This window comes from Astyanax mexicanus, chromosome 17 (genome assembly GCF_023375975.1).
Source record: "Astyanax mexicanus isolate ESR-SI-001 chromosome 17, AstMex3_surface, whole genome shotgun sequence".
Classification (NCBI taxonomy): Eukaryota; Metazoa; Chordata; class Actinopteri; order Characiformes; family Acestrorhamphidae; genus Astyanax; species Astyanax mexicanus.
In genome coordinates, this window is record NC_064424.1 from 21,928,425 (window position 1) to 23,074,247 (window position 1,145,823).

Here is a 1,145,823-nt window from a genome sequence, read left to right on the forward strand (position 1 = left end):
AGAACTAAAAATGTTTAAGATTAATAGGGATCCCCACATTTTTTTTATATGACTGTAAGTTGCATATAGACTGATCAAATTTTTACAGATCTGTCTCGGTCTGGATACTCTGGAAATAGGATTACAAAGTGTTGTGGTGAAGCAGCTTTCTGTTTTTATGCCCCAAAAATATGGAACTCTTTACCAATTAATATTCGTCAGGCATCGATTGTTACTAGCTTTAAAAGGCAGCTAAAAACCTTCCTTTTTAGCTTAGCTTTTTACTAGTTCTGTTCCGCTTATACTTAATTATTTTATTTATTAATTATATATATATGCTGTTCTTATCCTTATTTTATATATTTTTTGTTTCAATCTGTTTTATTTTATATTTTATTTTAATATAAATGTCTTATTTCCAACTATTTTATGAAATTGTTACTTTTTTAAATTGTTTTATTTGTGTTATATTACTTTTACATTTTTGCTGATTTGTTTAATTTTATTGTAAAGCACTTTGAGTTGCATTTTTATGTATGAAAGGTGTTATATAAATAAAGTTTATCATTAATATTATTATTGTTTTCATCAATTAAACACAACAAGTGAAGACCACTTTAGATCCTGAGTAACAGAAGCGTGGGGGTCCCAGTACAGCGCTGAAGCCAAACTTGTTACCACAGCAACCCATGCAGATACAATTATGATGTTAAGATATGCAAATCTGATCTGAGAAAATTTTGCTTACCCCATTGGCAGATGTTTTTTGCTTAATATACATATTTTTGTCTTAATTTGCATATATTTTGTCAAGTTTTTTGCCAATGGATTTTTTGCAGTGTGCTGGAAGTCGTTATCATCTTCTACACCTACACCATCTACACCTCAAATCCATTTCACAATATATTTCTCCTTTAAGAAGCTAATTTAATTTGCTTGCTTGCAGTCCGTGAACATAGCCTTAGTTGACATGGTCCACATTACTTGCACTCAGGCCTGTACACATCCTAAACACTGCATTAAAATAAACACATGACAATCAGAGTCAGCAGATTTACTGCAGCGTAACCACCTCCCACTCAGACTGAACCACAAATGCTAAATTACAAATTGTTTGGACAGTTCCTTCCGAGCACCATTCATAAGGAACACTAAGTCTTCACCCATAGTGAGTGTTCTCTCACAAGCTCGTTACACAGCCATACACTGCATCTGGTAAACAACCGAGCTGACAGGATTAATCCGGGCCTTCACACAGTGGTGTGCTTGGGCCCTTTACCAGGTACTAAAGACGAACCTCATCAGTTTACTGCTGTTAAACTGTGTCTCCATCTATTGTTGCGATCTTTCAGCATCTCAGACACATGTTGATCTGTTTTGTACTTTCACAGGATGAGCTAAATGCAGCCGTTCCGGGAAACCCCAGAGATCCATGAATCCATATACCATAACACGTTATCCAGGCATAAATACGTCAACATGTAAACAAGGACACGACCGCTGAGCGGTTCCGAGCGACTCCCAACGAGGACCGAGGCTGGGAATGGCTCTCACTCCACGTCCATTTGAGACCACAAGTGTGATTAAAAAAAAGTACCCATTTAGTCGTAATCACATTTTGGGTAAATTGTGTTTACACGGGTTGCTTCACCATAAATTGGGTGTTTATTTAGCCCTAGAGTCCCTATTGCTACAAAGCTCGAAAAAGTAAAGATATGGCAATATGATTAATGCGGAGGGCCGTGGCAAAGCTGTAATTAAGTCAATCATGTGTGATGAAAGCGATGAGCTGAATGAGCAGTAATTGGGTGGGGTATGTTTGTTTGGACTTTATCAGTAACAAGAAGAGGCCACAGAGACAGTTGCTGTATATGGACTACCAATGTGTCTATGCCCCATACACACTGGCTAATGTCTACAGCATGGCAGAGGAAGCCACTGCAGGTGTGAGCATGTGTGCCATCTTTTGAAAGCCTTAAAGGGTAACTAAACTCCTCTGATTTTAGCTGACTCCAAAAATTGGGAGGAGTTGTTTGGGAGGGGCACTGGGTGATGTATGGGTTTAGAGGCAAGGTAGAATCGAGAGCTAATGGGACTGAGCCGTGTGCATCTGATAACGGTGAGATGCAGATGTCCAGCATTGTGAGTGTCCACGTACCAAAGTACACGGAAACATAATCAATGCCTATAGCACAGCTGAACTGCAATAAAAGCGTTTTTTAAAGGTTAGGAAATGTTTAAAAAGATTTTAAGCAGGACTGGTCTGAAACACATTTCAGCTATTAATGAAGAAAATATGGTTTAGGGTTTAGTGACTCTTTAAATCTGGAATTCTAAACTACTGGCATGTCAAAATACAGATGTCAGCTTCATACAGCCCTTAATGTTTTAACAAAATCTCTACTAAAGGTTTTATTATATAATTCTGAATTACATAACTACATAACACACAACGCAATACTTGACATTTTACGTTCAGTACTTGAGTTGTACATTTTAAAATAAACTACTTGCAATACTTAAGTGCAAAAAAAGGTTGCATACCTTTGTACTTCTACTTAAGTATGATGCTTAAAGAACAATTAAGTCTTTAAAAGAGCCCTTTTTTTCAACGATGAGAACGTGGAATGAAAACAAGCTGAAATTAAATAGGAGTAACAAGGCTATTTTTAAAAGGTGAGAAGTAGAAGTAAAAAATTGTCTAAAAAATATTTGCTCCAGTGAAGTATAGATAACTGAAACTAAGATAAAGTGATATTTCACATGCAGTGCTCACATTATTATAAATTTAAAAAAGGACTGTTTAAGTACCAGAGACGACTATTATTTGAAACACTTTGCTAAGTAGAAGCTAATAGTCATGGGACGGCAGTATGTAACCTGATCATGAAAAGAGTAACCTTAAGAAGTGGCTTGGGAATGTCCAGAAATGTCACTTACTGTATAAGGGATTGCTTATGGCATTATGATGTATGACTGCAGTTATGTGGGCATTTAAAATTCCTCCATCTACAATTACTGTAATACATCAAGGAAGGTATTATCTTTACAGTGGACAGTGCAGTGGGTGGCAATGATAGTGACCAGTGGTGTCTGGCTACAACTGATCATGGGAACATACCATGTAATTAAGTGTAATTTATTTCAGTTATCTATGAATCGATTTAGACAATTTGCCATCCTCACAAGCCACTTATACCTTATTCCAAGGAAGCTGAAGAACGCTGCACTTACATGTGGGAAATATGTGCGTGTTCTCCTGCATTGAATGTGGATGTGATTTCTGCTTGTCTGTTCACATGGACGATTTGAGACAGATGCCGCCAGTCCCGATCATTACCACACACTGTGCTGTATACTGCAGGTGGTAATGGCACTGTGGATTGAGCAATATTAACAACCCTGCATAACTATGGAAATGGAATGTCCCATCCAACTGGCACTCACTATCAATGATATCACATGATTAAAAGTAAAACAAATACTGGGGGACTCTCAATACTTAATATTTACAGTAAGTCTGTCTGATATTTTATACAGCTCTGGAAAAAATGAAGAGACCACTTCAGTTTCTGAATCAGTTTCTCTGATTTTCCTATCTATAGGTATATGTTTGAGTAAAATGAACATTGTAGTTTTATTGTAAAAACTACGGACAACATTTCTACCAAATTCCAAATGAAATTATATTGTCATTTAGAACATTTATTTGCAGAAAATAGGAAATGGCTGGAATTACAAAAAAAGACCTCAAATAATGCAAAGAAAACACATTTATATTCATAAAGTTTTCAGAGTTCATAAATCAGTATTTGGTGGAATAACCCTGGTTTCTAATCACAGTTGTTATCCATCTTGGCATGTTCTCCTCCACCAGTCTTACACGCTGCTTTTGGATAACTTTATGCCACTCCTGGTGCAAAAATTAAAGCAGTTTGATTTGATGGCTTGGGATCATCTATCTTCCTTTTTCAATTTTCCATTTGGTAAAACCAAAGAAACTCATAATTTTTCAGTGGTCTCTTATTTTTTCCCAAAGCTGTATATTACCTATTCAGACACAATATTAATCTATTAATCTAAGCATTTTAGCAGCCATCTTTTATTACATTAGTATTTTGATTACAGTCATATAGTGACAGCACAGGGTACGCCTAGATCAGCTTTCAGATGGATGGGTCGCAGTGTGAAGATCTTTATTATGAAAACAGATCTGTTGGACCCACTGCCAACAGAACCAGCTCATTCACCGAGCACCATCCGAACTGCTGCCCTTATTATTCACTTAAGTCATAACTGCTCTTCTCCATTTCAAACAGACCAGTTTTGTCCCTTTGTGCGGCTGTCACCTAAGCTCATTGCCGGGCTCCATTAGGGATCTCTCTTGCGGCGAAGGGCGGGCTTTAAAATGAAAACCGCCATTATTTCCATTGTCTTGCATCCCAGCCTCAAGAAACACCTGATCATGTAAATAGGCTCACTTATGAAAATGCACCGTTCAGAGGGACTTAAAATGAGAGGCATGGCATAGTCAGAACTGAGGATGTTCCAAGCAAGTGCTCCCGACCCAGTTTGACCAGACCTAATGCATGTTCCCAAGAAGACTGATGTTCCAGGAATTCATCTTATGTCTAAAAAAAAGCGTTCTGATTCATTTACGACAGCAAGGCCCATACTAACACAGTGTCGTCTAAAAGCTCTTCGCACTTCAGTACACTCTCAAGAGCTGTCTGTTTATGGCTTGTCCTGTTTATAGGAAATGTCCTTCTTGATGTGGGAAGAAATGAAGCTCTGCAGATTGAGAAACACCTCCCTCTAGTGATCAACTCTTCAACTTGCTCCACAACCCTTATGAAGATTTTGTGCACTCAGAAACTGTGCAATTGTGTTTTTCATCATATATAAAATATATTTATGAAACAACACAAAAGCCGTGTGTGTCAAAAAAATCCAAATAATTTAAGTCTACACAAATTAAGAAAAGTAACTTTGGCGCCAACAGTGGTGTGAAAAAGTGTTTGCTACCTTCTTGATTCTTATTCTTTTGTATGTTTGTCAATCTTTAATGTTTGAGATCACCAAACAAATTTAAATATTTGACACAGACAAACAATGCAGTTTATAAATGAAGATCTTTATAACTAAGTGAAAAAGAAATCCAACCCTTCCAAACATGCAAAAGTAAGAGTAAGAATTCAGGAAAAGGGGGCAAACACTTTTTCACACCACTGTATAAGGCCCCACTTTACATTTAATAAGAATAATCATTAAAGAGAACCTTATGGATTGGGTGGTTAAGTCCAGTGGCTACATTCACATTACCAGGCTGAAGTGACTTAAATCTGATTTTTTTTTGCTTAATGTGGCTCAGATCTGATTTTTTCATGGCTGTGAGAATGTGCCAAATCACTTCGATATGTTGTCCCAAAAAGGATATGTATCTGATTCATGAACATGCGACATGAATGTGAACAGTCAAATCGGAATTCATGCGAGTAATTTTTGCTTCTCTCTCGTTCCCACACATCTCTTGGTGCTGCAAAAACAGCAAAAGCAAGCCGTCTGGCCTTTTTTCACCTCCTCGACCTGAACATGTACTTCAGACGAGCTGCGTTTTCTCTAATTGAGCAAAAGATGATCCACATAGGAGCTGCTAATGCATGTATTTCACATTTGTAAAGCTACGAGTCGTCTCTCAACTATGACGTTTTATGTTGTTGGTGAAGGAGGACACCATCATGGGTCATGGGTCTTGCAACAAGATAATGACCCAAAACACCCAAGAATGGCTAAGATGAAAACATTGCACTATTCTAAAGTGGTCTTCTATGAGGCCTGACCTAAATCCTATTAAGCATCTTTGGAAGGAGCTGAAACATGCCGTTTGAAAAAGACAATAAGTTTGCTCAAGAGAAGTGGGGTGCAGAAGTCTCATTGACAGTTACATGAATCGTCTTGTATTGCAGTGATTGCCTTAAAAGGTTGTGCAACAAAATATTAAATTAAGAGTACCATCAATTCTGTTCAGGCCTTTTTCGTGAGTTTATTTTTATTTTATAATTCAGCTGAAGCATGGTTCAAAAGCAATGTATGACTTTCATTTGTTCATTTTCATAGTATTTTTATTTATTAATTCTTTTGTCAGACTCAAGTTATTTCTGTGACCACTGTGGGTTTTTCTTTCATTAACTGAGGGGTAAAATTATTGGTAAACCAATAATTTACTCGTCTTGATTGGTTTCAGGGATGTTTTCAGATGTGTCACTGTCCATTTCTGTAACTTCTTTTAATGCACTTGTGTTTTTTAAATGTTCTTGATGACTGGCTGAAGCTCCTCCCACACTCTGAGCAGTCAAATTAAAGATCTCCTTGTGAATACGCTGGTGACGTTGGAAACTACTCTGATCCCTAAAACTCTTTTTGCACACAGAGCAGTGATATTTGTGAACACATTTGTGATGTCTTTGGAGATAACTCTGTCGATTAAAACCCTTCCCACACTCTGAGCAATAAAACGGTTTCACTCCTGTGTGAATGCGCTGGTGAAGCTGGAAAGAACTCTGGCGGCTGAATCTCTTCCCACAGGCCGTGCAGTGATACGGTTTCTCTCCCGTGTGAATGCGCTGGTGTGTCTTGAGAGCATTGTGTTGACTGAAACTCTTCCCACACTCGTCGCAGCGGTACGGTTTTTCTCCAGTGTGAACGCGCAGGTGGATTTTGAGGTGGTTCTGAATAGTAAAACTCTTCCCACATTCTGTACAGTGATAGGATTTCTCTCCTGCGTGAATGCGCTGGTGTTGGAGGAAATTACTTCGCTGATTAAAACTCTTCCCGCACTCTGAACACAGATAAGGCTTCTCTCCTGTGTGAATGCGCTGGTGTACTTTGAGATGATACGGTAAGGAAAAACTCTTCCCGCAGTCTGAGCAGTGATACGGTCTCTCTCCGGTGTGAATGCGCTGGTGTATTTTAAGATGACTCTCTCTAGAACAACTCCTCCCACAGTCTGAGCAGATAAGAGATTTCTTCAGGCCTGTAATGTTCTGCATTTGTCTCTGAGGTTTAGGAAAGGACATTTGCTGAGAAATAAAGATTTTTCCGGATGTTATGTTCTTTTCCTCTTTCAGGAGCTAAACATTTTTGTGAAATCTTTTGAAAGGGTGTATTTGTGAAGCTAAATTTGAACCAGGATGACATTAGAAGCAGATGAAGACTTGGAACAGGGCAGCATTTGTTTCTGGAAGGAACAAAGACAAATTGCAATCATTAGGGGATTAAGAATTAAATCGGACTCCGAATGTTTTCAGTAGAATCAGATTTGTTTACTATTCCCATTTGTACATTTTTTTTACCATATATAATTATCTAATATTCAGATACCTGTGCTAATGTTCAAGTCTGCAGAATCACAGGAATGTATTTTTGAATATTTAAAAATCACTTAAAGCGATGCGGCACATGATAAATTATCTGAATTTGCATCCAAACTTAATGACTGAAGTACAGTATAATGTCAGGCCAAACTATGGATTTGTGGAATAATAAGACAGACATCATTGTCTTGTGTAGCCTAGTTTATTTTTTATTTTACTTTAAATATTAAAACAAGATCAGACTATTTTTTCCTACAAAACATAAAAACTCACAAATTAACAACGGAAATTAGTTAATATTTGAACTATTTGTAGATTAAATGAAAAAAATGGTACTCACAGCATCACCATAAATTCGATGTTTTGGGCAGGTTTATTAAGTGACTGTACTTAACAGTTAACTAAAAATTAAACATCTGTGATTCAGTTTTTTTCAGTGCACAGTGTAAGAGAGAGTTTGTGTGTTCAAATTATGTAGTAAACTAAAATTAAACAAAAATCAAGATACTTTTTTTCATTGCACAGCAACAATACATTAAAGCTAGGCTAGTTGTAATCAGGGAAATTTGTGTTTAGCAGTGCAGACTTTACTGTTTTTAAAAATATCCAGGTCTAACGTCTTTGGGGACTATTTTTATTTGTAGCACAAATTTCTCCATGTATTTTTTAAACATCTTAATGATATTTATGATATTTTAAGAACAGGTTTCAGACACAAATTATTCTCTTTATTCTAGTAAAACTGTGTCTCTGGCATTAGGCAGTGTATTCATAATCATCTGGTGTAATAACTTTCTATGAGAGTTTTTTTTTAGAGATTCAGATATCTAGAAATGTGTGCTTAGACCATTTAACTAATATATTACACATTTAGGCTGTTAAAAATGAAGAATATTGGTCGTTGACAGGTGACGTAACGGGTTGACAATTTTCACACCAATAATTTATTTGTTATTTACTTGAAAATATATATATATATATTAAACCATATGTATGTCTGATGCCTGAAAACCAGCTTTGAGTAGATTATGGGTCTGAAACCAGTTCCTAAAAATAAAATTAATTAAAATACTGTGTTTACTTTGGATTAATGCTTCAGCTGAAATGAAAAAATCCTGCACTTATGTAATACAAGTTTGTGGGGTTTAAAGTGTAGTTTCTCAAGTGTTCCCAGGTGTAACACTTGTGCTGTCTTTCACACTTTCAGCTTGTTGTAATCAGGTTGTATTTATCAGTGTAGTAAACAGATGATAATTAATCCAAAGAAGAGTCTCTAGTGTTCTCGCTCAGCTCATCTTGAGGTGCTATTTTCTCATAATACTTCTGTTTCTCCAGTTTTATTGCTTTAAATTCTCCAAAAAAATATATAAAAGAATTAAGATTAACCTGTTTCTGCTGCACTGCCTGAGTTTCTGTGTACTGATAGCCTGACTAAACTGAAACAGCGTGTGAATGTGATGCTACAGCATTAGCATTAGTGAGCTAGTTGCTGTAAAAGAGAGTAAATCAGTCAAACACACAACATGCGCGTACAGCTATAAAACAATGAGAAATAAAATACTGTTGAGTGCAGGTTTTCTTCAGCATGGCGCTTAACACACAAATAAGACCCTCGCCTTTAGGTCACCTGGCTGTCAGTGACCGAGAGCGGATCTTATTCAGAGGGTTTCAGCCGGTGTTCTGACGAGTTGTGTTACCCTGTCAAACCGCGCTACCCTAGTGTAGTTATATTTAAACGTAAATATACAGATTACAGATTTTAATCACTTAGACAAATAATGCCACAGGGCTCTGTTTAACACACCCAAGTAAAGCAGAACCATAAAAACATAAAAATAAAACATAACAAATGTGGTAATAAGCAGATATCGATGGATAGCACAATTTGACAGAACACCGGACCCTGTTAAAGACAAGACTCCCCAACACTTTTCTCCACTGGCCTAACACACACCAGCCACACACACACGATCCCTCACCTCAGCCATTAAATCTACACACCTCAGCTTCTCCATTTCCAAGCTCAATCATACTCACCTTCACACAGCGTTACTAACGTTACGTTACATCTATTAAATACACTATCCGCCTGCTCTCAGAGTACAACACAACATCCGGGCTCGAAGCAGTTACCGCAATGCACTGTGGGACCTGTAGTTTATTAGTTTTAGCTGTCTTCCTCCGCCCACAGCTTCTGATCAAATTAGCGTTTTGTGTTTTGCTGTACAGGTCAGGGTGTGTTTCAGTGTTTATCTGTATTTTTGACTGTATTTCTTAGCCTCTGGCAGCTTCGTAAATGTTGGGCCTTACATGAGACTTATCTAAAAAGGAGAAGACCCACAAGGACCAAACAATATGCTATTGTTTTTAATGCTATTCCCTCAGAAGTAATAATGCTATTTAAGGGGTCTACTTTTTTTTTTTACCTGGCACTGTAATACCTAATTTAAGCCATTTAATACTCCAGCAGGAAATAAGTTTTTAAGCAGATTTTTTCTTAACATAATAAGAAAATCTCTTCTTTCTTTCTTTCTTTCTGAATGACACTGTATCCACTGTATCTGTTAGGATTTTTTTGTTGGGGGGGGGGGGGGGGGGGGGCTTATTTATCAAATTTACCCAATAAAATATTTGTGGGTATCAAGACGTAAATCGTACATAGAGATCCATGGTACATTTTGTGATTTTCAACCAGAAACCTCTTTCACCTAATTTTGGTTCTGTGACCACACAAAAATTACAATGTGATTTTATTCTTAAGAAATTTTAACTTTAAAAAAAAGCAACGTTTTAAAAATGTTTTATTTGGATTCACAAATTAGGGGAAGAAACTGAAAAATATTCTGTGCTTTCCTCAAAGATGTGGAATGTTATGTGATATCCTTTTCTTCCTCTTCTTTGGACCATATGGAGCAATTGAGCTAAATCAAAGATTATAAATGTTTAATACATTTTACACTAAACATTGTGCTTATTTACTCAACACACAACAATATCAAATGTTTCAGTAAATAATACCTCATTTTAAAGCTCTAACTGCAACTCCATCATCAGCTCTTCAACCAATCAGCTCATAGTCAAAGTTGCCAGGTTCGCGGTTTTCCCGCCAAATTAGGCTTGTTTGAAAATTCAGGGGTGGCAGGGTGCTTTTTTTGGACTACTTTTAAAAATTAAGACGTCCGACAAAAAAAACTAAAATAGCAATACTGATAATAAATTCCTAAAATAAAATACTAAGACGTACACTCAGTTGTTTTGCCATTTGCTTCAAACGTGTGACTCACATATATTTTGAACTGGTTTAAACTTCTGAAGGGCAGGTTTTAGACTGTGTTTGGGCTGGATATGTTTGGTGGACCTGCGCGTGTTTGAGACACACGTGATAGTTGGCGTTTGGTAAATATGAATTAATTTATTTTATTTAGAAAGTTTTTTCATCACTGCAGGGTTTGGCTGCAGGTAGTGTTAGTGAACTTGCCTCGTGCTCTTAAGGTAAAAGCTGGTTTTCCTGTTTGTGTGTGTAATTTTGTCCAGAACAGCTGCATTTTTTGTGCCCTGAGAAATCCAGTGTGAAATCCAGTGTAAATATAAGAGTAGTAATTGTACCCTTTATGTTGAGTTTGTTTTTAAATTTGTGAATTCTAATGTCGGTAATTGTCTGTAGGATTATATTTTGTATTTTGCATGGGTGAATTGTTGTGATTATTTTTTTTACTTGTTTATTTTTTTTTCCAATTGTGAGTTCTATTGCTTTTTCTTAACGAATTGGATTTTAACAATAACTTTAAAATATTGTAAAGTTTTTTTCCGCTTTAAAAAATGAATAAATTATTAAAATAATATATTTTGTTAAATCTTGTCTTGCTGTTCTTTTGGGTACCCATGAACTGTGTCTTGATTTAAAATCATTGGGTGCAATACCTGCTACTGTGATCTTATTGGTTGGTGAGCTGATGCTGGAGTTACAACAAGAGCATGTTTTGAAAGGTTTATAAAAAAAAATGCTCATTTGTTCCATATGAACCCATTCATTTTTGGACTCACTCTGGAGCGCCCCCTGGTGGTGAAACGGATCAGGAAGAGATTCTCAAGGGGTGTTCTGCTCTCTGGAAAAAAACAAAGCTGGCGCATATGATCAGTTGATGCACTTCACAATGAGACCTAATTTCTGCTGCTTGATTTGTGGCTTTTTTAACACGCTAAATATATTGTGACTTTATACCTAATGCATGGATAAGATTTAGCAGCCCATTATTGACCATTCTCAGTCATGCTCAAATGGAGGGCTTTCAGACAACAGATTCACTGTGGAAGATTTTTGTCACATAGTCAAACACTAGGATAAAACAAAGATGAAATATAATGGAAAATAAAAAGAACTTTAATCTGAATTAAAATGTAGATGGTATCTTTTAGAACTAAGGGGTTGTTTCTGAATCGGGTTTAAATAATTAAAATTGTTTGTTTTTTCATCAATATTTTTTTATTCATATCACAACTATATTACACAACATATAAACTTAATGACTTTCAGCTTAAATACTGAATGTCTTTTTATTTATCTGAAAATCAAACAGCATTTAGTGTTTCTCTCTGCTGACAACTTTTATGGAGATGCGCATTTCATTTTCCAGCAGGACTTGGTACACTGCCCACACTGCCAAAAACACCAATTGGTCGTTTATATTTACATCTTCTGAGATACAGATTTTTGAGTTTTCATTGGCTGTAAGCCAAAATCAACATTAAAAGAAATAAGCTCTTAAAATAGATCACTCTGGTTAATATCTATATATCTGAGTGAGTTTTTCAAATTTTGAACTGAATTACTGAAATAAAGTAACTTTCTTTCTAATTTTCTAATTTGAGATGCACTAGTATATTTATACTTATGCCTGCACCAGCGTTCTCAACTGTTACCTCTGATCTAAAATGGCAAGTCTGCAAACAGTTCTATTTAATGCATGTGACATACACCAAAGGATGTTCCTTCTTCTGGTAAAGAAGATTTTAATGGTTATATATGTAAACAGGTTTTTCTACAATGTCCTCACAGAAATCTGGAAGTTCTCAATCATAAAGATAAGTAGTGGCACTTATTGCTTTATCCAGAGAAGTCATTATAATTATTGTATCTGTTGCCAAAATTAAAGCAAAGTCAGCTGATCAAGACAAAACAATGTGATTGCTCTGTTCTGCTGTGGACTCTATACTATTATGAGCAAATTAATAACAATAAACAATAATGCCAATATTAAGCCTTTATTTATTTAAAGTACAATAAAATAATAAATTCAGATAAACTTAATGCTGGTGTTTTTGGGGATTTTTGAAAAAAAAAAAAACTTCATGCAGTATAGTGCAACAGCACATTGTGTACATTATTTATTTATAAAAAGTAGAAAAGAAACAAATCCTTTTTTTTTCAGAAATGTTATGCATTAATATACTTTTGTGAAATGAATCCCAGATGAGACAGATTTTCCATATACTTCAAAGAATGGGGGAAAAACACATTTTCGCATATATCTGTCTCAATTGGTCTGAAATCAAAGTTGGAGAATATGCATGAAATTATGTGGTAATAAATAAATAAAAGTGCTTGTATAAATAGGTGTATAAATATGTACAAGTGCAAAATTACTGAACTTACTAAACGGAAATTAAAAAAGCAATTGGACAATATGTTTGCAAACCTTTATACCTTATATAATTCTTTATAACCAAATAGAGCAGATGTGACTTATTTGTGACTTATTTTTTCTGTAGGGTACTGTAAAGAAGGCTACATGACACATACAAAGGCACTTAATGAAAACTGACAAAAACATACATAAACATTTATAGATGCTTATTCCAATATGTGTCAGCTGTCATATAGGCTGCATTTGTCAACGTTGCTGCCAATATGACAACAACTATGGCAAGTGACCAGCCTTTGCTGATGACATATGACATAATCTGTTATGTCAACTGTTGTGTCAGGATTACAGAGCTTAACAAATAAAACAGATAGTAAAATTGAATAAAAGTAAAAACGTTGTATCTTTTTTTTTGTGTAGATGTTATTAATATTGAGTAAAGTTACAAGGCCCTACACCACTGTTCTTGTGTGGATAAACACAAGTGAATTCCAGCAGCTGTTAAGCTGTCAACACATTCCAACAATAACAGCAAAACTTTCTCTTTCTCTCTGTATATCCTACAGAGATATGCACAATTGTTACAATACAAGTGTATATTTAGCTTACAGAGACATAAATAAACATTAAAAACAAAAAATAAACTATGATCACTTTCTTTACTCACTTTCTTTTTTTTACTTTGAACTTTGTGACAGTAAAATATAAATGTATAGATGTTTGTATTTTATGTTTGTTCGACTTCGCATGGTCACATTTTGAGGACTTTGAATAGATGTATTCATTACTCATCTTGTCTGGTATATTTCTTGCAGCTGTCTCATCTGATATGGTCACTGTAGTCCAATAAAGGCACTTTACAGCAAAAAGACAAACTCTGCTTCAGCACTACAATTCCCACAATGCATCTACCCAGCATCATGTGTCCGAATTTAGCCACTCCATTTTCATGCCTAAAACACTTTCTGAATCCCACCCTTTACGCTTTTGGTACGTGTCCATTAGCACTAAAGCCTCAACACATCATATTTATTTCAACAGAGAGAGCCGCCGCATGCTGCAGTGCATGCTGGGTTGAAAGCAACCAAAAAGTGTAGCAGAGCTCAACTTTATTCAAATGAATCCATCCGCCACATTGTGTTCAGCCAATCGGGGAAGAGCAGGTTGCTACACCACACACATACAAGCACCATACACACAGAACAGGCGCATTTTAACCAAACAAGACAAGCTAAAAATGGCAGAATATAGATTGATAGGACAATAGATTACAGTGAAGTTGATTAAAAATGACAAAACAATGATTGTCTACATCTGTTGCTTCATTTGAATTGAAATGTCACGGACACGCCCACACGACACGCTTAGAGATTCAGCATGGCAGATTGCGTTAAAGAAAAATTGCTAGTGGACACGTACCATTAAAGCCAAAAGACAGATTCCCAGAATGCCTCTGCCAGGTTCATGCACTTCAGGAGTAAAATTCTGAATCTCTCTGCAGTAAACATAAAACTAACTACCCCTCACTCCTGCACTGCCAGGTAGAGGAAAAGCCTCTGTAGAATTTAGGGCAATGAGTTGGGGGGTGTTGTGTGTAAATGCACTGTTGGTAATTTATATAACAATAGGGACTAAGTGCTTCCAGGGTGACTGACAGCCTAGGTTCCCTTAAGAAAAAAATCGCAGCTTAAGCCATTCTAACAAAAAGTCTTTAAAAAAAAGCATGTGCAGTATAAACCACTTGCACTTCAAAAATCTCATGGCTCTGCACACACACACACAAATGGTGCTATTCTATCTCACACACACAAACTGAGGATGCATAATCAACCCCAAACCCTGCATAGAGGGGTTGAGTGAATGTGGTATTAAATGTGTGTAAGTGTGTGAGTGAGTGGTGTGTGTCAGAGGAGATGCTGTAGAAGGACAGAGTGCCGGCCGGACAGTCCACATACACTCCTACTCTCTTACAGCTGGAGGGAGGGGGATGAAGTACAGTGCCGTTATTGTTGTGATATGCAGTGTATCTGTTATCAGAGCAGATCAGCCTCCAGGAATTTTCATTCCGTCCAAACCCACAGTCATTACCACCTCCTTTCCTGCTGATGGTTTTATATGCGAGGACTATATCGGCTCCCCATCCGCTCCATTCTGCCTCCCAGTAACAGCGTCCACTCACGCTCTCGCTGCTCATCGCCTGCCACCACACTTCAAACCTCTCTGGATGGTCAGGGTACGACTGTTCCTCTTCCACATACAACACCCTTCTGTTCCCCTCACTCAGAGAGAGACGTTTGTTTGCTGTGTTTGGGTCCAGTGTGAGATCACAGGCATCTGAACACAGAGAGGAAATAGTTAACTAAGAGAGTTTGTGTGAGAGAGAGCCTGAGATTTAAGTGTGTTTGTCTGTGTGCATAAGTTTATTAAGATTATTTATATCTGTGTGTGTGTTATGATTAAGTAAGAGTGTGTGTGTTTGTGTATGTGAGTAAAAGTGAGAGAGAAAGAGAGAGAGAGGAAGCGAGCCAACTTACATTTTTTCAGTCCTGGTTTCATCCTCATGTTCCCTCCATGTTCCAGTCTACACAAACACACACATACATACACATATATTTTTCTCAAATGCAAGATTTGAAACCATATATATATAGAGCTCAATCAAACCTCATTACACATACACACACTCCTCTTTACATAGGTGTGCATACCTGAGTGTCTTTAGTTTGCAAGTTGGATCCTCCAGTCTAGCAGAAAGAAGCTTCTCTCCTGACTTTCCTGGGTGATTGTAGGTCAGATCCAGTTCTTTTAGGTGGAAAGGGTTTGAACTCAGAGCTGCAGCCAGATAAGAGCAGCCTTTTTCTGTGACCATGCAACCAGATAACCTGCAAAGAGAGAGATTGAACGCGAGAAATTGCAGTGACAGAAACAGTGAGTGGGAAAAGGGAGCTCACAAACTTCAGTGTAAGACTTTCTGCAGCTTGGACTTAAATCCATGTGAAAAAATAAATTATGCATTGGATGTGCCACCTATATTTAAGTTTAGATTAACCTGCATATTTTGGTATTATAGCTTAATATAAAAAATTTAATTGTCTTGCCTTTTCATTGCTTGTTTGGCAAAAATCATGTACAACTGTGATATAGCACTATTAAGTTCTCTGTGGTAAAATGTCCTTAACATGTAATGAGAAGTAATAGCAGTATTGCAAAGTGGTTAATGCTTTACTATCCCAACTTATTTCGGAATGTATGAAGAACGTTTAATCAAAAAACATATCTTGAATTAATACTTTCTACAAAATAAATGTAGTAGACACTGCATTCTTTTTATTTGCATATTTATTTGTCTTTTTTCATACAATCAAAATCAGTCAATCTAGACTTGAGTGATAGTAACAACATTTTAGCCCTTTATCACTTTATTTAGGACTTTATTTCAAATATTTCAAAGTTTTGAATCCTAAAGTCTGGCAACTAATAACAACTCCTAAGCAGTTCTCTTGACTGCCCCCTTTTTTTTTACTTTTAAGGCTCTGCATGTAGTGACAGGAAACATATTAACTAGCCACACTTTATTCATTTTAATGAGTTAAAAATGACATAGAATAAGTCTATGTAGTAATGACCTTTTAGAAAGAATTGGGTAAATTATGCACCATTACAAATCTGGAATTGTCATTAAATAATCTGTTAAGTTAGAATGAATAATTAAACATATTATAACCAGTATATGTTCTGGTTTATATGTTTATGAGGAAAATTGACATTACCAAGTCATTTGGACATTATAACATTTACAAGAAACCTATTTTGTGTTTTTCTATATACAAAATGTAGTGGTAAAATACTAAATATCACCTAACATATTGTTAAAGTGAATAAACAAACACTAACCTGAGTATCTCCAGTTTACAGTGAGAACTCTTCAGTCCAGCACAGAGCAGCTCCACTCCTGCATCCTGCAGATCATTGTTACTGAGGTCCAACACTTTCAGGGAGTTTTCCAGGTTTAAAACTGATACCATATTTTCACACATGCTTACACCAATATTACACAAAGCCAATCTGCAAAGGAAGAGAAGCACAATATATTTTAATTACACTCAAGGGGGAATTTGAATTGTTAGTTTTAATGTTTACATTTTAGGTTAATAGCAGCAGACAGTGAATTGAATGGTTTGAGTCTTAAAATGTTCATATCCTGCCACTATTTTGGTTTAATAAATCCTTTTTTCTTTTCACATCTGCAAACATCAGATCTGAACTAATGTCACAACAATAAGATACAGTTTCGTACAATACCATGTTAAATCCCTACTCATTATTGTTGCATTGTGTCACATTTCAAAAAGTTGAACCTTTTTCCAGTGAAAGGAAGAGCCACAACAAAGAGCCAACTGAACTGAACAGAATCTAACATAGAGAACTGAATTAAATGGCATTGGCAAGGTTACTGGAAAAAGAGGAAATCTGGATAAAACACTAACGTTAACTCTTGAATACAAACTTTAAGCTCTTAGAGATGCATGACCTCTTCCCCACACACTATATACATCATATTAAGGTAATACTTTACAATAAGGGTCACAAATAACACTATTTATGACAGAAATAAACATTGTTAAGTAGTTAATAATGTCTGGATTGATTATAAATTGGCACCATTTAAGACATTATTAAACAATACTTAATGCTTCATAATGTTTTAAATAATAAATTCAGACATTAGTTAAATGATTTTGTAATGGTTAATAATGTTTTAACTAATGTCAATAAATAATTAGTTGAGATGTTCAGTAGTAAGCTCTGTTAATTAATATACCCTTATTGTAAAATGTTACTAACAATTATATTGGTAAGTGCTGAATATCACAGTCTTAAGTTTATAAATCTAAACTAAATGGAAAATGCTGACCTGAGAATCTGGAGTTTACAGTGTGAACTATTTAGTCCGGTACAGAGCAGCTCCACTCCTGAATCCTGCAGGTCATTGTTACTGAGGTCCAGCTCTATCAGGGAGGAGTTTTCAAGGCTTAAAACTGATCCCACATTTTCACAGATCCTTTCTCCTAGATTACATGAAGCTAGTCTGTAAAACACACAGAAATAGGGGAAAGCAGTGTTACTTTGATGTAGGTATTATTTTTAAATACAAAGAGAAAAAAACATTGATTACTATAAAATAAGCTACTGAAGTTCCACATGTAGTTTACTAACATCTCTTGGGGCAAGCTGATAGTGAGATTGAAAATTGAAAACTGGATAAAACATTCTTTCATCTCTCATTCTTATCCCATCTCAATAATACCATTATCCACTTTTAATGAAACTAGTTCCATTACACTTCTAATTAACAGCTCTCTGTCTCCCTCCCCTGTGGTCAGTAATCTGGATGTCATCTTTATTTTTTTCCCTCAACTTTCCTTCAACTTGACCCTCAAATCAACTTGCAAGTCAGCTCCCTTCTTCTTTAACCTCCACAATGTAACAAAATTGTGATCATCTCTATCACAACATACAGCTGAAACTTTTATTTTATGCATTAACCTCTAGTGCAGGCCACTTGGCATATAGACTTGGCATCCAAGGTGTTGCCACATGCAGCACTCTACCCAGATGTGAGCCAAGCATTTGGGCCAGAATCAGACCTACCCTCAAACCATAGACTATAGGAAGTCATCCAAGTGATTTTCATAGTGATTTCATAAAATACTGTGTAAATACCTGAAAAAAATACTCACAAAGCTCTTCTGGACGCTTTTACTACCGGCAGCAGCCTGAAAAGGCACTCCTCTGATGGGTCATATTTACTGAGATCAAACTCCTCCAGCTCTTCTTCTGAGTTCAGCAATATAAACGCCAGAGCCGACCACTGAGCAGGAGAGAGACTGACCTGATGAAAACTGCGGTCACTGTCTCGCCTTACATATCTCTGCACTTCTTGGACCAGAGAGTGATCATTCAGTTCATTTAAACAGTACAACAGGTTGATGGACTTCTCTGGAGATGTACTCTCTTTTATCTTTTCCTTGATGTATTTGACAGTCTCCTCGCTGCTGTGAAAGCTCCTGTCTGCCCGTAGCAGTACGCCACGTAGGAAAGTCTGATTAGACTCCAGTGAGAGACCCAGAAGGAAACGAAGAAACAGGTCTAGGTGTCCACTCTCACTCTGTAAGGCTTTGTCCACCGCACTGTGAAGGAAGTCGGTCATTGGTGACCTGCTGAAAAGCTTGTAGAGTTCAGTGGATTGCTTTTCAGGAGCTGATTGTTCAGTTTGCTGTTCAGGGGTTTGTTGTTCAGGGGTCTGCTGTTCAGGGGTCTGCTGTACAGGGGTCTGCTGTACAGGGGTCTGCTGTACAGGGGTCTGCTGTACAGGTGTCTGCTGTTCAGGGGTCTGCTGATTTAGAACATTTTCGTCACTGAAACAGAGAAACACATATAAAGCAGCAATAAACTCCTGAACGCTCAGATGTACAAAGCTGAAGACCTTCCCCATGTGCAGCTCATGTTCCTCTCTGAAGATCTGTGTGCACACACCTGAGTACACTAATGCTTCTCTTATATCGATGCCGCTCTCTCTTAGGTCTTCCTCATAAAAGATCAGGTTTCTTTTTTCAAGCTGCTGGAAAGCCAGTTTCCCCAGAGCCAGAATACTTTCTCTAGTCTGGTGTGGATCAAGGTCACCTTTTCCACTGTACTTCTGGCTTCTGTGTTTGATCTGAAAGATCAGGAAGTGTGTGAACATCTGCGTCAGTGTCTTGGGGATTTCTTCACTCTCAGCTTCACTTAGCATTCTCTCCAGAACAGTGGCTGCAATCCAGCAGAAGACCGGTATGTGGCACATGATGTAGAGACTTCTTGAGGACCTGATGTGCAGAAAGACTTTGTTGGCCAGGTCCTGATCACTGATCCTCTTCTGGAGGTACTCCTGCTTCTGAGGGTCACTGAAACCCCGCACTTCTGTTACCTGGTCAACACATTCAGATGGGATCTGACTGACTGCTGCTGGTCGAGAGGTAATCCAGAGGAGAGCAGAGGGAAGCAGATTCCCCTTGATGAGGTTTGTTAGTAGGACATCCACGGAAGATTGTTCTTCTATATCGACCAAGTTCTCATTGTTCTGGAAATCTAGAGGCAGCCTACACTCATCCAGACCATCAAAGATGAACATGATTTTGTAGCTCTTATAATGTCGTGGTTTTAAATCTTGTGTTACTGGAAAGACACAACGAAGAAGATCCACCAAACTGATCTTCTTCTCCTTCATCAGATTCAGTTCTCTAAAAGGAAGTGGAAATATGAAGAGAACATCCTGATTTTCTTTTCCCTCAGACCAGTCCAGAATGAACTTTTGCACTGAGACCGTCTTTCCAATTCCAGCAACTCCTTTAGTCAGTACAGTTCTGATGGGCCGGTTTTGGTCTGGTAATGGTTTGAAGATGTCACTGCATTTGATTGGAGTCTCCTGTGTTGCCCTTTTCCTGGAGGCAGCTTCAATCTGCTTCACTTCATGTTCCAGATTGACCTCTCCACTCCATCCTTCTGTGATATAGAGTTCTGTGTAGATCTCATTCAGGAGTGTTGAGTTTCCATGGCCAGAGATTCCTTCGTTTATTCTCTGACATTTATCCCTCAGTTTGGATTTGAGCTTTCTGTGACATGCTGGGGCTAATTCTGATAGTAGAGGAATACATTGAAAAGATGTTAATAAACTGTGCAATAATTCTGCTCCAGTAAATAATGAGTAAATAATTGAGTAAATAATTAAAAATGGCCTCTTTAAGCTAGGCTTCATGCAATGCTTTGAATACATAAAGAATAACATATCAGTCGTTGAAGTCAATTTACCATTTCATTAAAAAAACTTATATAGAATTTGATTGCAGCAGCACATCTCCAAAACGTTGGGACAGGGCAACAGAAAGGCTGGAAAAGTAACTGGTGCTAATAAAAATCAGCAACTCTAGGAGAAACCACGTCACATGACTGGCTATAAAAATTTCATTTTACATAGGCAGAGTCTCTCAGAAGCCCAAAGATCACCAGCTTTCAATATTGACCATCCGTCTTGTCCCTTGAACACAGGTATTTTTCCAGATTCTTCTAATTTTTCATTTCATCTTTGCTTCTGAGAAACTCTGTCTCTCTAAAATGCTATTTTTATATGCAGTCATCCAAGTTAGATGCAAACTGCTCCTGTTGTGGCTTTGGCTAATTAGTACCACTTACTTTTCCAGCCTTTTGTGGCCCCGGCCCAACTTTTATGAGCTTTTGTGTTGCGGTTTTATTTTCATTTTTTACACAAAAAGTCCCAACTTCTTGAAAATTGTTCAATATAATATTCAATTAACAAAGGCTTTGCTTTCCTCTAAAAAGTGGGACTTCACTGAGGAAATGAATCAGTAATCAGAGACATGACCCAGAACTCTTACTGCTCTCTAGTGTGTTAGCAATGTCCATTTCCTCCATGTTCCTCAGGACGTGCAGTGTGATCTTCAGCACTCCTTCTCTCTGATCTTCCTCATCATCCACCTCTCTCTCAGAGCATGCTGGGTAATCTGAACTCACAAGCATCTTGAATGTTTTCAGCTCCTTCTTTACTAAAGAGATCAGCTTCTGTTCCACCATCTGATTAAAAAGAAATATCAGAGAACTACTAAAGCTGTAACATTACAGTAAGAGATGATCTGAACACAGATATATGTAATATATAAACATATTTACTGAACATTAAATATGAATATTAACATAAACTCCGAATGCATCAGCAACAGAAACTGATTTTAGACAAAAATCTGACAATTACCAAAATGGGTATGAACTGTTCAAGATACATACAGACCCACCTTAAATACATGATACAATTTTTTCTCCTTCATTCTGTGAACAAATAAAAAAAAATCATATTGCAGACTTTTGTGAGTTTAAGATGCTTGTCTCTGCAGCAGAATTTCTAATAATATGTAGTAATATTTGGGATAATATTAGCAGTATTTTGCAAGCAGAGTGTCAGATATATAAATGTGCCCACATTGTTAAATGTTGTAAAAAAATATATAGTTTTACGTCATTACAATTTAATGCAAAGTTACTACACTGACACCACCGATAACAATGACTCACCTCCGATGACAATGACTCAGTCAAAAAGAGTTTTTTTCACTAGGATTTGCAGACAAACAATTAAAATGGACCTGACAAATCATGACAGCTTTGCTCAGCTGTGTGGGAGGATATGCAAAGTCGAGAATACTGCTGTGTCCAAAATACACACTGTTGTACTAAAATGTGTGTAAAATTGTATAACATACATTATATGTATATTTGGAAATCAAAACATATTCAGCCAAAAAACACTTTGGCAGTGGCAGGTTTACCCTCTACTCCTCCTCCTCTCCTGGGCCCAATCAGTGCTCATCATTAATGGAGAGTGATAGACAGAGCCAGCAGGGAGCCGAAAAACGGCAGGTTTAAGATCAATTTTACACACTACTTTAGCCCCACTTATCAACCCTTGCATAAGTCTACTACCTTTCACAAACTGAGTGCTTTTCAGCTGAAAGATAATGGATAACACATGGATAACCAAGATAGTAACATAAGCTAAGCTAAATTAGCCTTAACAAACACTGTTTGTTTAAATAAAAGCCTGACTGTCCTTTTTGGTGTAAGTTTTCACTCACATGAGAAGCACTGCTGAGGCAAACTCATGCCTCAAACAGCACTGCTGAAATACATGTATTATGAAAATTGCACGGCTTAAGTACATGGGATATTTTAAAGGTTAAGTGTTAAATACATATTTTTAAACAACATTTTTGTAATTGCCTTTTCTTTGTAAAGCAAGGCAAAATACATTTAGGCTATTAATTTATTCTGAAATTTATTCTGTAAATATATGTTCAGTATTTGGTATTCAGCCTTCAGCCAAATGTTTTGTTTTTCATTTCTGTGCATCTCCAAAATAGATCATTACAGATGGGTAAACAGTACAAATACAAGATGTTTGTTAGTGTTTGGTATGAGTAAAATATGTAAGAGAATCTGAGAATATAAAATGTTTTACTCACTTTGTTTCAGAAGGCATAGGTTCACTGCTGAATGGTACAGAATGACTTGTCACAGACACTGGAGAAACTAATCTCTGTGTTTTAGTCCTGTATAAAATATAAAAAATAACCATAAATAAAACAAATTATATATTTAAATGTAAATGACTAACTGTGTAAGTATTTCACTGGCTCATGCTGTTTTATGTTGGATTATGCTGTTTTGAGATGGTAGTAAGCTGCTTCTTTAATTGTAATATTTATATGAAACCAAACCATTTGCACACACATAAATTGAATTCAAATGCAGTATAATTGCAGTATATTATTTCTTGTTTTGTATAAATAGGTTTTAATATATCGATATTGACAATATATTGCCCTGTCCTAGTGTATAGCAATGTACCTTGATGCAGAGCTTCCTCTTCCACTGCTGAACTTTACAGATAAATCCTTGGACTGGTCACTTTTCATAGACACACAGCTGGGCTCTGGAGAAACTGCTCCCTGTGTTCCAGTCCTGTTAACATTAAACAGTGAAAACTCCAGCATTTACACAGTGAGATCCAACACACACCATATTTTTTAGATTAAGAAAGCTACACTGAATGATGTTGTTTGAGATGTAAAATGAAGTCACCACACTGCTCATTTAATTACGATATTTCTGCAACATAAATTATTCAAGATTTTTCAAGATCTTTTTTGTGAATAAATCACATTCATATGGTATGCCACATAGCAAGCACAATATTTATATACAGTGTGTCTGAAATAGGTTTGAATATCTAGATAGACAATATACAGCTCTGAAAAAAAAAAGAGACCACTTCAGTTTCTGAATCAGTTTCTCTGATTTTGCTATTTACAGGTATATGTTTGAAAAAAAAATAACAGTGATGTTTTTTTTTTCTATGAACTACGGTTCTCCCAAATTCCAAATAAAAATATTGTAATTTAGAGCATTTATTTAGCAGAAAATGAGAGTACCTAGTAAACTAGTAAATATTCATAAGGTTTTATAAATTCAGAAATCAGTATTTGGTGGAATAACCCTGTTTGTCTTGTTCTCCTCCACCAGTCGTACACCCTGCTTTTAGATAACTTTATGCCTCTCCTGGTGCAAAAATTCAAGCAGTTGGTTTGATGGCTTGTGATCATCCATCTTCCTCTTGATTATATTCCAGAGGTTTTCAATTTGGTAAAATCAAAGAAACTCATAATTTTTAAGTGGTCTCTTATTTTTTCCTAGAGCTGTATATTACCCAGCACTAGTGTAGAGTGATGTACCGTGATGCAGAGCTTCTTCGTCCACTGCTGAACTTTACAGACAAATCTTTGGACTGGTCACTTTTCATAGACACACAGCTGGGCTCTGGAGAAACTGCTCTCTGTGTTCCAGCGCTGTTAACATTAAAAACAGTGAAAACTCCAGCATTTACACAGTGAGATCCAACACACACCATATTTTTTTTAGATTAAGAAAGCTACACTGATTTATGTACTTTGAGATGGATAATAAAATCATCCCACTGCTTATTTAATTACAATATTTATATGACATAATTTCCTCAAGACTGCACTCTGTTCATTGTCATCTTTCTGGAAACCAAGCCCTTTCCACACAGTCATCTGTTTTTTTGTAAATAAATTACATTTATATAGTAAGGCACAATAGAAGGCACAATATTTGTATACAGTTTGTATGAAATAAGTTTAAATAACTAGATATTGACAATATACAGCTTTGGAAAAAGAGACCACTTGAGTTTTTTAAAGAGTTTTGAAATTTTCGGTGGAAAAACCCTGGTTTTTAATCATCACAGTTTTCATGCATCTTGGCTTGTTCTCCTCCACCAGTCTTACACACTTCTTTTGGATAACTTTATGCCACTCCTGGTGCAAGAATTCAAGCAGTTCAGCTTGGTTTGATGGCTTGTGATCATTCATCTTCCTCTTGATTATATTCCAGAGGTTTTCAATTTGGTAAAATCAAAGAAACTCAAAGAAAAAGAAAATAATTTTTAGTGGTCTCTTTTTTTTTTCCTAGAGCTGTATATTACCCAGCACTAGTGTAGAGTGATGTACCGTGATGCAGAGCTTCTTCGTCCACTGCTGAACTTTACAGACAAATCCTTGGACTGGTCACTTTTCATAGACACACAGCTGGGCTCTGGAGAAACTGCTCTCTGTGTTTCAGCTCTGTTGATGTCAAATGTTAAGAGAATGGAAATGATATTAAAAGAAACTTCGAGAACATGTTTAAAGAACTTTACTCTCACAACCGTAGTTTACAGTGTCTAGCAATGTACCGTAACTCAGAGCTTCCTCCTCCACTGCTGACGGGTGAATGTTCTTTCATGGACCGAGGCTTTTTTGTTGAATCACAGGTGGGTGGTAAAGAGGCTTTTCTCTTCACCCTAACATGTCTTTTTCCACAAAATGAGAGCATGTAATAATTAATTCTTATATTTAGTTTGAAAATAATGGTAAGTGCTAATAAAAGGTTATTTACCTTGTCCCAGGGGTTACTTTGTCACCAGCCGATTGAGTTCACTTACGTCTTGGGCCCATTGCCAGTTAAAAGACAGTATCAAGGAGGGTTGAAAACAAACTCCTCTAAGTGTTTTTTTAGAAAGTACTTTAAGACTACTCTTAACAGATTAAAGAATCTTATATTTGTGGCTAGACTTTATTTTTTTGGTTTCATTTACTCTGACATAACCATAGGCTCAAGATTTTAATAATTTAATTCTTCATGTTTTGGAAGGAAAGCAAACAGTTGATGATTCACGATACGTCACTAACTGGCTCTGGACTGTCCTCCATGCCTGGTGTTATGGGGCTCCACACAGAGCTGCATGCAGGCTGTTCTCAGTGAACAGATCATCCTGGCCTGTGTAGAGATCCTTGGGGGGGAAGAAAGAGAAGTTTTGCATGAATTAACTGTTCAGCATATTTTAAAATAAAAGCATTGATCACATCTAATAATCTTGTTTTGAATGTAGCCTAATGATCCAACAAAACAACAGTGATGGAATAATTATATTACTGACTCCTAAATTTAGTTTCTAGTGTGCAGTAAACTCATTCTACTGTATCCTTAAGCAAAAAGCAATGTTTGAGTTTAACACAAGGTGTGTCCCAAACAACAGCTGAGGGAGGTATTCACAGAAATCACATCAGGCGTGTCCCTTTCATAATGGTGGAGCCGCTTTTAATTATGGACAGATCATGAGGTAAAGGCTTCTGGCACCATAAAAAAGTAAAGTTCAGCACTATTGTAGTGTTCCAACTGTTTTGGCCATTGTTTGGTGCCAAGTTCCCATACAGTTCTGTGCTTTTCCACCACAAAAATGACATGTTCTCTGCCAGAAACGTCGGCCAAAGAAACGGCCAAAGAGAGGGGCATTCAAACATCACAAAAAAGGCGTTTAAAACGTCCCCTGACTTCTGTTTCTGGATTGTGGAACCAGCTCCGGCACCAGCACTTTGTTGGTGGAAAAGAGGTATTAATCTCTTACTTCAAATATCAAGGCTTTTCCCAAAAATTACCTAAATTATGTAAAGTTAAACATGTATGTCAATTAAACATATTTATTATATTTTAGACATTTCATTAGAATGTCTAAAATGTAGGCTCTGTAATTACATGTAACCTTATCTGACATCAGCAGGAGGACACAATGTCAAACTCTCAGGGGTTTACACAACAAATGCATCAATCCAAGTATCGAATGAAATAAATGCTTAAACAATAACACAAAAAGTTTTTTTTTTTTTTTGCCAACTCTTTGTGCAGCCACAGTTTCAATGTGTCAGTGCTGTATTCTGGCTTCAGGGGTGAGCATAAGCCAAAATAATAAACAAAGCCAACTAACTAAACCTGAAAATAAGGAAAACAAAATACACAAAACTATCTCCCTGTCACCAAAACAGGAGAAAATGTAGTCAAACAAAACGACTACTTTACCCAAGATAAATAAAGGGGGGGAGCCCTAAATATCTCTCATCTGTCAGGTTTTTCCAACTGAACGTAATGTAAAAAATTTAACAAAACTTAAAACATCAGAAAAAACAAAAAGCACACCCGGGGCTGCTAACAGTGAATCCTGCTGTCTATCCCTTATTAAACCCCGGACGTGCAGCTCTAACTTATTCACCTTATCCACCAAGGTGCTAACTATCTCACACTTAGTACAAATACCACTATTGTTACCAGTATCGGTGGATAAGGGTTCTAAGCTATACATGCCACACTCTAAACAGGTGTAAACCTGAGCAGAAGCCATGGAGAACTCACCTTGTTTCAGCTGAAATTAGAAACTTACACAAACAAACTGCAGCAGCAAACAGCTAATCCAGCAAACCTGAGGAAAAAGTCTATAAAAGTAGACTGAGAGTGGATTAATAGGTGTGTAGAGCAAAGAGGAAGCAGACTAAAAGTGGATTAGTAAGTGTGAAGAGAGTAAAAGAGAAGAAAACAGAGAAAAGTGTAGAAGCTGAAGATTAAAGCAAGCTTTCAGCAGCAAAGCAGCACAGCAGCAGACCAGAGTAGTAGAGAGCAGAGCAGGGAGCAGAGCAGGGAGTTGTCTAAGCCAAAGGCAGCAACCCAAAATACAAAAATGAGATAGACAGTAGATGGAGAAATTATAAGTGAAGTGAAACCCCTAGTTATGAGCCAATGAAGGAAATACTTCACATAGAACTTAACAGATAAAAAACATCAGCTGACTACATGCCATCATGTCTTATCTTGATTCTGTTTACCACCTCCCCGTTTTTACCCTGTCAGTCAACTCCTCTTAGCATATAGTCATACCAGCAAAACCATCTTTTCAACACAACTTCTCTATAAGCATCGACTCTCTCTCTCTCACCGACAAAGGTTGCTAGGAACCTGGGTGTTATGGTTGATGACCAGCTCTCCTTCACGCACCATGTGGCCTCAGTTGCTCGATCCTGCCGCTTCGCGCTTTATAACATCAGAAAAATTAGACCGTTTCTGACGCAACAGGCCAATCAACTCCTGGTACAAGCAGTGGTCATCTCACGCCTCGACTACTGCAATGCCTTGCTAACTGGCCTCCCGGCCTGTGTAGTAAAACCACTTCAAATGATCCAGAATGCAGCAGCACGTTTGGTCTTCAACCAACCAAAACGGGCACATGTCACCCCGCTGCTCATTGAGCTCCACTGGCTACCAGTTGATGCTCGCATCAAATTCAAAACTCTCACAATCGCCTACAAGGTGATGACAGAACAGGCTCCTTCCTACCTGCACTGATCACTCCTGAAGGCTTACGCTACCTCCCGGCCGCTGCGCTCCTCCAATGAACGTCGCCTCGCTTTGCCAAACACAATCCACACAAAGCAATCCAGACTGTTCTCATACAGAGTTCCCCAATGGTGGAACAAACTACCTTCCACTACCAGATCAGGAGAATCTCTCACTATCTTTAAGATACTCCTGAAGACAGAGCTCTTCAAAGAGCACTTACTCTCTTAACACCTCTAACAAACTCTAACTACTTCTAAACCCATTTCCTTCTTCCCCTCCTTCACTTCTCTATCCCTTTATTTCCCTTCGACCTCCTTTAAGCCCTATCTAAAATGGTTTATCTTAATACCTATTACTTTTGTACTTGACTTTTGTAAGTCGCTTTGGACAAAAGCGTCTGCCAAATGTAATGTAATGTAATGTAATGTAAAAGTTGTTGTTCCCCAATTAAATACTATAGTCCTATTGTTTGTATGCATACACTAAAGGGAAATAAAGGACTAAAGAGCTTCTGCTACACACATTCACAGTACTTTCTTATACTTATTTACAGTGCTCCTCTACACACGTTTACATTACTCCTCTACACACACGTTTACAGTACTCCTCTACACACACGTTTACAGTACTCCTCTACACACACGTTTACAGTACTCCTCTACACACACATTTACAGTACTCTTCTACACACGTGTTTAAAATACTCCTCTACACACGTTTACAGTACTTCTCTACACTTGTTTACAATACTCCTCTACACATAATTACAGCACTCCTCTACACAGACATTTACAGTACTCTTCTACACACATTTAAAGTACTCCTCTACACTTGTTTACAGTACTACTCTACACTTGTTTACAATACTCCTCTACATACATGTTTACAGTACTCCTCTACATACATGTTTTCAGCACTCCTCTACATACATGTTTACAGTACTCCCCAACATACATGTTTACAGTACTCCTCTACATACATGTTTTACAGTACTCCTCTACATACATGTTTACAGTACTCCTCTACATACATGTTTACAGTACTCCTCTACATACATGTTTACAGTACTCCTCTACATACATGTTTACAGTACTCCTCTACATACATGTTTACAGCACTCCTCTACATACATGTTTTACAGTACTCCTCAACATACATGTTTACAGTACTCCTCTACATACATGTTTTACAGTACTCCTCTACATACATGTTTACAGTACTCCTCTACATACATGTTTTACAGTACTCCTCTACATACATGTTTTACAGTACTCCTCTACATACATGTTTACAGTACTCCTCTACATACATGTTTTACAGTACTCCTCTACATACATGTTTTACAGTACTCCTCTACATACATGTTTACAGCACTCCTCTACATACATGTTTTACAGTACTCCTCAACATACATGTTTACAGTACTCCTCTACATACATGTTTTACAGTACTCCTCTACATACATGTTTACAGTACTCCTCTACATACATGTTTTACAGTACTCCTCTACATACATGTTTACAGTACTCCTCTACACATGTTTTACAGTACTCCTCTACATACATGTTTACAGTACTCCTCTACATACATGTTTTACAGTACTCCTCTACATACATGTTTTACAGTACTCCTCTACATACATGTTTACAGTACTCCTCTACATACATGTTTTACAGTACTCCTCAACATACATGTTTTACAGTACTCCTCTACACACTTTTACAGTACTCCTCTACACACTTTTACAGTACTCCTTTACACACGTTTACAGTACTCCTCTACATACCTGTTTAACAGTACTTCTCTACATACCTGTTTTACAGTACTCCTCTACACACACGTTTACAGCACTCCTCTACATTAATGTTTACTGAACTCCTCTTCACACGTTTACAGCACTCCTCTACATTAATGTTTACTGAACTCCTCTTCACACGTTTACAGCACTCCTCTACATTAATGTTTACTGAACTCCTCTTCACACGTTTACAGCACTCCTCTATATACATGTTTACAGTACTCCTCTATATACATGTTTACAGTACTCCTCTACACACATGTTTACAGTACTCCTCTACATACATGTTTACAGTACTCCTCTACACATGTTTACAGTACTCCTCTACACACATGCTTACAGTCTTCCTCTACACATGTATACAGTACTCCTCTACACACATGCTTATAGTCTTCCTCTACACATGTATACAGTACTCCTCTACACATGTTTACAGTACTCTTCAACATACATGTTTACAGTACTTTTCTACATACACGTTAACAGTTCTCCTCTACATGTTTATAGTACTCTTATACACATATTTACAGTACTCCTCTACACACGTTTACAGCACTCCTCTACATACATGTTTACAATACTCCTCTACACATGTTTACAGTACTCCTCCACACATGTTTATAGTACTCCCCTACATACATGTTTACAGTTCTCATCTACACACAAGTTTACAGTACTTCTCTACACACATTTACAGTACTTCTATTCATACATGTTTAAAATACTCTTCTACACAGGTTTACAGTTTTCCTCTACACACATGTTTTAAGTATTCCTCTACACACGTTTTAAGTATTCCTCTACACGTTTACAGTTCTCCTCTACACACATGTTTTCAGTACTCCTCTACACACGTTTTCAGTACTCCTCTACACATGTTTACAGTTCTATTCTACACACATGTTTACAGTACTCCTCTACACACGTTTTCAGTACTCCTCTACACATGTTTACAGTTCTATTCTACACACATGTTTACAGTTCTACTCTACACACATGTTTACAGTTCTCCTCTACGCACGTTTACAGTTCTACTCTACATACATGTTTACAGTTCTCATCTACACACAAGTTTACAGTACTCCTATTCATATGTTTAAAATACTCTTCTACACAGGTTTACAGTTTTCCTCTACACACGTTTTCATCTACATATGTTCATAGTACTCCTCTACACATACTTACAATACTCTTATACACATATTTACAGTACTCCTCTACACACATGTTTACAATGCTCCTCTACACATGTTAACAGTAGTCATCTAACCATATTTTCTTGTTGCATATTTTTAAGTAAAAGCATTACCAAGGTGGAGCTCTCTGCTCTTGTGAAGTTTCCTGTACAGCCAACTTGTCTAAAACTTGAATGCATCACTTTAATTAAAGTTAAAGAATCAACTCATACAGATCAGTAACTGGTTTTGCAGCACACTAATCTTCTACATCAACAGGTTTAAACAGTTAGGTTGATAAACTTACATTGTGAAGTCGACATGGCTGATATCCGCTCTCATCGCACCGTCCTCAAATAAAGTAACTGAACCTTACTTTTACTTTCTGTTCAGTCTCCAAGATAACGCATTCAGTTTTGCTCTCTAGTGGCAGGATGTGACAACAGTACTGTAAGAACAAAATGTTGATATGGGCCTATATCAATATAACGTGCGTTATTGTGTAATAGGGCGTTTTCACAGCTGAAAGTCTGGGTCAGATTTTACACTAAGGTCCATGTGTTTGTAACATTGTATATAATGTTATCTGGTCCCTTTAGTTTTGGTTTCACACTGCAGGTTAGTCACAAAGCAGCTTAGAAGACAGAAAATCCTTTTATAAATAAGCGTTAATCTACTGTTACAGTAAATTAAGCGTTTATTCCAGTCTAAGCGTTTGTGTTCATACTGCTGGGCGACGCACTTGCACACCAAAGAGAGACGAATTTTAGCACAAAATCATTTTTTGCTCTGGTGTGTTTAAAAACTGCCTCAGCTTATTGTAGTTGGTCCAAAAGTCTGAACCATCTAGAAAAGTGTTTTCAGACTTGGTTCAGTAGATCTGACCGAGAAAACTTCTTTTGGTCGGACCAAACTCTGGTACTTTGGTCCGGTGTTCTGTCGAGTTCTGCTACCCATCGATTTATGCTTCTTAATGGCACTGCCCATGCGCTGACCCACATAATTTTATTTTTATGAGTTTTGCGTAATAACTAATGATAGTTTTCATTGGTGCATAGTGGATTAAACAACCTGCTTGAATGTTACAAAACTGTAAATATTGCAAAAATGACTATAGAACTATAAAAAATGCAGTTTCTAACACCTATTACCTTATCCTTTCCTTATCCAATGATTTAGTCTATCCAAATATCCTACATATTTTTTTTTCCGGGAGCATTTTCTAGTATGGCACTTTTTTGGTATCTTTACCTTTAAATATACACTAGAGTAGCAAGTTTTTATTTGTTTAAATATTACCATATATATCAAGCTATTTGAATAGGTTCAAGAAGTCCCTGCCCGTCCTGTCATCTTGATACAACCATCCCTTTAAGAAAGTAACATCTGACATCAGTTACATCACAACCTTCATGCTGTTTTATTTTGAAGGGTTTAAGAAAACTTACTGCATGTTTAGCATTTGAAAATATAAATTTCCAGCAAATCCAACTGCGCTAGGCTAAAGAACTAATCTCTCAGTTCCACTAGATAGCAGCAAAGACTTTGTGATCAACTCTTTACTCATTGACCTTTAAAAGTCTTGTATTGTGTCCAAAAACCCTATCCAGTTAAGCCACTATTATCAAGATGGTCTATATTTCACCTAAAAATGAGTCCTTTTTTTGCTGCTTAGACGGTTAAGATAAATTAAATTTAGCAAGAAAAACATTGATTGACTTTACCAAATTTTTATTTAACAGATATTTTTTTCCAAAGAGGATCATCAGTTTAAAATTGAAGTTGAGATTGAAGACATTTAAAACAGCTAAAACCAAAAATATATTTTTTACATTTTATGTCTACACTTTAATTTGCTTTATTGGAAGAATATTTAGCTAGATCTTTCCAAAAAATCTAAATAACAACATTCAAAAAATAAATGTTGAAGGTTTTCTAGATCTTTGGAGCAAAATGAACAATTCTATAATAATGACATGGGCAGATATTATGCAGAATTTTTAAATGTACTTCTCTGACTTTAATACTTTAATTATGAATACAAAGAAAGTGACCAAGCTTTCCTCCAGGAGATCTATATAAAACGAGAATTCCAATATGATAGCCCTCATCACACAACATTTTTCCTTTTTTTATGGAATACTTCCCAATATTTTTATTAGAACTGTTTTTACTTCTGGAGTATCAACTATTGATATTAAACAAAGGTTTAAACTTGGGAACTGTGTAAAATTGCATAGGAGATTACATCAGCATTAATAAACCTTTACAAATAGCTTTAGCTACAATTTTGTACTTTATTGTTATGATTTCTAGGAAAATACCATTTGTTTATAAAATTTCACAATTAGAACTTAATTAGAATTTAATAATCAAGTTGGCCAATGCATTACCTAATTGGCCACACTTACACTAAGTATTTTTATATTATTTATTTTTTAACATTTATAATCATGGTTTTATAGGGTGACTGGTCCAAATAGAGATGGGACCGATCCAATCCAAAAAAAAAAACATCCATACTCCAGTCCGCAGTTTGCCCTGGACAATACGTGAGAGTCTATCCGCGAGACCCGTACTCCAGTTCCACATCTTACCTTAAGCCCACAGTAACTCCAGCCTCAGTCAAGTAGGTGAACTTAATATATGGCTGCTGGTTTGAGTGAAAGTGGTTTGTGTGGAGATTTTTCAGCGTAGAAACCATGTGGAGGGTAAGAAATGCGCTGTTTTAAAGCTTAGCCAGTTTAATCAGTTCATTTAGCATCTACTGAGGTTTCATGTGAGGGAACACCAGAGGTTAGCAAGCTACAGCAACTGAGTAAACAGCTTGTAACTGAGTAAAATAGCGATATTAGCTGTTGTTATAAGTAAAATGTCGCCTCTTTTGAGTCTTAAAAACACCAACAATAAAAAATAAACACAGTAGAGCCAGTGAGCTTAGAGGTCAAGGTACGTCTGTAATATATTTTACCTGTTAAATAAGCACCTGCTGTGAATTCACCTGAGACAACCACCCGTTCATGCTTCCTAGAAAAACAAAATACTTCTGACAACTGTTAAACGGGAAAGGGATCTGAAACACCTGGCAAACCAGGCTATGTGGGATAAAATATGGCCTAATCTGACTGCTACCTCACAGAATCTAGCTTATCAATGAATTAACTATAAATGTATACACAGGGCTAATTCCACTCCATAATTTTAAGATACAAAATTGGTAAGGTTTTCACACCTTTCACACTGTAATGTTTGTAACCTTTTCTACACATGTTTTGCCATGTCAGTATGATTTCTAAATTCTGGGACTATGTCTTATTTTAAAAAAAATAAAAAAATAAATAAAAATCCATGTCAATGTTTATTAAGTGATGATAGTTCTTTTACATTTACATTAGCTCAAAAGCTAAAAAGACTATTATTTATTATTATTACGGCGCTCGCAACAATAGCTATTATTCTACTATGACCGTGTCTCACTTGAACAAGCTAAAGCAGCTACACTTGTTGAGTGGGATACCATCAGAAAAGCCCATAAGGAGTTGCTTTTAACTCATTAGCCAAATATCAGACACCTACCTTGTACTGTGTAGTGTGACAGGAAATGGGATGATTTATCTATATTCTGTCTGTTTTTGTTCATGTTTTGTTTCTTATTTTTTCAGTTCTAAATTGTAAACTTTATATACTTGCTAAAATTGGTCACAAAAAATGTCAAATATCACCTTTGAGGCTATGAGCTACACTTTTTTTGGACTCTCATTTTCTACAATAATCAGATAAAAACAAATTTGGCACAACACAGTCAATAAGCTGACTCGAAAGAACAGAATAAAAATAAATCCCCCAAAAATAAGACACAAAAGAAGAAAAAAAAAGTGAGAAACTCAAATCTGTTAAGTTATCTCTAGTTGTTACACACTGCACACAATCACACTGCACGCACAGTCCAATCTGTGCTCTCTTGACCCCCTCCCCCATTCAGTGCCTCCCCAGTGGGTGATGAGGGTGTTAAGCCGGGCAGTGTGAGGTAGTCTCATTAGAGTTAGTGGGACGAGCCGCTTCTCTGGTCACAGCATTACAGACCTGAAACTTCAAGCTGGAGTTCACCAGAGCCTTTAACAAATCTAAAACTCCACACCAAACTGCTCTTCAACTGAACATGTGGGACACAGAGCTTTAGGTGAATCTCTTGAGATGTGAAGAAGCTGCTGAAGATGAGGGACGTGAAGACAGAAAATTAGAGAACTTCTCTTGTGGAACCGGATCAACTGTTACAATGGAGTTTCGAAGAATTTGTGTGAATTTATACACTGTTTTACTGACCACGATGATGTTCAAAAGTGGTAAGTCTACACAGTACAATATTGGCAGTTATAAATCAGTGGTGTAATAGTATGGAGTGTAATACTGGTGTAATTGTAACAGTGGTGTAATAGTATGATGTGTTATAAATCAGTGGTTTAATATTATGGAGTGTTATAAATCGGTGGTGTAATGGTATGGAGTGTTATAAATCAGTGGTGTAACAGTATGGAGTGTTATGAATCTGTGGTGTAATGGTATGGAGTGTTATAAATCAGTGGTGTAACAGTATGGAGTGTTATAAATCAGTGGTGTAATAGTATGGAGTGTTATAAATCAGTTGTGTAACAGTATAGTGTGTTATAAATCAGTGGTTTTATAGTATGATGTGTTATAAATCAGTGGTGTAACAGTATGGAGTGTTATAAATCAGTGGTGTAATAGTATGGAGTGTTATAAATCAGTGGTGTAACAGTATGGAGTGTTATGAATCTGTGGTGTAATGGTATGGAGTGTTATAAATCAGTGGTGGTGTGATGTATGGAGTGTTATAAATCGGTGGTGTAATGGTATGGAGTGTTATAAATCAGTGGTGTAACAGTATGGAGTGTTATAAATCAGTGGTGTAATAGTATGGAGTGTTATAAATCAGTTGTGTAACAGTATAGTGTGTGATAAATCAGTGGTTTTATAGTACGATGTGTTATAAATCAGTGGTGTAACAGTATGGAGTGTTATAAATCAGTGGTGTAACAGTATGGAGTGTTATGAATCAGTGGTGTAATGGTATGGAGTGTTATAAATCAGTGGTGTGATGTATGGAGTGTTATAAATCAGTCGAGGGATGGTATGTAGTGTTATAAATCAGTGGTGTAATTGTTTAGTGTGTTATAAATCAGTGGTGGAATATTATGGAGTGTTATAAATCAGTGTAATGATATGGAATGTGTTATGTGTCAGTAGTGTAATGGTGTTGAGTGTGACAAGTCAGCGGTATAATGGTGTGGAGTGTGTTATGAGTCAGGGATGAAATGTTATGGAGTGTGTTTACAAGTCAGTGGTGTATCAGTGTGGAGTGTTGTAAGAGTTATTGGTGTAATGGTCTTAAGTGTGCTTTGGTTCAGTGGTGTACTGATGTGAAATGTGCTACAGGTCAGTAATGTAACAGAACAGTGCAAACTGTTACAGGTAATTTTGTAATCTTATTTTGGTCTGAAAAATACATGAAGATGAATCCCGCTTTAAGATCCATGGCTTGAACATGGATCAATAAAAACAACTGAATCCCAAAAGTCATAAATAGGGCAATAGCCAGACCCAAATTTTGCAATGTTTAACAATGTTAAAAGAAACAGAACATAATCACACAAGTCTTGAGTTTTGTATTGTGATGTGTGTGTGTTCCTATTATTTCTAATTGTGTCGGAGTGTTGAGTAAATGAAGGTTGGTGTGTTGTACTTCAATTCAGTGGAACCATTCTTCTTTTGGGCCCTCCCCATCTGGGTGTGGTCTAAAAGTGGAAAGGGTGGGCTGCTATTGTTTGAATGTTTGATTGTTACCAAAATGAACCGAATTTTTAAGAATACAGTAATCTTTATTAGGCTCCTTTTAACAAAAGTATGAATAGTGTAACAAACAATTAAAATGTAGCACATACTGGATGACACATGGCTGACAAGAGATGCCAATGCTTAAACTTATAAAGTATGCTTAACATCTAAAGACACACCATGATCATGTCATGGGTTATAGTATAGTAAATTAAAATACGTATTGGTCCTTTAGGGTGCATCTTAGCCTCCACGTCCGGATTAGCATTTCTCTAAAAAAAAGTGATAGCCTGCTAAAGCTAGTTCTAATCACGCTTAGGCATGCTAGCTGAGTAAAACAGCTAATCAGCTAATACCTCTGAAAACAAACAGAGCACAGGCTATCAGAGTGCTGTCACTCATCACTCACACCTCTCTTACTCGCTCTCTCTCTGCCCTTTTTAAACTCGGTCTGCTCAGTGTTATTGCACTAAAGCATTATCTGTCTTTCTCTGTGTGTGTGTGTGTGTGTGTGTGTGTGTGTGCGCGCAGCAGTGAAAGGTTATCTAGATGAGCAATTCCTCAGATCAGGCCAAGTCCCACTCTTATATTCCCACTCAAAGTCAAGACAAACCACAGATACCACCCTGTGGGTTTCTGAGAAAGATAGGGCTTTTTAGAAGAGGTTTTAAATTACACAGACTTCAAAAAGAAACGTCACTCCAAAAAGTTTGAAGTGTCTCTATTTTTCACTTTTTGACATGATGGGAATCAGGCAGTTTCTCTTAGACTTTATCAGAAATGTATTAGAATAATGAATGTACCAACAGAATTGCTCCAAATAATCAAAGACAAATAATCTATAATAAACCATTTTTGATCTGGTTCATCTGATGGAACAGGTATACATCTATGCTGATATTGGATTTAATTATTCTAAGGTTCAATTATACATACAAAAGCCCTATGTGGATGGAATTAGTTTCTCAGGGGGTCCTGTGGTAATTTTCTCTTTTTATAGGGGGTTCTCTGTGATTTTATTCCCATCCGGAACGGCCATGTACATTACAGGCTGAATTACCTACTGTTTTTCGCTAAACTCCGTGGACCTCTAGTAATAATATTCCTGTCCGGACACACATCTCTGAATTTTTTACCTCGCATTTAATAAAATAGTTTTTTTTTTCCCACGGCCATGCACTGTATTTACACTTTGGGTGCGCGTTTCCACAGAGATCCACTAAAACACAACAGCAAGTGGAAATGAAGGAGCTACTGAACGTGATGTCATGTGACCAAGAAAGCCAAAAAACTCACTGGTCCTCCTGTTTTTTTCAATTGCAGTCCGGATGCAAGAGTTTTATCACTGAGTAGAAGTGTGAAACTTTTTTCCCCCTGAGAAACTAATCATGTCCAGATAGGGCCTTAGACATCAAGGTTGCGGTAGGGTTGAAAAGTGTTAATAGAACGTCTAATAGCATCCCACACATTTTCAACCAGGGGTGGGTCTGGTGATGACAGTGCCTGGCCATGACATAGTGTCAGTATCTTTAAGGCAAACTTTTGAGACAGCAGCAGTATGTGGACGAGCATTGTCCTGCTGCTCCAGGGACTAGGGAAGGTGACATGATTGATAATACGGGAACCTCAATCGCAGTTCAGATATACAATAAGACAATAATCAAAATAGCCAGAGCATTTCCACCTCAAACAATATTAATGTTATGAAGCAGTGTCATTACTGGAACTACTTTAGGGCTGTAGGACCTTACAGTTCATCTTTGAAAACCCTTAAATGTGGCTTAATTAAAGTAACTGTACTGGTTACAATAGTTTTCGATGGTGCTAAGAATAACTGACAGATATGGGTGGGATCAGGATTGTGTCATAAACCTGTCTGTCACATCAAGAGCTCTATCACACAAATGCATTCAGAAAGGCACAGACACACCTCACTCACACACAGCACCCATGACACAGAACCTAAATGTATTAGGGTTAGCAGAGCCAACACTCCAAATGCTTCTTAGCCCACATTCACATTGGCAAACAGCACATCCAAAAGGGATAAAGCTTCAGGAAGTACTCATGGAACTTGGTGACACAAAGCTGTCATCAATGAAAAGGCACAAGACACACACAAACTGTAATCCCAAATCAGAAAAAGTTGGAACAGTATGGAAATTGTAGCTTAAATTTGCTTTTAATTTCATTGCAGACAAAATGAATACAAAATACACTATACTGCCAAACGTATCTGGTCGCCTGCATTACTCTTGGATGCATGGAAAGCTTGTATGCAACTGCTCGGCCATTGAAACCCATTCCATGAAGCTCTCTCCACACAGTTCTTGAGCTAATCTGAAGGCCACATGAAGTTTGAAGTTAAAAGAGGGAGTTGCTCTTGTTCCCAGTCACTTCCACTTTGTTATAACTGCACTGACAGTTGGCTGTGGAGTATTTAGTAGTGAGGAAATTTCATGACTGGACTTGTTGCACAGGTGGCATCCTATCACTGTACCACTCTGGAATTTACTGAGTTCCTGAGAGCATTGACCCATTCTTTCACTAATGTTTGCATGTAGACACAGTCCTGCATCCCTAGGTGCTTGGTTTTATACACCTGGGGCCATGGTACAGATTGGAATCAGAGTTTAGTGATTTGGATGAGTACGCGGATACTTTTGCCAATATAGGTTACTTTGTTTTGTGTGGTCAGCTTTATTATTATTCTTTTTTTTCTACATTTAAATCTTAGCGCAACATATGCTGCCATCATGACAACACATTTTCTGGGTACATCCATGTAATGTTCAACAAGACAGTGCAAAACCACATGCTGCAAACAAAACAAAGAAAGAAGAGGATATGTGTTATGATGTGGCTGTAATCCTGACCTGTATGAAACACTCCAATGGTATTCTTGGTGCAAAAGACTGTATGAATGTTCTGTTTTCAAGTTTAGTTTACACATATTGTAAAAATTAGATTCCATCCAATCATGAACAGGTGGGATTCATGCTCATGCACAGAATGGGGGAAGATGAGGGGCATGAGATTTTATTGTATATCTGTGTGTTTGCTACACCTTGAGCTACATACACTGTTATGGAGAGATGGCCAAAAAACAGGAAAAAAAAAATATCTGAAGAACAAAAGCTGAAAAAGAAGTTCTTAGATCAGACACATGTGAACTTTGGTGCGAATGTTTCTCTATTCTTGGGTCATAGGTTGGTAACACTGACTTATTTTAGCTGTTTCACAGAAACAGGTCAATGTTGCTTTAGCCCTGATTTTCTCCAGAGTTTGTTTGGAACCAGCCTGGGAACATCTACTCTCATGGGTCTAGGTTTGATTGTTGTGTTCTGTATCTGGGTGCGACCAATGTATTCAACATTCAACCTTCCCAAATTAATTCAACACACTGAAAATTAACCAGTATAAAACAGCCTTAATTTGCATATGAAGTGGACTACACAAATAGTACCAATCTCCTGCTCTTAAACTACATATAGGGTTGTACTATGGAAGAGTCTGTGTTCTGACTGATTTTTCTCCTGCGAAAGCCGGACTATGGTATGCCCTTACACAAAAGCAGCTTTGCAGGTAAAGACCGAATGAATATCAGTTTGTGTGTGTGAGAGACAGTTTGACTGAGTCTCAGTAGTAATCCGAGGCTTACACTCGCAGGGCAGATTGAGATTAGCTGCTAAGGAACTGAAGAGGTCAGACAGACAGAGGCAGAGTGAGAGGAGGACTGGGGGACAGTCAGGGACAGTGAGGTGAAGCAGAGCTGTAAATATTCCTCACTGACCGGAGATTAAACTTCAGCGGCTGCCTGTTAACTTCTATAGTAATGCTTGGAATATTGCAAACCCTTTTTTTTATATTTCTGCATAAATTTGACTTAAAACTTAAATCTGATTTTCACAAAAGCAAGCTCTTATAGTAGAACTAAATCCAATTGGTCATTTATGTATATCAACTAAGCAACTAAGCATTTCTGTTGATTTGTTCTGCACACCTTATTTTGTCCCATTTCACCATACAAAAGAACTTCAGCTCCATTTTGTTCTTTAACTGCTTCCTCATTTCTAACATTTATATTGGATTGTTGGTTCGGACATTGGCTTGGCCAGTACATTCAATACATTAACTTCATTCTTATTTAACCGTTCTTTTGTAAAAATGGGTACTATGGGTATCTTTTTATATGACCCACATTAATCTAAGATTCAGTTCACAAACAGACGTCCTCACATTTTCTTCCAGAATTTGCTGCTGTAATTTAGAATACATTGTTTTATCAATGATGACCATGACATCAGACACACTTTAAGAAAATTACAGGAAGAATTATCTACTGTTTTTCGCTGAACTCCGTGGTCCTCAGGAAATTTTAGTCCCGTCCGGACTTAAATATCTGAGTTTCATCTCCTTGTGTTTAATAAAATAGCCACACACTGTAATTACACTTTGTGTGCGCATTTCCATTTAGATCAATGTAATCCGAGATAGCCAAAAAACTCACATATACCGTTTTTTTTTCATTTGAAGTCCAGATGCAAGAGTTTTATTACTGAGTAGAAGTGTAAAATATTCTTCACAAACGTACCCCCTGAGAAACTAATCCCTTCCGGATAGGGCTGTTGTTTCAGTAGCCTTTTGACCTGTCAGTATGAGTTTTAAAAGGCAGACAGACAGCCGTGTTTTATTTCTCCTTGCATTTGTTCAGTTGCACATTTATTCTTATGTTTCTCACTTTAAAGAACACTGCAGTTGTATATGTGTGAATAGATGACATAGGTACATACTATATAATCTTATATACTGTCATATTCATTAACTTTATTACTGTTTCTTACAACCACTGCTTTTTAGCATTTCTGGACTATGTGCAATTTCTGAGTATGATACACACATTCTATATTTAACATTTTATCACATTTTTAGAGTAAATATAGGAATTTATCTGCTATGGAAATTAAGATTTTTTTTCCTAGATCTGGATTTGCTTCTATTGTTTATTTCTGTACATTGGAATGCCTGGGACACCCTGCGTTCACACTGGAACGCGACGAGTCGCTTGTGTCGCCCAGCGTTTGTCGCTTGTGGGCGTGTCAAGCTCAACGCCCGCGTTTATCATGGTCCAGCCTCCGACAAGAAAAAAGGCACAAAAAAGGAATCACTTGGCCACTTTATTCTCCAGCTATAACTCCCAAACTTGCTGGACTCTTGTGCGTTTCTGTGATTTAACTGCGCTGGAAACGCAGCCGTTCCCACAGACTGATGTGGGTCCACCCCGTTCAACAGAAAGAACCGGGAAAGAAACTAGAAATTCAGAGAGCAGGAGCTTGAGGACGTCGAACCGCCTTGTTTGTGATTGGTCCAAAGAAAAGCTAGGAGCCAATCGGGTTAGAATGTCGCTTCACCGCATCATAACTCATTTTCATCTCCGTGTCGCTTGTCGCTCTGTCGCTTTGTCGCCTCTCGCGTGTCGCGGTGACAAATCGCGCCCTGCCATAGGAAATGAATGGTCGCCTGTCGCTTTGTCGCTTTCCAGTGTGAACGCAGGGTTAGCCTTAGCTCTGACACCTGAACATCAACATCATTTAGCTGCTGCAGTGTGTGTGGGGAGGTAAAGACAGGTGGAGGTGGTTTAATCCACTTTAACTTCCTGTAAGTAGTGTCAGACAGAGGAATCAGGGTTAGAATCAGATCAGGCTGGACAGACAGACAGACAGATCAGACTGGTGAGGAAAAGAGATCAGGGGAATTAGTGTGTCCTCTAGTACAGGAAAGAGATCGAGAGACAGTGTGTGTGCGAGAGTACCTGTGAAAGGCATGTGCCCTCAAGTATTACCTGATGTTAGAGCGGTGTTTACTACCATTACAGAAACAGTGAAGATACACCACCCAACGTGAAATAAAGAACTCATATAAAAGGGGTATTTATTATTTGGAAATGTACTGGTTAGCTCATTAGCATCTACAGAGAAATCCCCTATTACGCATTTCACATGAAATTCTATGGATTTTTGTTCGTTATTTTTTTTATGGTATTGCATTATTGAAAGCACTCTGTTACCTACTAAATAAACCCACAGTAGCCCAATTGTTTTGTAAGTAAGCATTTTTTTTTTGTTGTACCTTGTGTCCATTATTAATATTTTTTAATATTATTGACCAGCCATTTATTAAATTTTACAATCACTCAGATACCAAAAGGCTGAATTATTGTCAAGGCAACACAGTGTCTATGGCATCGTCTTTTTAAGTGGCCTACGCCATTGTGAGCATTTAAATTTGTGCGTTTGTGTGTCCAACATTTGTTTCTGCAGTTTACTTGTAAAGGCTCTTACTATACCAGTCATTTAAACACTGTTTAGTCTTATCATTTCCGTATTCGAAGCTGTTTCTCACCATTCAAAAAGACAAACACATTTAATGATGTTGAGGTCTGGACTCTGGGGTGGTCAGCCAGTTGTTCTGAGCAGCTTTTTTACTTTCATTTGATCAAATGGGCTTTTTGATTTGTTTGTTTGCTTTCCTCAGAAAGAGCCTCTTGAACAGCTTCTAATCCTTTTAGACCCACCCACATTGCTGACATAGGCTTAAAGGGCTGTTTATCTAATGGGTAGAGATTTAGGGATGTCAGAGGAAGCTGGGCACTGCAATAAAAATGCAATGCTGCCATAAAGTTGAGTAGAGTTGTTTTGGCACAATATGTGTTTTATTACTTTACTTTTAACACTTTAATTACCAAGGGCTCCATCCCACTTATGCTGTTGGGAACTTTATATGTTTATTTTGGTTGTGGCATTGAAATTGATATTGAGAATGGTAAAAGTCCATGGCTATGTGTACCAACTACCACATTTCTGGAATCATAACATTCCTATTGTGATGTACTAGGTCCTGCAGGGGGTTGTTAGGGGTACTGTGTTCAGTTTTCAGAAATGTATTTTTCGTGTGTGTGTGTGTGTGTGTGTAGGAGATTTTGGGGGAAGTGACTGGGATGAGCCGCTCCTGTGAACTGAAGCCGTTGCCATGGCTAGGGTGTTCTAAACTCTTGACCCCTGTTGATGTGTATTTGTTCCTAACTTGACCATAGTCTCACTGAGTGTGTGTGTGTGTGTGTGTAAGAAAGAGAGAGGAGCAAACTGTGCTTTAGGAGCTTACTAGCTATGTATAGCGTCCAGCTCCACAGGATGTCCAGGGATGTGCTTGTGTTAAAAAAGAGATAAGACAGCAAAAGTTAGGAAGACAACTTAAATTGAGGATGAAGTGTTACCTTAGAAGAAGGCTTGGAAATGTCCAGATCTTCTTAAGTTGTGAGGTGGTTTCTTGTGATTGAGACAGAACACTGGCCATCATTCTCACGGAAAGCTAAATGAATAATCAGGATAATGGTATTGGGTGCCAAGATGACAGGGCTGTTAGCTGCAGACTACAGGCCAATAATACTTACCTCTGAATGACAATAGGGCTAGTGCTTATTGTGGTTAGCGGCTGATGCTGATACTCCTCCAGTCTTGGTGCTGGAGAACCTGTATAATGCTGTACTTCAGCAGAGTGGTTTTACTGCTCCTTAAAACCTGACTGGTAAAATTCATACATAACGCAGACTGACGATTTTTGTGAAAATTAAAGTGCACCTTATAGTCCAAAAAAAATACGGTATACAAGTTATGGCCCTATTTTTAGTGCATGTTCCTCTCCATTGTAAATTCTTAGTTAAGTAAGTGCTTTAGTCCCATTGTCTGGTAAGACTGTGTCTCAGACATCAAACAGTATATTCATAACCAGCTGGTGTAATAACTTTCTGTAAAAGAACTTCTATAGAGGTTAAGATGTTCAAAACTGATGTTCAAAACTAAATATCTATGTATTTTACAGACTATAAGGCATATTTTAAGTGACATTAATAAGGATCAAGGGTGTCGCCATGTTTTCCTTAGGAGTAGCTAATTAAATAAAACTGTAATTATTTAAAAAATAAATTTCTTTTTAAGTCAAACGAGCACTGGATGTCAAATTACACAGATTTCTTTCCTGTAAACTGTTTGTTTGGGTGAGTAAACAAATTAATTATGAAAAAAATTAAGTAAAGTAGTGTCAGTCAATTAAAAAAATATATTAAATTAATTACAGCTCGATTAATAATTGATGATGGGTATGTAAATGTAAATAAAAGAATTGGTTTTAGAAATACTTAGATTTGTATTATTGCTGTGAATCCCTTAAAAATATATATTTAATCACAATTCACAACTAGGCCTGTATTTAGTGACTAAATCATGGATAAAATCATGATTATATATATTTTTTAATGCTGGTATTTATCTGTGTTTTCGGGAAGAGGACATTAATAATGGTGTAGTCTGATTTACACCTGGCAGATTAGATTCTTTTTTTATTTTATTATTATATTTCAGGGCAGTTTTGATGCTTTTTCAACTCTTATGTTGTAATATGCTGAATTATTGAACTCCTAAAGTGTTTTAATGGAGAAAATAAATGCTAGTGTAGCTCCATATTCCACACCTTGAACAGCTTGAAAGGAAGAAATGTGCCACTAGCTAAGTGTAAAAGAGATAAAAAGAGACAGAGAAAGCAAGCATAAACTTTAGCAAAAACACTGAATTCTTTAACAGTAAGTGTTGCTTCACTTAATGCATCTTGTGTTTCAAAAATGAACGCATTATTTTGACAGCCTTAATTTAAACTAATTTTAAATTAACATATTCTCTGCCTTCCTTTTTTTGAGACGCCACTCAAACTGCCACTCAAATTCGAAGCTTTGTGAATTGTTATTCCTCTGGTTGTCAATGTTCTCATAGAGTGGACAACAAGAGCAGGTCAATAGGGTCGCATGCACACACACACACACACACACACACACACACACACCTCCATCTGCTCGCTCATCCAATTTAACTACAGTCCTTGTCTTGCAGTTCTTTTGCTGTACTGTCACAACAGTGAACGCTTGTTAATGTAAGGTGTTTAAACCATGTATCTTGGTGAGTGGCTTTTTTAACTTGCACAAAATTCTATAATACACTACTAAACACTAATAAACACTACTAAACACTAATAAACACTACTTAACACTAATATACACTCATAAACACACATTCACACTATAAACATGGTTTATATATTTTTAAAAATATATTTTAAGTTTTGCTTCTTATAATAATATTTTTCTCAGTGGCCGTTTGCAAAGTACTGTACTGTACCGCTACACACACACCCACACACACACACACACACACCATACTCACCACCCTCTCCCAGCCACCCACACACACACACACAACCACACTCCTACATTCCTGACCTGCACTCATTAATATCTTCCACATGAATGAAGATTTGGGAAAGGGAGGACTGATCAAAGTGGGGGGGTCTGGGGGAGGAGCCAAAAGGAGAAAGGATGAGGGGATGAAGAGGCCCGCTGAGGTGAGGGAGGTGGGGGTCGGGTTTAGAGAATGGGGGTTGGGTTGTATGGAAGGACAGCAGCATGGTTAGGTAGAAGTGAACAGAATCAGGCTCAGCCAGATAACCTGAATGAGGAAGTACTCAACCGTGGTCTTGTGTAATTGGTCAGTTTGGTCAGCCAGACAACATCCGTACAACCCCCACCCGCTGACTCTTTTCTACTCCTCTCTCACGCTCTTATGTACACACTGCCGTTTAGCCTCTAGTGCACCACTAATTGACAGTAATAGTATTTAATATTGAACAGTATTAAAAGCACAGTTACAGTACAGCTTAGAGGGGTCTTGGGTGGTCTTTGTAAGTCATAGATTGGAAGGTGAGTGTCAAATAAGTGTGTGGATTTTGTGGGTATGTGAATGGAAGGATGCAATCTACAACACAAAGTTGATAAACAAATTCTAAATTCTTCAGTGAATCACAATTCATTACCACATGAACTATCACCATTGGTCATCATCACCACAAAGACTATTATCACAGATGATTATCAACACACAGACATGACCACAGACTATCACCACAATCCGGCAAACACATAGACCATCACCATATTTTTAATGGCAACAGTCTTATCACCAAAGATTATTATTACATACCATAACCACAGTCCATTAACACAGATCATCACCATGTTCCATTACCACACTTTATCTCCACAGACCAGAACCATAGTCCATCAACACACATAATTACCATGTTTCAGCACTACAAACTAAGGCTGCACGAATCTGCAAAAGAAATTTACATTGCAAATGTTCATTTTTCAACTATATATATCACGATATTAAACAATGCAGAGCCTTGCTCCCATCCGGTTGCTGTCTTTTATCCGGACCAGTTAAGAGCTGAGTCATCGCTGAGCACTCAAAACCCAAGGAAAACAACTAAACAACAGTAAACAACCCTTTTTTTCCCCCCAATTTCTCCCCAATTTACACGGCCAATTAGCCAACCCACTCATTAGGACTCCCCTATCACTAGTAATGCCCCAACACATACATGCTTCCTCCGATACATATGAAATCAGCGACCGCTTCTTTTCGAGCTGCTGCTGATGCAGCATTCCCGAGCAGTCAGCGCGCTCAGAGGAAAGCGCAGCGGCTCGGTTCCATTACATCAGCTCACAGATGCCCTGTGCTGTGGACATCACCATAGGAGTGATGTGGGGAGAGAGCACCATCTACCCACCCGGAGGTAGCAGGACCGATTTTGCTCCCTCTAAGCGCCGGCAGCTTGATGGCAAAGCTGCATGAGCTGGGGTTCGAACCTGTGACCACCTGCTCATAGTGGCAGCGCTTTAGGCTGCTGGACCACTCGGTGCCCAGTAATCAACCCTTTAATCAGGCAATTAAATGGCTTTTTAAAAGGCAAATAACGTTTTTCTGCCATTAAAAGCGTGGATTCAGCTGTAACTGGAAATATCTGTGCAAAACTGTGCTGGACTGAGGTGCACAGCTTTTGACGCGTGTTTACAAGCACATGCCCAACCATGTGGATAGAGGCCATGTGGTTACCTCGTGTTTATTCCTGGCTCCCCCTCACGCTCCCCCTCCCCATCGCGCATCGGCAGCAGGAGCCAGTCACTTACACAGACACAGAGACAACGCTGTGTATCTACGTCTTGTGTCAAGAATAAAAACATTGCAACATGCCTTAAGTGACATCACACGTCCTGTGATGTGACTATTTAGCATGCGCACATTGTGATGATGATGCCTAAACGATATATGGTGCACCCACTCTACAAACCAACACCATCACCACAGACTTTCACTTCACAGACCATCATTACACAGACCATTACCATAAAGCACATTATCATCACACCACTTTAATACAGTCATCACACATTACCCATGTCGAGTCTGAAACCAGTCTATTATCATAGAGCCCATCATTATAGTCCGTTACCACAAAGACCATCACCACAGTCCATAACCCTACTTCATCAACACAGACCCTCACTATGTCTGATTGATTTTATTAATTTAAAAGAACATTTTAAAATGAATAAATTACTGATTTATGGTTTAGTGGGTAGATTTAACCCTATTTTTATCTTTCATACTCAAATGGAGACCCTTTTTTTGGGTGGGGTGATTTATAAGAGTTTTGGTGTGTGGTGATGGAGGTGCTGTCAATATGAAATGGTGTGGGCTAAGAGATGTTTAAAGACTTTAAAGGCCTTTTAAAGCCTCATAAACACTCGGAACCACCATTAGGCTGGTTTCGACTCTCTGACCTTCAGGTAGTATTTATAACTTACAGAGCAGTGGAAATCCTGTTACGTGTCTAAATACGTTTTAATCAGCTTGAAAGGGTGTCAGAAGTTACTCCAGCAGTGCCACAACTCCAAGACCAGAACGTCATTCTTCCGACTGTCCATTTGCCAGGATTTTGTTAGCTTGAGAAGATCATTTACGTAAATGCTGAGGAAAAAGCATGTGAACAGGAACTCTCCTGAAGGCATGGATTTAGTCAGGTCTTTCTACCAATACAGTCCAAATGTTTGTACATACAAACATACAAAGGGGGTTGTAACCCTTCTGACCACAACTGAGACTAACTCTAGTATTAGACCACTGATTTGTAACACTGTACAGCCCAGTTAAATTTATTTTTACACGGTTGTTATTGAAATGTTTTGTTTGACTGCTATTCAGACACTATTTTTATGTTGTGTATGATAAGTTTTTTTTTTTTTTTTGTATTAAAATCTTTCATGTGTTTGAAACCACAGCTAAATTTTCTGTCTACCATATAGCTTTGTAGGTGTTTAGTCCTAACTGCACTCTTTTTTCTAAACAACATCCAATCCCCACATGCCCCCCACCTACAAATACCAGCGTTAGGTTGAGCCTTTTGTCGCCTAAATCATGAGGTTTTTGTAAACTGATGTGAAAACGTGTGCATTCAAGGCATTATCATATTAGCTTTTGGTTAGATAAGTTAGGGATACTGTCCTAAGTATTGGCTCTGTCATGAGAAGGTTCTAGGTTCAAACCCTGGTGATGCCACAGCCACCTGTCAGTAACTTCTTTCTCTCCCTGAGTAGGAAATATGACCCTCCCTCACCCCATTACTTAGCGTGGGCAGGTTAATGTTCATAACTTTCATAATCAGCAGATCATTGTACCTTTCACACTACAAAACTTTTTTTTTGTAGTCAGGAATATTTTAGTAGTTAGGGTTTGCATTCTACCTGAGTCTGTCTACTTTCCACCTTAACACCTTTTGTCACGATAACTGCTAACGTGCTAGGCTATGCGTGAGACACATTTATTTTTCTTTCAAAATATATGTCCATAAGGAATAAGCAATACATTTTGCCTGTGCAAAAAAAAGAAAAAAAAAGAAAATAGATAAGAAAACAAATAAAGACTGTTGTCTATAACTCTTTAATTGGCTGTAACTAGTCTAACTTCTAGCCACAACAACTTTAACATTGCTGGATTCGTAGTTGTTGGGAGGGCCAGATATTAAACCTGCTAGATAATTGTCTGGGGAATGTGAGGAATTTATGAGCCTTTTACACATAGCGACTGAGTGCATATGGCTATTTGCACACAGGAGTTTCCAAAAACAGTTAATAATGGGAAGATTGGGCCTTAGCTAAAAAATAGAATAAGCAGTTAAAATTTCCCCTGCAAGCCACTATTAGCAAATCATATACCCTTCAGGTTCTACAAAGAAGACTTTCAATCTTCAACCCTAACAGCTTAGCATTGAGTGATTTTAGGCAGTTCCTGACACTCTTCTCTCTTTTTCTTCCCGACAGGTATATTCTGCTCAGAATCTTCCGAGAAGTGTGTTTCATCTCCGTGTCAGAATGGTGCAACATGTGTGGACACCATGGATGACTATGTGTGTCTGTGTTCCCGGGATGGAGTGCGCTACATGGGAAAGGACTGTGAAGAGTTGTACGATGCGTGTGTGTTTGCAGAGTGCGAGGGGTGTGTTAGTGAACTGGGTACTGGGAACTTCACCTGTCCAGCAGAGGTGGACGAGTGTGCGAGCGATCCATGCGTAGGAGCTCGAACAGAGTGTCTGAAGGAGCCAGACGGGTTCCTATGCCTGTGTCCCGATGGCTTAGGAGGGGATGACTGCACTGCACGCATCACTGACTGCGTGGACCAGCCCTGCCTCAACAACGCCACCTGCAGGCGGCAGCTGGATGGCTTCGTGTGCGAGTGTGCTCCAGGATACCGTGGCGAACACTGCGAGGAGGATATTAACGAGTGCTTGTCACACCCTTGCCAGAACGGGGCGATATGCATGGACGGTATCAACGAATACCACTGCTTCTGCGTACCTGGTTACCAGGGCTACAACTGTGAGATTGACATTAATGAGTGTGCATCAAGACCGTGTGAAAACAACGGGACCTGTGTCAATGGGAAAGACCGCTACATTTGCGAGTGCCTCCTGGGGTACACGGGTAAGAGGAGGGTGTATTTGTGTGTAAACTACAGAAAATGAATCATGTTGAATGTTGTTAAATGCCTGTTAATGTCAGAAACCACCCTTTTTTAACTTCATAACCAGGTTAAACAGTAAATACAAAAAAAAGTTTTGCTTGAAGATTTTTTTCGTAAGACAGATAACTTTAAATTATTCTGTTATAGTTACAGAATAAAGTTAGAACTATACTGGCTGTTAACTACAATTTTGAGGGCTCAGAGTGGTCCAGCAGACTAAGGCACTGCCATGATTATCGGGAGGTCACTGCTTCGAATCCCGTTCATGTTGCTTGCCATCAGCTGCCGGAGCCTTGAAAGAGCACAATTGGCCTTTTCTTCTCTCCGAGTGGGTAGATAGCGTTCTCTCATCACTCTGGCAAGGTTTTAACAGTCAGCATGAGGCGTTGAGGAGTCGATGCAATTTCCTATGAGTGTGCTGGCAACTTGGCAATGCTGCATCAGCAGTAGTTCAAAAAGAGGTTGTGGCTGACTTCACATGTATTGGAGGAGGCATGTGCTAGTCTTCACCCTCCTTGTGTTGGGGCATCACTAGTGATTGGGGCGGGGGTCCTGATATACTGAAACATGGTCTGGTTCTTCTGAAGTGTGAAAACACTTTTCTAGATGGTTTGGACTTTCTGACCAATTTCAGTAAGCTGAAACAGTCTTTAGACAAACCAGAGGAAAAAGAAATAATTGGTGTTTTGCCAAAATCCGACATCCCTTTGGTGTGCAGGTGCGTCACACAGCAGTATGAACACAAACACTTAGGCTAGTAATGAATTTATTTACTGTAACAGTAGATTAACCCTTATTTATAAACCGAAATAAAAGGAATCAGAGGATCATCTTTCACACTCATTCTGCTGCGTTTGCGTTTATGTGAAGGGGAGTCAGATTCTGACAGATAGAATTCGTCACAACACCTGGCAAAGCAACTTGCCAAACATATAACTACAAACCAATTAATATATGAAGTATAGAGAGATGCGGGCTATGTAGCTGATGACAACAGGAACACACACACAGTGACCTTGTGGAACAAGTGCCCAGAGCAATCAGGGAACAGCGAGAGTTAAGGGCCTTGCTTAAGGGCCCAATAGTGGCAGCCCGCCAAAGCCGGGTATCCCACAACCTACAACCTTGTTGACGATGGTCCAGTGTTCCAATCGCTAAACCACCATTGCTTATCAGTCATGCAGCTAGAGTTGCTTTTAGTTCCTTAACACCAATTTAATTCTGAAGGTTCTATGATACAGCTCAGGAAAAAATTAAGAGACCATATCAGTTTCTGAATCAGCTTCTATGATTTTGCTATTTATAGGTATATGTTTGAGTGAAATGAACATTGTTGTTTTATTCTATAAACTACAGACATTTCTTTCAAATTCCAAATAAAAATAATGTCATTTAGACATTATTTTTAGATACTTAGACATTATTTAGCATTTATTTGCAGAAAAAGAGAAATGGCTGAAAAAAGATGCAGAACTTACAGACTTCAAATAATGCAAAGAAAACAAGTTCACATTCATAAAGTTTTAAGAGTTCAGAAATCAATATTTGGTGGAATAACCCTGTTTTTTATCACATTTTTTTAATGAATCTTGGGATGTTCTCCTCCACCAGTCTTACACACTGCTTTTGGATAACTTTATGCCACTCTTGGTGTAAAAAATCAAGTAGTTCAGCTTGGTTTGATGGCTTGTGATCATCCATCTTCCTCTTGATTACATTCCAGAGGTTTTCAATTTAGTAAACTCAAGGAAAAACATCATCATTAAGTGATCTCTTAATTTTTTCCAGAGCTGTATGAGAGCTGTTTGAGATGTGCCTAAATCTACTTGTTTGAACTGTTGTTGAGCTGTGTGTAAAGTTCTGTCCTCTCCTCTGATGGTGAGCAGGAACGAACTGTGAAGTGGAGGTGGACGAGTGCGAGTCAGATCCGTGTGAAAACGGAGCGACCTGTATAGACCTGGTGGGGTTGTACACCTGCGACTGTGTGAAAGGATTCAGCGGCCTCAACTGTGAGATCAACATCGATGAGTGTGAGAGCGCACCATGTCAGAACGGAGGGACCTGTCAGGACCTGGTGGACAGGTAGAAATGGTTCTGTCTGCACAGAAATATAACCTTGTGATTGGAAGCATGTAGTGCAGTTTCTAGTAGTGTGTCGTATGTACTTTTTTGTTGTATTCACTTTGAATGTCAGCCAAAAATAAACAGTTAAACCTGCAACTGAAAGAACAACAGGAAACTTAAGAAAATCACAATCACATTTTTCGCACTATAAGGCGCACTAAAAATCCTTTAATTTTCCTAAAAATCATTAGTTCGTCTTATAACCCGATGCGTATGAAATTTATGTATGAATTTTACCAGTCAGGTTGTAAGGAGCAGTAAAGACAGTTTTATAACGGAGTTTCAGTTTAGCTTAAGGTATTGAGGCTGGAGCAATATTAGTATTAGCCGTTGACTAATAGCCACTAAAAGCCATAGTGTTCAGAGGTGAGTATTATCGGCATGTACCCTGCTTCTAACCCCGACTACCGGTGCTGAAGAAGCATTAGCCGCTAACCGCTAAGCTCTAGCTCCTCTAGCGCTGTTCAGAGGTGAGTATTATTGGCCTGTAGTCTGTGTGTTTACCGTGTTAAAACAAGCTACGTGGGAAGAACTTCTAGCTAATATCGCCTTGGCTTACTGAAACACTTCCTCAGAGTAATGCTGTCGGGCGGCATTAGCCCCCTAAACGCTAGCACTAGCGAGGTAATGCTAATGCTCCAGCCTTAGTGCTAGAGAAATCTGGAGATATAAGCATACGGTAAATAAAAGGAAGGCTTTACTCACTTAAATAAATAACAGTTTTCAGGAAAGAAATCTGAGCATTCAGCACTCGTTTGACTTAAAAAAAAAGTTTTTTTTGTTTTTTTTAGAATTACAGTTTTGTTTACTTAGCTTAGTTACCCCCCATCACTACCTTGTGACGAGATCTGTTGAATTAGTAGGAAAACATGGCAACATCTCTGTTCCTTACTAGTATCGCATAAAATGCACCTTGTAATGTTGTGTGCCTTATTTATATAAAAAAAAAATTGACCAAAAAATAGACGTTTATTGATAGTGTGCCTTATAAGCCAGTGTGCTTTACAGTCCAAAAAATATAGTAGTTTAAACAATGAATTCTAATATAAATGTTTATGTGTGTAGTTTTAAATGTGACTGTGGGGACTCTGGCTACATGGGAGATCTGTGTGAAGAGGACATACCTGAGTGTGCATCAGACCCCTGCCAACATGGAGCCACCTGTGAAGAAGGGACCAAAGAATACACCTGCACCTGCTGGCCAGGTACTCTTTCTCTCTCACACATACATGCGAACACATATATGTTTCGTGGGAATTTTTTAGGTTTGTCACAGTTACACAATTAAAACTGATCACCATAATGAGTGAATGAATAATGAATAACAAAAATCGTCCATCAAGTATTAATTGTTTGAAGATTTTTTATGATGTGTGTTTAAATGATTCCTTGAGTTTGGTAGGTCATTATAAGTTCTGTGGTCAGATTAATTTAAATGTAAATTAATTTTGGAAACCATGAAGACCATTAGCATTAGCATAGTACTATCAAAACAAATCCCGCATGCTTGTGGTACCGGTAATTATCATTATAAATAAGTGGATTTGTGAGGTCATGACACGGATTGTGTGTATGCGTGTTTGTGTTTGTGCAGGGTACGAGGGGCAGAACTGCGAGGTGGATATTGATGAGTGTGTGGACGCTCCTTGTGAAAACGGGGGAGAATGCTTTGAGAATTCAGACCCCATGCAGTGGACCTCTGACTGGACCTTCAGTTACGCTACTGCTGCAGGATACGTTTGTCAGTGTCAGCCAGGTTACACAGGTAACACATCTATACACACCTGTGCACATCTACACACACCAAGAACCTGCACAAACACAGACTCCAACCCCATCCTCACCAAATCCCTCCCTATGTGTTTTTGTATGTGTGTGTGTTCACAGGAGAGACCTGCTCTGTGAACATTGATGAGTGTGTGTCTGAGCCGTGTCAGAACGGAGGGCAGTGTGAGGACAGGGTCAACGGATACGTATGCATCTGCGCAGATGGCTACAGAGGTAAAAACAAAATAACTTGTGCTGTGGTGTTGGTATGTATATGGTTTGGTCCAATATTAGCTTAAAATGCTGGATCAGATTACAGAGGATAAGAAAATAGACTTGAATATTCAGACTGCCAGGCCATATCTGACTTTTGGCATATCTACAGCTCTGGAAAAAATTAAGAGACATCTTTAATTTATGAATCCGTTTTTTTTATTATTTTATTATTTCTAGATATATGTTTTTTGTAAAATAAAAATTGTTTTATTCTATAAACTACAGACAATATTTATGCAGAAAATGAGAAATGGCTGAAATAAAAAAAATATGCAGAGCTTTCAGACCTTAAATAATGCAAAGAAAAAATGTTCATATTAATAAGGTTTTCATATTAAAACAGTTTTTTAATCACAGTTTTCATGCATATTGGCATGTTCTCCTCCACCAGTCTTACACACTGCTTTTGGATAACTTTATGCCACTCCTGGTGCAAATATTCAAGCGTTTCAGATTGTTTTGATGGCTTGTGATCATCCTTCTTCCCACTGATTATAGTCCAGAGGTTTTCAATTTGGTAAAATAAACGAAACTTGTAATTTTTAAGTCGTCTCTTATTTTTCCAGAGCTGTAGATCCAAAACAGATTTAGAGGTGGTTTGAAATGTAATTACTATCAGATTTCTAAAGTTTTTAGCTTGTCTTTTGCATCCTGGTCAAATTCAGAATGATAGAAGTTAGGAAACCTTAACAGAGCTGATTTGAGGCACAAATCTGATCCGAACTATAACAAATCTAAACTGTAGCCACAAACCATGAGAAAATCATGTATTCAGTTAACGATAGCTAATATGAAAGGTCCTTATAGTAAATCTGAGGCTCTAAAGATGTTTACAGTAAAGTTATTGTAGATTTATTATAGATTGGTAGAAGGTGTGTCTAAAATATTGACTTTGTCCTCTCTCTTTATCTTCCTTTGTCCAGGTGTGGAATGTGAGGTGGACATAGACGAGTGTGAAAGCGCTCCATGTCAGAATGGCGGCGTGTGTGAGGATTTGGTGGGCGACTACGAGTGTCACTGTGAAGAAGCGTCAAGAGGTCTCCAGGCCTGGGGAGGGCGCCAGTGCACGGTGGAGCTCCTGGGTTGCCTTAACCACCAGTGTCAGAACGGAGCCACCTGCCGGCCATGGCTGGACGGTGACGAGCACAGGCACACCTGTCTCTGCACACCTGGTTTCTATGATGACCTTTGCTCCACCGCCACCACGTTTTCCTTCTCTCAGCCAGGCTACTTTCTGTTGGAGGTCTCTGTGGAGGAAAGGAAAAAGCGTTCTCCGGAAACAGAGCACCCCCTGCAGGTGTGTTTGCGCTTCCGCACCACGCTTCCTGATAGACTGCTCTTCTTCCGGGGCAACTCTGACCACTTCCTGTCACTTGAGTTAGTCAGAGGTGCCCTGCGGGGGTGGGCAGAGTCCAAAGAGGACGGAGTCTCGCTGCAGGTCACTTCCACCGATTTGGCGAACGACGGCGAATGGCACGAAGTGTGTGTGAGCGTCTCGTTGGCACCCGCCGAACAGGCAGAGATAGTGTTAAAGATTAAAGGTCCTGGCTGTGGTAAAGAGGGCTGTAGGGTGGAGCAGACCACAGACCACGCCCCTTTCTTACAACACAGTCAGCTAAAGCAGGTTTATGTGGGTGGAGCGCCGGAAGAGTACCTGAGCCTTACTTACAGTGGCCGTGGCTTTGTGGGCTGCATGGAGGACCTCCTGGTGGACGGGAGGACCATCCTGCCGCAGGGCGCCGAGGGGCCGGAGCTTGAGCTGGGCTGCAGTAAGAACGAGTGGTGTAGGGTGGAGCCACACCCCTGCAGTCATCATGGAGATTGCATTGACCTCTGGACTAGCTATCAATGTTCCTGCCACAGACCATACCATGGACAAGACTGCAGCAAAGGTAATGCAGGTCTTTTTACAATTTTGTGTCTCCTTCACACAACCCCACCTTAAAGTTTGTCTTGAGGATGTACTGTTGTAATCCAATCACTGTAACCACATTCAGAAGTGGTCAGAGATGCATATTATCACATTATTACTGTAGTCTAAACACCAAAGTGGTTACATTAACAAACCAATGGATACAGGCAATACTTGTTCCAGGCACACAAACAAAAATATGGGCTCTCTCCTACACCCTGGGCAAGGCATGTCACGATACTCATTGCTATCTCATGTGTTTTCACACCTTGTGCCTGCACTATTAAAATAGCGACAGAGCTTATAAATATATATCTACGCCGATGGACATGGCGGTCTGGAAGTGAGGTAGGTGCATTCAGGTAAATTGCTGGCATATTGCTATGTTGGCAGCGGAAAACACAGGTGCGCCACTGTCTCATTAGAACCCTGACAACAGTCAACAGTCAGATATTAATGTCCTGGCAACAAAGATGCACATCAACAATAAACAGAATATTAATTCAAATAACCTGCAGTGTCCTTTGCTGAGAAGCACAGAAGTTTTGCGGCGTTAAGATAGCAATTCGCCAAAGTCAGAGCTTTCCTGGCTCTTAAAGGGAAAGACAAGTGAAACACTGAATAATTTATTTCACGTTTTGCCCAAAACACACCCTTGATTAATTAAGAGAATTAGTACATGCCTTTTGCACATTTTGAGCTGTGCAAGACGTTTTTTTGTGTGTGTGCCCTCACGATACGATACCAAAGACACACCTAAATCAAACTGCGCAGTGTGCAGAGTGCCCTCATCCAGTGCAGATAATGTGAAAAATACCAAAAGAATACCACGTGCGAACTGTTATTTCATTTTGGCAATTATTTATCTTTGGATCACCCAGGAAGCATATTAATGTCAGGTGTGAACAGATCTTAGAAACACATAAATGAAAATGTTCTAGATTTGATTTACAAAGTTGAAAGTATTTTTGTGTTCACACTGCTCTCAAAAGTCTGAATAGAATTAAATCAGTATCGAATTCTGACTTCTCGCTTTTTTTATTTTCAGAATACTCCTCCTGGACGTTCGGTCATGAGGGCTCATCCAGTTTCAGCTCATTCGATCTGCAGACGGATCACGCCCAGAACTTTAACCTGTCCTTCTTTCTGCGCTCACTGAAACCGGATGGAATTGTGCTGCAGTTGTGGGAGGCGGAGCAGGCAGTTGTTGAGGGGTCAGAGCCGTATCTCACAGTGTTCCTGCAGATGGGGCGGGTGGAGGTGAGCGCAGGGGGACAGAGTGTGAGGTCCCCTGTGTTTGTGTGTGACGGGCACAAGCAGCAAATTCAGGTGGAGCTACAGGAAGGCGAGGTGTTCTTCAGTCATGCAGGATTCCGCTATCCACTTGGTTCCATCGCTCCAGTAACCCTGCGGGTGGGGGACCAAATATATGTGGGTGGTCTGCCGAATGAGGGGATGGCTGGAGAGTGGGGGGGCCATTTTAAAGGCTGCCTGCAGGATGTAAGACTGGACGATGTGCACCTGGATGTAGATGCGTGGAACAACACCATCAATGGCACCGCCTATGTCCCCAGCGATGCACAAAACCTGCTGCCTGGCTGCGTCAGCGATGATATGTGCAAGGTATACACACACACACACACACCTGTAGTAATACTGCAAAATCTGATTCTGATCTTGAGGTGACATTTTTTAAAGATCTTCTATTTATCTTTCATAATAATTTTGAGATATTATCATATATTACTCCTGACTGTGAACATCTATTTTGTTAATTGTGTTCTAAATTGTCATTATTCAAAATGATGACACTGTCCCATATCTATTTACATTGTGATGGTGAGATACTATTTTATATCCATTATAATTATGATGTTTATTTTTTATTTACTGCAGTAGTATTCCTAAAGTAAGTGTCCAAAAACTACTGCAATTTATACCAAAAAAATAAATTGAAATGTGTTCAAAAACTTAAATCACATTTTATGAGCTAAAAAATAAATTCGACACAATTATTGAACTTATGGCATAAATATTTCTTTTTATTTCACTTTTTATTTAACCAATCTGAAATTAAACTAATCTGGTGACTCTCCATAATAAAGACACTGAGATTAAAATACCAAAAGATAAGTGTGGTAAGAATCTTAAGTATATTTACCATGTAAAAATCATAACAAGAAAGAAAACACACTGAATAAAAAGGGGTCTGTCCAAACCTTTGACTGGTACTGTAAAATGTTTGTTCAGTGTAAGATTCAATTAGCTGTGTGTTTGATTTGTTTGGAAGGCGGCGCCATGTTTGAATGGAGGGGAGTGTTCGCTGACCTGGAACGATTTCACCTGCTGGTGTCCTCTGAACTTCACGGGGAAGACGTGTGAATCTCGCGTGTGGTGCGTGAGCGACCCCTGTATGAACGGCGGGCGCTGTGTGGACCTTCCAGACGGATATGAGTGTAAGATCTTCTCTCAGTGCATAACTCAACTGATGTACACTTAACTGTAGGTTTTGTGACATTGTGTTACCATATCTGCATGTTATATACAGTTTACTGTACGTACAGTAATGATTCTCCCAATCAGATTATAACAGTTGAAACCACTGCCAGATGGGTTGAATAGAAATCAAGTGAAAAGTCCGTTCTTAAAGCCAGGAAAATCAGCAAGTGTTCAGTTCAACTTATAGTGCTCCGCCCCCTGCTGCAAATGATGTGGCATAGCATCAGAATGGTCAAAATGCCAATGCTGACCCCTGTCCACCACTGACATCTACTACAATGGGGAGATGAGCTGAAAAAAATTCTTCTGGATTTCTTTTGATAATTACAGATAGAAGTGTCAGAATTCATGATGTCAAGCATACATGGACCCAACCCGCCTTGGGTTAGGCTGGTATAGGTTGAGACTTTGTGTCATTAATACATCTAGATCACAGATTTTTAGACTTTTTTCTATTTATAATTGTATCCTGTTTTCTCCCCAAGTTGGAATGCCAATTATTTGGGGTGTAATGCTCACGATTCGATTCAATATTCTACATTTTATTTAAATTTTCTCACAATATTTGGAGAAAATAATGAAAGACAATAAATAAGGAGACATTTTACTTTCTTTTTTTGAGTGTATAAACAATGAAACATGCACCTTGTACAAATGCTGCCTATACAGTTCTAAGCATAATTAATCTACTGTGCTGTTGTATTTTTCAGTGTCTAAGCATACAGTTACAAAGGAAAAATTATTTATTTTTCTACTTAAAACAGTTTTTTTGTGTATCTTTACTTAAGTACTTCCATTTTGAGTGACTTTTTATATAAATTCTATTGTATTTACAATTCATACATCTTACTTTTTACTCAATACATTATTGTCATCTCTCTCGGCTAATGAGAGTCAAAGCATGGAGAGACAAAAACTTGTACAGTGACCACAGTGAGCCCCTACCCCCACTAATAGCGGAAAAAAGCCCTGTGCTTATGCCCACTGGTTCTTTGGCCTGCACTAGTGCAATTGCAATGTCTAGTGTTCAATCAATGGAACCGTATAACATTTCATAAACAGAACATGTTCCTACAATGCACATTGCCACATTTTTCTATTGCAGTGCATCGTGCCCCTACCAATTACTTAACTCATTAGGACTCCCCCTATCACTAGTAATGCCCCCAGAACACTAGGAGGGTGAAGACTGGCACATGCCTCCTTCGACACATGTAAAGTTAGGGACTACCTCTTTTCAAACTGCCTTTGTTGTAGCAGTACTGGGTAGATACCCAGCTAACAGATGCCTGTGTTGACCTACATTACCTTGGGAGTAATGTGGGAAAAGAGCACCATCTACCCACCCAGAGAGAGCAAGGTTTTGATGTCTTTTCTATGATAATTTTCCTCTAAGATAATCACAGCACACTGCACAGTAGAATTGTGTACCACTTTACTTGTCAGGTGTTTTTGCTCAAGCTTTGGCTACAACTGTATAAATGCATATCGTCTATATATACTACATTTGGAAACTCATTTTTACACACTGTCTGTACTGTTTCTGTTCCTTTACACAGGTGTAGCAAACGCCACCTTCGATAACTCCCCACTCCACTTCACCGCTAAGGGCTCTTTGATTGCCCCAGTGACCAACATCACCCTGGATCTACGCACTCGACAGGAAAACAGTGTTCTGCTGCGAGCATGGAGGGGGGCGGAGTTTCTCCTGATTGGTCTGCTGGATGGCGTGGTGAGAGCGGAGCTACATGGAGAGAACAGTGTGGAGCCAGTAGTGTTTACAGGATCCCAGCGTGTCACGGACGGACTCTGGCATCATCTAGTGGTTTCTATGGAGCATCCAGAGCAGGACGCGTCACTGTGGGTGATCAGTGTTGATGGCATTATGGACGGCAGCAGTGCTCCAGAGCATATTGAGAGCATGGGCTTCCTTAGTGATGTTACGAGTGAAGTTGCACTGGCAGAGAGCTACACAGGGTGTCTGGGTTTGGTCAGAGTGGGCGGAACTTACCTGCCCTTCACTGATGATTTTGTAGCTCCACAGGCCGCTCGTTTCCGCCGGCGACGAGGCGAGCGGGCGAGGCTGGGCTGCGTAGGTTCTTCTGTGTGCCGGCCACAGCCATGCCAGCATGGAGGAACCTGTGAGGATCTGTTTCACCACTTCCACTGCGCCTGCCCCCTCGGCTGGGAGGGCCTCACTTGTGAAATTGACACGGACGAGTGTGCCTCGGGGCCCTGTGTTCATGGCAACTGCAGGGACAAGCTAGGGGGCTTTGAATGTGAGTGTGAACCCGGTTTTGGTGGGGCAACTTGTGATGAAGATTTGGATGAATGCAAAGACTCCCCCTGTCAGAACAGAGCCACCTGTGTGGACGGAGTTAACCAGTACAGCTGCATCTGTGCACGAGGCTACAGTGGGAAACAGTGCCAGTGAGTACAATCCCAATCTTTGTATTTCATCTTAACCCTCCTATTATGTTCAGTTGTCAGGAACAGCAATGGTGTTCCCAGGTCAGTTTGACTCGATGTTTAACAATCTAAAAGATGTCTGAAACAAAAAAAAAAAACGAACAAGCAGTTTAAATTTTTCATTACTAACTCCATTGCTAATTATTCTATCAATATTTAGTGCAATGGTGTTCCTTTGCTCTAACAGGTAATGGCTCAATTAGGGTAATTCCCTTGTTTTTCATTAAAAAACTACATGTTAATTGTTTTTAATGCTTCACTAATGTATTACTTTTGAAAGACCAACATTAAAAAACACAGTAGTTTTACATAAAACTGAAACATAACTTTCTATTTTGTTTTAGTTTTAGTTTTTGCAGGGGGTGGTTTCATGATATAACAGGGGGAGCAGAGTGGGAGTCAGACTCTCCATAAACAGCTCTGGTTAAGCCAGTTTTGGACCTGTGGTTCTCTCTTTCTCCGTAATTCCATTGGCAGCATCTAGCCGCTGCTCCTGACACCCAGTCGCCGACTGGGTCAGATATCTAGCATGCCAAATAATTTGCCAGCAGGCATCTTTCAGGAGTTCACACTACACGACAGTGTGAGCACCAAGAGATTCCAGAATTCCCGAGATACAGATTTAAGCATCTTTAAAATAATTGGTGCTCAGTAATGTAAACTTTTCTGTTGATAAGGAAACCATATAAGGACACTCATTAAGACACTCCAGTGCCAGCAGGACACTTTGCCTTGTTTTTGCCACTTTAAAGGGCATTTTAGTGATATTTTTTCAACGGGGCAATATGAAAAATTCTTATATTGAAAAATATGAAAAATTCTAAATCAGTTTAATTAATTGAACAGCTCATTCATTAATTTATTTTTTTTCTAACTGTAACAAAATGAGGGAACATGACTTAATATTTTATAGTTAAATTCCCAATGTAACATAAATGGTACAACACTATTTTTTTCCAATGACAACAAACTAATTGTTAACGTTTTTTTTTTTTTTTTTTTCTAAAAATCGTGTAAAAACTAGTTATATGGAATGTAGAACACTTTATTAAAACACTTAAATTGTTTATCAGGTGGAACCACCCTCCTCAGAAGTGTGCCGATTTGGAGTGTGTGAGTGGTGGAGTGTGTCGAGATGCCCCATGGGGGGCGGAGTGTATATGTGCCCCGGGACTGACAGGACGCAGGTATGCTTACAGTCCATGTTGAATTCAGATGTTTTCTCTACTGGTCTCTCTCTACCTCGTCTATATATAGGTTTCTGTAATCTTCCTTGTGTTTAATGGTTTTAACAGTGTGTGTGTTTTTCTCTCTCTCTCTCTCTCTCTCTCTCTCTCTCTCTCTGCAGGTGTGAGATAGAGATTAACGAGTGTATGTCCAATCCTTGTTTAAATGGCGGGACGTGTTTGGATCGTCTGAGCTTCTTCCAGTGTGTGTGCGCTGCGGGTTTCAGCGGACCATACTGTGAAACGAATGTATGTAAATCCAAGAACAAACCTATGTTCAATCCCAAATCAGAAAAGGTTGAGACAGAATATAGAATGGAATTATGGGATTCTGTTTCTTGGATTGCAGACAGAATCAACCCTAGATATTAAAGTTTCTGTCTGGTCAACTATTTTTATTTGTTAACCTACATGCATTCCTGCTCTTTAGGCCTGCAACGCATTCCAAAAAAGTTGGACGGTAAAGCATTACATCACCTCTTCTTCCAACACTTAAAAGATGTCTCTACACTAAAGATACCAAACAAAGAGTTGTTCAAGGTGTTTTGTTCATACTAACACGTCAACATGCAACAGTAGGAGGTCGTTGTTGTCATTTCTTTTTTATTTTCTACATGTTCTCTATTTGGGGACTGTAGACAGGCTAGATAGGCCATTAGGGCTGCAGAAAGGCCAGTAAAGTATGTGTATGCTCTTCTTCAGCAGCCATGCCTTTGAAATGTGTGTAGCATTTGGTTTTGCATTGCCTTATTAAAAAATGCATAGACGTCCCTGGAAAAGACAATTTTGGACTTGTTGCTGATAACAGTCTGGATTTTCCTTTTCATCTTTGGTCTTAAGCATCTTGAATATTGATACATCTGATCACAGTATGACTACAAAATGTCGATACAGCTTCTGGACATAAGGCTTCTGTTTTGCACAGTTTTAAGTAAGAAATTTATAAACCAATTGTGAAATAATAACAAACTTTTTTGGTATTTTTTGCGGACCTAAAAGGCAGGAATGAAGTTGTCTTGATAAAATTGTCTGCAATAAAATTGTATAAATAAAATGTAACAACCTTTTCTGATTTAGGGTTGCAGAAACAACGACCATACGTAAACGGAAATTTTCATATTGAATTTTTTTGTGTTTGTGTTTGTTTCTGTTTGTAGAAAGAGGCTCAAAGGGATCGGATGCCATGGATGGTGGTGGTGATCCCACTGGCGTGCGGCTGTGCCCTCTTAGCTGTGATTGGTGTGATTTTCATGCTGATGACGGCGCGCAGGAAGCGCCAATCAGAGGGAGCATATTCACCCAGCCAACAGGAAGTGGCGGGTGCTCGTCTAGAAATGGACAGCATGCTGAAAGTCCCACCAGAGGAGCGCCTCATCTGAGACGCCTAAACTGATCATCTCAGCTCTCAGCTGCCTTCTGGTGCAGGAAACCAGAGACTGTAATGCACTTGCTCTAACACTGAGGGTCTGGAGATCCAGCTGGACTTGGAGAAAACACCCGATACTGGTCAACTGGTTGAGTTTGTGATACTCAGGTAGCTTGGTTAAGGTCATGCAGGTAGACCAGTTTGTAGAAGTGAAGAATGAAGGTATTACATATGTAAGTAATGACAAAATTAGAGCAATACCGGCAAAACCGTAAGATTTAAAAGAGGCTTTAGTACCCTGGTGGGCCGCCTCTAGCCTGGACACATAATGAGATACGCTTGATGGTCCTCTGAATGCTTGATTGGCAGTAATTTTGGTGAACTGTCAGGCCAAGGAAGGTTGCAAATCCTGGGAAATCCTTGCTGTGTGTAGGTAAGCATTATCCTGCTGAAAAATGCCAGTTGGAAACCATTAAAATGAGAGGCAACAAAGTGTGGCCACAGGATGTCCTGCACATATTGCCACTGCATAAGTCGACAATGTGTTCAATGATAGGTCTCCTCTCAAGAGTTTCTTCATTTGGTCATAGAGGCACGTAGAGCAGTCAGTGAGATCTCTCACCAAGAGGTATACTACCTAAAATAGGGGTCTGCAATTAAGTTTGGCTGTGGGCCAGATATTTTCCAAGCCATTACGTTTCCAAAACGTACCTGTTTTGGAAAATCAAATGTAATGGGATGTAGTGCTACAGACTAGTAGCTCTTCAGCCCAGAGGGTTGTTGAACCCAATTGCAGAACAGCTGATCTCAAAGCAGGTAAACTCAAGAAAAATGAATAAAATACATAAATATACACACCGCTCCTCACGCGGGATCAAACCCGTGTCGTCATGGTCGCGGTCCAATACACAACCGCTGCCGGGAAAAACACCCTTATAAGGAGCCAAGAACAGGCGGAAAAACAATAACGAGCAGAAACTAATATCGGGCCAAGCTCAACAGAGAGACAGGGGAGAAACGTAAACAAAAGCTCACCAGAGAAGCATTTTATTTTATTTTTTCATTATCATTCATTATTGTTCAAACAACCTCACAGGACACATGTTTCATATTGCCAACCCCTGACCTAAAAGTACCCAGTGTGGAAATGCCAGCTTCCAGTGTCCAGTTGTGACATAACTGGATGCATAGTCTTCCCAATCTGGATGCATTTGTTGTGTATGTGTGTCCATGAGTGTATTATATAAGGGCAGTTCAGGGGGAGAAACAAATGTCTCCATCAGTAATCATACTGTACCTTTATATAAGCCTGAACATTATTTTTGATGCAAACATCATATTCTGGTTATTTTAGCCATGTACAGTTACAGTAACAGTTATGTTGGCTGAATGAAATCACCAGAACATACATATATACCTACAGTCACCGGGTGCAAACTGTGTTGGATTTAGGTTTTAATGCAGCAAGGTATATATATGACTGATATTTTTTTAAATCTTTTGTTGAAACTCAATCACAGGTTATGAAAAATCTAATTAACAAAACAATATTTGATTGTTTTAAATTAACTGTTCATTTCTAGGTGTGTTTTTTGTGGGGGTTCCTGCCAGACATGTAACCCACTGTGGTAGAGAAAAGAAAGAAACCATGGTTTTAAAAGTGAAGAGTGTTTGTATGCTTTAGCTCCACCCACAAATGCATTCTTTGGTAACTACTGTCGCTGCATTGGCATAGGTATCAGAACTGACAAAAAAAAATGTAACTTTTAAAAAGCATTGCTGAGCCACCTCTTAAAGACACGCTTTACAGACAGTAGCTGATAACAGTTCATTCTAGCTGTACAGTGTTTGCATTTTTTTTAGAATAGCGACCCTGCAATGACAGAATGTAATTGTGGGTGGGGCTTGGATCAATTACCACCATGAATCAAACATTTTAAACCTATTATTTTAGAAAAAGTAGCTGAAGAACAATATTAGTGAACACTGACCACTGTGGACAATCAGAGCTTCAGAAGTAAGCCACGGTTTCAGGCTTTGTGTTTTTGTTTTTTTTGTGTGTGTACAGTGTAAGTGTGTTTTACATGCTGCAGGTTGAAAACCTCACACAGGGTGAATAGAAACATAATAATACATGTCTATAAATCTACTGTAATACATAATATATTACAGTATACTGTAATATACTGTAAAAACAGATGTAATAAAGTTGTGTTGTGGCCACACCAACATCATTTATTGAAAGACTGGAGTTTTCCATTCTCTGAGAAGGGTTTTTTGACACTATATATATATAGCTAAAGTGTAACCGTTTTTGGTGCTGTACAGGTCCTTCTCAAAACATTAGGATATTGTGATAAAGTTCATTCTTTTCCATAATGAAATGATAAAAAATAAACTTCCATATATTTTAGATTCATTGCACACCAACTGAAATATTTCAGGTCTTTTATTGTTTTAATCCTGATGATTTTGGCATACAGCTCATGAAAACCCAAAATTCCTATCTCATAAAATTAGCATATCATGAAAAGGTTCTATAAACGAGCTATTAACCTAAACATCTGAATCAACGAATTAACTCTAAACACCTGCAAAAGATTCTTGAGGCTTTTAAAAACTCCCAGCCTGGTTCATTACTCAAAACCGCAATCATGGGTAAGACTGCCGACCTGACTGCTGTCCAGAAGGCCATCATTGACACCCTCAAGCAAGAGGGTGAGACACAGAAAGAAATTTCTGAACAAATAGGCTGTTCCCAGAGTGCTGTATCGAGGCACCTCAGTGGGAAGGAAAAAGTGTGGCAGAAAACGTTGTACAACGAGAAGAGGTGACCGGACCCTGAGGAAGATTGTGGAGAAGGGCCGATTCCAGACCTTGGGGGACCTACGGAAGCAGTGGACTGAGTCTGGAGTAGAAACACCCAGAGCCACCGTGCACAGGCGTGTGCAAGACATGTCTGCACACTGGGGTTGGTCCACTGTATTTTCTCAAGGGCAGGGTCAATGCAGCAAGCTATCAGGAGATTTTGGAGCACTTCATGCTTTCATCTGCTGAAAAGCTTTATGGAGATGAAGATTTTCTTTTTCAGCAGGACCTGGCACCTGCTCACAGTGCCAAAACCACTGGTAGATTGGTTTACTGACCATGGTATTACTGTGCTCAATTGGCCTGCCAACTCTCCTGACCTGAACCCCATAGAGAATCTGTGGGATATTGTAAAGAGAAAGTTGAGAGACGCAAGACCCAACACTCTGGATGAGCTTAAGGCCGCTATCGAAGCATCCTGGGCCTCCATAACACCTCAGCAGTGCCACAGGCTGATTGCCTCCATGCCACGCCGCATTGAAGGAGTCATTTCTGCAAAAGGATTCCCGATCAAGTATTGAGTGCATAACTGAACATAGTTATTTGAAGATTGACTTTTTTTGTATTAAAAACACTTTTCTTTTATTGGTCGGATGAAATACGCTAATTTTTTTAGATTTTTGTTTTTTCTTTACTTTTTTACCAAAATCATTAATATTTAAACAATAAAAGGCTTGAACTACTTTAGTTGTGTGTAATGAATCTAAAATGTATGAAAGTCTAATGTTTATCAGTACATTACAGAAAATAATGAACTTTATCACAATATGCTAATTTTTTGAGAAGGACCTGTATAGAACCATTTGTTTAAAAAAAATCCTGGTTTCCCCTAATAAAACACATAGAAAAAAGTTCCCACTTTTGTAAATAATCATTGATATGTGTATGTGTAGTAAATTAAAGGAGGAGTTGAGGAATCTGGAGAAAGACTATATGTATGTACCCAGATAGCCAGCGACTTTGGCCCGGACTCGTTTCTAAGTCGGCACTGCTGGTTTAGAGTCGCAAGCAGAAAAATACTTCTGGCCCACAGCTGGCCCAGTGTCACTTTCTGACTGTTCTACATCAGTGTCACTGAGCAGTCGTTTTGGTCCTGGTGAACGACTGACGCACCTGACCTGTTGATTCTCTGAACACAGTTGTGAACTGACTCAAATACGGCAGACGACCCTGTACCAGCACTGCACTAATAAAGTGGAAAACTGACTGTTCCCCACTGTTAGCACTTTTCTACCAAAGCTGACTTGAACATTTTCTTTTTATTTTACATTATTACATTACATTACATTTGGCAGACGCTTTTGTCCAAAGTGACTTACAATAGTGATGTACATAGAGTAATAAAAGTTAAAGGTAAAAAAAAAAAACTATTTTTAGACTGGGCTCAAAGGAGGTCAAAGGAAAATAATGAGATACAGGAGTAAAGGAGGGGAAGAAGGAAATGGGGTTAGAAGTAGTTAGTGTGTTAGAGGTGTTAGGAGAGTAAGTGCTCTTTGAAGAGCTCTGTCTTCAGGAGTTTATTAAAGATAGTGAGAGATTCTCCTGATCTGGTAATGGAAGGTAGTTTGTTCCACCATTGGGGAACTCTGTATGAGAACAGTCTGGATTGCTTTGTGTGAATGTTTGTTTGGCAAAGCGAGGCAACGTTCATTGGAGGAGCGCAGCGGCCGGGAGGTAGCATAAGCCTTCAGAAGTGAATGCAGGTAGGAAGGAGGCTGTTCTGTCATCAGCTTGTAGGCGATAGTAAGGGCTTTGAATTTGATACGAGCAGCAACTGGTAGCCAATGAAGCTCAATGAGCAGAGGGGTGACATGTGCCCATTTTGGCTGGTTGAAGACCAGACGTGCTGCTGCGTTCTGGATCATCTGGAGTGGTTTTAAAACACAGGCCAGGAGGCCAGTTAGTATGGCAGTTATTTACAGTTACAGATGCTCCACACACACACACACACAGCCTGTTATAGTACTGCTTCCCACACATGCACGCACGCGCGCACACACACACACACACACACACACACACACACAGCCTGTTATAGTACACACACACACACACACACAGCCTGTTATAGTACTGCTTCCCACACACACACACAGCCTGTTATAGCACACACAGCCTGTTATAGTACTGTTTCACACACACACACACACACACACACACACACACACACACACACACACACACACAGCCTGTTATAATACTGCTTCACACACACACACACACACACACACACACACACTCACTCACACACACACACAGCCTGTTATAGTAGTGCTTCACACACACGCACGCACACACACACCCAGAGAGTCTTATTCTATTGGCAACATTTTTCTACATGGACTGGATAAGCTGTGCACGCCACTGTTGGAATAAATGAACAAATTGATCCAAATTATTATATGGACTGCCTATTCACTAAACATCTTAAACATTGTATTAGACTTTAGACCAGCTATTTTGATTTGATATAGTGTTACATATTTAAAGCAGCTCTACTGTCACACATTGCATTAATTATGTATTATCTTTATTTCCTTTTACATTGTACATTTGGACCTAAATCTTTTAGCTGTATATTTATAAAATAATACCTCTTTACCTGATGTTTTTGTTGAAAATAAGAAATTAATAAACACAATTCTACATTGCATCATAACTTTGATTTGATCTGGTTTTAATAACACAGAGACAGTCATCCTGCATCAGTAAAATGTTTGTTTCCTTTATTCATGACTGGAATTGACTGCGTAAATTGTTGGTTAATAAGTTCCGCGAAGGACTGCGCGCGCTCAAACCACAAGGCATGCGTCTCATGGCGGGGAGCGGACGGGCTGTGGAGACGCCGCCACCACGGCAAAATCTGCGCACTGTATTATCTAACTGTAACATTAGATCATTAATGTCAGCAGGTTATAAGTGTGGATACCGCACCCCTGTAGCAGCTCAAGAGCGGGAAATGCTCCTTTCCCTCCAAGCTTAAAAATCGTTCGCTCGAATTACAGAAATCTTGAGCACGGACTGCTATATCGTTCACTCGATTAATTTTTTTTTTATCCACGGCCCCCCTCCCCGGTCTCCGTATTATGCAAAGTTGTTATAGACAGAAATTTCCTTCTGCATCTCTACTATCACCTGACAAAAATATATTGATGCAGAACATAAGAACAGTGGGACAATTTGGGAGGCAACAATCATACATTTTGATGGTATGATTATAGGAAAAAATAACAATTTCACACTTTATTCATCACACGTACTTTACTCGCCAGAAATATGGATGTATAAAATCACTTTTGTAACCTGACGTTTTAATGTATTTTTTTCCCCACACTTTTATTGTTGGTGTTTTTAAAGTGTTGCCTTTCAGCAGATAAATAATACCTAAAAGTGTTAATTAAAAATAATTATTAAAATTATAAAAAAATATTTTTTTGTATAAAATATTAAGCTGTAAAAAATCCTGTGTGGTTCATGCTCTATAATTATATTGTACAATAATAATAATAACAATAATTATTATTATATAATTATACAGACTCACAGACACTTTACAAGAATAAAACAATTACATAATAAACATTTGAATTGCAATACATAAGATTATAATGACGATATATATTTTTGTCCCCAGGAAATTACATGCATAAATGTGCACACAAAAAAAATAAAACAGTAAAACAAAAAACATTTAAAAATAACTCCTGTTACTGGCATTCATTCCTATCACTGGAACTCACTCCTGTTACTGGCACTCAGTCTTGTTATTACGTTAAAAGTACAGGACTGAAAGTAACATGACTTTTTAGCATAGAATTAGCAAAAACATGAAAAATAGCTAAATGGTGGCTATGCTAATAGCATGAGGACACTGAGCACACTCTACTGATTTTGCCAAAATTTCTATTTTAAAAATAAACAAGTAATATTAAAGAATTAATTTAGGTAAGAGCAGTGACATAGACTTTCTTAGTCATAGTCAATTAGATCAAATATACTGAAAAACAAATAAGAGAACTTAATGTTGTTCTTCTCATGATCTTCAGAAGAACCAACTGAGTTGACCTCCTGTTGTAGATGTGACTTGTAGAATGTTCCAGATTGTTTAGATGTGGGTAATGTGTTCCGGTAACACGACTAAATTGTGTATTTTAACTTATTTATTATGAATTTATTATGATTTTTTAAATTTGCATTCACACAACAATGCACAATTCAAAAAATTACTTGTCTGAAGGATTTTAATAATATTTCATGGTATAATGTATAGTTAGAGAGGGGACAGGTAACAAATGCTTAGTTTTTAGTGTTCTATGTTTAATTTTATATCTTACTTTTGCTTAAAAATAAAACGCATTTTAAAGTTACTTCGTGCACCTTTTTTACCATTTTAAATGTAGGATATTTGTGTTATTATACTGTTAAACTAAAACTAAAATATATTTCAGGCCTAGAGCACAGCTCACACCTGTTAGAAGTTTTATGAGTAAATATAATCCCTTATCCCTTAAATATATAATATAATCCCTTAGATCTATTGAATGACACTTTAAAGAAGCGTAATCTAGCGATCATTACCAGTAACAGCCTCCCTGTACGAAGACGCAGCGTTGTTTAGACCGGATTCAGGACTCTGGGAGATCAGGGGAGTTTTGCGCTTTTACAGCGCTGTAGATAGATTTATTAATCTCAGGTAAGCTCATATACGTGTATAATTAAACTACAAATTAATAAAAAACGGTCTTGAAGTATTGACTCGCTGGAGATTAACACATTGAATGTTAACATTCTTTTAGGCTCTTTCACAGGAGCACTGAAACTGCGCTGGGACAAGCGTGAAAATCATTGATCCAATACACGAGAAACATGTCTTTTTTTATATTTAATAAAAAACAGCAGATTGCAGCATCTACTTGTGTTTATTATATGCCACAATCTAATAAACGATAGATTTTAACTTAGCATTATTAGAGACGTTTAAAGGACGGAAGACCATAAAAGACGTTTAAATATGTTTGTTTGAACGTCGCATAATAGTCTTCTAAATGTTTATTGGTGGTCCTACAAACGTTCAATAAGAACGTCCCTTGCAACTTTTTGGCGACCCTTTTTAGTTAGCTGGGAAAAGCATTTATTTTGTTTTATTTAAATTTTATTTATTTATAGTTATACATAGTTAAAACTAAACTGTTGTCATGTGTGAAGTAAAACGCGTTACAGCAGTAGTGAGGAATTCAGCAGTTTGTTGTTTAGTTTTTATCACCTATAAAAATATTCAATCTATTTTTTTATTCTAATCAACATGGAAACGGATTTGTCCTCTTTATGTTAAAAAGATTTGGAGCTTTTTAAAAAAAAAAATAATTGAAATTAAAAAATAAAAAGATTAAAAAAAAATCTAAACAAATAAAAAAATACATTAAATTATGAAAAATACAAATAAACAGTTTTAGCAACCACAAAAAAAAAAAAAAAAATTAAAAAGCGAAAAAACATGGTTGGCATTAGTCTACTATGTTAAAAAACAACCATGAAAAAAAAAAACTAAAAAAAAAAAATAATAATCAAATATTAAAAAAGCAAAATTAGAAGATTACATAAAAAATCCTCCACAAAACAACTAAAAATAAAACAACTGCCTGCAAAAAAATCCTCAAAAAATAATATTAAAAAACGACCAAAAAAAGTTTACATAAAAAACAACCATAAAAAAACTACCCCCTCAAAAAATAACCACATAAATATTTACATATTAAAAACAAAAAAATAAAAGATTACAATAAAAAAAAGTTGGTAGATATTTTTAATCAGATTTTGGACTTGGATGTGTTTTTTTTATTTATTGTTTGTTGGCTTATTGCCAACTTTGGAACGTTCATGTCAATGACATCACATTTTAGTTTACTGCTGTGGATATAAATATGACGTCACTGTTCGAACACTATAAAAGGCTCAGCAGCACGAAAAACTTCAGTCGTCAACGGATCTTCGCAGCGACAAGATGTGTGCAGTTCGAGGGATACTAGGAGGAGCCAGCATTGCAGCTCTAGCTATAGCAGCCGGTGGATCGCTTTACTACCTGTACCGATCCAGAACACAGAAGCCGACGACAACGGAGGAGACTACGGTCACTCCAGTGGAAGGAGACCCGGAAACGGTGGAGGAGAGGCAGGCTGAGCCGATGGTTGAACCTGTACTCTCCGAGACTGTGATGGAGTTGGTAGAGGAAGATGGAGGAGTTGACTGCCCCAAGGAAGAAGATCAGGTCACTCTCATTATGGATGAGGCACCAGAAGCTCTCAGCCTGCTACAGGTCACTGACTTAACAGAGTCAGAGGAATCTGAGGTGACCCTTAATACAGAGCTTTGTGAGAGTGTGGTGGAAACACTGGTGGAAGATGGAGGAGTTGACTGCCCACAAGAGGAAGATCAGACCACTCTCATCATGGATGAGGCACCAGAAGCTCTCAGCCTGCTACAGGTCACTGACTTAACAAAGTCAGAGGAAGCTGAGGTGACCCTTAATACAGAGCTTTGTGAGAGTGTGGTGGAAACACTGGTGGAAGATGGAGGAGTTGACTGCCCACAAGAGGAAGATCAGGCCACTCTCATCATGGATGGGGCATTAGAAGCTGCCAGCCTGCTACAGGTCACTGAGTTAACAGAGTCAGAGGAAGCTGAGGTGACCCTTAATACAGAGCTTTGTGAGAGTGTGGTGGAAACACTGGTGGAAGATGGAGGAGTTGACTGCCCACAAGAGGAAGATCAGGCCACTCTCATCATGGATGGGGCATTAGAAGCTGCCAGCCTGCTACAGGTCACTGAGTTAACAGAGTCAGAGGAAGCTGAGGTAACCCTTAATACAGAGCTTTGTGAGAGTGAGGTGGAAACACTGGTGGAAGATGGAGGAGTTGACTGCCCACAAGAGGAAGATCAGGCCACTCTCATTATGGATGAGGCACCAGAAGCTCTCAGCCTGCTACAGGTCACTGACTTAACAGAGTCAGAGGAAGCTGAGGTGACCCTTAATACAGAGCTTTGTGAGAGTGTGGTGGAAACACTGGAGGAAGATGGAGGAGTTGACTGCCCACAAGAGGAAGATCAGACCACTTTCATCATGGATGAGGCACCAGAAGCTCCCAGCCTGCTACTGGGCACTCACCCAGCAGAGACTAAGGAAGCCGAGACGGAGGCTGAATGCAGACCCGAAGCTGAATACAAAAAGAAGCAGAAGATACGAGGGAGACGAGGAAGATCACGAAAACTACGAAGACTAGGAAGACTACGAAGACGAGGAAGACTAGGAAAACGAGGAAGGAGGCTGTATAAGTAGGACAGTGTAGGATTAAGTGGTTTTGTGTCAACGCAAATTAGAAATAAATCTGCATAAAGCAAAATTTCAGTGTAAGGGGTCTTTTTAGGTCTTTTAGTCCTTTTGAAGTCTTGTATGTGAAGTACAGTAGCACACTCCAGAAAAAAAAAGAAAAAACAACCTCAAAAATAATTAAATATGAGAAAACAAGCAAAAAAATTACATAAAAAATTTACCACAAAAAAACAAAAATACCCTTAAATAAAATAAATAAATAAAAAAGGTTTACATAAAAAACGACCTGGCTGAAGCTGAGGTGATAGTGGAGCCTGTACTCTGCGCGATTGTGATGTGGTTGGTGGTGGAAGACGGAGGAGTTCACTGCCCCCAAAAGGAAGACCAGGCCACTCTCATTGTGGATGAGGCATCAGAAGCTGCCAAACACTGGTGGATGATGGAGGAGTTCACTGCCCTCAGGAAGATCAGGCCTCTCACATTATGGATGAGGCATCAGACGCTTCCAACCTGCTACTGGACACTGACCCAGCAGAGACAGAGGAAGGAAACTAAGGTAAAAGATGTAACTGCTACAGAAGCTGAGACAAAGGCTGATAATGAGCAACCAGGAGGTTGTTGGGGCGGAGGTGGGATGCAAACTTTCGTCACGAAAAGTAGGTAGTTAGAGCAGGTATTTATAGGGTGGTTTATTGATAAGAGGTGGAGTTAGAGCGTGGAGTTTGGGTGTGGTCCTTCTCCCAAACTTTTTTTTACATATCATTTATGGATATGAAATATCCATAGCAAGCAACAAGAGTAAGTAACATCTTCAGAAGCACGTTTACAAAATTAGCAGTCAGTTTCCATATCACACTTATATTTTAAAAGAAAATCTTTAAAAGAAAATGTTATATATTAATTTCAGCCTAATTTCTCTGACTTTGTTAGAAATTAAATATTTTAAAGGTAAAGACCACACTATACACTCTACAATACTATTCCAAAATGATATTACTTAAGGAATTGTAGCAATGTCTTTCTGAAATAATTCTCTTATCAGTTTATTATTTTGCTGGTGTTTAGCTGAAAGCATACTCCCAATATAAGTATCCAGTAAATCAAGTGAGTGACAAGGAAAGTTTACACCTCTCAGCAGTAAATTTGCACCAACTGGTATAGCATTTATCACTGTAGAGTATTTGTCAATTTTGTATTTATTAATTAGGTCAATATAACTGTATGGTCTACTATTTGATTCAAGTAGATGACCAACTAAAATAAAATGATTCCAGTTTACATAAAAAAGTGACTCTGTGTTGTCTAAAAAGAAACTTAAGGTAGTGAGGCAGTAATATCTGGTGAGTAAGATAAATGAGTGGCTCAGGCCTCAGCTCCGTCAGTTCTTTCAAAAGCATCAGTGAAAAGAAACAAACTGCTTGTGAATGTAACATTAACCACAAAAATACAACAGAGACTGACGTGGCTAATGTTAGCTTAGCTGTGGGTTAGCAAACAGGTGCTGCTGTTATGTTAGCCCACTAGGTTAAAGGAGAACTCCGGTGTAAAAAATGACTTTGGGTGTAGTAAAACACGATAAAGAGTACTTACCTTTGTTGTTCGTTCTCCCGTAGCTTTAAACATTCATCGTATTTGAGCAATGTGGCTTGTAATGTGAACGTAGCATTAGTTTCAGTTAAGAATAAAGTCTAATTGCTAAAATGAGGAAACTAAAAATTAATACAGCTCTGCTACTGGACTACTAAAAATAGGTGTTCTAAAACCTTTGACCTGTCGTGTACACACACAGACACATTTTTCAAAATTTAATATTTTGTTATATCGCCAAAAATATTTTTATCGAGGAAGAAAACACCTTGAAATAATGTGATATAATTTTGTGACCATATCTTACACCCCTATTACCAACCCACTTAGATCCCATGCCCACGAGACACATTCCCTGACCATTCTTTACCCACATGAGCCCAACTTGAGTACGAGAACGAAATCAGTTGCTAGGAGTCCGATTTTCACAGGATAGATAAACGTGTGCTCTTTAATCTTCACATACATTATACATAAAATCATATCATTCAAATAATAAAAACAAACTCAAAGTGCAGAATGATAGAAAAGAAAGACACAAATTCACATTGCAAAAGGGCACAAAACAAAAAGAAAAACTGGGATATTTCATACAAACATATTTTATATATGTTAAAGCTCCGGATGGTTCAGGGGGTTCCTGCTAATCCTAAACTCGCTACAGCTAGAACAGCTGAGGGGCTGGAGGGTTCTGGGGGGTCGGACGTTCTGGTTTTAAGGGGTTATTGGAGGGTTCTGAGAAACGGGCTTTATATAGTATTAACAGAACACAAGCATGGATTTAGCAGAATTGTCCTTTAAGGCACCTTTCTTTCACCAGTGAGCCTGCAGTGCTGCTGTGAGCCAGTAGGGGGCACTAGAACTCTTCATTTCCGAAGGGGTTTCCCAAAAGGTTCTTGGCACTAAATCCCTATTTGGACGGAATTAGTTTCAGGGATAGAATTAAATTAAATGCTGGGGTCCTCTGTGATTTTATTCCCGTCCAGATAGGGTTTAAGATGATTCTTATATCATTTGTATTTGTATAATTACGGTGTGCGGCAGTGGACAAATAGCCATTTTCTTAAACGTGAGGAGACGAAATTCAGACGTCTGAGAAAAACACATACATGATCGTTCTGGAGAGGAATAAAATAATAGAGGGCCCTCCATACAAGAGAAAAACTACCCCAGGACCCCCTGAGAAACTAATACCGTCCAGACAGGGCTTTAGATGGTAGAGTGAGCTTTACACTGAGCTTTACACTCTCTTTATGTTAAGATGCTTTTTTGGGAGACTGGGCCCAGATCAGTGATCGCTCTGTCAGTTCTTGGTAAAGAGGGAGGAGATCTGGTCAGCATTTCAGATATCTTCATTTTCTACAATTTGATTAAATGAGAACAAAATCTGCAAATTCTATTCCAAGATTTTACATTTCTAAGATTTATGTCTATGTTAATGTGTAAGATGGTTTGAAGTGTAACACTTCATTTCAGAGAAACCTGTCAATTCCAAAAACTTTACAGCAGCAGTGAAAAGATCCTATTTGATAAAATAAGATAAAATGTATACTTAAGTTTGTACCCATCAATGCTGATACAATCTGTGTTTGTATAGTTAATACAGCTTTACAATTTAGATACAATGTGCAGCTGATTATTACTGAAGTTATCACATTACTTTTTATTAAGAGTTCATATAATAAGACATTGTGGACCAATTTATTCAGTTTAGTGTTGATTGTTGTTTTATAGTGTGTTTATTATATTATAATCACGTCTGACCTTTCACATTGACTATTTATCTCACATGCCTCTTTGTGTGTGTGTATGCGTATGTAGTAGCAGTAGTAATAGTAGTAAGTTAGTAGTAATAGTAGTACACACTCTGGAGTAAAAAGCACATTATTTACCAATGTAAAATATCATATTTTCGCACTATAAGGTGGACTTAAAATACTTAAATTTTTCCCAAAAAATCGTCAGTGCGCCTTATAATCAATCCAATGCACCTTATGAATTTTACCAGTCAGGTTGTAAGGAGGAGTAAAACCACTTCCCTGAAGTGCAGCGTTTTACAGGAGTTTCAGTTTAGTTCTCCAGCAGTATTAGCATTAGCCACTAACCATGCTAAGCACTAGCTCTTTTGCCATTTAGAGGTGAGTATCATTGGCCTGTAGCCTGCTGCTAACCCCGGCTAGCACTGCTGGAGCAGTATTAGCATTAGCTGCTAATGGCAGCACTAGCTCTTTAGTCATTTAAAGGTGAGTTTTATCCGCCTGTAGTCTGCGCTTTTACCATGTTAACAAAAGCTACATGGGACAAACCGCTAGCTGATACTGCCCTGGCTAGCTAATCTCACCTCAAATTTGCCCACAGTAATCTAAGTTTACTTGAAATAAACGGAAGCGCTTTACTCACCCACATAAAAAAAATCAGGAGAGAAATCTGTGTAGATTAACATTCTTAAAAAAATATATGAATAACAGTTTGGTTTACGTAGCTTAGCTTAGCTTTAAAGGTCTCACCATCCAGCTGAATTAGAAGGAAAACATGGCAACACCCGCGTTCCTTACTTGGTTGTATAATGCGCCTTATAATCCGGCGCACCTTGTATATGACCTGAAAATAGACATTCAATTCAACCTTATAGTGCGAAAAAATATGGTAACTGCTTCATAGTAAGGTAAATTTGATCAGATTTAAGATCGTAAAGTGTATGTTGTTAGCATTAGCGTTAGCCTCCACTTGGTTGTGTTTTTTAAACAAAGAATATGGAGCAGTGCTTAATTAGGTAAAAACTTAAACTAAAGATAATTTGTTATATTTTCATGCTCCACTGTTAAACAAAATTGGAAAACTTTTTTATTAACCTTATGAAAACTCTCTTTAGTGCTGCCAGCTTAGAAAGAATGTCTGATAGATAATGCCTTTTTTATACATTGTTTAAGATTAAAAACTCTGAATTAGAATGAAAGTATTTGATACGCAATACTTTAGATATTCTAAGTCACTGGATCATATTTAAACAACCTTAGTAATAATGCTGTTTGTACTGCTGCTTTAATATAACAATACACTAGCACACACTGACCCTTTACATTCAATAGAAAATATTTTTCAGCATGGAGAACAATTTTCATGTTTTTCAAATAAATACTGAATAAAAAGGTAATAAAACACTGCTGCTGCTTGTTCCGTGGTAACTGAATATAAATGTTCAGCTTGTTTTAATGTATCCGCTAAATTTTGAGCTTTAGTCTGGACGTGTCTGCATCTTCTGAGCCTGGATGGACTTGTATTAGGTTTGCATTGAATAAAGTAAGCTGTTATATAACAGCACAAAACAAGTAGGTTCACAATAGGGGATTATCAATGTTATTGATGATAATAAATCAATAAAATTGCTGTAATTGTGTTGAAAGTCTTGAAAACACCTGCTTCTATTTGCCACAATTGTAAAGAAATCCAGGTCAGTAGGTTTCTCTACAACGAAGCACAATTTCATACCAAACCCCTACTTTTTAAAACTGAATACATCTGTATTTTTCTTTACAGCAGCTCCTCACTCTCCGAATGAGAATCTTTTTAAATTTAAAAAAACCATACAGGACCACTGGGTTTGCTGGCCCAAAAATAACAAGGTGGCCAGCTCAAGCTGGTGAAGCTGGTTGACCAACATAGGGCTTTTTGGGGGTTTTTTGTATAGGTTCAGTGTTTGATGTTTGGTGTCCACTTGCCATTTTGCCTTGATGCATCATATTCATGTCAATGCAGACAGTTGCTGCATGCTGTGGTATATGATTGGTTGCGTTGTTTCGATAGCAACCTGGTGAGAGTACCCTTTCAAATACGATGCAGATGATGTCAGTTTTTCAGATTTCCAAAATTAGATTAGAAAAAGACTGATTAAAGATAGACATCCAGACTGTTCTTTTGCTTCCTTTGTTCCATATAGAAGCGTCAGACACACCCACAAGAGGTAAGTGGACATCCAGTATGACTTGACCATGATGGTCAACCAGCAAGAACATGCTAATTGGCAAGAATGACCAATCATGACTATAAACAAACACAACACTTTGCTGGTCAAGAGCTCATTTACCAGCTAGCATCCAAGCTGACACAGGGTACATTTTTATCTGGATGACCAGCTTTTCATCCACCTTACCCATCAAAGTCCAGCTTAAGCCCTATCCGGACAGTATTTGTTTCTCAGGGGCTCCTGAGGTAATTTTCTCTTTTATTGGGGGGGTCCTCTGTCACTTTATTCCCATCCAGAACGACTATGTGCGTGTTTTTTTCCAGATGTCCTCTGAGAAAATTACAGCAAGAATTACCCATTTTGTCCACCGCCATGCACCGTAATTACACATTGAGCGCATGTTTTCACAGAGATCCATGTAAACACATCAGCATGTGGAAATGGAGGAGTTACTAAACGCCACGTCATGTGACCAAGAAAGCAAAAAAAAACTTACTGGTCCTGATGCAAGAGTTTTATCACTGAGTAGAAATGTGAAATATTTTTCACAGATGCCCCCCTGTGAAACAAATCCTGTCCGAATAGGGCTTTAGACACTCCAAAACCATCTACTAGCCAATGCTAGTCATGACCTGAATTTTTAGCAGGCTGAATGGGAGATGTGCTTACCAGACTAATATGAATGCAACAAACCACTTGGTACTGTACTAGCCGCTGTACTATTTATTGTACTAGTTAAGACTTAAAACTACGTAGCCCTCTGTGGAAGTGCTTATTCGCCAGCAAGGTCTGTCTGAAGGAATGGAGGATATGACTTATAGAACCTTCTAAAGCCTAAACTACAACATCTCTTTGGACTGATACAGAAAACTAAAAGTACTGCTTATGTAACACGTTGTTATGTAAAATCTGGGTTTTAAATACAAGTCTGATTTCCTTGTTTCCAGCCATTTGAATGTCACATAGCATTAACTGTCCAGACTCTTTAGTCCGGTATTCCTTGCAGAGTCCAACCCTGCTGTGTTCTTTTCTCTTCCTGGCATCCTGTGGACACACCGGCCAACAGACCAGTGTGCTACCTGGGGACATTAAGCCCCCTTTCTTGACATACAAACCCAAATACATCACTAGCATTCTTATTCAGTGTTACAAACTATATGGAAGCTAAAAGCAGAATTCGGGGTTAGCCAGCTAACCTTGGTTACGCATGGACAGGTGAGGCAGCTTGTTTTCATTAAGTCAAAGATGCGGCCAATGGTCAGGGGTTAGCGTTAGCATCTAAGAGGGTCAGCTGGTCGATAGACAACACTCTGGAACAGTGGCAGATTTTCAAGATCATAATACTGAATTATAAAATTATTAACGGAAGGTTTAGCTATCAATCAATGAGCTTCCAACATCCCAGCCATCATTAAGATTGAATAAATTCATGCAAAGCAGTAACTCAAGTTTTCATTGTATTCCACCCGAAAGTTAGTCTTTTTTAATACCCCATTTTCTACTCAATTTGAAAGACTTTTGTATAAACCCTGTGCCCTAGGATAGGAGGGTGAAGGCTAGCCAATGTAAAGACTCCAACACTTGTGAAGTCAGCCACCACCTCTTTTCGATCTGCGACTGAATGTAGCATCAGTAGGCAGCCAATGCGCTTAAAGGATGGCGCCGGATCCCCAGCTCCGACACATCAGCTAACAGATGCCTGTGCCGGCCAGCCTCAAACTAGCAGTTACTAGACTCCTGCCACAGATGGCAAGAAGCATGATCCAGGATTCGAACCAGCGACCCTCAGATCATAGTTACAGTGCCTTAGTTTGCAGATCAAGACCAAAATAGTGCAAGGTTCTGTAGTCGGTCAGTATGAGAACCTACGGATCTGAGCTGGATTTCAGGCATAAACAGGAATAAAAAATAAAAAAAACACATTCCAAACAATATATAATAATGGGGACTTATTACTCTGTACTAATATTGTGTTTTGTCTGGTTTTTAAGTAGTTCAGACAACTGACAGCACTTTAACCCTAACCCCTGATCATTGCTCTACACGCTACCTCCCCCTCAAAGCTGTTTCTCTGAGCATCCGACAGGTGTGATCACAAAAGGCAGGTATAAAGCTACACACCACAACAGCTACAACATTAGTGTGGTAGCTCCACAGACTGAACTATTAGCCTGGATGCTATTAGATTAATGCCAAGCTGAACTACTGTGAGCATGACCTTCTGCTTTTCAGCATTCTAGCTAACGGCACGTGAGGTCATCCAAAGGCCTGGTTTTGTCCGAGGTCACGTCATCCACTCAGGGAGAAGATGCAAATGCAGTCTGAGCATTAGTGTACGTTGCGCAGACACACACACACACACACACACACACACACGCACACATATATATGTGTAGCAGAGCTTTTTTTTGGGGCTTCCAGAGTCCTTACCCAAAACAAAAAAACAGTGGCTCTTGATTGTTCAACAGACGAGCGCTGTCCCTCATTGGTCAGTAGCAGCAGTGGAGGTAAAGTGTGCACTGGGCTAGTCAAAAGTCTCCCACCTCCTCCGCAGGTCCTCCACCTTTTTTTTAGGGGGCGTGGCTGCAACAGCTGGCATTGCTGCCATAGTGAGCAAGTCACAGAAGGGGTCCTGGGGTGTGCCGACAGGAAGCGTAGGGGGCAGAGCCTGGGTTAATAAAGGCGGTGCAGGGGAATCCAACAGGCTAGAGAGAGAGCTACTGCTGTTGGAGGTGGGCGGAGCTTTGGCAGCTGGCCACACTCCACTCGCCTGGACTCCCCCAGTAGCAGAAGGCTGGCCGAACACTGAGAGGGGACGTGGGGGTGCTGCGCTGTAGTAGGTGCTGGCGTGGGGAGGCACGTAGGTGGAGGTGAATGGGTTGCCAGATACAACAGGACTGTAGTGTCTCTGAAGGTTGTAGTGAGTGTGTTGTGCAGCAAAGGGGTTGAGGGACAGTGGGGGCGGGTATGAGGGCATGGCAGGCCGTGGGGGAATGGGAGGTTTGGGGGGTAGGCGGGGCTCTTCTGCTCCACTCAGAGGGTCCAGCAGACTAAGCAAGTCAGCCTCCGCCTCCACACCGGATGGGCGGGACTGTGAGAGAGGAGACATGTTGAGGGCTTGCCGGAATTCCTGCCCCCCTGCGCTCACGTTTAGTCCCATCTCCTTCTGCAGCAGTGTCACGGCCGGAGCCAAAACCGCTCCCGGCTCTGGTGTTTTACGGCCCTGTGGTCGAGGAATCGTTATGCTGCCTGTCTCCATCCTATCTAAGCTCTCCTGGTTGGAGGCAAAACTCTCGTGGCTGGCAGGGCGGGGCTCTGGTGGCTCCAGGGGCGGGACAGACAGCGGTCGTTCCCAGCAAGGGGACTCACGACCAGAGAGTACAACCGAGTCCAGATCTTTCTGACTACGTAGCTTGTTGTAGTTGGAGTGCTTCAGTCCCGGAAGAGTCCGAGTACGTTCCTCACCACTGAGCTCCATCCGCTACATAACACACACATACAAAAACACACAAAAACACACAAAACAATACTCAGATATGTGTATTAATACGTACAGCACAAATGACACTTGCAAATAACAGTCCAGACAGATAATTAACTGACGTGACCTGTTGTTCTTAAGTCATTTGCTGTAGTTTGAAAGCTCTTAAAAACCTTTAAAAAACCATGAAGGATTATATGTTCTGTAGTAACTCACAATATAATCAGTATGTATCATCAGATATTAAGGAAACATGGTGAACATGCTGAGTTAGCAGAGCTTCAGACAGTATTTTCTTATGTGAACCATGCAGTACATCACAGAAATCTGTGAGGATTTTGGCCTCTGTATCTGCCAACTGCAATTCCCTCTGTCCCATTTCCACACTCAAGGTTTCTAGCAGCACACAAACAGTTTGCTGAAGCCATGGAAAAAGGGCAAGCTATTTTTCTGCTGAACCGGTAATCACTCAGCTTCGGTAAGGTTTGCTAACCATAGCTGGATAATTTACCACCACCACTAGCGTAGTAGAGACTGACATTTTGGACATTGAAAAGTATATTTACCCTGACAGACACTGACAAGCGACGACAAGTCTAACTGTGTAGCTCATCAATCTGGCAACCTGCACGAGCCTTGTGTCTGGGGAAAAGCAAGTGGGGTTGGAAACTCCTTTTGGGTGACGTCATAAACTACTCAATTCCTTACAAACAACACATTTAGCTTCTGGAAGGAACCAGAAAATGTTGTTATAAAGCCTGAAATGTTACAGTCTGTGTTTAGTTTCTAATTGGCAACCATATTTATCAATAAAAGTGGCTCCCGCTTGTCGAGGCTTGCTTTGTTGTGCTCATAAATCCTTAAAGAACAGTGTAAATATGAGAAAAAAATATATAGCAGTGATATGCAAACTAGAGATCAGAGAGGAGGACAGTGCACCTGATAGCTGAAGTCGACTTGCTGCACCTCGGCCTCACACATCGAACTCAGCTCCTCCAGGCTCCGTGCCGTGCCCAGCGGAATGTGTGTGTAGTGTTTTGTGCGGGAGGTGTGTGTGGATGCCCCCTGCTGGCTGCTGAAGGAGTCCAACAGAGTCAGCTCCGAGAACTTCTCCTGCACGGGACTAGAGGGAGCAGTGTTGCCCTGGCATCGCTCCGCCCCTGCCTCCTCACCCTCCTCCACTAGCTCCGCCTCTTTCAGAGACCTATAAGGCTGAGGCCTGAAACACACACACACACACACACGGCATGATCACACTCAGCTAGTCTCCACCTTAGCACTTTCCTGTGTAGGTAGGTGGGGCTAATTACTATTATTTTATTTATATTCTACCTACACTACTCACCTTTTAAGTTTTAAGTTTTTCCATTAGACAAATTTGCAGAGTACTGATTGCCCAGAGGAAATCGTAATGTGTCACAGAGGCATGTCTAACCGGCAACAATCTCTTACCAAAATATACTCTACCCAAAAGTAGCCTCAGAGAGCCTTTTTTTATATTGGTAGGGGAGGAAGCACTTTTTCCCACACATGAAATCATTCACATATCTGCCTGAGACATGACTGCTTGCTTACTGTATAAGTAAAACCTCCAGGCTACAAAAGGAGCTTGTAAAATTATGCGCTGGTCTTTATAAGAGGTATAAACATTTCTCAGACTGGTAGCAAATTAAAAAACATAGTGACAGCTATAACGTGTCAGGGTAGCAGTGGTAGTTGAAAACAAACCAGATACCAGTTATTGAAAAGCAACTAGTGTTGGTACTATGTAGTAAAACAGTGTCATTTGTCTGGGGAGGCCAGAGAGCAGATTTGTCCTGTTTTGTTTAGTTTACCATTGTTTTTTTAATGAACAGGTATTGATGTATGTATTTTACCTGAGACAAAGGCTTAGGTAAGTTTTACAATACGTGTCCCCTTGCACTTTTCTTCAATGCATGTCTCTCGGCTTGTCGTATGGGCGTGTCTATGATGCTTTTGAATTCAAATGAAGCAACAGAACAATCATAAGTTTAATATTTACATTTTTAGTAAACCTCACAGTACTCTATAGCTCTTTAGAACTATATTCAGCTTCTCTTCTCTGGTTAAAAGGCGCTTGTTCTGTGTGTGTTTGGCTCATACGTGTGTGAAGTCGCAGCCTGCTGTTCCCTGATTGGCTGGCCGCCAGATTAAATTTTGAATAAAGTTGAGCTCTGCTGCAATGCAACCCAGCATGCGCCACGGAACGCAGCGGCTCTCTAGACTGGAATGAATAGGATGCGATAAGGCTTAAGTGCTAGTGGACACGTACCGTTAGTCTACTTACTAAGAGGCTGTTCAGGTTTGCTGGAAGTGAAATCTATTGAGGAAATTGGTTGAAAATTGATTATTTGATTCAATTGATTCGATTGTAAAAGAAATGGTCAAGATCTGGAACATTAGAGCCCCTAAAACAGAGACTATGCATTCTTCCTCTCAGATAAAAGACCACACCCACTAACTACTGTGCTATGATTTGATGAAAAGAAGAGTAAAAGAAGAGACCATTCAAAGGGGGCGGAGAGCAGGAAGTGTTCAGGAAAAGCGGAGACAGATTCGTCATCCTGGGAAATCTCATCTCCAGAAGAGTCCTCACACAGAAATACAGTGTAGTGACGTGTAGGACGCATACAGCTATAGAGAGAGAGAGAGAGAGAGAGAGAGAGAGAGAGAGAGAGAGAGAGAGATCGATAGAGAGAGAGCAAAGTTGATAAGCCCAGAGCCAAGTGATGATCATGAGTACATCCAGGTGATCAGGTGATTCACGGACACACCAACCAGAGAGAGAGAGAGAGAGAGAGAGAGAGAGAGAGAGAAGAGAGAGGAAAGAGAAAAGAGAGAAAGGTGCACTGTGAATTATGCAATAAATATATTTCATACATTATTAACATTGTAATAAATCGAAACGATCTGTAAAACGTCAGGATCTTCACTCTGATCAGGTCCAGTCAAGTCAGTGACCCACAAATTTTTCATCTTGAGCAGCAATCAGTATTTGTATTGATTTGAAATACATTATGTGATTAATCAGCACACAGAGCCCTCTACAGCTATCTGCATCTTTATTCTGATTTGATTGTGATGATTCAGATTCCTCTGAGATTCCTCTGAACTGTAAAATATGCACCTTATCCCCTCAAACATGTTTAAGAGTGAGATTAGCTTGTGAAAATATATTTTTTAATGATTCAGGCTTTAGGACCAAATACAGAAAACGAGAGAAAAACAACCAATGTTTTGCCAAAATCCGATTCCCCTTCACATGCAAAAACGTTATCCAGCAGTAGGGGCCAAAAATGTATGATTGTGACCCCTGTATCTACTGTAACTGTAATTTTATTTTAAAAAATTAAGTAGCATCACAGCAGGCTCAGTTCTGATACATCAGCTCACAGACGCCTTGTGCTGAGCGACATCACCCTTTGGAGTGATGTGGGGAGAGAGCGCCATCTACCCACCCAGAGAGAACAAGGGCAATTATGCTCTCTCAGGGCTCTGGCAGCTGATAGCAAGCTACATGAACAGGATTCAAACCGGCCCCCCCTTGTGGGGAAATGTAGTTGATGGCAACAGAACTAAAATAAAAATTAACTAGGTTTATAAAATGTAACACATAAACCCATGAACTTGGTCCTGAATTTTAGGTGTGAAAACATCCTACTAATTAAAATTTTTAATGTACTTCAATGCTTTCAATCAAATAACAGACACCCAACAATACTTGATCCATGCAATGCTGCAATATAGTCAATCAACTAAATTGGTAAAAATGTCAATAGATTAATCAATGTAAATTAGTTCTCTAGTATCTAGATAAGGAGAAATGCAGTACTACAATACTGCTGTTAATAAATTACTTTGTGTGTGTGTGTGTGACTGTGTATCTAACCGAGAAAGAGAGAGTCTTACTGTTCAGGACTGCCCTCCAATCCTACATTGCTTCGGGGTCTTTTTGCCACCAGTGGTCGGGGAGGACGAGCCTACAAGGACACAGACACACACATGTTGGATGAATACAAAGAGAGAGAAGAATGTCAGAATGACAGTAAATCAGTGTGTCCTGAAAGTACTGGTTCAGAATTAGAACATGAATGTCTGCAACCAGCTGGAAACATTCAGGTTAGCCATGCTACAAGCTCACCAAAGGGGTCAGTCTAAACCCAGAGGAATGCAGCAGAGCAGCAGACAGAAACCACACAGACACTCCTAAGTACCGGGGTACAGGGATAATTGTTAGAGGGGTCAGTATCTGAATACTGAAATCACTTTTCAGGTATTGATTCTGTTTAATCAAAAGAAGCAGTCAATTCCCACTCCAATCCGCAATGGCGCTACTGCACTATGGAACTTTGGTAAAGCTATCCTCAGGCCAGAACTGCCTAAAACTGTGCAACTATAGAGTCTTTAGTGTATAATTCTGTACTATTATTCTACTGCCTCAGACCACATGCTTCTTTTACTCATCCCTCAGCCTGTCCAGAAAAGCGTGTGCTGTGATGTCCACTTCTCAACTTTGAGGGGAGCCCAGAAGTCAGCTATACCAATTCTCACGTAATATTGTTTTATAATATTTTTTAGAAGCAGATGGATCTGGTGCAACTTCACTGTACAACAAGGTGCCTGACAATAAAATCACTGATAAAAAAAAAAGTAAAAAAAACAGCAGCACTTGACAAGAATAACCAACGCGTTTCGGCACTCAGGCCTTCTTCAGGGGTTAAAAGTTTTTTTTATAATATTTTTAGCCTACCCCTACTGTACCAATCAAAGGTTTGGATACAACTGTGCTGTGGTCAAAAGACTAGCTACAAAAAATATTGCTGCATTTTGACTCTTGTTTAAGACTTTTTAGTTTAAAGAGCCACTAAATTAACTTCAAATGTGTTCCTTTGAAGTAATGAAACATATCAGTCCTGCTTATATTTTTTATAAGCTTTTCACAATCTTTTGTTCTTTTTACACTTTTATTGTGGTAATCTCCATCTCTGCAGCGCCCTCACAGGTTTAACTGTGATCTAGGCGAAGATGATGTTTCCGTGTACTTTGGGACACAGACATGTCACAATATGTTAATTAGTCAAACACCCAGTGACCCTTCTAAACTACCCCTCCCAATTTTTTTTTTATTTGAGCTGAGGGTGGAAGCATAAAATGTACCTTTGTACTACATTCCGGATAAGTTGTGGACATCCTGCACTAAAACAGACACTAATCCCAAACCTAACCTGGATTTCAGTATGTCTCACACCTGGCGATGCTCAAGTCCAGCCCAGAAAAACACGGTAGATCTGCATGCAGTCAGTAAAGACGGTCAGGAAGAGGTGAAGAAGCTCAAAAGGCCAGAAGGTGGAACGCCAGAGCAGACAGGCAGTCTCGGGTACTCACTGGACGATTGCTGCGGTTCAGTTTGGAGGGGGCTGGGGGAGGGGGGCGCTTGGGAGGTGGGCGTGTGGGGCGCTGTGGACGGGCATGTTGAGGGGGTTGGCCTTGTTCCGACTGTTCCAGGTACACACACATACATTAGGGCTGGGATAATTCAATTATTAATCAATACTGAATATTTTACTGGATTTAAGACAATTTCCACTTCTACCAGAGGGGGCGACAGGGGACACAGTTGCTGTAAGACACACCCACACACATCTCTCAACATCACTTGAATGAGACATGCCCCATGGATGAGCAAATTGAGGTCCAGAAAGTAAAAGTCCATCCCAGGATTTCGTTCCAACTGCCTCAGCATGTAGCTAAACACAGGGGTTGTGGTAAATCACCAGATTATTGAATGAACACACACTCGCTCACACCACCCACCTGTCCAAAGTGCACAGTAATTGGTCGCCTCTGTTCCCAGGTGAGTGAGTCTTTACTGTGGGTGGAGGGCAAGTGGGTGGAGCCTGGCTCGTCTCTGCTGCCGGGGTAGCCGTTTTCCATCAGCTCCTAGAGACAGTCAGTCAGATACATACCAGATGTACATGTTGCGTATCTTTCGCACTATAAGGCACACTTAAAATTCTTTAATTTGCCTTTTAATCCAGTACGTCTTATGTATGAGTTTTACTAGTCAGGTATTAAGGAGCAGTAAAGCCACTCTGCTTAAGTGCAGCATTATTAAGGAGTTTCAGTTTAGTTCTCCAGCACTGGGGCTAGAGTAGCATTAGCATTATTTCTGCGCTATTTCCCCGTTCAGAAGGGAGTATTATCGGTCAATAGCCTAATCCTAACCCCGACTAGCATTAGCATTATCTGCTCACCGCGCTCACCATTTCCCCATTCAGAGGGGAGTATTATCGGACTGTGGCCTGCTCCTAATCCCAGCTAGCACTGCTGGACCAGTAGGCCACTAATGCTAACGCTCTAGTCTTAGTGCCGGAGAAATATGGCAATCTAAGCTTCCAGTAAATAAATGAAAGTGCTTTACTCACCCAAATAAACAGTTTTCAGGTGAGAAATCTGTGTATATTTACATCCAGTGCTCATTTGAAGAAAGTCTTTTTTTATTACAGTTTTGTTTACTTAGCTTGTTTAAGGCTTAGCTTTACTTAACTTTGTTAGCTAGACCCACCACTTTGTGTTGATTTTAACTGGGTTGAGCTTACAGTGTGTATGCGTGTGTGTGTGTACCTTTTGTTTAAGGCGACTCTTAACTTCTTTGATGCCCATCTTGGCGTGATCTTTGGCCTGTAAGACAAACAGCAGTAAGAGTGAATATCTGAATAGTGATCTGAACCACATCTCTAACCCATGAAGAACCTCTAGCAGCATTATTCATAAAAAAAAAAACGTGGAATTGTGAAATTACTTAGAGTTAAATTTAAAGTGATGTCTAAATACCTTCTTTTTATACCAATGCATTTCATATTTATATTATCAGTCTTAAAAAAAAACATGGCCTCTCTACTAGCTTCATGGTGGCGTTTAGTGCTTGGATCCAATCATTGCTGCTTTTGACGTATTCAGAAGATGGTGGTGGTGATTAAATTTGTGTGTTCTACATTAACTGCATCCCTAAATCAGAAAAGTTTGAAATAATAAATAAATAAAATAAATGTAAAAATGTACAATAATTTTACTTGTATTATATTAAGAACAGATTTTTCATGTTTTGTCCATATAGCGTATCTCTGAGGATCTGGACGTACAAACTTGTAGACGGTCTTCATGGCAGGATTTGCTTTCGTCTTTACGGTGTTAAAGATTGCCCCGCCTCCTTTCTGTAAGAGAAATGCCAAATCAGGCTGATTATCATCTAGCACACACATTATAAAATAATCATAATATGAACAAACAATAAGCACACAAACATACATACACATACACACACATATATATATACAAAACTTATAAAACACTGGCTTTTAGTAACTAACCTTAACTGTAAGAAGCCACTGATGGTACACTTTATCACTACCTGTAAAACAGATACACAATCATTTGCCTTTTTTTAAACCACATCAAAAAGAAAAAAAAACAATCCTGAAACTTATTAATGTAAAAGACTGACAGCATTTGTCCACGTGGAAGTAATGTTATTGTTACTGATATTGTTAACGTAGCACCAAATTGTGCCGGCTCCAAAATTAAATGACAGTTAAGGGGGACTGTGGAAGTCAAGGTTAGATTCAGAACAAAAGGTCAGAAAGTTCAGAAAAGCAAACAGGGGTTACAGTGAAACCATACATAAATCAGCTGCTCTACTCACCAGCATACTCCCCCATATTAATCTCCTCCTCAAACACATCACTGAAGCCTTCACCAGAATTCAGTAACTCCAAACGCCCATCTATAAACTAAACAGAAACACACACACAATATAATCCCAGAAAAAAAAAACACTTTTAATTAGCTGATGAATACGCCTGGTCAGTCTGCGTGTCTTGATTATCAGGATTATATGAGGATAAAGGTCAAAAGTTTTAGAACACCCCTTTTTTGTACGGCCCAGGCAAGCTCCTTTTCCCCCCCTTCATCATCTTAGCAATGATTTTATTACTGCACTTCAGCTATCAGACCTCTAATTCTTTTCTTCACTGCTGAAACTCAGACTTAGTCCAGTGTTAAGCTGAACTAAAGGCGTTGCCATGTGGTTCAGCCAGACCTCACTCTTCCTGTAGCAGTTTTTTCCAGTTTACAAGAGTCTTTTAAAGGTGTAGGAAACGGTATTTACCACTCTCTGGCTTCATCTGTAATTTCTCTCAAGAAATGACATACTTTTAATAGTTACAGAGTTATCTGTGTTTTCTGTGTCTTTTCCTAGTTATAAAGAGAAAAGTCTGAATGTGTATAGAGTGCAGTAACAACATCTGTTCCAATACTGCTTTACTAAAGACAAAGGCTTTTAAACTGTCATTTTTTTGTACCCAAGCTGTTAACCAATTAATTAATAATCACCCCCTCTTTTTTAAACAATATATATATATTTTTTTACAATATGCTCAATACACAATATATATATTTCACAATATACTCAATATGCTTAAATAACAAAAATAAAGGGAAAAATAAGGGTGTTTTGAAACTTCTATTATTTTCTTGATACTATTCCTTTGTCAAATGGCTCTGTGTTTTTACCTGTTTAAAAAGCTGAAGCTGGATAGCATTCTGCAGAAACTGTCTCATAGTGCTGGATCTGTGTGTAATGAACGCATCCTCACTGAATGTAATTGGCTCTTCCTGAAAGCAGAAATAGGAGAACACAGTCAGAGAAATCAATGATACAATGATACAAAGGAGGAAGTCTACAAAACTGTAGATACTTGAAGATACACAATATATATCCTGATTCTCAATTTTCTCACTTCTCGGATGCACATTATACTTATGCAGTCACAATGCAAATAAATCAGTTGACCTCAGTCATTCTGCTTATAAAATCTCACATCAAATACAAATAAGGCCTGTCTTAAAATACTGCTGGTTTTAGAAGCTCAGTGCTTGGGCACCAATCACCACCACTAGTGATGTAATCTGAATATACTATTATTTTATTAGTATATAAAAATAAACAGCATGTTAGCGGTGTCAATTATATTAATTAATCATCACATCTAACATTTGAAATGTGTGTGTTTAGATCTTACTGGTTCTATGCGCAGGGCGCTCCTGTAGCTGCCGAACAGAGACGCCTGAGCTTTTAGAAACGCTCTGGCCACCCCGTCTCCCGTTGTCGTGGAAACCTTTTTCAGGCGATTTTTTAGAGATGACACCTACAACCCAACACCACAAATAAACATACAGAGATCCACACAAACACCAGCATACAGTCACCAAAGTACGCTATCTGTTTTTGTGTACTGTATTTTTCATACTATAAGGAGCACCTAAAATCCTTTATTTTCCCAAAAATCGTCAGTGCATCTTACAATCCAGTGTACTATATGTATGAATTTTACCAGTCAGGTATTAAGGACAGTAAAGCCACTCCACTGAAGTGCAGCATTATAGTTTTAGTTTAGTTCTTCAGCACTGAGACTGGAGCAGTATTAGCATAAGCCGTTAACCGTGCTAAGCACTAGCCCTTTTGCCATAAAGAGATGAGTATTATCAGCCTGTAGCCTGCTGCTAACCCCGGCTAGTACTGCTGGAGCAGCATTAGCCACTAACCACGCTAACCGCTAGCTCTTTTGCTGTTCAGAGGTGAGTTTACCAGTCTTAAGTCTGCGTGTTTACTGTGTTAAAACAAGCTACGTGGGACGAACCGCTAGCTAATATCGCCCTGGCTTACCGGACACACAGGGTTTCCCAGTCTAGTGCTATCGGGCGGCATTTACTAGTGCTAACCGCGGCTAGTCGCTAATGCTAATGCTGCTGCACCCAGCATTAGTCGAAATCTGGAAATCTAAGCTTACTGTAAATAAACGGAAGCATTTTACCCAAATAAACATTTTTAATTAACAATCCAACACTTGTTTGACTTTAAAAAATATATATTTTTTAAGAATTACAGTTTTGTTTACTCAGCTTAGCATCACTTAAATTAGTTAACCTGCCCACCACCACCACCCAGCGGCGAGACCTGCTAAATTAGAAGGGAAATATGGCGACATCCCTGTTCCCTACTAGTGTCACATAATGCGCCTTATAATAATAGTGTGAGAGTGTGTGTGTGTGTGAGAATGTGTGAATTCTCACCACATCATTAGGAAGACTCTGCAGATCATCAAACGGAGTCTCCAGAGTGTTGGTGTCCACGTTAAGAATGACAACATCATCCAAAGCCATTCCTCTGACCTTCTATAACAACACGCACACAAACATAACACACTTTTGTCACACTCTGTAGACTGTCATCACACTTTACAAGTGGTTAGGGGCAGTTAGGAGTGGTTAGACATTGCTTTAGGGGTTACTGGCTATGGTAGTTACAGATAGTTTAAGGTAAATATAGTGGTAAGAGAGTGGCTTAGGGCTCTTATATATGGTTTAGGGGTAGTTAGGAGTGGAGTGGAGTTGGTTTACGGGTGGTAAGAGGAGGCTTAGGGATTGCTGGGGTGGTTTAGGGGAGGTTAAAGGTAGAAAGAAGGGGTTTAGGGATTGGTGGTGGTTTTGAGGAGGATATGAGCAGATATAAATGGTTTAGGGGTTGTTATGGGAGGTTAGGGGAGGTTTAGTTGTAGTTAGGAGTGGAGTTTAGGGATTAGGGATTGTTGGGTTGGTTTAAGTGAGGTTAAGGGTAGTAAGAAGGGGTTAGGAATTGGTGGGGTGGTTTAGGGGAGACTTAGGGTAGTAAAAAGGGGTTCAGGGATTGGTGGGATGGTTAAGGGAAGGATAAGGAGGTTATGGGTCTTTAATGGGTTACTGGTAAGTGGTTGTAATAACATATAACAAAGGTGATGTAGGGAGGTAAGAGGAGGTTTACGGATTGCTGAGTGTGATTAGGGAAGTTTAGGGGCGTTCAGAGCTGATGTTGGAATTGGTGGGGTGGTTTTAGGGATAAGGCATGGTTAATGGTAGAGGTCAAAAACGGAGGTTAGGGGTTGTTGAGGGTTAGGAAAGGTCTGGGATGTTAATGGTAGAGATGGTTAGGCAAGGTTTCGAGTTGGTAAGGTAGTTATAGAACTTGGATGGTAATTGGGGTAGTTTAAAGTTACTGGGGGGTAAAAGTGTTTCTTACCTCCATCAGGCTTGAATGAACTCCTATGAGGTATGGCATCGGAGCGCTAAAGCCAAGAAAGAGAGGAAATAGCTGATCAGAAGTGATTTTAATTATTACTGAGCACAAAGCAGCTGTTTAAAGTGTGTGTGTGTGTGTGTGTTTGTGTAAACATCTTCATAGGTGATTGACAGTAAGGTCATTTGTGTGTGTGTGTGTGTGTGTGTGTGTGTTCTCTCACCAGCAGTAGTCTAATAGGTGTTGTGGGAGCACTGGGATGTAAACATGCTGCCAGTACATGGGATACAACATGGCTGCTGCACCATGGACACATGCTGTTAACTGAGAAAGCGAGAGAGGAAGAGAGAGAAAGATAAAAAAAAAATGTTACTCTTCATGTTAATGATATAGAGGAGGGAATTTGAAGTAAAATTCACTATGTGTCCAAAGGTATCCAGACGCTGAACAAGTTTAGTTTTAAGGTGTCTGACCCAGGCATACAGCTCTGGATAAAATTAAGAAACCACTTCAGTTTTTGAATGGGTTTTTTATTTTATTTTGCTATTTATAGGTGTATGTTTGAGTAAAATTAACATTGTTGTTTTATTCTATAAACTACGGACAACATTTCTCCCAAATTCCAAATAAACATATTGTCATTTAGAGCATTTATTTGCAGAAAATAAGAAATGGCTGAAATAACAAAAAAGACGCAGAGCTTTCAGACCTCAAATAATGCAAAGAAAACAAGTTCATATTCATAAAGAGTTCAGAAATCAATATTTGGTGGAATAACCCTGTTTTTTAATCACAGTTTCCATGCATCTTGTCATGTTCTCCTTTACCAGTCTTACACACTGCTTTTGGATAACTTTATTCCACTCCTGGTGCAACAATTCAAGCTGTTTAGCTTGGTTTGATGGCTTGTGATCATCCATCTTTCTCCTGATTGGAGAGGGTTTCAATTTGGTAAAATCAAAGTTCAAAAATCAAAATCAAATCAAAGTTATCATTTTTAAATGGTCTCTTTTTTCCAGAGCTGTATACAGATTTACAAAATGTATACAAGTTGTAAAATCAACACAGAAAAGCAGTGACCAAAATAACAGGGCTAGGCTATTGTAGAGCAGTTGTAATAACATGACCCTGAGTTCAATTTGCCTAATGCCAGGTGTGGCCTAGAGGGTTGTGAAGCCCCCCCCCCACCCCCCCAGAATTTTGTTAAACACAATAAATAGTGTGTGTTTGTGCTGTTTATGGTAGATCACTGTTAAATACATGTTTCAGCCACCACAACACACTCAACTTAAAACTGGGAATGATTCAGTGTAAAAACATCTTAATCCTGTTCTTCTATTAGGAATACAGTGCACCATGATTATCCAGATATGTAAACATTTAAAATCAATCTTCTTTTAAAGGAGAACTCTGGTGTGAAATTGACTTTGGGTGTAGTAAAACACTTTTTTTGAAAAGCTCACCTCTGTGCTCATGCAGCTTTCCGAGATCTAGAAATTTTGTGTAGTTTGTCCAAACAGGCTAGAATGGGTTTTAATGGGGCATATTTTGCTCATGCAGATAAATTGCTTTTTTACCAAGCTCAAAGTAGCCCCACGCCTCATTAGTAGAATCCCTGACATTTAAAACTAGCCATTAAAAACTCTAAAAGTGCTTAAAGTAAAGTCATGATCAGCAGAGTGAAGATCACATAATGCCTGGAAAAGGCACAAACGCAAACGTCTTCTTATGCCAGCTGTGGGAGACTGAAGGTGGGCTATTAAATTTTATCAAGTTTTACTACACCAAAAGTAAATTTCACACCGGAGTTCTCCTTTAAGTGTAACCAAGTATTTGTATGAAGCTACATATGAGTATAAACTCTTCTAACTTCTATAAGCTTCTAACTACACTCGCTTTGAACAACCTCTAAAGGACACGCTTTACACAAGCATTTGTGGACAGGCTAAAAGATAAAGACTTTTATATTACTGAATTTTGCTACACTGCTTAAACCAAAGTAACACAGTACAGTCTGCTGCATTCTGTCTCTGAGTATTCTCAACACTACAGTCACTTTGCTTTAATTCAGGTAGGAACTATAAGTAAATGGTGCTAAATGTCTACACCAGATCACTCACTGTGCTCAGCTTGCTGGAGCTGATGAGAACTCTTCGCTCGTACAGCATACTGGCGTACAGGTGAAGCATGTTGTTCACATCTACAGCCACAAAATACTCCGTCAGGTTCCTCTGCAAGAAAACAAATGCCTAACATCAGTAAAGGTAGAAGAGAACCAGGTGGTGCTCAACACTCTAAATTCAGGAGGGAACTGACCAGGCTAAAGACTGATCAGTATTAATCCGACTTAATGATTTACAGTTGGAGGATCATCAAAATCATTATCTTGAATCATTAAAGCACACTGTATTACTGTAGTTCTGCAGCTGCAGAGATTGGACTCACATTTTCAGGGATGCTTGGTAACTCCCTCAGGTCAGGCACTGAGAAGTAGGCATGCTAGAAAGAGAAAGACAAAGAGAGAGAGTGAGATAGAGAATATGAATCCATCTTTACAATTCGTATTCCATCACCAAACAGCCATGCTGAATCCAAGACTTTTTACTAAAAAATTTTGGTTTGAGGAGTGAGATTTGTGGTGTGAGGTTTAGGGTGTGAGGAATGAGGGCTCTGGTGTGAGGAGTGAGAGTTCTGGTGTAATAAATGAGAGTTGTGGTGTAAGGTTTAGGATGTGAGGTTTGTGGTGTGAGGAGTAATGTTTGAGAAATGACGGTGGTGTGGAGGAATTAGTGTTGTGATGAGAGGACGATTGTGGTGTGAAGAAAGAAGCCCCTATGAGAAGTGAGGGCTGCGGTATGAGAAGTGAGGGCTGCGGTGTGAGGAGTGAGGGCTGCGGTGTGAGGAGTGAGGGCTGCGGTGTGAGGAGTGAGGGCTGCGGTGTGAGGAGTGAGGGCTGCGGTGGTGAGGAGTGAGGGCTGTGGTGGTGAGGAGTGAGGGCTGTGGTGGTGAGGAGTGAGGGCTGTGGTGGTGAGGAGTCAGGGCTGTGGTGGTGAGGAGTCAGGGCCGTGGTGTGGAGGAATTAGTTTTGTGATGTGAGGAGGATTGTGGTATGAAGAATGAGGCCCCTATGAGCAGTGAGGGCTCTAGTGTGAGGAGTGAGGGCTGTGGTGTGAGGAGTGAGGGCTGCGGTGTGAGGAGTGAGGGCTGCGGTGTGAGGAGTGAGGGCTGCGGTGTGAGGAGTGAGGGCTGCGGTGTGAGGAGTGAGGGCTGCGGTGTGAGGAGTGAGGACTGCGGTGTGAGGAGTGAGGACTGCGGTGTGAGGAGTGAGGGCTGCGGTGTGAGGAGTGAGGGCTGCGGTGTGAGGAGTGAGGGCTGCGGTGTGAGGAGTGAGGGCTGCGGTGTGAGGAGTGAGGACTGCGGTGTGAGGAGTGAGGACTGCGGTGTGAGGAGTGAGGGCCGTGGTGTGAGGAGTGAGGGCTGCGGTGGTGAGGAGTAAAGTAAATGAAGGTAAGTTGTAGATGTAAATAAAGAGATACTAGAGAGTTAACAGAGTGTGTGTGTGTGTGTGTGTGTGTGTGTGTGTGTGTGTGTGTGTGTAGCATTACCACACTCAGATGGACAGGGACTCCAGGTTCAGGGATGGGTAACGAATGTAGTGTCTCCAACAATTCTCTCCACTGGCTCTCCTACACACACACACACATATTATTATTGATATTATAAATATACAAAAAATATATTATTAATATTGGTGTTTTAGTGTGTCTATGAACACATGGTGCGCTTGGATCCAATAATTACTACTTGTAAAATAATTTGTAAGCTGCAGCAAATTAGCATGTTTTACAGTGTGTTCTACATTAGTTTCAGAACTGAAATAAATATTCAACAGTTACCTCGTATTTTCATGACCCAAATAAGCATGCATAGAAAAATCTAAATTTAAATAAATCACCAGCAGTAAACTATTTGCATAGAAATATACAAATAATGCAAATTCTACAGTTCAACAGTTCCTCATTTCTGAGGAACAGCAACACACTGATCACTGTACAAGGTACCACATCTTCTGACTGTCAGTAAATATGAGAGGTCACTGACCTGTCCTTTAATAGTGTAGTCAGCCAGCACATTCAGCAGCTTGTAGAAGACCTCGAACCATGGTAGATAACTACACACATACATACATTAAAAACTAGCTTAAAACATGGTAGAAAACCACACACACATACACAGTCAGATCCATATACGTATTTAGACAGGAACTGTGTGTGTAATGTGGTCTCTGTACAGCCACATTTATACTTCCTTCAGTTTCCATAAAGCTGAAGGTTAACAGTTCACTGAGATAAAGAGACAATTCTGAACACACAATCTGCCCAAATACTTACGGAAATGACTGCATATTTTATATTTTTGTGTTTGTAAAAATACTTAAATCAGCAGGCAACACCAGTTTACACAGACACACACCTGAGGATACAGTAGCAGCTCTGAACTCCAGAAGAGAGGCGACAGAAGCCGAAACGCTGCTTACTGTCGATATCAGTCAGAACAAAGGTGAAGTTCTGACCCACCTGCCCCACTGCCAGACTGAGAAAGAAAGAGAAAGAGAAAGAAAGGTGTCAGTAACCTCAGGTAGTCAGTCAGTCTAAACTGAGGTATGAATTATTGAACAGCATAGAACTGCAGTAAAACACTAAAAATGACTGTACTGGATAATCAAACTACATTAAAAACAAGACAATGACAGAAAATGAAAGCAAAACACCCAGGCCCAGTGCACAAGTAACTTAAAAAGGACTGTTATATACAGTCCTTTTTAAGTTACTTGTGCACTATATATATATATATATATATATATATATATTTTTTTTTTTTTTTTTTTCTTTCTTTTTTTTTTTTTTTACCTGTCCACGCTAAATGGGAAACAAAACCTTGGAACAGTCTGCAGAGTTTCCTAAATGAGAGAAAAAGAGGGAAAGAGAGAGAGAGAGAGAAAGAGAAAGAGAGAGAGAAAGGAATTGAGTGTCAATACATTTCTGAAAAAGAGACTTTCTTTTATTTGTTTCCTTGTTTATTTGCTATTATATGTTACCAAACCACATTATTCAGTCCATTTTGAAAATTAAAGCAATTGTTGAGGAGACATTTTATAAGAATTTACATGCTGCTATCCCCAGACTTGTGGAATATCAGTGTAAATGTTATTCCCATTCCCAGGATATTGTAAGGATATTTTACTGGTAATGTTAGAGCTACAAGTTTTCATGCATGTAAAAAATTAGCTAGTGGCTGAATAACTCTTCTAGCTAACATAGTCTGTGCACATCCTGTACTCACATTGTCTGTAAGTTGACAATTACTGGAAGAACAGCTGCTCTTTTCCCTAATGCACATACACTGTGTGTGTGTGTGTGTGTGTGTGTGTTTTAATGCAGTGCATAATGCAGACCTGGTCAGCATATTCCTCAGGGAATACTCTCCGCACCTCTGGTTCTGTACAAAACAATAACAGGATAACACAGTATAAATATAATAATAAACAATTTCCTGCTAAACTGCAACTGTTCAAGAACTCCATAAAAACATTAAGGATACATTCACACTGCAGGTAAAGGTGGCCCAAATAGAATTTTCTGTCCAAGTCCAATGTTAATTTTAGGCTGTCCACACAATATTTTTACTTTGAACCCATTTCTGAAATGTGTCTGAATATTACGTTCCTCATTATCCGAACACAAATTAGATTTTCCTTTGATGCTGCAGCCGCAAGTTGGTACCTGCAGCCACATTCGGACAATTCATCAGACAAAATATTATTATTATAATATTATTCTAACAGAAACATCAGTCCAAATATGTGTGGCATCTGTCACCTTGTTTTTACACATCTGTAGCCCTCAACTTACAGCTGTTGTCCATTGTCCCCATCTACACACATCTATCTTTTCTTCTCCACACAATCTTCTTTTTTTCTTGTTCTTAATGTTAAAAAAAAATTCAAGAAGTGGCTGCAGCTAAAGTCCAGTCTGACCGCTCAGACTCGCATTACCGCAAATCGAATATGTATCGTATTACTATTTCACATAATGAATTGCCTAAATCTTTCACAGTGCCACAAAAAAATGACCGTGTGTCACATATACCATAACGTAAAAAACAACTTGGGCCAGGTTTACCTGCTGTGTGCAAGAAAATGGTGAATAATATATAAACAGAGTTTACCTGTGCCCACTGTTCCAGAATGACCCACCTCCATATACACCTCAAACGTGCTCTCAGGACTGTCTCTGAAATACAGAGGAGTCAAAAGGAAAATCACATACCAGAAGAACAGCACAACAGCAGAACAGCAGAACAACGGAAAAGACAAAAAGCAGAAGAGTAGAACAGCAGAACAGTAAAACAAGCAAACAGTAGAACAGCAGAAGAGCACTGACAGCAGAGCAGAAGAACAGCAGAGAATAGGAATATCACAGTAGTGACAACAGAATATCAGAGCAGCAGAAAAAAGAACATCTGAACAGCAGAACAACAGAACAGAAGAAAAGAAGAAAAGTAGAACAGCAGAACAGTAAAACAAGAGAACAACTGCGCAAGCGATATTCTTGGCGATATGACAAAACACAGAATTTAAAAAATATATTTCAAGAATACACTACTACAACAAAATAAATATTTAATTATAATATTGCATACGATATGATATGGCACACCCCTAACTGAGATTAAATAAATAAATAAAAAAAAATACAAGAATTTTCAGACTGTAACAGACGTCAATTATCTAGAATGTAATGATAATAATGCACTCCAAATACCTCTAGCAGATATATAATGGGAAATGAAAAAAAAAGTGAATTCTCATTTCTTAAAAATAGCAAAAATGTAGTACCCTCATGTGATAATTAGGGGTGGCTGACATTTTAGGGTATCATACCGTTCGCGATATTTAGAAATGTTGCTGATATTATTGTGTACGATATGATATGGCACACCCCTGATGTACAGGATATGATATATGTAATTACACAGTTCCGGCTCTGTTAGCCAAAATATTTTAGAAAACTTCACTAAAAAATAAAAAACTACAACCTTCCCTCAGACTTCATATCAAAGGTAAAGTGTGTATAACCTGGTTCTAACATACCCTTGTTGTTCCGTTTGTAAATAATATACCGCTCCAGGAATAAAAGCAGTACCGTACTTATACAATTATACAATTCAAATAAAGCTTCTGTTTAATCTCCTCACCAACAAAGCCCAACACCACAAATCCACACCTACACCATCCCACTGGGGTGTGGGATCCTGAACGCCCAGGGAGAAACTGTGGATTAATGGAAGTGTTTACCAAAATAAACCACAGCTCCGCTGGACCAGCATTCAAAGGGCAGGACAGAAGAACAGGGTGTTGGGATTGTTTGAAAGGCTGCTACTGGAGGTTCCTGAAGTCTGCCTGAAGAGCCCATGTGCTTCCTGTCCTGTGTTCCTCATGAGACAGATCAGCTCTGACGCAGAGAGAAGCAGCAACGGCAGGAAGCAGCAGCACAGAAACAGTGTAGAAAAGTGTGTGTACAGTAAGCCTGTGAATTGGCCAGAACTGGCGATATGTACATGTATCACAATAAGTGGGTTGCAATTCAATATACTTTATATATACTATACAATATATAAAAAGTATATCAATGCTATCTAGTGGGTGGGGTAGTGTTGGAGCCAAGACCGCTCTAGCAGAGTCCATGTCAAAACCAAGACTTTTAGTAGTCGAGTCCGAGTCAAGACCAAGACCGGGAAAAATTTGCTGTCAAACAGCTTATCACTAAAGTTAGCTAGCTCATCACTAATGGTAGTTCTCTGCCATTAGTATTTTAGCTAGCTTGTTGCTATGGTTAGCTAGTTGATCACTAAAGTTAGCTAGCTCGCTGCTAGCTTTATTTCTCTTCCCGGTAACATTAGTGTGTAATTTAGCTTTTGTTGCTATGGTTAGCTAGCTCATTGCTAATGTTAGCTAGCTCATCACTAATAGTAGTCTTTTCCCCAGTAGCATTAGCATTTTAGCTAGCTTGTCACTAATGTTAGCTAGCTTGCTGCTAGCTTTATTTCTCTTCCGGGTAACATTAGAGTGTAATTTAGCTTGTCCCTTAGGTTGACTAGCTCATTGCTAAGGTTAGCTAGCTCGTCACTAACAGTAGTCCTATCCCCAGTAGTATTAGTATTTTAACTAGCTCGTCGCTAAGGTTAGTTAGCACTTTATTAGCTTTAGTTCACTTCCCTGTAACATTGGTGTGTAATTTAGCTTGTTGCTAAGGTTAGCTAGCTCGTCACTATCTTTAGTACTATCCACGGTAACAATATAATTTTAGTTATCTTGTTGCTATGGATAGCTAGATTTGACACTAAGGTTAGCTAGCTTGTTGCTAACTTTAGTTTTCTGCCCAAAAATATTCGTATTTTAGCTCGTATATTAGCTCGTTGCTATGGTTAGATAGCCTGCTGCTAATGTTAGTTATCTTGCTAGTTTGCACTTACTTCTCCTTGTGCTTTCTTTCTAAATGTCTGAAAAAATTAAGGCCACCATAATTCACATAAACAAAGAGTATAACTCCAGCAAGCCGGTGAGAAGAGAACATTCAACTTAACATATTTAAAATGAAAAGTTTTCATTGATTGGATGCTGAACGAAAGTGGTATTTGCTTTTTTTTTCCGCTAGCCAATGTGTGTGCACATTTTAGACACACAGAAAAAGGACTAATTTGGTCTGTTTAAATGAATTGCTAATGGTCAGTAACGATAGAAAAAAGGTTCAGTTTCTAATGAGCTTCAACTTAGACAGAGGACTCGGACAGTCTCTTCTACAGTCTCTCACCCCGAGACCGAGACAAGACCGATTTCAAACAAGGTCGAGTCCGAGACGCGTTTTTGGACTCAAGTACTACAACAAGGGTGGGGTTTATACACAACAGCACTTGAAGCATTAATAATGAAAAATCAATTTGCTTTTGAGAATTGATATATGTTATTGCAAAACAAAATATTGTGATACTTCAATATATCAATATTTTCTTACACCCCTACTTGCCATACACTAACGTCCAGTGTTTCATCGTTTCCCAGTTTCAAAACCTACAGTAACGCTCCTTAAACACATCAATCCTACACAGTAATAAAAAAAAAAAATCACTTTTTTTTTTCCAAAAAAAAAAAAAAAACATAGACTGAGGAGCCAAATCATAGAAAAGGTCAATACCATAGATTACCCTTATGACGACGCTGACACATTTTGACAAGGAACAGATTCTTAGATCTTATTAACAATCTACAGGACTGTTAAACGATCTGCTGTTACTGTCTTGGTTTCAGGTACCACAGGACATAGTCAGAGCTCATGTCTAGATTTTAGGGTACAGTGCTTTGTTACTACTGGTGTAAAACCAGTAAAAAGGAGCCGGCAACTCAGAAACAATCTTCTACCCACAATGCGTTTCAGGTGTGTTTCAGGTGAGGACCAATTAGAGTTGAGGGATGTGTCTCTAATATGCGTAAAATGCATCAGTGGTTTAATTGAATTTACTGAGCTGCACTGAAAGGAATGCCACAAATATTTGGTAACTGAAATGATTTGCCAACTTTCAGTGTCCGGCCAAATAGGTGAAAAGGTGTTTGAATAATTTATCATTTATAATTATTTGGTAATAATAATTTACACCAAACAATGGCATTTTCTTTGACAAGCAACACATATTGTCACAAATGTGTGATTTTGTTTGGTTTGTTTGAATTCCTAGCAGTGAACATGTAATCTGAAGGGTGGCATATTTTTTCATTATGTCTGTAGATATTAATGACAGCCAGCTAGTTCCACAAGTTAAACCCAAAATCAGAAATATCCAAAACCTTTGGTGCCCTGGTTGGTCTGATCAATACTCTGACAAGGAATGCATAACAGACTATTTGAGACTGAGGTATAAACTGCCTCCAGACACTTTCAGACATATCTTTCTGCAAGGTCACATCCTTGAGTGCCCTTACAGTCATGAGGAATTCAAAACAGCTTCAATTTATGGAGCAACTGTACTCGAGTTTAATCACAACACTGAAATGTTTTTTGATACAGATTGCGTAATATAACAGAATCACTGGTCTACAGTGTGATCATTCTCAACCGGGCTCCAAGCTGGTTTCTCCAAATTGGCCAATCCTTTATTTTTTTTTTATCTTATTATTGAACAGGAGTAAAATGTATGTCATGAACCATTTAAAGTAAACCAGACAAGCTGATCTGGAGAATCAGAATCACAGAATTCACTGTAGTGTACACAGAGCAAAACAGAGCCCCACTTCCTGAAATCTGAACATTTCTGAACATTAGGAAAAGACCATGACTCTGAGAATAACAAGACCCTGGACACACAACAACCGTGGACACACGACGACGACCCTGGACACACGACGACGACCCTGGACACACAGTGACGACCCTGGACACACAGCGACGACCCTGAATACAACACGACGACACTGGACACAACACAACTCTCAATACACGATTACCCTGGACCCAACACGACGACACTGGACATACCACGACGACACTGGACATACCACGACGACACTGGACATACCACGACGACACTGGACATACCACAACGACACTGGACATACCACAACGACACTGGACATACCACAACGACACTGGAAACACCACGACGACACTGGAAACACCACGACGACACTGGAAACACCACGACGACCCTGGACACACCACGACGACACTGGAAACACCACGACGACCCTGGACACACCACGACGACCCTGGACATACCACAACGACACTGGAAACACCACGACGACACTGGAAACACCACGACGACACTGGAAACACCACGACGACCCTGGACACACCACGACGACCCTGGACACACCACGACGACCCTGGACACACCACGACGACCCTGGACACACCACGACGACCCTGGACACACCACGACGACCCTGGACACACCACGACGACCCTGGACACACCACGACGACCCTGGACACACCACGACGACCCTGGACACACCACTACGACCCTGGACACATCACTACCCAGGACAAACCATGACCCAGGACAAAACACGTCCCTGGATGCACAACGACAACCGTGGACACACCACGACGTAACTCTACACACCACAACCCCTTATGCAACAACGACCCTGTACACACACCACGACCCTGGACACAACACGACCTCTGATATACCACGACCCTGGACACTCCAAATACACTGCAATTCTAAGCGAAAGACTCAGAAGACTCTGGAAATTCAGAACATTGCGCACACCAAAACACACCACAATTCTAAACACACCTAAAGCTTGAGATTCCAAGCACTCCTGTGCACAAATAAGTTAACAGTCTCTGTTCACTTTTAACACATGACAGCCCTGGACACTAGAACAATTTTGAGCAGGGAAAAACAAAAAAACTAAAACATACCACCACCAATTTTTGAGGCTTAAAGTAAACACTGGGAACACACCTCAACTCTAAAGACTCTAAAGGCCTCACAACTTTAAGCACTGTGAACACACGACTCAATAAAGTGATAAGAGTAGACAGGGAAGAAAAGGAACACACCACGACTTTAAGCACTGTAAACACCCACGATCCTGAACAGTCTGAACACACCACGCCCTTGAACACAGCAGTACTATCAACACAACATGGTTTATAGCACTGTAAGCACTCTTAACCACAACTCTGAAGACATATCGACTACGAAAACCATGAGACTCTTGCCAACAAATAAGGAAAGAGGACTCGAGCCCTGGGAACAAAACACGAGTCTGAAACACCACAACTCTGAACACTTTGACACACATGGGCTCTGAACACACCACAGCTCTCAGCTGCACTCTGAGACTGCTGTCAACAAATAAGATAGAGGGACTCAAACCAAACCAACGGGAGCGGATGAACAGAGAGAGAGAGAGAGATTATCAGACAGACTCATATACAGAGGGATAAACAGATAGATAGATAAACAGACACTCCTGCAACAAGTCAGCTCGGCTCGGGCCGCGGGTGGTCCTCCCTCGCCCCGCTGACCGCCTGTAAGGACTGAGAGATAGAGAGAGATTAGATAGAGAGAGAGAGAGAGAGAAAGAGAGAGAGACGCTTACTTGATGCGGGAACCCATTCTCATCTCCTGGTATAGTCCAGCTGTGTGGGTGTGAGTGTGATCATAAGCAGGGCGAGAGAGTGCTATTCCCCCAGTTAGCCCCGTTACACAGCACACAGCACCGCCATACTCTCACCGCGCAGATCACGGTACCTACTCTAACCGGGAATTCTGGGAGATGTAGTTCCACAAGCGGTTAGAGCGAGTCATTAAAAGCGTAGCCACGGAAATGAAAAAACTACATTTACCGACCAGCTCCAAACCAACGACACAGTCGTCTCATGATACACAACTGTATGGGCTGGCTTATGCGATGACAGCTGTGTTTTTTCAGTTCAAATACAAAATAATAATTTAAACAGGTCCATACCCAACTGCACATTATATAATATTATAAAACATGATATACTTATTTAGTTCTTTATTTTTTTTTCAGTTTCTAGATGTAAAAATTGTAAAAAAAAAAAAAAAAAAAAAAAGTAAATTATTATGTTATTTGTTTTTTATTGTAATAATGTGTGGTCAATTAATGTGTGTGTACTAGATGCACAGATCAGTACTGAGACTATACTGTTCCAATTCAGCTTTAAATTACATTTTAAATGTACACAATTATCATTCACACACACACACACATATATATCTATATGATGTTTTCCTTGATTTTAACAAATTGAAAACCTCTGTAATATAATCAAGAGAAAGATGGATGATCACAAGCCATCAAACCAAGCTGAACTGCTTGGATTTTTGCACCGGGAGTGGCATAAAGTTATCCAAAAGCAGTGTGCAAGACTGGTGGAGGAGAACATGAAAACTGTGATTTAAAACTATGGTTTGTCCACCAAATATTGATTTCTGAACTTGTTTTCTTTGCACTATTTGAGGTTTGAAAGCTCTGCATCTTTTTTGTTACTTTCAAATTTTAATTTCCAAAATAAAAGTTTCTGTGCGTTTGCATGCTAGCCAATTTCGTTTGGACAATTTACTGTCAATGATACTACGGTCAATTTAAATTACTTTTATGCCACAAATGTAATGATAATATAAGAACTAAATAATACAAACTTTTAAAAGCCTGTAATGGAAATATTTTAACTAATATTTGTTTTATTAAATTATGAAAAAAATATTTAGACATTGCAAATAGAAAAAAATAAAACATAAATAAAAATGGGGTCTGCATGCTAAGCAAAACAAATAGTGTATTATTTAAAAAAATATAAAGGTTATGCCAGTATATTGTTCGATAATGTAATGTGACTAGTATAGTCCTAGTGACGCTTAAATACAAGTTAGATAGTTATTGTACGCATGACAACTATCTTACGGACCTTATTATGCAAGCAGACCATTATGTGCTTGTTATATGGGAAGGAACATTAATTTATCAATAGAAATTCTCTATGTAAAATGCTGTGTATTCCACAGTATTTTTAGGTTTGAAAGTAGCACTTGTATTTAAAACTGTACAATACATATAATCTGAATTACTTTTTGTGTGTAATGTTGGCAATCACTTTTACATGTGTACTAATGTGATGTGACAATAAACTAGATTTGATTTAAAGTCAACAAAGTCTAAATCAAAAGCTCAACTCCTAGTCAGCTCTGCATTGAAGTGGTGCAGACTTGTGTGTGTGTGTGTGGTTTATGCCACTTACTGTAACAATACTATAACAATAAACATAATGTTACTGTCACCCTGTTTATATCTGGTTGCTTCATGTGACTTACATATTAGGATTTTATCGGGATAAGGCCACATAAAAATGCAAGTGTAAATGCACCCAAGATTTAAAGCAATTACAAATCTCATCATTCAATCCACTTAACCCCATTTAAACCTGGTTACTTCACATCTTGAGTAACAGAAATATATATCAATTAGGCCAAGCCACATAAATCAGTAACAACATGCATATCTGAATTTGAATCATGTTATAGCAGTGTAAATGCGGCTGTCTCTTCCAGACACATTCAACAACCAAAACTATGCCCAGTTCAACTGAGACCACTTTTGTTACAATAAAAAAACACCCCCAGGAACTGACATGTAATAAGCATATTTACATAATCTGTCCAACCTAGGAATCAGATTACCAAGTGTAAATCGTCCTATTGGGACCTAAATATAGATTTGTAGTGTTTGAAACTTTCAAACATTCCAAAAAACATGTTGAATGTTTGGTGCAGCATAGTGGGTAATGTTCCCTTCCCTTTGACACACTAGGGTTAAATTCTTACACTTGTCAAAGTACACAGGTACACTTTACACAAAGTTCTTGGGTAAGAATTCTAACTCAACATTCTCCTGCCTGTATTAAATGACTCACCTATAAAAGCAATAGCTGTTTTTGCTCTGAATTCTGTGGAAAAGGAAGTGTTGTTTTTAAATGCTTAGCTAGTCAACTGCTAATGCTAATTGTAGGCTTTGTTTAGGCTAATAATGGGTGGGTGATTTTACAGTTGTGGTACCATGTATGCCCAAAGATATTACATTAGTGACTGTGCGTAAAGTAAATGGCATTTTAAACAATGGTACAGTACCTCTTTCAGAAAAAGAGTATTAATAAAATATGTATAAAATGGCACTTAGAAACAGTCCCTTTTAAGAACATTTTATAAACACAATAAAATATTTAAAAATGATATTATTTTTACATTAACACAATCACTTTTCACACATTTTCACAAGTCTATTTCACAAGGATATAAAAATACAGATAGTTCCTCAAAGATTCGCTCAACAGACACACTCTCAACTGGAAATTGCATCAACTGAGCTTGCTCAAGTTCATAGGAGGAAGAAAAGTACATTCTTTTTTTCTCTCCTTTTTCTGTGATTTGTGAGATAGATAAGCCTACAACTCTTTTACCCACACTCCAGCCTTGAAGATAAGGTTTACTTTCAAACCACAAAGAAATAAATTAGAATGTCTTAGAATCACTTACCATGGATGCTAATAAAGAGCATATCATGTTTTTGCTAATTATATGATAAAGTTCATCCCTGTTTTTCTTAATTCTCTGGTTGGCTGGTAAGGCTTGTTGTAGCCATTATCAGAAAGTTTCCAATAGATTCATTAATACATGATACTATGCTGGATAATATGCCCAATAGATTCATAAATACATGATACGATTCTGGACCATAGACTGTAGTGTAAGTACATACAGTCAATATGCTGGACAGGCTATTGAAAAAAAAATCAACCCTACCCCAAAACATCCCAATGTTGTCTTCCATTCCACTTTAGAAGATTGTACTTTGGAGCACATACAAAGTGATTTGAATCAGCAGCCACTGACAGAGATAGCACAATTGGCCTTGCTTTATCAAGGTAGGTAGATGGCGCTCTCTCCCCACATCACTCCAAAGGTGACGTCTGTCAACACGGGCTACACACTACATTTTTTTTACTCACCAGACGCTAATTTTGTGGTTCCTTTCCCTTTCATTTAATAAAAATAAAGACAAAATCATCTGCCATATTGTAAAATCTGCAATAGTTGCTTCCAGTTTGTCCAGTAACTTTAACATTTCATCAGTAAAAGTGCAATTCATCTAAAAGCCTATACCGATGGGATTCGTTTTTCAGGAGGTCCTGGGGTAATTTTCTCATTTATGGGGGTCCTTTTATTCCCGTCCAGAACGACCATGTTCGTGTTTTTCTCAGAAGTTCTCTGAGAAAATTACAAGCTGAACTACCTATAATGTAAACACAACAGCTAATGGAAATGAAGGAGCTACTGAACGCTATGTCATGTGACAGAGAAAGCCAAAAAAATCACTGTTTTTTTTTCAATTGCAGTCCTGATACAAGAGTTTTATCACTAAAACTCTAGAAGTGTGAAATATTTTTCAAAGACGTCCCCTGAGAAACTAATGCCGTTCGAAGAGGGCTTAGGCTACTCCTTGTAATTAACAAGGCTGTCAATCATTAACCCTACCTTTTCACAATATATTAATCACATAACTGCACTGGCCCTGTGGTAATTTGCAGCTCTTTGGCCAAGATCTGAGAACTGGTGGGATTTTTCATGATTGGGATGCCAATCTGCCTCTAACAGAGCCCCAAACCCAACAACCTCCTCTGTCGGCAGGATCAGAACAGGGCAACTGCCATTTCTAAACATGTTTATTAATTATTGATGAGGTCACATTGCCCCTGCTCCTAGATACCTGTGCTGCAGTCTCACTGCTAAACCTGGTGCCCTACAACCGGTTCTTCTCTCACAAACCACTAGAAGCACCCTCCTTGGGTGGCTACACTTATTCAGAAATTTATACTGCAGGCTCACTTTGACTTAACATTCATGGCATGGGCCGCTCTCCAATAGCACTCTGGGACAGCATTGTGATGGAGCAGTCAACATAACTGAAGAGATGCATGCCTCAACTTGGGAGTGGGGAAAAATAATAAATAGTACCCCCTTCAAATGTCAGAGGAGCTCACCGCTTAGTTCCAGTTTATTCCAATTTGAGCTCAAAATTGTCTAGCGGACTAAGGTTCTAGATTGTGCTACCTTTTTCAGTCTGAGAGAGAAAAATTGGCCTTGCTTTATCAGGATGGGTAGATGGCTCTCTTTCCCCACATCACTCCCCAGATAATGTCAGTCAGCACAGGCAACTGTTAGCTAATGTATCAGAGCTGGGTCACTGCGCTTTCCTACCCCCCTTTCTACCCATTGATGCTGCATCAGTTGTAGTTTGAAAGCATTGTAATTGTAAATGTAATTTGATTTCACATGTGCCAGAGGAGTCATTTGCTAGTCTTCACCCTCCAAATGCTGGGGGCACTGTTGTCATAGGAAGAGTCCTAAGGATTGGGTTTGGGTTGTTGGCCTTTCAAACTGGGGACAAAAATTAGTCTATGCCAGGGCTTCCAACAAGTGCTATTATACCTGCACAGCCACAATTTCACTGCCCTTATCACTCACAAGTGGGTCTTCCGGTATAAATGCATGGCTTTCGGGTTGAGCATGGCACAAGCTGCTCTCAAAAAATTATGACTTCCATGCTTGTGGGCCTTCTAGGAATCATAATTTACCTCAATTACTTTCTAGTTAGAGTTTGAGGGGTTTTATTTTCAGCAGAGGTCATCTTTCCCCTTTACTCAAACGCAGAGGTCATTAGCCAGATCCCTGAGCTTACCACACCTTCTGAGGTCACTTACATTTAATGCCCACTTTAAATAAGCTTCTGTAACAAGACAAACCATTGCTCAGTTGTTCTGTTCTGTTGTGGTTCACCAATAAACTGGACTAAGTTCCAAGTTTAGATCTTAGTTCCAAGGTTATGGTATCACTGCTTTTACACCACACTACAATAATTGGTAAATAATAAGTTTGATGCTGAATTATCATGTATGGTACCAAGCAACTGATGTTTATCATTTATAACAGAAGTATTTGTATACATAAACCACTATATGGTCATCACAAAAATAGCAAAACACACGGAAACACAGTTCACATTTATGTGTTGTATGTATGTAAGTTTACTTTTATTGGTATTTTCAAAATGGTGTTACTTCTTGGCCTCTCAATACACTCTAAAAAACAGAGGTACGATATGAGTACTTTTTTGTACTCGAAGGTACATTCTTTATAATTGTACCCTCAAAGGTACAATATTGGTCTTTACAGGGTCAGATTTGTTCCCTCTGAAGTACAAAGTCATTTCTAACAGCAATAAGTACAGATTTGTACCATTTAACCAGCCAAAAGGTACATTCAGTATTCTGCATCACTGTACTAATGAACAGTATATATTTAAATTGCACATTTTTTATTTGAAAGCCAGACAATTTTGTATCATCAAGTTTTTGAGCCATTTTTAGTTGATGACAATGTTTATAATCTTTATAATCTATACTGGCACAAAAACCATGGGTACAAAAAAGGACTTTCACTGAAAGGTACTTTTTTGTACCTCAATATAAGGTACAGCCCCAGCGACAAGCTTTGTACTCTTTTAAGTACAAATCTGTACTTATATTTCTTAGAGTGTACAACAGAGCTGTTGCCATGGCAACAGTCGCTCTGGTGGTGTTGGCTGTTCATAAATTTGTGAACTGAAGGTATTTCCCCATTGGATATGACGCAGACACTGAGCGCGAAAGAGTTCACGTGTGGTGCAACGTGTTGTGTGCGCGTGTGGACACACACACACACACACACAAACACATGCAAACCCACACATACCTATACATATTAAGTTTATTCTAAAATAAATCCACATTTACCTAAAATAAATACATAATCCAAATGTGTCTGTTCAAAATAAGCTAAAAACATAAACCTATACAGATTAAACTACTTAAACTGGTTGATCAGCTTGACCAAGCACATCCCAAAGATCCTCAATGGGGTTCAGGTCTGGACTCTGTGGTGGGAAATCCATGTGTGAAAATTTCTATTATTGTTTTTTTTTTTTTTTTTTTTCACCAAATATTTAAGTGATTTAAGTGACTGAAAACGATCAATCAGGATTTTTTTCAGACCACATTTCTTTCTCCAAAATGATGTTTCCCCACTTGCGATGTACACTTCTCAATCCGATTTTTATATTAGATGACAATGATTTGACACTTTTGAAATAGATTAAAAGGGGAAACCGGTATGAAATGGACTTGAGGTATAGTAAAACATGATACAAGTACGAACTTTTGTTGAATAGCCCACCTTCATTCGTCCCCCAGCATTCTGAAATACAGCACTCAATGCTACGATGATGATACGATGCTCCCAACAGGCTTACAATGCTAGTGATAGGGGCATTGCTTTGCCCATGCAAAGAAATCACTATGTTTACACATTGAAAGTGCACAGGTACTTTTTATGCACAGGTAATAATACTTTTTATACATTGAGGTAGTCCTCCGGGAGCCCCCATTTTGAAATGAAGTCACAATAAGTCAACCAACAAGCACAAACAAATAGGTAGGATATTCCTTCAAACTTCTGTGGAAATCCATAAATATTATAGAGATATTTTCAGCAACAGCTGGAAATTATACATTTCCACAGAATTCATTTTCAGACATCCCAAGTTGCAAAAGTTGATTTCAGGGAGGTTACCCTAAATCGTTCTGAATTCCGGGAGATTATATGTGACTCGCGGGCATCAGGGAGCCACTACCGAAATGCGTGAGACTCCCGCTGCTTCAGGGAGACTTGGTTTGTCTGCATTTTGTAGTCTGTTTCCCTATCTTTTTCGTTTGTGTTTATCAGTTAAGTCTTATCTTGACACAATTGCAACATGGCAGCGTGTGGATAAGTATCTGAAGGTACTGGGGGTATAGAAAGTCTTATTTAACCCTTTCAGATCCTGCATCCATTACAATGGACATTATGTATTTTCTTTATTTTAAAATGTTTTGTTGCACATAACAGTATTAGAGAACTGTTGTCCATCAGTATAGACTATGAACCAGTCTATGAATGAGTTGAGTTTTTAAACCAATGAAATAGTAACTTGGCCCTTCCACTGCACTGGGAGAAGCAGTAGTATTAGAGCCATTGAGGCAAAATAAGAGGTAATTTTTACTAATGTTATGTGACTTGGAACACTTTTTAATCACGTTTTCCCACTGTTTAGGGATAGTTCATGAAATGAAAAGCACAGTATTAAATATAAAATATTACACATAGGTTTTCAATCCAATGTAAATAAAATATACAGCTCTGTAAAAAAAATGAAGAGACCACTTTTCTGAACCAGTTTCTCTAATTTTGTTATTTATAGGCATATGTTTGAGTAAAATGAACATTGTTGTTTTATTCTGTAAACTACAGACAACGCTTCTCCCAAATTTCAAATAAAAATATTGTAATTTAGAGCATTTATTTGCAGAAAATAAAGCAATAGAGCAATTATTTGCATCTTGGCATGTTGGCTCCTCCACCAGTCTTACATACTGCTTTTGGATAACTTTATGCCACTCTCCGTGGCAAGCAGTTCAGCTTGGTTTGATAGATTGTGATCATCCATCTTCCTCTAGATTATATTCCAGAGGTTTTCAATTTGGTAAAATCAAAGAAACTCATAATTTTTAAGTGATCTTTTTTCCAGAGATGTGTATATATTTTTTTTAGTTAATTGGATGTATTTTCTATATAGTAAAATATTAGAGTCTTCTTTTCTGTGCATCACAGACAGAAAACACCATTCATACAGGATGGAAAAAGGGTTAGTAAACTTCCTTTTTAAAACCAGAAGGTGGCGCTCTTTATCAATAGTATAGTTTTGCTCTGCAGTGAAGGAGATAAAAGCGGTGCTGAAAAAATTGGTTATTTTTTTGTTTTGTTTAAACAAAAGAAAAATCTGAAATCTCTCTGAGATCTGAACTGTAGAGGAGGGCCCATAAACACGGCCAGGGCGCATGCGCGCAGCCGCACTGATGCTGAGTGGCAGCGCGAGGCTCCTGCGAAAGTTTGCGGGTGTTTCTCTCTCCGCCCAGAGAGCGAGAATTTCCCTGTACACACACACACACACACACACAAAGAAAAGCGCGAGACCAGGGGAGGAGACAGGGCGCGTGGAGCTGCACGAGGTTCATAGAGCAATACAGGAGCGCGAGATGACTTTCTAATCTACAGCACGAGGAGTGAGGTAGGATAAATAAACACACGCACACTTGCGGAATAACGGTTCGCCTACAATAATAATAATAAACGCAACACGCCTCGCGCTGTAGCGCACACGCGCGCGGGCTGCAGAACTTTAAAGATTACACACAAGTAACTCCACGCTGTACTCGCTTAGTGCGCGTGACTAACTGTATGCTCTTCGTAAGTGCGCGTGGACACAGAGCGCTTTTTTTGTCTTTAGTTCTAGTTCTTTATAGGTTTCTTGTGTATTGTGGGGTGGAGTGTGCGCGCGCGCGGTGCCTGCAGCAGTGGGGTAAACAGGGAAATCACCGCCCAGTCCAGAGCAGACTGCTCGCGCAGCGGTGCAGCGGTCACGAGCGTGAATGAGTGTAGAGCTGAACGGTAGTTCAGTAATAGAACATAATAGAGAAGTAGGGAAATACAGTATTAGAGGAGTAAGGCAGAGTAGACTAATAGGGTAATACAGCAGTAGAGTAGTAGGCATAATAGAGCAGTAGGCTAATACAGTAGTAGAATAGTACAGTAGTAGAGTCATACAGTAGTGGCCATAATAAATTAGTAGAGTAATACAGTATAAAAGGAGTAGGGCATAGTACACTAATAGGGTAATGCAGCAGCATAAGTTCAGTAGTATATGGCATATGAGACTAATAGGGTAATACAGTAGTAGAATATTACGGTAAAAGAGTAGTAGAGTAATGCAGTAATAGAGGAGTAAGGCATATGAGACTAATAGGGTAATACAGTAGTAGAGTAGTAAGGTAAAACAGTAGTAGAGTAAAATAGTTGTAGAGTAGTAGGGTAATACAGTATAAGGGGATTAGGTTATAGTACACTAATGCAGTAATACAGTAGAATTGGGGCATAAATAATAGAGTAATAGGGTATTACAGTAGTAAAATAGTACAGTAGTTCAGTAATATAGTGGTAGGATTTAAAAGAAGAGTAAAGTAATACAGTAATAAAGGAGTAGGGCACATGAGACTAATAAAGTAATACGGTAGTAGAGTAGTGGGCATAATAGAGTAGTAGGGTAGTAGAAGTAGTAGAATAGTAAAGTAGTTCAATAGTATAGTGGTAGGATTTAATAGAGGAGTAATGTAATACCGTATTAGAGGAGCAGGGCATATGAGACTGATAGAGTAATACAGTAGTAGAGTAGTACAGTAGTAAAGTCATACAGTAGTGGGCATGATAAATTACTTTTAATACAGTATAAGAGGAGTAGGGCATAGTAAACTAATAGGGTAATAAAGTAGTAGAGTCATTTAGTATTAGAGTAGTGGGCATAATAGAATAGTAGAGTTATATCGTTGTAGAGTAGTAGGCATAATAGAGTAACAGAATAATACAGTAGTAGAGTCAAACAGTAGTGGGCAGTAAAAGAGTAGTAGAGTAGTACAGTATAAGAGTAATAGGGCATAGTAGACTAATAGGGTAATACAGTAGTAGAGTAGTAGAGTAATATAGTTGTAGAGTAGTTAGCATAATAGAGGAGTAGGCTAATGCAATAGTAGAATATTACAGTAGTTCAGTAGTGGTAGGATTTAATAGTGGAGTAAAGTAATACAGTGATAGGGGAGTAGGGTGTAGGAGACTGATAGGGTAATACAGTAGTAGAGTAGTACAGTAGTAAAGTCATACAGTAGTGGGCATAATAAAAATAGTAGTGTAATGCAGTATAAGGGAAGGAGGGCATAGTAGACCAATAGAGTGATACATTAGTAGAGTTATACAGCAGTAGAGTAGTGGCATTAATAGAGTAGTAGAGTAATACAGTAGTAGAGGAGTAGAGTATAAGCATAGTAGTGCATAATAGATGAGTAGTATGGTAGATATTATATGATAGTGGGGTGATATATTAAGGTTGTAGTATAATACAGTAGCATAGTATTAGGGCATAACAGAGTAGTAAATTAGTAGAGTTGTATGGTATAATGAAATAATACAATGGTAGAGTATTGTAGGGTAGGGTAGAATGTAATAATGCACAGTAAATTAGAGTAGTACCATAGTTCAGAAGTAGGGTAGAATAAAGGAGTAGAGTAGGAGGGCTCAGTAAAGTACAGTAGTAGAGTAGCACAGAAGAATTAAGAAGAATGTTACAGTAGAGTAATACAGTAGTAAAATAGTAGAATATAATAGAGTAGTAAGGTAAATTATACTATAGTAGAGTATGGTAGATTAGTACACACTACACAGTAGTAGAGTAATACAGTAGTGTAATATTGTAGAGTAGAGTGTAGTGGCTTACCATAGTATTAGAAATATATAGTATAGTAGTTTAGTTGGTTTGTGGGATTAGGGGGAAGTTTTTGCTTGGGTCCAGAGTTTAGTGGTTTGCCGGTGTGCAAATATGAAAATACTCAGCATCACCAGAATTCTGATCACCGGCCCTGCCCCCCTTACTTGAAAGCAATTCATTCTCTCTATAAAAGAGCCTCAAGCTTTAGACTTGTTGCGAAGTCTCAGTTTCCATTTATTAAATTTTAAGCACTGAGCATTACTTAAGCCTGTGTTTATTTGTCTTTCTTGCCTTTGCTTGATTATTTGGACTGTGTTAAGCTTGTGAACAAAGATCTGTCTGCACATGTATCCAGCTTAATTTCCTCTTTGTGGTGGCAGTAATAATTTAGAAATGTAAATTCTCTAACAAGAGGCGGGGTTATAGGTAGGATAAGAGGTGGAGTAAGAGTATCTACACATTTTGAGTAATTTAAAGTTGGTTGCTATGTGGTTTGTAGAGAGCTAGAGGGTTGTTGTGGTTTATATGGTATCCCTGTTGATTGCTATGAAGTTGTTAGACAGTTTCCGTGCTGTTTCTGGTGGTTGCTGCGCTGTTGCTAAGTGGTTATCAGTGGCTGATTATGCAGCGTAGTGTGGTTTTACTGTAGCCGTGTTTCACTCGTGTCACTCTCGCGTCACTCTCGTGTCGCTCTTGCGTCGCTCTCGCGACTTTCTTCTCTCAGTGGGTGTATCTGAGAATCTGACTGATCTAATCTTTGATCCTTAGACCACAGTGTTTTATTCTAGATGTGTGTCTTTAGTAGGTAAACCTTATTTAAGAGTGTGTGTGTGTATGTGTGTGTGTGTGCAATGCCTGCAGCGTGAGTCACTGCTGACCAACTCATCCAAGAAAACCAGAGAAAGAGAAGTGGGTGGAGAGACTGGATTTTTTTTTATAGTCTGAATCATAACAAATATACTGCTTCCTCCTTCTGCCACACACACACACAATCTCTCTGTGTGTTCACTGTGTGTGTGCATGTGTGTGTAAACGTCAGTAGGCCTGCCTCAGATCAGAGTAGATAATTTAATAAGATAAATAATTAAATATACAATGTCGAACAATACAAGATCGGTTGTTTCTTCTGAAAGTAAGGGTATTGGAAAGAGTTTACTCTATTTAATTTGAGTAACTGCCTTTGTTTCTATTAGATGTTTGCAAGCATCCAGTGATAGGAGTGTTAATGAGGTCAGGGTAATGGTTGATCCGCACCCCACCTCACCCTTAGATCTCAATTTATGTTTAAAGTATTGGTTACTGGCCATCATTCCAGAGAACACATTTTTAATTCTCCACAGCTCAATGCTGGGGGGCTTTGTACCTATTTAGCATTGTGTACCCACATATACCCACAACTGGCATTGGGCATTATGCCTTCAGGTTTATGTTTATCTGCTCCAGAGTCCTATCCTTTTGGCAGAACTTCACCACACGGAGGAGACAGGCTGTGTGTGTACATTTGCACATATGTGTCAGCAATGGGTGCATCCTTATGTAGCTGAATGAATTCTTTTGAATGCTGAAGATCATCTTCATCATTGGTGAATTACTGACAGTCCAGTGTTTGTTAACAGCATTAGCCTAGCATCTTCTGTTGGTAACTAGAAAAGAGCACAGCAGAACTGATTGACTGAATCTGTGATTAGTGATCGATCATGATTATCAGATTTTTCTCTGAACGTTTATGGCTCTGAAAGGGTGGGCGGGGTTTGGTTGTTTAAAGTATAAAGATGGATTATCAGTTATTGATTAGTTTTTTAATAGTGAAGGTCAGTCAAGAGGACAGTTAAGAGTCACAGCAGTGTTCTCTGTTTCAGCAGTTACAATGACTGAAAGGAGGAAGTGTGTATGTGTGTGTGTGTGTGTGGGGGGTTGTGGGTTTGTTTCCTTTCATCATATTTTTGCAGGTGTGTGTTTATTTAGGTGTGTGTGTGTGGTGTGACGCACTGCAAAACCTTTCTGCAGAATACTAAATGAAGAGTGAAATTAAATGATGTCACACACACACACACACACACAGAAAAAAAAAACATACTCACATCCGAAATACCCAGAATACCACTGCAGGCGGACATACACACACATACACACACGCACACACACACACACACAACACATGGACCACACTCTCTGTGCTGCACTTCTATTCTGCGCTCTGCAGAATGCTAAGTTCCTAGAACTGCGTTTGTGTGTGCGCTTGTGTGTGTGTGTGTGTGTGGTATTCTTGGTAATTTAGATGTGTGTGTTTGCGGACAACGACACCAGATAAAGTTTCCATCAGAGCTGAGATGAAAGAGAGCCGTGTTTGTTTGAGTGTGTTCAGACTGAGTGTGAAGAACTGACCAGTAGAACATAAAAGTGCTCCAAAATGACTTGGAAGTTATAATTTGCATGTAGTATATAATTCTAGCTCATGCTTCTTAAATGGAATTTAATGATTGCTTACTAAAGATATTTTAATGATAGTAAAATGATACGAGTAAAATTGGGACAAACTGTATAATGGAAAGGAGGCTCTAATACCGTTTAGGACACTCTAGTCTGTATACAAGATAAGATAGAGTAAGGCATTAAGACATACAGGTTCTATGAGGCATTATGTGGCACATTTGCCCACAGGTGTTGCATCCAGGCTAGTAGATCCTGCACATTGTTTGTTTTTTAAAACTATGTCCCAACTGGTCCCATAAATGCTTAATTATCGATAGGTCTGGCAACCAGACAGGCCAAGAAAGTGTTGCAATCTGGTAGAGACATTACTGGTAAGCACTTGCTGTGTGTGGGCGAGCATTATCCTGCTGAAAAATGCCAATTGGAAGCCCTGCATTGAGAGTCAACACTTGTGGCTGCAGGATGTGTGCATACCGCACATACTGCTAAGCTGTTAGTGTCCCTCATAAGGTGTGAGCAACTGTTGTATCATCAATAGCTTCTTAGATCATCACAGCGGCAGATCTGATCCCAAACGGAACCTGGATTCATAAATAAATAAAATTTAAGTAAAGTAAAGTAAAATCGAACGCAAGATTTTGTTCCATCTGTAAAACTGAATCAGTACATCCCTAATAATAATTAATACATTGATTGTACTGGATATTTTTCTGTTATCTTATGTGGTAAATGGATGCTGCATTCAGGCAGTAACTATGTGTATGTGTGTGTGTTACAGGTTTGGTGGGCCATGATGGAGGGACAGCACAACCAGCAGGACCCAAATGAAAACAACACACTTTCTGTACATGACAACCAGGTCAGACACGCACACAAACACATACACAGAAACACACTGTAAATAATAGTCTATGGGGCTCCAGGTAATTTAGCAGACTAAGGCGATTGCTAGTTTAAATGCTGGTTTATACTGCTTGCCATCAGCAGCTGGAGTCTGAGAGAAAACAATTGGCCCTGCTTTCTCTGGGTGGGTAGATGGTGCTGTCTCCCTACATCATTCAGTGTGATGTTGTTCAGCACAGGTGTCTGTTAGCTGATGTATCAGAGCTGGGAGTCCGACACTTTCCTCAGAGCGCGATGGCTTCCCAGTAATGTAAAAGATTCAGTCAAATGAGATCCTGATGTATGTTGTATCACACTCAATATTCAATGGATAATAAAAATAAAGGAAAATGAGTCAAAGTTTAAGGGGAAAAAACGACATCCAAACGGTGAGGCTTCAGAGTTCTGACTAATGCAAAATAACCAGACTGTATTTCCTCAGACTGCATACCTCAGCCTCCCACAGTCTCCCCCAGTATAAACTTCAGTTTGTTCTGGCCAAGTCTTTTTTATGCGCAAACTCAACGGACCTCATCACCCACCGTTTTACCAATCACAAATTAGTGGTGTATAGATTTAGGTCGATTAAAGCTCAATACATGCTCAATGAATTTTTACCTATGGTTACATATGAATCACTCAAAAGAATTAACAAGAGATCATCAAGTAAACTGGACAACATATTAATCATTCTAAATGTTGTATAAGATAAAATACTGATTATTTACTCAATCAAGAATAACTATAGGACAAACTCTGTATTAGCCTCTTTCAGATGCTACAGTACATCAGAACCAGAATAAAAAGAGGCAGTGACTGGCCCATATGTCTCAAAGGAGGCATGTGCTGGTCTTCACTTTCCTAGTGTTGGGCCCCTTAGAAATAAAGGGAGTCCAAATGAGTGGGTCTGCTAGTTGGCCATGCAAGTTGGGGGGAAATTTGAAATCATTTTTAATATCAGTTGTAGCGGTCACTTTAAGTGCCTTATATGGCACTTGCGCACTAGAATGAGAGAGTTGTGATGTGAACCGATATGGACGCATGGTGGTTAGTTCCAGGTTGTTGCCTAAATGTTCTACCTACTGTGTTATCCTGGATTGTGATGGATGAACTGTGGGTGCTCCCCAGCCCAATAAATGTCTGCTGTGTGTGTCCCTATGGAGGGCAGGGCAAGTAGCTATCCACCCATTGCCATCTCTCCCCACTAGGGATCATTTGCTCACCGGCCCAGCCATTACACAGTCTGCCTGTCTCATATCACATGCTCATAGTGCTCCTCACTTGAAAGGGGGAAAACACGCCAGAGTAAAACACATAAAACACACCTCCAAGATTTAAACACACAAAAACACATTAATTCATCCGGTGTGATACTTTATTTGCTATGTGTTGTCAGTGCTTTCAACTCGGCCCCACCAATTTATAAATCAGCTTTATTTTTCTTAGATTTATTGCTTATTAATGCTTAACTTTGTGAGCACAGTGTTTGTAAATGGTCAACAATTGTGTGGAACCTCAGAAACCCTTTTCCCTTTTGTGATGTGATTGTAAAACTGAGAACCTGTTTAACAGTTTCTGGGTTTAGATATGATTCCTCACACTCCTTTGATTCTTACAGATGTACTGCAGTGCACTGTCCAACTTCCGCATTGAGAAGAAGATCGGTCGTGGGCAGTTTAGCGAAGTTTACAGAGCCACGTATCTACTGGAGAACCAGCAGGTGGCATTGAAGAAAGTGCAGGTATGACTGTAAGACTAACTGTAATACTGTAACACTGCAGGGGGCGCTGTGCTGAAAATCTAAAGCAAAAATGTCATTTAGGGGTCCAAATCTTGACATTGTTTGTTTAGTTGGATTCAGGTTCCAGGCTTATTACAACAAAAATAGAAATGGGCAATTATGATTATTAAAACTCATCAGCAATGATAGTCTTTGCCTCAGATGAGTCTCATTCAGCTCATTAGTGTTTGGAACCCTTTTTGTAAAATGCCAAAAAGTGGAAGTGATACAAAACTGATAAAAACAAATGAGTTCTGTTCTGATTGGCTTTTCCAAGTCAACCGTTTGAAACATGTTCCTAACTTTGCTGTGTGTATAAAAACATTTGTGTGTGTGTGTGTGTGTGTGCATTGTTAGATCTTTGAGATGATGGATGCTAAATCTCGTCAGGACTGCATCAAGGAGATTGACCTGCTGAAGGTTAGTGCTGTGTGAGAAAGGGGAGTGTGTGTTAGTGTCAGTGACACTGTGGGGGATCTGGATTTTCCACTTTTAGTGGGTGAAAAATCCTGTCTGACTATAGTAGGGGAGTGAGTAAGGGTGGTGATGTTAGTGTAATCTAATCTAATCTAATGTGTGTGTGTGTGTGTGTCTTTCTGAGTGCAGCAGTTGAATCATCCAAATGTAATAAAGTATTTGGACTCCTTTATTGAAGACAATGAACTGAACATTGTGCTGGAGCTTGCTGATGCTGGAGACCTGTCCCACATGATAAAGGTGCGTTCACATGATAAAGTTGTGTGTACGTTTGTGTAGCTTCCTTCAGGCTGGACAAGCTACTGAATGTATGGAAAGATGTTCGGTTTGCTTTTGGCTGCTAATTATGAGTGTTTAGTGCAGACCACCGTGTGGCGCTGTGATCTTAAAACAGAATTATGTAACATTTTTATCTTAAAACATTTAGAAACATGGTGATTTTTTCTGATTCCCACTCCAGACCAGAATGTTGCTACTGCAATTTAGAACTTTGGTGGAGCTGCAGGAGACCTTTCTCTAGAAATACATAATGCTGTGTAATATTATAAAGTGTCATATTAGTGTTAAATCCTGTAATATAACTCCTCAGTCCACATGCTTCTTTCACTTTCAGTGATGGTTCTGTATATTTCAGCTTGTCCAGAAATGCATGTGTAAACCATGTGCCATGTGCATAATTTTGTCTGATTCCCACTATGTGTGTCCTACAACTTTATGTTTTTTGCGATTTCCTTAGATGGTTTGATTGATTTGATTTGTACCTGCTTTAAATCCTTCCTGGATTTGTTAACACTTGCATTGTTGTGTGGTTTGACCTTAACCAGATATGTTCTTGATACTTAAGATACATTAAGTAACTACATGTAAACAGTTTGCGTGTGTGTGTGCAGTACTTTAAGAAGAAGCGGAGGTTGATTCCTGAAAGGACGATATGGAAGTACTTTGTGCAGCTATGCAGTGCAGTTGAGCACATGCACTCCCGCAGAGTCATGCACCGAGGTACACACACACACACCCACACACTTACACACACACACACACACACTTAGACTTACTGTATCTAATCACAGTCAGATGATTCACTATGTAGTAAACACTGTCTAGTGGACAAGTAACTGGATTTTCCATGCAGAATAGGAAATGTGTTAACAAGACGATATTTATCTATCTAAATTGTGATTCTGTATGCTAGGTGATATAACAATCGAGTACTAAACAGTGGAGTCCTATACAGCCAACTAGTGGGCGGCGTTTAAACACAAAACTCATTTGAGCAACTGTCTGGCAGTTTGATCTTTAAATGTAATCTTTTAATCGAATTTTGAAATGTTACTATGTTATGATACTTTTAATTTTTAATATCAATACAGTATTGCAAAACAAAATATTGAAATACAGTATGATATATATTTTTTCACACCCCAAGTTCTGAGCACAGTGAGTGTTTTATATTAGTGTGTTTGTTTTGTTCTGCAGAAGCTGAAAACTTGCAACTGATCATTAACTGTCTGTGTTTGTCTGTCTGTCTATCTGTCAGATATCAAGCCAGCTAATGTGTTCATCACTGCAACTGGAGTGGTCAAATTGGGAGATCTGGGTTTGGGACGCTTCTTTAGCTCCAAAACCACAGTCGTACACTCATTAGGTAAATACACACACAGTATGCTTATACATATATATTGAAGTGCTACATTGTAATGAATTAATTCTGCATGTTAAATTTTAGTTCAATACAGAACCTTGATTTACCATGGAACACCTTCAGAGGTTTTTGCCATCTATGTCTTGATGGGCCAGAACTGATTTGGTGGCATGAAAGAGACATAGACAGTATTAGTTATGTGTTTTAATGTTAAAGCTGGTTATTGTGTACAGCTCTAGGCTTTCTAAAGCAAAATTAATTAGGCAGTCTCAACAAAGCTTAATGGTTAAACCGAATATAGTCCATATTGTCATTTACTTCTATGCACTTGTTTTTAGTTTGCAATTTAGTTTACTGTTTGCTGAAAATGTACATAGATAGGGCTACAGCACGGCAGTGGATCTCTAAGTGAAAGTGGTGCCCCCTGGAGATTATTGAGGGGACTACATCCAGGGCACTCATTCAGAGTCGGATCATTTATGAAAAATGCTTATAAAATAAAAACTCAGTTTTTCTTATATTTACTTTTGACTTTTGATTCATTGCAGACAATATAAACTCAAGGTTTTTCAAGCTTAATTTCATTTGTTATTATACATCCATTCCTGGACTAGTATTGAGGTAAAGAAAAGAAACAACAGGCCTAATCCAAATACTCATGATCTCCAATTCCTCAGGCTTCACTCAGTATCTGTACCTGACTTCTGTGATGCAGGTGGTTACACTAGCATTAATGAAAAAGTGCACAACAACCAGAATATACAGGAAGTACCTTGAATCAACACAACACAAGGGATAACCATGAATTCTGGCTTTTCAGAATTGGCTGATTTGGTGTTGTAGTTTAAACAGTTAATTAGTTTACAGAAACAAATGACACAGTTATTAAGTGAGTCATTAAGAAAGGGTGAGTGTGTTTGTGCACAGCATGTTTGTCTTTCTGAAAGCTGTGTGTGAAACTTCTCTCTTAGTGGGAACCCCCTACTACATGTCTCCTGAGAGGATCCATGAGAATGGCTACAACTTCAAATCAGACATATGGTCTCTGGGCTGTTTGCTGTATGAGGTGCTTGTTTGATCCATTCCCTATCTATTTGTAATGTGTGTGTTTATTTAGTATATTTAGTATACGATACAATAGACAACGAATGTGCAACATAGAACTATGACACTACAATTAATACAGCAGAAAAGATACAGTTTACCAGACAGGACAGTGCATAACGGATACAGTACAAACGAAATGTGCATGTTGAGTTGTCACATATAGCTCACACAGGGGTTGGACAGTGAAACTAAAACACCTGTCATTTTAGTGTGGGAGGTTTCGTGGCTAAATTGGAGCAGCCTGGGGGCCAATCTTCATTAATTGCACATTGCACCAGTAAGAGCAGAGTGTGAAGGTTCAGTTTTTCAGGGTAAGAGCAAAGTTTTGCTCAAAATATTGCAATGCACACAACATTATGGGTGACACACCAGAGTTCAAAAGAGGACAAATTGTTGGTGCACGTCTTGCTGGCGCATCTGTGACCAAGACAGCAAGTCTTTGTGATGTATCAAGAGCCACGGTATCCAGGGTAATGTCAGCATACCACCGAGAAGGACGAACCACATCCAACAGGATTGTGCCCAAATCCTGCCCAAATCACAGCAGAATTTAATGTGCACCTCAACTCTCCTGTTTCCACCAGAACTGTTCGTCGGGACAATAAATTATTGTGGTCTAAAACCAGGTGTTTCAGTTTCATTGTCCAACCCCTGTATACGACCACAGCAGTTACTGACTGTGCCCCAGCGAACACAGCAAGGTCTATAAAGACCTGGTGTTTGGTGTGGAAGAAGCTGACTGACCCACACAAAGCCCTGACCTCAACCCCAACAAACACATTTGGGATAAACTAGAATGGAGAGTGTGAGTCAGATTTCATCCAACATCAGTGTCATGACTCACAAATGCTCTTCTAGATGAATGGCCAAATCGTCCCACAGACTTCCCAAAAGATTCAAAGCTTTTACAGCTGGAAATGGGAACAAACTCCCCTTTTATTAATGTGTGTAGGATTTATATGGGATGTCATGAAAGCTCCTATAGGTGTCCCACACTTGTCTATGATATGTACTGCTTTAAAACTTGTAAAAACTTTGAAAATATGTGAAATCTGTTGTAGTGCGTTGTGATTGTTTTCACAATTTTTTTTAATTGTTTATTTTTTTTAATATCACAATAATTTTTTTAATAATTTAATATTTTTATTTCATGTGTGCGTGTGTGTTAGATGGCGGCACTGCAGAGCCCGTTCTACAGTGATCAGATGAACCTGCTGTCACTCTGCCAGAAGATTGAACAGTGTGACTATCCTCCTCTACCTCCAGAACATTTCTCTGAGAAGGTACACACACACACACACACAATTACACACACACAATCACATACAGTGTAGACACCGGCAGACACCGAAGGGGGTAGGGGATAATCAGCTGCCCCCCTTGGTGCCCCCGTAGTTAAAGGTGTCCTTCCGCTAAAATTCACGTTTTTCTTGTTCTTTGTGAAATACATTAGGTCACTCTGAGTTGTATATGCATGCTGCAAATAAAACTGTCCTTCGACCACCATTGTCTGCAGTAGCTAAGAAAAGAAAATCAACAAACAAGTCGATCAGGAAAAGATCTACGTCAACCCATGAGTTCACTGAGACTCTGTCAGCTAGCTTAACAGCTTTACAGCTCTGTTTACATCAGCTAGTTTACATTAGCTATCTTGTGTAAGTAACTGTAGGTTGAAATTGGATCTCCGGTTGATTCCGCGTTTACAGAGACCTTAAAAAAACACTACGACTATGGGGCTTCGTCGTGATGAAACTGCCCAAGCATTGATTCACCAAGAGTTTAGTAGCATTAGTTTAGCTGAATAAAACGTTATCAATGTCGTGGGGGAGTGTGGCAGGGAGGCAGGTTGCGTTCTCTGCTGCATGTATGAATATTCATGAGAAAGAGCCCAAATCCTGTCATCCTTCAGAGACCAGTAATTCAGTTAAATAAACAGCTCACATGACATTCATTCATACTAGAGACCGCAACTAGACATTTTAAAATGAATGAAAAAACAATGGAATAAGACTTTTAAGAGAACATTGACCAACTGCCTTCTAGAACGGCAAAAAAGTGACCTATTGGGCTAGGGTGTCCCTTCTTGCAGCAAATTATGATGATGTGATGCTGAATAGGGTTATTGTACAGGTAAGAAAACTTGATGAAGTACCTGGATGGATGCTCCACTAATGAATACAGTGCCCCATCAGTAGATTTAATGTAATATGTAAAATATACATATAAGTGTCCTCACAATGAGAAAACTGTTTCATTTTAAAAGACAAAGTAAGTTGTCAAAATCAACATTTTCCCATTGTTAAACTTCTAAGCATCTTTTCCATCCATTAATATTTTCAAGGTCTTCTCATGTTTTTACCCCTGCCATTCAAACAGTGTAAAACTCTATACAGACTTGCTAACAGGAGGGCGGGAACACAAACCAAAGCAAAGGCGGGAGGGGCGGAGACACAGACCAAAACATGACCATGTGTGTAGCTGGCACACAGACAGCAAAAATAAACAAAACCATTCAGAGCATACACACAGGGGCGGAGCTAACGAATAACAAGTTCAGACATGGAGATGGCAAATGGGTGTCTGGGTTTTAAATGATACCGTGTGTAGAGATCTAATGTAACTCTGTGTGTGTCTGTATGTAGCTGAGAAGTTTGGTCAGCATGTGCATCAACCCAGACGCAGATGAGCGTCCGGACATCGTCTTCGTTCTTCAGTTCTCCAAACAGATGCAGCTGTGGACGGCCAGCACCTGAAACTCTCTTCTGAAAATACACACACGCACAACGAATAAATACACTCCTGCCCTGCGCTGAAGATGAGGAGGAAGAAAAGTGTGTGAACTGTGGACTCATGTTTCAGACTCTGTAACTGAAGAACTGCTGTAAAACTGCACTGATATAAACACACACACACACAAACACACACACTTACTTTAGGAACAAGCTAATCAATGATAATGGCAAATCCAGGTATATAGAGGTGGACTTGCCACCTCTGAAGGTACACTATATGGACAAAAGTATTGGGACATCTGCTCATTTGTAGTTTCTTCTAAAATGCATAATGCATTCATCAGAAAGAGTGTCCAAAAAAAAAACATTTGGACATATAGTGTACTAAATGCTTCTTCAGGAAACATTTACATTTTCACTTACTGAACGTTTAATATTTCTGTTCTTGTTTAGTGAGGGATCAGTAGAAGCTGATTCAGCAGATCAGCTTTTTTTTTCTGTTTCTGAAACAGACCTTCGGTATACCTACAAAATATCTCAAAATAATGCTGTATTATTCTTAATAATTACTTACAGTCTCAACATGTAATTAAATTTAAGTTATTATTTTTTTTAAGTATTTTAAAAACAATATCATTATTGTTGATAAATTCACATTTTTATTTCTCAAATAATGACTGATTGACAAAAAAATGTGGCTCAATGTGGCTCAGATCTGATTTTTTAAGGCTGTGTAAATGTGCCATTTTTTTTTTTATTTCTCTGTTACATTGCAGTTCTTTCTTGACCTTCCTGGTTGGGAACTTTAATAACCTACAGTAGCTGCAACATCCCTTTACCGGATGTGGCATAGGGATGCCATAAGGATCTGCCTACCTGCCCAACCATATCTCATCTTGTATCTAGCCTAGAGGCAGATCAACAGGGTACTAGAGCCCCTTTTAGTGTCTTTTTAGCCCCTTTTAAACTTTCGCCAATAAACGCATCCTTTTGCTCTAATATTGTATACATTTACATTCATATTGTTGTATTACAATAACTTTCTTTTGTCAGTGAGCGTATTTTCTCAAATGTGTGAAATTCAGATTTAGTTAATCAAACCTTTGTATTAAAATAATGTAATCCATAAAAATAAGGACTAAAAATAATAACTAAAAATAATATTTAAAAAAAAAAGCAGAGAACTTATTTCGAGACACTAAAACAACTGTTTTATTAAACTTATTAGTTATTTGAAGACAGATAATGTAAAAAAAAGTGCTGCCATATCAGAACTCAAAACTTTGACTATTATGGGTGTGATGTTTTCTAACTGTTGATTTCAAATGGGGGAAAAAAATCCATATTTAAAATGTATTTCTCAATTTTGTCACTGTCTGCAATGTATGAAAATGTATTAAACAGAAAACAAAAATGTTTCTGTTAAAATTACATGGTAAATGTATTTTTACACATAATATGAAGCTGGTTAAGGAATATATTTTTTAATAAATATCTTTTAAAATACGTGTTTAAATTCCTGGGGTAAAAAAAAAAAAAATATATTATATATATATATATATATATATATATATATATATATATATATATGGCATATGAAATAGACCAACAGCATCTTTACTGTGTATCTGTACCTTCAAAACTTGTTTCCATATTAAATGTGTATTTGCTAATACCTGACTAAGATATGCTATATATCTGTGCTAATATTGCCTCATTTACTTAGTAATAAATATAATTGAATTATTACTTGCTCAGATTCAGATAGTAATAATCCTATATAAAGACAGCTAGAACAATCTTCTGGAGCAGATTCTTACATTCTAGACAAGAATGTACCAGTTTTTACATTTCAAAAAACCACAACAGCTTCTCTTCACAACACATTTTATTGTAAACACTGGAAAAAAAACATCTCCATACATGAGAGACACAAAAGAACAGGGTCAGGGTGAAGGAGATATAGGTCAGAGCTGTCTGTTCAGGATGTGTCCATGGTCTGCACACTCTCCTCCATCAGCTCCAGCTGGAGAGGGATCACCAACTTCGACAGAACACCTGTGGTTCCACTCTTGTACTTGTAGTCGCCGGTTCTGTAGAAAGAAAAACATGCACACATCATTAGAGAGCTTTAGAATAAGTGATCAGAACACTAGTATGTGTGTCTACAGCACAGAGAACAGACACATCACCTCTGATTGGAGAGCAGTAAAAACAATGTTAGAACATCTGTTAGAAGGTTAGTAAGAGCTGCAATTGCACCCCTGCAGAATTCCAGACTAACCTTCAAATCGATACCTGGTGCACGCAGTTTCATGGCAAATTCATGATAGATGCTAACAGTAGTGATGTCCCCGATCCCTATCCACATAATTTTTCGAAGGATCGAAATCATGTGGAAAAGATCTGGATCACTGATTTACCAAAAATGTATCGTTATGTTGTTACTATAGACTGCTACTTGTACGTATTGAATACTTGTGCTGTAACGCTGATGAAGTCTCTCTCTGTCTCTCTCTCTCTCTCTCTCTCTCTCTCTCGCACGCACAAACTTGCACAATTGAGTCAGTAAGTGATTAAAATATTCTAATTTAAAAACTATTAAAATTACCCTGATATACTATAATCCAGTTAAAAAGTCTAGTCTAAATCAAGTCTGCCGAGGTTAACCACAATACAGTATTATTACTGTCTTCCTCCCAAAAACACATAACTATCAGCATTTTAAAAATATGAATCATGACCTTAATTATGATATCACATTTCTGTTTGTTTATTTATTTATTTAAGAAAAAGATGCATATAAATAAAAATTTATTAAATAAAAAGCTCATGACTTGGTATCAGCAGATACTCCAAATCAAATGACTGAGACAATCTGAGGGAACAAAAAGGTGATCGGGAAATGTGATGTGATCCCCAGCTAATAGGATAAACACAGTAATGTGTGGGGGCAGAAGACTATGTGGAGCAGAAGACTAGGTCTGGAATTTGTGTTAGGAAAGGTTAAGAACAAGCATGAGTCTCAATGCTGACTAAAGAACTAAAGAAAAACAGCACTCAAAAACACACACTCGTTTACTCACGCTGCAGCTCCATTAGGCTTATCAACACTTAAAGCAGAACAAGCAGTGAAGATTCAGTCAGAACACACACCGTAACCCAGCCTTCACACAGACACCAGTTTAAGTAGACAACGTTTAGCATAACAAAAACATGGACATGCCAAAAGTTAGGAAAATAATCCATCCCATTTAAATTAAATCCCATGACTTACTGCCATGTACCATTGAAGCTAAAAAAAAAACTGCACTGACCTGCTTGTCTGTTTGCACAAACAATTAAAGCCAGATATTGCCAGTCACAATTATTACCTCCCACTGCACTGTCCACTGTGGGTGGTAATACCTTATATGATGTATTTCCTTTATAAAAGACGGAGTGCAGGGATTCTCACTGAGTTTTTGGCAGCAGTATGACTACATTTTAACTCTAAATCTACATATGACTTTACCTGCAATAATGGCTAACGTTACTAAACCTTAAAAAGCTACAGGCGGCAAATCCATGTCTAGAAAGTAAAATTCCACCACAGCGTTTTCTTACTTTATGTTGCAAAAGAGGCTGCAGGTTTTTATTCCAGCCAAGCAGAAGTAGCTGCTTAAACACAAGCTAATAGACATTTTACTGAAATAAAACCCATTTGATCTGTTCATTTAAAGCAGACAGAAGATCTGAAAACGATCGACTCACCTCACACCCTTCTTGTTGGCCTCGTCGTGAGGTCTCAGGTAATCCACCTTTCCTTTAGTGATCACACACAGATCGATGTTGCTGCCCGAGCCCAGGTCATTGAAGATACCGGCTGCTATCGCGTCACGCACCAGACGCTTGGCATCTTCTTCCTGATTCACAAACACATGCACACACAAAAAATCAGCATCTCAATGGTTTACTGTTACTAGGAAAAAAAGAAAGGAAGAAAAGAAAGATAGAGAAAGATAACGAGAGAGAGAGAGAGAGAACCAGACAGAAACACATATATAGATATAAAATAGAAAGCCATATCTATGAGCGAGAGAGAGAGAAAGAAAGAGAGAGAAGTGAGAGAGAAACCCACCTCCATGTCAGGTTTGTAGCGGTCTTCAAACACAGCCATAGCAGCCAGGGATCCAGAGCCTGATGACCACACAATCACACACAATAATCACTCAACTTGAAGCAAAGGTTCTCTAGCTAAGGACTCATTTGCTAAAAGTTGATAGAACTGAAAGGGTTCTGCTGCTTTTATTTCTGATTATCTGTTTAGAGACATTTAAAGGTCAACTCAAACAGCAAAACTCAACATCTTAATCTTCAAAATCCAGTAAAAGTAAACACATGCACAACTCTGCAATAATTACAAAAAGATAATCAAACAAGACAAAAAAACAAAAACAAAAAAACACAACAGACCCTTTACCCATAAAACTGTAAGAAGTATCTACACCTTTGTTTACTTTTATTAGTGTTAATTTTTAGTTATACTGGAGATGTTTTGGTTTATCAAATATGGACAGAGACAGATGTGTTTTCACTGCTATAATGTGTCTCAAATGTGGCTCAGATAAATCCTGAAGTGGTTTTAATATATTGTGTTTAAATGCTTCTTGGGTGCGTTTACACTTGGGTGCATGTTTATGTGGCTTGACCTTATCCAGAAATAATCCTGACACTTAAGAGGCAGGAAGTGACCAGGTGAAAATGGGGTATAAAAACCAATTTCTAAATAATACACCTTTTGTGTGTGTGTGTGTGTGTGTGTGTGTGTGTGTGTGTGTAGCAACACAACTTACCCATGGTAACATAGGGTAGCTTGTCTGTTGAGCCATGTGGATAAATGCTGTACAGGTGTGGCCCATTGCAATCAACTCCACCCAACACCAGTGCTGCTCCAATGTAGCCCTGATACCTACAAACACACAATAAATACAAAATTTAAATATGCCACTGGACCAATGAGGAAAAAGCAAAGATGCCAAGTTCAGGCCCAGAAAGTAAAACTCTACCCTGTGTTTTCTTCAAACTGCCTGAATGGCTCAGCTGTAGCAGACATTAATTTTAGGAGAAAATTTTAAATATAAGCTGTAGGGGTGCAGGAAAAAAACTGTTTCGAGCTCGAATCGCAAATCTAACACTGAACGATTCAGAATCGATTTTCATTTTCAAAAAATCTATTTTTTTGGGTGAAGCTACTGTCGCAGTTAAAAAGCTCCGCGCCACAGGTGAGCTTCGTGGTACAGTTTAAAAGCTCTGCGGTACAGTTTAAAAAGCTCCGCGGTACAGTTTAAAAAGCTGTTGAAAAGTGTTTTCCAGTTTTAACAATGTCTTCCTTTTAGAAATGAATTCAGGATTAGTTAACCTTGCTAGAAATTAGCCATTCATTATTATGGCACTGTCACTATGTTGCAAAAAGATTTAATACAGTAAGGAACCTAAGTTTATTGTTTTAAATAAATTTGTGTAAAATTTGTTTACATTGTCCTTTTATCTTTTTATCTCCTCACATAATTTAAACAAAATTTATAGGCCATTTGATTTGAAAAATCGTTCCAGAATCGAAAATCGTTTCTGAATCAAATCGTAACCCCAAAAATCGGAATCGAATCGAATCGCCAGATACTGAGAGATTCGCACCCCTAATAAGCTGATGTAAAAAAAAAAAATCACTGAAGGTACCTGAAAAGCATCTGTTTAAGCATGCGGCAAGCGGTGGCCACTCTTGGGAGGCGGTTGGTGGAGAGAGAATGCAGCTCAAGGTTAGAGGAGATCAGCTGAGTGGTCATCTCAGTGTCTGCTGCTGTCCCAGCTCCACAACAACTGTAGACACACATACATACACACAACACAATGACTATACAATACAATGACTTATTATCCACTTTATGCATTGTATGAACCAAAGTATTGGGATATTAACTCATTCATCGTTTCTTCTGAAATCAATGGTATTCTTTTAGGAAACTACATTGATAAACTGATTTTATTCAAAAACAAGACAGTTAGTAAAATCAGAATCTTGAATGATAGTCACCCTCCTCACCCACATCTCCGTAAGTTATCCCAAAAGTACTGAATGAAGCACAATCTTTCCCTTGTATTCCACACCTGGCATTATTTATGGTGCCAAGAATTACACGATTATCTGCTTCAGAGTGTCTTATTCTTTTGACAATAAAGGGAGTTGGGCTAAGTTGTGTGTTTGTGTTTATTTGCACATTCATTAGGAGGCAGTATCCAGAAACATCTGAACATTTAGTAATTATTGCAGACTAATCCTTACCCACATCACATAGAAAATATTGTATTTTTATATACAGTACAGATTCATATCAATACTCACTAAACGTTAGGAGAGATGTAGTGTATCTTAGAGCAGTTCTTATCAGCTACAACCATTCCTTCAGTCGCTCTGGTGTCAGCTCCCAGCACCACTCCATCCTAAAAGAAAGGGAGAGTCGGTTATTCTGCATTTACAATTTTTAAACATTGAACATTTAGTATTAATTCATATAATACTGGCAAAAATATTTAATATAGATAGTTTTAATAGGAGTTGAATTTTTTAACTGTCGTAACATTTTGTAACTGTCCGTTCCACCTTAAACGGTGCTGTAATTCCATTCTAGAGGGCCTGAGTCTGCAGCACCATTTAAGGTGGAATGGAAAATTGAAACTTAAAGCACCGATTTTCAACAACACTGCTTTTAAACGCAAAGGAAATACATTTAATTTTGAAATACTGCTGTTGGACATACTTGTTTTGCTATATATTTCATTACAAAAAAAAAAAAGAAACATTTTCCTTCATAACAGGTTTTAACAGTGATATCAGCTCACATTAAAGCGATTTTCATAAAATTTCAGGGACCTATCTTTTGAATTTTTTGAAAACGCATTTAAAATATTGCAGGCCTGTGGAAAGCAATAAAAATGTTTTAGACCATCATTCAATTTAAAAAAAATCCTTAATTAAAAACATCACTATTGGCTCATGCCTTTATTTATGCTATTCTCCCTCTCCAGGCTGTTCCTGTAAATAAGAATATGTTCCTGATTAATTGATGCCTGGTTAAAGCAATAATAATATAAAGCAAAATAATAAAAGAATAAAAGGGGCTCCATGTTACGCTCAGACTTAATTTATATTTATTTAGCATTATGTCAGTCATGCCATCAAAAAACAAACAAAACGAACATGAATGAACAACTATGAAAGATTACCTTGTACACAACCCCACAGATAGTGGTGCCAGTTTTGCGAGCTCCTGGTAGACTGCATCCCACCTTTGCAACGTCCCTTTCTAGTAAAGCATTCCTGAAGAACGACACAAATACAATGACAGTTTCAGATAAATCAGTGTGCATATTAAGGATTTACAAAGATGCGTATGTTACCTGTATGTTTAAATAATAAATGCACATGTTTAAATAATTGTAGCACATTACTGACACCAGCTGGACAAAAGATGAAGAATTTACATCTGTTTCAGGGTTGTTTTAGCCAAATTTATCCTTTTAATTATTTCAGATCATGTTAAGGTTTGTAAAGTACCAGTAGTAAAGCTAGTTAGTCGAATACAACATAGTTGAATTTGCATTGGCATGTTTTGTGTGATTGTGTATTAAAAAAAATAAACATTCATTAAGCTGCTATTTTATAGATGCCGATGCTATTCTTTACATAATGCCATTTAAGCCTGAAAAGATACCACAAATGCTAGTAAAAACATATCTAGTCAAACCAAAAATTGACAATATTTACCTTTGCATATCCTAATGCACAACTATTAGTCAAAAGTACAGTAGAATTAGTTTTTTTTGTATTCGTCATAATTTATTCATGTGGACCTTGACTTTTTACTATTCAAAATTAAGTGTTATATCCTATCTGTACGTATTATATTATACTTATTATAAGTATTACAAATACCTGCAACTGGAGTTCCTACTAGTGAAAAAATAATTATAGATAAAAGTGGATGAGAGCAAAATTTCATGTAAATCATAAGTAACATCACCAAAATCAAATGTATAGTTTTATAAGTCTATAAATTTGATGTGATTACTCGTAAATATTTGATATCTGAAAAGACCATTTATATAAACTACATTACAGAGATTTGTAATTACTTTCTGATGTAATGTTGCATCCATGATTAGCAATCATTTAGTTTAGTTCATATAAAAAGAGCTAAATATATTTTTAATATAGATTCATAATAGTTTTTGAATAAGTTTGGCTCATTTTGTAACTGTCCGTTCCACCTTAAATGGTGTAGTAATTCCATTATAGCGGCACGGAGACTGCGGCACCATTTAAGGTGGAACGAAAAATTCTAACTTAAAACACCAGTTTTAATAACACTGCCTTCAAACCCAAAGAAATAAACAGAAATTTAAGATAGTGTGGTCGTACATTATTTTTTTGTCTTTTTACATTAAAAAACTAGATAAAGATTTTCCTTCATAACGAGATTAAACGGACTTTTTAGCTTATTGTTAAAGATTACGGTTCAGTAGTCTGTTGCCGGCCTGACTTTAATAAAGAAAATGTATTTGTTGGTCATTGAATTAGCTTTTAAAAATACAATTTATTATTTTTTTTCCGCCACGCTTGCTAATTAAATTATAAACTATTACTACTAATTCCCGGCGTTTCAGCGTTATTGTGAACTAGAGTCACTTGCGTTAGTTAGGTTAGCTAGTCTAATGACTAAGCTGGAGACCGGCTATCACCCAAAACCCGCTTAAAACTCCGGGAAAAAAATTAAACACACAAATTACTAAAACAAATTAAACAGAGACATAATTTAATTCAGTGTTTTTTACATAAAAACGAACCACGTGTTTGTAATCACAGTAAAATGTACCGGAGAAATCTCCTGAGTCATTCCCGCAGGCCGGTTAGCCGTGGCTAACGGACTCAGTCTAACACCCCATAACTGAACAGCGACTTAAATTAAATTATTTTACCCAAACCGAACCGGTAAAACTCCCGAAACACGAACAGAGACTCTAACCGAGCCCGTTTTCCTCACCTCTTACAGTTCTCGAAACTGAAACCGCCGAACTGAGGCTGGCACACGGAGAGCGTCGCCATGTTTTCGCTGCACTGAGACGCTGTTTCCGGGAAGTGAAGCTCTACAGCGGCCTGGGTCTGGAGCCTCTCCCCCGGCCAGAGGCAGCACGGCCCGCAGGGAGGGGTTGCCAGGTCCACCATAACAGTCCAGCACAAAGGGCGGCGAAACCCTCCCAACTTATGCTTGTTACAGCGCAGAATCTCATTAACCCACATTTACCGGGTGTGGCAACCCCTATTTCTTGTTAATCATTAAGCTGATTAATTAGTTCTTATATGTTTTACCATTGAATTAAGTGATCTATTGTTATTTTCACGTCAAATTAAAGATAATTTGTCACATAAACACACACACTTCACATAGTACACAATCATATACACTTATTCATACACAACTAGCCGTGAAATGTTTTAATTAGTGCCCGATCACATGAAACATTAACTCCAACAAAAGCGGGATAAGCTATTTTTATTTATTTTTATTTCAAAAGAAACAATGTACGAGCAGCTGCCCCAATAATTGTGTGCATATAGTGTACATAAATGTGAAAGCACTGTGTATAAAGTACAGATAAGCATGGTTAAGTGTAATGTGCGAAAGTGACTGTTCCACATCACCATTTTGATCTGCTTTTTTTAATGTATGAAGCAGCGTATTAATAATTTGGCTAGGATAAGCCAACATACTGTTCTTCATAATCTTTTTTTCTATTCACCTACCACAGCTCCTACCACAGCTTTTGTCTAGAAACACAGAATTTTTACAGGGTCATCAGACCTATAGCCGATTAGGTTGCTTGTGCTTTTTTTTTGGAAGGATATGTTTTCATACAGCAAATGTTTTTAGGCTTGGAGATTTTTCCATTGGGAGCCATTAAAAATTGTCCACAAACTGTTGTCAAGAATTCAAACAACTATACTGATCATATTATTTTAGCCAGAACCCCAACATTTGGTTCACATGTAGAACTGGTACAGCCGTTTCAGATAATATGCTTGATCTGATACCATTTACAGTTTTTATTAAAAAAAATCGTACTAATTTTCCCCATAGACATAAATGGTAGGGTAAACAGCATAGCAATCACTCTTGATACTTTTCAGACATAAAGCTTAGCAACCATTTAAACGTCATTAGAGCACTTTTCAAAGTCCACAAACTTTCCCTTTCTAATTTACTACTGTTATAATACATTTGATGTACCCAAAATGTCCCGTGGCAGTTTTGTATTTTTATTAGTCTTCTAGATTGTTTATCATTCAGACTTCCAGGGTTTAGGGTTCAGTGTCCTACAATTCAGTGCCCCAAATTAGTTTTTTTTTAGACATATCTTACTGCTAAAGTCAAGGGTAGGCTGCAGTCAGCAGTATGATGTGGAGCAAAATATGTACTTATTACTATTAACACTAACTCTAACAGTGCCTGATATTTTCCTTCTTACTTGCATTATTTTAGAAACAGTATTAAACTGTTCATTTGATCAGTAACAGACATAAAAGAGTGGAGAATTGTTGAACATTGCGTGAAATAAGAGAATATGGACACTAGAGGGCAGCACTATCTCAATAAAAATAAAGTGTGCACTTCATGCACCACTTAAAGAAGCCCAAAGTAAACAAGATAAATGCTGCATTAATAGCCCACAATTAGTATGGACTTAATCAAATGATGTTCGTTTTATGTAAAATTGTATATGTTTAAACATTACTCCACTTTGAACATTTGCAGCCACAAATACAACTAATAATAATAATAATAATAATAATAATAATAATAATAATAATAATAATAATAATAATAATAATAATAATAATAATAATTGAGGTTAGTCGGTTGTCATTTGCAGCTTCATTGGCACCGTCTGTCACTGTCAGTGTATAGTTATTCATTCCTGGCTACCATATGAATACTATATATACTATACTACTATACTATATATTCTAATAAATTGTCCAACCTTGATGTTATCCAGGCTGTAAAAGCAGGCACCCTTTTCTGTGTTGGATGTATGCTGTACTGTATAGAGCTGAATACTGCCAAAATAAATGAAATGAAAACACTAAAATGAAAATGTGAATAACCCTTTTGCGCTTTCTTTTTCCAAACATTTAATTTTCCAAATTAAAATGAAAAAGACTTTTTGACTTCAGCCACGTTCTGGAACCTCACATCTTCAAGAATCTACAGCCTCTTCTGTGGCAAAAGAGACAGTTCAAAGTAGGTTTCTTAGTTAGCTAGCTAAGCTAGATAGCATTAGCTAATCTATGTTAACAAGGCCACTTTATCTCAAGCGTCCACATTTTAGTGTATGGGATCATCATTTTAGTGTAGTACTGTTAATGCACTAAGCAATTTTTTTTGGATTAGAGATTTTATAGCTAGTTTTAGCTAATTTATCAGTCACATTTTGTACTTTTCTTTGCAATTTTTCCTTTATGTAACCTATTTAATCCTATTTTTTCCGAGACATGAAAATGTGCAAATCGTGTGTCATTAGTAATCGTCTGAAATAATCAGTTGTCAAGTAGGTGAAGAAGTGAGTTCTATGGTGGGTCACAATTGTGACTGGTGGGATAATGTATATTTACTTTACATGTTCTTTCAATGCAGTTGTCAAAAGTCTTGCAATGTTCCTGCTGTAAAATTCAGCTTCAGACCATATTTTGCTGGTAGATGGTTTTAGATGGTTTAAGTTGGTCCTGCTACTGCAGGAGGTCGTGGCGGCACTGGAGCGAGGGCAAGCCACTGGGTTACAGCAAGCAATGGTGTACAGTGAACCGAGGCTCGGTTCTAGTGAACCGCAGCCTCAGTCTCAGACACGTTCAGGAACCTTGCACAGAATCTGCAAATCATGGCTGCAAATGTTCATGAGCCCTATATCGGGTCATCAATTCGAAATTTACTGCAGTGTCAGAAGTGCTTACATAAGATACAATTGATGTTGTGTATAATGCATTCATCTTTGGTCTTATTCTGTTAATCTGCAGATTGTTCCCATTTTAAATTTCATTTAAAATCATTTGGCTGAGGGCCAGGTAAAGTTTATAGCTAAGTGTATCCAATACACTCCAACAAAGAGTATGCAGATGCTCCAATTGGAGAATATTTGTACGGCATCCTCCCATCCTCATGAGTTTATCAAACTTACTAAATCTATTCTGACAAGTATGCCAGTCCAAACTTTGTGTACCCTGTATTGAGAAATGGCTAGACATTCTGAAATGGAGGATGGCAACAAGTCTGAGCTAGCAGCTAGCAGTAACTGGTTCCTGAATAGACTGTAGACCAGGGGTCACCAACGTGGTGCCCGTGGGCACCAGGTAGCCCGCAAGGACCTTATGAGTAGCCCGCAGGCCTGTTCTAAACATATAATTAATTATTAATAGTAATAACATTTAATTAAGGGTAAATTAAGCAGTTTTGTGATTTCACAAGTGTGTATCAAACTGGTAGACCTTCGCATTAATTGGTACCCAAGAAGTAGCTCTCAGTTTCAAAAAGGTTGGTTACCCCTGCTGTAGACTAACTAAAAGGAGAGAGCCAGAAGGTAACATAGACATGAGAACAACCTTCAACCTTCAACAGTTCTGACTGTTTAAATACAAAACATGTCTAATAACTGAACGCAGGAGAGAGAAAGCAAGACAGACCAGGAAAGACATCAATGGATGTGACGGTTTTAGGCCTGGATTTACAAAAAATGGTTTTAGTTGGCTACTGACTTCCAGTGTTTGTTAGCAACAGTAGCCTCTGATCTCCAGTTTAAAAGGAAAGAGGCTAAATTTAAACCCTACAATGGCAGATGGACCATTTTTAACTAAACTGCTCATTTAAACGAAAAGTATTCATTATAACCTCTCCAACGGAACCCAGAGTGGTCAATGTTCTCAATGTGTTCTCATCCATCATCTGTCTATCAGTTCTTTCAGAAGTGAAAATGATTCTGCATTTGGAGCAGCTAAGATAAGCACAGCCTGCAGGAAGCACCTCCAGCATTACAGCTCAGCACCTCAGCAAATTTCTGAGTGCCTACTTAAGACGTGCTAGATGACCATGAACCACCGATCTCCCATCATCCATCAGCCCACCAACCTCACATACACTCTGTTCCTTATCCATCATGCCGAACCTTAGAAGTCCGAATAATCTAAACACTGCCAGATCATCGCCCAAAATACAATCCACAACACTCACAGAGTCACTGTGAGATGCTAACTCATCATAACATCATTTAAAGCATTTTAAGAAGCTGTTTCCTTGTCAAGCTCCTCCCCTTCCTGTGGAGAAAGCAGAAGCCGGAGCTGTTTTTAGCCACTCCATCTCTCTTCCTCTCTTTATTCCCAGAATAATTTTACCAGTGTCTCCATTACTGAGAATGATGGCTTCCTCCAGCTGTGCCTCACACTCCACACTCCTATTGGTGTTCAGCGTTTGAGTGGAGTGATCTCAGATACAGTAGTGTTAGTTCAATGAAAACTGATGACTCTGGAAGAAGGTGGAAGGAAGAAGTTCAGGTGGTCTACTGGGGTTCTCAACTCTTTCTACTTTACTGCCCACATGTTTGTTTAACTAAAAACAAGACAGAAATCAGCTTTTTACATAAAATCATTTTTGTCTTATTTTTATGAGGACACTAAAACTTGAGCTAGGGCATGAACAATGGTGTTTTTTTTCTTTGTTTATTCTTTTGTTTAAACATTTCAGTCTTTGGTTATACACTTAATTGTTTGTCTCAGATGTCAATGACTGCACAGCCTCAAATGTATTATTTTCTTTATTTGAGTTAATTCTGCGACAGTATATGTTTTTTATTTGTAATTATCTTTGGATTTTGACTTTACAAAACTAATATATTTTTCCCTTATGCTTTTGCTCCTTTTTAGGAATGCTACTCTTACTAACACTGTTAGAGGTCAAGTTCTGACAACTACCTGTCCGTACCACTAGAGAGTATTTCACATTCCCACTGGTGAGCTGTGGCACTGTTTGAGCAACCCTGGTCTTCACTGAAGGTCTGTTTAACTGAAAGTCCAGATTGATTCTTGATTTGGACCGATATGAGAGAACATTCAATTGATTCTGGGTTGGACCACAAAGCCTGGGGTTATTTTTTATTAAGACAGGAGCAGAAATCAACATTTCACATTACATTACATAATTACTTGTTTGGAAATTTAGAGCCTGTCCACTTCTGCACATCGTACTGACCGAACCTTCTGCTCTCCCTTACTGTTCATTCAAGCTGCACAGTTTGCAAATACACACTCTCTCTCTCTCTCTCTCTCTCTCTCTCTCCCTCTCTCACATACACACACACACACACACACACACACACACAAGCAGATTGTAATGTTATCTGTTCTGGATGTTCAGAATCTTGTTAAACTGATGAATCAGATAGGAAGCTTAACCTGACACACACACACACACAGACAGGAGATCTGACTACTACACATTCTAGCACTGTGTGGCAAAGCATGTGGTAGAACCAGGGAGATGTTGTGATGAGAACCAGAGAAGCTACTACACACTAAAAAACAGAGGCATGATATAAGTACTTTCTACAACTCAAAGGTACATTTTTCATAACTGTACCCTCAAAGGTATAATATTGGTCTTAACAGAGTCAGTTGTGTTGCCTTTGAAGTGCAAAGTCTTTCTTTAAAAAAGGAAGTACATATTTTATTTGTACTATTTAACCAGTCAAGAGGTAAATTTGGTATTATGTATCACTGTACTAAAGAACAAGTAAGGAGAAAAAAGAAGCTATACTGTGTGAATTTACTGTGTGTAGTAAGCAGAAACAGAGAAGCTTTAGCAAAAATGACCAGAGAATCTGTAGTGAGGAGACCCTGACCCTGACTTCTTTAACAGATGAGGTGGGATGATTTCAAGCTTCCCGTAGATTACAGAATACCCCCACCACCACGTTTAAGAGATTAGGTGGTATGCTTTGGATCTTCCAGCGGATTTCACAAAATGCCACTAACGCATTTAACAAAAAGGGTAATGATACCACCAAATGTGGTATGATTTGGATTTTCCTACAGATCTCAGTTAAAGTACTAAAGCTTCCGAGCTGTTTTCTGTCAAACTGATGTTTCTGCTTTTTTCCTCACAGTTTTTTTGAATATATATAGAGAAAAATGAAGCTGAGAAAGCGTCAGCCTTAAGGTCTGAAGGTTAGATCGTAACCTAATCACACTTGATGCTGACCGATTTTGGTGAGAAGTGCTAGCTAGCACCTGTGACTGCAGGCAAAAAAGCAGAGCCTCACTGCGGTGTAACCAGCCTACACCCCTAGACCTGAACCCCTGACTCACTGAGTGATGGAGTGGCAGTGGTGTAGGAGTGGATGAGTGAAGGAGGTGTATGGGTGCTGAGGATAAGCGTGTGTAATTACGACTGTTGCTGAGTCACACACACACATACACACACACAGGATAGGATCCAGCAGTGACTGTGTTCTGTGACTGAGATATAAAATGTGTGGTAATGTGTGGTATTATGGGGTATTGTGGAGTAGTGTGGGTTTCGCGGTGTGGTATTGTGGTGTAGTATGGGTTACAATGCAGTAATGTTGATATTGTAGGGTATTGTGGAATAATGTGGGGTATTGTGGAGGAGCGTGGATATTGTGGGTAAATGTGGGATATTAAGTGGTAATGTGGATATTAAGGGGTATTGTGGGGTAGTGTGGAAATTGTAGAATATTGTGTGTTGCTGTAGGATATTGTGAAGTAATGTGGGGTATTGTGTTATGTTGTGGGGTATTATGAATCATCGGGTATTGAGGGCAATTTGGAAAATTGTTAGGAAATGTGGAATATTGGGGGATAAGGGATTTTGTGGGATTTTATGTGTTATTTTTGGTAATAATGCAAAAATTGTTATCTAATGACATTCTTATATAACTGAATGCTAAACTTTACCTTAGAGCTTAATGTAGAAGCATGCAGTTTACTTACAGGCCATCTGCAATCAGGTAATTCACGAGAGATATCTAAGAGTTCTAAGCTTATTTTATTCTACTCTCTTTTTTATATTTTATCATTAAAAGATTTGTGTCATCTACAAATTAATTCTGGCAGATTTTTTTTATAACTGGTGAACTGTTTTTGAACCCTTTATATAAACATTAATTAATCAAACATTAGTAGGGTTTTCTTTCCAGTAACTACTAAGTGATACCTATGTAAGGTGTGCAATCATAGAAATAAAGGATGCATAATGTCTTTGAAATAAACTAATTTACTATTTCTAAAATCAACCATAAAATATACAGCTCTGGAAAAAATAACTTAAAAATAATGAGCTTCTTTAATTTTCCCAATTTGAAAACCTCTGGAATATAATCAAGTGAAAGATGGATGATCACAAGCCATCAAACCAAGCTAAACTGCTTGAATTTTTGCACCAGGAGTGGCATAAAGTTATCCAAAAGCAGTGTGTAAGACTGGTGTAGGAGAACATGCCAAGATGCATGAAAAATGTGATTATTTCACCAAATATTGATTTCTGTACTTTTAAAACTTTAAGAATATGAACTCTTTTTTTTGCATAATTTGAGGTCTAAAAGCTTTTTTATTTCAGCCATTTCTCATTTTCTGCAAATAAATGCTATAAAATGACAATACTTTTATTTGGAATTTGGGAGAAATGTTATGATTAGTTTATAGAATGAAACAACAATGTTAATTTTACTCAAACATATACCTGTAAATAGCAAAATCAGTTTTCAGAAACTGAAGTGGTCTCTTAATTCTTTATAGAGCGGTGTATAGAGTGTTTTGCCTGGAGAGTGAAACCATAACAGTGTGCACACAGTAAATTAATCCGTTTTTTCTTTCAGAACAGTAAAAAGATTTTTTCCCGGTTTAACTATTTAACGAGCAAGCCCATTTAACACTTATTACCGTGTAATAAAGCAGGTTATTAATGACTGACAGACTGGAGTCACAGCTGTGATGCCCACGCAGTTTCCATCAGGTGTGTGTGTGTGTGCATGTGTGCTGATTGACTGGCTCACACAAAAGCTGATGGGAAGCGCGCCATATGGAGACACTCCTGCGCGAAGAATGAGACGTTCTTTGTGCGCGCGCGTGTGTGCATGCGTGTGTGTGAGCGCGCTGGGAGGGACTGAATGTGCATCACTTGCTGATGTCTTAGAAAGGCACGCGCTCCAGATGAAGATGAAAGAGAGTGTGTGATCTGTAACTGCAGTCGCTATGCCACTTCTTGATACTAAAAGGGGTCAGTGTGTAAAAAAAAAACATTTTTTTGCTAATGTGTGTGCATTTATAAATAATTTACTGCAGTATTGGAGTGCGTGATTTGGACATAACCTTTAAAACGATGTCCGCCAATCATGGGCGTGGTAGTGGGGGGAAAAGTGGACCTGACTACACAGGGCCCGAGTAAAAAGAGGGGCCCATGAAAATCCACGTTCATTGTGTACTGGCATGGACAGGGGCCCACTGACATTGAGAGTGTACAGGGCCCAGAATTTGCTGCTACGCCCCTGCCGCCAATAGACGAAGAGAACCGCCAGAAATAATCTGTTCACTTTATTTTCTAATCCAAAAATAATCATAAAAAAGCAACCGACACACAAACACAAACAGACAATGAGGAATGTAACATCTAAAACATGTTATGATTATGATTTATGATAATAATGCATATTCAACCCGTAAACTAACAGTAACTACATCTATTTAGATCTGGTTTCATCGGACATCTTTTAAACAATAGAAACGAGTATGTGTTCATATTTATCTTCTTTAAAACATTATATTTATACTGATTGTTTTGTATATGTTTTTTTTTAGCTTATTAAATTTATTTATTTATATTTCTAAACCACTTTATTTCAGAAGCGTGTGAGTCATGTGTTGATGTAATTAATGAGATAACATATATTAATAAACTTATGTTATCATTATTATACTATTAAAAATAAAATGTATATAGTCTATAGTATTTATATATGTGTAATACAGGGATTTCAAAAGAGTTCTGATCACAATCAGAGAATCAGATCCTGGTTAAAAGTGAAACATCCTTAAATAACATAAATATAACAAATCAGGTTATACGCTGACTTTAGTTACCCATTCGTATGTTTTAAAGTAAGAGGTAACCTGGAATGAACAGGTACGGTAACAGGTACGGTTTAGCACGCTGTTAGTGAATTAATCGTGAAATAAAAACTATGTTGTAAATAATAGGTTAGCATTGTAATGCTAACTGTTTTAGTGAAAAACACACTAAATACAAGCTATGGAACTTGTATATTATTTCAATTCTATATTTTTATTTAATAATGTTGTTGTTATGTAATTATTTAACTGACAGAAATGAGCAAACAGAGGTGATCAGTGGTAATTAATAGTAAACAATAGTAAACCAGAGGCGTTCTGCTTTCTTATTGGATTATCTGTTATAAAGTTGTGCATTTGAGCTCGTGCATCTCACACAGTCCATCAGATCACACAGTCCGCCAGTCCCATGCGCTCAGTAAGGCTGCAAAAACTGACAACTAAAACTGTGTTGTCTATTTTCTAATAGTCATAATAGTCATGTGACGATTAGCACTGATTTTAATATTTTATTATTATTAATTATTTATATTAGCCTTGTTATTAGCACTGTTAGATATAGTAATGATTTAGGATAATGTAACAAAAGTATACTACATTAATATTTTAATAACGTTTAGAAGATTACATATAGAAATATTGACTATTTTGGCATATGATATAGATACCATCATATTATAACATCAGAACCCCATATATTGTACTATAACAATCATAGTAAAATACATTAGCGTTAATAATAAAATACATACTACACAATGCAATTGATCCAAGTGCAATAATAATAATAATAATAATAATAATAATAATAATAATAATAATAATAATAATAATAATGTGATCAGAACGGGGGGGGGGGGGTTACCAGGGGAAGTTTGGCCCCTCCCATCCACTCTCTACCTGATGCGCGCTCACATATTACACTGTGTATGCAGTTATATGAAAGGATGTGGAGCTCAGGGAAGGTAAGGGCACGCGCGGATGAGACCACAGAGCCGTGAGCGAGAAGAGAATCACTGAGTCTCGCGCCTATTTAAAAAAGCGGGAGCGCGCGCGTCTCAGCGTCTCCACCCCGGAGTGATTCTGCTCCGCGCGCACAGACAGGAATCCTGAGCCCGAGTCGCGAGCCCGGACTGCCCCCAGGTAAGTGCACAGCTTTTCACCCAGATACCCTCCATACTCACTTCACTTCACATGTTCACTTATTTGTTTCTATTTAATTTAAATTTCACATTTTTATTTCATAAAAATAATTAGAGTTCTTTAAACTCTAATTTCTCTTTAAACTCTAAATTCTTAAAATATATATACGGTAAAACCATTACAATGTGTGCTTCTACATGTAATGGACAGGCTTGTGAGGTTCCTTAAATAATACCTTGATTGTATAAATAAATTAATATTTAAATACTGCGTAATATACTTATTATATATTATAGTGTAATTTTAGTGTTTTCTGTAAAGAAAGCATATTGGTATTTCCACCATATTTATTTGTATAGTATTTCTATTTGTATTAAATTTATATAGCATATATATATATATATATATATATATATATATATATATATATATATTTGTACTAATTATTTTTGTTAAAACAGTAAGACACATAGGCGTACTACACCTGAACTCACAGCCTCGCACGTTTCAGTGGTTTCACACGGAAATCGTGACATTAATTACTGATACCACCATGAAAGCTTGGTGTGTGTGTGTGTGTGTGTAGGTGATGGAGTACAGGTATGATGTGGAGGTGGAGGAGGTGTGTCCGGTGTGTGGAGACAAGGTGTCCGGTTATCACTATGGTCTCCTCACCTGCGAGAGCTGCAAGGTACACATTATTTAAATAATCTGAAAATATATTATCACAAAATAAATCGGCTTAATGTGTTATTACTTATACACAGTGTACACAGGCTGTAATAAACACAAACAAAAAATACATAATTTAGATTTATTATAAACCGCATATTATATTTAAATACAGTATATAAAACATTATACACACATTTTTTTTCTTTATAATTACATAATAAATGTAATGTGTCACAATTTATAACACGGTACATTATGTAACATTCTATTAATGATCATTCTGAAGTATTAATGAATAATGAATTATTATAAAGCTGCTGTAGCGCGTGCCTGTGATCACTGTGTGTGTTACAGGGCTTCTTTAAAAGGACTGTTCAGAACGGCAAGCGATACACGTGCGCGGAGAGTCAGGCGTGTGTGATCGATAAAGCCCAGCGGAAGCGCTGCCCTTACTGCCGCTTTCAGAAGTGCCTTAACGTGGGCATGAGATTGGAGGGTAAGCGCGCTCACAACACATAAATTAATAATTCTAACAATTTAGTCGCATTTTTTTGTACACCAGGACACATTTTCAACATTGACACAATTTAAATATTAAAGTTTACTTAATGTGTTTTTATTATTAGCGTTAATTTTAAAGAAATAAAATGTCTTAATCACACACAAAAATCACTATTTTTATTGTTACTGATACATTTTTATTTACTAAGCTAATGTTTTAGGTCGACAGTCAGCACTCTCTACCGTTTAAACTTGATTAAGAGAAGCAAGCTGAGAGAAAAGGTTAAAAGAATGGAACTTCATTGCCCAGAGTAGAGTGAGCAGATACCCTGAACAAATTTATGCTACGTTTTAAGTAGCTTCCAAATTTACATATTAAGATAACCACCTAACCCCAGTACATAGTTTGTGTGTCTCATTTAAATCAAAATGTAATATAACCCACTTACCCCTCCTGGGAACACCCCTACAACTCTGATCCTAGAATCGCCTCTGTTTTTTAACATATGGAATTATAACACCCAACACGGTCCATTGTTACGTTATCGTTACTATATTAAAAGCACATTGTTTTCATTAATAAATGCGAATTAATGAGGGTTGAGCTTATGTTGTTGGGATTTCTATGTGGAAGAAGTGCCAAATGTCCTTCAGCTCTTTGCTGATCAAGGTCAATAATTAATTTATTGTCATGCTGATTTAATTCGCGCTAACATCAAATCAGCCGGGGAGTGTGAGCTAATCAATAATTGCCTTAATGCAGAAGATGATTCTCCCAGATATCCCACAGAAAACCTGTCTGTTAATACCAAAGAATAGAATTAGGATTCAAATAAACTTGATGTTGTAGAACGTTTTAAGAATATGTAGGTAGAAACTGTGTGATATTCTTAAAGTTTTGCCACATTTTCAGAAAATATATGTTTTGGGAAAGCAGTAGATGTTTTTCGGAATGCATAGTAAGTTACGAGAATATATAAAAGAAATTGGGAATGTATGAAATGTTTCGGAAATACGTGAAAGGTTTAGAGACTATGTGGAGACTTAAGATATATGTGAAAAAATATGTGTGCGGTGTATTGGAACTGTCTGGGAGGTTTGGGAATGTGTAGGAGTATGGGGAAATGCATAGGATCGGATGAAATTGTATAGGGCTCTGTGAATGTAAGAAAGGCCTTGTAAATCGCCAGTGTAATCCTAGCATTAATTTTAAAAATCAACGAGAAAGGGATTGACAGAATAACAAGCACGATCTTCTAATAAGAAGCTGAGTCAACATGGCAAGTCAAACCCGCACACAGTTACCCTACTTTATAGTCAGCATAAGGGAATCATTGCTGATTTGCGTCATTGTAAGTTAAGAACATCATAATAAAACAATAAAATTTCCACAACTGTTTAAAAATAAATGAACACTTTTTTGTTTAGCAGTGATAAACTTTCTAAACGACATCGATTCAAAACCAAGCATGACCATGGTCAATTCCCTCATGAGTAAAACTGAGGAATATAAACACACAGCTCTGGAAAAAATAAAAGACCGCTTTAAAATGGTAAGTTTCTTTAATTTTACCAAAAACCTCTGGAATATAATCACGAGGAAGATGGATGATCATAAACCATCAAACCAAGCTGAACTGCTTGAATGTTTGCACCAGGAGGCATAAAGCTATGCAAAAGCAGTGTGTAAGACTGGTGGAGGAGAACATGCCAAGATGCATTAAAACTGTGAGTAAAAACCAGGGTTATTCCACCAAATATTCATATCTGAACTCATAAAACTTTATGCATACGAACCTGTTTTCTTTGCAATATTTGAGGTCTGAAAGCTCTGCATTTCTTTTTTGTTATTTCAGCCATTTCGCATTTTCCGCAAATAAATGTTCTAAATGACAATATTTGTATTTGGAATTTGGGAGAAATGTTGTCCGTAGTTTATAGAATAAAACAACAATATTCGTTTTACTCAAACATATACCTATAAATAGCAAAATCAGAGAAATTGATTCAGAAACTGAAGTGGTATCTTATTTTTTCCAGAGCTGTATGTGTGTTAAAATAACCAATAAATCTCACCAGGCAATAAAAGAAGTTCAAAACATTCTCCCACAATTGTTTGTTCCCATTTATCCGCAGCGGTTCGCGCAGACCGGATGCGGGGCGGACGGAACAAGTTTGGACCCATGTACAAGCGAGATCGCGCCCTGAAGCAGCAGAAAAAAGCCCTCATCCGGGCCAGTGGACTCAAGCTGGAGGCCACGCCCCCTCTCCAGTCACCTGTTCAGACAGACTACAGTTTCAGCAGCCCTCTGCCCAGCCTCCCACCCGTGTCTACCCCCAAAAACACCCTCCCAAACACACCTGCTTCAATCACCACGCCTTCAGACTATGCCCTCTATGCCCCAGGCGTACCCGTACCTGCCCACGGCCCTCTGCCCTCGCAGTACCCATACCCCTCGTTCCCCAGTCGGGCTATCAAATCTGAGTTTCCGGACCACTACACCAACGGCAGCTCGCCCGACTCCACCCAGGGATTCACCTACAGTGACCACACTCAGAGCCCGGCGGCGCCCCCCGCAGGCCTGCCGGTGCCGGCGCTGGTCCTGGAGTTTGTACGGTGTGAACAGGATGAACTGCATGTGCGCAGCAAGATCAGCGCTCACCTGGAGCACCTGCAACAGGATCAGAACTCCCGCGGCGCCAAAGCCGAACCTCTCTCCACCTTTGGCCTGATGTGCCACATCGCAGACCAGACGTTATTCTCCATCGTAGAGTGGGCGCGCAGCTGCACGTTTTTTAAAGAGCTGAAGGTAAGTGAGGAAATTCTCGGCAGGGATAAAATAAAACTACACATTTGAAAAGTCCTGGTTTCCTAAAAACAAAAACGTCTGCAGTGCTGGATAGTCACATCTAAATACACTGTAAAACAATCAAATTATGAAAATTCAGAAGTCAGTGGTTGCAAAGGTTAGGTAAATTTTAGAAGAATAGTTCAGTAACAAACTTACAAACTGACATCAATCCAAACATCAAACCAAACCTCTACCCTAACTCTGACATCAACCCATACATCTACATTAAACACTGGCATCAACCCATACATCTACCCCAACACTGATATCAAACCATACATCTACCCCAACACTGACATCAAACTATATATTTACCGGAAAACTGACATAAACCCATACATCTACCCCCACAACAAATATCAACCCGTACATCTACCCCAACCCTGATATAAAATCATACATCTACCCCAGCACTGTTATCAACCCATACATCTTCTCCAACATTGGCAAACCCAGTCATTAATATATGGTCTTGTAAGTCTCCACAGAACAGCATTATTTGTGAGCAACTCATTAACAAGATATATAATATATAAGATATAATTGCACTGACAAAACCTCTGTTCCATCACTTACATTCACCTAACACTGACCCCTAAAACCAATAACTTTGCATCAGGACCAGCCCTAGCACTGACAACAGCACTGCCTTTATGCCATCTTAACACTCACCACAGAGCTAACATCACCACCACCCCAGCATTAACAACATTTCACTGTGAACACCACTACAACAAAAGTAACACCACTTAACAAATTAACACCCACACTACTACTCAAACATTGCACCACCCCAACTTTAACATCACCACTTGTACTGAACACAGAAATTAACACAGGCTCTGCACATACTACACTACTAAATCCACCCCATCAGCAACACTTCCCCCACACTAACACACACTCAGACAGTACACAAACTGGGTGGGGGAGACATGATGAAAAGATGCTGACATAAATAAACAGTGTGAGATGCTTCTGGAGCTTCACTCAGCACCTTCAGCTGTATGTGTGCCTTAGATTGTTACAGTCTCTATGTGGAAGCCCGCATGGGCATGGTAGTAGGGGGAAAAGTGAACCTGACTACCCAGGGCCCAAGTAGGGAGAGGGGCCCTTTAAAAACCTGTTTTTTTTTTCCTTTTTTGCTCATGTTCCTAGTGTACTAGCATGAATAGGGGCCCACTTACATTGAGAGTGTACAGGGCCCAGAATTTGCTGCTACGCCCCTGGTAGCCTGTGTAATACATTAATGGTATTTAGTCTACAGCATACTGATCTAAAACCATCAATTAAAGTGTGTGTGTTCAAAGTGGCAACTAGTTCCTCCTTTGTGTGCTATCAGCTAGCATGTAGACCTAAAGCATTTTAAGCTACTAATTGAAAACCACAGTTAGCTATATGAGGTATTAAAGATTCCCAACAAATCACTTTTTAAATTTAATATTAAGGGAGGTTTGAGGAGCAGAGAACACTACATTTACAGTGGTTGAATGCTAATGAGATGCTATGTGCATGTGCCCCATGTAAGCTGAATTTTCTTGAGAATTGTAGTTCTGAAACAAAATGTCTTCAAGGCTTACCATTTGTTGTTTTACCAACAAGTCAAAAACGTAGAAAACAGAAATGGCAACTGAAAATAGTGTATTATTTGTAAACACAGAATAATACACTCTGTGTAGTAATGGGCCAGTGGGTCATTTTATATTGCGACCATCTGAGGTTATAGAGGATAACTCAGGGGATGTTCAGTTATGGAGTTCATTAAAATCTATCATTAAGAAGTTGAAGGAATAAATCTACCTAGTGTCCTCACAAACTAAGTGGCCGTGCAAAAAAAAGACTAGTGAAGTAGGCCACCAAGACAGTTATTACTACTCTGAACAAACGAACAGTGCTTGGTGTGCTTAAGCCTGTAGTCTTCCACATGCCTTTGGGTGAAATGTAAATGAAATTCTCTTTGCAACAGTTCTCCAATAGGGAGTCTCTCACAAGCGCAGGTGCTGAAGCTTTTAGCCTCTGCAGAGGTCTTTGGACTTTACTTACTCATTTTATTTTTGTGCAGTCACTCAGTTGTTGAGGTTGACACGCTCTAGGCAGATTTACATGTCCCATATTCTTTCCATTTTTTATTTCTTAATGAGCTGCAATAGATGTTCAGTGAATTCATTTATTCTTCATATTCTTCTGACTGTTTCCATTAATAACCTTTTCTCTTTTGTGGGGTGTGGGGTGTTCTTTTGTCTTCATGTTGTATTTCTAGCCAGTGACTGGACCTTCCAGCGGGTGTCTATGTTACAATCACTTGAGACACCTTCACTGCACTCAGCTGACCTCCATTAACTAAAAGGAAAACTACTAGCACCAGGTGCCTGGACCTGAACCTTTATTTAGAAACTTTTAAAAGGTTGATTGTTTATGCAGTCAATTATTTTCACTCATTTTTATTGTATTTACAACACTCCCCTACAGAAACTAGACAAGCTGTGTGTGCATTTGCACATTTGTGTCAGCAATTGATGACATTTAAAAGTAGCTGAACGCATTCATTAGAAGGGATGTCCACTATCTTTTGGACATAGGTTATACATTTTTAGTTCATTGTCATTAATTTATTATGAGTTTCTTTAATTAAGAGTCATGTTATAAAAATGGCAACAGGATATTAGAATCATATATTAAGTACATTTCAAGACTAATACATAGATTTAACAGCCTATATTACTAAATCATCTACAGTATTTAAAAAAAAACAATAACAGATCTTTGTTCTCTTTGGAAGGCAGAGATGCACTGCACCGCATCAAGCCAGCAGGTACTGTTTTTTAAACCATTAGATACCATTAGATAAAATATAAAAATATATAATACAGTAAGTCCCGTTTAAATTTGAATGTAAATTCAATAAATAAAAGTAAGCAGAATTTACCAAAAAAATAAACAAAATTGACTAAAATTGTTAACTGATCAAATGGTTAACAGAATTTTAGAAGTTATTAGATTGTTTTGTTTTAAATTTTGTTGCAGTAGACTGATATCAATATAATTTCTACACAAAATCAGTAATGCTGATTTTATTAAACTAATACTTTCCTAACTGCAATAAAAATATACACAAAAATATTACAATCTGCATTATGTAATAAAAGTAACATAATAGATTCATTAATATCACATTTGGCAAATGTTGCAAAGACTGGTATTTAAATTATTTAAAAAATAATAACCTTTTACATACCATGTTTTTAATTTCATGCCAATGTAAAAAAAAAAAAGTCAAACTGATTTGTGTTTATTTACAATTGCATTTTTAGGCTGTGGTAAGTTAGCTATTATGAGAAGCCTTTTGACCAATGGTTGATATAGAGGTCGTAACATTTAGGCCACTAGTCACTGCAAGAGGCTAGGAATCAAATAAAGTACTTTTAAACAGAACATTCGATGATAATTTTTACTTGAACCATGTTTTTTTTACCTGAACCATGTTACCTGAACTCAGGGTTTCTCAGTGTAGCGCTGTTGGGTGGCTAGCGCTAGTGATTAGCTGCTAATGCTAATGCTGCTCCCAGCCTTAGTGGAAATCTGGAAATCTAAGCTTATTGTAAATAAATGGAAGTGCTTTACTCACCCAAACAAACAGTTTTCAGGAGAGAAATCTGTGTAGATTTACATCCAGGGCTCATTTGACTTTAAAAGAAGTTATTTTTTTAAGAATGTATTTTTTTTTTAAATAGATTATTTTTTTACTTAACTTAGCTTAGCTGAATTACAAGAAAAATATGTCGACACCCCTGTGCCTTTCTAGTATCGCGTAATGTGCCTTAATCCGGTGCATCTTATGTATGAAAATAGACCAGAAGATAGACGTTTATTGGTAGTGCACCTTATAATCCGGTGAGCCTATAATACGGTAGGCACGAAATTAATAAACAAATACTTTACTATTCATCACAAAGATTAGTTGTAGTTTTAAATTCGGAATCAAAATTTGAGAATGATGGACTGCTGGTTTATGGTGCTATTAAACATAAAGCATAAACTACAGATACAGATACATACACATATAGTGATACATAAGGATATTTCCCTACACTATACATTTTATCTGTACATCTTAGATCCTGTACAATGGATCTTGAAGATAATGACTGCTTACAGTGTTATTTATAGACGTCTTTCAGATTCCTCAAGGACACTAGTAAATACATTCAGATCCATGTTTTTTTTTTCACACCACTGAATAAGGCTCTGTATATGATTTAATTCCAGCACACTAAGTGTAAAATTCAGCTAATGTTTTCTCATGGTTTTCTAGCACTCCAATCTGTGTGCACACTGGAAAAAATAGCTTTTTGTAAATAAGAAACAGCAGTCAGCAACATCCACAAGCACACATTAAATGAAATTATATATATATATATATATATATATATATATATATATATATATATATACCATAATACTACAACCACCATGTTTCACAGATTGGATAAGGTTGCCGTCTCATGCAAATTAAAAAGATCTATTTTGGTCTCATACTTCCATTAACACTGTCCTCATACCATTCTGGCGTGTCTGTGTGATCTTTAGCAAACCAGACAGTGTTCTTTTTGGAGAACAGGGCTTTTTCATTGTAAACCTGCCATGCACACGATTGTTATTTAATGTTCTCCTCATGGTGGACAAACCTCATATGTACTAACAGCGACATACAAAACACATTATAAAATATATATGCATTTGACTTCATAAAGAAAGGCTTCATAATACCTTATAATGTGTTTAAAAGAACATTGTACATACTAATTAAAAAATGTCTTTATAATATGCCATATGTAATTATGTAACATTGTGAAGTGTATGTTGGTATAAGTACTTCTGGGTTATTATATAAGTTTGTCGCAATTATTATAAGATATTATGTATGGCATTAAATAATTTGTGTAATTGCAGTTAATTACTTGATTTTCTTGCCCTCTTAATGTGTTTGAGAGCATCAGTTGTGTTGTGAAGAGTTCGAGTTGGCATACAGTGAATAGCCTTATTTGAAGAATCTTCTAATTCATATTATGGCAAGGTCAGTCAATCAAAAGAAAATCAAGAAATCATAAACATATTATAAATAAATTGGCTCTCATCAGGACTCCCCCAGGAAGACCAATAGTTACTTCTTTTGCGCAGGAAAGCTTCATTATCAAATCTGCTAAAGATTATTTTATAGTTCTGACAACATCTCCATGCTTCTGCACTGTTGGTAAACTCAACGCTGACCCCAGGACTGTTAAGTTTATCTTTATTTTATTGTACCCACAGTATTCCTCCCATTAATATTGAACGCTAGCTGGTTAGTGCAGGATTACAATAACAGTGTTCTTGGACTTTCTTGTATTGACAGAATTTAAAGGGGCAGTCACACAATTTTGTCATTGCATTCAGTTCATATGCAGTCATGGTCTAGAAGCCCCAGGCCAGTTCGGGGCCCTAGGCAATTGCATGGTTTGCTTAACTTGTTGCAGTGGGCCTGTCCTAATGTGTGTACTCACAAGTGTGTGTGTTTGTGTGTGTTTGCTGCATGAATAGGAAAAAGCTTAGGACCAATTCCATCTAAGGTCAAAGTGAATGTGTTTCTTGTTTGTCTTTTAACTGAATCTACATCAGACAGAAGGAGGACAGTTCTACAGCTGTGATTTACATTTCCATGTACACCTTTACAGATAGCAACAACTAGAGGTAATCTCAGTATTTAGGCTTGTGTTTTTGTCAGAAATCCAATCTAATATCTAATAACTGATGGACACAGTAATATTTCAGGATTGAAATTAGGTTTATTGTACTAACAGAAAATGTGCATTGTGCACTAAACCAAAATTTGACCGGTGCAAACGTATGGGCACCCTTATAATTTTATTGATTTGAATACTCCTTTTTACTACTTTTTACTGACTTACTGAAGCACAAAATTGTGGTCTATGATTGGTGTATCCAATCACGAGAAAAGGTATTTAAGGTTGCCAAATGCAAGTTGTTCTCCAATTTGAATCTCCTCTGAAGCATCATGGGCATCATGGGCTCATCAAAACAACTCTCAAATGATCTAAAAACAAAGATTGTTCAACATAGTTGTTCAGGGGAAGGATACAAAAAGTTGTCTCAGAGATGTAACCTGTCAGTTTCCACTGTGAGGAACATACTAAGGAAATGGAAGACCACAGGGACAGTTCTTGTTAAGCCCAGAAGTGGCAGGCCAAGAAAAATATCAGAAAGGCAGAGAAGAAGAATGGTGAGAACAGTCAAGGACAAGGCAAAAGCACACCTCAGGCGACTCTGTTTGTGGCGTGCTTGCAGAAATGGCTTCTTTCACATCACTCTCCCATACAGCTTCTCCTTGTGCAAAGTGCGCTGTATTGTTGACCGATGCACAGTGACACCATCTGCAGAAAGATGATGCTTCAGCTCTTTGGAGGTGGTCTGTGGATTGTCCTCGACTGTTCTCACCATTCTTCTTCTCTGCCTTTCTGATATTTTTCTTAGCCTGCCACTTCTGGGCTTAACAAGAACTGTCCCTGTGGTCTTCCATTTCCTTACTATGTTCCTCACAGTGGAAACTGACAGGTTAAATCTCTGAGACAACTTTTTGTATCGTTCCCCTGAACAACTATGTTGAACAATCTTTGTTTTTAGATCATTTGAGAGTTGTTTTGATGAGCCCATGAGAGAAGAGAAGATTCAAATAGGAGAACAACTTGCAATTGGCCACCTTAAATACCTTTTCTCATGATTGGATACACCTGGCTATGAAGTTCAAAGCTCAATGAGGTTACCAAACCAATTTTGTGCTTCAGTAAGTCAGTAAAAAGTAGTTAGGAGTATTCAAATCAGTAAAATAATAAAGGTGCCCATACTTTTGCAAATTTTGGTTTAATGCATATTGCACATTTTCTGTTAGTACAACAAACCTCATTTTAATCCTGAAATATTACTGTGTCCATCAGTTATTAGATATAGCAAACTGAAATGGCTGTTGCAAACACCCAAATATTTAGAACTAAAAATGATTAAGATTAATAGGGGTGCCCAAAATTTTCATATGACTGTATATACAAGTTCTATTGTGCTGGCACAATGAAGTTTCAAGTCCCTTGAAAATAGTTTTCAATAGTAGCTGCAGCATATTTGTTAGCTCTAAATGGCATTGTTGAGTATTTTGGGACAGCTACAAAATAAATAAAAATGAAATATTTTTTCAGTTATTACTTAAGTAATATCAAATATAGAATCACCTATAGATTTGAATAATAAAGAGAGCTCTACTAGTTTTCCGAGTATCCAAACATCCTCTTCTCACACACATACAGTGCTGATAGGCTGCTTTCACTCTCTATTGTCCCGCCTGCCCAGGTGGGCTAATACACACACAGACATACAGACATGGATTGAGTTTCAGTATAAACAGGTTCCGGATGTGAGGTGTTTATTTACTGACTAGATGAGAGTGTTTAGTAGCACACACCAGCACATCACATTGCTTTCAAACTCTCAAATTCTTCTACAATTCTCATATCTGTTCCTGTACTTTTAAGAATGATTCTGTATGTGTATACTGATATGCCTAATGTTGCATTAAGAAACTAATCCCGTCCGGATAGAGCTTGTGTTGTTTTTCAGGTAAACACAAGACTCTGTGGTTTGAAAATGTTAAATTATCTATCTATTATATGTCAGGCCTTCCTTAATTTGTTGTCTTGCCTTGAGCACAATGGCCAATGGACTTTGTTATCATTTGTGTGTGCATGATTTCAAATGCTGGTATAAAACTGCTTCTCTGCGACGATGTTAGACCTTTCCTGTGATAAAATGTATCCACATGTTTGTGTACAACCCTTTGTAGAATAAATGTAGTCAGCTACTTTGAATTGTTGAAACGGATGTGCTAATGTACACACACAGCTATTTTAGTCCCTGTAGAGAAGTGTTTCTCATAGAATAAGACTCTGTACCGTTGGAAAGTTGGGAGTTAGTTGAGGTGGTGATTATTCAACATCCTGACCTCATTAACACTGCTCCTGTTGCTAAATGCAGTCAGGTTCTCACAGCTATGCTCCACAATCTTGTAGAAAGCCATACCTGGACAGTAGATAAATCATTTAAATGTGCACAAACTTTTGTCCACATACTGCATATGTGTATAGATATATGTACATTTATGGAAGTGGGTTTTAGTGTGAGTGGCAAAGAGAGAAAGAGAAAGAAAGAGAGATATTCTTCTTGCTATGGCAACAGGAGTATATTAGGAGTATAGCTGGAGGACTATTGTCTAATGATCGACCGATATATCGACCGGTCCGATTTTTTACATTTTTATATATTTTATATATTTATATAAGATATACGAGCACAAGAGGCCGATATTTACACAATGCTCACAGGCAATGTTGTGGGCAGCTCCGTCATTCTGCAGCTCCGTCATTCTGGCTCTATGAGCTATGACCTCTATGACCTGCGTCCATTTTGCCGTCTTACAGGCATACCTGTCAAGTCTCCCGTTTTGGCCGGGAAACTACCGTATTTTACTCCTCTTTCCCGCCGTCCTCCCGTATTAGTATTTTCCCGTAAATTTCCCGTATTATATATAAAAAAAAACTTTACTATTGAGGCGACAGGGCACTGGTCACTGTGTGTCTCTTAACCAATGGTAGTGTCGGTTCAAGGAGAAAATCCCGCCTTTCAGGTGAAACAGCCAATCAGGTTCCTGGTTTCGCGGAGCGCAATGTAGGAAAGCCCCGCCCCCCTCGCTGTGAGAGCTAGTCGGAGCAGCTGATATATCTGGATATACAGCGAGGTAACGGAGCTAAACATGTAAACTATGATGACGTTGTTTCTGAAACAGTCGGATCAAACCGACTGTGTGCTTAAGAAAATACAGCTTGTGACTCAGTTAGCTTAACTTTACAATTAGATGTTCAACCTGCCCTGATCAGCCAATAACTATTTCATTTTCAAACTGTGTTTATTAATTTAGGTTTGCAGGCCTACTGTAAGCTATAATGAACGAAACTGTATTTATTTTATTAGTTCAGGGCTAGTTTAAGAGTATTGTGGTGTAATTTAATATTTAGAAGGGGCAGAAGAGATGGTTGATCTGGAGAGAGAGAAAATGTGAAGAGGGCTGAAATTAACTGACTGACAGGACTGGACTGATCAATTGAAAGAAGTATTAATTAAATTATTAATTGTTTAGGCCCCTTTGGACTAATATTTACTTATGCAATATATCTGGTCCATGTCATTTTTGTAAAAGCTGATGATTTCATGTAAATGTCTAGAAAAGGGTTTAACTTAGGCTGTATTATAAGAATTACATATGTAGGAATGTCCACAACATTTCAGTGCCAACAAAGATAGACCTGTCAGATTCTGATAATCTAATTGTAGTTTGTAAAATGTTCCCAGGTGGTTATTTTAGATTTATTGTAAACCTGTCTTAAAATATAAGGGATTCTGAACCTCGGTTGGGTTGGTGGGCGACTCGAAGCAGGTGACGGAAAATTTCCCTTATTTTTAAGTCCAAAACTTGACAGGTATGCTTACAGGTAGTCATCAGTAAACACACAAGTACAGTATTACAAGCCTCCTGTACAAGCCTGTACAACCGGTAGGTTAACTACATGTCGTCTTATCAGAACAGTAAGAATTATTTTCTCTCCTTCAGCTGTTTGTTACTGGCTGCTCTATAAAACATACACTCTGCTATTATAAACGACTGAGTTGATAGTTGTAACCTAGAGACCCAGCGTTACTTAGTATTTACAGTCGGACGCGCTGGCTAAGGCTAAGCTTACAAAAGCAGCGTAAATTAGGAAACAAACGTTATTGTTTTTTTATATTCTGCATTAAGTTGCCTCCTCTGGCTTTCTCCCTCCTCACCCGCGCAAGTGTGTGTGTGTGTGTTTGATTCATTAGTGAACTTAGCTAAACTAACGTTACCTTATCTCCTTAGCTCAGTATTGAAGGAACAGATTCTAGTCAAGCTGCGTTTGCTAATCCTAACAATGATTTAATGACCAGATTTAGTTAACATGATCACCTTGCCAAAACGTTTACGTGAACGTCCTGGGCTTTTTGTTTCTGCATATTCTGTCTCTCTACTTCTACCTAGCTACTCACCAGCTTGGTTGTCTTAAGTATTGAAGAAGCATAATATCCAATCTTATCACATAACTGTGATTTATGACAAAGATAGCCATATATATATATATATATATATATATATATATATAATTGTAATGTGTCTGGAATAATGCAATTATACATGACCTATCTTTTGGGTTTTTCTGCGTGTTTGTTTTACTCACCCTATATATTTTATATAAAGTTTTAATAAATTGAGATGAACAGATATTTAAATTCTTCTGCGTGTTACTTCACTAACACTGTTTTTTATAATGAATGTTTATTCCCAAAAACATAGTGATGCTGCTATCTGTTTGAGTATGTTAAGTGCATTGAAATTTTGTATTTTATTTAAGTTTTTGTGTTATTTGATACTGCTCTGTTTTTTATTTCAAGTGAACTGCAAAACAGCAAATAAAAGTAGAATCTGCTATATTATTGTTTTGGTAATGGTAATGGTAATGGTAATATTGGCTTTACATATCGGCCATCGGCGACTACTGCTGTCTAAGTATCTGCATCGGCATTGGCCATCAAAAAAACGGTCGATCACTACTATTGTCTGTGTGAATCTGCTCTAGCCATAGATAAGAACACTGTGGGCTGGTGTTGAGGTGTGTCTATAGTTAAGTCTAAAAAAGGGTTTGCTGGATTGCTCTGCTAAAGGAAAGAATCTGAACTGAGCTGTGAATCTGTATCATTTGTATATTCACAGTCATTATCACAAAGAGATTTTACTTATATATGAATAAGTTTGTTTAAATGTGTCTTTTGAACTTTATAAAAAAGATTGTTCTTTGTAAAGCATGTTTAAAGCAATTAAAATCATCAGTGCAAAATCTCACTCTTTTATTCACTACCACTCTATTTTTTCCTCACTCTCGCTTGCACTTTCACTCTTTCACTTGCACACTCTCACTTTCTCACTTTCTTGCACTGTCTCATTTACTTACTCTGTCTCACTCTCTCACTCTCCCAGGTGGGTGATCAGATGAAGTTACTCCATAACTGCTGGAGTGAACTGTTGGTGCTGGACTATATTTCTAGACAGGTGCATCATGGGAAACAGGACAGCATACTACTCATCACTGGACAGGAGGTACATATATTCATATTATGAATAAATATATATTTAGTTATAAATAATCATTAAAAATCATTGATATATCACAAATAATATCACTAGGATCTTTAAAGCTCAAATGTTTCTGCTTCCTTTCTAAAGAATCAGTCTTTAATCACTTTATACATTTTTTGAATGTTCTTACATTTACTTTAATATTTTCTTATATTCGATGTTTTATGCCCATTTATTAATGAGCTATAAACTCTTTTAAACACTAAAACAGCTTAAATAGAAATGCTCCAAAGTGACTTGAAAAATATATATTTTTGCATTGGCCTCCTTTACAAAGAAGAAAGGGGTTCATTTTCCTGTAAAGTTGGCATGAAGATGCAAATAGGACTGACAATTTATAGAAACTAGTGTGTATGTGTGTGTGTGTGTGTGTGTGTGTTTAGATAGAGCTGGTATCTCTGCTGGCTCAGGCTGGTGTCACTCTGGCTGATCTGGTGCGAGGAGGTCAAGAACTGGTGCAGCATCTTCGGGAGCTTCAGCTGGACCATAGAGAGATCACCTGCTTCAAATACCTCATCCTGTTCAACCCTGGTGAGGCCACACAGACACACACTTCAGCATGGCAAAAAACGGATGGCTAAATCAGTGTAGTGATGACTGGGTTGTGAAGGTAAATAAGGTGGATCATCAGGTACCTGATCAGGTAGATTAATATGTAGCTGATGAGGTGAATCATGAGCTAGTTAATCAGGTGAGTCATTAGGTAGCTGATCTGATGGATAATCAGGTAGCTGACTAGGTGGACCGTCAGGTAGATCATCAGGTAGCTGATCAGGTGGATCATCAGGTAACTGACTAGATGCATCATCAGGTAACTAATCAGTTGTATGGATGGATCTTTAGGTATATAATCAGGTAGGTCAATAGCAGAGGAGGATCATCAGATATCAGGTACCTAATCAGATGTATCATCAGGTAGCTAATCAGATGTATCATCAGGTAGCTAGTCAAGTGGACCTTGGGCCAGCTGATTAGGTCATTTGTTAGCTTATTAGGTAGATAATCAGGGAGCTGATCAGTTGAGTCATCTGGCAGTTTAAATTTAGATTGTTAGATTATGGATTAGTGTTAGATTAGAGTCAGATTATGTGTCTAGATTAGATTTTGTTTCTTTGATTACAGATTAGAGTTAGATTATGAGTGTAGATTAGATTTAGATTGTTAGATTATTGATTAGAGTTAATGTATGGGTGCAAGTTACATTTAGATTGTTAGATCATGGGTTAGTTAGATTATGGGTGTAGATTAGATTAAGATTGTTAGATCATGAGTAACGATTAAATTTAGATGTTTGTATTTCGATTTTTGATTAAATTCTTTTTTAAATATAGATGAAAAAAGAAACTGTCTAAAGTGAATTTAGATTAAACTCCTTTCTCTCCATCTCTCTCTTCATTACTCTCTCTTTCCATCTCTCTCTCTGTCTTTTTCTCCATCACTTTCTCATCATCGCTCTCTCTGTCCATCCCTTCGCTGCTGTGTGCGATGAATAACATATTTAAGATGTTTTAATAATTTCCTCATTCTGTAAATGCTCTTTGTGAGAGCTGCAGACCTTTTGAAACCTCTCCTCCTCTTCCTCCTCCTCCTCTTCCTCCTCGCTTACACAACCGCTCTATTTCCTGCCGCCTGCGGTTTGACCCAGGTTAATTAACTTCTCTAAAGATGTATATTGAATTGATTTCTCCCTGATGCTAACGAGGACATGGCAATATTGCTTGTTTGTTCCCTTGTGTGTGCGTGAGTTTGTGTGTGTGAGTGTGTGTTTGTGTGTGTGTGTGAATGTGTGTATTATTGGTACAGAGCTGTTTGGTGTGTCGTTAGCAGAGCAGTAATGGGCTTAATTAAAAATAAAGCTGTGTTTACAATAGTGTACAGACTGCTTGCCCCTCTCTCTCCTGCCCTCTCTCCCCTGCTCTCTCTCTCTCCCCTGCTCTCACACACAGACACAAACACTCACAGACACACACACACACAAACACACACTCTTCAGGCTCACTTGTGTTCAATAGAGGTTTAATGGACTGACCCGTTGTTGGTGTGTGTGTGGGAGTGTGGGGGGAATGGCTCTTTATTCCTTACATTCCCTAAAGTGAGAGCAATTTATCGCCAGCCCACCGCCAACAAAGACCGCCTTCTATAATGAGGGCTTAAGGACCTCATCCGCCATGTGTGCGAATGTGTGTGTGTGTGTGTGTCTGTGCACATATGTGGAAGTGCTTGAACATCCACTTTCCTCTCCTTCTGTCAATAACAAGATTCTATCAACATACCTCTTTCTCTCTCTCTTTACCTCTTTATCTCTTTATCTATTTATCTCTATCACATTATCAGCCTCATCCCCTTGTCACTTTCTCTACTCCCTCTCCGTTCTGTTTTCGGTCTGCTCCTCTACTCTCGGCTCAGAGAAACTGTATAGACAGATGCTTAATAAGGAACATAAATCTGTATCTTTTGCATTCATTTTGCTGTACTGTCCAAATGTATTCACATGACATATAGGAAATATAAATTTGGTTCTATAATGTGGTTCTATAAATGTGAATTCTCAGTCATGACAAAGTACTTTGTCCATCTCCTTGTTTCTACACAAACTGTTCATTTTTTTGTTATATAGACCATATACAGCTCTGGACAAAAATTAAGAGACCACTTCAGTTTCTGAATCAGTTTCTCTGATTTTGCTATTTATAGGTATATGTTCCGAATTATATTCCAAATAAAAATACTGTCATTTAGAGCATTTATTTGCAGAAAATGAGAAATATATATATATACATACAGTACTGTGCAAAGGTTTTAGGCATCTAAGCAAATTACACTAATCCATTCATCTCAGCAATACAAGTGTTTTTGCCTGAAAAAACATCATGATTTGAACAGTTGCGAATGAACACAAATTTTATATATATATATATATATATATATATATATATATATATATATATATATATATATATATATATATCTGATCCACATCCAGGTGGGATTACTGTTTTCACACCTACTCAATTGAACCGCACAAACAAACCAGAGTCCGGTTTAACTGGACCAAATAGTGCTGGTGTGAAAACACCCTTAGAATCTACGTATTGGTTATTATACAAGGCTGACAGCCGTAGATCTGACGGATGTTTCCAGAATGCACAGATTGCCACTTCGCCCCTGGTTACAGTAGATACAGAAGGCGTAATTGTTTGCTTCCATACTGATGCATATCGTGCATGAACAGCATTGGTTCTTTTTCACTTTCATATTGTTGAATGGATGATGGTAGCTTGACTCAACATCCTCTAATTGGTTTAAAAGTCCAAAACATCTGAAAGAGTTTTTTCACACTGCAAATGATCCAGATTGAGACCACCTCTTTTGGTCAGTTGAAATTTTGTTCCAGATTGTGACTAGAAACTCGTTTCACAACCACTATTCTGGCTTACTCCTGTCTTCTCATGACCTGCAGAAAATTCGTATGATGCCATTTCCTGTTAAATATCATTTAAAGCATGTTTTACATGTACTTGTGCTGGGTGTAACATGGTTGTGTGTAAGTCTTATGAAAAGGACGTGTGAGAGAAATAAGATGTTAAATAGGTTCATCAGCACATCAGTGAAATCGAATTTCAAGGTAAGGCGCAGCTGTAGAGACAGTTATCTAAGAGCTTATACATTTGTTAAGTGTATTTATCTAGAACGTGCACACAGGTCATAGTGAAGGACTTTTAGCTCATACAAAAGCTGCTGAACAGATTTATAATCATAACATCATAGAGACTCTCAAGATGGATCGACTGATTCTTCAGATCGAGCCTTTGTGTGCTAATGCTCCTCTGTGCTCCTGCAGATGTGAAGCTATTGGAGAACCAGGCGTATGTGGAGAGTGTGTACGAGCAGGTGAGCGGGGCGCTGCTGGAGTACACGTTGTGTGTGTATCCTCAGCACCTGGAGCGCTTCAGTCAACTGCTGCTCCGCCTGCCCGAGCTGAAAACCCTGAGCGCCCAGGCCGAGGACTACCTGTGCTACAAACACCTGAGCGGGGAGGTGCCCTGCAACAACCTGCTCATAGAGATGCTGCACGCCAAGAGAACTTGCATATGACACATGCACACTGTCACACACACACACACACACACACAAACTTTCTCACTCATGCACACACTCTATTATAGACAGAAATGCATACTAAAGGCCAATTCATGCTATTGTGTTCAATATGGTAGCTTCATGGTAGCCTACAGCTCTGGAAAAAATTAAGAGACCACTTCTGTTTCTGAATCAGTTTCTCGGATTTTGCTATTTATGGGTATATGTTTGAGTAAAATGAACATTGTTGTTTTATTCTATAAACTACAGACAACATTTCTCCCAAGTTACAAATAAAAATATTGTCATTTAAAGCATTTATTTGCAGAAAATGAGAAATTACTGAAATAACAAAAAAGATGCAGAGCTTTCAGACCAAGCATGTGATCATCCATCTTCTTCTAGATTATATTACAGAGGTTTTCATTTTGGTAAAATCAAAGAAACTCATAATTTTTAAGTGGTTTCTTATTTTTTTACAGCTGTATATGCACAGCTACAGATTTTAAAATGTCAAGAGATCCGGTGATTAATATCATAACACACTTACATACACCCAGCACTACAATTTTTTTTTTTTAAGAATGTTGGCTAGCTGGTCATCCAGGCCAAAACATACCCTATGATCGTAAACCAGCTGTTGACCAGCATAGTGTTAAGCCCTATCTTGATGAGATTAGTTTCTCCGGGGGTCCTGGGGTAGTTTTCTCTTTAATTGGGGGTTCTCTGTGATTTTATTTCTGTCTGGAACGACTGTGTATGTTGTTCTCAAGTTGTCTCTGAGAAAATTACAGACTGAATTACCTACTGTTTTTGTCCGAACTTCGTGGTCCTCCAGTAATTTTTTTTTTTTTATTATTACTAAGTAGAATTGTGAAATATTTTTCACAGGTGTCCCTCTGAGAAACTAATCCTTTCCAGATACTGCTTATTTTTTATTTGCTTTCCATCTTGTTGGACATGCTGGTTGACCAGCATGGTAATACTGGAAATTCTGGTTCCATCCACCTAATTGTCCATGAAACACAAGGAGGGTCATCTATATCAATTTTGTGTTAGAACTAGCAATTATCCAAACTTGCATACATCTGATTTTACAATTTGTAGAGCAAATCCAACATCAAAACATATTTAGCCTTGGTTATGAACCTCTGGTGATGTGGACACATTGGGTCAGTGTTAGGTTCTTAGGTTAGCTTTTATGCTGTGTTTCATTTAGCCCACCTTGGGTGTCGGATGTCCCAGCTAGGAATGACGTCATACCTGAGTGTATTCCTGTTAAAAAAAATGTATTTAGTTATTTTTAGCATTGTCCGAGGCTAGCATTGCTAGCATAGCCATTGATAACAAAGCACTGTAAAGTAATTTTCACATTCAAATGCCATGGAAATATTTCCACAGATAGACAGTGTTTGGGGACTAATGTGTGTGAAACTGATATAATGACACACAAATAGAGAGACCTGGTAATAAACTGTTTATAGCCAGGCGGACACTGTGCTGTTTGTAAATGTTTGGGAAAACATGTAGTGACGTTAAGAAATCAGTTCGTAAGACAGCTCACACTGTGAAACAAATGACCAAAATACCTCCTTGCATCAGACTTCTTATTTGCAGGTTATTTGGGCATGAACCATATTTTTCGCACTATAAGGCGCACTAAACATCTTATTTCTGGTCTATTTTCATACATAAGGCACACCAAATAATGCTGCGCAACAGCGCTTCACTGAGGAACCTTGAGCGTTCCGGTAGGCCATGGCGATAAGAGCTAGCAGTTGGTTTCACATAGCTTGTTTTAACACGGTAAACACTCAGACTACAGGCCGTTATACTCACTTAGCAAGGTTAGCAGGTAATGCTAATGCTCCTCCAGCAGTGCTAGCTGGGGTTAGCAGCTTTACTGCTCCTTACAACCTGACTGGTAGAATTCAAAGATAAGGTGCATCAAATTATGAGGCACTCTGACAATTTTTGGGAAAATTAAAGCATTTTAAGTCCGCCTTATAGTGCAGAAAATACAGTAATTGGACATTGCTTCCCCTCTCACTCTGCATAACAAACGATGCACAATGAAGCTAAAATTCGGCCTGATCATGAAATTCAGTCACATCTGACCAAATCAGCCTTAAAATCAGGCTAAAATCGCACAGTGTCCACCTGGCTTAATACTACTGCTTTTACTCCACAGCTATAGTATCTTGGACTCTAAACTCTCCCAACATTCCAATTAGGGAATCTGACCTGTTGGAGCATTCCAGTTGCATTTTTCAGCTTGAAACATCCAAGGTCAAATGGAATGCAGCAAAGGACTAACTTAATCTTTCTCCAATAGCTTTACAGCACCAGACACCACTTCACCAGAGCTTCCTATTCATGTTCCTTTCCGCAAAATAGTAAGAGCAGACGTATGGACGACCATAAACCAGTTAAAGCGAAATTACCAGAAATTCGACCACATGAGTGGAAGGAAGAAACTCTTGAATGTAGGCGTGGCAGATTACAATGTTGAGTTGATTTTTTTATCATTATGTTACTGATGCAAACACACACACGACACACACACATAAATTATATACATATGTTCTCTCACTGTTATGCAGACACACACTCCTTGACCTCCCCTCCCACAGCCAAAACCCTTCATCTGGCATTAGTGCATTAGTGTATGGGAAAGGGAGGCACTCAACCAGCTACACATTCAAGCCCAAGCTACTTAAGAGCGAACCCTCACCACTGTGACTCTTCTGATTGATGAATGATTGGGTTTAGGATTAATCCTATTAAAGCAGCATTTAATGTGCCTTCATTCTCTCAGTACAGTAGACTCTCTTTCTCTATCTCTCTCTCACACACACACTCTGTTGTTTTATAATAAAAAAATAGATTAGGCCTATGCCTTACCTTAAATAATAGGAGGAGACAGTAGTCCAGTTCTTGTAAGATCAGAGTGGGAATTCCACAGGTAAGAAATCCTGGGATCTAAACCATAGGATACAAGGTTTAAGTAATTTTTTAAATCCTATTATCATTTTTACAACAATATTTTAATATTAATTAGATACTATTTAGAACAAAGTGTCAATAAAATAACTCTGGTGACACTTAATTTGAATGGTCTAAAACTTTTACATCAACAATAAACACAATAGAGAATAACATATTAATAGGAATATTAACATTCCTATTAATGGCCTGTTCACGCATCTTTACAGCATGAACAAGCAGGTCAGTTTCTTGTGCTTAGAAGCATAGAAGCGCTGCACTGTTAAAATAACAAACCACCAAAGTCAGAGCACACCTGGCTCTTAGAGGGAATGGCAAGTGACACGCTGATTGGTTTATTTCTTTCAGTGTAAACACACCCATAATTAATTAAAATAATTAATTAATTAAATGTGCATTTCGAATCGTGCAAGGCATACGTTTCCTGTCGTTACGATAGCAAAGACACACTGATGCCCTAGAGAAAGAGAGAGAGAGAGAGAGATACCTACACCCAATTGTTCTTGCAATCTTACTTTTCCCAAAACACTCAATTGAATACACGCACAAATCGCATGCCAGACTGTACCAGATTCATTCATCCTTTTTGTCAATTTCTCTGTTCCTGTTTAGAGACACTTCATGTGTGGTGTGTCTGTTTGTGTGAGTGTGTGTGTAAGTGTGTGTTTATGTTACTGGGGGTGTTTCTACAATGTGAATCTCTGCCTTAACACTGCTAATCCTGTGAATCCAGCCTCAACCCAGAGAGGCTGAAACTGCATATAAAAATATAAATATATATTATATTCTACTGTAAAATTTTATTTTAAAGCATTTGTGTGTGTGTATGTCTGAGAGAGAGGGAGAATATATCACTCATATCTGTGCTTCTGCAATGTGTCACGCTGAAATGCTCAGGCCGATCTCTCCCGTGGTAACACACCGACTCTCTGTTCTGACTGGTTCCCTTGTAAGTAGAGTGTGATTGGTCAGATTCTGTGTGTGTGTCTATCTGTATGTGCTGTGTGTATGTCAGTCTATTTTGTTATGAATGTGTTGAAATGTACTGTTATAAATAAATTATTATTCAAACTGCACCTGTTTAACCTGTCTTCTTCTGTACCACTGGCCTTAAGATATGTAACAGCGTAACCATGGACTTTATATTTGTAACAGTGTACCACTGGGCTTTATATATGTAACAGTGTACCACTGAATTTTAGATATGTAACAGTGTACCACTGGACTTTAAATATGTAACATTGTACCACTGGACTTTTGATTAGTAACAATGTAACCCTGGGCTTTAAATATGTAACATTGTACCACTGGACTTTTGATTAGTAACAATGTAACCCTGGGCTTTAAATATGTAACAGTGTACCACTGGACTTTTGATTAGTAACAATGTAACCCTGGGCTTTAAATATGTAACAGTGTACCACTGTGCTTTAGATATGTAACAATGTAACCCTGGGCTTAAGATATGTAACAGTTTATTACTGGGCTTTAGATATGTAAAAGTGTACCACTGGGTCTAACATACAGTTGCAAGAAAAAGTATGTGAACCCTTTGGGATTACTTGGATTTCTGCATAAATTGGTCTATATAACCCTTTATATAATGTCAACAATACAATGTGGTAAATGTCTTTTTCTTGCAATTTTTTTGGGGTAAATGCAAATGTATAAGTGTAAGACTGGGCTTTATCAGTGTAATACTGGGCTTTAGACATGCAGTAATGCAACACTTGGCTTTATGTACGCAATAGTAGCAGCACTTTATGTACCAGATCAACATTGTAAAAGCCACAATGTAACACTGGGCTTTAGGCATAAAACAGTTTCTTAGGAGCATTATGGCTTAGGTGTGTAACAGTATAACACTAGACTAAATATACTGTATAACTTGCCTTTTGGCTTTATGTATATAACAGCGCTAGGTTTAGAAATGCTACAGGGTAATACTGTTTTATATGTCAGAGCACATGCAAACAAAGGAAAAGACCGCATATACATATGTATGTTGGGTTTATGTACAGGGGTTGGACGATGAAACTAAAACACCTGTCATTTTAGTGTGGGAGGTTTCATAGTTAAATTGGAATAGCCTGGTGGCCAATCTTCATTAATTGCACATTGCGCCAGTAAGAGCAGAGTGTGAACTTTCAATTAGCAGGGTAAGAGCACAGTTTTGCTCAAAATATTGCAATGCACACAACATTATGGGTGACATACCAGAGTTCAAAAGAGGACAAATTGTTGGTGCACGTCTTGTGGCGCATCTGTGACCAAGACAGCAAGTATTTGTAATGTGTCAAGAGCCACGGTATCCAGGGTACTGTCAGCATACCACCAAGAAGGACGAACCACTTCCAACAGGATTAACTGTGGACGCAAGAGGAAGTTGTCTAAAAGGGATGTTCGGGTGCTAACCCGGATTGCATCCAAAAAACATAAAACTACGGCTGCCCAAATCACGGCAGACTTCAATTTGCACCTCAACTCTTCTGTTTCCACCAGAACTGTCTGTAGGGACAATAAATTATTGTGGTCTAAAACCAGGTGTTTCAGTTTCATTGTTCAACCCCTATACATATTTATGTCAATGTTTGTGTGTATGTTTCTGGTTCACTGTAGAGGTGAACCACTACAGACCACAAAAGGTACATCAGAACCAGTCCTCCACACAGTGAGCAAGATCTCTCTGTGTCTACAGGATGAGAACAGAACAGAACGAAGCTCTCAGAGAGAAAGAGAGAGAGAGTAAGAATGAGAGAGAGAGAGCACAGCTGGGTTCTTTTCAAAGAGCAAAATTAAAAAGAAAAGAGAGAAAGAGGTTGTTCTCATTGGCCTTCAGCTCCGCACCTGAAAGAGAGAGAGAGTGAAAGTCGGGACACAATTAATGGGAGAGTCAGGTTTTGTGCCAGGAGATGAGCATGTTGAGCATGTGTGTGTGTGTTAGAGAGTGAGAGAATACAAGGGAGAGAGAGTTCCTGTGCACTGTTACTATGTATCAGTATGTATTTTCTGTTTATGTGTGTGAAAAATCAAAATACATAATTTCCATGCTTTAATGACTGTATTGACACAATACATAAAGGTTTACTGTGCATACTGTTAATTTTTTTTTTAAAACTAACCAAAAATATTTATTTATTTATTTTTTAAATAATTTTATTTCTAATTTTTTCCATTTTCTCCCCAATTTACATGGCCAATTACCCAACCCACTCATTAGGACTCCCCCTATTACTAGTAATGCCCCAACACACCAGGAGGGTGAAGACTAACACATGCTTCCTCCGATACATGTGAAGTCAGCCACCGCTTCTTTTCGAGCTGCTGCTAATGCAGCATTGCCGAGCAGCCAGCACGCTTGAAGGAAAGCGCAGCGGCTCGGTTCTGATACATCAACTCACAGATGCCCTGTGCTGCAGACATCACCCTAGGAGTGATGTGGGGAGAGAGCGCCATCTACCCACCCAGAGGGAGCAGAGCCAATTTTGCTCCCTCTGACGCCGGCAGCTTTTCTGTGACCCCTACTGCCAGACATTTTTTTTATGTTCAGTTCAGTTTTTTTATGTTCAGTCAAAAAATGCTTGCTAAAAACAGATCAATCATTGAATATCATGCAACAGATTTCAATAAACAGCATATTCTTTTCATATCAATACGATTTTTTTGATTTTTATAAATGATACACGTAAAAGGATTTATTGATTTTTTTTTACAGTGTGAATGTGTGTGTGAGTGTGTGTGAGTAAGTAAGGGGTGGTCCAGTTTTTTATGTGTGCCATGGCTGTGCCCGTGTTCCGTAGTGCAGAACATCAGAGTTCATATGCTGGAGTCCATATGTGTGGGAGCAGGTGTGTGAGAGGTTGATGCTGATGAGGAGAATTGGTCTTTTCAGCCTGACTGTGTGTGTGAGAGTGAACGAGGATGTGTGTGTGTCTCAGTCTGTGTGTGTGTGTGTGTGTGTGTTGGGGGCTCTTTTCAGCTGCAGTGTAAACAGGGATGGTTGAAGAGCCTCTTCAGCTCCATTAATTGGTCGTTTGACATGAAAGAACTCATCCCACCTTTTCAATAGACCACGCTCCTAAAGACCCGAAAACCTTCACCTTTATACACACACACACAGGCACACAAGCTCTCTGCTGAATATCCACTCTCTCTACTCTCTCTACTTTCGCATGTTATATAAGGAGGTTTACTGTGTGTGAAGCTGAGCAGTACAAGGTGTGTTCAGGTTAGAACTGGAACAGTATACCTTCAGATCTCTTCAAGAAGAACCTCAGTTGATCTGAAGGAACTGTGACAGACCATATCAGCACAGCTGGGGCATTCAGTTCAATACCTGTCTGCAATGGGGTCGAATGTTTCTAGGTACCCCTGTCCCTGGCCATCCCACCACCCCTACCACTGTTTTAAATAGAGTACATAGAAAATAAAATAGTTTATAATCTAAATTTACATTCATTATGTATTTATTGACAAATATACACAAAAATAAACAAATTAAAAATTTGCATCCAGTTATGTCTCAGGCAGATATGTAAATAATTACGTGTGTTCAAAATGTACTTCTTGATAAAAGATCATTGATTAAACATGCTCAGTTGAGAATTTTGAAAGGGAACACATCATGTAAACTAAAAGAAGCAGGGTGGTCATTTTGAGGAATTGGCCACCATCTTCACTGTCCAACATACAGCCACTGCTGCCTTCATTTGCAGTGTTCTTAAGAACAAGAATTATAGATGGATTGGTCCCCCCAAAAATGTTACCGAAGGAAAAGCATAAATTGTTTTAAAATAAACTTTTATTTTGAAAGAACGTTTGGCATTCATTGCATTTTGCTTGTTGTGTTTGTTGTTAGCAATTAGCTTATTTGTTTTTTGGTTTGTTCTTTCATTATGTAGAGGCTTGAGTTCAGATGCCGGTTCAGAAATGTCCTGCAGTCAGCAGCTTCACTGACCCGAGCTTTCGCCTCATTGGGCGTCAGAGGGTCAGGGATTACAAGAAATGTCTCTGCCTGATTGCATCACTTTCTTGGCCTGCAAGGTTACTAGATTTATCACCATATTACCAGTCTAGCATTTGTGAGACACGCTGGGATACTCGGTCAGCAACCTATGAATGGGCAGGACTATAAATGTGTTTTTTTCATCAGGAGATAAGTGCAATACATGGGAGACTGGGGCGAAAAACAGGACGTTTGATGGGTATGATTTGGTTTGTATTACTGTGTGGTTTAAGAAAGAGGAAGGGGTTGGGTGTGAATTGAAATTTAGAAAACTTCTCCTGTAAAAAAGTCCTGTCATTTGTATTTTGTTAAACTTCCTCTGCTAGGATAAGAATGTGTGTAATCTCTGGTGATGCCCCAGCCATCCTTCAGTTTTTAGGAGTCCAAGACAGAAAAACTGTCCTCTCTCTCCTTATCAATAGACAAATATAAACTGATGTTGGAAGGAGAAGTAATGCTGGGCTTTTATGGCTACAAGGACCAGGTGTTATGGGTGACCATTTTTTTAGAAAATACAGTTTACTGTATTTACAGTTTACAGTTTTTTCTTTCTTTTAAACACAGGATTACACTAAGTGTGTGTGTTTGTGTTTTATCTACTTGATCCTACGTGCTTAATGCTGGCACTAAAATGTCACCTGCCTGGCACCAGTTGCCACGGCAACCAGAATGTGTCTGATCACCCCGTTTGATACCAGATCATTTAAAACCCCAGACAAACACGCACACAATCTTTGAACCAAACACACACCTGTATACAATAGAGCTGATCTTATCGCTCAGAGCCAGAGCCCTAAAACTGAACTGGAACCAGTCTTGTCTCTGTGTTTTATGGCTGTGTTGGTCAATGGAGTGGAGCTAAAGTTGGGCGTCCTTGGCAGTGGTTAAGTGATGATGTCATGTGATCGGATTAGCCAGTGTCCTTCAGCGTGGGCACAGCGTGGAGTAGGATGACCGATTAGAGGAAAACTCGGCTCACTGCTGCAGCTGCTGAGATCAGATCTCACAGGAGACCACCTGCCAGTGGCTGAGCGTACGACCCAAGCCAACCTATTCCCCTTCATCCCACTTCTTCACTGTCTACAGATTCAGTCCTTAATTTTGTCCCAACCCCAAAACATCAACAATGGTACTGGAACACATGCTCATTTATTGTTTATTCTGAATTTAAGGGTGTTAAAAGGAGTTTTATTTCTGTTTTTTGGACTTTCTACTAGATTCTAATGCGTTCATATGAGATATTTGACTACATTCAGCAACAAGAGCTTAAGTGAGGTCAAGATATTTGGCTGATCACCAGCAAACCCCCATTCCCAACTGCTCAACACATCCCAACAGTTTTGGATTGAGCACCATCATTCCAAAGAACACAATTCCACTTTTCCACATACCCCTCTAGCTCACATTTGGCAGTGAGCTTTCCTAAGTTGTAATTACAAGAACTAGAGCCAGAATGTGGCTCTTATATTATAGAAATTATTGGTGAAGCTGAGTAAGACCTTAAATGATCTTAGTCTTATATGTGTAAAATCCTGCCATATTATTCTACCACCTTAGTACATTTTCTCCTTTCATTTCCTGTTACCGTTATGTATCTCTCAGCTTGTCCAGAAATGCATGTCTCCCATTCAGCCATGGTCAAAGTACAGGACACAGTGCAACAGTCTGGTCAGAATGTCCTGAGCCCCGTCTCCTACAGTGAAAACCTGAGCATCAGCATATTAGACAGGTGACATAATAATTTACACTGGGGATAAGAGTGACCTGAAGTGTGTTATTAAAGGTTTTCTTGGTGACTGTGCTCCCAGCTCCCTTGAGATTATTAACAAGCTCTTCTCTCCTTCTTCAGAATCATTCTTACCATGCATCCACACCAAACATGACGCAAGACACAGCGAGCGACACAGGCAGTTGAGGGTGAGGGAGGAGAGAGTTGACGAGAACTGCAACTTTATGGCTGCAGTAATAACCAACAACCAATCAGAAACAGATTCTGATACATGTGCCCTAAAATCGCTGCTCTGATTTTCAGTTCCTACTGAAGATTTATTCCCCCCCGCGAAATATAGAGTGTAAATGTTAAGTGTTTGTGCGGGAACAGAACTAAGCTAATTGATTAGCTACCTGATTAGGTAAAATACACCACTAAACTAGCAGCTGCTTCACTATACTACTAACCAGGAGGAAATACTTGTAGAATTCCCTGATTTAATATAAAATATGTAATAAAACTGAGGGAATTGTTTATTAAATTAACAGAACGATTTATTAAAACTGAGGGAATGATTTATTAAATTAAGAGAATATTATACATATTAATTACATCCAAGGAATGATTTATTACATTGAGGTAACATTTTTTAAATTATGGAAATTTTTTAATTAAGGGAAGGGTTTACTACATTAAGGAAAAAATATATATATTTAAGGAAACCTATTTATTGTAATATTAAACAATTCTATGAAATAATTGTATTTAATATTTAAACGTTACATATTTATGTTTACATGATGTGCATTTCAAATAATGTGAAACGTTTGTATGAGTGTATAATGTTTATAAATTGTATAGACAGCCACATAACCATTCTTTGGGAGTCAGCTTTCTTGCTGGTTCGCAGGGTTCAAATACTTTGCTTACACAAATTAATTTTTAACCTTTATTTAATGTTTTTTCTTCTCTACCATATAAATTCTACATTATTCTTGTCTTTGTAAGTGGGATAAACCTCCAAAAACAGCAGTCGATCAATAATAATTTCCCACACTTTATATAGACAGTATAAAATATAATAAATATATATATAAAATAATAAAAGAAATACTAGACATCATTTAAATCCACTTATTATTTAATGCCAAAACAATATATACAAAAATAAATCAGACACCTAATACTTATTTATATTGAGACATATCGAATAATTACATTGAATTAAGAGCTCAGGCCTGTGAGGGTTAATGCTGAAGGTGGATGTGTGGAGGACAGGGATGCTGCAGGAACAGCCAGGTTTTGTACCTCTCATCCAATACCGTCTCCATGACAACCATCAAAAAGCATGTCTTTATTGACCAGGATGCTCACTCTCACACACATACACATACACGTACACACAAAAAGAAGGTCTATAGATCTTTCCAAACACACTATCTGAATGATCATTTCATATATATTTATTTATTTGTCTTTGAATATGGGGAAGTGACTGGTACACACACACACACACACACACACAGGTACAGACATAACAGATGCTTCATCCTCTTTTAGACAGAGAGACATAGAGAAAGTGTGCAGATTACCAGTGCCCTCTAGTGGCAGCAGCGTGGAATGCAAGGACAGTATATCGGAATATTATTGACTGTGAGATTCATACATGGACTGGAGGCCCGTACAGAATGTCCACCACCTTCTGCCTGCGGATTGGCTCCAGCTTCATTGAAAAAGAAAAAGCATCTCCAAGTGTCCTTTTAGGCATCTCCAAGTGTCCTTTTGGGCATCTCCAAGTGTCCTTTAAGCCATCTCCAAGTGTCCCTTTAGGCACCTCCAGGTGTTCTTTTTCCCATCTCCAAGTGACTTTTTGGGCATTTCTAAGTGTCCCTTTTGGCATCTCCAAGTGTCTTTTTGTGCATCTCTAAGTGTCCTTTTGGGCATCTCCATGTGTCCCTTTAGGCATCTCCAAGTGTCCGTTTTCGGTTCCAAGTGTTCCAAGTGTCCAAGTGGGATTACCTTTCAGTAGTCCCGAGACATTTCGGTCGGTGCCTTTTTACGCATGGCGCGTGTTTTTACGCACAGAATGAATTTTTATGCACAGCACATGTTCTTACGCACAGAATTAGTTTTTACGCACGGCCCATATTATAACGCATGGCACATGTTTTTTACGCACAGAATGAGTTTTTACGCATGGCGTATGCTTCTGCGCACAGAATGAGTTTTTACGCACGGCGAATGTTTTTACGCACAGAATGAGTTTTTACGCACGGCGTGTCCTTTTAATCATGGCTCATATTTTTACGCACAGAATGAGTTTTTACGCACGGCTTGTACTTTTAATCATAGCTCATATTTTTACGCACAGAATGAGTTTTTGTGCACGGAAAATGTTTTTTACTCACAGAATGAGCTTTTAATCATGGCTCATATTTTTACGCACGAAATAAGCTTTTACGCACGGCGTGTGCTTGTACATACAGAATGAGTTTTTACGCATGGAACGTGTTTTTACGCACAGAATAAGTTTTTATGCATGGCGCATGTTTCTGCGCACAGAATGGGCTTTTACGCACGGCGAATTTTCTCTATAGCTTGTGGGACTTTAGTGTGTGCATTCTACGGTGCCATTTGCGCACAGCCCTTTTTAACCAAGGTGCGACTTTTATACACAAGGAATTCGTTTTTTTGCACAGTGCGTGCTTTTACAAACGACACGCGCTTTTGCGCTTTTTGTAGAGGTCTCACGATTCACTGGAGGGTCCTGCGGCAGGATGCTGTGCTGGCCCGGTACCACACTGTGAAACAGCTAGTCAGGATGCTGTTGATGGCTCCTCTGTAGAAGGTCCTCATGATGGGGGTGGGATCGCCAGCTCTTGCAGAGAAAGTAGAGACGCTGATTAGCCTTCCTGACCAACGATGCTGAGTTGGTGCTTCAGGAGAGTACCTCTGTGATGTGATGCCCCCCTGTCCACAGCAGTACCATTGATGGACAGAAGAGTGTGCTGTGTGAGAGTTCTCCTGGAATCCACAATAATCTCCTTGTTCTTGAGCTTTTACGCACGGCACGAGTTTTTACGCACAAAATGAGTTTTTACGCATGGCGCATGTTTTTACGCATGGCGCATGTTTTTACGCACTGCGCGTATTTTTACGCACAGAATAGGCTATTATGAATGACACCTGTTTTTATGCACGATGAGCTTTTTCGCACAGAGCGCGTTTTTACGGACAGAAACGTTTTTTTTTTTTACATACGACGCGTGTTTTCACCCACAGAATAAGATTTTACACACGGCGCGTGTTTTTACGCACGGACAGAATTTTATTTTTTACAGAATAGTTATTTTCCATTATAAATGAAATAATCTTAAAATTTGCTTTTTATATTTACTCAGGTCATATTTGTCTGATATTAAAGTGTTAAATTGATAGTCTGAAAAATGTATGAAAATGCAAAAACAAACAAACAAAAAAATCAGTAGGGAGGCAAATGCCTTTGCACTCTATATAATCTTCTACATGTGTGCTAATGGGTGTCTCCAATAAATATCTATTAAATATATGTATTATAAATATATGAATTGATTTATTAATGCAATTAAGGTGGTTTTGTAATTGTCTTGTCTTAAATGTCTGAACAGCAGTTCTTCAGGTTTTAAAAAATGGTTAAGTTCATGTCACAAAAAAAAGCAAAAATCTAAATCCAGAGCACTGCAGTGTTACTCTTTATGAATACTGTGACATGGTGACAAGATAGATAGAGATAGTAAGAGAGTGATCTAAGTGGGTCACTTCCAGCTGAGAGAAAATCTCAGCATGATCTCAGAATCAGCGTAAAGCCCCGCCCCCTGATCACCTTCAGGCATAAACAACAAAATGCTGATCTTTATCTGTTACATTTACATACAGCACACACCTTGATCACAGCTACTGATAAACAGGCTAGTTTATTAAATAATTATTAATAAATAAATAAACAAATAAACACAGAGGACGGGGGAAAATAGGAAAGGATATGTAGAGCAGACAAAAAGGAAATGAATAAACAAATAATGTATAAACAATAAGGAAATAATTATTTGATCCCTTGCTAATTTTGTAAGTTTGCCCACTGGGAAAGACATAAACGGCCTATAATTTTAAGGGTAAGTTAATACTAATAGAGAGATAGAATATCACAAATAAAATTTAGTTAATTTAGACAATGTGATTTTCAGGATTTAATTTATTTTTGTATATTCTATCTCTCACTGTTAAAATGAACCTACCCTTAAAATTATAGATTGTTCATGTCTTTGTCAGGGATCAAATAATTATTTCCTTCACTGTATAATGAATAATAAAATGGTAAAAAAAAAAAGACAGGACAAAATATTTATTACATAAAGAGTACAAATAATTAGTAAATAAGACGTATAATAACATTAATAATAAATAAATGAATGGACAAACATCTTAAATCAAACCCTGAATAAACACACACACACACACACACACATAGCTCGCAAGTATTTCCTTGCTCCTTGTACAGCAATGAACCAAAACATTAATACCATTTCTTTTTTTCTACACTTGCTGTCCATTAGCATATATGAGCATATAGGAGCACTGTATAGTTCTATAATTACAGACTGTAGTTCTGTATTCTCCTTATTATCCTTCTTTCATAGCTCAGGTGTTATTGGTGATGGGTCAGGTTGTTGCAAAGAGAAGAAGCCTTTGTATAGAGCCAAGGAATGCAAACAATAATCATTGTGAACATACAACATAGCAGGAAAAGATAACATCACAATAACTGTGACAATAATTACAATATATTCATGTGAAAACCACAAATGTTTCATGTCAGAACTCGAAGAAGTGGGTCCTTTGTGGTGACTGTTCCATTTGTGTGAGAGAGTACTGAGAGAGTGCTAAGAAAGAGCCATTATAGAACAGTGTGACTGAGGACCTGCCCTACCTTAACTGCCTCACACACACAAACACACACAGTCACACATCATAGTGTGAGTTGACACTGATCCATCAGCTTCTGCACAGTTGTTCTATTGCTGCAGCTGTGATCAACATCTCTCCACCATCACCAGCTGTGACTCTGATTATGGTGTTTGTGTGTGTGTGTGTGTGTGTGTGTGATGTGCTAGTGGAAAACCTGGGCACAAACAAGTATTACAGCATGTGTGGTTTGGCCTAGTTTAGCCACTGTGAGAGAATGTTCTGAGAGTGTCTCTAATAAACCAAACCAAAACTCTTTTTAAACTGTAATTATTTAATATTCCTCCTTAGAAACACAGATTTTATAACCATTTTCCCACCCAGTCTTTAATAAGCTCACTAATGGCCGTCTCTTATGCAGGGTTTACACTGCAAAATCTCATTAGATTAGCCTTACTCATCAAAATAGCACTGCCACAATGCACACCCTAAAGATCTCCATATTTATCTAAAATGGCTTCACAAAACAAGCCTTCACAATATTAATTATGGGGTCTCTATTTATGGGGTTTCTCTTTTTCCTCAACTTTCACAATATGTTCACCAGTCCTGTCTGAAGCAGGAGACTGCAGACTGCTACTGAGCATGCTCAGTCTTTGTTACTATTTGATTTTTTTAAATCAGGGTCGGCAATTAAGTTTGATATTTTCCAAGCCATTAAGCCAAAAAAATCTGTTGTGAAAAATGAAGTGTAATAGGATGGAGTGCTACAGACTCGCAGCTCTCAAGCCCAGAGGGTTGTTGAACCCAATTGCAGAACAGTTTATCTCAAAGCAGGTAAACCCAAGAAGAAAGGAAAAAATAACAAGAACGTTTGAAACTAAAGAGAGACAGGGGAGGAATGTAATCAAATTCTCACTAGAGAAGCATTTTTTATATATATAATTTTTTTCACCCTGCAAGTAACTGGAACTGGAAGTGCATTTTGTTGGTAAATGAGCAGTGATTTTATGAGAAGTGATTTTATTTCATTCACTGCTTTGATCACTAACACACATCATCTTAGTCTGCTTGCTCCAAGCCTTATCAATATGTGATCACAACATTCTGCAAGATGGGTCAAGATGGGTTGGTGTAACGTTTATCATCATGGAGTGTTTTGAGAGACATATGGCAATGCGAGTTTATTTGGAAAGCACAGATTTTATACCTTATTCTTAAAAAAGGAATTTTGCAAAGCCAGTTAAAACAAAAAAAATGGACAAAACATCCTCAGCAATGGTGCTTGCACTCCATCTTCAAGGGCAGCCTTGCAGCAGATTGAGACCTTCTGTATTTCCAACAATTATAAACATTTTCTAACAACTTTACAACAAATCCAGCAACTTTTCATTAATTCTTGAAAAAAATGTGCCACAATTATTAAATATTTTGCCATAATTTGATTAAATGATTTTCAAAGAAAATAATGTATAATGCAGCAGATTCAAAATCCATGTGCTCTCAAAAATTCCAAACAATTTCCAACTATTTTAAATGACTGTCCTACAATATTCCAACAAAATAATGTAAAAGCAGTCTTTTTTCAATGTAACATGTATAGCGCATTGATCCACACAACAGAAGGACATGTGCGCACACACAGGAAACACAGAGTAAGTGTGAAATAAATCACATTATAAACATTCATGCATATCAGCGATACACATCTCTGTATCCTGTATGCAGCTGTAGTGTGCCAGTGTGTGTGTGTTTTGACCTACTTTAAGCAATCTTCTGAGAGAAAGGGATACATGGGTAAAGGTAAAAAAGTGAATTCTAGGTACTCCTGTACTCCCTCGGGGTGTTCAGGGGTGATGACATCATCCTATATTGAGTCATTTATGACTGCAATAAAATCTTACTAGATTAAAAAGAAAATGTAAATTTGCATGTTTTTTAATTTTTTTTTACAAAAATAAACAAGGTCAATAATCTGAAAATAATCTGATCAGAAGCATTATAAACTGTTTATTATCTACATTTAACATCTGATAATTTCACTTACAACCTCATCTGAGCTCCCTCCAGGAGCCAATCAAAAACCTCCATGCAGCACACCTGACTCTGTCTGGAGCAGGTGGTCATATATATTAATGCTGGAACAGATTCCACAAGAGAAGAAAACCCTGCGATACAGAAAGGAAGAAAGACTGCAGAAAAGGAATCAGCCTAATATAAGATTATAACAGGAGAGAGAGGTAAGATCATCTGATTTTGTTTACATTACTTGATGTTTTTATTCTATTTTTAATTTTTTAATACTATGTTAAGTTCTATTTGTCTGTTCTGTTCCTTCCAAAATTTTTTTCAACATCTACATCCTATTCTTCTAAAACTTACTCTCTCTTAATTAGCTCTTTCTCTTTTTTCTGTTTTTCATTTCCTTTAATTTTAAACCATATTTTCCCATCGGTTGTCTGTGCAAGTTGTATTATTTTATTTTATTTTTCCTAAAACATTTTCTTATTAAATTTCTAATTGTATAATTCTAATTGTCTGATGTGTGTCTGTGTCAGTTTTGTGCAAGTTTAGCTTTAGGTGTGTGTGGTGCATTCAGGAAACATTCAACGCTGTCGGTGAGTTTGGGAATGAGAGTGAAACCATCGGCCGTTGAGTGTACCCTGAAGATGACCAATAAAGACACCCGCATGCCCAAAAAGTCCTGAGAGGTTCTGGGTCCTGATCTTCACAGCTGCGATGAACATTCATTGCTGACAGTGGGTTTGAGTTTCTGTAGCCCACCAGCCAATGAATGCAAACTGCAGCAGAAATACAGTATCTACAGAGTTGTGGACAGGCAATGAGATACGGACACACCTGACTGAAACATCTACAAACCAACTGTAGACCTACTGAAACATCTACTGTACAATCTGTCGAAACAATTAAAGGACCACTATTGAATTAAACCGTAATGTTTATTATGATGGAAGTAAATAGTTTTGTCTCTGAGTCCCTGGTACCTTTAAGGGGGCTTGGATAGTCATTATTATCAATCAGCAGCTTTAAGTTGTGCCCTTTTTTCCCATTGATCCCAGGATGTGTAAAACCCCTAGCATTGAGCTGTGGAACAGTGGAACTATGTTCTATGGACTCCATCCAATCCTTCTGTAGCTGACTTAAAGGTGAGGTGGGATAGTGATAATCATAAAAAAACCTGACCTCACAGTTCTTGTCACTGAATGCAATCAATGCAATCAAATCCTCACAGCAATGCTCTGTAATCTAGTAAAAAAAAAACTTTCCTGAAAAGTAGAGACAGCTATGCCAACAAAAGTTGGATAAAATCAAAAGTGCTTTAGTGCTTCATATCTGGGCTCTGAACAGGAACTGTAGCAGTAAGTAGAAAGGTACAAAAATGAAAGGGATTGAACAGATTAGATTGAACAGGACTGCAAGTAATCAAGACTAGGTGTGTATAGTTTTAATTGGCAGCAGTTATAAACTGCATTTCATAGGCTGGTTGGTTGAGACAGATGCAAGTTGTCTTTATCACACACTATTAATAATAAAATGATGAAGTAATAAAATAAATAATAAATTATATAAATGAGTGTGTTACGAATGTGTTATGATATAAAGGCATTTTATGATTACTCAGAGTGTTTTGTCTCTTATTAATCGTTTTAAAGATCTGAAACAAGTGTGTCAAATATGCAAGAAGATTTCAGAGGTGGACTTAATTCATTATTTTTCTTTTTTTTCTTAACTTTTCACTTAACAAAAAAGTGTTTAGATTTTGCTTTAATCTCACACCTCTGTGTAAAATGATCCAAATATGTTGATCAATTAGAATAATAAGTGTCTGATTTAACAGGATTAATGTGGATATTATTATTAGCATACTGTTAGTGTCTACATAAGGACATTTTGAATGCTGTTTGAATGCTTAAATTGATTCTGATTTTCAAATATTGAGCTTTTTTCTCAACGCATGAATTTGACTGATTATTGTAAATATAAAAATGTTATTTTGCACTGTTTATGAAAATCTGCTAAATGCATAGAAGACTGGTGGTCCATAAAAAAAAGACATGCTTATGAAAAAAATTATTAAGATTTTCTTAACAGGAACTGATCCTGTGAGCTTGACTGAATAAAAACCTGTAGCCACAACAATGCTTTGTCATCATAAGATAACACCTCACAACACTGAAGTAACACTTCATGATAAATTGAAATAGTGCTATCCCATGACTTTTGGCATGTCCGTATGGTTTTAGTAAAGAGATGGATGCAGGTTTTTATTCTAAACAAACAGCAGCACATCTGACTCCACTTGTTGAATCAAAACCAATGTCACTCCTTCTCTCTCTGGTTTTTGTTTCCCAGCTGTAGACAGGAACCAGCAGAACTTTTAGGTTAATTACTTAGGATTGAGCTAACTTCTCTTGGGTGAGACCCACATTTACTTTACTTGGTTTTCTTTCAGAGTTTCACCAAAACGTCTTTCATTTATTAACAGTTTTAAGCAGTCAAAAATAAACGGAACGGAGAGCCATACATGTTAACTGGCATAAGACGAGGCGGAGTGAGAGAAGCAGCAGCCTTTTAACCTTAATTGCACCAACTTACACACTGCCGATGCATCCGCCAAACAGTATGAACACAATACGCTTTCACATACATCTCTTAAAGGGACACGAACCTCAATCTTGTAACACTGATCACGTAAGCTTGGCTTCAAAGTTCAAGAAGGGTAATGCTACAGACCGTCTATGCTGCAGACCGAAGAGCTAAATGGGCGGCGACTCGGGACATGAGCCTGTCAATCATGTTTTGCAACAACCATTTCTTGCCCTTAGCTGTCAATCACATTTTGCATTGACCAACTGCAGAGTAGAACGACTCAAATACATAATTTTTGGCATCATCCAATCTAGATGTTGTTATTTAACCCCCACATGTGTAGTCCATTGGAGCTCATGAGCTGGAATATATGATTTCTAAAAAAATATATAAAAATAAAATATAAAATTCCCAATTGTTAATAGTTGAATATAACAATACATGTTCAACATAAATGATGAGGTAATGCCTTGCTCTAAGGGGGAGTAAGATTTTATACATGTAAAATTAGAAAAAATATAAAAAATATATATCTAAAAAACAGAACATGTACATTTGGATGTGCCCACCAATTCTTAATCAATGAATCTCAGCTAAGATAATTTAGCTGTGCATTATTAGATTGACAAGCGTCAAGTTTTCTGACATTTCCATCTGGTAAACACGGTTTAACCAAAGTATAAATCCCACTGTTTTATACTGCAACTGCAAAATAATATTATATATATATACGAAATGGTCGAGTGATTGACACTATCTCCGTCTATTCGCCACGCCCAGGCGTTCTCCAGGCAGCAAAGTTGTAAGCTTTTTACAGCTCACTGCTGCCCTCACGTGGTGTCTCGGCAGTTTTTGAGGATCACAGTGGAATAGCGCACACAGCGCGCGCAGCGGATGTAGCCACGCCCCTCTGCCCAGGTGTAGCTAAAGACTTAAAAAAATCTGGACTGGAATTGTGCTTAAATTAATAAAACAGAGAGAAAAGAGATAGAGAGAGAAAGAAAGAGAGGGAGAGAGAGAGGTACAGGAAGAAACATGTGAGTTATTGTTGAGAAATATTGTTATCATTACAATTTGAATGCCAATAAAGCTTCTTTGAATCTTGAACTGTGATAAAGTAAAAGAGGGAGATAGAGAAATAGAGGGTGGGAAAGATAGAGGAAGAGAGAGGTTGAGAGGTACAGGGAGAGAAAAGTGGAGAGAAAGGTAGAAAGAGAGAATGAGGGCGGTCGAGTGAGAGAGAGATGGGGGAAGGAGAGGGAGAGTGGGGACATATGACAGACGTGCACGAGAGAGAGACAGAGAGAGTGGTAGAGGGGGAGACAGGAAGGAAAACGTAGAAGGAGAGAGAGAAGGAGGGAGGGGACGAATGACAGACAGGCAGGAGAGACAGAGAGGAGGAGAGAAAGAGAGGGGGCAAGTGACAGACAGGCAGAGAAAGTGAGTGAGCGAGCAACACAGCCCGTATGTAAAGTGCAGCTCGTGCTTTGGCAGCCGCTCGTGCAGAAACGATGGATCCGTAAAGTCGCGTGATTGGTTACTGGAATTACTGTACTGGAAGCTTTAGGAGCTTTAACTGGGACTGGTTACTGGAGCTGCTTTACCTGGAGTATTTACTGGGGCTGACAATGAAGAGCCTCGCTAATCTCCTGCTGTGTTCCCTCATGATGATCCCACATGTGTCCTCCCACACCAAGGTACTGCTGCACCTACAGTCACCCACTGCACCAGCTCTCTTATCTTTACCAGCTTTCTTATCATCATCTCTCTTATCTATATAGTCAGATCACTGCTCGTTTATCGTTATTGTTCTCTGACTAAGTAGTTGAATTTCATTAATCAGATAGAAAAGAACATTGAATAATGGTTGATATTTATTTTAATGTCTTTTTTTAAAACAAGGTAGGCATATAGATATTGTATTGATTGTATTTAGGGAAATTCAAGGCATCCAGAAGCAGATGCACATTGAACACAAAAAAAAAAACATAAGTTGCAGGAAAAGGGTACAGACAGAGTGGTAAAATATGTATAAACACATACCAATATTGTCTAAAGACTAAAGGGTAGGGGTTCCTAGGCTTTAGGTAAAAGCTGCTCCAACACTAATTTAACATTGTTTTTTTACGAATTTGTTGTATTTACCATATGTTTACTTTGCTCGTGTTCTATTCTCATAGCTTGTATTGTGTTCCTGTAGTGTAGAACATTAAAACAAACAAAAAACAAAGAAACAAACAAATATATAAAATAAACAAATAAATACATAAATGAATAAATGACGATGAAATAATAGTAATTAAAATATATTAAATTAAATAACTTCAAACATCTTCAAACATCAAATGTAATTATTTGTATTTAATTGTCCCTTTTCACACTGCAAAACACAGTACATGCTATAAGAACAGAATACAGAAAAGATGTATTTAATTTCAACACAGTTTAATAAAAACAATACAAATATCAAACCATAATGTTAAATCAGCCTAAAACCATTGTACATTAAAAAAAAAATAATCACTGATAAAATCCTATAGATGATGATGGAAAAATAAACAGTAATTCATCGTTCTTTTGCTATCTGGGAGGTAGCAAAGACTGTACAATTTTTCATGTTAGATTAAATGTGTATGTGTCTTTTTACTGCTTTGTGTTTCCCCTCCTTCTTAGTCTAAATCTGTTTGCTGGCTTATCTAGATAGATAAATTGACTCTGGCAACCTCACTATGTGCATCAGCATCTGCTGATCCCGCTCTGTTATTTTACATTGACAGAGCAAGTTCATTTAATTCGCAGTCGCTTATAATATACACTTCCAGTATTAGCACTGACAGTTGACTGTGGAATATTTAGTATTGAGGAAATGTGAGCTCCTGAGAGTGATCTATTCTTTCACTTATGTTTGTAGAGGCAGTCTGCTGGCGTAGGTGCTTGGTTTTAGCCACTCATATGGCTATAGACGTGATTGAAACACCAGAATTCAATGATTTGAACTGGTGCACGGATATTTTTGGCAATAGAGTGTACAGTATAGGCATGGATGAGTTCTGTATGCAGCATTTGAGTAGTGGATATTAATGGATAAAGACCAAGTGTCTGAACAGATTTAATACTTTAAAATGTTCCAGCAGAGTATAGATGAGTTGTATAGTGTGATTAGTGTGTATAGTGGGCTATTGTTGAACAATAACTGGAAATTAAATACCATAGCAATTGTTTTATTGTATTTATTGTATGTTTTTTTATTTAACATTCTATATTCTAAAGTCATAGGATAGCAGTATGTAAACTGATAAGAGCACAGCTTTGGAAACACCCACATCTTTATAATTTGTGTGAGGTGTTATCTTATGAGTGAGGTTAAACACTGGCTAGAATGTTCATTGCAAGGGAATGGGAAATATCAAAGGTTAGAACGGGGCCTGATAGAGGGTGCCAGATGCATGTTTCATTTCCATTTCAGGTTTGACAGGCACATTAACGTTCCACATGTGTCCATGGAATACATCATAGGAGGTATTTCCATCCACAGTGGACAGCGCAGTGGGTAGTAATGATCGTGACTGGCAGTGTCTGGCTTGAATTGTCCTTGTAAAAAGACAAGTGACTGTGGCAGAATTCATATTTGCAGGCCTCACACAGCCTAAATCAGTGCAGTGTTCTTTAATAGCTTACATGTGAAGTGGCAAAAGTCATGGGACATGATATTAGTTCCTGTGCCGTTCTGTTGTCACAGAAGATCAATAAATGCACTGTGCACCAGTTCACTATCCTTCAGACACAGACAAGATAAAAAAAAATCCCTTTCCGAGGAAGAAGCCCTTTCCTGCTCTGTTTCAGGAACAGGCTTCATACAGAGACTCTCAGGAATGCTGAGAGGAAAATCCTGGTCAGTCCCTCTGCAGAAGAAACTCCAGTGTAGTGAAAACAGCTCAGACACAGTTGGATTTCACATGACCAGACCTTAATTAACTTATTCATTAGTGGTAATGGTCGCTGAGTGCTGTTTTTTGTGGCAGGGGTCAGCACTCTGCTTCCCTGTGGGCCAGAACCACCAATTTGATCAGGTGGATTTAATTAATTCCTGTTTACTGTGCGCTGACCCTTGCTAGTAGAGAAATTTTATAAATATTTCTATATAAATATTACATTTCAGCTGGAGATACCTGAAACACTTCGCTAGCTGTGACAGTGTTTACTCCAGCCCTCAAATCTGCTCCCCTGACCCTGACTGGTCACATGACCAATGAGGAGGCCTGAGAGCTGATGAAGGTCATGACAGAAGTCACTTTGGTTAAAACGGTCGGTTTGCCCTGAATGAAGCGACACAGAAAAGCTTTTTTGACACAGCAGGGCTTAAATGTCCCTCTGATAGGACAGATAGGCCTCGGTATTTAATGGGTCGGCTTTGTTTGATCTCTACCTACTTTGAGACATTTAATCTGATCCTCTGTTCACTCAATTAGTGAAATATTTTATGACATGCTTTGCCTTATTTAGCACATTAACATACAATTATCTTTAAATAAATAGTTGCAAAACATTTTGAAAGGTTACCAAGAAAAAAAAATTCTAAATATATAGGCAATGATTGGTGTGTTTTATTTGTTTATATCCTTGTTATGATTGTTTTAACTGGAGCTTTTTTCTCCTCTGGCAGCATTGGGACCTTTCTTTAGAAGCATGGAGAAGTTGTATAGTAACAGAAACATAAATAATGAGCTCTGTTATCTTGCTATCCTGCCACTGAAACCCTCCCTCACTGCACTCGTCCATTGTCCTTTTTACCCTTTTCACAGATCCAAATCTATACTAATTTTTATGTTAAAAAATGTAGACTTATGTGGCCAATGTTACACATACAGGAGTACTGTGTAACACGTGTAACGCATCATGCCAGATTTCTCTGCATTGTAGAGTTGTAGTCGGACCCAGGGGTGCCCTGCGATAATCCATCCCACACACTTCCTGCAGATTCTGCAGTAGAGGTGGAGAGTTTATAGGATGTTCAATAACATCCCACAGATTTTTTATCAGGGTTAAGTCTGGCTCTTGAGATGGCAGTATTATGTGGAGGAGCGTTGTCCTGTTGAAATAGCACACCAGTGAGTGCATTCCGAAAACTTAGAGCCACTGGTTGCAGGCCGTGCTATCAACCTACCAACCCTAGTGCAAAATCTACAGGAACTAAGTGAATGCTGCATGTGATGGCGGACACCATTAGGAACCTCTACAACATTACAGTATGAAACTTCTTTATGTGCGAAACAGAAAACTATTTTTGTAGCTATTTGTTTGATGATTATTAATGTGTATTAATAGAAATATCAGAAAACCCCAGATTTGAAGCCCCTGTTAGTTTGTGGACCCCAGATGGTTAAACACTAACAAGGTAAGATATTTCATATATTTATTAGAAACAGCCAATCCCCCTGTGTCAAGAATGTTTGGACCCTTTTTCATAGCAGATGACACAATCACTTATCAGCATTATCTGCCACCAAACTCTCTCCCTTTTTTTACTTGACACTGGACACCCCCTTACAGAACAGCTTGAGCTCAGTGACAATCCAATTAAAAAGGTCTCAAGAGAGCTGGATTGTAAATCTGTGTGTGTGTTCTCCCAGTCCTGGAATGTAAATCCACTCAGACCAGCAGTTCTGGACAATTAGATGATGCTTAATTAATCACTAATTATTTGAGTTTAAGGAGGTCTTAACATTTTTCAGAGTTTTCTGTAAAATAACCCAAGATCTGACCTTTTTATTCATCATCAAAGCCACCCATTTTTAAGGTTATGTTGACAGAGCTGGTAAAAGCTGTTTTTTTCTCGTAATTTCTTTGGCTGTTTATGCAATTCTACATGAAGAGCAATGTTTCATATGAAGATTCGGTTTTATTTTACCAGCCTCACATGGACAGATATCAAGAGTTCCAGTTGCTATCATTCACAAAGAACGCTTTCGAGCTTTCTATAAAAGGGCATGCTATATGAATACAATACACTTTTTTGGTTTTCTTTTATTTTTTTATTAAAGTTACAACACAAGCCTTCTAATTCTAAAAGTAACAGAAACATAATTCTAAATATTTTTGAGGTCTGTTAACTTCCTGCCACTGAAACCCTCCCTCATTGCTGTTGCCCATTTCCCCATCTGCTCAACATCATTGGCTATTTTTGGAGTTTACAATGTATGTATGGATGCTAGAGATGAAAAATCTGTCATGTTTTTCATTCACTGATTCAGCTGGGTCTGCTATAAGGAGCCACAAAGTTTTCAATCTACAACCTTACAGATGTTAAACATCAACAAGAACCAACAAGCTAACACTGAAAACAAAGGGCAATTTATACACGGATAAGAACAGGAAACAGGAAACCCCTGGGTACAGGTAACATGGAGGCGGGGCTACTAATGAACACAGGTGAGAGCACTGAAGACAGGGGCAGAGACACGGGAGAAAGATATGGAACGAGAATGTGACACAATCAATATTTTTTTTGATAAATCAATGTAATTATCATGACATACCTCTTCAGATTTTAATACCATGTACAAATGTAGCCCAAGATGGAATTAAAAGTGTGACCCTGGAAGACAGTTACTTCAACAAAAGCAGGATGCAATCTTTTCAAAGAAAAATAAAGAGCTGGTGTTCCAATACTTTTGTACATTTCTGGAAAAATCTAACAGTATCTCATTCTCTTTCTCAGATCTTTGAAGAGGAACAGGTAAGGATGACATCAGAGGGGTCAGATTGCCGCTGCAAGTGTGTGATGCGCCCGTTACCCCGGGATGCATGTGCTCGACTGCGCAGTGGAGCAGCGAGGGTGGAGGACTTCTACACTGTGGAGACGGTCAGCTCAGGGGCGGACTGTAAGTGCTCCTGTACGGCTCCACCTTCATCACTCAACCCCTGCGAGAATGAGTGGAAGAGGGAGAAGCTGAAGAAACAAGCTCCAGAACTGCTCAAGGTACACACACATACACACACACAGATCCTAGAAATATTAAAAATTACTTTTATTAGAATAAAAATAACAACAAAAAAAAAAGAAACACAGAATAACCTGTTCAAAAGCCTCTTGGAGATTAGCATATCTAGGCAAGCAGAGCTTCTTTGTTTTTTACAAATTGAAAACCTCTTAAATATAATCAAATATCGATATCCGAACTCTTAAAACTTTATGAATATGAATTTGTCTTTACATTATTTGAGTATTTTTTGTCTGTAGTCTATAGAATAAAAAAACAATGTTCATTTTATATAGAGTATATAGACATATATCTATGTCTATATACTCTATATCTACAAGTAATTTGTGTTTTATCGGGTGTAATCGGGGTGGAAATTTTATATCCACAACTTCCTTGTTTCTACTTAACGAGTAGCATAATATTTAAAGGCTAGATACATAGATATATAAAATGTATAAATGTATCATTGTAAAATGTACATTTTATCATTGTACTGACATTGGTCAATGTACAGATCATGAATTCAAAAGTTTGGTCATGCCTTATCATGCAATCTCTATGCAACAGAAGTAACTCCTGGTCTTTCTTTTCTGGGGAGGTCCTAATGAGAATCGGTTTTATCATAGCTTTTTTGATGGTCTTTGCAACTGCACCTAGGGATAATTTTCAAGTTCTTAAACCATAATTTCTTACTGTACTTTTTCTTTACTTAGTTGAGTAGTTCTTGCCATAATATGGATTAGACGAAGCAGCAATGTCAATGTATTTTCCCACCAAGGCAAACATTAGCATTAGCATCTTATACAGCTGGTATTCTTCATCAGGGACTTGTGTCCTGCTAGCTGTGCATCACTTCACCTCATCATCAGCAGATGTGTTTCCTGTTGTGCAGAAGGAGAATCTACAAAGTTCCTCTCCTTTTCCTGTTGTCTTCCTTGACAGCTGCAGTCCATGGTTGAGCTGCTGGAAGGAACTCTGTTCAGTATGGACCTCATGAAGATCCATGCTTACATCAACAAAGTGGTGTCTCAGATGAACAACCTGGAGGAGGTGAGTTTGGTGGATTAGTTAAGAGGATTTTTGGTTATAGTATTTGGTGATGTTTTGTGTTCGTTGACTGGGTTATGACATGTTAGGGCAAGTTCTGGGTTATAGTGTTGGGTTGTGGTGTGATGAGTGGAATGGTGTGTTATGAAGTATTGGGGGTGCTTGTGTATAGTGTTGGGTTATGGTGTGTTATGGTGTTTGGGGGGGGGGTCAAAACATTTAAATATACTTCTTACATATCATGCTTAATACTACAAAAACAATGCATTATCTATACCTGGAAAAATATTGGGATACCATTTCAAGCCCCCCTAAAGTGGATCATACCATTTCATGTTAATAAGTATTCCTCTCGTTTACCTGCCTGGATCGTTATTGGTCAGGTGGCTTGCTCTAAGTTAAAGTACACAAGCTGCTAAAGCTACATTACATGTAAGTAGCTTGCGATCTACTTAGCGTTCTTAAATATGCACTTTAAACACACTTTTCCTTCCATAAATAACTCACATAAATTTGCTATCCTACCTTAAATGCTGGTAATTTACCATTGCACCTTAAATGCTACTTTGGCGGTACTCGCGCTTCTTGCTGCTGATACTATTTTTGGCGCTTTTAAGGTGGAACGGAACATTCAAATGGGAATCCACGTTTCTGTTTGTGATTTCTGCACACCCTAAGCAGAAATGTATAAAACTCTTAAAACACTTTATCATCTACTACAGTCTAAAAAGGGAACTGTGTTTTAACGTAGATAATTTTTGTTTTAATGCAGGGAAACTCTTAAGGTGGAATGAAAATGTGTTTTAAGGTGGAAGGTAAATGTGAACAATAACTAAAAGCTTCATACGCTGCAGTAAGTAAGACCTAGTGAGGAATTAGTTACTCAGATGAGTAGTCTTACAATAAACTGGTGTATTACAATTTTTTAAGGTAAGCCTTATTTTCTATTTTTTTATTAGGCTATGTTAAAAATGAACAATAGCCAAGCTTTTTAAAAGGCATTAGCCAAGCTATATAAATGTATTCCTACATCTCTCCTTAACATTTATTATTGTAGTCCCAGTGTTAAAATATGTGGATGAGATGGGACAAAAGCCTTATTTATCTACAGGGATTTTCTGTTACATTGTTATTTTCTATTTATTTAGAATTAAATAACAAAGGATTTCTGTGGTAGAGATCCTGTAGAATATGAATTAAAATTTAATGGTGAGAGGGTTACAGTTTTGGGTTATGGTGTGTTAGGGTGAAGCGCTGGGTTACAGTGTTGCTTTCTAAGTGTTTACTTTTGTATAGAACTTTCATACAGTCTTTTCCTTCATCAGGTAATCAAGACCAACCTAACCCGGGAAAATGAATTTGTACGAGACACTATGGCAGCTCTGACCAATCAGCTGCAGCGATATGAGAATCAGTCTAATATCATGATTAGCATAAAGAAGGAACTGTCCAGTCTGGGCCATCAGTTAAAGCAGAAGGATTTCACCCTGAGCACCAAGGTACATCAATCTCCGGATTTTTTACTTATTCAGAAACATGATACGTGATATGTATTGGTACATTGACACCTGCAAATTTCTTTACTGTGCCTCTAATGAACCTGCTGTGTTTTATATATAGGAGACTCTTGGTGGGAAAGATTCCAGCAAACTCTCCACAAAGAAACCAGAGAAGGGGAAGCCAGCCTCCAAAGCTACTAAAGAGAAGCCGGTCAGGCCTAAAGAGGAGATCTCTAATGAAGCTCACACAGAGAGAACCGATCCAGCCGGCAGAACCCGACCCAGCCAGCAGCAGCCTGGACACATCCGCACCATCACTTACTACAAAGCAGACAAGCAGGACCGCCCACAGAGCACAGGTGAGACACAGAGAGAAAGAGAGATATAGATCTATTCATCTCAGGTTTGATACTTTGAATCTGTTTCAGATTTCACATCACTCACTTTAGTCTCGCTATAGTCTGGTTCAGACAGAACTCGTTTTTCTCTGTGTTTTATGTGCTCCATGTGTTTTACATGATCTGTGTGTTCTATGTGTTTAATGTGTGTCGTGTGTGTATTATTAAGTTCCATGTGAACCATGTGTTTATGTGTTCTGTGTTTTTTGTGTGTTGTACAATGCCGTAAAAAAAAGTATTTTCCCCCTTACAGATTTCTTTTGTCATTAATTTTTTGTCATACTATTTAAAAAAAAAGCATTTAAGCAACTGATTTCATTTATTAAGGGAAAATTTTTTTTTGGAAAGCTGTTTAGCTGTTTTGCCACAATGAGGCCTGAGGACTACCAGACCTGTAGTATCAAGAAAACACTTAAATAGAACCTGTCTGACAACATGAATCAGCTTAAAGATCTCAAAAAGCAACACATTATGCCCAGATTGGACGAAATTCAAAAACACATGATGAAACAGATGATTTTGGCACTTCACAGTGGCAGACCACAGTGAAAGTGAATAGGAGTTTGTTCTATTGAGTTTGGCTTACCAAAATCAATCCAAAAAGGGCATGGACGCCGCAAAAGAACCAAGAACAGCATTCAAAGAACTGCAATCCTAATAATAATAATACTAATAAGAAGAAGAAGAAGAAGAAGAAAGAAAAAAAAAGTTGGATCCATGGGAGAGTTCCAGGGCAAAAGCCACTGCTGATCAAAACGCAAAGCCCCATCTCACATGTGCCAAAACAAACATCTTGATGATCCCCAGGACTTTGGGAATATTCTGTGGATTGCTGAGACAAAAGTGTAACTTTTTGGAAGGTGTGTGCTCCATTATATCTGGCATAAAACTAACACATAATTGTAGAAAAAGAACACCATGCAAACATAAAACATGGTGGTGGTGGTGTGATGGTCTGAGGCGGCTTTGCTGCTTCAGGACCTGGACAACTTGCACTAATTGATAGAACCATAAAATCTGCTCTCTACAAGTAAATCCTGAAGGACAATGTCCGGCCATCATTTAATGATTGTAAGCCCAGGCATACTTGGGTTCTGCAGCAGGACAATGATCCAAAGCAGATCAGCCAAGTCCAATTCGGAATGGCAAAAAAAAAAGACATGATCTTTAACATACCGTTCATGCAGAAATATTAAATATTAAAGTTAAAGTAGGGCAAATAATATAATAAAAAAAAATGTTTTTATATGTTTTGTGTGTGTTCTGCATGTTCAGTTGGACTGGTCTCAGGGTTTGAATTCAGAAAAAAGTTCAGGCTTGTTTACGGTTCTGAGAGACACAGCATATTCAACACATATACACACACACACACACACACACCACTGTCCGTTTACACACTCTGAATAGAGAGAGTGTGTGCGAGCAGATTCCGAGCTGATCTGGATCATCTGTAGATAATTTAATTGTGATCTTTATCAGAGAGATGAGAGCCAGAGAGGAATGCACTGTTCCCTCGCCATGATCATAAATCTGCCACCTTTACTGATGAACTATAATTCACACACACACACACACGCACACACACACAGACACACACATGCACACACACTTAGCAAGCTCACACTAGCATCTGTAAACAGAGCTGCTGTGCCTGTGCCCATAGCAGCATATCCATCCTTAGCCAAATATTCAATGGAGTGCGTGTCAGCATAGTCTCACACACACACACACACACACACACACACACACACACACACACACACACACACACACACACACACACAATGTAGAGTGTGAAGTGAGCCAAATTCCTGTCTTTCACACACAAGCCTGAAAGACTAAACACAAGACATCCATCTCTAACTTTATTCACCTCAGGAAACTAAATCAAACCAGGTGGATTTTTATAACGATAGGCCGGGGATAAAAAGAATACATGAGATGACAGAAGTGGGTGGGGCCAGAAACAGGAAACTGTGGCTTTACTTTCAATTATGGGCTGCAAATTTGCTGATGATTCGTATAGAAATAATTTAATCCAAAAAATATTGCACACAGGAGGAGGTGTTGGACTTTAATTGCACTCTAAAAAACAGAGGTATGATATGAGTCCTTTTTTTGTACTCAAGGGTACACTCTTCTTTATTGTACCCTCAAAGGTACAATACTGGTCTTTACAGGGTCAGATTTGTTCCCTCTGAAGTACAAAGTCATTCCTAACAGCAATAAGTACAAAATTGTACCATTTATTCGGCCAAAAGGTACATTCAGTATTCTGTATCACTGTACTAATAAACAATATATACTTTAATTGCACATTTTTTATTTGAAAACCAGACAATTTTGGATCATCAAGTTCTTGACACATATTTAGTTGATGATAATGTTTATAATCTTTATAATCTTTATTGGCATAATAACCATGGGTTCAAAAAAGGACTTTCACTGAAAGTCACTCTTTTAAGCACAAATCTGTACTTATATTTCTTAGAGTGTGGACTTTAGTTGGACTCTATTTGGAAGTCATGTGAATCGCATGTGTAACATATACCAGGCGTCTCGGCATAATGGCGTCCTGCAATAATCTGTCCAATGCAGCTTGAGGATTCTCATTCAGTTCTGGCAGATTTTGCAGTAGGACAGGAGTGTTGGTAGAACATCCAATAGCATCCCACACATTTTTCATTGGGGATAGCTCTGGCAATGTGCCAGCCATGGCATTGCATCTGTGCCTTCAAGGCAAGGCAAGGCAAGGCAAGGCAAGTTTATTTATATAGCACCTTTCATACACAACGGTCATTCACAGTGCTTTACAAATTAGAAAATACACAGAGAATTCAAATAAAAAAAACATGTAAAAGATTAACAGTAAAAATGGAAATAAAAACTAAAATAAGAATAAAGCAAGATTGATTCAAACATGATTAAAACAAAGAGAATTAAATTAAAAACATGTAAAAGAACAACAAGGAATTGGAAATAAAAATAAAATAAGAATAAAGCATGAATAAAACATGATATAAAAGTGCCGTTACAGAATAAAGTGGGCGGAGCTTCAGTGTTTTAAGCTGAGCTGAAAGCCTGATCAAACATGTAGGTTTTCAGTCTGGATTTAAACATGTTTAGTGTTGGAGCTCTTCTAATGCTCTCTGTTAACTGGTTCCATTTAAGAGCAGCGTAGTAGCTAAACGCTGCCTCTCCATGTTTAGTTTTTACTTTAGGCAGCTCTAACTGACCAGTTCCTGATGATCTGAGAGTTCTGCTCGGCTCATACTGCTGGAGCACATCAGATAAATATGCTGGTCCTGCACCATTAAGACATTTATAGACCAGTAAAAGTACCTTCAAGTCTATTCTGTAACATACTGGTATCCAGTGCAGGGATTTAAGGATGGGGGTGATGTGCTCCCTTCTTTTACTTCTAGTCAAAACTCTGGCTGCTGCATTCTGAATCAGCTGAAGCTGTTTGATGGTCTTTTTTGGGAGTCCAGTTAGGAGTCCATTACAGTAATCAACCCTACTAGAAACAAAGGCGTGGATGAGTTTCTCCAGGTCTGCTTTAGACAGAAAATCTCTGATCTTATTGATGTTCTTGAGGTGATAAAATGCTGATTTGGTGACGGCTTTGACATGACTGTTAAAAGTGAGATCAGAGTCCATTTGTACACCAAGATTACGCACTAGTTCTTTAGATTTTAGGCTTTTTGAATCCAGATAGGCAGCTAGTCTGTGCCTCTCATTACTATTCCCAAATAAAATAATCTCTGTTTTATCTTTATTTAACTGCAGAAAGTTCTGTCCCATCCATTTATTTATCTGCTCAAGGCATTTACACAGTGAGTCAATGGGACCGAAATTGTTTGGGCAGAGGGCCATGTAGATCTGAGTGTCATCTGCATAGCTGTGGTAAGATATCCCATAGTCACGCATGATTTCACCCAGAGGAATCATATATAAATTAAATAAGAGGGGCCCAAGAATTGAACCCTGGGGTACACCACAGGTCACTGGCACAGTCTCAGAAACATTATTTTCCATTTCCACAAAGTATTTCCTTCCTTGAAGGTATGAACTGAACCATTTTAGGACAGTTCCAGAAAGTCCAACCCGGTTATCAAGTCTATCTATTAGAATGTTGTGGTCAATGGTGTCAAAAGCAGCACTGAGATCCAGCAGTAGTAGAATAGACATTTTCCTGAGTCTGTGTTTAAACGAATGTCATTGATAACCTTAATTAGCGCAGTCTCAGTACTATGATTGGGCCGGAAACCTGACTGAAATTGGTCTAGACAGTTATTTGTGGACAGAAAGTGCATAACTTGCTTGAAGACAATTTTTTCAATTATTTTTAAGTTTGTATCTAAATTTTTCTTTTTTAAGACAGGCTTCACAACGGCTGTTTTTAATGCATTTGGAAAAACACCAGACATGAGTGAGGTATTTACTATTTGAAGAATGTCTGCTGAAATTGAGTAAAAGACATTCTTTAAAAACTTGGTTGGTAATGTATCAAGACTGCAAGTGGATGATTTGAGGTGACTCACTGTATCAATTAAAACTTCTTCATTAATAGTGCTAAACTGGGACATGTTGACTATGATGCTTTTGCATGGTTTTGGAGAGCACATGGGCTCGTTGGTGGATATAGATGTACTGATGGTTTGTCTGATATTGTGGATTTTAGTATTAAAAAATTTAGCAAACTCATTACATCTCTCAGTTGATACTAGCTCAGAGGTCATATATGTAGGTGAGTTAGTTAATCTGTCAACCACAGTGAAAAGAACTTTGCTATTGTTAATATTATTGTTAATAATGCTGGAGAAGTAGTTTTTTCTAGATGTGCACATTATTTTATTGTAATCACGCAGTCTATCTTTAAAAAATTCTTTGTGAATGTGAAGCTCGGTTTTACGCCATCTGCACTCAGCTTTTCTGCATTCTCTCTTTTGGAGCTGAACTGCAGCATCATTTCTCCATGGAGCTTTCTGCTTGCATGGCATGGTTTTAACTCTAACTGGTGCAATCTCATCTAAAACTCTAGCAGTTTTTGAGTTAAAACTATCCAGCAGAGTATCTACACAGTCTGATGGTTTGCATGGAGCAGAGCACACTTTGCTCACAAAAAGTTCAGCTGTCAGGTCATTTATCTGCCTTTTCTTGTACCTGATCTGTCTGGCTTCACTGTGTATTGAAGTCCACATTTCAAAGAATACACAGTAGTGATCTGACAGTGCAACATCCTTAATAGAGGCTGATATGTTGAGACCCTTTGAAATAACCAAATCCAGGGTGTGACCATGACAGTGTGTGCTTCCAGTCACATGCTGAGAGAGTTCAAAAGAGTCAAATACATCATAGAGTTCTCTGGCATAATTATCCTTGGGATTATCAATATGAATGTTAAAATCACCAGCAATAATAAAATGATCAAATTCAGTAGAAATAAAAGACAGCATATCTGTAAAATCAGCATTGTACCTTGGAGGCCTATAGACAATTACTAGTAATATTCTTGGTGTCCCTTTTAAAACTGCGCCTAAATATTCAAAAGATGTGAATTCACCAAGTGATAACTGCTTGCATTGGAAAGTATCATCAAATAGCATAGCTACACCTCCACCTTTCTTGCCGGTACGTGAGACATTTAAGAAGTTAAAGTTTGGTGGAGCCGACTCAATTAATACACTTTCAAAGCTAGCTCTTCAGATGAAAGCAGTTTGTGGGTGAGCGATGTCCTGTTGGCATAGGGCACCAGTTTAGAAAGTGTCATTTTAGAAAAGTAGGACCACTGGTAGCAGGACCTCATTAACATAACAGTTGGCTGTCAACGTAACTGTAAGTAAGACCAAAGGTGATCAGGCATGGTGCAAAATTGCATCCCACCCGCGTGCATCTTGGCAATGACCACAATGTCTCCGCACATGGATTCATTGGTTGTCTCCACCAACATAAAAGCATGACTTGACACCGAAGAGGTCACTCCCAATCAGGCATGATTACAAGCTACATTTCATGTGGGGGGTTATATTTCATGATTATGGAATCTCTCATGCCTCTCCAGTTAATTGATGTTTAGCTTATGATTAGTTTATTACAAAATTGGTCACAATCTATTGACTGACACTTCCAATGTGTCTTTCAGATCAAGAGGCGGAGCCTGATGAGGTGGACACAATGCTGGAGGTGGAGGAAGCTTCCGTACTGCCTGTTACCACAGCAGCATACACCAATGCTGCCACATCCACAACCACAGCCATGTCATCCATCTCCAGTTCCACCATGTCCACAACGACAACCCAAAGCACAACAACAACCAGGCGACCTGCAGCTAGAGTGGAGCATCCAGCTCCGACCATCGTGCTCACTATGGACAACACCATCAACCTCACACACACCACTGCAGGTATATGATTGTGTAGGACTGGCTGGATAACAGCCAGTTTAGCTTGGCAAGCCCTCACTGTTATTTATGTTGATAACTGTAACTGTGTTCTGTAGTTAAAGAGGTTTGGTGTGACAGTACGATTGCATCAGTGGATGAACCTGTGAAACAGAACAGCTACGGGAGGAACGAGGGAGCCTGGATGAAGGACCCCAATGCCAAGGACTCCAAAATCTACGTCACCAACTACTACTATGGAAACAACCTGGTGGAATTCAGAAACTTGGACAACTTCAAACAAGGTTATTATGTTTCTGTAAGAGTCTCTAGTGTAGAGCTAGACTTTTATACACTATATGGACAAAAGCACTGAGACATATTCTATGCTTATAAATTCTTTTATCTGATTTTTTTTTTTAAAGTTCCCAAAAGTAACTCATCGCAAACGTATTGAATGGGGCACCATTTGTCCAGAGAACACAGTTCCACTTTTTCACAACTTACTGCTGGGGGGTTCATACCCAGCCCATGCCTTCTAGCCCATGCATAACTTTAGGCAATTGTTTCATATTTATCTGCTCTAGAGAGTCATATTCTCTAGGAATTGTCTTGGAATTTGTTACTTCTTCACAGGCACTAAACAAGCTGTATGTGTGTGTGCATTTTTGTGCATTCTATGTCTGCAGTGGGTTTTCTGCATGTTCTTCTGCTGGTGAGGAGTGTTCTTAAGGAGATTTTTTTCAACAAATCTTCAGAATAAGTCAGAATAAGGATACTATCTGCAACATATTTTAGAGGATTTCAAGCATGTTTTCATACAATCTCATAGATCTACACATTCTGTGTAATGCAATCTCAATTGAGTGTCAAAATACATAGTCATAGACATCTAATGTCTCTGGATTTAAATGTTGAATAGGCAAAACGAGCAGAGTCAACAACAGTGTATAGCAGCAAGAGAGGATAGACATAGCATAAACAGGAAACAGTCCAATGGTCATACACAACAAGGCAATTTTGAGGGACAGGCAAAAATCAGGGTCGGAAATACAAAACAAGGTCAAAACGAGAGAGCAAACACAGGCAAGGAATAAACACTTTGTAGACTGGAGAACCAAGTGCAGGTGTATATATAGGGGTTGAAACAGGTGTTGTCAATATTCTGGTGATGAGATTCCTGGTAGTGCCGTGTGCAGTGTCTTGTGATCGTGAACGGGAGTGATGTCAGTGTACAGTGCATTCTGGGTATTGGAGGCTGGAGATTACAGGTATAGCCAAGTCTGGGAGAGACAGGGGTGCCTTCGGCACTTATGTATTTAAATAAAAAATAGTTTTTTAATGTATATACATTTTTCATTTGTGCATTTAAAATTATTGTAGTTTTGTTTTGGTCATATTTCTCCTTACACACCATTTATATCCCCATAAAAGCTTAAATTTGAAGGGTTGGTTCCTGCAGATACCTGAAATCAAGGGTATTAAAAAGTTCCCAAGTTCCCAAAAGTAACCTCTCACAAAAGTATTGGATGGGGCACCATTTTTTTCAGAGAACACAGTTCTACTGTTCCAGAGCTCAATGCTAAAGTACTCAATGTGATTGTACTTTTATTGTCTTTATAGTCCTCCATTCAGAACATTTATACTACTTTGTAAAATTGATTTTAAAGTATTTGTCTCCGCAGGTCGGTGGAGTAACCAGTACAAACTGCCCTACAACTGGATTGGAACGGGCCATGTTGTGTACAGGGGGGCGTTTTACTACAACCGTGCCTTCACCAAGAACATTATCAAGTATGAGCTTCGGCAGCGCTACGTTGCAGCCTGGACACAACTTCACGATGCCGTGTACGAGAACACCACGCCCTGGAAATGGAGGGGACACTCGGACATTGACTTCGCTGTGGATGAGAGTGGGCTGTGGGTCATCTATCCTTCAGCAGAGTATGACTACGCCCAAGCTGAGGTCATTGTGGTAGCAAGACTGGATCCTAACGACCTGTCGGTTCACAAGGACACAACATGGCGGACGAGGCTGATGCGGAACAGTTACGGAAATTGCTTCATTGCCTGCGGAGTGTTGTATGCAGTAGATGCGTATGACCAAAGAGAAACCGAAATATCATACGCATACGACATGCACACGAGCACCGAGCGCTCACCAGGGCTGCTGTTCATTAATGAATATTCCTTCACCACGCAGATCGATTACAACCCAAAAGAGAAGGTGCTCTATGCTTGGGACAACGGACACCAGCTCACTTACAATATCACGTTCTTGGAACATGACCAGAAGTGACTCCACCAGGTCAGTCAACAGGTCCACCTTCTTCCAAACCATTAGCTGCTTTGGACTTCCAGTTTTTTAGGAAGTGTTTCAGTAAATCAGTAAAATCTCCAGGTTTAACAGGATATGATTCAATTCTTTTGAGCACTGAAAAAGGGCTCTTCAAAAGTTCAGTATAAAACCATGACAACTCATAGAATATTTAGCATGCTTGAATGTTTTTTGCTTTGTTAAATGGTTCTTAAAATAGAAAAGTGGAAAATCATTCATCATCCAAAGAATAGTTACAAAAGTAGTACCACCCAGAAGAAAGTATCAGAAGAAATATAACCAAAAAGGTAACCAGACACAATAAATGATAACAAAATATTGACTGATAAAATTTGGTCATATTTAATAAGCTATACCTATATAAGTAGTGTGTAACACGTGAAATGCATGGTAATACATGTATATTGCAACAAGCCAAAAGTCTTGTCATTGTCTTGGAGTTGTAGAGGTTCCTAATGGTGTACTACAGTCTGAATATTCTCACACACACACCGAAAAAATGATGCATAAAATTTACTTCAAAAAAGTTACGCAACTTTCTGCATTTGCTTTTTTAAGTAAATTTAATTTCAGATAAATGTAAGTAATTCCACTTGGTTTCAAGACTTAAATGTTACATAGAGTAAATAGGTGAACTGAATTCCAGTCAATTCTTTCTTTTAGTAACCTTTACTTAGTTTATTTTTGCTTAATTAATTCTTTATTATAGAAACCTTTACTTAATTTCTGCGTACAATATTACCTAATTACAATTACTTAATTTTTACAATGTTACTCAAATAGTTTATGATACATAATATATGATATTTTCAGAAATTTTAATATTGTTAGTTAAAACACACATTCAAATATTTACATAACCTCAAATATTTATTTTGTAAAAAGACCAAGTCTCACTGTCTCAACACATGGCTGGCATGTAATACATTCTTTTTAGTATACTAAAAAGAATGTATTACATGCATCCATGTGTTGAGACAGTGTAATACGTGTGTTTTACCTAAAAATATTCAAATTTCAGGAATTATAATATATTATGTATCATAAATTATTTGAGTAATGTTATAATGTATAAATTAAGTCATTGTAATTGAGCCTTGATAGCCTCTCCAATAGCATCCCACACATTATCACCTGCCAATATGGCTGGCCATGGCAAATTGTCTGTGTCTTGAGATGGCAGCTGTATGTGGATGAGAATTATTCTGTTGGAATAGCACGTTGGGGTGAGAGTTAATTAAAGATTGCAGAACCTCATTAACGTAGCACTGGGCGTTCCTTTTGGGAGATAGTGTAGAACTATAAAAAATAACACAAAGTGGCTGGAGACACTCATTTTACTAAGTGAAACACAGACAGTTAATATGTGGACAGTAAACCTTAATTAAAAGTCAAACATCTCTAAATCAACAACTCTACGGGTACAGTATAAAAAATAACATTTTTAAAAGAAAATCAGTGTAAAACAAATGTATTCCAAGTAATTTTCAAGCATTTCTATTGGTCCATATAATCTAAGCTTCAGGCTGCTACTGCTAAATGTGTGTTTAGTGTGTAAGATGGAGAGTGTTTAATTTCTTGTCACAGGACAGTAACTGCCATGTGGTGTTGATAATGATCTTTCTCCCAAATCACTTCATTGTGTTACAGCTGAGCTTGATGTTACATTTCTATTAAAAACAGAAACAGTGTTTCACACTCAGTAAGTGCATTCAAGTGTGCTCTTCTTATACGACTTCATAAAAGTCCAAGAAACTTAGTAACAATAAATTCATGTTAGTTTGCTATAACTGAAACCTATTGTCACTGTCACTGAAAAACCTTGTATCTCAATTTTTGGTATTTTTCTTTTTTTAATCATTTGCATAAAAAATGTGGAATGCCTGGAAAGGTCCTGTTTTGGATATACAATGTTTTTGTATGACAGTGATGACATTTTACATTTAGCTATTTCATGACACATGCACATATCCTGTTTTCTATCCTGATAGAAATATCGCTAAGTGGTTGTAGTAGTGTTAATACTATCATTATTAGTAGTAGTATTTTAGTAGTTCCTGTTGTGTGTTTATGTGTGTTTCAATAATATATTCAATAAGCTGAATGTTGTGTATTAAAAGATGTTGGTTTGTACTCTTTTGTAAATAAGACGTGATACAGGTGTGTCAGTAATGTAATTTTGTTTTGTGCATTGATACAATTTGAATAAAGAACTTTCTTGAAAGAATGCACCCCCACCAGTCCTCTGAATATGCCCTGTGGTATCTGGCATCAAGATGTGAGGCAGGACCTCCGATAGAAATTCATGATCTTGTCGCTTGTTCTTCTGGTTTCCTTCCTTGTACTGGTAAAACAAACCAGAATATACTTTTATACTTTAGTTTGTTTTGCCACATTTAGCTTTAATGACAGATCTGCACACTCTTTGTATTTTAATTCCAGTGTGTTCATGAGGTAGAGTCACCTGGAATACTTAGCATCCTAAAGGAGTTTTTTGGACGTGCTGAACAATAGATGCTGCTTTTCCTTCACGCTGTTCTTCAGCTTATCCCAAATCGCTCATCTCATTGGGTTTAGATTAGGGGAGTGTGGAAAACAAGCACTTTTTTGTTTACTACATAATTACATATTACTGCATTAACTGTTTCATGAAATAAATTAAAGAAAGAAATAAAGGAAAACATTGAAGGAGAATGTGTGTCCAAACTTTTGACTGGTACTGTATGTGACAGTAAATAAATAACATTATGTATTAAATACACCAACTATTTACCATGTAAAACTAGGTAGTTATGTAGTGTGGTTCCAATGCACTAATGTTCCAAACTAGCTAGCAGTAACCTTTAAGCTTCATCATTATACAGCCTAACATCCACAGATGTGGCATAACCACATACTGTAAATTCAGCAAATATGTGCAGATATTATTTTGAGATTCTGTTATTGTTAAAGGATTATACAAAAAGGTTCCAGCAAGTGTGAACATGTTACACTTTGTATGTTTCTGGAAAACATCTAGAATTTAAAATAAAAAGACAAAAAATATATTTCAAAACAGTTTGTAGTCCCAGTTTGTAGGCTGTTTTTGGATCAGTTTCTTTTTTACTTGTGTGTGTTAATAAAAGCATCCCTGATAAATAGTCTGTTCTTCATCCGGGGAAGCCCCTCCCATATGCTGTTTAATTAAACACATGAAGAGTCTTTATTGTTTATGATATCAGTGTGTCATCAGCAAACAATGTGCTGGATCTCTGCTGGATCCGGCCACACAAACACACATGTGGAAAAAAGAGACAAAGGCAGCAGAAGGCTATCAGATGGAGACAGTATTCTACCAGAGCTCAGTTTGTGCCTGGGTCAACCAAACAACAAGAACTTTTGGACTCTGATTGGCTACTCAGCAATGACTTCACCAATCACATTAATGGAAAAAAATAGCTGATTTAGGGTAGGTAGATAAGAACTTAGAAAGGGAAACAAACACAGTTCTACCAAGAAGACTCCAGAGGCAAGCGTGCAATAATAACAGCTTTATTATTTCAATATTATTAACAGTGTATTATATAACAATTTATGTAAAGTTCGTTGTCTGCCCAGGTATACAGCATCTGCACCCTTGCAGATCCTTCCATATGTAGGAGGTGGGGCGGAGCCAACCCCCAGGCAGCCGGCAAAACCTAACTGGAGGCGGTGGGAAGGAAGTGGGGGAAAGGAAACAGCGCCTGCAAGCCAAGAAGTCCCACCAGTCCAACTGGTGGTTCAGTATCCTTTACATTTTAAAATAAGGTTTACAACATATCTAAAATAACCACATGTGAACCACTTAGAAACTACAATTAGTTATTTTAGTTAGTTATTTTGTTGTGATCAATGGTATTTTTATTTTATTTTTTATTTTATTTTTAATAACAATAAAATACAGGAAATTTACAAGACAAAACTAATATGGGAGGACGGCAGAAAAGAGGGGTAAAATACAGTAGTGTTCTGGCCAAAACGGGAGACTTGACAGGCATGGGCATGTAAGGGAAGGTCTTATAATCACAAGTGGAAGCTGGTGATTGGTTGAGATACAAGTGACAAGCACAGGAGTTTCCTGCTAAAACTAGCGCTGAAGCTTATAGTTCTACAAATGGAATACTGACCAAGTCATTAAAAATGGAAGAACTTTAGAAACAATCTGAAGTCCTGGAGAAGACTTTTGGGATGAGTGCTGACCTCACAAAAGCTTTTGTTACAGAGTTCAATTCAATCCTCACATCAAATCTCCAAGATCTAGTAGAAAGTGTTCCCTGGGTCTTTTTTATTACGTCAAACTCTTGATTTCAGAAGAAACACTGAATGCCAATACTTTTGTCAGTCAAGTGTTTGGATTTTGAATTTAACCCATCTCTAATTTCCAATCAGGTAATACACCCACCCAGTTACAGATGCCCCCAAGGCAGACAGGCAGACACTTCATCCTCTTAGGCTCCTTTCCACGAGGTGCTTCAGTATTGCCAGAAATTATACTCTCATCTCCTTGTGACTGGACAATTAAACCGTCAGCCAGTTTGATGTTTATGACACCTTGGACGAAGGACAGTTTTCAATTCAGTTGGAGACAAAAGGCCAGCTGTGCTCCAGTCCTCCAGTCCACACACAGCTGCAGTCTGAATTCCCCAGGTTCACTGGCTGGTCTGAATGAAAAGCTTTCATTGTGAGAGAAGAAGTTTAGCTGATCAGCAGTGAAGCATCAGGTGTTGTTACTACACCCTTTTATCCATGGGTTGCTGCAGGCCTACAGGCCATTCCATAGGAGGTTTAGGTCAATGTGGAGCATAGTGACAAAAAAAAACACACCATTGTTATACCTTTCATTTGCTGGTCCACGTCAGGTCATAGCTGGTTGCCAGCTGGTTCCAGTAACAGAACCAATTTTTGAGCTTGGCCTTGATGCTATGAATGAGAAGTGATTAAAATGAAAATGTATAAATGAATATTTAACACTTATCCAACTTATCCAATGTTCCTTCTGTAATCAATGATATTGACACAAGTTTGTTGCTTCTTTTTTGGGATACTCTACACCAGGGGTCAACAATTAAGTAAAATATTTTACAAGCCATTACGTGGCGGGCCACAAAATTATGGAATTATGGAAAATAAAGTGTAATGGAACGGAGTGCTAGAGACTAGTATCTCTCCAGCCCAGAGGGTGGTTGAACCCAATTGCAGAACAGTTGATCTCAAAGCAGGTAAACCCAAGAAGAAAGGAAAAAATACATAAATACACACACCACTTCTCATGCGGGACCGAACCCATGTCCCCATGGGTCGCGGTCCAATACACTATTGCAGCCCCGTCTAGTGAATTGGGACACAGCTACAAAAAAAATGCCTTTATAAGGGAGGCCTGAAAAAAGTCACGCTGAGCTCACGACAGAGAGACAGGGGAGAAATGTAAACAAAAGCTCGCCAGAGAAGCAATTTATTATTTTTTTTCATTATCGTTATTATAGTTCAAACAATCTTACGGGCAAGATGTTTCATGCTTTACACTATGTGTTGGATCATTGCTTTGAGTAACATTTGATTGCATTCAGCCCAACCACTGAAAGAGCATCAGTGGGATCTGATGTACTGATATTAGATGATTTGTCCTGCAATACCACACTTATACCAATAGTACTGAATGGAGCACTATTATTCTTGAGAATACAGTTCCCATATCCAAAAGCTTAAAGCTGAGAATTTGGTATGGTGACTTAATTCCAATAAGGAGAAAGGGCAGGCTGCAGAGCATGCTGGGAGCTCCCCTACAACACTCTGCCTGCCATCTCTGTCTAAACCTTTCAACACATTCCAGGCTGCATTAAAAAGTTGTCTCAGGCATTTAAGCTCTGTTTATTTCCCTGGCACAGGATGATCGGATGTTTCTTCAAGCATGGTTGTTGCTTTTTGTAATACACCTCTTTGGTTGTGCAACAGCAGGCAGGTGTTTGATAGCCTCTGGTCATGGTAGCAACATGCTGGAGATGTTCTGGCAAAGCCCATGACCCATAGCACCTCAGTACAGTGCCAGAAGTTTGAGTGACTGTTCATATTTGAAACAAACTGTGAAACATATACACACCCCTGCCAGTAATGCTCCTTCTGACTTTAGCATCACCCAAATTCATTTAATCAAACCTAATTCAATCAGCAAAGCAGCAGCTTTAAGTGAAAGTGGACACACAACATCAAGGCCCAATCTCATTTCTCTACCCCTAAACCTAGTTTTCATGAGTAACAAGGGAAAGGGTACAATCCTAAATTTCAGCAATGTAGCTGCTGGTTAACTAGTTAATTAAAGGTCATTTTATGTATTTAAACAGAGGACAGGTGGTGCAGCAATTAATTAATATTGTACTGTAATTTGCTGAAATTAGCTTTTTATTTTATTCCACCTTAAATGCTGCAGCCTCTGCAGTCTGTTGTACTATTTAAGCTGGAACAGGCAAGTTAGCAAGCTAGCTTGCTACTGAGACGAACTACTAGCACATTTTTAATGCGTGTTATGAAGAAAATGTCAATAAACATTGAAATTGCACATTAAACTATGGTAATATGTGGCTCCGAGTGGTCCAGCGGGCTAAGTGCTGCCACTATGATAAGGAGATCGCTGGTTTGAATCCTGTTCATGTTGCTTGCCATCAGCTACCGGAGCCCTGAGAGAGCACAATTGGCATCGCTCTCTCTGGGATATATAAAATACAAAAATTTGTGGGTTTCTTTGGTCACTTGAGCCGCCATCTTGCCTGTGATTCTCATTGCCATCTGTTTTGAGTGTGCCTCTAAAAAATCTGAGTTTGAAGGGCCATGTAGCCCTGATACTTCTCCCTCCCCTACAGCCTAACAAGAATCAGGATGCCCTACCCCTAGGTGTGCATGCGGGAAACAGGGGTAGAGTTAAGTGATAGGGCTAAGGGGTGAAATGGGATTGGGCCCAAGTCCAACCACACCAGGTTAGCTGTCCGCAAAAATATGGCAGACAACTGTGAGATCATGGCCTGATCTTGTTTGGATTGACAACAAATAAAAAATCTATAAAGTTGGCCTGAAAATATCTCTGTTTAGACAAACCTTTTTTTTATCTCTTAATGACAATTTTTTTTATCAGAAGTGTTCCACCAATACCAGAACTAAAGAACATTATTCTATGGTATCCTATCACACAAGCCCTTTATACCTGTTTTTAGAGACTATGTGATGTTATTTGCTTCTTATATTTCTTAATACCACTTGGCTGCTTATTATAATCCATGCTGTTGGTTGTTACTTTAAATATGAATGTGTGTTTGCAGTTGATATCAAGAGTGTGTGGCTGGAATCACTTCAGAGCAGAGTATGTTTGGACCATTGGGCTTTCAATGATCACTAATAAAACTTGTTTATTGATAAAATGTCAGCGATTAAAACTCATGAATTAGCTCAGTCCTCCCTGTGTAACAGCTTTATCACACACATAAAAAGAATGCTTGCTTTACTATGTGGCTGTAAGGAGCCAGAGGTTGGTTGGGGGGGGGGGGGGGGGGGTTGGGATGTGGGGTAGATGAGAGTGATTTATGAGTTTGGCTTCGGTCTTGTTTTTCCTGATGACAGTCTCTCTCATCAGGAGTCACCCAGAAAGAAAAGAAAGAGTACTGACTAAGCAAACTTTAAATGCCTACAAATCAACTGTCCTTCAAATTCAGAGTTAACTGTTTACATTGCTTTTACCGCAGCTGCCTTTAATTGCTGATTGATTGTGAGTCTATTTGTTTAAGTTTTACATTAATAAGTAAAAAAGGTGCTCAGCTGGGTTGTGCTCAGGCTCTTGGGTTACTTTTGATGACCTTGTGTTTCGAGTCATTATCCACATGTACTGTGAAGCACTGTTCTATTCGTTTGGCAGCATTTGACTGAATCGAAAGTAGAGCTTGACATGTCAGAACTCAACCTACTACTCCTATCAGCAGAATGTCAATAAACATTGATGACCCAGTTCCACTGGCAGTTATATATGCCCATGCAAGAACACGTCCACCACCATGTTTGACAGATAATGTTGTATGTTCTAGCCATTCCTTTCATTGTCTATACTTAGGTGGATCTTGTTCCAGATTTGATCCAGATCTGATTTTTTTAAGATGGTTTTTATTAGTGTAATGTGACCTTTGAGTTCTTAAATGTTGCCAAGGATTTGGAGCTAGAAGTAAACCCTCTGTATTTATACATATATGTATGTATATATATATATATATATGACTTTTTTAGTAGTATATGTACCTCTTTAAGAATTCTCTTGGCTTGACTAGATGAAGGAGCTTTTTTTTTTTTACCAATAAAAGCATTTGTCATTGCATTCCTTCTTTTAAAGAGTGAACCAGATTGTCGATTTGACAGCTTGTATTTTTGATTTTGCTGTCAGTGATATAATTTATTTAATTATTTTGTGCAATGATTGTCTCTTCATCTGCATCCTCATCTCTTTGGAACATCTATTGAGAGTTCCCATGCAGGGAAGCCAGGGACATGCAGTGGACAATAAACCAAATGTAACGTAATGAAGTGTTTTCCTTTTTCCCTTATTTGAATGGGACACTGGAGTTTGAACCACACCTCTTATTCAATAACAAATCACACACTGGTGGCCCTGAGGGGATTCTGCTTTCATTAAGCTTATTACTTGGGACATGGAGCCGTGAAATCAATCAAAACCAATTGATTTATCCAGCAGCACACACACACAAATACATTAGCGTAATCAAACCTCCTTTAATTCATTATGTCATTTAGACTGCATTCCCTGCATAGGCCCTATGTGCTGACATACCATTATTAAAAGAATAGCAATTCATTAATCATGTCGCTCATTTTCATCAGCTAATGGAGCAGGGGTACAAAAATACATTTTACAGCTTACACTGTCATTTTAAACTATGCATTAACATAGGTTTCAGGTCTGGATCATATTTGGCTATACAGTAAATAAGTCATGGCCCAAATTCTTTAACCTACCCTATGACTTTATCTGAATCAGATGGCTGGAACACATCCACAGGAGGATGCAGCTTCAGCATTTTTGGTCAAAAAATGAATAAAATCACTATTTTACATTTTAACATTTTACATGGATGGCTGTGCGTGGGCTACATTTAGTACCAAAAATGCACTAGTTCTCATTCATTTTTTTTCTGGCTGCTATCCCTTTTCAATAAAACCCTTCCCTAATCCCTACCAGTCCATCACCAGCCCAAAATCACTGCTACTCCCAGTCCAAAGATACATATATTATCATATATTACACTGATTTTTATACTCAGACTTGTACTGATTTCCTCAACACAGAACAATGTCAGAAGTTTTAGCACCGCAGAAATTTGTTAAACCTTTAAACTCCGGTTATAAAACTTAAACGTGCTCTGACTGTGGCTAGCGTCTTTACTGCAAAAAACATATTTACTGTAGAAAACCTGAAATATATAGGCAAGCTTTGTTTGATTTTTCAAAAGAATTCATAATTCGGCAATTAAAGCATTAACTGGCCATGTGTATATTTGCTACTTTAAATCAGTTTTGATCCATTCACCCCCATTCATTTTGGACACATTCGCGGGCTCCCTCTAACAGATTGCAGTCATTTTCTGAGATAGGAAATGGGTACCCTGGTGAAAAAAGCACAATAATATTATGCTTTCATCAAATGTTTGAAAGTAAATTTTGATCATACTTTTTAAAAGTACAATATAGTGTATTTAAAAAGAAATTGACTATTATGACTACTATTACATTTTAAGTTTAATGTAATTCAATATATTTCTAAAATACTTATTTCCAAATATACTTTTGTACATATTTAAGTGTGTTAAAAAGAACTGTTACAATAGTTCAGTTAAAGTACAATGTATCTTTTAACTTTTTAGAAAGTAAATTTGAGAGAGAGAGAAAGAGAGAGAGAGAGAGAGAGAGGGCCCACTACACAGTTCAAGCTTTCAGCGTTTGAATTTCTTTAAATGTAAAAGTTGGGGTTAAAATCGTTTTTGTTGTTGTTATTTTGTTGTTAAAAATTAATACTACATTAAATATATCATATCCTGCTATTGTATATGCATAGACATATTGTAGGTAAAATCCAAAATTGATTAATTCACAATTTGCATCGGCCTTCTGTAAGGTGTTTGATTTAGTTTGAAATGTATCCAGAGAAAGGGGACTGGTACAAACACAGCCCATTTAGTACTTGGAAGCACCACCATTGTACACTTAAAAGCTCTAAAATATAAATATTTCCTTTAATATGTGGTAAAAGTATTCATTGTCCTATAACATAAACCTAGTGAACGCAGGAACCTCTAAGAGATCATTTCATCAAGTGGGTAAAATCACTATAATCTGGTGTAGGAGTACTACACTTTATAGATTCGCAACCAACTACACAGGCAGCAGCAGATTGATGACTTTACTCATCAGCTGCAGATTCTGCAGGACCAAAATGCAAAAGAGATTTTGCGTAGTAAAATGTAAAATCCACTAGAGGTCACTGTCTCTTTCAAAAATATGCATTTTCAGTTCTCTTCTATTGAGATATTTTTTTTTGGTTCATGTGTTTTGCTGAGCATTATCTATCTATATTATATACCCTTTCTTATATTATATATAGGTTTTAATCTATCTATCCATGTTTCTGATATTAGAGAAAATGATTTTCTAAAACAAAATTCCATTTTTTTTGAAGGATTTAAAATTTACTTTTAGTTAATAACATATTTTAGTAATAAGAAATGTATATATATATATATATATATATATATATATATATATATATATATATATATATATATATATATATATAATACGAGTACATAATTTAATATAACGTAATATAATGTATTTCTTAATGTATGTCTTTTTAAATATAATATTAATTTAAAAAAATTAATAGTACATAGTGAACAGTAAATAAAACATTACAGTGATGCAACGAAAAACAAATGTGCACATACTTATAATAAATAAATAATAAAATTTATACAATATTTAAAACGATCATTAATAAAAAATGTTTTGAAAATGTGCAACACTAACAGTGTTAAAAAACTGGCAGCACTATCAGCTACACAACTTCAAAAGACTAGCATTTTTCTTCAAAAGACTAGCATCACTTAAAAAATGCATTTGTATGTTTGTTCTACCTTAGTTCTTTTTTTATGTCCAGTGAGAGAGAAATCTAACCAGTTTTTGGGTTTAGACAAGTGCATTAAAATCAGGCTGAATATCAGATGTGAAAATGCAGAGGACAGCACACAAGTGATCAAATCTGTTTTATTAACAACTGAATATAGTTATTTATTTATTTATTTTTAAATTTTGTATCCCCTACTCCGTAATGATACAGTAATATCACTTGAAACATAAATATTGATTACATGAGAAAGATATCTTTAAGAATTTAGTGGTGTAATATAATAACACTTTAACGTTCATGTTTTAGGACTTCAACTTGTCTTATTTTTCAGTATTATAACTGGAAACTTGCTAAATAAATACAATTAACAATGTTCTTCAAGACTTTGTGGTATCATTTGTTAACCATTTAATTTGCTTTTTTTATAGGACTAAAACGTTACACTGTTCTATAGACAGGTAGTTTCTGGTGTAAATCAGTTGATTAGACATGTTTCAATTATGTTTATTCAGCTGTAAAACTAATTTCTGTTCCATATTCAGCCTCCGCAGGAGAAGCGCGAGCGTCTGCTCCTTCAGCTCCGCTGTGCACGCGGCTACCGTAATACACAGTTTAGACGCGCATTCATGTTTTCAGTGCGGATAGAGCGACTTTACTCTTCCCTTGTAATTTGCTAATGCCCAGGTCTGTCTTAATGCACATTATGGATAATTGTAAGTGTAATTTATTTTAATGAGTGTCTTTCTATTATTCAAGGTGTACTGAAAATAATTCAATCGCCCGTGTTCATTTAAAAATGTTTTTTTTTTTTAATCTTCAAATAGATTATCATAAAAAGATTATCAGTCTCAATGTTTGGAGACCCCTGAAAATTTAATGATGTTCCTTTATAAATCATTAATTGTTCGAATCAGCAGTTTCAGTTAAATATATCCTATAGCAGATGAACACATTAATATTTAAGATGTGCAATGAAGGTTATAGGATTTGCAGAAAGTGTGCAATAATTCTTTAAATATTATATCATATTAATTTGAATACCTTTAGCACTAATTACTGGACCACAACATTTGTTTGGTAAGCTCATTGACCCTTGACCTACACAGGAAAAACACAGATGAATTCAACAGTGAGAAAGGGTTAAGGTGGCCATTAGCAAGTTTCAAGTTTTTCTCTTCTTTGCATCTTCTCTGAAGAGTGGATAGGAGCCTCAAAACACAACTCTCAAATGACCTGAAAACAAAGATTGTTCAACATCATGGTTTAGGGAAAGAATACAAAAAGCTATCTCAGAGACAGTGGCTGTGAGCTTCCACTGGGTACGTTTACACGCAGCCATAATAATCCGTTAGCAATCGGATTACTGGCTCAATCGGAATAGAGCACGTCCATGTAAACACCTCAATCGGAATAGAGTAGTCCAATTGGGGCCATTCCGATTACAATTTCTATCCGATCGAACGAGGTGGATAATCCTTTATATAATCCGATACAAAGAAGAATAACAGCCTTGTAAACACCTGTACCCTATTACATCCCCAATCGGAATGTTTAAGTACATCTGCGCATGTGCCACAGCGTTTTAGAACCAGAGCCACTCTTAAAAATAAAAACAGTTTGCTTCGAGATTAAAGTTCTAATATTAGGAGAGGAGATATTCGTCTTATTTTATGTATATTTATTTTTTACTACTTAAGCTGTAGTTTAGGAGCGGAGCAGAGGGAAACAAGCGCTCATGAGCTGTCACATATCACCATCAATTATCTACATTTATAACCTGCTGATTATTAATGCTGTAGCTGCATAAAAACAAAAAGCTGCTTCTTCTCTTCTTATCTGTAACAATGTATAAAATACACTGTATAAGATTATAATAGCTGGTCTAAAATAATTATATTACAATGTTTTAGGATGTTTTTTTTTTCTTTGGTCGCAAAACCCGATCTAAAAGGCAGCCGAAATGTCCGCGCGCTCTCCCGTGAGGCTTCTCGTGGCTACTGGGACGACACCCACCACGGGAAAATCTGCACACTGTGCGTGCCCCGCTCTTAAACTGCAGCTCACGCAGTTACAGCTAGATTTCATTCAAAATATTACCACTTTATTCTCGTAATATTAATTACCTGGATTTTTTTAGATAAAGCTGTGCAGTACCTTTAGCAGAATGGAGAGCAGACGACGATAGAAAGCCCATTACAACCAGACAAGACTTGAGACTTGACTTGGATTCGTGACCAAAGACTTGTGATCATCTCTGATACCCACTGTAAACTCTGGAAACATAGCTAGTTATCCAGTTGCTGTTAGTCCTCTCACGCTGGCTGACATCACCCGATGCTGGTTGTCATGGTTACGAGTACACTAAGCGATACTACACATGCGCATCATGTTTGAACGGATTACTTGTAGCGTGCACATAAACGGAGAGTTTACTCAGACTATTGGGGAAAGTGTACATATAAACACCTTAATCAGATTCTAGAATCGGAACTAATTCATTTGGATTGTAGGAAAGCTTTGCATGTAAACATAGCCACTGTGAGGAACATTGTTAGGAAATGGAAGACCACAGTCACAGTTCTAGATAAGACCCGAAGTTCTAAATAAGACCCGAAGTGTCAAGTACAAAGTCAGTGAAACCAAAAATACCAATTTGTCTTATATAATCTAATTTTCTAAGACACTGATTTTTTGGACTGTTTTACTAGCTGTAAATCATAATCATAAACAATAAAAGAATTAACTCTTAAAATAGATCACTGTGTGTAATACAGCTATATAATACATGAGTTTCACATTTTAAACTGAATTACTGAAATACACTAGTATATGTTTGTTTTGCTGTTTAAACTGCCAAACATAACAACTGCATAACCCATGGCCGAAAAGGTTGAATATGGGCCACTCTTACTTGCCAATGAAGTCAACGACACATACAATTACATTCTAATGAAATAGGCATTTTCTCTGGGTTTGACTGAAATATAAATTATCCAGCCATAACTTCCTTTTCAAGGAAACAACAGTAAACAAATGCTCAGCTGTGTAATGATTGTTTATGTGGTGAGTTAAACATGTTCATAAAGACAAAGTAGTTCTATTTATCTATGTAATGATTCCGGAATAGCTTTAATTTCGATAATCTGCAAATCAAGCAGGGCTAAAACACAGTGGTCTCATCCAAATGCAGCAGGGGTTGGCATGACCGTTACTCAGAATTCCACTGGTTTATCCCCGATTTCCTTTATCAGACAGCTGTGTTCAGTCATGGCATCTTTGAGTGTGTGTTAGTGAGCGAGAGACAGAGAGAGAGTAAGGAGAGAGTAAGATAATCAATACTGGTTAGAACTGAATTTACCTCAAAGTAAATTATAATTAACATTTGAGGCACACAATACCATTTTTATTCTACTTATCAAATATTTAATTTACATTTTTTCTGTGGGCTCCGGGCATCAGTTATTTGAATATTGGGTCTTGCCCCTCACTCTCCACCAGTGTGATATTTATATTTTTTATTATAACGGTTGACTGCCTGAAGTCAGTGTTGTAGCCTGTAAGAGCAAATTAACATGTCTCTGCTTCTAATTGTTGCAGTAGAGTAATGCTGTGCAGGAATAACTTGGTATATTACCTGTCATATTGTTAGGAAGGCAGAAAAAAAGCAGTGCTATTTTGTATTGAGCTGTATTATTGGCAAGCACACTGCCTTTCCAAATGTGTGTTTAATTGTTGCAAGCAATATAAAATGATTAATAATAATAACAATAATGTTACACCAAATGAATTAAGCTTAAAATCATGTTGATGGACCTTAACATAAATGAATAAAAACAATAACAGATGATATGTATAATATGAAAGCCTGACAAAATATAAGTCTATATTTATGTATTTCTATCTGTCCAGTCATGAGCACATATTAACTTTTCAAACCAGCTGTACCACATTGTGTTCTTAAGACTAAATTGTTGTGCTGTGCTCCTCCTTTTGCTCTTTTGCTCATTTAGTTTACCTTTGCAAAGTACATGTGTACACAATGCACTGCCTGTTTATTTAGACAAAAATAGTTATTTTTAGTTAGTAAAAACATTTTGAAAGAAAAATATGGTTATATTCCTTTTATAATGTTTGAAAATAAAAGATTTATAAATGTAAAATTAGGGAGTTTCAGGCTTTGCAGTCTCACCTTCGCCAGAATACTGATCAGTTTCAACTGTAGTGCTTATAAGGAAATGTTTTTGCATTGCTAGTTCCTTGTTCTACTGTCCTAAGTATTGTAAATTAGGGAAACAGCAAATGCAAATTTACAGACAGCAAAATAAAAAGTAAAACTTTAAGGCAAGCTTTAGGCCAATGTCTTGGTGAAGAACGAATCACTGCCAACTTGCCAACAGTTTCTAGAAAAACCTGTGAGTGTCTGTATTTCAGTAGGGTAGGAGTGTTACAGGTTCATATTTATATAATGGAAAACACCACAGTGTGATATATGTTTATTGACTTGGTGTTGATAGATAAATCAATTACAATAAATCAAAATAAATCAAATAATAGACACTCATTAAAGCAGAGACAGTTCAGAACAACAGGTATTTGTTTTTTTTCCACATATTTATTCACAGTCTGTGTGACACTGCATTTAAAACAGTCAGTTCCTACAATAGATTAGACATTACAGTGTTACATTTGTTAATCATGGTAATAAACATATTTAGCATTGTACCTTTACCTTTTACATTGTACGTACTTGTCAACTAGAAGAATGAGGCGTATGCAGCACGCGGACGAAAACTAAAAGTAGACAAACTTTAGACAAAAACTAAAAGTAGTACTAATTTGTCCGTTTGTACATCTATGGACATTTATCTTTCCTTCTATTTTTTCCCCTAAAAACACAAACTATCCCCTCCGTTCTTTCACTCTCTCACTCTGAGATTCCCTCTTCAGTTAGCGCTGGTTTCTAAGTACAGCACTCTGTATGGGTTTTTAGTCTAAAGCTTGCTAGCTCTGTGCTGCCTCTTCTCTATACAAATATCCCATTTTGCACATTCGGGCAAATTCCATGACTTCCATGAGTTTTTTCCAACTATTCACACCATGTTATTACAAAGATATAAGTTGTATTCTGATACACAAGCAACTTGTACAGTTAGTACAATTTTACTGCTACAGACTTTCAAATTTGCAAGATCTTTGACCGGTCATTCTGATTCACTTCACAATCACCATCTGCACCCTCTGTTTTGTTTTGTTCATCTGAACAAACATCCTTTTCCTCAGTACTCAGGTCACTGGTGATGGGTCTGGTCATCCAGAGCTTCATCTTCCTCTTCCGGTTCACTTGTACATACAATATAATATTATTAACATATTTTTATAACAATAGAATACTGTACATACTCTAACTATTTCTCTTACAGGACACACCAAACATAAACCCTCTGTTAATCATTTTCCATAATGCTGCAATCAAAAGCTAAAGGCACTCAAACCAAACATAAGAGTTTGTGATCTTTCTTTGACCAGGCAGTGTGTAATACAGCTCTGGAAAAACATGAGACCACTTCAGTTTCTGAATCAGTTTCTATGATTTTGTTATTTATAGGCAGTGTTGTGCCAGTTCACAGCTTTTCTGAACTAGTTCAAGTCCAGTTCATACATGCTCAAAGTTCACAATTTTAATTCTGAACTAGTTCAAAGTTCGGTTCATTTTACTTTTTTCGTGAGATATTCAAATAAATACTTTTTGCACACTACAAGCTAGAAATCACTATACGTTCTTTGAAACTACTCATTGTAGACATTTCCTAATGACACTGCAATTGTGGGTTTCCTAACAGGTGATGAAAAATTTCATAAGGAGAATCGGTGTCTGTCTCCGTGCATCACTTCCACTAGCCATTTTTTTTTAATTGCAGCGCTTTCTCTCACTCTCGTCATTGGTCTATCTCTCTCTCTCTCTTTGTATTTGTATCTCTCTCTCTCTCTCTCTCTCCCTCACCTTCGCGCTCCGGTCATTGCCTGCTACGCGGCGTTGCTATGCCTACCCCGCTCTGCTGCAATTAATCACGGGTAACGTCGTGCGGAAGCCAGTATGTTATTAACTAGCAAATGTTCATTTACAGAAATATCTGCAGTTCATGACACATACTGTGAACTAATTCAAGTTCAAGTTCTTTATTAAAAAATGTGTTGCGTTCAGTTCAACGTTCACAAAAAAATGAGCGTGTTCAATGTTCTTTTGAACTCGTTCACGCACAACACTGTTTATAGGTATATGTTTGAGTAAAATGAGCATTGTTGTTTTATTCTATAAACTTCTATAAACAACATTTCTCCCAAATTCCAAATAATAATATTGTCATTTAGAGCCTTTATTTGCAGAAAATGGGAAAAGGCTGAAATAACAAAAAAGATGCAGAGCTTTCAGACCTCAAAAGAAAACAAGTTCAAAACAAGTACTGCAAAGAAAACAAGTTCATATTCAAGTTTTAAGAGTTCAGAAATCCATATTTTGTGGAATAACCCTGGTTTTTAATCACAGTTTTCATGCATCTTGGCATGTTCTCCTCCACCGGTCTTACATACTGCTTTTGAATATTTTATGCCACTCCTGGTGCAAAAAATCAAGCAGTTCAGCTTGGTTTGATGGCTTGTGATCATCCATCTTCCTCTTATTTTATATTTCAGAGGTCTTCAAATTGAGAACATCAAAGTCTCTTGTTTTTTTCCAGAGCTGTATAATATGTTCATGGCTTTAAACATGGCTTAGTTAATTAACTAAAATTTGTTTTAAAAATGTCTTTATTATTTAAAATAATTAATGTTGACTAATAGTAGCACACTCATGCAGTCAATCTATAAATATGTTCTTTATACAGTGTGTTAGCTTTCTTACCGCAAAGGGCATCCTGATTTCTTCAATAGCTCTGAGAGCTGTTTTGCTGACTTTCCCAGTTTATTCCCCTGCAGATCCAATTCTCTCAGGTGTGAGGGGTTTAAGGTTAGAGCTGAAGTCAGAGCAGCGCAGCCTTTCTCTCCTATACTGCACTCCTTAAGCCTGCAGACACACAAATTCTTCATTTCTTTATAATAACACTTATAAAAATACATTATACTCATATAGTGCAGAAACACAGATGCTTACAGAGATTTTTTAAGATTTGTTTCTAATTTTCTCCCATTTTTCTCTTAATTTAGCTAGACAAATTGTCCCACCCATTCAGCTGCTACTCAGCTGTATATCCCACATCACTAGTGATGCCATAACACAAGGAGGGTGAAGACCAGCGCATGTCTCCTTCAACACATGTGAAACCACCTTTTTTGAATTGCTGCTGATGCATTATTGTCGCGTAGCATCACAGCGCTCTCCGAGGAAAGTGCAGCAACAATAAGTCAGTTCACAGACACCTTCTGCTGACTGACATCACCCTAGGAGTGATGAGAAAAATGTGGGCCATCTACTCACCCAGAGAGAACAAGGCCAATTGTGTTCTCTCAGGGCTCTGGCAGCTGATGGCAAGCTGCATGACCAGGATTCGAACAACGCTTTGAGGAAGGTTATATGCAACACAGACATTTTTATTGTTCAATTTTAATAAATGGAAAGAGGCCACACAAGGTCAATGAGCTGACCAGAATTACCAAAACAAAGAATGCTGTCAGGAGGAATGGTGGTGAACCCAGCTAAAGAGAGTTTTGTAAGCAATATTTTTATTTGTATGCAGTATCCAGGAATACAGTGAACAATAGGTGCAATGTGGTGATGAAAGCTAGAAGATATGCATACACACAGTCAATAGCTTCTATATATGACATAAAGTAAGTTGCCTGTATGCAAGTCTTATACTTACAGTAGTTCCTGTAGTTTACACTCCTGATTCTTCACCAGTAAACAGAGCTGCTTAATTCCTGAATCTCCTAGTTTATTTTTACTCAGATCCAGAACATTGATGTGAGTTGGATTTGAACAAAAAGCTGAGGCCAGATCAGTACAGCCTTTCTCTTTTATACTGCAATTCTTAAGTCTGCAGACAAAATGACAGGTTATTTACTTTAGAACGCATGTATAAACACAAGGATTTATAATGCTTTGAACTTTTCCAGATTTTTCACATTACACCCAGACATGCAATGTATTTACTGGGATTTTATGTAATCAATCAATACACAGCAAAGAAAACAATTCATAGTTTTCAAAATCTAAAAAAAGTAGCATCTGTTTGTATACAGTTCCCTGTATCCTGATATGCCTAAATAAAATCCAGTGTGACAAATTGCCTTCAGAAATCACTGAATTACATAAGTGTGTAATTTATTTTCAGGATAGCCGTTCTGTGCAAGTTTCAAAGGTTTGTTAAAGAACATTAATCTGACAACCAAAAACACCTGGCAGGTCAGGCATAAAGATTATATGAAATGTTATTATATTATCACATCTAATATCAGGCTCACGTCTACTTCCATATTTATTTTGATATAAAAACTGTATTCTTTATTATATTGCTTTGCTTATTTCTTTTGCTAAAAGATGTAAAACAGAAAATTATTTCTATGTTTATATTCTTTTAAGGTGTCTTCCTTTCCTACGACGAAGTATTTCCTTCTCAGTGTCACCTCTTAACTTTTTACTGAGGCTTGGATGTTAGTTTAGCTTAAAATCCTGTGATACTTGTTATTAAATTAATCATTTAAATCATTTAAAAAAATTATCATTAAATAATAAAATAGTCAGTATCTACACTATTTAAAATATATTAAGCAACAGTTAGAATTCACCTCAGTTTTTGCAGTTTACAGCACTGATTGTTCACAAGATCACAAAGCTGCTTCACTCCAGAATTGCCTAGTTTATTCTCACTCAGATCCAGCTCTATCAGATGTGAAGGATTTGAACAAAGAGCTGATAATAGAGCAGCACAACCTTCTTCTGAAAGGTTGCTATTTTTCAGCCTGAAATCAGAACACAGTAGTAGAATGAATTAGTGATACACATTGTTAAAGAGTAATATAGCTAGAGGAATGAATAAAATACAACAGACATAAGTAGCTTCTGAGATGTACAAACTGCCACTTTTTCTTTTTCTGAAACAAACTAGAGCTTAGAAAATCCAGCCTGACCTGGTCCTGCCCCATAAACTGCCCTTGTGAGCCTGAGCTCAATTTAAACACAACAAAAACACAGAGTAAAGCATTAAAACTGACCTTTTAACTACACTTTCGTGTGTTATATGATATGTTCATGGCTCTGAACATGACTATCAAGTAGTTAAAATAGGTAAAAAAATGTCTATTATTTAAAATAATTAATATTATCTCAGCACAATCATGCAGCCATTCTGTAACTATGTTCTTTGTTCACTGTGTTAGCTTTCTTACCACAAATGGCATCTCGAATGCTTCATTAGCTTTGAGAGCTGTTTTGCTGACTTTCCCAGTTTATTCCCCTGCAGATCCACTTCTCTCAGGTGTGAGGGGTTTGAGGTCAGAGCTGAAGTCAGAGCAGCGCAGCCTTTCTCTCCTACACTGCACTCCTTAAGCCTGCAGACACACAAATTCTTCATTTCTTTATAATAACAATTATAAAAACAATAGGTACAATGTGGTGATGTAAGCAGACGTGAGGGAGGAGAAAAGCAGCATTGGACCATCTAAAGCTAAAAGATGTATAAACACAGTTAGTCACATGCTTCCATATTAGACATAAAGTAAGTCACCCATATGCAAGTCTTATACTTACAGCAGTTCCTGTAGTTTACACTCCTGATTCTTCACCAGTACATAGAGCTGATTTAATCCTAAATCTCCTAGTTTATTTTTACTCAGATCCAGAACATTGATGTGAGTTGGATTTGAACAAAGAGCTGAGGCCAGATCAGCACAGCCTTTCTCTTTTATACTGCAATTCTTAAGTCTGCAGACAAAATGACAGGGTCTTTGCTTTAGAACACATATAAACACAAGGATGATTTACAATAGCTTTAACTTTTCCACAATATTTTCTCGTTGCAAATGCATTTGTATTTACTGGGCTTTAGTGGTATTTATATGTAAAAACAACACATAGTTTTCAAAATCTAAACTTTAAAAATCAGCATCTACATTAATTAAAAAATATTATGCAATAATTAGAACTTACCTCAGTTTTTGCAGTTTACAGTGCTGATTGTTCACTAGATCACAAAGCTGCTCCACCCCAGAATTGCCTAGTTTATTCTCACTCAGATCCAGCTCGACCAGGTGTGAAGGATTTAAACAAAGAGCTGATAATAGAGCAGCACAGCCTTCTTCTGAAATGTTGCCATTTTTCAGCCTGAAATCAGAACACAGTAGTAGAATGAATTAATGATAAACATTGTTAAAGTGTAATATAGCTAGGGTAATCAAAAAATGCATTTTAGACATTAGTAGCTTTTGAGATGTTCAAAAAGCCACTTTTTTGTATTGCAAAAACAATTATACATTTACAATGATTGAAACAAACTAGAGCAGATTCAGCCAGAGCCCGACCCAGCCCTGCCCTATAAACTGCCCATGCAAGCCTGAGCCCAATTTAAACACAGAGTACAAAATAAAAACTGACCTTTTAACTATGATTCTGAATTCTTTGAATTACCAAAATCTGTCTATGGACTCAAGCAAAGACTAATAATAATAATAATAATAATAATAATAATAATAATAATAATAATAAACACTCCATACTTAAGTTTCTTGGGTCTGAAGTGTGAATCCTCTAGTAGATCAGAGAGCTGATTTACTGCAGTGCGTCCTCGTATTTTCTCACTCAGATCCAGCTCTCTCAGCAGTAAAGGGTTTGTTCCTAAAGCTGCAGTCAGAGAAGCACAGGCTTTCTCTGCAGCAGGGCTTTTCAATAACCTATAGAGAGTGAACACTGTTAATAAATTACTTGCAATTTTAAACTAATTCAGTATTTTAATGTTTCATTTTAACATTCCTGTAAATGTTCTGGTTAAAGCTATAAATAGTTTTTTAATTATGTTAAATGACAAATATTTAAATTTCTTGGACATAATAATGCATCTTTCTTCCATGTGTAGCATTTAAAAAAATTTAACATTGTATTATGTTTTCAAAGACCCAGTCAATCATCCAGAGCTATGAGAATATTTGATCTTTAAATGTAGCACTCAGGTAAAAAATAAATGCTAAAAGTCAGTCTTTGTTGAAAGTGTGGGAAGATCATTTAAGAGAAATAAATAAATGTTACAGAAATTCTTTGTTGAAAGACCTTGTTCAAAGTTTAATATTCTGTCTGTTTAAATGTTCATGGCAACCTTCACTACATGAGGCAGTTGTGGAGGTTGAAATCACAGTTATTTTATATTGTCAAAACATAACAGTGGTCAACATGTGGAGCCCTTCTGAAGACTTCCAAGCATATATATTTTAGCATTTCTCAAGTATGGCTGAAAATCGTGTCTTTCATGCATGTGAAACTAATTAATGGCAGATATTTAACAAGAGTGTACAACAATTGAGGTACATTATTTGTTTTGGCAACTCAGATTAAGAGATTAATGCATTTCTGTTTTGTAAAACATTATTTTATTAATATATATTTGCCATCTCTGGTTTCTGTGTTTAGTTAACCATGTAAATTTATTGAGAAATGTATTGTAAAATGCTATGGCAACAGGCAGGATTTATGTTAAGGTGTTTGAAATGCACACAAAAGTAATTCACTTTTGAAGAAAGATTAGAGAAAACCATGAAATCTTATTAATATGAAATCAAGGAAATGCTAATGTTTCACACAGTCATATACATTATCTATCCAATTAAAGGAAAGCCTTTCCAATTGAGTTTAATTATAAATTCATAACATAAAATATCTAACATCCATGGCGCAATTAATTAAGTTACCTATGCTGTTTGCTGTTGTAGCGAATAAACAGTTTACCTTATTTTCTTCAGTTTACTTGCTGGATCATTTTGTAAATCAGTGAGTAAGTCCACTCCTGTGTCTCCAGGGTCATTTCCTCTGAGATCCAACTCAGTCAGGAGTGAGGAAGGGTTTGACTTCAAAGCTGAAGCCAGAGCAGCATATCCTTCTTCTGTTATACTGCAGAATGAAAGCCTAGAGACACAAAAAAAACATTTTATTATAACAGCATGATAGGACTGTAATCTTTCATTTTAATGCTCTGAAAGCATTATTTTCTTCATGTGTGATCCATCCACTAGTATTGTAGTACTTGTCTCGAGCCCAAAATCAAGCGGTCTCAGTCTGGTCTCGGACTCGACCTCGTTAGGAATCAATATTGTTTCAGTTTCGGGGTGAGGTGGACTCAGACTGTGGATGAGGAACAATTGGAACAATTCATTCAAACAGACATAATTAGTTATTTTTTTCTCTATGCCTAAAGTCTGCACAAAGATGTACTCTTTTTAACCGGCTAGCTGAAGTTATACTTTTTGGATATGTGAAAAAAGGAGAGATAAGTACAAACTAGCGGGATAACTTATGTTAACAGTGAACTAGCTAACATACTTCTAATGTTATTGGGGAGATCACTGACCTTTGCAACAAGCTAGCTAACCTTTGCAAAACAAGCTAGCTAACCTTAGTGACAAGCTAGCTAAAATACTAATGTTACGGGGAGAGAAGTAAAATTTGTGACGAGCTAGCTAACCATAGTAAATAGCTAGCTAACAATACTAATGTTACCAGGAAGAGAACTAAACTGGTGACAAGAAAACTAACCTTAGGGATGAGCTAGCTAACCTTAAAAACGAGCTAGCTAACCTTGATAATGAGCTAGCTAAAATACTAATGTGACCTGGAAGAGTACTTAAGCTAGTGACAAGCTAGCTAACCTTAGTGATGAGCTAGCTAAAATACTAATGTGAGCTGGGAAAATATTAAAGCTAATGACAAGCTAGCTTAACTTAGCAACAAGCTAGCTAACCTTAGTGACGAGCTAGATAAAAAACTAATGCTGCCTGAGAGAGTACTTGAGCTAGAGATGAACTAGCTAATCTTAGCGACGAGCTAGCTAACCTTAGTAATGAGCTAGATAATTAAAGCTAGCAATGAGCTAGCTATTCTTAGCTGCCAGCTAACTAACCTTAGTGATGAGCTGTTTGAGGGGAAATTGTAATTGTTTTCTTACATTTTATAATACAAAATTAATAAAATTAGATTCCGTTGACTTAATGTGGTGACTTCTGATTAAGTTTTAGAAGAGACACAGAGAAAGCATAAAAAACAGTCTTGTCTTGTCAACAGGATGACCCCGTCTCTTTCTTTCTCTCATAAATAAAACAAAATATTTTTTTTTTTTAAATAATTAGTCTACAATATAAAACAATTATAATTCACCTGAATTGCTGCAGTTTACAGTGAGTGTTATTCAGGAAGGAACACAGCTGCTGCACTCCTAAGTTTCCTAGTTTATTCTCACACAGATCCAGTCCGATCAGGTGTGAGGGATTTGAACAAAGAGATGATGAAAGAGCAGCACAGCCTTCTTCTGTAATGTTGCTGTTACTTAGCCTGCAAAAAAAACATTTGTGTTTTTAATACTTCTAGCAAACATCTAGTGCAATTTCAATGACATGATCTTATGCAAACAATATTATGCAAATATTAGGAACTCCTGGAGAAAAAAAACATTATCTGATTAATTCAATTTGACTAAAAGAATAAAGTTGACTAAAATTAGTCAATTTAGTCGACTAAAACGTAAAGGGTGTAAATGTATTTTTTTTTATCAGTTCCCTTAAATTATTAACTATACACTAGTTACATTATGAATGTTTGAATGTGAAAAATATATTTATATTTATATATGATTTAACATATATTATTATTGTTGGTATGTGACTGTAAATATTTTAAATATTTCTTTTCTAGAAATCAGGTCTTAATTACATGTATGGAACATAAAACCCTTAATTAAAGCATTTGAATGGTTAAATAGTTTGAACAGAGCTGTAGACGCAAAAAAAACAGCACACCTACTGTAGCTACATTCTATACATGAGGTCAAAAACACACATTCACACACTGTCCTGTAGAGACGTTCTCAGGATGTTAATGAGTTAAATTGAGTGAACTTATGAGAAAGTGAACTTTATACAGACTACTGGGTTAATAGCTTCACTTATTTTATTGTAATATTTTCGCTACATCTTTTTTTTATTGAGTTCCTTTCTGACCTGTTCCTGCTGTCAACAATAGTTTTATGTTCCACTGTGGGATTAAACAGATGATCTTCTCTTAACGAGTGAGTTCTGCATCAGTAGCAATTACATTACAGAAGTTAAGACTTATTATGTGACTGTGAAAATATAAATAAATCTGACTTCTGATTTTTGCACAACTAAACCAAACCAAAAATTGTGTTGGCCTATGGAAGTACATTCATTCATTTGATGTGGTTTGCCATTTTCTGTGTTGGTATATTACAATTCTCTTTCAAAATCTTTCAAAAATGTCTTTATTGCTACAATGTATTGCTTCCTGCTCAACAGTGCAACACCAGCACTTGTTAAGTGGATTTACTTTGTAGCAAGCATGCAAGTTACCCCCACTGTGATTTTAATTTCATCCTTGTGCATCTGTTTTATATAACAAAGCCTTTGACTGCTCAACCTAAAGTCTGCAGACTGAAGGGTCTACAATTGATTTACTTGCAGACTTTCAGAAGGAAGCACTATTTTTGCAACAGTTCAGGGGTCACATGATTCTATTATGTTCTGAAATATTATCATGTTTTGACATATGATGCTGTATCTTGATGGGATATCAAGTGTTACTAATGAAAAGACTGATAACAAAATAAAACAGCACATCAGAAAAAAAACTTTTGTTTGTAAAAAACATATATAATTCCATTTAATGACTCTCTGTCTTAACCATTATCCTTTCTAATATATAGGTTTGATCTATATAAACACTAGTAGTAATATTTTAAAAGTTAGCATGTATACTTACAGTAATGCTCTTTGTATATGTTCCAGATAAATTTCTCTCATCAAATTCTAGGTAGAAAAAGCAAACCTCCAAAAATTATACTAATACGTCACACAACATACCCAAGTATCTCAATTCTGCAATGTGAATCCTTCAGTAGATCAGAGAGCTGCTTTAATCCTGAATCTCCTTGTATTTCCCCTTTCAAAACCATCTCTCTCAGCCGTAAAGGATTTGCTCCTAGTTTTTTTGTAAGGGTAGCATGGGCTTTTTCTGCAGCAGGACTTTTCAACAGTCTAAATAAGCAAAAAACATTCTTATTCTGACAATAATGCATACATGGTTTTAAGCAATTATTAAACAAAGCAAACACATTTAATAAAACTAAATTCCAATTAAAGTGATTGCAAGAGTGCAACAGGATAGTTACTCAGATTTAGTATTTTATAGTATATAGCAGTGCACCTCAGTGTTTTCAGTTTACTGTTTTCATTCTTTGTTAAATCAGTGAGCAGCTGCACTCCTTCATCTCCAGGATCGTTTCCTCTGAGATCCAGCTCCATCAGGGTTGATGAAGGGTTTGATTTCAGAGCTGAAGCCAGAGCAGCATATCCTTTCTCTGTTATACAACAGTCTGCAATTCTAGAAACAAAGTATATGGATATACAATTTAGAAGTTCATCTGCATAGTATACATGCTTACTATTTTGTGTAATCATAACCTACCCCAGTCTCTGCAGTTTGCAGAAATTATTGTTCAGTAGTTCACAGAGCTTCATGACTCCAGAGTTTCCAAGTTTATTCTCTCCCAGATCCAGCTCAATCAGGTGTGAAGGATTTAAACAAAGAGCTGATGACAGAGCAGCACAGCCTTCCTCTGTAATACTGCTGTTATTCAGCCTGCAAAAAGAATATTGGTAAAGAACTGGTCATTTAGTTATTTTGCATAAAACACATACACATAAGTCCTGTCAGAGTGTAGGATGAAACTGTGTAGTATCCAACTGCCAACTGACATAAAAAATTGCTACAAAACATTCATGTTTTCTATAATTTCCGCCATTGCTATGATGTGCTAAATTGTTGAGTTTATGCAATATTTAACTTCAAATAACTTTCACGCCTTTAGAGAAGAAAATTATTTCTTCTGGTATTAACATAAGGCCCTTATTGAAGCTTAAAATATACTAACTAAGCTTAAAATGCAAACATTTAATACAACCTACTGAAATTAAAGGAAATAAACATACCTATATTTATTACTCATTATTTATTATTTTGTACTGAATGTTGTAATTGGAGAGAAACACACCCTCACAATCTTACTCTCTCTCTCTCTGGGTTGTGAATGACCTATTAAGATTGTATTATACTATGTGTTGACCTGTTGATGTTCTTTAACTCTTTCTGATGTATTTATTCATTCAGGCTTCTTTTATAGATCTGTAATGCAGAAACATTTTACAGTAAACTTTAAATTCTTTAAATTCTTAAGTTTGACTTAATTGTCATTATTTAATGTTTTGGGATTTCTCACATCAGAGTCATTCTGTGGTAAATGACCGTACAGTACTTAGTTTGACTAGATTTTGATCTGAATATTTAAAGCAACACACTTAAGTTTCTTAGTTCTGCAGTGTGAATCTTCCAGTAGATGAGAGAGCTTCTTCATTTCAGAGTCTCCTTGTATTTTCCCACTCAGATCCAGCTCTGACAGCAGTAAGGGGTCTGTTCCTAGAGATTCAGTCAGAGACGCATAGACTTCTTCAGCAGCAGCGCTTTTTAATAGTCTGAAAAAATATAGAAAACTTAGATTACTATGAATATTCACTTATACAAAAATTTGAGTTGAGTAACAAATATTCAATAAACTTTTTTGAAAGCATATGAACTTAGAATTAACAGTATTAGGGCTGGGTATTGAAATTTGATACCAAAAAGTCACCGACCGAAATATTTCGGTACTACAGAGTACCAAATGTTGAAAAAAAAACTGGTGCCCGTTTTCAATACTTTGCATGAAACCGGAAAAAAAAAAGTCTGTCAGACCTAAACCACACTATGCTTTTATTACTGTCCCCCTTACAAAATATTTTTCATTTATGACACCAATAATATAAATATAGATTAACTTAGCAAATCTAATGCTGATATTTCTTAAAAAGAACTCTTAAAAACTGAAATGTACCCAGTAATATGCTTAGGGAAAATGTTTGAAGTTTAAGGACAAGTAATGCTGTTGTTTTTGTTCTTAACTGTTTGTTTGTTCCAACAATATCCAAAAAGATTGTATCCTCTCAAGATAAAAGTATGAGAATAAGATTACTCATGTCGATGGTTAAACAAATCCGTTGTGTGAGAATAATGCTGTTAATAAAGTTTTTGTATTTTTTGGTTACAATTTAGAGGTATCAGTATCGAATTCAAGGTATCGGTATAGAACATTTTTAAGCAATACCCAGCCTTAAACAATACATTACACATTTATATTATTTAATATATTTATCCATACATACTATTTAATATATCTATTCATCTACCTTAGTTTATTAAGTTTATAAGTTGTATCCTGTAATAAGTGAGTAATGATCTTCACTCCTGTGTCTCCAGGATCATTCCCTCTGAGATCCAGCTCTTTCAGTGGAGATGAGGGATTAAGAGCTAAGGCCAGAGCACCATATCCTCTCTCTGTTATACTGCAGAATGAAAGTCTAAAAAAGAAAACAAAATAATATTATGCTTTGCAAAATAACAAACAAATAATAAACACATATTAAAATATCTGATGTAATAAAAAGCATATGGTTTGTTGCCTTCTAATGAGTAGAATATACCAATTAAAGTACATGTTGTTTTAAGTATTTTTGAGCTGAATCAGGTGTGCTATCTGAAGAGAAAACAAAACAAATGTGCAGTGTGGTTTTTTTTTTCTTTCAGTTTGATTTCTCAGGAACACATATTATAAAAGTATTCTATATATTCAGTCATTTTACTAGTCACCACCTTGCTGTAAACAAACTATTTCTCACAAATGTTGAAGGGAAAAAAATAATTATGTATGACAGTTACATTTGACAGACTTTTGTAATGAATGATGACACTAATGCAGTCCGTGACAGTAATGGAGCCCTAGCTTGGAAGTATGATGTGAATAGAATAACAGGAAAATATAATATCACAAAGAATACTCGTGTATAATTCTCTTCTTATTCTTATAATTCTGCAACAAATATGGCTTCCTGTAAAAGGCAAGTGAAAAATCTGATTTCAGTTTTATAAGGTGTTAATGAATGCATGAATGAATGAATCACAAATAAATCATTCAGTTTGTGACAGCCTACGAACTTCATATTCTCAGTGTTTATGTGCATTAGCCATTTCTTTTTACTGTTAGGTCTGCACACCAAGTGATTAAAAATATTAACCTGTATTTTCAAGGCAGCACAAAGCAGGATCAATGTGTGTTAATTGGATTTATAACTGTACAACCATGACCATTAAACCATTACATAAACTCACCTCAGTGTCTCCAGTTTACAGTTTGAACTTTTCAGTCCTTCAGAGAGAAGCTCTACTCCAAAGTCCTGTATTGGATTGTAGCTCAGATCCAGCAGAGTCAATGTAGAGGATTTAAGGTTGAGAACTTTGAGCAGAGCTGAACAGCTTCTTTCTGTCAGGCTACAGTCACTGAGCCTAAAAGTAAGTTTTATTAAGATAACATTATGCATTAATTAAACATTTTACAGTATAGTGTTTACTAATAAAACAGATTGATCACACTGTAGCCTTTAAAATTATGTTACTTACTATGTTACAATGCTACAGGTATGCTGGTACAAAGTAAACAAATGTTTTAAATATAAATACAAATTGTATCAGAGTATGCCTTTTACACATGCCCATAATGTGCACAAAGCATAACCAGGCTTATGACTCAATAAATATTGCAATAATGTAGGCAAGGTGACATATTAATATGATTTAATTTAATCAATTGCAATAAGTAAACAACATTTACATTTCATCTAGTCATAACAGCGATTTTGAGAGTACAACACATCTAGTGAGAGGGGTTTAAACACAATGTTTGACAAAACATTTCCCCTTGACATGCTCCTCTGCACAAAAGTTTAAAATTTCAAAACAAGCCAATCCAACATCATTAAAGTGCAAATCCGAGACTTTAATTTAAATGTGTTTGCATACATTTTTTTAAAACCATGTTGAAATGACAACAATTTTTTCCAATCCCCTCATTACAGGGCACCATAATATATAATAATTGGTTGATTTGGCTTTACATGTGTTTATGATTATTCAGGTGTGATACAAACATTGTCAAAAAAACTCTATTCCACAAACATTAATACACAGTTTACATGCAGTTTAAATCATACTTAGTTAATATAAGAACATGTGATGTGATAACATTACCAAATAATTAATTGTTAATTTAGTAGGGTATAAGATGCCTTGGTTTTCCTCTAACCTTCAAAATACATTTGAGTCTGTAGTTACCAGTGTTCAACATTATAACAACAAGAAAAAAAACATTATAGATATCAGTAAATACTGGGATTACCAAAACTAGGTGGAACATCATTAAGAAAAAAGAATGTGCTGGTGAAATTGTAAATCATAAAGGGACAGGTAGGTAAAGAAAGACCATCAGAAGAACCTTTCTTCAAGAAATATAACACCACTGCTATGTCCTTAACACTATGGTGTCCTGAAATGAAGGGAACTGTGTAAACAAGTGTTTAAACACGGAAAAACAAGTTTCAACATGGAAAAATAACTAAATGTATAAAATGTCTGTATTAACAGAAAGGTCTTAAAACTGCTGCCTGCTTTTATAAGCAGCAGTACTGTCCAAAAGACTGGTCTGGTGGGAAAGAATTGTGCTTGGTTTAACGGTATTTTTTAAATTTTTTTCATATCAAACAGAATTGATTATCATGACCTGACTGGCATTAGAACTGGCCTTTTACTGATTTGTGTAATCCGATGTTACTTACAGAGCAGTTTTGGCTTCCTGAACCACTGGCAGCAGTCTGTAAAGACACTCCTCTGATCTGATGAACTTTTTCAGATCAAACTCTTCCAGTTTCTCTTTAGATGTCAGCAGCACAAAGACCAGAGCTGACCACTGAGCAGGTGAGAGTTCAGCTTCAGAGAGACGTCCTGAACTCATGTAACTCTGGATCTCTTTTACCAGAGAATCATCGTTTAACTCGTTCAGACAGTAGAACAGATTGATGGATCTCTCTGGAGAGGGATTTTCCTTGAACTTTAACTTGATGTACTCAACTATTTCCTTTCTGCTGTCAGAACTACTTCCTGTCTGAGTCAACAGACCTTGGATGAGCTTCTCATTAGACTCCAGCAAGAGTCCCAGAAGGAAACGAAGGAAGAGGTCCAGGTGGCCATGGTCACTCTCCAAAGCCTTGTCTACTGCAGTCTTCAGAAAATCAATGAGCTCCGTTGTTTTGCTCTCTTGTGATGTGGACTGTGGTTCAAAAACGCTTCTGTGCTCATTTCTGACACAAATGTATGCAAATACAGCAGCGAGAAACTCCTGAATGCTCAGATGAACAAAGCTGAAAACTGTACCAAGGAATCTACCAGTCTCCTGAGTGCACAGTCCAGAGAACACCGATATTTTACTGGGGTCAATTCCACACGATTTTAGATCATCTTCATAGAAGATTAGGCTGTTTTCTTCCAGTTGCTGAAAAGCCAATTCACTCAGTGCCAAAATTAACCCTTCATCCCATGGGGTGTCCAAGACATTCTTTCCAAAGTACTTCTTGTTCCCCTGCACAATCTGAAAGATCAGAAAGCATGTGTACATTTCCGTCAATGACTTTGGTGTTTCCTCACTCTCTGTTTCTTCCAGAATTTTCTGAAGCACAGTGGCTGAGATCCAACAGAAGACTGGGATATGACACATGATGTGGAGGCTCCTGGATTCTCTGATATGGTCAATTATTTTGTTAGCCTGGTCCTGACCACTGATTCTCTTTCTGAAGTACTCTTCCTTCTGCTGATCATTGAAGCCGCGGACCTCTGACACCCGGTCAACACACTCTGCAGGGATCTTACTGGCTGCTGCTGGTCTAGTGGTTATCCAGATCTGAGCTGAGGGAAGCAGATTTCCATTGATGAGGTTTGTAAGCACAACATCCAGTGGAGCTGCTTCACAGACATTTTTCAAGATTTCATTTTTATGGAAAGACAGAGGAAGTTTACATTCATCCAGTCCATCAAGGATTACCATGACTTTGTACTGGTCTGTTAATATCAGGCCTTGTGTCTCTGGGAAGAAATATCCGATGATGTCCATCAAACTTTGATTTCCTCTCTTTAAGTTCAGTTCCCGGACAGGAAGTGGAAATATGAACTGGATGTCCTGATGTTCTTTACCTTCAGCCCAGTCCAAAATTAACTTTTGCACACAGATCGATTTTCCAATTCCTGCAACTCCCTGTGTCAGAACAGTTCTGATTGGTCTGTCTTGTCCAGGTAAACATTCAAACATGTTCCTGCATTCAATCTGTACCTCTTGCTGCATCAGATTTTTCTCAATACGTCTCACTTCATGTTCCTTGTTGACGTGTCCAGCTCCACCCTCAGTGATGTACAGATCTGTGTAGATCTTATTCAGACTGGTGGATTCTCCCTGCTTTGCAATTCCTTCACAAACATGATGATACTTATTTTTCATTCCTTCTTTAAGTGGATGCTGTATAACTTCAATCAGCTCCTCTGATAAATAATTATAAAAGACAATAGAAAAATAGACGGTAAAAGATGTCTCAACAATCTTGCAATCACACATATTTTCTATTATATCCAAATAAATCTTTTGTTATCTGTTGATCACCTACTTTGCAAAGCAGAGGCGACGTCCTCATGATTCATCAGGTTCAGAAAAGACAATGTCATGCTGAGGACTGTCTGTTTCAAATTCCACCTTACTTGCTTGACATTTCTGTAGTAAGTTGTGTTTTCCTTTCTCAGAAGTTTCTTATACAATTTCAGCTCGTGCTTTATAAACACAATCATTTTGTTCTCAAGATCCTTAAAAAAGCAAAGTTTGAAGAGAATTAATAAAATACAAATTAAATCATGATGAACACTTTAATTACATTAAGATAATTTAGTCTACTTTGTACTTGATCATATGTAATATAATAATTTACCTACATTACATTATACTATTTACATTTTTTAAATGAACAAATTCAAAGATCTTATTTTTACTTTATAGTCTATTTTTTGGTGTTTATTGGAAAATTGCTTTGTAATATCTACACATACAGCTAGAGTGTAATATGTTAGTATTCAGAGAAAAACCCATTGTTTAAGAGTGTACTTTAGTACACTATAATTTATGAACTGTGCATGCTCTTATTTCTAAGAATTAAGTCTATTACAATAAACAGATGCCAGTGCAACTGAAAAACTAATCTTCACTAATTCACATTTCCAACTGGCCCCCCCAACAGATGATATCTGGCTCCATGTAGGTCAGGACAATGCGTGACATTGTATATCAATGCAGACAGTAAGAAACAAAGATGTGCTTTGTCTGGTCAGCTCCATTTAATTTGTTCCAACACACTCATTTTTGCAAACTTGTAGGCATGGGGCAATTTTGGGCTCTAAATAGGGGGAAAAATATATTAAAAAATCTAACAATGAAGCAATTTTAAACAAACAATTCAACAAACTGAGAGGAATTTCAGTGTGTAAAGCACAAGATCACAAGCCTAAAATGAACACGACAATCTCTAATCCCTCAGGCGGCACTGGGTTAATTACCACCGTACAGCAATAGCTGATAGAACCACACAGGATTACTTTGGTAAATCTCTGTCAACAAATGCCACTTAAAACTTAATAACTACTGTGCTAAACACAACGCACACACCCCCCCCCCCCCCAACACCCACACACACACACCCACACACCAGCCTGTGGTCTTGTGTGAAGAATTTTTAAATGATACAAGCACAATCTTAATGTGCTTTGTCAGGGAAAATAGGACAAATAATACCTGCATAACTTTAGCTGGTATGATCAGATGTACAGTATATTCAAGCAATAATACTAGGCCTGTCATGATAACATTTTCAGGACGATATATTGTCCCAGAAATTATTGCGATAAACGATAATATTGTCATTTTAAAGGGGCACTATAGATAATGCTTTTTTCCTGCTTCTGCGCTACCAAAAGAGCTTTAAGACAATGTGCCACAGTAATAATATACTAGTATAAAGGCCTGTCACAATCAGTGCTGGGCACGTTACTTTGAAAAAGTAATTAGTTACTAGTTACTTCTCCAAAAAAGTAACTGAGTTACTAACGGAGTTACGAAAATTAACCCAAAATGTTGACAAAAATATAATCTAATGAATTTCAAAAACTGGAAACTAAAAACTCCACACCACCAGAGAAAATGACTAAGACTTGTAATACTGAAAAAAAAACAAAAAAAACGGAAACATCAAATAAGCGTCCAGGGATGAAATTAAACAAACCAAACCACACTCAAAGGAAAAATGTATAGATAAACAAAACAAAAGAATAGACAAAAACAATCTAATGATTGTTAAAATGGTATTATTATATCAGTTTAACAGCTGGATCAAACAGCTTCACTAAGGAAGAAAAGAGAACACAGCAGCACCTCAGATACCGGAGCAGCTAAAAAGAGAGCTTAACTTCCTTAAAACGGAACTTGGCCTGAATACAACAATTCTCTCATTAACCTCTACAAATTCTACAAATTTCTAATAATTAAAAAAAAAACAAAAAAAAAACAGAGTAATATAGCTGTGGAACAGTGAAATGGCGATGATAGGAAGAGATAAAGCTACAGAGATGCGCAGCAGAAACCGAATGAAGGCCTCAGACCCCGGCACAACACTACCTCGCAATCACTGAATTGATTAGAGCACACAAATAATCTCAATTGTGCCTCACTTCACCACGCCAAACCACAGGTAAAGCCACAGGCCCAGTGGCCAGAAGGTCAAGTTCACCGGAAAGAGGAAGGGTTAACCTGGGCAAACGACTTCCTAAACCCTCCCACTACCCCTTTTTATAGGGTTAGAGCGACCACCTCACCATCAATCCATCCTCACGCGCACACTTGCGCCTTTGCCTAAAGTAACATGCAGTAACAGGGTGTCGGAAATGGTAACGACGTTATAGTTACAGTCAGTGTAATTAGTTAGATTACTCGTTACTGAAAATCTTTACCCCCATCACTGGTCACAATAATTTTTTTGTGGACGATATATTGTCCCAGAAATTATTGCGATATACGATATTTTTGTAATTTTTAAACTATTTCAGTAAATGCCACTGATATAATGATAACAGAATAGCATAAAAAAGCAATCATACACTTTTTAAAGACAACTAAATTTGAATTCATCATTTCATATAATTAGTTTGGGAATTATATACTTATTTCTTTACCTATTTTAGTCCACACTGTGTATGGAGTCACAGTTATTGAAGCATACGTTGCTAAAATACTGTTCACTGTTATATATGTGAATAAACACAATAGACACAATATCACGATTATCACAAATTATTGAGGTCATGTTAATTTATTGTACGATATATCGATATTGCAATTATTGTGACAGGCCTAAATAATACACAAGGAGGAGTGCTATAAGAGGTGTGCACTTGCAGGTGTCTAGCAGGCATTTTCACCCCAAAGTGATCCGATGCGTAAGTGATTAGATAAAAGACCCTGGAAAAGAATGGTGAGGGTGAAGTGGGTGTATGTAGCTAAAAGTGGTCTTTTACTTTCACTTTATTCCCCAGACCACTCCACTCAAACCACACAGGGAAAGCCCCCTGTCTTAGATAAATCTTATTCGCTTTGGAGAAGATCTTTAGTGGTTCAAAGATTTTCTAAACGTGTTGTGATTATTTCTGGCATCTTTAGCACTGCTGCTTTATATATGTCTGTGCTGTTTCAGCTTGTGTTGTTGCTACAGTGGTGCTTCAAAGTTTGTGAACCCCACTGAATTTTCCTTTTTCTGCATAAATGTAGTCTAAAACACCCAATTCTCCCTACAAATCAGCCTCAACTCTGGAATGCTGGTGCGAATGTTAGATCATAGTGCATTTTATGTTATAAATAGTGGTTACATAAATGTGCAGTTACAGTGCATCCGGAAAGTATTCACAGCGCTTCACTTTTTCCACATTTTGTTACATTACAGCCTTATTCCAAATTGTATTAAATTAATCTCTTTACTCAAAATTCTACACAAAATACCCCATTATAACTATGTGAAAAAAGTTTTCTTGAGAGTTTTTAAAATGTATTAAAATTAAAAAACAAAGAAATCATATTTACATAAGTATTCACAGTAGGGCTGCAGCTATCGATTCTTTTTGTAATCGGGTACTCTACTGAAAAATCGATTCGATTAATCGAGTAATCGGATAAAACATTTTTTTTGGTTAAAGAGCAATTAAAAAGGAATTTTACTCAATAATGAATGACCAATTGGTTTCCTTGTTTAGATAAGTTATATTTTTAAAATCACAGCATACATTTCCAAATTGCAAATACAAATAAATAAACCACAATAAAGAAATAAATACCACAATAAAAAAAAATACATTTAATTACATTACTTTCAATTTTGGATTTCTTGTAAGTATCAAATATAGGGTATTAATCAATAAAAAAGGCATAAACATCCTCTTTGTGTTTTGCATCTTGGCTTCTGAACAGCTGAGACGTTGTCAGTTCTGCCAGTGTTGGATCAGTGTGCTGCATTCTTTAACCACCAAGCCACTTCTCCAAAATATATCAGGACCTGTGGAATAATTGTGATACAGAATTATTACAAATGTGGGTTTTTTCTTTATTTAAATGTTGGACTACTTGGGTCTAATTACATCACTAAGACTAATAAGCCTAATAATAAGTTCATGGCCGTGCATTTATGATCGCATTGGGGCACATTAGGCACTAGTAGTAATTCATATTTTATCCAATAATATTTTATCCAATAAATAAGAGACACATGTCCTTATATGAACAACACAGTGTTCATACACAGTTTTTGTCTTACTGGCCAAATGTACTCTTAGATGAAGAAATCATGCATTTAGTTTTCAGCTAAAGTAACTTCAGTGTAGCTAACTTTAAAATGATTATTGTTTATATTCTGAACTCCACAGCGCTGTGTTTACTGTTTCGATAAAGCATGTATTAATTTGAAAACATGTCTCTATTCTAATAAACTATAAGTAATAGACAGTGTTTCTATTAATACGCACTCCACAGCGCTGCCGTTATGTTATTAAGGTATATTAATGTTAATATCATTGATTTATTATAAGTTACATTTACCTGCTCTCTCGGCGTCCTCGCGTCTCGGCTGTCCTCAGCTGAGATGGTGTAGCATTTAAACGCGCTGTTTTGGGAGGCAAGGACGCGCTGCACTGAATACAGTTCACCGTTCCAACCTAAAATGCTTTTATTCCTTTAAAATCGCTGTTTTCTCTCGCCGCTTCCATTTTTGCCGCTGCTGAAACCTCCGTCTCCTTCCCGGGCGAGGGTGACGTAAAGCTGAGCACGTTGTCAAAAAAAAAGTCGCGAAAATACCGCGCGCTGAGTTTATTAATTAAATAAACGATTACTCGAGGCACAGAAAACTAATCGATCGATTTTTTTAATCGAGTTACTCGATTTACTCGAGTAATCGTTTCACCCCTAATTCACAGCCTTTGCTTAATACTTTGTAGAACCACCTTTTGCAGCAACTACAGCCTCAAGTCTTTTTGAATATGATGCCACAAGCTTGGCACACCTCTCTTTAGGCAGTTTTGCACATTCTTCTTTGCAGTACCTCTGAAGCTCCATCAGGTTGCATGGGAGACGTCTGTGCACAGCCATTTTCAGATCTCTCCAGAGATGTTCAATCCGATTCAAGTCTGGGCTCTTGCTGGGCCACTCCAGGACATTCACAGAGTGGTCCTGAAGCCACTCCTTTGAGATCTTCGGATTGTTGTCCTGCTATAAAAAATTAACCGTTGCCCCAGTCTGAGGTCAAGAGCGCTCTGGAACAGGTTTTCATCTAGGATGTCTATGTACATTGCTGCAATCATCTTTCCCTCTATCCCGACAATTCTGCCAGTTCCTGCAGCTGAAAAACATCGCCATAGCATGATGCTGCCACCATCATGCTTGACTGTAGGGATGGTATTGGCTTTGTTATGAGCTGTTTCTGGTTTCCTCCAAACATGACGCCTGGCATTCACACCAAAGAGTTAAATCTTTGTCTTATCAGACCAGAGAATTTAGTTTCTCATGGTCTGAGAGTCCTTCAGGTGCCTTTTGGCAAATTCCAGACGGGCTGCCTTGTGCCTTTTACTAAGGAGTGGCTTTTGCCTGGCCACTCTGCCATACAGGCCTGATTGGTGGATTGCTGCAGACAAGTTTGTCCTTCTGCATTTTTCTGTATCCTTCCCCAGATTTGTCTACAGACAATTCTTTGACTTCATGCTTGGTGTTTGCGCTCTGACATGCAGTCAACTGTGGGACCTTATATAGACAGGTGTGTGCCTTTCCAAATCATGTCCAATCAACTGGATTTACCACAGGTGGACTCCATTTAAGCTGTAGAAACATCTCAAGGATGATCAGTGGAAACAGGGTGCACCTTCATGGCGAAGGCTGTGAATACTTACGTAAATGTGATTTCTTAGTTATTTTTTTTTTAAATACATTTTCAGAACTCTCAAGAAAACTTTTTTTTACATGGCCATAACAAGGTATTTTGTGTAGATTTTTCAGGAAAGAGATTCATATAATACATTTGGAATAAGGCTGTAACGTAACACGCTGTGAATACTTTCCGGATGCACTGTATTATAAGGGGGTTTGCATAAGAAGGGTCTGCACCCTACATAATAAGGCAGCATGATTGTTGGGGGAGAGGGTGCAGGAATCACCAGAGATGTGATGGGGCTCAACTTATATACAATGTTTTCTGTTTGCTTTAACTTTTATTTCTTCTCAAAAAAGCCAAATTATACACTGCCTGGTCAAGGAATAGGTCAAACTATTATTTCATTGGGCCACCGTTAGCTTTGATTATGGCACACATGCACTGTGGCATAATTTTCACATGCTTTTGCAATGTCACAAGATTTATTTCTGTCCAGAGTTGCATTCATTTTTCCTCATTTGTATTGTCTTGTATTGATGATGGGAGATTGGACCACTGCACAAAGTCTTCTCCAGCAAAACACAAAGATTCTCAATGGGGTTCAGTCCAGTTATGTACATGGTGGCCAATACATGTGTGAAAATGGTGTCTCAAGCTCCCTGAACAACTCAGTTTGAGCATTGGACCCTGGTGTTATCTTGGAATATGGACACAGAAAAAAAATCCATTGATGGAATAATCTTGTGGTTCAGTATATTTAGGTAGTCAACAGAGCTCATTCTTCAGGTACATGAAGTTGCTGAACCTAGATTTGACCAATGCAATGTTTTGAAACTCTGCTGTGCATAATAATTTGGAACAGTGCATTTTGAGTTTTTTATTTTTGAAGAATATACTTTTTTCACGGGGAGGTTTGTTCAATAAAATTTGATTTATACTTTAACGGGTCATGACTTTTATTATACAGACCGTCATTTGCATCAACCATTTAGGAAAATCAGGGAAAAATATAATTTGCCTAATAATTTGGAACGCAGTGCATAACATCAGAAATTGAACCCAGTGAACTCAGCTGTCTGAAATAAACTTCTTTTCAATGGTGTGTGTGTGTGTGTGTGAAAGGGTGTGACAGAGAGAGAGAGAGAGAGAGAGAGAGAGAAAGAGTGAGATTGTTCCTTTGTATTAAATATGCAGTAGTTATTCGTTCTTTGGTGAAAGCAGTGCTTTATGCATCGTGGAACTTCTAGCTGTGATGTTCTTTTTTTTTTCAGTGACAGTCTTGCTTGTAATGGTGCACTCAGTTAGCCCTCTCCTGTGAGCTTATACAATTCCACATATTCAACATATTGGATCACCTGTTTCCACTACAGGACACATGCTTTTATTTTCCTCGCAGTCATATAAGTCACAGTTCTTTTTCTCAATACAGTTTCAGTTAGTTATCAATTTTTCTTTTAATTATCATTCTTACTTTAATGAAAATGTTTTCATTTCATTATTTTGTTCATTTTCCTTAACAATAATAACTATTCAGTGGGGGTGGATAATGCTGTAAGGCGAGCATTATTGTATGAACCAGACCGAGGTGGTGGGCCCCCAGTGCCCCACACTAACAGAAAGTGAGTCATGCAATGGAGAAATGCCTCGCCCATCTTGGAGTGACCCACACACTGGAATTCTTTCAGAGGCGGTTCTGGTGACCAGAGGACTAGAACAGCACCCTCATTCCACCCAGGTCAGCATGTGTGGCTTTCGACAAAGGATCTCCCACTCTGGGATGAATCACAGAAACTTGTGCCTCTATCCCCATGCCAACCACCCATAACACAAACCCCCCCAACCCCCACCCCCCCTCTGGTTCTCAAATAAAACAACCACATCCCACTTGTTTCCAACTTGTTTTCAGGACCAATTCTTTTAAAAGACAGCTGCTTCGCTAGCGATCACCTAGAAAAATATTTATAAATTCTTCCTTACATTGAAGATGTCAAAGAAATCTTTAGGATTCCTTTGATGCTGTTCACCATTGGCATCCGGCTCTGACCCGCTTTTGTCTCTGCAATTAAAATGAATTTAGACAATTACTCTACAGTTTTTCACATATGTATTTTTTAACTAGGTACCAGACTGTTACATTGACCATTACAGTTAGTATTTTTGATAAACTGTGTTTACATGAGCAGTGTAGAGCTTTTTTGTTATCTTTTTCTGCACTGTAGAAATCACAATATCAATATCGCAAACCAGGTACACTGACTGTAAATAACTCAAATCCATCTTTACTCTGAAACCCCTAAATAAAATCCAGTGAATCAGTTGCCATAAAAAGTCACTTAATTAGTTAATCGAATCCAGCTGGGTGTAATTTAATCTCGGTATAAATACACCTGCTAAAGAAAGAGCATCATGAAAACCAAGGAACTCACCAGACAGGTCAGAGATAAAGTTGTGGAGAAGTGTAAAGCAGGGTTAGGTTATTATAAAAACATATCCCAAGCTCTGAGCATCCCAAGGAGCACTGTTCAATCAGTCATCCAAAAATTACACAAAACTTCTAAAACTTAAACCTGCCAACACATGTCTGCCCAGCCAAACTGAGGCCCATGGTCACTCTGGAGGAGCTGCAGAAATCCTCAGCTCACGTGGGAGAACCTGTCCACAGGACTATAAGTTGTGCACTCCACAAATCTTAATGGAAGAGTGTCAAGAAGAAAACAACTGTTGCAAGAAATACATAAAAATTTACCACAAGCTATGTAAGGGACACAGCAAACGTATTGAAGAAGGTGCTGCGGTCAGATGAGACCAAAGTTGAACTTTTTGTCCTAAAGGTGTTTCCGCTATGTGTGGCGGAAAAGTAACACTGCCAATCACCCTGAACATACCATCCCCACTGTGAAACATCGTAAAGACAGCATCATGCTGTGTGGACAGAAAAACTGGTCTGAGTTGATGGAAAGATGGATGGAGCTAAATGCAGATCAATCCCGGAAGAAAACCTAATGGAGGCTGCAAAAGACTTGAGACTGAGAAGGAGATTCACCTTCCAGCAAGACAATGACCCTAAACATACAGACAGAGCGACAGTGGAATAGTTTAAATCAAATCATTTTCATGTGTTAAAATGGCACAGTCAAAGTCCTGACCTAAATCCTATTGAGCTTCTGTGGCAAGACCTGAAAAACACTTTCCAACCAACTTGATTGATCTTGAGCTGTTTTGCAAAGAAGAATGGGCAAAAATGTCAGTGTCTAGATGTGCAAAGCTGGTAAAGACATACCCCAAAAGACTTACATTTGTAACTGCAGCTAAAAGTGGCTTTACTAATTATTGATATAGGAGGCTAAACACTCAGATTTTTATTGAATTAAATTAATTAATTAATATTTTTTTTACAAACTGAACTGCAACAGAACTTAATGTAAATCCAGAAATAGCAGGGAATACCTTTGCTGTGAAGTAGATTTTTTGTGAGTAGAATAGTTCCAGACAGGCTGCTCCAGGGGCTGCTGAGTGGATAGAGATGAGCCCGTCCTTACTCCAGTGTCACTGACTGAACGAGACAAACTAAAACAAATTGAGAAAGTTTAAATCTACTTCTACATTTAAAAAGTCAATACAGTTGTGGTTCTTGTGGTTTTACTTTATGCAGTTCTATAAGTTTATTTAGCTTTACAAACTGAAATTTCTCCTGATTTCTTGAATAGTTTAACAATATTGTGCATTGTAGACACATAAATTTACAAATCCCTGCTAAACTGTCTTTGAGCAACATTGTTTTATACATTTCAAAACTTTTCCTTACATATTTTAAACAAATTGTAGATCCTCTAGCGATCTTTGCTTCTGATGCTGCTGACTCTTTTATGAATACCGATTTTGTACCAAATTATGATTACAATAACCTGCTTACCTCATACCACCCTTTGCCTGTCCTATTTTTTTGACTGCATTAAATGCATGAAATGGATGTACAGTATATTCAGGAATAAAATGAAGCAACAGTGTGTGAATCAATGATACTGTCTGACTGCCTAACAATACCTCTGACTGTAGGAGCTGACTGTAAACCTGTGTGTGAGGAAAAGTTCAGAATCAGTAAAAAGAAAAAAAAAATCATTACATTTTCTGAGGGGTTGATCTCTCTTTGAGGAAGAGTGGTCCTGACATTGACTGTTCACTCTCGGAGGAAACACAGCTGGATCCAGATGAGTTTGGCGTTTCTGCAAGTCCACTAAATTCAGGAAGGAAGGCATTAGACATTTTATAAGTTGGAGATATTCCAATCACAACACACCCTCTAATGGAACTCTCTTCCAGTAAAAAAAAAAAAAATAACATCTCCCATGCTACAGTTAGCAAACTGGTTCAGTGTTGGATTTGCCAAAATGTGAACACATAAAAAAGTAACTAATGAAGAAACATCAGTGGCTGTCCTAGCTTCATTCAGCAAGAGCCCACAGCGTAGCACTCGCCACATGTCACTGGAGAGTGGCATCAGTTGAACATCCCTTCAGCGGATATTAGCTACTCACAAATGGCACTCTCACAAACTCCAGCTGCTGCAGCATCTCAACGAGGATGAGCCAAATCGGCACACTGGATTTGCAGAATGGGCAACACAAAAATTGGAACAGGACTCTCAGTTACTCAGATACTGGAAGCCTGTGCTAGCATTTCTTCTGCGGTGTTGCTATCAGTGTGTGAAGAGTGGGAGAAGAGGGTTGCATTGACAATCCAACACAATGGGAAACACTTAAACACATTTTATAAGTGGTCAAAAACTTGTCAATAACTGATGAAAGAATAAAGTTACGTTAAACATTGATCATGAAGTTTGATGTGTCACATGACCCTTTTTCTATTGAAGAATCCAAAATCCAAAATGGCCGACTTCAAAATAACCGCCATGGTCACCACCCATCTTGAAATGTTTTCCCCCTCCCATATACTACTGTGCCACAAATAGGAAGTTAATATCACCAACCATTCCCATTTTATTTCGGTGTATCCCTATAAATAGCCCACCCTGTACAATTAAAATCACAGGGAAGTTCTCATGTTTTCCTACACCTAAAGTCAATTTTACACCACAGTTCTCCTATAAACAGTTAACTTCAGTCTTTGCTTTGACTCAACAGAGACACAGCAAAGACCAACAGTACTAATTTACAATGGAGACCACCACACTCAAGGTTTAAACTACATGCCATCATCTTTTGTTTCGAGTGTGCACACTCTGAGCCGCACACAGACACATTCCTTTTGCATGCACCCACGAGAGGGCATACGCATTATCACTACACACGTGCAAATTCTGTCGATCGTGCACACATGCACACACGCAATCCCCCTCCACACTTTTAGCTAAATAACCATTTAGCTCTTATTGTAATTGTACTGATTGCTGTTTGTAGTATTTGTGTTTAGATTAGTTTTTGTATTAATAAATCCACCATTTATTTTCACCAAGTTGTCTGAGTTGATTTCATTAATACCAATTGCTGATGATATCTGTACAAAGATTCACAATCATTTAAACCTTCAGATCTCAGATCTCATTAATATTGCTTTTTCTAGTTAGAAATTAGAGATTGTGATATTAATGATTTGATTACTTATATGAGACTTATTTTTAATTAATGAGACAAATAAATGAGAACATTTTTATTATTTGAGATTTCTGAGGCTGGACATCAAACCTTATATTTGAGGCCTTAAAAACGTGACCCCCTTTTCTATATTGATGCAGCCCACACATTTTATACACCAAATTTCCCCTTACAGTGGCTGGGTGTTGGTGCCATGGTCTTTAAAAAAAGAAATCTATATCAACTGCCGGTTTCTCTGAAGATGCTTTGATTAAAGCCATTATGCCTCACCAGTGTTTTCAAATTTGTCATTGTATTTTTTTTGTATATTTTTAATGTTACTTTGGAGGATGATGAACTTTATCTCTGACATGATATTGTTACTAAGGGGGTGGAATACACCTGCTTGGTATGTATAGCAGTGTTGGCTGGCATATTATGAACATGCTGATGGAGAAGTTTGTGTCTGTGTTCCTTAACAAGTGAATTTAAGTTTGTTGTACAAATGTCTGTAGTAACCCAGAACACCTAACAGATTCTAACTGTAAGCATGTTATCAGTTGAGGAGTTCAGGATGAGAAAGAAGAAATAAAAAGTTTACCTGTCTTGATGGACTGATCCATCCTTGATATTGGGAGGATTAAACATTGAATTTGTACTCTTAAAGGACACACAGCTGGATACAGGTGAGATTGGTCTTTCTGCAGTCCTACTAAAATTAGAAAGTAAGGTTTGTAAGAATTCTAATAGTGTGGGTATCCTTACCACAAGTACATTTAAATATGTTATAGATGTTACATAAATGTTTCTATCTGTAGTAACCCAGAACACCTGTACTCTAACAAATCCTTAGTGTAAACATGCATCTGGGGAGGAATTCAGGATTAACCCGAAGAGAAGTTTACCTGTATTGATGAGCTGATCCCTCTTTGAAGGAAGGAGGAATATATCCCATTGAACTCTTGAAGGACACACGGCTAAATCCAGGTGAGATTGGTCTTGTCCTGATTCCACTTAAAATCAGAAAGAGAAGTGTTTTAAATATCAACAATATCTAGCACTGGAAACATAATAAAGTTATAAAGTAATAAAGCTAGAGTCACTGCAGTGGTGAAATTACTTACAGAAATAAGTAACATATTATTTAAATTGCGATTAGATGATCAGATAATGAATAGTATGTTATTAAACTCTTGTGGTCATCTGTAAAATGCAGCTCTGATAAAGAGCCTTGAATCACAAAGTCTCCAAAACTACAGCTACTGTGTTGAAGTTAATGTCATCATCACCTGCTGTTTTTAAATGTATATACCATACATAAGAAGAGCAATCACAAAATATTGTTGTGATTAATACAATTATTTCTTTATCAATTGATTCCACTAATACAAGAGAGGGAAAGGTAAATTAGTCAATGTTTTATTGTCTATATTCTATTATTTTTAGACTTCCAGTCAAAGAAAAACATGAATAGCAATAAACACCTTCCCTGGAGCTCTGATTCCACTTTAAAACTGGGATGAGCTGGCAGATATGGCATTGACTGGTCACTCTTCAAGGACACACAGCTGGATATAGGGGAATCTGATCTCTTCTCATTTTCACTGAAAACACAGTGAACAATTTCTTACTTAAGAATGCTGTTATTTCCACTGCACAAAACAATATATACACTATAGCCTCCCTTTTAGAAATGTAAAATATGCACAAATTTAAGATATTAAGATGTTATAATATGGAAATATGACCATATAAAGGAAAAGAAAAACATAATAAATATAAAATTATTCAATAGAATAACAATTTTATATGTTGGCAAATATGTCTGCCCGATAAAATATGTATAGTTATGTACATAAAATACATGTTTTCAAATATATGTCACATACCTGTCTGGCCCATACATAAGGTAAAACAAGTTCAATTAATCACAAAATATTGTTTATTGATTAATCAAATTAATATTTAATCAATTGATACAAATACAAGAGAGTAAAAGGTAGATCAATGTTTTATTTTACATTTTTGTTCAAAGTAAAACAAAGAGTAATAAACACCTTTCCTTAGGGTCTGATTCCATTTTAAAATCAGGACGCATTGGCAATGACCTGTCACTCTTCAAGGACACACAGCTGGATACAGGAGAGTCTGGTCTCTTTACACTGAAAACACAGTGAAAAAATTCTTATAAGCATTAAGAATGCTACTATTTCCACTGCAAAAAATGTTTAGATACACTAAAGCCTCCATTTCAGAAATTTAACATTCACTGTACCATGAAATACAGTGGTATGAAAGTTTGGGCACCCCTGATCATTTTCTAGACTATCCTTTATAAATCATTGGTTGTTCAGATCAGCAATTTCTGTTAAATCTATCATACAGCAGATAAACACAGTGATATTGGGGAAGTGAAATTAAGTTTATAGAATTTAAGGCAGGTGCATACATTTGGGCACCCCAACAGAATAATTACATTAAGATTTAGTAGATCCTCCTTTTGCAGAAATGACAGCCTCTAAATGCTTCCTATAGCTTCCAATGAGAGTCTGGCTTCTGATTGAAGGTATTTTGGACCATTTGGACCATGGTCTTTACAAAACATCTCCATTTCAGTCAGGTTTGATGGTTTCTGAGCATGAACAGCCCGCTTTAAATCACACTACAGATTTTCAATAATATTCAGGTCTGGGGACAGAGATGGTCATTCTAAAACTTGTACTTGTTCCTCTGCATGAATGCTTTTGAGCAGTGTTTAGGGTCGTTGTCTTGTTAAAGTATCCAGCCCCGGTGCAACTTTAACTTTGTCACTGATTAATGAACGTTGTTCTCAGGAATCTGCTGATATTGACTGAAATCCATGTGACCCTCAACTTTAACAATATTCCCAGTACCTGCACTGACCATACAGCCCCACAGCATAAAGACACCACAACTAAATTTTAACTTATTCCAAAATGTCCAAATATGCTTTAGCATACCTTAAGGGACTCTCTTTGTGGCGTGTGCTCAGAAAAGGCTTCTTCTGCATTACTCTCCCATACAGCCTCAACTTGACCAAAGTGTCCTGTATAGTGGAACGATGCACAGTGACATGATCTGCAGCAAGATGATTATGTAGGTCTTTGGAGCTGGTCTGTGGGTTGACTATGAATGTTCTGACTGTCCTTTGACTCTGATTGTTTGAGTTTTTTTTGGTCTGCTTTAATTAGAACTGTGCCTGTTATCTTCCATTTCCTCACTATGTTCCTCACAGGGGAAACTGATTAGCTGAAATCTCTGAGATATTTATGATATATTTACCTGGAACTGCTGATCTGAACCACCAATGATTTATAAAGGAAAATCATAAAAATTACCAGGGGTGCCCAAACTTGTTCATACCACTGTATTGCTGTTGAAGTTCAATAAATACTTACTTTGACTCTAAAGCTGATTTAAGGTCTTCTTTTGCTAAAATCCACTTTTTCCACTTTGAGAAATACTATAGGTCTCTCTGAGTTGTATATGCATGTTGCACATTAAACTGTTTCTCAGCCTAAACTGTCTGCAGTAGCTAGTAAAAGAAAAGCCTCAGAAAAACGAGTTTATCAGAGAGATGTTAGGGTGTCGACTCCAACCAGTGACTTCATGGCCTTGTACACCTCGGCTCGGGACCACCCACGGGTGGAGCTTACAGCTTTTGTTTACAGAGCTAGTGAGTGTTATCTATCTTGTGTAACTATAGGTTTAAATCAGATTTCGGAATGATTCCGTGTTTTACTGAGACCTTAAATATACACTAGGGAAGCACGGTTTGATAAGGCAGCACAACTCGACAGAACACCGGTCAAAGCGGGCACCATTCGCCTTGTATTTTATGATATAGAGTGGACTTTACTGCCCTACAAAGCAAAAAGGCAGTAACTGCATTTTTTGGCGAAAATGAGTTATTGTGTTTTTTGTAACATTCAAAGCATTATTTGTCATGTAGCAAAATATCTCATCTCAAATGTGTGTCGTTTTGGAGAAAATTGGTGGGTGTTTGTACAGTAACTACAAAAACTACTAGTAAAGCAAAGCAAAAAGGCAGTAAACGCCATTACTGTATTCTTGCCTTGTAGCGTGACAGTTACTGTCATTCTTTGTTGTATCACTTCACGTAATAATTACGCTGTTGCCACAGCGATGTTACTGTTGCCATAGAGAACACCACGCGGGACTCTTTTGACGCTGCAATTTTACTCTGTGAAACTGCACTTTCTTGTTACGATGGCCCAATCCAGAGGGAAAAAGATGGTGGAGCTGGCATTAAAAAGAAAATATCCGGAGTATGGTAAGTAACAACAGCGAATGATTATGACTGATTAGAAACGTATCAGAAAAGTTCCTGTCAGCGCTATCAGCTGTTTTCTGTCAGGAGACGTTCCGTGCCCCCTCCCACTCTCCACCCCGCCCCTACAAACTAGTTTATCCTCCCTAACTTTATATTATATGTTCTGTATCTAAGAAAACGTCTTACTTTACAAAACACGCAAATTCACTCTAGGATCAGGTTCACGGCGAGCGCGGAGACCCGGTAAGTCGGTGTTAGTGACAGTGAGGCTCCGTGCTGGACCCGTGCTGAAGCTAGCTGGCTAACAAGCCTTCTGCGCCCGCAGCACGGTGTGCACAGCGGCACTGTCCCTCCGAGTGGCCGGGTCTCTGTGCTGTGCTCGGCTGGGCTCCTCACATATCACGGCTGAACTTTATATTTATATCTGAGTTTTCTCCCTCACCAGAAAGATCTGTGCTGGGAGGGGTTAAGAAGGGGGGGTTCTGTACACAGTTCTGTAACACTGACTGTAACCCCAATCTAACTTCTGCAACTCCAAGTCATGCACATTTTCTTCCATCCCATTTCAGACATGAAAAAAGAAAAAAATAGCCTTTTACCTTAAGTTATAATGGACCAAATCAAAATTATTACTGTATGTATTTCATCGTTTGCCCTTTAGTGTGCTCTTTCGCCCTCTTGTGACACAAAAAACAACATTTTTTAGACATATAATTTACACCTGATCACATATATCAGTCTACATATTCACAATGATTTGTGTATTACTTATATTATGTTTGGTTTCATCTAATTTAAAACGCATGTTTAAAGGATGCAAATGTATTTATTATTTATTACAGGTATTTATTTATTATTGTGTTGGCCTAATGAAAGCAATATTTTAGTCATAGGCCGAATTAATGTACAGAAGGTTCTTTTTAATAAAATGTTGTTCTTTCATTATCCCCTGTTTTTTGACAGTTGTATATGTAACTATTTATTAAATTAATATCAAATAAGCTTATTTACTCGTTTCTATCTATTTTTTTTTTTTTATTATCCTGAGTATTCACTTCATTAATCACTTTTGTGTATTAGGTTCTCAAGGTCCGGAGTCTGAGGTGACAGGGGGTTCCGTGAAAAAGTATGTTTGTGTAGGCTATGACATTTTAAATCAACTTGAAAAACAACTTTGACGATGAACTTGTATTTCAGTGCATCCAGGTTAAAACTAGTGTATATTATGTATTGCAGATAATTCAGATGTGTTTGAGATTAATGAACATAAATTAACTAAGAATACACACTAAGTACACTCCCATAATAGGGCCATATAAAAATATGAACGCTGCTCATTTGGCCCTTGATGCAGCTTGGAAATATTATATTTTTTTAGATGTGATAAACACCAGAAAAAAATCTGAGTGAACTATTAACACCTTAAATGGTTTAATTACATTAGCTGTGGCAACACTGTCTTGCAGGATACAAATGGTTCCAATCAGTACAACTCAAATACAACAAAACCCTAGCTATGACAAAAAAGGTTTTTGAAGAATATTAAGTTACTGCCTTCTTACTTGGTATGGAACTTTCGAAAGTAGGAGTAATACAAAGCAAAAATACAGTAACTGTAAAAAAGGGGTAAAATAAAAAATATATTAAAATTACTGATATCTGCAAAGAATAAGGTTATATGGAGTAACAATACTGCCTCATGTCCAATAATCTACCTACAACTACTTGGGCTGGACAACAAGATAACTTTAAGGTCATTTTTCTCAGTTTGGTGCTCTGTGCAGTTACTGCCTTTTTGCTTTGTAGGGCAGTTTAGGGCTTCGACGTGATGACACTGCCCAAGCCCAAGTCTCCAAGTCTAAGAGTTTATTAGCCGCCAGGGTTTCTAGGCCGCGGTAAGAGAGAGAGTGCTGCCGCGGTGGGTAGTCTGAGCTCTGCTCGTGTCGTTGATAATGTTCGGGGACCCATATTGGCACCCATATCTATTTCTTGGAAATAAATGTATTTGAACCGTTTATGTAATTTCACTGTAGTTTATAAAGTGGATCAAAGTATTTAGGTACCTTTAATTAGTAATCCATCACTTCCTGTTTCCCTGGGGTAAAATATGGCATTACACAGAGGCCTATTCAGCCATTCATTTAGCCAGAAAAAAAAAATCTATGTGGGGAGCACGGCAGATAACGGCGGAAGTTGGGGTCAAACTTGGTGGAAGATTTAATAAAGTGTTACTGATTCCAAATTAATGTTGCAGCCCAAGTTATATAAATATAGTGGATATTTTACGGGTGCTGTCCAATTTCTATCCCAGTTATTCATTGAATAAGTCAGTTAAAGTTTGTTGTACACCTGTAATCTAACAAACCCTTACTGTAAGCAGTTCAGAAAGAGCAAGAAGAAAAAAAAAATACCTGTCTTGATGGGCTGATCCATCCTTTAAGTTGTCAGGTAGAGCCATTGACTGTGCACTCTTGAAGGACACACAGCTGGATCCAGGTGAGACTGGTCTATTTGCAGTTACACTAAAATTAGAAAGAAAGGTGCGTAAGATTTCTCATAAAGTGCAGGTATAACAAGTCAATTAAGTAAATTTGTGGTATATGTTACATACAGTGAAGGAAATTAATTATTCAATCCCTTGCTGATTTTGTAAGTTTGCCCACTGACAAAGACATGAGCAGTTTATAATTTTAAAGGAAGTGTAATTTAGAGAGATAGATTATCAAAAACAAAAAACAGAAAATCACATTGTATACTTTATTTATTTATTAATTTATTTGCATTTTGCAGAGAGAAATAAGTATTTGATTCCTTTGGCAAACAAGACTTAATACTTGGTTGCAAAACACTTGTTGGCAAGTCCAGCAGTCAGATGTTTTTTGTAGTTGATGATGAGGTTTGCGCACAATTTTGCGCACAATTTTGGTCCACTCATCTTTGCAGATCATCAATTTTAGGGCTTTCAGGATTTTAGGGCACTTGGCAACTCTAAGCTTCAGTGAATTTAAGTTTGTTGTGTATGGAGAGGAATTAGTGCCAAATTGTAAAGCTAACAGTACAGTGGAAAAATGTAAAAGCAAACCTCAAGATGCATTGCTTTTCCACAATAACATGCAGAATACAAGCTTCAGCTCCCTCCATAAGTTTTCTATGGGATTAAGGTCTGGAGACTGGCTAGGCCACTCCATGACCTTAATGTGCTTCTTTTTGAGCCAGTCACAAAATTGGCTTTGCTCCCTCCGGGTGGGTAGATGGCGCTCTCTCCTCACATCACTACCGGGTGATGTCCACAGCACAGGGCGTCACTGCGTTTTCCTCCAAGCGCGCTGGCTGCTCATCAAAGCTGCATCAGTAGCAGTTCTAAAAGAAGCGGTGGCTTGCTTCACATGTATCGCAGCAAGCATGTGTTAGTCTTTACCCTCCTGGTGTGTTGGGGCATTACTAGTGATAGGGGGGGTCCTAAAGAGTGTGTTGGGTAATTGGTTGTGCTAAATTGGGGGAGAAAATGGGGGAAAATTTGAAGAAAAAAAAAATTTCAAGACTTTTTCATGCCTTCAAGCCAATTTTTCATGACCATACGATTTTTAAAATATCAGTAAAACATGGAAAATACAACCAAAAATAAACTAAAACTATAATCAAAATTGATTATAGTAGACATAAAATGAATATGACACACAATCTTTAATAATAAAATTTGTGTCAGATCCTGAGAGCTCCATAGTGTAGGGCTAAATTACTGAATTAACTCTGAGCTGACGTATTTTGTTAGCTTAAAATAGATTTTCTCCATCGATAAAAAGAAACAAAGATTTGTAGACCAAATTTCCATGACTTTTCCAAAACAGGAGTCTTTTATACATGTCATAATTTAAGACAGCTGTCTTTAATGCAGTTAACGAGTTGATTAGGTGCTCTAACTGGTCTGTAGGAGCCAGAACTCTTAAAGGTTGGTAGAGGATCAAATACTTTTTTCTCTCTGCAAAATGCAAATAAATTTATATAATTTGCACAGTGTGATTTTCTGGATTTTTGTTTTGTTTTTGATACTGTATCTCACTGTTAAAATTAACCTACACGCAAAATCATAGACTGTTTCTATTTATCTACCAAAATTTGACACCGTGGCCAGGGAAATTAAATGTTCATTAAATGCTAAGATAACAATAAACAAGGTGTCTAGAGCTATTAATGGGTTTTTAAATGGCAAAGCACCCGGGCCAGACAGCTTCAGCATTGTTTACAAAGTTTACAAAGATTTCTGAACAGATAAGTCCACTTCTGCTGAAAATGTTTCAGGACTCCAATAAAAATAAGAAACTACCGGAGACGCTTTATTTGGCAAATATATCTTTAATTTTTAAAAAGGATAAAGAGAAGGTGGATCCATCGTTGTATAGACCTATCTCCTTTCTGACTGGTAGACTTAAAGGACTCCTTCCGCTAAAATCCATTTTTCTTGTTGTTTGTGAAATACAGTAGGTCTCTCTGGGTTGTATATGCATGCTGCACATGAAACTGTTCCCGGGGTGGATTTTTACTTTCTGGACCTGGACTACCCACCTCTGTGGATTTCGCATTTTACAGAGTCTCTAAGACTAGGTCACTAGGTGGGAGGGTGGGTGTTTGTTGTATGTGAAGTTGTAAAATTGTAATAAAATATAATAAAAAAATAAATAAATAAATTTTCTTCAAATGTTTACATTTCTTACAGGAATTGTGAGATTTTAACAATTGGCACTGTCCCTCTACAGTTAGCGCTGGTTTATAAGCACAGTGCTCTGCATTGTCTTTAGTCTGATGGTGGGCAGCACAGCGCTATATACACTGGGGGCAAATACCAGAGATGGGCTGAGCCCAGAGGAAAATTTTATTGCTTAAATGTTGCTCTATGATGTCTCAGGAGACATATTTGTGATTCTCCCTTGTCTCATTTAGATATCAACTTTGTCACTGTTGTTTCTCCTAAAATTGCCTAGGAGAAATAAATTTAGACAAAAATGAGACATGAGATTTTCTGAAATCAGATTTTTGTGCTAAATTGTGTAATTCATGTTCTGCGTTGTTTAGGTATAGTCTATTTATTTTGGAAGCTTCTTCTTTTCATGGTCTGCTTTTATTTAAGCTTTTCTTTATTTAGTAAACTATTACTATTATTTTTTTTATTTCAAATCTGAGCACAATGTGAGACTGTATTGAGATCTGTAGTAAAACTCAGGAGGAGATGCATGTGAGATTATGGAAGTCTTTGTCTCAGGAGAAACATCTGAGCAGCAGGAGATTTAAAGTATAATCTCTTTTGGGTTTCCTTCTAATCTCATATCTGTCTAGGAGAAACAACAGAGACATTAAGGAAATCTCTTTTTTAAATTTTTCTTTCCTATGGGAGAGTTCACACTGCAGCAGCCTGGTGTTTAGATAGTTAATGCTAGCAAGCTCCGAGCTGCTTTTTCCGTGTAGAAATTTCACACATTTCTGTATATTTTCCAGTTCATGGGTCCTTACATCTCTGCATTATATTAGTCTGAATGAAGCCAGACAGCATTACATCAGCATGTTTCTCTCAGTGTGAGAATTTACAGTGAAAGTCCAACAGTTGCAGTAGGACCCACAGACAGCTAGCTAAAGCAAAGTGACGGGTTGGATTACCCAAACATTCTTACCGGCAGTTGATAAACGAAAACAATACATTTTTCAAAACTTTATGTATTTTTATTTTTTCCAAAACTTGCAAAATGTCTGGAAATTTCCATTTTCAAATTCCATGACTTTTCCAGGTTTTTCAGGACTGTATGAGCCCTGCATTATTCCCTGCCAGTGTTTTAAAATTTGTCATTATGTTACTTTGGAAGATGATGAATAGAATTATACCTCTGATTTATCAATGATGTCCCTAAGAGGATGGAATACACTTGATTGGTGTGTTCTCATACAGAGTTCCCCAATGGTGGAACAAACTTTCTTTCACTACCAGATCAGGAGCATCCCTCGCTATCTTTATGAAACTACTGAAGAGAGAGCTCTTCAAAGAGCACTTACTCTCTTAACACCTCTAACACACTAACTACTTCTAACCTCATTTCCTTCTTCGCCTTCTCTACTCCTCTATCCCATTATTTCCCTTTGACCTCTTTTAGGCCCTGTCTAAATATGTTTTTTTACTTTTAACTACTATTACTGTTTGTACTTCACTATTGTAAGTTGCTTTGGACAAAAGAATCTGCCAAATGTAATGTAATGCAATGTATAGCAGAATTGGCTGGCATACTATGAACATTGAAGAAGGCTTAAAATGTGTATCCTTTGTGTTTAGATATATAAATATAGTGGATATTATATGGGGGCTGTCCAATTTCTATCCCAGATTTTCCCTTGAAAATGTGAATTTAAAGTTTGTTGTATAGGGAGAAGAATAAGGGCCAATTTGTAAAGCAAACACTAAAGTGGAAAATGTAAATGTAGTCTTCAAAATGCATTGCTTTTCCACACAATCACGCAGAATAAGTGTCAAAATTAAATGAAAACCACTATTACATTACATTTCACAGCACCTGATCTCTTTATTGAGAAGTAATACACAAGAATTTACATTTTCAAAACCAAATGCTGAATAAAGACTGAATCATTTGTGTTTGGATAATATACATTGTATTTTTATACTGGTGCTGTCCAATTTTTATCAGAGGTATTCCCTTAACAAGTGAGTTAAAGTGTTTGTACACCTACAATCTAACAAATCTGACAGTAAACATATATTAGATGAGGAGTTCAAAAAGAGCAAGAAGAAATAAATAGATTACCTGTCTTGATGGGCTGATCCCATCATAGGTACCAGTTGGTCCATTGAATTTATACTCTTGAAGGACACACAGCTGGATCCAGGTGAGACTGGTCTCTCTGCAGTTCCACTACAATTAGAAAGAAAGGTTTGTAAGAATTCTCATAAAGTGAAGGTATTCCTATAAGTACATTTAAGTTTGTTGTACATGTTTCATAAATGTTTCGATCTATAGTAAATCAGATCACCTGTACACTAACAAATCCTGACTGTAAATATGTATCTGTTTTTAAGTTTCATAACTTTTCCATTTTTTTCATGACAATACAAACCCTGCATTATGCTTCGCCAGAAACTTGTCATTATGTTACTTTGGAGCATAATAAATAGAATTATACCTCTGAGGGGGTGGAATACACTTGCTTGGTATGTATAGCAGTATTGGCTGGCATACTATTAACACACTGAGGAAAGCTTAAAGACTCAATCATTGTGTGTATATAAAATATATAGTGGATATTATATGGGTGCTGTCCAATTTCTTTTCCAGGTATTCCCTTAACCAGTGAATTAAAGTATATGGAGAGGAACTAGTGCCAAATTGAAAAGCAGGCACTACAGTGGACAAATGTAAATGAAAAAAATAAACATTATTACATTACATTTCACTGCAATTGGTCTCTTTATTGAGAAGCAATACACAAAAAGTTACATTTTCAAAACCAAGCGCTGAATTTGTGTCAGAATCGCACACAAACCTCCTTAAAATGCAATCAGCTCAACTGCACTGCATTCGACTGTGTGGCTGTGTTGCGAATGTTCAAAAGCAAACCAAAATGCACAGGATTGCATTTCTTCTAGCAGCATTGCGGTATTCACACCAAAATGAAACGTATTCACTGTCCAAGCAGAACCCACTACTGAAACTGGGCACCTATAGCTGTACCAGAGAAAACATCTTCCGCAACAGGATATAAGAGGAAATACTCAAAACCTACTTCACTCTGCAAAGCAAGCAGACGTCTGCAACTGTGCCCACCATAATTTATAGAATTAAACACAGGCGTGGTTCTCATGCTTGGGGTGTTTTTACACAGGGCATTTTGCCGAACCTGGGTGTGCTTTTTTCAGGGCTTTGGTACGTTTGGTCCAGTGTGAACGCTGGTTTTGAGCTCAGGAGCGATCAGTCCAGAGTACCTTTCTCTGGTCGGTGGTCTGGGGTTCACTGGTGCAGACCGTGCTGGTGGGGAAGCTATCTGAGCTCGGGTCAGCGTGGGGATGAAGTGGTGTGGGTGTGTTTGGTCCATTTTTAATGTGACACTTGCGCTTTTTGAGTTTTACTCTGCCTGGTTTCTCATCCCCGTCCTAAGTTCAGTAGTGGGTTCTGACTGGAGAGTGATTACATTTCATTTTGGCAGGAACACCACGCTTCTCCTAGACGAAATAGAATCCTGTGCATTGTGATTAGCTTTTGAACATTTTTGTGCAATTCTGACACAGTGGTTAGTTTTGAAAATGTAAATTCTTGTGTATTGCCTTTCAATAACGAGATCAAGAGCTGTTAAATGTAACGTTAAAGTAGTTTTGCCTTTCATTTTGGGACATATTCTGCATGTTATTGTGTTTAAGCAATGCATCTTGTGGATTGCATTTACATTTTTCCACGGTAGAGTTTGCTTTTTAATTTGGTACAACTGTAATCTTTTCCTGTAATAAAACAAACCCTGATTGTAAACATGTTATCAGTTGAGAAGTTCAGGAAGAGAAAAATGAAATAAAAAAGATTACCTGTCTTGATAGACTGATCCATCCATGAAATTTATAGGGTCATCCATTGACTGTGCACTCCTGAAGGACACACAGCTGAATCCAGGTGAGATTGGTCTTCCTGCAGTTCCACTAAAACTAGATAGAAAGGTGTGCAAAAATGCTCATAGAGCGCAGAAATTCCTTTAACAAGTACATTTAACATGCAATATTCATCTCACTACATGTACTGTGATCCCCTTATCACCATTTGTGCAATATGTTTAACGTGCAATATTTTCTCACCTTTTTATCTACTGTTTATTTGATATTTATTCACTGTTACTCTTTGTGCATAATACAGGCCACACCCTACCATAATCATATCTCTATGCACTATATGTATATATATTTTTCCTTTACTATATATATGTTTTAAGTATCTTTATAAATTCCCTGTAATTGTTTTTGTATACACAGTTTATTTTTTTATATTTTTTCCCCTGGCCTGTTTCTCTGTCCTTTCCTCTGTACTGCTGTATCATTGTAAATTTCCTCCTTGTGGAATTAATAAAGGATTATCTTATCTTAACTTATCTTATTTAGATTTGTTGTATGCATTACAAAAATATCTACCTGTAGTAACCCAGAACACTTGTAAACTTGTAAACCCAGACAGTATACATACATTTGAGAAGGAATTCAGCATTTACAAGAGGAAAATCAATCATATCTAGCACTGAAAACATAAACTACTGTCACTGCAGTGGTGAAATTACTTACAATAAAGAATATTAAAAAAGGAAATAAAGACAATAGTGTGTTACTAAAATCTTTTCACATGTAAAATGCTGACTGATTAGGGTGGAAATATTGTGTAACACAATGCACATGTCCGAATATATTTATTATTAGGGCAGAAACCCCCCAAAAATGCCTGGGAACCTGAGATCTTTAAGTCTCCAAAACTACAGCTATCATAGTGCTCATGTGCAGGGTATCGAACCAGAGGTTGCTGGTAGCAATGATCTATGATCTACAGCAGGACCAAAAACTTTATCTGAAAAATCCTTATTCATATGGCATATATGTGTTTGACTACCAATAATTCTAGAGGTCAAGACTGACACTACAAGATCTTACTACAATACTTACTACTTACTACAAAGTTATTACAAAATATTAGTTTTATTTTTTGGTGTTCAACTTATTTTTAATACTAAACATTCAGCAGTGTCTTGTTTCACAGACACTGATTTAGACCAATGTAGACGTAACAATATTTCACTATTTCCCCACCCCTAACTTACCATCAGTGTGCAGTCTTGTCGACCAAGTTTAGATTAATATTAATCTAATATTAATTAATATTATAGTTTAGTAATATTTAATGTCTTTCCTGAAGTATTTTTTACTGCTGACAGTTCGGTGCGTGTGTGGATTTTACTCAAAATTCTGCATTCAGTTGCCAACTCATTTTTTTTGCGTAAATGTTACACAATTAACTTATAATATTTATTAACCACTTGAAATGTTTTAACAGTATATTACAGTACCTTTCGTCCGATCTGTATTCACATTTTCAAAACTCCAAATAGACTTAACACAGAAACTGTCTGTTACGGACCATACTATTGACGCAAATCATGTTACTATCACACAATATGCATTCAATTAGCATGTTTTTGACAAGAATATTGCTCGCTAAAACAATTCTGGATCTTTCTTATTTTATTTACAAATGCTTGCCTAAAGCATAGCAAAATTAAATACCTAATGTTCCAAACCTTAAATGCAGTTTAAAACAACTACTTCTGTAACAATAGCAGGTGTGAAATTATTGCAATGCAATTTAGAATGTACAGATTAACTATATTAAATAAAAGGCTATAAACCACAACTTGATCTGGTCTTAGCATGAGACATAATCAGGTGCTGTCAGTGACATGGACTCTGGATGTTAGTGCTAGAGTAGCTCCTTCTGTGGATGACACTCACTGACTTTTAGGGGCACCCATAATGCTTACCTTTGAATCTCATTTTGTTCTCCTTGAAGATTTACTTCACAGGTCTTTATTTTCTCACTCTTCTCTTCCATTATTTCAGGAAGGTACATAATTTTCAGTGACATCAAACATCAGAACTATCAGGACTGGTGACACTATTCAGTCACATCTAGAGAAACAATCACAGGAAAAAATCTGTTTATTCAATATTATTGTTAATTTCCCACTGTAAACTACTTAAGCAGGTGCATGTGCTACTGGTTATAGACACAGAATGCAATTCACCAAATACAACTTTAATATTAATTAAAACGTTACTGGAACAACTACACACTAAACCAGTAGCATAAATAAATGGATAAATGAACTTAACCAGAGATCATTTTAATACTTTGTTGACAATCCTTTGCAGGCGATAACTGCCTGAAGTCTGGAACACCTTAGCAACTACTTAGCAATACCATAGCAACCACCATAGATACCATAGCAACACCTTAGTAACCACCTAGCAACTGCTTAGCAAAACCTTAACAAACACTTAGCAACCTCTTAGCAACACCATAACAACCAGCCACGAATCAGCACTGCAATCTAGTTTTCGGTGCAGTCCTACTCCACAATACATCAAATGAGGGTAAACTAAAGTAAAAGTAAAATGTAAGCTGTGGCCTTGTTGATTATTTGTTGGTTCATTTGTTGGACCTCATAAGAGCCCCACACCTTGGGCGATCATACGGTAGCATAATCCCATATCCAGTATTGGGTTTGTACTGAACTTGGCTTTCACAGATTGGTCACATGTTGCACACTCATTCTTTGCAAGCAATGATTAGTATGCAGGGCTGTTTCTTTTTTTTATATATATTATTTATTTATTTGGGCTCATGACCACTGCAAACTACACATCGATAATATACAATAATTGGTATTGCATTGGTAATATTAATATTTCTTCAGTGAGTCCATATTGGGGCCATATAGAGCAGAAAAGAAGTAGGAGGGAAAAGTTTGGTCTGTGCATAAATAATCAACAGATTAAACAACAGCAGTAGACTAGACCGCGCCACCTGCACTTAAGAGAATGCTCGATTGTGCTTATTAACCGAAAACAGGTGTGTGCATCTTAACCGTGTTTAATTTTGGAGTAACTGGATACCAAAAATGTTCATTCAGTTTGTATAAAAGATATTTTGGAGTGCTACAAAACCAAAAAATATAATTGTTATCAAATCAGACCATGAAATCCTTAAAGAAGACATTCCATACTATTAATATCATGCATATCAAGTGATATTACTGTATCATTTTGGTGTAATTGGATACCAAAAAATGTCTATTCGGTTGTCCACAAACAAATTGCGGAGTTCTATAAAATCAGCCAATCAAATTGTTATCCAATGCCACCAGGACAGTTTTGAAATATACATTCCATATTAGCAATGGCATAAGTAACAAATGATATTACTGTATCATTTTGGAGTAATTGGATACCAAACTTGGGAAAAACAGATTTCGGTGTCCTATAAAACCAGCAAATTAAATTGTTATCCAACTTCAAGAAAACATTGAAGAGCACCTTCCATACTATTAATGGCATGAGTAACAAGTGATATTACTGTATCTGTTTGAGGAGCGAGATTCAAACAGATTTGAGGTGGTAGATTTAAAGCGGTAGATCATGGACTATGATCCCCGTTAAAGAATCAAGGCACTTGGACAGAGAGATCCCTTTAATCTTCTTTAATAAAGGTTGGTGGTCATTTTACAACGTATGTATGTGTGTGTATGTGTGTGTGCGTAATATAATAATAAGAATATATTTCCATTTAACACAAACTGCAATAATAATCAAGCTATCCATCACTAAGAAGGTAGAAATCACTTACATTTCCTCAAGAACGCACACGATATGAGAAACACACAGAAAGAGTCCCAGCAGCTTCAGTCTATTTACTTGCTGGTCTGCAGATTGTCAGTGTGACTGTCCTAGGCATGTCCTGAGCATGTCCTGACTGTAGTATTTTGGAGTGCTATAAAATATAAAAAATATATAATTGTTACCAAATCACACCATGAAATCCTTGAAGAAGACATTCCATACTATTATGCATTCCTGCATAAAAAACAAATTTTGGAATCCTAAAAAAACAGCATACCAAAGAGTTATCAAATCACACCATAACATCCATTCCATGATATTATTAATATAAGGATGAAGACATATTACTGTGTCATTTGGAAATAATGGGAGACCAAACTTGGGATAATTGTCTATTCGTTTTTGCATAAATCATATTTGGAGTCCTATAAACCCAAGATATCAAAGAGTTATCAAATAGGACCATTACATTTTCCATCACTATCACAAATGAAATTATTGTTGTAAATATCAAGAAATATTAGTGTATTATTTAGGAGACTCCTGAGGCGTTCCCAGGCCAGCCTAGAAACATAGTACCTCCAGCGTGTCCTGAGTCTTCCCCTGGTCCTCCCACCGGTGTCCACCAGCATGTTCGAGTATTATGTCAATAAAAAAAACAGTAACGCTTGGTTAAACTAGTCCCTGCGCTATTTGTGCTGTATCTCACCGTGTCCTTCGAAAAAATCCAAGTTTGGCTGTGTCCAGAAACTTCTGCTACTCCTCCTCTTCTATCCCGTTAGAAGATGGAGGAATCGAGGAGAGGAGTAGGAGGGTGAGGAATGGAGAGGAGGTGGAGTAATGGGGAAATATGTTGACTACTAATGAACTGAGCCAATCACAACGCTCACTTTCAGCTTCCCTAACACTGCCCAGCCAATCACAACTGCTGGAAACATTCAGCTAATACAGCTCTGGAAAAAATGAGTCCAGTAACAAAACACCACTCGGGTTCTGATCGGAAGGGCCATTTCTCCCAACCACATCCCTCCAGTCTCACTGTTATTGCCCACGTGAGCATTGAAGTCTCCAACACCCCCTCCAAGTACTCCAAAAAGGGTGGGTAGCTTGAACTGCTGTTCAGTGCATAAGCACAAACAACAGTAAAGACCCGTCCTCCCACCCATAGGCGGAGGGAGGATACCCTCTCTTTCACAGGGGAAAACCCCAACGTACAGGCCCCGAGATGGGGGGCAACAAGTATGCCAACCCCATCTAGTCTGCGCCTCTTACCAGGGGCAACTCCAGAGTGGAAGACTGTCCAACCCCTCTCAAGGAGACTGGTTCCAGAGCCAGAGCCGTGCGTCAAGGTGAGCCCGACTATTTCTAGCTGGAACCTCTCTACCTCGCACACCAATTCAGGGTCCTTCCCCTCTAGAGATGTGACATTCCACATCCCAGGAGCCAGCATCTGCAGCCAACACTTTTCCTTAATAATACAGTACTATCACTTGATACTTATCATTAATAGTATAGAACGTGCACTTCAAAGATTTTATGGTGGCATTTGATAACTCTTTGATTTTTTGGTTCCAAAAATTGGGTTCCAAAAACGGGTTCATGCAAAACCAGAGACATTTTTCTTACGTTTGGTATTACTCTAAAATGATAAAGTAATAAGGAGTTCTTCAAGGTTTTCTTGGAGTCATTGGATAACAATTTGGTTCACTGTTTTGTTTAGGACTCCAAAATTTGGTTTATGCACAACCAAAATATAGACATTTTTTCTACGCTTGGTATCCAATAACTCCAAAATGATATAGTAGCATCACTTGATATGTATGTAATTAATAGGATGGACAATGTTGTTTAAGGTTTTCTTGGTGTCACTGGATAACAATTTGATTTACTGGTTTTATAGCACTTCAGTATCTGGTTTGTGCACAAACGAATAGACATTTTTTTCTAAGTTTGGCATCCAATTACTCCAAAATGATACAGTGATATCACTTGTTACTCAAGCCATTCATAGTATGGAATGTGGCCTTTAAAGTTTTCTTGGTGACATTGGATAACAGTTAGATTTTTTTGGTTTTATAGGACTCCCAATCTTGGTTTATGCACAACCGAATAGACAGTGTGGTATCCAAGTTAGCCCTCCAAAATATATTTTATACAAAATCGAGTGGACATTTTTGGTATCTAATTACTTCAAAATAATAAGAGTACTATCACTTGAATTGTGATGCCTGAAAATGAGATCTTTAAAAATATTGTGACATGATAACCATTTCATTTACTTATTTAATAGCACTCCAAACATTTCCAAAATGTTACACTGTTCTACAGATGTATATGAGTAAGACCTGGTAAAATTTTGTTTATTTAGCTGTAAAACCTGTTTCAGTTGCATTTTTTCTTCTGCACAAAAAACGCGAGCCTCTGCTTCTCCGGTTGCGCTGTGAACGCGGCTACCGTAAAACACGGTTTAGACGCACACCCCAGTTTTCGAGGTAGCTAGTGTATGCCTACGAACTTTCTCTTAGCAGACGCGAGCTTTGTTAATTAAAAGTCACAAGAAGTCACAAGTAAGTTAACATCTAAACCAGAACCTCTAGGTACCCGAATAAACACTGTCCTGTGCTGTACAGGCAGTGTGTGTGCGCGTCCGTGTGTTAATAATTAGCCACAGAGCATAAAAAGCTCATTTTATTACCTTATAATAAATTATAGTCTAACGGACATTCACGAACATGATATCAACAACAAAAACAGTAAGTTAACGCTTGGTTAAACTAGTCCCCGCGCTATTTGTGCTGAATCTCACCGTGTCCTTTGAAAAATTCCAAGTTTGGGTGCGTCCAGAAACTTCTGCTACTCCTCTTCTCCTGTGCCGTTAGAAGATAGAGGAGGAATCGAGGGGAGTAGTAGGAGGAGTAATGGGGGAAATGGGACTGCTGATCCCTTTTAGATATGATGTTGACTACTGATAAACTGAGCCAATCACAATGCTCGTTTTCAGCTCCCTTAACACTGCCCAGCCAATCACAGCTGCGGCAAAAAAGTCAGCAAATACAGCTCTGGAAAAAAAATAAGAGACCAAATCAGTTTCTTCATCAGTTTTGCTGATAAACTACAGACAACATTCCTTCCAAATTCCAAATATTGTCATTTAGAGCATTTTTTTTAGGAGAAAATGAGAAATGGCTGAAATAACAAAAAAGATGCAGAGCTTTCAGACCTCAAATAATGCAAAGAAAACAAATTCATATTAACAATAACTTTAGACATTTATAAATAGTTCAGAAATCAATATTTGGTGGAGTAACCCTGGTTTTCATGCATCTTGGCATGTTCTCCTCCTCCAGCAGTCTTGCACACTGCTTTTGGATAACATACAATGTGATAATAAAAATATATTTTACAGGTCATTATTCACTCTGAATAAAACTCTGACTCACTGTATAAAAGTGAACTTCCACTACTCTCACATGCTCTCTGTGGGTGATGAGTAGACACTGTGGTTTCTAATCTGAAAAAAAATATATATAAAAACATAATTATGCAGAAAACATTTGTTTGATGTTTGGAATTATATATATTTTTTCATATCACTGAATCATCAAACAAAATAATTTTTAAATCATGACTGTTTCACCCAATGACCAATTATTTGAAAAAAGAAGCAAGAAGCTTTTTTAAAACTTGCTTTGAGAAATAAGTTATTGATGTTTTACCCTGCCTAAAAAATCCTGCTCAAGACTAGCTGATCATCCAGAAAAAAAACTTACCCTATAGTGGTCCAGAGCTAGACTATCAGTACAGGGTATGTTTTTTGTAGATAACCAGCTGGTATTTTTTTGCAGGGTAATACATCAAAAATGCATTTGTCAAAGCACATTTTAAAGCTAAAATACTTTGAACACTACACTGCTTAACCCTTTCTACACTCCAAGTCAACCACACTTCTGAGAAATCAACCTGTCCAGTAAGGAAGCAGCACTGATATAAAAAATAATACATTTCAAGTAAAAATGAGAGGCAATTAGCAAGACAACCCCTATAAAGGAGTGGTTCTGCAGGTTGGGACCACAGACCTATTCTCTGTTCTTATTCTTTCTGGATGATGGTTTGGTCACTTTTGGAGCAGATTCCAGGAGACAGGCCAGTACACCAGAGACATGGAGGGGGCCATAGGAGGGCAACAACTCAGCAGCAGGACTGCTACCTCTTTTGTGCAAGGAGAAACAGGAGGGGCAGTGCAAGAGCCCTGCAAAATGACCCCCAGCAGGCCACTATTATCCATGTTTCTGCTCAAAATGTCAGAAGCAGCAGACTCCATGAGGGTGGTATGAAGGCCCGACATCCTAAAGTGTGGCTTGTGCTTACAGCCCAACACCATGCAGGGCGATTGGCATTTGCCAGAGAACACCAAGATTGGCAGATTCACCACTGTTGCCCTGTGCTCTTTATGGTTGAGAGCAGGTTCACTTTGAGCACATGTGACAGACATGACAGAGTCTGGAGACGCAGTGGAGAACGTTCTGCTGCTGCAACATCCTCCAGCATGACCGGTTTGGCAGTGGGTCAGTAATGCTGTGGGGAGGCATTTCTTTGGAGGACCGCACAGACCTCTATGTGCTCGCCAGAGGAACGCTGACTGCCATTAGGTACCGAGATGAGATCCTCAGACCCACTGTGAGACTATATGCAGGTGCAGTGGGCCCTGAGTTCTTCTGATGCAGGACAATGCTAGGCCTCATGTAGCTGAAGTGTATCAGCAGTTGCTGCATGATGAAGACGTTGATGCTATGGACTGACCTGCCTGTTCCCCAGACCTGAATCCAATTCAGCACATCTGGATCATCATCCATCAACACCACGCTGCACTACAGACTGTCCAGGAGTTGATTGATGCTTTAATCCAGCTCAGCAGTTTCTTTAGGAGAACATCCACCGCCTCTTCAGGAGCATGTCCAGGTGTTGTTGAGAGATCATACAGGCGCATGGATTTTGAGCCTGTCATTTGATTTTGAGTATGATTTCAAATCCAGACCTCCATGGGATGATAATTTTGATTTACAATGATCATTTTTATGGTTTGTTCTCAACGCATTCCACTATGTAATAAAAAAGATTTTCAACTGGAATATTTCATTGAGATCAAGGATGTGTTATTTTAGTGTTCCCTATATTTTTTGAGCAGTGTATATCATATAGCAGATGAACACAGTGATATTTGAGAAGTGAAATTAAGAATTTATAGAATTTGCAGAAAGTGTGCAATAATTCTTTAAACACAAGGCAGGTGCATAAATTTGGGCACCCCACTGGAAACGTACCAATGTCTCACTTGAGATCGAACACGGGGAAGATTGCTGTAAATATGCAAATGAGGAGGAAAAAAAATGACCTGTCTTGAGGAATTGATCCATTTTTGAAGTTGTCTCCTATTGACTGTGCACTCTTGAAGGACACACAGCTGGATCCAGGTGAGATTGGTCTTTCTGCATTCCCACTCAAATTAGAAACAAAGGTTTGTAAAAATTCTCATAAAGTGCAGGTATTCCTACTACAAGTACATTTAAATTAGTTGTTCGTGTCACAGAAATGTCTCTTCGCATAGTAACCCAGATCACCTGCACTCTAACAAATTCTGACTGTAAATATGTATCAGTTGAGGAGTTGGGGATGAACAAGAAGAAAGATCACCTGTCTTTAGGGATATAAACTAACTACTTACATAAACATATAATGTCAGAGCAGACAGGAGAACAGAACAGTGCACCTGATTAAAAGTCTGTTTATCATATGAGTTGATAATTATTGCGACAGTCTTAATACATACCATAATATTACTACTACTTACTGTTTACTTCCACGTACAGACCATACTGTAAATATCTCACTGGAAACAAAGTTGAGATCTAACAAATCCTCATGGGGAAGATTGCTGTAAATATACATCTGAGGAGGAGTTCAGGATGAGCAGGAAAAAAGATTACCTGTCTTCAGGAACTGATCCATTTTTAAAGTTGTGAGGTTCTCCCATTGACTGTGCACTCTTGAAGGACACACTTGAAGGACATCTGCACTTAGAAAACGCTCGGTCGCGCTATCTACACCGAAAACTGCAGTGCGCGTCTAATCCGTGTTTTACGGTAGCAGCGTGCCCAGCGCACCCGGAGGAGCAGAGACTCGCGCTTCTCCTGCAGAGACTAAAAATGGAACAGAAACTAGTTTTACACCTAAATAAACATGATTTAACGAGGTCTAATCCACACATATACATCAGAAAGACCACTTCTTATCTGTAGAACAGTGTAACGTGTTACTATTAATGTCATGCATGTCTACTGGTATGACTGTATCATTTTGGAGTAATTGGATATAGGAAAAATGTATATTCGGTTGTGCATAAACCAGATTTCAGGGTTCTATGAAACCAGCAAATCAAATTGTTATCCAATAAATCCAACACAGTCTTGAAGAACACATTCCATACTATCAATGACATGAGTAACAAGTGATGTTACTGTATCAGTTTGAATTAATTGGATACCAAGCTTAGGAAAAATGTCTATTCGACTGTGCAAAAACCTGATTTCGGAGTCCTGTAAAACCAGCAAATTAAATTGTTATCAAATGCTACCTAGACAGTCTTGAAGAACACATTCCATACTATTAATCACATGAGTAACAAATTATATTACTGTATCATTTTGGATTAATTGGATACCAAACGTAGAAAAAATGTCTATTCGGTTGTGCATAAACAAGATTTTGGAGTCCTATAAAAACCAGCAAATCAAATTGTTAACCAATGCCACCCAGACAGCCTTAAATAACACATTCCTTACTATTAATGACATGAGTAACAAGTGATATTACTGTATCATTTTGGATTAATTGTATACCAAACTTAGAAAAAATGTCTATTCGGTTGCGCATAAACCAGATTTCAGAGTCCTATAAAACCAGCAAGTCAAATTGTTATCCAATGCCACTAATAAGGTCTTGAAAAATACATGATATACTATTATTGACACAAGTATCAAGTGATATTACTACTACTACTACTAATAATAATAATAATAATAATAATAATAATAATAATAATACATTTTATTTGTAATGCACTTTACATTTCAATGAACTCTCAAAGTACTACAGCGTAAGTAAATTCAAAACAAACATTTAGAAACAAGTGGAAAGAAACAACAAAAATTACACACATCAGAGATATAAATAAAAATGTCCTAGTAGGCCTTTTTGAATAAGAAAGTTTTTAGTTTTATTTTAAAACACTCCACGCTCTGTGGCGCCCTCAGGGAGTCTGGGAGAGCATTCCACCGGTCTCCCATAGTGCGGAGATTGGTCCGGGGCTGTTGAAGGCAGTGGGTGTTTGTTGAACGGAGATGTCTTGCAGTATTGTGCGGGATAAGGAGCTCTTTGAGGTAGGGTGAATTCGGTAGTGGATAGGTAGCCAGTGTAGAGTTTGTAAAACGGGTGTAATGTGGTCATATTTGCGTCTCCTCATCAGGATCCTGGCAGCACAGTTCTGGATCTGCTGAAGCTTCTGCAGGCTCCTGTCAGAGATCCCAGCAAGGAGGGCATTGCAATAGTCCAGCCTGGAGGAGACAAAGGAATGGACCAGTTTTTCAGCGTCCAGTTGGGAGAGGGAGGGACGGAGTTTTGCTATGTTTTTGAGATGGAGGAAGGAGATTTTGGAGAGGTGACGTGATCGTTAAATGATAAATGTGGGTCAAATTTGACACCTAGATTTGTGACAGACGAAGAGAGGGGAATGCTGTGGCCAGAGACAGAGATATTACTGATGAGAGCTGCCTGGGTCTGATGTGGGGTACCTATGAGGATGGCTTCTGTTTTGCCACTGTTTAACTGAAGGAGGTTCTTTGACATCCATGCCTTAATCTCCTCCAGGCATGCAGTGAGAGCTGGTGGTGTGGCTGGGGTGGCGACGGGATCTGTTTTGAGATACAACTGGTTGTCGTCCGCATAGGAGTGAAATGATAGTCCATGTTTCCTGATAATGTGGCCCAAAGGGAGCATGTAGACTGTAAACAGTGCTGGTCCAAGCATTGACCCTTGAGGGACCCCATAGGTGACAGTGTGGGCAGTTGACCTTGCTTCCCCCAGGGCCACATACTCAGCTCTGTCTGTGAGGTATGACTGGAACCATTGGAGGATGGTCCCAGAGAGACCAACTATAGTGTGGAGTCGATGCAGCAAGATGTTGTGGTCCACAGTATCAAAAGCAGCAGAGAGATCCAGGAGTATGAGGAGTGACGGGGAGCCCTGGTCAGCGGCCATCAGCAGGTCATTGGTAACTCTGACCAGTGCTGTCTCTGTGCTGTGTGCAGAGCGGAAACCAGATTGAACAGTCTCATACAGGTTGTGTGTATAAAAGTGATGATGAAGCTGGGCTGCAACAACTTTTTCCAGAACCTTGGAGAGAAATGGCAGGTTGGAGATGGGTCTGTAGTTTCTCAGGTCTTCAGGATCTAGTGAGGGTTTTTTCAGGTGTGGACGAATGAGAGCAGTTTTTAGGACTGAGGGGACTTGGCCAGTTTGCAGTGAATTATTTATTATTGCAGTGATGATGATATTACTGTATCATTTTGAAGTAATTGGATACTAAACTTAGGAAAAATGTCTATTTGCTTTTGCATAAACCAGATTTCAGAGTCCTATAAAAACCAGCAAATCAAATTGTTTTCCAATGCCACCAAGACAGCCTTAAATAACACATTCCTTACTATTAATGACATGAGTAACAAGTGATATTACTTTATCATTTTGGATTAATTGGATACCAAACTTAGAAAAAATGTCTAATCAGTTGTGCATAAACCAGATTTTGGAGTCCTATAAAACCAGCAAATCAAATTGTTATCCAATGCCACCAAGACAGCCTTAAAGAACCCATTCCTTATTGTTAATGACATGAGTAACAAATGATATTACTGTATCATTTTGGATTAATTGGATACCAAACTGTCTAAAAAAAATGTCTATTCGATTGTGCATAAACCAGATTTTAAGGTCCCATAAAACCAGCAAATCAAATTGTTATCAAATTAAGCCAAGACAGTCTTGAAGAACCCATTCCTTATTGTTAATGACATGAGTAACAAGTGATATTACTGTATCATTTTGAAGTAATTAAATACCAAACGTAGGAAAAATGTCTATTCGGTTGTGCATAAACCAGATTTCGGGGTCCTATAAAACTAGTATGGAATGTGTTTATCAAGAAGGACTTGGTTCCATTGGATAACAATTTGATTTGGTTTTATAGGACTCCAAAATCTAGTTTATGCACTGAACAGGCATTTTTTTCTAAAATTACTCCAAAATGACACAGTAATATCACTTGTTACTAATGTTCTTGGTAGTGTGGAATATTTTCTTCAAGACTTGTTTTGGTTTTATTGGATTACAATTTGATTTGCTGGTTTTAAAGGACTCTGAAATTTGCTTTATGCACAACCGCATAGACATTTTTCCTACGTTTGGTGTCTATTCGGTTGTGCATAAACCAGATTTCGGGGTCCTATAAAACTAGCATATTAAATTATTATCCAATGACTCAAAGAAAACCTAGAAGAACTCCAAAATGTGTTTTATGCACAACCAAACCAACATTTCTTCTAAGTTTGGTATCCAATTACTCCATAATGATACAGTAATATCACTTGTTACTCATGTAATTAATAGTATGGAATGTGTTCTTCAAGACTGTCTCGGTGTTATTGGATAACAGTTTGATTTGCTGGTTTTATAGGACTCCAAAATGTGGTTTATGCACAACTGAATAGACATTTTTTCTACGTTTGGTATCCAATTAATCCAAAATGATACAGTAATATCACTTGTTACTCACGTCATTAATACATTAATCCAACTCATTCTTCAAGACTGTGTTGGATTTATTGGATAACAATTTGATTTGCTGGTTTTATAGGACTCCGAAATCTTGTTTATGCACAAGCGAATAGACATTTTTCCTAAGTTTGGTATCCAATTACTCCAAAATGATACAGTAATATTCTTTGTTACTCATGTAATTAAGAGTATGGAATGTGTTCTTTAAGGCTGTCTCGGTGTCATTAGATAACAATTTGATTTGCTGGTTTTATAGGACTCTGAAATATGGTTCATGCACAACCGAATATAAAGTTTTCCTAAGTTTGGTATTCAATTACTCCAAAATGATACAGTCATATCAGTAGACATGCATGACATTAATAATAACATGTTACACTGTTCTAAGCAGTGGTCTTTCTTGTCTATATATTTGTGGATTAGACCTCGTTAAATCATGTTTATTTAGGTGTAAAACTAGTTTCTGTTCCATTTTAAGTCTCTGCAGGAGAAGCGCCAGTCTCTGCTCCATGGAACGCCAAAAGGCCCAAAAACCCTGTGTGGGTTTTACGCCGTAATATACGCCGTATGATTTCAAGACGCCGTAATATACGCCGTATGATTTCAAGACGCTGTAATATACGGCGTATGATTTCACGACGGCGTTAAAAACGGTGCTAAAAGCACAGCAAACGCCGTTTCCCACGGCGTTTTTCGACCCTTTTGGCGCACCGTACAGAGCGCCGTCTCAGTGCAATAAGTTTAGTGTCTCACTTGACGCCATAAAAAGCGGCGTTTAATAATAAGATGATGAGCTCCACCTTCCAGTTTTGAAAGCCAATACATTTAAACTCTGATCAGCCAATGCTCTTACAGAGAGACTCAGTCTAAAGCAATTCACTGCAGATCGGAGCTCCTGAGCTCTTCAGACACAGTTTTTTAGACACAATTAATAATATACCATCTACAGACATTCCCGCATGCCTTTTATTAGTCTAATATTTATGCTGTATCAATGTAAAAATAAACTCTAGGTTTAGGTGAAAGCAAAATGCTGTGCAGCTCCCCACTTTTTTTATCCAGACGGAAATCACATCACCTTGTCAGTATATCACACATGAAGAACCCTATTGTTGCAAAAACATCAGGGTTTCAATAAATGAATTTATTAATTTATTAAATTAGTTACAAATTATATTAGGAAGCTGATTCTTCTTATTTTTATTCTTATTATAATATTATAATTATACAGTATAATTATAATATACTATATATATTATATTTTATAAAATTATATATTATAATTATATAATATTATTGTTATTATTATTATTATTATTATTATTATTATTATAAGATGTAAATTATTCTTAATTTACTATGAATATTATTGTTTTGTTGTTGTTTAAGCATAATATTATTAATATTAGTTTTTATGCTTCAGCAGATCCGGTAATTTTTCTATTTCCATAAGGAAACAAGTAATGTCATTTACAGACATAGACTTACAAGTTACATATTTATTATATTTATATTTATTATTATATTATATTTACTTCAGTCGCTTAGAAACCTCCATTAAATTATTAATCTGGCTCTTTACTTTGGAAATTCTATTCAATATCCAAACTCATTGGCAAGCCCCACGCACATTATGAGTGTCAACTTATCTCATCATATTCTATTATTATGTAACATCAATTAGCTGATACACATACAGGCAGTACAATACACTGTATTTATTATAAACACACAAACCGACCAACAGCACCTTGTCACTTATTTGCCCTAAAAAAAGGCCTTCAAATCTTACTGTAAATCCTGTTGTGTGCTTTTTGCAATTTTCATATTTTCATAATTTTGTCTCTGGTGGTCTTAAAAATCATTTATTTGCACAAACCGGGGCAGAGCAGCCTGGCATTGATTATATATATATATATATATATTATATATATTAATATATTATTATAATATATTAATATTATATATATTACTTATTAATTCTATTTTCTTACTTTCTATTTTCTTTTAAATTGTAAATGCTCGGCTACACTGGAAATGATGTATTCCCGAGAGAAAAAAAAAGGTTTATTGATTGAATGATTGAATGATTGGTAAGTTGAGCTATCCAGTGATCAAGAGTGTTCTTCGTGGAGTATAAATTTAGCCGCCATCCTTCTCTCTACCACCACCTCCGTGTCTGTTCCTTGAATATTCAGCTGTCGGGGTGTTTTTTTTAAGTGTTTTTTAGTTTATCACTGTATATCTTATAAACATTTACGTTTCCTTACATTTTATGATTACTAACACTCCTGTTATTTAGATCCTTCAAATAATATAAATACTGATACAGTACCTGGCCAAATATTTAAGAGCTAATAAACCAAGAAACTCTTGAAATATAGCAAAATGACCCTATTAGCTACTATTTACCAAACGTAGCCTAAAAAGAAACACACTATTAATTAATGAAATTCATGCACAAGGGGCGTCCCTACTACTATTAATTTTATTTAAAATACATTGAACAGCATAAATATTAGACTAATAAAAGGCATGAGCACCAGCGGGAATGTCTGAAGAAGGTATATTGTAAATTTGTAATTAAAAAACTGAAGAGCTCAGGAGCTTGGACCTGCAGTGAATTGCTTTAGACTGAGTCTCTCTGTAAGAGCATTGGCTGAACAGAGTTTAAATGTATTGGCTTTCAAAACTGGAAGGTGGAGCTCATTATCTTATTATTAAACGCCGCTTTTTACGCCACTTATTACGGCGTCAAGAGAGACACTAAAACGCCGCTTTTTACACCGTCTCATTGCACTGAGACGGCGCTCTGTACGGTGCACCAAAAGGGTCGAAAAACGCCGGGGGAAACAACGTTTTCTGTGCCTTTAGCGGCGTTTTTAACGCCGTCGTGAAATCATATATCGTATTTTACGCCGTTCTTTTCGATAAAAGGCGTCTGGTCCAGGCGTTTTTTGGGCCTTTTGGCGTTCCATACTGCTCCTCCGGGTGCGCTGGGCACGCTGCTACCGTAAAACACGGATTAGACGCGCACTCCAGTTTTCGGTGTAGATAGCACGACCGAGCGTTTTCTAAGTGCAGATGGCGTGACCGCGGTTAATTTGGATCATGGGTCTGACCTGAGTTCAACATGAACGATATCCGACCAAGACTTAGCTTCAAAACACCATTTCCACTAAAACTACTATGTCTAGAAGAAAAAAGAGGAAAAGCACGAGCTCATCTTTTACTGAAAAATATAATGAGGGAAAAACGTGTTTGGTTTACTTTCGTTTAGCTAAACTGCATCATCTGTTTTCCCGGGCTGGTGTAAGTAAGATGCTGGTGAATTCATAAATAGATAAATAGAGCAGCTGTTGAGGACGTGAGAGCATGCAAGGCAGTGGGAATGAGGCAGCAGGGGGCTTGGACAAGATGGGAGAACGCGGTAGAGAGGAAAGTGACCTGGAATGAGATCTGGAAAGCCGAGCCTCACCGCATCAAGTTCCTTATCCAGGCAGTATACGATGTGCTGCCAAGCCCATCTAACCTGCACACTTGGGGCATAGCAGAAACACCAGCATGTCCCTTGTGCTCCAAGAGAGGCACCCAAGAGCATATCCTCAGCTGCTGCACTACAGCACTTGGAGAAGGGCGATACCAGTGGAGGCATGATCAAGTCCTTAAGAGCATTGCTGAAGCCATTAGCAATGGACTTGTGTGGGCAAAGCAGCTTCGTCCATCCAAGAAAACTATCACCTTAAGCTGGGGAGCAGGCAGCTCCGGTCAAAAGATCATTGGCAGGCATTCTGACTACTGCTAACGATTGGCAGCTGGGGACCTTGAACGACAACTAAAATTTCCCAGCCACATCGCTATTACCACCCTTCGACCAGATATTGTCCTTGTGTCTGAGTTGACCAAGCAAGTCGTGCTGCTGGAGCTGACAGTCCCATGGGAGGACCGCTTGGAAGAAGCATTTGAGAGGAAGCTTTCAAAATATGCGGGACTGGTGAGTGACTGTCAGCAGGCTGGATGGAGGGCGAGGTGCTTCCCAGTAGAGGTTGGTTGCAGAGGTTTTGCAGCATGTTCTCTGACCAGAGCCTTGAGCAGATTAGGCATCGTGGGAGAGAAAAAGAGGAGAGCCATTCGCAAGACCACCGATGCGGCAGAGAGGCTCAAGATGGCTGTGGCTCAAGAGAGGAGAACCATGGAGCAGTGGTACCTAGCAAGCCTCATGGACACAAGCTGCAGTCTGATCAACCCAGCTGGGTCACCTGGGGGAGGGCGTATGATGTTGAAAGACCCGAAACGCCCTATGAATCCAGGAACATCACTGATGATGTGTCCATATGCATCAATAGATGTATGTACAGAAAGAAAGCACAAGAACACGTCACAGTTAATATTTGTGGTTTATTTACAACACCACTTTTAAAGCTATATTTTAGCATTCTTACCTTCTCCTTCTTTCCTTAGAGCTTCAAACGACTCTCTGTTCCAGGAGAACTACATCACGTCTCCAGGCGTTCCTGATATATGTGGAATTAATGAGATATTAATATCTACACAAGATTATTAACGCTTGTTCTTGTGAGAAGGCCATAACACGCGGTTATTCTTCAATCGTTTACTTTCGTTTTTCTTCTTAAGAACACCCAAATCCCCCGCCAGCTTCTTACTGCCTCTCTAATTCTCTAATGATTGACAGACTCAGAGCGCCCTTAAGGCAAAGGTTTGTTTATTCATTTAAAATAACACTGTAAGAGATTATGTCTAATACTGAGCCGCGAGATGATTTTCAGTTGATAACATCTTTATTTATTTTCTACATTGTAGATTAATATTAAGGACATGACAATAATCAAGGGACACATATGGTATTATGTAGTAAACAAAAAAGCGTTTGGCCTCCACAATCCTAAACACAGCTAAGATGGGTATTAGGGATGAGCTGGAGCTTCACAGCGTGAAGGAAAAGACGCAACTATTGTTCAGCACCTCCAGGAACTCCATCAAGTATTCCAGGTGACTCTACCTAATAAAGCCACTAAGAAAGCAGATCTGGCCTTAAAGATAAATGTGATACTTAGAAGAATCTAAGGTATTAAACATTTTTTGGTTTGTTTAACACATTTTTGTTTACAGTATAATTCTGCATGTGTTCCTGTATAGCTTTAATGTCGTATAATGTCTATATATATCAAATTTACAATGTAAAAATAAATCATAAAAAGAAAGTAAACACATTGAATCAAAGAGATGAGTCCAAACTTTTTGACTGATACTGTAGTTTCTAATAAATACATATTACTTAAACAGCAACACATTTGTAGTCTGATTGCAACACATGGTTGGTTGATAACTATCTGAAATGAACAGGGCTTAAACCTTTACTGGGGTTCAGGGGCCATGGTACCCAGGAGAACCTAATCAATAAATATCAATAAATAAATATCGAAAAATAGATGTTTTATCTAATATGAGCTTAGTAGAGCCATTTTAAACAAGCACAGATAAAGAAAATGCAAACAGCTCTCCTCTCTGCTCAACTCCTGAAGATATTATTCAAATACAGAGGTCAGACTGAGAGTCAGTTTTAGTAACACTGATAAATCTCAGAGTTAAAGCAACCGCCCTTCATTTTCACGTGTTTACTTGTCAACTATACATGAGAAACTTAACAAATTAAATAATTAACTGCATTTTAGTGGTTACTTGTTGATTGACATTGTATTTTGTCACTTAATGCTGATGATTTCCGATATTAGTCGGCTTTTATTTAACAGGTGGATTTCCCTTAATAATCACTTGTTAGGGTTATTAAAAATAAGCCCACTTTTATGTCCCTCCCCTTTCTACATAAATTCTGAATGTGAATAAACAGTACATCATTTACCTATAAATAATACACAAAATAAAATATGGGCTTGCAGAATACTGACAATCTTAAATAGTTAATCTATTTTTTTTTATTAAACTTTAGCTAAAATCTACAAACAGAGAAGAGAAAATAAAAGAAATTAAAATAGGGGTCACATGTACAGTAATAGTATAAAGTAACTAATGCCTGACACTGAGCAGCATAAATAAAGCCTGAACTTTGGACCCAAACTGGGACAGCTTTCAAAAAAGTCATGGCTGCTGTATTTATGTTACCACTTTACTGAGTTACTTATTAATGTTTTTATAAAGTGCTCTTAAGGTGAATTCATAAACTCACTGAATGTGCTGAATGATTATGTATCTACAGCAAGGATAGAAAACCTGGAGAGGCTCTTTTGTCTGTATAGGTTGTTAGCTATGCCAATTTCTTCATATTTTTTTGGTTCGGATTTGGGATAGGTGTAGTAAAGGGTGAAAAATAAGCCCCACAGGACATTTTTGTCAGAATCTTAAAGTAGACACTTCAAGGATTAAGAAAAATCTCAAGATGTTTTTATCCAGTGCACAGGATTTTAGTATAATGTGAAAACATACATGCAATGTTATTTTTTACATCTCTTTGTCCCAGAATTGAGACAAAATGTGTAAAAAAACTTCAAAATAACCATTCTATTGAAATCCTTGGCCCAGAATTATGTGGAAAAGTGTTCTCACTTGTCTGTATAGGTTTTTAACTTAAGGAGCTATGTCAATTTCTTCATATTTTTTTCAGGTTAGAAATTGGGATAGATGTAGTAAAAGGTTAAAAATAAGCCCCACAGGACATTTTTTATCCTGTTTCTTGTAATAATCTTAAAATAGACACTTATACCACCTACTATAAAGACATTTTCACTCATACCACCCCTGAAACGCTGTTAAAGATCTTATAAAATTCTGCTGAAGACCTCAGTCTCTCACCATGGCTTATCTCACTTTCAGTTCAGATTCGGCCGCTGGTCCTCCCACTTTCGTCTTTTTGGGGGGACCTGGCTTGAGAACCAGAGACTGTAAAAAAAGATGGACGCCGTGTCTCCGTTCCCATTCATTCAATGAAAATGAAGCCAAAATCTTCCGCCATGTTGGCGATCCTGCCACCTGATTCTGCGCAGTAGAGACCAGAGGAGGGAGAAAGACTGTGGAGAGCAGCCTACTCATTTAAATAACCCCGCCCCTGAGGGCTGCCTCGCGGTCCCCGACTGCAGAGCGGGGCGGAGCGGAGCTGACAGTCTGTTATTGGTCCCGCCCATAACCAGTCCTTTTACCATAACCACACCTTTTTTGAATAGAGCTGAATAACGTTTTAAAAAACGAATTCTGTAGGGATATAAAAATTTGACAATATAAGCAGAGGTTACACTAGCTGTTGCATTTAAATAAAGGAGGTAGAATTCCAGTATATTAGAAAAAAACGTGATTGAATGTTGTCTGTTTCGCCATTGAAACCTATGGGGATAGGTGGGGTTACACAGCTTTCTGCAGCCGAACAGCAGGGGGCGCCCGACCTGTGGTGGCTTCACTTTTGAGAGACGATGCTCTGTCCAGCTATATACAGTCTATGTTGAGAACCGTCTCAAGCTGTTCTGAGCTGTACCCCAAGCAACATCATCACAGTTCCCCTCCCCGCATCGCGTAGGTGGGGTTCATTATAGCAAAGTGTTGTTAAGAATTAACAAAATTTTGGGATATGAACCACGCCTCAATTTCCTGAGCTCCTCCCCTGGTCCTATATATATATATACCTTCCAAGTGCTCACCTACGTGACTTTCGACATCGCACCCGCCTCCACCCCATCACCACCCTCATCTTCACCCTCATCTTCATCACTCATCTTCATTACTCCTAGCTGCGGGGGGGGGGGGGGGGGGGGGACCTGGCTTGAGAACCGTCTCAAGCTGTTCTGAACTGTACCCCAAGCAACATCATCACAGTTCCCCTCCCCGCATCGCGTAGGCGGGGTTCATTATAGCAAAGAAAAATCCCAAGATGTTTTTATTTAATGCACAGGATTTTAGTATAATGTAAAAACATACAGGCAAGTTAACATTTTCAGGAGTCCATCTCTGCTCTGATACACCAACTGGAGAGATATAGCTGGAAAATCAGTATAATGTGAAATAATCTGGACTTCCAGGACTGGAGCTTCCAACCATCCAAAAGTCTCTTATTTACAAATACTGTCAGTGTACACCAATCAGCCACAACATTAGAAACACCTTCTTGATTCTACGCTTACAGTCCATTTTTCAATCCACTTACTGCACTCATTCAGCATCATATTTACCCTGTTCTTTAATGGACCACCACAGGACCACCAGAGTGTAGGCATTATATTGATGGTGGGTCATTCTCAGCACTGCAGTGACCAACATAGTCTCTCTATAAAAATACCCCCCCCCCCCCCAAACATCTACATGTTGACAAAGGAAAGCTGAGGAAGGTGTCTGCCTGTCTGCTGACCCCTGTGAAGATCTTGCAGATGATTGGAATATAGGCAAAGGGTATGGACTGGGCCCTATGTATAACCCCTGAAGGTGAAGTTATTTTTTTATTACAGCATTATAAGTCATTTTTATATTTAGGGATGGGGTGGGGGGTATAACAACATGGGGCCTACATATATAAATCTAAACTAACATCCATTATATGTCTAAAAGTATCACAATACATTTTATAACTAGGGAATTCAGTTACTATAAGATGCACCCACTGTATTCAGCAGCACACACAGCTGTATAGTCTTAGTAGAAAAACACCGAACAATGAATACAATGGAATATTTTAAAGCTCAGATTATTGATGCATCTCTTTGGAAAGATGTTGAAGCTCCATCCAGTGCTTTTCATATAAACTGGATTGGTAGAACTAAAATCTACTAAAATCATTATCTGACCACACTAACGCCGCTCTCACTATTGGGGGACTAAATGCACTCAAATCCTTCTCATAGCAGTGTTCCCAAATCTAGTGTAAACACTAAAACACTAAAGTAAAGGCTTTCACTGCAGTAAAAATATATAAATAATAATAAAAATATTCAAACTTTTAGAAAACCTGGGATAAATTGTTAACATTTAGCATCTAATTACATTTCTGTATGTTTTCATAATATGCAACTCTAAACACAAAAACGTAAACAGTGGTGCCATGTACTTTTTTATATACAGCTCCAGATAAAATAAGAGCCCACTTCATAATTATCATTTTTTCTGATTTTACTGTTAAAATGTTAAGGGAGTAAATTGTATATTGTTGTTCCATAATTTACTAACAACAATTCTCCCGAATTCCAAATAAAAATATTGTCATTTAGGGCATTTATTTGCAGAAAATGTGGATTTTTAAAAAAGAGTTGGAAACAAATGCAGTGCTTTCAGTGGCATAAGGTCATCCAAAAGCAGTTTTCTTTGAATTATTTGAGGTCTGAGGGCACTGCATCTTTTTCATTATTTTGACCATTTCTCAATTTCTCCATATATGGAAAAATGCTGTCAGTTGTTTAGAGAATAAAACAACAACGAAACAACAGCAGTTGTTTCTGTCAGCATATTCTGTCGATTTTATTTTCAAATGTTTATTCACTTTCTGTTAATTTTGATATTTTTTAACATCTAAATAAATCTGCCAATACACTGCATAACACTTTTTATGATCATTATTATTTTTCCATCGTTCGTATTCTTACCTTTTAAGCTTCTCTGGACTCCTGATATCACATCACTGAAGTTTTTTTTTATGTGTAGAAGAAGCTGATTAATTTACCCTAGCTTTAGATTAATAAGCTTTATCATTTTGTGGACGTGTGTTACCCTCCTGCTTTTCACTGGTTTAGTTTCAAGGTTCTGCTTCTGATTTACTTTCTCACCCAGCTGACCTCTCATATTAAAACTTTATTCTGCTCTGAGTCTTTCTGTAAAGCCTGGATTGAGAACCAGACACTAATCAAGCTCAATGCCCGGCACCTGTGCAAACAACTATTTAAACTCTGAGAGAAAACCACTCTAAACTGGATCTGTGAAACTGACAGAGTGAATTTATGCCAGTTTATTGTGTGACCTAAACTCTACAAGTCTTTATTTATTCTGTTAGAGATTTAGAGTAGCCATGCCCTCTTTCTCTCATTTTTCATGGGTTTTCTCTTTTCCCCTTTTCTCTGTTTATTAGAGGTAAGAGTAACCGCATGTCTACATTGTACTGACTTAAGTAACGCTCACTAAGTCACATTAAAGAAAAGGTGTTGTCTCGCCCCTCTAAGAATTAAATGTGCTGCCTGCAGAAAGTCAATAGATAGCTAACTTAACTGTAGCCATTTCCTTTTGTCGTAAATATGAGCCTTACATTTTCATTTTTGCTACATTAAGCATATTGCACTGATAGTTGTGTTTGTATTTTTTGCAATACTCTTATTTATATCATTTACATAAAGGATATTACTACACTAGATCATGCAGTTGTTCTTTATTTGCCTGTATACTGACCTCTGTCTCAATCAACTACAGCAGTGTGGCGGCAGGGTGTTAACCTGTGGTTTCAGCGAGCCGAGTTCGGTTCCCGGTTGGGTTAATCTTATTTTATTTTTATTTTTTTTAGTTTACCTGCTCAGACATGTACTTGAGGCCATTTATGACATAGTTGGAGTAGCTCACTTAATAGAGTGAGACACCCATTACATTTTCCTCCTGTCTACAGACTTCACAGAGCTCCACTTACATTAAATTCTATAAGCAAGGTTTTTCCCTGCGGTGTCACCTGGCATGAGCTTCCAGAGCTACAGACCTGAACATAATGTTTATAACAAAGCCCCCAATCTTCTGTCCTGTTTAGTTCACACGCTTGTTTTACTATATGTAGTTTTTATGGCACTGCTCATCACTTAAGCTAAATTCCACCAGATGCCTCTGTGCACCGGTGTTCTCTCGTGTTGTGCTACCTTGACAAACAGTGCTACCCTAGTAGTATTTATTTATTTAAAAAGCTAAAACTACAAAAAAAGCACCATATTCGTCACCATATTAGAAAATACTCCCAGCAGAAGCCTAGGTAGGATACAGTATATGGATAGGCTAGGCTAAATCTCAGTATCAGTTAAAAAGTTATGGTCTTATACAGGACTATAAACTGTATTTTTTATTGTTTTATAGTTTATTATTTGTTAACTTTACATTGCTATTTTAACTGATATTCACAGTTTTTTTTAACATTCAAGCAGGTTGTTTAATGCTCCCAATAAAAACTTAAAAAAAAAAAAAAAACATGATAAAACATTACCTGTGCAGTGCCATAAAGAAGTACATATCGATGGGTAGCATAACTCGACAGAACACCGGCATGGCAGTGGAGTCGATACATTTCAATTAAACTCAATATTTGTGCTTCTACCAGTTTCACAGCTGGAGCGCTGATTACTGATTTATATTCTCAGTGTTTGAGAAGAGTATTTATGACCTGCTACTGCAATTACCATTGCTTGTGTTCTTGCCTGGTCTGTTTGTTAGTAGATGGATATTAGTTAGGTCACATAGAATCTGTACCTAATATAATCTTGCTGCTATTAGATCATTTCAAGTAATATATTTTTTATGAATCTCTAGTGACCCCCAGCTCTCTCTCTCTTTCTCTTTCTCTCCCTTACACAGACACACAGACACAGACACACACACACACACACACACACACACATGCTTGCTATATCTGTGTTTAACGGTAAAATAAATTGGTGTGTCAGTAACTGGCAGAATGTGAAACTGAAATACACACGTAATAAGATTTATAAATCTGAACTTTAAGGAGACTTCTTCCTTTTTCCATTTTCATATTTACATTGATGTTGTGACCTGTTTTCACAAAGAAAAAACTGTGTTCAAAGAACAAAAAAATCTACAATTAAACAAACACATTTGAATACAAATCTCATTCCCATTGTGTTCATCTAACCTTGATTCTCTTATATATCCGCAATTAATGATATTTTCATTCTCAACAATTAAACCTTTTATAAAATAAAAACTCCAATATTATCCGTTTGGATTATTGCAGTTTTATTTTATACTTTATTCAAGTAATCATGTAAACCGCACAATTCAGATGAATTACTATATTAAATACTTTAATTCTCGATTTCTCAGACTTCTTACGTGTGAAAGCAGACTGTGTTAACTAAAACAAAACACTTTCAGAAGATGCTGAAACCTCTACAGTACAGTATGTTCATGTTGCCTCTCAATATGTTAAAAACTGCAGCATGAAGTCTGAATTTTATATGATATTGATGTCACACTTTATTAACATTTTTCCACATCATCTGTTGTTCCCAGTTCCCAGTATATATATATTGTTAAATATTATTGTGTGTGTATTTCAGTTTCACATTCTGCCAGTTACTGACACACACCAGTTCATTTTACTGTTAAACACAGCTACAGCAAGTATGTGTGTATATATTCTAATTTCTTATTGATGTTTTCGATCCCTTGTATACTGTAAATGACTGATTGATTATAAAAACCTTTACATTTTCATTATTGAGTGAGGCTGTACAACAATGCTGCAGTCGGCATTTTTCACTGGTAGTTGCGTTTTTATTTTTTGCAACACTCTTATGTACATTATTAATATGTTACTGTACTGGATTATGTAATTGTTAAGTCCCCCTCAGGTAAGCTATGGGTACAGAGGAGTAACTTGAGGACCCATTTCACCTCTTCTGTCTGACCACAGGACTCAATGTGGATCATTGTTCGCAGTGTTTGTGTTTTAATCTTTCAGAAATCTGTTTTTAATAAACATTTTACTTAAATAATAGGTCTAGACTGGAGAGAGAAATGTTAGGACTACAACCCTTCAAACGCCTTTCAGTGGTACAATCACAACAGAGTGCTATGAGAATCACACATGACAACATTTAATTTCATTTGTTTCTTTAATTCTTTAAACAAAAGCATCTTCAGTGTCTGTGTTCTCAAGAGCTGAACTTCAGAACCAGCAGAAATCAGGTAAGATCTTACTATGATTTCAAAGTGGGCCTAAGTATTTTCTAGGAGAAATAACTGAGACAGAAGCTAAAGCTTTCAAAAAGCAGGTAAATGGTCTAGAACTCTACTCAACTTTTCCATAAAGAACATGTTGAGTGGAGGTAAAATCCACTAGAGGTCACTGTTTCTTTTATCAATATGTCTTTTCAGCTCTCATATGCAACAAGTAACCTAAACAAAAAAAACATGTAAATTGGGTTTGGTGGAATAATAGATAAGCTTAATTTTTTCAGCATATTATAGTTGAGCAAGTTATGCTGTTATTGCAATTCTTTATTTTATTAATTAATTTATTTATTGTTCATTTGTGGCTTATTTATTTTTCATTTCCTACAGAAAAGCGTCTGTTTTTCGCAGTGAGGACATTAAAAAGTAAACATGACCCATATCTGCATTTGTCTAAACAGTTCACAGTACCTCTTGCACACAGAAGAGTGCTTCACTTGACCTGAGGGGTATTCCACGAATGCATGCTATTCAATAAGCCTGGCTTTTTGGAACAAGTCTGGCTCATTTTGTTCAAATTCAGTTCCACAAATGAGGCTAAACGTAAGCCGCGCTCAGTCACTATAGCAAATATGCGTTTGGACCTGCAGGCTATTCCACGAAGAGAGCTTCTCCTCCACATATATAAAATCACCAAAATATGCTCCAAGCATTATTTATATTTATCACATATTTCATTTACTATACACAAGTTGGAACAAACTTAAAACAGCATTATTTATACAGCAAGCTTAATAGTTTCTGTATTAAAGATATAAATATTCATATGCTTTCTGAAATATATATGCATCAAGAAACAATAGTAAACTAAGTATAACTGAAAATTATGAATGGCAAAATGATAATACATGGATAAATATATCAGTGTCAATGTTTCAAATAAAACGAAAATGTACTAATTTAATACAAGAACACATATTTCTTTCACTGCCTAAATGTGCAAATAATGTAACAAGTAATAAGTTGAAAAGTAAATAAAATTATCTGCACAATAAAGTGTGGATCAGTGTCTCTTACAGCTTTACTGTAATTAAAGCTCATCTGTGCATCATTCACTCTGACTGTAGTTCAGACTGTGCGAACATTACTGTTCTCTTATTCCCTTAGTGCTCCTTCCTGAACTGAATTATTTTTTTTAATAAATAATTTGACCACTGTAGATGTACTTAATGCTCATACTAATGTACACAGGCCCGGCAGCTTCAAAGCAAATTATCATAAAAAGTCAGAAGGTGGGAGAAGACAGATTTAAACAATGGGCTTCTGTGGATTCATGACGGAAATTCATTCACTCACTGAAAAGGAATTTCTGGATGTCTAAAAAACTTGGATTGATGTAAAACTTTAATAAATTCTGATTTAGAGTATCAGAAAGAATCGCACTGCCATATGTCAGATATGCTTCAAATTCAGTAGGAGATAAGAGAGCAGCACAAATCTAAATTAAAGTTTCAGTATATTCAGATTTAGTGTGTGTTTTTGGTGTTAACACTTTTAAACAGATAACACAACTGCATCACAAATGAACCAAATGATGGGGTTTGGGACACTTTTACCTGCTAATGAAGTCAACAATGGCCTACAATGATATTTTAGTTAAAAACTGAAAATTTCTTTAGTTTGACTAATATGTAAAACATCCAGCTTGAAACAAAGAAACAACATAAACAATAGCTGAGCTGTGTATTGGTTGTGCTGAGTTGAATAAATATTTAAAGTATTTAACAGTGTTGTAATGACTGTGTTGAGTTAAGCTAAAAAGCTTTGATTTAGATCATCTATAATTGATGTGCATTGTCAAAAGGGTTTAAAAACACAAACAGTGATCAGATTCATAATCTCAAAAACCAGAAAGCAACTGTAGCGGGTAGAGGTGTGGTGCAGTGTCACAGTATTGGGGTGCTAAATCTTATTAAGTATGGGATGTTTTATAATGTTGATGTAATTTATGTTACAGACTGCAGTAATTTATTCTGTAGAATGAGTGTTGGGGGAAAGTGCTGAACATTTGTTAGTATTCTGGTGTTCTCATTCTGTTTCTGTGTGCTTTATTCAGGTTAAATTGAGTGAGTTACTTACATGATCAAATAAGGTAACCAGGGGTGACACAACAATAAAGGTCATAACTCAATGAAACCATGTCTGGTGGTCTCGGATCTTTATAGAGAGGCCTGTCAGAACAGGAGTTTTTATAGTAGAGCAGATGAGCTCCACTACTGTCAGTTGAGGGGCGGAGCTTGGAGGGGTTTATGTGCTGGAATTAATCAGACTGAGACTTCCTCTTCCTCATCTTCACAACCATGAGGTCACCAAAAATTCTCTCTCTCTCTTTCTAACCATGACCCAGAATTCTATCTGTTAATCCTTGCTTTCCTTTATCAGACAAGTGTGTTGAATTGAGAGAGAGGCAGAGATATTGAGTATTGCATTGAATGTTGGCCATGATTTCCCCCTCAGTCACTATCAGATACAGTTAGATTTTTTTAAAAGATTGTCTGCCTGATCTCAGTGTTGTAGCCTGTAAGATTAGAAAAAAAAAAAATTGTTGCTGATTGTTGCTTTAAACTGGTTGAGAGCTGCAGTGCAGTAATGCTGTGCAGGAATAACTTGGTCATGTAATGTAGTTAAAAAAATAGAAAAAGCAGTTCTATTTTTTTTATTCTGTATTGAAAACAATAAATACTGTTTTTCAAATGTGTATTTAATTGCTGTATGCAAACAATATAAAATAATTAATAAAAAAAAATAAACAATAAATTAATAAGGCTTAAAAATCATGTGGGTGAAACTAAATTGTGTTACTTAAACAACACAACATTCCTATTAAATAGGGTAATAAAAAGATCCATGTAAAGATTGCCCTTATTTTTAACTAATTTTAACATGTAGCCTGTTACTGCATGTGCTTACATTCACAAAGTGTCAGTATTAATTAAATTAACATAAATAAACACATTCACCTTCCCCAGAATACTGATCTATTTCATTTGTATCACATTGAGCTCCATTTATTTAAACCTGTCGTTTTCTTCTGTTACTGTACTACAACCGTAAATAGTTGTTGGACCATTCTGATCTTCTGGTTTTGTTAACAGTCAGGATTAGGGTTCACAGCAAAGAAAACTTCCAGTGTTTTTTCTGTACCAGTAAACTCATCTTTTCAGATCTAAGTGCTTCTGAGGAAATATGATGTTGCAGTGTTACATGTTCTGCCATTCTGAGTATTGATAATCAGTTCTTGTAAGACTTGGAGACATACCTTTGGCCAGGGTCCTTTTAAAGAAACCAACTTTCCAACAACATCTAGAAAAAACTGAGCAGTGTCTGTATTTCCGTTGGGGAAAGGTGTTGCTGGATTCAATTTTAACAGTATGATGAAAAATACAATAGTGCGAAAGTGTGTGCTGTGTAAGGATGCATCCTCAAAGAGTAAAAACATAAATACAAGAAAGAAAGAAACTCAGAACATTAACCATTTTTGGACTCCCAGCATAAATAAAACAATGTGGTAAATTATTATTTCTTAATGAGTGTGTTCAGAAGGCTTGTGCTGTTAATAAACCACAATATGTTTTATTGACTGTGTTGATATGAGATTTTACAATAAATCTAAAGAAATGAAGCTCATTAAAGCAGAGGTATAATTTTATAACACCAGGAATTTGTTTTACAGTTTGTCAATTTATGTCTAAAAATAACTTTGTGATGAATGCAATATATAATGCAGTATATAAAATGATGTCATATAAAAAATCAATGTCAAATACAAATACAATCAAATACACAAGCAACATGAACAATCAGGAGACACAGGAAGCTTTATGGAAAGAGAATGAGGGATCTGTTTCAGGGCTGAGAGGAAAGTTATCATTCTCTGCTATTTTCTACCCTTCCGTTTATTCAGTCCTTGAGAGGGTGAATCTGAGGAACTGTGTTTTTACTGCTCCAGACTTTCTGCTTTGCACTTTACAGTCACTCTTTGCACACTCTGTTGTGTTCTGGTCACCTAGACTCACTCCTCCGTGTTTCTTTTTAATCAGGTCATTGTTCTGGTCAGATGAACTAGCTTCACCAAGTTTCTCTGTACTCGGGTCATTGTTCTGGTCAGGTGAACTAGCTTCACTCTATTTCTCTGTATTCGAGTCATTGTTCGGTGCAGATGATCTAGCTTCACTCTTATTCTCTGTAATTGAGTCATTGTTCTGTTCAGCTGAACTAGCTTCATCCTGATTCTCTGTACTCGCATCTTTGTTCTGTTCAGCTGGACTCACTTCACCCTGATTCTCTGTACTCGAGTTTTTGTTCTGTGCAGATGATCTAGCTTCACCCTGATTCTCTGTACTCAAGTCATTGTTCGGTTCGGATGAACTAGCTTCACCCTGATTCTCTGTACTCAAGTTTTTGTTCTGTTCAGATGAACTTTCTGTTCCTTTTTTATGATGATGTTTTTTGCCCCAATTCCAGGGAAGCCATCCAGTAATCCAGTCCAGTGTAGATTTATCTAACCTGTGAGTGAAACAAGTAAACTTTTTTAGGACAAATATTTTCCATATTTCTAAACACAATAATAAAACAGTGATGCGGTATAAATGTCAGGTGGTGAAACAAATGGAATTTGAATACTAAGTTATTAAGTTAAAAGTGTTAACACATTGATCCAACTCAATGGAACTTGGAAATTTGACTTGACAAGAGCTACTGAATATGCTAAAATACAAATTTAAACCTGTGCCTTTTTGGGACAATGTCAATATCAAAATATTAGAAATTAGATTGTTTAACAAAGTTAACAAAGAGAATTACTGTCTTAGAGCTAATACTCTTGTGGGAAACCTATTTGCTCATAAAGTTTTTAGTTTGTGTGATAGGTTGCATTATTTTGCCGTTTTCCTCATTTAAAACCAATTTTAATATATCTTTAATATCCGTAAATCTGTAAACAAATAACAACTACAGACCACAAACAAAACAAACAAAAAAAGCACAAGCATTAAATACAAAACATGCAGAGGTAGACACAGGAGAGCACAAACTGAAAGAAGCCAAGCAAGCAAACTAAGGTTCCTGAAACAAACAGTGATCCTAATGCTAAATATACAAATACAGACAAAGAAACTCTGAAACAAAGGGGTTCCTTATACCTAGGCTGCATCCTAATTGTGTGCTACATATTAATACTATAAGGTGTATACTATATACAAATCTTAACAGTGTGTGTTTGGTAAGTTAAAAAAAATATTAAATCATTTATTTTCTTTCTGTTTCCTCTATACACGATGAAAAATGTTTTACAGTTTGTATATGTTTCTAATACAGTAAAAAATGTTGTTCAGCCACATGTTGCAATTAATGGCTGCATCATTGTTTGTCATTTTTTTAATATTCAAAACCCAAACCCAAAACCATGGTTCTGCTTATGTACTGGAGTATACTCAACTTGATATATTTTTCTATATATTTTATATATGTTTTTATATTTATACTAGTTTATATTTAAAACTAGTTCGTACAAGTAATTAGACTCAAAATTAAGCACAGGTAAAATCACTAACATCCTGGAGGTGTGGAAACAAAGACAGAAACTATATAAAGAGCACATGGCGAACAAAACAAACAGAGAAATATTTAAAAAAAGACAGCAGGAAACGGGGCGAAAGTTCAATGCTTGTAATGAGCTAAATTGTATACATTAAATATTATACATAATAAATTAAATATTTAATATGTTCAAAGTTCTAAATATGAACCAGTTGATAAGTTAAAATAGAGTAAAGAGATTTTCAATAATTCATATAATCTCAGCACAGTCATGTTGTAACTTTGTTCTTTGATCATTGTGAGTTTTCTTACCGTAAATTACATCCTGATTTCTTCATTAGCTCGTAGAGCTGTTTTATTGACTCTCCCAGTTTATTCCCCTGCAGATCAAATTCTCTCAGGTGAGAGGGGTTTGAGGATAGAGCTGAATTTAGAGCAGCACAGCCTTCCTCTCCTATACTGCACCCCTGTAGCCTGCAGACAAACATATTCTTTAGTATTTTCTATTAACAAACATAATAATATACATAGCACATTTCAGTAACACAAAGATGAGATCAGTTGTTATATGAGAGAGAGAAGAATGACTGTTAAAGATTAGATTCTCTCTTATACTTTATAAAACTGATCTACTTACAGTAGTTCCTGTAGTTTACACTCCTGATTCTTCAGCAGTTCACAGAGCTGCTTCATTCCTGAATCTCCTAGTTTATTTTTACTCAGATTCAGAACTTTGATGTGAGTTGGATTCAAACAAAGAGCTGAGGTCAGATCAGCAAAGTCTTCCTCTTTAATACTGCAATTCTTAAGTCTGCAGAAAATATGACAGGTTCTTTACTTTGGAACAATTATATAAACACTATGCACTTTAAAAGGACACAAAGTCTGCATTCCATAAGTAGCAAAAGAGTTCAACCGCATTCAATAAGAATACATAAGCATAACAAATTAGCAGAATTGCACATTCCACTACAACTTCATTACAGAACACTTATCCAATGTTGTATTTTATACAGATCATACACTGAATCTAATAATCTAACAATTTAGGAAAAATATTTATTACCACAAAAAATATAGAAATAGTCATTATTTTAATGTGCTAATAATAAATATGCATACATATAACACATACAATAATTTGTGTAACATCAACACTCTTGAATAATGGAATATTACATTTCTGATAAATTTACAACTTTGCTATAAAAATCAATATATTCATCAATATAACTTACCTCAGTTTCTCCACTTTACAGCAAGGATTCTTTAGTAGATCACAGAGCTTTTTCAGTGCTGACTGATGTAGTTTATTCTCATTCAGATCCAGCTCTCTCAGGTGTGAGGGGTTTATAATCAGAGCAGAAATCAGACCAGCACAATCCTTCTCTGTAATACTGCCAACTTCATACAGTCTGAAGAGAGATGGAGACAAAGAAGAGATAAATTAGTATATTTATTATTCTTTCATCTATTTGAGAAAAACAGCAAATATTACCACATTTTCTTTTTATGTAACAGTTAAATATTACTGCTTAGCATGATTTGGATTTATTTGTGTTTTGTTGGGTTAGATAAAACAAATTTCTTTATGTACACTACCAGCCTAAATGGGGCCATTTCAAGGCATTAGGTGGACCCAAGCAAAATATAAGTTTGAAGCAAAGCCAATAAACAAGGTGAAAACTGTCTGTAGGCAATAATACAGGCTCTATTAAAAACTATATTTGTTATTGCTTACGTGAGTCTCTGCAGTCTGCAGTGAGGATCCTCCAGTAGAGCAGACAGCTGATTAACTGAGATCTTTTTTGGGTTAATTTTGCTCAGATCAAGCTCCCTCTGCAGTAAAGTTTTTTTTTTCAGAATATGTTCAAGGACAGTGCAGGCTTCCTCTGCAGCATCACTTTTCAGCAGCCTGTAGAGAGACCAACAGCACAGACACATTAATCATACAATTATTGATAAAACACAGTTTACTTTAATTATCCTATGACAAACTGATATTCTACTGCCCCAGAGTGTTGATAACAACTAAACCAAACCCATAATAAATGATAGCAATATGACTTATTTCTTCTGTATTTCAAAATAATGGTTTCAGTAATACCCATATGATGTTAATTTCATTGAGGAGAGCACACAATGTTGATTTTTACTATATTTCTATTTACTGTATAGCTCTAGATGTGATTACGATCTCTTATGAAATGCAGTCAGGTAAGATCTTGGCCCTTTAACAAACAGGTAAACTGACTAATCTCTCTTATAAATCTACATTTATTGAAAGTAATTTTACTACATTTAAGTAAAATAGTTGATGTATAGTAGATGCTTTAAGAATAAATTGTTTATTAAAAATTTAATTACCTCAGAGTTTTCTTTGAATTCATAAATACAGAAGTAATCAGTTCAACTCCTTTGTCTCCGGGGTCATTCCCACTCAAATCCAGCTTTTTCAGATGTGATTTGAGGTTTGATTTTAGAGTTGAAGTCAGAGCAGCATATCCTTCCTCTGTTACACTGCAGAATGAAAGACTAAAGAGAGACACAAGAATACAGAGTAATTAATCCTAGCAGTACAGTACAGTTCTTTATTCCTTCCTCAGAAAACACATCATTAATTTCTTTCACTGTTAAAGTGCTATCAGAATATAAATGATAATCACAGAAGATCTTACCTCAGTGTTTCCAGATTACAAAGAGGATTCTTCAGTGCTTCACAGAGCTTTTTCACTCCTGAATTCTGCAGGTTGTTGTTACTCAGGTCCAGTTCTCTCAGACTGGATGAGGGGAGAACTGTGGCTAAAGCTGAACAGCTTTCTTCTGTTAGATCATCATTATTGATTCTAAAAGCAAAAGATCAGGACAGAATCGTAAAACTGAGAAGGCAACATCAATACCTGTTTATTGTGTAATTAAAAATGCTGCATAAAGTACTTGAAAGAGTTTTAAAGTTTTAATTCAGAGTTTGAAGGATGAAAAACTATTTTAATATAAAACAGTACAATCAATTTAGAGTCTGAGTCTATGATTCTCTGACCTAATATGCTTTGTTTGTTTGACCTTTGGCTTTTCTAAAATACAGTCAAATGAAAATTTTTGGGCAACCCTATTAATCTTTATCATTTTTAGTTCTAAATATTTGGGTGTTTGCAACAGCCATTTCAGTTTGCTATATCTAATAACTGATGGACACAGTAATATTTCAGGATTGAAATGAGGTTTATTGTACTAACAGAAAGTGTGCAATATGCATTAAACCAAAATTTGACCGGTGCAAAAGTATGGGCACCCTTATCATTTTATTGATTTGAATACTCCTAACTACTTTTTACTGACTTACTGAAGCACAGAATTGGTTTGGTAATCTCATTGAGCTTTGAACTTCATAGCCAGGTGTCCAATCATGAGAAAAGGTATTTAAGGTGGCCAATTGCAAGTTGTTCTCCTATTTGAATCTCCTCTGAAGAGTGGCATTATGGGCTCATCAAAACAACTCTCAAATGATCTAAAAACAAAGATTGTTCAACATAGTTGTTCAGGGGAAGGATACAAAAAGTTGTCTCAGAGATTTAACCTGTCAGTTTCCACTGTGAGGAACATAGTAAGGAAATGGAAGACCACAGGGACAGTTCTTGTTAAGCCCAGAAGTGGCAGGCCAAGAACAATATCAGAAAGGCAGAGAAGAAGAATGGTGAGAACAGTCAAGGACAATCCACAGACCACCTCCAAAGAGCTGCAGCATCATCTTGCTGCAGATGGTGTCACTGTGCATCGGTCAACAATACAGCGCACTTTGAACAAGGAGAAGCTGAATAGGAAAGTGATGCGAAAGAAGCAATTTCTGCAAGCATGCCACAAACAGAGTCGCCTGAGGTGTGCAAAAGCTGTTCTCACCATTCTTCTTCTCTGCCTTTCTGATATTTTTCTTGGCCTGCCGCTTAACAAGAACTGTTCCTGCGGTCTTCCATTTCCTTACTATGTTCCTCACAGTGGAAACTGACAGGTTAAATATCTGAGACAACTTTTTGTATCCTTCCCCTGAACAACTATGTTGAACAATCTTTGTTTTTAGATCATTTGAGAGTTGTTTTGATGAGCCCATGATGCCACTCTTCAGAGGAGATTCAAATAGGAGAACAACTTGCAATTGGCCACCTTAAATACATTTCCTTATGATTGGATACACCTGGCTATGAAGTTCAAAGCTCAATGAGTTTACAAACCAATTTTGTGCTTAAGTAAGTCAGTAAAAAGTAGTTAGGAGTATTCAAATCAATAAAATGATTGAAGGGTGAAGGGTGCCCATACTTTTGCACTGGTCAAATTTTGGTTTAATGCATATTGCACATTTTCTGTACAATTCAGTACGATAAACCTCATTTCAATCCTGAAATATTACTGTGTCCATCAGTTATTAGATATATCAAACTGAAATGGCTGTTGCAAACACCCAAATATTTAGAACTAAAAATGATTAAGATTAATAGGGGTGCCCACAATTTTTCATATGACTGTAAAGTACTAAAGTTTATTTTACTGGTGTGTCAATAGATAAAAACAAAGGATTGGTCACACCAACCTTTTGTGATTATCTTGAGACTGTAGTTTGTGTGTGTGAGGGGGTAGTGAGAATCAGATTCAGGTTTTTAATTCATATTTCAACAATTTTTTTTTCACCACAATATATAGATTAATTGCATGTGTTAATGTTTTTTTAAACACAATCACAAAATCTTTTTGAAGAATGTAGGTTACTCACATTTTTGTAAATTGTGAGAAGTGGTTCTGGTCTATTTGAACTATGTAATAGGGACATAGGGGCCATCTAAAATGCAGGTGCAAACAAATAAGCTCAGCTATTATAAAAAATGCACTATAACACAAATGATCAGCTACTAACATTATGTTAAGATCTGTTATTAAATAAAAGATTATGTATATGTTTCTCCAGTTATTATAGGGTATTTTAAGCAGAAAGTAAGGTGGGTTATAGTAGGGGACCCTTCTAATTTCATGTTTTGCTGTTGGGGGGTGCCTGAGTCACTAAAACTGTATTACTGTATAAAAAAACGTTTCGCTTCAAACGATGCCTGGATGTAAATCTACACACATTTCTCTCCTTAAAAACATATATTTGGATGAGTAAAACATTTTTGTTTATTTACATTAAGCTTAGATTTCAAGTGATAATAGAGGCAGTATTACTTTTTGAGGCTCCTAACTACGGTAGCCGTAATGCTCAGACATTCCATTAAGCGATGCAGCTTTGTAGCTAACCAAAGTTGTATTTTTGAGCACTGTGTACCACATAAAATCGGTTCGGAGTCAGTAATTCCACCTTGTAGCTAAATAAAGAACTGTACCGTATTTTTCGGGCTATAAGGCGCACTTAAAATACTTATTTTTTCCCAAAAATCGTCATTGCGCCTTATAATGCAGTGCGCCTTGTGTATGGATTTTGCTTGTGTTTACTGACCTCGATTTTATGTGGTACACGGCGCTCTGTTGTGCAGAATTCCTCACCCACGCCAGAAAAAGATCCCCCTCTTGGGCTAGCGCGCGGTTACCTTTGACTGCCGTACTGCCTCTCGGCTGGGCTCAGGGTAGCTAGTTTCCACTGTAGCTCCGTGGCCAGAACAAGGTGCCGGTAAACTTTCCTTTCCACCCGTTCTGGGGTAATAGCACAAACTGTTTCTTTTTAGCGCCCACTTCTAAGTAAAGTTAACCTCTTAACACGCGCTGGCCCACCGGCGGGCCAGAAATATTTAATATTTCATAACTGGCTGTGTTTCTGAATAGTTATGAACAGTTACAGGTTCAATATAGACATCCAATATACCATTTTAAAGCTTAGAATCTCTGCTTTTGAGCTATTTAGCCTATTTAGCGGAATATCCTTTCAGAAAATAAACATTTAGGGCGAAATATGCCTTGGTTATGATTTTAATAATTCATAACTCTCATATTTGCGTTTATCGTTCGTCCATATTTCATCGAATGCGGTCATGTCATACACCATTCGATCCGTCTGGATCTCCGGATTCCAGAACTGTGCTTTTACTGTAGGATGTATGTTTCATGAATTAAAGCTGCGTCAGAGCGCATGTTTCCAGTAATAAAAGGCTCTCCTTTTGTCCTGGGGTAACCTCCGGTCACTGCCGCCACCCCCCGAACACACACCCGCGCTCAGCCACAGGTCCTACCTTCAAAACGCGTCCAGACTAAAGAGAATCCATCAATCCAGTCTCAAGTAATCCACAGTTATATCCAAACAGCGCTGGAAATCACTTCATCCAGAAATGAAACTTATCCAATCTTTATCTCTGTTTTAAAACCGTTTTATTCACCGAATTCGGCACAACACGCTATTATAGTCAGAAGCCTCGCGGAGTAATGCGGTACTTGCTGTGCTTCAACATAATATTATGGTCTGTCGGAGCGTTGCGGCTACCGTTGTCAGGAGCGTCGCGGAGTAATACGTACTTGCTGTGCTTCAACATAATATTATGGTCTGTCGGAGCGTTGCGGCTACCGTTGTCAGGAGCGTCGCGGAGTAATACGTACTTGCTGTGCTTCAACATAATATTATGGTCTGTCGGAGCGTTGCGGCTACCGTTGTCAGGAGCGTCGCGGAGTAATACGGTACTTGCTGTGCTTCAACATAATATTATGGTCTGTCGGAGCGTTGCGGCTACCGTTGTCAGGAGCGTAGCGGAGTAATACTAACTGTGCTTCAACATAGTCTTACGGTGTGTGTGTAAGGACCGTGAAATGGCTCCAGTTAAGAGACATGCTTAAGAGACATTTAGTGCGCCTTATAATCCAGTGCGCCTTGTGTATGGACTAACACTAAAAATAGACCGTTCACTCATCGTGCGCCTTATAATACGGTGCGCCTTATAGTCCGAAAAATACGGTAAAACACTTATATAAACACACATATAAATATTTCATTTTAAAATGAAAAATTTGAAAATCTGAAAAGCACTGAAAATCTTGTTTTTACCATATTTTGAATATTGAATGTTCAATTGTATATTTTTAAGTGGAGGAAATTAGGCTTGGAGCTTAAGTTATAAAAAAGTTTTTTTTTTTGACTATTTATATGTTTTGTTTACTGCATAACTCTGTAAATTAATATGCCATAGACTTGATAGCTTTAATATCAATGTGCAACACATGTAGAAAAAAAAAAGAGAATTGAATGTGTCCACACTTTTGACTGGTACTTTATATTATTGCTATATGCAATATTTGTAAGTTCAATGTGCAAAGTTACACTCTACAGTTGGTTGGTAAAGCATGTAGTAAGGACAGGTATTATGCTGTCTGTAAAATATTTTAGTAACATCCCTCAGAATCTCTGAAGACCTTTTTAGCACCATTTCAGTACTTATAGTCATCTAGTCATATAGTGCACTATAGGCCCCTGTAGTGCGGCCTAGGCTTCTATTTATAATTTCATTACTTTTACTTTTATACTTTAAGTAGTTTTAAAGGCATTAATTTTCTACTTTTATTTAAGTAAAAGGTTTAAGTTGATACTTCTACAAAAGTATTTGTATTCCCAAGTATCTATACTTCTACTTGAGTAATGAATGTGAATACTTTTGACACCCTTGCTACTAACGTGCATTAACGCCTAAACTATTAGTATATTAAATACACTGAAAGCTGTATGAAATGCATCTGTTGGTGCGATGTTAACAGGCGATTGAGGCAAATATAACCTAAATACCTTCGCTAATGATCATGGATTACATAGATCCCTTTTAGATATTAAACAACGCTGAACTAAACTGGAGACATATCAAAGCTGTGCTACGTTATGTGCTTAACCTGTGTCCACAAATTGAGTTTACCTTTCTGAAAGTCTTGGTGGTGAGAGAAATGCCTCATAATGTTCGCTGTGTTTATGTTCCACTGATTTTATCACACATAGTTTGTGCTGAGTTTTGTTCTCCATGGCAGCGCAGCTGAACTTTTTCCAGTAATGTTTATTACGGTTAGAGGGAGAGATGCTGTATGAATCAGTGTAGCCTGGGGTCAGTGTGTGCGGCTCGGGGGAACCGGTGTTCTGTCGAGTTATGCTACCTATCGATATATGCTTCTTTATGACACTGCGCATACGCCGACCAACATTCTTTTTTGTATGATTTCATGTTTTTAATGATATTTCCTTAAGTTTTTATTGGGAACATTAAACAATCTGCTTGAATGTTAAAAAAACATGTAAATAGCAGCATAGCAAAGGCAAGTTTGCTATGCTAACTGTAAAAATATAAAAATACGGTTTATAGTCACCTATACATAATTTATTGTACTTTTTTACATCAAATAACTAAAAGTAACTAGTAACTTTTACTCAAAGTAAATTTTAAATTGCGTACTTTTTTACTTTTACTCGAGTAGATTTTTAGATGGGTACTTTTACTTGAGTAGAATTTTAGCAAAGTAAAGGTACTTTTACTCAATTACAAATTTTCTGTACTTTTTCCACCTCTGATACATTCATACATACATACATACATACTGCGCTGGATTACATGCATAAAAAGACTGGATTATTTTATTAAAGACTGTTGATTTAAAAAAAAAGTTTTAAGTGCGTTTCTTATGTGTGAAAAATACCTTAGCAAGAGTTATTTTTGTAGCAAAGAGTGCTATGAAATATAATCATATATTTATATATTTGCTATATAATTATATATTTTTTCCTAACCAAATTATAAGGGTGTACTGGGTTTAATCTATATATATATATATATATATATATATATATATATATATATATATATATATATATATATATATATATAAAACTATAGAGACCGTATATATATACATATGTACGCATGTGGAGAAAATTGTTCGTACCCCTCGGTTAATGAAAGAAAAAACAACAATGGTCACAGAAATATTTTGAATCTGACAAAAGTAATAACAAATAAAAATGCTATCAACAATGCTATGAACAAGTGAAAGTCACACATTGTTTTTCAACCACGCTTTAACATAATTATAAAAAAAAAAAATAAACTCATGACACAGGCCTGGACAGAAATTATGGTACCCTTTACTTAATATTTTGTTGCACAAACTTTTGCAATCACTGCAATCAAATTATTTCTGTAACTGTCAATAAGATTTCTGCACCTCACATTGTTTTGGCACATGCACTCCTCATGAGCAAACTGCTCCAGTTGTCTCAGGTTTGAAGGTGCCTTTTCCAGACGGCATGTTTCACCTCCTTCAAAAGAAGCTCAATAGGATTTAGGTAAGAGCTCATATAAGGCCACTTCAGAATGGTCCAATGTTTTCCTCTTCGTGGGTGTTTTAAACTGTGTGTTTTGGTTCAGTATACTGTTGCAAGACTCATGACCTGTATCTGAGACCAAGCTTTCTGACACTGGTCAGCAAATTTCTCTCTAGAATCCCTTGATAGTTTTGAGATTTCATTGTACCCTGCACAGATTCAAGACATCCTGTGCCAGATGCAGCAAAGCCACCTCAGAACATAACAGAACCTCCTCATTTTGATTTTAACAATGGTGTCCTCCTTGCTTGTCTCGCATTATGTCCACTTTGGCTCAAACGATGACGGATGGTGTGATCTGACACTGATGTTCCTTGAGCTTGAAGTTCACCTTTATTCTCTTCAGAGTTTTTTCTGGGCTCTTTTGTTATCATTTGTATAATCAGTCTCTTTGATTTGTCTTCAATTTTCCTCCTGCAGCCACGTCCAGGGAGGTTGGCTACAGTCCCATGAATCTTAAATTTCTGAATAATATGTGCAGCTGTATTCACAGGAACATCAAGCTGCTTGGAGATGGTCTAATAACCTTTACCTTTAACATGCTTGTCTATATTTTTTTCCTGAAACAACTCTTTCTGTCACTTCCTCTGGACCATGTTGAGTGTGGTACACACCATGTCACCAAACAGCACAGTGACTACCTGTAGCACTATATATTCTCCCACTGACAGATTACAAGATTGTAAACACCTGTGATGCTAATTAGTGCACACACTTTAATTTAACATGTCCTTTTGGTCACATAAATTTCCGGGGTTACCATCATTTTCATCCAGGCCTGTTTCATGACTTTACTTTACTAAAATAATTCTGTTAAAGCGCAGTTCGGATATATATATATATATATATATATATATATATATATATATATATATATATATATATATATATATATATATATATATATATATATAGTATTATGCAAAGGTTTTAGGCACCAAAGCAAATTATGCTAATCCATTTATCTTAGCAATACGAGTGTTTTGCCTGAAAAAAGCACTTTGTATGATTGAACAGATGCAAATAAACATACATAAATAAATTATATCCTGAGCTGTAGAACAAAGTTTAGTTACAGATTTCTCCTGGATGCATTCAGCCAGCATGGTAATATTTTCAGTTCCATCAGCAGCTCATCTGATTTAACATCAGTAAGCTCTGATTTACCAAACCAGGTGTTGATATGATGAGAACTATGAATAACACTACTAAACTCAGAGATGGAGGACAGATAGTGGAGGAGCTTTTTGTAAAGTTGCTTTGTTTTTATTTATTGTAATGCTAGTGTTTTACTGATAAACACTTACGGTCCAGATTAGAAGCTTTTTCTTTACTTAAAATTCCCACAAGTGCCTAAAACATTTGCACAATACTGTATATTTACTTAATGTATCACAGTAAAGTATATTTATTATTACTGAAACAAATAAGAATACTGACTGGAGTCTTCTCAGTTTACAGTGTGAGTCCTGTAGTAAATCACACAGTCGTTTCACTCTGGAATCTCCTGAAAGTCCTGCTGGATTCCTGTTTAGGTTCAGCTCTGTCTGCAGTAAGACATTCACTCCCAGATCTGCAGAAAGAGAAGCCCAGGCTTCATCTGCAGCAGGAGTCTTCAACAGCCTGCAAAGAGAGGAGATTGTTTTAAAAAACACACCAAAAAACACCTCGCCCAGAGCCTTTAGCAATCAACTATAAAATAAAATATACTTAAAATGTGCACAGTAACTATAAGTAATTTTTAGTTGTATTTATTTCTGGCATTTAGAAGAATTGATATTTATGTTCCGTACATTGGAATAATAAATGTAGCTTAATATAGCAGATATAGGCTTTCTGCTGTTTGAGAATTTGACACATGCTCATTCTCACTCAATCTTTGTCACGTCCTGCAGTTTAGAAAATAAAAAATAAAAAACGAAAAGCACTTTGACTGAACATAAATTTATTTTATTTCACTTTGCTATTATGTAACTGAAATTCACTTTTATATTTTTTATATTTGAAAAAAAAAAAATCAAAGCACATCGCTTCTCACACTGCCCGTTAATTATTAAAAACTTAAAAAAATGTGAAATACACAGATCCATGAAGCTATATCTTAGCTTTATATAGTTCGTTTATTAACACCAGGGTACATTTATTAAAATATAAAATACACTGCTCAAAAATAAAAATAAAAGGAACACTTAAACAACACAATGTAAATCCAAGTCAACCACACTTTTGTGAAATCAACCTGTCCAGTTAGGAAGCAACACTGATCGCTACCTCCTCCTTTGTGCAAGGAGGAAGAGGAGGAGCAGTGCAAGAGCCCTGCAAAATGACCTCCAGCAGGTCACTAATATCCCTGTTTCTACTCAAACTGTCAGAAACAGACTCCATGAGGGTGGTATAAAGGCCCGACATCCGCAAGTGGGGCTTGTGTTTACAGCCCAACACCATGCAGGGCGATTGGCATTTGCCAGAGAACACCAAGTTTGGCAGATTGGCCACTGGTGCCCTGTGCTCTTCACGGATGAGAGCAGGTTCACACTGAGCACATGTGACAGACATGACAGAGTGTGACGACTCCGTGGAGAATGTTTTGCTGCTGCAACATTCTCCAGCATGACCAGTTAGGCAGTGGGTCAATAACGGTGTGGGGATTTCTTTCTAGGGCTGCACAGACCTTCATGTGCTCACTAGAGGTACCCTGACTGCCATTAGGTACCAGGATGAGATCCTCAGATCCATTGTGAGACCATATGCTGGTGCAGTGGGCCCTGGGTTCCTTCTGATGCAGGACAATGCTAGATCTCATGTGGCTGAAGTGTGTCAGCAGATCCTGCATGATGAAGGCATTGATGCTATGGACTGACCCGCCTGTTCCCCAGACTGGAATCCAATCCAGCACATCTGGGACATCATGTCTAGCTCCTTCCACCCACACCACACTGCACCACAGACTGTCCAGGAGTTGACTGACGCTTTAATCCAGGACTGGGAGGAGATTCCTCAGGAGACCATCTGCTGCCTCATCAGGAGCATGCCCAGGCGTTGTAAGGATGTCATACAGGCACGTGGAGCCACACACACTACTGAGCCTCATTTTAACTTGTCTTCAGGAATTTCCACTGAAGGTGGATCAGTCTGTCATTTGATTTTCCACTTTGATTTTGAGTATGATTCCAAGTCCAGACCACCATGGAAAAATAATTTTGATTTACATTAATCATTTTATTTTGTAGTTTATATTTGTTATTTTGTTCTCAACGCATTCCACTATGTAATAAATAAAGATTTTCAACTGGAATATTTTATTAATTGAGATTTAGGATGTTATTTTAGTGTTCCCTTTATTTTTTGAGCAGTGTATATTAATTAATTATTTAAAGTCCCGTTCAGCACTCCAAAATGCCACACGCACGACATGTTGGAGCAGCGTGTCCCATTGCACGCTCCATTGCCTTAGGAGAATTATTACACACCTTTTTTTGCGCATTTTGAGTGGCACAAGGCATATTTTTTGCGCCTTCACCAAACCAAAGACACAGGAAACATGTTACACCTGCCCGCACTGTACCTTTAAGATCCACCTCTCCTGAGTATTGAGGCTGACTCCACCCCTCCCACACACCTGTGGGAGATTACACATCTACAGGACTATATATATATATATATATATATATATATATATATATATATATATATACTAGACTCATGCACTGCCAAGTTGCGAGATATTGCCACATTGTTGTTACTGTTTTCCTGTTTTTTTATCTATTGCTTATCCTTGACTACAATTTTTGCCTAGTGTGTACTTTCTGTTTTTTTGGACTTTGCCTGTTTTTTGACTTCGTTTTTTGCCTTCTGATTTGGATTAATAAACCTGTCTGCGTTTGCATCCAAAGTGCCTGGTTGGTTTCTTACAAAACGCCCCTAAATCAATCAGCGCAAAGCACAACTCACCAGTGCGCTATAGATTGCCAAAATAGGGCCCTTTATGTGTGTTTTTCTATAAATAAGATTATGTGCTTGCATGCTTTGTCTACAGTGTATCACAAAAGTGAGTACACTCCTCATATTTCTGCAGATATTAAGGCATATTTTTATGGGACAACATTGACAAAATTACATGTTGACACAATGATGAACTAGTCTGTGTGCAGCTTACATAACAGTGTAAATTTATTCTTCCCTCAAAATAACTCAATATACAGCCATTAATGTCCAAACCACCGGCAACAAAAGTGAGTACATCCCTTAGAAGATACACCCCTAAATGTCCAAACTGAGCAATGCTTGTCATTTTCCCTCTCACAATATCATGTGTTACTAGGTATCAGGTGTGCATAGGGAGCAGGTGTGTTTAGTTTTGTAGCACAGCTCTCAAATTTACTCATACTGGTCAGTGAACGTTCCAACATGGCTTCTCATGGCAAAGAACTCTCTGAGGATCTTAAAAACGAATTGTTGCACTACACGAAGATGGCCAAGGCTACAACACCCTGAAACTGAGCTGCAGCACAGTGGCCAAGATCATCCAGCATTCTAAAAGAGCAGGGTCCACTCAGATTGTCTCAAGCATGTGTGGTGGCAATCAGGTGAGGAGTACAAATATAAGTGTGCCGTGCTGACAGTCAAGCATGGTGGTGGGAATGCCATGGTCTGGGGCTGCATGAGTGCAGCAGGTGTTGAGGAGCTACATTTTATTGAGGGACACATGAACTCCAATATGTACTGTGAAATACTGAAGCAGAGCATGATCCCCTCCCTCTGAAAACTGGGTCACAGGGCAGTGTTCCAGCATGATAATGACCCCAACACACCTCTAAGACGATCACAGCTTTATTGAAGAGGCTGAGGGTAAAAGTGATGACCAAGCACATCTCGAGACCTAAACCCAATAGAACATCTGTGAGGGAGCGCAAAGTCTTAAATATCCGCCAGCTCATGCCCAGAAAAAGTTAAGGGAGTTCTGGAAAATAATGGTGGCCATACAAAATATTGACACTTCAGGAACTTTCACTAAGGGGTGTACTCACTTTTGTTGCCGGTGGATTAGACATTAATTTCTGTATATTGATTTATTTTGAGGGAAGAATAAATTTACACTGTTATATAAGCTGCACACAGACTACTTTTCATTGTGTCAAAGTGTAATTTTGTCAGTGTGGTCCCATGAAAAGTTATACTTAAATATCTGCAGAAATGTGAGGGGCGTACTCACTTTTGTGATACACTTTACAGTATGTCTCTTGAAACAATTTGACCTTAAAGTGAAAATATTATGTGTTTATATTACAAGATTTATTACTAGATGTATTTGATGTATTGTCTCTCTCTGGTGTTTCTAGTCTAGTTTTTAACCTAGTTATAGTTACTTGGTGCAGTATGCTGGCATGTATGCAACTATGTGCTGAACTATAAATGGAAAAAGTAGTTTGTTAATTACAGTCTGAAAGATACCACAGCTCATGCATAATAAAATAAATGTATTTCTCTCACCTCAGTGTCTTCAGTTTATAGTTTGGATCCTGTAGTAAATAATAAAGATTCATCACATTTTTGTTTCCGGGGTTATTTCCTCTGAGATCCAGCTCTATCAGATGTGATGAGGTGTTTGATTTTAAAGCTGAAGCCAGAGAAGCATAGCCTTTTTCCAATACACTGCAGTCTGAGAGACTGAAGAAAAACAGATATTACAATAAAAAAATAATCAATATAAAAAAATCATGATTATCTTTGTTTAGCTTTAGTAAAACACTAACTTCAGCAACTTCAGTTTGCTGTTTGAGTTCTTTAGCAGATTAGATATCTCTTTCACTCCAGAGTCCCCTAGTTTATTCCCACTCAGATCCAGCACTATCAGGTGTGAAGGATTAGAACACAGAGCTGCTGATAGAGCAGCACAGTCTCGCTCTGTAATACTGCAGTTATTTAACCTACAAGAGAAGAAAAGGCATAAATCAGAAAGAATTATAACTTTGTTATTGTGATTCTTCAGTCTCACTAATATACAGTAATATAAAAACAAAACATTAATATACTTAATAGTGTGCATTTTAAAATCTTACTTCAGTATCTTAGTTCTGCAGTGTAAATCCTTCAGTAGAGCAGAGAGCTGCTGCACTGCTGAGTCTCCTGTTATTTTCTCACTCAGATCCAGTTCTGTCAGCAGTAAAGGGTTTGTTCCTAGAACTTCAGTCAGAAAAGCACAGAAATCCTCTGCAGCAGAGCTGTTCAGCAGCCTGGAGATAAAGAATATTATTACATATTTATTGCCTTTTTATACTGTCCCTGATTACATTGATCTTTTTTACGTTTAAAAAAATAAACACGACATGTTTTAGTTGATCCTAGTGGCAGAAAGGGTAGAATAAATTCTACAAAATTAGCTCACCTAATTGTCTTCAATTTTCTGTGTGGATTATTTAGTAAATCAGTTAGCAGCTTCACTCCTGTGTCTCCAGGATCATTGTCTCTGAGATCCAGCTCTACAAGGTTTGATGCAGAGTTCGATTGCAGAGCTGAAGCCAGAGTAGCATATCCTTCCTCTGAGATGCAGCAACTACTGAGACTAAAAAACACCAATAAAAAACAGAATAAACAAAGTGAACACTTGCAGTAAGACACTGTATTCAGTAATGTAGTATTTGTGAGTGATGGAAAAAACACGTTTTTCCTGTAAGGTTTGCTGGACTGGAAATCTTCTAGCATGTGACAATTTTGCAGTGTGGTATGCTGTAGGATTGTTATGCATATTTTATGCAATAATGTTTCCCCTATAAACTGATATGACTCATATTGTAGTGTTTTGCTATATAGTGAACTCACTAGGGAATAAACAAACAACAAACAATCTTTCTTATAGCAGCTCTGAGGACGTCTGATGCAACAGCACTGCATTGCACTCAGCAGCTAGAGCTGAGACTAATGATCACATTTTATGAGCAGATAATCTTGTGCTGCTCCTTGGACAGTTGCTGCATCTTTTACCCCTTATCCCTATTTGCGTGTGCATGTGTTGTGTGTGTGTGTGTGTGCGTGTGTTGTGTGTGTGTGTGTGTGTGTGTGTGTGTTGTGTGTGTGTGTGTGTGTGTGTGCCAAAATGCACACCTGCTTTGCACATGCAGCCTGCTCTATCCCACTAGACACTATTAGTGCAATACATTCTGAGCAGAGATTCTTAAAAGTACTCCAGTGAAATCAATAAACAATTAACACATGATTAAAATAAGTTTTATAATACTGTCCCATATTGTATATATTATAATATGATTTAGCTGCTTTAAAATATACATATTTAAGCCCATATTTTACTTACTTCAGTTTCTCCAGTCTAGAGTGAGGATTCTTCAGTAGATCAGAGAGCTTTTGCAGTCCTGATCCGTCTATCTTATTCTTGTTCAGATCCAGAACTCTCAGGTGTGAAGGATTTACGAGCAGAGCAGAAATCAATTCAGCACAATCTCTCTCTGTAATACTTCTTTTATATATCCTACAGAGAAAGATAATACAAACACAAAATAAAAACAAACTGGCTTAATTTAATAAAAAACTCGAATAATTAAAATCTTAAAATAGTTAATAATAATAGGTTTTAAACACTTTTGTCTGCATGTTGTATCTTGTGTCAAAGTTATACACATAATTATACACATTTATTTTTTGTTCATTGATCAGTAATATTGGCTAGTGATATATATTTTTACTGTCGTTAACAAAAAAAACAATTTAAATAGCTCAGAAATGATTCTAATTTCTCTAAATTCAAAACAAAATGTTCACTGCTATCTCAGAATTATTTAAACCCTAATTACACGCATCTATAGTAATTAGTAATCTTTTGCTATTTTGATCTGCTACAAACGAGAAACATAGGCAGATACCATTTTTAGCATCATTACTGAGACATTTCAGATGTCTTTAAAACTCATTACAATTTTCAATTGTGTTCAAGTCAAGGAACTGTGATAGCTACTACAGAATCTTTCAGGACTTCTTCTAAAACAAAGCTTTAATGTTCTTTAACACATACTTTATATAATTTTACCTATTGAAAGGCCCAGCCACACCAAAGCTTCAGACATACCCAAAAAATTCCACAGAACTGAATCCTAAATCTATTTATATGTTTTTGAGTATACAGGACCTGACATTTCTTGAGCTTTGGAGCCAGTAAGAGTGTACAGGATTGGAGTCCATCAGCGTTTAGTATACTGTACTATTCTATAGACAACAACTCAGGCTCTGTTTAAAACTGTATATTATTTATTTCACTGCTTACATGAGTTTCTGCAGTCTGCAGTGAGGATCCTCCAGTAGAGCAGACAGCTGATTAACTGAGATCTTTTCTGGTTCAATGTTGCTCAGATCAAGCTCCCTCTGCAGTAAAGGGTTTCTTTTCAGAATTTGTTTAAGACGAGTGCAGGCTTCCTCTGCAGCATCACTTTTCAGCAGCCTGTAGAGAGACCAACAGTACAGATACATTAATTAAACAATGATGGATAAAACACTGGTAATATTAGTTATCTTGTGGTAAAAAATACAGCGATTCTGTTATCAGAGTGTTTATACCATTATTGTGTAATTATATAAGATGACAATTAAACCAAATCTATAATAAATGTCTGCAATGGGCTGGAATGGGTATAATAGCTTTGTATGCTTTGCTTTGACAATACTATATTTCTAAACATCAGCATCAGTTGTCACCATATGATGTATTTAGGTTAACGTCGGTGAGGAGAGAACACAATGCTGATTTTATTGTGTTTTTATTTCTACTTAATCTCTAGATATGATTGTCTCTTCTTGTAATTCTACTTTAATCGAAAGTAATGTTGCTAAATTTAAGTAATATATTTCACATATAGTAAAAAATAGTAAATGTTTTAAGAATGGATTGTTAATTAAAATATTCATTACCTCAGAGTTTTCTTTGAATTCATGAATACAGAAGTAATCAGCTCAACTCCTTTGTCTCCGGGGTCATTCCCACTCAAATCCAGCTTTTTCATGTGTGAATTGGGGTTTGATTTCAGAGCAGAAGCCAGAGCAGCATATCCTTCCTCTGTTACGCTGCAGGATGAAAAACTAAAGAGAGACAAGTATACAGTATAATTAATCCTAGCAGTACAGTACAGTTTAATAATCCTTCCTCAGAAAACACCATCATTTTACTTCAAGTGATTTCAGACTATGCGCTCTATTTTAGCGATCTATAGCGCACTGATCAATTGCACATCACTTGATATAGGGGCGTGTTGTGTGTCTTTGGTATCGTTAGGGTTAAAAAAATACGCCTACAGCTCGAAATGCAAAAGGTGTGCCAGCTGTCATTTCCTTTAAGACGCAGGTGCGCTCTGATTTTGGTGCCTTGGGATCTTAGCAGTGCTGTGCTTTTGTGCATCTCAGCAAAGGATACTGACCTGCGCGTTCACTCTGTGAAGCTATGCCAGCAGCTAGACGACTATTTGTGAATTCAATGCATCGATAGACTGTGTAAGAGGTCATTTTAATTCTGTGATGTCAGTGCTGAAAATGAACAACAACACTTACTAACTGACATTCGTTTTAATTCCAAATCATGCAAGCAGCACAACAAAACCTCAACCTATCCTTTAAATTTTACAATATTTGATTCACTTTACAGGTACTTACTCATTTTAAACTTATTTAACTGAGTTTTATATTATATTTATAGTCCTGCTTTTTTTTTAAATCTAATTTTCAATTTAAATTATTTTTTCCCCTACAAAATCCCCTAAAAGTTGCTAATTTGCATAATACATGTTTTGAAGCTGTAAAGGATTAACATTGTGAGAGAGAAAAAAGTGAGTAAAAAACACTCTAAATATGTTAGAAATGATACAAATGAACTCCAACAAATGAAGAACATCTGTTGCTTTTTAAATAGGCAGTCACGTCTCAAAATAACTTTATTTTTACGTAAATTACATAAATCATTTTTTTGCTGTGTTGATAATGTTATTATAAGAGCATTTTTTTTAGCTTTCTTAAGTTTTCTTTATTTTCAAACCTATTATAGACAAATTGTTGAATAGCTTTTTACAAAGAGGGAGACACTGTGGAGGAGGTGAGTGACAGGCTACATGGTGAATGAGGTGAGTGACTGACTGAGACTGTGTGAGTTAAATTCAGTGAGTTTTTTTTTCGTGTCACACTGTACACTTTTATATTTATATTTCTGCTCTGTAAATACGGGGCGGGGTCAGTCAGCACGCACTGTGTGTTCGTGGACCGTTGTGTGTGTGTGTGCTGAGTGTGTGAGAGTGCACTGTGAGTGTTGTGGGCGGGGCTCATGGCAGCACCCGCTGCAGCGCGGAGGTCAGTAACTAAAGCATGTGTTTATCTGAGAGTCACCAAAAGTCTCCAATAACACCACAAAAACTCGCTAGATTTGTCGCTAGTCGCTTTTTTTTTTTTTACAAAAAAGGTCACTAGAGAGTCTGAAAAGTAGCTAAATATAGCGACAAAGTTGGTAACACTGCTCCGCCATCATGTTGTGTGTGTGTGTGTAAATTCGAATTAATCTATAAAATCGATTAATCGCCCAGCTTTAACTAAGAGTAACTAATAATTACTGTGCATGTTTTTGAAGTGTATTTTATAGTTATTATGCATTTTACACTTTCTTTATGTGCTGGTTCTTATGGGATGGTGTTTGTTTTTGTTTTTTGTTTGCAAATGTTCAAATGGAAACATTTCTAAGTGTACACTATGTGCAACATATGTAAGCAGTATTTGCACTGTCAAAATATTTTAGTGATATAAAGTGTTGGTTAAGTTTTGCACAGTATGTGCTGTGGTTCCTGTGGTTATGAATGATAATTACGGAAGATATTACCTCAGTGTTTCCAGTTTACAAAGAGGATTCTTCAGTGCTCCGCAGAGCTTTTTCACTCCTGAGTTCTGCAGGTTGTTGTTACTCAGGTGCAGTTCTCTCAGACTGGATGAGGGGAGAACTGTGGCTAAAGCTGAACAGCTTTCTTCTGTTAGATCATCATTGTTGATCCTAAAAGCAAAACATCAGGACAGAACCCTGAAACTGTGAATGCAACATTTAATACCAAATTTTTTATGTCTGTAATTAAAATATGTATATATATTTGTTTACCTTACTATAACATTAGGGTAGTAAGAATGTTTTTTACACTATAATATTTTAAAGTGCTTCTCAACCAGAAGATTTTTTTTTGTTTACATTGCTAATTATAATTGCCAATTTGTCACCAGGCTATGTAAAAAGCATGAATTAAGGGAAACTGGCAACAAACTTGGAACAATGACTGTGTAAAAAAATTACGAGTTAAAGACCTGAAACCCATTAAAAAACCGCTGAATGTAATCATGTAAGATGTAAGTTGGTCACAAGCCATCAAACAAAGCTGCTTGAATTTTTGTGCCAGGAGTGGAACAAGGTCACCCAAAAGCAGTGTGAAAGACTTGTGGAGAGCATGACAAGATGCATGAAAGTTGTGATTAAAATCAGTGTTCCACCAAATACTGATTTCTGAACTCTTAAAACATAAGCATTGTTGTTTCTAAATGAATGTGAATTTTTCTTTGCATTTTTAAAGGTTTAAAAGCACTGTACCTTTTTCATTATTTTGACACTCATTTTCTGCAAATAAATGCTTTAAATGACAAAAAATATGTTTATACATATATATTATATATATATATATATATATATATATATATATATATATATATATATATATATATTTTACTGAGACAAATAAGAATACTGACTGGAGTCTCCTCATTTTGCAGTGTGAGTCCTGCAGTAAAGCACACAGTTGTTTCACTCTGGAATCTCCTGAAAGTCCTGCTGGATTCCTGCTCAAGTTCAGCTCTGTCTGCAGTAAGACATTCATTCCTAGAGCTGAAGAAAGAGAAATCCAAGCTTCCTCTGCAGCAGGAGTCTTCAACAGCCTGTAAAGAGAGGAGAAGGAAAATAAAATGTATTATATGCCTTTAAAATATTTGAAGTGTGATTTTACTAATTGAAAGTTTAAGATCTTTATGTTCTCTTTTTTACTAAAAAGCACACAAAAAATAAAGAAGACTGTAATACAGCTGCATGCGGTGATTCCTAAGTCCAATTCATTCACTGAAATAAAGGTGCTCCAGCTTATATTTTTAATACCTGTGTGGGATGAAAGTGCTATTGAATATATTGTTTCCAATACGGCCCATTATTCAGTTTAAATATTCCAAGAGTTAATATGACTTAACTGAATAGAGACAAATATTAACATGACATTAATGACATTAAGAGCTAAACATGAAAATATTTTTTTAGAAAGTGTTTGTCACACAGGATGGGTGAAAAGAGGGGCGGAATTGCAGGGATACAATGTATTAAACAAACAAGATAAACTAAAGCAAAACGGGTAGCGAAATGTAAAAACACAATAAACAAGACTATGTAAACTAAACTACAAAAACAAGGAAAACCAAACCAAGAAAACTAGATAAAGAAAACAATACTAAGACTTAACAGATTAAAGTTAACTAAGAAAATAAGAAACAAAAAAACAAGCAGCACAAAATCCCAACAGACCTGACAAGAGAACTCAAGCACATAGACCAATACACAGCATTAGAGACTCACAAAAGACTCCACACAAAACACTGAACAAAATAAAAATACAGGAGGAGGGTGAGGAACACCTGGGACCAGGAAACGAGGGGTCAGGGTTAAAAACATGACACAAGGTGACAACATTAATGGCTAGGGCGGAGACAGGACCATGTGCTTGCAGAGCAGATGGGATAGAAAAACAAAACAAGCAAAAAAACCAGCAACAAACAGAGAAGCAGGACAGGAACTGAAAAATATAAGACATAAGGGGCTTAAGGTGTGACATGTTTGGTGTTTATTTTACTTATAAGGTCACTTTCTCCACCCAAATCCTTACAGTGTGTATGTGAAGCACAGACTTCATATCATATTCATATCATCACTGTCCAAAACACAACGTTACAGAAGGAAGATAAAACCTACTTTACTTTTAATGGAAGTCAATGTAAAAACAGTTTTTTTTTCAGATAATTTTGGAGAAATGCTAATGGCCCATTCATCTATAAGTTGCGTATGTTTGCATATGTAGGCTCCTGTGTGTATGCGTACTAACAAATTGGAGATCATCTACATTAGTTTTGGTCTTTTCATGGATAAATGGAAGAATCTGAAAGGCGGCAATTTTGTTAATAGATGACTTTATTTATCACATTCACATAAATCACAACATCAGAATATTCTATGATTCACAACCTCCTGGTCAGAATGTTTTCACTGCAGAAGCGCCCCCCGTCGGCGGGCCCGTTCTGACTATGTAAAGTAGAATGCTTAAAAGCATCAAATATTTTAAACACACCGACCAACTAACCGACTCATATTCTTTAGTACTACTTTAACTACCTGCATGCAAATGTTCAGCCATCTACATGAAACCAGTCGCCAGAAATCTCCAACTGAATACAGCCTGTTTTTTCACATTGTTTACATGGGGAACACGCCTCCCCAACAAAATAGCCTTATAAAATATTATTAATATGTAAAATAACATCATATTACATTATAAAAAATTCACTTACTATCACAGCATCCACAATACAGCACTGAACCACAGATAAAATATCCATAAAGTCCTTTATTTGCCTGCTCACTGCTCCTCAAAAACATGCGTTTAGTTTCAGCGCAGCCGCAACGTAATATTCTCAGGCTACTAGCGACCACACAATGTAATGTTTTCACGTAAAGTTGTACGTGAATACAAAGTTAAGGATGTCCTTTTCTAGATTTTGTGGTTTTCATTGGTCCATAAACAACTATTTTTCTTGAGTGATCGTCTTTTGGACCAATAACGTGAGAGCTGGATCAATCCAATCCAATCAAATCACGTCATAGCCTTTCTCCAGGGTCACCAAAGTGATTGACCCCTATTTCAACCAATAGTCCACCCTTAGACGAAAACACTGGTACGTAATTTGCCCTGATTGTTCTCCTAATGGCTGGGGGTGGGGCATGCCTAACCGCTGTCACCAAAATCCATCTGCTGAACAAAGGTGCGCCCACAGCGCGGATACGTGTGATTTTGTGTCATTTCATCAAAAAAATATTAATATTAGTCTGAAATAGACTTACATTCATTTATTTTATCACAAACAAACAAAAATATTACAAACTGTTGTTGTATAGTGACAGATTTACTTGTGTATTTTTGTATTAGATAAGGTGCACTCTGGAGAACACTTTGGAGACGCCTGGCGGACACCTAATATAATGCAGTGTAACTCTTCAATGCTTTGTGCTATAAATTACAAATTTTGTAATTTGTTTGTCAAGACCCTACTGAATCAGGAAATGTAGAGAATGATTGACTATTCATCACCAACATCCATACACACATTGTAAACTCTAAATATAACAGGCGCTTTTTTTTTTTTACATTTTCCTCTGCATTTGATATTCTCAAATGGAACCTAAATAATGGAAATGAAAGTGTTTAAGTGAATTATTGTTTACTGTTTATGATTACACTGCATTTGACATTTAATAATAAAACATTAAAATTATATTTTGTCTGTATTTGTGAGTTCTTAGAAAAGGAACAGATTGTAATCGCATTAAATCGTATTGAACCGAATCGCATCGTATCGTGACATAATTTGAGGCATCGTACCTTATCGTATCGCTGACTAAAATAATCGTATCGTATCGTAATGAATCTTGTGATTTACACCCCTAGATAATCCTGGCAAAAAATCCACCTGCAGAAAGTGGCAAACCTGCAAATAGATAGCTTACAGTTGTTGTTACATTGTTTGGTTTTTAATGGTTTTTAATGATTTTATCATCAATTTATAGAAGTGTTTCATAAAATTGTTTGATGAAATGGTTTCATAAGTATTTGTATAGGGTGATTGAAAAGGCTCTTTATTTGTTTATCTATTATTATTTGGGTGATTTATTATTTGTTAACTGGAAAGAAAAATAAAACAATAATATGCAGTATGTGGTTGCTACATTCATTCAGGCTTAAAAAAATATTGTAAGTAATCCAAAGTAATCAGATTACGTTACTCACTTGAAGTAATGTAACTGATTACGTTACAAATTACATTTTGAGTGATGTAATCAGTAATCTGTAAGGGATTACATTTTAAAAGTAACCTTCCCAACACTGTGTGCACATATACTGTTTGTCTTTTAAAACAATTTGTTCTTAAAGTGAAAATATTGTGTGTTTATATTACTATATATATATATATATATATATATATATATATATATATACATATATATATATATATATATATATATATATATATATATATATATATATATATATATATATATATATATATTTGATGTCGTGCCTGCCAGTGGTGTTTTTAGTCTGGAAATATTGGATAAAATAACGTTTTGGTTTAACATCCTCAAAGCTTCTCATAAAACACCTGTATGTTTACAAGACAAATAATTAGAGGACCCTGATTTTATAATCACAGCTTAAAACCTGTGGATATTTTTTAAGTGATTATCTTTGCTGTACACTGGCATGTACGCAACTATGTGCTGAACTATAAATGAAAAAGTAGTTTGTTTATTACAGTCTAAAAGATACCACAGCTCGTATATGGAAGAATAAATGTATTTCTCTCACCTCAGTGTCTTCAGTTTATAGTTTGGATCCTGTAGTAAATAATGAAGATAATTCACTCCTGTGTTTCCAGGGTCATTTCCTCTGAGATCCAGCTCTATCAGATGTGATGAGGTGTTGGATTTTAAAGCTGAAGCCAGAACAGCATATCCTTTTTCTGATACACTGCAGTCTGAGAGACTGAAGAAAAGACAAATATTGCCATGTACATTTAAATTGCCATGTACATTTAAATATTGCCATGTACATAACTAAAAAAATATTAAAAATAATGATTATCTTAGTTTAGATCTAGTAAAGCACTAACTTCAGCAACTCAAGTTTGCTGTTTGAGTTTTTTAGCAGATAAGATATCTCTTTCACTCCAGAGTCCCCTAGTTCATTCCCACTCAGATCCAGCTCTATCAGGTGTGAAGGATTAGAACACAGAGCTGCTGATAGAGCAGCACAGCCTTGCCCTGTAATACTGCAGTTATTTAACCTACAAGAGAAGTAAAGGCATAAATCAGAAACAATTATAACTTTGTAATCTTGATCCTTCAGTCTCACCAAAGCATACAGTAATATAAAAACAAAACATCCAGTTACTTAATAGTGTGCATTTTAAAATCTTACTTCAGTATCTTAGTTCTGCAGTGTAAATCCTTTAGTAGATCAGAGAGCTGCTGCACTGCTGAGTCTCCTGTTATTTTCTCACTCAGATTCAATTCTGTTAGCAGTAAAGTGTTTGTTCCTAGAGCTTCAGTCAGAGAATCACAGAAATCCTCTGCAGCAGAGCTGTTCAGCAGCCTGGAGATAAAGAATATTATTACATATTCATTGCCTTTTTATACTGTCCCAGTTTACATTGATCTTTTGTAAGTTGAAAAAAAATACACACATGATGTTTTTAGTTGATTCTAGTCGCAGAAAGGGATTAATTCTATAAAATGAGCTCACCTAATTGTCTTCAGTTTTCTGTGTTGATTATTTAGTAAATTAGAGAGCAGCTTCACTCCTGTGTCTCCAGGATCATTGTCTCTGAGATCCAGCGCTACCAGGTGTGATGAGGGGTTCGATTCCAGAGCTGAAGCCACATCAACATATCCATCCTCTGAGATACAGCAACTATTGAGACTAAAAATAAAATAAAATGGCAGAATATTAAGACAGTGTATTCAGTAGTTCAGTATTTGTAATGGATAATAACACTTTCTTTACCTATTTTATGAATCTTCTGCAATTTGAGATTTTTTTCAGTGTGATGTGTTGTAGGATTCTTCACAACTGACACTCCTTATCTATTACTTACCTGTTACCAAATTTATAAAATCTGTTGTTCTGTGAAATTTGGGAATTCGTGGTGCACTAACTTGTTTTCCACAGATTTCAAATTTCCAGATTTCAAATTTATAGATTTGGACATAATGGACAGTTATTACATAAATTAATTTATGCATGATTGCTGGACGACAGGAATGGAATTCCTCACATTGTTTCAAAGTTTCTGTATTTCCTGGAATTTGATTTTGGATATCTGTTTTAGGATATGTAACCTGACTTCCTCATTTAGAGACTCCTGCTTCAAATTACAGCTGTGATGTCCTAAAAACACACTCTCTACATAATCACATAATTACAGAATATTATCAATACTTAAATGAAGTACATAAACAATGATCAGTGATATTTAAAGACTTCTGTTTATATATGTATAACATTAGTTACAAATGACTAAAAATAAGAAATGTACTTTTGTTTTATTTTTCAATATTTTAATAACATTCTAATATTATTTATATACTATTATTATTTATATTAATATTTATAATTCTCAACATCTAGTTTACATGAGGTTTTAAAATATACTTTTTTGACCCAATTTACTCACCTCAGTTGCTCCAGTCTACAGTGAGGATTCTTCAGTAGATCACAGAGCTTTTGGAGTCCTGATCTGTCTAGTTTGTTCTTGTTCAGATCCAGCTGTTTCAGGTGTGAGGGATTTTTAACCAGAGCAGAAATCAAATCATCACAGTCTCTCTCTGTAATGCTGCCTGTTTTGTAGATTCTGCAGAGGAAGATAAGTCATAACCATAATAAAAAAAACATTTTTTAATTAAAGTTGAATGATTAAACTAATTTAAAAAACAGTTTGAATCTTTTTACTATGGAGTTTGCTTTTTTGTAAATGTTGTTCACAGTCACTGTGGTGTATACTGTTTGTCCTCCCAGTTAAAATAGCAATTCACTCAGCGATACAAGCAAAACTGCTCTTACTGGAGTCCTGTGTTCTGTTCAGGCGGTAGTCACGTCGTTGTGAGGCGGTTTTAGATTTAGGCCACATTTAAAGGGTTACGTAAACAACCAAACCTATATAACTGGATTTGTGGATCTGTAGTGTACACAAAGCTTTGTGAATATTTTGTGAAAGACTATTTGGAAATAAGCAAATCTGATTATGTATCTGAGCAGGACAGGGTGGAGAAACAGCAAAATAACAGGTGCATTATAGGTGTACTATGATGATTATATATAATTGATATAATATTATGCAGTACTATTTATTATTCTTATTGAGTTTCTTTGATTTTACCAAATTGAAAACCTCTGGAATATAATCAAGAGGAAGATGGATGATCACAAGCCACCAAACTAAGCTGAACTCATTGAATTGTTGCACCAGGAGTGGCATAAAGTTATCCAAAAGCAGTATGTAAGACTGGTGGAGGAGAACATGATGCCAAGGTGCATGAAAACTGTGATTAAAAACCAGGGTTATTCCACCAAATATTGATTTCTGAACTCTTAAAACTTTATGAATATGAACTTGTTTTCTTAGCATTGTTTAAGGTGTGAAAGCTCTGCATCTTTTTTGTTATTTTAGCCATTTCTCATTTGCTGCAAATAAATGCTCTAAATGACAATATTTTTATTTGGAATTTGGGAGAAATGTTGTCCGTAGTTTATAGAATAAAACAAAAATGTTAGTTTTACTCAAATATATACATATAAATAGCAAAATCAGAGAAAATGATTCAGAAACTGAAGTGGACTTTTTTTTCCCGGAGCTGTATGCTGTGTTTTATCTTTACTGACCTCATGTAGAAACTCCTGTAATATTCACACTATTGTTATTATACATTACAACATACATTATGTTTTCTGCATCAGGAAATGATCAAAGTAATTCTAATACATGGAGAAACGGCAGTAAAGCATGAGTGCCTAAGATTGTAAATTTTATGTGTTTTAACAGTTTAGTGTGATTTCAATCCAAGCTGGTATTCCACTTATTGTCTGTAATAAAATAAATCTGTGTGTTTTCAGACTATAGATCATTTGTTCATTTGTTCATTAGCCATGTCAGTACAACAAGTAAAGTTAACGTCAATAGACGATCATTTCAGGTTGAATGTTGGTCATGACGTCAGACGACAAAAAATTACATCAAGATAATGTTTAATACTGTTACGTGTCAGCAGGGATAAATCCCAGGCAGTTACATGTGTCATTTTGTGCTCAGCAACAGAGCCCTCTTAAGAATAAATATTGTTAAAAATATTTAGCTATTTAGACATTTTATGATAGTTATGATTTAAATAACAAAGTACTTACATAAGTTTCTTCAGTTTGCAGTGCGGATCCTCCAGCAGAGCAGACAGTGGCTTCACTTTAATCTGTTGTGGTTCAGTTTTACTCAGATTCAGCTCGATTGGCAGTAAAGGGTTTTTCTGCAGATTGTGTTTTAAACAGTTGTAGGCTTCCTCTGCATCATCACTTTTCAGAAGCCTGTAACAGTAATCACATTAATAACTATATATAGTAAATATACACTCATCATCAAAAAAAAGCTTGCAATAATATTTGATCCATAAAGGAAGTGTCAGAGGCAAAGCATATTTAATGCTACATGCCACACATCTCAGCATGGAGTTGTAGACAATCTTAATGGTGATCTGTGATAATCCTTCCCATGTAGCTTGAATTTTGCTAGTATTTCCCACACCCTTGGACTGAATTGAGAAGGAAAAGAGGGGGAACTCAGAGCATTTGGGCAGTAGTTCAGGGCAGCTTCGCTGGAAAAGCATGAAGCTGAAGCTCCCCCACAAGAAGAGATACAGAAAGAAAAAGGAAGAAGGAAAGAAGGAGAAAGATGTGGAGGAGGTGGGTGCAAAGTTTTTTGACACGCAGGTAGACAGGAAGTGACGGTATGTATAGGGAGGAGAGTCGGAGGAGTAAGGGTGTGTCTCAAACTCCCAAAATTAAGTTATTTTCATAACTCCACATTTAAGCAGTATTCTTTTATATTCATATTTTAATATTGCTGTACTTGTAACTATGGGAAGGAGAACACATAATTTTAATCCTCTGTTTGTCCTGTATAAATGTAGTATTGACAATAAAACTTTTTGACTTTCTGTAGATTTGTTATGGTATGTGTATGTGCTCTATCTCTCTCTCTTTCTCTCTCTCTCTCTCTAAAAGAGGATTTCTTGGATGATGTTTTGAATTTACGGGCATCAGGGAGCCCTTATTAAAATGCGGGAGACTCTTTAAACTTCCCTGTCAGGTGGGACCATTGTAATCTTGGGACAAAACAAGTGGCTATAGTATTTAACATTATTTTCATTTGTTACATTCCTACTTTTTTATTTTACATTTAAATGATATAGGCCCATTAAGGGTTGATGGGCTAAAGTCTTTCTTTTTGGATAAGTCAGTTTGTTTTTCCCTTTTTTTTGTTTCCTTGTTGTTTTGTGTTTTGTAAACTTAGCTATAGATTTGTTTATTGTTATTTGTAGTAATGTATTTGTTTTGGTTGATTTATAGTTATATGTGTCACAGAGAGTGATTTTTTTCTATTTTTTTTTTAGTGTAGGTGTTTGAGTTGTGCATTTATTTGTTTAAGGTAGATGCCAGAAGAAGGTGCATATTGATTGTCTACAAAGAGATTTTAAAGGTTTTCTAATAAAAATAATCCCTACTTGTTTTTATACTAAATAAATTTGCATGAACATTTTAAGAGACCTCGGTCTGTTTGCATCTTTTTCTTTAAAGGTAAATTCTGTAGGGAATGAAAGCGAGCGTGTAAAATGGCAACAGCAGTCTAATTTCAAAACACCACAGAGAGTACCCACCCCTCCCCAGCCACAAAGCTACCTCGAATTGCCAAATTCAGCATGATAAATCTACACAAAGTTTAGACTAGTAGGAGAGGCAGAGAACTTAGAGTACAAGCGAGAGGAGAAATACAGCAATTCTAAACTTCTCTTTCACCCATTTTTAGCATTAAATTGACTGTGTTACACGAGGGAGCACTGCATCGGCGGGTACGTACCCCAAGCGAGAGACAGTTCTAAGCTAACCTTGCTAAGCTACCTAGCTTTTTTTTTCATTAAAACACCAGTCCCTAGTAAGCTAACCTAGTGGTGGTGATAAATTACCTGACTAAATTAGCTAGCCAGTTAGCTTACCTGTTCAGGAAAAAAGTAGCAGCTCTGGGTTGGTCTTGTAGTCTTTTTGAGCTCTAAGTCTCCAACTTTTAAACTCACTGCCAATATTCACTCTTTTTATATTTCGTTTTTAGTCACTAAGCTTTTTTGAGACATGCTGAGGCTTTTTAAGCTGTGTAGCAGCTGAGGTTTAACTGAACCAGCCCTGCTAGCTCCTTTGGTGCAGCACCAATAGCTGGTGGTAGGGTGGGTGCTGGCAACCTCGGAGGTAGAGTTAGTGTTAGGGAACGAGCAGCAGATGGAGACAGAGGACAAAACTGACACAAAAAGAGTTACATATTGGTCCTTTAAATTAAAAGCAGTGTGTGGGAAATATTTTATTTATTTTGGTGACAATGGGTGGCATATTCCTTGCGTGGGTAAACCAAGGTGGCGCAGTCAAAAAGTGAATGTTGTACCACCGCACAAGCATTCATTTATGCTCTCTTTTTATTCTCACCTTAGGGTTTTCCTCGTACCCTTAGAGACACAAGTGAAGTAGCTGATAAGATCCTCTCCTGTATTTTCAGGATCGTTTCCTCTGAGATCCAGCTCTATCAGGGGTGATGAGGAGTTTGATTTCAAAGCTGAAGTCAGAGCATCATATCCCTCCCCTGTTACACTGCAACATGAAAGTCTAGAGGGAGAACACATACAGTAGCTTTATTAACACTGAATCAAGTACATCAGCTCTGCTTTAAATGTTTGAAAAGTTTTAAATGCACACTGTTTGTGAGGGAAATCTTAATTCCAGGTGTGTAGTGTGTGTTTTATAGCATGCACTCACACAAGTCTCTGCAGTTTACTGTACTGACTGGTCAGTAATGTACAAATATGCTTCACGCCAGAGTTTCCTAGATTATTATCACTTAGATCCAGCTCGATCAGATGAGAAGGATTAGAACAAAGAGCTGCTGAGAGTGATTCACAGCCTTTCTCTGTAATACTGCAGTTATTCAGCCTGCAAACGGAAAATTATACACACAAAAAATGACTTTTACCCATAAATAACAAAACATTGAACAGTAAAATCTTTAAATATATTTATAAATTATTAATCATGTTAAATATAAATACAATGCAATACATACCTGACTATCTGAGTTCTGCAGTGTAAATCCTTCAGTAGATCAGAGAGCTGCTTCGCTTCTGATTCTCCTTTTATTTTTCTACTCAGATCAAGTTTTGTCAGCAGTAAAGGGTTTGTCTGTAGAATTTTGCTCAGAGAAGCACATATTTTCTCTGCAGCAGGACTTTTCAACAGCCTGAAACACAAAGTTTCACAAACAATTTGTTGTAAAATACATCAAAATTTAATGCATTAAACCAGGATGCAAATTAATAGTTTCTAATGTACCCATAACAAACTTGTATCAACATTCAATTTACAGTAACAAAAAGCAATAGTCTGTGACAAAAGAAAGATCACTGGTAAACACAAAATGATTAAGGTCAGTGTCCGTAAGAAGTATTCACAAGTAATACGGCATACCTGGCTTACTTTTTGAAATGTCAAGTTTAACATATATTTAGTACCAGCATGATCTTATGATTTGCATACAAAGTCTCTTAAAATGGAGCCACATGCATCTATATTCTGTGATTTTTGGTTTAAAAAAGATGTGTAGATATAATAGCTGTGCTCGTACATTGAATGTGCAGCTAGTCTGCATTTATATTTAAAGTAGCTTGCTTTTAAAGAGCAGAAACTAAGGATTTTACAACTGACAAGCTCATAAATCACATTTCTTAAAATATGTACCTTAGTATGATGAGGTTGTACTTCTTTTCTTCTTTTAGATCAGTAAGCAGCTTTACTCCTTTATCTCCAGGATCATTCCCTCTTAGATCTAGCTCCATCAGTGGTGATGTGGGGTTTGATTTCAGAGCTGATGCTAGAGCAGAATATCCTTTCTCTGATATACTGCAGTCTGAGAGACTGTAGAGAAAAATAAACTGAATAAACAACCTGCACTGAAAATGCACTTAGCTATTAATTTAGATTCACTGAAAACTAACTTTAGCTTTTTCATTTTTCCTTCAGAATTCTTTAGTAGCTGAGAAATTGTCTCCACTCCAGAGTTTCCTACTTTACTTCCACTCAGATCCAGCTCTACCAGGTGTGAAGGATTCGAACAAAGAGCTGATAACAGAGCTGCACACTCTTCCTCTGTAATCCTGCTGTCCTTCAGCCTGCAGATGAAATACAACATGTCCTTAATTATTTCAACAGATTGATTACAATATTTTTTCACAATCTAAATCTTGATTAGAGCATAACAAACTAACAAAGCAATTACAGTAATACATTTTCGTAAAAAGAACACTGTTCTGTCAATCTACATAATAAAGAAACTAAATTAACACTATAGTACCAATACTTATAATACTATACACTTTTAAATATTGATAAAAAACAATCAATTACTTTATTTTCTCTGTTCTGCAGTGTGGATCCTTCAGCAGATCAGGGAGTTGCTTGATTCCTGAATCTCCTTGTAATTTTCCACTCAGATCCAGATCTCTCAGCAGTAAGGGGTTTATTCCTAGAACTTTAGTCAGAGAAGCACAGACTTCTTCTGCAGCAGAGCTTTTTAACAACCTGCAAATTAAAAAAAAAAATGTAAAATCATCACCTCACTGTTGTTTTCAAATTTTATAATGATCATGTGGTTAAAAAAACGTGTTATTGTTAATTTTATCGTAAATGTGTTATTCTGATTCTATTAAATTCAGTGAAGCAAGCATCACCACTGAATATCATATAACATTTAACTTTTTGTTATGTAAGGGACATCATAGTAATCAAACAGATTCTAAATGAGTTTTGAGGAAAATACAGACACATTAGGCTTAATTAGTCTGAGCACATATAATCACTTTATATGACTATCTTTATGTACCCTAATATTCAAACAAGGTTCATAAATAAATATGCAGAATGAATGTGTGTTTAAAGGCTGATCTATATTTCTGTGACAATAATATCATCCCCTAGAACTGCCAAAGCATGTTCTCCTTAGGTTGCATCCTGTTACAGTATACTGTACCAGTTAATACCTGTTTTTCAGCTGTTATAGTTTATTTATTTAGAGTTTCTTTAGCTGTCGATGACTTTAAATAGTAAAAAAAAACAATACATTCTGCATTAAAACAAGTAAAATAAAAGTTCACCTAAGAGTTTTTAGTTTACAGTCCGGGTCAGTGATTAGCTCCACCCCTGTGTTTCCAGGGTTGTTTCCTCGGAGATCAAACTCTCTCAGGGAGGATGATGGATTTGATTTCAGAGCTGAAGCCAGAGCAGCATATCCTTCCTCTGCGATACAGCAACCACTGAGACTGAAAATAAAACAGATTTCCTAAATCTTGAGTGTGAAAATATACTGTTGGCTGGGTGTAAGATAGCAATGAGATTGTTCCTTTCTGCTACTATCCACTACACTAATGAGCAGTTAGAAGTTATTTTGAGAGGTTTTTTTTTTTTACACAACCACCAACTGTTGCTAAGACTAGTAACAATATTAGATCGCTCTTGTAGCAAAAGCTTATGGAATATGGCATTAATGTTTTACTGATGTCTAAGTGGATGATTTTTATCACAGACCATGGCGCTAACATGATTGTTGCTTTGTGTTTTTTAACCATACTAAGCTGTAACATGCACATTTTGAACACTGTTCTGTCCAGAGCCTTCTCCCCTTCTGTAAGGGAAGGTTTAACCTTAGTTTGTGTGACTTTATAAAACAGCATCACTGGAACCAGTGCTCTACAAGTTTGAGTTACTGTCTAGAAGAACTATTGTGTAGAGGAACTAATGTAAATAATTGTTTATGAAATTGGGCTTTCAGTGTACAGTGTATGCTTCAAGTATTCAGTGTACACTTGGGCAAATCTGTTGATGTGGAACTTATATATATATATATATATATATATATATATATATATATATATATATATATATATATATATATATACACTTCAATGTTTATCTTAATTGTTCAAGACTTCTGAAAAGAGCTTGGACTCTTTGATTTGCTGTGATTGACCTTTACTTTTTTTGTTTACTTTTTACTTGGTCCTGGATGATGGATTTGACTGTGTTATATCTGCCTGCCTGCATTTTGACCTCTGCCTGCTCTGACCGTGAATTTAGTAGAAGCCCTGGTAAAAACCCTCTGCACGTTCAGCCTGCATCAACTCTTCTGTTACACAGAGAAGTAAGGTGTCCAGATGTTATCACCAAGCAAAAATTGAAAAAACTACCCTTGGTTAAGTAAAAACAAGCAATTTCATTAAAAATATAACCAAGTGGAAGATAATTTACAAGAAATAATGACATTATTTAATCATTATTAAAATATTTTTTTATTTTATACTTTATTTATTTTTGTTATAAAATGTGGTAAATGTAGCCCAATTTACTTACTTTTTACTTCTAATACAGACTTACTGAGATCTCACCACATATGTGTGTAATACTCTTCTATAAGATTGTCAGTTACAGATAAATAAATATTACTCACCTTAGTTTCTCCAGTTTACAATGAGAATTCTTCAGTAGATCACAGAGCTTTAGGAGTCCTTTGATATCTAGTTTATTTTCATTCAGATTCAGCTCTATCAGGTGTGAGGGATTGATAATCAGAGCAGAAATCAGATCAGTACAGTCTGTCTCTCTAATACTGCCAGCTTTATACATCCTGCAGAGAGAGATAAAGAGAGGTAGTCAGGAGCATCAGTGTAACAGCTCTATACAGCACCTGTGTTTCAGGAGGGAATTAATCTCAACTTCTTACATTATCAGTTCATATCTGACATATTTCAAAGCCTGATTTATTTCCTTTTTTTCCACATTTACACAGCAAATATGAAAATACTACAAGAACCTTTCTGTGAAGCAGCTGTTTTTTTCAGCTTTTACATTTCTAGCAGCATCCCAACATTTCCTGAGGTGAGCTGATTGTCCGAAATGTAACTAGTGTGAATATGGAATGGACACTAACACTTGTTAACAGCTAGAAATGGCAGTTTAATAGTTGAATAATGTGTGTATACCTACAGTTATCAGATGCTACAGTTATCAGATAATAAAACTTCTTACGTGAGTTTCCTCAGTCTGCAATGTGGATCCTCCAGTAGCTCAGACATCTGCTTCACTGTTATCTTATTTGGGTCAATCTTACTCAGATCCAACTTTCTCTGCACTAAGGGGTCTTCGTCCAGTCTGCGTTTAAGATGAGTGTAGGCTTCCTCTGCAGCATCACTTTTCAGCAGCCTATAGGGAAAAGAACAGTACAATTATATTAATAACCTTATCAAAAGAAAAGGACATTTAAATGTATTAATGATCAACCTCATTGTATTTGTTTCAGCAAGCTGTCTTCCTCTCTCTTATTACTCCTCCTTCTCTGGACAAGTGTGTGTTTAAATCTTTGATTCATAACTTTTAGTAGATAGAATATTATAATAATTCAAAACCGTGAATTAAATAACTTGCAGGTACCTCTCTCAGGTAAGTAAATTGTTAAAAAGTAAAAAATTGAAATGTAGAAATAGAGAACTGAAAATGTATTAATTTATCTACACAAAATATTTGTTTCTGACCTTAGTTTTTTCTGATTGCAATACTGTTTCACAAACAAGTCAACAAGCAGCTCCACTCCTCTGTCTCCAGGATCATTCCCTCTGAGATCCAGCTCTCCTAAACGTGAAGAGGCATTTGAGCTCAGAGCTGAAACCAAAGCTTTATAGCCATCCTCCCTTACACAACAATATGAAAGCCTAGAGAAAAAAACACAATTAAACACATTATGATTAATAAAGCATTTTAGCCATACAAAAAGCTGAGGCTTCAGAAGCACATAAATGTGTACATATGTACATTATATGGAGCTCACAGAAATGTTTTGTTTTAATAGGTTCCTTCAAAACCACGGCATAGAATTAAACTGAAGGATCAGGAGTTATGATGCAAAGTTGTCAATGCTCTTCTGACTCAATAACTGCAGTGTTTAAAACCTCCTCTGACTTAAACATCAGCACAAAAACTGCCAGAAACTTCATAGAATAAACTTCTATGGTTGAGCCCCTGCAAACCTTAGATCACCAAGCACAGTGTCAAGCATCCGAAGGTGTGAAGCACACTGCCACTAGAATCTGGAGCAGGGTACCATATTTTTTTGCAGAATAAGGTGTACTTAAAACTTTCCCCATAACTTGACAATGTGTCTTATAATCCGGTGCACCTTATGTATGTATTTTACTGGTCAGGTTGTAAAGAGCAGTAAAGTCACTCCTCTGAAATACATCGTTATAAAGGAGTTTCAGTAAAGTTTCTCCAGCATTGTGGCTGGAGCATTATTAGCATTAGCTGCTAACAGCAACGCTACCTCTTTAGCTGTTCAGAGGTGAGCATATCAGACTGTAGTCTGCGTGTTTAGCGTGTTAAAAAAAGTGGGATAAACTGCTAGTGCTCCCAAAAAGACACTGCCATTCATATGCTAATTAAACACAGCTCTGCTCCCTGACAAGTGATCTAAGTATTTTACACTTCATATCAGATTTTACCTCAGAGTCTCCAGTTTACACAGAGGATCTTTCAGAGCCATGCAGAGTTTTTTCACTCCTGAATCCTGCAGGTTGTTATTGCTCAGGTCAAGTTCTACCAGAGAGGATGAGGTAAGAATTGAAGCTAAAGCAAAACAGCTTTCTTCTGTTAGATCATCATCGTTGTTCCTAAAAACACATGATGACAGAAAGTTTAAACATTTTTAAACATACAGACTGTACAATACACAGACTTTAGAAAATAACTAATATTACACAATATTTTTAATATTTTTTTTTATAAAAAACTCCCATCATAGTGTACGCAGATTAACAAACTAACTAACAAACATTTAAATAGTTAGAGCAATATTTGAGATTTATATTCAAGATTTAAAGAGTTTATTTTCATGTGCACATTAAGAATCAAGTTTCCTCGTACAATGAAATTCTTTCTTTGCTAGTCGCCAAGTATGCCATATAAAGATAACAGTAGAAAGTATTCAATAAAGCAAGAAATAAACTAACTAAATATAACTATTAAATTGGTGTTAAATTTACATCCAGGATGGAAATATTTACATGATGTACAGGATATATTTACATATCAACAGCAGTGAAATATGAAAAAAGTGCATGTGTATTTTGCAATAAAGAGAACATGTGCCTCTGAGAAATGTCCTTGACATGTAAATGTGTAGAGGGTTAGGTGCTGGGTTGATTTGGGGTAGGTTTAAGAGTCTGGTAGCAGTGGGGAAGGAGGAGTTATTTAGCCTGGTGGTCTTGCATTTCACACTTCTATACCTCCAGCCTGAAGGCAGAAGTGTGAACAGTCCATGCTGGGGGTGGGTAGAGTAGAGCAGAGGATGGAGGCAGCTCTCCTGAGGACTGAGGTGATAGATGCTCGGCAGAGGGAAGTGAAGTCCTGATGATCTCTGCTGTCTTTACCATTCTCTGCAGGCGTGTACAGTCCATCACAGTAGTGTTGCCGTACCACACGGTGATACGGTTGGTCAAGAGGCTCTCAATGACACAGTGGCTGATGAGGTCTCCTCTCCTTCCTTATGTCAGCTCCATTGTCTTGTCTGTGTTGAAGGCGAGGTTTTTGTCCTCAGACCATGATGACAGTCTTGTCACCTCCCCCCGGCCTGTGAGGTTGTTTGAACTATAATGAACGATAATAAAAATATATAATGCTTCTCTGTTGAACTTTAGTTTACACACCTCTCTTGTCTCTCTGTCGTGCTCGGCGTCAATTTAGTTTCAGCCCGTTATCGTTTTCCTGTCCTGTCTTGGGCTCCCTACCTCCTCATAAGGCGTTTTTTTGCCGGCTGTGTCACAATTCACTAGCAGGGGCAGCGGTTGTGTATTGGACCACAATTTTGACGACACGAGTTCAATCCCGCATGAGGAGCGGTGTGTTTATTTATTTATTTTTTTTCTTTTCTTCTTGGGTTTACCTGCTTCATTTTCCAAAAACAGATTTTTTTTGGTGGCCCGCCACGTAATGGCTTGGAAAATATCTGGCCCGTGGCCAAAATTAATTGACGACCCCTGGTGTAGAGGATAGTGCTAAAGACACATCCTTGGGGGTGCCTGTGTAAGTGGTGATACTGGTTGAAGTCTTATCTCCAATCCTGACAGACTGAGGCCTGCCAGTCAGGAAATCCAAAGCCAGTTACAAAGGGTGGGGTGCAGGCAGAGTATGGACAATTTGTTTGTGACTTTGTGAGGAACGACCGAATTAAAGGCAGAACTGTAGTCCACAAAGAGCATCCTGATGTAGGAGTCTTTGTTTTCCAGGTGGGAGAGGGAGTATTGGATGGCAGCAGCGGTAGCGTCCAAGGTGGATCTGTTGGGATGATAGGTACTGCAGGGGGTCCAGAGTTAGCCCATGGGGGAGTGGCTAAAAACACAGCAGTAAATTCCCGCTTAAGATAACAGAGATGACATTTTAGCCTAGGAACTCCATGTCTGGTGAACAGTGCTTATAAGTGGTCTGTATGTCTCCACACCACGCATTGTTTACAAACTCACACTCACCTCCCCCTTTAGCCTTTCTGGAGTCAGTGTGTGTAGAGTGAGTCTCTAGCTAAATAACGCTGTCCGGTACTTTTGAAAGCCATGTCTGAAAATAAGAGTGCAGCACTCTCTTAATTTCCGCTGTGATGTAATCCTTGCTCTCAGTTTGTCCAGTTTAGCTAGCAGGAGGCTGGGCAGTGGTGGTCGGCTAGCGCGAGCCTTTAGCTTAGCATGTAGCCCTCCCCTCCAGCCTCGCCTGCATTGCCGCATCTGAAGCATTCTCCTGGGGTCAGCGCCTTCGCTTGGGGTCAGTGTCGCTGAGTCTTTCTAGCGGCGGTGGTGGTGGCTGTGGGAGCGAACAATGAGTTTCAGCTCTGGTGGATGTCCAACAGAGTTTGTCTGTCATATACTAGCAGTGAGCAAGCGTTTCAATTCTATGTACCACAGACCAGCAAAAACAATAAAAAATACAGCTGCTACTGTTTACTTCACAGTTACATATATGGGTCAGAAAGGCTTCAAGGGAGGCGATGAATTTAACACATTGTTTTCTGTGATTAATAAATTTGGCAGGCCAAATTAAAACCAATCAGAATGCTCACTTGAGTTTCCTCAGTTTGCAGTGTGTGTCCTGCAGTAAATCACACAGTAGTTTCACTCTGGAATCTCCTGAAAGTCCTGCTGGATTCCTGCTCAGGTTCAGCTCTGTCTGCAGCAAGAGATTCACTCCCAGATCTGCAGAAAGAGAAGCACAGGCTTCCTCTGCAGCAGAAGTCTTCAAAAACCTGCAAAAAGAGGAGAACACACTCATATTACTAACACACCTCACCTGCGCCTAATTCTGCTCCCAGATACATATTTTCAATGTTCTTACACTACTGAGAAATATATTTTTATATTCAACACTGATACAATACTAATGTGCACTACACTTGAGTGTCTACATGCTATTTTTCATGATGGAATTCAATTATTTCCTTTGTATTCATTACCATATAGAATGTACATTGTAAGAGATACAGAATCATAAAAATATAATAAAAGACATTTACTTATCAATGGTAAGTAATAAGTTATAATTCTGTAATGTCAGTTAAAGACTTAGCATAGCCAATTCCACCTGTTGTAGTTTTTATTTACTTTACATGACTTAAGCAAATAAGCATCAATGCAAAACAGCCAAAAAAACAAGTATTTTTTTCAAATGTAAAAAATATAAAAAAAAGAATGTTCTACCAAAAAGACGTGTTTTGTTTAAGAAGTAGGAAACATTAGTAAGTAATCAATCATCTCTTTTTAGGGGGAATGCCAGTACTGGTTTAGTGTGATAAAGCCACAAATGTGTAATTATTATCAGGACATAATTATTGTAGTTGTAAAATTTATTTACCTGATATTTTATGCCTTTATTGGTGTATTAATTAGTGTTGTATTACTTAGTGCTCTTGATGGAGTAATAATAACCTGTTTATTCATAATAAATAATTTACTCTTTTCATAGCTTTAACCTAAATATCTTCTGTTATTTTATGTTGTAGTTATTGGATTTGGTCATTTTTCAGTAGTTTTTGTATCATGCAGTGAGATGCATCAACCAAATGTTTCTCTCACCTCACTGTCTTCAGTTTACAATTTGGTTCCTTCAGTAAGTCAGTAAATTTCTTCACTCCTGTATTTCCAGGATCATTGTCTCTGAGATCCAGCTCTACCAGTGATGAGTTTGATTTCAGAGCTGAAACCAGATCAGCATATCCTTCCTCTGTTACACTACAGTCTGAGATACTGAAGAAAGGAGAAATCTTACAGTTAAAATATAATTTATAATTTTCAATGTATCCTTTTCATAATGATTTACACACTAACTTTAGTTTTGTCAGTTTCCACTCTGACATCTTCAGTAGGTCAGACATCTTCTTCACTCCAGAGTTTCCCAGTTTATTCCCACTCAGATCTAATTCTTTCAGGTGTGAGGGATTTATGCGAAATGCTTTTTCCAGATCAGCACAGTCTTTTTCTGTAAAACCATTGTTATTTAACCTGCAGTGAAAACAAAAAAGCAGTCATTTCTTCCATTAAGTCATTGTTTTCAACAGTATATATTTTAGATTATTTTAGATATTTTAAAATTTATGTTTGAGTTACAGTTCACTATTATATTCATAATGAATCAAATCTTCTATAGACGCTTACACATACAAGAACTTCATACACTGTGTATTAAAGTACACTGAGTTACACTGAGTGCTGTTTTTTTTTTTGTGAAATCTAGCATAAGAAACATACTGACTTTAGTTTTTTAGTTCTGCAGTGTGAATCTTCCAGTAGATCGGAGAGCTGCTTCATTCCCAAATCTCCTTTTATTTTTCCACTCAGATCCAGCTCTGGAAGGAGTAACGGGTTCTTTCCTAGAATTTTAGTCAGATAATCACAAGCTTCCTGTGCAGCAGCAGTTTTTAACAGTCTGCAGAGGAAGAAATAATGTATTAGTATAACCAATTAAAGTTAGCAATTATTTTTAATGTCTGTGTTTGTGTGTGTGTGTGTTTGTCTGTAAACAGTGTAATGTGACTAGTAGATGATATAGATATTCGGTTATATGAGAGTAAAAATTAAAATGTAAAAGGGTGACAAAATGTAAAGTGTGACAAATCATGACAAATATTTCCAATTAACTCATTTATCTAATAAACAACAAAAAATATTGAAAGATAAATATTTTTAAAATGGAGAAAAATAATAACCTAAACTGAACTGTGCGTTCTTGCTGTCAAAGTGTGCGGGCAGGACATTTACACAAACAGCAATGTTATTTTATGTTAACATTTGTTATGCTATTTTGTATTCTGTTCATTGTTGATGTAAAAGTTGGGTTTGTGTGCTGCTGTATGTCGTGTTGAGAACTGTGCACCTGTGTAATCAAGATAGCAATGATGTTTGATGTATGCCTAGGTTGTTTTCAGCCAGTGGTGCACATGTGTTTTAAGTTGTCAAGATATTGTAGCAATTTGCCAGAAATGTACCTGAAACAAGGCAGGTGCAATGCATGAAATTTGACTGATAGAGGTATGTAAGGTAGCAATACCTGTAAGATTGGGCCCTACGAGTCAGATCTCTCTAAAACTGGTAATATGTGGTCTGAGTGGCACTGTCACTATGATCTGAGCAGCATCAGTTTGAATCCTGTTTGAAATGGTAATGTCATTACACTGAAATGTTTAATACATAAATGTATTATTATTATTGTTGTTTTTGTTGTAATTTGAACTTAAATATTTTCATGTAGCTAGCTATACAGCTCACTTCCAAATTTCACAGCTGTAGCTGGAACACAATATTTTCTGAATATTATGGTTTGTTTAACCAACAAAAAAACTGTATGTAAGTTTAGACTTTGTCAGTTACATTTGAATTTAAGTTTTAAGTGAGTTTAATTGTAGTGCCCATTTTAGTCGGTTTGTGATAAGTGTGCTATTAGATCAAGCTTATTCATCTTTTGTTGATTATCATGGTGTGTTTTTATGAGCCTGCACCAGATACACATGCAGAAAGAGGCAGATTTTCTTTGTTTTCTTACTGCTTGTGTAGAATCTTTAGCCTGACAAAGGTGAGTCAGAATTGATTTTACATATAATAAATTGAGATAAATTAGCTATACTTTAAAAATGAGTAGAAAGTAAACTTTTTTTAAACTGTTACATGAAGATTTCATAAACAGATCTGCAAACAAGCAGTGTGCTTTAAAAGAGTATCACCTTAGTATCATCAAACTACAGTCTGGATCCTCTATCAGAGCAGTAAGAAGTTCTACTCCTTTTTCTCCAGAGTCGTTACCACGGACATCCAGCTCTTCCAAGTGTGATGAGGATTTTAAAGCTGAAGCCAGATCAGTATATCCTTCTTCAGAAATGCAGCAAAAACTGAGACTGAGTGCAGAGAAAAAAATCAGAAATTCAAGCAAGCTATGGTTTTAATTGTATTTTGTCTCTTATTTGCCATTGCTAAATCACTATTTCTAAAATAAGAACATATTGATGTGTTCCTGACTTTTCTGTGGTTTTATTTAGGATATGGGATATGTACTGATCCTGGTTGCCTGTTTATTGTTGTTTTGAATTACAACTATATCTAAGTTCCATATACCAGACAATATATTTATTGTACAGTAATATGCAAACATCTGAGACCATCTTTTAATTTTGACCAACAAAAGAAGATTATGCTTCACACTTGGTCTAGATGTTAAAACATTCAAGAATTTATATATGTCCTTCCACTGTAAGAAGCTCCGGGACACATATAGTTTACTTTGGCTTTTTTCTTACAGTTTAAAGTCTATGCATTATCTAGAAGTTTAAATATTAGAAATGCCTTTATTTAGAGATTAGGAGCAACTGATCATGTGGTAAATTATTATTATTTTTTATAACAAACATTTGCATAACAAAGTTGTGTTGTATTGTTTATAGAATGATCTACTAACATTTCAACAATGTACTGAAAAACATACAAAAACTTTACTTACATTAGTTTTTCTAGTAGGCAGTTTGGATTCTGCAGGAGATCAGTGATGTGCTTAATACCTGAATCTCCTAGTCTATTATTACTCAGTTCCAGCTCTCTTATATGTGAGGGGTTTGATTTCAGAGCTGAACACAGAGACGCACTGCCTTCATCAGTTATATTACAATCACACAACCTGTAGAGAGAAGAAACTGTTTCACTATAATTAAAAAAAATAATACAATTTCTCTAACACTAAATATTCAACAGTACAGATTTAATATTAGGATTTCATATTATTATTATATCATCAAAAAGTGCAACATACAGAAGTTTTGCCAATTTGAACTGTGGATTCTCCAGCAGACCACAAAGCTGTTTCACTCCACAGTTTCCCATTTGATTTCCACTCAGATTCAGCTCTATCAGATGTGAAGGATTTGAACAAAGAGCTGCTGATAAATCAGTACAGGCTTTCTCTGTAATACTGCAACTCTTTAACCTGCAGAGAGTGAGATGAGAGTTTAGTTATTGGATAACACAAATACTGTAAACATCTTAGACATGTAACCATTAGCAAATGTACATTTTGAAAGCTATGTAAAAATATTTATGCTAAATGTTTTCAAGCACCAAACATCAACATCTATTTCAGTTCAAAAAACTGAAAATACTAACTTAAGTTTTTTAGGTCTGCAGTGGGAATCTTTTAGTAGACCAGACAGCTGCTTCATTCCTAAGTCTCTGAAAATTCTTCCACTTATATCCAACTCTGTCAGCAGTAAGGGGTTTGTTCCTAGAACTTTAACAAGGAAATGGAAGGCTTGCTCTGCAGCATCATGTTTTAGCAACCTGTAGAGAGAGAACCCAAGGTACACAAATATAGCAAGGAAAAATGCAATAAAATAATTTTGTGCAGTCAAGATTTTAATTAATTACTGAAAATCAAATAAGGTATTTTTTTTTTCAAATATGACAGTTTATGTAATATATATATATATATACGACAACCTAGGTCTAATTTATTAATCTAGATACACAACATATATACAAGGGTAAAACTTTTTTTAAAACCCCACAAGAAAATAGTATTACAGATTAAATGTGAACCATATATTGGTACTATAATTCTCACCTCAGTGTCTTCAGTTTACAGTCTGGTTCTTTTTGTAAATCAGTGATCAGTTTCACTCCTGTGTCTCCAGGATCGTTCCCTCTGAGATCCAGCTTTGTTAAGTTTGATAAAGGGTTTGATTTCAGAGCTGAAGCCAGAGCAGCATATCCTTCCTCTGTGATGTTATTATCACTGACACTGTAAAAAAAAGTTTAATTTTAATAATAAAATTATATCTTAAATATTTATTTTGTATTTGTGAGTTCATTACTGTTTATATATTTACTTATAGTTTGCTTACAAACAAATAACAAATTCTTTAGCCCCTTTGTTTGAGAATGCAGAGTAGAGCTGTTGATGCATCATTTAGCCAAAAGCTTAGCGTTAAGTAGAAACAACATTTGAATTCACTTTAATAAAGTAAACTAGTAATTTTTTGTAATTTTTAATAAAGTAAAGAGGCTGCTATTTCCTCTCCCTCCTTTATCTGTGTGCGTTTTATTTGATTAATTATAACGTAATTATTATTATTGGGCGAACTCTGATAAGCTTGTTTACAGTACAGTTACAGTTATTAGTAACGTCTAATTACTGTCACATTTTTCCCAGTCTATCAGCATTAAGAGAATGCGTGGGTGTTAAGAGACTCTTGTTTTAAAAAGCGGACTTTTGTAGAGAGAAAGACATGCAGGTCCGGGGGAAGCAGCAATTGGTGGCACAGGAGTGTGGCGAGATCTGCTATGTGCGTGCATGTGGTGACATCAGTGGCAGCTCAACGCAGAAGACTGAGTGTCGTCCTATACACCAACGGCGAGTTGCTGCAGTCTCTGTGAGTATAAGCAGCTATTTATGTAGTAGTGTATATTTTAAGAAAATAGAAGTACTGAGCCACCTGTTACTGGCTGTTTTTAGTCATGTTTGCTGCGCAAAGATCACCCCCTTTTTGTAGTCGCTGAGACAGTAAAACTTTGATGACTAGGGCGCAAATAACTTGCTACTGTTCAGATTTTCCTTTTTATCTTGTCTTAGGAGTGTTTGGTGGAGATCAACAAAGTTGTTACTGCATCCCCCTGTCATTACAGATGTTTCTGATTTGGGACACTAAACTGGACTCTCTATATGTTTTGTTTCTCTTTCTTTTGTTCTTCTTAATTTGCTGCTTTTATTAGTTGACATGATAATGTGTTGCTTTTTGTATTATACTGTCTTCTGTTATTACTGGCAAATATACAGTGGCTTGCAAAAGTAATCATACCCCTTGAACTTTTCCACATTTTGTCACCTTACAACCACAAACTTAAATGTATTTTATTGAGATTTTAAGTGATAGACAAACACAAAGTATTGCATAAGTGTTAAGTGGAACAAAAATTATAAATTTTAATGAAATAAAAACCTGAAAAAAGTGTGACGTGCTCTCATGCAGGTTGCAGGAAGAACGAGGAGGCGGACGCAAATGCAAACTACACTATTGGATAACCATATTTTTTTGTATTTTAACTAGAACTTACAATTTCATGTTCATATGTTTTTATTGAATCTAAATAGTATGAGTATGATTGACTCCTACATGTTAAATATTAAAACAAAGTTGACACACAGATTTACATTAATAGACTTGATAAGTCAAATTATTGAGGCAGTTTCCATTTATTGTATGATAAGTTGATAATGTAATTATTGTGACAGGCCAATTTAAAACAATAAATATTGTTGAAATATACTGAATAGTATTTGTTATTTGTTTGCCAATTGATTTCCAATGCCTCCATCAAATATCTATCAGGTTTAAAATCTGGACCTGTCAGCAACTCAAATACAGTTAGTAAATTGTGGAGTGCAGTGACTACCTACAGCTAATAAATGTAAGGGTGAGGAAAAACAACAAGTGGAGTTAAACTTCAAGAAGCATCTATCTTTTCCTTTTCTTTCTTTTTCTGCAAATCATCAGGAAGAAAATGTTGAGGCTCATCTCGTATGTACATCCATTGTAGAGAAAAATTTTGTGTATGCTACTGCATCAGTTGGTGAGCAGGCAGACTTTGTGCTAATTTGTGCTCTTATTTTGTGATTAGTCATGCACAACCACTAAAAGACTCTCAACTAAAACAAAGTTGTGTAGTGAAAAGAATACAACTTGAACATTCATGTAGTGTGAACATGGCATGAGCAGCAGCAATGTTTACAGCTCAAGGGACTGGGAGTTGATGTGAGCTAAATTCTGCTCTAAACTCTACAATATCTTGAACACTCACACTTCATTACAACATATTTCAGTTCCTTGTTAAGGGAAATAACTCACTTGAGCTTTTCTAAAGTGCAGTAAGATGCCATCATTAGATTACAGACCAACTTTATTCCTTTATCTTGTAGTTTATTCCCACTTAGATCCAGTTCAGTCAGGTGTGTTGAGGGTTTTGGTTTCAGAGCTGAGAAGAAAACAGCACAGCCGTCCTCTGATACACTGCAGTTACTCAACCTTCAGAGAAATAGAAGATGCAGAATTAATTATAATAAATTATGGGCAACACTTTCAACAATCATTCATTCATATATATATATATATATATATATATATATATATATATATATATATATATATATATATATATATATATATCCTGAGAACTGAGAAAAAAAGTGTCTCTTAGGAGTAAATAAAACAGATTACCATTTAGACTTTTTCAAATTTATTTTTATTTTTATAGCATGTCTACTATAGTGGACATCAGGACTATTTTAATCTACGGAACAATGAAATGTAATAAGTTAAACAATAACAATTATACCAGGATATATTGGACTTTCATTCTGTATTCATTTTAGTTTGTTGAATTTAGGGATTTAAAAGAAACAAGTTCTGTTTATCTGATATTCTGTTTATTTATTCTCTTTTGCATTCGTTGTTACTTACTCATGTGTAATAATAATGAATAGCATAACCAATGATGGCATAACCTATCTAAACAAAATGGTATGATGTTAATTATTTTATTTACTGTACTATCTGTTGCCAAGGACCGGCATTAGTTTAACAATGAATGGTTCATTTATCTTTTTTACTGGATAAAAACACTTATGCAGATTCAGACTATTTATCAGATGAGGAACATGATGAGGAAGATTTTAAACCTTACAAATAAGAGATAAGGAGTTCTGATGAGGCAGGAAGCTCAACAGATTAGAACACATACCAGCAAGAAAGCCGTCATCCTCTGTGGGCCAGGACTAGCACTTATGATTTATTTAGTTCCAGGATTTATTTAGTTCCAGGATCCTGGAACTAAAAAAATCATAAGTGCTAGTCCTGGCCCACAGAGGATGACGGCTTTCTTGCTGGTATGTGTTCTAATCTGTTGAGCTTCCTGCCTAAGTCTGAATCTCCCTCAATTATTTTGTACAAAATCTTCTTTGCTTCTGTTCTGTCTCCTAAAACAATGCATTAAAAATGATTGGCTGTGAAAGACATGAAGATCATCCTGGTGTCCACTGTAGAGGACATTTATAAAATGGCTATTATTCAATCTCAAAAGTAATTAAACTGCTCTCAGACTTCATTAAATAATTCATAACAACCTCAGAATAAATAAAACACATGAATTTTATATTAGAAATGCAATAAGTAAAAGAATATTTTACTCATCCTTTCTCATTCCATAAAATGTGCTTGTTGTTATAAAGCCATTGTGTAGAAATAGGAAATAGAATTTGTCAGTACCCCACCCCCCAAACATTTGGTATCACTGGAAAGCTCAGGATGTCCTCTTTAAGATACAGCAGGAATTATTAGTGTAACTCAAACAAGTAAAATGAGAGATGCAGAAACATAATGTGCACTACAGAGGACACAAATGAATAGGCCAGATCTCAGGAGGATATATGAACATCTTTATGTTTATCTAGACAACACAAATTGAATAGTACATTATACTATTAAATTATTTAGTAAATCACTAGTAATTAAATAAATAGTAAAATAGTAATCACTCACTGTATTATTTAGTAATTGATTTCTTAGCCATTAAAGCAAATTAATTTGATAACTAGGTTCAGTTTCACTGCCATACCTGTCTCAAATGAAACACATTTTTTGGAGTGGACTGATCTGATGTGAATCCCACTAAGATCCAGTGGCAAAAATGTGTTTGTAGTGATGTAAAAGAATTACCAGTATCATTGTGTTTTTGAAATAAATACAATTTTGTGAGAAGGAAGCCCCAAGTCTTTCAGACTGACATTTTCTGGATTCATTTGTGGTAAACTCCCTGTTTTTTCCCTCTTTTGATCCCATGTGCTCCTGTCCTCTGGTTTTACTGTCTTGTGCTCCCAGCCATGTGCCCTTTAAGTAAATGGTTGCTTGTTTTTTTATTGTCCTGTCTCTGCCCTAGCCCTGCCTGTCTTATTTGTAACCCCGCCCCTAGTTACTTCTCAAGGTGTCTCCTGTCTTTGTATAAATACCCCATGTGTTCCTTTATTCTCTGTTTGAACCTCCCATGTCTATGTGAGCTTTAGCCTCTGTATTTTTACCGTATCCTAGTATAGCCAGTTTTTTTCTTTGTTTGATCCTCTGTCCCACAGGTTTGTGTAAGTTTAGTTTCTGGTTTGTTTTGTTTAGTTTATGTTTCTTTTTTTGCTTATTTTGCTTCTTTGTTTATTAGTCTTGCTGTTAGTCCTTTGTTTTATAGTGTTTGTTTCTGTAGACTTAATGTTTGTTCTACTGCCCGAGTGATTGTTTGTTTGTTTCTTTTGAGATGTAAAGAATAAACTTAACTTGCATGTGCATGCTGCCTCCAACATGTTACATTTCCACTATTTTCTTGCACATATGATATTTAGAGTGCTTACAATCGTGGTATTAGCTCAATATCACTGAAAACTGTAAACTCGCTGTTGTAGAATAAGTGTAATGGAGGTAATGTTCTGTTATCTCTTGTGTTTTGCTGCGTGCAGAGATAAGTTTAAGCTTCATTGAGGTGCATGTTAACCTAGCCAAGGATAGCACTGAGCCTCATGAGGATAGCTAACAGAGCTAACGCTGGTTATTTTTGGTTAGCACAGCCAGTCTTTATCGTGTCTGACCCAAGCTCAAGACCTCGCCTGTTCACCAAACACTCAGAACAACCGGTAAGCTAGTGGTTAGCCAGTCCGAACTCCACCAGCACCGTGGTGCTGCAGAGACAGAGAGAGCGAGAGAGGGAGAGAGACATTAAAAGAGACAGAGTTTTCAGCCGAGTGAGGTTCAGTCACAAACTAAGGTGGGATTTTTATTTAAAAACCTTTAATTTGGCTCGAAAGAGTGAAGAGCCCAGTGTATTTTATTTTCTGGGCCACAACACATGCCGGCAACAAGTCCAGGCCTGCAACGAGTACATTAACTAGTTAACTGCTGGCTTATGATTGAGTGTGTGTGTGTGTGTGTGGGCCCACCACAGAGGTAAAGGTTTCAGTGTTGAATTCCCAACCATTTGAGGATTTTGTACTGAAGAGTTTAGATTTTCTATATACTTATATTGAGAAGTTTTGCTTAATAGAATTTTTATATAGAAGGTTATTTTCATTTGAGTTAAAAGTGATTTAAAATCAGCTTTATTGTTTTTGTGATTTTGTGATTTGATTAAATATATTATATCTTGCTAAAATATATATACTCATAAATATATTATATGTAAATTCATACTTGTTTAATTAAGTCAAATCTTTCTAGTATGGGATGTATTAAAATCTAAACTAATTAAATCCTATACTGTGGTTTAATGTGTTTATTATTCAGTGAAAGAGGACTAGTTAAAAAAACACCCTAGTATAGATTTGAGGCACCGCCATTGTAGTTTTAAAAAAAAATCTGTAAAATAGATATATTATTGGAACAATTATACATTTTCCTTCAACATAAACCAAGTGAGTCCAGGGCACTCTTTAGGTTATATCATTCCTGTGAGTAAAATCACTAAAACATTGTTTTTTTACTTACGCACCTGTAATTGAGTATATTTTTTGAGTAATTTGTAATTTTTCAAGTTTTTAAAATTGGTAATTTTACTTTTACTCAAGTACATTTTGACACGATAATTTACTTCACTACACTGGAAAACTCGTTACTGAGCATATCTGTCAAGTCTCCCGTTTTGGCCGGGAAACTACCGTATTTTACTCCTCTTTCCCGCCGTCCTACCGTATTAGTACTTTCCCGTAAATTTCCCGTATTATATTAAAATAAAAAATATATATATTATTGAGGAGACAGGGCACTGACCGCTCTGTGTCTCTTAACCAATCGTGGAGCCGGTTCAATGAGAAAGTCCCGGCTTTCAGGAGAAACAGCCAATCAGCTTGCAAAGGAGGGTCAGTGTGGGGAAGCCCCCCGTCGCTGTGAGTTCAGAGAGCTAGTCGGAGCTGCTGATGTTAAAACAGATCTAGATATTCAGTGATTTTTCTAAAAGAAAGGTAACGGTAGGCTAATTATGCAAAACTGTGATGAGATTTTTCTGATAGCTGCTTAAAAATACTCGTCTCCGAAATAAAACACCCAGATTAAAATAAATAAAAAAATTAAAAATAAAAAAAATTACAGCTTGTGACTCAGCTTGACTAGAAATGTGGAGAGGACCGAAATTAACTGAACTGATCAGGGGAGGAATGATCAAAAGAAAGAAGTATTAATTAAAAATTATTAATTGTGTAGGACTCATTTTTACTGATGGAATATATCTGGTCCATGTCCTTTTAGTAAAAGCTCATAATACTACTTTTAGGTCACCTTCAGTCATTTTGCAAAATTTGTGCACCCTTTGTTCAATTTTAAATCTATTAAATAAATAAAAAATATATAATTTAAGAGTGCATTTATGGCAAAAAAGACATGAAATCTTAACTTTTTTAATATCTAGAGAAGGGTTTTTAATTTGGCTGTATTAAAAGAATGACATATGTAGGAATGTCCAGAACATTTCAGATTCTGATGATCTAATTGTAGTGTGTAAGTGGGTCACATGTGGTTATTTTAGATTTTTTGTAAACCTGTCTTAAAATGTAAGGGATACTGAACCTTCGTTGGGCTGGTGGGACGGCTTTAAGCGGACAGAGGAAAATATCCCTTATTTTTAAATCTAAAATTGACAGGTATGTTACTGAGTAAATAATAAAATGCTGGGGTAAAAACTATCTGAACTAAAATAATATTTGGCATAAAAACATTATTATATTAAAATTATTATTAAAATAGCCTTGTTACTCATATTTCATTCCGGCAACATAAAACAAGCAAACAGATAAATCGCGCCATCCGGAAAGCTTGTGGTTGGATAACAAGTATAAACATATACCATTCAGACCCTCTATTGGTTTGTATTTGATGCATGACCTGCACGTCGCGTCAAACTCCAGAAGCGCGCCAGTGAGAAAGTTGGTAGGAAGACCCCAGTTATGCATCTCCAGCTGCAGCGAGGGGCTTCGGAATGGTTGGATGCAAAAACAACTCTTTTCGGATGCGATGCAGCTCAGCAGCACAAGATTTCAGAAATTCACCATCTAATTTGAAAAGGCATATTAAGGTAAACTAATTGTTTCCTACAGTTATATGTTGATTAGATATTGTAGTAACCTAGTAATGCAGTAATGGTGTATTTGTAATGTTGCCATGGTTTGGTACATGACAAGACATGCCGAGATTTGCTTGCTAGGTCTACGCTATGGATTCAGGGGCTTTTAATTTTATGAGTTTAGGTGTAGGGGTGGGTAATCTAGGTTCAAAAAGTAAAAATCCATCACAGGATTTCGCTCCCATTGCCTGGCTGGCTCTGGAGCTAACTTAGTTTAACCTAATCCCAGGGATGTATTTTTAATTTCTGGACCTGAATTACCCACCTTTAGCTACGTGTGAGTTTGGCTCGTCCTTAAAGAACCATTCTAGGTTTCAAGCTGGCTAAGAGAGCGTTGTGAGTAGGAAATACTGGCATCAGAACTGTGGTTCGGGTCCGGACCCAGACGTTGTCCAATCCGGACCCAAACCGATAAACTACTGAGAAGTATTTAATTCTGACAGTGTTTATTTAAAGCGATGGAACGTTTATTGTCTTTATGGTTCACATTCTTTACAGCGCAGTAAACTTACTGACCAATCACATCTGCTTTAAAATCACTAAACACTCTCCTCTGCCAATCAGATTTGTGCAGATGGAGGAGCCACACAAGCGAGGCAGGCAGTGAGAAGTGGGAGAATAAAGCGAGAAGAGCTAATACAGATGGTGCGCACCAGAAAAAAAACTTTAAATTCCAACGGTTATAAAACGTATTAACAGTAATGTAACAGAGCGGTGTTACTTGGAGGATTTTAAAGAAAAACAACCGAGACAAGAGTGCAAAATATTCCACTTTACTCCACCTGATCAGAACTCCTCAGCAAGAAAAAACTCCCTTGCTCACAGACGCCTCTCTTTACTCCAAAAACAACCCTGCCTCAAAACTCCCCCCATCAGTTTTACCCACAACATAATAAAGTATGCTACAGTAATAATATTAAAAAAAATAAAACTACTGTTTTTAAAAAAAAAGCTTATATTTTGGCCAAGTTCAGCAAACATTTCTCCATGTATTGTTCGATTTATCATTCATGTAATTATTATTATGACAGGCAGGGCTATTTATAATATAAATACAATCAAATAGAATAAATATAGCATTTTGAAACAAAGTTAACATACAGATTCACATTATTAGACTTGATATGTTAAATTATTGAGGGTGTTTCCATTTATTTTATGATAGGTTGATAATGTAACTATTGTGACAGGTCTATTCAAAACAATAAATATTGTTCAAATTTACTAGTATGTGTAATTTGTTTTGTCTTTCAGTTGTTGATAAAACACTGACAGAACTACTATAGGCTTCTTCAGTAAACAGAATAAAACACTGAATTATAACACAAGTTAACATTGGCAACGGTCCGGACCTTAGCCTGATGAAATTTTCTCTAACTGGACCAAACTGAATTCTGTAGAGCTGAGTTCTACACCATTGAAACCGCATGACTATCAGGAATACGGAACTGTAAACCATTTCACTGTACTGTCCTGAATTAGAGACTACAGAGTGCGTTAGACTGTTTTATACAGTTTTACAGCAGCTTGTGTAAATGTGTAACAAGAGGTCAACATTCACTGACACACACACACACACACACACACACACACACACACACACACCAGCGCTTACCGCTCCCTGCTGCTTCAAAATCGTTCCAAATAAGTAAATCCATCAATCCATACACCAGTAATCCTCATTTTTTTTCAAAGCAGTGCTTGTGTGACACCCTTAAAAGTGTGGTCACATTTAAATAATTATTTTAGATATATTTTATTATATATATGTTTTATGTAATATATATTCTTTTGGGTTTCTAAATGGGATTTAGTATTTGAAACGTGAAACCTCCAGTCCTATAGAGGGAGCAGTGCCAGGGGGCGGGCGCTAGACCGTGGCTTAGGTGGGTAACAGGAGATAGGTCTCAGATCAAGCTGAGAACTCACACTGAAATCACAGTCTCACCGTTTCTTCTCTGTATCCTGTATCCAGATTTTATCTAGGCCCTGCTCACCCGGGGTCACAAACTGCTACAACCTAACCCATGCCTGGGGGTGTAACACTTATAATATAGATTTTAACACCTTATTTAAAAGGTTTGGCTGTGTTTACAGCTTACTAATTAATGCACATGCGGAGAATCAAGAGAATCACATGCGGAGAGTCTTTTCTGAAGAAAGACATGTGAATCGGCCAATCAGGTGCCGCGTTAGGGCGAAGACAGAGCTGGGAGCAGATATACAGAATACAGAAACACATTCTTTACTGCAAAATAAGTTTTTGTTCTTATAAAGTTTCCAGTCCTTTGGAGAAAGAAAGAAATATCCCAGGAGCAGATCACTATAATATCTAACCAGTGAAAAAGAGCAGTTTATAATTTTACATGGTGAACTGTAAAACACTTATATACGCATAAATATTTCATTTTATAATTGAAATGAGAAAAACTGAAAAGCACCTGTATTTTTGTCTTGTTTTTACCATATTTTGAATATTACATGTTCAATTGGATATTTTTAAGTGTTTTTAGTTTTAGTTTAATATTAATTGATGACATTTAAATTATCTGAATAATTTAATATTAGTGTAAAAAGCTTTAAAATTTGGGTATGTATTTTCAGGCAGAAATTGGTAAAATTAGGCTTGGAGCTTAAGAGGTTATAAAAAAAAAACTTAACTCTTGTTTACTGAACTGTAAATTCATATGCCATAGATTTGATAGCTTTAATATTAATCTGCAACAAATGAAAAAAAAAGAGAACTGAATGTGTCCAAACTTTTGACTGGTACTTTATATTATTGCTATATGCAATATTTGTAAGTTCATTGTGCACTTGTCCACAGCTTGTTGGTAAAGCATGTAGTAAGGACAGGTATGATGTTGTCTGTATGAGTCCGCCTGTAAATTATTTTTATAACATCCCTCAGAATCTCTTAAGACATTTTTTAGCACCATTTCAGTTCTTATAGTCATCGGGGGTTTAGTGCATTATAGGCCCCTGTAGTGCAGCCTAGGCTTCTGTTTGAGGTCATTTTTCCCCATTTGATACTTTTACTTTTATACTTCAAGTAGTTTTAAAAGCAGTCATTTTTTACTTTTATTTAAGTAAAAGGTTTGAGTTGACACTTCAACTTCTACAAAAGTATTTTTAAACTCCAGTATCTATACTTCTACTTGAGTAATGAATGCTACTAACGTGTATTAACGCCTAAATTAATAGAATATTAAATTAACTGAAAGCTGTATGAAAAGCGTTTGTCAGTGCAATGTTAACAGGCGATTAAGGCAAATATAACCTAAATACCTTAGCTAATGATCATAGATTACATAGATCCCTTTTAGACATTAAAGAACGCTGAACTAAACTGGAGACATATCAAACTGCCTAGGTTCGCTAACCAGTTAGTTAGCTGAGCTGCACTACATTACGTGCTAACAGTGTTGGGAAGTAACGGATTACATGTAACGGCGTTACGTAATCAGATTACAAATTATGAGTAACTGTTATCCGTTACAGTTACTGCTTCAGTAAGTGGTAATCAGATTACAGTTACTCTGCTAAAATAAAAGGGTTACATCGCGGTACTTTCCTATTTTTGCTCTTCCAATCCAACACCGACAAAACGCAATCACTCCTCCCTATTTGTGTGTGCAGCGCTGTCTGTGTGAGTGCAGGCAGCGAGACGGGAGGAGGGGCAGACAGCGGCTCCACACACACAACGAGACGAAATTAACTGACATTTTCGTAGACGAATAAAAACGAGACGAAAATGTTTGGCAGGGACGAAATCCAATCAGAACTGATTTAGTTTTGTGAAAGGTAGGGACCAGTTAGGAAGAGATCCAATCACTGCTACTTTAGCTGAGGTAGAGAGGCGGGACAAGCAGGGTACTCATCCAATCAGTACCTGCCTCTCTTGCATCAGCGCCGCGCGCTCAGTTACAAACCCGGGAATTAACCTGTCGTTACGGAGCTCGACTGGAAGTTAACTCGACAGTGTTCAGCAGGGAGAGAGAGAGAGAGAGAGAGAGAGAGAGGGGGGAGAGGCGATATATTTCTCCTTTGACGTCGCAAAAAACAAGATAATGTGTAAACCGCGTGGAGCGACTCCATCTCCGGTAAAAACACCACTAATCTTTCAGCTTCTGCAGAGCAGAGTCACACAGATCTCCTCCATGCAGAGATCCGCGTTTTAATACTGATGTTATTTCATGAGCTGATGTGTTTAACTCGGCAGTGCACTAAAACACAGAACTGATACAGAACTCACTCATTAAGATCAGATCATCTGTTTAGTCCCACAGTGGGAAAGATATAGCTAGTGTTAAAGCAGGAACAGGTCAGAAAGAAACTCAATAATATAACGAAAATAAAACAATAAAATAAGTGAATCTATGAACCCAAAAGTCTGTGTAAAGTTCCTTACAGCACTTTCTCATAAGTTTCTCACTTTAACTCATGAAGTCTCTCAGTACATCCTGAGAGCATCTCTACAGGACAGTGTGTGAATGTGTGTTTTTGATCTCATTTAAGTAGGTGTGCTGGGTTACTCCAGGAGATAAAACTAGATCCTTTAAAAGCTGTTTTTGCTTCCACAGCTCTGTTCAAACTATAATTTAACTATTCAGATGTTTTATGACCTTATTTCTAGAGCAAAATTTAAAATGTAAAATATGTATAGTCACACACCTACAATAATAATAATATTATATATTAAATCATATATAAATATATTTCACGTTCAAACAATATTACACAAGTGGTTATTAAATGTTTCATTTCGTATAAGTGTATATTTAATAATTCAAGGGAACTGATGAAAAAGCATTTACATTTACACCCTTTACATTTTAGTCGACTAAATTTACTGTAATTTTAGTCGACTATATTCTTATGACATTTTGTCGACTAAAACTAGACTAAAACTAAAAACATGACTAAATTGTGATTAAAACTAAATGCTATTTTCATCACAAGACTATGACTAAGACTAAATCAAAATTTGTTGTCAAAATTAACACTGGTGGCAAACCTGCAAATAGATAGCTTACAGTTGTTGTTACATTGTTTGGTTTTTAATGCTTTTATCATCAATTTATAGAAGTGTTTCATAAAATTGTTTGATGAAATGGTTTCATAAGTATTTTTATAGAGTGATTGAAAAGGCTGTTTTATTTGTTTATCTATTTGTTAACTGGAAAGAAAAATAAAATAATAATATGCAATATGTGGTTGCTACATTCATTCAGGCTTAAAAAAACGACAATATTGTAAGTAATCCAAAGTAATCAGATTACGTTACTCACTTGAAGTAATGTAACTGATTACGTTACAAATTACATTTTGAATGATGTAATCAGTAATCTGTAAGGGATTACATTTTAAAAGTAACCTTCCCAACACTGCGTGCTAACCTGCATCCACAAACTGAGTTTACCTTTCTGAAAGTCTTGGTGGTGAGAGAAATGCCTCATAATGTTGGATGTGTTTATGTTCCGCTGATTTTATCACACATAGTTTGTGCTGAGTTTTGTTCTCCATGGCAGCGCAGCTAAACTTTTTCCAGTAATGTTTATTATGGTAAGCGGGAGAGACGCTGTGTGAATCAGCTGTGTAACCGGGGGTCTGTGCGCGCGGCTCGGGGGAACCGGTGTTCTGTCGAGTTTTGCTACCCATCAATATGTGCTTCTTTACGGCACTGCGCATGCGCTGACCAACATTCTTTTTTGTATGATTTCATGTTTTTAATGATAATTCCTTTAGTTTTTGAACATTAAACAATCTTCTTAAAATCTTGTTACAAAAAACATGTAAATAGCAGTTAAAGCATATCAATGGCAAGTTCAAAAATAATAATGAACTATAAAAATACGGTTTATAGTCACCTATATGACCATCATTTTTAACAGTACAGAAAAAAATGGATATACTGCCTGAATGGTCCAAATTATTATGTGGAATAATAGTTCATTTAAAACAATTTAATTTATTATTTGTTGTACTTTTTTAATATAAAAGAATTAAAAGTAGCTATGTAACTTTTACTCAAAGTAAATTTTAAATTGAGTACTTTTTTACTTTTACTCAAGTAGATTTTTAGATGGGTACTTTTACTTTTACTTGAGTAGAATTTCAGCAAAGTAAAGGTAATTTTACTCAATTACAATTTTTCAGTACTTTTTCCACCTCTGCTCAAATGCAATAACCAATAAAGTTTATTCTATTCAGGTGTGCTTTATAAGGACATTTTAACTTAAGGTTAGGGCTTTATCAGGGTCACTGCTCTAAAGGCAATATGTTAATAGAAAAGTCATTAATTTTAAATTAACTAAATTAAGTGGAATATAGCTTAATTCCACTGTATGACATGTCAACAGTTTAGTGAGATAACCCAACAACCACCAATCCATTATTGCTTTTCAACTCAGAAAAGCCATATCATCAAATACATCTCTCAGTAACTGGGCCCTTTACCCCTGGACACAAGCTCAAACCAACATAAACTTCTCTTTCTAGGCGCTAAAGTTCTTATTGTACTCAGTTCAGAAGTAGAATATCAGATCAGCAGCAAAATATGGGACATTGCAAGAGGATTAAATTACCAATGTAACAGAAAACAGTGGCAAGTGCTCACTGGCTCATTATTTGGTTAAAGAAATTGTCCTTTTTCCCTGGTGACAACATCCAGGCTCAAACTACTGTTCTCAAACTGTAATACCTGTAACTTACTCGCTGAACTGGCAAAAGAGAAGAAATCTAAACTCGATTTAATTGTTTTCTTTTAATTGTTTCCACTATGAGGTTATTTTTGTGACAGATGGGTGCTGTCTGAATATTTTTGTTTAAAAAATACATTGTATTGTACCATATCAGTACTTTCTTGTCTTTTGTATTTATTGGTGTTAGTCTTATGCTGCCCTGTTACAATCTTGCACTTTGTTTGTCTATTGATTGTTGTTTTATGTTGCACTGTGTTGGTACCGGAGAAACATCATTTCGTTGCACTTGTACTCAATCATGGGCGCAGATGGCACTGGGGACGGGGGGGACATGTCCCCCCCAGATTTATAGTGACCTCATCCGAAATCTAGCATCTACAAGCATAAACGTTGGGGTTTTAATTTAATTAACTGTACGTTTGTGGAATTCTGTGTTCCACAATGCCCTCGTTTTTAAACTAGGAAGCGTTCAGTTCAGAGGTTACATTGTTCGGAGCTCCGTGTTCCAGTTCCAATGTAAATTTAACGCACCTTCTCAAGTCCGGGGTTCTAAGGAGCTGGTAACTGCCTGTAGACTACAGACACAGGCAGTTACCAGCTCCTTACCGTACGTGTCCACTGGCACTTTTTTTCAACGCAATCCGCTGCGCTGGATCTCCTTGCTCGTTTTTGAATTAAAATGAAGCAACAGAAGTAGACAGTCATAAGTTTAATATTTTTATTTTTTTACCAACCTCACTGTAACCTATAGCTCTATAAATCCATATTCTGCCGCTTTCAGCTTCTCTTCTGTGGTTGAAAGGCGCCTGTTCTGTGTGTGTGTGTGTGTGTGTGTGTGTGTGTAAGAGGCTTGTGTGTGTGTGTGTGAAGACGCAGTCTGCTCTTCCCTCATTGGCTGGACGCAGCCTGCTTTTCCCTGATTGGCTGGACGCAGCCTGCTTTTCCCTGATTGGCTGGACTGGACACAGTGCGGCGGCCGGCGGAGCTGCGTTAAACGCAACGCAACCCGGCATGCACCGAGGCATGCAGCGGCTCTCTCCATTGATTTTATGTATGATGTTATTATGATGTTATTTTAGTAAGCAGTCGCTGTTAACTGAAATTATAAGATGTAAAATGTTAACATTGTCTTCCTGGTCTTGCCTAGGCTGTAGCAATGAAGAAACAAAAAACAATAACATATAACAATAACAATATTCTAAAGTTTATTGCAGCATATATATATATATATATATATATATATATATATATATATATATATATATATATATATATATATATATATATATGATTTTACAGCTTGGTCCCCCCCAGTTCAAAATTTCCATCTGCGCCCCTGTACTCAATGACAATAAAAGCCTCTTGACTCATACAGCTCTCACTCTTCTCCCCCAGTGCTTACACTTACAGTCTCTTAGTGCCCCCTAATGGAGAAGAGGATAACTCTTCAACTGCATATTAAGCTAAGAACACAGCTCCCCTTCACTGCTTCACAAAAGCATTAGTGTCTCATTATAACTTAATTGGATGCATTAAACAGTTTTCTTCTGTAATCTTATACTACAGGGCTACAAAATTCAGCAACCACAATTTTCAAGCGTTATACAGCTCTATAACTGTAAGCATGTATCAGGAACCACTTGTACTAAGCCCTGTCTGCTGCTGCACAGACAATTAATCTGTGTACCGTTTCTCTCCTTTTCCAACATGGAAAGGTTTCTGTACATGCACCATGTCACCAACTTTGACCTTGGTAGGCCTAGCACCTCTCTTGGCATCTGTGAAAAGTTTACTCTCGTTTTGCTTTTTCACCTTTGGTCATTCTGAGCTAATTACCTGGTGCGCTTGTGCTAGTTCAGGACAGTCCTCATATTCAGCTTTGATGCCTGCTAGTGGCAGTGCAATGCAGTGAGAAAAGGAGATATTTCTGCTATCTCTATAAACAAGTCATGCTCTGAATGCAGAGTCATGCTGGGATTGTGGAGGGGAACATATGAGAGGCCATCTGCTATTACATTTTCAGTAACTGGACAGTACTGCACATTGTACTGAAAAGACATCAACCTGACTGAGCAGCTCACAATCCTCATACCAGCTCTATTCATGCTCTTGGTGTTGAGAAGTGTTGTGAGAGCTTGGTTGTCGATACAGGGTGTAAATCGGCGGCTGCACACAAGTTCTCCATCGTTCCACTGCCCATACACAAGCTAGGACCTCTTTTTCTATGGTGGAGAACTTTCTCTCGGCAGCTGACAGCGTACGAGAAGCAAAAGCAGCAAGGTGTTCCTCCTTGTCTTGATGCAGCTGCATCAGGACAGCTCCTAATCCATAATCAGAGGCATCTGTAGTGATAAAAGTAGGTAACTTTGGGTCATAGATAGCAAGAGCAGGACTTTCCAGGAGAATTATTTCAGGTTGTTAAATCATCTGTCTGCTGTATCATTCCATGTCTATCCAAAGTTTGCTCTGAGCAGTTCCCAGAGTGGTTCTACTTACGTGTTGTAAAATTGGGCAGAAACTTTCTGAACCATGAAGTTAGGCCCAGAATAGAGCAAAGGGCTGCCACGCCTTTTGGTGCAGGAGTTTCAGCAATTTCAGGTGATCAGAGCTTGGTCATAAACCTTCCTTCGAAATGACATGCCCCAAGAATGTGATTAGCATTTGGCCAAATAACCTTTTTGCAAGGAGAGTTTCTAGACACTTGTCATGTGTTTCTATTGATTTTCCATAGACTATTGTGACATCCAGGGTGTTGCGTAACCCCGGCAGGTCTTTCTGGCTTGTCTCCATAATTTTTTGGAGTGCTGAAGCAAGGCCAAAGGGAACCCGAGAGTACTGGAAGAGTCCATCATGGGTTATGAAAGCAGTCAGCCTGTGACTTTCAGGGTGCAGAGGTAGTTGGTGGTAAGCTGAGCTCAGGTCAATCAGGCTGTAGTGTGCAGTGCCTGCAAGTTCTGCAAACAAGTCATTCATATAAGGAAGTGGATAACAGTCTATGATGACTCACTTATTTGGTTCCCTGAGGTCAACGCAGAGTCAAAGCCCCCTATTCTTCTTCGTGCTACCACTAGCAGACTCACCCATTCAAATGCATCTATGCATTAAGTTCAATTAATATACTATGCATTTAATGATGCCTGCTTGAAGTAAGCGATTGAGCTCTACTGACACCTCCTTATGAATACTCAATGGTAATCGTGTACATTTTTTACGTACTGGCTGCACTGATCTGTCTATCTACCTTTTGCACAAACCCTTTCTAACAGCCAGGAGAAGAGGGTAAGGCAGACTGAACATTGTACACTGTGGAGTGTTGTGGAGCATTTACATTGTCATGTTTGAAGTAGTTACTCTGACAATGATGTTTACCTTGAGCGCCTTCATCATGTCCAAACCAATGTAGAATGAGACACCTTGGTTTGATATGGATACGGTGTCTACAATAAGATGCACAGCATAGAAATTTCCCAGTGGCTCTTCAACTTTAACAGTGCAGGTAATCTTATCATAAGCTGCTGCTACATGTTTAACATCTTCAATGCAGAGCACAGCTAGCTCTGGAACTACCACTTACAAACATGTGTAAAACGCCCATTTTTCCGGAGTTGTTGCATTTTGCTGAAGCAGCTGAGCAGTTTTTACCATTTGACAAGTATCTGGCAGATCTGAAGCATTTTCATTGCTGGTGGGGAGTATATGTCTGTTTACATTGCTCTCAGGCATTTAGCTGTGCATGCTCCTTTTTGTCCACCAATTTTTTTCCTTGTAGCACCAACTGCTTGGACTGTTTTGCAGATGGAAGCAGTGTGGCATTTTTTACTGCTGCTTCAACTTGGCATGCAATTATCATAGCTTTTTCTAATGTGCTATTTTCTTCCAGCATAAACTTCTCTCTTACACATTGAGATAAGCATTAGAAACTAACTGGTTCCCTATCATCTCACTCTCTATTTGGCCAAAAGCACATGGCGTGGCTACAGCTCTCAAAGCTGCTACATACTGAGACGCTGTTTTATCAACTTGTTAAATGTGTGCTCTAAAAGCATGTTTGCAGACCACTACATTTACCTTTGGCACAAAACGCCACGCAAGGGCGTGTAGAAACAATGTTGTCCCTCTGTGTCTAGGCAATGTAATCAGCATGTTTCCTCGCGTCTGGCCACGCATCTCCAGTAGCATTTATCACAAGCATGTACTTGTCGAAAATCTTTTGCTATGTATCAAATGGTATAGGTGGCTCACCACCGTGAGGAAAAAAAGGTGGGCTTGGGACTGACGCAGACATCTCGTTGCCAATTTGTTGTGTTGGTGTAAAGAAAAGGACAAATTTACCCATCTGTAACCAGCAACACTCTTTACTCAACTCAGTCTCTCAACATACTCAATACACTTTTCTTCCCTAGTGCTTACTATTACAGTCTCCTAGTGTCCCCTGCTGGAGGAGAGGATAACTGTGCATTCAACTGCATATTAATCTAAGAACACAACTTTAGTGTCAAATGTTGACATGGATATGGATTTCTCTTGAACTCTGCTGCAATGCCTAATATTAACTACACCATATACTTAAACCTAAATAAACAGCATACACTATTAGCAACAACGTCCTGTTGACTGTGCAAGCAGCGGCCACTCCGGAAACAAAACGTGGTGCTTTTTTTTGTTTGTATTGTTGCTAAAACCTCATGTGAACTTGCATTTATGCAAGAGTTTGTTCCTCTCCACACACATCTTATTTGTACCATATCATTACTGCACTGTCCTCTCTGTTATATTGTCTCTTGTCTGCTGTATTTATTGTAGTATCATAAGTTTTGTTTTTTATCTATTTTATTGCTGTACCATAGTTCCAGGGGACCATAATTTTGTTGCACTGTGTACCTGTCAGATATAATGACAATAAAAGCCTCTTTACTTGACTAATAATGATAAGTGTCGATTAGAACTCACCTCAGTTTTTGCAGTGTACAGTACTGATTGTTTACTAGATCACAAAGCTGCTTCACCCCAGATTTGCCCAGTTTATACTTACTCACATCCAGCTCTATCAAGTTTGATAGAGGAAGAGGAGCCAAGTGTTGTTAAAGGAGGTAAATGAAACACCCAATAGTCTATAAGCCTGTTCTTACCATTCTGTGGAGGTAGGCTTGATTCTAAAGCTCTGGTGAAGCAGAACACTGAGCACTGAACCTGAGCTTCGAGAGCTAGATGGTCTGTTGTTGTATATGTCTATAAGCAATTTATTCACTAAAATGTCTTAAAACTCACCTCAGTTTTTGCAGTGTACAGTACTGATTGTTCACTAGATCACAAAGCTGCTTCAGCCCAGAACTCCCTAGTTTATTCCCACTCAGATCCAGCTCTATCAGGTGTGATGGATTAGAACAAAGAACTGATGATAGAGCAGCAAAGCCTTCCTCTGTAATATCACAGTTTTTGAGTCTGCAAACACAGAAAATATTGAGAAATATATATTTAATAGAGTCTTAATAAAAGCAAAAACATTGAAAATAATGTAATTTTGTGAATAAGCTAGTGAGTAAGAAAAAATGCTATGTAATCCAAAATGACAAATTATAAATTAATTGATCAAATTTTCATTTTAAAGACATTAATGGGGAAATTAAAGACATTACCTAAGTATCTTAGCTCTGCAGTGTGAATCCTCTAGTAGATCAGAGAGCTGCTTCACTGCTGAGTCTCCTTGTATTTTTCCACTCAGGTCCAGCTCTCTCAGCAGTAAAGGGTTTGTTCCTAGAGCTTCAGTCAGAGAAGCACAGAAATCCTCTGCAGCAGAGCTTTTCAATAGCCTGCACATACAAATAATACATGTTAAACAAAAAACAAAACAATAGAAGAAAAAACAAACAAACCAACAAATATATAAAAAATACATACTAGGAGTGTAAATAAATCATTACATGACATGTCTTGCAGGTTCTTTACGAAAAACTTCCTTAAACGCTGAAATACTTTTCCCTATCAAATGTTTTATGTTAAACATTCCCATGTTAAATAAAAATACCTACCTCAGTTTGCTCAGTTTATGCTGTGGATCCACAAGCAAATCATGAAGTTTCTTTACTCCTGTGTCTCCAGGATCGTTCCCTCTGAGATCTAACTCTATCAGATGTGATGATGGGTTTGATTTTAGAGCTGAAGCCAGAGCAGCATATCCTTCCACCGTTATACCACAGTCTGAAAGACTATCATACAAAACTCAAAAGTAATTGTTTAGCAATAACACATAAAATCTCAATTTAAATCCATTCTTGATTTGAATGCATTTTACAGGATATTTCATGTAGAAAATTTATATTATGTTAATATTATAAAATCAGTCACATATGTCTGTCTATTTTATGCTGTTCTTGGTATTTTATATGTTTATAAATTTTAAAGTTTATTCTCACTCAATCACACCTAAAACACACCCATGATTAATTAAGAGAATTAGTACAGGCATTTTGCATTTCGAGCCTGGCAAGGCATACTATTTCCGTTCTTACGATACCGAAGAGACATGCCCTAGATCCAGCTGACTGGTGTGCTATAGATAGAAATAAAATAGAGCCCTATATGTTTAATTATTTACAAAAAATTAATGCAGTACTTGCTGTATTAACTACCTCAGAGTGGCTTATATAACACTACATGGATTATTCTGTTAGTTGCAAAACTCTGTTTAAAACATACTGACAAAAGGAAACCCTGCTTCTTTCTTTTTTTGTTTTCTAACCACTGTACCGAAATCACACATAATTGTGGTGTTTATATTGAGGTGTGAACTAAACCATGGATTTTGTGTACTGTTACAACCCTGGTATGCAGTAACAGTAATTTTGGCCAGGGGTGACCAAACCTTTGCATGTCACTGTATAAGTAGATACAGATATTACAACATTTAAGTGGTTTATCTTTGCATGAATATTTACACTTTTACATTGGTAAAAGAATCAACAATACATACTTCAGTTTCTTGGTTCTACAGTGTGAATCCTCAAGTAGATCAGAGAGCTGCTTCACTTCTGAGTCTCCTGTTATTTTCTCACTCAGATCCAGCTCTGTCAGCAGTAAAGGGTTTGTTCCTAGAGCTGCAGTCAGAGAAGCACAGACTTCCTCTGCAGGAGAACTTTTTAACAACCTGTAGAGAGTAAAAACTACTAAGAAATTACTTGCAATTTTAACTAATTAAATAATTAATTGAGACATAATTAAACATTCTTACAAACACTCTGGTCCAATTCATTACTATGTTGCTTTTTTTAAAGTTGAAGCTCAAAGTGTTTCGCAATAGTCTCATTCCAGACAAAGAGGTCAACCCCCGGAAAGCATGTGGAATCTTTTCCTTGCACTAACGTGGTGTGTAACCCTTCCATAGGGTCGACTTCAAGAAACTTTAATATCCATAATATTTTGTGTTTACCGGCCCTTTTAGATTTCAGTTCTGAGGGAAATTCACTTCATCAGTGAATATCTGGTCTGTGAGTGGGGAATTCTGACTAGAGCTTTACTTCATCGCATCACCATTTATGCAGTTAATGGAAAAAACTACCCAATCTAAGCCAGTCACTCACCAGACAAATCCCCTCAAGCTCCAAGCCAGCGCTGTTCATACTGAAGAACTGTTTTGTTGTATTCTCCCACACACTGAACATTCCATTATCTTAGGTTTCCCCTGGTTAAAACCCACAACTCAGTCATTTTCTGAAGCCAAGGAGATATTCTTTCCTGGTCTTCTCACTGCTACACTTACTGCCTAGCCCTAGATAAGCTCACTGTATATTCCACCACCGTAGAAATTTCTACTTTCATACCACTATTCCCCCTGAATACTCTGACTTTTTAGAAGTCTTCAGCAAAGTTGATGCCACCAAGTTGCCTCCTCATTGTCCCTTTGATTGTGCCATAGACCTTGTAGAAAGTGCCACCTTGCCCTAATCATGTGTATATCCACTCACTCGCAAGGAGGAACAGGCCATGGAAGAGTATGTTAATGAGGCAGTAGTGCAGGGCTTCATTCAACCGTCCAAATCACCTGTAGGTTTCGGATTCTTCTTTAAGAAGAAGGACGGTGATTTGAGGCCCTGCATAGATTATCACGGTCTCAACAACATCACTCATAAATATGCGTATCCTCTGCCTCTCATTCCTGTAGATCTTAGAAGTGCATACAACCTAGTGTGTATCAGGAAAGGGGATGCGTTCACTACCACTAGAGATCACTACGAGTGTCTCGTTATGAGTTATGGCCTTGGCTACGCGACTTCAGTATTCTAAGTATTTCAAATTCGTAATTGTTTTTATAGACGATGTTCTTGTGTACTCCCCTGACTTAACCACTCACATCACTCACGTCTGTCAAGTCTTACAACATCTCCAAGATCTCTTCACCAAAACTGAGAAATGCCAGTTCCATACACAGCGAGTCGCATTTCTCAGCGATGTTATTGGTGTGTTAGGTGTTTACCCTTCACTGTCGAAGTCGATGCCTCTGATTCCGGGCTAGGGGCTGTTCTGTCCCAGCGTAGGTGATCTCTTCCCAAACTGTAGCACTTTTCTTTTGCAAACTTTGTTCTGCTGAACGTCATAAAGAAAAGAAAGATACTCGCAGTAAAACTCGCTCTGGAGGAGTGGCGTCACTGGCTGAAGGGGGCTGCTCAACCATTTACAGTTCTTACAGACCCATAAAACCTAGAATATCTTAGGACAGCTAAGCGTTTAATCCTAGACAAGCTCGTTGGTCCATTTTCTTTTCACAATTTAATTTCTCATTTTTCTTTTGCCCTGGAGACTGTAACAGCAAGGCTGGTGCACTGTCCTGGATTTACAGCACCCAGAAAAATGTATCGGACTCTACTACAGTGAAGCGCATCCTTTCTCCATCAGTTAGTATAGCCCTTACTCATTGGGAGTCAATTCTGCTCATCCACCTAAAGAGGACTGCCCTCTTGATAAGATGTTTGTTCCTCCACAGTTTAAAGATCGGTTCATTTCTTGGACCTCCGGCCATCCCGGTGAAACCCGTACTCTGCATCTTCCTGCTGCATGTTACTGGTGGGATTCCATGAAAGCAGATATTCATCGCTTCATCTCTTCCTGCTCCGTATGCGCTCAGTGCAAAACTCCGGAAACCCTTCCAGCTTATGCCTCTGCCCATTCCTGAAGAACTTGGTCACATAGCTGTAGATTTTACCTGTATCAGTCGGTTTTACCACCATTCTCACAGTAGTTGATCGTTTGTCTAGAGGTGTAAAATTTATTCAATTTCCATCAGCCTTTCAAACTGCCCAAGCCAAATACACATTTTTTCAGGCATCACAGTATACCGGAAGATATACTTTCTGACAGAGGCACACAATATACTTCCAGGGTTTGGAAAACATTTTTTGAACACATCCGTTTAACCTCAAGTTTTCACCCCACTAGTAACAGTCAGTGTGAGTGTGAGAGTGTAAATCAGGAACTCGGAAAGTTTTTATACCTATATTGTCACAAACACCCCTCTGACTGGTCTCAGTTACTCATCTGGGTAAAAAATAGCACAAATAGCGTCCTGCCTGATCATGATAATGCCATCTCTAGTTCCTGTGTTAAATATACTTAGTGGATTTGTTGAGTCTTTGGGCAGCCCAGATTATTGCATTGCTGTTTTTGTAAAACCTTTTCTTTTTTTTTTGTAAACCCTTTTTAAAAGACAATATATATATTATATATTATATTTAATATATTCCATCCCTAGACCGTATGTTTAATGCACTTAGTTAATTTGTTGAGGCTGTAAAAAGCTAAGGTTTAAAAAAAACTAGGACAACAGACAGGATTTATGTTCAGGTGTTTGAAATGCATACAAAAAGTCATTACATTTTTCTGAATGATGTGAAAAAACATAAAATAATTTTAATTTGTCAGATAAATTAATGAAGAAGGCCTTTCTGCTTAAGAAAAATATCAAAAAGAAGATCATGTTTAACATCCCAAGCACAATACATCAGTTAGGAGTTACCTATGCTGTTGTTGCAAACACATGGTTTTACCTTATTTTCTCGAGTTTACTGCTTGGATCATTTTGTAAATCAGTGAGCAGCTGAACTCCTGTTTCTCCAGGGTCATTTCCTCTGAGATCCAACTCAGTCACGAGTGAGGAGGGGTTTGATTTCAAAGCTGAAGCCAGAGCAGCATATCCTTCTTCTGTTATACTGCAGAATGAAACTCTAGAGACACAAAACACATTGTATGAAGGTGACATGATAGGGCTGTAATCTGTAATTTTAAGGGTCTGTATGCTTAATGGTCTGAATCTTTAAATTTTTCATGTGTGATGCATCAACACTTTCAGTCTTTACTTTCAACTTTACTTTACTTTCTACTGTAAGCAGCAATGAGTAAATTAAATCTTCATCTTCTTAATAATCAGCCTACAAATGAAATTATTATATAGAACCTTAATTTCTGCAGTTTACAGTCTGTGTTATTCAGGTAGGAACAAAGCTGCCTCACTTCAGTGATTCCTATTTTTTGTGACTCCAGCTCCATCAGACATGAAGGGCTGATGGAAAAGCAGCACAACCTTCCTCTGCAATGCTGTTGTTATTCAGCTTGAAGCTTAATAATAATGCACAGAAGATTAATTAAGTGTTTAATAAGAAGTATGGCTGAGAGCATTAGGATTGTAGCAGTCAAATCTGGTCTCTGTCTCAACCTCATTTGGAATCGGTTTAAGAGTGTATAAATCAACATGTTTTAACAGTTAAATTCTCTCATTTCTGCAATAAATCCACTATGCACAGGGTAGCAAACATTTTGCACAATGCTACTAATGAGTACCATAGCACAGCAGATATTCACTACAGTAGACTGATGCTACAAAAATGTCCTACAACAAGATTGCAGCTAAACACCAGGTTAATCTTTTTAAGCTTAAATTTAAAACCCTTTCTGAACGTTTGAGATGAAGGAAGACCACATTACTAAAGTTGGGTAAGGAAACATAATATTAGTATTAGTCTGTTCAAATCCCACCAACTACTTTGACATTCTGTGGTCTTTATATTATTTTAATTTACTGTAGTAAAAGAATGTGCTATAAAATGATAGAATGTTATAGAATTTGTTGTACAAGGAATGCCAAACAAATTGGCAAACATTTCTATCTCTAGAGGTCCTGAGCTCTGGTCAAATATCCCTATTAGGTATATCAGGTTGGTTTAGTGGTTACATTGTGAAACCTTTTTCAAAGAAGCTCTTACTTTAACACAATGATTGATTGCACTGGTTTTCATGTGTAATTTAGTTCCATGTGATTAACAAAAATGAATGAATTCTAGTTACGCCATGATTCAGCCTCATTTTAAAGGAAAAACTGGCAGACTCCAGGTGTAGATGTTTTAATTGTCCAGTGGCATCACATAATAGAGTATAATCTGTATACCTGACGCACATCCAATATTATTACAAAAGTACTGTTACATTTAGCATTTTGTGCTAAAATATAATATTTATTACTACATGTGTATAATGAATTGTATTATTTTTATATTATAATGTCTCGACCACTTTAGATCTTGGTCTATAGAAAACGTTTAGTGTCTACATCTAAACATAATATAAACAGTACAACAGGTGAGTTCATCACCTTGCTGAAAAACCAATTCTTACAAATGTTGAAAAAAAAAAACATTAAATAATTATTTAGGACAGTTAAGTTTGACAGACCCTTGTAATGAATGATGACACTAGTGCAGTCTGTGACAGTAATGGACCCTATCTTGGAAGTATTATTGTAAATGGAATAGCAGGAAAAATTACTTTTATAATTCTGCAACAAATACTTAACATTGCTTTCTGTGAAAAAGCAATTTTTCTAATGTGTTAAAAATGCTGACTGTCACCATGCCAACACCAATTACAAATTTAGTTTGTAACAGCCTACAGATATCAGTTTCTCAGTGTTTACATGCATTAGCCATTTATCAAAAGTTTTAGGTTTGCACACAATTAAAATTTAACCTGTGTTTCCAAGGTAGCACAATGTAGCATTACCACATGTTAATTGGATATACAATTGTACAACCATAATCATTAAACCATTGAAATGGGAAATAAACTCACTTCAGTTTCTCCAGTTTACAGTTTGAACTCTTCAGTCCTTCAGAGAGAAGCTCTACTCCACAGTCCTTTATAGGATTGTTGCTCAGATCCAGCAGAGTCAGTGTAGAGAATTCTGAGTTGAGAACGTTGAGCAGAGCTGAACAGCTTCTCTCTGTCAAGTTACACTCACTGAGCCTAAAAGTAAAGTAAAAAAAAAAGTAAAGTAAGATCTCTTGATTCTGTTACGTGTCCCAAGAATAACCAAATGAGATGCAAAAAACATTTGTTCATAATTATTAGAGCTTTGTACTTGCCAATATAATAGGGATCACGAAACAGGGCTTATATGTACTGCAATATTTTATAGTACTGTAGGCAAGGCAATATATTTCATTTGTTTAAATATTTTTTTTTCATCCCATTTGCTCCCCAATTTACAAGGCCAATTCCCCAACCCACTCATTAGGATGCCCCATATCACTAGTGATGCCTCAACACCAGGAGGGTGAAGACAACACATGCCTTCTCTGATACATGTGAAGTCAACCACCACCTCTTTTCAAACTGCTGCTGATGTAGCATTAGTGAGTCACCAATGTACTTGGAGGAAAGCGCAACGACTTGGATTCCGATACATCAGCTCACAGATGCCTTGTGCTGAGTTACATCACCCTTCGGAGTGATGTGGGGAGAGAGCGTCTTCTACGCCATTAAAATAGAATCAGAGTATAGAAATAAATCTAAACTTACGGGCATGGTGGTCTGAAAGTGAAGGGTGTTCAGGTACATTTTTGGCATGTTGCTATTTTTTGCACAGATGTGCAACTGACTGAAGTGAACATAGACAACAGGGCTAGATAACAGGGCTCCAGAAGGGATTCGAACAGCAATCTCCCAATCATAGTGACTTGAAGCCCACTGTTTAAATTAAAATTAAGAAAAAAGGTCATAGTATAAAAAACAAACTCAAATATCTTTGGGATTTATTTTAGCGATCCATAGAGCATTGGTTAATTGTGCCTTGCACAGATTGATTTAAGCAATGCCAGTGTGTCTTGGTATTGTGAAGGCACCAAAAATATACCTTTTGAAGCTCAAAACGCACAAAATGCCTGTAATTATTCTCTCAATTAATAATGGGTGTGTTTTTGGCATTATATAAAATAGATTGTTGATGGGGTGTTAGATAGCAAAAAGCATTGCGACATGCTTTGCACAGGGTGTACAATAGAGAATAATAAAATTCTGGATGTCACCATGCCAATACCAAATGCAAATTTAGTTTGTAACAGCCTACAGATACCAGTTTCTCAGTGTTTACATGCATTAGCCATTTATCAACAGTTTTAGGTTTGCACACAAACAAAATTTAAATCTGCATTTTTTTAAGGCACCTCAATGCCGGATTATGTTGTTTGGACATACAACTTCACAACCATAATCATTAAACCATTAAAATAGAACATAAACTCACCTCAGTGTCTCCAGTTTACATTTTGAACTCTTCAGTCCATTAGAGAGAAGCTCTACTCCACAGTCCTGTATGGGATTGTTGCTCAGATCCAGCAGAGTTAGTGTAGAGGATTCTGAACTGAGAACCCTGAGAAGAGCTGAACAGCTTCTCTCTGTCAGGTTACAGTCACTGAGCCTAAAAGTAAAGTGTTAGATGTCTCTAAATGCTGTTATGGTAACATTGTCTGTTAATAAGAAAATTTACATTTGCTAGTTTCTCACACCCTTAAACTGGATTTGGGCAGGAGTTCGGGGAAGCATGAAGCTGAAGCACCCCCATGAGAAGAATTACAGGAAAAAAGAAGGAAGATGGGGAGGAGGTGGGTGTGAAGTTTTCAACACACAGGTAGAGAGAAAGTGAGGGTTTATATAGCCCTGCATGAGAGGAGTAAAGTATATTCATAACTCCAATTTGTTATTATTTCTCATGCTCTTGAACTGGATTTGGGGGAGCAAACTCAGAGGTTTTGGGCAGGAGTTCGGGGCAGCTTCGCGGACAAGCTTGACACTAAAGCCCAAAAAACGTATGACTGTTCCGACTGTAGTCAGAAAGCCAGGAGAAACATGGGTTCAAATGTAGCTGAAATGAAGGGTGGGATGTATCCTGAGCGGAGTGTGGAAATACAGTAAGACAGAGTGTGAGAATGGGAGACACTGAAGGACTTTCATTTTGTATCATCTAGTGAGAAGATAAACTGGTGTAAGTTAATGAAAGTGGTGAGGAGATGCGAGTAGCAGTAGCAGAGGTAAATTTTGGGAGTAGAACAGATACAGAAATAAATGAGAATGAGGTTGATAAGGGTTGATTATAGTCAGGAGGAGGATGACGATGATGGGGAGGGTAATGATGGTGAAGAGGAGGATGAGGATGATGGTGAGGAAGAGGATAATGGAGGAGGATAATGATGGTAAGGAGGAGGATGATGGAGGGGGAAGATTGTGAGGAGGATGATTATGGTGAGGTGGAGTAGGATGACAGTGAGAAGGAGGATGATGATACAGAGTGCAGGTCCAAGGCCCCGCGGGAGCAGCAGGAGTAGCAAAAGCAACCACAACGGGGGCACGAGGAACACTAATGAGGAAAAGAAGAGTTTGCTAAAATACTGGTGATTACACGAACAACATGTGGTGGCCTCTATTGTGATACATTGCAATATATTGTGATACTATAGGCAAGGCAATAAATTACAAATTGTTTATAAAAAGTATAAAAAACTAACTATCCTGTTTATAAAATGTAGAAATAATATTCATTTTAAAAGTTACTTTATCTAGTTAAAATTGTAGGATTTAAGAGTACAACATTCTACTATCTAGAGAAGAACTTAAAATACATTAAAATCAATGCAGTGGTTTACAAATTTTATATACAGTGTTGGGAAGGTTACTTTTAATCCGTTACAGATTACTGATTACATCACTCAAAATGTAATTTGTAACGTAATCAGTTACATTACTTCAAGTGAGTAACGTAATCTGATTACTTTGGATTACTTACAATATTGTCATTTTTTTAAGCCTGAATGAATGTAGCGACCACATATTGCATATTATTATTTTATTTTTCTTTCCAGTAAACAAATAGATAAAAAAATAAAACAGCCTTTTCAATCATCCTATAAAAATACTTATGAAACCATTTCATCAAACAATTTTATGAAACCCTTCTATAAATTGATGATAAAACCATTAAAAACCACAACAACTGTAAGCTATCTGTTTGCAGGTTTGCCACCAGTGTTAATTTTGACAACAAATTTTGATTTAGTCTTAGTCATAGTCTTGTGATGAAAATAGCATTTAGTTTTAGTCACAATTTAGTCATCTGAAATGTTTTTATTTTTACTCGACTTAATGTCATAAGAATATAGTCTACTAAAATTACAGTAAATTTAGTCGACTAAAATGTAAAGGGTGTAAATGTAAATGCTTTTTCATCAGTTCCCTTTAATTATTAACTCTACACTTATACGAAATGAAACGTTTAATAACCACTTGAGTAATATTGTTAATGTTTGAATGTGAAATATATTTATATATGATTTAATGTATATTATTATTATTATTGTAGGTGTGTGACTATACATATTTTACATAAAAAAATTTGTTCTAGAAATCAGGTCATAAAACAACTGAATAGTTAAATTATAGTTTGAACAGAGCTGTGGACGCAAAAACAGCTTTTAAATTATCTAGTTTAATCTCCAGCACTTACCCAGCACACCTACTGGAGCTACAGTCTATAAATGAGATCAAAAACACACATTCACACACTGTCCTGTAGAGATGCTCTCAGGATGTACTGAGAGACTTCATGAGTTAAAATGCGAAACTTATGAGAAAGTGCTGTAAGGAACTTTACACAGACTTTTGGGTTCAGAGATTCACTTATTTTATTGTATTATTTTGGTTTTATTATTGAGTTCCTTTCTGACCTGTTCCTGCTTTAACACTAGCTATATCTTTCCCACTGTGAGACTAAACAGATGATCTGATCTTAATGAGTGAGTTCTGTATCAGTTCTGTGTTTTAGTGCACTGTGCACGAGTTAAACACACTATCAGCTCATGAATAACATCAGTATTAAAACGCGGATCTCTGCATGATCTGTGTGACTCTGCTCTGCAGAAGCTGAAAGATTAGTGGTGTTTTTACCGGAGATGGAGTCGCTCCACACGGTTTACACGTTATCTTGTTTTTCGCGACGTCAAAGGAGAAATATATAATATCTCCCCTCTCTATCTCCTGTTAACTTCCAGTCGAGCCCCGTAACGACAGGTTAATTCCCGGGTTTGTAACTGAGCGCGCGGCGCTACTGCGGCTTGTCCCGCCTCTCCACCTTCGCTAAAGTAGCAGTGATTGGATCTCTTCCTAACTGGTCCCTACCTTTCACAGAACTAAATCAGTTCTGATTGGATTTGGTCCCTGACAAACATTTTCGTCTCGTTTTTATTCGTTGACCAATATGTCAGTTAATTTCGTCTCTCTCTATGGCTCTGTGTGCGCGGAGCCGCTGTCTGCCCCTCCTCCCTGTGTGTGTGTGCAGCGAGACGGGAGGAGGGGCAGACAGTTCCCTGTCATATCAGAGCGATTTCACCGCAAAATGTTATTTGCGTTTTGTCAGTGTTGGATTGGAAGAGCAAAAATAGGAAAGTACCGCAATGTAACCCTTTTATTTTAGCAGAGTAACTGTAATCTGATTACCACTTACTGAAGCAGTAACTGTAACGGATAACAGTTACTCATAATTTGTAATCTGATTACGTAACGCCGTTACATGTAATCCATTACTTCCCAACACTGTTTATATAGTACTGCAAAAAAAAATATCAGAAGAAATGTTAATCTTCCTTTAGGGTAGCAGAAATGTAATATCTAACATTGATATGTCCTTAACACTATGGTGTACTTGAAACTGCTGGAGATCTGCTTGTATAAGCACCACTATTGTCCAGAGGACTTGGTAGGTCTGGTGGGAATCATTGTGCTTGGTTTGATGAATACAGAATAACATTGTTCAGCTTTTTTTATTTTCAGTTTAGTTATTTCCCTATGAAATGGAATTGATTATTATAATAACTTGACTGGCATTTGAACTGGCCTCACTAAAATACAAAGTAAAATGAGAAACCTTTTACTGATTTGTATAAACAGATACTTACAGAACACTTGTGGCTTCCTGGACGACTGGTAACAGTCTGTTCAGACACTCCTCTGATCTGATGAACTTCTTCAGATCAAACTCCTCCAGCTTCTCTTTAGATGTCAGCAGCACAAAGACCAGAGCTGACCACTGAGCAGGTGAGAGTTCAGCTTCAGCGAGACGTCCTGAACTCATGTAACTCTGGATCTCTTTCACCAGAGAATCATCGTTTAACTCGTTCAGACAGTAGATCAGATTGATGGATCTCTCTGGAGAGGGATTTTCCCTAAACTTTATCTTGATGTACTCGACTATTTCCTTCCTGCAGTCAGAACTACTTCCTGTCTGAGTCAACAGACCTCGGATTAGTACCTCATTAGACTCCAGTGAGAGACCCAAAAGGAAGCGAAGGAAGAGATCCAGGTGGCCATGGTCACTCTCCAAAGCCTTGTCTACTGCAGTCTTGAAAAAATCAAGCTTGGTTGTTTTGCTCTCCTGTGATGAGGACTGTGGTTGAAAAACGTTTCTGTTGTCATTTCTGAGCGATAAGTATGCAAATAATGCAGCGAGGAACTCCTGAATGCTCAGATGAACAAAGCTGAAAACTGTACCGAGAAATCTGACAGTCTCCTGAGTGCACAGTCCTGAGTACACTGATATCTTACTGGGGTCAATTTCACATGCTTTTAAATGCCCTGCATAGAAGATCAGATTGTTTTCTTCCAACTGCTGAAAAGCCAACTTTCCCAGTGCCAGAATGGCCTCTTTATTCCATGGTATGTCCAAGGCATTTTTCCCAGTGTATTTCACATTTCCCTGCACAGCCTGAAAGATCAGAAAGCATGTGTACATGTTTGTCAGGGTCTTTGGTGTTTTCTCACTCTCTGTGTCTTGCAGAATTTTCTGAAGCACAGTGGCTGATATCCAACAGAACACTGGGATATGGCACATGATGAAGAGGCTTCTTGACTGTTTAATGTATTCAATTATTTTGTTGGCCATAACCTGATCACTGATTCTTCTTCTGAAGTACTCCTCCTTCTGCTGATCATTGAAGCCGCGGACCTCTGACACCCGGTCAACACACTCTGCAGGGATCATACTGGCTGCAGCTGGTCTTGTTGTTATCCAGATCTGAGCTGAGGGGAGCAGATTTCCCTTGATGAGGTTTGTCAGCACAACATCCAGTGAGGCTTGTTTACAGACATTTTGCAAGATTTCATTTTTCTGGAATGACAATGGAAGTTGACATTCATCCAGTCCATCAAGGATGAACATGACTTTGTACAGGTCTGTTAATATCAGGCCTTTTGTCTCTGGGAAGAAAAAACTGATGATGTCCATCAAACTGTGATCTTCTTTCACTAAGTTCAGTTCCCGGAAAGGAAGTGGAAATATGAACTGGATGTCCCGATGTTCACCTTCAGCCCAGTCCAAAATAAACTTCTGGACACAGATCGATTTTCCAATTCCTGCAACTCCCTGTGTCAGCACAGTTCTGATGGGTCTGTCTTGTCCAGGTAAAAGTTCAAACATGTTCCTGCATTCAATCTGTACGTCTTGCTGCATCTGATTTTTCTCAATACGTCTCACTTCATGTTCTTTGTTGACGTGTCCAGCTCCACCTTCAGTGATGTACAGATCTGTGTAGATCTTATTCAGACTGGTGGATTCTCCCTGCTTTGCAATTCCCTCGCAAACATGATGATACTTATGTTTCATTCCTTCTTTAAGTGGACGCTGTATATATGCAATGAGCTCATCTGCTCAAATGTTATTACACAATAGAAAAACAGAAAATAAAAAAATGTTTCAGAAATGACCTTCCAATCACAGATTTATTATTATATACAATATTATATTTTGTCATTTGTTGATCACCTACTTTGCAGAGCAGAGGCGATGTCTTCACGATTCATCAGGTTCAGAAAAGACAGTGTCATGCTGAGGACTGTCTGTTTTAAATTCCACCGTATTTGCTTGACTTTTCTGTAGTAATTTGTGTTTTCCTTTCTTAGAAGCTTCTTATACATTTCCAGCTCGTGCTTTATAAACACAATCATTTTGTCCTCAAGATCCTTAAAAAAATAAAAGCAAATTTTCAAGAAAATTAATTACATGAATACAAATTATTTTTATTTACAATACGATTATTTTAACATTATTGCCAAATTTGATTTTATTCAGTATTTTATTCATCATAATATTACACTTTCAAATTTCAAATTATCCAAATACATTCATAGATCTTTTATTTTATAGCCTCCATGTTTTAGTGCCTGCTATAAACTGATTTGTGAAATGAGAATTCCACACAGGTACGCTAAAATAAGTATTTTGATAAAAACATGTGTGTGAGTGTATTTAAAGCTGCAGTCCGTAAAACTTTTTCTTTAAAATAAAAAGCTGGAGTATACTTGAGTGGAGCAGGCCAAAATATTGTAATTTTTGGTAACAGGGTGCAGGTTTATCCATCCCTGCTGAGGCTTATACATTCATTATATATACAGAGGTGTTATGAAGGTTTTTGTGGGTATTTGTCTGGTCATGTCATGCGACTTTATGTCCTTTTGTCAACTGCAAAGCATCTGAAAGAGGATTCAGCACTGTTTCACTGCACACACATGCAAGTGTCTGAAAATATTCACATTCATTTTTCAAGTAGAAGTAGTAGTAGATGCTGGGGTTTAAAAATACTTCTGTAAAACTTAAAATACCAACTCAAACAAACTTGCAAACCTTGGTGTGTCTTGGCATGTACCAAGCCATGGAAAACATTGCAAATTCACCATTAGTGCATCATTAGGTTACTACAATATCTTATCAATAATTGACTGTATGAAACATTCAGTTTACTTCAATATGCTTTTTCAAATTAGATGGTGAATTTTTGAAAGCTACTAGCCTGTGGTGCTTGGGGGCGCAAAGCTGCAGCGCATCCGCTTTTTGCATCCAATCATTCCGAAGCCACTCGCTGCAGCTAGAGACGCATAATTGGGTCTTTCTTGCTACCAACTTTCTCACTGGGGCTCAGTTTGGAGTGCGACTTCTCACTCCACATCTCTCAAGTCTCTTCCATAAGGCTACATGCATCTGTTGTGTTCTTGCTGGAGTTTGACATGACGGTGGGATGGATCAAATACAAACCAATAGAGGGTCTGAATTGTAAGTTTATACTTGTTATCCAACCACAAGCTTTCCAGAATGCCCAACTTATCTGTTATTGTTTTCTTTTCTGTTGATCAGCCGGAATCACAAAGTACCGATAACTGCGTAAAAAAGTAAGAAGTAGAAGTAAAAAGTTGTCTAAAAAATAATTACTCCACTAAAAATGTGTTTACTTTATTTTCATGACTATTTACATTGTAGATACACTATATATTGGAGTTATGTACAAAAAAAAGGTGAAATAACTGAAACCATGTTTTATATTCTAGTTCCTTCAAAATAGCCTCCCTTTGCTCTGATTACTGCTTTACAAACTCTTGGCATTCTCTCAATGAGCTTCAAGAGGTAGTAACCTGAAATGGTTTTCAGGTGTACCTTATCAGGGTTTATTAGTGGAATTTCTTGCTTTATCAATGAGGTTGGGACCATCAGTTGTGTTGTGCAGAAGTCAGGTTACTACGCAGCCGACTGCCCTATTGGGCAACTGTTAAAATTCATATTATGAAAAGAACCAATCAGCTAACTAAAGAAAAGTGAGTGGCCGTCATTACTTTAAGAAATGAAGGTCAGTCAGTACGGGAAATTGCAAAAACTTTAAATGTGTCCCCAGGTGGAGTCACAAAAGCCATCAAGTGCTACAACGAAACTGGCACACATGAGGACCGACCCAGGAAAGGAAGACCAAGAATCACCTCTACTTCACCAGCAGCTCAGATCAGAGACCAGTTGAATGCCACTCAGAGTTCAGACCCATCTCTAGAAAAACTGTTAAGAGGAGACTACTCATGGCCAAATAGCTGCTAGGAAACCACTGCTAAGGAGAGGCAACAAGCAGAAGAGATTTGTTTGGGCCAAGAAACACAAAGAATGGACATTAGACCAGTGGAAATCTGTGCTTTGGTATGATGACTCTAAATATGAGATGTTTGGTTCCAACCTCTGTGTCTTTGTGAGACACAGAAAAGGTGAACGGATGGATTACACATGCCTGGTTCTCACTGTAAAGCATGAAGAAGGAGATGTGATGGTGTGGGTTTTTTTTGCTGGTGACACTGTTGTGGATTAATTTTTTTTTTTTTTTGTGGATTATTTATTTGAGTAGCATAACAGCATGCTCGGAGGATGATGAGCAACTCGGTTCAGCAAATCAGTTCACAGACGCCTTGTGCTGATTGACATCACCCTTTGTGATGTCATATTAGCTTCATGTGTGTGTATATATACACACACACACATCTGTATATGTATAGTATAATACTTTATAATAAATAAATAGCATTAAAGTACATTCACAAATACTGTTAACCAAACATATAAAAATTGTCTTACATTAAAGACGTCGAAGAAATCTTTATGCTTTTGTGGCTTGTTGCCTGTCACAGCCGACTGGGACACATGATCTCTGCAATTAAAAAAACACTTAGTCTATAGTACAGTATTTTCTGACCATGAGGTAAAGCATGCTGAGTGCCCCACATCACCCAATACTGTTTGTATTGTTTAACTAAAATACTGCTAAAATATTTGTTATAAAAGAAGATTACAGTTTTCATTACAGTTAAGTATTCCATTGTGTTTTCAACTGGTGGCCTATAAGATTGTTTTACCAAATTTACCAAAATCATTTCAAAACATGTACAACACTGAATCAAAAAAGTTATTACAGAATGCAAAACAAAGATAAAACAACGCATTGTTTCTAGCATTTAGTTTTTAATCAACTAGTGATTGTAATTATTACAGAACACAATTATATATTTTTTGTTTTTCATACTGCATTAACTTTAAAAAAAATAAAGAAATATATTTCTTAAAAGAAAAAGGGAGTTAGCATTGGCCATTGGATACTTAATTGTATATGTTACATGGCTTTTATGATACTTGATTTTTTTTTCCAAAATGAAAATGCCTGGTTATGTTCATGGTAGCAGCTTACATACCTTTCCTCTGTAGTTGTTTCTCCTAAGACAGATTTTGAATCTTGTCTGAAAAGCAAAAAGGAAAAGCACTTGAGCGTTACAGACTAACATAATTTATGAAACACAGTTAAAATGTTAAAATCTGATCAGTAATTACACCGAACAAGAACATAAACACTTTTGTTTTTCGTGAGCTAATTTAATACATTTTCTATGTGCACAAAACGATTTTCTCTCAAATATTTCAATACAATACAATATATTCAAATTTGTATAAATCTCTGTTAGTGAGTACTTCTTTGCTGAGATAATCCATCCACCTCACAGGTGTGGCATAATAAGATGCTGATTAGACAACATGAATATTGCACAGGTGTGTATTTTATCACACAACACAATGCCACAGATGTCTCCTTATGCACAGCCGAGTGTGCAGTCGGCATACTGATTGTGAGAATGTTTACTAGAGCTGTTGCCCATGAACTAAATGTTGATTAACAAAATGAATGTCTCCCAAGGTATTTAAAAAAAATTGGCAGAACATCCAACTAGCCTCACAACCACAGAGCACACCAGCCCAGGACCTCCACATCCAGCATCTTTACCTCAAAGTTCGTCTGAGACCAGCCAACTTGACAGTTGCTTCAACAATCGGTACACTGCGTGTATGACATTATGTGAGTGAGTGGTTTATTAATTTCAACGTAGGGAACTAAGTGCCTCATGGTGGCTCAGTGCCCGTGGCTCGCAGCCATTCTATATCCTTGCAGAACCCTATCGCAAGCGATGGCAAGTGGTGCAGGCTTGCAGGGGGGAAAGACATCAAATGCTTTTCCTTCTTTCTTGTGGAGGTCACATTTTTGATGAATATGACTGGACCAAAAAATTATTTAGGGGCCAAAGAAAGCGTCAGGTTAATGATGTTGCGTTTTGGATGCCTGCGTCCAGTTGTCTCCCCACCTCCTCTAATAGTTCCGCCTGATAAGCTGTTAAGAGCGAGGTCATATTAAGAGCTCTAACTGCCAATGCAAAGGACTTGTAAATTATGTATATAGAGCCTATGAAGCACCCCAAATTCCTTAAGTAGAGGAAGGCTCAGGGACAGGGAAGTTTTCCTGCATGGGTATAAGTGGTGAGCCACTGACTGCTCCACCACAGGAGGATTGGAGAGCCTGAGCTCATACATATCCTTGATATCCAGCTCTGAATAGCCCTTGATGGGTGTGCAGTGGGAGAAGGGTTTATCCGAAAAGCGTTTCATTTCGCCACACGGGCTGGTACAGAACGGACAATCTGCTTACTCGGTGGTGAGAGAGGAGGCTGGAGAGGACATATTGAGCTTGGACTAACTCGCCTTAACACTGTAGTTCGTCTGTTATGGTGAGCTTTGGACCGACCCATTAGTGTTTATCTGTCAGCTTTAGCCCGCCTTGACGTGTTAGCTTGTGTGCTTGGACTAGTTTAAGTTAGCTAGCTAGTAAGCAGAAAACAGCAGGAGTAACTGCTGTGGTTTTCCAGACTTAGCATTAGAAAAACTGATAACCGTGAAAATAAGGCCGGGGAGCGAGGGGATGGGTATTGTAGGAGGTGACGCTCCCCTATCACAATTGTCATTGGTCTCTCTGCCGACAGATGTGGTGTCATTGGTCACGTGGCGTGTCCCATAGCCATTCCAGAACACAGATCTGAATATTATTAAAAATCTGTGATGGGATTTAAAGCGGGCTGTTTATGCTCAGACACCATAAAAACTGACTGAACTGGAGATATTTTGTAAAGAAGAATGGTCCAAAATACCTTCAACCAGATGCCTGACTCTCATTGGAAGCTATAGGAAGCGTTTAGAGGCTGTTATTTCTGCAAAAGCAAGATCTACTAAATATTGATGTAATTTGTCTGCTGGTGTGACCAAATGTATGCACACTTTATGCAAATCCTATAAACTTCATTTTACTTCTCAAATGCCACTGTGTTCTTCTGCTATATGATATAATTAACTGAAATTGCTAATTTAAACAACCAATGATTTATAAAGGAAAATACTGAAAATTATTAGGGATGCGAAACTTTTTCATACCATTGTATATAATCTTTTAAAATAGAGCTTTTTGTTATTCGAGTTGTTTACAATAACATACAATAGCTTGTTGTTGTGTAAATTAAATAAAAAAAAGTATTATTTGCTCCCTATGCACACCAGAGACCCCGTAACACTAACGAGTCACATGACATCTTGGAGGAAAAATGACACATGCTTAATTTGAACATTTAGGGGTGTAGTCTCTTAGGGATGTACTTACTTTTGTTGCAGGTGGTTTAGATATTAACAGCTGTATTTCAAGGTTTTTTTAGGGAATAATAAATTTACACAGTTATGTAAGCTGGACACAGACTACTTTTCATTGTGTCAAACTGTTATTTTGTGAGTGTTGTCCTATGAACCCATGAAAAGATATACTTAAATATATAATATTGAGAAACAAGGCATTATAGCAGTAAAAACAAGGTTAATGGTTAAGCACAGTTATAAAGCCATATCTTGAGAGTAGTTTAAATGTACTATTTATAAATGTAAATTTATAGCAAAGTTTTTGAAAGAGCTACAAAGAGTAATAAATACCTCTCCTGAGGCTCTGATTCCTCTTTAAAGCTGGGACCAACCGGCAATGATCTGTCACTCTTCAAGGACATACAGCTGGTAACAGGGGAGACTGGCCTCTTCCCATTTCCACTAAAATCAGAGTTCAGAGATAAATGTTAATTTTAGTCAGTGTGTGATTTTCAATGTTTTAATATATAATATATAATAGAGGGTTTACTCTTTTAGAGCCCAAAATTATTAAATATTAAATCATTTATAATCTGATACATATTTCAATCAGGTTGAGATAAGATGAGTAATAAACACCTTTTCTGAGGCTCTGATTCCTCTTTAAAGCTCGGACCAACCGGCAATGATCTGTTGCTCTTCAAGGACACACAGCTGGTAACAGAGGAGACTGGCCTCTTCCCATTTCCACTAAAATCAGAGTTCAGGGTAAAATGTTTATTTTAGTCAGTGTGTGTTTTTAAATCTTTTAATATATAATACAGTATATAAAACAAGGCATTATAGCAGTAAAATGAGGGTTAAGGGTTAACCACAGTTATAAACCATATCTTGACAGTATTATAAATGTATTATTTATAAACATATTATTTACGACCAAGTTTTTGAAAGAGCCACAATGAGTAACACACACCTTTCCTGAGGCTCTGATTCCTCTTTAAAGCTGGGACCAACCGGCAATGATCTGTCACTCTTCAAGGACACACGGCTGGTAACAGGGGAGACTGGCCTCTTCCCATTTCCACTAAAATCAGGGTCAGTTCAGGGTGAAATGTTTATTTTTGTCAGTGTGTGATTTTCAATAATTATACTGGAATCCATGTATGTTTTTCACATTTCTGCAGATATACTTAAATATCTTTTCATGGGACAATACACACAGGGTGAGTACACCCCATAGTGAAAGTTCCTGAAGTGTCAATATTTTTTTGTGGCCACCATTATTTTCCAGAACTGCCGTAAATTTCCTGGGCATGCAGTTTATCAGAGCTTCACAGGTTGCAACTGGAATGCTTTTCCACTCACAGATATTCAAGACTTTGCGCTCCTCCACCTTCCGCTTAAGGATGCCCTCAAGATGTTCTATTGCGTTTAGGTCTGCAGACATGCTGGAGACACCAGAAAAATTAATCTTGGTCTCATCCATGTCCTTAGTTGACATGTCTTCAGCAAACTGTTTGCCTGCTTTCATGTGTACAGACTTCAGAAGAGGCTTCCCTCTGAGGTGACAGCCATGCAGACCAATTTGATTTAGTGTGCAGCGTATGGTCTGAGCACTGACAGGCAGACCCCCTGCCCCACCTCTTCAATCTCTGCCGCAATGCTGATAGCACTCCTGTGCCTATCTTTTTTTTTAGCATTTGGATGCAACGCTGAGCATGTGCACTCAGCTACTTTGGACGACCAAGGTGAGGTCTGTTCTGAGTGGACCCTGCTCTTTTAAAACGCTGGATGATCTTGTCCACTGTGCTGCAGCTCAGTTTCAGGGTGTTGGCGATCTTCTTGTAGTACTGGCCATCTTCATGTAGTGCAACAATTCATCTTTTAAGATCCCCAGAGAGTTCTTTGCCATGAGGTGCCATGTTGGAACTTATAGTAACCAGTATGAGAGGGTGTGAGAGCTTTACTACAAAATTGAACACACCTGCTCCCTATGCACACCAGAGACCCATAACACTAACGAGTCACATGACATTTTGGAGGGAAAATGACAAGCAGTGCTTAATTTGAACATTTAGGGGTGTAGTCTCTTAGCTGTGTTTTCACTTGTGTAGCCGGTGGTTTAGACATTAATGGCTGTATATTGAGTTATTTTGAGGGAAGAATAAATTGACACAGTTATATAAGCTGCACACAGACTACTTTTCATCGTGTCAAAGTGTTATTTTGTGAGTGTTGTCCCATGAACCCATGAAAAGATATACTTAAATATATAATATTAAGAAACAAGGCATTATAGCAGTAAAAACAAGGTTAAGGGTTAAGCACAGTTATAAAGCCATATCTTGAGAGTAGTTTAAATGTACTATTTATAAATGTAATATTTACAGCAAAGTTTTTGAAAGAGCCACAAAGAGTAATAAACACCTTTCCTGAGGCTCTGATTCCTCTTTAAAGCTGGGACCAACCGGCAATGATCTGTCACTCTTCAAGGACACACGGCTGGTAACAGGGGAGACTGGCCTCTTCCCATTTCCACTAAAATCAGAGTTCAGAGTGAAATGTTTATTTTTGTCAGTGTGTGATTTTCAATAATTATACTGGAATCCATGTATGTTTTTCACATTTCTGCAGATATACTTAAATATCTTTTCATGGGACAATACACACAGGGTGAGTACACCCCATAGTGAAAGTTCCTGAAGTGTCAATATTTTTTTGTGGCCACCATTATTTTCCAGAACTGCCGTAAATCTCCTGGGCATGCAGTTTATCAGAGCTTCACAGGTTGCAACTGGAATGCTTTTCCACTCACAGATATTCAAGACTTTGCGCTCCTCCACCTTCCGCTTAAGGATGCCCTCAAGATGTTCTATTGTGTTTAGGTCTGGAGACATGCTGGAGACACCAAAAAAAATTAATCTTGGTCTCATCCATGTCCTTAGTTGACATGTCTTCAGCAAACTGTTTGCCTGCTTTCATGTGTACAGACTTCAGAAGAGGCTTCCATCTGAGGTGACAGCCATGCAGACCAATTTGATTTAGTGTGCAGCGTATGGTCTGAGCACTGACAGGCAGACCCCCTGCCCCACCTCTTCAATCTCTGCCGCAATGCTGATAGTGTAAACCCTCTTCTTGAGAAGTGTAGGTAGCGAGGACGTGAGTACACACGCAAACTCAAGGACACACACACACGAGTCCGTTCTTAATACTTTCTTTATAGTCCTTTCTCTCTGGTCTCAGCACCCTCTTCTCCCCACAGCCTCTCACTCTCGTTTTCCCCTCTCTCTCTCGCTCCTCCCCTTTTCTCTCTCACAAGTTCTACCAATAAACCCTGCTTTTTTTTCTTACACTACTTCCCCCTTCCAAAAGGAACGTCCTCGTTTCAAAGCTGCAAATTGTACTGGACAGATGCTATAAAAGAAATTAACAATTGAGAACAGTCTAACAGAACGTAACACCTGTACTACAAACAATGCTTAAATGCATATTTCAACAGTCAACAGTTAAGAACGTATACAGTCTCTTTTTTTTTTTTTTTTTTAACGTCCACGCTAACTAAAATAATGTGTGTGTGTTATCAGTCCCATATGTATACAGTGTTGTAGGCAGGGAAGAACTCAGTTAGTGTCCCTGAAGCGTAAAGGAGGTCGTACACAACGACCTGATCGTGTCCTGAGATCAGACAGTCCCAAAGTTGATGACGCTTCTGCCTGTTGACTTGAGCTGTGTGGTGGCATAGCCTGCTCTACAGGCAGTGCACTGTTTGGGGCCTGCTGCATCAAAGATGTGTTAACAGTCTGTTTGGTAATAGGGGCAGGAAGGGTATACGGCCTGGAACCTGAGAGTGCAGTGAGGGGAGGTGGACCATAGGTAGCTATAGCAGGTACAGAAGGCGGTGGCACTAAAGGATGGGCTGAAGCTTTCGACCATAAAGACCGATAGGGCTTAAGGCGGTTGTAATGTATCACCTTAGTCTTAGACCGCGGGTCCAGCTGATTCTGAAGCACATAGTCGACACCAATGTCACCACTGGGGGAATTGAGCCGCTGCAAAACTTTGTATGGACCAGTCCATTTGGGAGACAACTTATGCCGAGCCAGAGCCGGGAGGTCAACCCAGACTAGGTCCCCAGGCTCATACGGCATGTGTCTCATCTGGCGATCATAGTATCGCTTTTGTTGAGCCCCGGCTGCAGCAATATTGTCAGCCACAGAATGAAAAGCCAAACAGAGACGTCTCAGTGCTGAATTGGCATACTCACTCGGAGTGTTCTGCGTGGCACAGGAATTTACTGGTGGATCTCCCAGAAGGAGGTCAGTGGGCAAACGTGCTTCTCTCCCATGAGCTAAAAAGAAAGGTGTGTGTTTGGTTGAGGAGTGGACACTCGTATTGTACGCAAACTTCACTTGCTTTAAATGATCATCCCATTCGCCCCCTTTAGTATATAAGTACTTGGCCAGTTGGTCTTTAATGGACCGGTTTGCCCGCTCAATAGGGAGAGGTTCGTGTTTTGTGTACACCAAGGCGGACGCACAGTTCCTTAACAAGATCTGAATCAAACTGATGACCCTGGTCTGTATGCAGACTGTGAGGCACCCCATGGCAGCTGATGTAATCCTCAAACAAACACTTTGCCACTGTTGTTGCTTTCTGATCTGGAAGAGCGTACATGTTCAAGTATTTAGTAAAGTAAAGTAATCCATTACCACAAGCAAGTAACGATTACCTTTCCAGGTTAGAGGTAATTCAGTAAAATCTGCTGCTATCTTTTCAAATGGCATGGAAGTGACAATGTTTTTCATTGGTGCTTGCTGGTGGGGAACCTGTGGTTGCCGCGCCTCACATGCAGCACACTGAAAACACCATTCTGCAATGTCCCTTGACATATGTGGCCAATAGCATCGGAGCAGTGCACGTTGCAGAGTCTTTTGTGTGCTAAAATGGCCCGTAAGTGAGTGGCCATGTAAAGTTTCAAAAACTCTCTGCTGCAAGCTACCTGGCACTACAACTTGAAGGGCTGTGTCACCCGGAGGGGGTCTGACCTTACGGCACAGAACTGAGTCAACGAAAGAAAGTCTGTGAAATTCTTTCCAAAAATGACGCAGGACAGGTGAGTGAGCTTTAAGCTTGCTGAAAGGTGGCCTAGCCCCAGCTAAAACCCATTGAATGACTGTATTCAACACAGGGTCGGCTCTTTGAGCTTCAACAAGCACTGTGCCTTGAATATCAAGAGAGAGGTGCACATCCTGTATGGAGTTAGAGTAACTTGGCTGCCCATGCATAGTCATAGTTGAAGATGAAGTTGAGTGCAGAGCAGACTGAAAATCTTTGACAGGACCCATGAGTGTGGCACTGGAAGAGAATTGCTCTTTTTCTGTCTGAGTATGGACCGAGTGTGACCCCTTCTGGTGACTGACAGCTACTGCAGCACAGTCCCCACCTATGGAAGGTCTGCGAGACATTGAGTCAGCATTGGCATGTTTGGGTCCTTGTCTGTATTCGACAGTCCAGTCATATGGGTCAATTTCAAGCGCCCATCTTGCCCTGCGACCTGTGGGGTCACAGTCCAGTGGCATTTTCCTGAGACCAAGTAGAGGCTTATGGTCTGTGATGATGCGAAAGGAATGGCCTGTCAGGTACTGGCGGAAATTGCGAATTGACCACACAATAGCCCACAGTTCCCTGTCATAAGTGGACCAGCGACGTTCTGTGGGCGTCAGGACATGGCTGGCGTAAGCAACAACAGTTTCCCTGTTTTCCTCATTCATTTGAGAGAGCACACATCCGACAGCAACATTGGAGGCATCTGTAAAGAGAAGAAACTCTTTCGTGAAATTTGGATAGGCCAAAATTGGTGCATGGGTGAGTGCATGGCGGAGACAATCAAATGTGCGTTGTTTTGTGTCTGTCCATACAAAAGGCTTACCCTTCTGGGTTAAAGCATGTAATGGTTGTGACAGTTTCGCAAACTGGTGTATGAACCGCCTGTAATATGAGCATAGGCCTAAAAATGCTCTGACTTCCGTGGCATTTTTCGGGGTAGGCCAGTCCTTCACTTTCTCTATGTTTTTTGGGTCTGGCTGTAGACCACTAGAAGAGACATGTCCCAAAAATGTCACTTGCTGTTGTGCAAAATTACACTTTGGTGGTTTCAGTTTTAAATTTGCTGCTCTCAGACGGTCAAACACTTCTCGTAAGTGTCCTATATGTTCAGTGAAACTCCTACTGAACAGAATTATATCATCAAGAAAGGAACTGGTATAATGCGCGGCCAGTGGTAAATGCTGTCTTTGCTTTGTCTTGCTCATCAAGTTGCACCTGCCAGTATCCTGATGAAAGATCCATTTTACTGAATACAGCTGAACCATTGAGTGCATCCAAAGTGTCATCCGTTCTCGGCAACGGATGTGCATCCTTGACTGTTACTGAGTTTAAGCCTCTGTAATCAACGCAAAAACGCCACGTGCCGTCTTTTTTTTCTCACCATTACAACAGGTGCCGCCCATGGGCTGTGGCTAACTTCAATAATGCCTTTATCCAACATCTCCTCCACATGTGACTGAATTACTTCTCGCATTTGTGGGGATGTACGGTAAGCTCTCTTTCTAATAGGGGTGTCACAGTTTGTGTTAATTTTATGTTTGACCAAGTCTGTCCTGCCAAAATCTGTGGGGCTTGTACTGAACACATCACTGTACGACAGGAGCAAAGCATTCAATTCAGCCTGCTGGGCTTCAGAGAGACTACCACACTTAATATCAAATGGCAGTGAAGATGAATGGATAGTTGGAGTAGACACATTACAGACAGGTGCTGTTGTTTGGATTGTTTCTGCATCCAATAATGGAGTGAACTGACCCAGTTGCAAACCTGGCTGCAAAACCACTGGACTGTTTGTAGGGTTCATGATACGTACCACTGTAAGTCCGTTTTCAGCTCCAGTCAAAGTTCTTGCTACAACAACTCCCTCTACACTTAACTGGCAGGGTTCAAGAAAACCACAGTACCCATCTGGAATGCCTGAATTAACAGAAGGTGATGTCAGTGAGGCCAAACAGTGCATTTCACATTGTGGAGGTATTGTGGTGCTTACTGTGACTTGGGCTGTACAGCTCATTGGAGCTAGCTGAGTTGTGCTTAGTAGTGGCAAGTCCTGATCATAAAGGCAGCACAGTCCTCTGCCTAGATCCAAAACGGCATGGTGCTGATGGAGAAAATCCCATCCAAGGATAATGCCTTGACTCACATTTCTGATAACCTGCATTTCATGCTGCAAGTAACAATTACCTACTCTCAAAGTAACAGTCACAGTGCCTAATGTGTCCAAACTTTGGCCAGTAACTGACTTGGATAGAATGAAGTTCTTTTTCAGGGGCTGTTTGCATAAGGAAGGAATGGACATGCGTGTATTTTCGTTTATGAAAGAAATACTGGACCCTGTGTCTAACATTATGTTCATATTTGTGCCTTCAACAATGCCATTTATGTAAGCAGTGAATGTTTCTGTTTACAGCAGACACATGGTTTTCAGGCTCAGCCATGTTACTTGTGGAGAATGTGTCATGTGGTGAAAGCTGTGATGTCCCTTGGTTGCTGGACAGCCTAGGTGAATTGTCACATGGGGCTGGTAAAGGTGTAGCTGATGAGTGCCCCGCCACATCAACTAATGGTAGTTTCCCTGAGGATTATGCTGGAAAACCCCACTATCATGGCGGGAATGATCATGGCTGTGACGTTCAGTCTGCCTGTCTCCCCTGCTGAAGCCTGTGTGATCCTGGAAAGAAACTCTCTTTGCGTGTGGACTTGGGCTTCTGTGGCGAAATGCTGATCCACTGTGCTGTGACATAGCAGGGTGGTACTGTCCTCTACTGTCACCACGGGGATTAGTGTGGCGATCAGAGGAATGTGGCGAATGATAGTAGTCTCTTGGGTTCTCCCTATAAACACCTCGTCTAGTATAGTCCCTACTGTGATGTGAAGAAGATCTGGAGTAGTGCTCTGGTGAAGTGTGGTAGCTGGGTGAATGTCGACGGGGTGACTGATCCTGAAATGAGCTCCGAGCCGATGAGTATCTTCCTGGGCTCCTCCTCTGAGGGGAGGGAGAGCTATGTGACCTCATAGATGCATATTCATCATCATAACGCATGCTCTCCCTATCACGTAGTTTAATTTTCAAGGCAGCCAGATCTTTGCTCAAGCCTTTAACTGTGTCATTGAGGTCATGTACAGCTTGTAGTAAAGTCGTGTCGGTTTGTGAGATGGCACCGACAGGCTGCGTTGCTGCAGACAGAGAAATTGGAGGCACTAGTTTAGCAGCATGACGAGCACGCTCAGCTAGGGCTGCCACCTCAAATGCCTCTTGGAATGTTTTTACACCCTTCTCATGGCACTTAATCTGAAGTTCTTGATCCAATCCGGCTATAAAGCGAGAAAGTTTCATGTACTCTGTTGCGTTTTGCTCAAAATCTGGAAAAGCTTCCTTCACAAGTCGGCAAACATCTGCCGCATATACTTCCAGTGCTTCATTTGGCATTCTGTGACGTGAGTTAGGGAAAGTCTGAAAAGACGCAATTACATCTTTCTGACCAAAAGCGTCTTGCAAGCATTTCTTTGTTGCAGTGAAGGAACTTTGAGTTTCAGCCGGCAGATTATCCCAAACAATGAACAGCTCAGGCGGCAGTCGAGTAGGTAGCTCAGCAGCTAAAACTACATCTAGGTCAATGCCAGTGTTTTTGTAGCGAGCTTCTTGAATTACCTCGTAGCGCCGAGCCCACAGCTGAAAGGACTCGCTGCCATCATTCCGAAATGGCGGGGGTAGAGGAATATCCTTTGGTGCCCGCTGGGCGCTGGTGCTTCGTGCCTGGATAGCAGGTGCTGCCGAAGCTCCGCTGGTAGCGCTGTGTGCCTCCTCGTCCGACATAGTTCATCCGTTCTGCTTTCCTTGAGTAAATCCTTGGGAACCGAGCGTGAAAACTAGCTCCACTGTTAGCTAACTACAAAACAACAAAACGACGAAAGCCAGTTAGGCTAACATAGCTAGGCTAGCACACTCTCCGTGCTTACAGCTTGCAGCTTGTGCTGGTTATGCTCTGCGATTAAAGTTAAGACGAATCTCGAACACCTTGAAAACACCGCTGCCACCAGTGTAAACCCTCTTCTTGAGAAGTGTAGGTAGCGAGGACGTGAGTACAAAACTCAAGGACACACACACGAGTTCGTTCTTAATACTTTCTTTATAGTCCTTTCTCTCTCGTCTCAGCACCCTCTTCTCCCCACAGCCTCTCACTCTCGTCTTCCCCTCTCTCTCTCGCTCCTCCCCTTTTCTCTCTCACAAGTTCTACCAATAAACCCTGCTTTTTTTTCTTACAATAGCACTCCTGTGCCTATCTTTTTTTTTAGCATTTGGATGCAACGCTGAGCATGTGCACTCAGCTACTTTGGACGACCAAGGTGAGGTCTGTTCTGAGTGGACCCTGCTCTTTTAAAACGCTGGATGATCTTGTCCACTGTGCTGCAGCTCAGTTTCAGGGTGTTGGCGATCTTCTTGTAGTACTGGCCATCTTCATGTAGTGCAACAATTCATCTTTTAAGATCCCCAGAGAGTTCTTTGCCATGAGGTGCCATGTTGGAACTTATAGTAACCAGTATGAGAGGGTGTGAGAGCTTTACTACAAAATTGAACACACCTGCTCCCTATGCACACCAGAGACCCATAACACTAACGAGTCACATGACATTTTGGAGGGAAAATGACAAGCAGTGCTTAATTTGAACATTTAGGGGTGTAGTCTCTTAGCTGTGTTTTCACTTGTGTAGCCGGTGGTTTAGACATTAATGGCTGTATATTGAGTTATTTTGAGGGAAGAATAAATTGACACAGTTATATAAGCTGCACACAGACTACTTTTCATCGTGTCAAAGTGTTATTTTGTGAGTGTTGTCCCATGAACCCATGAAAAGATATACTTAAATATATAATATTAAGAAACAAGGCATTATAGCAGTAAAAACAAGGTTAAGGGTTAAGCACAGTTATAAAGCCATATCTTGAGAGTAGTTTAAATGTACTATTTATAAATGTAATATTTACAGCAAAGTTTTTGAAAGAGCCACAAAGAGTAATAAACACCTTTCCTGAGGCTCTGATTCCTCTTTAAAGCTGGGACCAACCGGCAATGATCTGTCACTCTTCAAGGACACACGGCTGGTAACAGGGGAGACTGGCCTCTTCCCATTTCCACTAAAATCAGAGTTCAGAGTGAAATGTTTATTTTTGTCAGTGTGTGATTTTCAATAATTATACTGGAATCCATGTATGTTTTTCACATTTCTGCAGATATACTTAAATATCTTTTCATGGGACAATACACACAGGGTGAGTACACCCCATAGTGAAAGTTCCTGAAGTGTCAATATTTTTTTGTGGCCACCATTATTTTCCAGAACTGCCGTAAATCTCCTGGGCATGCAGTTTATCAGAGCTTCACAGGTTGCAACTGGAATGCTTTTCCACTCACAGATATTCAAGACTTTGCGCTCCTCCACCTTCCGCTTAAGGATGCCCTCAAGATGTTCTATTGTGTTTAGGTCTGGAGACATGCTGGAGACACCAAAAAAAATTAATCTTGGTCTCATCCATGTCCTTAGTTGACATGTCTTCAGCAAACTGTTTGCCTGCTTTCATGTGTACAGACTTCAGAAGAGGCTTCCATCTGAGGTGACAGCCATGCAGACCAATTTGATTTAGTGTGCAGCGTATGGTCTGAGCACTGACAGGCAGACCCCCTGCCCCACCTCTTCAATCTCTGCCGCAATGCTGATAGTGTAAACCCTCTTCTTGAGAAGTGTAGGTAGCGAGGACGTGAGTACACACGCAAACTCAAGGACACACACACACGAGTCCGTTCTTAATACTTTCTTTATAGTCCTTTCTCTCTGGTCTCAGCACCCTCTTCTCCCCACAGCCTCTCACTCTCGTTTTCCCCTCTCTCTCTCGCTCCTCCCCTTTTCTCTCTCACAAGTTCTACCAATAAACCCTGCTTTTTTTTCTTACACTACTTCCCCCTTCCAAAAGGAACGTCCTCGTTTCAAAGCTGCAAATTGTACTGGACAGATGCTATAAAAGAAATTAACAATTGAGAACAGTCTAACAGAACGTAACACCTGTACTACAAACAATGCTTAAATGCATATTTCAACAGTCAACAGTTAAGAACGTATACAGTCTCTTTTTTTTTTTTTTTTTTTTAACGTCCACGCCAACTAAAATAATGTGTGTGTGTTATCAGTCCCATATGTATACAGTGTTGTAGGCAGGAAAGAACTCAGTTAGTGTCCCTGAAGCGTAAAGGAGGTCGTACACAACGACCTGATCGTGTCCTGAGATCAGACAGTCCCAAAGTTGATGACGCTTCTGCCTGTTGACTTGAGCTGTGTGGTGGCATAGCCTGCTCTACAGGCAGTGCACTGTTTGGGGCCTGCTGCATCAAAGATGTGTTAACAGTCTGTTTGGTAATAGGGGCAGGAAGGGTATACGGCCTGGAACCTGAGAGTGCAGTGAGGGGAGGTGGACCATAGGTAGCTATAGCAGGTACAGAAGGCGGTGGCACTAAAGGATGGGCTGAAGCTTTCGACCATAAAGACCGATAGGGCTTAAGGCGGTTGTAATGTATCACCTTAGTCTTAGACCGCGGGTCCAGCTGATTCTGAAGCACATAGTCGACACCAATGTCACCACTGGGGGAATTGAGCCGCTGCAAAACTTTGTATGGACCAGTCCATTTGGGACACAACTTATGCCGAGCCAGAGCCGGGAGGTCAACCCAGACTAGGTCCCCAGGCTCATACGGCATGTGTCTCATCTGGCGATCATAGTATCGCTTTTGTTGAGCCCCGGCTGCAGCAATATTGTCAGCCACAGAATGAAAAGCCAAACAGAGACGTCTCAGTGCTGAATTGGCATACTCTCTCGGAGTGTTCTGCGTGGCACAGGAATTTACTGGTGGATCTCCCAGAAGGAGGTCAGTGGGCAAACGTGCTTCTCTCCCATGAGCTAAAAAGAAAGGTGTGTGTTTGGTTGAGGAGTGGACACTCGTATTGTACGCAAACTTCACTTGCTTTAAATGATCATCCCATTCGCCCCCTTTAGTATATAAGTACTTGGCCAGTTGGTCTTTAATGGACCGGTTTGCCCGCTCAATAGGGAGAGGTTCGTGTTTTGTGTACACCAAGGCGGACGCACAGTTCCTTAACAAGATCTGAATCAAACTGACGACCCTGGTCTGTATGCAGACTGTGAGGCACCCCATGGCAGCTGATGTAATCCTCAAACAAACACTTTGCCACTGTTGTTGCTTTCTGATCTGGAAGAGCGTACATGTTCAAGTATTTAGTAAAGTAAAGTAATCCATTACCACAAGCAAGTAACGATTACCTTTCCAGGTTAGAGGTAATTCAGTAAAATCTGCTGCTATCTTTTCAAATGGCATGGAAGTGACAATGTTTTTCATTGGTGCTTGCTGGTGGGGAACCTGTGGTTGCCGCGCCTCACATGCAGCACACTGAAAACACCATTCTGCAATGTCCCTTGACATATGTGGCCAATAGCATCGGAGCAGTGCACGTTGCAGAGTCTTTTGTGTGCTAAAATGGCCCGTAAGTGAGTGGCCATGTAAAGTTTCAAAAACTCTCTGCTGCAAGCTACCTGGCACTACAACTTGAAGGGCTGTGTCACCCGGAGGGGGTCTGACCTTACGGCACAGAACTGAGTCAACGAAAGAAAGTCTGTGAAATTCTTTCCAAAAATGACGCAGGACAGGTGAGTGAGCTTTAAGCTTGCTGAAAGGTGGCCTAGCCCCAGCTAAAACCCATTGAATGACTGTATTCAACACAGGGTCGGCTCTTTGAGCTTCAACAAGCACTGTGCCTTGAATATCAAGAGAGAGGTGCACATCCTGTATGGAGTTAGAGTAACTTGGCTGCCCATGCATAGTCATAGTTGAAGATGAAGTTGAGTGCAGAGCAGACTGAAAATCTTTGACAGGACCCATGAGTGTGGCACTGGAAGAGAATTGCTCTTTTTCTGTCTGAGTATGGACCGAGTGTGACCCCTTCTGGTGACTGACAGCTACTGCAGCACAGTCCCCACCTATGGAAGGTCTGCGAGACATTGAGTCAGCATTGGCATGTTTGGGTCCTTGTCTGTATTCGACAGTCCAGTCATATGGGTCAATTTCAAGCGCCCATCTTGCCCTGCGACCTGTGGGGTCACAGTCCAGTGGCATTTTCCTGAGACCAAGTAGAGGCTTATGGTCTGTGATGATGCGAAAGGAATGGCCTGTCAGGTACTGGCGGAAATTGCGAATTGACCACACAATAGCCCACAGTTCCCTGTCATAAGTGGACCAGCGACGTTCTGTGGGCGTCAGGACATGGCTGGCGTAAGCAACAACAGTTTCCCTGTTTTCCTCATTCATTTGAGAGAGCACACATCCGACAGCAACATTGGAGGCATCTGTAAAGAGAAGAAACTCTTTCGTGAAATTTGGATAGGCCAAAATTGGTGCATGGGTGAGTGCATGGCGGAGACAATCAAATGTGCGTTGTTTTGTGTCTGTCCATACAAAAGGCTTACCCTTCTGGGTTAAAGCATGTAATGGTTGTGACAGTTTCGCAAACTGGTGTATGAACCGCCTGTAATATGAGCATAGGCCTAAAAATGCTCTGACTTCCGTGGCATTTTTCGGGGTAGGCCAGTCCTTCACTTTCTCTATGTTTTTTGGGTCTGGCTGTAGACCACTAGAAGAGACAACATGTCCCAAAAATGTCACTTGCTGTTGTGCAAAATTACACTTTGGTGGTTTCAGTTTTAAATTTGCTGCTCTCAGACGGTCAAACACTTCTCGTAAGTGTCCTATATGTTCAGTGAAACTCCTACTGAACAGAATTATATCATCAAGATATACAAGACATGTTTTCCAAGACAGTCCACGTAGGACAAGCTGCATCAGGTGCTGAAAAGTTGGGGGGGAATTCACCAGTCCCATTGGCATCACTTGGAACTGGTATAATGCGCGGCCAGTGGTAAATGCTGTCTTTGCTTTGTCTTGCTCATCAAGTTGCACCTGCCAGTATCCTGATGAAAGATCCATTGTACTGAATACAGCTGAACCATTGAGTGCATCCAAAGTGTCATCCGTTCTCGGCAACGGATGTGCATCCTTGACTGTTACTGAGTTTAAGCCTCTGTAATCAACGCAAAAACGCCACGTGCCGTCTTTTTTTTCTCACCATTACAACAGGTGCCGCCCATGGGCTGTGGCTAACTTCAATAATGCCTTTATCCAACATCTCCTCCACATGTGACTGAATTACTTCTCGCATTTGTGGGGATGTACGGTAAGCTCTCTTTCTAATAGGGGTGTCACAGTTTGTGTTAATTTTATGTTTGACCAAGTCTGTCCTGCCAAAATCTGTGGGGCTTGTACTGAACACATCACTGTACGACAGGAGCAAAGCATTCAATTCAGCCTGCTGGGCTTCAGAGAGACTACCACACTTAATATCAAATGGCAGTGAAGATGAATGGATAGTTGGAGTAGACACATTACAGACAGGTGCTGTTGTTTGGATTGTTTCTGCATCCAATAATGGAGTGAACTGACCCAGTTGCAAACCTGGCTGCAAAACCACTGGACTGTTTGTAGGGTTCATGATACGTACCACTGTAAGTCCGTTTTCAGCTCCAGTCAAAGTTCTTGCTACAACAACTCCCTCTACACTTAACTGGCAGGGTTCAAGAAAACCACAGTACCCATCTGGAATGCCTGAATTAACAGAAGGTGATGTCAGTGAGGCCAAACAGTGCATTTCACATTGTGGAGGTATTGTGGTGCTTACTGTGACTTGGGCTGTACAGCTCATTGGAGCTAGCTGAGTTGTGCTTAGTAGTGGCAAGTCCTGATCATAAAGGCAGCACAGTCCTCTGCCTAGATCCAAAACGGCATGGTGCTGATGGAGAAAATCCCATCCAAGGATAATGCCTTGACTCACATTTCTGATAACCTGCATTTCATGCTGCAAGTAACAATTACCTACTCTCAAAGTAACAGTCACAGTGCCTAATGTGTCCAAACTTTGGCCAGTAACTGACTTGGATAGAATGAAGTTCTTTTTCAGGGGCTGTTTGCATAAGGAAGGAATGGACATGCGTGTATTTTCGTTTATGAAAGAAATACTGGACCCTGTGTCTAACATTATGTTCATATTTGTGCCTTCAACAATGCCATTTATGTAAGCAGTGAATGTTTCTCTGTTTACAGCAGACACATGGTTTTCAGGCTCAGCCATGTTACTTGTGGAGAATGTGTCATGTGGTGAAAGCTGTGATGTCCCTTGGTTGCTGGACAGCCTAGGTGAATTGTCACATGGGGCTGGTAAAGGTGTAGCTGATGAGTGCCCCGCCACATCAACTAATGGTAGTTTCCCTGAGGATTATGCTGGAAAACCCCACTATCATGGCGGGAATGATCATGGCTGTGACGTTCAGTCTGCCTGTCTCCCCTGCTGAAGCCTGTGTGATCCTGGAAAGAAACTCTCTTTGCGTGTGGACTTGGGCTTCTGTGGCGAAATGCTGATCCACTGTGCTGTGACATAGCAGGGTGGTACTGTCCTCTACTGTCACCACGGGGATTAGTGTGGCGATCAGAGGAATGTGGCGAATGATAGTAGTCTCTTGGGTTCTCCCTATAAACACCTCGTCTAGTATAGTCCCTACTGTGATGTGAAGAAGATCTGGAGTAGTGCTCTGGTGAAGTGTGGTAGCTGGGTGAATGTCGACGGGGTGACTGATCCTGAAATGAGCTCCGAGCCGATGAGTATCTTCCTGGGCTCCTCCTCTGAGGGGAGGGAGAGCTATGTGACCTCATAGATGCATATTCATCATCATAACGCATGCTCTCCCTATCACGTAGTTTAATTTTCAAGGCAGCCAGATCTTTGCTCAAGCCTTTAACTGTGTCATTGAGGTCATGTACAGCTTGTAGTAAAGTCGTGTCGGTTTGTGAGATGGCACCGACAGGCTGCGTTGCTGCAGACAGAGAAATTGGAGGCACTAGTTTAGCAGCATGACGAGCACGCTCAGCTAGGGCTGCCACCTCAAATGCCTCTTGGAATGTTTTTACACCCTTCTCATGGCACTTAATCTGAAGTTCTTGATCCAATCCGGCTATAAAGCGAGAAAGTTTCATGTACTCTGTTGCGTTTTGCTCAAAATCTGGAAAAGCTTCCTTCACAAGTCTGCAAACATCTGCCGCATATACTTCCAGTGCTTCATTTGGCATTCTGTGACGTGAGTTAGGGAAAGTCTGAAAAGACGCAATTACATCTTTCTGACCAAAAGCGTCTTGCAAGCATTTCTTTGTTGCAGTGAAGGAACTTTGAGTTTCAGCCGGCAGATTATCCCAAACAATGAACAGCTCAGGCGGCAGTCGAGTAGGTAGCTCAGCAGCTGAAAGGACTCGCTGCCATCATTCCGAAATGGCGGGGGTAGAGGAATATCCTTTGGTGCCCGCTGGGCGCTGGTGCTTCGTGCCTGGATAGCAGGTGCTGCCGAAGCTCCGCTGGTAGCGCTGTGTGCCTCCTCGTCCGACATAGTTCATCCGTTCTGCTTTCCTTGAGTAAATCCTTGGGAACCGAGCGTGAAAACTAGCTCCACTGTTAGCTAACTACAAAACAACAAAACGACGAAAGCCAGTTAGGCTAACATAGCTAGGCTAGCACACTCTCCGTGCTTACAGCTTGCAGCTTGTGCTGGTTATGCTCTGCGATTAAAGTTAAGACGAATCTCGAACACCTTGAAAACACCGCTGCCACCAGTGTAAACCCTCTTCTTGAGAAGTGTAGGTAGCGAGGACGTGAGTACAAAACTCAAGGACACACACACGAGTTCGTTCTTAATACTTTCTTTATAGTCCTTTCTCTCTCGTCTCAGCACCCTCTTCTCCCCACAGCCTCTCACTCTCGTCTTCCCCTCTCTCTCTCTCGCTCCTCCCCTTTTCTCTCTCACAAGTTCTACCAATAAACCCTGCTTTTTTTCTTACAATAGCACTCCTGTGCCTATCTTTTTTTTAGCATTTGGATGCAACGCTGAGCATGTGCACTCAGCTACTTTGGACGACCAAGGTGAGGTCTGTTCTGAGTGGACCCTGCTCTTTTAAAACGCTGGATGATCTTGTCCACTGTGCTGCAGCTCAGTTTCAGGGTGTTGGCGATCTTCTTGTAGTACTGGCCATCTTCATGTAGTGCAACAATTCATCTTTTAAGATCCCCAGAGAGTTCTTTGCCATGAGGTGCCATGTTGGAACTTATAGTAACCAGTATGAGAGGGTGTGAGAGCTTTACTACAAAATTGAACACACCTGCTCCCTATGCACACCAGAGACCCATAACACTAACGAGTCACATGACATTTTGGAGGGAAAATGACAAGCAGTGCTTAATTTGAACATTTAGGGGTGTAGTCTCTTAGCTGTGTTTTCACTTGTGTAGCCGGTGGTTTAGACATTAATGGCTGTATATTGAGTTATTTTGAGGGAAGAATAAATTGACACAGTTATATAAGCTGCACACAGACTACTTTTCATCGTGTCAAAGTGTTATTTTGTGAGTGTTGTCCCATGAACCCATGAAAAGATATACTTAAATATATAATATTAAGAAACAAGGCATTATAGCAGTAAAAACAAGGTTAAGGGTTAAGCACAGTTATAAAGCCATATCTTGAGAGTAGTTTAAATGTACTATTTATAAATGTAATATTTACAGCAAAGTTTTTGAAAGAGCCACAATGAGTAATAAACACCTTTCCTGAGGCTCTGATTCCACTTTAAAGCTGGGACCAACCGGCAATGATCTGTCACTCTTCAAGGACACACAGCTGGTAACAGGGGAGTCTGGTCTCTTCCCATTTCCACTAAAATCAGAGTTCAGAGTGAAATGTTTATTTTAGTCAGTGTGTGTTTTTTTAATCTTTTAATATATAATACAGTATATAAAACAAGGCATTATAGCAGTAAAATGAGGGTTAAGGGTTAACCACAGTTATAAACCATATCTTGACAGTATTATAAATGTACTATTTATAAACATAATATTTACGACCAAGTTTTTTGAAAGAGCCACAATGAGTAATAAATACCTTTCCTGAGGCTCTGATTCCTCTTTAAAGCTGGGACCAACCGGCAATGATCTGTCACTCTTCAAGGACACACAGCTGGTAACAGGGGAGTCTGGTCTCTTTTCAGAGGGCATTGATTGGTCACTCTTTAAGGACACACAGCTGAAAACAGGGTGGTGTTGTTACTAGCAGAGCTTCTACACAGCTTAAAAAGCCTCAGCATGTCTTAAAAAAGCTCAGTGACCAAAGAAGGAATATAACAAGAGTGAATATTGCTATTGAGTTTGAAAGTTGTAGAGCTTAAAAAGACTACAAGACTGACCCAGAGCTGCTACTTTTCTCCTGAACAGGTAAGTTAACTGGCTATAGCTAATTTTAGTCATGTAATTTATCCCCACCACCAGGTTATCTTACTAGGGACTAGAGCTGTCTCTTACGCGGGGCATAGCCGCCCCGACCGCGATGCTCCCTCGCGCAGGGCACAGTTGACCGCGGCGCTCCCTCACGCAGGGAACAGCCGCAGCCGACCGTGGCGTTTCTTAGTTTAACATACAGTCAATATGATGATAAATATGGATGATAAGAGTTTAGAATTGCTGTATTTCTCCTCTCCTCTCGCTCGTACTTTAAGTTCTTTGTCTCTCCTATTAGTCTAAACTTTGTGTAGACTGTATAGATTCAGCCTGCTGAATTTGGCAACCCGATGTAGTTTCATGGCTGGGGAGGGGTGGGCGGGGCAGACTACTCTCTTTGATGTTTTGAAATTGGACTGCTGTAGCCATTTCACACGCTGGCTCTCAGTTCCTACAGAATGTACCTTTAATTTCTAAAAATAAAATATAAAACATCAAAAATCAAACATCTTAGAGTCTTAGCTAAGCTTTATCAAGTTTTACCAGATTACATCATTGCTTAATGGTCAGCAAACCTTTACAACACAGTTATGAGAGTCATTGCCACTTTTCCATTCCTTTTTCCTTTTTGACCTTGTCTCTCTGACCGTAACTCTCTGTGGCTGAACCATAGTAAATTTACCAAATTTACCATGGTAAATTAAAACACTGTAAAATAATAACAATTTATGTACAATTGTGTTTTTGTTCTACCTGAATTCCTAATAAAATACATACCTTACACTTTCCCACAGCCTTTTTGACATCCAGGGCTACAGTTTAACTAAATTGTATTTATACAGAGCAGATACATCAGTTATAGACAAAACTTTGTCTGGGTAAAAATATTAGAAAAACAATTAAAAGTTGTGAGGGCAAAATGTCTGTCAGTTGCTTGTTTAGTGTTTTTTGTTCTTTTATTTTGTGTCCTGTTTATGTCAGTTTTTCCTCTTTATACAGTCTAAGCAAAGGTTTCCCAACACCATGTCCCTTCGAGACAAAGTGTGAACATAAGTAAAATGCACCTGCATATGTGAACCACAGTGTTAATTTGTGTACTAAAACACACCACTGCTGTTCTGTAAAGTTAATGTTACTGATACAGATTAACTCATTAAGATAAGACCTTCTGTTTAGTCGCACAGTGGGAAAACATATAGCTAGTGTTGCAGCAGAAACAGGTCAGAAAGGAAAAAGATAAGACAGCGAAAATAAAACAATAAAATAAGTGAATATATTCACCCAAAAGTCTGTGTAAAGTTTCTTACAGCACTTTCTCATCAGTTTCTCACTTTAACTCATGAAGTCTACAGGACAGTGTGTGAATGTGTGTGTTTTTGAGCTCATTTATAGAATGTAGCGAGGTGTGCTGTGTTAGTGCTGGAGATAAATCTAGATCCTTTAAAAGCTGTGTTTTTCCATCTACAGCTCTGTTCAAACTATTTAACCATTCAAATGCTTTAATTAACGGTTTTACATTCCCTACATCTAATGACCTGATTTCTAGAACATTTTTTTAAATGTAAATAAAGTGTCACATACCTACAATAATAATATACATTAAATCATACATAAATATGAATATATTCCACATTCAAACATTAATAATATTTCACAACTGGTTAATAAATTATTTATTTTGTATAAGTGTATATGTTATGCTCCTCCCCTTTTGTCTTTTGTTGTAAGACGCTGATTCTTGTTATACATTCTAGAGAGGAACACCAAGGGGTTATGGTCTGTAAAAACAACAACAGGAAGAGAGGAAGAGCCATCCAGCATTTTGAGGTGTATGTGGGCTCTTCCTCTCTTCCTGTTGTTGTTTTTACAGACCATAACCCCTTGGTGTTCCTCTCTAGAATGTATAACAAGAATCAGCGTCTTATGCGGTGGGAATACCAATTCAAGGGAACTGATGAACAAGTATTTACATTTACACCCTTTACTGAAGTTTTAGTTGACTAAATTCTTATAACTAGTCAACTAAAATTAGACTAAAAATAAAAACATTTCAGATGACTAAATTATGACTAAAACTAAATGAAATTTTCTTCACAAGACTATGACTAAAACTAAATTAAGATCTGTTGTCAAAATGAACACTGGTGACCACAATGTGAGAAATATGAATGCAGTGTTATTTAAAGTTTTTAGCTTAAAATAGTACTTTATTGCTCATTTTAATGCTCCACTGACTAAATTTGGGAGAGTTATATCACTATAGATCCTACTTTATACTCAGCACTCCAGTTCTATTTTTGGTCTATTTCTTTATGCTTACCTTTGACCTTCACAGTGCTCCTCTTGGAGACTCATTTCAGAGGTTTTAAAACTATCTTCTGCCATCATCTCAGGAAGGCAATGACATCAGTCTTGAATGCCACAGGCCTTGTACAGCCATTCAGCTTCATCTGAGGGAATAATGACAGGTGGAAAAGTGAGAAATACATCATTTTAAATGACCTTGTCTTAAACTGCAGTTTTGTGTCTAGTTTTTATGTTTTTTTTTTTTTTTTTTAGTGTCTAGATTTTATCCCAACATTATTCTAGTTTACATTGTGTTTGAGTTTCAGGATGTCACATGAGATAATGCTTTCGAAAGGCATCCTGGTAACATTTACCATATAAGGTTTATACTAAATTACTTTCACTTTGGGCCCTATCGTGCACCCAGTGCAAGGCGTGCAGCGATGCGCTTTGCTAACGTACACCCCATCAACAGTCTATTTTCATGTCTTGGGCATGCATCATTAACATAGTGTTGGACTTATTTATTAGGAATATATTAACGCTGATGGGTGTGCTAGTCTGAAAGTGACGTGTGTTTAGGTACAGTCAATAGTCAACTGTCAGCCACGCACCCATGACTGGATCACCAATCACCATCACTGCACACCCCAAACACAATACCACATACCATCACTTCTTTATCACAGCAAAAAACACCTCACCCTCGCACCTTCAGCAATCAACTATAAAATTAAATATACTTAAAAAATGTGCACAGTAACTATAAGTTATTAGTTTTATTTTTTTCTGGAATTTACAATGATTTGTATTTATGTTCAGTACATTGACCTAATAATTGTAGCTTAACCTCAGATCCAATTTTATGCTCATTTTCATGTGATTTGCACTACTACGATATAACACTGGATATCTTAAGTTTTAGATATAGGAAAATGACCATTCAGGACTTAAACTAAAGTAGACACTTGTGACAAAACAATAATTCACTTTCAAACTTTTTTTCCATTATTTAGGTTCCATTTAAAAAAAAAACAACAACTGTTATTTATTTATTTTATGTAGCAGATATAAGCATTCTGGTGTTTGAACATTTTAACAGATGCTTATTGTCACCCAAACCCTGCAGTTTAGGAAAAAAAAAATTAAAGAGAAAAGCACTGAACATAAATGTATATTATTTTACCTCACTATTATTTAACAGAAATTCATTTTTATATTTTTTCAATTTATAAAAGCACATTGCCACCTCACTCTTGTCTCGCTCTGCCCATCTATTATTCAACTTCAAAACATGTGAAATACATAGATCTATAAAGCTATATGTTAGTGTTTGTCTCTTATCACCAGGTCACATTTATTAAAATATAATATATATATATATATATATATATATATATATATATATATATATATTTTTTTTTTTATGTTATCCAATGACACAATGAAACTCCAGAAGAACACATTCCATACTATTAATAGTATACGTAGCTAGTGATGGGGTGGTGGCGGGTGGGAGTTTGTTCATCACGAAGGTGAGTTGTGACTTGGAGGTATGTGTGTGTATATAGTGGGTACCCCTTCTGCAACCACCTCCCCATATCCCCTCACCCCGCCACCAGCTGACCGACACACAGATAAATATTACAATAACTACATATTCTCTGTCTTGACTTTGACTTAGTTATATTTAATTAATACACATCAAAAGCCCACAAATACAGCTACAAACTATACAAGTATACAGCTGACCCAGCAATAAATGCTTAATTTGCCTACAAGTACAACCGTTCAACAAAGATCCCTCACTTGTATGTCTACAGTACGCCAGGGCACCAAAACATTAGGTACACACAAAAACTCAACAGTCAGGCGCCTATTATTGTGAATTAGTTTTACAATGAAGGACAAGGCTATTTAATATGATGTGCCTCAATATCTGTCTGATTTACAGTCGCAATTCCATGATAGTTAACTAACTAATTAATCCAGCATGAGCTCCGTTTATGACTAAGCAACGCGTAACACCTTCAGCACAGCGCTGAGAAGGGGTTAGACAGTCATAGCCCCGCCCCCGGAGTGAAAATCATGAATCTGAATGATTAGACTGTTCTTTGACTTTGCTAACAGACTCATTACTACACCCTTCTCAAAATCAGTAGAAGGGGCACGCAGACATATGGGGGCAGAAGCCATTTTAAAAAAGCTTTGATTGGTTAAAACCACTGTCAGTCAGATAAGAGTCCTGTAGCAACTAAAAAACACAGACTAATGCTTTGAGTTAGTTGCTGTTTTTTTATTTTAGTTACTTTATAAAATAAATTCTTACATTTACATTGGCTATGATATATATTTCCTGATTAAAAAGTATGTAATTATTTAAATGCCTTTGTTGTCACCTCTTCTCTAAAGGGTTAGAAGGGCCTCACTGCACACCACTGATATATATGTGACAAAGTGGTGGAGCTTGTAATTGAGGCGCGCTCCAAATGCCACATTTTTTTAAATAGTTATTAACACTTTGCTACAATGGACAGCGCCTGACGATGCAGGGGTGGGAACTCAGTGAACTCAGATAAAGCTTGGGCATAGTTCAGTACTGATTGAGATGGGTCTCAAGCCTGGTCCCCCCAAAAAAATAATGTGGACCATGACAAAGGCTACGACTACTTGAAATATGAATTAAATAGCAGCTAGAAGTTGGTGGGCTGTAGACTGGTCTTGAGCGTGAAAAATGAGTGCGATTAAATCTGCTAAGGTAGAGGATGTTCTTGAGATGTAAATGGAACCAATTTCTGGTAGCAGGTGAGCTGGATTTACTGATAAACAGGGGATCGTGAGGGCGAGCTTCTTGGGAGTGACGAAGTTGGAGGTAGTGCTGGAGAGGTTTGTAGGGGCTAAGAGGTGAATGGAGTCTGAATACGTAAACTGGAGTATGTGCGCCAAATTGGTTAGTTTTGCTTCATTTGATGTTAAAACAAAGGTGTTTGTGTCTAGGACGGTGACATCAGACAGACAGGCGTGGACAGAGGGATGGTAAGTGTGTGACGGAGCAGTGAATTCTGATCCTTGGAGGAAACCAAAGAAGGCTTATACAATGCTCAAAAAAATAAAGGGAACACTTAAACAACACAATGTAACTCCAAGTCAACTACACTTTTGTGAAATCAACCTGTCCAATTAGGAAACAGGTGACCACAGACCTTTTCTTGGTTCTGATCCTTCTGGCTGATGTTTTGGTCACTTTTGCATTTTGTCAGTTCTCTCACCATTGAGGTAGCATAAGGTGGTGTCTACAACCCACAGAAGTTGCTCAGGTAGTGCAGCTCATCCAGGATCAATGCGAGCTGTGGCAAGAAGGTTTGCTGTGTCTGTCAGCACAGTGTCCAGAGCATGGAGCAGATACCAGGAGACAGGCCAGTACACCAGGAGACATGGAGGGGGCCGTATGAGGGCAACAACCCAGCAGCAGGACCGCTACCTCCGCCTTTGTACAAGGAGGAACAGGAGGAGCATTGCAAGAACCCTGCAAAATGACCTCCAGCAGGCCACTAATATCCATGTTTCTGCTCAAACTTTCAGAAACAAACTACATGAGGGTGGTATGAAGGCCCGACGTCCACAAGTGGGACTTACAGCCAAACACCGTGCAGGGCGATTGGCATTTGCCAGAGAACACCAAGATTGGCAGATTCGCCATTGGCGCCCTGTGCTCTTCACGGATGAGAGCAGGTTCACACTGAACACATGTGACGGACATGACATGTGGAGCCTGATGACGCAGTGGAGAACGTTCTGCTGCTGCAACATCCTCCAGCATGACCGGTTTGGCAGTGGGTCAGTAATGGTATGGGGAGGGATTTCTTTGGAGGGCCTCCATGTGCTCGCTAGAGGTATCCTGACTGCTGTTAGGTACTGGGATGAGATCCTCAGACCCATTGTGAGACCATATGCTGGTGCAGTGGTTTCTTTTGATGCAGGACAATTCTAGGGCTCATGTAGCTGAAATGTATCAGCAGTTCCTGCATGATGAAGGCATTGATGCTATGGACTGGCCTGCCTATTCCCCAGACCAAAATCCAATCCAGCACATCTGGGACATCATCCGCCAACACCACACTGCACCACAGACTGTCCAGGAGTTGATTGGCGCTTTAATCCAGGTCTGGGAGGAGATCCCTCAGGAGAACATCTGCCACCTCATCAGGAGCATGCCCAGGCATTGTAGGGAGGTCATACAGGCACGTGGAGCCACACACATTACTGAGCTTCATTTTAACTTGTCTTGAGGAATTTCTACTTAAATTGGATCAGCCTGTTATTTGATTTTCCACTTTCATTTTAAGGAAGATTTCAAATCCAGACCTCCATTGGATAATAATTTTGATTACATTGATCATTTTTATGTTATTTGGTTCTCAACGCATTACACTATGTAATAAATAGATTTTCATCTGGAATATTTTATTAATTGAGATCTAGAATGTGTTCTTTTGGTGTTTTCTTGTTTTTTTAAGCAGTTTAAGAACATTGTTTCTAAGGTACAAGAAATATAAGGGGAATATTGTCCAGACTGTAGGGTTGATAGACAGCAGGCCAGGATGTGAGATGTTAGGGAAGACATTGGTGTCTGAGAGAAGGTTCATTTCTTTTAATGCCTTTTAGGGGTAGTGAGATTTGATGATGACAGGAAAAAGAATGTGGTGAGCCAAGGAGGAGTTTATGAAAGAAGTTGATAGCCGACAGCTAGACTATAAGGGTGGATGGTTGGATGGAAAGGTGGGAGCTGGAAAAAGGTGAAGAAATTGGCAGTAGTGTGTTGGAAAGGGAATAGAAATGTGATGGAACCTTAAGAACATTACCATCCTGTCCAGTAAGTTGACAGTGTGTTGGGAGAAACAGCATTTACAATAAGATCCTGGGATTGGTGAGTGAGCTGGTGGAAGGCATGTGAACAGAGAAGATGGTGTCCGAATAGGGTGGAGTTGGAGTGGGATGCGAGTCTGAGTGTGGAGCCAAGGTTCTGAATTTCTGGAAATTAAAACAAGATAGAGAGTCAGCTATGGGGTTAGAACTGGGAATATAAACAACTTTGAGAATCAACTAATGAATAATGGAGTGCCAGGTGAGACATCGGAGAAATGGCATTCGAGACAGGAAATTAGAGCGTCCTTTATTAAGAGCGTGCACTACGGAAAAGTTACTGGAGTTACTACTCCATTCATGTCCCCATAACAAGGCAACGACCACTATTGTGTAGAGCTCTCGTAGTGCAGATAAATCGCTGATCCAGGGGCAACTGACAAAATTCAACAGGCCAAGGAGAGGCAAATCATCTGCCATCATAGTATCCACCAAAGCCTGTGAAAGGCGCGGTGTCCGTAAAGAGGTGGAGGTCCCCGGGTTCGGATACTGCTTCGTCAAAGAAAAACGAAATACCTCGTCTTGTCCAGGGTTACGTACTGGAAATTAGATGGTACGGATAATGCGAGATAAAGGAGATAAGAGATGAAAGCACGACCCTGTGGAATAATGAGAATAGCGAAGTTGAGATGTCCGAGAATTGACAGCAGCTGCTGCTTGGTACGACGAAGTTGTTCCAGAAATTCAGATAGAACTTGAGAAATGTGTGTCTGTTTTTTCATGACGGAGAGAAGCCTGGAAGTAGGAGAAGTCCAACATAATACCCAAAAATTCCAACGATGTAGTCGGATCCACAGATTTTTCAGCAAATGAGTATCCTGAACTTCCCCATCGAAATTAAATCCATCAGAGTTTTCCATTTACCCACAGATGTCCTCATTAAAATTCATCAGAGTAGTTTTAATCAGCGTGCTTTGTTTTTTAGGAATTAGGTACAGAGGTTGAGGACTTTTACGTTGAAAACCATTTAGAATAATATACAACGTCAATCAAAATACCTGTGAATTTGAAAAGGTCAGTCCACTTTGATTGACATCCATATTATTAATTTTTGGACACTTCCAGCTTTCATATGAGCTTGTGTGCCAAAATAGACCAATCAGACCCGAGACATCCCTGCGCATATTTGCCCACTTTCCCATCCACTGGAGAACTCCTGTGTTTATCAATGGTCTGGAGCCTGTCAATCAGCGAGTTTAGGCAAATCAGCAGTAATTCAGGACATTATCTGATCTACAGGTCATGTGTAGGTAGATGAAAACAAGATCCTGGGCAATCCGCATTACTTGTAGTGTAACAGTTTTATTTGCAGTTTTTATAGGACTCCATCCTATTACTCCAAAATGACTTAAATAAATTGATCATTTAAAAAGCTTGTGTCTAGGACGGTGACAACCGGATCTACATGCCTAATTCTTTATTATCTGCATAAACAGAAAAACAAAAGTATGTGGGATTTACTGGAATATAAAACATGCACTAAAATGTACGTTAGCATCAGAAAAATCTAACTTCACACAGGTTACCAGTATACTGGATTGAGAAGTATAATTTAATATACATCAGAAATGGAGAAGTATAAACTGGTTAGAGCAGTGTGAGCTGGATACTTGATATGCAAAAATGCTCATTGAGGTGCTCTAGGTTTGAGAAGAGTCACAGGCTCGAAACTATTTCTTTTAGCTGGCATAAGTATAAGTTTATTGTATTTACTGTTGACTGATACATTTAAACTGTCCTTGCACTAGGAGAAAAAAACACTTCTTGGTTTAGACAGGATGTCACATGAGCAGCCTTGTCACATGTACCACATAATGCTTGCACTGAATTACATTCACTTGTCTGCTTGGCCACATGTTGTACAGGAAACAGATTAGCAATGAAAGGCTGTTCCTTGATGTTGTAAGAATTTCTTGAATAAGTTTTAGTGCAGTGCGTTAGTTACTGCCTTTAAAACACATATAAATTTAGTGAACATTAAAGTCTTTATAATACTTACGGTATCTTTGTTGCCAGAGGTATAAAGCATTATATACCTAATCAAAACCTTTGCCTTTTTGGCCCTTTAAGCATATAGACTTAATTGTACTTAAAACATATTGAGAAATGTCCAAGTATGCTGTAAATATAGACTTATTTACTTACTGAAAATATATTAGAAGTATATTATTATTATTATTATTATTATTATTATTATTATTATTATTATGCTTTCATCAAATGTTTGAAAGTAAAATTGTATCATACTTTTTAAAAAGTACAATATAATGTATTTTAAATAAATAATAAACTTTCACTACTATGAAGTACACTTTTACTTTAATTTTTTATACTTTATACTTTAAATTTAATATACTTCTAATATACTTAGAACTTAGTTACATTCCTAATATACCCAGTGTATAATAGTGATACAGTTGTAATTAAATGTATTATAATTTTTATGTAAGTTGTATTTCAAATATGGGGTTACATACATGAAGTATTATGTTTAAATGTTACTTAAGTATATTTAAAATACTTCCATTTTAGTACAGTTAAGTACACTTAGCACAATTTAAGTAAGACTTTTGTACTAAAATATAATAAGTGCAAAAAAAGTGGTTCAATTTTAGCACTCTTTAAATATACTGATTAATAATGAGGCTACAAGTACACTTTAGTGCACTAAAGCATAATAATGCTTAGTATACTTTAATCTACTTTTTTCACTAAGGTATGTTAACCACTGATTATTATTGAGACCTGTATAATCTGTTTTACTGATTTTGGTAGTGTGGCAGTGCAGGATTTTCAACGTAGTGTGTTCAGTGAGATGTTAAATGCTTAAAACCCTTCTGATTTGTTAAATTTACAATTTTTAACTAGTTTTGTGTTCCCAGTCTAAAATGCTCATATAGGTTAACAGAAACATAATATATATATTATATAGATTGCCTTTCAGCTGAAGGTCTTGTGAGTTTTAATCTGCTGTTTATGGTCTGTATACCTATTTTTCCACACTATTTTATTTTAAGGTTTAACAAAAATATTTTGTGTTGCCAATCAAAATTCACTAGTATAATTAAATAAAGGTCAGAGGGCCAAAATTACACTTAACTAATGTTAGGTGTGTAAGTAGGGAACGGTTAATTTTGACTGTAGCTACAAAACGGAAGGTTCAAGCCTTGCAGCACCTACACACTGGAGCAAACAAATATTATATACAATATGATATTTTATGCACCCCAGTATCCTCAGTACATGTTAATGGGTATTCTTCAAGGCTTGAAGGATTGTATAAAAGAAAATCAAATAAATTGATGTATTTATTTTAAGTGTTTACCATCACAACACTCAACCAATAATATTCCAATGCAATCACACATATTCATTGAGACGAAAACTGTTTATTTTATATTTGGACATTATGATTAATTTAGTCTGTTGTATATCCCTTTGTACAGCATGATTCACTAGTGAGAACGATTCAATGAGGCTTCGGGTAACTAACTTTTTGGAAAACCTTTGGGCTACAAAACCCCATTGGTTCATGAAACCTCATTTTGCCATCACTACTAATAAGTTCCCTTATCAGCAATATGTTATATCTTAGCCTCAATAGTATTTTGCCTACTCTGCAAATCAACGCACCACTCATTAAAAGTTACTTCATTTTTCATTTATTAAAATCTTAAAGCTAAGCATTAAATAACACTTACTTGTATCAGCCTGGGGAAACTCAAAAAGAGGAACCGGTAACATTCAGCCCAGTTATAGGGGAGTTTCCTGCCTTGTGACTGCAACATACCATTCGTGGAGCTGGGCAGTATAGTGCTGTATTGTGTATTTCTGCTTATAGTAGTTGGTAGAAGCAATGTAATGGTGGGTTATTTGATCAGGCCCAGTGATACAGCATGTTGTATGTTATGGCAGTTTTCTTTCCTGTTTCGAACAATTTTGTTTTGTTTGTGTCTACTCACTGTACATATGTGCATCTTAAAAACAAACAAGGAAAAGTTAAATAAATGCTGCCCTCAAGCAACTTGCAACAACCATACTTAAAAAAATGTTAACTAGAAAAGTGTTTGTGCAGCTTAATTGATTTACACTTAATTCAGATTAAGTGATTTTTCAGGCGGTTGATTATGTGTTGATAATATTGTTGCTATGGTACCTGATGTGGTTGGTTAAGTATTACTAATGTATTTGTATCTTCTAAACACAAGAAGGGTGCACTAATTTTAATTCTTATGGGGAAAAACATTTTGAATCTCACAATCAGATGTAAAAATCTGAGGCCTCTGCTTGAGAAACCTTCCTGCTTCCTGGATTCAACTTCATTAACAGCACAAACACTCATATATAACCATGTGCTTGGATACATTCATTATATTATTTATTACAATATTATTACATTTGCTTTAGTGAGAAAGCCATTGTCAATCAATTATTGAATTATTGAATAATTAAATTAGTTAAATACTTAAAAATAAATAACAATAATAAAAACCTATTTAATAAAGTTTTGAATTGTAAATTACACACAGTACTCCTTTAAATAAATGTTTACCTGCTGTTGTGTGCTACAGCTAGTTAGTTAGCATTAACACTAGCAAAGTGTTAGCTCAGATATTTAGTTAACTAGCTAACAATTTCTGTAAAAAATGTGCAGTTAATTACATGTGTTGTTTCTTTTTTTTTGTAAACTCTTCCCCCTTTACCTCATTTTGTTTTTTATACTAAATTTATACAGAGTATACTAGTCATATGTTATTTTCGACACTATTTAATACAACTTAAGTAATTTTTGTAAGATGTACAACTGAACACTAACAACGTATTAAAAGTGTAATTTAAGTCTAGATTTGACATCACATTAGTTTCATTTTGAGGAGTGTATATAAACTGGGTAAAACTGAAAGTAAGATATCTTATTACAAGCATCAACTGTTATTTATTTTACCTAAACTAAACACAACTAAATGTAAATTTTACTGAAGTAGTTTTATTGCGGAATATGCTCCTCGAACACATTTATTAAAAGTATATTTTTATCATAAAAAAACAGTTTTACAATGTTATACTATATATTTTATTAAGTACATCACCAGTACAAAATTAGCACAGCCAAATAAAGTATATATATTTTTAAGTATACTGAAATACCGATTAAATAGTTAAAATAATATACTTTAATTAATGTGCATATAGTTCAAGTATACTATTATTATATTTAAATATACACTTTTTTTTCCACAAAGGAGTCTTAGTTAGCTGGTTCAGACCCCGCTGCCCAGCCCCATAAATCGTAAATTTTCCATCCGTGATTTTATAACGGTAAGCTATGGAGTAGCCCTGATCTTATTAACCTAAGATCACCTTGATTAAAACCCAAAAGAACGGAGCAGAATGGGTTAAAACCTCCCAGTCTTGAGCTGTGGGCTATTCATAAAAAATAACAATGATTTAAAAAGAAAAAAAACTCCTCCGCGCCCCCCCCCCCACCCCCGCCACACAAAAAAAGAGAATATATAAATCTGAAAACAAATCTGTCTATTAATAAAGAAAATAAATAAATCTGTCGTTATTGCGCTTCCGTATTGTTTCTGGCGCGTGTTCATGAGATGAACTCGTTCCTCGTTCAGCTAATAAACTCTTTAAGCACTCTTATTATAAATGAGATCATTATTCTTACCGTTCTTCTGCTGGTTCTGCAGCGCGACAAGCCGATCTGTTTAACTTCGTTGTAAAATAATAGAACTTTTTTTTTTTTTTGCTTAATCGCTGAGAGAAAAGTATAACGGTTCATGCGCAGCGGTTCTGCTCCGGATTTTACTTTCTCTTTCTTCCCGCCTGCGTTACTTTCTAGAAGATGCTCCTCCTCTGAAGCTTGCCTGTGTCTGTTCTCATAAATGCACAGAACTAGTGCATTAAGCAGAATTTATGAACTTAACTTTTACTGCATTGGCTGCATTACTTATTTTACCATTTCAGCAGTGACTTCTTTACTACCACTTATTTATTTTACATAATTAATAACCCAGATTTATGTTTTATTTTAACTATTTTTCCCTCAAAATTAATTTCCTCAAAAGCTCTGGCAGTTTACTGCTCACTACTTGAAGTCATTCACCAGACTTAAAGTTGGACATGAAGTGTTTAAATGTCAACAAAACCTAAAAAAAGACTTTTGACTAATACAGTGTACAAAAAATATACTCATTTTGTACAGCTTGTCAGGGTTTTATCATGTAGATGTACTTTATTATTTTGAAGGCTACACCATATCATTTTTTTTATAATGTTTACAAATACTGTTTGTATGTGTGTGTAATGTCAAACTTTGCACTTTCCACAGTGTGCCATGAAACCACAAAACAATCAGTGATGCTTTTAATGTTCATCTTAATAAATCTTAATAAATACAAAATTGTTCTTACCATACATGCACTTCTCGTCCTGTCAGTGGGTTTAATGTTATGGTTAAATGGTTTAAGTATGGCTGTTTGTTTTTTTTAGTTAACAGTTAACTGTTCATGATGGTGACAAGTTGCTAATGTTTAACAGGAGGAGGGTCTTTTCTGACTTTCTGAAAAGTTTTTTTGTTTGTTTTTGTTTTTTTATGTTTGTGACAAGTCATTGTACAGTAAGAAATGTTTCCACAAATGTAAATAATATGACACACACACACATAAATAAAATAAATCTATAACAGTTTCTCACCTCAGCTACACGAACTGCTATACAAAGTTCAGTATTTCTCATCAAGTAAGTCTCCTGGTTCAGTGTCACTTTCAAAGGCTTTAGTGTGATCAGACAAAGGAATTTAAACATGTTCATCTATTCAGTTTTCATAAGATTGAAACAAATCTCTGTAAATTAAAGTTGTGCCAATGATCTTTATTCTGGTTCTGTTAACAGCAAACAGTAGCACCCTGTTAATCTATATTTATTGAAATTAAGTGTCTAATTGAGTTGAACACCTTGACTCTATGCTTTTGTGTATTTTTTGTCACTTTTCACACACATTATTCAATAACAAAGATAATTTTTTTAGCTACTAATAAGTTTTCACTTTAATATAAAGCAATGGGCAACTTCTATCATTTGGGAAAGATGAATTATGGTAGTGGGCCTAGAATTTTAAGGTATAAGTATCTGCTGTGGCTTCTCAAACGAAGTGAGGAAACTAACAGTGTAAAACTTGAACAAAGGATCCACTAATTAGCTTTAATTAAGCAATAATACACAGAGGGAGTGCATATAACGTGTAATATTGGCACTGTGGCCGAGTGCCCAAGATCAGCACAGCAGTCCCAATATTACACATTTAAGCACGAACCTCGAGTGTATTATTGCGATTTTACCACAGTTCCATTATTAAAAGATTTTGAGTTAAAGAGGACGAGAAAATGCAATCAGTTTGGTTATAAATACTCAACGTGTTTTGTTTACTTCGGCGCCTCCCAGCGGCCAGACCTGCGGAATTAAAAGAGTCCACTTTACCTTCAGCTTAAAATACCCTATAATTACTGGAAAATATAAAGCTTTTATTTTATCTTAACCTGATATTGGTGGATGATAGTTATACTAATCATTAGTAATAATCGCTTATACTACTCTGGTCCAATCAGTTCTAATAAAGGAAACAATAAAATACCATTTTCCCTAGTTAACAAATTTCTCCAACCCACAGTCTCCCTCCCCTCCCACTTTTATTCAACTGACATCTGTAATTCTCTAACGATGTTCTGTAGTGAAAAGAATTGTGAAATCCACCAGAACATCCGTCCCAATCTTCCCTCTCTCTTTCTCTGTACCTTCTTCACACAGTCAGTATCTCTCTTGTTTTCAACTTCCAGATACATCTGTTATTTTAAATCTTAGTATCAAATCGAAGCCTTCTACACATCAGCTTGATCCTCTCCCTACAGTTCTAGTTAAATCCTGTCTTTCCTCTCTGCTCCCCCTCATAACTGCAATCATTCATTCCTCACTTATTGGTGGATTTGTTCCTACACTCTTCAAAACAGCAGCCATCACACCTATTCTGAAAAAAACTGGCTCAGATCCCAATAATTTTAATAACCTCCGCCCAATTTCTAACTTCCCCTTTATCTCCAAAATACTTGCTACCACTCAACTCCTACCTATTTATCCCAAAATTGCCTCTATGAACAATTCCACCCTGGTTTTCACCCCCTCCACAGCACAGAAACTGCTCTTATTAAAATCACTAATGGCCTTCTAATGGCTGCGGATTCTGTCTTATTTTAAATTCTCATTCTGCTTGATCTGAGTGCAGCCTCCCGCACTATCCTTCTTAATGGACTTTCTTCCATAGGCATTAACTACATCACACTTGACTGGTTCCGTTCATAACTCTCAGGCCGAACTCAGTTTATTTGACTCAAATCCTTCAGATCTCAGTCTTCCCCTGTTCTATCTGGTGTGCCCCAGGGTTCTGTGCTAGGGCCCCTCCTTTTCATCATTTACCTTCTCTGCAATATATTTCGCACATTTCCGACGGATTTCCACTGCTATGTAGATGATACCCAGCTCTACCTATCTAGTAAACCAAGTACTTTGTTCCCACCTTCATCCCTCAAACTGTCTATCTGAAATAAAAAACCTGGTTCACCTCTAACTTCCTAAAACTTAATAGTGATAAAACTGAAATGTTGCTCTCTGGATCAAAATCTAAAATTGACAGTTTCTCCATCCCAATTGACTGCTCCCTAGTCTCCCCCTCACCTCAGGTTAAGAGTCTGGGTGTCATCCTAGATAGCTCTCTATCCTTTCACTCTCACATCAGTAATATAACCCGGTCTGCATATTTTAATCTAAAGGCCCCTCCCTTACCCACACACTGCCTCTATACTAGTGCATAGTCTTGTTACTGCCCGTATTGACTACTGTAATTCTCTCCTTTTTGGCCTTCAGTAAATCCCTCCAGTAGATTCAGCTGCTCGCATTATTTCTCAAACTCCTTATTTTCATCACATTTCACCTGTCCTTCAACAACTTCCCTTGGCTTCCTTTTAAATCTAGAACTAATTTCAAAATTATTCTTTATACATTAAAAGCCATCCATAATCTTGCCCCCCCCCCATATCTGTCAAATCTTCTCAATATTACATCTTCTTCCCCCTTGCTCAGATCCTTTTCTTCCACTCATCTCATTGTGCTCTCTGCTCGTCTGAGTACCATAGGGAGCAGAGCTTTCAAACTCTGGTCCCAAACTCTGGAACTACCTGCCTCCCGATATCAGTAATATCAATTCTCTTCCTCTTTTTAAATCGAGACTCAAAACTCGTCTGTTTGAACTAGCCTATAATCTGTAATTTTCCACTCTTTTGTCTCCTGTGTTTTGTTCTTTGTTTGTTCTGTGTCCTTTTTATTTAATATTTTATAAACTGTCTGAGTGGTGTGAAAGGCGCTTATAAATAATAAAAATAATAATAATAATAACGCCTCTCAGCCAATCACATTGCAGGGTCGGAAAGAACTGTGGTATAATGAAGATTATATTGACACTTATTGTGAAAACCTGGAATTGTCAATAAGAAGAACATACAAGACATACATACTCATTTTTATGTAAATTAGGCTAATTTATTTCAGTAATCCTCCTGTTACAATGGTTTGAAAAGCTGTGGGTACCCCTGATCATTTTCATGATTTTCTTTTATTGATCATTGGTTGTATGGATCAGTAATTTCAGTTAAGTACATGATCATATAGCAGACAAACAAAGTAATATTAAATATTATGAGCTGCGGGCTGGGTTCGAGTTCTTTGTGATTCAATCTTTTTTTCGTTTATTACCTTTGATATTGGTGTTCACTAATGAATTGCTACTTGCTAGCTAACCCTAAAGTCATTAAGAAAATTAATGAAAGAAAGACATAACCTACATTAAAGCTACATTAAAATAAAGGTGTCTCACCCCTCTAAGAATTAAATGTGCTTTTTTTTTGCAATAATCTTATTTACATCATTAATATAAAAAAATATTACTACAACCAGTGTAACATGTGGTTAACCTGTGATTACAGCGGCCTGAGTTCAATTCCCTGGTGTGTTCTTTTTATTTATTTTTTTGAAGGGGGGGGGGGGGTTATAACAAAGCCCCCAATCCTCTCTCCTGTTTAGTTAATCCGCTTGTTTTAATATATGCAGTTTTTATAGCACTGCTAATCACTTAAGGCTTAATTTCACCAGGTGCCTCTGCGCTCCGGCACAGCAGTGGAGTCAATACATTTTAATTAGACTCAATATTAGTGCTTTTGTAAGTTTCACAACTGGAGCGCTGATTATTGTGATCTATATTCTCAGTGTTTGGGAAGTGTATTTATGACCTGCTTCCTGCAAGTCCCATTGCTTGTGTCCTTGCCTGGTCTGTTTGTTAGTAGGTGGATATTAGTTAGGTCACATAGAATCTGTACCTAATATAATCTTGCTCCTATTAGATCATTTCAAATAATACATTTTTTTTTACATAAACTGTGTCAGGTCAGTAACTGGCAAAATGTGAAACTGAACTACACACGTAATAAGATTTAACAATCTGAACTTTAAGGATACTTATTCCCTTTTCCATTTTCATATTTACTTTGATGTTGTGACCTATTTTAAATTCAACTGATACTTTAACACAGTTCAAAAAAAAAAAATACAATTAAACAAAAACATTTAAATACAAATCTCATTCCCATTGTGTTAATCTAACCTTGATTATCTTATATATCCGCAATTAATCATATTTATATGATTATATGATTAAACTTTTTATAAAATAAAAACTCAAATATTTTCAGTTTGAATTATTGCACTTATATTTTATACTTTATTCAAGTAATCATGCAAACAGCACAAAGCAGATGAATTAATTATATTAATTACACTTATTCTTCGATTTCTCAGTCTTCTCATTTGTGAAAAAAGGCTGTGTTTACAAAAACACCCGCAAGAGGGCGACAAAACAATTTCAGAAGATGCTGAAACCTCTACAGCACAGTATACTCATATTGCCTCTCAATATGTTTAAAAAAAAGCAGCATGAAGTCTGGACTTTACATGATATTGATGTTACACCTTATTCACACATTTTTTCCGCCATTATTTGTTTTTTCCAAGTTAATGTAAACGCGTTAATTGGATTCCTGACAAACTCTGATGTTGGGCAAAATTTGGATGTTAAAGAGAACATGTTGTGCTGTTTTAGGACCAGATTAATTCTCATTACAGAAAGCTGCAGATCAGATACATTTATTATTGTGACCCATCAAGAGAGCAAAATCTGATCTGAGCAAAAACGGAATTGGTTAATAAGGTTTGTAATGTAAATGTAGTCTGTGAACACAGGTAGTGGATTGCTGCATTAACTGAGGAGAAAGTTGCATTCAGTAGCTGCAGATTCTGCAGGAGAAAATGGAAGTGACTTACTGGTGGAGAAACGTTGTGTCTGGATTCATTTTCACTTTAATCCTGTTATTCTTTCATGCACGGTACCAGTCCTTCAGCTCTATGAGTGGAAGAGTGCAGTGCTTGTGAATAGGTTTATAATCTGTCTCTAACCCTGTTTTAATGAGGACTGAGTGAGTCCATTAATATATATTAATAGCCAAAATTAAATTGTCTTTTACATCTGCAATTCTACTAGCTTCTAGATTAAAAAAAGTATTCGCTAGTTCTAGTAACTCTCTATGAACTCAAGTTTTTTTAAAATGCTAATAAAACCAAATATATGCTGTTTTCCAGATTTTTAAATAGCGTTTTAAATTTCATAACTGTTCTGACAGGATCCACAATTGAACGAGTCAGCAAATAAAAATAGCTCGGCATCTGGCTGGAAAAAAACTTTTTTTTAAATCCCATATTAACAAACTCGCGGCAGACAAAAGCTCGGATTCCTTTAGTTTTGCTTTTAGTTTCTAATCACCATCAGAATGCCTGTGACTGTTTTAACTGAGCTTATCCTTTCTCTTATTATTTTAATTTTTATTGTTCTTTATTTTCTTTTTTTTTTCTTTTGTTCTTATGATCTTAGTTTATTACAAATTTTGCCATTTCTAATCACTCTTATTTTGTTTTATCATTTACTTTTATTATTATAGTTTTTTACTAATTGTAAATGTTCTAAATTCTTTAGTTTTATGTGTAAATGTCTTTATTTAAAATGTTTCTTTAATTTATTGTTTTTGGTAACACTTTACTTGGATGGTCCATTTAATGGCATCGTTGATGCTCAACTGACATTCAGCTAACATTCAACTGAGTGTCTATTAACTGCAACTTAACCATATGTTGAAAGTAAATTATTCAAAATAGAACATAACCATATACCTAGCCCTAAACTTAACCCTTAATCAACCCTAAAATCGAACCCTACAACTAACCCTAACCCTAACCCTAACCTAAACTTTAAATCTAACTCTAAACCCAATACTAAAATGTCAAGATTTGGGTTTGGGTTAGAATTGGATGTTGGGTTACATTCAATAGAGAATCATTTACTTTTACCTTTCAGTTCAATTGCATTTAATAGACATGCAGTTAAATGTTAGTTGAATGTCAGTTGAGCATCATCAAATAGACCATCCAAGTAAAGTGTTAGCATTATTATTTATTCATTTTCCATTTCTAATTTCTTATCTAATGTTTTAAATACATTTAACACTGTAAATGATTGATTGATAATATGTATTTACATTTTCATTTTGAGTGAGCATGTAAAACAATGCTGAAGTAGACATTTTTCCCTGGTAGTTGTGTTTTGTTTTTTTTTTTTTTGCAATACTCTTATATATACTATTTATATAAAATTTTACTGCACTGGATAATGCAATTGTTACGGAAACATTTTCGTTAACTGAAACTAATAAAAACAGTAATTAAAAGAAAAACGGTAACTAACTGCAACTGTACTGTGTGTTTATAAAACGAAACTAAAAACTTAACCAAAATTATAGATTGAATACCCTCCGTTTTCGTGCTTGTTTATTTATTTATAAGCAATGTTTCCACTCAAGCAGTTTTACAGTGGGCGGTGTTGTGCTGAAATCCTGAAGGGGAGTCGGATTTCGGCACCTCATGGTGCATGACTTTACTTATTGTTTACAGGGCTTGCACTAGCCACAAAACAAGGACAGAAAACACTGAGAAAGCTGCAGATTTCTGTATGAAATTAGAATATGAGCACAAGGGAGATAAAGCACATGTTTTGTTGTGAAACAGGAGATACTGTATGAGGAATAAACTCCACATAGCTATAAGTCTATCCGAGAAGCACCTTTCCATGTGAGTAGCTCATACACCAGAACACCCCAAGCGGGAGGATGAACTGATAAATCTCTCTGATAAGCTCTCTGAGATGATGTGTGTTTCATGTTCATACATGATGCTCTATTGGCTATTTAAGCAGCAGTGTTACATATATTTTGCACTTAAGGCTGCTTAACTCTTTCAGACTCTCACGCTTAACAAAGAAATCTCAGTCTAGATCATTTTTTCTTTCTGTGTTGATTTTTTTCACACTCCTTCTCTAACTTCCGAATGCTTTAAACTCATCATTGGACCACAGCAGAGTGTTTAATCCCTCTCTGACTGTTGGTTTGCTGGAAACAACTTTTCATTAGGTCATGGGCACCAATCAGAGTGAGCCTTCTCATCTATTCTACTTTCTCTGATTCCAGCACTGCCAGTTCAGTCTGAGGAAGGACAGAATTTTCCCCTTCACTGAGAAGCCGCGAAATCAGTAAGGTAAGGTCAACTTCAACGTTTTGTCAATATAGTCGAACAATAACTACATAATAGACGCCACCAGAGAGGAATTGGTTGTGATGAATACATTTTGAGATGCTAGTTTGAGAAACCAAAGCGAATGTGTGTTGTTCAGACAGAGGTAGACGGCCGTTAACAGCTCCCATGCTAAACCAGTTAGCAATTTAGCAGCTAGTTGGTTGCCTACCTGCACTGCGACAAGGAAAGTTGCTAACACTGTCCAGGAACACACACAGAACTGACTGTTAAAAGCCAGAGGGGAGGCGGGGGTTCAGCTCTTCCCGATATAGTTTGCATGTCTGAATAACGAAGTAGGATTAATTCATAATCTGTAGTTCACTACTTTATTCTTTCCTGGACCACAACCTTGTTGTCAAAGCCGAATAGCTAACTAACAAGATGGAGGCATTACAGTCAAAGCTGACTAGCTAGCCAGCCATTCTGAGTAGAGTTTAGATTTTCTGAAAAAAAAAAAAAATGGCTCGGGCTAAAACAAATGGTCCATGGCGTGCTAATGCTATTTTTATTTTATATAAAGCTATGGTGTGATAATCAAAATATAGAAAAGTAACACATCAAACTGTGATTTAAAAAAGTTGCACAACTTAGAATGTTATTTTCAAGCAGCTCTGGCCTGCGCAGTGCTCAATTTCTTTGGTTTTATTTATTTGTTTGGTTTCGTCACAAAGACGCAGTTTAGCATTAGCGTATATATATTTTTCTATAATATTAGTTTATTTATTTTTTAATGTTGTGTTGACTATTTCGTTTTTATCTTTTGAAATTCGTTAGATTATATTTTTGTTAATATTTTGATTTTGTTCAGTTTAGGTGATTTTCCAGTTTAATATTTATTTTTCTGTTATTATTGAATTCGCATTAGCAGCTCGTTTGGGCAGTTAACTGGACATCGCTTCCCCTCTCACACTGCAAGACAAACGACGCACGATGAAGCTAAAATTTGGACCAATCATTAACCGGGCTTAAAATCGGGCTAAAATCACACAGTGTCTGCCTGGCTTTTCCATTTTGGGCGCTTATTAAGACGGTGCGTGCGCGTTCTCTGTTAAACAACATTGTCTTTTGAAGGGCAGCTGAGGATATAGGCTATGAATGAGATGGGGATTTAGGATTTGCCATGTCTAACTAGTCACCCTAAAATTGACTAAAACAGAAGAAATTGCATTTAAGAAATGCTAAATTTTCTAGAGGAAGGCCCCACACTCTGCACTATTGCATGTTCATAAAATGTATACATGTATTTAGATCATTTCTACACAGATATATATATCTGTACTGTGGAACAACTTCTGAGATGCGTGTCGTAAACCTACCTGCTGAAATCTCACTCCAAGGTTTTTGGAAAAGTTGGCAACCCTGTTAAAACTAACTAAACAGATTTCGCTCATTCAAACAGCCCGAAAACAGACAGTTTATGGGGTCTAGTCGGGCTCGGGCAGAACGTTCACGGGCTCGGGCTCAGGCTCGGACCGGAGTCAAGCTATCCGCGCTTTGGAAATTCCTAGTCAAGTCATCCACGCTTTAAATTTAGATGCGCGTATGCGTATGTAATTTTACACAATGTTTAGACTGTTATTAAAAGAAATCTGTGTGATATCACAGTTCAATTTCATATAGTCCTGATAGTACACCACATGTATGTGTCACTCACTTAAAATCAGAACATTTTGATGTGTCATTTCAAAATAAAGGCCCTTTAAATTATAACAATATTTTATTTCAACACAATGTCTAGACTGTTATTAAAATAAATCTGTCTGATATCACAGTTCAATTTCATATAGTCCTGATAGTACACTACTTGTATGTTTCACTCACTTAATATCAGAACATTTTGATGTGTCATTTCAAAATAAAGGCCCTTTAAATTATAACATTTATGTAATTTTACACAATGTTTAGACTGTTATTAAAAACAATCTGTTTGATATCACAGTTCAATTTCATATAGTCCTGATAGTACACCACTTGTATGTGTCACTCACTTAATATCAGAACATTTTAATGTGTCATTTCAAAATATGGGCCCTTTAAATTATAACAATCTTTTATTTTACCACTAGGTTTAGACAGTTATTAAAAGAAATCTGTCTGATATCACAGGTCAATTTCATATAGTCCTGATAGTACACTACTTGTATGTGTCACTCACTTAATATCAGAACATTTTGATGTGTCATTTCAAAATAAATATTTTTATTTTAACACAAGTTTTGACTGTTATTAAAATGAATCTGTGTGATATCACAGGTCAATTTCATATTTCATTTCATAATTTAAAGGGCCTTTATTTTGAAATGACACATCAAAATGTTCTGATATTAAGTGAGTGAAACATACAAGTAGTGTACTATCAGGACTATATGAAATTGACCTGTGATATCAGACAGATTCCTTTTAAGAACAGTCTAAACATTGTGTAAAATTACATAAATGTTACAATTTAAAGGGCCTTTATTTTGAAATGACACATCAAAATGTTCTGATAGTAATTGAGTCTAAACATTGTGTTGAAATAAAATATTGTTATAATTTAAATGGCCCTTATTTTGACATAACACATAAAATTTTTTGGTATTAAGTGAGTGAAACATACAAGTAGTGTACTATCAGGACTATATGAAATTCAACTGTGATATCAGACAGATTTATTTTAAGAACAGTCTAAACATTGTGTAAAATTACATAAATGTTACAATTTAAAGGGCCTTTATTTTGAAATGACACATCAAAATGTTCTGATAGTAATTGAGTGAAACATACAAGTAGTGTACTATCAGGACTATATGAAATTGACCTGTGATATCAGACAGATTCCTTTTAATAACAGTCTAAACATTGTGTTGAAATAAAATATTTTTATAATTTAAAGGGCCTTTATTTTGAAATGACACATCAAAATGTTCTGATTTTAAGTGAGTGACACATACAAGTAGTGTACTATCAGGACTATATGAAATTGAACTGTGATATCAAACAGATTGTTTTTAATAACAGTCTAAACATTGTGTAAAATTACATAAATGTTATAATTTAAAGGGCCTTTATTTTGAAATGACACATTATAATGCCCTGCTATTAAGTGAGTGACACATACAAGTATTATTATTAGTAGTAGTATTATTAGTATTATTATTTAATTAACATAATTGTTATAATTTACAGGGCTTTTATTTTGTGTACTACCAGGACTACATGAAATTGACATGTGATATCAGACATAACATGTGATATCATGTGGATTCCTTTTAATACCACTCCACAGCATAATGTTGTGATATTAAGGGGGGGACTTTTATTTTGAAATGTGTTTCTTCTCACGCTTGCCGAAATGTTCAGTGTATGCGCGCTCTAAGAAACAGCGTGGGGGCTAGTTTGACCAAGCGTTTTGAAGTGGGGGCTGGCTTGACCGCAGTTTTTTAATCCAGTGGACAATAAGAACTTTAACAGCGTTCCAGGGGAGGTTTGAGTGAAAATGTATTTTATAGTAGTTGGTATATGCAGTTGGCATCTGTCCAGGTGGTACAGTTTGCAGTCCAGTAATAAATTCTTATCTCAGATAATTGATGCACCTCTTCTGTGGAGAGATGATGAAGCTCCATTCAGTGCTTTTGGTATGAGTTGGAGTACCTGACACTTAATGCTCTCACTCTCTTGGGGCTAAATCCTTCTAATAGCAGTGTGCCAAAATATAGCATAATTACTATACAAACGCAGTAGTATAATTATTATACAGTTCCAGAAATAAATTATACCACTTTAAAATAATCAGTTTCTACCAAACAACATATCTTCCAAATTCCAAGCAAAAAAAAAAACAAAAAGCATTTAATTCCAGAAAATGAGTATTGTTTCTGTACTCTTCTTGAGGATTACACACATTAGTACTGTTGTTGTTTCTAAATGAACATGAACGTCTTTTCATTATTTTGGCCATTTCTGAAATAACTGAAATGTTCTCAGTTATTTATAGAATAAAACAACATTGTTAATTTTACTAAAACATATACCCGTAAATAGTAAAATCTGATAAACTGATCATTTTGAAGTGGTCACTTATTTTTTATGTTCAGCATAATCAGTCAATTTTATTGTCAAATGTGTATTTGTATTCTGCTAATTCTGATATTTTTTAACATTTAAATAAATCTGCCAATATACTGCATAACACTTTTTTATGATTCATATTCTTACCTTCACTCATTTAGCTCCTCTTGACTCCTGATATTACATCATTGAAAATGTTCTGATGTGTAGAAGAAGCTGATAAATTTACCCTAACTTTAGATTAAGAACAGTTATCATTTTGTGGACATGTGGGTTACTCGCCTGCTTTCCTTCACTGGTTTAGTCTCAATGTTCTGCTTCTGATTTACTTTCTCACCCAGCTGACCACACATATTCAAAGTTTATTCTGCTCTGAGTCTTTCTGTAAAAGTAATGAGTGTAATGAGAACCACAGAGTAATCAAGCACAATGCCCAGTGTTCTGTCGAATTGTGCTACCTGTCGAACCATCCTACCCTAGTGTATATTTAACTGTAAAATACAATTGAAGCACCATAGAGCATTTTCCCAGTAGAGGTCCCAGTAGATGTACCACTAGTATATTTGGATAGCAAAATCACTGTATCGTGGTAAAGTTATGGCAATGAGAAGTCATTACAGACTCCTTTTGTCTTTTTTTTGTAATAATAATAATTATTAAATTTATTATTGTAAATATCTATTTACATTTTTGTGCAATGACAGTGAGTTCAGGGTGTTTAATGAAAAAAAAAAGATTTATTATAAAAAAACATGAGAAGCAATTAAAAATTGTAGATCAGCACATGCGCAGTGCCTTTAGGAAGCGCGTATGGATGGTAGCATAACTCGACAGAACACCCGGCGCCTGTGCAAACAACTATTTAAACTCAGAGAAAACCACTCTGAACTGAATCTGTGAAGGAGAACGGAACCCCGAACTAATGTTTATAGCAAAGCACATTCTGTCCTGTTTAGTGTTCTGCCGAGTTTAGTATTTAATTTTTTAAAAGTTAAAAATACACAAAAAAAGCACCATATTAGAAACCTTATTAGAAAATACTCTCAGCAGAAGCCTAGGATATGTGGAAAGGCTAAATCACTGTATTAGGTAAAGTTTATAAAGTTAAGGTCATATGCATGATTAGAAGTTTATAGTTTATTATTATTTTTAACTGCTATTTACAGTGTTTTTAACCTGCAAGCACGATATTTAATGCTCCCAATAAAAACTTAAGGAAAAACATGAAACATATTTAAAAAAATGTTGCTCGGCGCATGCAAAGTGTCGTAAAGAAGCGCCTATCGATTGGTAGCAAAACTCAACAGAACACCTGGTGCCGTTCGGGGTTGGGGTGGAGAGAAATGAAGTTGGACAGTCTCCACCTACAGCAAAACTACAGCAGATCTCGCAGTGAATAAAAGTAGAACTTCCTCTAATATTATAGCATTAAACTGCATATTATTTATATGAGAGGAAATTATATTTTATCAAAACAATTCATTAAATATATTTTAACCCTACATGGATTACTTAATATTTAAATGGTGGTATGTATTAATATAAATATATGTATTAATTTAGGTGTGCGTTCTCCCATTTTATAACAACAAAGCAACAGTTTGAGGAGGATAAAAGAGAGAGGATATAAAACACAAAAATAATTTTAGTGCTTTACAGTAATAAGGAGAAATCTAATAAACAAGGAGAAATCAACAGCATCCAGTAAAATAATGGACATTTTAATAGCAACCAATTTTTTTTTTTACTGTTGGTAAATGAATACATATTTAACATTTTTGTACCTTATTTTACACTGTATACCCTATCCTTACATTGCTGGTGGCACCCTTTTTTCCCCACATATTTAATCTATATGTCTATATATGTTGCTGCATTGAAAATAGTCAGATGAAATAGAACAGACATTACAGTGTGGCATTTGTGTATATCATGGCAATAAACATAGACAATTATCTTGCTTTAAGAAGTATTGCTTAAAAAAAATATCTAGTAGAAAAAAATACTAGTAGAAATATCAATAAACAAAACTGCACTGCTGTGTTCCGCTCTCAGACTAATGTTATGGAAACTAAAAATAATTTAGCTAGTAGTAATTTGTTCTTACATCTCTGGACATATTCCTTCTAATTGTAATTTTTTTTGTTATTTACATTGATTAAACATAACCCTCTCCTCCAAACACACTCTGTTGTGTTCTGGTCTTCTGAATAAACCTCCATCCTTTTCCTCAGTATTTTGGCCATTGGTTATTGGTAGTCCTGGTCATCCAGAGTAGAGGTCTGCACTCCCGCGGGAGTCCCGCGGGACCCGCGGGACCCGTCAGAATATGTTGCGGCGCGGGACAAAACTGAATTGTTATTGGCGGGAGCGGTAATTTAATCAATACAGGCCATGCGGGAGCGGGACCACATTAACATGTGGTCCCGCTCCCGCAAATTGATAAATAGTTAAGAAAATTATAATAATCACGCTATGATTCCCATGCAAGCAACAAAAAAACACAAGAAAAATCTCTCGGAGGATGGACACACACACACACATTTTCAGCATCTCCAGCAGGCGTGTGCAGAGGAGGGGGGGGGGGGGGGAGGGGGGTGTGTAATTTAAAGGACGACATTTACTATACTGGTGCAAAATAATAATAATAATAATAATAATAATAATAACAATAATAATAATAACAATAACAATAACATTGTTATTGTTATTATTATTATTGTTATTATTATTATTATTATTATTAATAATAATAATACAAATATTAATTAAACTAATTGAATTTAATTTTATATATTTTTACATTTATTATTTTATATAATATAGATCCACTTCTAATCCACTTCTAGGATTCTTGATGCACCTGATGGCATGTGTTTGGACTGTGAACTGAATTGCTGTTTTAATAAATACATATGTAAATTTGAAGCACTAAATGTAATTAATTCAATTCATATTAGGACTGCGGGACGGGAGCGGCGGGAATGTGTATGTGGCGGGCGGGAGCGGGATTAAAAGAAGTGATTTTTTTGCGGGAGCGGGCGGGAGCGGGACAAAAAGACGCGGGAGCGGGCGGGAGCGGGTTTAAAAAAACAGTCCCGCGCAGACCTCTAATCCAGAGCTTCATCTTCCTCTTCCTCTTACGGTCCTTTTTCTGATTTTCACTGTACTGTTTGTTTTTGGTTCCTTTTTTTCTCAGCAGCTGTTCTAGCGTAATTATTCACTAGGCGTATCTAGTGAAGAATTATTCAATCTGTGAGTGAAACATCAGAGCAAACTTTATTAGAACAAAAGATTTTCCCTCTTTTTATTACCACAATCATGAGAATAGTGATACAGTGTAAATATCAAAAGCGGTAAACTAAAAACAAATTAAGTTCATAAATGACAACATAAGTGTCCACAGTAAACTCAATTTTAACAATCTCAGATGTTTGGCTTGACACAAGTGCAATATAAAATGTTAAAACCCAATTTTAAACCAATGCCATGCGTGGTACAATGTGAATTTATAAAGTGGGAAAAAATAGAAAAATAAAAATAAAATAAAAGCTTGTTTTCTTTAGCTGTACAGAAAAAGTTACTGTGATGAAGAGCTGTAATACTAGTATGTGAACATATTTACTCTTTAAAATAAAAAAGTTTACAGTCTGGAAGATAGGTGGCACAATTGTGCTTTTTCTTCATTTGAACCCAATTTTGAAATAGCTTCAAAATATCTGCAAATAAGTTTTGGAACACAAATAATGGTCATACATTTATATGTAGAAATAAGTAACATTTCTTATAATGTTTTATAGTTCTGCATTAATATGACCTATAACATCTTCAGATTTTCACAAATCCTAAAAGTAGATAAACAGAACCCAGAAAATTATCCAATATTAGGTATTTGTGAGTAGCAAAGGTATGTGAACCTCTAAGATTGGCTATCAAGTGTGAGTGGACACCATGTTTTATTTAAAGAACAGGGATCAAGTCTGCTCTTCAGAAAACACGTTCGTGAAAGTGTATCATGGCACAGACAAAGAAGATTTCTGAGGATCTCAGAAATGAGTTGTTGATGCTCCTCAGACTGGAAATGGTTCCGAAATCAACTCCACCAATCCACAGACAGACAGATTGTGTACAAATGGAGGAAATTCAAAGCCGCTGTTACTCTCCCCAGGAGTGATTGACCAACAAAGATCACTCCAAGAGCAAGGTGTGTAGTGTGTCATCAGCGAAGTTTCAAAGGACCGTAGGATAATTTTGAAATCAACTCAGCCTTTCTTATATTGGCTAATGTTATGAGTCTGCCATCAGAAAACTGAATGACAATGGTGTGCATGGGTTCAGTTTTGCTCTACAAAAAGAACATTGTTGCTCTTCTGAAGTCTGCTAAAGATCATGTGAAAAAGCCACAATGCTATTGGATGAATGTTTTGTGAAAGGATGAGACAAAAATAGAACTTTCTGGTTTAAATAAAGTTTTATGTCTGAAGAAAGGAAAACACTGTATTCCAACATCAGAACCTAATCCCATCTGTAAAACATGGTGGTGGCTGTATCATGGTTTGTGGTTGTTTTGCTGCATCTGGGGCAGTTAGGCTTGCCATCATCGATGGAACCATTAATTCTGAATTATTATCAGAGAATTCTAAAAGGCAAAGTCAGGACACTTGTAAATAAACTAAATCTTAAGAAGAGAAGGTGGATCATGCAGCAAGACAACCACCCTAAGCACACAGAACATGAGCCAAATAACGGTTCAAGAAGAATAAAGTTAATGTTTGTAATGTTTTGGAGTCTTGACCTTAATCCAATCAAAATGTTGTGGAAGGACCTGAAGCGAGTAGTTAATATCAGGAAACCCACCAACACCCTAGAATTGAAGCTGTTCTGTATGAAGGAATGAGGTAAAATTCCAAGCTGGTGTGGAGGACTGATCAACATTTACCAGGAAAGTTTTAATTGCAGGTATTGCTGCAAATGGGGTCCCAGCAAATACTGAAAGCAAAGGTTCACATAATTTCGTCACTCACAAATATGTAATATGGAATTTTCTTCAATAAATTAATAAATTAAATTGATTAAATTAATCAAGGGTAATATGTTTTACTCATTTGTTTAACTGGGTTCTGTTTACTTTCAGGAAAATCGATGATAATTTAAAAATGAAGTTTTAGGTCATATTTATGTAGAAATATGCAACAGGGGTTCGCAAACTTTCAAGCGCCACTTTAAATACTGTACATACAGCATCCTTCATAATTATTGGCACCCCTAGATAAAATGTGTGAAAAGCCTTAAAATAAATGACATTTTTATTGCAGAAGCATAATCACTCCAAAAAAGAGAAAAATCAACCTCAAGTGAATAAAAAAATATCCTGACAAAGAAATAAATATTTTTCATAAAATGACATGTTCCTCAATTATCAGCACCCTTAACAATTTCTTGGAAATAAATGTATTTGAACAATTTGTAATTTCTACTGTAGTTTATTATGTGGATCTAGGAACCTTTAATCCCTTTAATACCTTTAAACTCATCACTTCCTGTTTCCCTGGGGTATAAACATGGCGTTACACACAGGCATATTTCCCTTACTCACTCTTAAACATGGGAAAGACAAGAAAACACACTTTTTAAGTAAGGCAGATGAGTGTCGACCTTAATAAATCAGGCAATGGCTACAAGAAAACACTTCCCTGCAGATGCCCTTTAATACAGTCAGAGCAATCATCAAAAAGTTTAAATTGTCTGGAACAGTAACAAACAAGCCTGGAAGAGGACGCAAGTGTACGTTGCCACCGCGCACAGTGAGAAGGATGCTAAGAGAAGTAAAAAGTTCTCCAAAGCTCACTGTAAGAGAACTGAATCAAATAGAAGCATGTTGGTGTTACAAGGTCTCCCAAACACCATCAGGCACTATCTACATGCCAACAAGCTTTTTGGAAGACATGCAGCATGGAGAAAGCCTTTTCAGAGTTATAATCATAAGCATAAACGTGGAGTTTGTGAAGTGGTACTGGGATTTTAACTGTGACGTGTGCTTTGGTCAGATGAGCCCAAGATAGAGCGTTTTGCTAACAAACACTTTAGGTGCGTCTGGCGTAACACTATGGATGAGTACGCAGAAAAACACCTCATGCCCACTGTTAAGTATGGGGGAGGATCAGTGATGCTTTGGGCCTGTTTCTCCTCCAAAGGACCTGGGAACCTTGTAAGGATACATGGGATCATGAACTCTTTAAAATATCAGGACATTTTAAATCAGAATCTGGTGGCCTCTGCCCGAAAGCTGAAGATAGGTCGTCACTGGGACTTTCCGCAAGTTAATTAAGACCCTAAACATGTGGCCAAATCTACTCACAAAGGGTACACAAGGCACAAAATCAAGCTCATTTCATGGCCATCTCAGTCCCCAGACCTCAACCCATAGTGCATAGGAGAAGACACAGGACTCTGTGGTGATTTAGAGAAGTTGTGCAAAGAGGAATGGTTGGAAGATCCCTCTTTCTGTATTCTCCCATTGCATTGTTGTCCTATATCATTAAAAATGAACACATATAATAATAATAATAATAATAGTGTGAGGGATATTCCTTGCCACTGTTGGTAGTATCACTGTGGTGTTTACTCATAAGAGGCTTGAACCCGTATCTCTGTAAAGCAGGTAATTTACTACAATTGTTGTAAAATGTGCTATATAAATAAATTAGAATTGAAATGAATTGAAAAGAATTTAATTGAATATAGCATGCACAGCATAGCCAAAAAAGGTCACCACCTGGATTTATCTAAGCAAATAGGTAACAGCCTTCCATTGGATAATTATTGCAAAGGTTATTATGTTTTAGCTGGATACAATTTATTTAACCCCAACTGATCAGTGAGTAGCTTCTCATTTTATAAACAACCACGTGGAAACACACGTCATGTGGTTGTGGAAAAGATTTTTATCTGATTCAGAAGGGTCAAATTATTGCTATACATCAAGCAGAGAAAACATTTGAGGAGGTGCTGAAACTACTAAAATCAGTTTATGAACTGTCCAACCCATTAATAAAAAGTCGAAGGAAAGTGGGGTCACATCATTTTGGAGAAAGAAAAGTGGTCAGAAAAAAACTAAACTTACTTACTTAAACATTTGGTGAAATCAAATCATAAAGAAACAACATTAGATCTCAGAGATATGTTTAATACTAAAGTGAACAGCTGTGTAACCTTAAGAAAAACACTTATCAGTGAGGCTAACAAGCAAAAACAGCTTCAATTTGTTAGGGAGCATTAAGAAGACTCTGGCTTATTGGAACAAGGTCATGTGGTAAGGTCAGGTAAATCCTATGTTTTGTCAACCACATTTTGCACACTGCATTTAAAGATGCATCCTTAAGTATGTATTTTCAAATACCAAGGAAATCATCTAGAGTTAAGAGGATATTTGATCACTCTATTTGATATATTTGATATACTCAGTAGAAGATAAATGCTAAAGTCAGTCTTTGTTGTAATTTTGGGAAGATCATGAAACATAAATAAATGTTATAAAAATTATTTGTTGAAGGTTAAAATCAGTTATTTGATGTTGTCAGAATATAACAGTGGTCAACATGTGGAGCCCTTCTGAAGACTTCCAGCGTATATCTTAGCATTTTTCAAGTATGGCTGAAAATGGTGTCTTTCATGTAAGTATAGTACAACATTTCAAATACATGTACCTTGTAGATTTATTGAGAAGGCTGTAACTAGCTATGGCAACAGCTAGGATGTATAGTGTTTGACACAAAAAAAATCAATCAATTTTGAAGAAAAAGGAAATGCTCATGTTTCACATGTTCAGATACATTACCTAATCAAAGAAGAAAATGCGTTTCAGGTTATTTCTTGGATCATTTTTTAGATCAGTGAGCAGCTGAACTCCTGTTTCTCCAGGATCATTTCCTCTGAGATCCAACTCAGTCAGGAGTGAGAAGGGGTTTGATTTCAAAGCTGAAGCCAGAGCAACATATCCTTCTTCTGTTATACTGCAGCATGAAAGTCTAGAGAAACAAAATGCATTTTATTTAACCAACATAATACCGTAATCTGTAATGTTAATGGTCTGTATGCTCTGAAAGCAAAATTTTCTTCTCGTGATTCATCCACACTTTCAGTCTTTACTTTCAATAAAACATAACATACTTAATACATTTACTGTATGCAGCAATGAGTAAAAAAATCTAGTTTACAACATGAAACAATTATAATTTACTCCAGAGATCTATTAGATGTGAAATATTTGAACAAAGAGCTGATGATAGAGCAGCACAGCCTTTATCTGTAATACTGCTGTTATTCAGCCTGCAAAAAGAATATTGGTGAAGAACTGGTCATTCAGTCACTATGCTTAAAAAACATACATTAAACAAAGTTCTGTTAAGTCAGAGTGAAATTTCGCAGTATTACACATTGCTCTGATGTGCTACAATTCTCACCATCAAGTTCAAAATATACTAAGCTTAAAATACACTTCATTTTAAAACAACCTACAGAAATTGCTATACAGAAACATACTTCCATTGACTTATTCGGAAAACAATGTCTATATATATTTGTTAATAATTATTTATTATATTCTATTGTATGTATGAAAATTTACACATCTAAGTTTCTTAGTTCTATAGTGTGAATCTTCCAGTAGATGAAAAAGTCTCCTTCGGAATAACAAACAATTAATTAGTAAAATATTGTTTTAAAAGGTTGTTTTATATATTGTTGTGCACAAAGAGCTGAATCAGGTGTGCTAGCTAAAGAGAAAACACAAAACAAATGTGCAGTGGGGAGTTTTCAGACTGGATAATCTACACATGTTCTGTGTCAGTGTCTACAGGCAACATTCATGCATAATTAAGCCTATTACGTGTTACTGACACTGACATTTCACAAAATATATAACCATTTACCAAATACCTAAGTGTTTCTTTCAGCTTGATGTCTCAGTGAAACACATTATAAAAGTATTATAACTAGTCAGTTCACTGGTCACCATCTTGCTGGAAACTAATTCTCACAAGTGTTTAAGAAAAAAAATCTTTGTTATTTATGTATGACTTTTACATTTGACTGTAATGAATAATGACACTAGTGCAGTTTGTGCATTAATGAAGCCTTGGCTTGAAAGTATGATTGTAAATGGAATAACAGTAAAATATAATATCACAGAGTAATTCCTTATAATTCTGTATTTATTCTTATAGATCCTCAACAAATACTAAACATTACTTTCTGTGACTTCAGTTTGTTAATGTGTTAAAATGCTGGCTTTTACCATGCCAACACCAAATGCAACCATAAAATCATGAATAAATCACATTTAGTTTGTAACAGCTTAGTGTCTCAGTGTTTATGTGCATTTGCCATTTCTTACCAGTTTTAGGTTTGCATTTTCAAGGTAGCAAAGATATAAACAGTTGGTGTTAACTGGATATATAACTGCACAACCTTAACAATTAAACCATTACATTGGGAGGCAAACTCTTAATTCTATTACGGTAACATTGTGAATTAATATGAATTTTAATGTATAGAGTTATAAAGTTTACTAATAAAACACATTGATCACACTGTAGCCTTTAAAATTATTATAATGTTAAAATCACACAGGTATGCTGATAGTACTCTAACTCAACAAATGCATTACATATAAATAAAAACTGTCAAGTATCAATTTATGCTTTTTTACATCTGCCCATAATGTGTCCCCAGTGTAACCAAATAAGATGTATTTTTTGTTTTCTGTATAATGCACACATTGTTTAAATGAAATAATATTTATAAAATTCAAGTAAAAAACTTTTTTATCTTGTTATAAACATGGGATTTAAAAGTACAACATTGCTATCTAGTAAGAGGGGCCAGTCCTATCTAGTAAACTAATAATTAACTTCAGGTTTAACTTAAAAAAAAAATCATATACTATTACAGTATCATGATTCGATATTCATATTTTCTTACAATCATAATTTTATGCTATTAAGTATCAGAATCAGAGCATTTCTGCACAACAGCGACAACAACCTCACGGTCCGTGGCGTTACTTCTGTTTACAGTGCTCGTGCTAACTAACTCGCGCTAAATAACAACGGAAACTCTGAGGAAGCTGCAGAATTCTGTATTGGATTAGAATATGAGCACGAGGGAGATAAAAGCACATATTTTGTAGTGAAACAGTACTGAAAAAAATACAACTAATAAAAACTAGCAACCCCACTCTAAAAACGAATTAAAACAAACTTAAAAGTTAGAATGTTATAATCACGCAACTCTGGGCGCACACGAGCTCCTTCACGAGCTCCTTCTGCGTTTGACTTGCAGCGCTGTGTGCATCTGTTCTTAAACAGGTCTATGCTTCTTCAGTGTTGCAATGTTAATTAACATAATTCTAAACAGATTTTGCTCAATTAAACAACAACAGGGCGGGGCGGGCTCATAATGACAATTTATGGGGAGGGGAGGGGATTTTTTTGGGCCCAATCTAAGATCTACCTCACAGCAGGGCAAATGGGTAATGTCTCGACAGCATAGTCGAAATGCTAAGGCTAATGCTAACAAAAAGGCCACAGCCAGCCCACCAGAACACCACGATCCCCCCAGTTCACGTGTCAAAGGGGACTCTGGTGATAGGAGACTCTATCATCTGACATTTTAAATGGTCTGTGACAGTCTGAAGTGACTAAAACTAATATTAAAGAGGTGATCAAACGGGCCCAGACACTGTCTGAGGAGATAATCTGCTCTGGCCCCATCCAAATGAGACATGGTGATTAATCTTACAGCAGGCTTTCTTTACTGAACTGCTGGATGTTCAAGTGGTGTGCAGAAAATCATATGGGCTTTATAGATAACTGGCTACAGTTCGAGGGCAAGCCTGGTCTTTTAGGTAGGGATGGTGTCCACTTTCATGCAACATAGCACATAGTCTTTTAGCTAGGCGGCAGAGTAGTTTTAGAAGCTGCTGACAATCCAGAGCAAGAAACCAGTGTATTCAGACTGTGTCCCCCGAGTCAAACAAAAAAATTGAAAAACTCAGTCAATCTAAATAACTTAACCTATATTAAAAAAACGTATCCAAACTGTAGCACTAACACCTCAAACCTAAAGATTGGTTTACTTAATATTAGATCTCTAAATTCAAAAGCAGTTAATAGTGAATGAAATTGTAACTGATCAGAAATTCGATGTTCTGTGCCTGACAGAAACCTGGATTGGGCCTAATTAATATTTAGCATTAAATGAAGCCACCCCTGCAGGCTATAATTATACACTCAATCCGAGATTGTCCGGTAGAGGAGGTGGGGTCTGCATTCTTTTCCGAAATACCTTAGTTAGCAATCAGAATATGATATTACTATGATAATTTTACTTCTTTTGAGCTCTTTACACCAGTATAATTAATCCAGTTACAAAAAAAGAATGCATTTTCTTGAATTAATATCTACAGACCACCAGGGCCCTATTTAGAATTTTTTTAAGAATTTAGTGATTTTGTCGCAGATTTCGCAGTATGTAGTGATAAAGTGATAATAGTAGGAGACTTCATTATTAATTTAGAAAAATTGGATGATCCATTAAAAAAGGCATTTACATACATTTTAGAATCAGTCGATATTGTTAAAAATATAACAGGACCTACGTATTACTGTAATCATACTCTCACCCTGGGATAGCATAGATAACCTTAATATTCTTTCTCAAACCTCTGCAATTTCAGATCACATTTCATTTATGCTACATCTTAGCCATGATATACATACATTACCCAGATACTCTGTGACACTCTGACCAAACTCAGGAGTTGGGGGGGGGGGGGGAAGCTTGAACAAGCAAATACCAGTATACATCAGAGCTTGCAAAAGTAGGAAGTTTGCTGTTTCCTAACAGCATCAGCAACAACAAAGCAAGACCAAACAATTAACATTAAATAAATGTTCGCTAATTACAAAAGATCATGAACCTGATGTTTTCAAAGTCCAGGATTCCAGAAAAAAAAAATCAAAATCAAATCACCTTTCAAAAAAAAAAAAAAAAGTACTCAAAACAACGACAGCCCAAGACAACAACAGTCCCAAAAAAGGTAAATCCCCAAAATAGCAACAGTAATCAAGGTATAAAGAGGTTATCTGAAAAAGACACAAAAAATCAACAATAATCCAAGCAAAAGGAATATCCAAAGAATTATTCAATGTTTATCCAAGCAATAATAATGTCCAAAAAAAAGGTTCAATGACAATCCAAGCAAAAAATAAAGTCCAAAAATGTAATGATAATCCAAGCAAAAATAATGTCCATAAATTTAATAATAGTCCAAGCAAAAACAACAACAAAAAAAAAAACAAAATTGTATCCAGGGCCCAACAAATATCAAACAAAATCAAACAAACGAGGCAAAAGAAAACCGGAATAATCTCACCCAGCTCCTTGATGTATCTCCACCGGCTAGAGAACAATTACATTTCCAAGGACAAAGAGGTGACAGATAAAACCAAAGAGAGCCAAAAAATTGTTAGGGTTTAAAAGCAGCCTTGCCTTCTCTGGCCTGCCTTCTCCCTGAGCTTGGCCCTTTCCCAAACCGTTCCCTCCTCACTAATACTCCACGACAGAGTGACACTCCATATGAAGTCACACTCTGTGCTGTGAAGGGTGCTTCCAATTAAGGGGAGGGTATAAATTTAGGAGTCAACTCTGGGACGCCCTTTTTGCTTTCTAGCGGAAAAAGGAAGCTGCCGTCACCATGGCTACGGACAGACGCCTTGCTGTCATGTCTTGTGCTTTGATATCGTTTCAGCATCTCCAAGCGGGAATACGAGCTGTCAGGAGACGCAAGTGCCTGCTACATCGTGCTGCATTACTGCATCAGCAAGTGGTAACTATTTTATAAGTAGTACAAATGTGTAGTTATGTTTTAATTTTCAAAAAAGAAATGTGTAAATATGATAATAATGTTATTGATAGTAATGTCTATTACGATAGTTATGATAGTCTATTATAGACATTACAATCTAATGTGTATGTTCAGTGGTAAAGAAAATACATTAGGTAAATCTGCAGCCTAAATGTTGTTTGCGGATATAAATGAGGTGTGTATTCAAATAGTTTTTATGAGATAAAATCAAGCATCTGTATGATATTTAAAACATGTCTCTTTGCAGTGAGGCAGGATGCTGTACATCCAGATTAATTCAGCAGTGCCCATTTTACGTCTATACAATAATCCAGAGACCTGCTTGAGGAGAGATTTTCGTTTGACCCGTCAGTCTGTGACACTTTTACTGAAAATTATGTCGGCACTTACATTTGTACGGTGTTTCCTCCATTCTCCTTTTTAAGCTGCACTTCCGTGGAGCGTGGTGGTTGAGTGTGCTCTGGTGTACACTCGCTGTTGGAGGGTTTTATAGTCCACTCCCACTCTGTCCTAATCACTTTGGGACAGCCCTTAATGTGGCGAGCACTCCATGTGAATGCGCAAACGGAGGCGGAGTAGAGAGGCGGAGTGAGTAGGGAGCGGTTTGGGATTGGGGGCTTGACTCTCAAAAAACATTTTTTTTTCCTGTAGGCTTATATTCAAAATAAGAGTCACCTTTTTTTTTTAAAATATACTGAAAACAGCTTAAAATAGACAATAGATAGAGGCCCAACACCATATCTTATCTTCCTTATGAAAAGTCATAGAAAACTAGGAATCCTACTTTCTGTGGAGTAACCTTAATAACACTATCTAAAATATATGATAGTATTAATCAAAAGTAGGTCTTACCACAGGTCCCCTTATGTATTGGCATCACAACTCTATGAAACATTCAATAACTAAACTGTAAGTGATAAAAGACACTCTTTTGGAATACAGAAATAACTTACCGCTTAGCGTATCTGGCCTCACAAATCGAGATAAAAATAAAATTATTGAAATAATCCTAGAGCTCTCTTTAGTGTTATTTCCAAACGGACTAAAAGTCAGGCAGGTACTTAACCTTAGATTTCATTCACACCAGCAAAGCCTTTATGGACTTTTTCGATAAGAAATTTTAAAACATTCTGGGGAAAAAATTCAACAGATAAATAGCACATGCTCTCTAAAACCCTGTTACCGAAGTTATGTTGGAAGTCTTTAACCCACTTCCACAGCTAGAACTAGAGAAAATCTCCTCTTCAAACAGCACAACCTGCACACTTGATGCAGTTCCCACAAAATTATTAAAACAGGTATTACCAGATATAATTAATCCTCTGTTAATGATAGTTAACTCAGCACTTAACCTGGAGCATGTACCCATAGCCTTTAAAATAGCAGTAATTAAATCTTTGATCAAGAAACCAACGTAGCTGACACACATCTCTTCATATCAGCCAAACTTAATTACAAATTGAGGATTGTGTAAAATATGTAATCATATATGTTGCACGACTTTCTCCTATTAAATAGTGATAAAGCAGAAGGTCTCCTATTAGGCCCCAAAGCTGACTTAAAGTTCAATCTGGCAGACTACTCTGTCACACCTGGTTCAGCAGTTAAAATTCTTGATGTTATCATAGATTCAGATCTAGCATTTGATAATCACATATCTAATGTTACTAGAACAGCTTTTCTACACCTCCGTAACATTGCGAGAAATTCCTTATGCCTGCATGACGCAGAAAAATGTGTACATGGGACTTACACACAGTATCAATCTTTAAGTCTAGACTGAAAACTTCAGTTTTCTTTAACAATATTGTTTGGCATGTGCAAATGATTACTCGTAAATTACTAGTATACAATGAAAAACATTATAGTTCCTACCTTTCGCACAGAGAACCTAAAAAACAATCAATTCAAAAAACTGGGCTTACTTACAGCTTCAAAACATACATATTATTATGTTTCATATTTTATTATTATATTTTTAGTATTCAATTTTTTTTCAGAGCTGTATTTATTTATTTACTTAGATGACTAGACAATTGATTAAGAGACCACTTCAGTTTTGGAATCATTTTATCTGATTTTGCTATTTATAGGTATATGTTTGAGTAAATGTTTTATTCTATAAACTACATACAACATTTCTCCCAAATTCCAAATGAAAATATTGTCATTTAGAGCATTTGTTTGCAGAAAATGAGAAATGACTGAAATAATAAAGATGCCAAAGAAATAAAGAAAACAAGTTCATATTCAAAAAGTTTTAGGGGTCAGAAATCAATATTTGGTGGAATAACCCTGTTTTTTTATTACAGTTTTCATGCATCTTGGCATGTTATCCTCCTCCAGTCTTACACACTGCTTTACTACTTTATGCCAATTTATGCCACTCTGGATAACTTTCTGCAACTCATGATTTATCTTCCTCTTGATTATATTCCAGAGGTTTTCAAATTGGTAAAATCAAAGAAACTCATAATTTTTAAGTGGACTCACTTTTTTCCAGAACTGTACATAGATAAATGCTAGGGGTGTGACGAGACACTAATATCACGAGACGAGACGAGACACGATATTGGGTTCACGAGAACAAGAAGAGATGAGATTTAAAAATAAGTTTTTAAATAAAACCTCAAAAATGAAAAATGGCTTGAAAAGTAGAGTTTTGTTTGACAAAATCATATAACGCAAACTTAACAGACTGGTTTCTCTCACACATTGATTCTATAAGAAATAGAAATAAGAATAAAAAATAAGAATAAAAAATACAAATAAAACTTATATAGTGCAAACCATAACCAGTCATATTAAGACTACGGTTTGTGTTTTTTTTCTCCTAAATCTCTTGTATTTTACCTATGCATAACCATAACCAGTCATATTAAGACTATGTTTGAAGTGCAAACTGAGACAGATTTTTTTTTTAAATACAGTACAGAGCTAAGGGATTAGTACAACTGCCTATGAAACAGTCACGTGTACGATTTACTCACAGTATTTACATATGGTTTGTATCTTGTTGGTCTCTCTGTTACTGTTTATTGTTTCCACTGGAGCCAAAAATGCAGCCAGACATACAAATTAAAAGGGAGTATGCAGCCTATGCGACGCATAGGGGCGCTGCACTACAGGGGGCGCCAAATGAAAGCCCCAAATAAATTTTCTGTCAGGAGAAACAGCCAATCAGCTTACTGGTTTTGCGGAGCACGGTGGGCTAGTAATGACAGAACATATCTCCTCCACCCCCTTCCCCCCCCCAAACAGTACTGCTGTGTTGCCAGATCCCGCTTAAAAAGTCCACACTAAACTATCCCCCCCCCCCCCCCGCGAGACAGGTTAAAGCTTGACGAGAAATATCGTCACGTTTAATCTCGCGAGATCTCGTGCCACGATATCTCGTCACACCCCTAATAAATGCACAATAGCATCATTTTAATTAAGAACTATAAATAATAGAAAATATGAAAAGTGTATTGTCAAAAACAGATATGTGCTTTAACTTTGTGTTCTTCCAAATGAACACTTCATATATATATATTTTAAGTTACAGCAGAGATACATGCTTGTATCCATCTGAGAACATGCGTTGGATTTTCACAAGCAGTTACATTAGGCTAGCGACAATGATACCTCAGGATAAATGTCTGGAAGAATTTATCCTGGAAAGGAAAATTCTAACAAAGTTAAATGTATATTGTGCTTATTTCACAACACGGAACATGGCATACCACTTCAAACAAGTAAATTGACTCATATAGACTATACATAACTATATATTATGTATTTCACTTCAGGTCTTATCTCTGTTTGTAGTGAAAAATAAGCTAAGATAGACTAACACTTATTTTCGTTTTAGAAGTGCAGCTGCCAATTAATCCTGATGAAAATGAGAAATTATTATTTCAGCACAGGAGAGGCGGCAGATTTCCTTAACTAGTTCCAGATGTACCATTTTTTTCTTCACACACCTTCATTTTTTGAACCCTGGCATATCTTTCATTCCTGGCCCCATATACCAGAGATGAGACTTGCCTCCTACCAGAAAGCAGAACCACCTAACCTGCAGCCCAACAACTCTCCCCTCTCCTACACGCTGCTCTTAATTCATCATACATTGATGGTATGGAATTAGTAAATCTTTGATTTCAGTTGGTACTGTCGAGGGTGACGACCAGTAATCTGAGATAGGGGATTTTTTTGTCACATGAGTGATGTAGAGTTTGAATAAATCTTTAATATATGAAAAGCTGCACTTTGTGTTCCATCATGTTGGCTTTATCTTATATTCTATCAATTATATTATCACTTTTAATAACAGGTTAACTTCTACTTGCTCTTTTATATTTGAAAGTAAGCGTATTACATATTTCTTTATTTTATTGCTTTTCTTGAATCCTTCTCAGTGTCACCTTACTTATTTACTGGTCCTTGTATGCAGATTTCTCTTAAATTGTGTTGCCTTTTAAATCTAGCAACAATTAGAACTCACCTCAGTTTTTGCAGTGTACAGTACTGATTGTTCACTAGATCATGAAGCTCCTTCAGACCAGAATTGCCCAGTTTATTCTCACTTAGATCCAGCTCTATCAGGTGTGAAGGATTAGAACAAAGTGCTGATGATAGAGCAGCACAGCCTTTCTCTAAAATATCACTGTTTTTCAGTCTGCAAACACATTATTGAGAAATGTTTATTTAATTAATCCTTAATGAAAGCAAAACCATTGTAAATCATTACTTAATTGTCTTGCTGTTGTCTTGTTATGGTGTATAAATCTGTTTTACACAAGCAAATTAAGCAATTCTAAAGAAAAATGCTATTTAATCCCAAATGACAAAGTAGAAATCCACTGATCATCTTTTCATTTTTCACATAAAGACATTTATATTGAAACTGATCAAAGACATTACCTAAGTATCTTAGTTCTGCAGTGTGAATCTTTCAGTAGAGCAGAGAGCTGCTTCACTGCTGAGTCTCCTCGTATTTTCTCACTCAGATCCAGCTCTCTCAGTAGTAAAGGGCTTGTTCCTAGGGCTTCAGTCAAAAAAGCACAGAAATTCTCTGCAGCAGAGCTTTCCAATAGCCTGCAAACACAAATAATACATATTAAACAAACAAAAGAACTATAGAAAACAAATATACATTATATATTAGAAGTCTAAATAAATTTTAATATAAGGGATAATCATGTGTTTTGTAGAACTGTATAAATTCTTAAAAGCACAATTTTTATTTGTAACCCATAGTTCACAATAAATATAATTTTGACAGGTTCTTTCCAAATATTTACTAAAACATTTTAATACTTTGCCTTATTTTAAACATTTCATCTTAAAAATGCCCAAATTACCTAAAAATACCTACCTCAGTGTGCTCAATTTATGCTGTGGATCGACCAGCAAATTATAAAGTTCCTTTACTCCTGTCTCTCCAGGATCGTTCCCTCTGAGATCTAAATCTATCAGGTGTGATGAGGAGTTTGATTTCAGCGCTGAAGCCAGAGCAGCATATCCTTCCCCCGTTACACCACAGTCTGAAAGACTATTATACAAAATACAAAGTTCATTATTTAGAAAAAACATAATAAACCTATGTGTTAAATGAGGTTCTTGCACTATATCTCATTCTGTTTATGTATTTTTTCCATAATATGGACAGACTACATTTTACAGTACATTTCATGTAGGGGATTTCTAAGAACTAAGACAACAACAAATTATCATTATAAATATATAATTATAAAATCCTAAAACAAACATCTTATTCTATGAACCTTGTAATTTATGGATGCGGTTCTTGGTATTTTAAAGATTCTTACTTGAGTTTCTGAAGTTGACATTGAGGATTCTTCAACAGAGCACTGAACTGCTTCACTCCTGCAGTCAACAGTTTATTCTCACTCAGATCCAGCTCTATCAGGTGTGAAGGATTTGAACAAAGGGCTGTTGATAGAGCAGCACAGCCTTTCTCTGAAATGTTGTTGTTTTTCAGCCTGAAATTAGAACACAGTGTAATAGAAAGAGGAAAAGACCCTACTGGCTTTGTCAGATTTCAATTCAACCTGAAGGAATATACTTTCAGGCTGAACTCAAAAGCAGATATAGGAAACTTGCAATGAGCTGGGTTTAAATAATTAAATTGGGTATTGGGGTATTCTTGTTGGGCTTGAATACCAACAAGGATGGTGTAACAAATCAGTGACATCACTGACAGAACTAAGAGGAAGTGAGCCTGAAGCTAGCAGGAAAAGGAAAACAAGCATGCAAAGTTAAAGGGGAAAGGAGGAACCCCTTTGAATGCTAGAAACAGATATAAAAGTTAATTTTTATGAGAAAGAGAGAGATAGCAAGAGAAAGAGAGAGAGATATATAGCGAGAGAAAGATAAAGAAAGGGGGGGGGGGGGGTGGCAGAGAAAGAAACTTGTGGTGGATGAGACCAGTGAGGTAGAGATATTTGAGCACTACAGGCTGCTCTAAAAGAAGCAAAGTGAGAACCCCTTTGGGTAAACTGTGCCTAGAGAGGCAGATAAAATGCAGAGTGTAACTTGGCTTCCTTGAGATAACCAATACAGAAACCGCGGTGAACTGGATTTCAGACAGGAATACCCAAGACTCCTCTATGATGAAGCCGTAAGAATCCCTTAAGGAGCTTACACACTGAACGGGATATGCCACACCGCTTTCCGCTGTGTTGCTGCTCTGTTGGACTCTGGCCAGTAGTGGTTGCATTGTGACTCTGCTGACACTGAACGTAGCCTGCTGATTATAGGCAGGGTTTTCTAAAACTCATCACCTCTGTGACCGGTGTTTTGTAGTTTTGATTTTCTACAGCCTCTGTAAACCTGTATCTGTTTTTCACCGACAGCTGAAGGCTCTGATTCTGCTATTCCTTCTGTTATCTCTATATGAGTGTGGGGAAGTGTTGTACAGCTGAGGGAATTCAATAATCATTAATATTAGTAATTTGCTTGTGTTTTTCTTGGTATCTGGCTCGATTAAAAACTTTCTTTTCCCAAATAAACAAACTCGCCATTAAGTGCAGACAAAAGCTTGAATTCCTTTATCGGAATAAATCCTGTTAACCCGTGCACACTAGAAAAAGAATAGTGGAGGCCACCAAAAAAGCATCCGGCAGTGCTCTTAAACCATTAGATTCAATCTAACTGGCAACCCTTACAGTACTCACCACTGCAGACTAGATGTTAGAGTTGGTTGGTGATCACTAACTGCACAAAGAGGATCTCATTGGCTAATATTTATCTATAAATCTCTCTCTGGCCATTTGCCAGCTTATATCTCTTCACTGACCTCAATTAATAATAATACATATCAGACTCGCTCCAGTGGCTGGATAACCTGTCAGGTACCAAGAGCTTTTAATGAACTGGGAAAATCTGCTTTTAGCTGCAGTGCACCAGTGAGCTTGAATTTGTGAATATTTCGTAAAGCTGGGCGACGTTCATTGGAGGAGCACAGCGGCCGTAAGGTAACTGTTGGAATTTAAACATATGCAAAAAATACACTAGTGTATGAAGATCTGCCAGAAACAAAGAATTTTTGGTGTACAGGCACAGCTGTCACAAAGCAGCAGAGATGGCTGAGTGAGTGAACAAAGCTGACCTATGACCTAGGAGATCTATCTATGGAGAAACAACATGGTCAGTCATTATAAGGAAAAAACCAAAAGGGTCTGTCCTAACGTAGAAGTAGAGTCAAAAGGTAAAGATAGATTTGTGCATTCAAGTCACCATGTATGTATGTACTATGCTATACAAGATGTATAAATGTTCCTGGTCCGAGGAGACAAAGTAGTTCCTAACCGACGGCCAGGCATTACGTGCTCACTGCAATGAAGGCTGCATCTCTTTGCTCTTGAAGTCTGCTTACTTTTTGTTTGGCAAAGGCTAGCGTTTGAGATACTTACTGTTGGGAAAAGGGAAAACAAAAAAACCCAACATAACGTAAGCCTTCAGTAGTGAGTGCAGGTAGGAAGAAGTCTGTTCTGTTATCACCTTGTAGGCGATTATAAGAGCTTTTAATTTAATACGAGCAGCAACCAGTAATAGCCAGTAGAGCTCAATGAGCAGTGGAGTAACATGTGCCCGTATTGGCTGCTTGAAGACCAGATGTGTGGCTGTGTTCTGGATCATCTGCAGTGGTTTTATAACACAGGCTGCCAGGCCCGTTAGTATGACATTGCAGTAGTCGAGATGTCAGATGCTTGTACCAAGAGTTGGGTGGCCTGTTGTGTTAGAAATGGTCCAATATTTCTTATGTTATACAGCACAAAGCAGCAGGATTGAGCAACTGACGCCACATGGTTTGTAAAGGAGAGTTGGTTGTTCAGTGTCAAACAAATGTACCCAGAAATATTATTTAACTTAGTTTTATAATCAGTAAAATGCCACAGACATAAGTAGTTTATAAGATGTTTAAAAATACAAATATGTTTTCTATGCATGAATAATTATACAATTATAACGACTGACAGAAACAACACTCCATACTTAAGTTTCTTGGTTCTGCAGTGTGAATCCTCTAGTAGATCAGAGAGCTGCTTCACTGCTGAGTCTCCTTGTATTTTCTCATTCAGATTCAGTTCACTTAGTAGTAAAGGGTTTGTTTCTAGAGCTTTAGTCAGAGCAATAAATGCTTCTTCTGCAGAAGATCTTTTTAACAGCCTAAACACACACACAAAGACAATAAATAATACAAACTACAGAAAAGAGATATCTACTTTATACTTGGGGTGTACATAAATATTGATGTATTGAATTATCATATGTTCTGCAGTACAGTATCAATTCTTCAAAAAACAGCACTGATTTGCAATTCTTAGTTTCCATACAAAGAATACTGAAAGACTGTAGATCATTTTATTAAACCCCAATAAGCCCCTAAAATATTTTATTATTACTGTTTGTGTCGCCATATTCTTGCCAAATACTCTCTAAAAACAATGATACACTTTTCCTTAATTCAAATGTGATTGGTTAAAATTACCCATTTTTGCTAAAAATATCTACCTTAGTGTACGTAATTTATGCTGTGGATCGACCAGCAAATTATGAAGTTTCTTTACTCCTGTTTCTCCAGGATCATTCCCTCTGAGATCTAACTCTATCAGGTGTGATAAAGGGTTTGATTTCAGAGCTGAAGCCAGGGCAGCATATCCTTCCTCTGTTACACCACAGTCTGAAAGACTATCATACAAAATACAGAATTCATTATTCAGCAAAAAACCAATATCAAATGTTTGACATTATGTATTTCTTAATATAGACAGACTACATTCTACAGTACACTCAAATTTCGTATGTCTAAGACTATTAATGAAAGAAAATAAATACACATCTAAACAGTCTTAAACTATTTAATCCTTGCTATTCTGGGATTCTTAGTATTTAAAATCTTCTCACTTGAGTTTCTGAAGTTGACATAGATGATTCTTCAACATAGCACTGAACTGCTTCACTCCTGCACTCAGCAGTTTATTCTCACTCAGATCCAGATCTATCAGGTGTGAAGGATTAGAACAAAGAGCTGCTGATAGAGCAGCACAGCCTTTCTCTGAAATGTTGCTATTTTTCAGCCTGAAATCAGACACAGTAGAAGAATAAGTAACTGTTGAACATCTTTAAAGAGTGATATAGATGGGGAAAGACATTTTGTATATAACTTCCTATCAGTTCAATTTAGTGTCAGAAAGATTAGTTTCCATTTTGTAGTAAAATTAATAAAATGCAACAGATATAAGTAGTTCTTCAAATGTTTAAATCTAGAATAGTTTTTTTCTATGCATGAAAAATTATACATTTATAATGACTGAAAGAATCAAAACTCCATACTTAAGTTTCTTGGTTCTGCAGTGAGAATCCTCTAGTAGATCAGAGAGCTGCTTCACTGCTGAATCTCCTCGTATTTTCTCACTCAGATCCAGTTCTGTCAGCAGTAAAGGGTTTATTCCCAGAACTTCAGTCAGAAAAGTAAATGCCTCCTCTGCAGCAGAGTTTTTTAAAAGCCTGTGGGGAGCAAATACTGCTAATAAATCACTTGAATTTTAATGTTTCATTTCTACAAATGTTCCATTACAAAAGTTCTTAATATTTATTTTGAATATAAATGTTAAATATGTCAAGTATTTCACACAAGTCATTCCTAAATTAAAATAGTATTACTTCATTAAATTACATACTTTCAAAAGCAACAGGTTAATCGTATGTGAAACACAGTATTGTGTGTTGGATCCGTGACATGAAGCTGTGTGATGCAACATGGGTGTGGCACATGGAGTCTGGGCGATGCAGTGCAGTGAAAAGTTGGGGCAAGCCAAACTTTATGCAACAGAATCAATTCAATGTGATGCATTTATCCAATCAGAAGAGAGTGGGTCTTTGTCTGACATTTGTCCTAAGTGCAACATACAAATCTTTTGTTCCGTATTTACATTTCTTAAACATGAAGAAAAATATATTTATTGCTGTTTCAGGGTTTTCTGTCCTTTATGAGCCATCCCTGTCAAATTACCGGCAATCAGATCAACACAATACAGCATGAAGGAAAGTTTCACAGATAGTTGGGGTCTCTGATTAAAAATATATAATTTTTTCAATAAATTAAAAAAAATTGCATTTGCATGTGCTGCTCACTACATAGTGTAATGATGCTCAATCGAAAATTAAAATGCAAACGATTATAGGAAATATAGCTTACAAAAACATCTCACATTTTCTGAATACACATGTGATTTAATTGGACAGCACAGGGAACAATTTAGTTAACGCCCACATGTGGCATGCTGAAGAGTGGAGTGAGGAATGTGTTCATGACTGTTCTGGCCCTATTCTAACGATCTACAGCGCACTAGGCGCTTTGGCTGCTGAATATAGGGGTGTGTCCTTTCTCTTTGGTATTGTTAAGGCGCAAAAATTACACCTTGCGCAGCTCCAACAGCGCAAAAGGCATGTACTAATTCTCCTAATTATTCCTAGGTTTGGCTTTGGGCATAACGTAAAGTAAGCCAACCAGTGTTTCAGTATTCATTCCCTTTAAGACGCAGGTATGCTCTGACTTTTGCACATTGGTATTGAAGGTGAGGTTATCTTCAATCAGAGCACTGCTCTTTGTGCCTCTCAGCACAGGATATTGACTGCGCGATCACACTGTGAAGGTACACCAGCAGTTCATTTAAGAAAAGAGCAATATTATTTTTTTTAATTCTGTTTATTGTGTATATAAAAGCTGTATTTGCAACACTGAATATCAATCAATCAATTAACCATTATTTTCATTCAGGAATACATTGAAGGTGACCCTCATTTACAATTCTGACTAGCATTTACAGTTTAAAAGGGATTGAAATATTTAAAAAGAAATTTGAAATAATAACAATTAATAAGTAACATAATAGTTAAAAAAACACATATAAAAGAAATACAAATTTTAAACCGACATTTAATATAGATTAATAAAATATATACGTACATTTTTTTTTAGAAATTTAAATAAGACCATAAACAAACGAACAAACAAATAAGTAAATAGCTAAAATAATAAAAAAGATAAACTAGTAAAAAAACTAATTAAAAACAATCAAAGGCTTTCTGATGGTGTGCAGAATAACTGACATTTTTTTTATTTTCAAATCATGGAAACAGCTCACCAAAACCTCAGCCTATCCGTTATACTTGACAATATTTGATTAACTTTACAGGTCCTTACTCATCTTAAGTTTATTTAACTGAACTGGGTTTCATATTATAATTGTGGCCTTGCTGTGAACTTAGCTCCGCGCTCTGAAAGAGAGAGAGACACAGCACATTTTTCCTGATTTTATTTTGGTTAAATATCAGTAAAGATGGTGGTTACAGTGTGTTTTATACCATTGCTTTTCTGTGTAACTTGATCTGTTGTTATTTATTTAAACAAATGTCACACACCGCCATGCTGTGCAGCATTTTAAACTCCTGGACAAGATTTTTTATTAATTCATATATAATTTATTATTTTATATTTTAATAAATGTGCCCTGGTGATAAGAAAAGAACGCTAACATATAGCTTTATAGATTTGTGTATTTTTGATGGGAAGCATGAGACGAGAGCACAGTGGCAACTGAATCAGTCGCACAGGTCTATTTTTCGCCGCCAAGATAGAAACTCACCAGAAATGAACCTGAACACACCTCACTTCCAGACCACCATGCCCACCAACGTTTATATATTTCTAAAATTCAACACTATTTTAAGGACATGTGCGTAAGGTGTGAAAATAGACTGTTGACGAGGTGTAAGATGCCATTGCGACGTGCCTAGCGCATGGTGCGCGACAGGGCCTTTCATGTGTAAATGCAACGTAATTATTAAACAATATCTTCTTTATTACACACTGAATTAGTGGAAGAATTATTGTTTGAATTTCCCAAATATGGCTGTTAAACTGTCTTTCAGGCCTTTGAAGTTAACACTTTGATTTGCAACATATGCACACCTCTTTTATTGCACACATGGGTCGAAAATGACCTGCATTAATTTTCTATGTTAATTAATGCATGGTTGAAGATTTCTTTAACACAAATCTTCATTTTTATTTTCATTTACTTCATAAAGTAGCAGTTTTTGTATTTCCACATCAAGTTACAAAGACTTTTGTTTTAAAAAATGGTTTACCTTATTTTCTTGAGTTTACTGGCTGCATCATTTTGCAAATTAATTAGCAGCTCCACTCCTGTTTCTCCCGGGTCATTTCCTCTGAGGTCCATCTCATTTAGGAGAGAGGATGTGTTTGATTTTATAGCTGAAGCCAGGGCAGCATATCCTTCTTCTGTTATACTGCAGAATGAGAGTCTAGAGAAACAACATACATTGTCTGTATTAAAACAACACAAGCTTGCCTTTAATTGTAAAGGTCAATCTGCTTTAAAAGCACACTTTTCTTCACCTGATGAATTAGATTGCGGTGAGCCCACATGTATATTCCTTACTTGCATAACAACAAAACATTCATATACTTTATGTTTACTTTATGTAGCAAAGAGTAAATAATATAAATCTTATTTTTTTAAAGAAAGACTATACAGTGATACAATTAATAATTACTTCAACTGCTGCAGTTTACAGTCTGTTGTATTCAGAAAGGAACACAGCTGCTTCACTCCAGAGCTTCCTAGTTTATTCTCACTCAGATCCAGATCTATCAGGTGTGAAGGGTTGGAGTAAAGAGCTGATGATAAAGCAGCACAGCCTTCCTCTGCAATGTTGTTGTTATTCAGCCTGAAAACAGAAATAATAAACAAAAGATTTACAGATTTTTTTCTGTGAAAATTAGTGTTGCAGTATCTATTTGGAATCTTGTCTTTGTTTCAGGGAGCAATGGACTCCAGGCCAACTCAAGATCAGCCGGAATCAGGAAGTCTATCAACGATAATGTTAATTAGAAACAACTCTTCTTTATTTTTATTGAATAATAGACACAGTTAAGAGTGCACAAATCAACATGTTTAACAGCTCAACTCCCTACCGTTTCCATTAAAGTCACTGCACACAGGGTAATGGAGGCACTACACAATATAAGCTTCTCGTATCATAACACAGCCAATATAAAACACAGAGGACCTATGCTGCACAGACAACATTATGATGAGAGTGCTGGGTTTGTATAGCATGAATTTACTACGCTTTCTGAAACTTACTGTGTTCATGCTAATGCTGGTTTCTAAAGTCAGAATATTAGAATGAACCTGTTAAAATCTCTATGTAAATTACAATCAACACCACTAATGCTTTTAATTCACAGTAATAATGCCAAAATGCTGACAGTATTTGTAGGCTTTGTAATGTAATGAGTTGTTGAGAGCTGCACACATTTCAGATTATTTACCCATCATATGAGTATTTATGATTTTATGTTTTATGATTATACAAAAAACTACAAAAAAATCTAATTTGACAAACATTTCATGGTTAATATCATTAGAAGTGCAGAGCTCCTTTCATCTGCTCTATTTACTGGAAGTGGTGTGTAGGTTTTACCTACATGTTACATGATTCAATCAAAAAAGTCTTCAAACTACGGCAGCCCTGAATTGCAAATGAACATGTCAGAAAACAAATTACAAAAAATAAAACAAATTCCTCAGCCACTGCCTCCTTGTCAGTCAAGCTGCTTTACGATGAGAGAGTGGACTTATGGACACCGAATGATGTTTTGTGGCAGGTATTTTAGCAGCAGCAGTAAATGTAAAAACTGTCCCTGTCCTGTTGCTACTGCCCCGCAGTGCTCAGCCACTTCCTTGTGCTGCTCTGCTGCTCAGCTACAGTACAGTACAGGACAGCAGCTGAGCACCGCGAGGCAGTAGCTACAGGACAGGGACAGTTTTTACATTTAATGCTGCTGCTAAAATGCATGCCACAAATCATCATATAGGACCCTATCGTGCACCCCGCGAAAGGCGTGTAGCGTGACGCGTTGCTATCGTACACCCCGCCAACAGTCTCTTTTTACGCCTTGCGCACACGTCCTTAAAATAGCAATGAACTTCTGGAATATATTAACGCTAATGGGCGTGGTGGTCTGGAAATGATGTATGTTCAGGTAAATGTCTGGCGTGTTTCTATCTTGGCTGCTGAAAAAGGCGCTGCGCAATTGATCCTGTGAAAGGACGTCGAAATTGAATAGCGCCCTGCGCTCCAAAAAAACCCATACCATCACTCCTTTACCACAGTAAAAAAAAAACCTTACCCAGAGCCTTTAGCAATTAACTATAAAAATAAAATATACTTAAAAATCTGCATGACAGTTATAAGGACTTATTATATTTATGTTCAGTACGCAGACTTAATAACTGTAACTTAATTTCACCAGACATAGGCATTCTGCTGTTTGAGAATTTTAACAGATACTTATTCTCACTAAAATGCTGGAATTTTAGAAATAACAAATAAACATAATGGACAAATCGACTAAACATATTTTTTTTATTTCACTTCGCTATTATTTAACTAAAAATTTTAAAACTTTTATTATTATTATTATTTTTTATATATATGAAAAATAAAGCACATTGTCACCCTGGCCTCTGGGTCTGTCCGTCATTTATATAAAACTTAAAACTTTTAAAATACACAGAAATATAAAGCTATATGTTAGCTTTCGTTTCTTATTACCAGGGCACATTTATACAAATATTAAATATATTAATTCACTAATGAAAATCAGTTTCAGCGCTCAAAAAAGACTGCAGTCGTGCGTAGCGGATTTGGCAGCGCGCGGCGCGGGATTACCTCTGTTTTCTTAAAAAAAGTCTTTTTATAAATAAGGTCGTATCAAGTGTAGTGAAATTCATGGTATAAACTCACTATATTTATGGATAATTAATCAAAAGAAATCAGGCAAAATGCCCTGCGCCTCTCTCTCTCTCTCTTTCGCAGCGTGGAGCTGAATTCAGTGCGAGGCTACAAAACTCAGTTTAGTTAAATAAATTAAGATGATTAAGGAAGGACCTGTAAAGTTAATAAAATATTGTCAAATATAAAGGATAGGTTGAGGTTTTGATGAGCTGTTTCAATGATTTGAAACTGAAACTAACTGAAACTGAATTTTTTTATATTCTGCGCAGAAAGCCTGTGATTGTTTTAAATATTTTTTTTAATATGTTTATATTTTATATTATATATTTTTTAATTAATTTAAATTATTTTATTTATTTTATTGATCAAATTATATAAAAAAATTATATATTTTTCCCATGATTCCCATGTTCTTCGTTTAGTCATAAATTTCATAATTTTTTATCATTCTTATCATTTTACTTTATATTCACTACTTTTATTTTTTTCTTTATAAGATATACATTCTTTATTTTTTATGTATCAATTTTTATGATATTTTAAAAATGTCCTATTTTTTCTTTTTTACGTATATATTTTAATTGTCTATAGTAAATGTCAGTTTTTATTTCTAATTTTTTAAAAATATAAACAATAAACAGAATAAAGAATAAAATAACATTACACTTCCCTTAACTGCTTCCCTTATTTGAACAGCGTGACGTGCAGTCAGTTTATGCGCTCTTAAAATAGGAATGAATAGAAGTCAGAGCGCAGCTGCCTCTTAAAGGGGATGGATACAGACACACTGATAATTAAGGGAATTAAAACACGCCCTTTGCGCCGTTGGAGCTGCGCAAGGCGTATTTTTCGCGCCCTTACAATAGCAAAGACGCAGGACACGCCCCTAATACCAGCTATTAATTAATTAACAAGTGCGCTATAGTTTGTTAAATTAGGGCCCTTAGTGTCCATAACTCCACTCTCTCAACATGAAGCAGCTTGACTGACAAGGAGGGTTTGCATGATCTCTAATTCACAATTCTTTACCATAATTCAGCTTTATGTTTAAATTAAAGACTGAGAGTTTCTTTATTTAGATGTTTTAATTCTTGTGCAACAGAGTACAGAGTACAACTGTAACCTGTTGTTTCCTCATAAGAGGCTTGGACCCATATCTCTGTAAATCTGCTTTGTGATGACATTTGTTGCTATATAAATAAATTTGAATTTAATTTAAACTGTATACTGGACTCAATTCATTTCCTAAATAATAGCAAAAATATTTTATTATAAATTATTATAATTTAGCTTGTAATATTGTAATATTACAATTCACTGGGAGGGAGAGTAAACTAATTTCAATCCTTTGTATGTCCTGTACATATGCAGTATTGCCAATAAAACTACTTGTTTTTTAACAGGTTACTGTTATTATTATTTGATTTATCTTTTTACTTATTATATATTTTTTAAAATAATGAATGTTAACTTTGCTTCACAAAATAAATATTCTTATGTAATTATTCATGCATATTTTGTATAATTAAAGAAAATGAATATGTCTATATATTGAACTACTAATGTATCTAAATTCTTTTTCTATGATGAATAATATCTTAGTCTGGTATCGATCTCAACCACTCTGGGTAGCAGAGTCGTTATGCTATTAATAACATAAATGATTTATTGCATGGTTATTCTCAAACAACTTACTAAGAAAGTAGTTTGATCTTGTTAATTGTGTTACATATAAATTAAAGAGTAAAATGACTCCTGCCAATGAATAAAAGCATTAATCATTCTACAATAATTTATACTTTTTCTTTACATGAAGGATTATAAATTTACATTGACTGAAAGAAAACACACTTCATACTTAAGTTTGTTGATTCTGCAGAGAAAATCCTCCAGTAGAGCAGAAAGCTGCTTCATGCCTGAATCTCCTTGTATTTTTCCACTCAGATCCAGCTCTCTCAGCAGTAATGGGTTTTCTCCCAGATCTTTAGTCAGAGATGTACAGATTTCCTCTGCATCAGAGCTGTTCAGCAGCCTGAAAAAAAGAATAACTCAGATTGATTTGAGATTTATCCAATATCACCACATTCCTTTCTTTTCTAAAATGTTCAAAATACTACACTTTCCCTCATATTAGTATCCTCATTTCAAGCAAATACATTTTTCATTTAATTAAAAAGGTAAGTAGATTTTTGTAATGTAGAAACCTTATTGTCCCTATGTAACAAGTTGAATCAGTGATCTTCTTTACTCCTGTGTCTCCTGGGTCATTCCCTCTGAGATCCAGCTCTATCAGAGGTAATGCAGGGTTTTTCACAGCTGAAGCCAGAAATTGATATCCTTCTTCTGTTACACTGCAGAATGAAAGTCTAGAGAGAAACATATTCAATCAATTAATCAATCAATCAACCTTTATTTTCACTCGGGAATAACATTGAGGGTGACCCTCATTTATAATGTTGCCGAGCATTTACAGGAACCAAAGGGATTGAAAACATTTAATAATAAATTAGAAATGATAAAGAAAAAAATGGTAAAAAATAAGACATAAAAGAAGTACTAATTTTAAATTAACATTTAATATATATATATCAATAATATATATATATGTAAAACTACAATACCATAAAAAACTAATTGACACATAAAAGTAAAGAATTTATAAAATAAAATAAAGATAATAATAAAAGTAAAGTAAAATGTTAAGAAAGATAAGAAATGATAAAATGAATAACAGAACTAAGAACATGAGAATGAAAATATAAAACATTAGAATAAACAAATTAAAAGTAATAATAAATAACTAAAATAAATAAAATAATAAAATAAGACAAAGATGAACTGACATGGCACATATAATGTAGCCTTTCATTTAGTGCATAATTGCGGCACCTAGTGGTGTTTTTTTGTATAACAGTGAAGCAGAAGGTATTTTACTATTGGTTGATTCAGAACATGTGATTCTGAGGGTAAAGGTTAGCCAGAAAGAGCCGGAAGTAGTCAGAAAATCTCCATGCATCTAGACAAAGGCTGCGTCCAGAAACTTTTGCTACTCCTCCTCTCCTACTCCTCCTTTCCTACTCCTCCTCTCCTACCCCGGAAGAAAGTGGAGGAATCGAGGAGAGGAGGAGGAGGAATGGAGGGAAGGAGCTGTAATTGGGGAAATGGAACAGCTGATCCATTTTAGATAGGATGTTGACTACCAATGAACTGAGCCAATCACAACGCTCACTTTCAGCACGTTTCAGAACATTACTATTACACACAGCTAAAAATTCAGATATTCCAATAAAATCCTGTTTACTCCCAGCCGCATCTCTGGCCAGTGACTCTGGCAGCCCTGTCTGACCTCAGCCTTATGAGGGATTCAGTTTCCTCATCAGTCCCTAAGTTAAAATAAATAAGTAAATAAATGAATTTATTAAAATTATATATATATATATATATTGTGGTAGGCCCCTGGGGTAAGGGGCGTGACCACTGTGACCCGGAAGGAGGAAGCTCACAGAGAACACAGACACGGGGAGTAAATGAAACTCAAAGCATACCTTTATTCGGCTTTTAAACTGCCCTCCACCACACCCAAAACAAACTCAAAACATAATGCTCAGCCCAATGGGGCTCTAGAGTCTGTAGAATTACTTTTAGTTTAGTTTTTAAGGTTTTAAGGTCCGTGCAGCCTCAGCCCTCTGCTCCCCAGTGTAAGTTCCCCCAAATGATGGCTGAGGCTGAGTATATATGCCTGTCTCAACTGGCGGCTCAATCAGCCCTCATGCGGGCCAGCTGAGACAGGCATGGCTTTGCGCTCTGGCGTGGGGCGGACCCACAACTCCCCCGCCTCCTCACGCCACAATATATATATATATATATATATATATATATATATATATATATATATATATATATATATATATATATATAGATATATATATATATTATAAATAATATATGTTTTTATATGTATAACATGATACACATAGGGTCATAAATATAGTTTTACTGAGCATACAGTTTATCTAAACTATAAATTATATTACTGCTTTACTGGCTGTTTAATTAGATCAGGAACCTAGTTAATTAATATGTTTATGACGTATATTTGGGCGTTGCCTTCCCCATTTTCGCGTGCTCTGTGGGCGTGGATGCAGTGATGTCATTGGAAAATCCTTAAAAGTCTTCCGGAGTAGGATACACTGATGTAACCTCCGTTGGAAGCCTCCTACAAGTGGATTTTAAGCGGCTTCTTTCGTCTCCTACGGTATTCGGACAGGCGGCCAGATGGCGTCACAAAATCAGTTTCCGGGTCACGGAGGAGAGGAGGAGGATCGGTAGGAAAAAGGAGACACTTTTGGGGTTTCTGGACGCAGCCAAAAAGCTTCTCCTCTTTTTCCTTCTTGTTGTGCCTGGGAAAGCCTTTGCTTGTAAGTTCATTGTTATTTCATAGTTTATGTTATAAGCAGATAAATATGTTGTAGATATACTGTTGGAGCAATAAATAAGCTGTTCATGTGTTAGAGAGCTAAAATTCTAAATGTTAGAAATCTAAATGCAGTTCATTGGATAAATTGGTTCTATCTGTAAACAATGTAAATTCATGTGTATTGTGTTTTGAAGTAGTTTGTAAACAAATCATTGTATATTTGTGTTCTTTGCAGTTTACAAACAAAGAAACAAACACAATTCTAACCAAAGAAAGAAGAGAAAATATTTAAGTAAAACACTTAAATTACATCCCTGTGTTCGTCTTTCTCTGGATTCTGTGTGTTAGCTATCTGTCATTGGTGTGTAGAGGGAATGATTCAGTGATCCCAGCAAACTGAGCTTCAACATTTCCAAAGTTCTGACTTCATTACAAGAGCATGAAATATGATATGCTGTAAACAGTGTGAAATGTTCTCTTTGTTGTGTTTGTGTTTTCTTATCCTGCCAAAAATATTTAATCATTATAAATAAATTACAACTCACTTCAGCCTCTGCAGTTTGCGGTACTGATTGTTCAGTAGATCACAAAGATGCTTCACTCCAGAGTTTCCTACAACATTCTCACTCAGATCCAGCTCTATTAGATGTGAAGGATTAGAACAAAGAGCTGCTGATAGAGCAGCACAGCCTTCCTCTGTAACTTTGCTGTTACTCAGCCTGCACACAAATACATATGCATACAAAAATAAATGTAACACAATATTTACAGAACTGTTTATTCTACATCAAAATAAAAGTCAGCAGTGACTTTTTCTTACAATGAGGTTTGAAATAGCAAGTGTACTGAATTAATTACAGTAGTAACATATGTAGTAAACCATCCCACAAAATACACAATACCACTAAATCATGCTAATTAAATGTTTTGTACCTCTATCAAAAATGTAACATCTAAATGAATTCATACTTGAGTTTTGTGGTTCTGCAGTGGAAATCTTTCAGTAGATCAGAGAGCTGCTTCACTTCTGAGTCGCCTTGTATTTTATCACTCAGATTCAGCTCTGTCAGCAGTAAAGGGTTTGTTCCTAGAGCTTCAGTCAGAGAAGCACAGAAATCCTCTGCAGCAGAGCTGTTTAATAGCCTGGAAACACAGAAAGGAAAAAAATCTACCTAAAACAATATTGACAGACACTAGATAATTTTGGGTTAAACCTCAATGACACTTACAATATAGTTAATTGTTACTGCTGTATAATAATACATAATCATCATATTGTCTGCGTCTTGCCAAATATTTACTGAAACACTGAAAATATTTTAGTAAATTATTTTTTAGTAAATTATTTAAATTGTTTTATGGTAAAAAAATACCCACATTTCCAAAAAATATCTACCTCAAAGTGTTCAGTTTATACTGTGGATCCACCAGCAAATTATGAAGTTCCTTTACTCCTGTGTCTCCAGGATCGTTCCCTCTGAGATCTAACTCTATCAAGTGTGATGAAGGGTTTGGTTTCAGAGCTGAAGCCAGAGCAGCATATCCTTCCCCCGATACACCACAGTCTGAAAGACTATCATACAAAATTCATTATTCAGGAACAAACACAATAAACCCATGTGTTTAATATCATGCTGATCATTGATATTTTTATGAATTTCTCAAAAATTCTTGTAGAGAAATGCTGCACACCTATAACTATCAAAGCTGTCCTTCGTCTAAAATCCACTTTTTCTTGTTCTTTGTGAAATACTACAGGTCTCTTTGAGCTGTTTATACATGCTGTATATAAAATTTTTGAGCAAATAACACATCAGTATTATATGCTTTGCCCAGTAATTCAGAGCTGAGAAACAAATGTTATAATTTTCTATGGAATACTACAAGCAAAGTACAATTGAGCTAGGTAGTTGTGTGTGTTTAGAACATTTTTAATTGTTGTGCTATGACCCATTGGTCTTTTAAATGGGGTACCTAGAATTCAAGCCATAACTCAGAAAAAACCTCAGAATTCAGTAAACAGTGTAAATTAGATAAATAATATATATTTACAGTTGGCCATTATCTCATTGTTCCATTATTTAGTAACTAAATAAATGAAATAATTCTGTTTACACAAGCTAGTTAGCCATCATGTGTAAGCAGACGTGCGTAGTTCAGGTCCATAAAGTAAAAATCCACCCCAGGGTTTTGTGCCTGTGCGGCTCTGCTGCAGCTCTGCTGCGGCTCAGCAAACCAAACTCTAGGTGTTTTACTTTTATTTTTTTCTGGACCTGGACTACCCACCTGTGTGTTTACATAGGTTTACAGGTTTAAAATGTTTTATTTTAAAACGTTTCTAACTGTTGTCAGTCTCGCTGCCTTGCAGTGCTCTTAGCCAATCGGAGGCTATATATTTGTATGCATGAATATTCATGAGGAAGAGCTGAAATCCTATCGTTCCTACTCCCCCACCAGACTAAAGCAGCATTATTCTGGATCTCCGGAGCACTTTTTTTTTTTTTTTTTACAAAAACCAGCTCACGTAGCATTAATTCATTCTAGAGACCACAACTAGCCATTTTAAAATGACTATGGAATGACACCTTTAATAACAGAATATAAATACAATCCTAAAACAAACATTTTAAACAGTCTTAAAGTATTTTATCCTTGTTATTCTGAGATTCTTAGTATTTGAAATCTTCTCACTTGAGTTTCTGAAGTTGACATTGAGGATCCTTCAACACAGCACTGAACTGCTTTACTCCTGCAGCCAACAGTTTATTCTCACTCAGATCCAGATCTATCAGGTGTAGAGGATTAGAACAAAGAGCTGCTGATAGAGCAGCACAGCCTTTCTCTGAAATGTTGCTTTTGTTCAGCCTGAAAACAGAACACAATAAAATAATAATGAATGACTGCTGAATATCTTTAAATAGTGATATAGATGGGGAAAGACATTTTGTATATAACTGTCTTCCTGTGAATTGTAAATGAGTACATTACTGTAAATTAGTAAAATGCAACAGATATAAAGTTCATAAAATATTTACATATACAAAATGTTATTTCTTTGCATGAAAAATGCTACATTTAAAATGAATGAAATAATTAACATTCCATACTTAAGTTTCTTGATTCTGCAGTGAGAATCCTCTAGTAGAGCAGAGAGCTGCTTCACTGCTGAGTCTCCTTGTATTTTCTCATTGAGATCCAGCTCTCTCAGCAGTAAAGGGTTTGTTCCCAGAACTTCAGTCAGAGAAGTAAATGCCTCCTCTGCAGCAGAGCTTTTTAACAGCCTGTAGAGAGTAAATACTGCTAATAAATCACTTGAATTTTAATGTTTCATTTTTACAAATGTTTCAGGGTTTCCTGTCCTTTATGAGCCATCCCTGTCAAATTACCGGCAATCAGATCAACACAATACAGCATGAAGGAAAGTTCCACAGATAGTTGGGGTCTCTGGTTTATAAAATATCATTTTTTTTCAATAAATAAAAAAAAATGCATTTGCATGTGCTGCTCACTACATAGTGTAATGATGCTCAATCGAAAATTAAAATGCAAATGATTATAGGAAATATAGCTTACAAAAACATCTCCCATTTATTGAATACACATGTAATTTAATTGGACAGCACAGGGAACAATTTAGTTGACGCCCCCATGTGGCATGCTGAAAAGTGGAGTGAGGAGTGTGTTCATGTCTGTTCTGGCCCTATTCTAACGATCTACAGCGCACTAGGTGCTTTGGCTGCTGGATATAGGGGTGTGTCCTTTCTCTTTGGTATCGTTAAGGTGCAAAAATTACACCTTGCGCAGCTCCAACAGCACAAAAGGCATGTACTAATTCTCCTAATTATTCCTGGGTGAGCTTTGGGCATAACGTAAAGTTAATTAATGCATGGTTGAAGGTTTCTTTAACACAAATCTTCATTTTTATTTTCATTTACTTCATAAAGTAGCAGCTTTTGTATTTCGACATCAAGTTACAAAGACTTTTGTTTAAAAAAATGGTTTACCTTATTTTCTTGAGTTTACTGGCTGCATCATTTTGCAAATTAATTAGCAGCTCCACTCCTGTTTCTCCCGGGTCATTTCCTCTGAGGTCCATCTCATTTAGGAGAGAGGAGGGGTTTGATTTTATAGCTGAAGCCAAAGCACCATATCCTTCTTCTGTTATACTGCAGAATGAGAGTCTAGAGAAACAACATACATTGTCTCTATTAAAACAACACAAGCTTGCCTTTAATTTTAATGGTCAATCTGCTTTAAAAGCACACTTTTCTTCACCTGATGAATTAGATTGCGGTGAGCCCACATGTATATTCCTTATTTGCATAACAACAAAACATTCATATACTTTGTTTACTTTATGTAGCAAAGAGTTAATAATATAAATCTTATTTTTTTAAAGAAAGACTATACAGTGATGCAATTAATAATTACTTCAACTGCTGCAGTTTACAGTCTGTTGTACTCAGAAAGAAACACAGCTGCTTCACTCCAGAGCTTCCTAGTTTATTCTCACTCAGATCCAGATCTATCAGGTGTGAAGGGTTGGAGTAAAGAGCTGATGATAGAGCAGCACAGCCGTCCTCTGCAATGCTGTTGTTATTCAGCCTGAAAACAGAAATAATGAACAAAAGATTTACAATTTTTTTTCTGTGAAAATTACTGTTGCAGTATCTATTTTGAATCTTGTCTTTGTTTCAGGGAGCGATGGACTCCAGGCCAACTCAAGATCAGCCGGAATCAGGAAGTCTATCAACGATAATGTTAATTAGAAACAACTCTTCTTTATTTTTATTGAATAATAGACACAGTTAAGAGTGCACAAATCAACATGTTTAACAGCTCAACTCCCTACCGTTTCCATTAAAGTCACTGCACACAGGGTAATGGAGGCACTACACAATATTAGCTTCTCGTATCATAACACAGCCAATATAAAACACAGAGGACCTATGCTGCACAGACAACATTATGATGAGAGTGCTGGGTTTGTATAGCATGAATTTACTACGCTTTCTGAAACTTACTGTGTTCACGCTAATCCTGGTTTCTAAAGTCAGAATATTAAAATTAACCTGTTAAAATCTCTATGTAAATTACAATCAACACCACTAATGCTTTTAATTCACAGTAATAATGCCAAAATGCTGACAGTATTGTTGAGAGCTGCACACATGAAGTCTCCATTTCAGATTATTCACCCATCATATGAGTATTTATGATTTTATGTTTTATGTGTATACAAGAAACTAAAAAAAAAAATCTAATTTGACAAACATTTCATGGTTAATATCACTAGGAGTGCAGAGCTCCTTTCATCTGACTGCTCTATTTACTGGAAGTGGTGTGTAGGTTTTACATACGTGTTACATGTTTCAATCAAAAAAGTCTTTAAACTACGGTTGTCAGGATTGACCCAGGCAGGGAGACGAGGAGACGACGTAAGTGCAAGTGCAAGTTAGAATTTAATAACTAAACCACAAATAAACAAATAGACGGGTAAACACTGAACAATGAAATGAATAAGAAAACCAACGTGATGTAAAACTAACATAAACAAACAAGAGATACTATAAAACTAGGCAGGATAAACTAAAACAGAGCAAGGGAATAAACTAGGGAAAACACAGGGAAACTTAAAATTAACAAGGGATAATCAAAAGATATACAAAGATATACACTAAGGAGGGAACTAAGGAGCACAAGAATAAACCAGAAGATAAATATAAACTACAAACAAAGAGGGAGGCTATACGAGGAAAACAAATAAATAATGTAACAAGACTATGAACAAAACAGAGCAGAGACAATAACAAGGAGTAAACGAGATAAACAAGGAACTATAAGACGGGATAAACAGAGAGCAGGAAACCAAGGAGCGCAGGAATGAACACAAGAAACAGAGGTATGACAAACAACAGGGGTTAGTGCAAAGACCGACGAAGGACAAGTGACAGAGGAGGGCTATTTAACACACAAGGGAAGTGGAAACACCTGGGGCTAGGGGGCGGAGCTACAAATTGACACAGGCGGAAAAGTACAGGGACAGAACACAGGGGCACAGGTCACGTGGAACACACACAGGCACAAGGACAGACAGGACATGACAACAGTGGCCCTGAATTGCAAATGAACATGTCAGAAAACAAAATTACAAAAAATAAAACAAATTCCTCAGCCACTGCCTCCTTGTCAGTCAAGCTGCTTTACGATGAGAGAGTGGACTTATGGACACTGAATGATGTTTTGTGGCACTCATTTTAGCAGCAGCAGTAAATGTAAAAACTGTCCCTGTCCTGTTGCTACTGCCCCGCAGTGCTCAGCCACTTCCTTGTGCTGCTCTGCTGCTCAGCTACAGTACAGTACAGGACAGCAGCTGAGCACCGCGAGGCAGTAGCTACAGGACAGGGATAGTTTTTACATTTAATGCTGCTGCTAAAATACATGCCACAAGTCTTCTGGAATATATTAAGGCTGATGGGCGTGGTGGTCTGGAAATGAAGTATGTTCAGGTAAATGTCTGGCGTGTTTCTATCTTGGCTGCTGAAAAAGGCGCTGCGCAATTGATCCTGTGAAAGGACGTCGAAATTGAATAGCGCCCTGCGCTCCAAAAAAACCCATAGCATCACTTCTTTACCACAGTAAAAAAAAAAAAACCTTACCCAGAGCCTTTAGCAATTAACTATAAAAATAAAATATACTTAAAAATACACAGAAATATAAAGCTATATGTTAGCTTTCGTTTCTTATCACCAGGGCAAATTTATACAAATATTAAATATATCAATTCACTAACGAAAATCTGTTTCAGCGCTCAAAAAAGACTGCAGGCGCGCGTAGCGGATTTGGCAGCGCGCGCGGCGCGGGATTACCTCTGTTTTCTTAAAAAAAAAAGTCTTTTAATAAATAAGGTCGTATCAAGTGTAGTGAAATTCATGGAATAAACTCACTATATTTATGGATAATTAATCTAAAGAAATCAGGCAAAATGCCCTGCGCCTCTCTCTCTCTCTCTTTCGCAGCGCGGATCTGAATTCAGCGCGAGGCTACAAAACTCAGTTTAGTTAAATAAATTAAGATGATTAAGGAAGGACCTGTAAAGTTAATCAAATATTGTCAAATATAAAGGATAGGTTGAGGTTTTGATGAGCTGTTTCAATGATTTGAAACTGAAACTAAATGAAACTGAAACTTTTATTATTCTGCGCAGAAAGCCTGTGATTGTTTTAAATTATTTTTTTAATACGTTTATATTTTATATTATATATTTTTTAATTCATTTTAATTATTTTATTTATTTTATTGATCAAATTATATAAAAAATTATATATTTTTCCCATGATTCCCATGTTCTTCGTTTACTCATATAAATTTTATAATTTTTTATCATTCTTATCATTTTACTTTATATTCCCTACTTTTATTTTTTCTTTATAAGATATACATTCTTTATTTTTTATGTATCAATTTTTATGATATTTTAAAAATGTCCTATTTTTTTCTTTTTTATGTATATATTTTAATTGTCTATAGTACATGCCAGTTTTTATTTCTAATTTTTTAAAAATATAAACAATAAACAGAATAAAGAATAAAATAACATTACACTTCCCTTAACTGCTTCTCTTATTTGAACAGTGTGACGCGCAGTCAGTTCATGTACTCTTAAAATAGGAATGAATAGAAGTCAGAGCTCAGCTGCCTCTTAAAGGGGATGGATGCAGACACACTGATAATTAAGGGAATTAAAACACGCCCTTTGCGCCGTTGGAGCTGCACAAGGCATATTTTTCGCGCCCTTACAATAGCAAAGACGCAGGACACGCCCCTAAATCCAGCTGCGCAAAGCGCAATTAACAAGTGCGCTATAGTTCGTTAAATTAGGGCCCTTAGTGTCCATAACTCCACTCTCTCATCATGAAGCAGCTTGACTGACAAGGAGGGTTTGCATGATCTCTAATTCACAATTCTTTACCATAATTCAGCTTTATGTTTAAATTAAAGACTGAGAGTTTCTTTATTTAGATGTTTTAATTCTTATGCAACATGTCGAAAGACAGAGTACAACTGTAACCTGTTGTTTCCTCATAAGAGGCTTGGACCCATATCTCTGTAAATCTGCTTTGTGATGACATTTGTTGCTATATAAATAAATTTGAATTTAATTTAAACTGTATACTGGACTCAATTCATTTCCTAAATAATAGCAAAAATATTTTATTATAAATTATTATAATTTAACTTGTAATATTGTAATATTAGAATTCAGTGGGAGGGAGAGTAAACTAATTTCAATCCTTTGTATGTCCTGTACATATGCAGTATTGCCAATAAAACTACTTGTTTTTTAACAGGTTACTGTTATTATTATTTTATTTATATTTTTACTTATTATATATTTTTTTTAAATAATGAATGTTAACTTTGCTTCACAAAATAAATATTCTTATGTAACTATTCATGCATATTTTGTATAATTAAAGAAAATGAATATGTTTATATATTGAACTACTAATGTATCTAAATTCTTTTTCTATGATGAATAATATCTTAGTCTGGTATCCATCTCAACCACTCGGGGTAGCAGAGTCGTTATGCTATTAATAACATAAATGATTTATTGCATGGTTATTCTCAAACAACTTACTAAGAAAGTAGTTTGATCTTGTTAATTGTGTTACATATAAATTAAAGAGTAAAATAACTCCTGCCAATGAATAAAAGCATTAATCATTCTACAATAATTTATACTTTTTCTTTACATGAAGGATTATAAATTTACATTGACTGAAAGAAAACACACTCCATACTTAAGTTTGTTGATTCTGCAGTGTAAATCCTTCAGTAGAGCAGAAAGCTGCTGCACTGCTGAGTCTCCTGTTATTTTTCCACTCAGATCCAGTTCTCTCAGCAGTAAAGGGTTTGTTCCTAGAACTTTAGTCAGAGAAGCACAGGCGTCCTCTACAGCATAGCTTTTCAACAACCTGCAGATATTTCAAAAACGGCCCATAAACCATAACAATACTGTTTACATGTATGTGGACCCCTCCTGATTATTACATTTCACATTAGTGTAGTTTAAAGAACAGACAGACAAAAACAGACAGAAGGATAAGGTGTGTAAAATATAAAACAGTATTTTCTAAAGTATCTACCTCACTTTGCTCAGTTTATGTTGTGAATCCTGAAGTATGTCATTCAATAGCTTCACTCCTGTCTCTCCAGGATCATTTCCTCTGAGGACCAGCTCTGTCAAAGAGCTGCTTGATTTCACAGCAAATTCCAGATCAGTGTATCCTTGTTCTGATATATTGCAGAACGAAAGACTAAGAGAGAAAATTTTGTCAAATGTTTTGGTCTATAATTGTAAGTGCAAGATTTGTGTATAATGTCAATTCTAACAATTTGTAAAAAAAAAAAAAAAGAGAACCACATTTACAATCACCCACAATTATGACATAACATCAAAAAGACACTTTTGTTCTAACTAATAATAAAACATAAAACATTTATCAGATGTTTAGACAGAATATATTGAATAAGCTCACTCCAGTTTCTGTAGTCTACAAAAAGGATTTTCCAATATGCCACAGATCTGCTTCACTCCAGAGTTTCCTAGTTTATTGTCACTCAGATCCAGCTCAGTCAGGTGTGAGGGATTTGAACAAATAGCTGACGAAAGAGCAGAAGAGCCTTCCTCTGTAACGTTGCTGTTACTTAGCCTGCAATTAGAGTTTAATAATAAGAACATATTTGTGTTTTTAATACTGCAATCAAACTGGTAGTGCAGTTTGGATTTTTTTCTATTATACAAACAATATTTTGCAAATATTAGACACAATTTCTATTAATTTACTAAATTTATCAGCTTTGCAAAAATATGTGATATAAATATTCAACTATTCATTCATGTTTCCCTTACAAAATAATCTAGCAATCAGAAAATCCCTGTGTTTGAATCCCTGTGTTTGAATTCCGGTGTTGATTTCCACCACAATAAGAAAGTCAGCAAAGTTACAGAAATGCATTTGTAAACATTTAAAAATAAAAAAAATTAGATGGTGCATATGATTATCTAAATTGCAGGCAAAGATTAATTGCAGCCAAAATTTACTACATACAGTGTTGGGATTGGTGAAATAATGATCCAAATAGCACACTTGAACTTATGTTTAAAATAAGCTTGGTTAGCTTTTTAAATCTTGATTTATTTCTAATAAATATTCAAATAAAAATTCAACAGTCTGAAATGCACAGAACTGCCCACTATGAAGTAACTAATGTCGTCTTCAACAGGATGACCTGCTTCTTGCTTTCTTTAAAACTTGAAACCTCATTTAATTATTACATTTTTTAATTATTTATCACTGAAAACTGTTTATGGAAAGGCGGGCCTATTAGGTGAATGTGTTTCTCTTTACTGCCAAAAGTATTCGCTCACATGCACTTCGTTAAGTGAGGCTTAGATCTGATCAGCCATAAAAACCCATTCCATGAAGTTCTCCTCGCTCTATCATTCTTGAGCTAAGCTAAAGGCCACATGGGGGCCTATCATACACCCTGCACATAGTGCATTGTGGGGTCTTTGCTACCTTACACTTCATCAACAGTCTATTTTCATGCATTGTGCCCACGCTGTTAAAATTGGAGTTTAGGAATAAATCTATGCCAGTGGATGTGGTGGTCTGGCAGTGAGGTGTGTTGGCAGCACATACAAATCAAACACAATACAAAATCAAATAACATTGCTGTTCCCAGAAATTACCTGCTGCTGATTGGTTATTTTAAATTAGGCCCAAAACGCACCCATGATTAATCAAGAGAATTGGTTCATGCCTTTAGCATGTTCAAGCATTTTTGTGTACTCACGATATCAAAGACACACTGACACCCTAAATCAAGTTTTAGATTATGTCTCCTCTATGGATCACTTAACTTTCACAACTTGTTGCACAGGTGGCATCCTGTCACAGTATCACACTAGAATTTATTGAGCTCCTGAGAGTGACCCATTCTTTCACTAATGCTTGTAGAAGCAGTCTACATGCCTAGGTGATTGCTTTTTGATTGGAACACCTGAAAGGTTGGATAGTTAAGGGAATACGTTTGGCAATATAGTGTAAGTCAACTCATCTTTTTGAAGCTTTTTTGTCTGCTGTGATTGTGATAACAGAATTTGCAATATATGCAATAGTAAACTTTGTTAAATTTCTCATTTAAAAGCTAATTTCAGATGACTTTTCTGAGATTTTCTTATATAGCTACAGTAATGTAATAGCCACTTTGCCTCAGCTTCCCATTCTACAATGAAACACCAACACTGTGAACTGAATTTACTTTACAAGGCAGCCCTGCTATAATTTAAATGAAAGGCTTGTGCATCAATTTAATATAGCAAAGCCTTCGACTGCTTAACTTAAATTTGTCAACTTATGTGGTCTGACTGATGATTTGACTTTCAGAGGGCAAAAATATTTTGTTTTGTAGACTTTTTCTTGCAGGGGTCATACAATTGTTTCTTGATGTATCTTAGTGCGATATCAAGTGTATGACATTAAAAGATAACTAACAAAAGAAAACAGCACTTCAGAAAAAATGTGTTTGTAAACAATATATAATTTCAGATAAATTCATCTCATCAAATTTCCTTTCATCAAAGCATACCTAAGTATCTTAGTTCTGCAGTGTGAATCCTTCAGTAGATCAGAAAGCTGCTTCAGTCCTGAATCTCCTTGTATTTTCCCTTTCAGATCCATTTCTCTCAGCAGTAAAGGATTTGTTCCTAGTTTTTCAGTAAGGGTAGCATAGGCTTCTTCTGCAGCATCACTTAATAGTCTAAATAAGCAAAAAAGAAACAGCTTTATTATTCTGACAATAATTTATACATGGTTTTTGAGAGATCCTGTGAACAACAAATTGACACACAGGGAGGCACCAACGACCAACTAAGCAGTGCCCGTGTAGATTTTCTGTCAGCACGAGAATAAACTAAAGTCAACTTTCAAGCTGTCTTCTGATTACTAAATCTGGCTCCTGATTCCTAAAAGGCCGAATTTTTAACATTTGAAACAAAATTATTAAACAAAGCAAACACACAAATAATAATAATAAAACTAAATGCAATGGAATGGATTAATCTACCTCAGTTTAAGTTTATAAGTTGTATCCTGTAAGAAGTCTGTCATGATTTTCACTCCTGTATCTCCAGGATCATTCCCTCTGAGATCCAGCTCTTTCAGTGGAGATGAGGGATTGAGAGCTGAGGCCAGAGCAATATATCCATTCTCTGTTATACTGCAGGATGAAAGACTAAAGAGAGAAGAAAATAATATTATGCTTTAAATTATCTACAAATTTTTCAATGTCTACAGTTAACATTCATGCATAATTAAGCGTAACATTGACATCAGTTTGAACATGTTTATTTCACAAAATGTAAAACCATTTACCAAAATACATAAATATAATAAAAGCTCTTTCAGCTGGATTTCTCAGGAATACATATGAAGAGCTCTTTTCCAAAACGCTATATATCCATTTTTATCAATTTGAGTAAAAAAGGGTTTTCTTTAGCGAGAAAGTGGTAGGCTGAAAACCACCGTTTTCTGTTTCAAACTATCAAATACCATACTAAGGTTAAAATAATTTTAATATTTTAATATTTAAAGATTTATTTTTAAAAATAATTCGTTTTTTTCGCAAAACATAATAAATCCATGCCAAGTTTTTTTTTCAAAATGTCTTATATATCCTTTGGCATCAATAGAATTTTTTTTGTACTAATTATGTGCAAAATACAATAATAAATAACAGTAAATTGTACATCTAAATATAATAGTTTAACCATTGGGCCTAAAAACACAAATTTCAAAACATTTCTTTTCGAAAAAGTGCAAAATTTCATTAAAGAACAAGACATTAACACTATAAAATCCCCAAAATCATGTTACATTAATGTGCTGTAGTGTAATGTAGTGTAGTGTGGTGTAGTATAGTGTGTGTGTGTGTGTGTGTGTGTGAACTGCAGATGACAGCCGGCATTTCCCCCCTCCTGAATGCCTCATTTTCTTTACCTTTTCACGTACATGAGACTCTTTTGATGGCTTTCTCTTTTTTTTAATAACTGCTTCACGAACAGGCTCCTCTATACCACCAAACCCGTTCATTTTCGCGGACTTTGAGAGTGAAAAACGAAAGTGAAAGTAGGCTACACGAAAAACTGGCCGGCTCAACAAGGCGCATGTTTACATTCTATAGCTCGTGGAATGCTGCCCTGTGATTGGATGAGTGGAGATGTGGCGTTTTGCGGAAAATCAAGACTGGCGTTTATCGCGTTTTGGAAAGAAAGAGAGAAAGCAGGGCAGTTTTACACGGCGGATGGGGCGTTTTGATGAAAATTGAATATTGGCTTTTCAAGAGTGGTCACATAACATTCTGATTCTGGCTCTAACTCATTTTTTTTTTTAAATGGCGTTTATCACATTTTGGAATCAAACTCTTCATATTATAAATGTATTCTAACTGGTCAGTTCAATGGTCACCACATTTCTGGAAACAAACAAATTTTTACAAATGTTGAAAAGAACAACAACGTATAATTATAAATCTCACAAGGAATTATGCCTTACAATTATGTTTCTATTCTTAGAACTCTTCTTATTCTTATTAAAGTTTAAATGTGTATTTTCAAGGGAACAAAATACAGGATTAGCACGTGTTAATTAAATATATAACTGTACAACCTTAACCATTAAACCATAACATTGGGAGATAAACTCACCTCAGTGTCTCCAGTTTACAGTTTGAACTCTTCAGTCCTTCAGAGAGAAGCTCTACTCCAAAGTCTTTTATAGGATTGTAGCTCAGATCCAGTAGAGTCAGTGTAGAGGACTCTGAGTTGAGAACTTTGAGCAGAACTGAACAGCTTTTCTCTGTCAGGTTACAGTCACTGAGCCTAAAAGAAGAATTTTTACACATCAGTCATAGAGTTTACTAATAAAACACATTGATCACACTGTAGCCTTTAAAATGTTTATAATGTTGCAATCCAATCCTATTGTTATGCCGATATTACTGTAACTAAACAAATGATTTAAATATAAATAAAAACTGTCAAGTTTCATAATGTGCCCCAAACATAACCAAATGAGATGCAGTTTTTGTTTCCTGAGTAAAGCATTTGTTTATATTATTAAACTGTGTATTATCAAGAACTTGGCAATATGATATAGATCACAATATAAGCTTTACGACACAATATATTGTAACAATGTTTTGTAATGTGTTAACATAGTCGAAGTAATATATTGCAATTGTTTCAATTAAATCATATTTCTAAAAAAGTTTATAAAAACATTTATATATTTTCTAATCAATGGAATTTAAGAATACAGCACACAATCAATACACAGTAGGGGTGGGCAATATTATATCGTATACAATATATCGTGACACAGAAATAGCATGATATTAAAAATCCATATTGTGATAATAGGGCTGTTCTGTCATAAAAGTAGTCTATTATTCACTGTGAAGCTTTAGGTGTATTTATTGTATAATTGTTTTAGTTTGCAGTTTATATGCATGCACTAAATATTCTGCAATTTTATTTGCTGCATTATATTATTTTATGCTATATTATTTATTTTGCCACATTATGATTATACTGTTATACTATTATACTATATTCCTGAAATGAATTAATGATATATCGCCAAGTATATCGTTATCGCAAAAATACCCTGAAATATCGTGATATTATTTTAGGGTCATATTGCCCACCCCTAATACACAGTATTGCAAAACAAATTTTCATAATCTGATATATATTTCAATTAATGCATAAAAAGCAAATTAACATGTAGTAACCTCCTTATTGTTGATGACATTTCTTCTTGACATGCTTCTCTGCACCACAGTTTAAAATCTCAAATCAAGTCAATCCAACATTATTGAAGTGCACATCCTAGACTTTAATTCAAGTGTGTGTGTGTGTGTGTGTGTGATTGCTTACATTTTGATAACACCATGTTGAAATTACAACTCTTTATCCCCCATTTTAGGGACCATAATATTTGGTATAATATACAGACTAATACACAGTTTATGTGCAGCCTTAGTTGTTCCTAGTTAGTACAAGAATATCTGATGTCTCCAAATTAATTATTAAATTAGTACAGGTGCCTCGGTTTTCTTCTTAGCTTTAAAATATCCTTGAGTCTATAGTTGCCAGTGTTCAACATTAGACAAGAACAAAAAAAAAACAATTATAGATATCAATCAAACACTGGGATTACAAGCACTGTGTGCAACATCATTAACAAGAAGAATGTTCTAGAATAAGCTCTTTAATCGTAAAAGAACAGGTGGATACAAAAAAACACTATCAGAAAAATCCTCAATCCCCCTTCAAGATAACTGAAACACAATATATCATTACAATTACCTTAACACTATGGTGTCCTGAAATTAGGTTAAAAGTGTAAACAAGTGTTCAAATGTAAAATTTCAAAATGGTGAAATCTAAATCTATGGAATGTCTACATTAACAGAGAAGTCACTGTCTTGAAACTGCTGTGATGTCTGCTTTTATAACCACCACTAATGTACAGAAGAATTGTGTCTGGTTTGATGAATAAAGAATAGCAATTTGCAGCTATTTTTTTATTTTATTTTTTTTCCTAACAAATGGAATTGGTTATCATCATGACCTGGCATTGGAACTGGCCTCAATAAAATACAAGATAAAATGAGACAATAAACATATTACTGATTTGTGTAGTTAGATGTTACTTACAAAGCAGTTGTGGCTTCCTGAACCACCGGCAGCAGTCTGTTCAAACATTCATCTGATCTGATGAACTTTTTCAGATTTAACACATCCAGCTTCTCTTTTGATGTCAGCAGCACAAAGACCAGAGCTGACCACTGAGCAGGTGAGAGTTTAACTTCAGAGAGACGTCCTGAACTCATGTAACTCTGGATCTCTTTCACCAGAGAATCATCATTTAACTCGTTCAGACAGTAGAACAGATTGATGGATCTCTCTGGAGAGGGATTTTCCTTAAACTTTATCTTGATGTACTCGACTATTTCCTTTTGGCAGTCAGAACTACTTCCTGTTTGAGTCAACAGACCTCGGATGAGCTTCTCATTAGACTCCAGTGAGAGACCCAGAAGGAAGCGAAGGAAGAGGTCCAGGTGGCCATGGTCACTCTCCAAAGCCTTGTCTACTGCAGTCTTGAGAAAATCAATGAGCTCTGTTGTTTTGCTCTCCTGTGATGTGAACTGTGATTCAAAAACGTTCCTGTTGTCATTTCTGAGCGATAAGTATGCAAATAATGCAGCAAGGAACTCCTGAATGCTCAGATGAACAAAACTGAAAACTGTACCAAGAAATCTGACAGTCTCCTGAGTGCACAGTCCTGAGCATATCAGTATCTTACTGGTGTCAATTCCACATTCTTCTAGATCTTCTATATAGAAGATCAGATTGCTTTCTTCCAAATGCTGAAAAGACAGTTTTCCTAATCCCAGAATGGCCTCTTTGTCCCACGGGATGTCAAAGTCATCTTTTCCAGTGTATTTTACATTTCCCTGTACTGCCTGAAAGATCAGAAAGCATGTGTACATGTTCGTCAGTGTATTTGGGGTTTCCTCACTCTCTGTTTCTTCCAGAATTTTCTGAAGCACAGTGGCTGAGATCCAACAGAACACTGGGATATGACACATGATGTACAGGCTTCTAGATTCTCTAATGTGGTCAATTATTTTGTTGGCCATAACCTGATCAGTGATTCTCTTTCTGAAGTACTCCTCCTTCTGCTGATCATTGAAGCCACGCAGCTCTGTCATTCGGTGAACACACTCTGCAGGGATTCTATTGGCTGCTGCTGGTCTTGTGGTTATCCAGATCTGAGCTGAGGGGAGAAGATTTCCCTTGATGAGGTTTGTTAGTACAACATCCAGTGGAGCTGCTTCAGAGACAATATTTATAATGTCATTTTTCTGGAATGCCAAAGGAAGTTGGCATTCATCCAGTCCATCAAGAATAAACATGACATTGTGCTGATCTGTTAATCTCAGTCCTTCTGTCTCTGGGAAGAAAAAATAGATGATGTCCATCAAACTCTGACGCCCTTTCTTCAAGTTCAGTTCCCGGAAAGGAAGTGGAAATATGAACTGGATGTCTTTGTATTCTTTTTCTTCAGCCCAGTCCAAAATGAACTTCTGCACACAGATTGATTTTCCAATTCCTGCAACTCCCTGTGTCAGCACAGTTCTGATTGGCCTCTCTTGTTCAGGTAAAAGTTCAAACATGTTCTTGCATTCAATCTGAACATCCTGCTGAAGTTCACCTGCATCTGCTTTTACATTGTTTTTTTGGATAAGTCTCACTTCATGTTGTTTGTTTACCTGTCCAGCAGCACCTTCAGTAATGTACAGGTCTGTGTAGATCTTATTCAGGATGGTAGACTTTCCTTGTTGTGCAATTCCTTCACAAACATGGCGACACTTTTCACTCAGTTTATATTTGAGTGCATGCTCTTGGATTCCAGTCAGTTCATCTAATCAAATACACATAAAATCACAGCTATTAGAGAGCATTACAGGGTAAATAATAACAGTCCGTGTTAAGTAATTCAGTGACTACGTAAAATAATGTGGGAACATGCAAAATGAACATGAAGGAAAATAGAAATCCTATCCATATTTATTAGATCTGTTAAACACTTACTTTGTAGAGCCTCAGCAAGATCCTCATGGTTCATTTTCTTTAGGAAGTACTGTGTCATATTCAGAACTCCCTGTTTCAAATTCCAAGTGTCTTTCTTCACATTGTGTTTTTTTATGTTTCTTTCCATTAGATGTTTTCTGAAGATTTCAAGCTCTTCCTTTATGAATTCATGTATTCTTTTCTCAAGTTCCTTTACAAAAAGGTAGAGTTAAAGGAAAGCAATATTAATTTAATACAAAAGTAACATGTCAAATTAATATGGGTCATTGACTTTTAAGGGATTTCAACAGGCCAATTTAAAAATCATAAAAACAACTAGTAACTTTTGCATTTCTTCAAGCGTTCTTCAAATGTGTACATACAAATTCATAAAAATCATTCTGATGATTTAGGGATTAGGGTTTTTTTATCTGCAAAAACTTCTCATATTTTTATTCTATAGTCACTCAATCACCTTTTCATATGTACTTTTCTGTAAATTACACACAAAGTTTTTAAAACTATCAAATTAAACACATGGTGTCAGCAATTCGAATTCCAGAGCCAATTAGATCATTATTTTAGAATGTAATAATAATAATAATAATAATACTTTATTTTTATATAGCGCTTTTCTAAAAACCAATGACGCTTACAATTATTGGTACAAAGATACAGATATACAATACACAGACAATACAGGTACAACATTTACAGTGGAGCTCCAACTCAGCAGTACTATAGTATGTGAGATCAAACATAATGTTAAGCAGAAGAGAGACCATAAGCAAGAGAGAATAGATGAGTTTTAAGATTTGATTAAAATATGGGAAGAGTGGGAGATAGCTTAACTGCAGGTGGAAGAGAATTACATAGTCGGGGAGCGATCCTGGAGAAAGCCCGATCACCGAAACTACGATGATTGGATGACGGGACATTTAGAAGCCCAGCAGTAGAGGATCTGAGAGAGCGGGAAGGTTTGTAGGGATGAAGAAGGTCAGAGAGATAGGGAGGTGCCAGGTTATTTAAGGCTTTATAGGTAAGTAGGAGAATCTTAAAGTGAATCCGGTGTTTAACAGGAAGCCAGTGAAGATCTTGAAAAACAGGTGTGATGTGATCGTGAGTGCGAGTGTAGGTGAGCAACCGAACAGCAGAGTTTTGAATCATTTGGAGTTTGTGGACAGAAGAAGAGGTAATGCCAGCCAATAGGGCGTTGCAGTAGTCTACCCTGCTGGAGATGAATGCGTGAATGAGGAGCTCAGCAGCTGATTGAGAGAGGGACCGTCTAATCTTAGCTATGTTACGCAGATGGAAGAAGGCTGTTTTTACGACAGTGCTTACATGTGCTGTGAATGAAAGAGTGGAGTCGAGGACAACACCCAAATTTCGAACCAGTGCAGATGGTGAGAGCTGTATGTCACCAATTTTGAGGGAGAGAGGGGGAGTGTGGTTAAGGACCGACTTAGTGCCAATCAGTATGAGTTCAGTCTTATTGTCATTTAGCATGAGGAAGTTTTGCTTCATCCAGCTTTTGATCTCAGTTAGACAGCTTTCTATATGTGCTGTGGGTGGATTATTGATTGAACTGGTATTGATGTAAATTTGGGTATCGTCCGCATAGCAGTGGAAATTAATGTTGAAGTGACGCAATATACGTCCAAGGGGAAGTATATATATGATGAAGAGAAGAGGTCCAAGGACTGATCCTTGAGGAACCCCTTGTGTAATCACAGAGGTAGAGGAGGAATAGCCACAGAGTGTGATGTACTGTTTTCTGTTAGTTAGGTAGGATGAAAACCAATCCAGCGCAGTGCCAACAATGCCAAGTTCATGCAGCCGTGACAAGAGGATGGAATGGTTGATTGTGTCAAATGCTGCACTTAGGTCCAAGAGCAAAAGGATGCTGAGAGACCCAGCATCAGCAGCTACCAACAGATCATTCACGACCTTCACTAAAGCTGTTTCAGTACTGTGAAATGGTCGGAACCCAGATTGAAAAGATTCAAAGAGACTGTTGGTTTCGAGATACTCTTTCAGTTGGCTGGCTACAGTTCTCTCAAGAATCTTAGACAGAAAGGGGAGATTGGAGATAGGATGGTAATTGTTAAGGTCCGAAGGTTCAAGACCAGGTTTTTTAAGTATGGGTTTAACTGCAGCAATTTTGTAAACAGATGGGACCTGTCCAAGGAGGAGTGACTGATTAATAAGAAGGGTGAGATGGGGAAGAAGTGAGGGTAGGCAGGCTTTAGATAGGTTGGTAGGAAGTGGATCAAGGGCACATGTTGTAGTCTTGGAGGACCTAACAATGTTAGAGATGTAAGATGAGTCGACACAGTTAAAAGCACTTAGGGAGGAAAAAGATAGGCTGGACAGAGAGGGGCGGGTGGTATAAGAGTGATGGGAAAAGGGTTCAGAGGAATCTGAGATCAGAGATCTGTGTATATTTGCTATTTTTTTTTCAATTAAATGAGTGTAAAAAAGCATTGCAGAGTGTTGTAGAGGGAACAAGGGTGTTGTCGGGGGCTTTAAAGAGTTTTGTAATTGTTGAAAAGAGGTACCGCTGATTAGTACTATGCTGATTGTTTATGAGATTGGAGAAATAGCTTGTTTTAGCATCCTGAAGAGCATCTCTATAGGCAGACAAATGCTGCTTATATGCATCTGCATGAACAGTAAGTCTGGACTTTTTATAGGGCCGCTCAAGCTGGCGTCCAGCTTGCTTCATGGTACGAAGATCAGCAGTGTACCAGGGGGAGGACGTAGCGAAGGTCACTGTTTTTGTTTTCAGAGGGGCTAATGTTTCCAGTGATTCAGAGAGAGCAGTGTTTAGCATTATTGCATGTGCTTCAGGAGATGAGGGAGCCAAGGTAACAGGAAAGATAAGAGAAAGAGATTGGTTAAGAAGAAGAGGATCAATAGATTGAGTCTTGCGGAAAGAAATATGTTTTGTGGTAGAGCGGTGGGAAAAGGCCATCGGAGCTGTAAACAGGATAAGTTTATGATCAGAAAGTGGAAACAGTAAAGAATGAAGGTTGAGAATAGGCAGGGAATTTGAACAGACTAAGTCAAGGGTGTGGCCTTTATCATGTGTGGGAAAATGTACATGTTGAGTAAAATGGAAGCACTCAAGAACAGACAGAAACTCAGCAGCAGTTTTGCAGTCTTAAATTTACTTAAATTTACGGTTATTATGGGCTGCATCACATGATGAGAGGTCAGTCCAAATGGCCTCATGTAATCTTTTCTCTTAAAAAAAATATTTACACTAAATTCGGTAAGATTTCACAGAAACATCACAAAAAAAAACATTCTTAAAAAAATCTTATTACAAATGAAAAATGTACTTCCTCCTGGTAATAAAAATCACACAAGCAGTATGTACTTTGTTTATGTACATTTTTCATTTAAACATTTTCTTCATAAAAGATTTTTGAATCACTCTGAGCCTTATTCAATCCACAATAGCGCATAAAACATGCATCCAGTGTTGAAATCAAGACATTTTACTATTTAATGGAAACATTAATTCATGTAGAGCTTGATGGCAGCAACACATCTCAAAAAGTAATTGCCACTAATAATAAACAGCTTCAATAGACACAATTTACAACTCACTCACTTGACTGGGTATAAAAAGAGCATTTAAGAGAGGCAGAGTCTTTCAGAAGCAAAGATGGACATATATTTAACCAAAACTGTGTATAAAATCACACAGAGAAGAAGACATATGAACACCATCCAGAAATACATCCATCTTTTCTTTCAAAGCTTGTTTAAAATGGACTGAGGCAAGACTCGAGATGTTTTTGGGGCTGATTATCAATATTATTTGGGGCAGGGCCAGATGTCACATTTAGGGTTTCCAGAAAAACTCTCTAACATGAAATTATCTTTTCTTTAACAAGCACATTAAAAACACTCTAACTCAGACTGAGCACCAGCTGAGAGAGTCTGTGAACCTCTGTAGCTACAGCACCACACTGTGGAGCTCAGAGTGTAATCACAACTGAACACAGCTGCTTAGGCAGTGCAAAAAAAGTTTTTTCATGATCGTACCACATAATATTGACATTATTGGACAAAGTGTGCATATAATGATGGAAATACACATATATATTTTTTGCCATGTTGAACATGACAACAAAACATTCCAAACATAGAGGAATATATTTAGGCTTGCAAAAGTATTCATACCCCTTGAACTTTTCCAGATTCAAAGAAAATCATGCATGATTCAAAACATTTTTCTCAAATAAAAAACTAAAACGTGTGGTGTGGAAATGTATTCAGTCCCCATGAGTCATAACTTTGTGGAACCTCCTTTTGCTGCAATTACAGCTGCAAGTCTTTTAGGGTATGTCTCCACCAACTTTGCACATCTAGTGACTGAAATCTTTGCCATTTTTCTTTGCAAAACAGCTCAAGCTCAGTCAGATTAGATGGAGAGTGTTTGTGAACAGCCGCTTTCAGATCTTGCCACAAGTTCTCCATTGGGTTGAGGTCAGAACTTTGACCATTGTAGAACATTCCATTGTAGCTTTATGTTTAGGGTGGTTGTTCTGCTGGAAGGTCTCAAGTCTTTTGCAGACTCCAACAGGTTTTCTTCCAGGATTGCCCTGTATTTGGCTCCATCCATCTTCCCATCATCTCTGACCAGAAGAGATGCAGCCCCAGAGCATGCAACCACCATGTAGTGGGGATGGTTCAGGTGTTCAGGGTGATGTCCAGCAGTGATGGTATAGTTACTTTGAAAAAGTAATCCGATTACTGATTACTGATTACTCCTTTAAAAAGTAACTTAGTTACTTTATGGATTACTTGATTTTAAAAGTAACTAAGTTACTTTACAAGTTACTTTATTAGTTACTTTCAGCAGCTGTAGACACCACCTCCCGCCGCCTTAACATAAACATTATAACCAGTTTTGCCAATACTCCCTTTATTGGAAAATGCATTTTTAACATCAACAATTTATCTCTATTAAGTTGAACTATTTCCTAAAAAAATACGTTTTTTTTTATAAAAATAAAAAATTAACATAAATATTTTTTTAATAAAAAAACAAAATATGGTCTTTCTTGATTTTACTAAACATAAATACTTGTTTTTATAAAAAATATATAAAATAAAGAAAGTCTTTCTTGACCTGACATATTTAACACTGTAATACTGAACATTGAACTTGTTGTTCTCTGCAGGGCAGCAAGGAGTGGTTTTATAAAACAGAACCGTGTATATGGTCTAGACCAGGGATCACATATTTGCAGACTGCGGTCCGGGTCCGGACCCAGACGTTGTCCAATACGGACCCATATCGGACCCAACTACTGAGAAGGATTTAATTCTGACAGTGTTCATTTAAAGCACCGGAACTTTTCTTGTCTTTACGGTATTGTGCGCTCTGCGCCACAGCGAACGAGTGGTGTAAAATCTTTAAATGCTCTCCTCTGCCAATCAAATTTGTGGCAGACCGCTGCCCTGGCTAGTGAATTGGGACGCGGCCGCAAAAAAAACGCTTTAATAAAGAGATAGGGTGCCGAGAACTGGCGAAAGAGATAGAGGTGGAGAGAGAGAGAGAGAGTAACGCACAGTGACTTAAATAAGTAACTTTAATCTGATTACTGGATTGGAAATAGTAACGCGTTAGATTACTCGTTACTGAAAAAAAGGGTCAGATTAGAGTAATGCGTTAGTAAGTAAAGCGTTACTGACATCACTGATGTCCAGTGTAATTTCTTTGCCACACATAGCGTTTTGTATTTTGGCCAAAAAGTTAAATTTTGGTCTCATCTGACCAAAACACTTTCCACATCTTAGCTGTGTCCCCAACATGGCTTCTAACAAACTGCAAACGATACTTTTTTATGGGTTTCTTTTAACAATGGCTTTCTTCTTGCCTCTTTTCCATAAAGACCAAATTTGTGCAGTGCAGACTAATAGTGCAGACTAATAGTTAACCTGTGGACAGACCTCCCCCATCTGAACTGTGGATCTCTGCATTACATCCAGAGTCACCATGGACCTCTTAGCTGCATCTCTGATTAGTGCCTGTAAATTAAGGTTTCTATTTCTGGATAATGGATTGAACAGTTCTCTGTGAGATGTTCAAAGCTTTGGAAATCTTTATATAGCATAAGCCTCCTTTAAACTTCTCCACAACCTTATTCCTGACCTGTCTGGTGTGTTCTTTGGACTTCATGATGTTTACTACCCAATATTCTTTTAACCAACCTACTTTTTAGTTATTAGCAGTTACCAGGCAACTTCTGAATGCAATTGAATACTTTTGCACACCGCACTTTTCCATTTTTTATTTGTAAAAAATGTTTTGAATCATGCATAGTTTTTAACTTTGTGTTGGAATTTCACATTAAATCCCAATGAAATATATTTGATTGTGTTTTTTGTAACGCGGGAACCAGACGGGAGGCGGACGTAAATGCGGGTAAGACCAGATTTATTAAACAATAATAAGTAAATAAACAAGTAAACATAGAACAGAGAAGCAAACCAAAACAAGAGAGGGGTAACAATAACTAACGAGAGATAAACTAACAAACAAACAGGAAGAACAACAAAAGCAAAGCTAGACAGAATATAACTAAACAGGGCAGTGGATATACATGAGGATAAATATGTAAATAAACAAAATAAATAAAGAGACAAACAGGAAAATAAACGTAACTAGAAATAACGTGAATAACAATAAACAAGAGCGAGTAAATATGAAGCAAAGACGTGACGTGACAGACAACGGGGGAAGGTGCAAAGACCGACAGCAAACGTAGACTAACAAGTACTATTTATACTAAACATGAAACAATGAACACCTGGGGAAACAGGTAACGAGGGGCGGAGCTACAAATTAGAAACACATGTGGAAAAGTACTGAGACGGGAGACACAGGGGAGCACAGGTCACGTGGGGAGTGCACACAGAGACACGAGACGAGGCCAAGACGTGACAGAAGCCCCTCCCTAAACGCGCAGCTCCCGAGGCGCGTAAAAACGAACCCCAGGGGCCGGCGGCGGGGAGAGGCCGGGAAACACAAGAGACGAGACCGGGGACTTAACATGGGGCAGGAGACTGGACAAAGAAAGGAGACTGGACCTTGGACATGAACGGAGACTGGACATTAGACTGTACACTGGACAAGACAGGAGACTGGACAGGGAACTGGACAGGGGTCGGTGACTGGACATGGGGCATGACTGGTGACTGGACTGGACTGGACAAGGGAACAGGGACAAAAACATTAACCGGGACAGACACGAACACGGTCACAGGAACAGGTACACAGAAACCAGACAAGACAGGAACAGGAACATAAACCGACACAGGAACCATAACGGGGAGCGACAGGGGTACAAAATAAACTTGGGGATGCCCAGGACTGGCTAAAGTCTGTGGTGTGGTCCGTGGGGCCAGCCTGGGCACAGTTCTAGGGCTGAGGTCCGGGGCCCTTGGGGCAGACCTGGGTAGACGGGGCCTAGGGCCAAACATAGTCCTAGGAGCTGGAACTGGCGTGGGTGTGGTGACGGGTGCAGCTTGGGCAGGCGCGGCGGCGGGTGCAGCTTGGGCAGGCGCGGCGGCGGGTGCAGCTTGGGCAGGCGCGGCGGCGGGTGCAGCTTGAGCAGGCGCGGCGGCGGGTGCAGCTTGAGCAGGCGCGGCGGCGGGTGCAGCTGGCGTTGGAGCTGGAGCGATAGGCACCACTGGCACAGGAACATTGGCGGTGGGCACCGCTGACACAGGAACATAGGCGGTGGGCACCGCTGGCACAGGAACAGGAGCGGTAGGCACCGCTGGCACAGACACAGGAGCGGACTTGGAGACTTGAGCTGAAGGAGATTGTGTGGAGAACAGGGCTGCTGAAGAAAGCACAGAGACTTGAGCTGAACTCACCGCAGTGTATGCAAATTCCGGGGTGGCGCGAGCAGGAGAGTGTAGCGTCGTAACCATGGAAACCTTGGAGCGGAGAGCTGCTGCTGCCGCGAGTGACTCGAAAACCCGGACTGGATCAGCTGATTTGCCGGACGAGTCTGGAGTAGAAAGCGCGGAGCCGCCGGTAGAGTCCAGCGCAGGGGATGTGTCGGAGCGCGGCTGTGCGGCCGCCGTGGAAGCTGGATCTGCAGCCCTCGGAGAGGTGAGCGCCGTTACAGCCGGAGAGGAGAGCGCTGGAGCAGACGAAGAGGAGAGCGTCTTGGTAGCAGGGGATGCTAACGGAGTTAGCCGCGCCGCCGAATAGAAGGCTGGAGCAGCAGCGGCAGGAAAAGCTAGCAGGTTAGCCGCTGAAGCTAGCTGAGGAGCCGCTGAAACAGAGCGCGCCATGGGAGGCGGGCGGACAGAAGACGGCGTCTTGAGGACCGGCGCTGCTGGAGATCGGTTCGGGGCGAGGGTAGCCTCCTCCACGAGATCGAGTGGACATCGGACAGCCGGGTGCAGAACAGACCCCGGAGGAAGCGGCAAGCGGGCTCGCGTCGGAGGGTAATCTTCATCCTCCGAACTAGACGCGGCAGCTACAAAGTCCTCATCGCCAGCGTCTCTGACCACCTCGCCTCCCCCGCGGTTCGAGGCTAGGCCCATAGCCCCAACGGTTATGCCCCCCCCCCAAGAAAATCCGGAGCTACAAATTAGAAACACATGTGGAAAAGTACTGAGACGGGAGACACAGGGGAGCACAGGTCACGTGGGGAGTGCACACAGAGACACGAGACGAGGCCAAGACGTGACATTTTTAATGTGACACATATGGAAAAGTTCAAGGGCTATGAACAATTTTGCAAGACACTTTATATAGGAGAGGTACTACAGAAATATGTAATCTTTTTATGAATTTAAATGTTTTTTTAATTGAAAATAATTTACCGAGACAGAAAATGTAGGCATCACGTCAATAACTCATACATTAATTTAAATAGAAACACATACTTCATTGATCACCAGTCATCATTTAACTTATTTTACACCAAATACAATGCTTTTAGTTTCTGTTTAGTTCTTTTTGAAATTGTCAAAATCTGGCCTTTTCTTCAGTGCATTGGAAATTAAACCTTTTTCACATCTGTCCTGACATCCCTGTTAATATCAAGTCTTGTGTTACTCTTAATCGCTCTTACTTTTTTTTTTTTTTTACTGTTGCACTGATTACTGATGTCACTGATAACCAATATTTAAACAAAATGTATTAATATTTATGAAAATCTGTTCATCTGAGATCCAGGTCTTGGTAAATGTTAAGTTATTGGTAAATGTAAATTGTTATAAAATCATTGATAAAATAATTAGTTGGAGAGAAACATATTTTCTTATATTATTGTTGACTTTACAATACTAAAATAGAGTAAGACAAGTTTATTCTAGCAGGAATTTATTAAAATATCTGGAGATATAATATATTATACTGTAAATGAGGCCTTATACAAAATGTACAGCTTTTCCTCTCTTAGTCTGATGTTTGTTCTACTACAGTGTTTTTTTTTAGTTTGTGAACCATTAGAATAGTCTATATAAATATATTACACCCAGTGTTGGGAGTAACGGCGTTAAAACTAACGGCGTTACTAACGCCGTTACTTTTTTCAGTAACGAGTAATCAGTGTTGGGGAGGTTACTTTTAAAATGTAATCCCTTACAGATTACTGATTACATCACTCAAAATGTAATTTGTAACGTAATCAGTTACATTACTTCAAGTGAGTAACGTAATCTGATTACTTTGGATTACTTACAGTATTGTTGTTTTTTTTAAGCCTGAATTAATGTAGCAACCACATATTGCATATTATTGTTTTATTTTTTTTTTCAATTAACAAAGAGATAAACAAATAAAACAGCCTTTCAATCACCCTTTAAAAATACTTATGAAACCATTTCATCAAACAATTTTATGAAACACTTCTATAAATTGATGATAAAATCATTAAAAACCATTAAAAACAAACAATGTAACAACAACTGTAAGATATCTCTTTGCAGGTTTGCCACTTTCTGCAGGTGGATTTTTTGCCAGGATTATCTAGGGGTGTAAATCACAAGATTCATTACGATACGTTACGATACGATTATTTTACGATATGTCACGATACAATTCGATTCGGTTCAATACGATTTAATGTGATTACAATCTTTTCCTTTTTGTAAGAACTCACAAATGCAAACAAAATATAATTTTAATGTTTTATTATTAAATGTCAAATGCAGTGTAATCATAAACAGTAAACAATAATTCACTTCAACACTTTCATTTCCATTATTTAGGTTCCATTTGAAAACATCAAATGCAGAAGAAAATGTAAAAAAAAAAGCACCAGTTATATTTAAAGTTTACAATGTGTGTATGGATGTTGGTGATAAATAGTCAATCATTCTCTACATTTCCTGATTCAGTAGGGTCTTGACAAACAAATTACAAAATTTGTAATTTATAGGACAAAGCATTGAAAAGTTACACTGCATTATATTAGGTGTCCACCAGGCGTCTCCAAAGTGTTCAAAACTTCTCCTGAGTGCCTTTAATCTAATACAAAGATACACAAGTAAATCTGTCTCTATACAACCAGAGTTTGTAATATTTTTGTTTGTTTGTGATAAAATAAATGAATGTAAGTCTACTTCAGAGTAATATTAACATTTTTTTGATGAAATTACACAAAATCACACGTATCCGCGCTGTGGGCGCACCTTTGTTCAGCAGAGGGATTTTGATGACAGCGGTGAGGCATGCCCCGCCCCCAGCCATTAGGAGACCAATCAGGGCAAAGTACGTACCAGTGTTTTCATCTAAGGGTGGACTATTGGTTGAAATAGGTGTCAATCACTTTTGTGACCCTGGAGAAAGGCTATGACCTCATTTGATTGGATTGGATTGATCCAGCGCTCACGTTATTGGTTCAAAAGACGATCACTCAAGAAAAATAGTGGTTTGTGGACCAATAAAAACCACAGAAACTAGAAGAGGACATCCTTAGCTTTGTATTCACATACAACTTTACGTGAAAATATTACATTGCGTGGTCGCTAGGAGCCTGAGATTATTACGTTGCGGCTGCGCTGAAAATAAACGCATGTTTGTAAGGAGAAGTAAGCAGGCGAATAAAGGACTTTATGGATATTATATCTGCGGGTTAGTGCTGTACTGTGGATGCTGTGATAGTAAGTGAATTTTCTATAGTGTAATCTGATGTTATTTTACATACTAATACTATTTTATAAGGCTATTTTGTTGGGGAGGCGTGTTCCCCATGTAAACAATGTGAAAAAACAGGCTGTTTTCAGTTGGAGATTGCTGGCGACTGGTTTCATGGAGATGGCTGTAATTTTGCATGCAGGTAGTTAAAGTAGTACTAAAGAATATGAGTCGGTTAGTTTGTCGGTGTTTTTAGAATATTTGAGGCTTTTAAGCATTCTACTTTACATAGTCAGAACGGGCCCGTCGGCTAGGGGCGCTTCTGCAGTGAAAACATTCTGAGCAGGAGGTTGTGAATCACAATATTATGATGTCGTGATTTATGTGAATGTGAATGTGATTGCTTTTTGTCAGTGTTGAATTGGAAGACCAAAAATAGGAAAGTACGGCAATGTAATCCTTTAATTTTAGCAGAGTAACTGTAATCTGATTACCATTTACTGAAGCAGTAACTGTAACGGATTACAGTTACTTATAATTTGTAATCTGATTACGTAACGCCGTTACATGTAATCCGTTACTTCCCAACACTGCGAGTAATCTAACTAATTACTCTGACTGTAACTATAACGCCGTTACCATTTCCGACACCCCGTTACTGCACGTTACTTTAGCCGCTCTATGAACTTTTTTTTGTTGTAACTTTGCTTTGCCCTGGTTAACCCCTCTTCTTTCCGGTGAACTTGAGCTTCTGGCCGCTGTGCCTGTGGGTTGGCGTGGTGAAGTGAGGCACAATTGTGACGATTTGCTGCTCTAGGGTGGGTTTCCCGAAAGCTTCGTAACGCTAAGAACTTCGTTATCTCATACTTAAGATTGATCGTTAATTAAAGAGTGTTTCCCAAACCCGTGCGTAACTAAAGTACTACGTAAACTCGCTCGCAGATTAACGAGTGCCCTGACCCAGTCGTTATTCTTAACGAGCTTCTTTAGGGGATCTCGACTTGCAGTTCAGCACCTTAAACACCAGGGACCGCCAATTTTAAGGAAGAAAAATTATAATTTCCGTGTTTGAAGCAATTATATTATATAACTATTAATTATAATCAATTATATTACTATATAATTATTAATATTTTTATATTATATTACATTACTATTAATTATAATCAATCATATTACTATATAATTATATTATATTATATTATATTATATTATATTATTTCCTGTGTCTGCGGGTGCTCCGGTTTCCTCCCACAGTCCAAAGAAATTAGTTCAGGCTAATTAGATGTCGGATAAAATTTGCCCCTTAGGTGTGAGTGTGTGAGTGAATGTGTCTGTGTCTGTCTGCCCTGTGATGGATTGGCATCCTGTCCAGGGTGTATACTGCCTTCAGCCCGATGCCAGCTGGTATAGACTCAGCCACCAAGCGCCCCCCAAATCCCCCCTCCCTCCCCCGTTTCCCTTAACGGATAAAGCGGTTGACGAGTGAGTAAGTGAGTGAATAAGTTATATTATATTATAGTATATTACATTATATTATAATGCCAACTGTGGCTTGTAGTCTAACTGGGCATATTGGAATTGGCCAATCAAACCCACGAGTAAATTATTAAAATGCAGATTAGCGATGATAGAAGTCTTGACATTAACGCTGCAAGAAATGCAATCAGTCAATTCCTGCAGATGATGCTCATGGTCTAAGCAAAGCTGCAAAGTCACCAAGTCCGTTGATTCTGTAATCAGGCTGTTACGTGGCATACACACACTTATATACAGTTCCCACAAGACCAGGAATTACAGCACAACATAATATATTTCCATGCTATTTGGAAAATCCCTGGTATCCGGTGTGGTGTCTTTAATCACACCTACACGTATTGTAAAGGGTATCGGTGAATGTGCAGGTAATATTTAATATTATTCCTTAATCAGGTGCTTCTAACCAACATTGTGGCCGTTCATCTGGGCAAACTCTGGGGTGTTTCAGCTCGCAAATATATAAATACCAGTCAAAAGTTGGACAAGTCTCATTCAATATTTTTTTTTTTTTACGTTGTCGATTATTATTAAAACCATGAAAACTAATTGACGCAAATGGAATTAGTAGACAAAAAGGTGCATGGCCTTGACAATCCCCTAACATAAACCCATTGATTTAGGATGAGCTGGAGCTTCACAGTATAAAGTACAAAACATATTTCTGTTGGTTAAAAATTTTATATATATATTTATATATATATATATATTATATATATGTCTATTATTATATTAATAATATATATATATATTATTTTTATAATATTAATAATTAGAATAATAATAAATTAATATTACTATCAATATTACTATTAATAATGTTAGTATAGTATCTATTAATATAATATATATTAACAATAATAGTTTTAAAAATGTAAAAAATAAGTTTAATGTTTTAAAATAGATTCGATTTTCGAGTATTTATTTAGTCATATGTATCTTTAGGAGTATAATGTTGTTAATTACAACACATTTCTACGTTTTTAGGGTGTCATAGTGAATAAATGCTGCATATTGGCAGCGTTGAATCGATATTTGTGGATAGATTGAGCGCACTGTGTCGGGGGAGGAGTCAACAAAGACGTTCTTTAACCTCGTTCGTTAATTTTCACGTTGCGAAGCTCTTTGGGAAACACTCGCAGAACTGGCTCGTTCTTTACTCACGTCATTCGTTACTTCGTTCGTTATTCGCTAAGATTGATCGTTTTTGGGAAACCCACCCCTAATCAGTTCAGTGATTCCCGTGGACAGGCCAAGTTCCGATTTAAGGACGTTAAGCTTTTTTTAGCTGCTCCGGTTTTTGTGGTGCTGCTTCTTTCTCTTTTAGAGCTTAGATTCTCTGCCCGAACCCGACCTGACCCAAAGACCGTCCCAAAATCGGGCTCATATTTTTATTTTATATAAAGCTCTGGTGTGATAATCACAATGTTGCTAAGTAACCAATTATTATTGTTCACTAAAGCTAACGAAATAGCGAAAACTGAAAGTGAAAAAAACATTTGTGTTAACTGAATCTAATAAAAATGGTAATTGAAAGGAAAAAACATAACTATCTCGAACTGTATTTAGTGTTTATAAAACTAACTAAAACGACTAAAATTACTGAATTTTCGTGTTTAATTTATTTATAAGCGCTGTTGTACAGCGGAGTTGTACAGCGGGCGGTGTTGCCGAGCGCATCACCTCGTGGTCTGTGGCGTTAGTTCTTGTGTAAAGCGCTCGCGCTAGCAGCAAAATACGACAGAAAACACTGAAAAACTGCAGATTACATGGGATTACAATATGAGCGCAAGGCAGATGAAAGAGAAACAGGAGATACAGTGTGTGAGAACATTTACCTGTGAGTAGCTCATTCCAGAACAAGCAAATCTCTCTCTCTCTCTCTCTCTCTCTCTCTTTCTCTCTCACGTTTATTAGATTGATCTCTCTGATGAGATGTGTGAAAACTAATAAAAACTAGCAAGCCCACCCTAAAAACAAATTAAAACTTACTGAATTAAACTATAATAAAATGAAAAATGTAATCACGTAGCTCTGGGCGCACGTGAACACCTCCGCGTTTGACTTGCAGCACTGTGTGTAGCTGTTCCTAAAAATCATTTTAATTAAATAATAGTTTTATGTTATGTTATAGTGTTAATTAACATAATTCTGATTATATTTCGCTCATTCAATCAGCCCGAAAACAGACAGATTATGGTTTGGGTTGGCTCGGTCTCATAATGACAGTTCATGGTTCGGGCTTGGGCAGAACGTGCACGGGCTCGGGCTGGGTCGGGTCTATTCTCTTTTGGTGAAGCTGTTATATTAATACTATTTTAACGGTCATTAGATTGTTGTTTTTGTCCATTATTTTGTTTTGTTATTATATACATATTTCCTTTGAGTGTGGCTTGGTTTGTTTAACTCCATCCCCAGACGCGTTTTTCCGTTTTTTCCGTTTTTTTCAGTATTATATGTTTTAGTTATTTTCTTTGGTTCTGTGAAGAATTTCGTTTTTATTTTTTGTAATTCGTTAGATTATATTTTTGTCAACATTTTGTGTTTATATTTTCGTTTGTTATTTTTCTAATAATAATAGTAAATACATAATTGATTTCCTTTTTTTTTTGACGGGCGAATATTAAAAAGTAACGCGATAGTTACTTTTACTGGTAACTAGTTACTTTTATAGTGGAGTAACTCCGTTAGTAACTCAGTTACTTTTTTGGAGAAGTAACGAGTAACTATAACTAATTACTTTTTCAAAGTAACATGCCCAACACTGATTACATCTGTGATTTTTTTTTTATTGTGGAAGATGCTTCAATATTACATATCTGCGAAGAATTTGTATACCTGAATTGACAGTAAAATTTGAGTTATGTATTTTCAATGGGATATCTACTGTACCAGGTGTGAGTGTGCATCCTGATTTATTTAAAGAACAGGGGTCTATTGTAGTCTGATCTTCACAAGATATTTGTGGAAGTCTATCACAAATGTTGGAAAAGGTTATAAAACCATCTCTAAAGTGATAGACCCCACCAGTCCACTTTCAAGACCACCAAAGGAGCGAGTGACCACCAAAGATCCCAGCAAGAGCAAGCCATGTAACACAAGGATGATCACAGTATCAGACCAGATACTGAAAACAAAGATATGTAATATTGAATAATTATCCTAAATTATAAATGACCAGCTCTATTTGTAGGTCAAATTTATGCACTCAAAAACAAGTACAAAGCGTAAAACAAAGCACCACTGGAAATATATTATAATAAAGCAAATATATTTAAGCAAAGTCTTAATCATTTCCAAAATAATGTCAATGTCAGAACTCAATGGTCCATTTCACAGTTGCCAGAATATGACATGTCCTATAATTTTTAGTGTAAAACTAACACATAATTTTAGAAAAAGAATATCATACTGAATGTAAAACATGGTGCTGGTAGTGTAATTGTCTGGGGCTACTTTGGAACGCCACAGAGATGTGAAAGACTCATTGTCAGTTATCAGTGAAGCTTTTTCACACAAGGATAGATTGGTTTGCATAGTTGTTTCCTTTATTAACATTTAAAAAGTGCTTTTTATATGTATTCAGGTTATCTTAGTTAGTTGAAGTTAGTTGATAGATAGTTGGAAAACAATATCAGTATCAAAGGAAATCTGTATGGGGCAAATACTTTTTTCATGCCACTGTATTCTTCAGACAAAAATACTAAATTGCTAAAATGCCAAACTCTTCTTTTTCTCCATTTATTAATGGTAGAACATTAATGAAACCTGAGAAAAATTGATTAATGATTTGTTGCTAAGGCCTTTGCACTTAGCCTTGTTTCATTATACTTAGCATTACTATTATTATTATTATTATTATTATTATTATTTTGTTCCTGCTTTATTGTACTGCTTGCTGATAAGAAATGTAATGAATTCCAAAGAAGATAAACCATTAGAATTGTCCAGATTAAGCTTATTTCCCAAAACATGCCTTGAGTGCATGTGCTGACTGATTACATATTTTTATATAGTGTTAAAAATACACTTTAAATCTTACGTGTAAAATGTCCATTAGATGGTCTTTAATCTTCTTTTGAAGCTTGTCACTTGTCCCAGCTGACTCTCTGTAGTCAAAATAAGATACTATCAGTACAGTCCTTTTAGATTAACAGACTAGTAGATATTGAAATACTGACAGCAAGCATATAGAGAAAGCATATACAACAAAGTACAAGCTAGACTCTAAACTGTTACCTGAGACCTTCATAATATGGTAACAGAGAAAACCCAATGCACTGCAGATTAAACACAGACTGCAAAAGTGAATGTCTGACGATTGACTGCTGTCACGGATCAAATCAGTGAGTGGTGCACCTGTGTTTCCTGTTGCCAAGATAGCAATATGCCAGAAATGTACCTGAACACACCCCACTTTCAGACCACTGCGCTCATCAGCGTGGATATATTTGTAAGCGCCTTTGATATTTACATGGCACAGTAGCAAGGCATGGGAACAGACTGTTGGCGGGGTGTAAGGGTCCAATGTCTTGATTTCAAAATCCTCCGTGGGGGGATATTTGAGCATGGGACTAGAATGAAACGTGAAGTACGGATTACCTTTCCAGATTGAAGTGGAGAGGTTCTCCCATTGACTGGTCACTTTTGAAAGACACACAGCTTGATCCAGGTGAGTCTGAGTTCTCTGTATTTCTAAAATCAGAAAACAAATTGTGATTAAATTGGGTTATTCATTACTATACACATACATACATAGTTAATAGATCTTATTTTTTATGTTTGTTTGTGCCTTTTCTTTTACATCCATGTGTATTTGTGAATGGAACTATAGAATGAAGCGTGATAAAAAGATAACCTTTCCATATGGGATCCATCTTTGAAGTGGAGAGGTTCTCCCATTGACTGGTCACTTTTGAAAGACACACTCGATCCAGGTGAGTCTGATTTCTCTGCATTTCTAAAAAAAAAAAAATTAAATTAAGGTGTTCATCACTATACTCTATACATACATAAATGTTAGATCTTATTTTTTAATGCTTGTCTACAGTGTGTTTGTGTCTGTTCTTTTACATCTATTTGTATGTGTAAATGTGTGTTACATCTATGTGTATGTGTGAACTAGGATGAAGCTTAATGAAAAGATTACCTTTCCAGATGGGATCCATCTTTGAAGTGGAGAGGTTCCCCCATTGACTGGTCACTCTTGAAAGACACACAGCTCAATCCAGGAGATTTTGACCTAGGCTTGGATTCACTTAAAATCAGAAATATTTTTTTATGATACTATATATTTATCAATTAACCACAAACAAATATGAATGACAATCCAGGTATGGACACATTAAGTACAAACTTAGAGCAACAGAGCTCTCCCAGTATGAAGAAGAAACCACTGGGTGATTAATTTAAGTTAAAAATATAACATATTCTTCAAAAAATATGTAAAAGCAAACATTATACTTTACATTACTTAGTATTTCATAGATAAATTTTCAGTAAGTACCAGGTATGTACAGCCGTTTTTGCTCAGACATTAATAGCAAATATGTAGTACTAATAATACATAAATAATACATACATTTGTATGTAAAGGCAATTATTTGTATTTATATTAATGAATTGTCACAGCTCGTTTTTTATGAGTCGTTATGCAGTTGGTAAGTATATTTACACAGTGTTTTTAAGTCTCACGCTTTGAGCGTGTGACACACGCACCTCAGCGAGTTCTCACGCTCAAACGCCACACATGGTATTTCTCACACTTGCCAATCCATCGGCTGCATATTATAATGTACCCTCGTTGAGCCAATCAGAATATAGATCGCTCTGTTGTTAGGCAGACCTAGTAAAAGAGGAATCCAGGCCACTCTTTTACCAACTGAGCACTTTACCATTTTACCAAGCAACTGGAATGGATGGAGCCCCAAACCCTGTTTTGGGGAAATGTTTGGCCAGGAAACTGAGAACAAAGGATGCCAGGGGAACAAAATGTCAGAGGAACAAAAAGGACAAAAGTCCTTTCCCAAAATAAAAACGGCACAAAATGAGACAAACTGAGAAAAGCAGAAACAAGGAGGACAGAGACTGCAGTCTTTCTCTTTATTCAGGTATGTGTATCACTCCAGTCCCCTATTTATCAATCTGTTTTATCTGTCCAGAAAGAGGCAAGGGTTTGTTGTTTCTGGACAGACACTGTTTGTATCCAATAGCTAACTTTGACTGTGCCCCAAAACATAAGGAACAAGTTGCTCTTTAACAGACTTTCTGTCGCTTAAAGAAACAGCACCCAATTTGACTGATTTAAACAGTAACACATTAAAGAGTCTTTTATAAGCACTGGTCTATGTGTATTTATCAGGAGCTTGAGGCCAATGAAACATAAAGATAAGAGTACAGTTTCTCAGCCATCAACAACAATATCAACTCTTAATTTTAGCTTAACATCAGACAAAGACCCGGCATATAACATCTCCTGTCTGATTTATTGGACTTTATATAATCTAGTGCGCAGGTTTTCTGCATTGGGACTGACTGCCTAGTCAACGTTGACCCCTAGTGGCCAGAGCCTGACTAGCCTCAGGGCCAACCCTCACAACACTTGCTGCTTATTGTAAGAAATTATACAACAGTTAGTTCCGACCTCACAATCTGATTGGTTGAGAAGTGATCTAGCCGTGATGATATTTCGTGATAACATCACGGCCTTCTCACACTAAACTTGTACCTCTCCGCCGACGCGTTGCCGAGTAACGGCGTATATACACAGGACACCCGCAGCAGCGTTAGCTTAGCACAGACTAGCGCTCAGCCGCGGCACGCTCGCCCGCAGCGCTGGCTCGTCTTTTGTGGAAAAAAGGGAACGAAAATCGCTCAGTTAATGCCATCTTACAGCCAGAACGCTAACCAGCCAGGCTAGGCTAAGATAAGTTAATGCTGAGCTAAAGCAAGCTACGTTAACCTAACCACAGTCCAGCCAGCTAGCTAAAACCAACACCACCCAGGAAAATAAGCAGAAATGCTAAAATTCGCGGCTTTCACCTGAAGACGACTCCACGAAGCAGGAGAGGAGAGTATTAGCGTTATTTCACGGTCCTAACGTTACCATCTTCATTATTCTCAATTTTGCTTTCAAGCTAACTTTCTTGGTGTTAGTCTGATGATCTCGCCTTCGGCTCGTGCCTGCTACCAAATCACAGCCGTGATGTTATTTCGCGATAACACACTCCCTCTCGTGTTCTATTGCTTAAATAACATGAAATGGTTTCCACTTTCACTACAAAACATTGAGTTTCATGATAGCTAGTATTACCATTAAAATTTTTAATTGTCATTAAAATTATGGTCGATTACCATTTTTAAAAACTCATGTACAGCATAAACCTAACTTAGAATAATTCTCCCACAGTCACACAAGCGGAGTGTGAACAGGGGCAATATCATTTAAAAATAATACATCTTGAGTAGTCATTTAGCAGAAAAACCCAGTAATGGTATTAAAATATTTCAGTATGTGTGTCAGTATTGTTATAATTTTTTACCACATTTTAATAATAAAGTGATCATATATATATATATATATATATATATGTAGGTCAATAGGTGTAATAATTTTGGCCACTTTCTTTAGCATATAAATTTAACGTGTTGGTTCTTCTCTACTGGAGAATAAAATAATTAAAACTATAGAAAACTAAAAGGAAACAAGGAGAAAAAATTTACAGTGAATTATGAGTATGATTTCATAATTGATTATATAGATGACAAGAGGGAAAGCAATGTAAAATCGGTGTGTTTTATACATGCTTACCTTTGAATCTCATATTGCTCCGCTTGGAGACTTATATCAGGGGTCTTTATTTCCCCACACTCCTCTTCCATCATTTCAGGAAGGCAGGACATCAGTGTCCTATCCAAACATCACACTATCTGAACTGGTAAATTCCTTCAGCTCCATCTGGCGAGAAAGAAACATAAACATGTGAGATGACCAACATTCTACTTCTTTTGTTTGTTAGTTTTTTGTTTTTTTTTAAAGAAAATATTAATATTTTTCAATTTTCAATGTGAGATCAATCTCATTATTGCATGACCTCTTGTATTTTCATTATTATTGTCTATTGTCTATTACAGTCTATTATTATTAATTATTATTATTGTTATTAGTAGTAGGTAATTATTAATAAAGCCTAATTTCACATATTTGCTATTCTAAATAAATAGATTTTTTTATCAATTAATTTCAAGATTACAAAACTGCTGCTTCTTTTAACATGATATTTTCAAGTTTAACTTCAGAAAGCTGGTTTATAAGCATGATCATATATGGATTAAGATTCTTCATATCAGGAACTCAAACATAATAATCATATTTATATTACAATCATTTAATTACACGTACAGCATGTTTTGTTACATGTGACATTTTGCTTTATTGACGCTAAAACATGAATGTGGTGTAGATAATGTCTAAGCTTCCTGAATTGTATATGAAGTTTCTGTAGCTGTGAATAAAACACTTGTTTGCACACACTGGTGAAATTAAAACACAGAATATGTAAATGTTTCTTATTGTTAGGCTCGTTAAAAGAAGCACTACGACAACCTTAAACGTGTCTGATAGGATCATAAGAGAGGCATGTGGATTCCTACCAGTAACACAATTCGACAGTCACAGATTTTGGTGTAGCACTGGAAATGTACTTTTCCTGTTATACTTTTTTTATATAATTTTTTTATAATGTATTTTCTTGGTGAATAAAATATAAACGATAATCACACATTTAACAGCACCAAACTTTAATATCTTTATCTCATAACGATTAAATATCAGTTTACTGTGTTTTTTTTTTTTTGCTGTAAATAAATATATAATTTGGATCACGGGTCTGACCTGAGTTCAACATTAACGATATCCGACCAAGACTTATCTTTAAAACACCATTTCCACTAAAACTACTAGGTCTACAAGAAGAAAAGAGGAAAAGCACGAGCTCATCTTTTACTGAAAAATATAATGAGGAATAAAACCTGTTTGGTTTACTTTCGTTTAGCTAAACTGCATCATCTGCTTTCCTGCGCTGGTGTAAGTAAGATGCTGGTGAATTCATAAATAGATTAAGCACAAGAACACGTCACAGTTAATATTCGTGCTTTATTTACGACTTAAGTACACAACTTATATCAATCTTATTTCGACACCACTGTTAAAGCTATATTTTACCATTCTTACCTTCTCCTTCTTTCCTTAGAGCTTCCAACGACTCTCTGTTCCAGGAGAACTACATCACGTCTCCAGGCGTTCCTGATATATATGTGGAATAAATGAGATATTAATATCTACACAAGATTATTTACGCTTGTCCTCATGAGAAGGCCATAAAATGCGGTTATTCTTCAATCGCTTACTTTCGTTTTTCTTCTTAAGAACACCCAAATCCCCCGCCTGCTTCTTCCTGCCCGCCCTTCCTTCCTGTACAGAAACAAATAACCCAGGTCTGGTAAATTCCACTCAGAGCTCAGTTTTACTTCTCTAATGATTGACAGACTCAGAGCGCCCTTAAGGCAAAGGTTTGTTTATTCTTTTAAAATAACAATGAGAGAGATAATGTATAATACTGAGCCGCTGATTTGAAGTTGATTTTCAGTTGATAACATCTTTATTTATTTTCTACATTGTAGATTAATATTAAGGACATGACCATAATCAAGGGACACATATGGAATTATGCAGTAAACAAAAAAGCGTTTGGCCTCCACATTCCTAAACACAGCTAAGATGGGTATTAGGGATGAGCTGGAGCTTCACAGCGTGAAGGAAAAGACACAACTATTGTTCAGCACCTCCAGGAACTCCTTCAAGACACTGAGAAAACTATTCCAGGTGACTCTACCTAATAAAGCCACTAAGAAAGCAGATCTGTCCTTAAAGATAAATGTGATACTTAGAAGAATCTAAGGTATTAAACATTTTTTGGTTTGTTTAACACATTTTTGTTTACAGTATAATTCTGCATGTGTTCCTGTATAGCTTTAATGTCTTATAATGTCTATATATATCAAATTTACAATGTAAGTAGTAAACACATTGAATCAAAGAGATGAGTCCAAACTTTTGACTGATACTGTAGTTTCTAATAAATACATATTACTTAAACAGCAACACATTTGTAGTCTGATTGCAACACATGGTTGGTTGATAACTATCTGAAATGAACAGGGCTTAAACCTTTACTGGGGTTCAGGGGCCATGGTACCCAGGAGAACCTAATCAATAAATATCAATAAATAAATATCGAAAAATAGATGTTTTATCTAATATGAGCTTAGTAGAGCCATTTTAAACAAGCACAGATAAAGAAAATGCAAACAGCTCTCCTCTCTGCTCAACTCCTGAAGATATTATTCAAATACAGAGGTCAGACTGAGAGTCAGTTTTAGTAACACTGATAAATCTCAGAGTTAAAGCAACCGCCCTTCATTTTCACGGGTTTACTTGTCAACTATACATGAGAAACTTAACAAATTAAATAATTAACTGCATTTTAGTGGTTACTTGTTGATTGACATTGTATTTTGTCACTTAATGCTGATGATTTCCGATATTAGTCGGCTTTTATTTAACAGGTGGATTTCCCTTAATAATCACTTGTTAGGGTTATTAAAAATAAGCCCACTTTTATGTCCCTCCCCTTTCTACATAAATTCTGAATGTGAATAAACAGTACATCATTTACCTATAAATAATACACAAAATAAAATATGGGCTTGCAGAATACTGACAATCTTAAATAGTTAATCTATTTTTTTTTATTAAACTTTAGCTAAAATCTACAAACAGAGAAGAAGAAAAAAAAAAGAAATTAAAATAGGGGTCACATGTACAGTAATAGTATAAAGTAACTAATGCCTGACACTGAGCAGCATAAATAAAGCCTGAACTTTGGACCCAAACTGGGACAGCTTTCAAAAAAGTCACGGCTGCTGTATTTATGTTACCACTTTACTGAGTTACTTATTAATGTTTTTTATAAAGTGCTCTTAAGGTGAATTCATGAACTCACTGAATGTGCTGAATGATTGTGTGTCTACAGCAAGGATAGAAAACCTGGAGAGGCTCATTTGTCTGTATAGGTTGTTAGCTATGCCAATTTCTTCATATTTTTTTGGTTCGGATTTGGGATAGGTGTAGTAAAGGGTGAAAAATAAGCCCCACAGGACATTTTTGTCCTGTTACCTGTCAGAATCTTAAAGTAGACACTTCAAGGATTAAGAAAAATCTCAAGATGTTTTTATCCAGTGCACAGGATTTTAGTATAATGTGAAAACATACATGCAATGTTATTTTTTTACATCTCAAAATGTGTAAAAAACTTCAAAATAACCATTCTATTGAAATCCTTGGCCCAGAATTATGTGGAAAAGTGTTCTCACTTGTCTGTATATGTTTTTAACTTAAGGAGCTATGTCAATTTCTTCATATTTTTTCAGGTTAGAAATTGGGATAGATGTAGTAAAAGGTTAAAAATAAGCCCCACATTTTTATCCTGTTTCTTGTAATAATCTTAAAATAGACACTTATACCACCTACTATAAAGACATTTTCACTCATACCACTCCTGAAACGCTGTTAAAGATCTTATAAAATTCTGCTGAAGACCTCAGTCTCTCACCATGGCTTATCTCACTTTCAGTTCAGATTCGGCCGCTGGTCCTCCCACTTTCGTCTTTTTGGGGGGACCTGGCTTGAGAACCGTCTCAAGCTGTTCTGAACTGTACCCCAAGCAACATCATCACAGTTCCCCTCCCCGCATCGCGTAGGCGGGGTTCATTATAGCAAAGTGTTGTTAAGAATTAATAAAATTTTAGGATATGAACCACGCCTCAATTTCCTGAGCTCCTCCCCCTGGTCCTATATATATATATACCTTCCAAGTGCTCACCTACATGACTTTCGACATCGCACCCGCCTCCACCCCATCACCACCCTCATCTTCACCCTCATCCTCATCACTCATCTTCATTACTCCTAGCTGCGGGGGGGGGGGGGGGGGGGGGGGGCCTGGCTTGAGAACCGTCTCAAGCTGTTCTGAACTGTACCCCAAGCAACATCATCACAGTTCCCCTCCCCGCATCGCGTAGGCGGGGTTCATTATAGCAAAGAAAAATCCCAAGATGTTTTTATTTAATGCACAGGATTTTAGTATAATGTAAAAACATACAGGTAAGTTAACATTTTCAGGAGTCCATCTCTGCTCTGATACACCAACTGGAGAGATATAGCTGGAAAATCAGTATAATGTGAAATAATCTGGACTTCCAGGACTGGAGCTTCCAACCATCCAAAAGTCTCTTATTTACAAATACTGTCAGTGTACACGAATCATATTTACCCTGTTCTTTAATGGACCACCACAGGACCACCAGAGTGTAGGCATTATATTGATGGTGGGTCATTCTCAGCCCCCCCCCCCCCCCCGCAAACATCTACATGTTGACAAAGGAAAGCTGAGGAAGGTGTCTGCCTGTCTGCTGACCCCTGCACTCTAAAAAACAGAGGTACGATATGAGTACTTTTTTGTACTCAAAGGTACACTCTTCATAATTGTACCCTCCAAGGTACAATATTGGTCTTTACAGGGTCAGATTTGTTCCCTCTGAAGTACAAAGTAATTTTTAACAGCAATAAGTACAAATTTGTACCATTTAACCAAACAAAAGGTACATTCAGTATTCTGTATCACTGTACTAATTAACAATATATATTTTAATTGCACATTTTTTATTTGAAAGCCAGTCAATTTTGCATCATCAAGTTTTTGAGCCATATTTAGTTGATGATAATGTTTATAATCTTTATAATCTTAACTGGCACAAAAACCATGGGTACAAAAAAGGACTTTCATGGAAAGGTACTTTTTTGTACCTCAATATAAGGTACAGCCCCAGCGACAAGCTTTGTACTCTTTTAAGTACAAATCTGTACTTACTTTTCTTAGAGTGTGTGAAGATCTTGCAGATGATTGGAATATAGGCAAAGGGTATGGACTGGGCCCTATGTATAACCCCTGAAGGTGAAGAATTGTGTTATTTTTTATTACAGCATTATAAGTCATTTTTATATTTAGGGATGGGGTGGGGGGGTATAACAACATGGGGCCTACATATATAAATCTAAACTAACATCCATTATATGTCTAAAAGTATCACAATTGTCACATATTAGCCTGTGTCTGTCCTGTGTTTTTCCCTCTTTTGGTTTTCTGTGCTCCTGCCCTGTTTTCCTGTCTTGTGTTTCCAGCCATGTGCTTTTTTGAGCACATGGCATTGTTTTGTTATTGTTCTGTCTCCGCCCTAGCCCCGCCCTAGCCCTGCCCAAGCCATTAGTGTTGTCACCTTGTGTCTCATTTGTAACTCCGCCCCCTCATTACTTCCACAGGTGTCCCTAGTGTGTGCCTGTGTATAAATACCTCATGTGATCCATTGTTCTCTGTCACGCTTTTTGTTTGACCGTGTCCTGTTAATCTTTCCAGATCATGTTTTAATGTTTTGTTTAGCCTCAGACCTGTTGTGTTTTTTGTCTTCAGTTTTCCAGGTTTGCTTTATGTAGTTAGTTTCTTTGTTATTTTGGCCTGTTTGTTTCAGTCTTTTAGTTTATCTTCTGGTGTATAGTGTTTGTTTCAGTAACCTTTTTCTTTATAGTTCTTCCTTAGTGTTTTGTTAGTTTATTTTCTAAATATGGAGAATAAACCTGACTTGCGCTTACATCCTGCCTCCTCCATGTTACAACAATACATTTTATAACCAGGGAATTCAGTTACTATAAGATGCACCCACTGTATTCAGCAGCACACACAGCTGTATGGTTTTAGTAGAAAAACACAGAACAATGAATACAATGGAATATTTTAAAGCTCAGATTATTGATGCATCTCTTTGGAAAGATGTTGAAGCTCCATCCAGTGCTTTTCATATAAACTGGATTGGTAGAACTAAAATCTACTAAAATCATTATCTGACCACACTAACGTCGCTCTCACTATTGTGGGACTAAATGCACTCAAATCCTTCTCATAGCAGTGTTCCCAAATCTAGTGTAAACACTAAAACACTAAAGTAAAGGCTTTCACTGCAGTAAAAATATATAAATAATAACAATATTCAAACTTTTAGAAAACCTTGGATAAATTGTTAACATTTAGCATCTAATTACATTTCTGTATGTTTTCATAATATGCAACTCTAAACACAAAAACGTAAACAGTGGTGCCATGTACTTTTTTATATACAGCTCCAGATAAAATAAGAGCCCACTTCATAATTATCATTTTTTCTGATTTTACTGTTAAAAAGTTAAGGGAGTAAATTGTATATTGTTGTTCCATAATTTACTAACAACAATTTTCCCGAATTCCAAATAAAAATATTGTCATTTAGGGCATTTATTTGCAGAAAATGTGGATTTTTAAAAAAAGAGTTGGAAACAAATGCAGTGCTTTCAGTGGCATAAGGTCATCCAAAAGCAGTGTGAAAGACTGGTGGAGAGCATGCCAAGATGCATAAAAGCGAATATTGATTTCTCTACTCTTCCTGAGTATTACACACATTAGTATTGGTGTTGTACCTTAATGAACATGAACTTGTTTTCTTTGAATTATTTGAGGTCTGAGGGCACTGCATCTTTTTCATTATTTTGACCATTTCTCAATTTCTCCATATATGGAAAAATGCTGTCAGTTGTTTAGAGAATAAAACAACAACGAAACAACAGCAGTTGTTTCTGTCAGCATATTCTGTCGATTTTATTGTCAAATGTTTATGCACTTTCTGTTAATTCTGATATTTTTTAACATCTAAATAAATCTGCCAATACACTGCATAACACTTTTTATGATCATTATTATTTTTCCATCATTCCTATTCTTACCTTTACCTTTTAAGCTTCTCTGGACTCCTGATATCACATCACTGAAGTTTTTTTTTTTATGTGTAGAAGAAGCTGATTAATTTACCCTAGCTTTAGATTAATAAGCTTTATCATTTTGTGGACGTGTGTTACCCTCCTGCTTTTCACTGGTTTAGTTTCAAGGTTCTGCTTCTGATTTACTTTCTCACCCAGCTGACCTCTCATATTAAAACTTTATTCTGCTCTGAGTCTTTCTGTAAAGCCTGGATTGAGAACCAGACACAATAATCAAGCTCAATGCCCGGCACCTGTGCAAACAACTATTTAAACTCTGAGAGAAAACCACTCTAAACTGAATCTGTGAAACTGACAGAGTGAATTTATGCCGGTTTATTGTGTGACCTAAACTCTACAAGTCTTTATTTATTCTGTTAGAGATTTAGATTAGCCATGCCCTCTTTCTCTCATTTTTCATGGGTTTTCTCTTTTCCCCTTTTCTCTGTTTATTAGAGGTAATAGTAACCGCATGTCTACATTGTACTGACTTAAGTAACACTCACTAAGTCACATTAAAGGAAAGGTGTTGTCTCACCCCTCTAAGAATTAAATGTGCTGCCTGCAGAAAGTCAATAGATAACTAACTTAACTGTAGCCATTTCCTTTTGTCGTTAATATGACCCTTACATTTTCATTTTTGCTACATTAAGCATATTGCACTGATAGTTGAGTTTGTATTTTTTGCAATACTCTTATTTATATAATTTACATAAAGGATATTACTACACTGGATCATGCAGTTGTTGTTTATTTGTCCATATACTGACCTCTGTCTCAATCAATCACAGCAGTGTGGCGGCAGGGTGTTAACCTGTGATTTCAGCAAGCTGAGTTCAATTACTGATTGGGTTAATCTTATTTTATTTTTATTTTTTTTAACTTACCTGCTTAGACATGTACTTGAGGCCATTTATGACATAGTTGAGTAACTCACTTAACAGAATGAGACACCCATTGAATTTTTCTCCTGTCTCTAAGGGATCCACAGACTTCACAGAGCTCCACTTACATTAAATGCTATAAGCAAGGTTTTTCCCAGCGGTGTCACCTGAGTGTGCATAAAGAAAATGTATAATTTAGCCAGTTTCTAGGCCTATACAAATGTTATCAATTAGTATTTGTTAAATAATATATTACAGGAAATAAGTGGAAATATGTAGGCTACATTAATATATATGTAAAAAATAATAATATTAATTGACATTATGAAAAAAACATCAAGAGAATAAAACCACGACTGGGATTCGAACTAGGCTTCCATCCGGTGTTCTGTCGAGTTTTGCTACGCTGTCAAATCGTACCCTAGTGCATATTTAAATTTTAAATATAAAATTGCTAGAAAAAGCCCCATATTTAAACATGCTTTCGGTAGAATATTTGGAAAGCCTGAATCAAAATATCAGGAGACAGTTTAGGGTTATTAGGGTGATTATAAGTCTTATTTTTTTATTGCTTACTTATTATTACTTTCATTATCATCAGCTGTCATTTACGCATATGTAATACTCAGAAATAATGGCAAGGGGTTTCTGGTTGTTTAATGCACCCAAAAAGAACAGAATTACCATAAAAAACAATAAATAAATAAAAAATGTTTCCACGCATGGACACTGGTGTTAAGAAGCACATCTCGATGGGTTGCACAATTCGACAGAACACCGCGCGCTGCACCGTCGTTGGCGCTCTGCTCAACCACTGAGTAACACATTTCTCAGGTCCCATTTTAATAAGACTCATTCAGTATGGTGATTATTTTATAAAAAAAAAATATTGCAACAGCAAATATGTGTATGTTTTTTTTTTAAGTAACACTGTCTGTTACAAATAATAATTAATATTTAGCAATTATTGTGTACATTGTACTTGCAGTTCATTGTTATTTTATTAATAGTATTGTTGTCCGTTATGTTCTGGTGATAATTACAATATAAATAGCCTAAATGATACATCCGTAACATATTTTGGCATAATATTTTAAAGATTGTGAGTTTTGCACGTTTTCTGCTGGGAAAGCCTGACCGAACACATTTGGAAACACCTTAGTTAAGACCACGGTGGTTCAAACCAACATAGTTAAGACTTCTGTGGTACCAACAAAGTACGATTGTTTCGGGAAACTATCGTACTTCAGATGTTAGTTAGTTTAACAATGGATCGTACCACGTTAGTTCAATGCTAGGCTCCGTTGTTGTACGGGAAACGCACCCCTGGACAGGCCAAATTCCGATTTAAGGACGTTAAGCTCTTTTTAGCTGCTCCGGTTTTTGTGGTGCTGCTGCTTTCTCTTTTAGAGCTTAGATTCTCTGCCCGAACCCGACCTGACCCGAGGACCGACCCGAAATCGGGCTCCTATTTTTATTTTATATAAAGCTCTGGTGTGATAATCACAATGTTGCTAAGTAACCAATTATTATTGTTCACTAAAGCGAACGAAATAGAAAACTGAAAGTGAAAAAAAAACATTTGTGTTAACTGAATCTAATAAAAACGGTAAATAAAAGGAAAAAAAACATAACTATCTCGAACTGTATTTTGTGTTTATAAAATTAACTAAAACGAACTGAAATAACTGATAGAATACCATCATTTTCGTGTTTAATTTATTTATAAGCGCTGTTATACAGCGGAGTTGTACAGCCGGCGGTGTTGTGCCGAGTGCGCGGCACCTCATAGTGCGTGGCGTTAGTTCTAGTGTAAAGCGCTCGCGCTAGCCGCAAAATACGACAGAAAACACTGAGAAACTGCAGAACTATGTATGGGATTACAATATGAGCGCCAGGCAGATAAAAGAGAAACAGGAGATACAGTGTGTGAGAACCTTTACCTGTGAGTAGCTCATACCAGAAATCTCTCTCTCTTTCTCTCTCTGTCACATTTATTAGATTGATCTCTCTGATGAGATGTGAGAAAACTGATAAAAACTAGCAAGCCCACCCTAAAAACAAATTAAAACTTACTGAACAGAAAAAATAAAAACAGCATTGTGTGTAGCTGTTCTTAAAAATCATTTTAATTAAATAATAGTTCTATGCTTTTATGTTACAGTGTTAATTAACTTAATTCTGATTATATTTCGCTCATTCAATCAGCCCGACAGGTTATGGGGCGGATCTTGTCGGGCTCATAATGATAGTTCATGGTTTGGGTTGGGTCGGGCTCGGGCAGAACGTGTGCGGGCTCGGGCTGGGTCGGATTTTTTGGTCCTGATCTATTCTCTTTTGGTGAAGCTGTTATATTAATACCATTTTAACGGTCATTAGATTGTTGTTTTTGTCCATTATTTTGTTTTGTTTATATATACATATTTTATTTAAGTGTGGCTTGGTTTGTTTAATTTCATCCCCAGAGCGTTTTTCCGGTTTTTCCGTTTTTTTCAGTATTACAAGTTTTAGTAATTTTCTTTGGTTGTGGGGAGAATTTCGTTTTTTTTTTTTTTTTTAATTCGTTAGATTATATTTTTGTCAACATTTTGGGTTTATTTTCGTTTGTTATTTTTCTAATAATAATAGTAAATACATAATTGATTTCCTTTTTTTGACGGGCAAATAATAAAAGTAACGCGATAGTTACTTTTACTGGTAATTAACTTTTATAGTGGAGTAACTCCGTTAGTAACTCAGTTACTTTTTTGGAGAAGTAACGAGTAACTATAACTAATTACTTTTTCAAAGTAATGTACCCAACACTGCTAATATCCATCTACTAACAAACAGGGGTGCGTTTCCCGTACAACAACGGAGCCTAGCATTGAACTAACGTGGTACGATGCATCGTTAAACTAACTAACATCTGAAGTACGACCGTTTCCCGAAACCATCGTACTTTGTTGGTACCACAGAAGTCTGAACTATGTTGGTTTGAACCACCGTGGTCTTAACTAAGGTGTTTCCAGATGTGTTCGGCCAGACTTTCCCAGCAGAAAACGTGCAAAACTCACAATCTTTAAAATATTATGCCAAAAATATGTTTCTAATGTATCATTTTGGCTATTTATATTGTAATTATCACCAGAACATAACGGACAACAATACTATTAATAAAATAACAATGAACTGCAAGTAAAATGTAGACAATAATTGCTATATATTCATTATTATTTGTAACAGACAGTGTTACTTAAAAAAAACATACACATATTTGCTATTGCAATATTTTTTTTTAAATAAAATAATCACCATTCTGAAGAAGTCTTATTAAAATGAGACATGAGAAATGTGTTACTCAGTGGTTGAGCAGAGCGCCAACGACGGTGCAGCGCGCGGTGTTCTGTCGAATTGTGCAACCCATCGAGATGTGCTTCTCAACACCAGCGCCCATGCGTGGAAACATTTTTTATTTATTTATTGTTTTTTTTATGGTAATTCTGTTCTTTTTGGTTGCATTAAACAACCAGAAACCCCTTGCCATTATTTCTGAGTATTACAAATGCGTAAATGACAGCTGATGATAATGAAAGTAATTATAAGTTAGCAATAATAAAAAAATAAGGTTTATAATCACCCTAATAACCCTAAACTGTCTCCTGATATTTTGATTCAGGCTTTCCAAATATTCTACCGAAAGCATGTTTAAATATGGGGCTTTTTCTAGCAATTTTATATTTAAAAATTAAATATGCACTAGGATAATACGGTTTGACAGGGTAGCAAAACTCGACAGACACTAGATGGAAGCCTAGTTCGAATCCCAGTCGTGGTTTTATTCTCTTAATGTTTTTTTTCATAATGGCAATTAATGTTATTATTTTTTACATATATATTAATGTAGCCTACATATTTCTACGTATTTCCTGTAATATATTATTTAACAAATACTAATTGATAACATTTGTATAGGCCTAGAAACACGTTGTATTGGCTAAATAATAAATTTTCTTTATTCACACTCTGTCTGTCCCTGTTACCTCCAGAGGATAATTAGGTAATTCAAAACACCTGCTTATTGCACATCTTATTCACAGAGTGCATATAGCACAATGGGTTTAAAAAAATAATTATTAACTATTTCATAAATGTTCACAGCACAAGTTATCTTTACTCAAGAGATGCCTGCTTGAATAATTGACATACATCTTTCCAAGACTGTAAAATACATTTTAGCTAAAGAGCACTTCTCTTTTCACTACACTGAATTCATGTTTGCCAAATAAAGCTAAATGTTAAAGACATACATTAAAAAAAGGACTGAATTTTATTATTTTACCTGGGCGCACATTGGTAAAAGTGAAGTGGCTCAATTAATGTAATTAACACAAACATTAAAAAAATAGGTACACTTGATATCTTAAATCCTCGTGCAGCAATATTAATGTGATTTATCAGCTTTCTGAATCCTACCGTCCATCGTCTGCACTAACCACCAGGAACTAAGCTCTTAACGACAGGTCAAGAGCTGTAGTTGGAACGACGCAGCTGAACCACGGTAGTTGCGAACATTCGCTGGAACCACGGTTCTGGGAAACACCTGAGTAGCTTAACTAAGGTTCGCACTATGTAAGTTACTAACGTGGTTACCTCCATAGTTCCAACCACGCTTTTGGGAAACACCTGCGTCGCAGCTGCATCGTCCAGACTATGTAAGTTGCTAACGTAGTTAGCAACTAAGCTTTTGGGAAACGTACCCCAGGGCAATCACTGAATTGATTAGAGCACGCAAATCGTCACAATTGTGCCTCACTTCACCACGCCAACCCACAGGCACAGCGGCCAGAAGCTCAAGTTCACCGGAAAGAGGAGGGGTTAACCAGGGCAAAGCGAAGTTAAAAAAAAGCGGCTAAAGTAACGTGCACTAACGGGGTGTCAGAAATGGTAACGGCGTTATAGTTACATTCAGAGTAATTAGTTAGATTACTCGTTACTGAAAAAAGTAACGGCGACTGTGTGACCATTACCGTTTCCTTATTCCCCAGTGCACTTTTTAACAGATAACACACATGACCCAAATGAACGGATTTGGGCCACTTTTACCTGCTAATTAAGTCAACAATGCCTACAATGATATTTTTAGTTAAAACTGATATTCTCTTTGGTTTGACTAATATGTAAAACATCCAGCTTGAAACCTTTTTAACTGGTGTGAAGAGTCAAAAAGGCAAAAGAAACAATATAATAAACAATAGCTGAGCTGTGTATTGGTTGTGTATCTGTGCTGAGTTGAATAAATATTTACAAATGAGTTCAGTATTTAATAGTGTTGTAATGACTGTGTTGAGCTAAATAGCTTTGATATAAATCATCTATAACTGATGTTCATTGTAAACAGGGTTTAAACACAAACAGTGATCAGATTTATAATCTCAAAAACCAGAAAGCAACTGTAGCGGGTAGAGGTGTTATGCAGTGTCAGTTTTGGGGTGCTAAATCTTATTAAGTGTGGGTTGTTTTATAATGTTGATGTAATTTATTTTACAAACTGCATTCATTTATTCTGCAGAATGAGTGTCCTGAGGGGAAAGTGCCTAATGTTTGTTAGTATTCTGGTGTTGTAGTTCTCTTATAGAAGTTATTACTCTTTTATTGAATGTTAATTGTCATGGCTTAGTGTTTTTGACACTTTTAAAATCAACGTGTTCTTAAGCATCAGCCTCATTCTGTTTCTGTGTTAAATTGAGTGAGTTACTTACATGATTAAATAAGGTAACCAGGTGTCACACAACAATGGAGGTCAAATACTCAATGAAACCATGTCTGGACAGAGGCCTGTCAGGTGAGGGGCAGGGCTTGGAAGGGGTTTATGTGCTGGAATGAATCAGATAGAGACTTCCCCTTCCTCACCTTCACAACCCTGAGGTCACCAAAAAGTATCTCCCTCTCTCTGACCATTAACCAGAATTCTATCTGTTAGTCCCTGCTTTCCTGTATCAGACAAGTGTGTTGAGTTGTGAAAGAGGCAGAGATATTGAGTATTGCATTGCATGTTGGACATGACGTCCCCTTCAGTCATTATCAGATGCAGTTAGATTTTTTGAATGATTGTCTGCCTGATCTCAGTGTTCTAGCCTGTAAATATTTTGTTGCTAATTGTTGCTTTAAATTGGCTGAGATCAGTGCAGTAATGTTGTGAAGGAATGACTTGGTTATGTAATGTAGTTAAAAAACTAAAAAAGGCAGTTCTATTTTGTTCTGTATTAAAAAAAATAAAATGTAATTGTTGTAAGTAATATAAAACGATAAACAATAAAAATAAACACTAAATTAATAAAGCTTAAAAGCACGTGGGTGGCACTAAATTGTGTTACTCAAACAACACAACATTTCTATTAAATATGTTAATAAAAAGATCCATGTAAAAGATTGTCTTAATTTTAAAACTAATTTTAACCTGTCGCTTGTTACTGCATGTGCTTACACTCACAAAGTGTCGGGGTTCATTTAATTAACCAAAATTATGATGAAAACTACTTCTAACTATTTTCCACAACAAAAATTTGATGAGGCCTAAACAAAAAGTAACATTTGAATATAATAATAATAATAATAATAATAATAATAATAATAATAATAATAATAATAATAATAATAATAATACATTTTATTTGTATATAGCGCTTTTCAAAATTATCAAAGATGCTTTACATATAAAAATAAGGCACAAAGTAAAGGGCAAAATTACAATAACAATAATAAGGGACAGTCATCAAATTGAACACAAACATAATATAGGCAGTTTAACCGATGAAAAAAAAAAAGTCTACAAATTTTCTACATTAAATTATAGGTTAAAAGCAGATCTGAAGAGGTGGGTTTTAAAAAGTGACTTAAATGTAGACAAATCTGAACAGTCTTGAATGGGTTTGGGGAGAGAGTTCCAAAGTGATGGTGCAGCTATGGAGAAGGCTCTGTTACCCCAGGTCCGGTACTTAGTCTTTACAGGAATGGATAATTGATTAGCATGATGTTACATGATGTTAAAATGTAAGATTGCTATCAAAAATCACACCAAGATTACGGATGTGTGAGGATGAGTTGTTGAAAATTATTTGTCGATTTTGTAAGTGATTTGGGACCAATGATGATCATATCAGATTTGTCGCAATTCAATTTGAGAAAGTTGGCTTGCATCCAAGTTTTCATTTCTGTGATGCAGTTTGTCAGAGTGGTGTGAAGTTCAGTGGTGATAAAATTGGAGGAGATGTACAGCTGAAAATCATTAGCATAGCAATGAAAATGAAGAACATGCTGACATATGATGTTACCGAGGGGAAGTAAGTAAAGAATAAACGGAAGGGGACCAAGTACAGAACCTTGGGGAACACCTTGGGACAATGGGGCAATGGATCAGCTGCAATTATTAATGTTAACAAATTGCTTACGATCTGTAAGATAAGACCTTAGCCAAGAAAGAGCAGTACCAGTGATATTGAGGGAGGATTCGAGGCAAGAGTGAGGATTGGAGTGGTTAATGGTATTAAAAGCTGCAGTAAGGTCAAGAAGAATGAGGATATTGATACCAATTTGTCTGGAATCTGAGGAAAGAAAAAGATAGCTGACTCAGTGCTATATTGTGAACGGAAACCAGACTGAAATGTTTCAAACATTTCAAAGTAAATTGGAAGGAAGGTGTTGTTTAAGCTTGTTTAAGCCATTTTGGCTTCCAGTTCTAGGTTGCATTTGGTGGAAGGTTGGCTGTCGTGATGGAGTGTCCATTAAAACACAGGAGGATGAACAGACTTCAACTGATGCAGTTTATTCACAGTGGGTACGTTTACATGCAGCCTAATAATCCGTTTACAGTCGGATTACTGGCTCAATCGGAATAAAGCACGTCCATGTAAACACCGGAATAGAGTATTCCGATTGAGGCCATTCCGAATACAATTTCTATCCGATCGAAGGAGGTGGATAATCCTTTAAATAATCCGATACAAAGAAAAATAACAGCCTTGTAAACACCTGTACCCGATTACATCACCAATCGGAATGTTTAAGTACGTTTGCGCATGCACCACAGCGTTTTAGAGCCAAAATAAAAACTGTTCGCTTCGAGATTAAAGTCCTAATATTAAGAGATGAGATATTCGTCGTATTTTAGGTAAATTTAATTCTTACTGCTTAAACTGCACAGCAAAATCGTCAGTGTTAAATTAACTCCCATAGTGTTAAATTTAACACTATTGCAGTGTTTATATAGTTCTCACCAGTTCAGAGTTAAAGTTACACTTTGAATAGTGTTAAATTTTAACCCCATTCATAGTGTTAATTTCTGACACTCACCGTGTTGTTTTACAACACTCCAATGTGTATTTTTAACACTAAATTGTGTTAATCTTTTTCACTTTTAGTGTTAATTTCTGACACTCACCGTGTTGTTTTACAACACTCCAATGTGTATTTTTAACACTAAATTGTGTTAATCTTTTTCACTTTTAGTGTTAATTTCTGACACTCACCGTGTTGTTTTACAACACTCCAATGTGTATTTTTAACACTAAATTGTGTTAATCTTTTTCACTTTTAGTGTTAATTTCTGACACTCACAGTGTTGTTTTACAACACTCCAATGTGTATTTTTAACACTAAATTGTGTTAAATAATAACACAGCAGTCTAAACCTAGTGTTAAAATAAAAGATTGTTTCAATTTAAAGGGCCTTTATTTTAAATTGACACATCAAAATGTTCTGATATTTAGCGAGTGACACATACAAGTAGTGTACTATCAGGACTATATGAAATTGAACTGTGATATCAGACAGATTTTTTTTAATAACAGTCTAAACATTGTGTAAAATTACATAAATGTTACAATTTAAAGGGCCTTTATTTTGAAATGACACATTAAAATGTTCTGTTATTAAGTGAGTGACACATACAAGTAGTGTACTATCAGGACTATATGGAATTGACCTGTGATATCAGACAGATTTTTTTAATAACAGTCTAAACCTAGTGGTAAAATAAAAGATTGTTATAATTTAAATGGTCTTTATTTTGAAATGACACATCAAAATGTTCTGATATTAAGTGAGTGACACATAAAAGTGGTGTACTATCAGGACTATATGAAATTGACCTGTGATATCAGACATATTCCTTTTAATAACAGTCTAAACATTGTGTTGAAATAAAATATTGTTATAATTTAAAGGGCCTTTATTTTGAAATGACACATCAAAATGTTCTGATATTAAGTGAGTGACAAATACAAGTGGTGTACTATCAGGACTATATGAAATTGACCTGTGATATCAGACAGATTTATTTTAATAACAGTCAAAACTTGTGTTAAAATAAAATATTGTTATAATTTAAAGGGCCTTTATTTTGAAATGACACATCAAAATGTTCTGATATTAAGTGAGTGACACATAAAAGTGATGTACTCTCAGGACTATATGATATTGACCTGTGATATCAGACAGAATCCTTTTAATAACAGTCTAAACATTGTGTTGAAATAAAATATTGTAATAATTTAAAGGGCCTTTATTTTGAAATGACATATCAACATGTTCTGATATTAAGTGAGTGACAAATACACGTGGTGTACTATCAGGACTATATGAAATTGACCTGTGATATCAGACAGATTCCTTTTAATAACAGTCTAAACATTGTGTTAAAATAAAATATTGTTATAATTTAAAGGGCCTTTATTTTGAACAATGCCCTGTTATTAAGTGAGTGACACATACAAGTATTATTATTATTAGTAGTAGTAGTAGTAGTAGTATTATTAGTATTATTATTATTAAAATAACATAATTGTTATAATTTACAGGGCTTTTATTTTGTGTACTACCAGGACTACATGAAATTGACATGTGATATCAGACATAATATGTGATATCATGTGGATTCCTTTTAATACCACTCCACATCATAATGTCTTGTTATATTGAGGGGGGGACTTTTATTTTGAAATGTGTTCCTGCTCACGCTTGCCGCAATGTTCAGTGTATGCGCGCTCTGAGAAACAGCGTGGGGGCTAGTTTGACCAAGCGTTTTGAAGTGGGGGCTGGCTTGACCGCAGTAGCATAGCGCGCTCTTCCGTGAGGCTTCTCGTGGCTACTAAAAGGACACCCACCACGGGGAAATATGCTCCCGGTCCATGCCTCGCTCTTAAACTGCAGCTCACGCAGTTACAGCTAAGTTCGTTCAAAATACCACTTTATTCTCGTAATATTACGATTTTAATTACGACTAGATAAAGGAGTGATAAATCAGTAATTGCTTGGATGTTTTTATATAAAGATGATGATGATAGAAAGCCCATTACAACCAGACAAGACTTGAGACTCGACTTGGATTCGTGACCAGAGACTTGTGAACATCTTAGATACCACCTGTAAACTCTGGAAACATAGCTAGTTATCCAGTTTAGAGCTTAGATTCTCTGCCCGAACCCGCCCTGACCCGAGGCCAAGATTTACCACCACATTCCTCAGGCCGGGTCGGGCTCCAGAAAATAGTCTGAGATGTAGGCATCTGTTTTTTTTATTATATTTTTATTTTTAAATAAAGCTCTGGTGTGATAATCACAATGTTGCTAAGTAACCAATTATTATTATTAACGAAAATGAAGCAAATAACGAAAACTGAAAGTGAAACTAAACTAATTTATTTATAAGCACTTTTCACTCCCGCAGTTGTACAGCGGGGGGTGTTGTGCCGATTCTGTCTGCAAAGTGGGAGTCGGATTTAGCAGGGAGTCGGATTCGGCACAACAACGGTCGCGGTCCGCAGTGTTAGTTGTAAGCGCTCGTGCTAGCCGCAAAATACGACAGAAAACACTGAGGGAGCTGCAGAATTATGCATGGGACTAGAATATGAGCACGATGAGATAAAAGAGAAACAGAAGATACAGTATGTGAGAACCTTTACTACCTTTACTCTCTGTTTCTCTCTCTCTCTCTCTCTCTCTCTCGCACGTGAACTCCTCCACGTTTGACTTGCAGCACTGTGTGTAGCTGTTCTTAAAAATCATTTTAATAAAAAAATAGTTATATGCTTCTATGTTACAGTGTTATTAACATAATTCTGATCATATTTCGCTTATTCAAACAGCCCGAAAACAGCCAGTTTATGCGGCGGGTCGGGTAGGGCTCGGACAGAACGTGCACGGGCTCGGGGCTGGGTCGGGTCGGATTTTTTGGGCCCGATCTAACCTCTAATCCAGTTGCTGTTGGTCCTCTCACGCTGGCAGGCATCACCTGATGCTCGTTGTCATGGTTACTTGTACACTGCACATGCCATACTACACATGCGCATCATGTTTGATCGGATTACTTGTAGCGTGCATATCAACGGAGAGTTTATTCAGACTATTGGGGAAAGTGTACATATAAACACCTCAATCACTTACACAAAAACACAAAAAAAATGACCCCCCCCCCCAGAAAACACACATCCAATGAAAGCTCAATCCTCAATCCAAAAGGGAACAAATCCTCAGACCATGCCAAACAAAGAAAATACAAAATGACTGACAGTGACATTTTAAACTGTAAGCCCCGCCTTATCCTGCTGCAAAGGATTATGGTCTATGTAGTTTACCTGTTCCCAGGGAATTTCCAACAACCCCCTTACCAAAGACTTTACATCTTGCCTTGACAGTTTTGGATTCCAGCAGCACACAGATGTCCCCACTCATGCTAACAGTCACATTTTGGACTTGATTTGCTGCTCTGGTGTCTCTGGTATTTCTTTCCGCAACATTAAAAATATTAATTTAGATTCTCTCTTCTCATCTATTCACCTCCTCACAAACACTCACAACTCAACTACCCTTGAAGAGCTTGTATCTCAATATAATACTGGACTCCACATACTCAACTCCCTTGCTCTGCTAAAAACTAGGTCTGTTTCCTTTTCTCAGTCTGCCCCCTGGTTCACGGCCAAACTTCAGCTTAGGAAAGCCAAAGGATGGCAACTTGAGCAGCTCTATAAGAAAACTGGCCTAGCTATTTAAAAGAAAATTTACAAAAACCATATGCTACACTATAAGGACTGCATCACCGTATCTAAATCCAACTACTACACTAGTATAATCTGTTCTAAAGAAGGTAACAAGTCACTATTCTCATTATATAAGAATATCACCCAAGCCCCGGACTCTCTGCCATCTCACCTCTTCTAAAAAGCCTTCTGCAACTCCCTCATGTTATTTTTAAATGAAAAGATTCTGAACATCCATAAACATCTCATTTCACACATCTCCTGAACTTTCCCCTCCTGTATTCTTTTTCCTTGTTTCAGCTTCCCTCAAATTCGGAAATCTCAGATCTCATCCGCAAATCTAAGCCATCCACCTGTCAGCTGGACCCTCTCCCTACAGTCCTGGTCAAAGCCTGCCTCCCTTCCTTGCTCCCTCTAATTTCTGCCATTGTCCATTCCTCTCTCTCCACTGGAACTGTTCCTGCATCATTTAAAACCGCTGCAATAATGCCAATTCTAAAAAAAATCTGGCGCTGACCCCACAAATTTTAATAACCTACGGCCAATTTCTAATCTACCCTTTATCTCAAAAATCCTTGAGAAAAGAGTAGCAGCTCAACTACATACGTATCTGTCTTGCAATAACCAGTATGAACAGTTCCAATCTGGATTTGGCCCTCTCCATAGTACAGAAACCGCACTCATAAAAATCACTAATGACCTCCTCATGGTAGCTGATTCTGGTTTACTCTCCATCCTCATCCTTCTTTACCTTGATGCAGCAATATAAACCGTCTTCGCCCTTCTCTTACTCCTCATGCTACTGCCATTCTTGTACACAGCCTTTTTACCTCTCGATTAAATTATTGCAACTCTCTTCTCTTTGGTCTTACAATAAAACTCTCCATAAGCTTCAACTGGTCCAGAATTCAGCTGCCCATATCATCAGTAGAACCCCCACCTTCCACCACATCACACCTGTTCTCCAACAGCTTTACTGGCTCCCAGTCAAGTTCCGTATCAACTTCAAAATCCTTCTGCTCACCTTTAAGGCTATTCACAGTATTTCTCCACCATATCTCTCTACTCTTCTTTAGGTTGTAACTCCATCTTGCTCCCTTCGATCATCCTCCTCCATCCACCTGACCGTCCCCATCACTCGCCTCACCACTCTGGAACTCTTTACCACCTCATATAAGACAAATTAACTCACTTTCACAATTCAAATCCACACTCAAAACTTACCTGTTTAAACTTGCCTATTCCATCTGATCGTCTCTTGCATTTTCTTATTTTAACCTGTTTTTAATGTTGTGTGTTTTGTATGTTTTTAATGCTTATTTTGCACTTTGTAAGGTGTCCTTGAGTGACAGAAAGGCGCCTGAAATAAAATGTATTATTATTATTTTATATTATTATTATTATTATTATTATTATTATTATTATTAAGCTGAGAGGGAACAACACGTTCCAATATTTTTGACAAAAATGGACGAACTGAGATGGGTCAAAAGTTACTTACTTGGTGTCAGAATCAAGTCCATTTTTTTTTAGTATAGGGGTAACAGCAGCCACTTTTAGTGTTTGGGGACTATTTCAGTGATCGAAGAATTAATTATCTCTGTTACTAACGAAGAGATAACTGGAAGGTAGCCCTTAACTATCTTTGATGGAGCAGGCTCTTACACACAAGTGGAATTTTGCTTTTCTATCATGATCTCAGATATTTCTGATTGAGACACAAATGAAAACAGAGGCTGAGTAACAAATAAAGGTAAAGTGGATAAAAAGACAAGAGAGGACAGGAGAGATAATCAAAGTATTGTAAATGGACTCAACTTTGGTTTGAAAAAATGAGAGGTAAGAATTGCACTTATAAACTGTGAAAGAATCAGTAATGCTATCCGGGGGTTTAAGAAGTTTACTGTTGAGAAAGGAGTGTTCGGATATCTGGAGCCAGCATGTATGGTAGTGATGTGTCGTTCGCGAACGATCCGGCTCTAATAGCTGGCTCTTTGAAGTGAACGATTGGAACCGGCTCCACGATGAGAGCCGTTTTTTTCATTCAGTATCTCGCTGTCTCTCCGCCTCCCTGTCGTTGCGCTTGTGCTCTGCAAGTGCCACAGAGCCGACAGTTTTTTTCCAACGTTGTTTTTTTGTCCTTCGGTGCCTCGCTGCCCCCACTCTGTTTTTTATCGTTCATAGTTTTATACTTTTATTTAATAGCACTGTAAGTGATACTTGTGTTATGGTGCCTTTTTGTTATAAAGCTGCTTTAATCCTTTTTCGTACTGTGGTGGGTATTTGCATTAATACAGTGAGTTGTCCATGTCTAGTGGTTTAAAACTGGTGTTGTTCACAAAATCCTTTAATTTAAAGCACTGTATTTGATATTTGTATTGTGGCACCTTTTTTGTTATGACGCTGCTTTAATACTTTTTTCTATTGTGGTGGGTGATTGTATTTATAACTGTTTAATTTATTTTAAGTTATTTTTGTGGAAGTGGTGCTATTTTGTGATAATTTAATAATTGGTTATAATAAAAGTTTTATTTATAAAGCATTGTTATGCACCATTTGTACTCATCACACGGGCTTAAAAATGTCAATAATAAAACAAAATGTTATAAAATTAGGTTTAAGCTATTAATTCATTAATAATGTAAAAAATATATATGGGGAGCCTTTTGGGAGCCAAAAGAGCCGGTTCTCCACAGTAAGAAGATCCATTAGAGCCGCACCTCAAAATAGAGCCGAAAATCCCATCACTAATGTATGAGGTCAGAGTAGTAAGTAGACCGAGCTGCTGTAAGAGCAGCTTTATATTGTGAACAATGTAAATGTTCACAATATAAATGTTACCTTTATGTTGTGAAATGAACAATGATTAAATTAACTGCAAATTTCATCAACTTATAAATTAAATGACAATGTAAAAGACAAATGATTAAAATCTTTATCTAGTGATCAGTGTATATTAACTTTTTAAACCAGCTGTACCACATTGTGTTCTTATGACTGGATGTTTGTGTTCTGCCCTACTTTGCTGTTAAAATATCTAAAAAGTAGTGGTGTCAATCGATTAAAAAAATCGAATCAGATTAATCACTACAAAATTCTGTGATTAACTGCGATTAATCACATTTGTTTTTCTTCAAATGTAAATTATTATAGTGAATATTTAAATGTAAATAAAAGAATGAATGTAAGAAATGTAAAATGCATTTATATATATATTAGTGGTGTCAATTAAAATACTAGTATATACTTGTATGTTTGAGGGGAGATAAAATCAACATAGGGTGCTGGAATAAAGAATGCATGATAAATTGGACTGTAAAATTGGTTGTAAGGATTTCTGAATTCGAACTTAATTCGATGAGTAAAAAATATCAGAGAGCAGGGCAGTGCAGGAGTGCGTGTGTGTGTGCGTGCGTGCGCCTAAGTCTGAACCGGAGTGTTACTGCTGGACACCATAAGAGCACCGCCATTTAATCATTCAGCCAGAACTAATCAGTGCATTGGGCGGGGGCGGGGCAGATTAAAGCGGAAGTAGGGGTTAAACTTGGTGCCTTAATTAATTTGCATAGTAACCCGTTATTGATTACAAATTAACAGCGTGCGTTAACGCTTTAATGTTGACAGCTGTACTAAAAAGACATTTAGTTTACTTTACAAATCACACTATTCATAAAACCATGACGCACTGCACTCTGTTAATTTAGAAATAAATAATATCAGTGAAATGAATGCAAATTTCCATAATATATTTATAAATATAAAAAAATAATGTTTTTAAATGTAATGTTTCCTGAGTGTCACACATTCCAGTCTCCCTCCTGCCTCTGTTGAATCCCATAACTACAATTCTCCATAGTCCTTCTTCTCTAGAGAACCCAATCACATGTTCCACAGGTTGAACAATTCCCACATTCACCTTCCCCAGAATACTGATGTATTTCATCTGTATCATATTAAGCTCTATCTATTTAAGCCTGTCTGTTTTTGTTACTGTACTACAACATTCCATAGTTGTTGGACCATTCTGGGGTGGGTTTCCCGAAAACGATCAACCTTAGCGAATAACGAACGAACGAATGACGTGAGTAAAGAACGAGCCAGTTCTGCTAGTGTTTCCCAAAGAGCTTCGCAACGCAAAAATGAATGAAGGAGGTTAAAGAACGTCTTTGTTGACTCCTCCCCCAAAACAGCGCGCTCAATCAATCCACAAATATCGATTCAACACTGCCAATATGCAGTATTTATTCACTATTACACCCTAAAAATGTAGAAATGTGTTGTAATCATCAATATTATACATATTCTGAAATTTAAACTACAAAAACATGTACTTTGGCATTAATAAAATACTCCTAAATATACAAAGGACTAAATAAATAAGTCATATGTTTATATATAAATGTTTAATAAACATTAAACTTTTTTACTTTTTTAAAACTATTATTGTTAATATATATTAATATAGATATTAATAGATAATAGATAATAATAGGTATTATACTAATAATATTAATAGTAATATTGATAATAATATTAATTTATTATTATTATAATTATTAATAATATAAAAATAATATAATAATACATATACGTATGTTCCGTTGCACCTTTTTGTTTACTAGATAATTCCATATGCATCAATTAATTGTTTTCATAGTTTTAATATTAATCGACAATGTAAAAAAAATAAACATTAAATGAGACGTGTCCAACTTTTGACTGGTATTTATATATTTGCGAGCTGACACACCCCAGAGTTTGCCCAGATGAACGGCCACAATGTTGGTTAGAAGCACCTGATTAAGGAATAATATTAAATATTACCTGCACATTCACCGATACCCTTTACAATACGTGTAGGTGTGATTAAAGACACCGCAGGCGTCCCCTGCACCGGACCTATGCCATGGTTTTCCCAATAGCATGGAAATATATTGTATTGTGTTGTAATTCCTGGGCTGGTGGGAAGTGTATATAAGTGTGTGTATTCCACAGTAACAGCCTGATTACAGAATCCACAGACTTGGTGACTTTGCAGCTTTGCTTAGACCGTGAGCATCATCTACAGGAATCTGGATTTTAATAATTTATGGGTTTGATTGGTCAATTCCAGTATGCCTCGTTAGACTACAAGTCACAGACAAAGTTGGCATTATAATATAATATAATATAATGTAATATAATATTATATAATATGATATAATATAATATAACTCATTCACTCACTTACTCATCGTCAACCGCTTTATCCGTTAAGGGTCGCGGGGGGTGGCTGGAGTCTATACCTGCCGGCATCGGGCGGAAGGCAGTACACACCCTGGACAGGCCGCCAATCCTTCGCAGGGCAGACAGACACACAGACACATCCACTCACACACTCACACTCTATAATATAATTGCTTCAACCAGGGAAATTAACATTTTTCTCCCTCAAAATTGGCGGTCCCTGGTGTTTAAGGTGCTGAACTGCAAGTCGAGATCCCCTAAAGAAGCTCTCTAAGAATAACGACTGGGTGAGGGCACTCGTTAATCTGCGAGCGAGTTTACGTAGTACTTTAGTTACGCACTGGTTTGGGAAACACTCTTTAATTAACGATCAATCTTAAGTACGAGTTAACGAAGTTCTTAGCGTTGCGAAGCTTTCCGGGAAACCCACCCCTGATCTTTTGGCTTTGTTAATGTTCAGTATTAGGGTTTACTGCAAAGGAAACACCCCGTGTTTTTATCAGTTAACTCATCTTATCAGATTTAAGTGCTTCTGAGGAAGCATGTTGTTGCAGTGTTGGTAACATGTTCTGCCATTCTGAGTACTGACCATTAGATAAAGTGCCAATTCAAATATTCAGAACTCAGAAAATATAAGTTCTTGTCAAATTAGAGACATGTTTGTGGCCAGTGTCCTTGTGAAGAAATAAACTAGGCACCAGCTTCTAGAAGAACTGATTAGTGTCTGTATTTTAGTTGGGGAGTGATGTATCAGAGATTAAAAACTTAAAGAAACTCTCAAAATAAGAAAATCAGAACATCAAGTATTTTTGAACCCTCAGCATAAATAAAACAAAGTTGTAGTAAATGATCATTTTCATACTGAGTGTGTTCCACTAAAATTAGCTTTTTCTTGTTCTTTGTAAAATACAAGGTCTCTCTCAGTTGTATAAGCTTTCTGCACATGAAACTGTTTCACAGAGTCAATCAGGAAAAGCTCTGTGTCTACGTCAACCCGAGGAGCTTACAGCTCTGTTTACATCAGCTAGTTAACATCATCTATTTTATGTAAGTAACTATAGGTTTAAATATGATCTCCGGTTAATCCTGCATTTTATTAATTATACAGTAGGGTAGCACGGTTTGACAAGGTAGCACAACTCGACAGAACACCTGTCAAAGCGGATGTCGTTTGTGTTAGATTTTATGATACAGAGCGGACTCAGAGACATCGACGTGGTTAAACTGCCCAAGCACCGAATCACCAAGTCTGAGGTAAGAGTGAAGGGGGGAACTGTACCCCTCAGTGGCATGGTGGGCAGCCTCTGTTCGCCCTGTGGGTGAGCTACGCAGCTTTCCCAGTGACTTTAATATAATTTCTTTGCGACGCTGAGAGTCTAACGTTTAGGGGTTAACTTAAGTGAAGTTAACTTTACCTAGCACTCAGTGCTGTATCTTTCAACTAACCAGAGGTGGAAAAAGTACTGAAAAATTGTAATTAAGTAAAAGTACCTTTACTTTGTTAAAATTCTACTCAAGTAAAGTATTGTGTCTTCTTGTCTCTTGTGGACTCCTCTTTGGGTGTTCTTGGAAGGCTGTTGTTTCTTGAAATAAAACTCAGTGCACACTGCCTTCTTTACTGGAATAAAATATTTATTTCAATCAGAAGCAAAGTGTGGGAGAGAGCTTGTCAATTCTCGGTGTCCCAGGTTTCTCTCTCCCAGTCTTGTGGTCTAAACCGTTTAAATAGTCCCTCACAGTCACTCCTATAGCTCTCATACCTAAAGAATTCCAACCACCCTATTTACAGCTTTACCATATATGTAAATATGACCTTTTGAGAAGCGGCATGTTGTTTACCTGAAACCACTTGTGACATGCCAATCATGTATAGAAATGGACTTCTCAGGAATAGTTTAGCTGGACACATGACCTTATCTGGGCTAAAGGCCTCACAAACAAGAAGTGACAAACATCCATAGTACAGAATACACCTCATTGCCCCCCTTTCGAGGCTTCCTAGAGGCTCGAATAATCAAAAGAAGTACATTATCATTGTTACATGTACAGTTTTACAACCATTCCTCCAATGAGTGAGTGTCTGCTAGGAAAGTGACCCCATACCACAGAAGTAAACCTATACCCCATTTTTCTCCTATACTAATCCTCCAATGGTAAGCCTCCAAATTATGGAACTGTGCCATTTCTCTCTTCTGTCTATGTCTTGATATATCTTCTGAACTGGTTTCAGTCGGTGACCCAACTTTTTGTACTGCATAAATCTCATATGGTAGCTTCAATTTGGCCATGTAACAACATCCTGTCCAGCCATTTGGTAAAAATATATAAGCTTTTTCTCCACAAATCCACCAAATATCTTTAAAATTTCCTATTGTTACATTACCAGGCAATGTTTGATGTCTTGCCATCACAGTACTATGCTTATGGTTTATCCCCCTAAAAGTTACCTTGAACAAGTCATCCGAAGTCTTCGAGGCGCCCTCCTTCAGATTTAGCATATACTTATCACACTTCGATATACCCATAAACATTCCCGGCCCATTATGAGTCTGATTTGAACAAAAAACACTCATCTGCCTTTACAGGTGTTCAGTGTTGGGAAGTAACGGATTACATGTAACGGCGTTACGTAATCAGATTACAAATTATAAGTAACTGTAATCCGTTACAGTTACTGCTTCAATAAATGGTAATCAGATTACAGTTACTCTGCTAAAATTAAAGGATTACATTGCGGTACTTTCCTATTTTTTTGCTCTTCCAACACTGACAAAACGCAAATAACATTTTGCGGTGAATCGCTCTGATATGACAGGGAACTGTCTGCCCCTTCTCCCATCTCGCTGCACACACACACACACAGGGAGGAGGGGCAGACAGCGGCTCCGCACACACAACGAGACGAAATTAATTGACATTTTGGTCAACGAATAAAAACGAGACGAAAATGTTTGGCAGGGACGAAATCCAATCAGAACTGATTTAGTTCTGTGAAAGGTAGTGACCAGTTAGGAAGAGATCCAATCACTGCTACTTTAGCGAAGGTGGAGAGGCGGGACAAGCGGGGTACTCATCCAATCAGTACCTGTTTTTCCTGCAGTAGCGCTGCGCGCTCAGTTACAAACCCGAGAATTAACCTGTCGTTACGGAGCTCGACTGGAAGTTAACTCGACAGTGTTCAGCAAGGAGAGAGCGAGAGGGGCGATATATTTCTCCTTTGACGTCGCAAAAACAAGATAACGTGTAAACCGCGTGGAGCGACTCCATCTCCGGTAAAAACACCACTAATCTTTCAGCTTCTGCAGACCAGAGTCCCACAGATCTCCATGCAGAGATCCGCGTTTTAATGCTAATGTTATTTCATGAGCTGATGGGGTGTTTAACTCGGCAGTGCACTAAAACACAGAACTGATACAGAACTCACTCATTAAGATCAGATCATCTGTTTAGTCTCACAGTGGGAAAGATACAGCTAGTGTTAAAGCAGGAACAGGTCAGAAAGAAACTCAATAATATATCCAAAATAAAACAATAAAATAAGTGAATCTATGAACCCAAAAGTCTGTGTAAAGTTCCTTACAGCACTTTCTCATAAGTTTCTCACTTTAACTCATGAAGTCTCTCAGTACATCCTGAGAGCATCTCTACAGGACAGTGTGTGAAGGTGTGTTTTTGATCTCATTTATAGACTGTAGCTCCAGTAGGTGTGCTGGGTTAGTGCTGGAGATAAAACTAGATCATTTAAAAGCTGTTTTTGCATCTACAGCTCTGTTTAAACTATAATTTAACTATTCAGTTGTTTTATGACCTGATTTCTAGAGCAAAATTTTAAATGTAAAATATATATAGTCACACACCTATAATAATAATAATAATAATAATAATAATAATATACATTAAATCATATATAAATATATTTCACATTCAAACATTAACAATATTACTCAATTGGTTATTAAACGTTTCATTTCGTATACGTGTATAGTTAATAATTCAAGGGAACTGATGAAAAAGCATTTACATTTACACCCTTTACATTTTAGTCGACTAAATTTACTGTAATTTTAGTAGACTATATTCTTATGACATTAAGTTGACTAAAACTAAGTCGACTAAATTACTGAATTGTGACTAAAACTAAATGCTATTTTCGTCACAAAACTATGACTAAGACTAAATCAAAATTTGTTGTCAAAATTAACACTGGTGGCAAACCTGCAAGTAGATAGCTTACAGTTGTTGTTACATTGTTTGGTTTTAAATTGTTTTATCATCAATTTATAGAAGTGTTTCATAAAATTGTTTGATGAAATGGTTTCATAAGTATTTTTATAGAGTGATTGAAAAGGCTGTTTTATTTGTTTATCTATTTGTTAACTGGAAAGAAAAATAAAAGGATAATATGCAATATGTGGTTGCTACATTCATTCAGGCTTAAAAAAAACGACAATATTGTAAGTAATCCAAAGTAATCAGATTACGTTACTCACTTGAAGTAATGTAACTGATTACGTTACAAATTACATTTTGAGTGATGTAATCAGTAATCTGTAAGGGATTACATTTTAAAAGTAACCTTCCCAACACTGCAGGTGTTACATCCAAAGCATCAGGGATCACAGGTTCCTGACTTTCAAATTTATCAAGTATATTTACATAGGGTAAGTCTTTCAACCATGTACAATTGAACTTTGGTCTAAACAAATATACTGAGATTGCCATCCACACATCCTTTGATGCTTGCTGATTATATAGCAACCATGATAATGCATAAGACTGACATTTAACCATTAATTGTTCCGGTACTGCTTCCAAAATTGATGGCCAAGTGCCAGGCGTTGGCACTTTCACCACACAAGGTCCCTTCAATTTCATACTTGCTCTTACTGAATGAGTTATCTGTTGAAACCATAAGTTTCTGGCTGCCCACTGGTCAGTGATTTGTAATACAGATGAATCAAACCCAAATGCCTTCCATTTCGGTGTCCAGTCACTATTTACATCTTCCCTATCCATTATTATTTCTGTCACATTAGCTGCTTTTTCTTCTTCTGTTACTGCTATTGGTGTCGTTGTAGCATTTACTACTGTTACGTTTTCTTCCTGTTTACCAGCACCATTTTCCTTAGTGACAAGAGCAGGGATTGTCCATTTCATTGTGCTCATCTCAATTTCCTGCAAATTAGAGACTACAGTAGTAGCCTGAGTTACCACTGTCAAACTTTTAGTTACTGTCGTAGCTACAGTACTAAGCTGCTTAACTGTATTATTTACCCCTATTGTGGTTGCTATAAACATTTTCCCCTGGTTCCTTGTAGTAGCCCCTAAGATTCTCTTTGGATTTGAAGTTTTTATTTTAACCATCATTTTACGTGTTATGTACCCCTCTCTCCATACATTTGCTCTAGGCACAAATTTGAACTCTGGCTCAAAATAGACACACTGGTACACCCCTTGATCTTCCCATGTAACATTACGCATAATTAGTGAACAATCTTGTTGGATTTTAAACCACCTTACATCATTATATAAAATATACTTTCTCTGATCATATGGTATCCCATCAACAGCAGGTCCTGCCCATATTAATTCTTCACCACGACTGTTTTTCCACTGAGGTGGATGATTACTCCCTGTGTTATACCTCCCACATTTACAAGGAAGATGAACTGTTTTACCTAGACTAACTGTAAGTACCATTTCAGGGGTCGCAGTTGTCAGACTCATCTGTGGCAATGGTGTTGACATTTTTGATACATTTACAAAATCTGTAACATTTGCTACTTCTAAAGTAAAATTTCCCTCAAGACCTTCTTCTTTAATCCTCATAGCGCTTTGGTTTAACCTTTTTTCGAACTGGTCTTGGACTTCTCTGTCTATCTGGGTTTCTGACTTCCCTACTAGTGGAATCAGTTCCCTTTGTACCCTTTGTCCCTTCACACTCCCCTGAACTTGGCTTTGTTGTCTCTGGAATATTTCCATACTCAATGACTTTAAACCTTCTACCTTGTTCACTATTTCTGGTATTACCAGCAATATCCACAGAATGCACAACATCATCCCCCACATGACCATTCTCCTCGTCCAGCGTTTGACCCTGGGAACCTCTATCCCTTTCTCCTTCTTCCTGTTCTTTTCCATCTTCTTCTGCCCCCTGTGTGTTTCCCAAATCTCTCTGCACTTGTGGTGTCTCTTCTCTAGGTGCTTTAACACAATGTGACAAATGATACCACGTTGGGGATCCTTTAACCTGAACTGCAGTTCCTGTACAGCGCACAACCTCAAAAGGTCCTTCACGGCATTCGTTATACCACTTTCTTCTAAACACCTTCACATACACCTTGTCTCCTGGTTGAACTGTACTCCTCTTTTGCTCCTCCAGCCTCTCCTGCACCTCTTCTTTCTTTTGCCTGTCAGAAACGTATGTAGATATTTTCTTATGTAGATTAGCCATGTATGTCACATATGCTCTCATATCATCCTCTAAAATGGCCAAACTTGGACCTTTCCCACTTGTGCGCCAACATGGTGTTGGCATTTGTCTGCCTGTTACCATCTCATGTGGTGTCATGTGCAAATCACGCTGTTCACTTGAGCGACACACCATCAGTGCTAATGGAAGCGCTGCAACCCAATTCAACCCCGTGTGCTGACAGATTTTCACAATGCCGTTCTTCAATACCCCATTCATTTTCTCACAGATGCCTTGACTTTGAGGATGGTACAAACTTCCAAGTCGCTGTTTAATTCCTAATTTTTGCAAAATCAATTTTACTGTCCTATCCACAAATTCTTTCCCGTTGTCAGAGGATATTCGATCTGGAAGTCCCCACCTGCTAACGACTTCTCTGCACAAAAACTTTGCAACCGACTGAGCATCCTTTTTCTTAGTTGGACAGGCCTCAGGCCATCTTGAAAACCTATCTACCACCACTAGCAGATATCTTTTACCATTAATTGGTTTTATCATATCAACAAAGTCCACAACCAACTCACGCATAGGACCCCTTGGAGTTGGAATATATCCAGGTGGAACCATAACCTCCCTTCGAACATTGTTTTTCAGGCATATGGTACATCTACCAATGACATGATCAATCTGCTCAAGTAAATGTGGTGCCCAAAACCCATATTCCTTAGTAATTTTCCTTCTTACCTCCCCCCTTGCAACATGGGCTAGCCCATGTGCCTCATGTATCATCAGACCCAACAGGTCAGGAGGTGCTACCATCAACCCCTCATGATTTCTCCATAGGCCAGCCGAATCTTGAGATGCCCCACGGTCTCGCCATAACTGTTTTTCCACATCAGGAACAGCTTCCTGCATTAAAATTACATCCCTAAGTGTAATTTTATCTTCTATGTCTACTTCATGAGTAACTAAGAAAACCTCCCCTACTTTGTTTGCACCTATGACTGCTTTTGCTGCTTCATCAGCTGCTTTATTCCCCTGCTTGACCCTAGACATGTCTACTTTATGTGCTGCACATTTTGTTATGGCTATCGCCTTAGGTTTCATCATAGCCAACAATAACTTCATAATTTGGGCATGATGCTGTATCGGAGAACCATCTGTTTTCTTAAACCCTCGATTCTTCCACACTGCTCCGAACAAATGACAAACACTATGGGCGTAAGAGGAATCAGTATAAATGTTTACTCGCTTGCCTTCTGCCAATAAACATGCTTCTGTCAGTCCTACAAGCTCTGCTAATTGGGCTGATGCTGGCTGTGGTACTATTTCAGCTTTTTCAACAACAAAGTCATCCCCTTGGGCTTTTACCACTGCATAACCTGCTTTCAATTTGTCACCTATCCGATAACAGGACCCATCAGTCCAAAACTCAATGTCCACTTCCTTTAAGGGAATGGCTAGCAAATCCGCTCTAAGTCTAGAATATTTTTCTGCTTCATGAACACAGTCATGTGGTTCACCATCTTCTGGAGTTGGCAAGGTTTCCGCTGGATTTACTGTAGCACACCTTACTAGAGTTACATCTTCCTGTTCCAGAAGCCTATAATAGTCTCTAAGCCTAGGCATAGTCAAAGTATATTTGCCATGATTAAGTAGATTTCTAAGGCTATGGTGAGTTAGAATTGTTACTGGATACCCCATTGTAATTGCTGAAGCCTTTTCATACATTAAATAGACCCCTACCATTGCTCTGTAACATAATGGCAATCCCAACTCTACTTCTGAATATGCAATAGAATAATAAGCAATAGGTTGCGGGCCTGGTCCTGTACCTGTAGGTTGACAGAGGACTGCACATGCATATTTACCTCCCGTAGAAGTAGACACATACAATAGGATTACATCTGGGTTAAGAGTCCCTTCAACTGGCCATGGTTTATCAATATCAGGCCATCTTTTATTCCATTTCCCTGATATTTTTTTAATGCCTTTAATTAAAGGATTATTTTTCTTGACCACATCAACTGGGGTTATTCCTTTTGATCCACTTAATCCCATATTTGACATAATCCTACCCTTTCTATGTTCCTCTAATGTGAAGAAATACCAATTACCAAGATTACTTTAATATTACTGAGAAATTAGTAAAATTGATGTATTTATTTATTTTTATTTATTTATTTATTTCAATTGCTATCCACATGACTCAGCTTGAATGGTTGCCAACTCCAGAAAACCTAAACACTGAAAAACAATTCCCAAGTCTAAAGTCTCCAACCAAAGTTTCAAAAGATTCTCTGTTAATTTGTCTTCCCAATTACAGTCCTAAACTTTTAATTAATTCACCACTATTTGTGATTCTCACACCTTTAACTAATGAGCTAATCAACATCTGTAATCAATCATTCAAACCAATCAATCACTTAAACAACCAACCAATCAATTACTCACCCTAGCAATCAATCAATCAATCAACCAGTCAATCAATCAATCTGTTTAGTTATGTGTTTTTATTTTAACTTCTAACCCCCCTTGGTATATTTCCTTATGGCCAAATTACTACCTGCTTAATCTATTTTCAAATCTCATACACCCCTGTATAAATCACCAATGAGAGTAAAGTAATATTCCTAATTTACGATAGTTATAAATGTAAATGCCACTATGTTTAGATGCAGGTGTTTATAAGGAAGAAATTTATGGATGATCACTAGCCTGATATGGTTGACGTCAACACAGCAGCCAGTACATGTGACACTCTGTCCCTTTTGCTTGTCAGCCACCCCTCTCTTTTCCTTCCTCTCTGTCTCCTGTCTCCAATCTCAGCCCAGGAAGAGAAAAGAAGGAAAATCAAAGGTTAATAAACTTTCCCCCATATGAGATTAATATTAAATACTCTTCATATACCCCTGTTTTTTTTTTTTTTTTTTTTTTTTTCCCCCATAACAGGTTACAACCCTATAGCCACTTTCCTATGCCTAAACATAGCCTTCGTCACTCCCTCCTTTTCTCAATTTTCTTTCTCTCTATATAGAGTTATGCATAATCGTATACAACCCTATATTAAAACTTCTCTGGCGTTATGTCGGAAATTACACCCTAAACAAAACCCACATTCCACTATCCATAGGGTCTTCAGGACTTTTAACAGCATTCTAGTGCTGCATACATGACCTGGCCCTCTCATGGTCAGTTTTTGTGGTTTATAAAATTTAACCTTAAACTCCCTTTCTGATGTCTTATGAGCTAAAACAGCTCCACTCAGACATCTGACAGGGCTTATATATTTGTCTATACCTCATTTCCAACTCACACCCGAAAAACCCCTATTAGTTTAATACTACTTTTTTATGACCATTAATATTTACTTATAGTTAGTGTAAGAATACAGTTATACATTATTATTATTATTATTATTATTATTATTATTATTTTTATTTTTTTTTTTTATTATTATTATTATTATTATTATTATTATTATTATTATTATTATTATTATTATTCCCAATGTACAAACCATTTACTCCTTATTTCTATATCATTACTAAACTCCCCACAAAGGTACAAATTAATTTCCTTCCTTTTTTCCTACGCAGTTTTTTCCCTCAGACAGAACTAACATAGAAAGGGCATATCCCCCTCACACACACTCTCTCATACAGGCCTGTCACACTCACACACACACTGGCCATCACTATTTTTACCCCCTCCGTTATTTCCTGCAGGTTTCCTATTTCTTTCTTAACATATTTTCTTCTGCGCATTATTCTCTTTTCCTTACTCTTTGTTTTCTTTTAATCCTATTTTTTTCTCTATTCTCTGTGAAGCCTTTTCACACTTTTCCTCTTTTGCATACTTTTATAAACTCTTTTTTGTTTAACACAAAGAAATACCTATTTTTCAGGCACTTTTCACATAGATAATGCATGCTAAAGCCTCAGTTAAGGACACTTCTTACAGAAAACCTTTGTATTCTTACCGCATTTTTTAATTTACATTTCATGCGCGCCATACAATATCTAGTTAATCATTGCTGTCCTTATCTCTTTGTTATCTCTTTTCTCTTGTTTCTTTTCTTGATACCCCTTTTTTCTCTTTAATTCCTATTCTTCTTTGTCTAACATTTACTTGGATTACCCCAAAAGGCTCATGTCTTATGATCTAACGGGAGAACGGGCCCTGCCCCCGAAAATCTGCATGCTGCACACTTTGGCCATTTATCCAGCTATTCTCATCCATTTATTCTATTTCTCCTATTACCCCCATAGTGGTGACACAACCCACATACGCCCCTAATTTAGAACTCAGTCTCATCTCAAGAACACATCACAACCTCACACCCAAGTTTTCTCTTAGTGCAGCCCCATAGCACACCCCCCAGCTTTACATGTAAAACCCTCGCTCAAATATATTGTGAGAAAAATGCTCACCCTTTATTTGCCGGCTTGAGAGCGAAAGTTTGCCACGTCAAACCACTCGGAGCCACAACTGGATCCTTTCGGGGTCACCGGATCTTTTTCTTGCCTGGAGCTACAACTGAAATCCCTGTTCTCAAGGCCCTGCTGAAGTCCCAACCGAAGTCTCAACTGACGTCTCAATCAAGGCTCAATCAAGTCTTAATCAAGTCCCATCTGGGGTGCCATTTTTTGTTGTGTCTTCTTGTCTCTTGTGGACTCCTCTTTGGGTGTTCTTGGAAGGCTGTTGTTTCTTGAAATAAAACTCAGTGCACACTGCCTTCTTTACTGGAATAAAATATTTATTTCAATCAGAAGCAAAGTGTGGGAGAGAGCTTGTCAATTCTCGGTGTCCCAGGTTTCTCTCTCCCAGTCTTGTGGTCTAAACCGTTTAAATAGTCCCTCACAGTCACTCCTATAGCTCTCATACCTAAAGAATTCCAACCACCCTATTTACAGCTTTACCATATATGTAAATATGACCTTTTGAGAAGCGGCATGTTGTTTACCTGAAACCACTTGTGACATGCCAATCATGTATAGAAATAGGCCTCACAAACAAGAAGTGACAAACATCCATAGTACAGAATACACCTCAAAAGTAAAAGTACTTATCTAAAAATCTACTCGAGTAAAAGTAAAATTTAAAAATGTACTTTGAGTAAAAGTTACATAGTTATTTTTAATTATTTGATGTAAAAAATTACAATAAATCATAAATTAAACCATTTTCAATGAACTATTATTCCACATAGTAATTTGTATCTTTCAGGCAGTATTTGTTTAGACCACCCCATAAAAATTTTCAAGAACAAGTGGCATAGGATTCTATGATCCATTGTTTCTTTACTGTTTGGGCATAGCCAGCTGTTTGAGAGCCTTGCTAACACTGTTACTGCTCTCACCACCCAGCAGTCAGACCAGCACTCTCAGCTAGCTCAAATCACCGCTAGCCTTCAGGATATCGCTACTCAGCTAGCCCAGCTGAGGGTAGCCTCTCCAGCTAGCCTAGCCTCTGCTAACCAGGCCCCGGTTAGCTCTCCTGCTATCGCTCCCTTGGCAGCCGCTTTTCCGTTAAGCAAACCCGATAAATATGACGGTTCCCCCGATTTGTGCAGAGGTTTTCTCTTGCAAATGTCATTATTTTTTGTTAACTCACCGGTTAGTGTCGATGCAGGGCGCATTTCATTTTTTATATCGCGCCTTACCGGCAAAGCTTTGGATTGGGCTACTGCTATCTGGCCTAGCATTGAGGGTAGCAGGTACGAGCACTTTCTCAAAGAATTTAAACTGGTTTTTGATCATCCTCATCACGGACAATCTCAGGGGGAGTTATTAGTTAAGTTACGCCAGGGAAATCGTTCAGTTTCAGATTTTGCTTTGGAATTTCGTACTTTGGCTGCTGGTAGTGGTTGGAACGAACCAGCTTTACGGGTTATGTTCCGTAACGGGCTCAGAGCTGATGTGTTAGCCGAATTAGCCTGCAAGGATGGACGAACTTATATCATTAGCCATCAGACTTGATCAGCTAAAACAGAGCTCGGTACCTGGTCGTAGAGCTGCTGTTTCTGCTACTCATTTTGCTACGCCTCGTGCTTCTGGATTTACTCCACGGGACACACTCAGAGATGAAAAACCCATGCAATTGGACGCTTCCCGTTTATCAAAGGAGGAGAGAATGTGAAGACTTCAAGCTGGACTTTGCTTCTATTGTGGCAGAACAGGCCATGTGTTGCGTAATTGTCAGCTTTGCCCTTCCCGAGTTCAGCGCCAAGTTACTTCAGGCTCGTCCTACGGTGGGCTCTCCCATGGGTACCATGGCAACCCGGACCGTGCATATGAGCCACCTGCTTCTGACTCGGGAAAGCGTGTGGAAGGGGTTCCACACGCAAAGAGGGTAAGCCGACCTAGCTCTGACATGTATTCAAGATCTTTTATTATCTCAGTTATACTGTTCTGCCAGTCCTCTTCCTTTGTTTTTCCAGCCCTGATTGATTCCGGAGCCGAGGGGAACTTTATTAATGAGCAGCTGGCCAGACGACTCCTGATTCCGTTTGAATGCCTGCAGAACCCGATGAGACTATCAGCGGTGGATGGGACCACAGTTGGACAAGGAGCCGTATCCCACACCACCACATCAGTCAAGCTGAACGTCAGCGCTTTGCACTCAGAGGAGATCAGGTTTTTTGTGATGAAGGACACAAATTATCAGATTATTTTGGGACTTCCATGGTTGGAAAAACACAATCCTCTGATTTCTTGGTCTAATTGTGAAATAACTTCATGGTCTCCATACTGTCATGATCACTGTATTATTGGCCCTAAATTATTGATCCAATCTACTACTGTAGAAAGTCCTGGTTTGGAGTCACTTGCACATATTCCTCTAGATTATTCAGATTTAACTGAAGCATTTAGTAAATCACGTGCTACTCAACTCCCTCCACACCGTTCTTATGACTGTGCTATTGAGCTTACTGATAATCAGATACCACCGAAATCACGCATCTACCCGTTAACTCAGACTGAGGAAAATGCTATGGAGGAGCATGTGCAAGAGGCCTTAGCTCAGAGGTATATTCGTCATTCTACCTCTCCAGTGGCCGCATCCTTCTTCTTTGTTAAGAAGAAGGACAGAGGTCTTCGTCCATGTATAGATTATCGTCAACTCAATGCAGTTACGAAGACGTATCCTTACCCACTACCTCTAGTACCTGTAGCTCTTGAACAGTTACGTGGGGCTTCCATTTTCACAAAATTAGACCTGCGTAGTGCTTATAACTTGGTGAGGATCAGAGAGGGTGATGAGTGGAAGACTGCCTTTACTACCACTAGGGGGCACTATGAATATTTAGTTATGCCGTTTGGTCTCAAGAATGCCCCTTCCCCTTCTTTCATTAACGATGTACTCCGTGACATGCTGGGAAGATTTGTAATAGCTTATATAGACGACATTCTTATTTACTCATCGGATTTGCTTACTCATGTCTCCCATGTACGTGCAGTATTAACCCGACTCCTCCAAAATCAACTTTTCGTCAAAGCAGAGAAATGTGAACTCAATCCGTCCACTATTTCCTTTTTAGGCCATGTTATTAGTGCAAAGGGTATTACCATGGACGATAAAAAGGTTCTGGCGGTAGCTAATTGGCCTCTTCCTAAATCTGTTAAGGAACTACAAAGATTTCTTGGTTTTGCAAATTTTTACCGAAGATTATTATTCTCCCCAGGAGAAGGTCTCCGGTTCCAAGAAGGGGTAGACGTCGTGTTTCGGGCTTGGTCCATTGCCTCAGTTCCGTCCGCGGCTCCAGAAGGGGTCGTCCTAGGTCCAGGGTCTCCGTCCATTCCGTTTCCGCTTCTGGACAGCCTGTCCAGGTTGCTACTGGTGGTGATGGGGCTGTTTCCTTGTGTCGTCCTCATCCTTCGTTACCTTCGGACTCTTTGGAGGAGGTACTGTTACGCAGCCTGGTTCTCCTTCCACACTATCGGACTCTATTTCCCAGAATTCCCTCGATTATGACATCAATAATAACCCTTCACCTTCACCCAATCACGTTACGCTCCGACGCTCTGATTCACCTGTGTTCTAAATTACTTCCGGTTCATTCTTATCTAGATCCTGTATTTAAGGCATCCGTTTGTAAACAAACTCCGCGAGGTATTGCCGACTTATGTTGCAGACTAAGCGTTTTCCTGTGTACTGTTTTTGCCTTCTCGTTACGACCCTGTTTTCGAATTATCGGTTTATGTCTTTTGTTTTGCCCTTATTGGATTTGTTGTATGGTTGGACTGTTTCTCGGTTTCGAACTCGGACTGTATTTTTGACTACGTCTTTGGTTATCGGTGAGATCATTGTTTACCTGGTTATTCTGTTAGCAGAACCTGTTAGCCTTCCTGCTAATAAACCTGTCTGTATTTTTAACTCGGCTCGCGTCACTCCTCTCTACCTGGCGTCACAGTGTTTAGCTGTAGGACAAATTATATAATCATATTACACAAAAAACTATTATCCTTTTTATAGAATAATTTGTAAGCCTAATAGAAATTAATGGGAGAGTAAAAAGAGTGTTGTTGAAAGTAATTTCTTTAAAACCAGTTACAAAGAAAATATAAGGTAACTGATGAGCACCGTGCGCTCTCCCGACTGGACGTCTCGCAGCGTGGGTGCCGAAGCCTTATCTTGCTTTGTTCTGAGTTAATATAAATATAAAGCGTTATTTACCCACAAAAAAAAAATTCTGACAGCGCGAGAGTAACCTCTAGCGCCCACGTTTACCAGACGCGTGTGCACGCAAAGGGGAGTCTGATTCTGCCGGGGAGTCAAAATTAGGCACACCTGTTATTTAAAGTATTATTATTTAAATATATTTAAATATATTATATTTGGTGCTTTCCACTCAGCTCAGAGCGCCCCTTTAAATGCACGATTCACGCTGATATTCAGCAGCTGCGAATACGTCGTTGTCCTGAGGAGCCCTGGAATAATCTACACACTTATCACTCCTAAAAAACAGTTTATTTGGGTGAGTAAACCATGTTTGAAGCTCGTTAGATCGTAAACAAAAACAAATATATTAGCTGCAGTGTTCAAAGCAAAAAATCATCAAAAAATAATTTCTATAGCTCTAATATGAAGGCATATTGCGTCATACCACACATCGCTTTGTTGAGCTACCATATAACCGCAGGGCAAATTCTTTCACCACCACAGTCCCAAGCTTAGGATGTACAATTTTTTAATAAAGGGATTATTGTACTGGATATTTTACTAAGTACAGAACATTGTATAATCTGTGTAGCTGCATATGAACGGAGATTACTGGTCTTTGTAAAGTAAATCCACAGCTAACCAGTGAATTTAGAATATACATATACTATTCTTACCACCACATGCTTTCTCAGGTTTGATGTGGAAGTTTTGAAAGCTTACAGTTCTGTTCTGAGGGGCACATTTTACATTGCATGAGGGCGTCATTGCCTCGTTATTCCATGCATGAGCATTCATGCGCTGGGCGCATCCGCTGCAATTTTTTTTAATTCAGACAACATTCTTTTTTCCCCAGCATTTTATTTTTTACTCAGTAATGGGGAGTTTTCCATTGTAGCGAAGTAAATTACTTGTGTCAAAATGTACTTGAGTAAAAGTAAAATTACCTATTTTAAAAACTGACTCTTTTTTCAGAGAGCTCTAATCCTGTGAACTAAAGCAGAGTTTTACAAAAAGCTTTTTTTTTTTTTTCTTTCACAAAAAACGTCTCACATGGCATTCATCCATGCTGGAGACCACAAATAGACATTTTAAAATGAATTAAAAAACAATGGAATGAGACTATTAAGAAAGCTTGTGCTATTTAATCACAATATAAGTTTTATTGACTGTGTTGATGTGCATTTACAATAAATCAAAACTAATGCAGCTCATTAAAGCAGAGGCATAGTTCACAACACCAGGAATTGGTTTTACACTGTTTGTCATTTAATGTCTAAAAATAACTTTGTGATAAAAACAATATTTAATGCAATATAGAAAATGCTATATCAATATCATATAAATAAAAAACGCCAATACACAAGCGACTTGTACAATCAGAAAAGACAGGAAACATTAATGTAGCATGAAATGAGCACTAAAAGAAAAGTTGCCATTTGTACTCGAGTCATTGTTCTTGTCAGGTGAACTAGCTCCTCACTGTTTCTTTGTACTCTGGTCATTGTTTTGTTCAGGTGAACTAGCTCCTCCCTGTTTCTTTTTACCCGGGTCATTGTTCTGTTGAGGTTTCTTTGTACTCGGGTCATTGTTTCTTGTCAGATGAACTAGCTCCTCCTAGTTTCTTTGTACTCAGGTCATTGTTCTTGTCAGGTGAACTAGCTCCTCCCTGTTTCTTTGTACTCGGGTCATTGTTCTTGTCAGGTGAACAAGCTCCTCCCTGTTTCTTTGTACTCGAGTCATTGTTCTGTTCAGGTGAACTAGCTCCTTCCTGTTTCTTTGTACTCGGGTCATTGTTCTCGTCAGGTGAACTAGCTCCTCCCTGTTTCTTTGTACTCGGGTCATTGTTCTGTTGAGGTGAACAAGCTCCTCCCTGTTTCTTTGTACTCGGGTCATTGATCTAGTCAGGTGAACTAGCTCCACCCTGTTTCATTTTACTCGGATCATTGTTCTGTTCAGGTGAACTAGCTCCACCCTGTTTCTTTTTACTCGGGTCATTGTTCTCGTCAGGTGAACTAGCTCCTCCCTGTTTCTTTGTACTCGGGTCATTGTTCTGTTGGGGTGAACAAGCTCCTCCCTGTTTCTTTGTACTTGGGTCATTGTTCTTGTCAGGTGAACTAGCTCCTCCTGGTTTCTTTGTACTCGGGTTATTGTTCTGTTGAGGTGAAGAGGCTCCTCCCTGTTTCTTTGTACTCGGGTCATTGTTCTCGTCAGGTGAACTAGCTCCTCCCTGTTTCTTTGTACTCGGGTCATTGTTCTCGTCAGGTGAACTAGCTCCTCCCTGTTTCTTTGTACTCGGGTCATTGTTCTCGTCAGGTGAAATAGCTCCTCCCGATTTCTGTGTACTCGGGTCACTGTTCTTGTCAGGTGAACTAGCTCCTCCCTGTTTCTTTGTACTCGGGTCATTTTTCTCGTCAGGTGAACTAGCTCCTCCCTGTTTCTTTGTACTCGGGTCATTGTTCTCGTCAGGTGAACTAGCTCCTCCCTGTTTCTTTGTACTCGGGTCATTGTTCTCGTCAGGTGAACTAGCTCCTCCCTGTTTCTTTGTACTCGGGTCATTGTTCTGTTCAGGTGAACTAGCTCCTCCCTGTTTCGTTGCACTTGGGTCATTGTTCTCGTCAGGTGAACTAGCTCTTCCCTGTTTCTTTGTACTCGGGTCATTGTTCTCGTCAGGTGAACTAGCTCCTCCCAGTTTCTTTGTACTTGGGTCATTGTTCTCGTCAGTTGAACTAGCTCCTCCCTGTTTCTTTGTACTCGGGTCATTGTTCTGTTGAGGTGAACAAGTTCCTCCCAGTTTCTTTGTACTCGGGTCATTGTTCTCGTCGGGTGAACTAGCTCCTCCCAGTTTCTTTGTACTCAGGTCATTGTTCTCGTCAGGTGAACTAGCTCCTCCCTGTTTCTTTGTACTCGGGTCATTGTTCTCGTCAGGTGAACTAGCTCCTCCCAGTTTCTTTGTACTCAGGTCATTGTTCTCGTCAGGTGAACTAGCTCCTCCCTGTTTCTTTGTACTCGGGTCATTGTTCTCGTCAGGTGAACTAGCTCCTCCCTGTTTCTTTGTACTCGCGTCATTGTTCTGTTCAGGTGAACTAGCTCCTCCCTGTTTCTTTGCACTCCGGTCATTGTTCTCATCAGGTGAACCAGCTCCTCCCAGTTTCTTTGTACTCGGATCATTGTTCTCGTCAGGTGAACTAGCTCCTCCCTGTTTCTTTGTACTCGAGTCATTGTTCTGTTCAGGTGAACTAGCTCCTCCTTGTTTCTTTGTACACGGGGCAGTGTTCTCGTCAGGTGAACTAGCTCCTCCCTGTTTCTTTGTACTTGGGTCATTGTTCTCATCAGGTGAACTAGCTCCTCCCTGTTTCTTTGTACTCGGGTCATTGTTCTGTTGAGGTGAACAAGCTCCTCCCTGTTTCTTTGTACTCGGGTCATTGTTCTCGTCAGGTGAACTAGCTCCTCCCAGTTTCTTTGTTCTCGGGTCATTGTTCTCGTCAGGTGAACTAGCTCCTCCCTTTTTCTTTGTACTCGGGTCATTGTTCTCATCAGGTGAACTAGCTCCTCCCTGTTTCTTTGTACTCGGGTCATTGTTCTCGTCAGGTGAACTAGCTCCTCCCTGTTTCTTTGTACTTGGGTCATTGTTCTCGTCAGTTGAATTAGCTCCTCCCTGTTTCTTTGTACTCTGGTCATTGTTCTGTTGAGGTGAACAAGCTCCTCCCTGTTTCTTTGTACTCGGGTCATTGTTCTCGTCAGGTGAACTAGCTCCTCCCTGTTTCTTTGTACTCAGTTCATTGTTCTGTTCAGGTGAACTAGCTCCTCCCTGTTTTTTTGTACTCAGGTCATTGTTCTGTTGAGGTGAACTAGCTCCTCCTTGTTGCTTTGTACTCAGGTCATTGTTCTCGTCAGGTGAACTAGCTCCTCCCTCGTTCTTTGTACTTGGGCCACTGTTCTCGTCAGGTGAACTAGCTCCTCCCTGTTTTTTTGTACTTGGGTCATTGTTCTCGTCAGGTGAACTAGCTCCACCCTGTTTCTTTGTACTCGGGTCATTGTTCTGTTCAGGTGAACTAGCTCCTCCCTGTTTCTTTGTACTCGGGTCATTGTTCTGTTGAGGTGAACTAGCTCCTCCCTGTTTCTTTGTACTTGGGTCATTGTTCTCGTCAGATGAACTAGCTCCTCCCGGTTTCTTTGTACTTGGGTCATTGTTCTCGTCAGATGAACTAGCTCCTCCCGGTTTCTTTGTATTTGGGTCATTGTTCTCGTCAGGTGAACTAGCTCCTCCCTGTTTTGCTTTACTCCGGTCAGTGTTCTGGTTATCCAAATCTTCTTTGCCCCAATTCCAGGGTAACCATCCAGTAACCCAGTCCAGCATTGATTTATCTAATCTGTGAGTGAAACAAGTAAAGTTTTTTTTAAGATAAAGACTTGTCATGTTTTTAAACAGAATAATAAAACAATGAGGCAGTTTAAATGTCAGGTGGTGAAACAAATGGAATCTGAATACTAAGTTAATACTTTAAAAGTGACAACACATTGATCCAACTCGATGGCTCCATCACAGAAGTTTGACTTGACAAGTGCTCCTGAATATGTTAAAATACAAATATAAACCTGTGCCATATATGGGACAGTGTCAATATCAAAATATTAAAAATTAGATTGTGTAATAAAGTTCAGATTTAATAGATGTGCTAAAGGATTTACTGTGGTAGAGCTAATACTACTGTTGGAAACCTATTTGCTCATAAAATTGTACAGTTTGTGTGATATGTTGCATTATTTATCTGTTTCCTCTTTTAATATATCATTAATATCCATAAATCTGTAAGCAAATAACAACTGAAGACCACAAACAAAACAAAAAGCACAAGCACAAAATACAAAACATGCAGGGGTAGAAAGGAGAGCACAAACTAAAAGAAACCAAGCAAGCAAACTAAGGTTCACGAGACAAACGGGGATCCTGATGTAAAATATACAAATACAGAAAAAGAAACTCTGAAACAAAGGGTTTACTTATACATAGGCTGCATTCCAATTGTGTGCTACATACTAATACTATAAGGTATATACTATATACAAATCTTAATAGTGTGGGTTTGGCAAGTTAAAAAAAATATATTACTTACTAACCCATTCTTGTATCAACAAGAAGTGATAAAGCATAAAGTGTTATTTATTCATTTATTTTCTTCCATTTTCGTTTATACACATGATGAAAATAATGTTTTACAGTCTGTATATGTTTCTAGTACTGTAAAAAAATGGTTTCCAGCCACCTGTTGCAATTAATTGCAATTAACTGCTGCATCACTGTTTGTATTTTTTTTATTCAAAACACAGAACCCTGGTTCTGCTTATGTATTGGAGCATACTCAACTTTAATATATTTATCTTCATATTTAATATATTTTGTATATATTTACACTAGTTTATATTTAAAACTATTTTGTATAACTAATTAGACAAAAATGTAAGCACAGGTGAAATAACTAACGTCTTGGAGGTAAAATTAGTGTGGAAACAAAGACAGAAACTTTATAAAGAGCACATGACGAACAAACTGAGAAATATAAAAAAAACATAAAGACAGCAGGAAACAGGGCAAAAGTGCAACAGCTTCAATGCTTGTGTTGAGTTAAATTGTATATATTAAATATTATACATAATAAAATAAATACTTAATATGTTCAAACTTCTTTCTTTGATCATTGTGAGTTTTCTTACTGTAAGTTACATCCTGATTTCTTCATTAGTTCTGAGAGCTGTTTTACTGACTTTCCCAGTTTATTCCCCTGCAGATCCAATTCTCTAAGGTGTGAGTGGTTTGAGGTTAGAGCTGAATTTAGAGCAGCACAGCCTTTCTCTCCTATACTGCACTCCTGAAGCCTGCAGACAAACATATTCTTTACTATTTTCAATTAACAAACATAATAATATACATAGCACACTTCAGTAACACAAAGATAAAATCAGTTTTTATATGAGAGAGAGAACAAAGACTGTTAAAGGTTAGATTCTCTTTTCTACGGCATAAAACTGATATACTTACAGTAGTTCCTGTAGTTTACACTCCTGATTCTTCAGCAGTTCACTGAGCTGCTTCATTCCTGAATCTCCTACTTTATTTTTACTCAGATCCAGAACTTTGATGTGAGTTGGATTCAAACAAAGAGTTGAGGCCAGAGCAGCACAGCCTTTCTCTCCTATACTGCACCCCTGTAGCCTGCAGACACACACACTTTTTAGTATTTTCTATTAACAAACATAACACAAAGATGAGATCAGTTTTTATATGAGAGAGTACGACGTCTGTTAAAGATTAGATTCTCTTTTATACGGCATAAAACTGATCTACTTACAGTAGTTCCTGTAGTTTACACTCCTGATTCTTCAGCAGTTCACTGAGCTGCTTCATTCCTGAATCTCCTACTTTATTTTTACTCAGATCCAGAACTTTGATGTGAGATGGATTCAAACAAAGATCCGAGGCCAGATCAGCACATCCGTTCTCTTTTATCCTGCAATTTTTAAGTCTGCAGACAAAATGACAGTTTCTTTTACATTGGAACAAATATATAAACACAATGATTATTAAACTATTCACTTTAATAGGAGATGAAGTCTGCATTATGTAAGTAGCAAATACAAGTTCAACAGAATTTAATAAGGATACATTTGAACATTTGTGAGCCATATTCTCTTTACATGCCATGGGTAGAGTGAAAAAGAGACAGTCTATGCACTCATTCTCTACAAGACCTTTACCATAACAACTCAGCAGAAACACACATTCCACTACACCTCAACTTCATTACATACAACTTATCCAGTGTTGTATTTTATACAGGTCATACACTGAATCTAATAATCTTATGATTTAGGACAAATATTAATCACCATAAGAAATATAGAAATAGTAATTATTTCAATGTGCTAATAATAATAAATATGCATACATATAATGCATACATGAATTTGTATAACATCAACACTCTTTAATAATTAAATATTTCAAATGTACACATTTGTTATAAAAATCAATGTATTCATCAATATAACTCACCTCAGTTTCTTTAGTTTACAGCGAGGATTCTTCAGCAGATCACAGAGCTTTTTCAGTGCTGACTGATCTAGTTTATTTTCATTCAGATCCAGCTCTCTCAGGTGTGAGGGGTTTATAATCAGAGCAGAAATCACACCAGCACAGTCTTTCTCTGTAATACTGCCAACTTCATACAGTCTGAAGAGAGATGGAGACAAAGAAGAGATAGATTAGTATATTTATTATTCATTCATCTATTTGGGAAAAACAGCAAAAGTGCCACATTTTATTTTCATGTAACAGTTAAATATTGCTGTTTAGCATGATTCAAATTTATTTGTGTTTTGTAAAGTTTGATAAAGCCTAAATGGGGCCATTTCAAGGTATTAGGTGGACCCAAGCAAAATATAAGTTTGAAGCAAGGCCAATAAACAAGGTGAAATCAGTCTGTAGGCAATAATCCAGGCTCTATTTAAAACTATATTTGTTATTGCTTACGTGAGTCTCAGCAGTCTGCAGTGAGGATCCTCCAGTAGAGCAGACAGCTGATTAACTGATATCTTTTCTGGTTTTATTTTGCTCAGATCAAGCTCCCTCTGCAGTAAAGGTTTTTTTCTCAGAATATGTTCAAGATGAGTACAGACTTCCTCTGCAGCATCACTTTTCAGCAGCCTGTAGAGAGACCAACGGTACAGACACATTAATCATACAATTATTGATAAAACACAGTTTACTTTAATTATCCTATGACTGGCAAAAGAAAACTGATATTCTACTGCCCCAGAGAATAGATAACCCATAATAGGTAACTGCAACTTGACTTATTTATTCTGTATTTCAAAATGATTGTTTCAGTAATACCCATATGATGTTAATTTCATTGAGGAGAGCACACAATGTTGATTTTACTGTATTTCTAATTACTGGGTCTCTAATTAAGGTCTAGATGTGATTATGTCTCTTATGAAGATCTTGGCCCTTTAACAACATTGAAAGTAATGTTACAAAATGTAAGTAAAATAGTTAATGTATTGCAAATGCTTTAAGAATAAATTGTTTATTAAAAAAATCATTACCTTAGAGTTTTCTTTGAATTCATAAATACAGAAGTAATCAGTTCAACTCCTCTGTCTCCGGGGTCATTCCCACTCAAATCCAGCTTTTTCAGGTGTGATTCAGGGTTTTCTTTCAGAACTGAAGTCAGAGCAGCATACCCTTCCTCTGTTACACTGCAGAATGAAAGACTAAAGAAAGACACAAGAATACAGTATAATTAATCCTAACAGTACAGTACAGTTTTATATTCATTCCTCAGAAAACACCATCATTAATTTCTTTCACTGTTAAAGTGCTATCAGACTCTGAATGATAATCACAGAAGATCTTACCTCAGTGTTTCCAGTTTACAAAGAGGATTCTTCAGGGCATCACAGAGCTTTTTCACTCCTGAATTCTGCAGGTTGTTGTTACTCAGGTCCAGTTCTCTCAGACTGGATGATGTTAGAACTGTGGCTAAAGCTGAACAGCTTTCTTCTTTTAGATCATCATTATTGATTCTAAAAGCAAAAGATCAGGACAGAATCGTAAAACTGTGAAGGCAACATCAATACCTGTTTATTGTGTAATTAAAAATGCTGCATAATGTACTTGAAAGAGTTTTAAAGTTTTAATTCAGAATTTGAATGATGAAAAACTATTTTAATATAAAACAGTACAATCAATTTAGAGTCTGAGTCTATGATTCTCTGACCTAATATGCTTTGTTTATTTGACCTTTGGCTTTTTAAAATACAGTCATATGAAAAAGTTTGGGCACCCCTATTAATCTTAATCATTTTTAGTTCTAAATATTTGGGTGTTTGCAACAGCCATTTCAGTTTGATATATCTAATAACTGATGGACACAGTAATACTTCAGGATTGAAATGAGGTATATTGTACTAACAGAAAATGTGCAATATGCATTAAACCAAAAATTGACCGGTGCAAAAGTATGGGCACCCTTATCATTTTATTGATTTGAATACTCCTAACTACTTTTTACTGACTTTACTTTACTGAAGCACAAAATTGGTTTGGTAACCTCATTGAGCTTTGAACTTCATAGCCAGGTGTCCAATCATGAGAAAAGGTATTTAAGGTGGTCAGTTGCAAGTTGTTCTCCTATTTGAATCTCCTCTGAAGAGTGGCTCATCAAAGTAACTCTCAAATGATCTAAAAACAAAGATTGTTCAACATAGTTGTTCAGGGGAAGGATACAAAAAGTTGTCTCAGAGATTTAACCTGTCAGTTTCCACTGTGAGGAACATAGTAAGGAAATGGAAGACCACATGGACAGTTCTTGTTAAGCCCAGAAGTGGCAGGCCAAGAAAAATATCAGAAAGGCAGAGAAGAAGAATGGTGAGAACAGTCAAGGACAATCCACAGACCACCTCCAAAGAGCTGCAGCATCATCTTGCTGCAGATGGTGTCACTGTGCATCAGTCAACAATACAGCACACTTTGCACAAGGAGAAGCTGTATGGGAGAGTGATGCGAAAGAAGCCATTCAAAAGCTTTTCTCACCATTCTTCTTCTCTGCCTTTCTGATATTTTTCTTGGCCTGCCACTTCTGGTCTTAACAAGAACTGTCCCTGCGGTCTTCCATTTCCTTACTATGTTCCTCACAGTGGAAACTGATAGGTTAAATCTCTGAGACAACTTTTTGTATCCTTCCCCTGAACAACTATGTTGAACAATCTTTGTTTTTAGATCATTTGAGAGTTGTTTTGATGAGCCCATGATGCCACCTGAAGTATTACTGTGTCCATCAGTTATTGGATATATCAAACTGAAATGGCTGTTGCAAACACCCAAATATTTAGAACTAATATGATTAAGATTAATAGGGGTGCCCAAACATATGACTGTAAAGTACTAAAGTTTATTTTACTGGTGTCAATAGATAAAAACAAAGGATTGGTCAGACCAACCATTTGTGATTAATCTTGAGACTGTAGTTTGTGTGTGTGTGTGTGTGAGGGGGTAGTGAGAATCAGATTCAGGTTTTTAATTCATATTTCAACAAAACATTTTTTTTTCTTCTGGACATAAACCACCACAATATATAGATTAATTGCATGTGTTAATGTTTTTTTAAACACAATTTAAATCTTTTTGAAGACATTAGGTTACTCACATTTTTTTGAAAATTGTGAGTAGTGGTTTTGGACCATTTGAACTATGCAATAGGGACATAGGGGCCATCTAAGATGCAGGTGCAAACAAATAAGCTCAGCTATTCTAAAAAATGCACTATTACACAAATTATCAGCCACTAACATTATGTTAAGAGTTGTTATTAAATAAAATATTATGTATATATTTATCCAGTTATTATAGGGTATTTTAAGCAGAAAGTAAAGAAAGTTTTGCTGCTGGGGTGGGGGGGGGGGGGGGTCACTAAAACTGTATTACTGTATAAAAAAACCCTTTTTCCTTTAAACGATGCCTGGATGTTAATCTACACACATTTCTCTTCTTAAAAACATATATTTGGATGAGTAAAACATTTTTATTTATTTACTTAGCTTAGGTTTCAAGTGATAATAGAGGCAGTATTACTTTTTGAGGCTCCTAACTACGGTAGCCGTAATGCTCAGACATTCCATCAAGCGTTGCAGCTTTGTAGCTAACCAAAGTTGTATTTTTGAGGACTGTGTACCACATAAAATCGGTTTAGAGTCAGTAAGCCAGATACATACATACATACATACATACATACATACTGCGCTGGATTACATACATAAAACACTGGATTATATGGCACACTGTTGATTTAAAAAAAATAAAGTTTTATGTGCGTTTCTTATGTGTGAAAAATACCTTAGCAACAGTTATTTTCGTAGCAAAGAGTGCTATGAAATATAATTATATATTTGCTATATAATTATATATTTTCCTAACCAAATTATAAGGGTGTACTGGGCTTAATCTATATATCTATAAAGAATAACTATAGAGACCATATATATACATAAATATACGCACATGGACAAAATTGTTGGTACCCCTTGGTTAATGAAAGAAAAACCAACAATGGTCACAGAAATAATTTGAATCTGACAAAAGTAATAACAAATAAAATGTTATCAACAATGCTATGAACAAGTGAAAATCACACATTGCTTTTCAACCACACTTTAACATAAGTATAAAAAAAAATAAACTCATGACACAGGCCTGGACAGAAATTATGGTACCCTTTACTTAATATTTTGTTGCACAAACTTTTGCAATCACTGCAATCAAATGATTTCTGTAACTGTCAATAAGATTTCTGCACCTCTCAGCAGGTATTTTGGCCCACTCCTCATGAGCAAACTGCTCCAGTTGTCTCAGGTTTAAAGGTGCCTTTTCCAGACGGCATGTTTCACCTCCTTCCAAAGAAGCTCAATAGGATTAGGTCAGAGCCACTTCAGAACTGTGTGTTTTGGTTCAGTGTACTGTTGCAAGACTCATGACCTGTGTCTGAGACCAAGCTTTCTGACACTGGGCAGCAAATTTCTGTCTAGAATCCCTTGATAGTCTTGAGATTTCATTGTACCCTGCACAGATTCAAGACATCCTGTGCCAGATGCAGCAAAGCAGCCCAGAACATAACAGAACCTCCTCCTCATTTTGATTTTAACAATGATGTCCTCCTTGCTTGTCTCGCATTATGTCCGCTTTGGCTCAAACAATGACGGATGGTGTGATCTGACACTGATGCTCCTTGAGCTTGAAGTTCACCTTTATTCTCTTCAGAGTTTTTTCTGGGCTCTTTTGTTATCATTTGTATAATCAGTCTCTTTGATTTGTCTTCAATTTTCCTCCTGCAGCCACGTCCAGGGATATATATATATATATATATATATATATATATATATATATATATATATATATATATATATATATATATATATATCAACTCAACTCAACTCAACCTTTATTTATAGAGCACATTTAAAACAACCGAGGTTTATGGAGTGAATTTTGTGCCAAAAGTTTTACGTAAAAAAATAAAATCCACAATCAAAATTTTAAGAATCAAAAGTAAAACATGTATGTTGCAAATTCAAAAGAGAAAAAATATATATCAAATATATATATTTAAATATACTTGGTTATTTTATTATTCTTTGCACTTATTTGAAAATTATTTTAGTTTGGATTTTGCCAGTCTTTGCTTTCATTTTTGGATTTTTTTGGATTTTCTGTGGATTTTTGTGGATTTTGATGCTAAAGACTTTTGCTTCTGGAATCTCTCCTTTGCTTCTGCTTCATTTTTTTGGTTCTGATTTTTGGCACACTTTTCACGGGTGGGCGGGGCTTAGAAGAAGGCGTTCCCCTTTAATCTCTATTGGTCACCTACCCTGAACCCTCGTCTGAGACAGACCACGCCCACCCCGCCAGCTTCAAGCGCTCTTCCAAACATGGCGGCGCGAACGGGGTTCAGCTCACAGCAGCACCAGCAGGTACTTTTCCAATTAAATTTCATACAGACGTTATGTTTAATGTTATATTTCTTTTTTAAGTAAGTGTTTAACTCTATTAAGATGCTCATGTTAGCGGGGTGTGCTAAATATCCATGCTTAAATTATACTAGTTCGTTAGTGAACACTAACCTACCTAGTCAGTGAGTTATCTAGTTTACCTAGGTCATCTGGTCAGTGAGTTAGTGGGTTAGCTAAGCTAGTTAGGTTACCTAGTCAGTGAGTTAGCTAGTTAACCTAGGTTATCTGGTCAGCGAGTTAGCTAGCTACTTAACCTAGGTCATCTGGTCAGTGAGTTAGCTAGATACTTAACCTAGGTCATCTGGTCAGTGAGTTAGTGGGTTAGCTAAGCTAGTTAGGTTACCTAGTCAGTGAGCTAGTGGGTTAGCTAAGCTAGTTATTATGCCCCAGGGTAAAGCCAAGTAAGTGTGCTGGTTAAGGTTAACTAGCTAACTCACTGACTAGGTAACCTAACTAGCTTAGCTAACCCACTAACTCACTGTAGTACCTGCTGGTGCTGCTGTGAGCTGAACCCCGTTCGCTCCGCCATGTTTGGAAGAGCGCTTGAAGCTGGCGGGGTGGGCGTGGTCTGTCTCAGACGAGGGTTCAGGGTAGGTGACCAATAGAGATTAAAGGGGAACGCCTTCTTCTAAGCCCCGCCCACCCGTGAAAAGTGTGCCAAAAATCAGAACCAAAAAAATGAAGCAGAAGCAAAGGAGAGATTCCAGAAGCAAAAGTCTTTAGCAGCAAAATCCACAAAAATCCACAGAAAATCCCCAAAAATCCAAAAATGAAAGCAAAGACTGGCAAAATCCAAACTAAAATAATTTTCAAATAAGTGCAAAGAATAATAAAATAACCAAGTATATTTAAATATATATATTTGATATATATTTTTTCTCTTTTGAATTTGCAACATACATGTTTTACTTTTGATTCTTAAAATTTTGATTGTGGATTTTATTTTTTTACGTAAAACTTTTGGCACAAAATTCACTCCATAGAGGTTGACCAAAGTGCTGTACAAGATAGAAAGCTACATTGAAGATAAAAGTGACTCAGATAATTCCAAACAGTCAAATCAATAAATACAATAACACAGTACAAAGTTCATATGAAATACATTTAAAAGACAACAAATCAGGGTTATCAGCCAAGAGTCTACTTAAATATGATTAAACGCCAGAGAGAAAAAGTGTGCGTTTTAAAGAGGATTTAAAATCCTCAAGAGAACCTGCTGATCGAATGTGCCAGGGCAGGTTATTCCAGAGCCTAGGGGCCGCTGCCACAAACCTTTGGTTTTGAGTTTTGCTTTAGGAGGGACCAGTAAGAGCTGATTGGAGGATCTCAGTGATCTGATGGGGGAGTAAACATGAAGTAACTCAGTTAGATATTGAGGGGCTAAGCCATTAAGAGCTTTAAAAACAAGCAATAAAATTTTTAAATCTATTCTAAAAGCAATTGGAAGCCAATGCAGCAAAGCTAATACCGGGGAAATGTGATCACGATTATGTTTACCTGTAAGGAGACGAGCCGCTGCGTTTTGTACAAGCTGCAGGCGGTGCAGCAGTGACTGATCAAGGCCGTAGTAGAGAGAGTTACAATAATCCAACCTTGTATTGATAAAAGAATGGATTACCGTTTCCCAATCTCTATATGGCAGATATCCTTTTACTTTAGATAAAACCCTCAAATGATAAAAACTGTTTTTCAAGACCCAGCTAACCTGGCAATCAAATTTCAGCCTGTCATCAAAAATTACCCCAAGATTTTTAACAGAAGACTGAATGTTTGCTGTTAGGGGACCACATCCAAACATTATGATTTCAGTCTTCTTTTCATTTAGATGTAAAAAGTTTGTGGACAACCAGGATTTAACATCATTCAGACAATCAAGTACTGTCTGTACAGAGTTTAGGGATTTAGATTTCAAAGGCAGGTAAATCTGGACATCGTCGGCATAACAGTGAAAAGCGAGATTATGTTTCCTACAGATTGACCCTAATGGTAACATATAGAGCAAAAAGAGAATTGGCCCAAGGATGGAACCTTGGGGGACCCCAAAAGAGAGAGGGGCTGATGATGAGGTGAATTCCCCTAGCTGCACAGAAAAACTCCGATCAGTCAGGTAGGACTGGAACCATGAGAGAGCAGAGCCTGTAATACCCACCCACTGCTCTAGTCGTGCTAAAAGGATCCCATGATCCACAGTGTCAAAAGCAGCTGTCATGTCAAGAAGCACTTACATAGCTGGGTTTCCTGAGTCAATGGTTACCATTAGGTCATTACAAACTCTCAGCAGTGCTGTCTCAGTGCTGTGAGAAGATTTGAAGCCAGACTGAAACTTCTCATAGATATCATTGTCAAACTGATTGAATACCGCATGTGAAAAAGAAACTGCAAGATCAGAGCTAGGGCCTGCAGATGAGAGAGCAGGTGGCCTAAGAACAGAATTTTTTTCAATAAAAAATTTGAGAAAACTCTCACAGAGAGTAAGTGAGGGTACCACTGGAGAGTTGTCACAAGGATTAACAAGGGAGTTAAAAATATTAAAAAGAACTTTAAATATTAAAAAGGCTTGTGACTATTACAGGAGACAAGATTGGAGAAATATTGCATTTTAGCAGCCTTAACAGCATTCTGGTAGACAAACAGGCTTTCACGAAGAGCTTCTTTAGAAACAAGAAGCTTGGCTTTTTTCCACTTTCTCTCAGCGCGCCGACATGCGCACCTGAGAGCACGCGTGGAGTCATTAAGCCACGGTGCTTTGAATGCTTTTTTACGCACTGTTCTGAAAGGCGCAACCGAATCAAGGATATCTGTGCAAATAGAATTAAAATTACTTAAAAGATCCTCGGTTTTGAGAGCGTGATTTTCATCCAGAGTGCTGAGTATATCGCCAGAAATGGTATAGTTGTTATACATGGCTGAAAACTGTGATGCGGTTTGGGCATTAACTGTGCGCGAACGGTGCATCAAAGCACAGGTTTCTGCACTCAGACATGGAATTAATACAGTAAAGAGCACAGGCAGATGGTCAGAGATAGCAGCTGATTCACAGATTTCAATTACGCTCACAGATAAATTATATGATAAAACCAAATCTAAAATGTGCCCTTTCTCATGAGTCGGGTTTTTAACCCACTGAGCAAGATTAAAAGATTCAATGAGATTTAAAAAATCAATGACCAGTGGTCTTGATCTACAGCAGACATGTATATTAAAATCTCCAGAAATAAGAAAATGATCATATTTCACAGAGGCTCCTGACAAAAAATCTGCAAAATCACAGATAAAATTCTTATTAAACTTTGGAGGGCGATAAACAACCGCAAACATATCAGAGATGGAGGAAAATTGTAGCACAAAATTTTGGAGTTCAAAGCTGGAGTAGGTGGCAGATGGAATAAGATGGCACTGAAAGCTGGATTTAAACACCGAAGCCAGACCGCCACCTTTGCCGGTGCTCCAAGGGGAGCTGAGGAATAGACAGCCGGGAGGAAGAAGTTCAGACAGCGGTGTACACTCACCATCCCAAAGCCAAGTCTCTGTCAGGAGCATAAAATCCAAGTTCCGTGAAGTAAAAAAGTCATTCAATAAAAACGTTTTGTTTACCAATGACCTGGTGTTAAGTAAAGCCACACGAAGTTGAAGCTCCTCTGTAGCCGGCGACACAGCACGTTTCAGCGGCCGAAGCAGGTCAAGTGTAGCGCCGCCTCTCTGGCCCCGGAGTTGACAACAGCGTCGTAGAAAATCATGCAGGACCGGGCACTGGTCAGGAAGGGACGAGAAGCCGGCGCTCGGAGTAGTCAAAGGCCCCGAGAGGACAGGATGAATCCAGCAGTCCCTCACGTGCAGCGCGCCATACTGCGGGGAAATGGCGTCCATCATGGAGTGAATGAGCACTGGGTCTTCCAAGAGTAATTGCTAGATAGGCCTTGAGTTTCACGCTCACACCACCTCGTTTTCCCCGTCTCCTGAAGCGCCTTTTCCGAGAATGTGAGCAGGGGAAATGCAGTAGGTGCGCAGGGACTTCGGTAAGCATAGGTGGGAGACTGGTGTATTGTTTACCTAGTCTGGATTTTGTTAATGATAGCAAATCACTGAGAGCCCTAATATTAAGAAGGGCCTGGCGATTATAAACAATCAGAGCAGATACATCTTGGCTAAATACACATAGCATTAAGATAACTGCAAACAGTAAGCCGAGTAGGCGAGGGAGACGAGGCTGACGGCTTGCCACCACAGGCGCCATCTTGCCTTTTCAATTAGGTGAAATATATATATATATATATATATATATATAGTATTGTGCAAAGGTTTTAGACACCAAAGCAAATTACGCTAATCCATTTATCTCAGCAATACTAGTGTTCTGCCTGAAAAAAGCACCACGTATGATTGAACAGATGCAAATAAACATACATACATAAATTATATCCTGAGCTGTAGAACAAAGTTTAGTCCCAGATTTCTCCTGGATGCATTCAGCCAGCATGGTAATATTTTCAGTTCCATCAGCAGCTCATCTGATTTAACATCAGTAAGCTCTGATTTACCAAACCAGGTGTTGGAGCCATTTTTATCTTTGGCAATTCTATACCAAGGTCACTTATGTTCATAACCCACTAAATGTTTCCCTCATGTGTTGCATACCGGTCACTGCATCCAAGTTTTCAGGGTTATCGGGTCCTTGTAAGGGAATGAGGTAGACCTAGCTGGTGCCCAGTCAGAAGAGCAAACACTTTTTCCACCGCAAGCTGTAATTGATTTGTTTATTTATTATGAGTTATTTGTTACTTTCATATGTTGTGCTTTGCTTAAATAAACATCAACTAAATATCAAGACAGCATCTGCGTGTGAACTGAAGTTTGGCTGGGACACCAGGTGTTGATATGATGAGAACTATGAATAACACTACTAAACTCAGAGATGGAGGAGAGATAGTGAATGAGACACAGTGATGTAAAAGCACTGCTTTTTGTAAAGTTGCTTTGTTTTTATTTATTGTAATGCTCGTGTTTTACTGATAAACACTTACTGCCCAGATTAGAAGCTTTTTCTTTACTTAAAATTCCCACAAGTGCCTAAAACATTTGCACAATACTGTATATATACTTAATGTATCACAGTAAAGTATATTTATTATTACTGAAACAAATAAGAATACTGACTGGAGTCTTCTCAGTTTACAGTGTGAGTCCTGTAGTAAATCACACAGTTGTTTCACTCTGGAATCTCCTGAAAGTCCTGCTGGATTCCTGTTCAGGTTCAGCTCTGTCTGCAGTAAGACATTCAGTCCCAGATCTGCAGAAAGAGAAGCCCAGGCTTCATCTGCAGCAGGAGTCTTCAACAGCCTGTAAAGAGAGGAGATTGTTTTAAAAAACACACCAAAAAAACACCTCGCCCAGAGCCTTTAGCAATCAACTATAAAATATACTTAAAAATGTGCACAGTAACTATAAGTTATTTTTAGTTATATTTATTTCTGGCATTTAGAAGAATTGATATTTATGTTCCGTACATGGGCTTAATAAATGTAGCTTAATATAGCAGATATAGGCTTTCTGCTGTTTGAGAATTTGACACATGCTCATTTTCTCTCAATCTTTGTCACATCCTGCAGTTTAGAAAATAAAAAACGAAAAGCACTTTGACTGAACATAAATTTATTTTATTTCACTTTGCTATTATGTAACTGAAATTCACTTTCATATTTTTTATATTTGAAAAAAAAAAATCTAAGCACATCGCTTCTCACACTGCCTGTTAATTATTAAAAACTTAAAAAAAATGTGAAATACACAGATCCATGAAGCTATATCTTAGCTTTATATAGTTCGTTTATTAACACCAAGGTACATTTATTAAAATATAAAATACTCTGCTCAAAAATAAAAATAAAAGGAACACTTAAACAACGTAAAAACAATGTAACTCCAAGTCAACCACACTTCTGTGAAATCAACCTGTGCAGTTAGGAAGCAACACTGATTGCTACCTCCTCCTTTGTGCAAGGAGGAAGAGGAGGAGCAGTGCAAGAGCCCTGCAAAATGACCTCCAGCAGGTCACTAATATCCCTGTTTCTACTCAAACTGTCAGAAACAGACTCAATGAGGGCATTATAAAGGCCCGACATCCGCAAGTGGGGCTTGTGCTTACAGCCCCACACCGGGCAGGGCGATTGGCATTTGCCAGAGAACACCAAGTTTGGCAGATTGGCCACTGGCACCCTGTGCTCTTCACGGATGAGAGCAGGTTCACACTGAGCACATGTGACAGACATGACAGAGTGTGAAGACTCCGTGAAGAACGTTTTGCTGCTTCAACATTCTCCAGCATGACCAGTTAGGCAGTGGGTCAGTAACGGTGTGGGGATTTCTTTGGAGGGCCACACAGACCTCCATGTGCTCACTAGAGGTACCCTGACTGCCATTAGGTACCGGGATGAGATCCTCAGATCCATTGTGAGACCATATGCTGGTGCAGTGGGCCCTGGGTTCCTTCTGATGCAGGACAATGCTAGGCCTCATGTGGCTGAAGTGTGTCAGTAGTTCCTGCATGATGAAGGCATTGATGCTATGGACTGGCCTGCCTGTTCCCCAGACTGGGACATCATGTCTCGTTCCATCCACCAACACCACACTGCACCACAGACTGTCCAGGAGTTGACTGACGCTTTAATCCAGGTCTGGGAGGAGATCCCTCAGGAGAACACTTCCACCTCATCAGGAGCATGCCCAGGCGTTGTAAAGTTGTACGTGGAGCCACACACACTACTGAGCCTCATTTTAACTTGTCTTGAGGAATTTCCACTGAAGGTGGATCAGCCTGTCATTTGATTTTCCACTTTGATTTTGAGTATGATTCCAAGTCCAGACCTCCATGGAATAATAATTTTGATTTACATTAATCATTTTTATGTTATTTTGTTCTCAACGCATTCCACTATGTAATAAATAAAGATTTTCAACTGGAATATTTTATTAATTGAGATTTAGGATGTTATTTTAGTGTTCCCTTTATTTTTTGAGCAGTGTATAGTAATTAATTAAAAGTCCCGTCCAGCACTCCAAAATGCCACACGCACGACATGTTGGAGCAGCGTGTCCCATTGCACGCTCCACACACCTTTTACGCATTTTGAGTGGCACAAGGCATATTTTTTGCGCCTTCACAAAACCAAAGACACAGGAAACGCCCCAAAATCAATCTGCGCAAAGCACAACTCAACAGTGCACTATAGATTGCCAAAATAGGTCCCTGTATGTGTGTGTTTCTGTAAATAAGATTATGTGCTTGCATGCTTTGTCTACAGTGTATCACAAAAGTGAGTACACTACTCATATTTCTGCAGATATTAAGGCATATTTTTATGTGACAACATTGACAAAATTACACGTTGACACAATGATGAACTAGGCTGTGTGCAGCTTACATAACAGTGTAAATTTATTCTTCCCTCAAAGTAACTCAATATACAGCCATTAATGTCCAAACCACCGGCAACAAAAGTGAGTACATCCCTTAGAAACTACACCCCTAAATGTCCAAACTGAGCAATTCTTGTCATTTTCCCTCCACAATATCATGTGTTACTAGGTATCAGGTGTGCATAGGGAGCAGGTGTGTTTAGTTTTGTAGCACAGCTCTCAAACTCTCTCATACTGGTCAGTGAAAGTTCCAACATGGCTTCTCATGGCAAAGAACTCTCTGAGGATCTTAAAAAGAATTGTTGCACTACATGAAGATGGCCAAGGCTACAACACCCTGAAACTGAGCTGCAGCATAGTGGCCAAGATCATCCAGCATTCTAAAAGAGCAGGGTCCACTCAGATTGTCTCAAGCATGTGTGGTGGCAATCAGGTGAGGAGTACAAATATAAGTGTGCCGTGCTGACAGTCAAGCATGGTGGTGGGAATGCCATGGTCTGGGGCTGCATGAGTGCAGCAGGTGTTGGGGAGCTACATTTTACTGAGGGACACATGAACTCCAATATGTACTGTGAAATACTGAAGCAGAGCATGATCCCCTCCTTCTGGAAACTGGGTCACAGGGCAGTGTTCCAGCATGATAATGACCCCAACACACCTCTGAGACGATCACAGCTTTATTGAAGAGGCTGAGGGTAAAGGTGATGGACTGACCAAGCACATCTCGAGACCTAAACCCAATAGAACATCTGTGAGGGAGCGCCAATTCTTAAATATCCGCCAGCTCATGCCCAGAAAAAGTTAAGGGAGTTTGGAAAATAATGGTGGCCATACAAAATATTGACACTTCAGGAACTTTCACTAAGGGGTGTACTCACTTTTGTTGCCGGTGGTTTAGACATTAATGTCTGTATATTGGGTTATTTTGAGGGAAGAATAAATTTACACTGTTATATAAGCTGCACACAGACTACGTTTCATTGTGTCAAAGTGTCATTTTGTCACTGTTGTCCCATGAAAAGTTATACTTAAATATCTGCAGAAATGTGAGAGGTGTACTCACTTTTGTGATACACTTTACAGTATGTCTCTTGAAACAATTTTACCTTAAAGTGAAAATATTATGTGTTTATATTACAAGATTTATTACTAGATGTATTTGATGTAGTGTCTCTCTCTGGTGTTTCTAGTCTAGTTTTTAACCTAGCTATAGTTATTTGGTGCAGTACGCTGGCATGTATGCAACTATGTGCTGAACTATAAATGTAAAAATTAGTTTGTTAATTACAGTCTGAAAGATACCACAGCTCATGTATAATAGAATAAATGTATTTCTCGTACCTCAGTGTCTTCAGTTTATAGTTTGGATCCTGTAGTAAATAATAAAGATTCATCACATTTTTGTTTCCAGGGTCATTTCCTCTGAGATCCAGCTCTATCAGATGTGATGAGGTGTTTGATTTTAAAGCTGAAGCCAGAGAAGCATAGCCTTCTTCTGATACACTGCAGTCTGAGAGACTGAAGAAAAGACAGATATTACAATAAAAAAATAATCATTATAAAAAATCATGATTATCTTTGTTTAGCTTTAGTAAAACACTAACTTCAGCAACTTCAGTTTGCTGTTTGAGTTCTTTAGCAGATTAGATATCTCTTTCACTCCAGAGTCCCCTAGTTCATTCCCACTCAGATCCAGCTCTATCAGGTGTGAAGGTTTAGAACACAGAGCTGCTGATAGAGAAGCACAGTCTCGCTCTGTAATACTGCAGTTATTTAACCTACAAGAGAAGAAAAGGCATAAATCAGAAATAATTATAACTTTGTTATTGTGATTCTTCAGTCTCACTAATATACAGTAATATAAAAACAAAACATTAATATACTTTATAGAGTGCATTTTAAAATCTTACTTCAGTATCTTAGTTCTGCAGTGTAAATCCTTCAGTAGATCAGAGAGCTGCTGCACTGCTGAGTCTCCTGTTATTTTCTCACTCAGATTCAGCTCTGTGAGCAGTAAAGGGTTTGTTCCTAGAGCTTTAGTCAGAGAAGCACAGAAATCCTCTGCAGCAGAGCTGTTCAGCAGTCTGGAGATAAAGAATATTGTTACATTTCTATTGCCTTTTTATACTGTCCCTGATTACATTGATCTTTTTTACGTTTAAAAAAATAAACACGACATGTTTTAGTTGATCCTAGTGGCAGAAAGGGTAGAATAAATTCTACAAAATTAGCTCACCTAATTGTCTTCAATTTTCTGTGTGGATTATTTAGTAAATCAGTGAGCAACTTCACTCCTGTGTCTCCAGGATCATTGTCTCTGAGATCCAGCTCTACAAGGTTTGATGCAGAGTTCGATTGCAGAGCTGAAGCCAGAGTAGCATATCCTTCCTCTGAGATGCAGCAACTACTGAGACTAAAAAACACCAATAAAAAACAGAATAAACAAAGTGAACACTTGCAGTAAGACACTGTATTTAGTAATGTAGTATTTGTGAGTGATGGAAAAAACACGTTTTTCCTGTAAGGTTTGCTAGACTGGAAATCTTCTAGCATGTGACAATTTTGCAGTGTGGTATGCCGTAGGATTGTTATGCATATTTTATGCAATAATGTTGCCCCTATAAACTGATACCACTCATATTGTAGTGTTTTGCTATATAGTGAACTTACTAGGGAACAACTGAGCTGAGACTAATGATCACATTTTATGAGCAGATAATATTGTGCTGCTCCTTGGACAATTGCTGCATCTTTTACCCCTTTTATTTGCGTGTGCATGTGTTGTGTGTGTGTGTGTGTGTGTGTGTGTGTGTGTGTGTGTGTGTGTGTGTGTGTGTGTGCGTGCGTGTGTGTGTGTGTGTGTGTGTGTGCCAAAATGCACACCTGCTTTGCACATGCAGCCTGCTTTATCCCATGAAACACTATTAGTGCAATACATTCTGAGCAGAGATTATTAAAAGTACTCCAGTGAAATCAAAAAACAATTAACACGATTAAAATAAGTTTTATAATACTGTCCCATATTGTATATATTACAATATGATTTAGCTGCTTTAAAATATACATATTTATGCCCATATTTTACTTACTTCACTTTCTCCAGTCTAGAGTGAGGATTCTTCAGTAGATCAGAGAGCTTTTGCAGTCCTAACCCATCTAGCTTATTCTTGTTCAGATCCAGAACTCTCAGGTGAGACGGATTTACGAGCAAAGCAGAAATCAATTTAGCACAATCTCTCTCTGTAATACATTTTTTAAATATCCTACAGAGAAAGAAAATACAAACAAAAATAAAAACAAACTTTCTTAATTTAATAAAAATATCTAATAATTAAAATCTTAAAATAGTTAATAATAATAGGTTTTAAACACTTTTGTCTGCATATTGTATCTTGTGTCAAAATTATACACATAAATATACACATTTATTTTTTGTTCATTGATCAGTAATATTGGCTAGTGATATATATTTTTGAGTAAGCTTCCATTACTGTCATTCACAAACCCATCAAAAAACAATTTAAATAGCTCAACAATTATTCTAATTTCTCTAAATCCAAAACAAAATGTTCAATGCTATCTTAGAATTATTTAAACCCTAATTACATGCATCTATAGTACTTTTGTTATCTATAGTATCTTTTGCTATTTTGATCTGCTACAAACGAGAAACATAGGCAGATACCATTTTTAGCATCATTACTGAGACATTTCAGACACCTTTAAAACTCATTACAATTTTCAATTGTGTTCAAGTCAAGGAACTGTGATGGCTACTACAGAATTTTTTAGGACTTCTTCCAAAACCAAGATTGAATGTTCTTTAACATATACTTTGTATAATTTTACCTATTGAAAGGTCCAGCCACACCAAAGCTTCAGACATACCCAAAAAATTCCACAGAACTGAATCCTAAATCTACTAATGTGTTTTTGAGCATACAAGACCTGACCTTTCTTGAGCTTTGGAGCCAGAAAGCGTGTATGGGAATGGAGTCCATTAGCGTTTAGTATACCGTATTATTCTATAGACAACAACTCAGGCTCTGTTTAAAACTGTATATTAATTATTTCACTGCTTACGTGAGTTTCTGCAGTCTGCAGTGAGGATCCTCCAGTAGAGCAGACAGCTGATTAACTGAAATCTTTTCTGGTTTAATGTTGCTCAGATCAAGCTCCCTCTGCAGTAAAGGTTTTTTTTTCAGAATTTGTTTAAGACGAGTGCAGGCTTTCACTGCAGCATCACTTTTCAGCAGCCTGTAGAGGGACCAACAGTACAGATACATTAATTAAACAATGATGGATAAAACACTGGTTATATTAGTTATCTTGTGGTAAAAAATACAGCGATTCTGGTATCAGAGCGTTTATACCATTATTGTGTAATTATATAAGATGACAATTAAATCAAATCTATAATAAATGTCTGCAATGGGCTGGAATGGGTATAATAGCTTTGTATGCTTTGCTTTGACAATACTATATTTCTAAACATCAGCATCAGTTGTCACCATATGAGGTATTTAGGTTAACGTCGGTGAGGAGAGAACACAATGCTGATTTTATTGTGTTTTTATTTCTACTTAATCTCTAGATATGATTGTCTCTTCTTGTAATTCTACTTTAATCGAAAGTAATGTTGCTAAATTTAAGTAATATATTTCACATATAGTAAAAAATAGTAAATGTTTTAAGAATGGATTGTTAATTAAAATTTTCATTACCTCAGAGTTTTCTTTGAATTCATGAATACAGAAGTAATCAGCTCAACTCCTTTGTCTCCGGGGTCATTCCCACTCAAATTCAGCTTTGTCAGGTGTGATTTGGGGTTTTCTTTTAGAGCAGAAGCCAGAGCAGCATATCCTTCCTCTGTTACACTGCAGGATGAAAGACTAAAGACAGACACAAGTATACAGTGTAATTAATCCTAGCAGTACAGTACAGTTTTATAATCCTTCCTCAGAAAACACCATCATTTTCCTTCAAGTGATTTCATACTATGCGCTCTATTTTAGCAATCTATAGCACACTCATCAATTGCACATCGTTCAGTTTGATTTAGGGGCGTGTTGTGTATCTTTGGTATCATTAGGTTTAAAAAAATACACCTACAGCTCGAAACGCAAAAGGTTTGCCAGCTGTCATTTCCTTTAAGATGCAGGTGCGCTCTGATTTTGGTGCCTTGGGATCTTAGCAGCGCTGTGCTTTTGTGCATCTCAGCAAAGGATACTGACCTGCGCGTTTACTCTGTGAAGCTATGCCAGCAGCTAGACGACTATTTGTGAATTCAATGCAATGATAGACTGTGTAATGGGTCATTTTAATTCTGTGATGTCAGTGCTGGAAAGTACAACAACACTCACTAACTGACATTCGTTTTAATTCCAAATCATGCAAGCAGCACAACAAAACCTCAACCTATCCTTTAAATTTTACAATATTTGATTCACTTTACAGGTACTTACCCATATTAAGCTTATTTAACTGAACTTATTTAACTGAGTTTTATATTATATTTATAGCCGTGCTCTTTCTGAATTCAGCACACTGTGCGTCAATCCTGGTCAAATAATATTATAACATTTCCAAAACTGCACTTGCACAGTGTGAGAGAGAATGAGCATCAGATGCATCGGTTTAATTCTCACACAGCAGAATGCATACATCTGCTATATTAAGCCACAAGTAGTAGTAAGTCTGTGAACTAAACATACATATAAATCCTTATAAATGTCATAAAAAATATAAATAAGTGTAGAGCTGGGCGATATGGCCCAAAAAAAAAAATCTTAGATTAAAAAAAAAAAAAAATCCGATTTTCAATTTAAATCGATTTTTCCCCCTACTAAAATCCCCTAAAAGTCGCTAGAAGTCACTAAATGACATCACGCCTAAGTAAAAAACACTCTAAATATGTTAGAAATTATACAAATGAACTCCAACAAATGAACAACTTCTGTTGCTTTTTAAATAGGCAGTCACGTCTCAAAATAACTTTATTTTTACGTAAATTACATAAATCAGTTTTTTGCCGTGTTGATAATGTTATTATAAGAGCAGTTTTTTTTTGCTTTCTTAAGTTTTCTTTATTTTCAAACCTATTATAGACAAATTGTTGAATAGCTTTTAACAAAGAGTGAATGGTGAATGAGGTGAGTGACTGACTGAGACTGTGTGAGTTAAATTCAGTGAGATTTTTTTCGTGTCACACTGAAGACACTTATATTTATATTTCTGCTCTGTAAATATGGGGCGGGGTCAGTCAGCATGCACAGTGTGTTTGTGGAGCGGTGTGTGTGTGTGCTGAGTGTGAGAGACTGCACTGTGAGTGTTGAGGGCGGGGCTCACGGCAGCACCCGCTGCAGCGCGGTCAGTAACTAAAAAGCATGTGTTTATCTCAGAGTCGCCAGAAGTCTCCAATAACACCACAAAAACTATCGCTAGTCATTTTTTTTTTACAAAAAAAGTCACTAGAGGGTCTGAAAAGTAGCTAAATATAGCGACAAAGTTGGCAACACTGCTCCGCCATCATGTTGTGTGTGTGTAACTGTAAATTCGAATTAATCGATTAATCGCCCAGCTCTAACTAAGAGTAACTAATAATTACTGTGCATGTTTTTAAAGTATATTTTATAGTTATTATGCATTTTACACATTTTACACTCTTTATGTGCTGGTTCTTATGGGATAGGGTTTTTTTTTTGCAAATGTTCAAATGGAAACATTTCTATATGTACAGTATGCGCAACATATGTAAGCAGTATTTGCACTGTCAAAATATTTTAGTGAGTGGTTAAGTGTGGGTTAAGTTTTGCACAGTATGTGCTGTGGTTCCTGAATGGCCTTGGCTGCGGGAGAGCAGTGTGCATGGTGCTCCTGCATGGTTAAGATATGTTTGTGCAGCTGACTGTTGACTGTTGTTGCGCCACCAAGATAGAAACACGCCCGATTTTTACCTGAACACACATCATTTCCAGACCACCAGACCATCAGTGTAGATATATTCCTAAACTCAGACGCTGTGTTAAAAGCATAGGCGTAAGGCGTGAAAATAGACTGTTGAAGGGGTGTAAGATAGCAACAAGCATCGCAACGCGCCTTGCTTAGGATGTACAATAGAGCCCTATGAATGATAATCACAGAAGATCTTACCTCAGTGTTTCCAGTTTACAAAACAGATTCTTCAGTGCTTCACAGAGCTTTTTCACTCCTGAATTCTGCAGGTTGTTGTTACTCAGGTCCAGTTCTCTCAGACTGGATGAGGGGAGAACTGTGGCTAAAGCTGAACAGCTTTCTTCTGTTAGATCATCACTGTTGATCCTAAAAGCAAAAGATCAGGACAGAACCCTGAAGCTGTGAATGCAACATTTAATACCAATTTTTTGTCTGTAATAAAAATGTATATATATTTGTTTACCTTACTATAACATTAGGGTAGTAAGAATGTTTTTTACACTATAATATTTTAAAGTGCTTCTCAACCAGAAGTGTGTGTGTTTAGTAGGAATGACATTTAGATTTTTTTTTATGTTTACATTGCTAATTATAATTGCCAGTTTGTCACCAGGCTATGTAAAAAGCATGAATTAAGGGAAACTGGCACCAAACTTGGAACAATGACTGTGTAAAAAAAATGATGTGTTAAAGACCTGAAACCCATTGAAAAACATCTGAATGTAATCATGTAGAATGTAAATTGGTCACAAGCCATCAAACAAAGCTGCTTGAATTTTTGTGCCAGGAGTGGAATAAGGTCACGCAAAAGCAGTGTGAAAGACTTGTGGAGAGCCTGACAAGATGCATGAAAGTTGTGATTAATATCAGTGTAATTATATATATATATATATATATATATATATATATATATATATATATATATATATATTTATTTTTTAAACTGAGACAAATAAGAATACTGACTGGAGTCTCCTCATTTTGCAGTGTGAGTCCTGCAGTAAAGCACACAGTTGTTTCACTCTGGAATCTCCTGAAAGTCTTGCTAGACTCCTGTTCAGGTTCAGCTCTGTCTGCAGTAAGAGATTCAGTCCTAGAGCTGAAGAAAGAGAAAGCCAAGCTTCCTCTGCAGCAGCAGTCTTCAACAGCCTGTAAAGAGAGGAGAATGTATCAGGAAAATAAAATTTATTATATGCCTTTAAAATATTTGAAGTGTGATTTTACTAATTCAAAGTTTAAGATCTTTATGTTCTCTTTTTTACTAAAAAGCACACAAAAAATAAACTCTAAGACTGTAATACAGCTGCATGCGGTGATTCCTAAGTCCAATTCATTCACTGAAATAAAGGTGCTCCAGCTTATATTTTTAATACCTGTGTGGGATGAAAGTGCTATTGAATATATTGTTTCCACTAGATTAATAAAACTAGATTAATAAAACAATAATAAGACTAAACAGATTAAAGTTAACTAAGTAAATAAGAAACAAAAAAAAGCAGCACAAAATCCCAACAGACCTAACAAGAGAACTCAAGCACATAGACCAATACACAGCATTAGAGACTCACAAAAACACTGAACTAAATAAAATTACAGAAGAAGGGTGAGGAACACCTGGGACAGATAAACGAGGGGTCAGGGTTAAAAACATGACACAAGGTGACAACATTAATGGCTAGGGGCTAAGGTGGAGACAGAACCATGTGCTTGCAGAGCAGATGGGATAGGAAAACAAAACTAGAAAAACAGCAACAAACAGAGAAGCACTACAGGAACTAAAAAATACAAGACATAAAGGGCTAAAGGTGTGACATGTTTGGTGTTTATTTTACTTATACAGTCACTTTCTCCACCCAAATCCTTACAGTGTGTATGTGAAGCACAGACTTCATATCATATTCATATCATCACTGTCCAAAACACAACATTACAGGAAGATAAAACGTACTTTACTTTCAATAGAAGTCAATGTAAAAACAGTTTATTTCAGATTATTTTGGAGAAATGCTAATGGCCCATTCATCAGCAAGTTGTGCATGTTTGCATATGTAGGCTCCTGTGTGTATGCGTACTTATTTGATTAGTTTGTATTGGGATCTCACTGTATTTAACAATTTGGAGATCCTCTACATTAGTTTTGGTCTTTTAATAGATAAATGGAAGAATCTGAAAGGCGGCAATTTTGTTAATAGATGACTTTATAAGGCAGCATGCCAGTATGTGGCATTTGTGTGGAATGAAGCCACTTTATACAACGTTTATTAACTGTAAATGGATATAGTTCTAAGTCATCTTATCTGGTCAGACAAAGACGGGGTTCGCATCAAGCAATTTGTGGGCAGAAATTCTGTAGAAACGTAAAACTGTGTGCACATATACTGTTTGTCTTTTAAAACAATTTGTTTTTAAAGTGAAAATATTGTGTGTTTATATTACTGGATTTATATATATATATATATATATATATATATATATATATATATATATATATATATATATATATATATATATATATATATGCAACTATGTGTTGAACTAGAAATTAAAAATGTAGTTTGTTTATTACAGATACCACAGCTCATATATGAAAGAATAAATGTATTTCTCTTACCTCAGTTTCTTCAGTTCATATTTTGGATCCTGTAGGTAATAATAAAGAGAATTCACTCCTGTGTTTCCGGGGTCATTTCCTCTGAGATCCAGCTCTATCAGATGTGATGAGGTGTTTAATTGTAAAGCTGAAGCCAGAGCAGCATAGCCTTCTTCTGATACACTGCAGTCTGAGAGACTAAAGAAAATACAAATATTACAATAAAAAAAATCATTATAAAAAATTGATGATTTGATTATCTTAGTTTAACTTTAGTAAAGCACTAACTTCAGCAACTTCAGTTTGCTGTTTGAGTTCTGTAGCAGATAAGATATCTCTTTCACTCCAGAGTCCCCTAGTTTATTCCCACTCAGATTCAGCTCTATCAGGTGTGAAGGATGAGAACAAAGAGCTGCTGATAGATCAGCACAGCCTCGCTCTGTAATACTGCAGTCATTTAACCTACAAGAGAAGCAAAAACATAAATCAGAAATAATTATAATTTTGTAATATTGATCATTCAGTCTCACTAAAGCATACAGTAATATATATATATAGTAATATAAAAACAAAACATTCAATTATGTAATAGAGTGCATTTTAAAATCTTACTTCAGTATCTTAGTTCTGCAGTGTAAATCCTTCAGTAGATCAGAGAGCTGCTGCACTGCTGAATCTCCTGTTATTTTCTTATTCAGATTCAGTTCTGTCAGCAGTAAAGGGTTTGTTCCTAGAGCTTCAGTCAGAAAAGCACAGAAATCCTCTGCAGCAGAGCTGTTCAGCAGCCTGAAGGTAAAGAATATTATTACATATTCATTGCCTTTATATACTGTCCCAGATTACATTGTTTTAAATTTATCAAAACCGCAGATGATATTTCAGATGATTCTAGAAGCAATTATATATATATATTTTAATATTTAAACAGGATATAATAAATGTTACAAAACATTTGCTCACCTTATTGTCTTCAATTTACTGTGTGGATTCTTTTGTAAATCAGTGAGCAGCTTCACTCCTGTTTCTCCAGGATCATTGTCTCCGAGATCCAGCTCTATCAGGTTTGAGGAAGGGTTCAATTCCAGAGCTGAAGCAAGAGCAGCATATCCTTCTTCTGAGATGCAGCAACTACTGAGACTGAAAATACACCAATAAAATAAAAAAAACATAAAATAAACAAAGCGAACACTTGAAGTAAGACACTGTATTCAGTAGTGTAGTATTTGTGAGTGATGGAAAAAACACCTGTTTTTCCTGTAAGGTTTGCTAAACTCGAAATCTTCTGGTCTATGAGAATTTTGCAGTGTGGTAAGCTGCAGGATTGTTGTGCATATTGTATGCAATAATGTTTCCCTCATAACTGTTATGTCTCATATAGTAGTGTTTTTCTATATAGTGAACTGACTAGGGAACAAACAAACAACAAACCATCTTTGTTTTTGCCGCTCTGAGGACGTCTGACGCAACAGCACTGCATTGCACTCAGCAGCTAAAGCTGACACTAATGAGCACATTTTATGAGCAGATAATCTTGTGCCGCTCCTTGTAAAGTTCTTGCATCCCTTACCAAGCTGTCTTATTTTTATTTATGCATGTGTTGGCATGCATGTGTGTGCCAAAATGCACACCAGCTTTTCTGACTAACACTTGTTATCAAGCTCTAATAAAGTTACTCTGTAGTCTGCTTTATCCCATTAAACACTATTAGTACAATACATTCTGAGCAGAGATCTGAATTCTGATTTTTGTGCTCTGCTGATTATCTTTAGGCAGGATGGCAGGTATAGAATTCCTCACCACTTTATTTTTTTTATGTATGTATTTGTGTTTGTTCCAACCTGTCCATGTATGCCGGGGTGTCAAACTCAAATTCACAATGGGCCAAAATTAAAAACTGGGACGAAGTTGCGGGCCAAACTCAATATTTATTGGAAAAATTGACAGCAATTGTGCATGTTTTTCATTCTCTGTAGAAATGTTATGATGAACCTTTTTACATGAAAACAAAGTTAAGTTTGTAAATTTAAATCTTACTCTGAAATTTTGCTTTTGGGAACATAGTCTGCTGTGAAAACAGACTATTTTTTATCTCCTCTACCTTTTGGAGCTTGTGCTTTACATCCAGGTCCTTGTACTTGTTGTTGTGTTTCGTTTCATAGTGTCTTCTTATGTTATATTCTTTCATTACAGCCAAGGTCCTTTACATGTCCTTTACATTCGTTAACAGACAATCTGCCTCCCACCTGTCTTGAAAGCTCCTGTTTTCCATTTTTCTCTTGGTCGTTTCTGTCCTTGATGACTGGTAGCAGTCATTCTAATGATTGTCAACAGAAAAGAAGGGGGGTGCTTGGTGGTCTTGACTGACACGCAAACGCACAAAAAAGCATGCTGAGATTTGTAGTATTAGCTGTGCATACACTATATACTGGCGGGCCAGCTGTAATACACATTTGATATAGTCTTGCGGGCCAAATATAATAGCACTGCGGGCAAGATCTGGCCTGAGTTTGACACCTGTAATGTATGCATTTCCTTAAATTTGATTTTGTATTTCTACATTTTACCCTGACATGTATTTGAGTGGGGTGCCAGTAAAGGGAGGCCATGTTGGAAAGCAGATTCTCTAATTGCTTGCATTGAACCGGGGGAATGGGGACATTGTCCCACCCAATATCAGAAACAGGTGGATTCGTCCCCCCCAAAAATGATACCGCAGAACAGGGGCGTCGCCAGAAACGACTCGTTTCACTCAGCTCATCTGTGCTATTAATGAGGAGAGAGGCCACTGAGCGCGGTGTGGGGAATCTTTCCAATCACGGTGCTGGTTCAGGGAAAAAGTTCCGCCTTTCAGTAGAAACAGCCAGTCAGCTAGCTGGTTTTGCTTTTTTGATTTTTCTAAAAGGTAACGTTAGGCTAACCATGTGATAAGATTGTTTCTGATAGCTGGTTAAAAATACTCATCTGAATCAAAACACACAGATAAAGCTCACTTAATAAAATGCAGCTTGTGATAGTCATTGTGACTTGAAGACTAGGATTGCAGTACTTGCTGTAAACTATAATGAAGGAAAATTCTTTAAGATAGCTTAACTAGTTAGCTAGAAGCTGGATGTTGGGGAGATTTCAGTACAATACTTTATGTTGGTAGTTTAAAGCAGTTTCTTAACCCTGGTCACTGCCCTAAAATTCTGGGTTTTTCACCTGATCCAGCAGATCAGCTAATAAACAATCTTTTACTGAGTTTACCTGTTAAAATCACTTAGCTCCCTATAGATCATACAGCAACTATACAGCAACTTAGTGTGTGAATGTTTAAGCAAGTTTGTGAAAAAAGAAAAAGAGAATGTTGCAAAAGTATTTATTTTAATAGGTGAGTTGTGAATGTTGCGAATTGAACTTATTTTAATAGTTCAGGGTTAAAGTTAAGGTTTGTTAGAGTTTGTTCTCAAGTACTGGGTGTAACTTATTATTTAGAGGGGTAGAAGAGACTATTGAGCTGGAGAGAGGAAATGTGGAGAGGACTGTACTGATCAAAAGAAACAACAGGTTAAGAGAAGCAAGACTATGCATACAGAATATATATGTATTTTTTAAAGAGTATTAATAGTGTAGGCCCCTAGTGTAGGACTAATATTTATGAATATTTCTTTCAATAATTTGTTTCAGCATGTCATAAGAGGTAAAAGAACAATTTAGAAACCAGTAATTTGTTTACATTATTACATTGTTAAATTAATTCCATTGTTGATGTATTGTTTTGCATACTTTATTGAGGAATGGATTTACTGATGGAATATATCTGGTCCTCACGATACTAACAGACTAGGAGGGTTTGGGTTATCTAACGTTTCTATTAACTTCTGCCCAAAATCTCTATGAAACATAAAATTACATTCTTTTACATAACTGATCACCATCTTTAGAAGAACTTTCAGTTAAAAACAGGACACAACCCTACTGAGTTTTTTTTTTAAAGAGCGGTGTAAATTTAAATATACAAAATATACAACAGAATTGACAAGCAAAAACGTAATAATAATAATAATAATAATAATAATAATAATAATAATAATAACAATAACAATATATAATCACATAATGTTTTATTTTAAACATTAGGTGAAAACTCATCAGTTTTTGTCATATATGTGACCTTTACTTGAATGTAACTAACAATAGACAGAAGTTAATATTAGCAGATGTGTCCCCCCAATATCAATCTCGCTCTTTCGCCCTTGCATTAAACAGATGCAACCCTACAGAATAACATCACATTAACAGTATTCCAGTGAAATCAATGAACAATAAACACATGATTCAAATAAGAAATGCATTTTTCCTTTATAATATTGTCCAATATTGTATATGTTATAATATGATTTAGCTGCTTTAAAATATACATATTTAGGCCCACTTTTTACTTACCACAGTTTCTCCAATCTACAGTGAGGATTCTTCAGTAGATCAGAGAGCTTTTGCACTCCTGATCCGTCTATCTTATTCTTGTTCAGATCCAGAACTCTCAGGTGTGAAGGATTTACGAGCAGAGCAGAAATCAATTCAGCACAATCTCTCTCTGTAATACTTCTTTTATATATCCTACGGACAAAGAAAATACAAACACAAAAATAAAAACAAGCTGGCTTAATTTAATAAAAAAATCGAATAATTAAAATCTTAAAATAGTTAATATTAATAATAGGTTTTAAACACTTTTGTCTGCATATCGTATCTTGTGTCAAAGTTATACACACAAATATACACATAATATATATTATATATATAATATATATATATATATATATACAAGTAATATTGGCTAGTATAATATATCTCTGAGTAAGCTTCCATTACTGTCGTTAACAAACCCATAAAAAAAATATTTAAATAGCTCAACAATTATTCTAATTTCTCTAAATTCAAAACAAAATGTCCACTGCTATCTCAGAATTATTAAAACCCTCAGTACATGCATCTATAGTACTTATAGTTGAGTAACCTTTTTTTCTATTTTGATCTGCTACAAACAAGATACATAGGCAGATACCATTTTTTAGCATCATTGCTGAGACATTTTAGCTTATTTCTGACGTCTTCAAAACTCATTACAATTTTCAATTGTGTCAAAAGTCAAGGAACTGTGATAGGACTTCTTCTAGAACCAAGCTTTAGTGTTCTTTAACATATACTTTTTATAATTTTACCTATTGAAAGGTCCAGCCACACCAAAGCTTTAGACATACCCCAAAAAATTCCACAGAACTGAATCCTAAATCTACTAATATGTCCATCAGCACTTAGTATACCATACTATTCTAGAGACAACAACTCAGGCTCTGTTTAAAACTGTATATTAATTACTTCACTGCTTACGTGAGTTTCTGCAGTCTGCAGTGAGGATCCTCCAGTAGAGCAGACAGCTGATTAACTGAGATCTTTTCTGGGTCAATGTTGCTCAGATCAAGCTCCTCCTGCAGTAAAAGTTTTTTTCCCAGAATTTGTTCAAGACGAGAGCAGGCTTCCTCTGCAGCATCACTTTTCAGCAGCCTGTAGAGAGACCAACAGCACAGACACATTAATTATACAATTATGTATAAAGCACTGGTTATATTTATTATTTTATGACTTGAAAAAAACAAAGCTGGTACCAGAGTATTTGTGTCATTATTGTGTAATTATATAAGATGACAACTAAACCAAATATCTAATAGATGTCTGAAATGTGCTGGAATGGGTATGATAGCTTTGTATGCTTTGCTTTGACCTATTACTGTATTTCAAAATGACAGTATCATCGTCACCATATGATGTATTTAAATTAATGTCAGTGAGGAGAGCACACATTGTTTATTTTACTGTATTTTTATTTCTACTTAATCTCTACATATGATTCTCTCTTCTGAAGACCTTGACACACACAACAAATAACAGAACTTATCTCTCTTTAAGAGTTCTTGTAATTCTATTTTAATTGAAAGTTATGTTACTAATTTAAGTAATATATTTATTGCATAGTAAATAATAGTAAATGTTTTAAGAATGGATTGATAATTAAGAATTTCATTACCTCAGAGTTTTCTTTGTATTCATGAATACAGAAGTGATCTGTTCAACTCCTTTGTCTCCGGGGTCATTTCCACTGAAATCCAGCTTTTTCAGTTGTGATTTGGGGTTTGATTTCAGAGCTGAAGCCAGAGCAAAATATCCTTCCTCTGTTACACTGCAGGATAAAAGACTAAAGACAGACACAAGTATACAGTGTAATTAACAGTACAGTACAGTTTAATATTCCTTCCTCAGAAAACACCATAATTGTCCTTCAAGTGCTTACAGATTATGCACTCTATTTTAGCAATCTATAACGCACTGGTTGATTGTGAATCGTTCAGTTTGATTTAGGATGTGTTGGTGTGTCTCTGGTATCAAGAGGGAGCAAAAAATCTTGCGTCTTGTTCAAAATGCACAAAATGCATGTACTATTTCTCATAATCAGTCATTTTTTTGTGTGTAACGTGAAATAATCATCTGCCAGTCATCATTTCCTTTAAGAGCCAGGTGCGCTCTGACTTTGGCGCCTTGGGATCTTAGCAGCGCGGTGCTTTTGTGCATCTCACCAGCAGCTAAACGACTAATTATGAATTGAATGCAATGGTAAGCTGTGTAAGAGGTCATTTAAATTCTGTGATGTCAGTGCAGGAAAAGTACAACAACTATGACTAACTGACATTAGTTTCACTTCCAAATCATGAAAACAACACAACAAAACCTCAACCTATCATTTATATTTTACAGTATTTTATTAAGTTCACCTGTCCTTACTCGTTTTAAGCTTATTTAACTGAAAATCTTTAACTAAGTTTTATATTAAATTTGTAGCCATGCTCTGCCTAAACTCAGCGCCAGTGCAGCGGACAAGGCACAGCTCTCTGTGCCTCAATCCTGGTCAAATAACAATATAACATTTCCAAAACTGCACTTGCACAACATGAGAGAGAGTGAGTGAGAAAGGGCATCAGACGCATCTGTCTAATTCTCACACAGCAGAATGCATATATCTGCTAATTTAAGCCACAAGTAGTACGTCTGTGTAATAGGCATGCATATCAATCCTTATAAATGTCAGAACTAATTATTTATTACTAATAGTAACTAATAATTACTGTCCATATTTTTAAGTACATTTTATTTATTGTTATTACTGCACTTTCTGTGGTGTAAGATTGCAATGAATAACGTGATGCGCCTTGCTCAGGGTGTACAAGAGAGCCCTATAAATGATAATCATAGACGATATTACCTCAGTGTTTCCAGATTACAAAGAGGATTCTTCAGTGCTCCGCAGAGCTTTTTCACTCCTGAGTTCTGCAGGTTGTTGTTACTCAGGTCCAGTTCTCTCAGACTGGATGAGGTGAGAACTGTGGCTAAAGCTGAACAGCTTTCTTCTGTTAGATCATCATTATTGATTCTAAAAGCAAAAGATCAGGACAGAACCCTGAAACTGTGAATGCAACATCAATACCTGTTTATTATGTCTGTTATATATTTTTTACCTTAATTATAACATTAGGGTAGTTCTGATGTTTTTATATTATAATATTTTAAGTGTTTCTCTACCAGAAGTGTGTGTGAGAGGGTAATAGTAATTACATTCAGATTTTTTAGATGTGTAAAAAATGAACCTGGTAAAGTTTCCAGAATAATTGTGAGTTCATGTGCTTTCGTTAACAGTGCTAAATTATTTGAATGCCTGTGACAGTTTACCGATTCAATCTAAATCTTTTAAAGACTGCAGGTCACTCATATATATATATATATTACAAAAAAAAACATAACAAATGAGAATACTGACTGGAGTCTCCTCAGTTTACAGTGTGTGTCCTGCAGTAAATCACACAGTTGTTTTACTCTGGAATCTCCTGAAAGTCCTGCTGGATTCCTGCGCAGGTTCAGCTCTGTCTGCAGTAAGAGATTCATTCCTAGAGCTGAAGAAAGAGAAGCACAGGCTTTCTCTGCAGCAAAAGTCTTCAACAACCTGCAAAGGGAGGAGAATGTTTTAAGAAAATGAAATGCATTATATGCCTATAAAATTGATATAACCAAAAATCCTATATATATATATATATATATATATATATATATATATTTCTTTTACTAAAAGGCACACAAAACAAACTGTAAAATTGTAAATTCAGCAGCATGCAGTGATCCCCAAGTCCAATTCATTCTCTAAAATAATGGTGCTCCAGCTTATATTTATAATACCTCTGTGGGTTTAATGTATAAGTGCTAATGGTCCAATTTGACCATTTTTCAGTTTTCATATTCCAAGTGTTAATCTGACTTAATAATTAAATAGAGACAAAATATTAATATGATGTCAAAATTTGATGATTTTGAGCCAAACAGGGAAATATTTTCTTTAGAAAGTGTTTAGAGTTTAGAGTGTTTATTTTCCTTATAAGGTCACTTTCTCCACACATCCATACAGTGTGTGTGTGTGTATGTAAAAAAGATTATGTGCTTGAAGTGAATTTAAACAAATGGGTGTCCAGGAATGGTGTTAGCGATGCAGGAATGTGTACATATGAACCCTCTCTATAATGTAATGTATGTAAAGAGGAACAGCTGATATTGATTATGGTATATATAATGCACTATTTTTTTCTTCTCTATATTGTTTGCTTTTGTGTGCATATGTTCATGTGCATGTGTGCGTTTGTGTTCGCCTTGGCATGTGTGTATTTTTGTGCATGTTTGCATATGTAGGCTCCCGTGTGTGTACTTAAGTAATGAGTCTTTTTTGGGATCTCGCTGTATTTAACAATTTGGAGATCATCCACATTAGTTTCAGTCCTTGTAATGGTCGGAAAGGCAGCAGTTTTATCAAAAGATGACTTTATATGGCAGCATGCCAGCACGTGGCAGTTGCATGGAATGAAGCCAACTTATACAACGTTTGTGTTTATTCACTGTAAATGTATTTATTTCATGGTCATCTTAACTGGTCAGACAAACACGGGGTGGAGGGGTTCCTCCTCAACAAGCGATTTGTGGGCAGAAATGATGTAGAAATGTAAGACTGTGTGCACATATACTGTATGTCTTTTTAAACAATTTGTTCTTAAAGTGAAAATATTGTGTTTATATTAATTGCTTTCACCTCAGTGTCTTCAGTTTATAGTTTGAATCCTGTAGGAAATAATGAAGAGATTCCACTCCTGTGTTTCCAGGGTCATTTCCTCTGAGATCCAGCTCTATCAGATGTGATGAGGTGTTTGATTTTAAAGCTGAAGCAAGAGCAGCATAGCCTCCTTCTGACACACTGCAGTCTGAAAGACTGAAGAAAGGACAGATATTTTTAATATTATTATATATAATTAATATTAATTATTTAAAAAAAATCATGATTATCTTTGTTTAGCTTTAGTAAAGCACTAACTTCAGCAGCTCAATTTTGCTGTTTGAGTTTTTTAGTAGATGAGATATTTCTTTCACTCCAGAGTCTCCTAATTTATTCCCACTCAGATTCAGCTCTATCAGGTGTGAAGGATTAGAACAAAGAGCTGCTGATAGAGAAGCGCATCTTCGCTCTGTTATACTGCAGTTATTTAACCTACAAGAGAAGAAAAGTCATTAATCAGAAATAATTATAACTTTGTAATCTTGATCCTTTAGTCTTACTAAAGTATACAGTAATATAAAAAAGGAACATTTAATTACTTAATAGTGTGCATTATAAAATCTTACTTCAGTTTCTTGGTTCTGCAGTGTAAATCCTTCAGTAGATCAGAGAGCTGCTTCACTGCTGAGTCTCCTGTTATTGTCCCACTCAGATCCAGTTCTGTTAGCAGTAAAGGGTTTGTTCCTAGAGTTTTAGTTAGAGAAGCACAGAAATCCTCTGCAGCAGAGCTGTTCAGCAGCCTGGAGATAAAGAATATTATTACATATTCATTGCCTTTTTATACTGTCCCTGATTACATCAATCTTCTGTAAGTTATAAAAAATACATTTTTGGATGATTCTAGTAGCAGAAGAAGAATAGAATAAGAATAAATAGAGTAGAATAAATTATATAAAAGTAGCTCACCTAATTGTCTTCAATTTACTGTGTGGATTATTTACTAAATCAGAGAGCAGCTTCACTCCTTTGTCTCCAGGATCATTGTCTCTAAGATCCAGCTCTACCAGGTGTGATGAGGGGTTCGATTCCAGAGTTGAAGCCAGAGCAACATATCCATCCTCTGAGATACAGCAACTATTGAGACTAAAAATAAAATAAAACGGCAGAATAGTAAGACAATGTATTCAGTAGTTCAGTATTTGTAATGGATAATAACACTTTCTTTACCTATTTTATGAATCTTCTGCAATTTGAGAATTTTTCAGTGTGATGTGTTGTAGGATTCTTCACAACTGACACTCCTTATCTATTACTTACCTGTTACCAAATTTATCAAATCTGTTGTTCTGTGAAATTTGAGAATTCATGGTGCACTAACTTGTGTTCCACAGATTTAAAATTTCCAATTCCTCACATTGTTCCAAAGTTTCTGTATTTCCTGAAATTTGATTTTGGATATCTGTTTTATGATATGTAACCTGACTTCCTCATTTAGAGGCTCCTGCTTAAAATTACAGCTGTGATGTCCTAAAAACAAACTCTCCACATAATCACATAATTACAAAATGTTAACAATACTTCAGTAAATTACATAAACAATGATCAGTGATATTTAAAGATTAGTTAAAAGTTATAAAAATTAGTTTAGTCATTAGTTACAAATGACTAAAAATAAGAAATGTACTTTTGTTTTATTTTTTCTATATTGTTTACATTATAATATTATTTATACACTATTATTATTTATATTAATATTTATTATTCTCATTTAGTTCACATGAGTCTTTAAAAAATACATATTTTGACCCAATTTACTCACCTCAGTTGCTCCAGTCTACAGTGAGGATTCTTCAGTAGATCACAGAGCTTTTGGAGTCCTGATCTGTCTAGTTTGTTCTTGTTCAGATCCAGCTCTTTCAGGTGTGAGGGATTTTTAACCAGAGCAGAAATCAAATCATCACAGTCTCTCTCTGTAATGCTGCCTGTTTTGTAGATTCTGCAGAGGAAGATGAACATTACAACATACATTATGTTTTCTGCACAATGGAAATGATTAAAGTAATTCTAATACATGGAGAAATGGCAGTAAAGCATGAGTGCCTAAGATTGTAAATTTTATGTGTTTTAACAGTTTAGTGTGATTTCAATCCAAGCTGGTATTCCACTGCATGTCTGTAATAAAATAAATCTGTATGTTTTCAGACTATAGATCATTTGTTCATAAGCCATGTCATTACAACAAGTAAAGTTAATGTCAATAGACGATCATTTCAGGTTGAATATTGGTCATGACGTCAGACAACAAAAAATTACATTAAGATAATGTTCAATACTGTTACGTGCCAGCAGGGATAAACCCCAGGCAGTTACATGTGTCATTTTGTGCTAAGCAACAGAGCCCTCTTAAGAATATATATTGTTAAAAATATTTTGCTATTTAGACATCGTATGATAGTTATGATTTAAATAACAAAGTACTTACATAAGTTTCTTCAGTTTGCAGTGTGGATCCTCCAGCAGAGCAGACAGTGGTTTCACTTTAATCTGCTGTGGTTCAGTTTTACTCAGATTCAGCTCAATTGGCAGTAAAGGGTTTTTCTGCAGATTTTGTTTTAAACAGTTGAAGGCTTCCTCTGCATCATCACTTTTCAGAAGCCTGTAAAGGGAACAGTAATCACATTAATAACTATATATAGTAAATATACACTCATCATCAAAAAAAAGCTTGCAATAATATTTGAACCATGAAGGAAGTGTCAGACGTAAAGCATATGTAATGCTACATGCCACACATCTCAGCATGGAGTTGTGGAGGTTCTTAATGGTGATCTGTGATAATCCATCCCATGTAGCTTGAATTTTGCTAGTATTTCCCACACCCTTGGACTGAATTGAGAAGGAAAAGAGGGGGAACTCAGATTATTTGGGCAGTAGTTCAGGGCAGGTTTGCTGGAAAAGCATAAAGCTGAAGCTCCCCCACAAGAAGAGATACAGAAATAAAAAAGGAAGAAGGAAAGAAGGAGGAAGATGTGGAGGAGGTGAGTGCAACGTTTTTTGACATGCAGGTAGACAGGAAGTGACGGTATGTATAGGGAGGAGAGTCAGAGTAGTAAGGGTGTGGCTCACACTCCCAAAATAAAGTTATATTAATAACTCCACATTTATGCAGTATTCTTTTATATTTATATTTTAATATTGCTGTACTTGTAACTATGGGAAGGAGAATACATAATTTTAATCCTCTGTATGTCAGGTACAAATGTAGTATTGACAATAAAACTTTTTGAATTGACTTGATGTTCTGTAGATTTGTTATGGTATGTCAGTGTTGATAAAGCATGCTCTCTCTCTTTCTGTCTCTCTCTAAAAGAGGATGATGTTTAGAATTTATGGGCATCAGGGAGCCCTTATTAAAATGCAGGAGACTCTCTAAACTTCCCTGTCAGGTGGTACCTTTGTAATCTTGGGACAAAACAAGTGGCTATAGTATTTAACATTATTTTCATTTGTTACATTACTTGTTTAAATGATATAGGCCCATTAATGATGGGATATTCTTTGGAATATTGTGCTTCTTTTTGGATGTCAGTTTGTTTTTCCCTTTTTTGTTCCGTTGTTGTTTTGTGTTTTGTAAACAGTTATAGATTTGTTTATTGTTATTTGTAGTAATGTATTTGTTTTGGTAGATTTATATTTATATATAGATTTAGATTTTATATTAGTCACAGAGAGTGATGTGATGTAATGTGCTGTAATTTTTCTTACAGTTTTTGTCCTAAATAGACTAACCCTGTGGTGCAGTTTGTCTCTTCTTTTCTTTTTTAGTGTAGGTGTTTGAGTTGTGCCTTTATCTGTTTTAGATAGATGACAGAAGTAGGTGCATACTGATTGTCTACAAAGAGGTTTTAAAGGTTTTCTAATAAAAATAATCCCTACTTGTTTTTATACTAAATAAATTTGCATTAACATTTTAAGAGACCTGGGTCTGTCTGCATCTTTTTCTTTAAAGGTGCATTCTGTAGGAACTGAGAGCCAGCGTGTGAAATGGCAACAGCAGTCTAATTTCAACACACCACAGAGAGTAGTCTGCCCCGTCCACCCCTCCCCAGCCACAAAACTACCTCGAATTACCAAATTCAGCAGGCTGAATCTACACAATCTACAAAGTTTAGACTAGTAGGAGAGGCAGAGAACTTAGAGTACAAGTGAGAGGAGAAATGCAGAAATTCTAAACTTCCCTTTAACCCATATTTAGCATTATATTGACTGTATGTTACACGAGGGAGCACTGCATCGGCGAGTATGTACCCCACGCGAGAGACAGTTCTGAGCTAACCTTGCTATGCTATCTAGCTCACTCAGGTACCCTCACTCAACACTCAACAATTTTTTTAATTCATTAAAACACCAGTCCCTAGTAAGCTAACCTAGTGGTGGTGATAAATTACCTGACTAAGTTAGCTAGCCAGTTAGCTTACCTGTTCAGGAGAAAAGTAGCAGCTCTGGGTCGGTCTTGTAGTCTTTTGGAGATCTACGTCTCCAACTTTTAAACTCACTGCCAATATTCACTCTTGTTATATTTCTTTTTAGTCACTGAGCTTTTTTGAGACATGCTGAGGCTTTTTAATCTGTATAGCAGCTGAGGTTTAACTGAACCAGCCCTGCTAGCTCCTTTGGTGCAGCACCGATAGCTGGCTGTAGGGTGGGTGCTGGCAACCTCTGGGGTGGAGTTAGTGTTAGTAACGAGCAGCAGGCAGGGACAGAGGACAAAACTGACACAAAACTCCGGGACGGAGTGAACACTTAAAATAGGAACATACTGCTAAATCCCTGCTTACAAGAGCTGCCAGTGCTTTCATTCAACATGTTTTCTTAATATCTGATGATACATTCTGATCATTTTATCATTTACTACCAAAAATGAGTTACATATTGGTCCTTTAAATTAAAAGCAGTGTGTGGGAAATATTTTATTTATTTTGGTGACGATGGGTGGCATATATTCCTTGGGTGGGTAAACCAAGATGGCGCAGTCAAAAAGTGAATGTTGCACATCCACACAAGCATTATTTTATGCTCTCTTTTTATTCTCACCTTAGGGTTTTCCTTGTACCCTTAGAGACACAAGTGAAGTAGCTGATAAGATCCTCTCCTGCATTTTCAGGATTGTTTCCTCTGAGATCCAGCTCTATCAGGGGTGATGAGGAGTGTGATTTCAGAGCTGAAGTCAGAGCATCATATCCCTCCCCTGTTACACTGCAATATGAAAGTCTAGAGGGAGAACACATACAGTAGCTTTACTAACACTGAATCAAGTACATCAGCTCTGCTTTAAATGTTTGAAAAGTTTTAAATGCATACTTTGTTAATGTGTGAAATCTTAATTCCAGGTGTGTAGTGTGTGTTTTATAGCATGCACTCACCCAAGTCTCTGCAGTTTACTGTACTGACTGGTCAGTAGTGCACAAATATGCTTCACTCCAGAGTTTCCTAGGTTATTATCACTTAGATCCAGCTCGATCAGATGAGAAGGATTAGAACAAAGAGCTGCTGAGAGTGCTTCACAGCCTTTCTCTGAAATACTGCAGTTATTCAGACTGCAAACGTAAAGTTTAAACACACAATATTACTCTTGCCTATAAATAACAAAAATATTTAACACTAAAACCTTTAAATATATTTAGAAATAATAAATCTTGTATAAATTTAAATACATTACAATACTTACTTGACTGTCTGAGTTCTGCAGTGTAAATCCTTCAGTAGATCAGAGAGCTGCTTCGCTTCTGAGTCTCCTTTTATTTTTCCATTCAGATCAAGTTGTGTCAGCAATAAAGGGTTTGTTTGTAGAGTTTTGCTCAGAGAAGCACAGAGTTTCTCTGCAGCAGAACTTTTTAACAGCCTGAAACACAAAGTTTCACAAACAATTTGTTGTAAAATACATAAAAATGATGATGCATTAAAGGATTCAGGATTCAACTTAATAGTTTCTAATGTACCCATAACAAACTTATATCAACATTCAATTTACAGTAAAAAACAAAAACAAAAAAACAATAGTCTGTGACAAAAATGTATCAATGTTAAATACAACAGAAGGATTAAAATGATTAAGGTCAGTGTCCGTAAGAATTATTCATAAGTAACATGGCATACCTGGCTTACATTTTGAAATGTCAAGTTTATCATCTGTTTAGTACCGGCATGATAATCTTATAATTTGCATACAGGGTCTCTTAACATTGAGCCATATGCATGTATATTCTGTGATTTTTGGTTTAAAAAAGATGTGTACAAATAATAGCTGTGCACTTACATTAAATGTGCAGCTAGTCTGTGATTATATTTAAAGTTGCTGGCTTTTAAAGAGCAGAAACTGTGGAGTTTAAAACTGACAAGTTCATAAATCACATTTCACAAAATATGTACCTTAGTATGTTGAGGTTGTACTTCTTTTCTTCTTTTAGATCAGTAAGCAGCTTTACTCCTTTATCTCCAGGATCATTCCCTCTTAGATCTAGCTCCATCAGTGGCGATGTGGGGTTTGATTTCAGAGCTGATGCTAGAGCAGAATATCCTTTCTCTGATATACTGCAGTCTGAGAGACTGTAGAGAAAAAGAAACTGAATGAACAACCTGCACTGAAAATGCTATGAAAATGTTATTAATTTAGATTCACTGAAAACTAACTTTAGCTTTTTCATTTTTCCTTTAGAATTCTTTAATAGCTGAGAAATTGTCTCCACTCCAAAGTTTCCTACTTTACTTCCACTCAGATCCAGCTCTACCAGGTGTGAAGGATTCGAACAAAGAGCTGATAACAGAGCTGCACACTCTTTCTCTGTAATCTTGCTGTCCTTCAGCCTGCAGATGAAATACAACATGCACTTAATTATTTCAACAGATTGATTACTATATATATATAATATATATATAATATTTTTTCAAAATCTAAACTGACATCTTGATCAGAGCATAACAAATTAGAAAGGCAATTACAGTAATACATTTTCTTAAAAAGAACACTGTTCTGTCAATCTACATAATAAAGAAACTAAATTAACACTATAGTACCAATACTTATACTACTATACGCTTTTAAATATTGATTAAAAAACAATCAATTACTTTATTTTCTCTGATCTGCAGTGTGGATCCTTCAGCAGATCAGGGAGTTGCTTGATTCCTGAATCTCCTTGTAATTTTCCACTCAGATCCAGATCTCTCAGCAGTAAGGGGTTTATTCCTAGAGCTTTAGTCAGAGAAGCACAGACTTCTTCTGCAGCAGAGCTATTTAACAACCTGCAGATTAAAAAAATAATGTAAAATCATCACCTCACTGTTGTTTTGAAATTTTAAAATGATCATGTGGTTTAAAAAAACTTAATATTGTTAATTTTATTGTAAATGTGTTATTCTGATTCTATTTAATTCAGTGGTGCAAGCATATAGGCTGATCTATATTTCTGTGACAATAATATCATCTTCTAGAATTGCCAAAGCATTTTCACCTTATGACTTCTTGTTCTTCAGCAAGTCTTTATAGTTTATTTATTTAGAGTTTCTTTAGCTGTCAAATACTTTAAATAGTAAAAAAAAAACATTCTGCATTAAAACAAGTAAAATAAAAGTTCACCTAAGATTTTTTAGTTTACAGTCTGGGTCAGTGATCAGCTTCACCCCTGTGTTTCCAGGGTTGTTTCCTCGGAGATCCAACTCTCTCAGGGAGGATGATGAATTTGATTTCAGAGCTGAAGCCAGAGCAGAATATCCTTCCTCTGAGATACAGCAACCACTGAGACTGAAAATAAAACAGATTTTCTAAATCTTGAGTGTGAAAATATACTGTTGGCTGGGTGTAAGATAGCAATGAGATTGTTCCTTTCTGCTACTATCCACTACACTAACGAGCAGTTAGAAGTTATTTTGAGAGTTTTTTTGTTTTACACAACCACCAACTGTTGCTAGGACTGGTAACAATATTAGATTGGTCTTATAGCAAAAGCTTATGGAATAGTTTGCTTATGGAACAGTTGCTCGGTCCTGCCGCTTTGCGCTCTATAACATCCGAAAAATTAGACTGTTCTTGACACAACAGGCCACCCAACTCCTGGTGCAAGTGGTCGTCATCTCACGCCTCGACTACTGAAATGCCCTGCTAACTGGCCTCCCGGCCTGTGTAGTAAAACCACTCCAGATGATCCAGAACGCAGCAGCACGTCTGGTCTTCAACCAGCCAAAAGGGGCACATGTCACCCCGCTGCTCATTGAGCTCCATTGGCTACCAGTTGATGCTCGCATCAAATTCAAAGCTCTAACAATCGCCTACAAGGTGATGACAGAACAAGCTCCTTCCTACCTGCACTTGCTCCTGAAGGCTTACGCTACCTCCCGGCTGCTGCGCTCCTCCAATGAACGTCGCCTCGCTTTGCCAAACATTCACACAAAGCAATCCAGACTGTTCTCATACAGAGTTCCCCAATGGTGGAACAAACTACCTTCCACTACCAGATCAGGATAATCTCTCGCTATCTTTAAGAAACTCCTGAAGACAGAGCTCTTCAAAGAGCACTTACTCTCTTAACACCTCTAACACACTAACTACTTCTAACCTCATTTCCTTCTTCCCCTCCTTCACTCCTCTATCCTATTATTCCCCTTTGACCTCCTTTTATCCCTATCCAAAGATGTTTTACCTTTAAACTTATTTTACATTGTACTTGAATATTGTAAGTCGCTTTGGACAAAAGCGTCTGCCAAATGTAATGTAATGTAATATGGCAATAATGTTTTACTGATGTCTAAGTCGATGATTTTTATCACAGACCATGGCGCTTACATGATTGTTGCTTTGCGTGGCTTAACCATACTACACTGTAACATGCACATTTTGAACACTGTTCTGTCCAGAGCCTTCTCCCCTTCTGTAGGGGAAGGTTTAACCTTAGTCTGTGTTAAACCTTTGTAAAACAGCATCACTGGAACCAGTGCTCTACGATGTGGCTACTTTTTGAGTTACTGTCTAGAAGAACTATTGTGTAGAGGAACTAATGTAAATAATTGATTATGAAATTGGGCTTATGAAATTGGGCAGTGTATAGTGTACACTTCAATTATTCATCTTGGGCAAATCTGTTGATGTTGAACTTATATATATACTTCAATGTTTATCTTAATTGTTCAAGACTTCTGAAAAGAGCTTGCACTCTTTGATTTTCTGTGATTGACCTTTGCTTTTTTTGTTTGCTTTGTACTTGGTCCTGGAGGATGGATTTGACTGTGTTTATCTGCCTGCCTGCATTTTGACCTCTGCCTGCTCAGACTGTGAATTTAGTAGACCTGGTAAAAAACCCTCTGCTTGTCCAGCCTGCATCAACTCTTCTGTTACACAGAGAAGTAAGGTGTCCAGATGTTATGACCAAGCAAAAATGGTTGAGTTAAGTAAAAACAAGCAATTTCAATAAAAATATAACCAAGTGGAAGATAATTTACAAGAAATAATGACATTATTGCATCGTTATTAAAATATTTTTTATACTTTATTTATTTTTGTTATAAAATGTGGTAAATGTAGCCCAATTTACTTACTTTTTACTTCTAATACAGACTTACTGAGATCTCACCACATATGAGTGTAATACTCTTCTTGTCAGTTACAGATAAATAAATATTACTCACCTTAGTTTCTCCAGTTTACAGTGAGACATCTTCAGTAGATCACAGAGCATTAGGAGTCCTTTGATATCTAGTTTATTTTCATTCAGATTCAGCTCCATCAGGTGTGAGGGATTTATAATCAGAGCAGAAATCAGATCAGCACAGTCTGTCTCTCTAATACTGCCAGCTTTATACATCCTGCAGAGAGAGATAAAGAGAGGTAGTCAGGAGCATCAGTGTAACAGCTCAATACAGCACCTGTTTTTCAGGAGGGAATTAATCTCCTCAACTTCTTACATTATCAGTTCATATCTGACATTTCAAGCCCTGATTTATTTCCTTATTTTCCACATTTGCACAGCAAATGTGAAAAATACTACAAGAACCTTTCTGTGTAGCAGCTGTTTTTTCAGCTTTTACATTTCTAGCAGCATCCCAACATTTCCTGAGGTGAGCTGATTGTCCGAAATGTAACTAGTGTGAATATGGGATAGACACTTACACTTGTTAACAGCTAAAAATGGCAGTTTTATTAGTTTAATAATGTGTGTATATCTACAGTTATCAGATGCCATGGTATTCAGGTCACAGTGATATCAGTGTTAAACAGTATATAGAGGTTTTAAAACAACATATGTTTACAATAAAATTATGTCACTTATATGGAATGCATTGCATATTTCAGCAATGCTAAGATCCTAAAACACATACTGCACATCTCAGAACAGCATGGCTTCACAAAAGAAGAGTTTGAATGCTGCCTGCAGATCTTTTACCAGTAAATACATTTGGTACACCATGGAACTCAGTGCCTGCCAGTTTGTCAGTTTACATTTATTTTATTAATAAAACTTCTTACGTGAGTTTCCTCAGTCTGCAATGTGGATCCTCCAGTAGATCAGACATCTGCTTCACTGTTATGATATTTGGTTCAATCTTACTCAGATCCAACCTTCTCTGCAATAAGGGGTCTTCGTCCAGAATGCGTTTAAGATGAGTGTAGGCTTCCTCTGCAGCATCACTTTTCAGCAGCCTATAGGGAAAAGAACAGTACAATTATATTAATAACCTTATCAAAATAAAAGGACAGTTAAATTTATCAATGATCAACCTCACAGTATTTGTTTTCGCAAGCTGTCTTCCTCTCTCAATACTCCTCCTTCTCTGGACAAGAGTGTGTTTAAATCTTTGATTCATAACTTTTTGTAGATAGATCATTATAATAATTCAAAACCGTGAATTAAGTAACTTGCAGGTAACTCTCTCAGGTAAGTAAATTGATAAAAAGTAAAAAAATGAAATGTAGAAATGTATTGAAAATATATTAATTTATCTACACAAAATATTTGTTTCTGACCTTAGTTTTTTCTGATTGCACTGTTTCACAAATAAGTTAACAAGCAGCTCCACTCCTCTGTCTCCGGGATCATTTGCTCTGAGATCCAGCTCTACTAAACGTGAAGAGGCATTTGAGCTCAGAGCTGAAACCAAAGCTTTATAGCCATCCTCCCTTACACAACAATATGAAAGCCTAGAGAAAGAAAAAAACAATTAAACACATTATGATTAATAAAGCATTTTTAGCCATACAAAAAGCTGAGGCTTCAGAAGCAAATTAAAGGTGTACATATCTACATTATATGGAGCTCACAGAAATGTATTCTTTTAATAGGTCCCTTCAAAACCACTGCATAGAATTAAACTGAAGGATCAGGAGTTAAGATGCAAAGTTGTCAATGCTCTTCTGACTCAATAACTGCAGTGTTTTAAACCTCATCTGACTTAAACATCAGCACAAGAACTGCCAGAAACTTCATAGAATAGAGCCCCTGCAAACCTTAGATCACCAAGCACAGTGTCAAGCATCAGATGGTGTGAAGCACACTGCCACTAGAATCTGGAGCAGGGTACCATATTTTTTGCAGAATAAGGTGTACTTAAAACTTTCCCCATAAATTGACAATGTGTCTTATAATCCTGTGCATCTTATGTATGTATTTTACTGGTCAGGTTGTAAAGAGCAGTAAAGTCACTCCTCTGAAATACATCGTTATAAAGGAGTTTCAGTAAAGTTTCTCCAGCATTGTGGCTGGAGCATCATTAGCATTAGCTGCTAACAGCAATGCTACCTCTTTAGCTGTTCAGAGGTGAGTATATCAGACTGTAGTCTGCATGTTTACCGTGTTAAAAAAACTACGTGGGATAAACTGCTAGTGCTCCCACAGAGACACTGACATTCATATGCTAATTAAACACAGCTCTGCTCCCTGACAAGTGATCTAAGTATTTTACACTTTATATCAGATTTTACCTCAGAGTCTCCAGTTTACACAGAGGATCTTTCAGAGCCGTGCAGAGTTTTTTCACTCCTGAATCCTGCAGGTTGTTATTGCTCAGGTCAAGTTCTACCAGAGAGGATAAGGTGAGAATTGAAGCTAAAGCAAAACAGCTTTCTTCTGTTAGATCATCATCGTTGTTCCTAAAAACACATGATGACAGAAAGTTTAAACATTTTTAAACATACAGACTGTAAAATATACAGACTTTAGAAAATAACTAATATTACACAATATTTTTAATATATATTTTTTTTTATAAAAAACTCCCAACATTATAGTGTACGCAGTTTAACAAACTAACTAACAAACATTTAAATAGTTCAATATTCAAGATTTATATTCAAGATTTAAAGAGTTTATTTTCATGTGCACAGTAAGAGTCAAGTTTCCTCGTACAATGAAATTCTTTCTTTGCTAGTCGCCAAGTATGCCGTATAAAGATAAAAGTAGAAAGTATTCAATAAAGCAAGAAATAAACTAACTAAATATAACTATTAAATTGGTGTTAAATTTACATTCAGGATGGAAATATATACATGATGTACAGGATATATTTACATATCAACAGCAGTGAAATATGAACAAAGTGCATGTGTATTTTGTAGTAAAGAGAACATGTGCCTCTGAGAAATGTCCTTGACATGTAAATGTGTAAAGGGTAAGGTGCTGGGTTGATTTAGGGTAGGTTCAAGAGTCTGGTAGCAGTGGGGAAGAAGTAGTTCTTTAGCCTGGTGGTCTTGCATTTCACACTTCTATACCTCCAGCCTGAAGGCAGAAGTGTGAACAGTCCATGCTGGGGGTGGGTAGAGTAGAGTAGAGGATGGAGGCAGCTCTTCTGAGGTGATAGATGCTCAGCAGAGGGCAGTGAAGTCCTGATGATCTTCTCTGCGGTCTTTACCACTCTCTGCAGGCGTGTACAGTCCATCACAGTAGTGTTGCCGTACCACACGGTGATACAGTTGGTCAAGAGGCTCTCAATGACACAGTGGCTGATAAGGTCTCCTCTCCTTCCTTATGTCAGCTCCATTGTCTTGTTTGTGTTGAAGGCGAGTTTTTTTTTGTCCTCAGACCATGATGACAGTCTTGTCACCTCCCCCTGGCCCGTTAGGTTTTTTGAACTATAATGAACGATAATAAAAAAAAATAAATAAAATGTTTCTTTGTTGAACTTCAGTTTACACACCTCTCCTGTCTCTCTGTCGTGCTCGGCGTCACTTTAGTTTCCGCCCATTCTCGCTTTTCTGTCCGGTCTTGGGCTCCCTATCTCCTTATCTGTTTTTTTCCCGCCTGTGTCCCAATTCATTATCAGGGGCAGCGGTTGTGTATTAGACCACAATTTTGACGACACGGGTTCAATCCCGCATGAGGAGCGGTGTGTTTATTTATTTATTTTTTTCCTTTCTTCTTGGGTTTACCTGCTTCATTTTCCAAAAACAGATTTTTTTGGTGGCCCGCCATGTAATGGCTTGGAAAATATCTGGCCCGTGGCCAAAATTAATTGACAACCCCTGGTGTAGAGGATAGTGCTAAAGACACATCCTTGGGGGTGCCTGTGTAGGTGGTGATACTGGTTGAAGTCTTATCTCCAATCCTGACAGACTGAGGCCTGCCAATCAGGAAATGCAGGCAGAGTATGGACAATTTGTTTGTGACTTTGTGAGGAACGACCGTATTAAAGGCAGAACTGTAGTCCACAAAGAGCATCCTGATGTAGGAGTCTTTGTTTTCCAGGTGGGAGAGGGAGTATTGGATGGCAGCAGCGATGGCGTCCGAGGTGGATCTGTTGGGACGATAGGTACTGCAGGGGGTCCAGAGTTAGCCCATGGGGGAGTGGCTAAAAACACAGCAGTAAATTCCCGCTTTAGATAACAGAGACGACATTTTAGCCTAGGAACTCCATGTCTGGTGAACAGTGCTTATAAGTGGTCTGTATGTCTCCACACGCATTGTTTACAAACTCACACTCACCTCCCCCTTTAGCCTTTCTGGAGTCAGTGTGTGTAGAGTGAGTCTCTAGCTAAATAACGCTGTCCGGTACTTTTATCTGAAAGCCAGGTCTGAAAATAAGAGTGCAGCACTCTCTTAATTTCCACTGTGATGTAATCCTTGCTCTCAGCTTGTCCAGTTTAGCTAGCAGGAGGCTGGGCAGTGGTGGTCGGCTAGCGCGAGCCTTTAGCTTAGCATGTAGCCCTCCCCTCCAGCCTCGTCTGCATTGCCGCATCTGAAGCACTCTCCTGGGGTCAGCGCACTCGCTTGGGGTCAGTGTCGCTGGGTCTTTCTGGCGGCGGTGGTGGTGGCTGTGGGAGCGAACAATGAGTTTCAGCTCTGGTGGATGTGATGTCCAACAGAGTTTGTCTGTCATATACTAGCAGTGAGCAAGCGTTTCAATTCTATGTACCACAGACCAGCAAAAAAAAAAATACAGCTGCTACTGTTTACTTCACAGTTACATATATGGGTCAGAAAGGCTTCAAGGGAGGCGATGAATTTAACACATTGTTTTCTGTGATTAATAAATTTGGCAGGCCAAATTGAAACCAATCAGAATGCTCACTTGAGTTTCCTCAGTTTGCAGTGTGTGTCCTGCAGTAAATCACACAGTTGTTTCATTCTGGAATCTCCTGAAAGTCCTGCTGGATTCCTGTTCAGGTTCAGCTCTGTCTGCAGTAAGAGATTCACTCCCAGATCTGCAGAAAGAGAAGCACAGGCTTCCTCTGCAGCAGAAGTCTTCAAAAACCTGCAAAGAGAGGAGAACACACTAATATTAACAACACACCTCACCTGCTCCTAATTCTGCTCCCAGATACATATTTTCAATGTTCTTACACTACTGAGAAATATATTTTTATATTCAACACTGATACAATACTAATGTGCACTACACTTGAGTGTCTACATGCTATTTTTCATGATGGAATTCAATTATTTCCTTCGTATTCATTACCATATAGAATGTACTTTGTTAGAGATACATAATCATAAAATATCATAAAAGACATTTACTTATCAATGGTAAGTAATAAGTTATAATTCTGTAATGTCAGTTAAAGACTTAGCATAGCCAATCCCACCTGTCGTAGTTTTTTTTTTACTTTACATGACTTAAGCAAATAAGCATCAATGCAAAACAGCCAAAAAAACAAGTATTTTTTTCAAATGTAAAAAAATATAAAAATAAGAATGTTCTACCAAAAAGACAAGTTTTGTTTAAGAAGTAGGAAACATTAGTAAGTAATCAATCATCTCTTTGTAGGGGGAATGCCAGTACTGGTTTAGTGTGATAAAGCCACAAATGTGTAATTATTATCAGGACATAATTATTGTAGTTGTAAAATTTCTTTACCTGATATTTTATGCCTTTATTGGTGTATTAATTAGTGTTGTATTAATTAGTGCTCTTGATGGAGTAATAATAACCTGTTTATTCATAATAAATAACTTGTTCTTTCTTTACTCTTTTCATAGCTTTAACCTAAATATCCTCTGTTATTTTCTGTTGTAGTTATTGGATTTGGTCATTTTTCAGTAGTTTTTGTATCATGCAGTGAGATGCATCAACCATGTTGGTATAATGAGCTCTTCAGATTATATAAATCTGAAACTGCAGTTCACAACAGTAAAAAAATTAAGAAACAAATGTTTCTCTCACCTCACTGTCTTCAGTTTACAGTTTGGTTCCTTCAGTAAGTCAGTAAATGTCTTCACTCCAGTATTTCCAGGATCATTGTCTCTGAGATCCAGTTCTACCAGTGATGAGTTTGATTTCAGAGCTGAAACCAGATCAGCATATCCTTCCTCTGTTACACTACAGTCTGAGGTACTGAAAAAAGGAGAAATGTTAAAGTTAAAATATAATTTATAATTTTCAATGTATCCTTTTCAGACTGATTTACACACTAACTTTAGTTTTGTCAGTTTCCACTCTGACATCTTCAGTATGTCAGAAATCTTCTTCACTCCAGAGTTTCCCAGTTTATTCCCACTCAGATCTAATTCTTTCAGGTGTGAGGGATTTAAGCGAAAAGCTTTTTCCAGATCAGCACAGTCTTTTTCTGTAAAACCATTGTTATTTAACCTGCAGTGAAAACAAAAGGCAGTCATTTCTTCCATTAAGTCATTGTTTTCAACAGTATATATTTTAGACAGCCGATACTTGTTAAAGTAAATTGTGGTTATACCAACTTTATATTTAAAATTAATGTTTAAGTTACAGTTCACTATTATATTCATAATAAATCAAATCTTCTATAGACACTTACACATACAAGAACTTCATACACTGTGTATTAAAGTACACTGAGTTACACTGAGTGCTGTTTTTTGTGAAATCTAGCATAAGAAACATACTAACTTTAGTTTTTCAGTTCTGCAGTGTGAATCTTCCAGTAGATCTGAGAGCTGCTTCATTCCCAAAACTCCTTTTATTTTTCCACTCAGATCCAGCTCTGGAAGGAGTAACGGGTTCTTTCCTAGAATTTTAGTCAGATAATCACAAGCTACCTGTGCAGCAGCAGTTTTTAACAGTCTGCAGAAGAAGAAATTATGTATTAGTATAAACAATTAAAGTTAGCAATTATTTTCAGTGTCTGTGTTTGTGTGTGTGTGTGTGTGTGTGTTTGTCTGTAAACAGTGTAATGTGACTAGTAGATGATATAGATATTCGGATATGAGAGTAAAAATTTAAATGTAAAAGGGTGACAAAATGTGAAGTGTGACAAATCATGTCAAATGTTTCCAATTTACTAATTTATCTAATAAACAAAAAAAAATATTGAAAGATAAATATTTTTAAATTGGAGAAAAATAATAATCTAAACTGAACTGTGCGTTCACGCTGTCAAAGTGTGCGAGCAGGTCATTTACACAAACAGCAATGTTATTTTATGTTAACATTTGTTATGCTATTTTGTATTCTATTCATTGTTGATGTAAAAGTTGGGTTTGTGTGCTGCTGTATGTCGTGTTGAGCGCTGTGCACCTGTGTAATCAAGATAGCAATGATGGTTGATGTACGCCTAGGTTGTTTTCAGCCAGTGGTGCACATGTGTTTTATGTTGTTAAGATATTGTAGCAATTTGCCTGTAAAAAAAATGTACCTGAAAAAATGTACCTGAAACAAGGCAGGTGCAAGGTATGAAAATTGACTGATAGAGGGATGTAAGGTAGCAATACCTGTAAGATAGGGCCCTACAAGTCAGATCTCACTAAAACTGGTAATATGTGGTCTGTCAGTGGCACTGTCACTATGATCTGAGCATCACCAGTTTGAATCCTGTTTGAAATGGCAATATGTCATTACACTGAAATGTTTAATACATAGATGTATTATTATTATTATTATTGTAGTTTTTGTTGTAATTTGAACTTAAATATTTTTCTTGTAGCTAGCTAGACAGCTCACATCCCAATTTCACAGCTGTAGCTGGAAAACATAATATTTTTTGATTATTATGGTTTGTTTAACCAACAAAAAAACTGTATGAAAGTTTAGACTTTCAGTTACATTTGAATTCAAGTTTTAAGTAAGTTTAATTATGGGGCCTAGTTTAGTCTGTTTGTGATAAGTGTGCCATTTGATCAAGCTTATTCATCTTTTGTTGATTATCATGGTGTGTTTTTATGAGCCTGCACCAGATACACATGCAGAAAGATGCAGATTGTCTTTGCTTTCTTACTGCTTGTGTAGAATATTTATCCTGACAAATGTTAGTCAGAATTGATTTTGCATCTAATAAAATTGAAATAAATTAGCTATATTTAAAAAAAAAATTGTAGAAAGATGATTTCATAAACAGCTCTGCAAACAAGCAGTGATTTAGAAGAGAATCACCTTAGTATCTTCAAACTACATTTTGGATCCTCTATCAGAGCAGTAAGAAGTTCTACTCCTTTTTCTCCAGGGTCGTTACCACTGAGATTCAGCTCTTTCAGGTGTGATGAGGATTTTAGAGCTGAAGCCAGATCAGCATATCCTTCTTCAGAGATGCAGCAAAAACTGAGACTGAAAGTGCAGAGAAAAAAAATCAGAAATTCAAGCTAGGGTATTAATTGCATTTTATCTCTTATTTGCCATTGCTACTCTGCTATTTCTAAAATTTTCTAACATTTTGATGTGTTCCTGACTGTCCTGTGGTTTTATTTTATGCTAAAATATTTTTATAATATGCAAACATCTGAAACCATCTTTTAATTTTGACCATAATTTAATTTAAGCCACATGCAAGTCAAACCTAGAGTTAACAGCTATTAAATAGTACATGGAGACACCTTAGAGTTATCTAACATCTGTGTGACCACCATCAATGCAAAATCAGATGCTTAAATATTTTTTGTCTGACCAATAAAAGAGGATTATGCTCCACATTTGGTCTATATGATAAAAAATGCAAGCATTTATATCTGTCCTTTCACTTTAAGAAGCTCCAGGACACTTATAGTTCACTTCAGCTGTTATCTTACAGTTTAAAGCCTATGCAATATCTAAACGTTTAAATATAAGGAATGCCTTTATTTAGAGATTAGGAGCAACTGATCATCTGGTAAATTAATTTCTTAATCACAAACATTTGCATAAAAAAAGTTGTGTTGTATTGTTTATAGGATGATCTACTAAACAGTAATTAAAGAGAATCCTTTACCTATATTAATCAGAATTTAAATATATTTCTGATTTTGCCCTTAGACAATACTACATTTCAACAGTGTACTGAAAAAACATACAAAAACTTTACTTACTTCAGTTTTTCTAGTATGCAGTTTGAATTCTGCAGGAAATCAATGAGGTGCTTAACACCTGAATCTCCTAGTCTATTATTACTCAGTTCCAGATCTTTTAGATGTGATGAGGGGTTTGATTTCAGAGCTGAACACAGAGACGCACTGCCTTCATCAGTAATGTTACAATCACACAACCTGTAGAGAGAAGAAACTGTTTATTTATAAAATCATTTGAAAATTAACAAACATTTCTCTCATAGCAGACATTCAACTGCACAGATTTCTCAGGTGAACACATTCATTGAAAAAAAAAATTCATATTAGGATTTCAGAATTTGTTGTTGTTATTTTAAAAGTGCAACATACTGGAATTTTGACAATTTGAACTGTGGATTCTCCAGCAGACCACAAAGCTGCTTCACTCCACAGTTACCAATTTTATTTCCACTCAGATCCAGCTCCATCACGTGTGAAGGATTTGAACAAAGAGCTGCCGATAGATCAGTACAGGCTTTCTCTGTAATACGGCAACTCTTTAACCTGCAGAGAGTGAGATGAGAAAGGTTTTAGTTATTGGGTAACAAAAATGCTTTTTAAATCTTTGGGCATTTTTACACCTGTTATTCAGTTCTATTGTCTAAATCAGTTCATGAATTTCTTTCCTTGAATAATTTTCCCCTCAGTTTGGATGAGTTTCACACAGACGCAAACTTAAACACATCAAAATGCACCCCAACAACCCACGCGAGCATGTTGTCTCCTCTGATTAGTCAGAGCTCTATGGCGTGGGAGCAAGAAAGTAAATAGAGCTTAAAGGTTCTGTGTTCCAGACCAACATATAGTTGTAAAGTGTGAAGCTGTTTTAACACTGAATGCAGCAAATTTGCAGATTTTTTGAAACACATTGTTTTTAATGGGATGCGTGGTGCAGATATTATGCAGCCGCGAGTAGTGAGCACTATTTTCGATTTTTATAGAGCCACTAGCATCAGCAATTAAACAAAACATAAATATTAAAGGTATAACATCACTAAATACAGAGCACAAGATTAGTCTATATGTGGATGATGTATTGCTGTATTTATAGGATCCAGCTCACTACAGGAGACGATAAAATTGCTAGAGACATTTTCCAAAATATCAAGCTATTCAATCAATTGGGATAAATCTATAATTCTCCCCATTCACAGGGAGGATAGTAATGCTGTACCCTCAAACCTATCCACTGCTTTTACCATTGGCAACATAAAATACCCGGACATCAACATATCCTTTGGGCTGTTTAATCTCAATTTTAAGCCACAACTTAAAACCATAGAAGAAGATCTACGATGTTGGATGAATCTCATTGTTTGCAACAATAAAAATGTCAATCCTTCCAAAATTAAATTAAATTCACAATGATCCCCATTACCCCACACTAATTGGTTCAAATCACTGGATTCAGCAGTGACAACATTTTATTGGAAAAACAAAAATCCAAGAATTAAATTGGCCACATTATAAAAGAATAAAGAACAATGTGGACTTGAAGCACTACATTTTCACAAATATTATTTAGCATGCCAACTGCATTATATTCACATCTGGACACAACTAGAAAAAAACTATATATATATTTATATATCACTCATGGTTAGAAATAGAACAGGAATTCTGTAATTAAATATCAATATCAGACCTTCCATTTATGTACCATACAATTAAACATCATACATGCTTCCGTAACACCATCATATCCACAACTCTGGTTGCCTGGTAGAAAATGCTTAACATCACTAACTGCACTATGGCACCCTGTAGATACACACCAATTTGGCATAAACTAAACTTCCTACTCAAAACCTCACCACTAAACTTCACTACATGGAAACAGAAAGGGATCATGCATCTATGCCACCTTTTTAAGGGTGACACCTTTATTTCATTTGATGACTTGGTTTAAACGTTCAATATCGGGAAAGATCAGTACTCACAATACCTTCAACTCAAATCTATAATAAAGTCTAAAATAAACATTAAGAATGACCATCTTCATCCAGCCAAATTAATTTTAGATATTAATAAAATAACAACTAATAACAAATTGCTTACAAAATTCTATAAACTTATCGCCTCCACAGACATTACTATTTCATTTCCAACATCAAAATGTGAAAATTATCTTGGCATCTCTTCCGGCATTGACCAATATTTGTAAAACCACTTTCGCAATGACAGCTGATACCAGTCTCCAGCTGATTCAGTATAAAGTAATACAAAGATAGCATATGACACAACATAATTATATAAAATGGGATAAATGGAAACAGACATGCTAGACACACCTGACACTTATTTTCATTCTTTCTGGATATGTACACCCATACAGAAATTCTGGCACTCACACTGGGGTGCAGCATTCCACTATCCCCCTGCTTTATCTGGTGGGTGATAAAACGGTGATGGGCGACCACACATCGACTGCATTAACTCTATACTATACAGCCCTATGCAGCCCTATACATACATAACGCATGCACGCACACATACACGCACACACAGGTAAGCATACACAAACTATGTACGTTATCACTTATACACACCCGCACAAACCACCATCATTAATCATTTACTATTTGGTTTAGTTATTATTTTTGTTTCGTTGTTGTTATTATTACTATTATTACCATTATCTATTATTGTTATTACAATTATGTAAAACAATGTTATCCTCAACAGTTAGGGGTTGTGGGCCAAAAAGAAAAGAAAATACTGACGTAAGTTTTTTAGGTCTGCAGTGGAAATCTGTCAGTAGAGCAGACAGCTGCTTCATTCCAATGTCCTTGAATATTTTTTCACTTAGATCCAACTCTGTCAGCAGTAAGGGGTTTGTTCCTAGACCTTTAACGAGAACATTAAAGGCTTTCTCTGCATCAGGACTTTTCAGCAACCTGCAGAGAGAGAACCCAATTAGGTAAAGTAATTTTTTGTGCAGATGTTAAATAATCACTGACAATACAATATAAATATATTAATCTAGATAAATAAAGAGTATACAAAAGGGTAAAATATTTTTAAATACCCACAACAAAAAATAAACAAAAAAAATCAATCTCACTTTAGTGTCTTCAGTTTACAGTTTGGTTCCTTTTGTAAATCATTGATCAGTTTCACTCCTGTTTCTCCTGGATCGTTCCCTCTGAGATCCAGCTCTACCAGGTGTGATGAAGGGTTTGATTTCAGAGCTGAAGCCAGAGCAGCATATCCTTCCTTTGTGATGTTATTATCACTGACACTGTAAAAGAAAAGTTCTCATTACAATAATGAAATCATACCTTAAATATTTATCTGTCATTAGTGAGATCACCACTGTTTGTACTTCACTTATAGCTAATTCTTTAGCACCTTTGTCAAGCATCAAGATAGAGCTGTTGATGCATCTTTTAGTGCACATTAACTGTTAAGTATCAAGTAGAAACAAAAGTAAAATTCTTCAATTAAAATTGTAAAAAGAAAACAAAAAACATCTTGCTCAATATTTAATAATGAAAAAATCTGGCTGAATTCAGGACAAAATAAATATACCAATTAAAAAATATTAATAAACATTTATAGCTTTAGTAAACAGAGAGAAGAAAATTAAGAGCTGTACACAGAGGACACAAAAATGCCTTCACCCATGGATACAAAGTAGCATTTTTCTAGAAAAATTATCTTAATAACATTATATACATTTCATTTCAAACACCTACAATAATGTATATTGTAATCAAATGTTTGTATTAGGAAAATATGCAAAAGTGGAAAAAACATTATTCATGACATAATTCTTTGCTGCTAAAATGAGTTTTGATTGGGAGTTAGTGTAGGGACTACCTACAGACAATTAATTTTTAGATTTTGCTTGGAAAGTGAACCTTTGTGTTTAGCTCGAAATTTACTGATCATTTATTAATTGCAGTAATGTTTTGTATACTGGGCAATGTGTTTCTGCTCCCACCCACAGAACACCTTGGTTATTTTAATTTGTGTTGTGTTTTGACTGTCAAAGGAAATTACTCACCTGAGCTTTTCTAAAGTGCAGTAAGATGCCATCAATACATCACAAAGCAACTTCACCCCTTTATCTTCTAGTCTATTCCCACTTAGATCCAGCTCTTTCAGGTGTGATGAGGGGTTTGATTTTAGAGCTGAAGAAAAAACAGCACAGCCGTCCTCTGATATACTGCAGTTACTCAACCTTCAGAGAGATAGAAGATGCAGAATAAATAATAATAAATTATTACACTTTCAACATCATAAACCACTAAAACATATTATTACAGCTTTGGTATTATGTGTAGACCAACATGAAATAGCACATAATCGTGCATGTGGTTTTCAACATTTTAATCAAAGTCTGCCATTCCAATATATTTATTCCCCCTATATCACTCCTAAATAGAGACACTTTTCGCTGCAATTACAGCTGCAAGTATTTTAGGGTACATCTCTACCAGCTTTCCACATCTAGAGACTGAAATTTTGTCATTATCTTTAGCTGAGCTGAGCCAGGTTGGATGGAGAACGTCAAGTGAACAGCAATTTACATGTCTTACCACAGACTCATAATGGGATTTAGGACTTTTTTGATTCAAGGATTGCCCTGTATTTATCTCCATCCATCTTCCCATTAACTCTGACCATCTTCTCTGTTTCTGATGAAGAAAAGCATCTTCACAGCAAGACCATGTTTCACAGTGGGGATGGTGGGTTCAGGGTGAAGATCACACATAGCACTTTGCATTTAGGCCAAAAAGTTCAACTTTTTGCTGTGTTGCCTACATGGCTTTGTGGCGAACTGCAAAAAGCACTTTTCAACAATGATTTTCTTTTTGTCATTCACCTTAAATGTCAGGTGGACATATTCCACCTGAGCTGTGGATTTCTACAGCTTCTTCAGAATGACCTTTGGCTGCTTCTCTGACTAGTGCTCTCCTTGCTTGATCTGTCAGTTTGGGTGGACGGCCATGACTTGGTAGGTTTGCAGTGGTAGAATACATTTTCTATTTTTGGATGATGGATTATACAGTGCTCCTTGGGAAGCTCAGAGCTTGGCATATGTTTTTATAACCTTACCCTGCTTTAAACTTCTCCAGAACTCATCACAGAGTTCATTGGTCTTCATGATGATGTTTTTTACTAGTGTTCTCTCTAACAAACCAATGAGGTCTTCACAGAACCGCTGTATTTATACTGAGACTAAATTACACACAGCTGGACTCTATTAACTAATTACACACATGGACAAAATTGTTGGTACCCTGCAGTTAATGATAATGCGAATGGTAACAAATGGTAACAAAAGAGCCCAGAAAAACGTCTAAAAATATTAAAGGTGAACTTTAAGAAACTCAAGGAACATCAGTGTCAGATTGCACCATTCATTGTTATTTGAGCCAAAGTGGACTTAATAGGAAGTGACCAAGGAGGACACCAAAAACAAAGCATAAAAAAGCCAGACTGGAATTTGCCAAACTACATGTTGACAAAGCTTCTGGGAGAATGTCCTATGGACAGATGAGACAAAAATTGAATTTTGCCACATCAGCTCTGTTTACAGCCGGAAAAATGAAACATGTATCATATGTAATTTCAGAAAAAAAGAACAAAAAATTAAAAATAATTCTGCTGAAGCATGGTTCAAAAGCAACGTCTGACTTTTAGTTGTTCATTTTCATAGAATTTTTATTTATTATTACTCTTTTCAGAATATAGTTATACTTTGTGTGACCATTGTGGATTTTTCTTTTATTAACCGAGGGGTACAAACAATTTTGTCCACACGTGTAAGTGACTTCTGAGGGCAATTGATTGCACTTGATTTTTTAGAGTTTTCAGACAAACAAACAAATAACGTATAATTTTCATTCCAATTCACAAATATATGTAGGCCTGTCACGATAACTATGTTATCGACTTATTGTACGATTCATTTTTAATCGCGATCATTTTTGCCAACGTCGGTAATAGCCATTTGGTTTCTGCGTGGGCTTGTTTACATGAGAATGAACTGCAGCTAGATTGGCAACAAATCTAAGATTGAATATTGAATATGAATATTGTTACCCCAGAGAGATCCTGCCTCAAGCCCCACACAGTAAACATGCTGGTGTTCATTGCTCAGAATTTGTCTGTCAGTTAGATTAAAAAATACATTTATAGCAAGAGCGCTGGGCTGCTGAGCATCTGTGTGATCATATGGACACTTGTGTGTTTGAGCATTTTGTGTTTTATAGCATATACATATATGATCAGAAAAAAGAATCTGCAAGTGCCTTTGTGTCAAGAGTTTAAATAAAAGTTGAATTAATGTAAATATTACTTTAATCTATATGTTGTTACTTTATATTTTATAATATATATTATATATTATATTTTTTTATATTTAGTGCAGTTTTCTCAGAACCCACAGAGTCACAGGGTGGTTGTACCTTATGTGTATTAGTTATTTAAAATCTCAATAACACTGGCTACAGTTTAGATAGAGAACCTCATATGTAGCCATTATTAATTTTATATTTTTATGTTTATATTTAATTACTGATTTTGGCATGCTTACAGTGATGTGAAAAAAGTATTCACACCTACTTCATGTCATTCATCAACGTTTTATACAAAATAGACAACTTGAACGAACATAAATTGCAGCTTTAGCTTTAACATCTTAGCCATAATATATGTACATCCCCCAGATATTCAATGAAACATTCAATAACGCCCTTTACAGCCCAACAATTTACAAATAAGCTTCCCATCTTATCAACCATAGTATACTGTCCAACGGACCCAATAAAATTAGACAAACTAACCAATTGTTTAGAAAATATCTTTCGCTCTACTTTAGCACCCCTTAAACACAAAAAAGATAGAAAGAGCTTGCTCCGTGGTACAATGATCAAACTCATATGTTAAAGTAGTTAGTACGAAATTTAGAGCAAAAATATCCATTAACTGGTCTTTTTGAATATAGAAAAGAACTTAACAAAGCCCACTCAGCGTATCTGGCCTCACAGATCGAGATTAATAAAAATAATCTTAGAGCTCTCTTTAATGTTACTTCCAAACTGACTTAAAGTCAGGGAGGTACTGAACCTCAGATTCCACCCATTCACACCAGCAACGCCTTTATGGCTTTCTTTGATTACATTTGGGAAAAAAATCAACAGATAAATAGCACATCTTCTCTGTCACCTGGTGTGGCTGATCTAGAACAAAACACAATCAAGAAACCAAATGTTGATCCTAGTGTACTGTCTATCTAGACCTATTTCAAACCTTTCCTTTATCTCTAAGATTTTAAAGGCTGTGGCCCAATAACTTGTATATTCTGCTTATTTCATACCACTGAACATGGCATACCACTTCAAACAAGTGAGTTGACTCATATAGATTATATATAACTATATATTATATATTCACTTTAGATTTTATAACTGCAGTGAAACATAAACTAAGATAGACTAAGAATTATTTACATCTTATAAGTCTAGATCAAATAATCCTGATGAAAATGAGCAATTATTATTTTAGCACAGGTGATGCTGCAGATTTCTTTAACTAGTTTCAGGTCTGCCATTTTCCTTTTCATCTAAAAAGTCTTCACACACCTACATTCGTTTAACCCTGGCATATCTTTCATTCCTGGTCCCATATACCAGAGGTGGAATTTGCCTCCTACCAGAAAGCAGAAACCACCTGAACTGTAGCCCAAACAACTCTCCCCTCTCATACACTCATACACAAGGGTCATCTGTAACTTATTTACTGGTGCTTGTATGTGGATTTCTCTTAAATTGTGTTGCTTTTTAAAACTAGCAACAATTACTTACCTCAGTTTTTGCAGTGTACAGTACTGATTGTTCACTAGATCATGAAGCTCCTTCAACCCAGAATTGCCCAGTTTATTATCACTCAGATCCAGCTCTATCAGGTGTGAAGGATTAGAACAAAAAGCTGATGATAGAGCAGCACAGCCTTCCTCTGTAATGTCACTGTGTTTCATTCTGCAAACAGAGATTACTGAGAAATGTTTATTTCATTAAACCTTAAAGACAGCAAAGGTCAAAGGACAGTAAAACTATTGTAATAACTGTCTTGCTGTTGTCTTGCTATGGTGTATACATCTGTTTCACACATGCAAATTAAGACAAGACTAAAAATGCTATTTAATCCCAAATGGCAAAGTGGAAATCCACTTATCATCTTGTCATTTTTCGCATAAACACATTTATATTGAAACTGATTAAAGACATTACCTAAGTATCTTAGTTCTGCAGTGTAAATCTTTCAGTAGATCAGAGAGCTGCTTCACTGCTGAGTCTCCTTTTATTTTCTCACTCAGACTCAGCTCTGTCAGAAGTAAAGGGCTTGTTCCTAGAGCTTCAGTCAGAAAAGCACAGAAATCCTCTGCAGCAGAGCTTTTCAGTAGCCTGCAAACACAAATAATACACATTAAACAAACAAACAAAAAACTATAGAAAACAGATATACATTATATATTAGAAGTCTAAATAAATATTAATATAAGGGATAATCATGTGTTTTGTAGAACTGTATAAATTCTTAAAAGCACAATTTTGAACTCATAGTTCACAATAAATATCATTTTGACAGGTTCTTTCCAAATATTTACTAAAACATTTTAATACTTTAAACATTTCATCTTAAAAATGCCCACATTACCTAAAAATACCTACCTCAGTGTGCTCAATTTATGCTGTGGATTGATCAGCAAATTATGAAGTTCCTTTACTCCTGTCTCTCCAGGATCGTTCCCTCTGAGATCTAACTCTATCAGGTGTGATGAGGAGTTTGATTTCAGTGCTGAAGCCAGAGCAGCATATCCTTCCCCCATTACACTACAGTCTGAAAGACTATTATACAAAATACAAAATTCATTATTATTCATAATAAACCCATGTGTTAAATGAGGTTCTTGCACTGTATCTCATTCTGATTATGTATTTTTTTCCATAATATGGACAGACTACATTTTACAGTACATTTCATGTAGGGGATTTCTGCATAACTAAGACTATTAACAACAAATTATAATTATAAATATATAATATATAATACATCTTATTCTATGAACCTCGTAATTTATGGATGCGGTTCTTGGTATTTTAAAGCTTCTTACTTGAGTTTCTGAAGTTGACATTGAGGATTCTTTAACACAGCATTGAACTGCATCACTCCTGCAGTCAACAGTTTATTCTCACTCAGATCCAGCTCTATCAGGTGTGAAGGATTTGAACAAAGGGCTGTTGATAGAGCAGCACAGCCTTTCTCTGAAATGTTGTTGTTTTTCAGCCTGAAATTAGAACACAGTGTAATAAGACAGCTGGGAAAGCCAGAGGAAAGACCCTACTGGCTTTCTCAGATTTCTATTCAACCTGAAGGAATATAATTTCAGGCTGAACTCAAAAGCAGATATAGGAAACTTGCAATGAGCTGGGTTTAAATAATTAAATTGGGAAAAAACCCCAGCTCATTTCAAGTTTCTTGTTGGGCTTGAATACCAACAAGGATGGTGTAACAAACCAGGGACATCACTGACAGAACTAAGAGGAGGTGAGCCTGAAGCAAGCAGGAAAAGGAAAACAAGCATGCAAAGTTAAAGGGGAAAGGAGGAACCCCTTTGAATGCTAGAAACAGATATAAAAGTTATTTTTTATGAGAAAGAGAGAGAGATAGCAAGAGAAAGAGAGAGAGAGAGATATAGCAAGAGAAATATAGAGAGAGGGGGGGTGGCAGAGAAAGAAACTTGTGGTGGATGAGACCAGTGAGGTAGAGATATTTGAGCACTACAGGCTGCTCTAAAAGAAGCAAAGTGAGAACCCCTTTGGGTAAACTGTGCCTAGAGAGGCAGATAAAATGCAGAGTGTAACTTGGCTTCCTTGAGATAACCAATACAGAAACCGCGGTGAACTGGATTTCAGACAGGAATACCCAAGACTCCTCTTTGACGAAGCCATAAGAATCCCTTATGGAGCTTACACACTGAACGCGATATGCTGCACCGCTTTCCGCTGTGTTGCTGCTCTGTTGGACTCTGGCCAGTAGTGGTTGCATTGTGATTCTGCTGACACTGAACGTAGCCTGCTGATTATAGGCAGGGTTTTCTAAAACTCATCACCTCCGCGACCGGTGTTTTGTAGTTTTGATTTTCTACAGCCTCTGTAAACCTGTATCTGTTTTTCACCGACAGCTGAAGGCTCTGATTCTGCTATTCCTTCTGTTATCTCTATATGAGTGTGGGGAAGTGTTGTACAGCTGAGGGAATTCAATAATCATTAATATTAGTCATTTGCTTGTGTTTTTCTTGGTATCTGGCTCGATGAAAAACTTTCTTGTCCCAAATAAACAAACTCGCCATTAAGTGCAGACAAAAGCTTGAATTCCTTTATCGGAATAAATCCTGTTAACCTGTGCACACTAGAAAAAGAATAGTGGAGGCAACCATACCAGCAGTAATGGGCTACGGTGATGTAATTTATAAAAAAGCATCCGCCAGTGCTCTTAAACCATTAGATTCAATCTAACTGGCAACCCTTACAGTACTCACCACTGCAGACTAGATGATAGAGTTGGTTGGTGATCACTAGCTGCACAAAGAGGATCTCATTGGCTAATTTTTATCTATAAATCTCTCTCTGGCCATTTGCCAGCTTATATTTCTTCACTGACCTCAATTAATAATAATACATATCAGACTCTCTCCAGTGGCTGGATCACCTGTCAGGTACCAAGAGCTTTTAATGAACTGGGAAAATCTGCTTTTAGCTGCAGTGCACCAGTGAGCTTGAATGTGTGAATGTTTCGTAAAGCTGGGCGACGTTCATTGGAGGAGCACAGCGGCCGTAAGGTACTAGTGTATGAAGATCTGCCAGAAACAAAGAATTTTTGGTGTACAGGCACAGCTGTCACAAAGCAGCAGAGATGGCTGAGTGAGTGAACAAAGCTGACCTATGACCTAGGAGATCTATCTATGGAGAAACAACATAGTCAGTCATTATAAGGAAAAAACCAAAAGGGTCTGTCCTAACGTAGAAGTAGAGTCAAAAGGTAAAGATAGATTTGTGCATTCAAGTCACCATGTATGTATGTACTATGCTATACAAGATGTATAAATGTTCCTGGTCCGAGGAGACAAAGTAGTTCCTAACCGACGGCCAGGCATTACGTGCTCACTGCAATGAAGGCTGCATCTCTTTGCTCTTGAAGTCTGCTTACTTTTTGTTTGGCAAAGGCTAGCGTTTGAGATACCTACTGTTGGGAAAAGGGAAAAAAAAAAAAACAACATAACGTAAGCCTTCAGTAGTGAGTGCAGGTAGGAAGAAGTCTGTTCTGTTATCACCTTGTAGGCGATTATAAGAGCTTTTAATTTAATACGAGCAGCAACCAGTAATAGCCAGTAGAGCTCAATGAGCAGTGGAGTAACATGTGCCCGTATTGGCTGGTTGAAGACCAGATGTGTGGCTGTGTTCTGGATCATCTGCAGTGGTTTTATAACACAGGCTGCCAGGCCCGTTAGTATGACATTGCAGTAGTCGAGATGTCAGATGCTTGTTCCAAGAGTTTGGTGGCCTGTTGTGTTAGAAATGGTCCAATATTTCTTATGTTATACAGCGCAAAGCAGCAGGATTGAGCAACTGACGCCACATGGTTTATAAAGGATAGTTGGTTGTTCAGTGTCAAACAAATGTACCCAGAAATATTATTTAACTTAGTTTTATAATCAGTAAAATGCCACAGACATAAGTAGTTTATAAGATGTTTAAAAATACAAATATGTTTTCTATGCATGAATAATTATACAATTATAACGACTGACAGAAACAACACTCCATACTTAAGTTTCTTGGTTCTGCAGTGTGAATCCTCTAGTAGATCAGAGAGCTGCTTCACTGCTGAGTCTCCTTGTATTTTCTCATTCAGATTCAGTTCACTTAGTAGTAAAGGGTTTGTTTCTAGAGCTTTAGTCAGAGCAATAAATGCTTCTTCTGCAGAAGATCTTTTTAACAGCCTTAACACACACACACACACACACACACACAAAGACAATAAATAATACAAACTACAGAAAAGAGATATCTACTTTATACTTGGGGTGTACATAAATATTGATGTATTGAATTACCATATGTTCTGCAGTACAGTATCAATTCTTCAAAAAACAGCACTGATTTGCAATTCTTAGTTTCCATACAAAGAATACTGAAAGTCTCTAGATCATTTTATTAAACCCCAATAAGCTCCTAAAATATTTTATTATTACTGTTTGTGTCGCCATATTCTTGCCAAATACTCTCTAAAAACAATGATACACTTTTCCTTAATTCAAATGTGATTGGTTAAAATTACCCATATTTGCTAAAAATATCTACCTTAGTGTACGTAATTTATGCTGTGTATCGACCAGCAAATTATGAAGTTCCTTTACTCCTGTTTCTCCAGGATCATTCCCTCTGAGATCTAACTCTATCAGGTGTGATAAAGGGTTTGATTTCAGAGCTGAAGCCAGGGCAGCATATCCTTCCTCTGTTACACCACAGTCTGAAAGACTATCATACAAAATACAGAATTCATTATTCAGCAAAAAACCCAATATCAAATGTTTGACATTATGTATTTCTTAATATAGACAGACTACATTCTACAGTACACTCAAATTTTGTATGTCTAAGACTATTAATGAAAGAATATAAATACACATCTAAACAGTCTTAAACTATTTAATCCTTGCTATTCTGGGATTCTTAGTATTTAAAATCTTCTCACTTGAGTTTCTGAAGTTGACATAGATGATTCTTCAACATAGCACTGAACTGCTTCACTCCTGCACTCAGCAGTTTATTCTCACTCAGATCCAGATCTATCAGGTGTGAAGGATTAGAACAAAGAGCTGCTGATAGAGCAGCACAGCCTTTCTCTGAAATGTTGCTATTTTTCAGCCTGAAATCAGACACAGTAGAAGAATAAGTAACTGTTGAACATCTTTAAAGAGTGATATAGATGGGGAAAGACATTTTGTATATAACTTCCTATCAGTTCAATTTAGTGTCAGAAAGATTAGTTTCCATTTTGTAGTAAAATTAATAAAATGCAACAGATATAAGTAGTTCTTCAAATGTTTAAATCTAGAACAGTTTTTTCTATGCATGAAAAATTATATATTTATAATGATTGAAATAATCAAAACTCCATACTTAAGTTTCTTTGTTCTGCAGTGAGAATCCTCTAGTAGATCAGAGAGCTGCTTCACTGCTGAATCTCCTCGTATTTTCTCACTCAGATCCAGTTCTGTCAGCAGTAAAGGGTTTTTTCCTAGAGCTTTAGTCAGAGAAGCAAATGCTTTCTCTGCAGCAGAGCTTTTTAAAAGCCTGTAGAGAGTAAATACTGCTAATAAATCACTTGAATTTTAATGTTTTATTTGAACATTTCTACAAATGTTCTAGTCCACCACACAAGTTGTTCATATTTATTTTTTAAATAAACGTTAAATTGTATTTCACACAAGACATTCTTAAATGGAAATTATAATCCTTTCATACATGACATATTTTCTAATGAAACAGGATAATCATATAGGAAATGCAGTATTGTGTGTTGGTTCTGGGAAATTAAGCTGTGTGATGCAACATGGTTGTGGCACATCGAGTCTGGGTGATTCAGTGCAGTAAAAAATTAAACCAAGACAAAATGTATGCAACTGAATTATTTGAATGTAATGTGTTTATCCAATCAGACGAGAGCGGGTCTTTGCCTGATACTTGTCCTCAGTGCAACATACAATTTTTTTGTTCCATATTAATGCCTGTCATGAAAAAATTAATGACTGCTATTTCAGGGTTCCCTGTCCTTTATGAAGCATTCCCACCAAATTACAGGCACTCAGATTAACACAATACAGCATGACGAAAAGTTTCACAGCTTGTTGGGGTCTCTGCTTTAGAAAATATTATTTTAGTAAATAATTAGAGAAGCTCACTAGATAGTATTATGATGCTCAATCAAAAATTAAAATGCTAAAATGTATAAGTATATAGGAACTACAGCTTGAAACAACACCTCCCATTTATTAAATATGTACGTGATTTAATTGGAAAACACAGGGAACACTTTTGTTAACATGTGACATACTGAGAGGGGGAGTGAGTTCATGAATATTGATAAAGCAGTGTTATTAGTAAACAATATCCCGTTTATTATCAAGCTTATTCTGCACCCTGTATTAGTGGAAGAATTATTGTGTGATAAACTGTCTTTCAGGCATTTGGAGTTAATATTTTGATGCACAACATATTATGCACACCCACTTTATTGCACACATGGATTGAAAATGACCTGCATTCATTTTCTATGGTAATTGATGCATGATTGAAGCAATGATTAACACAAATCTTTATTTTTATTTTCCTTCATTACTTTATGAAGAAGCTTTTTTAGAGGGTTTATGTTCCAAAAAAATGATTTACCTTATTTTCTTGAGTTTACTGGCTGCATCGTTTTGTACTTCGGTAAGCAGCTCCACTCCTGTTTCTCCAGGGTCATTTCCTCTGAGGTCCATCTCAATCAGGAGTGAGGAGGGGTTTGATTTCAGAGCTGAAGCCAGAGCAGCATATCCTTCTTCTGTTATACTGCAGAATGAGAGTCTAGAGAAACAACATACATTGTCTTCTTTCGAGCAACACAAGCTTTGAAAATTCTGCAATTTTCTTCATGTAATGAATTATTTTCCACACTTATATTCCTTATTTTCATAACACAACATTTATATTATCTTTACTTTATGTAACCAAGAGTAAATCAAATAAATGAATCAAATTCATTTTTAAAGAATAGACTATACAGTGATACAATTAATAATTACTTCAACTGCTGCAGTTTACAGTCTGTTGTATTCAGGAAGGAACACAGCTGCTTCACTCCAGAGTTTTCTAGTTTATTCTCACTCAGATCCAGATCTATCAGGTGTGAAGGATTGGAGTAAAGAGCTGATGATAGAGCAGCACAGCCTTCCTCTGCAATGTTGTTGTTATTCAGCCTGAAAACAGAAATAATTAACAAAAGATTAATGAACTTGTACAGAACTTTATTTCTGTGAAAATTAGTGTTGCGGTTTTCATTAGGAATTTATCTTGTCTTTGTTTCAGGGAGAGATGGACTCCAGGCCAACTCAAGATCAGCCAGGATCAGGAAGTCTATCAACGATAATGTTAATTAGAAATAACTCTATTTTTATTGAATAATAGTTACAGTTAAGGGCGCACAAATCAACGTGTTTAACAGCTCAACTCTCCACATTTTCTGTTAAAGTCACTGCACACAGTGTAATGGAGGCACTGCACAATGTTAGCTTCTCGTATCATAACACAGCCAATATAAAACACAGAGGACCTATGCTGCATTATGATGAGAGTGCAGGGTTCATATAGTATGAGCTTAATACCCTTTTTAAAACTTACTGTGTTCACACTAAAGTAAATCCAGGTTTCAAATCTCTATGTAAATTACAAGCAACACCATTAATCCATTTAATTCACATTAATAATGTCAAAATGCTGACAGGGCATTATAATGTGCAAAGCAATTGAGCAGTGAACAGAGATGTTGGGAGCTTCACATATGAAGGTTCCATTTCAGATTCAGGGTGGGGGGCATGGGTGGGCTTACTCTTAGCATCCAGCCAACATATGAGTTGTGATAATGATTACACAAATATCTCATGTTGAATAACACTAAAAGTGCAGAGCTCCTTTCATCTGCTACTGGAAGTGGTGTGTAGGTTTTACCTACACGTTACACGATTCAGTCAAAAAAGTATTTAAACAAGGAATTTCTCACTTTAAAATATAATGATCTCTAATTGACACTTCTTTACCATAATTCAGCTTTATGTTTAAATGACAGACAGCAATTTCTTTAGTTAGATGTTTTAATTGGGGCTGTCAACGTTAAAGCATTAACGTGCACTGTTAATTTGGAATCAGTAATGCCTTACTATTTTTTTAACGCAAGTTAATTAAGGCACCAAGTTTGACCCCTACTTTCACCATAACCTGCCCCACCCCCGCCCAACACAATGATCTGTTTTCTGGCTGCATGATTAAACGGCACGCTCTGAACTTCCAGCTCAGAGCCGGTCAGAGATCTCTCTCTCTCTCTCTCTCTATGGAGTCAAATTTGAAAATAAAAGTATCATGAAAAAAAATCTACATGAATTGCAAAAAAAATCTGATATTGAAAACCAAGAAGAGAGCATAAGTTACCTTTTTTCACTTGTAATGTTTTTTAGAATCTGCAACACCACTTTCTCTTTGCGTTTTGCACTTTGCGTTTCATTTTTCTTTTTGCGATACTTTTCCTCCTTTGCGTTTCTCCGTTTTGTTTGCAAGTCTATTTTGACCCTTTTTTGACATGGGAGGCATGGGGAGAGGAGAGGGGCGTGGCCAATATGGAAAGGCGGGTTATGGAGGACCGCGTCATCAGCTGGAGCCTCTGCTTTCGTAAGAAATGCTGCAGGCCAGCAAGTTCAATAGGCCGCCTTGACGGACGATGACCAGGCTGAACACAGCTATTTATAGTTCATAAGTTAATAATAAATAATAAGTTAATAATAAATAATAATAATTTGACTCCATATCTCTCTGCCTCTTGCACGCACACGCACGCACATAGACACATACCTGCCCTGCTTCTCATCCCTGTGATTTTTTTATATTCATCAAAAAACCATCAAAACAAGCTGAGGCATTTACAACATAATTTAGCATGCATTCTTTATTCCGGTACCCTACGTTAATTTTATTTCTTCTAAAACATAAAAGTATATACGATAATTTTAATTGACACCACTAATATACATATAATTGCATTTTACATTTATTTTATTTACATTTAAATATCCACTATAAAAAATTGCATCTGAAGAAAAACAAATGCAATTAATCGCAGTTAATCACAGAATTCTATTGTGATTAATCAGATTAAATGCTATATAAATACATTGTAATTAAATTGTATACTGTATAATGTAATGAATGTACATTTTGTAAAAAACCTTGTAATATTTTTATAGCAATATTTAACTAAAACATTACCAGGTTACTGTAAATATTATTATTTCATTTAGCTAGTCATTTGCTTATTTATTTTTAATACAGTGAATGTTAACTTAATGTTCGGAATCACAAAATATATATTATAATGTAATTAGTCATGCATATTTTGTATAATTAAAATGAAAACATTTATATATTGAACTATATATTTATTTACATAAAAATACTAAAATAAATAAGTAAATAAAAGATATATAGGTCTGGTATCTATCTTAACCACTTTGGGTCTTAGTCTTAACTTAACTGAGTCATTATGTCATTAGTAACATAAATCATTTATTGCACAATTAAACTCAAACATACTAAAAAGTAGTTTAATCTTGTTCATTTTGTTAAATATAAATTAAAAGGTGATTAACATCACATAATTCTACAATAATTTATGCTTTTTCTTTAAAGAAAGAAAACACACTCCATACTTAAGTTTCTTGATTCTGCAGTGTAAATCCTTCAGCAGAGCAGAAAGCTGCTTCATGCCTGAATCTCCTTGTATTTTTTCACTCAGATTCAGTTCTCTCAGCAGTAATGGGTTTTCTCCCAGATCTTTAGTCAGAGATGTACAGATTTCCTCTGCATCAGAGCTGTTCAGCAGCCTGAAAAAAGAATACTCAGATTGATGACAGATTTATCCAATATCACCACATTTCTTTCCTTACAAAAATGTTCAAAATACTAAATCTCCATTAATATCTTCATTTCAAACAAATACATTTTTCATTTCATCAAAAAGGTTAGTAGACCTTATTGTTCTTATGGAACAAGATGAATCAGTGAGCTTCTTCACTCCTGTCTCTCCTGGGTCATTTCCTCTGAGATCCAGCTCTATCAGAGGTAATGCAGGGTTTTTCAGAGCTGAGGCCAGAAATTCATATCCTTCTTCTGTTACACTGCAGAATGAAAGTCTAGAAAGAAACATATTCTGACTTTATTTTAAGGAAGCATGGTAAATATTATATGCTTTAAACAATGTGAAATGTTCTCTTTTTTGTATTCTATGTGTTTTCTCATCCTTCCAAAAGTATTTAATTGTTATAGAATAAGAATAAAATTACAACTCACTTCAGCCTCTGCAGTTTGCAGTACTGATTGTTCAGTAGATCACAAAGATGCTTCACTCCAGAGTTTCCTACAACATTCTCACTCAGATCCAGCTCTATTAGATGTGATGGATTAGAACAAAGAGCTGCTGATAGAGCAGCACAGCCTTCCTCTGTAATATCACTGTTACTCAGTCTGCACACAAGTAACAGTACAGAAATAAACTTCACACAATCTTTACTGAACTGTTGATTTTTTTTTTACAATGAGGCTTGAAATAAAAAGTGTTCAAATTCATTACAATAGTAACCAGTGATGTCAGTAACGCGTTACTTAGTAATGAGTATCTTTCAGTAATGAGTAATCTAACACGTTTCTATTACCAATCCAGTAATCAGATTAAAGTTACTTATCCAAGTCACTGTGCATTACTTTCTCTCTCTCCACCTCACTTACACACACAGACACCGCGCTCCCTTCCTCATCCCCCTCTCCCCCAATCACACCCGTCTGGGGGGGGTGGGTGGTGACTTCTGTTTATGTGACACACACACGCACACACACCATGCAGCGACAAAAACAAATCCATGGGGGCAGGTGAGAGAAGCGCATTTTGTAGCAGAGGTTTGAGAAGCTTCTGTTAATGAGGTACAATGAGGTAGTTTACTCACCCCACTCCACTGTTTCACTCTTAAGATGTGATTACAAAATAAAACTAGGCCAAAGTAACAAAAGTACACATGATGTCAGCCTAGACCATATACACGGTTTTGTTTTGTAAACCCATTCCTTGCTGCCCTGCTGAGAACAACAGGTTCAATGTTCAGATTTATAGTGTTAAATATTTCAGGTCAGGAAAGACTTTCTTTATTTATTTATTTATTTTTTTTTTAACAAAAAAACAAGTATTTATGTTAAGGGAAATCAAGAAAAACATATTTTATTTTTTATAAAAACAATTATTTATATTAAGTTAATTCAAGATAAATGGTCTTTTATTTTTATAAAAACTTTTTTTTTCAGAAAATAGTTCAACTTTAAATGTCTAGAGATACATTGTTGCTGTTAAAAATGCATTTTCCAAAACTGGTTATAATTGTTATGTTAAGGCGGCGGGAGGCGGTGTCTGCAGCTGCTTAATGTAACTAATAAAGTAACTTGTAAAGTAACTTAGTTACTTTTAAAATCAAGTAATCCATACAGTCACCAAGTTACTTTTTAAAGGAGTAATCAGTAATCAGTAATCGGATTACTTTTTCAAAGTAACTATACCATCACTGGTAGTAACATGTGTAGTAACCATCCCACAAAATGTATAATACCACGGAATAATGCTGATTAAATGAAACATCTGAATGAATTCATACTTGAGTTTTGTAGTTCTGCAGTGTAAATCTTTCAGTAGATCAGAGAGCTGCTTTACTGCTGAGACTCCTTTTATTTTCTCACTCAGATCCAGCTCTGTCAGCAGTAAAGGGTTTGTTCCTAGAGCTTTAGTCAGAGAAGCACAGAAATCCTCTACAGCAGAGCTTTTCAGAAGCCTGGAAACACATAAAGCAAATAAGAAAAATTACCTAAAACACTGAAAATATTTGACTTATTTCAAATGTTTTATGGGAAAAACACAGCAAATTATATCTACCTTAGTGTGCTCAGTTTATGCTGTGGATCCACCAGCAACTTATGAAGTTCCTTTACCCCTGTGTCTCCTGGATCGTTCCCTCTGAGATTTAACTCTACAAGATGTGATGAAGGGTTTGATTTCAGAGCTGAAGCCAGAGCAACATATCCTTTGCCCGTTACACCACAGTCTGAAAGACTATCATACAAAACACAAAATTCATTATTCAGCAATAAACATAATATTAAATATTAATACTAAGCACAATTAACCCATGTGGTTAATATCATTCTTGCATGTTTTGATATTTTTATATACTTCTCAAAAACAGACTGACTACATCTCAAAATCTCAAACAGTCTTAAACTATTTAATTCTTGTTACTTATTAATGCTGTTCTTGGTATTTCAAAGCTTCTTACGTGAGTTTCTGGAGTTGACATTCAAAATTCTTTAAAACAGCACTGAACTGCTTCACTCCTGCAGTCAACAGTTTATTCTCACTCAGATCCAGCTCTATCAGGTGTGAAGGATTTGAACAAAGAGCTGCTGATAGAGCAGCACAGCCTTTCTCTGAAATGTTGCTATTTTTCAGCCTGAAAACAGAACATAGTAGAATATATTACTAATGAAGATCTTTAAAGAGTGCTATATCCCTTCAGTTCAATTCAGTATCTTCAACAGATTTACCCAGAAAGATTATTTCCCTTTTTTTTGTAAAATTGATAAAAAGCAACAGATATAAGTAGTTCATTAAACGTTTAAATATAGATTTTTTTTGCATGAAAAATGCTACATTTACAATGACTAAAATAATCAACACTCCATACTTAAGTTTCTTGGGTCTGCAGTGTGAATCCTCTAGTAGAGCAGAGAGCTGCTTCACTGCTGAGTCTCCTTGTATTTTCTCACCGAGATCCAACTCTCTCAGCAGTAAAGGGTTTGTTCCCAGAACTTCAGTCAGAAAAGTAAATGCCTCCTCTGCAGCAGAGTTTTTTAAAAGCCTGTGGGGAGCAAATAGTGCTAATAAATCACTTGAATTTTAATGTTTCATTTCTACAAATATTCCATTACAAAAGTTGTTAATATTTATTCTGAATATAAATGTTAAATATGTCAAGTATTTCACACAAGTCATTCCTAAATTAAAATAGTATTACTTCATTAAATTACATACTTTCAAATGCAACAGGTTAATCATATGTGAAACACAGTATTGTGTGTTGGATCCGTGAAATGAAGCTGTGTGATGCAACATGGGTGTGGCACATGGAGTCTGGGCGATGCAGTGCAGTGAAAAGTTGGGGCAAGCCAAACTTTATGCAACAGAATCAATTCAATGTGATGCATTTATCCAATCAGAAGAGAGTGGGTCTTTGTCTGACATTTGTCCTAAGTGCAACATACAAATCTTTTGTTCCGTATTTACATTTCTTAAACATGAAGAAAAATATATTTATTGCTGTTTCAGGGTTTCCTGTCCTTTATGAGCCATCCCTGTCAAATTACCGGCAATCAGATCAACACAATACAGCATGAAGGAAAGTTTCACAGATAGTTTGGGTCTCTGATTAAAAATATATAATTTTTCCAATAAATTAAAAAAAATTGCATTTGCATGTGCTGCTCACTACATAGTGTAATGATGCTCAATCGAAAATTAAAATGCAAACGATTATAGGAAATATAGCTTACAAAACATCTCACATTTACTGAATACACATGTGATTTAATTGGACAGCACAGGGAACAATTTAGTTAACGCCCACATGTGGCATGCTGAAAAGTGGAGTGAGGAATGTGTTCATGACTGTTCTGGCCCTATTCTAACGATCTACAGCGCACTAGGCGCTTTGGCTGCTAAATATAGGGGTGTGTCCTTTCTCTATGGTATTGTTAAGGCGCAAAAATTACACCTTGCGCAGCTCCAACAGCGCAAAAGGCATGTGCTAATTCTCCTAATTATTCCTAGGTTTGGCTTTGGGCATAACGTAAAGTAAACCAACCAGTGTTTCAGTATTCATTCCCTTTAAGACGCAGGTATGCTCTGACTTTTGCACATTGGTATTGAAGGTGTGGTTATCTTCAATCAGAGCACTGCTCTTTGTGCCTCTCAGCACAGGATATTGACTGCGCGATCACACTGTGAAGGTACACCAGCAGTTCATTTAAGAAAAGAGTAATATTATTTTCTTTTTTATTCTGTTTATTGTGTATATAAAAGCTGTGTTTGCAACACTGAATATCAATCAATCAATTAACCATTATTTTCACTCAGGAATACATTGAAGGTAACCCTCATTTACAATTCCGACTAGCATTTACAGTTTAAAAGGGATTGAAATATTTAAAAAGAAAATTGAAATAATAAGAATTATTAATTATTATTAATTAATTAATTAATAAGTAACAAAATAGTCAAAAAAACATATAAAAGAAATACAAATTTTAAACCAACATTTAATATAGATTAATAAAATATATACGTAAAAATATTTTTTTTAGAAACTTAAATAAGACCATAAACAAACAAACAAATAAGTAAATAGCTAAAATAATAAAAAAAGATAAACTAGTAAAAAAACTAATTAAAAACAATCAAAGGCTTTCTGATGGTGTGCAGAATAACTGACATTTGTTTTATTTTCAAATCATGGAAACAGCTCACCAAAACCTCAACCTATCCATTATACTTGACAATATTTGATTAACTTTACAGGTCCTTACTCATCTTAAGTTTATTTAACTGAACTGGGTTTCATATTATAATTGTGGCCTCGCTGTGAACTTAGCTCCGCGCTCTGAAAGAGAGAGAGACGCAGCACATTTTGCCTGATTTTATTTTGGTTAAATATCAGTAAAGATGGTGGTTACAGTGTGTTTTATACCATTGCTTTTCTGTGTAACTTGATCTGTTGTTATTTATTTAAACAAATGCCACACACCGCCATGCTGTGCAGCATTTTAAACTCCTGGACAAGATTTTTTATTAATTCATATATAATTTATTCTTTTATATTTTAATAAATGTGCCCTGGTGATAAGAAAAGAACGCTAACATATAGCTTTATAGATTTGTGTATTTTTGATGGGAAGCATGAGACGAGAGCACAGTGGCAATATGCTTTGATGTTTTTTTAAATATAAAAAATAAAGTGAATTTCAGTTAAGTAATAGCTAGGTGAAATAAAATGAATGTATGTTATGTCAAAGTGCTTTTCTCTTTTCATTTTTTATTTCCTAAACTGCAGGGTTTTAAAGAGAGTATGAGTGAGAATGAGCATCTGTCCGTACTCAGTAGAATGCATATATCTGTTATCTTAAGATACAATTATTAGGTCTGTGTACTGACCAAAACAAATCCTTATAAAAGTAAGAAATAAATATAACTAATAATAACTTATAGTTACTGTGCACATTTTTAAGAATATTTTATTTTATAGTTGATTGCTGAAGGTTCTGGGTGAGGTGTTTTTTCACTGGGGTAAAGAAGTGATAGTATGGGGTATTTTGGAGCGCAGTGCTCGTGGTGATCAGTGATCGAATTCTGGTTGTGCTGCTGACTGTTGACTTTTGTCAGGGTTTAACTGGATCAGTTGCACAGGTCTATTTTTTGCTGCCAAGATAGAAACTCGCCAGAAATTTACCCGAACACACCTCACTTCCAGACCACCATGCCCATCAATGTTTATATATTCTTAAAATCCAACACTATTTTAAGGAGACATGCATAAGGCATGAAAATAGACTGTTGACGAGGTGTAAGATGTCATTGCGACATGCCTAGCGCATGGTGCACGACAGGTCCCTTCATGTGTAAATGCAACGTAATTAGTAAACAATATCCTATTTATTATCAACCATATTCTGCACACTGAATTAGTGGAAGCATTATTGTGTGAACTTCCCAAATATGGCTGTTAAACTGTCTTTCAGGCTTTTGAAGTTAACACTTTGATGTGCAACATATGCACACCCCTTTTATTGCACACATGGGTCAAAAATGACCTGCATTAATTGTCTATGTTAATTAATGCATGGTTGAAGGTTTCTTTAGCCCAAATCTTCATTTTTATTTTCCTTTACTTCATAAAGTAGCAGTTTTTGTATTTCCACATCAAGTTACAAAGACTTTTGTTTAAAAAATGGTTTACCTTATTTTCTTGAGTTTACTGGCTGCATCGTTTTGTACTTCGGTAAGCAGCTCCACTCCTGTTTCTCCAGGGTCATTTCCTCTGAGGTCCATCTCATTTAGGAGAGAGGAGGGGTTTGATTTTATAGCTGAAGCCAAAGCAGCATATCCTTCTTCTGTTATACTGCAGAATGAGAGTCTAGAGAAACAACATACATTGTCTCTATTAAAACAACACACGCTTGCCTTTAAATTTAATGGTCAATCTGCTTTAAAAGCACACTTTTCTTCACCTGATGAATTAGATTGCGGTGAGCCCACACGTATATTCATTATTTGCATAACAACAAAACATTCATATACTTTGATAGATAGATAGATAGATAGATAGATAGATAGATAGATAGATAGATAGATAGATAGATAGATAGATAGATAGATAGATAGATAGATAGATAGATAGATAGATAGATAGATAGATAGATAGATAGACAGACAGACAGACAGATAGATACTTTATTTATCCCGAAGGAAATTATTATTATTATTTTTTTTAGATAGATAGATAGATAGATAGATAGATAGATATGCTTACTTTATGTAGCAAAGAGTAAATAATATAAATCTTATTTTTTTAAAGAAGAGACTATACAGTGATACAATTAATAATTACTTCAACTGCTGCAGTTTACAGTCTGTTTTATTCAGGAAGGAACACAGCTGCTTCACTCCAGAGTTTCCTAGTTTATTCTCACTCAGATCCAGATCTATCAGGTGTGAAGGATTGGAGTAAAGAGCTGATGATAGAGCAGCAAAGCCTTTCTCTGCAATGCTGTTGTTATTCAGCCTGAAAACAGAAATAATGAACAAAAGATATAATAATGATATGATAATGATATAATAATGAACTTGAACAGTGGGTAGTAGTTCTGTGAAAATTAGTGTTGCAGTCTTCATTTGGAATTTATCTTGTCTTTGTTTCAGAGAGAGATGGACTCCAGGCCAACTCAAGATCAGCCGGAATCAGAAAGTCTATCAACGATAATGTTAATTAGAAACAACTCTTCTTTATTTTCATTGAATAATAGTCACAGTTAAGAGTGCACAAATCAACATGTTTAACAGCTCAACTACCTATTGTTTCCATTAAAGTCACTGCACACAGGGTTTGTATAATATGAACTTACTAGCCTTTCTGAAACTTACTGTGTTCACGCTAATCCTGGTTTCTAAAGTCAGAATATTAGAATTAACCTGTTAAAATCTCTATGTAAATTACAATCAACACCATTAATGCTTTTAATTCACAGTAATAATGCCAAAAAGCTGACAGGGCATTGTAATGTAATGAGTTGTTGAGAGCTGCACACATGAAGGTTCCATTTCAGATTATTTACCCATCATACGAGTATTTATGATTTTATGTTTTATGATTACACAAGAAATTACAAAAAGGTTAATATCACTAGAAGAAGTGCAAAGCTCCTTTCATCTGACTGCTCTATTTACTGGAAATAGTGTGTAGGTTTTACCTACATGTTACATGATTCAATCAAAAAGTCTTCAAACTACGGTGGCCCTGAATTGCAAATGAACATGTCAGAAAACAAAATTACAAAAAATAAAACAAATTTCCATACGAAAAATAATTACATTCAAGAAAACTAAACAAAAAAACATTACATTTCAGGAAAACAAATTTACAAAAATGAAAACGAATTTACAAGATGCAAAACACTTTTACCAGCACTGAAACACTTTTACATTTCTGACGGAAAGGGAGGGTCTAACACACAGGAAGTGCTTGTTGCGGACCCCCCAAAGGACTCATCCACTACCCCATGGGGCTCAGCCACTGCCTCCTTGTCAGTCAAGCTGCTTCACGATGAGAGAGTGGAGTTATGGACACTAAATGATGTTCTGTGGCACGCATTTTAGCAGCAGTAGTAAATGTAAAAACTGTCCCTGTCCTGTTGCTACTGCCCCGCAGTGCTCAGCCACTGCCCCGTGGAGCCCGCGGGGCTCAGCCACTGCCTTGTGCTGCTCAGCTACAGTACAGTACAGGACAGCAGCTGAGCACCGCGAGGCAGTAGCTACAGGACAGGGACAGTTTTTACATTTACTGCTGCTGCTAAAATGCGTGCCACAAAACATCATTTAGTGTCCATAACTCCACTCTCTCATCATGAAGCAGCTTGACTGACAAGGAGGGTTCGCATGATCTCCAATTCACAATTATTTACCATAATTCAGCTTTATGTTTAAATGACAGACTGAGAGTTTCTTTATTTAGATGTTTTAATTCTTGTGCAACATGTCGAAAGACAGAGTACAACTGTAACCTGGTGTTTACTCATAAGAGGCTTGGACCCATATCTCTGTAAATCTGCTTTGTGATGACATTTGTTGCTATATAAATAAATTTGAATTTAATTTAAACTGTATACTGGACTCAATTCATTTCCTAAATAATAGCAAAAATATTTTATTATAAATTCTTATAATTTAGCTTGTAATATTGTAATATTACAATTCAGTGGGAGGGAGAGTAAACTAATTTCAATCCTTTGTATGTCCTGTACATATGCAGTATTGCCAATAAAACTACTTGTTTTTTTAACAGGTTACTGTTATTATTATTTTATTTATATTTTTACTTATTATATTTAAAAAAAGAGAATGTTAACTTTGCTTCACAAAATAAATATTCTTATGTAATTATTCATGCATATTTTGTATAATTAAAGAAAATGAATATGTTTATATATTGAACTACTAATGTATCTAAATTCTTTTTCTATGATGAATAATATCTTAGTCTGGTATCTATCTCAACCACTCCGGGTAGCAGAGTCGTTATGTTATTAATAACATAAATGATTTATTGCACGGTTATTCTCAAACAACTTACTAAGAAAGTAGTTTGATCTTGTTAATTTTGTTGAATATAAATTAAAGAGTAAAATAACTTCTGCTAATGAATAAAAACATTAATCACTCTACAATAATTTATACTTTTTCTTTACATGAAGGATTATGTTACGTTGGGGTGTGAAGGAGGAGGAGGACGTAAGTGCAAAGATATTTATTTTAAACAAACAAGATAAATCAAAACAAATAAAACGCGGGTAACGCAAAACAACAAGACTTGGAATAACAAACTAAGAAACACAGACTAAGAAACTAAGACTAGGAAACATAGGGCAGCAAGGATACATACAGACTAAGGATCTCGGATACAGGATACAGGATACAAAATATACAGGATACAAAATACAAAATACAAAAGACTCGACACTGAACATTCAAACAAAGGGGCTTAAATACAGGAGGAGAGTGAGAAACACCTGGGCTTGGAAGACGAGGGGGCGGGGTTACAAACAGGACACAGGTGAGAACACTAATACTATAGGGCAGGGCTGGGGCGGAGCTAGGGTGGAGACAAATACTAAAAACAACAATAGCACATGGCTGGGAACACTGACAGGAAAACAGAGGGGCAGGAGCACAAGAGACCAAACGAGGGAGAAACAGAAGACAGACAAAGGCTAGGGTGTAACATAACCCCCCCTCAACGGCGCCACTACCAGAGGCGCCGAGAGAGAGGGAACAGGGACTGGACAGGGGACACGAACGGAGACTGGACAGAGGACTGGACAGGGAACACGAACGGAGACTGGACAGAGGACTGGACAGGGAATGGAAACTGGACAGGAGACGTAGACCGAGCAGGGAACTTGACATGGGACGGAGACTGGAATGTAGACTGGGACGGGGACAGGACACATGGCTGAACAGGGGACTGGACAGGAGACAGAGACTGGACAGGGGACCGAACAGGAGACGGAGACTGGACAGGGAACGGAGACTGGGACTGGACAGGGGACAGGACACAGGGCTGGACACGGGGCTGAGACTGGACAGGGGGCTGGACACTAGACAGGGACGGAGACTGGGCAGCAGACCGAACAGAAGACGGGGACTGGACAAAACTGGACAGGGGAACTGGAACCAAAACAGTGACGGGAACAGAAACAAATACAGTGACTGGGACGGGAACAGAAAAACCACCGGGGACAGGAACTGGAACTGACACAGATACGGGGGCCAGGATAGGGAGAGACAGGGGTACAAACATTGGTGGGTGCCCAGGACTGGCAAAAGTCTGTAGGGAAGTCCAAGGAGCCAGCCTGGGCACAGTTCTGGGGGCAAAGACAGGGGGCCTTGGGGCAGGCCTGGGGGTATACAAAGTTCGAGTAGCAGATACGGGAGCAGCGGGAGCTGCTGGACCTGGAGCTGAGGCTGAGGCCGGAGCAGCGGGAGCTGCAGGAGCTGAGGCTGAGGCCGGAGCAGCGGGAGCTGCAGGAGCTGGGGCTGAGGCCGGAGCAGCGGGAGCTGCAGGAGCTGGGGCTGAGGCCGGAGCAGCGGGAGCTGCAGGAGCTGGGGCTGAGGCCGGAGCAGCGGGAGCTGCAGGAGCTGGGGCTGAGGCCGGAGCAGCGGGAGCTGCAGGAGCTGGGGCTGAGGCCGGAGCAGCGGGTGCAGCTTGAGCAGGCGCGGTGGGTGCAGCTTGAGCAGGCGCGGCGGGTGCAGCTTGAGCAGGCGCGGCGGGTGCAGCTTGAGCAGGCGCGGCGGGTGCAGCTTGAGCAGGCGCGGCGGGTGCAGCTTGAGCAGGCGCGGCGGGTCTAGGAGCTCGTGACCTAGGAGTAGGCACAGGAGCAGAGGCGGGTGGCCCAGGCACATGAACTGGGGTAACAGCGGGCACAGAGTCAGAGGCGGCTGGGGCCGCGGGAACTGGGTCAGAGGCGGCCGGGGCCGCGGGAACTGGGTCAGAGGCGGCCGGGGCCGCGGGAACTGGGTCAGAGGCGGCCGGGGCCGCGGGAACTGGGTCAGAGGCAACCGGGGCCGCGGGAACTGGGTCAGAGGCGGCCGGAGCCGCAGGCAGCGCTGATACAGAGGCGGCGGGAGCCGCGGGCAGCGCTGGTACAGAGGCGGCGGGAGCCGCGGGCAGCGCTGGTACAGAGGCGGCGGGAGCCGCGGGCAGCGCTGGTACAGAGGCGGCGGGAGCCGCGGGCAGCGCTGATCCAGAGGCGGCGGGAGCCGCAGGCAGCGTTGGTACAGAGGCGGCGGAAGCCGCCGGCAGCACTGATACAGAGGCGGTGGGTCCTGCTGCGGTGGAGGCGGCTGCCACCGCGGGCTTGGAAGCGGCTGGCACAGCTGGCGAAGACGCCGATTCAGCGGGAGCTGAGAGTGCGGCTGCCGCCAAGATCCGGACAGGAGCCGCAGATTCAGCAGTGGGCGTGGTTGTAAACACCGGACCGGAGCTTGCTTCCGGAGCCGGAGTCGAAGATCTGGAAGCCAGCCGGGCTGGTGAGCTGGAAGCCGGTCGGGCTAGAGAGCTGGAAGCCTGCCGAGCTGGAGTGCTGAAAGTCGGCCGGGCTGGAGAGCTGGAAGCCGGCCGCGCTGGAGTGCTGGAAGTCGGCCGCGCTGGAGAGCTGGAAGCCGGCCGCGCTGGAGTGCTGGAAGTCGGCCGGGCTGGAGAGTGCGGTGGAGCTAACATGCTAGTTAGCTTAGCAGGAGCTGGGCCGACACTCTCCACCCCGCGGAGAGGCGCCGGGAGCGGTTCATCCCCCCGAATTAGCTCCGCGAGGAACCGGAGATACTCCAGGTCCGCCTTCCTCGTGGCATTCCACTTTGCTACGTCCATTTAGGTCGAGTCTTATGTTACGTTGGGGTGTGAAGGAGGAGGAGGACGTAAGTGCAAAGATATTTATTTTAAACAAACAAGATAAATCAAAACAAATAAAACGCGGGTAACGCAAAACAACAAGACTTGGAATAACAAACTAAGAAACACAGACTAAGAAACTAAGACTAGGAAACATAGGGCAGCAAGGATACATACAGACTAAGGATCTCGGATACAGGATACAGGATACAGGATACAAAATATACAGGATACAAAATACAAAATACAAAAGACTCGACACTGAACATTCAAACAAAGGGGCTTAAATACAGGAGGAGAGTGAGAAACACCTGGGCTTGGAAGACGAGGCGGCGGGGTTACAAACAGGACACAGGTGAGAACACTAATACTATAGGGCAGGGCTGGGGCGGAGCTAGGGTGGAGACAAATACTAAAAACAACAATAGCACATGGCTGGGAACACTGAGAGGAAAACAGAGGGGCAGGAGCACAAGAGACCAAACGAGGGAGAAACAGAAGACAGACAAAGGCTAGGGTGTAACAGATTATAAATTTACATTGACTGAAAGAAAACACACTCCATACTTAAGTTTGTTGATTCTGCAGTGTAAATCCTCCAGTAGAGCAGAAAGCTTCTTCATGCCTGAATCTCCTTGTATTTTTCCACTCAGATCCAGTTCTCTCAGCAGTAATGGGTTTTCTCCCAGATCTTTAGTCAGAGAAGTACAGATTTCCTCTGCATCAGAGCTGTTCAGCAGCCTGAAAAAAAGAATACTCAGATTGATTACAGATTTATCCAATATCACCACATTTCTTTCTTTTCTAAAATGTTCAAAATACTACACCTCCCCTCATATCTCATTATATCTCATATCTGTTGACTTTTACAAGGTCTGCATTAAGATCTCATTCTCAGAACCACCAAAGTCATTTTCATTTGTTCTTTTCTTAAAACTGTTCTAATTATTTATAGTGAAATTGCAATTGTTCTTATTGCGATGGGGATTTTCTAACTATGTTACAGAGGAAACTGGAGGAGGTCGGTCTATGTATGTACATTTATCTGTATTTGCTTATTTTCGATACAAAGGGAAATGCAAACAAATAATGTTATAAAAATTATTTCTTTAAATGTCAATGGGGTCCTAAATCCAGTTAAGAGACTTAAATTGTTGTCCAAATTGAAAAAAGATAAAGCACACATTGTGTTACTTCAGGAAATGCATCTAAACAAAGCAGAGCATGTTAAGCTGAAGTCAATGGGTTTTAAGCATTTGTATTTTTCCCTCATATAAGGCAGGACATAGAAGAGGAGTAGCAATTCTGGTGTCAAATGCACTCTCATATGAACATATATCAGATGTTACAGATGAGGATGGGCGGTTTGTAACGGTTACAGGCACAATAGAGGGATCAGTAATAACACTTTTAAATGTGTACGCTCCTCCAGGAAGTGATTGGAGCTTTTTCAAAAGGTTATTTGATTTGATGGCTAGTTCCCAGGGTACATTGATTTGTGGGGGGATTTAAATATTCGTCTGAATCCAAATCTGCAAGACTCTTGGCTTATAGACTGCGATAACACTATTTACAAAATTAGAAACCCAAAAACTAAAATGATTGAATCTAAATTGAAGAAAATACAAGAAAGTTTTAATACATATTATAAAGATTTATACTCCCAACCCACTACGTCAAATGACATAGAGATTGATAAGTTTCTAGATACTTTGGATTTACCAGTAGTAACAGACTCACAAAATGAAACACTTCTAGAGGAGATTTCAGTTGAGGAGTTAAATCTGGCCATTTCTAGATTGAAACCGGGGAAATCTCCAGGAACAGATGGATATACCTCTAAGTGGTATAAATCACTCAAAGAGGAACTTGCTCCAGTATTGTTATCAGCTATGAACTGGATTTTAGAAAAAGGTGAAATCCCTCCTTTGTGGAAGGAAGCAATTATTTCAGTTATACCCAAAGAAGGAAAAGTCAAATCAGAATGTGGTAACTATAGGCCAATCAGTGTACTTCATTTAGATTATAAACTATTTACATCTATTCTAGCAAGACAATTTGAGCAGTTTTTGCCTAACCTTATCCATTTGGACCAGACCGGATTTATACAGCAATGACAAACACAGGATAACACAAGAAGAACCCTACAAATAATGCGATACATTAAATAAAATAAACCTGAAGCAGTGCTAGTGAGTTTAGATGCAGAGAAGGCATTTGATTCGGTTACATGTTTTTTTAATATAAAGTAAAAAAAAATTCCATCAGACGTTTATTAAAATAGTACAGACAATATATAATAAACCCAGTGCAAGAATTTGAGATATCAGGGTTCTGGGTTTAGTTGCTGGAGATTATGTGGCACAGATGGAGCAGGTCATTTTCATATTTTTTGGGATTGTACTGTATTGTCTGGATATTGGAGGGCTATTTATTCAGTTAAATATACCCTTTGATTTTGCTTTGCTTTACCTGGGGCATCTCTATTTGGAAATGTGTTCAAATTATAAAACATTACTGAGTATCCTGCTTGCTGCAAGTAAAAAGGTAATCACTCGGAAGTGATTATCTACTACGCCTCCTCAAATTCAAGAGTGGTATGATGTTAATGAAATTTTTATAATAGAAAAAACTTACTTATTCATTAAGAATCCAAATTGATCAATTCAATCGGATCTGGTCTAAATGGCTAGTTTATATAAGACCCCAACGACCTGATTTTTTGTAGACCCTATGACCTCTTACTTGGATCTTTCCTTTCCTTTTCTTTTCTTTGTATTGAAATTTCCCCATTTTTATTGTAAATAGTTATTTGCCTTAAAATAAATAAATAAATAGATACAAAAAAATTAAATGGTGATTTAAATCCTAGGGAAGTCATATTACACTTTAAATTGTATGCATTGTTATTTTATTTTGTACAACATTGTCAATTGTTCGAGATGTATGGTCACTGAGAGCATAATGAAAGTTTTTCTGTTTCACTTTGATGGACTTCTCCAATAAAAAATAAATAAATAAATAAAAATAAACAGGTAACTAGATGTTTGTAGTGTAGCAACCTTATTGATCTTATGTAACAAGATGAATCAGTGAGCTTCTTTACTCCTGTGTCTCCTGGGTCATTTCCTCTGAGATCCAGCTCTATCAGGGGTAATGCAGGGTTTTTCAGAGCTGAAGCCAGAAATGCATATCCTTCTTCTGTTACACTGCAGAACGAAAGTCTAGAGAGAAACATATTCTGACTTTATTATAAGAGCATGACAAATATGACATGCTGTAAACAGTGTGAATTTTTTTTCTTTTTGTGTTGTATGTTTTCTCACTCTGCCAAAAGTATTTAATCGTTAGCAATAAAATTACAACTCACTTCAGCCTCTGCAATTTGCGGTACTGATTGTTCAGTAGATCACAAAGATGCTTCACTCCAGAGTTTCCAACAACATTCTCACTCAGATCAAGCTCTATTAGATGTGATGGATTAGAACAAAGAGCTGCTGATAGAGCAGCACAGCCATTCTCTGTAACATCACTGTTACTCAGCCTGCACACAAAGAGGAACAGTACAGACATAAAATTCACACAATATTTACAGATATAATTGAAAATATTAATCAATAATAAAGATTCAAATGTCTTGCATTAATGCTTAAAATGTGTACTGACATAATCACAGCATTATATTAAAGCAACTAGACCAGAGGACCAAATACCTCTGAACAATGCTAATGAAAAGTTTTGTGTACCTCTTTAAAAAAATGTGAATTTAAATGAATTCATACTTAAGTTTTGTGGTTCTGCAGTGTAAATCTTGCAGTAGATCAGAGAGCTGCTTTACTGACGAGTCTCCTGTTATTTTTCCACTCAGATCCAGCTCTGTCAACAGTAGAGGGTTTGTTCCTAGTGCTTCAGTCAGAGAAGCACAGACGTCCTCTACAGCAGAGCTTTTCAACAACCTGCAGAGATTTTTAAAACGACCCATAAACCATTACAATACTGTTGGTAAGTATGTGGACACCCCTTCTGACTATTAAGTTTGACCTTAGTGTAATTTAAAGAACATACAGACAAAAACAGACAGAAGGATAAGGTGTGTGGAATATAAAAACAGTATTTCCTAAAGTATCTACCTCAGTTTGCTCAGATTATGTTGTGAATTCTCAAGTATGTCATTCAACATCTTCACTCCTGTCTCTCCAGGATCATTTCCTCTGAGGACCAGCTCTATCAATGAGCTGTTTGATTTCACAGCAGATTCCAGATCAGTGTATCCTTGTTCTGTTATATTGCAGAATGAAAGACTAAGAGAGAAAATGTTGTCAAATGTTTTGGTCTATAATATTATATTAAGTGCAAAATTTGTGTAAAATATAAATTTTAAAAATTTGTAAAAAAAATTACAAAACAAGAAAAATTAAAAAACAGTAAAAACACCTGTATTGCATAAGAAAACCACATTTAACATCACCCACAATTATGACATAACATCAAAAAGACACTTTTGTTCTAACTAATAATAAAACATAATACATTTATCAGATGTTTAGACAGAATATATTGAATAAGCTCACTCCAGTTTCTGTAGTCCACAATCAGGATTTTCCAATATGCCACAGATCTGCTTCACTCCAGAGTTTCCTAGTTCATTCTCACTCAGATCCAGCTCAGTCAGGTGTGAGGGATTTGAACAAATAGCTGACGAAAGAGCAGAAGAGCCTTCCTCTGTAATGTTGCTGTTACTTAGCCTGCAATTAGAGTGTAATAATAAGAAAATATTTGTGTTTTTAATACTGCAATCAAACTGGTAGTGCAGTTTGGATTTTTTTCTATGATACAAATTATATTTTGCAAATATTAGACCTAATTTCTATTAATTTACTAAATTTATTAGCTTTGCAAAAATATGTGATATAAATATTCAACTATTCATTCATGTTTCCCTTACAAAATAATCTACCAATCAGAAAATCCCTGTGTGTCACACCTGCTCGCACTACACCTTTAAGATCCACCTCTCCTGAGTATTGAGGCTGACTCCTCCTCTCCCACACACCTGTGGGAGATCACTCATCTACAGGACTATATAAACTGGACTCATGCACTGCCTAGTTGCGAGATATTGCCACATTGTGTCTTATCGAGCGTTATTGTTGTTACTGTTTTCCTGGTTTTTTGATCTATAGCTTTCCCTTGACTACGATTTTTGCCTAGCCTGGATTTTCTGTTTTTTTTTTTACTTTGCCTGTTTTGACTACGATTTTTGCCTTCTGATTTGGATTAAATAACCTGTCTGCATTTTGATCCAAACTCCTGTTTGGTTTATTACACTGTGTTTGAATTCCGGTGTTGATTTCCACCACAATAAGAAAGTCAGCAAAGTTACAGAAATGCATTTGTAAACATTTAAAAATAAAAAAATTAGATGGTGCATATGATTATCTAAATTGCAGGCAAAGATTAATTGCAGCCAAATTTTACTACATACAGTGTTGGGATTGGTGAAATAATGATCCAAATAGCACACTTAAACTTATGTTTAAAATAAGCTTGGTTAGCTTTTTAAATCTTGATTTATTTCTAATAAATATTCAAATAAAAATTCAACAGTCTGAAATGCACATAACTGCCCACTATGAAGTAACTAATGTCGTCTTCAACAGGATGACCTGCTTCTTGCTGTCTTTAAAACTTGAAACCTCATTTAATTATTACATTTTTTAATTATTTATCTGAAAACTGTTTATGGAAAGGCGGGCCTATTAGGTGAATGTGTTTCTCTTTACTGCCAAAAGTATTCGCTCACCTGCACTTTAAGTGAGGCTTAGATCTGATCAGCCATAAAAACCCATTCCATGAAGTTCTCCTCGCTCTATCATTCTTGACCTAAGCTAAAGGCCACATGGGGGCCTATCATACACCCTGCACATAGTGCATTGTGGGGTCTTTGCTACCTTACACTTCATCAACAGTCTATTTTCATGCATTGTGCCCACGCTGTTAAAATGGGAGTTTAGGAATAAATCTATGCCAGTGGATGTGGTGGTCTGGCAGTGAGGTGTGTTGGCAGCACATACAAATCAAACACAATACAAAATCAAATAACATTGCTGTTCCCAGAAAGTACCTGCTGCTGATTGGTTTATTTTAAATTAGGCCCAAAACGCACCCATGATTAATCAAGAGAATTAGTTCATGCCTTTAGCATGTTCGAGCATTTTTGTGTACTCACGATATCAAAGACACACTGACACCCTAAATCAAGTTGTGCAATGCGCAGATTATGTCTCCTCTATGGATCACTTAACTTTCACGACTTGTTGCACAGGTGGCATCCTGTCACAGTATCACACTAGAATTTATTGAGCTCCTGAGAGCGACCCATTCTTTCACTAACGCTTCAGTCTACATGCCTAGGTGTTTGCATTTTGATTGGAAAACCTGAATGCTTGGATAGTTAAGGGAATACGTTTGGCAATATAGTGTAAGTCAACTCATCTTTTTGAAGCTTTTTTTGTCTGCAGTGATTGTGATAACAGAATTTGCAATATATGCAATAGTAAATTTTGTTAAATTTCTCATTTAAAAGCTACTTTCAGATGACTTTTCTGAGATTTTCTTATATAGCTACAGTAATGTAATAACCCCTTTGCTTCCTATTCAACAATGAAACACCAACACTGTGAACTGAATTTACTTTGCAAGGCAGCCCTGCTATAATTTAAATGTAAGGCTTGTGCATCAATTTAATATATCAAAGCCTTCGACTGCTCAACTTAAATTTGTCAACTTATGTGGTCTGACTGATGATTTGACTTTCAGAGGGCAAAAATATTTTGTTTTGTAACCTTTTTCTTGCAGGGGTCATACAATTGTTTCTTGATGTATCTTAGTGCGATATCAAGTGTATGAAATTAAAAGATAGCTAACAAAAGAAAACAGCACTTCAGAAAAAAACGTGTTTGTAAACAATATATAATTTCAGATAAATTCATCTCATCAAATTTCCTTTCATCAAAGCATACCTAAGTATCTTAGTTCTGCAGTGTGAATCCTTCAGTAGATCAGAAAGCTGCTTCAGTCCTGAATCTCCTTGTATTTTCCCTTTCAGATCCATTTCTCTCAGCAGTAAAGGATTTGTTCCTAGTTTTTCAGTAAGGGTAGCATAGGCTCCTTCTGCAGCATCACTTAATAGTCTAAATAAGCAAAAAAGAAACAGCTTTATTATTCTGACAATAATTTATACATGTTTTTTGAGAGATCCTGTCAACAACAAATTGACACACAGGGAGGCACCAACGACCAACTAAGCTGTGCCCGTGTAGATTTTCTGTCAGCACGAGAATAAACTAAAGTCAACTTTCAAGCTGTCTTCTGATTCCTAAATCTGGCTCCTGATTCCTAAAAGGCCGAATTTTTAACATTTGAAACATAATTATTAAACAAAGCAAAAACACAAATAATAATAATAAAACTAAATGCAATGGAATGGATTAATCTACCTCAGTTTAAGTTTATAAGTTGTACCCTGTAAGAAGTCTGTCATGATTTTCACTCCTGTATCTCCAGGATCATTCCCTCTGAGATCCAGCTCTTTCAGTGGAGATGAGGGATTGAGAGCTGAGGCCAGAGAAATATATCCATTCTCTGTTATACTGCAGGATGAAAGACTAAAGAGAGAACAAAATAATATTATGCTTTAAATTATCTACAAATTTTTCAATGTCTACAGTTAACATTCATGCATAATTAAGCGTAACATTGACATCAGTTTGAACAGGTTTATTTCACAAAATGTAAAAACATTTACCAAAATACATAAATATAATAAAAGCTCTTTCAGCTTGATTTCTCAGGAATACATATTATAAATGTATTCTAACTGGTCAGTTCAATGGTCACCACATTTCTGGAAACAAACAAATTTTTACAAATGTTGAAAAAAACAACAACGTATAATTATAAATCTCACAAGGAATTATGCCTTACAATTATGTTTCTATTCTTAGAACTTTTCTTATTCTTATTAAAGCTTAAACGTGTATTTTCAAGGGAACACAATACAGGATTAACACATGTTAATTAAATATATAACTGTACAACCTTAACCATTAAACCATAGCATTGGGAGATAAACTCACTTCAGTGTCTCCAGTTTACAGTTTGAACTCTTCAGTCCTTCAGAGAGAAGCTCTACTCCAAAGTCTTTTATAGGATTGTAGCTCAGATCCAGTAGAGTCAGTGTAGAGGACTCTGAGTTGAGAACTTTGAGCAGAACTGAACAGCTTTTCTCTGTCAGGTTACAGTCACTGAGCCTAAAAGAACAATTTTTACACATCAGTCATAGAGTTTACTAATAAAACACATTGATCACACTGTAGCCTTTAAAATGTTTATAATGTTGCAATCCAATCCTATCGTTATGCCGATAATACTGTAACTAAACAAATGTTTTAAATATAAATAAAAACTGTCAAGTTTCAGAAGAGACTATCAATTTATGCTTTTCACATGTGCTCATAATATGCCCCAAACATAACCAAATGAGATGCAGTTTTTGTTTCCTGAGTAAAGCATTTGTTTATAATTATTAAAGCTGTGTATTATCAAGAACTTGGCAATATGATACAGATCACAATATAAGCTTTGTGACACAATATATTGTAACAATGTATTGTAATGTGTTAACATAGTCAAAGTAATATATTGCACTTGTTTCAATAAATCATATTTCTAAGAAGGTTTATAAAAACATTATTTTTTTTTCTAATCAATGGGATTTAAGAATACAGCACACATATCTAGTGGGAGGTTTTTAAACACAACACAAAGTGAATCAATACACAGTAGGCGTGGGCAATATTATATTGTATACAATATATCGTGACAGAAATAGCATTATATTAAAAATCCATATCGTGATAATAGGGCTGTTTTGTCTTAAAAGTAGTCTATTACTTACTTGTAGTAACCTCCTTATTGTTGATGACATTTCTCCTTGACATGCTTCTCTGCACCACAGTTTAAAATTTCAAATCAAGTCAATCCAACATTATTGAAGTGCACATCCTAGACTTTAATTCACGTGTGTGTGTGTGATTGCTTACATTTTGGTAACACCATGTTGAAATTACAACTCTTTATCCCCCATTTTAGGGACCATAATATACAGATTAATACACAGTTTATGTGCAGCCTTAGTTGTTCCTAGTTAGTACAAGAATTTCTGATGTCACCAAATTAATTATTAAATTAGTACAGGTGCCTCGGTTTTCTTCTTAGCTTTAAAATATCCTTGAGTCTATAGTTGCCAGTGTTCAACATTAGACAAGAATAAAAACATTATAGATATCAATCAAACACTGGGATTACAAGCACTGTGTGCAACATCATTAACAAGGAAGAATGTTCTAGAATAAGCTCTTTAATTGTAAAAGAACAGGTGGATACAAAAAAAAACACTATCAGAAAAATCCTCAATCCCCCTTCAAGATAACTGAAATATACAATATATCATTACAATTACCTTAACACTATGGTGTCCTGAAATTAGGTTAAAAGTGTAAACAAGCGTTCAAATGTAAAATTTCAAAATGGTGAAATCTAAATCTATGGAATGTCTATATTAACAGAGAAGTCACTGTGTTGAAACTGCTGTGATGTCTGCTTTTATAACCACCACTATTGTCCAGAAAAATTGTGTCTGGTTTTATGAATGAAAAATAGCATTGTGCAGCCATTTTTTTATTTTATTTTTTTTCCCTAACAAATGGAATTGGTTATCATGAACTGACTGGCATTTGAACTGGCCTCACTAAAATACAAGATTAAATGAGATAAACATATTACTGATTTGTGTAATCAGATGTTACAGTACTTACAGAGCACTTGTGGCTTCCTGAACCACGGGCAGCAATCTGTTTAGACACTCATCTGATCTGATGAACTTCTTCAGATCAAACTCATCCAGCTTCTCTTTAGATGTCAGCAGCACAAAGACCAGAGCTGACCACTGAGCAGGTGAGAGTTCAGCTTCAGAGAGACTTCCTGAACTCATGTAACTCTGAATCTCTTTCACCAGAGAATCATCGTTTAACTCGTTCAGACAGTAGAACAGATTGATGGATCTCTCTGGAGAGGGATTTTCCTTAAACTTTAACTTGATGTACTCGACTATTTCCTTCCTGCAGTCAGAACTACTTCCTGTCTGAGTCAACAGACCTCGGAGGAGCTTCTCATTAGACTCCAGTGAGAGACCCAGAAGGAAGCGAAGGAAGAGGTCCAGGTTGCCATGGTCACTCTTTAATGCCTTGTCTACTGCAGTCTTGAGCAAGTCAAATGCCTCTGTTGTTTTGCTCTCCTGTGATGTGGACTGTGGTTCAAAAACGTTCCTGTTGTAATTTCTGACACAAATGTATGCAAACAGTGCAGCGAGGAACTCCTGAATGCTCAGATGAACAAAGCTGAAAACTGTACCAAGAAATCTGACAGTCTCCTGAGTGCACAGTCCTGAGTACATTGATATCTTACTGAGTTCAATTCCGCACGATTTTAGATCATCTGCATAAAAGATTAGGCTGTTTTCTTCCAACTGCTGAAAAGCCAATTTACTCAGTGCCAAAATTGCCCCTTCATCCCATGAGGTGTCCAAGGCATTCTTTCCAGAGTACTTCTTGTTCCCCTGCACAGTCTGAAAGATCAGAAAGCATGTGTACATTTCTGTCAGTGTCTTTGGTGTTTCCTCTTTTTTTGTTTCTTCCAGAATGTTCTGAAGCACAGTGGCAGAGATCCAACAGAAGACTGGGATGTGACACATAATGTGGAGGCTCCTGGATTCTCTGATATGGCCAATTATTTTGTTAGCCAGGTTCTGATCACTGATTCTCTTTCCGAAGTACTCTTCCTTCTGCTGATCATTGAAGCCGCGGACCTCTGACACCCGGTCAACACACTCTGCAGGGATCATACTGGCTGCTGCTGGTCTAGTGGTTATCCAGATCAGAGCTGAGGGAAACAGATTTCCCTTGATGAGGTTTGTAATTACAACATCCAGTGAAGCTGCTTCACAGACATTTTTCAGACTATCATTTTTGTGAAACGACAAAGGAAGTTTACATTCATCCAGTCCATCAAAGATGAACATGACTTTGTACTTGTCTGTTAATATCAGGCCTTTTGTCTCTGGGAGGAAAAAACTGATGATGTCCATCAAACTGTGATGTCCTTTCTTTAAATTCAGTTCCCGGAAAGGAAGTGGAATTATGAACTGGATGTCCTGATGTTCTTCACCTTCAGCCCAGTCCAAAATGAATTTCTGCACACAGATTGATTTTCCAATTCCTGCAACTCCCTGTGTCAGCACAGTTCTGATTGGCCTGTCTTGTCCAGGTAAAAGTTCAAACATGTTCTTGCATTCAATCTGTACCTCCTGCTGCATCTGATTTTTCTCAATACGTCTCACTTCATGTTCCTTGTTGACATGTCCAGCTCCACCTTCAGTGATGTACAGATCTGTGTAGATCTTATTCAGACTGGTGGATTCTCCCTGCTTTGCAATTCCTTCACAAACATGATGATACTTCTTTTTCATTCCTTCTTTAAGTGGACACTGTATAACTCCAATCAGCTCATCTGATAATTATAAAAGACAGTAGAAAAATAGAAAGTAAAAGATATGTCAACAATCAACTTGCAATTGCACATTTACTATAATATGTAATCAAATGTTGTCATTTGTGGATCACCTACTTTGCAGAGCAGAGGCGACGTCCTCACGATTCATCAGGTTCAGAAAAGACAGTGTCAGGACGAGGACTGTCTGTTTCAAATTCCACCTTATTTGCTCGACTTTTCTGTAGTAAGTTGTGTTTTCCTTTCGGAGAAGTTTCTTATACATTTCCAGCTCGTGCTTTATAAACACAAACATTTTGTCCTCAAGATCCTTAAAAAATAAAGGCAAAGTTTTAAGAAAATGAATTAGATAAATAAAAAATAAAATAATATTTATTAATTAAGATTATTTTTACATTACTTTATGATGAATTCTACTCTATTCATTGTTTTAATCATCATTAGATTATACTATTTAAAACTTTAAATGTCCCAAATACATTCATAGATCTTAGTTTTATTTTATAGCCTACATGTGGAGAGGGGATAAAATATTCAAATTAATGGTACCAGTGTGCTGGCTCAACCATCCCCACTGAGCCTAATACAGTCATTATTTAAATAGGTGTTGGGTAGGTTTTTGTGGGTGTTTTGCTGGCCACATTACATGACTTCATTAACTTACGTCAACTGCAAAGCATCTGAAAGAGGATCCAGCACTGTTTTACTGGACAACCATGTCATTGCTAAAGACAATGGACAAAGGAGCTGCTGGACCAAAATAACTATTTTTTACTTTAGGACTAAATGGTTACAGTGTCTGAGTCAACCTTCATCGCTAATGGCATGACAGCACTGCCGGCATCCGCATCATCCAATGACACTAAAAGTGTGTTAGCAATACCAACGTCCGGATCGTCCAGCATTGCTAATGTGGCATTAGCACTGCTGGTGACCAGATCATCCAATGCAGCTAATGTCCCATTAGCAATGCAGGTGCTTGGGCGATCCAGTGGCACTAATGCTGCTTTAGCTCTGCTGGTTGTAGCTAATAGGCAGCTCCCATGGTTTTCAAGCTCTTCCACTGATCGTTTCTGTGGCAATTAGGTACAATTAACTTGTTTGTAGATTTTATGTGCCAATTTTGGTGGAAAAAACACCAGAACGGTTCCCCTCCTTGCTCAGAATTGTTTGGCCCTGTAGTGGAAAAGTGTCTATGGAGACCTCAGAAGTCTGCCCTTTGCCCATTTACATACAATGTGCTTTTATAAATAGGATTAAAATACATTCACAAATACTGTTATAAAAAATATATCAAATATTGTCTTACATTAAAGACGTAGAAGAAATCTTTATGCTTCTGTTGTGGCTTGTCACCTGTCGCAGCCGATGGGGACATTTGATCACTGTAAATCAAAAATAACTTGTCAGTGACTGGTCTGCTGGTTGTTTTACCAAATTTACCAAAATCTCAACACATGTATAACACCTAATAAAAAAAGTTGTTACAGTATGCAAAACGAGTGCATTGTTTCTAGAATTCACTTTTTCTATTTAATTGTAGACAGTATAACCTAAGATACAAGTGATATCAACAGGTGATTGTAATCATGATTTGGTCCAAAAGTGGTTTCATCAAAAGGAGTTTATGAGGAACAAAGATGAGCAGGATCACAAAATTGCCCAAAAAATAGTATTTCCCACTTTAAGACATGCTTGCAGAAAAAAAATAGAAAACAACACTCAAAACCATTCATTGCTTAATATCCTTTGAAGCATCTTTTTACATTACATTACATTACATTACATTTGGCAGACGCTTTTGTCCAAAGCGACTTACAATAGTCAAGTACAATGTAAAATAAGTTTAAAGGTAAAACATCTTTGGATAGGGATAAAAGGAGGACAAAGGGGAATAATAGGATAGAGGAGTGAAGGAGAGGAAGAAGGAAATGAGGTTAGAAGTAGTTAGTGTGTTAGAGGTGTTAAGAGAGTAAGTGCTCTTTGAAGAGCTCTGTCTTCAGGAGTTTCTTAAAGATAGCGAGAGATTCTCCTGATCTGGTAGTGGAGGGTAGTTTGTTCCACCATTGGGGAACTCTGTATGAGAACAGTCTGGATTGCTTTGTTTGGCAAAGCGAGGCGACGTTCACTGGAGGAGCGCAGCGGCCGGGAGGTAGCGTAAGCCTTCAGGAGCGAGTGCAGGTAGGAAGGAGCCTGTTCTGACATCACCTTGTAGGCGATTGTAAGAGTTTTGAATTTGATGTGAGCATCAACTGGTAGCCAATGGAGCTCAATGAGCAGCGGGGTGACATGTGCCCGTTTTGGCTGGTTGAAGACCAGACGTGCTGCTGCGTTCTGGATCATCTGGAGTGGTTTTACTACACAGGCCGGGAGGCCAGTTAGCAGGGCATTGCAGTAGTCGAGGCGTGAGATGACGACCGCTTGCACCAGGAGTTGGGTGGCCTGTTGCGTCAGGAACGGTCTAATTTTTCGGATGTTATAGAGCGCAAAGCGGCAGGACCAAGCAACTGAGGCCACATGGTGCGTGAAGGAGAGTTGGTCATCAACCATAACACCCAGGTTCCTAGCAACCTTTGTCGGTGAGAGAGAGAGAGAGTCGATACTTATAGAGAATTTGTGTTGAAAAGATGGTTTTGCTGGTATAACCAGAAGTTCAGTCTTTGAGAGATTTAATTGAAGGTGATGCTCCCTCATCCATGAGGATATGTCAGAGAGACACACTCCGAAATCCGTGCAGAGATTGAGTGATCTTCAGGTGAGAACGACAGGTATAGCTGGGTGTCATCAGCAAAGCAATGGTAGGAAAATCCGTGTGAGCGGATAACCTGACCAAGAGAGGTGGTGTATATGGAGAAGAGAAGGGGTCCCAGTACCGAACCTTGGGGAACCCCAGTGGATAAGGAGCGGGCTGAGGACAGCTGTCCTTGCCACGACACCTTGAACGAGCGCCCAGTGAGGTAAGATCTGAACCATGACAGCACATTGTCTGCGATCCCCATGTTTGAGAGTATAGTTAGGAGGAAGTCATGGTTGACTGTGTCAAATGCGGCCAAGAGGTCCAGCAGAATCTTTATGTGGTGTGAGATAGAATAGCAACATTACAAAGTGCTAAAGCTATGTTTTGAAATGTATTACAGTCTTAAAATTCAGAAATTGATCTACATGAATAAATTAAATGAATAATACCAAACAAAACAAAACATATATTTGGCTAATACAGTTTGATATATATATAATAGTCATAATAAGTGTAAGAACGCATGTTTTTTTTATTTTCCATACTGTATTAAAGGACCACTATGCAACTAATTTTCAGTAGTAAATGATTAAATAATCAGGATGTATTATCAGATATAGCTGGTTCAGTTAAACCTCAGCTGCTACACAGCTTAAAAAGCCTCAGCATGTCTCAAAAAAGCTCAGTGACGAAAGAATGAATATAACAAGAGTGAATATTGGCAGTGAGTTTGAGACTTAGAGCTCAAAAAGGCTCCAAGACCGACCCAGAACTGCTACTTTTCTCCTGAACAGGTGAGCTAACTGGCTAGCTAATCCAGTCAGGTACTTTCGTGGAGCCGCGGTCCGACACACCGCAGAGCTTTAGCTCTCCCTCGTGTAACATACAGTCAATATAATGCTAGATACGGGTTTTAGAACAGTATAGAATTGCTGAATTCTCCTCTCGCTCATACTCTTAAGATCTCCACCTCTCCCACTAGTCTTAACGTTGTGTAGATTCAACCTGCTGAATTTGGCAACCCAAATAAGTTTCGTGGCTGGGGAGGGGTGGGCGGAGCAGACTACTCTCTGTGGTGTTTTGAAATTGGAATGCTGTAGCCATTTCACACACTCGCTCTCAGGTCTTACATAATGCACCTTTAAATTTATACAACTTACAAACAAACCCTATTTTTTAAATGGAAAAGGGAGTTAGCACTGCATGTTGAAGACATTACTGTATATGTTGCATGGCTTCTGTGATCCTTGATTTTACCCAAAATGAAAATGCCTGTTCGTGTTTATGGCAGCAACTTACATACCCTTCGTCAATGGTTGTTTTTTCTGAAAAAATAAAAAAAAACCCAGATAGTTCATCCACCTCACAAGTGTGGCATATCAAGATGCTGATTATACAGCATGATTATTGCACAGGATTACAGCACAATGCCACAGATCACATTATGCACAGCTAAGTGTGTGCAGTTGGCATGCTGACTGCGATAATGTCAACCAGAGCTGTTGCCTATGATCTGAATGTTCATTCAAAGGGTCTACAAAGGGTTTAGAGAGTTTGGCCGAACCATCTCAGAGAAGCTCATCTGCTTGCTTGTTGTCCTCATCGGGGGCTACATCCGACTGCAGTTTGTCGTCGTAAATTCTTACTTTTGATGGCGTCTGGCACAGTGGAGAGGTGTTCTGTTTATGGATGAATCATGTTCACTGTACAGGGCAGATGGCAGACTGCATGTATGGCGTCGTGTGGGTAAGTGCTTTACTGATGTCAACATAGGGAATTGTGTGGCCAACAGTGGCGGTGGTGTTATGATCATTTTTTTATACATTTATTTATAAGATTTTCGCGTTACAAAGTTCCCCACAATAGTAACATCAACAATGATTTTGCAAAAAAGGAAAATAAAATGAACTACCATATTTTTAAAAAATCTTAAAATTACGAGACAATATATATCTGAGCCTTTCAATATTCAGCATATATGCAGCTTCTGTAAGCCACATTTTAAATATTGGAGGCACATCCAACTTCCAAAGTCTTAATATGATCTTTTTGGCAATTATCATCCCATATGTGACGGCAGTTTGTATACAACAATCAAAACAATCAAAAGCCATTGAGAAACTAAACAGAGCTATTTTAGGGTCAGGAGAAATTCTTCTATTATACACCTCTGAGTAACAGTCAAATATATCACCCCGGTAATTGTTCAGCTTAGGACACATCCTAAAAAATAGATGAGCCAGGGTGCCTTCTGCACCTTTACATCTGTCGCATAATGGTGATTTGGAAGAAAAAATATGATAGACTACAAGCTTTCCTAATCTGCTGCCAGCTTTTTTGATAGTTTTGATAGAATATAATTACATTATTTTTCTTTGGAACTGAGGGGGCCCTAGGTGAGGCAAAAAGAAGGGCAGAGAGGCAGGAATCTTCTATCAGATCCCTTTCAACAGCTAACCATGAGTGCACACTTGAGGAGATCCCGTCCTTGTAACTATACCGCCAGAATGTCAAGGCCCTGGAATTAGCTGCCTAACAATAATGCAAAAAGCAGGGTTATCCTAAACCACCCAATGGCCTAGGTTTTTGTAGGTGTGCTTTTGAAATCCTGTGAGATTTTAACGCCCAAATGAAGGTCATAATAATTGAATCTAGCAAAAAACAGATTTGGGGATAAAGACAGGGCTGTTTTGAAACAAGTTTAAAAATCTAGGAAGAGATAACATTTTAACCGCATTCACACGTCCAATAAGCGAAAGAGGTCGTACCCTACACTTGTCTATATTAAGTTTAAGTTGTTTTATTATTTCAACAAAATTATATTTGAACAATGCATTGGGTTTCTTTGTTACTTTAATACCCAGATATTTTATTTTAGCTGTTGAAATTTTAAATGGGAGATAATTTACAAACCTAGAATTTATATTAGAGAGAGTCAAGAATTCACTCTTTTGCCAATTTATGGTACCCAGATATAGCACTGAAAGAGTTAATGATGTTCAGCAAGGACGGAATATACTGATCTGGGGTGGGATTCCCAAAAGCTTCGTAACGCTAAGAACTTCGTTAACTCGTACTTAAGATTGATCGTTAATTAAAGAGTGTTTCCCAAACCCATGCGTAACTAAATTACTATGTAAACTCGCTCGCAGATTAATGAGTGCCCTGACCCAGTCGTTATTCTTAAAGAGCTTCTTTAGGGAATCTCGACTTCAGTGGCGGATGCTGGTCTTTCAAGGAGGGGAAGCTCAATTTCGGCCTACATCTTAACATATGTAGTTTTATTTATACGTAAATTCTACTCTCCCTGAGATGTTTTTTTTTTTTTGTAAACAAAAGGAATTATTTTCAAGTTTTCACTACACAACAAAAAAGTACCCATTCTTTCCATTGAACAATTACATAAAAAAAGACGCTATGACATGAATAAACATAAAATGATCAGTAAAAAGAAACATTACGCAAAATCTTTAAAGTTGGTAAAGGAAAAAATGCAGGTAAATTTATTTCCTTTTTGGACAGTTTTAATTTCCTTAAATAATCCCTTTATTCATTTAAATTATTTTAATTAAATTGGCCATCAGTACATTTTATTTGTTACAGCACTTCCAGTCAGCCAGCTCACATTATCATACCAGAACAGCTGAAAATACCTGTTACTTTTCCCCACCTTTTACCCCAAATTAATCTGAGCAGTTGATCTGCCCTGCTGTTTAACTCTTAAGTTTTTCTTTGTAAGGAATACTATCAAATGGCTTCTCCAAAATCCGGTCCACAACATTCAAACTGTCTGACATTATGTGCAGCTTGCACTGGCTCGAGGCTAGTGTGAAGTGTGTCAGTCTGTGAGTGCTTTGTGGCAGGCTCAGCAGCACCCGCTGGACAGAAACTGTAATAGAAAAGAGTGATAGAAGTCAGAACGAGTAACAGAAGCCAGTCTCCCGAGGCCAGCCCACTGCCCCATAGACCCCCAGAGACGCTGAGCGTCCGATGGGCGGGACAAAGTCCAGCATTTATCCAATGACTCGTCTCGTTTCGCCGCGCGCTTTGCTCCGCTATTGAAGTCTGTGGATGCTCAGCGTCCGCACTGTTTAAAGCAGCACTGTGTAGCTGCGGGAATGAGTGAGAGGAAAACCGTGGCGTTACCAGTGATAAGAAGCTGATTCTGAACTAAGTTCAGCGCGTTGTAGTGCATATTTAATCAGTGACATGTACACACAACAGTTTATATTTAATTACTTATTTTTTTACTTTTTTAGGGGAAGCTGAGCTTCCCTTGCAGTCTTAGCGCAATCGCCACTGCTCGACTTGCAGTTCAGCACCTTAAACACCAGGGACCGCCAATTTTGAGGGAGAAAAATTATCATTTCCATGGTTGAAGCAGTTATATTATATTACTATTAATTATAATCAATTATATTATTATATAATTATTAATTATATTATATTATATTATTCCCCGTGTCTGCGGGTGTTCCGGTTTCCTCCCACAGTCCAAAGACAGGCTAATTGGATGTCAGATAAAAATTGCCCCTTAGGTGTGAGTGGATGTGTGTGTCTGTCTGTGTCTGTCTGCCCTGCGATGGATTGGCGGCCTGTCCAGGGTGTATACAGCCTGATGCCAGCTGGTATAGACTCCAGCCACCCCCGCGGCCCTTAACGGATAAAGCAGTTGACAATAGCGAATGATATAATATTATATTATATTATATTATAATGCCAACTTTGTCTGAGGCTTGTAGTCTAACTGGGCATATTGGAATTGACCAATCAAACCCACAAATAAATTATTAAAATCCAGATTAGCGATGGTAGAGTTCTTGACATTAATGCTGCAAGAAATGCAATCAGTCAATTACTGCAGATGATGCTCACGGTCTAAGCAAAGCTGCAAAGTCACCAAGTCTGTGGATTCTGTGCCATACACACACTTATATTACAGCACAACACAATATCTTTCCATGCTATTGGGAAAATCCCTGGTACTGTAGGTCCGGTGCAGGGGACGCCTGCGGTGTCTTTAATCCCACCTACACGTATTGTAAAGGGTATCGGTGAATGTGCAGGTAATATTTAATATTATTCCTTAATCAGGTGCTTCTAACCAACATTGTGGCTGTTCATCTGGGCAAACTCTGGGGTGTGTCAGCTCGCAAATATATATCTACCAGTCAAAAGTTGGACACGTCTAATTCAATGTTTTTATTAAATTTTTTTTACATTGTTGATTTATATTAAAACCATGAAAACTATTAATTGATGCATATGGAATTATCTCTTAAACAAAAAGGTGCATGGCCTTCACAATCCCCTGACCTAAACCCAACTGAGAATGATGATTTAGGATGAGCTGGAGCTTCACAGAGTGTATAAAGTACAAAACATATTTCTGTTGGTTTTAAAATGTATATATATATATATATATATATATATATATATATATATATATATATATATATATATATATATATATATATACTCAGGAACATACGTATATGTATTATCATATTATTTTTATATTGTTAACAATTATAATAATAAATTAATATTACTATCAATATTACTATTAATGATGTTAGTATAATATCTATTAATATAATATATATAAACAATAATAGTTTTAAAAAAAGTAAAAAAAAGTTTAATGTTTTAAAATAGATTATATTTTCGAGTATTTATGTAGTCATCTTTAGGAGTATTTTATTAATGCCAAAGTACATCCTTTTGTAATTTAAATATTATAATTTGTATAATGTTGTTGATTACAACACATTTCTACGTTTTTAGGGTGTAATAGTGATGTTGAATCGATGTTTGTGGATCGATTGAGCGCGCTGTTTCGGGGGAGGAGTCAACAAAGACGTTCTTTAACCTCGTTCGTTAATTTTCGCTTTGCGAATCTCTTTGGGAAACACCCGCAGAACTGGCTCGTTTTTTACTCACGTCATTCGTTAGTTCGTTCGTTACTCGGTTGATCGTTTTCGAGAAACCCACCCCTGGTTCAGTAAAAAAAAATTATATTGTCCGCATACAGACAGATTATAGGCCTTGATACTCACATTTTCTCTTATGCCAGTCACTAATGGTTCAATAGCTTTAGCAAATAGAAAGGGGGAAAGGGGGCAACTTTGACGCGTCCCTCTGTACAGGGGGAATTGGGAAGATTGCTCCTGATTAGTAAGAATCAATGCAGCAGGGTATGCATATAACATCTGTATCCATGAAATTAAATTCTGTCTGAATCCAAACTTCTTATGAGTTCTTACAAGCAATAATATAACCTCACTCATCTTGACCGAATGCCTTTTCTGCATCTAAACAGAGAACAGCCTGTATAGAAGTGCTATAAAATTTATGGTATATGATATCCATAACTCGTCTCACATTAAAAAAGGAAAATGTATTTGGAATAAAGCCAGTCTGGTCAAGATGGATAATAGAGGTAATATGCTGCTAAGTATGTTCGCTAATACTTTACAGTAAATTTCAGATCAGAATTCAGCAGTGAGATTGGCCTGTATGAAGAAAGCTCTGCTTATCTCTCCCAGGTTTTAACAAAAGTAAAATATATACTATACTCCATATAGTGACTGGGGGCAGAGCTGGAATGGGACATAAAATCGGCCCTGGCATTTTTGGGTTAGACTAGCCTCTCATAATTTGCAGAGCCAACTTGTAATTTATGTATGTGGGGTTACAGAGAAGCATAATGTATTATCAACATATTAAATCTAATTTAGGTAATTCAATGTTTTTGAGCCAAGCCCCAATATCTTCTTTCTCTTTTAATTAGTATAGTTTCAAAGTATTCTCTAAAACAGTGATTTATTCGTCTTGGGTCTGTAACTGATGCTCCTGAGGGTGAGTTTATATGGAGAATGGCTCTGCTTGCATGCAAACCTCTCAGCGGCCTCAGAGTTTTATCTCCAAATTCTAAGTATTTTTGCCCAACTTTTAGGACCTGATCACACGTGTATCTTGAAATAATTGTTTAATAATCATATTTTGAATTAAGTATTTTTTGTAGAGTTTGAGTACTCTCTGTTTCTCTATATGAAATGTCCAATTTTGATATCTCAGCTTCAATTTCTTGCAGCTGGCATAGCTGCCGCTTTTTCACAGATGCCTCATATGAAATAATATGGCCTTGTACAACTACCTTAAATGATTCCCACAGAGTAGAGCCCAGTTACTACTATATATCTTCCATTAGGATCTGATATAGTGGAAATGTGATCAAATTGCTGTTTTTATTATAACTGCAACAGAAACTGACCCGCTGATAAGCAGTCTGTTACATTCAGATGCCTAACATGAGTCTCTTGTAAAAATGCAATGTCTGCAGAAAGGGATTTCAGGTGAGGGAATACCTAAGCAAGTTTAATTGAATGTCCCAAGCCATGTACATTTCAACTAACAAAATTAGCTGCTGGATTGTGATAGCCTAGTTGTTTGTGCCAGTGATAACTGAGAGGAATAATATGGAAACAATGGATATCATACGTCTGCTCCAGCTTGACTAGACAGTTTTTGTGGTCAGATTTGGCCAATTCCATTTCAGCAATCCGACTACCATGCTCACTGAGAGTAGCCTGTGTAGCTTGTAAAGTAGACTTTAAGCTGTTAAAGCGGTCATTTGTCTTGCTGCTCATTCTGTGGATGGCAGAGAGAATGTCTAAAATGCCTGGATTAGCTGCTGATGTTAGCAAGGTAGCCACATGTTCCACTGGTCTCATTAGTTGGTTTCTCCAACCTTTTTTTGCAGCCTTGGCTTGGTCATTTTGTGAACAAAGCTGCACAGCTGCATTAATTAATGGAAGTTTAAATGCACAGAAATACTATAAAGAGATCCTGAAGCCCATTGTTGTGCCATTCATCCATGGCAGAACCTCATGTTGCAGCATGATAATGTACAATTCGATGTTACAAGGATCTGTAAACAATTCCTGTTCTTGTGTGGCCAGCATACTCACATAGCCATTTAAGAGGAGTGGAACAATATATTTTAGGCCACAATCAACAAAATGATCAACTCTGTTCCAAAGTGTGAGGCAAATAGTGGTCACATCAGATACTGTCTGAGTGTTGTTTATATTTGTTCAGAGTAAATTAGAATGAAATAACACAGTGAAATCTGGAAATGGTGTAGGGGCTTCTCTTCCCAAAGCCACATATCTGTCACAGCAGAATATAAATAAATGTAAAACTTTGCTTTAATTTCTTCAGAGACAAATCCAAGCAAACTGAAAGACAAGTTTGACATTTATGAGAGTAAACTTGGGAATACCTTTGCTTATCAACAGAATTGCCTGTCTGGTTCTGCTGTGGGGGCTTTTGACTGGAAACAGATGAGCCTGTGATCTTTTTAGTGTCCCTGACAAACAGAGAGGAGAGGTTTTTAGTTCAATGTTTTTTTTAACGTACATTGATTACATCCCCTATCAGTGTTTTTATTTAGCAACAAAAACATAGCCTGAAATGCAGGAATGGATGTACATGAATAAACCGAATTAAGATTACCAAATTAAAGAAGAAATATATTTGGCTCATACAGTCTGCAATGAAATAAAGTCATAGCACATGTAAGAAAGTCTATTTTTTCCATTCTGCATTAACAATTTTGAAACAAATTCAAATGATTAACATGGAAAAGGGAGCTAGCTTTGCACATTTTAAGAAAATGTTGTGTGTGTTAAATGGCTTCTTTGATGCTTGAATTTTTCCAAAAAAAATTCATACCTTTCCTCAGTTTGTGTTACTCGTGAAGAGACAGATTCTGAATTCTGTCTGAAGACCAAAAACAAAACGCACATAAGCATTACAGACTATCATTTATGAAGCACAGTTCAAATGAAATGGGAACATCATCAGTTATTAAATTTAAATAAATTATAATAAATAACAGTGGAAAACCTAGTGGAAAATCAGGAATAACAGTAACAGAAGACAAGTTTGCCATTGATCAGAGTAAAATTTGGGAATACCTTTGCTGAGTAACAGAATTGCGTCTCTGTTTCTGCTGCGGGGGCATTTGTCTGGAAACAGATGAACCTGTGGTCTTTTTAGCGTCCCTGACACACAGAGAGGAGAGGGTTTTAGTTTGCTGTATTTATCTGTAGAGTCAGTCATTTAAAATATGCATGAGATAAGCAAAAATGTTTAGAAACAGGATGTCAAGCAAACCACAAACACAGAAATAAATTATTATAAGAACAATACATTCTAAACCAATCAAGCAAATGAAACATGTAAATAAATAATAATACAAAACAGAACACTTTAATTAAGTATCACATTTAAGCAGCTGATGGCTGCCCTGTACCAAATGTGGTTACAATTGGTGGTTAAACTTAAATTATTTAGTGACTGGGTACACAGTAATGTTAAGTGCCATCATCTTTAAGACCAACTGTCCAAACTGGCACACAATTTAGTTTACCCCAACTCAAAATCTTAAGAATATACTGTGGGCTTGAATTTTCCCAAAATGAAAATGCATGTTTGTGTGCATGGCAGCAGCTTACATACCTTTCCTCAGTTTGTGTTTCTCTTGAAAAGACTGAAACCTGTCTGAAGTTAAAAACAAAACGTATAGAAGCATTACAGACTAACATCATTTATGGAGCATAGATGAAATAAAATGGAAATTGTATCAGTTATTAAATTAGAAGGAATTATAATAAATAACAGTGTAAAATCTGGCTTCTTGCAGTAACAGAATACAAGTTTGCCATTTATCAGTGTAAATTTGGGGATACCTTTTCTGAGCAACACAATTGCACCCCTGATTCTGCTGCAGGGGCTTTTGACTGGGAACAGATGAATCTGTGGTCTTTCTAGAGTCCCTGACAGACAGAGAGGAGAGGGTTTTAGTTTTATTGAATCTTTCTGTAGAGTCAGTTATATATAACATGTAAGTATTACATTTTTAATTAGCATATGGTAACAGTTTATGCCTCATCTATAAAATCATACAAATGATGAACTGATTGGCAATATTAATCACTGATACAAACAGATCAGATACATTGAATCTCATTTTACATCAGAAACAGTGTGACATGATTGGTAGTCCAGAACCCTTTCTTGACACTTGCTTTGCGAGGCCTGACATGATACACACATGCCATGTGCCAAGAGTAATTTCTCTTAATAATTCATTTTTACTTAATTCTTACTTTTGAGCATAGTATTTTAAATTACCTGCCAACAGGCCTCACTGCTACATGCAGGTTTGAATGGTGTTAGCCAGCTTTCTTTCCAGATGAATTTCTTGGGTTTCCACTGCCAGATCCATTCAAAAGTCATCTCTGTTTAGCGGATTTGGCATAGCTACACTCCGGGTTTTGGTTATGATTCTAAGTTACTAACAAAACAAATTACTGACACTTATTTTGCATCTACTGCAGGGATGACCTGGCCATAAGGGAGCATGCGGGGTAATTCCTGGTGGGCCGCGTTGTATGTGGCTAAATATAGAACCTGGCTCAAGTATTCTAATAGTGAATGCATTGGTCGCAGTACCTGATGTGCATGACCATTCCCCAGCCACAGACATGCTGCCCCCTCAGCATACAGTTTAACCCCAACAATGTTAAAAAGACACTGGGCCCTATTTTAGCGACCTATAGTCAACCATGCATTGTGCAGCTTGAGGTGGCAGCTTACAGGATGTTCGGGTCTACTGGACCCGAGGCTAATAAAGGTGTGTACTCTGTTCTCCTCCTGTCTGGGTGTGTAGTTTGTGTGTGTTTTGTTTCCGCCCCTGTTGTTCCTGTACCATGCATAGCTGCCCAGTATGATAAGAATGTGATTAGGGTTGGCGAATGGCAGTTTCTCCGGTGCAGGACATCAAGTCTTTTTTTTTGGCTTTTTATCCCAGATTCCATTCAAAACATTATTCTGAATTGCACTTATTTAGAGGGAAGGCCTGTTTTTAGAGAAAAATGGAATGAAGTTGGACCTATTCCATAATTTTGCAGAATTTAAAACATTAAAATGCAGCGGGTCCACCAGACCCATGAACACTGTCTGAGTAACAAAAATATGAACACCATACAAGGGTTAAGAACCAGGAGCACTCAGGCTTTGGTAGATTGCTATTTTAATGGCACAGCTCTTCTGAACTTCTTAGCAGAGGAAACTGACCTGCTCTTTCACACTATGAAGATGTGTGAGCAGGTAATTTACAGGAACAGCACAGTTATTTTATCCTGTATTCTGTTTATTGTTGATGTAGAAGTTGGATCTGTGCACTAATGCACGCCTGTATGTTTTACCCCCAAAACACCCATAATCAATTAAGGGAAAGTTCAGTCCTTTTGAGTGTTTTGAGCCATGGAAAGCAGATTTTCTTACTTTAAGACACGCCCTAAGCAAGGACATGCCATAAATCAAGCTGCATGGTGCATGGCTCACCTTCAGATTGCTAAAAAAGGGCCTCATAAATCACTGGTCACCAGACTCAAATTTTGCGTATTGTTCACCTGGTACACTTCTTAAAAATTAAAATGAATTAAAAGTGCATTTTTTTTAAATGATAACAAATTGTTGATAGCCTCAATATCAGAGTTTAAATCAGATTGCATTTTTCTCTTTGATGAAGAGCAAGGAAAGAATTTCAACTTCACTTTCCATTTTCAAAGGAAACTTGTTTTTTTACTGTGCAGAACACAAACTCTTAATTTGAACTTTGAATTGTTATGTACCAAAATATTGAATTGTGTTGTACTAAAACAGTCCTGCTGAGGAGTCACCGGAGCTCTCACACAGGCACAGGCTATGTATGTTCTCTCACTAACTGATGACCGTACTGCTGCATTTTGATTAAAACTGATGAAAGTTCACTCCTGGCTGCCTGTTCTTTCCCAGGCCTAAGTACAACCAATTCAGACACCTGAAGCATCTCCAACATTTTCTTATTTATGTTAAAACTGAAAATAACATTAGTTATGCAGTATTAACTTAACTACTCATAGATCTTAGAAAATACTCTTTTTATCATGATTTGTCTTGTGTGATGTCAGCAGTACCCAGTCCTACCTATAAATTAGTAGTGTAGCAGATCACAGAATACTTAGGATTCCTAAAGGACACCCACACAGTTGGGGACTTGTGTGAACTGTGGAGTACAGTTATACTGCTGTCTGTCACGGGAATGGTCTGTAAACATTCAGCCACATTGAGTATTGCAATGGTGTTTGCACAGAGAGTTCTGTTAGAGTGAGGTGTGAAATTAAAGAAAAATTAGAAAAATGTGGTATTTGTTACATCACTGCCGACTAAACTAAATATTTGGGTCTAGCCCACTTGACCCTGAACTGACAGCAGCACCTAAAATAAGTTTGATGCATCTTGTTTAAACTATATAGAGGTTTACAGAGATATATTTGGAACTTATTTTTGGAGCAGTTAGTCCAATATTCTTGACTACAGAACTATAAATAACTTTACGCTATTAATATGTTCACTTTATCTCTACAGGTACGGTTTAGAGAGCTACTGATGTACTTTCCAATGTAAAATTATGTGTGGCCACTGTTATTCCCTGTATGCTGAAGAGCGGCATGTAAACCTTTTTATTTCTCTTTATTTTACATTTAAATTCATAATATAAACTCAAGTTGGTTTTAAATGCTAATAAAACCAAATTCATGCTGTTTTCCAGATTTTCAAGTAGTGTTTTAAATTCCATAACAATCACTTCCCTGTCAGGATCCTCCACTTAACGAGTCAGTGAATATAAATATCTTGGCATCTGGCTCGATTAAATCCCATATTAACAAACTCTCCACTAAGTGCAGACAAAAGCTCGGATTATTGAAATAAATCCTGTGTACTCACGTTCACTAAGAAAAGAATAGTGGAGGTAACCTTACCAGCAGGAAAATCAGGGAAAATCAGCTTTTAGCTGCAGCGCACCACCAGTGAACTGGAATTCACTATAGAAATTTCTGAAGCTCAGCTCACTGGGATCACTGAACCATTTTAAACTTTTAGTTTCTAATCACCACCAGAAAGTCTGTGATTGTTTTAAATGAGTTTTTTAAAATGATTTTCTTTTTTTTATTTGTTTAATAAAATGTATTTATTTATTACTATTTAGTTACTTTTTATTCTAATGTTTAGATTTATTTTTATTCCTATTTTCTTAGTTCAATATTATATAATTTTATCATTTATCACTCTTATCATTTTACTGTACTTTTAGTATTATCTTTTTATTTATTATATTATTATTTATTATTTATTTTTGTCTTTTTTATATTTGTCTTTTCTTTATAATATTTTTTCTTTATATATATATATATATATATATATATATATATATATATATATATATGTACTCATCTTTTTTAAATATTTATTTTATTTATTATATTTTACTGTTTTGTTCCTTATTATTTCTAATTTCTTTTTAAAGGTTTTCAATCCCTTTTATACTGTAAATGCTCAGCAACATCGTAAATGTCACCCTCAATGTATTCCCGAGTTAATATAAAGGTTAATTGATTGATTGATTGATTGATTGATTGATTGAATTTGTGTACAATTGTAATATTGTCAACTGGTGAAGTCATTTTAATGTTAAAATCAACAAGTAAACTTGAGGTCCCTCCAGAAATGTTTGGTAGTTGCCCTTATCAAACACACTGGATTTAATTAATCACCTTTAATGGACTAATAAGGATTACATTTTCAGTAGTACATGATAAAATGATCAGGATGTGTCATCAGATATAAACGAAACATGTCTTCTTTAGTTAACAGAGCCTCAGTCAGTATTTTATTACTAGAGCTGTGCAGTACGTGAATGTTGGTCTCATTCCCTAACACATATTCTCATTCTAAGGTTGCCAGGTTTAAACACAACAGGGAGCAGAAGCCATGGAAGTTATCTTAGCTGCTAATCAGACTAAAGCTTCTTCATTTTTCCAAAAAGCTCAATTACCAAATATGGAATAAAATAGAAATGTTGTCAGTGAGTTTGACAGATAGAGGAGCCTTCAAACTCAGAAAAACTAAACTAAGCCAAGCTGACTATTTTTTTCCTAAACAGGTTAGATGCTTTAGCCAGGTAATTTAAGTAGCTTAAGTAGCTAAAATAAATCTGGTTTATGCACAACGGAATACATATTTTCCCTAAGTTTGGTATCCAATTCCTCCAAATTGATACAGTAATATCACTTTATATGCATGACATTCATAGAATGTAATGTCTTCTTCAAGGATTTCATGGTCATATTTGATAAAAATTATATATTTTATTTTATTTTTATTTTTTATACAAAACCGAATGGACATTGTGGTATCCAGATACTCCAAAATGATACAGTAATATCAATTGAAACATATATCTGGGATACACAAGAATAAGATCTTTAAGAATTTAGTGGCGATATGATAACCATTTAATCTGTTTATTTTATAGCACTCCAAACATTTTCAGAATGTTACACTGTTCTACCGATAAGCAGTGGTCTTTCTGGTGTATATGAGTTGATTAGACCTGGTTAAATCAAGTTTATTTAGCTGTAAAACTAGTTTCTGTTCTATTTTCAGTCTCTGCAGGAGAAGCGCAAGCCTCCGCTCCTCCGGGTGCGCTGTGCAACCGGCTAACGTAAAACTGCACACGGTTACCGTTTTCTAGGTGCTGATGGCGTGACCGCTGTGATTTTTTAACAATTCGTCATATTGTCTAATTTCACTGCAAAGCGTTTAGTTCCTCGAACAGAATTACAGCATTATTTAATAAGGGACATACAGTTGTGGTCAAAAGTTTACATACACTTGTAAAAAAACATAATGTTATGGCTGTCTTGAGTTTTCAATAATTTCTACAACTCTTATTTTTCTGTGATAGAGTGATCGGAACACATACATGTTTGTCACAAAAAACAGTCATAAAATTTGGTTCTTTCATAAATTTATTATGGGTCTGCTGAAAATGTCACCAAATCTGCTGGGTCAAAAATATACATACAGCAACAAAATTTGTCAATTTTGGTGATGTAGCGAGTTGTGTCAATCAAATTAGCTTCATGTCATGGCCTCTTCACTTCTTGTAAGTGATTCTGATTGACTACAGCTGTTGACTTCTCATGAGCCCATTTAAATAGGGCTCATTTGACCCAGTGATTAGACTCAGCTACAAAAGCTACAATGGGAAAGTCAAAGGAACTCAGTGTGGATCTGAAAAAGCGAATTATTGACTTGAACAAGTCAGGGAAGTCACTTGGAGCCATTTCAAAGCAGCTACAGGTCCCAAGAGCAATTGTGCAGACAATTATACGCAAGTATAAAGTGCATGGAACAGTTGTGTCACTGCCACGATCAGGAAGAAAACGCAAGCTATCACATGCTGCCGAGAGGAGATTGGTCAGGATGGTCAAGAGTCAACCAAGAATCACCAAGAAGCAGGTCTGCAAGGATTTGGAAGCTGATGGAACACAGGTGTCAGTCTCCACAGTCAAGCGTGTTTTACATCGCCATGGACTGAGAGGCTGCCGTGCAAGAAAGAAGCCCTTGCTCCAGAAAAGGCACCTTAAGACTCGGCTGAAGTTTGCTGCTGATCACATGGACAAAGATAAAACCTTCTGGAGGAAAGTTCTCTGGTCAGACGAAACAAAAATTGAGCTGTTTGGCCACAACACCCAGCAATATGTTTGGAGGAGAAAAGGTGAGGCCTTTAATCCCAGGAACACCATGCCTACTGTCAAGCATGGTGGTGGTAGTATTATGCTCTGGGGATGTTTTGCTGCCAGTGGAACTGGTTCTTTGCAGAAAGTAAATGGGATAATGAAGAAGGAGGATTACCTCCAAATTCTGCAGGAAAACTTAAAACCATCAGCCCGAAGGTTGGGTCTTGGGCGCAGTTGTGTGTTCCAACAAGACAATGACCCAAAACACACATCAAAAGTGGTAAAGGAATGGCTAAACCAGGCTAGAATTAAGGTTTTAGAATGGCCTTCCCAAAGTCCTGACTTAAACCCCATTGAGAACATGTGGACAGTGCTAAAGAAACGGGTTCATGCAAGAAAACCATCACATTTAGCTGAACTGCACCAATTCTGTCAAGAAGAGTGGTCAAACATTCGACCTGAAGCTTGCCAGGAGCTTGTGGATGGCTACCAAAAGCGCCTAGTTGCCGTGAAAATGGCCAAGGGACATGTAACCAAATACTAATGTTGCTGTATGTATATTTTTGACCCAGCAGATTTGGTGACATTTTCAGCAGACCCATAATAAATTTATGAAAGAACCAAATTTTATGACTGTTTTTTGTGACAAACATGTATGTGTTCCGATCACTCTATCACAGAAAAATAAGAGTTGTAGAACTTATTGAAAACTCAAGACAGCCATAACATTGTTTTTTTACAAGTGTATGTAAACTTTTGACCACAACTGTATGTTCACTTTAAACACTAAAATCAAAGTGTACATGAATAAACAATTAAGAGTTTTAAATAAATTTGCAGAAACACAATAAAAATGACAAATTGAAATTTGTCTTATTTTTAGATGAAAAGAAATGTGGTTTATTTTATTTTATTACCTATGCTAATAATTTCTCGTTTTAGGAACATGTGACTGTGACTGTACTCCTTGTTAAATAAAGCTAATATTTTTGGTTTTAAAATAATTGTAGAGGAGAGTATATATTTTTTTCCAACTACACTAGGCGGTTCACCCAAAAAAGCAATCACTACAGCTGTCCAATCAGAGACAGGGATAGATACACAACAATGCCAGTAAAAGGGAGTTGAACTAACCCAAATATGGTTAGTTCCTTAGATACACAAATTAAATCAAAATCCCAAACACACAAAAAACAATAGATCCCCTACAGCAACTCTCTGGTCCTTACATCCACTCCATACTACTCTTCATTGAGTCCAACTCCTCTGTTCTGTTCATTTATCATATTAGTTAAAGTAATTATTGTGACAGGCCTAGTACATACCATAAAATTACTAGTACTTACTAACTGTTTATTACCACATACCTAACATAACGTAAAATAAAGTGCTACCAATGCCTCACTTGAGGTCTAACAAATCCTCAAGGGAAAGACTGCTGTTAATATGCATCTGATGAGGAGTTCAGGATGAGCAAGAAAAAGTTTACCTGTCTCGAGGGACTGATCCATCCTTGAAGTTGAGAGGTTCTGTCTTTGACTGTGCACTCTTGAAGGACACACAGCTGGATCCAGGTGAGTCTGATGGTTCTGCCTTTTCACTAAAATTAGAAAGAAAGGTATATAGGTAACAATTCTCATAAAGTGCAGATATTCCTATAACCAGTACATTTAACCCTTTGAAGTGCAGCATGTTGCGATTTCATTTTCTATATATTTGCAATAAATTAATTCAGTCATTCAGTATTCAATTCCTCAATTACCCTGTTGATGATCGTCATTATTTAATTTTCTTACTTTTATAAAAAAGATTTTGTATTTCTACATCAAGTTCACACACACCGGTCAGACACGACCCACATTTACCATTTCAATGTTTTAATTGTTCTTCCATTACTGTAGACAATATTTGATGCCAGTAGTGAAATATAACTGTACATAATATTTCATTAGGTTTGGGTTACCATGAGAGTGAGTACATTACCTGTCAGAAAGTTTCAGTTAATCATTATTAGCTATTAGCTGTTGACATATTCTATTTTAGTAGCTAAATCTACTGGAGGTAGATAAATATTGCAGTTAGCTGAGGTGTCCGTGCTCTTTAACAACTACACAACACAACGCAGAAGTAAACCGGTTACACATATCATCAACAAACAGAATTACAGCCTTATTTAATTACAGACATATAATGTTCACTTTAAACAATAAAAAACTGTACATGAATAAATAAATAAGAGTTTTAAATAAATTTGCAGAAACACAAACAAAATGACTGTAATGGGTGGGGAGCGGTAGCTCTCCAGCCCAGAAGGTTGTAGAATCCAAGCGCAGAGCAGTAGATCTCAAAGCAGGTAAACTCAAGAAAAGAAGGGAAATAATAATAATAATAATAATAATAAGAATTAATATATAATCGTTAATATATATATATTAATAGGATATATAATAATATTACATATAACTCTTATTATTTAACCCCACCCCACGTGGGGATCGAACCCACGCTGTCGCGGTCGGTGCCCAATGCTCTTACCGCTGAACCAGCAAGGGGATTGGGACGCGGCCGCTTTATTCACCCTAAAGAGCAGCCACCGAAAGGGGCGGAGCAATGAAAACGGGCAGAAAACAAAAGTCACGCCTAGCGTGAGTGAGTGAGAGAGGGGGACAATATGTGACCCAGGCCACCGGGAAGCGTGGCTACCTCTTATGGAGCGAGGTAAAAACAAAAGAGCTTCCAAAGAAAACTGAACTGAACGGAGGTGATTGTGGATTAAGTGCTGCTCCACCAGAGAGGAGAGGAAGGAACAGCGAGGGAAAGAGAGAGGTGAGCGAACCGCGTGCCTCGCGCCTGCTACACACACACACACAAAGACAAAGACTGGAGGGAGGGGCGGCGGAGGAGAGCACACCGCTCTGCTCCACCAGACTCGAGAGAGAGAGAACAGAGAAATTAAAGAGGAGTCGAGGAGACAGCGATGCTGCTCACCTCGCTCACAGAAAAGGAGATGGGACAGAAGGTAAGAGAAAAAAGAGCCGGGGCTCGCTCGAGAAACGTGCATAGATTCGCTCTCACGAGCTTCAAAGATCCAGCGCCGAGTGGCTGATTGGCGTTGCTTATAAGGTGTTCAAAGCAGGTGTTGGTAATTAGCCAATCAACACTCGGCGCTGGCCTTGCGCGCCCTCCGATGCCCCGGAGAATACCGCGACCAGGCACCAGCCCTTACAATGACGAACTGAAATGTGTCTGTTATTTTTGGATTTAAAGAAATATGGTTTATTTGTTTTATTACCTATGCTAATAATTTCTCGTTTTAGGAACCTGTGACTGTGACTGTACTCCTCGTTAATTAAAACAAATCTTTTTGTTTTTAAATAATTGTAAAGGAGAGTATTTTGTTGTTTCCAACTACACTAGGCGGTTCACCCAAAAAAGCAATCACTACAGCTGTCCATTCAGAGACAGGGATAGATACACAACAATGCCAGTAAAAGGGAGTTGAAGTACCCACACAGTCTTCAAATATGGTTAGTTCCTTGGATACACAAATGAAAGTAAAAGCCCAAACACACAAAAAACAATAGATCCCCTACAGCAACTCTCTGGTCCTTACATCCTCTTCATTGAGTCCAACTCCTCTGTTCTGTTCATTTATCATATGAGTTAAAGTAATTATTGTGACAGGCCTAGTACATACCATAAAATTACTAGTACTTACTAACTGTTTATTACCACATACCTAACATAACGTAAAATAAAGTGCTACCAATGCCTCACTTGAGGTCTAACAAATCCTCAAGGGAAAGACTGCTGTTAATATGCATCTGATGAGGAGTTCAGGATGAGCAAGAAAAAGTTTACCTCTCTTGAGGGACTGATCTATCCTTAAAGTTGAGAGGTTCTCCTATTGACTGTTCACTCTTGAAGGACACACAGCTGGATCCAGGTGAGTTTGGCCTTTCTGCAGTTCCACTTCAATTAGAAAGGTGTGAAAGAATTCACATAAAAGTGCATTTTTTTTCTTTTACAATTAAATTTAAATTGGTTATACATGTTACCTAAATGTATTTTCTGTAGTAACCCAATATTTATTTGGGTTATAATTTATTCATTTATCAGTTGAGGAGTTTAGGATGAGCAAGAAGAAATAAAAATATTACCTGTCTGGATGGACTGATCCATCCTTAAAGTTGAGAGGTTCTCCTATTGACTGTTCACTCTTCAAGGACACACAGCTGGATCCAGGTGAGTCTGGTCGTTTTGCATTGTCCCTAAAATTAGAAAGAAAGGTGTAGGTAAGAATTCTTATGAAGTTCAGGTATTCCTATAACAAGTGCATTTAACCCTTTGTTGCGCATCATTTTGAGATTTCATTTTCTATATCTTTGCAATAAATTAATTCAGTCATTCTGTATTCGAGGTATTTCTTAATTAACCTGTTGCTGATAGTCATTATTTTATTTTTTCTTTTCTTACTGTTCGAGGGTTTCCATGAAATATATTTGCAATAAATTTGTTCATATATGGCTATGTTTTTGATTAGTACAAATATTTTCTTACTTTTAAGAAAAAGCTTTTTTATTTCTACATCAAGTTCACACACACCGATCACACATGACCCACATCTACCATTTCAATGTTTTTTCTTTTCTTACTGTTTGAATATCAGTACCCCTCTAATGCCCAACATTGGTCAAAAAGGACCTGCATTCATTTTCTATGTGTCACACCTTCCAATGCTTCTACTAACTTTTCCACCTTCACAAACTCCAACTCCCAGAATGCACCTCTCAATCATGTGTCTCAGCCAGCCAATCAGCACCTGATTGTTAGATCAGCTTCACCTGTGTTTTGAGTAATTACTGGGGTTTTTCCATGTATAAATATAAGTCTGTTTGTCCTGTTATTTGCAAAGTACTGCCCCTGTTAATCAGCTGCATACTGATCATTATTTCTTTGTTTATCTATTTCCGTGTATGACCTATTTTTTGGCTTTTGTCTCTGATTTTGTCTTGCCCTTTTGGTTAGTTCACTTGGCTATTTTGTTCTGGTTTAGACCCTTATTTCTTGTTTATTGTTTATCGCTTTTGAACTGTGATTTGGCTCTGATGTTTTGGTCAGTGTTGTTTGTGGTTTGTACTGTTGTTAGTACTCAGTTCAAGCTTGTTGGTTTGGTTCTTTTTATTAAAGCTTCTCCTGATTTTTACTGCAAGCATCTCACTAATGTCTGTGGCGTAAATAACAGTAAATTAACAAGATTGTGATTTTTATAAACAGATTGTGTAAATAATAATAATAATAATAATAAGAAGAAGAAGAAGAAGAAGAATGCACAGTATCAACCACAGCTGCAAATAAACAATTATACATAAGAGCTTCACAGAAATTATCAAAGAAAAATACAAAAAAATATATACCGCTGTTCTCATAATATTAATTTTTGGTGGTTCAAAAATAAGCTTTCTACTTTGCTAAATAGCCACCAATATACTTACCTTAAATAGTTATAACTAAAAGTTATTTTAAGCTATATTTGGCAACTAAAGTAGAGAATAATTTAGATAATTAATTTAGAGTAGTCAATAGCTAATAATAACTTGTAATGTTATATTATTAAAGATGCCTTGTTCAGACCTCTGATTGGACATAGAGCGTGTTGGCTGTTTGTGTTTAGCGTTTAGCTTCAGGCGGTGGTGGCCTTATCTCTTTAAATTGGAATGTCTAACTGTACTTTTTAAAAACGGACTTTATGGTAAACTTTTGCTACTTCTAAACAACTACAACATTGTCTAAAACACAGTCATTTTGGGTGAAAATGTCTACTGTTCGAACCAAAAGGTGGAAATCTCAGTCAGAGAACGGACTCCGAGCATCTGAGCCTCACTGCCTTTACGAACACCATTATTACCCTCAAAGAAAGAGGACATTTGTAAGGAAATCTAAGCAGCTGCGACAAATTTGAAAGCCAAAATTTCACCGCAGTCACCTCATCTGCATCTGAAAACGCTCTGTGGTATCCAATTTTTCTCATACATACATTTTAACCTTATTTTTTGAGAATATGAAATATTTTTGAGAATTTAAAAATAGATTGCATACCATCAATGACCACATTTACAGCCTTATTTAATTAGGGACAAATAATGTTCCCTTTAAACACTAAAATCAGAGTGTACATGAATAAATAATAAGGATAAACTATTAAATAAATTTGCAGAAACGAAAACAAAATTGACTAATTGAAATGTGTCTGTTATTTTAGATTTAAAGAAAAATGCTATCATTGTTTCATTACCTATGCTAATAATTTCTCGTTTTAGGCACATGTGACTGTGACTGTACTCCTCGTTAAATAAAACAAATCTTTCTGTTTTTAAAATAATTGTAAAGGAGAGTATATTGTTGTTTCCAACTACACTAGGCGGTTCACCCAAAATAGCAATCACTACAGCTGTCCAATCAGAGACAGGGATAGATGCACAACAATGCCAGTAAAAGGGAGTTAAAGTACCCACACAGTCTTCAAATATGGTTAGTTCTTTAGATACACAAATGAAAGAAAAATACAAACACACAAAAAACAATAGATCCCCTACAGCAACTCTCTGGTCCTTACATCCACTCCATACTACTCTTCATTGAGTCCAACTCCTCTGTTCGGTTCATTTATCATATTAGTTAGTAAAGTAATTATTGTGACAGGCCCAGTACATACCATAAAATTACTAGTACTTACTAACTGTTTATTACCACATGCCTAACATAACGTAAAATAAAGTGCTACCAATGCCTCACTTGAGGTCTAACAAATCCTCAAGGGAAAGACTGCTGTTAATATGCATCTGATGAGGAGTTCAGGATGAGCAAGAAAAACTTTACCTCTCTTGAGGGACTGATCTATCCTTGAAGTTGGGAGTTTCTCCTATTGACTGTTCACTCTTGAAGGACACACAGCTGGATCCAGGTGAGTTTGGCCTTTCTGCAGTTCCACTTCAATTAGAAAGGTGTGAAAGAATTCACATAAAAGTGCAGTTTTTTTCTTTTACAATTAAATTTAAATTGGTTGTACATGTTACCTAAATGTATTTTCTGTAGTAACCCAAAACACCTGTAATCTAACAAACCCTGACTGAAAACATTTATCAGTTGAGGAGTTTAGGATGAGCAAGAAGAAATAAAAATATTACCTGTCTGGATGGACTGATCCATCCTTAAAGTTGAGAGGTTCTCCTATTGACTGTTCACTCTTCAAGGACACACAGCTGGATCCAGGTGAGTCTGGTCGTTTTGCATTGTCCCTAAAATTAGAAAGAAAGGTGTAGGTAAGAATTCTTATGAAGTTCAGGTATTCCTATAACAAGTGCATTTAACCCTTTGTTGCGCATCATTTTGAGATTTCATTTTCTATATCTTTGCAATAAATTAATTCAGTCATTCTGTATTCGAGGTATTTCTCAATTAACCTGTTGCTGATAGTCATTATTTTATTTTTTCTTTTCTTACTGTTCGAGGGTTTCCATTAAATATATTTGCAATAAATTTATTTATATATGGCTATGTTTTTGATTAGTACAAATATTTTCTTACTTTTAAGAAAAAGCTTTTTTATTTCTACATCAAGTTCACACACACCGATCACACATGACCCACATTTACCATTTCAATGTTTTTTCTTTTCTTACTGTTTGAATATCAGTACCCCTCTAATGCCCAACATTGGTCAAAAAGGACCTGCATTCATTTTCTATGTGTCACACCTTCCAATGCTTCTACTAACTTTTCCACCTTCACAAACTCCAACTCCCAGAATGCACCTCTCAATCATGTGTCTCAGCCAGCCAATCAGCACCTGATTGTTAGATCAGCTTCACCTGTGCTTTGAGTAATTACTGGGCTTTTCCATGTATAAATATAAGTCTGTTTGTCCTGTTATTTGCAAAGTACTGCCCCTGTTAATCAGCTGCATACTGATCATTATTTCTTTGTTTATCTATTTCCGTGTATGACCTATTTTTTGGCTTTTGTCTCTGATTTTGTCTTGCCCTTTTGGTTAGTTCACTTGGCTATTTTGTTCTGGTTTAGACCCTTATTTCTTGTTTATTGTTTATCCCTTTTGAACTGTGATTTGGCTCTGATGTTTTGGTCAGTGTTGTTTGTGGTTTGTACTGTTGTTACTACTCAGTTCAAGCTTGTTGGTTTGGTTCTGTTTATTAAAGCTTCTCCTGATTTTTACTGCAAGCATCTCACTAATGTCTGTGGCGTAAATAACAGTAAATTAACAAGATTGTGATTTTTATAAACAGATTGTGTAAATAATAATAATAATAATAATAATAATAATAATAAGAAGAAGAAGAAGAAGAATGCACAGTATCAACCACAGCTGCAAATAAACAATTATACATAAGAGCTTCACAGAAATTAGCAAAAATAAATAAATATACCGCTGTTCTGACAATATTAATTTTTGGTGGTTCAAAAATAAGCTTTGCTTTACTTTGCTAAATAGCCACCAATGTACTTACCTTAAATAGTTATAACTAAAAGTTATTTTAAGCTATATTTGGCAACTAAAGTCGATTTAGATAATTAATTTAGAGTAGTCAATAGCTAATAATAACTTGTAATGTTCTTTTATTAAAGATGCCTTTTTCAGGCCTCTGACTGGACATAGAGCGTGTTGGCTGTTTGTGTTTAGCATTTAGCTTCAGGCGTTTGTGACGTTATTTCTTTAAACTGGAATGCCTAACTGTACATTAATCAGTTGAGGAGTTCAGGATGAGCAAGAAAAACTTTACCTCTCTTGAGGGACTGATCCATCCTTGAAGTTGAGAGGTTCTCCTATTGACTGTTCACTCTTGAAGGACACACAGCTGGATCCAGGTGAGTTTGGCCTTTCTGCAGTTCCACTTCAATTAGAAAGGTGTGGAAGAATTCACATAAAAGTGCATTTTTTTTTCTTTTACAATTAAATTTAAATTTGTTGTACATGTTACCTAAATGTATTTTTCTGAAGTAACCCAAAACACCTGTAAACTAACAAACCCTGACTGTAAACATTTATCAGTTGAGGAGTTTAGGATGAGCAAGAAGAAATAAAAATATTACCTGTCTGGATGGACTGATCCATCCTTAAAGTTGAGTGGTTCTCCTATTGACTGTTCACTCTTCAAGGACACACAGCTGGATCCAGGTGAGTCTGGTCGTTCTGCATTGTCCCTAAAATTAGAAAGAAAGGTGTAGGTAAGAATTCTTATGAAGTTCAGGTATTCCTATAACAAGTGCATTTAACCCTTTGTTGCGCATCATTTTGAGATTTCATTTTCTATATCTTTAGTCATTCTGTATTCAAGGTATTCCTCAGTTTACCTGCTGATGATCCTCATTCATTTATTTTATAAATATATATATAAATATAAGTCTGTTTGTCCTGTTATTTGCAAAGTACTGCCCCTGTTAATCAGCTGCATACTGATCATTATTTCTTTGTTTATCTATTTCCGTGTATGACCCATTTTTGGCTTTTGTCTCTGATTTTGTCTTGCCCTTTTGGTTAGTTCACTTGGCTATTTTGTTCTGGTTTAGACCCTTATTTCTTGTTTATTGTTTATCCCTTTTGAACTGTGATTTGGCTCTGATGTTTTGGTCAGTGTTGTTTGTGGTTTGTACTGTTGTTACTACTCAGTTCAAGCTTATTGGTTTGTTTCTGTTTATTAAAGCTTCTCCTGATTTTTACTGCAAGTACATAATAATAATAATAATAAGAAGAAGAAGAAGAAGAATGCACAGTTGTCAGGGCCAGACAGGAATGAGACTGGTGCAGATACAATAAAATAACTTTTATTAAAGTTATAGAGTAGACAGGAGTAGTCAACAGAGACAGGGTCAGTACCAAAAGTGCACAGTGTAGAGAAACCATACCATAACCGGAGGACAGTCCAGAGTTCATACACGGGTAGGCAGTATCACAGGGTAGGCAAAAATCCAGAGTACGATAAACAGTCCAGGTCATACACGGTAATCCAACACAAGGGAGCAGGCAAAAATCAAAGTCGGTAGAAAACAAAAACAAGATCATACACGGAGAATAGCAAGGGCAAGAGAAACGCTTTGTATTGTAGGATTTACCAAACAGATACTCGGCGAGGTGTGAGCGTGAGCATGGTCCTTAAATACACTGAGTAATCAGTACTCGGGACTTCCTGGTGGCGTAATGTGACGTGTCATGTGATCGGGAGTGTGTGTTGTGTCATGGAGTGGTGCGTTCTGGGTATTGTAGTTGTTACTGTGAGAATCGCAGATAGAGCTGGATGTGGGAGACACAGACGTGCTTTCAGCACCAGACATGACAACAGTATCAACCACAGCTGCAAATAAACAATTATACATAAGAGCTTCACAGAAATTAGCAAAGAAAAATACAAAAAAATATATACCGCTGTTCTCATAATATTAATTTTTGGTGGTTCAAAAATAAGCTTTCTACTTTGCTAAATAGCCACCAATGTACTTACCTTAAATAGTTATAACTAAAAGTTATTTTAAGCTATATTTGGCAACTAAAGTAGAGAATAATTTAGATAATTAATTTAGAGTAGTCAATAGCTAATAATAACTTGTAATGTTCTTTTATTAAAGATGCCTTGTTCAGGGCTCTGATTGGACATGGAGCGTGTTGGCTGTTTGTGTTTAGCGTTTAGCTTCAGGTGTTTGTGACATTATTTTTTTTAACTGGAATGCCTAACTGTACTTTTTAAAAACGGACTTTATGGTAAACTTTTGCTACTTCTAAACAACTACAGCATTGTCTAAAACACAGTCTTTTTGAGTGAAACTGTCTACTGTTGGATCCAAAAGGGGGAAATCTCAGTCAGAGAACGGACTCCGAGCATCTGAGCCTCGCTGCCTTTACGAACACCATTATTACCCTCAAAGAAAGAGGACATTTGTAGGGAAGTCTAAGCTGCGACAAATTTAAAAGCCAAAATTTCACCGCAGTCACCTCATCTGCATCTGAAAACGCTCTGTGGTATCCATTTTTTCTCATACATCCATTTTAACCTTATTTTTTGAGAATATGAAATATTTTTGAGAATTTAAAAAGAGATTGCATATCATCAATGACCACATTTACAGCCTTATTTAATTAGGGACATATAATGTTCCCTTTAAACACTAAAATCAGAGTGTACATGAATAAATAACAAGGATAAATAATTAAATAAATTTGCAGAAACAAAAACAAAATTAACTAATTGAAATGTGTCTGTTATTTTTAGATTTAAAGAAAAATGGTTTACTTGTTTTATTACCTATGCTAATAATTTCTCGTTTTAGGCACATGTGACTGTGACTGTACTCCTCGTTAAATGAGTCAAAAAACAGGCTGCCCTCCCAAATACTTCTCACATGCTGAATCTGCAGTAGATAATCCGAAAATTGAAGAAGATCGGACAGCACTCATATAATCAATCACTACGGCTGTCCAATCAGAGACAGGGATAGATGCACAACAATGCCAGTAAAAGGGAGTTGAAGTACCCACACAGTCTTCAAATATGGTTAGTTCCTTAGACACACAAATGAAAGCAAAATCCCAAACACACAAAAAACAATAGATCCCCTACAGCAACTCTCTAGTCCTTACATCCACTCCATACTACTCTTCATTGAGTCCAACTCCCCTGTTCTGTTCATATATCATATGAGTTGATAAAGTAATTATTGTGACAGGCCTAGTACATACCATAAAATTACTAGTACTTACTAACTGTTTATTACCACATACCTAACATAACGTAAAATAAAGTGCTACCAATGCCTCACTTGAGGTCTAACAAAACCTCAAGGGAAAGACTGCTGTTAATATGCATCTGATGAGGAGTTCAGGATGAGCAAGAAAAACTTTACCTCTCTTGAGGGACTGATCCATCCTTGAAGTTGGGAGTTTCTCCTATTGACTGTTCACTCTTGAAGGACACACAGCTGGATCCAGGTGAGTTTGGCTTTTCTGCAGTTCTACTTCAATTAGAAAGGTGTGTAAGAATTCACATAAAAGTGCATTTTTTTTCTTTTACAATTAAATTTAAATTGGTTGTACATGTTACCTAAATGTATTTTCTGTAGTAACCCAAAACACCTGTAAACTAACAAACCCTGACTGTAAACATTTATCAGTTGAGGAGTTTAGGATGAGCAAGAGGAAATAAAAATATTACCTGTCTGGATGGACTGATCCATCCTTAAAGTTGAGAGGTTCTCCTATTGACTGTTCACTCTTCAAGGACACACAGCTGGATCCAGGTGAGTCTGGTCGTTTTGCATTGTCCCTAAAATTAGAAAGAAAGGTGTAGGTAAGAATTCTTATGAAGTTCAGGTATTCCTATAACAAGTGCATTTAACCCTTTGTTGCGCATCATTGGAGATTTCATTTTCTATATCTTTCCAATAAATTAATTCAGTCATTCTGTATTCAAGGTATTTCTCAATTAACCTGTTGCTGATAGTCATTATTTTATTTTTTCTTTTCTTACTGTTTGAATATCAGTACCCCTCTAATGCACAACATTGGTCAAAAATGACCTTAATACGGTTCGTAGACCGTAGAAATCCGATGTGGGGAAAACTTTCAGTCAAGAAACACTTAAGACAGGGATATGAGTGTAGATGAGGAATGAATGGATGTAGGCGATCACACCAGAAACTAGTTTGTTTGCGCGACCATGGTGTAAATTTAAAGTGTGATAACAGCGAAACAGCGAAATCATCAGAAGGCATCAAACTAGAACATGAAAGTAAATTTCGTGATCTCCCTGCTGCAATTGTATGGTTGCTTAGACGGAATGATTTGAAAACAATAGCCGAGGGTGAGCATGTTTTAGACAACATCCAAAGCTTAGAGAAAATGCGCTCAACAGAAATTGAAAAACTCAGGGCACACATTTTCGCATTTGATCATGACAAACTTAGTTGGGCAAGAAAAAAGCGAGGCGATGGAATCTGAAATCAAGCGATTTAGACAAAAAAATGTACTTAGACAAGCGCTACACTTCCACACTGGAAGATTACTGCAACAATGCAGGTTTCCCCGTAGCAGCCATTAAAGAAGCTGCAGTTAGCTTAACTGGCATGAGTAGAACCACAGATGATAGTGAGGATGAGGCTATTGCAGTGGTTACAAAGCTCTCTAAAACCTGTCAGATCTCTGACAACAAAATGCATCTAAACCAAGAGCTACCTAAAGCAACGTCAATCGTAGCCAACCCAGCCACGATATTAACTCAATTACCTGATGCCTTGTTTTCAAATTTGGATATCAAAAATGGTTTCTTGTCCCTTCACCCAAAAGACCAATGAAAACTTGCGTTTCCAATAAACCAAACTCAATTTACGTGGCAAAGAAAGTCTCAAGGACAACACATCAGTCCAGAAGCATTCCACAAGGCTGTTTCAGACATTCTCAGTCTGTATGGTAGCACAGGAGAGGTAACTAGCTATGTAGATGAAATCCTACCTGAGACAAAAGGTCCTTTGCATGACGATTTAAACCTTGTGGATAGTGTCATTCAGACTTGGGAAGCTGTGAGATTTAAAGGAAATGAAGAGAAGGCACAGATTGGACAAAAATAAGCTCAATACTTTACCCCAAAACCACCGTGCACTGACAGAGGATAGACGCAAATGCATTGCTGAACTGCCAAGACCAGACACACTTAACTCGCTCCAAAAGGTGTTAGGAACTGCTAATTATCTTGGCACACAGCAAGTCCTGGCAGTTCATTGGATGTTGACCACAACGGAGCCTGTTGTTGGTTACCAGTCTGTTGTATTGCACAGGGTGCATATGCCAGTTCAAATGCTACTACAAAGGAAAATCAAAGGGGCTTCAGTTTAGAAGCTTGTGCAGTGGCTTTGAACCTCGCCTTTACGAACGCCATTATTACCCTTAAAAAAAGAGGATATTTGTAGGGAAATCTAAGCAGCGGCAACAAATCTAAAAGCTGAAATTTCACCATAATGTGTATTACGGTAGACAAATATACACTTTGGAAATGTTCAGAGTTTTTTAAAATAACCAAATCAAATAGTTATCAAATTCCAAGGTCTTAAATAACACATTCAATTGTATCGCTGCCCTTCTTTGGATACATGAATGGTCAGGAAAATCTATTTTTCTCCACTCAGACAATCTCGCTGCGGTCCACATCATCAATAATAGTCGTTCCAAATCGCTGGAAATCATGGCATGTATCCCTCATCTCACTTGGCACTCCATTAAGCATTAATTCATCATTAAAGCTGTTCACATCCCAGGTCCATCTAATTCCATTGCTGATTCTCTCTCTCATTTTCAATTCCAGAAATTCAAATCCTTGGCACCACATGCAGACTGCAACCCGACGGCGGTACCTCCATTATCAGAGACTACACTACACCTAACTCTCTCCACTTACTGGTCGAGCTGAAAAACCTACAAACATTTCCACTTCGCACATAACATCTCTTTTTCTTTGCAATTTCCATCCGTAATGGCCGCTTTCCTCACTTTCATTCACACCAAACATTCTGTCCGTTCATCATCACTTAGAGTCCATCTGGCTGCCATCAATTTCTTCACAAAACTCATCACTGGCATTTCACACCCTTCCTCTAATCACCCAAAAAATTCCCAGAATTCACTTATCTTAAAATCTCTCCCAACTCCTTCACTTATTCCCTACTATCAGATCTCAGCATCCTCGACTCTTACTGAGATACTCCCACTTTCAATATTTAGCAATGCAAAACTGACCGAATTGGCAAAACCACGATCCTCCATCTATTTAAACTGGTCTCACCTCTCAGCCCGTACGAACCTCTCGTCCACCACTTAGATCTCCACCTCTCTCAGCAAGCATCACCTTCAGATCTTCTATTCACCACTGAATCTAGAAGCTTAATCTCAAGGCATTGGTTCCACACTCATCTCCCCTGCATCCTATCTCTCGGTGGTTACTCACCAGACCAATTCTCCTCCCACTCCTTTCGCATCAGTGCAGCATCCAAGGCCTCCAGACAAGAAATTCCTAAGCACACGATCAAGCTCCTCGGTTGGTAGTCTTCCCAGGCGTATCAACTATACATTAATTCCAAACCAGATGATTTGAGACAGGCTCATTCCAAACTCGCTTCCATATAAGCTCCATTTTTTGGGGATATAAGTGCACGCTCCTTCAGCAAAGCAGTTTAGAACTCCAGGCCAAATTCCTCGAGCTCCCTCCCCTTTTTCTTCTTTCTCTACTTCTCTCAGGCATGGTCCGCACTTAGCAAAACGATGTTATGTAATAACAAAAGTTTAAGAGAAAGACCACGCCCAAACTCCACATTCTAACTCCTCCGCTTATCAATAAACTGCCCTGTAAATACCAGCTCCAACTACCTACCTTTCGTGACGAAAGTTGGCAACCCACCTCCTCCCCCAACAACCTCCATCTTCTACTCTACCACTTTCATGAAATCCACCCTTTTTCATTTAACTGCAATAACTTGACATTGAGTATGATGAAAGTGGGCTACTTCTGTTTAATCTGGTTTACTGCTAAAGTTAACATGTTTTTGGAAAGCATGTTGTATAGAACAATCTTCTTGAAGCCTCACATTAAGTCGCTAGTGCTGATTAAACAGCTTAATGGACATCCCACCATGCAAAAACTAATTTTAGGGAGGCACCGCTGCCACAAAACACAGCACCACTATATTAATAAAGTCAGTATAGTGACAAGAACATATATTTGAGCTTTTAAATATTGATAAAAGATTCACAGAACTGCACCCTACTTCAATGTTTGCCACACAATGTCAGGGCATTATATGAATTTGTGAATTAATGAAACGGTCAGCATGCGTGCATTTATATTTCAAATAATTTTTATAATCTATTTTATCTTTTATTTAACTAATGATTTGAGTTACTTGCCAGTTCCTTTAAGAGCAAGGTGTGCTCAGTGCATTGCTTTTGCATGTCTCAGCAGTAGAAACTGGCCTGCTTGTCCACGATGTGAAGGTGCGCGAGCAGGTCATTTATGGGAACAATAATGTTATTTTATTCTGTATTCTGTTTATTGTTGATGTATAAGTTGGGTTTGTGTACACTGTCAGGTACATGCGTGTGTATGTGTGTGTAACAAGCGGTGGTGTACATGTGAGGTGCGCACAGAGCACCTGCTTAGCTTGGATAAGTTTGGACTTCTGACAGATGACTGTTGTCCAGGTTTAAATCAGTCAGTGACGCACCTGTGTTTTCTGCCACCAACAAAGCAACATGCCACAAATTTACCTGAACATTCCTCTCTTCCAGACTACCACACCCATCCTAAACTTTGTCGCTATTTTAACGGCACATGCGCAGAGATAAAAATAGACAGTTTGCAGGGTGTAAGATAGCAATGAGCAGCGTGACACGCCTTGTGCAGGGTGCAAGATAGGGCCCACTGACTTTCAGAGGGCAACCATAATGCTTACCTTTGAATCTCATGTTGTTCCCCTTGAAGATTAACTTCACAGGTCTCTATTTTCTCACTCTCCTCTTCCATTAGGTCAGAAAGGTAAACATGTCCAAGACATCAGTGACATCAAACATCAGGACTATCAGGATTGGTGACACAATTCAGCCACATCTAGAGGAACGATAACAGGAAAAACATGCATGGTAATGTTTATTTAATTTTATTGAATTTTCCACTGGAAATCTACAAATGCAGGTGTATGTGGTTCTACAAATGGAATGCAATTTGCCTATTATGCTTCTAATGTTACTTTAAATGTTACTGGAAAACCTATGCACTAAACCAGTGTTGGTACATAACCTAGCACAATGTTATGCGTATGGAATAATGTGCATGAAAAATAAACTAATACTTGTCTTATGCATGTTAAAAGTTTTAAAATACCTATTTTATTTAATATGGAATAACTCTGATACTATGTAATGTCCTGCGATTACAACTGCGTTTTACATTCTTACCTTTTCTTCTGTGAGCTCCAAAATACCAAAACTGTTCCAGGTGGATTACATCATGTCCCCAGGCTTTTCTGAAATATGTGGAATAAATGGGATAATATTTATGAGATTATTTATGTGTGTCCTTGTGAGAAGGTCATAACACGCAGATGCTCAGTACCAAACTTAGTTTCATTTTCTTCTCTACATCCTGCCTCCCTCCCCCCAGCTTAATGTTTTCCTCACACACACAGCTAACAGGAAACGTTGTAAGGATGTTTATAAACGTTTTGAAGATTAGCCTGTAATGTTACAGAACTCATGCTTCAGAAACTTATGTGAATCTGTGATATAATAATGGTTTACATCACAATGTTATTGGCACGTTTCTCACATAACTTTACCAGCTAACATTTTGGAAACATTTAAAAGTACATTCCCACAACAAGAAAATGAAAAAAACATTGACACAACTGACGTTGCAGCGATGTTACCGGTATGGTTAAAAATAGATTAAATGAAATGTTACAACTAACTTACAATTGTTAGATGGAAAGGAGTTTTCTTATATTTATTTTTTTTTTAGCAGAAAAAATAAGGATTTTAAGAATACTGCTCTACCAGGAATACTTAACTCTCAGTGAACTGTCACTATAATCTACAGAGAGAATGAGAGAAAAATATGTAAGTGAGGGTAAGAACCCAGAGATACGTATAAAGTTATTCTGACACTGAATAGCACTAATAAAGTCTGAACTATAACTATAGTTCAGTTTTAGAAAGGTCACTTCTACTTTCTTTATAATAGCACTCTACTGAATTATTTAATGTGCTGTGCATATATTCATCTACACTCAGGTGGAGAATCAAGACAATATGGCACCCCTATTAATCTTAATCATTTTTAGTTCTAAATATTTGGGTGTTTGCAACAGCCATTTCAGTTTGATATATCTAATAACTGATGGACACAGTAATATTTCAGGATGATGCTGCAGCTTTTTGGAGGTGGTCTGTGGATTGTCCTTGACTTTTCTCACCATTCTTCTTTTCTGCCTTTCTGATATTTTTCTTGGCCTGCCACTTCTGGGCTTAACAAGAACTGTCCCTGTGGTCTTCCATTTCCTTACTATGTTCCTCACAGTGGAAAATGACAGGTTAAATCTCTGAGACAACTTTTTTGTATCCTTCCCCTGAACAACTATGTTATTTTTAGATCATTTGAGAGGTTTTGATGAGCTCATGATGCCACACTTCAGAGGAGATTCAAATAGGAGAACAACTTGCAATTGGCCACCTTAAATACCTTTTCTCATGATTGGATACACCTGGCTATGAAGTTCAAAGCTCAATGAGGTTACCAAACCAATTTTGTGCTTCAGTAAGTCAGTAAAAAGTAGTTAGGAGTATTCAAATCAATAAAATGATAAGTGTGCCCATACTTTTGCACTGGTCAAATTTTGGTTTAATGCATATTGCACATTTTCTGTTAGTACAATAAACCTCATTTCAATCCTGAAATATTACTGTGTCCATCAGTTATTAGATATATCAAACTGAAATGGCTGTTGCAAACACCCAAATATTTAGAACTAAAAATGATTAAGATTAATAGGGGTGGCCAGACTTTTTCATATGACTGTATATGCTTTGAAACTTAAACTAAATTAATTTAACTGATTTTAACAAGACAATCATACAATTGCTATTCAGGGTTCAAGTAAATTTTATGTGACATTATTCATGTGTGTGTCCTTGTGAGAAGGTCATAACTCGCAGATGCTCAGTACCAACATAGTTTCATTTTCTTCTCTACATCCTGCCTTCTCTACATCTAGCGATTTTAACAAGACAATCATAAAATTGCTATTCAGGGTTCAAGTGTCCCAACCTGATCTACATGCTTAATTCTGTATTATCTGCATAAACAAAAAAAAACAAAAGTATGTGGGATTTACTGGAATATAAAACATGCATTATAATTCACTTCACAACATCAATTTAAAAACTCGTACTTCATACAGGTTACCAGTATAATCAATTGAGAAGTATAATTTAATATACATCAACATCAAAGATGGAGAAGTGTAAACTGGTTAGAGCAGTGTGAGATTAATTTATATGCAAAATTGCTCATTGAAGTTCTACTTCTAGGTGTGAGAAGAGTCACAGGCTCAAAACCCTGGAATTCTTTTAATTGGCATAAGTATTTTTATTGCATTTACTGTTGAATATCATATCTTAACTGTGTCCTTGCACTTGAGAAAAAACATTTCTTGGTTTAGACAGGATGTCACATAAGCTCATCACTTCAAATGGCACCCTATATGTACCATAGCATGCTTGCACTGAATTACCTTCACTTTGTCTGCTTGGCCACATGTTGCAGACAGGAAAAAGAATAGCACGCATCAAATGTAAATGCTTCAGTGAACAGTGAAGTCTTTATAATACTTATAGTACCTTTGTCGTCAGAGGTGTAAAGTATTCCTTCCCTAATCAAAAATTAGCTTTTGCCCTGAAAAGCAAATTCATATTTTACAGGACATTTTCTGTCTGAGCTTTTAAGCATATAGACAGATTTATGTTAACCACAAATTATTATTGAGATCAGTTTAATCTGAACCACTGATTTTGGTATTGGGACAGTGCAGGATTTCCAATGTAGAGTGTTCAGTGAGATGTTGAGTGCTTAAAACCCTTCAGGTTTGTCAATTTCACATTAACTAGTTTTGTGTTCCCAGTCTAAAATGCTCATCCTATTATAGGTTAACAGAACCAAAATATGCATGTTGCCTTTTAGCTTAAGGTCTTGTGAGTTTCAATCTGCTGTTTATGGTCTGTATACCTATTTTTCACACTATTTTATGTCGAGGTTTAACAAGACTATTTTGTGTTGCCAATCAAAATTATATAAAAAAGTATAATTTTGTTAGTAAATAAAGGACAGAGGCCCAAAATTACACTTAACCAATGTTAGGTGTGTAAGTGGGGAACGGTTAATTTTGACTGTAACTACAAAATGGAAGGTTCAAGCCTCGCAGCACCTACACACTGGAGCAAACAAAAACATTAATATCCACATTTATATCAGCTAGCACTGATATTTTATACACCCCAGCCTCCTCAGTGCATGTTAACTGGTATTCTTCAAGGCTAGAAGGATTGTATAAAAGAAAAGAAAATAAATTGATGTATTTATTTTGAGTGTTCACCATCACAACACTTATACCAATAATATTCCAAAGCAATCACACATATTCATTGAGACAAAAACAGTTTAATTTTATATTTAGACATCATGATTAATTTAGTCTGTTGTATAGACCTTTGTACAGCATGAGTCACTAGTGAGAACGATTCAACAAGGCTTTGGGTAATTAACTTTTTTGAGCATCTTTGGGCTGGAAAACCCCATTGGTTCACAAAGCCTCGTTTTGCTATCACTAATATGTTCCCTTACCAACAACATGTTATATCTTAGCCTCAATAGTATTTTGCCTACTCTGCAAATCAACACACCACTCATTAAAAGTTACTTTGGTTTTTTTTTTATTAAAGTCTTAGCATTAAAAAAGCTAATAATTAAAAAACACTTACTTGTATCACCCTGGGGAAACTAAAAAAAAAGAGCCACCGCTAACATTCAACCCAGTTATAGGGGAGTTTCCCGCCTTACAATGGGACATACCATTTGTGGAGCTGGGCGCGGGGGTGGGGGGGGGGGGGGTATTATAGTGTTGTATTGTGTCTTTCTGCCCATAGTAGTTGGCAGAAGCAATGTATTTGTGGGTTATTTGATTAGGCCCAGTGATACAGCATGTTGTATGTTATGGCAGTTTTCTTTCCTGTTTTGTACAGTTTTGTTTTGTTTGTTTCTACTCACTGTACATATGTGCATCTTAAAAACAAACAAGGACAAAGTTAAATAACTGTTGCCCTCAAGCAACTTAAAAAAACACACTTAAAAATGTTAACTAGAAAACTGTTTGTGCAGCTTAATTGATTTCCACTTAAGTAAGTTTAAGAGTTTTTTTTTTTTGATAATATTGTTGGTATGGTACCTGATGTGGTTGGTTAAGTATTACTAATGTATTTGTGTCTTTTAAATGCAAGAAGGGTGCACTAATTTGAATTATTATGGGGAAAAACATTCTGTAATAATCCTGAATCTTACCGTTACAGTTTTTACTGCAATTTATACATTTGTTATAGTGTCACCTATTGATTCCTAATAGTCCTTTATTTTTGACTGGGAACACAAACAGTGGAAACTATTAGAAATGTGGTTGCTTGTGTGTGAGTGTGTGTGTGTGTGTGTGTGCTAAACTTGTTTAATGTAGGAAGAAATTGGCTTTAGTGAGAAAACCATTGTCAATCAATTAGCTGAATTAAACGGAAGAAGCCCTACAAATGAATTAAATTAGTTAAATAATTAAAAAATAAATAACAAAAATAAAAACCTATTTAATAAAGTTTTAAATCGTAAATTACACACAGTACTTCTTTAAATAAATGTTTGTGAGTCTCTTCTGTGATTTTCTATTACCTGCTGTTGTGTGCTACAGCTAGTTAGCATTAACACTAGCTAAGTGTTAGCTCAGATATTTAGCTTACTAGCTAACAATTTATCAATGTAAAAAATGAGCAGTTAATTACATGTGTTGTTTCTTTAAAAAATTCACCATGCTAAATAAACACACTGTAAAAAAAAATACAGCTTACCTGGACAACAGCTGTTTCTTTTTTTACGCTTTTTGTGTGAACTCTTCCCCTTTTACCTAATTTTGTTAAACATAACAAATTAAGCATAATTACTCTAACAACTAATGTTTTGTATATTAATTAGCATTATAATTTTGTCCCACACCAAAAAATGCAGGCTTTATTCATCTATTTATATATTTTTGATCTATATTTTTGGGCCAAGGGAAACTGTGTGACTTGGCTGCTGAGTAATCACCGATTTTTTTGCTTCACATATTCAGGTGCCTAAAAGTTTTAAAAGTTTTAGAGCCGCTTCTGGACCAAATATGCAGACCAGTATTTGTAATAGACACAGCTTTTATTAGACAAACCTCTAGGATACGGTTTTCTGACGAGTTGTGCTACCCTGTAAAACCGTGCTACCCTACTGTATAATTTAAACATAAAAACACCAGAAAAAGTATACCGTATTTAAAGTGCTCCCGGCAGAAGTCGGGAACGCGCATGCGCCCTGCTGATGCATTCGTCGTTAGGCAGCACAACTCGACCGAACAGGTGTTCGAAAAACGGAGTTGACAGTAAGCGGGTTTGCCGGAGGGGTGTAACTCTCTAAAATAACAAGATACTTCCAATTATTATTAATGGGAAAGAGTATGCTTCCATTTACACCTAAAATAATACTAATACTTGTCCAGACGTGCTAATTCGGGGTGTGAGCCCTTGTAAAAATATATGGTATACTTAAATTATGCTGAAGTAAGACTAAACTTAAGTTATGTTACTTTGGAACCACTAATTTGTAATGAATTACTTGTTATAATTAATATTATATTAATTAGCACTAAATTTATACTGAGTATACTTGTCATATGTTATTATGACCACTATTTAAAACAATTAAATACGTTTTTGTGAGCTGTACAACTGAACACTAAAAACATATTAAAAGTGTAATTTAAGTCTAGATTTGACATCACATTAGTTTCATTTTGAGGAGTGTATATAAACTGGGTAAAACTGAAAGCAAGATATCTTATTACAAGCATCAACTGTTATTTATTTTACCTAAACTAAACACAACTAAATGTAAATTTTACTGAAGTAGTTTTATTGCGGAATATGCTCCTCGAACACATTTATTAAAAGTATATTTTTATCATAAAAAAACTGTTTTACAATGTTATACTAAGTATATATTTTATTAAGTACATCAACAGTACAAAATTAGCACAGCCAAATAAAGTATAAATATTTTTAAGTATACTGAAATACTGATTAAATAGCTAAAAATATAATTTAATTATTGTGCATATAGTTCAAGTATACTATTATTATATTTAAATATACACTTTTTTTCCACAAATGAGTCTTAGTTAGCTGGTTCAGACCCCGCTGCCCAGCCCCATAAATCGTAAATTTTCCATCCGTGATTTTATAACGGTAAGCTATGGAGTAGCCCTGATCTTATTAACCTAAGATCACCTTGATTAAAACCCAAAAGAACGCAGCAGAATGGGTTAAAACCTACCAGTCTTGAGCTGTGGGCTATTCATAAAAAATAACAATGATTTAAAAAGAAAAAAAAAAACTCCTCCGCGCGAAAATAAATCTGTCTATTAATAAAGAAAATAAATAAATCTGTCGTTATTGCGCTTCCGTATTGGTTCTGGCGCGTGTTCATGAGATGAACTCGTTCCTCGTTCAGCTAATAAACTCTTTAAGCACTCTTATTATAAATGAGATCATTATTCTTACCGTTCTTCTGCTGGTTCTGCAGCGCGACACGCCGATCTGTTTAACTTCGTTGTAAAATAATAGAACGTTTTTTTTTTTTTTTTTGCTTAATCGCTGAGAGAAAAGTATAACGGTTCATGCGCAGCGGTTCTGCTCCGGATTTTACTTTCTCTTTCTTCCCGCCTGCGTTACTTTCTAGAAGATGCTCCTCCTCTGAAGCTTGCCTGTGTCTGTTCTCATAAATGCACAGGACTGGTGCATTAAGCAGAATTTATGAACTAAACTTTTACTGCATTGGCTGCATTACTTATTTTACCATTTCAGCAGTGACTTCCTTACTACCACTTATTTATTTTACATAATTAATAACCCAGATTTATGTTTTATTTTAACTATTTTTCCCTCAAAAGTAATTTCCTCAAAAGCTCTGGCAGTTTACTGCTCACTACTTGAAGTCATTCACCAGACTTAAAGTTGGACATGAAGTGTTTAAATGTCAACAAAACCTAAAAAAAGACTTTTGACAAATACAGTGTACAAAAAATATACTCATTTTGTACAGCTTGTCATGGTTTTATCATGTAGATGTACTTTATTATTTTGAAGGCTACACCATATCATTTTTTTTATAATGTTTACAAATACTGTTTGTATGTGTGTGTAATGTCAAACTTTGCACTTTTCACAGTGTGCCATGAAACCATAAAACAATCAGTGATGCTTTTAATGTTCATCTTAATAAATCTTAATAAATCCAAAATTGTTCTTACCATACATGCACTTCTCGTCCTGTCAGTGGGTTTAATGTTATGGTTAAATGGTTTAAGTATGGCTGTTTGTTTTTTGTAGTTAACAGTTAACTGTTCATGATGGTGACAAGTTGCTAATGTTTAACAGGAGGAGTGTCTTTTCTGACTTTCTGAAAAGTTTTTTTGTTTGTTTTTGTTTTTTATGTTTGTGACAAGTCATTGTACAGTAAGAAATGTTTCCACAAATGTAAATAATATGACACACACATAAATAAAATAAATCTATAACAGTTTCTCACCTCAGCTACACGAACTGCTGTACAAAGTTCAGTATTTCTCATGCTGAACCTTATAGAAAAGGTTTGTATGTGAATGATTAGCATCTGCCCTTTCTGATAGTCTCCTAGTTCAGTGTCACTTTCAAAGGCTTTAGTGTGATCAGACAAAGGAATTTAAACATGTTCATCTATTCAGTTCTCATAAGATTGAAACAAATCTCTGTAAATGAAAGTTGTGCCAATGATCTTTATTCTGGTTCTGTTAACAGCAAACAGTAGCACCTTGTAAATCTATATTTATTGTAATTAAGTGTGTAATTGAGTTGAACACCTTGACTCTATGCTTTTGTGTATTTTTTGTCACTTTTCACACACATTATTCAATAACAAAGATACATTATTTTAGCTACTAATAAGTTTTCACTTTAATATAAAGCAATGGGCAACTTCTATCATTTGGGAAAGATGAATTATGGTAGTGGGCCTAGAATTTTAAGGTATAAGTATCTGCTGTGGCTTCTCAAACGAAGTGAGGAAACTAACATTGTAAAATTTGAACCAAGGATCCACTAATTAGCTTTAATTAAGCATTATAAATACTCAACGTGTTTTGTTTACTTCGGCGCCTCCCAGCGGCCAGACCTGCGGAATTAAAAGAGTCCACTTTACCTTCAGCTTAAAATACCCTATAATAACTGGAAAATATAAAGCTTTTATTTTATCTTAACCTGATATTGGTGGATGATAGTTATACTAATCATTAGTAATATTCGCTTATACTACTCTGGTCCAATCAGTTCTAATAAATGAAACAATAAAATACCATTTTCCCTAGTTAACAAATTTCTCCAACCCACAGTCTCCCTCCCCTCCCACTTTTATTCAACTGACATCTGTAATTCTCTAACGATGTTCTGTAGGGAAAAGAATTGTGAAATCCACCAGAACATCCGTCCCAATCTTCCCCCTCTCTCTTTCTCTGTACCTTCTTCACACAGTCAGTATCTCTCTTGTTTTCAACTTCCAGATACATCTGTTATTTTAAATCTTAGTATCAAATCGAAGCCTTCTACACATCAGCTTGATCCTCTCCCTACAGTTCTAGTTAAATCCTGTCTTTCCTCTCTGCTCCCCCTCATAACTGCAATCATTCATTCCTCACTTATTAGTGGTTTGTTCCTACACTCTTCAAAACAGCAGCCATCACACCTATTCTGAAAAAAACTGGCTCAGATCCCAATAATTTTAATAACCTCTGCCTGGTTTCTAACTTCCCCTTTATCTCCAAAATACTTGCTACCACTCAACTCCTACCTATTTATCCCAAAATTGCCTCTATGAACAATTCCACCCTGGTTTTCGCCCCCTCCACAGCACAGAAACTGCTCTTATTAAAATCACTAATGGCCTTCTAATGGCTGCGGATTCTGTCTTTTTTTCAATTCTTATTCTGCTTGATCTGGGTGCAGCCTCCTGCACTATCCTTCTTAATGGACTTTCTTCCATAGGCATTAACTACATCACACTTGACTGGTTCCGTTCATATCTCTCAGGCCGAACTCAGTTTATTTGACTCAAATCCTTCAGATCTCAGTCTTCCCCTGTTCTATCTGGTGTGCCCCAGGGTTCTGTGCTGGGGCCCCTCCTTTTCATCATTTACCTTCTCTGCAATATATTTCACACATTTACTACTGATTTCCACTGCTATGCAGATGATACCCAGCTCTACCTATCTAGTAAACCAAGTACTTTGTTCCCACCCTCATCCCTCAAACTGTCTATCTGAAATAAAAACCTGGTTCACCTCTAACTTCCTAAAACTTAATAGTGATAAAACTGAAATGTTGCTCTCTGGATCAAAATCTAAAATTGACAGTTTCTCCATCCCAATTGACTGCTCCCTAGTCTCCGCCTCACCTCAGGTTAAGAGTCTGGGTGTCATCCTAGATAGCTCTCTATCCTTTCACTCTCACATCAGTAATATAACCCGGTCTGCATATTTTAATCTAAACGACATTAATCGTTTAGGCCCCTCCCTTACCCACACACTGCCTCTATACAAGTGCATAGTCTTGTTACTGCCTGTATTGACTACTGTAATTCTCTCCTTTTTGGCCTTCAGTAAATCCCTCCAGTAGATTCAGCTGCTCGCATTATTTCTCAAACTCCTTATTTCCATCACATTTCACCTGTCCTTCAACAACTCCCCTGGCTTCCTTTTAAATCTAGAACTAATTTCAAAATTATTCTTTATACATTAAAAGCCATCCATAATCTCCCCCCCCCCCCCATATCTGTCAAATCTTCTCAATATTGCATCTTCTTCCCCCTTGCTCAGATCCTTTTCTTCCACTCATCTCATTGTGCTCTCTGCTCGTCTGAGTACCATGGGGAGCAGAGCTTTGGGTACCCCTGATCATTTTCATGATTTTCTTTTATTGATCATTGGTTGTATGGATCAGTAATTTCAGTTAAGTACATGATCATATAGCAGACAAACAAAGTAATATTAAAAAAGTCAAATACAGTTTATAGGATTTACAGAAAGTGTGCAATAATTATTTAAACTAAATTAGACAGGTGCACAAATTTATTAAGATTTAGTAGATCCTCCTTTTGCAGAAAGTCTTCCCCTCCCGGTTTTGTGTTCATTTTCTTGCTACAACCAGTGTAACATGTGGTTAACCTGTGATTACAGCGGCCTGAGTTCAATTCCCTGGTGTGTTCTTTTTATTTATTTTTTTGAAGGGGGGGGGGGGTGGGGTTATAACAAAGCCCCCAATCCTCTCTCCTGTTTAGTTCATCCGCTTGTTTTAATATATGCAGTTTTTATAGCACTGCTCATCACTTAAGGCTTAATTTCACCAGGTGTATCTGCGCTCCGGCACAGCAGTGGAGTCAATACATTTTAATTAGACTCAATATTAGTGCTTTTGTTAGTTTCACAACTGGAGCGCTGATTATTGAGTTCTATATTCTCAGTGTTTGGGAAGTGTATTTATGACCTGCTACTGCAAGTATCATTGCTTGTGTCCTTGCCAGATCTGTTTGTTAGTAGGTGGATATTAGTTAGGTCACATAGAATCTGTACCTAATATAATCTTGCTCCTATTAGATAATTTCAAATAATACATTTTTTTTTACATAAACTGTGTCAGGTCAGTAACTGGCAAAATGTGAAACTGAACTACACACGTAATAAGATTTAACAATCTGAACTTTAAGGAGACGTATTCCCTTTTCCATTTTCATATTTACTTTGATGTTGTGACCTATTTTAAATTCAACTGGTACTTTAACACAGTTCAAAAAGAAAAAAAAGTACAATTAAACAAAAACATTTAAATACAAATCTCATTCCCATTGTGTTAATCTAACCTTGATTATCTTATATATCCGCAATTAATCATATTTATATGATTATATGATTAAACTTTTTATAAAATAAAAACTCAAATATTTTCAGTTTGAATTATTGCAGTTATATCTTATACTTTATTCAAGTAATCATGCAAACAGCACAAAGCAGATGAATTAATTATATTAATTACACTTATTCTTCGATTTCTCAGTCTTCTCATTTGTGAAAACAGGCTGTGTTTACAAAAACACCCGCGAGAGGGCGACAAAACATTTTTTCAGATTTCAGAAGATGCCGAAACCTCTACAGCACAGTATACTCATATTGCCTCTCAATATGTTTTTAAAAAAAAGCCTGGACTTTACATGATATTGATGTTACACCTTATTCACACATTTTTTCAGCCATTATTTGTTTTTTTCCAAGTTAATGTAAACGCATTAATTTGATTTCTGACAAACTCTGATGTTGGGCAAAATTTGGATGTTAAAGGGAACATGTGCTGTTTTAGGACCAGATTAATTCTCATTACATAAAGCTGCAGATCAGTTACATTTATTATTGTGACCCATCAAGAGAGCAAAATCTGATCTGAGCAAAAACAGAATTGGTTAATAAGGTTTGTAATGTAAATGTAGTCTGTGAACACGGGTAGTGGATTGCTGCATTAACAGAGGAGAAAGTTGCATTCAGTAGCTGCAGATTCTGCAGGAGAAAATGGAAGTGACATACTGGTGGAGAAACGTTGTGTCTGGATTCATTTTCACTTTAATCCTGTTATTCTTTCATGCACGGTACCAGTCCTTCAGCTCTATGAGTGGAAGAGTGCAGTGCTTGTGAATAGGTTTATAATCTGTCTCTAACCCTGTTTTAATGAGGACTGAGTGAGTCCATTAATATATATTAATAGCCCCAATTAAATTGTCTTTTACATCTGCAATTCTACTAGCTTCTAGATAAAAAAAAGTATTCGCTAGTTCTAGTAACTCTCTATGAACTCAAGTTTTTTTAAAATGCTAATAAAACCAAATATATGCTGTTTTACAGATTTTTAAATAGCGTTTTAAATTTCATAACTGTTCTGACAGGATCCACAATTGAACGAGTCAGCAAATAAAAATACCTCGGCATCTGGCTGGAAAAAAACTTTTTTTAAAAAGCTCGGATTCCTTTAGTTTTGCTTTTAGTTTCTAATCACCATCAGAATGCCTGTGACTGTTTTAACTGAGCTTATCCTTTCTCTTATTATTTTAATTTTTATTGTTCTTTATTTATTTTTTTTTTCTTTTGTTCTTATGATCTTAGTTTATTACAAATTTTGCCATTTCTAATCACTCTTATTTTGTTTTATCATTTACTTTTACTATTATAGTTTTTTTACTAATTGTAAATTTTCTAAATTCTTTAGTTTTATGTGTAAATATCTTTATTTAAAATGTTTCTTTAATTTATTGTTTTTGGTAACACTTTACTTGGATGATCCATTTAATGGCATCGTTAATGCTCAACTGACATTCAGCTAACATTCAACTGAGTGTCTATTAACTGCAACTTAACCATATGTTGAAAGTAAATTATTCAAAATAGAACATAACCATATACCTAGCCCTAAACTTAACCCTTAATCAACCCTAAAATCGAACCCTACACCTAACCCTAACCCTAACCCAAACTTTAAATCTAACTCTAAACCCAATACTAAAATGTCAAGATTTGGGTTTGGGTTAGAATTGGATGTTGGGTTACATTCAATAGAGAATCATTTACTTTTACCTTTCAGTTCAATTGCATTTAATAGACATGCAGTTAAATGTTAGTGGAATGTCAGTTGAGCATCATCAAGTAGACCATCCAAGTAAAGTGTTAGCATTATTATTTATTCATTTTCCATTTCTAATTTCTTATCTAATGTTTTAAATACATTTAACACTGTAAATGATTGATTGATAATATGTATTTACATTTTCATTTTGAGTGAGCATGTAAAACAATGCTGAAGTAGACATTTTTCCCTGGTAGTTGTGTTTTTGTTTTTTTGCAATACTCTTATATATACTATTTATATAAAAATTTACTGCACTGGATAATGCAATTGTTACGGAAACATTTTCGTTAACTGAAACTAATAAAAACAGTAATTAAAAGAAAAACGGTAACTAACTGCAACTGTACTGTGTGTTTATAAAACGAAACTAAAAACTTAACCAAAATTATAGATTGAATACCCTCCGTTTTCGTGCTTGTTTATTTATTTATAAGCAATGTTTCCACTCAAGCAGTTTTACAGTGGGCGGTGTTGTGCTGAAATCCTGAAGGGGAGTCGGATTTCGGCACCTCATGGTGCATGACTTTACTTATTGTTTACAGGGCTTGCACTAGCCACAAAATGAGGACAGAAAACACTGAGAAAGCTGCAGATTTCTGTATGAAATTAGAATATGAGCACAAGGGAGATAAAGCACATGTAGTGAAACAGGAGATACTGTATGAGGAATAAACTCCACATAGCTATAAGTCTATCCGAGAAGCACCTTTACCTGTGAGTAGCTCATACACCAGAACACCCCAAGCGGGAGGATGAACTGATAAATCTCTCTGATGAAGCTCTCTGAGGTGATGTGTGTTTCATGTTCATACATGATGCTCTATTGGCTATTTAAGCAGCAGTGTTACATATATTTTGCACTTAAGGCTGCTTAACTCTTTCAGACTCTCACGCTTAACAAAGAAATCTCAGGCTAGATAATTTTTTCTTTCTGTGGTGATTTTTTTCACACTAGTTCTATGATTTCCGAATGCTTTAAACTCATGATTGGACCACAGCAGAGTGTCTAATCCCTCTCTGACTGTTGGTTTGCTGGAAACCAATTTTCATTAGGTCATGGGCACCAATCAGAGTGAGCCTTCTCATCTATTCTACTGTCTCTGATTCCAGCACTGCCAGTTCAGTCTGGGGAAGGACATAATTTTCCCCTTCACTGAGAAGCTGCTAAATCAGTAAGGTAAGGTCAACTTCAACTTTTGTCAATATAGTCGAACAATAACTACATAATAGACGCCACCAGAGAGGAATTGGTTGTGATGAATACATTTTGAGATGCTAGTTTGAGAAACCAAAGCGAATGTGTGTTGTTCAGACAGAGGTAGACGGCCGTTAACAGCTCCCATGCTAAACCAGTTAGCAATTTAGCAGCTAGTTGGTTGCCTACCTGCACTGCGACAAGGAAAGTTGCTAACACTGTCCAGGAACACACACAGAACTGACTGTTAAAAGCCAGAGGGGAGGCGGGGGTTCAGCTCTTCCCGATATAGTTTGCATGTCTGAATAACGAAGTAGGATTAATTCATAATCTGTAGTTCACTACTTTATTCTTTCCTGGACCACAACCTTGTTGTCAAAGCCGAATAGCTAACTAACAAGATGGAGGCAGTCAAAGCTGACTAGCTGGCCAGCCATTCTGAGTAGAGTTTAGATTTTCTGAAAAAAAAAAAAAAAAAAAAAAAAAAACAAATGGTCCATGGCGTGCTAATGCTATTTTTATTTTATATAAAGCTATGGTGTGATAATCAAAATATAGAAAAGTAACACATCAAACTGTGATTTTAAAAATTTGCACAACTTAGAATGTTATTTTCAAGCAGCTCTGGCCTGCGCAGTGCTCAATTTCTTTGGTTTTATTTATTTGTTTGGTTTCGTCACAAAGACGCAGTTTAGCATTAGCGTATATATATTTTTCTATAATATTAGTTTATTTATTTTTTAATGTTGTGTTGACTATTTCGTTTTTATCTTTTGAAATTCGTTAGATTATATTTTTGTTAATATTTTGATTTTGTTCAGTTTAGGTGATTTTCCAGTTTAATATTTATTTTTCTGTTATTATTGAATTCGCATTAGCAGCTCGTTTGGGCAGTTAACCGGACATCGCTTCCCCTCTCACACTGCAAGACAAACGACGCACGATGAAGCTAAAATTCGGACCAATCATTAACCGGGCTTAAAATCGGGCTAAAATCACACAGTGTCTGCCTGGCTTTTCCATTTTGGGCGCTTATTAAGACGGTGCGTGTGCGTTCTCTGGTAAACAACATTGTCTTTTGAAGGGCAGCTGAGGATGTAGGCTATGAATGAGACGGGGGTTTAGGATTTGCCATGTCTAACTAGTCACCCTAAAATTGACTAAAAAAGAAGAAATTGCATTTAAGAAATGCAAAATTTTCTAGAGGAAGGCCCCACACTCTGCACTATTGCATGTTCATAAAATGTGTACATGTATTTAGATCATTTCTACACAGATATATATATCTGTACTGTGGAACAACTTCTGAGATGCGTGTCGTAAACCTACCTGCTGAAATCTCACTCCAAGGTTTTTGGAAAAGTTGGCAACCCTGTTAAAACTAACTAAACAGATTTCGCTCATTCAAACAGCCCGAAAACAGACAGTTTATGGGGTCTAGTCGGGCTCGGGCAGAACGTTCACGGGCTCGGGCTCGGACCGGAGTCAAGCTATCCGCGCTTCGGAAATTCTTAGTCAAGTCATCCGCGCTTTAAATTTAGATGCGTGTATGCGCGCGATTTTACGGTAAACAGACTCGCAGGAGGAGAGCACGCTAAAAAACACAGAGAAGGGGAGTCCCCCCCTTAATATCACGACATTATGCTGTGGAGTGGTATTAAAAGGAATCCACATGATATCACATGTTATGTCTGATATCACATGTCAATTTCATGTAGTCCTGGTAGTACACAAAATAAAAGCCCTGTAAATTATAACAATTATGTTAATTAAATAATAATAATAATAATACTAATAATACTACTACTAATAATAATACTTGTATGTGTCACTCACTTAATAGCAGGGCATTATAATGTGTCATTTCAAAATAAAGGCCCTTTAAATTGTAACATTTATGTAATTTTACACAATGTTTAGACTGTTATTAAAAGAAATCTGTGTGATATCACAGTTCAATTTCAGATAGCCCTGATAGTACACTACTTGTATGTGTCACTCACTTAAAATCAGAACATTTTGATGTGTCATTTCAAAATAAAGGCCCTTTAAATTAAAACAATATTTTATTTCAACACAATGTTTAGACTGTTATTAAAAAAAATCTGTCTGATATCACAGGTCAGTTTCATATAGTCCTGATAGTACACTACTTGTATGTGTCACTCACTTAAAATCAGAACATTTTGATGTGTCATTTCAAAATAAAGGCCCTTTAAATTAAAACAATATTTTATTCAACACAATGTTTAGACTGTTATTAAAAGAAATCTGTCTGATATCACAGTTCAATTTCATATAGTCCTGATAGTACACTACTTGTATGTTTCACTCACTTAATATCAGAACATTTTGATGTGTCATTTCAAAATAAAGGCCCTTTAAATTATAACATTTATGTAATTTTACACAATGTTTAGATTTATTAAAATAAATCTGTGATATCACAGTTCAATTTCATATAGTCCTGATAGTACACTACTTGTATGTTTCACTCAATTAATATCAGAACATTTTGATGTGTCATTTTAAAATAAAAGCCCTTTAAATTGTAACATTTATGTAATTTTACACAATGTTTAGACTGTTATTAAAAGAAATCTGTCTGATATCACAGCTCAATTTTATATAGCCCTGATAGTACACTACTTGTATATGTCACTCAATTAAAATCAGAACATTTTGATGTGTCATTTCAAAATAAAGGCCCTTTAAATTAAAACAATATTTTATTCAACACAATGTTTAGACTGTTATTAAAAGAAATCTGTCTGATATCACAGTTCAATTTCATATAGTCCTGATAGTACACTACTTGTATGTTTCACTCACTTAATATCAGAACATTTTGATGTGTCATTTCAAAATAAAGGCCCTTTAAATTATAACATTTATGTAATTTTACACAATGTTTAGACTGTTATTAAAATAAATCTGTGATATCACAGTTCAATTTCATATAGTCCTGATAGTACACTACTTGTATGTGTCACTCACTTAATATCAGAACATTTTGATGTGTCATTTCAAAATAAAGGCTTTATTTTTATTTTTGAAATGACATCAAAATGTTCTGATTTTAAGTGAGTGACACATACAAGTAGTGTACTATCAGGACTATCTGATATTGAACTGTGATATCAGACAGATTTCTTTTAATAACAGTCTAAACATTGTGTAAAATTACATAAATGTTACAATTTAAAGGGCCTTTATTTTGAAATGACACATTATAATGCCCTGCTATTAAGTGAGTGACACATACAAGTATTATTATTAGTAGTAGCATTATTAGTATTATTATTTAATTAACATAATTGTTATAATTTACAGGGCTTTTATTTTGTGTACTACCAGGACTACATGAAATTGACATGTGATATCAGACATAACATGTGATATCATGTGGATTCCTTTTAATACCACTCCACAGCATAATGTCGTGATATTAAGGGGGGGGACTTTTATTTTGAAATGTGTTCCTTTTCATATAGTCCTGATAGTACACTACTTGTATGTTTCACTCACTTAATATCAGAACATTTTGATGTGTCATTTCAAAATAAAGGCCCTTTAAATTATAACATTTATGTAATTTTACACAATGTTTAGACTTATTAAAATAAATCTGTGATATCACAGTTCAATTTCATATAGTCCTGATAGTACACTACTTGTATGTTTCACTCAATTAATATCAGAACATTTTGATGTGTCATTTTAAAATAAAAGCCCTTTAAATTGTAACATTTATGTAATTTTACACAATGTTTAGACTGTTATTAAAAGAAATCTGTCTGATATCACAGCTCAATTTTATATAGCCCTGATAGTACACTACTTGTATATGTCACTCACTTAAAATCAGAACATTTTGATGTGTCATTTCAAAATAAAGGCCCTTTAAATTAAAACAATATTTTATTCAACACAATGTTTAGACTGTTATTAAAAGAAATCTGTCTGATATCACAGTTCAATTTCATATAGTCCTGATAGTACACTACTTGTATGTTTCACTCACTTAATATCAGAACATTTTGATGTGTCATTTCAAAATAAAGGCCCTTTAAATTATAACATTTATGTAATTTTACACAATGTTTAGACTGTTATTAAAATAAATCTGTGATATCACAGTTCAATTTCATATAGTCCTGATAGTACACTACTTGTATGTGTCACTCACTTAATATCAGAACATTTTGATGTGTCATTTCAAAATAAAGGCTTTATTTTTATTTTTGAAATGACATCAAAATGTTCTGATTTTAAGTGAGTGACACATACAAGTAGTGTACTATCAGGACTATCTGAAATTGAACTGTGATATCAGACAGATTTCTTTTAATAACAGTCTAAACATTGTGTAAAATTACATAAATGTTACAATTTAAAGGGCCTTTATTTTGAAATGACACATTATAATGCCCTGCTATTAAGTGAGTGACACATACAAGTATTATTATTAGTAGTAGCATTATTAGTATTATTATTTAATTAACATAATTGTTATAATTTACAGGGCTTTTATTTTGTGTACTACCAGGACTACATGAAATTGACATGTGATATCAGACATAACATGTGATATCATGTGGATTCCTTTTAATACCACTCCACAGCATAATGTCGTGATATTAAGGGGGGGGACTTTTATTTTGAAATGTGTTCCTTCTCACGCTTGCCGAAATGTTCAGTGTATGCGCGCTCTAAGAAACAGCATGGGGGCTAGTTTGACCAAGCGTTTTGAAGTGGGGGCTGGCTTGACCGCAGTTTTTTAATCCAGTGGACAATAAGAACTTTAACAGCGTTCCAGGGGAGGTGTGAGTGAAAATGTCTTTTATAGTAGTTGGTATATGCAGTTGGCATCTGTCCAGGTGGTACAGTTTGCAGTCCAGTTATAAATTCTTATCTCAGATAATTTAATGCACCTCTTCTGTGGAGAGATGATGAAGCTCCATTCAGTGCTTTTGGTATGAGTTGGAGTACCTGACACTTAATGCTCTCACTCTCTTGGGGCTAAATCCTTCTAATAGCAGTGTGCCAAAATATAGCATAATTACTATACAAACGCAGTAGTATAATTATTATACAGTTCCAGAAATAAATTATACCACTTTAAAATAATCAGTTTCTACCAAACAACATATCTTCCAAATTCCAAGCAAAAAAAAAAAAAAAGCATTTAATTCCAGAAAAGGAGTATTGTTTCTGTACTCTTCTTGAGGATTACACACATTAGTACTGTACTAGTATTAGTACTGTTTCTAAATGAACATGAACGTATTTTCATTATTTTGGCCATTTCTGAAATAACTGAAATGTTCTCAGTTATTTATAGAATAAAACAACATTGTTAATTTTACTAAAACATATACCCGTAAATAGTAATATCTGATAAACTGATCATTTTGAAGTGGTCACTTATTTTTTATGTTCAGCATAATCAGTCAATTTTATTGTCAAATGTGTATTTGTATTCTGCTAATTCTGATATTTTTTAACATTTAAATAAATCTGCCAATATACTGCATAACACTTTTTTATGATTCATATTCTTACCTTCACTCATTTAGCTCCTCTTGACTCCTGATATCACATCATTGAAAATGTTCTGATGTGTAGAAGAAGCTGATAAATTTACCCTAACTTTAGATTAAGAACAGTTATCATTTTGTGGACATGTGGGTTACTGGCCTGCTTTCCTTCACTGGTTTAGTCTCAATGTTCTGCTTCTGATTTACTTTCTCACCCAGCTGACCACACATATTCAAAGTTTATTCTGATCTGAGTCTTTCTGTAAAAGTAATGAGTGTAATGAGAACCACAGAGTAATCAAGCACAATGCCCAGTGTCCTGTCGAATTGTGCTACCTGTCGAACCATCCTACCCTAGTGTATATTTAACTGTAAAATACAATTGAAGCACCATAGAGCATTTTCCCAGTAGAGGTTCCAGTAGATGTACCACTAGTATATTTGGATAGCAAAATCACTGTATCGTGGTAAAGTTATGGCAATGAGAAGTCATTACAGACTCCTTTTGTCTTTTTTTTGTAATAATAATAATTATTAAATTTATTATTGTAAATATCTATTTACATTTTTGTGCAATGACAGTGAGTTCAGGGTGTTTAATGAAAAAAAAAAAGATTTATTATAAAAAAACATGAGAAGCAATTAAAAATTGTAGATCAGCACATGCGCAGTGCCTTTAGGAAGCACGTATGGATGGGTAGCATAACTCGACAGAACACCCGGCGCCTGTGCAAACAACTATTTAAACTCAGAGAAAACCACTCTGAACTGAATCTGTGAAGGAGAACGGAACCCCGAACTAATGTTTATAGCAAAGCACATTCTGTCCTGTTTAGTGTTCTGCCGAGTTGTGCTACCTTGTCAAATCGTGCTACCCTAGTAGTATTTAATTTTTTAAAAGTTAAAAATACACAAAAAAAGCACCATATTAGAAACCTTATTAGAAAATACTCTCTGCAGAAGCCTAGATAGGATATGTGGAAAGGCTAAATCACTGTATTAGGTAAAGTTTATAAAGTTAAGGTCATATGCATGATTAGAAGTTTATAGTTTATTATTATTTTTAACTGCTATTTACAGTGTTTTTAACCTGCAAGCACGATATTTAATGCTCCCAATAAAAACTTAAGGAAAAACATGAAACATATTTTAAAAAATGTTGCTCGGCGCATGCAAAGTGTCGTAAAGAAGCGCCTATCGATTGGTAGCAAAACTCAACAGAACACCTGGTGCCGTTCGGGGTTGGGGTGGAGAGAAATGAAGTTGGACAGTCTCCACCTACAGCAAAACTACAGCAGATCTCGCAGTGAATAAAAGTAGAACTTCCTCTAATATTATAGCATTAAACTGCATATTATTTATATGAGAGGAAATTATATTTTATCAAAACAATTCATTAAATATATTTTAACCCTACATGGATTACTTAATATTTAAATGGTGGTATGTATTAATATAAATATATGTATTAATTTAGGTGTGCATTCTCCCATTTTATAACAACAAAGCAACAGTTTGAGGAGGATAAAAGAGAGAGGATATAAAACACAAAAATAATTTTAGTGCTTTACAGTAATAAGGAGAAATCTAATAAACAAGGAGAAATCAACAGCATCCAGTAAAATAATGGACATTTTAATAGCAACCAATTTTTTTTTTACTGTTGGTAAATGAATACATATTTAACATTTTTGTACCTTATTTTACACTGTATACCCTATCCTTACATTGCTGGTGGCACCCTTTTTTCCCCACATATTTAATCTATATGTCTATATATGTTGCTGCATTGAAAATAGTCAGATGAAATAGAACAGACATTACAGTGTGGCATTTGTGTATATCATGGCAATAAACATAGACAAATATCTTGCTTTAAGAAGTATTGCTTAAAAAAAATATCTAGTAGAAAAAAATACTAGTAGAAATATCAATAAACAAAACTGCACTGCTGTGTTCCGCTCTCAGACTAATGTTATGGAAACTAAAAATAATTTAGCTAGTAGTATTTTGTTCTTACATCTCTGGACATATTCCTTCTAATTGTACATTTTTTTGTTATTTACATTGATTAAACATAACCCTCTCCTCCAAACACACTATGTTGTGTTCTGGTCCTCTGAATAAACCTCCATCCTTTTCCTCAGTATTTTGGCCATTGGTTATTGGTAGTCCTGGTCATCCAGAGCTTCATCTTCCTCTTCCTCTTACGGTCCTTTTTCTGATTTTCACTGTGCTGTTTGTTTTTGCTTCTTTTTTTCTCAGCAGCAGTTCTAGCATAATTATTCACTAGGTGTATCTAGTGAAGAATTATTCAATCTGTGAGTGAAACATCAGAGCAAACTTTATTAGAACAAAAGATTTTCCCTCTTTTTATTACCACAATTATGAGAATAGTGATAGTGTAAATATCAAAAGTGGTAAACTAAAAACAAATTAAGTTCATAAATGACAACATAAGTGTCCACAGTAAACTCAATTTTAACAATCTCAGATGTTTGGCTTGACACAAGTGCAATATAAAATGTTAAAACCCAATTTTAAACCAATGCCATGCGTGGTACAATGTGAATTTATAAAGTGGGAAAAAATAGAAATTAAAATAAAAGCTTGTTTTCTTTAGCTGTACAGAAAAAGTTACTGTGATGAAGAGCTGTAATACTAGTATGTGAACATATTTACTCTTTAAAATAAAAAAGTTTACAGTCTGGAAGATAGGTGGCACAATTGTGCTTTTTCTTCATTTGAACCCAATTTTGAAATAGCTTCAAAATATCTGCAAATAAGTTTTGGAACACAAATAATGGTCATACATTTATATGTAGAAATAAGTAACATTTCTTATAATGTTTTATAGTTCTGCATTAATATGACCTATAACATCTTCAGATTTTCACAAATCCTAAAAGTAGATCAACAGAACCCAGAAAATTATCCAATATTAGGTATTTGTGAGTAGCAAAGGTATGTGAACCTCTAAGATTGGCTATCAAGTGTGAGTGGACACCATGTTTTATTTAAAGAACAGGGATCAAGTCTGCTCTTCAGAAAACACGTTCGTGAAAGTGTATCATGGCACAGACGAAGAAGATTTCTGAGGATCTCAGAAATGAGTTGTTGAGTGATGCTCCTCAGACTGGAAATGGTTCCGAAATCAACTCCACCAATCCACAGACAGACAGATCGTGTACAAATGGAGGAAATTCAAAGCCGCTGTTACTCTCCCCAGGAGTGATTGACCAACAAAGATCACTCCAAGAGCAAGGTGTGTAGTGTGTCATCAGCGAAGTTTCAAAGGACCGTAGGATAATTTTGAAATCAACTCAGCCTTTCTTATATTGGCTAATGTTATGAGTCTGCCATCAGAAAACTGAATGACAATGGTGTGCATGGGTTCAGTTTTGCTCTACAAAAAGAACATTGTTGCTCTTCTGAAGTCTGCTAAAGATCATGTGAAAAAGCCACAATGCTATTGGATGAATGTTTTGTGAAAGGATGAGACAAAAATAGAACTTTCTGGTTTAAATAAAGTTTTATGTCTGAAGAAAGGAAAACACTGTATTCCAACATCAGAACCTAATCCCATCTGTAAAACATGGTGGTGGCTGTATCATGGTTTGTGGTTGTTTTGCTGCATCTGGGGCAGTTAGGCTTGCCATCATCGATGGAACCATTAATTCTGAATTATTATCAGAGAATTCTAAAAGGCAAAGTCAGGACACTTGTAAATAAACTAAATCTTAAGAAGAGAAGGTGGATCATGCAGCAAGACAACCACCCTAAGCACACAGAACATGAGCCAAATAACGGTTCAAGAAGAATAAAGTTAATGTTTTGTAATGTTTTGGAGTCTTGACCTTAATCCAATCAAAATGTTGTGGAAGGACCTGAAGCGAGTAATTAATATCAGGAAACCCACCAACACCCTAGAATTGAAGCTGTTCTGTATGGAGGAATGAAGTAAAATTCCAAGCTGGTGTGGAGGACTGATCAACATTTACCAGGAAAGTTTTAATTGCAGGTATTGCTGCAAATGGGGGTCACAGCAATACTGAAAGCAAAGGTTCACATAATTTCGTCACTCACAAATATGTAATATGGAATTTTCTTCAATAAATTAATAAATTAAATTGATTAAATTAATCAAGGGTAATATGTTTTACTCATTTGTTTAACTGGGTTCTGTTTACTTTCAGGAAAATCGATGATAATTTAAAAATGAAGTTTTAGGTCATATTTATGTAGAAATATGCAACAGGGGTTCGCAAACTTTCAAGCGCCACTTTAAATACTGTACATACAGCATCCTTCATAATTATTGGCACCCCTAGATAAAATGTGTGAAAAGCCTTAAAATAAATGACATTTTTATTGCAGAAGCATAATCACTCTAAAAAAGAGAAAAATCAACCTCAAGTGAATAAAAAAATATCCTGACAAAGAAATAAATATTTTTCATAAAATGACCTGTTCCTCAATTATCAGCACCCTTAACAATTTCTTGGAAATAAATGTATTTGAACAATTTGTAATTTCTACTGTAGTTTATTATGTGGATCTAGGATCAAAGTATCTAGGAACCTTTAATCCCTTTAATACCTTAAAACTCATCACTTCCTGTTTCCCTGGGGTATAAACATGGCGTTACACACAGGCATATTTCCCTTACTCACTCTTAAACATGGGAAAGACAAGAAAACACACTTTTTAAGTAAGGCAGATGAGTGTCGACCTTAATAAATCAGGCAATGGCTACAAGAAAAAACACTTCCCTGCAGATGCCCTTTAATACAGTCAGAGCAATCATCAAAAAGTTTAAATTGTCTGGAACAGTAACAAACAAGCCTGGAAGAGGACGCAAGTGTACGTTGCCACCGCGCACAGTGAGAAGGATGCTAAGAGAAGTAAAAAGTTCTCCAAAGCTCACTGTGAGAGAACTGAATCAAATAGAAGCATGTTGGTGTTACGAGGTCTCCCAAACACCATCAGGCACTATCTACATGCCAACAAGCTTTTTGGAAGACATGCAGCATGGAGAAAGCCTTTTCAGAGTTATAATCATAAGCATAAACGTGGAGTTTGTGAAGTGTTACTGGGATTTTAACTGTGACGTGTGCTTTGGTCAGATGAGCCCAAGATAGAGCTTTTTGCTAACAAACACTTTAGGTGCGTCTGGCGTAACACTAAGGATGAGTACGCAGAAAAACACCTCATGCCCACTGTTAAGTATGGGGGAGGATCAGTGATGCTTTGGGCCTGTTTCTCCTCCAAAGGACCTGGGAACCTTGTAAGGACACATGGGATCATGAACTCTTTAAAATATCAGGACATTTTAAATCAGAATCTGGTACAGTATTCACACTCATATGGCTTCCATTATCTCTCTGCACAGTTTTTTTTTTATGTTAGTTGTTTTTGCTGTCCGGGTCGAATCTTGGTATTTCCCAGGGTTTCTTGCACTTAGTGTGAGGGATATTCCTTGCCACTGTTGGTACTATCACTGTGGTGTTTACTCATAAGAGGCTTGAACCCATATCTCTGTAAAGCAGCTAATTTACTACAATTGTTGTAAAATGTGCTATATAAATAAATTAGAATTGAAATGAATTGAAAAGAATTTAATTGAATATAGCATGCACAGCATAGCCAAAAAAGGTCACCACCTGGAATTATCTAAGCAAATAGGTAACAGCCTTCCATTGGATAATTATTGCAAAGGTTATTATGTTTTAGCTGGATACAATTTATTTAACCCCAACTGATCAGTGAGTAGCTTCTCATTTTTTAAACAACCACGTGGAAACACACGTCATGTGGTTGTGGAAAAGATTTTTATCTGATTCAGAAATGTCAGATTATTGCTATACATCAAGCAGAGAAAACATTTGAGGAGGTGCTGAAACGACTAAAATCAGTTTATGAACTGTCCAACCCATTAATAAAAAGTCGAAGGAAAGTGGGGTCACATCATTTTGGAGAAAGAAAAGTGGTCAGAAAAAAACTAAACTTACTTACTTAAACATTTGGTGAAATCAAATCATAAAAAAACAACATTAGATCTCAGAGATATGTTTAATAACAAGGTGAACAGCTGTGTAACCTTAAGAAAAACACTTATCAGTGAGGCTAACAAGCAAAAACAGCTTCAATTTGTTAGGGAGCATTAAGAAGACTCTGGCTTATTGGAACAAGGTCATGTGGTAAGGTCAGGTAAATCCTATGTTTTGTCAACCACATTTTGCACACTGCATTTAAAGATGCATCCTTAAGTATGTATTTTCAAATACCAAGGAAATCATCTAGAGTTAAGAGGATATTTGATCACTCTATTTGATATATTTGATATACTCAGTAGAAGATAAATGCTAAAGTCAGTCTTTGTTGTAATTTTGGGAAGATCATGAAACATAAATAAATGTTATAAAAATTCTTTGTTGAAGGTTAAAATCAGTTATTTGATGTTGTCAGAATATAACAGTGGTCAACATGTGGAGCCCTTCTGAAGACTTCTAGCGTATATCTTAGCATTTTTCAAGTATAGCTGAAAATGGTGTCTTTCATGTAAGTATAGTACAACATTTCAAATACATGTACCTTCTAGATTTATTGAGAAGGCTGTAACTAGCTAAGGCAACGGACAGGATGTATAGTGTTTGAAATGCACAAAAAAAATCAATCAATTTTGAAGAAAAAGGAAATGCTCATGTTTCACATGTTCAGATACATTACCTAATCAAAGAAGAAAATGCGTTTCAGGTTATTTCTTGGATCATTTTTTAGATCAGTGAGCAGCTGAACTCCTGTTTCTCCAGGATCATTTCCTCTGAGATCCAACTCAGTCAGGAGTGAGAAGGGGTTTGATTTCAAAGCTGAAGCCAGAGCAACATATCCTTCTTCTGTTATACTGCAGCATGAAAGTCTAGAGAAACAAAATGCATTTTATTTAACCAACATAATACCATAATCTGTAATGTTAATGGTCTGTATGCTCTGAAAGCATAATTTTCTTCTTGTGATCCATCCACACTTTCAGTCTTTACTTTCAATAAAACATAACATACTTAATACATTTACTGTATGCAGCAATGAGTAAAAAAATCTTAACTAGTTTACAACATGAAACAATTATAATTTGTCAATTATAATTTACTCCAGAGATCTATTAGATGTGAAATATTTGAACAAAGAGCTGATGATAGAGCAGCACAGCCTTTATCTGTAATACTGCTGTTATTCAGCCTGCAAAAAGAATATTGGTGAAGAACTGGTCATTCAGTCACTATGCTTAAAAAACATACATTAAACAAAGTTCTGTTAAGTCAGAGTGAAATTTCGCAGTATTACACATTGCTCTGATGTGCTACAATTCTCACCATCAAGATTTTGCCTAAGTTCAAAATATACTAAGCTTAAAATACACTTCATTTTAAAACAACCTACAGAAATTGCTATACAGAAACATACTTGCATTGACTTATTCGGAAAACAATGTCTATATATATTTGTTAATAATTATTTATTATATTCTATTGTATGTATGAAAATTTACACATCTAAGTTTCTTAATTCTATAGTGTGAATCTTCCAGTAGATGAAAAAGTCTCCTTCAGAATAACAAACAATTAATTAGTAAAATATTGTTTTAAAAGGTTGTTTTATGTATTTTTGTGCACAAAGAGCTGAATCAGGTGTGCTAGCTAAAGAGAAAACACAAAACAAATGTGCAGTGGGGAGTTTTCAGACTGGATAATCTACACATGTTCTGTGTCAGTGTCTACAGGCAACATTCATGCATAATTAAGCCTATTAAGTGTTACTGACACTGACATTTCACAAAATATATAACCATTTACCAAATACCTAAGTGTTTCTTTCAGCTTGATGTCTCAGTGAAACACATTATAAAAGTATTATAACTAGTCAGTTCACTGGTCACCATCTTGCTGGAAACTAATTCTCACAAGTGTTTAAGAAAAAAAATCTTTGTTATTTATGTATGACTTTTACATTTGACTGTAATGAATAATGACACTAGTGCAGTTTGTGCATTAATGAAGCCTTGGCTTGAAAGTATGATTGTAAATGGAATAACAGTAAAATATAATATCACAAAGAGTAATCCCTTATAATTCTGTATTTATTCTTACAGATCCTCAACAAATACTAAACATTACTTTCTGTGACTTCAGTTTGTTAATGTGTTAAAATGCTGGCTTTCACCATGCCAACTCCAAATGCAACCATAAAATCATGAATAAATCACATTTAGTTTGTAACAGCTTAGTGTCTATGTGTTTATGTGCATTTGCCATTTCTTACCAGTTTTAGGTTTGCATTTTCAAGGTAGCAAAGATATAAACAGTTGGTGTTAACTGGATATATAACTGCACAACCTTAACAATTAAACCATTACATTGGGAGGCAAACTCTTAATTCTATTACGGTAACATTGTGAATTAATACGAATTTTAATGTATAGAGTTATAAAGTTTACTAATAAAACACATTGATCACACTGTAGCCTTTAAAATTATTATAATGTTAAAATCACAGAGGTATGCTGATAGTACTCTAACTCAACAAATGCATTACATATAAATAAAAACTGTCAAGTATCAATTTACGCTTTTTTACATCTGCCCATAATGTGTCCCCAGTGTAACCAAATAAGATGCATTTTTTGTTTTCTGTATAATTCACACATTGTTTAAATGAAATAATATTTATAAAATTCAAGTAAAAAACTTTTTTTTCTTGTTATAAACATGGGATTTAAAAGTACAACATTGCTATCTAGTAAGAGGGGCCAGTCCTATCTAGTAAACTAATAATTAACTTCAGGTTTAACTTAAAAAAAAAATCATATACTATTACAGTATCATGATTCGATATTCATATTTTCTTACAATCATAATTATATGCTATTAATTATCAGAATCAGAGCATTTCCGCACAACAGCGACAACAACCTCACGGTCCGTGGCATTACTTCTGTTTACAGTGCTCGTGCTAACTAACTCGCGCTAAATAACAACGGAAACTGTGAGGAAGCTGCAGAATTCTGTATTGGATTAGAATATGAGCGCGAGGGAGATAAAAGCACATATTTTGTAGTGAAACAGTACTGAAAAAAATACAACTAATAAAAACTAGCAACCCCACTCTAAAAACGAATTAAAACAAACTTAAAAGTTAGAACGTTATAATCACGCAACTCTGGGCGCACACGAGCTCCTTCACTTGTCTGCGTTTGACTTGCAGCGCTGTGTGCATCTGTTCTTAAACAGGTCTATGCTTCTTCAGTGTTGCAATGTTAATTAACATAATTCTAAACAGATTTTGCTCAATTAAACAACAACAGGGCGGGGCGGGCTCATAATGACAATTTATGGGGAGGGGAGGGGAGTGTTGGATTTTTTTGGGCCCAATCTAAGATCTACCTCACAGCAGGGCAAATGGGTAATGTCTCGACAGCATAGTCGAAATGCTAAGGCTAATGCTAACAAAAAGGCCACAGCCAGCCCACCAGAACACCACGCTCCCCCCAGTTCACGTGTCAAAGGGGACTCTGGTGATAGGAGACTCTATCATCTGACATTTTAAATGTTCTGTGACAGTCTGAAGTGACTAAAACTTATATTAAAGAGGTGATCAAACGGGCCCAGACACTGTCTGAGGAGATAATCTGCTCTGGCCCCATCCAAATGAGACGTGGTGATTAATCTTACAACAGGCTTTCTTTACTGAACTGCTGGATGTTCAAGTGGTGTGCAGAAAATCATATGGGCTTTATAGATAACTGGCTACAGTTTGAGGGCAAGCCTGGTCTTTTAGGTAGGGATGGTGTCCACTTTCATGCAACATAGCACATAGTCTTTTAGCTAGGCGGCAGAGTAGTTTTAGAAGCTGCTGACAATCCAGAGCAAGAAACCAGTGTATTCAGACTGTGTCCCCCGAGTCAAACAAAAAAATTGAAAAACTCAGTCAATCTAAATAACTTAACCTATATTAAAAAAACGTATCCTAACTGTAACACTAACACCTCAAACCTAAAGATTGGTTTACTTAATATTAGATCTCTAAATTCAAAAGCAGTTAATAGTGAATGAAATTGTAACTGATCAGAAATTCGATGTACTGTGCCTGACAGAAACCTTGATTGGGCCTAATTAATATTTAGCATTAAATGAAGCCACCCCTGCAGGCTATAATTATACACTCAATCCGAGATTGTCCGGTAGAGGAGGTGGGGTCTGCATTCTTTTCCGAAATACCTTAGTTAGCAATCAGAATATGATATTACTATGATAATTTTACTTCTTTTGAGCTCTTTACACCAGTATAATTAATCCAGTTACAAAAAAAGAATGCATTTTCTTGAATTAATATCTACAGACCACCAGGGCCCTATTTAGAATTTTTTTAAGAATTTAGTGATTTTGTCGCAGATTTCGCAGTATGTACTGATAGTGATAATAGTAGGAGACTTCATTATTAATTTTAAAAAATTGGATGATCCATTAAAAAAGGCATTCACATACATTTTAGAATCAGTCGATATTGTTAAAAATATAACAGGACCTACGTATTACTGTAATCATACTCTCACCCTGGGTGTTAGCATAGATAACCTTAATATTCTTTCTCAAACCTCTGCAATTTCAGATCACATTTCATTTATGCTACATCTTAGCCATGATATACATACATTACCCAGATACTCTGTGACACTCTGACCAAACTCAGGAGTTAGGGGGGGAAGCTTGAACAAGCAAATACCAGTATACATCAAAGCTTGCAAAAGTAGGAAGTTTACTGTTTCCTAACAGCATCAGCAACAACAAAGCAAGACCAAACAATTAACATTAAATAAATGTTCGCTAATTACAAAAGATCATGAACCTGATGTTTTCAAAGTCCAGGATTCCAGAAAAAAAAAATCAAAATCAAATCACCTTTCAAAAAAAAAAAAAGTACTCAAAACAACGACAGCCCAAGACAACAACAGTCCCAAAAAAGGTAAATCCCCAAAATAGCAACAGTAATATAGTAATAATAGTCCAAGCAAAAACAACAACAAAAAAAATATCAAACAAATATCAAACAAAATCAAACAAACGAGGCAAAAAAAAACCGGAATAATCTCACCCAGCTCCTTGATGTATCTCCACCGGCTAGAGAACAATTACATTTCCACGGACAAAGAGGTGACAGATAAAACCAAAGAGAGCCAAAAAATTGTTAGGGTTTAAAAGCAGCCTTGCCTTCTCTGGCCTGCCTTCTCCCTGAGCTTGGCCCTTTCCCAAACCGTTCCCTCCTCACTAACACTCCACGACAGAGTGACACTCCATATGAAGTCACACTCTGTGCTGTGAAGGGTGCTTCCAATTAAGGGGAGGTTATAAATTTAGGAGTCAACTCTGGGACGCCCTTTTTGCTTTCTAGTGGAAAAAGGAAGCTGCCGTCACCAAGGCTACGGACAGACGCCTTGCTGTCATGTCTTGTGCTTTGATATCGTTTCAGCATCTCCAAGCGGGAATACGAGCTGTCAGGAGACGCAAGTGCCTGCTACATCATACTGCATTACTGCATCAGCAAGTGGTAACTATTTTATAAGTAGTACAAATGTGTAGTTATGTTTTAATTTTCAAAAAAAAAAAGTGTAAATATGATAATAATGTTATTGATAGTAATGTCTATTACGATCGTTATGATAGTCTATTATAGACATTACAATCTAATGTGTATGTTCAGTGGTAAAGAAAATACATTAGGTAAATTCGCAGCCTAAATGTTGTTTGCGGATAAAAATGAGGTGTGTATTCAAATAGTTTTTATGAGATAAAATCAAGCATCTGTATGATATTTAAATCATGTCTCTTTGCAGTGAGGCAGGATGCTGTACATCCAGATTAATTCAGCAGTGCCCATTTTACATCTCTACAATAATCCAGAGACCTGCTTGAGGAGAGATTTTCGTTTGACCCGTCAGTCTGTGACACTTTTACTGAAAATTATGTCGTCACTTACATTTGTACGGTGTTTCCTCCGTTCTCCTTTTTAAGCTGCACTTCCGTGGAGCGTGGTGGTTGAGTGTGCTCTGGTGTACACTCGCTGTGTGCGGAGTGAGTAGGGAGTGGTTTGGGATTGGGGGCTTGACTCTCAAAAAACAAATTTTTTTCCTGTAGGCTTATATTCAAAATAAGAGTCACCTTTTTTATAAATATACTGAAAACAGCTTAAAATAGACAATAGGTAGAGGCCCAACACCATATCTTATCTTCCTTATGAAAAGTCATAGAAAACTAGGAATCCTACTTTCTGTGGAGTAACCTTAATAACACTATCTAAAATATATGATAGTATTAATCAAAAGTAGGTCCTACCACAGGTCCCCTTATGTAGTGGCATCACAACTCTATGAAACATTCAATAACTAAACTGGAAGTGATAAAAGACACTCTTTTGGAATATAGAAATAACTTACCGCTTAGCGTATCTGGCCTCACAAATCGAGATAAAAATAAAATTATTGAAATAATCCTAGAGCTCTCTTTAGTGTTATTTCCAAACGGACTAAAAGTCAGGCAGGTACTTAACCTTAGATTTCATTCACACCAGCAAAGCCTTTATGGACTTTTTCGATAAGAAATTTTAAAACATTCTGGGAAAAAATTCAACAGATAAATAGCACATGCTCTCTGTCATCTAGAACAAAACCCTGTTACCGAAGTTATGTTGGAAGTCTTTAACCCACTTCCACAGCTAGAACTAGAGAAAATCTCCTCTTCAAACAGCACAACCTGCACACTTGATGCAGTTCCCACAAAATTATTAAAACAGGTATTACCAGATATAATTAATAATTAGCAGTAATTAAATCTTTGATCAAGAAACCAACGTAGCTGACACACAGCTCTTCATATCAGCCAAACTTGATTACAAATTGAGGATTGTGTAAAATATGTAATCATATATGTTGCACAACTTTCTCCTATTAAATAGTGATAAAGCAGAAGGTCTCCTATTAGGCCCCAAAGCTGACTTAATGTTAAATCTGGCAGACTACTCCGTCACACCTGGTTCAGCAGTTAAAATTCTTGATGTTATCATAGATTCAGATCTAGCATTTGATAATCACATATCTAATGTTACTAGAACAGCTTTTCTACACCTCCGTAACATTGCGAGAAATTCCTTATCCCTGCATGACGCAGAAAATTATTTATTTATTTACTTAGTTGACTGTAGAAAATTGATTAAGAGACCACTTCAGTTTCTGAATCATTTTATCTGATTTTGCTATTTATAGGTATATGTTTGAGTAAATGTTTTATTCTATAAACTACATATTTTGTATTATACAAAATACAAAATTCATTATTTAGAAATAACATAATAAACCTATGTGTTAAATGAGGTTCTTGCACTATATCTCATTCTGTTTATGTATTTTTTCCATAATATGGACAGACTACATTTTACAGTACATTTCATGTAGGGGATTTCTAAGAACTAAGACTATTAACAACAAATTATAATTATAAATATATAATTATAAAATCCTAAAACAAACATCTTATTCTATGAACCTCGTAATTTATGGATGCGGTTCTTGGTATTTTAAAGCTTCTTACTTGAGTTTCTGAAGTTGACATTGAGGATTCTTTAACACAGCACTGAACTGCTTCACTCCTGCAGTCAACAGTTTATTCTCACTTAGATTCAGATCTATCAGGTGTGAAGGATTTGAACAAAGAGCTGCTGATAGTGCAGTACAGCCTTCCTCTGAAATGTTGTTGTTTTTCAGCCTGAAATTAGAACACAGTAGTAGAATATATTACTGATGAAGATCTTTAAAGAGTGATATAGATGGGGAAAGACCCTTCATTTCAATTCAGTATCTTCAATAGATTTACCCAGAAATATTATTTCCCCTTTATTGTAAAATTGATAAAACACAACAGATATAAGTTCATTAAATGTTTAAATATATATTTTTTTTGCACAGAAAATGCTACATTTAAAATGACTGAAATAATCAATACTCCATACTTAAGTTTCTTGGGTCTGCAGTGTGAATCCTCTAGTAGATCAGAGAGCTGCTTCACTGCCGAGTCTCCTCGTATTTTCTCACTGAGATCCAGCTCTCTCAGCAGTAAAGGGTTTGTTCCCAGAACTTCAGTCAGAGAAGCAAATGCCTCCTCTGCAGCAGAGCTTTTTAATAGCCTGTAGAGAGCAAATACTGCTAATAAATCACTTGAATTTTAATGTTTCATTTTAGCATTTCTACAAATGTTCCAGTACAAAAGTTCTTAATGTTAAATATGTCAAGCATTTCACACAAGTCATTCCTAAATTAAAATAATATTACTTCATTAAATTACATATTTTCAAATGCAACAGGTTAATCGTATGTGAAACACAGTATTGTGTGTTGGATTCGTGACATGAAGCTGTGTGATGCAACATGGGTGTGGCACATGGAGTCTGGGTGATGCAGTGCAGTGAAAAGTTGGGGCAAGCCAAACTTTATGCAACAGAATCAATTCAATGTGATGCATTTATCCAATCAGAGGGTCTTTGTCTGACACTTGTCCTAAGTGCAACATACAAATCTTTTGGTTTCCTGTCCTTTATGAGCCGTCCCTGTCAAATTACCGGCAATCAGATCAACACAATACAGCATGAAGAAAAATTTCACAGATAGTTGGGGTCTCTGGTTTATAAAATATCATTTTTTCAATAAATTTTAAAAAATTGCATTTGCATGCGCTGCTCACGAGATAGTGTAATGATGCTCAACCAAAAATTAAAATGCAAACGATTATAGTAAATATAGTTTACATGTGATTTAATTGGACAGCACAGGGAACACTTTTGTTAACGCTTACATGTGGCATGCTGAAGAGAGTGGAGTGAGGAGTGTGTTCATGACTGTTCGGGCCCTATTTTAGCGATCTATAGCGCATTAGGTAATTGCACTTTGTCTGCTGGATTTAGGGGTGTGTCCTTTCTCTTTGGTATCGTTAAGGCGCAAAAATTACACCTTGCGCAGCTCCAACAGCGCAAAAGGCGTGTACTAATTCTCCTAATTATTCCTGGGTGTGTTTTGGGCATACCGTGAAATAAACCAATCAGTGTGTCAGTATTCATTCCCTTTAAGATGCAGGTATGCTCTGATTTTTGCGCATTGGTATTGAAGGTGTGGTTATCTTCAATCAGAGCACTGCTCTTTGTGCCTCTCAGCACAGGATACTGACTGCGCGATCACACTATGAAGGTACACCAGCAGTTCATTTAAGAATAGAGCAATATTATTTTATTTTTTATTCTGTATATTGTGTATTTAAATCTGTGTTTGCGACACTGAATATCAATCAATCAATTAACCATTATTTTCACTCAGGAATACATTGAGGGTGACCCTCATTTACAATTCCGACTAGCATTTACAGTTTAAAAAGGACTGAAAATATAACAAAAAAAGAAATTAGAAATAATAAGAATTAATAAGGAACAAAACAGTAAATATATATATATATATATATATATATATATATATATATATATATATATATATATATATATATATATATATATATATAAAAGAAATACAAATTTTAAACCGATATTTGATAAAGATGAATAAAATATATACGTAAAAAGATATTTTTTTTTAGAAATTTAAATAAGACCATAAACAAACAAACAAACAAACAAATAAGTAAATAAATAAAATAATAAAAAAGATAAACTAGTAAAAAAAAAAAATAAATAAACAATCACAGGCTTTCTGATGGTGTGCAGAATAACTGACATTAGTTTTACTTTCAAATAATTGAAACAGCTCCCCAAAACCTCAACCTATCCTTTATACTTGACAATATTTGATTAACTTTACAGGTCCTTACTCACCTTAAGTTTATTTAACTGAACTGAGTTTTATATTATAATTAATAATATAATAATAATATAATCCGCGCTGTGAAAGAGAAAGGGATGCAGCGCATTTTGCCTGATTTTATTTTGGTTAAATATCAGTAAAGATGGTGGTTACAGTGTGTTTTATACCATTGATTTTCTGTTTAAACTACTCTTGATCTGACATTATTCATTTAAAAAACTGCACTCCACCATGCTGTGCGGCATTTTACAGTACTGGACAAGATTTTTATTAATTAATATATGAATTAATATATTTTATATTTTAATAAATGTGCCCTGGTGATAAGAAAGGAACACTAACATATAGCTTTATAGATCTGTGTATTTCACATTTTTTGAAGTTTTGTATAATTTATGGGAAGCATGAGGCGAGAGCACAGTGGCAATGTGCTTTGATGTTTTTTATAAAAAAATATAAAAAATAAAGTGAAATCCAGCTAAATAATAGCTAGGTGAAATAAAATAAATGTATGTTAAGTCAAAGTGCTTTTCTCTTTTCGTTTTTTATTTCCTAAACTGCAGGGTTTGAAAGAGAGAATGAGTGGGAATGAGCATCTGTCCAATTCAGTAGAATGCACATATCTGTTATATTAAGCTACAATTATTAGGTCTGTGTACTGAAAAAAAAAATCCTTATAAAAGTCAGAAATAAATATAACTAATAATAACTTATAGTTACTGTGCACATTTTTAAGAATATTTTATTTTATAGTTGATTGCTGAAGGTTCTGGGTGAGGTGTTTTTTCACTGGGGTAAAGAAGTGATAGTATGGGGTATTTTGGAGCGCAGTGCTCGTGGTGATCAGTGATCGAATTCTGGTTGTGCTGCTGACTGTTGACTTTTGTCAGGGTTTAACTGGATCAGTCGCACAGGTCTATTTTTCGCCGCCAAGATAGAAACTCACCAGAAATGTACCTGAACACACCTCACTTCCAGACCACCATGCCCATCAATGTTTATATATTCCTTAAATCCAACACTATTTTAAGGACACGTGCATAAGGCGTGAAAATAGACTGCTGACGAGGTGTAAGATGCCATTGCGACATGCCTAGTGCATGGTGCACGACAGGTCCCTTCATGTGTAAATGCAACGTAATTAGTAAACAATATCCTATTTATTATCAACCATATTCTGCACACTGAATTAATGGAAGCATTATTGTGTGAACTTCCCAAATATGGCTGTTAAACTGTCTTTCAGGCCTTTGAAGTTAACACTTTGATGTGCAACATATGCACACCCCTTTTATTGCACACATGGGTCAAAAATGACCTGCATTAATTGTCTATGTTAATTAATGCATGGTTGAAGGTTTCTTTAGCACAAATCTTCATTTTTATTTTCATTTACTTCATAAAGTAGCAGTTTTTGTATTTCCACATCAAGTTACAAACACTTTTGTTTAAAAAAAATGGTTTACCTTATTTTCTTGAGTTTACTGGCTGCATCGTTTTGTAAATTAGTGAGCAGCTCCACTCCTGTTTCTCCAGGATCATTTCCTCTGAGGTCCATCTCATTTAGCAGAGAGGAGGGGTTTGATTTTATAGTTGAAGCCAAAGCAGCATATCCTTCTTCTGTTATACTGCAGAATGAGAGTCTAGAGAAACAACATACATTGTCTCTATTAAAACAACACAGGCTTGCCTTTAATTTTAATGGTCAATCTGCTTTAAAAGCACACTTTTCTTCACCTGATGAATTAGATTGCGGTGAGCCCACATGTATATTCCTTACTTGCATAACAACAAAACATTCATATACTTTATGATAGACAGACAGACAGATAGATAGATAGATAGATAGATAGATAGATAGATAGATAGATAGATAGATAGATAGATAGATAGATAGATAGATAGATAGATAGATAGATAGATAGATAGATAGATACTTTATTTATCCCAAAGGAATTTTTTTTTTTTTTAGATAGATAGATAGATAGATAGATAGATAGATAGATAGATAGATAGATAGATAGATATGTTTACTTTATGTAGCAAAGAGTAAATAATATAAATCTTATTTTTTTAAAGAAGAGACTATACAGTGATAAAATTAATAATTACTTCAACTGCTGCAGTTTACAGTCTGTTTTATTCAGGAAGGAACACAGCTGCTTCACTCCAGAGTTTCCTAGTTTATTCTCACTCAGATCCAGATCTATCAAGTGTGAAGGATTGGAGTAAAGAGCTGATGATAGAGCATAATAGCCTTCCTCTGCAATGTTGTTGTTATTCAGCCTGAAAACAGAAATAATGAACAAAAGATTAATGAACTTGTACAGTGAGTATTAGTTCTGTGAAGATTAGTGTTGCAGTCTTCAATTAGACATGATTCCTTTCAGACAGCTTCCTCTTGCGTCCACAGTTAATCCTGTTGGATGTGGTTGGTCCTTCTTGGTGGTATGCTGACATTACCCTGGATACCGTGGCTCTTGATTCATCACAAAGAATTGCTGTCTTGGTCACAGATGCACCAGCAAGACGTGCACCAACAATTTGTCCTCTTTAGAACTCTGGTATGTCACCCATAATGGGTGTGCATTGCAATATTTTGAGCAAAACTGTGCTCTTACCCTGCTAATTGAACCTTCACACTCTGCTCTTACTGGTGCAATGTGCAATTAATGAAATTCACCACCAGGCTGCTCCAATTTAGCCATGAAACCTCCCACACTAAAATGTAGTGTGTATGTAACTAAAGTGTAAAATCACTCCTGCCAAGTAATAAAATATTTTAACATTTTTCAATAATTTGAAAGATTATACATTTACAATGACTGAAAGAAAACACACTCCATACTTAAGTTTGTTGATTCTGCAGTGTAAATCCTTCAGTAGAGCAGAAAGCTGCTTCATGCCTGAATCTCCTTGTATTTTTCCACTCAGATTCAGCTCTCTCAGCAGTAATGGGTTTTCTCCCAGATCTTTAGTCAGAGAAGTACAGATTTCCTCTGCATCAGAGCTGTTCAGCAGCCTGAAAAAAAGAATACTCAGACTGATGACAGATTCATTCAATATCACCACATTTCTTTCTTTTCTAAAATGTTCAAAATACTACACCTCCCATCATATTAGTATCCTCATTTCAAGCAAATACATGTTTTATTTAATTAAAAAGATAACTAATCGGTTGACTTTTATAAGGTCTGCATTAAGATCTCATTCTCAGAACCACCAAAGTCATTTTCATTTGTTCTTATCTTTAAACTGTTCTAATTATTTCTAGTGAAACTGCAATTGTTCTTATTGCGATGGGGATTTTCTAACTATGTTACAGAGGAAACTGGAGGAGGTCAGTCTATGTATGTACATTTATCTGTATTTGCTTATTTTTGATACAAAGGGAAATGCAAACAAATAATGATATAAAAATTATTTCTTTCAATGTCTATGGGGGCCTAAATCCAGTTAAGAGACGTAAAATGTTGTCCAAATTGAAAAAAAGATAAAGCACACATTGTGTTACTTCAGGAAACGCATCTGAATAAAGCAGAGCATGTTAAGCTGAAGTCAATGGGTTTTAAGTATTTGTATTTTTCCTCATATAAGGCAGGATATAGAAGAGGAGTAGCAATTCTGGTGTCAAATGCACTGTCATATGAACATATATCAGATGTTACAGATGAGGATGGGTGGTTTGTAACGATTACAGGCACAATAGAGGGATAAGTAATAACACTTTTAAATGTGTATGCTCCTCCAGGAAGTGATTGGAGCTTTTTTAAAAGGTTATTTGATTTGATGGCTAGTTCCCAGGGTACATTGATTGTTGGGGGGATTTAAATATTCGTCTGAATCCAAATCTAGATTTTTCTGAAGTAAGCATTAAACAAAACTCTACATGTAAGAAAATAAATATGATAATGAAAGAATTAGGATTAATGGATATATGGAGAGAAACATATCCATCTAGTAGAGATTATACACATTATTCTTATTATTCGTTATTAACTCAACTATTTTAAATAATCCTCAGACAGTCTATGGTTTAAAAATGGACATAAAAGAGTACCTAGCACAAAATGACAATAGAGACGCCTCACCGCCTAATTTATGGGATACTATGAAAGCGGTCATGAGGGGAAAAATCATAAAGATGACTTCTTTGGAAAAAATTAAGGTCTCAGAAATTAGAACAAATGCAGACACAATTAAAAACAATTACAGACAAATGAATTACAAAACCCAGACAAAACTGAAATAGAGAATAAATACATTAAAACATGAAATTAATGAGATATATAATTTGGAAATACAGCAGAAACTCTTGTTCTTAAAACAAAGACATTATGAAGCGGGGGGAGAGGGGGGGAATCTGCAAAACTCTTGGCTTATAGACTACGAAAACAGCAAGCGGATAACACTATTTACAAAATTAGAAACCCAAAAACTAAAATGATTGAATCTAAATTGAAGAAAATACTATATATTAATAAATAGTAATAGTATAATATATATTATAAAGATTTATACTCCCAACCCACTACGTCAAATGACATACAGATTAATAAGTTTCTAGATAGGGTAGCATAGGCTTCTTCTGCAGCATCACTTAATAAGCAAAAAAGAAACAGCTTTATTATTCTGACAATAATTTATACATGTTTTTTGAGAGATCCTGTCAACAACAAATTGACACACAGGGAGGCACCAACGACCAACTAAGCTGTGCCCGTGTAGATTTTCTGTCAGCACGAGCATAAACTAAAGTCAACTTTCAAGCTGTCTTCTGATTCCTAAATCTGGCTCCTGATTCCTAAAAGGCCGAATTTTTAACATTTGAAACATAATTATTAAACAAAGCAAACACACAAATAATAATAATAAAACTAAATGCAATGGAATGGATTAATCTACCTCAGTTTAAGTTTATAAGTTGTATCTTGTAAGAAGTCTGTCATGATTTTCACTCCTGTATCTCCAGGATCATTCCCTCTGAGATCCAGCTCTTTCAGTGGAGATGAGGGATTGAGAGCTGAGGCCAGAGAAATATATCCATTCTCTGTTATACTGCAGGATGAAAGACTAAAGAGAGAACAAAATAATATTATACTTTAAATTATCTACAAATTTTTCAATGTCTACAGTTAACATTCATGCATAATTAAGCGTAACATTGACATCAGTTTGAACATGTTTATTTCACAAAATGTAAAACCATTTACCAAAATACATAAATATAATAAAAGCTCTTTCAGCTTGATTTCTCAGGAATACATATTATAAATGTATTCTAACTGGTCAGTTCAATGGTCACCACATTTCTGGAAACAAACAAATTTTTACAAATGTTGAAAAAAACAACAACGTATAATTATAAATCTCACAAGGAATTATGCCTTACAATTATGTTTCTATTCTTAGAACTCTTCTTATTCTTATTAAAGTTTAAACGTGTATTTTCAAGGGAACACAATACAGGATTAACACATGTTAATTAAATATATAACTGTACAATCTTAACCATTAAACCATAACATTGGGAGATAAACTCACCTCAGTGTCTCCAGTTTACAGTTTGGACTCTTCAGTCCTTCAGAGAGAAGCTCTACTCCAAAGTCTTTTATAGGATTGTAGCTCAGATCCAGCAGAGTCAGTGTAGAGGACTCTGAGTTGAGAACTTTGAGCAGAACTGAACAGCTTTTCTCTGTCAGGTTACAGTCACTGAGCCTAAAAGAAAAATTTTTACACATCAGTCATAGAGTTTACTAATAAAACACATTGATCACACTGTAGCCTTTAAAATGTTTATAATGTTGCAATCCAATCCTATCGTTATGCCGATAATACTGTAACTAAACAAATGTTTTAAATATAAATAAAAACTGTCAAGTTTCAGAAGAGACTATCAATTTATGCTTTTCACATGTGCTCATAATGTGCCCCAAACATAACCAAACGAGATGCAGTTTTTGTTTCCTGAGTGAAGCATTTGTTTATAATTATTAAAGCTGTGTATTATCAAGAACTTGGCCATATGATACAGATCACAATATAAGCTTTATGACACAATATATTGTAACAATGTATTGTAATGTGTTAACATAGTCAAAGTAATATATTGCAATTGTTTCAATAAATCATATTTCTAAAAAAGTTTATAAAAACATTAAATTTTTTTCTAATCAATGGGATTTAAGAATACAGCACACATATCTAGTGGGAGGTTTGTAAACACAACACAAAGTGAATCAATACACAGTAGGGGTGGGCAATATTATATTGTATACAATATATCGTGACAGAAATATCATGATATTAAAAATCCATATCGTGATAATAGGGCTGTTTTGTCTTAAAAGTAGTCTATTATTCACTGTGAAGCTTTAGGTGTATTTATTGTATAATTGTTTTAGTTTGCAGTTTATATGCATGCACTAAATATTCTGCAATATTATTTGCTGCATTATATTATTTTATGCTATATTATTTACTTTGCGACATTATGATTATACTGCTATACTATTATACTATATTCCTGAAATGAATTAATTATATATCGCCAAGTATATCGTTATCGCAAAAATACCCTGAAATATCGTGATATTATTTTAGAGCCATATTGCCCACCCCTAATACACAGTATTGCAAAACAAAATGTCATGATCTGACAAATATTTCAATTAATGCATAAAAAGCAAATTAACATGTAGTAACCTCCTTATTGTTGATTACATTTCTCCTTGACATGCTTCTCTGCACCACAGTTTAAAATTTAAAATCAAGTCAATCCAACATTAATGAAGTGCACATCCTAGACTTTAATTCAAGTGTGTGTGTGTGTGATTGCTTACATTTTGGTAACACCATGTTGAAATTACAACTCTTTATCCCCCATTTTAGGGACCATAATATTTGGTATAATATACAGATTAATACACAGTTTATGTGCAGCCTTAGTTGTTTCTAGTTAGTACAAGAAATTCTGATGTCACCAAATTAATTATTAAATTAGTACAGGTGCCTCGGTTTTCTTCTTAGCTTTAAAATACCCTTGAGTCTATAGTTGCCAGTGTTCAACATTAGACAAGAATAAAAACATTATAGATATCAATCAAACACTGGGATTACAAGCACTGTGTGCAACATCATTAACAAGGAAGAATGTTCTAGAATAAGCTCTTTAATTGTAAAAGAACAGGTGGATACAAAAAAACACTATCAGAAAAATCCTCAATCCCCCTTCAAGATAACTGAAATATACAATACATCATTACAATTACCTTAACACTATGGTGTCCTGAATTAGGTTAAATGTGTAAACAAGTGTTCAAATGTAAAATTTCAACATGGTGAAACATTAACAGAGAAGTCACTGTCTTGAAACTGCTGTGATGTCTGCCTTTATAAGTACCACTACTGTCCAGAAAAATTGTGTCTGGTTTTATCAATGAAGAATAGCATTTTTTCCCTAACAAATGGCATTAGTTATCATGAACTGGTTGGCATTTGAACTGGCCTCACTAAAATAAAAAATTAAATGAGATAAACATATTACTGATTTGTGTAAGCAGATGTTACTTACAGAGCAGTTTTGGCTTCATGAACCACTGGCAGCAATCTGTTTAGACACTCATCTGATCTGATGAACTTCTTCAGATCGAACACATCCAGCTTCTCTTTAGATGTCAGCAGCACAAAGACCAGAGCTGACCACTGAGTAGGTGAGAGTTCAGCTTCAGAGAGACTCATGTAACTCCGGATCTCTTTCACCAGAGAATCATCGTTTAACTCGTTCAGACAGTAGAACAGATTGATGGATCTCTCTGGAGAGGGATTTTCCTTAAACTTTAACTTGATGTACTCGACTATTTCTTTTCTGCAATCAGAACTACTTCCTGTCTGAGTCAACAGACCTTGGATGAGCTTCTCATTAGACTCCAGTGAGAGACCCAGAAGGAAGCGAAGGAAGAGGTCCAGGTGGCCATGATCACTCTCTAAAGCCTTGTCTACTGCAGTCTTAAGAAAATCAATGAGCTCTGTTGTTTTGCTCTCCTGTGATGTGGACTGTGGTTCAAAAACATTCCTGTTGTCATTTCTGAGTGATAAGTATGCAAACAGTGCAGCAAGGAACTCCTGAATGCTCAGATGAACAAAACTGAAAACTCTACCAAGAAATCTGACAGTCTCCTGAGTGCACAGTCCTGAGTACACTGATATCTTACTGGGGTCAATTCCATATGATTTTAGATCATCTTCATAGAAGATTAGACTGTGTTCTTCCAGTTGCTGAAAAGCCAATTTACTCAGTTGCAGAATGGCCCCTTCATCCCACTGTATGTCCAAGACATTCTTTCCCATGTATTTCACATTTCCCTGCACAGTCTGAAAGATCAGAAACCATGTGTACATTTCTGTCAGTGTCTTTGGTGTTTCCTCACTCTCTGTTTCTTCCAGAATTTTCTGAAGCACAGTGGCTGAGATCCAACAGAAGACTGGGATATGGCACATAATGTGGAGGCTCCTGGATTCTCTAATATGGTCAACTATTTTGTTGGCCATAACCTGATCACTGATTCTCTTTCTGAAGTACTCCTCCTTCTGCTGATCATTGAAGCCGCGAAATTGTGACACCCGGTCAACACACTCTGCAGGGATCATACTGGCTGCTGCTGGTCTTGTGGTTATCCAGATCAGAGCTGAGGGAAGCAGATTTCCCTTAATGAGGTTTGTCAGCACAACATCCAGTGGAGCTGCTTCACAGACATTTTTCAGACTCTCACTTTTGTGGAAAGACAGAGGAAGTTTACATTTATCCAGTCCATCAAAGATGAACATGACTTTGTTCTGATCTGTTAATATCAGGTCTTTTGTCTCTGGGAAAAAATATCTGATGATGTCCATCAAACTGTGATGTTCTTTCTTTAAGTTCAGTTCCCTGAAAGGAAGTGGAAATATGAACTGGATGTCCTGATGTTCTCTACCTTCAGCCCAGTCCAAAATGAACTTCTGCACACAAATTGATTTTCCAATTCCTGCAACTCCCTGTGTCAGCACAGTTCTGATGGGTCTGTCTTGTCCAGGTAAAAGTTCAAACATGTTCTTGCATTCGATTTGTACCTCTTGCTGCATCTGATTTTTCTCGATACGTCTCACTTCATGTTCTTTGTTGACGTGTCCAGCTCCACCCTCAGTGATGTACAGATCTGTGTAGATCTTATTCAGACTGGTGGATTCTCCCTGCTTTGCAATTCCTTCACAAACATGTTGATACTTGTTTTTCATTCCTTCTTTAAGTGGACGCTGTATAACTCCAATCAGCTCATCTGATAAATAATTATAAAACACAATAGAAAAACAACGTAAAAATTTCACAGAAATTTTCTTGAAATTACACATTTACTATACAAGCTAATTTTGTCATCTGTTGATCACCCACTTTGCAGGGCAGCAGCAATGTCCTCACGATTCATCAGGTTCAGAAAAGACAGCGTCAGGCCAAGGACTGTCTGTTTCAAATTCCACTTTATTTGCTTGACGTTTCTGTAGAAAGCTGTGTTTTCCTTTCTCAGCAGTTTTTTATACATTTCCATCTCATGCTTTATTAACACATTCATTTTTCTCTCAAGATCCTTAAAAAATAAAAGCAAAGGGAAATGAATAATTTTAATTACATTTAAATTATTTTGACATTACTTTGTGCTCAATACTTTTGATATTTTACTCATCATTATGAGCATTTGGAGAAAACATATTTACATGGAGCCAAATCAGGGACAAACATTTTGTCAATTTGGAAACTGAAAAAAAAATGGAAACTGAAAGTTTAAGTATTAAGCTTGATCTTGAAAAATACAAAAATATATATGCATCAAATGATTTTTCACCTTATATATCATTTTTATTCAATTCAAAAATTGTTTTAAACATTTTTTGTTTTTTTATTTTTACTTTCTTGTGTAGTTTAATATTTGAGAACTTATATTTTGTAGGGTCAGATTTTATGTTTTAGGAATCAGGCTTTTTCACAGTTTTAAATTTTATTTTTCAAGGTTCAAACCTTTTTTTCACTTTCAGATCTTAGTTTTTTAAGTTTCAGAATTTTAGCCTCAATCTTGAGTGGGGGCGTGGCATAAAAGGAAAGGGGCGTGGTACATGAGTAACAGCACACCAAATACGGTTGAGGACCTATGCCAGAGGACCCTCTCAATGTGCTTGCGTAAAATACGTTAAAATTTGTTCGCGTTTGCGCTCATTGGTTCGGGTCAGTGAATTTTTACTTCAGTTGTAAAATAGTGTCTACATAATCACTTAATTTTTTACACTAAAGCATAAAAAGTGGTCAGAATGGATTTAAATGCTGATTAAAATTAAACATACAATTACTAGATTTGGCTCTGTGTAATAGACTTTTAAGTTTGACTGTTCTAGTGGATTTAGCCATGACGTTTATATATAGCTAAATTTTTCTGTTTAGACTCCAGTAATATGGTGTATTGGGATTGTCTAGTCTCCCCACACTCACTAAACTGGGTAAATGCATGTGTAATGTTTGATTTATTGCTGATAAACTACATTGCATGGCACAGCATGACCTGCAATCTTTACCTTTTCTTAGTAGAGATGTATAAACGTCTGGATGGATGTTTTAAACTTAGTTTCTTCAACAACATTTACTATAAATAAAGTTGTTGTTAGATTTCATTTATGATCTATCCATATGTATGATTTATGAATGGCCATATAAAAAAAAAAATAATAAATAATACATATAAATATATAAAATTGTGTCTTACAGCAAAGATGTCAGAGAAATCTTTAGGATTCCTTTGAGGCTGGTCACCATCGGCATCCGGCTCTAAAACCTTTTCACCACTGCAAATAAAATTAATTTAGACAGTTTCCACAGTTTATCCTTAAAGAAAGTATTCAGCCTAGTGTGATGTGGCAAAGTAGCCCATCGGCAAAGTAACATTGAATGTACTTACCTTTCAATCTGGCTATATTGAGAATCAGAGGAGCAAAAGGGACACAAAGGCAACTTCTCTTTGTTGAATGCCACCTTCAGGGAGGGAGAGGGTCCTGGGGTTTTGGGTAACCTGCATACAGAAAGAAAAGTAGACTGGTCATCTACCTGTTATGTTATGACTTGTTTATGTGTAAATTAGCACTATTTGTGTAATTGTTTTTGTCTGTGTTACGTACTGGGCTGTACTGGTTTAGCCAGGGCAGAGCAGGGCACTCTCTGGGAATGATGTTTAGGCAACAGCATGTGTTAGCCGCTAGTAGCAGAGCATGTTTTTTAGTGAGAGAGTGACAAGGATTGGCTTTGTGGCAAATCTCTTGTAAATATTTGTAAATACTTGCCATTGTATTTTGTTTGAATCAGTTTTTGTTTGAATTTAGTGCATATCTTCGTAATAAGATACACACTAAACAGTGCATTTGTAATTTTGGGTTGTGCCTCCTGTTCCACATCGGGGTCCTTGGCAGTTGGTCGCATGTAAAATTGCAAAAAAAAAAAAAAAAATTTAAGGTGACTTTACAAATGGAGGTAGTGGTGTTCAAAGTATGGAGGAACATCACTACACAGTGAATGAACTGTGATGACGAACTTTATTTAAAAGCATAGGTACTGTTACAGCATCTGGATTCTCTGGAGGATGGCAGCAGTGGAGGAAGGGACTGCACCTGGAGGGAGTATGCAGTTTGTGACGAGCTATCCGACACTGCAACAACTTAATTTAAAGATAACTGACGATGTGATTTTTTTTTACTGTGTTCGAAAGACTAGCTGCAGCAGCTGGCTAGTTATGGGCTATACATTTAGTCCCATTGCTAGAGGGTAAGGCCAGACCAAGAGGAAGCACTGGACTATGTGTGTGTTAAAAATGCTATCCTCTAGCAGAAGTTCACTATTGCCAAAGCACCTTTGTTTTGCTCCTCCTCCATTCAGTTTCAGGAAGCCGCTTTGTTTAACCTTCTCCGTCTTTTAAGGGGTAAGCCACACTTCCCTGGCATGCCTTTGTTTACTCGTGTTATTCGTGGCCACATCCTAATCCACTAGCTGGGGCAGCAGTGGAGTATTGGGCCACGACCACGATGGCCTGGGTCACTCCCGCTTGGGTGTGTCAGATATTATTATTATTACCTGCTTAGAGATCTTCTGTTCTGCTACTGGGTGTGACAACCCTCTGGGCATTAGCATGGTCAATTCTCGGGTGGGGGACCACCTGGGATGACCAAGGAACCACCTGACCACAGGGTCCGACCCATGCAATTGTGGCACACCAACCTGCAGGACTGTTTTCGGGGCACCAGCGTACATCTTGCCCTAAATTAGCAGCAAGAAGCCAATGTCCGTTAGGGGAGGTGTCCCCTAATTGACAGACCAGGGTCCCCTTGATGATGATGCTGGCATTGCCTGGAAGCTTGCCCTGCCACTGATTCCCCTAGAGGAGCCCCTGCCTGTTGTGGCGATAGATGGGTGGTCACTGAAGACAAGTGTTGTGTCTCACCAGATTGCGCTATACATTGGGTTACCCCTGGCTTTAGTGACACAACCCTAGCTTGTCAGTCCTCCTGCCTTCAGCCTCCCAGAGCTCCTAGATGCACGGACCCCAATCCCTGAGGGCCTGATCTTTCTCAAGTACCCACAGAATACCAGGATCTCTAGGATGTGTTCAGCAAAAAAAAGACAGTGTCATTTAACTACCCCAACAAAAAAACAGAGAGAGAGAGAGACCTTAATAATCATGCCCAAATATTGATGAGCCATTTTCCCACATTGCAATGATATGGTAGGACCACTACCACACACAGTTCTGGTAACAGGTACATTCTTACATTGTGACTATGCCTCCCAGAAGTATTCGCTCTCTGCAAGATTATAACTAGACAAATGTTAAATGCTTTAATTCAGCTCATCTCATGGGTAGGCATACCAAGGAAATATTAACTCATCAGGGCACAAATTTTACCTCCAAGCAGCTTAAAGATGTTTTTAACTTCTTGGGCATTCAAACCTTAAGGACCACCTGCTTTTACCCCCAAGATAATGGGCATGTTGAGAGGTTCAACACAACATTAAAGGTGATGCTGCACAGTTTTGGATTTGATTTGATTGTGACACCTCGTTGCAATATGCCCTGTTCACTTTCAGGGAGGTGCCACAGGCATCTGTGGGTTCTTCCCTATTTCAGTTGCTGTATTGATGTGTGGGGCTCATTAGTTGTCTTGAAGGAGACATAGAAAGGCCAGAGCTCGGGTCTACAACTGAACATTCTGTCCCATGTTTTGAAGATGAGAGAAAAACTCCAAAGTGTGACGAGTTGGTCCAGGAGAACTAGTCAGACAGGAACTGGACTCTGAAACCTGGTGAAAAGGCACTGGTGCTTCTGCCAACATCTTTCGTCAGCATCCAGGCAAACTGGCATAAACCTTTTGAGGTTCTTTGTGAGGTGAATGAGACCACCTATAAACTGTTGTACTGTATAAAATGTACTGACCGCAAGAAAACCAAACAGGCTTTACACATAAACATGCAGAAGAAGTGGCACAAAAGGGACCAGGAAATGGCAGCATATCTGTGGGTGCAAGCAGTTGGCAAGGAGGAAGAATGCAAGGAGCAGTACTTGGTGGCCACTTGGTGGCAGTCAAGCTGAGACATTGGACTACGGACAACTTTTGCCTGAGCAGGCAGACCAACTTCGCAGCATCATCCCAGCAGGTCTGTTTAGCCTAGAGCAGAGGTCACTAATAGGCGGATGGCGGTCCGGGTCCAGACCCAAACGTTGTCCAATGCGGACCCAAACCGACAAACTACTGAGAAGGATTTAATTGTATACGTACTTTGTGGCGCAGTAAACTCACAGACCATTCACGTGTGGTGTAAGATCACCAAAGCTCTCCTCTGCCAATCAGATCAGTGCAGACACGGTAAGGAAAAAAAATAAATAAATAAATAAACACACCGCTCCTCACGTGGGATCAAACCTGCTTTGTCAGGGTCGCAGTCCTGCTGCTCCGGCTATTAAATTGGGACACGTCCGCAAAAAACGCCTTTATAAGGAGAGGGAGCCCAAGAACGGGCGGAAAAATGAGAACGGGCGGAAACTAAAGTCATGCCGAGCGCGACAGAGAGACAGGTGACGAATGTAAACAAATTCTAGCCTGAGAGGCATTTTTTATTATTATTATATATTTTTTTCATCATAGTTCAAACAACCTTACAGGAAATAGCACTGAATCACAACACAAGTTAAAAATCGGTCTAACTGGACCATACTGAATTCTAATTAAATACCCCTGGCCTAGAGCCTGGGTGCACCACGTTGATTGAGAATGCAATCATCTTAAAAAGATGAGCCGAGCAGACAAACCAGCTTCCCTGTGCCAACCAGACTGATCCCTAATTTTAAAACTGAAGTCAAGAAAAAGTAACAGTCAGATGGAGTAGTCCTGAGGTTTTAGTGCCTAAAAAGAATGGAGAACTGAGATTTTGCGTGGATTTTACTACTTTGAGCAGTGTGTCTGCAGTCAACTCGTACCCAATGTAGAGGACAGATGATTTGACCAAGCAGCTGGGTAAAGCCAAGTGTGTCCACCCTAGACTTTTGTAAAGGGCACTGGCAGGTTTTACTGAAGCCAGTGGCAAATGAGTTATTGCAGCTTTCCGAGTGCCTAAAGGTTTATATCATTTTATGGTGATGCCATTTGGTTTACATGGAACTGCAGCAACCTTTTACTGACGGATGGACACAGGGACTGAACAGTTTGCAGTGTCCTACCTTGATGATGTGGCTGTTTTCCATGAGTGTTGGGAGGACCACCTGATGCACCTGGGAGAAGTGTTAAGGCGGATTCATGAGGCTGTACTGACAGCTAAGCCCTCAAAATATCATCAGGCCAGAGGACTAGTTTCCTATCTAGGATACATCCTAGGATGAGGTGTCATCTGCTTGCAGATGGACAAGGTTGAGGCCATCAGGAATAGCCCCATACCCACCACTAAAAAACCTGTGATGTCGGTTTTCGGCCTGTTCGATTGGTCATTGTTATCCCCAACTTCTCAGACCGAGCAATCCCATTGACTGAGTTAACCATAAAGACATGCCATAGAGAGTTAAATGGGCTGAGAAGTGCAATGCAGCCTTTACTGATCTAAAAGATGGCTTGTGCTCAGAGCCTGTTTCAATAAGTCCAGATTTTAGCAAACCTTTTATCGTACAGACAGACACGTCTCGGAATGGACTGGGAACAGGTTTGTTTCAGGGCATTGAGGAAAATCGTAGGCACATACTATATATCAGTAGAAAACTTTTCCCAAGAGAACTGAACTGTTCCACGGTTAAGAAAGAGGCTCTTGCTGTCAAATGGCGTCTAGATTCTCTGAGATATTATCTGACAGCTCAGGACTTTGTTTTAGAGACTGATCATCACACACATCAATTGATGAGCTGGATGCAGAACTTTAATGCCAGAACAACACACTGGTATTTGTCGTTGGAACTTTTTCACTTTCAGGTTTGCTACTGTAAGGGAAAAGACAATGTGACAGCTGACTAACTCTCATGTCACAAAGGGTGTGACTGACTCAAAAAGGAGGGGTGCGTGATGTGGCAAGGTACCCCATCACCAGAGCAACATTGAATGTATTTACCTTTTAATCCTGCTGCATTGAGGGTCAGAGGAAGGCAAAGGCAACTTCTTCTTGTTTGACTGATCCAACTTCAGGGAAGGAGAGGGTGCTGGTGTTTTGGGTAACCTGCAAAAAAAAAAAAAAGAAGTTGATTTATGTGTAGGAAACAAGTGATCACTTACCTGTTGAGTCATAACCTGTTTATGTGTAAAATAATGTTATTTGTGTAATTGTTTGTGTCTTTTTTATGTTTAATGAGGTTTCACCCCTTAAGGGGTATTGCTTTACCAGGGCATATTGTCTAAATGCCCTTTTAGTCAACTCAGTCTCGGGAACTCTCAGAGAAGACGAAACTCTGCCAGATGTTTGGGCAACACTGTGTGCTAGCCGCTAATAGGAACACTTGGTTTATAATGAGTGTGAAAAGAATGAGGATTGGCCTCAAAGCGATCCTCTTGTGAGTATTTGTAAATATTTAATGTTTTCTTTAGTTTGAATCACTTTTGTTTGTATTTTTTGATAAATGTGCAATTGTAGATTTGGGTCACATCTCCAGTTTTACACCACACTCTGGGTCCTTGGCTGATGGTCGCACATAAAATCCAATGCACATGGATATTAGGCTGTTACTATTACACTTGGTACTTTTTAATAAAATTAGAAGTGATGGATGTCCAAGTGGGGTGCCGAAAATCATGCCAGCTTTATAGATAACTGGTTAAAGATTGAGATGGTGTTCACCCCATGCAGGAGGTTTCCGCCTTATTTTTGACCTAAAATATCCAAAAAGTGGACAAAATTTGTAAACTTTAAAAGGGCACAGTGGAAAGCATCTGTGCACTCCATTATCTGTAATGGTCACTTCACTCCTGAAGATTAACACAACTATGGGATGTGGAAAGCTGGTAATGTGCCGAATTTAGCACCCCTGCCAGGAAATAAACCCTCTCTGGTTATTGATTAGGGAAATGAGACACATTCAAGTTATTTGGTCGAAATAAAAACAAATTCTAGCGACATAAAAAATCACATTTTGCTACACAATTGTGATTAGAAAATCACATTTTGTTGCAAAATTTTTATGTGCAACAAAATATTAAGGGTACTATAATTTCAGTCCAGGCCTGTTTCATGAGTATATTTTTTTCAAATAATTCTGTTGAAACATGGTTCAAAAGCAATGTCTGACTTTAATTTTTCATTTTCATAGCATTTTTATTTACTATTGCTTTTGTCAGATTCAAGTTATTTGTGTGACATTGTGGATTTTTCTTTTATTAACCGAGGTGTAGCAACAATTTTGTCCACATGTGTAATTATAAGAACAGAACATTTTTATCCAGTCAAGCAAATCATTAACACGTAAATAAATAAATAATAATAAAAAACAGAACACATTAATCCAGTACCACATTTTAATGATTACTGTAAGCAGTTGATTGACTACAAAAGATTATAAATTAATATCAATTATTCTGAACTGGGTATTATTCTGAACAGTTATGTTATATGTATTCATCTTCAAGACCATCTGTCCAAACTGGCACAAAATTTAGTTTTACCAAACTCAAAATCTTAAGAATATACTGTGTATAGTTGTTAAATCTACACTTTTAAGTTTTTTTTATTTTAGTTTATAGGTTTTTAGGGTCTGGCCAATTTTTATATTGTTTTCTATAAATTAGGAGTTCAGTTGTAAAAAGCAGACAAGTTACGTACTTTTAAAATGCACTGTTTTCTTTAGGTTCTTGTGGTTTAAGCAGAATTAAAAGAAACACCCTTCCTGAGAGGCTGATCCTTCTTTGAAGTTGGAACGATCTGGCATTGACTGCTCAGTTTTCATAAACACAAAGCTTGATATACAAGAGATTTTGACCTTTTCTTATTTCTTTTTTTTTTTTTTTTTTCTAATTTTTCCCATTTTTCTCCCCAGTTTACACGGCCAATTACCCAACCCACTCATTAGGAGTCCCCCTATCACTAGTAATGCCACAACACACCAGGAGGGTGAAGACTAACACATGCTTCCTCCGATACATGTGAAGTCAGCCACCGCTTCTTTTCGAGCTGCTGCTGATGCAGCATTGCCGAGCAGCCAGCGTGCTTGGAGGAAAGCACAGCGACTCGGCTCCGGTACATCAGCTCACAGACGCCCTGTGCTGCAGACATTACCCTAGGAGTGATGTGGGGAGAGAGCGCCATCAACCCACCCAGAGGGAGCAGGGCCAATTTTGCTCCCTCTAACGCCGGCAGCTTGATGGCAAAGTTGCATGAGCTGGGGTTCGAACCTGCGACCTCCTGCTCATAGTGGCAGCGCCTTAGACCGCTGGACCACTCGGCGCCCATACCTTTTCTTATTTCTAAATTGAAGTAAAATGGTGTGATGATTTGTGGTGTAATAATTTGTGTTTGTATTTTTTTATTCTATTAAGTTCTGTCATTGTAATTGTTTTAATACATGCAAGAATGCATACTTTAAAAAAAAATAACGTAAATGGAACATATCTCCAAGTTTTTCTGTAACCTCCCCCCAAAACTCACTCATTTTCTAGAGCTTGGTGTCTTGGTATTTTTTGCACTATAAGGCACACTTAAAATCCTTTAATTTTCCCAAAAATCATCAGTGTGCCTTTTTAATACAGTGTATCTCATGTATAAATTTTACCCGTCAGGTTATATGGAGAAGTAAAGCCACTCCCCCAAATTGCACTGTTATTCGGGAGTTTTAGTTTAGTTTAGGAGCTAAGTGGTTAGCCGGTAATGCAAATGCTCCAGAATAGTGCTGGCGAAATTCGGTAATCTAAGCTTACTCTAAAAAAAAAAAAAAAAAAGCACTTTACTCACCAAAATAAACAGTTTTCAGGAGAGAAATCTGTGTAATTTAACATCCAGCGCTCATTAAACTTTAAAAGAAAGTCTTTTTAAAGTTTTATGTTTTACAGTTTTGTTTACTTAGCTTAGTTAGCCCCCTCACCACCACCACCACCCAGCGGCAAGACCTGCTAAAATTAGACGTTCCTTATAGTGTCTCCAGGGCACCTTATGTATGAAAATAGACCAGAAAATATCTGTTTATTGATAGTCTGATAGTGTGTCTTACAATTTGGTTTGCCTTATAGTGCAAAAAATACGACAATAGTGTAGAAATGGATGTTCCTGAATAAATTGAATTAAGAATACCAGACAAAACATGAAATATCTTTGGCTCACACAGTCTGGACTGAAACAAATGTCATAGAAAATGTAAGCAAATCTGTTTTCTTTTTTTTGTTGTTGATTCTACATAAACTTTAAAACAACTGAAACTGATTCAAATAATTATAAATGGACAAGTGAATTATTTTTGCACATTTTAAGACAATATTGTGTTTGTTACATGGATGTATAATGCCTAAATTTTCTCAAAATGAAAATGCCCATTTGTGTTAATGGAAGCAGCTTACATACCTTTCCTTAGTTTGTTTTTCTCCTGAAGAGACAGATACTGAATTCTGTCTGAAGACCAAAAACAAAACACACATGAGCATTACAGACTAACATCATTTATGTAGGAGAGTTAAAATTAAATAGAACATTTTATCAGGTATTAAATTAGAATGAATTATAATAAATAACAGTGTGAGAATCTGGCTTCTTTTAGTACAGAGGACACATTTTCCATTTAGCAGAGTAAATTTGCGAATACCTTTGCTGAGCAACACAACTGCGACTCTGGTTCTGCTTCAGGGGCTTTTTTTTAGGAGCGAATGAGCCTGTGGTCTTTCTAGAGTCCCTGACAGACAGAGGAGAGAGGTTTTAATTTACTGAACAGTGGGGAAAAAAGGATTTAGTCAGTCACCAAATATACAAGTTATCCCACCTAAAAAGATGAGAGAGGCCTGTAATTGACATCATAGGTAGACCTCAACTATAAGAGACAATTTTTTTATATTTTTAATATTTGCAAATAATAGTGGAATATAAGTATTTGGTCAATAAAAAAGTTCATCTCAATATTTTGTTATATATCCTTTGTTGGCAATGACAGAGGTCAAATGATTTCTGTAAGTCTTTACAAGGTTGGCACACACTGTTGCTGGTATGTTGGCCCATTCCTTCATGCAGATCTCCTCTATTGCAGTGATGCTTTGGGGCAACACAGACTTTCAACTCCCTCCAAAGGTCTTTTTATGGGCTTGAGATCTGGAGACTGGCTAGGCCACTCCAGGACCTTAAAATGCTTCTTATTAAGCCACTCCTTTGTTGCCCTGGCAGTGTGCTTGGGATTATTGTCATGCTGAAAGACCCAGCCACGTTTCATCTTCAATGCCCTTGCTGATGGAAGGAGGTTTGCACTTAAAATCTCACAATACATGGCCCCATTCATTCTTTCATTTACAGTGACCAGTTAAGCTGGTCCCTTTGCAGAGAAAGTGCAGCGACTCAGTTCCAAATCATCAGCTCAGAGACGCCCTGTGCTGCGGAGACAGAGCACCCTATACCCACCCGGAAGGAGCAGGGCCAAATTTGCTCCTTCTGAGCGCCGGCGGTTGATTTAAAGCTGCATGAGCTGGGGTTCAAACCTGCAACCTCCCACTCATAGTGGCAGCACTTTAGACCGCTGGACCACTCTGCGCCCCTGTGTAGGCTACTTTTGAGCAACAGGCCTCACTACCATATGCAGGTTTTAATGGTGTTAGCTAGCTTTCTTTCCAGATGAATTTCTTGGTTTTCCATTGCCAGACCCATTCAAAAGTCATGTCTGTTTACTGAATTTTGCACAGCTACAATCCAGATTTTGGTTATGCCAAAATCTGGACATAAGGGAGCATGCGGGGCAATATCTGGTGGGCTGCTTTGTTTGTGGGCCACAGAAACAGCTAAATATGGAACCTGACTTAAGTATTCGTATTATGACTGCATTAGTCGCAGTACTCAATGTGCATGACCATTCCCCAGTCACAGACAAGCCATCCCCCTCTAGCATCAGTGTTGGGAGTAACAGCATTAAAACTAGTTGTACAGCGGGCGGTGTTGTGCACCTCGTGGTCCGTTAGTTCTTGTGTAAAGCGCTCGCGCTATAGCCGCAAAATACGACAGGAAACACTGAGAAACTGCAGAACTATGTATGGGATTACAATATGCATGCGAGGCAGATGAAAGAGAAACAGGAGATACAGTGTGTGAGAACATTTACCTGTGAGTAACTCATACCAGAACAGGCAAATATCTCTCTCTCTCTCTCTCTCTGTCTCTCTCTCTCTTTCTCTCTAGATTGATCTCTCTGATGAGTGTGATGTGTGAAAACTAATAAAAACTAGCAAGCCCACCCTAAAAACTTACTGAACAGAAAAAAATAAAAAAATAAATGAAATTAAACTATAATAAAAATGAAAAATGTAATCACGTAGCTCTAGGCGCACGTGAACGCCTCTGCGTTTGACTTGCAGTAACGCCGTTACTTTTTTTCAGTAACGAGTAATCTAACTAATTACTATGACTGTAACTATAATGCCGTTACCATTTCCGACACCCCGTTACTGCACGTTACTTTAGCCGCTCTATTAACTTTTTTTTTTTTTTTTACTTCGCTTTGCCCTGGTTAACCCCTCTTCTTTCCGGTGAACTTGAGCTTCTGGTCGCTGTGCCTGTGGTTTGGCGTGGTGAAGTGAGGCACAATTGTGACGATTTGCTGCTCTAATAAATTCAGTGTTTGCCGTGGACAACCCAAGTTCTGAATTAAGGACGTTAAACTCTTTTTAGCTGCTCCGGTTTTTGTGGTGCTGCTGCTTTCTCTTTTAGAGCTCAGATTCTCTGCCCGAACACAATGTTGCTAAGTAACCAATTATTATTGTTCACTAAAGCGAACGAAATAGCGAAAACTGAAAGTGAAAAAATATTTGTGTTAACTGAATCTAATAAAAACGGTAATTAAAAGGAAAAAAACATAACTATCTCGAACTGTATTTTGTGTTTATAAAACTAACTAAAACAAACTGAAATTACTGATAGAATACCCTTATTTTCGTGTTTAATTTATTTATAAGCGCTATTGTACAGCGGAGTTGTACAGCGGGCGGTGTTGTGCACCTCGTGGTCCGTTAGTTCTTGTGTAAAGCGCTCGCGCTAGCCGCAAAATACGACAGAAACACTGAGAAACTGCAGAACTATGTATGGGATTACAATATGCGTGCAAGGCAGATGAAAGAGAAACAGGAGATACAGTGTGTGAGAACATTTACCTGTGAGTAGCTCATACCAGAACAGGCAAATATCTCTCTCTCTCTCTCTCTGTCTCTCTCTCTCTTTCTCTCTCTCTGTCTCTCTCTCTCTCTCTTTCTCTCTCTCTCTCTCACGTTTCTTAGATTGATCTCTCTGATGAGATGTGTGAAAACTAATAAAAACTAGCAAGCCCACCCTAAAAACTTACTGAACAGAAAAAAAAAAAAAATAAATGAAATTAAACTATAATAAAAATGAAAAAATTTAATCACGTAGCTCTAGGCGCACGTGAACGCCTCCGCGTTTGACTTGCAGCATTGTGTGCAGCTGTTCTTAAAAATCATTTAAATTAAATAATAGATCTATGCTTTTATGTTACAGTGTTAATTAACATAATTCTGATTATATTTCGCTCATTTAAACAGCCCGAAAACAGCCAGTTTATGGGGCGGATCGGGTCGGGCTCGGGCTCATAATGACAGTTCATGGTTCGGGCTAGGGCAGAACGTGCACGGGCTCCGGCTGGGTCGGGTCGGATTTTTTGGGCCCGATCTAAGCTCTATTCTCTTTTGGTGAAGCTGTTATATTAATACCATTTTAATGGTCATTAGATTGTTGTTTTTGTCCATTATTTTGTTTTGTTTATATATACATATTTCCTTTGAGTGTGGCTTGGTTTGTTTAATTTCATCCCCAGACGCGTTTTTCCGTTTTTTTCAGTATTACAAGTTTTAGTAATTTTCTTTGGTTCTGTGGAGAATTTCGTTTTGTTTTTTTTAATTCGTTAGATTATATTTTTGTCAACATTTTGGGTTCATTTTCGTTTGTTATTTTTCTAATAATAATAGTAAATGCATAATTGATTTCCTTTTTTTTGACGGGCGAATAATAAAAAGTAACGCATAGTTACTTTTACTGGTAACTAGTTACTTTTATAGTGGAGTAACTCCGTTAGTTACTTTTTTGGAGAAGTAACGAGTAACTATAACTAATTACTTTTTCAAAGTAACGTGCCCAACACTGTCTAGCATACAAGGTAACCACAACAATGATAAAAAAGACATTGGGTCCTATTTTAACAATCTATAAGCGAGCCCTTAACCACACACCGTGAAGTTTGATTTAGGCAGTGTTTGTATATGTTTGCTATTGTAACAAAGAGAAATATGCCTTATTAGGCCAAAAAAGGCATGTACTAATTCGTTGATCATGGATGTGTTTTAGGTGTACTATGAAATACACCAATCAGCATGTCACTTGCCATTCCCATTGAGAGCCAAATGTGCTCTGACTTTGATGGAATGCTATTTTAACAGCAAAGCTCTTTTGCACTTTTCAGCAGAGGAAACTGACCCACTTTTTCACACTGTAAAGATGCGTGAGCAGGTAATTTACAGGAATACCAATGTTATTTTATTGTTGATGTGAAGGTTGGATCTGTGCATGCCTGTGTGTGTGTAACAAGCTGAGCATGCTGGAAGCGAGATGTCCAGGTTATTTGCTGGAGTATTGTTATCTTGACAATGAAAAACACAGGTGCACCACTGACTGATTACAACCTAACAATAAACCATAAAAACAATCAGCCGTCAGACATTATTTGCTATCTTAGCAATCTTGCATCCCAGCTCGTTACACACATTAGGACACGCCGCAGGGCACAGACTAAACTTTTACATCAACAACAACCAGAACACTAAACAAAATAACGTTTTACATCTAATCAATTACCTGCTCGCACAACTTCACAGCAAGATGATCAGGTTAGTTTCCTCTGCTGAGAAGCACAGAAGTGCTGCACTGTTAAAATACCAATCCAGTAGACGGGGGTGTGGACAGAGCAAATCTGTTTAACAACTTTTACAACAGATTTGATTGCCCTGCTCCTGCTGCCCCCTCCTCCTACCCTCCTGCAGCATTTACCACCCTGTCACCACCACCACCACCACCACCCCCTACTCCTCCTCTCTTCCTGCAGCAGTTACCACACCTACATGACCTCCACCTTCAGAACCCAATCAGCCATTACCCTCACCTCCACCATCTTCATCTTCATCACCATCATCAACACCACCATCAGCTAGCAGACAAATCAGCTCCCCCAGTCCACCAACCTTTACGGCAGACCAAGTCAGGAGACAGCTGAGGAGACTTCACCCCAGGAAAGCAGCTGGCCCGGACAGAGTTTGCCCCAGAATGCTCAAGGCACGTGCTGTCCAACTGGGTGAGTCCCTCCAACATGTGTTTACCCTGAGTCTATCTTGGGAGGGTTCCTGCCACGTGGAAGACAACCTGACTCATTCCAGTTCCCAAAAAGGCACACCCAAAGGAGCTGAATGACTACAGGCTGGTTGCTTTGACATCTCACATGACCTCAGGTCCACCATGCTGAAGACCCACTGCAGTTTGCGTACCGGGAAAAGGTGGGAGTGGAAGGCGCCATTCTCCATCTTTGGCACAGAGCTCACTCTCATCAGGAAACCCGGGGGGGGGGGGGGGGGGGATGGGGGGGGTTGTGCTGTGAGGGTGCTCCAGTGCCTTTAACATCATCCAGCCCCTACTGCTGAGAGACTGAGAGATAAGCTGATGAAGATAGAGGTGGATATGCACCTGGTCACCTGGATCACTGACTACCTTACTGGGAGGCCACAACATGTCAGGATCAGGGACTGCTCCTCTGATACAGTGATCAGCAGCACAGGAGCACCACAGGGGACTGTTCTCTTTCCAGTCCTGTTCACCCTGTACACATCAGGCCACAGACCTCAAATACCACTCAAAGTCATGCCACATGCAGAAGTTCTCTGATGACACTGCAGTTGTGGGGTGTGTGCGTAATGGTGATGAGAGGGAGTACAGAACCCTGGTTGAGGAATTTGTGGTGTGGTGCAAAAAGAACCATCTGCAGCTGAACAACTCTAAAACCAAGGAGATGTGCATAGACTTCAGGAGGTCCAGGCCCTCTGCTCAGCAATCTCCTTCGAGGACGTGGATGTGGAAGTGGTCAAGTTCTACAGATACCTTGGTGTGCACCTGGACGATAGGCTGGACTGGTCAGTGAACACTGACTCCCTCTACAGGAAGGCACAGAGCAGACTGTACTTCCTCAGAAGGCTTGGGTCCTTCAGGATCTGCCAGAAACTCCCCCTGATGTTCTACCAGTCTGTGGTAGCCAGTGTCCTCTTTTACGCTGTAGTGTGTTGGGGAGGCAGCATCAGCAACAGGAATGCTGGACGACTAGACAGGCTGGTGAGGAAAGCTGGTTCTGTGTTGGGATTAGAGCTGGAGTCTTTAACACCACTGACAGAGAGGAGAGCCCTCAGCAAGCTGCTGAACATCATGAACAATGTTCACCACCCTCTGCACAGCACCATCACCAGGCAGATTCAGTGGCAGACTGCTGTCCCTGTCCTGCTCTCTGTGACACCCCCATCTATGAACACACTCTCAGCCTTGCTGATGCCTATTACATTTTTTATAGTTTTACCCTATTTTGCACTAGTAGTTTATTCACTATCCACTGTAAACATATCTACAAGTTTGTCCTGCTAAATGTAGGATCTGTATGGCTGACATCAACTGGTGTTCACTGTCTATTGTGTTCAACTGCACTACCTCCATTCTTCATTACACACACACTAAAGACTGTACTTTTATACTTTATATTTTATTTTAATGTATTTTTATATGTATCTTATCCTTTTGTATCTTTGTGTACTACCTACCAACCATCCAACCAGCCAGCCAAAATAAATAGAACAAATAGTTTTTGATTTCACTCGCCATGTTTGGAGGACGAAGAATGATGAGTACCAAGTCAAAAACACCATCCCTACTGTGAAGCATATATATATATATATATATATATATATATATATATATATATATATATATATATATATATATATATATATATATACAGTCTTTAGTGTGTGTAATGAAGAATGGAGGTAGTGCAGTTGAACACAATAGACAGTGAACACCAGTTGATGTGCATAAAGTAAAGATAACTGATGTCAGCCATGTACAAAATATGCTTTACAACATGGAATATTATTTCACACTGCAATTTATTTACACTTACCTGCATTACAAACGTACAAAAATCACAATATGTATCGGAATTAAAATATTTTAGACTAATATGCAGTATTTACACTGACAAAACTGACCGCCGTGTATAACAACTCTCTTACATCCTCTGAAGACATTTCCCTCTATCTGAGCACTATATCGCTCTCTCTCGCTCTCTCTGGCTGAACTTTACCTGGAATCTGATTCATCCTCTGTGAAAGAAGACCGCATCGCACCGTCGTTTAAAATGATTCTTCCGCATGCTCGGTGCAGTTACCCATTCTTACCAGAGAGGGCCCTCAATTCCCCAAATCCCAAAACTTACGGACAGCTTTAAGTAACGTGTACAATTATTTTAGTCAGATTTTGTATAAATACCTTTCCTGAGGCTCTGATTCCTCTTTAAATCTCGGACCAACCGGCATTGATCTGTCACTCTTTAAGGACACACAGCTGGTAACAGTGGAGAGTGGCCTCTTCCCATTTTCACTGAAATCAGGGATCAGAGTGAAACGTTTATATTAATTAATCAACTTTCATGTGTCTCAGCATGCTCTCCACTAGTCTTTCACACTGCATTTCATAGGTTTTCAATGTGGTTCAGGGCTGGAGATTGGGCTGGCCATGACACTGTCTTAATCTGGTGGTCCTTCATCCACACCTTAATTGATCTAGCTGTGTTAAGTTGAGCATTTTCCTGCTGAATAAAACAGTCATCATGATTTTCCAGGATAACCTTGTCTGCAGCTTGATTCATGTGTTAGTCAGAAAGAACAAAACGGCCCAATTCCTGCCTTGCTGAAGCATCTTCAGATAAAAACTGATCCTCCACCAAATTTCACATTGGGTGCAAGACACTTAGGCCTGTACACCTCTGCAAGTCTTCATCTAAACATTTGATGGCCAGGTGTTGAGCAAAGCTGAAAATTGGACTCATCAGAGAAGATGATCTTACTCCAGTCCTCTACAGTCCAATTCTTATGATCTTTTGCAAACTTCAGCCTGGATCTTCTTTGCTTCTCATTGAAGAAGGTCATTTTTCTAGTGAGTCCTGCCTCTAAGAGAACTGTTCTTTCCATGCACTTCACCCCAGCTGCTATTTGCCATTTCTTTCATAGGTCACTTGATGTCATCCTACGGTTGCCGACAGACCTTCAAATACGTTGACGGTCAATCTCCAGAACTAAACTCCATTGAAAAACCTCTGAATGTAATCATATAAGATGTAAGTTGGTCACAAGCCATCAAACAAAGCTGCTTGATTTTTTGTGCCAGGAGTGGAATAAGGTCACCAAAAAGCAGTGTAAAAGACTTGTGGAGAGGATGCCAAGATGTATGAAAGCTTTGATTAAAAATAAGGGTAATTCCACCAAATATTGATTTTTGAACTCTTAAAACATTAGCATTGTTTCTCAATGAATATGAACTTGTTTTTTTTTTTTTTTGCATTACTTAAGGTTTGAAAGCACTGTACCTTTTTCATTATTTCTCATGTTCTGCAAATAAACGCTCTAAATGACAATATGTGTATTTGTAACTTGGGAGAAATGTTGCCAGTGTTATATAGAATTAAAACAAAATGTTATTTTTACTCAAATATAGACCAATAAATAGTAAAATCAGAGAAACTGATTATTTTTAAGTGGTTGCTATATTTTTTTTTCCAGAGCTGTATATATAAATATAATATTAAGGAAAAAGGCATTATAGCAGTAAAAACAAGGTTGACCACAGTTATAAAGCCATATCTTGAGATTAGTATAAATATACTATTTATAAATATACTGTTTATGCCAACGTTTAACAGAGTTCCTTGAATTCAATGAAAGATCCACAATAAGTAATAAATACCTTTCCTGAGGCTCTGATTCCTCTTTAAATCTCGGACCAACCGGCATTGATCTGTCACTCTTTAAGGACACACAGCTGGTAACAGGGGAGACTGGCCTCTTCCCAGTTTCACTGAAATCAGAGTTCAGAGTCAAATGTTTATATTAGTCAATGTGTGATTTTCAATATTTTAATATAGAATATACAGTATAATATTGAGCTTTATTCTTTTAGATCCCCAAATTATTAAATATTACAACATTTATAATCTGATACATATTTCAATCAGGTTGAGTTAAAATGAATAATACACACCTTTCTTGAGGCTCTGATTCCTCTTTAAATCTTGGACCAACCGGCATTGATCTGTCACTCTTTAAGGACACACAGCTGGTAACAGGGGAGACTGGCCTCTTCCCATTTTCACTGAAATCAGAGTTCAGAGTCAAATGTTCATACCAGAATTTCCCCTCGGGGATCAATAAAGTATCTATCTATCTATCTATCTATCTATCTATCTATCTATACTAGTCAAAGTGGGATTTTCAATATTTGAATATATAATTTAAAATATTGGGTTTTTATTCTTTTAAAGCCCAACATTATTAAATATTAAATAATTTATAATCCAATACATATTTCAATCAGGTTTTCAATATTTGAATATTAATATTATATATATATATATATATATAAATTCCAGAGGGCATTGATTGGTCACTCACAGCTGGAAACAGGGTGGTGTGACCCTACTTAGTTTCTAAAAAAACCCAGACATAAATCTTGGAGTTTTAGCAACGTTTTCAGATCAGATTACATCATTGCTTAATGATCAGCACACTTCTATAACATAGTTATAAATTACATCACCAGTGTATGCCTACTTTTAAAACAGATTTATATAAAAGTAAATCATTTGTTCAAGTGTGTGATGAATGAGTTAGCTGTAAGTCCTTTTTCCATTTTGACCTTGTCTCTCTGACCTTAACTCTCTGTGGCAGAACTGTACTCAAGGTAAAATAAAACACTGTAAAATAATAACAATTACCACTTATGTACACTTTTATAACAACAATACATACATCTATTTTTTCCATCTGAATTCCTAATACAATACATACCTTTGTCTTTCTCACAGCCTTTTGACATCCAGAAATACAGTTTAACTAACTTGTATTTAAACAGAGCAGATACATCAGTTACAGACAAAACTCTGTCCAGGTAGAAATTATTAGAAACTATTTTAAAATGCATGAGGCCAAAATGTCTGTCAGTTGCTTCTTTGTGTTTTTTTGTTCTTTTATTTTTTGTCCTGTTCGTGTCCTATTTTTTTTTTATCTATTTCTTTATGCTTACCTTTGACCTTCACAGAGCTCCTCTTGGAGACTCATTTCAGAGGTTTTAAAACGATCCTCTGACATCTTCTTAGAAGGTAATGACATCAGTCGACGAATGCCACTGGCTTTGTCTAGCCATTCAGCCTCATCTGAGGGAATAAGAATTGAGAATTGAGTGAGAAATACATCATTTTAAATGACCTTGTCATAAACAGCAGTTTTTGTTTCTAGTCTTTATGTGTCTAGATTTTATCCTTACAATATTCTAGTTTACATCGTGTTTGATATCTACTTATCGTGCAATAATCTATTTATTCGATATATTATTTTTTCCGGCGTCGATATTGGCCATTGGGTTTCCGCGTGAGATTGTTTACAGCGCTGTAAACAACCTTGCTGTGCTGCTCTCTGGCCAGCTCTCAACAAATCTGTCAGACAGCGACATCTATCGGTTAGGAAATGAATGTAGTGCACGCAGAGCTGCATCAGTAATGGTGTCTCCACACACACAACCATCCAGCACAACCATCCAGCCCAATTTTCTGTGCTGAATATTGAATATGAATATTGTTCCCCCAGAGAGATCCTGCCTCAAGCCCCACACGCTAAACATGCTGGTGTTCCTTGCTCGGAATTGGTTAGATTAGTTACATTACATAAAAAAAAAATCAATTATAGCAAGAGCTATGGTTGAGCCATCTGTGCCTTCGGACATATGGACATCTATGTTTTTAAGCAAATGTGTGTTTTACAGCATATACATATATGATCAGAAAAAGGATTCTACAAGTGCCTATGTGTTATATCCATTAGTTTCACTGTAAAATGGTGTAATAGTATTATGCTAGTATATTATTACTGTGGCACATTGTCTTCAAGCTCCTTTGGGAGCCCAGAAGCAGGAAAAAAGCATTTTCTATAGAAGCTCTTTAAGATGACAATATTAAATATAATAATTTTAGGACAATATATCGTCCTGAAAATGTCCTGAAAATACCTATTTATACCCAATATGTATAGTGCAGTTTAAATGACTATTTCTTAATATTACAATTGGTAAACAATATTTCTCAATATTACATCTGGTAAACAGTGCCTCAGATGTTCTTAGGAATCAATATATCTTTCTTATTTTGGCCATTGGTGTGTGACAGCACAGAATATTATGAATAAGGATAAAAATGAGAGTTTGAGTTTCAGGATGTCACATGAGATCATGCTTTCTAAAGGTATCCGGGTAACATTTGCCATATAAGGCTTGCACTAAATTCCTTTCACTTTGTCTGCCTGGCAACATGTTACAGACAGGAAATGATTAGCATGCAACAAAGGCTGTTTTTCATGTTTTAAGATGCACAGCCAGCACATGCACATGCTTCAGTGGACAATAGATGTTTTATAATACTTCATCTACAAAGTATTCTAGACCACCCAGTAATTAAAAGCTCTCAGTTTTTTGCTATGAAAATTAACTTCAGATTCTATAGGACATTTTCTGTAGAAGCCATATGTTCACTATTAAATTAATGGTAAAATTATCAGGTGTTACAGTGTCAATCATCATTAATTTCTAACGGTCCATTATTTTACAGTAAACCATATACAGTGTGTGTGTGGTTCAACTAATGTTTCAGTTTCAGGAAGGAGTAATGATTAGTTTATTAATAGTCAACACTTCTGGAATAACACAGGGACTTCGAGGTGATGGGGGTAACGTTAGTAACGTTAAGATAACACAGGGACTTTGAGGTGATGGGGTAACGTTAGGATAACAAAGGGACTTTGAGGTGATGGAGGTAATGTTAGTAACGTTAGGATAACACAGGGACTTTGAGGTGATGGAGGTAATGTTAGTAACGTTAGGATAACACAGGGACTTTGAGGTGATAACACAGGGACTTTGCGGTGATGGGGGTAACGATAGGATAACACAGGGACTTTGAGGTGTTGGGGTAACGTTAGGATAACACAGGGACTTTGAGGTGATGGAGGTAATGTTAGTAACGTTAGGATAACACAGGGACTTTGAGGTGATGGAGGTAATGTTAGTAACGTTAGGATAACAGAGGGACTTTGAGGTGATGGAGGTAACGTTAGGATAACACAGGGACTTTGAGGTGATGGGGAAACGTTAGGATAACACAGGGACTTTGAGGTGATGGAGGTAATGTTAGTAACGTTAGGATAACAGAGGGACTTTGAGGTGATGGAGGTAACGTTAGGATAACACAGGGACTTTGAGGTGATGGGGAAACGTTAGGATAACACAGGGACTTTGAGGTGATGGGGAAACGTTAGGATAACACAGGGACTTTGAGGTGATGGAGGTAATGTTAGTAACGTTAGGATAACAGAGGGACTTTGAGGTGATGGAGGTAACGTTAGCTCCATTACATGAGAAAGATGAGCAATGGTGATTGATTAGTATCAATATTAATTGGTATTTGCATACTTGCATATTACCAAAATCTGGCAACCGTGCCCCCTTATTCTGATAAAATAGCAAACGGCCAGGACTGAGACGTGTAGAATGATCAGCAGGTGTCTAATTTAGGCTACATCATAGTGTTTAGATATTTACATTAAAGGTGTATTGAAAGGCTGCATAGTAATTTGAATCTGTGGCATCTATGCTGTGGACCAACATGTTTTAAAAAGTACTCAAACAAGTGAAATAACAGATTTTAAAACTGATCAATTATAAGTAAAAGCTTTGCAATTTAAGCATGACTAAAATAAGTGTAAAAAGTATAACAGTAATATTAGCAAAAGGTATGCCAACACTGAATAAGAGTAAAACAGTGTCAAATGCTTTTAAGACATAGTTGCATTGCATGAATTTATAAAGCAGCCCTGTTTGTACCCTGATACAAATACATTATAGCTATTTAAAGGAGGAAATACATATTAGAGATTATTTCAATAACTACACAGAGCAGACAAAATGGTGTCAACAATTTATGTACACATATATGTGTGTGTGTGTGTGTGTGTGTGTGTGTGTGTGTGTGTGTTTGTTTTGATAATACAAGTCGGTTGTTCTCTGCTAATTATGAGGGGCCGGTCTAAACCAAAAATGGATTATAAATCATTTATAGATGTCTTACAGGGTCGTGAGGAGGCTGGGGAGAGAGAGAAAAGGAGGGGCCAAGTGAAGAAAATGCAGAGGAATTGTTGCCAGAAGACCCAGGACTGTGGCCAAACAAGCTAACTGCTCAGCAAAAGAAGACTCTAGTTTGCAGACTGGCTAGTAAAACTGTAGACCTATCACAGGCTCTACTGATAAGATGACATAGGCCTTTAATGTAAAGAGCAGAAATCTGTCAAAACTTCTTTTTTTCACATTGAAACAATATTTTTCTGTTCATTTCTACTGTACCTTCTCATTACAAAAGTAATGTAGCTTATTTGATTCGATTCTGAACGTACAATTGTCTCCTGTTTAAGGGTAAATGTTTTTAAATCAAAATTTGTGTGTCATGGATCAAAACCCGATGTAGCCTAATGTTTTAGGCATTTGAGCACAAATAGGCCAAGTGCATCATCAATACAGGTGGTGAATGAAAGAACCACTCATCAATATAATCTGATCTGAATTGTTTTCTTTAAGATATATCAAGATATTTATGTGCCGATTTTGCTCTTCATTTATTTTTCTGCCAGTGACCCCTCCAGGGCTCCGTGCTTTCTCTCTCTTACTCCCTGACTGAACATAATTCATCCACTCTGAAAGGAGACCATCCATCCATCCATCCATCCATCATCAACTTTATCCTATCCCAGCTGGCATCAGCCAATCCAACACATTCACTCACACACTTTGGACTGTGGGAGGAAACCGGAGCACCCAGAGGAAACCCAAGCAGAAACGGGGACAACATGCAAACACAGACCGTGTTGCTGTGAGGCAACAGCGCTACCCACTGAGCCAACGTGCCACCCCTCTGAAAGGAGACCACATCACAATTTCCATTCATAGCTCAACACCCCACCTTAACAACTCCACATTACATCAAATACTTACTTAAAAGGTAAGTTGTGGCCTTGTTGATTATTTGTTGGTCAAAATAGGATCTCATGAAAAATGAATAAATACAAATATCTAATACAGCTAAACAACTTAACAAAAATAAACTAAATGCTTATCTAATGAATGTTAAAAGTTTAAATTCCCTTTCATTCAATATGGAATAACTTTATTATTATGTAATGTCCTGCAATTAAAGCTTAATTTTCCATTCTTACCTTTTCTTCTGTGAGCTCCCAAAGACGGAATACATCATGTCTCCAGGCTTTTCTATTTGGAATAAATGAAATAAATTCTGCATGAGATTGTTTATGTGTGTGTCCTTGTGAGAAGGTCATAACATGCAGATGCTTGGTACTTTCATTTTCTTTTCTACTTCATGCCTCCCTCCCTCCAGCTTAATGTTTCACCCAGTTTCCCCCCCAAAAAAACATCCTCTTACTTTACTGTACTGAAACCAGCTTTTACCCACAATGACAGATGGACTCAGAGTTCCCTTAAGGCATGTATACATAAAGAATGGGGCAACATAATGCAAAGGATCTTCTGAGTGATGCCACAAAAACACTCTATAATGAACCAGGTTTATAATAGATCTGTAAGTGTAAAAAACAGTGGCTCAATTCACAGATTCAGCTAACAGAGAACGTTATAAGGATGCTTAGCAATGTTTTAAAAAGGCTTTAGGAAAATTTGCCTTTAATGTGACAGAACTAATGTTCCAGGAATGTTCTGAAAACTTGTGACATAATGATTTACATTACAACATTATTAGAACGTTTCTCACATAACATTACCAGTTAGACGAACACTAATGTTAAGGAAACATTTAAAAGTAACATTCCCACAGCTAGAAATTAAAACATTGACAATAGTGACAGTATGTTTAAAAATAGGATAAAAAAACAACTGTCATTAAACTTTACAGATCAAACATTCTCAGAATGTAAACTGTAAGATCCAGAAAACGCTCTACTGACCAAAAATTGTTAGATGAAAAGGAGTTTTAATAATATATATATATATTTATTTATAATGTTATGTTCCCCTCTAAATTGCACATATCAAATTACAAATAAATATCAAAAAAATAATATGAATATAATAAATAATGTAATAAAATATGGACTTTCAGAATACTGACCATAGAGAATCTTGTCACTTTATGAAGAATACTTAACTCTCAGTGAACTGTCACTATAATCAACAGGACGCATGAAGAACAAAATATAAAAGTGAGGGTAAGAACCCATATATACATATAAAGTTATTCTGACACTGAAGAGCACAAATAAAGTCTGAACTCTGGACCCAATACAGTGCAGTTTTAGAACATTCACTTCTACTATCTTTATATTAGCACTATACTGAATTATTTAATGTGCTGTGCATATATTTATCTACACTCTGGTGGAGAATCAGGACAATATATCCAGTGCTAATTACTTATTCATACGCTTTTACACTTATACACTCTTTTTAAATAAATTTTACTGATTTTAACAAGACAATCATAAAATTGTTATTTAGGGTTCAAGTTTCCCAACCTGATCGACATGCTTAATACTGTATTATCTGCATAAACAGAAAAACTTAAGTATGTGGGATTTACTGGAATATAAAACATGCAATAAAATGTACTTTAACATCAATGTGAAACTCTAACTTCACACAGGTTAACAGTATACTCAACTGAGAAGTATAATTTAATATACATCAGAAATGGAGAAGTATAAACTGGTTAGAGAAGTGTGAGCTTAAGTCTTCAAACGGCAGCCTAGTCAAATGTACCATATAAGGCTTGCACTAAATTACTTTCACTTTGTCTGCTTGGCCACATGTTGTAGACAGGAAACAATGAAAGGCTGTTTTTTGATGTTGTAAGAATTTTTTGAATAAGTTTTAGTGCAGTGCATCAAGTACTGCCTTTGAAGCACATATAAATGCTTTAGTGAACAGTAAAGACTTTATAATATCTACAGTATCTTTGTCGCCAGAGGTATAAAGTATTCTATACCTCCCACTTTACCCTAAAAAGCAAATTTATTTTCTACAGGACATTTTTTGGTCAGAGCCTTTAAGCATATAGATAGTGTTACCCTGCTGAAAAATATATATAGATAATTGTACTTTAGACATATTAAGAAATGTCTAAGTATGCTGTAAATATACTAACAGATTTATTTACTTACTGAAAATATATTAAAAGTACATTATTATTATGCTTTCGTCAAATGTTTGTAAGTAAAAGACTACTATAAAGTATACTTTTACTTTAATGTAATTGAATATACTTCTAAAATACTTATTTCCAAATATACTTTTCTACATTAACAAAGTGGGTTAAAAACAACTGTTACAGTAGTTCACTTTTTAGAAAGTGAATTCAGTTACTGCATAGGTAAATTTTAAAAATATATATTTAGGTAATACATTAATATAACAGTTAAAATGTATTTCAATGCTCTGTAATTATATTTAGGAAAATATTAATAGTAAATTATAGGATACAGTATTATATTACACATTAAATGTCAAATAAAAAAATTAAAGTACATTTGTAACATGCTACAAATTTTAGTGCAGTACATTAAAATATATTTTTATATCCAACAAAGTATACTAGAAGCGGCTACCTGCAAAAGACAGGAACAAGAAGCATATTTGTACTCTAATATAAATATATTTAACATCAATTCTTAGTACATTCCTAATATACCTGGTGTATAACAGTGATACAGTTATAATACTTATTGAATGTATTGTAATTTTACTGTAAGAATATTTCAAATATTGGGTTACATACATGAAGTATGTTTAAATGTTACTTAAGTATATTTAAAATAGTTCCATTTTAGTACAGTTAAGTACACTTAGCACAATTTAAGTAAGACTTTTGTACTTTAGTATAATAAGTGGAAAAAAAGTTGTTCAATTTTAGCACTCTTTAAATGTACTGATTAATAATGTGGCTACAAGTTACACTTTAGTGCACTATAGCATAATAATGCTTAGTATACTTTAATCTACTTTTTTTCACTAGGGTATGATAACCACTGATTATTATTGAGACCAGTATTATCTGTATTACTTATTTTGGTAGTGTGACAGTGCAGGATTTTCAACATAGTGTGTTCAGTGAGATGTTGAATGCTTAAAACCCTTCTGATTTGTTAAATTTACATTAACTAGTTTTGTGTTCCCAGTCTAAAATGCTCATATAGCTGAACAGAAACATAATATATATTATATAGATTGCCTTTCAGCTGAAGGTCTTGTGAGTTTCAATCTGCTGTTTATGGTCTGTATACCTATTTTTCCACACTATTTTATTTTAAGGTTTAACAAAAATATTTTGTGTTGGCAATCAAAATTCACTAGTATAATTAAATAAAGGTCAGAGGGCCAAAATTACACTTAACTAATGTTAGGTGTGTAAGTAGGGAACGGTTAATTTTGACTGTAGCTACAAAATGGAAGGTTCAAACCTCGCAGCACCTACACACTGGAGCAAACAAATATTATATATAATATGATATTTTATGCACCCCAGTATCCTCAGTGCATGTTAACTGGTATTCTTCAAGGCTAGAAGGATTGTATAAAAGAAAAGAAAATAAATTGATGTATTTATTTTGAGTGTTCACCATCACAACACTTAACCAATAATATTCCAAAGCAATCACACATATTCATTGAGACAAAAACAGTTTAATTTTATATTTAGACATCATGATTAATTTAGTCTGTTGTATATTCCTTTGTACAGCATGAGTCACTAGTGAGAACGATTCAACAAGGCTTTGGGTAATTAACTTTTTTGAGCATCTTTGGGCTGGAAAACCCCATTGGTTCACGAAGCCTCGTTTTGCTATCACTAATATGTTCCCTTACCAACAACATGTTGTATCTTAGCCTAAATAGTATTTTGCCTACTCTGCAAATCAACACATCACTCATTAAAAGTTACTTTGTTTTTTTTTTTTATTAAAGTCTTAGCATTAAAAAAGCTAATCATTAAAAAACACTTACTTGTATCACCCTGGGGAAACTAAAAAAAAAGAGCCACCGCTAACATTCAACCCAGTTATAGGGGAGTTTCCCGCCTTACGATGGGACATACCATTTGTGGAGCTGGGCGGGGGGGTATTATAGTGTTGTATTGTGTCTTTCTGCCCATAGTAGTTGGCAGAAGCAATGTATTTGTGGGTTATTTGATCAGGCCCAGTGATACAGCATGTTGTATGTTATGGCAGTTTTCTTTCCTGTTTTGTACAGTTTTGTTTTGTTTGTTTCTACTCACTGTACATATGTGCATCTTAAAAACAAACAAGGACAAAGTTAAATAACTGTTGCCCTCAAGCAACTTAAAAAAACACACTTAAAAATGTTAACTAGAAAACTGTTTGTGCAGCTTAATTGATTTCCACTTAAGTAAGTTTAAGAGTTTTTTTTTTTTTTTTTTTGATAATATTGTTGGTATGGTACCTGATGTGGTTGGTTAAGTATTACTAATGTATTTGTGTCTTTTAAATGCAAGAAGGGTGCACTAATTTGAATTATTATGGGGAAAAACATTCTGTAATAATCCTGAATCTTACCGTTACAGTTTTTACTGCAATTTATACATTTGTTATAGTGTCACCTATTGATTCCTAATAGTCCTTTATTTTTGACTGGGAACACAAACAGTGTAAACTATTAGACATGTGGTTGCTTGTGGGTGTGTGTGTGTGTGTGTGTGTGTGTGTGCTAAACTTGTTTAATGTAGGAAGAAATTGGCTTTAGTGAGAAAACCATTGTCAATCAATTAGCTGAATTAAACGGAAGAAGCCCTACAAATGAATTAAATTAGTTAAATAATTAAAAAATAAATAACAAAAATAAAAACCTATTTAATAAAGTTTTAAATCGTAAATTACACACAGTACTCCTTTAAATAAATGTTTGTGAGTCTCTTCTGTGATTTTCTATTACCTGCTGTTGTGTGTTACAGCTAGTTAGCATTAACACTAGCTAAGTGTTAGCTCAGATATTTAGCTAACTAACTAACAATTTCTCAATGTAAAAAATGTGCAGTTAATTACATGTGTTGTTTCTTTAAAAAATTCACCATGCTAAATAAACACACTGTAAAAAAAAATACAGCTTACCTGGACAACAGCTGCTTCTTTTTTAACGCTTTTTGTGTGAACTCTTCCCCTTTTACCTAATTTTGTTAAACATAACAAATTAAGCATAATTACTCTAACAACTAATGTTTTGTATATTAATTAGCATTATAATTTTGTCCCACACCAAAAAATGCAGGCTTTATTCATCTATTTATATATTTTTGATCTATATTTTTGGGCTAAGGGAAACTGTGTGACTTGGCTGCTGAGTAATCACAGATTTTTTTGCTTCACATATTCAGGTGCCTAAAATTTCAGTTTTAGAGCCGCTTCTGGACCAAATATGCAGACCAGTATTTGTAATAGACACAGCTTTTATTAGACAAACCTCTAGGATACGGTTTTCTGACGAGTTGTGCTACCCTGTAAAACCGTGCTACCATACTGTATAATTTAAACATAAAAACACCAGAAAAAGTACCATATTTACAGTGCTCCCGGCAGAAGTCGGGAACGCGCATGCGCCCTGCTGATAAGCATTCGTCGTTAGGCAGCACAACTCGACCGAACAGGTGTTCGAAAAACGGAGGTGACAATAAGCGGGTTTGCCGGGGGGGTATAACTCTCTAAAATAACTTACTAGAGATACTTGGAAGATACTTGGAAGATAGATTGGAAGATACTTCCAATTATTATTAATGGGAAAGAGTATGCTTCCATTTACACCTAAAATAATACTAATACTTGTCCAGACGTGCTAATTCGGGGTGTGAGCCCTTGTAAAAATATATGGTATACTTAAATTATGCTGAAGTAGGACTAAACTTAAGTTATGTTAATTTGGAACCACTAATTTGTATTATATTATGTATTATGTATTATATTAATTAGCACTAAATTTATACTGAGTATACTAGTCATATGTTATTATGACCACTATTTAAAACAATTTAAATACGTTTTTGTGAGCTGTACAACTGAACACTAAAAACATATTAAAAGTGTAATTTAAGTCTAGATTTGACATCACATTAGTTTCATTTTGAGGAGTGTACATAAACTGGGTAAAACTGAAAGCAAGATATCTTATTACAAGCATCAACTGTTATTTATTTTACCTAAACTAAACACAACTAAATGTAAATTTTACTGAAGTAGTTTTATTGCGGAATATGCTCCTCGAACACATTTATTAAAAGTATATTTTTATCATAAAAAACTGTTTTACAATGTTATACTAAGTATATATTTTATTAAGTACATCAACAGTACAAAATTAGCACAGCCAAATAAAGTATAAATATTTTTAAGTATACTGAAATACTGATTAAATAGCTAAAAATATACTTTAATTATTGTGCATATAGTTCAAGTATACTATTATTATATTTAAATATACACTTTTTTTCCACAAATGAGTCTTAGTTAGCTGGTTCAGACCCCGCTGCCCAGCCCCATAAATCGTAAATTTTCCATCCGTGATTTTATAACGGTAAGCTATGGAGTAGCCCTGATCTTATTAACCTAAGATCACCTTGATTAAAACCCAAAAGAACGGAGCAGAATGGGTTAAAACCTCCCAGTCTTGAGCTGTGGGCTATTCATAAAAGAAAAAAAAAACTCCTCCGCGCTCAAAGAAAATAAATAAATCTGTCGTTATTGCGCTTCCGTATTGGTTCTGGCGCGTGTTCATGAGATGAACTCGTTCCTCGTTCAGCTAATAAAATCTTTAAGCACTCTTATTATGAATGAGATCATTATTCTTACCGTTCTTCTGCTGGTTCTGCAGCGCGACAAGCCGATCTGTTTAACTTCGTTGTAAAATAATAGAACTTTTTTTTTTTTTTTTTTTTTTGCTTAATCGCTGAGAGAAAAGTATAACGGTTCATGCGCAGCGGTTCTGCTCCGGATTTTACTTTCTCTTTCTTCCCGCCTGCGTTACTTTCTAGAAGATGCTCCTCCTCTGAAGCTTGCCTGGTGCATTAAGCAGAATTTATGAACTTAACTTTTACTGCATTGGCTGCATTACTTATTTTACCATTTCAGCAGTGACTTCCTTACTACCACTTATTTAATTTACATAATTAATAACCCAGATTTATGTTTTATTTTAACTATTTTTCCCTCAAAATTAATTTCCTCAAAAGCTCTGGCAGTTTACTGCTCACTACTTGAAGTCATTCACCAGACTTAAAGTTGGACATGAAGTGTTTAAATGTCAACAAAACCTAAAAAAAGACTTTTGACTAATACAGTGTACAAAAAATATACTCATTTTGTACAGCTTGTCAGGGTTTTATCATGTAGATGTACTTTATTATTTTGAAGGCTACACCATATCATTTTTTTTATAATGTTTACAAATACTGTTTGTATGTGTGTGTAATGTCAAACTTTGCACTTTCCACAGTGTGCCATGAAACCACAAAACAATCAGTGATGCTTTTAATGTTCATCTTAATAAATCTTAATAAATCCAAAATTGTTCTTACCATACATGCACTTCTCGTCCTGTCAGTGGGTTTAATGTTATGGTTAAATGGTTTAAGTATGGCTGTTTGTTTTTTGTAGTTAACAGTTAACTGTTCATGATGGTGACAAGTTGCTAATGCTTAACAGGAGGAGGGTCTTTTCTGACTTTCTGAAAAGTTTTTTTGTTTGTTTTTGTTTTTTTATGTTTGTGACAAGTCATTGTACAGTAAGAAATGTTTCCACAAATGTAAATAATATGACACACACACACATAAATAAAATAAATCTATAACAGTTTCTCACCTCAGCTACACGAACTGCTATACAAAGTTCAGTATTTCTCATCAAGTAAGTCTCCTGGTTCAGTGTCACTTTCAAAGGCTTTAGTGTGATCAGACAAAGGAATTTAAACATGTTCATCTATTCAGTTCTCATAAGATTGAAACAAATCTCTGTAAATTAAAGTTGTGCCAATGATCTTTATTCTGGTTCTGTTAACAGCAAACAGTAGCACCCTGTTAATCTATATTTATTGAAATTAAGTGTCTAATTGAGTTGAACACCTTGACTCTATGCTTTTGTGTATTTTTTGTCACTTTTCACACACATTATTCAATAACAAAGATACATTATTTTAGCTACTAATAAGTTTTCACTTTAATATAAAGCAATGGGCAACTTCTATCATTTGGGAAAGATGAATTATGGTAGTGGGCCTAGAATTTTAAGGTATAAGTATCTGCTGTGGCTTCTCAAACGAAGTGAGGAAACTAACAGTGTAAAACTTGAACAAAGGATCCACTAATTAGCTTTAATTAAGCAATAATACACAGAGGGAGTGCATATAACGTGTAATATTGGCACTGTGGCCGAGTGCCCAAGATCAGCACAGCAGTCCCAATATTACACATTTAAGCACGAACCTCGAGTGTATTATTGCGATTTTACCACAGTTCCATTATTAAAAGATTTTGAGTTAAAGAGGACGAGAAAATGCAATCAGTTTGGTTATAAATACTCAACGTGTTTTGTTTACTTCGGCGCCTCCCAGCGGCCAGACCTGCGGAATTAAACGAGTCCACTTTACCTTCAGCTTAAAATACCCTATAATAACTGGAAAATATAAAGCTTTTATTTTATCTTAACCTGATATTGGTGGATGATAGTTATACTAATCATTAGTAATAATCGCTTATACTACTCTGGTCCAATCAGTTCTAATAAAGGAAACAATAAAATACCATTTTCCCTAGTTAACAAATTTCTCCAAACCACAGTCTCCCTCCCCTCCCACTTTTATTCAACTGACATCTGTAATTCTCTAACGATGTTCTGTAGTGAAAAGAATTGTGAAATCCACCAGAACATCCGTCCCAATCTTCCCCCTCTCTCTTTCTCTGTACCTTCTTCACACAGTCAGTATCTCTCTTGTTTTCAACTTCCAGATACATCTGTTATTTTAAATCTTAGTATCAAATCGAAGCCTTCTACACATCAGCTTGATCCTCTCCCTACAGTTCTAGTTAAATCCTGTCTTTCCTCTCTGCTCCCCCTCATAACTGCAATCATTAATTCCTCACTTATTAGTGGATTTGTTCCTACACTCTTCAAAACAGCAGCCATCACACCTATTCTGAAAAAAACTGGCTCAGATCCCAATAATTTTAATAACCTCCGCCCAATTTCTAACTTCCCCTTTATCTCCAAAATACTTGCTACCACTCAACTCCTACCTATTTATCCCAAAATTGCCTCTATGAACAATTCCACCCTGGTTTTCACCCCCTCCACAGCACAGAAACTGCTCTTATTAAAATCACTAATGGCCTTCTAATGGCTGCGGATTCTGTCTTATTTTAAATTCTCATTCTGCTTGATCTGAGTGCAGCCTCCCGCACTATCCTTCTTAATGGACTTTCTTCCATAGGCATTAACTACATCACACTTGACTGGTTCCGTTCATATCTCTCAGGCCGAACTCAGTTTATTTGACTCAAATACTTCAGATCTCAGTCTTCCCCTGTTCTATCTGGTGTGCCCCAGGGTTCTGTGCTGGGGCCCCTCCTTTTCATCATTTACCTTCTCTGCAATATATTTCGCACATTTCCGACGGATTTCCACTGCTATGTAGATGATACCCAGCTCTACCTATCTAGTAAACCAAGTACTTTGTTCCCACCTTCATCCCTCAAACTGTCTATCTGAAATAAAAAACCTGGTTCACCTCTAACTTCCTAAAACTTAATAGTGATGAAACTGAAATGTTGCTCTCTGGATCAAAATCTAAAATTGACAGTTTCTCCATCCCAATTGACTGCTCCCTAGTCTCCCCCTCACCTCAGGTTAAGAGTCTGGGTGTCATCCTAGATAGCTCTCTATCCTTTCACTCTCACATCAGTAATATAACCCGGTCTGCATATTTTAATCTAAACGACATTAATCATTTACGCCCCTCCCTTACCCACACACTGCCTCTATACTAGTGCATAGTCTTGTTACTGCCCGTATTGACTACTGTAATTCTCTCCTTTTTGGCCTTCAGTAAATCCCTCCAGTAGATTCAGCTGCTCGTATTATTTCTCAAACTCCTTATTTTCATCACATTTCACCTGTCCTTCAACAACTTCCCTTGGCTTCCTTTTAAATCTAGAACTAATTTCAAAATTATTCTTTATACATTAAAAGCCATCTATAATCTTGCCCCCCCATATCTGTCAAATCTTCTCAATATTGCATCTTCTTCCCCCTTGCTCAGATCCTTTTCTTCCACTCATCTCATTGTGCTCTCTGCTCGTCTGAGTACCATAGGGAGCAGAGCTTTCAAACTCTGGTCCCAAACTCTGGAACTACCTGCCTCCCGATATCAGTAATATCAATTCTCTTCCTCTTTTTAAATCTAGACTCAAAACTCGTCTGTTTGAACTAGCCTATAATCTGTAATTTTCCACTCTTTTGTCTCCTGTGTTTTGTTCTTTGTTTGTTCTGTGTCCTTTTTATTTAATATTTTAAAAACTGTCTGAGTGGTGTGAAAGGCGCTTATAAATAATAAAAATAATAATAATAATAATAACGCCTCTCAGCCAATCACATTGCAGGGTCGGAAAGAACTGTGGTATAATGAAGATTATATTGACACCTATTGTGAAAACCTGGAATTGTCAATAAGAAGAACATACAAGACATACATACTCATTTTTATGTAAATTAGGCTAATTTATTTCAGTAATCCTCCTGTTACAATGGTTTGAAAAGCTTTGGGTACCCCTGATCATTTTCATGATTTTCTTTTATTGATCATTGGTTGTATGGATCAGTAATTTCAGTTAAGTACATGATCATATAGCAGACAAACAAAGTAATATTAAAAAAGTCAAATAAAGTTTATAGGATTTACAGAAACAAAGCCCCCAATCCTCTCTCCTGTTTAGTTCATCCGCTTGTTTTAATATATGCAGTTTTTATAGCACTGCTCATCACTTAAGGCTTAATTTCACCAGGTGCCTCTGCGCTCCGGCACAGCAGTGGAGTCAATACATTTTAATTAGACTCAATATTAGTGCTTTTGTTAGTTTCACAACTGGAGCGCTGATTATTGTGATCTATATTCTCAGTGTTTGGGAAGTGTATTTATGACCTGCTACCTGCAAGTCCCATTGCTTGTGTCCTTGCCTGATCTGTTTGTTAGTAGGTGGATATTAGTTAGGTCACATAGAATCTGTACCTAATATAATCTTACTGCTCTTAGATAATTTCAAATAATACATTTTTTTTAAATAAACTGTGTCAGGTCAGTAACTGGCAAAATGTGAAACTGAACTACACACGTAATAAGATTTAACAATCTGAACTTTAAGGATACTTATTCCCTTTTCCATTTTCATATTTACTTTGATGTTGTGACCTATTTTAAATTCAACTGGTACACACAGTTCAAAAAGAAAAAAAAGTACAATTAAACAAAAACATTTAAATACAAATCTCATTCCCATTGTGGTAATCTAACCTTGATTATCTTATATATCCGCAATTAATCATATTTATATGATTATATGATTAAACTTTTTATAAAATAAAAACTCAAATATTTTCAGTTTGAATTATTGCAGTTATATTTTATACTTTATTCAAGTAATCATGCAAACAGCACAAAGCAGATGAATTAATTATATTAATTACACTTATTCTTCGATTTCTCAGTCTTCTCATTTGTGAAAACAGGCTGTGTTTACAAAAACACCCGCAAGAGGGCGACAAAACAATTTCAGAAGATGCTGAAACCTCTACAGCACAGTATACTCATATTGCCTCTCAATATGTTTAAAAAAAAGCAGCATGAAGTCTGGAATTTACATGATATTGATGTTACACCTTATTCACACATTTTTTCCGCCATTATTTGTTTTTTCCAAGTTAATGTAAACGCGTTAATTGGATTCCTGACAAACTCTGATGTTGGGCAAAATTTGGATGTTAAAGAGAACATGTGCTGCTTTAGGACCAGATTAATTCTCATTACAGAAAGCTGCAGATCAGTTACATTTATTATTGTGACCCATCAAGAGAGCAAAATCTGATCTGAGCAAAAACGGAATTGGTTAATAAGGTTTGTAATGTAAATGTAGTCTGTGAACACAGGTAGTGGATTGCTGCATTAACAGAGGAGAAAGTTGCATTCAGTAGCTGCAGATTCTGCAGGAGAAAATGGAAGTGACATACTGGTGGAGAAACGTTGTGTCTGGATTCATTTTCACTTTATTCCTGTTATTCTTTCATGCACGGTACCAGTCCTTCAGCTCTATGAGTGGAAGAGTGCAGTGCTTGTGAATAGGTTTATAATCTGTCTCTAACCCTGTTTTAATGAGGACTGAGTGAGTCCATTAATATATATTAATAGCCCCAATTAAATTGTCTTTTACATCTGCAATTCTACTAGCTTCTAGATAAAAAAAAGTATTCGCTAGTTCTAGTAACTCTCTATGAACTCAAGTTTTTTTAAAATGCTAATAAAACCAAATATATGCTGTTTTACAGATTTTTAAATAGCGTTTTAAATTTCATAACTGTTCTGACAGGATCCACAATTGAACGAGTCAGCAAATAAAAATACCTCGGCATCTGGCTGGAAAAAAAACTTTTTTTAAAATCCCATATTAACAAATTTGCGGCTAAGTGCAGACAAAAGCTCGGATTCCTTTAGTTTTGCTTTTAGTTTCTAATCACCATCAGAATGCCTGTGACTGTTTTAACTGAGCTTATCCTTTCTCTTATTATTTTAATTTTTATTGTTCTTTATTTATTTTTTTTTTCTTTTGTTCTTATGATCTTAGTTTATTACAAATTTTGCCATTTCTAATCACTCTTATTTTGTTTTATCATTTACTTTTACTATTATAGTTTTTTACTAATTGTAAATTTTCTAAATTCTTTAGTTTTATGTGTAAATGTCTTTATTTAAAATGTTTCTTTAATTTATTGTTTTTGGTAACACTTTACTTGGATGATCCATTTAATGGCATCGTTGATGCTCAACTGACATTCAACTAACATTCAACTGAGTGTCTATTAACTGCAACTTAACCATATGTTGAAAGTAAATGATTCAAAATAGAACATAACCATATACCTAGCCCTAAACTTAACCCTTAATCAACCCTAAAATCGAACCCTACACCTAACCCTAACCCTAACCCAAACTTTAAATCTAATTCTAAACCCAATACTAAAATGTCAAGATTTGGGTTTGGGTTAGAATTGGATGTTGGGTTACATTCAATAGAGAATCATTTACTTTTACCTTTCAGTTCAATTGCATTTAATAGACATGCAGTTAAATGTTAGTTGAATGTCAGTTGAGCATCATCAAATAGACCATCCAAGTGAAGTGTTAGCATTATTATTTATTCATTTTCCATTTCTAATTTCTTATCTAATGTTTTAAATACATGTAACACTGTAAATGATTGATTTATAATATGTATTTACATTTTCATTTTGAGTGAGCATGTAAAACAATGCTGAAGTAGACATTTTTCCCTGGTAGTTGTGTTTTTGCAATACTCTTATATATACTATTTATATAAAATTTTACTGCACTGGATAATACAATTGTTACGGAAACATTTTCGTTAACTGAAACTAATAAAAAACAGTAATTAAAAGAAAAAAAAACGGTAACTAACTGCAACTGTACTGTGTGTTTATAAAACGAAACTAAAAACTTAACCAAAATTATAGATTGAATACCCTCCGTTTTCGTGCTTGTTTATTTATTTATAAGCAATGTTTCCACTCAAGCAGTTTTACAGTGGGCGGTGTTGTGCTGAAATCCTGAAGGGGAGTCGGATTTCGGCACCTCATGGTGCATGACTTTACTTATTGTTTACAGGGCTTGCACTAGCCACAAAATAAGGACAGAAAACACTGAGAAAGCTGCAGATTTCTGTATGAAATTAGAATATGAGCACAAGGGAGATAAAGCACATGTTTTGTAGTGAAACAGGAGATACTGTATGAGGAATAAACTCCACATAGCTATAAGTCTATCCGAGAAGCACCTTTCCACGTGAGTAGCTCATACACCAGAACACCCCAAGCGGGAGGATGAACTGATACATCTCTCTGATAAAGCTCTCTGAGGTGATGTGTGTTTCATGTTCATACATGATGCTCTATTGGCTATTTTAAGCAGCAGTGTTACATATATTTTGCACTTAAGGCTGCTTAACTCTTTCAAACTCTCACGCATAACAAAGAAATATCAGGCTAGATCATTTTTTCTTTCTGTGTTGATTTTTTTTCACACTGATTCTATGATTTCCGAATGCTTTAAACTCAGGACTGGGCCACAGCAGAGTGTCTAATCCCTCTCTGACTGTTGGTTTGCTGGAAACCACTTTTCATTAGGTCATGGGCACCAATCAGAGTGAGCCTTCTCATCTATTCTACTTTCTCTGATTCCAGGGTGAGTAGTGGTAGTGGTAGTGGTAGGGTAACCTCCCTGAAATCAACTTTTGCAACTTGGGATGTCTGCAATAACTACATAATAGACGCCACCAGAGAGGAATTGGTTGTGATGAATACATTTGAGATGCTAGTTTGAGAAACCAAAGCGAATGTGTGTTGTTCAGTCAGAGGTAGACAGCCGTTAACAGCTCCCATGCTAAACCAGTTAGCAATTTAGCAGCTAGTTGGTTGCCTACCTGCACTGCAACAAGGAAAGTTGCTAACACTGTCGAAGTTGCTAACACTGTCGAGGAACACACACAGGACTGACTGTTAAAAGCAAGAGGGGAGGCGGGGGTTCTTCCCGATATAGTTTGCATGTCTGAATAAGGAAGTGGGGTTAATTCATAATCTGTAGTTCACTACTTTATTCTGTCCTGGACCACAACATTGTTGTCAAAGCCGAATAGCTAACTAACAAGATGGGAGGCATTACAGTCAAAGCTGACTAGCTAGCCAGCCATTCTGAGTAGAGTTTAGATTTTCTGAAAAAAAAAAAAAAAATGGCTCGGGCTAAAACAAATGGTCCATGGCATGCTAATGCTATTTTTATTTTATATAAAGCTATGGTGTGATAATCAAAATATAGAAAAGTAACACATCAAACTGTGATTTAAAAAAGTTGCACAACTTAGAATGTTATTTTCAAGCAGCTCTGGCCTGGGCAGTGCTCAATTTCTTTGGTTTTGTTTATTTGTTTGGTTTCGCCACAAAGACGCAGTTTAGCATTAGCGTATATATATTTTTCTATAATGTTAGTTTATTTATTTTTTAATGTTGTGTTGACTATTTCGTTTTTATCTTTTTAAATTCGTTAGATTATATTTTTGTTAATATTTTGATTTTGTTCAGTTTAGGTGATTTTCCAGTTTAATATTTATTTTTCTATTATTATTGAATTCGCATTAGCAGCTCGTTTGGGCAGTTAACCGGACATCGCTTCCCCTCTCACACTGCAAGACAAACGACGCACGATGAAGCTAAAATTCGGACCAATCATTAACCGGGCTTAAAATCGGGCTAAAATCACACAGTGTCTTTTCCATTTTGGGCGCTTATTAAGACGGTGCGTGCGCGTCTTTTTTCAAAGCCGATAAAAAAAGAGCACAACTTAACGTCGGACTATTCAAAATGAATGAAATGCTCCTAGCTTTCCATAGCAAAACGACGGGGACCTCCACACTCACAGCCCTAAAGTTTTTTCAAAAAGCTCAGTTTCTCTACTTTTTAGTTTTATATTGATATATGTAATATATTGTATATATTAAGTACTTTTTAAGGGGGACCTTGTACATTGTCATTTTGTACATTTTCTGTTAAATTCTGAATTGATCTATGACTATGGCATGAAATTCCAATCAATCTACATATAAATCAAACCACTCACCTTTGCCTTGAAATTTGTTGAACCAGCCTAGACTAGTTTTTCTCTGTTAAACAACATTGTCTTTTGAAGGGCAGCTGAGGATGTAGGCTATGAATGAGATGGGGATTTAGGATTTGCCATAGTCACCCTAAAATTGTCTAAAAAAGAAGAAATTGCATTTAAGAAATGCTAAATTTTCTAGAGGAAGGCCCCACACTCTGCACTATTGCATGTTCATAAAATGTATACATGTATTTAGATCATTTCTACACAGATATATATCTGTACTGTGGAACAACTTCTGAGATGCGTGTCGTAAACCTACCTGCTGAAATCTCACTCCAAGGTTTTGGGAAAAGTTGGCAACCCTGTTAAACCAAACTAAACAGATTTCGCTCATTCAAACAACCCGAAAACAGACAGTTTATGGGGTCTAGTCGGGCTCGGGCAGAACGTTCACGGGCTCGGGCTCGGACCGGAGTCAAGCTATCCGCGCTTCGGAAATTCCTAGTCAAGTCATCCGCGCTTTAAATTTAGATGCGCGTATGCGCGCGATTTTACGGTAAACAGACTCGCAGGAGGAGAGCACGCTAAAAAACACAGAGAAGGGGAGACCGACACGTTTCAGTCTGCTATATTAATTCAGACACACATTAAGCCCAGAAACGAGAAGAAAACGGATTAAAATAACTCACCTCACTGTAGATTTTGTGCAGTGCATTATCTATTTGATATAAAACCATAACAATCCCATCTGTGTTTAAGAGAGAGAGAGAGAGAGAGAGCGCTTTATATTAATATTGCTTTTTTCAATCCATGCTTCAAATTAAATTTCTCATGAGTTTCCCAAAATGCCGAAACAGATCCAGTACCTTGTAAAAGAGTCCACCCTAGACTATCACTTCTGCAAGTGTGGGCAATTTTCACTGTATTGTTTATTTTATATTATTTATTTTTTTTTAAATCCATGCTTCAAATGAAATTTCTCATGATTTTCCCATAATGCAAAAACAGGTGAAACAGGTGAAAGAGTGCAACATAGGCTAGCACCTCTGCAAGTTTGGGCAAATTTCACTGTATTGTTTATTTTATATTATTTTTTATGTATATTATTCATGCTTAAAATGAAATTTATCATGATTTTCCCATAATGCCAAAACAGGTCCACTACCATTTGAAAGGGTGCAACATAGGCTAGCACCTCTGCAGGTTTGGGCAAATTTTACTGTATTGTTTATTTTATATAATTTGTTTTATTATTATTCATGCTTAAAATTAAATTTCTCATGATTTTCCCATAATGCCAAAACAGGTCCACTACCATTTGAAAGAGTCTGTCCTAGGGTATCACCTCTGCAAGTTTGGGCAAATTTCACTGTATTGTTTATTTTTTATATATATATTTTTTATTATTCATGCTTAAAATTAAATTTCTCATGATTTTCCCATAATGCCAAAACAGGTCCACTACCATTTGAAAGAGTCCAACATAGGCTAGCACCTCTGCAAGTTTGGGCAAATTTCACTGTATTGTTTATTTTATATTATTTTTAATGTATATTATTCATGCTTAAAGTTAATTTTTTTCATGATTTTCCTATAATGCCAAAACAGATCCACTACCATTTGAAAGAGTCTGTCCTAGGCTATGACTTCTGCAAGTTGGACAAATTTTACTGTTTTGTTTATTTTATATGATTTTTTTATTTTTTTTATTCATGCTTAAAATTAAATTTCTCATGATTTTCCCATAATGCCAAAATAGGTTCACTACCATTTGGAAGAGTCTGTCCTAGGTTATGACTTCTGCAAGTTTGGGCAAATTTCACTGTATTGTTTATTTTATAATAATTTATTTATTTTTATTTATGCTTAAATATTTTTTTTCATGATTTTCCCATAATGCCAAAACAGTTCCACTACCATTTGAAAGAGTGCAACATAGGCTAGCACCTCTGCAAGTTTGGGCAAATTTCACTGTATTGTTTATTTTATATTATTTTTTATGTATATTATTCATGCTTAAAGTGAAATTTATCATGATTTTCCCATAATGCCAAAACAGGTCCACTACCATTTGAAAGGGTGCAACATAGGCTAGCACCTCTGCAAGTTAGGGCAAATTTTACTGTATTGTTTATTTTATATAATTTGTTTTATTATTATTCATGCTTAAAATTAAATTTCTCATGATTTTCCCATAATGCCAAAACAGGTCCACTACCATTTGAAAGAGTCTGTCCTAGGGTATCACCTCTGCAAGTTTGGGCAAATTTCACTGTATTGTTTATTTTATATATATATTTTTTATTATTCATGCTTAAAATTAAATTTCTCATGATTTTCCCATAATGCCAAAACAGGTCCACTACCATTTGAAAGAGTCTGTCCTAGGCTATCACCTCTGCTAGTTTGGACAAATTTTACTGTATTGTTTATTTTATATTGTTTTTAATGTATATTATTCATGCTTAAAATTAATTTTATCATGATTTTCCCATAATGCCAAAACAGGTCCACTACCATTTGAAAGAGTCCAACATAGGCTAGCACCTCTGCAAGTTTGGGCAAATTTCACTGTATTGTTTATTTTATATTATTTTTAATGTATATTATTCATGCTTAAAGTTAATTTTTTTCATGATTTTCCTATAATGCCAAAACAGATCCACTACCATTTGAAAGAGTCTGTCCTAGGCTATGACTTCTGCAAGTTGGACAAATTTTACTGTTTTGTTTATTTTATATGATTTTTTTATTTTTTTTATTCATGCTTAAAATTAAATTTCTCATGATTTTCCCATAATGCCAAAATAGGTTCACTACCATTTGGAAGAGTCTGTCCTAGGTTATGACTTCTGCAAGTTTGGGCAAATTTCACTGTATTGTTTATTTTATAATAATTTATTTATTTTTATTTATGCTTAAATATTTTTTTTCATGATTTTCCCATAATGCCAAAACAGTTCCACTACCATTTGAAAGAGTCTGTCCTAGGCTATCACCTCTGCAAGTTTGGGCAAATTTCACTGTATTGTTTATTTTATATTATTTTTTATTATTATTATTCATGCTTAAAATTAAAATTCTCATGATTTTCCCATAATGCCAAAACAGGTCCACTGCCATTTGCAAGAGTCCATCCTAGGCTATGACTCCTGCAAGTTTGGGCAAATTTCACTGTTATTTTTGTGTATTTTTTTTCATCTATTTAGATATTCTATTTTTATTGTATTCTTTTATTTTGTTGTCTTACTTTATTTATATATCTATTTTAACAACAGCTCTTGGGTGTAAACTGAATCGTGAGATCACAATTTCGTTCCACTTTATGTACCACATGTGATGTGAATGACAATAAAATCTCCCTGAATCCTTGAAAACAGGTCCAGTACCATTTGAAAGAGTCTGTATAGGCTATCACCTCTGCAAGTTTTGGCAAATTTCACTGCATTGTTTATTTTTAATACTTGCTAGTATCAGATGTAAATTCATTCTCCAATAAGCCATCACAGGGCCACTGTGAGGCAGTCCTATCAGTTCCTCAGGCTATCAGCACTGCATATTTCTGCAGGTTTCACTATAGATAGCCCCTTGCACTTGAGGTATTGGATTTATGGTGATGGTTTTAAACTCACACCCCCTGTTTCTAGCACAGGTGTCTTTAACAGGTGATTTCTAGACTAGACTGTTTAGAAATATGCTGAGCAGTTTAATGGTGGAACAGTTAAGTGGACCCAAAATGAAATATCATTTGGCTAGGGGATTGACACAGGCCACATGATTCAAGGGGAAATACTGGCTACCTCACAAGACCACAAGGAAAAGGAGAACTTTGACTTTGTTGTACTTTTTGTTTTATTTGTTTTGGCATTATGGGAAAATCATGAGAATTTTCATTTAAAGCATGGATTTAAAAAAAATAATAAATAAATTAATATAAAATAAACAATACAGTAAAATCTACCCAAACTTGCAGTGGTCATAGCCTAGGACAGACTCTTTCAAATGGTAGTGGACCTGTTTTGGCATTATGGGAAAATCATGACAAATTTCATTGTAAGTATGAATTAAAAAAAGAAAATTGATATAAAATAAACAATACAGTAAAATTTGCCCAAACTTGCAGGAGTCACAGCCTAGGACAGACTCTTTCAAATGGTAGTGGACCTCTTTTGGCATTATGGGAAAATCATGAGAAATTTAATTTTAAGCATGAATAAAAATATATATATATTAAAAAATAATCAATACAGTGAAATTTGCCCGAACTTGCAGAGGTGATAGCCTATGTTGTACTCTTTCAAATGGTAGTGGACCTGTTTTGGCATTATGAGAAAATCATGAGAAATTTAATTTTAAACATGAACAACAAATAAAAAAAAATATATATAAAATAAACAATACAGTGAAATTTGCCCAAACTTGCAGCGGTGATAGCCAATGTTGTCCTCTTTCAAATGGTCATCAACCTGTTTTGGCATTATGGGAAAATCATGAGAAATTTTATTTTAAGCATGAATAAAATAAATATAATTAATATAAAATAAACAATACAGTGAAATTTGCCCAAACTTGCAGAGGTGATAGCCTATGTTGTCCTCTTTCAAATGGTCATGGACCTGTTTTGGCATTATGGGAAAATCATGAGCAATTTTATTTTAAGCATGAATAAAAAATAAATATAATTAATATAAAATAAACAATACAGTGAAATTTGCCCAAACTTGCAGAGGTGATAGACTATGTTGTCCTCTTTCAAATGGTCATCGACCTGTTTTGGCATTATGGGAAAATCATGAGAATTTGAACTTTAAGCATGAATAAAATTTTTTAAAAAATAAATATAAAATAAACAAAACAGTAAAATGTGCCCAAACTTGCAGAGGTAATAGCCTAGGACATACTCTTTCAAATGGTCATGGACCAGTTTTGGCATTATGGGAAAATCATGAGAAATTAAATTTTAAGCATGAATAATAAAAAAAAAAATTATATAAAATAAACAATACAGTGAAATTTGCCCAAACTTGCAGAGGTGATAGCCTAGGACAGACTCTTTCAAATGGTAGTGGAACTTCATTATGGGAAAATCATGAAAAAAAAAAATATTTTAAGCATAAATAAAAAAAAAATAATTATTATAAAATAAACAATACAGTGAAATTTGCCCAAACTTGCAGAGGTGATAGCCTAGGATGGACTCTTTCAAATGGTAGTGGACCTATTTTGGCATTATGGGAAAATCATGAGAAATTTAATTTTAAGCATGAATAAAAAAATATTAAAATTTATATAAAATAAACAATACAGTGAAATTTGCCCAAATTTGCAGAGGTGATAGCCTAGGACGGACTCTTTCAAATGGTCATGGACCTGTTTTGGCATTATGGGAAAATCATGAGAAATTTTATTTTAAGCATAAATAAAAAATAAAAATAATTAATATAAAATAAACAATACAGTGAAATTTGCCCAAACTTGCAGAGGTGATAGCCTAGGATGGACTCTTTCAAATGGTAGTGGAACTGTTTTGGCATTATGGGAAAATCATGATAAATTTCATTTTACGCATGAATAATATACATTAAAAATAATATGAAATAAACAATACAGTGAAATTTGCCCAAACTTGCAGAGGTGCTAGCCTATGTTGCACTCTTTCAAATGGTAGTGGACCTGTTTTGGCATTATGAGAAAATCATGAGAAATTTAATTTTAAACATGAACAACAAATAAAAATAATTAATATAAAATAAACAATACAGTGAAATTTGCCCAAACTTGCAGAGGTGATAGCCTATGTTATACTCTTTCAAATGGTCATCGACCTGTTTGGCATTATGGGAAAATAATGAGAAATTTAATTTTAAGCATGATTAAAAAAATAAAAAAAATTAATATAAAATAAACAAAACAGTAAAATTTGCCCAAACTTGCAGAGGTAATAGTTTAGGATGGACTCTTTTACAAGGTACTGGATTTGTTTTGGCATTTTGGGAAACTCATGAGAAATTTAATTTGAAGCATGGATTGAAAAAAGCAATATTAATATAAAGCTCTCTCTCTCTCTCTCTTAAACACAGATGGGATTGTTATGGTTTTATATCAAATAGATAATGCACTGCACAAAATCTACAGTGAGGTGAGTTATTTTAATCCGTTTTCTTTTCGTTTCTGGGCTTAATGTGTGTCTGAATTAATATAGCAGACTGAAACGTGTCGGTCTCCCCTTCTCTGTGTTTTTTAGCGTGCTCTTCTCCTGCGAGTCTGTTTACCGTAAAATCGCGCGCATACGCGCATCTAAATTTAAAGCGCGGATGACTTGACTAGGAATTTCCGAAGCGCGGATAGCTTGACTCCGGTGGGCTCGGGGCGGAGCGGAGTTTTTGGGCCTGATCTAAGCTCTAGTGCAGATAATGTCTACATTGCATCTGTCAGTCAGAGACCAATTCTGCGCTTCTACACGTCGTGAAAACTGGGTCCGCTATTTAGACGTCTAACAATGACCCCACTTCGAGTCAATATGCAGATAAACATTTAAACGTCGGACTAGGTAACTTTTTGGACGTCATGGGGACGTCTACACCGATGTGCACGCCGGCCCCAGTGATCGGCTAGCGCCGCTCCTCCACCACAGATACACCGCTGCGCACGCCGGATGATAGCAAGAGGGTTAGATACACCTGGAATGAAATTTGAAGGTGGGAGAAGAAAGTGCGACTAAAGTGGATTAAAGCGCATAACAAAATAGAGATGACTGAAAAGTAAGTAGTAGTAGTAATGGAAGCTTAACGCCAAGACATCTCATAGGCTATTTACTGACAGGAGCAGTTATGTCAGATGCAATCCTTGGGGTTAAGAAAGTGTTCCGATGAATGCTTTTTAATCCAGTGGACAATAAGAACTTTAACAGCGTTCCAGGGGAGGTTTGAGTGAAAATGTCTTTTATAGTAGTTGGTATATGCAGTTGGCATCTGTCCAGGTGGTACAGTTTGCAGTCCAGTAATAAATTCTTATCTCAGATAATTGATGCACCTCTTCTGTGGAGAGATGATGAAGCTCCATTTAGTGCTTTTGGTATGAGTTGGAGTACCTGACACTAAATGCTCTCACTCTCTTGGGGCTAAATCCTTCTAATAGCAGTGTGCCAAAATATAGCATAATTACTATACAAACGCAGTAGTATAATTATTATACAGTTCCAGAAATAAATTATACCACTTTAAAATAATCAGTTTCTACCAAACAACATATCTTCCAAATTATCTTCCATATCTTCCATTTAATTCCAGAAAAGGAGTATTGTTTCTGTACTCTTCTTGAGGATTACACACATTAGTACTGTTGTTGTTTCTAAATGAACATGAATGTATTTTCATTATTTTGGCCATTTCTGAAATAACTGAAATGTTCTCAGTTATTTATAGAATAAAACAACATTGTTAATTTTCCTAAAACATATACCCGTAAATAGTAAAATCTGATAAACTGATCATTTTGAAGTGGTCACTTATTTTTTATGTTCAGCATAATCAGTCAGTTTTATTGTCAAATGTGTATTTGTATTCTGCTAATTCTGATATTTTTTAACATTTAAATAAATCTGCCAATATACTGCATAACACTTTTTTATGATTCATATTCTTACCTTCACTCATTTAGCTCCTCTTGACTCCTGATATCACATCATTGAAAATGTTCTGATGTGTAGAAGAAGCTGATAAATTTACCCTAACTTTAGATTAAGAACAGTTATCATTTTGTGGACATGTGGGTTACTCGCCTGCTTTCCTTCACTGGTTTAGTCTCAATGTTCTGCTTCTGATTTACTTTCACACCCAGCTGACCACACATATTCAAAGTTTATTCTGCTCTGAGTCTTTCTGTAAAGGTAATGAGTGTAATGAGAACCACAGAGTAATCAAGCACAAAGCCCAACCATCCTACCCTAGTGTATATTTAACTGTAAAATACAATTGAAGCACCATAGAGCATTTTCCCAGTAGAGTACCACTAGTATATTTGGATAGCAAAATCACTGTATCGTGGTAAAGTTATGGCAATGAGAAGTCATTACAGACTCCTTTTGTCTTTTTTTGTAATAATAATAATTATTAGGGTTCAAGCACCGAAGGTGCGTAGAACCCTATTGTTTTTGCTAAGATTTTTCTTCTTCTTCTTATTATTATTATTATTCTTTTTCTCCTGAAAAAACAGTTGTGCAGCCTAAACCGTAAGTCATAGAGAAATGAAACTTGGTAGGTAGATGTAGGATCAGTGCATCTCGGTGGACAACAAAAACACCGATTGGTCAAGTGGTGGCGCTATAAACAAGGAAATTCATTTTTCACAATTTTCTCAATAACTCAAAAACCATAAGACCTACATTCAAAATTCTTTTTTTGATGGATTCCTTGGGTCAATACCAACAACTTTCCAATTTGGACCATGCACTTCCGTCTATATAGATTTTTTGCTAATTTGCATAATATGCAAAACCTACTTTTGCAAACTAGTCCTAGGAATTTTGACCAATCCTGGCATGTTTGGTATCAAAACACTCGTGAGAGCATGCTTCAATATTCATTAAGAAAAAGTTGAAATATGTAAACAATATGGCCGCCATATGCAAATTAGTCCTTCCGGATATATGCCCCATTCACTTCAAGAGGTAAATTTGGAGCACTGTTTCTCAGCAACCGTGCAACCTAGCAAGTTGAAACTTTGCATGCAGAATCTATCATACAGCCTCTAAAGGATGTTCAAAGGGCAACTTAATCAATCAACATGGCTGAACACCATCAGCCAATCAGCATTCAGCAGACATTTTGGCAGGCTGAATGTTGCCCAATCTGGATGATATTTGGCAGTTATGTTCAGGTGGAGACACTGTAGTGACCTGCAAAGTGCTGAAACAATCCGCCCACTGGGGGGCGCTGTTCCAAAAAAATGAGTATATGTCAATCATGCTGTACTATTTTGACATCTAATTGTTTTTGCCATATTTAGTACAGTGGCTCTGACAAATTTCTCAATACAACTATGTTTAAAAAGTGCTTTGTTCATTCATAATTGCTAATTGTTTGAAAATAGCTATATTGAAACTACTCTCTGGATATTTGGCCTATCACCTCCATTTCAGTCTTGCTGCACACTGTAGAGTCTCTAGGTAAATGTTCATTAAAAACATTTGTGAAAATTTCACATACAATACTCTCCAGGCATCAAGCAATCTGTGCGTCCTTGGAATTTCTAACCTAAATTGCTGTAACTCTGCAGTATTTGCTGTAATCTCACAATGTTAAAGACCTCTGTACAATATCACTCTGATGAAGCGCCATTTAATACAGAACTAGATTAAGAATAACTTGACATTACATGTCATATCAGAACATTCACTCCTTTGTGCCTCTTCTCAACATTAATAACAGGTGAAAGACTTTTGATCATTTCTAAATGTGACAGAATGTCTCCAATTGTGTTAGACCTTCTTACACATCACCATCCTATGCTCTAGTAGGCACCATTGTGCTAGTTGGTGCTTGATGAAGCGCCATTTAATTCAGAACTAGATTTATAATAACTTCGTAATTACATGTCACATCAGAACATTCACTCCTTTGTGTTAATTTAAACTTGTTTGGTCAAACATTTCAGCTTGTTCTGCAAAGGTTCAAAGGTCAATCTGAATACCACTTTGTGAACATTCTGGTTGAAGCCACCTGATCAATACCAATAACATGTAGACACCTTTTGACTAGTTCTAACTCACTTAATGAATATCCTACAAAGTTCACTAGATTTACATGTGAATTTAAGCACTGATCAGGTTGAAAGGCCTCTGCTCAACATTAATAACAGGTGAAAAACTTGATAATTTCTAAATGTGACAGGGCATCTCCAATCATATTAGACCTTCTTACACATCACCATTCAATGCTCCAGTAGGCACCATTGTGCAAGTTGGTGCTTGAACCCGATGATTGCCGCTTGCGGCTATATTTAAATTTATTATTGTAAGTATCTATTTACATTTTTGTGCAATGACAGTGAGTCCAGGGTGTTTAATGAAAAAAAAAGATTTATTATAAAAAAACACGAGAAGCAATTAAAAATTGAAGATCAGCACATGCGCAGTGCCTTTAGGAAGAGCGTATGGATGGGTAGCATAACTCGACAGAACACCCGGCGCCTGTGCAAACCAGTATTTAAACTCAGAGAAAACCACTCTGAACTGGATCTGTGAAGGAGAACGGAACCCTGAACTAACGTTTATAGCAAAGCACATTCTGTCCTGTTTAGTGTTCTGCCGAGTTGTGCTACCTTGTCAAATCGTGCTACCCTAGTAGTATTTAATTTTTTAAAAGTTAAAAATACACAAAAAAAGCACCATATTAGAAACCTTATTAGAAAATACTCTCAGCAGAAGCCTAGGATATGTGGAAAGACTAAATCACTGTATTAGGTAAAGTTTATAAAGTTAAGATCATATGCGTGATTAGAAGTTTATAGTTTATTATTATTTTTAACTGCTATTTAGAGTGTTTTTAACCTGCAAGCACGTTATTTAATGCTCCCAATAAAAACTTAAGGAAAAACATGAAACATATTTACAAAAATGTTGCTCGGCGCATGCAGAATGTCGTAAAGAAGCGCCTATCGATTGGTAGCAAAACTCAACAGAACACCTGGTGCCGTTCGGGGTTGGGGTGGAGAGAAATGAAGTTGGACAGTCTCCACCTACAGCAAAACTACAGCAGATCTTGCAGTGAATAAAAGTAGAACTTCCTCTAATATTATAGCATTAAACTGCATATTATTTATATGAGAGGAAATTATATTTTATCAAAACAATTCATTAAATATATTTTAACCCTACATGGATTACTTAATATTTAAATGGTGGTATGTATTAATATAAATATATGTATTAATTTAGGTGTGCATTCTCCCATTTTATAACAACAAAGCAACAGTTTGAGGAGGATAAAAGAGAGAGGATATAAAACACAAAAATAATTTTAGTGCTTTACAGTAATAAGGAGAAATCTAATACACAAGGAGAAATCAACAGCATACAGTAAAATAATGGACATTTTAATAGCAACCAATTTTTTTTTTACTGTTGGTAAACATACATATTTGTTACATGTTGGTCACAATACATATTTAACATTTTTGTACCTTATTTTACACTGTATACCCTATCCTTACATTGCTGGTGGCACCCTTTTTTCCCCACATATTTAATCTATATGTCTATATATGTTGCTGCATTGAAAATAGTCAGATGAAATAGAACAGACATTACAGTGTGGCATTTGTGTATATCATGGCAATAAACATAGACAAATATCTTGCTTTAAGAAGTATTGCTTAAAAAAATATCTAGTAGAAAAAAAATACTAGTAGAAATATCAATAAACAAAACTGCACTGCTGTGTTCCGCTCTCAGACTAATGTTATGGAAACTAAAAATAATTTAGCTAGTAGTATTTTGTTCTTACATCTCTGGACATATTCCTTCTAATTGTACATTTTTTTGTTATTTACATTGATTAAACATAACCCTCTCCTCCAAACACACTCTGTTGTGTTCTGGTCCTCTGAATAAACCTCCATCCTTTTCCTCAGTATTTTGGCTATTGGTTATTGGTAGTCCTGGTCATCCAGAGCTTCATCTTCCTCTTCCTCTTACGGTCCTTTTTTCTGATTTTCACTGTACTGTTTGTTTTTGCTTCTTTTTTTCTCAGCAGCAGTTCTAGCGTAATTATTCACTAGGTGTATCTAGTGAAGAATTATTCAATCTGTGAGTGAAACATCAGAGCAAACTTTATTAGAACAGAAGATTTTCCCTCTTTTTATTACCACAATCATGAGAATAGTGATACAGTGTAAATATCAAAAGTGGTAAACTAAAAACAAATTAAGTTCATAAATGACAACATAAGTATCCACAGTAAACTCAATTTTAACAATCTCAGATGTTTGGCTTGACACAAGTGCATATAAAATGTTAAAACCCAAATTTAAACCTATGCCATGTGTGGTACAATGTGAATTTATAAAGTGGGAAAAATTAGAAATTAAAATAAAAAGGGGAAAAGCTTGTATACTTTAGCTGTACAGAAAGAAATACTGTGATAAAGAGCTCTAATACTAGTGTGTGAACATATTTACTGTCTAAAATTAAGAAGTTTACAGTCTGGAAGATAGGTGGCACAATTGTGCTTTTTCTTCATTTGAACCCAATTTTGAAATAGCTTCAAAATATCTGCAAATAATAAAATAATGGTCATACATTTATATGTAGAAATAAGTAACATTTCTTATAATGTTTTATATTTCTGCATTAATATGACCTATAACATCTTCAGGTTTTCACAGATCTTAAAAGTAGATAAACAGAACCCAGAAAATTATCCAATATTAGATATTTGTGAGTAGCAAAGGTATGTGAACTTCTAGGATTAGCAGTTTATCAAGTGTGAGTGGACACCATGTTTTATTTAAAGAACAGGGATCTATCAAGGTCTGCTTTAAAAAAAAACACGTTTGTGAAAGTGTATCATGGCTCAGACAAAGACGATTTCTGAGGATTTTAGAAATGAGTTGTTGATGCTCCTCAGGCAGAAAATGGTTCCAAAATCAACTTCACCAATCCACAGACAGACAGATTGTCCAAAGTAGAGGAAATTTGAGGCCAATGTTACTGTCCCCAGGAGTGATTAACCAACAAAGATCACTCCAAAAGCAAGGTGCGTGATGTGTAATCAGCGAAGTCTCAAAGGACCCTAGAATACCTTGAAATCAACTGAAGGCTTTTCTTATATTGGCTAATGATATGAGTCCGCCATCAGAAAACTGAACGACAATGGTGTGCATGTGAAACATGGTGGTGGCTGTATCATGGTTTGAGGTTGTTTTGCTGCATCTGGGCCAGTAAGGCTTGCCATCATTGATGGAACCATGAATTCTGAATTATCATCAGAGATTCTAAAAGGCAAAGTCAGGACACTTGTAAATAAACTAAATCTTAAGAAGAGAAGGTGGATCATGCAGCAAGACAACCACCCTAAGCACACAGAACATGAGCCAAATAACGGTTCAAGAAGAATAAAGTTAATGTCTTGGAGTCAAAGTCTTGATCTTAATCCAATCAAAATGTTGTGGAAGGACCTGAAGAGAGTAGTTAATATAAAAAAATCCACCAACACCCTAGAATTGAAGCTGTTCTGTATGGAGGAATGAGGTAAAATTCCAAGCTGGTGTGGAGGACTGATCAACATTTACCAGGAAATTTTTAATTGCAGGTATTGCTGCAAATGGGGGTCACAGCAATACTGAAAGCAAAGGTTCACATAATTTCGTCACTCAAAAATATGTAATATGGAATTTTCTTCAATAAATTAATAATCAAGGGTAATATGTTTTACTCATTCGTTTAACTGGGTTCTGTTTACTTCAGGAAAATCTATGATAATTCAAAAATGAAGTTTTAGGTCAGATTTATGTAGAAATATGCAACAGGAGTTCACAAACTTTCAAGCGCCACTTTAAATACTGTACATACAGCATCCTCCATAATTATTGGCACCCCTAGATAAAATGTGTGAAAAGCCTTAAAATAAATGACATTTTTATTGCAGAAGCATAATAAATATTTTTCATAAAATGACCTGTTCCACAATTATCAGCACCCATAACAATTTCTTGGAAATAAATGTATTTGAACAATTTGTAATTTCTACTGTAGTTTATTATGTGGATCTAGGATCAAAGTATCTAGGAACCTTTAATCCCTTTAATACCTTTAAACTCATCACTTCCTGTTTCCCTGGGGTATAAACATGGCGTTACACACAGGCATATTTCCCTTACTCACTCTTAAACATGGGAAAGACAAGAAAACACACTTTTTAAGTAAGGCAGATGAGTGTCGACCTTAATAAATCAGGCAATGGCTACAAGAAAACACTTCCCTGCAGATGCCCTTTAATACAGTCAGAGCAATCATCAAAAAGTTTAAATTGTCTGGAACAGTAACAAACAAGCCTGGAAGAGGACGCAAGTGTACGTTGCCACCGCGCACAGTGAGAATGATGCTAAGAGAAGTAAAAAGTTCTCCAAAGCTCACTGTGAGAGAACTGTTGGTGTTACAAGGTCTCCCAAACACCATCAGGCGCTATCTACATGCCAGCAAGCTTTTTGGAAGACATGCAGCATGGAGAAAGCCTTTTCAGAGTTATAATCATAAGCATAAACGTGGAGTTTGTGAAGTGGTACTGGGATTTTAACTGTGACGTGTGCTTTGGTCAGATGAGCCCAAGATAGAGCGTTTTGCTAACAAACACTTTAGGTGCGTCTGGCGTAACACTAAGGATGAGTACGCAGAAAAACACCTCATGCCCACTGTTAAGTATGGGGGAGGATCAGTGATGCTTTGGGCCTGTTTCTCCTCCAAAGGACCTGGGAACCTTGTAAGGATACATGGGATCATGAACTCTTTAAAATATCAGGACATTTTAAATCAGAATCTGGTGGCCTCTGCCCGAAAGCTGAAGATAGGTCGTCACTGGGACTTTCCGCAAGTTAATTAAGACCCTAAACATGTGGCCAAATCTACTCACAAAGGGTTCACAAGGCACAAAATCAAGCTCCTTTCATGGCCATCTCAGTCCCCAGACCTCAACCCATAGTGCATAGGAGAAGACACAGGACTCTGTGGTGATTTAGAGAAGTTGTGCAAAGAGGAATGGTTGGAAGATCCCTCTTTCTGTATTCTCCCATTGCATTGTTGTCCTATATAATTAAAAATGAACACATCTTAATCAGGGGTGCCACTAATTATGGAGAGGCTATACAATATAATACATATTATTGTAACAATAGAATACATACTCTAACCCTATGTTTCAACACAACCATTTATCGTTTTTTTTTCCTTTCCCTCTGTTCTCTCTCTATCTCTTTTGCATGTATAGGCCTGCCTGTCTGGAAGTGTATATTCATGGTTTCTGGGTTCCAGAATAAGGCCTGACCCACTACTCAGCAGAGATTTAACACAACCCTTCTAATCCCTTTTTCACTAGCGCTAACCATGGCCTTATTAGTGTCGCATAATTCGATGTATAATCCGGTGTGCCGGATAGTGCACCTCATAATTAAGAGCACTTTATAGTGCGAAAAATACAGTATTCACACTCATATGGCTTCCATTATCTCTCTGCACAGTTTTTTTTTATGTTAGTTGTTTTTGCTGTCCGGGTCGAATCTTGGTATTTCCCAGGGTTTCTTGCACTTAGTGTGAGGGATATTCCTTGCCACTGTTGGTACTATCACTGTGGTGTTTACTCATAAGAGGCTTGAACCCATATCTCTGTAAAGCTGCTAATTTACTACAATTGTTGTAAAATGTGCTATATAAATAAATTAGAATTGAAATGAATTGAAAAGAATTTAATTGAATATAGCATGCACAGCATAGCCAAAAAAGGTCACCACCTGGATTTATCTAAGCAAATAGGTAACAGCCTTCCATTGGATAATTATTGCAAAGGTTATTATGTTTTAGCTGGATACAATTTATTTAACCCCAACTGATCAGTGAGTAGCTTCTCATTTTTTAAACAACCACGTGGAAACACACGTCATGTGGTTGTGGAAAAGATTTTTATCTGATTCAGAAGGGTCAAATTATTGCTATACATCAAGCAGATGTAATTTGGTGAAATCAAATCATAAAGAAACAACATTAGATCTCAGGGATATGTTTAATACTAAGGTGAACAGCTGTGTAACCTTAAGAAAAACACTTATCATTGAGGCTAACAAGCAAAAACAGCTTCAATTTGTTAGGGAGCATTAAGAAGACTCTGGCTCATTGGAACAAGGTCATGTGGTAAGGTCATGTAAATCCTATGTTTTGTCAATCACATTTTGCACACTGCATTTAAAGATGCATCCTTAAGTATGTATTTTCAAATACCAAGGAAATCATCAGTATGGCTGAAAATGGTATTTCATGTATGTGAAGTACAACAATTTTGAAATACAAGTACCTTGTACATTTCTTGAGAAGGATGTAAAAAAACTATGGCAACAGCCAGGATGTATGGTGTTTGAAATGCACACAAAATCAATCAATTTTAAAGAAAAAGGAAATGCTCATGTTTCACATGTTCAGATACATTACCTAATCAAAGAAGAAAATGCGTTTCAGGTTACTTCTTGGATCATTTTGTAGATCAGTGAGCAGCTGAACTCCTGTTTCTCCAGGATCATTTCCTCTGAGATCCAACTCAGTCAGGAGTGAGAAGGGGTTTGATTTCAAAGCTGAAGCCAGAGCAACATATCCTTCTTCTGTTATACTGCAGCATGAAAGTCTAGAGAAACAAAATGCATTTTATTTAACCAACATAATACCGTAATCTGTAATGTTAATGGTCTGTATGCTCTGAAAGCAAAATTTTCTTCTTGTGATCCATCCACACTTTCAGTCTTTACTTTCAATAAAACATAACATACTTAATACATTTACTGTATGCAGCAATGAGTAAAAAAAATCTAGTTTACAACATGAAACAATTATAATTTACTCCAGAGATCTATTAGATGTGAAATATTTGAACAAAGAGCTGATGATAGAGCAGCACAGCCTTTATCTGTAATACTGCTGTTATTCAGCCTGCAAAAAGCATATTGGTGAAGAACTGGTCATTCAGTCACTATGCTTAAAAAACATACATTAAACAAAGTTCTGTTAAGTCAGAGTGAAATTTCGCAGTATTACACATTGTTCTGATGTGCTACAATTCTCACCATCAAGTTCAAAATATACTAAGCTTAAAATACACTTCATTTTAAAACAACCTACAGAAATTGCTATACAGAAACATACTTGCATTGACTTATTCGGAAAACAATGTCTCTATATATTTGTTAATAATTATTTATTATATTCTATTGTATGTATGAAAATTTACACATCTAAGTTTCTTAGTTCTATAGTGTGAATCTTCCAGTAGATGAAAAAGTCTCCTTCGGAATAACCAACAAGTAATTAGTAAAATATTGTTTTAAAAGGTTGTTTTATATATTTTTGTGCACAAAGAGCTGAATCAGGTGTGCTAGCTAAAGAGAAAACACAAAACAAATGTGCAGTGGGGAGTTTTCAGACTGGATAATCTACACATGTTCTGTGTCAGTGTCTACAGGCAACATTCATGCATAATTAAGCCTATTAAGTGTTACTGACACTGACATTTCACAAAATATATAACCATTTACCAAATACCTAAGTGTTTCTTTCAGCTTGATGTCTCAGTGAAACACATTATAAAAGTATTATAACTAGTCAGTTCACTGGTCACCATCTTGCTGGAAACTAATTCTCACAAGTGTTTAAGAAAAAAATCTTTGTTATTTATGTATGACTTTTACATTTGACTGTAATGAATAATGACACTAGTGCAGTTTGTGCATTAATGAAGCCTTGGCTTGAAAGTATGATTGTAAATGGAATAACAGTAAAATATAATATCACAAAGAGTAATTCCTTATAATTCTGTATTTATTCTTATAGATCCTCAACAAATACTAAACATTACTTTCTGTGACTTCAGTTTGTTAATGTGTTAAAATGCTGGCTTTCACCATGCCAACACCAAATGCAACCATAAAATCATGAATAAATCACATTTAGTTTGTAACAGCTTAGTGTCTCAGTGTTTATGTGCATTTGCCATTTCTTACCAGTTTTAGGTTTGCATTTTCAAGGTAGCAAAGATATAAACAGTTGGTGTTAACTGGATATATAACTGCACAACCTTAACAATTAAACCATTACATTGGGAGGCAAACTCTTAATTCTATTATGGTAACATTGTGAATTAATACAAATTTTAATGTATAGAGTTATAAAGTTTACTAATAAAACACATTGATCACACTGTAGCCTTTAAAATTATTATAATGTTAAAATCGCACAGGTATGCTGATAGTACTCAACAAATGCATTACATATAAATAAAAACTGTCAAGTATCAATTTATGCTTTTTTACATCTGCCCATAATGTGTCCCCAGTGTAACCAAAGAAGATGCATTTTTTGTTTTCTGTATAATTCACACATTGTTTAAATGAAATAATATTTATAAAATTCAAGTAAAAAACTTTTTTTTCTTGTTATAAACATGGGATTTAAAAGTACAACATTGCTATCTAGTAAGAGGGGCCAGTCCTATCTAGTAAACTAATAATTAACTTCAGGTTTAACTTTAAAAAAAAAAAAATCATATACTATTACAGTATCATGATTCGATATTCATATTTTCTTACAATCATAATTATATGCTATTAAGTATCAGAATCAGAGCATTTCCGCACAACAGCGACAACAACCTCACGGTCCGTGGCATTACTTCTGTTTACAGTGCTCGTGCTAACTAACTCGCGCTAAATAACAACGGAAACTCTGAGGAAGCTGCAGAATTCTGTATTGGATTAGAATATGAGCGCGAGGGAGATAAAAGCACATATTTTGTAGTGAAACAGTACTGAAAAAAATACAACTAATAAAAACTAGCAACCCCACTCTAAAAACGAATTAAAACAAACTTAAAAGTTAGAATGTTATAATCACGCAACTCTGGGCGCACACGAGCTCCTTCACTTGTCTGCGTTTGACTTGCAGCGCTGTGTGCATCTGTTCTTAAACAGGTCTATGCTTCTTCAGTGTTGCAATGTTAATTAACATAATTCTAAACAGATTTTGCTCAATTAAACAACAACAGGGCGGGGCGGGCTCATAATGACAATTCATGGGGAGGGGAGGGGAGGGTTGGATTTTTTGGGCCCAATCTAAGATCTACCTCACAGCAGGGCAAATGGGTAATGTCTCGACAGCATAGTCGAAATGCTAAGGCTAATGCTAACAAAAAGGCCACAGCCAGCCCACCAGAACACCACGCTCCCCCCAGTTCACGTGTCAAAGGGGACTCTGGTGATAGGAGACTCTATCATCTGACATTTTAAATGGTCTGTGACAGTCTGAAGTGACTAAAACTAATATTAAAGAGGTGATCAAACGGGACCAGACACTGTCTGAGGAGATAATCTGCTCTGGCCCCATCCAAATGGGACGTGGTGATTAATCTTACAGCAGGCTTTCTTTACTGAACTGCTGGATGTTCAAGTGGTGTGCAGAAAATCATATGGGCTTTATAGATAACTGGCTACAGTTTGAGGGCAAGCCTGGTCTTTTAGGTAGGGATGGTGTCCACTTTCATGCAACATAGCACATAGTCTTTTAGCTAGGCGGCAGAGTAGTTTTAGAAGCTGCTGACAATCCAGAGCAAGAAACCAGTGTATTCAGACTGTGTCCCCCGAGTCAAACAAAAAAATTGAAAAACTGAGTAAATCTAAATAACTTAATCTATATTAAAAAAACGTATCCAAACTGTAGCACTAACACCTCAAACCTAAAGATTGGTTTACTTAATATTAATGATCTCTAAATTCAAAAGCAGTTAATAGTGAATGAAATTGTAACTGATCAGAAATTCGATGTTCTGTGCCTGACAGAAACCTGGATTGGGCCTAATTAATATTTAGCATTAAATGAAGCCACCCCTGCAGGCTATAATTATACACTCAATCCGAGATTGTCCGGTAGAGGAGGTGGGGTCTGCATTCTTTTCCGAAATACCTTAGTTAGCAATCAGAATATGATATTACTATGATAATTTTACTTCTTTTGAGCTCTTTACACCAGTATAATTAATCCAGTTACAAAAAAAGAATGCATTTTCTTGAATTAATATCTACAGACCACCAGGGCCCTATTTAGAATTTTTTTAAGAATTTAGTGATTTTGTCGCAGTTTGTTCGCAGTATGTAGTGATAGTGATAATAGTAGGAGACTTCATTATTAATTTAGAAAAATTGGATGATCCATTAAAAAAGGCATTCACATACATTTTAGAATCAGTCGATATTGTTAAAAATATAACAGGACCTACGTATTACTGTAATCATACTCTCACCCTGGGTGTTAGCATAGATAACCTTAATATTCTTTCTCAAACCTCTGCAATTTCAGATCACATTTCATTTATGCTACATCTTAGCCATGATATACATACATTACCCAGATACTCTGTGACACTCTGACCAAACTCAGGAGTTAAGGGGGGGAGCTTGAACAAGCAAATACCAGTATACATCAGAGCTTGCAAAAGTAGGAAGTTTACTGTTTCCTAACAGCATCAGCAACAACAAAGCAAGACCAAACAATTAACATTAAATAAATGTTCGCTAATTACAAAAGATCATGAACCTGACGTTTTCAAAGTCCAGGATTCCAGAAAAAAAAAATCAAAATCAAATCACCTTTCAAAAAATAAAAAATAAAAAAAAAGTACTCAAAACAACGACAGCTCAAGACAACAACAGTCCCAAAAAAGGTAAATCCCCAAAATAGCAACAGTAATCAAGGTATAAAGAGGTTATCTGAAAAAAGACACAAAAAAATCAACAATAATCCAAGCAAAAGGAATATCCAAAGAATTATTCAATGTTTATCCAAGCAATAATAATGTCCAAAAAAAAAGGTTCAATGACAATCCAAGCAAAAAATAAAGTCCAAAAATGTAATGATAATCCAAGCAAAAATAATGTCCATAAATTTAATAATAGTCCAAGCACAAACAACAACAAAAAAAAAACAAAATTGTATCCAGGGCCCAACAAATATCAAACAAAATCAAACAAACGAGGCAAAAGAAAACCGGAATAATCTCACCCAGCTCCTTGATGTATCTCCACCGGCTAGAGAACAATTACATTTTCAAGGACAAAGAGGTGACAGATAAAACCAAAGAGAGCCAATAAATTGTTAGGGTTTAAAAGCATTTGCCTTCTCTGGCCTGCCTTCTCCCTGAGCTTGGCCCTTTCCCAAATCGTTCCCTCCTCACTAACACTCCACGACAGAGTGACACTCCATATGAATTCACACTCTGTGCTGTGAAGGGTGCTTCCAATTAAGGGGAGGGTATAAATTTAGGAGTCAACTCTGGGACGCCCTTTTTGCTTTCTAGCGGAAAAAGGAAGCTGCCGTCACAATGGCTACGGACAGACGCCTTGCTGTCATGTCTTGTGCTTTGATATCGTTTCAGCATCTCCAAGCGGGAATACGAGCTGTCAGGAGACGCAAGTGCCTGCTACATCGTGCTGCATTACTGCATCAGCAAGTGGTAACTATTTTATAAGTAGTACATATGTGTAGTTATGTTTTAATTTTCAAAAAAAAAAATGTGTAAATATGATAATAATGTTATTGATAGTAATGTCTATTACGATAGTTATGATAGTCTATTATAGACATTACAATCTAATGTGTATGTTCAGTGGTAAAGAAAATACATTAGGTAAATTCGCAGCCTAAATGTTGTTTGCGGATAAAAATTAGGTGTGTATTCAAATAGTTTTTATGAGATAAAATCAAGCATCTGTATGATATTTAAAACATGTCTCTTTGCAGCGAGGCAGGATGCTGTACATCCAGATTAATTCAGCAGTGCCCATTTTACGTCTATACAATAATCCAGAGACCTGCTTGAGGAGAGATTTTCGTTTGACCCGTCAGTCTGTGACACTTTTACTGAAAATTATGTCGGCACTTACATTTGTACGGTGTTTCCTCCATTCTCCTTTTTAAGCTGCACTTCCGTGGAGCGTGGTGGTTGAGTGTGCTCTGGTGTACACTCGCTGTTGGAGGGTTTTATAGTCCTACTTTCTGTGGAGTAACCTTAATAACACTATCTAAAATATATGATAGTATTAATCAAAAGTAGGTCTTACCACAGGTCCCCTTATGTAGTGGCATCACAACTCTATGAAACATTCAATAACTAAACTGGAAGTGATAAAAGACCCTCTTTTGGAATATAGAAATAACTTACCGCTTAGTGTATCTGGCCTCACAAATCAAGATAAAAATAAAATTATTGAAATAATCCTAGAGCTCTCTTTAGTGTTATTTCCAAACGGACTAAAGTCAGGCAGGTACTTAACCTTAGATTTCATTCACACCTGCAAAGCCTTTATGGACTTTTTCGATAAGAAATTTTAAAACATTCTGGGAAAAAATTCAACAGATAAATAGCACATGCTCTCTGTCATCTAGAACAAAACCCTGTTACCGAAGTTATGTTGGAAGTCTTTAACCCACTTCCACAGCTAGAACTAGAGAAAATCTCTTCTTCAAACAGCACAACCTGCACACTTGATGCAGTTCCCAAAAAATTATTAAAACAGGTATTACCAGATATAATTAAACCTCTGTTAATGATAGTTAACTCAGCACTTAACCTGGAGCATGTACCCATAGCCTTTAAAATAGCAGTAATTAAACCTTTGATCAAGAAACCAACATAGCTGACACACAGCTCTTCATATCAGCCAAACTTGATTACAAATTGAGGATTGTGTAAAATATGTAATCATATATGTTGCACAACTTTCTCCTATTAAATAGTGATAAAGCAGAAGGTCTCCTATTAGGCCCCAAAGCTGACTTAAAGTTCAATCTGGCAGACTACTCTGTCACACCTGGTTCAGCAATTTAAAATTCTTGATGTTATCATAGATTCAGATCTAGCATTTGATAATCACATATCTAATGTTACTAGAACAGCTTTTCTACACCTCCGTAACATTGCGAGAAATTCCTTATCCCTGCATGACGCAGAAAATTATTTATTTATTTACTTAGTTGACTGTAGAAAATTGATTAAGAGACCACTTCAGTTTAGGAATCATTTTATCTGATTTTGCTATTTATAGGTATATGTTTGAGTAAATGTTTTATTCTATAAACTACATGCAACATTTCTCCCAAATTCCAAATGAAAATATTGTCATTTAGAGCATTTGTTTGCAGAAAATGAGAAATGACTGAAATAATAAAGATGCCAAAGAAATAAAGAAAACAAGTTCATATTCAAAAAGTTTTAGGGGTCAGAAATCAATATTTGGTGGAATAACCCTGTTTTTTAATTACAGTTTTCATGCATCTTGGCATGTTCTCCTCCACCAGTCTTACACACTGCTTTACTACTTTATGCCAATTTATGCCACTCTGGATGACTTTCTGCAACTTGTGATCATTCATCTTCCTCTTGATTATATTCCAGAGGTTTTTAAATTGGTAAAATCAAAGAAACTCATAATTTTTAAGTGGACTCACTTTTTTCCAGAACTGTACATAGATAAATGCTATGACACTAATATCAGGAGAGGAGACGAGACGAGACACGATATTGGGTTCACGAGAACGAGACGAGATTTAAAAATACATTTTTAAATAAAACCTCAAAAATGAAAAATGGCTTGAAAACTAGAGTTTTGTTTGACAAAATCATATAACGCAAACTTAACAGACTGGTTTCTTTTTCATATTGATTCTATAAGAAATAGAAATAAGAATAAGAATAAAAAATAAGAATAAAAAATACAAATAAAACTTATATAGTGCAAACCATAACCAGTCATATTAAGACTATGTTTGAAGTGCAAACTGAGACAGAACATTTTTTTAAATACAGTACAGAGCTAAGGGATTAGTACAACTGCCGATGAAACAGTCACGTGTAGGATTTAGTCACAGTATTTACATATGGTTTGTATCTTGTTGGTCACTCTGTTACTGTTTATTGTTTCCACTGGAGCCAAAAATGCAGCCAGACATACAAATTAAAAGGGGGTATGCAGCCTATGCGACGCATAGGGGCGCTGCACTACAGGGGGCGCCAAATGAAAGCCCCAAATAAATTTTCTTTCAGGAGAAACAGCCAATCAGCTTGCTGGTTTTGCGGAGCACGGTGGGCTAGTAATGACAGAACGTATCTCCTCCACCCCCTTCCCCCCCCCCCACAAACAGTACTGCTGTGCCAGATCCTGCTTAAAACACTACACACTAAACTATCCCCCCCCCCCCCCCCCCCCGCGAGACAGGTTAAAGCTTGACGAGAAATATCGTCACGTTTAATCTCGCAAGATCTCGTGCCACGATATCTCGTCACACCCCTAATAAATGCACAATAACATCATTTTAATTAAGAACTATAAATAATAGAAAATATGACAAGCGTATTGTCAAAAACAGATATGTGCTTTAACTTTGTGTTCTTCCAAATGAACGCTTCATATATATATATTTTACGTTACAGCAGAGATACATGCTTGTATCCATCTGAGAACATGCGTTGGATTTTCACAAGCAGTTACATTAGGCTAGCGACAATAATACCTCAGGATAAATGTCTGGAAGAATTTATCCTGGAAAGGAAAATTCTAACAAAGTTAAATGTATATTGTGCTTATTTCACAACACGGAACATGGCATACCACTTCAAACAAGTAAATTGACTCATATAGACTATACATAACTATATATTATATATTTCACTTCAGGTCTTATCTCTGTTTGTAGTGAAAAATAAGCTAAGATAGACTAAGACTTATTTTCGTTTTAGAAGTGCAGCTGCCAATTAATCCTGATGAAAATGAGAAATTATTATTTCAGCACAGGAGAGGCGGCAGATTTCCTTAACTAGTTCCATGATGTACCATTTTTTCTTCACACACCTTCATTTTTTGAACCCTGGCATATACCAGAGATGAGACTTGCCTCCTACCAGAAAGCAGAACCACCTAACTTGCAACTTGCAACAACTCTCCCCTCTCCTACACACTCCTCTTAATTCATCATACATTGATGGTATGGAATTAGTAAATCTTTGATTTCAGTTGGTACTGTCGAGGGTGACGACCAGTAATCTGAGATAGGGTTTTTTTTTTTGTCACATGAGTGATGTAGAGTTTGAATAAATCTTTAATATATGAAAAGCTGCACTTTGTGTTCCATCATGTTGGCTTTATCTTATATTCTATCAATTATATTATCACTTTTAATAACAGGTTTACTTCCACTTGCTCTTTTATTTTTGAAAGTAAGCGTATTACATATTTCTTTATTTTATTGCTTTTCTTGAATCCTTCTCAGTGTCACCTGTAACTTATTTACTGGTCTTTGTATGCAGATTTCTCTTAAATTGTGTTGCCTTTTAAATCTAGCAACAATTAGAACTCACCTCAGTTTTTGCAGTTTACAGTACTGATTGTTCACTAGATCATGAAGCTCATTCAGACCAGAATTGCTCAGTTTATTCTCACTTAGATCCAGCTCTATTAGGTGTGAAGGATTAGAACAAAGTGTCTTGCTGTTGTCTTGTTATGGTGTATAAATCTGTTTTACACAAGCAAATTAAGCAATTCTAAAGAAAAATGCTATTTAATCCCAAATGACAAAGTAGAAATCCACTGATCATCTTTTCATTTTTCACATAAAGACATTTATATTGAAACTGATAAAAGACATTACCTAAGTATCTTAGTTCTGCAGTGTGAATCTTTCAGTAGAGCAGAGAGCTGCTTCACTGCTGAGTCTCCTCGTATTTTCTCACTCAGATCCAGCTCTCTCAGTAGTAAAGGGCTTGTTCCTAGGGCTTCAGTCAGAAAAGCACAGAAATTCTCTGCAGCAGAGCTTTTCAGTAGCCTGCAAACACAAATAATACATATTAAACAAACAAACAAAAAACTATAGAAAACAGATATACATTATATATTAGAAGTCTAAATAAATTTTTATATAAGGGATAATCATGTGTTTTGTAGAACTGTATAAATTCTTAAAAGCACAATTTTTATTTGTAACCCATAGTTCACAATAAATATAATTTTGACAGCTTCTTTCCAAATATTTACTAAAACATTTTAATACTTTGCCTTATTTTAAACATTTCATCTTAAAAATGCCACATTACCTAAACATACCTACCTCAGTGTGCTCAATTTATGCTGTGGATCGACCAGCAAATTATAAAGTTCATTTACTCCTGTCTCTCCAGGATCATTCCCTCTGAGATCTAACTCTATCAGGTGTGATGAACAGTTTGATTTCAGAGCTGAAGCCAGAGCAGCATATCCTTCCCCCGTTACACCACAGTCTGAAAGACTATTATACAAAATACAAAATTCATTTTTTAGAAAAAACAATAAACCTATGTGTTAAATGAGGTTCTTGCACTATATCTCATTATGTTGTGATGGAAAGTGTTTACTGAAATGATTCATAATCAATGACGTGTGATGATTCATAAACAATGACGACTATTAATGATATTACTTTTTGTTCTATGCGATGATAATGTGTACTGTGAACATTTTACCCTCAGTGAGCTTTTCTGAAATGCTGAGTAAGAGTTTTCTCTATCTGGCGCCAGCAGTGTGTGTCTATGTGTGTGTGTATGTGTGTTGAGGAATGCACGTCACAGCTGTTGTGTCTACAAGCCCTGGCGCCAGGGCCATCTTCCTCTCCTGCTTGCAGTATTTTGAGGACCAGCCTGAGATGCTCACTAAGGGATTATGTCATATCACATGTCAGAAGAAGTTGACGTGTCACAATGGTGGCACTGTGCCCATAATTGGGAAAGCAAGATAGTAAGGGTGGGGTATAAAGAGAGCTTGGCACTCTTGCAAGGCAGGAGATCACTCTGTATTCATACGTGTGTCTTCTCAATAAATCTTGTTACTCATTCTGATCAAGACTCAGAGACTCTGAAAATTTCTTTCTTCCTGTCATTATTTTCAACCACAATTTGGCGTCACGGAACAGGATGAGCATGGTCTTGCGGCGGAGGGGGAGAGACTAGCACCTGCCGAGGACGCTCTCCAGCAAAACAGCTGGGCCCCAGAAGCAAGGGAAAATTCCACAGAATAAGGACAAAGTACCGCGGGGGTAAGTGCGGCCTCTCCCCCCCCACTCGCAAATCCAAGCCTCATCAACAAACATTGGTGGTGAGTGACAGGTTAACTAATTTACTCATTAAGGAAATTTTAAATGTAAAAATTGTTCTTAAATTAATTTACTCCCCTCCATCCTTCCTTCAGCACTCCGCCCTGGACAGTGTATAGTTACATGACGGTGTACAAGACTAGCCTGGTCATAGCGAGGCCTTTATTGATGTATGTAAATATATCTTTGAAGTTAAAGAGAAGACTAGCCTGGTCATAGCGAGGCCTCTATTGATAGACGTGTCATTAGAGTAATAGGTCCCGGGACCGTGGGGAGGAGTGCATAAATAATACTAATAGTACAGGGTACTGATTGTGTATTAAGCAGGGATAGAAGAAGGAAGGTGAGACGTGATTATTGGGGCTAAATTACTCTGAGTCATTAAAATCGAATGAGAGAACAAAATGGGATCCCAAGTAACTAAAGAATTGAAATTTAATCCAAAAATTCATGATGCAGCTCTTTTCAATCAAATGAGCCAAGACTATATGTGTATGTCTGTGCGTGTGTGTGTTTATGTAGTGTTGTTCAAAGGTTTGGAATCATTAGCATATAAACCCAATATACATATATTAAAGTAGGGCAGAATATTGAGCCATGCTGGTACTGTTCAATGTAACACGTTTCATTATCTTTGTGGAGAATGCTGTAGAATTCTGAGGATGGCAGTTTAGACTGCTTCATGGTTAAATAGTAGTGATGAGTTTTGTACAAATGTCCACATTGTGAAAGTCATCCCTGATTGAAACAGAAAAGAGATGAGGATTCCAGGCTTTTGAGACAGTGTGTGTGTGTTTCTGTGTGTGTTGAATGAAGCAGTGAGAGAGATAGACAAAACATCTCTTCTCTGCTATCTTCTATCACATTTGGTGTGTGTGTGTGTGTGTGTCTGTGCGTGTGTGAAAGTGTGTATGTTTCTAACATTTGTCTAACTCTGATATTCTATAAGCTAATCTAATGATGAATATAATGTGTGTGTGGCTGTGTCAGAATCGCTCCCTATTCCAGAAATAGTGCACTATATAGTGTATAAACCATTTTTGCAATACTGTTTAAAACCGCAGCAGTACATTCTGTTCCCTATATAGTTCACTATGAAAAACCTAATGCATCACAAAATTTAGAAATTCCAAAATATACTATAATGCAATGCAGTGCTGTTGTATTAGATGTCCTCAGAGCAGGACAAACATGGTTTATTGTTTGGTTGTTCCATAATTCGTTTAGTAAATAGAAAATGCTACATAGTGAAAGAGTTAATGAGTGAGCCATTCTGAACACAGCTTCTGTCTTCATGTGGTTTAGGCCTTTTCTATTCTTATTCTTTTCTTATTGAGACTGACTTCAGCTCAGTCTCAGCTGAATGAGATTTAAAGAATACACATATCTAATTTCTCTAGTGGTTCTCATGTATCTCAGTCTATGCTGATCTTTTGATTCTCTTAATGAGGATAGTAGATTTTAGAAACCAGTAAGAAAAGACCTTACTTTCTTTGGAAAGGTTTAATTTGACAAACTTAATATTGTATCTATTACGAGCTGCAGTGAATTGGGTCTCTCTTTCTGACTTTTAAACAAGGAGACATCAGATGTTTTTAAAAAAAAAAAAAAAAAAAATGGAGCTTTTTGTTTTGCTTTCCATATGTTTTCTATTTCTCGCAATGAAGAACTTGCTTGCATATTCTTGGCTATATTTTGAGTCCCCATCAGAGCACAACAATATAATGTTAATGTTTATACAGTTTAGAAATATCAAGCATCGTTTGGCTGGAAATAATTTTTGTTTTAGTTATTTCATGAGGCTAAACAATTTTTAACCATGTTAGAATTCCTTTCAGGATTTCTTTTTTATTATTATTTTTTTCTTTTAAGGTTTTTTTTGGAGGGATTTTTCTCTTTTGACTGATTGTTGCTCAGTGCTGTTTTCTGGGTGTTTGAGAAGGCGGGGGTGGTGCTCATCACAGGAGTTTTGACCCTCAGAGACAGGGTCCTCTGCAACAGTACTGTGAACATCATCTGAACCAGAGCACTTCATGAGGAGAGTCTCAGATGAGAGACTGTGTTTGGTCCAGCTGTCGGTCGATGGCTGGACTGCGTCTTCACCGGACCTGCTGTGATTGAAATGTTACAGCACTGGTCCAGGAAATTGGTTTCAGATCTGGAAGAACTGAGCGATCAGAGACCGCTTCAGACAGCACCTGCTCAACCATCAACACCACCCACCCCCAGCAGCCAATCAGCCCAGTGGATCCACCCCTCAGCCTGAGCCAGCAACAGAGACGTGAGACCAGATTTTTTATTTTTATGCCTGTTTACTTTTTTTCCATTAAAAGGAGTGATTTTATTTAATTTTTTGATGTTTATGCCTCATGTAGAAAATGTTTGGTTAAACTTTAAATCTGGTGGTGACTCAAATTATGACTGTTTTACCTTTCTTTTTAAGGGAAAAAAAGGGAGGTTTTAGCTTTTTTTGTTTCTCTTTTAAATAGTGTTTCTCATCAAAAACTTTGATGAATTAAAAATAATATCTAGTTCAGGAAATAAAATCTTTAATTTCATTGTAAACAGTAGCCAAACATGGTTGCTGGGCAGATTAATACATTAGAGGCCTATCACACATTGGCCCTCAATTTTCACTGGAAAGTTTTTTTTTAGGTTTACATTATGTAATTTATGTTGCCTAATGACTATGATTTGTATAAAACATTTTTAATAACAATCATCTCCATTAAGGCTTATGTAAGGGAAGTTGTTTACTGGCTTTTGACAAAATTAATACATATAAACTCAGATGTAGTTGTAACTAGCTAAAGTAACCAAGCATGCTGGCTTAAATAAAAATCAACCATTTAAAATCTTATTAATACATCAATGTAGACTATCAACTACAAAAAGAGCTTTGTTTGCTCCAAAAGCTTAAAAAAAATAGGGTAAGATAGAAATCTTTCTCTTATATGTGCATTAATATTAATGCTAAATTAATTCAATATATATAATAATAACTAGCTTGCTAAACCACCAGCTAACAGTCTTGCAACTATGCCAAACAAGTGAAACTTAAATATGTTTTTATTCTTTGCAATTAATTTACAGGTAGCACAGTTCGCAAAAATATATATTGGAACTGAACAAGGAAAATAAATATTAGGCTAATGACTTCTAACAGGACCACTGCAGCTCATAGCTTCAAAATCACTGTCATAGGAACTAGTTAGTCTCAACTTAGGTGGACCACCCCTACAACAGCTTGTGGACACAACTCCACACACATTTAAATTCTAACATCAGCCAAATGTTTTTAGACTCAAGTTAACAGATGGAAAATAAGTTTACGAAGGATATAGAGGAAATGCACTGACTGCATCATACTCATCAGTGTTTTGGAAGAACTGAACTCTCTACTCAATAACTAAAATAAAAAGGGGGTGTTTTATGCTCTTTGTGTGTTCGCCCTCAAATAACAGCACTAATCAGACTAAATATTCTGAACAATGCTTTAAGGATTTCTGAGTATGTGTAAAGTTGAGGATTGTTTGTCTACAGATTGGCATTAAGAATTTTGGCACATAACAAACTATTTTAAAATAAATAAAACTAAGATTAATCTGAAGTGCACAAATAAGTTTTAGATGTGCTTCAAAGGAAGAACTGGGTGATCCCTGATGGATATAAACTGATAGAGAGTTACAAATCTTTGGTGCATAAATACAGAATGCAACGCTAAATGTTCTCAACAAATGAGCTGGAATTGTCGATCTGTCAGGAGTCCTGATATATACTTAGCTGCTAAGCAGTTAAGAGATTTTTACACTTTTTACACTAAATGAATATTAAAATCCAATCTAAATAATCTTCTCTCTTTTTTATGTGTGTGAGTTAGAACTGTAGCTGCAGCATTTTGACCACGATGTAATTTGTAAATTGTAGAGAATAATAATTGTAATCCAGAGAATAATGCATTACAATACTCTAATCAAAACAAAGGTGTAGATCAGCTTCTCAGCATCTAGTGTAAGAAAATGTCTAATTAATGTATAAAAAATATATACATTATTGTGGTTGAAGATTAAATTAGACAATGTGAAAGGTTAAAAGAAAATATGAAGGCATTTGATAAATAAATGTTGAGACTATGTATTCTATAGTCTAGAGCGAAAACAGTGACAATGTTGAAAAACATTGACTTGATTTTAACACGTTTAAACTTCATGTTGTAATTCTGGAAAAAAAAAAAGAGAAAGTTAATGTAGTAAAATTTGTTTATGAATCTTCTCAGATCCATGGTGGGCATGACGAGGCAGGGAGAGTCCGGCGTGGGGACTGGTGTGCAATAGGCCCCAGCATGTCCACAGCTGAGATGAAGAAACACTTGTTCTCATCATGGAATCTTGGATGATTCCATTTGGTCTAGAAGGGGGGAGTGAAGGGTATGATTGGAGATAACCACACCTTCACACTCTTATTCTTAAATGTTTTATACATTTATATATACAGTTATTATTTTTACTGTTCACATTATAATTCACTTAATAACCTTATGATCTCTGCTCTATTTTTAACTGTCACTATGACAAGGCTTTGGAGGTTGTTTTTACTTTTTCAGGAATCAGGAAGGTCAGAGTGTTTTCATCAACAATGAGAGCTGTGAGGAGAACGTGACCCTGAGTGGCAGAGAAGCTTCACTGCTGTTCTGCTGTTCTGGGACCAGTGCATATGAACTAGGAGACAACAAGTTATCTGAGTGAAGTGCTGGAAACCTCTCCTCAGATAGCCAGAAGATCTTTCCATCCACTCTTTTCCTCTGTCTCATCTTCTCACAGACTTTAGGACACTTAAGGACTGTCTGCTGTGTTCATGAAGGACACAGTGCTGAACAACATCATGATAAGAACTTGTTGCTCAGACAGGCTGGAGCTAATCACGTCATTAACACTGGACAACATGCTGTTAACTGGACTCTGCTGACGTAATCATATTGATAAGTTCTGTACAATCACATGTCATTTGCAAAATGTATAACTGCTTGGATGAAGTATGAGGAATTCTCTCTGGCCCTCGACTGGCTTTAGTTTATTTCTTTCTTTCTCTCTCTCTCTCTCTCTCTCTCTCTCTCTCTCTCTCTCTCTCTCTCTCTCTCTCTCTCTCTCTCTCTCTCTCGCGCGAATGTGTTGACCTATCGAGATTTTATTTGTTGATGTACTTTTACTCTTTTCTAATATATATCTATTAATTTTTGTTCCGCCATATGCAGAAGAAAGGCCAGTTCCTGCAAGTTACAGTAGATACAATAGAGTTAGATACTGCATTTGGGCTAGACCGTTTGTTTAATGAAGGTAAATAAAATTAGCTGTAAAAAGAAAATTTCATTATTGATTCAGAATCAAAGGGGGGAGTGTGATGGAAAGTGTTTACTGAAATGATTCATAATCAATGACGTGTGATGATTCATAAACAATGACGACTATTAATGATATTACTTTTTGTTCTATGCGATGATAATGTGTACTGTGAACATTTTACCCTCAGTGAGCTTTTCTGAAATGCTGAGTAAGAGTTTTCTCTATCTGGCGCCAGCAGTGTGTGTCTATGTGTGTGTGTATGTGTGTTGAGGAATGCACGTCACAGCTGTTGTGTCTACAAGCCCTGGCGCCAGGGCCATCTTCCTCTCCTGCTTGCAGTATTTTGAGGACCAGCCTGAGATGCTCACTAAGGGATTATGTCATATCACATGTCAGAAGAAGTTGACGTGTCACAATGGTGGCACTGTGCCCATAATTGGGAAAGCAAGATAGTAAGGGTGGGGTATAAAGAGAGCTTGGCACTCTTGCAAGGCAGGAGATCACTCTGTATTCATACGTGTGTCTTCTCAATAAATCTTGTTACTCATTCTGATCAAGACTCAGAGACTCTGAAAATTTCTTTCTTCCTGTCATTATTTTCCACCACAATGTTTATGTATTTTTTCCATAATATGGACAGACTACATTTTACAGTACATTTCATGTAGGGGATTTCTAAGAACTAAGACTATTAACAACAAATTATAATTATAAATATATAATTATAAAATCCTAAAACAAACATCTTATTCTATGAACCTCGTAATTTATGGATGCGGTTCTTGGTATTTTAAAGCTTCTTACTTGAGTTTCTGAAGTTGACATTGAGGATTCTTTAACACAGCACTGAACTGCTTCACTCCTGCAGTCAACAGTTTATTCTCACTTAGATTCAGATCTATCAGGTGTGAAGGATTTGAACAAAGAGCTGCTGATAGTGCAGTACAGCCTTCCTCTGAAATGTTGTTGTTTTTCAGCCTGAAATTAGAACACAGTAGTAGAATATATTACTGATGAAGATCTTTAAAGAGTGATATAGATGGGGAAAGACCCTTTATTTCAATTCAGTATCTTCAATAGATTTACCTAGAAAGATTATTTCCCCTTTATTGTAAAATTGATAAAACACAACAGATATAAGTAGTTCATTAAATGTTTAAATATATATATTTTTTGCATGGAAAATGCTACATTTAAAATTACTGAAATAATCAATACTCCATACTTAAGTTTCTTGGGTCTGCAGTGTGAATCCTCTAGTAGATCAGAGAGCTGCTTCACTGCTGAGTCTCCTCGTATTTTCTCACTGAGATCCAGCTCTCTCAGCAGTAAAGGGTTTGTTCCCAGAACTTCAGTCAGAGAAGCAAATGCCTCCTCTGCAGCAGAGCTTTTTAATAGCCTGTAGAGTGTAAATACTGCTAATAAATCACTTGAATTTTAATATCTCATTTTAGCATTTCTACAAATGTTCCAGTACAAAAGTTCTTAATGTTAAATATGTCAAGCATTTCACACAAGACATTCCTAAATTAAAATAATATTACTTCATTAAATTACATATTTTCAAATGCAACAGGTTAATCGTATGTGAAACACAATATTGTGTGTTGGATTCGTGACATGAAGCTGTTTGATGCAACATGGGCGTGGCACATGGAGTCTGGGTGATGCAGTGCAGTGAAAAGTTGGGGCAAGCCAAACTTTTGCAACAGAATCAATTCAATGTGATGCATTTATCCAATCAGAGGGTCTTTGTCTGACACTTGTCCTAAGTGCAACATACAAATCTTTTGGTTTCCTGTCCTTTCTGAGCCGTCCCTGTCAAATTACCGGCAATCAGATCAACACAATACAGCATGAAGAAACATTTCACAGATAGTTGGGGTCTCTGGTTTATAAAATATCATTTTTTCAATAACTCACTAGATAGTGTAATGATGCTCAACCAAAAATTAAAATGCAAACGATTATAGTAAATATAGTTTACATCTCCCATTTATTGAATACACATGTGATTTAATTGAACAGCACAGGGAACACTTTTGTTAACGCTTACATGTGGCATGCTGAAGAGAGTGGAGTGAGGAGTGTGTTCATGACTGTTCGGGCCCTATTTTAGCGATCTATAGCGCATTAGGTAATTGCACTTTGTCTGCTGGATTTAGGGGTGTGTCCTTTCTCTTTGGTATCGTTAAGGCGCAAAAATGACACCTTGCGCAGCTCCAACAGCGCAAAAGGCGTGTACTAATTCTCCTAATTATTCCTGGGTGTGTTTTGGGCATACCGTGAAATAAACCAATCAGTATGTCAGTATTCATTCCCTTTAAGATGCAGGTATGCTCTGATTTTTGCACATTAGTATTGAAGGTGTGGTTATCTTCAATCAGAGCGCTGCTCTTTGTGCCTCACAGCACAGGATACTGACTGCGCGATCACACTATGAAGGTACACCAGCAGTTCATTTAAGAATAGAGCAATATTATTTTATTTTTTATTCTGTTTATTGTGTATGTAAAAGCTGTGTTTGCGACACTGAATATCAATCAATCAATTAACCATTATTTTCACTCAGGAATACATTGAGGGTGACCCTCATTTACAATTCCGACTAGCATTTACAGTTTAAAAGGGATTGAAAATATAAAAAAAAAGAAATTAGAAATAATAAGAATTAATAAGGAACAAAACAGTAAAAAAAAAAATATATATATATACATATACAAATTTTAAACCGATATTTGAAATAGATGAATAAAATATATACGTAAAAAGATTATTTTTTTTTTAATTTAAATAAGACCATAAACAAACAAACAAACAAATAAGTAAATAAATAAAATAATAAAGATAAACTAGTAAAAAAAAAATTAAAACCATCACAGGCTTTCTGATGGTGTGCAGAATAACTGACATTAGTTTTACTTTCAAATAATTGAAACAGCTCGCCAAAACCTCAACCTATCCTTTATACTTGACAATATTTGATTAACTGTACAGGTCCTTACTCACCTTAAGTTTATTTAACTAAACTGAGTTTTATATTATAATTAATAATATAATAATAATATAATCCGCGCTGTGAAAGAGAGAAAGGGACGCAGTGCATTTTGCCTGATTTTATTTTGGTTAAATATCAGTAAAGATGGTGGTTACAGTGTGTTTTATACCATTGATTTTCTGTTTAAACTACTCTTGATCTGACGTTATTTATTTAAAAAACTGCACTCTGCCATGCTGTGCGGCATTTTACAGTACTGGACAAGATTTTTATTAATTACTATATGAATTAATATATTTTATATTTTAATAAATGTGCCCTGGTGATAAGAAAGGAACACTAACATATAGCTTTATAGATCTGTGCATTTCACATTTTTTGAAGTTTTGTATAATTTATGGGAAGCATGAGGCGAGAGCACAGTGGCAATGTGCTTTGATGTTTTTTATAAAAAAATATAAAAAATAAAGTGAAATCCAGCTAAATAATAGCTAGGTGAAATAAAATAAATGTATGTTAAGTCAAAGTGCTTTTCTCTTTTTGTTTTTTATTTCCTAAACTGCAGGGATTGAAAGAGAGAATGAGTGGGAATGAGCATCTGTCCAATTCAGTAGAATGCACATATCTGTTATATTAAGCTACAATTATTAGGTCTGTGTACTGAAAAAAAAATCCTTATAAAAGTCAGAAATAAATATAACTAATAATAACTTATAGTTACTGTGCACATTTTTAAGAATATTTTATTTTATAGTTGATTGCTGAAGGTTCTGGATGAGGTGTTTTTTCACTGGGGTAAAGAAGTGATGGTATGGGGTATTTTGGAGCGCAGTGTTCGTGGTGATCAGTGATCAAATTCTGGTTGTGCTGCTGACTGTTGACTTTTGTCAGGGTTTAACTGGATCAGTCGCACAGGTCTATTTTTCGCCGCCAAGATAGAAACTCGCCAGAAATTTACCCGAACACCTCACTTCCAGACCACCATGCCCATCAATGTTTATATATTCCTAAAATCCAACACTATTTTAAGGACACATGCATAAGGCGTGAAAATAGACTGTTGACGAGGTGTAAGATGCCATTGCGACATGCCTAGCGCATGGTGCACGACAGGTCCCTTCATGTGTAAATGCAACGTAATTAGTAAACAATATCCTATTTATTATCAACCATATTCTGCACACTGAATTAGTGGAAGCATTATTGTGTGAACTTCCCAAATATGGCTGTTAGACTGTCTTTCAGGCCTTTGAAGTTAACACTTTGATGTGCAACATATGCACACCCCTTTTATTGCACACATGGGTCAAAAATGACCTGCATTAATTGTCTATGTTAATTAATGCATGGTTGAAGGTTTCTTTAGCACAAATCTTCATTTTTATTTTCCTTTACTTCATAAAGTAGCAGTTTTTGTATTTCCACATCAAGTTACAAACACTTTTGTTTAAAAAAATGGTTTACCTTATTTTCTTGAGTTTACTGGCTGCATCGTTTTGTAAATTAGTGAGCAGCTCCACTCCTGTTTCTCCAGGGTCATTTCCTCTGAGGTCCATCTCATTTAGCAGAGAGGAGGGGTTTGATTTTATAGCTGAAGCCAAAGCAGCATATCCTTCTTCTGTTATACTGCAGAATGAGAGTCTAGAGAAACAACATACATTGTCTCTATTAAAACAACACACGCTTGCCTTTAATTTTAATGGTCAATCTGCTTTAAAAGCACACTTTTCTTCACCTGATGAATTAGACTGCAGTGAGCCCACACGTATATTCCTTATTTGCATAACAACAAAACATTCATATACTTTATGATAGACAGACAGACAGATAGATAGATAGATACTTTATTTATTATTTTTTTTAGATAGATAGATAGATAGATAGATAGATAGATAGATAGATATGTTTACTTTATGTAGCAAAGAGTAAATAATATAAATCTTAATTTTTTAAAGAAGAGACTATACAGTGATACAATTAATAATTACTTCAACTGCTGCAGTTTACAGTCTGTTTTATTCAGGAAGGAACACAGCTGCTTCACTCCAGAGTTTCCTAGTTTATTCTCACTCAGATCCAGATCTATCAGGTGTGAAGGATTGGAGTAAAGAGCTGATGATAGAGCAGCACAGCCATCCTCTGCAATGTTGTTGTTATTCAGCCTGAAAACAGAAATAATGAACAAAAGATTAATGAACTTGTACAGTGAGTATTAGTTCTGTGAAGATTAGTGTTGCAGTCTTCAATTAGACATGATTCCTTTCAGACAGCTTCCTTTTGCGTCCACAGTTAATCCTGTTGGATGTGGTTGGTCCTTCTTGGTGGTATGCTGACATTACCCTGGATACCGTGGCTCTTGATTCATCACAAAGAATTGCTGTCTTGGTCACAGATGCACCAGCAAGACATGCACCAACAATTTGTCCTCTTTAGAACTCTGGTATGTCACCCATAATGGGTGTGCATTGCAATATTTTGAGCAAAGCTGTGCTTTTACCCTGCTAATTGAACCTTCACACTCTGCTCTTACTGGTGCAATGTGCAATTAATGAAGATCAACCACCAGGCTGCTCCAATTTAGCCATGAAACATCCCAAACTAAAATGTAGTGTGTATGTAACTAAAGTGTAAAATCACTCCTGCCAAGTAATAAAATCTTTTAACATTTTTCAATAATTTGAAAGATTATACATTTACAATGACTGAAAGAAAACACACTCCATACTTAAGTTTCTTGATTCTGCAGTGTAAATCCTTCAGTAGAGCAGAAAGCTGCTTCATGCCTGAATCTCCTTGTATTTTTCCTCTCAGATTCAGTTCTCTCAGCAGTAATAGGTTTTCTCCCAGATCTTTAGACTTGCAGATTTCCTCTGCATCAGAGCTGTTCAGCAGCCTGAAAAAAAGAATACTCAGATTGATGACAGATTTATCCAATATCACCACATTTCTTTCTTTTTTAAAATGTTCAAAATACTACACCTCCCCTCATATTAGTATCCTCATTTCAAGCAAATATATGTTTCATTTAATTAAAAAGGTAACTAATCTGTTGACTTTTACAAGGTCTGCATTAAGATGTCAAGATGAGACTTAAATTGTTGTCCAAATTGAAAAAAGACAAAGCACACATTGTGTTACTTCAGGAAACGCATCTGAACAAAGCAGAGCATGTTAAGCTGAAGTCAATGGGTTTTAAGCATTTGTATTTTTCCTCATATAAGGCAGGACATAGAAGAGGAGTAGCAATTCTGGTGTCAAATGCACTGTCATTTGAACATATATCAGATGTTACAGATGAGGATGGGCGGTATGTAATGGTTACAGGCACAATAGAGGGATCAGTAATAACACTTTTAAATGTGTACACTCCTCCAGGAAGGTTATTTGATTTGATGGCTAGTTCCCAGGGTACACTGATTTGTGGGGGGGATTTAAATATTCGTCTGAATCCAAATCTAGATTTTTCTGGAGTAAGCATTAAACAAAACTCTACATGTAAGAAAATAAATATGATAATGAAATAATTAGGATTAATGGATATATGGAGAGAAACATATCCATCTAATAGAGATCATACACATTAATCTTCACCACACTCAACATACTCAAGAATAGACTATTTTCTTCTGTTTAGTCGGGATAAGTACAAGGTTAGGGATTGCAATATTGGTACAATAGATTTGTCTGATCATGCCCCGGTTTATTTATCATTAATCTTGGATAGGAAACGTAGATCAACATTATGGAAGCTGAACTCAACTATTTTAAATAATCCTCAGACAGTCCAGGGTTTAAAAATGGACATAAAAGAGTACCTAGCACAAAATGACAATGGAGACGTCTCACCGCCTAATTTATGGGACACTATGAAAGCAGTCATGAGGGGAAAAATCATAAAGATAACTTCTATTAGGAAAAAAATTAAGGTCTCAGATATTAGAACAAATGCAGGCACAATAAAAAAAAATACAGACAAATGAGTTACAAAACATCCCAGACAAAACTGAAGCAGGAAATAAATACATTAAAACATGAAATTAATGAGATATATAATGTGGAAATGCAGCAGAAACTCTTGTTCTTAAAACAAAGACATTATGAAGAGTGGCGGGGGGGGGGGGGAGATCTGCAAAACTCTTGGCTTATAGACTGCGAAAACAGCAAGCAGATAACACTATTTACAAAATTAGAAACCCAAAAACTAAAATCATTGAATCTAAATTGAAGAAAATACAAGAAAGTTTTAATACATATTATAAAGATTTATACTCCCAACCCACTACGTCAAATGGCCTACAGATTGATACATTTCTAGATACTTTGGATTTACCAGTAGTAACAGACTCACAAAATGAAACACTTCTAGAGGAGATTTCAGTTGAGGAGTTAAATCTGGCCATTTCTAGATTGAAACCGGGGAAATGGCCAGGAACAGATAGATATACCTCTAAGTGGTATAAATCACTCAAAGAGGAACTTGCTCCAGTATTGTTATCAGCTATGAACTAGATTTTAGAAAAGGGTGAAATCCCTCCTTTGTGGAAGGAAAGAATTATTTCAGTTATACCCAAAGAAGGAAATGTCAAATCAGAATGTGGTAACTATAGGCCAATCAGTGTACTTAATTTAGATTATAAACTATTTACATCTATTCTAGCAAGACTAATTGAGCAGTTTTTGCCTAACCTTATCCATTTGGACCAGACTGGATTTATACAGCAACGACAAACACAGGATAACACAAGAAGAACCCTACAAATAATGCGATACATTAAATAAAATAAACTTGAAGCAGTGCTAGTGAGTTTAGATGCAGAGAAGGCGTTTGATTCGGTTAAATGTTTTTTTTTTATATAAAGTTTAAAAAAATTGGCTTCCATCTGACGTTTATAAAAATAGTACAGACAATATATAATAAACCCAGTGCAAGAACTTAAATAAACAGGGACCTTTCAGACTCATTTGTGCTAGAACGTGGAACAAGACAAGGTTGCCCAATTTCTCCCTTGTTATTGTGTGAACCTCTAAATCAAGCAATAAGACAAAAATCAAGATATTAAAGGAATTTATGTTTATGGTGTTAAGCAAAAGCTTGCACTATTTGCGGATGATGTCTTAGTATACTTAGGGCAGCCCACTCATTCGTTTGGGAGACTGATGACTATGCTGGAAGAATTTGGGCTTCTTTCAGGATATAAACTTAATATACCAAAAACTCTATGTGACACATATCCATTTAAATGGCAGGCAAATAATATAAGGTATTTAGGAGTGCTTTTACCAAAGGATTTGTCTGAGCTGCTTCAAGTAAATTACGGTCCCTTAAATATTAAAATCAGCAGATCAAATGTTAAAAGCAGATATGCAAAGATGCAATTTAATTCCATGCCTAACTCTAATTAAGAGGGTAGAGACAGTCAAAATGAATATACTACCTCAATTACTTTCAGGTATTTTGTATTACTTTATCTTTTCCAGAGCCTACCAATAGAAATATCAGATCATTTAGAGAGTGGAATAAATGGATTTCTTGATTTGTTTGGCAGGGAAGGAAACCTCAAATAAAATATACCACATTACAGCTGGGAAAAGTCACCCTCCCCTGATTTAGAGATTATTTTTATGTTTCTCAGCTAAGGCCTTTAATGTTGCAATGGCACCAAATTTTCCATTGGAAGCTATGATAGCCGATAGAGTATTCATGAAACAACTTTTGGATACAGAGAATCCCTGGATTGGCTTAACTTTAAAGATTTGGGAAAGGATAATTACTTTAAGTGATACACATGGTTCTATAAAATTGTTGAGATGGTGTGCCCATGACAGTGACTTCTCCCCCAATATAGTGGATAGTGGCTTTAAAATGTGGGCTAAGAGGGGTCTAAAAACATATATTACTTTTTTACAAAAGGGAGTATTTCAATCATTTCAGTCTTTAAAATAAAAATATGGATTGGAAATGAAGGATTTTTATAGATATCTTCAAGTACGATCCTATTTTAATAAATTAATTAAACAGGCCGACCCACAAACGCATGAGAAAGGAAATCTTAAGTTTATTTGCTCAACTATTACATCAAGTGTCTGTCCTGGGCCCATCTCTAGGCTTTGTAAAGAATTCAACTCTCTTAGGGATGACAAAACACTTTACATTAAGGAAAAATGGGAAAAATGGGATGTCACTGTCAGAGGAGGATTGGAGAAAAATATGTCAAATGCAGTGGGCAACAACAAGTTCCTTAACCTGGAAAAACATCCTTATATTTTTTGTAACTCCTGTGCAGAAAATATATCAGGGTTCTGGGTCTAGTTGCTGGAGATTATGTGGCACAGACGGTGCAGGTCATTTTCATATTTGTTGGGATTGTACTGTATTGTCTGGATATTGGAGGGCTATTTATTCAGTTAAACATACCCTTTGATTTTGATTTGCTTTACCTGGGGCATCTCTCTTTGGACATGTGTTCAAATGATAAAAATTACTGAGTATCCTGCTTGCTGCAAGTAAAAAGGTAATCACTCGGAAGTGGTTATCTACTACGCCTCTTCAAATTCAAGAGTGGTATGATGTTGTTTATGACAAAACTTACTTATTCATTAAGAATCCAAATTGATCAATTCAATTGGATCTGGTCTAAATGGCTAGTTTATATAAGACCTGACTTGAATCTTTCCTTTTCTTTTCTTAGTATTGAAATTTACCCATTTTTATTGTAAATAGTTATTTGCCTTAAAATAAATAAATTAAAAATAAATAGGTAAAAAAAATGGTGATTTACATCCTAGGGAAGTCAGATTACACTGTTAAATTGTATTACCATTGTTATTTTATTTTGTACAACATTGTCATTGTTCGAGATGTATGGTCACTGAGAGCATAATGAAAGTTTTTGAACTATCTGTTTCACTTTGATGGACTTCTCCAATAAAAATAAATAAATAAATAAAAATAAAAAGGTAACTAGATGTTTGTAGTGTAGCAACCTTATTGATCTTATGTAACAAGATGAATCAATGATCTTCTTCACTCCTGTCTCTCCTGGGTCATTTCCTCTGAGATCCAGCTCTATCAGGGGTAATGCAGGGTTTTTCAGAGCTGAAGCCAGAAATGCATATCCTTCTTCTGTTACACTGCAGAACGAAAGTCTAGAGAGAAACATATTCTGACTTTATTATAAGAGCATGACAAATATGATATGCTGTAAACAGTGTGAATTTTTTTCTTTTTGTGTTGTATGTTTTCTCACTCTGCCAAAAGTATTTAATCGTTAACAATAAAATTACAACTCACTTCAGCCTCTGCAGTTTGCGGTACTGATTGTTCAGTAGATCACAAAGATGCTTCACTCCAGAGTTCCCAACAACATTCTCACTCAGATCAAGCTCTATTAGATGTGATGGATTAGAACAAAGAGCTGCTGATAGAGCAGCACATCCTTCCTCTGTAAAATTGCTGTTTTTCAGCCTGCACACAAAGAATAACAATACAGAAATAAACTTCAAACAATATTTACAAGGAGAACTAAAAATATTCATCAATAATAAAAGTTCAAATTTCTTGCATTAATGTTTAAAATAACGTGTACTGAAATAATCACAGAATTACAGTAATGCAACTCAAAGGACAAAATACCTCTGAACAATGCTAATGAAAGGTTATGTGTACCTCTTTTAAAAATGGAATACTTAAATTAATTCATACTTGAGTTTTGTGGTTCTGCAGTGTAAATCTTCCAGTAGATCAGAGAGCTGCTTCACTGCTGAGTCTCCTCTTATTTTTCCACTCAGATCCAGTTCTCTCAGCAGTAAAGGGTTTGTTCCGAGAACGTTAGTTAGAGAAGCACAGAACTCCTCTACTGCAGAGCTTTTCAACAACCTGCAGATATTTCAAAAACAGTCCAGAAACCATTACAATACTGTTTGTATGTATGTGGACACCCCTGCTGATTATTACATTTCACATTAGTGTAGTTTAAAGAACAGACAGACAAAAATGGACAGAAGAATAGGGTGTGTAAAATATAAAAACAGTATTTTCTGAAGTATCTACCTCAGTTTGCTCAGATTATGTTGTGAATCCTCAAGAATTTCATTCAATATCTTCACTCCTGTCTCTCCAGGATCATTTCCTCTGAGGACCAGCTCTTTCAATGAGGTGTTCAATTTCACAGCAGATTCCAGATGAGTGTATCCTTGTTCTGATATATTGCAGAATGAAAGACTAAGAGAGAAAATGTTATCAAAAGTTTTGGTCTATAAACCTTTTCAACAAGAACAACTCAAAAACTGTTAAAACACAAAAATCTACAACTTGTATTGCATAAGGGAACCATATTTAACAACACCCACAATTATTACGTGACATCAAATAGACACTTTGTTCTAACTAATACTAAAACATAATATGTCTATCAGATGTTTAAACAGAATATATTGAATTAGCTCACTCCAGTTTCTTTAGTCCACAATCAGGATTTTCCAATATGCCACAGATCTGCTTCACTCCCGAGTTTCCTAGTTTATTCTCACTCAGATCCAGCTCAGTCAGGTGTGAGGGATTTGAACTAATAGCTGACGAAAGAGCAGAAGAGCCTTCCTCTGTAATGTTGCTGTTACTTAGCCTGCAATTAGAGTGTAATAACAAGAAAATATGAGTTTTTTTAAATACTAGATGCTACTGCAGTTTAGATTTTTTCTATGACATGATACAAACAATATTATGCAAATATTAGACACAATTTCTATTCATTTATCAGCCTTCAACTATGAATATTCAAAAATTCATTCATGTTTCCCTTATAAAATAATCTAGCAATCAGAAAATCCCTGTGCTTGAACTCCAGTGTTGATTTCCACCACATAAAAAAGTCAGCAAAATCACAGAAATGTATTTGTTAACATTTAAAAATAAAAAATGAAATAGTGCATGAGATTATCTAAATTGCAGACAAATATATATTGCAGCCAATTTTTACTACATACAGTGTTGGGATTGGTGAAATAATGATTCTGTCAGGGCCAGACAGGAATGAGACTGGTGCAGATACAATAAAATAACTTTTATTAAAGTTATAGAGTAGACAGGGGTAGTCAACAGAAACAGGGTCAGTACCAAAAATGCACAGTGTAGAGAAACCATACCATAACCGGAGGACAGTCCAGAGTTCATACACGGGTAGGCAGTATCACAGGGTAGGCAAAAATCCAGAGTACAATAAACAGTCCAGGTCATACACGATAATCCAACACAAGGGAGCAGGCAAAAATCAAAGTCGGTAGAAAACAAAAACAAGATCATACACGGAGAATAGCAAGGGCAAGAGAAACGCTTTGTATTGTAGGATTTACCAAACAGATACTCGGCGAGGTGTGAGCGTGAGCATGGTCCTTAAATACACTGAGTAATCAGTACTCGGGACTTCCTGGTGGCGTCATGTGACGTGTCATGTGATCGGGAGTGTGTGTTGTGTCATGGAGTGGTGCGTTCTGGGTATTGTAGTTGTTACTGTGAGAATCGCAGATAGAGCTGGATGTGGGAGACACAGATGTGCTTTCAGCACCAGACATGACAGTACCCTACCCCTGAGGGACCGGAGCGGAGGCAGAACGGGGCCGACCCCGGCGACGACCACCCAGCGGACAGGGAGTACCGGCGGGAGGTGCAGGTGTCGGAGCGGAGGTGCCAGACAGACGGGGCTCACCAGAGCGAGAAACCCGACGAGTTGGAGCAGAGGAGGTCGGAGGACGCTTGGGACGTCCACGGGGCCTAGGAGCAGGCTTACCAGGAAAACGAGCATGAAACTCCACGAGCAAGGCAGGGTCCAGCACGTCTTTGGCAGCCACCCAACAACGCTCCTCCGGACCATACCCCTCCCAATCGATAAGGTATTGGAGTACACCCCCACGTCTGCGTGAATCCAGCACCTCCCGGACAGCATACGTGGACGACCCCTCCCCCTCCACAGCCGCGGGTGGAACATCAGCCGGTGCAGCGTCAGCGAGCGGACCCGGGACCATAGGCTTGAGGAGAGATACATGAAAAGAATTATTAATACGATGCTGAGGGGGTAACTCCACCTTGTAAGTAACTTCATTAATACGTGACAAAATCTTAAGAGGACCAATAAACTTAGGCAGGAGTTTTCTACAACTACCCTCAAACCTAAAGTCCCGGGTAGAAAGCCACACCCGATCTCCTGGTTGGTAGTCTGGGCTGTCACTACGGTGCTTGTCAGCACGCTCCTTGTACACGCGCAGTACCTCAGAGACTTTACGATGCGTGTCTTCCCACACCTGCTCACTGCGCTTCATCCATTCATCCACAGCCGGCACATCAGTGGACACTGCTGTCCAGGGAGCTAGAGGAGGCTGAAAACCCAGAACACACTGAAAGAGGGTGAGGCCAGAGGTAGTGTTAACTAGGGAGTTTTGTGCAATTTCAGCCCAAACGAGGTATTGTGACCAATCAGTAGGATGTTTGAAGCAGTATGTGCGGAGGAATTTCCCGAGTTCCTGATTAACCCTCTCACATTGACCATTACATGTAAGGTGGAACCCAGAAGTGAGACTGACATGTACACCGAGATGTTCAAAAAATGCCTTCCACACACGAGAGGTAAATTGAGGACCACGGTCAGACAAAATATCTTCGGGGATACCAAAGTGTCTAAATACATGCATATAAATAGCTTGAGCAGTTTGGAAGGCAGTAGGCAGAGCTGGGAATGGAATAAATTTAACCCCTCTAGAGAAACGATCAACAACAGTGAGAACTGTAGTATAACCCTCAGATACAGGCAGACCAGTAACAAAATCAACAGCAATATGCGACCAAGGTCTCTCAGGTACAGGGAGAGGTAGTAGCTTACCGGCTGGAAGGGTTTTAGGCATTTTACATTGCGCACAGACAGAGCAGGAGGTAACGAATGAGTGAACATCAGCACGCATAGAATCCCACCAGTAACGGGCAGAGAGTAATTGTAACGTGCGTGTGACACCAGGATGACCAGAGGTTAAAGCGGAATGAGCCCAGGTGATGAGCCTGTCTCGAAACTGGACGGGTACGAACGTTTTACCCTGAGGACAGTCCTCAGAATTGGGCTGATTAGCGTTACTTTGGCGAATCTGATCGTCTAACTCCCATTGAATGGCTGCGATCTGAACAGAGGGAGGAAGAATGCGTTCAGCCTCCTGGGGCTGGGATGCGCTGTCCACAGTGCTGTAAACCCTGGACAGCGCATCAGCTTTAGTATTACGGTTTCCCGGACGGAACGAGATCGAGAAGTTAAATCGAGAGAAAAAAAGAGACCAACGTGCTTGTCTCGGATTAAGTCGTTTAGCCGTGCGGAGGTATTCCAAATTCTTGTGATCAGTATACACAGTAAACGGATGAACGGACGCCTCCAGCCAGTGACGCCATTCTTCTAGAGCTAATTTCACAGCAAGAAGTTCCCTATCCCCTATCCCATAGTTACGCTCCGCAGGGGAAAGCTTGCGTGAGAAGAAGGCTACAGGAAACAATTTGGGTGGCGACCCACTACGCTGAGAGAGAACCGCGCCAACACCCGATTCGGAAACGTCCACTTCCACTACGAAGGGAAACTCGGGATTAGGGTGCCTAAGTACAGGGGCTGAAGTGAACGCAGCTTTCAGCTCACTGAAAGCGCGATCCGCTTCGGTTGACCACTTCAGGATTTTAGCAGCCCCCTTAGTGAGAGCAGTAAGGGGCGCAGCAATGGAGCTAAAGTTACGGATGAACCGCCTATAAAAATTAGCGAAGCCAAGGAATCGCTGGAGTTCTTTAATGGTCTGGGGCACAGGCCAACTAGTAACGGCAGTTACTTTCTTATCGTCCATAAGGACACCGGAGGAACTGATAACATAGCCGAGAAATGTGACCCTTTGAGTGTGGAACTCACATTTCTCGGCTTTGGCAAACAGGCTATGTTCTCTAAGGCGCTGGAGAACTTGGCGGACATGCTGGATTTGTGTGGGAAGATCTGGGGAGTAGATAAGGATGTCGTCTATGAAAAGGACAACGGAGTGATTAATTAAATCGCGGAATATGTCATTCATAAGTATACGGCATTACGCAATTGTTCTAAGGCTGCTGGAATTAACGGAAGCGGGTAAGCGAATTTTTTAGTGATGTCGTTTAAGCCTCTGTAATCTATGCAGGGTCTCAAACCCCCATCCTTCTTCTTCACGAAGAAGAAACCGGAACCAGCGAATGAAACCCTGCGCAAGAGCTTCACTAACATACTCTTCCATAGCCTTCTCCTCATCACGAGACAGTGGGTACACACGGGCTTTGGGCAGTACAGAACCCTCTATTAAATCAATAGAGCAATCATAGGGGCGATGCGGAGGTAACCGGGTAGCTTTAGCTTTACTAAAAACATCAGAAAAATCATGGTACTCGGAAGGAATAGCAGGGGAATCTACAGAATTAGGGCTTTCAACAGAGGTAGATTGCAAAGAGAGTGAATTTAAAAATAAACAGTTCTCACGACAGAAAGGAGACCAGGCAGTGATGTCTCCCAGGCTCCATGAAATGACGGGGTCCTGTGTCTTTAGCCATGGCGCTCCCAAAACCAGTGGCTGTTCTGTGCGTGGGAGCACATAGAGAGAGAGCTGTTCCACATGTAGAGCGCTGGCTTGAAGGGTGAGAGGAAGAGTCTGCAGGGTCACAGGTTTGGAGCGTACAGTCTTTCCATCGATGGCATGGATGGAGATCGACTTGGGGAGAACTTTCGTGGGTATGGCGTGCTCCTCCACCAGGTCCAGGCTGATAAAGTTCCCCTCCGACCCAGAATCTACAAGCGCTGAGACACAAAACACATCCGTTGGAGTGGTAATAATAACAGGCAACATGAAACATTTTTCTTTAAGTTCAGAAACAGGGGTACATACTACGTTAGCGCGTGGAGTACTCTCTACGCGCTGTCCCAGAGCAGACGCTTGAGCAGAATTGGGCCGGAGTTCACAGTTAGCCCTCAGATGACCTGAACCACCACAATAGAGGCACAGGTGAAGGCGCATGCGACGCTGCCTCTCAGCGACGGATAGTCTGGATCGTGTGATATCCATGGGTTCAGAGATGGGTGCAAGCGCAAATTCCGGAACTGGATTCCCGGACTGGAGTAGTGCAGGGCGAACCGCAGGAGTGTGGCTAACAGCTTTGGGCTTACGGGAAAGGAGCTGATCCAGACGGATAGACAGAGCGATCAGCTGATCCAGGGTGAGTGAGTCGTCCTTGCATGCAAGTTCTCTTTGAATCTCGGGGTTAAGTCCGTGTCGAAACATGGAGATGAGATGCCACAGATAGTTTACCTTGCTTCAAGGTAATCAGAAGCTCTCCACTAGATTGCCCATAGCGTGTATGATCAAAAACGCTGCGAAAAATAGACAAAAAAGTGTCGTAGCTGGATTCAGAAATGTTCTCCCAAATAGCTGTAGCCCAGTCCAAAGCCTTGCCAGACAACCGAGAAATTATAAACCCGATTTTAGCTTCATCAGAAGCAGGAGGTGAGTTGCTGAAAAACACGGAGCACTGGAGCAGAAATCCATTACACTTCTCAGTGTTACCGTCATAGACTTCGGGTTTACACACAGCGAAAAAGGGAGTAGTGGTTTTGTTAGGGCTGGCTACAGGGCTAACCACTGGGCTAGGGTTCTGGGGTGACAAACCCCGGAGGTGACTCATAATCTCGGCTAGCTGCTGCTGTTGGTTAACCTGGTGGCGTGCTAGCTCGTCAACAGCTTGAGTCACACCAGCGAGTGTTTGCTGGTGCTGACCTAAAAGCCGACCCTGGTTAGCCAAACCAGACTTAATAGACTCTGTATCCGCAGTCTCTGTCATTACGGCCGAGTATCTTGTCAGGGCCAGACAGGAATGAGACTGGTGCAGATACAATAAAATAACTTTTATTAAAGTTATAGAGTAGACAGGGGTAGTCAACAGAAACAGGGTCAGTACCAAAAATAAACAGTGTAGAGAAACCATACCATAACCGGAGGACAGTCCAGAGTTCATACACGGGTAGGCAGTATCACAGGGTAGGCAAAAATCCAGAGTACAATAAACAGTCCAGGTCATACACGATAATCCAACACAAGGGAGCAGGCAAAAATCAAAGTCGGTAGAAAACAAAAACAAGATCATACACGGAGAATAGCAAGGGCAAGAGAAACGCTTTGTATTGTAGGATTTACCAAACAGATACTCGGCGAGGTGCGAGCGTGAGCATGGTCCTTAAATACACTGAGTAATCAGTACTCGGGACTTCCTGGTGGCGTCATGTGACGTGTCATGTGATCGGGAGTGTGTGTTGTGTCATGGAGTGGTGCGTTCTGGGTATTGTAGTTGTTACTGTGAGAATCGCAGATAGAGCTGGATGTGGGAGACACAGACGTGCTTTCAGCACCAGACATGACAGATCCAAATAGCACACTTGAACTTATGTTTAAAATAAGCTTGGTTAGCTTTTTAAATCTTGATTTATTTCTAATAAATATTCAAATAAAAATTCAACAGTCTGAAATGCACAGAACTGCCCACTATGAAGTAACTAATGTCGTCTTCAACAGGATGACCTGCTTCTTGCTTTCTTTAAAACTTGAAACCTCATTTAATTATTACATTTTTTTTATTATTTATCACTGAAAACTGTTTATGGAAAGGCGGGCCTATTAGGTGAATGTGTTTCTCTTTACTGCCAAAAGTATTCGCTCACCTGCACTTTGTTAAGTGAGGCTTAGATTAATCTGATCAGCCATAAAAACCCATTCCATGAAGTTCTCCTCGCTCTATCATTCTTGAGCTAAGCTAAAGGCCACATGGGGGCCTATCATACACCCTGCACATAGTGCATTGTGGGGTCTTTGCTACCTTACACTTCATCAACAGTCTATTTTCATGCATTGTGCCCACGCTGTTAAAATTGGAGTTTAGGAATAAATCTATGCCAGTGGATGTGGTGGTCTGGCAGTGAGGTGTGTTGGCAGCAGATACAAATCAAACACAATACAAAATCAAATAACATTGCTGTTCCCAGAAATTACCTGCTGCTGATTGGTTTATTTTAAATTAGGCCCAAAACGCACCCATGATTAATCAAGAGAATTAGTTCATGCCTTTAGCATGTTTGAGCATTTTTGTATACTCACGATATCAAAGACACACTGACACCCTAAATCAAGTTGTGCAATGTGCAGATTATGTCTCCTCTATGGATCACTTAACTTTCACAACTTGTTGCACAGGTGGCATCCTGTCACAGTATCACACTAGAATTTATTGAGCTCCTGAGAGCGACCCATTCTTTCACTAACGCTTCAGTCTACATGCCTAGGTGTTTGCATTTTGATTGGGACACCTGAATGCTTGGATAGTTAAGGGAATACGTTTGGCAATATAGTGTAAGTCAACTCGTCTTTTTGAAGCTTTTTTGTCTGCAGTGATTGTGATAACAGAATTTGCAATATATGCAATAGTAAATTTTGTTAAATTTCTCATTTAAAAGCTACTTTCAGAGTTCAGAGCTACTTTTCTGAGATTTTCTTATATAGCTACAGTAATGTAATAACCCCTTTGCCTCAGCTTCCCATTCAACAATGAAACACCAACACTGTAAACTGAATTTACTTTGCAAGGCAGCCCTGCTATAATTTAAATGTAAGGCTTGTGCATCAATTTAATATAGCAAAGCCTTCGACTGCTTAGCTTAAATTTGTCAACTTATGTGGTCTGACTGATGATTTGACTTTCAGAGGGCAAAAATATTTTGTTTTGTAACCTTTTTCTTGCAGGGGTCATATAATTGTTTCTTGATTTATCTTAGTGCGATATCAAGTGTATGAAATTAAAAGATAGCTAACAAAAGAAAACAGCACTTCAGAAAAAAAAATGTTTGTAAACAATATATAATTTCAGATAAATTCATCTCATCAAATTTCCTTTCATCAAAGCATACCCAAGTATCTTAATTCTGCAGTGTGAATCCTTCAGTAGATCAGAAAGCTGCTTCAGTCCGGAATCTCCTTGTATTTTCCATTTCAGATCCATTTCTCTCAGCAGTAAAGGATTTGTTCCTAGTTTTTCAGTAAGGGTAGCATAGGCTCTTTCTGCAGCATCACTTAATAGTCTAAATAAGCAAAAAAGAAACAGCTTTATTATTCTGACAATAATTTATACATGGTTTTTGAGAGATCCTGTCAACAACAAATTGACACACAGGGAGGCACCAACGACCAACTAAGCTGTGCCTGTGTAGATTTTCTGTCAGCACGAGAATAAACTAAAGTCAACTTTCAAGCTGTCTTCTGATTCCTAAATCTGGCTCCTGATTCCTAAAAGGCCAATTTTTAACATTTGAAACATAATTATTAAACAAAGCAAACGCACAAATAATAATAATAAAACTAAATGCAATGGAATGTATTAATCTACCTCAGTTTAAGTTTATAAGTTGTATCCTGTAAGAAGTCTGTCATGATTTTCACTCCTGTATCTCCAGGATCATTCCCTCTGAGATCCAGCTCTTTCAGTGGAGATGAGGGATTGAGAGCTGAGGCCAGAGAAATATATCCATTCCCTGTTATACTGCAGGATGAAAGACTAAAGAGAGAACAAAATAATATTATGCTTTAAATTATCTACAAATTTTTCAATGTCTACAGTTAACATTCATGCATAATTAAGCGTAACATTGACATCAGTTTGAACAGGTTTATTTCACAAAATGTAAAACCATTTACCAAAATACATAAATATAATAAAAGCTCTTTCAGCTTGATTTCTCAGGAATACATATTATAAATGTATTCTAACTGGTCAGTTCAATGATCACCACATTTCTGGAAACAAACAAATTTTTACAAATGTTGAAAAAAAACAACAACGTATAATTATAAATCTCACAAGGAATTATGCCTTACAATTATGTTTCTATTCTTAAAGTTTAAACGTGTATTTTCAAGGGAACACAATACAGGATTAACACGTGTTAATTAAATATATAACTGTACAACCTTAACCATTAAACCATAACATTGGGAGATAAACTCACTTCAGTGTCTCCAGTTTACAGTTTGAACTCTTCAGTCCTTCAGAGAGAAGCTCTACTCCAAAGTCTTTTATAGGATTGTAGCTCAGATCCAGCAGAGTCAGTGTAGAGGATTCTGAGTTGAGAACTTTGAGCAGAACTGAACAGCTTTTCTCTGTCAGGTTACAGTCACTGAGCCTAAAAGAACAATTTTTACACATCAGTCATTGAGTTTACTAATAAAACACATTGATCACACTGTAGCCTTTAAAATGTTTATAATGTTGCAATCCAATCCTATCGTTATGCCGATAATACTGTAGCTAAACAAATGATTTAAATATAAATAAAAACTGTCAAGTTTCAGAAGAGACTATTAATTTATGCTTTTCACATGTGCTCATAATGTGCCCCAAACATAACCACACGAGATGCAGTTTTTGTTTCCTGAGTAAAGCATTTGTTTATAATTATTAAAGCTGCGTATTATCAAGAACTTGGCAATATGATACAGATCACAATATAAGCTTTATTACACAATATATTGTAACAATGTATTGTAATGTGTTAACATAGTCAAAGTAATATATTGCAATTGTTTCAATAAATCCTATTTCTAAAAAAGTTTATAAAAACATTACATTTTTTTCTAATCAATGGGATTTAAGAATACAGAGCCATATTGCCCACCCCTAATACACAGTATGGCAAAACAAAATGTCATGATCTGATAAATATTTCAATTAATGCATAAAAAGCAAATTAACATGTAGTAACCTCCTTATTGTTGATGACATTTCTCCTTGACATGCTTCTCTGCACCACAGTTTAAAATTTCAAATCAAGTCAATCCAACATTATTGAAGTGCACATCCTAGACTTTAATTCAAGTGTGTGTGTGTGTGTGTGTGTGTGGGATTGCTTACATTTTGGTAACACCATGTTGAAATTACAACTCTTTATCCCCCATTTTAGGGACCATAATATTTGGTATAATATACAGATTAATACACAGTTTATGTGCAGCCTTAGTTGTTCCTAGTTAGTACAAGAATTTCTGATGTCACCAAATTAATTATTAAATTAGTACAGGTGCCTCGGTTTTCTTCTTAGCTTTAAAATATCCTTGAGTCTATAGTTGCCAGTGTTCAACATTAGACAAGAATAAAAACATTATAGATATCAAACACTGGGATTACAAGCACTGTGTGCAACATCATTAACAAGGAAGAATGTTCTAGAATAAGCTCTTTAATCGTAAAAGAACAGGTGGATTAAAAAAAAAACACTATCAGAAAAATCCTCAATCCCCCTTCAAGATAACTGAAATATACAATATATTATTACAATTACCTTAACACTATGGTGTCCTGAAATTAGGTTAAAAGTGTAAACAAGTGTTCAAATGTAAAATTTAAAAATGGTGAAATCTAAATCTATGGAATGTCTACATTAACAGAGAAGTCACTGTATTGAAACTGCTGCTTTTATAACCACCACTATTGTCCAGAAAAATTGTGTCTGGTTTTATGAATGAAGAATAGCATTGTGCAGCTATTTTTTTATTTTATTTTTTTCCCTAACAAATGGAATTGGTTATCATGAACTGACATTTGAACTGGCCTCACTAAAATACAAGATTAAATGAGATAAACATATTACTGATTTGTGTAATCAGATGTTACAATACTTACAGAGCACTTGTGGCTTCCTGAACCACAGGCAGCAATCTGTTTAGACACTCATCTGATCTGATGAACTTCTTCAGATCGAACACATCCAGCTTCTCTTTAGATGTCAGCAGCACAAAGACCAGAGCTGACCACTGAGCAGGTGAGAGTTCAACTTCAGAGAGACGTCCTGAACTCATGTAACTCTGAATCTCTTTCACCAGAGAATCATCGTTTAACTCGTTCAGACAGTAGAACAGATTTATGGATCTTTCTGGAGATGGATTTTCCTTGAACTTTGACTTGATGTACTCAACTATTTCCTTTTGGCAGTCAGAACTACTTCCTGTCTGAGTCAACAGACCTCGGATGAGCTTCTCATTAGACTCCAGTGAGAGACCCAGAAGGAAGCGAAGGAAGAGGTCCAGGTGGCCATGGTCACTCTCCAAAGCCTTGTCTACTGCAGTCTTGAGAAAATCAATGAGCTCTGTTGTTTTGCTCTCCTGGGATGTGGACTGTGGTTCAAAAACATTCCTGTTGTCATTTCTGAGCGATAAGTATGCAAATAATGCAGCAATAAACTCCTGAATGCTCAGATGAACAAAGCTGAAAACTGTACCGAGAAATCTGACAGTCTCCTGAGTGCACAGTCCTGAGTACACTGATATCTTACTGGTGTCAACTCCACATTCTTCTAGATCTTCTATATAGAAGATCAGATTGTTTTCTTCCAAATGCTGAAAAGACAGTTTTCCTAGTCCCAGAATGGCCTCTTTATCCCATGGTATGTCAAAGTCATCCTTTCCATTGTATTTTACATTTCCCTGCACTGCCTGAAAGATCAGAAAGCATGTGTACATGTTCGTCAGTGTCTTTGGTGTTTCCTCACTCTCTGTTTCTTCCAGAATTTCCTGAAGCACAGTGGCAGAGATCCAACAGAAGACTGGGATATGACACATGATGAAGAGGCTCCTGGATTCTCTGATATGGTCAATTATTTTGTTAGCCAGGTCTTGATCACTGATTCTCTTTCTGAAGTACTCCTCCTTCTGCTGATCATTGAAGCCACGGACCTCTGACACTCGGTCAACACACTCTGCAGGGATCATACTGGCTGCAACTGGTCTTGTTGTTATCCAGATCTGAGCTGAGGGAAGCAGATTTCCCTTGATGAGGTTTGTCAGCACAACATCCAGTGAAGCTGCTTCACAGACATTTTCCAGACTCTCATTTTTGTAAAAAGACAGAGGAAGTTTACAATCATCCAGTCCATCAAAGATGAACATGACTTTGTACTGGTCTGTTAATATCAGGCCTTGTGTCTCTGGGAAGAAAAAACTGATGATGTCCATCAAACTGTGACGTCCTTTCTTCAAGTTCAGTTCCCGGAAAGGAAGAGGAAATATGAACTGGATGTCCTGATGTTCTTCACCTTCAGCCCAGTCCAAAATGAACTTCTGCACACAGATTGATTTTCCTACACCTGCAACTCCCTGTGTCAGCACAGTTCTGATGCGTCCGTCTTGTCCAGGTAAAAGTTCAAACATGTTCTTGCATTCAATCTGTACCTCTTGCTGCATCTGATTTTTCTCAATACGTCTCACTTCATGTTCTTTGTTGACGTGTCCTGATCCGCCTTCAGTGATGTATAGATCTGTGTAGATGGATTTTAGACTGGTCGTTTCTCCCTGCTTTGTAATTCCTTCACAAACACGATGATACTTATTTTTAATTCCTTCTTTAAGTGGACGCTGTATAATTCCTATCAGCTCATCTGATCAATAATTATAAAACAAAATAAAAAATGTGTTAAAGATGTCCATGTGAAATGTTATATAAACTATGTACAAGTGTCTTATATCAGGACAGTAATCATGCTGTGATCACATGTTAAGTATTGTGTTTAATTATAATATTTTGATAGTTGTTAATCTCTTACTTCGCAGCGCAGAAGCAATGTCCTCACGATTCATCAGGTTTAGGAAATCCAGTGTCATTTTAAGAACTGTCTGTTTCAAATTCCACTTTATTTGCTTGACTTTTCTGTGGTAAGCTGTGTTTTCCTTTCTCAGAAGCTTCTTATAGATTTCCAGCTCGTGCTTCATAAACACAATCATTTTGTTCTCAATATCCTTGAAACAGAAGGTAAACAGATAAGGAAATTAATAAAATTATTAAAAATGATAATGATAATGATAATAATTTTTCAAATTATTTTAAAATGACTATTTCTAGCATGTCTCTCTTAATTAGGTAAATCTAATTTTAAAATGGTTCCAAACGAAATATTTATTTAGCTGACAGCATAAATTTCTTGGTTTAATTGATTTAAGATTTATAATGTTTTGTTAGCTGTGTCTGTAGGAGAAAGAATGAAGTATATGCTGAAAAGAACATCACACTCTCTATGGTAAATGCTGGTTGCTCAGTGATGCTCTGGAGCTGATTTGGTTGCTTTACCTTGTTTCGGTTAAGGCAGTTTCAATACAGTATAAGGAATCCTAAATCATGCATTTAGTGAGGAAACTTTTAGAGTAGGTTCTGAAAGATCCTAAAGTAGTCATTACAATAATTTAACTTTAACCCCACAGAAAATATTTGGTGGAATTTGAAAAAGGCAACTGCAGCACACAAACCTGTAAATAATAACAAACTGGAAACCTTTCCCAAGATTCTTTTAGGAATTTTGAGGTGTATTAGCAAGGGAAAAGTGGGCTCTACTAGGTAATAAAGGCACTTGTCATGAAGAGGTTGAATTATTTTGAAACTTTGTACACATTATTTTCAATAATTTTTAAAATATGTAAAAAGTTCTCATAGGATGTTTTTTTTACAGTTAATGTTACATTAGCTGTTACACAGTACCCAAAATATGACTTATGGATAGCCATTAATAAAAATTGAAAAGATTTCTTACGTTGAGAATGTTGGGGAAATCTTTAGAAACATTTCGAAGCTGGTCACTGGTTGCAGTGGACTTCATTTGACCTCTGCAATTAAAACACATTTGCACAATTACATTTTTTTTTTTTACAACTGATGTCGTAAAGGAACTTTATAGAAATCCAGAAATAAAACAAATGATTAACAAAACATAAAACAAAAAACTGGTAAGCAAACCAGAAGCAACATTTCCAATAAAAACTCTCTTAAAGCTCAAAGAAAAAACCTTCTGAGAATAGAAGGCTTACAAGGCCAATAGAAGGCCTATTTTGGTCAAAATCACTTATAAGCCAACAACGCGTTGCAGTAGTCCAGCCTCGAGATCATGCATTCATAACCTCGAGGCTGGACTACTGCAAGGCGTTGTTGGCTGGAAGTCCATGTAAATTACTTCATGAATTACTTCAGAATGCAGCTGCGAGAGTGCCAGAAAGTTCAATCACGTTACCCCTATTCTTTCATTCCTACACTGGCTACCTGTTAAATTTCTAATAGATTATAAAATAATTCTCCTGACGTATGAATCCCTCAATGGTCTGGCCCCGCATTATCTAGAGGAACTTCTTACTCCTTCCAATCCGTCATGTTCACTCCGCTCCCAAGACGCTGGCCTGTTATTAATCCCACCTATTAGAAAAAATTATGCAGAAGGAAGAGCTTTCTTTTATAAAGCTCCCCAATTTTGGAACAACCTCCCTATTAATACACGGGACTCAGACACACTCTCATCTTTAAATCTAGACTCAAAACATTTCTATTTGCTCAAGCTTTTGAATAATGTCTCATTACAATTTCTGTAATTTTTCTCTTACTGTTGCCCTTCTAACTGTTCTTCTTACAGCTTATCCAGCAAATATAAACCCTGCCCTAATCATCTCCTTTCTCTTTCTCTCCCCATATCCAGAGCTGCTAAAAATAGCCTAACCCCTTTTTCTTCCCTCCCCTTTCTGTTCTCTCTATCTCTCTCACATGTGCTGAGATGGCCGGCCGGCCTGCCTGGATGTGTTCATTTGTGTTTCCAGCCCTGTCCTTCTACTTATTACACAACTATTCTAATTCCTGCTTTTTTCTCTTTCTTTCCTTTCTGTTTTCTCTATCTATCTCTTTTACATGTATGGAGATGCCCTGTTCCTGATGTTTCCAGCCTGGCTCTCCACTGCAACCCAGCACTGATCAACATTAACACACTCAGAATCCGTTTCTATATTAGCCATAGCTCTATAGTTTGTGCCCATCACATTTTTGTATTCATAATTTAGTACATTAGCTATAGCTGACATTAATTCTGTGTACTGTTACATTAGCTATAGCTCATTCTCTGTACTGTTTTGTTCTGTTATTTGTTTGTTGTTTGTTATTTGTACTGAGCGGGTCAACCCGAGTGGGATGGCTTCCTCTGACTGAGTTTTGGTTCCTTCCAAGGTTTCTTCCTCCTAAAGGGAGCTTTTCTTCCCACTCTGTCGCCACAATAATTGGCAGTGGCGTGCACAGACATTTTGGGGGGCAAGTGGGAAAAGGGCACTTTTTAGCGCACATGGAACACTTCATTATAAAAAAAAATGTTGAATGAAATTTGAATTTCATTTGTAACATTCTCTAAACGTGAGTTTTCAATGGAAAAATGTCACACCACCAACTGATAAAATACATATACAATTTTAACTATATACATTGTTAAGTCCTTCAGTTAACTTCTGTTTACCTTCCACTGTCTTTAAAGCAGCATCCTCAGAGGGCAAACGGTGCGATTTTACTTGATGTGTATGTTACCTGGCTGGTGGGACACGGGGGAGAAGAAGCCTATCTGTTGCTGTGCGTTCTGTGCTGAAGACTAGCTGAACTGAACTGCTGCTGCAGCTGCCTTGCGTGCGACCACGCGGGGTCACGTGACAGAGAAAGAGAGAGGTCGGGTGTGTGCAAGCTGATTTCAGGGCATTCTGTTTTCACTCGTTTTTAAATCGCTCAGGTTTTCAAAAGATCATTTTAAACCGGCCTCAGCAAAATCTTAATAATAATAATATTTTTAAAAAAAGTTTCAAAGGGGCACTTTGGTTGATAAAGGGCAGAGTTGGTGGTGCTTTAGCACCACCTGATGTCTATGTCTACACGCCTCTGATAATTGGCATCTCTGTGGTGCTGCTCATAAAAGGCGTGGACCTGTTTTTCTCTGTAAAGTTGCTTTGTGACAACTTTTGTTGTAAAAAGCGCTATAGAAATAAAATGTAATTAAATTAAGTGATCAATAAATGGTACCCTAACACTTAAGTCTGTTGCACATGCGTACTTGTCATGTCTGGTGCTGAAAGCACGTCTGTGTCTCCCACATCCAGCTCTATCTGCGATTCTCACAGTAACAACTACAATACCCAGAACGCACCACTCCATGACACAACACACACTCCCGATCACATGACACGTCACATGACGCCACCAGGAAGTCCCGAGTACTGATTACTCAGTGTATTTAAGGACCATGCTCACGCTCACACCTCGCCGAGTATCTGTTTGGTAAATCCTACAATACAAAGCGTTTCTCTTGCCCTTGCTATTTTCCGTGTATGATCCTGTTTTTGTTTTCTACCGACTTTGATTTTTGCCTGCTCCCTTGTGTTGGATTACCGTGTATGACCTGGACTGTTTATTGTACTCTGGATTTTTGCCTACCCTGTGATACTGCCTACCCGTGTATGAACTCTGGACTGTCCTCCGGTTATGGTATGGTTTCTCTACACTGTGCATTTTTGGTACTGACCCTGTTTCTGTTGACTACCCCTGTCTACTCTATAACTTTAATAAAAGTTATTTTATTGTATCTGCACCAGTCTCATTCCTGTCTGGCCCTGACAAGATACTCGGCCGTAATGACAGAGACTGCGGATACAGAGTCTATTAAGTCTGGTTTGGCTAACCAGGGTCGGCTTTTAGGTCAGCACCAGCAAACGCTCGCTGGTGTGACCCAAGCTGTTGACGAGCTAGCACGCCACCAGGTTAACCAACAGCAGCAGCTAGCCGAGATTATAAGTCATCTCCGGGGTTTATCCACCCAGAACCCTAGCCCTGTGGTTAGTCCTGTAGCCAGCCCTAACGAAACCACTACTCCCTTTTTCGCTGTGTGTAAACCCGAAGTCTATGACGGTAACACTGAGAAGTGTAATGGGTTTCTGCTCCAGTGCTCCGTGTTTTTTAGCAACTCACCTCCTGCTTCTGATAAAGCTAAAATCGGGTTTATAATTTCTCGGTTGTCTGGCAAGGCTTTGGACTGGGCTACAGCTATTTGGGAGAACATTTCTGAATCCAGCTACGACACTTTTTTGTCTATTTTTCGCAGCGTTTTTGATCATACACGCTATGGGCAATCTAGTGGAGAGCTTCTGATTACCTTGAAGCAAGGTAAACTATCTGTGGCAGCCTTTGCTCTGGAGTTCCGTACGTTAGCCGCTAGCAGCGGTTGGAACGATCCTGCTCTCATCTCCATGTTTCGACACGGACTTAACCCCGAGATTCAAAGAGAACTTGCATGCAAGGACGATTCACTCACCCTGGATCAGCTGATCACTCTGTCTATCCGTCTGGATCAGCTCCTTTCCCGTAAACCCAAAGCTGTTAGCCACACGCCTGTGGTTCGCCCTGCACTACTCCAGTCCGGGAATCCAGTTCCGGAATTTGCACCTGCATCCATCTCTGAACCTAGGGAGATCACACGATCCAGACTATCCGTCACTGAGAGGCAGCGTCGCATTCGCCTTCACCTGTGCCTCTATTGTGGTGGTCCAGGTCATCTGAGGGCTAACTGTGAACTCCGGCCCAATTCTGCTCAAGCGTCTGCTCTGGGACAGCGCGTGGAGTGTACTCCACGCGCTAACGTGGTATGTACCCCTGTTTCTGAACTTAAAGAAAAATGTTTCGTGTTGCCTGTTATTATCACCACTCCAACGGATGTGTTTTGTGTCTCAGCGCTTGTAGATTCTGGGTCGGAGGGGAACTTTATCAGCCTGGATCTGGTGGAGGAGTACGCCATACCCACGAAGGATCTCCCTAGGCCTATCCCCATCCATGCCATTGATGGAAAGACTGTACGCTCCAAACCTGTGACCCAGCAGACTCTTCCTCTCACCCTTCAGGCCAGCTTTCTACATGTGGAACAGCTCTCTCTCTATGTGCTCCCACGCACGGAACATCCACTGGTTTTGGGAGCGCCATGGCTAAAGACACACGACCCCGTCATTTCATGGAGCCTGGGAGACATCACTGCCTGGTCTCCTTTCTGTCGTGAGAACTGTTTATCTTTAAATTCACTCTCTTTGCAATCTACCTCTGTTGAAAGCCCTAATTCTGTAGATACCCCTGCTATTCCCTCCGAGTACTATGATTTTTCTGATGTGTTTAATAAATCTAAAGCTACCGAGTTACCTCCGCATCGCCCCTATGATTGCTCTATTGATTTAATAGAGGGTTCTGTACTGCCCAAAGCTCGTGTGTATCCATTGTCTCGTGATGAGGAGAAGGCTATGGAAGAGTATGTTAGTGAAGCTCTGGCGCAAGGTTTCATCCGGGGTTTGAGACCCTGCATAGATTACAGAGGCTTAAACGACATTACCAAAAAGTTTGCTTACCCGCTCCCGTTAATCCCAGCAGCATTAGAACAGTTACGTAATGCCGTGTACTTCACCAAACTCGATCTCCGTAGTGCTTATAACCTCATTCGCATCAGGGAGGGTGACGAATGGAAAACAGCGTTTTCCACCACCAACGGCCACTATGAATACCTGGTCATGAGTTACGGTCTTGCTAACGCCCCAGCCATATTCCAGTCCTTTATGAACGACATATTTCGTGACCTAATTAATCACACTGTTGTCCTTTTTATAGACGACATCCTTATCTATTCCCCAGATCTCCCCACACACATACAGCATGTCCGCCAAGTTCTCCAACGCCTGAGAGAACATAGCCTGTTTGCCAAAGCCGAGAAATGTGAGTTCCACACGCAAAGGGTCACATTTCTCGGCTATGTTATCAGTTCCTCCGGTGTCCTGATGGACGATGAGAAAGTGACTGCCGTTACTAATTGGCCTGTGCCCCAGACCATTAAAGAACTCCAGCGATTCCTTGGCTTCGCTAATTTTTATAGGCGGTTCATCCGTAACTTTAGCTCCATTGCTGCGCCCCTTACTGCCCTCACTAAAGGGGCTGCTAAAATCCTGAAGTGGTCAACCGAAGCGGATCGCGCTTTCTGTGAGCTGAAAGCTGCGTTCATTTCAGCCCCTGTACTTAGGCACCCTAATCCCGAGTTGCCCTTCGTAGTGGAAGTGGACGCTTCCGAATCGGGTGTTGGCGCGGTTCTCTCTCAGCGTAGTGGGTCGCCACCCAAATTGTTTCCTGTAGCCTTCTTCTCACGCAAGCTTTCCCCTGCGGAGCGTAACTATGGGATAGGGGATAGGGAACTTCTTGCTGTGAAATTAGCTCTAGAAGAATGGCGTCACTGGCTGGAGGGGTCCGTTCATCCGTTTACTGTGTATACTGATCACAAGAATTTGGAATACCTCCGCACGGCTAAACGACTTAATCCGAGACAAGCACGTTGGTCTCTTTTCTTCTCTCGATTTAACTTCTCGATCTCGTTCCGTCCGGGAAACCGTAACACTAAAGCTGATGCGCTGTCCAGGGTTTACAGCACTGTGGACAGCGCATCCCAGCCCCAGGAGGCTGAACGCATTCTTCCTCCCTCTGTTCAGATCGCAGCCATTCAATGGGAGTTAGACGATCAGATTCGCCAAAGTAACGCTAATCAGCCCGATTCTGAGGACTGTCCTCAGGGTAAAACGTTCGTACCCGTCCAGTTTCGAGACAGGCTCATCACCTGGGCTCATTCCGCTTTAACCTCTGGTCATCCTGGTGTCACACGCACGTTACTATTACTCTCTGCCCGTTACTGGTGGAATTCTATGCGTGCTGATGTTCATTCTTTCGTTACCTCCTGCTCTGTTTGTGCGCAATGTAAAACGCCTAAAACCCTTCCAGCCGGTAAGCTACTACCTCTCCCTGTACCTGAGAGACCTTGGTCGCATATTGCTGTTGATTTTGTCACTGATCTGCCTGTATCTGAGGGTTATACTACAGTTCTCACTGTTGTTGATCGTTTCTCTAGAGGGGTTAAATTTATTCCATTCCCAGCTCTGCCTACTGCCTTCCAAACTGCTCAAGCTATTTATATGCATGTATTTAGACACTTTGGTATCCCCGAAGATATTTTGTCTGACCGTGGTCCTCAATTTACCTCTCGTGTGTGGAAGGCATTTTTTGAAAACTCCCTAGTTAATACTACCTCTGGCCTCACCCCCTTTCAGTGTGTTCTGGGTTTTCAGCCTCCTCTAGCTCCCTGGACAGCGGTGTCCACTGATGTGCCGGCTGTGGATGAATGGATGAAGCGCAGTGAGCAGGTGTGGGAAGACACGCATCGTAAAGTCTCTGAGGTACTGCGTGTGTACAAGGAGCGTGCTGACAAGCACCGTGGTGACAGCCCAGACTACCAACCAGGAGATCGGGTGTGGCTTTCTACCCGGGACTTTAGGTTTGAGGGTAGTTGTAGAAAACTCCTGCCTAAGTTTATTGGTCCTCTTAAGATTTTGTCACGTATTAATGAAGTTACTTACAAGGTGGAGTTACCCCCTCAGTATCGTATTAATAATTCTTTTCATGTATCTCTCCTCAAGCCTATGGTCCCGGGTCCGCTCGCTGACGCTGCACCGGCTGATGTTCCACCCGCGGCTGTGGAGGGGGAGGGGTCGTCCACGTATGCTGTCCGGGAGGTGCTGGATTCACGCAGACGTGGGGGTGTGCTCCAATACCTTATCGATTGGGAAGGGTATGGTCCGGAGGAGCGTTGTTGGGTGGCTGCCAAAGACGTGCTGGACCCTGCCTTGCTCGTGGAGTTTCATGCTCGTTTTCCTGGTAAGCCTGCTCCTAGGCCCCGTGGACGTCCCAAGCGTCCTCCGACCTCCTCTGCTCCAACTCGTCGGGTTTCTCGCTCTGGTGAGCCCCGTCTGTCTGGCACCTCCGCTCCGACACCTGCACCTCCCGCCGGTACTCCCTGTCCGCCGGGTGGTCGTCGCCGGGGTCGGCCCCGTTCTGCCTCCGCTCCGGTTCCTCAGGGGGAGGGTACTGTCATGTCTGGTGCTGAAAGCACGTCTGTGTCTCCCACATCCAGCTCTATCTGCGATTCTCACAGTAACAACTACAATACCCAGAACGCACCACTCCATGACACAACACACACTCCCGATCACATGACACGTCACATGACGCCACCAGGAAGTCCCGAGTACTGATTACTCAGTGTATTTAAGGACCATGCTCACGCTCACACCTCGCCGAGTATCTGTTTGGTAAATCCTACAATACAAAGCGTTTCTCTTGCCCTTGCTATTTTCCGTGTATGATCCTGTTTTTGTTTTCTACCGACTTTGATTTTTGCCTGCTCCCTTGTGTTGGATTACCGTGTATGACCTGGACTGTTTATTGTACTCTGGATTTTTGCCTACCCTGTGATACTGCCTACCCGTGTATGAACTCTGGACTGTCCTCCGGTTATGGTATGGTTTCTCTACACTGTGCATTTTTGGTACTGACCCTGTTTCTGTTGACTACCCCTGTCTACTCTATAACTTTAATAAAAGTTATTTTATTGTATCTGCACCAGTCTCATTCCTGTCTGGCCCTGACAGTACTAACATAATCATATACTGTAGATATGTATAATACGTAACAGATATATAATAATATATAACTTTTAACAAACATAAAACACTCATAAAAAACTAAACAATATAAATGATTTAATATTTAAATAATTTTTCATTGGAAAGCAAAATGGTAGGCCTGAAACAGTTTTTAAAACATCTATTTTTTATGTGACTGTGCATCTCTTTAAATATAAATAAATCTGACTTTTCATATTGTGGACAACTCATTGGTCTAAACCAAAATTGGGCTGACCTATATAAGTTAATTCACTTGTTTAAAGTGGTTTGTCATGTTTGTTGTTATATGATAAGATAAGCAGAATATGCATTCAACTTTGTTAGAATTCTCTATTAAAAGTTACATTTCTATGTTTATTTGAGATATATTTATTAATAAAATGTATTGCTTCCTGCTCAACAGTAAAACACCAGCACTTGTTGTCAAGTTGATTAAGTTTATAGAAGGCATGCAATTTACCCCCACTGTGATTTTAATGTCATCCATGTTCTTCTATTTTATATAAAAAACCCTTCAACTGCTCAACCTAAAGTCTGCAGAGTGAAGGGTCAACAACTGATGATTTACTTGCATATTTTCAGAAGGAAGCACTATTTAGTTTTGTAACCTGTTTCTCACAGCGGTCATATGAATATTTCCTGCTATATCTTGATGGGATATCAAGTGTTAATAATGTAATAATGGCTAACAAAATGAAACAGCACATCAGAAAAAAACAGGTGTTTGTAAACAATATATAATTTCATGCATTTACTGATTCACTGTCTTAACCATTACACTTTATCTATAGTAGGTCTGACCTAGTGCTGCACGATATTGGAAATTTTTTACATCGCATAGTTTTTTTTAGGTGATATATATTGCAATATTACACAATGCAGGCCCATAGTGTCACCAGCCCCGCCCCCACCCGCATGCTGTCTTAGGACAGAGATCCGGACCCACCGAGAGCTGAGTCAGTGCTTTAGAGTCAGCTAAGCACTAAAAACAGGAAAACAGCAAAACAAAAATAATTAAGCATTTAAATAGCTTTTAAAAGGTAAATATAAGCATTTTTCTGGGATTAAAAGCATGATTCCAGCTGTAACTTGAAATATCTGCGCAAAACTGTGCGGAACTGAGGTGCACAGCTTTGGACATGCTGTCTGCGGCCATGCGGGTACCTCATGTTTACGCCCGCTCCCCTTCCCCCTCGTGCCCGCCCCTCCCCTCAACCTTCTCAGCAGCAGCCAGATAAAGCACAGCTCACTGAGAAAACTGTGTATCTACTACTTGTGTGCATGTGCACACCAAGATGACGATGCTTAAGCAATATATAGTGCAGCCCTAGTCTGCCCAGAATAAAAACACTTTTTTTAATGCAATCCCTAAAACATTATACTAATGGATCACACAACATACCTTACATATCTTAGTTCTATCTTAGTGCTACATTGTGAATCCCTCCGTAGATCAGAGAGCTGCTTCACTCCTGAATCTCCTCGTATTTTCCCTTTCAGATCCCTCTCTCTCAGACGTAAAGAATTTGTTCCTAGGTCTTCAGTAAAGGTGGCATAGGCTTCTTCTGCAGCATCACTTTTTGACAGTCTAAATAAGCAAAAAACACAGCCTTCTTATTCTGACAATAATGTATACATGGTTTTAAACAAGTATTAAACAAAGCAAACACATTTTATAATTTAAATGGAATTGTTTGTAAGAGATTTGCAAGTGATAATTCATATAAAAAGTATCTCTGTTAATTACAAACATTTACTGGGTCATATTAAACCCTCTAAAACAGGCTGGTTCCTCAGATTTAGTATTTTATAGTATTAGGCAGTGCACCTCAGTGTTTTCAGTTTACTGTTTTCATTCTTTGTTAAATCAGTGAGCAGCCGCACTCCTTCATCTCCAGGATCGTTTCCTCTGAGATCCAGCTCCATGAGGGTTGATGAGGGGTTTGATTTCAGTGCTGAAGCCAGAGCAGCATATCCTTCCTCTGTTATACGACAGTCGGCAATTCTAGAAACAAAGTATGTTGTTTTGTTATACAATTTAGGAGCTCATCTGGATGAAGTTCATGCTATTTTTTTGTGATCACAACCCATCCCAGTTTGCAGAATTGATTGTTCAGTAGTTTACAAAGCTTCATAACTCCAGATTTTCTAAGTTTATTCTCACTCAAATCCAGCTCAATCAGGTGTGAAGGATTTAAACAAATAGCTCATGATAGAGCAACACAGCCTTCCTCTGTAATACTGCTGATATTCAAGTATCAAATATCAATTTATCAATTTATGCTTTTCACATCTTCCCAAAATATGCCCCCAGTGTAACCAAGTGAGATGCAATGTTTGTTTCCTGTGTAATGCACACATCAACATATTTAGTTTATAATTATAAGGGCTGTGAATTGGTAAGAACTTGGCAATATGATACAGATCACGAGGCAGGGCTTATGACTCATTCAATTGCGATATATTGCAATCATTTAAATTAAATCATATTTATAAAATTCAAGTAAAAAAATTGCTTTTTATCTAGTCATAACAGTGAGATTTATGAGTACAACATTGCTATCTGGTGAGAGGGGCCATTCTTAACAAGTAAACTAATAATTAACATCAATTCAGATTTTTTTTTTATACAGTATTGCAAAACAAAATATCATGATCTGATATTCACATACTTATATGCTATTAAGTATCAGAAAAAATGCATAAAAGGGCATATAAACATGTAGTACCCTTCATAATGTTTGAGACAGAGACATTTCTCCTTGACATGTTCCTATGCACCATAGTTTAACATTTCAAATCAAGTCAATGTTATTTTGTTGGTGTTGTTATTTACTGGTATTGACCTTGTTTTATCTGACCATCCCTTTGTCTTATACTTTATTTAATGAAGTATATTTTGATTTACATCTGTGCATGTCTAAGACCTGCTATATCATGATGAACAGCAACACCAACGAGATAACATACCAGGGTAGATGAACAGTCCAGAGGTCAAAACATGGCAAGGCAATATCAGAGGGCAGGCAAAAATATCATGATCCTATATTTAAAAAAAATTCTTACACCCACACAGCACAGCCTTCCTCTGTAATACTGCTGTTATTTAGCCTGCAAAAAGAATATTGGTAAAGAACTTCTAATTTATTATTATGCTTATTATGCCTAGAAAGTGTAACAGTGGTTTTACATGTATTGTACTACTGCACCTGCTTGCTAGAGTTTTGGTGCTCTGTGCTAGCTGTAGCATGGCCTCTGGTTTCTTGTGTCTATCCTAAGTTATCCGGACAGTAATAGTGAGATGCCGGGGTGCTTTTGCCTCATTAAACACATCTTCTACCCCACACATGGTGTGTTGTGTGTGCCTCCAGAGAAGCAGGAAACTGTTTATTTTCCCCGATAGCTCCTCCACCACTTGCTTTTTCACCCATTACAAAACACATACATTAAAAGTCCTGTCAGAGTGTAAGATGAAATTTGGTACTATGCAACTGCCAACTTACATTACATTTTCAATTTGTTCATTGGGGGTTGCTACAAAACATTCATGGTTTTCTACAATTACAGCCATTGCTGTGATGTGCAAAATTGTTGATGTTATCTGATATTTAAATTTCAATTCATTTTTACATCTTTAGAGAAGAACATTATTTCTTTAAGGTTAAACCCAAGTTTAAAATATACTAACTAAGCTTAAAATACATTTTTCATTTAAAACCACCTACAGAAATGTAGGGCAGAAACTTGCATTATTTAAATTATTTGGCAAACAATAGCAATTTATATATTTATTAATACTTATTTATGTAATAATGATTATATATGTAAAGCAAAATGTATAACCATTGACCAAAATACCTAAATATTATAGACAAAAGACAAGTGTTTCTTTCAGCTTGATTTTTCAGTAAAACCTATTATAAAATATTATAACTGGTCTGTTCACTAGTCACCACCTTGCTGAAAACAGACTAATTCTCACAAATGTTGAATATAAAACATTAATAATTATTTAGGATAGTTACATTTGACTGACTCTTGTAATAAATGATGACACTAGTGCAGTTTGTACAGTAATGGAGCCTTGGCTTGGAAGTATAATTGTGAATGGGACAAAAGGAAAATATAATATCACAAAGAATAATCCCTAAAAATTCTGTTCTTATACTTATAATTCCTCAACAAATACTAAACACTGCTTTCTGTGAAAGGGAAGTGACACTTCAAACGATTCCAGTTTAAGGTGTTAATGAAATAATAAATCATGAATAAATCACATTTAGTTTGTAGTAGCCTACAGACAATTCTACAGACAATTTCTCAGTGTTTATGTTCATTACCCATGTCTTACCAGTGTTAGGTTCACACATGAGATTAACAAAAAAAACTGTATTGTCAAGGCAGCACAGTACAGGATTAACATGTTAATTGAATTTATAACTGTACATCCATAACCATTAAACCATTACATTGGGAGATAAACTCACCTCAGTGTCTCCAGTTTACAGTTTGGACTCTTCAGTCCTTCAGAGAGAAGCTCTACTCCAGAGTTCTGTATAGGATTGTTGCTCAGATCCAGTAGAGTCAGTGTAGAGGATTCTGAGCTGAGAACTCTGAGCAGAGATGAACAGCTTCTCTCTGTCAGGTTACATTCACTGAGCCTAAAATTAAAGTGTTAGAGGTCGCTTAATTTTGTTATGATAACATTGTAAATTAATAAGAAATTTTACACTATAGAGTTATAGAGTTTACCAATAAAACACATTGACCACACTGTAGCTTTTAAAATGATTATAATAAAATCCTACAGGGATACTGATAGTACTCAACAAATGTTTTAAATATCAGATCACAGTGTAGGGCTTTTGACTTGCGATAACATAAACAAAGAGATATATTGCAACCATTTAAATTGAATCATATTGATAAAATTCAAGTAAAAAACATTTGCGTTTTATCTAGTCATAGTGAGATTTATGAGTACAACACTGCTATCTGGTGAGAGGGGCCATTCTTAACAAGTAAACTCCTCTGCACCATAGTTTAACATCAGGTCAAATCAAGTCAATGTTATCTCATTGGTGTTGCTGTTTACTGGTATTGACCTTTGCATGTCTGACCATCTATTATACTTTATTTTATAAAGTAGATTTTGATTTACATCTGTCAAAGACCTGCTATATCATGATAAACAGTAACACCAATGGTCAAAACAAGAGCATAACACAGGCAATAGAAAAACTTGTTGTACGAGGATAAACCATCAATACTCAGCAAAGACTAAGATCAAATGAGCCCCTTTATATAGTGCTAGTATTTAGGTGACCTGTTTCCTGGAAGTGTCATGTCCTGTGTAATGTGATCGGGATTGGGTGTGATGTCAGTGTGTGGTGCATTCTGTGCAATGTAGTCCAGAGGCTGCAGATCGCAGGCAGAGCTGAGTGTGGGAGAGAAAAGAGTGCTTTCATCGCCAGGTGTGACACTGAGACTTTAATTTAAGTGTTTGTATACATTTTGGTAACACCATGTTGAAATTGCAACCTTATCCACTCATTTCAGGGCACAATAATATTTTGTTGATTTGTGTTTATGATTATTCAGGTTTGTTTCAAAGACTGTCAATAAAAATCCACACAGATTAATACACAGTTTATGTGCAGCCTTAAATGTTCCTAGTAAGTACAAGAACATGTGATAACAACACCAAATAATTTATTATTGAATTAGTGCAGCCATAAAATGACTTGGTTGATCAGTTAAACACTGGGATAACCAAAATAGTGTGGAATATTATTAAGAAGAAAGAATGTACTGGTGATTTTGTAAATCATCAGAACAATCCTCACTTTTTCTTTAGATTCTCAGAATGATGGGAACTGTGAAGACAAATGTTTCAAATAAAAAATTCAACATGGTAAAATCAAAATCTATGGAATGTCTGTATTAACAGAGATGTCACTGTCTTGAAACTGCTGTGATGTCTGCTTTCATAAGCACCACTACTGTCCAGAAAACTTGGTAGGTCTGGTGGAAAAGAATTGTATCTGGTTTGATAAATAATGAATATTATTGTGCACATATTATTTTAGTTTTAGGTTTTTTGGTTATTATCTTGAAATTGGTTATTATCTTGACCTGGCTGGCATTACAACTGGCCTCAGTAAAGTATGAGATCAAATGAGATTAACCTTTTGTAAACAGATACTTACAGAGCAGATTTGGCTTCCTGAACCACTGGCAGCAGTCGGTTCAGACATTCATCTGATCTGATGAACTTCTTCAGATCAAACTCATCCAGCTTCTCTTTAGATGTCAGCAGCACAAAGACCAGTGCTGACCACTGAGCAGGTGAGAGTTCAGCTTCAGAGAGACATCCTGAACTCATGTAACTCTGGATCTCTTTAACCAGAGAATCATCGTTTAACTCGTTCAGACAGTAGAACAGATTGATGGATCTCTCTGGAGAGGGATTTTCCTTAAACTTTATCTTGATGTACTCGATTATTTCCTTCCTGCAGTCAGAACCACTTCCTGTCTGATTCAACAGACCTCGGATGAGCTTCTCATTTGACTCCAGTGAGAGACCCAGAAGGAAGCGAAGGAAGAGGTCCAGGTGGCCATGCTCACTCTCCAAAGCCTTGTCTACTGCAGTCTTGAGAAAATCAATGAGCTCTGTTGTTTTGCTCTCCTGTGATGTGGACTGTGATTCAAAAACGTTTCTGTTGTCATTTCTGAAAAAAATGTATGCAAATAATGCAGCAATGAACTCCCGAATGCTTAGATGAGCAAAGCTGAAAACTGTACCAAGAAATCTGCCAGTCTCCTGAGTGCACAGTCCTGAGCACACTGATATCTTACTGGGGTCAATTCCACATGCTTCTAAATGTGCTGCATAGAAGATCAGATTGTTTTCTTCCAACTGCTGAAAGGCCAACTTTCCCAGTGCCAGAATGGCCTCTTTATCCCACGGTATGTCCAAGACATTCTTTCCCATGTATTTCACATTTCCCTGCACAGTCTGAAAGATCAGAAACCATGTGTACATTTCTGTCAGTGTCTTTGGTGTTTCCTCATTTTCTGTTTCTTCCAGAATTTTCTGAAGCACAGTGGCTGAGATCCAACAGAAGACTGGTATATGACACATGATGTGGAGGCTCCTGGATTCTCTGATATGGTCAATTATTTTGTTAGCCATAACCTGATCACTGATTCTCTTTCTGAAGTACTCCTCCTTCTGCTGATCATTGAAGCCGCGGACCTCTGACACTCGGTCAACACACTCTGCAGGGATCATACTGGCTGCAGCTGGTCTAGTGGTTATCCAGATCTGAGCTGAGGGAAGCAGATTTCCCTTGATGAGGTTTGTAATTACAACATCCAGTGGAGCTGCTTCACAGACATTTTTCAGACTCTTATTTTTGTGGAAAGACAGAGGAAGTTTACATTCATCCAGTCCATCAAAGATGAACATGACTTTGTTCTGGTCTGTTAATATCAGGCCTTTTGTCTCTGGGAAGAAAAAACTGATGATGTCCATCAAACTCTGATGTCCTTTCTTCAAGTTCAGTTCCCGGAAAGGAAGTGGAAATATGAACTGGATGTCCTGATGTTCTTCACCTTCAGCCCAGTCCAAAATGTACTTCTGCACACAGAATGATTTTCCTACACCTGCAACTCCCTGTGTCAGCACAGTTCTGATGGGTCTGTCTTGTCCAGGTAAAAGTTCAAACATGTTCCTGCATTCAATCTGTACCTCTTGCTGCATCTGATTTTTCTCAATACGTCTCACTTCATGTTCGTGGTTGACGTGTCCTGATCCGCCTTCAGTGATGTACAGATCTGTGTAGATCTTATTCATACTGGTGGATTCTGCCTGCTTTGTAATTCCTTCACAAACATGATGATATTTATTTTTCATTCCTTCTTTAAGTGGACGCTGTATAATTCCTATCAGCTCATCTGATAAATAATTATAAAACACAATAAAAAACATGTAAAAGTGTCTTATATCAGGACAGTAATCATGCTGTGATCACATATTTAGTATTGTGTTTAATTATCATATTTTGATATTTGTTAATCTCTTACTTTGCAGTGCAGCAGCAACGTCCTCATTATTCGTCAGTTTCAGGAAATCCAGTGTCATATTAAGAACTGTCTGTTTTAAATTCCACCTTATTTGCTTGACCTTTCTGTAGTAAGGTGTGTTTTCCTTTTTCAGACATTTCTTATACATTTCCAGCTCGTGCTTCATAAACACAGTCATTTTGTTCTCAAGATCCTAAAACAGAAGGTAAACATGTATGAAAATTAATTAAATGATTAAAAATGATAAGTAATATTGTATGTTTTTCAAATTATATATAATTACTAGTTCTATTATGTCTCTCTTAATTAGGTAAAACAAATTTTAAAAAGGTTCCGAACAAAATAATTACTGAGCCGACAGCAGAAATGTCTTGATTTGATTGATATAAGATTTATAAACACAGTGCAACATGTTCCTTGGCTGTTGCCTTTAGTATGTTATAAATAATATAGTTCACCATATCAGTGGTATGCATGTATACAATCATAAGAACGATATTCATGGATTGTAAGAGCTGCCATATTTGCAGGATGTGATAGGCACAGACTATCACACAGTGTATAGAAACTGAATATACTAAAACCCATTTTAAGCACTCATATGTCCTGGGGATAGCAGAAAAAACTTTTCAGATTTCAGTGTTGAACTGTTCAAATCACTTACTGTTCCATTTTACTGGGAGTGGAATTTATATTAATACTACACCTGTGTGCAAGATTCTTTCAGGTATGTTGAGGTGCATCAGCAAGTCATAAGTGAAAAAGTGTGCTCTACTAGATAATAAAGACACTTGTTATGAAGCAGTTTAATTATTCTGAAACTTTGTACAAATTACTTTTGAAAATTTAAATAATCTCTCAATGATCGTTAAAATACGGAAAAAGTTTTCATGGGATGTTATTTTTACAGCTAATGTTACAGTAGATGTTACACAGTACACAAAATATGACTTATGTATATCCATTGATAAAAACTGTTGCTTAAAATAAAATTTTCTTACACTGAGAACGTTGGAGAGATCTTTAGGAATATTTTGATGCTGGTAACCGGTTTGTCCTCTGCAATTAAAACACATTTGTGCAATTACAATAAATCTTGTTTTTTTTTGTGAAGTAACGTTATAGACATCCAGAAATAAAACAAAGTACTAAAAAACATAAACAACTGTTAAGCAAAAGCAACATTTCTGTGTGCAGCTTATATAACAGTGTACATGTATTCTTCCCTCAAAATAACTCAATATACAGCCATTAATGTCTAAACCTCTGGCAACAAAAGTGTGTACACCCTAACGACACTGCTTCCGTAAATGTCCAAATTAATGACTGATTGTCATTTTCCTTCAAAATGTCATGTTACTCATTAGTGTTACTAGGTGTCAGGTGTGCATAGGGAGCAGGTATGTTCAATTTTGTAATACAGCTCTCACATTCTCTCATACTGGTCACTGAAAGTTCCAACATGGCACTTCATGTCAAAGAACTCTCTGAGGATCTTAAAAGATGAATTGTTGGGCTACATGAAGATGGCCAAGGCTACAAGAAAATTGCCAACACTCTGAAACTGAGCTGCAGCACAGTGGACAAGATCATCCAGCGTTTTAAGAGAGCAGGGTCCACTCAGAACATACCTCGCATTGGAAGTCCAAACAGCCTGAGTGCACATGCTCAGCGTCACATCCAACTGCTGTCTTTGAAAGATAGGTGCAGAAGTGCTGTCAGCATTGCTGCAGAGATTGAAAGCCAGAAACCCAGAAAACAGCCTCTTCTGAAGTCTGTGCACCAGAAAGCCCGCAAACAGTGTGCTTTAAGACATGTCAACAAAGGACATGGATTACTGGAACCCTTTCCTATGCTCTGATGACACCAAGATTAATTTGTTTGGTTCAGATGATCTCAAGCATGTGTGGTGGCAATTAGGTGAGGAGTACAAAGACAGGTTTGTCATGCCTACAGTCAAGCATTATGGTGGGAATGCCATGGTCGGTGGCTGCATGAGTGCAGCAGGTGTTGGGGAGTTATATTTCATTGAGGGACACATGAACTCCAATATGTACTGTGAAATACTGAAGCAGAGCATGATCCCCTCCCTCTGAAAACTGGGTCGCAGGACAGTGTTCCAGCATGATAATGACCCCAAACACACCTCTAAGACGAGCACTGCTTTATTGCAGAGGCTGAGGGTAAAGGTGATGGACTGGCCAAGCATGTCTCCAGACCTAAACCCAATAGAACATCCTCAAGTGGAAGGTAGAGGAGTAAAAAGTCTCTAATATCTGCCAGCCCCATGATGTCATCATGGAGGAGTGGAAAAGTATTCCAGTGGCAACCTGTGAAGCTCTGGTAAACTCCATGCTCAGGAGAGTTAAGGCAGTTCTGGAAAATAATGGTGGACACACAAAATATTGACACTTCATACTGAACTTTTTAAAGGGGTGTACTCCTGTCTAAACCAGTGGTTTAGACATTAATAATAAGCTATTTTGAGGAAAGAATAAATTAACACTGTTATATAAGCTGCACACAGACTACTTTCCATTGTTAAAGTGTCATTTTTTCAGTGTTGTCCCATGAAAAGATATACTAAATATCTGCAGAAATGTGAGGGATGTACTCATTTTTGTGATGCACGGTATACTGTAGATATTAATAATAGGTAACATATATAATAATATATATTTTTTCCACAATATATTACTCCAGAAATAACTGCAATAAACAATATCATGATGCTTTTATGGCCATTTAACACCCAGTGGCCTGCCTCAGTGACAACCATCCCATTGCTCTTTCTCCCATCATCATAAAATATTTTAAAAGGCTGGTAATAAAGCCAAAAAATAGCTCCCCTTCTTACTGGACCCACTGCAGTTTGTGTATCATCAAAACTGATCAACAGACGATGACATTTTATATTTATTTTATGACACTAATATAGCATACAATTGTGTGAAAACGTGTTTGCCCCTTCAATATTTATTTATTTTTTGCATGTTTGTCACACTTAAATTATTGAGAACATCAAACTAATTTAAATATTAGTCAAAAACAACACAAGCAAACACAAAATGCAGTTTTAAAATTATTTTTGTTTAAAAAAAAAAAACCTACATGGCCCTGTGTGAAAAACTCTTTGGTCAGAAATGTCCCCACAACAAAATCCAAAGAAAGTTAAGGTCAGCATTCATGACTCCACCATAAGAAGGAGACTCTTCAAAATGGCTTGCATGAGTGCCAAGACAAAAACCACAGCTGAGCAAAAAAGAACATTAAGGCTTGTCTCAATTTTGCATATAATCCCCAAGACTTTTGGGAAAATACTCTGTGGACTGAATAGACAAAAGTTGAACTTTTTGGAAGGTGTGCGCCCCATTACATTACAAAAGGTGGTTCATGCTTGAAAACCCTCCAATGTAGCTGAACACTTAACTGCAGTTGTTGCTGCCAAGTGTGGCCCAACCAATCAATAGGTTTGGTGCGCAGCATATGCACACCCCCTCTAGTGCGCAACATGGGTCAGACATGACCCACATTCATTTTCTATGTAACTTCATGTATGGCTGAGTGTTTCTATGATATATGATTGTTTTTAATCATACATACGTACTTATTTCATTTTTACCTTATCTACTAAAAAAAGCCCTTTTTGTATCCCTATCCCTCCAATGCACACATGGGAAAACAATTACCCGCATTTATCTTCTATGGTAGTTTTTGTACGGCTGATGGTTTCTTGAACAAAAATCTTAATTTTTATTTTTGTTCATTACTTTATAAAGAAGCTTTTGTGTTTTTACATAAGTTTTACACACACGGGTAAGACACCACCCACATTTACTATTTCACAGCTCAGCACAGCTCCTGTCACACAGCTACATCAGTACTGCTTTCAATTGTTTTAACATACCTTTGGAAAGTATCTGATGACAGTTAAATCTTATTCAGTATTTGCAACATATTTATTTTGTCACACACACACACAGACACACACACACAAACACACACAGGGTGGATTACAGGGTGGTTAAGCAGGTAGACCCAAATGCAGACACTAAAGGCAGAGTTTAAATGAATTATCTTTAATATAACGTTACAAGTAATTATTATTAGCTAGCTGTTGACTACTCTATTAGTTAGCTAAATCTACTGTAGTTAGCTAACTATAACTAAAAATAACTTTTATAAGTACTGTACTTAGCTAAGTGCATTGGTGTTTTTTAGGCAAGTAGATAGCTTAAAAAATCCATATTGTGATACAGGGTATTCTTTTTTCTTTAAATCATTTAATTTTGTATTTATTATTATTATTATTATTATTATTATTATTATTATTATACTGTTATTTACAAAATCTACAAAGGTTTACAGTTTCTTTGTCTCTACTGTGAAACTGTTATACTATACAAAGCTTTAATATTGATTTTGTTTAAGGAGTTTATCGTCACGCCTACCACAGACTCTGTAGTTCCCATCTCTAACTCTGCCGTTCCCGTCTATGGACAATCCCTGGTCCGGAACTACACCTCCCAGCATGCTCCTGACAACACCACGTGTTCGGACTCTTGTGCGTTCTACATCACCGGAATTCTAGATTGTGTTCAGGTGTTAATAATCTAGTTAGGATATAAATACCTGTCTGTTTGTCTCATTTTTTGCGAGGTATTTTCCCTGTTTCACTAGCGATATACTGAGCGTTATCCTTCTGTCTGTATTATCCGTGTATGACCCTTGTTTTGTTCTTTCGACTACATTTCTGCCTAATCCTTTTGCTCTGTTTATGTTTGTGATTTCCTGGTTTATTGAACACTGCTTCTGGCTAATGGTTTCGTTTTCGGTTTGTGATTCGGCTCTGATGTATTGGTTTGTTGTTTCTCTGGTTTTGACCCACGCCTGTTATTCGACTACGCTCTCTGTTTACGTGCCTTGTAATAAAGCTTCATTTTATTTTTACTGCAGGCATCTCACTCCCATCTGTGTGTTACATTTATTCTTTAAATAAATTATTGTCACCAAGAATATCATTATCACAAAAATACTCTGTACTTATCTAAGCTACTACAAAATTGTACTAACTACAGTAGATTTAAATAATTAAAATAGAATGTCAACAACTAATAATAATTACCTGTGACTTTCTCACAGGTAATGTACTCACTCTCAAGGTAACCTAAACCTAATCAAATATTATCTACAGTTATATTTTACTACTGGCGTCAGATATTTTCTAAGGTAATGTTACTGTAAAACAGCACTGCGTTGTGAGATGGGAGCTGAGCTGAGCTTTGAAATAGTAAATGTGGGTGGTGTTTGACCCGTGTGTGTAAAACTGTTGTAAAAAATACAAAAGCTTCTTCGTAAAATAATAAGGGAGCATGAAAATTAAGGTTTGTGCTAAAGAACCCTTCAGCCATACATGAATTAACATAGAAAATGAATGCAGGTTAGTTTTTACCCATGTTGCACATTACAGGGGTAGTGATACTAAAAGTGATTTTATTCAAAAAGTAAGAAAGGAAAAAATAAAATAAGGACGTACTATGATTAAAAACAAGTTAATTGAGACATATCTTAGATACTAAATGACTGAATTCAATTATTGCAAAAATACAGAAAACTAAAATTCAACCGGGTCACTTTTGACCCATCTTGCGCATCAAAGGGTTAACATTTAAAAAAAACCTTAATTTAAAATGAAAATGTGTTTTGGGGCATAACAAGAATTACATCAATAAGTGTTTTACAGTACTTGCCATTCCCTTTAAGAGCCAGGTGCGCTCTGACTTTGGCGCATTGGTATATTAACAGTGCAACGCTTTGTGTGTCTCAGCAGAGGAATGACCTGACCTGTGCATTCACACTGTAAAAGTGCACCAGCAGTTAATTTACAGGAACAGCAATGTTATTTTATGTTTTATGCTATTTGTAGTCTGTTTATTGTTGATGTATAAGATGGATTTGTGGACTGCAGCCACGCGTCTGTGTTTTCCGCTGCCAAGATAGAAACATGTCAGAAAAGTACCTGAACACACCTCATTTCCAGAACACCACACCCATCAATGCACATATATATTCCTAAACTCCAACGCTATTTTAACCGCGCTGGTGCAAGGTCTGGAAATAGAATGCTGACAGGGTGTAAGATAGCGAAGAGCATCGCGACACACATTGTGCATGCCTTGCACCTAGCGCAAGTGTTCAGATTGAATTCTGGTTTTGCTGTCAAGGCTCTTTTGTGCCTCGTGTTTTTTGTGCTGTTATCAGGAGGACTGGACTCTCAGTTAGCACTTTTCTAACAAAAGCACACTGGTTCTGGAACTGGTTTTATTCAGGCATATAAGAACCCTGGTGCTTTTTAAAGAGGCTAAAAATATATCAATATCACGGTTACTTTTTGAAACTAAACTGTAATTATCTATTATGAATTATTTGAGAAGTTGTTTACCCATTCATCTATATAGACTCAGATACAGTCATACTAACTTTTTTTTTGCTTTTCCAGGTAATAGACAACCTGTAGTCTACTAATGATATCTATATAATGATTTTTAAAGGTAGATAACTCTCCATTGACATGTTGCTAAAAATTTTAAATAAGGTGTTACTGAAATTGAACAAATGATGATGATGTGTATCATCAGCTAATATAGTGTGCAAAATGATGTACTGTAAATTAAAACCTTTGTAAAAACATATTAATGCATAACACAACTTTCATATAATCATTGAAAATACATTATGTTACATACTTCTCATCTCTCCAGGGTGAAGACTTCTGTATTTTTCTACTCAAATCCAGCTCTCTCTGCAAAAACGAATCCTTTTTCAGAGCTTTAGTCAGAGTATTACAGGCTTTCTCTCCAGAATCACTGTTCAATAGTCTAGAAAAGATTACAATTTACTGTTATTTTATGCTAATCATTCACTGGTAAAAATATATTTTATATATACATATAAACATTTACATACATATAAATGTAAATTTAATGTTTATTATTTAAAAACCTTTTTTTCTATTAATCTACTGAAACAAGAAAGGTTACAGCAGTAAAAAAGTTAGTTGTTCTAGGTTTACACCTAATGTCTTTATTAGCATGCTCGAGACCATTAGTCAGAACCTGACCACTGAATAAGCACTAGACAGTGACTGTTACAAACTGTGCATAGGAATAAATAAGCTACATATATAAATAGACATCTTGAGTTGATTTTAAGACCTTGTATCTCCAAAACGACAACTTTTAGGAGAAGGAAAAAACCTTCTTACACTCCAGTCTTTGTAATAAAAAATATTTAATTACAGATCATTTTGGTGCATGTTGTGAATAATATTTAAATAATATGTACCTCAATGTTTTCAGGTTGCAGTTTTGATCTTCTATTAGCTCAGTTAGCAGTCTCACTCCTGTATCCCCAGGATCATTCCCTCTGAGATCCAGCTCCATCAGGCGTGATGAGGGGTTTGATTTTAGAGCTGAAGCCAGAGCATCATATCCTCCTTCTGTGATATCACAATTCGAGAGACTGGAGAGATAATTTCAATTTAATAAACATCAACTCAAAATTCCATTTAACCTCTTTTAGAATCACTAAAACACTAACTTTAGCCTTTTAACTTTTCCATCTGAGTCCTTTAGTAGGCAAGAAATATGTTCCACTCCAGGGTTTCCAAATTTATTCCCACTGAGATCCAGCTCTATCAGGTGTGAAGGATTTGAACACAGAGCTGACATTAGAGCTCCACAGCCTTCCTTTGTAATACTGTTTTTCAACCTGCAGCAAGAGAGTGCAAATGGTCTTTAATTAATTCAACACTTTTTCATAAAAGTTCTCTGCACTGGCACTGTACTACTTTGTCATGTACTACTCGCCATGAATACAGCAGGGAATAGTGATGTGCCTGAGATAGTATCAGAACATGGCAGAGCTCTGCAACTTATCCAGCAGCAGCTTAATTAACTGGGTTCTGCATTTGACTCACACACACAATTCCTGGAAGTCATGTTCGCTAGCCTAGCCCAGCATCTCTTTATACAACCAGCTCAACCCTTACCTTCTGCACAGGGTGTAAGATTAATACACACATTAATACACACCTCAGAATCTCCAGTTTACAATGAGGATTCTCCAGTAGCTCACAGAGTTTCTGCAGTCCTAACTGGCCTAGTATATTCCCATTCAGATCCAGCTCTCTCAAGTGTGATGGACTTATATTCAGAGCGGAAATCACATCTGCACAGTTATCAAACGTAACACTGCTGGCTTCATACATCCTGCGGAAGAAGAGAAATGGAGTATCAGGGTATGCACTTGAACGCAGACAATGTGTTTTAGAAAGAAAGTAGATATTGGCCAATTCTTTTAATAATATAAGTATATATAATACTTTCTCAACATGTGACTGTGTGAGGTCAAGTGAAGAGTAATACATATATATTTATATGTACAATATATACAGTATATTACAGTATATTACAGACTCTCTTCACACTTACTAATCCACTTTTAGTCTGCTTCCTCTTTGCTCTACACACCTATTAATCCACTCTCAGTCTACTTTTATAGACTTTTTCCTCAGGTTTGCTGGATTAGCTGTTTGCTGCTGCAGTTTGTTTGTGTAAGTTTCTAATTTCAACTGAAACAAGGTGAGTGCTTTTTTCTCCATGGCTTCTGCTCAGGTTTACACCTGTTTAGAGTGTGGCATGTATAGCTTAGATCCCTTATCCACCGATACTGGTAACAATAGTGGTATTTGTACTAAGTGTGAGATAGTTAGCACCTTGGTGGATAAGGTGAATAAGTTAGAGCTGCACGTCCGGGGTTTAATAAGGGATAGACAGCAGGATTCACTGTTAGCAGCCCCGGGTGTCTCAGGGAGAGTTAGTACCCCCTCGACTCCGGCCTTAGAGTCCTCACAGCGGGGCGAATGGGTAACGTCTCGGCGGCATAGTCGAAAGGCTAAGGCTAATGCTACCGCAAAGGCCACAGCCAGCCCACCTAAACACCACGCTCCCCCAGTTCACGTGTCAAACAGGTTTGCCCCGCTCAGTGAAGCACCAACTGAGGAGCCTGTTAAAGGTACTCTGGTGATAGGAGACTCTATCGTCCGACACGTGAAATTAGCTACTCCTTTAGGGGCACCAGCGGCAACAGTTACTTGTTTACCGGGAGCCAGAGCACCGGACATTAGTGGCAACCTCAGGTTAGGGAATAGGAGATATTCGAGGGTAGTAATTCATGTAAGGTCAATGATATTCATCTGCGGCAGTCTGAAGTAACTAAGGCTAATATTAAAGAGGTGATTAAACAAGCCCAGACGCTGTCCGAGGAGGTAATCTGCTCTGGCCCCATCCCAATGAGGCGTGGTGATGAAGCTTACAGCAGGCTTTCTTTGCTGAACCGCTGGATGTCCAAGTGGTGTGCAGAAAATCATGTGGGCTTTATAGATAACTGGCTACACTTTGAGGGCAAGCCTGGTCTTTTAGGTAGGGATGGTGTCCACCCCACGCGGGAGGGTGCTGCCTTACTTTCATGCAGCATAGCTCATAGTCTTTTAGCTAGTCGGCAGAGTAGTATTAGAAGCTGCTGACAATCCAGAGCCGGGACCAGGCCGCAGACAGAGAGGCTTAACCGACCGTCTGAGAGCTGCAAAGAGACGTTACCTAGATACCAATGTATTCAGACTGTGTCTGTCCCCAGAGTCAAACAAAAACATCAAAAAACTAAAACAGTAAATCTAAATAACTTAACTTATATTAAACAATCATATCCAGACTGTAGTACTAACACTTCAAGCCTAAAGATTGGTTTACTTAATATTAGATCTCTAAATTCAAAAGCAGTTCTAGTGAATGAAATGATAACTGATCAGAAATTCGATGTTCTGTGTCTGACAGAAACCTGGATTAGGCCAAATGAATATGTAGCATTAAATGAAGCCACCCCTGCAGGCTATAATTATATACACAATCCGAGATTGTCCGGTAGAGGAGGTGGGGTCTGCATATTATACTCTGGATTTAGTTTTGACCCTGGGTGTGAGCATAGATAACCCAAATATTCGTTCTCAAACCTCCGCAATTTCAGATCATTACCTTATTTCATTTAAATTACATCTCAGTCATAATATATTTACATCCCCTAGCTACTCTGTAAAACGTTCAATTACGCCTTTTACAGCCCAACAATTTACAGGTAAGCTTCCAGACTTATCAACTCTAATATATTCTCCTATAGACCCAGTAGAACTAGACAAACTAACCGAAGGTTTAGAAAATACCTTTCGCTCTACCTTAGATGTTGTAGCTCCCCTTAAACACAAAATAGAGAGACAGAAAAAGCTCGCACCGTGGTACAATGATCAAACTCGTACCTTAAAGCAGTTAGTACGAAATTTAGAGCGTAAATATCGATCAACTGGAAGTGTTTCACTCTGCGTGGAAAGACAGTCTTGTTAAATATAGAAAAGAACTAAATAAAGCCCGCTCAGCGTATCTGGCCTCACAGATCGAGATAAATAAAAATAATCCTAGAGTTCTCTTTAGTGTTATTTCCAAATTAACTAAAAACCAGGCAGGTACTGAACCTCAGATTCCAGCCATTCACACCAGCAACGATTTTATGGACTTCTTCAATAGTAAAATTGAAAACATTCGGGATAAAATTAAACAGATAAATATTACATCCTCTCTGTCATCTGGTCTGGCTGATCTAGAACAAAACCCTGTTACTGAAGTCAGGTTGGAAGTCTTTAACCCACTTCCACAGCTAGAACTAGAGAAAATGATCTCCTCTTCAAACAGCACAACCTGCACACTTGATGCTGTTCCCACAAAATTACTAAAACAGGTACTGCCAGATATAATTAAACCTCTGTTAATGATAGTAAACTCATCGCTCACCCTGGGCCATGTACCCAAAGCCTTTAAAACAGCTGTAATTAAACCTCTGATCAAGAAACCAAATCTTGATCCTAGTGTACTGTCTAACTATAGACCTATTTCAAACTTACCCTTTATTTCTAAGATTTTAGAAAAAGCTGTAGCCCAACAACTTTGCTCTTACCTGCAAAGAAACCAGATCTATGAAAAATTTCAATCTGGATTTAGGCCTTATCATAGCACTGAGACAGCTTTAGTTAGAATAACAAACAATCTACTTATAGGCTGTGTTTCCCTACTGGTACTTCTCGATCTGAGCGCAGCCTTTGATAAAATAGATCATACTATCCTTTTAGAATGACTAGAGAACATGGTCGGTGTAACTGGAACTGCCTTAGCATGGTTTAAATCGTACTTAACCGATCGCTATCAGTTTGTGAGGTTAAATGATATGTCTTCCAGTTATACCAAGGTAAGATATGGAATTCCACAAGGCTCTATATTAGGACCGTTATTATTTACATTATATATGCTCCCACTGGGCAAAGTTATTAGAAAACATGATGTGAATTTTCATTGTTATGCGGATGACACGCAGCTCTTCATATCAGCCAAACCTGATGACAGAGTGAGATTAAAGAAAATCGAGGATTGTGTAGAAGATGTAAAATCATGGATGTCGCACAACTTCCTCCTATTAAATAGTGATAAAACAGAAGTTCTCCTATTAGGCCCCAAAGCTGCTAGAAATAAATTATCAGACTTAATGCTAAATCTGGCTGACTTCTCAGCCACCCCTGGTTCAGCAGCTAAAAACCTTGGAGTTATCATAGATTCAGACCTAGCATTCGATAAACACATATCTAATGTAACTAGAACAGCTTTTCTACACCTCCGTAATATTGCCAAGCTAAGAAATGCCCTATCACTGCATGACGCAGAAAAATTAGTACATGCCTTTATTACCTCAAGGCTAGATTATTGTAATGCGCTACTGTCTGGATGTTCCGGCAGTAACTTAAATAAACTTCAGCTAGTTCAAAATGCTGCAGCCAGGGTCCTTACTAAAACGAGAAAATTTGACCATATTAGTCCAGTACTATCAGCACTGCACTGGCTTCCAGTCAAATTCCACATAGACTATAAATTTCTCCTGTTAACGTATAAAGCCCTACACGGGCTCGCTCCTGAGTATTTACAAGACCTCATCTCCTGTTATGAACCGCCGCGATTACCGTATTTTTCGGACTATAAGGCGCACCGTATTATAAGGCGCACGATGAGTGAACGGTCTATTTTTAGTGTTAGTCCATACACAAGGCGCACTGGATTATAAGGCGCACTAAATTAAACTTAGCCGCAACGCTCCGACAGACCAAAATATTATGTTGAAGCACAGCAAGTACGTATTACTCCGCGACGCTCCTGACAACGGTAGCCGCAACGCTCCGACAGACCATAATATTATGTTGAAGCACAGCAAGTACGTATTACTCCGCGACGCTCCTGACAACGGTAGCCGCAACGCTCCGACAGACCATAATATTATGTTGAAGCACAGCAAGTACGTATTACTCCGCGACGCTCCTGACAACGGTAGCCGCAACGCTCCGACAGACCATAATATTATGTTGAAGCACAGCAAGTACGTATTACTCCGCGACGCTCCTGACAACGGTAGCCGCAACGCTCCGACAGACCATAATATTATGTTGAAGCACAGCAAGTACGTATTACTCCGCGAGGCTTCTGACTGTAATAGCGTGTTGTGCCGAATTCGGTGAATAAAACGGTTTTAAAACAGAGATAAAGATTGGATAAGTTTCATTTCTGGATGAAGTGATTTCCAGCGCTGTTTGGATATAACTGTGGATTACAGGAGACTGGATTGATGGATTCTCTTTAGTCTGGACGCGTTTTGAAGGTAGGACCTGTGGCTGAGCGCGGGTGTGTGTTCGGGGGGTGGCGGCAGTGACCGGAGAGCCTTTTATTACTGGAAACATGCGCTCTGACGCAGCTCTAATTCATGAAACATACATCCTACAGTAAAAGCACAGTTCTGGAATCCGGAGAGCCAGACGGTTCGAATGGTGTATGACATGACCGCATTCGATGAAATATGGACGAACGATAAATGCAAATATGAGAGTTATGAATTATTAAAATCATAACCAAGGCATATTTCGCCCTAAATGTTTATTTTCTGAAAGGATATTCCGCTAAATAGCTCAAAAGCAGAGATTCTAAGCTTTAAAATGGTATATTGGATGTCTATATTGAACCTGTAACTGTTCATAACTATTCAGAAACACAGCCAGTTATGAAATATTAAATATTTCTGGCCCGCCGGTGGGCCAGCGCGTGTTAAGAGGTTAACTTTACTTAGAAGTGGGCGCTAAAAAGAAACAGTTTGTGCTATTACCCCACGGAGCTACAGTGGAAACTAGCTACCCTGAGCCACAGCCGAGAGGCAGTACGGCAGTCAAAGGTAACCGCGCGCTAGCCCAAGAGGGGGATCTTTTTCTGGCGTGGGTGAGGAATTCTGCACAACAGAGCGCCGTGTACCACATAAAATCGAGGTCAGTAAACACAAGCAAAATCCATACACAAGGCGCACTGCATTATAAGGCGCAATGACGATTTTTGGGAAAAAATAAGTATTTTAAGTGCGCCCGAAAAATACGGTACTTAGATCTCAGGGTGCTGGTTTATTAGTAGGTCCTAAAATTCAGAGGAGCTCTGCAGGAGGAAGAGCTTTCTCTTATAAAACGCCTCAACTCTGGAATAATCTCCCCGAATATGTTCGGGACTCAGACACAGTCTCAATTTTTAAGTCTAGACTGAAAACTTACTTGTTTAGTTTAGCTTTTGGTAATTAATGTTTTTCCCTTTAGATAAGGCTGCAGATTCAGGGGTTCATGGACAGAGGAAATTGTGGTAAACTGAGATGCTGGTGCTGCTGTTCTCCCACTGCACACGGTCACTCAGGTTTGTGGACGGTGGAGTGGGTGGATGCCAGTGTTTCAGGGAGCCTCCATGTCTATGTTACCTTCTGGCTCTCTGCCTTTAGTTAGGCTGTTTTATTTAGATCTGCCGGAGTCATTTGCCACACTCTGATAATGTTTTATATTCTCTGTTTTACATAAATCCAGTCAAAACTAATTCCATCTCTCTGCCTTCCTCCGAGTTACTGACTGCCCACCTGTCTGACCCCCGATACCGAGGGATGTTGGACCCTCAGGCTCTCGTGTCCTCTGTCTGGCCAGACTGGAAGTTTCTGAAGTCAGCTCTTCTCCATCACCCACCACAGATCAGCTGCTCATCATCCATCTTACTCTATAAGCCATTAGTGGAGCTGCTATACACCTGAATATATAAAACCTATGTGGATGTATGAAAGACTTTTTAAAATTAATTTAAAAGCCATTTGACCAGTGGTAGGATGGTCCCCCCCTTAATGTGAGTCTTGGTCCTCCCAAGGTTTCTTCCTCCTCCTGCAGCTCTGAGGGAGTTTTTCCTTGCCTCCGCGCTCACTGGGGGTTCTGTATTATGTATATTCTATGTTTAATGTTTTGCCTGATTCTTTGTTCTGTAATCATGTTTCTGTAAAGCTGCTTTGTGCCAACACCAGTTGTAAAAAGCGCTATACAAATAAATTTGATTTGATTTGATTTGATACAGTCCCAGTACAATACAAGTACAGTACAAGTTTGGATACACCTCTTTTGTTCTTTGTTTTTATGTTTTTTTTTTTACATTGTACATTTAATATTGTAGATATTAAAGCTATGCAGTAAACAAAAAGTGCTAAAAAAAACCCAGAATGTTTTATACTTTAAGTATGTAAAGTTTACCTAAAGTACAGATACTAAAGGTACTTCAGTAAATGTTGGAATCCTTCCTTTAAACCTAATAAAAAAATAAGGTTAGGTTGGGTGGCAAGCTGGTCTTAAGATGTTTTTTAGCAGGGCAGTGACAATTTAAATGCTTAAAGCAGCCATTTTTAGTACTTTGTTTCTAGTGTATGCAATGTGATTAATAAGTTCATCAGTGTGTTCTTGCTTCTTCATAATATTATCCTTGGTTTTGGTAGTTACCAGCTTTTGGATGATGTCACCAATTTATTTTTAACCTCAAAATGCCTTGGCAAAGCTACTGTCAATGTTAAACAACAGCAAGTAGAGTTTCCAAAGGTTTGAAATTAAATGGTATTTTATAGCTGCACTAATGAAACACATGTGAACCCAAATGTCCTATACAATATGGAACCATAAAATAACTCTGTATTTCTTTGATGCTTAAATGCTGTACATTTCCTTAAAATCAACCTGGAACGTGTACTTTCTAGGAAACATGATCTGAACATAAAAACTCTTATTATAAATGAAACATCCTATTATTTTTTTCTTCTTTTGCCTCTTGACAAAATTGTAACATAATCTAATATTGTTACATAATGCATCTTAAACAAAAAGATCAGTTATTTCATACAGTATAACCAAATACCCTGCGATTCTAAAATATATCTCCACAAAATGTCAATTATTTGCTGTACCATTTAACTGAAAGGCCATGCACTGCAAAAGGTTTGAAGTTCATTGCTTTTATTGGCAAACAGTCCATAAGCATGTAAATAATTAGTCAAGCTCCTTGCCTTAGCTTTTCTACTCTGCAGTGGGGATCCTCCAGTAGAGCAGAGAGGTTTTTCACGTTGATGTCTTTCGGTGCAGTCTTACTCAGATCCAGAGTTCTCTGTGTTAAGGGGTCTTCATTCAGAATATTTTTAAGACAATTATATGCCTCTTCTGCAGCCTCAGATTTCAAAAGCCTGTAATTGAAAATAAACAATAAAGATACATTAATTAAGAGATTTTTAAGGCTGTGTTTAAAGTCAATACATCTTCAATGTTTTGCTTAAAAATGAGAGAACATAAGCAAATAAATAAATAAATAAATAAATAAATAAATATGTATATATATATATATATTTATATATATATATATATATATATATATATATATATATATATATATATATACACACACACACAATTTAACCACCTTGTAATGGGTAAATGCTTGCATTGATGTAGTGCGATGAAACTGCTGAAACAATTTCTTGTGATTACTTGTAGAACTCAGTACTTATTCAATTTAGTTATATTTTCCTGCCACTTATTTTTGTTTTTTGATTCTAACTTTTTAGAGCTTATGTTGTTTAGCTATTTTCATTTTGTTAAATGGCTATGTAATGGTGCTGTCAACAGATAAATATCTGTAATTAATCAAAAATTAATCACACTTTTATGCTTCTTAAGACTATGCTTTTAATAATGGGAATTAAAATGTATATAAAATAATCAATGGAAAATTTGCTAAATTAAATTATATTTAAGTCAACACTACACACATATTTAAGTCAGTCATACATGTTAAACCAATTAAAGAACACTGAGCTAGCATGATAGCTAACATTCTGTTCACCACAGAACACACTCATATCCACCTGTACATTTTAAGACGTGAATGATAGAGCAACTGGACGGACAGAATGAATGAAGTAAAGTTTTTTTTTCTGTGGTGTTGAGATCTGTAGCTAACTTGCCTCTAGCCTCTAGTAAAGATACAGAGTATCAGAGAGCTCAGTACTGCTGTTTTTGACTAAATAACCTGAGTACTGATGCTAAAAACCTGTGTCTAACAGACAGTGAAGGTAGCTAGATAAAGTGACTGCTTACAGGCTAACCACTAACAGCACAGCACAGACTGACAACGATAGCAGCTAAGACCACAACACAGTCCATGTCCAGTTTAATGACGCTCAAATCATACATGTTTAGATGATAAATCTCCAAAGCTGCGCACACAGACAGGTGATTAATCACAGGAGTGTTGTAAGGCACACCCTGCAGACTCCTTTGCCTAAACTTTGCCTAATACTATGTGGGCCTTTGTTTTTTCCCACATTTTCAAAGAGCAATGTCAAATTTAGTGCTTGCCCCCATCCTGTGATCATCCTAAAATGTACATGAATAACCTAAATCATTACATTATATTACATTTTGCAGACGCTTTTGTCCAAAGCGACTTACAATAGTGAGTACAAAGTAAAAGAGGGTAAAAACATCTTTAGATAGGGCCTAAAGGAGGTCAAAGGGACCTTGTAGGTGATTGTAAGGGCTTTGAATTTGATACGAGCATCAACTGGTAGCCAATGGAGCTCAATGAGCAGCGGGGTGACATGTGCCCCTTTTGGCTGGTTGAAGACCAGACATGCTGCTGCATTCTGAATCATCTGTAGTGGTTTTACTACACAGGCCGGGAAGCCAGTTAGTAGGGCATTGCCGTAGTCGAGGCGTGAGATGACGACTGCAACCTGTTCCTAGCAACCTTTGTCGGTGAGAGAGAGAGAGAGTCGATGGTTATAATGAAGTTGTGCTGAAAAGATGGTTTCGCTGATATAACCAGAAGTTCAGTCTTTGAGAGATTTAGTTGAAGGTGATGCTCCTTCATCCATGCGGATATGTCTGAGAGACACTGGAATATCCATGCAGAGACTGAGTGATCTTCAGGTGAGAATGACAGGTATAGCTGGGAGTCATCAGCAAAGCAATGAAATAAATCAGAAATGTGGCACATCAGTATACGATGCTATATTAATGAAATGCTGTTCTTGTTTTGAGATTCTGTTCAAATCTTTTAATACGGTGGCATACAGTATTAATATTAGACCCAACCCTACTTTTTTAGGTTATTGTGCCATAAGTGCAGTGAGTTGAACTCAATGTTGGTAAATGAATTAAGTAATTAATGAACGTCTTTTACACTCAGTACTCAACTAACACACAGTGTAGTGTTTTCATTAGTCTGTAGTAACATAGTTGTTGTATATGAAGTGGATCTATTTACTTCAGCGGAGCCACTCCCCTAGCTACTGAGTTTACCTATAGGTTATCTGCCAGTGCAGTGATATGTGAACATAGAGACTACAGTAAAGCTAAGTAAATGTCATGTCCATGCTACCTCTGAGTTGAATCATTTAATTATATTTACTATGTTGTAAGTTTTAAACACAACTATTGTTGTGTCTTTACTCCAAGTCACCACAGTATACGATGTAGGAAAAGAATGCATTTCTCTTACCTCAGTGTATTCAGTTTACAGTTTGGATCCGACAGATTTTTTACTCCTGTGTCTCCAGGATCATTCCCTCTGAGATCCAGCTCAATTAAACATGAAGATGCATTTTTCCTCAGACCTGAAGCCAAATCAGCATATCCTTTCTCCTTTACACTGCAGAATGAAAGACTAGAGAAAGAGAATTTGTTTGACCAAATTATGTTTATATTAAACTGAACATTTTGAGCTGTTGTCATGCTTTTGTCCTGTTTGTACCTTTCCTGCCCTGACTCTGTGTGTTTTAACTTTGTCTGATTGTTTTCTTCACCATGTGCACTTTAGAAGATACTCCTTATTACAACAGCTAGTGAACAATGCTAAATCTGAATAATAAACTAACAATCATCATGTAGTGCAAGGTTCTGCTGTTTCTACACAATGAAAAACTCTTAAAACCACCCCCAACAAAAGCATGAATGAGGCTGAGTATTTTTTAATCAAGATGTGAACATAATAACAGATATTACCTTAGAGTCTTCAATTTACAGGAAGGATTCTTCAGTGCACTGGTGAGCTTATTCACTCCTGAATCCTGCAGGTTGTTGTTACTCAGGTCCAGTTCTCTCAGAGTGGATGAAGTGAGAACTCTGGCTAAATCTGAACAGCTTTTGTCTGTTAGATCATCATTGATAATCCTAAAAGCAGACAACAACAAAAATATATAACATATAAATATAGCTTCAACAAGTCTTTTGGTTAAGTGCAAGTACAATATATTTTGGTTAATTTGGAATAAGCTTAGTTTTATAATAAATGATTGCTTTCAATGCCTAAATTGTATTTTCTTAAGAACGCGTCATGTGCTGTTTGGTAAAGGGATACAAAAATATCAGAAAGGCCAGACACTTGCAGATGTTAAAATAACGATTGTATTTTATGTCAGAGTAAAAAACAAGGCCAACAGGCTCTAGGCTAAAGCAGAAACCAGAAAATAACAGCATCATAAACCAGCAGTCAAACAACTGGGCAATGGGAGCAAGTAGTGGAAAGACAAAAAGAGGTGAGACAGACTGACTTTACCCGTCACCTGGACAGAGCAAGGCCAACTGTGCTCTCTCGGGGCTCTGGCAGCCAATGGCAGCCCAAACTACTATTACCATTTTATCTGCGTAATAGTTTGTTGCCTGATTTGAATCTAATTCTTCTGACATCACACACTCAACCCAACCTATCCTAAATTTCACTAATAGTCCAATTTTATAAAATTTAGATTTATAAAAAAACTAGGCTCATTGGGTGCTCAGTACCCATAAAACTTTGATCATAGAATCGCCCCTGGGAGACACATAGTAAATGCGGATAGAATGTTTGTACCACCATTTGTGCTGACCAAAACAAGAGAGAGGGCTTTCAGGTGAGTAGCACAGCAGTTCACAGTGACTAAGTTATGTGTGAGGCAGATGTTTCTTTTTATTTCCATTCCAAACTAAATAGTGCAGCAGCATTGAATATGTACTAGTGCTAAGGTGGCTTGTGAAATAAAAATCAGAAACTGTCCAATTATAATAATACTGAGAAAAATCAACACTGTACGGTAGTATCTGATAAAATTTGAACACTTCTGAGCATAGAAAAGGTAAATACAGCAAGTATACAAAGAAAAAAAATACTTCTCCTGCTTGAGTTCCATTGGCTATTACTGACGAGTAAACACTACGAAATTATTAATTGGGTTGGAAAGACATATTTGCTCTAACTAGTCTAAAATGTGTTCAGGAGGTCAAAAATCAGACTGTGCACTTCAAATAATACTTAATTCTTTCTACAACTGTTGGCTAAAAAGCTGCAGAGTAGAGCCAACTAGAATGGACTTGGCGAGACTGAGAATCTTGGATAAAATTGGGCCAAATGTTACCCAGCCCAGATCCAGGGTCAATAGATCTGCCATCGATAACGCAGTGCTTTGTCAACTGGGTTACCACAGGCCAATTAGACAATAAGCTATACAACCCTATACTTCATAATGAGAAACAAACTCACCTCAGTGTCTCCAGTTTACAGTTTAAACTATTCAGTCCTTCACAGAGCATCTCTACTCCAGAGTCCTGTATTGGATTGTTGCTCAGATCCAGCAGAGTCAGTGTAGAGGATTCTGAGCTGAGAACTTTGAGCACAGCTGAACAGCTTCTTTCTGTCAGGTTACATTGGCTGAGCCTAAATATAAAGTGTTTAAAAAAGTATTAAAAATCTTAAATATATTGTCTTGATACAAATATAATTAAATCAGAATGAAATAATACACAGAAGAGTTACACTTGGCAGAGAATACCAAATGTTTATTAAATCTATTTACATGTCTAAATGTTTATTTTAATTGCAGATAGGGATGTCCCGATTAAATTTTTTTCATTTTTCACGCAGAAAGAACACATCCAAGTAAAGGCACTTTAATTGTTTTCCCACAGTGATTAGCATGCCTAATATATATCGCATGCCTGCTTTCCTAGCCTACTAGTGACCAGTTCAGGCTCAGCTCACTGACACTCTGCCAGAATGGTACACTAACTTATATAAATATGTTACACAAGTCATCTGGTTCTTTTCCACCCAATTCCAATCCTTTGAATATGATGTGATCAACCCCGATCAGATCGGAACATCCCTAGCTGCAGAGGCATACATACTAGCATTAATGTATATTTTAGAAAATGTACCAATAAAAATTTTTAGATATAGTATTTCATTACATTTTTGCTGAATTAACAACAATAATGATCTATACTAGATGAATATTATAAAAACAAGTGCTTTTAAGAATAGTTTTCAGAACGGCAAATGAGATTTCTTTTATGGCTTAATTATTTCGACCTCTGACCTCTATTGCTGCACAGCTTAAGTCTCAGCACTTTCATTTATTCTGTCTTTTCTCATTGCATTGTCTTCTATTTTTCTGACAGTTGTGTTGAGAATAAGCTAAATCAGTTGTGGAAGTCAATTGGAAACACAAAAATGTGCAGTGCACGGTCAAGAGAACTGGGATAGGGAAACAATACTGTAGGCTTAAAATACATATAACCTGGTACTATAACCACTGAACCACCACAGACCTATTACATAATACGATACACAATCACATACTTTGTAATGAGAAACAAACTCACCTTAGTTTCTCCAGTTTACATTGTGGACTCTTCAGTCCTTCAGAGAGAAGTTCTACTCCAGAGTCTTGTATAGCATTGTTGCTTAGATCCAGCAGAGTCAATCTTGAGGATTCTGAACTGAGAACTTTGAACAGAGCTGAACAGCTTCTCTCTGTCAAGTTACACTCACTGAGACTACAAGAAACAAAAAAACAGAAATGTGTTAGACATCTCTTAATTATGTATATTAAAAATACACTTAACAAAAATGTAAATGTAAATCTAAGACTTTTTCTATTTACACAAAATAACTTTTTTGCAAATTTGTCTAAATTCGAGCCTAAATCTGAGTGTAAGATCACCAAACGCCCTCCCTGTGCCAATCAGATCAGTGCAGACATGGTAAGGAAAAAAAAAAAAAATAAACACACCGCTCCTCACGCGGGATCGAACACGTGTTGTCAGGGTAGCGGTCCCGCTGCTCCGGCTATTGAATTAGGACGCGCCCGTGAAAAAACGCCTTTATAAGGAGATAAGGAGCCCAAGAACGTGCGGAAAAAGGAGAACGGGCGGAAACTAAAGTAGGAAATCTGTCCAGAGAGGCATTTATTATTATTATTACTATTATTATATATTTTTTCATCATAGTTCAAACAACCTTACAGGATATAGCACTGAATCATAAGTTAAAATTCGGTCCGGACCTTGGCCTGTCGAACTTTTTTCTAACTGGACCATACTGAATTCTAATTAAATACCCCTGGTGTAGAGGATTTCACCCCTTCCCCTTGTAACTTCCACTCAAAAAGAAGGGGTAGGGGTAAGTGGTAGGGCCAAGAGGTTTAATGGGATTGGGCCTAAATCAATGAAGGCAAAGTCCAAGTTGAGTTACAAGTCTCTCCTGATTTTAGTCAAGTTTTAAGTTGGACTTAAGTCTGTCATGTGACTTAAATCAGTGTCTGGTCAAAATTGTTCTAAATTGAAATTCAACGCCATACCAGACAATATCTTATTTCCACTTTCTCTTTTACATGTTACACTCACAAAGGCTAAAAGCAAGTGTTTCAGAAAAGTTTTAGAAATCTAAGATGTATAACCCTAGTATTATGTGTTTATATGTAATTTCACAGAAGAGTTTATATTAACACAGAAATCACACAATAGATTATGATGTGAAATCTTTACTGATACATATTATGTAGTTATTTGAGAAAAAAGGGACAAAGTCATCAACCATGGAGGGGTGGACTCACGAAAACAAAAGTAAACCATAGAAATCAAAGGCTTATCCCATTTCGTGAATTTCATCATGGCGACTCCCAGCATTGCCTCTTGATGGTGGTGTTCTGGGAGATGTTATCTTAGACCTAGATCAGGGTGCTCCTAGATAGTCTGTGGTGCAACCTAACAGCATTGGATGCATTGATACATAAATTATGAGAGGAAAATGAAAATCATTGTTGAAGTTTACTTTATAGGGCCCTGGGAATGCTCCTCCTGTTCCTCCTCACACAATCCTCCACAGTCCTGTCATGCTCATGTAATAGCTTGTGTCCTGATATCTCCTACATACTCTTGAAACTGCGCTAGGAGACATAGCAAACCATCTTGTGACATCATGTATAGATGTGGCATCCTGGAGGAGCTGGACTACCTGTGCAACCTTGTGCTACCAGTAGTGATAAGGACACTAGCAAAACACGAAACTAAAGAAGAATCAGTAAGGAAGAATAAGGAAATAGCATTTTTTTCTGTGGATATTTTTGAGTTGTCATATTGCTGTTCTCAGGGGTTCACCTGTTGTCACTTTTTAATTTTCACCAAAGCAGCTGAACTTAAATCTAAATTGCTTCCTGACTGGGTAGAAAGATATTAATGACTTTCAACTGACTTTGTGTTATACTGTGAAGATTAAGGGATTCCTTAATTTTTTGGAGCATTGTATTTATCCATTTGATGTTATATTGTCATACAATAGATTTTTCTTTCTGTGGTTTTTAACAATAAGTTGCAATTTAACCCCAAAAAGTGAATGTTAACATGTTTACCATGTTATACGTTTTAGTCATCTGTCAAATGTATTATTTTTTGCTAACGTAATCCATAGCTAAATAGAAAGTACTGAAAAGAACTGTATTTTTTTCTTAATATATCTTTCAACTTTACTTATGGCAGAAATAATAACAATATTGACCCAAACTAACGTAAAAAACAACATTCTTCTGAAGAGTGGTCTGCACTGGATATTCACTGGAATGATCTGCATATGTTCACTGTATTCAGGCATCTCTACTACTATAGTACAACATTAAATCACCATGAGAAAAACAGTAAATTAATTAATGAGAAAATAAAAATTAAATTGGAAAAACTCACATTAGTGTCTCCACTTTACACTTTGAACTCTTTAGTCCTTCACAAAGCAGTTCCATGCCAGAATCCTGTATGGAATTTTTGCTCATATCCAGCAGAGTCAGTGTAGAGGATTCTGATTTGAGAACTTCAAGGAGAGCTGAACAGCTTCTCTCTGTCAGGTTACACTCATTGAGCCTAAAGGATTTTTTTCAGAGAGTGTTATAAATATCTAAATTAATGAATCCTAATGTTATGAATTAATAAAAAAATAGTTGTAATGATTTACAAAATATCTTGATCATAAAGGAAAAACTTTTTTCATACAGAAAAAAAAATATTTATGTATTTATTGTGTTGGTAAAAAAAACAATTTAATCCTAACAGAATTCTGTGATCAATTACAATTAATCACAAATTTTCCTTCTTCTTATGACTAAGCTGTATTGTGGATTTGATGTGTATTTGTGTATTTAAATGTATTTAAATATGAATCTTAGAATGAGTCTTAGATTGGCAAAATGTCATTATACTTATCTTCTTATTTTTGTACTTATCATAACAATAACATTTATGCTGAATAACAGTTTAGCAGAAAGTTCTCTCATTAAACACGAGGAAGCTTTAATGGAGAAAAGAAAAGCTATGTAACTGCTCACTTTTAGCCACTTGAGGAAACATGCCAGAAGCTTTGTATGTATGATTTAACCTAGATACATAATACATGAATAAAAAATCTACTCAAAAAGTAGATTCTTTCTTGATATACTTAATTTTCTGTCTGTAAACATAAAGCTGATGTGGCAAAAAGTTAAATTTTTGTCTCATCTGCCCATAGGACATTCTCCCAGAAGTTTTGTGGCTTGTGAAGTTTGGCAAATTCCAGTCTGACTTTTTTATGTTTTGTTTTCTACAATGGTGTCCTCCTTGGTCCCCCCCATTAAGTCCACTTTGGCTCAAACAATGACGGATGGTGTGATCTGACACTGATATTCCTTGAGCTTGAAGTTCACCATTTTTTCTGGGCTCTGTTGTTACCATTCATATTAGTTGTCGAGGGAGATTGGGTACAGTCCCGTTCTTTCTAATCTCCTTAGACAACTCTTTCCTTCGCTTCCTCTGGTCCATGATGAGTGTGGAACACACCATGTCACCAAACAGCACAGTGACTACTTGTAGCCCTATATATAAACCTACTAACTGATTACAAGGTTGTAGACACCTGTGATGCTACTTAGTGGACACACCTTGATTAACACCTTGATGTCCCCTCTGTTTACATTATTTTCCGGGGTTTCATCATTTCTGTCCAGGCCTGTTTCATGATTTTATTTTAAATTATTTAAATAATTCTCAAAATCAAAGTTGGATTTTCATTTTAATAGATTTTTTATTTATTATTATTTTTGCCAGATTCAAGTTATTTATGTGACCATTGTGTTTTTTTCTTTTCTTTCATTTCTTTAAATTAGGTCAAATTTATTAAGAAATATAGAAAATTCTAAAGGGTTCAAAAACTATTAAGCACCACTGTAGATTCAAGCTTAGAATATCTAAATTGCTATGTAAATATAATCATTAGCCCAGTTATAAGATTATTATTATTATTGTTGTTGTTGTGTTTGTGCTTCAACATTCACTTCTTATAACTACATTGCTCTTAATTGAATTGCTGAACAATTAAACTCAGTAATGAATGTGTCATGTGATATAAGGGACAAATATGTATAGTTAGACCTCCATTGCAAGTATAAAATATTTTAGCTGTTTGCAATAAACCAAACAAGAACGATTTCAACAGCTGAACACAATTAATATAACAAGTGGCTTCTAAAAGATGTGTCTTAAAGATGCTAAAGGGATTTACTGAAACAAAATATCATTAAAAGGTCCAATTTGTGCTGAATTCAAAAACACTTTTAATTTTAGTTGTGCTGAGCTATTTTATTATTTTAGTTTGATTTGTTTATTGTAAACAGCTGAATGTTTGTAGATTTTGCTAATCACCCTCATTTGCAATGAGCATTGAAAATTTTTAATTGTAACTATTTACTGATTAACATAAAATATGTTACTTACAGAGCAGTTGTGGCTTCTTTAACCACTGGTAGCAGTCTGTTAAGACACTCCTCTGATCTGATGAACTTCTTCAGATCAAACTCATCCAGCTTCTCTTTAGATGTCAGCAGCACAAAGACCAGAGCTGACCACTGAGCAGGTGAGAGTTTAGCTTCAGAGAGACGCCCTGAACTCATGTAACTCTGGATCTCTTTCACCAGAGAATCATCGTTTAACTCATTCAGACAGTAGAACAGATTGATGGATCTCTCTGGAGAGGGATTTTCCTTAAACTTTATCTTGATGTACTCGACTATTTCCTTCCTGCAGTCAGAACTACTTCCTGTCAACAGTCCAACAGTCAACAGTCCTCGGATGAGCTTCTCATTAGACTCCAGTGAGAGACCCAGAAGGAAGCGAAGGAAGAGGTCCAGGTGGCCATGATCACTCTCCAAAGCCTTGTCTACTGCAGTCTTGAGAAAATCAATGAGCTCTGTTGTTTTGCTCTCCTGTGATGTGGACTGTGGTTCAAAAACGTTCCTGTTGTCATTTTTGAGCGATAAGTATGCAAACACAGCAGCAAGGAACTCCTGAATGCTCAGATGAACAAAGCTGAAAACTGTACCAAGAAATCTGACAGTCTCCTGAGTGCACAGTCCTGAGCATATCAGTATCTTACTGGGGTCAATTCCACATTCTTCTAGATCTTCTATATAGAAGATCAGATTGCTTTCTTCCAAATGCTGAAAAGACAGTTTTCCTAGTGCCAGAATGGCCTCTTTATCCCATGGTATGTCAAAAGCATTTTTTCTAGTGTATTTCATATTTCCCTGCACTGCCTGAAAGATCAGAAAGCATGTGTACATTTCTGTCAGTGTCTTTGGGGTTTCCTCACTCTCTGTTTCTTCCAGAATTTTCTGAAGCACAGTGGCAGATATCCAACAGAAGACTGGGATATGACACATGATGTGGAGGCTCCTGGATTCTCTAATGTGGTCAATTAATTTGTTAGCCATAACCTGATCAGTGATTCTCTTTCTGAAGTACTGCTCCTTTTGCTGATCATTGAAGCCACGCAGCTCTGTCATTCGGTCAACACACTCTGCAGGGATCTTACTGGCTGCTGCTGGTCTAGTGGTTATCCAGATCTGAGCAGAGGGGAGAAGATTTCCCTTGATGAGGTTTGTCAGCACAACATCCAGTGGAGCTGCTTCAGAGACATTATTCATATTGTTGTTTTTCTGGAATGCCAAAGGAAGTTGGCATTCATCCAGTCCATCAAGAATGAACATGATATTGTGCTGATCTGTTAATCTCAGTCCTTCTGTCTCTGGGAAGAAAAAACAGATGATGTCCATCAAACTCTGACGTCCTTTCTTCAAATTCAGTTCCCGGAAAGGAAGAGGAAATATGAACTGGATGTCTTTGTATTCTTTTTCTTCGGCCCAGTCCAAAATGAACTTCTGCACACAGATTGATTTTCCAATTCCTGCAACTCCCTGTGTCAGCACAGTTCTGATTGGCCTCTCTTGTTCAGGTAAAAGTTCAAACATGTTCTTGCATTCGATCTGAACATCCTGCTGAAGTTGACCTGCATCTGCTTTTACATTGTTTTTTTGGATAAGTCTCACTTCATGGTCTTTGTTTACCTGTCCAGCAGCACCTTCAGTAATGTACATGTCTGTGTAGATCTTATTCAGGATGGTAGACTCTCCTTGTTGTGCAATTCCTTCACAAACATGGCGACACTTTTCGCTCAGTTTACATTTGAGTGCATGCTCTTGAATTCCAATCAGTTCTTCTAATCAAACATTAAAAAAACACAGCTATTAGAGAGCATAAAAATTTAAATATTAACAGTCCTTGTTAAGTAATTCAGTGACTATGTAAAATAATGTGTAAACATGCAAAATGAACATGAAGATCTTTAGATCTGTTAACCACTTACTTTGTAAAGCCTCAGCAAGATCCTCATGATTCATTTTCTTCAGGAAGTACTGTGTCATATTCAGAACTCCCTGTTTCAAATTCCAAGTGTCCTTTTCCACATCATTGTTTTTTATGTTGCTTTTCATTAGATGTGTCCTGTATATTTCAAGCTCTTGTTTTATGAATCCATGTATTCTTTTCTCAAGCTCCTTCATAAAAACGTAGTGGTAAAAGCACAAAAGGAATTTTTTAAAATAATAAAAACAAGAGTAGCTTTTGCATTTGTTCAACTGTTAAGAATGTATCATACACAAAAAATCATAAAAACATTTTGATACTGATTTATTTTGTTTTTCAGGCAGATAAATTGACTGTGGCCTTTAACAAAGTCATTTAATGTGACCATAATGTTTCTTACATTTAATCAATTTCATTAATCTGCTTAACATTTTACAAGTTCTCAGTAGTGAAACATGTTTATATACTAAGTGTTTGCATTACTTAGGGTTTTTAGTACTAATCTCATATTTTTATTCTATTAAGTCACCTTCTAATATGCAACTGATGCAAAGTAAAAGAAAACATCAAATTAAATATACAGTGTCAGCAATTACAATTCCATTATAATTACAATTCTACAATTAGATTATTATTTTAGAATTTATTATAGTTACTGCTATTATGGGTGGCACCACATGATGAGAGGTCGCTCCATACTGACGTACTGACGCTCCCGTTCACTCACTGTGTGCTCCATTCACTAAAAGTACTGACGCTCCCGTTTGCTCACTGTGTGCTCAGTTTATGGAACGTACTGACGCTCCCGTTTACTCTGTGTGGTCTTTTTTACTGAACGTACTGACGCTCCTGTTCACTCACTGTGTGCTCCGTTCACTGAACAGAGTAAAAGTAAAGTGATGGACCCTGTAAAGTAATGGACCCCACCAGTCCACTTTTAAGACCGTTAGATCCACCAAAGATCCAAGCAAGAGCAAGTTATATAACAGTCCACAGTATCAGTGTAAGGAGGGGGGTGGAGTGCTGTTCAATGTCTCCACTCACGGCCACCAATGTCATAGTTCTCCTTGGCCGGGGTGAGGTGATGAGAGAAGTGGGAGCATGGGTGCAGTCACTGACTAGGACAGGACCGCACCCACCCACACTTCAGAGGCATCTACTTCCACTATAAATGGAAAATCTGGATTGGCATCTGGAGAACTGGTGCAGTAACCAACAGGTGTCTGATGCTGTCAAATGCCTCCTGGGCTTCAGTGGACAACTTGAATCGCCCTACAGTTTTTTCTGTCAGGGCGCTCAATGGAGCAGCTACCGTGCTGAAATTTCTCACAAAGCGATGGAAGAAGTTGGTGAAGCAGAGGAAGCACTGGACAAGGAGCACAGAGGTAGGCTGGGGCCAGTTCTTCACTGCCTTGGTCTTGGCCGGGTCCATGTGCAGAGTGTCGTGAGAGACAAAGAATCCAAGGAAAAAAAATCATCTGTGCATGGAACACTGGTTAATGAACAGGTGGTTCTCCAAAAAAATAACTGGAGGACCCACCGGACATGGGCAACGTGTTTGTCTACCGATCTGCTGTAAATCAAGATATCGTCTAGGTAGACGAACACGTATCTGTTCAAGGCCTCCCGAAGGACCTCACTGATATACCGCTGGAAGACGACGGGTGCGTTCATCAGCCCAAACTGCATTACCAGGTATTCATGTTGGCCGAATGGTGTGATGAATACTGTTTTCCATTCGTCCCCCTGTCTGACAAAGACCAAGTTGTAGGCACTGCGCAGTTCCAGTTTGGTAAAGACTGAAGCCTGTTGCAGTGTCCCAAAGACCAAGATTATTAGGGGCAATGGGTACCAATCCTTAATGGTTGTTTGGTTTAGACCTCTGTTATTGATGCAGGGTCTCAGGCCTCATCCTTTTTCCCCACAAAGAAGAACCCTGCTCTGGCTGGGGGTGTAGATGGACCAATGAATCCAAGGGCAAGTGGTTCTTGGATATAGTCCTCCATGACCTGGCATTCTGGCCCTGACAGGGAGAACAGCCTACCCCTGGGTGGGCTAGTGCCAGGGAGGAGGTCTTTGGCAAAATCATAAGGATGGTGTGGGGCAGTAGCTCTACCTGCTGCTTACTAAATAGCTCAGAAAATCCCAGTACTTTGTAGACACGTGTTTGAAATCCCTGGGGTTGGTGTTAACTTCCTGAGGCACCTTACATGGCTGTAGGCAAGAAGCCTGGCAGACTGGTCCCCAAGACACGACCGACAGAGACAGCCAATCAATGCGGGGATTGTGTCATTGGAGCCAGGGAAAGCCAAAACCAACGGAAGGTCAGGGGCACTGATGATGTAGAGCACTATCTGCTCAGAGTGGGAAAAAACATGCATAGTAATAGGACTGGTCTGGTAGAAGACTTCAAAGAGCCCAGTGCACTAGCATTCCAGAGGCACAGACCAGTGCACTAGCATTTCACCCACTTTTGGCCGAGAGCATGCAAAACTCAATGGCGTAATCTGCCACTGCCACAAACTGCAATCTGCAACCAGGAGATCAAAAGTTTGTGACAGAAAAGAAGCAAACTGGGTCACTGAAGCCCAGGCTAAGGCCCTGCCAGTGAGAAGGGAGACTATGTGTGCCCCTACAACCTCTTGGTTCGCCGCCATAATGCTCTGGGGCTGGTAGGGAGGGAACTGCATGAGGGGCTGATATGGCTGCAGGCTCAGGCACCTGAGGAACCGGTTGTGCAGGATTGGGGGTGTGTGTGGCTTGGAAGATTAAACTAGTCAGACCCTTCATCTGAGAAAAAATCTACTGCAAGGTTTGCTCATGCCCCCAAATAGCAGCTACCTGATTTACAAGAGCAATCTTTACCTGCTCGAGATCTACTTGGCGTGCTGGATCCATAGCTCTGGACGGAACAGGTGGGAACCCCAAAAAGGGTGTAAAACACAAAATGGTGCTGAGCATGAGTGATGGAGAAATGGAGAGAGACCAGAAGATCCCCTGGAACACCTAGTGGTTCTTCATCCACACCTCAATTGATCTAGCTGTGTGGAATTGATCATTGTCCTGCTGGAAAAAACAGTCTTTAAAGTTGGGGAACATTGCCAGAGCAGAAGGAAACAAGTTTTCTTCCAGGATAACCTTGTCTGCAGCTTGATTCATGCATCATTCACAAAGATGAAACTGCCCAATTCAAGCCTTGCTAAAGCATCCCCAGATCATCACCGATCCTCCACCAAACTTCACAGTGGGAACAAAACACTGTGGCTTGTAAACCTTGTCAGAGAAGATGATCTTACTCCAGTCCTCTATAATCCAAAACTTATGATATTTTGCAAACTTCAGCCTGGATCTTCTTTGCTTCTCATTGAAGGTCTTTTTTTTTAGTCCTGCCTCTAAGAGGTTGTTTTGAACTGTTCTTTCCATGCATTTCACCCCAGCTGCCATTTGCCATTCTTTTTATAAATCACTTGATGTCATCCTGTAGTTGCTGACTGACATTCAAATAAGTTGACAGTCAATCTCCAGTCCTGAACCCCATTGAAAAACTCTGAATGTTATCATACAAGATGTAAGTTGGTCACAAGCCATTAAACAAAGCTGAACTGCTTGATTTTTTTGTGCCAGGTGTGGAATAAAGTCACCCAAAAAATTGTGAAAACTTGTGGAGATGCATGAAAGCAGTGATTAAAAATAAGGGTAATTCTATCCTTTAGTTAGTCATGTTCTAGTTCTAGTCAAGTTAACAGTGGATCTCAATTTGAATTACAATTCATTGGTTTTGGCACTACTTAATAGTAAATGTTCATATTTACAGTGATTTAATTTAGCAATTTAAAACGTCTAATCAATTGTAAAGTTGTATACATATTCCTCAAACATCAGATATTCTTTACACAAAAAATCTGTGTTAATGGAAAAAAAAAATTGGGAGAACATTAAATGGATTAATGATGTATTGCTAAGGCCTTTGCACACAACCTTGTTTAATTATATTTAGAGCATTATTATTTTGTTGTTCTTGCTTGTTTGTATTGCTTGCTGATGAGGATGTACCATCAAAATCGCCAAGATTAAGTTTAATCCACAAACCAGCCTTAAGGGCATGTGTGAAATGATTACAGATCTATATAGTGTTACAAAATACACTTTAAGTCTTACATGTAAAATGTGCTTTAGATGGTCTTTAATCTTCTTTTGAAGCTTCCCACCTGTCCCAGCTGTCTTTCTGCAGTAAAAATAAGATACTTTCAGTACAGTCTATTTACATTAACAGATTAATAGACATTAAAATACTGACAGGAAGCATATAGAGAAAGCATATACAGCAAAGTACAAGCTAGACTCTAAACTCTTATCTGAGACCTCCATAATACAGTAGCAGAGAAAACTCAATGCTCTGCAAAAAAACACACACATACACACCATTCAGCATGACAAGACACATTTTATAAATCTGTAACCATGATGCAAGTTCAGAAATGTGATGTATATGTAGTAATTAAGGATTTCCTATTACATGTTTTTGCCCCTGAGTCATTAGATTTTGAGTACAAAAAGGTTAAAAAAAACAATATGATATAGGCAAAGCAACAATTGTATCATATGCCTACAACCAGGGTAACCATAGTTACCAAATCTAACTATTGTTATCTGATTGGTTGCTTCTGGGTCTGTGTGCCAAAAAATGGCAGAAATATACGATGTAAAAATGAATTATATTTCTTTTTTCATTAATAAACAAAACACTATATTTCACTGATAATAGATAAAGTTGACTCTTTAATGCACATTTGCTGTATGCATTTGAACTGATCTATATGCAGATATGTCAAAAGTAGTGGTGTCAATCGAAAACGAATAAAAAATCTGATTAATCACAACAATATTCTGTGATTAATTGCACTTGTTCTTAAGTTTTTTTTAGTGGATATTCAAATGTACATAAAATAATGAATGTAAGAAATGTAAAATGCCATTATATTTTTTTATTAGTGATGTCAATTAAAATACTAGTATATACTTGTATGTTTGAGGGGAGATAAAGCCAACATGGGATGCTGGAATAAGGAATGCATCAGAATTTGGATAGAGGAAACTTTTTTTACTTTATTGTAAACATTTCAGCTTGGTTTTCTGAATTAGAACTTAATTTTCTGACTATAAAAGGGTGTTTTTAAACCTGTAGTTGGTTTCTATGGTCAAGATCAGTTGATGAGTTTGTTTACTTGGAGTGTTTCTCCCTCTGTTTGGTTGGTTTTACACAGGTATAAACCTAAACACACCAAAATGCGCACCAATAAACCACGCGAGCACATTGTGTCGTCTGATTGGACAGAGCTGTCTGGCGTGGGAGCAAGAAAGTAAATATATCAAGAAGTTCTGTGTGATATTGCTTTAACACAGAACACTGAAAATGTGATGCTGCGCTTTCAAACACAGTGTTTTTAATGGGAGTTGCAGGGCAGATGTCCGTGCATCTGTGAGCAGTGAACACTGAAAATACTGAGTTCAGTGTGTTAACAGCATGAAGCAGTCGAGACAGTCTTTGTTCATATCAGTATATTATCTGGCTAATATATCAGATTAAACTCCTCCTTATCAGCAGCTCAATTAAAAATAAGTATATTTGATAGCTGGATCAGACTGAAGCCAGATCACTTTGCCACCACAAGCGAACCGTTCTGTTGGGTCAAACTTGTTGGAGTAATTAACTTGCAAAAATATATTAAAAAAATAATAACACATTTTTTATTCTTAATGGAGAAAATAAATTCAAACCTACATAGCCCTGTCTGAAAAAGGGTTTGCCCCTTCAGTTAGAACATAACCTAACTGTGGTTTATCACACCTGAGTTCAACTTTTCTAGCCTGATCAATCATGAAATCACTTACATAGGACCTGCCTGACAAAGCGAAGTAGACCAAAATATTCTCAAAACCTGGACATCATGCCAAGATCTCAAGAAATTTAGGAACAAATTAAAAAGAAAGTCATTTAGACCCATCAGTCCGGAAAAGGCCATCAAGTTTTGGAGCTCCAGCGGAGTTATAGTGAATGTACGAAAGTCTGTTTTGTTTTTGTTTTCCATTCTGCATTAACTTTAAAAAAACTTTAAACAAATTCAAATAATTAAAATGGAAAGGGGAGTTAGCTTTGCACATTTTAAGACAATATTGTGTATTTTACATAGATGTGTAGTGCTTGAATTTTCCAAAAATGAAAATTCCTGTTTGTGTACATGGCAGCAGCTTACATACCTTTCCTCAGTTTGTGTTTCTCCTGAAGAGACAGATACTGAATTCTGTCTGAAGACCAAAAACAAAACGCACATGAGCATTATAGACTAACATCATTTTTAAGGCACAGTTAAAATGAAATGGGAAAATCATCAGTTATTAAATTAGAATGAATTATATTAAATAAAAGTGTGAAATCAGGCTTCTTACAGTAACAGAAGACAAGTTTGCCATTTATCAGAGTAAATTTGGGAATACCTTTGCTGAGCAACAGAATTGCGACTCTGGTTCTGCTTCAGGGGCTTTTGACTGGAAACAGATGAGCCTGGGGTCTTACTAGATATCCTGACAGACAGAGAGGAGAGGGTTTTAGTTTAGTGTATTTTTCTGTAAAGTCAGTCATATATAACATGCATGAGATAAGCAAAAATGTTTAGAAACAGAAGGTCAAGCAAACAATAAACACAGAAATAAATCATTATAAAAACATTTTAATCCAGTCAAACAAATTATAAACACGTAAATAAATCATAATAAAAAACAGAACACATCAATTAAGTACCACATTTTAATAGTTACTGTAAGCAGCTGATTGCTGCTCTGTACAAAACGTGGCTAATGGTACTACTGGTACTAATGTGGTAACTGGGTACTGGCACACAATTTAGTTTACCCCAACTCAAAATCTTTTTCTAGGATTTTTTATTTATTTATACCTGACGAAGGTTTGTCAAGTCTGGCCTATTTTTAAATAGTTTTCTATAGATTAGGAGTTCCATTGTAAAAACAAACAAGTTGCATATTTAAAGTAAAAAGTATTTAAGTAAAATGGTGTGATGCTTTGTGGCCTGAAGCAACAGGCCACCCAACTCCTGGTACAAGCAGTCGTCATCTCATGCCTCGACTACTGCAATGCCATACTAACTGGCCTCCCGGCCTGTGTAGTAAAACCACTCCAAATGATCCAGAACGCAGCAGCACGTCTGGTCTTCAACCAGCCAAAACGGGCACGTCACCCCACTGCTCATTGAGCTCCATTGGCTACCAGTTGATGCTCGCATCAAATTCAAAGCTCTTACAATTGCCTACAAGGTGATGACAGAACAGGCACCTTCCTACCTGCACTCACTCCTGAAGGCTTACGCTACCTCCCGGCCGCTGCACTCCTCCAATGAACATCGCCTCGCTTTGCCAAACATCCACACAAAGCAATCCAGACTGTTCTCATACAGAGTTCCCCAATGGTGGAACAATTTACCTTCCACTACCAGATCAGGAGAATCTCTCGCTATCTTTAATAAACTCCTGAAGACAGAGCTCTTCAAAGAGCACTTACTCTCTTAACACCTCTAACACACTAATTACTAGGGGTGTGACGAGATCTCGTGGCACGATATCTTGCGAGATTAAACGTGACGATATTTCTCGTCAAGCTTAAACCTGTCTCGCGGGAAGAAAAAAATAGTTTAGTGTGGACTTTTTAAGAGGGATCTGGCAACCCAGTAGCGATACAGCGGGTGGCTGAGGAATGAGAGCAGCTCTCAGCAGAAGAGGAAAATTTGGGTATTTGCATAAAACAGAGGTCACTAATGGGCGGACCGCGGTCCGGGTCCGGACCCAAACGTTGTCCAATGCGGACCCAAACCTACTGAGAAGGATTTAATTGTATACACGCTTTGCGGCGCAGTAAATCCCAGACCAATCACATGTGGGTTAAGATCACCAAATGCTCTCTTCAGTCAATCAGATCTGTGCAGACGCGGTAAGGAAAAAATAAATAAATAAACACACCGCTCCTCACGCGGGATCGAATGAATTCTAATTAAATACTCCTGGCATAGGAGATGCTTCTGCTACTTTTAAGTTGTATATCTGGCTGCATTTTGGCTCCAGTGGAAACAATAAACGGTAACAGAGTGACCAACAAGATACAAACCATATATAAATACTGTAAGTAAATCGTACACGTGACTGTTTCATCGGCAGTTGTACTAATCCCTTAGCTCTGTACTGTATTAAAAAAAATTCTGTCTCTGTTTGCACTTCAAGCATAGTCTTAATGACTGGTTATTGTTATGAATAGTTAAATTACAAGAGATTTAGGAGAAAAAAAAAACCATAGTCTTAATATGACTGGTTGTAGTTTGCACTTATTGTTTGCTCTATATAAGACCTAGAAAAGTTTTATTTCTATTTCTATTTTCTATAAAATCAATGTGTGAGAGAAACCAGTCTGTTAATTGTGTGTTGTATGGTTTTGTCAAATAAAACTCTAGTTTTCAAGCCATTTTTCATTTTTGACATTTTCTTTAAAAATTTATTTTTAAATCTCGTCTCGTCTCGTTCTCGTGAACCCAATATCGTGTCTCGTCTCGTCTCGTGAGATTAGTGTCTCGTCACACCCCTACTAACTACTTCTAACCTCATTTCCTTCTTCCCCTCCTACACTCCTCTATACCATTATTTCCCTTTGACCTCCTTTAAGCCCTATCTAAAGATGTTTTCCCTTTAACTTCTATTACTTTTATACTTGACTATTGTAAGTCGCTTTGGACAAAAGCGTCTGCCAAATGTAATGTAATGTAATGTAATAATTTTATTGCTATTTTGGGCAAGTTAATTATGTTTTGTCAATGTTGTTTTTATTAATAAATTAATGCAAACATTTAAAATTAAAACATTAACATTAAAAATGTTTTTTGACATAAATTGATAACATCTCCAAGTTTTTATGCAACATCCTCCCAAAATAGAGAGGTTTTCTCTTAACGGATGAATTACGTTTTTCACAGTTCATGGTTATGGTATGTGCAGGCATATGTTATGGACAACGAACACAGGTACATTTTAGTATTGTAATTTTAAATGCTCAGAGACACCGTGACGAGATCCTGAGTCTCATTGTTGTGCCACTTGTTGCAGCGTGATAATGCATGACCCCATGTTGCATGGATCTGCACCCAATTCCTAGAAGCTAAAAACATCCCAGTTCTTGCATTTCCAGCATAATCAATGAACGTTTTACCCATTGAGCACGTTTGGGATGCTCTGGATCGGCGTATACGACAGCAGGTTCCAGTTCTTGCCAATATCCAGCAGCTTCACACAGAGGAAGTGTAACAACATTTCAGACCACAATCAACAACCTAATTAACTCTGTTGCACTGCGGGAGTCAAATGGTGGTCACACCTGATACCGACTGGTTTTCTAAACCCCCGTACCCCCAATGCATTTTAGTGGTCTTTTATTGTGTCCAGACTAAGATACACCAGAGCAATAGTCACACTGTCTAGTCAGCATCGTGTTATACCACACCTATAAGGTGGGTGAATTATCTGAGCAAAGGAGAAGTGCTCACTAACACAGATTTAGACAAATTTGTGAACAATATTTGAGAGAAAAAAGGCCTTCTGTGTACACAGATTCATGAAACTTTCCATGCACAAAATTAGAGCAAAGACAAAAATGTTGCATTTATATTTTTTGTTCAGTGTAAATTAGAATTAAATAAAAACAAATAACAGTGTGAAATCTGGAAATGGTGCAGAGATTTATCTTCCCAAAACATCTGTCACAGTTAAATATAAATAAATGATAAACTTTGCTTTATTTTCTTCAGAGAAAATTCCGAGCAAACTAAAATACAACAGAAGACAAGTTTTCCATTTATCTGAGTAAACTTGGGAATACCTTTGCAGAGCAACAGAACTGTATCTCTGGTTCTGCTGCAGGGACTTTTTTCTGGAAACAGATGAGCCTGTGGTCTTTCCAGTGTTCCTGACAGACAGAGAGGAAAGGGTTTTAGTTTACTGTATTTATCTGTAGAGACAGTCATATATAACATGCATGAGATAAGCAAAAATGTTTAGAAACAGAAGGTCAAGCAAATCAGAGCCTGGTGACATATTGGTGTTTTTATTTAGCAACGTAAACATGGCCTGAAATGCATAAATGGATGTACATATATATATATATATATATATATATATATATATATATATATATATATATATATATATATATATATATATATTAAATAAGAATACCAGACAAAACATGAATATCTAGCTCACACAGTCTGCAACAAAATAGGTCATAGTAAATGTAAGCAAATCTGTGTTTTGTTTTTTGTTTAAATACATATTAAAACAAAAAAGGAGTTAGCTTTGCACATTTTAAGACAATATTGTGTATTTTACATAGATGTGTAATGCTTGAATTTTCCCAAAATGAAAATGTTTGTGTTCATGGCAGCAGCTAACATACCTTTTCTCAGTTTGTGTTTCTCCTGAAGAGACAGATACTGACTTCTGTCTGAAAATCAAAAACAAAACGCACATGAGCATTACAGACTAACATCATTTCTGAAGTTAAAATTAAAGTTGAACATTTATTAAATTAGAATGAATTATAATAAATAACAGTGTGAAAATCAGGCTTCTCACAGTAACAGAAGACAAGTTTTCCATTTATCAGAGTAAATTTGCGAATACCTTTGCTGAGCAACAGAATTGGGTCTCTGGTTCTGCTTCAGGAGCTTTTGTCTGGGAACACATGATCCTGGGATCTTTCTGGACTTCCTGACAGACAGAGGGAAGATGAATTAGTTTACTGTACTTATCTGTTGAGTCAGTCATTCATAACTTGTAAGTATTATATTTTTACTCACTGTATGGTAACAGTGTATGCCTCATTTCTCATTTTACATCAGAAACATTGTGACATTCATGGTAGTCCATAACACTTTCTTGTCTTGGCGTTGTAGTGACTTTGTAATCGACTTTGGTCGATTGCTATTTAATGCCGCAGCTCTTCTGCACTTGTTAGCAGAGAAAACTGACGTGCTCGTTCACGCTGTAAAGGTGAATGAGCAGTTTATTTATGGGAACAGCAATGTTATTTTATTCTGTATTCTCAATGCTACAGGATTTGGTCTATGCCTAAGGGCAGTTCAGGCTACACATCTAGCAGTTACCACATGTGCTCCAGTTGTCTTGTCTCAAAGTCTCACAGTGCGTTGTCCACATGCCGTTGCATCTCTGTTGTCTTCAGCTCGTGTAATTACAGTTACTGCCCAAAGATGGGGTAACTGGGTTGCTGCTCTTACAGCTCCAAACATTCGAATTCAAAGGGCTCAAATCACTAATCCTTCATCATTAATGATGACTGCATTGTCTGATGCTTGTGATGGGGATGATAGTGATGATCATGATTGCGTTATGCTAACTCAAACACGACCTTCTGATATTTCTGAAATTCCTCTTGATAATCCTGACATGATTCTCTTTTGTGATGGGTCAGCTCAAGTGATAGATGGCTGTAGGCATGTGGGTTGGGCTGTGTGTACACCCCATGCTGTGGTAGCCCAGGGCCGTCTCCCTGATCACTTGTCAGCTCAAGCTGCTGAACTAGTTGCTCTCACACAGGCTTGTGTTTTAGCTACTGGACTTACAGCAAATCTGTATACTGATTCCCAATATGGCCATGGAGTAATTTTTGACTTTGGTTATATATGGAAACAGCGTGGCTTTTTAACAGCTGCTGGTACACCTATTAAACATGCCATCCTTGTAGCTGAGCTTATGTCTGCCTGTAAGCTACCAGCACAGTTAGCAGTGATGAAAGTCAAGGCACACACCAAGTCTGATTCAATAGAAGCACAAGGTAATGCTTTAGCCGATGCCTCAGCACGTGCAGCTGGTAAACTACCACAGATTTCAGTGTCTGCTGTTGACATAACTGTTGATCCTGACTCACAAAAACTGCGTGATTCATTAATGCAAATGTACTCTGATGCTCCAGCAATGGAAGTTTGGACCTGGATGGATAAAGGTGCAAGTCTTGATTCCAGTGGTTTCTGGATGAAAGCAGGCAAATATGTTGCTCCTGAGGCACTGCTTCCATATTTGGCACAACAAATACATAGCTTGGGACACATGGGTGTAGATAGCATGGTTCACAGGTTCTCCTCCGTTTGGTGGAACTCCAAGTTTAGAACACATGCAGCAGGAATAGTACGAGGATGTGTATTGTGCCAGTCTAACAATACAGCTATGGGTGTGCCATCACCTGCAGTGCACACAGTAGCACCTCCAGGCCCATTCAAACATTTGCAAGTTGACTACATCACGCTACCACCCTGTCAGGGTAAACAAGATGTGTTGATTGTTTGTGACAAATTTTCCCGTTGGTTGGAAGCATATCCAACTAAAAGAGGTACTGCATTGCATACTGCTAAAGTACTGGTACAAGACTACATTCCACGTTGGGGAGTACCAGACAGCGTAGACTCAGACCAAGGTACACACTTCACTGGAAAGGTTGTTCAGGAAGTGATGAGAATGATGAAAATCCAATGGAAAATGCATTGCCCATACAGACCCCAAGCTTCTGGACAGGTGGAACGCCAAAATCAGACTATCAAACAGCGTTTGTCCAAATTACATCAAAGTGGGGTCCCCTGGATGAATGCATTACCTGCTGTGTTGTGCAGTATTAGGGCATCACCTACACGCAAAGTGGGCCTAAGTCCATATGAGATCATAACAGGTCGGCCTATGTCTTTACCTGGAACCATTGATCTCAGACAGGCTGATGTGCATCTCACTTCTGATGCCCTGCTGAAATATTGCCAAGAACTCACTGATACAGTAAGTTCTGTCCAGCAACGTGTAAAAGACGCGTGGATAGAGCCACAAAAAGGGGGGCATATGATTGTGCCAGGTCAGTGGGTTAAGATTAAAAACCACACAGCTGCCCCATTAGAGTGGAAAGGGCCTTTTCAAGTTCTTTTGGTCACAGATGCAGCAGTATTATGCAAAGGAAGGAAAACATGGACCCATGCTTCTCATTGCAAAGTGGTACCACCACCATAATAGGGACATATGGGTTAACTGGAAGGACAGCCCTGAAGGAAGAACTGCTAGTTTTAGTCTAGCAGGGGCCAACCTAAGGGTGAAGTCTCCCATTTCCCCAAATGCAGTTAGTGCTCCTCCCTCCTTTCAGTTACTTAGCAACTCATGGATAGGAAGGGTCAGGGTGGTACCATATGCAAATGTGAAGTACTGAGTCTTAAACAAAACCAACTTAAAACATATTCACACTACAAGATACTGCTTATATATTTTTGTGTCTTACAGAAAGCTCCAGAAAGGTGTGTCACTGCCTGGTTGATAAACTACCAACTGCTGATTCCAAGAGTCTCATCAACCTACACCAGCTGGGGATCTGAGGAAAGACAACCTACACCCAAGACCTCAACAATACAGACGTGCATCCATCATCAAGATTCTGCCAGCAGAACCACAACTACTACACCACAACTACACATCTCCAACATGCAAGAAAATAATGTCAAAACCTTTCTTCTGGCAATCATAATAGTTTTCCTAGGTGTAGACTCATGTCTAAGTACACCTGTTGGCAACGAGGACAATGACAATTCATTTAAGTCATTATTCAATCTAACAAGGCAGACGTTATTTCCAGGAAGGAATGATGTTTATTCCACATTCAGTCAGTGTCTCTGCTGGAATAGCTTGGAATGCTCATCCAATTTCTGACTGTGATATTTGTCGTATATTACGGATAGATGTTTCATCTCCTGAAATTAACACGTGTCATAACATATCTCAGCCAAATACATCCCAGTGCTGTACACCAGGCACAGCAGCCTGTGAGAAGACATATGCTCCAGAGCATAAAATCAATGATATAATCACTCCATATAGGTTTTCTTTTTGTGTTGAAAATTATGGTCAAATGTCACCTTATCTAGGAGAAATTCCTAAGCCTTTGTGCGGACGAGTAATACAACTTAATCAAATTGATAATAGTCATACCCATGTACAACAGTCAGATTTAAAAGCAAAAACAAATAGTGATTGCGTCTATGACACAACATCATGGTTGAATTGGCTGTCGATTATTAACTTTTGTCGTATTCCTGCACTTACTGGCACATATTGGTTATGTGGAAGTTCTGCTTTTAGTGAACTTCCTGCTAGATTCAATGGGCGGTGTTCATTAATTTATTTGCTACCAGCAATGAGACCACAATCAACTATACAAAATGAGGCCCATGGAAAGGTCAGCAAGGATAGTAATGTCATAGTCATTCACAGTTCTGTACACACTTCAGTCTCTTTAGATGTGCCAATTGCATGTGGCCCAGTTAATTGTAATACACAGGTGTGCACATGGTACAAGAACAGTGAGGTCATTGCTGACTCTAAATATCACGATTTTATAAATGCAAAATTACACCTTAATGGAACTTTAGAAATGTCTTCTCCTAATAAGGGCCTGCATCTTTTATTTCAGGAATCCCAAAAACTTAACAAAACAATAACTTCTGAACTATTATCATTATTCTCCTCAATTGTAGACACTGATGGTACTTTTACTTTTGAGGTAAATTCAACGCCATGTCATGTAAAATATTTGATTCATACACGCACTGGATCACATATTCCAGCTGGTGTGTCATTAGTTGCTGATCCTAATCCATGCATTGAACATTTAACATGCGTTCAAACATTCTGGACCAGGTTTTTAGGCGGACTCATTCCAAATTACGGTGTTATGCTTGCCCTAGATCAAATTCGTGGCCTAGCGCATAGCATTGAAAAACTTGCTAATGACACTGCACAATCATTAGGTGTTATTGCTAATACGTTGCAATCACATAGGCTGATGATACTTCAAAACAGAGTAGCCTTGGACTATGTATTAGCTCAGCAAGGAGGAACATGTTCCGTAATCGGACCAGAATGTTGCTCTAATGTTTTAGATCCAACTAATGACTTAGATAAATACATTAAAGAATTGGAAAACTTGCGTGACCGCGTAAGCCACATGGATCAAGTTGATACAGATTGGTTGTATTCTTGGTTTGGTTCATGGTGGATTTATGTACGGGATGGCCTGTTGATTTTTTATCACAGTTTGCATCATCATTTTCCTGACATATGTTATGATACGGTGTTTTTGTTTTTGTGCAAGTAAACAAAAACATGTTCAGGTAGCACACATTGAAATAGAACAAATAATGTTAAATAATCCCAAAACAGCCAGTTACATCTAATTGTACATAAGAGTTTGCCTGATTGTTTCTTGTTTTTGTTTTCTTTTCCCCTCCTTGTATTTACTTATAATGTCTAGCTTTCTTGTGTTATCCTCTTTTACATCTAAACTTGTAATCTTTTAATTTTGAATACCAAAACAAAAGAAAAGGGGGGAATTTATGTAAATTTACATTATTCTATTCTCAACTCACACAGATCCTCCACATACCTTTCCCACGGGTCTTAGGTCAAAGGACACGGAGTAAGTCTCCAGTGACAAGGTCTAAGGTCAAGAGGTGACAGGTGGTGGAGGTAATTATAGGTTCACAAATCACTCTTGTGCGGAAGGGGTGTGGAACATCTGTTTCTAAGGGGTGTGGACAAAATTGTATATATGCTGTGGTTTGAGATCTGAATTTTTAGACAGAGTTTTGAGTCTCAACGTGATCACTACAATAAAGAAGCTTCTCCTCTCGGCTCTGCTCTCCTGACTCTTCTCTTCTCTGAACAAGAAAGAAACTCTTCAACAATGTAAAAGTTGGATCTGTGCACTGCTGCATGCTAGTGTGTTACCCCCAAAACACACCCATGATCAATTTAAGGGAAGGGAAGATTAGAACGCTAAAAAGGCCCTTATAAACATAAAACCTTTAGTTACTCTGTATTAATCTAGTTATTTATAAACTTCATAAAACATGCTTTGTATCATGATATGTATTGTGTGATGTTGTCAGCAGTACCCAGTCCTACCTACAAAATAGTTGGGGATTTGTGTGAACTGAGGAATAATCATCAGAGTTTAATTATAACAGCGTGGAGTACAGTTATCCTGCTGTTTTTATTTTAACACCAATAATTCACACAATTAGAGCTGCAGTAAACCTTGACCCTGAACTTACAGCATCACCTTAAATAGGTTTGATGCCTCTTGGTTAAACGGTTTAAAGAGGTTTAAAAGGTTTAAAGAGATATTTTTCTAACTTATGATTGGAGCAGTTATTCCCATATTATTGACTACAGAACTAACCATAAATAACATTACACTATTAATATGTTCACTTTATCTCTAAAGGTAATCTTTGTGCTGCAGAGCAGCAAGGAAATCTTTTTAATTTTTCAATAATTCATGTTTAAATTAATAATTTGTGTAAAATTGTAATATTTAATGTCCACTGGTGAAGAAGATCACTCATTTTTGTATTAAACAAAAGTCTGAAGCTTCTGCATTTATCCAAAATGCTCAATTACCAAATATGGAATAAAACAAGAATTTTTGCAGTGAGTTTGACAGATGGAGAAGAATTCGAGCTTAGAAAGACTTTTCTGCTGAGCAGGTTGGAGGTTTTGGATTTATGCATGTCACAATTTCAGTTTTACTGTTTTAATGCTATACTGAACTAAGCAGAACCAACACATTATTATGGAGGTAAAAGGGTGCTCCCTTTAGGTATGTTCATTACTTGCTTTTATGTAGTGGCGACAGAAATGTAGCCATGGCAGTGTAAATTTAATCTACTTCTAAAAATTTAAATAAAGATCAAGTTGGATAACACAAATTTTCCACTAGATACTTTTCATTGTGCAAACGGACGATTTTTTGTGATTTAGTTTTTTTTTCATTTTTAAAAGCAGTACCAGGAAGACTGTTTATTTTAAATTCAATAACTGATATTAAATTCAATAACTGATATCAAATTCAATAACGCATATTGCCCTATTTTAGAAATCTATAGCGCACCGGTCAATTGCGCAACATACAGCTGGATTTAAAGCGTGTCGGTGTGTCTTTGGTATTTTTGGGGTGCAAAAAATATGCCCTGCACCATAAATAATCATGGCTGTGTTTTGGACATAACGTGAAATAAACCAATCAGTGTGCCAGTCGTCATTCCTTTTAAGAGCCAGTTGCGCTTTGATTTTGGCACGTTGGGATCTTACAGTCTGGCGCCTTCCCACATCTCAGCAGAGGATATTGACCTGCGTGTTCATGCTGTGAAGGTACACCAGCAGCTCATTTAAGGAAACAGCAATGTTATTTTATTCTTTATTCTGTTTTTTGTTAAGGTAAAAAGTTGGGCTGTTGCAGTGTATTTATTTGTGCGTGTAACGAGTGCAGGTGTACACACGCTGAGCGCAAGCAACACGCACTGTGCTCCTGCATGGCTAAGATATGATTGGGCAGCTGACTGTTGATTGTTGTTAGGGTTTTAATCAATCAGTGGCCCACCAGTATTTCCCTCCACCAAGATAGAAACACTATCAGCTAGCAAACAAATCAGCTCCACCAGTCCACCAAACTTTACTGCAGACCAAGTCAGGAGACAGCTGAGGAGACTTCACCCCAGGAAGGCAGCTGGCCCGGACAGAGTTTGCCCCAGAATGCTCAAGGCACGTGCTGTCCAACTGGGTGAGTCCCTCCAACATGTGTTTACCCTGAGCCTACATCTTGGGAGGGTTCCTGCCTCGTTCCAGTTCCGAAAAAGGCACACCCGAAGGAGCTGAATGACTACAGGCCGGTTGCTTTGACATCTCACGTGATGAAGACCATGGAGCGACTGCTGCTGGACCACCTCAGACCTCAGGTCCAACAAGCTGAAGACCCACTGCAGTTTGCGTACCGTGAAAAGGTGGGAGTGGAAGATGCCATCCTCTATGTCCTGCACAGAGCTCACTCTCATCTAGACAAGGGGGGAGGTGCTGTGAGGGTCATGTTCTTTGACTTCTCCAGTGCCTTCAACACCATCCAGCCCCTACTGCGGAGAGACAAACTGCTGAAGATGGAGATGGATATGCACCTGGTCACCTGGATAACTGACTACCTTACTGGGAGATCACAACATGTCAGAATCAGGGACTGCTCCTCTGATACAGTGGTCAGAAGCACAGGAGCACCACAGGGGACTGTTCTCTTTCCAGTCCTGTTCACCCTGTACACATCAGACTTCAAACATCACTCGGAGTCATGCCACATTCAGAAGTTCTCTGACGACACTGCAATCATGGGGTGTGTGCGTAAAAGGTGATGAGAGGGAGTACAGAACCCTGGTTGAGGAATTTGTGGTTTGGTGCAAAAAGAACCATCTGCAGCTGAACAACTCTAAAACCAATGAGATGTGCATAGACTTCAGGAGGTCCAGACCCTCTGCTCAGCAGCCAATCTCCATCGAGGGGGTCAATGTGGAGGTGGTCAAGTCCTACAGATACCTTGGTGTGCACCTAGAAAAAAGGCTGGACTGGTCAGTAAACACTGACTCCCTCTACAGGAAGGCACAGAGCAGTCTGTACTTCCTCAAAAGGCTTGGGTCCTTTAACATCTGCCAGAAACTCCTGCTGATGTTCTACCAGTCTGTGGTAGCCAGCGTCCTCTTTTACGCTGTAGTGTGCTGGGGAGGCAGCATCAGCAAGAGGGATGCCGGACGACTGGACAGGCTGGTGAGGAAAGCTGGTCCTGTGCTGGGATTAGAGCTGGAGTCCTGGAACACCACTGGCAGAGAGGAGAGCCCTCAGCAAGCTGCTGAACATCATGGACAATGTCCACCACTCTCTGCACAGCACCATCACCAGGCAGAGGAGCTCATTCAGTGGCAGACTGCTGTCCCAGTCCAGCTCCACAGACAGACTACAAAAGTCTTTTGTCCCTCAGGCCATAAGATTATTTAACTCCTCCCAGCACAGACAAACTGAAAACTTTGTGACACTTCTTCACTCCGGCCACTTTGGTCATACCATGGACACACCCCAATCTCTGCAGACACACTCTCAGAGATGCCCTGTTACATTACATTATTTTTATAGTCTAACCTATTTTTGCACTAGCAGTTTTTGCACAGATTTATACTGCAAATTTAATTATTTTATTATTATATAACTGTGTATTTGCACTTTCTGTCTGGCATCAGTTACCCTCAGAATATGCACATCAACTGGTGTTCATTGTCAACTGTGTTCAACTGCACTACCTCCATTACACACTACAGACTGTACTTTTATATTTTATATTTTATTGTATATTTATAAGTATTGTTTTATCTTATCCTTTTCTTGTAACTTGTGTACTATGTATACCTGTTGCCAAAAAATTCCCCTCTGGGATCAATAAAGTATCTTTCTATCTTTCTAAGATTCTGATTTTTATATGTAGATTGTGTATATAATAATAATAATAATAATAAGAAGAAGAAGTAGAAGAATATATACAGCTGTTCTCACAATAGTAATATTTGGTGGTTCAAAAGTAAGCTTTCTACTTTGCTAAATAGCCACCAATACACTTACCTTAAATATTTATAACTAAAAGTTATTTAAGCTATATTTAGCCAACTAAAGTAGATTTAGAGTAGTCAATAGCTAATAATAACTTGTAATGTTATATTATTAAAGATGCCTTGTTCAGGCCTCTGATTGGACATGGAGCGTGTTGCCTGTTTGTGTTTAGCTTTTAGCTTCAGGCGGTTGTGACGTTATTTCTTTAAACTGAAATGCCTAACTGTACTTTTTCAAAACTGACTTTATGGTAAACTTTTGCTACTTCTAAACAACTACAACATTGTCTTAAACACAGTCTTTTTGGGTAAATTTGCAGAAAAAAAAACAAAGATGAATTAAAATTTGTCTTATTTTTAGATTAAAAGAAATATGGTTTATTTTATTTTATTACGTATGCTAATAATTTCTTGTTTTAGGAACATGTGACTGTGTAACAAATCTTTTTGGTTTTAAAATAATTGTAAAGGAGAGTATATTGTTGTTTCCAACTACACTAGGCGGTTCACCCAATAAAAGCAATCACTACAGCTGTCCAATCAGAGACAGGGATAGATGCACAACAATGCCAGTAAAAGGGAGTTGAAGTACTCACACAGTCACACAAATGTGGTTAGTTCCTTAGATACACAAATGAAAGCAAAATCCCAAACACACAAAAAAAATAGATCCCCTACAGCAACTCTCTGCTCCTTACATTCACTCCATACTACTCTTCACTGAGTCCAACTCCTCTGTTCTGTTCATTTATCATATGAGTTAATAAAGTAATTATTGTGACAGGCCTAGTACATACCATAAAATTACTAGTACTTACTAACTGTTTATTACCACACACCTAACATAACGTAAAATAAAGTGCTACCAATGCCTCACTTGAGGGCTAACAAATCCTCAAGGGAAAGACTGCTGTTAATATGCATCTGATGAGGAGTTCAGAATGAGTAAGAAAAGGTTTACCTGTCATGAGGGACTGATCCATCCTTGAAGTTGGGAGATTCTCCCATTGACTGTTCACTCTTGAAGGACACACAGCTGGATCCAGGTGAGTTTGGCTTTTCTGCATTTTCACTAAAATTAGAAAGAATGCTGTGTAGGTAGGATTTCTCAGAAAGTGTAGATATTCCCATAACAAATACGCTTAACCCTTTGATGTGCAGCATGTTGCAATTTTATTTTGTATATATTTGCAATAAATTAATTCAGTCATTCTGTATTCAAGGTATTTCTCAATTAACCTGTTGCTGATCGTCATTATTTTATTTTTTCTTTTCCTACTGTTTGAATATCAGTACCCCTCTAATGCATTGGTAAAAAATGACCCACATTAATTTTCAATGTAACTTATATGGCTGAGGGTTTCCATGAAATATATTTTTAATAAATTTATTCATTTATGGCGATGTTTTTGATTAGCACAAATCTTCATTTTTATTTTATTTTCTTACTTTTATGAAAAAGCTTTTGTATTCCTACATCAAGTTCACACACACCGGTTAGACACGAGCCACATTTACCATTTCAATGTTTTAATTGTTCTACCATTACTGTAGACAATATTTGATGCCAGTAGTGAAATATAACCGTACATAATATTTGATTAGGTTTGGGTTACCTTGAGAGTGAGTACATTACCTGTCAGAAAGTTACAGTAAATCATAATTAGCTATTAGCTGTTGACATATTCTATTTTAGTAGCTAAATCTACTGGAGGTAGATACATATTGCAGTTAGCTTAACTAACTACTGAGCTAAGTACATTGGTAGTCTACTTAGCTACAGGGTATTTTTGCGATAATGATATTATTGGTGACAAAAACTGAAAAATATTTTATTAATTTAAAGAATTAAACATTTCTACAACAAAATAAGTGCTAAAGTTTTACGTAGTATAACAAATAAATTAATTCAGTAGAAATATAAAAATCCATTAACCTTCGTAGGTTTTGTAAATAACAGTAAATTAACAAGATTCTAAATTTTACACTCAGATTGTGTATATAATAATAATAATAACAATAACAATAATAATAATAATAATAATAATAATAATAACAATAATAATAATAAGAAGAAGAAGTAGAAGAAGAATATATACAGCTGTTGTCACAATAGTAATTTTTGGTGATTCAAAAATAAGCTTTCTACTTTGCTAAATAGCCACCAATACACTTACCTTAAATATTTATAACTAAAAGTTATTTTAAGCTATATATAGCCAACTAAAGTAGATTTAGAGTAGTCAATAGCTAATAATAACTTGTAATGTTATATTATTAAAGATGCTTTGTTCAGGCCTCTGATTGGACATGGAGCATGTTGGCTGTTTGTGTTTAGCTTTTAGCTTCAGGCAGTTGTGACGTTATTTCTTTAAACAGAAATGCCTAACTGTACTTTTTCAAAACTGACTTTATGATAAACTTTTGCTACTTCTAATCAACTACAACATTGTCTTAAACACAGTCTTTCTGGGTGAAAATGTCTACAGTTTGAACCAGAAGGGGGAAATCTCAGTCGCTAACCTGAAATGATGACTAGCAAGGACTCCGAGCATCTGAACCTCGCTGCCTTTACGAACACCATTATTACCCTCAAAGAAAGAGGATATATTTGTAGGGAAATCTAAGCAGTGGTGACAAATTTGAACCTGGAAATTTCACCGCGGTCACGTCATCTGCATCTGAAAACGCTCTGTGGTATCCAATTTTTGTAATACGTTCATTTTAACAATTTTTTTGAGAATATGAAATATTTTTGAGAATTTAAAAAGTGACTGCATATCATAAACGGCCAGAATTACAGCATTATTCAATTAGGGAAAAATAATGTTCACTTTAAACATTAAAAACAAAGTGTACATAAATAAAGAATTAAAAGTTTTATATAAATTTGCAGAAAAACAAAAAAAATGAATTAAAATTTGTCTTTTTTTTTTAGATTTACAGAAATATGGTTTATTTTATTTTATTACCTATGCTAATAATTTCTCGTTTTAGGCACACGTGACTGTGACTGTACTCCTAGAGTACTAAAACATATCTTTTTTGTTTTAAAATAATTGTAAAGGAGAGTATTTTGTTGTTTCCAACTACACTAGGCGGTTCACCCAAAAAAGCAATCACTACAGCTGTCCAATCAGAGACAGGGATAGATGCACAACAATGCCAGTAAAAGGGAGTTGAAGTACTCACACAGTCTTCAAATGTGGTTAGTTCCTTAGATACACAAATGAAAGCAAAATCCCAAACACACAAAAAAAAATAGATCCCCTACAGCAACTCTCTGCTCCTTACATCCACTCCATACTACTCTTCACTGAGTCCAACTCCTCTGTTCTGTTAATTTATCATATGAGTTAATAAAGTAATTATTGTGACAGGCCTAGTACATACCATAAAATTACTAGTACTTACTAACTGTTTATTACCACACACCTAACATAACGTAAAATAAAGTGCTACCAATGCCTCACTTGAGGTCTAACAAATCCTCAAGGGAAAGACTGCTGTTAATATGCATCTGATGAGGAGTTCAGGATGAGCAAGAAAAACTTTACCTGTCTTGAGGGACTGATCCATCCTTGAAGTTGGGAGATTCTCCCATTGACTGTTCACTCTTGAAGGACACACAGCTGGATCCAGGTGAGTTTGGCTTTTCTGCATTTTCACTAAAATTAGAAAGAATGCTGTGTAGGTAGGATTTCTCAGAAAGTGTAGATATTCCCATAACAAATACGCTTAACCCTTTGATGTGCAGCATGTTGCAATTTTATTTTGTATATATTTGCAATAAATTAATTCAGTCATTCTGTATTCAAGGTATTTCTCAATTAACCTGTTGCTGATCGTCATTATTTTATTTTTTCTTTTCCTACTGTTTGAATATCAGTACCCCTCTAATGCATTGGTCAAAAAATAACCGCATTCATTTTCTATGTAACTTATATGGCTGAGGGTTTCCATGAAATATATTTTTAATAAATTTATTCATTTATGGCAATGTTTTTGATTAGCACAAATCCTCATTTTTATTTTATTTTCTTACTTTTATGAAAAAGCTTTTGTATTTCTACATCAAGTTCACACACACCGGTCAAACACGAGCCACATTTACCATTTCAATGTTTTAATTGTTCTACCATTACTGTAGACAATATTTGATGCCAGTAGTGAAATATAACCGTACATAATATTTGATTAGGTTTGGGTTACCTTGAGAGTGAGTACATTACCTGTCAGAAAGTTACAGTAAATCATAATTAGCTATTAGCTGTTGACATATTCTATTTTAGTAGCTAAATCTACTGGAGTTAGATACATATTGCAGTTAGCTTAACTAACTACTGAGCTAAGTACATTGGTAGTCTACTTAGCTACAGGGTATTTTTGTGATAATGATATTCTTGGTGACAAAAACTGAAAAATATTTTATTAATTTAAAGAATTAAACATTTCTACAACAAAATAAGTGCTAAAGTTTTACGTAGTATAACAAATAAATTAATTCAGCAGAAATATAAAAATCCATTAACCTTTGGAGATTTTGTAAATAACAGTAAATTAACAAGATTCTAAATTTTACACTCAGATTGTGTATATAATAGGGCTGTCCCTAACGATTATTTTTTAAACGATTATTCTAACGATTATTTTTTTCGATTAGTCGACTAATCTATTCATTGAGAAACATATTTAAATAATTATTATTTTACGTTTTAAAGCAAACGATAAATTACTATATTTATATATAACAACAACAACAACAACAACAACACAAGCCTACTAAACCAAACCCCACACTTATAATCACTTACATGTACAGCACGTTGTTTAGATCTATAACGCTAAAAATGATAAGCTCCCATACACCACAACCGTGTGTTGCACTGTTTTCTGTGACCGCTAGATTTTGTGACCACTGGCAAGTAGTTCTCAGCAGACCGGTGCACTGGCCGATTCGAAACGTGTTCGTTTCTAATGTTTACCCCGACTGGCCAAAACGGTTAAGTTTAGGGCTGAGGGTAAGGTGTAGGTATAGAAAGCTTCCGTTTTGCCAATGAACGCTCATAACCGTGAGCACTGGTCACAAAATTCCGACGGTGACAGAAAACGGTGTGACACCGCAGCGCCGACGGCGCTAGCTAAAATAACTTAAGGCAGCTAGCTTAGCTAAACACCTGAACTTATGAATAATGCTACTGTTTCTGGAAACTGCGAAATGCCATGCACAAATATAAACCAAAAATGTATAATTTCTGCCTGTGGCAGGTTTAAAACCTTTGGTAGACAGCCTTAAGTCTTTTTAAAGACACCCGCGGAGACCCTGATGTAAACGGTAACTTACTGTGTGACCCTGTTGACATAGTGCTCCTGGATGTTTGCGCTTCAAGTGCTCCTTTTGCACATATGGCAGAGGACCACATTGTTGCCCTTTTGCGTGAAATGCTCCCAAACTTTAGATGCCCGCTGGCGTTTTTTTGTAGCTGGAGATTGCTCTCCGGAGTCCAAGCTCTCTAGAGCTTAGATTCTCTGCCCGAACCCGACATGACCCGAGGCCCGCCCGTAAATCCGACCCGGGCTCCAGAAAATAGTCCGAGATGTAGGCGTCTGTTTTTTAATTATATTTTTATTTAAAAAAAAAAAAAACGAAAATAACGAAAACTGAAAGTGAAACTAAACTAATTTATTTATACGCGCTGTTTTCACTACCGCAGTTCTACAGCGGGGGTGTTGTGCCGATTCTGTCCGCGAAGCGGGAGTCAGATTCAGCAGAGAGTCGGATTCGGCACAAACGCGGCGGCACCTCGCGGTCCGCGGTGTCAGTTGTAAGCGCTCGCGCTAGCCGCAAAATACGGCAGAAAACACTGAGGGAGCTGCAGAATTATGAATGGGACTAGAATATGAGCACGAGGAGATCAAAGAGAACCTTCACCTGTGAGTAGCTCATCAGAACACGCAAATCTCTCTCTCTCTCTCTCTCTCTCTCTCTCTCTCTGTCTCTCTCTCTCTCTCTCTCGTGAACTCCTCCGCGTTTGACTTGCAGAACTGTGTTTAGCTGTTCTTAAAAATCATTTTAATTAAATAATAGTTCTATGCTTCTATGTTACCGTGTTAATTAACATAATTCTGATCATATTTCGCTCATTAAAACAGCCCGAAAACAGCCAGTTGGAATTTTTGGGCCCGATCTAACCTCTAATGCTCTCCACAGGCGCCGCCATGTTTACGACGCGCCGACGCACGTTATGCAAATCGATGTATTTTTGTAATCGATGACGTCGATTATGTCGACGCGTCGCCCCAGCCCTAGTATATAATAATAATAATAACAATAACAAGAAGAAGAAGAAGAAGAAGAAGAAGAAGAATATATACAGCTGTTCTCACAATATTAATTTTTGGTGGTTCAAAAATAAGCTTTCTACTTTGCTAAATAGCCACCAATACACTTACCTTAAATATTTATAACTAAAAGTTATTTTAAGCTATATTTAGCCAACTAAAGTAGATTTAGAGTAGTCAATAGCTAATAATAACTTGTAATGTTATATTATTAAAGATGCTTTGTTCAGGCCTCTGATTGGACATGGAGCGTGTTGCCTGTTTGTGTTTAGCTTTTAGCTTCAGGCAGTTGTGACGTTATTTCTTTAAACAGAAATGCCTAACTGTACTTTTTCAAAACTGACTTTATGGTAAACTTTTGCTACTTCTAAACAACTACAACACTGTCTAAAACACAGTCTTTCTGGGTGAAAATGTCTACAGTTTGAACCAGAAGGGGGAAATCTCAGTCACTAACCTGAAACGATGACTAGCAAGGACTCCGAGCATCTGAACCTCGCTGCCTTTACAAACACCATTATTACCCTCAAAGAAAGAGGAAATCTAAGCAGTGGTGACAAATTTGAACCTGGAAATTTTACCGCGGTCACGTCATCTGCATCTGAAAACGCTCTGTGGTATCCAATTTTTGTAATACGTTCATTTTAACAATTTTTTTGAGAATATGAAATACTTTTGAGAATTTAAAAAGTGACTGCATATCATAAACGACCAGAATTACAGCATTATTCAATTAGGGACAAATAATGTTCACTTTAAACACTAAAATCAAAGTGTACATAAATAAACAATTAAAAGTTTTATATAAATTTGCAGAAAAAAACAAAAAAAAAGACTAATTAAAATTTGTCTTATTTTTAGATTTAAAGAAATATGGTTTATTTTATTTTATTACCTATGCTAATAATTTCTTGTTTTAGGAACATGTGACTGTGACTGTACTCCTCGTTAAATAAAACAAATTTTTTTGGTTTTTAAATAATTGTAAAGGAGAGGATATTGTTGTTTCCAACTACACTAGGCGGTTCACCCAAAAAAGCAATCACTACAGCTGTCCAATCAGAGACAGGAATAGATGCACAACAATGCCAGTAAAAGGAAGTTGAAGTACTCACACAATCTTCAAATGTGGTTAGTTCCTTAGATACACAAATGAAAGCAAAAGCCCAAACACACAAAAAACATAGATCCCCTACAGCAACTCTCTGGACCTTACATCCACTCCATACTACTCTTCACTGAGTCCAACTCCTCTGTTCTGTTCATTTATCATATGAGTTAATAAAGTAATTATTGTGACAGGCCTAGTACATACCATAAAATTACTAGTACTTACTAACTGTTTATTACCACACACCTAACATAACGTAAAATAAAGTGCTACCAGTGCCTCACTTGAGGTCTAACAAATCCTCAAGGGAAAGACTGCTGTTAATATGCATCTGATGAGGAGTTCAGGATGAGCAAGAAAAACTTTACCTGTCATGAGGGACTGATCCATCCTTGAAGTTGGGAGATTCTCCCATTGACTGTTCACTCTTGAAGGACACACAGCTGGATCCAGGTGAGTTTGGCTTTTCTGCATTTTCACTAAAATTAGAAAGAATGCTGTGTAGGTAGGATTTCTCAGAAAGTGTAGATATTCCCATAACAAATACGCTTAACCCTTTGATGTGCAGCATGTTGCAATTTTATTTTGTATATATTTGCAATAAATTAATTCAGTCATTCTGAATTCAAGGTATTTCTCAATTAACCTGTTGCTGATCGTCATTATTTTATTTTTTCTTTTCCTACTGTTTGAATATCAGTACCCCTCTAATGCATTGGTAAAAAATGACCCACATTAATTTTCTATGTAACTTATATGGCTGAGGGTTTCCATGAAATATATTTGCAATAAATTTATTCATATATGCAGGGTTCATACACCTTTTACAGGGTAAAATTCAAGCACTTTTCAAGCACTTTCAAGGCCCATTTTCAGGTTTTTCCAGCACCTTTCAGCTATGGTAAATGAATGATAACAGTGATCTCAAAACTGCGATTCAGCGATAATCAATATATCGCTGTAACTGTTATGCAGCCTGGTTCTCCTTCCACACTACCGGACTCTATTTCCCAGAATTCCCCTGATTATGACATCAATAATAACCCTTCACCTTCACCCAATCACGTTACGCTCCGACGCTCTGATTCACCTGTGTACCAAATTACTTCCGGTTCATTCTTATCTAGATCCTGTATTTAAGGCATCCGTTTGTAAACAAACTCCGCGAGGGATTGCCGACTTATGTTGCATACTAAGCGTTTTCCTGACTACTGTTTTTGCCTTCTCGTTACGACCCTGTTTTCGGATTATCGGTTTATGTCTTTTGTTTTGCCCTTATTGGATTTGATGTATGGTTGGACTGTTTCTCGGTTTCGAACTCGGACTGTATTTTTGACTACGTCTCTGGTTATCGGTGAGATCATTGTTTACTTGGTTATTCTGTTAGCAGAACCTGTTAGCCTTCCTGCTAATAAACCTGTCTGTATATTTAATTTGGCTCGCGTCACTCCTCTCTACCTGGCGTCACAGTAACGATGAGAACAGACGGGAGGCAGATTTATAAGCGGGTAAGACAAACTTTAATAAATAACAAATAAACACGGAAAAGTACTGGAGAAACACACTAGGAAACGGGGAAAACACAGGAAAACATAGCGAGGGCGTAACAATCGCAAAACTATTCTCCACACTTCACAGTGACTATGTTACTGAGAAAAAAAATACTATTAAGTAAGTAAATAGCAGGAATTACGGATTTATTGGTGTCAGTTTCACAAAAATTAAATACCAATGTTCTTCACCGCATCTTTACCCTATTCATTTTATTGAGCAGTTACTGTATGTCAAATTTGGGGGTGAGCTGAGAGCATTTATACATACACTCAAAATTATTGATTTGCTTTTTGTCACACTGCAAGATGGTATTATGTTCATAATAATAGCAGAAGGAGAAGAAATTTAATCAAATGTTTTATGATTTAAAATATATCACCTGTCTGTAGAGTTTGCTTGCTATTCAACTTGATTGGGTCAATAATGAAACTGAGACACAAAAGATCACTAGGCAAATAACTTTCAATCATTTTTTTACTGAAAAGGTTTTTTTTTAGGGTTTTTTTTCCCGGGTGCATTGTACAATCTGGACACACAGTCATTGTTTGCTTGAGTGTAAAAAAGTAATAAAAAATGTAATAAAAAAAATATATATATTTCACATTTAAACATACACTAGGTTAGCACGGTTTGACAGGGTAGCAGAACTTGACAGAAGACCTGCACTGTTAACGTGGCGTCAGCGTTCTCCGATCTCCGGGACTGTTTGCCCGGATTCAGTGCTTAAAACAAGCCAATCTCTGGGGCTTGTATTGCAGCTTCAGTGGCTGGAATGACTCGCTCAGCAGCACTGTTAACCCGGCTTTTGGCTTTAAGCATAGCCAAATCGGCTTGTTTCAGCTCGTTTCACGGCGCTGAAGCAGACCAAACATCAACTTGTTGCAGGACAGTGACACTTTAACAGTGCCCGGCTGGGTTAGTTTAGCCTAATAGTATATTATACGTGTAACCCGGGTTATTACTATTATTATTTAGATAAATCCAAAGCTTGGCTTTAAGCTTTGGATTTATCTTTGGATTTATCTAAATGAAGATTTGATTAGCACAAATCTTCATTTTTTATTTTATTTTCTTATTTTTATGAAAAAGCTTTTGTATTCCTACATCAAGTTCACACACACTGGTCAGACACGAGCCACATTTACCATTTCAATGTTTTAATTGTTCTACCACTACTGTAGACAATATTTGATGCCAGTAGTGAAATATAACCGTACATAATATTTGATTAGGTTTGGGTTACTTTGAGAGTGAGTACATTACCTGTCAGAAAGTTTCAGTTAATCATTATTAGCTATTAGCTGTTGACATATTCTATTTTAGTAGCTAAATCTACTGGAGTTAGATACATATTGCAGTTAGCTTAACTAACTACTGAGCTAAGTACATTGGTAGTCTACTTAGCTACAGGGTATTTTTGCGATAATTATATTATTGGTGACAAAAACTGAAAAATATTTTATTAATTTAAAGAATTTAAATTTTCTACAACAAAATAAGTGCTAAAGTTTTATGTAGTATAACAAATAGATTAATTCAGTAGAAATAGAAAAATCCATAAACCTTTGTAGCTTTTGTAAATAACAGTAAATTAACAAGATTCAGATTTCACATATAATGTTCACTTTAAACACTAAAATCAAAGTGTACATAAATAAACAATAAAGAGATTTTAATACATTTGCAGAAACACAAACAAAATGATGAATTAAAATGTGTGTTATTTTTAGATTTAAAGAAATATGGTTTATTTTATTTTATTACCTATGCTAATAATTTCTCATTTTAGGAACATGTGACTGTGACTGTACTCCTAGTTAAAAAAACAAATCTTTTTTGGTTTTAAAATAATTGTAAATGAGAGTATTTTGTTGTTTCCAACTACACTAGGCGGTTCACCCAAAAAAGCAATCACTACAGCTGTCCAATCAGAGACAGGGATAGATGCACAACAATGCCAGTAAAAGGGAGTTGAAGTACTCACACAGTCTTCAAATGTGGTTAGTTCCTTAGATACACAAATGAAAGCAAAAGCCCAAACACACAAAAAACATAGATCCCCTACAGCAACTCTCTGCTCCTTACATCCACTCCATAGTACTCTTCACTGAGTCCAACTCCTCTGTTCTGTTCATTTATCATATGAGTTAATAAAGTAATTATTGTGACAGGCCTAGTATATACCATAAAATTACTAGTACTTACTAACTGTTTATTACCACACACCTAACATAACGTAAAATAAAGTGCTACCAATGCCTCACTTGAGGTCTAACAAATCCTCAAGGGAAAGACTGCTGTTAATATGCATCTGATGAGGAGTTCAGAATGAGCAAGAAAAGGTTTACCTGTCTTGAGGGACTGATCCATCCTTGAAGTTGGGAGTTTCTCCCATTGACTGTTCACTCTTAAAGGACACACAGCTGAATCCAGGTGAGTCTGGTCGTTCTGCATTTTCACTTCAATTAGAAAGGTGTGGAAGAATTCACATAAAAGTGCAGTTTTTTTCTTTTACAATTAAATTTAAATTTGTTGTACATGTTACCTAAATGTATTTTTCTGTAGTAACCCAAAACACCTGTAATCTAACAAACCCTGACTGTAAACATTTATCAGTTGAGGAGTTTATGATGAGGAAGAAGAAATACAAATATTACCTGTCTGGATGGACTGATCCATCTTTGAAGTTGGGAGGTTCTCCTGTTGACTGTTCACTCTTCAAGGACACACAGCTGGATCCAGGTGAATCTGGTCGTTCTGCATTGTCCCTAAAATTAGAAAGAAAGGTGTGTAGGTAAGAATTCTCATAAAGTTCAGGTATTCCTATAACAAGTACATTTCATCTTTGTTGCGCATCATTTTGAGATTTCATTTTCTATATCTGTGCAATAAATTAATTCAGTCAATCTGTATTCATGGTATTTCTCAATTAACCTGTTGCTGATAGTCATTATTTTATTTTTTCTTTTCTTACTGTTTGAATATCAGTCCCCCTCTCATGCACAACATTGGTCAGAAATGACCTAAATACGGTCCGTAGACCGTAGAAATCCAATGGGGGGAAAACTTTCAGTCAAGAAACACTTAAGACAGGGATATGAGAGTGTAGATGAGGAATTAATGGAAACATGTGGCGATCACCTACACCAGACACTAGTTTGTTTGCGTGACCATGGTGTAAATTTAAAGTGGGATAACAGCGAAATCCTTGACTGGTATTCCACAGAAGGCATCAAACTAAAACATAAAAGTAAATTTCGTGATCTCCCTGCCGCAATTGTATGGTTGCTTAGAAGCAATGATTTGAAAACAATAGCCGAGGGTGAGCGTGTTTTAGACAACATCCAAAGCTTAGAGAAAATGCGCTCAACAGAAATTGAAAAACTCAGGGCACAAATTTTCGCATTTGATTATGACAAACATAGTTGGGCAAGACAAAGCGAGGCGATGAAATCTGAAATCTGAAAGCGACTGAGACAAAAAATGAACTTAGACAAGCGCTACACTTCCACACTGGAAGATTACTGCAACAATGCAGGTTTCCCCGTAGCAGCCATTAGCGAAGCTGCAGTTAGCTCAACTGGCATGAGTAGAACCACAGATGATAGTGAGGATGAGGATATTGCAGTGGTTACAAAGCTCTCTACAACCTGTCAGATCTCTGACAACAAAATGCATCTAAACCAAGAGCTACCTAAAGCAACGTCAATCGTAGCCAACCCAGCCACGATATTAACTCAATTACCTGATGCCTTGTTTTCAAATTTGGATATCAAAAATGGTTTCTTGTCCCTTCACCCAAAAGACCAATGAAAACTTGCGTTTCCAATAAACCAAACTCAATTTACGTGGCAAAGAAAGTCTCAAGGACAACACATCAGTCCAGAAGCATTCCACAAGGCTGTTTCAGACATTCTCAGTCTGTATGGTAGCACAGGAGAGGTAACTAGCTATGTAGATGAAATCCTACCTGAGACAAAAGGTCCTTTGCATGACCATTTAAACCTTGGATAGTGTCATTCAGACTTGGGAAGCTGTGAGATTTAAAGTAAATGAAGAGAAGGCACAGATTGGACAAAAATAAGCTCAATACTTTACCCCAAAACCACCGTGCACTGACAGAGGATAGACGCAAATGCATTGCTGAACTGCCAAGACCAGACACACTTAACTCGCTCCAAAAGGTGTTAGGAACTGCTAATTATCTTGGCACACAGCAAGTCCTGGCAGTTCATTGGATGTTGACCACAATGGAGCCTGTTCTTGGTTACCAGTCTGTTGTATTGCACAGGGTGCATATGCCAGTTCAAATGCTACTACAAAGGAAAATCAAAGGGGCTTCAGTTTAGAAGCTTGTGCAGTGGCTTTGAACCTCGCCTTTACGAATGCCATTATTACCCTTAAAAAAAGAGGATATTTGTAGGGAAACCTAAGCAGCGGCAACAAATCTAAAAGCTGAAATTTCACCATAGTGTGTATTATGGTAGACAAATATACACTTAGTGCTGGACGATATGGCCAAAATTCATATCACGATATATTCCTTAATTTCGGTCGATACGATATAATTCCGATATCGATATAAATACTTAGAAGGCCTCAGAAAACTGCTAAGAATCCCTGCAATGGAAATACGTACCTACTAGGGGTGGGCGATATGGCCCTAAAATAATATCACAATATTTCATGGTATTATCGCGATAACGATACTCTTGGCGATATGACAAAAAAACAAAAAACTTTTTTATTATTGTATACGATATGATATTGCACACCTTTAAGATATTAAAAAAAACAATAATTTTTGCAGATTTATAACAGAAGTCAATAATTGAGAATTACATGATACTAATAATAATAATGCACTCCAAATATCTCCATATATCCAGTATTAAAGTAAAATAAATGACACTTTACAGATATAATCTGTCTCTAGTAGATATTTAATAGGGAATTAGAAATGTGTGAGTTTTTCTTTTGCTTAAAACAGCAAAAAAAAATTGTACCCTGATGTGATAATTAGGGGTGAGTGATGTGGCACGATATTTCAGAGTATGATATCGTGATATATGATATGGCACACCCCTAGTACCTACTACTGTCTACTTAATTTAAGTCTTTGAAACCTCCTTTCACGAAAACATTATAATACTTAAGAAATAAACAATAGTCAAGATGAATCAATGCTCAATTTTATTTGCATATAGCAAAATAAAAACATGACATCCCTGTCAAACATAAGCCAATATAACTATTACCAATAAAAAATAACTTAAAATTAGGTTAGAAGCAGAGCTTCTTAGTCTTTTGTAAACAAATTTAACAGATCAAAACAAAAGTGTTCCAACTAGGATAAAGAACACAAGAAGCCTTTATACACATAAAAGCAACATGATTTCCGCGTCAAATAAACAAACCTATAGGCTTTATCAACTATAAATAACTTAGTTACAATATAAGCTACAAAAGTGCTTCAGCCAAAATACAACTCTTTATGAACATAAAAGGAACATGATATCCCCGTCAAATAAACAAACCTAAAGGATTCATAAACTTTAAATAACTTAAATAACTTACAACATAAGCTATAAAAGTGCTTCAGCCAGTATAAGGAAAATATTGTATGTAGTGGAACTGATTGAGGTGGTGGAACAGATTAGATGTTTTAACGTTACCGCTGCTGGTCGGCTCCACTCTCCGGCACAATTTGCAGCAAACTGAAGTTTAGCAGACCTTCGAGAGTCGAACCAAATCCTCACCACTGAATTAGACCTCCCTCCTTCAATTAATCACTTGTGGAAGCGGCAGGGGCATTCATTTTGCATCAAAAATGTCCCGCGCTGGGAGCCAAGAGGACCCGCGGCTGACAAAGAGGACCCGCAACTGACCGCTGACCGAGCGGACCCGTGGGCGGACCAAGCGGACCAGAGGCGGACCGAGCGGACCCGTAGGCGGACCGAGCGGACCCGTGGGCGGACCCGAGGCTAGGCTAGGCTCGGTTCCGTTCCGTTCCACTCCAGCGCGGAACATTTCAGATGCAAACCGAGCCTACCTTAACCTTGGATCCGCTCGTGCCGGCTCCGTTTGGCTCCAGCGCGAGGCATTTTAGATGCGTAGCGGACCCGAGCCTAGCCTAGCCTAGCCAAATCTAGCCTAGCCTAGCCTATCTGGCTACGTGCCTATGTGATTACGTCATCACGCACAGAGATAGTCCAGCTACGGAAGCTGATTGTGTTCAGCTGTGCGGCGAGCTGACGCCAGTAAAACGCATGTCCGTGACAGATTCTGTAAATAATACATATCGATATACCACAAAAATGATATCACCGTTATTGAAACATTTCTTATCGCGATAAATACCGATATCGAATTATTGTCCAGGCCTATATACACTTTGGAAATGTTCAGAGTTTTTTTAAAATAACCAAATCAAATAGTTATCAAATTCCAAGGTCTTAAATAACACATTCAATTGTATCGCTGCCCTTCTTTGGATACATGAATGGTCAGGAAAATCTATTTTTCTCCACTCAGACAATCTCGCTGCGGTCCACATCATCAATAATAGTCGTTCCAAATCGCTGGAAATCATGGCATGTATCCCTCATCTCACTTGGCACTCCATTAAGCATTAATTCATCATTAAAGCTGTTCACATCCCAGGTCCATCTAATTCCATTGCTGATTCTCTCTCTCGTTTTCAATTCCAGAAATTCAAATCCTTGGCACCACATGCAGACTGCAACCCTACGGCGGTACCTCCATTATCAGAAACTACACTACACCTAACTCTCTCCACTTACTGGTCGAGCTGGAAAACCTACAAACATTTTCACTTCGCACATAACATCTCTTTTTCTTTGCAATATCCATCCGTAATGGCCGCTTTCCTCACTTTCATTCACACCAAACATTCTGCTCGTTCATCATCACTGGCATTTCACACCCTTCCTCCAATCACCCTAAAATGTCCCTCCTCCTGAAAGGAATGCATATATAAGAAACTCTAACTTCACATTATCAAGCTCCCATCACATATGAAGTCCTGCTATGTGCATTCAAACCCTCGAATCATGCATTTACCCTACACCAACATCATCAACGCTCTAAGCCCTATTCGGATTCCTCAGACGCTCAGAATTCACTTACCTTAAAATCTCTCACAACTCCTTCACTTATTTCCTACTATCAGAACTCAGCATCCTCGACTCTTACTGAGATACTCCCACTTTCAATATATAGCAATGCAAAACCGACTAAAATGGCAAAAACACGATACTCTATCTATTTAAACTGGACTCACCCCTTAGCCTGTACAAACCTCTCGTCCACCACTTAAATCTCCACCTCTCTCAGCAAGCATCACCTTCAGATCCTCTATTCACCACTGAATCTAGAAGCTTAATCTCAAGGCATTGGTTTTATCTGGTTAACGGCTAAAGTTAACATGTTTTTGGAAAGCATGTTGTATAGAACAAACTTCTTGAAGCCTCACATTAAGTCACTGCTAGTGCTGATTACACAGGTTAATGGACATCCCACCATGCAAAAACTAATTTTAGGGAGGCACCCTGCCACAAAACACAGCCCCACTATATTAATAAAGTCAGCATAGTGACAAAAACATATTTGAGCTTTTAAATATTGATAAAAGATTTACAGAACTGCACCCTACTTCAATGTTTGCCACACAATGTCAGGGCATTATATGAATTTGTGAATTAATGAAACGGTCAGCATGCATGCATTTATATTTCAAATCATTTACATAATATATTTTATCTTTTATTTAACTAATGATTTGAGTCACTTGCCATTTTCTTTAAGAGCAAGGTGTGCTCAGTGCATTGCTTTTGCATGTCTCAGCAGTAGAAACTGGCCTGCTTGTCCACGCTGCGAAGGTGCACGAGAAGGTCATTTATGGTAACAGCAATGTTATTTTATTCTGTATTCTGTTTATTGTTGATGTAAAAATTGGGTTTGTGTACATAGTCAGGTCTGTGTGTGTAACAAGTGGTGGTGTGCACGATTGTGTTTTCAGCCACCAACAAAGCAACATGGCACAAATTTACCTGAACATTCCTCTCTTACAGACTACCACACCCATCCTAAACTCTGTCGCTATTTTAACGGCACGGGCGCAGAGATATAAATAGACTGTTTGCACGGTGTAAGATAGCAAAGAGCAGCGTGACACACCTTGTGCAGGGTGCAAGATAGGGCCCACCGACTTTTAGAGGGCACCCATAATGCTTACCTTTGAATCTTTATTTTCTCACTCTCTTCTTCCATTATGTCAGGAAGGTAAACATGTCAAAGACATCAGTGACATCAAACATCAGGACTATCAGGATTGGTGACACTATTCATCCACATCTACAGGAATGATAACAGGAAAAACATGTATGGTTATGTTTATTCAATTTGTATTGAATTTTTGACTGTAATACAATATGAATACACTATATGCCAATTACACTCCTAATGTTACTTTAAATGTAATTGGAACTATGCACTAAACCAGTGTTGGTCTTTAACCAAGCACAATGTTATGCATATGGAAAATAAACTAATACTTGTCTTATGCATGTTATGAGTTTTAAAATACACATTTTATTCAATATAGAATAACTTCGTTTATGTCCTGCGATTTTCCATTCTTACCTTTTCTTCTGAGAGCTCCATAAGACTTTGTGTTCCAGATGCACTGCATCATGTCTCCAGGCTTTTCTGAAATATGTGAAATAAATGAGATTAATTTTATGTGAGATTATTTATGTGTGTCCTTGTGAGAAGGTCATAACACGCAGATGCTCAGTACCAACTTAGTTACATTTTCTTCTCTACATCCTGCCTCCCTCCCCCCAGCTTAATGTTTTCCCCAGTTTCCCTCACAGACGCAGCTAACAGGAAACGTTGTAAGGATGTTTATCAACGTTTTGAAAATTAGCCTGTAATTTTTATTATTTAATTTTACTCTTGTTTCAGAAACTTTCTGTAAATCTCTGAACATGTGATATAATAATTGGTTTACATCACAGCATTATTTGCAGGTGTCTCACATAACTTTATCAGCTAACATTAAGGAAACATTTAAAAGTAAAATTCCCACAACTAGAAAAAAAAAAAAACATTGACACAAGTGACGTTGCAGCGATGTTACCGGTATGATTAAAAATAGATTAAAGGAAACATTTTTGCAATTTTTGATTAGTTCCTACATATTATGCTTCCTGTCGGCGGCGCGAGCAGTCGCAGCGGCCACTCCGGAAGCAAAACACGGTGCTTTTGTTTGTTTTTCTGTGTAAATAATCCGATCTGAACTCGCAATCATGCAAAAGTTCGCTATGGGAACAACTTACGACCGACAGACCCTGCTAGACCTGCAAAATCAACAAAAATCTGTACTTACAGACGGTCTACGAGCGGAGCTACGTGCGCTAGGCCTGCTAAGATCCGCGGCGTTTCCTGAGCCTGCTAGCCGGAAGAGGTCTCTCCGCAAGCGTTGCGCGAGGAGCCGAAAGCGCGGTAAGAGAGCCGGAGTCCGCGCTAAGCTAATGGCTAACTCCAGCCGGCCAGCGGTTCCATCTCTCCTTCTCTCCAACGTTTGCTCCCTGCCGAACAAGATTGACTATCTCCGGCTCCAGCGGACATCTCAGCGCGAGTTTAGAGACTGCTGTGTGTTCGTTTTCACGGAGACGTGGTTAACGGACTCCATCCCGGACTCCGCGATTGAGGTGAGCGGCATGCTATGCTACCGCGCGGACCGCGACGCCGGCCTCTCGGGCAAAGTACGTGGAGGTGGGGTGTGTGTTTACATCAACACAGCATGGTGTAACAACGCTGCGCTGATCTCCAGCTACTGCTCGCCGCTGGTGGAGTTTGCTGTAGTCAGAGCCAGGCCATCCTACCTGCCCAGAGAGCTTAGCAGCGTGTACATAATAGCACTGTATGTAGCACCCAGTGCTAATGCTAATGCTAACGGTGCTAATGCTAACGCTCTGCAAGAACTGTACACTGTTATCTCCAAGCTCCAGAACTCACACCCCGACGGACTGTTTATTGTTGCTGGTGATTTCAATCACAGTAACCTGAAGGCTCTGCTGCCCAGCTTTCACCAACATGTGGATTTTCCAACCCGTGGAGCTAACCTGCTCGATTGTGTGTATACCATTGACTGTATATAGCTGGACAGAGCATCGTCTCTCAAAAGTGAAGCCACCACAGGTCTGGCGCCCCCTGCTGTTCGGCTGCAGAAAGCTGTGTAACTCCACCCATCCCCATAGGTTTCAATGGCAAAACAGACAACATTCAATCACGTTTTTTTCTAATATAATGTAATTCTACCTCCATTATTTAAATGCAACAGCTAGTGTAACCTCTGCTTATATTGTCACATTTTTATATCCCCACAGAATTCGGTTTTTAAAACGTTATTCAGCTCTATTCAAAAAAGGTGTGGTTATTGTAAAAGGGCTGGTTATGGGCGGGACCAATAACAGACCGTCAGCTCCGCTCCGCCCCGCTCTGCAGTCTGTGACGGCGAGGCAGCCCTCAGGGGCGGGGTTATTTAAATGAGTAGGTTGCTCTCCACAGTCTTTCTCCCTCCTCTGGTCTCTACTGCGCAGAATCGGGTGTCAGGATCGCCAACATGGCGGAAGATTTTGGCTTCATTTTCATTGAATGAATGGGAACGGAGACACGGCGTCCATCTTTTTTTACAGTCTCTGGTGTATACTAACATTCCCGGTTCGTACAGAGCAGAGCCCCGCCCCCACTACGGCTACTCTGATCATATCACTGTCATGCTCATCCCAGCATACAGACAGCTCATCAGACGTGCCAAATCAGAGAAGAAGCAAGTTACAACCTGGCCTCCAGGAGCCATCTCTGCTCTTCAGGACTGTTTTGAGCACACTGACTGGGACATGTTCAGAGAAGCTGCTACTTCTGATGACTCCATCAACCTGGAGGAGTACACAGACTCAGTGACTGGCTACATCAGCAAGTGCATTGAGGATGTTACTGTCTCCAAAACCATCACATCCCGCCCCAACCAGAAGCCGTGGATGACTGCAGAGGTGCGTGTGCTGCTGAGATCCCGAGACAAGGCCTTTAAGTCAGGGGACAGGGCTGGCCTCCGAACAGCTAGAGCCAAGCTCTCCCGGGGGATCAGAGAGGCAAAGCGCACCTACGCAAAGAAAATCCACGCCCACTTCCAGGACACTACTGACACTCGGCGCATGTGGCAGGGCATCCAGACCATCACCAACTACAAGTCACCCTCCCCTGCTTGTAACAGTGATGCCTCCCTTCCAGATGCACTGAACTCCTTCTACGCAAGGTTCGAAGCACAGAACTACACGACAGCAAGGAAGACTACACCTCCTCCAAACGACCAGGTACTGTGCCTGTCCTCAGCTGATGTGCGGAAAACTCTACTCAGAGTCAACCCACGGAAAGCCCCAGGACCAGACAGCATTCCTGGCAGAGTGCTCAGAGGATGTGCAGAACAACTCACGGATGTTCTCACGGACATTTTCAACATCTCTCTGAGTACTGCAATCGTGCCGACGGCTTCAAGACGACCACCATCGTCCCTGTGCCGAAGAAGTCTCAAGTGTCCTGCCTTAATGACTACCGTCCCATTGCACTTACTCCCATCATCATGAAGTGCTTTGAGAAGCTGGTCATGAGGCACATCAAAAACCAGCTCCCGTCCTCACTGGACCCTCTGCAGTTTGCGTATCGTCCAAACAGATCAACAGACGATGCCATCTCTACTGCGCTCCACCTGGCTCTCACCCACCTGGACAACAAAGACTGCTATGTTCGAATGCTGTTCATCGACTTCAGTTCAGCATTCAACACCATCATCCCTCAGCATCTGATCGGAAAACTGAGCTTGCTGGGCCTGAACTCCTCCCTCTGCAACTGGGTTTTAGACTTCCTGACTGAGAGACCACAATCAGTCAGGATTGGAAACAACACCTCCAGCACCACCATACTGAGCACCGGCGCCCCCCAGGGCTGTGTGCTCAGCCCACTGCTGTTCACTCTGCTGACTCATGACTGTACTGCAAAGTACAGCTCAAACCACATCATCAAGTTCGCTGATGACACAACTGTAGTTGGCCTCATCAGCAAGAACAACGAGTCAGCATACAGAGAGGAGGTGCAGTGGCTGACGGACTGGTGCAGAACCAACAACCTATCTCTTAACGTAGATAAAACCAAGGAGATGGTTGTTGACTTCAGGAGAGCTCCAGGTGTCCACCACCCGCTGAACATCAACGGCTCTGCTGTGGAAATTGTGGATAACACCAAGTTCCTCGGTGTTCACATTGCAGAGAACCTCACCTGGTCCCTCAACACCAGCTCCATAACCAAGAAAGCCCAGCAGCGCCTCTACTTCCTGCGGAGACTGAGGAAAGCACATCTCCCACCCCCCATCCTCACCATGTTCTACAGAGGGACTGTAGAAAGCATCCTGAGCACCTGCATTACCGTCTGGTTTGGGAATTGCAACACCTCAGACCGCAAGACCCTACAGCGGATAGTGCGGACAGCTGAGAAAATCATCGGAGTCCCTCTTCCCTCCATCACCGAGATCTACACCACACGCTGCATCCGCAAAGCCAACAGCATTGTGGACGACCCCACCCATCCCTCACACGGACTCTTCGCTCTGATGCCGTCCGGCAGAAGATACAGGAGCATCCGAGCCTCCACTACTAGACTCTGCAACAGCTTCATCCACCAGGCAGTCAGACTTCTCAACGCACAGAGACAGAACTGAACTCCCACCCCACCCACCACTCACCCAACACACTCGCACAAAACTAAACTGTACACCCCTCCCCCTTTACACTCACAAAGTACTGAATTTCACCCACACACACACCCAGTCAGCACACAGAGGCTGACATGACTTTATTTGCTGCACTCTTAAAAACTATAAACTCTACCTCAGTAACTGCTGTGATTATATATGTTCTATATGTTACAGTATGTCACACATCTCTGCACCTTATCCCCACTATACACTTTATTATACCGTATCGGTACTGCACTGTCCTGTCTTTAAATTGTCTCGTCTTTTGTATTTATTGTATTTATTGTTATTTAGTGTTATAATTTTATAATTTTATGTTGCACTGTCGTCACTCCTGCACTTTATGTTGTCTATTGCTTGTTGTTCTATGTTGCACCATGGTTCCGGAGGAACGTAATTTCATCACACTGTGTACCTGTACTCAGATGTAATGACAATAAAAGCCTCTTGACTTGACTTGACTCTTGACTATTAACCAAAAATTGTTAGATGGAAAGGACTTTTCTTTTATTATATAATTTCTTTTAGCAGATAAAAAAGGACTTATCATAGAGAACCTTGATACTATACCAGGAATACTTAACTCTCTGAGCTGTCACTAAAATCTACAGAGAGAATGAGCGAAAAATATGAAAGTGTGGGTAAGAACCCATATAAACATATAAAGTTACTCTGACAGTCTGGATGCAATATAGTTCAGTTTTAGAACATTCACTTCTACTTTCTTTATGTTATCACTCTACTGAATTGTTTAATGTACTGTACATATATGTATCTACATTCAGGTTGAGAATCAAGACAATATGTACAGGGCTAATTACTTATTTATATGCATTGACACTTAGACTAAATTAATTTTACTGATTTTAACAAGACAATCATAAAATTGTTATTTAGGGTTCAAGTTTCCCAACCCCATCTACATGCTTAATACTGTATTATCTGCATTAACAGAAAAACTAAAGTATGTGGGATTTACTGGAATATAAAACATGCAATAAAATGTACTTTAACTTTAACTTTTACTTTAACTTTAATCAATTTGAAACTCTAACTTCACACAGATTACCAGCATTCTCAATTGAGAAGTATAATTTAATATACATCAGAAAGGGAGAAGTATAAAGTGGTTAGAGAAGTGTGAGCTTAAGTATTCAAATGGCAGCCTTGACCATATAAGGCTTGCACTAAATTACTTTCACTTTGTCTGCTTGGTCACATGTTGTAGACAGGAAACAGATTAGCAATGAAAGGCTGTTCCTTTAGTGCAGTGCATCAACTACTGCCTTTAAAGCACATATAAATGCTTTAGTGAACAGTAAAGACTTTATAATATCTACAGAATCTTTGTCGTCAGAAAAAGTATTCTATACCTCCCACTAATCAAAACCTTTGCCTTTTTTTACCCTAAAAAGCAAATTTATTTTCTACAGGATATTTTTCGGTCAGAGCCTTTAAGCATATAGATAGTGTTACCCTGCTGAAAAATATATATAGTTAATTGTACTTAAGACATATTAAGAAATGTCTAAGTATGCTGTAAATATACTAACAAATTTATTTACTTACTGAAAATTTATTAAAAGTATATTATTATTATTATGCTTTCGTCAAATGTTTAAAAGTAAAATTTGATCAAATACAATATAGTGTATTTAAAATAAACAGAAAAGTATACTTTTACTTTAATGTTATTTAATATACTTCTAAAATACTTATTTCCAAATATACTTTTCTACATTAACAAAGTGTGTTAAAAACAACTGTTTTTACTGTAGTTCACTTTTTAGAAAGTGAATTCAGTTACTGCATAGGTAAATTTTAAAAATATATATTTAGGTATTACATTAATATAACAGTTAAAATGTATTTCAATGCTCTGTAATTATAAGTAGGAAAATATCAATAGTAAATTATAGGATACAGTATTATATTACACATTAAATGTCAAATGAAAAATTAAAGTACATTTGTAACATGCTACAAATTGTAGTACGGTACATTAAAATATATTTTTATATCCAACAAAGTATACTAGAAGTGCACTACCTACAAAAGACAGGAACAAGAAGCATATTTGTACTCTAATATAAATATATTTAACATCAATTCTTAGTACATTCCTAATATACCTGGTGTATAATAGTGATACAGTTATAATACTTAAATAATTGAATGTATTCTAATTTTACTGTAAGAATATTTTAAATATTGGGTTACATACATGAAGTATGCTTAAATGTTACTTAAGTATATTTAAAATAGTTCCATTTTAGTACAGTTAAGTACACTTGGCACAATTTAGACTTTTGTACTAAAGTATAATAAGTGCAAAAAAAGTTGTTCAATTTTAGCACTCTTTAAATGTACTGATTAATAATGTGGCTACAAGTTACACTTTAGTGCACTATAGCATAATAATGCTTAGTATACTTTAATCTACTTTTTTCACTAAGGTATGTTAACCACTGATTATTATTGAGACCAGTATTATCTGTTTTATTGATTTTGGTAGTGTGACAGTGCAGGATTTTCAACGTAGTTTGTTCAGTGAGATGTTGAATGCTTAAAACCGTTCTGATTTGTTAAATTCACATTAACTAGTTTTGTGTTCCCAGTCTAAAATGCTCATATAGATCAACAGAAACATAATATATATTATATAGATTGCCTTTCAGCTGAAGGTCTTGTGAGTTTCAATCTGCTGTTTATGGTCTGTATACCTATTTTTTCACACTATTTTATTTTAAGGTTTAACAAAAATATTTTGTGTTGCCAATCAAAATTCACTAGTATAATTTTGTTAGTAAATAAAGGACAGAGGGCCAAAATTACACTTAACTAATGTTAGGTGTGTAAGTGGGGAACGGTTAATTTTGGCTGTAGCTACAAAATGGAAGGTTCAAGCCTCGCAGCACCTATACACTGGAGCAAACAAATATTATATATAATATGATATTTTATGCACCCCAGCCTCCTCAGTGCATGTTAATGGGTATTCTTCAAGGCTGGAAGGATTGTATAAAAGAAAATCAAATAAACTGATGTATTTATTTATTTATTACAAGTGTTCACCATCACAACACTCAACCAATAATATTCCAATGCAATCACACATATTCACTGAGACGAAAACTGTTTATTTTATATTTGGAAATCATGATTAATTTAATCTGTTGTATATTCCTTTGTACAGCATGAGTCACTAGTAAGAAGGATTCAACAAGGCTTTGGGTAATGAACCTTTTTGCTAAACTTTAGGCTGGAAACCCCCATTGGTTCACGAAGCCTCGTTTTGCCATCACTACTATTAAGTTCTCTTATCAAAAACATGTTATATCTTAGCCTCAGTTATTATTTGAAAAAAAAATTGAAAAAAAAAATCTTTATTTGTATTGTTTATTCCAGAGTTCAGTAATACGTTCCTGCACACTCTGCTACTTCGTTAAAAATGTAATTACTTAGCTAGCACAGTTTTATATAAACATAAAAGTGTAAGTACTTTATTAACTTAGCTAGCACAGTTTTATATAAACATAAAAGTGTAAGTACTTTATTAACTTAGCTAGCACAGTTTTATATATACACACTCACTACTACCAAATAATCTTTAGTCAACATTACTCTAATTTGCAAAATCACACTCCAAGTTGTTTGTGTATGCACAGTGTTGGGAAGTAACGGATTACATGTAACGGCGTTACGTAATCAGATTACAAATTATAAGTAACTGTAGTCCGTTACAGTTACTGCTTCAGTAAGTGGTAATCAGATTACAGTTACTCTGCTAAAATAAATGGATTACATTGCGGTACTTTCCTATTTTTGCTCTTCCAATCCAACACTGACAAAACGCAAATAACATTTTGCGGTGAAATCGCTCTGATATGATAAAATAAGTGAATCTCTGAACCCAAAAGTCTGTGTACAGTTTCTTACAGCACTTTCTTACAAGTTTTTCACTTTAACTCATGAAGTCTCTCAGTACATCCTGAGAGCATCTCTACAGGACAGTGTGTGAATGTGTGTTTTTGATCTCATTTATAGACTAGCTCCAGTAGGTGTGCTGGGTTAGTGCTGGAGATAAAAGTAGATCCTTTAAAAGCTGTTTTTGCGTCCACAGCTCTGTTCAAACTATAATTTAACTATTTAGATGTTTAATAACCTGATTTCTAGAGCAAAATTTTAAATGTAAAATATGTATAGTCACACACCTACAATAATAATAATATACATTAAATCATATATAAATATATTTCACTTTCAAACATTAACAATATTACTCAAGTGGTTATTAAATGTTTCATTTCGTATACGTGTAGAGTTAGTAATTCAAGGGAACTGATGAGAAAGCATTTACATTTACACCCTTTACATTTTAGTCGACTAAATTTACTGTAATTTTAGTAGACTGTATTCTTATGACATTAAGTCGACTAAAACTAAAAACATTTCAGATGACTAAATTGTGACTAAAACTAAATGCTATTTTCGTCACAAGACTATGACTAAGACTAAATCAAAATTTGTTGTCAAAATGAACACTGGTGGCAAACCTGCAAGTAGACAGCTTACAGTTGTTGTTACATTGTTTGGTTTTAAATGGTTTTATTATCAATTTATAGAAGTGTTTCATAAAATAGTTTGATGAAATGGTTTCATAAGTATTTTTATAGAGTGATTGAAAAGGATGTTTTATTTGTTTATCTATTTGTTAACCGGAAAGAAAATTAAAAGAATAATATGCAATATGTGGTCGTTACATTCATTCAGGCTTAAAAAAATGACAATATTTTAAGTAATCCAAAGTAATCAGATTACGTTACTCACTTGAAGTAATGTAACTGATTACGTTACAAATTACATTTTGAGTGATGTAATCAGTAATCTGTAAGGGATTACATTTTAAAAGTAACCTTCCCAACACTGTGTATGCAGTATATTAGTGTATACTAGAGACAAAAATGTTTTACTTGAAAAAGTTTAAAATTATATTACACACACAGTTATCCTGTTAAACACAAAAGGAGAATTTAACAGCATTGAGTAAAATAGTGGAGCTTTTCAGAGCAATTAACTTATTCATGTTTTATATTGGCAGAAAATGAAATAGGGAAATCATAGATGCATTTTATTATTGTCAGTAAATTAATATATGTTTTAATGTTGCTGCCCCTACTTAAGCTTCTGCTAGTGCCCAATTTTCCAAGTACTTATTTCAAGAATGTGATGCTGAATTTAAAATGGTCATGTCATACAAAAGGAAAAACATAACAGCATTATATTTGTAAATATGACTGCAATAAACATATTTAACATTAAACATTAACTGTACTTTAATTCTATTAGTTGATAGTTGTATCTATAGAAACAAGCGTACTATTAAATATGTGTAGAGAAGGTATAACTTGTTTTTAGAGCCTACTCAGAACATATAAATAAGCAAAACTATACTGGTGTCTAATGCTCTCAAGCTAATGCCAACTTGTTCTCCAAACGGGAGTAAGATATAAATTTACTGAGGAGGAGACATCAATGAATTATAAAATGATCTTTATTTTAATTGTCTTTATATTATTTTAATCTCTATAATCAACACATTTTCCTTATAATTAATGTAGATGTATTTATATATTTAAGTAGTACAGTATGGAGGACCAAAAATTACATATGTAGAAATAAAACAATAAATAAATAAATGCATATATAAATGTCATAATCATCATCATCAGTGCCTGTTATGCCGGTCGGCACATAGGGCAGCGACAAAGGTCCTCCACTTTTGTCTGTCCTGGGCCAGTTTCCACAAAGTGCCCCAGATGTGGTTTAGGGCCTTCATTTCTGCCTCCACAGTTCGTCGCCAGGTGTTCTTAGGCCGGCCTCGCTTGCGTTTTCCCTCTGGAGTCCAGCGTAAGGCAGTTTTTGTGATGGAGTTGTTCCCGCTTCTGATGGCGTGGCCAATCCAGCGCCATCGTTTCCTCATCAGGATGGTGGTCTTACTCTCCTGTCCACACTGGATAAGCAGCTCCTCATTGGAGATTGTCCTTGGCCAAAAAATGCCCAGGATTCTTCAAAGGCTTTTGGTGTGGAAGACTGACAGTTTGTTAAGGTCGTTGTCAGTCTTTCGCCAGCATTCCGAGCCGTACAGAAGAGTGGACAGGACCAGACTCTGGTAAAGTCTCAGCTTGGTGTAGATGCTGTACTGGGTTGTCTTCCAGATGTTACTTAGGCTACAGAAGATGCCCCTGGCTTTGCTCAGTCTGTTTTGGATGTCACAGCCTGCTCCTCCATCTTGCTTAACTACACTGCCCAAGTAGGTGAAGCTTTTAACCATCGGAAGGACTTATCCCTCTATGCTGATCGGTGTTGTATTGGTGGAGTTCAGGGTCATTACTTCTGTTTTTGTCCGGCTGATGCAGTTCGACCTGCTGTGCAAAGGTGTTCAGGCAAGTCGTCTTCTCCTGCATGTGTCGATGGGTGTGTGACAGTAGGGCCAGGTCATCGGCAAAGTCTAGGTCTTCTAAGTTTGTGGAGAGTGTCCATCTTATGCCCCTTGGTTCATCCTCCGTTGTGTGGCGCATTACCCAGTCAATGACAATTGACATATATATTGATATATATAAATGTAGAAATAAATAAATGTTGAAATAAATAAATGAATAAATAAATAAATGTTGAAATAAATATATAAATAAATGCACATAGAAATGAATAAATAAATAAATATTTAAATAAATAAATACATGCATGAATAATTGTATAGGTAAATAAATAAATTAATAAATACATTTCTTATTTATTTTTTTATATATTTTTTAATTTACTTATTTTAACATTTCTTTATTCATTCATTTATTTCAACATTTCTACATTTATTTATTGGTTTATTGCCACATTTATTTATTTTTTAATTTATTTATTTCCACATTTCTTAATTTATTTATTTCTGTATTTCTGCATTTGTATGATAGTTAGGTAGGCGGTCCTATCCTCGCTCTAAAGCAGGATTAGTTTTTGAGCTGCAGCTCCAGTAGTTTTGGCTCTACTGCTCCTGTCTTGGCCTGCAGCGGCGACATTTTGAAGCTGTTGACCCTCATTCATTTTCAGCAGTTGTTACTGCAGTAAGGGTTATAGCAGCGATGTTGCTGTGCCATCCCTTTTGTTCTGTCTCACTGATACCCGAAGTACAGGACGGTGGAGTGTGCGACGGGACATACAGCAGCACAGCGGGGTGTGCGCCGGGACACTGAACAGCAAAGTGTGTACTTGTGTATACACCACTGTCCTGTTGTGTACTGGTGTGTAAAACACTGTTATGTAGGGTGTATTGGTGTATACACCACTGTACTGGTGTGTAAAACACTTCTTTACTGGAGCGCCCACGTCTGTTGCCTTGTGAATTACTGTATAAAAGACAACCGCTGTACTGCTGTGTCCCGGCGCGCGAGCGAGCCGCAACCAATCCTGCTTTAGAGCGAGGATAGGACCATAATTACCATACAACTGCAGAAATACAGAAATAAATAAATGAAGACATGTGAAAATAAATAAATAAATAAATGAAGAAATGTGGAAATAAATTAATAAATAAATGTAGAAATGTTGAAATAAATGAATGAATAAATAAATAAATGTTGAAATAAATAAATGAATGAATAAATAAATGCACATAAATATATAAATAAATAAGAAATGTATTTATTAATTAATTTATTTACCTATGCAAATATTTATGCGTGTATTTATTTATTTATTTATTTATTTATTCATACATTTATATGTGCATTGATTTATATGTTTATTTATTTATTTCAACATTTATTTATTTATTCGTTTATTTATGTATATATTTATTTATTTCTACATTTGTATGTGCATTTATTTATTTATACTTATGTACTTTTTTGGTCCTCCATAGTACAGCTCAAACACACACACAAAAACCTATACAGTATGTGTGTATATGTACAGTACTGTAAAAATGTTTTAGGCCCAGGGCCTAAAATTCATTTTTTTAAATGGGGGGGAATTCCCCCCTTAAATGTGTCACATAAGGGGGATTTCTACATTTTGGGGGGGATACTACTGGCGAACTTTACTACAGGTCTTACCTTGTCCATTTGAGAGTTTTGTTGCTGTGCTTCAACTTCAGATACCTGTTGAACTATATACATTGCTGTTACTTGTCTCTTGGAAATTAGCCTCTTAAACCTAATTTTACCAATTTTCGCCTGAAATTACATACTCAAACTTTAAAGCTTTTCACTCAATTTTATGAATTAATATTACTTAGAAGCCTATACAAAATTATTTTAAAACACTTAAAATTATTCAATTAAAAATGTAATGGTCAAAATATGCTAAAAAAAAAAAACAGGAAAAAGTTATATTTTTATTTTTTTATTTTCAGATCCGTAAAATAAAATATTTGAAAAACTGCTCCATTTTACTGGTTATTCGGTCTTCATAATGCATACATAATGTTGTTACAGGCATCAAATTCAAAATGAGTTAATATTTGCAACATTTACTTTCTTGTCTTTGTAGTGTTTTCAATTGAATGAGTTAAAAATGATTTGCAAATTGTATTCTGTTTCTGTTTTCTTTTTTCCCTTTTTTTTTTTTAAAATGTAAACTTTATGAATTAAATAAATCTTTGTTTCATGTCTTTCTTTGAGCTTCCAGACAAAGTTTTTTCTCTCATTAACACTAATTTAGTAAACAGAATACTCTATTTAAACCAATGGTAAGTTCCTTATTAGTGTTTCCTATAATAATATATAATAATCATATTGATGTACTGATGTACAAAGTGGGTGTTTACATTAATTTCATGTACAAATAGCTTGTAGCTTGTAGTAGTAGGAATAACATTGTAGGTTCCTGAACCTCCTAGTTCTTAGAAAACTAATTCACCAACAGTAAAAGACAAAGGACCTTCAGTTATAAGCAGTTTGCTTACTCTGGACTATTCAGCCCAGTGTGGGGCACTGGACCAAGTTCGGTGGCCGGATCTCAGCCAGCTTCAAACAGTCAGAAACCAGTGTAGGACCCAGTCCTGGTCCTACGTTGAAAAAGACACTGGGCCGAGTTCAGTGACCGAATCTCAACCAGCTTCCAGAACAGTCAGAAACCGAATAAGGCCCAGACTTGGTCCTACGTTCAAAAATACACTGGGCTGAGTCCGGTGGCCGGTTCTGGGCCACCTTTGAGGATAGTCAGAAACCAGCTAAGGCCCAATTCTGGGCCAGCACTCGGTGGCTATCTGGGTACGCCCTTGCCTACGAACCTACAAAGGCCTACGGACTTCCTCCTAGCATTCGGGGGCTTTGTTAGTTAACCTAAAGCACACAAGTTAAACAAACATGTAAAGCATAATCCTAAACCGCGTATCAGCTACCCATATAAACAATGTCCTGTACTGTACAAGTAGCGTGTATTAAAATAACGTGTGTGTGTGTGTGTGTGTGTGTGTGTGTATGTGTGTGTTAATAATTAGGCATAGAGACGTAAAGAACGTTTCCTTACCTTTCCGTCTTCTGACTTAAAATACTTTCTAGTCTCTAACGTTAAGTCATGAAATAACCAATAGTATAAAAACGATGCAGGACGATATCTGTGATGTATCTCTTCGTTTCCGTCGAAATAATCGAACACACGAGCGCCGAGGAAATGACTACGCAGTTATCTTTTTGCAGTCTAGCTTTTTTAGTTTCGTTTTCTCCCAACTAGAGCTGTTTTTATCCGGAGAGCCTGCCCACTTCCTATTTCCCCCAGTTTAATCAAATAACCGCTAGAGGGAACCCGCAAGTGAGTACTCAATGAATGGGAGTGAAAGAGCTAAACGGCTAAAAACTCAAATTAAAACGAATAACTAACTACTTATTCAAATATTCTTTTAATTTTCGAACCTAAATAAAAGTATTTTGCTAAAATTTAAAGTAGAAACGCACGAATGTTTCTATTTTTCAACAGAAAACTATTTTTCAACAACAAAGACGCTAGCGTTACTGCTACCGTGAGCTGTCTTCTGGGTGATCTGATTCTGAAGATACAGCCAAAGCATGTTTAGAAGCAGTTTAAACGCTTCTTAATTATGTCTGCGGTACTAAAGCGTGTGATATTCGTGATGTTGTAAAATATAAGTACGTATATAAGTATATACAAATACAAATATGTATTGCAATATTATAACAATTAAATAACCTATATTTTAACTCGGGAAACAAAGTTAAGTAGAAACAAAATAATTCAAAATAATACAATAAGTTGACAGGCTAAAATTTAAAGCAGTCAAAAAGATAAATAATTAGAACAGTAAAACATAAACCTAAATTAACACAAAATAATAGAACACTAAAAATTAAGTAGCTAAAAAACACTAAGATTATAAAGAAAGTAAACAATAAAACTAAAATAAAAATACAAAATAGAAAATAAAATAAATAAAAGGACAAAATAAATTAACAGGTAAAAGGCCAAAAGGTAAAATAGAAAATAAAATAAATAAAATGACAAAATAAATAAAATAAATAAAAAGATTAAAACAAAAAATCATTTAGTAACACAAGCAAGCTGAGGTGTAGAGTTTTCTGTAGTGAATTCCAGCTCACTGGTGCACTATAGCTAAAAGCAGATTTTTCCAGTTTAGTAAAAATTACAGGAACCTTACAGGTTATCCTGTCAGAGGAGTGGGTATTATAATTACTGTTGTTTATAGAAATCATGGATGAGATATAAGATGTGATTCTTCCTGTTTAAGGCTGTGTGCAGGTCATTTACAATGAGAATTGTTGCAAAGACGATTATATGCCTTTCTCTGATATCAGATTGACATACTAGACATAATAGTTTCAAGATGGTACTTATTTATATTTGCCAGATAAAATTAGAAAGGTCACATATGTAATATATGTAATAATATATGTAATAATATGTTCAATAACCAATTTTGCAAGCCAAGTATAATTTCAGACCTGATTTGTAATTTTCTGAGGATTAATAGCAGCGAGAGCATTAGCCACATGGAAAGAAGGTTTGGAATGTAAGGACATCATGGTGGTTGCGTGGCAGTAGAGGGGTAGCAAGTTTTTTTCAGTATTTTTAAATATATGACCACCTGTAACGAAATGTACATTAAAAACATGACAGATGTCTTTCTGGTCAAATATTAGGTGATCAATGACTAAGAGTTTGGATGGTTTGAATTTAAAAACGTAAACGGTTTAAGAACGCCACCCGGTGGCGCCTATGAAACATGTACAGTGCATCTGGAAAGTATTCACAGTGCTTCACTTTTTCCACATTTTGTTATGTTACAGCCTTAATCCAAATAATATTAAATTTATCACTTTCCTAAAAATTTTACACAAATACTCCATTATGACCATGTGGAAAAAGTTTTCTTGAAAAATAATAGAATAAAAAAAACAAAGAAAATCATATTTACATAAGGATTTACAGCCTTTACTTAATACTTTGTAAAACCACCTTTGGCAGCAACTACAGCTTCAAGTCTTTTTAAATATGATGCCACAAGCTTGGCACACCTCTCTTTAGGCAGTTTTGCCCATTCTTCTTTGCAGCACCTCCGAAGCTCCATCAGGTTGCATGAAAGACGTCTGTGCACAGCCATTTTCAGATTCTCTCCAGAGATGTTCAATCAGATTCAAATCTGGGCTCTTGCTGGGCCACTCCAGGACATTCACAGAGTGGTCCTGAAGCCACTCCTTTGAGATCTTGGCTGTGTGCTTTGAATCATTGTCCTGCTGAAAAATTAACCGTAGCCCCAGTCTGAGGTCAAGAATCTGGAGCAGGTTTTCATCCAGGATGTCTATGTACATTGCTGCGTTCATCTTTCCCTCTATCCTGACTAGTCTGCCAGTTCCTGCTGCTGAAAAACATCCCCATAGCATGATGCTGCCACCACCATGCTTGACTGTAGAGATGGTATTGGCCTCGTGATGAGCAGTGCCTCCAAATATGACACCTGGCATTCACACCAAAGAGTTCAATCTTTGTCTCATCAGACCAGAGAATTTTTTTTCTCACTGTCTGAGGGTCCTTCAGGTGCCTTTTGGCAAAATCCAGACGGGCTGCCTTGTGCCTTTTACTAAGGAGTGGCTTTTGCCTGGCCACTCTGCCATACAGGCCTGATTGGTGGATTGCTGCAGAGATGGTTGTTCTCAAGGGCGTAGGAGCGGGCTTGATATTGGGGGGGACACATTTGCCAATATGAACCCAAGCTGATTGGCTGTTTCTACTGAGAGGCGGGACTTAATACCTGAACAGGCTGCGTGATTGGTCCGGTCTGTCTCCTCATTAATAGTACAGCTGATCTGAGCCAAACGATATAATGTTTTGGGGGGACCAATTCACCTGTTTCTAATATTATTATCTAATATATGGGTGATGGGTTGATGAAGTCTGACTGAAGCTTTTGAAGCTTCTTCCTGATTGTGTCAAAAAGATTTGAGGCATCGAAGCCTCAAAGAAGAGTGACATCTGGTGGCGAAAATAAATTATTACAGCCTGCACTTTACCACGAAGACAAATGAACCCTGTAAGATTTACTGCTCACTCAATATCTGTTCTGATCTGATGATAACTATCTTTAATATTGAATTAATAAATAATTAATTAATATTTAATAACCATCCATAATATATTATTATTGTTATTGTTATTATTATTTAAAAAATGTAAGATATGAGAAGAAATATTTTGCCAGTGTATGGTGACCAGATGAACAGTGTTACGAAGATACATTTTTATTTAAGAACAAAAGTTTCTTTACAGTGTTTACAGTGTAAGCCTGTTTCTTCTTTGGCTTACAGAAACAACAACAACAACAAAAAACAACAACAAATTAATAGCTCTATCATTCTAGAGAACACAGTTCCACTGCTCAGAGCTCAGAGCTCTGGCTTGATACCCCTCTAGCCTGGCATTAGGCATGGTGCCAGCAGCTTTATGTTCCTTTAAAGTCGTATTCTACTGGCAATAATTCTCTACAAAGACTATAGGCTGTGTAAGTGCAATTGCACATCTTTGTCAGTTCATTAGAAGTGAATTATTTGAACTTTACACATAGATCTGTACATATAATATTCATTAAAAAAGACAACGAAAAACCTTTAAATGTAGATTAAAATTTCTATGCAGATGTACATTAGGCAAATATTTTATTTCACAAAAAAAACAAAAACAAAGGTGACATGTTTATTAAAACTGTTTATTAAAAATGTTTTTACATAGAATTCATGTAAAAAAACGGAAATTTGAACAATTATAAGATAGGAAGAATATCAAATACTGAGGTGCTCTTGTTCTTTGCATGAAGAACGAGAGCTCAGCATTGAGGAGGTGTTCTTATTATATATATATTTAAAAAAAACATTAGCACCCAAACATCCCTTTCAGACAGCTTTCTCTTGCGTCCACAGTTAATCCTGTTGGATGTGGTTCGTCCTTCTTGGTGGTATGCTGACATTACAATGGATACCGTGGCTCTTGAAAAGACTTGCTGTCTTGGTCACAGATGCACCAGCAAGACGTGCACCAACAATTTGTCCTCTTTTGAACTCTGGTATGTCACCCATAATGTTGTGTGCATTGCAATATTTTGAGCAAAACTGCTAATTGATTTTTTTTTACAGGTAAACCTATGTTTGAACCATTTCTTTGTCATCTGTAGTTTAATTTTTAGTAAGGGTGAAAAATCGATTATAATTGAAAATCTGATTTTTGTGAAAAAATTGAAGATTTTTTTAGGCCATTATCGCCCAGCACTAGACAACAGTAAGAGAGAAAGATTTAAAGTCTAGATTTAAAGATTGCGAGTATGTCTGAGTCCCGTATATTAATAGGGAGGTTACTCCAAAGTTGGGGAGCTTTATAAAAGAAAGCTCTTCCTCCTGCATATTTTTTTCTAATGCGCTGGACTAATAACAGACCAGCGTCTTGGGAGAGGTGTGAACATGGCAGATTGTAAGGAGTAAGAAGTTCTTCCAGATAATGCAGTGCCAGACCATTGAGGGATTTATACGTCAGGAGAAGTATTTTATAATCTATTCGAAATTTAACAGGGAGCCAGTGTAAGGATGAAAGCATAGGAGTAATGTGATTGAACTTTTTAGCTCTAGTATCCACTCTCGCAGCTGCATTCTGAACTAGCTGGAGTTTATGAAGCAATATATGTGGACATATATGTGGACTTCCAGCCAACGACAAGTTGCAGTAGTCCAGCCTCAAGGTTATAAATGCATGCACCAGGATCTTAGCATCTTCCAGAGAGAGTATACTGCGGATTTTAGCTATATTTCTTAAATGGAAGAATGCATATTTAACTATGCTACATATGTGTGCATTAAATGAGAGAACATATAGTTTTACCAGGTATAATTAAGTGACCGTCTATGTCTACAGTATTAATATTTAGGTTTTTATCAATATTAGGACCTAATAGAAGGACCTCAGTTTTATCAGAATTAAGTAAGAGAAAGATGTGTGGCATCCAATTTTTTATCTCTTTAATACAGTCTGTTATCTGATTTAGACAGAGGTCCTCCATATTGTACTTTAAACTGATAAGAGCATTCAGTACTGGATCTAATATACATGATGATGATTTTAATGAGCTAATTACACTAAGTAAATATTTTTCTATAACTGGGCTGAAATACTCTAGGTATGCCTCAGAGCTGGAGCAGCATTCATCAATATCTATAGCTTTGTTTTGGAAATGACACTGAATTTTTAGGAATCTAGGGTTGTCTCTGTTTTTCTCAAGTCTGTGAGTTTTGTGTGTCGCCATTTACGTTCAAGGAGTAAACATTAGGTAACTGCATGGCCTCCACATGGCTGGACATGTGCTTGTAAGCAGCGGCTGACAGCCTGTCCAAAAGTGTGCACCTCAGTTCAGCACAGATTTACATAGATCTTTCCAGTTACAGCTGAATTCACGCTTTTAATCCCAGAAAAACGCTGTTATTTACCTTTTAAAAGGTTATTTAAATGCTTGATTATTATTGTTTTCCTGTTTCCCTTTGGGTTTTGAGTGCTTGGCTGATTCTAAAGCGCTGACTCAGCTCTTGGTCGGTCTGGATCTCTGTCGCCAGACAGCGAGCGGGTGGGGGCGGGGCTGTATTGTTTAATATGCAATATATATTGTCAAAAAAACAAACAAATGCAATGTCAATTTTTTTCCAATATCCTGCAGCCCTAATATATACTAAAGCCTGCATGCCTGACAGAATTAAAATGACGAACACAAAATTGGTAGCAAAGTGACAGTTTGTGATCCAAGGAAAAAACAAATAGAAATGTTACCAATGTATTCTGATTTTAGTTTTGACATTTATTATGCAGTCCATCAAGGAAAGGCAAGGCCAAAATGAAGCTAATATTTTTCTTTTTACAATTAGATTTTTCATTTTAGATTTGACTTTAAAATACCAATATGGTAATGAAAATGAAATGGCAAATAGCCTTTTTAATATTCATTTTATATTTATCACATATGATCCGTGATCAAGTAAACAATGTAACAGGAAATGAAGTGATTAAATTTAGTTTTGAATTTTGTCGTAATATTTACACACATTTGGAAAAAGAAAGTGCAAAACAATATTTGCATTTTCATTTTAATGTTCTTATTTCAGTTTTATTTTTGGTTTTTTGGTTATTATTAAGTTGAGTGAACTTACCTGCCAGTTCAGAGATCTTCAACCTGTAAATTTAAAAATGTTTGTTGAGCCAAAGAAAAAATGTAATTTGAACCAACTTTTAGTTAATCTACACGTCTATGCTCTTTCTACAGTGCTGGTTCATACCGCTTTCCCATAAGGCTCCTGGCACCATATCGTTGCATATTGGGTGTGGCCTCTACCTTACTTACCATCTTTGGGTTGTCTGTTGCCCAAAGCTACCTTATCCTAGTCGTGCAGTAATATAATATATGTGTTGATTGCCTGTGTTTGTAGGCTGTAAGAGCACATTAACTTTATTGTGTGTTCTTAGTGATCACAGTATCTTGGCTTGAAGTTCACTCTTTACTCTTTAGCTTTGACTCAGTTATGTTGTGAATACATAACATTTTAAGTTCATTCAACTTAATTCAGTCAAGTTATCATATAGCTTTGACTTAGTTAAATTAAATAAATGTAAAATTGTATGTATTTACAATTTTACTGAGTCAAAATAAAATGATGACTTGACTAAGTTAAGTTGAGCCAATGAATATTTTTTTACAGTGTAGGTACATATTGCAGAGTGCTCAAATTGCTGTCTTTGGTCTATGCTAAAAACAAAGGATCAGTACCAGATAAAATATGTCAGGATATTCTCTGATCCTGATCCACAGGATATAAGTCATTATTAGAGTTATGTTCTCTAATCCCATTTGATCCTCAGGGACAAACGATGCAATCACATTACTTATGTGTGTGTAAAAATGTTACCTTTTTACATTTCACCTTCCTTCCTCTTTAATAAATAGTCAGACCAATGATGATGATGTGGAGGATGCCTTGTCAGAAACACAATGAGACAGTGAGAGCAGGACAGCTCAATACTTAAATGTCTAAAAAACCTAATAAATCAATTGTTTTTGGAATTGACACCTTAATAAAACAATGTTTGAAGAACTGCCATTTCTTAGTAAATATAGCAGTTTCTTTATAAAAAAGCTTGTGCTTCATTTAAATGCTTTATCTGGTTAATTTGCATTGTTCCATTATGAATCCCTAAATATAAAGCTCAACATCCAAGAATGAGGTAAGGAATACTGGGTACTAGTTAAACACTGTAATTTTAGCTTAAAAAGTACTTTGATAGTAGCAAGTTATTTCTTTTTATTCAAGAATCCAATACTTAACAACTACAATATATAACTAAATAATTATATACAATAAAAACAAATAGTTAAGGTTTTGCCCTTCTCTTTATTAAATTATTCATCAAATATTCATCACATATTCAACACTCATATAGCATGTTCTGGGGTCTAGAAGGGCAGCTCTAAAATAATGAGTTATCAAACAATCTACTGAAATACTGTATATAAAATATGTATATATTAACAGGTCAAATGTTTGTGTTGTGTTTGAGTTGAGGAGCACAAATTATTACAATGTATTTCTGATATTCCAATAAACAAAATCAACAGACAGCGAACCTCACAAAAGATACATGATCATTGACAGAATTTCACAGATACATTCACAGTTCAGTTCTGAGAGGGCAGAGACATTTCTCTGTTCTACAGTCCTTGAGGAATTCTTTTTGGCCATCATTTGTCCCCACTGTTCAAATTTTTTGCTTCATGTGGTGAATCTGGGGTAGTGTACATTCCTGTGTTTTAGGACTCTGGATCGCTGAATCTGGATCTGAAATCTTGGTCTTGTCACTCTGATTCACTTTTCCATTACCACCTGCACGATTTCTGTTCATTCTGATTAACGTCAGCAGGTCTCTCTGCACTCTGATCCGTTTTCTGTTCATTTAGATTAACTTCAGGAAGTCTCTCTGCACTCTGATCCGGTTTCTGTTTATTCTGATTAACTCCAGCAAGTCCCTCTAATCTCTGATCCGGTTTGTCTTCATTCTGTTTAACTTCAGCAAGTCCTTCTGCACTCTGATCCGGTTTCTGTTCATTCTGATTAACTCCAGCAAGTCCCTCTGCACTCTGATCCGGTTTCTGTTCATTCTGATTAACTACAGCAAGTCTCGCTGCACTCTGATCCGGTTTCTGTTCATTCTGATTAACTCCAGCAAGTCCCTCTGCACTCTGATCCAGGTTCTGTTCATTCTGATTAACTCCAGGAAGTCTCGCTGCATTCTGATCCGGTTTCTGTTCATTCTGTTTAACTCCAGGAAGTCTCGCTGCACTTTGATCCAGTTTCTGTTCATTCTGATTAACTCCAGCAAGTCTCGCTGCACTCTGATCCAGTTTCTGTTCATTCTGATTAACTACAGTAAGTCTCGCTGCACTTTGATCCAGTTTCTGTTCATTCTGATTAACTCCAGCAAGTCCCTCTGCACTCTGATCCGGTTTCTGTTCATTCTGATTAACTACAGCAAGTCTCGCTGCACTTTGATCCGGTTTCTGTTCATTCTGATTAACTCCAGCAAGTCCCTTTGCACTTTGATCCGGATTCTGTTCATTCTGATTAACATCAGCAAGTCCCTCTGCACTCTGATCTGGTTTCTGTTCATTCTGATTAACATCAGCAAGTCTCTCTGCATTCTGATCCGGTTTCTTTTCATTCTGATTAACTCCAGCAAGTCTCTCTGCATTCTGATCCGGTTTCTGTTCATTCTGATTAACATCAGCAAGTCCCTCTGCACTCTGATCCAGTTTTTGTTCATTCTGATGAACTCCAGCAAGTCCCTCTGCATTCTGATCCGGTTTCTGTTCATTCGGTTTAACTCCAGGAAGTCTCGCTGCACTTTGATCCAGTTTCTGTTCATTCTGATTAACTCCAGCAAGTCCCTCTGCACTCTGACCCGGTTTCTGTTTTTTCTGTTTAACTCCAGCAAGTCTCGCTGCACTCTGATCCAGTTTCTGTTCATTCTGATTAACTCCAGCAAGTCCCTCTGCACTCTGATCCGGTTTCTGTTCATTCTGATTAACTACAGCAAGTCTCGCTGCACTCTGATCCGGTTTCTGTTCATTCTGATTAACTCCAGCAAGTCCCTCTGCACTCTGACCCGGTTTCTGTTTTTTCTGTTTAACTCCAGCAAGTCTCGCTGCACTCTGATCCAGGTTCTGTTCATTCTGATTAACTCCAGTATGTCTCTCTGCACTCTGATCCAGTTTTTGTTGATTCGGATTAACTCCAGCAAATCCGTCTGCACTCCGATCCGGTTTCTGTTCATTCTGATTAACTCCAGTAAGTCTCGCTGCACTCTGATCCAGTTTCTGTTCATTCTGATTAACTTCAGCAAATCCCTCTGTACTCTGATCCAGTTTATTTTCAGTCTGATTAACTCCAGCAAGTCCTTCTGCACTCTGATCCAGTTTTTGTTCATTCTGATTAACTCCAGCAAGTCTCTCTGCACTCTGATCTGGTTTCTGTTCGTTTTGATCAACTCCAGCAAGTCCCTCTGCACTCTGATCCAGTTTCTGTTCATTCTGATTAACTTCAGCAATTCTCTCTGCACTCTGATCCAGTTTTTGTTCATTCTGATTAACTCCAGCAAGTCCTTCTGCACTTTGATCCAGTTTCTGTTCATTCTGATTAACTCCAGCAAGTCCCTTTGCACATTGATCCGGATTCTGTTCATTCTGATTAACATCAGCAAGTCCCTCTGCACTCTGATCCGGTTTCTGTTCATTCTGATTAACATCAGCAAGTCTCTCTGCATTCTGATCCGGTTTCTTTTCATTCTGACTAACTCCATCAAGTCTCTCTGCATTCTGATCCAGTTTCTGTTCATTCTGATTAACTCCAGCAAGTCCCTCTGCACTCTGATCCGGTTTCTGTTCATTCTGATTAACTACAGCAAGTCTCGCTGCACTCTGATCCGGTTTCTGTTCATTCTGATTAACTCCAGCAAGTCCCTCTGCACTCTGACCCGGTTTCTGTTTTTTCTGTTTAACTCCAGCAAGTCTCGCTGCACTCTGATCCAGGTTCTGTTCATTCTGATTAACTCCAGCAAGTTCCTCTGCACTCTGATCCGGTTTCTGTTCTTTCTGATTAACTCCAGCAAGTCCGTCTGCACTCCGATCCGGTTTCTGTTCATTCTGATTAACTCCAGTAAGTCTCTCTGCACTCTGATCCAGTTTTTGTTGATTCGGATTAACTCCAGCAAGTCCGTCTGCACTCCGATCCGGTTTCTGTTCATTCTGATTAACTCCAGTAAGTCTCGCTGCACTCTGATCCAGTTTCTGTTCATTCTGATTAACTTCAGAAAATCCCTCTGCACTCTGATCCAGTTTATTTTCAGTCTGATTAACTCCAGCAAGTCCTTCTGCACTCTGATCCAGTTTTTGTTCATTCTGATTAACTCCAGCAAGTCTCTCTGCACTCTGATCTGGTTTCTGTTCGTTTTGATCAACTCCAGCAAGTCCCTCTGCACTCTGATCCTGTTTCTGTTCATTCTGATTAACTTCAGCAATTCTCTCTGCACTCTGATCCAGTTTTTGTTCATTCTGATTAACTCCAGCAAGTCCTTCTGCACTTTGATCCAGTTTCTGTTCATTCTGATTAACTCCAGCAAGTCCCTTTGCACATTGATCCGCATTCTGTTCATTCTGATTAACATCAGCAAGTCCCTCTGCACTCTGATCCGGTTTCTGTTCATTCTGATTAACATCAGCAAGTCTCTCTGCATTCTGATCCGGTTTCTTTTCATTCTGACTAACTCCATCAAGTCTCTCTGCATTCTGATCCGGTTTCTGTTCATTCTGATTAACATCAGCAAGTCCCTCTGCACTCTGATCCAGTTTCTGTTCATTCTGATTAACTCCAGCAAGTCCCTCTGCACTCTGATCCGGTTTCTGTTCATTCTGATTAACATCAGCAAGTCTCTCTGCATTCTGATCCGGTTTCTTTTCATTCTGACTAACTCCATCAAGTCTCTCTGCATTCTGATCCGGTTTCTGTTCATTCTGATTAACATCAGCAAGTCCCTCTGCACTCTGATCCAGTTTCTGTTCATTCTGATTAACTCCAGCAAGTCCCTCTGCACTCTGATCCGGTTTCTGTTCATTCTGATTAACTCCAGCAAGTCCCTCTGCACTCTGACCCGGTTTCTGTTCATTCTGATTAACTACAGCAAGTCTCGCTGCACTCTGATCCGGTTTCTGTTCATTCTGATTAACTCCAGCAAGTCCCTCTGCACTCTGACCCGGTTTCTGTTTTTTCTGATTAACTCCAGCAAGTCCCTCTGCACTCTGACCCGGTTTCTGTTTTTTCTGTTTAACTCCAGCAAGTCCCTCTGCACTCTCATCCAGGTTCTGTTTATTCTGATTAACTCCAGCAAGTTCCTCTGCACTCTGATCCGGTTTCTGTTCTTTCTGATTAACTCCAGCAAGTCCGTCTGCACTCCGATCCGGTTTCTGTTCATTCTGATTAACTCCAGTAAGTCTCTCTGCACTCTGATCCAGTTTTTGTTGATTCTGATTAACTCCAGCAAGTCCGTCTGCACTCCGATCCGGTTTCTGTTCATTCTGATTAACTCCAGTAAGTCTCGCTGCACTCTGATCCAGTTTCTGTTCATTCTGATTAACTTCAGCAAATCCCTCTGCACTCTGATCCAGTTTATTTTCAGTCTGATTAACTCCAGCAAGTCCTTCTGCACTCTGATCCAGTTTTTGTTCATTCTGATTAACTCCAGCAAGTCTCTCTGCACTCTGATCTGGTTTCTGTTCATTTTGATCAACTCCAGCAAGTCCCTCTGCACTCTGATCCAGTTTCTGTTCATTCTGATTAACTTCAGCAAGTCCTTCTGCACTTTGATCCAGTTTCTGTTCATTCTGATTAACTCCAGCAAGTCCTTCTGCACTTTGATCCAGTTTCTGTTCATTCTGATTAACTCCAGCAAGTCCCTTTGCACATTGATCCGGATTCTGTTCATTCTGATTAACATCAGCAAGTCCCTCTGCACTCTGATCCGGTTTCTGTTCATTCTGATTAACTCCAGGAAGTCCCTCTGCACTCTGATCCGGTTTCTGTTCATTCTGATTAACTTCAGCAAGTCTCTGTGCACTCTGATCCGGTTTTTGTTCATTCTGATTAACTCCAGCAAGTCTCACTGCACTCTGATCCGGTTTTTGTTCATTCTGATTAACTCCAGCAAGTCCCTCTGCACTCTGATCCGGATTCGGTTCATTCTGTTTAACTCCAGCAAGTCTCGCTGCACTCTGATCCTGTTTCTGTTCATTCTGGATAACTCCAGCAAGTCCCTCTGCACTCTGAATAGGTTTCTGTTCACTTTGATTAACTCCAGCAAGTCCCTCTGCACTCTGATCCGGTTTCTTTTCATTCTGATTAACTCCAGCAAGTCCCTCTGCACTTTGATCCAGTTTCTGTTTATTCTGATTAACTCCAGCAAGTCCCTCTGCACTCTGATCCGGTTTCTGTTCATTCTGATTAAGTACAGCAAGTCCCTCTGCACTCTGATCCGGTTTCTGTTCATTCTGATTAACTCCAGCAAGTCCCTCTGCACTCTGATCCGGTTTCTGTTCATTCTGATTAACTACAGCAAGTCCCTCTGCACTCTGAATAGGTTTCTGTTCACTTTGATTAACTCCAGTAAGTCCCTCTGCACTCTGATCCAGTTTTTGTTCATTCTGATTAACTCCAGCAAGTCTCTCTGCACTCTGATCTGGTTTCTGTTCATTTTGATCAACTCCAGCAAGTCCCTCTGCACTCTGATCCAGTTTCTGTTCATTCTGATTAACTTCAGCAAGTCTCTCTGCACTCTGATCCAGTTTTTGTTCATTCTGATTAACTCCAGCAAGTCCTTCTGCACTTTGATCCAGTTTCTGTTCATTCTGATTAACTCCAGCAAGTCCCTTTGCACATTGATCCGGACTCTGTTCATTCTGATTAACATCAGCAAGTCCCTCTGCACTCTGATCCGGTTTCTGTTCATTCTGATTAACATCAGCAAATCTCTCTGCATTCTGATCCGGTTTCTTTTCATTCTGACCTACTCCATCAAGTCTCTCTGCATTCTGATCCGGTTTCTGTTCATTCTGATTAACTTCATCAAGTCCTTCTGCACTCTGATCCGGTTTCTGTTCATTCTGTTTAACTCCAGGAAGTCCCTCTGCACTCTGATCTGGTTTCTGTTCATTCTGATTAACTCCAGCAAGTCCCTCTGCATTCTGATCCGGTTTCTGTTCATTCTGTTTAACTCCAGGAAGTCCCTCTGCACTCTGATCCGGTTTCTGTTCATTCTGATTAACTTCAGCAAGTCTCTGTGCACTCTGATCCGGTTTTTGTTCATTCTGATTAACTCCAGCAAGTCTCACTGCACTCTGATCCGGTTTTTGTTCATTCTGATTAACTCCAGCAAGTCCCTCTGCACTCTGACCCGGTTTCTGTTTTTTCTGTTTAACTCCAGCAAGTCCCTCTGCACTCTCATCCAGGTTCTGTTTATTCTGATTAACTCCAGCAAGTTCCTCTGCACTCTGATCCGGTTTCTGTTCTTTCTGATTAACTCCAGCAAGTCCGTCTGCACTCCGATCCGGTTTCTGTTCATTCTGATTAACTCCAGTAAGTCTCTCTGCACTCTGATCCAGTTTTTGTTGATTCTGATTAACTCCAGCAAGTCCGTCTGCACTCCGATCCGGTTTCTGTTCATTCTGATTAACTCCAGTAAGTCTCGCTGCACTCTGATCCAGTTTCTGTTCATTCTGATTAACTTCAGCAAATCCCTCTGCACTCTGATCCAGTTTATTTTCAGTCTGATTAACTCCAGCAAGTCCTTCTGCACTCTGATCCAGTTTTTGTTCATTCTGATTAACTCCAGCAAGTCTCTCTGCACTCTGATCTGGTTTCTGTTCATTTTGATCAACTCCAGCAAGTCCCTCTGCACTCTGATCCAGTTTCTGTTCATTCTGATTAACTTCAGCAAGTCCTTCTGCACTTTGATCCAGTTTCTGTTCATTCTGATTAACTCCAGCAAGTCCTTCTGCACTTTGATCCAGTTTCTGTTCATTCTGATTAACTCCAGCAAGTCCCTTTGCACATTGATCCGGATTCTGTTCATTCTGATTAACATCAGCAAGTCCCTCTGCACTCTGATCCGGTTTCTGTTCATTCTGATTAACTCCAGGAAGTCCCTCTGCACTCTGATCCGGTTTCTGTTCATTCTGATTAACTTCAGCAAGTCTCCGTGCACTCTGATCCGGTTTTTGTTCATTCTGATTAACTCCAGCAAGTCTCACTGCACTCTGATCCGGTTTTTGTTCATTCTGATTAACTCCAGCAAGTCCCTCTGCACTCTGATCCGGATTCGGTTCATTCTGTTTAACTCCAGCAAGTCTCGCTGCACTCTGATCCTGTTTCTGTTCATTCTGGATAACTCCAGCAAGTCCCTCTGCACTCTGAATAGGTTTCTGTTCACTTTGATTAACTCCAGCAAGTCCCTCTGCACTCTGATCCGGTTTCTTTTCATTCTGATTAACTCCAGCAAGTCCCTCTGCACTTTGATCCAGTTTCTGTTTATTCTGATTAACTCCAGCAAGTCCCTCTGCACTCTGATCCGGTTTCTGTTCATTCTGATTAAGTACAGCAAGTCCCTCTGCACTCTGATCCGGTTTCTGTTCATTCTGATTAACTCCAGCAAGTCCCTCTGCACTCTGATCCGGTTTCTGTTCATTCTGATTAACTACAGCAAGTCCCTCTGCACTCTGAATAGGTTTCTGTTCACTTTGATTAACTCCAGTAAGTCCCTCTGCACTCTGATCCAGTTTTTGTTCATTCTGATTAACTCCAGCAAGTCTCTCTGCACTCTGATCTGGTTTCTGTTCATTTTGATCAACTCCAGCAAGTCCCTCTGCACTCTGATCCAGTTTCTGTTCATTCTGATTAACTTCAGCAAGTCTCTCTGCACTCTGATCCAGTTTTTGTTCATTCTGATTAACTCCAGCAAGTCCTTCTGCACTTTGATCCAGTTTCTGTTCATTCTGATTAACTCCAGCAAGTCCCTTTGCACATTGATCCGGACTCTGTTCATTCTGATTAACATCAGCAAGTCCCTCTGCACTCTGATCCGGTTTCTGTTCATTCTGATTAACATCAGCAAGTCTCTCTGCATTCTGATCCGGTTTCTTTTCATTCTGACCTACTCCATCAAGTCTCTCTGCATTCTGATCCGGTTTCTGTTCATTCTGATTAACTTCATCAAGTCCTTCTGCACTCTGATCCGGTTTCTGTTCATTCTGTTTAACTCCAGGAAGTCCCTCTGCACTCTGATCTGGTTTCTGTTCATTCTGATTAACTCCAGCAAGTCCCTCTGCATTCTGATCCGGTTTCTGTTCATTCTGTTTAACTCCAGGAAGTCCCTCTGCACTCTGATCCGGTTTCTGTTCATTCTGATTAACTTCAGCAAGTCTCTGTGCACTCTGATCCGGTTTTTGTTCATTCTGATTAACTCCAGCAAGTCTCACTGCACTCTGATCCGGTTTTTGTTCATTCTGATTAACTCCAGCAAGTCCCTCTGCACTCTGATCCGGTTTCTTTTCATTCTGATTAACTCCAGCAAGTCCCTCTGCACTCTGATCCGGTTTCTGTTCATTCTGTTTAACTCCAGGAAGTCCCTCTGCACTCTGATCTGGTTTCTGTTCATTCTGATTAACTCCAGCAAGTCCCTCTGCATTCTGATCCGGTTTCTGTTCATTCTGTTTAACTCCAGGAAGTCCCTCTGCACTCTGATCTGGTTTCTGTTCATTCTGATTAACTTCAGCAAGTCTCTGTGCACTCTGATCCAGTTTTTGTTCATTCTGATTAACTCCAGCAAGTCTCACTGCACTCTGATCCAGTTTTTGTTCATTCTGATTAACTCCAGCAAGTCCCTCTGCACTCTGATCCGGTTTCTTTTCATTCTGATTAACTCTAGCAAGTCCCTCTGCACTCTGATCCGGTTTCTGTTCATTCTGTTTAACTCCAGGAAGTCCCTCTGCACTCTGATCCAGTTTCTGTTCACTCTGATTAAGTCCAGCAAGTCCCTTTGCACTTTGATCCGGATTCGGTTCATTCTGTTTAACATCAGCAAGTCCCTCTGCACTCTGATCCAGTTTCTGTTCATTCTGATTAACTCCAGCAAGTCCCTCTGCACTCTGATCCGGTTTCTGTTCATTCTGATTAACTACAGCAAGTCTCGCTGCACTCTGATCCGGTTTCTGTTCATTCTGATTAACTCCAGCAAGTCCATCTGCACTCTGACCCGGTTTCTGTTTTTTCTGTTTAACTCCAGCAAGTCCCTCTGCACTCTGATCCAGGTTTTGTTCATTCTGATTAACCTCATCAAGTCCTTCTGCACTCTGATCCGGTTTCTGTTCATTCTGTTTAACTCCAGGAAGTCCCTCTGCACTCTGATCTGGTTTCTGTTCATTCTGATTAACTTCAGCAAGTCTCTGTGCACTCTGATCCAGTTTTTGTTCATTCTGATTAACTCCAGCAAGTCTCACTGCACTCTGATCCAGTTTTTGTTCATTCTGATTAACTCCAGCAAGTCCCTCTGCACTCTGATCCGGTTTCTTTTCATTCTGATTAACTCTAGCAAGTCCCTCTGCACTCTGATCCGGTTTCTGTTCATTCTGTTTAACTCCAGGAAGTCCCTCTGCACTCTGATCCAGTTTCTGTTCACTCTGATTAAGTCCAGCAAGTCCCTTCGCACTTTGATCCGGATTCGGTTCATTCTGTTTAACTCCAGCAAGTTCCTGTGCACTCTGATCCGGTTTCTTTTCATTCTGATTAACTCCAGCAAGTCCCTCTGCACTCTGATCCGGTTTCTGTTCATTCTGATTAACTCCAGCAAGTCTCGCTGCACTCTGATCCTGTTTCTGTTCATTCTGGATAACTCCAGCAAGTCCCTCTGCACTCTGATCCGGTTTCTTTTCATTCTGATTAACTCCAGCAAGTCCCTCTGCACTTTGATCCAGTTTCTGTTTATTCTGATTAACTCCAGCAAGTCCCTCTGCACTCTGATCCGGTTTCTGTTCATTCTGATTAACTCCAGCAAGTCCCTCTGCACTCTGATCCGGTTTCTGTTCATTCTGATTAACTCCAGCAAGTCCCTCTGCACTCTGATCCGGTTTCTGTTCATTCTGATTAACTACAGCAAGTCCCTCTGCACTCTGAATAGGTTTCTGTTCACTTTGATTAACTCCAGTAAGTCCCTCTGCACTCTGATCCGGTTTCTTTTCATTCTGATTAACTCTAGCAAGTCCCTCTGCACTCTGATCCGGTTTCTGTTCATTCTGTTTAACTCCAGCAAGTCCCTCTGCACTCTGATCCGGTTTCTTTTCATTCTGATTAACTACAGCAAGTCCTTCTGCACTCTGATCCAGTTTTTGTTCATTCTGATTAACTACAGCAAGTCCTTCTGCACTCTGATCCAGTTTCTTTTCATTCTGATTAACTCTAGCAAGTCCCTCTGCACTCTGATCCGGTTTATGTTCATTCTGATTAACTCCAGCAAGTCCCTCTGCACTCTGATCCGGTTTCTGTTCATTCTGATTAACTCCAGCAAGTCCCTCTGCACTTTGATCCGGTTTTTGTTCATTCTGATTAACTCCAGCAAGTCCCTCTGCACTCTGAATAGGTTTCTGTTCACTTTGATTAACTCCAGTAAGTCTCTCTGCACTCTGATCCGGTTTCTGTTCATTCTGTTTAACTCCAGCAAGTCCCTCTGCACTCTGATCCGGTTTCTTTTCATTCTGATTAACTACAGCAAGTCCTTCTGCACTCTGATCCAGTTTTTGTTCATTCTGATTAACTACAGCAAGTCCTTCTGCACTCTGATCCAGTTTTTGTTCATTCTGATTAACTCCAGCAAGTCTCGCTGCATTCTGATCCGTTTTCTTTTCATTCTGATTAACGCCAGCAAGTCTCTCTGTACTCTGATCTGGTTTCTGTTTATTCTGATTAACTCCATCTAGTCTCGCTGCACTCTGATCCGGTTTCTGTTTTTTCTGTTTAACTTTAGCAAGTTTCTCTACACTCTGATACGGTTTCTTTTCATTCTGTTTAACTCCAGCGAGTTTCTTTGCACTCTGATCCGGTTTCTGTTCATTCTGATTAACTCCAGCAAGTCTCTCTGCACTCTGATCTGGTTTCTGTTCATTCAGATTAACTCCAGCAAGTCTCTTTGCACTCTGATCCGGTTTCTGTTTTTTCTGTTTAACTTCGGCAAGTCTCTCTGCACTCTGATCCGGTTTTTGTTTTTTCTGTTTAACTTCGGCAAGTCTCTCTGCACTCTGATCCGGTTTTTGTTTTTTCTGTTTAACTCCAGCAAGTCCCTCTGCACTTTGATCCAGTTTCTGTTCATTCTGATTAACTTCAGCAAGTCCCTCTGCACTCTGATCCGGTTTCTTTTTTTTATTCTGATTAACTCCAGCAAGTCCCTCTGCACTCTGAATAGGTTTCTGTTCACTTTGATTAACTCCAGTAAGTCCATCTGCACTCTGATCCGGTTTCTTTTCTTTCTGATTAACTCCAGCAAGTCTCTCTGCACTTTGATCCAGTTTCTGTTTATTCTGATTAACTCCAGCAAGTCCCTCTGCACTCTGATCCGGTTTCTTTTCATTCTGATTAACTCCAGCAAGTCCCTCTGCACTCTGATCCGGTTTCTTTTCATTCTGATTAACTCCAGCAAGTCCCTCTGCACTTTGATCTGGTTTCTTTTCATTCTGATTAACTCCAGCAAGTCCCTCTGCACTCTGGTCCGGTTTCTGTTCATTCTGATTAACTCCAGCAAGTCCCTCTGCACTCTGATCCGGTTTCTGTTCATTCTGTTTAACTCCAGCAAGTTCCTCTGGACTCTGATCCAGTTTCTTTTCATTCTGATTAACTCCAGCAAGTCTCTCTGCACTCTGATCCAGTTTTTGTTTATTCTGATTAACTCCAGCAGGTCCCTTTGCACTCTGATCTGGTATCTGTTCATTTTGATGAACTTCAGCAAGTCTCTCTGCACTCTGATCCGGTTTCTGTTCATTCTGTTTAACTCCAGCAAGTCCCTCTGCACTCTGATCCGGTTTCTTTTCATTCTGATTAACTCCAGCAAGTCCCTCTGCACTCTGATCCGTTTTTTTTTCATTCTGATTAACTCCAGCAAGTCCCTCTGCACTTTGATCCGGTTTCTGTTTATTCTGATTAACTCCAGCAAGTCCCTCTGCACTTTGATCCGGTTTCTTTTCATTCTGATTAACTCCAGCAAGTCCCTCTGCACTCTGATCCGGTTTCTGTTCATTCTGATTAACTCCAGCAAGTCCCTCTGCACTCTGATCCGGTTTCTGTTCATTCTGTTTAACTCCAGCAAGTTCCTCTGGACTCTGATCCAGTTTCTTTTCATTCTGATTAACTCCAGCAAGTCTCTCTGCACTCTGATCCAGTTTTTGTTTATTCTGATTAACTCCAGCAGGTCCCTTTGCACTCTGATCTGGTATCTGTTCATTTTGATGAACTTCAGCAAGTCTCTCTGCACTCTGATCCGGTTTCTGTTCATTCTGTTTAACTCCAGCAAGTCCCTCTGCACTCTGATCCGGTTTCTTTTCATTCTGATTAACTCCAGCAAGTCCCTCTGCACTCTGATACGTTTTTTTTTCATTCTGATTAACTCCAGCAAGTCCCTCTGCACTTTGATCCGGTTTCTGTTTATTCTGATTAACTCCAGCAAGTCCCTCTGCAGTTTGATCCGGTTTCTTTTCATTCTGATTAACTCCAGCAAGTCCCTCTGCACTTTGATCCGATTTCTTTTCATTCTGATTAACTCCAGCAAGTCCCTCTGCACTCTGATCCGGTTTCTGTTCATTCTGATTAACTACAGCAAGTCCCTCTGCACTCTGATCCGGTTTCTGTTCATTCGGATTAACTCCAGCAAGTCCCTCTGCACTCTGATCCAGTTTTTGTTCATTCTGATTAACTCCAGCAAGTCTCGCTGCGCTCTGATCCAGTTTTTGTTCATTCTGATTAACTTCAGCAAGTCCCTCTGCACTCTGATCCGGTTTCTGTTCATTCTGATTAACTCCAGGAAGTCCCTCTGCACTCTGATCCGGTTTCTTTTCATTCTGATTAACTCTAGCAAGTCCCTCTGCACTCTGATCCGGTTTCTGTTCATTCTGATTAACTCCAGCAAGTCCCTCTGCACTCTGATCCGGTTTCTGTTCATTCTGATTAACTCCAGCAAGTCCCTCTGCACTCTGATCCGGTTTCTGTTCATTCTGATTAACTCCAGCAAGTCCCTCTACACTTTGATCCGGTTTCTGTTCATTCTGATTAACTCCAGCAAGTCTCGCTGCACTCTGATCCGGTTTCTTTTTTCTATTCTGATTAACTCCAGCAAGTCCCTCTGCACTCTGAATAGGTTTCTGTTCACTTTGATTAACTCCAGTAAGTCCCTCTGCACTCTGATCCGGTATCTTTTCATTCTGATTAACTCCAGCAAGACCCTCTGCACTCTGATCCGGTTTCTTTTCATTCTGATTAACTCCAGCAAGTCCCTCTGCACTCTGATCCGATTTCTTTTTATTCTGATTAACTCCAGCAAGTCCCTCTGCACTTTGATCCAGTTTCTGTTTGTTCTGATTAACTCCAGCAAGTCCCTCTGCACTTTGATCCGGTTTCTTTTCATTCTGATTAACTCCAGCAAGTCCCTCTGCACTCTGATTCGGTTTCTTTTCATTCTGATTAACTCCAGCAAGTCCCTCTGCACTCTGATCCGGTTTCTGTTCATTCTGTTTAACTCCAGCAAGTCTCTCTGCACTCTGATCCAGTTTTTGTTCATTCTGATTAACTCCAGCAAGTCCCTCTGCACTCTGATCTGGTATCTGTTCATTTTGATGAACTTCAGCAAGTCCCTCTGCACTCTGATCCGGTTTCTTTTCATTCTGATTAACTACAGCCAGTCCTTCTGCACTCTGATCCCGTTTCTGTTTATTCTGATTAACTCCAGCTAGTCTCGCTGCACTCTGATCCGGTTTCTGTTTTTTCTGTTTAACTTTAGCAAGTTTCTCTACACTCTGACCCGGTTTCTGTTCATTCTGATTAACTCCAGCAAGTCTCTCTGCACTCTGATCTGGTTTCTGTTCATTCAGTTTAACTTCAGCAAGTCCCTCTGCACTCAGTTCCAGTTTCTGTTCATTCAGTTTAACTTCAGCAAGTGTCGTTGCGCTCTGATTCGGTTTCTGTTCATTCTGATTAACTTCGGCAAGATTCTTTGCACTCTTATCCTGTTTCTGTTTTTTCTGTTTAACTTCAGTAAGTGTCTCTGCACTCTGACCCGGTTTCTGTTTTTTCGGTTTAACAGCAAGTTTCTCTGCACTGTTATTCAGATTCTGTTCATACTGTTTAACTCCAGCAAGTTTGCTGAAAGGCCACAGATATGAAGCTACTTTTCCAGCCTTTTGGAATAGTGATTGATCCACTCTGTGAAAGAAACATCAGAGAATAGTTAGTGTTGTACATAAAAAATATTTCACCAATTTCTATTAATCATGAAATAATGACACAGTTTACATTTTAAGTGGTGAAGTACAGTTAGAGAGTAAAGTGATGGTGACAACGCAACTGTTCACATACCCTCTGAGTATGTGCAAACAATGCAGTACAGTCAGTTACAACCATTAATTACACATTAAACTTAAGACAGACAAGATAAATAATAATTAAAAATATCATTTTGCAACTGAATGAATCTGCATTTAATATGCTTCTGTCAGTCTATTATATCTTAAGCAGTGTTATTTAAGGCAGTGGTTCAGTATACAATCTCAAAATAACCCTTTTGATGCTTAATGATTCTTTCATGATTCAAGAACACACCTTTATGAAAAACATTTGTAGATTCCTGTTCTCTACAGAGTGAAATACCTCTTTTTCAAATTGTTATCTATAATCATGATTATCTAGAACCCTTTCCTCTCCACACATGCAGTGTCAAACTCACTAAATTTATATCTATATTTTTTCTTTTTTAAATCTCCCCACTATTTTGTGGGTGTACTTATATTTTTAGTTAAATTGTTTTTTTTTTGTTGTTGTTTTTCTTTTGTTCTTTTTTTACCAAATATTACTGTTTATAGTTTGTTATTTGGTGCTATATTTTGCCTGAGTTCTCCTTTTTGTTTTCTCTTTAGAACTGTAATTTTTTAATGGAGCATTAATATACATTTAGAACCACTGCGACAGAGAGGACACTGCAATAGCTAGTAATATGACATTATTATTGTGCCGAACATGTTGTTTGATTACATCAGTGAATGTTATAAATCTGACACACAATATAACCTTATATTTTGCAATTTAAATGTTAGTAAATGTTAATGTTTTCATACCTCAGCACACATCCTGACTCCTTCAATAGTGCAGCAAGCTTTTCCACAGACTTTCCCAGTGGATTTCCAGACAGATCCAGCTCTTTCAGTTGTGAGGGGTTTGAAGTTAGTGCTGAAACCAAAGTAGCACAGCCTTCCTCTTCTATACTGCAGTTATTAAGCCTGATAAAAAGAGACAGATTGTCTATTTCTTTTTCTAGAACATATGCATAAAATGTGTTTAGCCATGCACTTTAATATGAGGAAGAACATAAGATCTGTACAAATACAGTCTTTAGTGTGTGTAATGGAGAATGGAGGTAGTGCTGTTGAACACAATAGACAGTGAACACCAGTTGATGTGCATAAACTGAGGATAACTGATGTCAGCCATACAGAAAGTGCAAATACAGTTATATAATAATTTTAATTTAGCAGTGCAAAAGATACGTAAACAGTAGATGAATGAACTAGTGAATGAACTACTAGTGCAACATAGGGTAGAACTATAAAAATAGTGGTATAGGCATCAGCAAGACTGAGTTTTCAGTTTGCTGTGCTGAGAGGAGTTGTGTCTGGAGTCTTATGGCCTGAGGGAAAAAAGACCTACAGAGTCTGTCCGTACAGCAGGACTGGGACAGCAGTCTGCCGCTGAATGAATGCATTCAATAAATATCATCAGTGAATACTTATTTTATTTAACTACTACACTGCTTTTGGACAAATTTATGCCACCACTGGTGCTAACATCCAAGCAATTCAGCTTGGTTTGATGGCTTGTGCTCAATCTTCTGTGTATCTGTAATCTTCCTGACTGCCGCAGCCACACTTCCTTTTGATTATATTGAGAATTGAGAATATTAATTAAATATCAAGAATCACTTTGCAAATATCAGACATGACACAACTACTCACTTCAGTTTCTCCAGTTTACAAAGAGGATTCTTCAGCAGATCCCAGAGATTTAGCCGTGCTGATGGATGTAGTTTATTCCCATTCAGATCCAGCTCTCTCACGTGTGAGGGGTTTTTAATTAAAGCAGAAATCACATCAGCACAGTCTTGCTCTGTCATACCAGCATTAAACATACTCCCAGCATAATACATCCTGTAAAGGAAGACAAAGAAGTTATGAATAGTTAAATATATATAATTACTCTCACAATAGATTCACGTATTTTGGAAATTGTAGCAAAATGATTATTTTTCTGTAGTTCTTTTTTAATCCAACAGTTGTTGACTGATTTTTAGCTTAGCTTTTTTTTACTTATGTTTCTTGAAGTTAAATAAATCAGAACATTCAGTAACATCTTACACTGATTATATGAATAAATAATGCAGTCATCTTATTTTTACTACAGTACTGGATTGGTGACTGAATATAGCTTACATTCATTCAGTTTAGTAAGTTGATAATAAATTAGTTATTCACACAGTTATAGCTTGTGTTTTATTTCATACAACAACAGGTGTGTAGTGCCATCTTTGTCCTTTGTGATGCTTGCACTTTTTCACTTTACAATGTATCTACCTACTGCACCTATGAAGAAGGTGTTTCTGATTAAAATTACCAAAGGCTGCTGGTCCAATGTGCAAAACTAGCAACTCTGTGCATGTAGTACACTAGTAGAATTTCCAGTAGAGCACCAGTACGGGTAAATGTGTTCCAGTCAAAGCCAATGTGCATAAAGAAAACTAGTCTGTGTGTATAAATCAGTCTATTGTAAAATTCAGTAAATCAACTCCTTACGTAAATTTCTGCAGTCTGCAGTGTGGATCTTCCAATAGCGCTGAGAGCTCCTTTACATTAATATCTTTTGGTTTCTTCGTGCTCAGGTCCAGCTCCCTCTCCAGTAAAGGGTTGGTTTTCAGTTGTTCTTCAATACTACTGAAGGCCTGTTCTGCAGCATCACTTTTCAATAGTCTACAGAGAGAAAAACAGTACAGTTACATTAATTACACTTTAATTGTTTAAACAGGTACGCTACTACAGTGATTAACACCCCACCCCAGTTCCCAACAAAGCATGTATTTTGTATAGATTATTAGATGATCCAGATAATGTGGGGCCAGACCGTTGAGAGATGTATGTATGCGAAGTATTTTTTGTTTATTTTGTATATATATATATATATATATATATATATATATATATATATATATATATATATAAAACTCATATATAAATCTCTCAATGGTCTGGCCCCACATTATCTGGAGGAACTTCTTACGCTTTACAACCCGCCCTGTACACTCCGCTCCCAAGATGCTGGTTTATTTTCAGTACCACGTAATAGAACACAGACACAGACACACTATCAGTCTCGAGTGAAATCTAGAGTGAAAACATTTCTCTTTACACGAGCTTGTTGGATAACTTGTTTCTCTATAGTTGTAGACTGCATTTCTCTTACAGGTCACACACCAAACTCTGCACTGATCCATTCTTGCTACATTCTGTACTTAGCTGTACATACTGATGCATAAACTGTCTGGACTTTAACACTGCTTAAATTTGTAAAAATACAACTAAGAATATTTATGAGGTCATGTCAATGCGGAGAGCACAGAGTGTTGCTCGTATATATATTTAATATTTATTGGTGCCTCAAGTCATAAATATTTGGATAGTTCTTCATGATTTGAGCTCTGCATGCCAGCACACTGGATTTGAAATAACATGTAACTGAAGTGCAGACTTTCAGGTTCAATTCATGCGGTTGAACAAAAATGTCCTATGAAGATTATAGGAATTACAACCATTTTTCTACAAACCCTCCTCATTTCAGGGGTTTAAACGTAATTGGACAAATGAACTTTACCATAAGTAAAATGTTAATTTTTAATACTTTGTTGAGAATCCTTTGCAGGTAATAACTCTCTGAAGTCTGAAACCCATAGACATCACCAAACACTGGGTTTCCTCCTTGCTCCTTATGATGCTTTTCCAGGCCTTTACTGCAGCATCTTCAGTTGGTGCTGGTTTGTGGGTCTCTCTGCTTTTAGTTTTGTCTTAAGCGAGTGATATGCTGCTTGATCGGGTCAGATCTGGGGATTGACTCGGCCATTGCAGAATATTCCACTTCTTTACCTTAAAAAAACTCAACTGGGTCATTGTTCAGCTGCACTGTTCAGCACTGTCCAATCAGTCTTGCTGCATTTGGTAGAATTTGAGCAGAAAGTAAATCTCTGTTCACTTCAGAATTCATCCTTCTGCTTCTGTCTACTGTCACAACTTTAATAAACCCTAGTGACCTAGTGCCAATGAAAGCCATGCACGCTCATCCACCACCATGTTTTACAGATGATGTGGTGAGCTTTGTGTCGAGCCATTCCAAGCCTTCTTCATACTTTCGTCTTCCCATCATTCTGGTACAGACTGATCTTAGTTCCAACTCCCTAAAGAACACTGTTGCAGAACTGGGATAGTTTCTTAAGATGTTTTTTGGTAAAGTCTAATCTGCCTTTCTATTAATAGTTTGAACCTTGTAGTGAACTCTCTGTATTTCCTCTGATGAAGTCTTCTATTCATAGTAGACTGAGATACTGATACTTCCTGGAGAGTGCTCTTTATCATGAAAAGGATTCTGTGATCATGCATCACTGTTGTCTTCTGTGGACGTCCAGGCCTGTGAGTTCCTGAGCTCACCACTGCTCTCTGTTTTAACAGAAACTGTTGATTTGGCCACTCCTAAAAGTTCTGTGGTGAATGTCTACTTTTTATCTAATAATGAATGGTCTGCTATACTTCCATTGAGAACTCCTTTAACCGCATGTTGTGGGTTTTCATCAACAAATTCCAAATGCAACTGACACACCTGTAATCAATTCCAGACTGTTTACCTGCTTAACTGATAATGGATTAATGAGGGATTAGCCCATGGAGCGCATAAAATATCTTTTAAATCATTTGTCCAGTTACTTTTGAGCCCCTGAAATAAGAAGGCTTTGTAAAAATGTGGTGGTAGACTGTGTCACTGTCCAAATATTTTTGGGCCTAACTGTATCTCTACTGAAGAACAGTCAGGTAATAAGATCTCTCTTTAAATCTTGAGCTCTAGTAATTTGAGTTCCATAAAAAATATTACTAAATTGTAGTAATACAGATCATGTTCATGGTTTATTACATGTAATTGTTAGTGTAAAACTGCAGCTTCATCGATCTTCCCATGTAGAACCCACAGCTGACCAGTATAAAATGTAGGAAAGGAACATGTCTCTCACCTTAATTTGTTCAGTTTACATTGGGTGATCTCCTTCACTCCTGTATCTCCAGGATCGTTCCCTCTGAGATCCAACTGTAGGTGTAATGAGGAGTTTGATTTCAGAGCTTTTGCCAGAGCTGCATATCCTCTCTCTGTTACACTGCAGAATGAAAGGCTAAAGAGAAAAAATGACATTGTATTTGTCAGTATACACCTTATGTATGCATAGCAATGATTATCACATTCACTTAATGTTTTAATGTTTACATGTAAATCTTGTAGTCGTTTTTATAATGTTAGAATTTTATAGTGAATAGCTTAAGAGCACCAAAATAATAAATATAACCTAAATGAAAAGTTTATGTAAATGTTTCTAAACAGCATGATTGTCTCCAATATTATGTATTAGCATGTATACAGCATGTGTTAAAATGATTTTACTAGTAAAATGCAGTCTTTTGCTCAGAGAACTCAGGCTCAAGAGACATTGCTTGTTTTTTAAAATGGACGGCAAAAAAAAAATCAATTTATCACCTGAAAACCTTCGTCATAACCATGTTATTGTTTCCATTTCCTTACAATCCCAATACAGCACTTTAAAGTAAAATAACTATTTTCACAAATCAGTTGCTATCAATACTAGAATGATAAGAGAAATGTCTCCCAGTAGATATTACCTTAGGATCTGTAGTTTACAGAGATGATTCTTCAATGCACTGCAGAGGAAATCCACTCCAGAATCCTGCAGGTTGTTGTGGCTCAGGTTGAGTTCTCTCAGACTGGATGAGGTGAGAACTGTGGCTAAAGCTGAACAGCTTTTCTCTGTTAGATCATCATCGTTGATGCTAAAAATAAGTGATCAGGACAGAATTGTAAAATACTCAATATTTCATAAATACACTTACAAGTTATTTATAAACTTATTTAAAAAACATGAGAGAATAAAAACAGTTCCTTCTCTAAGACGATTTCCTAAATAGACAAATCCTTAAAATACTTGTTTTTACTGATTTTTTTTAATTCTCTGGACTCATATATTTTATACTGATATGATCATTTGGACTTTGTAATTATGAACAAAGTAGTTTTTTTAATGATTGTGGTGATCCTAACTGTAATTTACATGGTGATGTATCCTTTCTTTGGAGTAAATTCAGTATGTGATTATATTATAGTGTTCATTGTGAAATGGAATAAAGTTGCTTATTAATTTTTTATGTTTTTTGCAATTTTGCCATACTTACATTTTTCAGATTATCAAACAAACTTTAATGTCACACAGCAATAACCTGAGTTAATATAAAAAGCACTTTTTAAACTATAATTTCAATTATTAAGGGCAAAAATATCCAAACAAATCTAGCCCTTTGTGAAAAAGTTTTTGCCCCCATAAATTTACTTTGATAAATCACACTTTTTTTTATTTCAGTTTCACTAATCACAACCAGGCCTGATTACTGCCAGACCTGTAGCATCAAGAAATCACTTAAATGGAACTTGTCTGACAACATGAAGCTGCTAAAAGATAAAAAAAAAAAAACACATTATGCCCAGATCTGAAAAAAAAAAAATCAAATACAGATAAGAAAACAAAGCCACTGGCATCTGTTATTCTGGGAAATGTTACGAAGTAATTTCTAAGGTTTTTGGGACTCCAGTGGACCACAGTGAAAGCTATTATTCACAAATGGAGAAAACATGGAACACTGGTAACCCTTCCCAGGAGTGACTTACAAACAACTCATCCAGGAGATCACAAAAGAACCCAGAACAACATTTAAAAAATTGCAGGTCTCACTTGCCTCAGTTAAGGTCAGTGTCAATCATTTGATAATAAGATAAAGACTGGTTGAATTTGGTCTCCATGGGAGAGTTCCAGGGCAGGACACAATGGCCTATCTCGCATTTGCCAAAAACATCTTGATGATACCCTGGACCCTGTAAATATTCTTTGGACTAAATGTGACAAAAGTGGAACTTTTTAGAAGGTGTGTGTCCTGTTACATCTGACGTTAAACTAACACATCATTTTAGAAAAAGCTCAGATGTAACTGGGTTCTGCAGCAGGACAATGATCCAATGTACACAAACAAGTCCACCTCTGAATGGTTTAAAAAAAAAACTAAATGAAGGTTTTGGAGTGGCCTAGTGAAAGTCTGATTGAGATGCTGTAGCATGATCTTAAACAGGACGTTCATGCTGGAAAACCCTTCAATGAGTCTAAATTACAATAATTCTGTAAAGAAGAGTACACAAACAAAATTCCTCCACAGAGATGTGAAAGACTCAGTGCCAGTTATCAGTAAAGCTTAATTGCAGTTGTTGCCGCTAAGGGTGCCACAACCAAGTTATTTGGTTTAGGAGCAAACACTTTTTCACACAGGGCTGGATTGGTTTGTATAGTTTTTATTAAATTAAATTAAATTTCTTTAATAAATAAAATTATCATTTTAAAAAGTGCTTTTTATATTTACTTAGTCTATCTTTGATATTAAAGATGGTTTGATATTCAGAAAAAAATTCAGTATGACAAAAAAACAAAAACAAAGGAAATCTTTAGGGAGCAAATACTTTTTCACATCACTGTATTTCTCACCTCATACACTTAAACAGAAACATTGCAGGGCAGACGTCATGAAGAGACTTGTGCAATTGGTCAAATATATGTGACACTGGTGTTTTTTTCAGTAAGGTGATGTTTATCAGTTCATTCTTAACTTAGACTCTACAATAAAATTACATTTATTATTCAGAATCATTTGCTTTAGACTATTGACACTAATACAATGTACTGCCGCAATTTATAATTATAAACTCTTTTAACTAGGTTTGAGTTAAATCGATAATAAATGACATAATAGAGGCCCTTTGAATTTTACTTTTCACAGTATAGTATATTTATTATTACTGAAACAAATAAGAATACTGACTGGAGCTTTCTCAGTTTGCAGTGTGTGTCCTGCAGTAAAGCACACAGTTTTTTCACTCTGGAATCTCCTGAAAGTCCTGCTGGATTCCTGCGCAGCTTCAACTCTGTCTGCAGTAAGACATTCATTCCAAGAGCTGAAGAAAGAGAAGTCCAGGCTTTATCTGCAGCAGCAGTCTTCAACAGCCTGTAAAGAGAGGAGAATGTTTTATATGTCTTTAGTAAGTATTTAGTGGTTTTGTATATATATATATCTTTAAGTGTGAGCCTTTTAGGGGTTTGTGTGATACTATTGATTCAAAGTTTAATATCTTTTTGTAATTTGTTTTTTCACTAAAAATCACAAAAAATAAACAAACTGTAAAGCTGTAAAAATAGCTGCATGCGGTGATACCCAACTCCAATTCATTCAGTAAAAAAGGTTTAGCTTATATTTATAATAATTATGTGGTTTAGATGTATTAGTACTAATAAACATAATGTCTTTAATATGGCCCATCTTCAGTTTTTCATATTTCAAGTGTTAATTTGACTTATTAATTAAATACAGACAAAATATTAACATAATGATGACATATGATGACACAAAAGCCAAAAGAGGGAAATATTTTCTTTAGAAATTGTTTGATTCTGCAATTTACTTAAGGTCTTTTTCTCCACATATGTCCATACATTTTGTGTGTGTGAAGCAAAGACTTAAATGCTCCTAGTGTGTGTGTGTGTTTGTTAGTAATAAGATTGTGTGCTTGAATGCGTTTGATTACATGGGTGTTCAAGTATGTGTTTGTGATGCGTGCAGGAATGTGCAAATATGAACCCTCTTCTACAGAATGTATGCACAAGGAACAGCTGATACTGATTGTGGTTTGAATGAATTGATGAATTGGTAGACAGATTTCATTGGTATATATATATATATATATATATATATATATATATATATATATATATGATGTAGTGCCTGCCGGTGGTGTTTTTAGTCTGGTAATATTGGATAAAAATGTGCTGAACTATAAATGAAAAAGTAGTTTGCTCATGTATGGTAGAATAAATGTATTTCTCTCACCTCAGTGTCTTCAGTTCATAAATTGGATCCTGTCGTAAATAGTAAAGATCCATTACGCTTTTGTTTCCAGGGTCATTTCCTCTGAGATCCAGCTCTTTCAGATGTGATGAGATGTTTGATTTTAAAGCTGAAGCCAGAGCAGCATATCCTTCTTCTGATACACTGCAGTCTGAGAGACTGAAGAAATGACAAATATTACAATAAAAAAAAAATAATTATTAAAAAAATCATGATTATCTTTGTTTAGCTTTAGTAAAGCACTAACTTCAGCAACTCAAGTTTGCTGTTTGAGTTCTTTAGCAGATGACATATCTCTTTCACTCCAGAGTCCCCTAGTTTGTTCCCACTTAGATCCAGCTTTATCAGATGTAAAGGATTAGAACACAGAGCTGCTGATAGAGCAGCACAGCCTCGCTCTGTAATACTGCTGTTATTTAACCTACAAGAGAAGTCATAAATCAGAAATAATTATAACTTTGTAATCTTGATCCTTCAGTCTCATTAAAGCATACAGTAATATAAATACAAAACATTAAATTACTAAGTGTGCATTTTAAAATCTTACTTCAGTATCTTAGTTCTGCAGTGTAAATCCTTCAGTAGATCAGAGAGCTGCTTCACTGCTGAATCTCCTGTTATTTTCTCATTCAGATTCAGCTCTGTCAGCAGTAAAGGGTTTGTTCCTAGAGCTTCAGTCAGAGAAGCACATAAATCCTCTGCAGCAGAGCTGTTCAGCAGTCTGGAGATAAAGAATATTATTGCACATACATTGCTTTTATATACTGTCCCTGACTACATTGTTCTAAATGTATCAAAACCGCAGATATGATATTTCAAATTATTCTAGTAGCAATTATATATATATTTTTAAATATTTAAACAGGATGAAATAAATGTTACAAAAAATTAGCTCACCTTATTGTCTTCAATTTATTGTGTGGATTCTTTTGTAAATCAGTGAGCAGCTTCACTCCTGTTTTTCCAGGATCATTGTCTCTGAGATCCAGCTCTATCAGGTTTGATGAAGGGTTCGATTCCAGAGCAGAAGCTAGAGCAGCATATCCTTTTCCTGTGATGCAGCAACTACTGAGACTGAAAATACACCAATAAAATAAAAAAAAACATAAAATAAACAAAGCGAACACTCGCAGTAATACACTGTATTCAGTAGTGTAGTATTTGTAAGTGATGGAAAAAAACACCCGTTTTTCCTGTAAGGTTTGCTAAACTTGAAATCTTCTGGCATATGAGAATTGTGCACTGTGGTATGCTGCAGGATTGTTGTGCATATTGTATGCAATAATGTTTCCCTCATAACTGTTATGTCTCATATAGTAGTGTTTTTCTATATAGTGAACTGACTAGGGAACAAACAAACAACAAATCATCTTTGTTTTTGCCGCTCTGATGCAACAGCAGTCAGCAGCTAAAGCTGGCACTAATGAGCACATTTTATGAGCAGATAATCTTGTGCCGCTCCTTGTAAAGTTCTTGCAACCCTTACCAAGCTGTCTTATTTTTATTTATGTGTTGGCGTGCATGTGTGTGCCAAAATGCACACCGGCTTTTCTGACTAACACTTGTTATCAAGCTCTAATAAAGTTACTCTGTAGTCTGCTTTATCCCATTAAACACTATTAGTACAATACATTCTGAGCAGAGATCTGAATTCTGATTTTTGTGCTCTGCTGATTATCTTTAGGCAGGATGGCAGGTATAGAATTCCTCACCACTTTATTTTTTTTATGTATGTATGTGTTTGTTCCAACCTGTCCATGTATGCCAGGGTGTCAAACTCAAATTCACAATGGGCCAAAATTAAAAACTGGGACGAAGTTGCGGGCTAAACTCAATATTTATTGGAAAAATTGACAGCAATTGTGCATGTTTTTCATTCTCTGTAGAAATGTTATGATGAACATTTTTACATGAAAACAAAGTTAAGTTTGTAAATTTAAATCTCACTCTGAAATTTTGCTTTTGGGAACATAGTCTGCTGTGAAAACAGACTATTTTTTTATCTCCTCTACCTTTAGGAGCTTGTGCTTTACATCCAGGTCCTTGTATTTGTTGTTGTGTTTCGTTTCATAGTGTCTTCTTATGTTATATTCTTTCATTACAGCCAAGGTCCTTTACATGTCCTTTACATTCGTTAACAGATAATCTGCCTCCCACCTGTGTTGAAAGCTCCTGGGTTATCTAACGTTTCTATTAAGTTCTGCTCAAAATCTCGATGAAACGTAAAATTGTTTTACATAACTAATCACCATCATTAGAAGTACTTTCAGTAAAAAAAAAAAAAGTAAAACACAGGACACAACGCTACTGAGTTTTTTTTTTAAAGAGCGGCATAAATTTAAATATACAAAATATACAACAGAATTGACATGCAAAAACGTAATAATAATAATATAATAATAATAATAATAATAATAATAATAATAATAATAATAACTATATATAATCACATAATATTTATTTTACACATTAGGTGATAACTCATCATTTTTTGTCATATATGTGACCTTTACTTGAATGTAACTAACAATAGACAGAAGTTAATATTAGCAGATGTGTCCCCCCAATATCAATCTCGCTCCTACGCCCTTGCATTAAACAGATGCAACCCTACAGCATAACATTATATTAACAGTATTCCAGTGAAATCAATGAACAATAAACACATGATTCAAATAAGAAATGCATTTTTCTTTTATAATATTGTCCAATATTGTATATATTATAATATGATTTAGCTGCTTTAAAATATACATATTTAGGCTCATTTTTTACTTACCACAGTTTCTCCAGTCTACAGTGAGGATTCTTCAGTAGATCAGAGAGCTTTTGCAGTCCTGATCCGTCTATCTTATTCTTGTTCAGATCCAGAACTCTCAGGTGTGAAGGATTTACGAGCAGAGCAGAAATCAATTCAGCACAATCTCTCTCTGTAATACTTCTTTTATATATCATACAGAGAAAAAAATACAAAAATAAAAACAAACTGGCTTAATTTAATAAAAAAATCTAATAATTAAAATCTTAAAATAGTTAATAATAATAATAGGTTTTAAACACTTTTGTCTGCATATCATATCTTTTCTCAAAGTTATACACATAAATATACACATTTATTATTTGTTCAGTGATCAGTAATATTGGCTAGTGTAATATATATCTGAGTAAGCTTTCATTACGGTCGATAAAAAAAAATTAAATAGCTCTACAATTATTCAAATTTCTCTAAATTCAAAACAAAATGTCCACTGCTATCTCAGAATTATTAAAACCCTTATTACATGCATCTATAGTACTTAGTTGAGTAATCTTTTGCTATTTTGATCTGCTACAAACGAGATACATAGGCAGATACCATTTTTAGCATCATTGCTGAGACATTTTAGCTTATTTCTGACGTCTTCAAAACTCAATACAATTTTCAATTGTGTCAAAAGTCAAGGAACTGTGATAGCTACTACAGAATCTTTTAGGACTTCTTCTAGAACCAAGCTTTAGTGTTCTTTAACATATACTTTGTATAATTTACCTATTGAAAAGTCCAGCCACACCAAAGCTTTAGACATGCCCCAAAAAATTCCACAGAACTGAATCCTAAATCTACTAATGTGTTTTTGAGCATACAGGACCTGACCTTTCTTGAGCTTTGGAGCCAAAAAGCATGTATGGGAATGGAGTCTATCAGTGCTTAGTATACTGTACTATACTACAGACAACAACTCAGGCTCTGTTTAAAACTGTATTTTAATTATTTCACTGCTTACGTGAGTTTCTGAAATCTGCAGTGAGGATCCTCCAGTAGAGCAGACAGCTGATTAACTGAGATCTTTTCTGGGTCAATGTTGCTCAGATCAAGCTCCTCCAGCAATAAAGGGTTTTTTCCCAGAATTTGTTCAAGACGAGAACAGGCTTCCTCTGCAGCATCACTTTTCAGCAGCCTGTAGAGAGACCAACAGTACTATTACAATAATTATACAATTATGTATAAAGCACTGATTATATTAATTATTTTATGACTTGAACAAAACAAAGCTGGTACCAGAGTGTTTGTGCCATTATTGTGTAATTATATAAGATGACAACTAAATCAAATATTAAATAGATGTCTGAAATGTGCTGGAATGGGTATGATAGCTTTGTATGCTTTGCTTGACCTATTACTATATTTCAAAATGACAGTATCAGTAGTCACCATATGATGTATTTAAATTAACGTCGGTGAGGAGAGCACACAATGTTGATTTTACTGTATTTTTATTTCTATTTAATCTCTACATATGATTCTCTCTTCTGAAGACATTGACACTTGAAACAAATAACAGAACTTATCTCTCTTTAAGAGTCCATGTAATTCTATTTTAATTGAAAGTTATGTTACTAATTTAAGTAATATATTTAATGCATGGTAAATAATAGTAAATGTTTTAAGAATGGATTGTTAATTAAGAATTTTATTACCTCAGAGTTTTGTTTGAATTCATGAGTACAGAAGTAATCAGTTCAACTCCTTTGTCTCCGGGGTCATTCCCACTGAAATCCAGCTTTTTCAGTTGTGATTCGGGGTTTGATTTCAGAGCTGAAGCCAGAGCAGAATATCCTTCCTCTGTTACACTGCAGGATAAAAGACTAAAGACAGACACAAGTATACAGTGTAATTAACAGTACAGTACAGTTTAATATTCCTTCCTCAGAAAACATGATAATTGTCCTTCAAGTGCTTTCAGATTATGCACTCTATTTTAGCAATCTATAACGCACTGGTTGATTGTGAATCGTTCAGTTTGATTTAGGATGTGTCTGTGTGTCTCTGGTATCGAGAGGGAGCAAAAAATCTTGTTCGAAATGTACAAAATGCATGTACTATTTCTCATAATCAGTCATGTTTTTTTGTGCAACGTGAAATATTCATCTGCCAGTCATCATTTCCTTTAAGAGCCAGGTGCGCTCTGACTTTGGCACCTTGGGATCTTAGCAGCGCGGTGCTTTTGTGCATCTCAGTAAAAGATACTGACCTGCGCGTTCACTCTGTGAAGCTACACCAGCAGCTAAACGATTAATTATGAATTGAATGCAATGGTAAGCTGTGTAAGAGGTCATTTAAATTCTGTGATGTCATTGCAGGAAAAGTACAACAACAATGACTAACTGACATTAGTTTCACTTCCAAATCATGAAAACAACACAACAAAACCTCAACCTATCCTTTATATTTTACATTATTTTATGAAGTTCACCTGTCCTTACTCGTTTTAAGCTAATTTAACTGAACTTATTTAACTAAGTTTTATATTAAATTTGTAGCCATGCTCTGCCTGAAATCAGCACCAGTGCAGCGGACGAGGCGCAGCTCTCTCTGCCTCAATCCTGGTCAAATAACAATATAACATTTCCAAAACTGCACTTGCACAACATGAGAGAGAGTGAGTGAGAAAGAGCATCAGATGCATCTGTCTAATTCTTACACAGCAGAAGGCATATATCTGCTATTTTAAACTACAAGTAGTAAGTCTGTGTAATAGGCATGCATATCAATCCTTATAAATGTCAGAACTAATTCATTATTACTAATAGTAACTAATAATTACTGTGCATATTTTAAGTACATTTTATTTATAGTTATTACTGCACTTTCTGTGGCGTAAGATTGCAATGAATAACGTGATGCGCCTTGCTCAGGGTGTACAATAGAGCCCTATAAATGATAATCATAGACAATATTACCTCAGTGTTTCCAGATTACAAAGAGGATTCTTCAGTGCTCCACAGAGCTTTTTCACTCCTGAGTTCTGCAGGTTGTTGTTACTCAGGTCCAGTTCTCTCAGACTGGATGAGGTGAGAACTGTGGCTAAAGCTGAACAGCTTTCTTCTGTTAGATCATCATTATTGATTCTAAAAGCAAAAGATCAGGACAGAACCATGAAACTGTAAATGCAACATCATTACCTGTTTATTATGTCTGTAATATATATTTTTACCTTAATTATAACATTAGGGTAGTTCTGATGTTTTTATATTATAATATTTTTAAGTGTTTCTCTACCAGAAGTGTGTGTGAGAGGGTAATAGTAATTACATTCAGATTTTTTAGATGTTTATGTTGCTAAATAAAACCGCAAATTTGTCACCAGGCTATATAAAATGCATGAATTAAGGGAAACTGGTGCCAAACTTAGAACAATGATTGTGTAAAAAATGAACCTGGTAAAGTTTCCAGAATAATTGTGAGTTCATGTGCTTTCGTTAACAGTGCTAAATTATTTGAATGCCTGTGATAGTTTAACGGTTCAATCTAAATCTTTTTAAAGACTGCAGGTCACTCTTATATATATATATATATATATATATATATATATATATATATATATATATATTTAAAAAAGTAACAAATGAGAATACTGACTGGAGTCTCCTCAGTTTACAGTGTGAGTCTTGCAGTAAATCACACAGTTGTTTTACTCTGGAATCTCCTGAAAGTCCTGCTGGATTCCTGTGCAGGTTCAGCTCTGTCTGCAGCAAGAGATTCATTCTTAGAGCTGAAGAAAGAGAAGCACAGGCTTTCTCTGCAGCAAGAGTCTTCAACAACCTGCAAAGAGAGGAGAAGGTTAATGTTCCTCTCTTTGGAGATGGATTTATAAAATGCATTATATGCCTATAAAATTGATATTACCCAAAATCCAAGTTTAATACATATATATATATATATATATATATATATATATATATATATATTCTTTTACTAAAAAGCACACAAAACAAACTGTAAAACTGTAAATACAGCGGCATGCAGTGATCTCTTGAGTCCAGTTTATTCTCTAAAATAATGGTGCACCAGATTATGTTTATAATACCTGTGTGGGTTTAATGTGCAATTGAACATAGTGTCTCCAATTTGACCCACTTTTCAGTTTTCATATTCCAAGTGTTAATCTAACTTAATAATTAAATAGAGACAAACTATTAATATGATGTCAACATTTGATGATTTTAGAGTTTAGAGTGTTTATTTTACTTATAAGGTCACTTTCTCCACACATCCATACAGTGTATGTGTGTGTGTGTGTATGTAAATAAGATTATGGGCTCGCAGTGAATTTAAACACATGGGTGTCCAGGAATGGTGTTAGCGATGCAGGAAGGTGTACATATGAACCCTCTCTATAATGTAATGTATGTAAAGAGGAACAACTGATATTGATTATGGTATATATAATGCACTATTTTTTTCTTTTCTGTATTGTTTGCTTTTGTGTGCATGTGTTCGTGTGCATGTGTGTGTTTGTGTTCACCTTGGCATGTGTGTATTTTTGCGCATGTTTGCATATGTAGGCTCCCGTGTGTGTACTTAAGTAAAGAGTCTTTTTTGGGATCTCACTGTATTTAAAAAATTGGAGATCATCCACATTAGTTTTGGTCCTTGTAATGGTCGGAAAGGCAGCAGTTTTATCAAAAGATGACTTTATATGGCAGCATGCCAGCACGTGGCAGTTGCATGGAATGAAGCCAACTTTTTCAACGTTTGTGTTTATTCACTGTAAATGGATTTATTTCATGGTCATCTTAACTGGTCAGACAAACACGGGGTGGAGGGGTTCCTCCTCAACAAGCGATTTGTGGGCAGAAATGATGTAGAAATGTAAGACTGTGTGCACATATACTGTATGTCTTTTTAAACAATTTGTTATTAAAGTGAAAATATTGTGTTTATATTAATTGCTTTCACCTCAGAATCTTCAGTTTGTACTTTGGATCCTGTAGGAAATAATGAAGAGATTCCACTCCTGTGTTTCCAGGGTCATTTCCTCTGAGATCCAGCTCTATTAGAGGTGATGAGGTGTTTGATTTTAAAGCTGAAGCAAGAGCAGCATAGCCTCCTTCTGACACACTGCAGTCTGAAAGACTGAAGAAAGGACAGATATTTTTAATATTATTATATATAATTAATATTAATTATTAAAAAAAACATGATTATCTTTGTTTAGCTTTAGTAAAGCACTAACTTCAGCAGCTCAATTTTGCTGTTTGAGTTTTTTAGTAGATGAGATATTTCTTTCACTCCAGAGTCTCCTAATTTATTCCCACTCAGATTCAGCTCTATCAGGTGTGAAGGATTAGAACACAGAGCTGCTGATAGAGAAGCACATCCTCGCTCTGTTATACTGCAGTTATTTAACCTACAAGAGAAGAAAAGTCATCAATCAGAAATAATTATAACTTTGTCATCTTGATCCTTTAGTCTGACTAAAGTATACAGTAATATAAAAAAGGAACATTTAATTACTTAATAGTGTGCATTATAAAATCTTACTTCAGTTTCTTGGTTCTGCAGTGTACATCCTTCAGTAGATCAGAGAGCTGCTGCACTGCTGAGTCTCCTGTTATTGTCCCACTAAGATCCAGTTCTGTTAGCAGTAAAGGGTTTGTTCCTAGAGCTTCAGTCAGAGAAGCACAGAAATCCTCTGCAGCAGAGCTGTTCAGCAGCCTGGAGATAAAGAATATTATTACATATTCATTGCCTTTTCATACTGTCCCAGATTACATAGATCTTCTGTAAGTTATAAAAATACACATATTTTTGGATGATTCTAGTAGCAGAAGAAGAATAGAATAAGAATAAATAGAGTAGAATAAATTCTATAAAAGTAGCTCACCTAATTGTCTTCAATTTTCTGTGTGGATTATTTAGTAAATCAGAGAGCAGCTTCACTCCTGTTTCTCCAGGATCATTGTCTCTGAGATCCAGCTCTACCAGGTGTGATGAGGGGTTCGATTCCAGAGCTGAAGCCACATCAACATATCCATCCTCTGAGATACAGCAACTATTAAGACTAAAAATAAAATAAAACGGCAGAATATTAAGACAATGTATTCAGTAGTTCAGTATTTGTAATGGATAATAACACTTTCTTTACTTATTTTATGAATCTACTGCAATTTGAAATTTTTTCAGTGTGATGTGTTGTAGGATTCTTCACAACTGACACTCCTTATCTATTACTTACCTGTTACCAAATTTATCAAATCTGTTGTTCTTTGAAATTTGGGAATTCGTGGTGCACTAACTTGTTTTCCACAGATTTCAAATTTCCAGATTTCAAATTTTTAGATTTGGACAGTTATTACATAAATTAATTTATGCATGATTGCTGGACGACAGGAATGGAATTCCTCACATTGTTTCAAAGTTTCTGTATTTCCTGAAATTTGATTTTGGATATCTGTTTTTACATTACATTACATTACATTACATTTGGCAGTCGCTTTTGTCCAAAGCGACTTACAATAGTGTTTTAGGATATGTAACCTGACTTCGTCATTTAGAGACTCCTGCTTCAAATTACAGCTGTGATGTCCTAAAAACAAACTCTCCACATAATCCATAATTACAGAATATTAACAATACTTCAATGAAGTACATAAACAATGATCAGTGATATTTAAAGACTTCTGTTTATATATGTATAACATTAGTTACAAATGACTAAAAATAAGAAATGTACTTTTGTTTTATTTTTTAATATTTCAATAACATTATAATATTATTTATATACTATTATTATTTATATTAATATTTATTATTCTCAACATTTAGTTCACATGAGGCTTTAAAATATACATATTTTGACCCAATTTACTCACCTCAGTTGCTCCAGTCTACAGTGAGGATTCTTCAGTAGATCACAGAGCTTTTGGAGTCCTGATCTGTCTAGTTTGTTCTTGTTCAGATCCAGCTCTTTCAGGTATGAGGGATGTTTAACCAGACCAGAAATCAAATCATCACAGTCTCTCTCTGTAATGCTGCCTGTTTTGTAGATTCTGCAGAGGAAGATGAAGATGAGTGATAACCATAATAAAAAAACATTTTTTAATTAAAGTTAAATTATTAAATTTTGCCTCTGCTCTCACTGGAGTCCTGTGTTCTGTTCAGGTGGTAGTCACATTGTTGTGAGGTGGTTTTAGATTTAGGCCACATTTAAAAGGTTATGTAAAAAACCAAACCTATATAACTGGATTTGTGGATCTGTAGTGTAAACAAAGCTTTGTGAATCTTTTGTGAAAGACTATTTGGAAATAAGCAAATCTGATTATGTATCTGTTGAGCAGGACATGGTGGAGAAACAGCAAAATAACAGGTGCATTATAGGTGTACTATGTATATATAATGTATATATATATAATATATATAATAATTGATATAATATTATGCAGTACTATTTATTATTCTTATTGAGTTTCTTTGATTTTACCAAATTGAAAACCTCTGGAATATAATCAAGAGGAAGATGGATGATCACAAGCCATCAAACTAAAGCTGAACTGCTTGATTTTTTGCACCAGGAGTGGCATAAAGTTATCCAAAAGCAGTGTGTAAGACTGGTGGAGCAGAACATGCCAAGATGCATGAAAGCTGTGATTAAAAACCAGGGTTATTTCACCAAATATTGATTTATGAATTCTTAGAACTTTATGAATATGAACTTGTTTTTTTTTTTGCATTATTTAAGGTCTTTTTTGTTATTTTAGCCATTTCTCATTTTCTACAAATAAATGCTCTAAATGACAATATTTTTATTTGGAATTTGGTAGAAATGTTGTCCGTAGTTTATAGAATAAAACAAAAATGTTAATTTTACTCAAATATATACATATAAATAGCAAAATCAGAGAAAATGATTCAGAAACTGAAGTGGACTTTTTTTCCCGGAGCTGTATGCTGTGTTTTATCTTTACTGACCTCATGTAGAAAATCCTGTAATATCCACACAATTGTTATTATACATTACAACATACATTATGTTTTCTGCACCAGGAAATGATTAAAGTAATTCTAATACATGGAGAAACGGCAGTAAAGCACGAGTGCCTAAGATTGTAAATTTTATGTGTTTTAACAGTTTAGTGTGATTTCAATCCAAGCTGGTATTCCACTGCATGTCTGTAATAAAATAAATCTATGTGTTTTCAGACTATAGATCATTTGTTCATTAGCCATGTCAGTACAACAAGTAAAGTTAACATCAATAGACGATAATTTCGTCTAATATAACGTTTAATACTATTACGTGTCAGCAGGGATAAATCCCAGGCGGTTACATGTGTCATTTTGTGCTAAGCAACAGAGCCCTCTTAAGAATAAATATTGTTACAAATATTTTGCTATTTAGACATATTTTGATAGTTATGAGTTAAATAACAAAGTACTTACATTAGTTTCTTCAGTTTGCAGTGTGGATCCTCCAGCAGAGCAGACAGTGGCTTCACTTTAATCTGTTGTGGTTCAGTTTTACTCAGATTCAGCACGACTGGCAGTAAAGGGTTTTTCTGCAGATTGTGTTTTAAACAGTTGAAGGCTTCCTCTGCATCATCACTTTTCAGAAGCCTGTAAAGGGAACAGTAATCACATTAATAACTATATATAGTAAATATACACTCATCATCAAAAAAAAGCTTGCAATAATATTTGAACCATAAAGGAAGTGTCAGACGTAAAGCATATGTAATGCTACATGCCACACATCTCAGCATGGAGTTGTAGACGTTCTTAATGGGGATCTGTGATAATCCTTCCCATGTAGCTTGAATTTTGCTAGTATTTTCCACACCCTTGGACTGAATTGAGAAGGAAAAGAGGGGGAACTCAGAGCATTTGGGCAGTAGTTCAGGGCAGCTTCACTGAAAAGCATGAAGCTGAAGCTCCCCCACAAGAAGAGATACAGAAAGAAAAAGGAAGAAGGAAAAAATGAGGAAGATGTGGAGGAGGTGGGTGCAAAGTTTTTTGACACGCAGGTAGACAGGAAGTGACGGTATGTATAGGGAGGAGAATCAGAGGAGTAAGGGTGTCTCAAACTCCCAAAATGAAGTTATTTTCATAACTCCACATTTATGCAGTATTCTTTTATATTCATATTTTAATATTGCTGTACTTGTAACTATGGGAAGGAGAATACATAATTTTAATCCTCTGTTTGTCCTGTATAAATGTAGTATTGACAATAAAACTTTTTGACTTTCTGTAGATTTGTTATGGTATGTGTATGTGCTCTATCTCTCTCTCTTTCTCTCTCTCTCTCTAAAAGAGGATTTCTTGGATGATGTTTTGAATTTACGGGCATCAGGGAGCCCTTATTAAAATGCGGGAGACTCTTTAAACTTCCCTGTCAGGTGGTACCATTGTAATCTTGGGACAAAACAAGTGGCTATAGTATTTAACATTATTTTCATTTGTAACATTCCTAGTTTTTTATTTTACATTTAAATAATATAGGCCCATTAAGGATTGATGGGCTAAAGTCTTTCTTTTTGGATAAGTCAGTTTGTTTTTCCCTTTTTTTGTTTCGTTGTTGTTTTGTGTTTTGTAAACTTAGCTATAGATTTGTTTATTGTTATTTGTAGTAATGTATTTGTTTTGGTTGATTTATATTTATATGTGTCACAGAGAGTGATTTTTTTCTAAATAGACTAACCCTGTAGTGCAGTTTGTCTCTTCTTTTTTTTTAGTGTAGGTGTTTGAGTTGTGCCTTTATTTGTTTAAGGAGAAGAAGGTGCATATTGATTGTCTACAAAGAGGTTTTAAAGGTTTTCTAATAAAAATAATCCCTACTTGTTTTTATACTAAATAAATTTGCATGAACATTTTAAGAGACCTGGGTCTGTTTGCATCTTTTTCTTTAAAGGTAAATTCTGTAGGGAATGAAAGCGAGCGTGTAAAATGGTAACAGCAGTCCAATTTCAAAACACCACAGAGAGTACCCACCCCTCCCCGGCCACAAAACTACCTCGAATTGCCAAATTCAGTATGATAAATCTACACAAAGTTTAGTCTAGTAGGAGAGGCAGAGAACTTAGAGTACAAGCGAGAGGAGAAATACAGCAATTCTAAACTTCTCTTTCACCCATTTTTAGCATTATATTGACTGTGTTACACGAGGGAGCACTGCATCGGCGGGTACGTACCCCACGCGAGAGACAGTTCTAAGCTAACCTTGCTAAACTACCTAGCTTTTTTTTTTCATTAAAACACCAGTCCCTAGTAAGCTAACCTAGTGGTGGTGATAAATTACCTGACTAAATTAGCTAGCCAGTTAGCTTACCTGTTCAGGAGAAAAGTAGCAGCTCTGGGTCGGTCTTGTAGTCTTTTTGAGCTCTAAGTCTCCAACTTTTAAACTCACTGCCAATATTCACTCTTGTTATATTTCTTTTTTAGTCACTAAGCTTTTTTGAGACATGCTGAGGCTTTTTAAGCTGTGTAGCAGCTGAGGTTTAACTGAACCAGCCCTGCTAGCTCCTTTGGTGCAGCACCAATAGCTGGTGGTAGGGTGGGTGCTGGCAACCTCGGAGGTAGAGTTAGTGTTAGGGAACGAGCAGCAGATGGAGACAAAGGACAAAACTGACACAAAAAGAAGTACATATTGGTCCTTTAAATTAAAAGCAGTGTGTGGGAAATATTTTATTTATTTTGGTGACAATGGGTGGCATATTCCTTGCGTGGGTAAACCAAGGTGGCGCAGTCAAAAAGTGAATGTTGTACCACCACACAAGCATTCATTTATGCTCTCTTTTTATTCTCACCTTAGGGTTTTCCTCATACCCTTAGAGACACAAGTGAAGTAGCTGATAAGATCCTCGCCTGTATTTTCAGGATTGTTTCCTCTGAGATCCAGCTCTATCAGGGGTGATGAGGAGTTTGATTTCAAAGCTGAAGTCAGAGCATCATATCCCTCCCCTGTTACACTGCAACATGAAAGTCTAGAGGGAGAACACATACAGTAGCTTTACTAACACTGAATCAAGTACATCAGCTCTGCTTTAAATGTTTGAAAAGTTTTAAATGCACAGTGTTTGTGAGGGAAATCTTAATTCCAGGTGTGTAGTGTGTGTTTTATAGCATGCACTCACCCAAGTCTCTGCAGTTTACTGTACTGACTGGTCAGTAGTGTACAAATATGCTTCACTCCAGAGTTTCCTAGGTTATTATCACTTAGATCCAGCTCGATCAGATGAGAAGGATTAGAACAAAGAGCTTCTGAGAGAGCCTCACAACCTTTCTCTGTAATACTGCAGTTATTCAGCCTGCAAACAGAAAATTATACACACAAAATTACTTTTACCCATAAATAACAAAACATTGAACAGTAAAATCTTTAAATATATTTATAAATTATTAATCATGTTAAATAGAAATACAATGCAATACATACCTGACTATCTGAGTTCTGCAGTGTAAATCCTTCAGTAGATCAGAGAGCTGCTTCGCTTCTGATTCTCCTTTTATTTTTTTACTCAGATCAAGTTTTGTCAGCAGTAAAGGGTTTGTCTGTAGAATTTTGCTCAGAGAAGCACATATTTTCTCTGCAGCGGGACTTTTCAACAGCCTGAAACACAATTTGTTGTATAATACATCAAAATTTAATGCATTAAACCAGGATGGAACTTAATAGTTTCTAATGTACCCATAACAAACTTGTATCAACATTCAATTTACAGTAACAAAAAGCAATAGTCTGTGACAAAAGAAGGATCACTGGTAAACACAAAATGATTAAGGTCAGTGTCCGTAAGAAGTATTCATAAGTAATACGGCATACCTGGCTTAAATTTTGAAATGTCAAGTTTATCATATGTTTAGTACCAGCATGATAATCTTATGATTTGCATACAAAGTCTCTTAAAATGGAGCCACATGCATCTATATTCTGTGATTTTTGGTTTAAAAAAGATGTGTAGATATAATAGCTGTGCTCGTACATTGAATGTGCAGCTAGTCTGCATTTATATTTAAAGTAGCTTGCTTTTAAAGAGCAGAAACTGAGGAGTTTACAACTGACAAGCTCATAAATCACATTTCTCAAAATATGTACCTTAGTATGATGAGGTTGTACTTCTTTTCTTCTTTTAGATCAGTAAGCAGCTTTACTCCTTTATCTCCAGGATCATTCCCTCTTAGATCTAGCTCCATCAGTGGCGATGTGGGGTTTGATTTCAGAGCTGATGCTAGAGCAGAATATCCTTTCTCTGATATACTGCATTCTGAGAGACTGTAGAGAAAAATAAACTGAATAAACAACCTGCAATGAAAATGCACTTAGCTATTAATTTAGATTCACTGAAAACTAACTTTAGCTTTTTCATTTTTCCTTCAGAATTCTTTAGTAGCTGAGAAATTGTCTCCACTCCAGAGTTTCCTACTTTACTTCCACTCAGATCCAGCTCTACCAGGTGTGAAGGATTCGAACAAAGAGCTGATAACAGAGCTGCACACTCTTCCTCTGTAATCCTGCTGTCCTTCAGCCTGCAGATGAAATACAACATGTCCTTAATTATTTCAACAGATTGATTACAATATTTTTTTCAAAATCTAAATCTTGATTAGAGCATAACAAATTAACAAAGCAATTACAGTAATACATTTTCGTAAAAAGAACACTGTTCTGTCAATCTACATAATAAAGACACTAAATTAACACTATAGTACCAATACTTATAATACTATACACTTTTAAATATTGATAAAAAACAATCAATTACTTTATTTTCTCTGTTCTGCAGTGTGGATCCTTCAGCAGATCAGGGAGTTGCTTGATTCCTGAATCTCCTTGTAATTTTCCACTCAGATCCAGATCTCTCAGCAGTAAGGGGTTTATTCCTAGAACTTTAGTCAGAGAAGCACAGACTTCTTCTGCAGCAGAGCTTTTTAACAACCTGCAAATTAAAAAAAATAATGTAAAATCATCACCTCACTGTTGTTTTCAAATTTTATAATGATCATGGGGTTAAAAAAACGTGTTATTGTTAATTTTATCGTAAATGTGTTATTCTGATTCTGTTAAATTCAGTGAAGCAAGCATCACCACTGAATATCATATAACAACATTTAACTTTTTGTTATGTAAGGGACATCATAGTAATCAAACAGATTCTAAATGAGTTTTGAGGAAAATACAGACTCATTAGTCTTAATTCGTCTGAGCACATGTAATCGCTTTTATATGACTATCTTTATGTACCTTAATATTCAAACAAGGTTCATAAATAAATATGCAGAATGAATGTGTCTTTAAAGGCTGATCTATATTTCTGTGACAATAATATCATCCTCTAGAATTGCCAAAGCATATTCACCTTATGTTAATTCCTATTACAGTATACTGTACCAGTTAAGACTTCCTGTTTTTCAGCTGTTATAGTTTATTTATTTACAGTTTCATTAGCTGTCGATGACTTTAAATAATAAAAAAATACATTCTGCATTAAAACAAGTAAAATAAAAGTTCACCTAAGAGTTTTTAGTTTACAGTCTGGGTCAGTGATCAACTCCACCCCTGTGTTTCCAGGGTTGTTTTCTCGGAGATCCAACTCTCTCAGGGAGGATGATGGATTTGATTTCAGAGCTGAAGCCAGAGCAGCATATCCTTCCTCTGAGATACAGCAACCACTGAGACTGAAAATAAAAAAGTTAAAATTTAAATTTCCTAAATCTTGAGTTTGAAAATATACTGTTGGCTGGGTGTAAGATAGCAATGAGTTCCTTTCTGCTACTATCCACTACACTAACAAGCAGTTAGAAGTTATTTTGAGAGTTTTTTTCACACAACCACCAACTGTTGCTAAGACTAGTAACAATATTAGATCCCTCTTGTAGCAAAAGCTTATGGAATATGGCATTAATGTTTTACTGATGTATAAATGGATGATTTTTATCACAGACCATGGCGCTAAGATTATTTCTTTGCGTGGCTTAACCATACTAAACTGTAACATGCACATTTTGAACCCTGTTCTGTCCAGAGCCTTCTTCCCTTCTGTAAAGGAAGGTTTAATCTTAGTTTGTAAAACAGCATCACTGGAACCAGTGCTCTACGATGTGGCTACTTTTGAGTTACTGTCTAGAAGAACTATTGTGTAGAGGAACTAATGTAAATAATTGATTATGAAATTGGGCTTTCAGTGTATAGTGTACACTTCAATTATTCCCCTTGGGCAAATCTGTTGATGTGGAACTTACATATATACTTCAATGTTTATCTTAATTGTTCAAGACTTCTGAAAAGAGCTTGTACTCTTTGATTTTCTGTGATTGACATTTGCTTTTTTTGTTTGCTTTGTACTTGGATTTGACTGTTATATCTGCCTGCCTGCATTTTGACCTCTGCCTGCTTTGACCGTGAATTTAGTAGAAGCCCTGGTAAAAACCCTCTGCATGTCCAGCCTGCATCAACTCTTCTATTACACAGAGAAGTAAGGTGTCCAGATGTTATCACCAAGCAAAAATGAAAAAAACTACCCTTGGTAAAAACAAGCAATTTCATTAAAAATATAACCAAGTGGAAGATAATTTACAAGAAATAATGACATTATTTCATCATTATTAAAATATATTTTTATTTTATACTTTATTTATTTTTGTTATAAAATGTGGTAAATGTAGCCCAATTTACTTACTTTTTACTTCTAATACAGACTTACTGAGATCTCAACACATATGAGTGTAATACTCTTCTATAAGATTGTCAGTTACAGATAAATACATATTACTCACCTTAGTTTCTCCAGTTTACAGTGAGACATCTTCAGTAGATCACAGAGCTTTAGGAGTCCTTTGATATCTAGTTTATTTTCATTCAGATTCAGCTCTATCAGGTGTGAGGGATTTATAATCAGAGCAGAAATCAGATCAGTACAGTCTGTCTCTCTAATACTGCCAGCTTTATACATACTGCAGAGAGAGATAAAGAGAGGTAGTCAGGAGCATCAGTGTAACAGCTCAATACAGCAACTGTTTTTCAGGAGGGAATTAATCTCCTCAACTTCTTACATTATCAGTTCATATCTGACATTTCAAGCCCTGATTTATTTCCTTATTTTCCACATTAGCACAGCAAATGTGAAAAATACTACAAGAACCTTTCTGTGTAGCAGCTGTTTTTTCAGCTTTTACATTTCTAGCAGCAGTATTTTATTAATAAAACTTCTTACGTGAGTTTCCTCAGTCTGCAATGTGGATCCTCCAGTAGATCAGACATCTGCTTCACTATTATCATATTTGGTTCAATCTTACTCAGATCCAACCTTCTCTGCAATAAGGGGTCTTCGTCCAGACTGCGTTTAAGATGAGTGTAGGCTTCCTCTGCAGCATCACTTTTCAGCAGCCTATAGGGAAAAGAACAGTACAATTATATTAATAACCATTTCAAAAGAAAAGGACAGTTAAATTTATCAATGATTAACCTCATTGTATTTGTTTCAAGCTGTCTTCCTTTCTCATTACTCCTCCTGCTCTGGACAAGAGTGTGTTTAAATTTTGATTCATAACTTTTTGTAGATAGAACATTATAATAATTCAAAACCGTGAATTAAGTAACTTGCAGGTAACTCTCTCAGGTAAGTAAATTGTTAAAGTAAAAAAATGAAATGGAGAAATGGAGAACTATATTAAAAATATATTAATGTATCTACACAAAATATTTGTTTCTGACCTTAGTTTTTTCTGATTGCACTGTTTCACAAATAAGTCAACAAGCAGCTCCACTCCTCTGTCTCCAGGATCATTCCCTCTGAGATCCAGCTCTACTAAACGTGAAGAGGCATTTGAGCTCAGAGCTGAAACCAAAGCTTCATAGCCATCCTCCCTTACACAACAATATGAAAGCCTAGAGAAAGAAAAAACAAATAAACACATGATGTTTTAAAAAGCATTTTTAGCCATACAAAAAGCTGAGGCTTCAGAAGCACATAAATGTGTACACATCTACATTTATGAAACTCACAGAAATGTATTGTTTTAATAGGTTCCTTCAAAACCGCTGCTTAGAATTGAACTGAAGGATCTGGAGTTATGAGGCGAAAGTTGCCAATGCTCTTCTGACTCACTAACTGCAGTGTTTTAAACCTCCTCTGAGTTTAACATCAGCACAAATACTGCCAAGCTTCTATGGTTGAGCACCTGCAAGCCTTAGATCACCAAGCTTATTGTCAAGCATCAGATGGTGTGAAGCACACTGCCACTAGAATCTGGAGCAGGGTACCATATTTTTTGTAGAATAAGGCGTAACTTTAATTTTCCCAAAAATTGACAGTGTCTTATAATCCAGTGCGCCTTATGTATTAATTTTACCAGACAGGTTGTAAGGAGCAGTAAAGTCACTCTGCTGAATTACAGCATTATATAGCAGTTTCAGTGAAGTAGAGTGAAGCAGGTTCAGTGAAGCAGTATAAGCATTAACTGCTAACAGCAGCGCAACAGATTAGCTGTTCAGAGGTGTGTATATCAGACTTAAGTCTGCAAGTTTACCATATTAAAACAAGCTACGTAGAACGATCCGCTACCTGATAGTGCCCTGGCTCAGAGAAACACTCTGGGTCGGAAATGGTGAAACCCTGCCACCATGGACAGACTTGTCACCAACCTCACAGTTCAATCCTGCATGTGTGAGAAGAAGTCACCAATGCCCTTATACTACTGAAGAAGGCAGTTCTAAAGAGCTGACCAATACAGAGCTGGTGAGTTGCCCACAGGTTCTTGGTGGCTCAGTAATTCTAGTCGCTGACGGTTCTTTTAATTTCTGCTCTGTATCTTGTCTGTTGCTAATTTTTCACAGCTTTGCTGTATGCTACACTTCACATCAGATTTTACCTCAGAGTCTCCAGTTTACACAGAGGATTTCCCAGAGCCGTGCAGAGCTTCAACACTCCTGAATCCTGCAGGTTGTTATTGCTCAGGTCAAGTTCTACCAGAGAGGATGAGGTGAGAATTGAAGCTAAAGCACAACAGCTTCCTTCTGTTAGATCATCATCGTTGTTCCTAAAAACACATGATGAAAGAAATTTTAAATATTTTAAACATACAGCAATATCTAATATTCAACAATATTTTGAATACATCATTTTTAAGAAAAAAACTCCCAACATTACAGCGCAAGCAATTTAACAAACTAACTTTTAAATAGTTGAAGCTAAATCTTGTCAGTAAAATATTTATTAACTATTTTATTTGTGATTCACTATCAAACTACCACAAAATCTACACCACGCCTGTTCAAATATTCAATGGTTTAAGCTGATGATAGATAGTGTGAAAAGTAAGAATATATATATACTAAACTGACAACATTTACTAAGATTGTAACCTTAACTTAAGCAACATTGCAGTATATGATCATAGTGTAAAACAGTATCTTTTGCTTCACCAAAAAATATGTCTAAAATAAGTGTTTTGATATTAAATAGGATGTATTAAATGTAATGCTGTAGAGTGATAAAAAACAGTCTACTTTTTTACGTGCTCTATGATTAATTAACTTTAAATAGCATTTATTACTTTTTTGCTGTGAAAGTGTTTTAAATTGTATTCAATTTAATTTAATTAAATTCAAATTAATTTTTGTATAGCAGTAAATCAATAAATGATAACTGAAAGACTTTATTTTGGACTCTTTCCATACCAGGCATCTTTAGGTCCACTTCAGGTAAAATATTGTAAATAGCAACATTTCTAGTTCCAAACATAAATTCTATGTACCGCAGACCAGCAAAAAATCACAGCTGCTACTGTCTACTTTACATAGCTGCATATCTGGGTTAGAAATGCTTCAAGGAAAACGATTCATTTAACACATTGTTTTCTGTGATTATTTAATTTGGCAGGCCAAATTAAAATTAATCATAATGCTCACTTGAGTTTCCTCAGTTTGCAGTGTTTATCCTGCAGAACAGCACACAGTTGTTTCACTCTGGAATCTCCTGAAAGTCCTGCTGGATTCCTGTTCAGGTTCAGCTCTGTCTGCAGTAAAAGATTTACTCCCAGATCTGCAGAAAGAGAAGCACAGGCTTCCTCTGCAGCAGGAGTCTTCAAAAACCTGCAAGGAGAGGAGAACACACTCATATTACTAACACACCTAAATATTTTCAATGTTCTTACACTACTGAAAAATATATTTCGATAGTATATTTTGTATGTGCACTACACTTAATGAGTTTCTAGCTGCTATTTTTCATGTTGGAATTAAAATTTTACTTTGTATTTATTACCCTATAAAATGTACATTGTTAGAGATAGAGAATCATAAAATATCATAGAAATAAATTGCTTAATAACAGTAAGTAATAAGTTATAATACTGCTATGTCAGATAAAGACTTACATCATGACAGGTGGGAGTGGCTGTGCTAAGAAATGTTTTACTTTAAATGAATGAAGCAAATAAGCAATACATTACAAAACTGCCAAAATTGCAGTGATTTTTACAAATGTAAAAAATATAGATATATTTTTTTCCTAACAAAAATACTTGTTTTGTTCATAAAGTAGAAAACATCAGTACGTAATCAGTAATCTCTTGTTGAGGGAATGCCAGTACTGGTGATGAAGCCAAGAATACCTTACACAGTTTTATGTAATTATTATTAGGACATAATTATTGTAGATAAATTCTTTATCTGATATTTTATGCTTTTATTGAAATTTGTAGTAATAAGATTACTGCTCTAGGTGGAGTCATACAATTTTAATATGTGGCACATATATGATCTTTATATTACTTTTATTATAAACATATAATATTTGTGTATTACAAATAACCAGTTTAATCACAGTGAATAACTTGTTCTTTCTTTACTCTGTTACATAGCTTTAACCAAAATATCCTCCGTTATTTTCTGTAGTAGTTATTCGATGTGTTGTTTTTCATTAGTGTTTGTATCATACAGTGAGGTGGATCAACCATGTTCCAATTGTGTGCTCTAACAGAGTATATTTGTGTGAATTTCATGGATCTGAAACTGCAGTTCAGAACAGTAAAAGATGTAGGAAACAAATGTTTTGCTTACCTCACTGTCTTCAGTGTACAGTTTGGTTCCTTCAGTAAATCAGAAAATGTCTTCACTCCTGTATTTCCAGGATCATTGTCTCTGAGATCCAGCTCTACCAGTGATGAGTTTGATTTCAGAGCTGAAACCAGATCAGCATATCCTTCCTCTGTTACACTACAGTCTGAGATACTGGAGAAAGAAGAAATGTTATAGCTAAAATATAATTTATAAAATTCACTGTATCCTTTCAGACTGATTTACACACTAACTTTAGTTTTCTAAGTCTGCAATTTGAAATCTTCAGTAGGTGAGAAATCGCCTTCACTCCAGAGTTTTCAACTTTATTTCCACTCAGATCTAACTCTTTCAGGTGTGAAGGATTAGAAGAAAGGGCTTTTTCCAGATCAGCACAGCCTTTCTCTGTAAAACCATTGTTATTTAACCTGCAGAGAAAAAACAATTATTTATGTAATTTTCATTGTTTTCAACAGTATGTATTTTAGATATCTGTCATAATAAAAGCAATTCAAAATAAATTATAAGAATATTAAATTTATCTTTAAGATTTATGTTTAAACTACAGGCCACTATTATATTCATAATGAATCAAGTTACAGAGTCTTCTATAGACACCTACACATAAAACAACTTCATACACTGTATATTAAAGTACACTGAGTTTTTTTGTTGAAATCTAGTAGAAGAAACATACTAACTTTAGTTTTTCAGTTCTGCAGTGTGAATCCTCCAGTAGATCTGAGAGCTGCTTCATTCCCAAATCTCCTGCTATTTTTCCACTCAGATCCAGCTCTGGAAGGAGTAATGGGTTTTTTCCTAGAATTTCAGTCAGATAATCACAAGCTTCCTTTGCAGCAGCAGTTTTTAACAGTCTGCAGATTAAGAAATTATTTATTAGTATGAACAAATAAAGTTAGCAATTATTATAAATGTGTGTGTGTTTGTTACTATACAGTGTAATAAGACTAATAGACAATTTGGATATTCAGTTATATAAGAGTAACATTTTACATTTAAACCAGTTATCAAGTGTTTCCAATCAACACATTTAGCTAATGTGGTGATCCTCCACACAGCTTGATTCAGTCATCAGTGTGTCTTTCCTATCATAATGCTGGTAAAAAGGTATGTACTAATTGTCTTGTTTTGGTAGTGTTTTATTTGCCATTCCATTTAAGAGACAGGCACACTCTGACTTTGGCGGATTGTTTTTTTAACAGTGCGCTATGAGCTTCTCAGCATAGGAAACTGGCCTGTGTGTTCATGTTGTGAATGTGTGCATGCAGGTCATTTACAGGAGCAGTAATTTTATTTTATTGTGAATTATGTTTATTGTTGATGTAAAAGTTGGGTTTGTGTGCTGCTCTATTTCCTTGTGTGTGTAACTAGTGGGTGTATGCGAGCTGAGCATGTTTAGGCCTAGGTTGTTTTTAGTCAGAAATGCAAATATCATGCTAAAGTGAGTGATGGTGTATTTTACTGTATGACTAGGCACATAATATTTTCTGATTATTATGGTTTGTTTGACCAACAAAAAAGTGTATGCATGTTTAGATTTTATCAGTTACATTTGAAGCTTAAGTTTTAAGTGAGTTTAATTGTGGGGCCTAGTTTAGTCTGTTTATAATACGTGTGCATTAGATTGTGCTTATTCATCTTTTGCTAATTATCATGGCATGTCTTTATAAGCCTGCACCAGATACACATGCAGACAGAGGCAGATAATCTTTGCTTTCTTATTGCTTGTGTATAGTTGTTAGCCTGACAAATGTCAGTCAGACTTGCTTTGCATCTAATAAACTGAGATAAAGTAGCTATAATTAAAAAATGAGTGCCAAGAAAACAGCTCTGTAAACAAGCAGTGCTTTAGAAAAGCATCACCTTAGAGTCTTCAAACTACAGTTTGGATCCTCTATCAGAGCAGTAAGAAGCTCCACTCCCTTTTCCCCAGGGTCATTACCACTGAGATCCAGCTCTTCCAGATGTGATGAGGATTTAAGAGCTGAAGAAAGATCAGCATATCCTTCTTTAGAGATGCAGCAAAAACTGAGGCTGAAAGTGGAGAGACAAAATCAGAAAATTAAACTATGTTTTTTCTTGTATTTTATCTCTTATCTTCCATTGCTAATTCGCTATTTCTAAAATAAGTATATTTTTGATTTGTTCCAAACTTTTGGGCTTTGATTAAGGATATGTAGAAAATCTGGCTGCATATTTATTGTTGTTCTGAATTATGTCTATGTCTTGAGTCTAAATTACCAGTCAGTATATTTACTGTAGTTTAATGTGCAAATGTCCAAGACCATCTATAATTATTTAATTTAAACTACATGCAAGTCAAACCTAAAGCTAAATATTAAATGACACACTGGGACTCCGTACAATTATCTTATATCTGGTTAACCACTATCAATAAAAAATCAAATGCTTAAATCTTTCAGTCTGACCAACAGAAGAAAATTGTGCCCCACTTGGTTTAGGTGATAAAAATGCAAGCACTTATTGTCTGTCTTTCCACTGTAAGAAGCTTTTTATAAGTTCCAGGACACTTAAAGTTCAGCTCAGCTGTTTTCTTAAAGTTTAAAGTCTATACATTATCTAAAACTTAAAATATTAAGAATGCATTTATTTAGAGAAGTATTTAATAATGAGATAAATTATGAAAACAACAATAAGAAATACAATTTGTTCACTGCACTCTTGTTGTACTGTTAATAGAATGATGTAAACACTAATTAAAGAGAATCCTTTACTTATATTAATCAAAATTTGAAGAAATGATTTTAGCCATAGATAATATTACATTTTAACAATGTAGTGAAAAGCATACAAAAACTTTACTTACTTCAGTTTTTCTAGTATGCAGTTTGGATCCTGCAGGAGATCAGTAAGGTGCTTAACACCTGAATCTCCCAGTCTATTATTACTCAGTTCCAGCTCTTTTAGATGTGAGGGGTTTGATTTCAGAGCTGAACACAGAGATGCACTGCCTTCATCAGTAATATTACAATCACACAACCTGTAGAGAGAAGAAACATTTTCTTTATAATCTCATTTGAAAAACAACAGTTTATCAAATATCCAATATTTAACTGTACTGGTTTTTATATTAGGATTTCAGGTTTTGTTGTTGTTATTTTAAAGTGCAACATACTGGAGTTTTGACAATTTGAACTGTGGATTCTCCAGCAGACCACAAAGCTGTTTTACTCCACAGTTTTCCATTTTATTTCCACTCAGATCCAAATCTATCAGGTGTGATGGATTAGAATTAAGAGCTGCTGATAGAGCAGCACAGCCTTCCTCTTTAACTTTGCTGTTTCTCAGCCTGCACACAAATAGGAACAGTACAGAAATACACTTCAGACAATCTTTACCGAACTGATTATTCTACATCAGGATAAAAGTCACCACTAATTCACTTTTTTTTTCTTGGAATAAAAAGTGTGCTAAAATCATTACAGTAGGAACATACAGTTGCATGAAAAAGTGTGTGGACCATTTGGGATTACTTGGATTTCAGCAAACTTGGTCATTAAGTGTGTTCTGATCTTTATCTAAGTCACAACAAAAGGCAAGCACAGTCTGCTTAAAATAATACCACACGAAACATTATATGTTTGCATGATTTTATTGAATACAACATGTGAAAATTCACAGTGTAGGGTGTAAAAAGTATGTGAACCTTTGGATTTAATAACTGGTAGCAATAACCTCAACCAAACGTTTCCTGTAGTTGCAGATTAGACCTCCACAATTGTTGGGAAGAATTTTGGACCATTCTTCTTCACAAAACTGTTTAAGTTCAGCAATATTCTTGGGATATCTTGTGTGAATCTCTCTCTTGAGCTCTTGCCACAGTATCTCAATTGGGTTAAGGTCAGGATTCTCCAGAAGGCGTATTTTCTTCTGTTGATGCCATTCGGTTGTTACTTCTATGGTTTGTGTCGCTGTCCTGTTGCATCATCCATCCTCTGTTAAACTTCAGCTGGCAGACAGATGGTCTTAAGTTTTCCTGCAAAATGTCTTGGTAAACTTGGGAATTAATTTTTCAGTTAATGACGGCAATCCGTCCAGGCCCTGAGGCAACAAAGCAGCTCCAACCATGATGCCCTCTCCACCATATTTCACAGTTGGGATGAGGTTTTGATGAGGGTGTGCTGTGCATTTTTTCAGCACACATAGCGTTTTGTGTCCCTTCCAAACAACTCAATTTTGGTTTCATCTGTCCACAGTATATTTTTTCCAGTACTGCTGTGGAACATCCAGGTGCTCTTTTGCAAACGTGCAGCAATGTATTTTTTTTGGACGGCAGTGTCTTTCTCCATGGTGTCCACTCATGAACTCCATTCTTGTTTAATGTTTTTCTTATTGTAGATTTGTCAACAAAAATGTTAGAATGTGGCAGAGATTTCTGTAAGTCTTCAGCTGACTCTCTAGGATTCTTCCTCACCTCATTGATCATTTTGTGCTGTGCTTTTGCAGTCATCTTTACAGGATGACCATGCCTAAGTAGAGTAGCAAGAGTGCTGAACTTTCTCCATCTGTAGACCACCTGTCTTACCGTGGACACAACATCAAGGATTTTAGAGATACTTTTGTAACCCTTTTCAGCTTCATGCAAGTCAACAATTCTTGAATGTAGATCTTCTGAGAGCTCTTCTTTTGTGCAAGGCATTATTCACATCAAGCAATGCTTCTTAAGAACAGCAATCTCAAAACTGGTGTGTGTTTTTATAGGGAAGGGCAACTTTAACCAACAAATCCAATCTCATCACATTAGTTGGACTCCAGGTTGACTCCTGGCTCCAATTAGCTCTTAGAAAAGTGAATTTAAGTCATAATAATAAACAAGCACAGTCTGCTTAAACAAATACCATATATATATATGGTATTTGTCCAAGTAACCCAGAAGGTTTCACATACATTTTCTTCTAACTGGATGTAGTAAACCATCCCACAAAATACACAATACCACTTAATAATGTTAATTAAATGTTTAGCATCTCTTTGAAAAATGTAAATTCTAAAGTAATTCATACTTAAGTTGTGTGGTTCTGCAGTGGAAATCTTCCAGTAGATCAGAGAGCTGCTTCACTGATGAGTCTCCTTGTATTTTCTCACTCAGATCCAGCTCTGTCAACAGTAAAGGGTTTGTTCCTAGAACTTCAGTCAGAGAAGCACAGAAACCCTCTGCAGCAGGGCTTTTTAATAGCCTGCACACACAAATTATGCATATTAAACAAAATAACAATAGAAAAAATAACACCAAAAATAGATTAAATATATACTAGATGTGTAAATAAATATTAATATAAGGAATAACCATGACATGTTTTGCAGTACTGTATCAATTCTTAGAGTTTTGATTTATAACTAATAGTTAACTTACACATACATAAGTGACACACAATGTATAAAATGTTAACTTCTGTATCATATTTATCAAATACGTATTCTTTCCAAATACCTATTAAAACATTGAAATATTTTGCTTTACTTCAAATGTTTTATGTTAAAAATTCCCATGTTACCTAAAAATATCTACCTCAATGTGCTCAGTTTATGCTGTGGATCCACCAGTAAATTATAAAGTTCCTTTACTCCTGTGTCTCCAGGATCGTTCCCTCTGAGATCTAACTCTATCAGATGTGATGAAGGGTTTAATTTCAGAGCTGAAGCCAGATCAGCATATCCTTCTCCCATTACACCACAGCCTGAAAGACTATCATACAAAACACAAAATTCATTATTCAGCAATAAATACAATAAACCGTATGTTTAATTTCATTCTTGCATTGTTAAGACTAATTAAGACTATTAATAACAGAATATAAATAAAATCATAAAACAAATATCTTTAACACACTTAGTCTATTTATGCTTGTTATTCCTTGATGCAGTTCTTGGTATTTCAAAGCTTCTTACTTGAGTTTCTGAAGTGTACATTGAGGATTCTTTAACACAGCACTGAACTCCTTCACTCCTGCAGTCAACAGTTTATTATCACTCAGATCCAGATCTATCAGGTGTGAAGGATTAGAACAAAGAGCTGATGATAGAGCAGCACAGCCTTTCTCTGAAATGTTGCCATTTTTCAGCCTGAAATCAGAACACAGTAAAATTATAAATTACTGATGAACATCTTTAAAGATTAATATAGATGGGGAAGACATTTTAAATATATATAAATAAATGTATAATATATGTATATAAATGTCTTTCCTTCAGTTCAATTCAGTGTCTTCAACATATTTACCCAGAAGATTATTTCCCCTTTGTGGTAAATTGGTTAAAATGCAACATATATAAATAATGTTTAAATGTACAAGAACTTTTTCTTTGCATGAAAAATTACACATTTACAATGACTGAAAAATCAAGACTCCATACTTAAGTTTCTTGGGTCTGCAGTGTGAATCTTTCAGTAGAGCAGAGAGTTGCTTCATTGCTGAGTCTCCTTGTATTTTCTCACTCAGATCCAGCTCTCTCAGCAGTAAAGGGTTTGTTCCTAGTACTTTAGCCAGAGAAGCACAAGCTTTCTTTGCAGCAGAGCTTTTTAACAACCTGTAAAGAGTAAAAAACACAAAAAATGACTTGAATTTTGAGGTTTCATTTTAAGAATTCTACAAATGTTCTAGTCTGGTACAAAAATTGTTAATATTTATTTAAAATATAAAAGTCAAGCATTTCACACAAGTCATTGTTAAACTTAAATAATATTTCTTCCATACATGACAGGATAATCGTATACATCCTTCTCAATTATGGCTTATAAACCTTCTTTCAGGCATTTAGAGTTAAGATGATGGTATATTAATCAAGGTCAATTAAGTAATTGGGAAAGAAGGGACATAAGAAGAGAGTATAAAAGAGTATAAGAAGTGAGGTATTTGTTCTCAGACAATAAAGATTAAAACAAAACATTATTGCTTTTGTAAAGCCAAATTTTTGAGTTAAACTATATATTGTTAAATTATATTGTCATTTCTGGTTCCTGTACTTTAGTTTTTTTAAACAGTGGATTTTGTTGAGAAGGCTGTAAAATGCAATAGGAATATACAGAATTTATGTTAGTCATTAAGAATGGGATTGGACTGTGATCAGGTGGTTGAAAGACAAGCAAAAGTCATTAAAGCATGTAGAGAAAACCTATTAAAATGAAAAAAAAATCGTAGGTTCATATTTCACAGTAGGGCTGGGCAATATGGATCAAAAACTATATTATATATTTTTCTGAATTGTGATATATGATATATATCTCTATATTTTTTTCATCCCATAAGGTAATATCAAAAAGATACTTTCCAGACAAAGCTATATGTTCCAAATTTTATACATTGTGCTTTTGGAAAAAGAGCATCTAAAGGGCTTAAGAAAAAGTAAATAAAAAGTGCAGTTTTCTGTAAATCTGGGCTCAAACGGTGTCAGATCATTCTCATACCCATGTGAAGGAGCTGATTGGTCAGTTCAGGTTAGAGTGGGTGTTACGTGCAAGTCTAGTCCTAGGGTGCTGGATATGTTCTGTGTGCTCTCTCTCTCTGTGTTTTTGCATGTTTCTCTGCAGGTTGCAGTCCACCTGACCTTCATGGGAGGAGCCATGGGCTATAAAACCTGCAGTCAACCACCAAGATGGCGGCTAGAGCTCACACAGGAACTGGGGCCTACTGTGTGTGCGCTTCTGGTTGCCCTGCTACTACCACCACCATTGCCATTTGCTCTTGCAGTCATTCCTTGGGGAATGTCTTTCAGTTCTTTTCTTTGATCACTTGTCTAGCAAATCTCTGTTTGAGCCATAAATACTTATACCAATTTGAGGAGTCCAACAGGTAAGGTTAAGGTGCCTTATACATTTCCATCATGTAGCTGTCTTTGTTTATAAATATACTAGGTTAGCAGGCGGGTGCCTTTTTGTACTTATGTTGTTAGTTTAAGAAGTAGTTTTTATTTTCTTTGTTCTTTTGTTTAGTATAAATAGTTTAGATTAAGTTTATGTTTTGTTTGTTTCTTTCCTTTGGCACCGTCACCGTTGGCTCCTCTTAGGCCTTAAGACTCTTAGGCCATGGTATTGTTTAAAGATTGATGTTTGGCAGTTTTAAAATAAATTACTGATTTATAAAACATCTAATTCTGGTCTGGTCTCCTCACTTCCCTTCTGTTCCCTATGTTGCAACCATTTTAAAAACGAGCCAACTTGGGTTGTAACAGTGGGTGTGTCTGCTCTAAAGATCAGTGTTTAATTCAGTGGTAATGCTTCACACTGCTGCGGTTTTTCAGCACTATGGTCTCAGAACATGAGGCGTGCTGCTGTTTCGCTGAAAAGTCGGGTTCTGCCGTCACTGTGTGTGTTTTTATAGAGAACAGCGTCTGAATGAGCTTTGAATCTCTCTTCTGTGTTTGCCACACTTTCGAACGCAGGCGATTGGTCTTTGAGTTTCCTGCACTGGTAAACATCCGTCAACGGCTAGTAAAGCTCAAAATAAACTATATTTCACTAGTAGACCAGGTCCGCCTATTACTGACCTCCGCTCTACAGAATACCTTATCCTGCTGCTCATCTGACTCTCTGAATCCAAACCATCTCGAAATGAGCTGTAATGTTAGGTTTCTCTGTTGCCTGCTCTCTCTCTCTCCATGCTCCTGCTGGTTGGCTGCTGACTCCGGTGGGGGAGGGGTAGTGTGTTTATTGAGGGAGGGAGGGAGGGAGGCAGGGCTAGGTGAAGCTGTATAGAGAGACAGCGGGAGAACTGATGGGGCTCACTGTAACGTGGCATAGTCTATATCGATATACACAAAATTGACTCGTCTTATATCGCATATGAAAATATATCAATATTTTTTCAATCTCGATATATCGCCCAGCCCTATTTCACAGGTTAAGAGACTTTATCAAACAAGGTGTAAAGGCCCAGTTTAATTTTACATTGACCTTAAGGACATTAAAACTTGCTGTTTAACAAAATAAAAAATGTTCCTAACATCCCCTGCACAATGCAGACCATTTCAATGAAGTTCTTTTGTTCCAAAGAAATTGTTTACCTTAGTTTCTTGAGTTTACTGGCTGCATCACTTTGTAAATCAGTAAGCAGCTCTACTCCTGTTTCTCCAGGATCATTTCCTCTGAGATCCAGCTCATTCAGGAGTGAGGAGGGGTTTGATTTTAGAGCTAAAGCCAGAGCAGCATATCCTTCTTCTGTTATACTGCAGAATGAAAGTCTAAAAAACAACATACATTTTCTGTATTAGAACAACACAAGCTTGCATGTAATTGTAACGGTCAATCTGCTTTAAAAGCACTTTTCTTCATGTGATGAATTATTTAGCTGTGAGACCACATGTATGTTTCTTATTTGCAAAACCTACACAACATTCTTATTAACTTTACTGTATATAGCAATAAAACCAATTCTCATTGTTAATGATTAGTCTACACTGTGACGCCATAGATAATTACTTCAACTGCTGCAGTCTACAGTCTGTTTTATTCAGGAAGGAACACAGCTGCTTCACTCCAGGCATTCCTAGATTGTTATCACTCAGATCCAGATCTATCAGGTGTGAAGGATTGGAGTAAAGCGCTGATGATAGAGCAGCACAGCCTTCCTCTGCAATGCTGTTGTTATTTAGCCTGAAAACAGAAATTATGAACATAAGATTTATGAACTTGTTCAGTGGATAGTATTTCTGTGAAAATTAGTGTTGCAGTCTTTATTTGGAAATCTTGTCTTTGTCTCAGGGAGAAATGGACTCCATTCGAACTTGAGATCAACAGAGTTCAGGGAGACTATATGGAAATCAACATGTTTAACATTTCAACTCTATTTTTTCCATTAAAGTCACTGCATACAGGGTAATGTAGGCCTTGCAAAATCTTAGCTTCTTGTAGCATAACACAGGCAATTTAAAACACGCTTATACCTATGCTGCAGAGATTGTATTATGATGAGAGTGCAGGGTTAACATAGTATGAGCTTACTACCCTTTCTAAAAAACTGACTGTGTTCACGCTGAAGCAAATCCAGGTTTCCAATGTTATACCTTTTTATATATATATGTAATTTTCAATAAATAACATTTAACATTTAACATTAAATTCTGACTGGACATTGTGATGTGCTAATCAATTGAGCAGTGAACAGAGTTTTTAAGTGCTGCACACATTAAGGTTTCATTTTAAGTTCTGGGGTGGATTGCTCATAACATCCAAACTAACCCATCATATGAGTAGTGTTTTATTGTTACACAAGAAATAACAAAAAATCGAATTGGCTGCATAATTCAGCTTTATGTTTAAATGACTGGCAGTTTCCTTATTTAGATGTTTTATTTCTTGTGCAAGTGACGGAGTACAACTGTATTATAGGGGTTGCAGGACTAGTATTTTTTACTAGTATATTAGTTGTTCGAAAAAGAAGTCGACTAGTCGTAATTTGCATAATTAAAGCAAAAAAACTTGGGAGGTCGCTAAATTATTTATTTATTTATTTTAGCCATGTCTAATGCTGATTAACACAAATACGTCAAATATTATTTAAACAACAACTGAACAGGCTCCAAATTACACCTCCAAATTCAATTTGTCTTTGGCATTGCCTTTAAAAAGGAAAATTGATACATTAACAAAGTGATACAGCTGCACAGGATCTTAAACCTTGTTTCTCACAGTGCATATTTCAACATGGAGCATAAAGGAGCGCCATAAAATTTAGATTAAAAATATCTTCCTTATGCAGCCAATAAAAAACTCTCCCACTTTTAGCATCATCACACCTTGCGTTCTTGGATTCCTTTTCAGTACCACTTTAAAATAAGACTACCTTTATAATGGATTTATTAATATTTATAAATTAGGATGCAAATACTTTAAAACCCATTAATAAGCAGTTAATAAATATATAACAACACAAATAAAAATGGCAACAATGAGCTGATTTGCAAAATAGTGTTTCTTCACTTATTTCTACTGTCAAACCTCAGATCTTTCTAGATCCTGATCTTACTATGTGTTTTCCATTAATCAGCCTTTAAACCAGTAATATTAATATATTTGTAATTATGTGTAACTATTTACTATTAATTAAATTACTAAGTTGAATTAAATGACTGAGTAAACAACGGATCACTGATGCCTTTTTTTAATTGACGTGTTGTAAATGCTTATCAAAGGTTTTCAAGGCATTTACAACCTAATCATTAATAAGTAATAATCTAATTTATAAACCATTTATAAACCCTTTAAAGTGGTACCCACATTATATAATCTTATAATCTTATAAATTAATTAAATTTAGTGCTTGGAATTTTTTGTATTTATTAAAACAAGCATATAGCGCTAAATAGTGCTGTCCCATTCCTTACCAGGTGAATTAAAGATGCTGACAGGTTTTTTTTAGTGTCATTATTATTAATTATTTATTCATTTGTGGGATTTTTTCTACATGTATATTTGGTCCCGCTCCCCCATCACCCTCATATTTTGACAGGTCCGTGAGTGCATGCCTCTGCCTGCATCTTTGCTGTTGCTTTTTCTTCATCCAACTAGTCGACTGTTCCCCAAGGTGGTAAGTGCTAGTCGACTAGACTATGCAACCCCTACTATACTGTGGTGTCTACTTATAAGAAGCATGGGTGCGTATTCTGTAAACATATGTTTTTAAAAGCACTATTTAAAAAAGTACTTAATTTAATGGAACTGTACAATGGACTTGATGCTTATTAAAAATAAAAAAATACATTTTTAAAAAATCGTACTGTTTACTGCAGTTAACTGAAAATTAGTTTTGAAACTTTTCTATAGCATTAATTAGCTACAACAGGTTACTGTAATCCATTTTTTAGCTAATCATTTATTGATTTTTTAATAAAGTGAAAGTCAACTTAATGTTTAAAGTAATGATTCACAAAAACAAAAAAGAACTTGAATATTTATAAATGTATATAATACAATTATTTTTATAATAATTAAATATTATTATAATAAAATTAATTCCATTTAATGTACATCGTGCAGCGTCCTTTTATTACCGCAATTCTGAAATAAGCATGAGCTGTATCCTTACCGGTGAAGGCAATCCCATGATGCATTTCATGTTCGGTTAAAATGCTGCCGAACGAGAGAGCTGCCTTTAAAGGCAATGACTACTTAGGCAGTTTCCTTTAGATTGGACCTCAGCAAAAATGTTTTTTATCAGACTCAGCTACAGCAGTTTTGACTATAACACGAGTAAACATAAAATGTTGTCTTCAGCAACATAAATGTTTTTTTTCCTAAATTATTGTCACACCCCACCCCCGCCAACCTACACATAGATGAATATTACAATAACTACATATTATCTGTCTTGACTTAATTATGTGAACTTAATACACCTTAAAATCCCACAAACACAGCTACAAATGACAAAAGAATAGTTTTGATACTTACAAGAAATCCTTGTTAATTTAGTTAATTTAGTACTAATTATTAAATTATTATTATTTCTTCATTTATTTCTATTTGTTGTTGCAGTTTGGAAATGTATTTTGTGAATTTAAATATATAACTTATCCAAAAAAGGCAAGCAATTGGTCATTCATTATTATGTGAAATGTCTTATTTTTTCTTGTGTATTTTTAATTAGTCTTTAAGCAAACAAATATGTTTATCTGATTACTCGAATAATCTTATCAATTTTTCAGTAGAGTACTCGATTACTAAAATAATATCTGTAGATAGCTGTAGATCTAAAATATTATGTAATAATTTACATGCACCTATTGTCACCCCTTCTCTGAAGGGTTAGAAGGGCCTTACTGCAAACCACTGAGTTTGAGCTTGTTCATTTTGCTAAATATAAAATTAACCAAGTGTAAAATCACTGCTGCCAAGTAATGAAATCGTTTAACAATCTACAATCATTTATATTTCTCTTTGCATGAATGATTGTACATTTACAATGACTTAAAGAAAACACACTACATACTTAAGTTTCTTGATTCTGCAGTGGGAATCCTTTAGTAGAGCAGAGAGCTTCTTCATGCCTGAATCTCCTTGTATTTTTCCACTCAGATCCAGCTCTCTCAGCAGTAATGGGTTTTTTCCCAGATCTTTAGTCAGAGAAGTACATATTTCCTCTGCATCAGAGCTGTTCAGCAGCCTAAAAAATAATATTCAGATTGATGACATATTTATCCAATATCAGCATATTTCTTTTCTTTCCGAAATGTTCAAAATACTGCATCCCCCCTTACATTAGTACCCTTATTTCAAACAAATACATTTTCATTTAATTAGAAACATACACAAAATCATCTCTGTAATTGGGACCACAAATGTTTTTTATACAGTAACTTCTACTTAAACAACACAGATGTAATGACTGTTCTTCAATAAATTACACTACTAAATGTTTTAAATAGTTAATCAGATGTTTGGAGTGTAGAAACCTTATTGTTCTTGTGGAACAAGATGAATCAGTGAGCTTCTTCACTCCTGTGTCTCCTGGGTCATTTCCTCTGAGATCCAGCTCTATCAGGGGTAATGCAGGGTTTTTCAGAGCTGAAGCCAGAAATTCATATCCTTCTTCTGTTACACTGCAGAATGAAAGTCTGGAGACAAACATAGTCCGACTTTATTATAAGAGCATGACAAATATGATACACTTTAAACAGTGTGAAATGTGTGTTCTTTGTTGTGCTTCATGTGTTTTCTCATCCTACCAAATCTATTTTACCTACTAAAAATCTAACTACAGATCACAAACTGGCACTGACAAAAGAACACCAAGATTGGCAGATTCACCATTGGTGCCCTGTGCTCTTCACGTATGAAAGCAGGTTCACACTGAGCACATGTGACAGACGTGACAGAGTCTGTAGACACCATGGAGAACGTTCTGCTGCCGCAACATCCTCCAGCATGACCGGTTTGGCAGTGGGTCAGTGGTGGTATGGGGAGGCATTTTTTGGAGAGCCGCGCAGACCTCCATGTGCTGGCTAGAGGTATCCTGACTGCCATTAGGTACCGGGATGAGATTCTCAGACCCCCTGTGCAGGAGCCTGCCCAGGCGCTGTAGGGAGATCATACAGGCACGTGGAGCCACACACACTACTGAGCCTCATTTTAACTTGTCTTGAGGAATTTACACTGAAGTTGGATCAGCCTGTCATTGGATTTTCCACTTTGATTTTGAGTATGATTCCAAATCCAGACCTCCATGGGATAATAATTTTTATTTCTACTGATCATTTTTATTTTATTTTGTTCTCAACTCATTCCACTATGTAATAAATAAAGATTTTCACCTGGAATATGTTAATCAATGAGATCTAGGATGTGTTATTTTAGTGTTCCCTTTTTGTGCAGTGTATATACAGCTCTGGGAAAAAATAAAAGACCACTTAAAATATTTAGTTTCTTTGATTTTACCAAATTGAATACCTCTGGAATATAATCAAGAGGAAAATGGATGGTCACAAGCCATCAAACCAAGCTAAACTGCTTGAATTTTTGCACCTGGAGTGACATCAATTTATCCAAAAGCAGTTATCCATGTAAAAAAATAAAACAGGATTATTCCACCAAATATTGATTTCTGAACTCTTAAAACCTTATGAATATGAACTTGTTTTCTTTGCATTATTTGAGGTGTGAAAGCTCTGCATCTTTTTTGTTATTTCAGCCATTTCTACTTTTCTGCAAATAAATGCTCTAAATGACAAAATTTTTATTTGGAATTTGGGAAAATGTTGTAGAATAGAAGTTTATACAATAAAACAACAATGTTCATTTTACTCAAATATATACCTACAAATAGCAAAATCAGAGAAACTGATGTGTGTGTGTATCTGTTTGTGGGAAGCACACCCAGATGGGAGTGTAGATAGCAGAAGTTAAAACTGAGAGAAAATTCATAATAACGCATTGTCCTTAACTGTAAATTCAAATAATTTGATAAAATCGATTTATTGCCCAGCTCTAGTTAACATTATAATTACAACTCACTTCAGCCTCTGCAGTTCGCAGTGCTGATTCTCCAGTAGAACACAAAGCTGCTTCACTCCACAGTTTCCCATTTTATTTCCACTCAGATCCAGCTCTATCAGGTGTGAAGGATTTGAACAAAGAGCTGCTGATAAATCAGTACAGGCTTCCTTTGTAATACTGCAACTCTTTAACCTGCAGAGAGTGAGATGAAAAAAAGCTTCAGTTACTGGGTAACAAAAATGCTGTTTACATCTTAGACATTTAACCTTTAGCAGATGTTAACTCTAATATCATGTCATTCCATGTTAAAGGCTATGTAAAAATATTGCTGCTAAATGTTCTCAAGCAAACGCCAGATCTATTTCAATTAAAAATACTAAAAATACTGACGTAAGTTTTTTAGGTCTGCAGTGGGAATCTGCCAGTAGACCAGACAGCTGCTTCATTCCTAAGTCTCTGAATTTCTTTTCACTTAGATCCATTTCTGTCAGCAGTAAGGGGTTTGTTTGTAGAACTTTACAGAGAAAATGGAAGGCTTTCTCTGCAGCATCATTTTTCAGCAACCTGTAGAGAGAGAACCCAAGGTGCACAAACATAGCAAGGAAAAATGAGGTAAAATTTGTGCAGTCAGGAAGTTATTAAAACACTGAAATTTAAATATTACTGTTTATACAACATATATGACAACCTATCTCAAAGCCTAATTTAATAAACTAGATAAGTAAAGACAGCAAAAGGCTAGTATTTTTTATAAACCCACAAAAAAATTAACAGAATAATGTTATCAGAAATTAACCATATATTATAAATCTCTATAAATGTCACCTTAGTTTCTTCAGTTTATAGTTTGGATTCCTTTGTAAATCAGTGATCAGTTTTACTCCTGTGTCTCCAGGATCATTCCCTCTGAGATCCAGCTCTACCAGGTGTGATGAAGGGTTTAATTTCAGAGCTGAAGCCAGAGCAGCATATCCTTCCTGTGTGATGTTATTATCACTGAGACTGTAAAATAAAAGTTCTCATTACAATAAAAAAGGCATATCTTAAATACTTATCTTTCATTAGTGAGATCATCTTTACTGTTTATGCTTTACTTATAGCTTATCGCTTTCAAACAAAAATAACTAATTCTTTAGCACCATTGTCAAGCACACAGAGTTGAGCCGTTTATGAATCATTTAGCCTCCATTAACCACTAAGCATGAAGTAGCAACAAAAGTAAAATTCATTTCTTTAATAAAATACAATTGTAAAACGTAAACAAAAATATTTTTCAAATGATTCAATAATAATTTAAAAATCCTGCTGAATTCAGAAGAAAATAAATATACTAATTATTAAATATTAATAAATATTTGTTAATTCAGGAATAATTGGCTTGATTAATATAGATTATCTGTTTTTATATTGCAATTAACATACATAATTACATCTCACAATATAGAATCATATATTAGAAACTATAACTGATGTGGAATTTTTTATTCATTATTTAAGTAGAATGAAAACAGCTAGTTACTAGTCAATTTGTCTAATCTTGCCAGCTGCAAAATTCTGATGCAAACCTCATTATACCACATCCAACATGTAAATAACAAAAAGCAGATTTGCCCTTTTCTAGACCTCAAAAGTATGAATGTCATCGTTAGTTCTGAAGATTTATAAAATGACTGTAATTAATTTATTTCTGTAACCATGACCCTGACCCATTACTTGCACTTGTTCCTTTGCATGCTTTGTTTTGGTGCACTTGCTTCGTGAGCAGGACTGTTGTGCGTTCTGTTTCTTTAGATTTCTCCACCTAATGTTCCACAGATCAACCCCCTATGAGCTTTTGTTGCCCCTATATATATTTTTTGTAACAGTTTCTGATGGAATTTCTATATAAATGACTGTTTCTTAGAGAGGTTCTTCTGCAACATCTGCTTCATGATGATTTTGGTATTTATATATTAATCCATTCACACTTGATAATAACTGCTAGGTGTTCTGGCTTTAATAACTACAGAGAATTAGTATGTGTTCTATGTAACATTGTTCAATTAAATGTGTCCAGTGTTTTTGTTAGACAGATAATATAACATTTAGTTTGAGTAAACAGAGAGCATGAAAATAAAAACCACAGAAATGCCTTCACCTATGATTAACAAAATCACATTATGTCTCAATAACAGTAGACACATTCAATTTTAAGTTGCTTTGTGTAAGCTAAAAGATAAAAGATGCAACCAGAGAGCTTGCAAAGTGATTTCCAATGCCCCCATCAAATATCTTTTTAACATCTGGACCTGTCAGCAACCCAAATACAGTGTTTTGTTTGGAAGTTAGTGCAGTGACTATCTACAGCCAATTAATGTGAGGGTGAGGAAAAACAGTGAAGTTAGACTTCAAGAAGCATCTATCTTTTTTCATTTTCTTTTGCTTTCTTTTTGCTGCAAATCATCAGAAAGAAAATGTTTATGCTTATCAATCATGTACATCCATTGTAGAAGAAAATGTCTTGTGTATGCTACTGCATCAGTTGGTGAGCAGACTTGTCCTAGGTTGCTCCTAGTGAAAGATCTTCTAACATGTGCTCTCATTTTTGTGATCAATCATGCACAACCACTAAAAGATTCTCAACAAATAAAATCAAGTTGTGTAGTGAAAAGGGTTCAACTATAAATTCATGTAGTGTGAACATGGCATGAGCAGCAGTGATGTTTACAGCTAAAGGGACTGAGAGTTGAAGTGATCTGAATTCTGCTATAAACTCTACAATACCGTGAACACCCACACTCCTTTACAACATATTACAGTTACTTGTTATGGAAAATTACTCACTTGAGCTTTTCTAAAGTGCAGTAAGATGCCATCATTAGATCACAGAGCAATTTCACTCCTTCATCTTCTAGTTTATTAGCACTTAGATCCAGCTCTTTCAGGTGTGATGAGGGGTTTGATTTCAGAGCTGAAGAGAAATCGACACAGCCGTCCTCTGATACACTGCAGTTACTCAACCTTCAGAGAGATAGATCATGCAGAGTAAGTAAGTTATGGTTCACACTTTCAACATTCTATATATATATATATAGATCATCAAACTAAGTTTTATATAACAAAGACAACATGAATGAACATAAATTGCAGCTTTTAAATGATCATAATATTTATTAATGACTTTTTCATAACCTGTGTCAGCAGTATAGTAATTACTTGAATTATTTCTTAGCCATTAAAACAAATTAAATTGATAACTAGGTTCAGTTTCACTAGCATGATTATTGCCAGTCTTTTGACCTGTCTCAAATAAAAAACATTTTTTTTGGAGTGGACAGCCTGACTTGAGTCAGATGTAAGATCCAGTGGCAGAAATGTGTCTGTAGTAATGTAAAAGAATTACAAAAAATATTATTGTGTTAATAAATTAATTAACTGTAGAAGGAGGCCCCAACTTTGTCTTTTGATTGATATTTTTTCTGGATTCATCCATCTGTAAACAGTTCCCCACTATTTATTTGCATGTGTGATATTTGCCACATCAATTCAAATGATGACATGATCTCTTTCCAAGCAGCGCTAGGCTGTTCTGTCACATCTTCTGCTTGTTTGATTTCTTTTACTCCCTTTGCTTACTTTCTGCTGCCAAGCATTTATGCTACTGTCCACAGAGAAGAGCTAACCATTTGTTCCACGGGCGCCTATTCCTGAGACCCCATGATGGCCTCCAGCTGCTGAGGGTCAACCTCAGGATTCTGCAGTACCAGGGCAACCAGGGCTGAGCAGATGGATGAAGTATCTCTGCTGCTCGACTTGGAGCTGGATTCACTGGACGGTTCAGAAAAAATCGTCCCCTACGAGGATGACGCTGATCTTTTTCCCTCGCAGCAAGTGAAGACAGTGGTTCTCCAGCTGCTGGAGCGAGCCTGCATGAAGTAGGCACTTGGCTGACACCTTTCTCATTGAAAAACCCTGACTCTATTTTCTGGACTGTGCATAAATAGAGGGGAATGGACTGCTCACCACCCCCATCCTGGCAAGGAGGCCTTCATGACTTCATGACTGACAAGGCATACAGGTCCGTTGCCCTTGGTCATGATCACACAGGAGAGAGTGCGCTGACTCAACTTGTCTAGCCGTTTACCTACCGTGACAAAGTCCAGCTTCAGGATGTTGCAGTGGACCAAAGGGCTTATTCAGCCCCACTTTGGCCACTATGCAATGCCGCTTTGAAGAAAAGAAGAGGAATGGTGGGGAAACTTGTCTGCCCAGGAAAGTGCACCCAACCCCTGCCTCAGCACCCTGCCCATCCTTTACACAAGTGGAAGCGCACCCTCCGCCTGGCTACAGGATTCCAAAGTAACCCACCCCAAAGCCCAGACTACCAGCGAAACCCAAAGCTGAGACTGGAGGTGCATGGGTCAGCAAGCCAACAGCACAAGTTAACAAGCACGTAAGTTGATAAGCGCCACCTTGTGCCCACATGGGTAAGAGGGCCTCGCAGGCAATTTAACTCACTGCCGGGGGAGGTAATCAGTCCCTAGAGCCTGCAGTTGCGGTTCACTGTTCAAAGGTGTGGGACTTTGTTCAGTTCAGAACAAAGGTGGTGGTGGTGGTTCAGTTCCACCAGAGGGCAAAATTGCTTCACAGGTGACACTGCAGCCAGCAGTAACACAGCACGTAGCGTGTTGGCATGCGTGCATCGTGTTGCTATGTGTGCTCAGAACTGTAGAAAAAGGGTACAGGCTCTTTTCACACCCCCTCTCAGCGGAGAAGGGATCTGCTCTCGCAGGCGCAGGGAGAAATCTTTTACCCTCACCCAGAATGCCTAGCTCTCTGGGTTTGGCCCATGAAGAATTAAATTTGACGTCATGAGGGCTGACTCAGAACTTAGTGGTGACTATCCAAAGTGGAGTGGAATGTGTTTAAGGATTGGTGTACTGACACAAAAAAGGTGCCTGACCTTTTCTTATCTGTAAGGAGTGTTTTGTTTTTCTCACAAACCCTCCTTGAAAATGGCAAAGCTTTTTCCACTAATAAAGTGTATTTAGCTGCTATATCTGTGTGTCACTTAGGACTTAATGGCAAAAGATTGGGGCAAGACCCCCTCAATAATCATTTCATGTGCGGGGTATGTCACATGCGCACTGTATCAAAACTCTTATCTTCTACTTGAGGCTTTATTCAGTCAACCTTTTGAACCATTAGTGGAGGTGGATTCGAAGACAGCACTGCATTTTCTGCTTGTGTCTGCCAAACAAGTTGACGACTTTTGTGCATTTTTAGTTCTTTAGGTATGCAGTTTGGTCAAGGAGATTCTAAAGTTTCTTTGAGACCTAACCCTGGGTACAGTCCTAACGAAGCAAATACAACAATACATTGATAACATGGCCTAAACTACCTTTGATTTCAGTTGATACTGTCAAGGGTGAGACAAAAAGTAATCTTAGTTAGGGGCAAAATTATTTTGTCATATTAGTTATTTTTTAATAAATGTTTAATACATGAAAAGTTGTGTTTTGTGTTCCATCATGTTGGTTTTGTCTTATACTTTATCGATTATATTAAAATATCACTTCTACTATTAGGCTTACTATTTGCTTATTTGTATTATTAGTAAGTGTATTATACTTTTATTTATTCTTTATTTTTTTGCTCTCCTTGTGTCTTTTTCTTCTCAGAGTCACCTCTAACTTGTTCACTAAGATGTGGATTTCTCGTAAACTCTGATAAGATGCCTGTTATTAACTAAATACCATATACATAAACCTAAATAAACAGCATCAACATTTTATTTAAAAATAAGCTTTAATTAGCTCACCTCAGTTTTTTCAGTTTACAGTCCCGATTGTTCACTAGCTCACAAAGATGCTTCAGCCCAGAATTGCCCAGTTTATTATCACTCAGATCCAGCTCTATCAGGTGTGAAGGATTAGAACAAAGAGCTGCTGATAGAGCAGCACAGCCTTCCTCTGTAATATCACTGTTTCTCAGCCTGCAATCATAGAAAATATTGAGAAATATATTTTTAAATAGTCTTAATAAAAGCAAAAACACAGTATATCATAATGTAATTGTGTCATGAAAACATGCAAAGTAAGTAATTCTGTAGAAAAACACATTAATGGTAAAACTGAAGATTTACCTAAGTTTCTTAGTTCTGCAGTGTAAATCTTCCAGTAGATCAGAGAGCTGCTTCACTGCTAAGTCTCCTTTTATTTTTCCACTCAGATCCAGCTCTGTCTGCAGTAAAGGGTTTGTTTCTAGAGCTTCAGTCAGAGAAGCACAGAAATCCTCTGCAGCAGAGCTTTTCAATAGCCTGCACATACAAATAATACATATTAAACAAAAACAAAAGAAGAACATACATTGTGGTAGGCCCCTGGGGTAGGGGGGCGTGACCACTGTGACCCGGAAGGAGAAAGCTCACAGAGAACACAGACACGGGGAGTAAATGAACTCAAATCATACCTTTTATTGGCTTTCAAACGCCCTCCACCACACCCAAAACAACTCAAAACATAACTCAGCCCAATGGGGCTCTAGAGTCTGTAGAATTACTTAGTTTAAGTTTAAAGGTCCGTGCAGCCTCAGCCCTCAGCTCCCCAGTCAAAGTCTCCCTAATGATGGTGGAGGCTGAGTATATATGCCTGTCTCAACTGGCGGCTCAATCAGCCCTCATGCGGGCCAGCTGAGACAGGCATGGCTTTGCGCTCTGGCGTGGGGCGGACCCACAACTCCCCCGCCTCCTCACGCCACAATATATATATATATATATATATATATATATATATATATATATGCTAGGATTATTAATATAAGGAATAACCATGACATATTTTGCAGTACTGTATCAATTCTTAACACAGTAACCCTAACTAATAGAATAACACCTTCAAAATATAAAATGTTAACTTCTGTATCATTTGTATCCATTGGCGTAGGAACAGAAATAGGTGGATTTGTCCCCCAAAAAATTATATCATTCCGCTCAGCTCAGCTGTACTATTAATAGGGAGACAGTGACCGCTGTGTGTGAATGGAAAATCTTTTAACGCCAATCACTGAGCCAGTGTAGGTAGAAAGTTCCGCCTCTTAAGAGAAACAGCCAATTAGCTTGCTGGTTTCACGGAGCACTGAGGAGAGACAGTGTGCTGGTGGGGGGAAGCCCCTCCCTCACTGTTAGATTTAGCAGCGGGGTGCAGCAGCAGCTGATTTTAAAGTAAATCTGGATATACAGAGATTTTTCTAAAAGAAAGGTAATGGAGCTAACCATGTGATGAGATTGTATCTGATAGCTGGTTAAAAATACACGTCTGAATCAAAACACACAGATTAAACCCACTGTGTGATTAATAAACTGCAGCTGTGTTAGTTCGATTAACTTTGGAATTATATACATAGTCAAGGTTTAATATAAGAATATATATATATATATATATATATATATATATATATATATATATGTAATGTTCAACTTGCCCTGATGTCTCTGATCAGCCAATAACTAATTTATTTTTAAACTGAGTTTATTAATTTAGGATTGCAAAACTTACTGTTTTTGCAATTTACAATCCATTTAGCTAACTAGTTAACTAGATGCTGGATGTTGTGGACAGCCAGAATGTAGTTTAATACTTTATGTTGGTAGTTTGAAGCAGTTTCTTAACCCTGCCATAAAATTGTTGTTTTCTACAGGATCCAACTGATCAACTAATAAACAATCCTTTGTTGAATTCACCTGTTAAAAATCCTTAGCCCCTTACGGACCATAATTCAATCATTATGTATATAGCAGTGTCTTAGACACATCATACCACCACTTACTTTATGAAAGTTCCTTTAAATTAGAGAAAGCTTTAGAATATGCAGAACAGTGGGTTGAGAAACACTGATCTAACCTGATTTATGTTCATTTGTAGTTCAGTAAGACCACATGTCCTGAGAAAATAAAGGGATTCCAGACAGTGTTTTTTTCAGTTGTTTTTTTTTACTGTAATTGTATGTTTTAAGCAACAATACAGCAACTTAGTGTGACAATGTTTAAACAAGTTTGTGAAAAGTATAAAGAGAAAATGTTGCAAAAGTAGTTAATATTAATAGGTGAGTTGTGAATGTTGCAAAATGAACTTTAACTTATTAGTTCAGGGTTAGTTTTAGGGTCTGTTAGAGTTTGTTCCTTAAGTATTGTGTTGTAATTTAGTGTTTAGAAGGGGTAGAAGAGATGGTTAAGCTGGAGAGAGAGGAAATGTGGAGAGGACTGAAGTGAACTGAACTGATCAAAAGAAAGAACAGGTTAAGAGAAGCAAGACTTTGCATATGGGGTATATGAGTAATTATTAAAGAGTATTTATAGTGTCACCCCTTAGGACTAATAATTATTAATATTTCTTTCAATAATTTGTTTGTGTGTCATAAAAAAACAATTTATAAACAAGTGACTTGTTTACATTATTACATGAAATCCACTGTTGATGTACTATTTTGCATACTTTATTGAGGAATGGATTTACTGATGGAATATATCTGGTCCTTTAGTTAAAGCTCTAATATTATTTTTAGGTCACCAACAGTCACTTTGCAGAATTTCTGCACCCTTTGTTCATTATAGGGTTAAACTTTGCCTGTTCAGAAATGTCCTGCAGTCCTGCTTCACTGAGCTTTCGGTTGGATCGGTTGGATGTAACTAATAATAGACAGAAGTATACTATAGGGTGGGCTTTGATTTATATTAGCAACTGTGTCCCCCCAATATCACCCCCCCCCCCACGCCCTTGTTTGCATCATTCTGACAGGTTCTTTCCAAATACTTACTAAAACTGAAAACTGAAATACGTTTTATGTTAAAAATTCCCACATTACGTAAAAGTACCTACCTCAGTGTGCTTAGTTTGTGCTGTGGATTTACAAGCAAATTATGAAGTTCCTTTACTCCTGTGTCTCCAGGATTGTTCCCTCTGAGATCTAACTCTATCAGGTGTGATGAAGGGTTTGATTTTAGAGCTGAAGCCAGAGCAGCATATCCTTCCCCCGTTACACCACAGTCTGAAAGACTATCATACAAAACACAAAATTCATTATTCAGCGATAAACACTTAAACTCAATTTAATTCCATCTGTGCACTTAAATGCTTTGTAATGGATATTTTATGTAGAGAAATTCTGCACAGGTTACCTTTTTAACATAAAAAACATATACATTTAAAATAAAATTCCTAGAACACTTAAACCCGTCTAAGTATCAATCTGTTTCCTGCTGTTCTTAGTACTTAAAGGCGTCTTACGTGAGTTTCTGAAGTTTAAATTGAAGATTCTCAAACACTGCACTGAATTGCTTCACTCCTGCAGTCAACAGTTTATTCCCACTCAGATCCAGTTCTATCAAGTGTGAGGGATTAGAACAAAGAGCTGATGATAGAGCAGCACAGCCTTCCTCTGAAATGTTGTTGTTATTCAGCCTGAAAACAGAAATGGTGAACAAAAGATTAATGAACTTGTTCAGTGGGTAATATTTCTGTGTAAATTTGTGTTGCCGTCTTTATTTGGAAATGATCTTGTTTTTGTCTCAGGGAGAGCTGGACTCCAGGCCAACTCAAGAACAGTTCAGGAAGACTATCTGGGCTGAATTTTAATTAGAAACTGAACTCTTTTTCTACGTTTATTGAATAATACTTGCATTTAAGTGTGCACAATTTTTAACTCTCTACTTTTCCATTAACGTCTCTGCACACAGGGTAATGGAGGCATTGCACAATTTTAGCTTATAGCATTCAACTTCATATGAGTACTGTTTAATGATTATACAAGAAATTACACAAATCTAATTTGACAAATATCTCATCATGAATATCACTAGAAGTAACAAGTTATTTTCATCTGACTGCTCTGACTGTTTACTGGAAGTGGTGTGTAGGTTTTACCTACATGTTACATTGTTCAGTTTAGTGGTCAAAACACTGCTAAGTCTGTAAACAATGAAGCACTTACTTTATAATATAATGATCTCTACAGTGCACTTCTTTACCATAAATCAGCTTTATGTTTAAATGACAGACTGAAAGTTTCCTCATGTAGATGTTTTCGTTTTTGTTATTTATTTCAATTACTGTGTTAAGTGATGGAGTACAACTGTACAGCGGTGTTTACTCATAAGAAGTTTGGACCTGTATCTCTGTTAAGCCAGATTTGTTGTAGAAAGCGATATTTAAATACATTTTAATTAAATGTAACTGTACACTGGCCTTGAGGCATATTTAAAATAATAACAAAAATAAATGTATATTTTGTAAAAACAAAAAAATCATTGTTTACTGCAGTTTACTGAAAACTGGTTTTGAAACTCATCTTGCTCCTAAATATTTTTATAGCATTCTTTAGCTACAACATTAACAGGTTACTGTAATTCTTTTTTAACTAGTAAAGTATTGATTTTTTTAATATAGTGAAAGTTAACTTAATGTTTAAAGTTATGCTTCATAACATATATATTAAAATAAAATATTTATTAATGCATTTTTTATATAATTCATTTAAATAAACGTATATTGATAACAGTCCTGATGCTTCAGTCTGCCTGCCTGTTCTCTAAAGACTCCACGGATCACATGACCCTATCGCGTTCCCACTCTCCAAATTAATAATTGTATCCACCTTTCCTCCTTATTATATATACCTCTCTGTTTGCTTAGTTCATTGCTGAGAATTACATGTAGTTTTTCTTTCCTCTTCTACAAAGTGTTCTACTGTTTTTGCCTATTTGTTAATTACTCTTTTTCATATCTCCGTTTATCGCCCTTGCCTTGCCCATTCAATTTATTTGTGTGTGTCATTTATTTATTTTTTAAATTTATTTTTTTTTTACTTAAATCTTAGTCTGGGTCTTGGTCTTAACTCAGACTCAGCTCTAGCAGTCTTGACTAAAACACTACTAAACATAAAATGTTGAGTGCCATCAGCAACATCAATGTTTTACTGTGCAATTATTCTCAAACATACAAAAAATTTAGTTTGATCTTATTATTTTTGTTAAAAATAAATTAATCAAGAGTAAAATCACTCCTGCCAAGTAAAGACATTTAACATTCTACAATAATTTATACTTTTTCTTTACATGAATGATTGTATGTTTACAATGACTGAAATAAAACAGACTCCATACTTCAGTTTCTTGATTCTGCAGTGTAAATCCTTCAGTAGAGCAGAGAGCTGTTTCATGCCTGAATCTCCTTGTATTTTTCCATTCAAATCCAGCTCTCTCAGCAGTAATGGGTTTTCTCCCAGATCTTTAGTCAGAGAAGTACAGATTTCCTCTGCATCAGAGCTGTTCAGCAGCCTGAAAAAAGAAGAATACTCAGATTGATGAGAGATTCATCCAGTATGACCACATTTCTTTTCTTTCTAAAATGTTCAAAATACTACATCTCCCCTCACCTTACTATTCTCATTTCAAATTAATACATTTTTCATTTAATTAAAATCAAAAATCATGTGTAATTAGGATGAAATAGAACACAAATTGCATGATTAACTTTACTGAAACAACACAGATGTAATGTTTGTTCTCCAGTTTTAAATAGTTAAGTAGATGTTTGTAGTGTAGAAACCTAATTGTTTTTATGTAACAAGTTGAATCAGTGATCTTCTTCACTCCTGTGTCTCCTGGGTCATTTCCTCTGAGATCCAGCTCTATCAGGGGTAATGCAGGGTTTTTCAGAGCTGAAGCCAGAAATGCATATCCTTCTTCTGTTACACTGCAGAATGAAAGTCTAGAGAGAAACATTTTCTAACTTTATTATAAGAACATGACAAATATGATACGCTTTAAACAGTATAAATGTGTATGCTTTGTTGTTTTTTATGTATTTTATCATCATGCAAAAAGTAATTTATTGTTAACATTTTAATTACAACTCACTTCAACCTCTGCAGTTTGTGGTACTGATTGTTCAGCAGATCACAAAGATGCTTCACTCCAGAATTACCTAGAACATTCTCACTTAGATCAAGCTCTATTAGATGTGATGGATTAGAAAAAAGAGCTGCTGATAGAGCAGCACAGCCTTCCTCTGTAACATCGCTGTTACTCAGCCTGAACACAAAGAGAAACAGTATAGAATTAAACTTCAAATAATCTTTTATAAACTAATTATTCTGACTCAAATTGTGTTTTTCTTGTAGTGAGACTTGAAATAAAAAGTGTAATAAATCATTATAGTAGTACTATATTTAGTAATACCCACAAACTACACAATACCACTAAATAATGCTACCACTTTGAAAAATTAAACATCTTAATGAATTCATACTTGAGTTTTGTGGTTCTGCAGTGTAAATCTTCCAGTAGATCAGAGAGCTGCTTTACTGCTGAGTCTCCCTTTATTTTCTCACTCAGATCCAGCTCTGTCTGCAGTAAAGGGCTTATTCCTAGAGCTTCAGTCAGAGAAGCACAGACTTCCTCTAGAGTAGTGCTTTTCAACAACCTGCACACAAAAATAACACATATTAAAAAAAACTATATATATATATATATATATATATATATATATATATATATATATATATATACGTATATACATATATATACGTATATATATATATATATATATATATATATATATATATATATATATATACGTATATACGTATATATATATATATATATACACACTACTGCTCAAAAGTTTAGGATCACTTGCAAATTTCCCTCTTTTTTAAATAAAAACACATTTTCATGCAATTCACAAACAATATTGTCCATTTCACAATTAATTTAAGTGTATCAGATTTTTATTTTAAAGAATAAAAATGTTTGCATTAAAGCCTATTTTTGTATAGAGGTTTATTTTGCATATAGTCCTATTATCAGCAATTCTCACTGCTCTGCCTAAATCTCCTGGTGTGGCTGCCAATCCAACTTAAGGATGTTATTGGGCTAACTGGTTCTTATGACACCCTTTCAGTGGTGCATCACATGCTCAATTGTGATGCACAGCTGAAAACCGTTAGCATAAAAGGGAGAACGACATTCTAGGTTAGATTAGTATCTGAAGCATCAGCAGTTGTTGGCTTGCTTACAGGCTCAACTTTCTTTAGAGACCCGTCAGTGCATTGTTGTTTTAAGGAAGGAAGGCTACTAAATGTGAGATATTGCTAAGAAACTGAAAATATCTAACCATACTGGCAACTACACCCTTTGAAGAGTAAATCAAACTGGCTCTTAACAACAACAGAAAAAGGAGTGGACTGTGCAAAAAGATAAATATCTTAGAGTGTGCAGTTTGAGAGAAAGAAGCCTCACAGGCTGTCAACTAACAGCTGCACTAAGTGGAACCCGTCAAACACCAGAGTCAGCATCAACAGTCAGGAGGCGACCTCAGGATACTGGACTTTATGGCAGAATTGCCAAGAAAAAGCCATACCTCACACTGGCCAATAAATAGAAAAGACTGTGATGGGCCAAAGAGAAAAGACATTGGACACTGGAAGACTGGAAAAAGGTGTTGTGGACAGATGAGTACAATTTGAGGTCTTAGGATCAAACAGAAGAACATTTGTGAGGCACAGGACCAATGAAAAGATGCATGACCAATGCTTAATGCCTTCTGTCAAGCATGGTGGAGGCAGCATGATGGTCTGGGGATGCTTTGGAGGTGGTAAAATGGGAGATTTACACAGAGTGGAGGGGATCTTAAAGAAAGAAGTCTACCTCAAGATTTTGCAGCAGCATGTCATACTCTGTGAACCACGCTTGATTGAGGCCAATTTCATCCTACAACTGGATAATGACCCTAAACACACCTCCAGATTTTGTCTGCAATATTTAAGAAACAAGGAGTCCGCCAGAATTCTGATTGTAATGAAGTGGCCAGCACAGTCTCTGGATCTGAACGCTATTGAGCTGTTGTGGGAGCAGCTTGACCGTATGGTACGGAGGAAGACTGCATCAAGCCAATCCATGTTGTGGGAGATGCTACAGAAGGCATGGGGGGAAATCACACCAGATTACCTAAAAATTTGACAGCTAGTTGACATGCCTAGAGTTTGCCAGGCTGTAATTGCTGCAAAATGTGGCTTCTTTGATGAAGGCAAAATTTGAAGTACACAGTCAATTTTATTAAAATCAATATTTCTTACTCTGACAATGTCTGCATGTCCTGTTTATTTGCTTTATTTCATAATGTTAAGTGTGTTTCCATTGAAAACAATACAAATTAACTGTGATCCCAAACTTTTGAGCGGTAGTAAAAAAGTACTTTGCTTTATTTCAAAAGTTTTACAATTTTAAAAATTACCTAAAAAACCTACCTCAGTGTGCTCAGTTTTTGCTGTGGATTTATGAGCAAATTATGAAGTTCCTTTACTCCTGTGTCTCCAGGATCATTCCCTCTGAGATGTAACTCTATCAGACGTGATGAAGGATTTGATTTCAGAGCTGAAGCCAGAGCAGCATATCCTTCCTCCGTTACACCACAGTCTGATATACTATCATACAAAACACAAAACTCAATAACATATAAAAACTCAAATACAACTTAAATACGTTCTACCAGACATTTAATGTAGAGAAATCATGTAAAATTATGACTACTAAAGTGATAAAATATAAAAATACTAAATCATGTTTTATGCTGTTTTTCATATTTCAAATCTCACTTGAGTTTCTGAAGTTGACATTGAGGATTCTTCAACACAGCACTGAACTGCTTCACTCCGGCAGTCAACAGTTTATTGTCACTCAGATCCAGATATATTAGATGTGATGGATTAGAACAAAGAGCTGCTGATAGAGCAGTACAGCCTTCCTCAGTAACACTGCTGTTTCTCAGCCTGCACACAAAGGGGAACCGTTTATACTTCACACAATCTTTACTGAACTGATTATTCTGCATCTGGATAAAATTTAGCACTGCCTCAATTGTTTATTTTTCTTGTAATGATGCTTAAAATAAAGAGTGTACTAAAATTATTAACATAGTAATATATTTTGTAAAACCCACAAAATACACAATACAACTAAATAATGTAAATTAAATGTTTTGCACCTCTTTGAAAAATTAAACATCTAAATTAATTCATACTTGAGTTTTGTAGTTCTGCAGTGTAAATCTTCCAGTAGATCAGAGAGCTGCTTTACTGCAGAGTCTCCTTGAATTTTCCCACTCAGATCCAACTCTGTCTGCAGTAAAGGGCTTATTCCTAGAGCTTCAGTCAGAGAAGCACAGACTTCCTCTACAGCGGGGCTTTTCAACAACCTGCACATGTCAAAATAATAAATATTAAACAAAAAACAATAGAAAGAATAATATGGTACACAGGCAGTCTGTTTTGGAAACCAGAGGTGGAAAGTAACGTATTACATTTACTCACGTTACTGTAATTGAGTAGATTTTATGAGTTATATGTAATTTTTAAAGTCGTTTTTAAAATACGTAATTTTACTTTTACTCAAGTACATTTTGACACAAGTAATTTACTTCGCTACATTGGAAAACTCCCTGTTACTGAGTAAAAAATAAAATGATGGGGGAAAAAAATTGTCTAAACTAAAAAAAAAATTGGCATAAAAAAAGTATTAAATTAAATTAAAATAGCCTTGTTACTCATATTTCATTCCGGCAACATGAAAAAAACAAAGAGATAAATTGCGCCATCTGGAAAGCTTGTGGTTGGATAACAAGTATAAACATAAACCATTCAGACCCTCTATTGGTTTGTATTTGATGCATGACCTGCACGTCACGTCAAACTCCAGATGTGCACCAGTGAGAAAGTTCGTAGGAAGACCCCAATTATGCGTCTCCAGCTGCAGCAAGGGGCTTCGGAATGGTTGGATGCAAAAACAACTTTTTTCATATGCGATGCAGCTCAGCAGCATGAGCTAATGGCGTTCAAACATTCACCATCTAATTTGAAAAAGCATATTGAGGTAAACTAAATGTTTCCTACAGTTATATGTTGATAAGATATTGTAGTAACCTAGTGATGCACTAATGGTGAATTTGCAATGTTCGCCATGGCTTGGTACATGCCAAGGTTTGCTTGCTAGGTCTAGGCTATGGATTCAGTGTTGTAAGTTCATTTGGAGAGCGTGTGTGAGCTTTTCATTTTATGAGTTTAGTACTTCAACTTCTACAAAAGTATTTTTAAACCCCAGTATCTATACTTCTACTTGAGTAATGAATGTGAATACTTTTGACTTTTGACACCCACACTAATGTGTGTAAATGCCTAAATTAATAGTATAAGAAATTCACTGAAAGCTGTATGAAATGTGTCTGGCATGATGTTAACAGGCGATTGAGGCAAATATAACCTAAATATATTACCTAATGATCATGGATTACATAGATCCCTTTTAGACATTAAACAACGCTAAACTAAACTGGAGACATATCAAACTGCCTATGTTAGCTAACAAGTTAACCTGCATCTACAAACTGAGTTTACTTTTCTGAAAGTCTTGGTGGTGAGATAAATGCCTCATAATGTTTTGTTTTGTTCTCCATGGCAGCACAGCTAAACTTTTCATAATAGTTCATTTAAAACAATTTAATTTATGATTTGTTGTATTTTTTATATCAAAGAATTAAAAGTAACTATGTAACTTTTACTCAAAGTACATTTTAAATTGAGTACTTTTTTACTTTTACTCGAATAGATTTTTAGATGGGTACTTTTACTTTTACTTGAGTAGAATTTTAGCAAAGTAAAGGTAATTTTACTCAATTACAATTTTCAGTACTTTTTCCACCTCTGTTGGAAACAGTGCACCGGAGAGTGCAGGCTGGAGCACAAAAGCAGACAGCACATGCAGAAACGCAGAATTTGCTCGTATTACATTTACGTTACATTACATTACGTATCTAACTCTCTCTCTCTCTCTCTCTCTCTCTCACTCAGGCCGCCTGCCTCTCGCTCACTCTCTCGCACGCTGTTTCCCTCTCTCTCTTTCTCTCGCTTGCTCGCTTTCTCTTACTCATGCCATCGGTCTCTCTCTCTCTCTCTCTCTCTCTCTCTCTGTGAGATATTATAATACAGTAAAAATGATCTAGTCTGCCAGACCTAAACCACACTATATTATTATTACAGTCCCTTCACAATAATACTGGGAAATTCCATCAATAAAAAAATAATCCTGATTTGAATTCATTTTTAATTGACACCGCTAATATAATTTAATTTTTACAACCTAATGCTGAAATTTCTTAAAAAGAACTCCAACACTGAAATGCATCCAGTAAAATGCTTAGGAAAAAAATATTTGTAGTTTAAGCAGTTAAGTATTGCCCAGCCTCTTTATTTTTTCACCAACCATACCGAAAACATACCAAAAAAGCACCAAGGTGTTAATCGAACCGTGAACATATTTATTAATCGAACCGTGAACATATTTATTAATGAGAAATGGCTGAAATAACAAAAAAGATGCAGAGCATCAGACCTCAAATAATGCAAAGAAAACAAGCTAATATTCCTAAAATCAATATTTGGTGGAATAATCACGGTTTTTAATCACAGTTTTCATGCATCTTTCCATGTTATCTTACACCAGTCTTACACACTGCTTTTGGATAACTTTATGCCACTCCTGGTGCAAAACATCAAGCAGTTCTGTTTGGTTTGATGGCTTGTAATCATCCATTATAATTCTTCTATCCAAAAAAATAGTATTCTATTCAATAAAATCAAAGAAACTCATTTTGAATATATATATATATATATATATATATATATATATATATATATATATATATAAGAATAACCATGACATGTTTTGCAGTACTGTATCAATTCTTAACACAGTTTTTATGTGTTGAGTAAACTCAGTTCACATAATGAAAAATTTACAGAATGTATAAAATGTTAATTTCTGTATCATATGTATTATTTAGATAAGTTTTTTTCCAAAAACTTACTAAAAAGATGAAATACTTTGCCTTATTTCAAATGTTTTATGTTAAAGAATTCCATGTTACCTAAAATACCTACCTCAGTGTGCTCAGTTTATGCTGTGGATCCTCAAGCAAATTATGAAGTTCCTTTACTCCTGTGTCTCCAGGATCGTTCCCTCTGAGATCTAACTCTATCAGGTGTGAAGGGTTTGATTTCAGAGTTGAAGCCAGTTCAGCATATCCTTCACCCGTTACACCACAGTTTGAAATACTATCACACAAAACACAAAATTCATTATTTAGCAATAAAACACAAATAGAAACTCAATTAAATTCCATCCATGCACAATGACTGCTGTAGAGTTAAGACTTTTAGGCTGTTTTTTTCTATTTAAAAGCTTCTCACTTGAGTTTCTGAAGTGTACATTGAGGATGCTTCAACACAGCACTGAACTTCTTCACTCCTGCAGTCAACAGTTTATTCTCGCTCAGATCCAGATCTATCAGGTGTGAAGGATTAGAACAAAGAGCTGCTGATAGAGCAGCACAGCCTTCCTCTGTAATGTTGCTATTTTTCAGCCTGTAATCAGAACACAGTAGTAGAATAAATTACTGATAAATGGCATGAAAAGGCATTTTGAATTTAACTGTTGAATTTAACTTTGTTTGTTTATTGGCTTCAACTACTTAATTCAGAAATATGCTTTGTTTATTTGTCATACAATGAACAAAATGCACATATAGATACTATGAAAAACACATATAGTTTTAAAAATATTCAAACAAGTTATTTGTCTTTGTATTAAGACTTATACATTTAAAATTATTTAAACAAACAACTCTCTTAAGTCACACATACTTAAGTTTGTTGGTTCTGCAGTGTGAATCCTCCAGTAGATCAGCGAGTTGCTTCACTGCTAAGTCTCCTCGTATTTTCTCACTCAGATTCAGCTCTCTCAGCAGTAAAGGGTTTGTTCCTAGAACTTCAGTCAGAAAAGCACAGAAATTCTCTGCAGCAGAGCTTTTTAACAACCTGTAGAGAAAGAAAACTACTAATAAATTCATTCTTACGTTTTACTAATTTAATTTTAACTTTTCATTTTAAGAATTCTACAAATGTTCTAGTCTGGTACAAAAGTTGTTATTATTTATTTGAATTATAAACATTACATATGTCAAGCCTTTCACACAAGTCATTTTTAAATGGAAATACTATTCCAAATATACATGACATATTTTCAAGTGGAACAGGATAATCACAGAAAAAACACACTCTTGTGTATTGTTCCATCAGTTGAAGCTGCAAAGTGCAACATGGGTCCCACACATCGAGTCGGGGGAACACAGTGCAGCAAAAAGTTGAGACAAACTTTTTGCAACTGGTGAAGTGTGGAAAAAATATATTTAATTAGGTTTCAGGGTTTTGTGTACTTTATGAGCCATCCCTGGCAATTTACAGGCACTCAGATCAACACAATAAAGCATGAGGAAAAGGTTCACAGATTGTTGGGGTCTCTGGTTTAGAAAATATATTTTATCAATTAATTATAAAACTCTGCATTTGATAGCCTATGTGCTACTCACTAGATAGTGTAATGACGATCAATCAAAAAATACATAGCTAAAGTTTGACTTTATAAGCTTGTAAAAAAAACATTTCTCCTTTATTAACTACACACTTGATTTAATTGGACAATGCAGGCAACACTTTTGTTAATGCCCACATGCGGCCTGCTGAAGAGGGGGAGTATGTTCATGACTGTTAATGTGTAAATGCAGAGCAATAGGTAAAGTAAATTCTGTATATTATCAACTGTATTCTGCACATTGTATTACTGAAAGCATTTGTGTGCGAGTTTCTCAAGTATGGCTGATAAACTTTCGTTAATTCATTTAGAGTTGAGGAGATTGTATATTGATCAAGGTTAATTAACTAACTGGGAGTGAAAAAAAAAGGGACCAAAAATTACTCCACCGAAAGAGAGTATAAGAACTGAGGAATTGGTTCTCAGGCAACTCAGATTAAAATGTTATTGCTTTTGATTAAAGCTTTGATTTTTTTTCAATAAACAATATATTATTACATTATTTTGTCATTTCTGGATTCTGTACTTTATTTAGTTTAAACAGAAGATTTGTTGATAAGGCTGTAAAAAAAGAAATTTAAAAAAAGGTATATTACTTATTAAGAATGTGATTGGACTGTGAAAATCAGGTGACTGAAAAGCACAAACAAGTAATTAAATCATGTTGGAAAACATGAAAACTTATTAAGATGGAATTAAGCAAATATCAATCATATTTCACAGGTTAAGATACTGTATCTAACAAGGTAAAATGCTCAGATTAATTCAGGTTGAACTTAAGGACAGGTTCATGGAGGAAAAAAAATGGTTTACCTTATGTTCTTGAGTTTACTGTCTGCATCCTTTTGTAAATTAGTGAGCAGCTCCACTCCTGTTTCTCCAGGATCATTTCCTCTAAGTTCCAACTCAATCAGGAGTGATGAGGGGTTTGATTTCAAAGCTGAAGCCAGAGCAGCATATCCTTCTTCTGTTATACTGCAGAATGAAAGACTAGAGAGACAACATACATTGTCTATATTAAAACACAAGCTTGTCTGTAATTTCAATGATCAATGTGCTTTAAAAGCATACTTTTTCATCATGATAAATTATTATGCTATGAATCCACATCTTATTTGCATAACTACACAACATTCATTATAGCTTTATTTTATATAGCAAAGAGTGAATCAAATAAATATTCATTTTTAATGATCAGTCTACACTGTGATGCAGTTAACAATTACTTCAGTTGCTGCAGTTTACAGTCTGTTTTATTCAGGAAGGAACACAGCTGCTTCACTCCTGGGATTCCTAGTTTATTATCACTCAAATCCAGATCTATCAGGTGTGAAGGATTGGAGTAAATAGCTGATGATAGAGCAGCACAGCCTTCCTCTCCAATGTTGTTGTTATTCAGCCTGAAAACAGAAATGGTAAACAAATGATTAATGATCTTGTTCCTTTCATTCGACTACTCTGATTATTTACTGGAAGTGGTGTGTAGGTTTTACCTACATGTTACATTTTTCAGTTTAGTGTTCAAATACTTTTAAGTATTTAAAGAAGTAAGTTCTTATTTTAAAATATAATGATCTCTAGAGTGCACTTATTTACAATAAATCAGCTTTCTGTTTAAATGAAAGACTGATAGTTCCTTTATGTAAATGTTTTACAGTGGTATGAAAAAGTTATAAATCATTGGTAATAATTTATAATAAATGACAGGTAAATTTCAGTAATTCTAATGTAACTTCAGATTAATATATCAGATAGCAAACGAAAGTGATAGAGAAGTAAAATTAAGTTTATATGATTTACAGAAAGTGTGAAATAATTCTTTAAGCAAAATTAGGCAGGTGCATAAATTTGGGCACCCCAACAGAAAAATGTTATCAAGATTTCGTAGATCCTCCTTTTGCAAAAATAACAGCCTCTAAATGCTTCCTACAGCTTCCAATGAGAGTCTGGCTTCTGATATTGACAATAATCCATGCGACCCTCAACTTAACAAGATTCCCAGTACCTGCACTGGCCACACAGCCCCACAGTATGATGGAACCAACCCCAAATTTTACTGTGGGGAGCAAGTGTTAGTCTTTGAATGCTGTGTTCTTTTTCCTGCTATGCATACCGTCCTTCAAATAACTCAATTTTAGTTTCAGCAGTTATCACTCACAGTGAAAACTGACAATTGAAATCTCTCAGATAGCTTTTTGTATCCTTCCCCTAAACCATGAAGTTGAACAATCTTTGTTTTCGGGTCATTTGCGAGTTGTTTTGAGGCTCCTATGTAACGGATCTTCAGATAACATGCAAAGAGGAGAAAAACTTGCAATTGGCACCTTAACCCTTTCTCATAATTGGATTCACCTATGTATGTAGGTCAAGGGTCAATGAGCTTACCAAACACATTTTATGTTTCACAAATTAGTGCCAAAAATATTAAAATCAATAAAACGACAAGGGTGCTGTCATGTTCTTGTCCTGTTCTGTGTCTCTCCTGTCTGTCTCTGTTTTTCTGCCCTCCTGTGTATTTTCCTCCCCCTGCACATGGCCTGTGGGATTCTCCTGTGACTCCAACTTAGATGGTTTGACCTGTGTTCCTTGGTAGCTCTGCCTCCTCGTTTCCTTATCGTTTGACTTATAAAGGAAAATCATGAAAATGATCAGGTGTGCCCAAACCCCTTTAATGATAGTGTAAATATTGTTCATTATTTTAATTATTGTGTCAAGTGAGGGAGTACAACTCTACTGTGGTGTTTACTCATAAGAAGTTTGAACCTGTATTACTATAAAGCGGCTTTGAGACAACATTTGTTTTAAAAAACGCCATATATATATGTATATATATATATATATATATATATATATATATATATATATATATATACATTTGAAATAAACATAATTGTACACTGTACTTGATGTATATTCATAATAATAACAAAAATATTTTTACATTATGTAAAAAAATATACTAATTTATCTAATATTTTTTCTATGATGAAAAATATCTTAGTCTGGTATCTATCTCAACCCTTTTGGGACTTTGTAATGGCTCAGAATCTGCTCTAGTAGAGTCATTATGTCATTAGTAACATAAATGATTTACAGCGCAATTATTCTCAAACATACTAAGAAAGTAGATTGATCATGTTTGTTTTGTTAAATATGAATTAACTAAGTGTAAAATACCTGCTGCCAAGTATCGAAATAATTTAGAATTCTAGAATAATTTATTCTTTTTCTTCACATGAATGATTATACATTTACAATGAATAAAAGAAAACACACTCCATACTTCAGTTTCTTGATTCTGCAGTGTAAATCCTTCAGTAGAGCAGAGAGCTTCTTCATGCCTGAATCTCCTTGTATTTTTCCACTCAGATCCAGCTCTCTCAGCAGTAATGGGTTTTTTCCCAGATCTTTAGTCAGAGAAGTACAGATTTCCTCTGCATCAGAGCTGTTCAGCAGCCTGAAAAAAGAAGAATACTCAGATTGATGACAGATTAATCCAATATCGCCACGTCTTTTCTTTCCAAAATGCTCAACATACTACATCTCCCCTCACATTAGTATAATCATTTCAAACAAATACATTTTCATTAAATTAAAAATGTACACAAAAATCATCTGTGTAATTGGGATAAAAAATAACACAAATTGCATGATTAACTTTTACTGAAACAACACAGATGTAAAGACTGTTCGTAAATAAACTATACTGATAAATGTTTTAAATAGTTAAGCAGATGTTTGTAGTGTAGAAACCTTATTGTTCTTATGTAACAAGATGAATCAGTGAGCTTCTTCACTCCTGTGTCTCCTGGGTCATTTCCTCTGAGATCCAGCTCTATCAGAGGTAATGCAGGGTTTTTCAGAGCTGAAGCCAGAAATGCATATCCTTCTTCTGTTACACTGCAGAATGAAAGTCTAGAGAGAAACATATTCTGGTTATATTATAAGAGCATGACAAATATGATATGCTGTAAACAGTGTGAAATGTTCTCTTTGTTGTGTTTTATGTGTTTTCTAATCCTGCAAAAAGCATTCTTAACATTCTAAATTCTAAATTACAACTCACTTCAGCCTCTGCAGTTTGCGGTACTGATTGTTCAGTAGATCAAAAAGATGATTCACTCCAGAGTTTCCTACAACATTCTCACTCAGATCCAGCTCAATTAGATGTGATGGATTAGAACAAAGTGCTGCTGATAGAGCAGCACAGCCTTCCTCTGTAACATTGCTGTTACTCAGCCTGCATAAAGAGGAACAGTACAAAAATAAAATTCCAACAATCTTTACTAAACTGATTATTAATCTGCATCAAAATCAACGTCAGCACTGACCACTGACCAAAACTGTAATAATAAAATTACAGGAGTAACATATGTAATAAACCAACCCGCAAAATACACAATACCACTAATGTTAATTAAATATTTTTGTACTTCTTTGAAAAATGAATTTATACTTGAGTTTTGTGGTTCTGCAGTGTAAATCTTCCAGGAGATCAGAGAGCTGCTTCAATTCTGAGTCTTCTTTTATTTTCCCACTCAGATCCAGCTCTGTTAGCAGTAGAGGGTTTGTTCCTAGAGCTTCAGTCAGAGAAGCACAGAAATGCTCTACAGCAGAGCTTTTCAATAGCCTGCACATAAAAATAATGCATATATATTGATATACAAAAAATGCTTCACATGCTAAAAAGTGACAGAAGAGCATAAGAAATATATAAAATGTTAACTTTTGTATCACATGTATCATTTTGACAGGTTATTTCCAAATATTTACTAAAATGCAGAAATACTTTACCTTATTTTTAACTGTTATATGTAAAAAAAATCCCATGTTACCTAAAAATATCTACCTCAGTGTGCTTAATTTATGCTGTGGATCCACGAGCAAATTATGAAGTTTCTTTACTCCTGTGTGTCCAGGATCATTCCCTCTGAGATCTAACTCTATCAGATGTGATGAAGTGTTTGATTCCAGAGCTGAAGCCAGATCAGCATATCCTTCCTCTGTTACACCACAGTCTGAAATACTATCATACAAAATACAAACTTCATTATTTAACAATAAAACACATATAAACACTCAATTTAATTCCATCCAAGCACTTGAATCCACTTGTATCCACTCTCAATTTTTGCACAGTTAAGAGTATTAACATAAAATATTACAAAAATCGTGAAACAAAAATCTTAAATAAAAACTTAAATTAGTCTGTTTTATGCTGTACTTTAAAAGCTTCTTACTTGAGTTTCTGAAGTTGACATTGAGGATTTTTCAACACAGCACTGAACTTCTTCACTCCTGCAGTCAACAGTTTATTCTCACTCAGATCCAGCTCTATCAGGTGTGAAGGATTAGAATAAAGAGCGGATGATAGAGCAGCAGAGCCTTCCTCTGAAATGTTGTTATTTTTTAACCTGAAATCAGAACACAATAGTAGAATAAATGACTGATAAACAGAATGAAAAAGCATTTTGAATTTAACTGTTAACACATTGCCTGTTTTTTGCCTTCAACTAATTAATTCAGAAGGACGCTTTGTTTATTTGTCATAAAATGAGCAAAATGCATATACAGATACTATGAAAAACACATATAGTTTTAAAAATATTCAAACAAGTTATTTTTCTTTGTATTAAGAATTATACATTTAAAATGTTTTAAACAAACATCGCTCTTAAGTCACACATACTTAATTTTTTTGGTTCTGCAGTGTGAATCCTCCAGTAGATCAGAGAGCTGCTTCACTGCTAAGTCTCCTTGTATTTTCTCACTCAGATCCAGTTCTGTCAGCAGTAAAGGGTTTGTTCCTAGAACTTCAGTCAGAGAAGCACAGAAATCCTCTGCAGCAGAGCTTTTTAACAACCTGTAGAGAAAGAAAACTACTAATAAATTTATTTTTACGTTTTACAAATTTAATTTTAAGAATTCTACAAATGTTCTAGTCTGGTACAAAAGTTGTTATTATTTATTTGAAATATAAACATTACATTTGTCAAGCCTTTCACACAAGTCATTTTTAAATTTAAATACTATTCGAAACATACATGGCATATTTTCAAGTGGAACAGGATAATCACAGAAAAAACACACTGTTGTGTATTGTTCCATCAGTTGAAGCTGCACAGTGCAACATGGGTCCCACACATCGAGTTGGGGGATGCAGTGCAGCAAAAAGTTAAGCTGAGACAAACTTTATGCAACTGGTGAAGTGTGGGAAAAAATATATTTAATTAGGTTTCAAGGTTTTGTGTACTTTATGAGCCATCCCTGGCAATTTACAGGCACTCAAATCAACACAATAAAGCATGAGGAAAAGTTTCACAGATTGTTGGGGTCTCTGGTTTAGAAAATATTATTTTATCAATTAATTAGAAAACTCTGCATTTATCTACTCAATAGATAGTGGAATGATGATCAATCAAAAAATACATAGCTAAAGTTTGACTTTATAAGCTTGTAAAAAAAAACATTTCTCCTTTATTAACTACACACTTGATTTAATTGGACAATGCAGGTAACACTTTTGTTAATGCCCACATGCGGCCTGCTGAAGAGGGGGAGCATGTTCATGACTGTTAATGTGTAAATGCAGAGCAATAGGTAAAGGAAATTGTGTATATTATCAACTATATTCTGCACATTGTATTACTGAAAGCATTTGTGTGCGAGTTTCTCAAGTATGGCTGATAAACTTTCGTTAATTCATTTAGAGTTGAGGTTATTGTATATTGATCAAGGTTAATTAACTAACTGGGAGTGAAAAAAGGGACTAAAAATTACTCCACCCAAAGAGAGTATAAGAACTGAGGAATTGGTTCTCAGGCAACTCAGATTAAAATATTATTGCTTTTGATTAAAGCTTTGATTTTTTTCAATAACAATATATTATTACATTGTTTAGTCATATCTGGATTCTGTACTTTATTTAGTTTAAACAGAAGATTTGTTGATAAGGCTGTAAAAAAAGAAATACAAAAAATGTATATTACTTATTAAGAATGTGATTGGACTGTGAAAATCAGGTGACTAAAAAGCACAAACAAGTAATTAAATCATGTTGGAAAACATGAAAACTTATTAAGATGGAATTAAGCAAATACCAATCATATTTCCCAGGTTGAGATACTGTATCTAACAAGGTAAAATGCTCAGATTAATTCAGGTTGAACTTAAGGACAGGTTCATGGAGGAAAAAAAAATGGTTTACCTTATGTTCTTGAGTTTACTGTCTGCATCCTTTTGTAAATTAGTGAGCAGCTCCACTCCTGTTTCTCCAGGATCATTTCCTCTAAGTTCCAACTCAATCAGGAGTGAGGAGGGGTTTGATTTCAAAGCTGAAGCCAGAGTAGCATATCCTTCTTCTGTTATACTGCAGAATGAAAGACTAGAGAGACAACATACATTGTCTATATTAAAACACACGCTTGTCTGTAATTTTAATGATCAATGTGCTTTAATAGCATACTTTTTCATCATGATAAATTATTATGCTATTAATCCACGTCTTATTTGCATAACTACACAACATTCATTATAGCTTTATTTTATATAGCAAAAAGTGAATCAAATAAATATTCATTTTTAATGATCAGTCTACACTGTGATGCAGTTTACAATTACTTCAGTTGCTGCAGTTTACAGTCTGTTTTATTCAGGAAGGAACACAGCTGCTTCACTCCTGGGATTCCTAGTTTATTATCACTCAAATCCAGATCTATCAGGTGTGAAGGATTGGAATAAAGAGCTGATGATAGAGCAGCACAGCCTTCCTCTCCAATGCTGTTGTTATTCAGCCTGAAAACAGAAATGGTGAACAAAAGATTAATGATCTTGTTCAGGGGTAATATTTCTGTTTAAATTAGTGTTGCAGTCTTTATTTGGAAATGATCTTGTCTTTGAATATCACTAGAAGTGCCAAAGCTCCTTTCATCCGACTACTCTGATTATTTACTGGAAGTGGTGTGTAGGTTTTACCTACATGTTACATTTTTCAGTTTAGTGTTCAAATACTTTTAAGTATTTAAAGAAGTAAGTTCTTATTTTAAAATATAATGATCTATAGAGTGCACTTATTTACAATAAATCAGCTTTCTGTTTAAATGAAAGACTGATAGTTTCTTCATGTAAAGGTTTTACAGTGGTATGAAAAAGTTATAAATCATTGGTTATAATTTATTATAAATTACAGGTAAATTTCAGTAATTCTAATGTAACTTCAGATTAATATATCAGATAGCAAAGGAAAGTGATAGAGAAGTAAAATTAAGTTTATATGATTTACAGAAAGTGTGAAATAATTATGTTTAAGCAAAATTAGGCAGGTGCAAAATTTGGGCACCCCAACAGAAAAATTTTATCAATATTTAGTAGATCCAATATAGCTTCCAATTAGAGTCTGGCTTCTGATATTGACTAAAATCCATGCGACCCTCAACTTAACAAGATTCCCAGTACCTGCACTGGCCACACAGCCCCACAGTATGATGGAATCACCACCAAATTTTACTGTGGGGAGCAAGTGTTAGTCTTTGAATGCTGTGTTCTTTTTCCTGCTATGCATACCGTCCTTCAAATAACTCAATTTTAATTTCAACAGTTTCACTCAGTGAAAACTGACATTTGAAATCTCTCAGATAGCTTTTTGTATCCTTCCCCTAAGCCATGAAGTTGAACAATCTTTGTTTCGGGTCATTTGAGAGTTGTTTTGAGGCTCCTATGTAACGGATCTTCAGATAAGATGCAAAGAGGAGAAAAACTTGCAATTGGCACCTTAACCCTTTCTCATAATTGGATTCACCTATGTATGTAGGTCAAGGGTCAATGAGCTTACCAAACACATTTTATGTTTCACAAATTAGTGCCAAAAGTATTAAAATCAATAAAACGACAAGGGTGCTGTCATGTTCTTGTCCTGTTCTGTGTCTCTCCTGTCTGTCTCTGTTTTTCCTGCCCTCCTGTTTGTTTATTTTCTTTCCTCTGCACATGGCCTGTGTGATCCTAGCATGTCTCCGCCTTAAGTGTTTTGACCTTTGTTCATTTGTAGCCCCGCCCCCTTGTTACCTGTCCCCAGGTGTTTCCTGTCCTCTCCTGTGTGTCTGTGTATGTGTGTGTGAGAGAGAGACTGTGTGTGTGTGTGTATATTAGGTTTCATCTCAGGATTATGCTGTGAATCCTCAAGTATGTCATTCAATTTCTTGAGAGAATGTGAGTGTGTGTGTGTTTATAGTCCCTTTGTCGCAGTGTCCTGTGTCTGTTCTTGTTTGTTTCTTCATCAGTTCAGGTTGCACGGTTCTTTGTTGACTCCTTAATTCGTTGTTGTTTTAGTTTAATTTGTTTGTGTCTCTGCGTCCTCTCCTAGCTGCACCTGACAGGTGTCCAAATGTATGTATTTAAAGAATTATTGCACACTTTCTGTTAGTCCGATAAACTTAATTTCAATCCTCAAATATCACTGTGTTCGTCTGCTACAATTATTGTGTCAAGTGAGGGAGTACAACTGTACTATGGTGTTTAATCATAAGAAGTTGAACCTGTATTTTTGTAAAGCAGCTTTGTGACAACATTTGCTGTAAAGAAACGCCATATATATGTATTTATATATATATATATATATATATATATATATACATATATATATATATATATATGTATATACATTTTCATTGAACTGAATTGTACACTGTACTTGATGTATATTTATAATAATAACAAAAATATGTTCACATTTTGTAAAAAAAAATACTAATTTATCTAAATAATTTTCTATGATGAAAAATATCTTAGTCTGGTATCCATCAAAAACCATTTGGGACTTTGTAACATAAATGATTTATTGCGCAATTATTCTCAAACATACTATGAAAGTAGTTTGATCATGTTTGTTTTGTTAAATATGAATTAACTAAGTGTAAAATCACTGCTGCCAAGTATCGAAATCACTTATCATTCTAGAATAATTGATTCATTTTCTTCACATGAATGATTATACATTTACAATGAATAAAAGAAAACACACTCCATACTTCAGTTTCTTGATTCTGCAGTGTAAATCCTTCAGTAGAGCAGAGAGCTGCTTCATGCCTGAATCTCCTTGTATTTTTCCACTCAGATCCAGCTCTCTCAGCAGTAATGGGTTTTCTCCCAGATCTTTAGTCAGAGAAGTACAGATTTCCTCTGCATCAGAGCTGTTCAGCAACCTGAACAAAGAAGAATATTCAGATTGATGACAGATTCATCCAAAATCACCTCATTTCTTTTCTTTCCGAAATGTTCTACATCTACATCTCCCCTCACATTAGTATCCTTATTTCAAACAAATATATTTTAATTAAATAAAAAATGTACACAAAAACATCTGTGTAATTAGGATAAAAAAGAACACAAATTACATGATTAACTTTTACTGAAAACACAGATGCAATGACTGTTCTTAAATAAACTACACTGATAAATGTTTTAAATAGTTAAGTAGATGTTTGTACTGTAAAAACCTTATTGTCCTTGTTTTACAAGATGAATCAGTGAGCTTCTTCACTCCTGTGTCTCCTGGGTCATTTCCTCTGAGATCCAGCTCTATCAGGGGTAATGCAGGGTTTTTCAGAGCTGAAGCCAGAAATGCATATCCTTCTTCTGTTACACTGCAGAATGAAAGTCTAGAGAGAAACATATTCTGGCTTTATTATAAGAGCATGACAAATATGATATGCTGTAAACAGTGTGAAATGTTCTCTTTGTTGTGTTTTATGTTTTCTAATCTTGCAAATTGCAAGCATTGTTAACATTATAATTACAACTCACTTCAGTCTCTGCAGTTTGCAGTACTGATTGTTCAGTAGATCACAAAGATGCTTAACTCCAGAGTTTCCTACAACATTCTCACTCAGATCAAGTTCTATCAGGTGTGATGGATTAGAACAAAGAGCTGCTGATAGAGCAGCACAGCCTTCCTCTGTAACATTGCTGTTACTCAGCCTGCACACAAAGAGGAACAATACAAAAATAAAACTTACACAATCTTTACTGAACTGTTAATTAATCTGCATTTTGATAAACGTAATCACTAACCCATTTTTTTTCTTGCTTGAAATAAAAACTGTAATAAATCATTTCAGTAGTAACATATGTAGTAAACCAACCCACAAAATACACAATACCACCAATGTTAATTAAATGTTTTGTGCTTCTTTGAAAAATGAATTCATACTTGAGTTTTGTGGTTCTGCAGTGTAAATCTTCCAGTAGATCAGAGAGCTGCCTTACTGTTGAGTTTTTTTTAATTTTCCCACTCAGATCCAGTTCTGTTAGCAGTAAAGGGTTTGTTCCTAGAGCTTCTGTCAGAGAAGCACAGAAATCCTCTGCAGAAGAGCTTTTCAATAGCCTGCACATAAAAATAGTGCATATATATATATATATATATATATATATATGTTGATGTACAAAAAAAACAGTTCTTAACACAGTTTTGAACTGTATACTCATACACATACTTTACATGCTAAAAAGTGACAGAAGAACATCAGAAATATATAAAATGTTAACTTCAGTATCACTTTTTAATGTATCATTTTGACAGGTTATTTTCAAATATTTACTAAAACACTGAACTACATTGCTTTATTTTTAACTGTTACATGTTAAAAATTCCCACGTTATCTATAAATACCTACCTCAGTCTGCTCAGTTTATGGTGTGGATTTACAAGCAAATTATGAAGTTTCTTTACTCCTGTGTCTCCAGGATCGTTCCCTCTGAGATCTAAATCTATCAGGTGTGATGAAGGGTTTGATTCCAGAGCAGAAGCAAGAGCAGCATATCCTTCCCCCTTTACACCACAGTCTGAAAGACTATCATACAAAATTCATTATTTAGCAATAACACATATACAAACTCAATTTTTGCAAAGTTAAGAGTATTAACATAAAATATTATAAAAATCCTAAAACAAAAATCTTAAATTAGTCTTTTTTATGCTGTACTTTAAAAGATTCTTACTTGAGTTTCTCAAGTTTACATTGAGGATTCTTCAACAAAGCACTGAACTGCTTCACTCCTGCAGTCAACAGTTTATTCTCACTCAGATCCAGCTCTATCGGGTGTGAAGGATTAGAACAAAGAGCTGATGATAGAGCAGCACAGCCTTCCTCTGTAATGTTGTTTTTTTTCAGCCTGAAAACAGTAGTAGATAATAAATTACTGATAAATGGCATGAAAAGGCATTTTGAATTTAACTGTCAACACTTTGTTTGTTCATTGTCTTCAACTAATTAATTCAGAAATATGCTTTGTTTGTTTGCCATAAATTGAGTAAAATGCAAATATATATACTATGATTAAGACATATTTTCAACAATATTCAAACATACAAGTTTTGTTTGTATTAAGAATTATGCATTTTAAATGTTTCATAGACACAACACTCTTAAGTCACACATACTTAAGTTTCTTCGGTCTGCAGTGTGAATCCCCTAGTAGATCAGAGAGCTGCTTCACTGCTGAGTCTTCTCGTATTTTCTCACTCAGATCCAGCTCTCTCAGCAGTAAAGGGTTTGTTTCTAGAGCTTCTGTCAGAGAAGCAAATGCTTTCTCTGCAGCAGAGCTTTTTAACAACCTGTAGAGATTGAACATTGTTAATACATTCCTTGCCATTTTAATGTAATTCACTATTTTATGTTTTATTTTAACATTCCTTCAAATGTTTTGATACAAAGTCAATAATATGCAGAGCTTATATGCAACCTGTAGAAAGTGAAATCTACTAAACAATGACTTAAAAGATCTTACTATATTTTCAATAAACAATATATTATTAATATATTCCATCATATTCCTGTGCCTTATTTCCTTCCCTTAGGGGATTTATTGAAAAGGCTGTATAAACCATTGACAGCAGAAAGGATTTACGTTAGTGCGGTGGTGCGACGCTCCACCACCAGTGAGCTGGCGAGGTAGTTTTGACAGCCGGCCAGAGCACATTGCTAGGGGGTTGGGACCGCGCCAGATGCCAACACATGCACAAGGCTAAAGGGGAGGAGCTGCCATGCTGCTAGTACTAACAAGCACGCTGGAAATCACCCACCACAAGCATGCCAAAGGACACAAAAGAATCCGAACTTGAGTTTAGTAGTGAGTGAACTGATGCCACACTAACTCCATCCTCTGTTCTCTCCCTGCATGCTTCCTGGCTGTGTTCCTCTACCACAGCATTTCCCCCGGACACACGGATTACGATAAGCCAGGGTGGACTTAAAAATTTTGCTTGCTACTTTATCTTCCTTCTCCTCTCTTCCCCCTTTCATTTTTGTGGACCTTGCTCTCGTTTTTGTACTACTTAAGCTCTGGGACGGTTATCTTTTATTTTCTTCCATTATTTATTAAGAATGGGATTGGACTGTGCAAATTAGATCTTTTAAATGCACAGAAAAGTCCAAAACGTTTTATGTAAATTGTAGATTTTTCTTCTTATTCTTAAATAAATATGAATGGATTTATTAAGGCTGTTGAAGCAAATAAACTCTGTACCTTATTTTACGCAGTTTACTGGTTGTATCATCTTGTATTTCAGTGAGCAGCTTCACTCCTGTTTCTCCAGGATCATTTCCTCTGAGATCCAACTCAGTCAGTGTTGAGGAGGGGTTTGATTTCAAAGCTGACGCCAGAGCTGCATATCCTTCTTCTCTTATACTGCAGAATGAAAGTCTAGAGCAGGGGTATTTAATTAGAATTCAGTACGGTCCAGTTGAAATTTTGTCAGTCCAAGGTCGGGACCGTCGGCAGTGTTATATATATATGTGTGTATATATATATATATATATATATATATATATATATACACACACACACATACAGGGTATATCACTGAATCATAACACAAGTTAACATCTGACCCGTAAGGTTGTTTGAATTGTGATGAAAAAAATATATAATAATAAAATGCCTCTCTGGACAGATTTTTGGTACATTCCTCTCCTGTCTCTCTCTTGCACTCGGAGTGTCTTTATTTTCCGCCCGTTCTCATTTTTCCGCCAGTTCAGATATTTTTAACTTTATACAAATGAGAAGCGAGTTTCGCTGGCCAGTAGCCAATCAGCGCCACGCAGACAGGGCTTTAGCACCACACACCACAGACTGAACTACAGAGTGAAGAAAGGGAGGAGAAGCTGATTACAGCTTTTTCAGGCTTTTTTAAGCTTTAAGAAACCCCTTTGTAGGATAACAGAGACAGAAGACCAGCTGGTCCTAACCTGGATGTTTTAGCAGGGTTCACCGGCCAATAAAAAAAAGAACAGGGTCTCATTCATACACAGCACTGAACTACAACTCTACACATTCTTGCTGGTGGCGGATAAACTGCTTGCTCTTTCAGGAGACACGCCCCAAAGTGGCGTGAGAAAGGCAGAGAAAGTGGTTGGGAGCGATGCCGTGTCACTGCAGTGTGAACAAGAAAAGTTCTGCCGCTTTAAATGAACACTGTCAAATTTAAATCCTTCTGTGTAGTTTATCGGTTTGGGTCCGCATTGAACAACGACCGCGGTCCACCTATTAGTGACCCCTGGTCTAGAGAAACAACATACCACACTAACATTCTTTACTTTCGTCACTACGTAACATTCTTATTAGATTTATTGTACGTAGTGTGACATGCTCCATGCCAAAACGTGCAGCCCCAGTTGGGCCTCATTAGATTGATTAGCAAGCCAGCAGGGACTGACATAAGAGGATTGCCTTAGCCATCACAGGAGAGAGATGCTTGTGTCGAGAGGAAGGATGAGGCAAAACAGAGTCTGAAGACATTTCACTCAAGAGACTATAGCCCCCCAGTGCTGGCGATATGTTTATTTAAGCTAGTTTTGGGTGTTGGTGGAGGGCATGTTACAAATAAAGTTATGTTTTCAGTTAATTCTGTCCCTGTGGCTGTGCTTCCTGGCCACAGACATATATACATAGACACCGCTTAGCCTTCCTCCTGGTGTAGCAGCCGGCCTCCATATTGGGCATGATTTTTAATCACAGCTTTCATGCGTCTTGGCATGCTTTCCACCAGTCTTTCACACTGCTTTTTGATGACCTTATGCCACTCCTGGCACAAAAATTCAAGCAGTTCAGCTTTGTTTGATGGCTTGTGATCATTCATTCTACTCCTGAGGTTTTCAATGGGGTTCAGGTCTGGAGATTGGGCTGGCCATGACCAGGTCTTGATCTATTGGTCCTTCATACACAGATTGATTGACCTAGCTATGTGGCATCGAGCATTGTCCTGATGAAAAAAACAGTCCTCAGAGTTAGGGAACATTGTCATAGCAGAAGGAAGCAAGTTTTCTGTCAGGATAACCTTATATATGGTTTATTTATTTGTCCTTACACTGGACAATTCCAGCCTGGCTTAAAGGGATAGTTCGGGATTTTTGACATGAATCTGTATGGCATCAACATGACCAGTGTCGTGCATTCTCACTGACTTACCCCTGACCATGTCCAGTGAGCGGAGTTCTTGTCCAGTATTGTCTGAGCCGAAAGTAGTCCGGCATGTTTGCTGGGGTCACGAAACGAAAGCGTTTTTCTTCCCAAAACAGTACGAGTGCAAAAGAGTGATTCATTTGCATAACAAAAAACGGTGTCTGCAAAAGTCACGCCTCATTATCACTGGGGCACTACTTTCATTTTGGATCAGTGCGCATGTCATTCTAACTGCGAGCAGCGCACTAGCCTTTCAGATCATTGGCTGCGCTCAGCTTCAACCAGCAACGCAAAGAGCAAGCTTTAGAGAGAAGTTTATCGGCTTTTATAAGCTTCTTGAACACAGATTTATACATTTGTATGTGTGTGTGTTAAAATGGTGCAGACTTGTGATTATCCAGGCTGTAGCAACAAAGATGTGGCTGATTCTCCGCACAGTTTCCATCGTATCCCCGTGACTGACATTGCTCTCAGGCAACTTTGGATACTTGCAATGGGCTTCCATGTGGACACCAAAGTGGTGAAAATGAAGAAGCTTCGTGTTTGCAGTGCGCACTTCAGCGAGGATGACTATGTTTCTCCATGCCCGGGAAATATTCAGGAGTGCAGGGAAGTCGCTGTTGTTTGTGATGCAGGCAGCAGCTGGCCCGCCGACGTCCTCATCAATTGACAGGTTCTGTATCTCTGGCATAACTAAATCCCACTCGTGGCAGCAGTAACATTCCACCTCTGTCGGCATTAGTTCGCACTTCAAACAAGTGCACCAGGATTTGTCGGCCACCCTTGGTATCGCAGCAGCAGCAGCAGCAGCAGCGGCTCCAGCTTCGGTCTCAATCATTTCTCTGTCCACCCTCTCTCTTTCTGCACGATCCAATTCGATTTGGGCAAGTTCCTCCTCAGTATACTCAGGCTCATAAAGATACCCCCTTGGCTCTGAGCGGAAATCAATATATTCCTCGTCGCTCTCGTAGTCCGACATGTTCCCGAACAGTAAACAGTGAAATCGAAAACGTAGGCTAGCTGCCAGGTTGCGCAATCGCGCGCACTGATCCAAAATGAAAGTAGTGCCCCCGTGATAATGAGGCGTGACTTTTGCAGACACCGTTTTTTGTTATGCAAATAAATCACTCTTTTGCACTCGTACTGTTTTGGGAAGAAAAACGCTTTCGTTTCGTGACCCCAGCAAACATGCCGGACTACTTTCGGCTCGGACAATACTGGACAAGAACTCCGCTCACCGGACATGGTCGGGGGTAAGTCAGTGAGAATGCACGACACTGGTCATGTTGATGCCATACAGATTCATGTCAAAAATCCCGAACTATCCCTTTAAGCATCCCCAGACCATCACTGATCCTCTACCAAATTGTACAATAAGTGCAAGTACACTGTGGCTTGTACACCTCTCCAGGTCTAACCATTAGATGACCAGGTGTTTGAAAAAGCTGAAAATTGGACTCATCAGAGAGTTATCTATGGGCAATCCTTATGATCTTTTGCAAACTTCAGCTTGGCTCTCCTTTGCTTCTCATTGATGAAAGGCTTTTTTTCTAGCTTTACATGGCTTGAGCTCTGCCTCTAGGAGCCTGTTACAAACTGTTCTTGCCATGCACCCCAGCTGCCATTCCTCTTGTAGGTCACTTGGTGTCATCCTGCACTTGCTGATTGATATTCAAATGTCGGTCTTCCCAGTCAGTGGAGAGTCGATTTTGACCTCTGTCAGTCTGTAGCTTTGTTGTTCCCAATGTCTACAGCTTGAACTTTTTGTAATGAACTGCCATCTTAAAAACTTTAAGACTTGTGGCCTATTTAATTGTTTTTTAATTCCAATTACTGCTTAGCTAATCCTATAACATGTTTTGTCATCCAGCTTGTCCTATTGCAATTCCTAAGGGTGCCGTCGCAGGACCAAAGATTAAATAATATATATATATATATATATATATATATATATATATATATATATATATATATATAATAGTCTTAACTGTGAAACAATTACCTCAATTGCAGTAGTTTACAGTTTGTTTCATTTAGGAAGGAACACAGCTGCTTTACTCCAGGGATTCCTATATTATTGTCACTCAGATCCAGCCCGATCAGGTGTGAGGGATTTGAACAAAGAGCTGATGATAGAGCAGCACAGCCTTCCTCTCCAATGTTGTTGTTATTCAGCCTGAAAAAGAGAAATAGTGGACAAAAGACTAATAAAATTGTTCAATGTGTAGCATCAGGATAAGGTGGCCCTTAAACCACCTCAAGGCCAAGACCTCTGACTCGCCTCTAGCAGTCTTGTAAACATAAAATGGTGTATATCAGTTCAGTTCATTTTTTAAATAAATGTTTTATTGCATAATTATTCTCAAACATACTAAGGAAGAAGTTTGATCTTCATTGTTGTGTGAAGTTAATACAAAAATCACCCCTGCAAAAATAATGCAATTGGTTAACAAATACATAACAATGCATTAAAAATCACATCACCCACATAAGCATCTTAGGTCTGCAGTGTAAATCCTTCAGTAGAGCAGAGAGCTGCTTCATGCCTGAATTTCCTTGTATTTTTCCACTCAGATCCAGTTTTCTCAGCAGTAAGGGGTTTTCTTGCAGATCTTTGGTCAGAGAAGTACAGATTTTCTCTGCATCACAGCTGTTCAGAAATCTGTAAAAAAGAACAACACTCTTTAAGACTTTGTACAATGTTTAGCAGCAGTGGATTTGTACTGGCCTAACCTAAATTTCCCTTAGGCCAATATTGATGTGTGGGCACTTTAAGGTACTGGATGGGACCTTCCAGTTCTATATATAAGTGGTGAACCTTTATTCATGGTGTACTTCCTGTACCACTCTCCTAATCCTTCTGGGCTGGCTGCATTCAGTGTGGCTGAATTAACATGGCTGAGAGCTTTGGGTCGCTTTCAAATGAGGTATCTGTGGCTACAATATTATGTTACAATCTGCTTATCTGCTTGATAAACTCCTTGTCGCATTTCGATTGTAATTTTGCGGACCTTCGTCTTTATTGCCGGCCCAACGGCACTGTTTCATTGTGCTTCTGCTGGTGCAGCTTCACTTTCAGTTTCATACGGTAGATCGGCATGTTTTGGGTAAGTTTTGGGTATTATTGTGAACCTTCTCTCTTGGATTGTGGGTTAGTGATAGCTAACCTGGATGAATTGGATATTTTAAGTTGTTCATTCTAGTTTTTGTATATTTTATTGCAGGGACCACTAATAGGTGGACCGCGGTCAGAGTCCGGACCCAAACGTTGTCCAATGCAGACCCAAACCGATAAACTATTGAGAAGGATTTCAATGTATACGTGCTTTGCGGCGCATTAAACTCACAGACCAATCACATGTGGTGTAAGATCAGATTCGGTAAGGAAATAAATAAATATAAACACTGCTCCTCACAAACCCCGGATCGAACCCGTGTTGTCAGGGTTGTGGTCCCGCTGCTCCCGCTAGTGAATTGGGATGCGGCCTTGAAAAACCACCTTTATACGTGTGGAAAAGTCACGCTGAGCGCAACAGAGAGACAGGTGAGGAATGTAAACAAAATCTGTCCAGAGAGGCATTTTTTATTATTATTATATTTTATTTTTTCCTCATAGGATATTTCATTACAGGATATGGCACTGAATCATAACACATAAGATAAAATTCGGTCCAGACCTTGGTCTGTCAATATTTTCTGGACCATACAGGATTCTAATTAAATACCCCTGTTTTATAGGGGTTTTTTGCCCAGACAGTACTGGTTTGATTGTAGCTTCTCACAGTGATGCTGTTTTGTCTTTATTCTTGTTTGCTTAAATTTGGCTTTTTGTATTATTTTGTGTCTTTCCATAATTTGTTTTGCCTTACTAAAACTTTTTTTTTATTTCTTTTGTTTTTCTTGTTTGGGAATTTGGGTTGATCTCCTGGTTGGTTTCAATTTCTCTTCAAATAAGTATTTATTTTCCATTTGCTTTGAATATTTGATCGATTTCCTTTTTTGAGTCTTTTGAGTGTAGGTTTATTTTTGTGGGATTATTTTTATTTTGAGGATTATTTCAGTCAGTCGACTGTGTTCTCTTGATTTTCCTTGTATTTTGTTTGGATCTCTTTAGTAATTTGATTTAAATAATTTGTGTTATTTGGGGTTATGTGTTTGTCTGTGCTGTGGTTAGAGGGGCTGCGAGAGAACAGGATTTTGAGTATTATAGGTGCTTTTTGTTTTCTGTAGTTATTATGAACTACTGTATAGTTTATTTAGTAATATAGTTATGTTAAATGGTGACTGATGGTCTCTCCCCTCCACCACCTATTGTACTTAACAGCTTGTTTGTTATCTTGGCTAAATAGGAGCTGTGGGCCAAAGCGAGTGACTTTTGCTGTGGAATACATTTCATTATATAGCACTTTTGAGATGTGCAGTCACGTGTGGCATGTGGTGTAGGTGACTTCTTTCTTTCTCCTTGCTTTTTCTGCCACAGTAAGCCCTCAGCCCAGTTCTTTGCCATTTGAGTGTTAATCTATAATTTGTTTCCTAGCTGTCTTATTACTCCTTTGTCAAAAGTGATTCTGGGTATGACATTTTTTTTATATAATTGTCAATAAACATGCATTTTAAAAGTTTTGTAACTACAGCTTAGTCTTTCCTAGGGTTGGAAGTCCCTAAGGTGGCATAGTGAAATGCCTCATGACTATTCCTCATTATTCTCTCTACAAAATCTTAAAAACATTACAAATAATATTTCAAACAAGTTAATTTTAGTACACATTCATGTTTAATTACGATAGCATGTGGTATGCATGTATGTATGCATTATGTTTTCCCTTAAGCTACATTACAAAATGTTTTAGATAGTTTAGTAGATGTTTGTGGTGTAGAAACCTTATTGTTTCTATGTTACAAGATGAATCGGTAAGCTTCTTCACTCCTGTGTCTCCTGGGTAATTTCCTCTGAGATCCAGCTCTATCAGGGGTAATGCAGGGTTTTTCAGAGCTGAAGCCAGAAATGCATACCCCTTTTCTGTTACACTGCAGAATGAAAGTCTAAAGAGAAACATATTCTGGCTTAAAATCATGGCAAATATGATATGCTGTAAACAGTGTGAAATGCTTGTTCCTTGTTATGTTTTCTAATTCTGCCAAAAGTATTTTTTCGTTAACATTATAATTACAACTTACTTCAGCCTCTGCAGTTTGCGGTGCTGATTGTTCAGTAGATCACAAAGATGCTTCACTCCAGAGTTTCCTACAACATTCTCACTCAGATCAAGCTCTATTAGATGTGATGGATTAGAACAAAGAGCTGCTGATAGAGCAGCACAGCCTTCCTCTGTAACATTGCTGTTACTCAGCCTGCACACAAAGAGAAACGGAACTTCACACAGTCTTTACTGAACTGGTAACTATTCGACATCAGGATAAAATCTGCACTGACAAAATTTGTTTTTGTTTTTTGTTTCTTGAAATGAGGTTAAAATAATTACTGTAGCAACATACATACTACTGAACAACCCACAAAATACTCAATACCACTAAATAATGTGAATTAAATGTTTTGTACTTCTTTGGAAAATGTAACATCTAAATGAATTCATACTTGAGCTTTGTAGTTCTGCAGTGTAAATCTTTCAGTAGCTTAGAGAGTTGCTTCACTCCTTGTATTTTTCCACTCAGATCCAGCTCTGTCAGCAGTAAAGGGCTTGTTCCTAGAGTTTTAGTCAGAGAAGTACAGACTTTCTCTACAGTAGAGCTTTTCAATAGCCTGGAAACACAAAGGAAACATATTAAACAAAAAATAAAAAATAAATAAAATAAGAAATAAAAGAAAACATGTATTTATGTATCATTGTTCCGCCAAGTTATGGCCAAATACTTAAAACACTGAAATACTTTGCTTTAATTCTAATGTGATTTGTTAAATATACCCACGTTTACTTACAAATATTTACCTCAGTTTGCTCAATTTATGCTGTGGATTTACCAGCAAATCATGAAGTTCCTTTACTCCTGTGTCTCCAGGATCGTTCCCTCTGAGATCTAACTCTATCAGGTGTGATGAAGGGTTTGATTTCAGAGTTGAAGCCAGATCAGCATATCCTTCCCCCGTTACACCACAGTCTGAAAGACTATCATACAAAATACATAATTCCTTATTTAGCAATGAACACTATAAATCCAGATATTTAATTCCATTCTTGCATTTTGTATGATATTCTACATTCTACAGTACATTTTATGATGAGAAATTCTACATAACTAAGACTATTAATAACATAATAAAATTTAAATCATAAAACAAACATCTTTTAAATATGGTTTTTCGTATATTTAAAAGTTTCTCACTTGAGTTTCTGAAGTTTACATCGAGGATTCCTCAACACAGCACTGAGCTCCTTCACTCCTGCAGTCAACAGTTTATTATCACTCAGATCCAGCTCTAACAGGTGTGACGGATTTGAATGAAGAGCTGCTGATAGTGCAGCACAGCCTTCCTCTGTAATACTGCAGTTATTCAGTCTGAAATCAGAACACAGTAGTAGAATATTTTTTTTTATATATTTAAAGTGTAATACGGATGGGGAAAAATAACTTAGCATATATGTAAACATGATGTGTGTTCAATGTCCTCAAGAAATATATTTATATTATTTGCCTTTTTGATTTACAATAAGTAAAATTCAAGGATTCAAGGAGATTTTATTGTCATTCGCATCACATGTGGTACATGAGGTGGAACGAAATTGTGATCTCACGATCCAGTTTTACACCCAAAGAGCTATTATTAAATAGATATATAGATAAAAAAGAATGCAATAAAAAAAATAGAATATTCAAAATAGATAGATAAATACCCCCAAAGAATAAGAAATAAATACAGAGTAGAAAGGTTCAGCAACAAAGTGCAGAGTGCAAGTGTGCTATAGCAGCATGATATGGAATTAGACCAGTGGAGATAAAGTGTCTCAGTGCAAGTAAAGTGACCATGTTTGTAAACAGTATTTTGTCCTTGGTGTCAGTGCAGTGTGTTGTTAAGTGGAGTTTCTGAGTTTCTGAGTCTGGTTGTTTTGCACTTAATGCTCCGCAGCCTCCGGCCTGAGGGGAGTGGGACAAAAAGTGCGTGTGCTGAATGGGTGGGATCCTTCCTGATGCAGCTGGCCCTTTTCCTGCATCTGGAGGTGTAAATGTCTGTGGTGCTAGGGAAGCTAACTCCAACAATCCTCTGTGCAGCCTTCACCACCCTCTGCAGTGCTTTTCTGTCTGCACACAACGCTCTCCACCACACATCTGTAGAAGGAGGTGAGGACAATGCAACTGTCACGTCTTGGCCCTGTCTCATGTCTCTGTGTGCATTCCCCACGTGACCTGTGCTCCCCTGTGTCTCCCGTCTCAGTACTTTTCCACATGTGTTTCTAATTTGTAGCTCCGCCCCTCGTTACCTGTTTCCCCAGGTGTTCATTGTTTCATGTTTAGTATAAATAGTACTTGTTAGTCTACGTTTGCTGTCGGTCTTTGCACCTTCCCCCGTTGTCTGTCACGTCACGTCTTTGATTTATATTTACTCGCTCTTGTTTATTGTCATTCTCGTTATTTCTAGTCACGTTTAGTTCCTGTTTGTTTCTTTGTTTATTTTGTATATATTTACGTAGTTATCCCTGTATATATCCCTAGCCGTGTTTAGTTATATTCTGTTTATCGTTACTCCTTGTTTGTTTGTTTATGTACATATTTATATTTGTTATTCCCCTGTTTGTTTATTTGTTTATTTGTTATTTAATAAAGTCTGGTCTTATCCGCATTTACGTCCGCCTCCCATCTGGTTCCCGCGTTACAGAAAGACCGACCTTAATTATGGACGTAGCGGGAAGATTTCTGCCGAGGTCCGGGCCGGCCATCCGCCGCCCCTCTGTCGCGATCCCGGCGCAGGAGAATCCGAGGCCTCGAGGCCGGAGAGGGCCTCGGTCTAGGCGCTCTAAGGGATCCCGAATTCCGGAGGATTTTCTTGGGGGGGGCATAACCGTTGGGGCTATGGGCCTAGCCTCGAACCGTGGGGGAGGTGAGGTGGTCAGAGACGCTGGCGATGAGGACTTTTGGAACTTTGTAGCTGCCGCGTCTAGCTCGGAGGATGAAGATTACCCTCCGACGCGAGCCCGCTTGCCGCTTCCTCCGGGGTCTGTTCTGCACCCGGCTTTCCGATGTCCACTCGATCTCGTGGAGGAGGCCACCCTCGCCCCGAACCGATCTCCAGCAGTGCCGGTCCTCAAGACGCCGTCTTCTGTCCGCCCGCCTCCCATGGCGCGCTCCGTTTCAGCGGCTCCTCAGCTAGCTTCAGCGGCTAACCTGCTAGCTTTTCCTGCGGCTGCTGCTCCAGCCTTCTATTCGGCGGCGCGGCTAACTCCGTTAGCATCCCCTGCTACCAAGACGCTCTCCTCTTCGTCTGCTCCAGCGCTCTCCTCTCCGGCTGTAACGGCGCTCACCTCTCCGAGGGCTGCAGATCCAGCTTCCACGGCGGCCGCACAGCCGCGCTCCGACACATCTCCTGCGCTGGACTCTACCGGCGGCTCCGCGCTTCCTACTCCAGACTCGTCCGGCAAATCAGCTGATCCAGTCCGGATTTTCGAGTCACTCGCGGCAGCAGCAGCTCTCCGCTCCAAGGTTTCCATGGTTACGACGCTACACTCTCCTGCTCGCGCCACCCCGGAATCTGCATACACTGCGGTGAGTTCAGCTCAAGTCTCTGTGCTTTCTTCAGCAGCCCTCATCTCCACGCAATCTCCTTCAGCCCAAGTCTCCAAGTCTGCTCCTGTGTCTGTGCCAGCGGTGCCTACCGCTCCTGTGTCTGTGCCAGCGGTGCTTACTGCTCCTGTGTCTGTGCCAGCGGTGCTTACTGCTCCTGTGTCTGTGCCAGCGGTGCCTACCGCTCCTGTGTCTGTGCCAGCGGTGCCTACCGCTCCTGTGTCTGTGCCAGCGGTGCCCACCGCTCCAGTGTCTGTGCCAGCGGTGCCCACCGCCAATGTTCCTGTGCCAGCGGTGCCCACCACCAATGTTCCTGTGCCAGCGGTACCCGCCACCGCCTATGTTCCTGTGCCAGCGGTGCCCACCGCCAATGTTCCTGTGCCAGCGGTGCCCACCGCCAATGTTCCTGTGCCAGCGGTGCCCACCGCCAATGTTCCTGTGCCAGCGGTACCCGCCACCGCCTATGTTCCTGTGCCAGCGGTGCCCACCGCCAATGTTCCTGTGCCAGCTGTGCCCACCGCCAATGTTCCTGTGCCAGCGGTGCCCACCGCCTATGTTCCTGTGCCAGCGGTGCCCACCGCCAATGTTCCTGTGCCAGTGGTGCCTATCGCTCCAGCTCCGCCGCCGCGCCTGTCCAAGCTGCACCCGTCACCACACCCACGCCAGTTCCAGCTCCTAGGACTATGTTTGGCCCTAGGCCCCGTCTACCCAGGTCTGCCCCAAGGGCCCCGGACCTCAGCTCTAGAACTGTGCCCAGGCTGGCCCCACGGACCACACCACAGACTTTAACCAGTCCTGGGCATCCCCAAGTTTATTTTGTACCCCTGTCGCTCCCCATTATGGTTCCTGTGTCGGTCTATGTTCCTGTTCCTGTCTTGTCTGGTTTCTGTGTACCTGTTCCTGTGACCGTGTTCGTGTCTGTCCCGGTTAATGTTTTTGTCCCTGTTCCCTTGTCCAGTCCAGTCCAGTCACCAGTCATGCCCCATGTCCAGTCACCGACCCCTGTCCAGTTCCCTGTCCAGTCTCCTGTCTTGTCCAGTGTACAGTCTAATGTCCAGTCTCCGTTCATGTCCAAGGTCCAGTCTCCTTTCTTTGTCCAGTCTCCTGTCCGGTCTTTAGTTCAGTCTCCTGTTCTGCCCCATGTTAAGTCCCCGGTCTCGTCTCTTGTGTTTCCCGGCCTCTCCCCGCCGCCGGCCCCTGGGGTTCGTTTTTACGCGCCTCGGGGGCTGCGCGTTTAGGGAGGGGCTTCTGTCACGTCTTGGCCCTGTCTTGTGTCTCTGTGTGCATTCCCCACGTGACCTGTGCTCCCCTGTGTCTCCCATCTCAGTACTTTTCCACATGTGTTTCTAATTTGTAGCTCCGCCCCTCGTTACCTGTTTCCCCAGGTGTTCATTGTTTCATGTTTAGTATAAATAGTACTTGTTAGTCTACGTTTGCTGTCGGTCTTTGCACCTTCCCCCGTTGTCTGTCACGTCACGTCTTTGATTTATATTTACTCGCTCTTGTTTATTGTCATTCTCGTTATTTCTAGTCACGTTTAGTTCCTGTTTGTTTCTTTGTTTATTTTGTATATATTTACGTAGTTATCCCTGTATATATCCCTAGCCGTGTTTAGTTATATTCTGTTTATCGTTACTCCTTGTTTGTTTGTTTATGTACATATTTATATTTGTTATTCCCCTGTTTGTTTATTTGTTTCTTTGTTATTTAATAAAGTCTGGTCTTATCCGCATTTACGTCCGCCTCCCGTCTGGTTCCCGTGTTACAGCAACAGATACACTGTTATCTAAACGTTTGGAAAAAAATAAGATCGACCCACCCTCAGGCTCAATGATTGGGGGGGTGTACTTTTTGAAAATCAGTGCATTTCTTTCCTCCAAACATAACTTTGAACTTTGTGGTTAGGGCACAGGAGGGTTTTCTTTTGATAACTCTCCCATAAAGGGCATATCTGTGCAGGTGTGACTAAATAGTAGACGATGTACCACAACTCTGTCTGCTAAATCTTTAAGACAATATTTGCCCTTTAATTGGGTGGGGAAAGGGGGGGCTTATTTTTCTTTCTAGCAATCTTATGGGCAGCTGTCTCTGAAAATGTTTTCCAGACCTTATCTTGATGTGCCATTTCTGAGTAAATTTCTGAGTAAATGGCACCCTGAAAAATCTGTGCTGTCTTCGTGTATCATTCTCCTGCTTTGTGGACATTAACCATTTTTCACTTTCATGGTGCTAGGCAGCAGCTTAAAAATGGCTGCTGTCTGTTTGGGGCAAGGTTAGAGCAGTCTGGGTATTTAAAAGGGAATATATATATATATATATATATATATATATACATATATATATCAGTGGTCTGATGTGCAGTGAGGCCCTTCTAACCCTTCAGAGAAGGGGTGACAATTACAATTTTTTTTATGAGCAAATATATATTATAGTTATTGTACGTGTATGGACTTATTTGATAAATTAACTTAAATAAATAAACAGCAACTACTTCAAGGCATTAGTCTGTGTTTTTCAGTTGCTATAGGACTCTTATATGACTGACAGCAGTTCTAACCAATCAAAGCTTTTTAAAATAGCTTCTGCTCACGTGTTAATCCTGTTGGATGTGGTTCTTCCTTTTTGGTGATATGCTGACATTACCCTGCATACCATCATATACCATCATATACTTCCGGCGCCGACGCGAGTAGCTGCCTGTTCCAGTAGCTCCATCGCTTTGTGTGATTTTCTGAGTTTTTTCACGTGTATTTATCGTCTCTGTGCTACTACACACATCTAGTGTGCATCTTATTTATATCCTAAGGATATTTTTAGCGTAAATATGCGGGGCAGTGAGGAATATCGTGTTTATTACCGTGAAGAACTGCTAGCCCTCTGACCCACGGGACATTGGGGCATTGTCCACACAATCCCGGGGGAACTGAGAAGGAGGTACTGAGGCTGCAGGGCCGGAGCTAAGCTAAAGGCTAAGCTAAAGGCTAAGAAGACGGAGAAACGGTGGAGGTACAAACCCTCCGTTCCGTCGGTGGTTATGGGGAATGTCAACTCACTTACCAACAAAACCGATGAGCTAGCCTGTCTGGTGAAGAATCAGAAGCTCTACAGGGAGTGTAGTGTGCTGTGTTTCACTGAGACCTGGCTCACCCTTGACACGTCGGATGCTAACGTGGAGCTACCCGGCTTCTCTACAGTGAGGGCGCAAAAGGAAGTTGCTGTTCCCACAAAGACTGTATGCTGCTTTCCAAACAACAAACCCTGGATTACCAGCACCGTCAAGGACCTCCTCAACCAAAAGAAGAGGGCGTTCAAAGATGGAAACTTGGTAGAGCTGAAGCGCGTACAGGGGGGACTCAAGTTACGTCTTAAAGAGGCCAAGGAGTCTTACAGGAAAAAGGTGGAAAGAAAGCTGCAAGATAACAACATGAAGGAAGTCTGGGGTGCAATGAAAAAAGAACAACGGCAACCCAGTAGATGGGGGTGTGGACAGAGCAAACCAGTTTAACAACTTTTACAACAGGTTTGACTGTCATACTCCTGCTGCCCCTCCTCCTACCCTCCTGCAGCATTCACCACCCTGTCACCATCACCTCCATCGCCACCATTTCCATCACCTTTAACTCCAACTCCGCCATCTTCATCATCACCACCATTACCCTCACCTTCATCTTCATCATCAGCACCATCACCCTCACCTCCTCGATCTTCATCATCACCACTACCATCACCCTCACCTCCACCATCTTCATCATCATCACCATCATCAACACTATCAGCTGGCAGACAAATCAGCTCCTTCAGTCCACCAACCTTTACTGCAGACCAAGTCAGGAGACAGCTGAGGAGACTTCACCCCAGAAAGGCAGCTGGCCCGGACAGAGTTTGCCCCAGAATGCTCAAGGCATGTGCTGTTCAACTGGGTGAGCTCCTCCAACATGTGTATAACCTGAGTCTGCGTCTAGGGAGGGTTCCTGCCACGTGAAAGACAACCTGCCTCATTCCTGTGCCCAAGAAGGCACACCGAAGGAGCTGAATGACTACAGGCCGGTTGCTTTGACATCTCACGTGATGAAGACCATGGAGCGATTGCTGCTGGACCACCTCAGACCTCAGGGGGACCCACTGCAGTTTGCGTATCGGGAAAAAGTGGGAGTGGAAGATGCCATCCTCTATCTTCTGCACAGAGCTCACTCTCATCTGGACAAGGAGGTGCTGTGAGGGTCATGTTCTTTGACTTCTCCAGTGCCATCCACCATCCAGCCCCTACTGTTGAGAGACAAGCTGATGAAGATGGAGGTGGACAATCTCCATTGAGGGGGTCGATTTCGAGGTGGTCAAATCCTACAGATACCTTGGTGTGCACCTGGACGATGGACTGGTCAGTGAACACTGACTACCTCTACAGGAAGGCACAGAGCAGACTGTTCTTCCTCAGAAACTCCTGCTGATGTTCTACCATTCTGTGGTAGCCAGCGTCCTCTTTTATGCTGTAGTGTGTTGGGGAGGCAGCATCAGCAAGAGGGATGCTGGACGACTGGACAGGCTGGTGAGGAAAGCTGGTTCTGTGCTGGGACTAGAGCTGGAGTCCTTAACACCACTGGCAGGGAGGAGAGCCCTCAGCAAGCTGCTGAACATCATGGACAATGTTCACCACCCTCTGCACAGCACCATCACCAGGCAGAGGAGCTCATTCTGGCAATTCACTCTGGCCACTCTGGTCACTGGTTTTGTTTTATCTTACCCTTCCTAGTTACTTTTGTGTACTGTGTATACCCGCTGCTGGATGTCCAAAATTTCCCCTTGGGGATCAATAAAGTATCTATCTATCTATCTATCTATCTATCTATCTATCTATCTATCTATCTATCTATCTATCTATCTATCTATCTATCTATGTGATGTCAGCGTGTGGTGCATTCTGGGTATTGTAGTCATCTAACTGAAAACCTCCATTGGAGCTCAATGTGGAAGGAACAGAGGCGCCTACAGCACCAGACGTGACAGCCAGCAAGACGTGCACCAACAATTTATGTCACCCATAATGTTGTGTGCATTGCAATATTTTGAGCACAACTGTGCTCTTACCCTGCTAATTGAACCTTCACACTTTGATCTTACAGGTGCAATGTGCAATTAATGAAGATTATATATTACATATATCATCTGTGCATCGTTGCTAATAGCAACTTAATAAGCCTTGTTAAGTTCTGGAGGTAAGTGTATGGAATGGGCTCAATTTAGAGAGTGGAAATGACACATAGAATCTGAAGTAGCTGCCCACTTTTACTGTGTGAGAAAATGTTGGATTCCCTATGGAGACTGTATTTTCACTCCGCGCCCGGAGTGAAAATCATGAATCTGATTGGTTAGTATTGGGAAGTAACAGAAGAATACATGTAACGGCGTTACGTAATCAGATTACAAATTATGAGTAACTGTAATTTGTTACAGTTACTGCTTCAGTAAGTGGTAATCAAATTACCGTTACTCTGCTAAAATAAATGGATTACATTGCGGTACCTAATTTTGGTCTTCCAATCCAACATTGACAAAACGCAATCACATTTTCCGGTGAAATCGCTCTGATATGACAGGGAACACTCCCCCCCGTGTGTGTGCAGCGGTGTCTGTGTGAGTGCAGGCAGCGAGACGGGAGGAGGGGCAGACAGCAGCTCCGCACACACATCTTCATTTATTTCTGGTTATAAAGCAGTCAGGGAAATGTTTATGTGATAATCCTGGCAAAAAATCCACCTGCATAAAGTGGCAAACAGTGTTAATTTCGTTGACGAATACTTTTCGTCATAGTTTTCGTCAACTAAGCTTTTTTTCAAGACGACAGAATTAAAAAAATAAAAACGAGACGAAATTTGTTTGGCAGGGACGAAATCCAATCAGAACTGATTTAGTTCGGGCGCCGAGTGGTCCAGCGGTCTAATGCGCTGCCACTATGAGCGGGAGGTCGCAGGTTCGAACCCCCGCTCATGCAGCTTTGCCATCAAGCTGCCGGTGCTTAGAGGGAGCAAAATTGGCTCTGCTCCCTCTGGGGTGGGTAGATGGCGCTCTCTCCCCATCACACTTAAGGTGGGGCTGGGCGGCACGAGGCGTCTGTGAGCGGATGAATCGGAACCTAGCCGCTGTGCTTTCCTCCGAGCGCGCTAACTGCTCAGGCAATGATTCATCCGCAGCAGCTCGAAAAAATGGGTGATTGACTTCACACGTGTCGGAGGAGGCGTGAGATCGTCCGCATCCTCCGAAGGTCACGGGCGTCACCGGTGATGGGGACGCACAAAGGGGTGGGACAATTGGATATCCAAATTGGGAGAAAAAATCAGAAAAAAAATTATTAAAAAAAGAAGTGATTTAGTTTTGTGAAAGGTAGGGACCAGTTAGGAAGAGATCCAATCACTGCTACTTTAGCAGAGGTAGAGAGGTGGGACAAGCGGGGTAGTCATCCAATCAGTACCCGCCTCTCCTGCAGTAGAGCTGCGCGCTCAGTTACAAACACGGGAATTAAACTGTTGTTATTACGGAGCTCGACTGGAAGTTAACTCGACAGTGTTCAGCAGGGAGAGAGACGAAATATTTCTCCTTTGACGTCGCGAAAAACAAGATAACTTGTAAACCGTGTGGAGCGACTCCATCTCCGGTAAAAACATCACTAATCTTTCAGCTTCTGCAGACCAGAGTCACACAGATCTCCATGCAGAGATCAGCGTTTTAATGCTGATGTTATTTCATGAGCTGATAGTGTGTTTAACTCGTCAGTGCACTAAAACACAGAACTGATACATCACTCACTCATTAAGATCAGATCATCTGTTTAGTCTCACAGTGGGAAAGATATAGCTAGTGTTAAAGCAGGAACAGCTCAGAAAGGAACTCAATAATATAACGAAAATAAAACAATAAAATAAGTGAATCTATGAACCCAAAAGTCTGTGTAAAGTTCCTTACAGCACTTTCTCATAAGTTTCTCACTTTAACTCATGAAGTCTCTCAGTACATACTGAGAGCATCTCTACAGGACAGTGTGTGAATGTGTGTTTTTGATCTCATTTATGAAATGTAGCTCCAGTAGGTGTGCTGGGTTACTGCTGGAGATAAAACTAGATCATTTAAAAGCTGTTTTTGCGTCCACAGCTCTGTTCAAACTATAATTTAACTATTCAGATGTTTTATGACCTGATTTCTAGAGCACAATTTTAAATGTAAAATATGTATAGTCACACACCTACAATAACAATAATAATATACATTAAGTCATATCTAAATATATTTCACATATTACACAAGTGGTTATTAAATGTTTCATTTCGTGTATAGTTTCAGAGTAGTTAATAATTCAAAGGGATCTGATGAAAAAGCATTTACATTTACACCCTTTACATTTTAGTCGACTAAATTGACTGTAATTTTAGTCGACTATATTCTTGACATTTAGTTGACTAAAACTAGACTAAAACTAAAAACATTTCAGATTACTAAATTGTGACTAAAACTAAATGCTATTTTTGTCACAAGACTATGACTAAAACTAAATCAAAATTTGCTGTCAAAATTTACACTGGTGGCAAACCTGCAAATAGATAACTTACAGTTGTTGTTACATTGTTTGGTTTTAAATGGTTTTCAATGGTTTTATCATCAATTTATAGAAGTGTTTCATAAAATTGTTTGATGAAATGGTTTCATAAGTATTTTAATAGGGTGATTGAAAAGTCTGTTTTATTTGTTTATCTATTTGTTAACTGGAAAAAAAATATAAAAGAAGTATATGCAATTGTCAAAGTCAAAAGTCAAAGTCAAAGTGTTTTTTATTGTCATTTCAGCTATATACAGAGTACACAGTGAAACGAAACAACGTTCCTCCAGGGACCATGGTGCACATAAACACAGTGTAGACAGAACAATAAGTGCAACAGTACAAAAGTGCAGACAGACAATACAACACAATACAGACAAAGAATAATAAATAACAAGACAGTGTGCAAATTATGCAGTGTGCAAAAAAGACCAGTGAGGTAGTAATTACCTCTATTACACAGCAATAGAGTCCAGTGAGGTAGTAGGGTTTTTAGTGCTTCCATTTTCTGGGGTAAGTGGGGTAAGAGTGTGTGTGCATGTACAGAAAAAACATCTGTTCAGTCTCTGCAGTTGAGGAGTCTGATGGCTTGGGGGTAGAAGCTGTTGCAGAATCGGGTCGTGCTGGACCGGATGCTGCGGTACCTTCTTCCCGAAGGCAGGAGGGAGAACAGTTTGTGTGAGGGATGGGTGGGGTCATTCACAATGCTGCTTGCTTTGCGGATGGTGTAAATGTCCGTGATGGAGGGGAGAGAGACGCCGATGATCCTCTCAGCTATCCTCACAATACGCTGGAGGGTCTTGCGGTCAGAGACGGTGCAGGTCCCAAACCAGGCAGTGATGCAGCTGCTCAGGATGCTCTCAATGGTCCCTCTATAGAAGAGTGTGAGGATGGGTGGAGGGAGACGGGCCTTTCTCAGCTTCCGGAGGAAGTAGAGACGCTGCTGGGCTTTCTTGGCTGTAGAGCTGGTGTTCAGGGTCCAGGTGAGGTTATCTGCTAAGTGGACACCAAGGAACTTGGTGCTCTTAACAATCTCCACAGAGGACCCGTCGATGTTGAGTGGAGAGTGGGTGTGTTGTGCTCTCCTGAAGTCAACAACCATTTCCTTTGTCTTGTCCACATTCAGGTGAGGGTTGTTGACTGTACACCAGTCTGTCAGCCGCTGCACCTCCTCTCTGTATGCTGACTTGTCGCCTTTGGTGATGAGACCCAGCATGGTTCTATCATCGGCGAACTTGATAAAGCTGTTAGAACTGTTTTGCAGCACAGTCATGAGTCAGCAGGGTGAACAGCAGAGGACTCAGGACACTGCCCTGGGGGGCCCCAGTGTTCAGTGTGATGGAGATGGAGGTGCTGCCCCCGAACCGGGCTGACTGAGGTCTCCCCGTCAGAAAGTCCAGGATCCAGTTGCAGAGGGGGGTGTTGAGGCTGAGCGAGCTTAGCTTCCTGATGAGGTTCTGTGGGATGATGGTGTTGAATGCTGAACTGAAGTCTATGAACAGCATTCTGACGTAAGTGTCCTTCTTCTCCAGTTGGGTGAGGGAGAGATGAAGGGTGGTGGTGATGGCATCGTCCGTGGAGCGATTGGGACAATACGTAAACTGCAGGGGGTCCAGTGAAGAGGGCAGTTGTGTCTTGATGTTCCTCATGACTAGCCTTTCGAAGCACTTCATGATGATGGGTGTAAGTGCAACAGGACGGTAGTCATTGAGGCAGGACACTGTGGACTTCTTCGGCACGGGGACGATGGTGGTGGACTTGAGGCACGTTGGGACAGTGGCGCTGCACAGGGAGATGTTGAAGATGTCAGTGAGAACATCTGTCAGCTGGTCTGCGCACTCCCTGAGCACTCTGCCGGGGATGTTGTCTGGTCCTGCAGCTTTCCGTGGGTTGACTCTGCGCAGAGTGTTCCTCACATCCACTGCAGTCAGGCACAACACCTGCTCGTCCGGCTTGGGCATGGTCTTTCTCACCATCGTGTTGTTTTGTGCCTCAAACCGTGCATAAAAGTTGTTCAGGGCATCCGGGAGGGAGGCATCACGTTCACAGGACGGTGGCATTGTCCTGTAGTTGGTGATTGCCTGGATGCCCTTCCACATGCGCCGCGCGTCACCCGTGTCCTTGAAGTGGCTGTGGATTCTCTGGGCGTGTGCGCGCTTTGCCTCTCTGATGGCTCGTGACAGGTCGGCTCTCGCTTTCCTCAGGGCCACCTTGTCACCCACTCTGAAGGCGGAGTCGCGGGTCCTCAGCAGCGCACGTACCTCAGCAGTCATCCAAGGCTTCTGGTTTGGGCGTGTGGTGATGGTCTTGGAGACAGTGACATCATCAATACACTTGCTGATGTAGCCAGTCACTGATGCTGCATACTCCTCCAAATCAACAGAATCGCCTTCAGTAGCAGCTTCCCTAAACATGTCCCATGCAGTGCACTCAAAACAGTCCTGAAGGGCAGAGATGGAGCCTGCCGGCCAGGTTTTCACCTGCTTCTGAACTGGTCTGGAGCGTCTGATGAGTGGTGTGTATGTTGGAGTCAGCCACACACACCTGTGGTCCGAGAAAGCGATGTGGGGGTGGGGCACCGCCCGGTATGCGCTGGGGATGTTTGTGTAAACAAGATCCAGCGCGCTCGCTCCTCTCGTTGCAAAGTCCACATGTTGAGGTAGACAGCAGCTATTAGCACGGCGGAGAACTCCCGTACTAAATAAAAAGATCTGCACTTGACTATCAGGAACTCCACCAGCGGAGAGCAGTGTTTGGCGACAGTCACAGCGTTGTTACACCATTCCATGTTGATGTAAACACACACGCCTCCACCGCGGGTCTTCCCGGATAGAGCCGCGCTCCTATCCGCTCTGAACGCGGTTAACCCGGCTAGCTGAATGGCGCTGTCCGGAATGTTGTCGTTCAGCCACGATTCAAGCAAAGTATGTGGTTGCTACATTCATTCAGGCTTAAAAAAACGTTTTACACTAGAAAGTTGGCTATCTTGTTCAAGTTACTATCAAGATTGATACACCATGCTATTGCTAAATAATGCATTCGTCCGAGTCATGCTGTGCGGTATGTTTGGGTGTATTTGACAACATTATACAGACGTGCTCATAACCCGAGCTGATCAAGCAAAGTTTGTGTTATAATGAAGTTATTAAAGATGAGACAATGCAGAAGGCCAGGTAACCCTACCTACAAATTATATCACTCCTCTTATTGTACACCTTTATTTTGTATTAAATTTTGTATTTTACAACAGTAGATAGATAGATAGATAGATAGATAGATAGATAGATAGATAGATAGATAGATAGATAGATAGATAGATAGATAGATAGATAGACAGATAGACAGATAACCATAAGTAACCATAAGAGCTGGTTTTCAGACTAGATAAAAAAATTACATAAGTTTTCATTTAATTGCTGAATGCTGTATATGCTGTATTAACTACATCAGTGAATTATGTAACAGTACATGGATTATTCTTTAAATTGCACAGCATCTAAAATGAACTGACAAATAAAAACTTTGCCTCTTTCTTTTGTTTTCTAACCCCTGTATCAAATTCATATTGAACTGTGGGGTTCATACCAAGGTGTAAACCAGCCATGAATTTTATGTATTTTTACACACTGGTTCGCTGTAACACTAATTTGCCCAGGGGTGCTCAAGCCTGTGCATGCCACTGCAGACCTGAAAGAATGTTATAAGCAGAAATCCCCATTCACAGTATTTTTTACTTCATTATAATATCTTATAGCAGTTTAAAGCTTTTTAAAAGTAGAATATTTTAAGGGAGGTTTATGGAGAAAAGTTGGTTAATGAAGCAAGAATGAAAGTAGCAATCTATAGGTAGCTTGCTGGATTAGCAACACTCAGCACTCCATACTTAAGTTTCTTGGTTCTGCAGTGTGAATCCTCTAGTAGATCAGAGAGCTGCTTCACTGCAGAGTCTTCTCGTATTTTCTCACACAGATCCAGTTCTCTCAGCAGTAAAGGGTTTGTTCCTAAAGCTTCAGTCAGAGAAGCACAAGCTTCCTCTGCAGCAGAACTTTTTAAGAACCTGTAGAAAGTGAAAACACTTATTTGGTAATTTAAACTAGTTTGGATTAGTTTTAATTAATTTCACTTTAACATTCCTACAAATGTTCTGTTCCAAAACATAAGTCAGTAACACATATTTGTATTAATGTAATGAATGTCGAACATTTCAAGTAATGCTGAAATGGACATACTAATGCATCTTTCTTCCATATGTAGCAGATAGCTTGATATCTCATTGTGAAATCACACTCTGTTCCCCTAAATCCACTTAAGAGATTCCACTGGGGAGCGAAGGGGGATCTCTCCAACCTTGAATGATAACACTTTAACGACTTTTACGACCATTTGCTGGAAACATCTGTCTCGCTAAAAGCATCTGAACAAAGACCCATAAACTTTGGGGATTAACATGTCACCTGCTGATCCGCTATCTTCGGAGCACACCTCTTAAACAGTCACACCTAATTTACACACACACACACACAGTTTGACCCTTTAACTGGTCAAGGACCCGTGGACCATTTAACAAGACAATACTGCCACCCGCAGGAGAAGAAAGGAACTTTTCTTGGAGCACGAGGCTATGATCGAAAAATTACATATGTATATGCTTTTACAATAACTTAAATAACTGTTGGTTAATTCTAATATTGTGAGAAGCAGGGTATCAAGCAATGTGATGAAACACTTTCTAATCAAGAGAACAATTTTGAGGTTTACCTTCATTTTCTTCTACAGGTTCCAGGCTGAAGAATTATGTCTTGTTTGTCATTGGTTGAACTATTGCAACTAGTCAGCGTAGTTTTAACTTTTGTTTGGTTATATAGATACATTTTCCTGTTTAGTAAAGAGCAAAGCATAAAAGTATAAAGGTATAGTGAATTTCCGATTTAAAGGGTTCTGAAATGATGTTAACCAGAGCAATAGGACCTGCATTCCTTAGTGGGGGGGAGGTGTGAATTACGACGGCCACAGATTTATATCTTTGAATACACAGGCGAGTCTGCCATTTCAAAAGGGAAATTTAAGGCTGAAAAATGTTAAAACATTAAAAACAAAATGTGTTCTTAAGACGTGAATGAACATTAACTACAAAAAGAACACGGAGGGCAACAAACTAGCAGTCTGGTTAAAATAATTACTTAAAAGCTATCAGGGCATGTTTCCACAATACTTTAATCAGGTTAATAACTAAATCTTGAATTAATAAGTTAAAGTTCATAACGAGTTTCTTTCTTTCCTTTCTAAGAGTCCGGTGCGTGTGAGTTAGTGTATTCCCTGGTCATGTGTTATATTTCTTTCCATTCTTACACCTCAAAATCAACTATGATTATCTAATTGTCTGGTTAGGATTTCAGTTCTGAGATGTTTATTCATATCACTAAAATGCTATGCAACAGTGGGTGAATGTGGGGAAATTGTGGGTTTTCTATGTCAAAGTACATTTTAATAAGCAATGGTTTAATTTGATCATTTAAGAATGTTAAGGTTTAAGTTAATAAAGAAAAAAAAGGGGGAAGGCGTCTAGGCAAGACTCCACCTACCTGGAAGATGATTGGGTTTTTAGAAATTATACTTGCAGTTAGGAAACCTATCACAAGTTAGGGCCAATACGTCACGAAGGGAACGTGTTTTCCAATAAAGGGGGATGTTAGTTCATTCAGTTAGTAGTTCGTGGTTCGCAGTTCGGAGTTCGTGCGCTTTTTAGGTTTAGTTAAGTTCAATTTTTTTTTTAGAGTTTTAGTTAGAATTTTGTACTCTCTCTTTTGTTTACTTTCTCTTAGATTCAGTTTAGTGATTCTTAAGTTCGTGAGTCATAGATTCTAGCTCGAGCTGCGCTTGCAGCACACCCGTGCTGACTAACACAAGTCCAGCGATTATCAACAGAATTAGAGAATTAGGTGCTTCCAGCTATTGAACCACCTTAGCGCTACGGAGCTGCCTATAGTTCACCGCTCATACTTAGCGTTATACATCGCTCGCCCGACCAGACCCAGACGCGAAGAGAATCCTTGATCTATCAGCTGCCCGGAGCGAAGCTCCCGCTTGCCGTTGGAACCGAAGCCCTGCTTGCACCGTGAAGTCCACCTGAAGAACCCGCTTGGCCACCTGGATCGAGCTACCCTTCCTGGCGGTCGACACCGACGGTTCCCTTCGCGGCAGAGACGACACCGGTTGCCCGAGGCCGGTCAACGCAAAGTGAGGCGCTGGTTAAATCTCTAATTCTCTGGTGGCGTTCTGTTGGTCTGGTTAGGTTGAGTCTTGCTAAGTTCTCAGTTATAGTTATTCCCGGTTGAGATGGTGGTGATCTCTGTCAGTTCCATAGTTCTAATGTAACCTAGTTTAACTCAAGTAGCTTGGGTTTAGGGCGTTTTTGCGTCTTTAGTAGTTAGTTCGTTTATAGCAGTATATAATCACTTATAATCTTGTTTAATCTCCTAATATTCTTATAGTGGGTTTAGTTATCCATATTTAGGTTTATCTCCTAGTGGGTTATCATAATTACTTCCCCTTTGGTATATTAAACTGGGTATTGATTTGTTTATTTTTATCTACTTATACATTTCTGTTGTTTGGGTCTAAAGTGTTTTGAGTTATTCATATATGCGATGAGAAGGTTTGGTTGTAAGACTGTTATCATCAGCGTGCTTGAATTTCACTCTCAAATTGTTGTTTGAATTATGCCCCTTATCTAATTCTGCATATATCCATGTATTACTTTTATTCTAAATAAACATTACTTGATTTAGCCAATTCTTGACTTAAGTGTGTTCCTCCCGTGGTTCAAAGACTTTCTGAAACCGACAAGAACTCACCCTGAGGTTAAATATAAATTTTGTAGCTAGCCGCTACTGGCGCCCTATTAACCTTTAATATTAATATTAAAATTAATATTGATATCAGGTAAATAGTTCGGTATCCATTGTAACCACTACATATTTGGCGCGGCCGACGCGGGGCCAACGTCACATCTCTGATCTACGGGAGAAAGCACGGAGTTAAGAAAACGTATTGGTGTGTTGTGTTTATTAAATATCTACCTTACGCTCCGCGTTAGTAAAACGCCAGCGGGCTGGCGAAAGCTAACCGGGTCACTCCTCTGTCTGTGTGCGCGCACATCTATATACATCTATATATATATCCAACTCCTTTGTGTGTATGTGTTTTAAAGAGCATTGGTAATCACTTGTGAAACGCCTCATATTACCGCCAAAGAGCCGATCAGTGTGAGTGCGTGTGTGTATTGTAGACGCCGCTGTACGTCTGCTTTCATTATCACTATTATTGGTGCTTTACATTTACCCGGGGTATCTAAGCAGGCTCAGCCGACAACTATTATCACGTGAATTATATCAGCGCTATTTGTAAAGGCCTCAGCGAGGTTGCTGTAGCTGCGGATTTCCAGTGCAGTAAACCCGCTTCCCAGTTTAAACGGCCCGTGTGCGCGGATTTCCGCACCCCGGTCGTACTGGGACCCTCTCGTGTGCCCCGCGGCTTTGCAAACCGCGGCGTAACGCTATCCTTTTAGGTGGTAGAGAGGTTTACAGTCGCGAAAACGCGACGGGCGAGGATCACGCCCTCAGCGGAAGCCTCGTTTGACTCAGACTGTGTGAAGTAAATCCCTGCGTGCTGTGTTCCTCTCTGTGTCTCTGTGTTAAGGTCAGCAAGACCGTTGTGTTCCCCACAAAGCTTGAAAGCAACTGAGCTCTCAGGAGCTGAGGTTTGTCCTCCCACTCAAGGGGGCGGGACTCAGTTGTGTCACCGGTAGGCGGAGCCTTCCCCACCAGTGGCCTCTAGTCGCCATCTCGTGGTCAACTGTATCAGCTACATCTTGCCTCAAGGCTGTCTTACCTTTTCGTGCCTCTAAAGCTATATCTACACTGCCCTCTTCTGGTCGTTTGGGTGAATACTCAGGTTAAAGGGGGTTGCAGTTCATTTATACGCTATTTTGGGAAATTCTTGTAGTAAACTGTGTTTACGTGTGGTTGGTGTTGGCTTCATATGAGTTTTGGCATACCTTAATCGAGATACCCTCTTCCCCTGCTTTCTTTGCTTGGTTACTGTTATATTTTAAATGTTGTATCGTCCTAGTTATTATTAATACTAGTAAGTGCCATTTCCATTCTTAATTACTAGTAAGTATATATTCAAATTAGAATTCACTTCAAATAGATACATTTAGATAACTCAATTGTAATAATTCAATATTTTGTTCTATGTAGCCATCCTACTTCAAACATAGTGTCAACTCTCAAAGCTAACTTGCTTGTCAGCTGTTCTACTCACATTGCTTACATTAAATATATTCATTTGAGCTAACCATAATATCCAGTATTTTTAAACATTCAAGTTATAATCATTGGTTGCTATAAATACCTGTTATTTAGGTAATCCATAGTAGCCATTCATTATTTTGTTTTGTCAAACATATTATCCACTTCTTCTTGTTATTCTAAATACAGGCATATAATCCTTATCCTATTTAGCCATATAAAAAAAATAATAAATAAAAAATATATATAAAAAAAAAATTAAAAAAAAATAAAAAATTAAAAAAATAATAATAATAATAAAAATCTGCTCGCTAATACTGAAGGTAGCTTAGACTCTGTCTGAGTCACTTCGTTGAATTTCTAAATAAATCAAAGCCTTATAGACATACATACATCCGCTCTATGCTGGTTTTTGACAGGATTTGACTGTGGTGTTGGTGACAGCAGTGCTATCTTTAATGCATCCACAGTCATTCAAACCTTGCCAGTTACCACCTAGTTAACAAATTAATTAATTACTAATAGGTATTTGACTATTTTTATGCAAAACTATTAAAACTTATACCTATCCAAGGTCACCCAAATAAAATTAAAATAATAATTATCCATTAAAAAAAAAAAAAAAAAAAAAAACTACACTTTTGGCTTATTAGATTCACTAGGGACTACGCATCAAAGTTTGTTACCCTAGCATCAATCTCTCCAATCTCAGCAGCAGTGCTAAGTCACCCATCCGGGACTGGCTTCCAATACAGCTCGCATCGCTTGACCCTCGTCAAGTCAAAATGAGTTCTCCAAGAGAGGCAGGGTCCCCGCTCCTCAGCGAGGCTGAGTCGGTGGACCAAGTAGAAGCCACTCTTCTTGATTTAGTAAGCTGCCGCATTCCAGACTATGCTGAAGGCGTGCAACAGGCAGATGATGCCCACCTTCAGAGTTTGATGACTAGCTGTGTGGACGACCACCTAACTAAATCCCTAAAAATAAAAGAACAAATAGACACCGTGTACAAAATGGCCCTCATACTCTGGAGACAACTCCAACTCTCACAAGAAAGAGAGCAACATGCTACTAACCACTGTACAGCTCTCCAGCAAACTAACCAAAAACTCAGGGACGAATTGGCGCAATGGCATAATACTGGTGCAGAGATACAATCCCAACAAGAAGCCCTTGAACATAAAGTAAAGTCACTGCAGGAAGAGGCCGCAACAGCCACAAAGCTTGCCATCCAGTCACGAGGTAAGCTGGAGGAAGCCCAGGAGCAGCAGACCGAACTCGAGGCTGAACTAACACAGGCTATGAGTGCTTTAAGATTAGCTCGTATAGAAAAAAGGGATGCAGAAACGCAGTTGGCAGAGTTCAGATTAGAACGGGATGAGACATATTCCCGGGGGCCAAAGGTAAGCCCAACAAAGGGTAGACCAGCGACCCCACATCTCTTTAAGACGGAGGTACATACTCCTACGCCCGTAACTTCCACGGGTTACCAGGGAGGAGCTGAAGCTCCTCGATCACCCATCAGAGTCAAACCGGAACCGGCTGGCCCCAAAAAGGTGAACCGGACCCTGTTTGGCTGGGACGAATCTGAACACACCCGACGACCCCAAACAAATGCAGATATGGCCAGGCCCATAACACCCTCAGATAGAGATTTGGATAAAGTTGCCCGCAATATCAGCCGGTTTGAACCTAAGCCTGGCTGCCCTAATGATATCCACCTTTATCTAAATGACATTGATTACTATCTACGGCGCTTCCCTCTGGCCACCATAGACGACAGAATCTATCTCATTAAAATAACATCCAGCCGCGACGTTAGCAGTTTCATTGAACGCCAACCACCACACGTAAGGGGGAACTATAGGGCTCTCTGCCAAGCATTGGAGGCAGAATTCTCTAGCTTCTCAACCCAGTTAGGCCTCTCCGCTGCATTCACGGTGAGGCAGAACAGGCAGGAGGGTCCCGAACAGTACTACTATCGCCTCAGGCGCGCTTACTTTGGCTTCAAGAATGAACCAGAGATGGAGGAGGACGAAAATTTCAAGGTCCTGTTTGTCCAGAACCTCCATCCCTCAACCAGCCACCATTTAGGTGTCTCGGCTTGTCCCCGCACCCTGACTAGTCGGCAGCTAAGAGATCTAGCTCTTAGAGGTTTTGCAAAAGTTCAGCAAAGTTTGGGTAAAAAAACCGACTCCGAGGTCCTTGCAGTAGCCAGTAACCCTTGTATGGAACTAGAGGGGAAGCACAGCTTCCAGGGAACAGATAAGACTCACGGGTCCAAACCCTATAGACAAGAACCAGCCCAAAGTCAGCAGGTCGATCCACAGCGACGCCGCTCACCTACTTATAAGGTGAATCGCGGCCAGGGCAGACCCCATCGAGGTCGAGCCTCCCACCATCAACGTGGTGGCAGGCCACACCATCATGGGAATAACAGGCACTCTGGACCAAACCAGACTGCAAAAAGCCCTAAATCATCACTTGACAAAACCCTTAACGGCCTGGAGGCAGGGGATCTTGAGTTAATCCTGCAATGGGTTAACCAAATGCGCAAGGAGAAAAGGGGTAACCTCAACCAAGGGCGCAACATCCAGGAGCAGTCGAGCACTGCTCCCCATGAAAAAGACCCCAAACGAGCTACTTGGGAGCATGCCCAAGACACTGCACCTAGTGCAGTCCTAGTTGTGGAACTAGACACTGACCACTCTCTCAAGGAAGAAGACCCATTTCTAATTCGGGGGGAGCTTCCTTTCCGACAGTTCTTGGGCCATCTGAGCGAAAGGGGGGTGGCCAGAAAATTCTATCTTGCTACTACTTTGGAGGATGAATTTGTGCAAGATGCTCTTCTTGACACGGCATCAGACATCACACTGATGTCCATGTCCCTTTTTAACCGAGTGCGGGCATCCGCTCGGCGACGGAATAGGGAGATACAGCTGAGTAACTGTTCTCTCAATATCCAGCCCTACTCACACACGGGCATCACCATACATTCGATGGCCCTAATTCAACTTACGATTGGGCCCGTGACTGTTGTTCATCCAATTCATGTGTCTCCCTTGGAGTCCATCCCATTCCTCGCAGGAAAAGATCTTCTTAATCGGTTTGAGCCCCTTATCAATTGCTATTGCTATTTTTCCTGTCTTGGAGACCAATGAAGATGCGTTGTACCGCATTGATCTGACCCACAGGGACCAAATGGTCTTGGATACAGTCACTGTCCTTAGTCTCGATTCTGTCCCATCACCTGGCACTAACACAGTCCTGGTGAAGCAGAAGGAGGAGGCCGACAGTTTTCCTTCAACTCAAACAGAGTTTGAGAAGCAACTACAGCAAATGCTGTTAGATGCGGATGCATTGCAATCAGACGAAGAGCGTGTAAAGCTCAGAACAGTGCTGACTAAGTATCGCGCGTCTTTCTCTCAAGATTCTATGGATTGTGGATTGACCCACATCCATATGATTCGTATTCCGACGCATCCCGACGCTGCTCCTGCTTACGTTCGCCAATACAAGATTCCACTTGCATCATACGGGCCGGTGCAAGAGATCATAGATGATCTCTTAGACAAAGGAATAATCCGACCATGCAACAGCACCTACTCTGCGCCACTTTGGCCGGTGTTGAAGCCCAATGGCAAATGGCGTCTGACTATTGACTATCGCCGCCTAAATGACCAGGTCCCTCTTTCTAGATGGCCCATGACCCAATTGGAGCAAGAACTCCCTAGGGTCAGAGATGCCAAATATTTTTCAACCTTAGATGTGGCATCGGGGTTCTGGACCATTCCGGTCCATGTGGAAGACCAACACAAACTGGCATTCACATTCGCCGGCCGTCAATTTACATTCACCCGCTGCCCATTCGGATATTCCAATTCACCAGCTGAATTCAACATCTTTCTCAACAAAGCTTGTCCTGATGCAAGAGAACGAGGAACCTTGATTTATGTTGACGATGTTCTTATCCGGAACAATTCTCTCGATGCTCACTTGGAAGAGATTGATCATGTGCTAGATCAGCTCACAAAAGCAGGTGCGAAAATATCCCTAGCCAAATGTCAGTGGTGCAAAACTAAGGTCAACTATGTGGGCCTTTTGGTTGGTCCAGATGGTGTTCTTCCGCAACCATGTCGTGCCCAAGGCATCGGGGATATCGCGGAACCAAAAACCATCCACGCCCTTCGCAGCTTCTTGGGGGTATGCAACTACTCCCGCCAGTTCATTGAAAACTTTGCGGAACTGGCCAAGCCACTGTACCAGCTGTTAAAGCAGGATGTACCTTTCATTTGGGGTGAGGCCCAGGCACAAGCCATGCAAACCCTCAAAGACAAACTGGCATCGGCACCCTGTTTAACCTATCCGGACCACAGCAGAGAATTCTACCTTCAAGTTGGGTTTTCAGAGCACTGTGTGAGTGCTGGTCTATACCAGGTGCACGATCGAGACAAGAGAGTGGTGGCTTATGCAAGCAAAGCTTTGATGGCTCCGGAACTCAAATACTCTGACTGTGAGAAAGCACTTCTGGCCACGGTCTGGGCAGTGAAACACTTCTCCAACTACCTTGGGGGACAAAAGATCATTGTAGAAACGAACCACCAGCCAGTGGTCTTTCTCAACAGTCAGCGCATTCGAGAAGGTGTGGTCACCAACGCACGAGTCGCCTCCTGGTTAATGGCCCTACAAAGTTTTGAGGTTGAGGTGCGCTATGCGCAAAACTCGAGATTACCTCTAGGCACTGATCTGGCGGCATGTCAGCGGTGCGAAACTGACATACCGGCCACATCAGTGCCCATTCCCAATCTCGCCTCCCAAAAACCCACAAACCATCGTTACTTTGACCCCAAGGAGTGTGAAAACATTCCCACGGTCTACGTAGATGGATGCTCTTTCCGACATGACCAAGAAGGCCTCAAAGCTGGTGCAGGAATCGTCTGGCTTGATGACAATCCTTGCGAACCACAACAGTTCAAACTAGGATCACAAACTTCTCAGTATGCCGAAATCGCTGCCATACTCATCACAATTCAACTTGCTATCGACAAGGGGGTAAAAACCCTGGTAATCTGTACAGATTCCAACTACGCACGTCTAAGTTTCACATGTCACTTGCCAATCTGGAAAACCAAAGGTTTTCTCACTTCTGGCAGGAAAGCAGTCAAACACACAGAGCTGTTCACAGCCGCGGACTACCTGGTAGTTCGGCATGACATGCTTGTCTACTGGAAAAAGGTGAGGGGACACTCACGTGTCCCAGGGACAGACAAGACATACAATGATCAAGCTGATTCACTGGCCAAAAGAGGTGCCTTGGAAGGAGTTTCATGGGTCTTTGACCCGTTGAAATACCCAACCCAACCCAACCCCACTGTTTTAGCCGTGACTAGAGCACAAGCTAAACAAACCTCAACAACAGAAATCCCACCCTGCGCTGCGGTCTCCATTGATCCAGAAATCACAGATGCTGATTTGATCACGCTACAAGACGCAGACCCCGACATCAAATCTATTAAGGCTTTCTTGCTTGATCCCACCAACAATCCCATAACCAGCAAAATGCTGGAGGCATCAATTCCGCTTAAACAACTCTTGGACAACCGCGCATTCTTGAAGGTGGTCAAGGGCTTGCTTGTTCATGTCACTGAGACCCACACTTCTCCTGCGTTCGTGGTGCCTCCGTGCCACAGGGGGGTAATGTTGGGGCACGCCCATGACTCTCCATCAGCAGGTCACAAAGGGATCAAGGAAACTTATAGGACACTCAAACAGGTGGCCTTTTGGCCACGAATGCGGGAGCATGTAGCTAGTTACATTAAAGGATGCTTGGTGTGCTGCCAGTTCCTGCCGGCGAATCCTCTGCACAGGGCTCCCTTACAGAGAAAGGGGTTAACCTTCCCGTGGTCGGATCTGCAAATGGATTGGGTGGGCCCGCTCACAAAGTCTGCTCGAGGGAACAAATATTTCCTCACAGTCACATGTGCATTCACCAAGTGGGTGGAGTGTCTTCCAGCCGCCAATGACACCGCTATAACCACAGCGTGTCTCCTGGTTAATCATATCTTCACCCGGTTTGGTCTTCCTTGTAGGGTTGACTCAGATCGAGGTACTCATTTCACGGCAGAAGTCATGCAACAAATGTGGCACGTCCTCGGTGTAAAAGCCAAGTTGCACGTGAGCTACCACCCCCAGTCCTCTGGTCAGGTCGAACGGGCTAACCGCACAGTGGTCAGCATCCTCAAGAAATTTGTGGCCACGCATCACCGCGACTGGGATGTGAAATTGCCGTTGGTACTCATGGCCATTAGGGCAACTCCTCACGATTCCACCGGCGTCTCTCCATTCGAGGTGATGACAGGCAGACAGATGACACTTCCGCTACATCTGTTATATCAGCCAGGTGGAACAGATACCTCAGTTGCCTACACAACACAGCAGTACATAGACGATTTGCAGAAACACCTAAAATCCACTTTTGCTTTTGCCCAACAGCACATGGCACGAAGTGCCCAGGGTCGGAAGGCCTACTATGATCAGAAGGCGTCCTATGATGAGCTTCAGGTGGGAGATAAGGTGTGGTACTACATTTTCGCTCAACCTGTCGAGAAACCCCAATCGAATACGGGTAGGCTGGCTCGCAAACTCATGCCTCGCTGGACTGGACCCCACACAATCACGGACAAATTGTCCCCGGTGGTGTACCAGATCCAGATCAGCCAAGGTTCTAAGGAGCCAACCCGCAAGTGGGTACACCGCAACCAAATTAAGCCACACCAAAGCCCTATGGGACAAGTCGGGGCCGCCAATGCCTTGATTAGAGTCTAATCAGGTGGACAAAACCCCTGCTAGACCCCTAGGTGTTTAGCAACTCCTAGCTGTACAACTGGCAACTAAACTAATAACTTCATTTTTAAAATTTAGGAATACATTGATCTTTGATCCATATACAGTAGTCTGTTGTTTGCAATTTCAACCCAAGTACCATTACACATCTGCCGATCAAGCCAGCCAACAGAACCATCATTTTGTGCCTGGGAATAGGATATCACTGATTGTTAGCCACTTATCTGTTAGATTCTACTTCATTGGTGGTTCACACTAGTACACCCAGGTTAATCATGTACATTTGTCTCGTTAGGAAGATGAGGACTCTCCTGCTCCTGACGCTCGTGCTGGGGACGATCGTCGCGGCCCCTGATGTGATCTCCCCCGGACCTACCTCAGGAGTAGTTCTTAGGGATAATTCGGGACTACTAATCACAAACTGCCGGTTACATACCCAAAGGGTGTTTGTACGACTGAACCCGGAGGAAGTATGTAAAAAGAACTTCCCTGATTGGTCCCGCCAAGTGGGGTGGGCTGGGCATTGGTGGGTACGAGAGGCAGTAAGCCATGCCGAACGAGACACCACCCACATGCTACAACAGCTGCAAAAATTTGCGGTCACACAGTCTGAACTGAATGGGGCTCAAAAGAGATCCAAACGGTTTCTTGCAGGTTTATTAACTGCTGCCGCCGCTGTAGGCTCACTCCTTGGCGTCGGCACATCCGCTGTTAATGCCGTGGGCCTAGCCACGGTCCGCCGTAATGTAGGGGAACTACAGGCAGAACTACCACACATCAAGGACCAAATAGACACCCAACAGAGACAGCTACAGGCAATTGGACAAACTTTACAGGGTACCATTGTGGTCCTCAATACCCACACGGTAGCTTTAAACAAAACTCTGCAAACGATCACCTCCCTGACCCGGGCAATCCAGGCAGATATGGCTCACATCCAAGTGATTAACATGCTTTTGAATGACATGCTACAGGAAGTGGGATCCTCAGTAGACAGTCTAGCTATGGGCAAGATACCAGCTTATCTGGTGCCTTTAACCCTGGTACAGGAAATCCTCAGTCGGGCTACCCGAGAGGAAGTTACTGATCTCCAAGCACATTTAGCCTATACACTCGGAAGTGCAGTACCTCTTTATGTCAATCCAGAAAATAGAGAAGTAGCTTTTCTGGTCAACTTACCTATAATAGCTGCGGAAAACATTTATCGCTTAAAGGAAGTGGTAAATGTTGGGTTTTGGCAAAAAGAAGCACACATCAAAATTCAGACTCCGACCTTGGTAGCTTACCAAGACAGCAATCCTGGACTTTATCTGGCCCCAAATTTGCGCATGTGTACTCTGTCCAAGGATATACACTATCTCTGTCCCAGTAAACCGTTCACTCGAGAGGGTGCCGGCAATCTTTGTGGCCTTAAGCCCATGCTCACTAAGGACCAGTGTCCTGCCACTGTCACTCATAGGTACCAACAGGTCGAGACTCAGGTTGAAATCGTAGGGAGCCGGTGGCTGGTAAATACTGCGGCACGGGAAGCTGTGTTGTCCTATGACCAGCATGATATCGATGAACGTATTCCCCTTCCGGAACAAACATTTTGGGTAGACGTACCACCTGGGGCTACTCTGCATGTTGGGGAATGGTCCCTGTACCACTTAGTACCTGATCAATATGAGAGTGAAATTGAGGTGTCTGATTTCTTTACTACCCACTCCTTAGAACTCAGCCCTGACACCCTTGGTCGGATACAGTATGAGGGTCCCCAGTCTATCGATTTGACCCCCATCAATAATGTCTTAAAAGAGATCGAGTCGCGTCCCACATGGACAGTCCAACCTGTAAGATACTCCTGGTCATTGCCCGATACCTTGTTAGCTGCGCTGGTATGTCTGGGGTATGTAGCAACCTTTGGTATAACGTGTTTTTATCGTAGGAAGACCGTGAAGCTACAGAGACAAATGGATTCATGGTCGGGTAAGGTGGTTAGATTTGTGAGACGTAGAAGGGGGGGTCAAGAAGTGTCAGTGGAAACTCAGGAGGACGCAACTGATGAACCTATGCAGGTAGCTGCAGTAAGGGAAGTGGTTTAGCTCTGGTTTGGATAACGCTAATGCAGCCTGTTGTGTACTGACCAGCAAATGCCACCAGTAAGAGTTGAGATACCCAGTAACCTCTTTTGTCCACAGCTATCTACGTCATCTCATCGACTGATAACCTGGATCTCTGCTGATTATCACCCGATGGGGGGGGATATGTAGCAGATAGCTTGATATCTCATTGTGAAATCACACTCTGTTCCCCTAAATCCACTTAAGAGATTCCACTGGGGAGCGAAGGGGGATCTCTCCAACCTTGAATGATAACACTTTAACGACTTTTACGACCATTTGCTGGAAACATCTGTCTCGCTAAAAGCATCTGAACAAAGACCCATAAACTTTGGGGATTAACATGTCACCTGCTGATCCGCTATCTTCGGAGCACACCTCTTAAACAGTCACACCTAATTTACACACACACACACACAGTTTGACCCTTTAACTGGTCAAGGACCCGTGGACCATTTAACAAGACAATACTGCCACCCGCAGGAGAAGAAAGGAACTTTTCTTGGAGCACGAGGCTATGATCGAAAAATTACATATGTATATGCTTTTACAATAACTTAAATAACTGTTGGTTAATTCTAATATTGTGAGAAGCAGGGTATCAAGCAATGTGATGAAACACTTTCTAATCAAGAGAACAATTTTGAGGTTTACCTTCATTTTCTTCTACAGGTTCCAGGCTGAAGAATTATGTCTTGTTTGTCATTGGTTGAACTATTGCAACTAGTCAGCGTAGTTTTAACTTTTGTTTGGTTATATAGATACATTTTCCTGTTTAGTAAAGAGCAAAGCATAAAAGTATAAAGGTATAGTGAATTTCCGATTTAAAGGGTTCTGAAATGATGTTAACCAGAGCAATAGGACCTGCATTCCTTAGTGGGGGGGAGGTGTGAATTACGACGGCCACAGATTTATATCTTTGAATACACAGGCGAGTCTGCCATTTCAAAAGGGAAATTTAAGGCTGAAAAATGTTAAAACATTAAAAACAAAATGTGTTCTTAAGACGTGAATGAACATTAACTACAAAAAGAACACGGAGGGCAACAAACTAGCAGTCTGGTTAAAATAATTACTTAAAAGCTATCAGGGCATGTTTCCACAATACTTTAATCAGGTTAATAACTAAATCTTGAATTAATAAGTTAAAGTTCATAACGAGTTTCTTTCTTTCCTTTCTAAGAGTCCGGTGCGTGTGAGTTAGTGTATTCCCTGGTCATGTGTTATATTTCTTTCCATTCTTACACCTCAAAATCAACTATGATTATCTAATTGTCTGGTTAGGATTTCAGTTCTGAGATGTTTATTCATATCACTAAAATGCTATGCAACAGTGGGTGAATGTGGGGAAATTGTGGGTTTTCTATGTCAAAGTACATTTTAATAAGCAATGGTTTAATTTGATCATTTAAGAATGTTAAGGTTTAAGTTAATAAAGAAAAAAAAGGGGGAAGGCGTCTAGGCAAGACTCCACCTACCTGGAAGATGATTGGGTTTTTAGAAATTATACTTGCAGTTAGGAAACCTATCACAAGTTAGGGCCAATACGTCACGAAGGGAACGTGTTTTCCAATAAAGGGGGATGTTAGTTCATTCAGTTAGTAGTTCGTGGTTCGCAGTTCGGAGTTCGTGCGCTTTTTAGGTTTAGTTAAGTTCAATTTTTTTTTTAGAGTTTTAGTTAGAATTTTGTACTCTCTCTTTTGTTTACTTTCTCTTAGATTCAGTTTAGTGATTCTTAAGTTCGTGAGTCATAGATTCTAGCTCGAGCTGCGCTTGCAGCACACCCGTGCTGACTAACACAAGTCCAGCGATTATCAACAGAATTAGAGAATTAGGTGCTTCCAGCTATTGAACCACCTTAGCGCTACGGAGCTGCCTATAGTTCACCGCTCATACTTAGCGTTATACATCGCTCGCCCGACCAGACCCAGACGCGAAGAGAATCCTTGATCTATCAGCTGCCCGGAGCGAAGCTCCCGCTTGCCGTTGGAACCGAAGCCCTGCTTGCACCGTGAAGTCCACCTGAAGAACCCGCTTGGCCACCTGGATCGAGCTACCCTTCCTGGCGGTCGACACCGACGGTTCCCTTCGCGGCAGAGACGACACCGGTTGCCCGAGGCCGGTCAACGCAAAGTGAGGCGCTGGTTAAATCTCTAATTCTCTGGTGGCGTTCTGTTGGTCTGGTTAGGTTGAGTCTTGCTAAGTTCTCAGTTATAGTTATTCCCGGTTGAGATGGTGGTGATCTCTGTCAGTTCCATAGTTCTAATGTAACCTAGTTTAACTCAAGTAGCTTGGGTTTAGGGCGTTTTTGCGTCTTTAGTAGTTAGTTCGTTTATAGCAGTATATAATCACTTATAATCTTGTTTAATCTCCTAATATTCTTATAGTGGGTTTAGTTATCCATATTTAGGTTTATCTCCTAGTGGGTTATCATAATTACTTCCCCTTTGGTATATTAAACTGGGTATTGATTTGTTTATTTTTATCTACTTATACATTTCTGTTGTTTGGGTCTAAAGTGTTTTGAGTTATTCATATATGCGATGAGAAGGTTTGGTTGTAAGACTGTTATCATCAGCGTGCTTGAATTTCACTCTCAAATTGTTGTTTGAATTATGCCCCTTATCTAATTCTGCATATATCCATGTATTACTTTTATTCTAAATAAACATTACTTGATTTAGCCAATTCTTGACTTAAGTGTGTTCCTCCCGTGGTTCAAAGACTTTCTGAAACCGACAAGAACTCACCCTGAGGTTAAATATAAATTTTGTAGCTAGCCGCTACTGGCGCCCTATTAACCTTTAATATTAATATTAAAATTAATATTGATATCAGGTAAATAGTTCGGTATCCATTGTAACCACTACACATATGTAAATCATATTTTGTGTAATTTTTTCTTTAAGGATATCTGATCTTTAATGTAGAACTCAGGGGAGGATACATACTAAAATCAGTCATTCTTGTAGTTCTGTAAAAGAAGATAAATGTTATAGTAGTCCCTTGCTGAAGGACCTTGTAACAATGCTTGATATCATAAAATAAGCTCTACCAAAATGTCCAAATTGTAATATTCTGGATGGCTGCATTTATTCCATGATGCAATTGTGGAGGTTTAAATTACTGTTATTTGTTTTTGTCAGAAAAAACAGTGGTCAACATATGGTGACTTAAGCGTATATCTTAGTACGGCTGACAAATGCATGTTAAGATAATTAATCCAGAGAGATAACAAGAGTGTATAAGAATTTAGGTACCAGTAAATTATTGTTTTGGGAAACTTAGATTAATGCACTGTTGTTTTTGCAAAACCCTAATCCTTTTATTAAACTTTTAATATTATTAATACATTTTGCCATCTCTGTGTCACGTCTGTCGCTGATATTACTCCTGTCTCCCTCGCACTCAGCTCTTTCTGCACTCTTCAGTCACCATACCCAGAACACACCACACTTGGACTACAATGACTCATCCAATTACATGATTCTGCACAGGGCCCCACATCAGGAAGTAATCATTGTAATTAGCCTCACCTGTTCCCTTCTGTATTTTTACCCCTTCAGTTCACTCACTCCTTGCCGAGTATTTTTTTGGTTTACCCTGCTCTAAAACGCTTTTTCCTTGTTCCATTTTGATTACCTGGTTTTGACTTATTTTTCTGTGTACCTCGACTCTGCCTTTTGTCTGCCCTTCATTGCTGTGTTTGCCTGTTCTTTTGACCCTGGACTGTTACACCGTTTGTGGTATGTCACTACCTGTTGCGTCCTGTTTGTCGGCACTGACCCTTTCTGACCACTCTTTGTATTGCCCCTTTGTTTAATAAAACTGTTTTTGCACCTTGTTCCTGCCAGATCATGACACTATGGTTCCTGTGTTTAATAAAGTTGGATTTGCTGAAGCTGTAAAAAGCTAAAGAGAGAGATACGACAACAGACAAGATTAATGGTAAGGTGTTTTAAATATAGGCAAAATTAGTAGAAAAATCTGAATTATTTTAATTTAAAGTATGAAATTCATGAAGAAGGCCTTTCTGATTTCCAAAGAAAAACAACAAAAAACACATTTAAAGAAATTCCTTGCACAATGCCTCAAGTTACCTATGCTGTTACCTATGAGTTACCTATGCTGTTGTTGCAAATAAATACCTTATTTTCTTGAGTTCACTTGTTGGATCATTTTGCAAGTCCGTTAGCAGTTTCACTCCTGTTTCTCCAGGGTCATTTCCTCTGAGATCCAACTCATTTAGGATTGAGGAGGGGTTTGATTTCAAAGCTGAAGCCAGAGCAGCATATCCTTCTTCTGTCATACTGCAGCATGAAAGTCTAGTAAAACAATAAACATAAGCTGTATCACAATATTGTGATAGGAGTGTAATTTCCATTTTAATGCTCTGTATTTTCTTCACATCTACACTTTCAATGTTTACATTCAAAATTCTATAACATTTTTGAGACATTTACTGTATGCAGCAATGAGTGAATCAAATCAATCTTAATAAAAAAAAAATGTCTACAAAACAAAAACGATTATAGTTCACCTCAAATTCTGCAGTTTACAGTCTGTTTTATTCAGGAAGGAACACAGCTGCTTCACTCCAGGGATTCCTATATTATTCTCACTCAGATCCAGATCTATCAGATGTGAAGGATTTAAACCAAGAGCTGACGAAAGAGCACCACAGCCTTCCTCTGTAATGCTGTTGTTATTCAGCCTGAAAACACAACAATAATGCATAAAAGATTAACTTGTTTAATGGGACGTATGGCTATGAACATTAGTGTTGTAGTAGGCCAGTTTAGTTTCTGTGTTGAACTCAGTTGGAATTGCATACAAATCAATGTGTTTAACACCTCAGCTCTCTACTTTCTGCAACTAAGCCACTACAAACAGGATAGCAGACATATTCCAAAATATTAATAACAAGTAGCATAACACAGTTATAAATGCCCTTCAGTGAGAATGCATATTGTTTGATATGAGCTTACTACCCTTCGGAAACTCATTGTATTTGATTTGAAGAAAGACCAGGTTACTATAGTTTGGTGAGGTAAATAATATTAGTATTACTTTGTTCAAATCTGTATGTAAATTTCAATAAATAGTATTTACTATCTTTCTATAGTCCTGATATTATTTGTAATTTACCATTGTAATGGCAAATGCTATAACATTATAGGATGCTACAAGATTTGCTGCACAACAAATGCCAAAAGAAATAATTTGAAAAACATCTCCATCACTAGACGGGTGTTCTGGTCAAATGTTCTGACTAAATATTTGGTGTTACCTAAATATAGCATGTTTCAGTGGTTAAAACATTGCCACACTTTATTCAGTGAAGCTCATATTTTAACATACAGTGTAATGATTGCTAGATTATGCTTTTTATGTATCATTCATTTGATAGACTGAAATTATTTCATTCTAGCTCTACCATTATTCAGATTTATGTTCTAATAAGAGTATATGCTGTCCAATGGACTGGACGCATATTCAATAATACAACAAAAGTACATTTTCATTTTGCAATTTTTTTTTCTTGTTTTCTGTAGATTATTACTGAATATCGATTTTAAAACAATGATGCTGCCTCTTAATATTACCATGCAGCTATAACATTAACAGTTGATTTCTATTCTTCACTTTTTTCTCTTTATTTAGTTATTCATTCATTTGATTTAGTATTCATTTCATTTCACAATACACTGAATGTTATATTTCACAAACTATGTGCTACAATGTAATATTTATTAATACATAATGTGTATGAAGAATTAAAATGAAGGTACAAATAATTTCTAATTAATATAATTTTTCCATTTTCTTATTTTTACATGATAAAAATATCATTTTCAAACTAGCACTATTTGGTCCGGTTAAAACAAACTCTGGTCCATTTGTAACTTGAGTGCGGTTCGATTGAGCAGGTGTGAAAATAGTAATCGCAGTAATCGGGTTACAGTAGTCTGGTCCCAAACAAACTCTGGAGCGGTTCGCTTACGGTGAGAATGTAATCCGCTCTTGATCTGACCCAGCTGATGAGCCGCAGTTTAATCTGATATATTAGCCAGATAACGCTAATTACCACAGCTATGAACCAACGCTGTGTCCATGCACGCGCGGTCTGTGCTGTGTTCACTTCTCACAGACTTGGTTTACTATGTATACATCTACACTGCACGTCCAAACACTGTGTTTAAAAGCTCAGTGTTTCAGCTTCAGTATTAAAGCACATATATACGTGCTGGAACACAGAATCTTGCTGCTATTTTTACTTTTTTCCTATATGTATATTTACTCCCACGCCAGACGGCTCTGACCAACCAGAGGACACAACCTGCTGGTGTGGTTTATTGGTGCGCATTTTGGTGCGTTTAGATTGATACCTGTGTGAAACCAGAAGTGAAAACAAAGGGAGAAAACACTCTAAGTAAACAAACTCATCAACTGATTAGGACCAAAGAAACAAACTACAGGTGTGAAAACCCTCTTAATCTGGTCTCATCCATTTCTTGTCTTGGTCTTGAAGTTTTCGCAGTTTTGACTAAAACACTAGTGAATATACAATGTTGTCAGTTCAGGTCATTAGAAACATGAATGTTTGACTTCCGGTAATGGCGGCGAGCTAGAGAGACGCTGCTTTTTGGGCTCTGCACCAAGAATTATTTTACTCCCCTAAAAAGCCGTATAACGACAACAAATTGCTTACACAGGCACCTAAAAGCAAGATCAACTATGTTAGGCACAAGAAAGGGCAAAACTAAACCGGACAATCCATCTAACAAGCCTACAAAAACCTCGCCCAGTGGCAAACTCGATGCTAGCCCCGAACTAGCAGCCTCTTCAGCGGAGGATAGCGAGAGGATGGACGTAACAGACTATGGCCGAAGGGATAACCAAAACCAAGATGTGGTGCTAGAGGCCATTACTGGTCTTAAGACTGAAAGCTTGGCGCGTCACAGGGAAGTTATTGAAGGCATAGCACATATCAGAGCGGATTTGGATGTTATTAAAAGCAGAATGACCACAGCTGAACAACGCATAGGAGACACGGAGGACGTAACAGCACAGCTAACAGCAACGGTGTCTGAGCTGGAAGCTAAAGTAAAGCAACTTACTGAAAAGAATGTCGACCTTGAGAATCGCTCACGCCGTTCTAATCTTCGAATCATTGGGCTGGAGGAAAAGGCGGAGGGCGCTGACGCTGAATCCTTTCTGGAGAGCTGGCTCACCGAAGTCCTGGGTCCAGAGAACTTTCCCCACCCGTTGCGGATCGAGCGCGCTCACCGCATCGCGGTTGCTCCACCGGCTGGCTCTTCAGGTGAGCAGAGACGGAGACCAACCACTGAACGCCCTAGACCACTGATTGCGAAATTCCTGAACTTTAAAGATAAAGTTCGTGTGATGGACGTGGCACGAAAGAAGAAGGCGATTATGTACAACAACCGGCAGGTGAAGTTTTTCTCAGACTTTTCAGCCGACGTGCAGCGCCAACGGAACGCCTACTATGCAGTGAAACAGAAACTATTCTCCATGGGAATAAAGTATGGTCTTCAGTATCCTGCTAAACTCCGGGTGACATATGCGGGCAAAGATGTTGTCTTCCAGACGCCCGGGGAAGTGGATAAGTTCCTTCACCGCATTAATGACGAATCTAATTTAGAGTCAGGGTGATTTATTGCTGTAGGTGTAGTTGTAAGCCGGCAAGAGAGAAGCAATAGAAAAGGCTAATTTTCCTACCATAAGTGGCAAATTTGATTTGAGAGGGGTTTATAAGTCAAAAGGTAAAGAAAAATGGCTAATCTAGTTGAGCATAATGTTATTCTCCTGTCTCTTATGCTAAAGGGTGCCGCTAATTAAAATGGTAGGATTGCATTACGTAACCTATTTGTTTCTGGAAATGTTTAAAGATTAACCTTACATATGGTATAGGCTGTATTCTAGTTTAAAATTGTTATTTGCTCCATTATAAAGGGGGGTATTATTAATTTATTTGAGTATACAGAGTCCAAAGGTGGTCAATTTAACTTTTGATTTACTTTTGCTCCTATTTAGGGGCTAGTGGAAGGCGGATTTACTTAGCTTAGACTGTAAAGTAGGCAGTCGGTAGGTGGATGTCACCGGTTCAACATTTTGCATGTTCTGGCAAAATGTTTTTGGTGAGGTTTTTTTTTGTGTGGGTTTTTAGTATTTCAACGGTATTGTCAAATTATTTTTTTTATTTTTTTTTTTTCTTTCCTCTCTTTTTTTCGTGTTTCCCTCTTCTCAGTCTCCCCTCATATTACCCAATTATACAATACAGTTCTTGCTCTTTATTAATGTTCCTCGTAGCACCCCCTAATGGCAGATAACCAGATATGCAAACTAACGTCATGGAACATAAGAGGCTTGGGTAGTTTGGTGAAAATAAAACAGGTAATGACTAGACTAAAGCACTTGGGCTCTAGAATTATATTTCTACAGGAAACACACTTGGTCTCCACTGAAATCATCAGAATACGTAGAAGATGGCAGGGGCAAGTGTTTGCGGCTAACTTTTCCTCTCATGCTAGAGGAGTAGCTATCTTAATTCACAGATCTATTCCAATTCAGGTAATCTCAACTATTATGGACCCGGGGGGCAGATATATTATTTTACAGTGTAGTCTATTAGGAAATGATCTTAATCTAGTTAATGTATATGGGCCTAATAAGGATGATCCTGATTTTTACAAGAATATTTTTCTAACGATTTCAACCTTACGGGGGGAAGTTATAATGGGGGGTGATTTCAACTGTGTTCTGAGACCTAATATAGACCGAGAGGGCGGTCAGGACTCCTCTCATAGCCATACAAGAAAGGTAATTCATCACTTCATGGCAGAGTTGGGGCTGTGTGACGTATTTAGGAAACATAATCCAGATAAGAGAGAGTTCTCGTGCCATTCTACTACATATAATACCTATTCCAGACTAGATTATTTTCTCATTTCTAACTCCGCACTATTTAAAATCCAGAGATGTTACTATAATGGTATAATAATATCTGATCATGCTGCAGTATCTTTAGATTATAAGGTTTATAAAGAATACAGTGGTCCTCCCATATATAGATTTGATAACAAATGGCTCCAAGATCCGGAATTTGTACAGTTCCTTAAGGTAAATATAGATTTGTTTTTCGAGCTTAATAAAAATGAAACATCATCGCTAACCAGATGGGATGCCTTTAAGGCATACATCAGAGGACAAATAATAAGCTATACCAAATTTAAATCTAAAGAATCTAAAAAGAAGCTGTTAGAAATCGAAAAAGAAATTAAAACATTAGAAGAGAAAATTGCAAATAATAAGACACCTACAGTAGAGCAAAGATTAACCACACTTAGAGCCCAGTATAATGAAATATCAGTAAATAAGGCCCTAAATAATCTAAATAAATTAAAACAACAATTCTATGACCAGGGGGAAAAGGCAGGCAAGTTACTTGCCTGGCGTATTAAAACTCTACAGAATGAGAGATCAATACATGAGATAGAACAATCAAATGGAACAATGACCTCAGACCCCAAAGAAATTAATGAAACATTTCAGAAATTTTATGAAACACTTTACAAATCTGATTTCTCAGCGGATACAACATCTTTAAATGGTTTTCTTGATGCCCTAAACTTCCCAATTCTTTCCCAAGAAGACATGGAAATTCTGGAGAGACCATTTGAGTTAGAGGAACTTCATAGTGCCCTTATGTTTATGCAAAGTGGGAAAGCCGCTGGCCCAGACGGGCTGCCAATTGAACTATATAAGATCTTTAAAGATATGCTGATACCCCACTTATTCAATATGCTTGAAGAAGCCTTCAGAATAGATTCTTTACCACCCTCTTTCTCTACAGCTCTTATCTCGACAATATTGAAACCGGGCAAGCCACCTACTAAGTGTGAATCCTACCGACCCATATCCCTCCTAAACTCGGATATGAAAATAGTTGCTAAAGTCATTGCACGGAGATTGGAGAAACTCCTACCTAGTCTGATTCACGAAGATCAAAATGGATTTGTAGTAGGTAGACAAGCTTTTCACAATCTTAGGAGAGTCTTGAATATTATTAATATAGAAGAGGGATGTCCTGATGCGGCCCTACTCTCCCTGGACTGTGAGAAGGCCTTTGATAGGCTGGAATGGCCATATCTATTTGATATACTTCCTAGATTTGGCTTGGGACAGAATATTATCAAATGGGTGAAATTATTATACAATAGACCCACTGCAGCAGTATTGACAAACTCTATAACGTCCAAGCCATTTATACTTACCAGAGGAACACGACAGGGATGTCCGTTGTCGCCCCTTTTGTTTGTAATGTCCATAGAACCATTAGCCCTAACAATTAGATCACACCCTTTGATACGGGGAGTAACAATAGGAAGCTGTGAACACAGAATAAGCCTTTTCGCAGATGACATCATACTCTTTTTAAAAAATTTGACACAATCTCTTCCTGCCTTTTTCAACGTAATAGCCACCTTTGGGAAGATATCCGGTTATAAAGTCAACAAAACCAAGTCTAATATTATGTTCCTAAATGACAAAGAAAGAATAAACCCAACAGTGGGGCATGAATTTCATAACGCATCCAGGGGTTTTAAGTACCTGGGTATACAGGTTACTCCCAAAATACATGATATCGTCCCAGGAAATTATAATTTAATTCTATCTGCTACCAGTAACATGCTGAAGAGATGGTCAGATCTCCCCATATCTTTAATTGGCCGAGTTAACATAGTTAAAATGAATATTCTCCCAAAATTCTTGTATCTTTTTCAATCCATCCCACTTAGTCCCCCACCCACTTTATTTTCCAAATTGAAGGAACTAATAACTAATTTTATTTGGAATAACAGGCGCCCAAGGATTAGGATGTCCCTACTTTATCTGCCTTATGATAGAGGGGGCTTACAAGTACCAAATTTTCTATGGTACTATTGGGCAGCTCAGATCAAGGCAATTATGCACTGGTTCTCTAATGAACCTAAAAATTCATGGGTTGAGATAGAAAGTTGTACTACTTCCCCCTTGCCATTAAAATTATATTTATTCTCGGATTCATTTAAAAACCTGTGTAAAAAGACACACAACCCTTTTGTTAAAAACTCCATTAAAGTCTGGCACAAAGTGCAGACACATTTAGGCATTGACTCAGATTTATCAGGGTTTACCCCAATTTGGGGAAACCACCGATTTCCAGTAGGGGAAAAAGATCCAGGGTTTAAATTATGGGCAACGAAAGGTATCAGCAAAATTAGAGACATGTACAGTGAAAATAATGTGTTGTATAGCTTTGAGGAAATACAGGGTGCTTACAATATACCCAGGACTCATTTCTTTAAGTATTTACAAATTAGGAGTTATATTATGAAAAAATATAAACATCAGCTAAACAAACCACCATTATCCAGTCTTGAAGAGGTTATACTAAATCATATGCACAGTCGTGGTCAAGTTTCTGTTTCTTATAGCTTAATTCTGGAAAACTCCAATGAATCTTCAACTGACAAGAGAATGAAATGGTCCAGTGATATGGGCACAGAAATAATAATAACCCTGACCTTTGCAATAAGTGTGGTTTAGAGGAGGGTACATTATATCACTGTTTGTGGACCTGCCCTAAAATTAGGGAATTTTGGGAAAAGGTAATAGACCGAGTCTCTGACATTAGCTCCACCAGATTGCCCCTTTGTCCTAAGTTGTTCATTCTTGGACTTGTCCCATCAGACTTAAGACTGTCTAATGCAGAAAAAAAAATGGTATATATGTGCTCATTACAAGCTAAATACTGTATTGCTACCTCGTGGAAAGCTATGGAGGCACCTTCTGTCAATGTGTGGTTCAAGAGCCTTTCCAACACTTTGGCCTTGGAAAAATTGACTTATGCTAAAAAGGGGAAGCTACGGAGTTTCTACAAAATATGGGAACAATTTATAGACTTTTTGGAAAGCCAGCAAGATGTACAAGATGCATAGGATGTATAATTTTTTAACTTTTTGATGGAACTATAAGAGGGAGGGAGGGAGGGGAGTTTGGATGGGTTTTTTTTTTTTTTTTTTTTTTCTCTTTAAGGATGTTTTGTTTTTGTTTTCTTTTTCTAATTAAAAATCTATTTTCCCTTGCATGTTGTTAACCATATGTATATATGATCTATGTTGTAAAAGATGGAAAATTTAATAAATAAAGTTCTATAAAAAAAGAAACATGAATGTTTTATTGTGTAATTATTCTTTAACTGTTATTCGCAAATATTGTTTGTTGTTTGTAGTTATTACAATTTGAAATTTATGAAATTTTGCAACAGTGTATTAAAATGTATTAAAAAACACAACACTCACATAAGCATCTTAAGTCTGCAGTGTGAATCCTTCAGTAGCTCAGAGAGCTGCTTCATCCCTTCATCTCCTTGTATTTTTCCACTCATGTCCAGCTCTCTCAGCAGTAATGGGTTTGTTCCTAAATCTTCAGTCAGAGCAGCACAGACTTTCTCTGCAGTAGAGCTGTTCAGCAGTCTATAGTAAAGAGATTTATAATAAATTACTCTTTTACAACCACATTTCTTGACTTTACAAAAGCCAGCATATGCTATACCTCCAATCTCATTAGATAAAATCCTAATTCCAAAAAATATATATATTTTTCAAAATATCTGAATTAGTCAAATTAATTGAACTAGGGTGCGTTTCCCAAAGGTTATCAATCTTGGCAAATAATGAAGGAACTAACGCAAGTTCTGCGAGTGTTTTCCACTTGAGTGTTCTTTGTTGACTCCTCCCCCAAAACAGTGTGCTCAATCGAATTACAAACATTGATTCAGCACTAGCAAATATAGAGTATTTACATAAAAACATAGAAATGTTTTGAATTTAAAATTACACAGATTTTGAAACTCGAATAAAAAGCAGATGTACTTAGGCCTTTTAAAATACTCGTAAACACCTATGACTACACCTGTTCTTATTCAAAGTGTTTCTGTCTTTTTATGATTTTTTTACATTGTAAATTTAATTTCAAAGATATTACATCTATACAGGTACACACACAGAGTTATTTTGTAAACAATACGTGTTAAACAAACACTCATTGATAGATTCAATTAATGTCAAGAGCTCTAATAAAAGCCAGTCTAAATTTAAATGATTTATGCGTGGGTTTGAATGAATAGTTAATACAGATTGCCCAATCAGACTGCAAGATACAGACAAGTGATGTCATTAGTGAATAATATAATATAATATAATATAATATAACTGATAAAAACAAAAGTTTGGGCATCCCTGATAATTTTCAGGATTTTTATCCTGAAATCATTGGTTGTTCAGATCAGCAATTTCAGTTATATATATATCATATAGCAGAAGAACAAAGATATATTTGACAAATTAAATGAAGTTCATAGGATTTACAGAAAATGTGAAAGAGGCTGTTATTTATGCAAAAGGAAGATCTACTTAATATTGATGTAATTTTTCTCAAAATATCTTTGTGTTCTTCTGCTATATGATATATTTACCTGAAATTGCTGATCTGAACAACCAATGATTTATTAAAGAATCATGAACATTATCAGTGGTGCCCAAACCTTTTCATACCACTGCAATATAATATAATATAATATAATAATAACTTTTTCCTTTTATTAAAGCTATTGTATTGTTAAATGGGCTGGAAAAGGTTTTTATAGCTATAAAATCCACTTTTAAAATGCGGTGTTATGTCCTCAAGTACTAACAAGTACTAACCAACATTTTGTAAATGAGGTCACATCATCATGCATTCACAAACTGTCCTGTGATGCATCCAAAATGTTCAGAATATGTCACTTAGGGACTTCATGTGTTAAAATGAAAAAACAGAGTGCTGGAAATAATTTTTTTACATCTGTTACTGTGACAAATCGAGTAGGGTCTGGTTACAGATCTCCACTGTGAGGCTTGCAGCAGTCTGGGACTCACCTCCACCGTGAGGACAGAAAATGATGTGCACACCATATTAGCTCTTTTTAAAAGAATTAACGGATGCTGTCTATCACTGATATATTATTTAATTTTTTTTTTAATGTTTTTTTGCAAATACTTCACATTTTATTATTTAAATTAGATCCATGTTTAACTTAAGTAAATAATATCATTGCATGTATAAAATGCTATAAAATAAATATTACAAACTTTGTTCTGGATATTCATCCACTTGAAGTAAAAAAGTTCTAATTTGTCATTTTTATCAAAATAGATTCATCTCATATTCTACTTACACAGACATAATGTAAGGTGTTATTTTTTTCTGAACTTTCTTTTCCTGCACTTTTTACAGAAACAAAAAATGCTTATCAATGTTGCTGTATGGAAAGCAAAATCTTTTAAGATTTAGGATTAATAGTTATCTTTATCCCAAAACTGCTTGGAATACAAATTCTTACAATTTCAAAGGGAAGACAAAATGTTTGTAAATTATGCAAAATTATTGACAGTGCTATTCACAACTTTAATCAATATCATAATAAACACAAGACATTTAACATATATGACCATTTTTAATTAGTTCCACAGTGGGGAAATAAAAAATTCAGAGCTTCAAAATCATTGTTTATGACAAGTAAACAGTAAGATCGAGCTTGCCTATTGTTTTAAAACATGATAGTTTAAATAACATTATTATTGATAATTATACCACAGTTAGTTCCAACACTGCAATTTGATTGGCTGGGAGGTGTTTTATGAGTGACAGTATTAGCCGGTAATGCACTGTAACTGAAGCTCTCCATGTATTACTCCGCCACTTGGTATGTGGGTGTTTGTGGTGTAAAAACCTGATTGTCCTGGAGTTATGATGTAAATCAGTGAGCTTCTTCACTCCTGTGTCTCCTGGGTCATTCCCTCTGAGATCCAGCTCTATCAGGGGTAATGCAGGGTTTTTCAGAGCTGAAGCCAAAAATTCATATCCTTTTTCTGTTACGCTGCAAAATGAAAGTCTAGAGAGAAAACATCATTATAAGAGCATACAAATGTGATATGATTTAAAATATTTAAAATGTGTGTGTGAATAATAATTACAACTCACTTCAGCCTCTGCAGTTTGTGGTACTGATTGTTCAGTAGATCACAAAGATGCTTCACTCCAGAGTTTCCTACAACATTCTCACTCAGATCAAGCTCTATTAGATGTGATGGATTAGAACAAAGAGCTGCTGATAGAGCAGCACAGCCTTCCTCTGTAACATCGCTGTTACTCAGCCTGCACAAAGAGGAACAGTACAGAAATAAACACACTTTTATAAATAAACCCACAACTTTATAGAACTGAAGATAAGCGTTAAAGATTAAAGTGCCTTGTATTTAAAATAACAAGTACACTAAAATCATAACATTAGTAAAAAATAGTAAAGCATCTATCCAATGACAAAATACACAGAACAATGCTAATGAAATGTTTTGCACTTTAGAAAAATATCACATTGAAATGAATTCATACTTGAGTTTTGTGGTTCTGCAGTGTAAATCTTCCAGTATATCAGAGAGCTGCTTTACTGCTGAGTCTCTATGTATTTTCCCAGTCAGATCTAGTTCTGTCAGCAGTAAAGGGTTTGTTCCTAGAGCTTCAGTCAGAGAAGCACAGAAATCCTCTTCAGCAGAACTTTTTAAAAACCTGCAGAGATTTTAAAAACAGCCCATTAACAATGACCATATTTTTCGCACTATAAGGCGCACTGGATTATAAAGTTCACTATTAATGAATGTCTATTTTATGGTCTATTTTCCTACATGAAGCGCACCAGATTATAAGGCACATTATGAGACACCAGTAAGTAACAGGGCTGTCGCGTTGTTTTCCTTCTTATTCAGCAGTGCTCGCTGCTGGGTGGTGTGTGTGTGTGTTGGTTGGGGAGGGGGGGTTTACTTAGCAAACTATGCTAAGCTACAATTCTTAAAAAAACATTTTCTGGAAGTCAATCTACACAGCACTTCCGTTCATTTACAGTTTAGATTTCCAGATTTCCACTAAGGCTGGGCGCAGCAGCATTAGCGGCTAACCACTAGCACTAGCTGCGGTTAGCGCTAGTAAATGCCGCCTGACAGCACTACTCTGAGGAACCCTAAATGTTCCAATAAGCCAGGGCGATATTAGCTAGTGGTTCATACCATTTAGCTTGTTCTAACATGGTAAACACGCAGGTTCAATATGCTCCCCTACAAATGGCAAAAGAGCTAGTGCTTAGCAGCTAATGCTAATGCTGCTCCATTCTCGGTGCTGGAGAACTTAACTGAAACTCCTGTATAAAGCTGTACTTCAGTGGAGCGTCTTCACTGCTCCTTACAACCTGTTTGAAAGAATTTATACATAAGGTGCACCAGACTATAAGGAGCACCGATGAATTTTGGGAGAATTAAAGGTCTGTCTTATTGTCTTATACTGTGCAAAATGCGGTACAATATTGTTGTGTTGTAATGTAAGTGGACACCCCTCCTGATTATTAAGTTTCAGCCTCATTTCTACAGTGACAAGTAAGTTAAATTAAGCATACCTTTACTGTAGTTTAAAGAACAGACAGACAAAAACAGACAGAAGGACAAGGTGTGTGAAATATAAAAACATCCAAAAAGTATTTTCTAAAATATCTACCTTAGTATGCTCAGTTTATGTTGTGAATCCTCAAGTATGCCATTCAATTTCTTCACTCCGGTCTCTCCAGGATCATTCCCTCTGAGGACAAGCTCTATCAATGAGCTGTTTGATTTTACAGCAGATTCCAGATCAGTGTATCCTTGTTCTGTTATACTGCAGAACGAAAGGCTATACAAAAGGGGAAAATGTTCAACATAAAAATGTTTCATCTATCATAGTATGTTAAGCAGAATATAATTTTAACTATCTATAAAAAAAATACAAACTTTGTTTTGAACAAGAACAATTCAAATACCACAAAATCACAAAAATCTACATGTATTGCATAAAGTTACCATATTTACCATCCCACAAAATCACGACCAAAAATATAAATAATTTATAATATAAATAATAACTATAATAGACACTATGCTTTTACTAATAGCAAAACATAATAAATCTATCAGATGTTTAGACATGATATTTTAAATTAGCTCACTCCAGTTTCTGTAGTCCACAACCAGGATTTTTCAATATGCCACAGATCTGCTTCACTCCAGAGTTTCCTAGTTTATTCTCACTCAGATCCAGCTCAATCAGGTGTGAGGGATTTGAACAAATAGCTGACGAAAGAGCAGAAGACCCTTGCTCTGTAATGTTGCTGTTACTTAGCCTGCAATTAGAGTGTAATAATAGGAAAATATGACATGATATTATGCAAGCAATATTATGGAAATATTAGGCACGCCTTGTAAAACAACACATGTATTGTTTCTGATTAAATCCTCTACATTTTTTGTTTCTATTCATTTACTGAATTTAACAGCTTTAAAAAATAAGCAATATGAGTATTGAGCTATTCATTTATGCTTTCTTTATATAATTATCTAGCAATCAGAAAAACCCTATGCTTGAATTCGCGTATTGATTTCCACCACATTAAAAAAGTCAGCAGGATTGTATTTTTATATGATTAATTTCCAATATATTTTAATGACCAACATGCAGGGCTGGACTGGTAATCTGGCGTACCGGGTATTTGCCCGGTGGGCCGACAGTGCTCAGGGGCCGATGCTGTTGGATTTTTTTTTCTTTTTCTAAGAGACCGGCCCACAATTTAGAGGGGGTGGCCCATTGGCCCATCTTCAATATAGACAGTGGACTGAACCAATCAGGATATAGAACGAAAGCAGCCCCACCCTCTCTCCGCGTGGTTCACTGAACTCCCACTACGTTCAGTGTTGAGCGCATATGTTAAAGGAGAGGCAGAATGGAGAAACAGAAGCACCAAAAATAGTTGAAGTTCGCGCGAAGAAATTCACTGTAGCTGCTACAAAATGTGCAAAAATCACAGACATGTTCGCTGCTGTAGCCTCCACATTCTCCATAGGTGAAGACAGAAGCAGCAGGCAGGGAGAGCAGGCTTGTGACGGAGAAACCGAGGGACAGACTGAGCAGGAATGTGTAGCACGTAAGCAGGTAGTAATGTTAGCAAAGTTAGGATTACACAGGGACTTTGAAGTGATGGAGGCAACGTTAGCTCTATTACATGAGACTGATGAGCAATGGCTGATAAAATAGCAAACGGTCAAGACTGAGAAGTATTGGATGAGCAGCAAGTGTATATTTTAGGCTACATCATAGTATTTTAGATATTTAGGTTAAAGGTGTGTGTGGCTGCATAGTTTGAGTTTGTAGCCTCTATGCTGTGGTTCAACATGTTTTAAAAAGCACTACAAGTGAAATAACAGATTTTAAAACTGATAATTGATCAGTTAAAGAGTAAGTGTAAAAAATATAAAAGTAATATTAGCAAAAGGTATGCCCACACTGAATAAGAGTAAAACAGTGTCAAATGCTTTTAAGACATAGTTGCATTGCATGAGTTCATAAAGCAGCCCTGTTTGTAGCCTGATACAAATACAAGTTGTTTAAAGCTGTTTAAAGGAGGAAGCACCTTTAACCTGAAGAATTAGAATTGAGCTGTTATATTAGAGAAATTCAGAAAATACATATTAGAGATTAATTCAATAAAAACGATAAAGAATCAATTGAACTACGCAGAGCAGATAAAAATGGTGGAGTTAACAATAGACAAAACAAAAGACTAACACAGCTTTTAAAATTCCTCTCTCCTGTGTTTCCCAGTAAATACCCCGTTTTCCCCTCCTCCATTGCACGGTATTGAACCAAGGTTGCTAGCTCTTCTACCCAGCATTTATTTTTTGTTTATCCTTTTGTTATGTTTTTTATCTTTGACTTATTTTTTTGCCAAGCCCTGTATTGTTTTTTTTTCTCAATGCCGATCCTATTTTTGACTATACTTTTTGCCCTGCCCTTCTTGTATTTTTGGATATCCCATGTATGAGTTTGTCTGCCCACTCTGCTTTGTTGCTTTTCTCTGCTTCCCTTTTGTTACTTGCCTTGCCTGTCCCTGACCAGTTTAGGTGTTTGGTATCCGTGTGTGTCTGTTGTGTATTTGGTCACCATGATAGTCATGGATTTGTGAAATAATGAGTCGAACGGCATACCTGCATTTATGTGTAAAATTAGCTTGTAAAGCCCATTGGATGTTTGCCATTTCTCTATTCCACCTTGTGGCAAGGGGGGGGGGGGTGATTCAGTTGATGCCGTTATTGCAAGTAAAAGATTGGCAATTAAATATTAAGTCTACTTCACTTTAATTTACTTTAGGTTTAGCTGTTCCAATACTTTTGCTCACAAGAAAATTGGGTGGGTTCAGAGAGAAGGTGCTATCTTCTGAACTGCGTATCAGATCCAGATACCTGGAAAAACCTGGAAATATTTGGAATATGTTGATATTTTGTTTTTATATTCATCCTTTCATGTCAAACCCACATGTTTTCAGTGTACAGCAGAAATAAAGGGATTGGCCTTGCCATTTCAATACTTTTGGAGGGGACTGTAAGCTAGTTTGTTCTTTTTTTTTTTTTTTACAAAAGTATTTTGTATGTGTCCCAGTATAGCTTTAATATCTTTAATATTAAATTTCTGGTTAAAAAAAAAACAACCACCACAAAATGATACAGATCAAATATCATACAACATACCTAAGTATCTTTGTTCTGCAGTGTGGGTCCTTCAGTAGATCAGAAAGCTGCTTCAGTCCTGAATCTCCTCGTACTTTTCCTTTCAGATCCATCTCTCTCAGCAGTAAAGGATTTATTCTTAGTTCTTTAGTAAATGTAGCATATGCTTCTTCTGCAGCAGCACTATTCAACAGTCTAAATAGGCAACAACCGCTTTATTATTCTGACAATATTGCATACATGGTTTTAACAATTATTAAACAAAGCAAACACATTTAATAAAACTAAATACAAATGTACTTTATTGCAAGAGGTTTAAAAGTGATAATTTATATTGGAATAGTTTTTGTTAATTATAGGTAATAATTATTAAGTATGTATAGTATATTGCAGTGCACCTCAGTGTTTTCAGTTTTCTGTTTTCATTCATTTCTAAGTCTGTGAGCAGCTGCACTCCTTTTTCTCCAGGATCGTTCCCTCTGAGATCCAGCTCTGTCAGGGTTGATGAGGGATTTGATTCCAGAGCTGAAGCCAGATCAGCATATCCTTTCTCTGTTATACAACAGTCTGCAATTCTAGAAACAAAGTATGAGTTGGAGTTTATATATTAAATAGTTTTAAGCGGTTTCAGTTCATATGACAAGTGCAGCGACATGCTTTTTTACACTGCATAATACTCATGCTTACTACTTTTTGTAATCAGAACCCACCTCAGTCTCTGCAGTTTGCAGGATTGGTTGTTCAGTAGTTCACAAAGCTTCGTAACTCCAGAGTTTCCAAGTTTATTCTCAGTCAGATCCAGCTCAATCAGGTGTGAAGGATTTAAACAAAGAGCTGATGATAGAGCAGCACATCCTTCCTCTGTAATACTACTTTTTTTCAGCCTACAAACAAAATAATTATGAATAAAAAGTGATTCGGTTTTTATACTTAAAGACAATATTACACACAATAAGTCATGTCAGGGTGGAAAATGGAATTTGGCAGTATTGAAATTTCAATTGTCATTAACCATTTAACCAATTTCAATTTGATTCTTCTGTGGACAAAACCCTGTCAAATTAAAAGCTGTCACGGTTTTCTACAATTTCTCTACATTTTGCTTTTTAAATTAATTAAGCACAAAATATAGGTTTCATTTTAAAAACATACTTAATTTTCTTTGCTCTACAATGTGAATCTTCCAATAGATCAGAGAGCTTCTTCATTTTAGAGTCTCCTTGTATTTTTCCACTCAGATCCAGCTCTGTCAGCAGTAAGGGGTCTGTTTCTAGAGACTTAGTCAGAGAAGCACGGACTTCTTCAGCATCAGTGCTTTTTAATAGCCTGGAAAAAGTAATTTTGAGTTTTTAGTAAATATTTGTATAAACAACCAAAATGAGTATTAACAGTATATTACACATTAATTTAAATATCTAAAGCAGTTTTATATATCTACCTCAGTTCATTAAGTTTACAAGTTCCTGTTCCTTTATGTCGTAATAAGTCAGTGATGATCTTTACTCCTGTGTCTCCAGGATCATTCCCTCTGAGATCCAGCTCTATCAGTGGTGATGAGGAATTAAGAGCTGAGGCCAGAGCACTATATCCTTTCTCTGTTATACTGCAGAATGAAAGACTAAAGAGAGAACAACACAATATTATGCTTGGTAGAATTATAAACAAATATTTTTCACATATATTTATGTATTTAACAGAATGTATGTGTTCCTTAATAATGTGTAGGATATACCAAAGGTTTTCTTAATAATGATTCCACTTTGATATATCCTTCCTTAATAATGCTTAGGATATACCACAGTGTTTTTTGTGCCCAAAGAGCTGACACAGAGATATCAATAAAGCAGGCTGCCATGAGAACCTCAATATGACACTATGGTATAAACATTCAGGCATAGTTAAGCCTATTTTTTATTGACATGAGCTTAAAGATTTTATTTCACAAAATGTTAGCTAATATGTTAATGTGCACTAGCCTTTTCTCATACGTTTTAGATTTGCACACAAGCAATAAAACAGTTGAGCAGTATTTTCAGGGCAGCACAGTGCAGGATTCAAACTTTTTAATTGAATGTATAATTGTACAAAGAAAACAATAATATGGGAAATAAACTCACTTCAGTTTCTCCAGTTTACAGTTTGAACTCTTCAGTCCTTCAGAGAGAAGATCTACTCCAAAGTCCTGTATAGGATTGTAGCTCATATCCAACAGAGTCAATTTAGATGATTGTGAGCTGAGAACTTTAAACAGAGCTGAACAGCTTTTTTCTGTCAAGTTACAGTCACTGAGCCTAAAAGTAAAGTGTTTGAGTTCTCTTAATTATGTTATGGTAACATTTTGAATTAATAAAAAAAATACAGTATGGAGTATCCAGCAGTGTTTACCAATAAAAACAAATTGATTACACTGTAGTAAAATGCATGTTACAATACAATAGGAATATGGCTTGTACTCAAACTATACAAATGATTTAATAATAATTGTCAGTACCAGAAGAGACTATCAATTTATGCCTTTCACGTGTCCCCATAATGTGCAAAAACGAATGACGTGCAATTTCTGTAATGCACAAATCAACATATTTGTTTATAGTTATTATTGGCAAGAACTTGACAATGTGATACGGATAACGACATGGGGCTTATGATATTGTGATATATTGCAATAACATGCGCAAGGCAATTTATTGTGATTGTAAAATAAATATCAATTTATTTTACAATATCAATAAAAAAATCACTATAAACACGCTATCATATTTCTAGAATTTGAGTAAAAAACATGACTTTTTATCGAGTCATAAAAGAGATTTTACAACAACAAGTAGTGGGAGGTGTTTAAACACAATATAAAATGAACCACTGACTGCCAATCTTAAATAACTAAAATAAAATTAATAATTAAAATCAATGCTCTGTTTTCAAAAGTTTAAACAATATATCATGGTCCAATATTGATATTTTCTTACATCCTTAATTATATGCTAGTACAGTGGCTTGCAAAAGTATTCATACCCCTTGAACTTTTTGTCACCTTACAACCACAAATGTAAATGTATTTTATAGAGATTGTAAGTTATAAACCAACTCAAAGTAAAAAATAATTGTGCAGTAAAATTAAAATTTAAAGCAGGATTAGGTTATAAAAACATATTCCAAGCTTTAAGCATCCCAAGGAGCACTGTACAATCCATTATCCAAAAACGGAAAATGTATTCTACAACTGCAAACCTGCAAAGACTTGGCTGTCCACTCAAACTGACAGATCGAGCAAGGAGAGCACTAGTCAGAGAAGCAGCCAAGAGGCCCATGGTCACTATGGAGGAGCTGCAGAAATCCACAGCTCAGGAGGGAGAATTTGTCAACAGGACAAATATCTGTCGACAGGACAAGTCCTGCAGTCCACAAATCTGGCCTTTATGAAAGAGCGGCAAAAAGAAAGCCACTGTTGAAAATAAGACATAAGAAGTGCTGTTTACACAGCAAACATGTGGAAGAATGATACCATAACACTGCTCATCATCCTGGTGGTGGCAGCATTATGCTGTGAGGATGCTTTTCTTCAGCAGGGATAGGGAAGTTGGTCAGAGATGATGAAAAGATGGAGGGGGCTAAATCCAGGGCAATCCTAGAAGACTGGAGACTGGGAAGGAGATTCAAGACAATGACCCTAAACATACAGCTAGAGCTACAGTGGAATAGTTTAGATCAAATAGCATTCATGTGTTAGAATGTCCTACTCAAGCCCCTGACCTAAATCCCACTGAGGGTCTGTGGCAAGACCTGAAAATTGCTGTTTACAGATGCTCTCCTTCCAACTTGGCTGAGCTTGAGCTATTTTGTAAAGAAGAATGAGCAACGATCTCATTAGATGTAAAAAGGTGGTAGAGACATACCCTAAAGACTTACAATTTAATTGCAGTAAAAGGTGGCTCTACAAAGTATTGATGAATACTTTTGCACATCATACTTTTCAGATTTTTAAGTATTATTTTCATTCCACTTCACAATTATATGCTATTTTGTGTTGGTCTGTCGCTTAAAATCTCAACAAAATATATTTAAGTTTGTGGTTGTAAGGTGACAAAAGTCAAGGGATATGAATACTTTTGCAAGCCGCTTTAAGTATCAAAAAGTGTAATTATATGCGTAAAATGCTAATTAACATAGAGTGTCCTCAAATCAATCCAATAAAACACGAATGATGTGCACATGCTAAACTTCAATTTGTGTGTTTGTATTAGGGCTGCACGATATTGGAAAAAATGTACATTGCATTGTTTTAGTTTACTGCGATATATATCGCGATATTACACAATGCAGGACCCGTGACATCACCAGCCCCGCCCCCACCCGCGCACGCTGGCTCAGGACAGAGATCCGGACCGACCGAGAGCTGAGCCAGCTAAGCACACCCGAGGAAAACTTTTAAAGGTAAATAAGAATGTGTTTCTGGGATTAAAAACATGAATTCAGCTTTAACTGGATATATCTGTGCAAAACTGTGTGTAACTGAGGTGCACAGCTTTGGACAGGCTGTCTGAGACTGTTACAGGGTTCATACACTTTTCATATTTTCATGACCGTACAGTCTTTAAAATATCAGTGCGGACATGAACAATAAAACAGAAAATCCGTGTCAAAGCTGATTATAGTAGGCCTATATCTTACAATGTATTTAAAAAAAGCCAATCTTCAATAATAAAATGTGTCAAATCCTGAGAGCTCTATTGTGTATAACTGAATTAACTCTGAGCTGATTCCTTACGCTGCTAAGCATTTCTAATGTTTAACCTGTAAACAGTGGTTCAACCTTTCATCAAAGAACATGATATAGAATCTTTTGTTTGAAACTTTGAATACATTTTTAATAATCTGGCTGTTGGCTGTGATTTCTAAACCTGTTTCACAAAGAAAGAGAGAAAGAGATGGCCTTACAGCCTAAAAATTGACTTAACTAATATAAAAACAAAAATTAGTAACTTAAAAGAGATTCAAACCATGCCTGTGCGCCCGCCCCCGCCTTTTTCAGCAGCAGCCAGAGACGGCGCTGCTCACTCAGAGCACTGTGTATCTACTTCTTGTGTCAAGAATCAAAACACTGCAACATGGCGTGTTTGTTTTTATTGCCTTACATGACACCGCAGGTCCCACGATGTGACTATTGCACATGCACACATCACAATATCGATGCTTAAACGATATATCATGCAGCCCTAGTTTGTATACATATTGGTCACACCATGTTGAAATGAAAACTCCTTTTTTACAATCCCCACATTTCAGGGTACCATAATATTTAGCTGATTTGGCCTTATATATGTTTATTATTTTTCAGGTGTGTTCCGTTTAGGACTATTTTGACTAACTTATCTTGTCCTTATAAAATTCCAATGTTTCACACTAATAGAAATTTGCTTGCGAGTCTAATGGCAGGAAATGAAATTGATGAAATTGAGAAAAATTTTACTGTTAAAAGGTAAAGTGATCAGTAAAACTGTATTCCATTATTAACTCAATTATTAAATTATTGCAGGATAAGATACTAAAACTTTCTTAGCTTTAGTAAGCTTTTCTAAGTTTTCTTTTTTAAGCTTTAAAATATCTATCAGTAGTTGTCAATGTTCAACAAGAAGACAAGAGCTTTGACAATGAAAGAAAAAGAAGATATAATGAGGCTAAATAACAAGAGTAAAACCATTGTATATACCAGTCAAATATTGGGATTGCCAAACTGTGTGCAAGATCATTAAGAAGAAAGACTGTGCTGATAAACTCAATAACCATAAAGGGACAGGTTGGCCAACGAAGACCATCAGAAGAATCCTTCATCTTTCTTCAGAAGATTGTCTGAAATATACTATCTATCATTGCTTTGTCCTTAACAACATGGTGACCTGAAATGCTTGAAACTGTGTAAACATGTTTCAATTTCAACATGGCAAAATCAAAATCTATAGCATTTCTGTATTAACAGAGAAATCACTGTATTGCAACTCATTTGATGTCTGCTTGTATAAGCACCACAACTGTCAAGAAGTGAAATATGGTGGGATTTTTTTGCCTGATTTGATAAATACAGAATAGCATTGTGCAGCTATATATTGTTGTTGTTTTATAGTTGTTTCCTATCAAACGAAATTGGTTATCATCAAGACCTGACTGGCATTTACTCTGGCCTCAATAAAATACATGGTAAATAAGACAAGTATGACCGGGTTTAATAAAATCATTAAGATGTTATTGCCTATTACTAATTTTTGTAAAAGGATGTTACTTACAGAGCACTTGAGGCTTCTTGAACCACTGACAGCAGTCTGTTAAGACATTCGTCTGATCTGATAAACTTCTTCAGATCAAACTCATCCAGCTTCTCTTTTGATGTCAGCAGCACAAAGACCAGAGCTGACCACTGAGCAGGTGAGAGTTTAACTTCAGAGAGACGTCCTGAACTCATGTGACTCTGGATCTCTTTCACCAGAGAATCATCATTTAACTCGTTCAGACAGTAGAACAGATTGATGGATCTCTCTGGAGAGGGATTTTCCTTGAACTTTAACTTGATGTAGTCGACTATATTCTTTTGGCAGTCACATCTGCTGTCAGGCTTGGTCAACAGACCTCGGATGAGCTTCTCATTAGACTCCAGTGAGAGACCCAGAAGGAAGCGAAGGAAGAGGTCCAGGTGTCCATGTTCACTCTCCAAAGCCTTGTCTACTGCAGCCTTGAGAAAATCAATGAGCTCTGTTGTTTTGCTGTCCTGTGATGTGGACTGTGGTTCAAAAACGTTCCTGTGCTCATTTCTGACACAAATGTATGCAAATACAGCTGCGATGAACTCCTGAATGCTCAGATGAACAAAGCTGAAAACTGTACCAAGAAATCGGCCAGTCTCCTGAGTGCACAGTCCTGAGTACACCGATATCTTACTGGGGTCAATTCTACATGATTTTAGATCATCTTCATAGAAGATCAGGCTGTTTTTTTCCAATTGCTGAAAAGCCAATTCACTCAGATCCATAACTGCCTCTTTATCCCATGGTATGTCCAAGACATTCTTTCCAGAGTACTTCTTGTTTCCCTGTATGGTCTGAAAGATCAGAAAGCATGTGTACATTTCCGTCAGTGTCTTTGGTGTTCCTTTGGTGTTGGTTTCCTCACTCTCTGTTTCTTCCAGAATTGTCTGAAGCACAGTGGCTGAGATCCAACAGAAGACTGGGATATGGCACATGATGTGGAGGCTCCTGGATTCTCTGATATGGTCAATTATTTTGTTAGCCAGTTTCTGATCACTGATTCTCTTTCTGAAGTACTCCTCCTTCTGCTGATCATTGAAGCCGCGCACCTCTGACACTCGGTCAACACACTCTGCAGGGATCTTACTGGCTGCAGCTGGTCTTGTTGTTATCCAGATCTGAGCTGAGGGAGACAGATTTCCCTTGATGAGGTTTGTCAGTACAACATCCAATGAAGCTGCTTCACAGACATTTTTCAGACTCTCAGTTTTGTGGAAAGATAAAGGAAGTTTACATTCATCCAGTCCATCAAAGATGAACATGACTTTGTTCTGATCTGTTAATATCAGGCCTTTTGTCTCTGGGAAGAAATATGTGATGATGTCCATCAAACTTTGATGTCCTTTCTTTAAGTTCAGTTCCCTGAAAGGAAGTGGAAATATGAACTGGATGTCCTGATGTTCTTTACCTTCAGCCCAGTCCAAAATGAACTTCTGCACACAGATTGATTTTCCAATTCCTGCAACTCCCTGTGTCAGCACAGTTCTGATGGGTCTGTCTTGTCCAGGTAAAAGTTCAAACATGTTCTTGCATTCGATTTGTACCTCTTGCTGCATCTGATTTTTCTCGATACGTCTCACTTCATGTTCTTTGTTGACGTGTCCAGCTCCACCCTCAGTGATGTACAGATCTGTGTAGATCTTATTCAGACTGGTGGATTCTCCCTGCTTTGCAATTCCTTCACAAACATGTTGATACTTGTTTTTCATTCCTTCTTTAAGTGGACGCTGTATAACTCCAATCAGCTCATCTGATAAATAATTGTAAAACACAATAGAAAAACAACGTAAAAATTTCACAGAAATTTTCTTGAAATTACACATTTAATTTACAAGCTAATTTTGTCATCTGTTGATCACCCACTTTGCAGGGCAGCAGCAATGTCCTCACGATTCATCAGGTTCAGAAAAGACAGCGTCAGGCCAAGGACTGTCTGTTTCAAATTCCACTTTATTTGCTTGACGTTTCTGTAGAAAGCTGTGTTTTCCTTTCTCAGCAGTTTTTTATACATTTCCATCTCATGCTTTATAAACACAGTCATTTTTCTCTCAAGATCCTTAAAAAATAAAAGCAAAGGGAAATGAATAATTTTAATTACATTTAAATTATTTTGACATTACTTTGTGCTCAATACTTTTGATATTTTACTCATCATTATGAGCATTTGGAGAAAACATATTTACATGGAGCCAAATCAGGGACAAACATTTTGTCAATTTGGAAACTGAAAAAAAAAATGGAAACTGAAAGTTTAAGTATTAAGCTTGATCTTGAAAAATACAAAAATATATATGCATCAAATGATTTTTCACCTTATATATCATTTTTATTCAATTCGAAAATTGTTTTAAACATTTTTTGTTTTTTTATTTTTACTTTCTTGTGTAGTTTAATATTTGAGATCTTATATTTTGTAGGGGCAGATTTTATGTTTTAGGAATCAGGCTTTTTCACAGTTTTAAATTTTATTTTTCAAGGTTTAAACCTTTTTTTCACTTTCAGATCTTAGTTTTTTAAGTTTCAGAATTTTAGCCTCAATCTTGAGTGGGGGCGTGGCATAAAAGGAAAGGGGCGTGGTACATGAGTAACAGCACACCAAATACGGTTGAGGACCTACAGTATGTCAGAGGACCCTCTCAATGTGCTTGCGTAAAATACATTAAAATTTGTTCGCATTTGCGCTCATTGGTTCGGGTCAGTGAATTTTTACTTCAGTTGTAAAATAGTGTCTACATAATCACTTAATTTGTTACACTAAAGCATAAAAAGTGGTCAGAATGGATTAAAATGCTGATTAAAATTAAGCATACAATTACTAGATTTGGCTCTGTGTAATAGACTTTTAAGTTTGACTGTTCTAGTGGATTTAGCCATGACGTTTATATATAGCTACATTTTTCTGTTTAGACTCCAGTAATATGGTGTATTGGGATTGTCTAATCTCCCCACACTCACTAAACTGGGTAAATGCATGTGTAATGTTTGATAGATTTATTGCTGATAAACTACATTGCATGGCACAGCATGACCTGCAATCTTTACCTTTTCTTAGTAGAGATGTATAAACGTCTGGATGGATGTTTTAAACTTTACTTTCTTCAACAACATTTACTATACTTCAGACTGCATTTACTATAAATAAATTTGTTGTTAGATTTCATTTATGATCTGTCCATATGTATGATTTATGAATGGCCATATACAAAAAATAAATAATAAATAATACATATAAATATATAAAATTGTGTCTTACAGCAAAGATGTCAGAGAAATCTTTAGGATTCCTTTGAGGCTGGTCACCATCGGCATCCGGCTCTAAAACCTTTTCACCACTGCAAATAAAATTAATTTAGACAGTTTCCACAGTTTATCCTTAAAGAAAGTATTCAGCATAGTGTGATGTGGCAAAGTAGCCCATCGGCAAAGTAACATTGAATGTACTTACCTTTCAATCTGGCTATATTGAGAATCAGAGGAGCAAAAGGGACACAAAAGCAACTTCTCTTTGTTGAATGCCACCTTCAGGGAGGGAGAGGGTCCTGGGGTTTTGGGTAACCTGCATACAGAAAGAAAAGTAGACTGGTCATCTACCTGTTATGTTATGACTTGTTTATGTGTAAATTAGCACTACTTGTGTAATTGTTTTTGTCTGTTTTACGTACTGGGCTGTACTGGTTTAGCCGGGGCAGAGCAGGGCACTCTCTCTGGGAATGATGTTTAGGCAACAGCATGTGCTAGCCGCTAGTAGCAGAGCATGTTTTTAGTGAGAGAGTGACAAGGATTGGCTTTGTGGCAAATCTCTTGTAAATATTTGTAAATACTTGCCATTTTATTTTGTTTGAATCAGTTTTTGTTTGAATTTAGTGCATATCTTCGTAATATGATACACACTACACAGTGCATTTGTAATTTTCGGTTGTGCCTCCTGTTCCACATCGGGGTCCTTGCCAGTTGGTTGCATGTAAAATTGCAAAAAAAAGAAACTTTTAAGGTGACTTACATCTTTACAAATGGAGGTAGTGGTGTTCAAAGTATGGAGGAACATCACTACACAGTGAATGAACTGTGATGACAAACTTTATTTAAACGCATTGGTACTGTTACAGCATCTGGATTCTCTGGAGGATGGCAGCAGTGGAGGAAGGGACTGCACCTGGAGGGAGTATGCAGTTTGTGACGAGCTACCCGACACTGCAACAACTTAATTTAAAGATAACTGACGATGTGATTTTTTTTTTTACTGTGTTCGAAAGACTAGCTGCAGCAGCTGGCTAGTTATGGGCTATACATTTAGTCCCATTGCTAGAGGGTAAGGCCAGACCAAGAGGAAGCACTGGACTATGTGTGTGTTAAAAATGCTATCCTCTAGCAGAAGTTCACTATTGCCAAAGCACATTTGTTTTGCTCCTCCTCCATTCAGTTTCAGGAAGCCGCTTTGTTTAACCTTCTCCGTCTTTTAAGGGGTAAGCCACACTTCCCTGGCATGCCTTTGTTTACTCGTGTTATTCGTGGCCACATCCTAATCCACTAGCTGGGGCAGCAGTGGAGTATTGGGCCGCGACCACGATGGCCTGGGTCACTCCCGCTTGGGGGTGTCAGATATTATTATTATTACCTGCTTAGAGATCCTCTGTTCTGCTACTGGGTGGGACAACCCTCTGGGCATTAGCATGGTCAATTCTCGGGTGGGGGACCACCTGGGATGACCAAGGAACCACCTGACCACAGGGTCCAACCCATGCAATTGTGGCACACCAACCTGCAGGACTGTTTTTGGGGCACCAGCGCACATCTTGCCCTAAATTAGCAGCAAGAAGCCAATGTCCGTTAGGGGAGGTGTCCCCTAATTGACAGACCAGGGTCCCCTTGATGATGATGCTGGCATTGCCTGGAAGCTTGCCCTGCCACTGATTCCCCTACAGGAGCCCCTGCCTTTTGTGGCGATAGATGGGTGGTCACTGAAGACAAGTGTTGTGTCTCACCAGATTGCGCTATACATTGGGTTACCCCTGGCTTCAGTGACACAACCCTAGCTTGTCAGTCCTCCTGCCTTCAGCCTCCCAGAGCTCCTAGATGCACGGACCCCAATCCCTGAGGGCCTGATCTTTCTCAAGTACCCACAGAATACCAGGATCTCTAGGATGTGTTCAGCAAAAAAAAGACAGTGTCATTTAACTACCCCAACAAAATAACAGAGAGAGAGAGACACCTTAATAATCATGCCCAAATATTGAGCCATTTTCCCGCATTGCAATGATATGGTAGGACCACTACCACACATAGTTCTGGTAACAGGTACATTCTTACATTGTGACTATGCCTCCCAGAAGTATTCGCTCTCTGCAAGATTATAACTAGACAAATGTTAAATGCTTTAATTCAGCTCATCTCATGGGTAGGCATACCAAGGAAATATTAACTCATCAGGGCACAAATTTTACCTCCAAGCAGCTTAAAGATGTTTTTAACTTCTTGGGCATTCAAACCTTAAGGACCACCTGCTTTTACCCCCAAGATAATGGGCATGTTGAGAGGTTCAACACAACATTAAAGGTGATGCTGCAAAGTTTTGGATTTGATCTGATTGTGACACCTCGTTGCAATATGCCCTGTTCACTTTCAGGGAGGTGCCACAGGCATCTGTGGGTTCTTCCCTATTTCAGTTGCTGTATTGATGTGTGGGGCCCATTAGTTGTCTTGAAGGAGACATAGAAAGGCCAGAGCTCGGGTCTACAACTGAAAATTCTGTCCCATGTTTTGAAGATGAGAGAAAAACTCCAAAGTGTGACGAGTTGGTCCAGGAGAACTAGTCAGACAGGAACTGGACTCTGAAACCTGGTGAAAAGGCACTGGTGCTTCTGCCAACATCTTTCGTCAGCATCCAGGCAAACTGGCATAAACCTTTTGAGGTTCTTTGTGAGGTGAATGAGACCACCTATAAACTGTTGTACTGTATAAAATGTACTGACCGCAAGAAAACCAAACAGGCTTTACACATAAACATGCAGAAGAAGTGGCACAAAAGCGACCAGGAAATGGCAGCATATCTGTGGGTGCAAGCAGTTGGCAAGGAGGAAAAATGCAAGGAGCAGTACTTCCCACTTGGTGGCAGTCAAGCTGAGACATTGGACTCCAGACAACTTTTGCCTGAGCAGGCAGACCAACTTCGCAGCATCATCCCAGCAGGTCTGTTTAGCCTAGAGCAGAGGTCACTAATAGGCGGACGGCGGTCCGGGTCCAGACCCAAACGTTGTCCAATGCGGACCCAAACCGACAAACTACTGAGAAGGATTTAATTGTATACGTACTTTGTGGCGCAGTAAACTCACAGACCATTCACGTGTGGTGTAAGATCACCAAAGCTCTCCTCTGCCAATCAGATCAGTGCAGACACGGTAAGGAAAATAAATAAATAAATAAATAAACACACCGCTCCTCACGTGGGATCAAACCTGCTTTGTCAGGGTCGCAGTCCTGCTGCTCCGGCTATTAAATTGGGACGCGTCCGCAAAAAAACGCCTTTATAAGGAGAGGGAGCCCAAGAACGGGCGGAAAAATGAGAACGGGCGGAAACTAAAGTCATGCCGAGCGCGACAGAGAGACAGGTGACGAATGTAAACAAATTCTAGCCTGAGAGGCATTTTTTATTATTATTATATATTTTTTTCATCATAGTTCAAACAACCTTACAGGAAATAGCACTGAATCACAACACAAGTTAAAAATCGGTCTAACTGGACCATACTGAATTCTAATTAAATACCCCTGGCCTAGAGCCTGGGTGCACCCCGTTGATCGAGAATGCCATCATCTTAAAAAGATGAGCCAAGCAGACAAACCAGCTTCCCTGTGCCAACCAGACTGATCCCTAATTTTAAAACTGAAGTCAAGAAAAAGTAACAGTCAGATGGAGTAGTCCTGAGGTTTTAGTGCCTAAAAAGAATGGAGAACTGAGATTTTGCATGGATTTTACTACTTTGAGCAGTGTGTCTGCTGTCAACTCGTACCCAATGTAGAGGACAGATGATTTGACCAAGCAGCTGGGTAAAGCCAAGTGTGTCCACCCTAGACTTTTGTAAAGGGCACTGGCAGGTTTTACTGAAGCCAGTGGCAAATGAGTTATTGCAGCTTTCCGAGTGCCTAAAGGTTTATATCATTTTATGGTGATGCCATTTGGTTTACATGGAACTGCAGCAACCTTTTACTGACGGATGGACACAGGGACTAAACTGTTTGCAATGTCCTACCTTGATGATGTGGCTGTTTTCCATGAGTGTTGGGAGGACCACCTGATGCACCTGGGAGAAGTGTTAAGGCGGATTCATGAGGCTGTACTGACAGCTAAGCCCTCAAAATATCATCAGGCCAGAGGACTAGTTTCCTATCTAGGATACATCCTAGGACGAGGTGTCATCTGCTTGCAGATGGACAAGGTTGAGGCCATCAGGAATAGCCCCATACCCACCACTAAAAAACCTGTGATGTCGGTTTTCGGCCTGTTCGATTGGTCATTGTTATCCCCAACTTCTCAGACCGAGCAATCCCATTAACTGAGTTAACCATAAAGACATGCCATAGAGAGTTAAATGGGCTGAGAAGTGCAATGCAGCCTTTACTGATCTAAAAGATGGCTTGTGCTCAGAGCCTGTTTCAATAAGTCCAGATTTTAGCAAACCTTTTATCGTACAGACAGACACGTCTCGGAATGGACTGGGAACAGGTTTGTTTCAGGGCATTGAGGAAAATCGTAGGCACATACTATATATCAGTAGAAAACTTGTCCCAAGAGAACTGAACTATTCCACGGTTAAGAAAGAGGCTCTTGCTGTCAAATGGCGTCTAGATTCTCTGAGATATTATCTGACAGCTCAGGACTTTGTTTTAGAGACTGATCATCACACACATCAATTGATGAGCTGGATGCAGAACTTTAATTCCAGAACAACACACTGGTATTTGTCGTTGGAACTTTTTCACTTTCAGGTTTGCTACTGTAAGGGAAAAGACAATGTGACAGCTGACTACCTCTCATGTCACAAAGGGTGTGACTGACTCAAAAAGGAGGGGTGTGTGATGTGGCAAGGTAGCCCATCACCAGAGCAACACTGAATGTATTTACCTTTTACTCCTGCTGCATTGAGGGTCAGAGGAATGCAAAGGCAACTTCTCCTTGTTTGACTGATCCAACTTCAGGGAAGGAGAGGATGCTGGTGTTTTGGGTAACCTGCAAAAAAAAAAAAAGAAGTTGATTTATGTGATCACTTACCTGTTCAGTCATAACCTGTTTATGTGTAAAATAATGTTATTTGTGTAATTGTTTGTGTCTTTTTTGTTTAATGAGGTTTCACCCCTTAAGGGGTATTGGTTTACCGGGGCATATTGTCTAAATGCCCTTTTAGTCAACTCAGTCTCGGGAACTCTCAGAGAAGACGAAACTCTGCCAGATGTTTGGGCAACACTGTGTGCTAGCCGCTAATAGGAACACTTGGTTTATAATGAGTGTGAAAAGAATGAGGATTGGCCTCAAAGCGATCCTCTTGTGAGTATTTGTAAATATTTAATGTTTTCTTTAGTTTGAATCACTTTTGTTTGTATTTTTTGATAAATGTACAATTGTAGATTTGGGTCACATCTCCTGTTTTACACCACACTCTGGGTCCTTGGCTGATGGTCGCACATAAAATCCAATGCACATGGATATTAGGCTGTTACTATTACACTTGGTACTTTTTAATAAAATTAGAAGTGATGGCTGTCCAAGTGGGGTGCCGAAAATCATGCCAGCTTTATAGATAACTGGTTAAAGATTGAGATGGTGTTCACCCCATGCAGGAGGTTTCCGCCTTATTTTTGACCTAAAATATCCAAAAAGTGGACAAAATTTGTAAACTTTAAAAGGGCAAAGTGGAAAGCATCTGTGCACTCCATTTTCTGTAATGGTCACTTCACTCCTGAAGATTAACACAACTATGGGATGTGGAAAGCTGGTAATGTGCCGAATTTAGCACCCCTGCCAGTAAAAAAACCCTCTCGGGTTATTGATTAGGGAAATGAGACACATTCAAGTTATTTGGTCGAAATAAAAACTAATTCTAGCGACATAAAAAATCACATTTTGCTACACAATTGTGATTAGAAAATCACATTTTGTTGCAAAATTTTTATGTGCAACAAAATATTAAGGGTACTATAATTTCAGTCCAGGCCTGTTTCATGAGTATATTTTTTTCAAATAATTCTGTTGAAACATGGTTCAAAAGCAATGTCGGACTTTAATTTTTCATTTTCATAGCATTTTTATTTACTATTGCTTTTGTCAGATTCAAGTTATTTGTGTGACATTGTGGATTTTTCTTTTATTAACCGAGGTGTAGCAACAATTTTGTCCACATGTGTAATTATAAGAACAGAACATTTTTATCCAGTCAAGCAAATCATTAACACGTAAATAAATAATAAAAAAAAAACAGAACACATTAATCCAGTACCACATTTTAATGATTACTGTAAGCAGTTGATTGACTACAAAAAATAGCTAAACTTAAATCATTCTGAACTGGGTACACAGTTATGTTATATGTATTCTTCTTCAAGACCATCTGTCCAAACTGGCACACAATTTAGTTTTACCAAACTCAAAATCTTAAGAATATACTGTGTATAGTTGTTAAATCTACACTTTTAAGTTTTTTTTTTATTTTAGTTTATAGGTTTTTAGGGTCTGGCCAATTTTTATATTGTTTTCTATAAATTAGGAGTTCAGTTGTAAAAAGCAGACAAGTTACGTACTTTTAAAATGCACTGTTTTCTTTAGGTTCTTGTGGTTTAAGCAGAATTAATACAGTGTATCTCATGTATAAATTTTACCCGTCAGGTTATATGGAGAAGTAAAGCCACTCCGCCAAATTGCACTGTTATTCGGGAGTTTTAGTTTAGTTTAGGAGCTAAGTGGTTAGCCGGTAATGCAAATGCTCCAGAATAGTGCTCGGTAATCTAAGCTTACTCTAAAAAAAAAAAAAAAAAGCACTTTACTCACCAAAATAAACAGTTTTCAGGAGAGAAATCTGTGTAATTTAACATCCAGCGCTCATTAAACTTTAAAAGAAAGTCTTTTTAAAGTTTTATTTTTTACAGTTTTGTTTACTTAGCTTAGTTAGCCCCCTCACCACCACCACCACCCAGCGGCAAGACCTGCTAAATTAGATGTTCCTTATAGTGTCTCCAGTGCACCTTATGTATGAAAATAGACCATAAAATATCTGTTTATTGATAGTCTGATAGTGTGTCTTACAATTTGGTTTGCCTTATAGTGCAAAAAATACGACAATAGTGTAGAAATGGATGTTCCTGAATAAATTGAATTAAGAATACCAGACAAAACATGAAATATCTTTGGCTCACACAGTCTGCACTTAAACAAATGTCATAGAAAATGTAAGCAAATCTGTTTTCTTTTTTTTGTTGTTGATTCTACATAAACTTTAAAACAATTGAAACTGATTCAAATAATTATAAATGGACAAGTGAATCATTTTTGCACATTTTAAGACAATATTGTGTTTGTTACATGGATGTATAATGCCTAAATTTTCTCAAAATGAAAATGTCCATTTGTGTTAATGGAAGCAGCTTACATACCTTTCCTTAGTTTGTGTTTCTCCTGAAGAGACAGATACTGAATTCTGTCTGAAGACCAAAAACAAAACACACATGAGCATTACAGACTAACATCATTTATGTAGGAGAGTTAAAATTAAATAGAACATTTTATCAGGTATTAAATTAGAATGAATAATAATAAATAACAGTGTGAGAATCTGGCTTCTTTTAGTACAGAGGACACATTTTCCATTTAGCAGAGTAAATTTGCGAATACCTTTGCTGAGCAACACAACTGCGACTCTGGTTCTGCTTCAGGGGCTTTTTTTTAGGAGCGAATGAGCCTGTGGTCTTTCTAGAGTCCCTGACAGATAGAGGAGAGAGATTTTAATTTACTGTACAGTGCGGAAAAAAGGATTTAGTCAGTCACCAAATGTACAAGTTATCCCACTTAAAAAGATGAGAGAGGCCTGTAATTGACATCATAGGTAGACCTCAACTATAAGAGACAATTTTTTTATATTTTTAATATTTGCAAATAATAGTGGAAAATACGTATTTGGTCAATAACAAAAGCTAATCTAATTCTTTGTTATACATCCTTTGTTGGCAATGACAGAGGTCAAATGTTTTCTGTAAGTCTTTACAAGGTTGGCACACACTGTTGCTGGTATGTTGGCCCATTCCTTCATGCAGATCTCCTCTAGAACAGTGATGTTTTGGGGCAACACAGACTTTCAACTCCCTCCAAAGGTTTTCTATGAGGTTGAGATCTGGAGACTGGCTAGGCCACTCCAGGACCTTGAAATGCTTCTTACGAAGCCATTCCTTTTTTTGCCCTGGCAGTGTGCTTGGGATTATTGTCATGCTGAAAGACCCAGCCACGTTTCATCTTCAATGCCCTTGCTGAAGGAAGGAGGTTTGCACTCAAAATCTCACAATGGCCCCATTCATTCTTTTATTTACACGGACAAGAGAAAGTGAGAAAGTGCAGAGACTCGGTTCCAAATCATCAGCTCAAAGATGCCCTGTGCTGCAGACTTTTAGTGATGTGGGAACAGAGCACCATCTACCCACCCGGAAGGAGCAGGGCCAAATTTGCTTCCTCTGAGCGCGGGCAGATGATTTAAAGCTGAATGAGCAAGGGTTCGAACCTGCGACCTCCCACTCATAGTGGCAGCACTTTAGACCGCTGGACTACTCGGTGCCCCTGCATAGGCTACTTTTGAGCAACAGGCCTCACTTCCACATGCATGTTTTAATGGTGCTAGCTAGCTTTCTTTCCAGATGAATTTCTTGTGTTTCTATTGCCAGACCCATTCAAATGTCTGTTCACTGAATTTTGCACAGCTACACTCCAGATTTTGGTTATGACTCTAAGCCACATACAGAACAAATTACTGATGATCATTCCACATAACACTAATTTAGCATCTTCTGAAGGGTGGTGGACTGGCCATAAGGGAGCATGTGGGGCAATTCCCAATGGGCTGCTTTTGTGTGTGGGCCAAATATAGAACATGACTTAAGTATTCTTATTATGAATGCATTAGTCGCAGTACTCATTGTGCATGACCATTCCCCAGTCACAGACATGCCACCCCCCTCTAGCATACAAGGTAACCACAACAATGATAAAAAGACATTGGGCCCTATTTTAGCGATCTATAAGCGAGCCCTTAACCACACACCGTGCAGTTTAGGCAGTGTCAATGTATGTTTTCTATCGTAACAAAGAGAAAAATATGCCTTATTTGGCCAAAAAATGCATGTACTAATTTCCTTAGTTGATCATGGGTGTGTTTTGGGTGTACTATGAAATACACCAATTAGCGTGTCAACAAATTTTATCAAATTTTCCCATAAAAATTACTGTAATTAGGAGCAACAGGAGAACCCATAGCTGTACCTTGGATTTGTAGATAATATTTATTTTGGAACATGAAATAATTTTTGTCAGTATCTCTTGTGCAAGCGTCATCACGTTGTTGTAAAAAGTACTGCAAAGCCTCTAACCCCACTTGATGGGGAATACTAGTATATAGACTTGATACATCCATAGTACACAACAAATCATTTTCACTAATCTGACCAAATTCATGAAGGTTAATAAGAAAATCTGTAGTATATTTAAGAAAAGAAGGTAAAAAATAAACTAAATCCTTTATTTGATAATCAACAAATTGTGAAAGAGGTTCTGTAATGGACTGATTGCCTGAAACTATCGGACGATCAGGTGGATTATCCAAACCCTTGTGAATTTTTGGCAATGTATAAATTACTGGTCTCACCGGGTGAGATTGGAGTAAGAATTTATACTCTTCCTCCTGAATCACTGTCTCTCTGAGAGCTTTTTGTAGAACATATTTTATTTCTTCATTAAACCTAAAGGTAGGATCCGACATCAATAATCTATAGGAATTTGTGTTCTCAAGAAATCTCTCTATTGAACTTATGCCATTCTATCTAGAATTACAATGGAGCCCCCTTTACCTGCAGGCTTAATCACAATAGTTTCATAAGACAACAAGTCCATCAGAGCCTCTTTTTCAGAAGCAAGTAAATTAGAATGAAATTCATAGTCTGGCTTTTGTAAAAAAATTAAACACATCTCTTTCTTTTAAGCTACAAAAAGTATCCACATAGGCATTATCTAAAGGAGGAACAAATGTACTCTTAGGTTAAAATCGAGTCCACATATTATCTGATTGAGCTGAAATGGATTCACCTTGTGAAAACCTCACACAACCAGATACATCTTTAGTATAAAACGCTTTCAGTCTGATAGATCTAAAGAATTTAACAATTCGATCTTTGGGACAAATGGATCAGTCCGTCTGACTGAAACAAATGAAAGTCCCTTAGACAATAAAGATAAATGATTGTCACTTAGCTCTTTCTTAAAATGCTGATCATGTTCGATTTCGTTTTACTTTTCCCAGTGACACCCGGACTTGAGATGGAAGTGCTCGGATCTTCTGAAGATGCACTGCTTGAAGCAGTCCTGAACCTTGGTACTCTTTCACGTGATGATCTACCATTCAGCCATGGGTATACATTGCCATTGCGATAGTCCAAGGTATCCCTTCGGTACTTCTCAAGTTTGTTTCACTGTAATTCCATTTTATAAGCGTTTATGTTGGCTTCGCATTTGGCCAAAACCTCCATTAGTTGGCTCTCCGTAAACTTTTCTTTCATTTCTGACTTCAAGAAAGTAATTTCCGCACACAATGTCTTCATTTTCTCATTCTGGTTTTAAATTACCAGCAGCATTAGATCCAGGGAATATTTGTTCAGTATATCACACCATTTTCTACAAAACTCGGGATTGTCTCTCCCCAACGTGTGTTCTTTCATGATACGCAGACCCCTGAAGCCATGGAGGAATGCCCTTGTTTCTTTCTTGGGAATGCTTTATATCTCATCATATAGAGACTGCAGTGAATCGCACGGTTTGTCACCCTGGACATGCGGGAATAAAATCCTTTGCAAGATTCACTATAAACAAATGTAGTAGCTCTTAACTCCGTGATTCTTTCAACCTCTTCATATGACATGGTTGCAGGAGCTCTGTTTACTATCAGCACGCCAGCAACAACAGTTCAAAAAAGTAAAAAAAAACAGTCTGCCCTCCCAAATACTTCTCATGTGCTGAATCTGCAGTTGATGATTCGAAAATTGAAGAAGATCGGACAGCACTCATATAATAGCCAATGTATTTATTTCACTCACAGATAAAACACGAACGTTTCGGCCTTTAGGCCTTCCTCAGTGTGCTCACCAAACACCAGACCCGCTACTAATTTTTCCCATTTTTGCACATCATTGATGTTTGTATATTTATTATATATATTTTTTAAAAATACTATTATACTGTGGACCACCTGGTTGATCTCTTTAGTAGCGGGTCTGGTGTTTGGTGAGCACGCTGAGAAAGGCCTAAAGGCTGAAACGTTTGTGAGTCAAATAAATCTTCTTCAATTTTCAGACTCCTCGTTAAATAAAACAGATCTTTTTGGTTTTAAAATAATTGTAAAGGAGAGCATATTGTTGTTTCCAACTACACTAGGCGGTTCACTACAGCTGTCCAGTCAGAGACAGGGATAGATGCACAACAACGCCAGTAAAAGGGAGTTGAAGTACTCACACAGTCTTCAAATGTGGTTAGTTCCTTAGATACACAAATGAAAGTAAAAGTCCTAACACACAGAAAACAATAGATCCCTACAGAAACTCTCTGGTCCTTACATCCACTCCATACTACTCTTCATTGAGTCCAACTCCTCTGTTCTGTTCATTTGTCATATGAGTTAAAGTAATTATTGTGACAGGCCTAGTACATACCATAATATTACTAGTACTTACTAACTGTTTATTACCACATACCTAACATAACGTAAAATAAAGTGCTAGCAATGCCTCACTTGAGGTCTAACAAATCCTCAAGGGAAAGACTGCTGTTAATATGCATCTGATGAGGAGTTCAGGATGAGCAAGAAAAAGTTTACCTCTCTTGAGGGACTGATCCATCCTTGAAGTTGAGAGGTTCTGTCTTTGACTGTGCACTCTTGAAGGACACACAGCTGGATCCAGGTGAGTCTGGTCGTTCTGCATTTTCACTAAAATTAGAAAGAAAGGTGTGTAGGTAACAATTCTCGTAAAGTGCAGATATTCCTATAACCAGTACATTTAACCCTTTGATGTACAGCATGTTGCGATTTCATTTTCTATATATTCACAATAAAATAATTCAGTCATTCAGTGTTCAATTTCTCAATTACCCTGTTGATGATCGTCATTATTTTATTTTCTTACTTTTATAAAAAAGATTTTGTATTTCTACATCAAGTTCACACACACGGGTCAGACACGACCCACATTTACCATTTTAATGTTTTAATTGATCTACCATTACTGTAGACAATATTTGATGCCAGTAGTGAAATATAACCCAGCAAAAAGCTACACATCGGCCCTTCGTGGGCAAAGTGCGGGCACTGTGGGCAGGGGCTAGCCCATTAAAATTCCAAACAGGCCCAACATGGGTTTTCTGCGGGCAGCCTGTCCATTGGCTGGCCCACTCAAATCCTATAAAAGGCCGCAGTGGGCTAGCCTGAACTGGTCCAGTGCATTAATGCCCCTGTAGGCCCAGTGTGGGAATTATTTGGACAGCCAACACTTTGTTGCGCCCACACAAATCCCAGACAGGCCCACTGTGGGTCAGCCCACATTCAGCCTGCACCATTTCATACCCTGAAGGGCCAGTGTGGGTTATATGTGGGCAACCCGCACTCTGGCATGCCCACACAAATCCCATGCAGAGCCAGTGTGGGTCAGCCCAAATTCAGCCTGCACCATTTCACACCCTGAAGGGCCAGTGTGGGTTGTATGTGGGCAACCCGCACTCTGGCATGCCCACACAAATCCCATGCAGAGCCAGTGTGGGTCAGCCCAAATTCAGCCTGCACCATTTCACACCCTGAAGGGCCAGTGTGGGTTATATGTGGGCAACCCGCACTCTGGCATGCCCACACAAATCCCATGCAGAGCCAGTGTGGGTCAGCCCAAATTCAGCCTGTACCATTTTACACCCTGAAGGGCCAGTGTGGGATATATGTGGGCAACCTGCACTCTGGCATGCCCACACAAATCCCATGCAGAGCCAGTGTGGGTCAGGCCAAATTCAGCCTGCACCATTTTACACCCTGAAGGGCCAGTGTGGGATATATGTGGGCAACCTGCACTTTAGCATGCCTACACATATCCCATGCAGAGCCAGTGTGCGTAAGCCCAAATTCAGCCTGCACTATTTCACACCCTGAAGGGCCAGTGTGGGTTAAATGTGGGCAACCCACACTCTGGCATGCCCGAACAAATCCCATGCAGAGCCAGTGTGTGTCAGCCCACATTCAGCCTGCACCATTTCACACCCTGAAGGGCCAGTGTGGGATATATGTGAGCAACCCGCACTCTGGCATGCCCGAACAAATCCCATGCAGAGCCAGTGCACTGCACCATTTCACACCCTGAAGGGCCAGTGTAGGATATATGTGGGCAAAACACTTTAGCGTGCCTACACAAATCCCATGCAGAGCCAGTGTGGGTCAGCCCAAATTCAGCCTGCACCTTTTTACATCCTGAAGGGCCAGTGTAGGATATATGTGGGCAAAGCACAGTTTAGCATGCCCACACAATTCCCATGCAGAGCCAGTGTGGTCAGCCCAAATTCAGCCTGCACCATTTCACACCCGGTATGGGTTATATGTCGGCAACCTGCACTTTTGCATGTGCACACAAATCCCATGCAGGGCCACTGTGGGTCAGCCCTAATTCAGCCTGCACCATTTACACACTGTAGGCATTGTGGGTTATATGTGGGCAGCACGCACACATATGTGAGCATGCCCACACAAATCCTATGCTAGGTTACTCTGGGTCAGACCAAAATTACCATACAGTATTTTACAATCTGAAAGTTTGTGTCATAACAAGTTCATATGAAGGATATCTGATTTTTTTTTTTGTCTGTGAGAGCTGGGTAAATTAGCCAGCTTAGTGGATAGGAGCAACACTGTGTGAAATGTAGTATCAGCTCTGAAAGATTTTCTAAACCAAAAGTGGAGAAAAATCAAGGTACCACAGCAGAGTTGTGCAGAGACCTTTGGAGGGGCAGGTGCTCAAAGTCAAAAGGGTGCACATGGAGCAAAAATTTGAAACACCTGCAATATCATTGATAAACTCTGATGCACATAAAACACACACACACACACACACACACACACACACACAAACACATAGTAACATCTCATATTTTTCAAGACATATACTGTATAGCTATACATTTTTATTTATAAAAATATTTTTATTTAATATTTTGGATAGCTACGAATTTGCTCCATGGTGCTGATTCATAATCTCACCTTTATTATTGGTAGTGCTGATAATAAATAAATAAAAATATTAAATTATAAATGTATTTGTGCTTGACTATACACTTTGTGTAAGCCAGCAAGGTTATAAAAGTTACATATTTTTTTTTTTTTTTGCATGTGATATTTAATTGTGTGGATCATGTGACCGACGAATCCACAACCTCCCCCTCCCCCCTCCCTGCACGTGCCTTTACCACAGAGCAACGATCAAGCTTAAAGGCAAAGTCAGTGAGACTTTGGTCTGTCAAAGTGACTGAAAGGTAAGTTATAATTTCTGTTCTACTATCCGCTTTTCTATTTTTTGATAAGATATGCTAATGTGGTGCTAATGCAGTTACCACTCTCAGGTTATTGTAGCATTATAAGGGTAGCTATGTAGAAGTTAGCATTGTGCTAAAAAAAAGTTAGCATTGTGCTAAGTTAGAATGAGAATTTACCTCACATTTAAATAACACGAGGGGCTCCCAAGTTGGCAGCTTATCTCGGCTCTTGGACTGCTGTTAAGTAAGTTAACTTTATATCCAAGTATATCAACAACAACCAGCAAAGGGAACAATGGCTTGCTAAGGGAAATATTAAGGGAAATGGAAAATGGAAAGATATCCAACTAAGCTAACGGAAATATAGCCAGTTAAGCTAAGGGAAAGATGGCCACTTAAGCTAGGGGAAATATAGCCAGTTAAGCTAAGGCAAAGATAGCCAGTTAAGCTTAGGCAAAGATAGCCAGTTAAGCTAAGGGAAAGCTAGCCAGTTAAGCTAAGGGAAAGCTAGCCAGCTAAGCTAAGGGAAAGCTAGCCAGCTAAGCTAACGGAAATATAGCCAGTTAAGCTAAGGGAAAGATATCCAGCTAAGCTAAGGGAAAGATATCCAGCTAAGCTAACGGAAATATAGCCAGTTAAGCTAAGGGAAAGATATCCAGCTAAGCTAAGGGAAAGATAGCCAGTTAAGCTAACGGAAAGCTAGCCAGTTAAGCTAAGCGAAAGATATTCAGTTAAGCTAATGCAAAGATAGCCAGTTAAGCTAAGGGAAAGATATCATTTTAAAAAGTTTTAGTATGTTTCACCATGAATAGCCTGACGAAATTCAAATTCAAAATCAAATACAGTCTGCAAATTTCTCTAAAATTAAGCATTGTACATGAAAAGACACTAACAGATGTAGTATTTACCTGACTGCATTCTCATATCTCTATATTATCATTTTAAGAGGCTGTGAGAAGATCAATCATGCCACCACCAAAGGATGCAGAGATCGAGCAGGTTGCAAAGGTTTGGCTTTGGAATTCAGGGGACCGTTCAGGTGGACGGAAGCATCGTCTCATGCAGTCTCTCCAAAAAAATAGTTAATTTATGATCTATGCTATATTAATGCATAAACAATATTCATTTTTGATATTATGATTAACTATGTATGTTCTATTTATGTAAAGTACATGTCTATTTTCTTCTTCATTATTGTTGCTGTGAGATAAAAACCTTAATGCAAAAACTGTTATATTCAATTAGAAATTTTTTTTTACTGGTTTGATTGGGATGACATTTTGGTTCCAAGTCTACAAGCAAGAGGAATAAAATTAATAATAGAGATCAGGGGTGGGTTTCCTGAAAGCTTCGTAATGCTAAGAACTTCGTTAACTCGTACTTAAGATTGATCGTTAATTAAAGAGTGTTTCCCAAACCCGTGCGTAACTAAAGTACTACGTAAACTCGCTCGCAGATTAACGAGTGCCCTCACCCAGTCGTTATTCTTAAGAGCTTCTTTAGGGGATCTCGACTTGCAGTTCAGCTCCTTAAACACCAGGGACCGCCAACTTTGAAAATTTATAATTTTCCTGGTTGAAGCAATTATATTATGTTACTTTTAATTATAATCAATTCTATTATATATATAATTATTATTATAATAATTAATATTATTCTATTATATTATATTATATTATATTATATTATATTATATTATATTATATTATTTCCCGTGTCTGCTGGTGCTCCGGTTTCCTCCCACAGTCCAAAGTTCAGGCTAATTGGATGTCGGATAAAAATTGCCCCTTATGTTTGAGTGTGTGAGTGGATGTGTCTGTGTGTCTGTCTGCCCTGCGATGGATTGGCGGCCTGTCCAGGGTGTATACTGCCTTCCGCCCGATTCCAGCTGGTATAGACTCCAGCCACCCCTCGCGACCCTTAAAGGATAAAGCTGTTGACGATGAGTAAGTGAGTGAATGAGTTATATTATATTATATTATATTATATTATATTATATTATATTATATTATATTATATTATACTATATTATATTATATTATATTATACTATACTATATTATATTATACTATATTTTATTATATTATATTATATTATATTATAATGCCAACTTTGTCTGTGGCTTGTAGTCTAACTGGGCATACTGAATTGACCAATTAAACCCATAAATTATTAAAAATCCAGATTCATGATGCTCACGGTCTAAGCAAAGCTGCAAAGTCACCAAGTCCATGGATTCTGTAATCAGGCTGTTACTGTGCCATACACACACTTATATACACTTCCAACCAGCCCGGGAATTACAGCACAACATAATTTCCATGCTATTGGGAAAATCCCTGGTACTGTAGGTCCGGTGCAGGGGACGCCTGCGGTGTCTTTAATCACACCAACACATATTGTAAAGGGTATCGGTGAATGTGCAGGTAATATTTAATATTATTCTTTATTTAGGTGCTTCTAACCAACATTGTGTCCGTTCATCTGGGCAAACTCTGGGGTGTGTCAGCTTGCAAATATATAAATACCAGTCAAAAGTTGACACGTCTCATTTTTTTTTTTTACATTGTCGATTAATTTTAAAACTATGAAAACTATTAATTGACGCATATGGAATTATCTAGTTAACAAAGAGGTGCATGGCCTGCCCTAAACCCAACTGAGATGGTGATTTAGGATGAGCTGGAGCTTTACAGTGTGTGTGTGTGTGTGTGTGTGTGTGTATATATATATATATATATATATATATATATATGTGTGTATATATACACACACAGACACACACACCGGAACATATGTACATGTATTATTATATTATTTTTATAATATTAATAATTATAATAAATTAATAATATCAATATTACTATTAATAATATTAGTACAATATCTATTAATATAATATATATATATATATGAACAATAATAGTTTTAAAAAAGTAAAAAAAGTTTAATGTTTATTAAACATTTATATATAAACATATGACTTATTTATTTGGTCATATGTATCTTTAGGAGTATTTTATTAATGCCAAAGTACATCCTTTTGTAATTTAAATTTCAAAATATGTACAATATTGATTACAACACTTTTTTTTACATTTTTAGGGTGTAATACTGAATAAATACTGCATAATAATCGATATCTGGCTCGTTCTTTACTCACGTCATTTGTTAGTTCGTTCGTTATTCGCTAAGATTGATCGTTTTCGGGAAACCCACCGAGATCTACTACATCAGTCTAGTGCATTTAAGTATTTATTCAAGAATATGATTTGCTGTTTTTATTGATGTTTATACATTTGTTTGATATTTATATAATACCGTTTATTATAAATACTGTTTTTGCAAATGGAGATATTTATGCAGTACATGTTTATCTACATGCTAAAATATAAATTTGGGATTTAATTTACTTAAATACTGTTGTGTGTTGTTTATATTTCATACATGATACTTTGTAATAAATGTATTAATTTACTATACACTTTAAATTGTGTTATTTATATAATTGTTTTACAGCCAGTTGCAAAAAATGTCAAAGTGCCAATAGCACAGCCTTAAATTTTCTTTCTTGAAAAGTGTTCTCTGTTCAATATTGCACAGTTCTAAAAATTTGGGGCCACAATTGGTTTTCCACTGTGTGTGTGTGTGTGTGTGTGTGTGAGTGTGAGAGAGTGCTCTGGAAATATCTGCATAGAGGAGTAAATCTTCGCTGGCCAAATGTGCGCTGCCTGAAAAGGGCCGACGCTATACTGATGAGCAAATCTCCATTGGCCCAATGCGGGCTGATGGTGTGGGGCCGATACCGCACCAACGTGCAAGTCCCCAACGGTCCGATTTGGGCTGCCCATATGAGGCCGATGGCGTGGGGCCGATACCGCACCAACGTGCAAGTCCCCAATGGTCCGATTTGGGCTGCCCATGTGGGGCCGATACCGCACCAACGTGCAAGTCCCCAATGGTCCGATTTGGGCTGCCCATATGGGGCCGATGGCGTGGGGCCGATACCGCACCGATGTGCAAATCCCCAATGGCCCGATGTGGGCTGCCCATACGGGGCCGATGTGTTGGCCCACATTGGGCCCTCATTGGCCCAGTGTGGGCATGTTTGCTGGGAACTGTACATAATATTTCATTAGGTTTGGGTTACCTTGAGAGTGAGAACATTACCTGCCAGAAAGTTTCAGTTAATCATTATTAGCTATCAGCTGTTGACATATTCTATTTTAGTAGCTAAATCTACTGGAGGTAGATAAATATTGCAGTTAGCTTAACTAACTACTTAGCTAAGTACATTGGTAGTCTACTTAGCTACAGGGTATTTTTGTGAAAATTATATTCTTGGTGACAAAAAGTGAAAAATATTTTATTAATTTCAAAAATTAAACATTTATTCAACATAATAAGCACTAAAGTTTTATGTAGTATAACACTTAAATTCATTCAGTATAAATAGAAAAATCCATAAACCTTTGTAGCTTTTGTAAATAACAGTAAATTAGCAAGACTCTGATTTTTATACTCAGATTGTGTATATAATAATAATAATAATAACAATAATAGGGAGAAGAAGAAGAAGAAGAATACACAGTATCTACCACAACTGCAAATAAACAAGTTTACATAAAAGCTTCAAAGAAATTAGCAAAAAAAAAAAAACAGAAAAAAATATTTACCACTGTTCTCAAAATATGAATTTTTGGTGGTTCAAAAACAAGCTTTCTACTTTGCTAAATAGCCACCAATATACTTACCTTAAATAGTTATAACTAAAAGTTATTTTAAGCTATATTTAGCCAACTAAAGTAGATTTAGATGATTAATTTAGAGTAGTCAATAGCTAATAATAACTTGTAATGTTATATTATTAAAGATGTCTTGTTCAGGCCTCTGATTGGACATGGAGCGTGTTGGCTGTTTGTGTTTAGCTTTTAACTTCAGGCGGTTGTGCTGTTATTTCTTTAATCTGGAATGCCTAACTGTACTTTTTCAAAACTGAATTTATGGTAAACTTTTGCTACTTCTAAACAACTACAACATTGTCTAAAACACAGTCTTTTTGAGTGAAACTGTTTACTGTTGGAACCAGAAGGGGGAAATCTCAGTCTAAGATGGCCGCTAACCTGAAACGATGACTAGCACGGTCTAGCTAAGTACATTGGTAGTCTACTTAGCTACAGGGTATTTTTTGTGAAAATGATATTCTTGGTGACAGAAACAAAAAAATATTTTATTAATAAAAAAAAATAAACATTTATTCAACATAATAAGTGCTAAAGTTTTATGTAGTATAACAATTAATTTAATTCAGTATAAATAGAAAAATCCATAAACCTTTGTAGCTTTTGTAAATAACAGTAAATTAACAAGATTCTGATTTTTATACTCAGATTGTGTATATAATAATAATAATAATAATAATAATAATAATAATAATAATAATAATAATAATAATAACAATAATAGGGAGAAGAAGAAGAAGAAGAAGAAGAAGAAGAAGAAGAAGAATACACAGTATTTATCACATACCTAACATAACGTAAAATAAAGTGCTACCAATGCCTCACTTGAGGTCTAACAAATCCTCAAGGAACAGACTAATGTTAATATGCATCTGATGAGGAGTTCAGGATGAGCAAGAAAAAGTTTACCTCTCTTGAGGGACTGATCCATCCTTGAAGTTGAGAGGTTCTGTCTTTGACTGTGCACTCTTGAAGGACACACAGCTGGATCCAGGTGACTCTGGTCGTTCTGCATTTTCACTAAAATTAGAAAGAAAGGTGTGTAGGTAACAATTCTCATAAAGTGCAGATATTCCTATAACCAGTACATTTAACCCTTTGATGTACAGCATGTTGCGATTTCATTTTCTATATATTCACAATAAAATAATTCAGTCATTCAGTGTTCAATTTTTCAATTACCCTGTTGATGATCGTCATTATTTTATTTTCTTACTTTTATGAAAAAGCTTTTGTATTCCTACATCAAGTTCACACACACACCGGTCAGACACGACCCACATTTACCATTTCAATGTTTTAATTGTTCTACCATTACTGTAGACAGTATTTGATGCCAGTAGTGAAATATAACTGTACATAATATTTCATTAGGTTTGGGTTACCTTGAGAGTGAGTACATTACCTGTCAGAAAGTTTCAGTTAATCATTATTAGCTATCAGCTGTTGACATATTCTATTTTAGTAGCTAAATCTACTGGAGGTAGATAAATATTGCAGTTAGCTTAACTAACTACTTAGCTAAGTACATTGGTAGTCTACTTAGCTACAGGGTATTTTTTGTGAAAATGATATTCTTGGTGACAAAAACTGAAAAATATTTTATTAATTTCAAAAATTAAACATTTATTCAACATAATAAGCGCTAAAGTTTTATGTAGTATAACACTTAAATTCATTCAGTATAAATAGAAAAATCCATAAACCTTTGTAGCTTTTGTAAATAACAGTAAATTAACAAGATTTTGATTTTTATACTCAGATTGTGTATATAATAATAATAATAATAATAATAATAACAATAATAGGGAGAAGAAGAAGAAGAAGAAGAAGAATACACAGTATTTATCACATACCTAACATAACGTAAAATAAAGTGCTAGCAATGCCTCACTTGAGGTCTAACAAATCCTCAAGGGAAAGACTGCTGTTAATATGCATCTGATGAGGAGTTCAGGATGAGCAAGAAAAAGTTTACCTCTCTTGAGGGACTGATCCATCCTTGAAGTTGAGAGGTTCTGTCTTTGACTGTGCACTCTTGAAGGACACACAGCTGGATCCAGGTGACTCTGGTCGTTCTGCATTTTCACTAAAATTAGAAAGAAAGGTGTGTAGGTAACAATTCTCATAAAGTGCAGATATTCCTATAACCAGTACATTTAACCCTTTGATGTACAGCATGTTGCGATTTCATTTTCTATATATTCACAATAAAATAATTCAGTCATTCAGTGTTCAATTTTTCAATTACCCTGTTGATGATCGTCATTATTTTATTTTCTTACTTTTATAAAAAAAAGCTTTTGTATTCCTACATCAAGTTCACACACACACCGGTCATACACGACCCACATTTACCATTTCAATGTTTTAATTGTTCTACCATTACTGTAGACAGTATTTGATGCCAGTAGTGAAATATAACTGTACATAATCTTTCATTAGGTTTGGGTTACCTTGAGAGTGAGTACATTACCTGTCAGAAAGTTTCAGTTAATCATTATTAGCTATCAGCTGTTGACATATTCTATTTTAGTAGCTAAATCTACTGGAGGTAGATAAATATTGCAGTTAGCTTAACTAACTACTTAGCTAAGTACATTGGTAGTCTACTTAGCTACAGGGTATTTTTTGTGAAAATGATATTCTTGGTGACAAAAACTGAAAAATATTTTATTAATTTCAAAAATTAAACATTTATTCAACATAATAAGCGCTAAAGTTTTATGTAGTATAACACTTAAATTCATTCAGTATAAATAGAAAAATCCATAAACCTTTGTAGCTTTTGTAAATAACAGTAAATTAGCAAGATTCTGATTTTTATACTCAGATTGTGTATATAATAATAATAATAATAATAATAATAATAATAAGAAGAAGAAGAAGAAGAAGAAGAAGAAGAAGAAGAAGAAGAAGAAGAATCTACCACAACTGAAAATAAATAAGTTTACATAAAAGCTTCACAGAAATAAGCAACAAAAATAGAAAAAAATATTTACCGCTGTTCTCATAATATGAATTTTTGGTGGTTCAAAAACAAGCTTTCTACTTTGCTAAATAGCCACCAATACACTTACCTTAAATCGTTATACCTAAAAGTTATTTAAGCGATATTTAGCCAACTAAAGTAGATTTAGAGTAGTCAATAGCTAATAATAACTTGTAATGTTATATTATTAAAGATGTCTTGTTCAGGCCTCTGATTGGACATGGAGCGTGTTGGCTGTTTGTGTTTAGCTTTTAGCTTCAGGCGGTTGTGACGTTATTTTTTTAAACTGGAATGCCATCTGTACTTTTTCAAAACTGAATTTATGGTAAACTTTTGCTACTTCTAAACAACTACAACATTGTCTAAAACACAGTCTTTTTGAGTGAAACTGTTTACTGTTGGAACCAGAAGGGGGAAATCTCAGTCCAAGATGGTCTGCTAACCTGAAACGATGACTAGCACGGTCTCCGAACATCTGAGCCTCGCTGCCTTTACGAACACCATTATTACCCTCAAAGATATCCAATTTTTGTTAAACGTTCATTTTAACAATTCTTTTGAGAATATGAAATATTAAGATATAAATATGAGAATTTAAAAAGTGAATGCATATCATCAACAAACATAATTACAGCCTTATTTAATTACTGACATATAATGTTCACTTTAAACAATAAAAAAAATGTACATGAATAAACAATTAAGAGTTTTAAATAAACACTTATTTGAAATGCAGAAATACAAACAAAATGACGTATTGAAATGTGTCTGTTATTTTTAGATTTAAAGAAATATGGTTTATTTGTTTTGTTACCCATGCTAATAATGTCTTGTTTTAGGCACGTGACTGTGACTGTACTCCTCGTTAAATAAAACTAATCTTTTTGGTTTTAAAATAATTGTAAAGGAGAGTATTTTGTTGTTTCCAACCACACTAGGCGGTTCACCCAAAAAACAATCACTACAGCTGTCCAGTCAGAGACAGGGATAGATACACAACAATGCCAGTAAAAGGGAGTTGAAGTACTCACACAGTCTTCAAATGTGGTTAGTTCCTTAGACACACAAATGAAAGTAAAAGCCCAAACACACAAAAAACAATAGATCCCTTACAGCAACTCTCTGCTCCTTACATTCACTCCATATTACTCTTCATTGAGTCCAACTCCTCTGTTCTGTTCATTTATCATATGAGTTGATAAAGTAATTATTGTGACAGGCCTAGTACATACCATAAAAATACTAGTACTTACTAACTGTTTATTACCACATACCTAACATAACGTAAAATAAAGTGCTAGCAATGCCTCACTTGAGGTCTAACAAATCCTCAAGGGAAAGACTGCTGTTAATATGCATCTGATGAGGAGTTCAGGATGAGCAAGAAAAAGTTTACCTCTCTTGAGGGACTGATCCATCCTTGAAGTTGAGAGGTTCTGTCTTTGACTGTGCACTCTTGAAGGACACACAGCTGGATCCAGGTGAGTCTGGTCGTTCTGCATTTTCACTAAAATTAGAAAGAAAGGTGTGTAGGTAACAATTCTCGTAAAGTGCAGATATTCCTATAACCAGTACATTTAACCCTTTGATGTGCAGCATGTTCTGATTTCATTTTCTATATATTCACAATAAAATAATTCAGTCATTCAGTGTTCAATTTTTCAATTACCCTGTTGATGATCGTCATTATTTTATTTTCTTACTTTTATAAAAAAGATTTTGTATTTCTACATCAAGTTCACACACACACCGGTCAGACACGACCCACATTTACCATTTCAATGTTTTAATTGTTCTACCATTACTGTAGACAATATTTGATGTCAGTAGTGAAATATAACTGTACATAATATTTGATTAGGTCTGGGTTACCTTGAGAGTGAGAACATTACCTGTCAGAAAGTTTCAGTTAATCATTATTAGCTATCAGCTGTTAACATATTCGATTTTAGTAGCTAAATCTACTGGAGGTAGATACATATTGCAGTTAGCTTAACTAACTACTTAGCTAAGTACATTGGTAGTCTACTTAGCTACAGGGTATTTTTTGTGAAAATTATATTCTTGGTGACAAAAACTGAAAAATATTTTATTAATTTCAAAAATTAAACATTTATTCAACATAATAAGCGCTAAAGTTTTATGTAGTATAACACTTAAATTCACTCAGTATAAATAGAAAAATCCATAAACCTTTGTAGCTTTTGTAAATAACAGTAAATTAGCAAGATTCTGATTTTTATACTCAGATTGTGTATATAATAATAATAATAATAATAATAATAATAATAATAATAATAATAATAATAATAAAAGAAGAAGAAGATGAAGAAGAAGAAGAAAAAGAATCTACCACAGCTGCAAATAAATAAGTTTACATAAAAGCTTCACAGAAATAAGCAACAAAAATAGAAAAAAATATATACCGCTGTTCTCAATATGAATTTTTGGTGGTTCAAAAACAAGCTTTCTACTTTGCTAAATAGCCACCAATATACTTACCCTAAATAGTTATAACTAAAAGTTATTTTAAGCTATATTTAGCCAACTAAAGTAGATTGAGATAATTAATTTAGAGTAGTCAATAGCTAATAATAACTTGTAATGTTATATTATTAAAGATGCCTTGTTCAGGCCTCTGATTGGTCATGGAGCGTGTTGGCTGTTTGTTTGTTTAGCTTTTAGCTTCAGGCGGTTGTGACGTTATTTTTTTAAACTGGAATGCCATCTGTACTTTTTCAAAACTGAATTTATGGTAAACTTTTGTTACTTCTAAACAACTACAACACTGTCTAAAACACAGTCTTTTTGAGTGAAATCTAAGCAGCGGCAAGAAATATAAAAGCGGTAATTTCATACATACAGTGTGTATTATGGTGTATTAAGGTAGCCAAGTGCAGAGTGGACTTGAAGAAGCAGAGGCTATAGCTTCTTCTGCAGAGACGGAAAATAAAACAGAAACTAATTTTACAGCTAAATAAATATAACATAATCAGCTGTAATAGACAAATATACATTTTGGAAATGTTTGGAGTTTTATAACAAATCAAATCAATATAGCAAATCAATTAGTTATCAAATTATGAGGTCTTAAATAACACTTTCAATTGTATTTAATAGTTAATGCTTAATAACCTGTTTAACTGGGTGCAAAAATAACTGTTTATAGTGCACTTTAAGAACTAATACAGCCATTATTAATCATTTCCACATAACAGACCACTAATTAAGGACCAATAACCCTTACACAGAATAAAGACTAATAAGTAGTGAATAAATCATTTATAAATGTCTAATTAAGGCTTTATTAAGCAAATAATAAGACATTAATAAGTGCCTAATTTGTGTTCCTTAAAATAAAGTGTTACCGTGTATTTATACCAGTAATAATACATAAAAATCCAAGAGTTATCCCATCAGACTTATAAATTCTTAAATATCTCATTTTTATGTATTCAAGATATGTATCGAATGATATTATTATTATTATTATTATTATTATTATTATTATAATTATTATTATTATTATTATTATTATTATATTAAAATTGATTAATTGTTTATAAAACAGATTTTTTAGTATGTTCTCTGCACCTTATACTCACCACACTTATTTAATTTATACTGTATCAGTATTGCACTGTCCTCTCTGTTAAATTCTCTCATGTGTGCTGCATTTTTTGTATTAATGTGCAACATAGAATTATGACACCATAGTTTGATGTTGGAGATTCTTTACAGGTTTGCATTTATGTTGTCTATTGTATTTTTGTTTCATGTTGCATCATGGTTACGAAGGAACATATTGACAATAAAAGCCTCTTGACTTGACATATCAAGTATCATTTTGGACTAACGGAATAACAAATTAAGTGTCTATTCGGTTGTGCAGAAAACCGATTTTGGAGTCCTATAAATGATGTTATGTAATAACAAAAGTTTGGGGGAAGGACCACGCCCAAACTCCACGCTCTAACTCCACCCCAAATAAACTGCCCTATAAATACCTGCTCTATCTACCTACCTTTCGTGATGAAAGTTCGCTCAGTTGAATTTACTGCACCCACCTGCTAGCATCGCGCTTGCACTCCGACAATGGACCTTGAACTAACCGCCTCCAATGAGGACCTCTCCTGCTCCCCTTCGCCAGGCTCCTCGTCTGACGTCGGCTGTCTCCATTCCAGCCACTCCTGCTTCAACTCATTCTTCCCACCAGCGCACCCCCTGGATCTCGCCACTCCCGCTGCTCTTCCCCTACCCCTCCTGGTCGGGCCCGCGTGCCCCCGTCCCCATCCCAGCTTCCTCGCATGTCTGATTGGACTGTGGTTAAGTTGCAGCGGGTTTTGAAGGACCGCGGCCCTTTTCCCCGTTCTGCTTCAAAGGGGGAACTTGTTTCACCCTACCTCTCCTCGTTGGGAGGTAAACGGAGCGCAGGAGCCGCTCTACGCGGACTTGCCCCGACCCTTTCTCAACTGCCTCCTTTTCTCCTTCTTCTTTGCCCATCCCACCCGTTTTTTCTTGGCTCGCTCCTTCCTTCCCCTTCCCCCAAGCATCCCACCCCCACCCACAATCGTCCAATCCCCTCCCTCAATCGTCCTCCGTCTCCATTTTTGCCTTCCCTTCTGCTGTTCCCCAACCCGTCCCTTCCAACCAGCCTTTCTCCTTCCCCTACTCTATACCAGTTCAGCCTTTCTCCACCTCCTCTCTCGTGGGTCCTCCCCAGTCTGCTGCACTCGCCCTGACCCCTCCCTGGAGCTTCCTGCCCTCCATTCTCCCTGTCTACGGCGCCGCCGGCTGCCCCTCCGGCCAACGCACGGATGTTTAACCCACCCCTGGTCTCCTCTCTGCGGAACCGCATTCTCCAAGGTGCAGACGTCAATCTTTCCTCCCTACTGCTCCCCTCCACTTCTTCTGCTCCTCACGGCGTCATTGACGCTGGCACTGTCTTGCTTTGCGCAACCCGGACTCCCACGTCTCAAAAAATCTCTCTGTGGCTGAGTTCGCCTTCTCCATCTTCCAGAATGTTATCTGTTCGGCTTTTCCATTTTGTTGTAAGGAATTGGATGAATATCTGTCCTTGATATTGAACAATGGTGTTTGCGGCCCCTCCCACCCTGCTTCACTCAACTCTGTGTCCCGCTGTTGGAGAAGACGACTGTCGGTCCTGCCACGTTTCTCGAGTTCCTCGGGATCAGCCTGGGGTCTTCAGGACAAGCTCGACCGCATCACTTCTGTCATCTCTGATTTCCTCAGTTACCCCGCCCGTACTAAACCATTTCATTACGCTCGACGAATACTGGATGTCGGAGCTCAGTTTTTTGGCTGTCCCTCCATCACAACTGGAACGGGATTTCCCTCTTTACGCCAATGCTGCTTCGAGCCACTTGGATGTTCAGCTATTCACAGATGCCACACCTTTTTCTGGTTTCGGTGGCTATTACGTGGGACACTGGTTCGCCTCTGCCTGGCCGGAGCAGTTAATCCACACCGTCGTGCACATGCGCAATTCTTTTGTGCTCTGGGAAGTCTATCTGGTTGTCATCGCTGCCCTTCTTTGGATACATGAATGGCTGGGAAAATCTATTTTACTTCACTCAGAAAATCTCACCGCGGTCCACATCATCAATAATAGTCGTTCCAAATCGCTAGAAATCATGCCATTTATCTGCACTCCATTAAGCATCAATTTATCATTAAAGCTGTTCACATCCCAGGTCCATCTAATTCCATTGCTGACTCTCTCTCGTTTTCAATTCCAGAAATTCAAATCCTTGGCACCACATGCAGACTGCAACCCGACAGCGGTACCTCCATTATCAGAAACTACACTACACCTAACTCCCATCTGAACCAATTTATCCTCCAAGCACAACAAACCATCCTTACAGCTGTCTCACCACAAACTCTCTCCATTTACTCTCCACTTTGCACATAACATCTCTTTTCCTTTACATCATTTATCCGTAACGGCCGCTTTCCTCACTTTTATTAACACCAAACATTCTGCCCACTCCTCATCACTCAGAGTCCATCTGGCCGCCATCAATTTCTTCAATAAACTCATCACTGGCATATAACAGAAACTCCAAATTCACATTATCAAGCTCCGTTCACTTATGAAATTCTGCTACATTGCATTCAAACCCTCCAATCAGCTATTTACCCTACACCAACATCCTCAACGCTCTAAGCCCTATTTCTGCTGGCTTGTTTTGGATACCTCAGATGCTCAGAATTCACTTCCCTTAAAATCTCCTACAACTCCTTCACATATCCCCTACTATCAGATCTCAGCGTCCTCGACTCTCACTGAGATACTCTCACTTTCAATATTTAGCAAAGCAAAACCGACCAAATTGGCGAAACCACGATCCTCTATTTTAACTGGACTCGCCCCTCAGCCCGTACGAACCTCTCATCCACCACTTAAATCTCTACTCTCTCAGCAAGCATCACCTTTAGATCCTCTGTTCACCACTGAATCTGGAAGCTAAATCTCAAGGCATTGGTTCCACACTCATCTCCGCCGCATCCTATCTCTCGGTGGTTACTCACCAGACCAATTCTCCTCCCACTCCTTTCGCATCAGTGCAGCATCCAATGCCTCCAGACAAGAAATTCCTAAGCACACGATCAAGCTCCTCGGCTGGTAGTCTTCCCAGGCGTATCAACTATACATTAATTCCAAACCAGATGATTTGAGACAGGCTCATTCCAAACTCGCTTCCATATAAGCACCATTTTTTGGGGATATAAGTGCACGCTCCTTCAGCAAAGCAGTTTAGAACTTCATCCCAAATTTCTCGACTTCCCTCCCCTTTTTCTTCTTTCTCTACTTCTCTCAGGCATGGTCCGCACTTAGCAAAATGATGTTATGTAATAACAAAAGTTTGGGAGAAAGACCACGCCCAAACTCCACACTCTAACTCCACCCCTTATCAATAAACCGCCCTGTAAATACCAGCTCTAACTACCTACCTTTCGTGACGAAAGTTGGCAACCCACCTCCTCCCCCAACAACCTCCATCTTCTACTCTAGCACTTTCATGAAATCCACCCTTTTTCATTTAACTGCAATAACTTGACATTGAGTATGATGAAAGTGGGCTACTTCTGTTTAATCTGGTTTACTGCTAAAGTTAACATGTTTTTGGAAAGCATGTTGTATAGAACAATCTTCTTGAAGCCTCACATTAAGTCGCTAGTGCTGATTAAACAGCTTAATGGACATCCCACCATGCAAAAACTAATTTTAGGGAGGCACCGCTGCCACAAAACACAGCACCACTATATTAATAAAGTCAGCATAGTGACAAGAACATATATTTGAGCTTTTAAATATTGATAAAAGATTTACAGAACTACACCCTACTTCAATGTTTGCCACACAATGTAAGGGCATCATATGAATTTGTGAATTAATGAAACGGTCAGCATGCGTGCATTTATATTTCAAATAATTTGCTTAATCTATTTTATATTTTATTTAACTGATTTGAGTCACTTGCCATTTCCTTTAAGAGCAAGGTGTGCTCAGTGCATCGCTTTTGTATGTCTCAGCAGAAGAAACTGGCCTGCTTGTCCACGCTGTGAAGGTGCGCAAGCAGGTCATTTATGGGAACAGCAATGTTATTTTATTCTGTATTCTGTTTATTGTTGATGTATAAGTTGGGTTTGTGTACACTGTCAGGTCCATGCGTGTGTATGTGTGTGTAACAAGCGGTGGTGTACATGTGAGGTGCGCACAGAGCACCTGCTTAGCTTAGATAAGTTTGGACTTCTGACAGATGACTGTTGTCCGGGTTTCAATCAGTCAGTGACGCACCTGTGTTTTCAGCTATTTCAGCTATTCTTGCTATTTTAATGGCACATGCGCAGAGATAAAAATAGACAGTTTGCAGGGTGTAAGATAGCAATGAGCAGCGTGACACGCCTTGTGCAGAGTGCAAGATAGATGACTTTCAGAGGGCACCCATAATGCTTACCTTTGAATCTCATGTTGTTCCCCTTGAAGATTAACTTCACAGCTCTCTATTTTGTCACTCTCCTCTTCCATTATGTCAGAAAGGTAAACATGTCCAAGACATCAGTGACATCAAACATCAGGACTATCAGGATTGGTGACACAATTCAGCCACATCTAGAGGAACGATAACAGGAAAAACATGCGTGGTAATGTTTATTTAATTGTATTGAATTTTCCACTGGAAATCTACAAATGCAGGTGTATGTGGTTCTACAAATGGAATGCAATTTGCCAATTATACTTCTAATGTTACTTTACATGTTACTGGAAAACCTATGCACTAAACCAGTGTTGGTACATAACCTAGCACAATGTTATGCGTATGGAATAATGTGCATGAAAAATAAACTAATACTTGTCTTATGCATGTTAAAAGTTTTAAAATACCTATTTTATTTAATATGGAATAACTCTGATACTATGTAATGTCCTGCGATTACAACTGCGTTTTACATTCTTACCTTTTCTTCTGTGAGCTCCAAAATACCAAAACTGTTCCAGGTGGACTACATCATGTCCCCAGGCTTTTCTGAAATATGTGGAATAAATGGGATAATATTTATGAGATTATTTATATGTGTCCTTGTGAGAAGGTCATAACACGCAGATGCTCAGTACCAAACTTAGTTTCATTTTCTTCTCTACATCCTGCCTCCCTCCCCCCAGCTTAATGTTTTCCTCACAGACACAGCTAACAGGAAACGTTGTAAGGATGTTTATAAACGTTTTGAAGATTAGCCTGTAATGTTACAGAACTCATGCTTCAGAAACTTATGTGAATCTGTGATATAATAATGGTTTACATCACAATGTTATTGGCACGTTTCTCACATAACTTTACCAGCTAACATTACGGAAACATTTAAAAGTAACATTCCCACAACTGGAAAATGAAAAAAAAAACCTTGACACAACTGACGTTGCAGCGATGTTACCGGTATGGTTAAAAATAGATTAAATGAAATGTTACAACTAACTAACAATTGTTAGATGGAAAGGAGTTTTCTTATATTAGATATTTTTTTAGCAGATAAAATAAGGACATTAAGATTACTGATCATAGAGAATCTTTTTGCTGTACCAGGAATACTTAACTCTCAGTAAACTGCCACTATAATCTACAGAGAGAATGAGAGAAAAATATGAAAGTGAGGGTAAGAACCCAGAGATACGTATAAAGTTATTCTGAGACTGAAGAGCACAAATAAAGTCTGAACTCTGGACACAATATAGTTAAGTTTTAGAAAGGTCACTTCTACTTTCTTTATATTAGCACTCTACTGAATTATTTAATGTGCTGTGCATATATTTATCTACACTCAGGTGGAGAATCAAGACAACTAGCCAGCGCTAATCACTTATTTATATGCTTTGACACTTAAACTAAATTAATTTTACTGATTTTAACAAGACAATCATAAAATTGCTATTCAGGGTTCAAGTGTCCCAACCTGATCTACATGTTTAATTCTGTATTATCTACATAAACAAACAAAAAAAAAGTATGTGGGATTTACTGGAATATAAAACATGCACTATAATTGACTTCAACATCAATTTAAAAACTCTTACTTCATACAGGTTACCAGTATAATTGATTAAGAAGCATAATTTCATATACATCAGAGATGGAGAAGTATAAACTGGTTAGAGCAGTGTGAGCTGGTTACTTTATATGCAAAAATGCTCATTGAGGTTCTACTTCTAGGTGTGAGAAGAGTCACAGGCTCAAAACCCTGGAATTCTTTTAATTGGCATAAATATGAGTTTATTGCATTTATTGTTGAATATCATATCTAAACTGTGTCCTTGCACTTGAGAAAAAACATTTCTTGGTTTAGACAGGATGTCACATAAGCTCATCACTTCAAATGGCACCCTAGACACATGTACCATATCATGCTTGCACTGAATTACTTTCACTTTGTCTGCTTGGCCACATGTTGCAGACAGGGAAAAGAATAGCACCCATCAAATGTAAATGCTTCAGTGAACAGTGAAGTCTTTATAATACTTATAGTACCTTTGTCGTCAGAGGTGTAAAGTATTCCTTCCCTAATCAAAAATTAGCTTTTGCCCTGAAAAGCAAATTCATATTTTACAGGACATTTTCTGTCTGAGCTTTTAAGCATATAGACAGATTTATGTTAACCACAAATTATTATTGAGATCAGTTTAATCTGAACCACTGATTTTGGTATTGGGACAGTGCAGGATTTCCAATGTAGAGTGTTCAGTGAGATGTTGAGTGCTTAAAACCCTTCAGTTTTGTCAATTTCACATTAACTAGTTTTGTGTTCCCAGTCTAAAATGCTCATCCTATTATAGGTTAACAGAACCAAAATATGTATGTTGCCTTTTCGCTTAAGGTCTTGTGAGTTTCAATCTGCTGTTTATGGTCTGTATACCTATTTTTCACACTATTTTATGTCAAGGTTTAACAAGACTATTTTGTGTTTTTTAAAAAGTATAATTTTGTTAGTAAATAAAAGGACAGAGGCCCAAAATTACACTTAACCAATGTTAGGTGTGTAAGTGGGGAACGGTTAATTTTGACTGTAGCTACAAAATGGAAGGTTCAAGCCTCCAGCATCTATACACTGGAGCAAACAAAAACATTAATATCCACATTTATATCAGCTAGCACTTATATTTTATACACCCCAGCATCCTCAGTGCATGTTAATAAGTATTCTTCAAGGCTGGAAGGATTGCATAAAAGAAAATGAAACAAATTGATGTATTTATTTTGAGTGTTTACCATCACAACACTCAACCAATAACATTCCAATTCAAACACACACATTCACTGAGACGAAAACTGTTTATTTTATATTTGGAAATCATGATTAATTTAATCTGTTGTATAGACCTTTGTACAGCATGAGTCACTAGTGAGAACGATTCAACAAAGCTTTGGGTAATTAACCTTTTTGAGCATCTTTGGGCTGGAAAACCCCATTGGTTCACAAAGCCTCGTTTTGCTATCACTAATATGTTCCCTTACCAACAACATGTTATATCTTAGCCTCAATAGTATTTTGCCTACTCTGCAAATCAACACACCACTCCTCAAAAGTTACTTTGTTTTTTATTTATTAAAGTCTTAGCATTAAAAAAGCTAATCATTAAAAACACTTACTTGTATCAGCCTGGGGAAGCTCAAAAAAAAGAGCCACTGCTAACATTCAACCCAGTTATAGGGGAGTTTCCCGCCTTACGATGGGACATACCATTCGTGGAGCTGGGCGGGGGAATATTATAGTGTTGTATTGTGTCTTTCTGCCCATAGTAGTTGGGAGAGACAATGTATTTGTGGGTTATTTGATCAGGCCCAGTGATACAGCATGTTGGCAGTTTTCTTTCCTGTTTTGTACAGTTTTGTTTTGTTTGTTTCTACTCACTGTACATATGTGCATCTTAAAAACAAACAAGGACAAAGTTAAATAAATGTTGCCCTCAAGCAACTTAAAAAACCACACCTAAAAAATGTTAACTAGAAAACTGTTTGTGCAGCTTAATTGATTTCCACTTAAGTAAGTTTAAGAGTTTTTTATTTTTTATTTTTGATAATATTGTTGGTATGGTACCTGATGTGGTTGGTTAAGTATTACTAATGTATTTGTGTCTTTTAAATGCAAGAAGGGTGCACTAATTTGAATTATTATGGGGAAAAACATTCTGTAATAATCCTGAATCTTACAGTTACAGTTTTTACTGCAATTTATACATTTGTTATAGTGTCACCTATTGATTCCTAATAGTCCTTTATTTTTGACTGGGAACACAAACAGTGTAAACTATTAGAAATATGTTGCTTGTGTGCGTGTGTGTGTGTGTGTGTGTGTGTGTGCTAAACTTGTTTAATATAGGAAGAAATTGGCTTTAGTGAGAAAACCATTGTCAATCAATTAACTGAATTAAACGGAAAAAGCCCTACAAATTAATTAAATTAGTTAAATCATTAAAAAATAAATAACAATAATAAAAACCTATTTAATAATGTTTTAAATTGTAAATTACACACAGTACTCCTTTAAATAAATGTTTGTGAGTCTCTTCTGTGATTTTCTATTACCTGCTGTTGTGTGCTACAGCTAGTTAGCATTAACACTAGCTAAGTGCTCAGATATGTAGCTAACTAGCTAACAATTTCTCAATGTAAAAAATGTGCAGTTAATTACATGTGTTGTTTCTTTAAAAAAATTCACCAAGCTAAATAAACACACTGTAAAAAAAAAATACAGCTTACCTGGACAACAGCTGCTTCTTTTTTAACGCTTTTTGTGTGAACTCTTCCCCTATTACCTAATTTTGTTAAACATAATAAATTAAGCATAATTACTCTAACAACTAATGTTTTGTATATTAATTAGCATTATAATTTTGTCCCACACCAAAAAATGCAGGCTTTATTCATCTATTTATATATTTTTGGGCTAAGGGAAACTATGTGACTTGGCTGCTAAGTAATCACCGATTTTTTTGCTTCACATATTCAGGTGCCTAAAATGGCAGTTTTAGAGCCGCTTCTGGACCAAATATGCAGACCAGTATCTGTAATAGACTCAGCTTTTATTAGACAAACCTCTAGGATACGGTTTTCTGACGAGTTGTGCTACCCTACTGAATAATTTAAACATAAAAACACCAGAAAAAGTACCGTATTTAGAAGTCGGGACCGCGCATGCGCCCTGCTGATAAGCATTCGTCGTTAGGCAGCACAACTCGACCGAACAGGAGTTCGAAAAACGGAGGTGACTGTAAAGCGGGTTTGCCGGAGGGAAATCAGATCTGTCTATCAGGGGTAGAACTCTCTAAAATAACAAGATACTTCCAATTATTATTAATGGGAAAGTGTATGCTTCCATTTACACCTAAAATCATACTAATACTTGTCCAGCTAATTCGGGGTGTGAGCCCTTGTAAAAATATATAGTATACTTAAATTATGCTGAAGTAGGACTAAACTTAAGTTATGTTACTTTGGAAGCACTAATTTGTAATGAATTTCTTGTTATAATTAATATTATATTAATTAGCACTAAATTTATACTGAGTATACTAGTCATATGTTATAATGACCACTATTTAAAACAATTTAAATACGTTTTTGTGAGCTGTACAACTGAACACTAAAAACATATTAAAAGTGTAATTTAAGTCTAAATTTGACATCACATTAGTTTCATTTTGAGGAGTGTACATAAACTGGGTAAAACTGAAAGCAAGTTATCTTATTACAAGCATCAACTGTTACTTATTTTACCTAAACTAAACACAACTAAATTTAAATTTTACTGAAGTAGTTTTATTGCGGAAATATATGCTCCTCGAACACATTTATTAAAAGTATATTTTTATCATAAAAAAACTGTTTTACAATGTTATACTAAGTATATATTTTATTAAGTACATCACCAGTACAAAATTAGCACAGCCAAATAAAGTATATATTTTTTTAAGTATACTGAAATACTGCTAAAAAATAAAAATATACTTTAATTATTGTGCATATAGTTCAAGTAAACTATTATTATATTTAAATATACACTTTTTTTCACAAATGAGTCTTAATTAGCTGGGTCAGACCCCGCTGCCCAGCCCCATAAATCCTAAATTTTCATCCGTGATTTTATAACGCCCTGATCTTATAAACCTAAGATCACCTTGATTAAAACCCAAAAGAACGGAGTAGAATGGGTTAAAACCTCCCAGTTTTGAGCTGTGGGCTATTCATAAAAAATAACAATGATTTAAAAAATAAAAAAACTCCTCCGCCTAAATAAATCTGTCTATTAATAAAGAAAATAAATAAATCTGTCGTTATTGCGCTTCCGTATTGGTTCTGGCGCGTGTTCATGAGATGAACTCGTTCCTCGTTCAGCTAATAAACTCTGTAAGCACTCTGATTATAAATGAGATAATTATTCTTACCGTTCAACTGCTGCTTCTGCAGCGCGACACGCTGATCTGTTTAACTTCGTTGTAAAATAACATAAAATATATATATTTTTTTTTTGCTTAATCTGAGAGAAAAGTATAACGGTTCATGCGCAGCGGTTCTGCTCCGGATTTTACTTTCTCTTTCTTCCCGCGTGCGTTACTTTCTAGAATACGCTCCTCCTCTGAAGCTTGCCTGTGTCTGTTCTCATTAATGCACAGAACTTGTGCATTAAGCAGGATTTATGAACTAAACTTTTACTGCATTGGCTGCATTACTTATTTTACCATTTCAGCAGTGACTTCCCTACTACCGCTTATTAATTTTACATAATTAATAACCCCGATTTATGTTTTATTTTAACAATTTTTTCCCTCAAAAGTCATTTCCTTAAAAGCTCTGGCAGTTTACTGCTCACTACTTGAAGTCATTCACCAGACTTAAAGTTGGACATGAAGTGTTTAAATGTCAACAAAACCTAAAAAAAGACTTTTGACTAATATAGTGTACAAGAAAATAGACTCATTTTGTACAGCTTGTATTTCAGGGTTTTATCATGTAGATGTACTTTATTATTTTGAAGGCTAAACCATATCATTTTTTCTTTTTTTTTTTTAATGTTCACAAATACTGTCTGTATGTGGGTGTTATGTCAAACTTTGCACTTTCCACAGTGTGCCATGAAACCACAAAACAATCAGTGATGCTTTTAATGTTCATCTTAATAAATCTTAATAAATCCAAAATTGATCTTACCAATGACGTCCTGTCAGTGGGTTTAATGTTATGGTTGAATGGTTTAAGTTGTTCATGATGGTGACAAGTTGCTAATGTTTAACAGGAGGAGTGTCTTTTCTGACTTTCTGAAAAGGTTTTTTTTTGTTTGTTTTTGTTTTTTTATGTTTGTGACAAGTCATTGTACAGTAAAAAAAAATGTTTCCACAAATGTAAATAATATGAAACACACACCTTGATTCCAATGTGTTCGTCTTTTCCACATAAATAAAATAAATCTATAACAGTTTCTCATCTCAGCTACACAAACTGCTGTACAAAGTTCAGTATTTCTAATGGAAACTTTATAGAAAAGATTTATATGTAAATGATAAGCATCTGCCCTTAGTCTCCTGGTTCAGTGTCACTTTCAAAGGCTTTAGTGTGATCAGACCAAGGAATTTAAACATGTTCATCTATTCAGTTCTCATAAGATTGAAACAAATCTCTGTGAATTAAAGTTTTGCTAATGATCTTTATTCTGGTTCTGTTAACAGCAAACAGTAGCACCTTGTAAATCTATATTTATTGTAATTAAGTGTGTAATTGAGTTGAACACCTTGACTCTATGCTTTTGTGTATTTTTTGTCACTTTTCACACACATTATTCAATAACAAAGATACATTATTTTAGCTACTAATAAGTTTTCACTTTAATATAAAGCAATGGGCAACTTCTATCATTTGGGAAAGATGGGAATTATGGTAGTGGGCCTTTAGAATTTTAAGGTATAAGTATCTGCTCTGACTTCTCAAACGAAGTGAAGAAACTAGCAGTGTAAAACTTGAATCAAGGATCCACTTATTAGCTTTAATTAAGCAATAATACACAGATGGAGTGCATATAACGTGTAATATTGGCACTGTGGCCGAGTGCCCAAGATCAGCACAGCAGTCCCAATATTACACATTTAAGCACGAACCTCGAGTGTATTATTGTGATTTTACCACAGTTCCATTATTAAAAGGTTTTGAGTTAAAGAGGTATGAGTTAGTTCCATAGTTGCGGTTTTCAGGAGAAAAATCTGTATAGATTAATGTCCAGTGCTCGTTTGACTGAAAGAAAATGTTTTTTTTTTTTTTTTTTTTTAATTAAAGTTTTGTTTACTTCGGCGCCTCCCAGCGGCCAGACCTGCGGAATTAAAAGAGTCCACTTTACATTCAGCTTAAAATACCCTATAATAACTGGAAAATATATACACTTAAGCTTTTATTTTATCTTAACCTGATATTGGTGGATGATAGTTATACTACTCGTTAGTAATAATCGTTATACTACTCTGGTCCAATCAGTTCTAATAAAGGAAACAATAAAATACAATTTTCCCTAGTTAACAAATTTCTCCAACCCACAGTCTCCCTCCCCTCCCACTTTTATTCAACTGAGATCTGTAATTCTCTAATGATGTTCTGTAGTGAAAAGAATTGTGAGATCCACCAGAACATCCGTCCCAGTCTCCCCCCTCTCTCTTTCTCTGTACCTTCTTCACACAGTCAGCATCTCTCTTGTTTTCAACTTCCAGATACATCTGTTATTTTAAATCTTAGTATCAAATCGAAGCCTTCTACACATCAGCTTGATCCTCTCCCTACAGTTCTAGTTAAATCCTGTCTTTCCTCTCTGCTCCCCCTCATAACTGCCATCATTCATTCCTCACTTATTAGTGGATTTGTTCCTACACTCTTCAAAACAGCAGCCATCACACCTATTCTGAAAAAAACTGGCTCAGATCCCAATAATTTTAATAACCACCGCCCAATTTCTAACTTCCCCTTTATCTCCAAAATACTTGCTGCCACTCAACTCCATACCTATTTATCCCAAAATTGCCTCTATGAACAATTCCACTCTGGTTTTCGCCCCCTCCACAGCACAGAAACTGCTCTTATTAAAATCACTAATGGCCTTCTAATGGCTGCGGATTCTGTCTTATTTTCAATTCTCATTCTGCTTGATCTGAGTGCAGCCTCCCACACTATCCTTCTTAATGGACTTTCTTCCATAGGCATTAACTACATCACACTTGACTGGTTCCGTTCATATCTCTCAGGCCGAACTCAGTTTATTTGACTCAAATCCTTCAGATCTCAGTCTTCCCCTGTTCTATCTGGTGTGCCCCAGGGTTCTGTGCTGGGGCCCCTCCTTTTCATCATTTACCTTCTCTGCAATATATTTCGCACATTTAATACTGATTTCCACTGCTATGCAGATGATACCAAGCTCTACCTATCTAGTAAACCAAGTACTATGTTCCCACCCTCATCCCTCAAACTGTCTATCTGAAATAAAAACCTGGTTCACCTCTAACTTCCTAAAACTTAATAGTGATAAAACTGAAATGTTGCTCTATATATTTATCCATCCCAAATGACTGCTCCCTAGTCTCCCCCACACCTCAGGTTAAGAGTCTGGGTGTCATCCTAGATAGCTCTCTATCCTTTCACTCTCACATCAGTAATATAACCCGGTCTGCATATTTTAATCTCCATGACATTAATCATTTACGCCCCTCCCTTACCTCACACACTGCCTCTATTCTAGTGTATAGTCTTGTTACTGCCCGTATTGACTACTGTAATTCTCTCCATTTTTGGCCTTCAGTAAATCCCTCCAGTAGCTTCAGCTGCTCGCATTATTTCTCAAACTCCTTATTTCCATCACATTTCACCTGTCCTTTAACAACTCCCCTGGCTTCCTTTTAAATGTAGAATTAATTTCAAAATTATTCTTTATACATTAAAAGCAATCCATAATCTTGCCCCCCATTTCTGTCAAATCTTCTCAATATTGCATCTTCTTCCCCCCTTCACTCAGAAAAGGCCTCTCAGCCAATCACTTTGCAAGGGCTAAACTAACTCTGGTATAATGAAGATTATATTGACACCTATTGTGGAAACCTGGAATTGTCAATAAGAATAACATAACAAGACATACATACTCATTTTTATGCAAATTCATTTATTTCAGTAATCCTCCTGTTACATTGTTTTGAAAAGCTTTGGGTACCCCTGATAATTTTCATGATTTTCTTTTATTGATTATTGGTTGTTTGGATCAGTAATTTCAGTTAAGTACATGATCATATAGCAGACAAACATTTATTTAAAAAAATATAAGCTAAATAATATAAAGCTAAATAATAGCTTTGGGTACCCCTGATAATTTTCATGATTTTCTTTTATTGATTATTGGTTGTTTGGATCAGTAATTTCAGTTAAGTACATGATCATATAGCAGACAAACATTTATTTAAAAAAATATAAGCTAAATAATATAAAGCTAAATAATAAGCTATATATATATTTCTGTAAATTTATAGGATTTACAGAGAGTGGGCAATAATTATTTAAACAAAATTAGACAGGTGCACAAATGTATTAATATTTTGTAGATCCTCCTTTTGCAGAAATAACAGCCTCTAAACACTTACTATAGCTTCCAATCAGAGTCTGGCTTCTGGTTGAAGGTATTTTGGTCTATTCTTCTTTACAAAACATCTCAAGTTCAGTCAGGTTTGATGGTTTGCGAGCCTGCTTTAAATCACACCACAGATTTTATATAATTTTCAGGTCTGGGGACTAAGATGATCATTCCAGAACCTTGTACTCTTTCCTCTACATTAATGCTTAAGTAGATTTTGAGCAGTGTTTAGGGTCATTGTCTTGTTAAAATATCCAGCCTCGGTGCAACTTGAACTTTGCCACTGATTCTTAAACATTGTTCTCAAGAATCTGCTGATATTGACTGGAATCCACTTTAACAAGATTCCCAGTACCAGTACTGGCCACACAGCCCCACAGCATGATGGAACCACCATCAAATTGTACTGTAGGTAGCAAGTGTTTGTCTTGGAATGCTGTGTTCTTTTTCCTCCATGCATACCGCCATTCAAATAACTAAATTTTAGTTTCATCAGTCCACAGCACCTTTTCCTAAATGAAACTGGTTTAGCTCAAGCGACTCTTTTTGTGGCGCAGAAAAAAACTTCTGCATTATTCTCCCATACAGCCTCTGTGCAAAGTGCTCTGAATAGTTGAACAATGCACAGTGACTCCATCTGCAGCAAGATGATGTGGTAGGTCTTTGGAGCTGGTCTGTGGGTTGACTATGAATGACCATCCTTAACCTCTGCTTATCTGAGATTTTGCTTGGCCTGCCACTTCGGGCCTTAAAAAATAAATCACAGCAAACGTACAGAATTAGGCAACTCAAACTTAACCAAAATATTCACAAAAACATAGGATAACGAAAAGGAAAACGAAAGACTCAAGACAAAAAAATTTAACTAATCTAAAGCTTTGACATTTATAGACACCTGACATGAGCTTCCAGGGCTACAAGCAGGGGTGCAGGAAAAAATCGATTCGAGCTCGAATCGCGATTCTAACATTGAACGATTCAGAATCAATTCTCATTTTCCAAAAATATTTTTTTTGGGTGAAGCTACTGTCGCGCAGAGCTTTTTAACTGTACCGCGGAGCTCTTTTACTGTCCTGCAGAGCTCTTTAACTGTTAAAAAGCTCTGCAGGACAGTATGAGCTCCGCGCGACTGTAGGTGAGCTCCGCGGTACAGTTAAAAAGCTCTGAGCAGCAATAGGTGAGCTCCGCGGTACAGTTAAAAAGCTCCGCGCGACAGTAGGTGAGCGCCGCGGTACAGTTAGAGCTTCGCGGTACACTTAAAAAGCTCCGCGCGACAGTAGATGAGCTCCGCAGTACAGCTAAAAAGCTCCGCACGACAGTAGGTGAGCTCTGCGGTACAGTTAAAAAGCTTAATCTTTTGTACATAATTATATCTAACGTTCCACTCTTGACCTTGTGGCTGTGTTACATTAATGAGTGTTTTCCAGTTTTAACAATGTCTTCCTTTTAGAAATGAATTCAGGATTAGTTAACCATGCTAGAAATTAGCCATTCATTATTATGGCACTGTCACTATTTTGCAAAAAGAATAAATACAGTAAGGAACCCAAGTTTAATGTTTTAAATAAATGTTCTATTTGTTTAAATTGTCCTTTCATCTTTTTATCTTATTATTATTGTCACACTGTCACTATGTTGCAAAACGATTTAATACAGTAAGGAACCTAAGTTTATTGTTTTAAATAAATGTTCTATTTGTTTAAATTGTCCTTTCATCTTTTTATCTTCTCACATAATTTAAACAAAATTTGTAGGCCATTTGAATTGAAAAATCGTTCCAGAATCGAAAATCGTTTCTGAATCGAATCGTGACCCCAAAAATCGGAATCGAATCGAATCGCCAGACACTGAGAGATTCGCACCCCTAGCTACAAGCCTGAACATAATGTTTAAAACAAAGCCACCAATCTTCTGTCCTGGGGTGCGTTTCCCGTACAACGACGGAGCCTAGTGGTACGATGCATCGTTAAACTAACTAACATCTGAAGTACGATCGTTTCCCGAAACCATCGTACTTTGTTGGTACCTGAACTATGTTGGTTTGAACCACCGTGGTCTTAACTAAGGTGTTTTCAGACGTGTTCGGTTAGACTTTCCCAGCAGGAAACATGCAAAACTCACAATCTTTAAAATATTATGCCAAAAATATGTTACTAATATATAAATTAAGCTATTTATATTGTAGTTATCACCAGAACATGAACGGACAACAATACTATTAATAAAATAACAAAGAACTGCAAGAACTGCGCCTACGACGGAGCAGAGGGCGGTGTTCTGTCGAATTGTGCAACCCATCGAGATGTGCTTCTTAACACCAGTGTCCATGCGTGGAAACATTTTTTATTTATTTATTATTTTTTATGGTAATTCTGTTCTTTTTGGGTGCATTAAACAACCAGAAACCCCTTGCCATTATTTCTGAGTATTACAAACGCGTAAATGACAGCTGATAATAATGAAAGTAATAATAAGTGAGCAATGAAAAAAAAATAAGGCTTATAATCACCCCTAATAACTCTAAACTGTCTCCTGATATTTTGATTCAGGCTTTCCAAATATCCTACTGAAAGCATGTTTAAATATGGGGCTTTTTCTAGCAATTTTATATTTAAATATGCACAAGGGTTGTACGGTTTCACAGGGTAGCAAAACTCGACAGAACACCGAATGGAAGCCTAGTTCGAATACCGGTCGAGGTTTTATTCTCTTAATGTTTTTTTTTTTTCATAATGGCAATTAATGCTCTTATTTTATAAATATCTATTAATGTAGCCTACATATTTCTACTTATTTCATGTGATATATATTATTTAACAAATACTAATTGATAGCATTTGTATAGGCCTAGAAACACACAAGTTGTATTGGGTAAATTATACATTTTCTTTGTTCACACTCTGTCTGGCCCTGTTACCTCCAGAGGATTAATTAGGTCAGGGGTCTCAAACTCATTTTTGCCGAGGGCCACATTGGCATATTGGCTGTCCTCTGAGGGCCAGATGTAACTTATAAATATAAGAAAATGTAACCAGATGTAATATAAAATGAATGTAATTACTCCTTAATGTTAAATAACTCTCAATATACTATTTATTCAATCAAATATTACAGTTGCATGGAAAAATGGTTGCTTGTTGCTCTATTAACATAAATCATTTTAATTTATAAGTTATATTAACTTTGATCAAAACGTTTGATACTGAAATAAGGCTTAATAAATATAAAATCAAAAATTGTGAGCTGTGACAGATTTAGCATTTCCTCAGATTTAGCAGTTCCTCATCCAACCACTAGTCGGAGCTGCAGCTGCAGCACCACAAGCCCGCAGTCTTTGCTTAGTCAGAGCTGCAGCCCAGCCACGGGCTACAGAGCTCAGCTGAGCCAGTCTGGAGCGTTTTAAAAAATTTGTAAGTTCTTCTGTGTATGAAATAAAATAACCCCACTAACCGGATAATACAGCTCTCTACAGTTCATCTTTCAGCCCAAGCAGCTAACAGCAGCAGTTTAGAGCAGCGTCACGGAGGCACTGCTCGGATTACATTATAAACAGGTCAGTTATCGCGCTGCTAACCTCAGGATGTTTATAACTACGGAGTTTAGTGGACACACCACGGCTGCAAGGTTAGACTGTTGAAGGCTACTGAAGACTACTAAAGCAGGCAACGCAGCGTAAGCAAAAAAAAAAAAATAAACCACACACACACACCAAAATACAAGTTAAGATAAAATATGAAAACGAACATAATAAAGCATAAATAATTAAATTGAATTGCGGGCCAGATGTATGTTTATTTTGTTAACCCGTGAGGGGCCGTATGAAACCGCGTCGCGGGCCGCATGTGGCCCGCGGGCCGCTACTTTGAGACCCCTGAATTAGGTCATTCAAAACACCTGCTTATTTATTTTAAGACACTTTTTACTTTGTTTTTTCTTGTTATGAATATATTATTATAAGACACATTCTTGCCTACTGTATGGATACATTTGTTTCACTGGGTACAAACAATGCAAATATACCCTCAAAGGTCCTTAGGGTACAGGTGTTTACGTTAAAGCCATTTTAGAGTATCACCCCAGTGACAGTTTGGTACCCTTATTGAGAGAGTGCATATAGCACAGTGTGTTTAAAAAAACATTAATTCATAAATGTTCACAGCACAAGCTATCTTTACTCAAGAGATGCTTGCTTGAATAATTGGCATACATATTTCCAAAATACATTTTAGCTAAAGAGCACTTCAGTGCACTTTTTTCACTACACTGAATTCATGTTTGCCAAATAAAGCTAAATGTTAAAGACATAACTACATTGAAAATGGGCAATTATCTTACATTTTCAAAATACATTTGAGTACTGAATTTGATTATTTTCCCTGGGCGCACATGGGTAAAAATGAAGTGGCTCAATAAATGTAATAAACACAAATAAAACAAAAAAAAAAAAGGTACATGTTCAAAACATTTGACATTTTAAATCATCGTGCAGCAATATTAATGTGATTTACCAGCTTTCTGAATCCTACCGTCCATCGTCTGCAGTAATCACCAGGAACTAAGCTCCTAACTACAGGTCTAGAGCTGTAGTTGGAACGACGAAGCTGAACCACGGTAGTTGTGAACATTCGCTGGAACCACGGTTTTGGGAAACACCTGAGTAGCTTAACTAAGGTTCGCACTATGCAAGTTACTAACGTGGTTACCTCTATAGTTCCAACTACGCTTTTGGGAAACGGACCCCGGGTCTCTTGTGCTTAAGGTTTGTTAATTATGGCTTTATTCTACCATTTGCCTTCTATCTGCTTGGTTTTAGAACATGTTTTATGTATCTCTGGTTACGTGCAATCTTATATCTCTAAGAGTTTAGAACACGTGCTACCCGTTGTGTAGGTTAGGACAAGAGTAACTTAATTATCTGTTAAAGTAAATGCCTTTCTATAATGTTTCTATTGCATTAAGGCACTTCTTTTTAAATGCTGAAGGTTTTTTTGTGTGGGATTATTGAATTGGGTTTAAGGGGTTTATTAGAGTATTTATTTAGTGCTTTGATGTTTTGCTTTTCTTATATTTTTCCTTATTATGGGTTATTTGGTTTTATTAAGAGCTAATTTATTTATTTTATTTTCTTTGATTATGGTTATTCTTGAGCTTTGGGTTTGATCATTTGATTTCATGATTTCATTAAGTTTATTTAATTAAGGCTTATTATTATTATTATTATAATTAATACAATTGATTATTATTGATACTATTTCTTCTATTGTTATTGCTATTAATATTAATGACTTATTATTAATAGGATTTGTTTAATTGATTCATTGTGTTATTAATACTATAAACTGAAATTTGCTTTATTTATTTATTTGCCTTGTACTTCTTTGATTGTTTAGCTTTATTGGTAGTTACTTTGAGATTTACTTTTGGATTTCAATGTTAATTTTCTAAATGTAAATGCCTATATTTTTCTTTTGGGTTTATTTCTGTGCACTTTAAGTTGATTTTGATTATTAAATTGTTATTTTATATTTGTGTATAAATAAAGAGAACGGCAGGTTTTGTACACATTACCTTCTGTCTCCGTCTGTATTGCTTTTAAGGAATACGGATGTTTGTACCGTGCCCCAGGATTCCCCTAGGCCTGAGGCCGGGAACAATTTGCTGAGACTGCAGGTCATCACAACCCAAACTCCACTCGGATCTGTGAGGCAATACGCCAAGCACCGCATTTTTGGTTGCTGCAGAAGCTCAGCTCAGGACTTCTGTGCCACAAGCTGTAAAGGAACTTGGCTAGTTCGGTTAATTTTATGATCATGTATGTATTTGTAGTGTAAGTTGTTTTAGCTCTGTGGTCTTTAACCACCTGAACCTGCTGGTGTTGCCGCTCTTCCCAGGCAGTTAGCTAACCAGCTAGCTAGCAAGCTAAGGATAGCTAAACATTAGCCTTAGTTAAAATGGAATAGGAATTTTCTTTTGAAAATGACCGTATTAAAAAAAAAATCTAGTTAAATAGCCTAATGTTGAAGTGTGAGAAAATTAAAACAGCCCTAATCAGGTGTTAAATTTATTCCTGTAAGCTAATAATAATAAGCTAATTTAAAATAGTTTGTTGTTGAATCTTTTTATTTAAAGAGCCTAAGTGTGAAGTTTTTGCGAGATTAAAAGGGCGCATATTTCTCCTCAGGTGATAAATGTGTATTCCTGCCTTTATCTTAGCGTTAGCTTAGCGTTAGCGTTAGCTTAGCAGTAGTTTGATGAATTATGTATATGAAAGATTACATAAATAAGCCAATTTTAAAATAGTTTGATGTTGGAAATGTTTAATTAAAATAGTCTAGGGGTAAGACAAGGTCTTACAAGATTAAAGCAGCATAACATTTCTCTGCTGTTAGCTTAGCTTTAGATTTAATATTATAATTTTAAATTAAATTGCAATAGCACTTGGATTTTTAATTAAATTACATTTAATCAAAGGATTATTCCCCTCCCTGAATGCCGGCAACTAGATAAAGCAAAATACAAGAGTATATCACAGTGTTCATTTTGAAAGATGATCTTGATATAGTTTTAGTCTTAGTCTTTTGACTAAAATGTATAATAGTTTTAGTTACATTTTAGTTTATCGGATATTATTAGTTTTAGTCAAGTTTTAGTCGATGAAAACAAACATTTTAGTGTAGTTTTAGTCTAATAAGTTTTGGTCATATAAAAAGTATGTATTACATATGTTTTACCGTTTTTCTATTTTATATTTGTTGTTATTTTGAGATTATTTACTGCTAATGTTTATTAAAATAATAGCCTTTAAGTTTTGTTGCATTTAAATTATGCTAACATTTAAATATTTTAAATCAAGTGACCTGTAATGGAGGTGGGACGAATAAAGTCAAGTTTCTGAAATGATCCACTTCTACTGCAGTACAGATGTATACTAACATTACTGGCTTTCAGTAGACTAGACTTACATTACTTAACAGGTGTATTTAAAACTCATCCAGTTCAGTAACAGCAATGTTTAGCTCTGTTCAAATACAGCTACACAGATTATATAATCTTCTGTATTTAGTCAAATATCCAGCACTACAGACTGATCTGTTAAAAACTAAAAACACAGTCTACATCAGAGACAGAGGAAAAACAGAGACAGGGGAATTCCCCCTCAGGGTTTTTTTTAACAGAAACAGTGAGGGTTAGGGAAAAAAAAACAGAAAGTGCTTCTTTTCTGTGTTTATATACTAACCCATCACTCGTGCTGAAGTTAATGTTAATTTACACGGAAAGTGGATTAACACGGCTAACGGGCGTTACCCTTTAGTTTATTAGAATGTTAAAAGCAGTGAAGGCACCTTAGCTAATGATGACAGATTGCACAGATCCCTTTGACACATTAAACATCGCTAACTCTGAAGCTAATCTAACCTAGCAGCAAACAGAGCAGCGTTACCTGCCTTCAGAAATCTGAGCAAGCGTACCTCTCTAAATATCTTGGTGAGGAGAATCCATGCCACATATTTAGAACTGAGTTTTCCATGGTAGCTCAGCTGAACTTATAAATTATGTTTATCCAGTAATTGGGAGAGAAAGAGCCGCTGTGTGGATCAGCGGTGTGAGGAGTTCAGAGTGAGGGGCTCGGCGGTGGGGGCGGGGGGGCTGAGCATGCAGTTCTGGGCTGAGCATGCAGTTCAGCGTGCTGCCTGACTGCGTGCTGCGCCTGCAATCTAAACGGGAAATAGAAAATAAAGTTTATCGAATCCTATTGTGCGGCTTATCATAGTTATCGCGATATATACTTTCCTCGATAACTAGCAGAGCAGAGTTATAACTGAACTTTTTAAAAACATTTTTGGGTTGTTTTGACAGAGCAAAATCTGTTTAGAATTATGTTAATTAACATTGCAACACTGAAGAAACATAGACCTATTATTTAATAAAAATGTTTATTGAGAACGGGCTACACACAGCTGCAAGTCAGCAGTAATGGGACAAGTGGAGGACCTCACGTGTACGCCCCAGAGCTGCTAATTATAACTATTGGAGGTGGAACGTTTTTTTTTCATTTCCCTTTTTTTTTTTTTGGATCATCAAAAAAACAAAAAAAAAAACAAATACATTATATGTTTGATTTTATATTCTATATATATATATATTTTTTTTTCGATTTTGATTCTCAATTGAATATCACCACAAAGATGTGGAGGACACAGCCATCTCTCAGTACTGAGAATCTAGGTAAAGATGTTAATTATATTTTGCCAAAAATTTCAAATAAAGGTATTAACCCCAAACGAACTGGACTAATATTATTTTTTTACCCAACAGAAGGGTCTATATAAAATAAACACAGTGGTAAGGTAGGGGTAAATAATAAATGTATCCATTGCTTTTCGTGATTGTTGGCAGGTTGACGTGTTTTAGAGAAGATGAGGGGGGTGAAATGCAATGTATTCTAAAACATTGTGTGTAACTACTGTGTACACCTAGCTCTAGAAGGTGATGAAGCTATTTGTTGTTCCAGTAAACTTTCCTGTTGCATTGTTTGGCTTAGCAGCAGATTTGAACTGGAAATGCTTTACACATTTGTATGCGTTTCCAGTTTTCTACTCTCGATACAATTAAGTGAAAGTGGAACAGTTGCGACCTTCTAAAATGGAACTATAGTTAAGCACAAAACCTAGAAGTAGTATGTCTATAAAATGAATCTAAATTTTACCTAGAAAAGACGTCCACAGCTGTGACATATGTTGTGTACCTAAGAGGCACCCGTAGTTGAAAACTGTGAATACTGTGAATACTGTGAAAACTGTGAATACTGTGAATTCAGTGAGTTGCATGACTCATTAATCAGAGACAGGATTGTTTGTGGTATAAAGGAAGACCAAGTGCGAGCAAGGTTATTAAGAGAAACTGACCTGACACTGACAAAGGCTATAGATATCTGTTGTGCTAATGAAGTGACATCCTGTCAAGTGAAAGTACTCAATGAAGAAGCTGAAATAAACAAGGTCAAATGTGTCAGACACACAAGACATAACGACAGAAACAAAGCAAAAACAGTCGGGTTTGAACACAAGAGCAAATCCAAGCCATCTAAAAATGAACGAGCAACAGAAGCAAAGTGCTCCAGATGTGGCTATGAACATAAACAGAAACAATGTCCTGCCTATGGCCAAGTGTGCAAATCCTGTAACAAAATGAATCATTTTGCCAAAATGTGCAAAACCAAACATCAGAGCAGTATGATGAGAAACATGCATACAGTTGAACAAAGGGCAGAACAGGAAGAGTTGTTCATTGGAACAGTTGAAATTAAAAGAACAGAGAATCAGAAAAACATTGACACTGTTACAACGGATGCACAAAGTGGAAAGAATAATTGGACTGAAAATCTCAATATAAACAACAAAAACATAGTCTTCAAGTTGGACACTGGTGCAGAATGTAACGTCATCTCAGCAAAAGTCTACAAGTTGCTCCGGCACGGAGCAAAGCTCCAAAATTCAGCTTGCAAGCTGCTCACATATTCTGCCCATCACGTTACATTGGGAAAGCTGACACTCACCTGTGAGCACAAAGGCAAAAAATGCGAAATTGAATTTCACATAGTTGACAGTAATGTACCAGCAATACTAGGACATCAGACATGTGAGATGTTAGGTGTGGTTAAAAGAGTGCACGAAATCACAACTGAAAATGACATTCTGAAAGACTTTGATGATCTGTTCACTGGTCTCGGCTGTCTACCAGGGCATCACCACATTCAAGTAGATCCAAAAATCTTACCTGTGATTCACCCACCAAGAAAAGTCCCGATTGCTTTGAAAGACAAAATCATCGATAAGCTGCACAAAATGGAGAAAATGGGTGTAATCATCAGACAACATGAGCCGACCGACTGGGTAAACAGCATGGTCACAGTGGTGAAACCACACAAGAACAGGATATGTATTGATCCCCAAGACATAAATAAAGCAATAAAGCGAGAGCACTACCCACTGCTCACAGTGGAAGAGGTAGTTTCCAGCATGCCAAATGCAAAAATATTTTCTGTGCTAGATGCAAATCAAGGATTTTGGCAGATCAAACTTGATGATGAGAGCTCCAAGCTCTGCACATTTAACACACCCATTGGAAGATACTGATTCCTCCGACTTCCCTTTGGGGTGCCTTCTGCCTCAGAGGTATTTCAAAGGTCTATTGCACAGATGATTGAAGGTCTGGAAGGTGTTGTCAAAGTTATGGATGATATCTTGGTCTGGGGTGAAACAGTCGAAGAGCATGACCGCAGGCTCACACAGGTGCTGACAAGGGCAAGACAGTGGAATCTGAAACTGAACAAACACAAGTGCAAGTGTAACGGCTGCGTGTGTGTGCGTGAAGGAGGACCAGGAGACCGCTCTCTTGTCTTTCTCTCTCTGTACTCCTTATTGTCTCGCACTCTCTCTCTCTCTCTCGACCTCTGCACACATAGCAAGCAGCAATACAGCAGTTTGATTTCAGCAGCTGCACATTTTCACATTCTAAAGGACAAATGGACATACTTTAAGCAGAGAAGGCTAACATTTTCACCATGTGGAGTGTGGGCTAGTTACTAGCTGCTAGCTTAGCATGGTCAGAGAAAACAGTTTTAAAATGCATCTAAAATGCTTCAAAGTCAGTTTAACAGTGCTGGCTAGTTAAATTTACTGATAAACAACAATTAAATAGAGAATTATGAACTTATATGTCCATAGTTAACTTTATAAATGTGAAATAGTTCCCCTGTGCTTTGTGTGTGACCTACCTCTGGCAGAGCACATGTTAGACTGTGCCAGAGTGAGGGAAGAGGGAGGGACCAAGCTACAGCTGCACACTAGCTAACAGGATGTTGCAAATGCAAGGCACAACTTCAAAATAGTGAACAGAAATGAACAATTCTATAAAAAAAAGAATAATTACGAAAATATTTGCTGAATATTTTTATAATTTTGGTTGAATTCACAATGAATTATTAAGGCTATTTTTAAGGTTATTTTTAAACCTGTTACACCAGATCAGAACATCACAAATCCGGTACATCGGACATATACTCTCTGCAGAAGGTCTCAAGCCAGATCCAGAGAAAGTGAGAGCTGTAACACACATGCCTACACCAGAAAACAAGCAGGCACTCATGAGATTCATGGGCATGATCCAGTATCTTTCCAAGTTTATACCCAACCTGTCAGAAGTCAGTGCACCTCTCAGAAAACTACTCGAGCATGACACTGAGTGGCAATGGGATGAAGGTCAAGCGCAAAGCTATGAAAGCTGAAATCTCTACTGACAAATGCACCCACACTAAAGCTCTATGATGTAAGGAAGCCTGTGACACTAACTGTAGATGCGAGCTCAGAAGGCATTGGAGTAGCAGTTCTCCAGGATGGAAAGCCAGTGGCTTATGGGTCGCATCACATGTGGTACATGAGGTGGAACGAAATTGTGATCTCACAATCCAGTTTTACACCCAAAGAGCTGTTATTAATAGATATATAGATAAAAAGAATACAATAAAATAAATAGAATATACAAAATAGATAGATAAATACCCCAAAAGAATAAAAAATAAATAGAGAGTAGAAAGGTTTCAGCCACATGAAGTCCAGAGTGCAAGTTTGCTATAGCAGCATGATAATGTGAATTAGAGCAGTGGAGATAAAGTGTCTCAGTGCAAGTAAAGTGACCATGTTTGTAAACAGTAATTTGTCCTTGGTGTCAGTGCAGTGTGTTGTTAAGTGGAGTTTAAGAGTCTTACAGCTTCCGGAATGAAGCTGTTTCTGAGTCTGGTTGTTTTGCACTTAATGCTCCACAGCCTCCGGCCTGAGGGGAGTGGGACAAAAAGTGCGTGTGCTGGGTGGGTGGGATCCTTCCTGATGCAGGTGGCCCTTTTCCTACATCTGGAGGTGTAAATGTCTGTGGTGCTGGGGAAGCTCACTCCAACAATCCTCTGTGCAGCCTTCACCACCCTCTGCAGTGCTTTCCTGTCTGCGGCAGAGCAGCTTCCATGCCACATATTGATGCTGGAGCACACAACACTCTCCACCACACATCTGTAGAAGGAGGTGAGGACTGCGCTCCCGAGTCCAGCTCGTCTCAGCCTCCTGAGGAAGTAGAGCCGCTGATGTGCCTCTCTGACCAGAGTGGAAGTGTTGTTGCTCCAGGTGAGGTTGCTGGTCAGGTGCACACCCAAGTACCTGTAGCTGTCAACCACTTCCACCGCAGATCCTCCAATGTGCAGGGGGAGGTGGGCATGCTTGCCCCTTCTGAAGTCCACAATCATCTCCTTTGTCTTTTTTATATTGATGCAGAGGTTGTTTTCTCTGCACCAATCCTCCAGGTGTTCCACCTCCTGCCTGTAGCTGGACTCATCTCTGTTCGTGATGCATCCAACCACTGCCGTGTCGTCCGCAAACTTCACAATATGACAGCCTGGATGGAGAGGTGAGCAGTCATATGTGAGCAGTGTGAACAGGAGGGGGCTCAGCACACAGCCCTGAGGGGAGCCAGTGCTGAGAATTATGGAGGGGGAGGAGATGTTGTGAATCCTCACAGACTGCGGCCTGTTGGTCAGGAAGTCTAGGACCCAGTTGCACAGGGAAGAGCTCAGTCCAAGTGAGGAGAGTTTGGTTATCAGTGTTTGAGGAATCATGGTGTTGAAAGCAGATGTGAAGTCCACAAAGAGCATCTGAACGTAGGAATCCTTCTGCTCCAGGTGGGTGAGGGCAGTGTGGACCACGGAGGAAATGGCATCCTCTGTGGATCGGTTCTTCCTGTATGCTGTGGATCCACAGTGATGTTGATGGTGGCTTTGATGTGGGTCTGAACCAGTCTTTCAAAGCACTTTGTGACCTGTCACTGTGGAGCTCTTGGGGACTGGGATGATGGTGGCGGTCTTCAGGCAAGTGGGGACAGCTGCCTGGATGAGGGACGCGTTGTAAATGTCGGCCAGGACGTCTGAGAGCTGGTCTGCGCAGTCTCTTAGCACCCGTCCGGGGATGTTGTCCGGGCCGGCAGCTTTCCGGGGGTTAATCCTCCTCAGCGTCCTCCTTACTTCTGCTGGTGTCACGCTGAGGGGCTCCTCTCCTGGTGAGTGTGGGAGTCTGGTGCTGGGGGGTGTGTCAGGGTTCTCAAAGCGGGCGTAGAACATGTTGAGAGCCTCAGGCAGGGATGGGTCTTTGGAGCTTTGTGCAACGTTAGATTTGTAGTCCGTGATGCACTTGATGCCCCTCCACATGCTCTGTGGATCCTGGGTGTCCCTGGATTTTCTGAGCATATGCAGCTTTTGCCCTCTTAACTCCAACAGTCAGCTCTCTTCTAGCCCTCCTGAGTTCATCTGAGTCTCCAGATCTGAAGGCATTATCCCTGGCTTTCAGCAGGGAACGCACCTCTGCGTTCAGCCAGGGCTTCTGGTTCGGGTAGCAAGTCACAGTCTTGGTAGTAGTGACATCCTCCACACACTTGCTGATGTACCCGAGAACAGCAGATGTGTATTCCTCCAGATCCAGCTCCCCCTCACACTCAGCAGCCTCCCTGAAGACCTGCCAGTCTGTGCAGCCGAAGCAGTCCTGCAGCACAGCGGCACCGTCACTGGGCCACACCGTGATGGTTTTCTGTGTGGGTTTGGAGCGTCGCAGCGGGGGGTGGTATGCGGGGACCAGCATGATGGAGATGTGATCTGATAGCCCAAGGTGGGGGCGGGGGAAGGCTTTGTAAGCATCTTTCACAGAGGAGTAAACACGGTCCAGCGTGTTATTACCTCACGTTGGGATGTTCACGTGTTGGTAAAACCTCGGCAGCGTGTTCTTCAGTTCTACGTGGTTAAAATCCCCCGCTACCACTTAGAACGCGTCCGGATGCTTGTTCTGAAGCGAGATGATGTTGTCATAAAGCTCCTTCAGCGCGTTGTTAGCATTAGCATCCGGTGCTATGTAAACAGCAATCACGAACACCGCAGAGAACTCACAAGGCAGATAGTGAGGACGACACTTCACAGTCAGCTGTTCTGTCGCCTCGGAGCAGTGGCTGTTTACCAACACGCAGTTTGTGCACCAACCTTTGTTTATGTAGACGCACAAGCCGCCCCCCCGGGCTTTCCCGGATAGCTGACTGCTGTCCGCTCGGAAGAGCTGCCGGCCGGCGAGCTGGAAGGCTGAGTCCGGCATGGTCTGGTTCAGCCAGGTTTCCGTGAGACAAATCACAGCGCAGTTCCTCATCTCCTCAGAAACACTCATCCTCAGCCGCAGCAGGTCCAGCTTGTTATCCAAAGAGCGGACGTTAGAGAGGAAAAGTGACGTAATCGGGGGTCGGTTAGCATTAGCCTTTAGCCTGGCTAGCACCCCAGCCCGTTTGCCTCTCTTCTGATGCCGCTCGCACCGCCTCCTCCTCCTGCCCTTTGTCTGCAGCGATCCGCTCCCCCACGCCGGAGCGTGGAGGAGCTGCAGCTCGCCCAGAGTAGCTCGGATATTATTGTCCATAGTTGCTGTTTTACTGACCAAACTGTCCTTAATCCTCAGAAGTTCGGTTCTGCTGTAACTCACACGCGTGGGGCGCGTAAAATTGGGTTCAGAACCGACGTAAAAACAGCTCAAAATAGGGTGTTCGCTAGGAGCGTGAGAAGCCGCTGCACTACTGCGCGCCACCATCTTGGTAATGCATGCGCAATGCAGATACGCACAGATAGAGAAGGAACTATTGGCCATTGTCTATGGTTGTGAAAAGTTCCACCAGTATGTGTATGGCAAAGAAATTCAGGTTGAAAGTGACCACAAGCATCTCGAGACCATATTCAAAAAGCCGCTGCATAAGGCCCCACCAAGGTTACAGCAAATGTTACTCAGGCTTCAAAAATACACTCTGTGTCAAATACAAACCGGGTAAAGAAATGCACATAGCAGACGCCCTGAGTCTTGCACATCTGAATGAGCAGACTGAAGACCTGCTAGGTGAAGATCTAGTAGTGAACTGGATCACACCACAGCTGCCTATATCCGAAGAGAAACTTATCACATTCCAAAAGGCAACAGCAAAATATCCAGAGATGCAGCTATTGCGCACAATGACATTGGACGGATGGCCTAAAGAGAAAAATACAGTCCCAAAGGAAATCCAAGCATATTGGACATTCAGAGAGGAAATAAGCTACACATCAGGACTGCTGTTCAAAGCTGCAAAAATCATTGTACCAAATCAGCTAAGACAAGAAATGCTGAACAAAATCCATGAATCACATCTTGGAGTAGTGAAATGCAAAGAAAGAGCAAGAGATATCTTGTATTGGCCTGGCATGTCAGTTCAAATAGAATACTTTGTGTCACAATGTGCTGTGTGCAGTGCCAATAGAAACAGCAATCCAAGAGTGCCTCTCCTGTCCCATTCACTGCCAGGAAGACCATGGTCCAAAATAGGAACTGATTTATTCCACTACAATGGAGCAGAGTACCTCCTATGCGTGGACTACTATTCCAAGTTCACTGAAATCAGCAAACTTTCAAACACAACTTCCCAAAGTGTCATCACGTCATTGAAATCAATGTTCGCCAGACATGGCATACCAGACATTGTTGTGTATGATAATGGTCCGCAATATGCCAGTGCAGAATTCAGCAACTTTGCAAGAGACTGGGAGTTCAAACACGTGACATCGAGTCCTGGACATGCACAATCAAACGGGCAGGCAGAAAGAACAGTGCAGACCGTCAAGAATCTACTCAAGACAGCAAGTGATGGTAAAGGTGATCCATACATTGCACTGTTGGAATATCGTAACACGCCACTAAAGGGCATAGGTTACTCATAAGCACAGCTGCTAATGGGATGTAGGCTGAAATCCAAACTCCCCACCTACAATGTACTATTGATGCCTGAAAGCAAAATTCAGATCCGCTCGGATCTGAAATCTGAAAGTTCCACCAGTATGTGTATGGCAAAGAAATTCAGGTTGAAAGTGACCACAAGCATCTCGAGACCATATTCAAAAAGCCGCTGCATAAGGCCCCACCAAGGTTACAGCAAATGTTACTCAGGCTTCAAAAATACACTCTCTGTGTCAAATACAAACCGGGTAAAGAAATGCACATAGCAGACGCCCTGAGTCTTGCACATCTGAATGAGCAGACTGAAGACCTGCTAGGTGAAGATCTAGTAGTGAACTGGATCACACCACAGCTGCCTATATCCGAAGAGAAACTTATCACATTCCAAAAGGCAACAGCAAAATATCCAGAGATGCAGCTATTGCGCACAATGACATTGGACGGATGGCCTAAAGAGAAAAATACAGTCCCAAAGGAAATCCAAGCATATTGGACATTCAGAGAGGAAATAAGCTACACATCAGGACTGCTGTTCAAAGCTGCAAAAATCATTGTACCAAATCAGCTAAGACAAGAAATGCTGAACAAAATCCATGAATCACATCTTGGAGTAGTGAAATGCAAAGAAAGAGCAAGAGATATCTTGTATTGGCCTGGCATGTCAGTTCAAATAGAATACTTTGTGTCACAATGTGCTGTGTGCAGTGCCAATAGAAACAGCAATCCAAGAGTGCCTCTCCTGTCCCATTCACTGCCAGGAAGACCATGGTCCAAAATAGGAACTGATTTATTCCACTACAATGGAGCAGAGTACCTCCTATGCGTGGACTACTATTCCAAGTTCACTGAAATCAGCAAACTTTCAAACACAACTTCCCAAAGTGTCATCACGTCATTGAAATCAATGTTCGCCAGACATGGCATACCAGACATTGTTGTGTATGATAATGGTCCGCAATATGCCAGTGCAGAATTCAGCAACTTTGCAAGAGACTGGGAGTTCAAACACGTGACATCGAGTCCTGGACATGCACAATCGAACGGGCAGGCAGAAAGAACAGTGCAGACCGTCAAGAATCTACTCAAGACAGCAAGTGATGGTAAAGGTGATCCATACATTGCACTGTTGGAATATCGTAACACGCCACTAAAGGGCATAGGTTACTCATAAGCACAGCTGCTAATGGGATGTAGGCTGAAATCCAAACTCCCCACCTACAATGTACTATTGATGCCTGAAAGAAATTCAGATTCAAGACAAGCTGGAAAGGAGGCAACTCAGGCAGAAGGGATATTACGACAGACAGACAAAGAGTCTGCCAAGCATATGCATGGGAGACAAGGTGAGAATTCAGAGAGGGCAGCATTGGCAACCTGCTGTTGTGATCAACGAGCATGAGCAGCCGAGGTCATACATTGTCAGCAGATGGAAGAACATATAGGAGAAATAGAAAACACCTTCTCAAGACAGCTGAGAAAGAGTTCCCATCAGCCTCAAAACATGTGGTCGTAGATTCCAGTTTCGAGCTGCAGGTCAGTGAATCCGGCCCACCTGCAGAAGCCGGGCTTGAAGAACAATCTGGTTTAAACAAGACAGATTTGAGAGAGGACTACTTCACAAGGTCTGGAAGACACGTTTGGAATATTCATAAATGCACATGGGACACAAGTTTAAGTTACTGTCCACCTGCTGAGTGAGTTTTAGTTTAATGTAATTCGTACATGCAGAATTGTTTATGTTATTCTGCAAAGTTAAGGAATTTATTTTAAATATAGTGTTTAATGTACAGTTCCATTGGTTAGTAAAAACAGGGGCTTTGTATCTCACATTTTCTTTATGCTTCAACGCATTGTGGCATGAAAGTGTTGATGTTCATTTTGTTTACAAAAAAAAAAAAAACTTTTAAGTGTGGGAATGTGACATATGTTGTGTACCTAAGAGGCACCCGTAGTTGAAAACTCACGCATGTACATAATGACGTGGGTGTACCAGAGCTGAATAATAATAAAGAAGCTGACTGAACGACATGTGTTCGTGGTCAATACTTTACAACAGCGACCTTATTTGGACTAGAATTAGGCCTTATCCGGAGGTCTGGGGGGCGAAAAAAGACATCATCTGCCATTACAGTCTGCACCTTTAGGGGACCAAAATTGGACGTGCAAAATGTTTAGTGGAAAGTGTGAGTTTTATTTCCTTGTTAAAAATTATCAACCACTTTATTACCATAGTTTAGTGTGAATTTTCGATGTTTTAAGGCCATTTTCTTTATAACAAGCGAAAGAGAGAGAGAACACAGAAAAAAAACACACTCCACAGGCACGTACAGTGCATCTGGAAAGTATTCACAGCACTTCACTTTTTCCACATTTTGTTACGTTACAGCCTTATTCCAAATTGTATTAAATTAATCTCTTTTCTCAAAATTCTACACAAAATACCCAATTATGACCATATAAAAAAAAAAAATCTTGAGTTCTGAAAATTTATTAAAAATAAAAAACTAAGAAATCACATTTACGCAAGTATTCACAGCCTTCGCCTTGAAGCTCAAAATAGAGCTCAGGTGCATCCTGTTTCCACTGATCATCCTTGAGATGTTTCTACAGCTTAAATGGAGTCCAACTGTGGTAAAGCCAGTTGATTGGACATGATTTGGAAAGGCACATACCTGTCTATATAAGGTCCCACAGTTGACTGCATGTCAGAGCACAAACACCAAGCATTAAGTCAAAGGAATTGTCTCGAAGTCTGGGAAAGGATACAGAATTTCTGCTGCTTTGAAGGTCCCAATGAGCACAGTAGCCTCCATCATTCGTAAATGGAAGAAGTTTGGAACCTCCAGGACTCTTCCTAGAGCTGGCCGGCCATCTAAATTGAGCGATCGGGGAAGAAGGGCCTTGGTCAGGGAGGTGAATCCACAGTTCTTCCAAAAAACATGAATAGACTTGATGATAAATTTAAAACAATACCCATCCCCATGTGCACAAATTATATCACATATCTGGGTGTTATAGTTTCCCCCCAGCTGTCAGAGTTGTTCAAACTTAACTTCAACCCATTAACCAAAACAATAAGTGATGACCTCACTCGTTGGACAACACTTCCCATATCGCTCATTGCCAGAATAGCAACAAACAAAATGTCAGTGTTGCCAAAAATAAATTACTTATTCTCAATGATTCCTACTCAACCCCCAAACACTTGGTTTCAGTCTCTGAATACTAGTCTAACTCAATTCTATTGGAAAAATAAACCTCCTAGGATAAAACTCACTACACTACAGAATTTAATATCTCATGGAGGTCTAGAAGCACCAAATTTTTACAATTACTTCCTAGCAAATCAGCTCCAATACATTCTAAAATGGATAAAACCCAATTGTATGGACAAATCTTGGATTGACGTAGAGCAAACATTATGAAAAGATATTCCAGTATCAGACTTGCCGTTTATCAGCCATCAGCTATCACAATAACACCTTAATGTCACTCCCACAACTAACCCAGAAATACGACATCGGAAGAACTAAATTCTTACAGTACCACCAGATACGATCACTTATAAATTCAAAAATCAATCAAAGTACATTAGACCTACCTCCTTCAATCTCTGAGTTCATAAACATTAATACTACTAAAAAAAACATTATCTAAAATATATAAAATATTATCTCAATTAAATCTCACAATTACCCTGCCCATCAAACAATGGGAAGAAGACCTGTTACTAACTCCTGATGCCGACTTCTGGGTTCAAGTATGCAATAATAATCACCACATGATTAGAAGCACAAACTTACAACTCATTCAGTATAAGACCACCCATAGAGTCCACTATACCACTCACAAAATGTTCAAAATGGGATTCACAAGCTCACCTATCTGTACAAACTGCACTCAAAACACAAGTGATAATTACATTCATGCTTTATGGCTCTGCACACCCGTCAACCAATTCTGGAAAGAAGTCATCACGCTCCTATCCCATGCCCCAACCATTCATATCCACCCATCACCATCACTCTGCCTATTAGGAGACACATCAACTACTAACACAACTACCGAAAACAATAAAATCCTCCTGGTGTCGCTAACCATCGCCAAGAAAGTTATCCTCATGAACTGGAAAACCAAACATAATATCAACATCAACCACTGGAAAAATCTGTTAACAGACTATCTCTCCCTAGAAACACTCTCACAACCAATCAGAACTACCGAATCAGACGCAGCCTGGACACCTCTTATTCAAATACTACAGTAAAAAAGATCAGCAATAGCTAACAAAGAGCCCCGCTATACACATACACCCACATATGCATACATGCACAAACACACACACACACACATTAAATGAATGGACCAAAAATCAGACAAAATCAGCACACATGTTCATGTCTCTGTTTAGTCATCAAAACATACAAATAGATAGATATACTTTTCTTTTTCTTTCTTTCTTTTTATTTATTTTTTATTTTTTTATTTTTATTTTTTTATTTTTTTTCTTCCTACCTCTATCAGTCTTACTTTCAAACTTGTTTTCTATTCCTTTTTTTCCCCCTGTTATCTCATCTTTCCCCAGTTATCCCCTTTTCTTCATCCCCCAGTGCCCTCCCCCAAATCCCTGTAATTGTAATTCCCCTTAACTATACTCAAAAAAAAAAAAACACACAACAAAAACAGAAACTAGTAACTGTTGTAATGTGTACATAATCAAATAAATAAACAAATAAGTACTAATAGTCCTCCGAAGAGGGGGGGTGGTGGCGGGCCAAAAAAAAAAAAAAAAAAAAAATTCTCTGGTCTGATGACACAAAGATTGAACTCTTTGGTATGAATGCCAGGCGTCATGTTTGGAGAAAACCAGCCACTGCTCATCACGAGGCCAATACCATCCCTACAGTCAAGCATGGTGGTGGCAGCATATATTGTTTTTTCATTTTAATAAATTTTCCGAACTCTCAAGAAAACTTTTTTGGGGTATTTTGTGCAGAATTTTGAGGAAAGAGATTAATTTAATACAGTTTGGAATAAGTCTGTTACGTAACAAAATTTAGAAAAAGTGAAGCGCTTTGAATACTTTCCGGATGCACTGTATCAGTAATATGGTATTTTTATAGTATTTTGTACAATTTTTATATATCGAGTATACGGATATAATTAATTTCATTTGTTTCTTTAATACTGTTTTTTTTTTTGCTCCTAAAATAACAAAAAACTCTGCACTGTCTATGTTCTCAAGTGCTGAACGTTAGAAACCAGAAATCAGGTAAGATCTTACTATGATTTTAAACTGGGCCTAAGTATTTTCTAGGAGAAATTACTGAGACAGAAGCTAAAGCTTTCAAACAGCAGGTAAACTGAATAGAATCCATTTCTTTTTCATCAAATCCTTCTTAAGCTTTTGTAACACTCAGACCAGATAGTTGGATGCAAAAGCAGAGTAGATTTAATGGACAAAATCGCAAGGCAAAAATCGTAGTCAAAAACAGTCACAAAAATCAGAAAACCAGGAATTCAAAACACAGGATACAAACGCTCAATAATGACAGAGTGGCAATATCTCGCAAAGAGGTGGAGACAGAGTCCAGGTATATATAGGGAAGCTAATCAGATACGGATTCAGTTCAGGTGCGAGTGTGGGCGGAGTCAGACTCAATAGTCCGGCGAGGCTGATCTCTCTGAACTGTGGAACGGCGGCTGGGTGTGACAGAACCCCCTCCCTGACGCGCGACTCCTGGAGCGCCAGATGCTCGGTCAGGGGGACGGCCCCGAGGTCTTGGAGCTGGACGTTCGGGCCTGAGGCGATGGAAGTCCGTGATGAGTGAAGGGTCCATAACATCAGCCGCTGGTACCCAGCATTGCTCCTCAGGGCCGTACCCCTCCCAGTCCACGAGATATTGGATGTGCCCCCTCCTGCGACGAGAGTCCAGTATGGTGTTGATCCTGTAGGCAAGATCTCCACCCACGTCCAATGGAGGAGGAGGAGCAGATGGAGGGGAGGCATCGTCCAGTGGACCAGGGATCACCGGCCTGAGAAGGGAAACATGGAAACTGGGTGAGATCCTATAATGACTAGGCAACTGTAATCTGTAGGTCACCTGATTGATGCACCGCAACACCTTGAAAGGTCCAATATACCAAGGGCTCAATTTCTTACAAGGTAGCCACAGTTTTAGATATTTGCAGGACAGCCACACCCGATCACCAGGATTAAAGCAAAGTGTTTCACCTCTATGGCGGTCTGCCTGTTCCTTCTGACGCCATACTGCCAGACCCAGACGCGTGTGTTTGTTCCCATGCTCTTTCACTTCTTTCGAACCAGTCGTTCACAGCTGGAGCTTCTGTCCTGGAATCCTAGAAAACACTGGAATGTAGTTAAACCAGTCGAAGCACTATTGAGTGAGTTCTGTGCATATTCAGCCCAAGGAAGGAAACATGCCCATTCTCCCTGCTGATCATGACAATAGTGTCGTAGAAGCCGTCCAATCTCTTGATACTTGACCATTAGCTTGAGGATGTTGACCTGATGTTAGACTGACTGTGACCCCCAATTTGTCCATAAAAGCCTTCCATACTTGCGATGTGAATTGAGGACCATGGTCTGAGACTATTTCGTCTGGAATGCCAAAGTTTCGTAAAACATGCATAAACAGTGCTTCTGCCGTGAGAAATGCTGTGGGAATGGTAGCAAAGGGAACCAATTTACAGGCTTTTGAGAATTGGTCAATGATCACTAAAATAGTAGTGAAACCCTGTGACTGAGGCAGGTCCGTGATGAAATCTATAGACAAATGGGACCAGGGTCTATGAGGAATGGGAAGTGGTTCAAGCTTACCAGCTGGGAGAGATCTAGGAGACTTAGTGCGAGTACAGAGTGAGCAAGACTGGATATAATTGTGAATATCCTTCTCCATGCTTGGCCACCAACACCGTTCTGACAGCAGATGGGTAGTGCGAGCTGTACCCAGATGTCCAGTGGCCAGTGAGGTATGGGCCCACTTAATAAGCCGATCTCTACAGACCTGTGGCACAAAAACATGATTGTCAGGACAGTTAGGATGAGCAGGTTCAGACAAGGATGCTTGCCTTATTTCATCGTCAATACCCCACTGGATAGGAGCAAGGATGCATGCTAGATTAAGGATGGTTTGTGGTTCTTCCATTGTTTTCTCATCCTCAAACTGACGTGACAGAGCATCAGCCTTTCCATTGCAAGATCCGGGTCTGTAAGTTATGACAAAGTTAAAACGGGAGAAAAACAGCGCCCACCTTGCTTGTCTTGAGTTCAGTCTTTTTGCGGTGCGTAGATACTCCAGATTTCGATTATCGGTGAGAACTGTAAAGGGATGATGAGCTCCCTCCAGCCAGTGCCTCCATTCTTCCAGTGCCAATTTAATGGGCAGCAGTTCATAGTTACCCACATCATAATTATGCTCTGTAGGAGATAATTTTTTGGAAAAGTAAGCACAGGGAAATAATTTAGCAGGCTTACCATGCTGCTGGGACAGTACAGCTCCTACACCAGAGTCCGATGCATCCACTTCCACAACGAATGGTAGGGCTGGGTCTGGGTGTTTAAGCATTGGTGTAGAAATGAACCTTGTTTTGAGATCCAGGAACGCTGAATCCGCTTCCTTGGTCCAGACTACAGGTGCTGGTCAACGAATTAGAATAATTTGAAATAGTGCAATCATGAAATTCTTTGAATGCATTTTTTGTGCACCTGTCCTACTCGTTAGACTAATCACAGAACTCGTTACCTGGAAAAATTTGCTCAGCTGAGCTTTCCAAAAGGCCCATTTAGGCCATTTAACTGTGACACTGTTGTTTTATTGAATTGGAATAATGGAGAAACCGTTTCATTGAATTAGAATAATTTTTATTATAATTACAATCATCACTTTCTCAGTATTTTGTGGCTGCCCCCTTGGCTTGTATGACTGCCTGAAGTCTCCGCGGCCTCGATTTGACCAGCTTGTCGCAAGTTTCCGCACTCACAGCTTCCCAGGCAGTGGCGATGTTCTGCTTCAGTTGGTCCAGCGTAGTAGGCTTTCTGTCGCAAATTTTCCGCAACATTGAAAAAAAGGTTTTCAATGACATTGAGGTCAGGCGAGTTGGCCGGCCATGCCAAAACTTCAAGCTGTTTTTTAGTGAACCAATCTTTGGTCGACTTTGCTGCATGAGCCGGTGCAAGATCCTGTTGAAATATGAAGTCTTCTTCGCCGAACTGTTCCTCAACAGTCGGAATCAGGAACGTTTCCAGAACATCTTGATATACGGCAGCATTGACAGTCTTCTTGAGGAAGCAGAGTTTCCCTACACCTCGAGCGGACATGCATCCCCAGACCATAAAGGTCTGGGGAAACTTGACGGATCTTTTCACGCACTCGTGGTTGTAGGTTTCGCCACCACGACGCCAGACACGAGGACCTTGGTCACCGAAGGAGATGCAGAAGCGTGATTCGTCACTGAAGACCACTTTCTGCCAGTCTTCAGCAGTCCACTCGCCGTGTTCTTTGGCCCACTTCAGCTGTTTCTCCATTTGTTTCTTGTTCAGCATCGGTTTTACTGCTGGAACGCGAGATTTGAAGTCGAGTTCGTGCAGACGACGGTAAGTGGTTGATCTGGAGACGTCAGCGCCGGTCTGCTTGTTCCACAAGTCGGTGAGCTAGGAAGTGGTCTTGAACCGGTTGCTGACTGCGCTCTTTCTCAGCTGCTTGTTGTCGCGAGCAGAAGTTTTTCGGACGCCGGAACAGTTGGTGCGCTTGCTGCAGTTTTTCTTGCGAGCTTTGCAGATGGAAGACTGGCTGATGCCGAGCTGCTCAGCAATTTTAGTTTGGGTCAAGCCTTGTTGGAGAAGGGCTTGAATTTGAGCCACTATTCCGGTTGAGAGGTCGCGCTGCTTACCCATGATTGATTTTACAACTTAGAAATTCTACTCAACCCTGACTTTATACTGCACAGTGAACACTCTTCACAGAAAACAAAAATTCGAGCATTTATTCTAATTCAATGAAACGGTTTCTCCATTATTCTAATTCAATAAATCAACAGTGTCACAGTTAAATGGCCTAAATGGGCCTTTTGGAAAGCTCAGCTGAGCAAATTTTTTTCCAGGTAACGAGTTCTGTGATTAGTCTAACGAGTAGGACAGGTGCGGTGAACACCTGATTTGCTTTCTGCACAAAAAATGCATTCAAAGAATTTCATGATTGCACTATTTCAAATTATTCTAATTCGTTGACCAGCACCTGTAGTTTCTTCATCCCACCTTTCAGGAGAGAAGTGATAGGTGCTGCAACAGAGCTGAAATTTCAAATGAATCTCCTGTAAAAGTTTGCAAACCCTAGGAAGCGCTGCAATTCCTTACGGTTCTGAGGTTTTCCCCAGCTGCTGACTGCTTCCACTTTTTTTCATCCATGTTTACCCCTTCCTGACTGATGATGTAGCCCAGAAATGCAATTTGGGTTAGATGAAACTGACATTTTTCTGCTTTAACATACAGGTTATGTTGCAGCAATCTCTTAAGCACCTGTCGCACTTGTTGGATGTGTTCAGACAAAGAGGCTGAGTAGATCAAAATGTCATCTAAAAAAGCGACCACAAATTTACCCAGCATGTCTCTAAGTACCTCATTTATGAATGACTGGAACACTGACGGGGCATTTACAAGGCCATAACTCATGACTAAGTATTCATAATGACCAGTGCTTGTGGAAAATGCCGACTTCCATTCATCCCCTTCCCTAATTCTGATCAAGTTGTACGCACTTCTCAAGTCTAACTTGGTAAAATAGCGTGCTCCACGCAGTTGTTCTAAAGCTGATGGGACCAATGGTAGGGGATAGCGAAATTTCAGGGTGATGGCATTTAATCCCCTGTAATCTAACAGGGTCTAAGGCCTCCATCTTTCTTTTCAATAAAAAAGAACCCAGCGGAAGCAGGAGAGGTGGAAGGTCTAATAAAACCCTGTTGTAATGCCTCTGTAATATATTCTTCCATGGCCTTGGTTTCAGTGACAGATAGGGGATAGATGCGAGATCTAGGGGGAATTTTCCCCTCCTCTAATTCTATAGCACAATCCCATGGTCTGTGTGGAGGAATTTCTGTGGCTTTGATTTTACTAAAGACCATCAGGAGATCAGAATACTCATCTGGGATATCAGACAGAACTGGGTCGGAGGGACTTTCAATAGATGTGGAAGCCAACGATAAAGGAATGCACCGGGTTATACAGTCTTTAGACCAGCGTGTAATGTCCCTCTCTCTCCATGAAATATGAGGATTATGTTCAGTGAGCCAGGGCAAACCCAATATAACTGGGTGTGAGGATACAGTTAGTACGTGAAAGGGCATTAATTCACTATGGACTGATCCAATAGTCACTTTAGAAGGCTCAGTGATGTGTGTGACTGTACCAACTCCTATGGGCTGTTCATTGATGGCATGGATCTTTCGTGGAACATCCAGTTTTTTGATGGGAAGAATCAATTTCTGGACTGTGGCTTGGTCAATGAAGTTCCCCGCTGCCCCGGAGTCCACGAATTTTTAAAGATGAGCTTAATTTTTTTTAGCATATTATAGTTAAGTTATGCTGTTATTGCACTTCTTTATTTCATTTATTCATTTATTTATCATTAATTTGTGGCTTATTGCTTTTTCATTTCCTAAAAAAGCTTCTGTTTTTCGCAGTGAGTACATTAGAAAGTTAACATGACCCATATCTGCACTAAACAGTTCACAGTACCTCTTGCACACAGAACAGTGCTTCAATTGACCTGAGTGGTATTCCACGAAGTAAGCTAACTCAATAAGCCTGGCTTTTTGGTACAAGTCTGGCTTATTATGTGCAAAATTTAGTTCCACAAATAAGGCTAAACTTAAGCCTCACTCAGCCACTACAGCAATGTGCATTTGGACCTGCAGGCTATTCCACAAAGAGAGCTTCTTCCTCCACAGCTATAAAATCACTAAAATATGCTCCAAACGTTATTTATATTTATCTTAAATTAATTATATACAAGTTAATACAACTTAATGAGTGATATAAGTACTTATATTGGTGTATAATGTGTAACTGTATAATTAACAAAATAAATGTTTACACATTAAATTAAAATGTAATATAATTTAAGTTGGAATAAACTTAAACAGCATTATTCATGAAAAAAAAAAACATTAAGTCAGGTGCACAGTCCTCCTCATCTATGTGCACATATGTAGAGTCTATAACCACAATACAGCAAGCTTAGTTTCTGTATTAAAGGTATAGATATTCATATGCTTTCTGAAATATGTCTGCATCAAGAAACAATAGTAAACTAAGTATAACTGAAAATTCTATACGGCAAAATGATAATACATGGATAAATATATCAGTGTCAATGTTTCAAATAAAATGAAAATGTACTAATTTAATACAAGAACACATTCCTCTCACTTTCTAAATGTGCAAATAATGTAACAAGAAATAAGTAAATAAAATTATCTGCACAATATAATGTGGATCAGTGTCTCTTACAGCTCTACTGTAATTAAAGCTCATCTGTGCATCATTCACTCTGACTGTACTTAACACTGTGTAACCATTACTGTTCCCTTATTCCCTCAGTGCTCCTTCCTGAACTGAATTAATATTTTTTATAAATAATTTGACCACTGTAGATCTTCTTAATGCTCATATTAATGTGCAGACGTCCGGCGGCTTCAAAGCAAATTGTCATAAAAAGTCAGAAGGTGGGAGAAGATTTTAACATTGGGCTTCTGTGCATTCATGGCGGAAATAGGCTCTATGCACGTAAGACTTCCGCCTTCGTCTATACCGGCAGTTTCATTTCCGGTTAGCAAGAAGTGGTTTGTAAACAATGGCATTTTACACACAGTGTTTGCATTATTGCATTTTATTAAGATATAAGATGCGGTCCAATTTGAAGGCAGCTGACTAGGTAGTAATTGCCTTCAAAGGCAGATCCCTCGTTCGGCAGCATTTTCACCCATAAAGGATCTTATTAGGCAGCGCGTTCGGGACACACTCTGGAGTCAGCATACCGCATCACGTTTAGAGCTAGTGAGCTCTGTTTACTAATAACTAAAATTATGAACCACTTACCTCAGGATATATCTCAAAGCAACGGCAGATATTTCTCTTTACTCACCCAAATATTACAGATAAACTTAAATATTCCTGATTTACTTTAATTATACACTTTCCCTCACTTCTTACTTCGAGTATGGTCAGTTTTTTTATGTATTTAATTTATTTTTGATTACCTGCTTTACAGAAATGCATGAGTAATGTAACCATAATATAATAAATATTTTATATAAGCCATCAAAGCTAAATTATCAAACTAAGCTACGTTTCACACAGTTTTAACTTTTAGTTGCATAGATAAGAAATATAACATGTTTCATAAACTTCTTTATTTGCAAATAATTGTGAAATTTACCCATACCCACTAGTTGAGATGTGATACTAAAATAAGCATAATGACACTAAAAACACAACAAGCAAAAAAACATAATGTTAATAGAGAAAACTTTATTAAATTAAAAGAAAAAAACTCTTCATAAAGGGAGATAACGCTGCCTCCAGCCGGTCTGACCGGAGCTCATCTTTCCCGGCCCGCGTTCATCCCTGTGGACAAAATATTCTGAATTAGTAACAGAGCTAACAGCGAATAATTCCACTATTTACACATTAAATCACTCAGTTACACTGTAATCCACAGTAACTCCGTCTAACTGTTAAACTATTTACACATTAAATAACTTAGTTATACGTAACAGTGACTTAAAACAGTTAAATGTTTTATACTGGACGGCCGGGTTATCTTAGTTTCCTAGCGGGGTTTTTCGCTGCAGACGCGTTTGGTACTCTGTAACTCTAGATACGTGTTAGCTTACCAGGTAAATTAGTGCTATACACTAACGGTAGCTTCACCCGGTCAGGTCTTACATTAAATAACATACAGGCAAAAACAACACTGGAAAACAACTTAAAACAGTCTAAAATATACTAGTCTGATAAACACACGCAGCGGTGAGTTGTATACAGGAGAAAATTACTTACATTTGTAGAGACACTCCCTGGCAGTGCCGTCTCCGTCCGCCATGTATTTAAATCTGAGCGCTGGAACTCTGAGCTGGTGAAATTCATCATAAAGCATGCATCTCACGCTGCCTTCAGAATCAGGGCAAAATAGGACAGATGCCTATGTAGGAGCACATGCTACCTTCCGATATAATATTGCATTTGCGTTCGCTATAAACTCCACAGATCCTTTAGTACTCGCTGCTAAAAATGCAAACAGGAAGTAAGAGTGCCGGTATAAACCAAAGCGGAAATACGTCACTCCGGTCAGACCTGCTAGAGGCCACGTTAGCTCTCTTTATGAAGAGTTTTTTTTCTTTAAATTTAATAAAGTTTTCTCTCTTAACATTATGAATTTAGCTTGTTGTGTTTTTATTGTCATTATGCTTATTTTAGTATCACATCTTAACTGAGTGAGTGGGTATGGGTAAATTTCACAATTATTTGCAAATAAAGAAGTTTATGAAACATGTTATGTTTCTAATTTATGCAATTAAAAGGTAAAAAATATATAAGCTGACTGTGAATGAATATACTACTGTGTGAAACGTAGCTTAGTTTGATAATTTAGCGATGATGGATTATACAAAATATTTATTATATTATGGTTACATTACTCATGCATTTCTGTAAAGCAGGTAATCATAAATACATAAATAAAACTGACCATACTCCGAGTATGAAGTGAGAGAAAGTGTATAATTAAAGTAAATAATGAATATTTAAGTTTATCTGTAATATTTGGGTGAGTAAAGAGAAATATCTGCCGTTGCTTTAAGATTTATCCTGAGGTAAGTGGTTTATAACTTTAGTTATTAGTAAACAGAGCTCACGAGCACAGCGCTCTAAACGTGATGGCCGACTCCAGAATGTGTCCCGAACGCGCTGCCTCATAAGATTCTTTATGGGTTAAAATGCTGCTGAACGAGGGAGCTGCCTTTAAAGACAATGACTACCTATGCAGCTGCCTTCAGATTGGACCGCAGCTTATATTTTAATACAATGCAATAATGCAAACACTGTGTGTAAAATGCCATTGTTTACAAACCACTTCTTGCTAACCAGAAATGAAACTGCCGGTATAGATGAATGCGGAAGTCTTACATGCACAGAGCCTATTCTGACACGAATTCAGCGTTTCTTTCTTTAAATACAAATCCACACACACTGTTTTACTGTTCAGAGATTGGGTGACATTAAAGCAGTGCACTGGAGCTATTGCTTTTCATTGTGGCACATGCGTGTTTAAAAGCAATCTTGTGAGTTTTACATTTAAAGGAGGAGTTCATGTTTAAAGTACCTTATGGTGAAACGCAATACAGGTGTGCTTTGATTACATTTCAAGGTGTATTTTATTAAATTCTGGCATTAATTCAGCGTTTGGTTTTTAAAATGCAAATAAGTGTGTACTGATTTTCAATAAAGAGATCAAGTGCAATGAAATGTAATGTAATAGTAGTTTTGCATTTAATTTTGGCATGACTTATTCTGCATGTTAGTGAGGAAAAGCAATGCATTTTGTGGATTGTTTTTACATTTTTCCACCCTAGTGTTTGCTTTTCAGTTTGGCACTAATTCCTCTCCATAATTGAAAGGGTTATTGGGGGCAGAAATCAGTACTGGCAGGTTACATCTAGCACGGTAACAGTTTCGTAAAAGAAAATAGGCTTTTTCCGTGCTGTACTGTTTATTAATGTTTATTAACATCATTAAAACAGATTTCGTTCTTTCCAACTATTTGTGAATTTAGTTAAAAGCTCTGTTTTATTGCTGTAACGTTACTTACTAAAAATTTGGAGTTTAAATCAGGTCCGCGCTCGTAATCACAGTTTATGAGGGCGGGCAGAGTCAGGCTGGATTTTTTGCCCTAAACTCTAGCTGGAGCGATGGATTACTGTTGTTCTTATTAAAATATTGTATTATCTATTGTGGCGTGAGGAGGCGGGGGAGTTGTGGGTCCGCCCCACGCCAGAGCGCAAAGCCATGCCTGTCTCAGCTGGCCCGCATGAGGGCTGATTGAGCCGCCAGTTGAGACAGGCATATATACTCAGCCTCAGCCATCATTTAGGAGGACTTTGACTGGGGAGCTGAGGGCTGAGGCTGCACGGACCTTTAAATCGAAGCTGAAGTAATTCTACAGACTCTAGAGCCCCATAGGGCCATAGTATGTTTGTTTAAGTTATTTTGGGTGTGGTGGAGGGCGTTAAAAGCCGAATAAAAGGTCCACCGCTCCACCTGTCCCGGTGCCACGAGCAGCCGCTCCACCTGTCCCGGTGCCACGAGCAGCCGCTCCACCTGTCCCGGTGCCACGAGCAGCCGCTCCACCTGTCCTGGTGCCACGAGCAGCCGCTCCACCTGTCACGGCGCCCCGAGCAGCCGCTCCACCTGTCACGGCGCCCCGAGCAGCCGCACCTCCCGCCACGGCGCTGCCGAGAGCCGCCGCACCTCCCGCCACGGCGCTGCCGAGAGCCGCCGCACCTCCCGCCACGGCGCTGCCGAGAGCAGCCGCACCTCCTGCCACGGCGCTGCCGAGAGCCGCCACGGCGCTACCGAGAGCCTTCGCTGCGCGAGGCTGGGGGACGGAGGCTGGGAGGTGGGCTGCCATCTCCACGGGCCTCTCTCTGGAGGGGGGGGCCCAAGCGAACGAACTGCATCCCCCGCTCTCCTCACCCCGCCTCTCTTCGTTCGCTCCAGTCACCAGGTCACGCCTCACCTTCGACCCTGGTGGCTGGAAGCTTAGGGGGAGGGACTGTGCGTGAGGAGGCGGGGGAGTTGTGGGTCCGCCCCACGCCAGAGCGCAAAGCCATGCCTGTCTCAGCTGGCCCGCATGAGGGCTGATTGAGCCGCCAGTTGAGACAGGCATATATACTCAGCCTCAGCCATCATTTAGGAGGACTTTGACTGGGGAGCTGAGGGCTGAGGCTGCACGGACCTTTAAATCGAAGCTGAAGTAATTCTACAGACTCTAGAGCCCCATAGGGCCATAGTATGTTTGTTTAAGTTATTGTGGGTGTGGTGGAGGGCGTTAAAAGCCGAATAAAAGGTATGTTTTGAGTTCATTTAATCCCCGTGTCTGTGTATCTCTGTGAGCTTCCTCCTTCCGGGTCACAGTGGTCACGCCCCTAACCCCAGGGGCCTACCACACTATATATTATCTATATATACAGTAAGTGAGATCCGAAAAACAGGCTGTGAGGCGGCTGACATTGAGACACATTCCTGCGGTATTGACATATAAATATAAAAATTCTGGTGTCTTATAACTCTTTACACATAACTTATATCTCTCCTGAAAAGCGTTTATTTTGGTCAGTAACACTCTTCTGTTTATTTACTAGCAGCGTAGATTACCAGTGTTTGCTTAGGCGTGGATGTACTTAGGAGAATCTGTACCAGGTTTGCCCGGCACCTGTGTGGCATTAATGTGGCAATGGCCCCGCCCAAGATCGGTATCAGCGATCGGCCGATCGAGATGAAAGAAAATCGGCAATAGGAATCGGCCCCAAAAACACTGATCTGTCCATCTCTACTTTTAAAAATCAATAAATATGTTCTTAAGCATCAACCTTATTTTGTTTCTGTGTACTTTATTCAGGTTAAATTGAGTGAGTTACTAACATGATCAAATAAGGTAACCAGGGGGTCACACAACAATGGAGGCAGGGGCTAGCATGACCATGACCCAGCATTCTATCTGTTAATCCCTGCTTTTCCTTATCAGACAAGGGTGTTGAGTTGTGAGAGAGAGGCAGAGATATTGAGAGAGTATTGCATTGCAAATTGGGCATGACTTTCATTGGGCATGTCACTATCAGATTCAGTTAGATTTTATGAATGGTTGTCTGCCTGATCTTAGTGTTGTAGCCTGTAAGAGTAAATTAATTTTTTTTTGCTAATTGTTGCTTTAAACTGGCTGAGAGCTGCAGTACATTAATGCTGTGCAGGGAAAATTTGATCAGAAAGCAGAAAAAAGCAGTTCTATTTTGATCTGTATTAAAAGCAATAAACACTGTATTTTCAAGTGTGTATTTAATTGTTGTAAGCAACATAAAATGATAAATATTAAAAATAAACACTAAATAAATAAGGCTTAAAAGGCATGTGGGTGGAACTTATTTGTGTTACTTAAACAACACAACATTCCTGTTAAATAGGTTAATAAAAAGATCCATGTAAAATATTGCTTTAATTTTTAGTTACTGCATGTATTTACTTTCACAATATGTCAGTGTTAATTTAATTAACAAAAATTATGTTAAAAAAAGGTTTGGACTATTTTCCACAACAAAAATGAGATGAGAACTAAACAAAAAGTAAAATTTAAAAATGTGAACAATGATAAATTAAACTTTTCATAATCGAATAAATTACATGACAATATGAAAGACAAATTAACAAAAGTTAAAATTTTTTTATCTATTGGTCAGTATACATTAACTTTTCAAACCAGCTGTAACACATTGGGCCCTATTTTAACGATCTATAGGGCACTAGGTAATTGCGCTTTGCGCAGCTGGATTTAGGGGCGTGTCCTGTGTCTTTGGTATCGTGAGGGTGCGAAAAATACGCCTTGCGCAAGAGCATGTTTTAAATCCCTTAATTAATCATGGGTGTGTTTTGGACGTAACCTAAAAAATAGGAATAATAAAAGTTTCAGATCATTGAAACAGCTCACCAGAACCTCAACCTATCCTTTATATTTGAAAATTTTTGATTAACTTTACAGGTCCTCACTCATCTTAATTTATTTAACTAAACTGAGTTTTATATTATTTGTAGCCTTGCGCTGAATTCAGCTCTGTGCTGCGAAAGAGAGAGAGAGAAAGGGATGGAGAAAGACTGAGAGTCGCAGTGTATTTTGCCTGATTTCTCTTAAATATTAAATATGGTGGTGTAAATATAGTTTATACCATGAATTTTACTACACTTGATACGACCTTATTTATTAAAAAATATTTTTAAGAAATCCCGCGCTGGTAATCCCGCGCTGCCAAGCTCTGCTATGCGTGCCTGCGGCATTTTAGAGCGCTGGATTTTAGGAGATTTTAGTTTGAATTAATGAATTAATATATTAAATATTTTAATAAATTTGCCCTGGTGATAAGAAACGAACGCTAACATATAGCTTTATATTTCTGTGTATTTCAAAAGTTTTACGTTTTATGTAATTGACGGGCAGCACCAGACGCCAGGGTGACAACGTGCTTTGTTTTTCAGATATATATATAAAAAAAAAGTGAATTTTGAGTTAAATAATAGCGAAGTGAAATAAAATAAATTTATATTTGGTCAAATGCTTTTCCCTTTTAATTTTTTATTTCTAAAATTCCAGGATTAAAGTGAGAATTCACCTCTGTTACAATTGCCTATGTCTGCTATATTAAGCTACAGTTATTAAGACTGTGTACTAAACATAAATATAAATCCTTATAACTGTCGTGCAGAGTTTTAAGTATATTTTATTGTTATAGTTGATTGATGAAGGCTCTGGGTAAGGTGTATTTTTCTGTGGTAAGGAAGTGATGGTATGGAGTATTTTGGAACGCAGGGCGATCGTGATTCATTTCTGGGTGCGCCAGTTACAGTTGAATTTAAACATCCTTTCAGGGGATCAGTCGCGCAATGCTTTTTTCCGCCGCCAAGATAGAAACACGCCAGAATTTTACCTGAACACACGTCATTTCCAGACCACCACGCCTATCTGCGCTAATATATTCCAAAAGTCCAACGCTATTTTAAGGACGTGTGCGCAAGGCGTAAAAATAGACTGTTGACTGGGTATATGATTGCAACGCGCCACGCTACACGCCTTGCACAGGGTGTACGATAGGGCCCAGTAAGTAATGACTATCATATTAAGCTCTATCTATTTAAACCTGTCTGTTTTTCTGGTTACTGTACTACAGCCTTCAATAGATGTTGGACCATTTTGATCTTCTAGTTCTTGTTTTTACCAGTAAACTCATCTTTTCAGGTCTAAGTGCTTCTGAGGAAATATGTTGTTGCAGTTTTACATGTTCTGCTATTCTGAGTACTGATAATCAGTTCTTGTAAGACTTGGATTTTGGCAAGTGTCCTTTTAAAGAAACCAATTTGCCAACAACTTCTAGAAGAACTGAGCAGTGTCTGTATTTCAGTTGGGGAGGGGTGTTGCTGGTTTCAATTTTAACAGCATGATGAAAAATACAATAGTGTGAAAATGTGTGGTGTGTAAGGATGCATCCTCTAACTCCTAAAATGAGAAAATCAGAACATTTATACATTTACAAGTATTTTTGGACTCCCAGCATAAATAAAACAATGTTGTGGTAAATGATTATTTCCTAATGAGTGTGTTAAGAAAGCTTGTACTGTTAATAAACCCCAATAAGTTTTATTGACTGTGTTGATACAAGATTGTACAATAAATCAAAAGAAATTTAGCTCATTAAAGCAAAGGCTTAGTTCACAACGCCAGGAATTTGTTTTACACTGTTTGTCATTTTACGTCTAAAAATAACTGTGATGAATGCAATATATAATGCAGTATATAAAATGCTATATAAATGTCATATAAATATGAATGCCAATACACAAGCAACATGTACAATCAGAAGACACAGAAAGCATTATGAAATGGAGGATGAGGGATCCATCCTGTTTCTCTGTACTCAGGTTATTGTTCTGGTCAAATTAACTCACTCCATTCTGTTTTTCTGTACTCGAGTCATTGTATTGGTCAGCTGGACTCACTCCATCCTGTTTCTCTGTACTCGAGTCATTGTTCTGGTCAGGTGAACTAGCTTTACTCTGTTTCTCTGTACTCAGGTAATTGTTTTTTGTCAGCTGGACTCACTCCATCCTGTTTCTTTGTACTCAGGTCATTGTCCTTTTCTGTTTCTTCATCATTTTCATGATGATATTTTTTGTCCCAAGTCCAGGGTAACCATCCACTAAGCCAGACCAGTAGAGGTTTATCTAATCTGTGAGTGAAACAGGTAAAGTTTGTTAAGAAAAAGATTTTCTATATTTCTAAACACAATAATGAAACAGTGATGCAGTTTAACTGTCAGGTGGTAAAACAAATAGAATTTGAATACTAAGTTATTAAGTTAAATGTAACAACACATTAATCCAACTCAATGGAACCATCACAGAAGTTTGACTTGTCAAGTGCTACTGAATATGCTAAAATACAAATTTAAACCTGTGCCATATGTGGGACACTGTCAATATCAAAATATTAGAAATGAGATTGTGCTGAAGGAATTACTGTGGTAGAGCTAATACTACTGTAGGGAACCCATTTGCTTATAAAGTTTACAGTTTGTGTGATATGTTGCATTATTTAACAGTTTCCTCATTTAAACCAATTTTAATATATCTTCAATATAAATTTGTAAGCAGACAACAACTGAAGACCACAAACAAAACAAACAAAAAAAAGCATAAGCACAAAATACTAAACATGCAGCGGTAGAAACAGGAGAGCACAAACTGAAAGAAACCAAGCAAGCAAATTAAAATTCACGAGACAAACAGGGATCCTGATGTGAAATATACAAATACAGACAAAGAAACTCTGAACACGGGTTACTTATACATAGGCTGCATACTATATACTAATCTTAATAGTGTGAGTTTAAAAAAGTTAAAAAGGTAAAAAAAAGTATTAACTTACTAACCCATTTTTGTATCAACAAGAAGTGATGAAGCATAGTGTTATTTATTAATTTATTTTCTTCCCTTTTTCTTTATACATGATGAAAATAATGTTTTACAAATGAACTGTTTTGTAATTTTTTTTATATTCAAAACTCAAAACCCTGTTTCTGCTTATGTATTTGAGTATACTCAACTTTAACATATTTATCTAAATATTTAATATATGTTGTATATTTTTATACTAGTTTATATTTAAAACTAGTTTGTATAAGTAATTAGACTAAAAATGAAGCACAGGTGAAA

The 1,145,823-nt window shown here is 37.4% G+C and overlaps 20 protein-coding genes and 3 long non-coding RNA genes across 43 annotated transcripts; 6 read left to right on the plus strand and 17 right to left on the minus strand.

Moving 5' to 3' along the window:
- Window positions 1-12,601: 12,601 nt before the first annotated feature.
- On the minus strand, window positions 12,602-26,800 carry LOC103039690 (NACHT, LRR and PYD domains-containing protein 3). 4 transcript variants are annotated; one of them, XM_022676210.2, is made up of 14 exons: window positions 25,559-26,800; window positions 25,356-25,472; window positions 25,132-25,245; window positions 24,334-24,447; window positions 23,450-23,563; window positions 23,065-23,151; window positions 21,841-21,874; window positions 21,427-21,622; window positions 18,736-20,668; window positions 17,910-18,083; window positions 16,889-17,059; window positions 15,703-15,876; window positions 15,529-15,575; window positions 12,602-15,328 (listed from the first exon to the last, which is right to left on the minus strand). In XM_022676210.2, the coding sequence occupies exons 2-14, from the start codon at window positions 25,403-25,405 to the stop codon at window positions 14,784-14,786; spliced, it is 3,753 nt and encodes a 1,250-aa protein (XP_022531931.2). In that variant the 5' UTR covers window positions 25,406-25,472; window positions 25,559-26,800; the 3' UTR covers window positions 12,602-14,783. The 4 variants fall into 4 exon arrangements, with proteins under 4 accessions (XP_022531931.2, XP_049322591.1, XP_049322593.1 ...); XM_049466634.1 differs by lacking the exon at window positions 25,559-26,800 and having other exon boundaries at window positions 25,356-25,549; XM_049466636.1 differs by lacking the exons at window positions 25,132-25,245; window positions 25,559-26,800 and having other exon boundaries at window positions 25,356-25,549.
- Window positions 26,801-35,263: 8,463 nt separating this feature from the next.
- On the plus strand, window positions 35,264-64,977 carry crb2a (crumbs cell polarity complex component 2a). The gene is made up of 13 exons (XM_049466633.1): window positions 35,264-35,640; window positions 50,415-51,074; window positions 53,001-53,196; window positions 54,304-54,443; window positions 54,833-55,003; window positions 55,126-55,239; window positions 56,205-57,173; window positions 58,242-58,816; window positions 59,484-59,649; window positions 61,252-62,122; window positions 63,235-63,348; window positions 63,510-63,636; window positions 64,545-64,977. The coding sequence occupies exons 1-13, from the start codon at window positions 35,574-35,576 to the stop codon at window positions 64,764-64,766; spliced, it is 4,392 nt and encodes a 1,463-aa protein (XP_049322590.1). The 5' UTR covers window positions 35,264-35,573; the 3' UTR covers window positions 64,767-64,977.
- Window positions 64,978-73,538: 8,561 nt separating this feature from the next.
- LOC111193901 (uncharacterized) lies at window positions 73,539-75,012 on the plus strand. Of its 7 annotated transcripts, none has more exons than XM_049466643.1 (3): window positions 73,539-74,102; window positions 74,271-74,438; window positions 74,607-75,012. In XM_049466643.1, exons 1-3 carry the CDS (start codon window positions 73,623-73,625, stop codon window positions 74,952-74,954), a joined length of 996 nt encoding a protein of 331 aa, XP_049322600.1. In that variant the 5' UTR covers window positions 73,539-73,622; the 3' UTR covers window positions 74,955-75,012. The 7 variants fall into 7 exon arrangements, with proteins under 7 accessions (XP_049322600.1, XP_049322598.1, XP_049322596.1 ...); XM_049466642.1 differs by having other exon boundaries at window positions 73,545-74,102; window positions 74,271-74,336; window positions 74,505-75,012; XM_049466641.1 differs by lacking the exon at window positions 74,271-74,438 and having other exon boundaries at window positions 73,542-74,270.
- Window positions 75,013-76,957: 1,945 nt separating this feature from the next.
- Window positions 76,958-107,435, minus strand: dennd1a (DENN/MADD domain containing 1A). Of its 4 annotated transcripts, XM_015605268.3 has the most exons (24): window positions 107,286-107,435; window positions 101,340-101,404; window positions 100,567-100,610; window positions 100,022-100,071; window positions 99,585-99,704; window positions 99,213-99,282; window positions 98,717-98,797; window positions 97,557-97,610; window positions 97,232-97,342; window positions 95,335-95,435; window positions 95,115-95,160; window positions 94,133-94,234; window positions 93,082-93,207; window positions 92,573-92,674; window positions 91,704-91,791; window positions 91,372-91,412; window positions 91,144-91,215; window positions 90,626-90,682; window positions 89,816-89,941; window positions 89,387-89,497; window positions 87,911-87,981; window positions 86,507-86,635; window positions 84,920-85,199; window positions 76,958-83,980 (listed from the first exon to the last, which is right to left on the minus strand). In XM_015605268.3, exons 1-24 carry the CDS (start codon window positions 107,306-107,308, stop codon window positions 83,024-83,026), a joined length of 3,027 nt encoding a protein of 1,008 aa, XP_015460754.3. In that variant the 5' UTR covers window positions 107,309-107,435; the 3' UTR covers window positions 76,958-83,023. The 4 variants fall into 4 exon arrangements, with proteins under 4 accessions (XP_015460754.3, XP_007247065.3, XP_022531933.2 ...); XM_007247003.4 differs by lacking the exon at window positions 89,387-89,497; XM_022676212.2 differs by lacking the exon at window positions 86,507-86,635.
- An 8,307-nt stretch (window positions 107,436-115,742) lies between these two features.
- Window positions 115,743-130,707, plus strand: nek6 (NIMA-related kinase 6). Its single transcript, XM_015605243.3, has 10 exons — window positions 115,743-115,904; window positions 121,360-121,440; window positions 123,082-123,204; window positions 123,601-123,663; window positions 123,850-123,960; window positions 124,611-124,719; window positions 125,258-125,365; window positions 126,334-126,428; window positions 127,639-127,752; window positions 129,112-130,707. The coding sequence occupies exons 2-10, from the start codon at window positions 121,372-121,374 to the stop codon at window positions 129,220-129,222; spliced, it is 903 nt and encodes a 300-aa protein (XP_015460729.3). The 5' UTR covers window positions 115,743-115,904; window positions 121,360-121,371; the 3' UTR covers window positions 129,223-130,707.
- A 364-nt stretch (window positions 130,708-131,071) lies between these two features.
- psmb7 (proteasome 20S subunit beta 7) lies at window positions 131,072-138,478 on the minus strand. Of its 2 annotated transcripts, none has more exons than XM_007247002.3 (8): window positions 138,282-138,478; window positions 136,465-136,558; window positions 135,584-135,681; window positions 134,920-135,060; window positions 134,037-134,152; window positions 133,322-133,380; window positions 132,955-133,106; window positions 131,072-131,294 (listed from the first exon to the last, which is right to left on the minus strand). In XM_007247002.3, exons 1-8 carry the CDS (start codon window positions 138,461-138,463, stop codon window positions 131,183-131,185), a joined length of 954 nt encoding a protein of 317 aa, XP_007247064.1. In that variant the 5' UTR covers window positions 138,464-138,478; the 3' UTR covers window positions 131,072-131,182. The 2 variants fall into 2 exon arrangements, with proteins under 2 accessions (XP_007247064.1, XP_049322601.1); XM_049466644.1 differs by lacking the exon at window positions 131,072-131,294 and adding an exon at window positions 132,269-132,314.
- A 10,678-nt stretch (window positions 138,479-149,156) lies between these two features.
- nr5a1b (nuclear receptor subfamily 5, group A, member 1b) lies at window positions 149,157-168,351 on the plus strand. Its single transcript, XM_007247001.3, has 6 exons — window positions 149,157-149,258; window positions 149,597-149,738; window positions 151,880-152,553; window positions 163,742-163,861; window positions 164,284-164,431; window positions 167,742-168,351. The coding sequence occupies exons 1-6, from the start codon at window positions 149,157-149,159 to the stop codon at window positions 167,993-167,995; spliced, it is 1,440 nt and encodes a 479-aa protein (XP_007247063.2). The 3' UTR covers window positions 167,996-168,351.
- A 20,206-nt stretch (window positions 168,352-188,557) lies between these two features.
- LOC103037710 (olfactomedin-like protein 2A) lies at window positions 188,558-207,321 on the plus strand. The gene is made up of 8 exons (XM_007247000.4): window positions 188,558-188,951; window positions 193,973-194,233; window positions 195,180-195,287; window positions 196,610-196,783; window positions 196,905-197,142; window positions 203,327-203,587; window positions 203,683-203,868; window positions 205,249-207,321. Exons 1-8 carry the CDS (start codon window positions 188,883-188,885, stop codon window positions 205,860-205,862), a joined length of 1,911 nt encoding a protein of 636 aa, XP_007247062.3. The 5' UTR covers window positions 188,558-188,882; the 3' UTR covers window positions 205,863-207,321.
- A 14,342-nt stretch (window positions 207,322-221,663) lies between these two features.
- On the minus strand, window positions 221,664-270,129 carry LOC103035935 (NLR family CARD domain-containing protein 3). Of its 8 annotated transcripts, none has more exons than XM_049466413.1 (30): window positions 269,880-270,129; window positions 267,081-267,224; window positions 265,216-265,363; window positions 263,231-263,347; window positions 261,465-261,572; window positions 257,076-257,186; window positions 251,834-251,953; window positions 251,255-251,362; window positions 250,951-251,061; window positions 248,882-248,992; window positions 248,206-248,325; window positions 246,736-246,814; window positions 238,924-239,116; window positions 237,052-238,801; window positions 235,553-235,726; window positions 234,574-234,744; window positions 233,650-233,823; window positions 232,760-232,933; window positions 232,499-232,675; window positions 232,156-232,329; window positions 230,438-230,611; window positions 229,016-229,192; window positions 227,797-227,970; window positions 227,231-227,404; window positions 226,832-227,005; window positions 226,471-226,632; window positions 225,871-226,044; window positions 224,946-225,119; window positions 223,988-224,149; window positions 221,664-222,429 (listed from the first exon to the last, which is right to left on the minus strand). In XM_049466413.1, the coding sequence occupies exons 3-30, from the start codon at window positions 265,317-265,319 to the stop codon at window positions 222,378-222,380; spliced, it is 5,673 nt and encodes a 1,890-aa protein (XP_049322370.1). In that variant the 5' UTR covers window positions 265,320-265,363; window positions 267,081-267,224; window positions 269,880-270,129; the 3' UTR covers window positions 221,664-222,377. The 8 variants fall into 8 exon arrangements, with proteins under 8 accessions (XP_049322370.1, XP_049322369.1, XP_049322372.1 ...); XM_049466412.1 differs by lacking the exon at window positions 269,880-270,129 and adding an exon at window positions 267,783-267,966; XM_049466415.1 differs by lacking the exon at window positions 267,081-267,224.
- A 23,364-nt stretch (window positions 270,130-293,493) lies between these two features.
- On the minus strand, window positions 293,494-296,251 carry LOC111188384 (probable serine/threonine-protein kinase DDB_G0288147). The gene is made up of 3 exons (XM_049466423.1): window positions 296,082-296,251; window positions 295,757-295,918; window positions 293,494-294,412 (listed from the first exon to the last, which is right to left on the minus strand). Exons 1-3 carry the CDS (start codon window positions 296,135-296,137, stop codon window positions 294,031-294,033), a joined length of 600 nt encoding a protein of 199 aa, XP_049322380.1. The 5' UTR covers window positions 296,138-296,251; the 3' UTR covers window positions 293,494-294,030.
- Window positions 296,252-296,678: 427 nt separating this feature from the next.
- Window positions 296,679-313,768, minus strand: LOC111197372 (ribonuclease inhibitor-like). Its single transcript, XM_049466660.1, has 12 exons — window positions 313,677-313,768; window positions 313,036-313,209; window positions 312,073-312,246; window positions 311,149-311,325; window positions 310,823-310,996; window positions 310,517-310,690; window positions 310,254-310,430; window positions 306,204-306,386; window positions 298,123-298,290; window positions 297,812-297,979; window positions 297,186-297,359; window positions 296,679-296,859 (listed from the first exon to the last, which is right to left on the minus strand). The coding sequence occupies exons 1-12, from the start codon at window positions 313,766-313,768 to the stop codon at window positions 296,679-296,681; spliced, it is 2,016 nt and encodes a 671-aa protein (XP_049322617.1).
- Window positions 313,769-321,057: 7,289 nt separating this feature from the next.
- LOC125782469 (NACHT, LRR and PYD domains-containing protein 12-like) lies at window positions 321,058-373,387 on the minus strand. The gene is made up of 22 exons (XM_049466661.1): window positions 371,666-373,387; window positions 367,966-368,139; window positions 360,431-360,607; window positions 339,008-339,181; window positions 336,349-336,522; window positions 336,097-336,267; window positions 335,088-335,270; window positions 332,485-332,652; window positions 331,522-331,698; window positions 331,019-331,192; window positions 330,441-330,617; window positions 329,092-329,256; window positions 328,346-328,519; window positions 327,937-328,110; window positions 327,680-327,856; window positions 327,009-327,182; window positions 326,705-326,878; window positions 326,378-326,554; window positions 324,041-324,214; window positions 322,317-322,493; window positions 321,386-321,562; window positions 321,058-321,235 (listed from the first exon to the last, which is right to left on the minus strand). Exons 1-22 carry the CDS (start codon window positions 373,366-373,368, stop codon window positions 321,058-321,060), a joined length of 5,373 nt encoding a protein of 1,790 aa, XP_049322618.1. The 5' UTR covers window positions 373,369-373,387.
- A 52,309-nt stretch (window positions 373,388-425,696) lies between these two features.
- LOC103032444 (uncharacterized) lies at window positions 425,697-603,203 on the minus strand. The gene is made up of 63 exons (XM_049466410.1): window positions 603,034-603,203; window positions 600,319-600,492; window positions 599,876-600,052; window positions 599,435-599,608; window positions 599,009-599,182; window positions 595,201-595,377; window positions 594,256-594,432; window positions 593,915-594,088; window positions 591,522-591,695; window positions 591,174-591,350; window positions 590,269-590,439; window positions 588,790-588,963; window positions 588,340-588,513; window positions 588,088-588,258; window positions 586,993-587,175; window positions 584,411-584,578; window positions 583,457-583,630; window positions 582,959-583,132; window positions 582,121-582,297; window positions 580,079-580,243; window positions 579,571-579,744; window positions 579,133-579,306; window positions 578,872-579,048; window positions 578,171-578,344; window positions 577,866-578,039; window positions 577,537-577,713; window positions 574,925-575,098; window positions 574,262-574,438; window positions 573,409-573,585; window positions 573,069-573,242; window positions 572,761-572,934; window positions 572,482-572,658; window positions 571,171-571,353; window positions 570,619-570,786; window positions 569,389-569,556; window positions 568,695-568,868; window positions 567,747-567,920; window positions 564,282-564,458; window positions 563,934-564,107; window positions 563,610-563,783; window positions 563,343-563,519; window positions 561,698-561,880; window positions 560,930-561,097; window positions 558,502-558,669; window positions 557,861-558,034; window positions 556,867-557,040; window positions 556,014-556,190; window positions 555,688-555,861; window positions 555,382-555,555; window positions 555,119-555,295; window positions 551,519-551,701; window positions 542,219-542,386; window positions 467,403-467,570; window positions 452,706-452,879; window positions 448,598-448,771; window positions 448,169-448,345; window positions 445,349-445,522; window positions 441,319-441,492; window positions 440,865-441,041; window positions 440,411-440,584; window positions 439,992-440,165; window positions 430,415-430,604; window positions 425,697-425,830 (listed from the first exon to the last, which is right to left on the minus strand). The coding sequence occupies exons 2-62, from the start codon at window positions 600,369-600,371 to the stop codon at window positions 430,415-430,417; spliced, it is 10,536 nt and encodes a 3,511-aa protein (XP_049322367.1). The 5' UTR covers window positions 600,372-600,492; window positions 603,034-603,203; the 3' UTR covers window positions 425,697-425,830.
- A 755-nt stretch (window positions 603,204-603,958) lies between these two features.
- Window positions 603,959-722,586, minus strand: LOC111188388 (protein NLRC5-like). Its single transcript, XM_049466662.1, has 29 exons — window positions 722,414-722,586; window positions 722,176-722,223; window positions 714,077-714,187; window positions 713,885-713,963; window positions 712,702-712,720; window positions 632,566-632,739; window positions 630,699-632,448; window positions 628,959-629,132; window positions 628,320-628,487; window positions 627,843-628,013; window positions 625,392-625,565; window positions 624,951-625,121; window positions 624,603-624,776; window positions 624,191-624,364; window positions 623,883-624,044; window positions 621,388-621,561; window positions 615,769-615,942; window positions 615,118-615,294; window positions 611,794-611,967; window positions 611,386-611,559; window positions 610,986-611,162; window positions 610,711-610,884; window positions 609,365-609,538; window positions 609,046-609,207; window positions 608,725-608,898; window positions 606,055-606,228; window positions 605,660-605,836; window positions 604,391-604,564; window positions 603,959-604,136 (listed from the first exon to the last, which is right to left on the minus strand). The coding sequence occupies exons 5-29, from the start codon at window positions 712,703-712,705 to the stop codon at window positions 603,959-603,961; spliced, it is 5,733 nt and encodes a 1,910-aa protein (XP_049322619.1). The 5' UTR covers window positions 712,706-712,720; window positions 713,885-713,963; window positions 714,077-714,187; window positions 722,176-722,223; window positions 722,414-722,586.
- LOC125782429 (uncharacterized) lies at window positions 643,924-644,252 on the minus strand. The gene is made up of 2 exons (XR_007425105.1): window positions 644,170-644,252; window positions 643,924-643,972 (listed from the first exon to the last, which is right to left on the minus strand). It is a non-coding gene; the product is annotated as an uncharacterized LOC125782429 (long non-coding RNA).
- LOC107197560 (uncharacterized) lies at window positions 654,664-674,360 on the minus strand. Its single transcript, XM_049466422.1, has 9 exons — window positions 674,267-674,360; window positions 667,829-667,896; window positions 667,327-667,481; window positions 659,935-660,045; window positions 659,625-659,735; window positions 658,014-658,124; window positions 657,706-657,816; window positions 654,987-655,097; window positions 654,664-654,798 (listed from the first exon to the last, which is right to left on the minus strand). The coding sequence occupies exons 3-9, from the start codon at window positions 667,395-667,397 to the stop codon at window positions 654,684-654,686; spliced, it is 741 nt and encodes a 246-aa protein (XP_049322379.1). The 5' UTR covers window positions 667,398-667,481; window positions 667,829-667,896; window positions 674,267-674,360; the 3' UTR covers window positions 654,664-654,683.
- LOC103032132 (uncharacterized) lies at window positions 688,813-903,492 on the minus strand. Its single transcript, XM_049466411.1, has 34 exons — window positions 903,343-903,492; window positions 889,644-889,709; window positions 889,237-889,355; window positions 883,637-883,747; window positions 883,328-883,438; window positions 879,794-879,904; window positions 875,530-875,640; window positions 858,666-858,713; window positions 856,566-856,632; window positions 852,409-852,598; window positions 850,482-852,261; window positions 848,427-848,600; window positions 846,072-846,245; window positions 844,951-845,124; window positions 843,438-843,605; window positions 842,935-843,099; window positions 840,446-840,619; window positions 833,008-833,184; window positions 832,514-832,684; window positions 832,259-832,435; window positions 831,661-831,792; window positions 825,916-825,973; window positions 824,915-825,107; window positions 824,495-824,785; window positions 806,148-807,606; window positions 804,478-804,651; window positions 803,859-804,026; window positions 790,134-790,301; window positions 789,397-789,570; window positions 788,873-789,049; window positions 785,636-785,809; window positions 785,215-785,388; window positions 768,350-768,539; window positions 688,813-689,512 (listed from the first exon to the last, which is right to left on the minus strand). The coding sequence occupies exons 3-33, from the start codon at window positions 889,269-889,271 to the stop codon at window positions 768,350-768,352; spliced, it is 7,650 nt and encodes a 2,549-aa protein (XP_049322368.1). The 5' UTR covers window positions 889,272-889,355; window positions 889,644-889,709; window positions 903,343-903,492; the 3' UTR covers window positions 688,813-689,512.
- A 6,636-nt stretch (window positions 903,493-910,128) lies between these two features.
- LOC111188383 (protein NLRC5-like) lies at window positions 910,129-965,458 on the minus strand. Its single transcript, XM_049466663.1, has 38 exons — window positions 965,291-965,458; window positions 964,876-965,052; window positions 962,230-962,403; window positions 961,765-961,938; window positions 961,385-961,561; window positions 960,879-961,052; window positions 958,991-959,164; window positions 958,682-958,855; window positions 957,718-957,888; window positions 956,535-956,708; window positions 956,088-956,261; window positions 955,837-956,007; window positions 954,685-954,867; window positions 953,646-953,813; window positions 952,489-952,662; window positions 951,989-952,162; window positions 951,552-951,728; window positions 950,289-950,453; window positions 949,541-949,714; window positions 949,131-949,304; window positions 948,874-949,050; window positions 948,214-948,387; window positions 947,912-948,085; window positions 947,585-947,761; window positions 945,222-945,395; window positions 943,655-943,831; window positions 942,667-942,843; window positions 934,566-934,739; window positions 934,266-934,439; window positions 934,001-934,177; window positions 932,939-933,121; window positions 930,686-930,853; window positions 930,028-930,183; window positions 927,554-927,727; window positions 926,720-926,911; window positions 925,826-925,987; window positions 924,517-924,917; window positions 910,129-910,166 (listed from the first exon to the last, which is right to left on the minus strand). The coding sequence occupies exons 1-38, from the start codon at window positions 965,353-965,355 to the stop codon at window positions 910,129-910,131; spliced, it is 6,597 nt and encodes a 2,198-aa protein (XP_049322620.1). The 5' UTR covers window positions 965,356-965,458.
- Window positions 965,459-968,815: 3,357 nt separating this feature from the next.
- Window positions 968,816-970,835, minus strand: LOC125782428 (uncharacterized). Its single transcript, XR_007425104.1, has 3 exons — window positions 970,820-970,835; window positions 969,262-969,423; window positions 968,816-968,972 (listed from the first exon to the last, which is right to left on the minus strand). It is a non-coding gene; the product is annotated as an uncharacterized LOC125782428 (long non-coding RNA).
- Window positions 970,836-991,066: 20,231 nt separating this feature from the next.
- Window positions 991,067-1,059,080, minus strand: LOC111188389 (ribonuclease inhibitor-like). The gene is made up of 9 exons (XM_049466664.1): window positions 1,058,989-1,059,080; window positions 1,056,417-1,056,590; window positions 1,055,933-1,056,103; window positions 1,054,784-1,054,957; window positions 1,001,055-1,001,228; window positions 994,011-994,172; window positions 993,541-993,714; window positions 991,484-991,657; window positions 991,067-991,247 (listed from the first exon to the last, which is right to left on the minus strand). Exons 1-9 carry the CDS (start codon window positions 1,059,078-1,059,080, stop codon window positions 991,067-991,069), a joined length of 1,476 nt encoding a protein of 491 aa, XP_049322621.1.
- LOC125782424 (uncharacterized) lies at window positions 1,027,930-1,039,683 on the plus strand. The gene is made up of 2 exons (XM_049466420.1): window positions 1,027,930-1,028,265; window positions 1,037,476-1,039,683. Exon 2 carries the CDS (start codon window positions 1,037,480-1,037,482, stop codon window positions 1,039,262-1,039,264), a length of 1,785 nt encoding a protein of 594 aa, XP_049322377.1. The 5' UTR covers window positions 1,027,930-1,028,265; window positions 1,037,476-1,037,479; the 3' UTR covers window positions 1,039,265-1,039,683.
- Window positions 1,059,081-1,065,244: 6,164 nt separating the features above from the next.
- On the minus strand, window positions 1,065,245-1,095,646 carry LOC111189763 (NLR family CARD domain-containing protein 3-like). Its single transcript, XM_049466665.1, has 10 exons — window positions 1,095,468-1,095,646; window positions 1,092,185-1,092,295; window positions 1,089,775-1,089,885; window positions 1,088,706-1,088,816; window positions 1,080,371-1,080,481; window positions 1,073,383-1,073,487; window positions 1,068,709-1,068,819; window positions 1,068,517-1,068,595; window positions 1,067,127-1,067,319; window positions 1,065,245-1,067,013 (listed from the first exon to the last, which is right to left on the minus strand). Exons 1-10 carry the CDS (start codon window positions 1,095,644-1,095,646, stop codon window positions 1,065,245-1,065,247), a joined length of 2,880 nt encoding a protein of 959 aa, XP_049322622.1.
- A 23,733-nt stretch (window positions 1,095,647-1,119,379) lies between these two features.
- On the minus strand, window positions 1,119,380-1,119,797 carry LOC125782427 (uncharacterized). Its single transcript, XR_007425103.1, has 2 exons — window positions 1,119,731-1,119,797; window positions 1,119,380-1,119,467 (listed from the first exon to the last, which is right to left on the minus strand). It is a non-coding gene; the product is annotated as an uncharacterized LOC125782427 (long non-coding RNA).
- Between the last annotated feature and the right edge of the window lie 26,026 nt (window positions 1,119,798-1,145,823).

Excerpts from the sequence above, each read along its gene's own strand:
- LOC103039690 (XM_049466634.1), bottom strand. The coding sequence starts at position 25,495 with ATGCTCTCATTTTGTGGAAAAAGACATGTTAGGGTGAAGAGAAAAGCC. Across the intron at positions 23,152-23,449 it reads AGAGGAAGCTCTGCATCAAG|GACTAAAACACAGAGATTAG; the intron begins GTACATTGCTAT and ends TATTTTATACAG. Across the intron at positions 21,875-23,064 it reads CCTATGCCTTCTGAAACAAA|AATGAAGGAGAAAAAATTGT; the intron begins GTGAGTAAAACA and ends ATTTGTTCACAG.
- crb2a (XM_049466633.1), top strand. The coding sequence starts at position 35,574 with ATGGAGTTTCGAAGAATTTGTGTGAATTTATACACTGTTTTACTGACC. Across the intron at positions 55,004-55,125 it reads GTGTCAGCCAGGTTACACAG|GAGAGACCTGCTCTGTGAAC; the intron begins GTAACACATCTA and ends GTGTGTTCACAG. Across the intron at positions 63,637-64,544 it reads GACCATACTGTGAAACGAAT|AAAGAGGCTCAAAGGGATCG; the intron begins GTATGTAAATCC and ends TTCTGTTTGTAG.
- LOC111193901 (XM_049466639.1), top strand. The coding sequence starts at position 73,623 with ATGTGTGCAGTTCGAGGGATACTAGGAGGAGCCAGCATTGCAGCTCTA. Across the intron at positions 74,472-74,639 it reads CAGAGTCAGAGGAAGCTGAG|GTGACCCTTAATACAGAGCT; the intron begins GTAACCCTTAAT and ends GAGGAAGCTGAG.
- dennd1a (XM_015605268.3), bottom strand. The coding sequence starts at position 107,308 with ATGAGAATGGGTTCCCGCATCAA. Across the intron at positions 100,072-100,566 it reads CTGAGGAATATGCTGACCAG|GAAACTCTGCAGACTGTTCC; the intron begins GTCTGCATTATG and ends TCTCTCATTTAG. Across the intron at positions 94,235-95,114 it reads TTCATTCAAGCCTGATGGAG|AAGGTCAGAGGAATGGCTTT; the intron begins GTAAGAAACACT and ends GTGTTGTTATAG.
- nek6 (XM_015605243.3), top strand. The coding sequence starts at position 121,372 with ATGATGGAGGGACAGCACAACCAGCAGGACCCAAATGAAAACAACACA. Across the intron at positions 123,664-123,849 it reads AGGAGATTGACCTGCTGAAG|CAGTTGAATCATCCAAATGT; the intron begins GTTAGTGCTGTG and ends TTCTGAGTGCAG. Across the intron at positions 126,429-127,638 it reads TGGGCTGTTTGCTGTATGAG|ATGGCGGCACTGCAGAGCCC; the intron begins GTGCTTGTTTGA and ends CGTGTGTGTTAG.
- psmb7 (XM_007247002.3), bottom strand. The coding sequence starts at position 138,463 with ATGGTGGACCTGGCAACCCCTCCCTGCGGGCCGTGCTGCCTCTGGCCG. Across the intron at positions 133,107-133,321 it reads GCTACAAACCTGACATGGAG|GAAGAAGATGCCAAGCGTCT; the intron begins GTGGGTTTCTCT and ends TTTGTGAATCAG. Across the intron at positions 131,295-132,954 it reads GCCAACAAGAAGGGTGTGAG|AACCGGCGACTACAAGTACA; the intron begins GTGAGTCGATCG and ends TTCTTTCTACAG.
- nr5a1b (XM_007247001.3), top strand. The coding sequence starts at position 149,157 with ATGGAGTACAGGTATGATGTGGAGGTGGAGGAGGTGTGTCCGGTGTGT. Across the intron at positions 149,259-149,596 it reads TCACCTGCGAGAGCTGCAAG|GGCTTCTTTAAAAGGACTGT; the intron begins GTACACATTATT and ends TGTGTGTTACAG. Across the intron at positions 152,554-163,741 it reads CGTTTTTTAAAGAGCTGAAG|GTGGGTGATCAGATGAAGTT; the intron begins GTAAGTGAGGAA and ends TCACTCTCCCAG.
- LOC103037710 (XM_007247000.4), top strand. The coding sequence starts at position 188,883 with ATGAAGAGCCTCGCTAATCTCCTGCTGTGTTCCCTCATGATGATCCCA. Across the intron at positions 195,288-196,609 it reads AGATGAACAACCTGGAGGAG|GTAATCAAGACCAACCTAAC; the intron begins GTGAGTTTGGTG and ends TTCCTTCATCAG. Across the intron at positions 203,588-203,682 it reads CCTCACACACACCACTGCAG|TTAAAGAGGTTTGGTGTGAC; the intron begins GTATATGATTGT and ends TGTGTTCTGTAG.
- LOC103035935 (XM_049466415.1), bottom strand. The coding sequence starts at position 265,319 with ATGTCACTGAAAATTATGTACCTTCCTGAAATAATGGAAGAGAAGAGT. Across the intron at positions 251,954-257,075 it reads GGATCAGCCCATCAAGACAG|TGAAAATGAGAAGAGATCAG; the intron begins GTATTTTTTTTT and ends CTGTGTTTTCAG. Across the intron at positions 233,824-234,573 it reads TATAAACTTAATAAACTAAG|ACTATTAAAAAGCGCTGCTG; the intron begins GTAGATGAATAG and ends ATATTTTTTCAG.
- LOC111188384 (XM_049466423.1), bottom strand. The coding sequence starts at position 296,137 with ATGAAGCAGCTCTGTGAACTGCTGAAGAATCAGGAGTGTAAACTACAG. Across the intron at positions 295,919-296,081 it reads TGTAAACTACAGGAACTACT|GCTACAGGGGTGCAGTATAG; the intron begins GTAAGTAGATCA and ends GTTTGTCTGCAG. Across the intron at positions 294,413-295,756 it reads AAATCAGGATGTAATTTACG|GTTAGATAAATCTACACTGG; the intron begins GTAAGAAAACTC and ends TTTCACTCACAG.
- LOC111197372 (XM_049466660.1), bottom strand. The coding sequence starts at position 313,768 with ATGAAAAAGCTGGATTTGAGTGGGAATGACCCCGGAGACAAAGGAGTT. Across the intron at positions 312,247-313,035 it reads TGCAGACTGCAGAAACTCAT|GATATATAAAAGAAGTATTA; the intron begins GTAAGCAGTGAA and ends CTTTCTCTGTAG. Across the intron at positions 298,291-306,203 it reads TGTAAACTGAGAAGACTCCA|AATCAATAATGATGATCTAA; the intron begins GTCAGTATTCTT and ends TTTTGCTTTTAG.
- LOC125782469 (XM_049466661.1), bottom strand. The coding sequence starts at position 373,368 with ATGAAACATAAGTATCATCATGTTTGCGAGGGAATTGCAAAGCAGGGA. Across the intron at positions 326,555-326,704 it reads AGTAAACTGCAGAGACTTGT|ACTTTCATGTTGCAGTGTAA; the intron begins GTGAGTGCATGC and ends TTCTCCCTCTAG. Across the intron at positions 321,563-322,316 it reads TGTAGACTGGAGCAACTGAG|TCTCAATAGTTGCTGTATCT; the intron begins GTGAGTAAATTG and ends TTTTATTTTTAG.
- LOC103032444 (XM_049466410.1), bottom strand. The coding sequence starts at position 600,371 with ATGCAGTTCAATGCTGTGTTAAAGAATCCTCAATGTCAACTTCAGAAA. Across the intron at positions 584,579-586,992 it reads TGCAAACTGAGGAAACTCAA|GAACAACGATGATGATCTAA; the intron begins GTGAGCATTCTG and ends ATGTGTTTTTAG. Across the intron at positions 572,659-572,760 it reads AGCAAAATTGAGCTGCTGAA|TCTTTCAGACTGCAGTGTGT; the intron begins GTTAGTGCTTTA and ends TCCTTTCTTCAG.
- LOC107197560 (XM_049466422.1), bottom strand. The coding sequence starts at position 667,397 with ATGGAAGAGGAGAGTGAGAAAATAGAGACCTGTGAAGTTAATCTTCAA. Across the intron at positions 659,736-659,934 it reads GGATCAGTCCATCCAGACAG|TGGAACTGCAGAAAGGCCAA; the intron begins GTAATATTTTTA and ends TTCTAATTGAAG. Across the intron at positions 657,817-658,013 it reads GGATCAGTCCATCCAGACAG|TGGAACTGCAGAAAGGCCAA; the intron begins GTAATATTTTTA and ends TTCTAATTGAAG.
- LOC111188388 (XM_049466662.1), bottom strand. Across the intron at positions 624,777-624,950 it reads CATAATCTGAGCAAACTGAG|GTTGTTGAAAAGCTCTGCTG; the intron begins GTAGATACTTTA and ends AAATCTCTGCAG. Across the intron at positions 624,045-624,190 it reads CGCAAATTGCAGAGGCTGAA|ACTTTCGTTCTGCAGTGTAA; the intron begins GTGAGTTGTAAT and ends GTTTCTCTCTAG.
- LOC103032132 (XM_049466411.1), bottom strand. The coding sequence starts at position 889,271 with ATGGAAGAAGAGAGTGAGAAAATAAAGATTCAAAG. Across the intron at positions 875,641-879,793 it reads GGATCAGTCCCTCATGACAG|TGAAAATGCAGAAAAGCCAA; the intron begins GTAAAGTTTTTC and ends TTCTAATTTTAG. Across the intron at positions 804,027-804,477 it reads TGTAAACTGGAGACACTGAA|TCTTTCATCCTGCAGTATAA; the intron begins GTGAGTTTATCT and ends TTCTCTCTTTAG.
- LOC111188383 (XM_049466663.1), bottom strand. The coding sequence starts at position 965,355 with ATGCCTGGAGTGAAGCAGCTGTGTTCCTTCCTGAATAAAACAGACTGT. Across the intron at positions 953,814-954,684 it reads TGCAAACTGAGGAAACTCAA|GAACAACGATGATGATCTAA; the intron begins GTGAGCATTATG and ends ATGTGTTTTTAG. Across the intron at positions 934,178-934,265 it reads AGCAAACTTGAGTTGCTGAA|TCTCTCAGACTGCAGTGTAT; the intron begins GTTAGTGCTTTA and ends TCATTTCTTCAG.
- LOC125782424 (XM_049466420.1), top strand. The coding sequence starts at position 1,037,480 with ATGAGGACTCTCCTGCTCCTGACGCTCGTGCTGGGGACGATCGTCGCG.
- LOC111188389 (XM_049466664.1), bottom strand. The coding sequence starts at position 1,059,080 with ATGGATCTGAAAGGAAAAGTACGAGGAGATTCAGGACTGAAGCAGCTT. Across the intron at positions 1,056,591-1,058,988 it reads TGCAGAACAAAGATACTTAG|GCTAAGTAACAGCAACATTA; the intron begins GTATGTTGTATG and ends CTCTAATTGCAG. Across the intron at positions 1,054,958-1,055,932 it reads CATAAACTGAGCATACTAAG|GTTTTTAAAAAGTTCTGCTG; the intron begins GTAGATATTTTA and ends AAATCTCTGCAG.
- LOC111189763 (XM_049466665.1), bottom strand. The coding sequence starts at position 1,095,646 with ATGCGGTTCCGCAGAGAGGAGACCAGGGGTGGGTTAAACATCCGTGCG. Across the intron at positions 1,088,817-1,089,774 it reads GGATCAGTCCCTCAAGAGAG|TGAAAATGCAGAACGACCAG; the intron begins GTAAACTTTTTC and ends TTCTAATTTTAG. Across the intron at positions 1,068,820-1,073,382 it reads CAATGCAGCAGGAGTAAAAG|GTTACCCAAAACCCCAGGAC; the intron begins GTAAATACATTC and ends TTCTGTATGCAG.